Raw genomic sequence first — 1,153,433 nt, 5'->3', positions numbered from 1 at the left:
GACAAAATATTAGAGACAAAAATTAACAATGATTTAAATAGGTCAATAATGATCATAGTTGTTATATTCAGTATTGAAGAAATGTCTATTTTTTTCACAAATTGATCTATAGAACCAATGCAATTCAAGTTAAAATCCCAGATTTTTTAAAAGAAATTCATAAATTAAGAATGAGACTCATATAGTGTTATAAAATCCATGGATTTGTCAAAATAATCTTGATAAAGAAGAATAAACAAGAGGCTCACAAAACTACATTGTAAGTCTTACTATACAACTACAATAATTAAAATAATGCATTTGTGTAAGATTAGATAGTAGTTTTGGAAGAGAGGACAGAATTAAGCACACATATATGCACTAAAATGATTTATTTGAGAGAGCATGAGCTTGGGGAAGAAGCAGAAGGAAAGGGAGAAGCACACAGGGAGCCCAGTGTGGGGCTTGATGGCAGGACCCTGAGATCATGACCTGAGCTGAAGGCAGATGCTTAAATGACTGAGCCACACAGGCACTCCAGTAAAATTATTTTTGACAATGGTGCAAATGAAAGCAAAGAGGATAGATGTTCATAAAGATTGGTGAAACAAGATAAATCCATATAAGAAAAAAGAAAAAAAAAAAACAAAACCCTTGAGCTATACTCACACCATATGCAAGCTGACAAGATGGATTGTAGATCTAAATGTGAAAGTGAAAGCTATAAACAGAAACATAGAAAGAAACATAGAAAGTACTGATAACTTGGAGTAAGAAAAGATGTTTTTAGACAGAACTCAGAACACTAAGCATATAAGAAAGGAAAACTGACTGATATCATCAAAATCAAAAATCTTTGTTTATCAAAATGCTAGGCCAGTCTCACATTTGGAGAAAATTGTAATGATACATATATCTGACAAAGGTCTTATTCTGGAATAGATAAAATAGCTCCTATACCCATTTTTTAGTGGACAAAACGTTTGGAGACATTTCACCAAAAAAGGCATATGATTGACCCATAGGGATGTAAAAATATGCCCAACATCACTAGTTATTAGTAAATTGTTATTATACCAAAATGAATTATTATTAGAGACCTACTAGCTTGATTAAAATTTAAAGGAGTAAACTACATGTTAAAGATATCTGACAACTGGTACTCTTATACATTACTGATGCAAAATTCGTTGGCAGTTTCATAAAAGTTCAACACATGGCCAACATATGGCCCAGTGATTTCATGTCTTTAAGAGTATCTATAGGACTATCAATCAAATATTGATTTCACCTTGTGTAGGGTGGTGATTCAGTATGAAGGCATATAAAGGTGATCACTGGAGTTTTGTCACACAAGTGTATATATACTTGTCAATAATCATCAACATTCATCCAATGTTCAAGTAAGTATGTATTTCTGTTTTGGGGAACTATAAGTATAAAATATAGTTGTTGGCCTTTCTTTTTCCTTTAATACTCAACCAATAGTTTTTCCATGGTACTTTAATTTTGTTTGTTGCTTTTACCATTTCCCCAAAGTAGAAATACATACTTATTTGAATAATATAAATATATGATAAGATATATAATGTCTACAGAATTCCACTTCTATTAACTATAATTTCATGGAAGTGAAATTAATAAGTCAGAGTTATAAGCACTTTAAAATCTACTTATAGATGTCCACAAATGTCTTGCAAATTCAGAATTGCAGATGTTCATGACATTTATATTTGCTCTACTTATTCCCTATAATTTTTCCTAACTGTCCACATGGCAAGCTTCCTCATTGCCTTCTCTCCATCCCCCTTCTCCTGCTTTATTTTTCTTCACAGCACCAGCCTCTGTGTGTGCGTGTGTGTATGTGTGTGTGTGTGTGTGTGTGTGCGTGTGACAGAGAGAGAGAGAGAGAGAGAGAGAGAGAAAGAATGTATATTCTCCACTGCTAAAATACAAGGTCTTCAGATCAGAGATTTTGTCTCATGGGTAGCTCTCACTTCTGGGACAATAAGCAACACGTAACTAGTGAATAAATGCAGGAATTGTTAGTAAGTCCATGTAGGTTCATGATTTTCATAGCTTCTTAGGATTATTTGTCCTTCTATGTGCTGCTAGGTATATGTTTTTTGGTATAGGAAACAAATAACTGGGTATTTTTCTTAGCTAATATATTAATTCTATTTTTAAATGTTTATTCACACACACAGGTACTATAATTGCTGGTGTCCATATTTACACTAGTTTATGCCATTTTGATTTGCATTTTGTTTACTCTTCAGTTTTCTTATTTTTCCCTCATTTCTGTGGCTTTTGTTTGAATAAATCAAATTTCCAAAATCACTTTAGAAAATTTAGATTACATTTCCATCCCTTTGGTGTATATCTATAGATTTTAGGGTATAGATACAATTATAGTCCTTTTATAACAAATGCTACAGTTATTGAATTATTTTTTTTCTCTTTCTGACAATGATTAACAACTTAGCCTACTTCCACATCTAGCTAAAAGCTTTCAAAGATTTATTATTGTATTTTAAGCATAAAATGTTTCATTTTATGTATTTTAGTATATATTGTCACTTAAAAACTTTTATTTTTTAATTTCTGCGTTAAATAGCTTCTCCACCTCTTTCTGGATTCAATTTTCTTCTTGACCAAACACATGTCACATCTTTCAACTGAGCATCTGTGTGTAAATATCTGAGATTAAGGAACATTTTAAAGAATTTCTCCTCAAATGCTACTTCTCATTCCTTCCAAGTTCTTCACCTTCCTGTTAGACAGAGATATAACTTCTTCATCTGGCTTCCATCTTTATTAATATCTTTAATTCTTTAACCTCATATCTAAACTATGTTTTTCTTGAATGTCTCAGTATTGTTTTCCAGTCCACTCATTCTGTTGTTAAATTTGTCCTGCCTAGAGATCATTTTATTTAAAACCTTTACAGCATTTTAAATTCCAATCACAATATTTTCCATATCATTATTTCCTACTTTTGCTTTTTTTTTTTTTTAAAGATTTTATTTATTTATTTGACAGACAGAGATCACAAGTAGGCAGAGAGGCAGGCAGAGAGAGAAGGGAAGAAGCAGGCTCTCTGCCAAGCAGAGAGCCCCATGTAGGGTTCGATCCCAGAACTCTGAGATCATGACCTGAGCCAAAGGCAGAGGCTTTAACCCACTGAGCCACCCAGGTGCCCCCCTACTTTTGCTTTTATAGTTTTCCAAACTTTCTCATTTTTGTGTGCTCCAATTTATTAATTTAGCTAAAATTGTGCCTTTTGGTTGTATGCTCCTGAGAATATTTCAAGTCTTCTATTTTTATAAAATGTACTTCATATGAAACAAACTCTTTAAAAAAAAAAAAAGGCAAAAGATTTATGCGATCTGAAGAGAAACCAGAGTATTTGCAAACGACATATCAGATAAAGGACTAGTGTCCAAAATCTATAAAGAACTTAACAAACTCAACACCCAAAGAACAAATAATCCAATCAAGAAATGGGCAGAGGACATGAACAGACGTTTCTGCAAAGAAGACATCCAGATGGCCAACAGACACATGAAAAAGTGCTCTATATCACTCGGCATCAGGGAAATACAAATCAAAACCACAATGAGATATCACCTCACACCAGTCAGAATGGCTAAAATCAACAAGTCAGGAAATGACAGATGCTGGCGAGGATGCGGAGAAAGGGGAACCCTCCTACACTGTTGGTGGGAATGCAAGCTGGTGCAACCACTCTGGAAAACAGCATGGAGGCTCCTCAAAATGTTGAAAATAGAACTGCCCTATGGCCCAGCAATTGCACTACTGGGTATTTACCCTAAAGATACAAACGTAGTGATCCAAAGGGGCATGTGCACCCGAATGTTTATAGCAGCAATGTCCACAATAGCCAAACTATGGAAAGAACCTAGATGTCCATCAACAGATGAATGGATAAAGAAGATGTGGTAGATATACACAATGGAATACTATGCAGCCATCAAAAGAAATGAAATCTTGCCATTTGCGACAACATGGATGGAACTAGAGCGTATCATGCTTAGTGAAATAAGTCAAGTGGAGAAAGACAACTATCATATGATCTCCCTGATATGAGGAAGTGGTGATGCAACATGGGGGCATAAGTGGGTAGGAGAAGAATCCATGAAACAAGATGGGATAGGGAGGGAGACAAACCATAAGTGACTCTTAATCTCACGAAACAAACTGTGGGTTGCTGGGGGGAGGGGGGTTGAGAGAAGAGGGGTAGGGTTATGGACATTGGAGAGGGTATGTGCTTTTGGGTAAATTGGAAGTGGAGGTGAACCATGAGAGACTATGGACTCTGAAAAACAATCTGAGGGGTTTGAAGTGGCGGGGGGTGGGAGGTTGGGGTACCAGGTGGTGGGTATTATAGAGGGCACGGCTTGCATGGAGCACTGGGTGTGGTGAAAAAATAATGAATACTGTTTTTCTGAAAATAAATAAATTGGAAAAAAAAAACAAAAAACAAAAAACAAAAAACAAAACCTCACAGTACAGCTGTTCCTCATAAGGTGTAAAAAAAAAAAAAAAAAGAAAAGATTTTATTTATTTGAGAGAGAGAGAGAGAGCAAGCATGAGCTGGGGGAGAGGCAGATGGAGAGGAAGAGGCAGACCCTCATTGAGCAGGGAGCCTGGATTCCAGGCTTGATCCCAGGACTCCAGGATCATGACTTTAGCTGAAGGCAGAGGCTAACTGACTGAGCCACCCAGGTGCCTTCATGAAACAAAATTCTTGATTTTATTGTTTATTTTGTCAGTTATATTTTTTAGCATTAGAATATCTTGTGCTTTTTGGAAGTTTTGTATGCCATTCTCTTTGTTATTTGTTGACAGTGGTGGGGGTAATATTTTCTTTTTTCTCCTCTCTCTCTGCCCTCATATTCTTTCCACCAGTCTTACTGCTACTTTTACCTACTACTCTGGGCCTGTGATCCAAACCATGGATTATGATTAGGGCTTGGAGTACTGTGCCCATAGAAACATTGTGGATATTGCATATTCCAAACAGAATAATAAGGGTCTTGATTCATTTCTATTAATAAGGTGTGTTTGTCCTACAATTCCCAACCAATGAAATCAAAAGTCTACACAAAGATAAATCCCAGTCTTTCAGATGGACAAAACTTTAATGTAGCTACTCTTCTCAGATGGGAACCCCTCTTATATCTCCCAGGTTTTAGCAGTACTTTAGTTCTGATATCCTATTTCACAAGAAATAGCTTTAATATCTCCTCTTTCATCTTCCTCTCCCTCCCCTGTTCCTCCTTCCCCATCTCTATCTCCTCCTTCTCCTTTCCCAAGAGACAATAGTCCTAGGCTGATATATTAGTCTTTTCATGATCTAACTTACCACACCACCTGGATCATGCTCTTCTAACAGCTCAGTCTTTACTTTCCATTCCAGGGATGATAGGTATCAGTTCCACTTGACTTTTATCCCAAATCCTAGTTGTAATTAATCACAAACAGAACTTTGAGAAATATTTATTATTATAAAATATATTAAGTAGAACATTTTTAAAAGAGATCTGTATGTTCCTGCTCTACAATTTTCCTTAGGACAAATTTGTCAATGAGGATATTTTTGTTGACTCAAAAGATACACAAATAGAAAAAATATATGGTTTCCTTGCTTCAATTTGGTATTTGTTAAATATAACATTAAATGTGATTTTGTAGGGGTAGAAACATCCAGTTTTAATTAATTAAAATTTGCAAATTAAAACCAATATCTACGCTAATTCATTTCCTCAAGTCAAGGTTCAAAAGAAAATTTATGAAACATTTTTTATGTATCCATATGTAATCTACTTTAATAATCTTTTGCCATTTGCCAAACCAAAACATTCTAGGGGCATGTTAACGGTTTTATCATTTAGGTAATAAAAGACATCATTGATTTCTACTAAACAGCACATCATAACTGATTTTGTCATAGAATTCCTTTGCTTGAGATTATCAAGTATCTGCTAGTTTATGACTTTATGTGCTTATCATAATATATTATAGGGAAATATAGATCTATGGCTGGATATAAGTTTTATGTTTCTTAGTTTTGTTACTTATTTGATAGAGAAAGAAAGTGTGGGTGCTTGACTTCTACTAGTGTGCTAAATAAAAGCAGAAGTAATTCATATGATTCCAGATCGTTCCATCTTGGAAATACAATGTTTGAACATTTATATTTAAGTGTCCTAAACAACTGAGCAGCTGACCAGTTTACATTCAGTTCTGACTATGTGTAATAAGATGACTTCATGTCACAGAATACAGTAGATTGCTTTTTTAATTTTCTTTTCCTCCCTTCTCTCTCAATGATGAGAGAGAAGCTCCTTCAGGGCTTTTTGTGTCCTTTACTTTGACAATTATCATACTAATGGTATTTTCATGTGTGAATACTTTCCAGAAATGAACAAAACATATGTCTTCAAACTTAATTCTGACTTCCTATCTTAAATGCGTCATCTATTCATTTTTACTCACTCATTTTTTCTAGAGCTATTTGTTACATAATATATTAAATTTTCTTTTTTTTAATGTAGTGAATTTTCAGTCATTAAAACTGTGTTTTTGCAGAAGTTGGTAGATGGGTCACTAAATGGTTGCAAGGTAAATGTTGCTGTTTTATTTAATGGCAAATATATGTTGTGATATCAGTTATTAGATTAATAGTTAATAGATCTGTCTCAGTCCCATTTCATGTCCTTACAATATTTATATTGTTATATTTTCATTTTTCTCTTTGCCACAAATTGAAATCCATTTCACTCATATCATAAGGATTATTGTAAATTTTGAAAAACGTTTTTCCGGGTCCTGCCCATTACTTGTAAATCATTTTAATTGAAGCTTAAAATATATTAAGCCTCATACATCACCCCCTCTTCTGATTTCGTATAACTGAGTAGAGGAACTACATTGGCATAACTTTGCAACACACAAATGAGATAAATTAACAATATTTGTAAGCAAGATGCATAATTTGGCAGTTTTCAAGATTTCATGAGAGCATGTTATACACATAAACACATTAACATGTTTTGTTTTCCTTTAAAATCAATCTGTTACTATCAATTTGAAAATCAGCTGTTGAGTGAAAAATATTTTTCTATGATGAAGTTGCTCTTGCATCTGATTCTGGAGGTTGCAGAGAATAGTGCTCTAGATCAGAACTTCACAAACATTTTCTGTACAGTAAATATTTTAGGTCTTACTGGCCATACAATCTCTGAGCTCAGCTCTGCTGTTATAACCAAAGGTAGCTGTAAAGAATATGTAAACAAGATAGTAAAGTTGTGTTCAAATAAAACTTTATTTACAAAAACAGAGAGGGACCTAGATTTTACCTACAAGCAATGTTTTACTGACTCCCTCTTCAGATCAAGCATTGAGAAAAAAGAAATTATAGTGGGCTTTTGAACTATGCAAAAAATATTTTCTTAATATAAAAGTATTAAAATACTTATATAATTTGTAATTTATATCAAAGATATGCACAAATGGATGTTTTTATTCATCCATAATAACTATGAATAGTTATGTTAATGAAACAGGACCCAAGGACTCTAATCAGAAGGAGTATTATATTTTACTATCCCTCTCTCCCTACATTTGTTCTATGTGAATGATGCTTTACTGCTTGTGAATGAGCTCCAAGATTTTTTGTGTCACTGTCAGGAAAGATAACAGTGTCAATTAATAAATAATATGCCAGGTTCCTTCTAGCATAATCATAAAACATTTAGTCTTTACTCCTCGTTGTAGCTGCCTGTCTTGAAAGCAGGTTGGTCTTTGGCATAATAGGTGGATGCATGATCACCACATACATTTCCCATCCTGTTCATTCATCATGGTCTCAGCCATTCCAATATGCTCAGTGGAGAGACAGGTGAGAAGTGCTTATTTGATCAATATGCTTATGAAGTAAATTTATGTTTTTTTTTTTTTTTAGACATGAGAAGCAAGCAATATTAATTCCTTTTCTATGAGTCCCTTTGTGGGAACTTAAAAGAAACCTCACACCTTAACTGGAGCTCTCAATCCTGAAATTCCTGTGAAATGTAGGGAGGAATACCATTCAGCAGTTCTTGATTACTCCTGTGTTCTCAACCCCCAGGCATCAGAGTTGCCTCCCCTCACTTTTCTGAGGTAATTCCCACATTTCAGGTGACAACAACATCCTGTACCTCTTGCCACATGTGACCCACATCTTGTCTGTGGGAATCACTCTCTTTTTGTTTTAAAATGTTTTGGCCAATCCTAATACAGCCACCTCTCTTTGGATCCATTGATACCAGCCAGACTGCCCAACTTTATCTTTTATACTCCCTAGGCAGAAGTACACACAGTCCGTTATTTCCCCCAAACTGTAGATATCATTTACAAAGTTCTCCAAGAGAGAGAAGGTCTTCTTTTTTTTTTTTCTTTCTTAAGATTTTTACTTATTTATGAAACAAGATAGAATCAGGAGGGAGACAAACCATAAGAGACTCTTAATCTCACAAAACAAACTGAGAGTTGCTGAGGAGAAGGGGGTAGGTGGAGGGTGGTTGGGTTATGGACATTGGGGAGGGTATGTGCTATGGTGAGTGCTGTGAAGTATGTAAACCTGGCAATTCACAGACCTGTACCCCTGGGGCTAATAATACATTATACATTTATTAAAAACTGCTGAGCAGAGAGCCCAATGCGGGGCTCGATCCCAGGATCCCAAGATCATGACCTGAGCCGAAGACAGAGGCTTTAACCCACTGAGCCAGCCACCCAGGAACCTCGAGGGAGAAGGTCTTCTTACAGCAACTCTTTTTTTCCACTAAGGATAAAGAGGAAATACCATCAACTTTGAAAATATTAAAATACTCTGTTTGCTCTCCAACAGCTTCCAACACATTACAATCTTCTTGTGAGTGAACATTTAGTTTTGTAACTAGGTCAGTTATAGTCTTTGTAAACCCTACAATGTGGCTTCTCTACTCACCTTGGAGTGTGGCATCTGTTGCTTTTGTAACCAAGGAGAAGAATTGAGTCTCAGAAAGACAGTGCAGTTTGTACACAGCAAAGAGTGAGAGTCTGTGTGAGTGGAACTTCCCGAGACTGCCATATGTGGCAACAGCAAGAACTAATCAAAATAGTAAAAGCAATCTAATTTAAAAATGGGCAAAAGAACATAATATATACTTTCTTTTTCAAAGAAGACATCCAAATGCCTAACAGGTACATGAAAAGATGCTCAGTATCACTAAACATCAGATAAACGTAAGTCAAAACACAATGAAGTACTTCATAACTGCTGCAATGATTATCATCAAGAAGACAAGATGATAAAAGTTGGCCAGTTGGTGGAAAAAAAGAGAACCCTTGTACATTCTTAGTGGAAATTTAAACTGATGCATTCAGTATGGAAAGCAATATGGAGGTTCCTCAAAAGATTAAAATATAGAACTATCGTATGATCCAGAATCTTAGTTCTGTATCCAAAGGAAATGAAAACAGAGTATTGAAAAGATATCTGCACTTTTGTATTTATTACAGCATTAATCACAATAACTAAGCTAGGAATATAACCTAAATGTCTGTTAATGAAATTAATGAATGAATGGATAAAGATGTGGTATATACATACAGTTGAATATTATTCAGCCCCAAGAAAGAAGGAAATCTTGTCATTTGTGATAACATAGATGGAACTTGAAGGCATTATGCTTAGCAGGATAAGGCAAGCAGAGAAAGATGGATATTGTATGATATGACGTACATATGGAATCTAAAAACCTGAACTTATAGAAAAAAGTTTCCGGTTACCAAGGTTAGGGTGGGATGGTGGGAGAACCGGGGACATGTTCAGAGTGTACAAACTTGCAATTAGAAGATGAATAAGTTCTGGAGACCTAACATATAGCATAGTGACCAAACTCAATAGTACTGTATTATATAACTCCAATGCTAAGAGATTGTATCTTAAACCTTCTCAGCATAAAAAGCAATAATTATGTGCCCAGATAGAGGTGTTAGCTTTGGTGGTAATCATATTGCAATATATAACTGTATCAAATCATCACATTGTGAACCTTAAGCTTACCCAATGTTATATGTCAATTTTATCTCAATAGAAAAGAAGAGGCTGAAGTATTAATCAATCAATTAATTAATTAATACAGTTCACCAATGAAGTCATGTTGGTCTGACCTTCTTTGTGTAAAGTGATTTTAATGATTAATTTTATTATCATTCATTCTAAATTTTCTGCAATGAATACGTATTGCTTTGGTAGAAATATTAAGGAGCCACTAGTAATAAAGTTAAAGTTCAATTGACACACTTGTGTTAATATTTATAACAAATACAAGGTACATAAAATTTATAAATAGAATTTTCTACTCCATAAAGAATCTATGCATAGCAATAGGAAAAAGATAAATACTGCAAGAGAAATTACTAATAAAGAACTGGCAAAGTAAAGCCCAATAATATAACATTGTAATTCCATGTAGGATTATTACATGCTACAACATTTCTTGAGGGCTCTTTGCAATTGTGTATTAGAAAAAAACATATCATGTTTAATCAAGAAATTAAGAAATCACCCTTCTACTGATTTCTCTTAATGATTTATTGGATTATTTTTGGCAATTTGAGAATGCTTTTCCCTCCTTTTCTAATGTTCTTGTGTGCTCTCTTGTTAATGTCAGCTGTGAAGGGTTATTTGCCTATTTTGACATCATTATCTTATCTCATGCCTCATCTCACTTATTTTATGTAGGGGATGTATTAGGATATATTAGTTTTGGTAAGACACAGGTCAAAAACTATATAAAGGCTCATATATGATAGAAGTTTATTTTTTGTTCATGGAGAGTCCAAAAGATATTTCTGATTGATGTTTCTCAAAATGGTGTTAGATGTACCCCTGCCTCCTCCACCTTGGGGCTCTGACATCTTCAATAGTGGGCTTTCAAGTGAGTGAGTAGAACTGTAATAAGTGAGTGGAACTGGAAAGGGTTTGAAGGAAAATATGTGAATGCTTTTATGGACAGATAAAAGCTTTTGTTGCTCATATAGCCTGCTCCTTGACATCTGTTTGGTAGGCTAATGAATGTGGACTAGGTCTCTGTGAGAAAGAAGATACAATCCTGGTGAATACCCTGCCTGTCTCTGCCATAATGTAAAAGAGAAATTATGTTCCCAGGGAGATGTTTTCAATAACACATATTAGTTTTCTCTTTTGAGTGTTATGAATTTAAATTCATGCTATTTAGCACCCATCACATATTCTAATTCATTTCAAAATGTAAATGTTCAAATTATTCATGCTTGATTTAAAGTTTTCTATTTCTTTGCTCTGCTTTATTCTGCCTCTGCTATGTAACAAACATCCACATTTAAAATGCAACCTTATTTTACCTAGGCACTCATACTTTTTTCTCACTTCCAACTATTTGTGATTATTTTATATCATCCCAAATCCTCTATAAAAAGTTTAATATTCACCGATTAATATATGTCTTATGTAAATAATAAACTCACTGATATAGGTATCTGTGTTCTGAATATGCATAGTTTTATGGACAATCAATAAAAATCATCTATGAATGAAGGGAACAATTGGGAAATTACTCAATGGTTGTTGTTTTTGCCCTACAATACATCTCTGAATCCCTAGACGTTACTTATTTTCAACTACCTTTATTGTTTATCAAAGTAGTATAAGCCATGGTATTAAAAAATAATAATAAATCCTAAAAACACTTAAAAGGAAAAAGAACAAGCCCATCCCCTATTTCTATCTTAATACCCAATTCTCATAGTTAACCCCTCCATATTGCTTAGTCTTTTCTTCTTGAAGTTATTTTCATTGTTCTTCTGTTTCCACTGTTATTTTACTCCAAACTCTCAAATAGATCTGTCATATACATATCAAAATTTTTGCCAAAGTTAAACCCACAAAGCATCTAGCTGTTCAGTCTTCCCCATTAACCTCCCTACTTCTCCCTGGAGATGATCTTACAGTGCTCATCCTCAAGCATCAAATTCAACTTGGCACTGTTGGATTCGTGCCCAGTTAAAAACTCAGAATTCCTTTTGCCTCTTTTTTGTTTAGAGGGTATAAGTCTACCCACTTGCTTTGCAGAAGCTGGACACAAGAAAGGGCGGATGTGCCAGTTAACATGTAGGTTTTTAATTAATTCTTCAGTTTGCAAAAGGTAATTTACTCCAGCCTTATGAAGTAGCTTATGCTCCCACATCTAGAGTAGCTCACATTCAATTTGCCCCAAAAATAAATCTTATGTGCCCTGTGAGTATAGAAAAGGACTGTTGCTGCATAGTTCTCAATGGGAGAGGGGACCTGGACATTCCATCTGCTCTGTACTTAGATTTTGACAAGTCTTTTTTCAGTCCCAAACTGAAGTACTGAGCTGGTTCCTCCACATAATGAGGCTTTAAGGGTCTTGTGGAGAATTAAGTGTTCTGTGGCTTTTAGCTCATTAGTATCCCACACTGTAGGCACCCAGGTAATAACTTTGTCTCCAGTTAAGTTATCACTTCTCCATTTTCTTTTGTGTCTTAAAATTTTGTTGCACTATCAAGTCTGTTGCTGTTTCTCTGTTTTCCTTTGGCCTCAGGAATAGAATCTATTTTACCTTATTACTGGACTGAGAAAATTTGTGGATAGTCAACCTCCAATCATTCCTGGAAATTCTTTCTAATTAAGTTTTGGAGTGATAGCAGAGATGAGAGCATACCTGCCTGAGCTCCTGATTTTGTTGCTTTGTTTATTACTGAAATCTATGTTTTAATTCTCTAGAGAGCTAGGGTAATCAGTCTAGAAATATCAAAAATTACTTTCAACTATTAATCCTAGACCTAGGCTGCACATATATAATATTCCATGCATTACTGCCCAAGGAACCACCTTGTCCTCCACTTAGTGCTGTGTATCACAGGAGTGACATATTCCAATAAAGAAGGCAAATTCAGCTTCTTTTTATTAGCTCAGATCCACAAAGAGTAAACAAGAAATGTTGTAAGGAAGAGAACAAAGTAAAGAAGTGTTCAAAAGAAAGAGATCTTTGTATTTTGCCCACCTTTAACCCTAAAAAATGATACTGCACTTTTCTCAAAGATTTTCATCTTTATTTCAAATATATGGTTTTAAAAATCCTCAGTTTTGCATATGAAATTATAAATCTCACTTAATAATATGGAGGTATTTCCATTTGGTCAGGATTATTCCTTGAATTATTTATCTATTATAATAAATTAGATAAAATATATGCTAACATCAAAAATATAGCTAAGATATTTTCTTAAGGCAAACAGTGTTTTGCTGTAGAGTATTTATGGGACGACCCCATTTCTGAAGAGTAAATGATAAATTCAATAGATAATAGCATACCAACAGAAAACTGTCTGGCAAGTAATATATTCAATAGTTCATAGTTGATTACGTTGAAAACATGGGAATACAGTAGGTTTTCTGAATTTTGTGTTTCTATGTTTCTTACAATATACAATATACACAATTTCTTACAATATACACATATAAGTCATTTAATAATGAAAAATTAATTGTCATATATATTGAATATATGCCATTTGCTTAGCATGATGCCAGAAATCATAGGGGCTATAAAGAAGAATAAGGTGCTGATTCTAACTTCAGGTAATTTGTATTATCAAGACAAGAGACATAGATATAAACTACATAATTATATGAGAAAGTATGTGACTAATTGTGAAAATTAGTGGTTTGTTTTAGTTCATTGAGCCAAAAGTTCAAAGTAGGATAGAATAGGAAAATGATTAAACTTGAGATGAATATTAATTGAGGAATTCTATTTGTATAAGCCAACTAGAGTTGTACAGTATATTAAAGCAGGGGTTATTAAAGTACAAAATTCCAAGAGAGAAATTGATATCAGCAAATCATTTTAAAACTGTGTATTCTTAATCTGAAAACATTCAGATTTATGAGTAAGACAGGGTTAGCATCATGCTAAATGACCATTTATACAGAAAAGAAGCATATAAGTAAAGAAAAATAGTGCTTGCTTAAGAAATATGAAGGGTATATGAGACCAGAAAATTGTATTTGTCTTTTTATTCCCCCCAGTGTCAGTTGGCATAACACTTAGTTACCTTTTAGGTACTTATATTATGGAGGATATTGTTAAAACAGTTGTAAAAAGAGACCAAAAATCACAGGTTTTGTAAGTTATGTTTGTTTGTTTACTATTATATTTTTCAATGCAAGGCTTGAACTCAGAACCCCAAGATCAAGGCATGATCTGAGATGAAGAGTCAGATACTCAACTGACTGAGCCACCTAGGTGCTCCAGAAGTTTATTTTTTTTTTAAATTTAGAATCCATTTTTCCAGGTATATGACATAGGAATAATAATAATGGTTTTGGGGCATTAGCTCTTTCTATTTGTGGCTCTACAGATTCTCAATGTGAATCTTCTAACATTTGATCCAATATTTCTGCTCCATTTTCCACTCTCATAATTGTTTTTCAACCAACAGATGTTGGGGAGAAGAGTACACCAAGCCATAATCAATCAAAAACAACCAACTTGTGTAGTAGAACTCAACTCAACTTTGTCCATTAAAACCACCTGGGGCCTCCTTAGGACAATTCAATTAGAACCTCTGAGGAACCAGTAAACACCAGTTTTAAGAGCTTCACTAGTCACTGCAATGTGCAGCCAAGGTTGAATATTGTTGAATTTAGGTGGACTCAGATTGTTGAGTGGAAAGTGAACCTGAATATAAAGAATAGGTAGTTTCCACTGAAGTAGAACTCTCAAAAAATCCACATGGGAAACTTAAATACATGGAAAAATATAAGAAATTCTAAGGGAATACATTAAGAAAAGATTTTCAAACATTCTGATCAAGGATTTTGAATTTGGAAATTTAATAGAGTAGATGTGAGATGGTCACTATTAATAACAAGCTAAATGCTCTGAAATTTCAAGTTGGATAAATATCTTTAAATTCATAGCAAAAATAAGAGATTAATAAATGAGTGCAAAGATAAATGACTGTGTACATATACATCAGCTATAACATGGGACATATAAACCTTCCCCCAAAAGAAAAATATAAAGAGACATATAGCTAGGCTCAATTAGTAGAGAAAAATCTTCATTATGTAAATAAGGAATTGACTATAACTTGGAAGGTTTACATAAGACCCAGGAAAGATGAATGAAAAATAATTAAAAATTAAAATGAAATATCAGTATTAGTTATCATTAAGGAAATTTTGGATTCCAAGACTAAAAAGAATGGCCTTATAAATTGAACAAATATCTTAAAGAAAAAAAATCTTATTCCCAATTAAAGTATTATTTACTTGGAGTGCCTGGGTGGCTCATTCGGTTAATCATCTGCCTTGGGCTCAGGTCACGATCTCAGGGTCCTGGGATCAACCCCCGCATCAGGCTCTCTGCTAAGTGGGAGTCTGCTTTTCCTTCTCACTCTCCTCTGTGTTCCATCTCTTTTCCTTTCTCTCTCTCTCTCAAATGAATACAAAAAATCTTTAAAAATAAATAAATAAAATATTATTCACTTGTTAGGCAGAAATGTAATTATAAAAAGTTTCAAAGTGGGTAGCATTCATATCAATAACATGAAAGAAGTACTTGAGAAAATGTTCTAACCCATCAAAAATATTTTTTTTAAGCAGCATTATAGGAAGAGCCAATAGGAGAGAATTATTTTTTAAATGTTAAATGTAACATTGTAAAGAAATTTCTAATATATCTTTGGAAGTAAAATTTTAAAAGTATGTTATCTAGTTTTAAAAAAAATAAGTTAGCAAGGAAGAATAAGAATGCATTGAAACATCCTGCCACTTTACTGAATTACTATATGAGTTCTAGCAGTTTTGGGGTGGAGTATTTTGCATTTTCCACATAGAGTATCATATCATCTGCAGAGAGTGAGAATTTGACTTCTTCTTTACCCATTTGGATATCCCTGAAACAAATAATACATTATATGTTAATTTTTAAAAAAAGAAAGCATCAGGGTGCCAGAATGGCTCAGTGAGTTAAAGTCTCTGCCTTCTGCTCAGGTCATGATCTTGGGGTTCTGGGATCAAGCCCCACATCAGCCTTTCTGCTCAGTGGGGAGCCTGCTTCCTCCTCTCTCTGCCTGCCTCTCTGCCTACTTGAGATCTCTGGCTGTCAAATAAATAAATAAAACCTTAAAAAAATATATTTTAAAAAAAAAAGTATGCATTAAAACAGAGTAGGTACATGTTTTTCTGTAAAAAGCAGGATAGCAAATGTGGTCATTAGGCCATGTAGTCATTGTTGCAACTGATCATCTCTGCCATAGTAACACAAAGGCAGCAAACATGGACACAGACAATACATAAACAAGTGAAAATGACTGTGTTCCAATAAAACTTCATTTACAAAATCAGGCAGTGGGACAGATTTGATGTACAGGTTGTAGTGCGATCACCTCTGCTCAAAAGAATATTTTGGGGAGGGAAGAGCAGATGCAGCAATGAAAATATGAAAGTACAAATGAGAGGAAAGAAAAAAAAATAGGACAACAAATTCATGAATGATAATGTGAAGAGCTCGGTGGTATGCTCCCCAGTACAACCACCACAACTGCTAAAAGTTATATATAAAGAAAAAAATTTGGAAATTATCCTAAAAGCATACATCAAATGGAGAAATATTTAGTCAAAAAATTCTAGTAAATCTTGGTAAGAAAATTAGGAGTCCATGGTACTTGTACCATAATCCATTTCCTGCTTCCTACCCTCAAGTCAATATGACCAAAACTCCAATCTGAGTGGGTATGGCTAAGATTAGGCTGCTTCATCTCCTAGCTTCAGGTCATAAACTCTGGATCCCTCTCCTCTACAAAAAAATCAGTTGCATTTATTCTTACCCCAACTCAATCATAGGGATGATTTCCATACCAGGAGAGACAAACAAAAAATGAATGTTACTGCTGCTGCCTGGTACCTAGTTGATAAAACATGGTTGTTATCCTAAGAAAAAGAAGCTATTGTCACTGAATTTTATGTGATAATTAAGGATTCTGAAAAGCTACAAAGATGATCATTATAGCATTGCTTCTACTTTAAAAATAAATTGGAAATAAAACTGTGTCCAAATTAAAGAAATTTTAATCTTATTAAGAGTTAAAGATTAAACAAAATGTATGTCATACTGTCACAAGAAATAACCAAGAAAACTCCTCAAAAGTTTGAAGAAAGAAAAAAGATAGTGGGAAATGTCATTTTTGAACTATAAACAAAGGCACAACAGAGAGGGTCAACAAAGTTAAAATTACTTCCAAAAGACCCACGAATAAATAAAATAGTAGCTACAATGATCACAAAAAGATAAAAACACATATAATCCATGAAAGAAATTGAAATAAAGGATACGTACTCTGTTCTTACTTACTTAAAAATGCGGAAAACTATAACATGAAAATATTTTAAATTGATGTAGTTGAATATGTAAGTGGAATGGCAATATTTTAGACAAATAAAATGTACCAATACTGACACAATAAAGAATAAAAATTCTGAAAAGTTCTAGACCTAAAAAGAGATATTACAGTAACTGAACAGGCATATCCACTACCACTACCTTTATTTACCCGTTTGCTTGAGCTCCTAGCCAGTCTAGTAAGGTAAGAAAAAGAAATTGAATGTTATAGGATTGGAAATAAATAAAACAGTATTATTCCCATATGGTATGACCAATTCACAGAATTTTTTATAAAAAATTAATTAAGAGTAAATATGTTACTAGTTCTAAAGCGAAGTTGCAGGGTACAAGATTGATATAAAAATTGTTCTAATTTCTCTATATCTGAAAGATACAGAATATAAAATTTGAATTGATACCATTCAAAGTGGCACGAAAAATTCTAAAAGCCTAGGAATAAATCTGACAATATGCAAGACTTTCATAAAGATAATCCAGTGGATTGCTGTGGATTGACATAGGCAATGGATTGAAAGACTTGATCTAAAAGATACCATTTGGGATAATTTGTCTGTAGAATTAATAAAATCTCAATCTTCCAAAAATTTTTCCTTTAAAAAGTTATATGCTGATTCTTTATATGTAACTCCAAAAGGCTCAAAATAGCCAAGATGCTATGACAGAAGAAAAACAAAGTGGGAAGACAGCAGACATACTATAAAGGATAAAAAGACATTGGGGGGACGCCTGGGTGGCTCAGTTGGTTAAGCATCTGCCTTCAGCTCGGGTCATGATTCCAACATCTTGGGATCGAGTCCCACATTGGGCTCCTTGTTTGACAAGGAAGTCTGCTTCTCCCTCTGCCTCTGCCTGCCATTCCGCCTGCCTGTGCTAACTCTCGCGCTCTCTCACAAATAAATAAATAAAATCTTTAAAAACAATCTGAGGGGTTTGAAGTGGCGGGAGGGGGGTGGGAGATTGGGGTACCAGGTGGTGGGTATTATAGAGGGCATGGCTTGCATGGAGCACTGGGTGTGGTGAAAAAATAATGAATAATGTTTTTCTGAAAATAAATAAATTGAAAAAGAAATCTTTAAAAAAAAAGACATTGGAATACTGTATTAGTTACAGCAGTATGTTTGGTGCAAGGATATACAAACAGAACAAAAGAACAAAATAGAGATCAAGAAACAGCTTGACCAATGCCTATATGGACACTTAATTTATTCATTTATTAATCTCTTAGAAAGATGTGTCTTCAGAGTAAATGATGGTCTTACAAATTGTATTGAGATAATGACTCTCAACGTGGAAAAAAAAGGTTTTGACCCCCCCAAAAAAATCAACTTCAAATAAAAATGAAATCTGAATTTAAGTGTCCAGATGGTATAGCAGTTAAGGGATAATACAGAAGAAAATGTGTAACTCCAAAGTTGAAAAGGTATTATTACATCAAATACTAAAGCTTTAGTCACATAGGGGTAAGTTGATCAATTAAATCACATTAATACTAAGATCTTTTTCTTACTAAATACTACTTATCCTCAAAAAATGGTGACTAGAAAGCCACAATGTAGAAGATGTTTACACCAACAAAATGGCTAAAGTTTCATACACTGTAATAGATTGGAAAAATGATCACAAATTTGATGCTTCTTGTATCTGAGCCTTTGGAACATGGATTTTCAACTATTTCCACCAAGAGGAACAGACATTCTCTACCTCTTAAATTTGGGGTAGCCTTGCGAATTGCTTTGCCAATGAAACATGGTTGAAGTAATGTTGTAGCACATATAAAATTAAGCTTCAAGAAGTCTTTCATGTGTCTTCCTCTTGCACTTGGTCCTGCCCAGCCAGTTAGGTTAATAAACTCAAGTTAGCCTGTTGGATGATTAAGGACATGTAGTTTAGTCATCCTTACCTCTAACCTAAACTAGCCAATTTCCAAAACAAAGCTGCATTGTCAAGCAGAATGAGTGAATGAAGTTCCATGAGTGAGTCTACCTGAAATCAATCCTAGTTATTCATTCACAGACTGAGCAAAATATTTTTAATATACTAAATTTTAGGTATTTTATTATGCAATAAAAGCTAATAAACATTGACTCAAATAGGTACATAATTTAAGAAGATACTCAAATGAATATCTATAATAATATGAATTAATAGTCACTGAGTGACGGGTGCCTGGGTGGCGCAGTGGGTTAAAGCCTCTGCCTTTAGCTCGGGTCATGATCTCAGGGTCCTGGGATCGAGCCCCACATCGGGCTCTCTGCTCAGCAGGGAACCTGCTTCCTCCTCTCTCTCTCTCTCTCTCTCTCTCTGCCTGCCTCTCTGCCTACTTGTGATCTCTGTCTGTCAAATATAGAAACAAAGAAGCAAAAAAGATACTGCTGAGTCTCCACTCCACCTCATATTTTCTCTACTCTACCTCTAGGAAGCAATACCTAATGTGAGAGTGAATCATTCCAATGCAAGTTTTGACTTTTCACTTTATATAAATTTGTAAATAAATAAATATGCCTTAATTTTTTTTTATAATTGCCCCATTTTCATTGTGTTTGATATGTTGGCAACTAGCTTTTTAAACTTGAACTTATGTCTTTGACACTTATCCAGAGATACATGTAGATAGAATTCATTTTCATTACTATGTACCCTTCCTGTGTTAAAATAAACTAAAATACAATGAATTTATTCACCTTTGAGGGATATTTAAGATTTCCACATTTTTAGTCCTTATGAATAGAGATACAGTGAACTTTCTTATATGTCTTTTTTGAAAACATAAGGGATTCTCTGGAGTTGACACTTCAAAGTAGAATTGATGGGTTGTAAATTACATGCCTTTTCTTTGCTTGGAAATCTTGCTACATAACTACAAATTTTACTGTGTCCAAAATATAATCATTTATTTTTTCCCCATATGTTTTCCAAACCTTAGATATTGGTTTTCTTGTTAATTTACTCAGCAAAAAAAAAAAAAAAAATGCAAATTTGCTGTCATAATAAGACTTATTAGTGATTCATAGTAGGGTTGAGAATTTATTTATTTGATCGTTGGTCACTTGGAGTTCTTTCTCCATGAATAGCATGCTTCACTCCTTGTGAAGTTTCTTTCTAAATTGGAGATGATCTGAGATATGACTAATAGCAGATCCTGGATGTAGGGTATATGGAAGGAAACCCCCATCAATATCTGAAGACTCTTCTGTAAATCTAAAACTTGTAAAAGTAGAGAAAGTTTATTAAATGTTAGGTTTGCTTCTCTTTCTCTATCTTGCCAAAGAGCTTCAGCTCAGTTTTGATATGCTTTGCTGTTTAAATTAGGAACTTAAATTAGTCTTGCCAAATATATCCGTGGTCTCTTTTTACCAATCTGAAGATCTGCTATGATGTTCCAAAAATCTTAAAATAAAGAAACAAGAGTATAACATAAGAATGTTGGTGTTTATTTAAAGAAAATGATTATCATTTTACTCTTTATTACTTTTTAAAAACTTTTTAAGGCATTATTCCAATTAAGAAAATGTATGCTTCAGAAACAATCTGTCCCATGTACAGTGAAAAGAAGCAACACTGTCAAAAAGACAAACGCTCTAATTCTACACTACTTACAGTTAAATGGGAGGCCTAACTGCAGCAGGTTGTTGTGAATTTTGTTCCTCTTTTTTGTTGTTGTTGTTGTTATTTAAAAACTACATTGGAGAAATGTTTATGAGCCTGGAAGACTTCTTAATCAAAATAACAAAAATAATAGCAATAAAAATGATAATCTGTAACAACAAACCTCGCCTTCCAAAGAGGATTTTTGCGTACTCTGACTTCTCTACTGAAAAAAATCAAGATACAGAAATATATATTTTTCCATTGATAAAAACTAAAACTTTTGTCTAGGAAGTATTCAGTTCAATCAGTGAAGCATGTACCTCAATCAAGTACACTCAATTGGGAAAAACACCCAATTTAACTGCATCAGTAAAGTTTGTTCCTTGAGTTGCATAGCAATCTAAAATTTTGAGCAAATCTGGCATCTGTGAAATTATGCAATATTTTAATCAATTATGCCTTGATAAGAGAGTAGTCAAATCAGTAAAATCTGTAACTTATTCATAGAATAATGCATATTGATCATTGCATTTTGGTACTCTATTACCAATGGGTAACTGTACATTGAAATCCATCATGTTTATTTCCAGCTTTGTATTTGCTTAAAATCACAACCTAACACCTATGCCTATAAGGTGATTATATTTCATATATACTTCCTATGCAAATGCAAACATAATATATCCCAGAGTTCATTATTAACTACTTCTGGAACTCAGATAACACGGGAACAGATATTTAAGTAAAACTAACTGTGAATATAGACTTGGAATTCTGAAAACACCTATAAGTCAAAAGAAAAGTAAACTCATTCTGCACTTTGTAGCCGTGTCAACCACACACGATTTCTAGACTCTGTTCTTTTAGCTAGATCTACAAATGCCTCCACCACGACCCCACCAATTTCCAGAGAAGAGGCTCATATTTGTCATGAGATTTTCTTAGTGGGGGGAAGTAAGAGGATCTTTTTTTAGTGTTTTAGATAAAGCATAACACTAGTTTTCTTCCTTTTGCAATATAAAGTTAATAATTTCATCTAATTGGAATCTTTATAATGAAAAATTATAAATGTAAAAGGAACAGTACTCTTCCTTTTCCCTCTTGGGTTATTTTTTGTTCCTCCATTATGATTAACTTTTTAAACCACTGATTTTTTATTTCCAATTCTCCATATTTCTAATTTAGATGATAATCACAGATTATTTTTCTTAACTTATGATTCATCACACAAGTACATAATTCACAAATATATACACCCACATGCATGAACACACACTTTTCGTGGTGGATCAACTTCCAAAAATGTCAACAATGTGATTGGGGTTATGAATCACAGTGTATGTAAAAGGGCCTTTAATATTAATATAACACGTACTGTAGGTTGTAGTTAGGTGCCAAGTCACCCACAGCCTCTCATTCAAAAAGTGTGATAACAAAGATAGAAGTATAAAAGAAGTAAATGCACTATGACGTAGTAAGAGCAAAGTGTGGGGAGGCGGGGGTGTAATAGGGAGGCCTAAATGAAATGTGTAAAACCGTATCTAAGCACTGTATGCAACATGGAGACCCCAAACCATTAAGGACTTTTTAATATCTCCTGAAGTCTTGCCTTCCTAAATGTTATAGTAATGAACCTATCCAGGAGTTAATTGTCAAATTAAATTGAGCTTTATAGGATAACCTCATGCCCTGTAGCAGGCTATCACTCTGGAAATATATCAAAATGAAGCCTCTTTCATTTGTAACTTTTGAAGGTAGAATAGGATGGCAAAGATGATGAAAGGCAAGGCAATGTCCTGCCTGGACATGAACAACTACTCTCTCTGATATTCAGTTATGAAAATTTTAGATATCTTAAAATACAGATGGTATAAGAAAGAGAAAGGATGACTACTACTCTTCACTGTGTGTCAGGTTCTATGGATTGAAGATGTGTGATCCAACATAGCATGGTCAGTCAAAAAATGTCTGTCTATAAGTAAAGAATGATATTACAAGGTAGAAAATGTGATTGGATACTTGGAAGCAACTTTTCATGAGCAAAGGAGTTGAGAGAAATTTAGTGTAAACTATGAAGCATTCCTTGAGCACACATATGAAGGGTCTAATTGAATTGAAACAAAGTAACGATTTTGAAGATATAAATTAAGAAGTTGTGTGGTATGTTAAAGGAAGAGAGATTTGATTAGAGTGACCAGACATTGATAATAACAATAAATGATGTATTAAAGCTTATTATTAATATTAAAAGCTCTGTATGTCATATTTAAGGCCCTAAAATTGAGAAAAAATTATGCGTTTAAAATTCTGAGAAAAAAGGCAGAGTACCTGGGGTACTGTGCCTTCAAGCATCAATATTCATCTATAAGTGTATGCCCTAGTATATAAGCTGGTTTCTTGTATTATTTTAAGGGTGTCCTTTTTTAAAAGATTTTATTTACTTATTTGAGAGGTAGAGAGAGAGGGTGAGCACAAGCCAGAGCTGGCTGAAGCCTATGTTATCACTGCATCACAATCCAGCTTTCTCCTTTGACTAATCATGCTTTCTTGATGGGTAACCAACAAGAGCATTCATCAGTCTACACAATTAAATATCCATCTGGATGGATGATCCAGAGGCTGAGGAATATCAGTCACAATAGTTAAAAATAAATTAACATCATTATGTTTGAGGCAAATCTCAAACCCCAAAATCAGTGACTGAGGTAAAGGCCAGGACACCATGAGAAAGTGGAATGGAGTTCCTGTGTAGCATTATCATATGACTATATAGTAATGATTTCCAGAGTCCTTCCTCAAAACGTTTTATTCAGATAACCATACACCAGGGAAAGAGGGATATTCAGATTTTGAGAACTTTTAACTACAGGAGATATGTTGACATTTATATTTGTGCACCTAAATTATCATTATTGTTCCCCAATAAAGAAGGAGTACGTGAGACAGGTAAGAATGGAGGTCTGGCCAAGTTATAATTAACGTTGGGTTCCCTGGGTCCACAGACACACTAGGAGTCACTTCCCCACTCTTCAATTTTGTAGCTAGTATTGATACACTTAGTAGCTGACACAATAACCACACTGAGCTCTTGACCTATGTGACGTATCATAGAGGAGAAGGCCAAATAGAATCCTTTAACATGATTATGCTCTCTCATTCCCAGCCAAGATAGTAAATAAAAATCAATAGTACATATAAGAGGAATAATAGAAGATAGTGACATCCTTAAAGACCTAAAAGGATATAGGAACCATAGTCCTCACCATATCCATTTGATTCTCTGGTATGACCTCTGGAGAAAACAGATAGATTTTGGAAGAAATAGTAGATGACTGCAAACTCAGCCAAGAAGTAACTCCAGTTAAGCCCACTGTGGCACTTGTGTTACCTTTACAAGATCAGGTAAGAAAAGTAAGACTAAGTATGATTAAATGAATTATTGTTTAATACCACACAGACAGTTGAATTGGCTTTTGAGTCAAAATCCTGCTGACACAAAAGTTCATGTTTTTAATAAGATTGAAATACAACCCACACACCATAAATTTCTTTCTCTACCATCAGCTTTCAATGGCCTATCACTGTCTATGCCATATAGCTACCATATTGGTGAGAGCAAATTTTGATAATATTTGAAAGGGGCAGTCTTATTACTTAGAAAGACATTAAACATAAAGTATACATTTTTGGTTTTCCAAATGCTTTCTATTGGAGGAAAACATTACCCCCTCCAAAAAAAAAAAGAAAAGTGATAGTGTCTGGCCTCTCAAAGTCAAAGTCACAGTGAGTAAGATTTTATATCTTGAGATATTATACCCTGAGATTTTATACCCTGAGAATGCTAGTCAGAAATCATTTGCTACACATGTGACAGACTGGAGGGCCTAGTAACATGACAGTTAATGGGTATTAACAATTTGAACAGTGGACAAAACGTAAGCAGTTCTTCCTAAGATGAGATTGTGGCATGCCTTCTTTCCCTTCATGGCCACCTTTACAAGATTACAAATATTTTTTTATTTGAACTTCTCATTGTATTTCATATATATATATATATATATAAACATGTATATATGAACATATATATTCTTTCATATATATGTATTTATATACATACACACAACACTAAGAAAAAAATAGATAAATGGTGTATAGATAGACAAATAATAGATGATAGATAGATAGATGGATAGAGGATATATTTTTTTTTTAACTTAAATTAACCTAAACAAGATTTGGGGTTTTTGTACATAGGAAAGGACAATTACCTTCTCATCACCTAGAATAAAGTCCACTTTGAAGACAAGACTTTTGGAGATATGAGCAATTGAATTGAAGAGCATAAAAAAAACACAATTTTACATTGGGCTAGAAGAATTTTGTTACCACTGTCACAGGTATCAAATTCCAATTAAATATTTTAGTGGCTGCTCTCAACAAAACTAGTAATTATGTTAAAAATTTAGAGAAAAAGCAAAGCCAAAACTTAATGTTATAAGTAATTTATCATGTTACAACCACCCAGTTGTGTTACCCCAAAGAATACAGAAGATACCTTCAGTAATTTCCTGAGAAAACACATTGTGGGAGTGAGGTCCAGACTGCTAACTGGCATTTCAGTGACTATTCTCTGTAGTTGGAAATAAAAATAGTCTTCTGGATTTTACAGAGGATAGAAGGGTTGAAGAAGGAGAGCAGTGAGTGGCATTTATAGATACAGACTACATTAGGTTGGTATAATCATTGGAATGGTTTAGTCTATAGCAATATCAGTAATCACTAATATAAAATGAAAATATTAGGGCAGTCTATGAAACTAATTTTTTAAAGTTTTTATTTAAATTCTAGTTAGTTAACATACAGTGCAATATCTGATAATAGTTTCAGGTGTACAGTATAGTGATTCAGCATGTCCATATTACTACTCAGTGTTCATCACAAGTACACTACTTAATTTCCATCACCTATTTTACACATCCCCTCACCCACTTCCCATCCGGTAACCATCAGATGGATGAACCTAATTTTTGTGAAAGAAATAAAAGACATTGCATCAGTTAAGCAGATGTTTGACTTGACCCCCTTTAGTAAGAGTTGGCTTTGGGATGCCAGTTGTATTACAAAGGTAAGTCTAAGTTTTAAGGTAACTTTGAGCCTCTATGGGGACGATCTAAAAGATCCCTATCTCTTTTATTCTCCCAAAGCCTCTCTAAATAAATGTACAAATTTCTGGTACCACCAGTGCAGTCTTCATACCAAATGCAGGATCAGTCAAGGGTCTACTATAATATTATTCTTCCACATAAGGGAACAGTGGGGTGGTAGGTAGTATGAATGTATACTATTATTAAATGTTTAGTTGGTTTCTGCCACTGTCAGTTTGCTAAATTTCTTTGCACTTGTCACTTGTACAGGATCTTGATGACCCTGTACAACAGATCTCTTACTTGCTACACAAGGGAAATTAAGAGTATGGTCACAGTGTGCTTTTCCTTCATCACGAATGCTTGTATTGATTCGATCTTTACTGGTTTCTATTTTCTGTTTCTGTTCAGAATAAATTTTGTGTTAACACTCAATGGTTAACTCCATCTGATCCTTCAACTAAACTACTTTTCCTAATTCAAACTGAGATAAGATTTCCTTCTTTCTAACAAATAACCTTATTCTTGATTTTTTTTGTTGTTGTTGTTCTTGATTCTTACCATCTCTAATTTTCAGTGGAACTTCTCTTCACCATCTCAACCCAGGACAATCAAGTTCTTCTTAGTGCCAAACAATACTTTTGTTTTATTATTCATCTTGCTTTAGAAAAGTTAGATGGTATTATCCCTTGGACAGCCTCACACCCCCCATATTCTGATTCTTGGTTTCCTCATCTGTAGCATAATTGTGTGCCCTCTTTCTACATTAAGGTATAGCCAGGAACTAAATATGAATATGTCTGTAAAAGTGTTCTGTATTGCTTAAAGCACACACCAAAACAGAAGGAGTTTATATAATGAAGTATGATGCCCATTTTTATAGAAATGTGATGTTTTTGATAAGCACAGGTATTTCTTGAATTTTCTCTTATTATCTTATCCCTGGATCCCATTCTCTCATTGATTTAGTTTTTCTATACATCTATAAGGAACTAAAAAGAAAAATTTTCACCTGGGCCAAAAGTCATGATGAAATGGGTATGAAAGCAGGCCTGAGGTTCAAAAGCAGTGGAAAAAAATTATTCTCCAGTTCTTGAACACTTTCATCAGACTACTTTCTCATATTATTTCTACCTTATTCATTTTCACATCATGGGAGTCCATTGGCTTCAAACCCAAGTGTTCATATGCTGCTAATATGCTAATATACCCTACACTTTGTTATCTCAGCAAAATTTCTCAAGGTAACTTTCAGCATGTTAACCTCATGTTGTTCCCCATATCCATCTCCACTGTCATGCTTATTTCTGATTCATTTTGCCAAATGTGATCTCCTTCTTCCCACCTCCCTAGGTCTTTGCATTTTTCTTACCGCACTACTCACCCTCTTACAATAGGAATCTGATTTTATCTATATCCCCTTTCCTTAACATTCTATTAAGTTCTCTGAGGACAGGCTCTATACTTATATATTTCTACATCCTTGTCAAAGCTTACCATGCTCTCAGCAGGGACAATTAACATTTTGAACTGAATAAAACTGAGAAATGATTTAGAGTAATATACTCTAATGAACCCTTTAGAAAGGCTATTAAGAAGCTTAGAACTTAGCCAAGAAAAACTCTTATGCCTAAATTCTCAATGTGAGATAGATTGCTTTAGACCTAGAGCAAAATTTCTGACTGAGAGGGAAAGATATTAGGTGTTTTCTAGATACATCAGAGTCAGAAGATTTTATCAGTAAAATATGGCCATTCTGAAATTTAGATGGTAAGAATACCATTTTCATTATAGTCTTATTTCTTTCTACTCTCGATGACCATGTTGTTGCCACAGAGGCTCCCTCCTTCCAGACATCCATGATTTAACAAATTCTAAATCTATACATTTAAAGTTGTTGGGCTTTTTGTTTGTATGCTTGTTTTTACCTTCCAAAAAAAAATTTTTTTTAACTTTCTTTGGCACTTAAAAAATTATAGGTATTGTGGTATTTGTTCCTTTGAGTGGCATTGTGGAAGGTATTTCCCATACACTGATGAGGCAGTGAAATACAATGTTACCTTCTAATGGAAAGTTTCAACTATACTTCCAGAACCTCCTCAAACTTTTTTAAAATTCCTGGTATTTAATGCTATCTCTCTGATTTAATCACATCTTTGCATTGGCTGTTTAATTTTATTATTGTTGACAACACTCTAGTTTACATATCTTTAAAAATTATCAAGTATTGAATACTACTTCCACAGAAATGCAAACAAACAGAACCTACATTAAGCTTCAAGAGTATTTTGATTATCAGCTCCCAATAATCACCATTTCTACAGGCCCCTTGAAACAGGGAATGTGGCTATGTTTGTACATGTGAAAAGCAAACATGCCATCCCCTCCTTTCTTTTCCTATCTAGGTAGAGGAATGGATGACAAGGAAAACCATAAAAACCTCATAGCTAAATACGTAGCCATTTTATAACTTCTGTAGGAAGTACTGAACTAAATGGAATATTACTAGCATTTTAGATAATCCTGGTAGCGTGTAAGTTTTTGAGAACACTAAATTTATCCTATTTGTAAAAGATTAATATTATGGATTTTAAGTCTTATATCTCTAAGAAGCTAGAATTACAGAGATAGATTGTTTAGTAGCTATGTTTATTATGGCCCCCTAATACCTCTTGGCTGGTGGTTTGCTACCTTATTAAAAATCCACTCATAAACTGTTGTATGGAATGTATATTAGCATAAACTTTTTGGTAAGCAATTTGATCATGATTATGATGATGCTAATTAAAATGAAGTCGCGTACAGGACCCTATAAAAACCTATCACAGAATTTGGAGAAGAGAGGGAGTGAAAGTACCGTAGGATGGGCATTTTCAAAACACAAATACAGCGCAGCCTCTTTCCTGAATGTTAACATAATGTTAACAGGAGGGGGGAAAAAAAGGATAACAGTTTGACTATATCACCATTAATGTATGATTTTTCTAATGAAGTTTTATTAGAGGTATACCAATTATAGGTATGTCCATTTATGCCCATTTACTCTCTTACTGACTAGGGCTATTTTTTTTGTTTGTTTTAAGATTTTATTTATTTGACAGACAGAGATCACAAGTAGGCAGAGAGGCAGGCAGAGAGAGAGAGGGGAGGAAGCAGGCTCCCTGCAGAGCAGAGAGCCCGATGTGGGGCTCGATCCCAGGACCCTGGGATCATGACCTGAGCTAAAGGCAGAGGCTTACCCCACTGAGCCACCCAGGAGCCCCTAGGGCTATGTTTGTACTGTAACAGCAAATTTGAGTAGTTGTTTAAAAGATCATATAGCCAGCAAATTTTAAAAGTATTTATTATCTGGCTCTTTATAGAAAGTTTGCCATACCTAATTTATATCATGCATTCTTTCTCAATTCACCCTGTGTAAAATAACCCAGAGGACAATTGATAGACCAACATATTCTCAAATGTATGATCTTACTTTTTACAAGAAACAGGGCTGTTTCCTAGGATTAAGTTGTTATATAGCCAGTTATATAGCCAGTTTAAATTCACAGGTGGAAGAATATGTCAACAGATGCAAAATTTTGAATCCTGCTATATTTTAGTACACTATTTCAACAGTAATTTGTATTTCGTTAAAAATATTTTTATTACAATTCAAGCTTAAATAAGCTCTGTGTCTGTCTGTTATGATACTTTCATTTTCTGGCCTTTTTCTGAAGACTTTTCTGAATAAAAAACAGATGGGATTCTAGAACTAGAGAAACTGTATGCATATTTGAGGTTTTTTTTTAAGTATAAAAATAGAAAAGTCTATAGATAACATAAAATTAAATGAATAACCCAGAAGCTTAATATTTGTATTCACATCATTATGATGAAAGTTGTTGAACTATTGTTTAGTTGCTTATAATCTGATTGTGCTGTTATAAAATATGTGATTAAGCAATGCAAACACATTTTCTTTCAACAACGGAACTATAAAGATATGTAACACAGAGAAATATACCAAAGATAGATCAAACTCACAAAAGTGGAGAGATGAAATAGAATCAGGAAAAATGTTCAATATTTTATTCATGGCCTACAAAATTCTTATAGTTGATTAAGGTTTCTTACGGACAACATGGAAAGGGAAGTTTGCTCAGTAACACAGTTCATTGCTCACAAGCTAAACACAGGTCCATTACCAAAAAGAGACACAAATATCCTGCTGTACTTCAAAGCCAGGCAAGAATTTCCTCAGGAAGTCTCATAAAGAGGACAGAGTTAACAAGAGCCTGCTCCATCCCATTCAAGCAATAGCTAGGAAAAGAAATTTTATAGCATCTCAGTCATTATAAGCTGATGATATCAGAAAACAGAGGACAACTCCTTTATCTGCTTGTTTGTTTGTTTGCTTGTGTGTTTGTTTAGAATAAAAATAAATTCTGAATGGGAGCCCAGTTTTCTCAGCTTTACCCAGCTTTGAGGCATGGGTAAATGTTAGACTAAGTAAAAAATAAATTAATAGATTATTTATTCTACTGGTCAAAGAAATTTCCATATATAGTATTATGCATAAAACACATATATGTCATAAATATATGTCGTGTATGTTTTTTGTTTATTTGTTTGTTTTTTTAAAGATTTTATTTATTTATTTGACAGAGAGAGATCACAAGTAGGCAGAGAGGCAGGCAGAAAAAGAGAGGAGGAAGCAGGCTCCCTGCTGAGCAGAGAGCCCGATGCGGGACTCGATCCCAGGACCCTGAGACCATGACCCGAGCTGAAGGCAGCGGCCTAACCCACTGAGCCACCCAGGCGCCCTGTCGTGTATGTTTTTAATGTATATAGATGCACACGCACAATTTTATCTAAACTTCTTTTGATATAAAGGGTGGAAATAACCTCACAATGCTGAAATAACAATGATGTTTGCAAAGGGTTTCTCCTATTTAAAAGGGAATTATGGCGATTTGGTTTGTTTCTCTGTGTTCTCTAAAGAGTTTTAAATAGTCAAGTGTTAACTTCTGTAATAAGAAATACAATTTTAAACTGCCATTTATCTTAATCTGTTCTTATAATACTACCTCACATTTTGCCTTTTCTTCCTTTAATTAAATGTATTATATTTTATGAGGCTTTATTCTTCAAGCATCCAATTATAATTTAGAACAGAGCTGATCAGAGTTTTGAAGCACCCTTGCTGCGACAATGTAGTAGTGTGCTAAAATCACATGGGCAGACTTAAGGGATGTAATTAACTTCAATCTGAGAGAAAGTGTTCATGATATGATTATGCTACACATTTCCACCTTTACTGTAGGATTAATATATCAGTTGGGACTGATTTAAAACCCTGAATTACCTAATAAAAATATATCAGATTTTTTTGCAACCTCTGCCATAATCAAAGAAATAGAAATTAAGAAAACAATGATATAACATGTTGAACTATTAAACACAATGCTGTGTTTATTTTTTTAATGCTAGTTTCAGAATTGGTGGAAGGGTATAGCAATTCTTAAAACATAGTCTTAAAACTATTATTGAATTTAATATTTATATTAAATATTTAATATTAATATTAAATATTTAATATTTAATATTAAATATTAATATTAATATTAAATATTAAATAAATTAATATTTAATATTATTGAATGATAATATTTATTATTAATTATTAATATTATTAATATTATTGAATGATAATATTTTGGCAATATGTATCAAAAAACACTACCTTTAGCTAAGCAATGAACTGAGAGGTCTTTATTCACAAAATAATATCAAGATAAGCCAAGATGTAGACACAAGGATGTCCTTAATGATCATTCAGTTCCAATAAGCAAAACAGAGGGAATTCACCGTAGAGAACTGGCTACATGGGTTAATGGAAGTGTTGAAATGCCAGCAAGGGATTACAAGGTCAGCAAGTGCAGGGAGTCTTCACCACTTTAAGCTGGAGGGACAAAGGAAGAACACCTAGGGATCCAGATCTCCTAGTCCATGGTGAATGTTTCCAGTGGGTGCTGGAGCCTCATAGAAGATGAAGTTGATGTGAGAGGTTTCACCCAGAAGAAAAAAAGAAGTACACACTCTCTTCCTCCTGCCTTCCCAAGTCTACTGATCAAACCAGCCAGAAGACAGCTGACCCAGGAGCACCCCCAACACAAATTGCAAGAGTCACTGAGATCAGAGTCAAAATGACTAAGAGAACAAACAGGAAAGAACCAGCAAATTATCAAAAGCTATTAATAATCTATGTCAACAATTACTATACAGCCATTTAATGGAACAGATCACATGTAGTCATGAAATATTATACATAAAGCAAAATATACAAGATGTATTAAAAAATCTATATAGGAAATATATTTTAATATAATTTGACTATGTTACTTTTTATTTTTAAAATGCCATATTACCCCCCCTTCTTCAATTTCTTTCTCTGTCTCTCTCTCCCTTCTTTCAGTCTCTCTCTAGGAAAACAGGGAAATAAGTGGTCGACACATATTTCACACATATGGTTATTTTGTTTTGTGTTGATGATTGTGAGGGTTGTTGTTTGAAAGGTGTTAGGTGCAAACTATGCACCTCAAACATACACAATTTTAATATTATTTATTTAAATTTGAATTGTTTAGCAACTGACAGGAAGAAAATTCACAAATATATTCATTTAACATGCTCAAAGCATTAAACATTAGATATTGCATACATTTCGATTTGATTTGGCAGTTTTGTTTATATAGAACTTAGAAAACCGTGTAATTTGCATTTTATCTTTGCATGGATAAAGATATCCATATATCTGTATAAAGGGACTTAGTATGACAAAACCATGCTATTAAAAGTTTATTCCTGGTTGACCAGAAAATGAAGAAAACAAGGATGAGAATGAACACATTTTTGTTGCTATATGGTGTGACTAAGGGCAAAACCAGGAGTTTGCTTATGAAAAGCGAAAACAGAAGGGAGAGATGAGATGGAGGTGACTTTCGTTAATGGCCACAGAAGTTTACACGGGGCTCCTGATGCAAGGCAGTGGTGCTGAAGAAATCAACCACTTTATGAGAAGAAATGTTTTCTGAAGGCTTTATTCTGTAGTAACACTGCAGCCCTTTCCAAATATTCATTATCAGCATGCCTTTCAAATAGCAATTTTGAAGTTTCTTAATTTATTACTAAAATGTTATCTCTATAGAGTGTCACACGCATCTCCCCTGCTGAGTGCCAGTGAATTCCCGCTCACCTCCTGCACAACCCCGAGTTTCATGGAGCCTTTCTTCCTGTTGCTCACAGTGCTTTCCCAGAAAGGGTCTTAGGGGATGCTCTGGACTCAACACACCCAGAATTTTTATGGTGTTTATGGACTGGGGCTGTGGCAGCACCAGTCCCTGACTTGCGAGCACTTTTTTTTTTTTTTCCCCTTCCTGCCTGCAGGTTAGATATTTTTTAAGACCTTTAAAATTATCTGTAGAAGATTTTGAATTTTCCATCTCTGGTCTTATTTTCCATAGTAGTGAGAATAAGCCAGCTTGGAGAAGAAATAAGATAATGTGTTCATGTTTTGACATATCAAGTTTTATTAATTTAATGAGCTATCCGAGTGGCAAAGTCTTGTTTGAAAACGGAGCTATAGAACTAGATTAGGTTTTAAATCTATAACAATGCAAGTTGATTCAAAAATGTCATAAGGACTGTGAAATAATTCAGAATTTCTGATTGTTGTTAAAAGTAAATTAGACACTCCTTTGCCTCTGGAAATTTGAGTACTGTTCACTTTTAAAAAGGAGGTAATGGATGGGTCTGCATCATCATGTCTTAGCTAAAAAGAAATTTCAAAGAAAAGAACAACACATATACACTTGAACTTTGTTACTTAGTGTGTACTATAAGATACTACAACTTTTAGCCAATGTTTTTTCTTATAAACACAAAAATGTGGGATTTTTTCCATCTTTTTCAAGATAAGGGGCAGTATTTTTTTTTGAAGTTCTGAGATACATTAAATGGAATAAATATCAGTTGTTCTCAAAAGGAATCTTTAATTGGTATAATATTAAAAGAGGTAATACAACAGAATTTTGTTGAAGCAGAAAGGATTATTTTCGAAACAAATGAAACTATCTGGACAAACAGATGGTTCATTTGGAAAACATTAAAATTGACATTATTTTGACTTTTTAGAGAATGTAGCTTTCTGAGTATTTTCCATTTTAAAATATAAATTTAAAAAGCAATACACTATTTTATAATTCTCTATTTTGTTTGACTCCATGTTAGTCTATAGATATTTAGGGGAAAGAAACTGAATTAGACATTACCTTCCTGGTATCATAAATCTCTGCCTTTATCATATCAGAAGTGAGATATAAGTTTTTCTGTATGCTTTAAAAATATAAAAACATCAAAACATTATTTTTTACTTTGTACCTTTACCCAGAGCAAATAGATGTTCCGTGGCATATATCTGAATTTAAGTCTTAATATTTTCAGTAGCGATAAATTATTTGACACATGTAAATAATGAATAATTTACCACTGATATGTAATTTTTCTTCATGGATCATAGATATGTCTACATTTCTTTTTTATTCCCCTTGCCCCATTTTTCCCAATCTTTGTGCTTCAGCAATGCAAATTTTGAAATGGACTAAGCAACACAAAATATGTAACACTACAAAATTTGACTTTCATATCTCAGTGGTTTACTGTAAGGAAAATTGAGACAAAGAATAGCTATGATTCCTACATTACCTAGTATTTAGTTGCTTGTGTCTTATATAAAATGGTAAAATGAATAGAATTTTCAGAATATAAACTAACTTTGACTTTGAGCCATCGTCCAATAAAAAGAATTCCTTGTCTGAAAATAACTGCCTCTTTTGGTGTGGGCCAAATAAGCCTACTGCTTGAATAAAATTAAGTTGCAGAAAACTATTTTGTTTTGCTTTGATGTAAGAGATATAAGTCAATATGTTATGTAATTTTAATGAGTACTTACACTTTACCTAAGAAACTTCAAGGTAAAAGGAACAATGTTTATACCTTTCAAATAATAGGTATTGTTATACAGTTCTTCTGTGTGTTAATTATATGAAAGAAAGAGGGTTTGTAATTGAAATGTTAAATAACATTTAGAAAAACCTCACAAGCCTTTCCCATGCTCTGCAAGGCACAGTATGATCTGGCTCCAAACTACCTCTAAAATCTTAAGTAACTCTTGCATTAACTCACCCTGCATCAGAATCACTGACTTTCAACATATTCTTTTAACATGGTAGGCTCATTCTCATCACAGGGCTTAATAAATTCATTATGTGTGATATAGCAGATGGCTTTATACTTTGTCTTTTAATCTAGTCTCAATGCTAAAATGAAAGGAACTATAAAAATGTCCTCATGATTTTCAAATATAGCTACATATATTGACACACACACAAATAAATATAAACAAACACTTACGATATAATAACTCCTTACTTCTTCTTGCAGTTCCTTGTAATAAAATTATCTGCCCAGTTTCTTCTTTATTAAAAATGTCATTGAGAAATTCACAGAAAAATAAGGAAAGTAAGAAAATAGTATTATATCCCTAATCCACTTTCTTATTATTTGATCTTATAAAAATAGTGTTTGTTAACATAGAAGTATTTGGACTTTATATTCAGATAATCAGCAGAATCCAATTTGATAATTAAGTTTACATCATATTATACCAGTGAAGGTAGTGTTTCCTAGGTTTCATGTTGCAAGGCCATTGACAAATTTATTAGTACTAAGATGTTAGTGATGCCATATCCTAAGTAAAACTTATAAAACCTCTACGGAATGTATTTATAGAAATAGGTTTCCATGCTTAAAAATGAAGCAGAAGCAGAGCATGGAAAATAAATTATTTCTAATACTAATATTTATGATACAAAATCTTGATACATTAAAGAACATTATAGATCTATAGTTTATTATAATACAGATTTCAAAATACTAACACATTGAAGTAAACTGTTTATCAGTGTAGTAACAGAATAATGTAATATGTTCCAAGAATGAAATATCTTAGAAATTCAAGTTTGGTTCCATAATAGAAAATATAATAATTCATTTATTCAGCATATTCTTTTTTTTTTTTTTTTTTTTTGAGAAAAAGAGAGCAAGCACATGCATGCTCCCATGTGGGGGAGGTGGAAGGGCAGAGGGAATGGGAGAGAGAATCTCAAGCAGGTTCCCCACTGAGTGTGGAACCTGAGAGGGTACTCAATCTCACTTTCCTGAGTTCATGACCTGAGCCAAAATCCAGAGTTGAATGATTAACTGACTCAGCCATCCAGGTGCCCCTAGTATATTCTAACTGAGCATCTATGGGCCAAGCACAATTAAATTGGCCATGGAACACAACAAAGGCAAAATTATTTCCCCTCATGAAAACTATATTTCAAAGTAGGAGAAAGAAAATGATATAAAGCACAAGAAAAAATATATAGCTAGCTAGAGGATGATAAGTTCTTTTAAAACAGAGAGAGAGGGTTGTATGGGTAGCTCAGTCAGCTAAGCTTCTGACTTGGGTTCAGGTCATGATCTCATGGGTCCTGGGATTGAGCCCTGTGTCGGACTCCCTACTCAGCATGAAGTCTGCTTCAAGATTCTCTCCCTCAGGCCCTTCCTCTGCTCATGCTCAAGCTCTCTATGAAATAAATAAATAAATCTTTAAAAAACAAAGAAAGAAAAGGGGAGATAGGAGGGATTGGAATCATTCACACTAATAGATTTGGTGGGAATAAAAAGTAAATATTGATAATTCAAATTTTAGAAAATGTGGTAGATACTGAAAAAAACATTTAGAAAGTGAAATATCTACCTCTAATATACTTAACATAGGTAAAATAGGAACAGAATAATTATTTCCTACCAAGAAAATATCTGCATCTCAAATTAATAGTCATCAGAATTATATTAGATCAGTGTGTATGATTTATATTCTTGTGTTCTGTTTTTTGTCTTGCCAATTTATAATCTTCTTTGTCCTTTGTGTTAATTATCTTGGATTGAACTCCTGTTCTCTTGTGGCTATATAACTTTTTCCATCCTAATTTTTAATCTTGAATTCTCTCATTCAATAAATTTTGACAAGAGTCTACCAAATGACAAGCATAGTTCTTTTGTTTAGGATACAGGAGTGAATAAAACAGACACAAGCAATTATCATCAATAATTAAATCATAAAATGTTAGGAAGTGATGAGTTATGGAAAAAACAAAGGAGTATAGAGTTCATGAATCACTATTTTAAACAGGTTGGTCAGGGTATGTTCATCAAAAAGGTAGGTGAACTTAGCAAAGATCTGAGGCAGATAAAGGAATTTTCCATGAAAATGTCAGAGTGAAATTGTACCAGACAGAGGAATAACCCAGCATAAAAGTATAGAGACAAGAGGATATCTAGTGTGTCTGAGGAGAAGCAGAGGAAGGAGTGATGGTGGTAGAGTGTGTGAGAGGCAGAGTAATAAATGTGAGCTCAAAAAGATAATGTTTTGTTTTTTTGTTTGTTTTTAGATTTTAGTTATTTGAGAGAGAGAGAGAGAGAAAGACTGCATGTGAAAGAAGTGGGAGAAGGACAGGGAAAGGGAGAGGGAGAGAGAGAGAATCTCAAGAATTCTCTATGGTGAGTATGGAGCCCCACCCAGGGCTAGCTCTCACAACCCTAAGATCATGACCTGAGCCAATGTTTGGATGCTTAACCAACTCAACCATCCGGACACCTCAAAGGTACTTTTTGTACAAGTCTTTGTGTGTTATTATATGAATTTTGGCTTTTACCTTGAGTGGGATGCAGAACAATAAAATGGCTTTAAAGGCAAGAATAATTAAAAGTATTATATGTTAAAAGGATCACTCTGTTCTTTTAATTACAGACAAGAGAAGGGAAATAGAACTTTAATGCAAAAACTACCTAAGAGATGATGATGGCTAGAAAGTACCAAGATACTAATTATGCGTTTCTAACAAGTAATATGGGTCTGGATATATTATCATAGTAGATCAACAAGATTTTCTGGAATATTATATTTGATGTTTTAGAGAAAAATGATGAGATATTAAATTTGAATAATTAGATTATAAATCATCATTAACACAAAGGAGTAAATTATGTATAGGATGTGTTTGAGAGGCAAAAACAGAAGTTCATTTTGGATATGAAATATTGATATTTATTAGAACTCCAAGTGGAGATTTTAAAAAGAGAGTCAGATATGGTTCTGGAATTAGGGAAATAAATCTGAGCTATAAATATAAAATTGTGGGTCAATCGAATTTGGTCAGGTTTTAAAGATATCAAAAAGGGAGTTAGTGTCATTAAAGCAGAGAAAAGAACCAAGAACTGAATTATGGGCTACTTCAATGTTCAGGGTTTTGAAAGAAAAGTTGACTGAGAAGGAATAATCAGTGAAGAAAGAAACAAAACCAAGCGCTAATAGTATATTAGAAATTAAGTGTAGAAAGGAGAGAGGGATGAATGAGTGCCCAATGCTTCAAGTAAGATAGTACTTAAAATTAGCCATGCTATACTGATGTAACAGTTATGACATTATTGATGAACTAGACATGAACAATGGAAAAGTGGAAACAACAGCCTGATTTGAAAGAATTTAGGAAATAATTAGGATAAGGAAATTAAAGACGGAGACAATGAGTAAATATATATATAGATATATCTATATATATTTATTTATTATATATTTATACTACATATATTTATTATTTACATGTTTATATATTTATTTTAATATATATAAAGGAATTTTGCTGTGGAAAGGAACAAAAAGGAGGGAGATAATCTGGGAGAGAAGTGGGGAAATAATAGCATATGATTTTTACACAATATGGAGGGATAATATATTTCTTTGTTGAAAGAAATGATGAAGAGGGGAGATTAACAAAGCAGGAGAGGGAAAATCCTTGGATCCCTTCCTTAAGTAACTGAGAAAGGATGAGATCTAGTATGCAAGTGGAGAGATTGGCTTCATATAGAGCACAGATGGTTCACTATAGTAACAGGTGGGAAGGTAGATAATATGGGTGCAGATGGTGGAGGGTTGGGAAAAGAAGTTGTGGGAGTTTGTGGAAGTTTGCTTCTGATTGCTTAATTTTTTTTTTTTCAGTGAAACAGGAAAAGTTCATCAGCTGAGAGTAAGTATAAGGGAAGATATGTCATAGGTTTTAGGTTAGATGTAGTTATCTAGGGAAATGGTGGAATATATGGTTAGAAACATACAGTATAATCATTGTACAGGATTTAAAGACTATTTTATGATAGTGGTCATGATTCAAGTAGGACTTGTCAATATAGCTCTTTTTCCTGTCCACTGCCACATTCAGTTGCATGGTGTAGGTGTGGAGTAGGCTGAATTATATTTAATCAGGGTGATTTTAGCAAGTGAGCATGATGATGCAAGAGTCAATCTGAGGGTGGGGAAACTGAGGATATTTGCAAGGAAGTGATTTGGTAGTCATGGAATTTTAGATGGATAAGAAGAGTCAGAATGGTAAAAGAATAAATAGATTGAATGTGTTACTGTGCAAAGAACTGTGGAATCAGATAGTTGAGGGAGAGAGAATGGGATATGGGTTTGTGGTCGTGAGAAAATGTAGCAAGTGAAATTCACTGAATTATTGCAATTATTGGAAAAGAATTGTACAGTATGGCCATGGAATGTGCAGTTGAGACTGAGTGATGGACAATACCACTGAAAGAGAATTAAAGGAAATGAGATGCCAGAATATTGGGAGAATCAGCCATGTGTATATCAAAGTCATGGAGAATTAAGGTATATAAGGAGTCATATTAGAGTCATATTATATGGAGTCATATTAGAAAGATAAGAAGTACTCTAGAAACTAAAGTCATTGAAAAGGAGTAAGGCTCAGTGGTAATTGTCAGCAACAATGAGGGATAGACCTTCCCTAGACCTGTAAATGATACAGTCTTTCCAATAACTTGCAATTAGATCACAATTGTTCAACACCATTTTATGCCTCCCCTAAATTCCCATGTTGAGAGTTTGAACAATTGCATAATAATGCTGCCCTCCATATTCATTCTATGTGACTGAGGGCCTAGAATTGATATTAGCCCCACTCGAAGGTGCATGCCCTAGATAACAGTCAATGGAGTCTTAAGTTTAAGTTCCTGATATGACTTCCCCAGTGCTTCTGGTGACAGTTTCTCCTGCTTCTTAGATCCTTCTCCTAGGACACTCCTTAGATAAGACTCTGTGGAGCTTATCATTACCTTAGGTCTTTTTGGTTTGAATTGACCAATCTGGCCTTAACTCTGGAACCCCAGGAGCATTCTATCCATGGACTCTACCCTGCTGCTTGTACTCTGCCTTCATTCTTCCATCATCTCCCCATGTGACCCCTTGAGGTTTTCCATGTATCTCCTACATGACCTGTAAGTAATAGACTTTTCTATTTTATTTTCCCTTGGATCTTTGTTGAACCATGGCTTGACATCCAACACTCCACGTGGGACTCTACTTAACAAATGTTAATTTACACAGATTTTTTTAAAAGACTTAATTATTTTAGGGAGAGGGTAAAAGTAGAGGGAGAGAGAAATCTAAACACATTCCATACTGAGCACAGGGTCCCATGTGGGGCTCAATCTCACAACTCTTGAGATCACCACCTGAATGTAAACCGAGTCTGATACCCAACCAACTGTGCCTCCCAGGCTCTCCTTTAACAAATGCTAATTTAATAAAATCATAGCATTCCATTATTTTACTTCTTTATAAATTTCAATTTTAGGTTTTATGGATTTGCATTCTCTTTTTTTTTCTTTTTTAAATAGCATTTCTTTGTGTATTTTTACTTTTTCCTTTTGACAAAAATAGTTACAAAGTATTTGTTCAGCTTTACATCAAAAATATTTTATTTTATTTATTTATTTATTTTTAAAGATTTTATTTATTTATTTGACAGAGAGAAATCACAAGTAGATGGAGAGGCAGGCAGAGAGAGAGGGAAGCAGGCTCCCTGCTGAGCAGAGAGCCCGATGTGGGACTTGATCCCAGCACCCTGAGATCATGACCTGAGCCGAAGGCAGCGGCTTAACCCACTGAGCCACCCAGGCGCCCCACATCAAAAATATTTTAGAGTCTACTAATTACTCTTTCATTTTAATGGTTGACTAAGTTATCACACATTTTTAATGTGGGTCTTTGTTTGGTAAAGATTCTAAGAATTAAAACTTCTGGATATTTTAGGTAGACCATCACATTTGAATAGTGATTTGACTAAATATGAATGAACCAAAGAATTTATTTTTTCCTTGAATACTTGAAAATATATTTCATTATCTTCTTATATCTAATATTGTATTCAAAATTCTGATATAAACTGTATTTTTATTCCTCTGTAGTTAATCTGTATTTTTTTCTTTAAACTTAGAATTAATCATAATTTCTAAGAACATTATAATATATCTAGGTTAGTTTTTACTGCACCCTTCCTATTTAAGATTCTATGAGCACATTCATTCTGAAGCTTTCTATTTGCCTTAATTCTGAGAAATTTATCATCATTTTGTCATCTGATACAAATTTTTATTTACATTTCTTTCCTTCTGAGATACCTATTACCCAGATGGTGTCTCTAAGTCTCTCTTCTCTGTACTCTGTAGTATTTTTTTACATTTTGATTTCCTCATTATTTCCTGTTGCCTCTTATTCTTTCTCTATTTGTATATGCAAGCAATAATATTATATAACATAAATGAGACACCACTTCCTTTTAAATCCTTGCATATAATACTTATTGTTCATATCTTAGTTCACTGGGCAGTACCCAGAAATGGACCCTCAAATATATGGTCAACTAATCTTGGGCAAAGCAGAAAAGAATATCCAAAGGAAAAAAGACAGTCTCTTCAACAAATGGCATTGAGAAATTGGACAGCCACATGCAGAATAATGAAACCAGACCATTTCCTTACACCATACACAAAAATAGACTCAAAATGAATGAAAGACCAATATGTGAGACAGGATTCCACCAAAATCCTAGAGGAGAACATAGGCAGCAACATCTTTGACCTCAGCCACAGCAACTTCTTGCTACACATGTCTCCAAAGGCAAGGAAATCAAAAGCAAAAATGAACCATTGGGACTTTCTCAAGATAAAAAACTTTTGCACAGCAAAGGAAACAGTCAACAAAACTAAAAGACAATTTCTGGAGTGGGAGAAAATATTTGCAAATGTCTTACCAAATAAAGGGCTCTTATCCAAAATCTATAAAGAACTTATCAAACTTAACACCCAAAAAACAAAAAATCCAGTCAAAAATTGAGCATAAGACATGAACAGACACTTCTCCAAAGAAGACATTTAAATGGCCAGCAGACACACGAAAAAACACTCATCATCACCTGGCATCAGGGAAATTAAAATCAAAACCACAATGAGATACCACCTTACACCATTTAGAATGGCTAAAATTAACAGGACAGGAAAAAACAAATGTTGGCAAGGATGCAGAGAAAGGAGAACCCTCTTACAGTGTTGGTGGGAATGCTAACTTGCGTAGCCACTCTGGAAAACAATATGGAAGTATCTCAAAATAAAACTAAAGTATCTAAAAATAAAATTAAAGTATCTAAAAATAAAACTACCTTAAAATATAGTAATTGCACTACTAGGTATTTATCCAAAGGATACAAACATAGTGATTTGAAGGGGCACATGCACCCCAATGTTTATAGCAACAATGTTTATAGTAGTCAAAATATGAAAAGAGCCCAGATGTCCACCAACAGATGAATGGATAAAGAAGAGGTGGTATATATTTACAATGGAATATTAGCCAACAAAAAGAAGGAAATCTTGTCATTTGCACTGACATGGGTGGAACTAGAGGGTATTATGCTAAACTAAACAAGTCAGTCACAGAGAAAGACAATACCATATTATTTCACTTATATGTGGAACTTAAGAAACAAAACAGATGAACATAGGGGAAAGTAAGGAAAAATAAAATAAGATGAGAACAGAAAAGAGGGCACAACATAAGAAACTCTTAACTATAAGAAGCTAACGGGTTGCTGGAGGGGGTCATTGCATAATGGGCATTAAAGAGGGCTCTTGATGTAATGAGTACTGGGTGTTGTATGTAACTGATGAATCACTAACTTAAACCTCTGAAACTAATAATACAGTATATGTTAGTTATATTGAATTTCAATAAAAATTTAAAAATAATTTAGTGAATAATGTTATTAAAAAGCTGTAGTTCGTATTTAACAAAATCCAAGAAGTCGTTCATAAAACAAACAAACAAAAACAAAAAAAACCTCAGCAATGTAGTGACAGGAGGAAACTTGCTCAACTTTGTTAAGAATACCTGTAGAAAAATATACCATTTTCATCATTCTTAATGGTAAGAAACTGGATTTTTCTCCCTAAAATCAGGAATAAGGCAGGATGTACCCTATTAATAGTCTCATCCTCACAGTTGTAGACACAACCAGTACAATTAGATGAATAAAAGAAATAAGTTATACAGATTGGGAATAAAAAGTCAAATTGTCTTAATCCATGGATAACATGACAATAGTGTATGTAGCAGCAAGTGCCAAAGAATTGACCAAAATCCCCAGATCTAATAAATAACTACAGCAAGTTGTAAAATTCAAGATTAATGTACAAAAGTTAAATGCTATCATATTGAAACTGTAACTGCTATTCCAATTAGAATTTGAAACAAAAACACAATACATTTATAATATATAGTTCCCCAAGTTGAAATACTTAGGTGTAACACAATAAATGCGTGTAAGACCTGTATGTAAGAAACTATAAAACCCTGATGAAAGAAATAAAAAATATAAATAATGAAGAGATGGTCCATGTTCTGAGATATCTTTAATATGTCCATCCTTCCCCACTTGATTTACAGATTCAAATAATGCTAATTATAATTCTAGTAAGCTATTTTGTGGGTATCAACAAATTGATGCTAACTGAAGTTTATATGAGAACGAGAAAGACTCAAAATAGTCAACACAATGCTGAAAAAGAACAACAAGGATGAAAATAACTGACTAAATTGAAGTACAGAAATAGAAAGAGTGCAGTTTTAGAGAAAAATAGACTCATTGACAGATAGATGTGATAGCATAGAATATAGTATAAATATACTTATATGATTTTTCACAAAGGAGTAAAGGCAATTTAAGAAAAAAAGGATAGGCTTTTCAGCAAATTGCTCTGGAACTATTTGATGCCCATATTCAAAAAAATGAATCCAGATAGACTATTTTTCCACATAAACTAACTAAAAATGGACAATTGACGTAAATGTGAAACGCAGAACTATAAAACTTTATATGGAAAAACTACCAGAAAATTTAAGTGACTTGGGTTTGGCAATGAGTCATCAAATACAACATCAAAGACAAGATCTAAGAGGGAAAAAAGTGGCAATTTCAACTTCATTAAAATTAAAATGTCCTGTGAAAGATACTGTGAAGAGAATGAAAAGATAAGCCACTGGCTGGGAGGACACACAACATATATATGTGATAAAGGACTTGTATTGAAAATATACAAGGAACAAGTGACATGTGGCATTCTGAATGGAATCCTGGTTCAGAAATATAACTTTAGGTAAAAGCTAAGGAAATATGAATAAGTTATGGACATTCAAAAGTGATCCTACAAATCATGTTTATCCATTGGCTGACAATGAAGATTCCCATCAAAGGTAGTAGACAGAGAATTGATAATGGAAATCTTTTCCGGTATAATTACTGAATCTTTTCTAAGGGTAAACACTAGTGGAATACTGATACAAGAGTGTGTTGGTGCCTCCAGTATCTCTGGTGTCTGGTGATTTGGGGGAAAAGTATATATTTTTAAAAAGATTATAGAATTGCACAGCTCTTATTGGGTGCTATAGGTACATTGAATGAAAAACTGAAGGTGATGAATTACCAATTGAAGATGACATATTTTGAAAGCCAGGGTTTGTCTGCAGGCTAAGACAGAAAAAGCTAAGGATAAAGCCCAGGGGTTAAATGTAAGAAGAGCATACTTGCTGAGAAGGTTGAATTCTCTATTCTGGTCTATCAGTTGCACCATGGTCAAGGCCCTTGGAGGGACTAGAACTCAGAGAGGTGGTATAGGGATGGTTAGTTTGATTCTCTCAAATAGCTGCAATCTCCAGATTCTTCTCAGTCATATGTACATCAGACGAGGCCCACACATCTCTGTTAGAAGCTAGTGCTCTGTTAGAAGCTAGTGCTCAGGGGCGCCTGGGTGGCTCAGTGGGTTGGGCCGCTGCCTTCGGCTCGGGTCATGATCTCGGGGTCCTGGGATCGAGTTCCGCATCGGGCTCTCTGCTCAGCAGGGAGCCTGCTTCCTCCTCTCTCTCTCTGCCTGCCTCTCTGCCTACTTGTGATCTCTCTCTGCCAAGTAAATAAATAAAATCTTTAAAAAAAAAAAAAAAAGAAGCTAGTGCTCACTTAGTTGCTTGAATATGATGCAGAAACCTCTGCCTTGAGAAGCAACATACACTTTCTAACCCCCAGTCCACACTCAGTACAATATCTCTTAGTTTCTCTTATATTGAAATGGGTATTTCTTCAGATCTATTTTCTAATTAGTTAATTCTGTATTCAATTATTTCTAAACTCCCCTTTAATTAACCTCTTAATTTTTAATTTAAAAACAACATTTTAAAATCTATACTTAATCATTCATATTTATCTTGCCATTTTTATAGTTTCTAATTATGTGCTCGTTTTTAGTCCCCCTTTCATTTCATGAATTTTCATATATACTTACTTTATATTCCTTTCTGACAGTATCTATATCTGTGTAGATATTTATCTATAGATATTTATCTATACCTGAAATACTCATGGGTCTAATTTAATTATTTATTTATATTTCTTTTCTTACGTGTTTGTGTACATTTCTTTATTCAGGGATCTGTGTTCACATTTGGGTGACCTTGTAAGTCTGAGTTTAAGCTATGTTCCTCCAGAGAGAATTTTTAGTTGCTTTTTCCTGATACATTGGAGGACCATTAAGAAGAGAGCACTTTAAAATGATGTCTGAGCTCATGGTTTTCAGATCATAGAGATAATATATCTTCATATCCTAAATATACACAGGGCAAGGTTATGGGTCCAAATTCTTGTGGGAGTCCCTTTATTTTCCATCCAAATGTACAGCTAAGAAACATGATTTTGCCAGAGAGAAAGTATTTTTTAACCTTTTCACGGTGCACTGAAAGCATCACAGTTTCTTCAAAAATGTCTGCCCATTTACCAGGTTTTTGTTGGCTCAAGGATTTTTGTCAGCAAATATCTTCTGGGTAACACATAGTTCACGCTAAGGTTGCACTAGCTGGCATTCCCTTACTTTCTTAACACCCAAACCTGTGTGCTTGTATTTGTGTGGAAAGAGAATGATTGCAGTATTTTATCCGGCATTTTTAGGTGTTCTGTAGCTGCAAAAGTTTTCAGAATATATAGTCTACTATTTTTCTGAGGTCTGTAAATTCAACTGACGTCTACTTTTTAGTATTGTGGATGAGAAGTTGACTCCTATGCTAATGTTTTTTTTTTCTTTTTATATATCAACTCTTCTCTCTGTACAGATTATATATTTTTTCATTTTATCATATGAGTTCATAAATTTCACCAAGATACAAGTGGATTTTTTTTTAAGTTAGTTCATCTGACAGTCAAACTTTTTCATCTAAAAATCTCAGTTTGTCATGTTGGGGACTTTCTTCTCTTACTTACTTCTTGTTCAATTTATCACTTTTTCTTTTGTAATGAGTCATTTCCTTTAAGAAGTACTTTTTAAATTTTTTTCCTCTTTTCTATTCAACAAATTATTTTCTTTAGTAATGGCTCACTCTGGTTTCATATCCTCTAGATTAATGCTCCTTTTGTGAAATACGTGTCCTTCACTATAAGAAATATTTTCTAGTTAACCATTATTTGAACTTTTTACAATTTCCTTCTACTATCTCATTATCTTTGTTTGTGAAGTTTACATGGTATCTATCAGTAGATAATTTTCTGAAACATATTATGTTGAATCTTAATTGAAGAGTTTTCCTGGTTCTGCAGTGTTTATTCCCAGGGCTCTGGGTTCAAACTTATGGTTATTATTTTAATTCTTTAAATTCATCTTCCATTATTATCTTGGTCTCCAGTTACAAAGCAGCAAATTGATGGTTACAACCCTGCAGTTAATTTCTGGGTTTTATATGGCTTTCTTCTAGTGATCCTCTGTACTCCGGAAATAGAAACATCTCTCATCTCCATGTCCTGATTTTGTTTGTTGTGTTTTTATTTTTGTTTTAATATTAAAAAAATTTAAAAAAATCATCCACTCTTTGCTCTTCCCAAAGAGTTTCCAAAATTACTTTAGGGTTCTTTATATTGGTAGTTTTGAAAGCAGCACTATTTCTTAATACAAGAGACTCTAAGAGAGATAAAGGGGATTGACATGGAACAAGAAGAAGGAACCAAATTCTGACTCCTTATTCAAGAGACACAGAAATTCAATTTCTTCAATAGTGCCATGACAGGCTCTCTGGAATCTTTAATGTGTGTATAGGCATAATGGCAGAAACAAGTAACCCTTGCTACTTTTGTAAGTGATCTATTTAAAGGGATAGGAACTGAATACATCTCTCTTAATTACCATATTGTGAGTATGAAATTTTTTGAAGGTCTTGCTGTCAAATGTGTCATTTGGCTGGTTAGTTGTTGTATTTAATGAGTTGTAGGGAAGATTATTTTATATTTATAATATCTTCATAGGTATTTTCAATAGAATTTTAGGGAGACTCTACCAGGGACAACTACTCAAGTTTCCTTTTTAGAGAAGTCAGGATTTTATGTTTTTGTGCATATATACCTGATCTTTGTATTAGAATCCAATTCTTCATCCACGGATTAGAATCTATAGATTTTTTTTTTATTTCAACTTGTATCTTTTAAAGTTCATTATATTATAGTAGTATTTAAAAATGTTTAATGTCTGTGTTTTAAAAGCTCATACACTTCTCACATTGAAAAATCAAACAGATTGATTTTTTTAATTTTATGTATTTTAAAGATTTTATTTAAAGATTTTATTTATTTGACAGAGAAAGTGAGAGAACACAAGCAGGGGAAGCAGCAGAGGGACAGGGAGAAGCACGTTCCCTGCTGAGCTAGGAGCCTGATACAGGGTTTTGATTCCAGGACTGGGGTCATGACCTGAACCAAAGGCAGACACTTAACTGACAGCCACCCAGGTTCTCCCAGATTGATTTTGAAAAAATAAAATAAATGAACAATAATAATAACAATAACATAAAAGAACTAGCAGAGCATGTAGATGTCAGAGATGTTTGCTAATTTCACAAAAACTATGGTCAGAAATTCTTAAAGTCTGACGATGAAATAATATAATGTTTCATATTTTGCTTATTTCATTTCTTTTTTACAGAGTAAAAGAAAAATATCTAAAATTAGTGTCACAGTGCTAACCTGTAAAACACAATTTGTTTGGTTGGTGGTTTGCATTTTCAAGAGTATAGGTAGTAAAAGTGTTTACAAAGGTAGAGTAAAGACATAGGTGATGGAAAGAAAAAAGCATTATGCTTCTTTGTTAGGTTCCTGGGAGTCCCATTTACAATTCAATTTTTATTTGTATCAAACACATTTATTATAAGTAAACTTTCTTTATTTTTTCTTTTCCTGATTCTATGAAAGTTCTAACTATTGAATTAAGCCTTTCTTAGCAGTATTCTACAGTGACAGCCCTATGTTTCTGTAGGTTTACATGTATTTAAAACAAAACAAAAACAAAAAGAAACATCAGTGGTGTCCTCAGGATGTGAGAGGGTTGTCTTGGCACTAATGGCTATCCTGTTATTATTGTATTGCTTCACAGAGACTCACAGTTTATGCCATCAGATGCTATTGAGTTGGGAGATACAGCCATAAAAATAAAAAATGAAAGGATGTGAAAAACTTTGTATTTCTAGACAGCTTAAGACCGAGTGAGATTGAGATTGTGTTTTGGCTTTAAATTAGCCCACTAATCAACAAAATCAATCAGTCAATAAATGTAGACATAGATTGCATACATACACATCACATTTGTTCCTTGGGGAGATTTTGAATGGAAATTGGAGTTTTCGAATAGAGTTATTTCACTCTAAACATAGTTGTTCATTATTCCTAATCTACTACTCACTGATTTAAAGTTCATAGTGATTATAAAATAGATTATATAGATATATATAATATATATTATAATGAATTATTAAATTATAAAATAAAATATAAAATAAATTCATAGTGATTATAAAATAGAATGGTATTAATATAAGGTGCCTTACAATGTAAATGTTTAACTAGTAATTTGTATACTTCAAGATAATTTGTTCCAGATTCTACAATATTTTGAATTATTAAATACCAAATATAGGGGCACTTGGGTGGCTCAGTGGGTTAAAACTTCTCCCTTCAGTTCAGGTCATTATCCCAGGGTCTTGGGATTGAGTCCCGCATCAGGCTCTCTGCTCAGCAGGGAGCTGCTTCCCTCCATCTCTCTCTCTCTGCCTGCCTCTCTGATTACTTGTGATCTCTGTCAAATAAATAAATAAAATCTTTTTTAAAAAATACCAAATATAACCTGCATCATTGTAGATAATAAGTGGCCTCACAGCATTCTTGTTATTGTCATTGGTCATCTGATCAATAAGCTTAGCAGATGTGTTTAATGTTGAATTGTGTTCTAGTTATCTATGGCTGCACAACACACTACCTTTAAAACTAGTGGCCTAAAACAACAATCATTTGATATATCTTATTATGTTGTGACTTTGTAATAAAAGGGAACGTTCTGCAGGGAGATTTTTTCTTGCCAGCATAACATTGACAGGAGTCACTCAGTGGTACTTAGTTTGTGGTCTGGGTCTTCTAAGATAGCTTCATTCATATGTCTGGCATTTTAACAGGGTTCCAAGAACAAGTGTTTCCAGAAACCAAGGCAAGATCTGTTAGGCTTTTTATGATTCAGCCTCAGAAGTCTCAGAGAAACAGTCCTTCTATAGCATATGGTCAAGGAAGTCTCTAAGATCAACCCAGATCCAAATCAAGGAAATTAGACCCTTTCAGTTGGAGGAATGACAATGAATTTGAGGCCGTCTTTAATCTACCACAGCTGTGTTTGATCCCTTATCTTGGTTCCTCTCTAAGGCATCTTAGAGATGGGAATGTTGTTTTAACATTCAGAAACTAAAATAAAAATCATCGACATTTTTTTTTGGAAATTGAAGTCCTCACGGTATTTCTAAGAATCAAAGGGATACATAAGGTTAAATACATAACTTTTCCTCTGAGGATGAGAACATAATTAGGCAAAGCAAAGGGGATTCTAAATTATGAGATAAAAGAAACTATAGAAGAAGTGAATAGAAGAACAGTTGTCATGGTGAATCTGAAAGACACAATGGAAGGAGAGAGTGAAGAGGTAAATTAGGACATCATGAGATGAAACTCAGCAGTAGCAGAAAATTAGATCCAAACCTACTCATCTGCTGCTTGGAAACAGTAGCCAATTTAATTTTTTTTTTTAAGATTTCATTTATTTATTTGACAGAGAGAGATCACAAGTAGACAGAGAGGCAGGCAGAGAGAGAGAGGGAAGCAGGCCCCCTGGCAAGCAGAGACCCCGACGCGGGACTCGACCCCAGGACCCCGAGACCATGACCCGAGCCGAAGGCAGCAGCCCAACCCACTGAGCCACCCAGGTGCCCCCCAATTTAATTTTTTAAGTAAGAATTCCTTTTCAAAGCAAGATCAGTAGTTGTAGATAGTTACATTAGGCTCTGTATTTCATCTATTTGATAATAATAATGAAAATTTTAGTTTACATGGTTTTACTTAACAAATTTTAAGTAAAGGCTTAAATTTCACTTAAGGGCTTAGTATATTTCTTTTATAATTTATACTGTCTTAATGATAGCAAAACTGGACTATGGCTGGAAAAGTTGACGGAGCACAGTACAGACTATTGCTTTCAGGACAAAGTGGTCGGCAGAGGATGGCACTGACATCAAAACAGTTTGGTAATGATATGGTGTCATGGTGTACAGGTGTCAGAAGAGAGGGCCACTGGAAGCTAACAATCTCTAGGAAAGGGGGTGTTAGCTAGGGTAAGAAACCTTACATGTATTTCTTTAGCTATTTGGCAATGTGGGGTCTTAAAGTCAAAAGCAGGAAATAAAATGAAGGTTCTTGTAAGCCTCAAAAATCATTAGTGTCCTTGGGAGACTCTGGAGACTTGACCTGTGGTCAGTCAGGCCTGCTGGAGCCCAGAGTAGACAAGGCTGGTTCAAGCCAGAAAACAACAACAATAAAATCATTGATGTCCTTGATTCAACTTCCTATATTCCACCCCCAAACTGTTGTTTCCTTTTTTACCAACATATAGAGCACTAAGGTGTACCAAAATCAGTCCTGAAATGCCAACTTGGCCCAGAGATACAGCACATGATCGAGGTTTTCCCATATCAGCACAGAGAGAGTTCAACTGAATTTCACTGTAATACATTTGAATTGCCAAGATACTTAGGAGTACTTTTGTAGAAGTTGGTGTAATTGTGGACATTTAAAGGGTCTACATTCTTTAATATATGTATCTGCTCAGCTGGTATAAGGATTAGGGCATTGCATCAGAGGTTTATATACATATATTTTGAATTATTAATTTGTGTAAAATGTTTCTGTATAAAATTCAGTTGAGATATCTACCAATTAGTAAGTACCATACTAAGTAAAACACACTAGATTTATTTCACATACTTAAATCCTGATGAAAAATTTTGGTGTACTGACCAATGAAATTATTCTTAGGGAAGAATTGAATTCCCCTCAGTGGGTCTATGTATTTTAAACCCACTTTGGTCTGATAGGCAGAACTTTGAGTGTTAAATTATATGCATTTAAAAAATTAATGAATAACTCTCTTGAATTTTAATGGAACTTGAAAAGTGGCATTGAATAATACAGATATAAAATTTAAGAAAGTTAAAAATCATTATGCAGAAAGACAGATTATAAAATGAGACTTGCTAATGTTATCTTTTTAATAATATTGTGTGAAAAGAATTGTATAAGCTATAAAATTGCTTTTTTTTTTTTTTTTTCTTTAGAAGGACTAATCAGAATAGGAATAGTTTTCAGGTCAAGAACTTTTTTTTTTAAGATTTTATTTTTATTTATTTGTCAGAGAGAGAGAGATTGCATGCACGCACAGCTGGGGGACCACAGGCAAAGGGAGAAGCAAGCTCCTTGCTGAGCAAGGACCCTGATGTGGGACTACATCCCAGGACCCTGGGATTATGATCTGAGTTGAAGGCAGATGTTTAACTGACTGATTGGGCTACCCAGGTGTCCCAAGAACCTTTTTTTTTTTTTTTTAGAACTTTTCTTATGGACATCTAATCATATATGTGTTAAATTTCTTTAACACCTTATTTCCAAAGTACCTATATACCTCAATTAATTACATTCAAAAGTCTTTTAACAGACACCTTCCTGATGTCATAGGCAAGAAATTAGGCAGTGAGGACAAACTTTTTCCTTACTATTACAATGCTAAGCTACAGATATATCAGTCATAAAGTCAGACCTATTTTAATCAAGGATAGTACCCATACTATTACAATGCTAAGCTACAGATATATCAGTCATAAAGTCAGACCTATTTTAGTCAAGGATAGGACCCAATGATCTCATCCTCTGATTGTTATTTTAAGAGTCTGCATTTAGCTGCTAACGAAGTAGATTTTGGTATACGGTCTGTGATAAACTGTAATAGGCTTATTAAATAAATGGAAATTTGTGTAGTTCCTGCTAGGGGAATGGAAATAAAGTGGAGAAAGATCTTTCCTCATATCACTCCAGAGTGATTTGCCGAGGAATCTCGCAGAAGTTGAAACCCAGCAGCCCACATAGATTCACTCAGGTATACAGAGACCCTTCAAATTGTATTAGTCTAGGTCAGGTCAGGAAAATAAATCCCACTCCAGTTAGTTCAATATGTAAAATGAAGCTAGTAAGTACAATTCTTATGAGATCAATATCCCAAAAAGGTGGGAAAGTGATTCAATATTTGATCTTAGCTTTCCAGAGGTAGAAGAGAAAGAAAAAAAGATATTTCTAGAATCTGAAGCCTTGGCTTGGAAGGAGTTGAAACAGCAGTGGGGACTTCCAATGGGATCCATGTCCATGAAAGGAAGGGCTGTTCATGGAGGATTTAAACCACAATGAAAATGTAGACAATGTGAGAGATTCAGCCCAAAACAGAGAGAGTGAGGGCATGAAATTCCTGTTGTCCAGTCTCTTGCTAGTGCCTCTCATTTATCTAATTTATCTAATTAGATCTAATTTAAATTTAATTAATCTAATTTAAAAGAAAATACACAGAAGTACCAGGCAAATGTAGTCTGTGGGGCAGAATACCAGTGACAGTATTCATTACATTAAATGGGTATGAGATCAAAGGGATGGATTATTATAATCTTTTTTGAGATTTTATTTACTTATTTGAGAGAAAGAAAGAAAGCAAGAGAGACTATGAGAGGAGGGAGAGGCATTAGCAAGAGGGAGAGAATCTCAAGTAAACTCTGCACTGAGCATGGAACCCCACACAGGGCTCAATCCATTGATCCAGAGATCATGACCTGAGCCAAAATCAAGAGAGGGTTGCTCAACCAACTAAGTCACCCAGCTCCCCCATGTATATCTAAGAATCATGGTCCTTTGTGTAATAAGTATTCACTGACTAGAATTTAACTTTTTTTTTTTCCCTCTTGTGCTTTTTTTTTTTTTCCAATTTATTTATTTTCAGAAAAACACTATTCATTATTTTTTCACCACACCCAGTGCTCCATGCAAGCCGTGCCCTCTATAATACCCACCACCTGGTACCCCAACCTCCCACCCCCCGCCACTTCAAACCCCTCAGATTGTTTTTCAGAGTCCATAGTCTCTCATGGTTCGCCTCCCCTTCTAATTTACCCAAAAGCACATACCCTCCCCAATGTCCATAACCCTACCCCCCTTCTCCCAACCCCCCTCCCCCCAGCAACCCACAGTTTGTTTTGTGAGATTAAGAGTCACTTATGGTTTGTCTCCCTCCCTATCCCATCTTGTTTCATGGATTCTTCTCCTACCCACTTAAGCCCCCATGTTGCATCACCACTTCCTCATATCAGGGAGATCATATGATTGTTGTCTTTCTCCGCTTGACTTATTTCGCTAAGCATGATATGCTCTAGTTCCATCCATGTTGTCGCAAATGGCAAGATTTCATTTCTTTTGATGGCTGCATAGTATTCCATTGTGTATATATACCACATCTTCTTGATCCATTCATCTGTTGAAGGACATCTAGGTTCAAACGTAGTGATCCAAAGGGGCACGTGCACCCGAATGTTTATAGCAGCAATGTCCACAATAGCCAAACTATGGATAGAATTTAACTTTTATGTGCAGGGATTCTTTTAAATAGTGTTGCGAGTAGTCTTTCAATTTTTCTGTTTGAATTACTTTTATATACTTCATATAGATAGAGTATTTTATGCTCTATCCCAGAGTCACTGCATTCTTGGAAGATAACCATAGAGCTAAAGTGTCTTTGGTCAATTAGTGGATTTTGGTAGTTCCAGGATAGGAGATCAGTAAGTTATATCTTCTGGTTCATTCTTCAACCATCTCTCAAAAGAACAGTATCAATGAAAGGGAGAGAGAGAAAAAGAGAGGGATAAATAATACTGCAGACTAGGATTGTGATGTGATGAGCTATTAAGGAGGAAAAGAAATGGGACACCTGGATGGCTCAATTGGTTAAGCATTTGCCTTCGGCTCAGGTCACAGTCCCAGGCTCCTGGGGTCAAGCCCCACACTGGGCTCCCTACTCCCCAGGGAGTCTGCTTCTGCGTCTCCCCTCTGCCTCTTCCCTCTCCCTCACTCCTCTGCTCATGCTCTCACTTGTTCTTTCACTTTCTCTCTCAAATCAATAAATAAAATCTTAAAAAGAAAAGGAAAAGAATTTTCAGAGCTCAAAATTTGGTAGACTAATATCAGAATAAGATCATGATATAGGGATGTTAGGGATTTGAGAAAGGAAGTGATGACAGGAGAAGAGGCATGGGATTTAAACTGAAAGACTACCTCTGAAGTTGCTTTAATAACTTTGATTAAACAAGGGGATACTTCTATTCTCACATCAGGAAAGTCATAAAGGAAAGTGACCATTAGTTGTTCTGTTTGGACCCAATAACTCCTGACATTTAAATTATGGCATATGAAACTGACAGTTGGAAAAAAATGAGTTTGGAAAAGGAACTGGGATGGTACAGTCTTGTAGCTAATTTTGGCTAGTAGAAAGAAGAAACTGTTTCAAGCCATCTCAAGTTAAAATCCACTTCCTAGAAAAAGAATAACATAATGGTGACCTCAGGAAAGTATGTATTAATAAAATAAGGCTTCAAAATAGGAGAAAGTTATCTGAAAATGGTGATATCCTTTAGTCCTCCAATACTAAGTAAGTTCTAAAATACAAAAAACAGTTTGGCTGAAATGAAAAACAACAACAACAAAAACCTCACACAATTAAGTACTCAAAACACAAGTGTTAAATGAATGGGAAAAAAATGTAATACAATTCATGTCTACTTTTCACTCACTAAAATTTGATTAGTCTTTCTAAGCTAATATCACCTTAATTTTTTAAATTCTTAAAATTACTTATCAACTCAATTTTCCCCATAGCATCATTCTACCTCAATAGATCCATTTTGTCCAAACTGTTTTTAACCCAACACTAGAGTCACTAAGTAGATGAGAGTTTCTAATTTTTTTTTTTTTAAGGAGAGAAGAAAATTGGAGGTCACTAAACTAGGTTTTTCAGCTACAACAAAAAGTTCAATTAACAGACAATGATTCTTTACTAGTTTTAGCTTTCAACGTAAAAAAATACCAAAGACAATCTAAGCAAGTCTGTTATAAAGAGATCTTATTGAGTCATGTGTTTTGGAGAAAGAATGGATGTTGGCTGACATGATCTAACAACTGTGAGCTAGGGATTCTTTTTGCCTGCAGTATGTGAAAATAACTTCGAAGATCAATTCTAAATTCATAGTTGAAGTCTGCATTTTATGTCTCATAATAAATTTTTCACACGTAAAAAAGGAAGTAGATGAAGAGGATATGAAAGGAATATATGAATAAATGTTTTGGATCTTAGGAGAGTTAAAGTAAAAGGGAGTTAGTGAGAGACAACCTTTCAGAATGGTGTTCAGTTTTGCGCAAAGTCCTTTAACTGGAACATAAATGAGTTAGAGTGAACTCCAGAAGGATTGGCGAGGAGAATGCAGATACTCAAGTCTGTGTCATATGCAGGATATTAAATAACTGGGTGTTTATATTCTTGAAGAAATAATAAGGTGACACAGGAAAGACTTCTTCAAATATTTATGGTGTACTGCAGGAAAGGAAAAGAAGATTTGTATGGGACCCCAGAATCCAGATCAAGGATGAGAAAGTGAGTTTCAAAGTAACATTTCTGCCCAATAAAACAAAGAAAGCATATCAATAAAACCTACCAAAAATTAGAATGAATTTAGTGATTGCTTAGGAAGAATATAAGCAAATAGTATGATATGGTAGATGTGAATGAAGAAACAGAACTGGCACTAGGTAATTTTTTAAGATTTTATTTATTTATTTGACAGAGAGATCACAAATAGGCAGAGAGGCAGGCAGAGAGAGAGGGGGAAGCAGGCTCCCTGCTGAGCAGAGAGCCCAACATGGGGCTCGATCCCAGGACCCTGAGATCATGACCTGAGCTGAAGGCAGAGGCTTAACCCACTGATGCCCCTGACACTATGTAATTTGTAGAAATTCTTCATCTCTTTCTCTGTGATTTGGTGAAATGACATAAGATTAAGAGATAGGGTAGAAAATTTTACCAAAGCTAAGAAGTATACTACCAAAGGAAGAATACCTTACATAAATACTTTTAAAACTGTGGGTTGTAATCTTTTAGTAGGCATGAAGCCAATTTAGTGGGTCATAACAGTATTATCAAATGAATTAAATAGAATAGACTAAAAAGAGGAAGTTTCACCTAACAAGAGTAAGCATTGCTTTGTAACACTTCTGTTTGCTTGCTTGCCTGCTTGCTTGCTTTTAGTGTGTGTGTGTGTGCTCAGTCATGACATTAAGTTGTTTTGTTTTGTTTTGTTTTTACCCACTCTGGACCATGTTCTAAAACTTTTGAAAAGAGTGTCTTAGACCGGGTCTCTACATCTAATTTGCACAATTTTGATTGAATTAGATAATGGAATAATGGAAATATTCTTATGAACAATTGTTAAATTGCCTGATTTTTTTGTTCAATGAATTCATCTTAATTATTTTATTTACCATTAGCATCATTTCATATCATTGGTCTTTTCCCATAGTGTTTCTCCCTTGAAAGCTGACTGCAGTTTCTTTGTTTGAGATTTTAACGAGCCTCTGAAATCGAGGAGTATTTGGAGGCTAATATTTTGAGTCAGTACAGTTAAAACTCTCAGTGCTCATTTAATTTTGAGATTTATTACAGAACTAAGTTAAGAGGAAATGATGGGGGACGCCTGGGTGGCTCAGTTGGTTGGACGACTGCCTTCGGCTCAGGTCATGATCCCAAAATCCCGGGATCGAGTCCCGCATCAGGCTCCCAGCTCCATGGGGAGTCTGCTTCGCTCTCTGACCTTCTCCTCGCTCATGCTCTCTCTCACTGTCTCTCTCTCAAATAAATAAATAAAATCTTAAAAAAAAAAAAAAAGAAAGAAAGGATGAATACCCAACTTAAAAAAAAAAAAAGAGAAATGATGGAAAAATAAGCTTTAGAGCTGGGCATCCCTGGGTTCAAACATTGACGTTTATTATATTTTATTTAATCTTAGACTAGTTACTTCGCTTTTCTGATCCTTACCTTGCTATACATATATCATGAAGAAAAAATTAAGAGCTTTATTCTTATGCCATTTTCCTTCCTTAAATTTAACTTCATAAGTGACATTCAGGTCACAAAGAGAACACTAGAGTCATTGTACCTTCAGATGGAGTCTTCATTTAAAAAAAGAAAAAGAAAATGGAAGCAAAATTTCTTCCTTCTGCTTACAATGTAATGTTATGTCATTTACTTAGGAAATCCTTTTCTTCACATGGGCATTTCAAGGCAGAAGTCCAAGTAGGAAGGAAACAAACAAGGAGGACTTTGTTTCATAGAAAAGAAAAAAATTGATTGGCTTAAAAGGACACTTGCCAAGAGTTTTACCACAGCACACCAAAATAGAACCCTAGGCTGGGAATTTGGGACAGAAGGATCATCTAAGAATTAGGAGTATTTTTTATCTCATGTATACTCAGGTATCCTACATTTAGTTTCAGGTGGCAACAAGCACTGGATATTTGGAACTTTAGTTAACCAGATTATTATTATTATATTATTATTTAGTTTAGCAGATTATTATTATTATTATTATTAATTTAGATAACCAGATTATCCCTAAAGTAGTTGACATTATAGACTTTAGATGTATGGCTAACTACTACAATTTGTCTATAATAGAGCATCTTGGATTAGACATATGTATATGTGTGTGTGCATGTATGTGTATACATATATATGAGAGTGTGCTGGAACAAACTCATCCTGGCTCATAGAAACCAATTTCTTAATTTTTAGGAATTTTCAAACTGATTGTTAAAAGTTAAATTGCATAGATGTACATTTTAATTATTTTTAAAGAGGTGAATCATTAAAAAACTCAAACTTATAATTTAATATTATCTATACTCTTGAGGTTATATATTCTATAGTTTCCATATGTTATAAATAAAATACAATAGTGTGCTACTGCACATATTCCCTCCAGTGTTCAGTGATATACTGTTAGTCTGGAATCAACATTGTTGGGAATATTTACACCACAAAAAATTGCGAACACTACAAATTAGGGCCTTTTTTTTTAAGAGTCTATTGCTATATAACTGACATCATACTAACTGGCATCATACTAACATATATATGCTATATAATTGACATCATAGGTTTCAAAAGCATTGGTGGCCCACATTTGTCTAGGAGGCTCCAGATTAGGAACTTCTGTTTCAATTTCAGTATTAAGCTGCCCTATCCATCATCATCTGTTAGATCAGGGGATGTCAGCCATTTAGAGGGTAGATCAGAAGAGTACTATTTTGGGATGGCTGAAGGTCCCCCAGTATATGTACCCATTCCATACACTGTCTGAGAACCACTGAAAGAAATGTTATATTTTGCATAAGACAAGAATAAGCCAACAGACAAGAGACATCATGAATAATTCTTGAGGCAATTAATGTAATATAAAACATTTTTTATTTTGAGGCAATTAGAAGAAAATATTTTTGCCACATATAGTATTCTTAAACTTATTTCCTTTCCATTTTACTATTTTTTTCTTTTATCAGAATAAACTTGTTTTTCTCAAGTTGAATAATTTACTCCTGCACAATTTCATCTGAGACTCAAATCAACATGTTGTGGGAGGGAGATTTCCATAAGATTGCTCCTGGATCATTGTTGATTTATGAAAATGCTTTTCCTTTCACTCCTCCACTCTTCACTACAAACTTTCACTACAAACAATAACTTTATCTTAATGCTGAATTTTAATGAAAAGACCAATGTATGAAGTGAAAGAAAAAAAAAATCATGTATCAACAAGGGATTCTATTGACAGCTTCATAACCAAGTACAGAACACACTGATTTTTATGGCTAGCTACCATGGATTAAAAGGGAGTTCATATATGGGAGTTTCCTGTCTACTAAGATGGCACAAAAACTGGGTATTACAGAGACACAGTAAAAAGTTAAGTTTTTCTTTTTCTTTCTTTTTTTTTTTTTTTTCAAATTAAAGGGTCAAGAAAGAGAATGACTGTTAGAGATGTGGAAGTAAGAGCCTGTGGCAAACTGCCTGCTTGTGTCCTCTGAGGGTATAGTTCTTAATGCAGTTCATTCTGCTGTAATTTCTGTGAAAAATATACATATATAAAATCTTGAGGTAAAAAAGTTTTGAGAATCCATCTTGTTCAACTGCTGTATGTTGGTACGCATTTTTTTCTAGTAGGGTGTATAGTCTATTCTCTTTTTGGAGATGCTATCGTAACATTTCAACTGTAAAGGCAGGCATTAAGAACTTCATAAATGTACCCAATGTAACTGCCTCTCATGTTCATTTAAAACTTCTACATGGAAATGGAGAATAAGTGATAATCACTGCCTAATAAACTCTCTCCTTATGGGGGAAATTAACCAATTCACACTGGAGTTTCCTTTCTCTAACGCCACACACACAGAGAGAAAAAACAACAACAACAACAATAAAACTAAATTATGTGAACTAGTTCCATTTCGGCTTTTATCATTTTTCTTGGCACTTCCAAATCTGTACCCCAGTTTTTTTAAATCTAGGAAGTGAAATTTATACTTTCTCCTTATTTAGTTCAATACAGTTTTTTTCCCTGTTAGAAAGGTAAGAGGTACATAGGTATTTCTGACCCTCAGGCTAAATATTTTGTTTTAAATACTTCAATTAAGTATCTCACTCTACTTTTGATAAAGTCAAATCAACAGTAAGGTGAATAAATATAAAATTAACTTGCAAAATATCTGGATATAGAGATTCTACATTTGCCTTCCCATTTTATGTTATTAAATTTTTTAATTTTAATTTTTTACACACACAATCCCACTTTTTTAAATCAAGTACATTATTCATAAGAAAAATATGCCATATATATATCATATATGAGATATATATATATATATATATAACAAATTAGAGATTCCTTCTAAAGACAGTATATATTAAATGCTTTATAGACTGTCTCTATACAGCAAGATTATTTTGGTCACACTCCTGTGGGATATATTAGTAGGAAAGAATTTAAAATTTTAGTAAGTACACTGAGAAATCGATTTACCACCTAATCTTATCTCTGTACATTACAGCAATAAAACATTGTTCAGAATGTGACAGGTAGTCTAATACTTGCCTTCAAAGTGAGAATTGTCAGTATAATAGTTATTTATATTTATTAAGAATTAATGTAGTTTCAAACACTCTGGAGGGAATTACAGGTGGACTAGAACTCTTTATTTATCAGTTATGAGATTCATTGTCTTTTTGAACATAATTTTCTCTAAACTTTTTTAGTTTTTTTTTTATATTTAACATTTCTGTGCATTTTGTTCCTCCACAATTTCTTTTATGATCCTTGATGTGTTTTATGGATTACTTCATTTCATAGAATGAATTTTTGTAAGAATCTCAATTTCAAGTTCAGACTAAGATAACATTTCACAATCCCATGACTTATTTTCGAAGTAGGAAAGGAAGGTAGTGTTATTCCTTCAGTTTTAACGTAACCTATTATGATTAACTTTTTACCTCTAAAGTTTTTTTTTTTCTTAGTATGCAGATAATCTGTTTTAGATTTGTTTTAATTTTAGAGGTATTTTATTTGACATGCTTGGTCTCCATAATAGAAGGAATGTATATTCTCTGAGGAAAATACCATGTTGTCTTTAGTTAGGTGGCTTACAAGGGCCTGAGATGTGGATTCTGTTCAAGTTGCCAAAGGGGTGTTTCCTAGAGAAGGGGAGTAATGGGACCAAGGTAAGGTGGTAAAAAGCTGAGCAAGTATGTAGTTCTCAGGTGGAGACTTGCTTCATCTTGATCTTGAAGAGAAGCTCTGGAACAGGACTGTAGGCTTTCAGAGTTAGTCCTCTCTTTGAGCCAAAAAGGTTGAGTCTTTTGTTAATCATTCACTCATTATCATGTTTGCCTGAGGACATTTCTTTGGAATAGGAAGCTAGTAGAAGCCTTTAGTAGTTTTCACTAACAAGGTCTGTTAAGTTAACACTGATGGCATCAATACAAAAGGAGTCTGAATGGGTCATCAGAAGAATCTGTTACAGAGATTTACAAGGAAATTAACTAATAGACTTATATAGATAAATAACAGATAAGCAGATTTAGATAAAATAAAAAACTTGATGCTTTGGTGTGTAGATTTATTTTTGCCTAATTACTGTATTCATTTAAATTTATTTGAATAAGAATGCTTGTCAGACTAGGCATAACCAGATATTATTTCCTAAATCCCTATAGTCCTATATGCATTTACCTCACAAATATTTATTATCTTCTTGGATCCTGAAAGCTCTTGAATCTGGCAAACATAGTATATCTATATAGGAAGGACTTAATTCTGACAATCCAATAACGATTAGGCTAGGATACTTGTCTCAAAATGGAAAAATGCTCAGTTACCTCTTGATACCACTACTTTTCAAATCTCCAGTTCTACTTCATAAAATCAGAATTGATCAGAATTGTAAAGCTCTTACAACTGCCTAACTTTTTAAATAAAATAAAAGAGTGTCTAGCACATAGTCAATGGATATATATCTTTGGATACTGTTTTTGTTAATTTTGCTAATATTGTGACTGTCATCCAGACAACCTAAAAGGAAAGTAAAGCACATTAAGAAGTGATTTGCCCAAGATTGTCCAGCTAGTGAGAAGACAATCAGGACTTAACAAGTTTGGGATCAACAAGTCCAATGGGATCAATAACTTAGACTCAATCACAAAAATCTATTTCTTCTACAATTTCTCCCTTGAGTCCTTACATGATTTACATAATGTAAGGATCTGTATAATTTACTCTATCAAATGTCAAATGCCCTTTGTGCCTTGGAGCCTCTCTCCCTGGGACTTCTAGGGTCTATAGAGCAACTGTAACCATAGAACTCAAAATCACTTGTCACTGGAGTTAGATCCAGTATTTACCGATATCCATAACCTTCCTTTTATTTTTACATTTTCACACACAATAATATGAATGAATCTCAAAAATACCCTGCTAAGTGAATGAACAAAAGACTAAATATTTCATAACTCCATTTGTATGACATTTCAGGACAGGCAAAACAACACAAGGGCCAGAAAATAGATGGACACTTGACATGGGCTAGGAGGTAATTAACTGCAAAGAGCCATGGTAGAAATATTTGGGGTGAATTAAAATGTGTGTTTTTATTTTTGCAATGGTTATAAAACTGTACACACATGTCAGTATTCATTGAATGGTATCATTAGACAAGATTACCTATATTATACGTTGATTATATTTTAGTTCAAAATAAATGGTGTTTATAGTTCTCTATTATTTATTGTGTCCATTCAGATACTGTAAGGAAGATTTCTTAGTATTTAATATCTTAAACAAAATAGAAGTTTATTTTGTTTCCTATAAAGTATGAGTTGGTATAATGTCTCTACTCCAAAAAGGCAGCAAAGGCCATCCCATCTGCCACCTTCAACATTTTGTGGTTGAATAAGACTGCTTTAGCTACTGCAATCATGCTGAATCATGCCTCAGTTCAACAGGTAGCAAAAGGAGAAAGAATAAGAAAGAAAAAATATGTATATTTCTTTTAAGGGACAAATCAGAATTGTACTTGACAGTTCCCATTGATCAGAGATGAAAACAAATGCACGTGACCTATATAAAACAAAACAAACAAACAAAAAAACGAGGTATTTATTCTTATAAGGGAGGCAGCCATCAACACTTGCATTTGGGAGACTCAAAGACAGGAAGGGGATAAGAAAGTTTTATCCTGAAGAAAAAAAAAAAAAAAAGGAAAGATTCATGCATGACCGAATCGTTTGGCCTGGAGAACTTGAGGCAGGCCAGCTAGCAGTGATCATGTTATGTGATTGGTTCGGAGTCCATATCTGGTTTTGTGTGATTGGTCCTGAGCTGCACGCTAGGGAAGCAAGGCAGATAACCCAGCGATTGTTCACTGAGTCCTGAGTATTCTGGGCCAATTGCCATAGACTTTGTGGTTTGGTTTTCCAAGATGGCTGCTGCAGATTTTGTGAGTCAGAGTTCCATTGCCATGTTGATCTGGTATTGTCTGTTTTTATATTGTCTTGCAATAAATTGGTCACACAGCAACACTGATAAAAAAGGATATTGGGGAATACAGCTTTTTTCCTTGGTGGCTATTACCCAGCTAAATTTCTATTTCTATATAAAAAGAGAATCCCCACAGCTAGGAGGGGAATTATTTTTGCGTATAGAATACATTCAACCCCACCCTAAAGTATATAATCACAAAGTACCAAAACTTATTATGTATCATACAAAGTTTTGGATCTTTGGCTTATATGCAGCTTTCAGGTGCATATATGGTTCCCTTTTATTGGGAGTATGTATAAATTAAAAGCATACCCAACATACAATGGGTAAGTAGGAATAAGATATTTTTAAGTTAAACTTCCATTAAGGGAATGAGAAACATATAAATCTCACTATTGGATTAAATGATCAGTTCCTATAATGGACAAATTACTAAGACTTACCCTATTCCAGAAGAAAAATAAATTTCTTGGTAAGCCCATCTGGCTACCACTGATTATGCTTTCTGAGCAGTAAGTCCTCAACCATTTTATTCTGTGGTTTCTAACTTAACCTATTGTGAGATTGTTCTTTGTCCATTATCTTCTCTGGCTCCTCTGAAGTAGGCACTAAAGAGTATGACCCACTTGGGGCCAGTTTTCTTAACTTACTTTCTACGAGTCTGTTTTGAGATTCTCTTTGAGGTTGTTTTAGGGGTCTAAAAATCATAGGCTTTCTCCAGCAAAACTAGTGGTATTTTTGGTAATATAATTTCTTCAAAACTTTACTAGGACTTTAGGAGATGGAGAGGAGAAGTGAGTTGAGGGAACTCCGAGGGGGAGACAAACCATGAAAGACTGTGGACTCTGTGAAATAACCTGAGGGTTTTGGAGGGGAGGTTGGGAAGGGGTTGGGTTAGCCTTGTGGTGGGTATTAAGGAGGGCATGTATTGCATGAAGCACTGGGTGTGGTGCATAAACAATGAATTTTGAATACTGAAAAAAAATTAAATTAAAAAAAAAAAACTTTACTAGGTTCCTGTCTGTTGCAATCTGGGAAATTCTGGGGCAATGATATTTAGAAATCATTCAGACCCTAAAATCTCTAGTCTTTCATTTACCAGACTCTTGCTCTGCCTATCAGAGTCACTCTCAACTTAATCACATATAACTTGGGGCCATCCGGAACAATAGATTTGAGTGCAAAGAAAAAGATCTTTATTTCAGGTATGCTGCTTGGCTAGCTCCTATTACCTGGGAGGAAACAATTACTGGAAGATGTTTCAGAAAGGCTTAAGGGCACAATCTTATTTCTTGAGAACCATCTCTTATATTAGCTTCAGTTCAGGCTAAGCATTTTCCTATCCTCAAAGACTTTGGTCATATTAGAGTTTAAGTTATAGACAAAAACGCATCCTTGTCAAAGTTCATTGCATAATATCTTGCATAATGCCTAGATTTAGGTAAAATCCATCCCTGTTGTATAGGATTTTTGTAAAAGCAGAAAAAAAGCAGCCACACACATAAACATTCTTAATTTTTACCAGTCATTTTCCCTTAGAATTATAGTATCTATTGGCACATTGTTTACTTTATGAGGTATTATAGGATCCTCAGCATTCACTTTCCAGACACTCTCCTTGATGCCCAGTGTTCAGTGGCTAAGCTATGTTACATATACTATGTATAGTATGCTTACTATGTCAGCATTCCATTTCTAAGTACTAAATTCTATATTGGTTAGGATATCATTTCACTTGGTAATGCAAAGAGTCAAAATTAACAATGATGTAAGTAAATTAGACATTTATATTATTTTCATATAAGCATTGAAGATTTTATGTTGGATTTCCATGTTAGAATTCAACATGATCCTAGGTTCCCTCTAATTTGTTACTTTTCTATACACAAAATGTGGCTTCCATTTCATGGAATATGATAACCACTCCAGTCTTTGCCATCATTAAAATGCATTAGGAAGAGGAAAGAAAAATGCTGGTCATGACACATCATAATAAAGGCACAACCAGAAATTGTGTATTGGCTAAATCTTACTTATACGTTCACACTTGTATAAAAGGTAATCTAGGAGATATATGCTTTATTTTGTCAGAAAAATTTACTACACATAATCCAGAACTGTACAAAGAAGTTCATTAAGCAAAAAGAAAATTATACTAGATGGAGACCAAATTCTCAAAGAACTGAGAACACTTGAAATGACAAATATATGTGTAATAATAATTTTAGTAATATTAATAATATTAATAATAATAATAGTAGTAAATAATAATAATAGTAAATGGTAAATAATAACAGTAAATAAATAGTAAAAAAGTAAATGATAAATAATAACAGTAAATAAATAGTAAAAAATTAGTAAATGTTAAATAATAACAGTAAATAAATAGTAAAAAAAGTAAATAATAAATAATAGTAAATAGCAAAATTTACTATTTTGTAGTAGTGAAATAAATAGTAAATAAATAGTAAAAATAGTAAATAGTCAATAAACATAGTAAAATAGTAAATAATTATAAATAGTAAATAGGGCCAAAAATATATGATGCAGAAACTGACAAATTCACAAACATATTTAGATGTTTTAACATCCATTTCTCAGACATAACTGATTTAAAAATTATAAGCCAATATAACCTAGCAGATATGTATAAAACATTATACTCAACAAAGGTAACATAAACATGTTTTGAAGCATACATAGATTGTTCAATAAGATGGACCATACTGAGTGATTAAAAAAAAAGTATCAATAAATTTCAAAGATTTGAAATTCTACAAAGTATGGTCTCTGATTACAAGAAATTTAAATTGAAATCAGTAAGTCAGAGAAAAACAAATACTATAGACTTCACTCATATTTAGAATTTAAGAAACAAAAAACAAGCATAGGGAAAAAAAGAGGAGAGGCAAACCAAGAAACAGGCTCTTAACTATAGAAAACAAACTGATGGTTACTAGATAAGAAGTGGGTGAGTGAATTAAAGAGGGCATTTGAGATGAGCAATGGGTATTGTATGGAAGTGCTTAATCACTAAATTGTACACCTGAAGCTAATATTACACTGTATGTCAACTAAAAATAAATAAATAAATAAAATGAAAAAAATCAAAATCAGTGGGGTTCTGGGGTGGTTCAGTCATTAACCATCTGTCTTCAGCTCAGGTCATGATCCCAGGGTCTTGGGATCAAGCCCCATCCAGGCTTTGGGCTCCCTGCATGGCAGGGAGCCTGCTTATCCTTCCCCTCCTTCCCCTGCTTGTGTTCTCTCACTGTCTCCCTTCTCAGATAAATAAAGTATTTTGAAAAATAAAAATCAGTAAAATTATCTGTAAAAATTCTAAACAGTCTGGAAATTAAGCAACTCACTTTTAAACAACTCATTAATTGAAGAAAATCACAATGACATTTAGAAAATATTTCAAACTGAATGAGATTTTAAAATGTCATATTAAAATATGCATGGTATTTCTTCTATGTACTTATCACCATCAATTTTATTTATTGTCTTAACTTTTTCATTGGCTGTCTCTTTTCCTTGAGAGTAATATTCTTCAATGTAGTTTTTTTTTTTTTTTTCCTATTTTGTTCACTGCAGAGGCTAGGACATTGATGCACAATTGGTGTTTAGAAAATATTTCTTGACTAATGAAAGAATACTGAGACCCATGATTATTATGCCACATGCTCAATTTCACAGATTTAATTGGGAGGATTTTATTTCCTTTATTTCTTTGTTCAGATGAATGAGAATTAATAAAGAACATTTATTGTCTACTTTGATCAGGCACTGGTCTAAGCTCTTTGTATGCATATTTTAGTTTTTTTACTGAAAATAACTTAATGTGAGAGGTACTATTATTATTCAAAAGCAAGGACACTGATAGAGTTTATAAATTGTTCAAAGTAAAGAAACCAAAAATTATGGAACCAGCAATCCATCACAGGTCATTTGACTTCAGGGTTCATGTACTTTCCTATGTTATTTACCTATTGTTGTGTAACAAATGAAACCTAAACTCAGCAGTTTATTGTTTCACAGTCTGTCTGAGTCAGGAATTCAGATACCACACAGAGATGCATATGATTCAGGACCTCTTATGAGGCTACAGTCAAGGTCTTGGCCAGTATTATTATCTCAGGGCTTCATTGGGGAAAATTGACTTCAAAGGTCATTCAGTTGGCTGTTCGCTACTTTCAGACTGTCACTGGCATTTGGCCAGAAACATCAGCTCCTTGGCACATAAGCCTCACCATAGGGCTATTTATACCATGCTAGCATGTTTCTTTCAGAGTAAGGGGCTCAGAGAGAGAGAAGGAATGAGACAGAGTTTATCGGAAGGGGTCACAATCCTTTTGTAATTAATCTCTGAAGTGACATCACTTTTGCTACATTCTATTCATTGGAAGTGAGTCACTTGGTCTAGTCCATACTCCAGGAGGGGATCTTACAAGGGGATGAATTCTAAGATGTGACACTTATTTGGGAACCACTTAGAGGCTATTTACCTCAATTACCATTCTGGGTGGATAGATGTATTATTGAATCAATGAGTGAGTGAATGAATGAACAAATGAAAAAAACATTTGCAAAACCAGTGGAACAATGTCACATGTATCAAGAGTGCATTCCTAAAGTAATGTTTAAAGTTTACTCATGAGTACATATGGAGCTTGAGTCCTAAATTCCTCGTAAGTGTTGCAAGGGTGTGTTTTTTGTTGCCTGTAGATAAAACAAAGTTCATCACATTATTGATCACTTAGCTCTTAAGGCCTGTGGACATCTAGGTATCTTCTTGTGAATACATTTTAAGTGATTGAAAGTCAACTAACTGAAAACAGTTCATGTATGGGATTCTCATGGCAACAGATTCTAAGAGTTTTTTTGTTTTGTTTTGTTTTAAAGAAGGGGTGGGTAAAGATAAAGGGAGAGAGAGAATCTTAAGTAGGCTCCACTCCCAGTGTGGCCAGCAGGGGCCTCAATCTCACAACCCTGAAATCATGACCTGAGCCAAAATCAAGAGTTGGTTACTTAACTGACTGAACCACTGAGGTGCCCCTAAGAGTTTTTTTATCCTAAATGTTTTATTGGTTCTAAATTATTTGTCATTAATTTGATCAAATAACCTCTTATTTCCAAATGATGAGGCAGTAATTTTTTTACAACTATGTTTATGTTAATTATAAGGTAGATGCAGCAGTGAAAACCTACTATAGAGAGATTTAATCTCAGTGGGAGGAATATTTTCACTGTTAACTCCCAGGCAGTAATCTGCACCTTTACCTTTATATCCAGGCTTCAAGGAGCTCCTTAGCTACCTAATGATTAGGTATTTTTGAACAGAAATTTTTCCAAGTAGTTATTTGAATGACTCAAATTCAATTGTCATCATTGAAGGAACTTAAAATTTCTCCACTACTATCTTAATAAATACCTGTTTCTAAAATTTAATTATATTTCTAGTATGGAGGAAAGAATGGAAGAAGTCTGTAGTGTATGCATGCAGTGGACTGAATGTTTATGTCCCTTGTAAATTCATATGTTGAAATGTAATCCTCAGTGTGATGGTATGGAATTTAGTAGGTGATTAGGTCATGAGAGCAGGGGTCCCCATGAATGGGATTAGTGCCCTTACAAAAGTGACTGTGGAGAGTTCCTTTATTCCTTTTGCTTTGTGAGGACAAAGAAGGAACATGTCTGTCTGTGAATCAGGAAAAGGGCTCATACCAGATACCAAATCTGTCAGCTCCTTGATCTTTGTCTTTCTGGCCCCCAGAACTGTGAGACATAAATTTCTCTTGTTTATAACCCACACAGTGTATAGTGATCTGTTATAGCAGCCTGAATGGACAAAAACAATGTGTCATTAAAGAAAATTGCAAAAATATGATTTATCCTCACCCTTCTGAAGAGTAATTAGCATAAATCAAGGTTTGCAGGACCAGAATGAAGGGAAAAACACAGATTATATTGTAATTCATCTTCCTGAGACCACAGAAAAGACTAATTAGCAGTATGTAGAAAACACAGCAGTGTTAGCCTGAGAGATAAGAATTGACTATAAAATATATTAAAATTAGCTCACTTTTATACAGATGGATTGTTGGCATATGAAGACAACCATGGTGAATGTTTTATATAGATAATGGAAGGACTAAGCTACAAGGCCAGTAACAAGTCCAGTGGAAATAATTTTGAAGATACCAAAATTTCAGGTTGACTGAAATAGGTTTTTCCTTGAGTCCCTGGTGATAAGCTTATATATTTAAGAAATTCTGATTCTCCTCAAACATCACTTTTAAAATATTAAATGCTATAAGACTGGGGCACCTGGGTGGCTCAGTGGGTTAAAGCCTCTGCTTTCAGCTCAGGTTATGATCTCAGGGTCCTGGGATCGAGCCCCACGTCGGGCTCTCTGCTCAGCAGGGAGCCTGCTTCCTCCTCTCTCTCTCTCTCTCTCTCTGCATGCCTTTTTGCCTACTTGTGATCTCTGTCTGTCAAATAAGTAAATAAAATCTTTAAAAAAAAATAAATGCTATAAGACAATGGAGTTTTACAGAGAAAGATACATTTGATCATAAGAACAAAGTATTTGATAGTTGTTATATTGTGATTCAAATGTAAAGGTTTTAAAAACTTTCTCAGACATACCAATGTCTGAGAATATGATTTCTTTCTGAATTATAAAACTGCAATAAATATGTACAAACAATGACAAAGAAAGATACATCCCACTTGGAGGTGGATCATAATGAATAACTCATTAAGGGAAAAGTCATAACACTGAAGCATTTAATAACAAATTATTAAGTTTGATCTTACACTGAGAGAGCTTGGATTAGACATGCAAAGCCATTTCCTAAAAAGAAGTTTGTGATTATAAAATTCTAGTGAATTTGGCATAAGAAAAATAGCTCTGAGGCAAAGTGAAATTATTAATTTGTGTGTGTAATTTCCCTTTCAACCAACATAAAACTGAAAGGCAAGTTCTGTGACTCTTCCTCCTATGCTATAGTAGAGTTGAAAATTTGACAATTGGAGGTAATGAGGCTTTTATGAACCTTTAGGCACACTGAGATCATGTGGTGTGCCCCAAATTACAAAGTCCAGGTAGAATTTTTTTAATAATTTAAGGAAAGAATGTTTCCTTTGTTTGGAAAGGGCAGAGAGATCAGTGGGACTTGAGAACAAAGTGCGGTGTGAGGACATTCACCATATTTACTAGCAATGCCCCTGAAAAGTGGGAAGACATCAGGAGGGATGAGTGATTTTGTGTCTAGGGAGGTGTATACATTTAGGAGTTGCCTCAGGAAAGATACAGAGAAGAGATGGACAAGAGGTCAAGTGGGGATTTGCGCCTGAGCAGAGAGTGCAAGAGATAAACCTTATAAACCAAGGAAGAAAAGTCTGTATTAGTTATCTATTACTGCTTGACAAATTATCCCAAATGTTTGCATCTTAAAGCAATAAGCATTTATTACATCACAGTTTCTGTGGGTCAGGAATGTAGGCATGGCTTAGTTGAGTGCATTTTGGCTCAAGATCTCTCCTGAATTTTTTGTCAAGTTGTCAAGTGGTCATATCTGAAGGTTTGTCTCAAACAGATGATGGAGGGAACTTCTTCTTCTTTTTTTTTTTTTTAAAGATTTTATTTATTTATTTGACAGAGAGAAATCACAAGTAGACAGAGAGGCAGGCAGAGAGAGAGAGAGGGAAGCAGGCTCCCTGCTGAGCAGAGAGCCCGATGCGGGGCTCAATCCCAGGACCCTGAGATCATGACCCGAGCCGAAGGCAGCGGCTTAACCCACTGAGCCACCCAGGCGCCCGATGGAGGGAACTTCTAAACTCCCTCCTGTGGGTTTCGGAAAGCCTTGGTATCATCACCCTGTGCATTACTCCACAGGACTACTTCATGTCATGGAAGCTGGTTTCCCCCAGAATGAGCCATTAAAAACAGAGAGTGTGTGAAAGAAATTACCCAAGGTAGTAACCACCATCTTTTTATAACAATTTTGAAAGTGAATATTTCTTTAGAATTCTTTAGAAGCAAGTCAAAGGTCTAGTCCACACTTATGGGGAAGGAGGGATTACCTAAGGATATGAATAATAGGATGTGGAGCTCAACAGGGGCTGTCTTCGAGCGTACCTATTGTGGAGTACTTTTAACATTTCCCAGGCACTTTACTAGTGAAATAGCAACTAGGATGGACATTTCTATTTGTCCATAAAGATTGTAAGACCCACGTGATTTAGAGGAAAGAAGAAAATGTTATTTCTTTAACATTGTAGTTTTGGGGCTAACATTCACAACATTACAAAAAAAGGCATCAGTGTCAATGGTTGTTATCAGTAAGGCCTCAACTATCTTCAGTGGTTTGGACAAGCTTAAGAGAACCAACAAAAGATGGTGAAGCTGCAAGAATCAGGAAAAATATAAAGTCATTTATATCTCATCTCTAAAAAGGGAAAGGGATGAAAGAGTGATGTGACAACTAAGGAAAAGTGGTAGATGGGGGACAGAAGAAATGCTGCAGAATTTGTTAAGTTAGGTTGGAAAGACCATGGGAAAGAGGTTCCCATGGCCTACATCAGACCTCATTCCCTCCACATTTGTGCACTTGCCTTTCAATGGTAAGGCAGCCTAAGTAAGGCAGTCAAAATGGATCATCTTCTCATGGAAAAGAATAGACATCAAAGCTGGAGATAGCATCTGTATGGGAAAATTAATAATAACCAGTATGGCATATTATTAGGCCACTTAGTTTCTATTATTGTAATTTGTTTGAATCAGTGGTTCTTTATGTGTGGTACAGAGGACATAAAGAAGATATTATTTCACTTTACTATTCTCTCCCTCACTTTCTCACTCCCTCCCACTCTCCCTATCTGTTTTCTCTCTCTACCCTACTAGGTATAAAGTAAGTAGAGTTTTTTAGAGGCTAGGCAATATGTAATATCACAACACACTGAAAGCAAAAGTAGACATGAGAATCCATCTGTCTTACATTAAACAGGCAAACAGGCATTAAAGAAACTGAAAAAAAATGTAAAATGATGTCAGTTTCTGTCACCCTATCATGGATGTTGCCAATGAACAGGATGGTTTTTCAAATATAACATCCAGCATGAAATCAAAGATAACCAAACACAGAAGACAAAACAACATGAATGAAAATGATTACAAACAACTAACAACAGAACAGACCTAGAGTTAATTCAGCTAGCAGAATTATTCCAGGCATTAAAATTACTGTGGAGATAGAAAAGAAAATATAAACATATCATTGAATAATTTGAATTTTAAATTGGCATTTCCTGTGTGAAAAATAAACAGAAAACATAGTGGAAAGATTTGAGAATACACATGCTAAAAAAAGAATTAATCCCACAGATAAGTCAGAATAAAATATACATAATCAAGCATGGTGACATGAAAATATAGAAATTATACTGGAAAGGGTAGGAAACAATGAAAAATCTGACACATATAATTAGGGGATTAAGAAAGGAGAGCAAGAACAGAGATGATGTTTCCACTAGGCATTAAATTATCCAATTGCAAGACAACAATGAATTCAAAGCATAAAAAGCAGAAAGCAATTCATAGCCCAACAACAAAGAATTGTAGATACCCAGAGTAAACGAGAGAAACTTTAAGAACAGTCAGCAGAATAAACATAGCACTTTTCTAAGAAAGAGTCTTTGGATTCAGAGCTATCTTTTGAAAGTGAGAGTGGCAGTCAGAAGACAGTGAAATATCTTCAATGTGCTAAAAGGAAATAATTTCCAATCTATAATCTCATATGCAGTGAATTTTTTTTCACAGAATTGATACTTCACACTATTGAAATTTAAGTAACTCACCAATACAGAACCCACAGTCAAGGTTATTTTTAAAGCAGAACTAAAATGATATAAGGTGATATTTTAGAGGTTAATGAAATAATGAGGAATAGCAAAATAGTATATATATGGGTAAGTTAAAATGAGTATCTACTGTATAAAACAATAGTAATAATAATAATATAATAATGATAGTTTGGGCAGTCAGAGCATACATTAAATTTATTAGAAAATTAGAAGTTGGAAGGGAGGATAAATTATGATTTTTGGATGTCCTTCCTTTATAATCAGTAATAATCAGTTAGCAGAAAATATTAATATTATAGTTTAAGAAGTAAAGAAAGCAGAAAATATCAATATTATAGTTTAAGAAGTAGAGAAAGTCATGCTTTCTTATTATTTACTAATTAAGTTATTTATTTAGTAAATATTTAGTGAATAAATTATTTACTAAATATCTTATTATTTAGTAAATATTTAGTAAATAAATTATTTACTAAATATCTTATTATTTACTAAATAAACAATCCTATTTAGATTAATAGCAAAAAAAAGTTGGTCAGCTATGTTAACAGGCAATTCAAAAATGAAAACTGAAAATGGTCAATAAAGTTAAAGATTTAAAAATTGAATGAGATATTGCATGGTTTAATTAAACTTCAGAATTTTTTTTTCTTTTTTCTAAGTAAGGTCATGTGAATTTCATGAAAGAGGGTCTCCCAGACAACCCTTATAGAAGTTTAAACTTTTAGCAACACATATCAGAAATCTTAAAACTAATCACATATTTATACTCAGTAATGTCCCTTTTAGGAATCCACCCTGAAGAAGCAAGAGGTTAATAAACACAAGGAATTCTGTATGAGAATGTTCCTTAACCTACTATGTTCTAATTTTGAAAACAACTCTAAATGTAGATATTATTCAACTATAGAGAATAGATTTAATTTATTATATTGATAGAATATAGCTTCAAGGCAGGATGCATTTTTAAGGAATAATTAATTATTGTTATAAATCCTAATATATAGTCTATTGAATGATCAGAATACAAAAATGAAATAAATGATTTTCAATTTTATAACAAATATACATGTAGTATATTAATAAAAATTCTCAAGAAATAAAATGATAAAATATTCTCAAAGTTAGATACAGATATATAATGATGTTTCCTTGGATGTTAGATTTATAACTAATTTTGTCTTCATCTTACTTGCATTTTCCACATTTTATAATTGAAAACATATAAGTACATTGTACAAAGAATGTTCATTGACAATTATGATACATTTTCAAAACAAAATGGTGCTCTAGCTTACTAAATCAATGGTGTGTTGGAAATGTCTTCTACTGGCCTGCAAGACCCATCTGTGCACCTTTCCCTAACTCTATGCTCACAAATGTCATGTTGGTTGCTTGAAATTGACCATAGTGAATGTTTACACTGGGGTTATCTGAAAATGCTGCAAATCTGGCTTTTTTATTACAGAAAGCTAGTTGTTAAACATTTATAATCATACCACAGTGCTAAGAAAAACCAAATAAAGGTATTTCAAACAGTATATTTAGTGAACAATTCATAATTCTCCTGAAAGAGATAATTAGATGTCCATATCTTTATTTCTTCAAAAATAATAACATTCAAATTTATTAGCATCTAGCAAACATATTCTTTTCATGACTTTTATTTTCTTATTCTTGTCATTTTCCTTGCCATTTAAGACAAGTTATTATTTTCATTTATTCTTAAGTCATTTTTTGTTTAATGTTTACTCTCACGTAGTTATGCAAAGACCCTAGCAAGATTCACACCTTCAGCCATCAATATTTATGAAGTAAACAGGTCCTAGAGCAATAACTATACATTTGGTTGCACATAATAACATCATAAAATGAGAGATATATAAATATAACACATATTAATAAAACCACATCTTGCTGGGAGAAACTTGGGCTTTTTAAATCACAGGTGCTAATGAGACCTTACCTGCTGAGAAGAGAGAAACTGAACATTTTAGGTAGATACATGGGTACAAGAGACACTGTCAGCTTTGTACCAATGTTAGCCAATCTAATCCATGAAGATTAAAAAATCATACAGAAAAAAAATGCTATAATACTTGCCACTTTTAATATGGTTTAAAAAATCTGTGTAGATTTCTGTCTTCATTTTGGTAGCTCCTCATAAAAAAGAAAGCTTAGTTTTTTGAATTATAAATAATTAGTCCTAAAATTCATGGTTACTCAAAATGTAGTCCATGGATGTGTACCATCAGTCTCACCTACACTTGTTAGAAATGTAGCTCCTTAAGCTTTACTCCAGACCTAATAAAGTTAAATCTGCACTTTAACAAGATGCCTATGAAATGCACATAGAAGTTTGAGAAGCAGCATTTTAATCCATTCTCTTTGACCTCTTAACAGAGAAGTCCTTTTCTCTTGTTTTAACATCAAATATGTCTAGTTAGTATAAATCAAGTATTTTAGTTGAGTATGATTTATGTTACATTATTTGGGTTTTGGGTTTTTTTTTTTTTTTAGATTTTTATTTATTTGTTTGAGAGAGAGTACAAGCAGCAGGAAGGGGAGAGAGACAAGCAAACTCCCTGCTGAGCAGGGGGCCTGACATGGGGCTGGATGCCAGGTCTCTGAAATCATGACCTGACGCAAAGTCAGACACTTAACCAACTGAGACAGCCAGGTGCCTTGTGGTTCTTTTTTATATGACTATAAACTTGTAAGGAAGTATATATGTAGCATATGTTGCATGTAATGCTATTATGAAGCTATTTGTGAAAATAGAAAAGATCCATGTCCTTAAGGGTCAGATTTTATTTGTATTATAGTACTAATGCTACCTAGGCATCTCTTTCTCTCTCACAGTTTTTTGGTTTATAAATTATAAGGACACTTATATAATTATAATTATAAGGACTGGTTCAAACTTGGGGAAGTTAGATGAATTTGTAGGTAAAAGAAACTGGCATATATTAGTTAATAGATATGTGTGCATTCAACATGAATTTTCTCCAGATATATGAACTGGTCCTTAAAATTTTTAAGTCAAAAAACTATGAGAGAAAGAGATACTGTGAGAATGGCTAAAATTAACAACACAGGAAACAAAGGATATTAATGAGGATAGAGAAAGGGGAACCCTCGTACACTGTTACTGGGAATGCAAACTGGGGCAGCCACTCTGGAAGAGTATGGAGGTCCCTCTACAAGTGAAAAATAGAACCACCTTATGACCCAGCAATTGCATTATTAGGTATTTACCCAAAGGATATAAAAATACTGATTTGAGGGCACATGGGTGGCTCAGTTGGTTGAGCAACTGCCTTCGCTCAGGTCATGATCCTGGAGTCCTAGGATCTAGCCCCACATCAGGCGCCCTGCTTGGTGGAGAGTCTATGTCTCTCTCTCTCTCTGCCCCTCACCCTCATGCGCTCTCTCTCTCTCTCATTCTCTCTCTCTCTCTCTCAAATAAATAAAATGTTAAAAAAATACTGATTTGAAGGTATATTTGCACCCCAATATTTATAGTAGCATTATCAGCAATAGCCAAATTATGGACGGAGTCCAAATGTCTATCAACTGATGAATGGATAAAGAAGAGGTGGTGTATATATATATATAAATGTAAACACACACACACACACACACACACACACACACACAGGAATATTACTCAGCCACCAAAAAGAATGAAATCTTGTCATTTGCAATGACATGAATGGAGCTAGAGAATATTATGCTAAGCAAAATAGTCAGCGAAAGATAAATACCACATGATTTCACGCATATGTGGAATTTAAGAAGCAAAACAGGTTAACTAGGGGAAAAAATAAGAGAGGCAGACCAGAAAACAGACTCTTAACTGTAGAGAACAAACTAAGGGTTACTAGAGGGGAGATGGGGGGTAACAAGTTAAACGGGTGAAGTGTATTGAGGAAGGCACTTGTGATAAGCACTGGGTGTTGTATGTAAGTAATGAATCACTAGACTCTACACCTGAAGCTAATGTTATACTATATGTTAACTAACTTATTTATTTATTTTTTTATTATATATTATATTATTATTATATAATATATAAATAATATTTATTACTTTATTATGTTATTGACTTTATTTATTTATTTTAAAGATTTTATTTGTTTATTTGACAGAGAGCACATGTACACAAGCAGAGGAATAGTGGCCATCAGAAGGAGAAGCAGGCTTTTTGCTAAGCATGGAGCTGGACGTGGGGCTGGATCCCAAGGCCCTGGGATCATGACCTGAGATGAAGGCAGATGCTTCCCCGACTGAGCCACCCAGTCACCCCAACTAACTTGAATTTAAACAAAAACTTGATAAATAAAAAAAGAAATGTGTTCATTCAAATCCATTAGTATCTAAATTTGTAATGTCTGAAACATCTGCCCTTCTTAATTCTCTAAGTCAATACGTCAGATGCATATAATTTATTTTAAACATCAAGAATCTGAGCCACTATAGAAAAGTTAATTAAAATTACTATATAAGTGATGAATCACTGAATTCTACTCCTGAAACCAATATTGCACTGTATGTTAACTCACTGGAATTTAAGTAAAAATTTTTTAAAATGAAAAATGTTATAAATATTGAGTTATTTCACCCATACACTAAACAAAAATCTTATTCTACTAGACTTGATACTAAGAATGCTCATTTTGTCAGCTCCCATTGGTAGTTTGAGATTCCATAAGGAATCTTGCTAGATCTTAAGTTGCTTTGAATGGGATCTAAGGAGAGATTGCTATATATCTTGGTCTAATTTCAGGCAAAGGACTGTAGTGTAATCCCATTATATCTATGACCTTAAAAATACCAGTATCAGGAGTTATTGGATCTGGTATGTAAATAATCTTGCAGGAAAGAAGGTCTTAATGAATTTTTTCTATGTTCCTAAATAATCTGTCTGTAGGCACTTGGGAATGGCATAAATTCCATAGGTCTTGATTGAGTCTCATACACTCTAAAGTAGAGAATAATTCCTTTTAGTCTTTATTAACTAAAAGCCATCTTTAACAATGTCCATCTCTGGGATATCTGCGTGGCTCAGTCAGTTAATTGTCTGCCTTGGGCTAAGGTCATGAATCCAGGGTCCTGGGATCCAGCCCCACATCCAGCTCCTTGCTTGGCAGGGACCCCATTTCTCCCTCTGCCTGCTGCTCCCTTTGCTCTTTCTCTCTCTCAGACAAATAAATAAAATCTTAAAAAACAAAAAACAAAAAAAACCAAAATAATCTCCAGGTATCTCAGACCTGATAAATCAAATATCATGCATTCATATGTAGAAATAACTGTGAAAGTGTAGACTAGTATTTGTTGACAAAACAACTTATTTATATATTTCATATGTTCCATCTGGAAGAAAACAAATCAAAAGTGTCAAGCTCTGATGAAAATGTGGATGATTATTTTTCACTTTTTACTTTATTTTCCAATAAATTATTAAAAACAAATATGTCATCATGGACAAATCTCATAAAAGGTTATTTTTTTTTTAAAGATTTTATTTATTTATTTGACAGAGAGAGAGATTACAAGTAGGCAGAGAGGCAGGCAGGGAGAGAAGGGAAAGCAGCCTCCCTGCTGAGCAGAGAGCCTGATGTGGGGCCAATCCCCGGACCCTGAGATCATGACCTGAGCTGAAGGCAGAGACTTAACCCACGGAGCCACCCAGGTGCCCATAAAAGGTTATTTTTAAAATAAATCTCAAATTCAAGCTTAGAATTCCTTGAAAGTTTTGTTTAAAATATCACCATAATTTTAATATGTTTATATATATTTTTCTGTGTTGAGCATAGGAAATGTTATTTTTTCCACTAGTTAATAAAAGATAATAGTTACTTCAAACCATTAGGAGTTAATTCAGCCTTCCATTTTAATATGAATAAAAAACTTAATCCATCAATATTTCTGTGGAAGAAATGGCATTGTATTCTCTAAGAGGAAAAAAAATGTTCCTTTTTTTGTTGGAGTTCATCTCTTCGAACATCAATAACTTAGTTATGTTTGCCAATAGAAAAATAATGAAACAATAAATCAAAGTAATGATTAATACACTGTATAAAAGTCAGTTTAAGTTTTCACAAATGTAGTTTTCTTAAACATAGGTTCAGAAGTTAACAAAATACATAACTGAACAGAAAATAAAAGTGAATATTAAAATTCAATCATTACTGTATTCAATATTTTCTATAAGTGACATGTCTAATGATATTTTCCCCTGATTTGCACAACTTACACAACAGTAATTGATTTGAGCATTTAAAAAGGGTTTTTCTGTGGAGATTCCTCAAGCAATTAAAAATAGAGCTTCCCTATGACCCTGCAATTGCACTCCTGGGTATTTACCCCAAAGACACAGATGTAGTGAAAAGAAGGACCATCTGTACCCCAATGTTTATAGCAGCAATGGCCACAGTCGCCAAACTATGGAAAGAACCAAGATGCCCTTCAACGGATGAATGGATAAGGAAGATGGGGTCCATATACACTATGGAGTATTATGCCTCCATCAGAAAGGATGAATACCCAACTTTTGTAGCAATATGGACGGGACTGGAAGAGATTATGCTGAGTGAAATAAGTCAAGCAGAGAGAGTCAATTATCATATGGTTTCACTTATCTGTGGAGCATAACAAATAGCATGGAGGACAAGGGGTGTTAGAGAGGAGTAGGGAATTTGGGTAAATTGGAAGGGGAGGTGAACCATGAGAGACTATGGAGTCTGAAAAACAATCTGAGGGGTTTGAAGTGGCGGGGGGGTGGGAGGTTGGGGTACCAGGTGGTGGGTATTATAGAGGGCACGGATTGCATGGAGCACTGGGTGTGGTGAAAAAATAATGAATAATGTTTTTCTGAAAATAAATAAATTGAAAAAAAAATGAAAAAAAAAAAAAAGGGTTTTTCATTTTTAAATAACTTCCACAAAGCAAACCACATTACTTGAACAGAAGTACCAAATCACTAGAAGTATATTTGTATAGTCATGAGTTTCCCCAATTTCATGTAAATTATACAAAAAGTACATAGTTTAAGATTTATTCTTACTTTACAGATGTATAATTTTCCAATGTTTACAGGGTCATGCACTTACTATCTCTGATAGATCTCAAACTCAGACCTCTTCTGTCAAGTATCATGCATGCTGCTATACATCATCATTTCTTTCTTAGTCTTAATCTTCCTTCTGTGAACTTTCAGACATTCTAACATAATTTACCATTTAATGGCATAGCTAGCCATTTTAATGAATTGATTGCCTGTATGATTCCCATTGGACTTACAGTGGCAAAAGAAACCAGTTGGCACGACTATTATTTTCCGTATGAGAAATAAGAATAACAACAATTAGACAGAGGTAATATTAAACACAAAGGCACCATATTATTAGTTCTCCTTCTTTAAAAAAATTTAGATCATACTTTAGTACTCATGGGACAATTTTATTAACAGTACAAAGAATAAATGCTGCAATAAAACTAGTACAAGACTATTCAATCACACAATTTTCATCCTTTAAATATGTGGACTGAGTGCTAACCATGTGCACAGCATTGTGATTCTCAGTATGCGGGCTATCAGGAATAATACTGTTATATCTCACAGAATATTCACAGGGAAGATAAGACCGAAAGCAATTATAATGATGAAGATTTAAAAATTTTAGTATAATAAAAAAGACATAAAATTAGCATGATGGGCATTTGGAAGGGAAGGAAAGTTTTTCCCCTATGGAGAAGGGATAAAAATTATAATAATATAACATCTCTTAAATGTGCAGGAAGGCATCCCACAAGAAGAGGAAATGAAAGTTGGTTTTAAAGAAGAGATAAGATATAAGAAATCTCACTGTTCTATAATGAATCCAGTGACTTTTGCATTAGTTTGTTAGGAACTACTACAGCTTTTTAAACCAGGGGATAGAAGTATTTGTTACATGGCTTGATTTTTACATTCTGAATTCTAGGTCTTATACATCCCACTTTTGAAGTTTGTCAGGTAAGTGCTCATAGCAACTCCATGTTGTGCAATTAATTAGAAATCCTAATGTAAAGGGAACAAAATATGGCTTTCTCAGAAATGAAATGCACTTCTGACATGATGAGAAACAGTTCAGTACATGAGGTTGAGTCTGATATTAACTTTTTCACAGAGCAGGTTAACTGGGTTAATTGTCAAGACTGTGAGTGACACTTTCATTTAAAGTGAATTGTAACAGCACTTTCTGAGGCAAGAGAGATCTCAAGTGATTCAAATCTATAATCAAGCAAAGTCATAAAATAAGTGATTTTAAAAATAGTGATTCATAAGAATACAGTTTGAGTTCACAAACATTACCTATTTTAAACTTTATTTGCTAACTGAGAGGTGGTCAAGAAAAGTCAGTTAAATTTAGCTAAGTTTTTTTAGAGTCAGGAAAATCCAAATAAATGTTTGATGTATCTCATGCAACCAATGGAAGGTCACAAATATCATTATAAGAAATAGCATGTTTTGTGGAACATAAAGGAAACAGTATGCTGGTTACAGAATTAAATACTAATTTACCAATATATTTCATACTTGCTGCTTGTTACTTTGCCCTTTTTGCCCAGACAATGCCAGAACACATTTCTGTTCATTTGACTTTAGAAATTCCTCAATGAAAACACTTGAGAAATTCTAAGTCAATATTGTCATCAACAATTAAATAATAAATCATTTTACTAAATATCACAAATAATTATTGCTATTAAACAATCACAAGAGAGTTTATTAGAAATGAGTTTTGGCATGCCATTTGCATAACCATACAAAAGTAAATGGTGGTCAAGACCTAATCTAACTTTTTGCATATTAAAATTACTTAGTTCAGTTATTACCAAGAATTAGGTTCTTAGCAGTCTCTCAAAGGAAATAAGATGATTCAAATAATAAGGACACAAATAAGAATGTAGCTAGGGTAACATAAAATTAAACTCTTTTTTTTTTTTTTAAAGATTTTATTTATTTGACAGAGAGAGAGAAATCACAAGTAGACAGAGAGGCAGGCAGAAAGAGAGAGGGGAGGAAGCAGGCTCCTTGCGGAGCAGAGAGCCCTATGCGGGGCTGGATCCCAGGACCTTGGGATCATGACCTGAGCCCAAGGCAGAGGCTTTAACCCACTGAGCCACCCACGCGCCCCAAGTTATACTCTTTATTCAGCTATAAATTCACTGAGGGGATGAATTGTATTTTAGAACTTCTTGTGTCCTAGAAAATTATTCTCTAATTATTGTCATGGATTATATATTTAATATTTGGTGCACCTAATTAATTATCTAATTAAGAAAGAGTAAGAAAATTCTAATATTAAGCTAGGTACTGGAGGTAGCAGGATTCAAATGAGATAGATAAAGGAAAAAGGAGTCTTTACCTTTACCTTAGTTAAGCCAACAAAATTTAAGGCATATATTTAAAAAAAAAATCAGAGTGAGAAATTGGTCAAAAGAAAACATCCTTCCATTTTTGTGGCAATGGATATTATTACTGGTATTTCTTATAAGAATCGGGATTTCATTCTTAATAGTTTTCCTTAATCCATATTTCTTACACTTCGTAGATATTTTAGTTTTCACATGGTTAGTTTTTTTTTCCTATTATACAAGGTTCATTGTAACAAACACAAAAAGAAGAAAATAAAAAGTCATCAATCAGATAAAGCCACAGTTAATCTCGTGTTAATAACCTCCAGATTTTCATATTAGTATGAAATATCAGTGTTCACATGTACTCACACAAACCTATACACACATACACACACACCCTATGGGAGAACACTTTTCTGATTTGCTACCTATTTTTACACTTCCATGTATATTAGTGAACATGACCTATTCCATCACATTTTAAGGGTCTCATAGCTCTCCACATTACAGAAGTAATGTGACTGTAAATTAAAAAAAAAAAAATTTTTAAATATAATTCAGCGTATTTGAGAGAGAGAGAGATAGGAGAGGAGAGGGGAAGGGCAGAGAATCTTTAAGCAGGCTTCATGCTCAGAGCCAGAACCCACTGGGGATTGGATGTGGGGCTCCATCTCAGGTCCCTGAGATCATGATCTGAGCCAAAATCAAGAGTCAGATGCTTAACTGCTAAGCCATTCAGATGCCTGGAAGCAATATGAATTTAAATGTAGATTAACATCTAATATGGTTTCAATTTTTACTTCTGTGAACACAGGTTCTGTGAAAATTTTGTTACACTTTTATTATTTATTGAATAAATTCACCAAAAAAGAATGGTTTAGTCTAGAAATACTTTTATGTAGTCTTTTTTTTTTTTTTTAAAGGAAGTAAGCTCTGTGCCCAACATGGGGCTTGAATTCACAACCTCAAGATCAGGAGCTGTGTGCTCTATGGACTGAGGCAGCCAGCCAGGCATGCTGTCAAGAAACACATTTAAAAAAAATTTTTTTTTTTAATTTATTTTCAGCGTAACAGTATTCATTGTTTTTGCACCACACCCAGTGCTCCATGCAATCCGTGCCCTCTCCAATACCCACCACCTGGTTCCCCCAACCTCCCACCCCCGCCCCTTCAAAACCCTCAGATTGTTTTTCAGTGTCTATAGTCTCTCATGGTTCACCTCCCCTTCCAATTTACCTCAACTCCCTTCTCCTCTCTAACTCCCCTTGTCGTCCATGCTATTTGTTATGCTCCACAAATAAGTGAAATCATATGACAATTGACTCTCTCTGCTTGACTTATTTCACTCAGCATAATCTCTTCCAGTCCTGTCCATGTTGCTACAAAAGTTGGGTATTCATCCTTTCTGATGGAAGCATAATACTCCATAGTGTATATGGACCACAGCTTCCTTATCCATTCGTCCGTTGAAGGGTATCTTGGTTCTTTCCACAGTTTGGCGACCGTGGCCATTGCTGCTATTAACATTGGTGTACAGATGGTCCTTCTTTTCACTACATCTGTATCTTTGGGGTAAATACCCAGTAGGGCAATGGCAGGGTCATAGGGAAGCTCTATTTTTAATTTCTTGAGGAATCTCCACATTGTTTTCCAAAGTGGCTGCACCAACTTGCATTCCCACCAACAGTGGAAGAGGGTTCCTCTTTTTCCACATCCTCTCCAACATATGTTGTTTCCTCTTTTGCTAATTTTGGCCATTCTAACTGGTGTAAGGTGGTATCTCAATGTGGTTTTAATTTGAATCTCCCTGATGGCTAGTGATGATGAACATTTTTTCTTGTGTCTGATAGCCATTTGTATGTCTTCTTTGGAGAAGTGTCTGTTCATTTCTTCTGCCCATTTTTTGATATGATTGTCTGTTTTGTGTGTGTCGAGTTTGAGGGGTTCTTTATAGATCCTGGATATCAACCTTTTGTCTGTACTGTCATTTGCAAATATCTTCTCCCATTCCGTGGGTTGTCTCTTTGGTTTGTTGACTGTAAGAAACACATTTTTAAAACACTATTTCTAGGGGTGCCTGGGTGGCTCAGTTGGTTAAGCATCTGCCTTTGGCTCAGGTCATGATCCTAGAGGGGGTCCTCAGATTAAGCCCTGTTGTGGAGTCCTAGAATTAGTCGTAGGAGGCAAACTCCTCCCTGCTCAGTGGGGAGTCTGCCTCTGCCCCTTCCACTCCCTTTGCTCATGCTCTCTCTCAAATAAATAGATAATCTTAAAAACAGAGAACAACAACAAAAAAAAAAAACCCAATTACTTGAAAAGTAGACATCTGAAAGGATTATCAGTTTTTATTCCATTTAAATATATATGACAGTATCCACATCAGTTCATTTTAGTAAGCAATGAATACTGCAACCTATTTTTAGTTTTGATTATTAAACAGAAAATATATATCTAGTCATTTTTAAAATTCCATTAAATTGACAACTTACCAAAGTGCAACACTTCTTTAAATGCTTATTAGTCATTTAAATGATTTCTTTAATAAATTATCTTAAGTGTGCTTATTCCATTTTTCTACGAGTTAAGATTTTATTGATTTACAAGCACTTGGAATGAAATAGTAATACTGACCTTTTATCTGTCTTATATATTGCAAATATTTCTGAAATTCTTTCTTACTTTTTAAATAATTGCTACATATTTAAATATGTCCCTCAGTTGTCATCACCTCTGTATCATTAGCTCTTTTCTAACCAAAATTTCTATATATCCTCATATACTGCACTCTAATGTTTTAATAATTCTATTACATTAAATATTTACTCATCAATAAGTATAAATCTGTTTCTCTTCTTTCAATAACCATAATACTTATCTTTGTTTTCCTATCTAATTGAAGCCTCTAGAATTTCCAGAAAAAATGTTAAGCCATCTTTATGCTTGCAGAATTGTGATCCTAATTTAAATATTAATAAGAATGCCTCATCATTAAGTGAATTCAATGCTTGTGTGAAGCATGCATATGTTTATACAAATGTTTATATAAATTTTATCAGATGCTTTTAAATTACAACCAAGAAAATAATTAAAATTTCTCTCTATACTATTTATAGCATTAATTGAATTAAATTTTCTACAAATTAAAATGTTCATAAAATAAATCCATCTTAAGAAGAGTTAATTAAATACTTAATGTAAAACTAATTCAATTGTCTAGTTGCATATGTGCACCACCCCAACTTTTTTCTCATGATATTGTTGCTTTCTGTACCATCATATTATAGAATAAAAGGTAATTGAAATGCAATAAGACACTATATGTTCTAGGAAACCTTAAATATCAGAAATTAGCTAATACTAAAATATTTGAATAAAAGAAGTTCTTACATATCTAAGCCTTGGTATTTTGGGAAAAGAAAGTCTCTTTAAATGTATTTTTAAAAATTTCTTCTGAAGTTAATGGTATTATTCAATATTTTTGTATATTAAGTTAGACTCTCTATTTTCCTAGAGAACTATCCAGTTGAGTGTTCTCAGCTTAAGTTGAACACAACAGTCTCTGATTTTAAAATAATAATTCTAGTATACGTCTTTTCTGAATGTTTGTGCTATGTACATTCCATTTTTTTGATTAGATATTTAAAGAGTTGTAGCTTATCAGTATTTTAAAATAAATAGCTTAAAAACTTTAAAAAACAGCTTTAAAGGATAACATAAATACCATAAAATTCACCCATTATAAGCATTGAACTGGTTTTCAGTAACTTTATGGAATTATACAATGATAACCATAATCTAGCTTTGGAATATTTCCATCATCCACAAATTTCCCTGATTCTTGCCTTTTCTAGAAATTTCATATGAACAATATCATCCAGTGTGTAATCAATTATGTATGGCTTCACATACTGTTGAATGAATGAATCACATAAATTAAATACATTTCAACACTTATGTATGTATTGATGTATTCCTAAATCTTAGTATTTATTCTTCCTATTATTCATAGTACCCTTATTTCCTTAGTGGAAAAATCCTCATTGCCTACAAACCCTATCAGATGAGACAACTAATCATGGATTTTTATTCTTGAGGATTTTTTTGTCTTTTGTTTTGTATCAAATACTTTTTTTTTTTTTAAGTCAGAGTTAACTTGGAGAAAGCAGAAACAACCCTAGTGTTTTTAGTCAGGAAATGATTAATACAGAACATTAGTTTTTATACAATCTTTAGAAGAGTTGGAGAAATACTCTGTAAATGGAATTTCTGGGAACGACTTTTAGATTAACATTGCCAATCCAGCCTAATAAAGATGGTGTCAGCTCTGTACAATTACAAAGATGAGAAATAAGGAAGCTACTTCTGGAACTATTGGCCCCAGAATACACAATTTTATCTGTGATGTAGACATCAGAAATCTGTTACTGTCATAAGTGAATGAACGACCATTTAGATCCAAGGAGGATATTATTGTCTGACTTCTGTTACCCAATAATTCCTCAATTATGCTGGAGAAGAGAGACATCAGAAGCAGACAAGGCAAAGCCTCCTCTTTAAATCACACTCAAAATCCTGCTGTAAGAATGTCCAGAAAAAAAAAAAAAAAAAAGAAATTTTAGCTGGCCTGCTGCTTTAGTACAGATGGACACTAGGGGGAGGATAGAACAGGTGCTGACCTATGCAACTATACACCTCATTCTGGGTATTTCTAGGTAGGCCTATGATAGAATTAATTTTTATATCAACTCAGGGAGCCCCATGGATCTGAGTATATAGACCATTTAGCAGCTCCAGATTTCTATTACCATTGTTGTGACTGCTGCTATTATTGCTTTCTATCCTTTGCCTCTCCACTCACTTGTTAAATACCTTAATTCTGCTTCAGAATAACTGTGAGTCAATTCATTTACCCCTCCTATTGCCTAATAAATGATTACTGAGATACAAATAAACCCAAGGCATCACTGAAGCACTTGGAAGGATGCTATTGAAGAATAAGGACATTTGAGAAGTTTCTTGATCTAAAAGAAATGCCATTAAGTTAACAGCTGATAAAACTGCAATCCCATACAGCATACACATTACAGTGAGTTTTCCCAACATAATAGCCAATTTCAGTTTGTCTGCTTCAGAAGAAGCCCAGAGTGAGGGAAAGCCATGGAGCAGCCAGCAGGGTAATTAATTACACAGCTTGGGAAAATTGCCTCCTCCTTTTAAGCTTGTGACTTTTGAACTCAGATAAAATCCAGAAAATTTTCTGTTCTTGTATTGAGGATAAAACATCACAATCTTCCACGGATGAGAGACAAACACACGAATACCTGTAGGTGATTTCCGGCTTCGTGAATGGATGCAAATTAAAGCTCTCCCTGGAGATCTATGAGGTAGTGTTTACATCAGCACAGTTCCTTACTGCTCCAAACTGGAAATAGCCTAAAAGCCCATGATCAGGGAATTAATGGATAAATACAGGGTGATATACTCATAAAATGGATTATTATGCAGCAACGTAAATAAACGAAATGATGTAACATGGAATAACATGAATGAATATTGGAAACATTCAGTGAAAGGTGGCAGACATACAGTCACCCACAATACATGATTTCATTTACATTAAGTTCAAAGAACAAACCTAAGTGGTGATGTTTAAATGTTTAGGGATGCCTCTTTGTTTCTTTCTTTCTTTCTTTTTCTTTCTTTCTTTCTTTCTCTCTCTCTCCTTATTTTTTTTTTAATTTCGGAGGAGAAATCACGTGGGCTTCAAAGGGCCTTCCTCCCAGACTCCTTAAGGAGCTCTGTGCACAACATCTGTAATGCAATCCTCAATGCTCCCGCAGTTCTCAAAACCGTTCTCCCCCAACTTGAACCCCAACGCAGAAAGTATCTTTTTTTTTTCCAATTTATTTATTTTCAGAAAAACAGTATTCATTATTTTTTCACCACACCCAGTGCTCCATGCAAGCCGTGCCCTCTATAATACCCACCACCTGGTACCCCAACCTCCCACCCCCCGGCCACTTCAAACCCCTCAGATTGTTAACAAAGGTGCCGTGTTAGGTACCTGTATACATTGTGACCCAAACGGCACCCAAACGCGAACCTCCCGGAAGCCAGACTGAGGGCGTGAGTTGCGCATGCGCGGGCTGCAAGTTTACAGCCTTCGGGGAGTCTGAAGAGTCTGAGGGGCTTCGCAGGCTTCTGAGGGGGAACCCTGGGTGGCTTTTCTACCTCTGCCGAGGTCCGAGGTCCAAGGCTGCAGCAGCCCAACATGCCATTCGGCTAGGCTCCCCATCCTGGACGCTGCTATCCTTTGGGCCATCGTTAAGGTTCGTTCTTTAAAATGAATATAAATTAGTGTATATTCCTGTATTTGACCAGGAATTAATGTAACGTCGGAATAGTAATTACTTTGGTTTGGATAGCGTGGAGTGAGGTTTAGAGAAAGCCTGAGAGGCACTTGTGGGTTCTGTTTCTTAACCTGAACGGTGACTGATAAATATTCACATTGTATTAATTCATAGGACGGTGCTGTTGGTGTTGCGCATTTTTTGTTTAGGTGTCTTACTTTATGTTAGAAACACAGAGATTTTTTTTTTTTTAATTTATTTATTTGACAGAGAAAGATCACAAGTAGGCAGAGAGAGAGGAGGAAGCAGCTCCCTGCTGAGCAGAGAGCCCGATGGGGACTCAATCCCAGGACCCTGAGATCATGACCTGAGCCGAAGGCAGCGGCTTAACCCACTGAGCCACCCAGGCGCCCCAACACAGAGATATTTAACTATTGACGTGAAGCCTCTTCAAAACAGAAGGCCGACTTCTCCCCCCGCCCCCTCCCCGCACAGGTTTAAAATGGCCTGACTTCACATCCTTACTCACGATGCTAGCCAGGGCTTCCACAATTAGCATCAGCAGTCTGTGACTTTCATTATACGTACGAAAAATCATAACCCAGTTACATGTCTCTGTGTATAAGTATATCCAAGAAATAAGGATTATAAAGCTTTTGATGAACATCAACGGAATTGGGACTATCATCAAGGCAAGAAAGAAGAGAAAAAAAAAAAAATTAAAGGAAAAGAAAAGGGGCACCTGGGTGGCTTAGTCACTTATGTGTCTGCTGACTCAGATCAGGATCTTTACTTAGTCAGGAGTCTGCTTCTCCCTCTTCCTCTGTGATCTCTCTCACTCTCTCTCAAATAAATATCTTAAAAAAAGAAAAAGAAAAAGAAAAAGAAAATCATCTTTGAATTAGTAGCCTTAGGAAGAAAAAAACAAGGGATTCTGTGCATTTGAAACAAAAGAACCAATACTGAGAGACAAAGACAAGGAAGGAGAGAGAGAGAGGAGAACTCTCTTTAAAACGGCAAGCTCGTTAGGTAAATGTTAAGGAGTATTTAGGATAGGGATTGAGAAATACAGGAGGAAAAATATAGTTACCATGTTAATCATATGAAAAAGCTGAGGTGTTCCCACATAAAATAGTATAATACAACGCAAAGATAAAATTTATGAAAGAAAAATTGAGTGTTTTCAATATCCATATCCTCTTACTAGTTATTAGCAAATCCAAAGGGAGAGAGAGGAGACAAGACACATGCACAAGTACAGAAGTATAATTGAAGAAAATATGCCAAAATTTCAGAAAAAATCATGGAAAGGGACCAAAGTGTTTTTCAAAATGTTCATTAATGTGAGACAAGTACATTAATATGCTCAAATAAATACTGAACTCAAAGATAAGTAGAAGTACGATTGTCCTACAACTTGACAAAAAGGGAAAATATTTATAGAGGAATTAGGTCGTGGTCGTTTTCGGACTATTCATTTGAGATATACGATGCTAAAAGCAGTGGATCACTACCTTCAAATTCCAAGAATAAATATTTGAACTTAGCATCCTATGGTTGGGCAAACTTTGATCAAAAGTTGGGCAAAATAAATATATTCTTGACAAGTGGGGGTTCATAGAATAAGTATACCATATATCTTCTCTGGGGAAAAAAAAGACAAAAACGTCCTTAAATCTAAGGAAAGAGAAGACATGAATAAAAAAAAATGAGAATCCATTAAGCACAAAACATGTAATTATGTCTAAATACTAAATAATTGCATATGATTCAGCTGGAAAATTTAAAGCAAATGTAAATAAGAATTCCAAAAATAGAGGAATCATAATGTTTGAATGAATGAATTTTCTTTTTTTCTCCCTAAAATATGTAAACAGAAGAAAGAAAAATGGTTAAAGGAATTTTAATAAAAACAGTGAACAAGGATATTTTAGACAAAAGCAGGATCTATCATATTAATATAAAAAATGCACATAATAATATCAAACTAAAATTGTAATTATATTTTAATAAGATTAAAGATACAATCAGACAAGATTAACTATAGAAACCTCTATGTACCCTAAAGTATTATGATAAACTATTAGATATAAAAGGAAAATGAATAATTTCAGTGGACACATTTAGCAAACTCCCCTTTTGAAATAGGTAGGTCAAATCAGCAAAACAAAGTCAGAATACCTATAGAAGTTAAGAAAGGTATAAGCATATCTGGACTTACTTAGATGTATTTAGAGTTTTGTGATTGAATCTGGCAATGAAGTAATGTATTTAGCATATATTTGGCATATATTACTGTATTTTGCTTACTTAAGACTGATTCTTGTTTCATATTATTCCAATATTGATCTGAACATTTCTGAGACAGTATCAGGCAGATTTAAATATAACCTTTAGAGTGGTTTCATATTGGCCAATGCAAATTCATCATTATTATTTTTCTCAATACAAACGTTATAGTTAGCCTTGCATGGTTCTCATATAGTCGAATTCCAAAGGTGATCAAATTGGGGATAATGACTGGGATATTTTTAACCTTTACAAATGAAAATAAGGAAATGTTTTTGATGATAATATTGAGTTTTCCCATCATCTATATAACTTGTTTTCTGCCTCTCACTAAACTTTGTAATTCGCTTCTTGGTTTTTTCCCTATATTATGGAGAAGTTTCTCTCTCAGCTGCAGTCTGGAGCTTCCTCTACTCTGTGCCATTAAATACCATCATTTCATCTGCCTCTTCTTTCCTAGAAGCACCCTGTCCATTATTGCTCACCTCCACTGCTTCTTGCTGTTCTTTTGAGTCATTTCCTTTTGTATTTCTTTACAGAAAATTAAAGTGTTTATCAAAAGGAGTCAAGGCATGAGTCTAGTTCCCCATCTTGAATTAAAAGCTACTAAGTCTGTTTAATTTGTATTTTGCATTAGGAATCCAGTCACAGGAATCTTTTTGGTAGGAAACTAAGGCCAGCAAACTCAAGTCAATTTTTGTCTGGATATATGTGTTTGGAACTGTAAGCGGGAGCATGATTAGTTACTATATAAAGAATATAAAGTGTTTTGCATAGATTTCTTTTACTAACTGTTTTCATTCAAATCATGTGATTTTAAGATGCATACAAAAGCTAACAAAAAATTGGATTTGAGGGGCGCCTGGGTGGCTCAGTGGGTTAAAGCCTCTGCCTTCGGCTCAGGTCATGATCCCAGGGTCCTGAGATTGAGCCCTGCATCGAGCTCTCTGCTCAGCAGGGAGCCTGCTTCCTCATCTCTCTCTGCCTGCTTCTCTGCCTACTTGTGGTCTCTGTCTGTCAAATAAATAAATAAAATCTTTAAAAAAGAATTGGATTTAAAATTATTCTTTCTAGCCAATATTATCAAGAATGATTATAAAATCTGAGAATGTTTCTTTCCAATAAAGGTAAAATTTATTTAGAAACTCCCTATTACCAATTACCTAATAATTGACCAAATGATCACAAATATTTTTAGTTTTAATGCTATAATTGTATATCATTTTAACTTTACTTATCAAAGATTCTTAAGAAACATCTATTATTTACTTAAGGAGAAAAATAGTAGTCTCACTTAAGCAGATATCTCAACTTCTTCTACTTGTTTCAGTAATTTAAACAGTTTTGGAAAAGGAGAGTCTAAAGTAGAGAGAGCTTAAAAATAATTAGCTGGTTAGTACTTGCATAGGATATAAAAACAGATCAGTCTCACTAAAAGCCTGCAGACAATTCATCTTTGTTCAATTTCACAAGCCGGTGAGAAGATCTAGAGTTTACTAGAACAATGCAGTTGGTCAAAGTTGAGATTCTAGTGCAGAAGTACTCTGGATTTTCCTAAGTTAGAAATAACAATTAATTTCCATGTACATGAAAATTGACCTAGGTTAAAGGATATCTTATAAAAGTTGTTTATTTATGGACATAATATTCAATTATTTATTTTAATGCATCAATATCCTAAAGATTTGGGAAAATTATTTCAATGAACCCTCTTGTACTGATGGATTTGTAAAGAAAAGGCATTTTTTTAACTGACTCTTCCCCTTGACTTTGTGGTTGTTACTAATTAATATAAATATAATATAAGGTGGAATAATTTGATTGGTCCAGTTTATTGGGGAATGCTACAGTGTCTTTGTGCTGAGAAAAATCAGAAAGCTTTTGAGTGGCTGCTGCCTGACACTGTCTCCACACAGACTGCACTTCTGTTTTCTGGCCTGTCTGTGTCGTGTGTACCTGTGTTCTTTCCCGGTCTAAAAATACTCCCATCTCCTGCAGAATATTTACAAGCCTTATAGACTACATGTTTCCCATACTTGTTTGTGTTATTGCTTCTACATTATAGAATACATTCTTACCACTCCCTAGTTCGAGCCAAATTCATCTCTCTCTGAAGGCTTTCCTGGTCATTGCTAGTCTTTCTTTCAGTTCTCAGAAGTTTACTTGCATTTATCTTCTGCAACCCTTATTAGATGCAATTCATACTACCTTATATTTTGTATTTCCATTGAATCATAGCTTCCCAGGTAAAAATCTGAAAAAGAGAGAGAGAGAGAGAGAGAGCGCCTGTGATTTATACTTTCAATCCATCATGATACCTAGCAAAATTCTTTTGCTCATAAAATACGAAACAAAATCCCAAAATGTACCTTAGTAACATTTAGAAATAGGATGTCGCATTTACTGTGTCACCCTGAATTTGGTTTACTTTTTAACTTCTGATATATTTACAGCTTTAAACAAGTCACATTTACAAATGTCATTTATAATGTATATTTATATATCTGCAAAAATAAAATAGATAATATAGAATATAATATATTAGATTATATATATAATCTATATATAAGGTACTTTGTATCTAATGTATTGTATGCATAATAGTAATTAAATTTGATAAATTCTTTTATTTATCCATACAACTATTTATTCATTGATCTATTCAATTAATGTCTATTGATTTTATACTTTATGTATTATAGGAAAGTGGAAATAGCTGGGTAAAGACTCAGAATCAACCAAGAGTCTTGGAACCTTCATGAAAATAAAAATATTTCAGAATGTCTGCAGTGTAGTACGTGAAGGATGCTGAAGTATGCTGGAGAAACATCTTTGTAAGTCATGTTAAGGTATTTAGATATTATTCAGAAAGAGATAGGTCATCATTGAACAGTCCAGATTGGAGGTATTTTTATGATTTTATTTTTATGATTAAATCAAAGGCATGGCATTTTGATTTTGCCTTGATTCCACTCTCAGCCCTGCCACTAGGATTTATTAATTTGTGGCAAGGAATCTCTATGCTTCTTTTGCTCCTTTTAAAATTGGGGTAGTATTAATACCTATCTTACAGAATCAGTTGGAGGCTAAAATGAGTTAATATCTAATGCTTAGAAAAGTACCTAGCACATATTCAGTGCTAATAAATGTTGAATATTTTTATTCTTCTTTGAAATACTTACTTTTACTGAAGATTGGAGAGTAGTAGACTTAGGAAACGCAGAGAGAGAAGGATCGACTAAAATCATGTTACAGTGAATGAAACAAAAAAAATGTTGGTAGATTCTGATTCCACCATGAATATCACATCACTTCCACTCAATTGGAAGTTGAATCTGTCTCTGGTCACTTTAATTTCCTCATGCAATGTTAGAACAGGCAACAAAGAGGAGCCTTGTGCTGCCTGGCATATTTGATTTTCACTCTTAAGGGCAAAAATTATCATTCTAACAAAAAGAAGGCAGAAAGGACTGTTAGTGGGACCCTATAAACCCCTGAGATACTTCCTAACAGTATCATATCTAGTAGTAAAAGTTACTAGAGGTCTATAGTAAAATAGTATCACCAAGTATTCACATCTCTAAAGACTGAAGATTCACTTATCTGTACCAGATAAAGAATCCCAGTGAAAGAATTCCCTGAATGGGAAGGAAATATAAAATGCATAATAGAGGAAGGAAATCATAAAGCCCAATAATGGCTCCATGAATAATTGCAGGAATATGGACTGAAGAATTTACCTCCATGAGTTTCCTTTCTCTATCATGTGTATAGTGAATAAATAAATACATATGTGTGTGTGTATATATGTGTATATACACATACACCATAATTCATCTAAATAAACATATTAAACATGGTTTCATATTTATATTATAATTATGCATTATAAATATGCCTTTAAATTTTTTCCTCTTATTTTTCTGTGATTTTATTTAAGCATTGTAGTCATAGTTAAAATTATAGTTCACTTTTTAATTACAAAATATCAAGTAAATATAGTCATTTTATAAGGGAGTGAACAACACTGAAGTGATTTAGGACTTTGAGATGGATGCAGTAACTGTTGAGACCTCCAATTGCTCCATTTTTCAAAGGCGGTGAGAGAATTATTTGTCTGAAGGCTAGTAACAATTTGCTGGAAAGTGATGTTGTTGGTGGAAGTAATGGTGTTTGGAGGCTTATTTTTGGAAAACGAGGTATTTTGTGTGGCATAATCAAATTGTGCACTCCAGGAAAGACATGTGATTTGAGTCCATTTTGAACAATTGCTATGTCTTTTTAAAACTTGTTAATATGAGTCTACCTTACCTAGATAGGGCTAACCGAACGTTCATCCTCACTCAAATTCTCCTGCAACACTGGTTCAACCTGTACATGAGTTCTGTCAATCTGGCATGCATTTTTAAGGCTTGGGTTCAAAGCAATGTGAGTGATAATTGAGAATTGATCTTGAGAAGTGTTAGCCTTGATGCTTGGCAGTTTTTTAAGTCTAACATATGGAAAAGAGAAGGTTGACGTCAGATTTGCACTTTGTAAATATTGTTTAGGCTGCAATTTGAATGAAAGATTGGAGGAGGGGGTGGAGAAGAGTACATGAAAATGGGGCATTTAGAAAAATTACTGGAGTAAGCTAGTCAAGAGACGGTGGTGATTTGCACTTGGGTTGGGATGATGACTGCACAGAAGCATGCTGACTGGAAAGGTACTTGCAGATAAAGTTGGAAAAGCTTCTTTGTGAATTTATAGGAATGATGAAGGAGAGGGACTTAGAAATGCTTAATCCAAAGCATAGGATTAACTAGATGGATGTCACATGGAGTGATCATATGCTGTGAGCACATTTTATAATGCATTTTTTAAAGTAGTATGTTGGCATGATTATTGTCTGATTATTGTCTGTATGAATAAAAAATATGTAAGAAACCCTTATAAAAATAATCCATTGACAAAAGTAGAGAAAAGATGGTCAAAATATGCTGAGATTCTCCCCACCCCAAAACCAACAATATAGTTCTTGTCTACAAACTCTTCATTGTGATAGATTCCTTTGAACCAAGATTTCCTTAAGAATTGCTTTTATAGAGGTGCCTGGGTGGCTCAGTTGGTTTTGCAACTGCCTTTGTCTCAGGTCCTGATCCTAGAGTCCCTGCTCGGCAGGGAGTCTACTTCTCCCACTGACCTCTCTCCTCTCATGCTGTCTGTCTCATTCTCTCTCTTTCAAATAAATAAATAAAATCTTTTTAAAAAATTGCTTTTATACCTGGAAGCATGTGCAAATAGAAATAAAATACTATATATCAGTTGTTCCTCTGAACTTTTTCATGAGTAATTTTTGTCCTTGAATGAATTGCTTTCCTCTGAAATGAATTATTTTCAAGTAAGATGTTAATTTTACAATTAAGAAATTAGCTAATTAACCATATTTTTCAATGTCAGTAAGAATGCAGGTTTCTCTTCTCAACCTAATAGGCATAAACTAATTATAAAGAGAGATTATTAGCGTAGGTTCTGGCTCAGGAAAAGTCAACTCATCTACTCTCCTTATGAATTTAAAAATTACTAATGTTTATTTCTCTAATTTTTGACAAGTTTTTTCATGATTCAGTGTATGGTAAATTTTTTTTTTGTTTGTAGAGAAGATGAATGTGGCTTTAACAGAGTACTCTGATTTCCATAGTACTTTGCTTTTAAACTTTTTTTTTTTGTCAGAGAGAGTGAGCACAGGCAGACAGAGTGGCAAGCAGAGGCAGAGGGAGAAGCAGACTTCCTGCTGAGCAAGGAGCCCAATGTGGGACTCGATCCCAGGATGCTGGAATCATGACCTGAGCTGAAGGCAGCTGCTTAACCAACTGAGCCACCCAGGCGTCCCATATAGTACTCTGCTTTTACATGATCTCATGTGAAGTGATTTTATTAGCTGTGTGCTAAAATAAACTAAATATAAGAGAAAATTCAAGATGTAAAATAGAGACTTCTCCACAAAATAGAGCATTAACTATTCACACAAAATATGTGTATCCATGCTTAAATCTGAAGATTAATATTGATTATCAAACACAAATATTATTATCAGCATCATCAGGATCATTACCAAAAATATCAGTGACAAAATGATCAATTTTGTCTTAAAAGATTACATTAGTATGTTCTTCATGTGCATCTGTTTAAATATTAGAAACCTCATCCCATTTTGCTCTTAAAGCTTTAACATAATTAAATTAACTATAAATATGTACTATAAATTAAAATTGTATTTAAAATTTAAACTGTTTATAGTACAGGCTTTTATTTTCATTTTGGTTTTCCAAATGAATTTTTTTTTTTACCTTTTTTATAATTGTCTAATTTTAGTTTAGAGCCTCCTTGCCCTACTTTGTGAAAGCTAATTTCTATAATCTTCATATTAAAATGTATAGAGATTTGCATACCCTCTTCAAATGGTTTATAATTCATAGAATGTCCACATTTAATGATAATTTTATAGATATTGGCAATAAAATAATTTAATTATTAATTTAAAAAAGACATAAAACTAAAATCATGTGAATAGTGAGATCAAGAGAAGATATATTATACATTAATGACATAGACCCTTAGGCAAGGTTTTATCAGTTGTGAAAAAGTATTTTATATACCTCATCTATTAATTTTCCTTCCCATTTTCCTATGTCTTCCTATCTGCTAGACAAACTATTTCAAGTTGAGTACTGTTAGCATTGAAATCAACCCAAATATGAACTTGCTAAAATGTCTTAGGCTTTTAATATCTATTCACTTATTTATTGACCTTTCTTACAAACTGTTATCACTATGGCCTGATATAGTTATCTTTCCGTCTTGTCCTGAAGCAGAACACATTTATTATGGGTGACTGGATATCACATCTACATGATTTCAAGTCAGTAGGGCCAACAGCCCATATGCTGGCTTTTGCTCTAAGTCATGCTATTTAATGGAGAAATGATATGGTGCTTTTATAATACCAACCAGTGGTCTGGACTGAGGTGATCTTTTCAAATTTGCAATAGATTTTTCCATTAGATATTTTAGTAGTTGATTTTAAGTCGTGATAGACTTAACCCAGCTAATCTTGGCTTTGTTGCTCCGAGGACGCTGTAGTCATGTTTTCTGTCTTTAGCCTTCTGAGTATTTGAGAGAAAAACAAAACAAAACAAAACAACTTTTTGAAGAATCATATATTAACTCACATAGACAAGAAAAATTCCAAATGTCAGTGTTCAACATTTAAGAATAGTGTTAAGTTGGATTATAGGGTAGGGAGAAATGAGCTAAGAAAAGAAGCAGGGAAATCATTAAGTCTAAGTAAAATGCAATTTGGAAGATACCTGAGTATTGACTCAGCAAATCTGAGAGCTGTCAGAAAAAAGTATGCCTAATACAGTAAGTGTGTCAGCCTCCTCAGGAACAGTAGCCCAGTCAGAGTCGGACTCTAGGAGCCAGGCTGTCTGACCCTGTCAGGTAATTGCTGTGCATTTTTGGGGGTAATTTACATGACTCCTCTATATTTTATTCCTGTTATCTATACAATGGAGGAAAATATCATATAAAACTTTTGTGAGGAAGAAGTGAATTAAGACCTATGAAGTGCTTAGGGGCGCCTGGGTGGCTCAGTGGGTTAAAGCCTCTGCCTTCGGCTCCGGTCATGATCCCAGGGTCCTGGAATCAAGCCCCGCATGGGACTCTGCTCAGCAGGGAGTCTGCTTCCCCCCCATCTCTCTGCCTGCTTCTCTGCTTACTTGTGATCTGTCAAATAAATAAATAAAATCTTAAAAAAAAAAGAGCTATGAAGTGCTTAAAAATATGCCTAGCACTAATAATGATAATGATGGTGATGATGATGATGATGATTTCCCTGAGTCTAGATTAACATGCAGAACTACAAGGTCTGCCATATAATTAGATTATTCTTGCTCAGGTGATCTAAAAATCCAGGTGCAAGACAGGCACACCAAACACCAAATTTGGTTGTATTGGAAGTGCGTGAGCAGGGGTAGATTAGAGTGTAAGGGAAAAGATAGGAATATAATACTAGATGGCTTACTCGGTATTACTTCTGATGGCTTTATGCATCTGGCAAAAATAAAATAAACAAGTCTCCCTGAGATTTCACTGTGCTACTGAAGCCATTCTCAGATTCAGCTTGTGCTTTATGTGGATTGCTCTAATAACCTTCTGAACTATACTAGTTTTTTCCTATTCTTTCCCACCTAATTCATTAATATTCTAATGCAACTAGAGAGTAACAGTTAAGTATTGAGTCTTATAGTATTTAAAATGCTTACACATTATCTCACTACATTTAATTTGTCTTATGTGGATGGACAACTTCATTGTTGTTAAGTGCAGGTCCAACAGAATCAATACCCAACTTTTCCATTATTCCCATATTTATGAAGTTTATTACTATTAAATTTTGTGTTTTTTTGTCAAATCCTTTATTGGAATATTTTCCTTTGTATTTCTAAACTAGCTGAGCAGTCTAATGCAGTCTATTGATGTCATCAATGCTGTCATGAGGGTAGTTGCAGTCAAGGTAACAGCCCCACAGATTGAGTGGTCCTCAGGATCTCTTTAATGGTTCCAGAGAGTTTTGTGGCTAAAAATGACTAAAGACTGGGGCTGATTTTAACAATCTCATTAAAAGTGGTATTTCCACTGTGCTTAATGCTTTTGTGCTCCTTTCTGTCTCTTGGTGGTTCATTGAGGGCTTTGATAACCAGGGCAGAGACAGAATGTAGCACTTCAATCTTGGCTTGTCTGTTCTGAATGGTTGGTTTCACTATTATCCTCAGACCCTTCCAGTTGCTGCTGCCTTAGCAGTATCATCAATAATCTCCTCTGGAGATAGACCCAGTACATAGATCTTCACAGCCTGGTCAGAGGAAGCACTGACTTCCTTACCGGTGCACCTCAGGTATTTGACTTTGATCTACCTGGGGTTGAATTTAGGTGTCTGGTATTCACAAGAACCTGTATTTGGACAACTGAAGACAGTTGCAGCTTTGTCTTCTCTGAGCCAAAAACCAAAAGCTACTATTAAATTAAAAAAAAAAAAATTGACAGTAACTTAAGTTTTCATTAAAAATTTAGGAAATAAAAATATAACTTAAAAAATACCCATAAAAGCATCATTAAGCAATTAGTTCTCATTTTTATATTTTCTATCTTCGCATTTCATCCATTTTGAAATTAAGTTTTTACAAAGTGTGAAGCAGCCATTTTTGTTAATGGTTAGACAGGTGAAGCAATGCCACTTACTGAATAATCTGACATTTGCCACCTATTTTAAAAAATTTTAACACTATCACAGTCTGCATTTGGATGATTTCCTGGCTCTCTATTTCTGAAAATTTTTCCATTCATAAAATTCACTTTTAGTCTGAGTACCAGACGTTAATTATTAAAGCTTAATAACATATTTAAATAACTTAAAGAACACATGTTTCCCCATGATTCATCTACTTCACAATCTTCCTGGCTATTCCCCACATAAATATATTTTCATTGTTAAAGAGGGAGCTAATGAACAGATATGAATATGTCTGTGTATGTATATGTGTTTGTGTTAACCTTGATAAAAAATTAAATCCATGTTTCAATTAGTATTTATATGTTAGGAATTAAATGTTTTCTTTGTGATTAGTTTTTCTTACATAAATATTTAATTTTTTCTAAAATCACATTTATATAACAAGGTCTCTTCCCTTCTAGAATCTATCTAAAGTGTATACTAACAAATTTTCTATTTTTGTGTCTATCCAGCCATCTATCCATCTAATATTGTATGAGTGCAAGGCTATTAGTTGCAGCATTATTTGTAAAAAATTATAGTAGAGCCCTAGGAAGTGTCCATTATGAATGGAACTGGTGAGAAGAGCAGCTATGCAGGAGCAAGAGACTCCACCTGGCTCTTTCTCTCCTGTATCTCCTACAGAACATGTAAGTGAGCAAAATTTGCCAGTGCAAAATGTGTCTCTTTGGCAGGTGGATTATTTTAGACTGACTATTTTTAAGAAACAAAGGCTGAGGCAGAACCTTTGACCCTCTCCCTAACTGCCTTAAAGTATTTAGATAGAATATTTGTTCTAGGAAGGGAGTTACTACTATAAATAGCTATAGTATAATAGAAGTAGGTATGGTAGACAGGGAGGAACCTAGCAAGGCCTGTCTGATCAAAGTCTTCTCTATCTCCCATTGTTTCTGCGCAGCTCAGCGAACATTGGTTTACCAAACATTTATTCTTTCCATTCTCCTATGAATTGTTTTCCTTCCCTTTATAGCCCTAAAACCCTACTTGCCCCCTCTTAGTTCAGAATGACTTATATACCTCATTTTGCTAATTGTGTCATATCAATTTGGTTCTCATACCTTCCAGAAGAACCATGAAGGGTTCTTGTTGTCCTCCCCAACAAACAAAAGTTTTAACCTTTGTTGAGAAAGGCAACGATCACTGCTTTTCTCTACACTTTTTTTAAGGATACAAAATTTCTACTGTACATAAAATTTTAGAAGTGGGTAAGAAGACAGAGTGCAAATGTGCTTAATTAATTCATGTCCGTGTGGGCAGGTGGAAAACAAGTAGACCAAAGGAACTGCTGGAATGTATTAGGAAACACATATGGGAGCTGGGAGAAGAGAACAGGGAGGGGAAAACTGGGCAGGAGTAATTGCTGAATCTGGAGCGCTATATAGAGGCAGGGCAGGAGAACAGAAATGTCCACACTCATTGGCACCCAGTGGGAATACCTTATCTGAGACTTATCCTTAATCAGAATAGCTAAAACCACAATTCACCACCACGTTAAGAAACCACAAATAACAAGTAACAGCACAATACAGCTGGGAGGCAGGAGAACTGAGCAAGCATGTCGTTTATTGTGGCACTATTTGTCTACACTGTGCAACAGTCATCAAATTCCTGGAGGGATACCTTTTATAGAGAGAGGCCTGGTTTAACAGAACAATACCTGTTTTTTTCTGAGTTTTAGGTCTTTTCTTTGCACTGTGTCCCAGAGGAGTCTCTTTGCATAAGCTTCTTACACAAATGGGATTTTTTCTATAATATTTTTATGGAATAACTTTGACATATAGAAAATTCAATTTTTATATAGTTTGTCTTATAGTTTAATGTATTGTCTTGATAGTTTAATGATTTGTAAATTTATTTCCCATGATTTTCTTCAGGATTATTATCAGAGTTTGTATCCTGAAATGCCAATTGAGTAAAACAAGCCTTAACAGTTCATAGAAACTCATAATAAAGCAGAGCTTAGAATTACAGTATCTTAATTTGGAAGACAGTTGACATAATATTTATTTTTCTAGTAGTCTCACTAAAGTGGCCAGAGAACATGAGGACAGACATCTACTAATTCCCACTCCTCAGTGGTAGCACTAGAGTGCGCTGTCACTTACAAATCACATGCATGAGGCCTGCCTTGCTCCTCCACATTGTCACTTAGTTTTAAAAAATAAAAGGTGTGTACTTGGTCACATGACTACTTTAAGGTTAAAGCTTTGAGCCGGTGTCCTTTGTGTTAATAGGAGAATGAATTCAGCTCTGTTAAATGCTGCCAGATGGATGGCCAGTTAGTTGCTGATTTGAGGATTTTTTAAAGTTTCTGTGTTTCAACCCAGGGAAAAAAAATATCTGCTCTCACAAAATCTCCACAAAGCCACTGCTTTCTGTCACACATTCCATTTGGTGATAGCCTCTGGATACATTAAGATGCATCATTGCAGCTTTAGCTCCAGAGTTTATCATATGTATCAGTTGCAGCAGAGGGATGTATTCAGTTTTTCACACTATTTGAACAAGTTTTGAATATTAAAGAACAGACACAAAGAAAGACCACGCTACCGGAACTGCTGACAGGGCTTTGGGTCCAGTTAATTGCTGTAAACAGAATGGTTTCTAATGCTCTTTTTAGTTATGTGTTTGTGGCTGCCAGCAAGGCTCAATGGGGCCTTTATAAATTTGCTCTTTATCTCTGACTTCAGTTGATTGACATGTGAACCATGCTGGTGGTGTTTGAAGAAGTACACTGGATTTCTCTAAAGCTATGAATATTTCCTGAATCTTATGCAACCAAATCTAAATACTACAATTTCAGCTATGATTCTTTAAGGCCTGGAAATCATTGGGCTGAAAAGCCAGTCAGATATTTTCATATTGAGTTCATTACTTAAGTCATTGAAAATGCATTCAACGGGTAGAAGCTTGGTGGTAGGAAACGCTTATTGCAACATTTACGAACACACCTTTTAACTACTTCTTTACATTTTTGCTTGTTAAAACATAAAATGATGTTTCTATTTTGATTTGCATTCTGATTTTTAGTTAGTAATGTTAAAAATATCCACATAATACATTTTAAGTGTGTTTTGTAATTGATTATAGTATTAAAACTGTAAGTAAGCTGGTTACTACTGATTTTGAGGAGATACTATCATTGTGATTTTTTCCATTGAGATGACAAAACACTTGCATTTGAAAATAGTAAATGATCTCCTGTTGCTCTCTTGGTCTTGCTCCTTCTTTCTCTTTGTTTTTGTTGTTGTTCTGTTTTGTTTTGTTTTGTTTTCTCTTTTGTCCTTTACCTCTGTGGTAGCTAATTCTAATTTAAAAAGGAAGAAATTTTATCCATGAATAGTTCTGTGAAATATTGGAATCATAACTACTTATAGGAATAGAACTAAAACAAGCTGTATTATGCATTTTGACCTGAAATTATCTGTTTAAACAGAGTAGAAATCTCTTATGTGAGAGATAGTAATTAAGACCTTTTTCCCCTGTTATACAAATCCTTTTAAAATCTTTCAAAAGAACACTGTGACAGGGTGTAATCCAATGTGGGTTGCAAAGGAAAAAAAAAATAAGTTAGATGTGTGATACCAAAGACTTTATGCTGCAGATTACACAATTCTGTAGCTTATCTTCTTTTTGAAAAGCAACTTCAGAATGCTTCTTAAATGCAGCTGTACCTTTATTTTTTTTTCCCATTCCTTTGCAGAAGTGTACTTTTTTTCCATCTGTGGCATTTAATTTTTTTATAAACTGATTTAACATGAAGTGGTATTAGGTGTTGGAGCAAATGTGGTCAACAAAGTTGATGAGTAGTTCTCTCCATCAAAAATCAGCATTTTCTCTTCTGAAAATAACATAGCTGTGTGAGAGATCTCACTTCTTGGTAAGGGAATAGTTTGCTTCCTTATAAACAGCACTTTATATTTTCTACATATTATTTGGGGATCTAGGGTTCGTTTAGGGTTTTCCTTCTGTCTTTGAGCTGAACAGAAAGTATCAATTCTCAGAACTCAAACTACCTGTTTATATGAAATTAACTTGAAAGTGTAAGACAGAAAACACAATGTGAATCATCACCTTCTTTAGGGATACAAAGTTTTTCCTTGCTCACTACATGAATTTAGGTTTTTCTGATAATCTCAAGGTCTCAGATTCATCATATGTAAAATAAGGAGTTTAGAAACTTAAGTGGCTTTGTAGTCTAGAACTGTTTTTGTTTTCTAGTAAAGATGTGATGTGTTATCTTTCTAAATGATATCATTATTTCCTTGCATACATAGAATTTTGGATAATAATGTATGCTTATTTACCCTCCTGTTCTAATAGAATGACAAGGGTGTTTTACAGTGTTATTTTATAAAACTATTAATTTTAAGAGCATTCACAACACAGTGAGTGTCCAGTTAACTATAAGACAGTGAAAGAAAAAGTAATGCATGCTAAAACATTAAGGTTCTAGTCATGCTTTGGCAAAATCAGTGATTTAAAGTCAGAGTAAATATTGATATGAATACATTAATAGTAGGGGATCTTAACATGCCACTCTCAGTAATAGATCATCCAAGCGGAAAATCAATAACCAGGATTGAATGATACATGGGACCAGATGGACCTCATAGATACATACAGAATATTCCACTCTAAAACAACAGAATACTCATTCTTCTCAAGCACACATGGAACTTTCTCCAGAATAGACCACATACTCCATCACAAATCAGGGCCCAACCCATACCAAAAGACTGAGATTATTCCCTGTGTATTCTCAGACCACAATGCTTTGAAACTGGAACTCAACCACAAGAAAAAGTTTGGAAGCTAAAGACCACCCTACTTAAGAATGTTTGGGTAGACCGGGAAATCAAAAGAACTTAAACAATTCATGCCGCCAATGAGAATGAAGACACCTTGATCCAAAACCTGTGGGATATGGCAAAGGCAGTCCTAAGGGGGAAATACAAAGCCATCCAAGCCTCCCTCAAAAAAATTGAAAAATCCAGAATACACCAGCTCTCTTTACACCTTAAAGAACTGGAGAATCAACAACAAATTAAGCCAACCCCACACATAAGAAGGGAAGTAATAAACATTAGAGCAGAGATCAATAAGACAGAAACTAGAGATACAGTAGAATGCATCAAAGAAACTAGAAGCTGGTTTTTTGAAAGAATCAGTAAGATCGATAAATCATTGGCCAACCTAATCCAAAAGAAAAGAGAGAGGACCCAAATTAATAAAATTATGAATGAAAAGGGAGAGATCACGACTAACACCAAGGAAACAGAAACAGTCAGCAGAAATGATTATCAACAGTTACATGCCAATAAGTTAAGCCACCTAGATGAAATGGATGCATCCCTGGAAACCTATAAACTGCCAAAACTGAATCAGGAAGAAATTGACAACCTGAAGAGACCAATATCTAGTAATGAGATTGAAGCAGTGATCAAAAACCTCCCAAAAAACAAGATCGCAGGACCTGACAGATTCCCTGGAGAGTTCCATCAAACATTCAAAGAAAAAATAATACCTATTCTCCTAAGCTGTTTCAAAAAATAGAAACAGAAGGAAGACTTTGAGAGTCTTTTTATGAAGCCAGAATTACCCTGATTCCCAAACCAGGCAAAGACCTCCACCAAAAAGGGGAATTTCAGACCAATATTCCTGATGAATATGGATGCCAAGATTCTCAACAAGATCCTAGCTAATAGGATCTAACAGTACATTAAAAAGATTATCTACCATTACCAGGTGGGATTTATCCATGAGATGCAAGGGTGGTTCAACATACACAAATCAATCACTGATAGAAAAAATCAATAAGGAAAGAGAGAAGAACCACTTGGTCCTCTCAACTGATGCAGAAAAAGCATTTGGCAAGATACAGCATCCTTTCCTGATTAAAATGATTGAAAGTAAAGGGATAGAAGGAACATTCCTCAACTTCATAAAATCCATCTATGCAAAAACCACAGTGAATATCTTCCTCAGTCTCAAAGGTGACAGCCTTCCCTTTGAGATCAGGAGCAAGACAAGGATGCCCATTCTCACTAATGTTGTTTAACACAGTACTAAAAGTCCTAGCGACAGCAATCAAACAACAAAAAGAAATAAAAGTATTCAGATTGGCAATGAAGAGGTCAAACTCTCTCTTCACAGATGACATGATACTTTATATGAAAAACCCAAATACTCCACCCCCAAACTACTAGAACTCATACAGCATTTCAGTAATGTCGCAGGATACAAAATCAATGTACAGCAATTGGTTGCTTTCTTATATACTAACAATGAAAATATAGAAGGGGAAATTAGAGAATCAATTCCATTTACTATAGCACCAAGAACCATAAGATAACTGGGAATAAACCTAACCAAAGAGGTAAAGGATCTGTACTCAAGGAACTACAGAACACTCATGAAAGAAATTGAAGAAGACACAAAAAAATGAAATAGGATTCCATGCTCATGGATGGGAAGAATAAACATTGTTAAAATGTCTATACTGCCTAGAGCAATATATACTTTCAGTGCCACCCCGATCAAAATTCCACCGGCATTTTTCAAAGAGCTAGAATAAACAATCCTAAAATTTGTATGTAACCAGAAGAGACCCTGAACTGCTAAGGAAATGTTGAAAAAGGAAAAAAAAAAAAAACTGGGATCATCACGTTGCCTGATTTCAAGCTTTACTACAAAGCTGTGGCAGCATGGTACTTGCACAAAAACAGACACATAGACCAGTGGAACAGAATAGAGAGCCCAGATACGACCCCCAACTCTATGGTCAAATAATTTTTGACAAAGCAGGAAAAAATATGCAGTGGAAAAAAGACTGTCTCTTCAGCGGTGCTGGGAAAATTAGGCAGCTATGTGTAGAAGAATGAAACTCGACCATTCATTTACACCATACACAAAGATAAACTCGAAACGGATAAAAGACCTCAACGTGAGGCAGCAATCTATCAAAATCCTAGAGGAGAACATAGGCAGTAACCGCTTCAACATCGGCCACAGCAACTTCTTTCAAGATACGTTCTCCAAAAGCAAAGGAAACAAAAGCAAAAATGAACTTTTGGGACTTCATCTAGATCAAAAGCTTCTGCAGAGCAAAGGAAATAGTCAGCAAAATGAAGAGGCAACCCACAGAATGGGAGAAGATATTCACAAATGACACTACAGATAAAGGGCTGATATCTAAGATCTATAAAAAACTCCTCAAACTCAACACACACAAAACAGATAATCACGTCAAAAAAATGGGCAGAAGACATAAACAGACACTTCTCCAAAGAGACATACAAATGGCTAACAGAAATATGAAAAAATATTCATCATCATTAGCCATCAGGGAGATTCAAATCAAAACCACATTGAGATACCACCTTACATCAGTTAGAATGGCCAAAATCAACAAGACAGTAAACAACAAATATTGGAGAGGATATGGAGAAAGGGGAACCCTCTTACACATTGGTGGGAATGCAAGTTGGTGCAGCCACTTTTGAAAACAGTGCGGAGATTCCTAAAAAGAATTATATAAGTAGAGGCTACCCTATGACCCTGCAATTGCACTACTGGGTATTTATCCTAAAGATAGAGATGTAGTGAATAGAAGGACCATCTGTACCCCAATGTTCATAGCAGCAATGGCCACAGTCACCAAACTGGAAAGAACTAAGATGCCCTTCAACAGACAAATGGAAAAAGAAGATATGGTCCATGTATACAATGGGGTATTATGCCTCCATCAGAAAGGATGAATACCCAAACTTTGTATCAACATGGATAGGACTGGAAGAGATTATGCTGAGTAAAATAAGTCAAGCAGAAAGAGTCAATTATCATATGATTTCACTTACTCTTATGGAGCATAAGGAATAACACGGAGGACACTGGGAGATGGAGAGAAGTGAGTTGGGGAAAATCAGAGGGGAAGACAAACCATGAGAGACTGTAGACTCTGAGAAACAAACTGAGGGTTTTGGAGGGGAGGTGGATGAGAGGTGGGTGAGCCTGGTGGTGGTTATTAAGGAGGGCATGTATTGCATGGAGCACTAGGTGTGGTGTATAAACAATTAATTTTGAAACACTGAAGGAAAATAAAATAAAAAATAAAGTCAGACTAAATGACACTTGAGCTATAGCTCAATGAGGCTCTCTAACCAAACAAAATTATGTGGTAGCTACATCCTGGTATTGTTAGAGACAGAATATCAGAGAATTAGCCATTTCAGAAAAAAGGAAAGGAATACAGTTCTGCAAAAGGGAAACTTTCTTTACAAGTAGCCTATTTATCCAACTGTTAGGTTATATACCTTAAACTTACATACAAACTTGGGAAAAGGCAATTGATTAAAAAAAAGAGAGAGAGAGAGAGAGATAGAGAGAGAGAAGGAGAAAGAATAGATAAGATTCTTTCTTACAGCCTTTTTAAGAACCTCTTGGGAGGGTATTCTTGACCATATGATGAATGTAAGCAAAGAGACAAAGACCAAATAATGCTTTCCTATAATGTTATTTATTTTTTTTAAGATTTCATTTATTCATTTGACAGACAGAGATCACAAGTAGGCAGAAAGGCAGGCAGAGAGATAGGGGAAAGTAGGCTCCCTGCTGAGCAGAGAGCCTAATGCAGGGTTTGATTCCAGGACTCCGAGATCATGACCTGAGCTGAAGGCAGAGGCTTAACCCACTGAGCCACCCAGGCACCCCTATCATTTTATGGTTTTGTCCAAGTTTTATTTCACTTTCTCTGTCAAGCTTATAGTTTCAGTGGGCTGAAGCAGAGACGGGGAAAAGGCCAAGAATGGGGACTTTTAAATAATAAGAATTCAGCTTTAAATATAATGAGATGTTTTAAGCTGTACTTATTTTCCAGTGGAATTAACTGAAAGCAAATCAACTGGATGCCTTCTAAGTTTTAGCAGAAAATTTCCTATGTGGGAATCTATAATATTGGCCAAAGGCCAAAGAATAGTTGTGATAATGCAGCCTATATTCTGATCCCTCCCAAAATTTAAGCCAGTAGGAAGCTTTTGGGTGGAAGCTTTTATTATAGTGTATTGTTTTCAGTTCACATCATGAAATAAGCCAAGAAGTAAACGGAGTAGAAATTCCATGTACATAGGGTGATTTATATATATATTATGGATAATTATTAAACAATATTTGAAATGATTTAGAAATGAACATTGGGAAAAAATAAAGTTTTTCTTTGTTTTCTCATACACACAAAAATATCTCAGATAAATGAAAGATCTTCACAGAAAATACAAAATACAGACATATATATATGTCTATAGATATATATCTATAGATATATATAGATATATATCTATAGACATATATAGACATATAGATATATCTATATATATCTATAAAATTTATATATATATATAAATCTATAGCTATATACATTTATAGGTAAAGATATAAATGTATTATAGATATCTAAATAATATTTTTGACCTTGATAAGCAAAAAGACAAGTCATTAAGAAACCATTAAAGCAAACCAATAAAGCAAAGATTGAAGGATTTGGCCATATGAAAATTTAATAAGTTTTGGGTGGCAAAGACAATATGGACATTGGAAAAAATATGACATTATGAAAAATAAGAAAGAAGACTAGAAACATTTATTTGCAATATATATCACAGTTTATAAGTTAGAACATAATTATATAAATAGTTCTTTCAAAGCAGTAATTAAGGAATCACCCCCATAGCAACAAAGGGGCCAAGTTTCTGAATTGTCATTAACTATAGACATGAGTTGGTTAACATAAGTGAAACAAATGAGCTATAAGATAAATGAACACATTAAAGGTATTAAATACCTTAAATAATCTGTACAATTTGAATTAAGATTTTGTGGAATACCATTAAGATAAGTTAAATTAAAAATATATAAATTGATAATTGGCATGATTATGGGAAAGCACTCATTCTGTGCTCAACTATTGGAAGCTTAAACTGGAATAACTCTTCGGATGATTTGATGAACAAATAAAAAATGCATAACATTTGATCTGCCAGTTACATTTTTTCTATTTATTATAAATACTGGCACCAGAATACAAAATTATGTCTTCAAGGACATCCATTGCTACATTTTATATAATACAGAAAATTTGGAACAGAGTAATGTCCATTATTAGGGAACATTTTAGACAATATTCTGCTTACTTAAAGGAAAATGATAGGCCTGTTTTTCAAACATGGAAAGATTTCCAAAACATACTTTCATTTATGTAAAATCAATGTGCAAAAAAATACATAAATATGTGGCACACAGAATGAAGATACCTTGTGAAATTGAATAGTGCTCTCTGAGATGTGTCATGCTATTGGTTAGGGAGCTTGTGGGTGCACCTTAACTTTGGAATCTCTAAATGTTAATACTATTTGAGCATTTTATAACGATTATAATATTTTAATAAATAGTTAAAAAAAAACAAACACCTCCTTCTTTTGTGGATTTTGCTATTGGTGGACTATTATATAGTTTATTTTGAGTTTTAATATGCACCAGCAGGAGTTATGAGGGATATTTATTTTATTGTTAATGTTTCTATAAATAACCCTAAAACAATAAATTCACATATGATCTATTTAGCTGCCTGAGGCAAAGTCTTTATCTCTTCATCATGTTCCTTACAATAAAATGACTCCGCATGTATGCATTCTGAGGAGCTAAAACTTTGAGAGAACCAAAGATTTCTTAAACTGTGGAACAAATTGCATGATTATATTCCATGAATAACAAAACACTGCAGAATAAAATGAATAATGCCTGAAGAATAGCACAAATAATGTCTACAGCATAATACAAATAACAAAAAGCTCCATAACTGGAATAGCCAAAAGAATATGATACTCTACTTCTATCTTCATAAAATTGGCTATATGATTAGAAATAAATATTTAACCTTGTCATATCTCAATTTTCAATCCTCAAATAAAAGGATAGACTAGACAACACCTACATTTAATATCAGCCTGTGTTTTATATTTGTTAAATTTTGTTTTCTAAAAGCCCAATTAGAAACTTAGTAGTTTCCCCAAAATTGCAGTAACATTTCTTTCATGTATAGTGCAAAAAAGAAAAAAAAAATCTAGCAAGAGATTAATACATAGAAGAGAGTATACATATGTAGAAGTGCAAAGGCTGAATCAAAGGGTAAGCATATTTTAAATGTACATTTTAGTGCCAAATTGTCCTCAAAAATAATGTGTCAAACTGTAGTAGCTTCAACATTATATGATAATATCAAATACTTAAGATTATACATATACATATGTTCACAAAGAAAAATAATTTCTTTGCTACTGTAAAATACTTCCTTAAGCCATTTAGAACTTATTCTTTAAGGTAGTGTAAGGTAAAGTTTTTTCTTTTTTTCCCAAAAAATTCCCTTACGGTACATGTAGTGTGTTGGATGTTCTATCTTTTCCTCATTTTGTCAAATAACATTGCCTACTAATTCTTACAGCTAATGGATCTGTTTTCAGTTTCTATAAATGAAAAAAAAGGCATCATTGTCTTGGGCAAAAATAAGTATTTATAATTTGCATCAGTTTATACTTTCAGTTTCAGGATGGATAATGTCATTTACATTGTATAGTGGAGCTTAACTTAATCCATATAACTGCACTGAAATATCAACTGTTGGCTTTATTTCACTGAAAATTTTACTACCATGCTTTCTCATTGGAGGGAAGTTATTATAGATACAACTACAACTACAGTTGTATGCATTTTAATGGGCAGCAAAAATTTAAACAGTAATCTTAATTATATACTAAGAGATTTTTTAAGTTATATATTAAATTTGGGAAATACTTTATAATTTACTCCCCATTGTCCTTAGGTTAAATATTAGGGGGGAAATGAGTCACTTATTTAACCTTGCCTGTCAGGAGTTTTTCCAAGTAGATTCAACTAGCCATCTTTAATATCATACTGTTTTCCATATAGTATAGTTTAGAATTAAAAAGTAAGTATCTTTATCATCTTTTTTTTTTTTAAGTACTAACTCAAGGAGCCTATTGTGAAAACAAAGAGTGTTAACAGTTTTCCTGCTGAAACCTCATATAACCTTCATGACAAATAATCATTCAACCATATCATCCAGTTTATAACCTGATAGGAACAAAAGGGCATTCATTCTTTTTTTTTTTTCCAATTTATTTATTTTCAGAAAAACAGTATTCATTATTTTTTCACCACACCCAGTGCTCCATGCAAGCTGTGCCCTCTATAATACCCACCACCTGGTACCCCAACCTCCCACCCCCCGCCACTTCAAACCCCTCAGATTGTTTTTCAGAGTCCATAGTCTCTCATGGTTCATCTCCCCTTCCAATTTACCCAAAAGCACATACTCTCCCCAATGTCCATAACCCTACCCCCCTTCTCCCAACCCCCCTCCCCCCAGCAACCCACAGTTTGTTTCGTGAGATTAAGAGTCACTTATGGTTTGTCTCCCTCCCTATCCCATCTTGTTTCATGGATTCTTCTCCTACCCACTTAAGCCCCCATGTTGCATCACCACTTCCTCATATCAGGGAGATCATATGATTGTTGTCTTTCTCCGCTTGACTTATTTCGCTAAGCATGATACGCTCTAGTTCCATCCATGTTGTCGCAAATGGCAAGATTTCGTTTCTTTTGATGGCTGCATAGTATTCCATTGTGTATATCTACCACATCTTCTTGATCCATTCATCTGTTGATGGACATCTAGGTTCTTTCCATAGTTTGGCTATTGTGGACATTGCTGCTATAAACATTCGGGTGCACGTGCCCCTTTGGATCACTACGTTTGTATCTTTAGGGTAAATTCCCAGTAGTGCAATTGCTGGGTCATAGGGCAGTTCTATTTTCAACATTTTGAGGAACCTCCATGCTGTTTTCCAGAGTGGTTGCACCAGCTTGCATTCCCACCAACAGTGTAGGAGGGTTCAAAAGGGCATTCATTCTTACCTGTTAGGGTGAAAGAAATCTTTCTGAATGATTTCCAATATTATCTCACTCAGACAAAGAAATGAGTTTTGATATACGGTTTTCACTCTATTTGTTTAGATACAGTCATTTAGAATTATAATCGTATCATCAGGAAGATTCAGGTGCTAACTATATGAGTAATGGTATAAACAGAATATTAATAACTCAAGAGTTGTATTGCTTAAATTTGAACATGGAATATACTGATTTTGAGGTAAATGACATTGGGAAAATTGCTTAAATTTTATGGGCCTCAGTTACCTGATCTAAATAATCAGAAAATTTAAAAAATCAAGAAATAATATAAGTACACTTACAAGTTTTTGTGTATAGATTGAGTGAGTTAATATATGCAAATTCTTTTGGAGAGTTTCTGACACATAATAAATGTTCAACAGAAAAAGTCACTTATTATCTGTTTGTACTAGCAGTTTTTATTTCCTTCTTTTAAAGCCAATATAATTTACTTTATTCTATCTTTATATATTGTTTGATAAAGGACTGTATTTCCTTTTTCTACCTAATAATGTGACGTTTCTTCTGTTTGTATTAAGTCAGCTTTATTTTTTAGAGCAGCTTTATGTTTACAGCAAAATTGTGTGGAAGGGACAGAAATTTCCCGCATACTCCCTCCCCCAACTCATGTATAGGCTCCCACATTATCCATATCCCTCACCAGAGTGCTGTATTTGTTAAACCTGATGAACCTATACTGACACATCTTAATCACCCAAAGTCCATAGTTTACATAAGGGTTCACTCTTGGTGTTGCAATTATGTGGGTTTAGACTAATGTACAAGTATGTATCCACTTTTAATATTATACAAAGTAGTTTCACAGCCCCCAAAATTCTCTGTGCTTTACCTCTTTATCTCTCCCTCCCCCTTAAACTCTAGCAACCATGAGCTTTTTACTGTCCTGTAGATTTTTTTTTTTAATTTTCAGAATGTCACATAGTTAGAAGAATCATACAGTATGTAACTTTTTCAGATTGGTTTCTTTCACTTACTAATATGAATTTGAGTTTTCTCTATGCCTTTTAATGGCTTTATAGCACATTTCTTTTTTTGAAAGATTTTTATTTATTTGAGAGGGATAGAGAAGCAGATTCCCGCTGAACAGAGAGCCCAGGACAGGGCTGGATCGCAGAACCCTGGGATCATGACCTGCATGGAAGGCAGACAGTTAACTGACTAAGCCACTCAGGCACCCCACAGCACATTTCTTTTTAGTCCTAGAGAGAATATTCCATCACCTGGATATACTACAGTTGAACCATTCATATTATCAAAGGCTGTTTCCAAGTTTGAACAATTATGAATAAAGCTGCTATAAACATACATGTGCAGGTTTTCTGTGGACATAAGTTTTCAGCTCTTTTGGGTCAACAGCAAGGAGTGAAATTGCTGGATCATATGGAAGACCATGTTTGGTTTTCCAAGACAGTATTCCCAACAACAATAAGTGAGAATCCTTATTGCTTCCCATCTCCACCAGCAGTTGATTATCAGTGTTCTGGATTTTCGTCATTCTAATAGATACTATTTCTTTTTTGACTTTGGGGATGTTTTCCTCCCAAGAGATAGATTCAGTTTAAATATTTGATTATGCACTCTATGTCTTATTTTAACTAATATGAATATGGAACAGAAAACATAATCTTGGAAAGTATCCCTATGGAAATCCTAGAATTATGAAATTGGGCATTTTATATCTTTTCTCTCATTTCCATTATATTTGAGGTGAAAAAATGCTATTTGCTTATTCTCTAAACCATGACTCCTAGAAAAAAACAGGTGTATATATCTAATTTATTACTTATATTTATTTTAATATCTAAATATATTTTGCGCTTCTGTAAATGCACACATATATGTGTGCAATAGAGTAATACGTATTTACATATATGTAAATATGTGTATGTCTGTATGTTTGTATACCTTTGTTGCATATACTATTGCCTATATTACCTTGATTCTCTGTGGTTTATTGTCTTTCAGACTGGCTCTCTCCCACTGCTTCATTTAATATTTTACCCCTGTCTAAACTTATTGCAGAATGTATTTTTCTTGGTGATTCAGTATGTTAAATCATACAATCATACATATGACCACTTATTTTTTGTCATTTCTTAGAAATATATTTTTTTCTCCAACTCAGCCACCCATTCTTAAGTGACTATGTACTTTTTCATCAATAAAAATGATGATTTTTAATTCCAATCATTAGTCTTCAATTCTTATCCCTCCAGTTTTAATAGTTTACTGCCACAGTTTCTTTACTTATTCATGGAGTAATAAATTATCATAATCTCCACACCCTTTGACTCATATTTGATTAAAACTGTAGCTGAAATCAGAAGCCATATATTTCATTGGCACTTAATGAAAAATGATAAGAAAAGAAGCAATTATTTATTTTTATTTGAGCATCCCTGTATGTGTATGCTTTCCCCCCCCCCACTAGATAACGAGCTCCTGGACAACAGGTACCTTATGAAATTCATTGTTATGCCTTATACATAGTAGGTGCTCTATAAATGTTTTTGTGTTGAAATTGCATACATTGTTTCCTTAAGAAAAAAATGAAGGGATTTGAAACAAATGCAATGTTTAAAAATTCGTCTTCTTGAAGATGATTCATGGACTTCCTAATCAACATCACCACTCATAATTTTGATATTTTAAAATTAATGTATCTGGAAATAAGTTTTATTTGCTAAGCTCCACCTCCAAAACATGATCTTTTTTCATTCTTTCTCACTTTTGCAAATGAGATCTTTATTCTTTATATATCTTTGCTCAAAGACAGTGAAATTATCCTTAATTCTCATCTTTCACACACTACATCTGACACATCAGTGAACCCTGTCAACACTTCCTTTCAATATATCCACAAACAGATTATCTCAGACCATTTATACTACTACCACTCTAGCCACACAATCCTTCTCTTTCTCCTGAACTACTACAAGAACTTTATATTTGGTCTTCACATTTCAGCAACATTCCTCTACAAACTATAGGAACTATCTAGCACAATCCATTTTAAAACTTAAGATTTCTCCTTATGCTAAGATTTAGTGAGCTGAGAAAGTATGTTCCTCCTACCTAATAATGATAAGTAATATGCATAAATTATAAAATGATCACTTTTTTGAGCCCAAAAGAGAACTGAGATCATAAAACAACTAGTAGTCAAATATTTAAAGACTGATAAAGAGGCACAAGAAATGAAGATAGGGACAGCACAGGAAGAAGTGGCTGCTGAAAAAGTGAGAAACAAATAAATTTCATTTAATGAATTACTGAAGAACTCCAACTATAGACACAAGAAGGACTCTCACTTACTCATGGGTGATTTTTTTTTTTTTTTTTAATGGATAGAGGACAGGGAGAGAGAGCATTTCTCAGTAATATAAGAATGGTAGGTATCAGATATCACTGCAGAAAAGGCAGAAATTCCTGTCCCTTTGTGTATTTCTTTTGGATAGAGAAAATCCTTTAAGCTCTGGAAGAAGAGCTGTAAATCCTACCAACTAGCAGGGGGATAAGGATAGGCTATTTGTTTCTGAGGAAAGCATAGGCTTTAAAAAAAAAATGGAAAAAAACCCAAAACACATTTCAGTCCTATAAGATAATCAGAAAGTAATACTGGACCTAATAGCATTAGAACCTTCTACTTCTACCCGGGAGCATGAAACTCCCTCCCATGCAAGACCTGCCTGGATACAAGGCAGAATTTGTTTGCCACAGAGAAGAGGAGTAGGAATAATGACAAAACCCCATACCTGAGGCCCGGGAGCTCATGGCTTACTTAAAGCTGAGGCTAGTCCAGGGTAATAGAGATCACCTCCTGCTCTCAACCTGGACGTAAGCAAATACCAAGTAGCAACCAATAACACTTACTCAATGAGGGAGGGGTATGTCAGGAATCTGGAGAGTAATCGTCTCTGAGTTTCAGGCACAGAGGGGATACTAAAAGCTGAATGGTTAGCTAGAAGAAAGCCCTGCAACATCTCATTTCCTTTTTTTTTTTTTTTTTTTAAGATTTTATTTATTTATTTGACAGAGAGATCACAAGTAAGCAGAGAGGCAGACAGAGAGAGAGGGGGAAGCAGGCTCCCTGCTGAGCAGAGAGCCGGATGCGGGGCTCAATCCCAGGACCCTAGAATCATGACCTGAGCTGAATGAAGGCAGAGACTTAACCCACTGAGCCACCCAGGCGCCCCGACATCTCAGTTCTTATCGTAAGAACTAAATATTAGACAAATTTGAATATTGTGGTACAAATTGGGTTAACTATAGGAAAAATAAAATTCAGATACAACTCATCCCCTGATTAGAATAACTCAACTACTATAGTAAAAACATGACTGGAGAGACATGCCCATTTCTGGATGTAACTCTTTTCCTCAGTCTGTGTTGTTCTATATGTGATGTCCAGCATTTATTCGAAAATAAGGAAATACACATGATATGAAGAAAAAGATGCTTTAATTTATAAACAAAACAATCAAAATACACAAATTCAAATGTCTCATGTTGGAACTGTCACACTATGACATTTATTATGATTAAAATGCTCAGAAAAACAGTGGTAAAGGTGTACAACATGCTTGAAAAGATTGGGAATTTCAGCAAATGATGGAAAATATAAGAGTTAGATGAAATGCCAGAAATAACTTTTTAAGTGGTATCCAAGAATTTCTCAGTGGACTCATCTGTAAACTCAACAAAGCTGAAGAATCAGCAAATTTTAAAAATAGATCCATAAAAATTACATAAACTGCATCACGCAAAAAGAAGTGGGGAAAAAACAGAGCATTTAAAAGGTATAGGGCAATATGAAGTGGTTTAACATTGTGCAGTTGGAGTCCCAGAAAAGTACAGAGGAGAAGCAAAATAATTATATGAGGAGATAATTGCCAAGAAATTCCATCAAATAATAAAAGACCTCAAACCATATATCCAGGAATATCAGCTTACTTCAAGCATGATAAATATAAAATAAAGCATACATAGACACATTGTGTAAACTATTGTGAATTAAAAATAAAGGAAGTTTTTGAAGGAGGCCAGAGAGACATCTGTAGAGGGACAATAATAATGATTATATCACACTTCTTGTCAGAAGTTCTGAAAGGCAGAAAACAATGGTGTAAGATCTTTAAAGTACTGGGAATAAAAAGCAAACAAACAAATAAAGCCCTGTCAATGCAGACTTTTATGCATAGTAAAAATATTCATACAAAGTGAATGCGAACTTGTTTAAACAAACAAAAGTTTAGAGGAATTACTTCCAGCAGACCTGTGCTACAAGAAATGACAAAGGATCTTCTTAAGACAAGGAATGTGTTAACAGAAAGAAACTTGAATCTGTACAAAGAAATGAAGACCTATGGCAATGGAAAAAATAGGAGTAAATATACGAAATGTTTCTCTATTCATTTAAGTATTTTTAAAGGGTAATTTCTTCAACTTTCATGAGTGCAGTAGGAAGTCAGTAAAATTTTAAAATATTTGATTTGGATTAAAACTGAAAAACTATAGATTCACATGTATGAGCTATGGATAAAGCTGTATTTAGAGGGAAATTAATAGCACCAGATGTTTATACTAGCAAATATAAAAGTCTCAAACCAAAGAAACCTCTCTCTGTTTTCTATTCTCTTCTCTATTACCCTCCATTCTCATGCTAATGCCTGTCTGTGACCAAATCCAACTAAAAGTGGGTAAAAGAGCCTAATTTACAGTTGATAGAGATCATAGAGCTATTCAGAGAATGTAGTCTTCCAGGTAAGCAGTGAAGGTGACTTGGATTAGGGAAGTCAAGGTAGAAGTTGTAATACGTGGTTAAACTCTGAACATATTTGAAGGTCCAGCTGATTTGATTAAGGATTGAATGTGGATAGAAGGAGAGCACAGAAATTAATAATGACTGTATGGTTTTATGCATTGAAACTTTATGAAAACTGGTACCAATTATAGAAATGGGGGACTCTGGGGAAGGAATTTGTGGTTAAAGGGGTGCATGTGGGAATCAGTTTTGTTTTGAACTTTTTTTTTTTAAGATTTTATTTATGTATTTGACAGAGATTACAAGTAGGCAGAGAGGCAGGCAGAGAGAGAGAGAGGGGGAAGCAGGCTCCCTGCTGAGCAGAGAGTCCTATGTGGGGCTTTATCCTAGGACTCTGAGGTCATGACCTGAGCTGAAGGCAGAGACTTAACTCACTAAGCCACCCAGGCGCCCCTGTTTTGAACTTTTTAAGTTTACAAAGCCTGTTATACATCCAGCTCAGAATGATTAGTTCGGCAGTCAGAAATACTATGTGGCAAATTCAGCTTCTCTGATAAGGTGTACTCATGCCAATAAATTGAGCTATGTGTAACAACTTTAATACATCTTTCACAACTTTAATACATCTTTCATCATGCCCATTCTCTTTCCAGTCCCACAAATGAGTCCACATTTTTTGTAATATAGTTGTTTCTTAATTTATTTGAGAACTTTAAGGTATAATATTTCCTTTGGCTTATCTTCGCATTTTACAGCTAGTGCATGTTGAATTCAAAAATCACTTTTTATGGGGCACCTGGGTGGCTCAGTGGCTCAGTTGTTAAGTGTCTGCCTTCGGCTCAGGTCATGATCTCAGGGTCCTGGGATTGAGCCCTGCATCAGGGTCTCTGCTCAGCGGGGAGCCTGCTTCCTCCTCTCTCTCTCTGCCTGCTCTCTGCCTGCTTGTGATCTCTGTCGAATAAATAAATAAATTTTTTTTTAAAAAAATCACTTTTTAAGCAGGAAAATAAGAGTACATAAAGTATTTTTTTTTATAGTTTTTGGTTTTGTGTATGGTTTGGCTTTTTTTTTTTTTTTTTTTTTTTTTCTTAAAGCTTCCTCAGGCAAAGGATATTTAGAGAGGAGGATTTTTCTGTAAGTTTTGGAGGTTTAAGATTGTTTGGACTCTCAGTTCTCAGGGATATCACTGTTATTGTTAAGATCCTGATCTTCCACCGCGTATATCATAGGTTTCTCAAAAAACACTTTGAAAGATTATGTGTTTAACTACTGTTGTATATCCCCAATTGTGTGAAATCAGTCGCTGAGTTTAATATTTAGTAAAGTTCTGTATACAAGTTTAAGCACTAAACCTTTGTGCTTAAAATCATTGTGTTTTATTCCATACCTTGAGGCAAGAACTTCAAGTGTATGCTTGTCATTTTCTCACTTTCTGTGTCACTATGAACAACCTCCATTTGTGTAATAGGAAGGATAATGATCAAGTTTCATAACAAAAGCCGAAATAGCAGTTCCTGAACAAGGCAGAATTATAATGTTCTCTCACAGTGCAGTTCAAATAGAAGTAGCCCAGGTTACTATGAATATTTCTCAATGCAGCTCTGACATCCTAAACCCATCGTCTCCATATTGTGGCCTAAAATCACTGCTCCACTCACCAAGCTTGTTTTCTAGTCTGTGGACAGGTTGGCAGAAGAACTTGCCTCTTTGCTTTAATGGCACGATCCGAATTTTTACAATTTGCTTAAATCCCATTGGTTGGACCTCTGGACATGGTCATACCTAACTACAGCTAAGCAGACATATATAGCTTTTGGTGGCCATAGACCAGAAAAATATTGCAGTTCTTACTGTAAAAGAGTAAGAGCAAAATGGGAAAGGGGGAGCAAAAGTGGTCTATCCGTAATTGACATTATTAGTCTTTAAATTGACCTATCTCCATACTGACCCATTATTCCTGGTCTTCATTCTCAGGGAGTCTGTTGGTGATTTCTTCAATATCTACTTCTCTAATACATCCCACATAATGCTATCCCACACAGAATATATATACAAATCTTGCTGTATTTCACCCCATTTCTTTCTAGCAGTTAATTACAAATTCTTTCCTAATTCACCTGCAGTCTTTTGCTTAACTCCCTCTTTCTTTAGTGTTTCCTCATCGAATAGATTTCTTCCTTTGTAAGCAACAAAACCCAGATCTATTTAACTGAGGAAAAATAAAGTATGCTACTGAAACTACACTAAGTGTCTCATATCATCAAAGGAACAAGTTAAAATTTCGTACTATGCTCAGAAACATTTCAACGTTTCATACATTTCAGAAACTGAATTCATGAAACTTCCTCAGGGCTGCCAACAGACAACTCAGTTCCAACAGCCTTCAGTGCCTGGGCCTAAAGATTCAGATGGCTTCATAAGAGGATCTGATTGGCCTTACTTTGGCCAAAATTTCACGCCTTGCTTCCTTGGATACATGTCAAAGAAAAAAGAAGGGGAGGATTGGGATCTGGGATCTCATAAACACAGTTCCCTGAAGGAAGGGATGATGAGTAACAAACACAAAAGATGGTAACCCCTCTTCCTTGGATGCTGCCCGTCATTCTTACCTTTCTATCTGAATACTTTTATTGACCTTTATTTGGAGATGAGTTACACATTGTCCAAATCACCATTTTGTCCCTTAGCTTCTTGGTTAAGTATTTTATGCTCTTTGAGCATTAATTTTATTATTTTAAAAGTTAGAGTATTATTTTTGGTAAGTTCCTATATCTATTTACATTAAAAAATTCCTAAGATGCCAGTTATGTTTTAAGACTTAAAAATATTAGTTTCTATATTTATTAATTTGATTAGTATTGCAGAATTATTTAATTGCTAACCCTTGCATTTATGTTTATTTTTCATGTTAGCTAATGTATAAAATCATAAATTCATTAAGAAATCACTAAGTTTTTATCTTCTAAAAGGCTTACTTTAGAGCTTACTATTTATTTAGCATTGCATAAATACTCCTTTATTAACTTATAGTTGCATCTACATTTTTCAACTGCCATAGTTTTACTAATTCTTCAAATTGAAAAGAGAAGAAGATAGAAACTAACTTTATGAAATAAACATTTACAAATCTATATCTCTCCATATTTCAACTTTTATTGATCAATCAAAGCTAGGCGGAGTTGGATAGTGAAAAGAGTTTTGAATTTTGATTGAGTGAGATTCAGTGGAAAAGGTTGCCTTGATTTATTAATGATTTCTGCCTTAGGTGCACATGAGGGTCTGGTGATGTGTATGACTCCTTAACAAGAGCCTGGATGTTTCAAACTGCCCTGTGCAAAATGAAGCACGTCAGCAACTTGAAATGCAGATTCCGTTTTCTTAAGATCTGGGGTGGGACACAAGATGATGCATTTTTAACAACTTATCAACTGATGTGGATGCTGCTAGTCCACAGGTTGCACTTTGAGTATGAAGGCCATAATTGTTTATTAATCACTTAGACCATTACTCACTGAGTTTTTTTGACTTATGTAAATGAAAATTCATGCACGCATGCATACACAAATGTAACAAATATTTATTGACTCTTCACTGTGTATTGGGCAATTTTCTCAGTGTAGAAATACAGAATAAAGTAAGTCCCTGATATCACAGGAGTGTGTGTGTGTGTGTGTGTGTGTGTGTGTGTGTGTTTAAGGGAAGGAGGAAATGGATCTGGAAGGAAGCAAAACAGCAGAAGTTAAACAAATACAATAATAAATAAGTACCCAAACAAAGGGTATCTTGCCTTGGGGATATTTACTCAAAGCCGCTTTTTCTGTTTAGAAGCTTACATGCCCAGTTGTTCTTAAGCAAATAAACAAGCTTAATCCATTCTGTAGCAAATAAAATAGGACGGATTGAGTAAAAACTACTAGACATGGCCTGGATATTTCCATCCCGCTTAGCTTTAGTTCTTGGGCCTTCCATAAGTCATAAGACGACAATAAATGCCAGTGTCTGGTGCAGAACTTTATGCTCAATGACCAAATAAATCAGTTGTGCTAAAATCCTCACTAGTCCACGAAACAGTCTACTCTCCACTGAAGAGACAAGCTGGCAGATGCAGGTGATATTCAGTCCCCGCTTGTTATCCCTTTTAACCATTACAGTGAAGATACCAAAAGTCCCTCACCCACAGAGCCACCATTCAAAATAGGAGAACCTCGGGAGAGGTGGGTGGTCAGTTGTAAGGGAGAATTTAACTTTGGAAAACATCTAGATATAACATCACAAAGGATTGTTTAACAGTCCTGAAGAGATGGACTTGGGTGGAATTAATATCTAAGCTGGAATAACACTCCTTAGGAGCAAAGGAGATACTGTTCATTGGTAAGTTTAGGTATGTTTCTTACTAAACAGGGTGGAAGCGCAAAAGAATATGAAGAAATGACAAAGGAAATGTTTTCGATTTTCTTTTGCACATTTGACTGTTACGAGAGCAAATTAATGATCATGTTATATATGCTACAGAACTGGCTCTTTAGACCTTTCCTTTTTGGCCTTTGTGCTATTGTCGCTTAACTGGGCACTGATGCTGTGGTCTGGTGACAAAAAAAAAACAAAAACAAAAACACCATGACCCAACTAAGATCTTAAGGTCTTACTAAGTCACGGCACAAAAAGAAATTCAATAAAATCATTGGAGGTGGCCACAGTCCTTGGGGGTAGTTTCAGTAGGAGAAACCAGCTCTAGTCTGAGCTCATTATCCCTTCCTCAACCAGTTTAAATCCTTACATCTCACCTAACAACAGAGGCACAAAAGAAACAATGATTTTTACCCACATGACCAACTAATGGGAAAAAAATATATTCTCAGGGAGCACAGTATTATACCCAATTATAAAATTTTCTTATTAGAAATAAAGGTAGCTTGTAGCCTGGGGTACTTGTCTTGGTTTACCTCACTATTCACAGCTGCAGCAAGGACAGAGATGGGGAGGTCTCATTATAAGTCCTCATGCTTAAAAGGTCTATCCTACCATTGTCTGTCCCAGAACAAAGTAAGAATGTTTCTGCAAAGTGAGTTTCAGTCTCCAAATTGGAAACTAGAAACTCTTTCAATACTAACATAATCAATTTTACAGCTGAAAATACAGTTAAAATTTAGACCTTACTAGATACTACTTCCATCCAGGGCCTGATTTCCCCTCTCTTCCTTTCTCCCTTTTTTCTAACTGCCCTCTGTCCTACTTTTGATCCCCCTCCCCATCTCCTTGCTTGAATTCTTTCTCTCTTTCTCTCTCTCTCTTGCTTGCTTGTTTGCTTTCTTCTATGTACAGTTTAGTTTGAAAACTAAGAATTGTTTTAAAGACTTCGGGTATAAATAAAATAATGAATATAAAACTAATATTTTAAAGGATTATATGTACACTGGCAATAAGGAAAATGAAAAAAAAAACCTCCCTCTTTTTCTCTCTGCCTTATCTGCTCTTTTCTTGTACAGCTCTGAAAGAAACTGTATTCTATACATTATTTATTTTGCTGGGAGGAATAGCATGTAAGAGTCCCTTTGGCACAGACTGTTTAGAAAAGGTGGTCAAGGCTAAACACTGTTCTACATAAAGTAGAATTCTTGACATGTTAAAAAAGGTAAGAATATATATTCTATTATTGATGTGAAATAGATTTTTTTTTATTTGAAGAAAAAAGGGAATTGGCCCTTAGGGCTTAAAAGAAGTGTTAAACTACAAAAGTCAAATGAATGTTTCTTCTAAAGTTTAAATAATTATCACTCATAAAAACAATCATAAAATGCCCAACATTTTATATCCTGTTATACTTCCTAAATGCTTTCCCATATGTTTTGATATAATTTTGTTCTCATAAATATGCTTGTGAAGGAGGGTGGGGAGTTATTAATTTTCTCTCTTATTCTCAGAGGCAGTCCCAAATCCTCACTGAGTAGATTAAATATGCATAACTTCATTTTTCATTCCATGACTGATTCCAGAGTCAATATCTTAATATTGCTAAAAGAAGTTGCCTTCCTTAAACTAAGGCCTCTGTGATACAGAGAGAATATTTATAAGGTAATAAGTAAAGCATTTTTATAAAGGAGAGCCCAGGTATTATGAAGAAAACATATTTCACATTTATTATATAATTTTAATTATTGGAGAGGAAATGTTTCATCCAGGTACCCAGGAATTTTGTCTATAAAAATAGTGATATATACTGTTATTAAAATGCATTTTCTTTGAAAGTAAATTTTTGTGTATTCTAAGATTTAACTCTTACTCATGAGTTAGGATTCTGAATCTCTTATAGATTCAGTTTCCCTCACAATTTAAGAACTTGTAAAAGAGAACACCAAAGCTGGTATCAGAAGTTAAGATTTCATGTTATGCAGCAAGGCCTGGCATAGAAGTCAGGGTATCTAAGGAACATAAGTAACTTCACAAATTCAAGCTCAGAATGAGGAGAATGGTATTAGTTCTACAGAAGTCTAAGTCAGAGAATGTTAAAATATACCATGGAAAAATGAAGATAGTGACAAATATACATAAATGTATATTTCATATATCTATATGGATAAATCTCTAAATATCTACTCTACTATACATATATCTGGGACAGAGCTATCCAACAGAAATATTCTGAGAACCACAAGTTGAAGGCCTATATACAATTTAAATTTCCTAGTGACCACATTCAGAACTAAAAGAAACAATTTCAAAAATACATTTACTCAGTGCAATGAGGTCAAAATATTATGATTTCAGTATATGTAATCAAGATGTAATGTGTGTAATACAAAAAGTTAAGATAATTTTACCTTACATTCTTGAGGGTGAAGAATGAGGAAAAAAGGGGCAATTTGTAGCATTATTTATCTGTATGTCCATGACAATCTTAATATGCCTTTTGAGCCTGGGAATGAAGACATGTTAATTCCATCAGCCTAGCACACCTTCTAGAAAAAAGGTGAACAGCCGTTTCCCTCATCTTTATTCCTTTGAGTAACTAAGAAACACTTGAAACATAAGTCAAGAAATAGAAATCAGTTTTAATAGCCACACAGTGTTCTTTTGCAAATTTTAACAAATATCAGGTTAAATGGGTTATTTGATAAAAGTTCTTGCATTACAGGGGCTGATAATCATTTTTGTGCACTTATCTTTCCCTGAATGTGTATCAAAATCTTTGGAAATGCAAGTAATGTGAAAAGAGGGATTTATATAGAAATAATAGTAAAGTTTGGGCTAAGATGGACTAAGTTTTGTCATATTTTTATGTTCTCATTCAGCTACATTTCCTCTTCAGTTATCTGAGGAAAAGACACACGTAGGAAAGAGTAGTAGTACACAATGGATTGTGTAACCAGGCAACTTTGAACTGGAGGCCTATTGAAATTTTCTAGTGAGAAAGACTTGACCATGTGGAAATAGTTTTGCATATGCTAAAGAGAAAGGTATAAAAATAAATCATCCAGTCTCTTCCTAGGCTAAATAGCCCTTATGAGGGCCACAGATACAATGTCATTTCTTTGTGAGAAATAAACAGTTTTTATGTGCATGCATTGTTACATAACAAAGGAATGAAACTTACCCCCAACAGAATCCCCAGGGCTCTACTAAAGCCTCATCATTGACTTCTGGAGAAAGCAAGTCTTTGGTTTAGCAAAGAAAGGGGGAACTTTCTGGATTATAACGTGGAGGATATCTAGTTAAAATATTTCATTTTCCCAAAGACAAAATTGTATGTATTCCATAACAGATAATAGAAGTAAGTTGTTAGTGAAGCAGTGATTTGGTCATTTTGTCATTCTGCAAAATCGAGGAACTGATTTTTCCAAATTACTTTGTTTTTGCAATAGAAAATGTCTGATTATGGCAAGACTGTTACTCATATGGACAGAGAGAATTCCAAGTTTAAGTTATGTACCATTTTTGGCAGTCCTTGACCCGCATTTATTTTGCCTTGTTCAAGTATGAGAAAACACAGACATTAGGTGGTGGTGGTGTATTAAAGTACTATAGAAATTAAGGAGCAGAGGAGATCGGTATCAAAAAAGACTTAGAACAAAGAGTTTTAAATGAGCCATTTCGATTTCCAGAAGAAAACTCTGGTACAATTGATAGACTCTCTTACTGCAAAGTGAGACCTGCTCCATAAAAGTTGTTTGGAAAGCCAGCCAGGGAAAAGGCTGAAATAGAAAGGAAGAAAGATAAACTACCAAGACAAAGGAATGTTGTGCAAATGGAGAATGATGAGACACGGGAGGTTTTATAGACACCAAAATGTTCACAGTGGCTCTTTGTTCTTCGTGCAGTTACAGTGATTTCTTTAAAAGTTTGTTTTTGCTTTTATATATTTTCCAAAATCTCTGCAGCGTATTACAAAAACTTTATGAGCTAGAATATAAATAAGTGGTATGAAATAGAAAATTTTAAATACGGATGGAAGGAATTGAAGACAGTTATAAAGACATTATCCATTAATGAAACTCCAGAGCTAGATATTTTCACTTATTTCATGCAAACTTTTAGAGAACAGATTATTTTGAGGCACCTTGGTGGGTCAGTCGGTTAAGCATCTGCCTTCAGCTCAGGTCATGATCCCAGGGTCCTGGGATTAAGTCCTGCATTGGGCTCCCTGCTTAGCAGAGAGCCTTCTACTCTGCCTGCCGCTCTGCCTACTTGTGCTTTCTATCTGTCAAATAAATAAATAAAATCTTTAAAAAACAAAAACAAAAAACTAGATTATTTCAGAATGCAGAAACTATTTAAAAATTATATAGCACAACCTAGGGCATATTTTGAGCCATAATTATGCATATAAAAAGGATGCCTACAATAAAAGCTAGTGAAGAACAATTTTTATAAATCAATATGCACAAAATACTAAGTACAAGTTAAGATAATTGAATAGCATTTCAGAATATTCATTATGTAAGACTAAATAGAATCTAATACATGGAGTAAAAGTGTGTCTTAACATGAGAAACCCTTGTTTGTGTTACTCTAGATCCCAAATAGAAGCATAGCAAAAACAAAAAATAAATAACATTTTGCTTTATTAAAACTTATTTAATTTATTAAAATTTCTGAGTAACTATGACTTTCTGAGATATATGTATATCTCATTTGAATATCCTTATTGGCTCTTTGGCCTATCAATTTTAATAATCTTTTTTCTTTCTCATTGGATGGACTAGACCTTTTGGAATATATACATTCTTTATACTTTCAGCAATGTATACTATATTCTTTCAACAATATATACATTCTTTTTTTTAATATTTTATTTATCCATTTGAGAGAGTAAGAGAGATAATGAGAGGGGAGAGGGTCAGAGGGAGAAGCAGACTCCCTGTTAAACTGGGAGTTTAACACAGGACTGGATTCTGGGACTCCGGGATCATGATCTGAGCTGAAGGCAGTTGCTTTAACAACTGAGTCACCCAGGCACCCCTAGACATTCTTTTTAAAAGATGCAAAACTTAAAGTGTTTTATTCTTAGGGTATCAGTTTCCATTTTAAAAATAGCTATCATTATCATAAAGTGCCTCTATGTCACTTTTCCACAAAAATATTGGTACTTGATTTTTATTGAATTAAATACTATTTTACATTTTAAGATGATTATATACATTTTTCAGGTTTTTTTTTTACATATTTATATCATGACTTGTGTTTATGGATTTCTCAGCAATAATAGGAGGAACCACAATGATAAGTGAAGAACTTTAACTTGTGTTAAACTACATACAATGTATTGTCCTTGAATATACTGCTTTATTCCTTTCAGAAATACAGTACACTTGTAACTTTTAGTGTATTTGTTATACTCTTTAAGACAAGATAGACTTTCCTTTTGTGACACTTCAGTTGGGTAATTTGTCTTTATGTCTTTGCTTTCGCTTATGGGGATCTTTCTCTTGGGCATCTCTGCAGCCATGGCTGCCCAACCATTCTGCTACTTTGCATTTAGGAAACTGCAGGTCCTTCTTTCTTTGGGGCTCAGTGCGCTAGTCTGTGTAGAAGGTAAAACATATGGAGTCAATCCAACGATGCTTTTATCACTCTAACAGTGTAACTGCTAGAGAATTTCTGTTTGTAGGCAAGTCTTTCTTTAGAGTGCTCTTGACAGTTCTTAATTTTTTTTCTCTTAAGCATGTTTATGAATTTTTTTAACAAAGATTCATAGCTAAGACCATAACTGTGTAGCATTGTTAATATCTTTTTGTATATTTTTAGGCCAATTTTCATGCTTTCTGAATTTTTTACTTTATTTTTAAATAACTAATTTTTAGAGCAAAGATGCCTTCCAAGTAACTTATGTAATTACTACTTTAATTATAAAAGTGCATAAATTAGCTGATTACAAAACAAATAATTATAAAATGTTGTCTTAGATGGGAATAAATTATTAATGCTGTTAAATTAGAAGGGAATAAATTGTTAATGCTGGAGGAAATACGTGGCACTATAATAATAAAAAAAGGTAGATAATAATTTTAAATTGTCTCTTTATTTTATTCTACCCATCCTCCTCCTCATGAAAAACACACCCATACCCACATACACTGTTTTTCTGTCTATGAATAATTTAATCTTCTACTGCTGAACTGAAAGAAAACTCACAAACACAATGATTAAACTGTATTCAAGTTTATGATCATGAACCAAGTTTCCTTAATGTCTCCAGACAGCTACATTGTAAGTCCGTAGGCTGCTCATACTTTTATGCTCTGTTCTTCTTTAGCCAGCTATTTCTGACCCTTTTTATCTATTTTTCAAGTCCAATATCTCATCTTCCAACTTCATCCTGTTGATGACTCTTGCTTTCTGTTTTGCTTTAAACATAATTGAAGCCAGGATAAGAGAAATCAGATTCTTCCCTTGACGTTGACCCATCTATCACATGGACTCCTGCAGAGGTATTCCTACCTCCTGACTCCTCTTGCCTTGTCCTTTCAAGTTGGTATATGGGTTACCGGTGAGACATGGTTTACTTTAGTAGGTATGCTAGCTTGTCTGTTAGGGGACTGACTTTGGTTCTATCTCAGGGCATACTCAATGGGAGAGCATAGCTCACTTGAAATTTCAGTTGTTTAAGTAAAGCATGGTAAGAGCTACTGGGTTTGTGGTTCAGAGGGGATCTAAGAAGGAAATGGGAAGAGAAGAGCAGATGCCCCTAGGGTGAGATGAAAGAAGCAAGCAGATACACAGACTATAACTTTAAGACATTTGTCCTTGGGAGTCTCATTTGGATCTTTATCTTCTCAGTGAGGGTTTGACAGTTTTTAATCAATGGCTGTGTAACTGTGAAGTTGTGGATGTGTCCAGGCTCCTAATATTTTGACAGTTGGGTGTGTGCCAGACCTGTATGTGCCTTCTCAAGCTATCTGGAAGCTATAAATCAAAATTCTAAATGTATACCTGCTGTGTAGCATATAGATAAAAAATACTCTCATTTTTATATGTCCAAATTACCAAGCCCGCTATAAAACACATCTGTCTTCTCCTGAGATAAGGATGTGGGTACCCTGCAGAAGAAAATAGATTTTATCATAGCTGTTTTTTTTTTTTTTTTAAATAAGATAAAGACTGTGATTTCTTAAACTGGTAATTCATACTAATTTTGTTTTTATATATCTTTGTACAAAAGCATAAAAGCATTTTAAGTCTACTAATGCCAGTTGCTTTGCTTTAAACTAAAACAACTAATAGACAGACCGTCATGTATTTCAAATATGATTAATATTGCCTTCATAAAATTGTATCAATGTAATTTACCACATGGTATATTTAAACTCTTGTGATTCAAATTGCTTTTTTATATGACATTATCAAGATGAAGCAGACTTTGAAAAAATAATAACTTAATTCTTTTTAGCTGCAGTTTATGACAGAAGAAAAAGGAAATAGAGGCATTGATCATGTTTTAATTGGTTGGCACATTTCCTTTGATCACCATTTCTCAAGGTGATGAAAATGCCCTTTCATTTTTGCTGATCTGTCAATATACTTTTTGAATGTTCCAAATTGCTCAAAGGAATTTGACATCTAAGAAGATGATGAAAAATTATCTTTCATCTAGCTATAATGTTCTTAGAGTTCTGAAGAACCAAGCATTTAGAAAGTGTATTTAAATGTTTAAGCCTGGAATCTGCATCATAGCCATCTTTGAGACAGAAATACTCTGTTCTGGGCAAGACGGCCTTGGAAATTCTAGTCTTTTTTCCTTCTACTTTCCCTTCCTCCCCCCTTTTCTTCCCTTCCTCATTCCTTCCTTCTTTCCTGCCTTCCTTTTCTTCCTTCACTCCCTTCTTTCTCTTTCTCCCCTTCATTCTCTTCCCTCCCTCTCTCCCTCTCCTCTTCTGTCTCTTTCTTTCATCTTTATTGTTTTTATTGTTTTTGTTGTTGTTGTTCTTCTTCTACTACTTCTTCTTCTTCTTCACTTTTCACAACTAAAGGCTTATATCCCTTTGTAGCTTTCAAAAAATTCTCCATATCATTCTACCTGGAAGAACCCTGGGAAATGTACCTTCCATTGTTCTAGTGGCTCAAGGAACTTCTGTAGACTCTTTCATCACATCTCTTCTGGACCCTCTTTCTAGGGCTGTTCCTCAACCTTGAGATTTGTCTCTTCATCTTTATGGCTTGAATGTATGCTCTGTGTGAACTTGGTTTCCCTTCTAATCCTTCTAATCGTGTATTTTGTTTCATGGGCTAATTTTGGCTCCATGATCTGAAGCCTAGTATCACGTCTCCTATATCCATGTTTATTATGCCTTTAAAGAAGAGAGTGTGGGGAAAAACAAAACAAAACAAAACCGAAAAGAAAAGAAACATAGTAATTGCTTCTTTCTTGATATATTTGGTATAGGAAGGAAAGCAGAGACCTGATTGTAGAAGACCTTGATTACCCAGATATGTGTAACCAAAGGAGTTTATTGAGGCTTTTATGATTAGGGTGGGTAATATGTTGAAAGTGATGTTTCCTACAGTTTATTTTGACAGAGATTTACAAGAGGGATTAAAGAAAGAATGCTGAAAAGACAGAGCTCAGAGAGGAAGTAGTGTGTTGGGAAATAGTGTTCCATAGCCAAGTGGTATTAAGAAGATCAAGATCGAATTTCCCTTCTCTCTCTCTCTCTCTCTCTTTTTTTTTTTTTTTTTGAAAGCATGCTCAATACTCCAAATCCAGTGCATTTAAAAAAAAAAAATTGTGCTCTTGATTTAATATTGGAGGCCCTTCTAGTTAATTTGTTTCTACTTATAAGCATATATATATATATATATACACTTATAAACTTACATATATACTTATAAGACAGTGCTGATTTTTTTGAGAATTGTTTCCCAAGGATTCAGTTTGTACATATGTGTCCAAAGCAGCTTGAATATTCCAGCTTTTTAGTCCTATGAGCATGATTACATGTTTGATAAAGCAAATATAAGCAAATATTTTGTCTCTACTTTGAAATTATGAAATTATTTTATGAAGCTCCAATAATTAGAAAATAATTTTTGTTGAAGTCTTATACCCATGTTTCTTCCTTTGCTGTGTATTATATATCTGCCCGATCTTTAGAAAGTTTAAAAACCACTACAGATCAAAGGAAGCAGTAAACTTGGTGGCAGAGTCTGCATGTGAAACATGATCAATCCTGTGTCCTACATTTTTCCTCGAAGTGATCAAATAGGAAAATAAAATAGGAAAAAATCAAACCAGGGGAGAAAAGCCAATATTTTAGCTTTCTATACAATCACTAAATTCATTATGTTTCAGAAATGATAAAGGCCTTACCAATCAAAAACATCATTTCCATACACATTATCTTAGAGAATAAGAAGGCAAAGATCCTTTTCATTGGTGAAAATATTTTAGAATTATAATGGCCTAACCTGGCAGTGTTGCATAGTCTTACCAGGTGCTAACTGTAGCTGTGGCTATGTAGATTATTACATTGTAGAACTATTTTACAATGAAAAATGTAATTCCCAAATAGGAATGTAGTGAAAAGGAAACTTGGAAAACTTTTCATACCAACATCTTATTCTGTAAGAGAGAGAAATAAGAAAGAAGCGAAAGTGATTCACCCAGTGTTTCTTGGGCTTATCATGACTGAACCAGGGTTAGAATTAAGGTCTCCCATTTCAGTCTCCTTCAAATTTCACCAAAGCTGGTCTTCCTTTATTTCCTGCAAAATAGCCAGCAAAAAATCAGATAATGTTTTTTACTGTTTAAACATATAACCAGCATACAAGTTTGACAGTTCCTATGCACAAACATGGTCTTGAAAATAAAACACAATTATTTTCTTCTCCCAGACTGCTGACTTGTTCTCCTTAGATGCTTCCTACCATTATGTGCATGTGCAAATACTTCCATATTTCAAATAGTATTGTTAAGTGCATGATTACATAACATACACAGTTTTGCCCTCCACATTAAACTCTAAATACTAAAAATTTTCTTTTTTTCATAGCCAAAGTAAAGGAAATTAGAAAAAATACATATATTTAATTTTAAAAAGAGCAAAGTCATGTTTACAACATCATTGTTTTTAAAAATAAGTTCATGGAGAAGTTTTACCTTACTGATTTTTTTGAATGAGAAGGTATCACCATGCTTTGGTTTTCATGTGACAAATATTCACTCTTCGAAAATGCTAACATACATTTTTGTAACTTAGAAAAAATAATTTCTACTAGAAATAGATTTATATGCCTATCAAGTAGACCTCCTCATTTAGTCTTTGTAAGTGTGTATAGGCATATGAAAAGATGCAAGGAGGTTATAGGTAAATTTAATAAAATGTTTTAAAAAACATGAATTTGACTTGTTTTTTTAGCTGTCCGTTACTTTTATTTAGCTCATAGACTAATCCACTTCTTTCCAATATAAATATATTGTGAACCCCAGAGTCATTAAAATTTCTAATTATTCATTTTAATATTTATATGGTGGGTATACCCAAAATACCACTTAGAATTGGAATCATATACAAATTATTAATGAGATGTTTTAGTTTATTTTTACATTATATTTCATAATCTATTGTATATTTTCAGTATAATTATCTTAATTTTGACTATTCAAATTTTGAATGCTCAGTAGCTACGTGAGGTTAGGTGGCTTCTGTACTAGATAACATATGTCTAGTCGTTTGAAACAGAAACAACACAGCTCTTGATTTTCCCTGTACATTTGATTTTCTCAATTCCTCAAACGCATATCTCTCATTTGCTTAAGCCCCAACATTAAGATGTATTTTTCTTTTTCCTTTCTTACTAATCCATCATCGAGTCCTGCGGTTCTGTCTCCAAATAGAAATTTAGACTTATTCTTTTTCTCTTGGCTCTCCTCCAGCCACTGTTACCATTTACCTAGATATTACAATGCCCAAGTTTCTAGTTCTGTTAGTTCTACTCATTTCCACTGTCATTCTGTTATTTAAATCTACATCATACTATGTGACTCTCCTACTTTAAACTAGAAAGTAGCTCCCATTGCTCTTAAAATTCAATCTCTTTATCATGGCATACAAGGTCATATATTATATAAACTCTCTGTCTCAATCTATGCCATAAGTTAATAAGGATCTCAAAGTATTATTGCAAGGATAAATTTATTTTAGTGAATATTGGCAAAATTTTAAAGATTGGGTAGTGTGCATTAATATAAGTTCTTATTTATCCATAAATGAGGGGCCTTTCTTGCTTCTGGATTTTTGCTGAGGGTAAAGTTCTAGTGTATGTATGTTTAACAGAATCATGAGAGCTGATTAAAAAAATGAAAAAACTGACAAGATCATGGAATAATAATGTCCAATCCATATTTTCTGAGAGTGGAAACAATTGAGGAAAGCTTTGTCAATACATTATTTAATAATGAAGGTGAAACAAATCCCTCAATGTCTAAAAATTTCTGGTAGATAATATCTGATTATTGATGGCACTAATTTTTTTCTTTGTTATTATTATTGTTACTTTTAGATCTTGATACAATTTCAGTCCCAGAGACAATATGAGAGTAGAAGGGACCCAAATATATTTTTCTTATAAGTTTTCAAATAACATTTTTTTAAATTTTTTATTGTTTATAAACATATATTTCGAATAGCATTTTTGACATGGAAGGAAGGATTAAGTGGAATTACTTGAAATTTACATTCTACTTTACTGGATAACTTTGAGTAGTTTTTTACAAATAATATCTCAGGGTCATGATTTCAGGGTCCCGGGATGGAGCCCCACATCAAACTACCTGCTCAGTGGGGAGTCTGATTCCTCTCCCTCCGCCCCTCCCCGTTGCTTGTGCTCACTCACTCTCTCTCCCCATCTCTCTCTCAAATAAATAGATAAAATATTTAAAAAAAATTAAAAGCCAGTTATTAACAAGTCTGTTCAAAGTCCTTGTTCTGCAAACAACTTATGCACTGCAAAGAATACGTAGCCTTTGGTTAAACTTTTTCTAAAGTTGTGCAATTGTGCAGAACCATTTTGGTATGACTTAATTTTAAGACAGAATCAAAATAGACTTAAAATTTCAATATGTAATAGGATTTTGAAAATGAGACTAATTCTTAAGATATAGGGAATAAATTTTGGTGTATATTCTGGTGAAAAAATAAATTATAGTAGAAAAATATCTCATTGAATGTTTTAATTACAATAACCTACAATTTCATTATAGTTAGCCTTGCTTGGCAATGGTCTTATTCTCATAATAGCATCTCTGAAGCACCCCACTACAGTATGTTCATGTCCTATTTCATTACCATGTAATCTTATGTGTTCTTTATTTCAGTAATGATTCATTCTTTGATGATTATTTTACATGCTTAATTACTACTCACAATTTTGAAAGTAACAGGAAGAAGACATTAATCCTATGCAGTAAAAATATGATGCCTAAGAAGTTATGAGGGTAAAAGTTCACCTGAGGGTGATGATGAGCAGTTATAAATGCAAAGATAACAGTGAAGTTAACTATTTTGCTTGAAATTCCACAAGTTAATACTACCATACTTGCATGCGTCTCCCACTAAGGAAAAGAAATAAAGATTATGTGAAATTGGTTCTGTAGACAATTCATGGCATGGTTACCAAATATTTTAAAGATGAAGCAATCCTGTGGAAAGATTTAGAAAAGACCAGTGAAGTCAGTAATTCTATGGAATGAATATTTGTTGAAATAATGTTATTGACATTAGAAGTCAACCCTATTCTATATATTTAATACATCTTTCACATTTCTATATACTGCTTTGCAGTTTAAAATTTGTCAACTTTTACAGAATAGGATTTGTGGCTTAGAAAAGTAGCTTAAACTAGATTATCTTGGCTTTAAGGGGGAGCATCTAATACAATCTAGCTCTTCTGACTAAATATCCTTTTTACTACACAATATAATTCTGAATAATCATTCCATTTAAAAGTTTTGGTCACTTTTTTGGTGGTGAGTTCTGATGCTACCTAGTTTTGAGTGTTACTGTCTCTAAGTATCTTCTCCTTTCATGAGTGCTAGTGGTAATTCTCATGCAATGGTTTAGTTTACTAATTGAACTAGAATATATTTTGTCTTCATAGGGCTCCTACCAAACTTAGATACAAGCATACATTTTCAGGTTACAAAGGTGTGCTGTTATTTTTCTTCATCTATTCATATTTTAAACTGCTGTATCAGGATATAATTCACATATCACACAATTCACCCATGTAAAGTATATGATTCAATGGACTTTAGTGTATTCAAATATATTTGATAATATCACCACAATCAAATTTAGAACATTTTCTTCATTTCAAAAGAAACATAAGATATCCCTTCACTTTCTCCCATCCTTCTTCCAGCTCTAAACAGCCACTATTTTTTCTGCCTCTATTGACTTAAATGACTAATCTAGACATTTCATATAGATAGAATAATACAGCATGTGGTCTTCTGTGACTGTCTTCTGCCTGGTTGCTTTTACTTAGTACAATTTTTTCACAATTTATTTATGTTGTATGTATTAGTATTTGTTTTTATGGTTGAATAATATTCCATAGTCGTAATATTCCATTATATTCGATATTCCATTCTGGTAGTATCTCATTATATATATATATGATGTGATATAATATAGTGTATATTATATACATGTGCACACATGTTATAGTCCATAATAATAGTATTACATTATATTCAATATCCCATTCCAATAATATCCCTTATATATAAGTATCACACACACACACATACACGTATACACACACACATATGTTCTGCATTTTGACTGTTCTTTCATCTGTTGATGGATATTTGGGTTGTTTACACATTTTAGCACAATTAATGTTACATGGACAATGCTGTTATAAACAATTGTGGACAAGTTTTTGCACAGATGTCTTTTTATTTCTTTGGGCTAACTATCTAGAAGTAGAATTGGTGGGTCATATGGTAACTCTGTATTTATTTGAGAAACTTTCTGTTTTCAAAGAATTTGTACCATTTTACATTGCTCCTACCAATGTATGAGGGTGGCAGTTTCTCATCAACACTTGTTATTCTCTGACTTACAGATTAGCCATGCTAGTGGTTATGATAGTGATATCTCATTATGGTCTTGATTTGCATTTTTCTTTGAGTTAATATTAACATTTCTTTAGGTACTTATTGGACTTTTCTATATAGTCCCTGAGGATAAGTCTATTCATATATTTTGACCATTAAAAAAATTGAGTTGTAATAATTCTTGATACAAGTCACTTTATCAGACCTGTGATTTGCAAATATCTTCTTCCATTCTGAGTTGTTTTGCATTTTCTTGACAGTATCCTTTGAAGTATAAGAGTTTTTTTTTTGTTTTGTTTTTTGTTTTTCCCCAATTTATTTATTTTCAGAAAAACAGTATTCATTATTTTTTCACCACACCCAGTGCTCCATGCAAGCTGTGCCCTCTATAATACCCACCACCTGGCACCCCAACCTCCCACCCCCCCGCCACTTCAAACCCCTCAGACTGTTTTTCAGAGTCCATAGTCTCTCATGGTTCATCTCCCCTTCCAATTTACCCAAAAGCACATACCCTCCCCAATGTCCATAACCCTACCCCCTTCTCCCAACCCTGAAGTATAAAAGTTTTAATTTTGATAAAGTCCAAGGTTTTTTTGTTTTGTTTTTGTTTTTTTGGCCTGTGTTTTTGGTATCATGTCTAAGAATCCATTGCCAAATCCAAGATTGTGACAATTTGCATCTAAGTTTTATTCTAAGGGTTTTACTGCTTTAGCTCTTACAGTTAAGTCATTGGTCTATTTTTGGGGTTAGTTTTTACACGTGGTATGAGACAAGGGTCAAACTTCATTTTTATGCATGTGGCTATCCAGTTATCCCAGAACCATTATTGAAAGACTATTCTTTTCTATTGAATGACCTTGGCACCCTTGTTAAAAGTCAGTTAACTATATACATGCATGATTTTATTTCTGAAATTAATTTTTAATTTTATTTTTGTTTTTATGTGCAAGATCACGTTGTCTATAAATAGAAAAAGATAGTTTCCTTTAACTTTTCAGTCTGGATGCCTTTTATTTCTTTTTCTTGCCTAATTGTCCTGGACAGAATTTGCAGTCCAATCTTTTTTTTTTTTTTTTTTTTAATATTTTATTTATTTATTTGACAGAGAGAAATCACAAGTAGATGGAGAGGCAGGCAGAGAGAGAGAGGGAAGCAGGCTCCCTGCTGAGCAGAGAGCCCGATGCAGGACTCGATCCCAGGACCCTGAGATCATGACCTGAGCTGAACGCAGCGGCTTAACCCACTGAGCCACCCAGGCGCCCTGCAGTCCAATCTTGAAGTGGCAATAGCAGCGATCCTTATCATGTTCCTGATCTAGGGAGAAAGTGTGTAGTCTTTCATTCATCAGTAAGTATGATGTAAGCTAAGTTTTCCACAGATGCTCTTATTCAGATTAAAGAGTTTCCCTTCTATTCCCAGAATTTTTTCTGTATTTATTGAGATAATTATGCATTTTTTCATGTCTTATCTTCTACTGACATGACATATTACATTAATTGATTTTTGGATGATAATCTAATCTTGGATTACTGGAATGCATTTCACTTGACAATGGTGTATCTTTTTTTATATGTTACTGGATTTGGTTTTCTAGTATTGGTAATTTTTGCATCCATATTGGTAAGAGATATTGGTCTTTCTTTTGTCATAATATCTTTGTTTGATTTTGGTGTCAGGGTATAACAGGCTGCATAAAATTAGTTGGGCATTTTCCCTCCTCTTCTGTTTTGTGAAAGAGTTTGTGAATAAATGGAGTACAATCTATAAATATTTGGTAAAAGTAGTGAAGCCACTGGGGAGTGCTGTTCTTTATAGTTAGCTTTTTGATGACTTACCTCTTTACTTATAGGTCTATTCAGATTATCTACTTCTAATGTTGCTTTTGGTTAGTTGTGTCTATCCTAGGAAGTTTTCAATTTCATTGAAGTTGTCTAATTTGTTCATTTCAGATTCTAATAATTTGAATCTTCTCTCTCTGTCTCTGCCCCTGTCGCTTGCTCTGTTTTTCTCTCTTTTTAAAATTTTTTTCATTGTCAGTCTCTCTAAAGGTTTGTCAACCTCATTGATCTTTCAAAGAACCAATTTTGGTTTTATTGATATTCTCTATTATTCTACTCTTCTCTGTTTATTTGATTTCCTTTTTTTTTTTATTTTTCTTGCTTGTTTTGAGTTTAGTTTGTGTTTTCCAGTATCTTAGAGTGGAAAGTTAGATTATTGACTTGAATAAGGTCTTAATTCTTTTTGAATCTATGCATAAAAAGCTATAAAATTATCACTATGTATTAGATCCCATGAGTTTTAAGTATGCTTTTGTCTTCATTTCCATTCTTCTTAGAGTATTTACCCATATTCTTTTTTATTTCTTTATTAAATGGTTACTTAAGAGCATATTGTTTAATATTCATATATTTGTGAATTTCCTAAATAAAATTTTTTCCTAATTTTATTTCATTTGTGTCAGAACAATTAGTATTATTTTATCTTTTAAATTTGTTGGTGCTTGCTTTATGACCTAGTATATAGTCTATCCTGGAGAATATTTCATGTACACTTAGGATGTATATGTATTAAGCTATTGTCTAGTGGGTTTATAGTTTTGTCTTCTGTTTCTTTGTTGATCTTCTATCTAGTTTTTTTATTTATTATCTATTATTTATATTTATTATCTATTTTATTATTTAATATTATATTATTAATAAATATTTAATATTTATTACTTATTATTTATTGTCTATTATTATCTATTATTTAAAGTATTATCAAAAGTAGAATATTGAGGTCTGCTAATATTGCTGAATTTTCTATTTCTCCCTTCATTTTTTGTGTGTGTGTGTATTTTGGTGTCCTGTTATTAGGTGTATGTATACTTATAATTGTCATATATAGACCCTTTCCCCTTACAAAATATCTCTTTTCATGCGTAGTGTAGTTTATTGTCTTAATATCTATTTTGTTTGATATTAGTGTAGCTACTTTAGCTTTCTTGTGATTATTCTTTGCATGATAACAATTTTTCACATTCTTTTAGTTTTAATGTATTTATATGTGTACATGTAAAATTGTAGACAATATATATAGTCACATCCTTTTTTAAAAAAAATTTAGACTGACAGTCTATGTACTTTTATTGAATTTTTAAAATCATTTATACTTAATGTTAATATTAATATTAAACTTATGTCTGCCATTTTACTTTTTGCTTACTATGTGTCTGGTGTCTTCTTTACCCTGTATTTCCTCTTTACTGCTTTCTTGCAGTAAGTTAATATTTTATAATGTAACATTTTAATCTCTTTAATGATTTTTCACTACATCTTTTGGGTTATTTCCTAAATGGTTGCTCAAGAGTTTACCATGTATATACTAACTTAACAGGATCAGCTTCAGATTTATACTAACCTAATTCCAGTGAGATACAGAAATGTTACTCCTATATAGTTCTATTCATTTTAATCCCTTTTTTCTATTATTGTTACACATATTATAATTGTACAAATTTAAAAGTACATTTTTATACCTAATATACTATAATTTCAAGTCTTTATAATAATTGAAAGAAGAAAAGAGAAGATGTTATATACTATAATTATAGTTTTTCTTAATTTTCTTTATCCTTGTTGGTTCTCTTTATTTGTCCTTGTGGACCCAAGTAACAATCTATAGTTATTTCATTAGCCCAGCTTTGCTCCCATGAACATGTTTTTACTTCCTTAGTAGAAATATTACTTTTGTGGATGCTCTAGGCACAATATTTGTATTATTTTATATAATTTTCATAATCTTATATAAAATTATTTTCTGTAATTTTATATAATTGTTCTTTATATAATATTGTTATATAATATATATAGTTATTATAATTGTTTTTTAACTCAATTGAAGAAGATGAAAAGTATGCATTTATACTATCCTTTATAATCACATTATTAACATTATAATAGTTATTTGCTTATTCATGTTAATTTTAATTGTTTTCTGGTCTCTTGCTTTCAGCCTAAAGCATTTTCTTCAATATTTATCAAAAGACAGGTCTGTTAGTGATGAATTACCTCAGTTTTTGTTTTTCTGGAATCACTACTTTTTTTTTAGCCCTTTTAAAAAGATAACTTTACTAGATATAGAATTATTTGTTGTTGGGTTTTTTTTTCTCCTGAACACTTTGAATATATCCTTCCACCACCTCTGCATTCCATTGTTTTCACTGGGTCAGCTCTTTACTGTATTATAGTTCCCTTGTAAGTGATAAGTCCTTTTTATCTTTTTACTTTCAAGATTTTTCTTGTCTTTTGTGTCAATATTTCTTACTATGATGTATCTGCTTGTGGATCTTTTTGCATTTATCCTATTTGTTGCGTTTTCTGGATATGAAGTTACTATTTATCAAAAATGTGGTAAATTTTCAGTAATAATTTCTTTGAATACTTTTTTTGCTTTTTTTTTTTTTTTTTTTTTGGTACTCTACTTGTGGTATTTGCATTATATGCAGATCTATTGGTTTCAACAATGCCCTGCAGTATAAATTGTTACATAGACTAAAGCAGTGGAATTTGGGCTCCTTCGAAGTGATAGTTCTGATGTTAGTTTTGAGTTATTTTGACCACAAGCAGGTTTTTCTGAGTTCTTCCCTTCTGAGTGTCTAGGGAAAACAAACCAGTCTACAATTTAGACTGGTTTCTTTATGTCCAAGAAACCCACCAATCTCTCCCAATTATTTTTTACTACAACTTTCACTGTTTTTGAAAGTGCCTGTAGACTTGAAATTCTCCAGTTTGGAATGAAGTCAGTTTCTTTGGGAGATTTTGGATGCTATCTGTTCAACACCTACTTCTTTTACAAGGTAAAAATTTATGAACTGCTGCTCTGGAGCCTGCATGGAACTAATGGCATACTTGGAGTGACATCTCTACTCTAGGACCTGTTTCTGGTAGAGTGGGATTGTAGGTTCAGGTCTTCTTGACTTCCCTCTCCTATAATGGAACCACTGACTCATGAGCTTGGACAAGAGTGATTGGGGCCACATGATTCTCAGGACTGAGCAACAGGTAGTTTGGGAGATGAGAAATACTGACACATTGTACTGCTTGGGAAGATAGCCCTCCAACTGGGATCTGGGGGCAAATGGAAGTGTGTTCTTAGCTAAACTAGTCTAGAGTGTAATATCCATCCTATTAAGTTGGAGAGGATATGGAGAAAGCAGATCTCAGATACCATATACAATCATAGTTCTTACTGAATTTTAGTAGATTTTCTTGACTAAATGCAGAACCCCGCTGAGCAGGGACCTGAGATCATAACCTGAGCAGAAGGCAGATGCTTAACGGACTGAGCCACCCAGGCACCCTTTGAAATAATGCATTTTTTAAAATTTATTTATTTGACAGAGAGAGATTACAAGTAGGCAGAGAGGCAGGCAGAGAGAGAGAGGAGGAAGCAGGCTCCCTGCTGAGCAGAGAGCCCAACGTGGGACTCGATCCCAGGACCCCGAGATCACGACCCGAGCCGAAGGCAGTGGCTTAACCCACTGAGCCACCCAGGCGCCCTGAAATAATGCATTTTATTTACATTATGTCTTTGGGATATTTCCAGATTTAAAATAATTTTCACCATGTTTGCTGGGGATAAGGCCCCAATTACCATAAGATCCAGCAGTCTTCCTTCTGGATATATATTCAAAGGAAATGAAAATAGGATATTGAAGAGATAACTGTATTCTCATGTTCATTGCAGGTTCATTCACAGTAGTTAAGATACGGAAGTAAGCTAAGTATTTGTCAATGTGAATGGATGAAGAAAATACAGTGCATATTGGGGCAGGTGTGTATGTATGAATATTATTCAGCCTTAAGAAAAGAAGAAATCCTTTTTACTACAACATGGTTGGAACTTAAAGGTGTTATGCTAAGTATAATAAGCTGGATGGAGAAAGACAAATACTACAGAATATCACTTATATGTGGAATCTAAACAAAAACAAAAACAAAAAATTATAGACACTGAAAATAGAAGAGTGGTTGCCAGGGACTAGGAGTGGAGGAAATAGGGAGAGGTTTGTAAAGAGTACAGACTTTTCAGCTTCAACATAATAAGTCTGAGGATCTGACGTATAACATGGTGATTATAATTGATAGCACTGTATTGTATAACTGAAATTTTCTGAGCAAGTAAGTAAGTAGAACTTAAATATTCTAACAAAATTAAATTTGAGGTGAGGAATGTATAAATTTACCAGATAGGAGGAATCCTTTCATAGTATATATGTATATCAAATCATCATCATGTACAATTAAAATATCTTACTACTTTGTCAGTCATACCTCAATAAAATTAAAAAAAAAACTCTTAGGAATAGAATTATCTAAGGAAGTGAAATATCTGTACACTAAAAGTATAAGACATTGATGAAAGTAATTGAAATAATCACAATTAAATGGGAAGATACTGCATGTTCATGGATTGGAAGAATTACTATTATTAAAGTGTCCATTACTACCCAAAGTGATCTATAGATTAATACAATCCCTATCAAAAGTCCAGTGGCACTTTTCCACTTTTCACAGAAATAGAAAAAACAATCTTAAAATTTTTGTGGAAGTATAAAAGAACCTGAATAGCCAAAAACAATCTTTAAAAAAGAAGAAAAAAGAGGAATTACACTTCTTGATTTCAAATTATATTACAAAGCTATAGTAATTATAATAGTGTGATACTGGTATTAAGACAGACACATAGAACAGTGGAACAGAATAGAGAGCACATATGCATACATACATATAATCACCTAATATTTGACAAGCATGCCATGAATACCCAATGGGGACAAGTATGCCATGAATACACAATAAATGGGTAGGAAAACTGGACAGCCACATGCAAAAGAATGAGATTAGACCCTTATCCTACACCATACACAAAAATTAACTTGAAATGGATTAAAGGTTTAAATGTAGGACCTGAAACCATAGAACTCCTAGAAGAAAATAGGGAAAACTCCTTGATATTGATCTTAGCAATGAGTTTTTGGACATGATACTAAAAGCAGGGGCAACAAAAGCAGAAATAAACATCTGGGACTACATCAAACTAAAATCTCTGCACAATAAAGGAAACAAGCAGCAAAATGAAAAGTCAGCCTATAGAATGGGAGAAAAATAATTGAAACCATATATTGATGAGATTAATATTGGTAACACGTAAGAGGGACACCTGGTTGGCTCAGTTGATTAAGTATCTGTGTTCAGCTCAGGTCATGATCCCAGGGTCCTGTGATCGAACTCTGCACCAGGCTCCCTGTTCAGCAGGGAGTCTGCTTCTCCCTCTCCCTCTGCCTGCTGCTCCCCCATTTGTGTGCTCTCTCTCTGTCAGATAGATAAATAATAAAAAAAGAAAACACATAAGAAACTTGTGTAATGTAATAGCAAAAGCCAAACAATCGGATTAAAAAATGGGCAGAGGATCTGAATAGATGTTTTTCCAAAGAAGACATACGGATGGTGAGGAGGTACATAAAAAGATGCTTAACATCACTAATTATCAGGAAAGTATAAATCAAAAACAACAGATCAAGAAAAATGTTATATATACGTTCTCTCTCTCTCTTCCTCTTTTTCTCTCTACCCCCTTTTTCTTTCTGTCTCTCTCTCTCTCACACACAGAGGAATATTATTCAGCCATTAAAAAAATAAAGGAAATTATGGGGTGCTTGGCTGGCTTAGTAGAGCATCTAACTCTTGATCTCAAGGTCATGAGTTTAAACCCCACGTTGGGTGTAGGGCTTACTTAATTTAAAAAAATGAAGAAATTCTGTCATGTGTGAGAACATGGGTTAACCTGGAAGATATTATTCTAGTAAATTCAATTAGACACAGAGAGACAAATACTGTATGATTTTACTTATGTAGAATCTTTAAAAAAAAAAAAAAAAGTTGAATTCACAAAAGTGGAGAATAGTATGGTAGTTGCTCCAGACTATGGGGTAGGAAAAATGGGGAGATATTGATCAAAGGTTATAGACTTTCAGTTATAAGATTAAAATTAGACTCAATAATATTGTATACTTGAGGGCACCTGGGTGGCTCAGTGGGTTAAGGCCTCTGCCTTCGGCTTAGGTCATGATCCCAGGGTTCAGGAATCAAGTCCTGCATCTAGCTCTCTGCTCAACAGGGAGCCTGCTTCCACCTCTCTCTCTCTGCCTGCCTCTCTGCCTACTTGTAATCTCTGCCTATCAAATAAATAAAATCTTAAAAAAAAAGAAAAATATTGTATACTTGAAATTTTCTCATAGAGTAAATCTTAAGTGTTCTCACCACACACATATACAAGGTGATAACTAAGTAAGGTGATGGTTGTGTTAATTAGCTTGATTATGGCAATCATTTTGCAGTGTATACATATATCAAACCATTGCATTTTGCAACTTAAATATGTGCAATTTTTGTCAATTATACCTCACTAAATATGGGGGAAAACATAATGAGGAAAGCAGTTAGAACATAGCCTTCAAAAGTTGCCCCTGAAGTTTCTTTAAATTTTAATATTACTCATTAATTTCTCATTAAAAATTGTATATGCTTCACCACTACTAAAAAAAAAAATGTCACACTAAAAAAAAAAAAAGAGACATGAGGGAATTTTAAATGAAATTGTTAAGTTGAAGAAGCCATTCTGAAAGTCTACATACTGTATGATCCAAAGAATATGACATTCTGAAAAAGGAAAAATGACAGTAAAAACGTCATTGATTGCCTGCCAGATATTTGCAGAGATGGTGGAACAGAGGAGTGAATATGTGGAGCACAGGAAAAATTTAGGGCAGTGAAATTGTTCTCTCTCTCTCTCTCTCTCTCTCTCTCTATATATATATATATATGTGTATATATATACATATATACATATACATATATTAGGGCAATGAAACTGTTCTCTATTTTATATATATATCTATATATTAATCTGAGAGAAATAGAGAGTGAGCAAGAGAGCCCAAGCTAGGAGGAGAGGCAGAGAGAGAAGCAGACTCCCTGCAGGGAACCTGAGGCAGGGCTCAATCCCAGAACACTGGAATCATGACCTGAGCCAAAGGCAGACACTTGACCAGCTGAGCCACCCTTCTCTCTTTCTTATAAGGATGGTTACATGACATTTTGCGTTTGTCAACAATTCATAGAACTGCAGAACCTAAAGATTGAACTCTAATGTATAACCTGTGAACTTGTTACTATAAATCCATCAGTATGGTTTCATCAGTTGTAAAAAATGTACCTAATGCAAGATCCTAATAGTAAGGGAAACTGAGTTGGATATGAAGTAGAAGTATGTGGGAACTTGGCTGTTTTTTTTTTCTTTACACTTCTCTATTTTTATAAATTAATGTTTAATAACATATAATATTGAATAAGGATACCTGGTTTTGTTTTGTTTTGTTTTGATTATGTTTAGTTAGCCAACATATAGTACATCATTAGTTTTTGATGTAATGTGCAAGGATTCAGTAGTTGCCTATAACACCCAGTGCTCATCACAACACATGCCCTCCTTAATACCCATCAACTGGCTACCCCATCACCCCAACCATCATCCTTCTGGAACCCTCAGCTTATTTCTAGGAGTCCAAAGTCTCTCATGATTTGTCTCCCTCTCTGATTTCTTCCTCTTCAGTATTTTCTGGACAATTTTCTGCTAACCTAAAACTTTTCTAAAAACAAGTCTGTTAAAACTTGAAACAAAAATGCATATTTAAGAATATCCAAGAGATGAGAAAATAATGAAGTAGACTTCCCTAGAGCTTTATGGCCCTAAGACAAAGTCTTCTTACCAGATCTTTTTGTTTACATTGTAACTTCATCTTTGTCTTGCAAGACAAAGTCTAAGTAAAAAAGACAATAGCTTGGTACCTTTCCCAAGATTATGAAAGCCTCATCTTTGACTTTTCTACCATTCTCTACAACAGAAGTCACTGCTACTAAGAGATGATTCTAACAAAGATATTGATATGACATTATAATTTTAGTGAGTGGAGGTGGAGGGTATAATGAAGAAAAATGTAGGATTAACATTATGCTTCATTTTCTATATAGTGACTGAATTTTAAAAAAGCACATAAATGATGGTACACAATAGGAAAATATTCATACTCACTTGGATATCATTTGGTGACAAAATTAAGTAGTTAACTTAATATGTAACTTTTCAGTAGCTGCCATGTTGTGATATAAACAGCTTTAATGCATGCTTTCCTTTTATGGCCTGTAAATTTGCTAAATGTAATGCCATATATTCTCTTCTTAGTATCTAATAATCTGTCAGTTAAGGGTATGAACATTTCATTCAGATCAACAGTTTCAGTGCAATTTGCATATATTGTGGACAATTTTGTTTTCCTTGCAGAAGTACTCTTAAACACAATTACTCTGTTTGTAAAAGATACGCTATAGTAGCGTTTAGTAATATAGGAGTTTAAAAACCACCATATAGCAAGCAATAATTCTTCCTAAGATATATATATACACTTGGTGAAGTAATGAAATTAGAATTCCACCAAGTTGCTATCTACTCCTCAGAGAAAATGCTTGAAGGAATTTTTTCCCTGCCTCTTAAATTCATCTGATGACTCTGCAAATGAATAGTCCCATCCAAATAGCTTATCATTCTCAGAATGATATGGTAACTAACATTGTCCATCCTCGTGTTTTTCTTTTATCTTCTTACCATAAGCATTACTTCTCCCACTGATATATGGTCTTCTTTCCATCTCCTAATAGATTTTGGATCTTAGTTAACAACTACTTACTTCAGTTAAACCGTGATGGTTTTGTAAAGTCCACATATGCTTTTGGGGAGATACAGTTTATCACTATGACAAACTATAAGATTTTTTTTTTCTAATCCCAAACTAGCCATTCACTTCCTCTATTCTGTTCATAAATTAAGTGATCAGAATAAAAGCGTGGCCAGCCATATCTGTAGGAAACATTATCAGCAAAATGATGCTGGGAATTGTATGCTTCATGGGAGCATGTTCAAATGCATCTTATAGTCAGTGTAATTGAATTTTACTGCCTGCAGTTTACTGCCTATCTTTAAATTATGTAGGTCCATTACCTCCAAAAGTATTTCCAACTTTAGCTGTAGCATATCCTTATTAAAACTCATAATTGTGTGTTCCTTTTACTGTTTTCTTGAACATTTATTATTGTAGTCAGTGTAATATCTCAGTCTGCAGCATGTCACATCCTATTTGCTGTTGACAGGTCCATGTATCATACAACTTAAAGTGCTTATTTACATTGTATAGTTTTTTATTTGGTCTTGCATGTGAGTGGCATTGATGACATATTGATTTTGGATTCCTTTTTAAACCGGTTTTATTGAAAAACTTAATTTTGGAATGGGAAAACCTAATTTATACAGATTAATTTTGATCTCTGAGAAATTATTGAAATTATAGAACAAAATATGAAATTATAGAACAAAATATAGAACAAAATTATAGAACAAATTATAGAACAAAATATTCTCATACCTTGAGAGGGCAAAACAAACTTAAGTAAGGGGACCTCTGTGGAGAAAGAAATGTGAAGCAACTATGCTAGAAATTAATATTTAAAAAATAAGCTGATAAAAAAATAATGTGCTGAGTTATTAAGAAAATTTTCTTATGAGTTTCCTCATATCTGTAGTACTTTTGATTTCATTTACTGTCTCAGGTGGTATATGAATCTGTAAGTGATTTCCAGAACAGGTTTCAAAAAATGCAGATCTATAGGGGCCCCTGGGTGGCTCATCTGGTTGAATGTCTGATTCTTGGTTTCAGCTCAGGTCACCGTCTCAGGGTTTTGAGATTGAGCCCTGTGTCAGGCATCAAGCTCACCAAGGAATTTGCTGAAGTTTCTCTCTCCCTCTCCCTTATTTTCTTGCACCCTCTCTCTCAAAAATAAATAAATCTTTAAGATAGATAGATAGATCTACAAATGCATTGCTAATTGGAAAACTTGAGTCAAGTTAAGATGTAGTGGTAGGAATCCTGATTCTACAGTCAGACTGATAAGACTTGCATTCAAACTCTGTAATTCTTCAACCTGTGTGTCCTTGTGTAAATCACATGATTTTTCTGGCCTCTGTCCTAAGTTCTAAAATGAGGAAGATAGTAGATCTGTTGATTCGGATGCCCATGGTGTGCCCTTCCTAGTTCTGTTGGAGTGCATTTATCAGTTTTGGGGGTAGGTCTATCTCCCACTGCTTTGGTGCTTGGGTATTTTCCTTGGTAGTGTACACTTGAACATTATAGAACATTAGGAAACTGAGGAATATGCTCAGGAAATTGAGCCTAGCTCACTTGAGATATCTGGGCATTATTCCCAGCCTCCCCTTTTCTTCCTCCTACCTGAAAACTCCCTCCCCTGCAGTCATAGGCAATTAGTAGATGGAAAACTCCTTTGACCCAAAGAATAGAGTCTTTGGAGCAATTAACCCTCCAGAGCTCCCTTGAATTGAGGTTGTTAGACCTCTACTGAATCCACCTTTTTGCAAGGTGAGAGCAAGGCCTCAGTAACTCACAGATTCCTATATCCACTACTTGGGTTGTGCTTCTGGGGAAACCACCCTAACTTACCTGTCTTCTGGAGTTTTTATAAACATCAACTTAAATCATTTAAAACCTCTAGAACTATGCATGACACATTATAAACACTCAATAAATGTTAACTATGATTTTAATTATTGATGTTACTTAAAGAGGGGAAAAAAAATCACATGTGATTTAAAGAAGTTTAGTTTAACTTGGCCTGTAGAAGGTTGTGAAGATAAAAATTAAACACAGGCAACTCCAGTGAAATGAATAATCTGTTAATGACTTACTAATATCACTTTATTAAATGGCCAATATGAAATGTCTCTTGGACTAAATAGATACATATTACTTTTCTTCACAATTCAAGTGCAGATGCCAAAAAAAAAAAAAAAGTCCTAATGACAAGAAAACTTAGTAGCCATTGTCTGCAAAGTGTTTGCTTGAGAGTTTGCTTGAGATTCTCTCTCTCCCTCCTGCCCCTCCCACTTGTGCTGTCTTTCTCAAATATATAAATAAATCTGTTTTAAAAAGTTTCAAATATTATTAATGGAATGCTGTCTATTGGACTATCATCAATATTTTGTCAACATGTAATAAGTTTTAATGTCAGAACTGAATCAATGTGTTCACTCCATGCTTTTAAAAGGATGCATGAAAATCAGGTAGTTCTCTATGTTTTAGCACTGCCAAACTTCATAATTAAATAAATGATTTTATTTTACATCTGTTAAATGAAAAGGTGATATGCTCAGTTTGAAAAATAATTATTACTAAGTCAATATTTACCCATCCGTGGTGATGGTTGTACCCATTTGAGTATATCTGAGCACAAGACCATAAGCAAGTCTTTTACTCTTCTAAAACAGAGGAACACAATTTTTGTCTAAAAATTAGCTGCAAGGACAGCCTAACCATTTTTCAGTAACAGAAGCTGCCCAGATCTTCTTGGTAGACAATGCATAGAAGACTCAGAATTATGGAACATTGGTCTCCTAACCACTCTTTCCCATCCTATTTCCTACCTAATTTGGCTTATGATGTCATATTTTAGGGGCAAAATTTGAAGAAATTGTTTATTTTTTATTTCATAGAAATCATACTTCATGAAGTATAGCAGTATTTTACTGTGTATTTATACATATACATTTCCTAAAGACAGGGTCATACACAAAGTTGATAATAATCATATAGTATTCTACTATAGGTAAATATCATTATCTTTCTGTTGGATATTCTTCTAGAGGTTCCATGTACATATAGAAATTTTTAAAAGTGATATACCTATATACTACTTTTAAAAATGTTATGAATATCTATCTGTATAAATATTATAAATAGTGTTCTTTGTCATTATATATTATCTATGAGGTAAGTCAAATGATTAAATAGTTTTCTGTTATATAAACTCCTGGATTATGTAATTAACTTTTTAAGTTTATGCAGAATCTGAATTCTTCTAATTATAAACATACTGGCAGTGAGATAGATTATCATACCAACATCTTTGCTTCTATTCAATGTATCAAAATGAATTCTTCCTGAGAGTTTTTGGTTTTTCTTTTTTTTCTTCTTCTTCTTCTTCTTCTTTTTTTTTTTTTTTTTTGCTTAATCCTCGAATACACAGAAAGTACTTCCAGTATAGCTAACTTATGCCTCTGTGAAAAAGAAGCCTACTAACTAGAGTTTAATATTTGATATTTGTTTACATTTCTTTTTGTCTTTCACCTTGAGGCACATAATCAAAATATTTCTGCTTAGGAAAATATTTTTCCTTGTTTATCTTTGTTTGCATGACAAATTAACATGATTCCCAAAGTCAGAACTTTACAAAAGGTGTACAGTCTCCCAGATGTATTTGAGAATGCCCATTTCAGTCCAACTTCGTTCTTATTTGGCTATTTTTAAATCATTGACAAGTTCACAACCAAAAGTTTTGATTGGGAGTAAAACTGAGTATGTTCTCATTCATTTATTAACATTTAAATGCATCATATTCATTTTTACACACTCTCCTCTAGGACTTTTCATAATTTCCTTAATATTTTATGAGATCTCTTTCTTATATTTTTATATACACCTCCAGGTTTTTTATTTTACTTTCAATGTAATGTTATTTCTGATCATCGTTAAAATATACATTCAAAGCAATCACTTAATAATTTATTGCATGTTTTCAATGACATTTCTGTGAAATGTTTATAGGACTTATTGACAATGGCTTTAAAATGGATGTGTAAGGTCAGAGAGGTAGGGAAAGGGACAGAGAATAAAGAGAGCATACAGAATCAGCTATGACAAAGAGCAGACACTGTGTTTCCGCCGGCCACTCTTAGGGAGGGCCCCCAGTACCCAGACTTGGACAGTAGCAATAGGAGTAGAACTTTATAACAGTCCTCTTTATAAGGGTTGATGGTATTTTCCAGCTTCAAAAAATTTCTTTGATGTTTACCTTCATTATTTAATAGTAAACAAGACGAGATGCTTAGAAATACCATCTGAGGGGAATCTGGGGGAAGTGTTCTGAATTTCTAGATAAGATGGCCATGTGGGATATTGAGTGCTCTTTTTGTGACATTATTGGAGGATATTATTTTCTAATGAAAAATAAAAACAAAAACACATTCTTAATCTTCTTTAGCTTTGCATATTACAATAACACTACAAGGCACAGGCTGTATTTTTGCTTGAATATGACTGCTGTTTCTAGTTTCTTTTCCTAATGTATTATTTATTTTTTACCATTTCTGAGTTGTTGCTTTTTTAGATGTGAGTAACCAAATGTTAGAGTCTCTAGGTTTTTATTTTGACAATTACTTGCATTTATACTCACAAATGTTTTATCTTGCTATGTAATCTGCTCTTTTTTTTTTTTTTCCAATGTCCAAACTATTTTTAGATGATCAATTCTAGGTAACATTACTTCACATGACTAAAAAGGTTTTTAAAAATAAGCTTTTCATTTTAGAAAAGTTTTTGATTTATAAGATAGTGGTGAAGATAATACAAAGGGACCCCATACATCCCATACACTGTTTCTCCTACTATTAACATGTTATGTTAATATGGTAGATTTGTCATAATTAATGAACCAGTATTAGTGTTATTATTAACTGAAGTTCATGCATTATTCAGATTTTCTTACTTTTTAATGCTTTTTTCTGTTCCAGGACACATTGCATTTAGCAGTCATGTCTCCCTAGTATCATCTTAACTGTGAGTTCTTCAGATTTTCCTTGTTTTTGATGATCTTGATGGTTTTGAGGAATATTAGCCAAATATTTTATAGAATATACTGTAATTGAGATTTTTCTATTTTTCTTACGATTGAGTTACTTGTTCTGAAGAGGAAAACTAAGAGAGGTTAAGTGTCTTTTTCGTTACAAATATCAGGAGTGCAGAGTATTATAAATAATTACTCATAATAATAACCTTGATCATGTAACTATAGATAGCTCTCCTATAGAATTATTCTTTTTTTCTCCCATTTCATATTGCACTTTTATGAAGGAAGTCACTATGTGTAGCTTGTACTTTAAAAGAGGAGAGCTGTGCTATCCCCGTTTTGGGGAGTGGCATATATACATAAATTATTTAGAATTGTTATGGATGGGAAATTTGTCTTTTCTCCCCCATTTTATTTATTTATTCTGTTATTTGTGTCAGCATGGACTCGTGATTATTTATCTTATACGTTGAGATATAATTCAGTATGTTATTTATTCCATTGCTCAGATTGTTCAGCTTTAGCTATTAGGAAGTGTTTCAGTTGGATGCGGTGTCACTTTCACATATCCCCATCATGTTGCTGTTGTTGTTAGTAGCAGGAAAAATGCTCAAAGTTTATCTGTGTATTTTCTGCCCGCAAAAGCCATGGTTCTGTTTTTTCCTCCCGCTGGAAAATGGTATCAACAACCAATATATGAGCGTTAGATTTCTTTGTTACTCCTAGTGTATCAGTATTCAGTGTCCTCTTAGGTGATAGAGCATGGAAACGTGTGTATACTAACCTATAGATAGATAGATAGATAGATATAGATAGATATCTGTATACTTAGCCATCTACATCAATATTAAGCTAAATGAGTTCATACTGATGTCTCTAACTCTAATCCATTACCACATTTATCATTCTAACCTTTTGCTCTTGCTTGCCTGTCACCTCCCATAGTGAGAGACTTGACTCCCACCAACCATTATCCATTTGTTTAGTTTTTAAAATTCTGGTATACATCTATAATGGTTTTGAACCGTTATAATGGTTTTTCCCCCACGGGGGAAAAATATCTTTATCAACTAGAGTGCAATGCTTCTGTACTTTTCTTTTTGTTAGAATTACAGCCTGTGATTTACAAACTAATTTAGGTCAGCAGCTTTTCTCTCATCTCCCATAGACACTGTGATGCTGTTTCATACATTTGTAATACAAGGAGATTCTTTTGTCACAGGCTCTATTCCATTCTGGGATCCCATGATATAAATGATTTTTTTAAAAAAATTGTATACATTGAAGTTCACTCTGTGCTCTTTGTGTTTGGACAAGTGCATAATGTCATGTATCAAATCATTACAGTGTTATACAGAATAGTTTCATGACCTTAAAAATCTGTGTTTTACCTCTTCAGTGCTCTCCCTTCCCCAGATCGCTGTCAACCACTGATTTATCGTCTCTATAGTTTTACCTTTTCCAGAATGTTGTATAAATGGAATCATAAGTTACATAGCCTTTCAGGCTATTCTTTTCATTATTTTCTTCTTCTTTTTTTTTTTTCTAGTTTTAGCTGTGATTTTTGCAGTGTTTATTTTTTCTTAGCAATTAGAAAAAACAAAGACAAACTTAGTTAAGTTTAGCTGTTGGTTACCTTCCCTTTTTTAAAACTCACTTGGATTCATTCTGTGTGAAAATCAGTTTTAGATCCATGTCCAGTGTGGAGCTTAGGATGGGTCTTGAATTCACAACCCTTATTGAAATCAAGAGTCAGATGCTCTCTTGATTGAGCCACTTACACACCTCTAAACAGGAATAAATTTTTAAAATAAAATTAATCAGATTTTTTAAAACTACATAAAACAAAATAATCTCTACTTTTTTTAATGGAATATAAGACAGCTCATTTTAGCTTTTCAAATTATCTTCCTTCATTTTTCTGTTTTAGTTGGTATAATATGGCATTGTAGGCCATATTTATATTTTTTAAAATATTTTATAGGTGATAGTATTAGTAATATTAATGATCAGTGTGTATTTTCATATATATACATTTCCCAGAATATGTGTATAGTCTTAATTATGTTAAATTTTTATTTTTTGGATAATCTTTTCAGAGAGTGCTTAAGATAATTTTAAAGTATTCTTTAAATCATATCTGGGTTTTTTCTTGTTGTTGTTGCTGTTTTGTCTTTTGTTTTTTTTTTTTTTTTGTTTTTTTGGTTTTTTTTGGCAACCCAAAAGATTTTATAAGAATTTCTTCTGCAGCTTTGATTAAATTTGTTCTGTTTGCTATTGATTTATTGATTATTCTCTTTATTGTTTTCAAAGATGTAAATTCAGTCTATATCAGTATCTGTCAAAGGAGAATTAGTTGCCAAGGATCAATATCTGTCCCCCAACAACCATATCCTACCTATACTTAGGTCCAATTGTTGCAAATTCAGCTCTTTAGTGGCAGGCATTTTTTTTTTACACATCCCTTATCATCAGAAACAAAAATGGAAAGGTCATTCTCACATGATCAGGTTCGTCAGACATTCTCTTAATCTGTACCCTTGAAAAAAAATTCTGCAAGTTTCTTAGATGTGAGGCATATTTTATCTTGGCATTTAGCATGAAAGCATATGATTATTCTTGAATTTCTTTCCTAATTTCTGTGAAAATTTAGGAGACTGAGGTTATTCAGTCTGTGAAATTCTGTCTCTGTGTATTCTGGAAACTCAAACCTGGTTTAGTTTTCTCTTCCTTTGGTCACTTTGATGAAAATTAATCTATTTTTCTGTCATATGAAATGATTCTAAATTATTAAAGAATAGATGGCTTCTGATAAATAACTTTTAGTTAAATATTATCAAGAATATTACAGAGAAAATTTAATTTATACATCTATCCTTTGTTTCCACCCCCTTTCGTACCAAAAAGGGAAATTGGGATCTGTGATAAAGACTGTTTTACCTGACACTATTAGTGTATGATACTTTATAGAATGTACATTTATTTTTATTTTTAAAATATAGCATTGGGCTCTATCAATGTATTTTTTTTATTTGCTTATGATTGAAATAATAGAATAAATTATGAAATTCAGGGAAATTAAAGATAAGAAATTAAAAATTAAAGAGTTCCTCTGAGAAAAGAAAGGATATGACACAGTTATAATGTTTAATAATGTTGCATGATCATTTTTAGCATTTCCACTTGAGGCTAAGAGACATTTGCATCAATAATATTTTACAAATATGTTTCTTTAAGGGATAATATTCCCCAATCCCAAAACAGAAACTAGGATAAGAATTCACTAAGAAGCACTAATTGGACCCTTGAGTATAAAAATTCCATCTGTTTTTAAAGGACATTTGTGTGTTAGCAGCAGAGTATTTCTACTATAAAAATATCTTAATTTTAAGAAAGGTATATAGAGCAAAATCCTAAATAGCCATTAGCCAATCACCCAGAATTCTCTCTGAACTGATATTTCTAAAATCCTACCTTATAAAGACCTAATGGTCCTTAAATGCACATGTTTTGAGGCACTGTGAAAATAAAAAGCATTAAAATATATTTAGCACAATTTAAAGTACTGTCTGTATCTAGTTATAAATATTTAAACAAAAATATACCAAATATGTTGCATACCATATATATCAAAACTATTTCCTTAAAGAGAAGACCTAGCTCCATAAATCTGAATACTTGAGATATAAGTACATTTGGCTAGACACACACACACACACACATACACACACATTACTTTTAAAAAATTAGTTGCAGGATGTTATTCTGCTTATATTTAAAGCTTCTCCTGTCTTCCCATATCTTCTGTACTACCCTCCTTTCTTTGTGGTACCTTTTAGTAAAAATACTTAATAGCCAACTAAAATTACATACACACATATATATTTAACACATATACAGTTTATTGCTACTACATGTAATACAAAAAAAAAATGCAAGATGCAAAAAAAATTCATCTTTCCTGTTGTTTTCAGTTTTTTTCATTAATTGTTGTCTGACTTTTCTTTCCAAATTCTATCTTTGATTTTATAATGACTTGCCATATTCATGAATTTCAAGTAAGTTTGAAATGTCCAAGAACTTTAATAAGTACATCATCAACATCACTTTCATCATCAGCAGGACTCTAATTAGCAGGGTGATCAGATTTGTTTTCAGATATCCATGTTCATTTCTACTTCTTTCTGCAAATGGAGTGGGGCAAACGAGTTTTCCAAATGAACTGCACTTTACCTTGATAGCCCCCCACCATACCTTAATCTTTAAAATTGCACAATGACAAAAAGAGTATAAAGTTGAGAAAAGATAACTATATCAGTACAAGGATCAGTGCAGAGAAGGTTTTAAGACATTCTCCCCCATTTCTTTGACACAATCCCTTCCTTTTGGCAATCTAATTGAAATCTAGTCAGACTTGTACCTTCTTGGATTTCAACCAGTTATGTGACTCCTGAGGCTGAGTCATAAAAGGTGATGTAGTTTCTGCTTTGTTGGTTGTAACACTTGTGATTAAAGCCCTGAACCATGAACCAAGACCATCCTGAGTCTGCCATGCTGCAAGGAAGCATAGAGAAGTCCCACAGAACTTTCAGCTTTAGGCTCGAGTCATTCCAGCTCAGGTGCCAGATACAGGAGTAAACAAACATTGAGGGACATTACCATCCTTTGAATCTTCTCAGCTGAAGCCCCAGACACTGTGGAGTAGAGAAAAGCCATCCCTGATGTGTCCTGTCCAAATTCCCGTCCCCAGAAACAGTGAGCATAAAAAATAAGATGTTTTAAGCTGCTCAATTTTGATTAATTTGTTACACAGCAGTGCTAACTTTAAACATAAATGCCATCTACTGGAAGCATGCTTTGAGAAATTTTAACATATACTGTACACTGGTTGAAGGAAGGGCAAATTAAGCCAAGGATTTACTTACAAAGGAAAGGAACCCCAAGAAAAATGGTCCTGATGCGGACTGCATTAGAGTAGCAGACAGAAGTTATAAATGAGGGGTTAAAGGGGATGGGATGCTTGTGCTGGAGTTTGAGAAAAGCACATTTTAACTTCACGGGCTATTCCTGAATATACATTCAGTGTTGGCACAAGACACAAAGCAATTTCCAACTTGCTTAGTTTTGGTCTGCATTCTTAGTAACATAATATACCCCTTACACAAGTGTCTAATAAGTTAATTTATGTTCCTTTGAAAAGCAGCCAAGTGGCCCAACTCACTACACATTTGCAGATGCTTAAGAAGTAGAAACCTGTGAGCAAATTGATTAGGGGCCTTCATGCATCTGCCATGAGTATATCTTGCCCTGCTCTTTCTAGAAGCAATAACCTGGAAAAGAGCATTGAGTACAGAAATGACATGGTTTATTTATATTTTTAAAAAAATATAATCCTGGGTGTTCAGTGAGGACAGATTTGAGAAAAGCAAGAGTAGAACTACAGAGTTCTCTTGCAATAGTTCAGGTGAGTAATGACAGTGCCTTAGACTAGGGAGGTCACAAGGGATAGAGCCTCACTTTATCTTGAAAATAACTGTAAGAATTGCTGATGGATTGGGTCTGTGGTAGAGGTAGAAGAGAGTTACCCTTTTTAATTTAATTTCCATTTATTTTATAATTTATCAGAGTGTGCTTGTTTTATTTTGTTTGCATTTATTTGAATGTCTATGTGTACATATATTTTTATCTTTGCTTTTCTTCCTGTTAAGGTGTTTTGCTTCTTTTATGATGCCTTTGATTTATGATCCTAACATGTCTTCTAAGGAAATTAATTCTTCCACTATAGTATATTTTGCCAGTACTTTCCCATCTTGTCCTTCCCCTTTTACTTTTGTTTATGTTGTAATTAGATTGATGTTTCAAAGCTTAAGATTTTAATTTGCAAGTATTAGGCTTTAGAAAATGTACAGCTCTAAACATGTTTTTAAGTCTCTAATCTAAAGCTAAATAAACAAACACCAGTGTATACTGAAATAATCATGTTTTCTGCTCTCCCTAAATTTTAATACTTTTTAAAGCAAATAAACATAAAATAATGTCTCTAGGGAATAATTTATACCATAGGCTTTACTCAAAGAAAATTTGATTTCTGATTTCCCAAGGAATGTTTGTACAACAAAAAATTGAATTGCATGGAAATCCATACCTCTTTTTTAAAATTTGCTTTCTTTCTTCCAAAACAAGCCTGTATGATCAACATCTGTTAAGCTGTGTCAGATTCTGTCTTCATCCTATGAATCTTTATTCTGTGTATCTAAATGGATAAAGGATAAGGCAATTAATAAAAATGATTCCTGTTTCAATTTTACCTGAGTTTGAAAGATGTAAAGAAGAAGCAACTCATGTCTATAGCAGAGCCTTTATCGGCTCCAAATTCCGAACCCAACAAAGACCTCCATCCATACAGAGGGCAGAACAATTCTCTGCATTTGCTTGCATATGCCTGAGTGACTTTTGCCTTCCTAAAGTGTATTCTACCTCAGTAACTGGTACGTGGCAGTGTCAAAGATACATCTTGAGAGAATAAGTGAATTTCATCTTATGCTAATAAGTTTTAAAATAACAGTTATATAAATATTTGATTATTCAAAATTACACTAATTGTTAGTAAAAGTCATTTGGTTATTCAAAAGATTTGATCAATTCTGATATTATAAGGACCATTGAAAGCTCAATCAAGGGGAATTGAGAGTTGAGAACTTGATCAGGGGAATATGATTTATTTTATGGTATAGATTCCTGCAATCTCTGGCGAACCACACAGGCATTAGACAGAATGACATAATTTTTAAAGGCATTGTGAACAGAGTTTCAAAATACATTAATTTCATAAGATCAAAGGGGAAAAGTGGAGAGAATACAGTTTTGTGTTTATATGGGAGATAACATGCATATATACAGGTTCCAATATCTATTTGTTAAAAAAAAAAAAAGAACAGAAAAGAAAAAATTAAGAACTGAGCTGTACTTACCCTAGAGAGAGAGGGAATAGGTGTCAGAGTAAAAGGAGACTTCAATTTTTTTTTTAATAATTACTGTACTCCTTAATTCCTCTTTTGCTGATATACCACTTTATTTTTAGTAGTACAGAAGACAGTTTTCATACAAAAATGCCATCTTGGAATTGCATACTTGTTTTCGTATTTCATAAGTAATAATGGCAGTAGAAAACCACTTTTCCTGTTGTTTTGTTGTTTTCAGTGCAACATTGCATAAAGTACCTGCAAATTTAAAAGAAAACAAAATGTGTTCTGCAAGAGGGCCTGCCAGATTCAGCACCCTTGTCTCTTTCTTTGAGTTTAGGTGGGTCCATTTCACTGTACTTTTCCTTAGACTTTCAGGACATCCTGGGGTGGAGTGTGGGTAGATCATTTCAAGGCAGTCAATCATGGTGGGGGAGCCCTTTTAATGATTTTTACACACCCAGAAAGGCTGTAGCCAAGTCAAGATGATTCTAAGTGTCTTGGTTTAAAATGTACAGCACATTGTTTTTACAATTTAATAATTTAAGTGAACACGGTGGCATTTCATATTTCTAATTATGCCATCAAAATGTAAAGAATAGGAGGATATGGGTTTCTTAAGCAGGGGGAAGATTTAAGTATCTTTCTGTAGTACAAAGAAACTAAAATACATAAATGAAAACATTCATCATGTTGGCTCGCCCTCTCATTGAACTTTTCTTTTTTGTTTTATTATTTCACAAATAATGGCAGTTATTTCTGTACTTTGGTTTTTCCTATTATACTCAAAAATAACAGTGAGGGAAATTGTTATTCAAAAATCTGAAAACCTTTCTTAGCTCACAGGTCATACAAAAAGAAGGCAGCTGACTGGATTTGGCCTAATGGCCAGATTTTGCCAAATATAGTAACAGCCCTTTTTTGGTAAAAGAAGAAGCAAAGCCTAGTTGCTCTTCCTCTGATAAATAGAAGGGAGGTTGCATGTCTTGTTTAAAATGTTTATATGCAATTTAAAAAATAATAAGACAAGAAAGATATATATATTCTTTATCTTCCTTAAGTGACTAATTATCTTTTCTTTTATCCACTATAGATATAATTTTGTAGAGTTATTACCACATAATGGTATACATACAGATTTGGCTTGTTCTTTACTTACCTAAAATTATGTTTCCCTTATTACAGCAGAGTATCATTAAATGCCAGTTAAATGTCATATAATGTATTATTAAATTGATAGAAGCAATTTACTTAACTTAAGCACAGATACAACAATAATTAGATCTAATTTTATAATAGATATGCTATAATGAATATCTTCAATTTTTTTGAAGTTTTTGCCTTAGGATCAGTTTTGACAAGAAAAGGTGCTAAATCAAATGATGATGACATATATATGTATATATGGTTATTGATAAATTTTCTAAAATTGATCTCTAAGTTTTTATGCTAATATATGTATCCCACCAGAAATAATTATTCTACAGACATATTAAAATCTATTTTGTTTTTAGTACTTCTTAAATGCACTGCTATCTCCTTTTTGTTTTAATTTGCATTTATTTTACCACAAAAAGGTACATTACCATTTTCAGAATTCCAGAGTTCATTTAACACATACAGATTACATTTTCACATCCATTGCTTTTATATCTACTTGATTATTGATGTATTTTTATCAATATTTACAAGCCTTTCTTCATAAAGCCTATTTATAAGTGGTCTCTCAGAATTGCTTTTAGTCTTTGCTGGGACTGTCTTCCTTTTAAATTATATTTGTGATATAGAGAAATCACTTAATCTTATGTAGTCAGTTGAGCCATTTTTAAAAATTTTTCCTCTTATCTTCACATCTAATATTTTTTGTTTCTCTAGCAATCTGATAAACTTTTTCTTTAAAAGATTTTATTTTTTATTTATTTTGGAGAGAGCGAGCGAGCATACACATAAGTGGGGAGAGAGGCAGAGGGAGACGCAGACTCCCCAGTGAGCAGGGAGCCTAATGTGGGGTTCAATTCCAGGACCCTGGGATCCTGACCTGAGCCCAAGGCACATGCTTAACCGACTGATCCACCCAGGCGCCCCTGATAAGTTTTCTGTTGGGCAACTTTTCTATACTTTGGATATTTACTTTTCCTTTTAAATCCATCTGAAATTTAATGTTGATGATATGAAGTATACGTATACAAATTTTTTGGAATTCATTTAACCAGTGAAAAACTTTGTATGATTTTAGACCATGGAAATGACAAAGCTAAGGAGAAAAAATTGTAATCCTCTCTTGAAAAAAATAACTTGCAGCAGCTTTTGCTGAACCATTTCATCACAGAGGGGAGCACATTTCATGGCTGTCACTGAAGCAGGATATCATAATTAGGATACCCAAGGAACTGCTACATTGGTTCTAGGTCAGCAGACTATAGTAGAATTTGAATTAGGCCTTTTCTTTCTGAAAGTGAAAATGGAGAAAGCATGCACAGTGAAGTCAGCATACATTGGTGGTTTCCCAGTATGAAGCCAGGACCAGCAGCATCAACATCTTATGGGAACTGTTAGAAATACAAATTCTTGGAGGCCACACTAAGCCTACTGAATTTGAAAATGGCAAGAGACCTAGTAATCTGTGTTCCACAAATACTTTGAGGGTCTTCTGATATACACTCAAGTTTGAGAGCCTGAGAACAACTGGTATACAAATCAGGACTTGTATTGGGCTTAATAGGTAAGCAGATCTTTCCTTTGTCATTTTCAGTTTTTATGTGTGCAAAGGTAATCTTATTGTCTACTTATTACAAGTTCTTTTTTTTAACGTTTGTGGAACTGCAATGCTGTTTTCCATAATGGCTGTACCAATTTATATTCCCACCAACATTTAAATGGTTCCCTTTACTCTACATCCTCACCAATACTTATCTCTTGTCCTTTTGATAGTGGTTATCCTAATAGGTATGAGATGATATCTTATTGTGGTTTTGATTTGCATTTCCCTGATGATTACTGATGTTGAGTATTTTTCATGTATCTGTTGGCTTCTTGTATATCTTCTTCGGAAAAATGTCTGCTTAGGTCTTTTGCCCATTTTCACTTGGATTATTTGCTTTTTGCTGATGAGCTGTATGAGTTCTTTTTATATTTTGTATATTATCCACATTATCAGATACATGGTTTGCAAATCTTTTCTCCCATTCCGTAAGTTGCCTCTAATTTATTGATGTTTCCTTTGCTCTGCAAATCTCTCCAATTTGATGTTAGTCTCATGTGTTTATTTTAGCTTTTGTTCACTGTTGCTCTGGTTTCTTATCTAAGAAATCATTGCCAAGACTAATAATGTCAAGGAGCTTTTCCTCTATGCTTTCTTCTATTTTTATGGTTTCAGGTTTTATGTTCAAGTGTTTAATCGATTTTGAGTTAATTTTTGTATAAGATAGAGGTCAAATTCCATTCTTTTACAAACAAATATCCAGTTTCCCAATTCAGTTTATCAAAGAGACTATCTTTTCCCCATTGTGTACTCTTGATGCCTTTGTCAAAAATTAGTTAACCTTATATGTATAGTTTTATTTCTGGGTTCTTTATTCTGTTGCCCTTTTCTATGTTCCTGTTTTTATGCCAGTACCATACTGTTTTGATCACTACAGCTTCGTAATATAGTATGAAATCAGGACATGTGGTGCCTCTGCTTCGTTCTTTTTTAAGATTGCTTTGGTTATTTTGGGTCTTTGGTGTTCCCTATACATTTTGGGATTTTTTGTTCTATTTCTAGTCTTTGCCAAATCCAATGATATCAAGCGATTACCCGTTTTCATTTAAAGGTTTTATTATTTTAGGTCTTACATTTAGGTCTTTCATCCATTTTGAACTAATTTTTGTATATGATGTCAAGTAAGATTCCAAATTAATTCTTTTGCATGTGGAAATTCAGTTTATCAACACAATTTGTTGAAAACTGTCCTGTCCCTTCCCTAAGGAATAATCTTGGTACCCCTGTCAAAAATCATTTGACCATATGTGTGAAGCTTTGTTTCTGTACTCACTATTCTATTCCAATTGGCCTACATAGAATAATTTCTATAGGTATATATGGTATAATTTCTTGATAATTATGATTAAAACTTTAAGAACCATAGTCTATGTAACTTCATTGCATTTGTTCAATTATTTCCTTGGTATAAGTACCTAGAAATGGAATTGCTGGGTGAAAAAAAGTCCATGTGTATGATTATTTCCAGGTATTATGAAATGATTACACTATTAAGATGTAAGTTTACTTTCTATAAATTCATCATTGGTTGGATATTAACTATCAAACTTTTTAAACTTTCTCCACTGGATATGTTTTTTCTGTTAATATGTATATAGCTATAAATACTAGATATTACTTTTGTTACATTATAAATGTTTCTATATGTTCAGGATATGGAACATGTGCTTAAAATGTTTTTTTTGTTGTTGTGTTTTTTTTTTTTTTGAGGAATAATCATGAACACTAATGATGGGAAAAAAAATCACACAAGCACCCACACTGAAAAGATATATTATCTCTTAAAGATGGAAAAAGAGTCTAGCTGGACTCAAATTTCTCTCCATGCAGAAAGGCAATGAAAGGTGAATGCAAAATTTGAGGTTAAAGATTGTGACTGAAGATATTTAAATCAGCTAAACCACCCTTCTTCTACAAGCACCTCACAGATTATCTGACAGGCAAAGACTCATTCAGTATGCCACCCACACACCAATTCTGGAAATATTGCTTATGAATATGAAATTGAATAATAATAAAAAGGATAACAGTGATAAAAAAGGACAATAAGCATTGGTATTAGTAAATCATGGTATTGTCTAACCACAAATTAGGGTGCAGCAAAAATTAAAAATATAAGAGATGAAATATTTTACAGAAAGAGTAATCTGAACCTGAAGTAAATCATATTATTATGAAACATATTTAGAAATATCTACTTAAGTATAGGTTACACAAGTTACCTAATGTCTTCAAGACTGGCAGGTTGAAAAGAATGTCTAACTTCTAAATCATTTGAGCCCAAGTGAAGAAGTTTTGAAATGTGTGCTTGAGAGAAAAAAAAGAGAAAAAAAGGATGTGTGAAAAGCATAAAGGAAAAATGAAGGAATATAGTCAAAACCTCATCATCAGAACAATTAAAAGTTGCTTTTCTTCATCTCAATGTTATTAAATATTTTAAGGTAAACTTGCAAGTATTATCAGCATCACTATTTTATGAAAAAATATAAATATTAGGATAAGTTAAAATAATTATAGGTAGAGACTATTAAAATATCACTATCATTTTTGACAGCTAAAGTAAAAAATTACTAAGGTATTAAAATATATTTTTTAAAGACTTTATTTATTTATTTGACAGAGAAAGATCACAAGTAGGCAGAGAGGCATGCGGTGGGGAGGGGGAGCAGGCTCCCTGCTGAGCAGAGAGTCCGATGCGGGCTCGATCCTAGGACCCCGGGACCATGACCTGAGCTGAAGGCAGAGGCTTTAACCCACTGAGCCACCCAAGTGCCCCAAGCCATTAAAATATTAATGTTGCTATATTTATGTATGATAAAAGACAAAGTATTGTAAAATGTTAATGTGATACATATATGTGGTCTCATCTTTTATGTATAAGTTCTAAAGAAACCTTCTAACATCTTCCCTAAAGTTAAAAGTGTGGACAGTTTTTTTATCATAATTTATGAAAAGTATAAAATAATAAGAAAAAAGAAAACATTTTATCTCGGGAAAATTTAAATTTCAGAATTAATGCAAGGAAATAATTAAAACTATATTGATATAACTAAAGATGGAAAAATAAAAATTATTTATATTATTTAAAATATTTAGGATATTTTAAGATTATGTTATGAGAAAAAATGATTCTCTAAAAGTTTTTTTTTTAAGAAATGGAAAAAGCATTCACTTAAAATTTAGCATGTAAAGAGCAACAATAAGAAATATAATGGATGAAGTCAGTATAATGATTTTTCAACAAAATAACAAATACTCTGTAATAAATCTAAGCATGTTTATTTGAAAAGACCAATAAGAACTTTTGGTACATTTAATTAATAAAACTATTATAAAATTAATGCTATAAATAAAAAATGGGAAATACTGATGGGGGAAGAGATCCATAAATATTTATTTTATTAATAATTTTTTTTAGAATTAAAAATACTTTCAGTTTGTTTAGAGTTTAGACAATGATGGAATGTTTTCTAATTAAATAAACAGTAATAACATAGATAAGAAAACCTAACAAAATGCAAAAGAGGAATTACAGATAAGAAATTATAAATAGTAAAAAAAAAAAAGAAATTATAAATAGTATATGCCAAAATAGATTTCATGAATATAATAAGAGAACAAGACAACATTCAAGTGTAGGTTTCATTCCGTTGGTACAAGTATGGTTTAGTATTTGATGCCTGTAAATATAATTTACCCTGTCAGTAGCTCATGTAAGAAAAAATCATTTGACTACCTCTATTGAAGGAAAGATAATTTTAAAAATTCCACACCAGTATTTGGAAATTTCTTAGCAACGTATAAATAGTATAATCACTAAACAATATACATTAAAGCTAACCAATATTGAATTTAATGCAGAGGCATACAGGCAACTTCCTTGAATGCTCTCTCATAGTTGTTAATCATTTTTCTGTACTTTTTGATTATTAAAATGAAAAGATCAAAAGTAGAATAGAACTATTGGAAAGCAGGGTGTTATTCTGAAGAATCACTTAAAAATTTAATAACAGAATCATTTAAATAGATTTGGGTATATTCTTTTATTTTTTTTAAAGATTTTATTTATTTATTTGACAGAGATCACAAGTAGGCAGAAGAATAGGCAGAGAGAGAGGAGGAAGCAGGCTCCCTGCTGAGCAGAGAACCCAGGTCCTTGGGATCATGACCTGAGCAGAAGGCAGAGGCTTTAACCCATTGAGCCACCCAGGTGCCCTGATTTGGGTATATTCTAGTAAAGAAACGTTACAGGAAAATACCTGTTGATATGGATATATATGTATTTTTTAGTAAAAATATATCACTCATAAAGACTTATTATTTAATATTTATGTAAATTACACAGGCATTTATTTGCTTATGTTTAATCATAATGTAATTTGGAATTTCTACTAAAGAAATAATAGTTGGTATCTTTATATATACAAAATATATATTTTTAAAATTTCAATTCATACCTATTGAATATTTATTACTTGAAAGGAAAAGCCAAATGCTATAAAAATCTTAAATATAGTGTTATTTTAGGAAAGAAAGAGAACTGATAATCAATGTGGAGAAAGGTGCTTGATTTAATATATGATACTGACCAAATGCAGAATGTGAGCTTTTGCTTTATTTTATATTTATTTATTTTTATTATGTTCAGTTGGCCACTGTATAGTACCTCATTAGTCATTGATGTAGTGTTCAGTAATTCATTAGTTGTGTATAAAATCCAGTGCTTTTAAATAAAGGATTATATTTTATTTTATTATATTATATTAATATTTAGTGGAAACTTTGCCTTGGTAGCTGTGGTTAAAAGGAAAGGTTTATCATAGAACATTAATTCCATGGGTTCCTTTTGCATTGGGAATCCTGGAAGTTTATGACAGGATTTGCTATTTTACTCAAATTTATAATCCTTTGATAATCTTTTCTTTTTAACGATTTTATTTATTTATTTGACAGAGAGGGATCACAAGTAGGCAGAGAGGCAGACAGAGAGAGAGAGGAGGAAGCAGGCTCCCCACTGAGCTGAGAGCTCCATGCGGAACTTGATCCCAGGACTCTGAGATCATGACCTGAACAGAAGGCAGAGGCTTAACCCACTGAGCCACCCAGATGCCCTAATCCTTTGATAATCTTTGAATTTTGCAAATTTCAGGTTTTTCTTCTTTCTCACTTTCTCCTTCTTTCTGTTTTTCTCATTGTCTTACTTTTTTTTTTTTTTTTAACATGTTTCTCCTTCCCAGGTATTATTAAATAATTTAGAGTGTACCTGGTTGGCTCAGTTTGTGGAGCATGTGATCTCAGGGTTGTGAGTTCAAGCCCCACATTGGGTGTAGAGATTACTTAAAAAAAAAATAAAATAAAATTTTACAAACAAAATTTTCAGAGAGTGTGTGCTATGTTCCACTGATATTCCACAAATTAGTAAGTCTGTCTTGGTGGTTTGGTGCCACCTCCATGAGTAAGCTGTACTTATCCAAAAGACAGACCTTGCCCAATTTTCTTAACAGTGATAATAGTAACTAATCTCTTAGACAAATTATACTGAGGGACTGTGAAAACAAAAGGGAATTGTGCCCAGACATGCTACTAGATGTGGGGCCTCTGTTCTCTTTCTACTTGGCAGTCACCACCGTCTGAGACAAGCTCACCTCAGCAACTGAGAATGACTTTCACCACTTCAATTGTCCACTCTCTGAGTCCAGCCATCTATTCCCTAAAATGTTCTTGTTTTTATTCTAATCTCTGCAATGGATGTCAATTCTGTTGGGATTCTGATGACCTTGGGCCTGAGATCCTCAGGTAATATGTCAGAATATAACAATCCCAAACCAGTTCAGGTCCAGACGCTTAGTTACTCAGTCTGAAATTGCATGTCAGCAAAATTATCCCAGTTGGTCTTTGTCTCGGTCAGCCTCTTCCCCTTTAGGGTTTTTCTGCCCATGTGAAATCAATATATTCTTCCTCCTCCCTACTAGGCTTTGGATCAGATCGCCTCTGGTTAATCACTGGACACAGATCTTTCCAAATCAAAGAACAGTTTTCAAAAGTAATGCAAGCAAATCCAATACTGGTGAAAAAAAAATTATAGACATTCATTAGAGCCATAACTGCAGCCATAACTTTCATGAAGTATGTGATACAGCCTCAGTAAGAGTACCAGTTAGGCCTACAGGAGTTTCCCATTTTTCTAGAGACACCTGGTCTTTAACTTACTTTTACTTTTACATAAAAGCCTAGAACAAAGCTTTCAAGAACTTAAAAGTCACTGAAAATATAAAGTTTTATCAGACAGCGTTTTCTCATAGAAATTTAGCCCACCTAATATCAATTCCCTACCTTGCCAATTTCAACTTGAATATGTGTATACAGGCAGCCTTGGAGTTAGCTTCACATGGTGAATGATGAGCCATAAGACATTTGTCAGTTCTCCACAGGCAGAAAACTCACTGACAGTGTTTGGATATTTTGTCTATGAAATCCCTTGAATTTCTTGATGTAGTTGTAATATTCTCTTGTTTTTCAAAGCAGTTCTATTTATAGAAATAAGGCAACATGGGAGAACAGTGTGAAAAGTTGTAAGAGGGTCTGTGATACATTGCAGACATGTTTAGTAAATCTTGTCTTAAGAATTGACACATCTTGGCTTGTGGAAATGCCAGAAGTTTAATTTTCTACTCCAAAGTATACACAAGCACATGTTAATATAGTAATTGAATATTGCATACCTCATACATTTCCTTCTTAGTAACATTAAGAATAAGGACAAGTGACTTCTTAGTCTGCTGAATTGTTCTGAGGCTGACACAAATTATAGAGTTTAAATTTATTAAGAATTGCCAAGTTTGAATTATTTTTATAGCACTCTAGCCACAATTAACTAACTCCAGGCTGATCTTTAATTTAAATGATAATTTTTACTGTCTAAGGAAAGAATTGGAGCTGGTGCTAGTAAATGCAGGTCTACTTTAATATGATTTATGTTTAAGGATAATATTAATTAAAAGTTATATTAATAAAACTATGTTTCTAATATCTTTGTCACAATTGTTGTGTTTTCTGAGTTTCAAAAAAAGTGATTACCTAACAACTAATTTAGTGTACACCCATCTGTTAAGTAATATATATGTTTTGAGATAGTCAAATAATGTCTTTCTTATTTAAGATCCTTTTTTTTCCAATTAGTCTTAAATTTAAAATGATTAGTAATTGAAGTGTGCCATCATTGGTAAGATGATGTGAAAATACCTCATTCTAAAAATGTCAGTCGTTTGCAGAAACAAAATTATTCTACTCTTCCATTTTGAAAATTCTAGAACACAGACTTTCAGGGTGTGATATTTTCAGACTTAAAAAACTATCAAGAATAGCAGTATTTTCCTATATTACATTTTCTTAATTTGGAAATTCACGTTATCTTACATTGTATAGACACCAAATTATTTTGGTCTTAAAGCTGATTGGCTTTTAAAAATATGTATATTAAGAATCATTTCATCCTTGATAATGTAACATAATGAAACTTATTGACTTTAACTCGTCAATTTAGTTTATACTAAATACTGTTTTCTGTGCCTCAAGACTCTTCTAGAAAAATTCCTGTGCTTGAATTCTGCTCTTGATTCGTTATCTCTGAATGTTTTCTACCCTCCTCTTCCACTAAGAAGTGGTTCTCATGGGGCACTTGAGTGGCTCAGCAGGTTAAACCCTCTTGCCTTCTGCTCGGGTCATGATGTCACGGTCCTGGGATTGAGCCCCGCATCGGGCTCTCTGCTCAGCTGGGAGTCTGCTTCCCCCTCTCTCTCTCTCTCTGTCTGCCTCTCTGTCTGCTTGTGATCTCTGTCAAATAAGTAAATAAAATCTTAATTTTAAAAAAGTGGTTCTCAGTCAAGGAAGGGGTTTATTTTGTTAATATCTGACATCATATTAGATCATCACAACTAAGATAAGTTGTTAATGACATCTAATGGTTAGAGACCAGTGATGCTGCTGAATATCCTACAATGCACAAAACAGCCCTCAGAAAAAGAATTATCCAGTTCAAAATGCCAGAAATGCTGACCTTAAGAAACCCGCACTAAAGTATTAGTCTCCACATGAAAAACAAACCCTTAAACACTGAGCCCGGCATTTCCTTTCAAGGTAGCTCCAGCAGCTTTGACATCCTTGGTGAAGTCTATTTCCAGGAAGAGTATTTAAATGTTTCATTTAGTCAAGTCACTTATTAAGTTAACAAGTCAATCAACTACAAGTCACAAATCAATAATAAAATAAGCTTCATTAGCTTTAACTTTTTCTCCAAGGAACCGTTTGCTAAATCATGCAAGTAGAAATAATGTCATGTATGTGCAGGTATTAAAAAGTAAAAACTGAATACAGATAATATGTGATTTTATTACATAATAGAAATATTGAACATAGTATTTCTTTGTTATTTAAGAACTCTCCCCTGAAATTTATGCGTAGGCATCACACATCAGTAATGTCCACTAAAAATAGCTATATTATTATGGTACTAAATAATTGCTTAATTCAGCAATCTTCTCATTACCACGGAATTCTGAAAATAGCATTCAGTGCATATTTAGAGTTATTTAAATAATATCCATTTTTTGTAGCTATAATAATATACATCTCTATGTACATCATGCAGTATCTAGTCACCTAATTATGTGTCTATCATGATATGCAAATAATAATGATACAAAATCTCATGACTCAAGTGTTTATATTTGATAAAATTTTAACAAATTAGGGCTCAGATATATTCTCCAATCATGATTAAGTCACAGTTTTACCTAAAATGATGATATAATTGAATTGTCATACAGCCTAGTAAGACTTGAATTACAACAATTTTGCTGGCACTTCTGTTAACAGACAAATGGCTTCCAGCCTTACAAATTTGTTCTCTGTCAAAAACTGTGTGGGCCACAGGAGTAATCCACCACATTCATATTTTCAACGTAAAGTACTTAGTTTAAAGGTACTCCTTTATCAAGCATTGTGTTAAAAAATAAACTGAGGCCTATCAAAAATTTTAAGAGTTTATTTGAGCATATGTCAATTCAAATCAATTAGCACCAAACCAAAATTGGTTACTTAGGAGCACACCATGGACAAGAGTTAGAGGAGAGACTTAATAAAGATGATAATGGAAGCAAAACAAGGAAATTATTTGATTCGTTATAGCTTAAGGATGCCTTATTTGGGAAAGTCTGGTTGACTATTTGTGACTGGTTCTTAAGTTTCATATTTATGGATTAGAATGCATTGATTCTGGCTTGAATTTCAGTTTGCGTGCATAGGCTGCTAAGGCATTAGAGCTGTGTCAGTTGAATGGCTCCTTGTTTAATTACTTTATTTTAAGTTTTTAAATATTTAAGACTATACTTTCAGGGAGCATTTCTATAGTTTGTTAATCTATCTTTTAAAATATATGCATTACTTCCTTTAGAAAGAGGAAATACTTTGAAACTGAATGTCATATTTATTCTTATTCCCATTTCTAACATGCTAAACAAGTAATAGTAAATGGTATATCATAGGATAGCATAGTGTTATCATTCCTAATCTATTTTTTTAAAGATTTTATTTATTTATTTGACAGATAGATAATCACACAAGTAACCAGAGTGGTGGGCAGAGGAGAGGGAGAAGCAGGCTTTCCACTGAGCAGAAAGCCGGATGTGGGGTTCGATCTCAGGACCCTGGGATCATGACCTGAGCCAAAGGCAGACACTTAACTGACTGAGCCACCCAATTTTTTTAGTCAGGAAATTGCATTTGTAAAATATGTGGCTGGAAAGAAAACAGAATTTGAGAACAAAGAGAGAAATTTCTTCTAAGTGTTCTAATTTTCCCTTTAGGTCAATTGATTGGTTATAAATGCATGTTGAAAAGTCTGGTGGATGTCAGCCCATCAGTCTTTTACCATGTGATGTCCCATCATTCATTTCAGTTTTTCTTTGAATGATACTATCCTCTGCAGGAACTAGAAATGTGTGCAATCCTTCTTGGAAGCAGTTTGGTACTCTCCGTTGTCCCTTTGCTGGAGCTTTCAGCCTACGGAAACCTGTTGTCAGAGGAGAGATACCCAGAGGTTATAGCTCCCACACTTTCTTTGACTCAGCATTGAGTTCATTGATTAATTTAGCTCAGCAGATTAGTTATTGTCCATACAACTTTAGTTTAGTGTAAAAATCAAATCTTGTCAGGACTGAATCTATCTCCAGGACCATGAATACTTATGGCTCCTGCTTGTATTTCCCTACACTGTCAGGAGCAAATGGTCTCGATGAGCTTGCAGTGGGCCAACCTAGAGGCTAAGGGCTTGGGCTGTGGAGTCCCAACAACATGGGCCCTAATAATGGCTTTGTCTTGTATTAGCTGTACAATCTTGAGCAATTTATTTAAAAACCGATGGCTCTGTTTCTTCATTTCTAAAAGGGAAATATTAACAGTACTTTTAGCATGTGTTAGAACACAAAAAATAGATGGTTTAGAGTAGTGACTGGAGTAAAGCAAGTGTTAAATAGATGTTAATGGTTTTCATGTTGGTGATTGTTATCCATTCTGATGTGTGATTATGTAGCCTATCACAGGTAATAAAGAGGGGACCTCCTATACCCCTTCTCTGCCAGCTCCACTTCAGAAGAAACCTAGAGTTGCACATCTAAATGGATGGAACAAATCATCTTTGTTTTAGCTTTCATATTGAGGGATAGTGCATGTGTCTTCCCAGTCCATTTGTCCTCTGAAAAAACCTCTCATGTCCCTGTTGCTGAAATGAGGTATGTGCCTGATCAGAGCAGGAAGTCTATTTCATTTCTCTTCTAACTAGGGAATACAACCTCCTGAAATTTCTAAAGCTTCTTTTTTTCTCTCTCTTTTTTAATTGTCTAAGTTTTCAGGTATACAGCACCTCTGTATCTGTATACACTACAAAATGACCACTGCCACAAGTCTTGTTACCATCCATCTCCATACTGTTGACCTCCTTTACCCCTTTTGCACACTGTCTACCCCGTTTCCTTCTGATAACCACTGGTCTGTTCTCCGTGTCTATGAATTTGTTTTTTTTAACTTTGTTTTTTTATTTGTTTTCTTAGATTCTACAAATGAGTAAAATTATATGGTCTTCATCTTTCTCTGTCTGACTTATGTCACTTGACATAATACCCTCAAGTTCCATCTCTGTTGTTATAGATAGTGAGATTTAATTCATTTTTATGGCTGAGTATTATTCCATTTTATAAATATGCCACATCTTTATCCATTCATCAAAGGACACACTTAGGCTGTTTCATGTCTTGGCCTTATAAATAATGATGCAGTTTCAAATCTGTGTTTTTGAATTCCTGGATAAATACTCATAAATGGAATAGCTGGTTCATGTTGTAGTTCTATTCTTAATTTCTTGAGGTATCTCCAAATCGTTTTCCATAGTGGCTGCACCAGTTCACAGTCCTACCAACATTTTACCAGGGTGTCCTTTTCTCCACATTTTCTCCAGCACTGATTATTTCCTGTCTTTTTGATAACAGCCATTCCAACAGGTGTTCAGTGATAACCTCATTGTGATTTTGAGTTTACCTAAGGAGTGATATTGAGCATCTTTTCATGTGCCTGTTAGCCATCTCTGTGTTTCCTTTAGAGAAATGTCTGTTCATGTCTTCTGCCCATTTTTTAATTGGGCTGCTTTTTGCTATTGAGTTGTATGAGTCCCTTGTATATTTATCCCATACCAGATACGTTACTTGCAAATATCCTCTCCCATTCAGTAGGTTGCCTTTTCACTCTGATGATGGTTTCCTTTGCTATGCAGAAGCTTTTTAGTTTGATGTAGTTTCATTTGTTTATTTTTGCTTTTGTTTCCCTTGACTTTGGAGTCAGATCCACAAAGAATTTGCCAAGACTGATGTCAAGTAGTTTACTGCTTATGTGTCCTTCAGGGAATTTTATGATTTCAGGTCTTATATTCATCTCTTTATTTGAGTTAAATTTTGTGTATGGTGTAAGATAGTAGTCTATTTTCATTTTTTTGCAAGTACTGTCCAGTTTTCCAAACACCATTTATTGAAGAGACTGTCCTTTCTCTGTTGTATGTTCTTGGCTTCTTTGATGTAGATTAATTACAAATATACTTGTGATTTATTTCTGGGTTCTCAGTTCTGTTCCACTGATCTGTATGTCTACTTTTATACCAATACCACAGTGTTTTGATTACTCTACCTTTTTGTATAGTTTGAAATTAGAGAGTGTGAAACCTCTAGCTTTTTTCTTCTTTCTCAAGGTTGCTTTAGCTATCCACAAACTTTTGTGGTTCCATACAAATTCTAGAATCATTTTTTTCTAGTTCTGTGAATTTTAAAAGTCTGTGCCAATAATTTATTTAACACAGGGTTACTGTAGGAAATATAATTTATAATAATATTTTACAAGCTAGTAGTTTACAGGGTAATGTCTCGTAATAAGCCAATAAAGAAATAACATACTCCAAACAATGATAGATTAATTACACTGTTGCTTCAGTAAAGAAAAAATGAAAGAAGAAAAGTCCAAATTTAGTTGAAGTATTCCTTTGGATGTTGGTACAGTCAGTCCTTCCAATTAAAAGCTTGGTGTCAGCTGCTGACTTAGGTCTCTCCCTGCTGGGGCACACAGCTAGTGGGTGATAGTACCAGTGTTGACAAGCAAAGTGGGCTGCTCTGAAGGGTGTTACTCTCGGGACCATTACACAGCTTATGTCATTGCCTTCCTCTAAAGTTAAATTCAGTCATGTTTTCTGAGAAATATGTTTTATTTAGCTTGTAGAATTTCCATGTCTACATGTTTCAACCTACTAATAACTATTTATTTTTGCTATTACTTTTATTAAATATATTAATTTTTTAAGACTGTATACCGATGTGAAAAGCGGTATTCTGAATTTTTAAAGAGGCCAAACTTGTATTCATAGCTAGAATCTAAATAGCAGTTGAGCCCTAAAACCCTGCCAGTTTCCTCTTAATGTCCTCATTAATTTCCTTCAAATTCCTCTATTAATTGCTAGCTACACTGAGGTTTCTTTGGGGGTTTATTATTATTGTTATTGTTATTATTATTATTACTGCAATGGCCAATCATAAATAAGATGTGAGAGTTTTCTATTGGAAAAAATGTTTTACGTACAGATATATTTTCATAGGCCGTAATTTACAGCAAGTCGCAAAACGCAGAAATGTTTGTGTGGGGGAGGCAGGTGTTTGTGTATATACATAGAAACATATCCATAAGAAATCAGAAATTTTAGTAAAGAAGTATTTTCTGATGAGACATGAATTTCAAGGAAAATCTAGATAGTTCTTATTTATATTCTAATTATGTGTTAATCATTAAACCCAGAGGGTGTAGGAATTGCAGTGATAAGCATCTAAGTTCCTGTTGCCTTGTTTCTTATGCTCCTGCTGAATGGAATGAAATCTGCTCTATGCAGCAGAAGCATGTTCGTTTTGTTCACTTGCCATTGTCACTCACTATTAACTTTATGCTGTCTGCTTTAAATGAGAGTGATTCAGGGTCATTTGGGGACCTTTTAACAAAAACATATATCTCACTTCCCTGAATAAATGCAAAATGAACTCAGAAGGTGCTACAACCTGTTTACATAGAATCTCAACTTTTTAAGTTTTTTTTTGTTTGTTTTGTTTTTCTCCCCCAGTTGGGCTTTGTATGGCTACAAATAAGTAGCGTATATTGGGAAATACTTCAGATAATTTTTTCAGCTGAAAGCTTTTTTGTTTGTTTAGAAATAAAGGGCTAATTTGTGAAGTCATGAATTGACTTATGGAAGGCTTTAATCTAGGCAGGTGGCAGTTTTATGTCTTCTCATCTAATTCACCAAAAAGTTATTTTCAAACATTTTAATTTTATATATGAGATAGGTGGAGGAATTTTTAGTGTCAGGTAATATAGCCCATGGTAGGCCTAATTTTGTAAGGGCTTCTGAGGAAGCAAGATAACTAAATATTCTCTTGTATTTCCTTCATATTTATAAGCTATTTTTTTTTGCTATAATTCAGTTAGTATGAATTAATCAGAGACTATTTAGTAGCAATCTCTTGCTTTCATTTAGAGATAATAGGAAAGTGTATAGTGAAATTGTGATATTACTATGGTCATTTCGCTGGCTTGTAGTTGAACGTGGACCATGCCATAGGAGCCCTTAGTGAGAGTACCAATGCAAGAGGACGTGTTTGACTGAAAGACTTGAACAGCCTGGTAATGTACTGGCTGTGATGGTCAATAAAACAAAAACAAAAACAAAAACAAAACAAGAAGTGTAAAGACTTCTCTCCTTTAAGAAAAATCTTGATAGTAAAAAATACAAAACTATATACAGACAGGCTTGGTTGAATATTATTAAATCCATCAGGCAAAACACTGAACTTGCATTAATTAAACACAAACATATTGCTGTATTTATCAATATGTGGATATTGATATAGAGGTTTACACACTTAATACCCAGAACACCCATAGAAATGATATACTGTTATCCTATTATTTTCATTTTATAGATAAAGAACTTGAATAAGTACTGGTTAACTTAAATTTTTTATATCCAGCTACTTAAAGACAGAGATATTTTTTTTTCACTGATACAGGGCATACTCAGTACGTTTTTCTTAAATGGAGAAAAAATTAATAGTGCTGCATTAGAATATAAATCTATATTCTTTTTACTTCAATATTTATGTACTTTTTCAAATTCTGTTTTACTTGCATTTGAAAAATATGTATCCATATGGCAGAAAGAAAAAGAGTATTGATTGATGTTATCATTTAAACATTAGTTGATACAGAATACCTCTTTGGCCTATTTCAATTAAAATTGTTCTGTGGAATACTTCATAGAAGACCATACACAAATCAATGCTATTCATATGATGGCAAGGAATATAACTATCTAGTGAATAATTTTAAAAACTTTTGTTTATGGAAGGTATTATAAGCCTTCCTTTGTGAAAGATCAAAACCAATCAACAACAGCAATATGATGATAGTTACCAAAATATAATTGCTAGATATGTCAGGACAGTATGCAGAAAATGATAAATGATACTAATACTTACTAAATGTATTTTTTACCAGCTCTACAAACCTGAATCCTACTGGAGATATTATACTAGAACTAAGCATTTTTTATAATAGGTCTTTCTATGTTTTGCAATCATTATTTGCTTAACTCTAAAAATATGTCCACTATAAAATTTTGTTTTACCATCCCCTTTCTTTTTTTTTTTAAAATCTTTCCTTTACTCCTTGTTCTGATTATATTTGTTAAATGTCATATATTTTCAGTTGAATCTAATAGTAAAAATTGGCTCTTATTTTGTTTTTGTTTTTTTTTCAACGTAACAGTATTCATTGTTTTTGCACCACACCCAGTGCTCCATGCAATCCATGCCCTCTCCAATACCCACCACCTGGTTCCCCCAACCTGCCACCCTCCCACCCCTTCAAAACCCTCAGATTGTTTTTCAGAGTCCATAGTCTCTCATGGTTCACCTCCCCCTCCAATTTCCCTCAACTCCCTTCTCCTCTCCATCTCCCCTTGCCCTCCATGCTATTTGTTATGCTCCACAAATAAGTGAAACCATATGATAATTGACTCTCTCTGCTTGACTTATTTCACGCAGCATAATCTCTTCCATGCCCGTCCATGTTGCAACAAAAGTTGGGTATTCATCCTTTCTGATGGAGGTATAATATTCCATAGTGTATATGGACCACATCTTCCTTATCCATTCGTCCGTTGAAGGGCATCTTGGTTTTTTCCACAGTTTGGCAACCATGGCCATTGCTGCTATAAACATTGGGGTATAGATGGCCCTTCTTTTCACTACATCTGTATCTTTGGGGTAAATACCCAGTAGGGCAATGGCAGGGTCATAGGGAAGCTCTATTTTTAATTTCTTGAGGATCTCCACACTGTTTTCCAAAGTGGCTGCACCAACTTGCATTCCTACCAACAGTGTAGGAGGGTTCCCCTTTTTCCACATCCTCTCCAACACATGTTGTTCTCTGTCTTGCTGATTTTGGCCATTCTAACTGGTGTAAGGTGGTATCTCAATGTGGTTTTAATTTGAATCTCCCTGATGGCTAGTGATGATGAACATTTTTTCATGTGTCTGATAGCCTTTTGTATGTCTTCATTGGAGAAGTGTCTGTTCATATCTTCTGCCTATTTTTTTCTTTATATGATTGTCTGTTTTGTGTATGTTGAGTTTCAGGAGTTCTTTATAGATCTTGGATATCAACCTTTTGTCTGTACTGTCATTTGCAAATATCTTCTCCCATTCCGTGGGTTGCCTCTTTGTTTTGTTGACTGTTTCCTTTGCTGTGCAGAAGCTTTTGATCTTGATGAAGTCCCAAAAGTTCATCATTGCTTTTGTTTCCTTTGCCTTTGGAGATATACCATCCCCTTTCTTAAAGAAAATAAACATAAGATGTAAAAGGTAAAGAGATTTATCAGCATGGCTCAGACACAAAAAGAAGAGTAGGGTGTAAAATACTTACTCTAACCAACTAACCAGTTGTAATAGATGTCCAATTTTTATGTAATGAGCAAAGACATTTAACTTAAAATCATTTACAGACTATTCCAGATTATCTATAATAAAGTCAGAAAATTGATTGATACCTGGAATTAATTTGTCATAATTTAGAGTGAAAGCAACAGTCTCCTGATACCATCTTAAATCCTTTAGATTCATATGTATTGCAGAAAGTGAATTATAACCATAGAGAAATTGCTAAAAAATTAAAATTTATTTAGGCCTTTGTTTTCTCTGTGTTACTTTCACTCCTTCTTTCAGTATAAATTTAGAATTCTTTTTTACATGGTTGTAATTAATAAAATGAATACCATTTTGCTTTTGTCATTATTTTTATATTTTAGTGGGTACAAATATCTTATAGATTAATATGTCATGTTTGAGTAAAATAATCTAGTATTTTGAAAGTTTATTTTGTGACTTATTTTTTTCCTTATCTTTCTAATAAAAAAGCACTGCATATTTTTAATATGTATTCTTTTAAGGTATTTTTGAATGGATACACTGGGTTAAAGGCTAGACTTGTTTGTATAGATCTTGATACATATTGCTGGGGTACGTGACAAAATAATTATTCTGATTCATATTTCTACTATACATGTAGCTTTGACAACAAACAAAAACATTGGTAATATTCTTTAAAATGTAATATCTGATAATACAGTTAGTATGTGGTTTAACTTTTATTTTTTGTTAGTTAGGGGTATATATTTTATGTTTTTTCTAGTCTGACTTTCAGAATTTCTGATAGCTTACTGCTCCATAGTATTGTGAACATTTTAAAATATCATATGGATATAAAGCCTTTATCTATTGCTATCACTTTCTTTTTAAAATTTTCACTGAAGCAAAGTTGTGCATTTTCGTTTGAGAATTTGTCAGTCTTTCTTTGTGTGATTTCTTATATCACAAAGTTTATGAAAATGACAGACATTGAAGACAAACAAATGATTATAAATAATTGAGCCAAGAATTACCTCTAGGTAATAGGATTTCCAATTGATGTTGCCATTGTTGACTATAACAGACAAAATGCTCATGTTATATAAATGATATGATGTCATTGTACATGCACTGAGTTCTGTCCATAGCTGTAATATTAACATTTGGTGGGATTTTGAAAGGTTATTAAGCTTAATTTTAGGTTCTATAATGTGTGTTTGTATTAGTGTTGTTTAAACAGTATACATTGAGACATCAAATATACTGTCAGAATATTATTAAGCAAAATCCAATAAAGTAAAAAAAAGTAATAATTGCTTTATGAAAAATATTTTCAGTTTAGTAAAATGTATTCTTTTCTATGTGTGATAGCAAAATTAAAATATAAATACATATATAAAATGAAAGCCCCTGAACCAAATTTCACATTCTGTTATTTTATCTAGTTCACTACATAATCTTCCATACAGCTCTACCTAATTTCCACTTAAATCTGTAATTAATTTTATTTATTTTCAATATTTCTGTTTTTAGGTTTGTAAGTTTGATTTGATTCTTATTTACAAACTCCATTTATCTGTTGGAATCCTCAATTTGTGAGAGATAGATATATATATATATTTGGTTACAGATAGTAGCCACAATTACCTTTAAGTCTGTGTCTGGTAACTCTAATATTGAATCATCTGTGAGTCTGTTTGTATTATTTGTTTTTTCCCCATTATTTATTCAAACAAGCCAAGCATTCACCTCTTCCCATACTGTTTTGTTTTATTTCCAATGTAGTCTTCTCTTTTTATCCTTAATGTTTGCCTAGTTCACTCCTACTCATTCCTTTAATCTTCTCAACTTTGGTAATTTATCCATTCCACAAATATATAAGAGCATTTTACTTGAAAACCCATTAAAATACTATTTTTAAAGATTCCGCTCTCCACTCTCCAAAATAAATTATCTCCCATTATTCTGTTTCATAACTTCTTTTTTATTTATTAAAATTATCTAAAAATCTTACATTTATTTTCATTTTTTGTTTAGTAATCAATTTCCATCTGCCCCAATCCCCATTTTCTTGTTTACATTATCATTATCTACTCATTAATATCCTATAATACATTACCAGTTTTCTTAATTTTATAAGTTCATTAGGTAATAAAATGAGACAAAGAATTCATTTTATGTGTCTGTATTTCAATACAACTTTTGCTCTGACTATATTAATAATAATAGGAACATTAGCTTAAAATACACATTGGGATAGACATTGAGATTCCTGAATTCAGCTGAACACGTATAAAAAAATGTTATTTTTCTTTAAATTTTTAACAAGTTAAGTGACTAATTATAACTACTATCAGAAATGAAGTACAGTTAAATCATGATAAGTAAATTGAAAAGGGAGAAAAAGTCATTCATTTTGATAAAGGGATTCAAATTTCCTCATCATGTTAAAATTCAATTATGTACATAATTAAAATGTGTCTCAATAAGTAAATTATTTTTAAGCATGTACACTTATGGTGTGGTTTTCAGTGTGTGTGTGCATGTGCATGCATGTGTGTGTAGAAGAAATCAGGCATAATACATTAATTTTCCTTCTTTCCATTTGAGAGTAAAGGTAAGAGGAATATTTGGTAAATCATTATATGAAGAGCTTTACATATTGAGAATGAAGAAATAATAGGTACTACCACATCCTAATGGCAGGGTAGAGTAAGAGCAAAAGGTTACTGGGATTTTTTTATATTTTGTTATTTGGTTTGTTTTTGTTTTTTATTTTTTTGTTTGTTTATATGTTTGGTTTGCTATTCATTTTCATGGTGTTTATTTTTAGCTCCCAATATCTATCATTATCCCTTGTCCCACTCATACTGCAACATAAATAATCCCCTGTAGTCCAGTAGCTTTAACAGGGTTTTAGAATCCTGGACTCTAGTTAGAAGAAGAAGAAAGGGACTCTTTTTCTTTTACCATCTTGACCTGAAAGTGTTACACATCAATTCTGCTCATAGTCCTTGGTGAGGATTACTTACATCGTCCCCACCTAGATTCAAGGTGTGCCTGGCAGGGCAACCCCTTTTTAGTGATGACTTTGTACTTTGCAAGAGATGCACACATCATTTTCCTTCCCCTTTCAGCACATGTTTCTTGTTGTCGCTGCTGTTTTGTATGTTTTGTTTTGAAGTAAGCTGTAGGCCCAGTGCGGGGATTGAACTCACAACCCTGAGATTAAGCCAGCCAGACATCCCTAGTATTCCGCCCCCTCCCAGGAAGCTGTTCCCAGCACCAGTAGTAGAGTACATGACCTTTATGTAAACTACCCAGGGAGGCCCAATCCTCATCACAGAAAATTATTCAGAAGTAGGAGGAAAGAAAAAAAAAAAAAAGAAAAAAAAAAGGACTATTCTAGAGTCACTTCATGCAATGAAACATTTATTAGGTTTTGAGTCTTACTATTCTTGGAGCCAGGGCTACTAGAGATGTTTTGAAACCAAAATTGCAATGGAAATAATACATGGAAATTTAAGCCTGAGAAATGGACCAAAGGAAACATTAGCAGTGATAACTTTGAATTTCTGAATCCAGCTATATCTATGGAATTTTGATTTGTACAAACTAAAGCAATTTTCCATTTTATTATTATTGAGTTTGAATTGAGATTTCTTTCACCTGTAATTTTAAATTTCTTAATTAACAAAAGCTTTTAATTTTTAATTGGAGAGAACAAAAAATATTTTAGGGAAGAAAGAAGATACTGGCAATATTGAAAGTGACATTGATTATGATGATAATAATTGATTGAACTTTTGATATAGTTATTGAAACTAGGTCATCACTAGTATTTATGTGTTCAATCTAGTTCACTGTTAGAGCAATACATATGTAGAACTATAGGCACAATGGTTTGAAGGTAAATGTTTAACAACTGCCTCTCTAAATATTATTCCAACATGAATACAGTCTGATATTTGTGCTTACATTAATGAGTAAGACAGAATTGAAACAATGTTTGACATACACTGGAATTTTGCTTGTTTGTCAGTGACATGGTAATTTATTTGCCCAATCATATCATAGTTTTCAAGAACAACATATTTGAAATTATATGTATATATTATAATTTGAATTTATTTAATAGCTCTTTATAATTACATGAAACCTATTTATAATTGAGTGGCTACTAACATTACACTTTTAAGTTTAATGTGTTACTAATATTCTCAACATCACTTTCTCAAATTTAGATACTCAACAAAATAATGTATATTTTAAACTTTTTAGGTTTTTGCTGATTTCCTGGGTGTGAATACTCCTATCATGGTCAGTTTCAGATTATCAAGGTGAAGTCATTGAATGCTCTCTGAGTGTAACAAAATGCTATTATTACAAAAATTAAAATGAAAAAATTCCCATCATATCGTTAGTTCATAAAGTCTCAAATAAGAAAATGGAAATATTAAATCCACCATATTAGTCAATATGTTATATTTCATATAAAGATCACATTTAAACATTATTATCCTATTCCAGTATAGGAGCAGTTACACAGAAAGATGGGCTATCTACCACCTAGGAATAAAAAAAGTATGGTCAATTTCTTTCATTTTTTCTTACCTCCTCCCACTCTTAACTACCATTTCAGACCTTTCCAGGAAACTTCTTGGTTGACCTAACAATTTTAAAAAAGTTTTTTTTTGTTTTTTTTTTTTTTTATCTCTACCCCTAGCAGACGTTAAAAGATATTTCTCTTTTTCATGGACACCTTGATAGATCCTTAATAGCCCCATTAGGAATAATGGACCAGATTTTCCCTGATAAGAATGACACATTTTTTTCTTCATTTATCTAATACCTGTCCAAACTTGATGGGTTTCTGTTTTTTGTTTGTCTCTTTGTTTGAGCAGTGCTTTTATAAAAACTTTCTGTTGGGGGTATCACCAGGATTTAAAATGGCTTCAAACTGACACTTTCTCATATAGTCCTTCTTTCTTGTGTAGAAAACACATGTACATATTTTTATCCAGACAGACACTGAAAGTGAAAGTCAATCCCAACCCTGTTTTAATTCACTACTTTATAGAAGAGCAGTTGGAAATAAATCATATTTCTGGCAGATGGAATAAGTTAAGGTTACCTGCTCAGATGGCTAAAACTTTTTAGCAATATTTTTGGAGAAGACATGGTTTTTCATTTGCCTAAATTTCAAATATCCAAATAGCCTCTTTCTTACTGAGTTGCCCCCCTCAAGTTTGCTTTTCACAGAGATGGTTTAGATGAGAATTTCCAGAGAAGACTGGGTAGAATATTTACATCTCAAAGGCACAGAGAAAGAATGCCAGTTCCTTCAGGAAGTGCTTTTGTTTCTTAAGGCCAGAATTTTTCAACATATGCTTTCATTTTGAGAAGAATAGGTGAGGTTATTGGGGATTGGTTAAAATGATTGATTTGAATCATTTCTAGAGCTGCATTTCTGGTTTTGTAAATAAGTGTAAGATAAGAGTTGTTTTTGGGGCGCCTGGGTGGCTCAGTGGGTTAAGCCGCTGCCTTCAGCTCAGGTCATGATCTCGGGGTCCTGGGATCGAGTCCCGCATCGGGCTCCCTGCTTGGCGGGGAGCCTGCTTCCTCCTCTCTCTCTCTCTCTCTCCCTGCCTCTCTGCCTACTTGTGATCTCTGTCTGTCAAATAAATGAATAAAATCTTAAAAAAAATTAAAAAAAAAAAGATAAGAGTTGTTTTTAATTCTTCAAAGAATTGACTTGTAGCCTGAATGACATCTGGAGGTTGAACTGCCCACCCAACTAAATTATCCTCAGTTTGCTTCTTTATACCCGGGAGAAGTTCTTCACCTAAAATGGGATTAAAAGGGCTTTCTCTTCCAAATCTTTTTCTTTCCCTCTAGGTACATTTAGCTTAGGGGAGGAGGTCTAAGAGAACTTCTCGTCAGGCTCTGAATATCAGCTTTCAATTTGGCTGACTTCTGACCACTGAGATACTTATAAAAAATACTTTGAAATATCTTGTCAGAAAAACAAACAAAAAAATAAGCAAACAAAAACACATCAGTTTCTGCCTAGGACAAACAGTAAATATTCCTGGCAGTATTGAAGGATACATAAACCTAAGAGGCATTCCCAAAGAGGATAGAGAAGGTGTTACCTCCCAAGATCCAGAGCCACTCCCAAAGATAACCAAAAGAAAGAGACATTTCTTTTTGGCTATTTAAGGAAATAACATAGCAGTTGACTGGAAAGTCCCTCTTGTTTTTGGTAATCCTGAGAGGGGCCCATATAGGGGCCCTCCTTCAAGAGTATATACACGGGTGCCTGTAAGGCCACTAACTTGTTGGACTTTTGTTTATGGTCCTATTGTAGAAAGACAAATCAGACAGAGGATTAGTAGACTGAGTACTCAGGTAAAGGAAGACAGAGAGAAGCAGTAGGAGTTATCCTAGTCTGATAGTCCCATTTTTTATGTCTTTAATTTGTCACTAGGCTTTTCTAGCAAATATTTCAATGAAGCTAATTTAGAATTTTGAACACTTCTGGGGGCTTCTGGATGCCAATTAAAATTGATATCCAATTCTGTTTGTTTTGGGAATTCTTATTTTCAAGTGTACTTCTTAAATGAATAATCTTGTCTAATCGGAACATTCCCCACAATGACCATTATAATTCTGGTTTGTCATTAGCAAGATTTTTTCATTTTTGTAGATATCTGTGTCTTCTGAAACCCACACTTCTTAGATGTAAAATAAGCAGGTGTGCCAGAATGTGGCACTCTCAGATCTTTGGAATATAAGGATTCCATTTCTTATAGGTAAGCCTTGGGTCTCTCAGAGCAAAATTAATAATATCTACTAGGGATGAGTCACTGGGTTGAGGATTATGTGGCATTTTACAGTGTACCTCATTACATGGAAGTTTTCTTAAGGTTGGCAGGTAACCCATTATCAATCTAACTCATTTCATGGCCACCTAATCCTAGCATGAGAGTCTTCGAGTTAGGTGGCAAGTGCCCTAACAGCTTTAAAGTGCTTGACCCATGTCCACCAATTTTGTGGCTTTGGCTTTCAAGTTTCCCATTAACAATAGCCTTTATATCATATTCCCATTAACAGAAACTAGCAGTAACCTGGACAAGAGATGGCGTTGTGTGCCCCACCAGCAATTTCCAATGTGGAACTGAGGACAGGGGAAAGATCCCAACAAGTGAGGACTACAGACTTGGGGATTGGGGATTTGATTGGAGTTTCTAATCAAATAAAAAAAATGTAGACTGAACAACTCATAGTTCCCAATATGGCATCTGGGTACTGAACCAAGAGCTAGGGGCTTAGGTTTGACCTGCCCTGGACTAGAAAGCCAATTAGATCATAAGCTCAATGCAAAGAAAGCAGAACTCAGAACTGAGAGGAACTTACCTCTTGGCCCTAGGAAATGGCAAGAAGAATTCAAAGGATTCATGAGTAACAGTGCCTGTGTTACTTGTTATCCCCCCAAACATACACATTTCCTTCAGATCCTGTCACTGACATCAAAACTGTTAAAACAAAACAAAATTCATCTCAGTTAATTCTAAGTATCTTATTGTTTTTATTCAATGATTCATGAATTGGGCAGCATTCCATCCAGCAGATAGAAGGGGGCTCTGAGAAATGGTAAAAACGAAAAACTTCTATAGACCAAAGAGAATAGGACTAAGAAATTATATTAGAAGAAGTCTGAATGATTGTAACAAGGTCACTTTCTTTCAGGCAGATTACCTTACTAGTGCTGACCAGGTGATTCCTTATGGACTGGTTTAAGATTCCATTTCTGGGAGTGACCAAAATTGTAATTAAGTTAAATTGTGGTTTGATGAAATGAGGCTTAGCTTAAGTGGCTCCATTTTGGACCTTTTGTTTTATTTTTAACACACTACAATGAAGCTGAGGTGTGGACATACCCTGCACTTTTCCTTGGGTTAAGGGTGTGTGTGTGTGTGTGTGTGTGTGTATACACTTTAGGTAATGCCAGGACAACTCTTCACAGTGAAGTCATCCACACAACATCTTTTGTCACTCTTAACTCTCTTGGCCCTTTTATGCCTTCACAATGTGCTCAAGAAACACAGTGTGTAATTGATTTTTGACAACATCCTTTGTGAAATCTGCATATGATTTCATATCTGCTTTGGAATATAGCATCTATTAGATCTTAGTACTTAAAAGAAAACTTGCATTTTAATTGGTCATTACACTGTAAATGTGGGTACCATCATGGGATTTTTCTAATCCACTATCAAAAGCTGTTCTCATGCCTTACATTCCAACAAAAGAAAATTTACACATACATGCACAAACATACATATGGGTATGTACATATGTCACATGTACCACATATTCATCTTATTTTAAAAAGTTAGAAAATACAAATAGACAAAAAATCATAAAAGATGAAATGAAACCCATCCAAAATTCATCTCCCAGGAAAATCTGCTTTGTACATTTTATTTTGCCCACACACAAGTAAAAACATGTATAGAAATAGACTCCCTTAATCATCCTCTAGGACCTGTGTTCTCTCCCTCTCTTCTCTTTATTTTTTACATTGTGGTCTTCATTCCCTGTCAGCGAATACAAGTGATTTCTTTTTAATGCCAGTATGTACTCTAATCATGAATATATTTATATTTCCTGAACTGGTCCTCCATCATTGAATATTTGGGTGGGGTTTTTTGTTTCTATGCTAACTACACAACTATGAAAAAATTATATGTGTATCATTTATGTCTTTTTCCTTAGAAAGGTATACCTCTTTTATTAACAAAATAATATTGCCTCTTTGGGTATTCATTTGCATTGCAATAGATTTTGTGACATAAGCCAAAAGTATACATTTCTGAAATAGAATTCAGGTATCAGTTAATGGTAAAGGTGTATATTTGGGGGACATATTACTTCTTTCTCTTCCTTGAAAAATCTTAGTAATAGATAGTTGCTTGTTACTGCCTACTTATGAATCGGAGTCAAATTATTTATGTTATTTATATAATAAGCCCTCCTTAACTAATATTTTGGCACTTATTCTAAAACCAAGAAATATTTCTAAAAATCTTCATTTTCACTGATCCATAGCAATTTTAGGTACTTATGTAAAATTTATTTTAACCTCTCACACCTGCTAAATTAGATTAGTAATCTTATCCACCATTCTTTCTATGTACTGCATTGTTTCATTCTTTTAGATTATTCCAAAAATTCTCTGCCAGATGATTATGAAATAAACAATTAAAGAAGAGAAACAAAATGGAAGGTGATGTACCATTTTTTTTTTCAAAGTCCAATGGCAACTTGAAGGAAAGTATAAGCTTTTTAAAATACATATTTCAAGTGTTTGATCATTTCTTCCTTTCTAATTTTGAGGATATTTTGCAAATTTTAGATAAATATGATAGCGATATAGAACTCACATGCTTTTGTTTTTCTGGAATTACACATTATAAGCGACTTGCATAAGAAAAATTTGTATTATTAATGTAGATGATTTTGAAATATAGTGACTGTACTAAGGATAGCAATTATACTCTGGAATGATACTCTTATTGAAATAACATTTAGTCTCTCTTAGATATCCACACATTTGGGCAATATAGTATTAAAGATAACTACTTTAAGACTAAGAATGTACACTTTTAGAAAATAATGATGATCTAGACTGTTCAATAAGATGTGCAAAATTACAGAATGTATTTAATTATCAAAGTTGGGAATTTAAAAATTAGATCTAAAATTTTTTAAATGACTATCTTCAAAAGTGATCTAATTACATTTTCCCCTTTAGTACAATTGTTTCTCTATGTGGTTTGCTTAACAAAATATATATAAACTGACAGGAATAAAAATAAAACTGTTGAAAAAGGTAATAATTCTCTGATATGTGCAGGGGAAAAAAAGCCAAGGCAACTTTTAAAAACTGCCAATTGGATAATATTTAGAGAGCCAGTATTTTACTTAATATTTGATATCACTGAATGGAATTCCTTGTCATGAGGCTTTCATAATATATATATTATTGGAGAGGAAAAAAAAAGTGATCCTGTGCCTTTAATTTCCCTTTCTGAGAGAGGGAAGGCTGCACACCACTGACAGGCTCACTTGTTCCCGTCTTTAATGTGCAATCTGTTTTCTCCAGCGGAGGGCACTCAGTGTATCACAAACTCAAGCATTAGCACCAACAAGCTCTGAGCATCATCAGTCTCTGGAAAGCCTTCTGAATTAGACAAGGGCTGCCTCTCAGCACAGCTACAAAACACTTTAAACCTGACCAGCTAAATGGATAAACCTAGCCTGCATAGCTTTTAAACTGGGGTCTCATACAGCACAGGAGGCCTACTTGCTTCAAGAACTGAAAATCCAGAGGATGAATTGCTTTATCTGGGAATGGCAAAAGCCAGCACAATAAGGAATGCCAGGTATTCTGAAGATTTTCTTTTCTTTTCTTTCTTTTTCTTTTTCTTTTTTTTTTTACCTCTCTTTTTACAGAGAAGTTGGTTACCTTCGAAATGGGCTGTAGCTTTTTTGCACAGATTGCCAATTACTGCTGATGGGTCTCTGGTGAATTACACAATGGTCCTCAGAGCTTAGAGGCCCTCCCCCTCCCCCCCAACGGCTTCCTTCTCCCTGCCCCCCACCATCCCACCCCATGCTGATTTTTTTTTTTTTTTTCATATATGTATATATATTTTTTGCCTGTCCTCTCCGGGGAAGTTTGTATGGGGCTACTAGCTCACATGCGGGATCAGAATGGTGTGAATGACAGCCGCACTGTGTCATGAAGGTGGTGGTGGTTTCAGCAAGAGAGACCAAATAAGAAGAAAGCTGAGAGAGGGGGGATCCGTTTTTGGATGACAAAGGATGGGTAAGTGAACTTTTGTTGTTTCCTTCTTACCAAAGCTGATCCTCTTGGCTTCCTATTCTCAGTCGCGGCATTAGCTGATAAAAGACGGGAAAACAGGCAAAAAGCAGCAGCCTCTGAGTTTGCCAGTTGACTCAGTATAGTTGCTATTATATTTTTAGATCGTTTTCCTTTTAGTAGTTTTTTTTTTTTTTTTTATAATACGTAAATGCATAACACGGACTTAAACAGACTCTAGAGAAATATCTTTAAGACTGTCTCTTCTGTATGTGTTTCTACAGCGTGGGAATTGAGCATGAGATAAATATTGTGTTTGCTTCTATTTCTTGATAATATTAACCACGCTTGTATTTCTGGTCGCTGTCAGGAAGATTGTTAACACTTTACTGCGTGTGTGTAGGGGTGGGGTCGTTACTTTATTAGAGGTCGCACAAGGGTTTGTTTTATCTTTAAAGCTGTATCCTGAACACAGCTTCCAAATTTCCAGCAGTCATTTGCCAGTCTTATTTTTTCAAGTGTGACTGGCTTTTTTCCCCCCTTTCTCCTGTCTGGAAGAGCTGGAATGTATTTCAATGAGATTGTAGCTGGCAAGAGGACAGAGAGCAAGATCAGGTTTCAAATTAAAAACAAAACAAAACAAAACAAAAAACTGGTTGAGTAAAAGAAGGAGAGTTTTTTGATTAGAGGTTTGGCTGATTGCCTCTTGGTTAAAATATGAATATTTAAGAGAAATAAACTACACAGAGGGTTTTTTCCCCCCCACCGCTAAGAAATAATAAATCTACTATTGACAGAGGAAAGAAGTCCCTTACCATGCAATGATTTGGAAATGCAGCACAAGTGCCAATACATTACAACTTTGCAGTTTTTCTGAAGTTAATAGAGGTAGGGGAGGAAAAAAAAAAGTCAGTGAGAAATTTGAGCAGGTCCGGATGGAGGGGAGGGGATGTAGTAATCTACTGCTTCACTCCTTGTTTATCCCCCAAATTTGCAAAAGCAACTATTAAAAAGAACAGCAAAACTAATACTATACAAGATTATTTTGCATTCTATGCAAATACTTAATAAGAATTTGACAGTCTTAACTTTGGACTGTTCTGCGTTATATCAGTAGTTAGGCTTCTGAGCTGGTATATCCCTGGGCAGGGGAGCCACGGTAGGCAGATCTTCCTGAATGCCGAGAGCATTTATGCTCATTAACACATTGAGAGTACCATGCACTGTTATTAGTCTTCATACCCTGCTTCATTGGCTGCCCATACTTGTCCCAATGCCATTTTTTCGAGCTCATGCATTGTTACTCCATTATGCAATAAGGATACAATTTCAGTCAGGGCAAACTTGGGTTACCTTGACAGCTTACTGAAGCTCTTTTGTCAAATCAAAGCTTGTTTGCTCAACTAGGAAAGATGTACAAGTATGGGGTTTTCTAAGTCACATTTTTGCCATTACCAGAAGACTTGGTACTCTTCCCTTTTGATACTGATGTTCAACAGCGTGACTAGCCAAATATTGTTGTTATGACAGTGTTGGCATTAAGTGATAAGACAGGCTGTGTGCTTTTCTGTGTTGATGAACATATGAACTCATGAAACTCGGGAAGGCTTTTCTTTAGTTCACGGCACTGTGGTGATTTGAAAATCAAGGAGGAATGAAGGAAACCTCATGGTAGAAAACATGCAACACTGAAGAAAACAAGACTTCAAATGTTAAATTCCTTGTTCTTATATCAACTGTCCCATGACTACACTAGATGAAATGCCCCTGATATCGGTAAGCTGGTGGTGATTTATATTAATAGCTTTACAATGTGCATTTGTCTTCTTTTTTAATATTGTAGGTTTCCGTTTAATTACGCAGCTGAGAGGCATGCGTGTGGTGCTAATGCTACTTCCTACACTGCTGCTTGTTATGCTCACAGGGGCTCAGAGAGCTTGCCCAAAGAACTGCAGATGTGATGGCAAAATTGTATACTGTGAGTCTCATGCTTTCGCAGATATCCCTGAGAACATTTCTGGAGGGTCCCAAGGCTTATCATTAAGGTTCAACAGCATTCAGAAACTCAAATCCAATCAGTTTGCCGGCCTTAACCAGCTTATATGGCTTTATCTTGACCATAATTACATTAGCTCAGTGGATGAAGATGCATTTCAAGGGATCCGTAGACTGAAAGAATTAATTCTAAGCTCCAACAAAATTACCTATCTGCACAATAAAACATTTCACCCAGTTCCCAATCTCCGCAATCTGGATCTTTCCTACAACAAACTTCAGACATTGCAATCGGAACAATTTAAAGGTCTTCGTAAACTCATCATTTTGCACTTGAGATCTAACTCATTAAAGACTGTGCCGATAAGAGTTTTTCAAGATTGTCGAAATCTTGACTTTCTGGATTTGGGTTACAATCGTCTTCGAAGCTTGTCCCGAAATGCTTTTGCTGGCCTCTTGAAGTTGAAGGAGCTCCACTTGGAGCACAATCAGTTTTCCAAGATCAATTTTGCTCATTTTCCACGTCTCTTCAATCTCCGCTCAATTTACTTACAGTGGAACAGGATTCGCTCCATTAGCCAAGGCTTGACATGGACTTGGAGTTCCTTACACAACTTGGATTTATCAGGGAATGACATCCAAGGAATTGAGCCGGGCACATTTAAATGTCTACCCAATTTGCAGAAATTGAATTTGGATTCCAACAAGCTTACCAACATCTCACAGGAAACTGTCAATGCATGGATATCATTAATATCCATCACTTTGTCTGGAAATATGTGGGAATGCAGTAGGAGCATATGTCCTCTGTTTTATTGGCTTAAGAATTTCAAAGGAAATAAGGAAAGCACCATGATATGTGCAGGACCTAAGCATATCCAAGGTGAAAAAGTTAGTGATGCAGTGGAAACATATAATATCTGCTCTGAAGTTCAGGTGGTCAACACAGAAAAGTCACACCTGGTACCCCAAACGCCCCAGAAGCCTCTGATTATCCCTAAACCTACATTTTTCAAATCTGACCCTACCCAGCCCACCCTTGAAACACCAAGCCCTTCCCCCGGGTTTCAGATTCCTGGCACAGAGCAAGAGTATGAGCATGTTTCATTTCACAAAATTATTGCAGGGAGTGTGGCTCTGTTCCTCTCAGTGGCCATGATCCTCTTGGTGATCTATGTGTCTTGGAAACGCTACCCAGCCAGTATGAAACAACTTCAGCAACACTCTCTTATGAAGAGGCGGCGGAAAAAGACCAGAGAGTCTGAAAGACAAATGAATTCCCCTTTACAGGAGTATTATGTGGACTACAAGCCTACAAACTCTGAGACCATGGATATATCCGTTAATGGATCTGGGCCCTGCACATATACCATCTCTGGCTCCAGGGAATGCGAGGTATGAACCATGATCCTCCTAAAAGCATTTCTACTTCGGGGAAGGAGAGGTAAATGTTTGAAGCTCTAGAGATGTCTCTAATCACTAGAAAGATTAATGACCCTTTTGCTTTTGGGTTTTTGCTCAGTGTGAAAGGTTACTTAATTAAATTACAACCACCAGGAAATTGACTGTTTTTGTTTTTGTTTTTTTTAATGGTTGAAACTTGAAAGAAGTTCATTCAAGGATGAGATTAAGTTGGAATAAAGTACTATGTTAAAACATCTGTTTTTTAACAGTTTGTATACAGGGGTTGGACTTACAAACACACATATACACAAAACTCTTTTCATTCTAAAATTAATGTCTGGTTCTTGTTGTTTGACTTCTGTAATGGAGTAAAGAAGGAGGGACCAGCTTAATTTAAAAACAAAATGATTTTACCAAAATTCCAGGAGGTAATGAAGATTTAAACCAAAGAGCAATTTACCCAAGGGTTGATTTTGTTGTAAATTTTTAGTTATAATTAAAGCATGCAACAGGGATCTCACAAGGATAACTGTTTCTGTGTTACTTGCCATTTAGTTATTATACCAGCATAGAGAATGTCAGAGGCCTACTGTGTAACTGTATTAGGCTTTTAAAGATGTCTTTCATCCTTCTTTCCTTCCTTCCTTCCTTCCTTCTTCCATTGGTTCCTTCCTTCCTTCCTTTTTTTTTTTTTTAATTACTGGACATAGATCACTTTTCATAGGTTTTCTTAAGTGCTAGCTATTTGTATGTAATCAGAATAATACTTAAATTCCATGTTTTGGCTATGTCCCTGGCAACTAAAATCAGGTCATGATATTGTGGATGATTTAGCAATAACATAATGACAGGCATAACAGGGACTGTTTGTCAATGTTGCTGTCATCCCCAAAAGAAATAATGTGTATTCTTGTTAAACTTATCCAAAACTAAGTGATGCAAACATTTATAAATAAAGAGAGAGAGATCTGAGTTCTGGATATTCTCCCTTTCTGTAACATCAGCTTGAAATGAAGGCCTTCCATGTTACATTATTCTCATTTTCATGAGAATGTATTTGGATCCAGTTTCTGATTATTTAATTTTAAAGATCACTTAGAGTATCATGCTTAGGAGTAGAAAATAGCCACAGATTTCCAAACTGTTGATAACTAGTACTGGATGCAAATTGTTCTTTGTGTGGTAAAGTTGATCAAAAAGTACAAAGACGTGACTGCCAAGGCCTTGTTGCTGGAATAAAGTAATAGAAAGAGAAGGTTCTGGCAGTATGTTGTCTCAATATATGATTTTAGAGGATTAGTTTTTCAAAGGAAAGTTTTCATGAGTGTTGAATGAGTATTTTTCCTTTTATTACTAGTTACAGTAGTTGGAAAAAATAATTTGCTCTTTGATAATATATACCCAGTTTTTCTATAATCCTAAAGGCAGATGCTAATGAAAATGTTTTCAGACAAGGCACTGAGTTTGAAATATTCTCAAACCTAGTAGAATTTGGAATACTGAACTATTATTTACAGAGTTCATTTTCTCCTTTCTGTGTATAACTGAACATAAGAAAAGTAATCCCAAATAATTAATCCCTAAAAGAAACCTGTATGAGCATTTGATCTTAAAAATTAAAGAGAATAAAAGATTTTATATGAAAGTCTTAACAAGTCTTGATGCTTTTATTACAGGTTGATATTTATATACTATACATGAATATTAGTAAAACAAGTTCATCTTGTTTTATTCTAGGTTCTCTTTATATTTTGAGATCCTTTTAAAGGCTAATAATAGAAAAAGAAAATCCAGGTCCATTCATTTTCTCTTGACTTTTATGGTAGAAAGGTGATTTTTATTTAGAATAATCACCAAGAAAGAAGAAAGATTCTTAAAGAACTAGGACTTGAGTATAGTGATTCTAAAACTTACAGAGATCTTCAGTTCCAGAGATTATTCTTTCAAATACCCTAGGCTTTACCATGATAGGAACAAAATAAAAGCGTGCTTTATTCCATAAAAGCGTGTTTCAAAACACATGTTGATACTATATATATTTTATGGAGGGGAGTTTATGTTCATGGAATTGCAGTGGCATTGTTGGAGTTGAATGTGGTGTTAGGATATTAAATAATGAAGAATTTAATTAAATATTGTAATGAAGAGAATTGAAATGGCAGCCTTGCTAAAGTAGATCAAACTCTCCATGCCCTAAAAAATGAAAAATGACAGGCTATCCATTTAAGACCATTAAGTCAAGGGGTCCAGTGAAGCTAGATTTGAATGACGTTAACTTGTTTTGAAACACAAACCGTAAGAACATTGCAGCAACCGCTCCCCTTTTATGACAGGATGTTCAATCTATTATAGTTACGGGTGAACAAAGAAATGAGAAAAAGCAAATTCTTAGAAACTGTGATGACAACCTTAACTTCTCCTTATGTCTTTGTCACCACAGAGTAAAAATTCTCCTGTTCAGAAAATTTTTCTATAAAATGAAGCCAAGAGAGAGGAGTGATTTGTCCAAGTTTATGATTTTTTTTAAGCCTATAGAGGTATGCTGAGTTTTAATCTGGTGTTTTTATCAATAGCTTAGGAAAAAAGGCATTAATATATTTATAATACAATTTTGTGAGTTAGGGCTTTTTTTTTTTAATTCAAAACACCAAACTTTACCCAATAAAGCCATAAATATTTAACTAGAAAACTTAGCCCTAAATGCTAATTTTCTAAGATAGTGCCTTGGAAAAAAACTACATTAAACTGAAAATTCCACTTATACAACAGTTACATTTAGTTACCATGATCTAAATATAGTTAAAATATTTGTTTTGTCTATTTCTTTAAAGAAGAAAATAAAAATATTAAGACCCCTAATTAGAATGGTGCCTGTGAGCTAACACACAAATATAACATTCAATAAGTGAATAACTTTGGCTCTATTCTTTATAAGATATAATTTTGAAAATTCCACATGCACATTCTATGCTAATAATTTGAAGGAGAATATTATAGTACCTTAGGCAGTAAAAATCTCTTATATCTATAAAAGAAGAACAGAGTAGATAGTTCTGAATAATTAATATGATATATGGCACAATTCTAACAGATATTTACATCTCAATCATCATACCTTGAGTGGAGCAATGTGCTTGGTTGAACTCGATCATTTAATTTGTCTATCCTCAGTATGTGCTCAGAAAGAACTTAAAGCCAAAAGGATACAGCTTTGCCTAAAGCTTAGTAAGTTGTTATTAAGAGAGTAAATAGCAAAAAAAACCCCAAAACAGAACAAAACAGAAAAAAAAAAGAGAGAGAGAGAGAGAGAATTGCAATACATACTTTTGAAAATAGTTTGTGAAATTTTGCGTAGCTTTATCTCGCTAAAAAGTATTACCAGAATTATGAAGTTACTTTATTCTGCCTACAAAATTTTACTTTAAATTTATGCAGAACAAATTTTGACTACCTGTTTTTCTAGGATACGTTGTATCAACTGAAAATAGCAAGGACCTTTATAAATTAGTCATTGTGAATATAGGAGAAGAGAGAACACTTTCTCTTGCGAATTAAAAAAAAAAAAGGAACTGGTGAAACCTTAAAATGAATAAATAAATGAAAGTGGTTTCTAAAGAAATCCTCTATCCAATGGATTTTAAAAGTTAACTAATTGAGATATAAAATTTAGTGATCCCATAATGCTAATAGGACTACCATTAGGAAAATAGGAGTATAGGTGACATTTGATATTTATTTTTCAAATATTTGATATTTTAGTAAACAATTCTTCAAAATCAAGTAAAATATATATATATAATGGTTGTAATTGGGCTGATGTTATTTCTTTCACTGCTGTGCAGTAGGTGGTATAGATCATTTCTAACACTTTATATTTATTGAATATATTATGTCAGATCCTAACTATTGATTTAAGAGGGATTATTAACTTCTTTTTAAACTTTAGAAATTGGCATTTTAAAGTATAGTAAATGAGGGTGCCTGGGTGGCTCAGTCATTAAGCGTCTGCCTTCAGCTCAGTTCGTGCCTGGGATTGAGCCCCACATAGGGCTCCCTGCTCAGTGGGAAGCCTACTTCTCCCTCTCTCACTCCTTGTGCTTGTGTTCCCTCTCTCGCTGTGTCTCTCCCTGTCAAATAAATAAATAAAATCTTAAAAAAATAAATAAATAAAGTATACTAAATTAATTTCCAAGAACTAAAAAGTGTAATGGGTTCAAAGAGGATTTCTAAGTGAAGTAAGCCCAATATCCTTGAGTTTAACTTATACTTTACCAATACAAAACTATAGAAAATAAACTTCATTTTGGTGGCTTACTACTGCTGTGTTATGTCAAAATGTTATAACGGAAACTCTGCTTTGTATATTCACATAACGTATATTTATGTGTGTGTATATGTGTGTGTTTGTATGTATGTATGTGTATGTGTTCATATACACGGAGAGAGAAATATATTTCCATTAAAGTTCCTTTCTGTTTTGGACATTTGAAATATTCGTGAAAGAATCTAGGGTTGTTATTATCAGAATTTGTTCGTCAGGAAACATACTTCTTAAGAGAAGTGTTTAAACCTCTCTAAAATTAGTAGTATTTCATGTTTAGATAGTCTTAATGTTCTTCTTTTTTTCCAAAATCAGAATTTAAGCTACACATTGTCATTTTTGGTGTGACTCTGGGCTAGTCACTTCCTTTCTCTGTGATCCATCACTAAATGAGTATATGCAACTAGCCCAATATATCCCAACTCCAAGCATTCCTTAGACTAGTAAACTTTGTAAACTCTGCGGTCATTTTCAGGACTAAAAGGGCAAGATGGGATATGGAGGAAAAACTGAGTTATTTATATTCATTGGCAGTGAGAAAGAAAGAACTTGAGTTAATAAAAATTGGCATGCTCAGGTGAGGAACATTATAATTTCTTTATGCTTGAGGGGAAACTTCATAATACACATGCATGTGCGCATATGCATATATGCTAGCACACAAACACATTTATGTATCTTTTAAATTCTGGCAAGTAACTAGTTACTTTGAGAGCATTCAAAATATGACTGATTTAAAAAAAAAATCTATTGTCTGAATCTGATTCAATTAAAATCTATTTGTGAATAGAGCTTTCATTAGAATATGCAAATGGTAGTGGTGAAGAGTGACAGTTTCCAAGAAAGCCTGACATAGTTAATTTAGGAAAGATTTTAAATTGATGATAAGGGCTTCAATTACTTTTTTTAGAATAAGTTTACATTAGCATGTCATGGACAAAATTTTACTAAGATTACAAATTGAAAAGTCTGACTACATTATGGTCTTAGGAATGTACAGCTTTTGACACACCCCAGTGATCTTCATGTAATTTCAGAATTTTTCTTCTTGAGACTTCTCTGTATTCAATAAAATCTACTCATCCTAGTCTCAGGAATTACATTTATAGATAGCTTTATGCATTGGAAGTTGCTCGGTAATATTAGCATTGGGGACTTGGTGACTCATCAGAATTTTCATGTCTCTAGAGATTCATGAATCACTAAATCAAAGTGAAACACTGGCAACCTGTGTATCATCAGACAGTGGGAGTTTTGAAATATTAGTATGACTTTGGATCAGTGAAAAGCATGAAAGTGATGTTAAATATGTTTTAAAATTAAAATTGCTTTTTATAGTACCAAGAGAAGTATCATTTATCAGGTCAATTTAATAAAATCTCAATATTGTTAAAATGAAAGAGAAATTATGGTGGTGTTTTTCTTAGGCGCTCCATAAGCCATTAAAAATTTAGCTGTAAATTAAAGAAAGTTGAGAAAACCACACTACTTCCTTTGGTATCAAAATCACTACATTTTTTATAAACTGCTTTAGTAAAACTCCTCAATATAAACTCCTCAATATATGCAAACACTATGATTCATACTCCTGCTAAATAGTTAAAAAAATAATGCTTTCACTGTCAAGAGAAATTAAGTCTTAAGCAAATGAGGATGTGGATAAATTATTTTTTAAGGGTAAGATGTTTGACTTTAAGTCAAATCTTATAATACTTGTAAACCTAAGGTTTGGGAGTGAAAGGACGGTAAAACTAATATGCACTAACGAATGGTTAAAGTAATGGTAAGAAAATTTTTTATAAAATCAGAAAAAAAAAAATCTTGTCCAAAAATTAAGTTTGGCTAAAAGGAACACATTGAACAATAACTGATGCCTGACCAGATAAGTAGTAAACACATGCATAACTAAATAAGATTATGGTATTTAGCATTTTTTGTACAGACTAATGAGATCTCTATATTTTAATATATAAATGATTTTGTTAAATATATACAAAAGTAACTTTGAAATACAATTGTACTTAAGCAACCATGTGCAATTAAAGACCCATATATCCCACATAAATATTTCTAAAATGCTAAGATGTATATTGTATACATATTAAAGTAATATAAATTATACTTTTCAATAGATACTACTTGTCCAATTCACATGTATTACCTCAAAAGAAAATATTTTGGGGAGACATTAAAACCATTTAGACATCATAATTTTGTTTCTTCTGTCATTGACCATGATTGTTTTCTGAATTTTTGGATGTCCATATCACCATCTCTTGGAAAGTTCTATTCTCTACTTTACTTTAGTCTTTTAAATATTTACTGAATTCTCAGACCTCAGAAGGGTAAAGATATATATAATCATTAAACTTAGCAAGAAGAGTCATCTTTTTCTTTTTTTTTAATGTAAATTCTTCTAGTAGAAGAATGTTACATTACACATTTTTATCACATTGATTTTAAAAGAAAAAATTAAAGATAATAATTACAATATTAAAACAAAATTTCCTGTATAAATGTATAATTGTCATTTTTACTTAATATTTCAGTGGTTGAAATCTTCAGATCCCATTGAGCCTAAAAACTAAAAAAATTTTTTTTTGCAGTATACTTAAATATTCAAAGCAAAAAGCTAAAGTGAATATAGATGGATTTGTTTAAGAAAACTGACTCTTTTTTAGGACCTCATAAGCAAATATATTCTTCCAAATAGGAATGTGTAGGGTTAGGAACTGATTTCACTTTTGGGTCATTTTCAAGGTTAGTGCAAAATTATATAGACGTTAATTTTGGAGTAGCAAATTATTTAGACAAAGAGGAAAAATACCTGAAGTTATTTTATTTTAGAAAGACAGTTCTATTTCATTCATATTCATGGTATATTTTCATTTTAAAGGTTAACAATTTTGTTTCACTGTCTTCTTTTAAGATTAAGTATTATCAGATAAAGCACTGAAATTTCACTGATTTTTAAAAGCAAACAAGAAACAGTCTGAGTTTAAATTCTGTGCTTGTTTTTAATTCTTCCCTCCTCTCTCAGGTCACATTTACTGAAGCATTGGTTTTTTCATTTTTTCCTAGTGATCTAATTATTTGCAAGGGTTGGAATTATTAAAAGTTGATTTCTTGTTTCCTTTAAGTAACTCCTATTAAATGTGCTTATGTTCAAACGAAGCCCTGAAAATATTGCCTGTTTCTTTCAGCATAAATTTAATTTATTATGCATTTCATTATGAAGGTTTTGATATTTATAATTTTAAATTGACACCAGCATTGTTAAATATTTCTAATAAGACTTAAAAAAGAAATATAAATATAAATTAATTGTGTCTGAGTCTTTTTTAGTATGATCTCCACAGATGAAAAATTGTTATTTTCTTCTGTGTTTATAGGTCTGTAAAAGTAATAGCAGAGAGGTCAGCCTTAAAGTACTTTAGGTTGATGGTCAAACCATAGTATGGACCAAAATTGCATTGGTCCAGTGGTTAGATCAAGGGGTGAAAAGAAGGTCTGAGATATTTGAAACTGACTCACTTTACTTCTGTAATATTGGACAAGTAAATATGTATCTGACCTTTCTGTGATAAAATTTTTCCATCTATTGAACTGGGATAATAACTTTCCAACTAACTTGTTGAAATGATTAATGAGCTACTATTTGAAAACCACTCTGAACTCCTCCATAAAAAGCTTCAATGTAAATATAAATGATTATTAGCCATAAGCCCTACTGTCTACTGAAAAATGCAAAATACATTGTGGCTGTATTATTTTCATTGTTATTATTAGTTATAATGATGGTTATAATACTCCCTGATGTAGAAACAAGTGTTGTGGTTACATTTTTACTAAAGTGAATAATAAACCTGACCTTTCAGTCCCTTGTCTGAGCTGTAATTTAGTTTGGGTACCATACACACTAATATATAAATAATACCTCAGGATTGTAAAATACTCCCTTGGCTGAACATTTTATTCACATTTCAAAGAAGGTAGCATTTACAGTTCTTTTATTAATATTAGCTCTAAGGAAGAAATGGGTTATAGAAACAACTTATAAATTTCCATTCTGATCAAGTATTGCCCTTCAGTTCATTTTCTTAACCAGTGGAGGCAGCTTTAGTTTTCCCCAAAGTGTTTATGCATAACAAGAAGTTAATATGTATTTTTAAGAAGACCTGAAATTTCTCTAGCAAAAATACATAATATTTAATGATTTTATGTATATAAGTGTGTATCTTGGTTTAATATAATATGGGCTTTTATTTTTGCATAAATAGATTATTATATAATTCCTATTTTTGTCCCCATACTTGTAATATATTTTAATGTGAACTACATTTCTTTTGAAGTTTCCCCATGGAATAACACCTCCTGTGATACCATTGTGTGCTGTGAAATAGAGGACACCATTATTGCATGTCCTTAACAAAACAAATGCCCCATAGACAAAAGACAAAATTTTATCTTTTCTGGAGAAAACAGCATGTTATTTTCATGGTGATTGGAAATGCAGAATTATTCCAAAATGAGGATTCTTCCAGTCATTGAATATGTCTATTCCAGTTATGTATTCTGGAAGTAGGGATGTAACGATAGGATACATCCCTAGGAACGATAGGAACCCACTGGACCCACTAGACCCACTGTGAAACGGATCTGAGCTAAAACTCCATCAATCACCATGAGCCCCTAATCTAACTCTGAGACCACAGTGATGCTTTGGATCTGCAGGAATTAGTGTCACTTCCAAATCAAGTTCCAGTAAGCCCCCAAAACTGATTACACCACTTTGCCCAGTGCATAGTCACTTTGTTAAATAGCTGTTTCTCTCTTTGGGAAAGGCTAGGAGAGAGATTTAGAGTATACATTTTGACAGTGTAGCTTTGTCTTTCTTTCCTCAAGGGGATCTGACCTTTCATTTAAATGTTTCTGGATCTGCAAACTGGCTCAAGTCTGGGAATTGATTATGGGGCCATGGCACTGTTCTCGTGATTCAGGTTATACTTCTGTTCACTTGACCTAGATCTGACCTACTTATACTGATCAAGTAGGAATTAGTACTCAAGTACTTTTTTCCTAGGGACACCATGATCAAGTAGACAACACCACGGGTCTTTGAGTCCAATTATTTTGATTACTACTTTGACTTTACTGTCTCTTATGGTATCTATGCCTATCTTGTCTTTGGCAATTAAGTGTCAGCACTAGGCCCATTCCAGTGGGGGATCTCATTTTTCCTCTTGAAGTAGGGATGGCAGTTCAGTGGTAGCTATTTCCACTGTGATTTCTGGCCTGCAACAAAGAGTGACCACAGAGTCATTAGCCCTGAACTTACTATGCTCAACCTCTTTCCCTTCCCCAGTTGCCAAATAGTCAATCCATTTCATACTCTTGCGATACGGTCTACAGAACTCTAACCAGAATCTTTTTTTTTTTTTTAATTTTTGAGAATAACTGCTTAGATTCTAATCTTGAGATTTGAAAGGTAAAAGAACGTTATTTATAAATATAATATTTTAACCTTTTGCAAATCGTAATCTCTTTGACTCTCTGTGTTTCCTCAAATGACTGGATGATAAAAGCTGACTTTAAATCAATATTCCAAATTTATGCTTCTTTAATTTTGGCATAGCATCTTCCTTGAAAATGTATATATAATTCTCCACCAAAACAGGAAGATTGACAAAGATCATTGGCCTATAAAAATAATAGTATCCATTTCTCTTTCTCATTGTGTTTCTTACTGAAAACTTACCAGAACATAATTATTAAATACATATGCAAATACATTATTTTATCAATGACAGATATTTCTATTTTATAGATACTAAAGATAAATATTATTTAGAAATATGAGGTACAGCTTTGTGCCTTTACCTAATGTGTCATGCATTTTCATTATTCTCTAATTATAAATGAATGCTTTTTTTGAAAATGTTGAAAACAATGTTATTTATAAAAATAAAACAAAATAATTATCAAAAATTTTCACTGTGCAGTGATAATACTTTTAAAATTCTGCTATTTTACTTCTGCTATGTGCACAGGTAGTGTATCGTGGGCTTCATAAAGTCAATTTGGCATTGAAAACTGTATGTATAGATTTATATATTGTTACTTTAAGGTTCACATTTTGTGATGAATAGAATAACGTCTTAAAATACTGTATGTTGATACTACAGTCCTCAAATGTGCCATCTTTTACTTAAGGCTTCTTTTTTGTTGGACATTTGTGCTGAGTTATTTCACTGTTGGAATAGTTCTACAGTGACCTCTTTGTGTAGGTAGAATCCTTGAAGAGAAAATGCATAGCCAAAAGAATGAAAACTTTAAACTTCTTAAGCCATATTGCTACATTACCCCCTCAAAAATATACACCTATTTGTATTAACACATGCATTGTGTAAGATTTAACATTTCACCACATATACACCAACATTATTTGTTGTCTTTCATTAAACAAGTTGACACATTAGTTTGTAGAGTTTAGTATTTACATCAACCTTAGTGCATTAGAATTTTTTGTGTGCAATATTCTGTGTTGTTGGATTTCTGATTTTGAAATATGATATATGAACAGTCCATGAGGTCAACAGTAATTTTCATTATGTTCTCTTGCATTGCTTTTATTTTTAGAAAGGCCTTTCACATCCTGTATGTAAGTAAACATTCACTATGTTTTGATCCTTTCCCCTATAGATTTATTTTTATATTTAATTCTTTAATATACCAAAATATCCTTTAGTATATAATGTGAAATATAGACCTGACTTATATTTTCCTCACTAAAGAATTAGGATTTTGTCAGTGTGTTTTGCCCAATATTAATGTAAAATTTTCATACATTCATGTCATTTTTGTGGTTTCTATATTTTTACTATGGATTCACTCTCTATTCTTGTATAAGAAACACATTTTTATGCTAATATGATTTTAAGATATATTTTAATTTTTATAAAGGAGTCTTCTACTAAATTCCACATATATTTTAAAAAACTGTCTTGGTTATTTTTTTGCTATTTTTATTTGAAATAAAATTTTGCATGTCTCTCTTCCTCCCTCCCTCTCTCTCTAACCTTTTTCTTCCTGAATATATACACACATGCACATGTGCTATCACACACACATATGCACACACACGACTGGGATTATGTGGATCTATAAATCAGTTTGGAAATAATTGATACCATATCAATTTGGAAATAGCTGTCAAAGAGAAATATTCTGGATGACATAAAAATATAGAGTTCAATTTGCATTACCTATTTTTTGCATCCCCAATAAAGATGAGTTGATTTGCTTTATTTTAAAATTCTAATGCATATATAAGATCATAAGTGTATAGATACATATAAAATTAATATCGACATTTTGATCGAATCCATTAATTTTAGGAGACAAAGTTAATTTTTTTGAAATTGCTAGTTCAAAAATAATTTTGTAAAATACAAAATGTTTTGACTTTCTAATAGTTAAATTTCATAGTTTTCTATTTGTATTGACTAAATCTAAAATAACAAACAATTACATTGATTTTAAGCAATATTTTTGTTCCTCATTTTAATGGGACTGCCTTTTGTGTTTTTGTCCATTTTATCATTCTATTTATTCATTCACTTATGTATTACACAAAAATGTATTGTTTACCTACATTAATAGATATTAATGATAGGCTCAATGCTTGTGTTTACAATAGCATATGCAATACTTTGTTTTAGGTAATAATTATTTATCACTTTTATCATTATACTTATAGTCTCATTTATAAAATACTCATTTATCAGGATGGACATTAAGTTTTACTAAATGACTTTTGGAATTTTTTTTTTTCTCCTTTTTATGAGACATATCTTTCCCTCCCAGTTTTCAGTTACTGTCTTTATGAATTGCATATTTTATTTCCTAATTTTCAATGTTATTTGCATTTCTGGAATTACAGCATTTCATAATATTCTTTCTTAAATCAGCTGTCATTGAGTTTAGTTTTATTTTGCTTACAGTCTTAAAATTTTTCTTAAAAGGGGAGGATATTTTCTACCAGTTGAGTTATGCTTAGTAATATCTCTTTTTCTAGCTTTTTCTAATGTCAATATAGACATTATCTTTTCCTTGAAATTTATAAAACAGCCACTGAAAACTCCCTTTATATTGTCCTCTTGGGGATATAATACTGAAAAAACATAGATTTTATTCAGATTTGTTTGCCTTTTGCTGTCCTTTAATCAGAATGTTGGATTACAGTTTCCTGGAAAAATGCCAATATTATTGAAAATGTAACATATATAATAATTTTTATTTTATGTAGTAATTACTTATTCTTAAGCATCTTCTCTGGTCATATATTTGTTCTTTCAGTCTCTGTGGACCACCATACTAGAAACTGTAAATGAGGCAGGTGAGTTTCTTTGATCCATACTCCTGAAATCCAGAATAAAACCCTTAGATGATTAGATATTAGATGTACTTTTTCCTTAAGAGTTTGAATTCCTTACAGATGTAAAATTTCTTTAGTCTAATTTTTTTTTTGTATTTTAGTTCTGTTTATTTTGTTCATAATTACTAAGGGTTTTTGGGTTTATTGATATTTTAAAAAGAATTGGAGGAGACTCACCTTCAAATTTTATCAGTGTTCTTTTCCCCAAGGTATTAACATCACCTTTGTCTAAATGAATGCCTCCAGCAGTGCACTCTGATGTTCAAGTAGTTTTACCTTATCATTCTTATCTTACCTTTTACTTTTTTAAAAAGCCACATGATTTCTTTACTCTGATCAGGGTCAGCTAAATATTTGTGTAAAGGACCAGATAGTAAATATTTTAGACTTTGTGGACAATGTGTTTTCCTTCACAGCTACATAACTCTGCCATTGTAGCATGAAATCAACCATAGAAAATATGTAAAGGAAAGTCACATCTGCATTCCAATAAAACATTATTTGTAAAAACAGGTAACATGTTTTCTCATATTTTAAGTTTGCTGAGTCCTAACCTAGATCACTGTCATAGGCTTTTAAAGCCATTGGGAGTCTTACTCCTCGAAATAAACTGTATAGAAGTGTCTCCTAACTGGATAGCTTCCTCTATTATTGCCCTTTCTTATTCCTCCACTTCATGGAAAATCTTTCCGAAAGATTCTACCTAAGTCTTCCTTTCCTCATCAATCATTTAGTCTTCAACCCACTACAGTCTGTCATTAGAGCTGTAAGCCATCAAAATAGCTCTTGCTAAGTTTGCCACTGACTTCATTAACACTAAATTTGATGACTCTTATTCTTTGCTTTACCTTGATATCTTAACATTCAACACTTGGACATTCCTTTCTTCTTAAATGTTCTTCTCCTTGGAATTCTATATAGGGGCCATTCCTTTTCCATTTTATCATATTCCTTTTTCATATATGTTGTAAACTAAATATTATGTTTTCCTTGTGGCCTCATCCTTGCATTTTCTCTACACCCCTACCTACATTCTCTCTCTTTCTCTCTCTCCCTTCTTCACTCTTTTTTTCTCTTTCTGAATGAGAGAGACTCATACTTTACCACCTTTTTTTACTACTAATAAAGTTATTCTTTAATTGCTTGACCTCTTCTCTGAGTTTCCCATATGTATAACAATTTTCTATTGGCATCTGAAATCAAAGATCTGATACTGTAACCCATTTTGCAAACCAAACCTCGATCTCTTCCAAGCCTGCTTTTTTCTTTCATTGGTCCTTGTCTTGTGAATGAAACCATACATTTCTGCAAGTCAGAATCAAAGGAATCATACCTTACCCCATCCTCATCCTGACACTCCATAAAAAATCCATCATGAAGTCCGGTTGATTATACATTTTAAGTATCTCTTGAATCCATCCGTTCTGTCTTCACTAGAGCCACCTTTTGGTCTTGTTTAGTCTCCCTAACTGATCTCTTGATCCAAAGGATGTGTTCTCAACTTTACACACAGGTGCATTTTTTGAAATGAAAGCTGATCACTTCATTCTCCTCCCTAATCTAAAGCAATTTAGTGGAGTCCTGCTCTTAGAATAAAAATGGAAACACTTAACATGACTTAAAAACAATGACTAACCTGACCCTGCCTTTCCAGGTTCTTTTCACATCACACTCTCCTTGCTCTTAAGTCTCCATCGCAGGAGGCCTTCACACTCTCTACTCCAGCTTCCTTTCCTTTCCCTCTTATTTGTCATGCTCTCTCCTTTGGCAACATCACTGTATAAGCCTATACCGAGGTACTACTCACTCCACCTAGTTAATTTCCATTCATCAACCCCTCAAGAAGCCATTGCTAAAATTCTTGTATTGTCAAACCACAGAACTTATTCTTGGTCATCACCACTTTTTTAAAAAATAATGATTTGATGAGTATCTTCTAGTTCTGTCTACTCAAGGGCAGATAATATGTGACTATTTTTGTTTGACTTTATATCTCCAGTGCCTCATTTCATGTCTTATATGTTTATTGAAAGAATATTTACTGAAAGAATAAATGATTGCATCCCAAATTTTACATCTCTTCATTATTTTCTCACTTTAAAAACATAGTCTCTTCTTTGAAAAGTTTCTTCATAAGTTTTTTCTGAAAAATTAGTAAGCTTATTTCATTATTTTAAGTTTAAAACTATGGATTAACTTCAGGGTATAGATTTTGAAGTAGCCCATTTTTTTAATATATATTTTCGTCACTGACTTTTTTCATCAATATGCCATTTTATTATACTATTCATGTTCAATATGACAAAACATAAGGGCAAAAATGAGAAAAAATGCTTAATATAGCTTTTTTTTACCATTTTTTGACGTATTTCTGTACTTTTGTTACATAAACAAAATTAATTTTGCAAATTAGTTATAAGCTGTCATTTTTACTTTATTGTGATCATAACTATACATTAATATCTATTCATCTATATAATTTTAGTTAGTGGATAATATTGTATATGACTTTACTGTACACAAATTTTGTTTTAGTGGTTGTTTTGACATTTTAGGAATAAAGAAACTTAAGATGGCCACTCTTACACTATGTCTTTCTACATATACTTAATGATTAAAAATTTATAATGATATTTTAAATTTTGGCAGTAATCTTTTCCAATTGAGATCAAAGGTTTTTTTTTATGTTCATCACTTTACTAACAATATATATAATTTCTTACATTTTTTGGCTTTTGTATATTTTACTTTCTGTATTTTATGTTCCTGTTCTTTGCCAATTCATAATTTTATTGATTGATTTTAAATTAGTTGATTAATCCTTTTGCTTCTATAAACATCATAGATGGTTTTTTTCAGAGCTTGTCATTTGTCTTTTAATTATTTTAGGTGGGATTTTTTACTGTGTAATTAGAAAATTAATTTCACATATTTAAATTCTACATTTTATTTTATGGTTTCTGACTTTTTGTATGGTTAACAAAGGTTATCTCCAAAAAATATTAAATAAATAATCACTTTTATTTTCCTCTAACAGTTTCATGGTTTTATTTTTTGCATGCAAATCATTAATTCACCTAACTTTTGTTATAAAATATGTTACCCACTTTCCCAAACTCATTGGTCACTTACTCACAGATATGGAATGTTGTATTTGTGAACTTACAAAGCATTGAATACTTACAGATACATATATTGTTTTATGCATAGATATTTATATGTTATGTGCATAGATTATGTATTCACATATGTTTCCATATATACAAATATATATGAATATACATTCTCTTATTAAACTTTTAATTTTCCTAATCCTTTTATTATATTGCTTAATTAATATAATAGATTAAATTATGTTTCATTATTCATATTTTAAAAATGTTTTTGGCTATCATTTTCACCCAGTTTCTATATTTAATTATAAAAGTCACTATAATTTACATATATAAAAGTGGTTCTTTCCCACTATCTTGTTTTCTTTTGCCTCTTATGCTTTCCAGAACCGTATTCTAGAAATAAATCATTGTTAACATTTTGCTCTGTATTATTCTGGATATTTTCTGTGCATATATAAATGAATACATTTTTCTTCTCAAATAATACTATACTAGCTGTACTGATTGAAGTTCTGTTTGTATGCTTTTGGATTTATTTGTTTTATGTAATATATCTTGGACATTTCCCCATGACCGCAAATAAAAATCTACCTCTTTGTTTTAATTTATTAAAATGATTCTCTAGTGGTAGATAAGTGAGATGTTTGAGGTTATGGAGATGAACTTTAGAATTATTATGTCAGTACTCTAATAAAATTTCTTTGATACATTTTTTTGGAATTGTGTTTTCTTAAAGAATAATCTGGAGTAAATATCTTTTAAGTTCTGAATCTTTAATCTTGGGCTATGATAAAACTCTAATTTCTATTTGTGAATTAAGTGTACTGTAAAATACTAAAATATTCTCCATAAAGGAGAATATTTATTTCTCTCTATATAATAATTATTTTGCTTGTTCCCAATATGAATATAATGAGTTTTTATATTTCAGTATTCTCTTCTGTCTGTTTTTTGCTCTGACCCATCTAATGCAGACTTATGTGTATATGTGAGTGGGGTTATTTTTTAATGTTCCCATTGTAATCAAAACAATAATATTCCAAATATAATTTCAGTTGTATTTTAGTATATTTTCTTTGGTTTAATAAATAAGACATTTTTATCCATTATTTCTCAACCTTGCCAGTTGTTAAGCTTCACAGTCTTTATTTTATTGGTCAAATTTCTGAAATGATGTTGACTAATTAGGGAGCTCTGAGGGTGCTCAGGAAAGTTCTCTTCTCTCACCTCTGCAGTAATTTTGAGGAGGAAATCATTACTGTGGTAGACTTGAGCCCACTTCGAGGAATGTTCAGACTGACTGAGAGGTGTTTATAGTTGACAATAAGGCTCTTCTGGGGGGAAAGAGGCAATAATATAGCCTGGGAGCAGTTCTCCAATGAGTGGGAAATAGATAAGATGCTCCTGTATCATTTTATTTTTTAGTATTTTTTTAAATTAGGTTACCTCTAGCTGTTATTATTTTCTGATTAGAGAGAACAAGGAAGCAAAAATAAGCAAGAGTTTGGGACAAAAAGGAAGGTCTGTTAAAATTTTTCTATGGATTGTATTTAATGAAGGGTTAGGGATAGGGTTAGAGCAAAAGAGGCAAGTATCCTAGGTGTAGTATATGAAGCAGCATGTCTAGATAAGCAAGCATTAGGAATTAATGGGACTATGGAAACCTGTAGTTTGCTGAGTATCTATGGAGGCATTCAGAGTTTTAACACTTCTAGACAGATAAAATAGATTTGATCCAAAGTTCTCTTTTGGTTATCTAGTTAGAGTGATCGATTCTAGCTTTAATATATGTGCTGCCGAAGCGAGCACTGATTCTAGCTTTAAAGGGCTGAAAGCAGTCTCTGTGATTTACCAGTTTACCAAAGCTAGGATTAAGAACTAAAACCATGGCAGAATTAGGGATCTGATGAAGCTTTTGTTGAAATCTTTATTCTCATCATGCCTTTATCTCTTTGCATCGCAGAGACACAATTAGCATCTAGCATAGCTGGGCAGACTCAGGTAAGTGTGTAGAGAGCTAGAACCAGGAAAATTTCCCTTGTTGTCTTATAAATTCTAAGGTAACTCTACTTCCCATGGACACATTTCCATAGAAAAATAGAAACTCCTAATGTAGGAACTGATCCTGTAAAGGGTTTCTCAATATTCATACTCTTGATATTTGGGATAATCGGTGGTGGGGGAGATGGGGTCTGACCTGAGCTTCGTAGGAAGCATGACTGTATCCATTAGACATCAGCAGCAACTCCCTTCTTCCAGTTGTGATGGCCGACAGTGTCTCTGGATGTTGCCAAATAACTCTCTGGGGGACTGGGCAAAATCAACATGATTGAGAACCACTAATATAGTTCAAAGAATCTGCTCTTGAAGGGGCAAGGGTTACATTTCTGTAGCCTAGGAAGGTTAACTAGTGATCCAAAAACTTAAAGAGTTTGATGTCATATTTAGAAAGGGGGTGGGGTAATCTATGCAGAGACTTATGCTCACTTCAAAATTGAGACCATTTCTGTGTATAGGGTTTTAATAAAGTGGGGTCGGGATTTTGCTGATGATAAGAATGGCATGCTTTGCTTTATTGTGACTCTTAGCCAAGGTTAAAGTACTAACAAATTTCAATAGATAAAAATATTCTAGGAAAGATAGAAAGAGAATGAGGGAGAGAAATGAAGGAAGGGGGAAAGAAAAGGTAGGAGGGAAAGAGAGAAAGAAAGAGGGAAAGAGAATGAAAGAAAGAAAGGTGAAGAAAAAAAGAAAAATGAAGAAAGAGAAAGAGAAAGAAATGGTTTTGTTACCACCATAGTAGTACTGCAGGCCGAGAGAATTTTGCATGAAGAGAAACAATGGTGGGAGAACTTAATATATGATAGGAAAAAAAAAAACATATCTTCCCAGAAATTTACTGAGTAATTGGGTTTAGGAGACACAAATAGCACCCATCAGGCATAAGAATATTTAATGTTTGTTAGTCATCAGTGAATTTAAGGCCATGACTATGTTTGTTTATCTATGTACAGAAAGGAGGAAAACTGTAATGTTTGTACACTTATTTCAATGAGGAAGAGCTGCAAAGCAGGAATCAAGGGGAAACTGAAAAGCAGATAAAAGGTTTTCAGTATACCAAATGAAAATGTATAGGAAGAAACTAGCCTCAGGAAGAACTTGGGGACTGACAGACATTTCTGTAATTTTCTGCAATCTCTAAGAAGATGGTTTCTCAGATGACTTGCTCTATTGGAGGAAGCAATTTTCACGGATGGTAGAATTTTCTCCTATTATATGGGAGAGATACGGTTAAACTCTTGATGAAAGATTTCTTCCAATTGAGTTTTAGGTTCATGAGTAATGAAATTTGAACAAATGTCATGGACTGACTTGTACCATGGAAAGGCTGAAATTAAAAATAAAATGATTTTTTTTTCCCCTTAGAAACACTTTGGCGTCAAAAAGATTTGAGCCAAAACATGAGCCTTGCCATGTTTAGCTCTGAAATTATGGGCAGACTGGTTACCCTATGTCAACCTGTTTTCTTTTTTTTTCTTTTTTTAATTTTTTAAATATTTTATTTATTTATTTGACAGAGAACACAAGTAGGCAGAGAGGCAGAGAGGCAGGCAGAGAGAAAGAGGGAAGCATGCTCCCTACTGAGCAGAGAGCCTGATGTGAGGCCCGATCCCACGACCCTGGGATCATGACCTGAGCCGAAGGCAGAGGCTTTAACCCACTGAGCCACCCATGTGCCCCTGTCAACCTGTTTTCTTATCTGTAAGATAATCCTGCTATGTGTATCTTACAGGGTTTTAATACAGCCATCATGTATTAAAAGACGTAATAGTCTCTGGCACACATTGTGTTCTCTTAATAAATGCTAGCTATTGCTGTGATATTGTTATTATGCTTGTAATATTCTACCTCTATTCAGAAATCACTAAAATTCAGTTATGTCTGTTAAATTACCAGCGATTTAAGCATAGAATAGAACATGTGGTATTATTTGGGAATGCACCATTATATAATATATGATTATAAATATTCTTCATATACATATTTAAAGTTCCATATAAATCAATCTGTCTGTCTAGTTATCTATGTATCTATCATCTATCTATCCAGTGTTTGTGTGAGTGTGTCTGTGTGTATGTGAATATAGATGTAGACCTGGACTTAAAATATTTGTCTTTTGACTTGTTGAAGCCATTTGAAAAGGGTGATATGGATATGGAAGATATGGAAGAAGGCTCTGGACAAAAAAAAAAAAAAAAATCCGGAACTGCAGCCAGTATTTACGGGGAATAAATGCCTATAGTAGAAAAGGAGAAAGGTTTCAAACCATGACCTCAACTTCAACTTAAAAAAAAAAGAAGAAGAAGAACGAATAATCCAGAGTAAGCAGAAGAACATAATTGTTATAGGTGTCAAAATCAATCAAGAAACAGAAAAATAATGAAATTAGTGAAACTAAAGGTTATTCTCTGAGAAAAGCAATACAATTGATTAAACTGGTCAGACTGATCTATAAAAATAAGCTGCAAACACACACATACCAATATCAAATGTGAGAGTGGTGGAATTCCTCCAGATTTTAAAGATATTAAAAGCATATTAAAGAAATATTAAAAAATCTTTTTGATGACTTGGACATAACTTAAAAATTCCTTGAGAGACACAAAGGTACCTAAGTTTACTCAGGAAGAGATAGAGAACCTGAATATCCCTATATCAATTAATTAAATATCAATTAATATTTATCAAGTAAATATGTACTTAAAATCCTTCCCCCAAGTTAAACACCAGGTATAAGTGGTTTCATTGTAAACCCAATCTTACAGTGATGAAAGAAATAACACAAATTCATTCTACACAAATCGAAGAAGATTAAAGAGAAGATTACAGAAGAAGAAATACTTCCCGACTCATTTGATTAGGCCATCACTACAGTAACACCAAAAGCAGACAAATTACAAGGAGAAAACTACAGGCAAAATACACCAAATAAAATATGTGCAAAAATTCTATAAACGTTTTGGGAAGTCATACCCAAAAAATACATAATCATGACCAAGTGAGATTTATTTCAGGAATGTATGGTTGATACAAACATCTGTGTATCAATCAATATAATTTAGTATACAATTTAATTAACATATAACTGTCTCAGTACATGCAGATAAAGCATTTGAGTATATTCAATATACATTTCTAGTACAAAAAAAAAAAAGCAAAACAAGTAAAAGGGAACTTCTTCAGCCTGATAAAGGACATCTATGAAAAATCAACTAGTAGCAATCACACATGATAGTGACAAATCAAAGCTTTTTCCAACAAATATGTCTGTTCTCACCATCTATTCAAAATAATGTGAAAGTTCTAGCCAGTGTAGTAAGGTAAGAATAAGAAGTAAAAGTCATCCAGATCGTAAATAAGAATAAAAACTACTTTTATTTGTAGATGACAAGATTATCTATAAAGGTAATCTAATGAAATCTGCAAAAACAATAACAATAACAACAACATGTTCCCAGAATAAGTGAGTTTAGCAAGGTTACAGTGTACATTATTCCACAAAAAATCGTTTTACTGTATTAACAATAAAAAGTAAAAAACCAATGCTGTTTATGATAATATCAAAAATATAAGTTGCTTAGGAATAAATCTGACATGAATGCTCAAAACCTGAAGTCATAAAATATTGCTGAGAGAAATTAAAGAAATTGTAAGTAATAGGTAAGACACACCTTGATTATGAATTGGAAGATTTAGTACTGTTAAGATGTCAGTTCTTCTTAGATCTATATATTTAACACTATCCCAAACAGAATTACAGCAGGAGTGTGTGTGTGTGTGTGTGTGTGTGTGTGTGTGTAAAATGACACATTGACATTGAAATACTAAAACTGGTACTGAAAGGCAAAGGACTTAATACAATCCAAAACAAATGCAAAAATAAATAAATAAATACCATACCATACCGTACCATACCAGAACACTTCACACCTGATAGCAGTTTAATTCTGTGGGTCATAGATCTAAATGTGAAACTTAAAACTATGAAACTTCTGGAGTAAACAAGAGGAGAAAATTTTTTCTTATATATGATAACAATAGCATGAGCTATTAAAGAATGAAGTGATAAATTAGACTTACTCATAATTAAAACTTCTGCTCTTGGAAAGGCACTTTTAAGGGAATAAAAATAACAAACCACAGATGGAAAGAACAGCTAAAATGGAAATGATGGATCATTCTAATAATTATACTTCAATAAAAACATCGAAAACAAACAAACAAATGAGGTTGTTAAAAGCATTTCTGTCTGTAAATTTTGAGAATTTATTTTCCTCTTTTAGATTCTCTATACTTTTAGGCGAAGTTTGGCAGTCTTCTGTTGTCCATCACTATTGACAAGAACAACAGTTGTTCTTAGTCACAAATTCTTTACCATGTTAAAGAAATACTCTACCTCTCCCGGTTTATGATTGGTTTATAAGGAATGGGTATTAAAGTTTATCATATAGGATGCTGTATTTATGGAGATGATTTCTATTAACTCATTAATCAAGTAGGCTGACTTTATAAGGTCTTGTAATTTTCAACCATCCTTGCTTTACTACTAGAAACTATTTTATCATGGAATATCATGGTAATATATAGCTGAAGTAAATTGGCTATAAAATATTAAGTATTTTGTATCTATATCTGTAAAGAAAATTAATTAGTACTTTTTTCTCTTTGTCATTTTTATTACCAGAATTAAACTAGTTTTGTTAAATGAATTGTGAAGCTTTCCATAATTTCTGCATTCTGAAATAGTTTAAAATACATAAAAATGGATACTTCATTTATGTCATCTCTAAAACTCTTGGGGTCCTGCATCTTTTCGGGAAGATATATTTCTTAGCTTATTTTTATATAACTTCATGGTTGAGGATTTATTATTTTATCCTCATGAAACAGTTTTGAAAATTTCTACTTTTTAGAAATTAATTTTTGAGAGATCCTCAACTTTGCTGAGTGACATAAATAGAAATTTGAAATTTTAGAGATACCTGGGTGGCTGTCAGTTAAGTGTCTGCCTTCGACTCAAGTCATGATCCCAGGGTCCTGGGATCAAGTTCTACATCAGGTTCCCTGCAGAGCAGGGTTCGCTTCTACATCAGGTTCCCTGCCTGCTGCTCCTGCTGCCTGTGTGTGTGCCCACTCGTTTGCTCTCTCTCTGACAAATAAATAAAATCTGTAATTTTGAAAATTTAAAGTAAAGAACAATATTTACAGTTCTGGCAGTCATTTACTTTGCGGTTTTACTCTCCTTAAATACTGATGTCTAGTGTGCCTACCCTTTTTTTCTTGAATTTGTTTTTTAAAAAGTTTGCATGCATTTATTATTGTTGAAAATGGCTTTCTTTATTAATTGAACAAACCACTTTGTCTCCTGATTTCTTCCTTTTTCAATTTTTCCTGTTTCATCTTTATTAATTTATATCTTCTCTTAAATATATATTCTTATGCCATTTATATTACTGTGAAGTTTAGTTTTTAAAACTTTTTCTTATTTTATAATAAAAGAAGTTAAGTCTATGGCATTTCTTCAGAGTATACGTTTGGTTACGTTCCAGGAGTTCTGATAGGTACAGTTCTGATGGTCAATAATTTCCAAATAGATTTTATTTAATGTTTTATTTCCTATTTTAGCCTTGGATTTATGAGGGAGAATGCTTGTTTTGTCTTTGTGTTGTTGATTTGTGAGACTTTTTAAAACTATTCTAACTAGCTTCTGATTTCATTATATTACTTACTTTTACTTTGTGAGACAAATCTTATGTTGACCAATGCACAAAAATCTTTAAGTGGGCCTTGCGTATGAAAAATATATTATTTCTTTCTAAGGTGTAACTTTTAATATTATTAATCCTCTTAAAATATTATTTGAGTTGTATAATTTCTTGCTGGTCTTCTGCTTATTGATCTCTCAAAACCAAGAACTATGTATTAATTTCATAGAGTTTTCTATATCTCAATCTTTTATTTCATAGTGGATTCTTACATCTTGATCCCTTCCATTTTTAATATGAATAGGTTTGTGTATATGCATTGTTATTTATTATTTCACACATGGAAGTGTTAGAAATTTTTATGTCCCTCGGGAATAATAGCAATTAGAAATATATACTCTTGGGGCGCCTTGGTGGCTCAGTGGGTTAAGCCGCTGCCTTCGGCTCAGGTCATGATCTCAGAGTCCTGGGATCGAGTCCCGCATCGGGCTCTCTGCTCAGCGGGGAGCCTGCTTCCCCCTCTCTCTCTCTGCCTGCCTCTCTGCCTACTTGTGATTTCTCTCTGTCAAATAAATAAATACAATCTTAAAAAAAAAAAAAAAAGAAATATATACTCTTACTTTTTGTCCAGAAATATACTTTCCACCTAAGTTCTATAAAATCTTATATTAATTTTGTGTTCCTGCATAGCATGTTTGAGAACCATCAGTGAAAGGTGGATGGCCAGTTTTATTGATGATGCAGTTCCTGTGTCTTTGAAACAATGGTGGAAAGGAGAGGAAGGAGTAAGTGTTTGACTATTTTTAGGAGCCACTGTTCTATGACACTACGCCTCTTTATTCTGTGTAAGACTGTCTCAGTCAGATTTATTTGTCAAACGGTGTTGGTGGGTCATCTAGTATCTGTGAAAATATTACCTCTCTTAGTTTTCAATCCTATATTAAATTTCCATCCTTTTACATTTGTATATGATTTAATGATGAACTGGGAGAATATGTGTCAGAGACTGCTAGCTATATGCTCTTTTATATTTACAAAACCCCACGCATATGATTTTTATATTTATAAATACCATAGTTGGCTGCTATCTGTTTCCTTAAATTGAGTAGGGCTGACATTCTTGATTTTAAAATAAATTGATTGTGGGGTGCCTGGATGGCTCAGTCGTTAAGCCTCTGCCTCCAGCTCAGATCACAATCCTGGGGTCCTACGATCAAGCCCTGCATTGGGCTCTTTGCTCAGCGGAGAGCCTGCTTCTCCTTCTCCCACTTCCCCTGCTTGTGTTCCCTCACTGTGTTTCCCTCTGTCAAATAAATAAATAAAAATCTTTTTAAAAAGGATAAATTGATTGCATAGATCTGCTAAAATAGATATAACATCTTTTATAATATAATGTATTTTTCTTTAGATAGCAGTTCAATAATTTCAATCACATTTTAAAAATATGAATGCATCTAAAACTCAAGATAGACATCATGTTCTCTAGCAAGGGAATAATTATTACACACAATTATATTCCATATCACACTAAATCTTTAATATCATATAGAGACTACAAAGGAAGATAAAGGTTGGGAATAGTACATGAAGGTCATTAGAGTTTAGAAGTCTAGGAGTACATGTTTTGCCATCTTAGCTCATCAACTTACAATTCTTGTATGTTGCGAGAGGACATTATTTGTTTTTTAAATGCTCAATTATTTAGGCATGCTCCAAGGCTGACTATGATAATTATTCCTCAGGCACCGAAGTCCATGTTTTTGAAATAAAACTCTTAAAGATGCATGTTGTTTTAAATGTTGAATATGTTTCCTTTAGCAGGATTATTTAAAATAAAGTAATTTAATTTTGTAAACAAGCTATTCTTGGCTATTTAACTTGTTGATTTGTGCAACTATAAATCAGAATCTATGTTAGACATGGTGGTTCAATTATTTTGAGTATCAGTCCCCACTTCTCCAAATACTAAAAGCAGACGTCTAAGAAAGACCAATAAATGGTAGGTAAATTGCAGTTCTCTGTAAACGAAAACCTGAAGGACCACCTGTGGCTATAACTCATGTGCTATCTGCTACCAGTGGGTAATATTTGCCTAGGTTCAGCCCAGATTATATTCTGGGCAGTAGGCAATTTGGGGAGATCAGATGTAAACATCATAGAATAGTATTGCAAAATGAAGATGTATAGAAAGCATCTGATCATCATTGTATGTATTACTAATACATACCTGTTGGATAGAATAGTAGATGATGGGTAATTGTTTATAATATTTTATGAGATCACAAGTAGATATGGATTATTAAAGTCTGTTTTCCCATACCAAATAGTTAAGTGCCTTGTGTAAGACTCATTCTAGTACCAGTTTAAACATGGCAGAGATTTTAAGTTGAGTGGATAAGAAGAGGACGTGAATCAGACTATTAAATTCTGCAATTGATTAGATCATAGTATTGGAAATTAATTCATATTTGTTTGTACTTGTACTACAGAACAGCTTGTTATTTTGCTTGATTGATCTGCAAATATGTCACTTTAAAATTCCATTGAAGTTTCAACATGTTGCTCTTTATATTTAATTCTAAAATTTTCATTATTTAATTGGTATTTAAGTACAAATAAAACATGATCCTTCAATGTCATTTGTGCTACTAAAAATTTTTAACTATTTAATTCTGCATTCTTTCTGCATACTATGTTATCTCTGGTCGTGTTCTTTCATTCAGATGAGAGCAGAACATTCCTAATATAGATCTGTCATTTTTAGATGTTTATCACAAGAGTTGAAAATGAACATTATCATTCTTATGAAATGCCAAACAGCATATCTCTTTGTGCATTAATTCATTTTTTTTTTCATTTCAGTACACTCATTTGAAAGGATACACAGGCCACTGATCGGGCCTTATGTGTAAAGTTAAAAAAAAAAAAGTTTTTAATTTGCTTAATAATACTGCTTTTTTCATCAGAGATGTGCCATTGTAGTCTTGCATCCCATATGTAGTATTTAGTTTTGCATCCCATAAATTACCATGCCTTTCCTTAAGGTAGTCATAAAAGTACACCAAAATTTCTTATACAAATTCTACTTGACAGAATGAGTGAGGAAAAGGTTTTATTTTTTTCCTCAAAAATGCAAATATGTGCAAATGGAAGGCAACACACTCTCCTCCTTTTCTCTCTCTCTCTCTCTTTTTTTTTTTTTTGAACAGGCAGAGAAAGGACAGCAAAGTCAATTTTAAAAATTTATTTCCAAAACCTATTATTGAATATATTGTTAACTTCTTAAATTTGTTTCTGATGCAACTGCTCTGTTGAGTTGGAAGGAAATGGATATCCCGATCAATGTGAAGCAGTAGCTAGTTAAAATAGTCTCCAAACTTAATTGTAGAAGCATAGATGTGATAATCACTGAGTATTTATCATGGCAGGAAAAGGTATGATAGAGGTTTTAAATTTATTTTTAAAAAAATACAGCCCCTCCTTTGAAAAGGTATATGGAGCAGCTGACAATCTTCATTTTTGGAGTGTCTCTCTTATGATACAATCCGGATTTGAAAACCTCTTTGATTTCCCTTACCTTCCTTGAAACAGTCAAATTCCTGATCTCTTTATAATCTCATTGCATACCTTCTCTCTGGATTAAAATCCTGTTAATCCCCATTACTTTTTTTTTTTTTTGAGCAATATCTCATTTGTCCTCAACTCTACAGGAACATCATGTTTTTCTTCACTCACTGGATCTTTATTCATCATTTCCTGTCTATGCAGATGATACTTTGTCTTATTTTCTCTACCTAGAAATCACCCTCATTTAAAATCCAGTTCTTCAATTCTCCAATTTGATGGTGACTTCTTATGTATTCCCAAGGTTAGGATGCTCTTTCTCCTCATTTGTATTACATGATTCTCTTTAAAATTTTTTTGTTTACATATTGTTGTCTACATTTGAATTTTAATCCCTTGGAGTAAAAATGTATTTATCTTTTATATTTAAGAGTCTATTAAATTGTCTGACACATAGAAGTTTTGCAAAAGTAAATTATTAAAGTTGTTCTGAAGAACACATTGAATAGTGCTAATAACCCATTGAACAGAAACCAATTCTGGAACTTATTATAATTCTACTTGACATCCTGATTCATTGACCATTTTTGTTTTTAACCTGTGTTTTCTTAGTCTGTCTGCAGATTCTATGCTTAGATGTTCTATTAATAAACATGTCATTAACTTCTGTTTGTGCTTGGGTGAGCTTGGGTTATAGTAATTAAATTCACTGATTGCAAGATTGTTCTTTATTAACTGTTAAAAACAATAAAGGGAAAGTGAGTTTATCAGCATAAAGAAAAAAAAAACCTTGAAAATTTGTTTGTTAACTTTCAAGCACTTGTATTTAATCAAATAAAAATAATTTCAAAATTAAAGTTATACTTGTTTCAAAAAATCGTTTTTTGAGATGTCTAAAATACATGTTGGATGTCTAAAACACATGTTTCTATTTAACATACTAGCAATTATAAATTTCAGAATTTGATCATAATTAATCCTCTGGTTTTTAGCAGTGTCCTTGACCTTGAGAAAGAGAAAGAGATTCTTAAAAGGTAAACTATACATATATGTGTGTGTGTGTGTGTGTGTGTATTTCTCTCTCTCTCTCTCTTTTTTAGATTTTATTTATTTATTTAACAGAGAGAGAGAGAGATCACAAGTTGGCAGTGAGGCAGGCAGAGAGAGGGGGAAGCAGGCTCCCTGCTGAGCAGGGAGCCCGATGCGGGGCTCCATCCCAAGACCCTGAGATCATGACCTGAGCTGAAGGCAGAGCCACCCATGTGCTCCTCTATTTTTTTTTTTTTAAAGAAAGTCCTCAAACTCTAGACCAATCTTGAATCCACAGGCACCTCTTTCTTTGGCTCTAAGACAGAGACATCCCATCAGATACTCATAACTAACCTTGGAAATGTATATGGATGATTTCATGATCTAATATTATACAAGCCTCCTCAAAGGGGCAGGCCACCTAACTGTGTTAGAGAATTAAAAAGAATTATTGAAACTATCAGAAATATTAACATTGAACTATAAAAACAATTCAAGTAAACTGCCCAAAAAATTGCCTATTACTAACGAAGGTGTTTGGTTTTCCAGTGGCCTAAACCCTGACTTAATCTCTCAAACGTTATCCACTGCTTGTCTATGAATGACCCAATTTGTTTCTTAACCTGTGTGTGTTTAGACTTAACCTTAACCCTTCAGTAAGACTCAAACAGTCAAATAAATGCAACTGAGCTTTTACTTTAGTATGCTATGGTCTGATGGTAACACAGCAACATATATTATTTGTATTACATAAATGTTCTGAGTTAGCAATGATGTAAAAATAAAACACCTACTTTGAAATATTGAAATAAAAAGAATCACTGACATAAAGCAATCAATACATTCAAGCTCTTATTAAAGATTGTTATATTAACCAAAACAGTGTTAGTAAAATTTATAGATGGATAAACTTATTTTTTTTCATATCAATCCACCGAAGTCTTCTTAATCCACATTCATTCAGATTTCAATCTGTACTCAAGTTCATTTTTATTTTCTCACTGCCTAGAGCTTCTCCCCAAAGAGGAAACTCCATTCAAAGTTGTCTTCTCAAGATGTCGTCATCCTCTGTTCTAAACCTGTCTGTCTTCCACACAGATTTAAAAAAATGCCTTATGCAATCCTCTGGATTTTCATCTAAAAGGAAGAACTCACTTATTATACATATATTGTTAGATAATATATATACCTTGTAATTTAGAAAATCATGACATTAAACCCAATAACTTGAAATTATAGATTAGATCGAAAAATATTTGGAGACAATAAAAAAACAAGTTTTATTATTGGTCAGTTAATACTAATTAGTTTGACTATTAAGTAGATTCTAAGCAAATAAATGAGAGAACAAAATTTTAAAACCTGATTATAAAGTGATACATATCATAGTTATTTGTATTAATATTATACTGGGATAAAATACATTTTGCCATGTTGTCTTATGTCTAAAAATGTCAATGTATTATATAATGATTTTAAACTCCTTTTAAATTTATCATATAATCATTCTGTTCCTTTCTGGATCAGGACCTCTCTGGAATCTGTGTCAAGTTTTATTTTCTAATGCATTCAAGTAGAATGGAAAGTCATTCACATGTCCTAAGGTGTCTTTTAAAAACTATTTCTATGATGTTTCTGTGTTCAAATATTCATTGTTTTTTATGATAATTTATTTCGTTTTTTTCTTTCTTTGCCTTTTTATTTACTTCCTAAAGTCTCCAAAATCTCATGTAGGGCATTCCATTTATAAGCCAATGCCTTGTAGGAAATCAAATGAGAAATAAATTTTCCTCTTATTCTCTCACAGTTGGAATAAAGATTTGCCAAATCATATTGGAAAAAAGCACCAGTGACTTCAAATTAGTGAGAATCATTTATGGCCGTTCCTAACATGCTTCCCCCATCCATTTTCTTGTTTTTATTGAAGTCACTAATTCAAATTCAGGAAAAGTGTAGCTATCCATTGACCTGAAAATATAAAACATTTGATTTGAAATTTTAGATTGTTTTTCATTATCTTTATACAGCCAACTAGAGATTAGAGTTGTGCACTATTTTTAGGTCATAAAAATTACAACAGAAATTTAAAGCAATCCAGGAATGCTAAGAAAACTGATACATCTCATGCTTGTTGTCAGGTCCCAAAACAAGTAGAAGGAGAAAACAATATTTACCATCTTCATATGCTAATCTGTAGTATCCTAAAGTAAGTTAAACTAGAGGAGTTGCCCTTATGCCTTGGATAAACATCCTTTTTTGCAAAGGGGTTTCCCATTTTATGTATCCATGAAGGGAACTGACAAGGATGCCTGAGACAAGTACCACACACTTCAGCAACAACAACAACAAAACACCTCACAATCTTAAAAAGCGAAGAACAGGGGCACCTGCGTGGCATAGTTGGTTGTGTGTGTGACTTTAGGTTCCTGCTCAGGTCATGATCTCAGGGATGTGAGATGGAGCCAGCCCTGTGTTGGGCTCTGTGCTCAGTGCAGAGTCCACTTAGGACTCTCTCTGCCTTTCCCCCTCCCTATCCCCATACTCTCCCTCTCTCTCTCTTTCTCAGTTAAATAAATAAATTAAGTTTTAAAAAATGGATGGAAGGAGAAACAGGGTACCTCTTAGTGCATGAGTAAACCTGGGATGGTAGAATCTCAGCCCTTGATTTTTCCTCTAGTTTATGTAGAACCTAAAAGATGAGCAGGCTCTAACAGCTACAGAATATTCTTGGCAATATTTTAATTTTATCAAGCCTTTATATTTGGGTACATAGGCAAAGGCAGAATTCATCTACTGTACTCTGCCTAATTCTTTGGTGTACAAAGAAGAGGGGGAAACTACTGGATTGCCTTACTAAAGTCAGATTATGCTCATGGTTAAGAAAGGAGGTTCTGGAACCAGATTATTGCATTTATATTTCAGCTCTGCCTTATTCTAGATTTGTAATCCCAGCCAGGTTACTTTACTTCTTTGAACCTAAATCTTCTTTTCTGTAAAATGGAAATAATATTATATCCATACCTTGCATAACTGTGAAGGCAATGAAATGAGCTGACCTATCAGTTTAGAACAGGGCTTGTCACAGGGAACGTGCTCAATAATTTTAGTTAGTATTCATGATGCTTTTTTTTTTTTTTCTGAAAAATGTCAATAAGTACGAGATGGATGAGTCCTTTTGGTGGGAGAACTGGTATTCTCTAGGCAGGAAGTGGATAGAGGGGTGGCAGATGTTGTATTTCCATTTAGGTTGTATCTGAAAAATCTTACATCAGTTCAAGGCCTTATCAGATGTGGCAGTTGGGGATGTATTAGGTGAATATTTGGCATCTGGATGTAGAGTTCAACTGTGAAGAGAAAAGAAGAGAAAAACCTGCACAAGAACCATTGCAATCTCTCTGTCTTTCTGTCTTTGTCACTCTGGTTCTTTCTTGTGCTTTCTCGCTCTCATTTTTTTTCTCTCTCTCTCTCTCTCTTTCTTTCTCTCTCCCTCACACACACATGCTAACACTCCTAGAACAGCCATATATAGCAAATTTTGAGCATCAGAATGTTGGGGGGTGATGCTGAATGGCTCATATGCGTTATTCTTTTTGTAAGTTGTGAGCATTTATGCCTGCACTTTCTTCTTACCCCCCGCTGCTGTCAGTGCTTAATTTACCGGCTTTATTAATAGTGACAGTACGATGTAGACGGAAAGCGATCTATCTAGGAATTGAAATGATACATTACTTGATTTTCTAGAGACTGTTTGCCTTCACAATGGTAAATTGAATGAGTGTCCAGTGAGTAGTCAGAGACGAACTCTGGATGAGGAGGCTGCGAATTTTCCACAGGCTGTGTGCACTTGCTCTCCCTCTCTTTCTCTCTTGCATTTGCTAACACATTAAAATTGAAGGAATAAACTATTTTATTGGGAAAATAGGACAAGAACCCAAGCATCTCTCAAGAAAAGTGAATGCCTTCTGAATCACCTGAAAATAATCTGCTACCAGGCAGTAGTGTTACAGGTGTTTTGAAAGCACATGGTCTCTGTTTTCGTCTGTGGTTCCTCATACTTGATAGCTTCCTCTTTAAAGCAGAAATCCACAAACATTAACTTTACTGATTAGCCAGGATTTGCTGAGGTTGATAATCAGAGGCAATGTAGTTTAAAGAAAAGCACATAGGCTGAAGCAGACCCCGTCTCTCCCTTACTCCGAATTCCAATGTTGTCAGCGCTGATCAAGCACTCTAGCTGTGGGAAGTTCATTTTCCTCATCTTCCCCATCATATGCCAAATTAAGCCAGGAATAAGGGCGAAATGAGATCCGAGATGAGAAAACCTGTGCCAATTTGTAAAGTATTACTTAAAATATATTTGTTTTGTTCCGTGGACATTTCGTCTTTTTCTAGTGTTTTGTTTTGTTTTGTTTTTTAAGATTTTATTTATTTGACAGAGAGAAAGATCACAAGTAGACAGAGAGGTTGGCAAAGAGAGAGGGGGAAGCAGGCTCCCTGCTGAGCAGACAGCCTGATGTGGGGATCGATCCCAGGACCCTGAGATCATGACCTGAGCCGAAGGCAGAGGCTTAACCCACTGAGCCACCCAGGCGCTCCTCTAGTTCTTTATTATTCAACTTACAGGTGGTTTACAGCCTTTGTGAGAAGATGAAGTGTACAATAATTCTGAAGGGATCTGAGGATCCATGGGCATGAGAGAGAGGGCAGGAAATCCCAGGAAGGAATGACAGGAATCCTCCTATAACCCTGAGACCCATTGTGGCTCAGGATGACTCAAGGACAATAACACACCGTGTACTTCCTGCAGGTCAGGCCACTTTCACAGTCTAATTCACCTCCTGTTAGTTAGCTTTGTTTAGAAGTCTGCAGAGATTAGTACCCTGCTAAGAAGCCCGTTCTCCAGTAAACTCTGAGGACTTGCATTTTGATATCTCCAGAGCTTTTACAAGGTGTGCTGCCTATTTGACCTCTTTTTTGCGGGAGGGTCATATATGTTGTTAACAGAAAAATATTCATTTCTGGAGTATCTCACTTCTTATACTTTTTTATGATGGGTATTAGAGAGCCCATTAAAAGAGTCTCATATTCACTTTCATATATATATTTATTGCATTTCATATATATATATATATATATAATCTCCAGACATTGACATTAATGAAAAAGCCAACAAGGAAACTCCACTGTTGAAGAGACAGAAAAGTCCTCATATAAAAACAAATATGGAATTGCATAAAAACACTTCACTAAGTAGACTTATCACAACCAGCTTTTTTTTTTCTTTCTAGAAAAGATAGAAATTGAACTCGCATGTGGCAATTATAGCAGAAATCGTCTTCACATGGGAGAGGACTTACAGGTCTTTAGAAGTAAATGCCTCTGAAATGACATGAACAAGTAGAAGTTGATTTTCTCTAATCAAATATCTTGGAAACCCAAATTGTTTTCCAGGAAAAGAATGAATGTGTATATGCCAGTGTATGTGTAGAGACAAATACCTCTCAGTCAATGGACTGTTTTTGTACATGTGAAAGTTGTTGGTACAGGAGGAGAGGGAGAGAGAGAGCCCTAAGCAGGTTACACACCCAGCACGAAGCACAAAGCAGGGCTCAACACAGGGCTCTGTCTCAGGACCCTGAGATCAGGACCTGGCCAAAATAAAAAGTTGGACACTTAACTGATTGAGCCACCCAGGTGCCTCCAGAACCCTAATAATTAAAAGAGATCGAGGAGTAAGGCATATTTATTGGTTATCATACTTCATCCTGGAAATTTTGAAAGCTGACCTGTTGAATGATAACTCATGCTTGCATAGATGTAAAGCTAAATTTGCACTTACAATAACATTTTTATCTCAAATTACATTTTGTATTAACAATGAAAAAAAAAAATGACTTTCAAGGAGTTAAGCTTGAACTTGTATGTTTCCATTATCTCCATGAAAGTCATGATCAATTTTGATACTATGTGAGATAGAAAAGAAAATAGAGGGCAAGACAAATAGGTAGGAAGCAGCAAGCAATAGCAGGAAGAGCAGTGATTTTTTAAGACTGCCAACACTGGATTTTAACTTAATCCATCTTGCAATTTAGAATCTGTGTTACCTGGAAGAAGATACTGTACGTCTATGAGCCTGATTCCCTCATTGTTTTTTTTTTAAGATTTTTATTTATTTATTTATTTGACAGAGAGAGAGATCACAAGTAGGCAGAGAAGCAGGCAGAGAGAGAGGGGGAAGCAGGCTCCCTGCTGAGCAGAGAGCCCGATGCAGGGCTCGATGCCAGGACCCTGAGATCATGACCTGAGCCGAAGGCAGAGGCTTAACCTACTGAGCCATCCGGGTGCCCCCCGATTCCCTCATTCTTAGGATAGAATTAACATCTGCCTCATGTGGTTGTTGAAAGCATAAATACATTTCCAATGCTATATGACACAGAAATCCACCTCAAAATAAATAAATTATTCAAAAGTAAGATAAAAGGAACATAATATTTTCTTTTGCACTTATGGCAGAATTTTATGAGACTGACGCGCTACCTACTGCGCTAACGAGGCACCTACTTATGGGAGAATTTTAAAATAAAGGTTCAACTCTACAGAATAGGGCCATTACCCCACCAAATCCCCTTTTAGGACTTCCTTTAGTCAGGATGAGAGCAATCCTTATTCAGAAATCGTTGTTCTTGCTATGGTAGTTTTCCAGTATTCACGTGAAATAATTGATGTATCTCAGTAAATACTTCTATTTTCTGTGGTGGCTCTTGATTTTTTAAAAAACTGCTTTCCTGGATCCTCAGTGGATCTTCTTCTTGAATTGTGTGTAATGCTAATGATCTCACCATGTGAGACCACTAATGTGGTCTACCCTCTTTCTTCCTCTCTCTCTGTCTTTTGTTCTCTTGCTCCTGTCCCTCCATCTTTTTACAATTCTCTAGAGAAGGGCATTGGAAAGCCCCTGTGGAAGTTAACATTGCTCAGTCTTTTATCACACTTATGTGACAAAAACCATATACACAAATACACACACGCAAAAACACATACATGCATATACCTATCAGTTCAGAATTAATTATTCCATACATACCTGCATTTATTGTTACTTTTTAAAGTAGAATTTTTGTAAGAGAAATTAATAACACACTCTTAAGGCAAAAGAAAGAGAATCATCTGTAATCTTACCCCTTAAAGAAAACCACCATTCAGTTATTTTTATGGTAAAATATCCTAGAGTAAATTTTCACTTAGACTATTTATTTTCAAAAGATTGGACTATTACTGTAAATAATATATACAGGACCCTGTATAAATAATATATCCCAGGACCCTGGGATCATGACCTGATCCGAAGGCAGACGCCTAACCCACTGAGCCACCCAGGCACCCCATACTGTAAATAATATTTGTAACTGGCTTTAGCATGGCAATTGTTCCATGTCATTTAATATTCTATTGCAACATTATTTTTAGATTGGATTATTTACCACTACAAAGGTTTTTCAAAATGAATTCAGCTTTATTGAAAGACTTAACTACAATTCATAGTTTTTACTCTTTTCATTGTCTTCTAAAATCTTTTATATGGTCATTTTGGTTTTTTTTTTTCCTTTTTTGATGCAAGATATTAGAGAATAAATATTTTTGCCTTCTTTTAAATTTCTAAGTTTTGTTTTTGTTTTTGTTTTGTTTTGTTTTGTTTTTTAATCCTAAAGTTAATGTGTGACATTTTGCATTATGCTTAGGCACTTTGACCTATGTATTTACTGGTTTTGAATTTTTATATTTAATTTTCACTTAGAATATGATCAGGTTTTAGAAATATTCTATGAACACATAAGAAAGGTGCATCCTTTGTATTATAAATGTGTCAATACATAGTTCTAAAATAAATCCTTTTAATTATGTTACCCAATTTCTTGATCATCTTTATGTTTCTACAAGTTTAATATGTCTAGGAATTAGAAAGACATACTCTAATTTTGTCACCCCAAAAGTGGGAAAGTTAACTTCTATTAAAGATAATAAATTTGTGATGTTCACACATATCCAACAAATATTTCTTCTCAGTGAGAAAATAGAATATTAGTTTAATGGAGCTGGGGTAACTATTTTAGATGAAAGGAGGTAATTTATTCTCATCATAAAACAATAGTAATCAGATTCTAAATAAATGAACAAATGAGCATATGTAAATAAATGAAATGACTTTAGAACCAGAGAATATAAAGGTGTATGTTTGTAAATTCTAGCTAGGAGAAGGGCATTGCGTACTTAGGACAGACTGAACAACAAAAAGGAAGGGAATTCTTTTGCGTGCAGACTCCATGAATGAGTTCAGGTATGAGACTTCTTTTTACATCTATAAACAAGGCATTCTGGACATCTTTTTCCCCTGAGACTCTAATTCTTTTATTAAATTTTCCAATGTGTCTGTGTTAGAAAAGGTTGGTACTGATCAATAGGGAAATACAAAAGTTTATTGTGTGTGTGTGATAAAACTTAAACTCATAAGAAAAAAGATAAGATGTAGGATGCTCTGATGAAAGACAATTATTTTATTTAATAGGAAGTGCAGACCTGCAAACAAATCAATCAAAAATAAAATATCATGTACTTTGAATTAAAGAAGGCAAGGAAAAGGAAAGGCAATCTGAGAAAGAAATATAAAGTGCCAATTATGAAGAAATGCCAAATTCGCACATAAATTAAAGACATGTAGGGGTGCTTAGGTGGCTCAGCGGGTTAAGCCTCTGCCTTCAGCTCAGGTCATGATCTTAGGGTCCTGAGATCAAGCCCCGCGTCGGGCTCTCTGCTCAGCAGGGAGCCTGTTTCCCTTCATCTCTCTCTCTCTCTGCCTGCCTCTCTGCCTACTTGTGATCTCTGTCTGTCAAATAAATAAATAAAATTAAAAAAAAAAAAGACATGCAGATTACACTAAAAATCAGTTATCTTTTTTCCTTGTCAGATTAGTAAATAGTTTAAAAACTATTGCCTCTAGTGTTGTTAGCGAATGGGTAAACTTTTCCAGAAGACAATTTCTTTTTTTTTTTTTTAAGATTTTATTTATTTATTTGACAGAGAGAAATCACAAGTAGTCGGAGAGGCAGGCAGAGAGAGAGAGAGGGAAGCAGGCTCCCTGCTGAGCAGAGAGCCCGATGCGGGACTCGATCCCAGGACCTTGAGATCATGACCTGAGCCGAAGGCAGTGGCTCAACCCACTGAGCCACCCAGGTGCCCTCCAGAAGACAATTTCGAAATACATATTAAATGACTTTACAACGTGCATCTCATTTCACCTAAAAAACACTGAGAAACTGGACTAAAGAAAAGACATTAGCTTATATTTGCCTTGTATGCAGAAAAAATTATACAAAGGGAGGAAAAAAATTCTATATGAGATAACGGTATATTTCTTAAGTACACTGTGTCCATTCATAATAAATTATTTATTTGTGAAAAATAGTTTCAGCATTGTTCATTGTGATAGTAAACTGTGATACCTAGTAATAGACAGCTGGCTAGCAAAATGACGCAGGCTATCTGTATGATTGAAGATTTGAAGGTTTCTTGTGTGTGTGTGTGTGTGTGTGTGTGTGTGTTTTCTAGTAGAATTAATGTACTCCCCAAGTTAAGCTAAATCAATTTCTTATGAATGAACTGAGTTGTAAAACCAACACCACCTGTGCTCCTTTGTAGGTGTGAATTCGAGTTGCTTCCTCTGCAATGCACAGTTGGTGGTATTAGAGAAAGAACAATTTTCCCTTCTATTACATATTTAGAAGAAAATGTTTCCTCATCAAAGTATATCCTCTCTCTCGGTAGCAAATTTTTCTTGATGTCCATATGTCTGCCTTTCACACAATCAGTTATTTGCAATATACTCAACCTTCCCTTTCCCTAGCTTTCAACTTCACGAAATGGAATTTGGACTTTTGGATATCAGTTGGATGGACAAAGATTTATGTTATGCTGTGACGTTGTGTGGCAGTCAACAATTGTGTTGTGAAAGCCTTAACTATGTTCATGTCATAAAGCAAGGTGTTGATTATTTGAAAATATCATCATATTGTGCCTTTATTGTTTTATAAGGAGTGCAGTCTGAAAGAATTGCTGATTGCTATACACAACATAGTTGAATCAAAGGTGATCCTTGCTACATCTGCAGAAAACAACTAATTTTGACCCTCAAACATATTGCACTTAAATAGGTCATTGTGGGTCAATTATAAAGCAAAATAAAGAAAACTGAAAGTTAACTAGGGGGTTATAATTTTCCTTGAATAATTTGGTACTAGAATTTCTGTACATTTACTTGACTTTCGAGTATTTTATAATCTTGGTTTAATTTTGATATTTTTTGGTCTAAACCAAAACAATCATATTGATTCTGTTGCAACCTTCCTGACATTATTGGAGCCACCCCTGTTGAGAAGTTTCCAATGAAATAGGCTTCCATGACTATTTTATGTACAATGACTCATACACATATTGGCAGTTTGCCTCTGTCAGAAAACCCCAGATAAGGTTAAGCCAACAAAAGAAAAAATAGGATTGACAATTTATAGAAAGTCTTACCTATGTATACAAAATAGCTGCAGCCCCCAAACAAATACCTCCAAATCTATTCAGTGTCTTTTGTTTCTCTGTTTTTATCAGCTGCTCTTTCCTTTGCTCTCAGTTCTTTCCTCTGTCCCTCCCTTCCTGTTGCCCATCCCTCCACACATGCTAATTTTTAAAGTAATTTTCTTTTGTATGTTTTTCTCTGAAAATTAAAACACATACACACGAACACTTTAAATGTGAATCCTGTAGTTGATTTTTTTTTTTCTGCATCACTGACTCAGAAATAACAAGAAGCCATGGTTGTGTTTCAGTGTAATACCAATGAGACGAATGAGAGGTGATAACAAACAAGGACGAAGCAGATAAATCCACCTGGCTCATGATCTAAATGAACGGAGGTGACAGAGAACACTTTCTAAATTGCCAAGACTAATTGAATAAATGGTTACTTGTGAGAATGACATACAAGCAGGCTTGTATGTCATATGGCCTGTTGCTGTGTTTAGAATTCCACCTACCAAAGAAAGTGGGGAAAGTGCACGATAGGAAAAAATCTCTTTTTCATTTCTTTATTAGTGTCACATACCCTGGTGCCAATAAAGCTGTCAGGCAGATGTTTCAGTTTAAATACCACTGGCAGAAACTTTATTGAAAATCAACACAAATCATGGTCAACTATCAGTTCTTACTCCCCAAAGAAACAATTAAGTTAAAGTGACAGCTCAGAAGGCCTCATGAGGCAGAAACCAAAGCTCAAGGTCTGTGAGTGGAAGGTGTTCTGTGTCACAGTTGTCAAGCTGCAATTGGGTCAATGGTCTTTTCTTTATTTGATTTTACTTGTACATCAGTCCCACTCATTTCTAGAAAGAAAAAAAAAATGGGCTAATAGAGCTATCAGGTGAGCACTGTGCATAAAATCAATCCCATTAGCCTGAAGGGAAAGCAAAACTCCTGTGTCTGAGTGACATTAATTTGTGTGTATGTCTTTGATTTTACATGCTCTGTTATTATAACAATAATCATATTTATCCTAAAACTACATCCTTATGAATTATTTGGTAAATATTTCTTTCTTTTTTTTTTCCCAATTTATTTATTTTCAGAAAAACAGTATTCATTATTTTTTCACCACACCCAGTGCTCCATGCAAGCTGTGCCCTCTATAATACCCACCACCTGGTACCCCCAACCTCCCACCCCCCCCCCCGCCACTTCAAACCCCTCAGATTGCTTTTCAGAGTCCATAGTCTCTCATGGTTCATCTCCCCTTCCAATTTACCCAAAAGCACATACCCTCCCCAATGTCCATAACCCTACCCCCCAATATTTCTTTCAAATAATTAGGAAAGTGATTATTATTTACTACATAATGTTTATTCATTATTTTAGTAATATAACATTTCACCATTTTCAAGTTGCTTTTACGTTTATTATCCACCTTGATACCCCCAACAATCCAAAAAGTGGGAAGGGTAGATATGCTTATATGTATATAACAGTCTCAAAATCTGAGTCTCAAAGTCTTAGTGACGTGATAATGAGGATGGACTATATGTGTGCAAGTGTGTGTGTGTGTGTGTGTGTGTGTGTGTGCCGAAGAAAGCAGCCTGAAACAGGAATAGAGTCCTTATTTTCTGACTCTAAATCCTCAATCTATTATCCCTTCAGGCTTCTTTCTGGTTTAATCACTGCCTTTATCTATTTAACATTTTAATTTAGGAATAATAATAAATCTTGATAACACAATTAGTTTAATAACAATGGCTGTGGGTTTGACTGTCACTCAAAAGATGATTTTATTCAGTTTAGAGTTAGATATACCTGAAACTCACCTGATGTTTAATTAATTCATTTATTCCTTCCTTTATTTCTTTCATCAACAAATTGGTTCTCTACCAACTTCATCTTGAACACTACTGAGGTGGATAGGCTCCCAGATAGGGTAGGAACTTTTCCTGATTTCACATGTTGGCCCTGACAATTACCACTGAGAAAATTAAGCCAATGATTGACTCCTTGGTGTAAGGTTCTTATCTGTAAAGTGGGTGCAGGAGCCCCTATAACACTGAATATTTGGGAGGATTAAACAAAGTACAAATGTATCATCACTACTGAGTACATGATATATTCTATGCATAGGGTTAAGCACAAGAAATACATTAGTGAGGAAAATAAACTCGGCCATGGTTTTACAGAATCTTCTCTGTTTGGGAAGAATATGACAATTAAAAAAAAGAGCAAATACAGTCAAATCTCATTATTCACAATAGTTATGTTTTATGATGTCACCATGAACTCTGAATTAGCACACACTAAACCACTGCCCCTAGGGGAAACACAGGGTGGGTTCTGGTCAGAACAGTTTCTGTCAGCTGATCAATACATAACCTTGTTTTATGTGTGTTTCTAGGTAAAGACACCTTATTTAATATATGCTGTTGATTCACTGACATTGAACTCACCGCCAACAGCACTATAACTCATTTCCTGAACAAAACTCATCTAACACACATTTTCTCTGTAAGGAGCATCATAGCTTTCTTGCACTTAGGACCACTAGACAGTACTTCAGCAGTACACTTGGGGCCATTTTAAACAGAAAAATCACCAACAAAGGGCACAAGAAATGCAAAAAATGTGGCACAAAATAGACTGCAAAAAAGACACTTGTTTGTGCTATGATAGCTGAAACAAGAAGGCAGAGTTCAACCTCAGATGAGAACATGCTCCCCGGGTGACAAATTTTTCACAGCTATGCACATGCCATGAATGACCCTGAAAACACTGTAAGAGTTAGGTTTGAGGTTACAATTAATTTTGTGAGTAGGGAAAATTTACAAATACAGAATTTGTGAATAAGTAGCAAAGACTGTGTGTGCATGTGTGTGTGTGTGTCTAAGACATACCAGGTGGTAAAATGTATCATGGAGAGAAATAAGTCGAGGTAGAGGGGCTGGAGAATTCTGAGGTTGATGGTGGAGCATGTGTTGTGTGTGTAGGTGGTCAGCAAAGACCTCTATGATGAGTTGGTGTTTGAACAAAGATCTTAAAGTTAGGGAAGAGGCCATGTGGGTATGTATTGGAAATGTCTTCCGGGCAAAGAACAAGTTCAAATAACTTGAGGCAGTATTATAATTGATTTGTTTAAAGATCTCAAGAAGGCCTGGGAGCTAAAGTGAGATGAGGCTGTGGAGGAGATGAGGTCAGAGAGATGGCAAGGAGATAGGGTATGTGAGGCATGAGAGCGAGCTCTGGGAATTCAGGAAGTGTTTAAGATGAGTGACATAATCTATCATTTTTAAAGTGGATCACTCTGGCTTTTGTGGGGAATTGATGGGAGGGAATCAAGGATCCATTTAGGAAATTATTACAGTCCGAGGATTTGTTCCAGTAGTTTGGCTAGAGATGATGGGACTTCGAACCAGAATGGTCGGGAGTGACCAGATTTTAGATATATTTGGAAATTAGAGTTCATTAGGATTTGGTGATTGCACATCAGGTATAGAAAAAGAGGAGTTCATTGTAACTCCATGATGACTCTGAGCGACTGGAAGAATGGAGTTGCTTTCAACAAGAGGGTGGGGGAAATGTATGAAGTTGGCTTGTGAGGCTTGTGAGGGATAATCAGGAACTTGATTTTGTGCATGTCACGTTTCAGATGAAGATTTAAAATGCAAGTGGGAATGTCAAGTCCAGAGCTATTGTGTGAATTTGGAGTTTAGGGGAATAATCTGGACTAGAGATGTATATCAGGAGTCAACAACACATGAAGGGTATTTCAAGCCATGAGACTGCAGGAGACCACTGAGCAAGAAGAACACAGAAAAGAGGTGCTAAGACTGAATCGTGCTCATTAAATTACTAGGTCATTGTGGTCTTAATAAGTTTTATGTCCACTTGATGGGTACTAATTGAGTCCCACAGAGCTTCTCACGATTTTTGAAACAATTGATATGATCTTATCATAACCTTATCTATATAACTTAAGTGGAAAGGAATAGTTGCACCTTAAGAAATATTGGCTTCTATTTTAATGGCTCGAGGGTGAATTTTGTGTTCTATAATTACAAAAGCAAAATCTTAAGACAAACCTATCATAAAATACCCAGTGAATTGTTGATTCTGATTAAGATTCACCCTATGATGCTGGGGTGCATTTTTATGGACTGTCAACAACCAAAGGTTGTGACTATTCCATAAATACTCTTTCCTTACCTGAAGCAGCAGTCTTTGGATCTACCTAACGCTTGTTCAGTGGACTCACCTTTCCGCTCTTTACAGCTTCATTGAATAGCGAATCAAATGCCTCTTGGTGTTATTCTAAAAGTACATTATCAAGCCTTCCTTTTCAAAAGGATTTCATGCTTTCAAACACTTGCTTTGTGTCATTTGGTCTGTGTTTTATGTAATTTTCAATATATTTGGCATAAACTTGGTGTGCCTTCCAAAATTCTCACGTCCACCCATCTGCTTGTCCATATGCCAAAAACCAAGATAAATAGCTCTTAATCTTTAGTTCTTAAGGGAATAGTTGGACTACTTGGAATGAAATATTCTACCTTGCTATATGTTATGTGATCACAAATGATACATGCAATTTGCATGCCTAATGTTATACATTCTAAAATGTGTTTGCCTGTGCCTAAACATGTTTGTGCTTTTCGTAGCAGTTCTTTGTCCGTCCTAAGGAACTATGCCTAATTGAGCTAATACGCATTGATCTTGAGCAACTGGCTTCTTACCTATCTGAGCCACCCCTGCCTTTCAAACGGTGCAACCTTACATTTCCAGGAATATACATTTATTGTGATTAGCTGTACTTTTATAAATAAGAAAACTTTTCTCAATTATGGTATTAAACTAATCATCACTTCGAAATGGAGACAATTTTATCAGCCTTATCCACCCTCAAGGGTTGTATGAAAATGTCAGAAAGCATATAAAGTGCCATAGGAAAAAAAAAAGTTGTCCTTGAGTGTGTATAAATTATAATACTGAATGTATTTATAGCAATATATGGATTCATATGTATGTTTTAAATATATGTGTTATACATACATAAAAATTTTTAATCATCTTCCTTTTCCAGAGTGAGATTCATATCTTTAGTTTGCTGCAATTCATCATCTCACTTTCTTAAAATCTTTTTATATATTCATCAAAATTAGGGTCTTTATTCTGGAATCAGATGGAAATGAAATAAAGTCTCTGGCTTTCTCATTTGCATAATTGCAAAATTTTGATTTATGTGTTAACCTGGCACTAATTCCCATCTATTTCTTGGCAGTGTCTTTACTGTTAGCAGCAAGCTTATTTTTTCAGTACATTAGCTCTCTATTACTAACATTCAGTTTGAATTCTTTGTAGGATTTTTTTCCTGCCCCCTGACACATTCTCTCTCTCTCTCCATCAAACAGGCTTCTGTTTGAGTAGTTTATTAGTGGCCTTCTGTGAAATAAAGATGCTTCTGTGTGGGCTGTGGTTCCCCCACTGCCCCTGCTTTCAGAGGCAAACCCTTGCTGTTTCCTTTGCCCAGGCCGATTCTGTAGATTTTAGAGACCACCACTAAAGTCGAACTACTTTCCTCAAACGTAAATGCTTAGGTAGGAATCAAGCTAACCTCGTTCCCTATTATTTTCTCCTGACTCCTTCTCTGCCCTTCCTGTTAAGAAAGCAGCTGAAGCTGAGCACTGAAGGACAGTTTCTGTGTTGCAGAAGGGCGGCACCATCTGCACCCACAGGGTGCGATCCGACTCTCCTAAGTGAAGGTCTGCGTTCGTTGTTAATTTCTGTATGCATTGTGGCAAAAACAGGCAAGCTACTAGGTACTTCTCGAAGCATTAAAATCTAGGGGGAAGGGCGCCGTTTAGCAGATGTTTTCAGTCCTGTCCTCAGTGACAGAGAGTAAGGCTCTTGTGCTACCTCCCCCGCCCCCGACCATGAGAGAGGGCCAAGGATCGATTTGAATCTTAGGGGCGTGGCCTGTGTGGGGGTAGACAGCACATCACGAGAGGATGCCCATGCAGAGATGTGTGGGAACACAGGACCCAGCAACAGGAGGAGAGCAGGAAGAGGGCCAGGGAGTATGTAAAGATTTCCAGACTCCTCCAGTCAGAATTTATATCCCCAAGTCTGGGTAAAGAGAGCTGATGGTGTTCCCAGAGCTCTCTGTAGGGAGGCCTGTTCAGGCACTCACCACACTGCATGGCAATTGCCCTAGACTCTAAGCCCCATGAGGACTTGGTACCCCAGAACAGAATAGCTTTTCTATATTTGAAGAATAGATACGGTTTGTTCCAAAAATGTTTTAAGTACGCCTTGATTTCATCGCCTCTTGTAAGAGAATGAATGGTTTGCCTGACTCTGGGCTTCCTATGGACAAGGAATGTGTATTAAGCATATTTGCATCCCCAGTAAATGATTTTTAGTTCATATGCTTCCCAAGAGCATAACGTAGTACTGTACTCATAGTAAGAGTTAAATATTTGTCAGATGAGGACACAAATAGAAGAACTGAAAAAGTCAGTGATAGCCAAATGTGTAGCTGAATAATGTGGTTTTGATGAACATTTTTTCCCCTTGGTACTCTCTGATCTTTGGGTTTTATTATCTGGAGAAGAAGCAGAGGAGCATTATAAAACAAATACTAGTCACTGGCAAGGTATTCCATGATGGATATTTAGAGTATCATAGATCTGTTGAAGAAAAAAAGGGAACAGCTACTGAAATAAAAGAAAACACAAAAATAAATGAACAGAAATCATATGACAGGACTTTTTTATATCACTTGGCTGATATCGAGTACTATATAAATGCCTCTGATTGCAACTCAAAAGTAAACAGTGGTGGGGGAGGAGACAAATCAATAAATAACCTCTGACATTTATTCAAAATATTTTTTCAGGGTTGACACCCATTGATTTTATAGCACACAAAATGTGTTTCTTTTCTAAAGGTCTTGTCATTTTTTTCCTACTATCCAAACTTGAGATCACTTTATTCCTTTTTTTTTTTTATTAAAAACAGGTGGTTTTCAGGATAAAATGTCAATTTAAATTGTGTCTAAAATCATTGTTACATTATTTATATATTTGATCTCAGAATAACTAATAACCAAATTATTGTGCTTGGGCCCAATTTCTTTGACGTGCTTCATTCTTAGAATATGTTCAAAGGATTTTCCTCTGTATGTTGTCGGTTAAGAGTGCAGTATACAAGCCTTCACATACACCTGTGCAGTCATGAATGTGTAAATGAATGCAGATACATTCTTGGGCCACCTGAAGTGGGATTTTATCCAGGTACCCAGACTCCTTACAGGTATATCTAAAATGGCTAGGTGGCATTAGTGCAGTCCCTAGTGGATAAGAATCTGGAACAGCAGGAGCATAGCTTTTGTCTTTCTTGGATGACAACAAGACAGAGAGATCATGCTGCAACTATATGTGGAGGGGGCAAAGTCTTGCTGTTATGTGTCAGGATGGCCATTCCAAACTGAGAATACATGAGTAAAGAAACTTAATGTGCTGACCACCAGATCCTGTGAAAAACTCAGAGCTCAGAGCTGTCTGCAAGATACATTTTTCAGCAGGGACACTTGGGTGGCTCAATTGGGTTGGAGCCCTCTGCGTCAGGATCCCTTTTAGCGGGGAGTCGGCTTCTCCCTCTGCCACTTCCCCTACTCATACTCTCCCTGTGTCAAACAAATAAATAAATAAAATCTTTGCGGGGTCGGGGGGAGATACAGCATTCTGCCACACAAACCCCTTTTCCTCTCCTTATCCCCCTCCAAAAAAATCAACCAAAAACCCCAGAACAACAAAAAGCAAAACAGCCTTCTTTTATATTAAAAAAAAAAAAAGTTACCATGTAAAATATGATGCTTAGTTTCATTTATGTCAATAAATTAACACACAGAAGTGAAAGTGAAAGTTGGAAGCTTTTTATCACAGCATTAAATATTTTATTGAAGACGGATTATCCCAGAAAAGAAAGATTGGAAAAGAAACTTAGTTGTGTTGGTGTCTTACAGATCTGATTTTGTTGATTATTGACAAAGAGAAACAGTGATTAAGGAGCATGATATTAGGGGCACCTGGGTGGCTCAGTGGGTTAAGCTGCTGCCTTTGGCTCAGGTCAGGATCTCGGGGTCCTGGGATCAAGTCCCGCATCGGGCTCTCTGCTCAACAGGGAGCCTGCTTCCCTCTCTCTCTCTCTGCCTGCCTCTCCATCTACTTGTGATCTCTGTCTGTCAAATAAATAAATAAAATCTTAAAAAAAAAAAAGAAGCATAATATTATCATTTAACTGTTAATAATAATAATATAAAGTGGTGAGATGCTTTACAACCTGAAATAGCTAATGGATTGGATTGGTTTATTAGTGAATCTAGTGTCTTCCATCAGCAGCCTTCATCACTTCCTTGTATTAAGGCATCTCTCCCAGACCATTAACCTCACCTCTGAGGTTATAAAACTCAAAATACTTTAACTTATCTGCCTGATATTCTCATTATTATTTTTTTTCCTGCTCAGTGGTAACCAAGACCAATTTAATTCCGACTCCTTTGAAGTAATTAATTTGGGGTCTTTTAAAAATCAGAATTCTGCAGAAGCAAGGTTCTTTTCACTTCCATCCAATTAAATTCACAAGCCTTTACTGTCCCCATATGCCCCTTTCTGATAAGCTTTGTTCAGAATTGAAACTCTGTGGAGAGCTGATCTGAATTTAATTCTATTGTTTCTAAGAAATGTATCCCATAGTTAGAGTCTTGTTGTTTTTCCCTAAAACAAAGAGCTCCTCCTTACATAAAAAAAGTCATGGTTGCTTAGGGCCTGAGTTAGACAAGTTTTATGTTCTGTGAATGGATCATAATCGCTAAGCAAAATAGAGGCACAAAGGAAAAATAGTCTATATTGCATTTGAGAAGCCTGCTGTTTTTATCATTACCTTAGGTGCCAGCTGCCCATATGTATTGTTCTGTAATACTAGTCTAATCAGGGCAGAGAGAAGGAACACAATATCCGTGAAAACCAGAGAAATTTTGCTGAAAACAATAAATCCAAACAGAAATCACAACATTGGAACGGTTGCATTCTTAAAGAAAATGCTTTCTGCGACAAACAGTAGGTAAAATCTTTGGAAGAAATACATGTGTTTTCTACTTATAGTCATTGGGTTAAACCAGGTTTGGGGGGTGGGTGGGAGAATCTTAGGTCCTCCCTCTATGATAAAATAATTGTGAATTTCCCTTGTCTCCCACTATGGTCACAAAACAGAATAACAACTATTAGAGCAACTCCTTATGGACTGAAGAGGATCTCTCCAGACAGTTGCTTTTAAAATGCAAATGTCCTGGGAGAGGGAATACAATTTATTAATAACTGCACTTTTATGAATTCACTCTTCCCTCTCACAGGAAAAATAGACAGTAGGAAAAACATATATTAAATGAAGACCTTCTGTATATAGTCATTTTATTTTTCATTTCATGAGATTTTTCAAGGTACATACTATCTTCTGTTTCTGGATGGACACACTTTTAGTTCATGTAATGCAACTGGTTAAAGGAAGTAAATATTTCATTCATTCATTACTCAAATATTAATTAATATTCATTCATTAATCAAATATTCATTAATCAAACTGCCCAAAATTTTGGGCAGTTACTATTTTGCTAGGTGCTATTTTAATAAATAAAAACTATTCATTATGTAGATACTATACATCAGACCCAAACTTCATGAAGATTATATGATAGTTGTGACATAAAGACAAATACAGGGCTATATTGTAATGGGGGGCAGTGAAAAATGCTATGATGAAAAATTAAGGATTTGGGTTTCTGAGAATATGACAATTATGTATTTCATAGTTTTATTTTCTCTACCATGCTTCCTCTTAAGGTAAAGGTGATTAGAATTGGTTTGGATCTTAAATATTAATGGTTTCATGTAGTATCTTTCCTTCTTTCATTTGTTTATCAAGAAAGTATTTTTCAAAAGTTGTGTTTTTAGATATTATTCTATGTAAGAAATACTTGGTCAGGTTGTTCAAAAAATGCTAATTCTTACTGTCCAACCCAAAGGTTCTAAGTTAACAAAACTTGGTAGGCGACTATTTTAATAAACATCTGATGCAGGTGGTCCGTGGCCATCTTTTGAGAATCAGTCACCCCAAAGAATGGATAATTAACATATCACCTTGATATCAGTCCCTACAAATAAGGGTTCTGAAAAACGAAAGTACCTAAGACCAATTTGTACCTAAGAGCTGCCTCCTTCAATACACGTGACTTTTGAGGCCTTGAAATGTGTATAGCCCAAGTTGAGATGTGCTGAAAATGTAAAAGACACACTGGATTTTGAAGACTTGGTAAAACAAACAAACAAACAAACAAATAAACAAAACCAGAAGAACGTAACATAGCTCACTAATAATTTTTGTATTGATTACATAATATATATTATTAAGTTAATCTTACCTTTTAAAAATTTTTAGGGTCTTCTAGAAAATTTAAATTTATTTATATGGTTCACATTATAGTTTTCTTAGACTTACACCAATTATGAGTTCCTATTTATTTAAAACTCTATGGTAATTATTGCACTGTTATCTTAAACTTGCTACTTAGGGTCATGTTACTATGGCCTTTTCTGATAGTTTCCTAGTCTCATCCCAGGCATTAGACACACTGGACCTATGTACTACCTTTATTTGCTATGTTTTGGGCTGCCTGTATCCATGCAATTTGCTTTGTCTGACCTTCGAAACAAGAATCCATCTCTGCTATTATATGATCTGTCAAACCCAGTTCAAATCCCATCTTCCCTAAGAAACATTCCCATTTTCCTACTGCGTTTTTTGTGTAACTCTGAATTCATCAATTCATTGATTCACTCAGAAAATAATTAAAATAGTGCAATGGTAGTATCTTCTATCATGACATACTGTAGAGCAACCAATCATGTGGTCTAGAGAGGAGATAAGCAATCACTGACTACACTATTATTATAAAATATATCACAAGATGGTGCTTCAGTGAAGCTATGATAAAATATATACATTTACTTTATTATTCATCATTCTACTTGTAAAAAACAGATTGGACTAGGAGGAAGGTAACCAGATCTTTGAATGAAAAAAATATAATCTTAGAATCATGTCAGAACTGTAAAATATATAGTGATCTTTCCTTCATGCAAAATACAGTTGCTATTCTCTGGTGGGTTTTCGTGGAAGATAATTATAGTCATAAATATGTACTTAGAAACTATAAACATTTTTCAGTATGGTGTTACAGAATAGGTCTCTAAAACTAATATGAATTTAGTAATTATGAACATGTGAGGTTTGATTTATTGATGAAAGAGAATAGTTGTATTCATGTGTAATATTTGAGATTTGCAATGTACAGGTTATTCATGAAAATATATTACTGTAGAAGAAAACAGTGGTTTGTTGCTTATTTACTAAGATGATATAATCAAAGAATAATTAAATCCAGCATTAACAATAAAAATAATTCTCCTCTCTAATTCCATAGTCATTTCTTCTTTGGGATTTTCATAATCTTTGCTTAGATCCTCCTTTGTTAAATCAGGTTGCTCTTCCTCCTAAATCCCAGCACACCCAGACACACAAGCACACAAGCACACACGCACACTTACACATGCACGCACACATGGACACTCCTAGATAGCTCTCTTAAAATATACAGTGTTGCTCTAGTCTCCAAATCTTAAAAATCATATGTGCAATGATTTCTGCACAGGTAGACAATTTATGATTTTATTTTTCCTTATGCTGATTGCTAATTAGGGTGGATGCAAGACCTGCTTTGTTTCCATTTAAAAGCTTTTGCTGGTGAGTGTTTCATCATCTGTGAACTCTGCAACAGCATGAATATCAAAGAGAAAGCTGTTGGTAGATCTTTCTGCCACCTGTTTTTATCTTTTTATTTTTTTCCTAGTGAGCTGATAGTGCATTTCCATATGCTAAAACATTTCCTTGTAAGGTTTCCTTATGTCAAGGCAGGCATTTTATTAACTGATTGGCAGTGGTCTGGAGTGAGGATAGGGTTGGGTTAGGAAGTGTGAGGAGGAGACTGGACTCTAAATAACCCTTGCTACGGTTCCCCACTAAGCTCCCTCAGAGCTATACGAGGGAAGAAGGCTACCCCACAACAACTTCTGGGTGAAGGAAGACTTTCCAGATACCTGGACTGATTACTTTCCTTTTGCAACAACAGTCATTGCTTTGAGAGATTTGATTTTGTCTTGATAATAACTTCTCTCTGTCAAATGTTTTGCTCTATATTGGGGATGCAATGGTAGATGCTCCAGAGCTCACATCAGGGCTTTTATAGCACCGCGAAGACAACAAGCAAACTGGCCTTTGCAATTAGGTGTAATAAGTGCTTTGGTAGAGGTATGCACGGGATGTTGTGGAAACAGAGTCGGTAGGGCATTTAAATCAGACTTCCCAAAGTGTCAGTTGAGCTGCTGGTTAAGTGAGTAGATAACTAGGGGAAAAAGACAAAGGATGCTCTTAGATGCTTTCCATTTGTTCTCAGAGAGCAGTGAATTCAAGATCCCATTTTATTTAAATGTTCGAGGGTTATTACAGAAAGATAAAAACAACCAGTAAGTTTTTACTAAAGGCAAGTAAACAAAACAAATCATCGGTAAAAGAAAATAGCAGTTCAGTGAGCCATTTGAGGCAATTGACTGAAAAATCATTCTACTGGTTGCTTGGTAAAATTCAGTACTCCCAGGTAAGAGACCAATATTGGCCAGAGAGCAGGGAATGCTGAGTGAAAAGGTTGTCATGTTCCCACATTCTCAGAATGAAGTGGATATACTCGGAAGAAGTTGGTTAGATCCCCAGAGAAAGAATAATATGCATACGTTTTTAAAAAATTGATATTTGTTATTTCAAAATAATCATAAAAGTACTCCTCATTAGTAAAATGATACTCCTTATGGTTGTTTTACAGTTTTGTGCTATACTTATTTTTCAATGCACAGAGATAGTTAGAAGTAGGGAATGGGATATTTTGACATTTTCAGACCATATGGCCTCAGAAGTTCTTAATTCCACTATGGTAAGAAGGTATCCACATTCAGTTACAAATCTGAAAAGATATTTAATCAGTACTCAAATGAGCAGAGCCAAGGAAATCCAAACACCAGGGCTGCTGGCTGGCAAGTATTGAGTCTGAATAAATTTCTCTGCATTTGAGGATGTGTACAGTAGCCAGAAAATAAAATCCATGGTAACAGTGGTTACCTCTAGGTGACTTATAATGTATTTTTATGTATTTTCATGTTTTATGTAATAAGTATATATTTTAAGTAAGAAATACATTCAAAATGAGCCTATACATCCCTGGTGTCTGCATGTATGTGTTTATGTAAAAATACATTGACATTTTAAAAAAGAGAAAATTCTGAAGTATACCAAAGGGTTAATTAAAAGTGAATGGCTCTGGGTTGAAGAATTTCTCTCTGAATTACACTGTGATTCTCAAATTCTTTAAAATTAAGTTTATATTCCATTTGTGATATTCAGTGGGACAAACCTTACTTTGAAAAATGTCAGGCTTGGGACGCCTGGGTGGCTCAGTTGGTTAAGCAGCTGCCTTCGGCTCAGGTCACGATCCCAGCGTCCTGGGATCGAGTCCCACATCGGGCTCCTTGCTCGGCAGGGAGCCTGCTTCTCCCTCTGCCTCTGCCTGCCTCTCTGTCTGCCTGTGCTCGCTCTCTCTCCCTCTCTCTCTCTGACAAATAAATAAATAAAATCTTAAAAAAAAAAAAATGTCAGTCTTGGGGCGCCTGGGTGGCTCAGTGGGTTAAAGCCTCTGCCTTCGGCTCAGGTCATGATCCCAGGGTCCTGGGATCAAGCCCCTCATTGAACCCCTCATTGAGCCCCTCATTGAGCCCCTCATTGGGCTCTCTGCTCGGCAGGGAACCTGCTTCCCTTCCTCTCTCTCTGCCTGCCTCTCTGCCTACTTGTGATCTCTGTCTGTCAAATAAATAAATAAAATCTTTAAAAAAAAAGTGTCAGGCTTGGTAGGGGATAGGGGAAAATGGGCTACAATTCCCAGTGTCACAACGGATTACTAGAATGCGGTTATTTTATTGGAAGTTACTGCCCCAACTAGAGCAGGGTTAAAGGAGCGCATTCCTGGGGGCTATTACCGTGTTGCCTGTTCCTTGTGCTCTCAATTTAGGTACAGAGAACCAATTTCCTTAAGAAATGCAAAATGCATTCTCTAATCACCAAGTTAAGCACTGAAAATATTTTTGCCTTTCAACTAGCTTACATCTGAGTTAGTGTCTACATCATTTCAGAAGGAAAGTTCTCTCGTGATTAATTATCTTATTAAACGTGTGAATAATTATTTTGGTCAATGAACTATATAAATCACATTTTAAATTTACTTTTTATTGTCGTCAGGACTTACTAAAGTGACCTCAAGAAATAAAACACCTGGGGAGATTTTTTTCTTTCCTGGTACGAATGGACATGCAAAAGACATTTATCATCATCATCTATAAACTAGCAGCTGTAATGGCTTTTCTCTTATAACAGAAAGCTCAAAGAAGTGAAGTAACTTAACCAAAGCCCTACTGCTATCAAAGGTGCACATTCTTAGTGCAGCAGTCACACTGCTTCTCCTACACAGAATTAAATTTGGATAATAATACCTTTTTTTAAAAGAAAGAAAATAAAACTTGCCTTTGATATAAGCAGCATGATTATGGGGAGGGCGAGTATCAGGGAGTCAGCATATTAAAAGCATAGAAAAGGTATCTGTGTTGTTTAGTAACTCTACAGGTGTTTAGGTATGCAGTCAGTACTCCTTACAATTTCTTGTATTCTTCTGTGTATCCATGGAAGATGCAGAATGGAATTTTTTCAGTTAGTTCACTCAATTGGAAAGAGAAATGTAATTTGAAGATTATCATTTTTCATCATGATCATAGGATAGATTGGGGCTTGATGAGATGGTCATTGTAATAAGAAGAAATTATATGTCTAATCATAATACAAGGCAGAAACTCATTGTTTAAAAGGAAAGATTAGCTCATGAGCATCTGAGATTCCATAGGATAAATGATTATTCAAGAGCCACACAGTTTGGCGGTAAACTTCTTTTTTTTTCCTTAACCAAGACAAATTTATACATTAAGGTTATAAAGCTTTTTAAGTGTGTCATGGAAAAAGAATTCACATCTCTGTCCCTTGTTTTACTGAAATGTATTACTGAAATCTATTTCACTGACACTTCAGTGAGGCCAGACAACATATATATTTAATAATAGCTGTTTTTATAAATGTCATAGATGCCTTTATATGATACTTTGGAAGGGGCCAATATTTTACTGAGTTACTCTATAGGGGGAACTATGTAGGGGCTATAATCAAGGGCTGACTTCTAGTTTTTTTTTTAAAAATCTGAATTTGTATTTCATTGGGAAGGGCTTTTAAAATGTGTTTCAGGGGAAAACCTCTCCTCTTAGTAGCTGTATATGTAAATCTATTTTTTTAAACATAGAGAAACAAACAATTCTAACTTTAACATGTTGAGTTTTAGGTACATATGAAATCATCACCTTAATTGTGTCATCCAAAGGGTCAAATATGTTCAGTTTTATTTATTCTCTTGAAATGATCCATAATCTAATAATAATGTAACAAAAGCTAAGTGAAATGCCAGCATGTCTCTCCCAGAAATAAGATGAAGAGTAAGTCAGTTTTTTCAAGAGATAAATAATGGTTCCTTCAGGCATTATATAGAATAGAGAATTTATCATTCTAGTTATTTATTGCTATTTTAGATAAGAAACAAATAGTTGAACTTTTTGAACAAATATAAATAACAAGTTGTGATATAACCCAGATTTTTAAAAATAAAGAATGTCTATATAGTTTGCATTATGATCTTATAAAAATCCATATAAATAATGTAATACCAGAGTAGAAAAAGAACCAAAGGGCATGGTGTCATGAACCCATAGAAACAGTATTGCAATTTTTACTGGTCAAATTAATATATATTTAAGATAGCAATCAGAGCTCATACATTTAAACTTGCCTTAGTTTTAAATTTCCACGAAAATGACAAAATAATGCAATAAGTGCAAAAACTCCCATCAATATTGAAATGTAGGAAGCCAGTCAAATGTGGAAAGTATTGCAAAATTTCTATCACATAAATTGTAGCTATGAACACCATAATAAGACAGAGGACGCCGTCACTGGCCATTCAGTGAGTCTCCGCAAGGATGGAAAAGTCTACCTGGATACAAAGGGTGGGAGTTGCACTTTGGAATCCCTCCAACTGTCTTTTTTCTTTGCACCAGTAGAAGCTGGAGCCAAGGGTAGCTTCTGGGCAGTTGATGGGAAATACAAATTGATATCATTTCCCCAGATTTCTACCAAATAGTGAGTCCATCCCATGGGACAACCCTGTAGCGGTGCTGCCTCCTAAGTCACATTTGGCATGTATGGCTTTTTAAGTAAAGCAGGGCAATACTACAGCTGGCTCCAAATGGAGGGCGTGGTGCCAGCTCTAAAGACTGCCACTGACCCAGCTAATGCCTGCTGCTCTGAGAAATTCAAAAAGAAACGATTTGGCACAAAGTTGAAACACTATGTCTGCTCTTTCTGGCTATAGCTCCCTTGCTACTCTGTGCTGGCAAGTGAAAGCAGAGCAACTCTTAAACTTCCCCTTTATTCCTCTGGTCGGGAAATATTTGAACAGAGATCAACATAATCTCTGATAGATCCCATCTCAAATCCCAAATCTGGAAGAGAATTGTTGACTATCTGCACTCTGTAGGGGTGGAAAAATATACTGGGCTTATGTAAAGACTAGGTTTTAGAAAGAGAGTTAATCTAAGGATCAAACCAATGCTACTTATGAGGCAGATTTGGCATTTCTCTCACCTGGATAATTTTAACTATCATCCAGTTGGGCTCCCTGCTTCTAGCCTGACTTCTTGCTGTAAATCCATGTCTTCCCTGCAGCCAGAGTGATCTCTGAAATAAAACCATGTCAAGAATGCAGGGTGATCCCAGAAATGCATCCCTTAGAAAGTGACCTTTGAGCTGAGGCATGATGAAGAGAAGAAGGTGTCAGGTGATGATATTTGGGGAGACTGTTCTAGACAGAGGAACAAAAAGGTCGGAGCATTAATTCAGGAATAAAATGGGCTTTGTGTAGAGACAGAAACAGCTCAGATGGCTTCAGCGCACTGATGGAAGAGGAGAAAGATGAAAGGTGATAGGAGGCATTAGGAAATGGACTGTAGGAAAAATACATGAGGTCTTGTAGCATGTGATGCAGCGTTGGGAAATTTTTTAAGGGAAATGGAGAGATTTTTTTTTTAAAGATTTTATTTATTTGACAGAGAACACAAGTAGGCAGAGAGGCAGGCAGAGAGAGAGAGAGAGATAGAGAAGCAGGCTCTGCACTGAGCAGAGAGCCCGATGCGGGGCTCGATCCCAGGACCCCGGGACCACGACCTGGGCTGAAGGCAGAGGCCTTAACCTGCTGAGCCACCCAGGGTCCCCATGGAAATGGAAAGCTTTTTAGATATTTTTAAGTAGAAGAGATACCATGTACGATTTATATCTTAAAATATTATTCTGGCTTCTGTATAGAAAATGAACCAAGAAAGGGAGGTTTCTGTGGAAGCTCTTGCTGTATGTTGTCCAGCTGAGAAGTGAAGGTGATTAGATTAGGGTTGTAGTTACAGAGATGGATTCTGTGCTGAGATATAACAGAACTTGAAGAGTCTCTAGATTGTGTGTTGAGAGATGGCTTAATTGGGGAAAGAAAAAAAAAATCAAGAATAGATTTTAGCCTACCCAACTTCACTTAATGAGATTTAAAAATAAAAACAAAACAAAAACAAACAAAAAAAAAACCTGAAGGAGTAACAGATTTTGTGGCAAGAGAGTGGGGAATAAAGTGCACTTATATGGCTTTAAGATAGCAGTAGACAGTTGGATAGTTCAATATCTGACTCTGAGGAATGATTTGAGTTGAGGATATAATTTAAAAATTAATTATCATATAGATAGTATTTAAAAACCACTGGATAAAAAGAAATCATCAAAGGAAGAATAGCAAAGAAGTCTTGCCAGAATTCCTGGGGGGGTGGAAACTGAAGTCAGCAAAGATGAATGGGTTTGGGGAAAGAGGGGAGGAAATAAAGGATGGTGTTACAGAAAATTAGAGAAAGAAGTAGTATTTTATTTTTATTTACGTTTTTACCTTTAAAGATTCATTTTATTTTAGAGAGGAGGGGTGGGGTAGGGGCAGAAGGAGAGAGAGAGAGAGAGTCTTAAGTAGATTCCAGGCTGAGCATGGAGCCCGAAGTAGGGCTCAATTCCATGACCCTGAGATCATGACCTTAGACAAAACCAAGTTTTTGTCTGCCACCCAGTTGCTCTGGAAATAGTATTTTAGTAGGAGGGTCTAAGTAAATGTGATAAATACTAAGAGAAGAGAATAAGATAAGGTCAGGATATATACTATGGATTTGACAGGTCACTGGTGACTTTGATAAGAACTTTTTCAAGAATGAAGAGGTATAAGCTTTAATGAACAAAGCCAGAAAAAGGAGGCTGTTGCAGAGATAGGACATAAAGGTAAGGGAGGTTTTTATCTGCTATAAATTATAGTGCATGTTTGTGGGTGGATGGGATAAACAGAGGGGGAGATTCAGGATGTTGGAATGAAAGGGGATAATTTCAGGAATTAAGTCAAAAGATGAATAAAAACGTATGGAAACTAGATTACAAAGGGACAAATTGACCTTACTTAATAAGCATGGATAGTTTACTTGCTTTGGTCTGAAAATGCAGAGCATTTGTGAAAGGAAGTAGGTACATATTTTTCTGTTTTATTTGGTAAGAAGAAAATAAAATACTTTCTTATTTTAACCATTTCTCTCTGAAGTATCAGTCAATATCAGTAGTTGAGAGTATGATTTGGAGGAAAATATTGGAGAGTTCAGAGAAGTTTTAGGGTGGCATAGTAAATATAGTAAGTAATAGAGTGCACTATGATTTTCTGAATTAACCAAATGCTCACTTGAAATTTGCGAGCCCAAGTGTAAAGTGGATTCAGTCAGTAGAGATTCGTGATTTTCTGTAGCAATGTTCAGCTTATTGAATGTTAGTTTCACTAGGTTTGATATTTTGACAAAATTTCAAGATTGGGAAAGTAAAGGGATTGAAGCATGTTGACATGTAGTATATATTAGTTTAAGAGGGTGTACACTAAATTAGGTAAGGAGGGAAGTGAGGTCATGAGGAAGTTATGGATAAGGAAAATTCATAAAAATCAGTGGATTGCAGACAAAGGAATATTGGAGGGAGACCAGAAGAGTAAGTGTCCTGAAGTGGTGGAAAGTGACATTTTACAGTGGCTGTTTATAACAGAGAATTTATTGTAGAAGTTATTTTTGATTATAAATATTGTTATGTGTGTGGCTGGCTAATGTGAGATGGTAAAAAGAGCATTGAGGTGTTAAGATATCTGGGAACTAAGTGGCAGGGAGAAAACGAGTTATGGTTGGGACAGGGAAAATGATAAGTATATGTACTTCACCTTCATGTTGGACATGTGTGATGTTTGGATAAAGGCCCCTTTTAGAGAAGCCTGCAATGCAAATACTGTCATTTCAGGTGGGACACCAGATTAACATAGGGGGAAATGCTGAGCACATAAGAAAATCTGTTGATGGTAGACCTTGAGTTCTATTTCCTCATATTTTAAATCTGAAATAGATATTGAGCTATTTTAAAAAATTAACATAAAAAGTACTCATAGGAGAAAATGTATGTTATAAAAATGTTGAAATACTAATAGCAATCTTCTGAAAATAAGATATGATAGTCTCTGTGCTTTCTTTGCTCAGGACTGTCTAAAATTTTAAATCATTTAAAAATATTATGGAGTTTTCAGGATAAAACAGAAAGGAAAAAACTTGTCATTTGCTCAGCAAATATTTATGAGGCATCATCTATGTGTCTGATACTAATGTAGGTGCTGGCAATACATTACTGAGCAAAACAAACATGCTTCCTGACTTGACTCAATTAGTCATCTAGATCTCCTCACCTTTCTGAATTTAAATAATCAGCAAGATTAAAAAACAAAAACAGAAATCTGTTCACTCAATGACATTAACTGGATGGTGTCCTTAGCATTCTGAATAGTTTGCAGTTAGCCTCTTGTCAGGATACGCTGAGAATTTCTGCTGCAACCAGTTGGATCTTATGCTTAACCAGAGTCTGTTGTATTTATTCGCAAACTTGTTTCTGTGTTGGGCTTGTTTTGCGATCATGCAATTTAATGAAATATTAGATAAACTCTGAGAACTGTTTATTCTATGAAAATTAACTTGAATGATTTCAGAAATGTGGTAAGAGAAAATCACTGAAAGCAATTACTATATAAAATTAAGTGTGGGCAAGACAACTCTAAGTGATTGGGAAAAAGTAATAAAAAGCAAATTCTGCTTTCATATTCCCTGGCTAGTATAGATAAATTATTGTTCTGCTTTAAAAAAATTTAAAAAAAAAATGGACTTCCATCGAAAGATAAATGAAACTACATTTGTAGGTCTTAAGTTTAATTCTTTTATAAATTTGTGCTTTCATAGACATTTTAGAAAAATTGACCATGATGATTCCCAGTCTCCTAGTACAGTCACACAAAAATGTAATTGTAAACTATGATAGAGCTTTTTATTTTTCTAAAGATTTATTTATTTGAGAGGGAGTACACGAGTTGAGGGAGGTACAGTGGGAGAGAATCTTTCAAGCAGACTCCATGCTGAGTGTAGATCCCTCCCTACTCAGGGCCCCATCCCAGGATCCATGAGACCATGACCTGAGCCAAAACCAAGAGTCAGATGCCACCCAGGCAACCCTGATAGAGCTTTTTGAAAAGTGTGTGAAGTGGGGCGCCTGGGTGGCTCAGTGGGCTGAGCCACTGCCTTCGGCTCAGGTCATGATCTCAGGGTCCTGGGATCGAGTCCCGCATCGGGCTCTCTGCTCAGCAGGGAGCCTGCTTCCTCCTCTCTCTCTCTGCCTGCCTCTCTGCCTACTTGTGATCTCTCTCTGTCAAATAAATAAATAAAATCTTGAAAAAAAAAAAAAAGTGTGTGAAGTGTTGGGGCACCCGGGTGGTAGAGTCATCAAAGCATTGGACTCTTGATTTCGGTTCAGGTCATGATCTCAGGATGGTGAGATCGAGCCCCACGTGGTAGGCTTGTGCTCAGTGCAGAGTCTGCCTAAGTTTATCTTACCCTCTCCCTATGCCCCTGCACCACCAGCTGCTTGTGCACATGCTGTCTCTGTCTCTCAGATAAATCTTAAAAAAATTTTTAAAAATTATGAAGGGTTATGAGAAAAGCTAATAGAGGAGGGTGTCTGTTATGTGGAGTATTTAAAGAAACTTTGAGTTGTGATCCGAAAGATGAGCAGATGCTAATTAGATTAACCAGAGGGAAAATTACTCTGGAAAGTAGAAATGTTGAGAAAATTTGGTCAGTATGGGAGAATATAAGAGGAAGACCTGAGAAGCAAACAAGGAAAAACAAATGGTAGGTAAAATCACTAAAGTCTAAATGAAGAGCTATCACAAAAGTATGAATGGATGAAAGAATATACAGGAAGAGGGCGCCTGGGTGGTGTAGTGGGTTAAAGCCTCTGCCTTCGGCTCAGGTCATGATCTCAGTGTCCTGGGATTGAGCCCTGCATCGGGCTCTCTCCTCAGCTGGGAGCCTGCTTCCCCCTCTCTCTGTCTCTGCCTGCTTTTCTGCCTACTTGTGATCTCTGTCTGTCAAATAAATAAACAAAATCTTAAAAAAAAAAAAAAAGAATATATAGGAAGAGAATTCAACAGTATGCCTTTTTAAAGAGACATGTATACTGAAAACAAAATTCTAGAGAAACATTGCAAACCAAAATATAGAGATATTGATAAGACAAAGAAATGTCAAAAATGATATCACTATAGATGGGAATATTAACATCCAGAAAATTAGAATACAAGGCTAAAAGCAATTATCAGATAGCATTGATTATTTTTTTACAAGGATCAAAAGTGTAATCCACAGTTAGGACAGACCACAAATGAATCTTTATAAGTCAGTATCTTAGAATGAACACTCACAAAGAATATAAAACTTCAAGAAGAGAGTGATAAAATAAAAATAATAGTAGGATATATTAATATATATATGTACATTTGGTATATCAAAAAACATCACAAAAATAGGGATGTTTGACTTAAATAATATTAACAGTAGCTTTGGGTTGGTAGTTCTGTATCAAAAATTCTCTTTTATTATCAGAATTTTTTTCCAAATATGTATAAAGGATCATTTACAATATCTCATAGAAACTATCAACAGATTGGGTGAGCCGATAAGAAGCATTTAGTCTTACGAAAAAGTGCATTGAATAAAGGACTTGGAAGGTAAAAATGTAAATCTTACTTCTTCTGGTGACCCTTGGTATACTGAAGCTAAGTCATAAAATCCTGGCTGAAAAAGCCATTGTTTTAGCTATAGTTAACTTAGCCCCATAATTACTTTCTCTTCTTAAATATGACTACCAGGACGAACTACATAATTTTCAGGACTCAGTGCAAAATGAAAGTTCAGGACCCCTTGTTAAAAAATTATTAAGAATTTCAGGACAATGACAGCTGAATATTAAACCAAATTCAGAGCCCTCCTGAGCTCGGGGTTGCACAGGTTGCACATGTGGTCTCTCTTGATAGCACATCCCTCTGCCCGCCAACATGATCCATTAAAATGATTTTACCCTGTTTTTACTGCTGCAGTTGAGCCCATGCTCTGTCCACCTCCCATTGCATATACAGAATCTTTTTATTAGAAAGATCATTAAAATGAGTTCATGACACATTCATTTTTAAAGCCTTGCAAATGTTTTTATGTCTCCTGGATTAAAATTCAAAGTTCTTACTAAGGAACTCGGACCTCTGCTTTTCTTGACTTTAGTTTTTTCCCTTTGCTCCCCACATCCAATCCATCAGCCATTCCTATAGGTTCTACTACCTACAAATACCCTGAATTTGTCGGCTTCTTCACATCTGCACTGTTGTCCTCTTACTCCCTGCTACGTGAACCAGCGCAATAACTTTCTAAATGGTCTCCTTTTATCTGTTTTTTGTTTGTTTGTTTGTTTGTTTAGAGAGGGAGGGGGAGAAGAAGAGAAAGAATCCCAAGTAGGCTCCACTCCCAGTGTAGATCTGGATGCAGGGCTCGATCTCATCACCCTGAGATCATGACCTGAGCCAAAATCAAGAGTCAGATGCTTAACCGACTGAGCCACCCTGGCACCCTCTTTTTATCTGTTATTATCTTTAATAAGCCATTCTCCTCACAACTGAAAGTAACTTTTAAAACCATAAATTAGAGGTGCTCCTGGGTGGCTCAGTGGGTTAAGCCTCTGCCTTTGGCTCAGGTCATGATCCCAGGGTGCTGGGATCGAGCCCCACATCGGGCTCTCTGCTCAGTGGGGAGCCTGCTCCCCACCCCCCTCTGCCTGCCTCTCTGCCTACTTGTGATTTCTGACTGTCAAATAAATAAATAAGATTTTTTTAAAAACCCATAAATTAGATCATAAAACCTCTCTAGAGGTTTAAAGCTCCTGGTGGCTTTCAACTGCATGTAAAATGAAATCTGAACTAACATTGTTCTGCAAGGATAGCACACATTATCTTTCCTTGCTTAGCTTTTCAGTTCCCGACTTCTTACCCCTTCCCTTATCTTATATAAAAAAGTTTACCAGAAATAAGAATTTTACCCTTAAACATGCCACATTCATTGGTAACTAAAGGCCTTTGGACTTTTGAAGATCTTTTTGTTGGGAGAGCTTTTCACAGCTCCATGGCCTGTTATCATTCGTGTCTGATTCAGCTATCACCTCCAAAATGTTCTAACCTGAAGTGACCTTCCTACTCACCAACCTGTGGATTGTATTCACATTAATTTTTGCTATCTAAAATCACCTTATCTGGGGCACCTGGGTGGCTCAGTGGGTTAAAGCCTCTGCCTTCGGCTCAGGTCATGATCTTGTGGTCCTGGAATCAGCCCCGCATTGGGCTCTCTGCTCCGCCGGGAGCCTGCTTTCTCCTCTCTCTCTCTCTCTTCCTGCCTCTCTGTCTGCTGTGATCTCTTTCAAATAAATAAGTAAAATATTTAAAAAAGAAAAAAAAAAAGAAGCTAAGGGAATTCATAGAACAGTTTGGGGTTGGGACGACCAGAGATGACTTCAGGAAGAGCTAATCTTCAGATCAGATTTTATAAGATAGATTGAACTGGGATTGGTGAACAAGACTTGCAAATGCAGATTATGATCCTCTCCAAAAGAATTTTATGAGACAGTATATGAACCATTTTTGTTATTGCAAAATTTACATATAGAATCTGTGGAAGACAAATTCGAAAGTTATGTTTAGTTAGATTGTGGAGATCCTTGAATGCTAAGTGCATTTAAAAATTAAAATGTTGGCAATGAAGATTTATAATGCCTTTTTGGCAAGGGAGTAATATTGGGAAAGTAGTATGTTAGGATTTAATCTATAGAAATTTATAGAGTTGGATTGGACTAGCAGGAACTTGGAGCTGGGAATAAAAATTGCAATATTATAATCACCTCGCTATAAGGTGATGGTTGCTTCAACTAGAATGTCTATCATGGAATATTGAACTGGGGAGATAAAAATAGCAAACCTTTAGTATGTGACCAGATGGAGTTGCTTTGAGGAAAAGAAGAAACAAATTCTCAGACATTGTTTCAACTCTGTGATATGGAGGTGAAGAGAGGCAAGAATAATAGATAGAGAACCCTATGAAAAGTTGATTGCTGCTTGCATAGGTATTTTTCTTTCTTTCTTTTTTTTTTTCCCTGTTTCTTAAAGTGTAGTTCAATCACTTTGCTGATTATAGGCACTTATGTGAGGAATAAATACACTCATCTATCTTCTTTATTTAATTTAGCTTTATTACCAGAAAATATGTAGAACCAAAGATATTATATATCTTCCTATATTATTGGTTTAAGTTAAAATTCAGATTTAAGCTCTAGACTGATAGATCTTGGAAAGTATATTTTTTGAGAATGAAACAAGATAATTTTTATTATGTACCCTGTAACTTTGTGCCTGATGAGGGGTGTGTGTGTGTGTGTGTGTGTGTGTGTGTGTGTGTGCATGTGTGTGGCTGGTGGCAGGGGGAAAGGGAAAATTAATATTGAAACTGTTAAATAATGTTTTTTCAAGGCAAATACAAAGTTGCCAGGTAACATCATCAAAATCTTATGTTACATTTTTAAAGGAACAATTTTAACCATTCAATGACTAAAATTTTTCATGACTACATTTTTGTCTGACAATTATTTCTGAGATGATAATAGCAAAAATCCATCCAATAAATATTTATTCAGTGCCTACTGCTATCTGCTAACCTAAGCTAGGTGCTGGGCATGTGACATTGAACAAATCAAACATAATTCCTGACCTGTTGGAGCTTACATTCATTATTACTGTGAACCTGGTGCTGCTTGAGTATCTAACATACTGTATCAGTCAAGGTTTAATGCCAAAAGCTATAGAAACTGGTTGATTAAAGTTTGAGCAGAATTCATTTACAGTGGAGCTTGAAAACAGGATTTGAGGAGACACAGACAGTAACACTCTCCAAATTTATGCTGACGGAAATGATCCAGTGAAGTTGCATTGTGGTCACACTGGGCACCAAATGCCACAGTTGGCAACAATGACCCCAGCAACACAGCATACTGGACCATAGGATGGCCGCTTCTGGGATTTAGATGTAGCTGCTGCCCGTGGCCACCTCTGTCCACAGTGGATTCTGTGTAGTACCTGCTGCTTTATATCAGTGGCTTTTGACTCAAGGTCTGTGGAGGATACAGAGTCCAGGCAGAGTCCAGGTCTCATGATTGTACTCAAGGGAGGCTGGAAATGAGTCTGGCACTTCAAGCTTCTCCGGAGGCACGGATGCTGTGCCTCATGAGGTGGGGTATTCCCTAGTTAAAGGAAGCCAGAGCAAAATTCTGAAAAGGCAAACAAATAAGAAACAAAAATGACAAATATCCACTCCTTGTAAAGTATCCAATTTAAGACCTACTACAACACTGATATTATTATAATTATTTAAAACATGAGATAACTGACATGCAGAAATTCTAATTAATACATCCGAGAGCCCACATTTTAACCAAGTCCTGTCAGATTCTAAAACCTATTGCCAAAGACCCTGAGCTACAAAACTTTCCTTGATCTACACACTTTTGGGATATCTTACTGCACAATAAAATATTTTATTAATATATATTCATGTTGGTTGAAGTAGTAGTATTCCGTAAGTTTTTAGATCCTTATTAACCTAAAATTGATAACCAATGACAGAAAAGGTATATATAAATTTAAAAAATAATTTATGGTTTAAGACTCTTCCTTATATATATAGGATTCATAGTGGCTGTCACACAGAAAGAATTGTCAAAATACTTTTAGTTTGTCCATGTTAAAGATCTTCAAATTTCAAATATTCCAATGTCATTTGCACATTATTAAAATGATTTGAATCTGCCGCTTTCCGTGATTGCATAAGGATCATTGCCTATTGATATGGTCAAATCTGAAAACATGTACTAAATATAAAAAATATACTCTTAACTTTTTAGGTACATTCAGAAATAAAATATGCTTGATTCTTGACAAAGAGCATCCATGTAAAGAAGTAGGATATTACAGAATAGATCACTATACAACTGAGTATTTTTACTCCTAGAACTACTCCAAGAAACTCTTGCTTATGTTCACACAGTAGCCCAAACTGGAAACGGTACAAATATCCATTTAAGAGAATTAAAAATAGATTTTTCTTTATACCATAGAATACTATACAGAGGTGCAAATAGATTAATTATAGCCTTATACATCAAAGGGAAGGAATCTCAAAGCATAATGCTAAATGAAAACAATAAGCTGCAAAAAATATATATATGCAGTATATATATTATATATTAATTATATATATAATTTATATAAGGTTTAAAACAAAAAACCCGAGTTATAAAATAAATAATAAAATATTGTAATTATTTTATTTTGTAATATAGCCATACTGGTGAGATTAAAAGTAAAACAATGGAGAGATTTATACAAGAGTAAGTTCAGTGTTGTCTTAGGAAGTAGAGAGAAAATATGATCAGAAATTGGTACATGGGGGGGTCTCTAAAGGTACTGGCAATGTTCAATTTTTTAATCTCGGTAGTTTTTTTAAAATTTATTATCACTTTTATATACACTATTAATTACATAGTATATTCACATTTAAGAAAAAAAGACAGAGGTATGTAACATATATTGTTACTTAATGCCAGAATCTACAATTTTAACTACGTATGATTTTAGGTGACTACTTTTGTTGGAGTGCTTTGGAGGCCATGAATGCAAATGTAGTTAATTTTATGCCAGGTCGTTGGGAAGACATTTGAATTCTGTACAACTCTCCCCTTTCTACATCTGTCCTTTCTGCCTTCTTTTTCTATCAAGGAAATGCAGTATCCAAAGGGTTACCTCAGTTCCTGTCTCCCAAGATATCCACTTGTTTTCAGGGTGCTTTATAGGAGCCAATAAGCTGTCAATAACATTGCTTATTTCTGATCTTTCTTTCTTCGTCTCCCATAGATCTTTTATCTATGTCTTGCTCTTTATTTTAGATTATAAGTAGGAATACATTAACTCAGGTAGAACACATATCTGTACATTTATTAGCAATGTATTATTATTAATTGAAATCATAATTATTACATTTGTAATTGGATATTCATACATAGCCTTTCTTTAACAATGAGAAAGAGCTTATTTTAATGACAGAATTATTTCTAAGAACAAAGTATATTATAAATTTTTTGACAAATTAGGATGAAGTGATTTTAATTTGTTCCTAAGAATGTTGTATTAGCATGCCCATAACTAATAATCCTGGCATGATGCTTCACATTCGTCACATGGTTCCACTTAGATGTGATTCACCTGTTAGATTTAGAAAAGACTTGGAGAGCTCGTTTCAACTGATTTAATATTAACCCTGGGGATGATCATTTAATTAAAACAAACAAACCAACAAAACAGAACAACCAACCAAAGGAATTTGGACACAAGATAATTAACTCTAGTTTTACATTATTATGCTAACCAGGATCCCCAAAGCATGATGGTGTTGACAAAACAAAAACAAACACAAACAAACAAACAAAAAACCTACTTCTAAATACACAATAAATTAATCGCAGTCTCTCTTCCCTGAAAAACTCACCACGCTATTGACTCAACATTCAATGCACTCGCAGAGATTGTGCTATTTCCTTCTCTTCAACACAACTGCCTTTCCTTAAATTCTTAAATCAATAACCCAACAGTGAACACAGAGCAGCATGCAATTTCTGCACATACAAATATTTTCAGATTAATTTTTTTCAGTGTCACCATCATTAGTAGAAAAGAAAGGAAATTGGCATTCTTGTCTTAGCTCTGCCACTAATTAGCTGCATCATTTTGAACAGTTTGCTTTATCACTCAGTTTTTTTTTTGTTTTTGTTTTTTTTTTAATCCCTCCATCTGAATCAGAGGGTACACATTGCAGAGTATGAGCCATTTATGCTTGACAGCTATGTTTTCTGTGGTTTGGTTGTAGTGTTTTAAAATTCTTTGAATTAGTTGTCAACATTTAAAAATTTAAGTTCTTCACTTAAATATCAAGATATCCACCATTTGGCACCTCTCTGTAGATGGTTTCAAATTGATGTGGATATTTCTCCCTAGGCCTGAAGTCATAGACTGGTCCTCCACTCCGGCCATTCACTGTATGTTGTCAACTTTATCTTCTGAGAACCTTTCTAATCTAATTGTCCTCCTCATTCCTAAAGCATTATCACTTGTCTGCATTATAGCAACAGATTCCATCAATTTTTTTTTTTTTTTTTTGCCTATAGTCTTTCCTTGTTCCAATCAAATGTGATTATATACTTCAACACAGAAATTTTAAAAAGTCCTCCTTATTGGATTTAGGACGAATCTTAGATCATGGCACAGACAGAGGGACAAGGAGACAGAGGAACAAGGACACTGATTGTGGGTCCTACTTGATTCCAGAGCTGCATCTGCCACCTCATTATCCCACATTCAACCTCCTTCCAGGGTCAGAAAACTATTTAGAGTTCCTGATCTTGAGAGGATCTCTTCCTTTGGTGGTCTTTATATATGCTCCTTATTCCCTCTAGCTGTACCACCCTTACTTTTGTCTTTCCCCAGTTAATTCTTAAAGAAATCGCAGTGTTCATTTCCTGTCTTTAACTTGAAGCCTCTGCTACAATGCTAGGTCTTCGTCCTCTCTGGTATTTGAGTACTGTGTGTGTTCTTTAGCCACATGAATCATTCATTACCAAACTAGTTTATTGGGTTAATTACTTCAACATCTTCTTTCCACTCATAAAATGCTCAGTTGCAAAGACTACATCTTCTTAGTCTTTAGACGGTTAGGCACGACTGTCCCCTAAAACATTCCCCACCCTGCCCACAAAGGCGTCCGTAAGCAAACTGCACTGAAATCACTGAGAATTTGTCTCCATACTGAAACTACTTCACAAAAATCTCTGGAGACAGGGCTCTGAATTCTTCATATTTTTACAACTATATTGGGTAACTTTTATACCCATTGAAAATTGAAGAACCACTGTCATAAATGATTATTTGTTGAATGAATGTGTCTATTCCAGACTCTTAGGATGTACTCTTCAACCAATTTGTGTGTTTAACTTAGTCTAATCATAGTTTTGCCATTTGCTTGATCCCACGTGTATTTTCTTGATAATGACATTTTTATCAATCTAAATACTAGGCTTATAAATCAATAGGTCCAGGACTCAATAAAGTATGTTGAAGAAGCTCCACCTGCAGAGAAGGCTAGCTGTAATTGCAAAGTTATAATGTTGACAGCTTCTTAAAGAATAGATTACATGCAAAGCACTGAGAAATAAAATCTAACCAGTTAAAGAGCTTCCTTGACTAAGGCTTCTTGAATTGATTTTAAGTTATTAAGTGCCAAGAAAGTATTACATGTGTGATTAGTTTTGTGCAGGACCTCATTTAAATAGTTTTGAATTAACTGCGATCACTTCAGTTACATGGGCATGGGACCTGTGGCAATCTCTTCTTAGTGCTATTATATCAAATTGATTTCCTCAAAATTCTTTGGAAAATTAGGAAGTGAAATGAAACTATCTGTGAGTGTCAATTGAAAAATGAATTACATATTTCACATTCTTCCTGCTTATTCTTCCTTGTCATTCTATCCCCCAAAAGTATTGAATTTTTATAATGCTATGGTAAAATTTTATGACTAAAACCAAAGGTTGTTCATAGTAGTGAAAAATGCAAAGTTTGATGTAATAAAGATTAAAACTCTTCCTAATTATTAAGGATGTGATTTTAATCTTGTTACAGGATACTCAGGCTAGTAGATATGAATGATCTCCTGTTCTCATGTCTCCTTCCAGTTGGATTCCTGAGTAGACACATCCACACACAGCATGGAACAGAGTGGAACTAAGTCAGAGAAACTCTTGGCAAGTGTTGGCTAAGATGCCTAACTCTAGAAAAAGACTGTGTTTGAGCAGGCCATTTAGACTTAGGATTATGTAGATATCCTTGGTCCTCTGTTTCAAATTTTAGAATACCTAGGGTCGTTTGTGTCTATAGAGACTCAGAGATAGCTGTGTTCCAAGTTATTCTTTTAGCAAAATGGAACTAGGAAGAGAGGGAAGTGACCATTCTTGAGGGGTATAAGTCGGTTTTATGCAGGAGACTGATTCGAGTTATCATCTGTATCTTCCCAACCATGTAAATTCAAAGAGATGGGCAGAGAGAAAGGTTAGAGAGCACCATGTTGCAAAGTGGGAATGGGAGCAGGCAGGACGAGTGGAAACAGAAGGGGATAATGGCTTCTTGTATTTAAGACACTCAGTAGTAATCATAGCTCAATTATTGTCTAATATTTTAAACTATCTGATTAATATCTTCTTCTCCCTAAACGAAGAATGTAGAAAGGAAGTAGGTAGAAATAGCTATGGAATGGGAAAAGGCACTCTTAAGTTCTCTTAACCCTAAGTACCCTGCTTCTCCTTCCTCCTCCAATTTTAATTTTCTCTTTACTCTTTGGACTCAGTTTTTTAGGCTATAAGAAAGAGAAATGAGACTCTCCCCTTCAAAGGAGGAGAAGAAAGCTATGGGGAGAGTCTGGCTTTCTTCTATATGAGGTTATTTTTCAAACACTTAAGTTTCTTTACAGTCTTCTGAAATCTCTGAGAAAGACAGACCCATGCCCTCAAATCCCCTGGGTCAGAAATTCACCCTGATTTTATTTCTCATCTCAAATCATGCACAGCCACAGCTGTCCAATCTGACTCTTTAGAGATCATACTGTGAGCCCAAATGAGAACATGATCCAGATTACAAAGAAGCAGGCATTACAATTGAGCACTATGGAGTTCTACAAAATTCAATAAACCCCAAAGAGATATTAAAATCTAGCAAGAATTGTCCTTTTCCTCTCTTATACAGTGTTCCCCAAAATCAAAGTTTCCAATTATGATTGCAAGAAACTTGGCATCACTCCACATTACATTAACTCAGAATGGCATCATAATAAATGGTAAGAAGTACAGTCTATTTAGCAAGTCACTTAAATACTCTGTGCTTCTGCTCTCCCGCTTATAAAACTGGAATAATACTATAAGGAGGATATAATGACCTAATACGTATGAGGTTCTTAGAACAATGCTGAGCATGTTTGCTAGTATAATTCTCTAAACAATCAAAGTAACAAATACCATACTTTTTCTGCCCTTTGTGAGAGAAAAGGAGGAAGAAGGAGAAAGTGGGCCCAGGATTGGAAGAGAGTGGAAATTCTCCCTCCACAGCTATCACATCATTGATTTTTTTAAAAAAGATTTAATTTATCTATTTGACAGAGAGAGATCACAAGTAGGCAGAGAGGCAGGCAGAGAGAGGGGGGAAGCAGGCTCCTTGCTGAGCAGAGATCCGGATGTGGGGCTTGATCCCAGGACCCTGAGATCAGTGACCTGAGCTGAAGGCAGAGGCTTAACTCACTGAGTCACCCAGGTGCCCCGATTTTTGAGCCTCTTTATTTTCTACTATTAATACAAAGAAGTGCAGTTAGTAATAATACATCAAATTGATCACATTACATATGTTATGTATATCTATATACATATGTGTATGTGTGTCTATAAGAAAATATTTTATTCTCATTTGTTTTGAGGAGAAAAAGACCTAAAAGAATAAGGAGGAGAGTGAGAATAAGAATCATATACATGGACACCTTCTCCAGTGCTTTTCCCTTTAGGGAACATTAGGGAATGATATCTTGAAAATTCAAGGGCAGAAATGAACAAAGTTACTTGAAAAAAGTATTTGATTTTCTGGATAACAAAATTAAAGTGGTACAGATGCAAAGTTATAAACTGTTTCCTCCTAGAGATCTAGTTATTTTTGTTGTAGGTCAATGAATAATTTTAAAAGGCTAGGGGGAGCGCCTGGGTGGCTCAGTGAGTTAAAGCCTCTGCCTTTGGCTCAGGTCATGATCTCAGGTCCTGGGATGGAGTCCCGCATCGGACTCTCTGCTAGCAGGGAGCCTGCTTCCCTCTCTTTCTTTGCCTGCTGCTCTGCTTACTTGTGATCTCTGTCTCTCAAATAAATGAATAAAATCTTTAAAAAAATATAAAAAATAAAAAGGCTAGGGGAGGTACTATGTGGATTATGAGCAATAAGTTCATTGAAATAAGGGGCTGACCTCTACTGGAAGCCAGATATGCTCAGCCCTTGACAGTCAGCTGGGGGTGTCTGTAGTTGAGCCACAGGGCAGGAATGGAGGTCAGAATATGCTGAGCCATCCACATCCCAACAGCTGATTCTCACGCAAAACCTTACTGACAGTGAGAGAGGAAAAAATGCCACCTTCCTTTTGTGTAATATGGCACAAGTCATACTTTTTAGTCCCTTGAGAGTGGATAAGAAATTAATTATAGAATGATTAAGGAAAGGGAACTTTTTCATAATTTGTTTTCTCTCTTTGTACCTTTCCCCTGTTTCCCTGATGGTTCACTCATCTAATCTGCTCTTTAAATAAGCAATGCCTCCTCTGCTTCTTACGTAAAAAGGAAAGTGTTTAAGAAATAAATTGTTCTAATACAGTGCTAAAATTCCCACATTCAACATTAGTTGCCAAAACTTGCATATGGAAATAGCTAAGTCCAACAACAGTAGGACTATTTCCAACATTATTAAACTGTGGTAGGGTCAGTTATAACATGACATATGTGTACCTAAGAACCACAATGGTATGCAAAAATGTGCCATGAAATCGACAGGGCTTGTGGGAAGATGGAGTTGGGGAACAATACTTAAAAACTCTGTCAGTGGGGCGCCTGGGTGGCTCAGTGGGTTAAGCCGCTGCCTTCGGCTCGGGTCATGATCTCAGGGTCCTGGGATCGAGTTCCGCATCAGGCTCTCTGCTCAGCGGGGAGCCTGCTTCCTCCTCTCTCTCTCTCTGCCTGCCTCTCTGCCTACTTGTGATCTCTCTGTCAAATAAATAAATAAAATCTTTAAAAAAAAAAAAACTCTGTCAGTGACATATTTATGTTTTTATAAAAATAATCATAGGGACCTAATAAAAAGTGTAGCACAATTGTGCACATACTGAATGGCTAAGAAATGTACAAATACCACAATAAAAATAGCAGATAAACTTGAAAAATCCTTAATGTTTACTAATGGGACTTTTGAGTGATTGGAGCTTATGGTATTACGCAGTGATAGAAAGAGGGTGATTGAAATTGGACACCAGAGGTGGATAGGCCCGGTTAATGGTTAATAGTGCAGTGAACTGAGGTAACTGGGTGGACGTTTGATGTGTGTTTCCTACCTGGCTCTGTTCAGTTGGGTGCAGTTTTCTGCATTCGAGTGTCCTTGCAGTCATAATTGAACATACAAATTTTTATTTATATCTAAATACAAATACAAATTTATCTATGTCCTTATATATTTGCTTACATCGTATATATAAAACATGAATATGTACATATATGCATATCAATTGCCGTGAAGCAAATTTACATTTTCAAAGCAAGTGTTATAGTAAAACTGCATGTGGAAAAAAAGTGATATAGTATAGTAGAAATATTTGGAGTTATTACAATATTGTGAATCTTCTCCCATAAATATCCACAAATGTATACATACATTAATGCACATTATATATAAAGACTCCCATTTCTTAGGATTTCTACCTCTGGTGCAAGTTCCTTTGCATCACAAGATTTTGTACCCTTTAGCTTTGTTTTGTTCTAGTTTTATTCATACGTTGGAAACTGTAAACTCTCAAATGACGAATGCTTTCTTCAGCAAAGAAATTTCAAGCTTATTCCCAACTATAGTTTTACAAGTTTGGGTACCTTTGTGAATCCCCAAAGCCTGAGATATTATTTCCATTGCTTTTCTATACCAGTAGAGGGCTGTGGAACTTTTGCCAAATTTGGGTTAAAGAGATTGCCAGAATACATTTTACATAGAAAAACTGCATTTTGGGGGGAAAGTTCAGGTAACAAGGGCTTCATAAGTTTACAGTATCCATATGTAAAGTGCTGTCTTGTTGTGGCTAAAGTCCAAACTCTGATTCTTGTTTACGTCAATAAAATGAAAGAGGAAAAACAGTGTGGCTGATGTTAAATCTTAACAAAGCAAAAAATGTGTGAGTTTCCATTGGAACTAAACCAAATTAGGCTCCCACAAAGGGCTAATTATTACAGTTTGCTAATGATACTAGGTTATTAGTAAGAATCATCAAACTGTCTTACTCTCTTAATTTTCAAGGTAAGATGTATGTTTCATTGTTGAAGATGATCAGCTAGTACTGTCATCACTGCAGACCAGTTGTAGAGCAGGGGTTCTCAACCGGGGATACGTTTTGACAATCTGGTAGGGGCTATCTGGCAATGTCTGGAAATATTGTCACAACTGAGGAATGGGATGTGCAGCTAGTGTCTGTGGGGAGGACCCTGGGGATGCTGCTAAACAGCCTACAGTGCACAGGACCAGCCTCCCATAAAAAAAGAATGATACCCAACCACCCAACCAGGACAGCATTTGATCCTGGGCACTAAGGCTAGATACGTATATGTCAGTAGTGCTAAGATTAAAAAAACATGATGTGGAGGAGACAGAACATTTTATTTACTTAAATAAACAAATGGATTATCACAGGCTCCCTCTAAATATTATATGCTGCTGCTGCTAAAGTTCTGAAAGTGCTTATATTATGCTTCATATCAGCCCCAGAGGAACTCGAACATGTTGCATATTTTCTGGTTGGTGATAACAGCATCTTATTTGGCAAAATAAAATTAATAGCAATACTATTAGTAGAAATAATTATTTTTTACCAATTGCTTTCCAGATAAGATTTTGAATAATATATGTGTTTTATTTCATTTAATTTCCATAGTAGTTCATGGGATAAATTCAATTTTTTTTTCTGGTATGTATGTGAGGAAACTGAGACGTTAAATATCTGAGTCATATGGATTGCAACAGTAGGACCAGGAAATGGGGGATGGAGATGGTTTATGAAACCATTTTTATAAATCTTAAAGCTAAGAGACCACAGACTCACTGTAACTGTGCCAAATGGTATTTTGTTGGGGGTATAAAATTATACACTGATATCCTGAGCACACTAAGTTTATTTCCAAATGTGCTTCGTTGATATTTAGGAAACAGTTAACCCTGCTCTACTACATTTTCACTCCGTGTTTTATTTATACAGTTTTCCAGTTTTTCTTTCCATTAGAGCCACACTGGCTTTCTCTGAGACCGTTTTATTAGACACCATCTCTCCTTCTTTCCATTAGAGCCACACTGGCTTTCTCTGAGACCGTTTTATTAGACACCATCTCTCCTGTCGCAGAGCTTTTGAGCATGTTATTATTTCGATGATGATGATGATGATGATGATAAGAGAAAGAAGGAGGAAGAAGTGGAGAGGTAGAAGAATGAGGGGGAGGGCGTGAAGGAGGAGAAAGAAGAAGATAGAAGAGGAGAAGGAAGAGGAAGATGGGGAGGAGGAAGAGGAGAAGGAGAAGAAGGAGGAGAAGGAGGGGAAGAGGAAGAAGAAGAAGGAGGAGGAAGGGGAAAAAGGAGGGGGAGAAGAAAAAGAAGGAGGGTTGGGAGAGAAGGAGGAGAGGCAGTAGTGAAAGAAGAAGGGAAGAGAAGGAAGAGGAAGAGATGGAGGAGCAGGATACAAGTAGCTAACATTTACTGAGTCCTTACTATGTTCCAGGAGCTGACACAGCAGTCTGTATGTATTATATAACTCAGTCCTACAATGACCATAAGAGTTAGACGCTATTAGCATGAAAACCTAATGAACCCCCATACGCCCTCCATCGAGTCAAAACATTTTGGCTCAAACAGACCTCCACCCAAATATCACTTTTTCAGGAATATCTTCTTTGCCCTCCTGACTCGGCTAAATCTACCTAACATATACCTTGAAACATAGTGTTCACATAGCATTGAGTGCCAAATGCAATGCCGCTCACCATTGAATTCTAAGAGTTCTTCCTAGGGCCTGGAACACAGATATTATCACAAGTATTTGCTCTGTTAATAATGCATACTTGATAGCAGAGTTTAAAGTACTATAACACATTACTCAAACATTTTAATGTCTGCAGGCAGCTTTGATAACACAAGAGTCTGACACACATGCGGCTTTGAGGAAAATTTTATAGAAAGCACTAATGTAATCACTATGCTACTTGATAGGTGGTATCAGTCACAAATTTTTGTTTCTGAAAGATGAACAGTTTTGAGTTTTGATATGTAAAATTTCTTCTTGCTTCCATCCAAATACATGAACTTTTACTGAGTTTTAGGAAATCTGAAATGCTATCAATGATAAGACTCACCATTATTTTATATACTTCTTACAAAGAAAATGAAAATACAACATGATGCTTTCTTGTCAGTTAGACTTGTGTATTTTGCTTATTTGAACAATAATTTAGACTATTCAGAAAATGATAGGTAAATTGATAAAAGGCAAACATGTGAAATAAATTAGGCATGCTATTTCTTTTTTTTTTTTTTTTAAGATTTTATTTATTTTTTTGAGAGAGAACAGGGAAGGGGCAGAGGGAGAGGGAGAAGTGACTCCCTGGGGAGTCAGACATTGGGTTCAATCCCAGCACCTAGAGACCATGACCTGAGTCAAAGGCAGATGCTCAACCAACTGAGCTACCCAGGTGCCCCAAATTTGGTTATATTTCTTTTTTTTTAAAAAAAATATTTTATTTATTTGTTTGACAGACAGAGATCACAAGTAGGCAGAGAAGCAGGCAGAGAGAGAGGAGGAAGCAGGCTCCCCGATGAGCAGAAAGCCCGATGTGGGGCTCGATCCCAGGACCCTGGGATCATGACCTGAGCAGAAGGCAGAGGCTTTAACTCACTGAGCCACCCAGGCGCCCCTATTTCTAAAACTTCTTTGCATTTAATGCCCTGGTCCTTTGTATCAGATTTAAACACAGTTCTCTGTACCCATGTTTTTCCATATTAAATTGCTCTCTAGGACATTGAGAAGGCTATAGTGAAGAATTTCCGAAAATAATACTTCACAGTTGTCTCTGTTTTGCTGGCTTGTTTTCTGGTTTTGTTTTGTTTTTCCAAGCTGATAATTTCTATTCTGAAATTTTCTTGATGATACATTCTTGTTTTTAGTAGAAGGAAAAGTTCTAGACAAGAGTCAGGACTCATATCCCTACCTTAAATAGTCCTTAAATGATTTATTGTCTAAAACACTGAGCAGTTGCGGTTGTCTAGCTAAGTAACAGGAATTAAGTTTATACTTATTCAAGCAAGGAAAATTATGTCCAGCTTCCACTTAGTTGACTATCATTATAAGATGTAATTTTTTTTTTTTTGCTTTGCAGGCTTATGAAATATATTTTGTCATTACATATGGTCAATTAAGTGTCTAGCACTATAATAAAAATTTATTTTTTTAGTCATTTCTCACAACTCAACCCAGATAAGCTTATTATGTCCATTTTACAGGTGAAGAGAGACAGGCTCTGAGGGAGAAAGAGATTTGCCTACTTGCCCAAGATAAAATACCTAGTAAAAATATGACATTTAAACTGATTTGTAAAGTTGCATTAATAAAAATGTTAACTAGGTAAGTGATTATGAGCATTAAATGAGACTAGTACTTAGCACAATATCTGGGAAATAGTAAGCACCAATACATATTAACTTTTAGTTTCATTCATTTATTCAGTAACTATTTTTTGAGCCTCTCCATGGACCAAGTTACTACTCAAGGTATTGGGCATAATGAAAAAATAATAATCATTAAAATAAAATCTCAGTCCTTGCTCTCTTGAATATTGATTCTAGTGGATCATTAATAAAGATTTGCCTTTTTAACTCCAAAGTGAGATAGGTATGTTTAGCTATTAAATAGATTTTACACACATTTATTAAAGTATAAAAAATTGTTAATAAAGTCAGCAAGACCCCTTCATTGAGTTTGGGGGAGGACGTTTTAAATTATTTGTGAAATGGCCAATCAAATTGTTCCATTAAAATATTACATTCAGGGACGCCTGGGTGGCTCAGTTGGTTAAGCGGCTGCCTTCGGCTCAGGTCATGATCCCACCGTCCCAGGATCGAGGCCCACATCCGGCTCCTTGCTCGGCAGGGAGCCTGCTTCTCCCTCTGCCTCTGCCTACCACTCTGCCTGTGCTCTCTTTCTCTCTCCCTCTCTAACAAAAAAAAAAAAAAAATTACATTCATTCCTACAAATCCAAGTCTATGTAACTAAGAAGGAAAAACATATCTAAATTTTCCTAGGGGATTGAAACTGTATTAATCTAGAAGACTTTTTTTCCAGAGCAAGTTTGGTGTTTTGAAAATAATATATAACAAAAGACAGTATATTCATTAGAAATAAATTATATTTGCACTGATTTTCAAGTATCAGTTAATTGATTACTGCTGAACTGGTACTGATTTGAAGCTTAAAGACAGGAACTGCTAAGTTTTCGATTATTTGACATTAACATTCTGAGCAATCAATGTCCCAAATAAAATTATTTTCATAGCAAATATTTAATTCCTTGGTAAACTCTGGAAGGTAAATTTATTCTTGATTTTTGCCCCTTTGGACTCTGCAGTCCCTTGTGGTGCTATCTCACACATGATTTTCAGTACATTCTCAGGCCTGTTTGTAGACTACCCAATCTCATCCTTCCCTCCTTGGCCAGTGCCACACTACTTGAATTACTGCAGAATAAATTTTTATTTGATAGGGAAATATCACTTCTTATATCTAGATGTACAGTATAATTTTTTTAAAGATTTTATTTATTTATTTGACAGATAGAGATCACAAGTAGGCAGAGAGAAAGGAAGGGAAGCATGCTCCCTGCTGAGCAGAGAGCCTGATGCGGGACTCGATCCCAGGACCCTGAGATCATGACCTGAGCCGAAGGCAGCGGCTTAACCCACTGAGCCACCCAGGCACCCTACAGTATAATTTTTAATAGCACAATCCCTGGGGATCTGCCTGCTTGGTTTGTTTTATACTAGCTGTGACATTCAAAATAATACTCAAATTTTGCCTATTTCATTTGCTTTATTGATAAAATGGAAATAATGGTATTGCCTTCCATGCAGTTTTGTTCTTAGGATTAAATGAGTTAATACATGTAAAATAGCATGTCACTGGCCTTTAGACACCATGCAGTATAGAAATTACTGTTTCTATTATTATATATTTATTGCTATTTTAATAAGGTCCATATCTTCCTTGACACACTAATGTTGTTAACTTTCAAATATAATCCTGTTTGGATTCTGATGGCTGTTCCATTGAATTTAGAGATTAATTTTGGAAAATAATAATCTTTAAAAATAACAGGTCTTCTTATTCAATAGATTTTATTTTATTTTTTACTAACTTCTCCCTCATGGTTGGTTTCTTTTCCCCTAAGCTCCTGAACTGAGTGAAGATTTTTACTTTTTCTTGTTGGACAACAAATAATAAATAAAGCCATAATTATGTCCATATTTGGCTTTATTTGGCCATATTTGGTTTTATTCCATAATATGCAAATATAGTAGAAGAAGGAAGAAGAGGAAGAGGGAGAAAGGAAGGAAAAGGAGAGAAAGAAGAAAAATCGCAGTTTAGCATTGTAATTCTTTTGATATAGGACTGCTTGGAGCTTTAAGTTGTGAATTATTTCTATCTTTTTCAACATTCTGGGTGTGGTCCGGGTTCTATTGCCCTTTTATAGGTTCAGCATCTTAGGTCCAAATGGGTCAAATAACTTCTTCAGCCGCATACCACTTTAGCCTGAGTATGAAGATCCTCAACTTAACACTGCTTTGTTTTTCCTCCTTACATTCTAAAGGGCCTGTAAGTGCATTTTGAGTTTTCTGCCACGGTGACTTTCAGGACTATTCCTTAATTTCTACTTGGCAGGTTCACTTGGTCTATTTCCATTATTAAATTCTAGTACAATTGCATTAGGCCCATGCGACAGGGTCTATATGTTTCATGCCTTTCAGAAGGTTTTGAGATTGAGGGCGCCTGGGTGGCTCAGTCATTAAGTGTCTGTCTTCCTCTCAGATCATGACCCCAGGATCCTGGGATGGAGCCTTGCATCAGGCTCCCTGCTCAGCAGGAAGCCTGCTTCTCCCTCTCCCACTCTCCCTGCTTGTGTTCCCTCTCTCACTGTGTCTCTCTCTGTGAAATAAATAAAATAAAATCTTTTTTAAAAAAAGAAAGTTTTGAGATTGTATCCTTGCTACAAATGAAACCTGCTTTTATAAAATGTTCCAGGCTTCCTAGAATGAAGAAGTGATTTCTATTCAAAGGCCTCACAGTTTGATGTCTTTGTTTATACCTGTGCTAATAACAACCCTTAGTTTCTGAGAGGATTTCTTTAATTTCTGTTTTTCTAATTATCATCAAGACAAAGTCGCTTTTAGGTTTCACTGTACATTTATTTCTACCCTTCCCACAAAGTAAGGATTTTTTTAAATGCTGAGTTTTAAATTTACATTACGAATCTATTAACTTCTTTATTTTATAATCCATGTGAAGATCATCCTCGAACATTTTTATTCAGTTGTATAGCAATATTTCACTCTACCAAAATACATAAATTTTGTTTATTTTGTATTTTGGCAATATAGTTTATATATATTATAGATACACCGTCTGAACAACATTTCACAGTCTCAGAAATAAAAATATATTCACTACAATTCAATGATATAGCTTGTTGAACTTTAAGAAATTTAGTAAAAGATGTCATTTATAAAATAATTGTAACATCAGTTACATGAATTTAAATCTCCATAACAACTTGGTAATAATCTTGTTAAAGCATATAGAGTAGCTATACTTATAATATAATGTGAATTATTTATAATTAAAAAATAATTCTAATATAGTTTCTCCACCACTCCCAATTGGAGGAAATTAAAAGGAAAATGTTATAAGTACTCAGTAAATATGTGCTTATCTATTTCACTACTCAGGGGAGAAAAATATTTTAAAATGTATTGAGATAATATTAAATCATCTATAGAAACAAAAAAAAATCTAAAGTAGATATCCATTAAATATTCTGGCCTTATGTTTTCTATCAAACACGATTCAATTAATTTTTGGAATGTACTTTTTAATGTTCTTTTTAATCACTTTGATAACTTTACAAGAGCAATGTTAATGTTTTACATTTATCTAGTGAGTTAAATGTCCCTACTAGAAGTATACTTTTTTCCAATTCAGTGAGTTTTCATTCTTTTATATGAAAAGGTTATGCCCCAATTTCCTCAAAGCAACTTGGTTATTTTTTAATATATTTCTTTTCAAATACTGAGTATAATAGCTGTAACACCATGGTTTAAAAAGTCATTGGGGTTGAGATAATACAATTACCTTGTTTTCTTGCATGAGTCAACAAATAGAGTTCATTAAAGGGTTGAATCTCTGTGTAATACGAAACTGTTGTGAAAAGCAAAGCATATTTCAAATTTCTCATGCTTGCCTGCTCAGAAGGGCATATTTAATAAGCTCAACTTTTCATGTTCAAAAATACCATTGATATTTCTGATTTCTTAACTATCTTGAACATCTTGCTTGGTCAAAAATTTATAAAAATCATCATATTTAGTCAACTGGAAATGTAACAGGCCAGTATTATTGAAAGGTCATCTCAATTAAAAGGGATACTCTTAGCAAAATCATTATACCCTGAGTTCTTTCTAATCAGATCACTGTGAAAACAGATAATCATAATTTTCTTTCTAACCCTCTAACACCAGATGTATGAGTTATTAGTGTAGGTTAATTATTTATATTAATATTTAAGTTGCTACGCTATGTTTGGATTCTCAGCTGATTTAAAAAAAAAAAAAAACTTTTTGTTTTAGCTATACCAAGAACCGATTACAAGTTACTTTAAATTTATATCCTTAAACTTCGTTTGCTATTTTAAGAGATTAGAGAGTTGACAGAATGATTTATCTATACAAATAAAATGCGATTTTCATAGCTAATATGTTACATACAGAAAATAGTTGAATATTATCCTATAGGTCTAATAACAGAAAATGAAGCCTTGGTAAAATTGAAGGCATAATGTTTTTACTTCTTTTCTCTGTCACTGTATTTCATTGTTCTGATGGCTGTATATTATGACATACACATTTAATCCATCTAAAGCTTTCTAGAATACTTTTGTTTGTTTTTATGCATGTCATTCCTGGAGATAATAATCTCTGGGGAAAACTAAGCTTTCTTCCATTGGTCTTAAATTTGCTTCTTCCTAATATCAATGTGTGACTCCTAATTTTTGCTTCACTTTTTATGACATTATATAATTATGTAAAATCAATGATATCAAGTGATATTTATATACTTGATGTCATTGATTTTATATAATTATCTAACAACCTTAGCATTGATCTTTATATATAGTTGATTTTCCTATTTCCTAAAGACAGGTACATTACCTGGAGGCCAGGATATGTGTCATGGTAAATATTTTATCTCTTACCACTTTGCAACATATTTGACTTAGCAAATAGTGTGTAGCCTATGAATGATTATAGTTCCTGTTCTTGGCATTCTTTATTGTAGTAGCTCATTAAAATACAGAGCATGTTTTCATCACTTTGAAAGACAATTCAGTAATTTTACTATTACTTTTAGTACCTTTCCTTCAACACTCTATTGTGTTTGAAATTACCAATGTCTCTCTCAATTACATATATTTCCACATAAATGGAGAGTCAAAATTACCTAGGAGGGATGTTCATGTGGTGGAAATAAAGTAATTCATAATGTAAGGGCTTGATCAAATATCTTTCTGATAGTTCCATTTGCCCTTGATTTTTGTATCCCGTTGTGGTTATGGTCAAGGTAAACACAGTTTTAGTCTCCTAGCTTTATAGTAATGCAAATTTTGTTTTTATCATTTCATTTTACCCATCTACTCACGTTATATAAAGTAGGTATTATGATCTGTATTTTAGAAATAAGAGAATTGTGCATAGATAGGGTAATTGGCCTGTCTAAAAATTTTTAGCTGAGCAATAAAGCAACTCAATTAAGGAATGGTTGAATAATAAAACTTGAAGACATGTCTTATGATGCCGTTTCTTTCCGTGAATTGTAGAAATGTCTTCAACTCTTCTAATCACTTAGATTAAAGTTTTCAACATCAATTATAAGGTCACAAGAAATCTCAAAACTAGAATCAGGACAGCTGGTAAAGGTCATGTGAGTTCCTCCTCAGCCCTTTAAATGTAAATCAGTGGTTCTTAACTAGGGGCTATTTTCCCTTCCAAGGGACATTTGACAATGTCTAAAAATATTTTTGATTGATACAGTGTGGGGTGGAGGCTGTACTGACATCTAGTTTGTAAAAGCCTGGGATGCTGCTAAACATCCTACAATGCCCAGGACATCCCGTAACAACAAAGAATTATTTGGTTCAAACTTTCATAGGGCCAAGGCTGAGAATCCCTTAACTGGAGGTTCAGGTCCCTTAAGGTAGGGGGTGGACACAAAACCTTCAATTCAGCTTCAGTGTATCCATTAATTCACCAGTATCCCTATCCTCTCTTCTGCTCATTAATATATGGTGTGGTGCTTTGAAGTAGAATTGATATGAGTATACTTTGCTTTAATTTCTGATTCTACCACCAGTTGGCATACTAACTTTGGGCAAGTCATAAGCCTTATTTATCTTTAAAATTGGAAAGCTGTACTAACAATGTCTAAGTTGTGGAGTTGTTTTGAAGTTAAAATAATACAGGCAGCGCCCTGAACACCTAACTTGGAGAGTGAGTGCTCAATACGTGGCAGCTACTGCGTTAATTTTGTGCACCAGTGGCTTTGAAGATATATCAGTTGTCTTGTACAAAATATTTAACTTTTTGAGATAACTCGAACTCATTTATCTTACCAGCTCTTTTTAGCCTGGTAGTGAAACTAAATTAGTCAATTTTTTTTTTTTTAAAGATTTATTTATTTATTTATTTGTCAGAGAGAGAGGGAGAGAGAGCGAGCACAGGCAGACAGAGAGGCAGGCAGAGGCAGAGGGAGAAGCAGGCTCCCCGCCAAGCAAGGAGCCCGATGTGGGACTCGATCCCAGGACGCTGAGATCATGACCTGAGCCGAAGGCAGCTGCTTAACCAACTGAGCCACCCAGGCGTCCCAATTAGTCAATTTTTTGAAAGACTCAAACAATTACTTAGTTTCTTAACACATTAAGAGTGATTGTGTTCTCCCTTTATTTCTAAAGTTGCTTGTAAGTATCTGACTCACATTAAAGATTGGGTTCTTGGTTATTTTGGCTTATTTTGCAGTATCTTTATTTCCCTTATTTCTATTTAGCAAGAGCTATATCCCTCTAGCATTTGGAAAACACTGTTTCCCTGTTTCCAAAATGTGCTTTGATAGAGGATCCACACACTTTACTCTGTGTGTTCTGTATCCTGACCTGGATGTTACACTCTATGCATTGGAATAAACTGGAAATATTAAGTGGTTACAGTAGCTTTCTGCGATCCATTCTTTATGTAAGTGACCAACTGCAAGTTGATCCCATCTTATAACAACAATCAAAGTGTCTCTCCCTGAACTGAATTATCTTTGTTTAGTATTTTTGGAATTTTCATGTGCAAATTTCAAAGTTCATTTTCACCTGAATCTTGCAGTGATAGTTTGGGGAATTGTGTATGAAAGACAAACAACATGTAGCAGAATTTATTTTTTAAGGTTTTGTTTATTTATTTGTGGATGTGTGTGAGAGAGAGAGAGAGCAAGAGCTTGAAGGGAAGGAGGGACAGAGGGAAAGAAAGCGGGCGGGGAGAAGGAGCCCCATGTGGCAGAATATTTTTTATAAACTTTTTTTTTTTTTTAAAGATTTCATTTATTTGTCAGAGAGAGAGAGGGAGTGAGAGCGAGCACAGGCAGACAGAGAGGCAGGCAGAGACAGGGGAAGAAGAAGGCTCCATGCCGAGCAAGGAGCCCGATGTGGGACTCGATCCCGGGATGCTGGCAGAATATTTTTTAATAGAAATGAGTAGTTTGTACTACTAATTAAATCTGAAACTTTTAAATATAACTCCTACATAATGCATGGTTCGAAATTGCAGATAGAGATAGTGATAGAGATAGAGAGACAATAAATGGAGAATATGAACTGGGAAAAAGCAAAACATTAACCAAATATTTCAAAACATTGGAACTGCTTTGAATACTAGATGTAAATTAGTAAGTACATTTATTTTTTTCTTTAAGATTTTATTTATTTATTTAACACAGAGAAACAGCGAGAGAAGGGAACGCAAGCAAGGGGAATAGGAGAGGGAGAAGCAGGCTTCCTGCTGAGCTGGGAGTGTGATGCAGGGCTTGATCCCAGGACCCAGGACCCAGGACCCTGGGATCGTGACCTGAGTCAAAGGCAGACACTTAACAACTGAGCCACCCAGGCGTCCCCATTTGTTTCTTAATAAAATAAATGTTTCTTTATTTGTACCAAATACAAATTTAATGAATATTTAATAATATTGCCTTCCTGATTCTAGGAAACTTGATATTTTCTACATGGCTTATTTGTCTTCATTACTCCTATTTTCAAAGAAAGGCACATATAGCAGAAACAGCACAGTTTCTGGACCCAGAACTGGGACATTTGTTTTTCCATGTGACACTATATTTTGAATTAAAATAAAATGTCTTGATGAGTTGTTTAATATACATACAGTAACAAGATTAGCTGGAAAAGGCAAGGCCCATTTATTCATTCATTCATCCATGTGTGATGGATTTATCCAGTGCAAGTGGGAACACACTCTACTGTGGTGTACTTTAGTTATGAAATGAGACATAGCACATGTATTGCTGAAATTATACAAGGAGCTCAATCATTATACTTCAGTGTCCTAGAAGTACAGAGTGGTTTACAATATTATAGAGCCCCAGAAGAGGACCATTTGACAGCATCAGAAATCCAGAAAAGTCCATGGTAAGTGTTCAGTGAAACTGAGTTCTGCTTGATGGAGAAGTGTTTGCCAGAAGTGGAAATGTTAGGGAACATTCCAGGTAGACAAAGCAAAAATTCTAAATGCAAAATCACATTATATAAGAAAATTTTATTTGTTTTTAGAAACCCTAAGCCATTTAGTGTGCCCAGGAAATATGTACTTGGCACAGGACTCGGACAGAGGTAGAGAGGGGTAAAGGATAAGTTCTCAAGGTCTTAGGTAAAACAAGAAAATTTAATTTTAAAAACCCTGGAAAGGCATTGAAGTATTTCAAGTAAGGAAGTGGTAACATATTTTTATTTTGTCAAAATCACAATAATAGAATGGAGAAGGATAGATCTGCATTTATGGAAAGAAAGGACAGTTGGGAGAGGTAAGAAAAACAATAACTGAACTAGAGTAGTGACAATAGAAAGAGATAAAATATATAAGTTGTGACTATGTAAACAAGTCTTCCAATTTAATAATTCAGTAGAAGTTAGATTAAGTGAGGAGGAAGCTAAAGTGACTCCTAAGGCATTGGGGATTATGTATGAGACTATGTTAACATTACTTCCTAAAATATAGAACATTAAAAAAAAATGACATGCTTTGGGAGACAAAGCAGTGAGCACAGTTTTAAATGCATAATTTATGACATTACTAAGGAATACCAAGGTGGACATAATTATTCAATTGGAAATATGGCTGGATTTCAGAAGAGAGGTTTTTCACTTCAAATAGCCCACCAGTGTACACTACTATACCAGTTCAACAAGGTACTATATTAATCAGCATTTATTTCTATTGCAAGTGACAGAAATGCAATTCAAATTAATGTAGAAAAAATAATTTTTCAGTCATCTACTACATGGGGTTACTTTTAGGTACAAATTTATTGGACATCCAAGATGTCCTGTCTCTTTATTGCCTCTGGGTTGCCTCCATTTTCAGGATACATTCAAAGGTTGCCGTCAGCTTCAGGCTTCTCCCAAACTATGACTACTACCTAGACGCCATATTTTCATGTCAACAAAACTCAGGAAAGATAAAGTGCTTTTCTTTCCCAAAGTTGCACCAAACATCTCACATTGCCTTTATTCTGCTACTCGATATTTCCTGAACTGATAACCATGGGCTGGGCACATTATTTGCTTGATTACCACAGGCTAATTTTGCCTCACTGAGGCTACATGCAGCATCATATTTATCTGAAAACATTTCCGGTAAAAGCAGAGAAGGTGATGGCTCCCCCAAGGAAAATTGGAGCATGTTACCAAAGAAAGGAAATAGAATGCTGACCATGGAAAAATAAGACATTAAAGGGGGAAAAAAAAACCCAAAAAACAAAACATAAGAAATACTACATATGGCAATTAAAGCTGTAAGTTTGGAAGCAGATTACCTTGAGTAATGTATAAGAAAGAAAAGCTTTAGTGTTATGGTCTTCTAAGGAATTAGCAACATTTAAGAGGTCCATAGTGAGTGAAGTTTTGGGAAAGACTTTTTGAATGAAAGAGCATATTGTAATTCTTAGATCATTTTCCTGGATCAAAAATGATTCTCATAATCTTTTATGCCATATCTGGAATTGTTCTTTAAATGCTTTACTTCACACTTGCCCACATGGAAGCTCAATTGCCATTTGTCTTACCCCACACAGCTGCATGAGTTCTCTGTGCACTTTACTCCCACTGACTCAGCATTCCTTTGCTTAGAAGAGCTTGGGTAACTTACTGTGTACTCCCACTTTTAGGTTATTTATAAAAATCTTTAAATAAAATTACTGTCAAACCTGGGGAATGACATTGTTAAACTTTCCCACCCAGTAGCGAATTAATTTAGCTCTGTTCTTTTTCTCCTAATTGTATCTGCTCCTTATCCATGGGAATCAATATGTATTTGTTAAGCAGCACACTATGTGCTTAAAAGGACACCAGGGTTTTGGGGCATACTAATGAGCTTGAAGACATTAAAGAGATTCTACTTAATCACAAGGCAATTACACTTTATTTGCTTTTTTAACAGTTTCAAGGAAACTTTGCTTAAGAGCATGCATTAGTTATGTCCACCGCTTTCTGTTCTGACTCTTCCATTAATGAAAAGCCTTACCCGTGTTTCCAATTGATAATACACAGACCAACTTCAATTTTCTTCTCAGTTTTAAACACTTATCCAGTCAATAATGAAATTATCTGCAACCTATTTCTGAAAAAAGTAGAAATTTCTTAGAATTATTCCTAAGAATGGGAATAGAAAATACCTTACTGTGGGTTGAGTCCCTCTCAGCTATGTTACATGAGTTACATTTCTATGTTACATTTCTCAAATGTGAAATTATGTACCAGGTTGCTCTCCTGATGACAATTTTAACAGACCTAGGTGAAATGATAAAAATAAGGACAATTACCACAGTTTGACAAATAGTAACATTTTTATAATTAAAAAGCCTATCCTTATGTCGTTATGATTTTTTATGTTAATATAGCCCTCCTTTGCTCATGATGTTTTTATTGAACAAGAAATGTAGCCATTTTGAATATTCAGAGTTCGCAAGTGAAAAAGTTGACAAATATATGCTTGTCTTCCCTCCCCTGTTAAACATTATATGATTTCTAATTTTCTAAACATTAATAACATTGATTTATATGCCAGTAGGCAAAGACTTTCATCTAGGCAGCTGAGCTTTCATTTCAGGATCTAAGTGAAAAAAAAAAAAAAAAAATATATATATATATATATATATATATATATATATATAATCTCCAAAACTGCAGGGCATTCTCCCTACTGTTCTCCCCCCATGGCAGACTGACACCCATGTCATATAATCTAAGGTAAAAATATGAGTTAAATCAACAGGTCAACTACATAATCGCTTCACATGGAAGATTCATTTTCAAAACAGAGCTTAACTATCTCATACTGCTCTGAAGAATTTTAACTTCAAACTACAAATAAAGGAGAATTTTCTCTGTATTCTATGCTGGTAGATCATTGTTGCATGCATTTATGTGTATGTGGAAATGTGTACTTCTTTTCACTTTAGCAAAGTGGTTTCCAAGGAAGAAACAATTTAGCTTGATAAATACATTAGCTAAGAAAAAGAGTATACATAAAGGTAGTATTAAGGTAGGGATATATGACTTGAAAGCATCTATTTTATTTTTTTATTTTTTAAACAAATATCTCTAAGATACTAACAAGGTCCCAAGCACTTTGCTAGATGCTAGGAATAAATAAAACCAGATGTGGTCCCTGCTTTTATGGAACTTAACAAGTAATGGGAGACACAGACATCTATCAATAATCTTAAAATGAAATAAAATTTTATAACTTTGAAAAGAGAAAAGAAGATACTATCTATATGTGCATCAAAAGCTACATCTTTATCTATCTATCTATCTATCTATCTGTCTATCTACCATCCATCTATCTCTGGAACAAATCTGAAGGATAAGTAATAATAAAATAAGGCTGAAGAGAAACAGACTAATGTGAGGGGCTAGTTGATGGTCACAGTGAAAAGTTACCAGGGGTAACTCAATGTGTCTAGGAGAAAAGGGATGACTATCAGTGTTTTACTTGAATATTATTATCAGATTAATGTGATAAAAATACTGCTCTGGTTGGGGTATCTGAGTTTCAGTCAGTTAAGTGTCTGAATCCTGAGACTGAGCACTGCATCTGGCTCCCTTCTCAGCTAGGAGTCTGTCCTCTATGCCCACCCTCACCCCAACCCCCCACTCGTGCTCTTTCTCTCAAATAGATAAAATCTTAAAAAAAAAAAATACTGCTCTGGTTGAATATAAAGACTAGACTGTAGGGAAGCCAGAGGTATGTATGTGGGTAAGTGATTAGGTCTCTATTGTGGATACTAAGGACAAGAGATAATGGTGTTAGCAATAGAAACGTTCAGAAGTAAATGAGCTTGAATAACATTTAACAGGTGTATCTGAGAAGATTTTTAATGAATTGGATAGAAAAAATAAGGAGATGGATGTAGCAGTTAACTACTGACTTGAGTAGTTAGATGTTGAAGGGTTCCAATACATGAGAAAACAATGTTTGAAAGGAGACATATGGACCATGCAGAGATCATATGCCTTTGCGATATCCAAGCAAACTTGTCAAGGAAGCAGTAGATATAGATATCTAGAGTTAAGAGTGAGTTTTGGCCTAAAGATATAAATTCATTTTGTCTCTGCTTATATGTCAATTGGTATGTATGTGAATACTGTGATTATCTAGGGGAATAGTATAGTGTGAAAAGAAGATAGAGTTTTAGACCAAGTCTTAAGGAATTCAAATTAGTAGAGAAGATAAGGCCCCAAAGAAGGCATAGAATAAATAGTGTAATATAAGACAAGAAACAGAAAAGAGGAATGACCAGAAAGACAGGGGAAAATACGTTAACAAAAGTGAATGCTGTTTAGAGGCCAGTAATATGATGGTTGGAAAAAAGCTGATGGATTTAGAAAAATAGGTTTGATTGGTGACCATCATGAACAATTTTAAAGTAAAGTGATGGACTAAACTTATGACTAAGCTGAAAATTGTATAAAAGGCCAGAAAATGAAGAGTGAATATAGACAGCTTCTACAAGAGGTTTAACTATGAAACTACAAGATCTCTAACTTAATCCTTACTTTCCAAACATTGTGTTAAACTGAACAAATAAAAACCAAAAAAAGAAGAAAAACTTAAGAAATGTAAATGAAAATATTTGAAGATTACTAAATGCTAAAATTCTCACTGTATGAGTGTAGTTTTATTTAGCACAGGTCTTTTTGTAATTTGCATAGGTTTTTAATAGACACCATGCTTAATCATCCTCAAGAATCTGCCACTGTGATTCAAAGATGTTTCATATTCCATTTAAAATATCAAGCATCTAAAATAAAAAAGAATATATTTCTTCACCTCCTGGAGCTTTAATTAAAAACAACTAACACTAATAATGGACTCATTAACATTTGCCTCTGCCATCTATAGGCATCCCTGGGTCTATAGGCAAATATAGTGTGACATCCACCAAGAATGTGTGTGTAATTAAGGCAGAAACTTCCTCAGGTTTATAGCAAATGCCCCAAATATTTGTTTGTTCTGATGCATTTGCAGTTGAATAATCTCAAGATATTCATATCAATAGAGATGGCAATTTATATAATCATCTCTAAGGCATTGTTTAATGGGATCTGAAATTTTTCCTTTACTGAAGTATTGCGCCCATCTGAAAATTGCTAACAGAGATTCACACATTGTAAAATATGCATTCCATTGGGATAAGGAACTTATTTTGGTTAAAATAAAAATATTGAATCAGAGAATAATGAACATGTCTACTTTTAATGCTTTGGTACTGAAGTGTTTATCTAATCCCAACACAACTGACAGTAAGCTTTATCAGTTCATTACATAATGAGACATATCATGGGAACTTTTGAAGGTCAAGGAACAAAGGATTTTGAGCTAAAGTACCATCTTTGGAGGATAGGTGGAAGAGCATCCCTTCGAAGGTTATTTTTTTCTCAAATTCAACTTTACAGTGATTGCTTATTTTATCAACAACAAACCAAAACATATAGAGTGCCTCTTATGTGCTCAGCATTGTGCCGAGTTTATGTGCCTGCTAAGGGCTAGAGCGTTACACTAAACGAAGCTATTTAACTTCAGATTCTGCGTTCTCAACCCTCCCAATCACTATAATATCTGCCTACCCCAAATTGTTTATATAAGTTGCTTAATAAATATATTCTTTGGTAGTGGTATAAAAACAGACACATAGACCAATGGAACAGAGAGGAGTCCAGATATGGACCCTCAACTCTATAGTTAAATAATCTTTGACAAAGCTTGAAAAAATATCCAGTGGGAAAAAAAGACAGTCTATTCAATAAATGGTACTGGGAAAATTGGATAGCTATGTATAGAATAAAACTCAACTATTCTCTCACACCATACACAAAGATAAACTCGAAATGGATGAAAGACCTCAATGTGAGGCAGGAATCTTACCAAACCTAGAGGAGAACATAGGCAGTAACCTCTTTGACATTGGCCACAGTAACTTCTTTCAAGACACGTCTCCAAAGGCAAAGGAAACAAAAGTGAAAATGAACTTTTGGGGCTTCATCAACATCAACAACCTTCTGCACAACAAAGCAAACAATCAACAAAACAAAGAGGTAACCCACAGAATGGGAGAAAATATTTTCAAATGATGCTACAAAGGGCTGATATCCAAGATCTATAAAGAACTCCTCAAACTTAACACTCAAAAAGCAGATAATCATGTCAAAAAAATGGGCAGAAGACATGAACAGACACTTCTCCAAAGAAGACCTACAAATAGTTAACAGACACATGAATGTTCACCATCACTAGCCATTAGGGAAATTCAAATCAAAACCACATTGAGATATCACCTTACACCAATTAGAATGGCCAAAATTCAATAGGACAGGAAACAAGTGTTGGAGAGGATGTGGAGAAAAGGGAACCCTCTTACACTGTTAGTGGGAATGCAAGTTGGTGCAGCCACTTTGGAAAACAGTGTGGAGATTCCTTGAGAAATTAAAAATAGAGCTACGCTATAACCCTGCAATTGCACTACTGGGTATTCACCCCACAGATAGAGATGTAGGGAAAAGAAAAACCATCTGTACCCCAGTGTTCATAGCAACAATGGCCACAGTCACCAAACTGTGGAAAGAACCAAGATGCCCTTCAACAGACGAATGGATAAAGAAGATATGGTCCATATATACAATGGAATATTACACAACCATCAGAAAGGATGAATACCCAATTTTTTTATCAACATGGAGGGACTGTAGGAGATTATGCTGAGTGAAATAAGTCAAGCAGAGAAAGTCAATTATCACATGGTTTCACTTACTTGTGGAGCATAAGGAATAACATGGAGGACATTAGGAGAAAGAAAGGAAAAGTGAATTGGGGTAAATCGGAGCGGGAGATGAAGCATGAGAGACTGTGGACTCTGAGAAACAAACTGAGGGTTATGGAGGGGAGGGTGTTGGGGGGGATGAGTGAGCCTAGTGGTGGGTCCTAAGGAGGGCACATATTGCATGGAGCACTGGGTGTGGTGCATAAACAATGAATCTTGGAACATGAAAAAAATAAAATTAAGATGTTAAAATATAAATTAATATATGTTTCTTATTTAGGTAATGTCAAAGAAGAAAGCAATTTAAAAACAAGATAGCATCTTATATATACTTATTAAACGAAATGAGAATGGTTGTATGAAAAATTGGATGTCATTTAGCACTTTGATGTTCTTGAAATGTGGGGCTCAAGTACCATGAATTGGCTCACTCAGCATCCATTCCTAACTACCTTATCTCCTTTATGCTAGAAAACTAAACACCTTGTTTTCCTACACAGCTTCTAGTCAGGCATGAACTTGAAGCCCATTTCTCACAAATGAGGTCAGAAGTCTACAAGGAATTCCTCCCACATCTACACACAAAGACAAACTCTTGCAAGGTTTTGTTCCCTCTACCCTGATACTAATCTGGTCCCTAGATATGGTGCTATAGCATATGTATTGTGATAGCGAAACTGCGCTAAAGATGGCAGAACTGAAGAGGAGAAAGAATCTGTTACCGAAAACATCGTGGTACCTCTATACTAATACTAAACTTTCTCTTTTGTGAAGCAGACAAAATGCTTCTTGCTTAAGTAATTGTTATAGGATGCTCAATTTTTTTGTGGTCAAATGCTTTGTTAATCTCTGCAGAGAGTGATTTGTCTTTATGTCTCAATAATCTTTAGAATGATGAGACCTCATACTCAGTTATTTAAATTCTGGGAATTATTCCAAAGAGGTGGATTTATACCAGACCTATATGCCCTAAAATGAATGAGTTTGGATAAGAAATTATATTATATGCAAAAGTGTTTATTTCAGCGCTATTTAAAATACTGAAAATTAGAAAAAATAAAATGGCAAGTAAGGGTTTTTTTAATGGACCATTATCTATCAATAACATGACTCTTGAAAATGAGTAATGCTAAAATAAAACTTATTTTAATATAAATAGAAAGTTAAAAATCAATGCTCAATATTATATACAGTATGATTAAAATGCTAAAGTAAATACAATGCCAAGTTTTTTTTTTCAAGTTAGTGTACATTATGGAATATTTTATTGCTATTTTACCATCAGTTTTTCCCTTAACATGACTATAGTAATGAATAAATAGAACTTGTAAACTTTTAAAACACTTACGTAAAATTTCAAAAACACACAAAAGAGAGAGTGGTATCCTAAATGCATAGTTTCAGATTTTTTCATGTGTATTTCCACATATACACTCTTTTTCCATTCTAGGTTATTTTTAAAGCAACTACCACATCTTTTTTTTTTTTTTTTTAATTTGACAGAGAGAGAGATCACAAGCAGGCAGAGAGGCAGGCAGAGAGAGAGGGGGATACAGGCTCCCTGCTGAGCAGAGAGCCTGATGTGGGGCTCGATCACAGGACCCTGAGATCATGACCTGATCCAAAGGCAGAGGCTTAACCCACTGAGCCACCCAGGTGTCCCACAACTACCACTACATTATTCTGTAACAATTTCAATCTCCATCTTAAAAAGATAAGAATTTTTTTTCTAAGTTTTAATTTTAATTCCAGTTAATTAATGTATAGTGTTATATTAGTTTTAGGTGTACAGTACAGTGATTCAACAAGTCCATACATCTCCAGGTGCTCATCACGACAAGTGCACTTCTTAATACCCATCACCTATTTAATTCATTCCTCCACTCCCTCCCCTGGTAACCATCAGTTTTTCTCTATAATTAAGAATCTGTTTCTTGGCATCTCTCTCTCTCTTTCTTTAATCATTTGTTTTGTTTCTTAAATTCCACATATAACTGAAATCATGTATTTGTCTTTCTCTGACTTATTTTGCTTAGCATTGTACGCTGTAGCTCCATCTATGTTATTGCAGATGGCACAATTTCATTCTTTTTTATGGCTGAATAGTATTCTCCATATATGTGTGGCACATCTCCTTTACCTATTCATCAATGGACACTTGGGCTCTTCCATATCTTGGCTATTATAAATAATGCTACTATAATCATAGAAGTGCATATATCCCTTTGAATTTTTTGTTTTGTATTTGGGTAAATACCCAGTAGTGCGATTACTGGATCATAAGGTAGTTCTATTTTTAACTTTTTGAGGAAACTCCATATCGTTTTCCAAAGTTTCTGTACCACTGCATTCTCAACAGTGCCTCAGGGTTCTTTTTTCTCCACATCCTCACCAACACCTGTTGTTTCTTGTTTTGTTGATTTTAGCCATTCTGACATTTGTGAGGTGATATCTCTTTGTAGTTTTGATTTGCATTTCCCTGATGGTGATGATGAACATCTTTTCATGTGTCTATTGGCCATCTGTATGTCTTCTTTGGAGAAATGTCTGTTCATGTCTTCTGAGTTTTATAAGCTTTTTATGTATTTTGGATACTAATCCTTTATTGGACAGGTCATTTGCAAATATCTTCTTCCATTCTGTAGGTTGCCTTTTGGTTTTGTGGACTGTTTCCTTTGCTGTGCAGAAGCTTTTCATTTTGATGTAGTCCTAATAGTTTATTTTTGCTTTTGTTTCCCATATTCAGGAGACATATCTAGCACAAGTTTGCTGCTGACTATGCCAAAGATGTTACCATTTGTGATCTCTTCTAGGATTTTTATGGTTTTAGGTCTGACACTTAGGTCTTTCATCCATTTTGAATTCACTTTTGTGTATGGTGTAGAAAGTGTTCCGATTTTATTCTTTTTCATATTATTGTCCAGTTTTCCCAACATCAATAATGCTTTTTAAAAATATGACCACAATATCCATTGTCACACCTAAAATGATTTAAATAACTTCTTAATATCATAGTCAAATGTTCAATTTCTTTCCAAGGTTCTCTGATGGTTTTATAACTTGTTTTCTGCTTATTTGTATTAATTAGAATCCAAATATGTTTCATGTATTGTAGTTGGTTGATGTGTCTCCTCTCTCTCTCTCTCTCTCTCTTTTCCTTTTCTTTCTTTCTATTTTTTTTTTGCAATTTGTTTATTGAAGAAACTGAAACATCTGTCCAAGTAGAATTTTTTTGAAGTTTGCACTTAGCAAATTGCATATACCTGGTGCCACTTATTATGTTCCTCTATCAGATGTGGATTCAGTTTATTGACAATAATATTATATGAATGGTTTCATGTTTATGTGATATTAACAGCCATTTGTGATCAATGGCAAAACCTGCCTTTTAATAGACTGCAAAGAGGTGATATTTTACTTTAAACATTTCTAAATTGTTTATTAGTACATCTAAGAAGAAAAATTTCATCTCTTTAACTACTTGGTCATCTGAGGATTTCTCAACTTAGGTCCTATTGATAATTTTAGACTGGGTAATTCTTTCCTTTGAGGGGTGTTCTCTGCATTTTGGAGGTTTAGCAGCATCCCTGGCCTCTTCCTACTAGATATTAGTAGTTCCCTTCCTCAGTCCTGAGAACTACAGTTGTCTCAAGACATTGTCAAGTGACACCTTTGGGCAAAATTGCCCCCCCATTGAGAACCACTGGTTTATCCTAAAGTTCATAAGTGAAATACATGAAATACAGGATATATACTTGATTCTTTTCCTGTGTTTGTCAGCTTTCAAAAAGATAGTTCTTGAGCTTTCCTTAGAAAAGATAGTTGAGGTATTTTCTAATATCCTTACTTTAAATGTAATTTATATCTTAGTTATTATTCCAATTTAAGCTTATTTTTTGTTTGTTTGTTTTTGGTGTGATTCTCTTTGTTTCCTAAATTCATTTGACACATCTAGTGGCATTGCTTTCTTCTATAACAAGTTCATCCAAGCTAATTTTGTCCATTTCCTATCAACGCTGGGCATCCATTATTTCTCCAAGGAGGCTTATTTCTTTTAGTACAAAATAGAATTTAGAGAGTGAAGTGTGTGTGATTGAGGTGCTCATTAGTTTTTAGGCCTTTTCAGTGGACAAGAACATGAAATGTATATGCATACACACTTATATGTGTGTGTGTACTTGGATTCATATTTCCAATTCAAATTCAGGAACTACAGGATTTTTACTTAATTTTTAACCTTACACTTGGATCTCTTTTCTCTACTACTGCAAATCCCAATAACCAATGATGTCAACATAGTCACTTATTTGATTTATACCTACAGTAGGAAAATTCTAATGTTTTTCTTTAATCTTCACTTCTTGGTAGTCATGCCCTAGTATCATCCCATCCTCTTGAATGTGGCTGAACCAAGTGATTCACGCTAGTGAATAGAATTCAGAAAAAGTAATGTGATGTCACTTCCCAGATTAGGTTACGGAGCATGAGTTCTGTCTTACTGGCTTTCTCTAGTTCTCTTGATGGTGCTCTCTGAGGGAATCCATCTGCTCTATTATTAGCTGCCCTATGGTGAGGATCACATGGCAAGAAATAAGGAAGACCTCCTACTAACAGCCTAAGAGAAAGGAAACAGAGGCCCTCAATACAAAAGGCAAGGAGGAATTAAATCCTGCCAACAACTGCATGATTGAGCTAGAAAACGGATTTTAACACAGCACATACAACCTAGTTTCATAAGGTGTGTGTATATATATATCCTTGCCACCAACAATTTGAATATTTAGAATATATTCAAAATAGTTAAAAGTTTCCTGGTCATTTACTTTTGTCCACAGTATATAAACTATTAGAGAGAGTTAAATTGTTGTTTTAAACTCACTTAATATAAGTTCTATTTGTGAAATTATACCACTAGCTCAATACCAAAATACAAAATTAGGTTCATTGTATTATTTTGCTTTTCTATAAAGATTTTATTTACTTATTTGGTAGAGAGAGACTGATCACAAGTAGACAAAGACACAGGCAGAGAGAAAGGGTGAAGCAGGCTCCCAGCTGAGCAGAGAGCCTGATGTGGGGCTTGATACCTGGACCCCGAGACCATGACCTGAGTTGAAGGCAGAGGCCTATCCCACTGAGCCATTCAGGCACCCTTTGCTTTTCTTTAGCATACATTTTGCTTTGTTTTTATAATTATGAATGTATTTGCATGGTTCTAAGGTTAAATCCACAAGCAAAGAATATTCAGAAAATTCTATTTTCTAACCCCATTCCCTCCATCATCATAGCAAACCTCTCATGGATTAACTTTTTTTTTTTTGAGAAAATACAATCAAATATATTTATATATTTCTAGCCTCTTAGGAATATAAGGTAAATGATAGCAAACTCTCTCTCTCTCTCTCTCTCTCTCTATATATATATATATATATATATATATCTTTTTTCCCCTTGCTTTTGCTCATTTGTCAGTATTATCTGTTTCAGGATTTCTCAGTCTCAACACTATTGAAATTTTGGCTGGATAATTCTTTGTTGTGAGGGACTACCCTGTATTATACGATAGTTAGCAGTTTCTTCCCTCTCTACCCAATAGATTCCAGCAGCACCTCTCTACACAGTTGTGACAACTCAACATGTCTAAACATTGCCAAAGATCCCCTGGGGAACAATATCAATCCCTATGAGAACCACTCCCTTGGTTATAAATATAATATGTTCTTTTTTTTTTTTTTTTACAGCTGCACAATATTAATTTGTATGCATATACCATAGATTTTTTTTGTCCAGTCCCTTATTGATATACATTTTGGTTTTCTCCAGAGTCTTGCTATTACATCTTGTGCTTTTATCTTTTTTATATTTTTGCTGGTCATCGGAATAGGCTGCCAATAGTAGGATTGCTACATCAAAGCATAAATGCATCTGTAATCTTGCAATATAATGGCATTATTCCTTCACCCCTAAGGTTCTAGCTATTTTTCTTTCCTATTGTCAATAGGTAAAAATATTTCCTCTGACCTCACATGCAGTCTGTTGTTAAAGGTTAGGATTAGTGCTAATATAAGAGGGAGAAAGGGCATCTCAGTGTCATTTCACAAGTGTCACTTGTATTTCTCTTATCATGAGCAGCAAGGCTCAAAATCTTTTCATATATTTATGCTCATTATTATTTTTTTCTGTGAACTATATGTTCTTATCTATTGCCCATTTATTGTTGGTTGTCTTGTTCTCTTTTTCTTTTAAGAGATTTTTATATATTAAGTATATTAACAATTTCTAGTATAAGTAGAAAATGTTTTTCCAGTTATCATTTGTGTTTTTACTTGTTTACAATGCAAAAATTTTTTGATTCTTCTTTTTAAAAAAAATCAGTATTTTTTCTGTGCTGCATCTGGATTTTGAGTAATAGTTAGAATTTCTCTCAACACCCAAAATAGGAATTCGATCATGGTTTTCCTTAGTAATTATATAGGTCCTGAATAATTCTGCATTTATTCTGTTGTACCTAATAAGAGGAAAATTTTCAATTTTATCTTTATCAAGGTACCTACCCAGTTATCCTAACACTGCTAATTTTGAAACTTCACCTTTTCTTTTTTTTTTTTTTTCCAATTTATTTATTTTCAGAAAAACAGTATTCATTATTTTTTCACCACACCCAGTGCTCCATGCAAGCTGTGCCCTCTATAATACCCACCACCTGGTACCCCAACCTCCCACCCCCCGCCACTTCAAACCCCTCAGATTGTTTTTCAGAGTCCATAGTCTCTCATGGTTCATCTCCCCTTCCAATTTACCCAAAAGCACATACCCTCCCCAATGTCCATAACCCTACACCCCTTCTCCCAACGCCCCTCCCCCCAGCAACCCACAGTTTGTTTCGAAAACTTCACCTTTTCTTTACTGATTTAAGATGATACATTTATAACACATTTCCAAATGTATTGGGTCTATCTGGATTTTTTTATTCTTTATTGAGTTATAAGTTACATGCCTTGAAATTTACTTATTGAAAAGTTAAATTAAATGACTTTTAGTAAATTTACAAAGTTTGCAACCATCACCAAAATGGAATTACTTTGAAAAGATTTGTTCCCTTTTGCCATCACTGTCTATTCCTATAGCCAGGCCCAGGGACCCACTAATCAACTTTCTGTCCTTATGGATTTGTCACTTCTGGAAATTTTATATAAGTGGTGCATGTTATATTTGATATTTTGTTTTTGGCTTCTTTTACAAAGCATACTGTTTTTCAGGTTCATCCATTTTGTGGTATGTTTCATTCCCTTTTATTGTCAAATAATATTCCAATATATATTGTGTGGACATGCTACATTTTGTATTTATTTATTTATCATAAATACATACAATAAATACATTGTATGTATTTATTTATTTATCAGTTTATGAGCATTTTGATTGTTTCCACTTTTTGACTACTATGAATAATGCTCCCATGAACATTCACTCCCATGTATTGCTGTGTACGATACATATTTCATTCTTCTTGGATATATACCTAGGACTGGTATTGCTGAATCATATGGTAAATTTATGTTTAACTTTCAAAGACACTTCCAAACCATTTCCCTAGATTTTCTGTTGTTTAACTTTCGTCTATATATATGTGTAAACCATGTTAATGTGATCATGGAAAGCATATATTTGAATATCTGAAAGTCTAGACCCACCTTCAGTAAGGTATTTTCTGGCTATTCTTGCTCATTTGTTTTAATTTCAGTTTTGAAAAATGGCAATTTAATTGAAATCACCTTATATATATGAAGGGAGGAGGGCATTTATATTCAGGAATGAGGTACATCTTTCTATTTGTACTGGGTCTTGACCTAGGTACGTTCCAAGTTTTGTTTTGTGTCTCTCAAAAATGTATGTTTTAGAATTTTTTTTTTTTGAGTCTTCTCAACTTCTGTGTTGTGAAGTATTCTAAATGTAGCTTTCTATTCTGTTACATCTTATAACAAGTTGTTTTAATTATGAAGGCTATTGATTTTGGTTTTGATTTTATAATTTTCTTTGTTCAATTATCTTGTTGCTTATCATATATTTCCCATTGACTCTTGGGTTTTCTAGGTCTATGATAGTGTTATCTGAAAAGAAGTTTTATATCTTTTTTTCAATTCTTATGCCTCTATTTGTTTTCTCTTTTCTAATTAGATGGATAATACCTCCAATAAAATCTAAGTAATAGTATAGATAACAGATATCTTTGTTTTATTTGTGACACTATCAAGAAAGCCTCTATAATACCCATTGAGAAAGTTGTAGTTTTTGGCATGAGCTATCCACCAATTTTTACCTATGAAGAAAATTCTGCTATCGAACTGGTTGGACTTAGGTTTTTGTTTGGTTTGGGTTGGTGCTGTTTATCAACTTTATTTCTTCTTTGGTAAATGGCCTCTTTAGATTTCTGTTTATTGGGGACATTTTGTTAAGTTGTATTTTTCTAAAAAAAATATACACTTCATCTAGGTTTTCAAAGTAATATCTTTAAAAAAAAATCTGATTCAATAGTTATTTTGCCCTTGCCAATTTTATGTTTTTAAACATTCTCTATTTGAGTCTTCTTCCCCCAAACTGCAGCTCACTGTCTTTTTTTTTCCCCCCTTACCAGGCCAACAAGTGACCAATAGTATTTTTAGTATTATTTTCAAAGAAACAGTTTTTTATTTATTAGTTTTACTGTATTTTATTTTGCTATTGCAATTTATTTATAAATAAAACCACTGAACATGCAAAATACTGAAGATTAATAGTGATCCTATAAGAGCTGAAACCAGCAGAATCACTAGATCTGGGGTTCAAATCAAAGGAGTTTCAAATTTTGGCTCCATTAAGAGTAGGTTTTTGAGGGGTGCCTCGGTGGCTCAGTGGGTTAAAGCCTCTGCCTTTGGCTCAGGTCATGATCTCAGGGTCCTGGGATCGAGCCCTGCATCGGGCTCTCTGCTCAGCGGAGAGCCTGCTTCCTCCTCTCTCTCTCTGCCTGCCTTTCTGCCTACTTGTGAGCTCTGTCTGTAAAGTAAATAAATAAAATCTTAAAAAAAAAAAAGTAGGTTTTTGATAGAAAACAGAATGGGGCTTTCTCACATGAACTGCTTACAACTCAAATAAATCAGCTCTTAGGCTCTCATTCTACTTAAATATGAATGTTAAAGGACACATCAGAGGTGAAAGTCTTACATGCTTGATGTACCTGGTTAGTTATTACTCAATTTATATGGAAAGGTTATGTTCTCTAAAAAGAAAAGAGAAACCCAGGAGGTCATGTGTCATTTTCTGTGCATTTTCATAAAATGAAAGTGACAGAACAATGGCATATTTTAGAACTCTTTAAATGTGAAGCATATTTCTGGACAACTCCTAGCACTACTTTCAAGTCCATGGTAAAAATTCCAACTCTTGACTCTAGGTATTGACAGCAAGTAAAAGCAAACTCGGGATGAACAAATGTATTCAAGACTGCATACTATAAAAGGGATCAACTGTGTATACAGCCAAAAAGAGAGAGTTGCTGAGAAATGCCAGAAACACAAACTTGAGATGGAACTCACAGGTGAGGGTACATATTTGGCTACCAAATACCCTTCATGTCACCATGTTTTCTTCCTTGATGGTTCCTTTAATTTGAAGGTGTCTTTGTTGATGCCTAATGCAGACTCAAAAATTATTGATTTGGGCTCTGCTGTAAAGTTACCGCATGCTATAGTCTTATAAATATGACACTATCTTTATTCTATTTTGCCTTGGTTTCTCAATCTGGGTACCATAGACATTTTAGTCCAGTTAATTATTTGCTGTGTGTCTTTGTATTGAATGATGTTTATCAGCATCCCTAGTCTCTATCCACTAGATGCCAGTAACATCTTCCTCTTAGGCATAACAACCAAAAATGTTTCCAGACATTGCCAAATGTCCTTTTGGAACTATTGCATTGTATATTTATTGATCATATTCCTTTGATGATTGACAATTATTCCTTTCGATTACATTCCTGGAAGCATATGGGAGGAAGGAGCCTGGACAGGTGTGCTTCATCCTTGTTTGCCTTTTTTGAAATCCCATTTAAAAAAATCTTATATGCTTATATTTAAGCCCACCGAAACTTGTTCTATAAAACCCCTAGTAGGCACTGGGGGAAAATGACAAATTTATAAATTAGTAATAGACCCCAAATAAAATATAACGTGTCAAAATATAGGACTTTCTGTTGGCTGGGCATTAATTCTTCATAACAATTTATTCCCTTAACCATGCACATGAGCCCCAGGATTAATTTTTGGTTCAGATATTTATAATCACAGCATAGAGAGTATCACAAAACAAACAAATAGGCAAGTCCACAGATAGGGCAGTCAAGAAGAATTTATTCTGTAAGGCAACAAATATTTATTGTGTGTACTATATCCCAAGTGTTATGCTAAATATTCAGGATATATCAGTAAAAAAAAAAGTACAATAAAAACAGAAAACATGGCATGCCCTCATAGAACTTTAATCTAATAGGAAGAGATAAAAAAATAAATATAATAAATAAGTGAACATCAAGAGACAGGCACCCTACAGACCACTTGAGGAGTTTGCTGGCCACAGTAAGAAAGTGGCATGATATATTGGAAGCTGGTAAATGGTATGAAGATAAGAAGGCAGGGTAGGAGACAAGGAGTCCATAAATGATGTGTCTAAACTGAACTAGGGTGGATAGTGGAGAACTCTAACAATCTGACTGGGTGCAACCATTCATATGACTCAGGGAAGAGCATTTAACCTGGAAAACAGCAAGTTCAAAGGCCTGTGGCAGGCACATACCTGCAATGATGTAGGAGTTATGTGGCTGGGACAGAATGAATGAAAAGATAAAGTCAAAGAGATGTTGAGGGGGCCACTGGCTTGTGCAGGGCTAAATAGACATGGAGGGGTACTTTGTACTTTTCTCTGCACACTTTTGAGAATCATTGGAAATGTTTGAGCAGACCATTCTTAGTAATAATAGGATAACAAAGTTTTGCTTCAACTACCATTTTTCAAAGTAAGTGAAGTGTACATACTACAGTGGTCAGAAAGAAATTTTTCAGGGCATGGAGCATGATCTAAAATTTTTCTAATCTGATCTCAAATTTCTGTCTGACTTTGCTTTATAAACATGTTGCTTTTTTGCTTAAAGTTGTACAAAATCATCAAAAGATCAAAATCAACAAAAATAACAATATAAAACAAATAAACAATATAAAACAAAAAAACAAATAAATAAAAATCAACAACAACAAAAAAAACCCCAGATCAATTCACATATTATTATCACTTTTTATTCATTAAGACTGTTAATCCAGAAATGCTATTGTCTTTACCTCACAGAGTCAGTTAGGAGAACTCAATAAGCCCACATTTTTGTGTTTTAAGAAAAACGCCAGAAATTTAGTTAGAGCCTAAACTAAGAACTCTTTGGCACAGAAATGGCTGTTTGGGTTGCAGTGTACCTCTTCTTAATGTCTCAGGGATTCCCTGCTACAAGTGAATATTTTTTCCCTTCAGATATTATTCAGTGCCATTAAGCTAATTCGTAAGAACTAGTCATCTAATTAAAGAGATTGTGTTCTCCATTTTCTCTTTTCCCTTCTTCTGGAACTCCTGTAATTCAAATTGAAAGAGTGGTACACTTCTCTTGTTTTTAAAGTTTTTATTCTTACTTTTTATTTTTTAAAAACATTTGCTTAGTGTTTGTCTTAGGTTATACCTCGCATAAGAAGAAACCATAGACTGGCTGGTTTAAACAACAATTTATATTGTCACAGTTCTGGAGGCTAGATGTCCAAAGTCAGGGTGCCAGCATGGTTGAGTTCCATCAGAGGTTGATTTCTGGTGATAAATATCTTCCTAGCTTGCAGATGCCCAACATCGATGTCTTTACATGGTGGAGAAAGAGCTCTGTCTTATTCTTCTTGTAAGGCCACCAATCCAATTGGATTATGACTCTACTCTTATGACTTCATTTAATCTTAATTATCTCCTAAAAGCTCTTTCTCCGAATATAGCTATATTGGGGATTTGGGTATCAACATATGGGAGGAACACAATTCAGTCCATAGAGGGTTGTTAAATAATTATTGGTATCCTAGAGCATTAATTTTATTGCAGTATTTATGTGCTTTTATCATTCTCTTTGTTTTTTAAGTGCATGTGATCTATAGATGTGTGTGTATGTGTGAAATACTTGTTTATGTGTGTATATATATCAGACCATATAATATTTTCTTGATTTCTGTTAAGGGTTTGAGATATTATATATTTTTTTCCTTTGGCTCTAAACTTCTCTTCTTAAATCTTCCTCAGAGAAAATCACCTATGGCAATTTGTTGGTTCAATTTATTCTTCAAATAAGTGAATTCATTAAACAAAGAGTAAATTCCCTTTGTCTACTTATACTATTCCAGTTACACTAGACCAACCCTCACATGAGTGTGTGTTTATTATTAGCAGGGACTAAGAAGTCATTCATTAGCCAGTGAGTAGAAGTAATTTTTTCCCTGTGGGCTGAAATAACTGGGATTCAGAGCCAAATCTTCCTTAGAAACAAAGGGAGCCTCCTACTTCTCGGTCTTTGACAAAAGAAGGAGGAGTAGGTATCACATACATGATAGAAAAATAATTCTTTTTTTTTTTTTACTTCTACTTTTTGAGTAGAGCCCCTAAAGACAGCCAGAATTATAAGCTCAGCAATATTTCCCCATATGTTAGCATAACATGTAGGCAGAAGCAATTCATCTCCTAATATAAGCAGGACACCATGGGTCAGTTGGTGTCCAATAGGTACACTCCAACATTTGCACATGCACTGATGCCTCAGTACCAAGAATTTACACCTGTGGCATCCCATTAGACCACACTTCCCTACCTCCCCCAGCCCTCCTGTCAATGTCTGTAATTTGTATTAGTTGAGTCAGCCTAGCAGGTCATAGTGGAGACAATATCCTCCCAGGCCTTTTGTGCTCTGCCCAAGTCAGAGCCCTTAACACCTCTTTGACTTTATTTTTTTCTTTCTTCCTTCTGTTCCAGGGGTCAGAGTTCATCTCAGTTTTAAAAATTTTGTTTTATACATCTTGTGTTCTTGTTTTATTCTCTTAAAAAGAACAAATTTAATCATTTAACAAATGTTCACTTAGCAATGATTTGCTGCTTTGTTGGTGTTTATACAATTCTGTACCAGGTATAATTGGATAAATAAGGTAATAGAAAGAGACTTCATGACCTTCAAGAGTTTATTATACAGTTAGAAGTTCAGACATGATTAAATAAACAGAGATAATTAAAATAAGCTTGGGAAACCTTTTCTGACTTTGATATAAAGTCCTGTGGAAATACAAAACAGCGGCGGTCAGAATGAATTTAGAGTTCACCAAGAGATGTATTGAAGAAGATGTCTTAAAACAGTTTTAAAAGAAGTCAGGGATGTGAGTGGGTGGAAATTGTTACCTAACCTATGTTGAGAAAAAGCAAATGTGAGAATAAATGAAGGTGCAATGAGTATTAGAAGATTTTCAAGTAAGTCAAGTTCAGATATAGCCTCATTTGTATGCCTTAAAAAACAAACAAACAAAAAACAAACAAACAAACAAACAAACAAAACCTGTTAAATTTTCCTTTTTAATTCAGTAAACACAATTTTCATTTAACTCAATGCATTTCAAGCTATGTAAAATAGTCTAGATTCAATGATGATTACCAGGTTTCTATAGTGTGATGGGTTGTATTATAGGAAAATAGAGTATCCATGTCTTGTTCTCTGATTTCACCAGTTGTCTACATAGAAATAGTACAAAAATAAGAAAGTCCTACCCATTCCTCTGACCCAACCTCAGATAAAATCCGAATGAGTCTTGGGGAGGAAGGATTTCCCTACCAGTGAAACAGAATCTTCATAGGAATTATTCTAAAACAGAGAAATGATGAAAAACATGTAGTTTGAAGAAGTGATCATCAAGATTTTTAGCTTATGCCTGACAGAAGTTAATGTGGTCTAATACATGTGAGCTCTTGATGCCTTTCTCCAGTAAATCATGAGGAAGAACCAAATATAAAGAAAGATTTCATTTCATGGTCCTCATTACTACTTACTCAGAAACACTTGTGAATTCTCAGCATTTCTAGTCCTAATAAAATGGTGACATCATACAAAAAGGATAAATTACAAAGGTGCAAATTTCTAAAACTGAGGTCTAATAGAGGCTATATTTGGGAGGTGGGCTACTTACTTACTTTCCAAAGTTTCAGGTTGAGTGTTTCGCTCGAAAATGACAATTTAAGAAATTATTTTGTGGTGTTTATTTTCCATTAAATAAACAAACAACATACAACAGGGTCATATTTAAAGTGGAAAATGTTACTAAGTTAAAAATGCTTTTTAGAGGTTTAAGTTATTGCAAAGTAGTTTGTTTTTTTTTTAAATGGTTAACTTCTTATGTTTTTAAATTCCTTGCCTACTGTTTTAGAGACATCTGTTCATAAAGACATTTTAGGGAGTTGAAGCATACTAGCAGGCTATTTACAAAATGAAATGTAATATAAATACTTTCCTAAGCAAAAGCAAATTTTTTTGAAATACTACAAATTTAACCTTTGTATTGGTTTTAGAACATATTTTTGACTATGTCTTTTAAGAAATGCAAACCATTTATTTTTTGGGGAAGCTTTTATTTTAACACATTTGATATAATTTATTAGACTAAGAGAAAATACATCTGATGTTAGTTACTGCGATGGTTACTTGAAAATTCTGCTCCCTGTTGTGAAGATAATAGAAATATAATAATTTACTGTGTATTGCCCCACTTGTCTTCACAAAAAATTACCATAGCATGAAAATAAGCAAGAATCTATTTCTATTGCATTTATATTGTATTAGCTATTCTCAAAAGAAATATTATAGATTTCTCACCTTTTTAAAGTTATTTTAATGCAAAAATTATTAGAAAATCCATACACCAAAAATGTCCTCTCATTGATAAAGTCAGTAGTTAAGGGAAGAAATAAATGTGTTGTTCTGCTTACCTCTAGCACGTAAAGCCGTGTTTGGCACAGAGAAGGTGCTCAAGTGGGTAGTTGTAATCAAGTGTGTTCACTCTCCAGTTTTTTTTTTTTTTTTTAAAGATTTTTATTTATTTATTTGACAGAGAGAGATCACAAGCAGGCAGAGAGGCAGGCAGAGAGAGAGAGAGGAGGAAGCAGGCTCCCCGCTGAGCAGAGAGCCCGATGTGGGGCTCAATCCCAGGACCCTGGGATCATGACCTGAGCTGAAGGCAGAGGCTTTAACCCACTGAGCCACCCAGGCACCCCCACTCTCCAGTTTTTAAGGAAAGAGTTATAATGGCTAGTGAACTAATATTTTTGAAGGCTTTTAAAGTATTTTTTTTAGTAACTAGGTCTAATAAAAGATGAAATGTTATAGCATTTTAATGATACTTCTTTATTTCAGAAACCTATTTTTTCAGTTACATACTAACCTTTTTTCTGGTTTTTTTTCTTCACTCAGTTTTGTCAGTTTTTCTGTCAGAAAAGAGACCTTTTTGCTAAACATGAGAAATCTAGTTCTAGACTATAGTTTTGTATGAAGTGATATACTTTTACTAATATTCCACTAATAAATGTCCATTATAAAAGAAAACTTTTGAAATAATTTTCTGAGTTTATCTAAAGGCAGGGTCAGAAAAGCAGATTTTTTTTTTCCTTGAGAATGGATTTGTAATCATTTTGATGTTGGGCAATTGTAAGCCTTTATAAAAGTTGAACTGTATTTAAGAACAAACCTAAGGCATTCAGTAACAACCACTACAAGTAAATGTTTGAGTGCATACAATGAGTTATACATTTATTTAATAAAAAACTCAACATGGACTAAATAATATTAAGTGGCCACAGAATATTATCACAGAATTAACTACTAAAGTTATTAGAATATTATTCTATGTTCAGATAATATTAGAATATTATCTGTTACTAAAGCCAAAAAAGTATAATAACATCAGGCTTGCTCATTTTGTAGGCCCATTGTGGAGGCTTTTGTGAATATTTATTAGTTGCTATCATTAATTTTGCCATCATAATTTGAAACCACAAGACTTAGAGGGCAAAATGAGGTAAATATTATTCTAATTATAATAAAGCATGTTGGGAAAGTGGACTCACCATACAAAGAGGAAAATACAAACCATATTTTATTTAAAAAAAAAAAAAGATGTGGGTGTCTGGGTGGCTCAGTTGGGTTAAGCCTCTGCCTTCGGCTCAGGTCATGATCTTAGGGTCCTGGGATCGAGCCCCGCATTGGACTCTCTGATCAGCAAGGAGCCTGCTTCCCCTTCTCTCTCTGCCTGCCTCTCTGCCTACTTATGATCTCTCTCTCTCTGTAAAATAAATAAATTTTTTAAAAAAAGATGTTACATGGGCTATGGAGAGAAAAATACTTGTATATTGTCATACTACTCCTTGATATGAAAGTATAAATTTAGAGAAATAGTAATCAATTATATAGATATCCTACAGATGATTGTGGTCATAATCTAATAATAAAAAAGGAGTCAATCTTTTGAATTTGGTTAGTTAATTAGCATTTACTTAATGACATTTGTTTTTATTTATTTACTCATGTGATAGATATCTAAGAAGTACTTATGATGTGTCAAGCACTGTGCTAAAATCTGTGATATGGAAGCTGTATTTGATCTCCTGAAATTAAGGTTAGTAGGGTAGATACAAATAAATAGGCAATCACTATGCAGATGTTGAGAGAAAAGCAAGCTGCTGGGGAAAATTTCTAGAAGATATCTTCATAAAAGGGATTCTATAGGAAATTCCTAGAAAAAGCAGTACTGATTAGTTGTAGTAGTTAAGATGAAGCTATTTGTTGAAAAGAAATTAAATAGGCAAATGGGTGGGGAAATAGCGTGTTCAGTGCAAACCAAACCAAAGTTCTCACATGCACAAAGGTTCTCACAGAGATCTAGAGAATATGGTATCTGGCAAGACTTAAATGTAGGTCAAAATGGTAGATGAATGGAACTTAAGAAGGCCATGTGGTTAAGCCTCAAATTCACCAAGAAATCTTGTTGGCTACAAAACTGAGAAAGGGTGAATTTAAGGATTTAATATGTTCTTGCACCTTGTAAAAAACAAAACAGTTTTCAAGTGGCAGACATTACAGAGTAGTCTTTAATATAGAAGTGAGTAAGTATTAGCATGAAGAAATGCATTTCTTTTTTTTTTTAAGATTTTATTTATTATTTATTTGACAGACAGAGACCACAAGTAGGCAGAGAGGCAGGCAGAGAGGCAGGCAGAGAGAGAGGAAGGGAAGCAGGCTCCCCGCTGAGCAGAGAGTCCGATGCGGGGCTCAATCCCAGAACCCTGGGATCATGACCTGAGCCGAAGGCAGCAGCTTAACCCACTGAGCCACCCAGGCGCCCCAGAAATGCATTTCTCTAAGCAAAGTCTGTGACATTAAGATAGAGTTATTCTTCCATTATAAGTACTGTATGTAGGAGTATGATTTTACTAAAAGTACTCCCTTAGAAAGGAAATGTGTATCAAATATTTGGGTGAAGTGGGGAAACTTATTTATGTCTTCTTTGGTGATCTTATGGTGAATTTGATTTGCAATACACTGGATTGCAAACATGTCAGCACAATTTACAGCCATAATCAATATTATGTCCTTCCTACATCATTACCATAAAACCTTTCTATACCTGTTATAGAATGATTGGATCAGTCGGACTTTAGAGGTTGTCTTATCTACCTTCTTCATATTATATAGGAAAAAACACTATTGGAAAGAGTCAAATTCTATTTTTTCCAATAAAAAATTGTATATATTTAAGGTTTACAGTGTGATGTTTGGAAAGATATATATATTGTAAAATAATTACCATACACTAGGTAATTACCACATCTGTCCTCCACACAATTACTGTAAGAGATCTATTTTAGCAAATGGCCCATTTCTGATTTTAGTTTTGACGTTTTGATGTTTGACTTTCTAGCCAGGTAGCTCATGCACTGGAAATGAATTATTGGTGCTGTGTAAATGTGAGGGGGAAAGGGTATAAAGTGTGTACAGGGAGGACTAGGAGACTTGTTCATAGATCACATGGATCAATAAGCATAAATTTCTTGGCATGACACTACACTGCTCACTTTCCTCTTGATCCTTTCCTAATAGCCTTTGTCTTCCCAAGAAAGCGTGATTGGATCATAACAATCCCTAATCACTATGAGAAATTATAGAAAAAAACAAATTATACTTAGGAACCTGTCCTTATGGAGTTCATGGTCTCTAATTGGTTTTAATGCTGATAGTGGCTATGGTTGGCGAAGAAATAGAGACAATTAAAACACACTGAGATAAATTGAAGTACAAACAGGGCTCTTTGGGAACACAGAAGGAGGTCACTAATCAGACACGGTTTGGGCAATGAGCAAGGGGAGGCTTCCTTGGGCAGGACAATGAAACTAGAAGATAAGCTATTCATATACCATTCAATCAACACCGCTTTTCATAGCATTTATCAGACTAAATTATAATTATCTGTGTACTTGTTCATTTCCCTTACAGACAAGGATCTGGCTTTGTCTTTATTTTCTCAGCTCTTAGTATAGTACCTCACACCTACTGGATGGAGAAAGATAGGAAAGGAGTAGAAAATGGGGGAGGGGAATCTATTGAAAGTCAGCCCTCTACACAAAGTGGATCGGGGTTTCGTAGCAGAGCAGCTCTCTTGCTGCAATCTATTGAAAAAATGGGGGAGGGATGTAGAAGAAATGAAAGAAACTAACAGAAAGCCACCTGAATAATCAAGTGGTATTCAGAACACCTTTTATTACAGGAAGCCGTCCAATCTTCTTTCAACCCCCAAGCGCCTTGTCAGTCAGGAGTATTGCAAATATTTCCTCATTTTTCTGGTGTATTTAAACAGGTTTGTGATCACCCCTTCTTAGAAGATAGTCCTACTGACTTTTGTGGGACACAGTCACCTGTAAAGTCAGGATCAAGGACCCCAGCCATTCACACGGTTGATACTATCTCTGAGGGAATTAATATAACCCTGCATGTAACTAGACAGAAATATTATTGATTTTTGCCAGGCGTGCTTTATACTTTTAAAAACATGGGCTCTCATATGAACAGGTAATTTCATTCCAGGAGTTGATAGTGAGGTGGAGGGAGGGCGAGATGAGAGAGAGCCCTAGAGTAGGTGTCTGTGGTTTGCTTCCCAATATCAATTCTCCCTCCTTCTGGAAACAGTTTCCCAAATTTCTTGTGAGAAATCATCTCTCTTATTCTCATGTGTGGGTAGAATTTTCCCCAACACCAGCTCTATTGGATTAAACCAATTGGACTATACATCTCACATGGCACAATAATTGGTTCAGAGTAGCACATTCAGACCGAAGTGGCTCAAAACAATTATTGCTGCAACTTCTGAAAAGGAAAATTCTCACTGTCTTTAGAATGTGTAGTGTGAGTTTGAGAGAATGGAGTTGCTGAAGTCAGTTGGCTGTCATGAAGGGGAGAGCAGCTTGATGAGGAGATGGAGGAAGGGACTTGAGGTATAGATCTCCATGGTCTGAGCCCCAGACCTGCCCATAGTCTTTTTGCGTCTATGAACCAACCAGTTTCTTTTTAGTTTAATACATTTTGGGTCAAGATGCTTCCTCTCACAAGTGAAAGAATTCTTAATGATGCAAGTGGTGAACTAGGAATTATAACACCAGCATTTGAGTCAATAATCTTGCCATTAACCAACCACACTTGGTAGCAAGTTATCTTTGCAGTTTGAAAACTAACTACAAAAACAAACAAACAAAAGAACTTTCCTGCCTACTTCAGAATACTGTTTGTGAGTCTCAATAGGTATAATGTATATCAAAATACTTTATAACTAGTACATTAATAAATAAACATAAGGTACTATTGTTAATATCTCAAAAGATGAGTATCCATTTTTTCCTACTTACTAATAATGAAACTAGAGTACAAAAACTAGACTGTAGAAAGCTAGATGAAGACATTTTAACTTTCTATCCAAATGTATCTCTGCCATGTTGTGTTGCTGGTAAAATGTAGAACAATTTTAAAAATTATATTTCATTAATGATGGCAATTTCTGATTAATTATTATACATTGCTCCCTTGATAATCCAGCAGCCAAATTTACCCTAATGGGCTTTGATTGCATAGACATGACCTTGTGTTTCAATGTTGTCATGTCCTGTTACAGACAGACATGATTTGAAAGAGCCAGATTTCTTTTTTACAACCAGTAATTCATATTTAGGCTGCTCAAAAATACCCTTGGGGTTAGCACATCAAGAAGGCATTATCCCAAGATTAAACACTGGTAGCTGCTTGCAAAACGCTTGCAAATATGGAATATTTGCTAGGTAGTTGAACAGATGTGATTGTAGTATGCTGTAGAGATTTTGGGAAAACTTAGGAGTGGAACATATTAAGAGAAGATACTTTTCTCCCACTGTCTGCTAGTCATTGTTCAGAGATAAATTAATTTCTTTCAAATAGTATCCTGCTAGAATCTTTACGGTATGGCAAACTTCAGATTCTCTACCTACACCTAGTGTCCTTGCCCACTCCACTGACCTACCTGCCATTCCTTGAACTGAGGAGATATTTATGTGGGGAGAACTTGGAGGTGATTAATGCCAAAGGGAGTCAGAACTTCAACCTGTGGAATTCAGGAACAGTTGGTCAGTCCTTCAAGAACCCATGTAACCACCACAGTTGTACCCATGGGAGGACTAAAACTGAGGTAGGTAGCTGGGGGGATACCACAGAAGCTCATTCCTAAAACAAAGTGAGAGAAGCAAGGGACAGCATAGCCTCAGAGTCTGAAACCAACATCCCATTATCAGTTCATGTGTTTCTCAAGGATAAGGATTTTATTCATTCCTGTTTTTCAGAGCTTGCATACTGCTTTACATGACAGTGAGCCTTCTTTTGATTGCCTAAATGAATACATCGGTGTTGTGGTAGGGAGAGTGCTGTAGTGGAAATCCCAGGTCTTGAGGTTAAATGCCTGCGTACCCTATCCTGGGGCAAGCTGTAAGAGAGAATGACTGCAATCCTGCTCCCGCACATATTTTGCTGAGACTAACTCGTGGTCTTGAGGCTGACATAGTTTAGGGACACAAAAGAAACTAAGGCTGTGGGATAGCCACCCCACAGAGTCCTTTGTGAGGGACAAAGGGAAGTTAGGAAGCCTGAACATATGCTCCAGGAAACCTTTACTGACAGTTATTTTCAAAAGTAATCTATTCCTCTTCCTCTTATTTGTAGCATTTTTAAAAAAATACTTAGATTATTCCTTGTATTTCTAATGCTCACAGTTTATTATTCCTGGTAGATGATAATCTCCTTGAAAATGAGATTCGTGTCTAGGCCATTCACAGTACCTCAACGTTGTTCCTTCTACATAGTTAAGTTTACAGTGAAGGTTTGTTGAATAGAACTGAGCCCAGTATAGTTAACTTACTAGCTTTTTATGGCAATGGTGTATGTAACAGAATTACCTGGGGACATTTAAATATGCAGACCGGGTCTAGCCACCAGAGATTCTGAAGCACTCAATCAATGTTGGGGCATAGAACATGGTTTTAATAAGCTGCTCAGATGATTCTCATCTACAGCCCAAGTTTATAATCATACTTTCATGAATGGAAAAGAGAATAGTGTTGATCTCCAATACATGCATCCCTAGGATAAATTTCAATTTGACCAAATTTTCTTTAGCATCTTCTTTCTCAGTCAGTATTCCTCTCCTCCTTATGGGCCCCCCATCCTCAAAGTACTTTCCCATAGGAACGATCTCACTTAATTAGCTGTCTGCCAGATTGGAAAGCAATCCCTGATCAGGTGTTAGCTGATGCTTCCTATGGTGTTACATCCTGTAAAGCAATTTCAATTTAATAGGGAAATGGGAGGACCAAAATCTTCAGGGCTTAAGATATCTAATAGGGGTTTCAAGTATCAGTGTGGGAGCTATTTCAAGGCAGGAAGGTCTATAAAATAAACCTTAAAAATCACAACAAAACTGGCTCCCTATTCGTGTGGATGGTCTCATGTCCCCAAATATCAAACACCACTTACACCTGATGTGAAAAAGTTTCTGACAATTTCTCTTCTATTGCATTGTAAAATCCTGATCTTAGCAAACATTTATTTGTCAACTGTTCTTCGTGGAATATTTTTAAGAACCTATGATATATCTGTGTGGTTACTTCATATATATATATATATATGTATATATATGTAAAACAAAACAAGTGATTTCTTCAGAATTCAAGAAATCATGACTGTGAAACAAGGTTAGCAGTGACATGTTGATTCTTCTAAGCTGTTTCCTTTCAGGAGCCAAGTCGAGTTTTTCTTGTTGGGAAACATCTTCTACTTTGCTCACCATGGTGTTAAGTGGGGCAAGGAGGGGTAGGATTGCCACCAGAGGAGAAGTGCTGCACTAGGAGATTACAAATGACTCTCCTTTTCTATTTTGGGTTTGATTACCATTATTCCTTAAACTTTTTCAGTCAACTTCAGTAGCAGCTTAAGGAAGATAAGACACAACTAAAGATAGGATTCTTCTACTGAAAACTTTTTTAAAAAAATTTTTTAAAGAGAAAAAGCTGAAGAAATGGTATTTCTTATTAAAAGAACTTTGCCAGTTTTTGTGGCTGTTGCTTTATTTCTTCTGAAGGAAGTAAAAACATATGCACATGTTCACACAAATTCACAAACTATACAACTTGAATTAGTTAATCAGTTAATTATTTAAGTGATACTGTGTATCAGACACTCTTACACATTTATTATACTTAATTTGTATACTAATCTTGTAGGGCAAAAATATTGTCTTCTTTTTTTTTCTGCAGTTAATTATCTTGATGAAATTCCCACGCAGCGGGATGCAGCGTTCACTGAAAAACAAACAAACAAAATGCTTTCAGTGGAAGAATGTTACTTGTATGGTTAGATAAAAATAGCTATATTTTTTGTGATAGAGGTGCACTCAATTATAATATTTTTCTCAAAAAGTACAAAAATCATTAATACCAGGAGACAGTAGAACACACACATGTGATTCATTGCATATTTTCTTAATTGACTTTAACTGAAATTTATTTTTCATGGAAACATTTATTAAGCAGAAATTATAACATCTGTATTAGACACTAGGGATTTAACATGGGCATAATTTCTTCTTTTGAAGAGCTTTAGTCTACTGGGAGAGTCAGAGAAGTAAAAAAGTAATTATATATTGTATATTGCATATTGTATATTATATAGAACCATAGGGCCACTATGGGGAATTAGGTTTCGACAAAGGAGGAACAGCTAACCTGGACAAGAAGATTAGAGATATGCAGAGCTCACTGGCAATTTGAATGAACATAGCAGCCAGTGGCTCAGTCACTACAATCACTTATTTTCATGAGAAAAAACTCGATGGGAATTATTTGTGAACAGAATTGCAGCAAATTGAATATTGATTTTATATTATATTTCTTGGGGACTTAAATTCTAAGCTTAAAAGATAGATGAAAATCCTAATTAGTAGCAACATCTTTTAACAACTAATTCAAATTGAGATTTATGACCTGATATAACAAATTATTTCTGGAAAAATATTTCAAACCATGATAAATATTGAGCTGTTAACAAAGAATCACCAAATTGGAAGATAAATTTTAGGAGCAGATACAAGAGCAAATAGTCTGATTCCATAGGATTAAAAAACATCATGAAGGGATAACACATGCATGGTAGAGTCCCTACTCTTAATAAACAAGTGTAGACAGGAAAAAGATCATATTTATTAGATGAGATTGAATGAGAGGGATAGAAGCCATCAATTCAGAATCAGATTATAAAAGTGGAAAATGTAAATAGAGAATATTTTTCTAACAAGGGTTGATAATTTTTTTGAATGTTTGGACAAGCTATGGGTTTGGACCAAAGGAACAATCGTGAGGTATTTGTGATTTTTTTTTTTTCCTTATCACTGCATTATTTGAGGATCACTATGTCCTCAACACCTATACCCCAATGAAAGAGAAATAATTCAAACATGATTTGGAAAAGGACCTGCACTAGTGTCTAAGGGGGATTTTGGAGGCACTGAAATAGCTTTGAGAGTGGTAGGTGAAGCTACCTGCAGTCCTTTAAATGCATATATATGATTTTGACCAGAATTTACTAATGACTTTTAACTACCAAAACAAACAAAAATATAAACTAACAGCAAACTTCAAACAAATGCATACTCAAAAGTAGATGTGCTTTTGTCTAAAACGAAAGCTTCATTCTGCAGAGTATCTGTTAGTCTGAAATCAACACAGTGATTAGAATCACCTCTCGAGATTTTCAAGCAAGGATTACATCTTTTACATATAAAACAACATTTGGGGGTACAATCTAAACATAATATAAAGGAAAATTTACTTAGTTTATGTAAATTATTTTTTTTCCTCCTAACCAAATATTATTTTCCTTGTCCCTGTCTCAGTTTTTCTCAAATAGGGCATGGAAGATTGACATGCATGTATAAATTTCTTGGCCCTAATGAATACCACAAAACAAATAAGCAGATACCAATTCCTTGTGAGATTTTCTTGGTAAGATTTACTTTTAATTACAAGTGAACTCAATAATCCAGGTCTAAGGAATAAATTCTTCCTCTACAATTAGAAATTATCTATTTAAAAGATTGGCTTTATTGACCAACTTTATAGTGGTTAACTTCATAGGATATGCATCAGCTGCTTGCTGAAGGAGAATTTATTTCTGCCTGGGCCTTGGGCAGTATATTTTCTTAGTTATATCCCATTAAAATGGAAAGACCTATTTTTGATAGTCATATTTTTAAGGTATAAAATTGCTGTATTCTGTTATTTTCTTGTTATTTGTGAACTTAGAGCAAGAAACATTTTCAACTGTTTTTCTTTATATGAAGTGGAAATAGTCTCTTTTCATACTGATGGAAGATATTTGAGTTTAATCTATGCATTGTACTAAGTGATGACCATAAATTTTTGTAATAGCAACCATATTATTGCTTTAATATAAAAATGATTTTCTTACTACTAATCTAAATATTAGCAAAATAGGTGATGTGTATGAAAGTCCCTATTACAAAACCAACTATAATTAATTGGTTGCTTAGCTTAGCAGTTGATTAATAGATTGTCTCAATTTGAGTTTTTAGTCCAAACTCTCATGAGTAGTTTCCAGGTATTAATCCTATCCTTTTTTTGTTTTTTCTTTTTAATTCAACTTCTCTTTTTAATCTCTATCCTCCAACCATTGAAAAAAGAGGGATCATTATGGCAAAAACCTATTAAAATGTGAATGCTATTGCTGATTTGCTGTTGTTTATAATTTATTCTTCCATTCATTTGTCCAGTAACTACTATTTCTGTACTGTTGGGCTTTAGGTACACAGATAAAGAAAAGGAAGCTAGTTCTGGTCATAAGAAGCTCATTTTCTAGTATAGGACTCAGACATGTGAACACACGAAGATAGGAGAGAGGGATAAAAGCTCTGCAACCAATCATGGAGACTTGAGACTGAAACAGGTAATCCAGACAGAGATAATATGAGAAGATGCTGGATACATGCAGGTTGACTGGATCTGAAGTCCTAATTCTTCATTCTCAAATTTCCTTTCTCCTTCAAGGCTGCTTAACCGATGGTAGCTGCCAAAACCTCTTTTGTTTCAGGAGTAGCACTTTGGCTAAATTAATTTTAGTTGATTGGAAGAGAATTTCTGGAAGGGCATATCTTTGAATCAAATAGTGAACACAAAATAGATATTAGCCTGGTGAAGTTTGAAGAATGAAGGAAGCAGCGCTGGCCGAGAGGAGAGGTATAGTGATGGCCTGAGGTAATGCTCAATCCCGAAATGAAAGTATGCTCAAAGTCCAAGAGATCTAGCACATTCAGGTAAAAGCACGTTGTTCTGTAGAACAGAAACAAGGCTTAAGGGATTAGGGTGGTAAGAGGTGGCCCACTTCATGGATCTCACGGGTTTGCCCCACATTCAGAAGTCTCCACCCCACCCCCATTTTCAATGATAAAGAAGTAAAAGTACCGCTGGGCTTTATGTAATTCCCAGGAGGGCAGCCAAGTCAAAATGAGCATTTCGCCCATAAATCAAAGTAAATTGTATTAATTTGGTTGCAATTAGAGTGAGACTGATAAGTGGAAGCTTTCAACTCAAACATCCGTGGAAGCTGAGTTTTTATGTTAGACTTTTAAAATTACATTATAAGATTAATTTAAATCGTGGCTTACACCTGCTATTCAGTAATGCTGGTTGAAGAGGGTTTAATAAGTTTATAAATTTACCTTAAAAGTGACATCACATTTACCAATAACATGAAAGTTCGGTGATCTTAAAAAGGAGGAGGGAGCGGGGGTTCATGGAAAACATTAGAGACATTAAATTCAAGATAACCAGTGATTCCTGTTGCTTAGCTAAAAATGCTATTTTTTACTACTATTCCATGCAGCTACCTATTTAGAAGTTTCCTGTGGCCATTTTAATTAGCTTTCCCACCACTCCTGTGAGAAAGGCAGGTTGTATAATATATTGGGTGAGATGAATCTGGCTACGACTTAACTATTCTTTGTAGAAATTTGACGGTTTTGATGGTGTTGAAAGAAAACCCCAAATCTCTCCAGTCCATTTGATAATTCACCAAGCTAAGGCAATTAGAGGTCAAACCATCATCGTGACATATATGTTAACAGTGTGTTTGGATACTGTATCCTCCTGGTATTTTCTCTCACTCTTAAAGGCCTCTTTTGTCTCTTCAAGTTTGCTTCAAGGCAAATGCTTCGCTTGCTCTCAGAGGATTTAAAATTGTCATTTTCTGAAATGTAGAGAAAGTCCTAATATTAAAAAAAAATTTAATCACAATATTACTATTATAAATGCTGACACATCAAATTGAATAAAACTCTGCCTGTATTAAGTAGCAGCCATCTGAAAAGAGATGAAGGGGAAATTAGAGATGGTGACAACTGAAGAGCATGCTTTTTCCCCAGCACACCATTACAACAATTTCAAATCTGTTTTGCGTTTCTATAAATTGGTTATGTGACCATATTTTAAAGTAGAGTGACTTGCAAAATAAGAAACCGGAATACCATCAGGAAGCATTCTTCTAATAAGAGCTGATCTAAGGACTATAATGCTATATAAAACAATAAATTAGAATAGAAGCGGCATTGTCTTATTTATCCAGGCAAGACAACTTACGATTCCAGCTGATTTGTGTAGAATTCCAGGATGGATCCTTTAAAACGATAACAATAAATTGCATTGTTATATTTATCTATAAGATACTTTCTAAAATAAGTATAATGAACATTTTCCTTCCTCTTAGGAAAAAAAGAAAAATCCCTCAACCAAATTTCCTTTCCTAAAATATGTGTCTGTTTCTCATATAAATGAGGGGGGGAGAAAGACATAGTGACTTATTAAATCTACAACAAGAATTAGTTGTGTGTAATGTTGGCCACTGCACAATCCAGTAGGGTTAGGGTAGGGTTAAGTTTCAAGATCGTGATGGTAAAATGTGACACATATATCTGAAAGCAGACAGAGAACAAAGATTTGAAGGGAAGAATTCATTCTCTAAGATCTGGCAATTACCTTAGAATTATCTGAGACCCACCAAGTCCCAATCCTGCTGCTGAATAGTTAGAAATCATCTATTAAATATTTCAGAAATAGAGTATAAGGAGAGAGAAATAAAAGATCAATGTATTGGATGGTAACCTTACTTTTTAAATAATATATAAATACATTTATGTTATATATGTATATTAAGTTATAAAGTCTTCCCAATCTCTGTTCTTATTCATCACTCATTTATTTATTCATCCCCTCTTTTTTTTTAAGATTTTATTTATTTTTTTGACACAGAGAGAGCGATCACAAGTAGGCAGAGAGGCAGGCAGAGAGAGGGAGGGAAGCAGGCTCCCCGCTGAGCAGAGAGCCCGATGTGGGGCTCTATCCCAAGACCCTGAGATCATGACCCAAGCCGAAGGCAGAGGCCTAGCCCACTGAGCCACCCAGGTGCCCCTCATCCCTTCTTTATATAAATATTAAATACCTATTCTACTCTAAGTAGGTACTTTACTAAGTATTCAATATCCAGCTGGAGCAACACACTCCTGGTCTCAAGGAAATTGCAATCATATGGCAATGACAAGCCAGTGAGTAGCAATAACTGATTTCTGGGCGTATCTCAGGGTATGGTTAACCAATCAACTCAATCACTTTTTGCTGCTAATGCAATTCTGACAAGAAACATTAAGACAGGGGTGGGGCAGGGAACACCTGAGTGGCTCAGTGGGTTAAGCCTCTGCCTTCAGCTCAGGTCATGATCTCAGGGTCCTGGGATTGAGTCCCACATTGGGCTCTCTCTCTGCAGGGAGCCAGCTTCCTCCTCTTTCTCTCTCTGCCTGCCTCTCTGTCCACTTGTGATCTCTCTCTGTCAAATAAATAAAATCTTAAAAACAAAAAAAAAACAGGGGCGCCTGGGTGGCTCAGTGGGTTAAGCCGCTGCCTTCGGCTCAGGTCATGATCTCAGGGTCCTGGGATCGAGTCCCGCATCGGGCTCTCTGCTCAGCAGGGAGCCTGCTTCCCTCTCTCTCTCTCTCTGCCTGCCTCTCTGTCTACTTGTAATCTCTCTCTGTCAAATAAATAAATAAAATCTTTAAAAAAAAAAAAACAGGTTAGGATAAAACAGCTAAAAAGGGGACAAGAGGGATTTGGGAGAGAGAGAGCTGCAATTATCAATATGTATCTATAAAATAATAGATAATAATCAGAGGGCTGAAATTCCTCAGTAGGAATAGAGCCCTAGAACCAAGATGACAGTGGAAGGTTGTTTTTAGTTTTTTGTTTTACATGGGAAGGATGGGTCATGGAGAAATTGTATTAACAAGTTAGGATAAAAAGGCAAACTGACCATTAGAAACTGTTCCTGATCAGGTTAGAGACTTTAAACTTTATCTGAGGTTAACAGGGAGTCAATGTTAGATGGGTTCCAGTACAAAAGTGATATAATGAGATTTGTACTTTAGAAGGATTTTTATGGCTCAGTGTGGGGAATGGCTCAAAGGTAGTGAAACGTGAAAACACTCTTATAGAAATCTAAGAAGTAATAATGTTGATTGCAATTAGGGTAGTTACTAGTAGGAAGCAGAGAATTGTGAACACTCCATGAGCGAAATGACAGAGTTTTCTTATCTACCACCATAACACAGAGCCCTGAAGACCAAAGATACTCAATAAATATGTATAGGGATCCATGAAAGGTTGTATAGGCCCATCACAGACTCTATTCTCATAAGTAAATTTTTGTGGGGATTTCCAACAGGGGAATTGCATGATCTGATACATTTTTGAAGTTTCTCTCTAGCTTCTCTACATAAAGATGAAACAAAGTGGTGAGAAAAAATGGAGAAAGAAATAAAGCAGGGGGAATTATGAGGAACTTCCCTTAATTATTGAGGTGAACACTCCAGGCTTGAACTCACGCAGTGGTATACTGGTGGTAGAGAAAGCAAATGCTTGAACAGGGGAATGGGAGGAGCCGGGAGTAGGGCAGAGGGAGAGGGAGAGAGAATCTTAAGCAGTCCCCATGACCAGCATGCTACCCAAGACTCAATCTTATAACCCTGAGATCAGGACCTGAGTTTTGAGTCAGATGCTTAACCAACTGAGCCACCCAGGCACCCCTAGGAAAGCTTTTTTTGAGATAGAAACCACCTATACATGCTGATGGATGAGCTGTGGGTGAAAAAAGAATTAAGAAGTCTGATAGTTCTAAATGCGTCAGTCTCGAAGCCAGGTGAATTGTAGGGCCATTCCTCAGCTGTAGGCATCAGAGCAAATTGTGGGGTCAATTACTCAGCTATAGGCAATAGAGGGAAAAAAAAAATGTAAAGTCATGATGGAGGAAACAAACCAAGAGGACAGCATCATGCCGGGGAGAGAAAAGACAAGAACACAGTATCATCAAATAAAGAATGTATTTCAAGAGGAATGGGGTCAACATGTTCAGACACTGGGAGTTAAGGTAAAGGTGAAGATGGAGAGTTGGCACAAGTATGACATTGATAGTGTCTATGGTGCTAAATTGTGACATTGTGGATGTGGTTCTAGGAAGGATGGGAGAAAAGAGATAGATAAAGTGTTTACAAGGTTGTTCTAGAACAGCTTTTCTGACACAGGGACAGAGAATGGTGTAGTGGCTAGAAAGGTGTAGAAAGAAGTGGTGCCCCTGGCCTCTGCTATTTCGGGTGAAGACTGGGAATATTGTGGTATGTATATATGCTGATATAGATTAAAAAGGGAAGAACTTGATGAAGGGGAAGAGATTGAGGGAAATTGCTGATGTAGGCTATTGAGTTTGTTAGAAGGGTTGGCTTCTTTTTAGTGTCTGGAGGGTCACCATCATAGAAATAGAGAATAGAGTAACATGTACATGCAGATATAACAAATGTGCAAATATGGGGAGAGGATGTACATGTTCTTTTCTGTAAACTTTTATTTTTTGTGGTCTGGACATGACAGGGAAAAGCTCTACTTTGCTCCAAGTACTATGCAAATTAAGTGGTAGAAAATAAACAAAGGAGAGACAGCTGCTTCTTGAAAGGATTTCTCAGGAATCCATTTGATGCAAGGGCTGCCTGGTTTCATGAAGGAGATATGCAAAGAAGAAAATGGGGGAGTCTGTGATGAGGACATTATTTTCAGAGCTAGAAGAAAGGTCTGGGGAAGGATTCAAATTAGACTGTGTGCAGGCCATAGTGGATATGCATCCGAGTGCAAACTGATGCATTTTTTTGAGACTAGGTGGTGTCATAGATGATGGTATTGAAATACTGGGGAAGAGTGGAGGTCTGACGAAGAGAACAAAGAGTTTTGTGGCTTTACAGCCAGTCTTTTGGGGTCAGTGATGAGATGTGGGACTGAGCCTTGTGGGCTTCATAAATCCTGCAGGGGCAGTGCCTAGGCAGCTGATGATCCCTTGCAAACATACTTTGTACCAATTCACATGACCTCTCATTTAGTTATCTTAGTGCTACTACAAGAATCATTAGCCTGCCACCACCTCATAAATTAGCATTAGTGAGTTTAAAGTGCCTTTAGCCAAATTTTCTGAGATAACCTTCCATCCATGTTGTCTTGACTTTATGGTCTGTACTTTCAGCCATTTCTAAACACAATAAGGGGGGAGGTAAAAGATTCAACTGGATACATTTCCCAATTTCTCTTTTGGAGTTAGTGAAGTTATCATATTTAAGGGCAAGGTCACTGATTGTTATTATATTCTCAGCAACTTACTGCGTGTCTTGGACAAATTACTGAAATGTTCTCAAGTGTTTGATTCCTCCTTATTTATATGTAGACAGTAAGGAACCACTTAACTACTTACAAGATTATTGTGAAAATATAATGAGATTTGTCTGAGAAAATATTAAAGCATTTGATGACAGGGTGTGACTAGGACCCCTCTGAGATATAATATGCAATATTTAGAATATGTGCTTAATTTTCTAAAACTCTCAAATTTTCTGAATTCTAGGCAAATCTGGCTCCATAGACAAGGAATGTTTTCTAGATCTGTTTTATTATCATTATTCATTATCCTTTACCAGGACATGTTGTGAATTGATGTGATTACGTAAAATGACTAGTTCCTTTGCAAGAAGATTTTTAAAATTCTCACACAAGTAAAAGAACATGGTTTACATTGGTAGAAATATTTGGAGCATTTATGCAGAAATAGAAGAATTGGAAGTTTAAAGTAGGGCGCAGTGAAGTGGAAGCTGTTTCTGGGTCAGGCCAGCTAGTTGGTTTTCTCAAAACCTGATGAGTTGCTTGATATACAGGAATTTGCTCCATTCCTGTGTCTAGCCTTAAGTCTTGTTCCTTGAGAAATCTGTCAGCTGTTCCTCCAGAATGGATGTGTCTCCTGGGGTTTGATTCACCTAAATGAAGCTCATGAGACTAAGGTGTAAACTATAATGCCAGAATGGTGCTTTCCAAAGGGAACTGTCACTGACAGTGGAATCAGATATACTCGGTGCAGGGGCTCCCTAAAGGCAAGGAATGCAGAAACCCAAATTATACTAAAGGTTTCAGTTTAAAAATTTACTGATAAGAAGATAGCACATTCAGTCCGGTATATGAGAGGACAATAACACGCATAGCTCCGTGTATTTTGCATAGAATCAGGATGAAAGAAGGGAGATAATAATCTGAGTTTAAATGTTCAGTGGCATGTGCATGAGATAAACTGCGGAGAGTTTCTTACAGGGCATCTTAGGAGAGACAGAAGAGGCAAAGCCTAGAGCCAGCAGCACAGCTCACACTGCTCTGGAATCAGCATTGCAGAGATTCTTCTTTGTGAGGCTCTTTGTATTCTATGCCCTACAAACTGTCACACCCACTTAGAGAGTGGATTCTTTTATAGAGATGATAAATAATTTGATCAAGTTATAATCACAGCATGCGGGCCTGTGAGCCATCAAGTCTTTTTAAAATGCCATTTCTTATCTTTTTCTTGATTCATCGTCTGCTGATGTCTGTGTTTAATTAGCAGAAACCAGTCTTAGAGGTCTTCCCTCCACCTCCTGTTTCTAAGATCCTGAGGTTTAGCACATTGTAATAAGGAAGGACTGAAAATAGGAGCAATGGCCATGAAATGTGGAATCGGAGGACTTAAGTTCCTGTGTTGATTTTGAAACTTATTCTAGGATGAGAGTTTTTACTGCACCTGTTACATATTAATTATGCAAATGAAATATTTTAGTGTGGCCTCACATACTTGTCTAATCAGCTAGACAATGCATGAAAAAAGAAACTTGAGATCTATGGAAATCTGTTCAAATTGCATTTGTTTATCTCCCAGCATATACTGCACACTCTGTATTCAGCTAACATTTTTTGAATGGATAAGCAAAACAAAGAGTCAATCCACCTATCAATCATTGTGTTTTGCTATGCTGGAAGCCACAGGTTGGAGGTTCCTGTTGTGCCTAACGTTACCCATAAAGTGAAAAATAGCAGTCAGACAGTAGCAATGTACTGTCTTCTATGTATAAATAGCCTTCTTTTAAGAAACATATATTCAGTCATTGATTTCAGTTGACCTTGTTGCTCAACACTCTAGCAGCAACAACTCTCCCTAATCACTTAACTGTTCTATCTGTTGTTCTGGAAACACCTGGTATGCAGGTTGCTTGGTCTAGCTAGTAAATATCTTACTCGCTGTCAGCTGTGTCACTGAAACATAAACCTCTGACACAATTTTTCCTTAAACTTTCATAATCTAGGATGCTTGATTTTGTTCTATTATGAAGAAAATAATCTGTCATCTATCTTGGATTTTAAGGGGATTTGAAGTTGTTTCTTATGTCCTAGGGTGAGACCATATCATGGGTGCACCCTCTGTGATTTACTCAGGAAAAATTTTCACAACATGTGGACCCTAGAGATAGCTGTCACCTCAGTTTTTGGTTCTCTCTCTGTTTTGCTCTCTTTTCCCCTCACTCCTTCTCCTCGAATCCTCTCCCTTTATGTTTGTCTCTTCTCCTTTCTTCATTCGTTTTCCTTTATATTATTCCATTTTCATTATATTTTGTAGGGCCTGGACAATTAGACTCAGAAATTCAGACATGTTGCAGTAACAAAGGAAAAACATACAGTGTGCATTTCTGAGAAATACTGAGAGTTATCTTCTGAATAAAAATCTTGCCTTTGTATGCTCTGAGGAGTACTCCCACTGTCAACTGAAAATAAGGGTGAATGGCAACAAGTGTGGTCATCTGTGACCAGATGACTCTGGAAGTGAGGAACCAGGGGTGAATGTGCACTTGGTTTGTGTCATCATCTGGAATATTTCTGGAGATCACTATAGATACTTCATAAAGATCTCTCTTTTCAGTTGAGTGAATGCTGAATAAGTGAGGATCTCTGAAGCATTAGTTCCATTATGCAGTGGTTGGGGTGAACACTGAGGGACAGAAGTGTTAAAAAGGATGCCGATGTTTAAAAAGACCAAATATAAAACTACCAATTAAAATCAGATAATATATGAAAAGACCTCAGTATGTAATAGTTGCTCAATAAATACTGTTTTATTTCTTATTTCTGTTGACTTACAAAATATTTTGTATTGCATCATTTGCATGGATAGATAAACTTTAAGAAAAGAGAACTATGGCATTTTCCTTGATGGACTCACATTAAGTGATGAGAAATAGATGCATTCAGCACAAGATGATAAACATAATGGCAAAACCAAAGATAATTAAGACTTTGCATTATTTTCTTTAATAGTCAAGATAAATCTATCGATAATAGATTTATGTAATAAATCTACAAATAAAACTTGTTTTATGGAAGAGAAAGCTGAGGTAGTTTTAGTACCTTGTTCAAGATCCCAAAGGTAGGCAATAAAAGTCAGGGTCTAAACTCTGGCCAGTTGACTGTGATCCGGAAGAAAGGCAAAGCTGTTACCTAGTTCGGAGACATAAGCATATGCAGCTCCAAAGTCATTTTCTTGCTATTCAGAAGTTGATCTATAGACAAACTGTCAGTAGATTCAAAACTTTGAGCACATTTTTAATCTGTAATAATCAGTTTTATCTGTACTCTCCAACATTGCCCCATCCTTGCTAAGAGAAGACTTAGTTATGTTTTAAGAAAAGCAGAAAATTATTTGTATAGGAATTGAATTAATATTATTATATTTTAATATGATTAAGTGGCTGAGAAGAATTGAACTAACCCAAGAGACTATATCCCCAGGGCAGCTCTGAGGATGGCAGGTGACTTTTAATGGAGAACATATTCAAGTGTTTTTAATTTTCTGATGTATCTACATGCTAAAATTGGGTTTGAAGTGCCTTGGTTTCTAGAAATGAGAGTAGTTGTTCATGGGAGTAACACCCATTTATTAGTCATTTCCTATTTATCATATCTTTCAGAGAAACTGGAAAATAGCAACTACTTAATGTAAATAAACATCTCAGTTGCTTTTGAATGTTTCCAAAAACTGAGTTTATCCCACAGATAACTCAAGTTCCCAGTGGAGGGGACTTCTTTGTCTGCTTAGTAATCTTCAAAGGACATCAGAAGATGGGACTTTAACATTCTCATTGTCAAGAAAGGGGCTTTTCTCTGTTTTATAATTTCTCCTTAAGAAATAATGTCTTAAATTTGTATCTAAGGAAATTTTTGCCCAGGACAGCAAAGTGGCTTTCTCCTTTGCAGTCACAAGGTATGCCTTAGCAGTTTTGAGCACCCACGTATTAAAAGGCCATTTTGGTCAAGGTTGATCTCAACCTTCTAATCCTGTGACCATAATTCCTATAACTTCTGATAGTAATCATGCTCTATTCTACCTAAGGAGAAAGTATAATCTTGTGATTTCTATATTTAATGACACGATATAATTTAACCTAGGTTGTTAATAAAAGATTTAAAAAATCAAATAAAAGGACAAAACACTGTGGGCTTTTTCCTTCCAGAAACAAATATATCTGTACTTTTGCATGTCACAAGTATATTTGCAAAACTTTCTTTTCCTTCTATGCATACAGACCATATTTTTCCATAATTTTAATGGCAGTCAAGCCCGTACAAATTATTATCTATGTTGTATGCTTTTATATTGGATACTATTTTTTTTCATGAATGTTGATTTTCTTCTCTGTTGAAGGAAATGCATGGTTCCATTTACTTTTATTTATTATTGAAGGAGGAAAATGGTCCATATTTATGATTTTATTTTCACTTCAAAGCAGTGTAAATGAACTAGTTGGATTGCTTCACTCTTAGCACATCTTTTGCTAAGATATTCCTTTTAGAGTTTAACAATTGACTGATACAGTTTTATTTGGTTGGGTCAGTGATCCAGAAACCAAAGAGTAGGCTTGCCATGGGCGATCCCATGAGGGTACTTTGAAACTTGACTTTCTTCTCTATCCTTCCAGGGACCAGCTTTTCTGTTCTACTTACTTGTATTCCACAAATAAGGATTGTTGTGCCCTGCCTCCTTCTGTCACTGCTAGCACCATCAAGAGAGGAGTCTGGAGCATCAGGAGGAACTCTTAGCAAACAGAAACTTAACTGATTTCAGTTTAGTGTGGCAACATTTACGCTTGAACCTACCAGTTCAGCCAACTTGGAACTATTTTCTTTCTTTTTTTTTCCCCCCTTATCTAGGATGGCTAAAGAGGTTCCTAGAGGAGTGGTTTCATTCTTTCCCACCAGTTCTCACTTTACTAAATTAAGGCACATTGGGACACTAGGTGGCTCAGTCAGTTAAGTGTCTGCCTCAGGCTCAGGTCCTGACCCCGGTGTCCTGGGATCACAATTGCCTTGGGCTCCCTGCTCTGCAGGGAGTCTATTTCTTCCTCTCCCTCTGCCCCTACCCCTCACTGATGCTCATGCACACACACTCTCTCTCTCGCTCTCAAATAAAATCTTTAAAACAGAATTATAAAATTAAGGTACATTTATGGGATTCTTTTGGCTTATTTATTTATTTATTTATTTTTTCCCAGGAAGCAAATGACTAACCTTCAATTTGGTTCCATTTCAACTGAATTAAGCTGAGCTCCCTTGAAGATTTCAAAAGCGGATGTCTTCCTTCTCTATTAGCAGTGCTAATGAAAGTTTTTTCTACTTTTATAAACCTTTGTTCATTTCAGTCAACTTCTAATATCAAAGGAAGAGAGTTTTAGTTGCCTATTGTGAAGCCATCACTAGTCTCTGAGGACATTCTATAGAGTAAGCTTTTGATCTTTGGCATCCTTAGATTATTCAGTTAAGTTCCTATATCAGGAACTGAAATTGTTATGCTTCACTGGACAATACAGAAGGATTGTATAATCAGAAGGCAGGATAATAAATCTCAAGTATTCTCAATTTTCGTCTTAAATCCCTTTTTAACCTAACATCTGCAGTAGGAGATGGTACTTTATTGATTAAAGAAATAATTTAAGGTCTAGGAAGTATATCAGTAAGAAATAAAAGGTCTGGGAATAAAAGCTTTTATGGGGACTGGCTTCACTGGATTTTCATAAAAAAATACTTCTAAACCAAGGGGTCAAATAAACCAAATTTATTTATTTTTGTCATTCATTTAACAAACATTTAACAAGTACTAACAGTATGCAAAGCTGTGTGTAGGCACTGTGGGAGATATAAAGATGAATTAAACACAGTTTCTACCTGTAAAACTCTTAGGGGAAATGAGAAATGTGCATAAATAGCTTGAACACAAGCTCAAGAAATGATGAATGTCATAAGAAGAGCATAAACAAAGCCTTTTGAGTTCAGTAGCTGTAGAGATTATTTTCCTGCTGAAGGTAAATGTGGAATGCATATGCATAGATGCAGTATGTATGTACACACACACACACACATACATGTTTGTGAGGTTTTTTTTAATGTGTCAGCCTTTAGAATGTTAACCAGTTGTTAACGTGATAAATCATTTTGGTGGCTCTCATACATAAACCAGCAAAATTACACATGTCCTGATGATAGAATCTAAATGATTCAAAACATGACCCTGATTTTAATAATGTTCAAAGAAATGTTTCAGTACAAATATCAATTACAAGACATGAAACATATGTGATGATTAATAATGAGAAAAAGTAACTTTTCATCTCAGTGAATATCATAGAAACATATCCATTTATATCTAACTATTTAAAAACTGGCAAAAATTAGGAGGAAAACCAAATCATTTAAGAGAGAAGGAAAAAAAAAACAACAACCCTGAGAACAACTGATATAATATTGAATTGGATATTCACCACACATTTTGTGAATGTGAATTTGAAATAAGGTCTCGGCCCAATGGACTTAAAGCATAAAAAAGTAAACGGCACTAGCCACTAGTCTTATTTGTCTCTGTGCATAGACATGGAGCAAATACAATTTAATTATATCAACACAAGCTTATGTTAGATTTAATGGATTCTCAAAGAGAGCAACCTAAATATGAAGGATGTATCAGAGCAACTTACTAATAATTGTCAACTTATAAAATCCTGTAAGTTAACCAGAGAGCCTTGAGAGAAGTTGTGGATGAGGTGGACTTTTATGGTGTTAGTCAAGATTATCTAAATTCAAGCACTGGCTACTTTTGGAATCTAGCAATGGGATTTCAGGCATTTTTTAAACTTTCTGAGCCTTTTTAGTTAAGTTCCAGAGTGGGTATCATAAAGTTAGGATATTATTAATACCTACCTCATTCATTGCTTTAAAAATTAAATGAGTTTACATATGGAAAGTATAAGACTAGTGCTTTCTCAGGTATTAATTCTCAGTAAATCTTCCCTCCAAAGCAAATGTGGAAAACTGACAGTAAGGAAGAGACACAGAAAAACACTTGATATGGGGAAATTGACTGTCACAAATATCATGATAATTTTTACTTTCCTCCATGAGAATCTGGAAGGAATCCAGAGGTATTATAACAGAATGAAGATAAGTTCCTTGCATTTTTTATTCAAATCGATTTTATTTTTATGCAATTAACGTTCCTTTCCTCCAGTCTTTTCTTGCCCTATATTTGACTTTTTTTTGGTATTCTTGATTTAAAATTATGAATTGTGTTAAATGAAACATAAACTTGTATCTGTGATAGAAGATAGAGGAATTCCTAAATGTCGTAAAAATAGAGGTACTGTACCCAACCCTTCACTGTAGTGTAGTTGCCAGATTAAATACAGGACTCCTGGTTAAATTTGAAGTTCAGTTTTTAAAAAAATGAATACCTTTTTAGCATAATGTCCCAAAGTTACATGAGACATGTTATATTTAAAAAAAACTGTCTGTTTATCTAAAATTCACATTTAACTGGGCATACTGTATTTTTATTTGATAAATCTGGCAACCTGAACTGTAGGAAGCACACTAATCCCCAGTGTGTCAGCCCTAAAACAGGTCAATCTACAAGTAATTCTGGACATTCATCTCAGTCTCTGCTGCAACCTTCTTCCTTTAGACCATAATCATTCCAACTATAATTCCAACAGCCTCCTAATTGTCTCTGGCCAGTCTGTTCTTCATCCTGTAGCAAAAGTGATTGTTCTAAAACGCAAATCTGATCACAGTGACTTCCCTGTTAAAAACTTGTCAGTGGCTCCCCAGAGCCCTGTGGATAAAATTTAAACTCCTTAGTAAATAATGCACAGGAAAGCCTTAGGTGATCTAGGACCTACTTTCCTCTCCATTTTGTTCATTGTAAATTAAACTCTACCTACAGCAAACCTCATTCCATCTTGAATCCTATGCCTGAAAAGATCTTCCCCAACCTTCCCTCCTTGGGTTAGCTCCTGCTCACCAGTCTTGAGTGAATGTGCCTTTTCTCTTCATATTCTCTCATAGTGTTCCAGTTTAAGCACTTTCTAACAATTGTCAAAATATACTGCAATTGCTTTTTTCCCCATTAGTACCCCCGGTAGACTCTGTGTTCTGGGAAAAGGGACCGTGTCTTTTTTAACTTTAATACACACCGTTTGACACATTTTTAAAGTATGTTGAATGAAGACAGAGCTCTTTAGTTTAATAATATATCAGGGCAGCAGGTTGGATGAAATGAGAGTGTTTTTGAAAAGCTCTAACTGCAAAACCAAAGTAAGGCTCTTCGTCACCCTTTGTGTTTTGCCCACCTTTGATTATTCATTGGCAGCACAGTTCTTATACTAGGTCAGTGACATCCAATTACTTGTTTAAATACTGTATAGGATTATAGGCTATAACCTTTTTTTTTTTTTCATTGAAGACAGAAGTGAACTAACATGACCTGAGAAAGAATTTCCTTACTTTTAACCAAGGCCTTTGAAAAATTTTTTGATTTAAAAACAATTTATTAAAATAAATTAATTAATAAAATAAAATAAAAACAACTTATTTTTTGTAAGTAACTTATACATCATGTTCAAAAAGTATAGAGAGCATCCACTCCATCTAGCCAGTCACCTGTTCCGTTCCCAAGATAACCATCATAAGAGTTTCCCGATGTGCCCTTCCAGAGACATCTTATGCATACACAAGCAAATATATGCAAATAGAAGCACACATACATTTCTATTATTTCTATGGGTAATTAACTCTTCAGCTAGTAAAGAATATAAAGTTATAAAGCTATCATCTGACCTATTCAAGCAGTGTATTTCATGAGAATAATTTTTTTTTGCTCAGTTTCACTGTTTCGATCAGTTAATTAAGTAATTAAATATTCATTAATAAAGAATTTGTAACGTCCTGATTGCAATTTTAAGTGGGTCATGTTCCACAAAAATATGCTCCATTTCACTGTCTTGAATTTTTGAAAATTTAAACAGGCAGCCTCTCTGAGATTATGTATTTCCTTTTGTTTTCAGTTTTCTTTTTCTTCTCAGTATTGTATTTTTGCATTTCCTATTTCTCTAAGAATCTTTGTACTCATTTTCAATGCCCCCAAAAATTAAAAATTAAAGTGGGATTTGTTTACAAAGTATATAGGATTGGATATATTTTAACAAAAATATAAATATAAATAAATCAAAATATTCTTAAAACAATGACATTTTTCTTCTAAATTACTAAAAAATTTATAATTTTTTTCATTGCTTATTTTTAATTACTATAAATCAAAATTGTAAATGATGTTTATATCTAGATCATTTTATTTAGCTTTTTGAGAACCTAAATCAAATTTATAACATTTCTATAATAAAATTATTTGCAAATTTAGCTTTCTAGAGTATAAAGAATATTTCTGGTTGCCAATGTTAAGAACAGGGGTTATGCTTCATACATATTATGTATGAACCTTCATATACACTAATTAACCAATGATATGAATTATTTCATACTGAAAAATTATTTCTAACTACTATGTACAGCTTATATGAAAATGTCAGTGATGTGTAAGGAATGCTGGAAGCACAAAATGAAATAAAAAAGAATGGATGTTCCACCTTTCTGAGAAATGATTTTTCACTATGCAAGAAGCTATTGCCTTCAAGCTAACATTAGAAGGAAATACTTATTTATTATCTCTTAACTAAGCCAATCCTCTGCTCAGTTCTCTCAACAGTGGCCAAAACATCATCCGTCTTCCAATGCCTTACAACACACAAATTTTTGTAGCCCTTGGTTAAAGTTGTTTCACGGTTAAAAGGAATAGGGCTAAAATGTGAAGAGGTGTTTCCTGGGGTCTAAACTTATGAAAGTGGATGTTTAGAATTAAGAGTTTTCCTGTGCTGGACCTGAATGCTAGATTCTGAGTGACAAGGCAGCTGTGTTCTTTAGGACATGTGTTTGTGACATGCTGAACCCTCTAAAGCCCAAGATTCAGAGCAGGGACTCCTCTTAGCCAGGTGGCACCAAGATAGTTATTGAACTGTCGCCTTTCCTAATGATGATTTCCTTAAAGGTTCCCCACTAAATTCACAAAACCTCACAGGGAGGGAGGAAGGAGAAAGGGAGGAAAGGAAGGAAAGAAGGAAAGGAAAGGAAAGGAGACTCTTCTTTGTATTTCGTTCAGGAAGAGAACTGTTTCTTCTTGTGGGGTGCTGGGACCAGTAGGGGGTTGTTCGCTCATTCAGCAGTATCATCTTGAAACAGAAATTTTAAGTTCCTTTGGGTGGTATGTAGTTTGAATATAAGAAAGTATCAACCTTCACAAGATGATTACCCAGAAATAGATTTAAAGTACCAATTGACTTTGCTAATCAGATAGCATTTAAGGATTCACAAATAACAAGGCCTTTTAAATCCCTTTTGTGTTTTGGTTCTCTCTCTAAACAGAAGTGAGGAGTAAATAATCACCTGATAATCACCTGTTTGAAACTACCCACCTACTAGTTACTTTTTGGCTTCTTAACACAGTTGAATAGTTCTACCTTATCACAACTCTGTTCACCTTTTCGTTTTGTTTTGTTTTGTTTTTTGGCTTTATTTTTTTATTTTTTATTTTTTTAAAAGATTTTATTTATTTATTTGACAGAGAGAAATCACAAGTAGGCAGGCAGAGAGAGAGGGGGGGAAGCAGGCTCCCTGCTGAGCAGAGAGCCCGATGCGGGACTCGATCCCAGGACTCTGAGATCATGACCCGAGCCGAAGGCAGCGGCTTAACCCACTGAGCCACCCAGGCGCCCCTGTTTTTTGGCTTTAGGAAGATCTTCAATACCTTACCTGTGGTTAGAGTTTGATAAGTAGTTCAGCCTTAGATTTTCCAAATTTCTCTTTGGAACAAAACCGAGCCGTTTTCAGCTTGTTGAATTCTTAACTTTCTTCTTCTGTAACTATGTTAAAATACAATTACAATAAAAATGTAGTTAATTTAGGGGCACCTGGGTGGCTCAGTTGGTGAAACATCTGCCTTAGACTTAGGTTATGATCCTGGAGTCCTGGAATCCAGCCAACATTGGGTTCCCTCCCCAGTGAGGAGTCTGCTTCTCCCTCTCCCTCAGCCTCTCTCCTATTTGTGCATACTCTCTCTCTTTCAAATAAATTAAATCTTTAAAAAAATGTAATTAATTTAGTTTGGGATGTCAGAGTGATGACATCTATTTAAACACTGATACTTTAAAACACTGTGAAATTTTTACGTGATTTTCTTTTCATGCTCAATTACATTTATTTTTCTCTTATAAATTTTATGCTACTTTTGAGTACATAGTATATTGATGGACATTGTGGGAAGTCCTCCATAGTTCAGAACCTAACCCTATTAAATTGATTATATCTTTGCAATTTTGTGGTATATTCTAATTTCTAATGAAATAGTTACATTAATTGGTATTTATATCACCTAAATGACTGTTCATACAACCTCTATTTATATATGGCATTTTAAACCAGAAATACATGCAATAAAGTTTGTCTGTTTATATAAAATAGCACATATAAATATTTGCTATTTTGCATATTCATTTATGTGTTAATTTATATAATTCACTGAAATGAATTAATAGCATAATGAATTAGTGACATAAAAAATATTCAAAAGATGCCTACCTTGGGTAATATTGACAAAATACCAATTGACACCAAACTGATTCCTACTGTTTCATATCTAATACTCTTTAACATTCCCTAAAACTCATTTGATATGTAAATAATTATAATAGAAATAGAAACTTCATAGGTTAACTCAATGAGAAACAATATATATAAACCTCAAAATGCTTACATTACATGAACCTGTACCACAACTGCATGAAGGAGCAATAATGGCCCCACAAAAATGAAAGGAAGAAAACAGTGACTGAGAAAGAGAAACTCTCTCAAATTTATTTTTCCCAGACCAGGGGCTGCAAACTCCATCTGTATTGCTGTCACAGTTTGGAATGTCTGGTGTAGAGCAATAATATGCTGGCGTTGTAGTTATGAGGTCTGTGCGCCACCAACAGCACAGCGTGACCTTGGACAAGTGACCGAATCTCTGTAGACTCGGACTAGATTATATTTATGGTCTGATCCAGCTTTAACATTCTATATCTAATCTAATCTTTTCTGTGAAGATTCATTTCATTCACTTCTCCACACAGGACCCGAATGTTCACTCTCAGAAGCCCTTACTTTTGTTATTTTTGAAGACTGAAGTTATTAATCTGACTTTTCCTTTCCTGAAGATGGGTATGTCCCTTAGTCTTCCATTACACCGTCAGGTAAATCAATTTACCACACAGCTACAACAAAGGCCTTCATCTAGGCGGGAACAAAATGGCTGCAGCAAAAGAGTAATTTGAGCAGAAAAAGAACAAGGACCCGATCTTATCCCCAGATTCTGTGAAAATACCAAGTACAAGAACCATTGCAAATATCCTATATCTTATTTTTGTTTCACTGTCGAGTGAAGTGGTATGTAATACAAGTTTGAGGACATTTTAATAAGATGATATCTATTCTAAAACACAACATAGTGAAGTAATTTCATTAACTATTAGCCTTATGCTTTACCATGTCCCTAGTTTTTACATAATTTATCTCATCAGGTGGAATGACTTCCCTTTAGGTAAGCTAGTCCTTGTTAAGCGCTGTGAAGGGCCTAAGATGTTACCTTGTTTGCAAGCTGACAGGTTAACCTCCTGCGCCTTCTTGGGAGCTGGCAGAAGGTTCATAAGGACTTAAGGCAATGCACACAGCATAAGCTTCGTGTTCACATGCTTCTTTTGCTCCTGATACCCCCGGGGTAATATTGGAGATGTCCAGCTTGATGACGAGTAAGTGATCACTTTGCGTGACAGCTAAGAAACAAGCTTAGGAAGCTCCAATCTTTTTTGTTTTTTTTTTTTTTTTTTTTTTTTTAATTTTTTTTTTAGGGACACCTGGGTGGCTTAGTTGGTTAAGTGGCTGCCTTTGACTCAAATCATGATCCCAGGGTCCTGGGATCCAGTCCTACATCGGGTTTCTTTTTTTTTAAAGATTTTATTTATTTTTTGACAGACAGAGATCACAAGTAGGCAGAGAGGCAGGCAGAGAGAGAGAGGAGGAAGCAGGCTCCCTGCTGAACAGAGAGCCTGATGCGGGGCTCGATCCAAGGACCCCGGGATCATGACCTGAGCTGAAGGCAGAGGCTTTAACCCACTGAGCCACCCAGGTGCCCCCTACATTGGGCTTCTTGCTCAGTGAGGAGCCTGCTTCTCCCTCTCCCTCTGCCCCTGCTCATGTGCACACTTGCTCTCTCTCCCCCTCTCTCCCTGACAAACAAATAAAATCTTTTTAAAAAATATTTTTTAAAGTTTCTTTTTAATTAAAAAATAATTTTTTAAGAAGATTTTATTTGTTTGTCAGAGAGAGAGAGAGCACAAGCAGGGGAGTGAGTGGCGGATTCCCCACTGAGCAAGGATTCTGATGCAGGACTAGATCCCAGGAGCCTGAGATCATAACCTGAGTCAAAGACAGATGTGTAACCAACTAAGTCACCCAGGAGTCTCAAGTTCCAATCTTTTAAAGAAGGCTAACTTGCAAACCTGTACAACTTTGCCCGGAAGGGAGACATGTTAGCACAGAAACCTGTGCTTTGCTTAGAAAACAAGCAGAAACATGGAAGATCCATGGAAAAGTTTCCTCCAGCAGTCCTCATAAACAGAGCAAAATCAAAAATAAGAAAACTTAGAAAATTCACTTTTGTGTAGAAATCAACATGATTATAAACAATTAGTATATTTCTTCTTTCATAAGGAAAGAGCCAAAAGATGACATAATCAACCAAATATAGTCCTCTCTAACATCTATTGAATGCTTATTATGTTCCAGGCATTTTCATATATACTTTTGCTTTAATTCCTAAAGCATCTCTATGAGGAATACCATACTATCCTCAATTGCATAGGTAAGGGAATTTAATGTTCATACAGGAATATTACCTGCTTCTTGGTCATAAAACCATTTCATAGCAGCACTGGGGTTTGAATCCAGTATGGCACAATGAGAAATAATATATACAAGGCCTTAAAATGGAGTGGAAATAATAACAGCCTTCTGAATACAAAATTTCTTTGTTCTATTAACTTATTGTATGTACTAAATTTATATAATCACTTTATTAAAAGACAGTAATGTTCAGTATATAAATGTGCTAAATTAAGACCAAATAGATTTATAGATTTATGAAGTCAGTCACTCTTACTCCTATCTGATAACTTATTGAAATAACTTCTCCAACAGCACTGTTTCCTCTCTTTTTGTCTTTTAGTACTTTTACGACAACTTGATGAGTTTTTCAATAGCATATCTATAGATATTTTCTCTTGAAATAATATGTTTATCTTCTACATCAGAACTTCTAAAATTTTAATATGTAACATTATAAATATATTCTTGATATTATTTTTAAGATTGGAGTTTACTGATAGCTTGGTGTATCTCATATTATCACTGGAGTGAGGGAGTTTGAGGTTTATACATTTCCAAAGCATGTTTTAAAGTAATCTTTCTGATCATTTTAAGAATATCATAAATCGTGCTTATTCAACCTGAAGTTTTTTGTTAGGAAACTACTCCTATTTCAAAGCTCATGATTGCCAGAGGGCAACTGCCTGAGTAGTCAGTGAGAGGGTTAATCGAGAAGCAAAGAATTACACTACACAAACATTTTCAAAGCCAACAATAACTAAGAGGATTTGTTCTTTACCAGTGAATCTACTTCAGAAATCTCTTTGGAACCACAGTAAACACAATTCTACTCCCTTGCCTATTGTTAATATTGTTGTTAGTTAACTTAATTTTGGCTAAGTCCTAAGGATAAAAGGTTGAGAAATGTACAGTTAGTATTATTAAGGGAATTTATAAAATCAGATGGGTCATTAGAGAGCAATCTACTCTGATCCCTTTTGAAGTAATCTATTTTCTATTACTTCTTGATCTGTTTCTCAGGCTCAAATTTTAGCCTACCGAGATCCTACTGTGAGTGTTACCTCTTAAAACACATGGCCCAAAAATGTGATTTTTTTTTTAACCTAATAGTGTTTTCATTCCTCACTTCATGCTTTCTTTCTATGAGCCCTTTTCACCGGGTATAGCATTTAGAGGATTAAAAGAAATCCTAAATAATTGGGGATTAGTAGATTTTTGTCAATGCCTATGACTAGAGGATGAGAATTGTAGTGGTTTTGCTCTAGCATGTATGAAGTGTATAACATGTGAAGTTTGTCCTTAGTGGAGATGAATTTTACTTTATAGCAAGTTTATAAAGCCCACTCCTGAAATCTGACCTTGTTCCATCTTCACCTAATTTTCCTCACCAATCTGTTCCCTCATCAAAACTGGTCTATTCACTTTCTTAGAAATATTCTTTCAAATTCCTCTTTTTACCAACTTCTTTTCATTTTCACCAAAGGGAGATAAAGACAGAAGTGGCTAAACTTGGGTCCCATCTTTTATTTAAACTTCTTGAACACCCCAGGCCTCCGTGATCTTCCCATCCGGTCAACTTCTATTAGTAGCTGGAGAAGTGGTGATAATTAACATTTATTGGGAGTTTAATATCTGTTAGTCATTGTACAAGACATTTGCTTTCTCCTAGCGACTTAATTTGTTAACTTCTTTCAAGGAAAACTGAGAAACTAGGTATTGGAACAGTCAAATAATTTGGATAAAATCACATAGCTAATCAATGTTGGACTAGGGGCTCAAACGAATTTTTCTAATTCAAAATGTCACATTCTAAACTAAGCCATCAAGGTATATATAGTGTTTTTAGTGATCCCTGTTTTTTTAATCTTTTATCTCCCTAATTATATCACCAGATCTTTGAGGGAAATGATGTCTTATTTGTTTCTTGCTCCTTCATACAGCATAACTTCTTGTACATTGGAAAGTCTTAATGAATACTAAGTCCTTAGTTGTCATTCTTTTTTTTTTTTTTCGAGCACAGGCAGAGAGGCAGGCAGAGGCAGAGGGAGAAGCAGGCTCCCCGCCGAGCAAGGAGCCCGATGTGGGACTCGATCCCAGGACGCTGGGATCATGACCCGAGCCGAAGGCAGCTGCTTAACCAACTGAGCCACCCAGGCATCCCCCCTAAGTCCTTAGTTGAACAGCTGATGCAGTGGATTGTACAACATGTTGTTTAACAAATATAAATATTAAGAATAACAATAAAATAACCAAAACAATGTATTGATTCTAGCATATCTGTCATCCATTTACAACCACATTTTGTTAAATTAAGCCCTGCTACAGTGCATCTGAATGTGGTCCTCATATTTGAGCTTGCATCAGGATCCCTTGGAGGGCTTATCAAAGCACAGACTGAACTCTACTCAGAGTTCCTGATTCTATAGATCTAGGGCAGATCTGCTTATCAACATTTCTAACAAATTGGAAGGTATTCATATTGATGCTGGTCTTCCAGAAACCACTCTTTGGGAAATCACTATTAGTGATTCCAGAATCAGAGTGACAGAGCTAAAACCCCAACTCTATAACTTTTTTTTAAAAGATTTTGTTTATTTATTTGACAGAGAGAAAGCACAAGCAGGGGAGTAGCAGGCAGAGGAAGAGGGAAAAGCAGGCTCCCCGCTGAGCAAGGAGCCTGATATGGGGCTTGATCCCAGGACCCTGGTATCATGACCTGAGCCAAAAGCAGACACTTAACCAACTGAGCCACCCAGGCACCTCCCCAGCTCTATAACTTACTGTGTGAAATCGAACGAGTGATTAGTATCTCTGGACCTCAATTTCTTTATCTATGTCAAGGGAATATCGGAGTTGTTATGTTGGTTAAGTGAGATAGCATATATAAATTGCTTAGAACAGTGCCTGGCACTTATATATAATATGGTTCAATAAATATTGACCATGTTTATTTCTTATCTAACTATAATTATAAAGTTGCAAACATCTAGATTATCAACTCTTAGACTGTCTTTGTGTGTAATATAAAAAGCAAAGCTTTGCGAAATAGACTCTGAGCTGTCATTCTCAGAATAGCATAGAAGAAAAGAATGAGGAATGAGAAAGGCCTTAGTAGAAAATCCAAACAGTGATACAAAGAATAGAGAGTCTCACGGGGAAAAATTATCTGGGAGAAGAAGGAGAAAGCAAGATGATTCAAAAAGGGACAGAGTAGAGGTCAGAAAGTCAGGTAATTTTTAATAAATATGGGACTCAATCTGAAATGTATGTAGTCTAAGACAAATGTTTTTAAGACTATCACTGCTTTGGGGTGCCTGGGTGGTGCAGTTGCTTAAGCATCTGACTGCTGATTTTGATTCAAGTTGTGATCTCAGGGTTCTGAGATGGAGCCCTGCTTCCCTCTCCATGCTCAGTGGGTTATCTGCTCCTCTCTCTCCCCCTCCCCCTTCTTGCACTCACACCCTCTCTTGCTCTAAAAATAAGTAAATAAATAAATCTTTTAAAAATTAAAAAAACTCTCACTGCTTTGTGTGTAGTTAACAAGATCTGCGGTTTTCTCAGTCATTTGACATTAGGTTACAAAACATGAAATTGGTGTGATATCCAAAACTTAATTTGAAGTACAGAAATATCTCAGATGTTCTCCCTATTCCTTGTGAACACGAAAGCAGTGAAATTAGAAACTGAGGGAATTTCACAGTTTATTTTTCCAAATGGAGTACCTGCTTCTTCTTCTTCTTTTTTTTTTCCTCCTTTCTTTAGCAGAGGAAGGATGCATTGTACCAAGGTTCTATTCAAATCAGTTTCTCCAACAGCAAAAGCAACTAACTATGTAATAAGATAATGTCTAAAGATACAATGGATGTGGGTTTTGGTATGGCTAGTGCTTTACCAGTCAGCCCATTTTGAGATTAGATCTGTTGTATACTTAGATTTCAATTTAAACAAAACATTCCTTTCTGTTTTTAATAAGATCACTTTATTCTAATCTACAATGATGTGAGGAGAATATACCACAGTGGCATGATTTCCAACTTAAAAAGTCTAAGGTAAAAGGTCATTCTGTGGCCACCGTTGTTAGAATATGTTCCTGATTATTTTTGCATACCTCATGAGGCAGATGATGGGGTAATAAAAATGGATTAACATTGTTAGGACTTATATGAAGGACAAATACTACTTCCAGTGTTTTTTAGAGTCTGTAGGTGCTTGCCCTGGAATCACACAGGATGTTTGGGAAATATTTAGGTCTCTTGGCATCTTCCAGGACCACTGACTTGTAATCTCTGGGAGTTGACTCATGAATCAGTTGTTTTAAGGGTACTGCAGTCACTTTCTCCTGAGCCCATAGCTAGCTGATGCTGATAAGGGCAGCTTCCTGGGAGAACTTGCATGGTTAAAAATAAATTACATTTTCTTCCTTTAGGTCAGAAGTGTGCAAATAAATTAAGTATACTAATTGGCGATAAAATATCTGCTGAGAGAACAAAGCATATTTTAATAAATATTCTATATTTAGCTTAAAAAATGCTGCCAATTTTCATGTATGCCATGCATTCAACACAGAAAAATTATAAACCCAGTACTTGAGTCTTTACCATGACTGAAAAGACAGTTGAGGGGCACCTGGGTGGCTTGGTCAGTTAAGCACCCAACTTCAGCTCAGATCGGGATCTCAGGGTTATGGGATTAAGCCCTGTGTCTGGTTCCCTGCTTAACAGGGAGTCTGCTTGTCCCTTTTCCTCTGACCTTCCCCTCCCCCTGCCCCGTGTGCACTGTCTCTCAAGTACATGAATCTTAAAAAGATAGCAGAAAATGTCTAGAAAAATGTTTTCCACATGCAAATATTCTCACTCTGAAAATATCTAAATAGATATTCATATCACATGATAACAATACAGAAACAATATACCTATAGTTTATTATCCCAGTTAAGAAAGTGAAATGGCTTATATTGTTATTATATGTTGTATATTATATTATAATTATATGCATTGCTTTTTTTCAAAACTCCATCATCCTGTCATTAGAAAGTAAGAATGATCTTAAACATTCTTTTCCTGTGCAAAAATATGTATGCATGACTATGAAGTAAATATCTAGAAATGAGTTTATTGAATATTGTTTTTTGAAAATACCACGAAACCATCTACCTAAGGTTTTTGACGAATTGCATGTTCATCAAAACATTGAAAGAATCAACTTTTCTTCCAAATTCCTATCCACATTAACTTATTAACAAACTTTTTTCATTTTTACTTGTCATATGGAGAGAAATGGTTATGTGTTTATTATCATTTGCATTTATTTCCTGGTGAGTGATATCGCAGATTTACATGCCTATTGGTTATTTGCATGTGCTAATTCTGCTACTGGTCTAACTTTATCTTATTTCTAAGAGATGTTTTGTTTTTAAACAGTTTGCCCTTTTGCTGTCTCATCTGGTGGTCAATTTTTTTTCTGGTTTATTAATAGTCTTTCAGCTTGGTTAATTATATTATCTATGTAAGAGATTTAAAGCTTTATGTAATCAAATTTACCACTATTTCTTTTTCTGCCTTTATGTAATGTGCTAAGAAAATCTTATACTTTTCTAAAGCTGAAATCTCTAAATTAGAAATCTCTATTTCTTTTGTCTCCTCAGAAATTAATACTAATGATTTATACTCGATACATATCTAATTTACATCTACTTTTACTATATTTCTTGTGCTCCTCCCATTCAAAATAATTGCTTTTCCTGTTCATGATGGTAATTCATGTAAAAAGCTTAGAAATTTCAGGAAAAATTTTTAAAAATATAATATTATCCAAATACTAAATCTGCCACTAGTTAGTGTATTTTGTTCACTTTTTTTTTCAAGATTTTATGTATTTATTTGAGAGAGAGAGAGAGAAAGAGCAAGAGAGAGAGCACAAGCAGGGATTTGGGGAGGGGCAGAGGGAGAAGCAAACTTCTGGCTGAGCAGGGAGCCTGATCGCAGGACCCTGGGATCATGACCTAAGCTGAAGGCAGACCCTTAACCAACTGAGCGACCCAGGTGTCCTCCTGTATTTTATTCACTTTTTATGTTTAATCAGTTTGACTCTATTTTTACCTTGTTATATATATTGTTTATAAACTGACTTTTTTAATAGGACATATCTCCTCTCACCTGAAGTTCCTTGGAAATATTACTTTAATAGTCATATAAGCGCTCTATTATATAGACATGCCATTAAGTTTTAAGTATACTAATTCCAGTTTAAGTTGGCTATTTTATTAAAAATTGTGTTATATATACATATATGTATATATATTTGTCCTCTGAATAAAATTATCATTATGAAAAATTATTAGAAGTTGAATTCCTGGGTTAATTTATATGAATATAGTTTCAGTTTTTCCATATGTTACCAAATTGCCCTAAAGAGATGTTTTAATGACTTATCTCCTCAGTTATGCATAAGATTTTACATTTAACTGAAACCTTGCCAACGTTTGGTAGTGTTTCTTAAAGTCAATCTATAACAATAAAAATCTTAGAAAATTTAATATACAAAGGATGTTCTTTAGCCTAATTATGTGTTTCCATGGAATGTTTGCCCTTGTTATGTCTTAAGCATATTACTTAATTAGTCATAAGTTTAAAGATGATTGCTAAGAATTATAAGTTCATAGTGTGCTGGCTTAAAAAAATATTACCCAATGAAATGAGGGTCACATATGCCCTTTTGTTCCTTGCTATCTGCATATAAACACGCTATTAAGAAACTCTAGACTATCAGACATGAAATGAAAATTTTTAGTCACTAGAAGTAAAATACATATCTACTACAAATTAATGAGACTGAGAGCAGACTCCCCACCTTCAGCACAAAGGTCAGAAAACAGTGACATTATACTTTTAACTTGTTGAGAAAAATAACTGCCAGCCAGATGAACTACCATTGAACAAAGATGACAAAATAAGAGATAAAACAAGGAAGAGTTTATCCCTTTTCCAAAGAACTATCACAAAGGTGTAATTCAAGAAGAAAAAAAAAGCATTAAAAAACACAGGAAAATAACAATTATGAGCAAAGGAATTGATAGTCATTTAGGAAAATCTATGTATAATTAACTGTATATATCAATATTAATAGCAGGAACTAGTGGAAGAGAGTAAATTCAAGGCAGAGGTTAAATGAAGGACAACAATAACATGCCTTGTGTGAGAAGGGCCACTGGGGTTAAACTAATCTAAATGCCAGATGTTATCAGAACGGAGAGTGGAGTTGTACATTTTCCTGGATATCGCCATGCCAAATATTCATGTTAAAAATATACACATAAACATTAAAATGACATAAGGTATTGCTTCCAAACTAGTGAAAAGAAAGAGAGGGAATACAAATTAATAAAGAATATTCCATCAATGAATACATATTCAGAAAGGAAAGGGGAAAAATGAATAGGCACTACAATAAAGCACAAACTAGAGCAAAAATAAATCTGAAAATATTAGTAATCAAAATAGGACAGATAAAATCTACTCTTAAAGGATAAAAGTACATACTTAGTGGAAATGTGTGTATTATATATACACATACTTTAAAAATAAGGCACCTCCGAACAATAAAATAGATTAAAAGCCAAAAAATGGGAAAATATAGGAGGCAGTTACATATAAATGAGAGCAACATTAGACAAAATGAGAAAAAAAGCATGTTGCAGTGGCAAAGAACATCATTAGGAATAATGAGAAAAGGAAGAATTCACCAGGAAAATATATTTCTGAGCCCTTGAAATGTGTAATGGCAAACCCTGTCTCCTGATAGATTCCAGGCAAGCCTGCAGGCCCTTCACACACATTAACTTGCTCAGTACTTATTAAAACCGGATAGGAGGGCGCCTGGGTGGCTCAGTGGGTTAAGCCGCTGCCTTCGGCTCGGGTCATGATCTCAGGGTCCTGGGATCGAGTCCCACATCAGGCTCTCTGCTCAGCAGGGAGCCTGCTTCCTCCTCTCTCTTTCTGCCTGCCTCTCTGCCTACTTGTGATCTCTCTCTGTCAAATAAATAAATAAAATCTTTAAAAAAAAAAAAAAACGGATAGGAAAGTTCATTGTACAGAGGAGGACACTGAGGTGGGTGAAAGTTTAAGTGCTCAGTCTCAGCTCATACACAGAATCATTCTTGAAATCCAGATATGCATCCAGTAAAATCTGGCTTCAAAGACCACGTTGGTGCAGAACATACAAAGAAGCTACCACAACTACAGCAAGAAACTTTCACCTCAACATCTAAAAGAATGCAGATTGAATCCAAGCATCTGTGGAACTTTTGACACCTGATCAGGTCCCAGAGTTCAAAGAAAGTTTCAAAATACTCAATAGTTTAAAATATATAAAGCATGTTTTCAATGGACCCAATTATCTAGAAAAAGATATGATAGCTCCCAAAACATACATATGGAGAAATTTTTGAAAGATAAACATATACATAGGCACTTAACATAAAAATTGCTGTAAGAAGAAATCATAATAGTCATAATATATATTGAAACAATAAAATATAGTTTTTCAATTACTTATTAGAGATGTAGAATTTGAAAGATGCAGCCTTTCAAATAAAAATTATAACCATAGATATATTAGAATAAAGATAGAAAATAATTAATTTTATTTATGGCAAAAAGACAGAGATATCCCCAAAGTAGGGAAAAAATGATAAAAGTAGATTTAATAAAGCAGAAAATTAAGTAAACAAAATTAATTCCCTCAAAAATTTTTGAAAAATGAAATAGAAAAATAAATGGCATAATTAGAAAGAGAGAAAAAATGATTAAAAGTTCAAAAAAATAACATATCAATGAAGTAGGTAATATAATTACAAATAGTTTTTTTAGAATTAAAAGTGGGTATTGTGCAGAATTATAAACTGGCAAATCTGAAAACTTGGGCAAAGTGGACTTCTACAGAATAATCTAAATTACCAAATATTTTTAAGAGATATAAAATTATGATAGGAATACAGACATTAAAGAGATCAAATATTTTTTTATTCACAATTTTTAAAAGTTTAGTAGGTTGGGGCACCTGTGTGGCTCAGTTGGTTGAGTGACTTCCTTTAGCTCAGGTCATGATCCCAGGGTCCTAGGATGAAGCCCCACTTTGGGCTCCCTGCTCAGCGGGGAGTCTGCTTCTCCCTCTGCTCATTACTCCCCCCCACCACTCTGTGCTCTCTCTCTCTCTCTCAAATAAATAAAATCTTTAAAAAAAAAAAAAAGGTTAGTAGGTTGATTTTTAGTTTAAGAAAAGAGATGCAAAAATACAAAGGAGAGTGTTACCATGTTTTGTGAAGCAATCAAAAAATAAATATACCCTGACCAAAAAAGTATATCTCAGATAGGCAAGGATGTGTTAGTATTTGAAAATCAATTTATGTAATTTATCCCATAAACTGATTAAAACATTCATGTGATCTTCTCCATACATTTAGAAAAGCATGATAATATTCCTTATGCCTCAAGGATTTATTTACTTTTCTTAGTAATTTGGAGATAGAAAATTTTTTCTTAAACCTGAGAAGTAGCATTATCAAAAACTTGCAGAAAACATAGCACTCTACAGTGCAGTAGAACATTCATTTAAAATCAGATATATGATAAGGATGCTACAACTTAACGTTGTCCTGGAGATGCTATCCAAAACAAAAGTTAGAAAAAGTAAAAGGTGTAAGAATTGGAAGGAAGAACTAAAATTGTGAAAATAATATTATTCATGTAGAAAATCAACTATTATCTGCAGAATAACTTTACACATAACAGTTTAAATCTAATATTGATAGTCGCAAGGTCAATATATAAAAATCAATAGCAATCGTGAGTGCTGTAAATAATCAGAAATTGTAATTAAAAAAAAAAGAAATTGTGCAACCTGTGCCCAGATCTTGGTTACTAATACCATTCTCCAAGAAAAGGAATCAGAGATCCTTGGGGAAATAGTTGATTCTAGGGCTGGGGAAGGAAATATACAAAATAAGCCTGGAGGATCTTTTAATGCCAGAAAGTAAGAAAGTGCTCAAAATACAAACAATGGAAGCATCTCAATGGGACACAGGAGTCAACCTGAAAGAATTTTCAATGAACAAAGCTGGAACATTTTGAGCAACCAAATAAATGACATATTAAATTGTAACCTGAAGTATAAAATAAATCCAAACTGATATAAATAATTGCTACAGTAAATAAATATAAATGTATAGTAGAAGAGACAAATCTCCCATACAGAAGAATTCCAAATATTTATTGTAGGCATTTCCCCCACACCAAGGAAAGAAGCTTAATTCATTACTCCTGGAGTACAAGATGTCCATAGTGACCTACTTCCAAAAAGGAGAGTACTGAAAGGGGAGAAAAGGTAACTTGGCAATGGAGAGACTTCACAAACTTTACGTCACGCAGGCAACTGAGGCTAACATCACCAGTGATAAATCATGTTGATAGCATGATAAATCATAATAGTTGATAACCATGAGTATAGCATTTTATTCCTGTGGTCTTCCATGAGAAAATGTAATGAGAAAACTGTAAGATAAAGTTTCATTCAAAAAAACAACTGACCAATTCTTAGAACTGCCAAGGTCATCAAAATTAAAATCTGAGAAACTGTCAAAGACCAAATAAAGCTAAAGAAACATGAAGACAAAATGGAATGTGGTTTTCAGGGTGGAATTATGAAACAGGAAAAGGACACTAGAGAAAAAGGGTGAAGTTTGAAGAAACTGTAGTGTTATTGTTTTCTTGTGACAGCTGTAGGAAGAGATCAGTAGGAGAAATGAGGGGTATTGGGGAACTGTTGGTAATATCTTGGTCAATTTTCTATAAATCTAAAACTATTCTACTTACAAAGTGAGATTATTTAAATATTTTGTAAGAGGAGGAAATTGCTTGGAAAGAGATCCTTAAGATACAAGTTAAGTTACCTAAGAGTAAATCTAACAAAGGAAGCATAACTGCTATACAAAAAAATTGTTGATCCACATAAAACTTAAATAGTGGTGACATTTATTGATGGACAAGACAAATCAATATTGTAAAACATCAACTATCCCAGTATTAATTTATATGAAGGGTTGTAAAACTATGACCAGCAGGTCAAATCCAGCCCATGGCTTTTTCTCTACTGTCCTAGAAGCTAGAGGTTGGTTGGGTTTGTGTGTGTTTTTTGCATTTTTAAGTGTTGGGAGAAGAGGAGGGGAGAAGGAGTGTTGGGGAATAGAAACAGGGAGGAAGGAAGAAACTGGGGGGAAAGGATCTTTAGTAGGGCTCACAAAGTATAAAATATTTACTATTTGTCCCTTTACAGAAAAAGTTTATAATAATATATAAAATTTATAATTTAGAATACTGTATTATTTTATTTAATTACATTTATTTATTTATTTATAAATTATGTTATAATAATTTCTAAGTGCCATGGATAGGGCACTTATCAATGTCAGGCAATTTTCTAGGGACATGTTTAAATTTTTCCCCCCTCTCACAAACACTCTACTAAACAGTAACCATGTTTCCCATTTTACAGAGAGAAGAACCAAGGCACAGGGTCAGATAGTTACTTGCGCAGGATCACAGTGCTAGTGAACAGTGGAGCATAGATTCTGACTCAAGCTGTCTCCATCTAGTGTTCATACATTTATAAGCATTGATTGAATGATCAAACCAGCTTTAGGATAGTGGCTATGTATGGGGTTGGACAAAGGGAAAAGGCTGGGAGGCTAGAGGTTTAGTCATAAAGACAATGTGATTTTTGCTTCATTTGCTTTTTTTTTTTTCTGTATAATATTTTTGTGCCCTTTCTTCCAGTGAAAGCTGACAGCCGCTGTAGCAAAACATAAACAAATTCTGTTTGCTGTAAAGTTTACATTTATTTTTAAAAAATTAAAAGATTCCTCTTGAGTTTGAAAGGTGGGAACTTGGAACTTGTACAATTTTAACTCTCATTGAGTGATGAAGTTTGTACAAAGAGAGAAGATGACACAGGGTAGAAAGAAGAGTGAATGGATGTATGACATATAATGTTTGTTAAGGAAAAAAAGGGTTGGACTAAGGTTTAGAAGAAAAGTGGGAAATAAGGAATCTAGGAAGCTTAAAAGATTTAGAATAAAATGAGGAAACAGAGACTAGTTGGATCATGCAATAATTTCTGGAAGAACTTCTCAAAATTAAAAATTCATAATAGAAAAAGAAAATTCTTTTCTTTTCTTCCCTTTCGCTAAAGGAAACTAGAAAGTTTTTCTCTCCAAAATGACTTTGGAACTTAAAATTTATAGCAACTAGATCAAGGAGTGCTACAACCACAGAATGTTTGATATTGCTTTTATAGACTAGATATAGATAAATCTTTGAGACCAGATAGTCTAATAGCTTTGAATACAATTAAGATTGTCATTAAAGTTTCATAATAAAAATAAATAGCCATTGAGAGTAGTCACACTGTTGGGACCATCCCAGCCCAGGAAGTGAGTTGACTCTCATCCCAAAGAAAAGTCCCACTATAACCCTACAATTATCATCTGATCACTTCTCTTCTGTATTAAAAAAGATGATAAAATTTGTGCAAAGATGTTGGTTTCACTCACTTTTTAAACAAATACATTTGAGTAAAGAAATAGTGGGGATTTTTTGTTTGTTTGTTTAATTGTTTGAAGAAACCATGTCTGTCTAATATGGAAAATATAGGAAAATGGCTAGTAGGTTTTAGTGCCTGGATTTTTCTTATTTTTAACATCTTTGTAAATTATGGAAAGAGGAAGTTCCTGACTGATTTCCTGCAAGTCAGCCCCCTCTTCTGTGCACACTGTATTTACTTCCATTTGCTTTGAAATTTTTTCTCAGCCCCTTGATGTCACATTTCACCATAGCTCCTCAGTCTTTTCTTTCCTGTGGCAATTTCCTCCAGCCTCACATCTTCATGTAATCTGCTGGGTATGCCAACCTTCCTAACATTTTATATTTTATTCAGCAGTAGAAACTGTGGGTAGGCATGTGGAAGTGGGCTTGTCTGCTAGCTTCCGGTCTCAGCACGTGGAAGAGTACGTGCTGAGAACTTCCGGTCTGGTTTCTCAGTTCTCGCAGGTCTTTGCCTCCTTTGACCCTGTAACTGACCAGGTTCACCTCCATTTTCCACTAGACAGCTCTGTGTTTCTGTCAACTAGTGGGCATATTAAACTAACTAACTAACTAACTAACTAACTAGATTTTACATTGTCCAATGACTCAGGCTGTTTCCCTTCCTGCCTGTACTTCTTTGGAGCTATGTAAAGAGCAGGGTCCCCTGCCTCCATTTCCACTGCATTCCCACTATGATCTCTGATCTTGTTTTCTGTGGGCTGTGTATCTGAATGGAGCTTTAAAAATGAAGGGGAGGGCAATAAAAGTAATGAAATCCAAATAAAGTCTATAGTTTAGTTAATAGTATGGTACCAAGTTCATTTCCTGATTTTGATGCTATGGGCTTGAATTGAAGGAGGTTCCTTGCAGGTGCCTGGGAACTCTCCATACTACTTGTACAACCTCCTATGACTCTGATATTTTTCAGAATAAAATCTAAAAAAAGAAGACAGGAGGAGGAAATATGAAGCTTTGAGTATCCCATAGACCTCAAAATGCAGTACCAATGTGTAGAAAGACAGTGGTTCCAGTTTATATTCCAGATTTCTGAGTCTGGAGACAGACAGTAATTGAAGACAAATCCTTTTCTGACAGTTTTTTTGCTAACCCCCCCCCCCCCCGTGAGTTTTATTTCAGAAAGCAAATCCTGGCTGTCTAATGCAAATATTCCAACATTATTTGTTTTCTTCTTCTACAATTTCTACAATCTCTATTACTCTTAAAGTTAATGAAATATCTCCAAAGTTTCTCATTATAAGTTGTCTATCAGCATAAGATTCAGCCATTTTAAATGACTCTTTATTCTTTACATAGTTTGGTTTTTAACGTTTTAATTTAATTTCATTTTGTTTTTTTTACTTATTTGTGTTTGAGGACTAGGGAAAGTTGCATAAGGGTCTATAAGATGATACCATTTTAAGCAAAAAGTGTCCCAAATCTGGTTGATATTCCTTATGACCCTTTTTAGTAAGTCTTTTTTTTTTCTCCCAGAAGTCATTAAGTTTATTTCTGTCAGCAAGTAAATTGTGTTTGACCAGCTGTTCTATTGCACTCATTTCCAGAAAGAATTGGATTTGCTTCTGAACTCTGAACTCACAATGGCTAAACATGGCAAAATAATGTTTCTTCATCTCTAATGCAAAAGACCAAGCACACGGTTATTTAATATAATGTGATTTCAACTGTTGGTTTAAAACAAAATGGAGGATTACAGCAACTGTAATAGTGTATTTTCCAAGAGGCATCATTTTTGTGTCTTATGGAGTGAAGAGAGCACTGTTAATGCTGAAATATTATTTGCAATTTATTCTTCTTTATTGGATCAATACTGATGTATGTGGAGATTTTTTTACCAGACCTCAATGCCTTGTAACCTTTCAGCAGTTTATAATGAAATGACTATGTGTGATTTATGATTTATAATTAAGGGCCTTTAAAAATTACCATCATTCCTAGAATGTGCAGTGAGGTTTATTGTGTCTAATAAGAATACAGTAGGATTCTTCAAATCTGGTACTGTGCACTGCATCTCTGTAACTCTTCACTGAATAAAATGGCTATAGTGTAGAGAACATTCAGGAGACTATTTTCTTTTTATTAATAAGAATATAAATAAATAAAAGGCAACCTGTTAAGGAGCAATTCTCTGTGGCATTTCTACATGTATTAGGACAACTTTTGTCCCAGATTATATTTTCAAGGATGTCTGTATAATAGAATGCCTTGGAAAATAGAGATAGATTTTCTTTCTAGTCGGAGGGCATATTTGTTCCTGACAAGAATAACAAAGATCATGTCTTCTCCCTGCACAAATTTGAACAAATCTACTGGCAGCCTAATACAACATTGGGGTTTTTCTAAGCATGATTGTTTCCTTAGCTATAACATAAGCCCACTGTGAGCTCAATATCCTCTTGGCCATATGCATCACTTCTATAGCATCTGGGGACAGAGAGATCAAAACAAATGTAAAGCCCACACTTCTTACTGTACCATGAATAATAATGTCCTATGTCTCTCACCCATGAGTTTTGTCTTCTACCAGTATATAGAATTGTGCAGACTAACTTGCTAGCCTTAAAGTGGAGTAAAATCCCCTTCCCTTCAAGGTTGTTGACATAACCATTTAGTATGGAGCACAGTATATGGCCTTGTGATTAGCTAGGGAGACCATGAAGCAAAAGAAGGTCTATAGAATTTGGAGGATTAACCTCAGAGTAAGGAACCAGTGGAAAAGAGTGGTTCAAGTTATGTAAAGGAAACATGACTGATGTAGTTAGATATTAGAACAGAATTAACAGGAGACTCAAAGGCACAAAAGTGTGATTTATAGCAGAAGGCCAGTTCATCCCATGCGATTGGAAAAAAGAAAGAAGGGATAGCAGTATAAAGTTTAATAAAGAGGTAGAAAGTTGAGGGAAATTAAGCCTGGAGGCCACAATTTTCTATGTAGTCAGACCGTCTGCTGAGGAGTGGAGTGGTAATTATACATAAAGTGTGAGAAAAAAGGGATAGTTCTGAAATTGTCACTAAGAAAATGGGAAAAGTACCTGGTTCAGGTACTGGGATCAATAGGTAGTGCGAGGGCCCATCTGAGCTCAGAAAATACAAATCTATACAGTTTTTAATATATACTGTGAAATAAAAGACTCTGGCAAGATCAGACACAGAATAGTATCCATCTTGGGACAGATAATTATCCATAATTATTACCCATAATTATTATCAACCCACAATTATCTTGGGATGAACCTTAAATTTACATGCCTATCCCAAGTCTTAGCTAATTTTACATCCACAGATATAGCTGACCATTGGGATGATGGCTGAGCAACGTCCATTCAACAGAAGACTCACCTTTTGACTTTCCAGTAAAAGTTGAAACTAACATACATATTCCAATACCTTTTTACTTCATGATACACTCCTCCCATCCAACTAATCATATTACAGATGAAATCCACTTTGTCATGAAGTCATGTATTAACGAGGGGTCCTGTGCATGAAACTAGAGGTAATTTACATGAATGCCTTAGTTCTTTTTACCGTTGAGATCTAGTCATACCATGTCAACAAAGAACAGTGAGTGATGGAGAACTTCAATGAAGCACTTGGCAAATGCACGTCAGAGAAATTCTTAATAATAATAAATCCACTGACAAGACAAGAGCACTTAAGTCTAATGGTGACATTTTAGTTTACAGAAATAAAGCCAATGTTCTCTGCTCCATTTTCAGGGTCTGAATGGTTTTAATCATGCTGTTTGGCAGATAGCTGCATCAGTCCATCTCATCATATCTAAATTCTGCTGTCTTCGACTAGTCATTCATAGACATATTTCTAAAATTCAAAAACAAATCAAACCTCTTTTTATTTTTCATTTTTGTTCAGAACCATGGAAAAATTCTCTCATTTAAAGTTTGAATATGAATGGAGCCCCTAAGCAATGAAACAACGCCTTCTATGTCCCCCAAATTAAAAACCTAAAAATTACTCTCAAATCAATCTTGGACTAAGGTTGAGGCCTCAGGAAATAGTGTTACTAGGGGCAGTCATTATACTTGACTTGGAAACTTGATGGGCTATGTATCTACAGTCTTACATCAGGATTTTTTTCCCCCATTTTCTGATCCCTCTCCTTTGCTTTCTCAAGCATCTTTCCATGCTTATTTCTAGGCCTGAATTTAGATTAGCCTTAGTGGGGAGCAGATCAGTCTTGAAATGCCATGTACATTGCCTATTTATAAATACCTGTTGGACCTAATATCTGATCTGCAGTTTCTGTCAACTGTTCCTGGCAACTTGCTTCAGTCCTTAACTCTAGTCTGTTCAACTGTTCCTGGTAACTTGCTTGCATTAATCAGAAAAGTTTGGAGATGACCTCAGTTTCAGTCTTTTTCTGGAATTTTTCTATATTGTGCACACAGCCCTGCCTCAACATCCTTAATCTCTGTTCCTTTCCTGAAGCTTGACCCATAAGAGATTAAAAATAAAATTAACCAAGGGCGATAACTTATTTATTCTTTATCTTCAGCTTTTAGTACAGAGGCTTTCACCTTGCAAATATTATAACATAATAGAAATATGACATGTTTTCAATTCACATAAATCATATAGATTTTAGTTTGGCTCTTTTACTTTCATTGAAATTGAATCAATGTCTCCTCATCTATAAATAGAAATATTAAAATATACCTCATGGCTTACTATGAGGATTAAATAAAACCTATTTAAGCTAGCTTATATTTTTTAAAAGGTAGCTTATGTTTAAGTGTTCAAGGGTAGTTCATAATACCCCAAGGGTGGGGGATAAAGAAAGGACTTAGAACAAGAGTGTATGTGAATACTACCTTGAATTTCATTTTCCCTCCCATAAGCGGTTGATGGCACATCTGCTATCTTTTTATTTCTTGAATCTAGTTCTTTTTTCTCTTTAAAACATGTCATAGAAATAGGGAATTACCTGGAGAAAAAAGAATCTTTCCCTCTTTCAGTTTCAAATAATTTGGGAAAAGACATGTTGCTCTAGCTGGGGCATCTGCTCACACTTGTTCCAGGGTGAGAGGGGGTAGTGAATATTGGCAGAGTCATGTAATAGAAAGCTGTTTTTTAAAAACTATCATTGGGAGCATATGAATCAGGGGACAGTCTAAATTAAGGCAGAGGAAGCAGAGTTTATGAATTAAAAACACAGATTATAGAACAATATTGTCTAATGAAGCTTTGTATGATGATGGAAAAGGTCACCTAAAGTATATCTATTGCAAACAAAGAGTTAATATCTGATTTTAATTAATTTAAATTTGCATAGCTCTAAATGGCTGGTGACTACTGGACTGTGCAGCTACAGAATCTTATAATCAACAACTAGAAGCTGTTTGTATGAGGTATTCTATAATTATTTTATGGATGTATAAGTGAATGCCTTCCAATCTAGACCAGTCTAGACCTGGAAGACACACTTACCCATCATCTCTTACTATTAAGTTCTGCAGTTTTTATATTTTCTATATTTCCTCTTATTCTTGAAATATATCTAAGGGGAGGTATCCTGGGAAAGGCATGTTAGCATTGTTCTGAGAGAGAGACAAAGCTCAAGTGTGCCCTGGAAGTCACTGAGTTTCTACAAGTGAGGGAATTGCCAGTGGTTTAATGGGAGAGTAGGAAAGGAGGAAAAAAGCAGATGCATTATTGATCTTCACCTGCTGCACAATTTCACATGAGGTGTATCCTGTTCAGAAGTCCTTTAAACAAGTTATTCAATTCCAAACAGGCTACAACCTCAAGTAGAAAATAAGCTCCTCAAATTGAATCATTGTCTCATGTACCCATTCTCATGGTAGTAGCTAGAGTTGTGATCGTGAACAAAAATAGACAGCTTCTGATTTCACATGGCTTGTTGTTTAGTAAGTGACACACACAAAATAATCAAAGAATGATACCAACAAGTGTGAGTGCCATGGAAACCTATGTGTGAATGGGGAGGGACACTGACCCATTTTGGAAGGACTGGAAGGCTTCTCTGTGGAAGTACCTTTTTAGCTGAGAGCAGCAAAGGAGTTTATCTCTGTGAAGATTAGTATTCATTGATAATGAGGAAGATTAGTATTCATTAATAATGAGGAGGAAGAAGACCAAGAAATAGACATGTGACTAGATTTGGATTTTTAAAACGTCACTTTGATTGTAATTTGGCTAGACAGATAGGAGGGGAAGAAGTTAAGTGGCTAATGGAGTATCTGGGGCAGAGATGGTAACTTGACCTGGGATGTTAATGGAGATAGACATTGATGCGTAGAAGAATGATAATACTAAGTACAATTCTTGAGACTGGAGAGGGTATCAGATATTGTAGATAACTATGAACTAAGCAACATCAATGACTCTTCTGTACATGGATGGTGGTACTTTTCATTAAGATAAGGGACACTGGAAATGGACAAAGTTTGAGAGAAGTGAGAGGGATCAGTGATCAATTTTTTATGAGATTGGCCTTTGAGACACCCAAGTAGAGATGCCAAATAAAAAGTTGATACAATTGCTTGGAATTTTAGGAGTGTTCAGGGGTAGAGATATAAATTTCCTAGTCATATGCTTATTTAGGGGCAAAAAAAGCTTGGGGTAGATATGAGAAATTCCAGGGGGAGAATATAAAGGAAGTACAGGAAGCCATTTAGGGATAAGTCTTGAAAGATATGAAGAATTAATGTAGGGGTAGTAGGTAATACAGGTAATACCGCTGCAAAGGCAGATAAGAAGTAACTAGAGGAATTGAAGGGAGAAGATATGTCTTGGAAGCCAGGATAAAGCATGTTTCCAAGAAGAGGACATGATCAGTTGAGGTGAATCCAACCAGGAATTTAAGTAAGTTCAGTACGATGGAATGATCTAGGGGCCTTGGTGAGAGCTATTGTGAAAGAGACAGTATAAGAAGCCAGACTGGTCTGAGTGAATGTTTGGGGGGAGGTAAAACAATGCAGGTAGAAATTATGAATGATGTTTTAACAAAAGTTGGGCATGAAGAGGAAATTCACTATATTTTTTACTTAACTTTCAAAAAAATATATCAATCAATCTGGCACATTTTATTTCATATATATATGTACATGTATATATATGAACTTGTTATTTCTGTGTGTGTATGTGTGTGTGTGTGGTCATATTGTTCCATCAAGTAGGGAATTCTTGTTTACATTAAAAAAATACATAGAGAAAATGCAAGTGCAAATAAAAATGTCCGCAGCCCCCCCACTCTTAACACATTTTATTTGCATGTATTAAGAGGTGATATTTATAGCACAATTGACCATTGAAAAGTATAGGGGTTAGGAGTGCTAACTTCTGCACAGTTGAAAATCTACATATAACTTTTAACTCCCCCAAAACTTAATGACTCATAACCCACTACTGTTGACTGGAAGACTTACTGATAACATAAACAGTCAAGTAACACATGGTTTGTATGTTGTAAGAAGTATATACTATATTATTTAAAAAGTAGGTTAGAGAAAAGAAAATGTTATTAAGAAAACATAAGGAAGAGAAAATATATTTAAAAGTACTATACTATATTTAAGGAAAAAATTTCATCCATAAGTGGACCACAAAGTTCAAACCAATGTTGTTCAAGGGTCAACTATATTAATTAAAGCAACTCAAGTAAATGCTCATCATTTACCTTCCATCTATTTAGGTGGAGGTCTAATAACTTACTTTAGAGACATGCCAAAATTTAAATTACTTACCTTTATGAAAAAATCTCCGTCAAGAGAAAAATCAGGACAGCTTTTCTGATTGCTTGATTACTAAATGACTCAGTTTATTCATAATTTTCTCATGTAGTTAAAAAAATACTAAGTCTTTCACAGAGAAGAGCACAGACTTACAGGAGGTAATTAAGAATTATATTCTGGAAATACACCTGAATTTTGTGGTATTTGGAAAGCAGGTGATAACAAGACTGTTTTCATAGACTATATATCACTTCTCTGAGACCATCAATATTCCATAAACCTGTTCTTGGTAAATTTCATCTCACTTAAGGCTATTTTTTTAATATGAGTCAAAATACAGATCTGATCTACTGGTGGAGAGAGCATATGTTACTCTTTCTTTTTTATTTTAAAGATTATTATAAAGTTGAACATCTCCTCAGTGTTCAACTTCCCCCCTGAAAAATAGAGGCAGAGGTTTGGAACCTGAAAGAATTGACAGAATCCATAAAAGTGAAGTCTTTCTCACCAGAAGGATCAATGTCGGTTTAAAAGTTTGATTTAAATAAATGTTTGTTTATCTGCTAAGAGGTAGGATTATGTGATTATTGGGGATTTGTTCTACTCTGGTGAATCTAAAAGCAGTGATTTTCCCACATAGAAATTACTACAACAATGATAATAACAAAAATAATGGAGGTGGTTCTGGTTATCATGGTGATTCTGTGATTTTGAGGCTCATTTTGTATGCCTCCCTTACTGTAAAGGCAGCTATTTACTGGGATGGATTTAGTTATTCTGCTTTCTTCCATCTGGAGATAGAGGCTGCACTAGATGTTATTGACCCACTGAGGGTGGCCAGTTGCCAGGACATGGGGGTGTAGCAAAAGGAGGGGATGCAAGGGCATGATGGGAATTACAGAAGGAACCATAGGAATTCAGATGGCTCTATAGATTCAGAACATAGTATCTCTAATTTTATTGTGGCTGCTAAGCTGTTAGAGAGTTGTCCCTTTAAAAATATATCCAGGTGGGGGCATCTGGGTGGCTCAGTGGGTTAAGCCTCTGCCTTCGGCCCAGGTCATGATCCCAGGGTCCTGGGATCGAGCCCTGCGTCGGGCTCTCTGCTCAGCGGAGAGACTGCTTCCCTTCCTCTCTCTCTACCTGCCTCTCTGTGTACTTGTGATTTCTGTCTGTCAAATAAATAAAATTAAAAAAAAAAAAAATATATATATATATATATATATATATATATATATATATATATATATCTCCCGGTGAAGATTTTGTCTGATTTAACATTTAGTCTGCTGCCGGCAATTCCTCCTTTATTGTTTGAACTCGAATCCACAATTTCCTGTAATTCTTTTGGTCCTTTAAAAAAGAGTCAGTTTTATAGCTTTCTCTAAATACAGCCCCTATATATAGCAGTTAGTTTGAAGACTCAATTTTTAGATGAATTTTAAACAAATGTGTGCCGAAGAGCAGAAGGTAAACATTCTTGTGCTCAGAAGCCACTCATCCTGCTACAATGTGGCAGGTGTGCCGATGTTAGATGCAAATAAATGTTCACGCAAACACAGAAAGGTAAACAAAAACTTCTCTTCCCCTAGCCATCCATGGCATTCTCTGCTTCTAAGTATATGGTTTATGAGAGAGCCTTTACCAATAAATATTTCCTTTTGAGGTTTGAATTTAGGTGTTTAGAGGGAACACGTATAAGCTTGTTTATCTTTAGTGATTTTGTAACTGTGATAAATGTGTCAATCATATGTGGAATTATATATCATTTGTAATTGAAGCTTTCCATTATACAAGAAGTACTCTAGTTCAATTATTTTAGAGTTTCTTTTCATTTGAGAATTCAGGAGAGTTATGTAACATGTTTAGTTAAAATTCCAAAGCATTCCTCCTAATACCTTTTCGAAAAGGAAGAAATGAATCTCATATATGCACTTTATGTTCAGTTAGAGCTGTGGTCTACACATAAGGGATGCAAATATTTATGGTACATTCTCCCCTTTTTATTGAGGACCTGATGTTAATGAGACAGCATTTTGAAGAGTACATTCATTAGTCATTTACTATTTATATCAAGTTTTTAGTCAGAGTGGAATTTCGAGTTGGATGCAAAACTCAGTAAACCATATCAGTATGAGAAGACATAGAATTCATGAAATTGTGCATGGCCCTGATTCCTTAAAGGACATAAGGGAAATTACCACCACTACTCCTATTCAGTGAGATGACAGTAATAATACCTGGCTTTGTTAGATTCCATCTCACTGCTGTCATTAAGGACAGTGCTGGAGTCTTTCAGTTCAGAATGATACAGTATAGTCTTAGGAGTACATTTTGCTTTTGCTTCCCTTTACTTTTCAGTTTCTTTCTTTTTTCCTTTTCTCCCACTTTTTGTTTTTTCTTTTCAATATTCAGTTCCAAGGAATAAAAGTATGTGGATAGCCTGTAACAACTACATAAGATGAAATTTGGAGGCATAGTAAAATTTTTTAATTATGAACCAAGGTAAAGATTACTGTAGATTTTAACTATGGACATAGTATAAATTCTAAAGGGACAAAATAGCATTGTGGTTAAGAAGATGGATTCTGGGAACAAACTATGTGGCTTCAAATCCCCTCTTTGCCTCTTCCTACTTATTGACTTTGGACAAGTTACTTAACTTCTTATTGTGTCAATATTCTCATTTATAAAATGATAGGCAGTAATAGTGCCCATATGGATTCTTATGAAGTTCCTTTGTTAAATACATTAAAAAGTCATTAAAATTTTCACACTTTTTAAATTGAGAAATATGCTAATATTGACTCTGGACCAGCTTTTATTTACAGAGTTTTAATCCTACTGATCTGGTTTGTCTCAAGAAATCTCTAAATAAGGCACCTAAAAGGTTCAGTTATAGACAAGGTTGTTATAGACAAGGGGAAAAACAAACAAACAAAAAAAGAAGTAGTCATAATCTTCTATCTTAGGAACCTGATACCAAGACAGAACCCATTATATTATCCTTCTCACAACTGGCAAGATTTTACTTTTCATAAAATGGATTCTCTGGGATAACAGCTAAATTACATCAGTCCCCATTTTACTGTTCATGGGGAGGGAGAGTTTTGAAGGTTAAGACTAAGAACTCTGAAGACAGCCTGCCTGTAATGAAATCCAGGAAATGCTACACTTGGCAATTTAACTAAACTTCTGGGCCTCAGTTTTCTTATCTGTGAAATATCAGTGGCTGTAGTGATAGAAATGGGAGAAAGAAGGATGGGTTCAAGAAATAAAAAGGTAATATGTGATATTGGGGTGAAATGGTCCTAGTTGACACCCAGACTTAGACTTATGTCTCCAATCTTAAGTTTACAAGTTGTTGCCAGTTTTTTTTGTGTGTGCTTGTGTTTATCTTTTATAGTTAGTTTAATAGAGAGTTTAAAGGCCTATCGACCATAATCAATCCACTGAAAAGGTAAATGGTATGTCTTCTAGATTATTCTTTCAAATACTTTAGGTGTGAAGGGAATATATAGAACCAGAGTTAGCCAAAGATGTGGATTTGAGGAATCATTTTCTTTTAAGATGAAATAAATCAAAGATTATCATTTATTTAGATAATAAGCCAAAAAAAAAAAAAAACTGAGCGTAGAAAGAATGAAGATGATTGAAATAGCACAATGTCTTAAAAAGTAACAGAAACATAAAGCAGGATAAAGGGATAATTATTAGTTTAGACAGGAAACTTCTTCCACTAAAATGAGAGGGAAGAATGGAGGAAAGCAGTTTGATTCATTTGATAGTGGCAAAAAGAGGAAGTTTAAAAAGTTCTTTCCTGATTGTCCCCCACCCCTTTTTCTCCAATGAAGGAGGAAAGATGATTTGCTGAGAGGGACGGGGGTGGGGGGGTGAGGCATATGGCAGTAGAGGAAGGAAGTCAATATTTAGAAAAAATTCCTGAGCGAATTCATAGAGAGCTTACGAGGAACATATTGAGGAGGATCTGGCAGAGTTTAAGATCTGGGCGAATTTGGATATTTCTTGAGGCTACAACAAGACTGAAAGATTTTTCTTATATATTGTCAACTCTTCAAGACCAGAAACAGAGAAGCTAAATGGCTGGATTCATCCCAGCCTGGGACAAAAGGTGGGTAACTGAACAAGAAAGTTAAGTCCATGGATGAGACAGTGATGAAAATGGTGGCACATGGGTTGGATTCTGAGTGAAATACTGAGGGAAAATAATTAATGGATTGAGAAAATTAGTGTAGGAAGTAGAATATAACCTTCTAAAAAATAGATAATAGAATGAGAGTCTGCTGAAGGTATCAATGTGTACTATTAAATGTTAACATGCCCAGTTTATTTATTGACTTTCATTCAGTCTATTCAGTTACATCACAATGCTTTGGACTATTGGAGAGTCTAGAACTCAAAGTCCCAGTTCTGCTCTGCTGTTGTCTAACAAGGGGATGTTATGGAAGAATTTAACTTTGCTGGGCTAATATATCTGCAAGTTATAGCACAATTTATGTTTTGGTAGGCATTCAGTTCATATCAAGTGGCTAAAGTAGTAAATAGAATCATTGGAGTTTAAGGATAAAATGGATATGAGTTATTATAACACATTTATAAAACACTGCATTTCCATTTCCTAGATATGTAAATATATATCTTGGGTTTTTTAAAGAATACAGAGCAGAAGAATTCATATTCCATTACAGTAACTAGATTGGAACTTATACAAAATTTCACATCAGTAACTTCTTTAACTAACTTAAATTGAACACAATATATTTCAAGTTAATGTACTTTGTTGAATAGAAGTACAAGGGACTGTATAAAGTAAACATTATGTGCCAGCTGCTTACATATCTTAACTTTCTCCCATAATTTACACAACCATAGTTTGAGGGAATTATGACTGTCCTATTTTATAGATGAAAAAATGAAAAATAATACAATTGTGTATAGTGGCAGACACAGGATTCTAACCTCAGTCTATGAAAGATGCATGACTCAAAATCTCGGCCATCCCCACTGCTACATTGCTCTTGGTTGCAAAGAGATATAACACTTTTCCTAATGATAATACCATTTATAGCAGTATGTTTTATAAGACCTACACATACTATGTTGTAAAAACCTTCACATTTTTCTCTCATTAGAAAAATGCTCAGTCAGAACAATGAGACAATGAAAGAGGGGGGCTGGGGGAATATGAGGTTTTTAGGTTAATTATAGTAGTTAAACTAATGTTGCACTGATTAAAATAGAATGAAAAACTCAAAAAGAGGCCCCAAAATGTGCAAGAATTTTTATATATGCCATTTTATGTGAGAAAATAGATGATTGATTTTATTAAAAATCTCATTTAAATAAGTCAGTTAGAATGGGCAGGAGGAACTACAATTCCCCAGACTTAGACAACAAAAACAAACTTTATTTAGATTAAGAGGTTAAAGTTGAAAAAATAAGAATATAATATAATTACAAAACAGGGTGATGGCTACTTGATTTTAGACTACAAAAGTTTTATGATTAAATCCAAATATAAAGAAAAATTTGATACATTTATTACATAAGATTTAACAAAAGCATCAAAAATTTAAGGTAATAAACTATAATATTGGAATTAAAATTAAGGACTAGCATAATTAAAATATGAAATGTTCTCATTAATCAATAATAAAAATTTGAACAACCTATTAGGGAAAGGGGTAAAGTATTTGGGGTGGTAATTCACACATATAAAAAAGATATTTATTAACCCCAGTATATGATTGACCCTTGAACAATATGGGTTTGAATTTCATAGGTCCACTTATATACAGATTTTTTTCAATAAATACAGTTCAGTACATAAACGTATTTTCTCTTCCTTATGATTTTTTAAAGATATTTATTTATTTATTTATTTGACAGAGAGAGAGATCACAAGTAGGCAGAGAGGCAGGCAGAGAGAGAGGAAGAAGCAGGCTCCCTGCTGTGCTCAGCCCCATGCAGAGCTCGATTCCAGGATCTGGAGACCATGACCTGAGCCGAAGGCAGAGGCCCAACCCACTGTGTCACCCAGGTGCCTCTCCTTATGATTTTTTCTTAATAACATTCCCTGTTCTCATTAAAAATATGTTAGTGGATTATTTATTGATAAGGCTTCCATTCAACAATAGCTATTAGAAGTAACTTTTGGCGGAGTCAAAAGTTATATACAGATTCAACTGTGTAGGGGTCTACGCCCCTAACCCTTGCAGTGTTTAAGGGCCAACTGTATATTAAATATTTGTACTATGTTAGTAATGAAAGACATTTTTAAATTAAATTGACAAAATTAGAAATTTGGTAATAAATGTTAACAAAGCCATGAGGCAATGGACACACATGTCCTGTATCACCATTAAATAGAGATATTAGAAAAATCTCAGGAAGGAAAGTTGTTAATGTACACTAAAACTTCATATTTTTTAACACAGTAATTCAATATCTAGTAATTATCTCATTGAAAAATATTTAGAGATGTGGAACTATTGTGTATGGAAATGAATACTTTTAAAAACTGAAAATAACCACAGAGTAGATTTTTTTTCCTGACATGAAACATCATCTTTTAGGGGAAAGGTTAAGGAAATTATTTCAGTTTATATTAAATGGGGGAAAAATTTGATTCTAGAGCAGTATATAAAGTATGACTGTTTTTGCCTAAAATATTATCTATTTCAACATACTACTCATAAATATAGAAAAATATAGGAAGGAGGTACATTAAAAGTCTGAGTGATGAGTTATTTTCATCATTTTTCACCCCTACCTGTTTTTCTTAAGTCCTCATAATAAACATTTATTACTTTTAAAATGAAGTATATATCTGTGTTAAACTCATTAAAAATAAGATTTTTTAAAGATAATATTGTCAAATGCAATAAATCACATGTCATCTTCTTTCTTTTAAATTTATATAAATTTTAGTCAAGTTTCTAAGTTTGCTGGGATGACATGCTGTCTTTTAATTGTCTTTTATCTTCTTAATACCTAACAAATCTACAGGAATAGAGCAAACAATCAAATTTGGTTTGGCAAATGAATGAAGTTCATATTCATATGCATAACTCTGGGGAAGATTTGAATCAGACATTTAGCCTAACTAGATACTTTCCATTTAATTAGTATTCAGGAGGATCAGGAATATTGTGGCAGGATTTTCCTAAGCAATGATTAAAATACCAAAGTGGAATTGAATATGCCATGATTCTTGATTTTCTATGGAATATTCCAGCTGTGCTAATTTATAATGTGTTGTGGGAAATAGGAAAAGGTCAGTATCATCTTTGCTCATTTTGCTGCACTACAATGACAACTTTTTTGTAAAAGGATGCTCTTAGCTTTCATTTTGTTTTTCTTCTTTAAAAACTTGAAATTAGCCTTTGCTTCCACTATCTAAACAAAAGTAAATTCAACCTAAACATCTTGAAGTTAGAAAAAAGAACACAAATGCAATGCCTACATATACTATCTCAGGCAAAACAAAATCGAATTCTAGTTCATAACCATGTAACACATCATAAAGCACAACATCTAAGTATTATTTTAAGTCACTGACAACAAAGGATGCTTAACCTCTACAGACCAAGAGGAGGAAAACATGGTAAATTATGAAGGATCAGTGTTTCATAATTATGAAAGTTGAATGGCACATTATACTCTTTAAAAAAAAACCCCTCTAATTTGTTAATTAATTTGACCTTCAGGTCAAATTAATATAAACTATAACATATACAGGTAGAGAAGATGACACATGAAAAGCTTGAATGATAAGTGTAAAACTCCACAATCAGTCCTAATGTTAAGACTGGTTTTCAAGTTTTTGGTTTTATCATGATTTCAAGTGGAAATCTGCACCTAGGCTGGTCTGTTAGCCCTGTGGTCACTGTCCGTGTTTACGTGACTGTGTGTGCTGAAGTGATAACAGAATGCTAAGACACTGCAAACCAGTGGATATCTTGTGCTACTGATTGATTGTAATAGATTTCTCAAAACAAAATTGACCCTTGTTCTTATTTATAACCAACTAAGCTAAAGATTCTTTTTGCCCTTGAAATGGTTTACAGTTATCTATCATTTACCATCATCTAGCTAGCAAGACATATAAATAAAACTATATTTATTTGCCTTTTTCTCTACTTATATTATGTAAACCTCAAGGAATTTTCTTGCCCTTATGCAGGGAAGGAAAAATGATCCGATTTCTAAGCTTCATACTCCTAAACAAATGATGAGCAATTTAGGTCATAAGTGGCTTTTGCTTACTAGTTATTCTCCTTCTCTCTCTTTTCTTTTTCTTTTAAGAATCAGAACAACTGGTTTTTAAAGACTTTATTTATTAATTTGACAGAGAGAGAGACACATACAGCGAGAGAGAGAATAGAAGCAGGGGGAGTGGGAGAGGAAGAAGCAGGCTTCCTGCTGAGCAGGGAGCCCTGTTTGGGGCTGGATCCCATGAGTTGAAGGCAGATGCTTAAGGACTGAGCCATCCAGATGCCCTGAGAATCAGAACAATTAAAAAAAAAAAAAGAAGACTCAAAACAATTCAAATGAGATATATTAAGAAATAAAGTTATTTCCTAAACTTATTTTGTTGTAACAATTTTACAAAAAATATTATTTCACCAACTGAATGATTTAACTGAGTGGTAATTAGTTTTAGATTGGTCTCTTTTTTTTTTTACTTTATTTTAAATTTTATTTATTTATTTGAGAGAGGGAGAGCATAAGCAGAGGGGCGAGGCAGAGGGAAAGGGACAAGTAGACTCCCTGCTGAGCATGGCACCCAACACAGGGCTGGATTCCAAGACCTGGGAATCATGACCTGAGCTGAAGTCTGACACTAAACTGACTGAGCCACCCAGCTGTCCCAGTTTTAGATTGATCTTATTTAGTTATTTGGCATTTATGTACATAGGTACAATATCTTGGGAACTTACTATGTACCAGGAGATAGATAGATAGATAGATACATACATACATATATATATTTTTTTTAATTTTTTTTTTAAAGATTTTATTTATTTGACAGAGTGAGAGAGGGAACACAAGCAGGGGAAGTGGGAGAGGGAGAAGCAGGCTTCCCACTGAGCAGAGAGCCTGATGTGGGGCTCAATCCCAGGACCTTGGGATCATGACCTAAACCAAGGGCAGACGCTTAACAACTGAGCCACACAGGTGCCCCTTGGGAGCTATATTTTATCCCAGAAAATATCTCAATCCTTACAGCAACCTTGACATGTGGACTATTATCATACTCATTTACAAGAAAGGTTACCCAGATTAGGAGGGATTAGGATTAATAAGGAAATATGTGCAAAATTAACTCTACTTGTTTTGATTTGTTTAATATTACCAGTTAGTTACATTGCTGAAGTTCTTGCAATTAGGCTCCTAGTGTTTATGTTTTTTGTTTCTCTATCAATTGACTTACTCTGAAAAGTCACTTGTAATGGTGTGCACTAAGGTGCAACAAAAGTCACTCTTCCTTCTTATTCTCCTTAATTCCTTGGAGTTTCCAATCTCAGTTGCTGTAAAATCTTGGTTTGGAGGATGGAATTGGAAACTTAAAGGATCCCTGTATTGTCCTATTTAGACCAATAATTCACGTTAAATTAAGCTCTATCAGGCAAGGACAAACCTGGTTTCTCTTCCAGTGTACACACCTGGAACAATGAGAACTTCTCTTCATTCATTCATTCATTCATTCATTTGTTTATTTACAATGATAACTTCTGATCACAACTCTGTTCCAAATTTCCTGGGATAGCGAGTATTTTAACTAAGGTGGGCCATGCATAAAATTAATTGCAATTCCTGGTGTTCGCAAAATGATCCACGGCTACTGCAGATCACTTAGTAATTGCTAGAGTAATCTGTCTTTAGTGTTTTAGGTCACTGAGGGAGACTAGAATTTATTCTTCATTGCTATCAAATGTAGGAAACTAACACATTTTCCTCTGGCCATCTGGTGAGTTGTACATCAAATCAGTAATATGACTTCACTCCTAAAATCTAATTGTTATTCAAACATTGGTAAGGGGAACTAAACAAATAACTTTAAACTGTTATTCCATAAAATGGAAGGTCAGGCTCAGCATCAAGAGGAGAGTGAGTAGCTGCTCATGAATGCTGAACAGAGGAAAAGAAGGTTGTTCTGTAATAATAGAATCCTCCCTCATTACCGATTGATGTTCATGTGATTGACTAGGAATTAGGACATGCTTATGTACCTTGATCCTTCAATTCTCGTTTTATTTACACGGTCACATGTAATAAGGATGAGCTCATTAATAAAACTGCCCAAAATGAAGCAAGGAGGATATTCAGGGAAATGTAGACAAAAATATCCACTGTTCCTAAGTATATTTCATAGTAATCGTTATTTCATTTTAAATGCATTTTTACAAAATACACATTCATGAAGGAATTCTATTGTCCTATATACACATTCTTCATATTATTCTCCTTCCTGTTACTGTTTTTTATTACTGTGATCTTCTTTTTGTTTCTAATTTTCTTGGTTCCTGCCTTCCTCATTGCACACGGTAGCCACCAAGTAGGCTGAGTTTATGACTGAATATGAGTAACTCTATATTTTTCTGTGTGCGTGTATGTTTGTGTGTGTGTATACATTCATACACATAAATAAATGTATAAAGGTTTGTATTTCTTTCACAAAAGCATATTATTTTTGCACTTTGCATTTATTATTCAGATAGATCTCATGGTGTGCTTGCTTCGGCAGCACATATACAGATAGATCTCATGGAAATGTCTCTAAATCATTTGATTTACTTCTATTTGTCTTTTAATATTCCATGGTACAGATGTACCACAAGGTCATTAGCCATCCTATTACTGATGGAAATTCAGTTTGTTTCAAACCTCTTACCATTATACTGTAATAAATACTGCAATGAACATCATTCCACTTACATCATTAAATATAGTTGTTATTTCTAAGAAATAGAATACTTAGATTGGAACTATCTTGTCAAAAAAGATATATATTTCTAAATTTTATGGGTTTTTACCACTTGATTTCACTTGCACTATACCAACTTATATTTTTACCAGTAAAGGTTTTGTTGGTTGTTAGCCTTTGAAATTTTTTTTCAGTGATAAACTTAAAATGACTTATCACTATAGTGAAATAATTTTATTTCACATAGCATATTCCTGGGTGCTTGTGAGTCTAAATAATTTTTTATGTATTTTTGAATATTTTGCAGTTACTAATTCTCTGCTTCTTGGTGGAAATAAGTTCTTCCACATCTCTTATTTATACCTTTAACTTGTTTATGGTATTTCTACAAACTGTTTTAAATTATTTCTACATGCAGACATGTCTCCATTTTTTCCCAATAGTCTTGGGTTTCAAGTCTTGATTACCCCTTAATGATAGATTATATATATATGCTTTCAGATAAGTGTTAACATTTTAAAAAGAAACCTGTAAATATTTATTACCATTTCTAAAATTAATGCATTCTCTGACACTTCAGCATTATTAAGCTCTCTGTAGGAATATTTATGAAGACAAGAGTTGAAATTCCTGAAGTTAAGGTCTCTATCACTGAAGAGTCTAAACCTAGTACTAGAGCGATAATTGGAATTTGTTGTTATATGTGATATAGGCTAGATCTAGATTTTCCTAGATAGCTACCTAGATTTCTCAATGACAGTAATTAGTTTAAAAGCCATTAATTATCTGTTGAGTTGGGATAACACAACTTTCCTAACTTACATACTCATATGCATTGGAATTTTATTTTTATGAATTTCCTATGCTGTTACATTGAGCAATTTTTTTCAAAGATTTTATTTGTTTGTTTGACAGAGATCACAAGTAGGCAGAGAGGCAGGCAGAGAGAGAGGAGGAAGCAGGCTCTCCCCCCCCCCCCAAGCAGAGAGCCCAAAGGCAGAGGCTTTAACCCACTGAGCCACCCAGGCACCCCACGGAGCATTTTTTAAAATTTCCATATATATGTTATTGTAGTAAATGTGTAAGCTTTCTAATACCTGGTGAATTTCATCTCTTCTTTCTTTTTGCTCTTTTTTTTTTCTTAATGAACTTACTCTTTTTTATAAACTTAAAAGTTTTCTTATCTCAATCCACTCACCACAACAAAAAACAATGGCGTCAACAACAAATGTGTTACTAGTGGTTGCATTAATAATTACTTTAAATGTATAGAAAATTGGGGGAAAATAAACCTCTGATTAAGTGCATAGTATCACTTTCCATCTGTTTAAATCTTATTTATGTTCTTTAAAACTATGAGTAGAATTTTCTTTACCATTTCTGCTGGACCATTCTTACAAAATTCATCCATGAGAAATATCTAGTTTCTTTACAGTTGTAGATAGATTTCTTTTTTTTTAAATTTCTATATGATTTTCCAAGTGACTATTGCTAGGCTATGAAAGAGGTAGACTTTTATTTTTTAATGTATTTACCTTGTGTGCAGCCAAGGTAGAAAGTGAATCAGTTTTAATTGCTTTTCAGTAGTTTCTACTATCACTAACATAAATAGGGTATTATCTTTCCTTTTCTGATGTTATTTCATTTTCTTGTTAAATTCATGAGATACTCCAAAACATCGCTGATTAAAAAAAAAAAAAAATGGAGCTAGCCAGTATTCCTGTCCACCTCCACATATTACTGGAAATGTTTTTAGTGGTTTGACATTTATAATTATATTTGTTGTCAGTGTTAATGGTTGTCTATTTTTGTTTTCTTTGGAGTATTTATTTTAAGTGGCTGCTGTACTTTATCAAATGCCTTTTCATTTAATTTTCTCATTAATTTGTGAATGTAAAATTATGTTGGTAGTTTTTCCAATTTTTCTTGACTTGTGAATAGTACTGTAGAACTTAATAATCAGACTAAAAATATGCTTATTTATATATTTAGATAGGTTTTGCCTATTTTCAGCCCACAAATAGTATATGAGTTCTATTCTCTGAAACTCTAATAGTCATAAAAATTGCATGTATGTTTGTGTGTATTTTGCATTTTGTTAACTGTTTTTTGGGGATTTTTTTATTTGTTTGTTTACAATTTGTTCATTCATATTTTTAACAAATATTTACTGAGTATCTGATAGGTGGCAAGGCACTGTTCAGGCATCAATAATTATACATAGATATAGACAGATGTACATGTAAGTAAATATAATTATAAGGATTATATATAAGTAGAATTCTTCTACTTTTTGGAAAAATTTTAAGTCTAATCATAATTATTCCAAGAAATATTGTAGCAATTTAATATGTTTACTGACAGCATAGTTGAATGTCTCTTTTTCCGTAGCCAAGTTACCCTTGTCCACATGCAAGTGCAGTTTCCTACACACACAAACACACACACCACACACACACAATATGTGCCCTTGCACACATCTGCCTCTCTCTCATTTTGTTAGACATATGTATTTTCTTATGCTTCTTAAGTTTGTATTTGCTAAGCAAAATAATATTTTCATATCATATTAGCCATTTGTATTTCATTTGCCTGAGAACTGCTTTAAATGGCTTTACACATCTTTTTATGAGTATCAATTTAAAAAAAATCAGCAAGAGCTCTTCATAAAATCAGATCAATTAAAACCTTTATAGTCATGTTCATTCTAAAATTACCCCTGAAGTATGTCATCCGCTTTCACTTTTTTGCATTTATCACAAAATACTTCAATTTTCTTTTAAATTCATATTTTCTAATACAGTTTCTGCCTTTGTATGATCTTCCAACAAACAGAACTGTACAATTTTTTTTCATATTCTTCCATGTTTTTTCATTTGTTTTCAGTAAAACTCATCTTTTGTTTGTTTACCAACTCTATTCCAACCTATGGTTAGATCCATGTAATTTCCAGCATAGCTGCGATATAGCAGTACTCCTTCACCTCACCTGGTACTACTTTGCAGTCGTAGTGTTCTCCCCTATGCCGGACCACAAGCAACCACTGATGTGTTCTCTGACCCTACAGTCCGGCATTTTCAGAATGTGGCATAAAGGAATCGTACATTACCCAATTTTTGAGAATGGCTTCTTTTACTCAGGGTAATACCCAAACATATCAATACAAGTTGATATGTTTGACTATAGTGCATTCCTTTTTGTTGGTGAGTAGTATTTCATTCCTATGTAAAAGTACCACAGTTTGTTTATCCCTTCATTTGGTAGACATTTGAATTCAGTTTGGGGATTTTATTATTATTATAGTTAATTAATTATTATTTATTTATGCTTGATTATAAATATATCTGCTCTAAATATAAGTTCAAGTTTTGCGTGAATGTAAGCTTTCATTCCTCTAAGGTGAATATCCAGGAATGACATCACAAATCCATATGGCAACTATGTATCTGCCAACCTGTTTTCCAGAGTGACGCTATCATTTGGCATTCTCACAAGCAATGTTTGCGCTTTCTAATTGCTGCACATCCTCACCAATAAATTGTAATGTGAAAGCTTTGGTGTTGTAGTTGTTTCTTTCTAGTAAGTGTATAGTAATATCTCAGGATATTTTAATTTGCATTCCCCTAGGAGGTAGAACATCTTTTAACATACCTATTAGCCATCTGTATATCTTCAGTGATATGTTGTTCAAATGTTTTGCCCATTTTTTTTTCCTGTTGGGTTGTCTCTCATTGTTGAGCTTTTAGAGTTTTTAGTATATTTTAGATACAATTCCTTTTTGTAGATTTCAGATACAAATCTATGATTTGGAAATAAATTCCCAAACCAGTGGTTCACATTTTCCTTCTCTCACCACTGTATGTCTTAGAGAAAAAAAATAATAACTTTACTAATGGTCAGTCAGTTTGCCATCTTAAAAATGTATTTTGGCAGCGTGGTGGGTTTTTTATCAAGATTTTCTTATTTGAGAGGGATAAGGAGAGAGAAAGTACACATGCACAAGTCAAGGGGAGGGGCAAAGGGTGAGAGAGAGGCAGAGAATCCACACGTTGAGTGTGGAGCCCAACATGGGGCTCAGTCTCACCACGCATGAGATCATGACCTGAACTGAAACCACAAGTCAGATGCTTAACTGAGTGAGCCCCTCAGGCACCCCAGCAGTTTGTTATTTTTTTTTAATTGGTATGATTACATAATATACATTTGATATGGATATTGATATGTGGAAGTTTACTTTTTATTTTTTAACTGCAATTCTCTTTTATTTCTTTCCTTCTTTGAATTATCTGGTTTCATTATTTGTATGATCTTCATTATTTGTATGATCTATGTTTTTACTGAGGTTTTCACTATTGGTGTTTTTTTTAGTAGTTTCTCTAAGAGTGTTCTGTTTTAATTTCTCAGTGTTTTGATTGCAATATATCCTGGCATGGATTTCTTTGATTTAACCCTATTTGAAATTCTCTGAGCTTTGGAATTTGTGAATTCATCACTCTCACTTGAAAGTATTCAGCCAGTATGTTTAAATATTTTTGTTCTGTACCACACTCTTCTTTTCTTCTGATGCTACAATAACACAAATATTAAACTTTTGGTTTTGCCCCATATATCTCTATGTTCATTTTTTCCCCTCAATCTTTTTTCTCCCCATTTTTCAGACTGCATAATTTCTATTTGCTTAATCTTCAAGTTCACTCACATTTTCCTGTGTAATTCCCATACTTCTATGAAATCCAATACATTATTTTTAGCTCAAAAACTACCATTTACTTCTTTATTTCTGTTTCTGTGCCAAGATTTAGTATTGTTCAATTCATTTGAAGAGTATTTATCTTATTTCCTGGGGCTTCATTATTACGGCTATTTACAGTCTGTGTCACCTAATACTGATACCTGAATATCTCAAAATCAATTGGTATCTGTTGTCTTTTTATTATGATAAATCAATGTAATATGAACATATTTAATATATATTATGTTATATATCTTTTGTATATAGAATAATTTTTTGATTTGTATTCTGGATATTTTGAATACCATGTTCTAGGTCCTACTTACATCATTTTGAGAATGCTGAGTTTTTTGCTTGCTTATTTATTTTTCTTCTTTTAGATGACTTGTGTGAATACCTCTCAATGATGAGACTGGCACAAATTTTTAAATTTATGTATTTTTTTAATCCAGATCTTACATACATTTTCTATCTATCTCATCCTTTTCTTTTTTCTTCACTGCAACAAACTAATTTCTTAAAGACCTTTATACCAAAAATTCAAACTTCTTGGAATGCTCTTCCAGCAATCCTCTCTGCCTAACTTCTTTCCTAGTTTCAGATATTAATTTAAATATTCCTTCTTCAGAGAAGCATTTCCTGTCCTCTTCCACACTTAATTTATATCACAATTTCTTATCACCTCATAGCACAAAATACAAAGATTCTTGTCTTACTTAGTATTTGTTTTCACCATTAATATAAACATACTAGGTTTTTACTATAGTAACTGGCATATAGTGGGCATGTACCTAATAAAGAAAATTTGCTAAATGTAACTTAAAATGATTTCATTACTCAATCTTCAGAATATATTTCAATTTCAATCAAAGTCATGATGTTTTCAATTATTTATATGATTTTCTTTTTTTTGCTTTTCAAGATTTTGGGGTGGGGGAAGCCAATATAAGTTACCCAAGTTCTAGTGACCATAAATAACAAATATTAGAAAATAAAATTTTTAAAATAAGATGCAGAATAAAATATTTTATTACTACAAGTTTGAGATCAACTAGTCTTCAAAAATTAATATATAACGGATGCAATTCAACAACTAAATTGGGGTTTGGGAAGCCTAGTGTTTTAACTCAGTAATATGATCTACATTATTTTCTGTGAAACATTTTAATATTTTTTTCTTAGAGCAATCTATTTATTATCAGATCAAGACACTTACTTAGAATAGTCTCATTATAATGTATGTTAGAAAACATAAGAGCTCTCCATTTCTTATAGAATAAACAATAATTGTATCTGTGTTAGTTAGGACTCTTTTGCTTGCGAGTGACAGAAACTCAATGAGCTAGCTAAAGAAAATAGAAAATATATTGGCTTTTGTTACTTCAGATGACTGACTTTAGAGATGATTGGATACAGAGATTAAATTCAGTCTTTCCATTATATCTCTCAATGCCACCTTCAAACTTTCCATGCTTTTCTCTCAATGCCAGCTTCAAGTTCTCTTACTATAAAAGAGCTTTAGGTATGTCAAATACAACTGTATTACAGTGTCTTCATAAGGGAACAAGAATTTTATTTTCTATCAAGTTTGGAATCTTTGGAAAGGCACTAGTGACCTTTTTTTTTGGATCATCTGCCCTTCTTAAGATTCTAACTGTGGCTGTTGGCATAGGTTCCTAAGTTTGAACCTCTTGAGGCACATCCCACTGGTGAGTCCATGGAGTATAGTCTGTTAACAGAAGCAGTGACTGGTTTGAGACAGATATTCTACCATATAATTTCATATACAGTATCTTTCTTTTTTTTATTTTTTTAAAAGATTTTATTTATTTATTTGAGAGTAAGAAAGGGAGTGAGAGAGAGGAGAAGGTCAGAGGGAGAAGCAGACTCCCATGGAGCTGGGAGCCCGACAGGGGACTCGGTCCCAGGATTCCAGGATCATGACCTGAGCCAAAGGCAGTGGCTTAGCCAACTGAGCCACCCAGGCGCCCTACAGTATCTTTCTTAAAATAACCTTTATCCTCCAAATTAAATGAATTCTTTTTTTTTTCAATAAAAAATATGAGACCTAGTCAAATAAATAATTTGCTTAAGAGCCAACAGTTATTAAGCAGCAAAATAGAGACTTCAAGTCCAACTCTTTCCCTTTCTACCACACTAAGTTTTCTCAGCTTGGGACTCCTGATACTTTGGGTTGGGTAATTCTTTTTTGGGAGGCTGTCTTGAGCATTGTAGGATGTTTAGCAGCATGCCTTACCTCTACTCACTAGAAATCAGTAGCTCTCCTGACCTACAGAGTTACAACAACTCAGAATACTTCCAGACATTGCCAAATATCCTCTGATGTAAAAAGAAACACAACCCTGGTTAAGAACCTTTCTACTACACTGCTGATCCTCAGCATGTTTTCTTTGTATACAAACCATTTATAATGCTCCATGGAAAAGAGGAGTGCTCTATAAACAAACATATTAAAAAGGCTCTCTATATATTATACCTTCATAATAAATTACATTGTGTAGTATACTGATATAGCAAATAGATCTGAGAAATCCTGCAGCAATGAAGCCTGTCCAAATTTTATTTAACTTAAATGTCATCTTCTTTCTGAATCACCCATTAACTATATAGAACTTCTGCGATACTATGATGTTTCATCCATCTTGATTCAATGCCTTTGCATATTCTATTAAGACCTTTATAATCTGTCTTCACAAATTGTTGTACTCTACAAGGAACTTTTCCAACTCACACTTGGAAAGGACCCTTTAGTCCTTACAAATGCTTTCTTTCTATCCATAAATATCCTTCTCTTTACCCTGCCTGGTAAACTCTTATTCATGCCTAAAAGACCTATGTAAAAGTGTCAATACTCAATATGAACTCCAAAAATTAATTATTATAGTCTTTCCCCCAAATAAACTTTTATCTTACTGGTCTTTCAACATTTAACCCAAAATGTTAGATGGCATTCATTTTTTCATTCATTCAGTAGATACATATTAAGTGCCTTGTCTTGTGCTGAATGATAGCATATGCAGTTCTTGTCTTCATGGGGAATAGAAACTACTAGAGGAGATAAAAACATGCAATTATCAATAAAAATGTGATAAACATTGTTCTAAAGAAAGTATAGATTTGTTCTAAATAACCATAGCCGCTAAAATAACCTATGATCAGGTAGGGAAAGGCTCATATGATGGAGTGATATATCATCATAATCCTTGAAACTAAGCAGGAACCATCAGAGAAACAAAACCAGTAGAGATGGAGAGGAGCTTTCCAGGCAGAACAGAAGCATGAACAAAGACTCAGAGGCAAAAAAGAACATGTGTCATCTATGGAGTTGCAAAAACAACAAGAAGTCCTGGGAGGACTTGATCATAGATTTTGAGCATGAAAAGAGAAATCTACTATACATGAAAATATATTTATCTCCACCTAGTATGTTCAGCTATATATGAAAGACTGTGCCCTGGTCTTCATGTCTGCCCTTGTGGCTAGCAGAATGCCTGACTTACCTTATTCAAGAAGTGTTTTTGAGTAAATGGACCCTTATATTCCCAATAGTCCACAGGATAGTAAGAGATATGCACTGTACGTCACTGTGCCCATGGAGGATTTCATTTCACTGGCAGAACATCTGAAATTGGAATTGCAAAATGCTTTATATCAGAGTTTTACACTGCCTGAATGTTCTCTGACTCAGAGGTATTTTATGAGGTTGTGTGATATGCACTGTTAAATTTCCTCCCTATACTCTTACCAAGTAACTTTTTTTTTATCTTCTTTTACTTTGAAATGTAGATCATGCTCCCTGGGCAGGGTCCATATTTTTATTATATTAAGCAACTTGTAGTGTCAAATGCCTGAAAAGAATATTGAAATCATGAGTTATGGAGGGCAAATTAAAATCATTTCTGATTCTCAATAAATGATAAATCAAGAGAATACAAACATAGGGGCACTATAAATTCTTTTATTTCTGCATTAATTTGAATTCCTGGCTCATAATTCCATCCCTACCAATTCTTCCCCAAATATAAGCACTCTTCATTTTCCCAGGTGACAATGAAAGTGTTTAAAAGATCAACAATCTCTGTAGAGTGTTATTGTGTTTAATTTAGTTTAATTTAGTTTTAATTTAGTTATTTCAGCATTTAAGTATATATTTGATTCCTTGGATATAAATATCTAACCTTTAGTAAGGACTGAGGTTGTTCCATATACCATATTTATTAGGTATATGAAATTGTGTTATCTTCACAACAGTCTTACATGGTAGATTCTTTATTCCAATTTTATACTTGAAGATACCAACTTAGAATGGTGCTTTCTCCCCAATATCTGTGAGCTTGTGAGTTGTGGACCTACACCCTTTGGATGACTCCAAAGCCATCTTCTTAACCACTGTTCTGTACTCTAAGAAGGTATGACCAAGGGTCTATATTTAAAATATAGATTTTAGTGAAACCAGACAGATGTATACTAGGTTACATAAAAAGAATAAAGTTTGCTTCATGACCTCTTTCCTCTTGAGATTTTTTTAAAAGATCTATCAGAATGTGGTACATTATATTTCTTAGGGAATCTGTTTTATAGTAGCATCCGTTTAAATCTGTGTATACTTACATTCAGAATATACATTTATGGCATTTAAGTGTTTGCCATCTTCTTTGGTCACAGTTATCAATGTGTATCATTTTAGTTAGGAAATGAAGTGACATTCATTGGAGAAAATTAAAATCAAGTGTGAGAGTTAAGAGTACATGAGCTTCTGGTGATAGGAAGCTTTCCTCTGCTCAAGAGATGAGCCCATTTTTCTCCTTTACTCATCACACTATCCCTACCTCCGAAAGATGAGCCATGGCTCTAACATTCTCTTACCAACTACCTAGTCTCTATATATCTGCCTCTGCCCCATCGTACATTGGGAAAGAGACGATAACATAATGCAGTGGGAGTATTTAAGAAGTATAAGTCTGAAAACCTTCGTAATGAGTTATATGGTCTTGACCACTTCACTTAAACTTCAAGAGTCTCACTTTCCTTATTTTTTTTTAAGATTTTATTTGTTTATTTATTTGATGGAGAGAGAGAGAGTCCCTATCCATGGGAGATAGGGAAGAGGAGAGGGGAAGGGAGACAGACTTTCAAGGAGACACCGCACTGAGTGGGAGCCCAAAGCAGGGCTGGGGTTCACAACCTTGAGATCATGACCTGATCCTAAACCAAGAGTCAGTTGCTTAACTGACTGATCCATCCAGATGCCCCTTACTTTCCTTATTTCTAATTTGGAGCACTAATGTATGCTTATCTAGTTATTCATTATACAAATATTTATTGAACACTTGCTACATAACCATGCTGCTCTTATGGAATTATATGAGGAAGAGGCATATTAAACAAATAAATAACCACATAATGTACTATTGCATAGAGATAATTTCTTTTGATAAAATAAAACAGGGAAAAAAAGGAGTATGAGGCATTATGGGGAAACAAGAGAGGACCCTTTATGTAGGACTGACAGGGAAGAGCTTCCTAAGAAGTTAGCATTTGAATGAGGTATATATGAAGAAATGAAGCAAACCATGGCTTTCTGAATTGTGAAGTTCTATGCTAATAGTTGAGTTTGCTATTTTAAGTTTCTTCAAATTTATTTAGAGTGTGGGTCTCAGACGAGGGAACCTGACCTATCCTGGAATAATGAGATAGGTAAGACGGAGAACTGTGATAGGGTAAATGATGCCCATCAGATACTTGTAGGTCATATAGTACTCTCTGATACTTGTAAATAGTTGTGGTGTTTACATGATAGCTCTTTGGTTATATGAATGATTGGGCACTTAGAAGTTGATGCGACAATTAAATTTTGGCATGCCATACTGTTTCACAAAGCCATTTCAAGGCCGTATCTTGTTAGATACATTTTAACTATTCCTTATGTGGTTATACCTTGAAAGGAATGTAAATGGATATGTGAAATGTCCTGGCAGTCACAGAATCTTTCTATGTCTTTCCCTTAAGAAGACTGGTGACTAAAAAATAAGACCATATGTAAATAATATGAACCTCAATAACGATCATAATGATACATAGCATTCTGACCTAGATGTAAATGTTAAGTTTCTATAAGAGGATTTATTTGGTCTCGTCCAATAGCTTTAAACTCTCTTAAGTTTTATAGCAAAGAAGGTGGATGTACTAACCTTGGTTACAACCACAAACAGGAACTGATCACAAGAATCAGTGACCTCCATGACCTCTAATATACAGAAAATGTATACAAATGTATTTTTAAGCTATTAATTTTAGGAAAGATAAATGCACAAGATTATATTTAAAATATTTTGCGGCAGGGCGCCTGGGTGGCTCAGTGGGTTAAGCCGCTGCCTTCGGCTCAGGTCATGATCTCAGGGTCCTGGGATCGAGGCCCGCATCGGGCTCTCTGCTCAGCAGGGAGCCTGCTTCCTCCTCTCTCTCTGCCTGCCTCTCTGCCTGCTTGTGATCTCTCTCTGTCAAATAAATAAATAAAACCTTAAAAAAAAAATATTTTGCGGCAAATAATTTGAAAAACTTCAGAGTATTTTTTTAATCAATCGTAAAGGAATTATAGGAAAAAGTTATATACTTTTTTGAGAAAGAGAGATGGGGAGAAGGACAGAGGAAAGAGAGGAAGGATCTCAGGCAGATTCTTCACTGAGCACAGAATTAATGTGGGGGCTTGATCTACAACCCTGAGATCATGACCTGAGCTGAAATCAAGAGTCCTACGTTTAACCAACTGAGCCACCCAGGCGCCCCAAGAGAAAGTTATAATTGTGATCAAAAACTCATGTATAGGGGTGCCTGGCTGGCTCAGTGGTTAAGCCGCTGCCTTAGCTCAGGTAATGATCTCAGGGTCCTGGAATCAAGTCCCACGTTGGGCTCTCTGCTCAGCAGGGAGCCTGCTTCCCCCTCTCTCTCTGCCTGCCTCTCTGCCTACTTGTGATCTCTCTCTGTCAAATAAATAAAAATCCATGCATAAACTAACTGTTAAACATTCAAATTTCTTATGAGGCATTGTGAAGCAGTATTTTTTTTTCTTTGTTTAAGAAATAATTTTGCAAAAGAACAGTAAAATCACTAGACTAAGGGTCAACAAATTGCCACCGGCAAACCAAACCTGGCCTGCTGCCTGTTTCTGTAAGTGGAATTGTATTGGAACTCAGTAACACGCGTCCATGTACATATTGTCTAAAGCGGCTCTTGCGCTATACCAGTAGGGTTGAGTGGTTGTGACAGAGGCTATATTGTTCAAGAAGCCTAAAATATTTACTGACTGCTCCACTGCAGAAAAAGTTGGCTGATCTTGCACTAAACTCTAACCTGTTGAGTGCAAGGACTATTAGACACAACGAATTAACAGGGGATACTTTGTAAAAAGCTCCTAAATGACTTCTATCTGGAAACTCCTGACTGAGCAGAGATAACAAATTCGGTTTTGATGGGTATGCCAAAGGGGATATGGACCTGTTCACTCCATTCTGCCCAGCTAGGTCAGGAAGTACCTCTTCATGCCTGTGTATGAAATCTACAAAGCATTAGAGTGTTGGGGTGTGTCACATGGAGTGTTCTGTTGCAGTACTGGCTCAGCATCCCAAAGTAACGTGACCAAAGTCCTGTTTTATTCCTATTTTAAGATGAGAAAACTGGAATTTAGAACATTTAAGATCAAATAGCTAGTAAATGTCAAGATTTGTGTAAATATCCAAGTTTGCTGGACCTCAAAGTCCATGTTTTTTATATACTAAAACAATATTGTCTCTAATGAAATATATTTTTGTCTGTTGCTTTTTAAAAACACATGATTAAATGCAAGAATAGGCTACATATAAGCATGTTCGACCTTCATAAAAGTAGATACCTACCACAAAATAGCTAGTATGTTTACCTGTGTCAAGGATGATAAATGAGGTACAAATATTTGAATTATTAACTTTAAATTGTGGGAACACATAGAGTGGGAAGGAGTTTCTACTGAAACAGCTTTTGAAGGAATTCTGAGCTATTTGAATAACATCAAGAGCAATCTCAACCTTATTAACACTAGAGATATATGACAACCCAAAAGCTTGATTTAATCAAAGCTTAAATTATAAACATTGTGAGAATAAGGCTAATTGGGGTTAATTTATTTATTCATTCAAAATATGATTATTAAGTACCTGCAATGACCTGGACAGCAAGGATTTAGTTGTGCTCAAAATAGACAAACTCCTGTCCCCATAGAGCTTAAATTTCAGAAATGATTATGATAAATAAATAAATTCTATTTTATTTATAAGTAATAAATGGAATAAGCAAATGATTTTCACTGGATGCAGGAACAAATTACAAAAAATATAGGAATGCAAAGATACGGGGCAAGGTGAAATTTTAAACAGTGATGGTGATGGCCTTCCTGAGCAGGTATAATTTGGGCAAGTGCTTAAAGAAGTTGAGTAGTGTGTGGCTATGGGGAAATGTTGTATATGAGCATTGCAGACTTATGGAAAACCCAGTGCAAATGCTCTGAGGCAGGAGCTTAGAAGATCACCTAGAAAAATCCGGCCTGATTCAAGCCAGCTGAACAAGGGACAGGGTAGGGGTCATAGAATCAATATAGGGACCAGATTGTTCAGTACCTTTCACCTGTTGCAAGACAATGATTTTTTTTATTTGAAGTGGGATGTGATTTGGATGTTTTGGTCAATTATTTTAAGTAGATTAAGCCTGGAAAATACACCAGTAGTCCCAAGCCCAGGTTGGATCAATTGGTAGATTCTATAACAAAGAGGGTACTATACAATATCCTAGTTAACATAAGCTATTAATAAAAAAGTAATATGTTATCAGTATCTATAAGAATATAGAGCCATTAAGATGGGAGAATAGAAGAAGCAAGCTCAAGAAGAGCTAATAAGGGGCGACTGGGTGGTTCAGTGGGTTAAAGCCTCTGCCTTCGGCTCAGGTCATGATCCTAGGGTCCTGGGATTGAGCCCCACATCGGGCTCTCTGCTCAGCAGGGAGCCTGCTTCCTCCTTTCTCTCTGCCTGCCTCTCTGCCTATTTGTGATCTCTGTCTTTCAAATAAATAAATAAAATATTTAAAAAAAAAGAAGAAGAGCTAATAAGACAGTATAAGTGGGAGGCCATTAGGATTACAAACTAATTATTTCCTAAATATCTGTTATATCATGGGCACTATGCTAGTATTTTAGGTATATTATTGATCAAAACCCACATACAAGATAATTACTATTAACGGAGGAAGACTGTTATCCTATCCTTGGTTAAAATGTAAAACAATACAGTTCCTTGTTAGAGTTTTGTCTTTAAAAGAGCACCATCCTACAAGAAAGATGGACAGAAACCAGAAGATAAAGACAAACATACTATGGATGGTTAGAACTGTACACAGCCAAAGGTTAGGACTACAAAAGTTAAAATATGAATAACTAGAATTGTGAATAATTAGAACTATATAATTTAGGTATAAGTTACAATACATTACAAAAACTAGTAACATATTATGCAAATGAGTATAAATCAAGTGAACATAAAAGCAATATAAAATCAATTTAGGGTTGTTAGGACATTTTAATATTGTTACTGAGGAAAATGTATTCTGAACTATAATCTGACCTTTCTGTGGTTGCTCTCTAAGAACAAATATGATTACCAACGATTCCTTGAAGCTTATTTAAAGACAGAAGTCAGGTAGAATTTGATACATGGTTTCACTAAGGGAAGAAATCCTCATAACCAATTTTTATATCATCACCAAATATACATACACTCCTTTGCTAGACCCTGATGATTTTTTTTTAACATTAAAGCAAAACCATATTTATAGTTATGGGGAAGAACAAAAATCTTTACTAATAATCAGGGCTATGACTTATTTATTACAAAACTCCTGGTTCCTCTCTTCCTTTGACTCTCAGTAGAAGTTGCCAAATATCCAACCCACTGCCCTTTGTGGCATGCCATATTTATTGTTAAGTTTACTTATAGGTCAAAATTGCAACTGTCCAAGTCCTAATAGAAGAATGAATGCAAGTAAATCCAAAAACATACATATTTATATATTTGGGTTGCTCTGTTTTGTTTTTACCAGACTGCAATGTATATGATAGCTCTTGAAGTTTGAAGAAATTCAGTCCCAGAAATTTGCCAGTTTATAACAGGAAACCATTTTCCCCAGAAAACTAGGAATGCAAGTTTTTCCTAGGAAACATATTGGCATTTTTATCATTCATGACAATATCTGTTACTTTGCCCTATTATTAAAATTGACCTTAATTAAAGAAAATACATTTACTGTTCTTCTATATAAGTTTATTTTGGTACATATCTGTTACTTAGAGAAATTTCATAAAAATAATGTAGTTGTGTATGTCCATTTATTTCTTGAGGGAAATATCCCATTCCCATTCCATATTGTTTTGTCAGGGCATAACACAAAGGATTAGGTTGTCAATCATACTTGCAAAAACTAGAGATCTTTCCCTGGATCAACTTTATTAAAATTTCTGAGAGTACCAAGTAACTGGTAAAGGGAAAACTCTGGGACTTCAAACACCATTCTTCACATCCTTTCTTGCTACATGTAGGCCCAAATTAACATAGGAAATTCCTAATAACTATGTATAATTACATAACTTAGAGGAAAAGGGGTTGACTTGATCATACAACCTCTCAATTTCCACTTAGGTTAATAATCCCGATACCCTTTCCCTACGAGGGACAGCATCCAATACAAGGAAAGAATTGATTGCAGATCTTCTACTTAATGATTTACGATATACTCTTCAATATAGCATCTTCCCCTCTCCAAACTTTAAATATAGTCCTGGACAATCATTTTCCTCAATCCCACTGCCCGAGTAATAATGACTGGCCCAATGAAGAGCATGTAAACCAAACAGGGCCAATGAATCTTCCCTGGAATTGAAACATAAATCCTGGGAGATTGATTTTTTTTTTTCTACCTATCGGTATTGCTAAACTTGTATCATGGAAAGAATCACAAAGTAAAAGAGAACGCCGTCAGCATGAAGAAGAAAGCAAAGTGAACAAGAGAACCACAGAAGAAGAGACTAAGATAAAACAATATACAAATAGTGTTTGAATCTGGTATGAGATTCTTTGAAGTTGTGTTTTCTTTACATCTTTAGATCCATACACCGGTTGCACCTTTTCTCTTTCAGATTACATAAGCCATTGTTTAAAAAGTGGGTCATTGCCACTTTCTAAAGAGTCCTAATGAACAGGAACACTACAGGAATCTTGAAATGAGTTAGACTGCTTTATTTCTACAATAGAAAAAGTACCATTTTGATATTTTGACAACCTAATCATTTTTTGCATAACGTGAAAAGCATTACAATATGCTGGGCCTGAATTTGATTCCACCATTGAGAAGGATAAAATACATGGAACCTCCTATATTTTAATTTTTCAAATAAGTAGTTTTACTGAGAGCTTAGAACAGATTTGGTTAACCACATGGATGAATGTAAAAGAAAACAAACAAAAAGCCAAAACCACCCATTATCCAATTACCTAAGGATAGCCACTATTAAATATTGTAACATTTTATTCATATGTATATATATATATATATATTCATATATATGATTATATATATAAAATACAATATACATACATACATATAAAATAGAAAAAACAGATGGTAAATAATACTTTTAAAATGTTTATTTGATTTCACATGCTGTAGACATTCCCTCACATCATTAAAATTCTTTATAAACAGTCTTGGATGGGAAGTTATCAGCTTATTTTTCTTCATTTAGTGTAGGATGAAATTCTTTGGAGAATCAATTATCTCCCCACTCAACAAAATATAAACAATTAGTAATATTTCAAATATCACTATTTGATTGCAATCAGCACTACTGAATAAAGCACTATTAATTGGATACAGGTCAGCTTACTCTGTGGGTAGTTGGCAAGTCATTTGAACCATGTGGTAAGTAACCAAGTTTAGGGAAGCAAACAATACACTTCCCAAACTTGCGCTGAAACTCAGTGAGTGGCCTTTCCACCTACAGTCCTGCCCCTCCAGATCAGCCCCCTCTAAGTGATAGTTACCAAGTGACATTTCTAAAATACAGATCTGAACCAGTCACTCAATCACCTAAGGGCCCCACCTAATCAAGTCTGTTGCTCAGGGGGGAAGAACTGGTGTGGTCTGATCCTGCCTTCCTCACTCTGCATGCCTCTCCTCCCACAATCCAGTCAAGCCCACATCGGGCTCGGTTCTTTCAGTTTCCTGACTGTTCCTTGGCCAAAGTACCTTCACAACTTGTGCTGGAATAGGGATATTTAGTTTATTCTTATAATCATGGGGTTATTATTTGCCCCTGTAATTCTTCACCCTGGCTAATTAGGCCATCTGTGCACATTCTGTACGTTCCCCAAGATCCCAAATAAACACCCACTCCTTCTGTGAAACTTTTTCTAATTTTCTTCTCTACATCATGCACATCACAGTCGGGTAAATATGTTCTCCATTTCCCTCCCACAAGCTCCTGAGCATCCTTCCGTGAAGATACCTATGGCCCATGCACCATATCTGTTGGTATGCCTGACACCATCACTAAGCTGAGCACCTTCATTTCAGGCTAGGGACCGTGGTTTGTGCAGCTGTACAGTGTCAGTACAAATATAGTGTGGAGAGCCCTCCCTTTTTTTCCCGAGTACTTAGCATTGTTAAACATGTATAGTTTTTCTGATACATCTTTATTTTTTATTTTTATTTTTTTAAATACCAGTCACTCCTTCTAGAATGTAAGCTCCCTGAGGGTATGATTTTGTTTCTCTTGTGTTCATACCAGCATTCCTCACCTAGAATTCCTAGTCCATTACATATGTGGTGCTCACTGAAACAATTATTGACTGAAAACTGAAAGCTAGAGGACACAGAGGTACAGCCACAGTCTTATGTGAGCAATTATCTGATAAGTTGGATTGAAGTCTGTGAAGTTACACATTGCCGAACATCTTGTTAACAAGTCATCGAAACAGTGTAATGCTCTGTGATGAGTGGGGGATTCCTAAGTTTGCTCCTATCCTAAAACAAACTACTTCAGCGCCCTAAACTTGGGAGAAGACACTTGGCTGTTGTGAACATTTCATAGCCATCTCATCTGAGACTCATGAAACTCTGGCTATTCTTTACGTTTTCCAAATGAGAAAACTCAGTCTGGAAATACTGAAGGTACCAGGTGAAGGTTCCCAAGTAGCTGTTGGACCATTTGGCCAGTTACTTCCCACCTAGCTCTCCAGAGGTTTCTGCTCAAAGGGATTCTATACCTAGAGCATGCACAGTGCCTTTTGAGAGATCAGGGCTGAAGTATAGAAGCCATTCGTCAGCTTATTTCAATTTATGTGCCTATGGTGCAGCCTGAAATCCCTAAATAGGAATAAATCACCTGCCGAGTTATGTGAAGAGTCCTGTGTAACTTCTCCCAACGACAGCACTTGTAAACCATAGATCATGGCTCACTGCACTCTCCCCCAGGGCTTCACATTTTGCTTATGAATGTATAATATATGTGGGAAGTTACAGTTCTAGAAACTGTCATTGTAAAGCTTTAATCCTTATATCCTCAAACTGTGGCCTGAGCATGTTCTGATGGAATAGTTGTGCTAAATGAAAGGAAGAGAATGAGGGAGAAGAAAGGAAAGGAGGAAGGGAGGCAGAGGACAAAGAAAGCCGACTTTATCCCACATTATTAAAATGTCCCTCTTCAAATACACAGTTGTAAAAATATCAACCCAAACAGCCAGCATCAGGAGCCTCCATGGAAAAACTATTGAACTCTCTGGCCACCATCCCATCTGAAGCCTATGGGGTTGCCCTGACTGTGGATCCAGGGTTTTATGTGGTTGGGGTTTTGCAGAGAACTAGTATTCAGTTAGACGTAAGAGAAACAGACTTTACCTACACCTTTGAGTGCACTTGGACTTTAAATTTCACTTAATCTCAGGTCATATCAAGCAGGCTATGGAGTTAATGGATAAAATACATTTGCTGAAATTATAACTTTTATTACCAGAAATAAGAGGTCACCATGGGTGTAGCACAGTATGTAGTAAGAAATGCAATGCCATGTCTCAACACATGTGTTTTGATAAAAAGCAGATAGAGATCCTCGTGATGAAAGAGCTACCAATTAGCTTGTCTTTGCCTGTGTTTTCAGCTTTCTCTCTGATCTTCTATTCCTTTCCTCCACCTTACCTCCAGCTTCCTTTTAAAATTTACTTCCCTTTCCCTCCTCTTCGTTCTTCTCTTTCTTTGTTACTTGTTGTTGCTCCATTCTTATTCTCGTTCATTCTGTTTTTTTCCCCCTTTTTACTAACATATACTTGTAAATCTCCTTAGATCTTCCCCTCTCCACCCAAACAACTGAGATCATTTTCCAAGGTGATAACCATATCAATGTTACTGGGCTTCCTGTCCGGAAACACAAACACGTACTGCCAGAGAAGATAGGCCTGTCTGTAATTAAACAAAGGAAAAATAGAAGACAAATGATCAATGACTTCAGTCCAAATGCTGCAAATACATAGGAGGGTAGGGGACCCCTCAACAACACTCTTCTTTAACCCTACCCATCTGACTTATTATCTATTGTTCTGCCTTTTTCTCTGTTCCCTATAAAGAATTTAAATTACTTTTTCAAATATAAAATGTACTATGACTAAGGAAGAGTTTTACATAACAGTTTTTATTATATATAGTCAAATAGCTCTTCATTGCTATTGATATGTTACTAATTATCTTGGAAAAAAAGAGCTCTGCACCCACCCAAGACCTCTGTGATATTGGGGAGCTCCAGGAGCTAAAAGTCTTGAAGATATTTATAAATAAATTTTGTATCTTATCCTAAGGTTATTCTAATTTTTCTTTTAATTTTTTATAACTTCTTATATTGTGTACAGTGTGATTAGGCCCACAAGTTATTTGATTTACAGTGTTACCACCTGTATGTAGAAATAGTGTAATATAGTTAGCCTGATTGCTACTTTGTATCCACACATTGAGATGTTCTCTACATTTAATTTAGGAAGAAAATCCTTCCCCTGCTCCTTTACTGTATGCACCTTTAAAGAAAGAACTATAGATTCAAACACAAAACAATAGCAAAAATCTTTCTTTTGCATAGACTGTGTCTTACAGCAGAGACAACTCAGGCCCAGGGTTTAGGAAACATTTTAAATTCTGAAATTTAAACAAGCATGAGGGGGAAATGGAAGTTCATTAGCTAAATTAATGAAAAAAAAAAAAAATGTCAGGGGATAGTCCCAAACCTGCATGAGGTATATATGACATTTTTGTGACAAGGTAGTATCAGAGAAAGGGAGATTAGTCCAGTAGGACAAAATGCAATCTTTCATCTTATTGGCTGGAAATAAGGTTACATTCTATAGATCCTATTCAAAGTAGAGATGGGGAAAGGAGTACTTTGATGATAAAAAGGTAAACTATGAGTGGTTTAAACATGACCCCTAATATTTCTACTGTGAGTCTCAACCCCGGATAAAGCTGATGCACTATGTAGGAAAAAAAATTTAAAAAAAAAATTTTTTTTAAGGATTTATTTATTTATTTATTTGACAGACAGAGATCACAAGTAAGCAAAGAGGCAGGCAGAGAGAGGAGGAAGCAGGCTCCCTGCTGAGCAGAGAGCCTGATGCGGGGCTAGATCCCAGGACCCTGGGATCATGACCTGAGTCGAAGGCAGAGGCTTTAACCCACTGAGCCACCCAGGCGTTCCCCCCAAAATTTTTTTTTTTAAATCTTTCACACAATTTTTACCAATACATAATACAAAAAGCTGAAAGCTACAAAAATAGTTGGTATCATTTCAGAAAGAGTATCCTCACCAAAACAAGCAGAGTATATTTCCCAAACCTCAACATGAAAAGGGCTCTCAGAAAAGTGGAGAGAATTCTGTTAGCCAATGGCTCACCGATCATTTCAAATCTTTAAGGGGAGACTTGACCCTGTTTTCATGCTATTCTCTCTCCCAGTTCCCATGCTGCATTTTTGTTTTATGACATCCATACAATCTAATTTTATTTCTTTTCCCTTTATAGCTAAGCAACAATTTGACATCTCTACTTGCTTGGCTCATATGGGTCTCAAACACAACGGCCCAAACTGAATTCACATTTATAATCTCCATAACCACATCTATAATCTCCAGCTCGACCTCTAGTGCAAGTAAAGTAAAAGTTGCTTTGGCTAGAAGAATGAGAGTCATCCTCAAAATATTTTGTCCTTTGCCAACTGACCGGCTGTCTTTTTTCAGGTCCCCTACTAGCAGAGACTGGTATGTGGAAGCACAAATATTCTGTGTCTAAGGGGACTGTCCTTTGGAGAGTGTCAGTCGCTGGCCTGGGGTATGAATATAGTAGGAATAGCATCTAACCTCCAAGCAGCTTTTCTAATTTCTCTGTAGAAGGGATTAGCTGTCAGCCTAGCAGCCAATTTAAACAGCAGCTTGTCCAGTCGGGATTGGAGTGGGCACCATTACCTCTATTCCACCAGTTTTATCTAGTTCATCAACATCTCTTATTAACTCAAATTCTTAAATGATTGTCAATTCACCCTCTTGAAGGCAATAATCTGCTCTCAAGACCACAAATATATCTTCCTAATTATTCTTCACAAATTTACTTGTGTGCCTCTCCCATCTGTCCTCTACAGAACAATGACTTCTTTCAAAAACAAAATGAAATCGCACCTCTGTCTTACTTAAGACACCTGGGAGGAATCAAAAATCTCTAAAATTGCTTACAAAATGCAGTATAATCTGTTCCATGGCAGTCTCTCTGTCGAAGTGCCTGACTTTATATCCCCTGCTTCACTCTACTTTAGCTCCAGGAGGATGTTCGAGTTTTCTGAAAGCATAAAGTTGCTTTCTGTTTCATGGTTGTTGTCCACGCTGTGGTCTCTGTCCTAAACACTTTTCTCCGGGTAAAGCTAGTTCTAGATAAAAGTCTCATCCTCAGAGGACCCTCCCCTTTCTTCCTGGACTAGATGTGAACCTCTGTTTTTCTGCATAGTATCCCAGTATGCTTGACACTTTTTGTAGCACTTTTGTCTGAAATATATTTATTGTGTGTGAGCTTCTGTATTTACGTGTCTATCTCCTGTACCCCGCAAGACTATTAAGCCCCTTGAAAGTTAAAACCTTATCTGCTTTATGTTTGCTACTCCATCCTCCAGCTCCCAAACTCCTTAACAACCGCTGAACTTTCAATAAATATATGTTGAAGGAAAAATCAATGAAGTCAAATGCATGTGGGATAAAAACACAAAACCAGAAAGACTGCAGTCATTCTTATGTGAGCTGTGTGAAAAACCCATGTCTCCAATGGAAACTTGTTTAGAGCTGGTTTTAGGCGGTGATACTATGCTTAAAAAAAAAAAAGAAAAGAAAAGAAAAAAAAATCTGTATTCTGTTGGTTAGGAAACCTAACCTGAAAACATTTTCAGGAAAGCTCATAGATGTAAGCCTGGTGTCAAATGGCAGAACTAAAACAATTTGATAACGAGTCGGATGTCCTTTACTCAAGGGAAGACAATCCCTGGATTGGGGGAGCACAATGCCTCATATGCAGTAGAGCACAAATCTCCTGAGGGATTTTGTGCAAGAGTGAGTTTTATAGAGCCTTAGGAGAGGCAACTCAGGAACTGGCCATTATTGGCTGGGAGGCTGGGGATTTCTGTATAAGGCCAGCAGGTCTTATTTTCTAGGGTGAGATAAGCTAGCTGAGTTGTAAGATTGTCATTAGGACTGTGAGTAATTAATTAGGTTTCCTTACCCAGTGTCTCCCATAAATGCAGGCTAATTTAGGTATAGATTTGTGATGCAGGCTGGACCACTGAGGTGGCCTCCATTTTTGGGCCCTGATATACAAATTAACTTTATCACTTGTAATTATAATAAGCACTGATAGTTTTAAGTGGTTACTCTTATACATTTACTTTTTTAAGCACTTCATATATATTAACTTCTTTAATCCTCATATAAATTAGCCCAGGATGGCTTTTCCTGATAAGCATGCTGTCATTTGGGACACCCAAAGTATTAGGTTTAAAAGAGTGTGGACTTTATTATCATAAAGATGGCATTTGAATTGTAGTTCTGACAGTTTATGAGATGTGTGATTTTTTTTTCTTAAAAAATGATATTTTTCTCCTAAATTTTTTTTTTTTATTTGAGAGAGAGAATGAGAGAGAGAAAACAGGAGAGGAGAGAGGTCAGAGGGAGAAACAGACTCCCGGCAGAGCAGGGAGCCCGATATGAGACTTAATTCTGGGACTCTAGGATCATGACCTAGGATCTCGGATGATGAGCCAAAGGCAGTTGCTTAAACCAACTGAGCTACCTGGGCACCCCAAGATGTGTGATCTTAAGCAGGTCATTCAACCTCCCCAGATCTGTTTCTTTATCAAAGAAATGGAGGTAATAATAAGCATTTGGGGGAATCAATGCCTTTCAATTAGGAAACACTTAAATAATGGTAACTATTGTCATTGCCATTGTGATTGTTTATTTGCAAGCAACAGAAAACTTCAATTAAACTGGCATAAGCAATACAGGGAAATGGTTGGCTCATGCAACTAAGAAGCATTCAGGCAAGAATTAGAGCAGTGAGGCCCAGGACTTAGGACTTAACCTACTCTCCGTTCTTCTGTAGTAGCAGTTTAATGTAAAAATCTAGATCCCTTCATGATCTCACCATGGTGCAGACAATAATGAAGGGGCTGGCTTATTTCTGGTTTAGAGTGAGAATGTTTCTCTTCCAGACACCAAACACATTCTGGGGGAGGGAGCTCTGGGATTGACTCTGTTCAGAATAACTTTGGTCAGTTAGCAAAGTGGACAGGAGGTCACCATGAGACAATTGCAGAGAACTGGGCTACTGCTCACTGGGGCAAGAAGACAAGTAGAACAGAGGATGGATGGGGGCACCTGGGTGGCTCAGTGGGTTAAACCTCTGCCTTTGGCCCAGGTCATGATCTCAGGGTCCTGGGATCAAGCCCCACATTGGGCTCTCTGCTCAGCAGGGAGCCTGTTTCCTCTCTCTCTCTCTGCCTGCTTTTGATCTCTCTCTCTCTCTGTGTCAAATGAATAAAAAAAAAAAAAAGAACAGAGGATGTTGTGTGAAAATCAGAGCTCTCCCCAGAGGCCAGTGCCACCCAAACCTTGTGACTTCAGCGTGTAGAAAATGGGTGGTTCTCTCAAAGAACTTCCAGATGCTATTGAGAGACAATGATATTGGATAGATACCCAATGAATATTCACTAAAAATTATTACTATTATAGTGTTTTTGTTAACATAAGTATTCATGTTACAGATATTGGATGCCAGCATTTCTGGTTATTACAACTGGTTATCAGTAACAAACCAGTTGTTTGAAAGAGAGGGAGAGATCAGGTAGTCCCAAAATGCCAACTCTCAATCTTGGACCTTCTCTGGCATAGGAATACCAAAATCAGATGGAATTTAAAAATTGTGTATAGACTCTAAATATGTTACCTCTTTAAAATAATTTTGACACGAGTTTGATGAAGATGTCTAATTGACACTAGGTTATTTTTTTCCCTAGAACTAGGTATGCATTCGTGGGAAAGGCAGTTTCCTCCTAAAGCCATGCCAAACATTTATTTTTATTATATACTACAGAATTCATATGAATGCATTTTTTCTTCCCATCGCATTCAGAAATGTTCCAGCATTTGGGAAAGTATCTGTGGACTCAACTGTTAAACTTGCTCTATCATGTAATGAAAGCAGAATCATTTTTAGTTCAACTATGATGCTGGATCACATCTTGAAATACTGAGAGTGTATTTCCAAGTGGGTAGAGGAGCCCAATGCTTGGTAAATGTTTTAAATGTCAGTTGATTTTAAAGAGGTGTATTTGTATCACATAAGAGAAGTGGTAAGGTACCACCATAGTAAAGCTTAGGAGGTTACTCATATATAGTATAGGAGAACTTGTATTTACCCTCACCTACCCATCACCTCCCACCACTCAGAAAAATGTACTGGTATATATAAGAGCCTTCTTTATAAATTTGAAAAACAACGTTTTTGAAAACTAAGAGCCTAAATTCAGTTGTCAGCTCTATCAATTCTACCTGTGTGACTTCACTTTATTTTGATTACCCTTGAAACTCAATTTCTCTATCGGTAACAGGGAGACATTAATTTTTAAAAAAGGGGGGGGACTTTCCCTCCTACAGCTCAGAATTTCATATCTTAAATTTTAATTTGAAATAATCAAATTCAGTCCTCTCAAGAGAATGTAGAAAATGAGTTCTATTGAATTTACAAAAAAGCTGTGTAGCAACAGAAGATTTCTTTGTTCTCTGTTTATAATCCATTAGGTCAAATGCTCATATTAAGTCTCTTATACTTCCCAGAATTAATTCCTTTTTTTTTTAAATCTCAAAAAATTCTAAATTTGTTCTTTGCATGACGATCTTTCTTTAAAAATAAAAAGCATCACTCCTCCCTTGCTAATGTTAAATTCACACATCAAATTTTGGCATAGTTAAAAATATCTATCTAATGAATATAAAATATGAGGGCTTTATCACCCCCTTCCCTGCCCAGTTTGGTCTTATCTCACATCAAGTCATAGTCACGAATTTATTTTCCCTTTCTTCATTCAGCCAACACTTATTTAGAGCCTACTGTGGGCTAGAATCAGGCTATAGGCTGGGCTAGTTAAAACACTTCAATTTAGATTTTGTGATGTCTCCTGTGGGGGAGGCCTCTGCACTTACTGAACTAACAATTGCCTTTTGGTTATGTAAGACTGATTTAGAAGAGAAAATACTCTCATTTATATACCTAAGCTTTCCAATAAAAGGCAAGCTGTAAAATTGATTTCCATTGCATGCACACACACATAGACTAAAACATTTTACCAATAAAATCTACCTCCTGTTTCTCTAGGCTTATAACTTCAATATGCAGAGGGGAATCTGTGCAGACATGCAAGAGAAAAATGTTTTTTCTATTCTTTTATCAACGAATCTGAAGACAGATTGAAATGCATCAGTTTCTAGTAACCAGCAGATGGTGCTTTTAGTAATAAATTCATTAGAGGTTACTTGAATATCCTTTCTGTGTTTTTTTTAAATAAAACTAACAAAAATGAGGCAAGGTAATATTTTGCCATGGCATGAAGCTTCTTTTATTGTTATAAATGTGTGTACTTACAAAGCTCAGCACAGTTTTTCCCATTTCCCTGTCAGGTATCAGTCAAATAATAAGAGACATGAAATATCAAAGAACCTGAAGTTAATATAAGTATTATATCCCAGTGGTTTGTTTAAATGTTATATGCATTTATAGCTGGAGTAATTTAATTACCAGCATAATGCCAATTACAAATAAACTCACAAGGGGACGCTGGGTGCAGTCAGTTAAGCATCTGATTCTTGGTTTCAGTTCAGGTCTTGATCTTGAGATCAAGCCCCACATCAGGCTCTGAGCTCAGCAAGGGGTCTGCTAAAGTTTCTCTCTCCCTCTCCTTCTGCCCCTTCCCATACTATTTCTCTCTCTCACTCTCAAATAAATAAATATATCTTAAAAAAATAATAAACTCACTTGTATTGTTTTAACTCATGTTGATTTGGTAACACATTTTTCTGTGTGTATAATATTTTTAAATATTAAAAATTAAAAATTTTAAATAATTTAGGTAAAATATGAAGATGAGATTCTTGATCTCTAATAACAACAACTATATTAGCATTTGCTCTTGGCATGTTTTATTTGGTCTTTCTTTGGCTCTGGACTTCGTCTCTGTAATATCAACTTCACTGTATTATGCTCTTCACATTGCCTACCTCAAATCCTTTTTAGATGGAAATAGATTTTAAATAAATAGTTATATAACACTAGATAGTATATAGTGTTTAATAGTATAGTAGTAACTTCAAGTATGTTGTTCAATGAGGTAAGAAAGGAAAATCGCATTAATTTGATTTTTGTGGAAGAATCATGCCGACCGATCACATTTGAGATCATCACAATGGGAAGCCTAAATCTTTTTTATAGTAGCATGAAAATTTTCTTTCTCCTTCCATGGCCAGTGTCTACAGATGGAAAATTAAGGGTGTTGGTGAGACTACCCTACAGGTCTCTTTTAGCAGCTGAAATATGGGAAAACACAATTTTTTTTTTTATTATTATTGCTTTTGCCCTTTAGTCCTTGCTAAAGTGCCTTACGTAGTGTAGTGGTCATTCTATCTCTCATTTTTGACATGAGCATGAATAGACTTAGTTGATCTCACATTAATAAAGAAAAGGCACTAGCGTTACACAGTGTCTGAGAAAGCTCAGAAAATCGCCAGTGGGAGTAATTGAAGGTAAATGGGGAGCCTGTAGCTACTGGGACATTTTCCCCTGAAAGAACCCACAGTGAGAACATTATATTATTTCCTTTTCCTTTTCATTTAAAGTTTAAAAAAAGAAAAGAAAAGAAAAGAAATTTCTCTTCTAAATTGGCAGTGCTAGAATGAATGCTCTAGGATGACTTTCATACAAGACAGTGAATTGTGTAAGCCTGTTTTTTATTTTTTAAGATTTTATTTATTTATTTATTTTTAAATTTAATTTCATTTTATTTTTTCAGTGTTCCCTGTTTATGCACCACATCCAGTGCTCCATGCAATGCCTGTTCTCCTTAATACCCACTACAAGGCTCACCCAACCTCCCAAACCTCTCCCTTCCAAAACCCTCAGTTTGTTCCTCAGAGTCCACAGTCTCTCATGGTTCATCTCCCCCTCCGATCTCCCCCAATTCACTTCTCCTCTCCTTCTCCCAATGTCCTCCATGTTATTATTTATGCTCCACAAATAAGTGAAACCATATGATAATTCACTCTCTCTGCTTAACTTATTTCACTCAGCATAATCTCCTCCAGTCCCCTCCATGTTGATACAAAAGTTGACAGAGAAAGAGACAGTGAGGGAAGGAACACAAGCAGGGGGAGTGGGGGTCGGGGGAGTCTACTTCTCCCGGGAGAAGTAGACTCCCCCGACCCCCAGCAGTGAGCCCACCCCTGATGCAGGGCTTGATCCCAGGACCCTGGGATCATGACCTGAGCTGAAGGCAGTTGCTTAATGACTGAGCCACCCAAGTGCCCCAAGCCTGGATTTTAAATTCCTGATTTAAAGCATACATGAATTTTCTATGGGGAGGTTAATAGCACATCTCTGGATTACAAGTCTTGATTTTAGTATAATCAATATCTGTATATTATAGTTACTCAAAATGTAGATGTCCTTAGTTTGAAACCCAATATGCAGTTGTGCTTATTGTGAACTATGCTGAAGCGTTGCACTTGGATAGTTTACACTTATAGTTGAGGGCTTATTACTACAAAATCAGTTTTAATTTTCTGGTATCCCAAATCTCAGTTGGCTTTTCTCCTTACAAGATATAGGAGAAGGAGACATAAGGACAATCTGAAAGCATTCAAGAACTCTCATTGGTCACTGGGTCACTGTCCCATCCTCACCATAGGACTCACCACAGTTCCAAGGGGTAGAGAGATGGTTGGTTGGAATCAAGCAGAAGCTGGGTTTTAGCAAACCAGGAATTTGTGAGTGTACCAAACTCTACATGCATTTTCTCTACTTGTAAAATATAAGTTGTGTCTACTAATGTCTATTAATATAAACATTAATAGACAAGTTGTGTCTATTAATACTTGGCTATCTCCATTTGAAAGAAATAAATTGCATTCAAATATACAAAAGTGAATCTGGTTCTTAGGTTGGGTAATGGGGATGGGGGCTTTCAATAGTAAGACTGATAGTAAAATTTATAATATTAAAACATTTCAGTTTACCCTAATTTACCCTGTTCTTTATATTATATTTGAGATTTGGAAAAATGCTTTTGAAAATAGGTTCTTTTATACCCTACTCATTTAACCAAATAAGACATCTTTTCAAATTCAATATTAGATCTTCTACTTTAATGTATATAATTATGAATATACTTCTTGGAGTTGCTATGAATGAATATAAAAACACCCATCATATTAATTTCCATATAGCTTTAAATTCACACAATTGCTGGTCAATATAAATACATATATCCTAGTAGTTTCTCCCTCCCCTAATGTCTCAAATACCAACACAGAGATTTCTCTACTGAAGATGCAGCATTCTAGTTGTTTTTGTTGTTTTGTTTATGTGTACCCTATATTAGCTTCACTTTCAGCTTAGTAGAAAGGTGTTGATGTCTGTAGTTTGACATTTAAAAAGTGAGGAGTTAACTTCCAAAAACTTGGATATTTTTTTTTTATTGATAGTTTTTGACCAGGCTTCATAGGCAAAAATAAAAACTATTCTGTCTGAACAACATTTAGGGATAGTCACTTGCCAACATATACCTCTATAATGTTTCCAAGGACATACCTACTCAGAAAAGCAAGAATACAATAAGTCAGAATAACTTGATGGGATGTACTGTGCTCTTCTTACCAAAAAATCCATAGCTTCAAAAATCAAAAAAAATCATAGCTTCAGATAAACCCAAACTGAAGGACATTCTATAAAATAACTGACCAGTATTCATCAAAATTGTCAAAGTCATGATAGAAGAAAGCCTGAGGAATTGTTATAGATTGGAGCCTGAGGAGATAAGACAACTAAATGCAATGTGGGATACTGGCTTGGATTCTAGACATGAGAAGTATATTAGTAAGGAAACTAGCAAAGTTCAAATAGTGTCTGTTAAGTAGTTTAAAAAATATTTTATTAATCTAATTTCCCATTTTCTATCATTGTTCTATCGTTTTATAAGTTGTTAACAATGGGAATCTGGGTGAAAGTATAAGGGAACGTTGTACTGTTTTGCAATTTTTCTATAATCTCACACTTCAAAATAAAAAATGGGCAGGTAGGTATCTAAATAATCCATAGCACTCAGAATTTTACAGAATTCCATCATAGTTAACCTTAGCTCTCAAGTGTTTATTCTTAGATATCTTAATATCAGTCTAGCTTCAAATGAGAATCTTTGGGGGAGGGGGGAGAAAGCCTTGTCATTCTTAATAAATTACCAATTCTAAAATTATTATCACTATAGTATTAAAGAAAATAGTATACATGCTGCATAAATGAATTGGTACACACTGTTCCTTTATGCAAATTAGATAAACTATCTTACTTCAAGCCAGAATGACATTAAGTAAGGAAATTATTAAATTTGGTCTCTATCTGTTGAAAAGGGTAGTTATATTCAGCCAAAGGGCAATGTGATCTGCCACACTTCTATGGAAACTTGGGGTCTGAGTTTGTTTTCCCAATGTTTAGTTTCCTCTGTGTTTCCACATTAGTTACATGTAACAATTTAACCATATGCCATTTATACCAACTAACTGAACTGTATAAACATGCTTCAAATAAAACAGGTATTAGGAGTTTAAAGGAAAATGCTAATTTGAAGAGGAAAGCAATGATACACTAATTTTTATATCTTCTGAGCAATAAAATCTGCCTCTGAGTCTTTGTTAACAATATCACTAACCTATGATGAGTCCATGTTATTTTGATAGTTCTTCGATGAGAGGTTTTCTGTTTTTGTTTCTGCTTTTTCAATAGGCAATATGTAGTCAGTGGCTTTAAGTTTTATCTATGTGGAGACTAGAAATAAATAAGATTCTTGATACTTATTGTCATTATCACCCTCTAGAAAGATAATAGCAATTTATGTTTCTACCCCTAGTATGTGAGAATATTTGCTTTGCCAAACACTTAACAACTCTGTAGACATTTAAAAATATATATATATGCCACTTTGGTTGCTGGAAACACATTTCACTGTTTCAGCTTGCATTCTAAAAAAGTTAAAATTGACACAGAACATCTTTTCAACTGTTAACTGGCAGATTTTTTTTTGTAATTGCCTATTCAAGCCTTAGAGACTATCTTCTTTCTAACCTTTACTGAGCACTTCCTATGCATTATCTTTGTTCCTGACAACCAGTCTCCACTCTGCTTGGGAGGTGCTGTAAATTCCTATTTACAAATCAGAAATTGAAATTTAACCATGTAACTTGCTCCAAATTAAAAAACAGACAAACAAAACAAAAACAAGCTGTAAGAATCTAGTACCACTGTGTCTCTGTTAAAAAGAGAAAGAGAGAGATCTCATAGGACAAGATAATTACATGAATTGATTTTATTCTGATAAGATTGCCAGCAAGAGGGGAGATGGAGCAGATTAAGTATGGATAAACCAGTTCTGCTGAAACAAAAGTATGGAGAGGTTTTAACAGCTTAGGTTGGGGAGGATCATAGGTCATCTCTGTTTGCTAATTGGCCTCACCTAAAGGAAAAGCAAACTTTCTTCTGTCTTCACAGCAGAAAGTAGTGTTGCAATTTAGAGTAAGTCTCTTGGCTAAATTAAGCTTCTGTGCTCCCACAGAAACTAGCAGATTGGGGCTCTATCTTCCTTGATGATTACATTACAAAGAGCTAGTTCTTAGGGTCTTGAGAAGAACAGTTCTTATTTATAAAGCTGGCAAGAGCCTTTGGGTAGAGAAAACATTCACATTTCCATTGCCTTTACAATTAAACTGCTCTAGGAAAAAGGAAGTTAGGGACTTAGAGTCAGAAAGCAGCCTGTCTAAAATTTAGTCAAACTGCAGGGAACTTGAAAGGCTTCTTGGTCACTCACAATAACCTTCGATACTCAAAAAAATTAGCTCTGTTAGTCATATTGCAAATAATTTTCTACAACTATATCTCACTTTATAATTAGATAAATTTTATGATACTAGCAATCTCTATTTGTCATAGAAAAATGAAAAAAAATGGAGTAATAAGAAACCTTTATTTAGAATAGCTATTTCTATGTTAGGCAAATAAGTTGCCTATTGCTTCTAGTGAACAATGTATTTTAAACATTTTTTTAAAATAATGACATTCATTAGTATCATCCCAAACTTCTGATGCTTCATCAGTTTTTTATAATTTTTTAAAAGATTTTATTTATTTATTTGATAGACATAGATTACAAGTAGTCAGAGAGGCAGGCAGAGAGAGTGGAGGAAGCAGGCTCTCTGCTGAGCAGAAAGCCAATGCGGGGCTCGATCCCAAGACCCCGAGACCATGACCTGAGCTGAAGGCAGAGGCTTTAACCCACTGAGCCACCCAGGCGCCCCAGTTTTTTATAATTTAAGTGAATGCCCACTAGTTTACGAAGATTGTTTTCAACCTAATGAAAATGTGCATGTACCATATACTATTCCTGAAAAAATGGTTTGTATTCACATATTTGTTCTTATTGTTATTTTATAGTACAGAATATTTTTTAGGTTCTTTGCATTTAATCCTCTCAAGAGTTCTAAGAGAAAGGTACTATTTTCTCTATATTTCCTCTGTTTATTTTGGATAAGAAAATTTAAATCACTTAAATCACAGTGGTAGTAAGTTATTCCCTTACAGTCACACAGCTAGTAAATGATCTTACAGAATAACTTTTAATTAGTAAACCTGTCAAGTATAGAGTATTTAATGTTAGGTAAAGAAAAACTGTTTGAAAAGCAGTGAATATGTTGAGATCCTATTCTTAGAAAAATGGCATAAAAAAGACTATAAACCAAGTTATGAACAGTGTTTAACTCTATTTTTTAGATTTCATTTTATTTTATTTTTGTTAAGCAACATTTGGGCACAGATTGCATATATAATATTATATAAACATTTATTTTAAAAAGGTATGATAGATGAAACTTTGTTTACTGAACATTAAACCACAACAAAATATAAAACAATCTAACAAAATGTACTTAGAAGATGAGAAATGCTATAACTATAGATACTCTCTATTATACTTTCCACAGTACTCGAACATTCAAGAAAATGAAATAATCAAAATCTAGATGCTTTGAATATTATAAATAAGCTTGACCTAAAACATGTATCACATTTACTACAATCGGATGAAATATAGACATCATCTAAAACTTACATCCTTCGCTACAGAGTATATTATAAATTACATTATTAACAATTTAGAGATAGCAGTGGAACTTTGGTTCAAAATTGAGGACAGCAATCCCCACTACAATATTTTTGTTTTTGTTTTTCATTTTTCTATATAGACTTTTGTAATAAAACAATAAATAACAGATTTTCATTCAAAGGGAATGTAATAATGATTAATATTTTGATGTTGAGTGAAGTATGCTTTCCCAAAGAATTTGGTTGTTGCTTGGTAGGCTATGAGGAATCATTGACATTTAGGGGTTTTTTTGTTTTTTTGGTTTTTTTGGTTTTTTTATTCAAAGAGAAGTGCATTGGCCCAGTTTCAGGAGGAACACTGTCAATAGTATATGGGATGAACCAAAGCGGAGGAGAGATTGGGGGCAAGAATAACACACAGATGAGCAGGATAGTAATAGATCAACAAGAAGGATATTCTGTGTCAGTCTTTAAAGATGATGAAAAGGAGTATGTGACAGGAAGGATGCTTTTGGTTGCCAGGATGAAGGGAAATTGTAGAGAAGGATATCGTGATAACAGTTCCCATGGGGCTGTTTTGTCACTGAAGGTAGGTTTGGTATAAACAGTCTGACCAGTCTTGCTCTATAATAGAAGTTAGAGTTTCCTAATGGTGGGAGGAAATAAAACAACCTAAAGAGATGCCTACTTTTTCTTATTTACCCTAATTTTAGGCATGTATTATTGTCTTTCCTAAGAGCCTTCTTCTTTTTGTGGCACTCTAATCAAAGAAAATTTGTTGGTATTAACTCATTGGACCTTATTCATTGACTTCAACATCCACTTAATATTCTCCCTTAAAACTGTGTGATTATAGAAGAACCATATAAAATCTTTATTTTGGTTTCAGGGTAACATGAATTGTTATTTGTTTTTCTTTTCTTTTTTTCAGAATACTTCTCTATATTATCTAACTACTATACTAACTACTATAACTCTGTAACCATGTATAGTACTTAACTACTACTATCTATCTATCTAACTACTATCTAACTATAACTATATTACTATATAGTTATACTATATATAACTATATTTCTATAGTATAGTATACTATAGTATATAACTATCATAACTATTATAACTAACTATACTATCTAACTACTATAGATACTATATTATCTAACTATCTACTCCTCTATATTATCTAACAAATTCTTAAATTGGGAATCATTTTTGTCTTCAAACTGGATTTTTAAGGTGAGTTTCAAAGTGGATAATTGAAGCTCTGCATACTGATCTGAACTCTAGTAATGTCACCAAAATAAAATCACATTTACATAATTGGTTTGATACCTTGTTGATGTAACTGAATGGGATTTAATAATAGCATTTTTCACTGATTGAAACAATCACAGTCCAGAAGAGGCTGAAATGCAACATGAATAAGCAGGCCGGTTGTACATCATTAGGAGGATTTAAGTGACATCTAATTAACACTGAGGAATTACATACTTTTGTAGAATAGAATATAGTACTAAGAAATAAACAGGAGAAATTCATATTAATGACAGGGATATGTGGGCAGTGAAATGGATTGAAGTCACAGAAATTTTAAAAGAGACATCACATGTTTCAATAATTTGAATGTCCAGGGTGGGGATTTGGGGTACAAGCAGAGATTTCAGGATGATAAAAAGGCAAAATATATTGTGCCTGCTAGTTATATGTAGAACGATGAAGAGAAACAAGTTGGAATCCAATGTTCCCTACATGGATTGCCTCATAGTAATTTAGAATGTCCAGGGTAAGAGTAAAACAAAATATACTTTTGTTTCTACTGACAACACAGTATTTTGTGAGACTCTCTTCCAATTTTTAGTCTACTTTTCTACCAAGGCTGGAATTTTCAACCACCTTGTGTCTTTTGGAATTTTTTTTAAAGTTTGTGTCTGGCCTATGGCTGAGCCTACAGCCAACCTTGACTTCCCTTCCTCTGTGCTGTTTCTTTCCTGCTCACTGTTCTTAGTGACTGTTGGTGGCCCACTAGCCTTTCAAATAAGCTTCACACTTGTCACCATTTACTTAAACAATCTATAATACATGCAGTCTTTGATATATGCCTTCCACTGTGCTAAACACCTTACAATTTTTTTAAAAGATTATTTATTTATTTATTTATTTATTTGACAGACAGAGATCATAAGTAGGCAGAGAAACAAGCAGAGAGAGAAAAAGAAGCAGGCTCCCTGCTGAGCAGAGAGCCCGATGCAGGGCTTGATCCCAAGACCCTGGGATCATGAGCCAAAGGCAGAGGCTTTAACCCACTGAGCCACCCAGGCACCCCAACACTTTACAATTATTGACCCATTTGATTGTCAAAACAACCTTACCTTACGAGGGAGACAGGTAGTGATATAACTGCCTATGCTTTGAGCAAACTGAGGACTTGAAACTTGACCAATTTCCCATAGCCAGTAAATTGAATTAAATCCCAAATTTTCTGACTCCAGTGAATATGCTTTTACCTCAGATACTCTTGTTTGTTTCCGCATCAGCACTCTCCTCTTCGATGCCCTACATAGAGTAATTCCTTGTGAACCCCCCCATTTCACTTATATTTTTCTTTGTAGTCTTCAGGAAATGGGACAGTTTTGGTAAATGCAGAAATGATATGCAGAGGATTTTTTTTTTTTAAAAGAGCCAAGCATTTAGAATTTGTCAAATTTCTGCTTTATACTCTAATTTGTTGATGTTGAACACTGTTATATAGTTGCATTTGAATTCAATTCGGTTTTTACCAAACAAAAACAACAAAACCCTCCATAACCCTCAAGTAATTTGAAGATATTCTATGGCAATATTTGCAAACCCCTACTTGACAATAAAAAGTAAACTTTGTAGTCCAAGGCTTAAGTTCATACTGAAAATGAAACTCATAAATTATGATTGGTATCTAGATATTTCAAATGCATTATCACACTCTTACTTTAAGAATAAGAGTCTATTTTAGGTCAAATGACAGGCTAACCACAAATGTATGTTTATACATATATATGTAATATAAACACACACACACCCCGTTACAGATGACCATGTTTGTTATTCCCAATGCTGCAATGCTTAATGTTACTAAAAAAATTAACTGTCATGGTCTGGTACAGGTATCATTGTACTGTTGCAGTTGTCTGATCTCCTTACCTGTAGCAGCTGGGGAGCTCTTCTATCAAGAGCAGCCTTTGCTGCCACATCAGACAAAATTCTTGTGACAGATGTTCCATGTTTGATAGAAGGAGCACCGATGAAAGTAACAGTTTCTCCATGCTTGTGAGACCACAGTTGAAAATGAACAGTTGTCCTTCTTCCAGAGCTATCAAACTCATAGAACCTTGAAATAATTTGCAGCCTGTCTTGCACTGGAATGAGGCCCCCATAGTCCTTGAGGCTGGCAAGTTCCATATTACTAAAACACAAGGGCCCAAATTCCCTTTCTGAAAATTCAGAGTTAGGACCAATGATTATACAAACAATGATAAAACCTGCCTCAATGATTTCGCTCCTTTTCTATTTTAAAATATCTTTTTTGTTGTTGTTACATAGGCAATATGTTTTCTTATGGATAAACTTTAAAAATAGTTAATAATCACCACATGGAAGTCACCAATAATCCTATCTAATAGAGATAACCATAGCTCACATGATGGTGTTTACCTTTCCCTACATTCACAAATACATACATGCGTGAACACACACACACATTTTTAGATACACAAAAATAGGAGCTTTGTAGATGTAGTTTTATAATTTCCTCTTTTACTCTATATTATCTCACAAAAAAATGTCTCCATGTCATTAAAAATACCTCTTTGGGGGGTGCCTGGGTGGCTCAGTGGGTTAAAGCCTCTGCCTTCAGCTCAGGTCATGATCTCAGGGTCCTGGAATCAAGCCCCACATTGGGCTCTCTGCTCAGCAGGGAGCCTGCTTCTCTGCCTGCCTCTCTGCCTACTTGTGAACTCTGTCTGTCAAATAAATAAATAAAACCTTTAAAAAAAAAATACCTCTTTTTTACCAGGAGTTAGAAAACCTTTTCTGTAAAGGGCAAGATAACAAATATTTTAGGCTTTTCTGGACAGACGGTCTCAGTCACAACAAATCAGCTCTGCCACTGCAGCTTAACAGCAGCTGTAGGCTCTAGTTAAACAAATGCATGGGGCTTTGTTTCAATGAAACTTTATTGACAAAAGCAGGAAGTGTATCAGAATTGGCCTGTGAGTCCTAATTGCCCATCCCTGACTTACACTATTATTTTCATGTGGAAATAAAGTTCCATGATATGGGTATAGTATGGTTTACTTAAGTCTTTTGCTCCCAAGGGGGATTCTTCATGTTTTCAGCCTTGTGTTACTGAAAAACCTTCTGCACTGCCACGGATCCCACTGTATGCGGTCCTGTCAGTCCTTCTCTCCAGACAGTGGTTAATGTCCCTGAGGGGCTAGCTTTCCCATTAATTAGAGACTTCCCAGACTGATTTGACTTCCAGGCTTTCTCCTTCCCTTTGATGGGTGTGCTGTTTTATTATGGTCATATCTGTACCTTGTTTTATAGAAAGAGATTCTGCAAAATTTCCAGCATCAGTTTGATGGTTCTTTCACATACCTTGGGCAGATCAGTGAAGTTTATTTCTTGTATTTCATATTTCCTAAGTTCTAAGGAAAAAAAGGAGAGAGAAAGAGTCCGATGTTTGTCATTTTCCCCTTCCTGCAAGACCCCTTCATTAAATTTTTCAGAACATGTTGCTATTCTAATATCATTTAAAAGTGCATTGTTTGAACTGTACTCCATCTTCTGCTTTTCTGCTTTGGAAAGGGTGAACAAAGAATCATCATTAAGCAGTTTTATTTTTGCCTTCTCATTTCTAACTTGTGTTATTCTTTTTTCTTGAATGTGTTAGTGAATAGAAATGTTTGGGCTTTGTTTCCCTCCCTTTTATGTACATTTTTGGTTTTGCAATTCTGAATTTGAAATTAGATTCTTTTGTGATTTGAGTTTATGTTAGTAGGATTTTTTTTTTTTCAGTCAAAATTGGTGCATTCTGTAGAGATTTAGGATGTACTTACCCAATACCCCAAATACCCAAATATAACATAATTTGATAGAAACTGCTAGAACACAGTTTGTCTTAAGAGAATGGGTTTGTCTTGTATCAAACTTTCTCAAGTACGTGTGTGGCTATGGCTTGACGGACATCAGGAAGTGGGGGTGATGGAAGAGAAGTGGGACAATAATGTAAATAATGTAACGTCATTTATTTCCTCATTACACAGTGTGGATTAAGAGACAGTGTCCCAAGTAACAGAACAATAAGGGTTTATATAAAAACCGATAAAAAGGTGGGTAGAGAGATGGGTGAAATAGATAAAGGAGATTAAGAGGTACAAACTTCCAGTTTCAAAATATATAAATCATGGAGATGAAAAGTACAGCATAGGGAATATGGTCAATGATATCTAATAATGTTATATGCTCACAGATGGTGACTACATTTACTTTGTTGAGCACAGAGTGATATATAGAATTGTTGAGTCAATATACTGTACAACTGAAACTAATATAACACTGTATGCTAATCATCAATTTAAAAATATAGTAGGAATGAAAAGTAAAGTTTCTTTTTTCCACATGACACACCAAAAAAGAGATAGAGATACCTATAAAACTCACAAGAAAGTCATTAACAAGAGAATATGCTAAATTCCTCAAATTAAAAGGAGCTAGTAAATTGACATTACTTGAAGTTAAAAATCAAGAATTTGATCAGCCTATTGTTGAGAATTATAGCAGTAATCAATATAATAATCAAAATAGAGTTGAAATGGGCCTTTTAGGATAGTACTAAAAATGAGAAAGGGACATATTAGTGTTTTTCAATTTTCATTTAGCATTTTTCTTTACCATTTGTATGGTTTTTTTTAAAAAAATATTTTTATTTATTTATTTAACAGAGAGAGATCAGAAGCAGGCATAGAGGCAGGCAGAGAGAGAGAGAGAGAGGAGGAAGCAGGCCCCCCACTGAGCAGAGAGCCCAATGCGGGACTCGATCCCAGGACCCTGAGATCATGACCTGAGCCGAAGGCAGCGGCTCAACCCACTGAGTCACCCAGGCGCCCCATTTGTATGTTTTTAACATGGATTTATATTGCATTTTATTAATAATAAAGAACATGTCCTATTTAAGGTCAAATATTTTATTATAATTCTTTCTTTTTAATCTTTTCTTTATAAAGAAGCAAATAAAATGCCAAAATCATATTATCACATGCATCTGTCTGTGTATGTGTAATGGAAGAGTGTGTGTGTGTGTGTGTGTATGACAATTATTACATTTTTAAAATAAATATAAGTTATAAACATTACATCAAATACAGAAAAAAGTCTGTCTCACATATGTCAATAAATGAAATCTGGGATACTGGACGGATAAATGTAATAAGAACTATACATGAAAAGCAAAAAGTAACTAGTAATTTGCATTTCAGATTTGTCTGCTACCCATTTATGTTCTGTAGAACTTTAGTATCCGAAGTAGACTACAAAATATATGAAAGCAGAATATAGCTACTATTTAGAGAACTATATGAACTTGTTTCCGGATGAACTGGGAAGACTCTGGGACTCTGAGGCCTCAACCCAGCCAATCCTCAAGATGTCACTGAAAGCCTTTGATCTAGTCATCAGAAAGAATTCAAGGATGGACAGAACAAGGCAGAGCAGCACAAGCAGGGACTTACTAAAGTGAAAATACACTCTTGAGACGTGAGAGATCAGGTGGGAGAAAGAGAGAAGGAGAGAGAGAGAGAATGAATGCTGCAACCCTGGAGTTCAGGTGTCTTTTATCAGCAGTTGTTAACAAGAGGGTGAAGTAATCATTACTTAAAGCAGAGATTTCTTGGAAGCATGGGTTTCTGCTTTTTTCTTCCTTATTTGGTCAAGGGTTTCCTGTCTTGGCACCCACCCTGCTGGGCCTATCTGGTTTGATCAGGTCTCTTTGGAGTGCTCCCAGGACAGCCAGCTGACTTTCCAGGGAGCTGGCCAGGACTTCCTCTTTGTGGGCCTTCAAGCATCCTGTTAGAACCTAATGGCCAACTCTAACAAAATGACCGTATTTAATTTTACTTTAAAAAATTATTAAGAGGATTTAGGGATTTCATTTAACCAATTGTAGTTCATTGCTTGGCATTTAACTTTTTTTTTTTCTTCTATTTTATTACTTTTTAACCTGATTGAGGAACAGAACAAAACAAAACAAACAAACAATAAAAGACTTTTTTGAAGATCAGGGTCATATGTGTTGAACTCTTCTCCAAATATAGTTGTTTCTCATATCCTCAAACTTAGAAAGGTAACCACATCACAGAAAATTACATTACATTTATCCCTAATTGGCCTCAGGTTAACTGCTTTGGGGAGAGAGGAGGAGAGAGATATTACGGATTTATCAGCTGCAAAGCTGAATAGTCATTTGAATACTAGTGGTGTCACATTTGCAAACCATTTTGGGATATGTCTGCTCCCAATGCCTCAGGTGTGACTTAATGGAAACTATCAAGTTTAAGGTTTTGCAACACTAGGCTAATAATCAGCAATATCTGAAAACCATAGTAAATTGTAGTAGAGCTATTGCAAGGAGACCATCCTGATGTGAGCCATTGTCCCTGCAAGCTGTCGTTGTTAAGTGACCTGTCAGATGCTGCAGGAGGTAAAAGGGCACAAAAGTATACCTCTGTTGTTAGTTAATAGATCACAAAGGCAATGCATACTAAAATGCTCTTTAAAAAATCATACCTGGCATCTCACCTGGCAATTTCCCTTCAAATACTGTACCTTATATGTAATCAAAAATTATAGAACTGACAATATGAATAATTGAGCCTAAATCCCAATATCTGGGACTGAATAAATAAATGATGATGCATCCATGCAATGGGTCATAGGCTCCCCTTAAGAAGAAGATGTAGATGTGGACACATGGTCATCACAAATGGTTACATTTAAGGGAAACAGATTTCAAATGATATGATCCATTTTCCACACACAAATATATGCACATGCTATTATTATTTTGACTTATCTATACTTTCAGAATAATCTATACTGAATCAGTGATAATGACTTTATAGATATATTTTCTAGAAGCTTAGAATGTACTAAATAAGAGCTTTAGAATGTACGAAATAAGGCTTAAACTAAGAGCATGAAGGAGATCATTCTGGTCATTCTAGATGACCAGATGCTTGTGGGCCTTCAAGCATATCAATTTGTACAATTTTCAGAAAACACAACATCCACTTTTTTTTTTCTTTTTACTTTAAATGGAAGGTATCATAGGAAAAAGTCATCTTGCCAACTTTCAGTAGCATAACAAAGCAATGATTTTTAAGAGCTCGGCAATAACACATGGCTATGCAATGAAAATTTTAAAACATGCATTGACTTTTAAGACGATGCCTGTTGAATATTAAACACCTGAAACTGCTAGTGCCTAAAGCACTTCATTCAGCATAATGTATATAAACTTTCAAACCACTTTTAGGCACCAGTTTTAATAAATGAGGAGCAAGACAGAGAAGGAAGTTTCCTACAAAATAGTTGGTTTTATAATAAACTGTTTTGGCTACTACCTGTATTGAAACTTTGTCTCTAAGATGGGTGAAGTTAGAAAAAAAATTAACAGATTAGTACTTGAAGGGTTTAAGAATTTAAATTAAGTTCAGACACACTTTTAAACATGTTCTCAATAATTTCAAAATCATTTACAATTCAACTTTTATTTAGTATACAGGATTTGCAATTATAACATAAAAAATAGAAGAAATTTGGTAAGAGGTAAACAGCAATTAAATCACCTCAAATAATTGAGTTTACGCATACCTTTTCAACCTTCGCTTATATGGTTCAGTTCTCAGAGATTGATACGCATTACAAATGTTCCTTTCATATATGTACATGGTGTGATATTCTTAATAAGGTGAATTAATCCATAATGAATGAATAAAAGGGTGGTTAATTTAGACTACATAATTCTTGATGTTACAGAGGAACTTAAAAGACATCATTTTAACAAAATTTAGCATACCAAATTAAGAATATTTGGCATCAGAAAGGCACGCTTTGTATCCTGGCTATTCTAGGAACTAACTATATGATCTAAGATAAGGTAATCACTCTGAACCCTGTTTATGTATATGAAAAAAGGATGAAATCATACCATTTCTACATGGTTATTTTATTTTATTTTTTTTTAAAGATTTTATTTGTTTATTTGACAAAGATCACAATTAGACAGAGAGGCAGGCAGAGAGAGAGAGAGAGAGAGAGAGAGGGAAGCAGGCTCCCTGCTGAGCAGAGAGCCCGATGCGGGACTCGATCCCAGGACCCTGAGATCATGACCTTAGCCGAAGGCAGCGGCTTAAGCCACTGAGCCACCCAGGCGCCCCTCTACATGGTTTTTTTAAAAAGTAAATGAGATGATCTTGAATCATAAAAAAAAAAAAAAAAAAAAAAAAAGTAAATGAGATGATGTTGGGAAAACACTGAGTGTAATGCCTAGTCACACGCTATTTGCTCAGTGTATGGCACTTAGTACATTAACACCATTATTGGTTATTATAGCATAATAACCATTGTAATAAACCAGAGCAGTGCAAGCTATCACCCCTAATTTTTCTGACTTCTATTCATACTAACTCTCAAGAATTTCTCAGGTACATCATTTGACTACTTTTTCCCCATTCATGCTCACTCATTTCATAGTTAAAAGTAGTTCTGTAGTATCCTAGATGATGAACCATTTGCCTCTAAACTCTACACGTCTTCCCTCTGGGTTCAGGAACTTGGAATTTACTTCTTAGGGAACTTAAAATCTCATTCATTCAGCAAATTTTTGTTGAGGGTTTCCCTCAAGATCAGCCCTGTGATAAGAAGTACTGAGGTTAGAGATGTATGGTCTTCAGGACACTAACCTGTGTGTGAGAAAGTCTGAACCACAATCAGACTGGCTAAGATCCCAGCACTCCCAGTGGGCATACTGGTTCCTCACTTGTCTTTCTTCCCTATCAAAAGAAACATATAGAAGCTTTGTCTTCTTGGGAATATGAAGTACAACTGCCTTCTCTGCTAAAATTTGATGACTTCAGTCAAATCTACTTTCAAATAAATACCTACCAAACTGTGACAATTTTACTTCATTCTAGAGAAGAAGAAAAGACATGGGGGTTTTAAGAAGGTGACTGAAATTTCCAGGCTTGTATTTTCCCTGGTAATGTTTTAAGGGGGCAGGGCAGATTTATAGCATTGCAGTCATCCAGGAAGACAGAGCCTGAAGACTGACAGAGTCTAGCATATATAAAACCCTAGTCAGTATGTAGAAGCTTCTGTGAATTGTTCCTTCCTTGTATCCTCCCACCCCTGCCAGGCATAGCGGCTTTTCAGCCCAAGGCTAGATCATATTAAGACAGACTATATTACTCCACCATCATTCCCACACAAAGTGGTCCTGTCCCACCCCTTCCCTAATATCTGTTTGATAGTAATTCCCCCAAACTCATTCCACTGAGCTACCAAGGGGTATGTGCATAGACATTTCACTCAGAACTACAGCTGAAATCTCATCAAGGGTGTTGGATGAGTTTGCAGAGTCTCCACCTGCTAACTAACTCAGGTGTCCTCTGCTACAGAATAAGTTCCCATGGGATACTACAAATCAAGTACAAGTGAGCAAACATTTACTAAGAATACCTCCCTTCCCTGTAGAGTGCTAGATACTAGATACTAGTATTTACTTGTTTCATTTGATCCTCACAACAATACCAATAGCATGGTGACTTCAACCCCCCCCTTTTTTTTCATTATATCAAAACTGCTTCAGAGGAAATCTTGGGGTCTCGCTATTAATGATTTTTTGAGATATGTCTGCAAAGAAATCAACATCTGAATGATCAGGTTCGGTTATTAAAAATAGATATATACTTTAAGGGGCATCTGGGTGGCTCAGTTGGTTAAGCATCGGACTCTTGATTTTGGCTCAGGTCATGATCTCAGGGTCATGCGATCTAACCCTGCATCAGGCTCCCTCCTCAGTGCAGAGTTTGCTTGAGGTTCTCACTCCCACTGCCCCTCCTGCTCCTGCTTTCCCTCTATCTAAAATTCATAAAAATAAAAATCTTAAAAATAAAAATATAAATATATATAACAAAACTACCTAAATTTTAAAATAAAGTTTAGATTTATCTACTATTTCTTGAAATATGATAGGTGATCTCATGATGCCACGTTGAATCAAAACCGAATGGTATCGTGAAACAAATTCTTTATTTTTGTATTAGATCTATATTTTATTGCTTTAGATGTGGAATTCATTTCTGATTATTTCTGATGGAAATTTTACTGCCCTGATGCGACTTTGCTGTGATGACTAGAAAAGTATGTCTTTATTTTAATCTATTCCTCAGTAACTTCTCTGATGCATGGAAAATGAGCCTATTTCTGCTTAGCTCTCTCTTTCTACCTAGATGACTTAAAAATTGAGAAACTATGTCTAAAATAGTTTTTAAATGATTTCACCTGTTCTCATTTCTGTTGAGTTGTCCATAGCTTTCATATTTTGAGGTGTTGCTAGGCAATGTCTTTACTTTTTTTTTTGTTTTTTTTATGATTCTTTAGCTTCTCCATGTTACAAATAACTTTTGAGTAGAGGATACAGACACACGGTATGCCATTTTTATCCTGTGTTTGAGTCTGTGGCTTAAGAATAACCAAGTTTACTATGATTCATTTTCAGTTCTATTAGCAAAAATTCTGCCTAACAACTCAAACATAGGGAAAAATATAATTACATGAGTGTATTGCCAGCTGTCTCTTGCATTCCTCTTGTGTCTCCTGGGACAAAATAAAAGTGACTGCAATTATAGTTCAAATCTTAGAATGATATTAATGTGATAGCTTTCTTATTTTTCATAAAGTTGTGTTAATGAAAGGATGGCTCTGGTAATTTGTGCAGTACTACATTTTGTTAGTAGTTGTTAGTACTTAATATAGTCTTTGTGACATAATGACAAAAGAATCTTTCTGGGACAAATACCATTCCAGAGTAAAGCCTCATGGAACATCATTCTTAGTTATTACATATTTTCTGATAATATTTTATGCTAGTTGTGCCTACTTATGTTCTTCTTAGCAATAACTTATTTCTGTTGCAATGCTGTATTTTTCAAATTTAATTACTTTGTCATACAAACTCAAAACTAGAAATTCTCATCATTTAGTGGTTTTAAAATTACGAGGCATAAATGTTATCCATTTACCTACAAACAAGTTTAAATATGTAAAGTTAAACAGAATAAGTAATCTTAAAAATTTCAATGTATAATCTTAAAATTTCAAAATGCATAAAGTGTGTTTTATGATAGGTTTATATTTATTTGTACTGTTAACCCTAGACAAACCAAAAGCCCAAGTAGCTTTAAAAGAAACAATTGTATGGCTTTATAACCTGTTTAAAAAAAAAAAGTCCATTTATGTAAAGTCAAAGTGCTTTTTCATTTGCTATGATTGGATTTTCATTATGATTTACATCTTCCTTTTCACTCAGTATGTATTACTATTTTTTTTGACCAGTCATTTTATACTTTATTCATGTGTTTATTTTTCTTTTTTTTTTAATGTTTTCTAACCATTTAATATTTTTTAACATTTTTTTTCCAATTAATTTATTTTCAGAAAAACATTATTCATTATTTTTTCACCACACCCAGTGCTCCATGCAAGCCGTGCCCTCTATAATACCCACCACCTGGTACCCCAACCTCCCAACCCCCCGCCACTTCAAACCCCTCAGATTGTTTTTCAGAGTCCATAGTCTCTCATGGTTCACCTCCCCTGTATTACTATTTTTAACTATAAAGGCATAGAAAGCCTAGGATGCTATAGAATGCAAGTTGATGTCCTTATCAAGTAGATAAGGATAATTAATAAGCACAAAATAAACATATGAATATGTGCATTAAATATATTTCAAAGCCTTTTAAAAGAAATAGTAATCAACCAATAAATGATGTTATGCATGCATATTCTATGTATCTGATTTACAGACAACAGCAGTAGCTACCAATAAGTGAGAGCTTTATTTGTGCTAGATGCTATATTAAGTGGTATGCATTATTGTTATAATTTGTTCTTCACTACAACCCTATGTGCTATTTATTATAAACTCTATATGACAAACGAAGAATTGAATCACATGTTCAGCAAATTACCCATCTTATCTTTGATAGACCTCAGACACAATTCTAGTATGTAATGCTATGTTGTCTTAACACTTACTATTTTGTCCCCTGCCTTTTATATAAAGATACTTTAGAAATCCAGCCAAAGTTTAAAAAACTTTTTATTTCCATCTAATAGTAGCGCCCAAAGATTAGTACAGGTGTTCTAATTGTAACAACACTGATTAAAGGAAAAGGCCTGTGAATAATCATTTCTTCAAATTAGACATAAAGTAACCCCATGTTTTCTAGAAGACATCACTTTTATGTAGTCTAATAGACTACATGTAGTACTTTAAATAAATTTTAAAATATCAACAATATCTGACATTATATCCTCACATTTGGTGATAATGTGTTGTTATGTTTCCATATATCTGTCAACATGTTTTCTTTGAAAGATTAGAAGTGCTTCTTTTCAATAAGTTAAAATGAATAAACTCCTAGATTTCTTGCCCACCATGTAGGAGTCTCAGTGTATCTTACAATGGATAATGGGAGCCTCTTACTTAAGCTTTATTTTTTTTTATTTTTTTTTTTTTAGTTCTGTGTGCTCATGATTTTAGAAAAAGATTCCTGAAAGTAGCAAATATTTTGCTACCACATGAAAATGAAAGTGTCCCAGTTCTTCCAGTCAAAAGACTGGATTTTGAAGTTTATCTTTTAGCTTAGGAATCTTCTGTGAGTTGTTATTAAATTGAAATTATCTTTCATCACTCATTATGTGGTAATGAATAAAATTTCAATTGTGATCTGTGTATGTATATATATGCATATATGTGTATATATGTGTGTGTATGTGTGTGTGTGTGTGTGTGTATATATATAATGACATATATGTATGTATGTATGTATAATGACAAGTAGGAAGAACCATAATGGATTTCTCTTCTCAGCAAAGCTGGTTTCCATTACTGCAAACAACCATATAGAGTGTCATATCAAAAATTTAAGTATTATCCCTATTTTTCTTTTTGTAAACTGTACGTTAGCCTCATTCAAAACCTCCCATATTTGATTAAAAGAACATTTTATACATTATATGACATTATTGTATAATGTTTTACATAAACACTTTTTAAAGATTTTATTTATTTGTTTTAGAAATAGAGCTCACAAGGGGAAGAGAAGAGAGAGAGAGGGACAAGCAGACTCTACACTGAGTGCAGAGCTCTGTGTAGGGCTTGATCCCAAGACTCTGAAATCATGACCTAAACTGAAGCAGAGTTAGAAGCTTCAACTGACTGAGCCACCCAGGTGCCCCATATCAACATTTTTATATATCATCTTCTGTACATTTTATTTTTTAAAGATTTTATTTATTTATTTGACACAGAGAGAGAAACAGCGAGAGAGGGAGCACAAGCAGAGGGAGTGGGAGAGGGAGAAGCAGGCTTCCAGCTAAGCAGGGAGCCAAATGCTGGGCTCTATCCCAGGACCCTGGGGTCATGACCTGAGTTGCAGGCAAATGCTAACGACTGAGCCACCCAAGCGCCCCTTCTTTACATTTTAGAAATAATGTTAGGTGCTGTTCATAGACCTTAATCCATAATAATGTTTAGCACTATTAGGCTAGAGTTACAATTAATAGAAAGGCAAGATAATAATTGAAAATGTCAAGAAAAAAATTCAAGTTTTTGGGAAAAAAATGGCATTGTTTTTGTTATTTTTCCTCTATAATAATAGTAGCAGGACACTTCAATAAATGCAAGTTTAGTCAGTTGTGAACTTCATGAGATTAAACTGTGGAGAGAATTGGCCAATGCATTCTTAGTTTATGATTTTGGTTTAACTCTCACAGTTATTTTAAATTCTGGCTTTGCATGAAAATTATCTCCAGGGGCTCCTGGGCGGCTCAGTTGGTTAAGCAACTGCCTTCTGCTCAGGTCATAATCCTGAAGTCTGGGATCGAGTCCCACATGAGGCTCTCTGATCGCCATAGAGTCTGTTTCTCCCACTGTCCTCTCTCCTCTCATGCTCTCTCTCTCATTCTCTTTCTTTCTCTCTCAAATAAATAAATAAAATCTTTAAAAAAATTATCTCCAGAGTTTCCAGAAAATATCCATCTTTAAGTTTGATAAGGAAAATATCCATTCCTTTAAGTCTGGAGCAAGATCTGGGAAATGATTTAAACATTTTCTTAGTCATTCTCATATAAGATAATTTTTAGTGTCTCTTGTCCATCTTAATTAGATTGTCCTTGTTTGATAATAGATCCATGTAGAACTCTAGGTGATGTTACTCTCAATGACCAATGAATCCACTTGTCTCTTGATCTTGGATTATTTATTAAAAGGCATAATGTGCTCTCTGTTTTTTGAGTTTCATACCTATCACTTGCTTACCCATCATACTTAATTCCATAGGGTTCTGTGTAAAATTAGAAGGAAGAGAGAGAGAGAGAGAGAGAGAAGGAGGGAGAAGCAAACCATAAGAGATTCTTAACTATAGAGAACAAACTGAGGGTTGCTGGAAGGGAGGTGGGCAGTGGATGAGTTAAATAGGTGTAGGTATTAAGGAGGGCACTTGTGTTGGCACTGAGTGTTATATGTAAGTGGTGAATCACTACATTCTACTCCTGAAATCAGTTATTACACTATATGTTAACTAACTGGAATTTAAATAAAAACTTGAGACAAAGAAAAATTTAAATCATGTCACCTTCTTTAGGGAATGGTAAAAGATTAAAAAAAAAACAGAAAAAAAGAAGCAGCTTATTTTCATTTTAGAAATGTAAGCTTTTGACCACGTGATCTTGTGTCAATCCTAAAGTAGCACTATAATCACAAGATATTGCTAGTTTGGATAATTGGGAAAACCTAAAATTAATTGACTAAGAGCAGAGGGTAACTAACACTCAAGTGGAAAACTTCCCTCATTATATTATATTAATTTATTTTAAAGTTCTGTTTTCATTACTCTGTCACTGAGGCAAAAAATATCTAAGAATCCTTCATATGACTGCCTTCAGGGACTGCATCTAGGGGCTTCTGAAAGGCTATAGCTAAGCTTGTTAGGAGAAAAACCCATAGATACAGATCAAAGAACAAGCCTGGCTTACTTAATCTCTGGGTCCCAAGGTAGAGAAAGAGAGAAGAAAAGAAGAAAACACTGGCTAGTCCATGTATGAGGAGGGTCCCTAAGATCAACCTTCTAAGGTCTGTCTATAATTTACTCTTTCCCCTCTCACTTTATAGATGATACCCCTACCCCTACCCCTAAGGAGGGCAGTAACCTTATCAGATGTGAAACAAAAATGTTCTAACTATAGAATGACTAACATGATTTCTGCAAATGAAGTAACCAGTCTCATTACATTTTGGCAAACTTTTTATAGACCTGCATAAGTCAGATTGTCTGTTCTTTTTATTTACTGTGATGTAAGACTCATACAAAGGATAATTTTTTTTAAATAATAAAGAGTAGGAAAGGATTTCTGTAGCGCCTTTATGACATCTGAAATAGTTGAGGAAAATCTCCATATAGACAAAAAGGAAATATATGGCACCAACGAATAATTCCCCACCAAGGTTTCCTAATGCTCTAGAGGAATTTCCATTCCCTAGTAGGGCTGGATAACGTTTGGAGGGTGGAGAACCCTCTCTTCTGTGATGATTCCAGGGGTTACTTTATGTGAGGCCTGGAACAGATTCTCTCTCATAACCCTCAGGAGGAAACAGCCCTGCCTAAAACACCTTGATCTTGGACTTCTAGCCTCCAGAGCTGTTAGAAAATAAATTTCTTTGATTTAAACCCAGTGTGTACCACTCTCTATGGTAGCCCTACCAAACAAATACAATCATGGTTAAGTCATATAATTGGTTATATTAGTGTGTATTATTCCTGGAGGAGGAATTTGCCTGAACCTGCTAACATGGATCCGACAATGTTGATGCACAAAAGAATTCCCATCTCACTCCTTAAATGACATAAGCTTTAAACTGTAAGGAGAAAATCTCTATCTTAGAAAAATTATAAGTAGCAGAAAGTTTGCTGGTTAAAAAAGGAATCTTAATCTAGGGGACAATTGCTGAGACATAAACTGCTTCTGTGTCTAATGTAATATAAGAGGGTACTGTGGGTGTGTGCTTAAAGTAATATGTGAATGATAAAAAAAGAAATCACATTTGCTTCAATTAAACACTTGTAAGGAAAGACCACATCATCAGTTCTAGAAATAGTTTATTAAATCTGTAATGAGTGACAATAAACAGTATGGCTAGAGATGCTAGTATTCTTAAGGGGTGCATGGGTGACTCAGTTGGTTGAACATTGAACTCTTGATTTAAGCTCAGGTCATGATCTCAGGGTCATAGAATCGAGCCCCACCTCGGGCTCCACACTCAGTAAGGAGTCTGCTTGAGATTCTTTCTCTCTCCCTCTTCCGCTGCTCCACCCACATGCACTCACTCTCTCTCAAATAAAAACATCTTTAAAAAACAAGAAGGAAAGAAATTCTAATAATATTACAAATATGTAAAGTTGACTGGACCTAAGAAGTAGGATGGTTTCAGTCCCCTGAAGTCATTTTATGTCTGTCAATTCTTCATGAAGATTAAGTCAATGTATTTCATATTACAGCGTTTAAAAGTTAGTTAAGTGGAATGCGTGGATTAAATATAGAAAATAATTGCATAGAGCAAATGTTTGTTTTGATTTTTCCAGTTTTAAAACACAGGCAGTGGTAGAACATAAATCCTGCGTGCATTACCCGTTGCAACTCAGCTCCATTCTTTTCCAGTGTCACTCCAGTTCCCTGTTGCCATAGTTGCTGCTCAGAAAATGCATTTTTCTAAAAGATTTATAAATAATGATTGCAATGTTTTTAGCTCTTTGTAGTGAAATACAATATCCAATGCCTCTGAGAAGAATATAAATCCACGCACTAGGGAGCCATTCAGGTCACACCGGAGTCTTGTTACAAGTAGGGCAAGAAAAGTGTCTCACTGGTATACATTAATGTGCACTCTCCTGCCCACTCAGAAGATAAATTCCATGTAGTTAGGTTTTGAAGACATATATAAGACTGTCTTTAAGCTTTATATCTGCTTTAGTTACTCCAACATCTTGTCAAACAGAAAAAAGGATGTGTTTATTAACCCTTCTCTTTACTAATCTTGGTTACTTTCATCACCCTTCCAAATGATAAGTTAAAATGTTTCATTTATAAGTGAACATGTTTGGCTAAATGCATGTATGTTCTTAATATCTCTGAAAATTGGGTATATTTTAATCTTTATTGTAATAGGGAGTGAAGATATTCTATACTTGATAAATTTATTTTAATTATAGCTCTTGATCTAAATTGAAAATAAATATTCAAGAGCCATTTCCTGTCTTACTTTTTCCCAAAAATCAGCCACTCTTTACCGATTGAATAATTAATTTATTCCACATGTAGCACATGCCATCTGAAGTAGAAAATATACCCCCAAATACCCAAAAACAGAAAACAGAGAATGATGATAAAAGAGCCTAAATGTCTGGGACACTTGGGTGCCTCAGTTGGTTAAGCCTCTGCTTTCGGTTCAGGTTATGATCCCAGAGTCCTGGGACTGAGCCCCACATTGGGCCCCCTGCTCAGCGGGGAGTCTGCTTCTCCCTCTGCCCTTCCTTGTGTTCTCTTTCCCTCTCTGTCTGTCTCAAATACATAAAATCTTTTTTAAAAAATAGCCTAAATGTCTACCACCCAGAAATAAGGAAAAAATTTAATGTTTCTGATATACACACCTATGTGCAAATATACACATATATACATATCTGATAGACAGGGTATGTGCCATAAGCACACATTACTTGGCTAGTCTAGGTCATGATGCAATAACAAAACAAAATTTTAGTGAGTTGAAACAACAAAGGTTCACTTCTCCCTTATCTCCATACTTTTCAGTGGAAGGGTTTGCTTCCCTTAGTCACTCAGGGACCCCAGGCTGGCAGAAGCCGCACCATCTCATCATGAAGGATCGGGTTTTACCACCACAGGAGAAGAGAGTGCTGCAGGGATCCTCACCAGAGTTGAATTCTTTGGCCCTCGTTCATGAGCCAGAGTTAGTCACATGACACTACTAATGGAGGTGAGGAGAAGTGTTTTTCTCACCTAAGTCTACAAAGAGGATAAATGTATATAAATAATACTAGAAAGATCAGCCACAATGTTCTTATGCACAATTATTCATTCTTTTCTTCTGTCTCTGGTTCTTTCTTGTTTATGCCTCTCAAAATTCCATACAGTACTTGCAGTAAACTTGACCTTTATCTTATTCATATCTTAATCAAGAGTGTATCAATAATAACATTAATATTTTCATGTTAATAAACAGATATCTATATCATCATTTTTGTGGATCCCTAGTTTTCTATTATTTGGGTTTCTGGAAAAATGCTCCACTCTTTCCAATTATTCCCTTCTTTGCTTTTTCTTTTAGTAAGTTGAGCCCTGTAATAGTCATAGTGTTTGGCACATATATAATGAATTACAGTTTAATATTTTCTTTCTGCCTTATATGTGTTTTCATTTGGTACACACTTAGTTCTCAGCAAATGTTAGCTCACTACCTTTTGTCATAATTGCCACTCTTCTCATTGGGACCCCATTTTTACTATACCTTGTAAAAATTCCTCAATTTCTTATTTGGTGACTTTTTTCCCTTCTGGTTCTATGTCTGCAGTGTGTCATACTTTCCTTTAGATATCCATGAGAATTTATAAAGGAAAGGAATCAAGCATACAAGCTCAATGCACTATCTCAATATAAAACTAAAATGTTTTCTCTTGACTCAATATAGTATATTTAAAAAACATAGTGAACTTAAAGTTATGTGATCTGGATTTAGTTTCCAAACTTCCTACTAACTAGTGATATGTTTTAGAGAAATAATGCAATGGAGTTGAATTTTTATTTAACCATTCCAAAAAGAGGGAAAACAACAGTTTAAGACTTATTAAATAGAAACATGTGGGCCACATGCTAAAATATAATGGTCACTCGATCCAGATTTCTTCATTTTCTTCTTCTTCCCAATTTTACTCTTATCTGAAATTCTGAAGCACACAAAAACTCTGCTAGATATTTATATGTGAGTTTTATAATGCTACTTTTAGGCTTTTGATCTTTACTGGCAGTCATTTAAGTTGATATCACTGGAAATAAATAAAATACACCTATGTAAATATGAATGAGATTATTTATCATTTAATGGATCCTTAAAAGTTGAACTGTATTTTTGAATTAAAAATATAGGGACAGCTGGGTGGCTCAGTCAGTGAAGCATCTGCCTTCAGCTCAGATCATGATTCCCACGGTACTGGGATCAAGCCTGAATCAGGCTCCCTGCTTGGCAGGGAGACTGTGTTTCCTTTTCCCTCTACCTTCTGCTTCCCCTGCTTATGTGCTCTTTCAGTCAAGTAAATAAATAAAATCTTTTTTTTCTCTTTTTTTTTTTTAAGATTTTATTTATTTATTTGACAGAGATCACAAGTAGGCAGAGAGGCAGGCAGAGAGAGAGGAGGAAGCAGGCTCCCTGCTGAGCAGAGAGCCCGATGCAGGGCTCGATCCCATGACCTGAGCTGAAAGCAGAGGCTTTAACCCACTGAGCCACCCAGGCGCCCCTAAAATCTTTTTCTTTTAAGACTTTTTATTTATTTATTTGACAGAGAGACAGAGACAGCAAGAGAGGGAGCACAAGCAAGGGAAGTGGGAGAGGGAGAAGCAGTCTTCCTGCTGGGCAGGGAACCTGATGCAGGGCTCCATCCCAGGACCCTGGGATCATGAACTGAGCTGAAGGCAGACTCTTAATGACTGAGCCACACAGGTTCCCCAAGGAATAAAATCTTAAAAAGAAAGAAAGAAAGAAAGAAAGATGTGCTGAGAGAGAGAGAGAATATACCAAAAATAGATAAGGTATAATTTTAGGAATAAATAGTATAAGTTAGTACTAAGATTTTTGTTGATTTTCTATTTTCTAATTCCTTTAACATTATTTTATGACACTATTTTTAACTCATGAAGCTCCACATTTTATACCAAACTAGTTTGGGTTGTGCCACAATTTCAGTTAACTGTAGTTTGCTTTACAAGGAGGTATAATAGGGGCGCCTGGGTGGCTCAGTGGGTTGGGCCGCTGCCTTCGGCTCGGGTCATGGTCTCGGGGTCCTGGGATCGCGTCCCACATCGGGCTCTCTGCTCAGCAGGGAGCCTGCTTCCCTCTCTCTCTCTGCCTGCCTCTCTGCCTGCTTGTGATTTCTCTCTGTCAAGTAAATAAATAGAATCTTTGAAAAAAAAAAACAAAAAAAACAAGGAGGTATAATAAAGTCTTATCCCTACTAACACAACTACAGTTTTATTTCCATCTCCCACCTGCATAATAAAATTCAAATAATTTTCTTAGTATTAAGAAAATTTATGGCAGCTAATAAATTCCATCTGCTGGGAACACACTGTTGAGTAGGGCGCTGTCCTTACCTTATTCAGTTGGATAGATGTAGTGTTATTCCTGGGCTATGAGAGCAGAAAAGGGGCATGTAGCCAAGCAGTAATGCCCTCCTATATGAAGGTTGTGTTGAACTGAGATAGAAGAATGCCTGAGCTGCCTGATGACTGGTAACTCAGGAGTCATAAACATTTCAGGGAGAAAATGCAGTATGGACACACATTCTAAGAATTATAAGTAATTGAGTGCGACAGGAACATTTAAAAAATCCTGAAACTGTAGGGAAAACAAGGAGAAAAGGAAGCAAGAATTATAGTTAGGACCATATCATAAAGGGACTTATGGGCTAATTCTGGAACTTGGACTTTGAAAGCAATGGAATACCACTGGGGATGAATTCAAGCATCTAAGGAAAATTGCCAAGAACATGTTAACCTTTCAAACATAGCATATAATGGCTGGGAAATGTATCACCTAATAATTACTGGTAATTACTGGTAGTGCAACCACATTTGTGTGGACTGGGATTTTAAACTGCTGCATTGTGTCTATTGAATCACACCGTTCAAGATTCCCCTTCCAGCCTTGTATATGTTTTCATTAAATTTCACACTGTTTTAGTTCACAGAATATTTAATATTGCTTACAAAGCATTAAAAAATTAAGCAAAGTCAACTAATAAAGAAGAAATAAAACCCTTCTTAATATTTCTATCAGACAGTAATTCCTCCCGGATGTTTTTCATGAGTTTTCCCTGTGGGATTAAGAGATAAATTAGCTGGGAGCGAGTGGCCAAGAGAAAAGATGAAGGAACACCGTTTTGAGAAATATGGAAGATGGCAAAAGAGATTAATTATGTGTGGTTCCTCAGAGTAAATAAAGATTTACCGTAGAGTTTTTAAACTTTAGAATGCTTTTATTTCAAACAGAATTTAATAGAAAAAAAATCTTACTGTATATCCATTAACTATGAAATTTAATCAGCATGCTCACTCTGGAGACAAAAATAGTCCTGTCTGAGTATAAGCCTCAGAGTCCAAGTTGTCGGTAGTAACCAAAATTGCCCAGTAAACAACAATCCCTAAGAACACAAACATACCTTCTTGATCCTGCGAGTGTTATTGTTGGCATGAAATTACTAAAAAAAAAAAAAAAAAGGTTTCTCTGTCAACTGTGCATTATGAAGCCCATGGTTAATATAAATGTTAATCAGGGTTATGATAGTAGCTCCAGGGATTATGGTAATCGCATAGCATATACCACAAGCATAAATGTTTCAATTCAAGTGTGAATATGTAGTTAATGAAGAGTACAATCGCTTAACAGTTTTTGTACTCATGGTTTAGAAATGTCAGGGCTATAAATTCATTATCTTTCAAATTTTCCTTTTCAAAACAAAAACACCTATTTTGTTTTAGTGCCTGAATTAAGACATGTTACTGTAGCAGGGGGAAAAAAAAGAATTGGAAAAAAAAAAAAATATGGGGACGCCTGAGTGGCTCTGTGGGTTAAGCCACTGTCTACAGCTCAGGTCATGATCCTAGGGTCCTGGGATCACGTTCAGCATCAGGCTCCTTGTTCAGCGGGGAGCCTGCTTTTCTCTCTGCCTCTGCCGGCCACTCTGCCTCCTTGTGCGTGTGCTCTCTCTCTGACAAATAAATAAATAAAATCTTAAAAAATAGAAGAAGAAAGAAAAAAAAAGTACAATCCTACTACGACTCTGTCAAAACCCCTTTCACATCTGGGTGATGCTGGACAAGATCTAGTTCATGGATATACAGATCTTTTTTGACTTACAGTGAGGTTATATCTGATAAATCTGTCATAAATGGAAAATATCGTAAGTCAAAATACATTTAATACACTTAACCTACTGAACATCAGAGCTCAGTCTAGCCTAACTTAAACATGCTCAAAACACTATATTTCCTACAGTGGGGCAAAATTATAAAACACAAATCCTGTTTTATAATAAAGTATTGTATATCTCCTATAACTTTAGGAATATTGTACTGATCGTGAAAAACAGAATGACCGTATGGGTACAGAATGGTTGTAAGCACATAGGTTGTTGATTCTTGTGATAGTGTGGCTGAATGGGAGCCCTTCCTTGCTCATTGCTGCTGTCCAGCAGCCAAGAGAAAATTTCATACCACCTATCACTAGACTGGGTGAAGATCCAAACTCAAAATTTGAAGTATAGTTTCTATTGAATGTATATTGCTTTTGTACCATTGTAAAGTCAAAAACTCCTAAGTCAACCCATGGTTAAGTCGGGGACTGTCTATAGTATTGTTTTTAATGAAAGGATACAACTATAACTGTATGTAAGGGTTATAACTTAAAAAAGAAACCTCTGACACTATATTGTAGAGGTATTTGTATATCAGAAAACAGATACTCATTTTCAAATATTTTAAATGGCAGGGTCTTTCAAATGACTCAGTTGATTGAGCATCCAGCCTGTGGTTTCTGCTCAAGTCATGATCTATGGGTCCTGAGATTTAGCTTCATGGAGCTCTGTGCTCTGTGGGGAGTCTGCTTGAGATTCTCTCCCTTTCTCTCCTTCTGCCCCTCCCCCCACACTTTCCCTCTCTCTCTTTAAAATAATTAAATAAATTTTTAAAAAAGTATTTTTAGTGGTGCCTGGGTGGCTCAGTCATTAAGCATCTGCCTTTGGCTCAAGTCATGATCCCAGGGTCCTGAAACTGAGCCCCGCATTGGGTTTCCTGCTCAGCAGGAAGCCTGCTTCTCCCTCCCTCACTCCCCGTCCTTGTGTTCCCTCTCTCGCCCTGTCTCTCTCTGTCAAATGAATAGCTAAAATATTTAAATATATTTATATACTTTTTAATAGAAAACAACTTTCTATTATAATGTGGGAGTAGTAAATTTATTGATCTATTAGCTCTTTATTATTTTTCTTCCCAAAGTTAAAGGTAAGTAATGTGGTAACAACTTGTAACTTAATTTTTGTGGCTCCCCTCACAAAAATTACAGTGTAAAATTTTGAAGACCAATTTTTTTTTCCTTTTATTACTTTTTCCTTAACTGTGTGTATTTTACCATTGCAATGGTATATTGATATACTGGACATATTACCCTAGGAAATAATAATTTTTAAAGCCAGTATGTATAATATTTTTCATAGTTTATTAATATTCTCTTCTAATAAGGCATTGATTTTTTACTTCTGTTCCTTTTATTTTTCATCTTTCTTTTGGAAACATCAACTTGTCGTATACTGTTCTCTTTAACATACCTACTGTACTCCCTCTCCTTGATATAATTTATTTTTACCTTTTTAGAAACATTTGTTTTCTCTACCATTTTAACATGTTTGTTATTTGTCTTCAAATTATGTTGTAATTTCATTGACGTTTTTAAATTTGTTTTACTCCTCTTTTTTGTGTTTCTCTTTTAAATTTATTATTTCATGTGTTTTTTAAAAATAGTCTATTCTTTGTGCTTTATCTCTGCTTCTGATTCATGGGGACTATGCTCTGTTATCAACTGGTATGTCAATTTTCTGTGTCTTTCTTCTGAAGCTTCTGTTGAGTCATATTCAAAGGTAAGCTTTTCCTCCAAATCATGAAGTTTTTATTTTCCTCTTTTCCTAACCATTAGGACCAGTGTTTTTGTAGCTTGCTCTCTTTTGTTTTTACTCGTCCTTAAAGAACATCCAGATGGCACATTTGTCCAGTGCTCAAGTATGAATGGATTGCCCCTTTTTGTACACTTGTGTTTTGGATAAATTTTACGTATAGGTAAATGTGGAAGATACTTTCCCGAGGAAGTATCATTCTCTTTCATGTGCTGCTGGGTTCTCTATGTTCTGAAACAGTATGTAAAACAAACAAGTCAAAAACAAACTATAGTTCCCTTCTTGAATTTCTGTAACACTTTTCTTTACTTGTCTCCTGGGGAACCTATGCAGGCTTTACCTGTGTATGGGGTCTGCATTGCGTAACTGGTGCCAGCTCACCCAGCACCTTGGTGGGGGATTGCAGCTCTGAACACAACATTGTAATTGATTTTCTCTATCTAATTTCCCCACTTGTTTGAAGATGGAGAGTAGAAGATAGGATGGGGCAGGGAAAATTAAAAAAATTAATTTTGAGTAGGTTTTCCTTTAGGTAGGCTATAAGCTTCAATTAATGTCATTTTTACTTCTAAAAGTATAACAATTTTGAAATAGTTCTTTGACTTTCATTTTTCCCATTAATGCATATTTTTATGAAATCTGGTATAGGTTGTATTAGGAATTCTTATTGAATACCAATTTAAAATAGAAGCTCTTTTCTTAACTGTCTTTATATCACTGTGTAGTTCCTGTAGTGTGATTTTCTTTTTGCTAGAGGTTTTTATTCAAATACATATATCTATTTTTCAATGGTGATTTATAGTGAAGGAAAACTGTCAGTGAAGAGAAAAAATCATTTGCGTTTTATATAATGTTAAAGTAGCAGATGCTTAAAGGCCAAAACATTAGTTGACATTTAGTATGTTTTTAATCAATTTAACTTTATGAAATTATTATGGCTTTAAATACTTTTTTGAATTAGATAAAAAGAGTAATGATTAATAGTTAAAATTCTCAACTAACATTCCTTCTAAAAATTCATAAAAGTAGCTTAGAATGACTTAATATAAACTTTGACATTGTATTGTATGTATTTAAAATCACTTTTATTTTACTAAATTATTCAGTATGAAGAAAAGAGTCTTAACCTCTTCAAAAAATCTAGATTTTAATTTGTGTGTACCCCAGCTGAATTTACAAGAGTGAAGAAATCCCTCAGTTCAGCTGATTCACAGTACTCTTTCAGCTCTGTAAATAGCAGGAAACATACAAGTTTGCCCCATAGAAGAGCATAATCTTTCATTAGATTATAATCTTCCCATCAGCCACATCCAGTGTAGTTTAACATGCCATGAAATATGAAGTTAGACATCTATAATTCATATAAGAAAGCTGCTATTATTTTTAAAGAAGATATTTTGTGTTACTTTGGCTGGCAGAGCAGACTTCTCTATTCTTTAAGCTTCGATTTACATTCATTTTACGTGTTGCCATCCAGTAGAGCTTGTTTTAGCCTACATTGTGAAGAAGAAGATATCTGTAATTGGCAAAAATTGTGAGGCTTAGAATACCTTCAAGTTTGTGTTGCTTGTCCTCTTCTATTTCAGACTATCAGGATCTCTTTTTAATATTTTTCTTCCTACAGGATTTCTGTAATACTTGCTTGCAATTACTCATGCTTTTATATTTTTATATTTCTACTGGCTAAATACAATTTTTTAAAATTTTGTGTTGGGGTAAAATGAAATTTATGTAGATTTAATTATTCTCATCAATTGTGTAATGCAGCACAAGGCATTTCCTTTTACTGCAAGGTGAAAATACCTCCATTGTTTTTTAAAGAAAATTTGTGCTAGAATGTTCACAGATAGGTATTGGAAATACCGCCTGCAGGAAAATAAAAGGGCAGAAAAAAGCCACAAAACATTATTAGAATAGATAAAGTGTTTCAGCCCAGTTTTGTAGCTATCAGGGGTTTATATCATTTGACCTTTAGTTAAATACTCTGAGCCTCCAGGAATAAAGGCTCTATAGTAGCATTAAGTATTACTGCTCTTATCTTCATCATCTAAATGCAATCTTTAAACTACTTAAGATTCACCTCTCGCTGTTGGACACTTTCTTTAATACCTCTGTAATTGTAAAGAGGACTTTGATGAGTGTATTAAGGTTTCCCCAGCTTCTGAGTGAATTGCCTGTTTAGTGGTAGATAAGCAGACTTCAAGAACTGTTGAGATTATCAACATTCAGTTTCCTTTGATTTCTTCATTTTCTAATTTCCTTAAAATTCATCTCTTCCTCACCACTGTGAAATCGTGTAAGCAAGCACCATGTTAAGGTAGAAGGAACACAGAAGGATTTAGGAAACAAATTCCATTCTTGACTTCATCATTAACTTTGAATAGGATCTTCAGAAAAAGTACTTAATCACCTGCAGAATGGAGTGACAGGACCAGACCATCTGGCTTGGAATATTGGGATTATTCATGAATGTATTTAATGCTTACTCAGTACCTAATCATATTTTCAGTGATTTGCTGACACTTCAGAAGAACAAATATGTTCACCTGTCCACATGAAATTTTAAATACAGTTGTCTTTTTCATTTTAAAGTACTTTCTATATATAGGTAAAAGACATGAGATTGAAAGAGAAAACATTTTATACTTGAAATAAAACACAATTATTCACCAGTTTATATAAGTTTGACTTTCTAGGATGTGTAATCTTCTGACATTAATTAATATTAATATAATATTATTCCCTGGGACCATGAGTACACTATGAGAATTAGTAATAGGCCATTTTGTGCATCTTTGATATATCCACCACTCTAAGTATAGATCCCTCCCATGTAACACACATCCCAAGGAACAAATTGGATAATAAGTACCTGTTATCTATAAACTCCTAAATAAATAGTGAGTTTTGCCTGTAGGACAAAGAAAGGAACACAGTAATACAATATCAGAATCCACCTAAACAGTTGCAAGGTACTGTTTTTATATATACAGGAGACAACACAGGGGCAGATCTTCTGTTAAAAAAAAATCTGTTAAACAGATTTTCTGTTAAAATCTTTTTAACAGAAGAATAAAATAGAAGAATAAAACAGCCAAAGTTGTTTGGTAACTCACCTGCATTTTATTTTTAACTATTTTATGGAACATGACAAAAGCCAGTGAACTAACGTAGTAGCCTAAGCAGTCAAGCTTTCTTTTCATGAACTCTTTGTATGTTTGGCTATTTTTGTCACTTTGTTTACAAGTTTTCCTTGACACATTTACCTACATCAGGGGTTCTATCTCACCCATTTGCATGTACCTGTGCACAGTTGAGAGGCTAAAGCTATTTGAACGTAATACATATCATTTCTGTCCTGCTTTTTTCCCCTCCTAATGAGAATTTAGCAGCTGGGAATAGTAGCAAATTGACAACCCTGTCATCTAAATCACAAATCAGATCAGTTCTTTTATGGTCAAAGCTGAGCCACATAAGAGGTTGATATATGAAACTTCCTATTTCACCCCTACTAATTTTAAATTTACTTTTATCATTTGTTTAATAAGTGAATCAGTATTTTGGTCATGGTGGTTCACAATTCTTCAGTAGATGTTTGAATATAGCAAGCATGAGAAACACTAATATTGCCCAAATTGTGACAAATGGAAGCTTCAGCTAAGAAATCTAGAATGCAGGGGCGCGTGGGTGGCCCAGTTGGTTAAGCATCTGCCTTTGGCTCAGTTCTTGATCGCAGGGTTCCAGGATGGAGCCCCACCTCACTTTGCACACCCTGCTCAGCAGGGAGTCTGTGTCTCCCTCTCTTTCTGCCCTTCCTCTCCCCTCTTCACCTGTGCTCACCTGCTTTCTCTTGCACTCTCTCAAATAAACAAATAAAATCTTAAGGAAAAGAAAGAAAGAAAGAAAGAAAGAAAGAGAGAAATGTTATAGTCATGATGGAAAACAATGTAGAGATTCTTCAAAAATTAAAAATAGAACTACCCTATGATCCAGCAGTTCTACCTCTGGGTATTTATCCTAAAGAACTAAAAGCAGGATCTTGAATAGATAATTGCATGCCCATGTTCCCTGAAGTATCATTCACAAGAGCCAAGAAATGAAAACAATGCAAGTGTCCATCCATGGATTAATTGAAAAAGAAAATCTGGTGTATGTACAATGGAGTGCTAATCAGCCAAGAAAAAGAAAGTAAATCCTTCGATTTGTGACAACACAGATGAACTTTGAGGGCTTTATTCTAAGTGAAATAACTTGGGAAAAAATAAGTACTATATGATCTCACTTATATGTAGAATCTAAGAAGGCTGAACTCATAGAAGCAGAGAATAGATTAGTGGTTGCCAGGGGTTGAGGGTTGGGGAAAATAGGAAAACGTTTGTCTGAGGGTATTAGCTTTTTAAGAGGAATATGTTCTGGGGATGTAAGAGATTATAAGAGGAATAACTTCAAGTGATCTAACAGATAGCATGGTAATTGTAGTTCACAATATTGAATTGTGTACTTGAAGTTTACTAAAAGAGTGGATTTTAAATGTTCCTACCATAACAATAATAAATTAAAATAGTTATGATGTGAGGTGAAGGATATGTTAACTAACCTCATTGTGGTAATCACTTTGCGATACATATGTATATCAAATCATCACATTGTACACCTTAATCTTTACACACTGGTATATTTCAATTATATCTTAATTAAAGAGGGGGAAAACTAAAAAAAGAAAGAAAGAAAATGTGTTATACTTATAAAATGAAATATTAGCATAAGATAGAAAATTCTGACATATACTTAAACATGAATGAAAGTTGAGGATATTATTAGGTTGAGGATATTAAGTTGAGGATATTATTAACTAGGTTAAATAAGCCAGTTAGAGGAAGTTAAATATTGCATGATTCTACTTATTGAAGTATTTAAAGTAGTCAAACTCATAGAAGCAGAAAATGGAATGATGGTTACCAGAGAATGATAGAGGGATGTAGGATTTGCTGTTTGGTGAGTACAGGGCTCCAGACATTCAAGATGAAAACGTTCTAAAGATCCTTTGTATAGTGTTGTCCACAGAATTAACAGTACTTTACTGTCCAGTTAAGAAGATAGTTTTCATATTTCGTGTTAGGTGTTTTTACCACAGTAATAAAAAAGTAGCTCTGAGAAGTAACAAAAGTGACTTATTAGGTTTTTCAGAAGCTGGTCCCAGGTCTTATTATACCTTTGAAAATTTAGGAAGGTGGAGAGAGGACTAGAAAAATAGGAGACCCTTGACAAAGAAGCTGGGCTAATTGCTAAACTTCTCATGGAAAATCATTTTTAGTAAGATATATAAACTTCAAGAAGCCTCAAAAGTATAAACTCTAGAAACACTGTTAGGATTTCCAGAAATTATGAATAATATGAGGTTCTGGAATCCTGAGGATGATTTTGCTAACTGTGAGCTGCTTATAGACTTCCACAGTATCTTACATCAGAAGAAGCTCTGAGCATGGGTTTCTGGAGTGAAACAATATAGAGAGTACTGAGACATTGTGCAAACATTAGCCAAATGAGATTGACATTGATTTCAGATGAAATTCTTGAACCAATTATAAAGGAAATTATTAGTGAGTACCTGAAAGAAGAAACACATGCCACTCAGTTTCAATATAGGTTCACACAAACTAAGTCATGTCAGACTAATTCAATTTCTTCTTTTAATAGGGTTAGTAGATTAATAGATCAGGGATATTAGAGACACTGTAGACAAGGTCTGGATTTCAGCCAGGCATTTGACAAGTCTTCTGATGTTTTCCTTGTTGACAAGATAATTGAAATGAGCTGGATTTATGAGCAATTTCTACTTGAAGAAAAGTTATGGTAACATGTAAATAATTTTAAAATATTAAACTAAAAACGTTATAACTTTTTATGTGCAAGCCATTGCTATGTCCTTTATATGCATGCTCTAACATTTTCAATCCTCATAACCTATGAAATATTATAAACATTCCTCAACTGAGATAACTGAGGCAAAGGAAGATTAATTACTTCATTTAAGGTCATGTGTACAGTAACTGAAAAAGCCACAATTTGAGCACAGTGTATATAACTTCAAAACCATACCCTTAATCACTGTGATACACCACATGATGTTCTTACATTGATGCTACATGCTTAATTATAGCAATGAGAATATAAAAGATATATTCATCAGGTTTGGCATAATCTGTATCTGAAGTAATAAGAAGTATTCTGGAGGACGTAATACACATTAGAGTTTGTGTCTTTGAGTTAGTTTTCCCTGGCTAATGTAACAAATTCCCACAAGATTAACAGCTTAAAACAATACAAATTTATTATCTTACAGTTTAGTAGGCTTGAACTCCAACACAGGTCTTATTGGGTGAAAAGGAGGGTGTCAACAAGGCTACATTCCTTCTGTAAATTGTAGTGGAGAATTTGATTTCTTCCTTTTTCCAGCTTCTATAAAATAACTGCATTCCTTGGCCATGGCCCCATTACATCTCCAAAGCCAGTAATGTTGCATCTCTCAGTGCCTTGCTTCCACAGCTACATCTTCTCTTGACTCTCTTCTATTTCTGTATTCCACATTTGTGATTATTATATCAGGTACAATCAAATAATCTAGGATATTCTGCCTATTTTAAGGTCAGCTGGTTTACAACCTTAATTCTGTCTGCAAATCTAATTTTCTTTGTAAACTGGCATAGTCATAAATTCTAGGGATTAGCCTGTCAGAATCTTTGGGTGGACTGTCATTTGTTCTACCATGCTCCTTATAATTAATTCTCTATGTTATAAAAAGGATGAAATTTGGTTTTGTCATTTAGTAAACATTGTTTTTTTTCCTTCCAAAACAATTTGCATGAGCTTGCTAATTTCTAATTTAGTATGTCCTGCTTAAAATTTTGTATTTCTCTTCATAACATTGAAACAACTTTTGTAAGACCCATGAAAGTTGAAAATTGTTGAATCTGGATAATGGATATATAGGAGATTTATTATATTGGTCTACTTTTGTATATATTTAAAATTTTCAGTAATAAAGATTGAAAATAGACTCAGAGGTTTTATTAGACTCTATAATAGTGATCCATATCATGAGAATAAATGAAAAGCTAGTATAATACATACTAAGATAATAGAATTATATTATATAGATCAAAAGAGCAGGTGATCTGCAGTGTTTTAATGGTTAAACAACAATTGACATATGATATCCACTCTTGAGTGCTACAATGGAAAGAAATGTAGACAAACTAGTACATAATTCTAGGAGAGTGGTTAAATGACCAATAAATAGCAATCTATATACACTTGGTCAAAGGAATAGTATTTAGCTTGGAAAAAAAAGCTGGAGTATTATCAAGTATTTAAAGAATCATCATTATCATCATCGAAATTTATCATCAGTATTATAAAAATTATATTATCATCAGTATTCCCAAGTATTTAAAGAATCAGAAAAAAAAAAAAGGTAAGTTTCTTTTCCCTGGATCCTGAAAAACAGATATTTAGGAGATCCACAGAAAGAATTTTTGGTGGGGCACCTGGGTGTCTCAGCTGGTTAAGCGTCTAGCTCGTGATTTCAGCTCAGGTCATGATCTCAAGAGTACTGAGATCAAGCTCCAGGTGGGGCTGGCTGTGGAGCTTGCTTAAGATTCTCCACTCCCTCTTCCTCTGCCCCTCCCCACAATGCTTTATCTCTCTAGGGAAAAAAAAAAAAAAAAAGGGAGGGGAGGGACTGAGGGAGGAAGGAAGGAAGGAATAAAGGAGGAAAGAAGGAAAGAAAACAAAGAGTTTTTGGTGTCTGTGATGGTTTAAGTTACCCAAAGATGAAAGAGCCATCATGAAAGACAATAGGTTGAATGACCCCATGAATTGGATCTAAGCAACAGGTGTTTTTTTGTGTGTGGTTTTTTTTGGATTTGAAATGTTTGTGGTTTCTTTTAAACTAGGCTCAAAAGTAGGTGATGGTTAAGTTTTACCCTTTTAATTAGCAATAGCCTCCTCCAAAAACATGCATCACATTCTAATTTTTTTGGTTTTACAGAATCACCATTGTTTATTATAATCACAGCAAAGTGTTTAGAGACACATAATCTCATTGCTTTGAGCCAACTTGCAAAGGGCATTTGTGTATCTTACTAAGGACAGTGGGATGTAATGCTTCAGGTACTGAAATACTAGGCCCAGAAGGGTGATTGTGGGAGGAAAAAAACAATACTTGCCAAATGATGCTGAGCCAGAAAGTGTTGGAGTCCATATGGCATACACTACTTCCTAACCTGACTTCTACAAACTGGTGAAATAAGATATTGTGGATGGGGTATTTATATCCCCCACACATATCTGGGTCTTTTCTCCCCAGCTATATTGGGATAACTTCCCCTTGGCTCCCTTTAAATATACCCTGAAATACATATTTCTGGCTTTTTATTTTTCTTGCCAACTCTTCCTATACACCTTTATGGAGTTTTGGGAAAATCTTTTCTTAAGTGACATTTAGTGCTCTACCACCCTGATTTTTCCAGCAATCGCAGTCTGTTAGCTCTTGCTATGAGATACTTGATGAATGAAAAACATATTTCAGGGGTGCCCATCAAGCCTGTGTGTCTATCCATATGATGAATTTTTAAGATCAGTCCAGCTGTCATAGGATAGTATTACATGCAAAGAAGATACTTTTGATTTAATAATGGGTGCTTAAACTCCTCATTTGTTCATAAATTTAATATTTCTATAAGTGTTTCACAGGTGTAATCTCTTTTGAGATTATATTTCAAGAAGCAGTGAAAAAGGGGAAGTGTCCTAAGGAAACTGAAGAGATCCAACTGTCTTTGCCCAAGGTCACATTGTTGGTTAAAAGTCAGCAGAGGTGCTACTACTATCCCATACTCAACCCTCCAGACAGGAGGAGAATCGGGCTTTGAACCTTGGACTTCTAATTATAAGTTCACTGCTCTTTTCACTATGCCATGTGACCTTTCCAAGTAAAATGCCACATCTTTCCAGCATGATAATTAGCTTTCAGTGTGACTTTGAGGCAGTGATTCTTCCCAGGGAGAAAGAGAGAGAGTGAGAGAGAGAAAGAGAGATGGGCGGAGAGCAGAAGAAGAGAAAAAATCCCAAATGAAACACTCGGTTAACCCTAGCAGATGAATTTGATTTGTTTTTTTTATGAACCTAATCAGGGCTGGAATTAATCTGAAATGAATAGCTACAGTTTTCTCATCTTGAGTTTGCCATATAGAGCTACTTTTAAAAGTACTCAGTGACATTTTAGAGTAAATATGACAAGCAAATGTAAATGTAATTGCACGAGTCATATATGGTGTGAGTCATTTGTAAAGTTCACTACGAATGAGCTATATTGCACAGAATCCATTTGTCACTTAAGAAAATGAGATCATCTGCTTTAACATATGAAAGGAGGAATTTAACAGCACATTAAACTCAGTCCAAGCCAGAAAATGTCCAAATTACTACTCCCCAGTGGTTTGGGTTCAAATAATCTAACCACAAGGATATTCCCCATTCACTGTTCTCTTGACACATGCTGGTAGGAAAAAGGCATGGAGCATCTGAAGAATATGTTTTAATATTTTTTTGTGTTTGAGAGGATATCTGAATAAAAGACAGATGGATATATCTTCTGTTTAGCTTTACTATTTTATGTCTCTATCCTATAAATTTTCATAGTATTTCAAGTTCTAATTTTCTGGGAGATACTATGTAATTAGCCAAATAATGATTTTCTTTGTGATATAATTGGCCAGATCAAAAAGAGAAAGGTAAAAACTTATGCTGAACTACAACAAAGTATGCTTCATTTCTATGCAGAGATACTAAAAGCTGAAAATAGTAAAATTTATTTTCCCAGAAAATAGGCTCTGTGTGCCATTGTTGCTGTCTGTAATTGGTTTTGAATATAACTGTCTCCAAAAAGTGAAAGTAGAGGAACAATGAGGTACGTGCCCCATTATAGAAAACTATTTCAAAATGCACATTTTGGATTATTCCTTCTGCACTGACATGTGTGCTATAGTTCTAAGTCACTGGGCTTGCCTGTTTTGTTTTAAAGGTGGATATGGAAGATGACAGAATTCTGATAGAAGATTAAAAAAAATAACTATCATATCTGGGACAAAGTGAAATAAGGCAACTAACATGCTTATCCACACCCTGCCCTCTTTCCCTAGACTGTAAATTTGGCTTCTTCTCCTCATTGTTTGTCTTTGGCATTGTTGAGCACCCCCATTCCATCCTTTATCAGAGAGAGTTCTCCGATCTACTCACTGCTAGAAGATACTGGTTATTTCAATCTCCCATGTTCTTCCTTGATTCTAAGCTTTTTCCTTCCATATTAGTCCAGCAGGTAGGGTTGGAAATAAACATGTCTTTAGAATAGAAAAGTATATATTTATTTTTTTAAAAAAGATTTTATTTATTTATTTGTCAGAGAGAGCACAAGCAGGCAAAGTGGCAAGCAGAGGCAGAGAGAGAAGCAGGCTCCCCACTGAGCAAGGAGCCCAATGCAGGACTCGATCCCAGGATCCTGGGATTATAACCTGAGCCGAAGGCAGTGGCTTAATCGACTGAGCCACCCAGGTTCAACTATATAGATTTAACTCTAGAAGCAGTCGCTGAAGATAGACTTATTTTATTTGGGATCATACAAATCAATTCAAAGAACTCACTACTACATAAATAGTAGGAGGGCTTTAAAGATTTTATTTTAAGGGCTTTAAAGATTTATTTTAAAGATTTTATTTCTGTATTTGAAAGAGAGAGACAGCACAAGCAGGAAAGGGTCAGAGGGAGAGGGAGAAGCAGTCTCCCCACCGAACAGGGAGCCTGACATGGGAATCCAGGCACACCAAGGATTGTCTTAAGTGTGGGGAAGTCCTGTGAAACTCATCTTAAAAGCCAAATACATGTAAGCAGATTCCTCCCCCCCCCAAGACAAAAACCTTTAAGACAATCTCTCATTGGGGTGCCTGGGTGGCTCAGTCAGTTAAGTGTCTGCCTTCGACTCAGGTCATGATCCCAGGGTCCTGAGATCAAACCCTATATTGGGCTTCCTGCTCTTCAGGGAGCCCGCTTCTCCCTCTCCCATTTCCCCTGCTTGTGCTCTCTCACACTCTCAAATAAATAAGTACAATCTTTAAAAAAATAAAGAAAAGGAAAAGAAACTTTCTCATTATGGTTTAATTTAATTTGGTGTCACATTAACCTTGAGGGTCTATGAAATTTCCGATGCTTGCAGTTGTCACTCAGGTTGAGTAAAGGGGAGCACAGATGAGGTCCAGCACGGGGAGGAATGCATTTGTGGATGCCTAGAGGCTCATCTCTTTCTATAGATCTTCTGACAACCACATGAGAGCTAAAACGGTTTTTAAAGCCCTTCTATTATTTATATAGTAGTAAATCCTTTGAATTGATTTGTATGATCCCAATTTTATTTTCTGGAGAATTTTGCACAATAACATAGCCCACAGAATAATTCTGATTATCAGTTATATTTTTAAATTATATTCAAGAACATTTACTGAATGTCTATGGATTGCATCAGGCTATATTTGGCTCTATAAACAATCAACAATTAATTTAACACCAATTATGGAAGAGACTGATCAATGCCTTGGAGACAGAAGAGAATCAAGACATTATAGAATACCACCTTCATCTTATGGAAGTTTATAATTTAACTTGAAAGTTATAAAGAAATCCCTGCAGGAACAAATAACAATGCAAATCAGTGTAGGTGGGTACTAAGTGTGTGGCACAGAGAAGCGCTGTGGAAGTTTTAAGGCAGGAGAGTATTTATAAGCAGCCAATGTGGCTTATGGATACGTCGGGATGGCTTTAAAAGGTCCCTAGCAACCATTTTTTTTTCTCTTCTCTTCTTTCTTTTGCCTTTAAGATGTACACTTTGATTGTTGGATAATATGTGATTTCTATCACTGTTAGGAGTCTAGTATTCTTGCATATTAATGCTCATCTTTGTGTCCTTTAGAGGCCCTCCCAGAGCCTGACGCATGCCCTGGTACCCACGGTTAAGTGAACAGAACCCATGCACAGTAAGAGCCACCAAACCCTCATTACTTTTCATTTGCTTTCAGGCATACACTCTGTCAAGCGATCTGGGTTTTGGAGTTCTAGGAAAGAAGGAGGGACCTAAGAATAGTTATTTTTAGTTAGCATGCCTGTGGCTCCCTTTATATTCATTTTAACAGTTAGATATCCAAGCCTATAGTAGATGTTGTGAATGGGTCATAATATTAAAAATCCAAAATTTGTTTTAATGATAGTAGTATAACCCAAAACATCCCTAAGATCATGCATTTAATGTAATAGCAGTAATAGGAGTGTTTTTTGTTGTTTTGGAGTTTTTTTGTTAAAGCCTTTTGACACATTGTAACTTAGGTGTATTAATGCCACTTGGAAATCACTGATTGAATACCTAAATTTTAGCCTTTGAATACATTAGAGGAAAAAAATGCCATAAAGGTATAAAGTATTCCCCAGCACCAAACTGAAAGTATTTTTGTTGATTCTAAAAAAAAAAAAAAAATCCCAACCATAAAAAAATATGGTTAGGTGAGCAAATTTATCATCCAAACACTATGACCTTTATTGCACTTGTGGTTTCACCATACTCATCTGCAGTCTGAGATATTTCTCCGTAGGTACAGATACAGCAGAAAGCCAGACCCCCATTTAAAATCACTGAATGAACATTAAAACCCTTGGGTTCCATTTCATCTAGATGCTCATTAACCTTTTTGTGATCTCTTAACATATAGTGTGAGTAACAGAAAAATCTCCTGCTTTATTACCAAAAAACTTAACATCACGTGTGTGTGTGTGTGTGTGTGTGTGTATTAACATTGAAAGAGAAAGCAAAAGAGAACAAAAATATGAGGACTTTGCAAATGTAAAATTTAGTATTATTTCCCCAGAGTGAACATAAATGCTGCCAGAGTAATCAAATTAATGTATCCCAAGCATTGTTAGCTTCTATTTTTAAGAGAGACTGAAAAAAAAACCACATTTGGGGGGGATAATTTCCTAAGAATTTTCTTATATTGAAGTAGAAAGAGATAGACATCTTGCATCTACCAGTACAGGGAAAAAAAAAAAAAAATGCTGGTTACAGAACATTAGGATACATAAATGGCCATGTATTTTGTAAAAAGCAATACATGATAAATATCTAATTAGCAGTTTAAGAATCTCATAAGTTGATCTATTTCTAAATCCCTTTGGATATGAAAAGCAAAACAGAAAACTGCAAAAGAAAACTTTAAATATTCTTATGGCATCTTTTATGTATTGGTCTTGTTATTTTGTTTCTAAAAAGGAAGTATAAGATTAGAACAGAGCATTGTGTTTTTATCCTCCTTACACATTTTAAAAACCTTAAATCTAATTCCCTGAAATTTCTTAATTTACTCTCCAACTTACCAGATTTTGTAAAGAATGACTCCCACCTAAAGTTTATCCAAAGCTTTAGGTTATTTATTTATTTTTTTTTAATTTTTAAAATTTTTTTTTTTAATTTTATTTATTTATTTGTCAGAGAGAGAGGGAGAGAGAGCGAGCACAGGCAGACAGAGAGGCAGGCAGAGGCAGAGGGAGAAGCAGGCTCCCTGCCGAGCAAGGAGCCCGATGTGGGACTCGATCCCAGGACGCTGGGATCATGACCTGAGCTGAAGGCAGCTGCTTAACCAACTGAGCCACCCAGGCGTCCCAAACCTTTAGGTTATTTTTGTGTGTATGTGAAGGTGTTGTCCAGATGAGTTTAAATATTAGCTTATTGTCTTCCTTATGCTAAATTCATATCAAAATGAAAATAAGCTTTAGTGGCCAAAATTTTGCCATAATGATTATAAATTTGGGGCAATAGACAACACAGGGTAGAGATCTGTTTTCTTGAGGGTGCTTGTTCACTGCATAAGAGAATCTGAACTGTTGAAAATAAAACAGATGCTCTGAAAATTATCAGGCTTGTATTTAATTTATGCAGTTTTCCCATTAATAGCATTATCTATTTAACACATCCATTACATATCCTCAGTGTTAATTTAGGCAGAAAAAATGTAGCAACTTCAAAAGGAAATCTTCCATTAAATTAAGGATATTGACTTTAATGGATGTCCCAAATAGACATGAAAATTAACAGGATGAAAAAACAAGTTGATTAAAAGTGGTCCCATTATAATTTGTTATGCCACATAGAATGAAAATATTAAGATGGAATTCACTAAAAAAAGTGCCAATGAAAGCTCTTTGTACTTTAAAATACATGACTTTAAAAGCTGTCAAATCATAGAATCTTATGTAAAAATATGTCTTTCTACAACTGAATAAACCTGTGTCTTGCCAAAAAAAAAAAACAAAAAAAAAAAAACCTTGATATTTACAAGATTCACTTTGTTTTGATGATCAAGGAATTGGAAATAGTGATAATTCACTTGCTTAAGGACCTCATTTCATGGAAATTCTGTACCATCTCAGATGGGGGCGAATTGCTGTTCCTTTCTGCTCCCACTTTCTCCTCTTTCTGTATCTTACACTTCACAAATATCTATTATTATGTTCATCAGATTGCTTGAGACTTTTTTGATGATTTTAGACAGCAAAATCTTTCTGTTTCTCAAGACACTCCTAATAAAGTATCAGTATGCCTGAGTCATCAACTAACAAACAGCTCAATGAAAGTCACAGGTGGCAAGGATTATCCAGCGAGGGTGGAGAAGGAGAAGTCAAGACCCATGCAAATGGACACAATACAGGGCAGGGGAAAGGAAGCTTAACAGGGTGGAAGGGAAGTTGAGTGGGAACCAAAGATAAACTACCCTTTTTTTTTTTTTAATTTTATTTATTTATTACTTGAGAGAGATAAAGAAAGAGCATGTATGCATGTGTGGGAGGGGCAGAGGGATAGGGAGAGGAAGAATCTTAAGCAGGCTCTGGGCTGAGTGCAGAGCCTCACACAGGGCTTGATCCCATGGCCCTGAGATCAGGACCTGAGCCTAAATCAAGAGTCAGATGCTCAACCAACCAAGCCACCCAAGTGCCCTGACAAATTATCCTCCGTTATGATATTGAGTGTATCTAGTTTGGCAATTTAACTTACTAACTTTTTTAATCCACTGATTCATCTGTTAAAACTTTTATTGAACAGTTATACTCTGATTGGCTTTGTGTAGGCAGGGGACATATGAAGATAAATATGAGGGAGGCCCAATTCGATGTAATGTAATTAATGAGCTGTAATTATAAATTATCGCATGGTAATACATTTTCAATTATTCATTTGTGATATGCTTACCGAGGGCCTTCCCTATACAGGGCACTGGCTAAAGATGTCAAACAACATTACTGTCTTTAAGGAGCTATCTAGTGGAAAAGGACAATATTAATTGTAAAACCCCACGGAATATGTATCATGTATCATTTGTTGATAAATGCATAGAGAAAATAAGTGTTACAGAGGTAATGGTGACTATGCTTATTCAGAAAAGGGGAGGGAAGGGAGAGTTGGAACATGAGTCTTCTTGAAGGAGGGCTAAGAATTAACTAGGCAGAAAACTCTAAAGAAGGAATTGGATATTCTGGGCAATGAACACATCAAGTACAATGGCTTGGAAATGTTAAATGGCATGATGTAATCAAAGAAATTTAAGTAATACCTTATGCTTGAATTACCTGTGCTTATAGAGTAAATATACAGAAAACTCGATGGCGGAGGTACGTTTTGGTGGGAGTTAAGAATGAAAAATGGTGGAGGTTGGGGCGCCTGGGTGGCTCAGTGGGTTAAGCCGCTGCCTTCGGCTCAGGTCGTGATCTCAGGGTCCTGGGATCGAGTCCCGCATCGGGCTCTCTGCTCAGCGGGGAGCCTGCTTCCCTTCCTCTCTCTCTGCCTGCCTCTCTGCCTACTGTGATCTCTCTCTGTCAAATAAATAAATAAAATCTTTAAAAAAAAAGAAAAAGAAAAATGGTGGAGGATAAGACTGAAAAAGTAATCTGTTACTGGGTCATAGAATACTTTTGATCCTATATGAAAATGTTTGACCATCAAGCAATAAATAATAAGTGGTAGCAAAGCATGAAAGGATGGACAAACAGCATAATCTACTTGATCCTGCAGAAACTTCGGCCTGAGTGGTAGCCTGGCAAATGAATTAGAGGAGGGTCAGTAGAAGTCAGGAAGATCGTTCAGGTGGCTATTTCATGGCCTAGACTCTAGGTAGCTAATGAGGCATGAACTAGGAAAAGGGAATGGTATCAGAAATGTAAGTGGTCAAATAACGGTGTGGAAGAAGAATAACATGGGCTGTAAAATGAGGGTCCTTGAGAGTCAGGTTTCTGAAAAGGAGCAGACATTTCTTTCAGAAAATATCCTAATAAATTTTAATTCCACAGAGTCTTCTATTATACGTTTATTACTACACAAAATTAGAATTATCTTCTTCATAGAAAAGGGCATCTGGAGGAGAACCAAGCAAGGGTGACCTTATTTTCACACCAGTCATCATGGAGACACCTGCATCTAAATAATCTTTTAGTGGACATAAAGGAAGGGCAAGAGGGTGCCGTTTCACAACCTCCCTTAGCAAACCGGGAACAAGACCTATCACCATTTTAATTTTTTTTCTTCCAATTAAGCCCTAACTTTTCAATTTTCTAGGTCACTTTTCTAAGCTGTCCCTTTCTTTCCTAAAACCAGTGACCCAAATACATAACTTATTAAGGTGGAGGGTTTCCTTGTGCCCAAGCCTCTGCAGAGGGATGCAGATGAACAGGTGCTGCCTTATCTGTCAATCCAGACATTTGCCACAGTTCAGATCGTAAGTCGTCATCTTTCCACTTTAGTGCGTGACTGTGGTCAGGGGACCTCAACTTCTGTGTCTCTCAGCAATCGCAAGTAGGAAAGACACTGCTGAATCGGCGTGGAAAGCATGGTCCTCTGTGAAGCCCCCATGTTGCTTAGTAACCAGGAAACATAATTCAGAATTTAAGGAAGCGAGGCTCCAGGAGTTTAGTCTAAGCTCTTTCTAATAAAGTGCTACTCCCAAAGATAAAACATTTAACTTGTCAGTCTCTTTTATTTTTTGATTTTTGTTAAATGCTGTAAATATGCTTCATATAAAATGTATGCAAGGCAAGCACAGATTGAGCAAAGCTCTTTGTGCTCTGAAAGAAAAAGAAATTAGGAAAGAAAAGAACTTGACAAAAGTCCTTGTTTACAAGTGAGCTCTGTATAATCATGCTCTGTATAACTGAGCACTTTTTCCCCCCTTTCATTAAAGTCATTAGTGATTATCAGCAACTGGTATATTTGAATTTCATTTATATTTGTTAATGGTACTGGCTTAGAATGTCTAGCAGACACTCTGATTCAGTAAGTTTCATTTAATGGCATATAATCTATTGTCTTCCTTTCATTGGTGAATGCTTGTCATTAACAACATAGTGTGCTTATTGCCTTCCTTTACTTTGTCTTTTGACTATCATTTTATCTCTCCAACATATTACCAGTAACCTAGTCATATTTACTGAGCCCCTTTTACTTGCTACCATTCAATTTTACTTGCTACCATAAAGAGTGTTAAATTCTTTAACATCTTTTTTTTCTTTTAAGAGAGAGACACTGAGGAGGAGCAGAGGGAGAGGGAGAGAGACCTCAACCAGGCTTCACACCCAGCATGGAGCCCAACATGGGGCTCAATTTCATAACCCTGAGATGAGACCTGAGCCAACTAAGAGTTGGACATTTAACTGACTGAGCCACTCAGGCGCCCCTGTGCGCTACCATCCTTAATAAATTGTGGGTCTATCTAACCAGCTCTGTCGTGTCCTGTTTTACAAAGTCAGTTTAGGGAAAGGGACATTTAACCAAGTAATCATATGAATATATATAATCACACCTTGTCATAGTTGGTTTGAGTGAAAAATGTTGGAGGCTGTGAAGAATTTATACCAAGAAAACCTAAAGTAGACAAAGGGAAAAATGAAGCATCAGACAAGATGACCCAAAAGAAATAAAATTTGAGCTGGAATATAGAAAACAAGTACAAAGTAAGAAAAGAGAGGAGAGAAAGAAACAGTTGCAAGTGAAGGAATCAGTGTATACAAATTTCAGTGGTTCTCATCTGGAGGGCTTGTTAAAACATACATATCTGAGCCCCACCCAAAAGCTTATGTTTCCGCATGAATCAGAGTCCATGAATTTGCACATAGTGCATTTCTAACAAGTTTACAGGTGACACAGCCCATGCTGGACAGGAGAGCATACTTTGAGAACCACTGGCTTAGACAATTAAAGAAAGGTCATTATGGTGAGTCCACAGTTAACTATGGAACAAGTGAATGAGATGACAGAAATATAGAGAGAAGACAGATGACTTAAACCCTTAAAAGACTTTTTTTCATAGTTTAAAGAGCAGTTGGGATGACTTTGGGGGATTTTAAGCCAAGAACTGATGTGATGACATCTGTCTTTTACAAAAAAAAAAAAAAATCCTGGGTATATGGTGTGCACAATGAATTGAGGGGAAGTAAGAAGAATGCATAATGGAAAAGCCTGTTGGGAGATTGGTCCAGGGATCAGAGGAGAGCAACGGCAGGGTGATAGGAATGGCAGGGCAAAGATTCAGAGAGATACAAGGGATAATAAGTAGGGTAAAAAGTCAGTAAGACTTGATGATAATTTCAGTGTAAGAGTATTAGAGAGGAAAGAATGAAGAATGACTCCCAAGAATTCTGTTTCCTGGTACCCAGATTGTAGTGTGTGGTACTATCCATGGAAGAAGATTTTTGAAAGAAGGACAGACTGAAAGTGGATGTGATGTAAAGGGAATTATAATGTCGATTTAGGAAACTGAGTGTTTTGTTTTGTTTTGTTTGGGGGTTTTTCTTTTGGGTTTTTTTTTGTGGGGCAGGGGAGGTTTTCTTTTGTTTGGTTTTGCTTTTTAGTGGAAATGTCAAATGCTCATTTAGATATACTTGGATTTAGACTTGGAGCTGAGATGAGAAGTAGTTGCCAAGAATAAAAATTGGAAAGTCCTTGACCTATTGATGGAATTTGGAGTTTTGTATATGGATCAAGTCATCAAAAATTTAAGTAGAGAATGAGATTACAAAAAGTCTTAAACTACTTTAAACAAAACTAGACAGCAAAGAATATGAGCTAATAAAGGAAACAGAATAGTAGAGATGTAGGTAGAAAAATTAATACAGTGCTGTCAGATGTCTAATCATTTTCAAATGGGCTTTGATGTAGCATTATTTTCCCACTTCTAAAGATGTTTAAGATCCTTTACTTAACATCAGGGCTCTGATGTTTTATGAGCATCTACTGAAACTTTTTCTAATCTTTTAAATTCTCTTTTTGGAGAATTTTATTGTCTAACAGGATGAACTTAAAATTCATGGTCCGTAGCTGAATATTTTTTAACTTGAAAATAGCATTATTGATCAATCTGCTGGAAAACAGTTCTAAACAAGAACTACCAGGGAAAACTGGAATATATGGTCTCTCCACATTTGTCATAGAATGGAACTCCTAATCAGTGTTGTTAATTTTCTACTATATTTTCAATTGCTTCACTTTCAACTTTCTGGGAGATTTCTTCAATAATCATTGAAACACTAAAAAGCTTATTAGAAGATTTATTTGGGGAAATTTTATTCCTATGGCTTTACTGGACAGAGATCGATAAGATAGCAAGGCATGACTTATTTTGGGGTCCCTTTCCCAGACCAAGTATCAGTATTTCAGTATTTTCATTTATTTCCTCTAGATGATAAAATTTATTCAGCCATCTTCCAGTGTCTGGTCTCTTTTCAGGGAGCAGATTGGGATAGAAGAGAGGGGTCTCAGAGTTTAGCCCATGTCAGCTTGCACTTGCCCTGGGTTCAGCCAGATGCCTTGCCTCTGCACAGCAGTGGTTCTTACCTCTTCCCCATTCAGAGCCTCCGCAGCTCTGTTCACCTGCAGTATTGTCCCTCTGCTTCCTGCAGTCAGAAGGACTAAGCCTTTCAGACGATTTTAGCACTGGTCTCTCACCACCCACTGTCATTCCTGCTGGGCCATCTCTGGAGATTGGTGGGACAAATAGGTCCTTTACCTATCAGACCCTTGGATTATAAATTCATCCACTCTGCTAAATCATTTACAACTCTTTTGTCTTCTTTGTTTTCCAGAAATTAGTGGAAATATTATTTTGGTCCAGATGTCTACTTAACATTTTTACAAGTCAGATTTACTCCACTTGAAATTTATTTTGCAATACAATTAGGTAAAAACCTTCATTATTTTTTCTGCTAAAATAATCAGTTGCTGTAGTGCAATATATTTAACTATCCATTATTTTCTCAGCAATTAATGATCCTACTTTTTTATAGACTAAGGACTTTATACGCTTCCTTGGGTTTGAAATTCTTTCTCAAGGTTTCAAGTGTATTAAATCAAATGATATTATATGTAAAACTATGTAGCATGTTACTTTGAACATGCTACTAATACAATAAGTATTACTGTACTGTTTTCTTCTGAAGTACAATAATTAGAGTAGTTAAAATACAACTTTATAAATATGCTGAACAAGTAGAACACAGAAGAAAGCTTTGCATTTTATATGATTGTTCCTTTTATTCCTCTGTTCTATTGAGCAGCACCTCTCCTTTGTCCTTTCCTTAGCATATTATGATGACATGACTCCCTTTTAATTTTAAGGCTTTCTCAACTTATAAAAGCCATTCACTGTGACTTCTTTTGGTGGATGGCTCATTATATTTTCCAAGACCCTGTTGTTTTACCATCTTTGAAAACAAATAAAAATGACACTTCTAAACACTCCACTATAACAAATTAGATTTATTCTGAAGAGCTCAGTGAACAGCATTTTGAATGAGATCCATAATGGGCTTTTTAATTAAATGAATATAGTCATTTCATAGAGGCAATTCTCATTAGTAGAGCAGTATTGAGATGACCATTTCATTCTAATTGTGCTGTGTGTTTATATAAGGGGACTCATTTTAGGGTTGGTTTGAATAAATTTATATCTAATCATGTCTTGACACCTAGTGCACGTTTGAAAGGTAAATATTACTGCTTTTCCAAAAACAAATAGTAAATAAAACAGTAGAATAAAATAAATAAAAATGCTTCCCCCTAGTAATTTGCTTTTCTTTTATTTGAATTGAGTGGAAGAGAAATTCGATTTTGCATATCATCTTCTATTCATTACTCGGCTTTCTTTTTATTTCTTTACCTTTGGTAATGGACTGAATGTGTCTCCTAAAAGTTCATTATACTGAAACCCTAACCCCCAGTGTGGTTATATTTGGAGATGGGCCTTCAAGGAAGTAATGAAGGTTAAATCAAGTCATAAGGGTGGGGCCCTGATCTGATAGGATTAGTGTCCTTAAAAGAAGAGACACTGGAGAGGTCACTTGCTCTCTGTCTCCACATTCACGAACCCAACTAAGGCCATGGAGGCCACTCACAATAGAGAATTCTGTAAAGAGCATGCCAGGAAGAGACTTCACCAAAAACCAATTGTACTGTACCCTGATCTCAAACTTTCAGCCTCCAGAACTGTGAGAAAATGATTTTCTGTTGTATAAGCCACTAAGTCTGTGGTATTTTTATGGCAGCTTGAGCTGGCTAACGTGCTTTCTTATGTACAGTTCTGAAATGCTAATATTCTGAGTTACTGTGAGCGTAGATGTGTAAATGCTGTATACAGCTCCGAAGACAAATATTAAAGAAGCATGAACTTAACATATCTTTTCACAAGTTTGAACCTCCATTACCTGAAGTGTTTTCATTGCATAGATACCATTAGGACAAAGTACCAAGAAATGTTGGGACAATTTACAAGAGGAGAATGCGATTCCAGGTCAAATTATCTAGACATAAAAATGTGTACTCACATGACTTTCTTATATAGAGTACAGTGTGAAAATTTGGGGTGAAGAGTAACTTTCCAGGGTCAGGAGGAAACCAAAACACTACCTCAACTAGGTCATTATGGGTAACATTCTCTGTGATGTCTTCTCAATGGCATGTACTCTTAGTATGATGTGACATGCCTGCCTAAAACCCATAATCATTGTTTACCTATGAGAAAACTATCAGACAAACCCAAATTTAAATCTAGCCTACAAAATACCTGACTGATACTCCTTGAAACTGCAAAGGTCATCAAAAACAAGGAAAGTCTGAGGAACTGTCACAGTTTATAGAGTCTAAGGAGACAAGAAAAATAAATGATAGGGTCTTCTAGATGGGGTCCTGGAATAGGTAAAGGGATATTAGGGAAAAACTAAAGAAATGCAAATAAGTTGTGAAATTTGATGAATAATAATACATCAGTGATGGTTCATTAGTTAAGACAAATGTACTGTACTAAGATGGTAACAATAGGGGAAACTGGGTGAGGGTTATGTGAGAACTTGCACAGTACTATAACTTCTCAGTAAATCTGAAAATACTTGGAAATCAAGTTTATTGTATATGCAAGGGTTGCTATATGTTTATTTGTTTTTAGTCAACAAGTTTAGTCAACAAAGTCAACAAGACCCATAGACTAGGATAGAGAGACCCCTTTCTCCGAAGATCAGTAGTAGTTTTAATGCTGTTAGGAATCATGCACAGACTCTCACTCATGTTTCATCCTAGGTTCCTTATCCCAGGTACCATGTGGATTAGTCAGGAGAGAGGTTTTTTTAAGTGGCTTAGAGTAATCCAGTTTTATTTCATTCTCACATTTCATTTCCAGCTTGGGACACCAAGGGGATCTGCTCACTCAAGGACCAAGGATTTTTGGGAGCTTCATCCAACTGTATGAACTTAAATGAACTTCCAGGTTCACAAGAACAGGAAAAGATGTTTTGGATAATTTCCCAGAGGAACTCCACAGCTTTCGTCTAGAAATGATGCATGTTACTTTTCCTTATCACCCACTGACTAGACTTGGTCATATGACAGTTGCCAGCTGCAAGCAGACTAGAAAATGTAGGGAAAAAATAGGATATTTGGTGAGCAGTAAATTTACCATTGATTCATATTTCCTCATTTTTTAACTATTCCTTGGTTTACATTTATCTATTTTTTATTACTACCAAAATATTTGAGAACACTATTTTTATAACTGCTTAGTCTTTGATACTCAAAATACTCTCCTCTTCTCTAGAGGAACTGTGAAACCCAAACAGAGTTCAATTTTTCAGCATCTCCTATGGACTACAGACAATATTCATGCTTCCTCCAATTTGTGACTGCCTAAGACTTATCATTGGAAATAATAATAAGAAATATGAAATGACTGTATGTGTGAATATAGGAAATTATTAATTTAAAGTTATTGCCTAGTGATGGGGAAAAGTACAAGTTACTCTATGGTTCATCTCCTGAAATCATTACTTTAAGATCATCTCCAATTCCAGTGTCATCAATTAGTATAAGGTCCCCAAATGCATTTTGACCAGGCTTGGTGAGGCTTTATTTTCATAAGGAAATTGCCCTCTTGCCTTCTAAATTGGATAATTGCAATTCTAAAAACCCACTCAGAAATGTAAATGCTCAATCGCCTATGAAAATGCTGTTTTGACATGCACTTATTGCATCTGTGCCTATGCGTATAGTCGAATTAGCTTTTGCTTCTTGGTACAAGCTCAGTTTATATTTACCTTTCTTAATAACATCAAAAATGGAATGATGACAAATTAGAATCCCTTTCATGATGTGGTAGTTAATGGCTACTAGAAAAATATATTGACAAATTTTGACAAGAGGTGGTTTAATATCTAAATATTGCTACCCATTTGTGGAGTGTTGTGTTTTGAATCACAGCTAATCATTAAAACTCACTTGTATAGGATATATTCTAATCCCTGATATACAGATTACATATCATTCTATATTGAAAGCAACCATTCAACTAACCAAATACACACAAACATACAAATACAATTTCTTGAAAGTTCCACTCTTATTTATTTATTTACTTAATTTCTTACTTACTTATTTACTTACTTACTCACTTACTTACTTATCTCTATACCCATTGTGGGGCTTGAACTCAAGACTCCAAGATCAAGAATCACATGTTGTACCTACTGAGCCCATCGGATGCCCCAGCTTTAATCCTTTCACTTATAGGTCAAGTGGTAAGGAAAATCTAATGTAGGAAATTTGGAAAGGATGCTCATATACACTTGTGCTTTGTTCATGTTTTTAATCGCTTCAGCATCTTCTTTAGGAAATTTCAGATAAGTATATTCTTTACCTCTGTAATCTGCTGTGACTTACAAATTTGTAAAGCTGAACATTGTATAAATTCCAGAAATATTACTTCTCTGTTAAAAATATAATAGAGACTTTTATAATCTTTTCATATAGAATTTTCTCCTGGTACTAAAAGGCACCCTATGATCTATTAGGCTGATCTTTTAATTCACATCTTAAACCTCCTGACCCTGAGCTTTTACTTGTTTCACCGAATAGAATATCCTCTCCTTTCCTTTCTGTGTTTCACTATACATTCACAATAATTAACTGTACAGTTATGAGTCTATTTTGGCCTATACAGCTCTTAATGTGGGCTATTTTGCTGAATCTCTTTGTTCATCAAACATACAGGTGTTCTACATGGAAAGGATGAAAAGTAATCTGATTATAGCAACATTGAGTAAATTATTTGCTCTTGATCTTGCAATTGTTGTGCCATATGTCTTGAAGCACATTCATAATCTTAATCCACTTCTCTCCATTCCTGAGTCTTCACCTAGACCCCTCTTATTCATCCTTCATCTATAACTTCAGAAAAGATCTCTCCCTTTTTTTGTTTATAACTTTTTAGATTTACTTATTTACTTATTAATTTGAGAGAGAGAGACAGTAAGCAGGAGGAGCAGAGGGAGAGGGAGAGAGAATCTGAAGCAGACTCCATGCTTGTGCTCTCACTTTTTAATTATGATGTGGTCTCTTACTGTTGACCTCCATTCTCCCCATACCTACTGTCAAGGAATGCATCACTGCTTAATTGCTTGTTCATTTGTCTATATCCTTCTTAGGTTTCCCTTACAAGATGGAACAATTCTATTTAGATTTTTTGTTTGATCATTTTTTTATTTGATTATTATTGCTTCATAGATGTGGTATATAATCCTTGAAACATAGCTAGCTCTCAAGAAATTGCTATTGAATGGATGTTACCTAGCCAGTTAATGTAAGAGCCAGGATGCAAAGACCATACAGAGAGTTTTCAGGCGTCATTCACCTAGTTTCTCCCAGAGGTTACATCTCACATGGCTATACAGCAATAGCAAACCAAGAAACTGTTAATACAATAAAAAGTGAGTATCGTTGTATGACACTGCATCACAAGTGTGTGTTCATGAAACCACTACTTCAATACAAAACATACAGAACTACTTCTTCACCATCAAGACTCACATTCTGCTACCCATTTATGGCCATACCCAAATCCCTTACTCCTTGCTGCTTTGTTCATTAAACCCTGGCAACCATTAGTCAGTTCTCCCTCTCTATAACTTTGTTTTAAGAATGTTATGTAAATGGGTTTATACAGCATGTGACCCTTAGAGACTGGCTTTTTTTTTTTTTTTTTCTCACTCAGGAGAGTGCCCTTGGGAATGATCCAAGTTGCTGCATATATTGGTAGTTTGTTCCTTTTTACTCATTAATAGTATTCCATGATATGTAGATATTATATTCTGTTTTTCCATAGCTATGTTAAGTAACATTTTTGTTGCTTTCAATTTGGGGCTGTTACAAAGAAAATTGCTATAAAAAATATGTACAAGTTTTTGTGTGGATATACGTTTTATTTCTCTGGGATAAATGCCCAGAAGTGCAATTGATCCATTGTATGGTAATGTATATTTTATTTTTTTAAGAAACTGCCTAGCTATTTTTTGTAATAACTGCCATTTCACGTTTCTGCCAGCAGTATATGAGGGACTGAGTTGTTCGTGGCTTTTTCTTTTTTTAATATTTTACTTATTTGTTTATCTATTTATTTATCTATTTATATTAGAGAGAGAGAGAGAGAGAGAGAGAGAGAGAAGACGAGCAGGGAAAGAGCAGAGGGAGAGGGGAAGAGAGAATCCCAAACAGACTCCCCTCTAAGTATGGACCCCCCCACAAGCCAAGGTGGGGCCCTTTAGCCTGAGATCACAGTCTAAGCAGAAATCAAGAGTTGGGCTCTTAAATGACTGAACCACTCAAGCACCCCGGGATTGAATTTCTCTATAGTCTCACCAGCATTTGATGGTGTCACTATTTTTAATTTTAGCTCTTCCAATAAGTATGTAGTGATGTCTCATTGTGGTCTTAATTAGCATTTCCCTAATGGTGATTGATATGAAACCTCTTCTCTTACATGCTTAAATGTTATCCGTGTATCTTCTTCAGGGAAAGAAGTCCAGTTCATCCTTTTTTTTTTTTTTTTTTTAATGGACTATTTTTGGCATTGTGTTTAGGCTTCACCAAGCCTGAAGTCCCAAAGATCTTCTCCTACATTTTCAAGAAATGTTATAGTTTAATGTTTTAATTTAAATCTACTGTCTACTTTGAATTAAGTTTTGTGTACATTATGAGGTTTTGGTCAAGATTCATTTTTCTGCCTCTGGGTATTATATTGCCCTAGCACAATTTGTCGAAAAGGCTTTTTTCTCTTTGTCAAAAAATTCTGTTGGCTGTACTTCTGTGTGTATGGATTCTTATCCCGTTTCTGTTGATCTGTGTGCCTTTGTCTTTGCCAATACCACAGTCCTCATCCAATAGTTTATAAGTCTTCAAATTACATGGACTGGTAATTCCTACCATTTTATTATATTTTTCAGAAATGTTATGGATATTTTACTTCTTTTGCCTTTCCATAGAAGCTTTAGAATAATCTTGTATATACTACAAGATATGTTGCTAGGATTTGATAGGAATTGTGTGTTGTCTTTACTGTGTGGAGTCTTCTAATTCATGAACACATTATATGTTTTCATGTATTGAGATCTTCTTTGGTTTCATCAGTATTTTAAAATTTACAACACTGGATAGTGTACATATTTTATTAGACGTATATGTAGGTATTACCTTTTTCTTGACGGTGTGGAACTAGTATTGTTTTTTAATTTTGATCTTGATGTGTTCATTGCTAGTATATAAAAATACAATTGACTTTTTCTTAATGTTTATGTTGTACTATATGACATTTCTACCTTGCATATAAATTATAGAACTGTTTTGTAGATTTTTGACATTTTCTGCATAGGCAGTCAGGTCATCTGCAAATAGAAATTATTTCTTATTTTCCAATCTGAGTGCCTTTTCTTCCTTTGCTTAATGGTATCCTGTTAGCTACAACTTCTAAAGATACAAACGTAGTGATACAACTTCTAATTCCATGTTGAATAGCAGTGGTGAGACTGGATAAACTTGTCTTATTCCTAAACTTAGAGGAAAAAGCATTCAATCTTTTACCACTAGCTGTAGATTATCTGTAGTTTTCTTTTTTTAATAGCAGGTTAGAGAAGTCTCTCTATTCGCAGTTTTCTAAGAATTATTATCATGAAGGAGTGTTGAAATTTGACAATGCTTTTTCTACATCAACTGATAAGATCATGCAATTTTTTCATGAAACTTTTCTTTCTTATCCTTTTAATATGGAAGGTTATATTTCTTGGATTTGGAATATTGATCCAGTTTGGCATCCCTAGAATAAATTAATTTGTTATAATGTACTAATTTCTTATATTTTTCTGAATTCTATTTGCTAATGTTTAATTTGGAATTATTTTTGTCTGTATATATGAGGAATATTGATTTATTGTTTCTTCTCTTCTTGACTTCTTTACTTCCTCCCTCCTTCCTCCTCCCTCCCTCCCTTCCTTCCTCTCTTCCTTCCTGCCCTCCTTCCTTCCTTCACTCCTTTTCTCCCTCTCTTCCTCTTATTCTTTCTACCTTTTTGTCATCTGGATTTGTATTAGAGTAATTATTAGCTGCATCAGATGAGTTGGAAAGTCTTAACTCTTCTATTTTTTACATGAGCTTATTTAAAATTAGTTCTCTTGTTGTTGTTGTTGTTCTAAAATGTTTAGTATACGTTTCCAATGAAACAATTGAGGCTGGAGATTTCTTTTTTCATAATTGTATTAAATAAACAATTTAATTTCTTAAAAGTTATGGAGGTGTTTACATTATCTATTTCAGGTTGGCTGAGTAGTGCTAATTTGTGCTTTCAAGAATTGGTCTATTTCTTCTATGTTGTCAAATTTGTGTAGAGTTACTTATATTGGTCCCTTATTATCCCTTTGATACCAGTAGAGGCTCTAGAGATAGCTCTTATTTCATTCAAGACCTTGATGCCATCTTTTTTTTCCTAATCTGTTACACCAGAGATTTGTAAGTTTTGCTGATCTTTTCCAAAAACCAGATTTTTTTATACAGATTTTCTTCATTGTCTCTCTGTTTTCTCACTTCATTAATTTCTGCTAGTTTTGTTTCTTTGTTTATTATGTCCTTCCTTCTCCATGTTTTGGGCTTATTTTTGTTCTTCTTTTTCTGGTTTCCTGATACAAAAGCATAGGTTACTGATTTGAGATTTTTCTTTCTTCCTAATATAGGCACCTAGTGATATGCATTTCTCTTTATTACTACTTTAGCTATATCCCATATATATTGATATATTAATTTCATTTTCCTTCTGTTAAATTTATTCTTTTTCTGTTTCCTTTAATATTTCCTCTTTGATATCTGTATCACTTAGAAATAGAGTTTATTTTCAAGCATTTGTAGATTGTCCTATTATTGCTCTAATATTTATTGGTTTTCTACTCTGACACTATTGCGGTCAGAGAATATACTACGTATGGTTTAAGTCCTCTTTAAAAGTTTGAATTTGTTTTATGGTTAAGATATGGTCTATTTTGATAAATGATCTGTGGATATAATGTGTAATCTACTGTAATTAGGTTGTATATCCTATAAATGTGTAATAGATCCTGTTGGTTAATAACAATGTTGAGTTATTCTAGATTTTTGCTAATTTTATGTCTAGTTGTCTATCCCTGCTTGAGAGATGGGTGTGGGAAGGTTAATCATAATTGTGGCTTGGCCTATTCTCTCAGTCTACCTGTTTCACTTCACGTATTTTGCAGTTTTGCTGTTTGGTGTCTATATATTCAGTATTGGTGTCTTACTGGTAGATTGGCCCCTTTATCACTATGTAATAACCCACTCTGTTCCTGGTAAATTTCTTTGCTGGGAAGTCTACTTTGTCTGATGTATTAATATAGCCACTCCTGTTTCCTTTGATTATTTGCATCTTCTTTATAAATACTTTGACTTTCAATTTCCATGTCATTATACAGGTATTCCCCACTGTTTGAACATTTGCATTATGCCACTCCACTTTTATGAAAAAAATCTACATTTGTACCTGTTTCCATTAACCTAAAGAAATCCTAAGAGGATTTTCACTTTTATGAAAAAAGGCAAAAATAGCATTCAGTGTTTCTTTTGCTGTGAGTCGTTCAGAGAGAGTGCCAACCAGTAGCAGTGAGGGTTGCACCACCAAGCTCCTTCCTGAGGAACTAGGCTCAGCATCTCAGCATCAAGCCTCCCTCGCTCTAAACTAAGTCTATGAGCATCTGTTTTTTATCTTGATTTATTTTGTGCATCCATTAGCAAGATGTGTCCTCAGGAGTCAGAAAAGCCTGAGAGAGGTTATTTTTGGGGTCTGGGAATGCTAGAAAACTTTTTGTATATAACCTAATGATAATTGCTTCTGCACTTTATGCCATGTTGTGGCTTATGAAAGTTTTCATAAGAACACTTTCTTTATAGATAGTAAGGGAAACCTGTATTTTAAATGACTTTCTTATAAATAACATACAGTTGCATCATATTTTAAAATATACTCTTTCAATCTTTATTTTTTAATTGTCATCAGATTAGTTACATATAATGCAATTACTGATATGTTAAGAGCTTACGACTATCATTTTATTTTTTGTTTTCCATTCATTCTTTGTTTTTAATTTCTGTGTTTTCTTTTTCTTCTCTTCCTATAGGTTACTTGAACATTATGCAAAATTTTCCTACCCTTACATCTTTCCACCTTACCTCAGTTATAATTATGTTAAATATTTCCTATATATTCACTGAGAGCTAAAGTAGACAATTTTATAATTTTTGCCTCAAACATCAGGTATAATTTAGAAAACTTAATAGGAGAAGGGAAGTCTATTGTATTTACCCATAATTTTGCTTTCTGGTTTTTTGTTTTGTCTTTCCTTTTTGATGTTTAGGTAACTTCCTTAAGTCATCCTTTTAGGGTAAATCATCTGGGAACAATTCTTATTCATTTTTTTGCTTCTCTTTTGTCTATTTTGTTTTATTTTCAATCATCTGAGATTGTCTTGAATTCCTTTATTCTTGAAGTCTATTATTCTTAGGTGTATATTCTTGGGTATAAAGTTCTTTTATTTCAACGCTTTAAAACATACTACTTCTGGGATGCCTGGGTGGCTCACTTGGTTAAGCGCCTGCCTTTGGCACAGGTCATGATCCCAGGATCCTGGGATCTAGTCTCCATTGGGCTCCTTGCTTAGCGGGGAGCCTGCTTCTTTCTCTGCCTAATGCTTCCTCTGTATGCTCTCTTTCTGACAAACAACAACAACAACAACAACAAAATCTACTTCCTTTTGGCCTCCATGAATTCTTTTTCTTTTTTTAAAGAACTAAAATATTTCTTTATTTTAAATCTTTTACTTACTTGTGTAATACAATGATCACTGATCACTTTAAGACTTTATTTATTTATTTGTCAGAGAGACAGAGAGGGAGGGAACACAAACAGGGCGAGTGGGAGAAGGAGACGCAGGTCTCCTGCTGAACAGGGGCCTGAGGAAGATTGGTTGCTTTTTGGTGATTAGTGAAAGAGACCAAATCCCTTATCCTTGTCTGACTCCTCTGACTCTTCCTTTGCTTCAGCCTTGGTTGGGGCTGCAGCAGCAGGGGCGGCACTGGTGGTGGTGGCCACAGGAACAGCAGCCACAAATGCTAATGGATCAGCCAAGAAAGTCTTGACCTTTTCAGCAGTAGGACGGTGCAGTCAGTTGCCACAGACAGAGCCTGGACCTGCTGATATGATGGTAGAATGGGGCACTGATGCAATGGTCAGGTAACCTGTCTGCAGACATACACTGGCAACCTTGGGGATATTTTCCATGAAGCAAGAATGCAGTTTCCTCTGTGATGTCAAGGACTTCAGGACTGTAGATGCTGCCATTGTCAAACACCTACTGGATGGTAATCCCAAAGGAGAAGGGGGAGATGGAGATGTTCAGCATGGTAAGCATTATGACTTTGCTGGCTCCCACTTTGTCTCCATGTTAAACGTTTGCACATCACTCAGGATTTCAATGGCGCCCCTGGAGATTTTAGGGGTGATACCTAAAGCCTGGAAGAAGGAGGTCTTCTGGAGCCCCAGACCAGTTTTCTGAGCTGACACAAAGACTTTACATGGAGCTTTGGCACAAGCACAGGTGACAGCTGGCACCTTATTGGCCAGCAGCATGTCCCCGATTTCAGTGAAGTCCTCCTTGGTGAACATAAAGCCCACATTCCTCCTGATGTGAGGCAATAGTTTTCTCCAGAGCAGGCTGGTTCTCCAGATGCCTTCAGATGGCCTTGTCTATCATAGTGTTCTTGCCATCGGCCCCACAGCCTTCCCGTGGAGGGCCATATGGATCTGCTGCATCTGCTTGGAACTAATTTTGCCTGCTCCCACAATGAAGCATTTTGGTTATTCACCTATAAGTCAGATGATCTCAGAGCATCTGGGTGGCTTAGTTAGTTGAGCATCTTCCTGTGGCTCAGATCATGATCTCAGGGTCCTGGGATCAAACTCCATGTTGGGCTCCTTGCTCAGTGGGGAGTCTGCTTCTCCCTGTCACCCTCTCTTTGTGCTCTCAATCTCTCAAAAAATTAATAAAATATTTATATATATATTTATATATGTATGTATACACACACACCCACACACATAAAGTTAGAAGATCTCAAGCAAGTATTTGGACTTCTGGATCACCCTATCTTCCCTGGGTATCATGGTGGTGCATCAGGGATTACCATGCAGGGTTTAAAGACAATATCACTTTCACAAGGATATGTGGAAAGAGGAAAGGCAAATTTTTATAACTACCAGAGAGTGGAAGTCTAGACATTTGTTGGTGTGAGTAAAGGTGGGGTCACATTTTTTTCTGTGCTGTTTGGATAAAGTAGCTGTTTTCTGAGTTTTTGTTTGTTTGTTTTAAATCTTGCTAGACTATCCCTTTTATAAGCCTTTTAAAACCAAACAGGAGCAAACTTTTGTTAGGGCTTTTATTGTCTGTGCCCATTGACATTTACAAGTTACTAGCTTTTGTAACACCAAGTCTGCAATATATAAAGATAAAAGAAAACCCACAGACTTCAGCATTGTTATTTCCTGGATGCCGAGGTTCCTTGCCAGTCTGCCTTCTTCTCTCCAGTGTTTTTTTTACTGTAGTTAGTAGAAAGAGTAGAGAATTTCTTTTCCACTTTTTAGGAGAAAGAAGTCTTTGCTTATTCCTTTTAATTTTGTTATCAAGGTTTTAAGTGATTAATTTCTTAGTCATCTGGATTATATCTTTAACAGTTTGGTTTCCTGGTTGCTGTTATTTTGGTTTTTTAGGTTACATTGCATTTTGAAATTCTTGTATTTCTGGTGATGTACTTTTGATGCCACAACTTATGTATTATAGATTGAAAGATAAATAAATGTGTGTGTGTGTGTGTGTGTGTGTGTGTGTGTCCCTCTTCCCCAAATTGTGTTGATTCAGTTGTCTTATAGCTCTCTGATGCAGAAGAAAACTTTGTCATCAATATGTATGTACGTACTTATATATGTATATGGTTCAGTGTGAATTGGATATGTGTTTGTCCTTCCAAAAATACTTAGAAAATTTTATTTGTTTTCTTTATCCATGACATTCAAGACTTCCTACAGGAATAGTATAAAGTTGAGATGCTCTCTGTATTTATGTTGCATAGTAGATTTCAAGCTATCTTATCTCCAGATTCAAGTGTTCGCTTACCCCAGAAAAATTCATTTTATTACTTCTTTTTTTTAAATTAAGACTGGGGTGATTTATTAATCTTGTTTTTTTTAATTCATTTTATCACTTCTTGATCATTGATTTTTATTTTGTTCTTGACTTCAGTCTGTACTGCAAATTGTATTTTAGGGTATATTCCATGTGCCTTCCTTGCTCTCATAATTTATATTCTCTTTTTCTTTTTTCTTACGTATTTTGTGAAACATTTCTTAAAATTGACATTTAATTTACTCATGTGGGTTTCTATACTATCCAATATTCTGCACACTCCCTCCATTACAGGTTTTACATCCATTATCATGTTTTTCATCTGAGGTGAAACATTTGTTTCTGTGAACAGCTGGCACAAGAATTCCTCTTAGAGAGAAAACTCTTTTGAAAAATATTTTGCGTATATGTGAGAAGCTAAGGGAATGCTCAGGAAACAGGAATGATTGCTGAATTGTAATTTGTGAGAGGTGCAGTGGAGAGAATCAAGGAGGTTATGGATAATTCTGAGACACTCATCATGGCTTTCTGGTGGGGCTCTAGCACATTTTCAGCATATAGATGTTTGATTAATCAACTTTACTAATTTTTGTATGTTTGTTTGAAAAATGGAAGGACTAAGTGTCATCTTTTATGTTAAGGCTGATGTGTTAGGGCCAGTAAATAATGTAAGACACAGGAGAATATAGTCTTCTTAGTGTTAGCATAGATCCTTGGGAAACTTTGGACTTCCAAGAGCTATGAAATTGATAGGGAGAGAACAATCAGATGCAGAAGAAATTCCAGGCCATTTTTCGAAGACTTAAAAGCCAGAAATGGACCAATACAGAGGAAGACTATGTGAAGAGAGAGGGTGACGATGACCATGAACAAGGAGAAAGTCCTCAGAAGAAATAACCTAGCCAATACCCTGATCTTTGACTTCTAGTTATCCAGAATTGTGAGAAGACAGATTTCTGTTAAAGCCACTTCCCAGCCTCCCTAGCCTCGTCAACAAAAGGTCATGGTGTTGTTCCCATCTAAGATATAGGTGATGATTTTTGTTTGTTTTTTCCTGGTTCTCCATTCTTTTGGCTCACTATAGTTGCCTGTCTACTTTTAGTTTCAGTGTTTTTGTTTTTGTTTTTAATCTTGCTACATCACTGCACTCAATGCTTCACTGTTTCAGAAAGGTCATTTTACAGATTGAGTTTATTTTGGTTTTAATCAGTTATACCCAAAAGAAATGGGAAGCAAAATGTTTATATTCACTCTGATTTTCTTTTCCAATTCAGAGACCCTCTAACCTGAAGAGTCTTAACTTAAGGAGCTAGGCAATCATAGCAGAAAGCATGGCATTGTTCCGTTTCCATTTTGATTGTATAGGTAGAATTTGATTAGGACCTTGCTTCTATTCTCTCAGAGGCTCATTTAACCCTACTTATTAGAGAAACAAAAAAACCCCCAAACCTCTTTACCTCGCAAGTCCACCCTCCTTAACTATATGCAAGGAGCAATATATGCCAACACAGGATTGTTTCAGGCATCTGTGACCTTCCCCGAGGCTGCAGTTGTATCAAGATTTATACCTCCCATCTTTTCCAGTGACTTCTCATTCCCAATCCCAGACATTGTAAAATAAGAGTGCATATCTGTTGGAATCTGCTTCACATACTTGAGGACAAGAGTTGTCTTGAACTGGTGAATGGTGAGTTCTTGACTTATGACCTGGTCTAGTTGTGTCTGTATTTTTTCTTGCCGTAAGTCCTCAAAGTTTCTTACATATTATTATCCGTCAGAAAGTATGTGGGAATATTGACATTTTAAAAGCTTTTCTTTTGAATTAACTTAATTATGCCTCTAAGCCCCCATTCCACCAGGCTGGTAGAAAATTTAATCTCAGAAATTCTTATATTTTCATGATTACCATGCATCCAAACATCACCTTTAGAGAGACAAGATCTTCCTGGACTTTGTTGTGTGCTGTAATAGTGAGGGCTTTGCCAACAAGATACTATGCATCCATACACCCATTAGCCGTGAAAAAGTCCACTGGGTGAATGCATACAGTGGAGCCAGTTACAAGTCAAATAGTGCCTCTACTAGTAGTTGTGCCCACATTTTATGTTATATAACTTCTTTTTGCCTCAGTTTTTTCATCTGTCAAGTGTAAATTCTATTTTGTGAGCTCAGAATGTTTTTGTGAGGATTAAATGAATAAATGCAGGTGAAGTTCTCCAAAAGTGCCTCACACACAGCTAGCTCTAGACATGTGTTTGATACTGTGTTCTCTTTAGGTCTTGCCTTCTTCCTGGGTACTATGGTTTCTCAAGGACATAGATTAGTCAGCCCCCTTTTCAACTGCAGTCTTTCCCTTCTAGTTGCTTCTAAATTCTCCTTTCCCCTCCATTTCCCTCAAAATCCTAGGAATCCTCTTTGCTAAGCTTAAAATTACACAAAAGGAGAAGATGCACTTTTAACTTTTATCTGGTCACCCAAAATCCGTGCCAAAAAAAGCTAAATCCCAGCTATTTTCTGGATATGGAAGGAGAAGGGTATATCTACAGAAAACATATAAATATTATCCTGCCACACATGATCTAAGCCTTTGATCATTTCACCTGGAATGTTGGAGAGAACTAGAATTCGAAGTCTATTTGTTTAAGCCTTTTTCTTTGTGAAAAGATTTCAAGGTTGTCTGGGTTTTTAAAATCTGTTTTCTGCTAACTGGAGTCCTATAGAACTTATGATTTCTTCAGAATTATAGAGAAATTACTTTTACTATATATATTAACATAATATTAATAAAATTATAGTAATAAAATTATAGTAATACGGAATTGAAAAGGGGGCATATTCCTTTGGGTGCCACCTATAAGGAAATAAAGTATATAACCTACTTACACAAAACTAAAAAGACATACATCAAGCTTTTCACTTTGGGTTTACCTATTCATTATTAAATGTGTCTATAATTTCATATTACTTAAGATTTTTTTATTACTTGTGATTTTTTTATTAATAGTGCTTATATTATTATAGTTATATAAAGTTTGACATTTGAGCTTACTCCATGGATTTCAGGTTCAAATCGTACTTAGAATTGATTTCTAGGAAGCATGTAATTGTTTTTATTCCAGTTGGATAGGGGTCTAAAATAATTATTTTTATTTGGTATCAATATTTTACGTCCATGCTTTACAACTATATAAACTGGTCTTGTGCCCATATTTTAATTTGCAATGAATGTATATAAATATATATCTATACACAACATATATTTTTGTGCTCATGGTTTTATTTTACAAATGAATGCATACATGTATGAATGAATAAATCATGGGAATAAAAGGGACACCATGGGAATATAGTCAATGATATAATAACATTGCACAGTGACAAATGGTAGCTATACTTGTGAACATAACATAATGTATAGCAAAGTTGAATCAATATATTGTAGACCAGGTAATAATGTCATTTTGTGTGTCAACTGCATTCAAATAAAAAAAAAATTTAAACTTATGTATACATAATTTTATAAATATAAATATACAAAGAAAAGTATGTATATGGATTTACATATAAATAGTATATTTATATAATATATATATAAAACGTTTCAGCAATTTTCAAAAATTATATTTGAATATCTAATATTTGTTTTTGGTGCCCTAGAGTTACCAAATTTCAAAAGAAAACAGTCTCCAAAGTTAAAATAATTTAACATATTGATATACATAATATATTTAATATTCTATATCATGTTATTCTAATTTATAGTAATTGATATGTTAATTTTATTAATATAATACCTATATCAGTATAACCAATTATTGATATAAATTATAAAGTACATTAATGATGAATATAAATTATGAAGGGTATTGATTTATAATTAATATAAAAACTATCATACTAAAATGACAAACTGTTTTATAGGAAGTACTGAATATAAAAACACAGTTTCTTCCTTTTTTTTTTCTTTGGAGATTTTATTTAGTTATTTGACAGAGAGATAGCACAAGTAGGCAGAGTGACAGGCGGAGGGAGAGGGAGAAACAGACTCTCCAGTGAACAGGGAGCCCGACATTGGGCTCCATCCCAGGACCATGGGATCATGACCTGAGCCAAAGGCAGATGCATAACTGACTGAGCCACCCAGGTGTCCCAAAAGCACAATTTCAAAATATTAATTAATCTTCATTTTTGTTAGCAACTTTTTTTTTTTTTTTAAGAGAGAGAGCACAAGGCAGGGTTATAGGGAGAAAGAGAGAGAGAGAATCTTAAGTGCAGAGTCCAATGTGGGGCTTAATATTAAGACCCTGAGATCATGACTTGAGCTGAAATCAGGAGGTAGACCCTTAATCAACTGAGCCACCTAGGCATTGTGGGAAACATTCTCAATTACAGATGTAAACCTAATAGTTTTTGTTTAGTGTTACCCATGCATATATTTTTGGAAGAATACATTATTCCGAAAATTTTGTGCTGTTCAAAATTTTTTCTGTAACTTCTTAACCATCACAAGATGTTGGCAGATTAACAAGAGCACTGGGAGATGTGGTGAGCACCTAAGTTATAAAAGCTCAGAGTCCGCTTAGATTTATTACGTGGTTTGTAACTTTCAGGCACAGTATCTTCAAAACAGCAATGGATTCTGCAAAGTAATTCTATTCTGAGTGTTATATATGAAGAACAAATAGACCTATTATTCTTAAAATACCTGTCTAAAAGATACCATTGCTAGAAACTAGAAAACAGAAGGAAGGTTTTTCAGGTTTCTAAACAAAAATAAAGAGGAAGTGTTTCAACAAGCCATACACTGGTATGGTTCTGTGATCATTCAACTCACCTACATCAAGTTACAAGTGAATAAAAGTTGCAGGTATTCAATTTGTGCATTGCATATTTCCCACTCCTCAGTAAGTTATATTTTGTTTTAACTTAAGATATCATAATAATTCATTAATTGAAATACTAATTTGAAATGTATTTTAAGTGATTATTATATTATTAAAAACAATGTATGACATACTTCTACACTTCTGTAATCAAAATGTTATGTGCATACCAATCAATATCATTTTAGAAAATCTCATCCTATTAGAAGGTTTATTTAGAAAATGCAGTAAAAATTGCATTGATTAAAATAGTGAAAAAGTAATTTTAAAAATACTTTGATATCTGAGTAATAATCCATTGTGTGTATATACTGCATCTTCTTCATCCATTCATTGGTTGATAGACACTTGGGCTCTTTCCATAATTTGGCTGTTGTCAATAATTCTGCTACAAACATTGCGGTACATGTATCCCATCAAATTAGTATTTTTGTATTTTGGGGTTAATACCTAGTAGTGCAATTGCTAGATTGCAGGATAGTTCTATTTTTTAACTTTTTGAGGAACCTCCAAACTATGTAAGGGTCCCCCTTTCTCTGCATCCTCTCCAACAACTGTTGTTTCCTGTGTTGTTAATTTTAGTCATTCTGAAAGGTATGAGATGATCTCTCATTGTGGTTTTGATTTGTATTTCCCTGATGATGAGTGATGTGTCTGTTAGCCATCTGTATCTATTCTCTGGAAAAATGTTCTATTCATATCTTCTGCCCATTTTTAGCTGGATTATTTATTTTCAGAATATTCCTCAGTCATAAAAAAGAACAAAATCTTGCCATATGCAATGATGTGGATGGAGCTAGAGAGTATTACGCTAAGTGAAGTAAGTCAGAGACAAAGACAAATAAATACCACATGATTTCACTCATATGTGGAATTTAAGGAACAAAACAAACAAGCAAAGGGAAGAAAAGAGAGAGAGACAAACCAAGAAACAGACTTTTAACTATAGAGAACAAACTGATAATTACCAGAAGGAAAGTAGGTGAAGGGGTGGGTTAAACAAGTGATAGGGATAAAGGAGTGCACTTGTGATGAGCACTGGGTATTGTATGTTAATGAAGAATCTCTAAATTCTACTCCTGAAACTAATAGCACACTGTGTGTTAACTAACTGGAATTTATTTTTTTTTAAAGATTTTTATGTATTTATTTGACAGAGAGAAATCACAAGTAGATGGAGAGGCAGGCAGAGAGAGAGAGAGGGAAGCAGGCTCCCTGCTGAGCAGAGAGCCCGATGCGGGACTCGATCCCAGGACCCTGAGACCATGACCTGAGCCGAAGGCAGCGGCTTAACCCACTGAGCCACCCAGGTGCCCCAACTAACTGGAATTTAAATAAAAACTTGGTAAAAATACTGTAAAAACAGTAATTGATGAATATAAATATAAAACATCACATTTTGCAAATGCTTCTGTATAAACTGGCTTAATTATGGCCTCTGAGAACAGCCCCATCAATTCATTCAGAGGTGTCATATTTTTATTGATAGAAAGGAAATTAAACAATGGAAACAATGATAATGATAATATGTTGTGTATAGGTAAAGAACTTTTGTAAAAATTATTTTATTTGATCACCCTATCTATGTGATGCAGGCAAGGATTTTGATATTCATTTTTAAAGTGGGAAAGCCCAAAGCATGATGTTTAAGGAAGCTTTGCACCATAGAGCTCTCTGTGATGATGGGACTGTCTACACTTGTGCAGCCCCATTCAGTAACCACCAGACTCATATAGCTATTGAACACTTAAAATGTTTAATATGAACGAGGAGTGAAATATTTAATTTCATTTAAGTTTTTAAAGATTTATTTATTTATTTGAGAGAGAGAGAGCAGGGGAAGGGGCAGAGGAGAGAGTCTCAAGCTGACTCAGCACTAAAGCAGAGCCTGTCCCAGAGCTTAATCTCTTAACCCTAAGTTTACAACCTGAGCTGAAACCAAAAGTTGGACTCTTTCACGGACCGTGCCACCCAGATGCCCCTAATTTAATTTTAATTTTGGCAATTTGAATCATACAGGCTCACAATGTTTCCATTTATATAGTGTTTTACTTATTTACCTTTGTGTTGTACGTATATGTGAGAAATGGAGCTAGATTTGACTTGTGCCTTCTGAGTCCTTCTGTGATACTGACCATATTATGGAGCTAGTGAAGTACCTTGCCTAATTCCCAATTTATGGGGAAGCAGAGATTAGAAAGCACATTTGGATGGACATGTCTTCTAATTGCTAAGCAATTCAATTGTAGAAGAATATAAACTGTTGACCAGCCACTGAATCTAATGAAATAATATATTTTGTCATTTGAAAATGTTTATGTCTAGAATCACACATATTTCCAACTGAAGGAAGATTTGCTTACTCATCACTAAAGTTGACTCGTTAAACCAGGCATTAGCAAAACCCAACGATGATAAATAATTCAGCCTAGGATTTACAGAGAATTTAGTGGCATTTAAGATTAATGAAACTGGCTGATCATGTTTTGTGGTTGACCAATGTAGAGTTCTGGGAATTAGTAAGGTCTGGATTTTCTCTTATGAGATTCTCTTGTGAGAATTCTCTTGCTTCACAGCCCCAGCGTTCATTCAGAAACTAGAAATAGGGCACCTGGGTGGCTCAGTGGATTAAAACCTCTGCCTTCAGCTCAGGTCATGATCTCTTTGCCCACTTTGACTGAACTCTTGAGGGGGTCCCAAGACCCAGAAAACCCAGCCAAGTTAAGCCCAGATTCTTGATCCACTTAAATTGTAAAATTACAGTTTTTTTAAGTCATTAAATTTGGGGATGTTTTGCTACATCAAAATAGGAAATTACCATACAGCAAATGCCGTTGAGTGAGACAAAAAAAAAAAAAAAAAAGCAGAGGGATGCTAAGGGATTATGAGAAATTTCAAAGAAAGGAACAATCTCTGAGGGTAAGGAGACAGGCATAAATAATCCCTAAAAGATAGAACTCAGCATGTTCCTAATGTTAGTACTTACTGATGTTCAGAATAATATTTTAGGGGAGGAAAATAAAAACCAACTACATTTATTTTAAACACGTTTTGTCATAGCTTCCAGCATCACCATGGTCCGGTCTACACTCTTTCTTCCTCAGAGCGAACTAGCTCTCAATTTAGCTGATGAGATTATTTTTAAATCTACATATAATATGTGTATTTGGAGTTTTGAAGCTGTGGAATGAGAAGGAGTGGAAAGAATCAAAGCAGCTTTCTCAATCATTTGTAGAGATATCTATTTCTAATTTCTTTTTTTTTAAGATTTTATTTATTTATTTGACAGAGATCACAAGTAGGCAGAGAGCCAGGCAGAGAGAGAGGGAGGAAGCAGAGAGCCCGATGTGGGACTCAATCCCAGGACCCTGAGACCATGACCTGAACCGAAGGCAGAGGCTTTAACCCACTGAGCCACCCAGGCACCCCTCAACTTTAAATTTTTTAAGGAACCATCATATTGTTTTCCACAGTAGCTGAATAATTTTATATTCCCATAAACAGTGCACAAGAGTTCCAATTTGCCCCTATCCTCACCAACACTTCTATTTTCTCTTTTTGCTTTTGTTTTTGCTTTTCTTTTGGGTAGTAGCTATCTTAATGAGTATGAGATGGTATCTCGTTGTGGTATCTCATCACAGTGAGATGGTATCTCATTGTGTTTTCTTAATGATTAGGGATGCTGAGCATCTTTTCATGTGCTTTTGGCCATTTTTATATCTTCTTCAGAGAAATATTTATTCAAGTCCTTTGCCAATTTTTAATCAGACTTTTTTTGTCCTTGAGTTGTAATTCTTTGTATATTCTGGAAATTAATCTCTTATCAGATAGGTGATTTGCAGATATGTTCTCTTACTCCCTAAATGGCCTTTTCACTTTGCTGATTGTCTCCTTTGATGTACCAAGTAATAATTTGGGCTACATGAAAACTTGCCTGTGTTTCTGGTGTCATATCCAAAAACTCATTGTCACTTATTTTTGTTGATGTCAATACTATCCAAAGCAATCTGCAGTTTTGATGCAATCTCCATTGAAATCCCAATTATTTTTTTCACAGAAATAGGATAATCCCTCCTAAAATTCAAGTGGAATTTCAAGAGACCCTGAATAGCCAAAATAGTCTTGAAAAAGAACAGATTTGGAGGTGACACACATCCAGATTTCCAAACTTATTATAAAGCTACCGTGATCAAAACAGTGTGGTACTGGTACAAATACAGACATATTAAAGACCAATGACTAGGATAGAGTGCCCCAAAATAAACCATTTTCATTGGATCATGGTACAGAGTTTCTTGGGTTTCCATCTGTGTTGTAGCCTTGTGACCTCAATAATCTGTGTTTCAGAAAGTTTTATATTTTATAGTCCATTTGTTTTCTCTTATTATATTGGGGGTTAGGTTTTTAACAAATTTATGTGTCTTTGGTGGAAGCAAAACTCCTGCATTAGTACTAAATAGCAAGAATGATAAAATTTTCCCTGGTACCGCTAATATACAACTACAGTAGAGAACCCCAGAAACTTGAACATGCATAGCCTCTAATGGTGTAGTTTTGATCCTGGGTACTAATGAAAATCCCTAAGGTATGTTTTTTAAGAATATTGATACCCAGGTCCTGGCCTCCAGAGATTCTGGATGAACTGGTCTCAGCAGAGCTTCAGCCATAGATATTTATTAAAATCTACCTTTAGATTCTGATTTATAGCGAAGGTTAGAATCATTGTTCTAATCAGTCTAATTGGTACTATAAGTGAGTAAAGTAACAAATTTCAGCATACGAACCATGATATTCTTAAATCTATTATAATTACAAATTCCTTTGAAGATACATACTTTTTAATCTACTTCCTACAGGTAACCAACCAAAGTCACATTGTTTTTATACTCGGAGAAACATATTCTGCCCGAGGCCATATCCAAACCACAGTTACAGATCATGTGAGATCATTACAGTGATTTTGTTTTGTGAGTTAAGGAGAGAAGTATCTTTTCAAAGAAGTAAAATTAGCCCCTTTAGGGTCTTCTAATATCATGGTTGGGTAGGCCATCAGCTGAGGTTCCTTTGAAGAGTTTGCACAGAATGTTAGAAATAAGGAAACCACAAGAACATATACATTTATTATATGATATGGTTTTTCATGACCCAGTTCAATAGATTTTGCTATTATATTATCAGATACATCATGTACTTTATATTTGACACATACTTCCTACTCAAAATATTCTATTAAATAAGTCAAATAGTTAACCAGGAAACTTTCAGGAGCTCTTCTGAGGTTTTGATTTATAAAAGAATACTATTAATAAAATATTCTTGATTGTTAAGGAATCAAATGTATTAGTGAGCAAAAACATTGAAATTTTGCAAAATATAGAGAATTTGAGGTAAATTAAACTTGAAAATATAGAATTTGTAATATATAAAGGACCAAAATATTACATTAAAGATATATAAACATCAAAATAATAAGTAAGCATTAGGTACAAGTGTGATTCCAAGTTACTGCAGGATTTATACTATTAAGGAAAGAAATTAAGAAATGTCAACTCTGAATTTTATGGAGTTCAGTATTTTAACTTTTTTATCATAATCCAGCTAGAGGTGAGGAGGCCCCCTAGGACCCAGTTATGGGTTGTTTCAAAAAGCAGCTGTACAACTAGTCTGCCAATTAGAACTATGCCAAGGAAGATTACAGATTAGGAGAACAAATTGCTAGGTTTTAACCTTTTGAAACATTTTTAGCAAGGCCCAAGCTCCCAAATACTTCCTAAACACTATTTTATTTCTACAAGAGGAGTAACTTTAAGACACTAATTTGTTATAAGATTTGTGACCCCCAAAAGCTAAACTTCCTACCCATGATTCACCCTAGAAAACTCAACACTGTCAAGCAATATAATTTCTCTATCTATCTATCTTACACATACTTAATTTTTTAGGGATTTTTTTTGGGGGGAAGGCACCTGGGTGGCTCAGTCAGTTAAGCATCTGCCTTTGGCTCAGTTTATGATCCCAGAGTCCTGGGATTGAGCTCTACATTGGGCTTCCTGCTCAGAGGGGAGTCTACTTCTCCCTTTGCCCCTCACCCTTCTCTTGTGTGCTCTCTCTCTTTCAAATACACAAATAAAATCTTCTAAAAAAAAAAAAAAAGAATATTTCCCTGTTATAGTTTTGCCACACTTTCTAAAGTCAAATAATTGAGTTCATCACATTCATCTGACAATGACCTCACAACTTCAAAAACTTTTCATTCAACTGCAAACATGAGAAATAATATGATTTTAAAATGTAAGTGGATCTCATGCCTTGAGGAACCATTTACATTAAGCACATTTTATTTTTTTCTACTAAATTTCCAAGTTAGCTGTGAAAAGACCCTGACATGTATTTATTAAATGTTTGTGACAACATAGTCATGTTGCCTGTTATTAAACCAAGATTATGCCCCATCTGCCATTGATAAAATAATGAGAGTTAAGAGGTCAGATGAAAACAAACATAAGATCATATGACCATACAATTATAGGCTTAGGTATATAGGGAAAGAGGACTCAGACTTTGTTCTAAAGATGCAAAAGAAAAACTTGAGGCTCTTAAGAAGGTCACTGTAGCCAAACAGGTTAATATTTGGAATCAGTCCCTGAAGTCTCTAGAGTTGATCTGTGAGAGCATACCTTTCATGACAGACATGGAAAGACAAGCATTAAGCAGAATTTAAGGACTCAAATTCTGTACATAGACACAAATACTACTGTTATATAAGTAATAAATTCTTTAATTTTAATATAAAATGTTAAAGAAATAAAGAAGTAGATGACTTGAAGAATAAAGAAGTTAGGTTTGAGCAAAGACAGAAATGAGATATTGTGCAATAATATCTAATATCACATTCATAAGCTGAGTAGATTTGGTGGTTCTGGCTGCCTGTGTGTTTTACTTTGTTTTATTTTTCTATTAATGCTTTACCATTCAGTATGTGTCCTGCTAGAACATATTAGATAAAAGAAGTTGACCTGGGAGATCATGAAGTTCTCCCTGTGATCTGTGAAGATCATTCTGTGGGTAGTATACATGTAATAACTTTGCCCTGCTCAAATTTCTTTGAAAACTCTGAATGATGGAATAATCTAGAAGAAATGCAAAGTTTGGGGTGCCTGGGTGGCTCAGTGGATTAAAGCCTCTGCCTTCGACTCAGGTCATGATCTCAGGGTCCTGGGATCGAGTTGCACATCGAGCTCTTTGCTCAACAGGGAGCCTGCTTCCCCCTCTCTCTGCCTGCTTGTGATCTCTGTCAAATAAATAAATAAAATCTTTAAAAAAAAAAGAAATGCGAAGTTATATGAATAGTAAATTTTCAAATTAAGTATTTAAAATGTAGCTTATGAGGCATGTGGTTTGCTCTGTCAGTTGAGTGTTCAACTCTTGATTTTGGCTCAGATTTCATAACCTGATTTCATAATTTGATTTCTAAAACTCAAGGTCCAGGGATGGAGTCCCACATTGGGCTCCATGCCCAGCAAGGAGTCTGTCTGAGATTCTCTCTCCCTCTCCCTCTGCCCCTCCCCTCACAAAGTAAATAAATAAATAAATCTTTTAAAAATAGATTTAAAAAGAAAAAATAAAATGTCAGCTTACTAAACATAAATAAATATCAGAAAATAGGTTTCCATAGTTGGCAGGGCTAAATTATTAGCATGCACTAAAAAAAAGTAAAAATTTCAGAATCATAACTTGTTTGCATAATGCTCTGTACTTCCATATACATTTATTTGAGTGCTTATAATTTTTTTCAATCCTTATTCAATTGAATATCTTTCTCCTTTTTCATATTACTGTATTAGTTTGATTAAGGCATCTGGCAGGGTTTCTGCAACCTGGTGGACTCCTAATAATTAATCACTGAATAAATGAGTCACAATGAGTTTCTTCCTTTACTCATGAGTTGACAAACTTTTTCTTATATACAGGCCAGATAATATTTTAAGCTTTGTGGACTATAGAAGTTCTCTTTGCATGTCATTCTTTGTTTATAAATTAAAATATAAGATAAAATATATATAAAAACATTCTTAACCAGAGGGTTGTACCAAAAAAGGCCATGGACTGGATTTAGTCCACAGGCCATAGTTTGCAAATCCCTGTTCTCTATATTAAGTGAATCCTAGTTTGATCTCTAAAACTCCTTCTAGTTTTCTGAGTTCCCTTCAGTGGTATATCAGAGCTGACTGCTATCAGCTCAGTAGATGAATTTGACAAACAGCATTTGAGGTCTGTTGTTGTGTGTATGTGTGTGTGCGCACGTGCGTGTGTGTGTGTGTGAGATGAGCCTGTTTATCAGCATACCATTGTTTAAGTTCAAAAAATAAAACCAGGGATTATATTTAGGGATACTACTAGGCATCCCAGTTAAGTCTGAAGTTCAATTAACAAAAACAAAACTTAAGTATAAGCATGTCTCATGTAATATTTTGGGCATACTAATATAGAAAATAATTTTTGCTCATCTGAAATTCAAACTTAATTGGGAACCTTGTGTTTTTTATTTGCCAAATCTGGCAACTCTTATCTGTATTAATTAGGAGAGCTTTTGAAGAACAGTGGAAAAACTATGAAGTATGTTCATCATATAGAAAAATGACCTCTACAAAATAGAAACTAATTATCTGCTTTTTAATAATAGCTTCTTCTTATTATTGTTATTATTAAAGTAATAGGTATTTCTTTTAAAGAGACATTAAAGACAAATCCTTTCATTCTATAGCTGTATCATTCCTGCTGTTCATTTAATCTGTATTATCTTACTTTTATAATAGTAATTGAGGACATATCAAGTGCCAGGTACTAGGTTATATGCTTTACAAACATTTTCTTCATTTAATATGTGCAAAACACTCCATTTTATAGATGAGGAGAGTTAAATATCAGAGAGTTAAAAACAAAATATCAATAAAAATTTAAGGGAAAAATGTCAAAGATCATATGATTAGCGAGTGGTGGAATTGCTATTTCTTCTCAAATTTTTTGTGTTTAAATTATATTGAAACTTAGCCCAATTGCTAGCTATAAAGCCAAGCTTTATAAAACCATCCTTTGCCCATATAGAGAATATTTCCCCTCTTTGGAACATTTCTAGACTGTTCTCTTTATATAATTTTCTTCTTTGATGATGCTTCCTGATTTATATAGTTTTATAAAAAGAACAATGGTGTCTTATTTATATGTGTATTCCCAAAAGTATTTAGCATAGTCTTCTATATTTATGTGAGTTTAAAAGTGTATTTGGTGAATAATTTATTAATGTTGAATAATTAATGATGATAGATTAATAATTAATGATGTGATTGCCTAGTGTATTTGTTGAATGAATGCAGAGTGTGATTATTTTATATTAAAATTTTCTGGTTTGAAACTAAATTTACAGCAATATACTGCAGACTCCAAAGGGAGTGACTTTTGTGAGCTACCAAACAGGGACCTCTGCACTGAAAACTCAGAAGGATGACAAGAATAAAATAACCCTGCTCTTCTTTAGTGTATATTTTTCTGGGGAAGACAGATATAATATTGACAGTGGTGGTGAACGCAATCAAGAAATATAAAGCAAAATGAGTGGATGAAAAGTTACTATAGGGTATGTGATATTTTATGTAAGAAATCTTTTAAAAGGCAATGTTGATTAGGTGATATGGGAGCAGAGATTTGAAGAAAATAAAGTACCATTTGGCTATTTAGGAAACTAGAATTCCAGGCAGGAAGAAAAGCTAATGCAAAAACCTTGAGCAGACGTGTATACTTGGGGTATTCAGTGGAGAACCATGAGACTAGTGACAGTAATGCAGCAAGGTGACATCAGTCCACGAGTCAAAACTCTCACTCTGCTGCTGCTGTTGAATCATGTTCCATAGCAAAGCAAGAGTGAAAACATGGAGAATAGCTAGGAAGCTATTTTTAAGTCTAGGCAGGAAATGATGGTGCCTTGAACTGTGAAGGTAGCCATGAAGGTGGGGAAGAGAAGTTGGATTTTGGATACATTTCAGAAAAGTTGTCAACATAATTCACCAATAGTTTGGATGGGGAGTATTAGAGAAAGAGAGGTATCAAGAAAGATGCTAGGTGAGTTGGTCTAATTATCTAGAAACATGTGATTACCATTCAATGATGGGAAGACTGAGGAAGAAACAAGTTTGGAGTTGGACAAATTGGGACTTTTTAACTTGGAAGTACTGATTAGTAATCTGGGTAAAGATTTCCTTATAGAACAAAGACAGAACTCCTTTGCTTTTGATTCTTTTACAAAGTTGAGAAGTCAGTTGGATAAAGGAATATGTAGTTGGAGAAGAGGTTGAGACTGGAAATATAAAGGTATTATCCATTGATGACAAATGAAATTCAAAGTCATGGAACAGTATGAAATCACCTGAAGAATGAGTTTAGAGAAGTATATAAAAAGATAAAAAAAAATATATAATTTCACAGTTTATGAATCCAAGTATAATCTAGTAAAGGAAAATGAAGTGTCACTAGTAAGGTAGGAGAAGAACTAAGAATGTGGTATTTGAGAAACTAGTTGAGAAAGTTTCAAAGAAGGGAGGGGGCATGATCTGTGCTGTCCAATTATGCTGTTAGGATGAATAATATAAGGTTAGAGGAGTGATTACTTGCAGCATGGAGTAATGGTTAACTGGAAACATGGAGGTGGTTAAGAAGTTTTGCTGGGTATTTGGGGATTTACATTAAAAAAGGGAAAGGTGGGGCACCTGGATGGCTCAGTTGATGAAGCATCTGCCTTAGGCTCGGGTCATGATCCCATATTCCCTGGGATGGGATCAAGTCCCACATCAGGCTCCCTGCTCAGCAGTCTGCTTCTCCCTCTGCCCCAACCCTACTCTTTTGTGTGCATCCTCTCTCAAATAAGTAAATAAATAAAATTAAAGGGAGAATGGGTTAAGTTGCCTGGGTGGCTCAGACAGTTAAGCATCTGCCTTCAGCTCAGGTCATGATCTTGGGGTCCTGGGATCAAGGCCGCTTCTGGCTCCCAGTGCTCGGCACTGAGTCTGCTTGAGATTCTCTCTTCCTCTTCCTCTGCCCCTCCCTGACTCATGCTCTAAATAAGTAAATAAAATCTTAGAAAAAAAATTCTCTCCCTCCACCGCTCACCCTGCTCTGTGCTCTCTCTCTTCCCCCATCTAAAAAAGGTCGGGAGGGGGAAGGATTAAGTAAGGGTTAAGTAAACAAATTTCCCTAGTCTCCCTGGTTCAGCGGGAGAAAGCTCATGGAGAGAGGAGATAGAGCAAACAGATGAATCCTTTGATGCACATTCATTCTAATGTAACTCTCAGGTGTCCAGTGGGAACGGACATTAGATTACAAGTGAGAGAGCCTGACTTGTGGCTTTGGGAATTTTATGCTTCTTTAAGGAAACACTAGCTCTCTCCTGATATGAACAAGGGCAGGACACAACAAGAATACATTTTGGCAGAAGTTGACTATATCCCATTCCTGCTAACTTGTCTTTAATCGCTGGGAGTAATACCAGCACTTTCTCTTGGGTGAACAGTGGGCAAGTGTCCAAGCCTTGAGCTTGTCACTGTGATGTAAAAAGCTGGCAGCCAGTTTCCCCACATAAGAATGCTCAGGCAGAAAATCATCAGATCCTCCTGTGGTATGATCAGGTGAGCTGAATCTCAGTTTTGCGGTTGTCCGGGATTGAATGTCTTATTCACTGAGCTCTATTCAGTTTCCATGGAGTCTTGCAGAAAGCCTACCTTTTTTCCTGAGTGACCAGTCTGTAGGACATCAGTCTGGGATAGGTTTACTCATCTCTCAAGATGGGATGAAAACAAATTGGAATATGTTCAAGACAGAAAGGTAGGACTGGAGTGCAGTTAAAAAGTATAGATAGTACTTAACGTATAGATTAAAATTATGTGGAAAAAATGAAGTTTGGTGAAAAGATAATGGATCTGGACTACATCCACTATTGTTAAAATCTTAGACCTATTATGGAATATGAACAAAAAATTCAATCTCTTTGATTCTTAATTTTCTCAGATTTTCTCTGGCCAATTTTGAATTACGCTATAAGAGTTTATAAGCATTGGCTCTTTCAAAACCAAGTTAATAATAGATTTAACAATAACAATATCTCATAGTGTTTCTATGACCCTTATATTTTATTTTGTCTGAAAATTCCTATATGATGATGATAAAATAATTACTAAGTAGTAATAATAAGAAACAAAATAGTCCTGTGATATATTAATTTGTAAGAAAAGAGTAATAATGTAGGCATATGCATAAGACAAAGACCAGAAAGTATACCATATTTTAAGTCGAGAAAATATGTTCCTTTAAAGATTCTTGTTGTGAAATAATAATTTTATTTTAAAAGGCAATGGTTATTTGGCAACTAATTCATAAATTTAACTGTAAAGAAAGAGTTGCTAAGCCACACTATATAATCCTAATTAAAATTATAAAACAGAGGCACCTGGGTGGCTCAGTTGTTGAAAGTCCGCCTTTGGCTTAGGCCATGGTCCCAGGGTGGTAGGATCAAGCCCTGCATCAGGCTCCTTTGCAAGGCTGGAAGCCTGCTTCTCCCTCTCCCATTCCCCCTACTTCTGTTTCCTCTCTCACTGTGTCTCTCTCTGTGAAATAAATAAATAAAATCTTTTAAAATTTTTGAAAAAATTTAAAAGATAAAATAAAATTATAAAACAAGTGGGAAATACAGATTTGAAAGGAACAAACATATATATGCCCTACTGTGTCAGGCCCCGTTAGACTAATTGCATCAGGAAACTAGTCTGGAGCATTTTTATAACTAAATTGACTTTTATCATGTACAACACTGTCCTTGTGATGTGAGAAACAGGACTACTTGATTAATTGCTAATGTAAAAATCAAAATTGCTTTCACCTATTTATTTTTTGTTCCATTGTTTCCTCATGGTTTTCCTCCTGCTCAATGACTCCTTAGCCTCTTAGGGTCCTTTTTTGTAGAAATTACATTGAATCATCTATTAAATTGTGTTTTTAAACTTTCAAAATACTCTCATTAGTGCTAAATTTATTCCACTCGGCAAAAACCTCTTGGCAATAATATTAAAATAAAATAAACATTGAGTGTGAGCTGTGACAATTTGGAAATTCATAAAAGTGCAATTTTCTTTTCTTTTGTTTCTTGGAGACTGTACATTAAATTCATAAAACAGATTGCTGCTAACTCTCATAAAACTGGGGGTAGGGGCAAAAAAATGATGCTGACATGACTCTAGGAAAGCAGATAACAAGTAGCAAGAACAGGAAAATCAGGTGGCAATGGTATTAACCCAATCTCAGCCCGGCTGAGATGTGGCTGAGAATAGCTAGCTGTCAAGGGAGAATATAATTTCTTAACTTGCCATCAGTGAAGTATAAGACAATATGTTGAATATAAAAGCTGTAGCACAGGGTAAGAGGGATTGGTGTTGAATAGGAGGATTTGGTTAGGATCTTAAAGGCAGAGTGTACAGACCCTAAAAGCCATCATTCTCCTAAAATACTCAGGTATTAGTATATTCACCCCTGTGCCTCTCTGTAAGCAATTCTATTTTCACAACAATATTCTACCCAACTGTGTTCCTACTTAGGGATTCAAAGTAATCAAAAGACTGGTAAATAGCATGTATGTTTGCCTTGAAAAGAAAATCTGTATCTGAGAACAAGTGTTTTGCTTCTTAAGCTCAACAAAGAATTTAATTTGATATTTTAGAAAATTTTGTAACATTTCACAAACTTTTTTTAAATAACTATGAAGTGCAAGGAACTTTTTAGCACAGCAAGATACATATCATCCTATCTGTAATAAACCAGCAGAAATATTAGATGATAGAAAACAAATACTAATGATAGAACTGTGTGCTTATACATTTTAATTTGTGATACGAATATAAAGGGGCCTTTATAGATTTCTATGCTCTAGGGGCAAAGGTATTGAACTATTAATATAAAAATTAAAAATAGATAGAAGTTACATCTGATCATTCCTAATTTTAATTTTTGTTTTGTAATCTCTAATCCTGATTTTGCCAGGGTAGGAGAAATAGAAAGAAAAAACTTCATTGACAGTTATAGTTTAAGGTGTTGTCTTGCTCAAATCATTTTAAAAGAAATATTTTATATAAGAATAGCAATCAGTCCTTAAATTTTATTCTCTGTGATTTTAAGTCATCTAAATTATCTGGAGTAAACAAATATGGAGCTTTAGAAGATAAAAATATTTGAAAAAAAGCAATTATAAAATATAGTACTTTATACATTTTATATATAAAATGTGTACACACTTTTCACATTCTTCATTTTTACTGCCATGCAGTAGGAATGAATTAGTTATCAAATGTAATAGCTATTTACTATTAATTTCCACAGATAGCTGTTTGATGTCATCTCTGTATGTAAATAAGAAAATATATCTCTGTTTCCTCTGTAAAGTACTAAATCTTAATGTGCTTATTTGTACCAAAGGCAAAGACAAAACGATTTAGGCAACTCAAGTCAGTTTCAAGTACATTTTTATTCTTCTAGCTTCAAGGTCATGGCCGTATTATATATTTCATCTGTTTTCACTATGGCATATATAGGTCTAGGCAAATAGCAATTATTTACATACAGTTATCACTAAAATGTGTCATTACTAATTAATTAACTCAATAAACATTTATGGAAAATTGTGAGACTAATACTACCCCACAGATAGCAAGCTCTCTATTTACCCAGCAAGTACTCAATAAATGTTCTTTGAAGAACAGAAAGGGAAAATATGTGTACAGTGTTAGAGGAGCGACAGGCACACCACAGACAATTTAGAAAGATTAGCTGTTGTTATTGTCATTAAAGTGACTTCTCTAAAGTCACACAGCTTCCAAGTGGCAAGGGTGTAACTTACATTCTCATACTATTTTCTGCCAAACTTCACTTTCTATCATAACCAAACCCCGATGATTAAGTGTTAGGGAAATATTTATACTGTATTAAGGATCTTTCCAATGCTTTTTTAAAACCTGTTGTAGAGATGAGAAGTATCAGAAGTTATCAGTACTGTAAACAAGGATAATGTATGTTGGTTTACCAAATGTACCTGCTTATTAAATCATGGTCTTATTTTTTTTCCTATGGACTTCCTGATTGGAAGAGAGTGCTCTATGAATTCAGATACCTAGGGGAAGGGACTTGAGGCCTTCTGGTATCTTTCATTCTAGTAGACTTGACAGTTTATGCTCTTTGACCAGTAATTCCACACGGTGACCAGTACACACCCATTATGTATGCAAAATAAATACAAAGAGGACCTAATGATGTAAGTCCTATCTCTCTAGGGCTCTTCAGTTGCTCTTATCACAAAATCAGGTCTCCCATATCCATATACATTGAGAGAAATACAGCTGATGTTCTTCTGCATCCGAAGAATTCAGTGAAGTCTGGCTAAAAATTATAAGATTCATCTTGCCTCATTTATGACATTTCAGCTGGGAGGAATCAATTTTCACCATGCCTAATTACTTATCAAGAAAGACTTCTAGGCTAGAAATCTGACTTTAACATCATTCATAGGAATTTCAACACCCAGCCATTCTCTGGTACTCTGGCAATGTCCAGCCAGCACTTATTATGATGCATTATATTTTGTTTCTGTACCTTCTCATCTTCCACACTTTGTTTTGAGTCCCTTGAGGGCAGGGGTCTATTCTTTTTTTTTTTTTTTCCTTTTAATCTCAATATCATCAATGGTTTGCCCAGTACCTGGTGCTGTTTATTCAATGAAGGCATTATGCATTTTATACAAAAAATATTGCAAAAGCCATCTTATCCAGTTTTACTGAAATTGTTGCTCATGTGAAGTTGGATATACAGCGTTAAATGCCTATGTGGCTACAGCTAGAAGAAATGTTTGATAATGACACCAATGAAGCATCATTCAGATATTTTGGGGAAATAGTTAAAATATCTCCAAGTCTTTTTCACCTTAGATATCATTTACTCTTCATTAAATGTTGAACAGAACTTAAAACCACTTCCAATATCACAGAGCCAATAAAAATAAATAAATAAAGCAAAACACAGAGCAGAGATATAGAGAATTAAGAGAGTCTGTAATTTCTGGAGTAAGAGAGAGTTATTTTTCCTCTACTATTTTGTCCTTTCCGTATAGAAAGGTCATATTGAAATAAAAGATGTGAATACATATCCAAACTAATTCAATTCTGAGCAATGTTTTTTTGGAAAAAGAGAGTTGATTTTGTTTAATTAACATTTGTTTAGCTTCTATCATATGTTGTGGGCTGTGTAGTGAGTATAGTGGACAACAGGGGAAACATAGTCTCTAATGTAATGATATTCTCACTGTATTTATTTAGGAATTAAGGCATGTAAGATATGTATATTTCAAGCCATCATTAACAATCAAGAGTAAACAGATTACTATATGAAAATGGGATTCGTGACTACGCTAAAATTATTAATTTTTTATTCCTGCTGATAAGAAGCCTTAAAATTTATCTGTAATTGTCATAAAAGCACTCAGAAAGGAAAGAAACAATCTCAAAATTGGTATGATGGGAAATGAGACACTATAACAGAGAAGTAAATGGAGCAGAACCACCATGACCCAAAAATCATGCAGTGGTGTTTGCCTTGACACTTCTAGCTCTAGTTTAAGTGAGAAGTGATTTGAACTCAATTCTAAGAACACAATTTATATTATCTGCAAATTACCTTCAAATTAATGGCTTAATAAATACATGTAGTTCACTCTGGGAGTAGCTCAAGTCATTCTCAATTAATATAAGTGCTGATGATACATAAACCAGATAGATGTTATTAAACATGTGTCTAATAGGTTATTCTGAAAATTCTAGTGCATAAAATAAGCAGATTAGGTAAACAAAACTCTCAACCGAAAGATAAAATGGTTAGTAATAATAGTTGTACATCAAAGCCACTTAAGGAATTTTTTTAAAAGAGAATGGTCATGCCTGGATACCAGTCCTGAACTATATCCTGATTCATTGGCCCCTAGGATACTCCCTCCTGGTTTTTCAAAAAGTCATCAGTGATCCTGATGCACACATAAGTTTGAAAACCCATGAAACATCCCTGCCTGAACAAGGCTTATGTCATGTCTTTGCTTTTCAGATAGAAAACAAAAGTTTAAAGGACTCAGTTTTACCTGCTAGGTGAACAAGCTATCCATAAAGGAAAAATTTTAAAGTAAATGCTATTTACAAATACCTCATATATTTCCTAAAGTGAGCCCATTATTATTTCTTCTAAGAAACACGTTATTAACCTTGCCTTTGAGTTACCCTATCCATAAAAAATTGCAAACTGTCACTTATTTTAAAATATCTGGGATTCCTTTGCAAACCAGGTCCAACATAGATTTTCCTTTCGTGTTCTGGCAATGGTATCAAGCATATTTTACCTCACCATTTGTCTTTGAAAATTTTCATCACCTCTTTGAAATCCCAGAGATGCTTTACAAATCATGATTTCTTGTCTATCCAAGTCCTAGTTGTACTGCTGTGGGAAGGCTTTTCAAAGCATCACAGGCCTCAGTTTTTCTACAAGGAGTAGAGCTCCCTTGCTTTATTTGTATACCAGCTTTGGCAGTCCATATGCAGCATAGCAGGAATTAAGATCAGGGATCAAACAATGCATGGGGAGTTGAACAATCATGTGCTGATGTTGCCATTAGCATTAATAATTCTAAGGAAAAATGGCACTTATGAAGCTGTATCCATTATTTCAAACTTTTCACTAATTAAGACTGCATGAGCTGTTAAAAATGTATAAGGTTTTACTCTAATTGACATTGTTCAACAGTGGCAATTAAACTTAGTCATTCCAAAGAAACTTGACAGACCAAAGTTCAATTAAACTTTAAAAGAAGGGAAAGTCTGGATGTTTAGCCAGTTCTGAAACCAATCTCTACGATGATGAACCAAAAAGAAACAAAAACAAAAACAAAACAAAACAAAACAAAACAAAAACCCTCATAGCTGCTTCAATGAAAATGATAGGCACAAAGCATCAGTTTTACCCCAAAAGTAAGGCTTCGATTCATTTGTGGTCTAAGTATAAGAGAATAAGCCAATTTGTGTTTAATGAGGAGATACCAAGAATAGTTAAAAAAAAAAAAAAGGTCATAATTCTATCCTGTAAAGATACAGTGTTAGACTACCTCCTAATTAGCCCATGACATTTTCTTAAAGGCAAGTGAGGCATCTGGGCATAGAAGTGTCCAACTGTACCACATAACTTTGAAGTGTATTTTGGGCCAAGCTACTCTTCTCATTAATGAAGCATCTAAAACACCTTTCTCCTTCTGAAGGCCACAGGTCTGAAGGGTGACTGCTTTTCCCCTGAACTAATTTCCTTCAGAAACTTCTTCAGCAGTCACTTTTTCTTTCTTTCTCCTTTCCTAACATTTTCCTACTTAAAATATGCCTTTTAGTATGTAACTAATTGTGGTTAAAGTTCTAAAGCTCATACTCTTAAAATGAAGGAATCTTGCTATTAAAATATAAAGTTTGCTTATGTTAATTGATAAAGTAATAGCCATGCCAAATTGATTACTTTAATCCCCATCTGGAATATATAAATAGTCCTTATCAGCTTACTAAAAAAGGGACTTTTGGAAAGTTACTAGGCATAACATAAGCCAATGAAATTACATAGGAAATTTGATTTTATTTAATTCAAGGAAGCAGACTCTAGATTATTTGGTAAAAGACTATGAGGATACCTCAGAGAAAACTGTCACCCTAGAATAAACATGTGAGACTGCTTCTTTAGGATGTCAAACACCACACATCTGTTTAATTCAAGAAAGGAGTATATTCTTTTAAAATTGTGAATAAGTACTTTTTGCAGAGAATAGAGTAACAGATGGCTATAGATGATTGTCTGTATCAGTGAGTTAACAATAGTTAAAAAAAAACCTTCTATAAAATATTCAGTAATTTTGCCACTTACCTCTTTTTCATATTGTACTTAAGGGAGGGTTTAATAATACAAGCATTACATGTGGTATGAATAACCATGAACTCAGTGAGTTAAATCTTCTTCTAGATATTTTTCTATTGAAAATGGCAAAGTAATTTGCCATTTTGGAGCCAATTTAGAGAAGCCTCAATTAAGTTCTGCTGTGGTGCAGAATAGTTATTATTGCACTGAAGGCATCAACTAATAAAGAAACAATAACTTCCTTTATGAACCTGCTGTGCATCTGGCATGGAACTGGGCAGTACATACAGTACATCATGTAATAACACTTATGCAAGGAAATGTTATCACCCCTACTGTAAAAATAAAGAGAATCTAAATGTCAACCAAGACAACCAGGAAATAATGGGCATAGTTAAGATACAAACACAGGTCTCTTTACTTTCCAAGCTACCACTTTTTCCCATGCACTTTCCAAGGGACCCTGTATTTGTTATGTTACCCGTACATTACTATGTGGTGATATTGCTTTCATATCAGATCATTAACTCTTCTTTTTTTTTTTTTTTACATCATTAACTGTTAAGTAAAGGCAAGATTAATGACTCTTTTGCTGGAAAAAGTGAGATTTTTCACTTCAACTCAGTTTATAAGCTCAGTGGGAATGTTCAGGAACATTCATATGTGTGTGTAAGAACACTTAACATGATATCTATCCTGTTTAATAATTTTTAAGTGTACAAGACAGTGTTGTCAATTATAAGCATGATACTGTACTGAGTTCCTATATTTCCATTTCCTCTAAAACTCAGTACATAGCCTTTGATTGCAGGAACTGAATGGCTGATTGACATTTTGCTTCCATAGTCACTTCATACCTCTTTCTTATCTGTCCTACTACTAAAATAGATGAATTAAAGCACTTTTCTCTCTGATGGAATTCCATGAAACAAAGGATCTATTAGACCTTTCCAACAATCTTCAAATCTCTCTTGCATATCTGAACTGAAGCTACCAGGCAGAAGAGGATACGACCAACCTGTCCCACTGGTTCTAAGAGTCCTGAGGTTGGGTGTTACAGACTTCAGTACCCACAGGTAAAGAACAGTTCATAAAGAAGTCTTTGTTTCCTTTTTCTGTAAGAAAATAATCTAGAGCCTGCTTTCAAATTCTGGCACAATATAATAATACAGCTCTTCTCTTATTATTGAAATGTACTATATGCCAGGCACTCCTCTATGTGCTCTCTATGTAATATGTACATATCAATCCATCCCACTCTTAATAACAACCCCAGGTCCTAGACGTCAGTTTGACAATGTTCTTCAGGTATCTGAGAAGAGAGCATGTCCCTAATTGCAAGTTAAAGTTGATGCTGCTGGTATTTAAAACAAAATAAAAATTATATTTAAGAAGTTGACAGAATCACTCACCACGGTCTTTTATTTCCTTGTATCATTTGCAGGTCTTAACTGGTGCTGATGAAAGTTACTATGCTGTTAATTCAGAACAATTAACTTTGATTAGTAGATCAATTTGCAACCTTGAAATTAAATTTTGACAGATAAAAATCTTCAAATAGTATATATTCTGTATTTTTAATGAAGTACAGTGAAGTTCATTATGTGATCAGTGGGTACAAAGAAATAAGTTGCTTGCCTGGAAACTATAGCTCATTACTGAAATAGTTTATTTCTCTTTATTCTCAAAGACCATGTGCACAAAATAAATACAACACTTTTTTTTTTAAACAAGAAAAAAAAAGTGTATAAACAGTGTACTAGAGGTGAATTACCAATCACCTTAAAGTTTTTGTTAACAGGCACAGCATGGTAAAGTAAGGAGCAGATGCTCTCAAATAAAATAACAGATTGGGGTTCTCAAAGTACAGATCTTCTTTGACTTATGGTTTGGGGTTATATCCTGATAAATCCATTTTCAGTTGAAAATACCGTAAGTTGAAAATGTATTTAGTACATTTAACCTATCAAACACCATAGTTTAGTGTAGCCTACCCTAAACATGCTCAGAACACTTAACATTAGCCTACAGGAGGGCAAAATCATCTCATACAAGACCCATTTTACAATCAAGTGTTGAATATCTCATGTAATTTATTGAATATTATACTGAAAGTGAAAAGCAGAATGGTCGTAATGGGTACAGAATGACTGTAAGTGTATCAATTGTTTTCCCTCATGATTGCATGGATGACTGGGAACTATAGCTTGCTGCCCCTTCCCAGCATCTTGAGAGAGCATCATATCACATATTGGTAGACCAGGAAAAGATCAAAATTCAAAGTACCATTTCTGCTATATGCATATTACTTTTACACCATCATAAATCTTAAAAACTGTAAGTTGAAACATCATAAGTCAGGGACCTCCTATAGTGCTATACTTAGTTATTTGATGTAAGGAGGTTTGCTTTTTCTCATCTGTTACCATAGGAATACACATACTTATTACATGAGTTAATTATCATGATTACATAAAGGTAATATAAACCTCTTAGTATTGATTTAGTAATAGTGCTATAAATTCCAAAATGGATTTACATTTTCACAGAAATTCTTCTGGATAATGTTATTATCATTACAATAGCTCTTAGTATTTGTTAAGAAAACAACCTAGAATAATGTTATTTTCTAAACATTCTAGTTCTTTTTCAGAAAATTCATTGTTACTATATTAAAAACTATGAATTTTGTATGTTAATTTTGTATCCTGTAACTTTACTGAATTCATTAATTAGATCTAACAGGTTTTTGGTTGAGTTTTTAGGATTTTATGTGTATAAAACCATGTCATCTGTAAATAGAGATAATTTTACTTCTTCCTTTTAGTTCTGATACCTTTTCTTGCCTCATTGCTCTAGCTAAGACTTCTAGTACTATGTTGGGTAAGAGTGTGAGAGTGGGTACCCTTGTCTTATTCCTGATCTTAGAGGAAAAGCTTTCAACCTTTCACCATTGAGTATGATGTTACCTGTTGGCTTTTCATATATGACCTTTAGAATGGTTATATATGTTTCTTCTGTGCCTGCTAATTAAGAGGTTGTTGTTGTTTTTATCATGAATGACTGTTAAATTTTGTCAAATGCTTTTTCTCCATCTATTGAGATAATCATGATTTTGTTTTCCTTTCATTCTATTAGTGTGATATATCACAATGATTGATTTGCACATGTCAAATGACACTTACCTCCCAGGGATAAATCAGACTTGACCATAGTGTGTGATCCTTCTAATGTGCTATTGAGTTCCTTTTGTTAGTATTTCATTGACAATTTTTGCATCTGTATTCATTAGGGATATTGGCCTGTACCTTTTCTGGTTCTGGTATCAGATAATACTGGTCTTGTAAAATGAGATTGGGAATATTCCCTCCTCTTTGGGAAGAGTTTGAGCTGGTCTTGTAAAAAGTGCTTGTGCGTGGGGATACCGGTAGAGAACAGAGAAAGAAGGAGAGAGTGTGGAGTGCCCAGTGTGGAGCCTGGCATAGAGCTTGATCTCATGACCCTGAGATCATGACCTGAACTGAAATCAAGAGTCCGTTGCTTACATTACTGAGCCACCCAGGTGCCCTGATGTTAAGTCTTTTTTAAGTGTTTGGTTAAATTCGCCCATGAAGCCACTTGTTCTGGGGCTTTTCTGCTTTTTAGTGCGATATTTTTGATTATTGATTATAATTACTAACAGTTCTTGGTCTATGTAGATTTTTTATTACTTTGTGATCAGTCTTGCTCAGTTTTATGTTTCTAAGGATTTTTCCATTTGGTTGTCCAGTTTGTTGGCATATAGTTGTTCATTGTAGCCTCTTTTTATATTATGATCCTTTCATTTGGGTCCTTTTATCTTTGGTCAGGATAGCTGAGGATTTATAAATTTTATTTCCCTTTCCAAAGAATCAACTGTTAGTATAATCTTTTCTATTATTTTTCTATTATATTTATTAATCTTTGTTAATTTATTCTTCTTTTTCTAGTTCCTTAAGGCTTGAGTTAAGTTGTTTATTTAGTATCTCTGTTGCTTTTTAATGTAGGTGTTTTTTCTATGAACTTCCTTCTTAGATCTGCTTTTACTGCACCCCATACGTTCTGTTATGTTGTGTTTTCCTTTTTGTTTGTCTCAAGAAACTTTTTTATTTCCCCCTTTAATATTTTTTGACCCATTGGTTGTTTAATAGAGTGTTGTTTAATTTACATGTACTGATGGATTTTCCAGTTTTCCTCTTGTTATTGATTTCTAGTTTCATGTCATTGTGGTCAGAGAAGATGCATAGTATGATTTTAGTCTTCTTGAATTTGCTAAGAATTGTCTTGTGGTCTAATGTATGTTCTACCCTATACAGTCTTCCATGTGTACTTGAAAAGAATGTGCATTCTGCCATTGTTGAACAGAATGTTCTGCGTGTGTCTGTTAGGTCCATTTAGTCAATAGTGTTCAAATCCACTATTTCGTTATTGGTGCTCTGTCTGAATAATCTATTCATTGTTGATAATGGGATGTTAAATTCCCCAACTGCTATTGTATTACTACTTATTTCCCTTTTTAGCACTGTTTTTCCTTTATATATTCAGGTTTTCTAATGTTGGGTGCATACATTTTTGTAATTGTTATGTCTTTTTGGTGCTCTAACTTTATTATCATCATTTAATGACTTTCTTGTCTCTTAACCATTTTTAGTTTAAAGTCTACTTTGTCATATTAAGTATAGTTATACCTGTTTTTATTTGCTTGTTTGTTTATATGTTTCATTTTTAGTTTTGGTTATCATTTGCTTGAAATGTCTTTTTCCATCACTCTCAGTCTTTGTGTGTCTTTAAGGCCAAAGTGAGTTTCTTATAGGCAGCATATTGTTGGATTTTTTAAAAATCCATTAAGACATTATATGTCTTTTAACTAGAGAATTTAACCCACTGACATTTAAAGTGATTATTGATAGATAAGGACTTGCTATTGCCATTTTGTAAGTTGTTTTCTGGTTGTTTTTGTAGATTAATTGTTCCTTGTTTCTTATCCTATTGTCTTTTGTTTGTTTGCTTTGATGTCTTTTGTTTGTTTGCTTTGATGTCTTTTGATATCAGTATGCTTTGATTTCTTTATTGTCATGAGGCTTACATAAAATATCTTAAATTTATAACACCTGATTCTAAATTGATAACAACTTAACTTCAGTAGAATTTACAAATGTTATACTTTTACTTCTCCCTCACATTTTAGGCTATTGCTGTTATACTTTACATGTGTTTTTTTTGTTGTTTGTTTTTTAGTAAGTAACTAATATTATTATAGTTATTTTTACTCTATTCTCTTTCTTTTACATTTTAAGGTAGTGTGTTATGCACCATTATTACCATATTGCAGAATCTATGACTATATATTCACCATTCCCAGTGAGATTGTGGTCAGAGAAGATGCATAGTATGATTTTAGTCTTCTTGAATTTGAATTTGAATACCTTTTTTATGTTTTTGTGATATTAATTCACATTTTTTTACTCCCACTCAAAGAATTTTCTTTTTATTGTGTTCCATAATTTCCATAGGCAGGCTTTCCTCATTCTTTTTTTTTTTTTTTTTTTTTCTCCTCTGACTAGGTAACTTCCAACATCCTGGTCCTCCAGATTGTTGATACTTTCTTCTACATGGTCAAGTCTACTTTTTAAACTCTCTATTATATTCTTTAGTTCAATTATTATATTTTTCAACTCTAGGATTTATGGTTTTTTGTGTATGTTTTGTTTGATGGTTGTTATTTCCTTGTCAAACTTCTTATTTTGATCATGCTTTGTTGTTCTAATTTTGTTTAGTTGTCTGTATTTTCTTATAGTTCACTAAACTTCCATAAGAGGATTATTCAGAAATTTTTGACAGTTTACAGATCTCCATTTCTTTAGGGTCAGTTATTGGTGCTTTATTAGTTTTCTTTGGTGGTGTCATATTTACCTCATTTTTCATGATTCTTGATTCATTACATTGGTATTTGTTCATTTGAGTGAAGAGACTCCTCTTCTACCAGTTTGCTTTTGGAGAGACATTTCTTTACCAGATGTTCAGTTTGGGTTTCTGGGTTTGTCTGCTCATAATGCCCTTGGGCAGGTAGGTCCTGCTACTATGGTTTATTTTGGGGTGAGACTGTTGTTCAAACTCTGAGGACAGGGATGGGGGTTGTAACACTGACTGAGAGCAGTTGGGTAACACTGCTGGCTTTGTTCCTTGCACAAGTGAAGCTGTAGGATGTTTGTTTGGATTTTCTGGTCAGGCTTACTAGATGATCAGGATTGGATACTATATTCAGTACCACACAGGGCTATGAATGAACTTCCCTGCCCTGGCAGGACCTCAGGACAGAAGTCAGGACTTATATAGTTTGTTGTTTGGGAACCTGAATCAGGCCAGAGTGTGCACTGAATTCCCTAACCAGGTGAAGCAACCAGTTTTGCTCTGCAGATGAAGGAAGCCATGGCCTGCACTCTGTTCTAGTGCTACAGTGTATAGTGCTTTTGAATGATCTGTGTTGCTTCCAATGTGCTTCAGTTAAGTTCTCTAGTCAGATAAGCTGAATAAGGCTGTATTCAGCAATGAACAGGTCTATGAATTAGATTTTTGCCCAGGCACAGTGGGAGATGTAGCTCTAAAGCCACTAAAACTCTTTGTTGTCTGAACTCAAGCCAACCCACACCCCAAGTTCCACGACCAAATAAGACCATTGACTGTTTGGCAAACTATTGACTTTACCTTGCTGTCTCTTGGGTTGAGTGCTACTGACCTCTATAGTTTCCAGGTATTGTCCCCAGCCCTTCTGGTCAGATGAGGCTGGAAGATACTTTCCACGGCAGGTGGGACTAAATCTTAGCTCCCTTGCCTGGATGGGAGGGGTAGGGACCACTCCAGGTTATTTCCAATTTACCAAACAATCTCTTTGGTTGGAAGAGACTAGAAGCCACTCTTATCATTAGCTACGCATTAATCCCCCTGGCCTATGTGTAGCACAGGAACATCCTTGATCCTGGCTTTGTTCTGGGGGAAATCAGCTTTGTACTGTACTACTTCCAGGAATTGCCTTTAGCCCTTCTGGTCAGATGGGGCTGGAAGGCATTCTCCATAGTGGATGGTGTCATGATTCAACTCCCTTCCTGGGCATAGACAAACTAAGCTCTATGCCAGCAAACTCCTGTACTTGAATCAGGTAGATCTGTACCACTTAGTTCCCTGGGCAGAATATGCCCCTGACTTGGTTTTGCACATGAGCAAAACCTCCAGTTGGGATTCCTACTTGGGCACTGCAGGTATGAACTCTGTCTGCCAAGATACATGTACTAGTTATTGCAAGTCGTTCCTCATTTCTCCATCACAGATTCTCAGTGGTTGACCCCCATACATTCCCCAGCAATTCATGGTGTGAGATCAGGGAAGAGGCTTTCATGAATTGACCCACAATGCTTGGGATGGTGCTGGTTGTTCCCCCAAGGGCTCCCTTTTCCAACTGGAGGAACTGGAGGCTTAGGGAGATGTCTCTGTGGTGCTGGGCTAGCCTGGGGAGGGGCAGTGCAGTCAAAGTATAGCTGCTTCTCTTTTTTTCTAATGCAGTCTGTCATAGTTTCTGTAGTGCTGAGGGTGGGGGACGGCAGTGCTTAAAACCCACATTCTAAGATTCTCACAGTGATGTTTTATTCTTGAATACTTGTTAATTGTTTTTCTTGTGAGGGGGCGATGTCAAGAACAACCTGTCACTATCTTGGTGATGTTACTCCTGCTCTAAACATTTCTAACCTAGTAATATCATTTTGTTATTTCAGTAATGCTTTGTAGTATCTTTTTTTTTGTACACCTAGATAATCTCCCATACATCCTATACATTTGTATTTATTTGTGTGAAAAGGAAAGGAGGTATATTTCATTAGCCCCGATATTCATCACCAAATGGATAATACTGAATCAGGTGTTATTGGTAAAAATAGGCATATCAATTCATTGTTTCTGTCCACAAAGAGCTTATTACTAAGTTGGGAAGAAAATTTTCCTAAAAGTGTTCATGGTAGTATCAAATAATATTGTAATTGTTGCAAGGGAAAATTGTGGAATATAGCCGTATATAATAAAGGTTAAATTTTATTCATTTTACATTTAGTATAAGATAAAGATTGGTGAAAGATTTGAATTATCTAAGTAACACTTAAGGAAGATTTAACATATATGTCTTCTTCAGTAGATTTTAAAGTATCAACAGACATGGCTATGTGAAGTGAGTCTTTCTGATGGCCCCACTGGCATTAAATTGAGCGTGGTTAGTCAGAACGAATTCATTTGCCCACTGTACTTTGTTGAAAAGACTCGCGGTAGTCAAAATGATTGTGATGGGGTACCTGGGTGGCTCAGTGAGTTAAGCCTCTGCCTTTGGCTCAGGTCGTGATCTCAGGGATCAAGTCCCGTATTGGGCTCTCTGCTCAGCAGGGATCCTGCTTCCTCCTCTCTCTCTCTGCTTACTTCTCTGCCTACTTGTGATCTCTGTTTGTCAAATAAATAAATAAGATCTTTAAAAAAAAATGATTGTGATGATAATACATTTGGATGTTACTGGATACAGGTAATAAGTATTTTATTTTCTTTATTTTTCTAAAAGATTTTATTTATTTAGGGACGCCTAGGTAGCTCAGTTGGTTGGGCATCTGACTTTGGCTCAGGTCATGATTTCGGAGTCCTGGGATCAGTCAAGCTCCGTGTGGGGCTCCCCACTCAGCAGGGAGTCTGTTTCCCCTCGCCTTCTGTCCCTCCTCCTGCTTATGCTCTCTTTCTCTCTCAAATAAATAAAGAAAAAAATCTAAAAAAAAAAAAAAAAGATTTTATTTACTTGTTTGTTTGAAAGAGAGAGCAAGCAAGAGAGCATGAACAGGGAAGGGGTCAGAGGGACATGCAGACTCCTCACTGAGTACGGAGCTCAATGCAGGGCTGGATCCCAGAACCCTGAGATCATGATCTGAGCTAAAGTCAGATGCTTAAACTGACTGAGCCACCCAGGTAGGTGCCTCTGATTTTCTTTCAATACTTTATCTTCAGAATCAAGTAGTAAGTGGATTGGAAGCTGGGTCAGTCATTTTTTTCTCAAATCCTTTTCCCTTTTCGTTCCCTCACCCAACAGTTTTCTATTACTTTTTACAAATGTAGGCAATGGCAAGAGATTGAGGGTAGGAAATAGGAGAAGCCTGATTACTTCTCATTCTCTCCCCTGCTTTGATAATGATTTGAGTAGTTTGTGTTTTCTCTTTTTTTGTTTACTACCTACTGGGTGCTCCGTTTGCTATCCTTCTGGCTCCTGCGTGGTGGTCCCTGTACTTTGTTTCTCAGCAATATCCTTTCTTTGAATTTCCAGCTTTAGAGCTGAGGGTACTTTCTACTTCTTTCTCTTTGGATTGCTATACCTTCCTCAGTGGTCATCTTTGTTAATTCGTCTGTATTTGAGATTATTTTATGGAATTATCTGGGCTCTCTGATCCTGAATGGATCCTGATCCTTTGGAGTGATTCAGGAGTCATTAGTGTAGGGTGACTACACTTTCACATCAGTTGTACTTCCCAGGAAATGGGTGAGCTACCACATCTGTTTCTCCATTGCTTAGCAGCTTCCTGTATTCACCGGACAGTAGAAACAGCGCAGTTGGCTTCTCTCCATGTTCTGTATGTGTCGCTCTTGCAGCTACGAATTTGGGGAATAGGATGAACTTGCCTGGTAGAAGAGATAATTCTTCAAAATAGGGAAATTATTTGCTGAATGTCCTCAGGTTGAACCTCCAAACATGTTCTCATTTTCTGGTGTAACTTCAAAGACGTAACCAGATACTGCAAATGCAGGGGGGGCGGGGGGGGAATGGCAGATTAGGAGTCAAACTGAACTTGATTAGAGTTTTATTTTCACCATTAACCAGCTGTGTGACCTAAAGTTATGGGGAAAGAGACAGTAAAAGAGTGTGGGGAGGGAGAGGAGACTCAATTGAAAAGATATGTAAAATTATTCATGAATATGACACAGAGACACAAAACAAAATGATGACTCACGTTTTATCAGAATATTAAATTTATACAAAATTTTCTCTTCATTTTCTAAATAATTTTTAATGTTATTTTGTAACTTTTTCCAGGAATTTTAGTTTATTTTAAAGGATTTTATTTTTTTTCCAAATGTTAGCCAGCTAAAGGAAAGCTTTATAAAGGAAGGGGCAAGGGAATACAGGAAAAGGGAAACTTCCAGAACCACAGTTTTCCAGAAAAGGCAGGACTGGATGAGTTTTGTGTTATCATGAGATAAGAAGCAGAGATGCTATTAGTAATGGGGATAAAAAATAAAAAAATAAAAAAATTTTAAAAAGGCAGCATGTGGCTCAGAAGTGATAAGGGGCAAGCTAGAGTAATTTTGCTCTTGGCCTCTCCTTCAAATGCCTTGTTAGTTCCTTAGCATGTTACAATCAGCAACAAAATGAATTATTATTTCTATAAATAAAATACACCTTCATACATATTTCTCTTCTATTCTTATCATGCCTGCCACATCCTAGTGAAAATGTAATGCTCATGAAAACTGGGCAGATGACTATATTATTTTAATCTGGGTTGAGGACAGAAAGTTTTGAAACCAGGAGTCAAAGAGTTATTCTGGAAAGAAGCTAGAATTGTAGAATGTGAAGTAGATTTAATAGGGCTTTACTTTTGTGGTCCTGCTGAGTTACTATTATCCAAAACACACAAAAGCTATTTTCACCTTGTTCGTAGTTTCTCCTAATGGCTTCTTCCAGATAAAAGTATTTTCAATGCGTGATTATTGAGGTCAGAGCATTGTTTCAATGTAATTGTTTTTTGTTGCCTTTTATTCCCCTTAGAAAATGGCATAAGAAGATTACAGTTCAGTAGAACCCTTGCCTTTTTTTTCCCCCACTAAATAAATTAGTCGTAGGTGAATGGTCAGATTGACAGCATGTTTGAGTATTCCAACAAATGAACTTTATTTAAATTGTACTGTTGTTGATAATACCTAGCTCTGAAACATTTGTGATTTCAAGGACATTGACCCTGCTATTACAAAAGGAGTAACAATTTTGTTTGTGCTTTTGCAGTTTGACTGGTATTCAGCTGGCTAGTTTTCTACTTATATACAAACATTACTTTCCTCTGGGTGCCAGCTAGGTCCTAACACTATAGTTGATACAGCTGCACCTTAAAATCTCCTGGAGAACTTTCTCCAAACACCATTGCCTAGGGCCTCCTTCCAGGGAATTCTGATTTAAGGGTTAGGTATGAAGATGAAGGAACAGTATGTTTCAATGTGCAGCTTGGCTGGAAATTCTCCTGTAGAGGGGGGAAAAAAAAAAAAAAGGAAAAAAAAATGTAAAGATTTCTCTCCCATAATGAATTTATAATATGGTAACTCGATGACCAAAGTCTAAAGTTTTATAGGAAATTGGAATGGAGGGAGCCATGTGAGGACAAAGAGCTGGTGATCTGGAAAGTTGGGTGTCTAGATATGGATAGAGTGGGGACTGCTGAGTCAAGGGAGAAATTAGAATGGACACTATCAGGAGTGAGATCTCATGGGAAAAAATCCTACATTTGTAAATTTGTAGTTGCAAATTGTAATCTTGAATCATAGAGTCACTGACCTCCCCGAAACATTTTTAAATAATTCTATTTTATTTTATTTATATAGTACAAATATTTTGTGTGCACTAATTTATTTGTGTAGTACAAATAGCCAACTATGCTAATTCATCCCCCAAATAATTATTTTAATATGTAGTAGAAGTACAACTATTTTTCTGTCAACACTTCCCAGGCTCCTAACATTGGCGTTTCTGACAAACTACTAACTTGCACACAACTGCATTTTTTAGTCTTTTTTTCTTTTTTCTTAAGATTTTATTCATTGGAGAGAGCAGAGAGAGGTGGGGGGATAGAGGGGGAAGAGGGAGAAGCCGACTCCCCACTTAGCAGGAAACCTGATGTGGGGCTCAATCCCAGGGCCCCAGGATCATGACCTGAGCCGAAGACAGTGGTTTACCTGACTGAGCCCTGCATTTTCCAGTCTTAATTTCCTTCTTCCTATTTCCCAGACCGGTAGTCTCAAGCAGTCCACCATCTCTCCAAAACCCGAGCTCCATTGCCTCTCCCTACATAGATAAACCAACCTCATACTTTCTTTTCTTTTTCTTTCTTTCTTTTTTTTTAAGATTTTATTTATTTATTTATTTATTTATTTATTTGAGAGACAGAGAGCACAAGCAGGGTGAGGGGTAGAAGGAGAAGCATGTTCTTTGCTGGTCAGGGAGCCCTATGCAAGACTGGATGCAAAGACTCCAGGATCATGACCTGCGCCAAAGGTAGACACTTAACAGAAGGAGCCACCCAGGTGTCCCAGCCTCATACTTTCTGAGATAATTATGGCCACCCCAACTCCTTCTCTAACAGTTGACAAGTATCTCCTCCTAAATCTCTACTTCTTCCCTTCTAGGTCAGTGAGGGGAAGCTGCCTTCCTCCTACAGTCCTCACATTTGCTCTGGATCCCCCGTCCTTCCTGCCCCCATCAAGTATGCAAAGAATTCCTTTTTCATAGAATGAATTCAGCCTATCCTTCAGAGTTTTATTAAAGATTCATCTCAGGAGAGGAGGCTTCCAGTGATTGAGAATCTACTGCTGCAAGGAGAAGGGAGAAGGGAAGGCTATAGCACCTAGTTCTCAGATATAACATCAAACTGCAGCTATTCTCCATACGCTTTAAGAAAAGCCATCACTGCCTTATTTGACCTTCACTAACCAGTCCCTAGCATGGAACAGAGTAGGCAAGAACACTCCCATCCACAAAAACAAAAACAAAAACAAAAAAACCCATGATTTGTTTTGAAATAACTGGTGGTATATGTAATACATAGTCTATTTATGGACCAAGAGACTTGCTAAAATCTACGCATCTCTCAGAATTATCAGTGATTGTTCTAGGCATTTAAAGGTAATGGTGTAATGAGATATCAAGGAGACCTATTTGTGAAACTTTGGATGAATTTATAACAAATGGCCAAATGCTGTGAGCTCAACTCTGCTGTGGACAGTAAGTCACAGCCAGCTTGAGAGTCAGCATCAATTATAAGCTCACCCTGATGACATGCTGCAAGGAGAATAGAAGGTAACATCCAAGTGTGTCCCACACGGTGAGAAAACAAAATGAAATCAGGAAAAACAGAGTTTTCTAAGTTTCTTCAATCTGAATTTCAATTGGTTGCAAGCAAAAGAGAAAATGGCAAGTCCCATTTTGTATGGAATGCTTCAGGCTCTGAAGAGACATCATGGGAAATTATGCATGAATAACCTTGCCACCTGTGTGGGGTGTGATTTGCATGGTGGTGCTACATAGACTGTAGGAGACTGTTCTGTAGTTCGGTCATTTTGGGTTCCAATTAATATCAGCTGTCTTTGATGTGAACTGTGACCTGCACTGCCTTAATTAAGGCTGTTTTTATTGATCTGTCAACGAAATCATTTTGGGGATGTTGGAAAATAGAGAACAATTGGACTGCAGTGTTCAGCCAGGAGGATTTCTAAATCATTATGCAGCATTTAAAAAGAAGCAAATCTCTAGCAACATCATTATTAATGATGTCTGAAGTTTATATATAATGTGTTCATTCAGCATTCATAACAGAGTGTATACATTTTTCTTATAATAGCCATGATGGTTTTTAATAACTTAAATGATGCTGAAAAACAAAAAAAACCAGGGTTATCCATTAGAATCAGAATAACATCTGGATTGCCACGATGCACAAAGCCTAAGGGATCCTACCCTCTCCTAAGCCCCTTATCTTATCTCACTTCATTCTCCCTCTTCCAATTTATGCTCTAGCTTCCTTGGCTCTCCTGGTCCTTTGCTCATGTCACATACACCCTGAAAGACTTTTTCTGTGTTTTTTTTTCTTTTGTTTGGAATAGTATCCCCCAGATCTTTTCAGTACTAGTAACTTCTCATTGTTCATCTCTGAAATAAAAAAGTCACGACTGTCTAATCTAAAATAGCCGTATTCATTACCTCCCAGTCCTCTGAATCCCCTTATCCAATATTACTTTATTGCATGACACCTTTCAATGTTGGATATTATCTCATTTGCCTGGTTTCTTGTTTCTTTGTTTTCTCTATTCTTCTCTTGAATGTAATCTTCATGAAAACAAAAGACCATATCTTTCATGTTCACTTTTGTATCCCTCAAATCTAGGATAAGAGCTATCAAATGGTTGCTGTGTGAATGAATAATTGAGTGTTATAATGTACAGCATTTAAAAATTACCTTATTCCAGGAATGGAAAATGTTCATAGCTTTCCAAGGGATAAGTAATCACCCTTTGATTTCCAAACATGAGGGATTATAAATCTCTCAATTAGTTCTGGACTTATGTAAGACCAACAACCTTATACTTTCATGTCATAATGATTTCACATTAGACCTAAGTTGGGAATTATCACACCAGTTCTGGGTGCTGCTAGTTGTGTATCTGATGATCTTAGTTAGAGCACTCTTACCCGAATTGGGGAGTAAGTGGGTGGGTATGCTACGGCCATTGATAGATTAATTGATGCATTTATTTAGCAAGTATTTATTGCTTGTTATTTACTGCTCCTATCTGCTTAGTGTTGGGCTTTAGTATATAGCATAAATTGGAATGAATGACCCCCATGGAGTTTATGGCTTACTGAGAGAAACCTGACAATTAAACAGTTCCTCACAACGAATCACAAACAGCCCTATGATAAGGAAATGACAGAATGGTATGAGAACACAAAGCTGAAGCACCTGGCTCAAGTTAGCCTCTCAAAGAACCTTTCCCGGGAGAAGTGGCAACAAGCGTGAGACTAGACGAATAAATAGGAGTTAGTCAATAGAAGCCATGTATCCACCTGGCCTCATCCACCAACTGTAGTAATTGCTAGAATCCATTCTTCAAAATGTTCCATTCTATGTCAGGCAGTATTAAATTTGGTTTCCTTTTAAATGTAGTCTACCTTGTTGCCCCTTCAATATCAACATTATCAATCTTTATCCAGGAAGAAGTTACTTCTAAATACTTTGTATGTTTTGTTCAAGTAATCTTTATAACACTTCTGACAAGGCACTAATATTATTTTTCATTTACATATGGAGGAGTGAAGTTCCCGATATTTGACCCCAGCTCATCCAGATGGTCAGTACCATGTGGTTCTGTGCTATGCTATGCCCTGTGATGTCTGCTTTGGACTCCGTTTGTTAGAAAAAAAACCTTTTTGGTTGATAACTTAGTCACATGTCAGTGTAGACAAAGTGCACTGTTTAATGCCCAGGTCTCCAGATCTGATACTGATCTTGTGTTATAATAGGTCAGACTTGAGTCTCTGGACCATTCTCATCTCACAGCAGCAGTGGGTTGGTTGCTGGACCCTACTTGTAAGCCGTTGGCACATACCAATTTTGACCTAAGAGAGTTGGTAGTAAATAAACCGTGTCTACTGGGACTCAGTTTCAAGTTATATGTGCTGCTCTTCCAACAGTCACAGTGTGACCTAGTTCTTGAAACCCAATCTCCAGGACCCCCAAGTTGTAGGACTTAACATTTGCCTGGGCCTTTGTCACTGTTGCTGTTCAGTAACTTGTTCCTTTCTCCCTGGATGTTGGGAGACCTGATTTGGTCTGATTTTTTTTTACTTAGCGGTAAAAATCACTGCTAAAAGGTCTGGCTATCATAGGACCTCTCAGATCTTAAGTAACCTTTGAGTAATTTGCTATATCAGTTAAATATTGCCTGTGGTTTTTGTTTTGTTTAGTTTTGTTTGTTTTTTCTAGTCACTTGTAAGAACCTATTGCTACTTGGATCTTTTTGTTGTCTACTGATAAATTCCAAGTCTCAAATGTTTACAGAGATCAGATAACTAACCTAAGTGTGTAATACCAGCCAGATGGGCACTCTAGTGACCTCTGGGCATTTCCAGGGAACTGCAGCTATTCTATCAGATCTCACTCTTCCCATGTTTGAACATGATCCTTGTTGTTCCATATATTCTGCTTTTCCTTAGAAGATAAGAATTTGCATATTTATGTGAAATCTCCAGTTTTATAAAATTTTACTCAGAAATTTTAAAAATACCAAGAAGACAAAAAATAAAATGAGAGAAATAAAATAGAACAACAACTCCAATAACTCTCTGAAACTGGTCTATAGCTCAGTTTACACCAAAAGATAACATAATTCTTGTCCTATTCATTTAGGGTTCCACAGTCCCATAAGATCTTTAGGAACTTATCTTAGTATGTCTTAGACTGCGTCTTGCCTAGAAAAAATAATTATCCAAATTTCAATATAAAATGGTAATCTATTTGGGTTGACCACTTCTAGAGAGATCATTGAAAGCTGTAGACATTTATGGATCTATACATTGAAATAGGTAGTACAATTATAGTATTGGTGCTAGCACTACTAACAAGAGTAATTGGTAGTAATATCATTCGTAAGGAGCTATCAAGTCTTGGAGATGTCAAGGCCAAAATCTCCAGATTTTTTTGACATCTCTGAGTTTTTTCCTATTTCAGCTAATCTGATTAAATTTTCCACTTTGCTTTCTATGGAAAGAAATTGTAATCATCAGCAAGAGCAATGATTTTAGAGCATCCCGAGGGGAAAATGAAACATCCAGGATTCCCAGAGAGATTTGATACGCTTACACAAGTCCCTCTCCACTCTCTGGGACCACTTCTATTTCTAGCACCTTGTTCCTGCTCCTGACAACATCCCCAGTTGAACTGAATAATTTACCCTCTCACCTGACAGCAGCTGTCATTATAAAAATTACCAAGCCAATTCAGAGCGTATCTGCACAATGGGGGGACTTAAACTTTTAACAACCTTCAAGAAAGCCTAGACATCCCCACCTCTTGTCAGCTTGTACATGAGCTCATCTTTAGTTGCAAAAAGTTGGCAGATTAGAAGATTATAGATGACAGATCTGAAATAGCATTCATGACATTCTTCCCTACGAGTACCTCTGAAAAGAAGCATAATGAAAAATCATATTTAGAAATTTGGTAAGTACTTTATAAATTGAAGAAGGTTAGGTTTATGGCCAACTGTTTATAATCTATTCCATTTGTCTGTAATCGAGCCCTAGCAAGCTGTGGCTTTGAATATTACAAGGTTTATCAGAAATTCTGTGGGATGTTGCTCCTTTTTGGACGATAGTAGATATTTGCTTTTATACTTGCTTCATTTTTTCCAATAAAGAGATTAGAAGGACACAAACATTTTTTGTTTTGATTATAGTCTATCTGCTTACAAATTTGCCACTTCTTCCTTGGCATTCTGTTTCTGGAGTTGAACTATACTACCCTATATATACTAATAATGTATAATAAACCTCTCCCTTTGTCACAGCTTCTAAAAGAGTTTGATCAAACACACGATTCTTATTAAGTGATAATTATTTACTTTTCCAAAACTTTAATCAGTGAGACACACACACACACACACACACAACTTCCCATGTCCAGAGATCACTATAAAACAAAAGTTAACATGTGGATTTAGACTAATTCTAGGCAATAGTGAGGAAATATAAGTTTGTTCTTGGGCACTCCTGTGATAGATGATTCTCATTTTGGTTTCAGAAACTCTACTTTTGAAAATATACTTTGCAGACCCCTCTTAATACCTGTATAGTTAACCTCTAACCAGGCTATCAACCACAATCCTGGCGTACTATTTGAAGGGTTTTTATTTTCCTTTTCTCTGTTTATTGTTCTTACTTGGAATGTTTCCTCTTTTCCTTTTTTTTTGTAACCCACTGATTCTAAGCCATGGTAGTATAAAGGATAACTCGTTTCAGATCATTGTTTTGCTAATGCCATAGAGGCTGTTGCATATTTACATGGCAATATGCTTGTTTACACTGCCTTGGCTGACTTAGAAGGGATTTTACTCCAGGTTTTCTATTATATGCATACAGATGTTTTTGGTTGGGGGTAGGAGCTAAGTAGAGTTTAAAAATCCCAAACTCATATTTTATAAGTAGTAAGTCATAAATTACTTAGGATTCTATCCAGCTCTCCTTTACCAGTTTAATGAGGTAAAGGAGAACAGTCATCATATTAAATTATGTCAGTTTTTCTGGGAACAGGTGACAGAACAAATCATTTCAAACTCCCTCATTCTACATTCTAAGAATCCGCTGAGGACTATAACTGCTGACCTTTGTAGCAGTTGAGTTGTAGCTTGGGATAAAAAAAATGAGTGAAGATTATATTTCACTGGACATTTTTACCCTAGCTAAGGTGATTCTTACCAACTCCCACCCCTATACAATGTTCTTCTAAGAACATGGTTACATATAATAGAGTTCTAGGATGGATAGCATTTCAGAAAGTTGATGATTTTGTTCAGAACTCAACTGACAAGGTTTCATATTTGAATATATAATGTGTATAAGGAGCATGTCTCACATATATATATGAGAGAGAAAATGATATATGTATATACACACATAGAGATTTAATAATTTTTGTGTGTGTGTGTATGTATACACACACACACGTAAATATCAAGCCATAGAGAAATTGAACTTTTAATCAGAAAGTTACATTATTAAGAGAGCTAAAATTACAGGTTTTTCTTTCAAGTTCCCAGGGATTTAAAATAAACACACTATTTTCTATTTCATGTTCCTTTAACACTGAAATCAGTATTTTGTAAAGAATATTTCAGGGACCATTATTCACACAAGATGCTTCATGAGAGATATAGGAGTTTCACAGCTAAGTAAGTTGGGAAAGGCTGTTCTCTCTAAGTATGTGATTCTATCATCATAGAAAAGGTTCTAAGAAATTTGCTTAATTTTGCTTAATCTAGCATTTCTCACATATGTTTGACTATGAAATTAAGACTCTATAACTGCTTCTTGGAGACACTGAAGTGCTAAAAAAAAGTTAAGAGTTTTGAACTTTTCAGAGACATTTGTGATGTATTTAATCAGTGGTTTTCAGATGCCTTTGACTCTTTAACTTTCTTTTGGTTATAATATGATGCTCCTAACTTGTCTTGGGCCTGGCATTCTTGAAACTGATTTATGTTTGCTATTAATTAATTATAATGAGTAAACCTCCCTTATTGAACAGCTATAATTGTTCCTTGTCTTTGAAGTACAACAACATGAGAGCGTTGGATGTTACAAGTGAGATTTATGTCACTTCTGTCAGTTATATCTGAATAGAAACTGTGGAGATTCTAGTCATTTGTCATTTAAAACCATTTTCCGGGCGCCTGGGTGGCTCAGTGGTTTAAAGCCTCTGCCTTTGGCTCAGGTCATGATCTCAGGGTCCTGGGATCGAGGCCTGCATCAGGCTCTCTGCTCAGTAGGGAGCCTGCTTCCCCCTCTCTCTCTATCTGCCTCTCTGTCTACTTGTGATTTCTGTCTGTCAAATAAACAAATAAATAAATCTTTAAACAAAACAAAACAAAACAAAACAACACATTTTCCTTCCTTTATGCAGAGATTCCTGAAATGAAAGTGGGGTCTGGGGATAATTTGGTCTCAATGTTTTGTTTTGTTTTTTCTTTTTTTAAATTTTTTTATTTTCTATTAACATATAATGTATTATTAGCCCCAGGGGTACAGGTCTGTGAATCACCAGGTTTACACACTTCACAGCACTCACCATAACACATACCCTCCCCAATGTCCATAACCCAACCACCTTCTTTCTACTCTCCTCCCCGCCGGCAGCCTTCAGTTTGTTTTGTGAGTTTAAGAGTCTCTTATGGTGGGGCACCTGGGTGGCTCAGTGGGTTGGGCTCAGGTCATGATCTCAGGGTCCTGGGATCAAGTCCCGCATCAGGCTCTCTGCTCAGCAGGGAGCCTGCTTCCTCCTCTCTCTCTGTCTCTCTGCTTAATTGTGATCTCTGGCTATCAAATAAATAAATAAATAAAATTAAAAAAAAAAAAAACAAGAGTCTCTTATGGTTTTGTTTTGCTTTGTTTCCTTTTTTATAGTAGAGGAAAAAAAAGCAAAACAAAACAAGGAAAATGACTTCTCCAAAGTTAGAAACTTTAATAAAAGTGGAATCCTCCATAAAGGGAGGCATTTTAGCTTACTGGGAGAGCACAGTCTCTGGGGCCAGATTGTCAAAAGTCAAATCCTGGCTTTTCCCACTTATGAACACTTTTTTTTTTTTTTTTAATGTTATGTTAGTCACCACACAGTACATAATTAGTTTTTGATGTAGTGTTACAAGATTCATTGTTTACTTATAACCCCCAGTCCTCCATGCAATATGTGCCCTGCTTAATACCCATCACCAGGCTCACCCATCCCCCTAGGCCCCTTCCTTCTAAAACCCTCAGTTTGTTTCTGGGAGTCCACAGTCTCTCACAGTTCCTCTCCCCCTGACTCCCCGCCCCCTACTTTTCCCTTCCTTTTCCTAATGTCGTCCATGCTAGCATTTGATCTTGGGCTGATTACTTACCTTTTTGTTTTTTCAATTGCCTCAAGTATAACATGAGCATACTAATAGTACCTGCCTCAGAGGGTGGTTGTTTGGAGCCAAGTGAGCTAAAATATGTATAGCCTTACTATCTGGTGTATAGCCAGTGCTGGAGAAGTAATTGCTCTTATTATTATATTATCATTATTAAGACTCAAGTCTTTAATTTCTAGCCAAGTATCTTCAGGAGATAGTTTATGTAGTGTCCCTATAAGGAATATTTAATAATATTTACTGATTTAGCACTCAATAAGTGCTATCCCACTAAAGCAGTGAGTAGGAGGCTGTCGAGATAAAGTCCAGGTTGCCCTTGGTCCTAGAGAATGTGCAACGACCAAAGCAACCCTTGGTACATAAGTTACACGAGGAAGAAATAAAAGTTGATTATGTAAATTGTTGAGGTTTTGAGAATTTACTGTACTATATGATCTAGTCTAACCCATCTGAAACTCATATCTATCAACATAAAATCATGTTTATTTGTGTATTTATTTTTCTCATAAGAGGAAAAGGAAGAGTTAAATGAAAATAGAATTTAACACAGTATTTCCCCTGGCTGACATAAGGCATAGAAGGAAAAAGAACTAGAACTTTCCATACCTTTGGAAGACACCAGGTTCTCAATAAATGAAAGAAAAATAATTAACCTAGTTTTATTCCCTATCATAATGATACATTAAATAGATGAATGGGAAGAATAATCATGGCACAAGAGATACTTGCTGTACAGATTAGAATCATTGAAGTTCAACTAAAATGAGTTAATTTCCCAAGGTCTCATAAAAAAATAGATGGAAAATAAAAAAATATGCCTCACCGAGGCCCCATTCCCGCATGCTACTTCCCAACTCATTTACAGTTCCAATATGTGATTTATTATACAAAGAACCGAACAGTATTTTGGAGATATAATAGATTGACCTCAATTATTGCAAATAATAACATTATATGAGTTATACTAATGTGTTTGACTAGGACATTCTCCTACATAAGTTGTCCTTATATTATTAAGTCTAATAATTTCCAAAATCAGCAGTCTGAAATAAGAGTAACCGATGTTCCTCATTTCACATAATACAAATATACAGAAAAACTAATGACAATTTTACTATTTTGTCCTACTCTGTGATAGGTATAGATTATAAAGAGTAAACAATGCATCAGACTTACTCACCTAATTTCTTACATAATATCAGTATTCTCAAAAGTAATTTCTTTGGAACATACTTATTTTGGGATGTCTTAATTTATTACCTTTACTTAATGGGAAAACTATAAAGAGACTTCCAGTAGGACTATGAGGAAGGCAAGAATGGCCACTATTCCTTTTCCTATTGAACACTGTGCTAGAGATACAAATCCAGGATGCTGTAATTAAAAGAAAGATAGGCATACTGGTATCAAAAGAGAAAAAAATTGCCAAATAGACCAACAGATTTAGTAATTGTAACTCATCCAGCCATTGGGAGAAGACTCAAAAAGAATAATAATAATAAAAAAAAATTGATGTACAGTCAAAACTAGAATAAAGAAAACTTGGGTGCCTGAGTAGCTTGGTCAGTTTAGCGACTGGCTCTTGATTTCAGCTGTGATCATGATCTCAGAGTCCTAGGATCCGGCCCCACACTGAGCCCTGCACTGGGCTCTGGAGTCTGCTTAGCACTGGGCTCTGGAGTCTGCTTAGGGTTTCTTTTTTCTCTCCTTCAGCCCTTCCCCAACCCACACTTGCTCCCTTGCTCTCTCTTTCTCTCTCTCAAATAAATAAAGAAATCTTTTTTAAAAAGAGTAAAGCAATCTATTGTGTTGGACTTACTTCTTAAATCATTCTAAAATTTCAGCCAATTCTTTTTAAAATGGCATATTTCTTATATTTTTATTTTTCTTATATTAAGTATTCATATATATTTTCTTTTAAATTCAAACTCATAAATCTTAGGCTCAACTTAATGAAAGTTGTTAAATAGCAATTTGTTTTTTTATCTCCTCTCCTGTCCTGTTTTGATCTCTTGTATGTTACAGACTTCTCATGTTGCCCCTTACCCAAGATCTCTGATTAGTTCTGGCCACTGTTATCCCCTTATTAAAAATATAAATTTCTCTTCATTGCCATCAACATTTTGAAAATGACAATAGCTAAACAAATACCCCATTACTACTTATGTACTAATAGATGCATATTCTCTGTGGTAATATATTTGGGTTTTTAGTATGAGTATTCAAGAACCATAATAAGAAGTGTTGATTTCCTCCTATCCTGTGCAGTTAAATGACTTTTCTACACATATATGGAAATTTTCCTACGGGATTCAATCTTCAAGATCCATGTTAGATACTCCTCTTTTATGAAGCCATTTCCTTCTCATACAATGAACATATATTCTTCTTTGAACCTGGAGACTCACATAATTAACAGAACTCACGTGTGCTCTTAGAGTTTTCATGTCCTGTTTGGATGGTGAATTATATGGTTACCCACCCATCCTAGAAATTAGAAAATGAGAATTGAAATGAGTATTTTAAAATATTGTATCATATTATTAATGCTTATATTTGGTAATTTATTAAATTCAGAATTTGATTTGTCACAATTTCATGATATATGTATAGTATGTATAATGTATTATATATGCTACATATAATGCTTATATTAATTTAAAGACAGAAATTTGACATTATCTGTATTTACAACTTCACTTGCATACAGTGCATTGAAAGCAGTTATCTTATTAATTTTGAATAAATGAATGATCTCAGTTTTAGATATATTTCCTTATAGTAAGTGCTAAGTTTTCCTATTTGTTGTTATTAAGTATGTGGATAATTGTTTTATTTACTTAAGCTATAAATGCCTAGCTTTATAAATTCTTCATGACTCATCTCTTCAGTATTAACCTGTTATGTATTTTTATAGAACAGTGCCAAGGGAAATACTTATAAATATTAATAATGTTAATAATTTATTAAGCATTTCCAAGTTGTAAATTAATCCTAATATATTTTCAGTGGCATGTCATTATAGCAAAGGCAGGTAGGATAAAAAATTAATTTCTCCCACCCAATAAACATCTTATAATATAGTACATGCCTATTTTAAATAATTTTAAAAATACAGGTGAATAGATAGTAAATATATAAAATAAAAATGGAATATTATTGAATTTAATTAATGATATATCAAGGTATATTATGGATCATGGATTGTTAAACATTTTGATTGCTTCAGCATATCATATATAAAAGAAAACACTATAAAATTTAAATTTTAATATTGTAAATTACGATAGTTTAAAAAAGGTCTCCTTTTTTTCCTTTACCTAATTTGAATGGTTATAGTGCTCTGATGTGAATATTTTTAGTAAATTAAAGAAAACCCACATATGTTGAATTGTCTGTTGTCAACTTGGTGTCGTAATAGGTTCCATCCACACTCTTTTCTGTGAAAGTCAAAGAGCAGCATTCACTACATGCTACCTAGGGTCCCTTCCCTCATGGAGTAAGGATCAGACCCTTCTAATGAAAGGCCACTGTGCAAGATTTAGAAGGCTGAAGAGAAAGACAGGCCTGTGTTACCTAAGTGCAGTTGTACCCAGGTGAATGGGTAGAGAGGGTATTTACAGTAAGTTGCCAGTAAGCTATTGAGAACATCCTGATTTGTTGATGTTCTTTGCATACTTGGTGGAAATTCTATAGATTCTTTAGAATTGTGACAGCTTCCATATGAATGCCCAGAACTTCACATTTCAGCTTTTCAGGTTGAAATACTCATTGACAGCTCCCTTGACTTCCATTATCCTGCATATTAAAATGCTTTCTTAATTCCTACATTAAATTCTTCATACCAGAAATACATGAGGTATTTTCTCCTGTGTTCTTCAAATCCTAACTGATATGCCAGTAAAAGTGCCCTCCATTAATGGACTTCTATTTTGTCACCTAAGAATTGTAGAGATAGGTTTGTCTTAGGGGTGATTATTTCAGGGGCCCGATGACATTGTCAGAGACCCAGTTCTCTCTATTTCTTTCAATGCCATCCTCAAGATCATTGGCATTTTGTCTTAGACTGGCTCCTCTCCTCACTAGACTTGCAAGACCTGGGCAGAAGAGCTCCTGTGAACACCCATCACTCTGCATCAGAGAAACATTTCTCTACATCTCTTGCCCTGATCCTCAGAACAAAAGGGAACTGTGGCCAAATGCCTGCAAGGTGTGTGAGTTGTGCCACCATCTATTTCAGAACAGTGAAATTTTAAAGCAACAGAAGTGCTTATGCGAAACAAAGTAAATCAACTTGCTAAATCCTTTCTCTTAGAGAGCATGAGTCTCATGGAATCTGGCATCCTCACTTCCCAGAAGGGGTGAGTTTTCGTTTTCTTGCTTCCCTATGTGTTCCTCATATATGTGTGTCCTGATGGTGTGCAACAGTTGCACATGGTACTGAAAAATATTCTGTGGTCTGATACCAATTTTTATACCGGCAACTATATGGACTCTTAAATATAAGAATAATAAGTTATTTTACTTCATAAAAATATTGAATATTTAATTGAGTTTCAAAAATTGAAAGCTTTTCCCTTCTCGGCCTTCTGGCTAAGATCAAGTGCAAAAATTAAAAGTTTAGCTTCACTTGAGTAAAGTAAATACTGTCAAGAACAAGAGGGAAATGTACAAGCTAGAATTTTGACTGAAAAATCAAAAGCTTTCTTTTTTCCACATACATGTGTTACAAGGTTGATAGCACTGATATTCTTTGAAAAATGCAGGTATTCTACATGAAGCTTTCTCAGTCTGCCCAAAGATAAAATATCATGAGAAGCAGACATAAAATTTGACCTTAAAACTCTTCTTGGATGCACAATAAGAATGCCATCCAAATCCTGTAAAAAAACAAGTTTATTTAATAAACATAAGACATGAGATACACTAAAAGCACATTGTGATCTTTGGCAGAAAATCAAATTAATTTTCAACTTGTGCTATCTACAATTATTTAGCATGGCTTACCAAAACAAACAAACAAACAAAAACCAAAAAAACCCATAAAAACCTGACTTACATTTGGCTATTTTCCTTTGGAAAAAAATAAATTTATTTTAAAATCTTTTAGAAAAAGATGATTTTTTTTAAAAAAATGAAATTTCAAAGGAAGAGTGATTTTAGTCAGTAAAAAACCTGCTGTTTTTAGAATTTTTCTTTTTTTGGTAATATGCCACATTGAAAAGTTTGACAAAAAAATAATTAAGTACCATAGTTACAATTTCATGAGAAAGCAGAAATTTAAGTACTATAATAGCAATTTATGATGAATTTTTAAAACTAAGAAAGAATTTCAACATAGTCTTATCAAAATCTTGACTCAAACCACCTAACTAGTGATTTTGCTAAAACGTAGAAAGAATTAAAAATATATGGAATGAAACCATACAAGTTTTTCTTTTAAATGCCTTTATTTTAATTTTTTAAAGGTTTTCTTTTTTTTTAAGATTTTATTTATTATTTGACAGACAGAGATCACAAGTAGGCAGAAAGGCAGGCAGAGAGAGAGGAGGAAGCAGGCTCCCCGTTGAGCAGAGAGCCTGGTGTGGGGCTCAATCCCAGGATCCTGAGATCATGACCTGAGCCGAAGTTAGAGGCTTTAACCCACTGAGCCACCCAGGCGCCCCTATTTTATTTTTATTATAAACATCCCATCCATCAGCTACCAGCATGTATAATATCAATTAAATTATTTTTACTATTTTACTAATTCTCAGTTATATGAAATTCTAGTTTCATGTTCTTATACTTGGAAAGTTTACCTATTGTGGGTAGGAGGTATACAATATTTTATTTTCCAGCTGCATATCTTTATTTTTACCTTTTAAATATTTAAACATACAGTTAGTAGGTAGGACTTGGTTTATGCTTATGATCCTGTCCTGTAAAAGTTAGGGGTGACCTGCCCCTAATATTCTCAAAATTATAATTGTAGTTGCAGGTGATAGAAATGTAGCAAAAATTCTTTTAACTGCTGTAAAAAAAAATAAATTAACCTTTCTCAGAATATTTTCAACAGATGGTCCACATGGTAATTTATTTATCCAAGTTTTCTACTTCTTGAGTTAATTAAGTCAAACTGCATTTTACCAAGAAAAAATGCCCATTTTATACGTATTTTCAAATTTCTAGCATATACATAGTGTTTCTTATAATTTTAATCTCCTTAATACTTATCACTAGAGTTTTAATTATATACTTCCACTGGTATTGATGGCTTTTTTCCAAATGAAATTTGTGGAAAAAAATTGTATATTTTAGAGATTTACTGAATATATTTTTAATCATGTATTTGTTTTTTGGGCATTTAATTAATTTTAGATATCTTTATTTTGCCCTGTACCTTATATAGGTTGGAGGTTTTTTTTTAATATTTGTAAGATGAATATTCAGATGAATTTTTTCTTGATATAATAAAATCATTTACATATAAATATTTATCAGAATAGAACATTGATGATATTTTTTAAATTTTCATATGTCACATTCTTGTTCTTGTTTTATTACTGGCTTTATTTTAGATTTATTTTCTCATTGTTTGAAAAGTTATCTAGAAATGTTTTTTGGAAGAAAATAATATGAGTAGTTTGATTCCTTTTATGATGGATTTAAAAAACTTTTATTACTCATTTCTATTTTGTTCATGGTGTTCATAAAATATGTCCTATGTGTACATTTGGAAACTTATTGAGATTTTATTTGTTGCCTCTTAAATAATCATGTTTAAAAATCCATAATGTTATAAATGCTGTAGCTTCCATTTTCTAGGTATAAAGTTTGATATATCTCTATGAAGCTTATTTTATTAATTAAATTCAATAGTATAATATGCTTAAATAGAACTTCCTCTGGAAAGCATTCCGTAATTAGTACCTGACCCCAGATTAGTTTAGGTATGCCTGCTGTACACTACCACAGATCTTCTAATTCCTCTACAAAGCACATTTTAGACTGAATGGTAACTATATATAATATTATTTTTCCATACTAAGTTATAATCTTAATGAGGCCAAAGACCTTATTTTTATCAACGTGTTTATAAGTTTTGTATGTTGATTGTGTATTTTGTGTACATACATGGTATATATTTGTGCCACTTAGTGCAATGTCTAACATATGTCCCTTAGGTGCAGATGACAGGCAGAGATTTCAGTGTGGATAGATTGTATATGAAATGAGTTTGAAAAATCTAGAAGGAGATGCCAGTAAGGGACTGAATATTTGAATCTACTACCTAAAAAACAGGCTGTGCTAGAAATATATATTTAGGTGGAAACCGAAAGAAGACCCAAAATTATTCTTCTAGAAAGTGACCAAATACATAGTGGAAAAATCAAAGACATGTTATGTCCAAGAGACGAAGAGCAGAAAGCAAGCTTTTGAAGGAGGAACTGACTTGACCAAATGAGGTGAGTAGAGAGACAGAGAGGTAACTAGGGAAGCTTAGGACTAGGAATGGTTTTTTGGTAAAATTTTTTCAATGAATAGGAAATAGTCATAGGAACTGAAGATGCAGCAGAAAAAGGAAGAGCTGAATGTAAGCCCTATAAAGAAAAGAAGGAATGATTCTCAGAGCCCTTATAGAGATGTTCACTGCCTTTGATAGGAAGAGGGTACCCCTCTTCCTTTGTCACAGAAAGGAAACATGGAAAGCGCTGATACAAGCAGGTTTCAAGTTTCAGGGAGTAAACTCTCAGTATAGTCAAAGTCATCAGGCCAACATTTTAAAGAAATAATAACGGGATATAATATTTGGTATGTAGTACAACTTAAAATAAGTCTAAAAAGACAAAGAAAATACATTATATTTAGTGAAAGATAGAATTTGCACTTTAAAATTAATTTTATTTAATTATATATTTTCATGAGAGGTATGGATTACTATATATTCTGAAGAAAATATTTTAGACTCTTGTATTTTCCCCCTGTTGATTTTCTTCAAAAGCTTTTAATTTGCATGCTTATATGGAGGACATGTTTCTCATTTTTTATTTTACCCAGTTCAGTGATAAAGCTAAAAAGAATCACAGCTTTTGCTTGTTATTAAATAAAAATAAAGAAATATCTAAAAGAGATAGTCGGCATAGATATTTTAGTGTGACTTTTATATAGGCAGGCTCTGAGAAGATGATTGTTGTAGATGTGTTTTGCAGGAATGATCTAAAGAGAAAAACCTATGATCCAGTGAAGGTCCAGGATAAGATGGAAAAAAGCCAAGGAAAGGGATGGTCCAGATTAAGTCAAGATTCACCATTAGCTAAGAGAACTCTGAAACATCAATGGCTCCTCAGCTGTCCCACCTCAAGGCAAGGAGGCTGGGTACTTAGTACCCTTACATCAGTCAGTCATTGGCTATAGACTTCAATTTCTTCCCTCAGCATTTCTGAGTAGGATGGTTCCTGAGGTAGAAAAAGTACAGCTCTGAGCATGTTAGTAGCCATAGGTGGGTACAAACAACAAACGAGTCTGGGTGAGGCAATCATTCTTCTACTATCATGGGTAATGGAAAAAACCCTGTTCTGGGGCATCAGAAAAATTAGTATGTAGATCTCATTCTGTTTTTAATTGGGACAAGAATCATTTTCTTCATATGAAAAAGGCAGTTGGCTTAAATAACTTCTTAGGTTATTTTCAGCGATGCATGTTAGTAGGAAGACCATGGATTTTTGGGTGAGAAATATGTTGAAGTAGTTGTTCACCAGTAATAAGCTTACATCGGGTCTTATTTTTTAATCTCTAAGATGTGAGTGATAATTCCTAAATCGTATTCAAAGTCTTTATCTGATCAAGTTTTTGATAGAGCCATCATCAGTAAATGATTATAATAAAATTAATATATACATATACAAACATATATGTTATCTTTTTATATAACCTTTGTCTCTGTGGTTCAGGAAAAAATCTCACCATTTAAAACTATCAGTATGCCTTGAATATATGTATGTTGCTAAGACCATTTTTAGTTTTTCATCTAATTGGAAGGGTTTACATCTCTCGTCTTCTTGAATCATTCAATATGGGTCTACAGAGGCTCATGTAAGTAAAAGCAGTTAAAGTAATTTAAATAAAATTAGAAGAGTTTGTCCAAGTGAGAGTGCAGTGACTGACACATTTTGTTTGTTGGAGGAAGAGAACTGTGCTCAAAGATGATAATCTCTTTAATACTCACTATTGTTTTTCTACTGTTTTCCAAAAATCTTGATTCGTTCTGTATTCTGCAGACACCACCTGAGTACAACAAAATAACAGATTGAATTAAGTGTTGACTTCTATTAGGACATGATTTAATTAGTACAGGCAAGGCTTTTTGCCTGAACCCCAGTAATGAAGCGTATACTTACCCACTGTTACTACTTCTAATAAAACCTCACTCACAAGATAGGCAGCTAATTAATGGGTCATAGTTGGCTGATGTGATTTTGTTTTTAAATATTGCATTAACTTAGTATTTCTCTTGATCACTGTGGGTTTTTTTTTTTTTGTCATTCCTAAAATTATGGATTTGATATGAGTGCCTCAATCACCTTATATTAATTAGTCTTATCTCAGGGTGATAGGATATCCTCTGTGAAAATGACGTAGCCATCCTTATGTAAAATGATAGCATTAAATTTAGATCTTAGTCTAGAAAATTTTAAAAAACATGAAAATATATTTAAATCCTAAGATGAAGCCATCCTTGCAATGAAGTGTGAATCAAGTATCTTCTCTAAACATTCTAAAACTTGATGTAGTGCTAACTATAGCAGTGTTTCATTCCTTCATTCATTTATTCATTTAATGAATTTAGTATCTTACTATTTATAAAGATGTCCTTCTCAATATGAATTAAATAGATGTACCATAAGTTAATATATAAGTTTAAATATATGTACCGTAAGTTTAGATTTTTAAAAAAAAGACTTAGACTAAAAGTTATATTAAACCAGTATCAGCACTGACATAATATTTTTTAAGAAGCTGTATAGGGAATGAGGAATATAATAGTTTATAAAGGCATATGTATCAACCCGTTACAGTTGATCTGTATCTCGTTCTATTTTCTATCTTCATCACAATGTAATACCTTTTAAAAGCTCCTATAATGACTCCAAAACTTATTAGTAGCTCTTGGATTTTTTCGTTGTGGGAATTGGCGATAATATGAGTAAACCAAGTTTCCCCTGACTCATTGTTGGACATCAAGTATTAATTGCCCAATGTAAACTTTTCTGTGAAACAGTTGGAAGGATCATATAATTGATACCCAACTATAATAGAAGCACCACTTGCATGTGAAGGTACTTCATGCCAATTAATTTCCTTCCTAGAGAATTATATCTTTCTTGTATGAAATGTATGGCATTTTAATTGGATATAACTTTGCCATTGTTTCTACAACCTCATTATTTCAGGTTTTTTTTTTTTTTTGAGAAATTCAGTACTAAGTAAATGTTGACAGGTTCTCTCATTTATTTTTTATTTGATAAATGCTTATTAAGTGCTCATTCTATATAAGGTAGTAAACCAAACAAAGAGATAAGACAAACCCTGCTTACCCAGGAGCATGATATCTAGCAAGATAACTGAGAGCTATTTATAATTCATTACAATCCAAGGAAATTTCTGATTAGTATCACATGAGAGGTGCAGACTATATTTTTTAATAGAAGAACAATCACCTCCTCATGATCTTAGAAAGCTTCATGGAAGTAACCTCTTAGAGCATTAGAACTGATTAATAGTACGGTAGAACAGAAAGACTGGACGTAAATATCTCAACCACAGAAAAGAATATGTTAAGGAAGCCAGGCACTAAATCTCAATTTAAGTTCCTAAGAACTAGTTCATGGGCATGAAGTTTATAGGAATGAAACTGAGTTTGATGCTGAATATTAAAAACAACGGCTACTAACTTCATTCTGTCACTTTGTAGCCTGGTGATATTAAATACATTGCCTATTTTTCTCTGCCTGTCGGGTCTTCATTTACAAAGTAATGATAGAACAGCTAATATCTATTAATTACTATATGCCAAACACTGTGGTAAATGTATTAAGCATTATTTCACATGATCTTCATGAGAAACTCATATGGTGGGCTCTCATTTTAGCCAGCTAAAGCTTGGAGAGGTTTAGAAACTGGCCTAAAGTCACACCGCTTGTAAAGTGCTGATGGGAATAAAAACTAGGCCTGTTTAGCTTCCGTTTCCAGGATCATATCTAAGCCAATTCACCCTATCCTGTTTAACTCTCGGAGTAAAGGTTAGTTTTAAAAAGATGTATGTGGCTTGTGAATACCTACCTCATCTTGAATGAGAGACAATCTCAGCGTATAATTTAGAGTTCATTTCTTGTCTAGTTTACTTTGATTTCTCCACCCCTACCACCAACCCTGACACCCATGATCACCCCACACATGCACACACTCCACGCTTGCTGTGTGATTTTATTCAATATGCTTTCTTAGCTGTTAGTTGTAAATGAAAAGTAAAATGGAAACTATACTCTTAAAGTTTTGTGGAAGGCAGGTGGTATATAAATAATAGCCCTTCTACACATCCATGCCCAAATCTATAGAGTAATAAATACATGAAACTAATAGATCAAAATATGACCTTTATGACCAATATAACCATTTAGAAAATTGCTGTGATCTGTGGACAAGGGGGCGTGCTAATAATTCATCCCATAAGCACTGGACAGCTATAGATTTTTCCCCTCCAGGAGTGGTCCCCTCACCAGGATACTGGGAGCAGACCAAAACATGTGGATCTGAGGTCAGGTTGGTTTCTAAAGATGCTGCAGCTGAGTCAAGCATGCTCAGTTCCTTTTCCAGAGATTAACGAATCTATAATTCATTTCTCTCCCCACAGGAGAGAATGAGTGACAAGTGGAGAGGAGGCCAGAAGTTTAGTGTAGGTCAGTGGTTTTCATTCCTGGCTGCGCTGTGTGCCATGCAGAACGGATTGACAAAGAGTTTCTTTAATCTGGTGTGAGTTTCAGACACCAATAAACCTCCACCTGAAAAATAAAGATCGTGGGGCATAAATTCCCCCCAAATCAAAGCTATCATATTTCCCAGATACATTGACCTGTAGGATACAAAATTATGTGGCATATTTCTGGGCTTTAATTTTATTAGTAAAGAAGCAAGTATTTTAATATATCTCCATGAAGATAATGATTTCCACTTGTACATAAGGAGGTACAAATTTAAAATGTATGTGGAAATCCGTATCTCCCAATTCCGCTTATTTTACTTATGGCCGAGATAAGAGGAAACTAGATAGAGTAAAGGGGAAGATAACCCAGAGCATTCCAAGGGCAAGCTTTCAAATGGAACTACTTTGGAAAGGTTTTATATGTAATTCTAACCATCTGAAAATTATTCTTGATATTTTCCAAGTATCATATCTTGATATTCCTAAGAATACCAGTAACATCTAGGGGGCAGGGCAAGAGATATGATTCAACTTCCTGGGCACTTTTTTTTTTTTTTTTTAATCTACAAATCAGTTCTTCAGAGATATTCTTAACCAAATATAATTTTTATAGAGAATAACATGTTAGTTTTCAATTATCTCTCTTGTAGAGACTTTGTGAGAAGTAACGGGCCCCGGGTCTCAGTGCTGCCACTTCTTTCCCCACGAATCCTAGGGTAGGGCAAGATTTCTCTTTTGTGCCTGTGTTTTCCCATTAAAACAAAACAAAACAAAAAACATGATGGGGCACCTGGATGGCTCAGTCAGTTAATCATCAGACTTTTAATTTCAGTTCAGATCATGAGCTCAGTATTGTGTGACCTAGCCCTGTGTCTGCCTCCACACTGGGCATAGAGTCTGCTTAAAGATTCTCTCTCTCTCCCTTTGCCCCTTCCCCCAAACTAAATTGATTGATTAGTTAACTAAAAAGAATATGATGTTGAGGGAAATTGGAAGGGGAGGTGAACCATGAGAGACTATGGATTCTGAAAAACAATCTGAGGGTTTTGAAGGGGCGGCGGGTGGGAGGTCGGGGGAACCAGGTGGTGGGTATTAGAGAGGGCATGGATTGCATGGAGCACTAGGTGTGGTGCAAAAACAATGAATTCTGTTACACTGAAAAAAATAATTAAAAAAAGCATATGATAATTCATATTTTGAAAAGACATTGCGATATTAAGTGAACTAATGCATATAAAACTCAGTTGTGTGTGTGTTATGTGGAGGATGGAGGAAAGAGGAAAAATATGAACAACATAAATTTGAATAAGGTTAATTTCTCATAAACTCCCTCATGTTAAAGAATTCTGGATCATGGTTTTCAAGCTCCAAGGAAAAGCGGACTACTTTTCTCATGTGAGAAAGTTAAGTAGAATGAGGTACAATATATTAATAATACTTGTAAACATTCGAGAAAAATATTGAAGGCTTTGGGCATTAATATAATTTTAGTGCTTTGTTAGTCGGCATGTTATAGAAGTGACTCTAATTTCTTATTTAGATATATAGTTTATTTTAATATAGTTTTATCACAACTTCCATTATAATTTTTTTTTTTTTTAAAGATTTTACTTATTTATTTGACAGACAGAGATCACAAGTACGCTGAGAGGCAGGCAGAGAGAGAGAGGTAGAAGCAGGCTCCCTACTGAGCAGAGAGCCTGATGCGGGGCTTGATCCCAGGACCCTGGGATCATGACCTGAGTCGAAGGCAGACGCTTTAACCCACTGAGCCACCCAAGCGCCCCCATTATAATTTTTAATAAAATATTTTTTGATGAAAGAAAAATTAAAAAGCAGAAACATAAAGTGAGGAAAGAAAAATAAGATTAATTCTGCAATCTTTGTTTATGTAGCCATATATATTTTTGGTAACTCATACTAAAAATAATTCAGATCTTTTTGCAGTTTTTTCTTCTGTCATTTCAAACAAGCTGTCATTATTACTTTAACTTTTTATTTCAAATTTTTTACTCCTTTTTAAAAGCTATATTTTATTCAATTATCTTGGATAGTCCTTTCATAAAAGTGGGGAAGTCAGATGTCTTTTTCTTTTCTTAATTTTAATGAGAAGGTTTCCATTATGTATGATGTTAACCATTCTTTGTGATAATCATTCTTTATCATGTTATTAACAGAATTCTTCAATTTCCAGTTAGTGAAAGCATATTTTATTAAAAACCATCAACATATGTTATAGTGTATCAAATTCTTTTGAGGGGTATTGTTCCAGATTATATGTATTTTCACTTTAAATCTGATAATGTGATGAATTTTTATTATCACATTTCCTAATACTGGATCATTATCAGAATTGTGGAGTTAAACAAAAAATTTTTTTCTCTCTTTTTTTTCGTCTCTTCAAGTGACTTAGAAGTTATACATCCAGAAATCATTAGAACCCTTGTTACGTTTTAGTAAAAAACAAAATGCCAAACCCAATTATTTCTACTGAAATCATAGGTAATACTGAATCATTTGCTCTTCCTATGTTAAATGAAAACTTTTATCATATTTTTACTTCCTTGCTTATTATACTTTCCCCCCTATTTAAATATCACACAATTAGTTTGCTGAAAAACCATGGATTTGTAGTTCTAGATGATAAGGTTCTTTTAAACAAAAGATGTCTTACTTCAATGTGTTTTCCCTGATTGTACTTTATGGCCATGTCACTAGTAATTATTTAGATATTAAATATGGTTATGACTGGTTTTATTGCCTGTAATCTTTTTTAATATGACATTTCTTTATAATTCAGTATCAAACTGATAAATTTTCTCCTATGACCTTTTTGATGGTCCTTATTTGCTAATGTTGTTTTTGTCTATTTCTGTGCCAGCACTACACTCTAATTGTTGAGATTTTTTGTTGTATTATGTAGTAAGTAAGGCTGGTACTTCATGTTGTTATATTTCTGAATTTTGCTAGATAATCTCTGATTACTTTTTCTGTGTGTACTTTGAGATAATCTTATTAAATTGCTACTTCCCCTGACCCTCCCCCAAAATAATCCTGGTGCTTTTTTTATTGGCATATTAAATTTATTAGTTAATATAAATAGAAATAACATCTAACTTTATTAGATGATTGTCCATCTTTGTGTTATTTGGGAGTATTTAAATTAGCGTTCTTTTCTGGCTCTTTTTAAAAAAAAAATATGTACCTGGGTGATTTCTCTTTTGTTGTTGTTGTTATTTGCTATTTTTATAGGAAGTTTTGCTTTTATACCTAGAAGTTTGTGTTCCTGTTCCATGTGTGTCAGCAAAATAGTAGTTAATTCTTTCCTGTCTGGTTCCATTGCCTTTCTCTTGAATGCATTTTTAGTCATTGTCGGTTTTTAACCACCAACCATCCAGTCAAATGCAAATCTTTGGCACTGGGATGAGAATGTCTTGTGCTGCTTCTGGTATCTGGGCCACTTCTGTAAGTAGTAATTTGTCCAACTCTTCTCTATTCTTTTCTCATCATTTCTGGTGTCAGACATCATATTGCTGGTTCAACCAAGGTTTGTCCAGGGATTTGGGGGACACACCTCCCATTATACCCATGTGGGATTTTTCCCACAAGCAGTACATCACAGGTCCTGCCCTCAACTCAGTTTAACCTGCAGTGTGGTATATAGAATTTCTCAAAACATCTATCTAACTTATGCTATCCTGTGCTCAGACCATGTCTTCTCATTTTTCTATTTCTTTGGTAAAATCTTTTGGGATTAGAATGGACACTTTAATTCATGGGTTCTAGCCATAGTCTTCATTCCTCATATCTATTCATTCTTAAAAATCTTTTAAAGAAAAAAGTTTTGAGAGCTTTATCAGTTAAACACAAAGCTGTAGAGAGTAGACTTTCTATAGTAAGTATAAGTATACTGAAACTTTGCATAATTCAGTGTTTATTATTCATGCCTAATTCTGAAAGTATGTATAATATGTCTGATGAGATTGGAACAGAGTGTTCCATAACCTTCTGGATTCACTCTCTCTCTTTTTTTTTTTTTCCCCAACTGGTTTTTGTGATATCCTTTTGACCTCGCTTTTATGACAAATGGATATCATCAATTTATAATACAGTAGCATAAATGAGACAATCAGAATTTTCTTCCAAATACAAATGGAAATGAAATTGGCATGTGTTCAACATCATGACATTAAAAAATAATTTTCATGATTTTTCACTAGCTTTCTGGAGAAAAAAATAATGAAAGCTTATATTTTATTGGAATGAGTTTTTTACATGAATTTTTCTACAAGTATCTGAGATAGGAAGAACTAAATCTTTATTTTCCTTAGGGTGAAATTGAAGCAAAGAGAGTTTTAACTACTAATACAGACCACACAACTAATTAGTAGAAGAGCCAGGATTTAAATCTATACCATTAGATTTCATAACTAGGTTCTTTAATATATTAATAATGTCATTATTGCTTCTGTGTATACAAAAATATAAGTAGGAAAAAGATGAGAGGGATTAGGCAGGAAGTAGGTGTTATTTAGGGGCTCATTTTGTCATGAACTAGTTTTCTTCACTTTTTGAAAGATAGAGTATCTTACCAGAGGAACGTAACATACTGAGACAGAATCAGGGTACTGTCATTTCTTTCTGGTGCTGTTAAAGTTTAATCTCTGTTGTATGTGAGAGACTATAATAATTCTGTAAGATTCTCTTCTGTGTTCTTATATTACTTCTAATGAGTTTTCAGATGCTGACTTCTTATAGTTTGATATCCAAGACTAGATTTACTTTTATAATCAATCTAATAAATTGTCATTTTTTACTATTTCATAATAATTTCTCATACATTCTCACGATAATTTCAAGTTAGCTCTTGAATATAAATCTTCAGTTCTCTAAACAAATAACTGTTAATTTTATATAGCACATTTAGATATTTCTGATCAACTCTTTTTGTTGATTAGTTTTTCCCACTTTTATCCAAAATCATAGAAATTATGTTTTAAAAGAATTGGTTTTCTATATCTATGGCCACGATACTTTTCAATTTGAAGTACATTGAGATCTGCATCCTGGGCATAAGGTGATTATGCTGATAAGAAATCAGTCTTGTCTTAGTAATAAAATGAGTTGGCTCTTATTCTCATTTTTTTTCCCTCTAGCTGAAGCCCGAGCCCTCCTTATTAGGACAGTTTTATGGTCTAATTTTTTTTAATAGAGTAAAACCTGACATAAATCAATGGAAAATCGAACATTAAACCCCTAAACCTTAAGTGACTTACTCTCAATTTAACCACACCGTCTTCTTGAAATACTGATGAATGACAAGTAATTACTTACTCAGTGTAATGCTTGTCAATCAACTGAACAAACAATTACTAAGTCTCACACCATATTATTCAGCAAAACCCCAAGCATCCCACAGGGGAAAAAGTTAAATATTTCAAAGACCAAGGACTCAGGACATCTGTAAGTACATTTATTCTGCTTTGTCCATTGACTTCTTTGACTTACTTCAGGTACAATGCCAAATTAGATTTCCTAAAATAGAGTGAATGATCCTAGTAGCTACCACCACCTTTGAAGAAATTTGCTTACTAACATGTTAATTCTTCTTGCGAAAATCAGAATAATTGTACACTTGGCATTCAAAGGCTTACGTTTTCCTTCTTTGCCACTTACCAACTGGGTCATTTATCTGTGACATTGCCATAACATTTCTGTGACTTAATTATTCATGTCTATCATCATCACAGATTTAAAGATATTTTGAGTTATGCAAAATGTTATTAAAAATCATTTTTAAAATACTGATTTTAAAGCTAAAATAACAACTATTGACAAAGATTAAATTAATAGATCTAAATCTACATATATACATGTATAATGTATATATATGTGTATGTAGATAGATACATATACAGACATATACACACATATATGCATTCATTTATTAGGATTTGAGGGGATGTAGTAATTTGGCAATACTCATGTAAATGAAGATTTGCCACATTTCCTTGGAGAGCAATTTACAATACGAATCACATGTTTTAAAATTGTACCCTTTGGCCCAACGATTCTTCTATAGAATGTAATCTCAAGGGAATATTAATTTGCTGAAAATTTTAGGAGAAATAATACCAATACTCAACTTTATTCAGAAAAATAAAACATTAGGAAAAGTTGATGTTCAGTATTAAAGAATTCATTAATTATACAGTTTTACTACTACATGTTAAAAAACTATATAGTCATTAAATGAATATATACATTAGTGAAACTATTAAAAAAAAGCTTTAACATTTACACACAGTATAGTTTCAAATATACAAATATTATCTCTGAGCAGAATAATTCTGAGCATAGTAATTCTAGATAATTTCTGTATTGTCGTACATGCAATTTCCACATTTTTAATGTGCTTGAGCCATTATATATTAATAAAATATTCATTATAGTATAGTATTTAAAACAGCAGTTAGTAATAGCTAACTTTTTTTGAGCACTTGCCACTTAAGAGACACTTCTAAGTAATGTATTAATTCATTTAGTATGTATATGATTGTCTTTGATATTGCTAAGCCTATACAAAAATCTATCTCTTTTGGGTTTCTCACTGTATTAAAAGTCTCCTAAAAAGAATTTTTACTTATAACTCACTCTAAATCTCCTCATGAGTTTTGGAGACATTGGACTCGAAGGGAATGAAATGAAAGGGAGGGGGTCAGGAATGTCAGTGGAGTCAGCTGACTCCAGTTTAGGCAGTGGATAAATGCATGCAGGCTGCAGCTCTAATTTTAACTGGCAAGAATCAAGTCCTTGAGAAATAATCCAGTTCCAGTGTCACCTGTGGCCTGGTTTTCTTTTGCTTCTTTGCAAATGTGGACCTAAATCATGGAGGTTCTTTGGACAGTGGAAGCCATAAGGAAACATCTGAGTTGGCAGGTTCGTCTTCAGGAATCTTCACTTCGTAGCATTGGGCAGACATCAGAATAAACATGGTTCTGTTAAAAGATATAGATGTCTGTACCCTAGGAAATTTTAAGAAATTGGAAAAAACTTTGAGGTACTTAAAGGTAAAAGACATCTTTAGGACATAATGCAAAGGTAAGAAAGCAGTTTGTGAAGTATTTTCCTGGATTCCCTCCTCACATTTTGGAATAAAGAAAATTCTTTTGCTTTTTAAATATTCTAAGAGATGATTCCAGGAGACATGATACAAATAATTTGTTACTGTCTGTTGTATATCATTAAGGTAATGCAGATGACTGTGGCTTGGGGATGGTTGGAACAGTAGAATGCCTGAAATACCATAAAACCAATATATGAAATGAGTCTCTAATCACTTCAATTCATAGGAAGGAGTACATTACTCTTTATCACTTTGGTCCCAATAATCCAACTATAAATGATTTACATTTTTTATTCACAATGCCATCATCCTCCTGCTGCCTATTGATTTGATCATCAGCATTGTTACCAGAGGAATTATCAGGAAAAGAGAAAGAGATTGAAACCAGATATAGAAGTATTTGTTTTCCTGTGGGAGGTGGAAGCAATGCTGTACTTTGAGAGGTGACCAGATCATTCCAATTTGCATGACTTTAGTACTGAAAGTCAGGAATTGTGAAAGCCCCCTTAGCCTCAGGCAAATCAGGACTTTTGATCATCCTTATTGTATGCTCTGTAAAAGTACCTTCACACAGATAGAGAATTCTATCCAGAGCGATGGTGACAAATGTGAAGCGGCATTGACAAACTGGAAGGTAGTCTCACAAGTCTAGAAACATTAACCTGATGACTGACTTTAAACATCTGAGAAAATTTCATATCAAAGAGAAAGAAACCAATCTGTTACTATAGCAGAGAACTCAGTGGAAAAAAACATGAGCTAGATTTTTGGCTTATGATAATAAAGACCATTTGCACCCCCCAATCTGCCTACCACGTACTACCCTCATCTTCAGAGCTCAGGTAGACAACTTCCCATAATGAAGTTGAAATTTCTAAGCACAGATGAAATATATGTCGGGGGAGTTATCAAGAAGATAACCAAATTGAGACTTAGATCCCAAGATCCTCCCTGACTCTGACATTCTGTAATTCTATGAGGAGATCAGGAAAAGGAAAGCAAAATGGAAACATTTTCTTCCTTCCAATTTAAACTGACTACTTTCTTGAGATGGCACTGTACCTGCTTTCACTTACTGAAGAATAATAATATTAACCCTTTATGATCTGGCAGAAGGAAATGAAATCATGACCAAATTCAGTTTTAGATCTGGTAAGTTCAATTGAGACTGTCTGTTGCCTCTTGATTTCTGGGTTTAGTTATGCTTCTTTCCATGGCAAACACTTCACTATAGCTAATTAGGATCATATCTTCCTTTCTCTAGTACTCTCCTTAATTCAACAACTTACCCGTTTTTCCCAGAAGATCATATCGTTTCTTGCTTTACAGAGTATTTTAGTATCTAAAGAGGATTCCCATGTTTGTTGCTCTTTTTATTTCAACATACTTACCTCTTTATCTTCTCAACATTTCTCTCCATTTTAGAAGAGAAAGTGATTGCCCTCTTTCAAGATGGCATTTCCTCTTTTCATCCCTAGTCAAGTACCTGAAAAAAGTTTGACCAAAATCTGTACTGATTTCTTCTATTTGAAGTATTTCTGCCTATAGAATGTTTCTCTCTGCATTTAATATGTTCAAGTCTCTTCACATAGAATAAAAAGTGTTCTATTTGGTTCCACTGCTGTGTCTACTTATAATATTGCTTTCTGTTCCTTTTACTAAAAAGCATATTGACTGGGGAATTTACACCTTAAGAAATGCAATGTCAAAAAAAGATCGATTTGTTATATATTCTGATTCCTCTTTCCCTTCAAAGGTCTACAATATCTGTTTTATAGTTCTCTTAGTAAGCAAGATATAGGACACATTCGTAGATAAATTACATCCATGGTTCTTGTCCCAATATGTGAAAGATGTTTTTCTTTCTTTTCTTAGTTGGAGATATATGTTGTATAATGAAAAAAGAAGGAAGGGGAACTTGCGAATGAGGTAAAAGAATTGAAATAGTTAGTGGAAAATATGAACCATGAGTGAAGGCAGAGTTTTAGAAGACACCTCCATTTTCTGGAGAACACAGCTATGTTGCTGAAAAACAAACACTATGATAGCACTATTTTTCTTCAAGACTATTCTCATGGCTCCTCAAATGCTTATATGCTGCACGCAAAAAAATTTGTGAAATACATGTTGCTTATCCCTATACCAGTTCTTATCTCCAGACAACAACTGTCTAATCTTTTTTCATTGTTTTCTCACTTTTTACTTATTTTGTTGTTCTTTGGCTTACATTAATCATTTAAATGTTCAAATGTATCCCTAAAGTTCCGTAATGTTCTTACCAAATTCTTTTATTAAGATGAACATTTATTAAATCACTGATCTCAGCTAAAGTCTTTTAAGAGATCAATATGAAATTAAATAAATGATCAATTAGTCTTATTTCTTGGGTATTTTCTTTTAGAAATAGAAAATATCTTAAAACTTAACTCTACTTTCACAATAGCTTGTCAATATGCTAGAGTAGTAATATCCTTAGTTCTATTTAATAGTGTTGGGTAGACAAAAATGAAAAAATACTGAACATTGAATAAGCAGAAGCAGAGCTGAAAAAGCTTAACCGTATTGTAATATTCTTTCATAACAAAATGCCTATTCTTGACTGAATAGGATAAATAATAGTTGAAAGTAAATATGCTAACAAATTTTGAAACAACAGATGGTAATAAAATGTTTTCGGGGATACCTAAGGTATTTTCTGTTTTAGCTCCCTGATTATTATCACTTGAAAAACCCCTTTTCTATCACAGATTACTGCGTATGGCATTACTGCCATTTACACTTGGGAATATAGGAAGACCAGACTCCTCCTACCTTAAACTTAGGCATGGCCATGAAACTTAATCTGACCAATAAAACATGGAGAGAAGTAACTTGTTGAACTGAACATATATGATTGCACACATTCTCCGTTTTCTTTCCCCCTTGCTGTCTTGTCTATCAATATTCTAAATGATATAACATCTCTTAGCATGATTTCCAAAGTGAGAAAGGGATGAGACAGAAAGCCCCATTAATAAACATAGAAATTGGGTTCCCTGGATGGCTCAGTCAGTTAAACATCTGCCTTCAGCTCAAGTCATGAACCCAGAGTCCTGGGATTGAGCCCTGCATCGGGGCTCCCTGCTCAGCAGAGAGTCTGCTTTTCCATCTCTCTCTACCCCTCCTTCTACTCATGTGCTCTCCCTTTCTCTCTTGTGTGTGCTGTCTCTCTCTCAAATAAATAAGTTAAATCTTAAAAAATAATAACAAATATGGAAGTGTACCATAACTTAGAAATAAATTATTTTTACGTTACTGATATTTGGGGTTTATTTGTTACTGAACTGTACCTCTACCTATCCTTACTGATATATCACAGGGAGATCATGAGAGAGCTAAAATAAGGATAAATAGCACACACATATTTATCACAGAGAGGTAACTTCTGAGAATTTTGCCCACATGTTTTTGGGAAGAGGGTAGGCAAATTTTTGTTGTGTAATGGGCAGTTAATCAAGTTAGGTGAAAGAATGTTATTGTTTATGTATTGCAGTGTAGAAAGTTAAGTGAAGGTAGAAGGATACCTATGGATGCTGAGTAAGCAAAGGTATATATTTTGCTGAATTATCTATGGTAAACATTGCATCAGTGCCTCCTCCACATTTAATCTTTTATGGAAGTCTGGAACTGGATTCCCTTATATTTATGGGTCTAGATGAGACCTTATCAGTGAAGAGTACCTATAATATTTCAAAAGTGCAAGAGAGGGAAAAGCAGTTGTATTCCAGTAACAGTTATAGGCAGATACCTTGGAAGACATCAAGATTGTGAAAACTAGCTGCTGAGGTTGGTAGCAGTGGCCCTATGTGACACTCTCAGGTTTCATTGTGGCTACTGCATGAGCAATTATGAATCATCCATTTGTTGCTGTGGCTTCCTGGAATTTTTCAAACTGCTATGTACATAATACCATTATTTAAAAATATATAATGTAAAATTTGATACATCTGTGAGGAGAAATTGAAAAATCCACTATCCTAGTGTGAGATTCAAACATCAATCTCTTAATGGTAGACAGAAGAGGTAGATAAAAATTCAGTAAGATGACAGGAATTTCACATCACAGGCTTCTCTCTAGAAGTAGAATGCTGCTCCACTCTGATCACAGATGTTTCAGGTTAAATATCAGTATCCAAAAAATAATTGTTCTCTTACATTTGGGAAAAGATTATCTTTTTTTAAAAATGCATCAAGTATCACATGCAGTAACCAAACAGAAATAATTAATTTTAAAGTCAAGAACAATGTGTGCCTCGGTAGCTCAGTGGATTCCCCTCAGATTATAATCTCATGGGTAGTGGGATAGAGCCCAGCATGGGGGGGAAAAATCTGTGCTCAGCTGGGATCTGCTTGAGATTCTCTCTCCATCTCCCTCTGTCCCCTCCCCTGTGCTATCTCTCAAATAAATAAATCTTTAAAAATTAAAATACCGGGACATCTGGGTGGCTGAGTTGGTTAAGCAGTCACCTTCAGCTCAGGTCATGATCCCAGGGTTAAGCAGCTGCCTTCTGCTCAGGTCATGATCTCAGCATCCTGGGATTAAGTCCCTCATGGGGCTCCTTGCTCTGCAGGGAGCCTGCTTCTCCCTCTGCCACTCTGTCTGCCTGTGCTTACTCTCTCTCTCTCTATCTCTGACAAATAAATAAATAAAATCTTTTTTTAAAAAAATTAAAATACCTCCTACATCAGTTGACTGCTTTTTTATCCACAGTACTAATAGATAACTAGGGATGTTCATCATATAGATTTATACTAATGTTAAGAGTTAATAGTATAAAACCTAATACAAATTCATACCTTATTTAGTTCTCACAACAATTCTCTGATGAAATTACCATGACCACTCTCATTTTAAAGGGTAGAGACCGAGTTTTATAATGATTAGGAACTTTCACAAGAAAATATTATTAGGGAATTCTGTAGACCTGAAGTGAAACAGACCTTCTGATTCCAAAGCCAATGTTCCTTATATTACCCTGTGCCAAGCCTCATTGACATTCATGTAACTAATCTCCTGTTCTTTAATATTTAAGTTTTCATTTCATATTTTGTTTTTTTCTATTATAAATAATTATATGTTCACTGTTCTTAAGTATAAATGTAAACCGCCCTTGTATATATACCTTTTGTCTCAGTATAAATTCTTAAAAGTGGGAGTATTGGATTAAATGGCTATTTTTTCTGCTTTTAATTCAATGTCACATGTTACCATCCATAAAACTTTTACTAATACGTACACTTGCTTCAGTAGCTTAAGAAAGCGCCTGTTTTCCTATGTTCATGCCAATGTGAGTTATAATTAGACTATTTCTCTTTGGCAGTCACCAATTATATTGTCAAAACCCAGAAATTATGAAATCCACTTTTTATTAATTTTTTTTTCATTATTGGTTAAGTTGACCATTATTTCAGTTGTTTAGTTGCAGTTTGTAAACTTTTTATTGGTGGGTCAATGACATAGAAGTTTGACTAGGGAAAGAAATAATGCTCTAAATAGTTTACCTTTATAAAGAGTGGACTATAAAGCATATTTAGCCAAAGTCTATAGTTGTCAGACATGCAAACTAAAAAGAGAAGAAGCTAAATGGCTTTGCTAATGTCACAACTTTTGTGGGAGTGCCAGGAATGAAATCCAGATGTTCACAAAGCTAATTCAGGACACTTCCCACTATCCTACAACTCCTTTGCATATGGTATTGATTGATGTTGATCACACTTTTGTAATTGAAAAGTTTGTAACTGAAAAATATCAAGAACAATGGTAATTTATCCTAACTTCCTGTGAAATAATTCTGAGAGTTCTAAGATATATCTTAGACTTAGTGTCTTACAACATATTTGGTGTGATGAAATAAATTAGTTGTCAACTGTGGACCACTATAAGCTTTTAATAATTAAATGCTTCCTTTGTCACTAGGGAGAGAAAAAATGTACTCTTTAAATCAAGAGGATAATTATTTTTCCTGACAAGACTTCACTGTGCTTGATTGAGATTTTAGGATGCATCTATATGAGTTGACAGTTTGCATTTGCTGTGTTTTCCCTTAGGTGAGACCTAAAAGCATTTGTAAGTTTTAGTATTAATGAGAACAGAGCCCATTAACCCTAAAAATGCCCTTTTGCTCAAAGGAATATTCCACCTGGAAAACTAATACAAAAATATGTCTCATCATGAAATGAAAAATTAGCTTTTCAAGTAAGGCACGTGGCTCTTTAATTTTAGACATAATAAAATAAATGAAATCAGCATTCCTTTTCATGGTAAAAACTGTATTTATCTTGGTTTATAAAGAGGGAGAAAGTGAGTCACTTTATTTTGTGCATCAAATTTACATGAGTTAGTATTTCTTGGATATTTAAACTTGGGAGCTATGCAAAATTGTCAGAGTTAACTTCTCTGAAGACTATGTACTTAGGAAGCAAGACAGCCCTTCCACCTCCTTCCAGGCAGGTGACAAACTATTACAGAAAGAGTAGGCAAGGAGGCATTCTCCCCACATCTTCAGACAAGAAGTTACAGCACAGTGAAGACTGTGGACACCACATTCATCAGAAACTCCTCTGTACCTCTTTCTCCAGGAGGCTCAACACTGCTTAGAATGGAGGGAGATAGGGTCCTCTGTGAGCTTTAGCCATAGTCACAAGTCACCTTAGTGCAAATCTGAAGGCAGGGGGAATCTTACAGTAAATACCAACAAAGAAGAATGTAGATTGAATAGGAGAAAAATAACGAATAATTGGCACCTATCGAGTGGTTAGCACATTATTATTTGTGCTTCTCCTGTTTTAGTTCACGTTGTTTACACAGCAAGTCCTTGAGGTATAATTACTTTCTCTATTTTATTAATGAATAAGCTAAGACACAAAGAGAGAAGACATATGTCCAAGGTTCCACATCAAGGGTGTGGTGAACCCTGGACATGATGCTCCAGAGGAAGCACTCTCACTATGATTCTGTCTGGCCTCGTGGGATCAAATGATAGTCCTGTATGATTTCCACAAGGGTATCAGTCAGGCTTCCTTTATAGGCCCAAATTAGATACCTTTGTGAATTCCCAAAAGGAGCTAGATGAATAAGACGGCATGAAGGCAGGAAATCAGTTAAAGAATTTAAACATAACCTAAGTTATATCTAATTTTGGATTTTCTTCTTTGCATGTTTCAAATGGATAAATTCCCCATCCATCTTGTCTACATGTTTATCTTAAGATACCCAATTGGGTACAATTTTATGAAAAGCGTCACTGCAATAAACATCTTTCCATTTAAAAATATTAAACTAATGAACCTACATATAGGAACATAGTGAGTGGGATAGAGAGCCTTTATAAAAAAATTTTTTTTGATCTGGGTTATAGTCAAAAAAGAAAATTAAACATTTCTAAATGTACACACAATACCTAAGTGAATTCCAATCTGCATTCCCTTACATGAGGTTTTTAGAAGTGTCTTGATGTATTCAACTTGTTGAATAAATAGAAGGTGAGATAAGGAGAAAATAAATTTTAAGATAATGATGGGGGAAATCTCCAATAAAGGAAGATTGGGACAATGGAAGACGATATAGTATTATTTATTTTTAAATCATGTTAGCATATGGTATACAATTTAAAAAGTGAAAATGAGGGGTGCCTGGGTGGCTCAGTGGGTTAAAGACTCTGCCTTCGGCTCAGGTCATGATCTCAGGTCCTAGGATCGAGCCCCGCATCGGGCTCTCTGCTCAGCAAGGAGCCTGCTTCCCCCTTTCTCTCTGCCTGCCTCTCTGCCTGCTTGTGATCTCTCTCTCTGGCAAATAAATAAATAAAATCTTAAAAAAAGTGAAAATGATATCCAGGTACGTCTGTCCCCGAGCCACTCAGGCTGTTCTTTTAACAGACAGGTATCATATAGTTTCTTGCATATTCTTTTTCAATTATAGAGGAAAAACATTACCTCAAAAAGGATATACATAGGTATAAAGATATATGTATATCTAAGTGTCTATACAGATATATGTATATGTCTACACATAATATACAAAATAATAAGATATAATGTGTCTATATATATGTGTGTGTGTGTGATTATGTAAATGCCCTGAGAAACAAGCATAGTTCACTGAAACAGAGAATTTAAAATGAGTGGAGGATTCTGGATCATTCTTATAATACAGTTAGTCAATCTGTCTCTTTGTGATTGGACTCCCACTAGGTAACAGGCTTACAGGATTGTAAATACAGCGTTTTATTAGGAGGAGGTTGAAATCTTCATTTTGTTAGGAAACATTTCTTAAGAAGAAAAAAAAGGAAAAGGGAGAAAAGATAAAAAAATAAAAAAGTGGAGCTATATCCAAGTTTGTCTGGTGACATTGTGGTTGTCTGAGTCTTCTGTACTCTATTTTGAAGGACAGAAAAAAAAATGCAAAAAGAAAAGAGAATTTGGGTATCCTATTATCCCTATTACCTAGCCTAATAAGCTACCAGGAGAATTTTTCTTTTCAGTTTTGCACAGGCTTGCCTAACAACTGAGATCAGCTCCATTACTTAAGGCTCAAATTCTGTGACAAAGTAGTTGTTCTTTTTTTTCCCCCCTCCACTAAGTAGATGACATCCAAGATGCAGCTAGGAAAAGTATTAATGTACAAATTAACCAGAAATAAATACAAATTTTAGCCTTGCTTAGAGAAAATGATAGCCCCCAAGGACCACATTGATTGTCTTCATCATGCCAATAATATACTTAAGTGAGGCTCTATGGACTCTCAGGCAAACTCTAGGAGTGAGCTCCATCAAGGCGGGTGGGTAAGTGAGGCAGGAAATGATTGAGGTGGCCGCCTGGGAGTCCACGTTCAGTGAGGGGTGACATCTGGCAGGTAGGCACTCCGTGCGCACCAATGAGGCGTGCAGCCCCTAATGAATGTGAGTCTGCACCAAGTCACATTCACAGGTTCTCACATGGTTCTTCCTTCACACAGAGCATTTTCCCTCAGTACTTGAAGGAAGAGCCTGATATGTCAGAAACCAGACTCCTTAATGAAAACTCAAACAGGTTTTTAATGCTCCCTGACAAAGTGATTCCACATTTTTTTACAGATTAGATACATTTAGTAAGTATTGATTCAGCATCCACACACTGTGGCACCTTCTTTGCATAAAGAGACTGTGAGTTTTCCGTTCTTCTTTAATAGACCCAGAAGTTGTGAAATTAATAAAGGCTCTAGATGAATGCAGTTCTTTAGAAATATAATGGAAGACATACCTAGGAGCCACATGTGGAATTTTAAATTTTCTAATAGCCACACTGAACAAATTTTTTTAAAAAGATAAAAATTACAAATATATTTTGCCTAACCCAAAATACCTAAAATGTAATGTATCAGTATATAATCAGTAAAAGAATCATTGAATTATTTTATTTTTTATATTACATTTTTAAACTCTAATATATATTTTTTCACTTATAACACATTTTATTCAGACTGTACATATTTCAAGGGCTCACTAAGCATATATGCTAAGCAGCTGCAGTATTTACAAACACTAGCCTTGATTCTACGCACAGAGAAATATGATATAAGTAAATAGGAGCTCAGTTTTGCACAAAATTTCACATGGTTCTTGAACCCCAAATTAAGATTTCCTGTTTTCATAATTACTTGTTCTTTTTATTTTTTTTTTTGTTTTTATTTTTTTAAAGATTTCATTTGTTTATTTGACAGAGAGAGAGATCACAAGTAGGCAGAGAGGCAGGCACAGGGCGGTGGGGAAGCAGGCTCCCCACCTGAGCAGAGAGCCCTATGGAGGTGGGGGCTAGATCCCAGAACTCTGAGGTCACAACTCCAGCTGAAGGCAGAGGCTCCAACCCACTGAGCCACCCAGGTGCCCCTACTTCTTCTTTTTAAAAGATATTTCTGTCAGGAATTGAAGAAAAGTCTTTAAGAAGGCATACATAAAATTCTACCCAAGTATACACAGCCATATAAAAATTAAAAGCAGACAGTGTTAGGGATCTCTACTATAAAACTGCTACCCTTTACTTCTTCCTACTTTTTGTTTCCTCATTGAATTATGACTATAGAAAATCCTTGATAGTTCACTAACAGCTTGTGGATTTTAACTTTCTGCACAAAAGAAAGCTGTTTTCTGAACCATTAATTGCAAATGTTTTGGTGTCCACCTTTTTTTCTAATTCCACACAAATTCTTCCCTCCTCTCCTATTAGTTTGTCTTTCTGTGGCTGCCTGATTTCTGTGTTACAGCAGGTACAGCTAGTTGAAGCTTTGCTTCATTACCATTCTTCAAACACAACACAACTGCCATTTACAAAAGGAAGTTCCTTGCAATGCCAACTAGTTATATATCTAGCTTTTAGAAAAAGAGAAAAGATGAAGTGTGGGGAGATTAAATTACTCTAATTCTTAGCATAGCGGCTTAAATAAAATCCCCAAACCAATGGAGTTTTCATACTAGATCTCATAAATCTTTTTTCATTTTTTACTATTATTTCACAGTATGCCAGATAATTTTTATTTTGCCAGATGTCCACACCTTTCTCAGAACGCATTTGCTGGGCTGCCTGGATGTCAGTCAGTTAAGTGTGTGACTCTTCATTTCGGCTCAGGTCGTGATCTTTGGTTGTGCGATCAAACCCCTCATTAGGCTTCACATTCAGCACAGAATCTGATTCAGACTTTCTCTCCTTCTCCCTCTGCCCCTTTTCCCCCCTGCTCATCTCCCTCCTGCCCCACTCCTGCATGCTCATTCTTTTTTCTCTCTCAAATAAGTAAGTAAATCCTTTTTTAAAAAATGCATTTGCCAGGCTAAAGTCATTAGCTGTCCAAAAAATAGCTAATTACACATGTTCATGAGATATAAGTTCAAAAGAGTTAAGTAGTTATATACCAAGAAATGGAACAGTGGAGTTGATAGCCAAGTGGCTCACAAAATGACTAAGAAAAATCATTTCCATTGAGTGCAAAGGATGCTCAGATTACACAAATTAAAGGTAAATTTTTCATCATAAGAAGAATTACAATTCTTTTCTATTATGAATAAGAAATTTAGTAATCATTCCTAGCGTTAAAATCTTCATTTTATGAATTCTATTTGAGTAAATATTTAGAAGCTCTCAATGTTTTAAAAATAAAAATCTAAAAAGTCAAAAGCTTATTCTGTTCATAAATAGATTAGTCCTTCCATTGTGCTTACACATTTGGCAAAGTTTCCAGCGTACGCTATTTACAAATCACCTCAGTTCATAGCAATGCTCTTTTTAAGATGTATACTTTTGAAATTTCTCCATTGAGTCCAAGGGAGAGCTTTCACTGAATCTGTCAATGCTTGCAAATCACTTTTCTTCTAATTAGCATTTGCAGCAGCACAATGGAATAATTTGATGGAATTTGGGGAGAGAATCCAAGGGTAGGTGGGAAAGTACTGAAGCTGGAGGAGAAAAACTTGTCTGACTGGGTAAGAATGCAAACCTAAATTAATAGAGTCTGGGTAGCAGGATAGAAAGGCAATGGCATAATGTACATGACAGATCTTTTCTAATCACATGAAAACAAACCCCTCAGAGTCCACAGAGAAACACTGTGCCATTAATTCTGCTCTGCTCTCTTGCACACTAACAGTTCCTGTCCTAATTAAATGTGCTTCTGGAACATATGTTTTATTGTCTGAGCTGTGCCATTAGATTTGATATACTTGTGACTCTTGTCATCTGGGATGGGAAATCCCTCTCGGAGACGTTATCTGTATCAGTGTCTTCCCTGAGCCGAGAGTATTTGAGTATCGTGTTGTATTGGCAGTAAACAGCAGGTGTAAATATGAGAACCAACAACGTGGAAACCATTCCTATGAATATGCTTATAGATTTTGTGGAAAAGAAATACATGTGTGGGGGAAAAATTAGTTGAAGTTCACCTGTTCTTGTGTTGATGCAGTATTCTTATTTTTCTCTGGGAAAGTTTTATAGTTTTTAAAATGGAAAATTTTATTAGTTATAATGAAATCAGATACTGTCAGTGAATGACTACTGCTTTCATTATTAAATTAATACAAATTAGTTTGTCAGAGAAATTGGCTTCCTAAATTCTTCTTTCTATATAGTGTAAGGTATTTCTTAAGTTAATTGTTGGTAAGAAAGGAGGAGAATGAAGGAAAGAGGGAAGAGTTTTAATTCCTTATGCTGTCTGACTCAAAGTTACTTAATTGGACACAGGAAGTTGCTTAAGACTCAACTATGAGGAGACTTGAATTGGCTCTAACATTCTAAAATAGAATGTCTCCATTAGGGTGAAATAACAAAATATTGGTGAAACACTTGTTTTATTTTCTGATATCTCTGGGTTTTACCTTATAGAAATCTTTGGCTTTTAAAGGCACTAAAGGGGGAATTGTTGTAGCAGTGGAAAAAGATAGTTGTAATTCTAGTTACTGTAGCCTAAAACTTCAGAACCTTCCATTCCTAATTTCCAAAGACCCTCAGCTGGAACAGGGCCCTCTGTTTCACAGGTTTCCTTTGAATTCATGGCTTGGCTTGGTTTGACTTTTCAGTTCTTAAAACAGGATGAATGCCTCTGGCACCAAATTTCTAACATCTTTGCTATGCTCCCGGCATAGCCAAAGGTGAGCAGAGTAATCCTGACCTTGAAAATGTTTCTCAGCTTTAAGCTGAAAGCAGGTTTGTTGAAAATACAAAGTATTAGAAGAGTTCTTATAAATATCATCAAAATTAGACATGAAACACTTCATGATTACAATGCTGTTCCCAGTCCTGAGATTCTTAATCATCACAGATTAATATGGACCACAGGCTGTTATATCTCTAGGGATAAAAGTGTCCAATGATATAGTGTTTGAAGGTTAATTCTAAAAGTAGGATTTAAGGGAAAAATAAATGTACACTGAAAGAGGAGGTTAATTATATACTATCAACTGAGAAAGTCTGAGTATAGGTTTTTAAAAACCACATTTTTGATATTGTTTACATAACTTCAAGCAGATGGCAGACTGTAGATTAAAGGTGACATAATGAATGGGCTACAGCAATGTTGGAATTTCAAAATCTTTTGATCCTAAGTTATTTTGGCAGGAGGATAATATTTGAAACACAATACTAAGACTGTAAAAGCAATGCTCTCATGCTGTTGCCTTCTCTTTCCAAGGAAACAGGCACATTTCATGAGAACTCTGATGACAAATAAGGTTTCAATTCTTTGAAATACTCTTGCTTCTATCATTCACTGCTTTTTTCTTGAAATTAACACATGTGTACTGTCCCAAATTACAAATACAGATAAAAGAAACGAATCGGGAAAAGATAGTAAGCCTTTCTTGTGTTCAAGAACTTTGGGTTTTTATTTGTTTAACTATTTTTTCACTTAATGTTTCTTTGTCAAGGACTCTGCTCTTTCCTTTGGCGATTTTTATTGCATGAATATGGTATCTTTCCCAGTTTTTACTCTACACCTATTATTATCTCTTCCTATCCGTGTTGCTCTTCTTTCCCCCTAAAATGAATAGCTTTCGACTTTCTTTTCAAGTCTATATTTGTTTCCTACATGTTTTATTTGCTGTATATTATTTGTACTATTTTTTTTAAATTTTTCTAACCATGCTTTCATATTGGAGTGTATGTTTCCAATCTCTTTTTCCCAGGTCAGAAATTCAAAGTTCTCTCAAATGCCCTTGAAAGTAACTGTTTTCTAGTGGTCCTCCCAGCAACTCTGTTGCATCCCAGGAGGTCCACTCTAATCCCTCAGATATTTTCTCTTTAGAATTGCCACATCTCTTTTCTATGACTTGTGCTATTTTTTTTTGTCTTTGATCATTTTTCCATGTAAATCTATAGACTATCATATAATTTGGGAGCTAAGGGGAATTCTATCATATTTGTAACTATTCCAATTTTATAGTCACATAAAAAGAGAATGGGAAAACTGAGCTCTTCTGAAGTTTTGTTTTTCTAGCATTGAAGTCCTATTGATTCCTTCATCAGAGTTAAGTAGGGCACCTGTGGCAGACAGCCTTCTCTGCAGACCAGTTTCTCTTCCGTAACTCTTAATTGGTTCTGTTCCTTACGCTACCCATGATGGCTACTGTCATCAAGAAATTGTCTTATTTTTGTTTCCACATAATGTAGGAATCTTATCATTTACTGAGTAAGAGTGGTAGCCATTTCGATGTGTTCTTGAGTCTACCTTTAATGAAGGACCTATAACAAAGTTATTAGGAATCCTGCAGGCAAATAACTTTCAGGCATCCTCTTCTTTTGGAATTGCCTTAATTACAGAAAACGACCCCATCCAAGACCATGACCCTTCCCAGGAAGATCCATAAGCAGGGACTGGCTGATGTGGGGTCATAAAGGCCAGGACATTTTGGCTCATTTCAGGACACCTCAGAAGAACACTCTAACTCCAGGGCTTCCAACAGGGTTGGCCAAACTTACAATTAGAACTTTATCACAGTGCAGCTTCTCCCTGTTCTCTCTGTTGTCATTCTCCTCCCTTCCACAGGTATCTCTCCAAGGCATTTTTTCATAAATAATAATGATTTCCACAATATTAAGCTCGGTCCCTGACTGCTTCCAAGGGAACCCACACTGTGACAGGAAGTTATATGGATAGTGGATAGTATTTTGGTTATGTATAAATTCATTAATTTAGTGAATTTACAGAAGGCACCTACAGGGACACCTGGGTGGCTCAGGCAAAGTGTCTGCCTTTGGGGGCGCCTGGGTGGCTCAGTCCTTAAGAATCTGACTTCAGCTCAGATAATGATCTCAGGGTCCTGCTTGTCCCTCTCCCACTCCCGCTGCTTGTGTTCCCTCTCACTATGTCTTTCTCTGTCAAATAAATAAATAAAATCTTAAAAATATAAAAAAAAATTGTTTGCCTTTGGCTCAGGTCATGATCTCAGGTCCTAGGACCAAGTCCCACATTGGGGCTCCCTGCCCGGTGGGGAGTCTGCTTCTCCCTCTCCCTTTGCCCCTCCTCTCACTCATGCTCTCTCTCTCTCTCTCTCTGTCTCTCTCAAATAAATGATTTTTTTTTTTAAAGGCACCTGCACTATCTAGGTCTAGCTTCAACTGATTGTCCCAACTCTCCCTTTTAACTCTACCTCTTGCCACTAAGCTAGCAGATGGCAAGGAAAATTCTTTAGTGGTTTTGCTCTCCTTCTTTTTCTCTCTAAGCTCTTGCTTTGCATATTGTAAACAATGAATTGATTGGCTCTTTCTTCAATCCAGCCTCTCCTTATGTATGTCTTGTAGAAATTCTGAAAAGCTTCTGGCTTGTGAATGATATAGTTGTCCTAGATTCTCACACTTTTGTTGTTTGCTTTTTCTGTTTTTAATACATCATTGATTATTTTCAATGATGTTTTTAAGAGAAGGGAAAATCTATAAACCTGAGCTCAGACCACCATCTCAAGGCAAATGTCCCTAACATATTTTTGATATCAAAATCAACATTTCTTTTACCTCCACAAAGAAAAGTAAACAGAGCACTGAGATTCGTTAAAACAAAGGCGAATGCATATCACACTAATGATATTTGAAGCTCAAATTAAGATATACTTATTATCTTAAAATCACTTTGATTATAAAGATCTTTTGGTTCAAATAAGAAAAGAACAGCCAAAATTTTTCTTATTGAGGTTATAGCTGGAATTAGGAGCATGGATTTAAAATTTGGATTTGAATTTGGATTTGAATCCTAGATCTTTCATATTTGCCTCCTCTTTATTATCAGTAATATTGTTGTTGGTATTAATTTTGTTTGAGTGTGAAGACAGAGAATTCAAATACAAAGAAAATTTATTTATTTGACGTGACATGATTCCCTGGACTGGAATTTTAGATTCATACTATGGCTTTGTCACAAAAGAAGTGTGAGCTTGTAAAATTGTGTTCACGTTGCTATCACCCAGTTTATCATTTATCTGTAAGTACAAATTTAAGAAAACTGATACACTACAACATTTGATATATCACTGGTATATTACTATGTGCTGTGAGAATCAGATTAGAGGATATATATAAAACTGTCTTGAAAACATTTTAGTATCAAACATTAAAGACATCATCTCCATCATCCTCTTCTTCAATCTATCTTTATCCATGTCCTTTCCTGAAGTCTGTAAAAGGTTCTCATGATAGGGTTCAGGGGTCAAGGATTGTCTTATTACTATACCAAAACTGATTTGCCTGACTTATTTATTGAGGACAATAAATAAGAATCTAGAGTATGGTAGTAACCTTTGAATTTAAGAATTCATTATTAATATACCTGGGATAGTAAATTAAAAATGAATATCACTTTATATATTTATCAATAAAGCTACCAACTTTTTCTTTAATTAGTGCTTTGAGAGAGAGTGTATGTCTGTGTGTGTGTGTGTGTGTGTGTGTGTGTGTGTGTAGATGGTGACAAGCAGCAACAAAAGGGAGAATGGCTCATTAGGTTTTCGATCTAGTCTAGCCCTTGGACTAAACATCCCAGGAAACCATGGAAACAAGAATAAGAACTCAGTCACAGGGTACAATAGAGGATTGCCAGCCTGCTAAAAAATCTTCTCCAAAGTTTGTAGTGAACAAAATACAAAACAATTGCATGTTGTAAATGTCCTCAAATGTTTTCAAGGGTATTAATCCTAAATGCTGAAATCATTGAGGAAAACTTCTAGAAATAATTTTCTACAACTGTCAAGCCAATGGCCAAACTGTAAAACCTACAGCCTTTAGTATGAGGTACACTTAATTTCTTGTGCTTTGTGTATAATTCAGTCTCTTGCTAACTGCAGATTTTTCAGTTTATTTCAGCTCTGGCTCTAGCACAGAGAGTAAAAATGAATTCTAGAGATGAATGTAATGAGCAAAGAACAGAATTGTGATTAAGATAAGAGGCTTTGGAGTTGAAGCCCTGGGCTTATATACTCTCCCTGACATCCCTACAATGTCACTTCTCTGAGTTTCCTCAACTATTGATTGGAGATACTTACATCCTTAGGGCTGTTTGTGTCATAATAGAAACCATCAGATAAGTATATAATAGTCAAAATAATAATAATAATAATAATACCAACATTAGGAGCCACTAACAAATGTCAAATGAGTTTGGCAACCCACTTTAGAAAATAACATTTTATTTACTCATTTTGCTATCTTAATTTTTTCGTTGAGTTGCTGTATGTTTCCTAGACTTTCCTATAGTTCTCATAGTATAGACATATAGTCTTCAAAAGTAGTGCTACAAAAAAAAATCAAAGAATATAAACTGTCTATGGAGAATCTTCAGAAGCTATCAATAACTTTCTCCTTTGTGGCAGATTTATGAGATGTTCGTAAAATGAAATGATTCAGGGAACAGGATGTGTTGTTGTCATAAGGAAATGTAGCATTTATTTTCTAGATCAAGTTCTCCTATAACCCAATTTATTGTATATATGTGGCTCTTTCCCTGACTATATTGGTGTCAGTGTCATACATTGTGGGGTTTTTTTTAATCCCAGAAGACCTTAGGTAATTCTGGAAAGGATTTGTTCTCAGTATGGTGGAGAAGTCCTCACACATGACTACATATGCTGGCTACCCTGAGGATGGAAGTGAGAAGGCATGTGCCATTGGACATAATCAATATCCCTCTAGGAGGAATCTTCTTTCTGAAAAGGGACACGAAGTGGAGAGAGCTCTAGAGTCTTTTAACAGTTTTGAAACTATGGCCAGCAATATAAGCCCCACATGTTGGCCAGTGTCTGCCAGGATTATATAGGATTAGGGAGACCACTTATCCAGGGTCTTCAAATTTGTAATGAAGGTTATTACCAGTACATCTTTATTCATTATTGTTGGTGTTTCAGCTATAATTTTCAGTCAAAGTAATTTCAGGATTACTATTTGTAGTATCTTTCAAATAAATATTATTGGTGCCTCTGAAAACTGAATGCCCTTAAGGGTCTCATTTCTTTTCTATAGAACTAAACTTGTCATTTGCTGTCTGGCCTTTAAATGACATATTCCCCCTTTATGTTGTAACCTGAGCATAGATGCAGTTAAGAACTTATGCCTCCTTATTTCACTTTGTGATTGATTACTTAGATGACTAAAAAGAAATTTTCAAGAGTTTTCCTCACCTAAAAGACCTGTACCACTTGACATGTTATCAGGATGCTGCTCCGATAAGATTTGGGTAGATATTTTCCTTTAAGAATGATATTTTCAAGTCTACAAAGATAATAGATAGGAATATAAGAACTAAAACTGTAAAAAAAATTTAAATGAAAGGAAAAAATCACTATACTTGTGAGCTACAAAAATTTGATATCGTTACTCATATGAAAATTAAAGTATTAAGTCCATTTTTTAGCGTCCCTTAACAGGAGAACAAAATCCATAGATAGTGCAAACATATTTAACTTATTTCTAAATAGCAATGTCTTCTGAACCTTGAACTTTTTGTGTTAAACATAAAACTAATGAAAATTATTTCCATGATGGAAAAAAATATATATGAAAATATTAGACAGTCATCAATCTAAAAACAATCAGTTCAAGCTGGGCAATGTGCCCTGGTCTATAAGCCACCTGCATAGCATATCTTTATAATGAACAAGCCATGATGTTATAAGATCTAAATATCATATAAATTTAATTCAGTCAATTTTGAAGTGCTAGCATCTTAATCTAAAACAAAAATGTTAATTTCCATCTTTATTATTTCTTGCTCCTAGATGCTTATAAATTTTTCCTCAAAAAGCTATGTATGTATGTATATATGTACATATATATGATAAATTGATAGATATGGATGTATTTTATTGTACTTAATAGATTTTTTCCTAGTGCTTCTAAATCGTTGCTGTTTTCAATGTTAGCTATCAAGACAGAGTACACCAACATTGATTTTTAGACTTGGCAGACATAACTCATTCTTTCAGTCTCTTCTTATTGTTTCAAATAATGAGTGGCTTACAATTCCTCAAATATGCATATGGAAAACAAAATGAAACAAAGTGCAACCATTTGCTTTTATCCCAAATGACTATAGTAACCATGCCTCAAGAGGCAGGGTGACATTTAATGGCATAGTGGCAATATACTGAGGAGGCAATTAACATTGTGCTATTTTTTTTTTTTTCATGGCACTCACAGGACCAGGTTGTATGCACATCCATGCAGAGATAGAGTTTATGTCATTGATATCTAAATATAAATTAGTATGCCTTCACTAGATGGCAGAACTAAAGTCTATGACATTAAGAACAAAAAATCTTTGGGTCATTAGCCTATTAGTTGATGAAGTCTAAATGGCATCTTCTCCAATTATCCCTTCATAAAAGTTAATTCACCTTGATATGGAACTGACCCATAAAGGTGCCCATTTCTGTTTTCTTAATTCAACTGGACAGAATTTTGTCCTGTATTGCTTTGGCAAGTATAAACCAAGATCTGAGGATGTTCCTGGCAGATTTAGGCATAGGCAGCAAAGACATGAAAATTTTTCCAGGAAAAAAGAAGGAAAGAAAATAGAGTAAACTGAGAAAAACATGATGAAGACAGAGTTGCATAAGCTGTGTCCTATCACAGTAAGTGTTCTTGATCTTTATCTCAGTTACTGCTGAGTTGACCAGTCTCTGTCTTAGATATTTGCAAAGCTGCCAACACTAACTTATCTCCATTTCTAAACAAATAAAAGCCAACAAAGACAAAATTTATACTCAAAATGCTAATTATGGCCATTGGCTATGCTCAATAACTTGAAGTAGATTCTCTGTGAAGTTGCCAGATTTGCTCCAGGCAAATAAATGCCAGGTAATAGTGATTTAATGTGTATAGTCATGCATTTTACCCCTCTTCCTTCTCTTCCTTCTCCATCTCCTTCATTTCCTTCCTCTCTTCCTTCCTCTTTCCCTTCTTTTTAAAAATTCTTCTTCTAAATCTTTCAGGGATGTTTCCTCCTAAGTATTTACAAGTCAGGTATACTCACAGAAAGTTTATTGAAGGGGAGAAGGGAACTAGACTCAATCTTTGAGAACATCACTGTAAATTTCTCCCCTAGGTGACCTCACCATCCATGTTCTCTCCATATCATGCAGTCCAACTTAGGCTGGTCTTTGGCAAAATGAACTAATAGAGAAACTTGGGTTTGGTCTTTTCCCACCCTCCTGTATAACATATTATGAACCACAACTTTGGTTCAGTTAAGATACCAAACCTAGGTAGTTCTATTACTGAGCAAAAGATAAGCTACCTCTATTGGTTCATTTTCATATATTTAATATACTGGATTATCACGGCCAATTAGTCAGTGGTGGAAACACTGGTGCTAAGAGAGTTGGGATTTCAGAAGAGCTGATGTTTCATTCTAGCTTTGACACTAACAATGGAAGTGACCCTGTTGAATTCAACCTCTCTGACTTTCAATTTCTTTGTTAGCAAAATGCGAGTAACACTAATGACTACCTCATAGGTTGCTATGATGGTTAAATATTTATAAAACATTGCTTGCAGGCTCCCCTCCTTCATGTGACACATAAGGAAATAAGGAAATAAAATTACAAAAGAAAAATTAAACATAAATAATTATATATTATACCAGACACCCACAATAATATTTATTATTTTTTACTCTAGAAGTCTTTTTGACACTTTACGCATTTTACAAATAATGACCAAAAAGAAAATATAATTCTCAGTCCATCACAGCCCTAAATAATCCAAATAATGACATCGAAGACTAATAACCTTTTACCAGCCTTGAGGAAAGGATATTGACCTCTGGAAAACCTGAACAATTGAATAATGCCCACTTGTTAATAAAGTTGGATTTACACCAAGTGAATAATACATTCAATTATACTCATGTTTTTGTGAAATTCAATAAGTCTTTCCCTCTAACTAATTTTCCCAGTAATAAATCCATTACGAAGCACACATTAAAAACAGCTCTGACAAATCACTCATGTTCTTGGCCCTAAGCCACCCTTCAGACTTCTGTGTTCCTTTCCATAGTCTTTGGATAGTAAATATGGATCAACTCTAGTTAACTGAAAGCTGCATGATGCAATATTTTCAGGCACAGAACGTAACTTACTAAAGACAAAAATGACAAGAAATTGTCTTTATTTGTAGTTTTAGGCCTGTGTGTGTGTGTGTGATTCTTATACACACATACATACACACTCTTGAGTAAGAAGAAGAAAAGGTCCCTTGTCCTTACCATTTTTATGACACTCTCAAAGTTATAACTTTCATGGTAGAGAACCAGATGAAAGAATAGTATGGTACATAAGTACAGAGGAGCCAGAGAGTGTTTTAAGGGGAATTTAATTGTGAATACACCATGTGACTTTGAAAAACAGGGTGAGTGGAAAAGCATCTCAGCTTGTTTCCAGAACAAACACAAATGGAAGCCTTTTATATCAGAGCACTGGAGCTTCGTTTCTCACCATCCTTATTCTCATCTGTTAACTAAAGGCAAGGATCTTATTTAAACTAGAAAATACTGTGAATTTTCTCACATATACAATATTTCAGGAAGTTTGAAATCATTGATGACTATTCTGGGTGGTTACTAGTTGCTGTCCTTAAGCAAGGCCCCACCCCAAAGGAAAAATCACTAACTTTCAGTTACAAGTAGAGAATGACAATTCTGTGAAAGATCTGTGGGCACACCTGGGCGGCAGCCACTTACTTGACACACGCACGGCTTTGTGGTTTCGCCAGCCTGCTTTATACAGAGTTTCCCTGGAAGCTTTGTGTAATGAGGATCAAGATCTGTGGAGAACACTCTGTCCTTTCCCTTACTTAAGATCATGTTTGGGAGGGCTTGCTTCTCACCGCAGAGGAGTGTCTGCAGCACTTTATTGAGGCTTTTTGGTGCAGCCGGAAATCCAAGTTAGGCCAAGCAGGTTTTGGAGCAAACAACTTTTATCTAACAGTAAAAGTGTGAGAGAAGCAGCTTGAAAAACAAAGAAAATTTATGTTAAGTAAAGCGACAGAGCTCTTCAGTCCCCATGTTCAGAGGGGCCTTTTGTGCTTCTGAGCCACATAATTCTAAATTTGCACCATCCCAGATTTAATTAATTGGTTTCTTCTTCTAGTCATTGAAGACACCCACCCTCCCATTACAAGCATTTGTTTGTACGGAGGGGATAGTACTGTTGCCCTTCCCTCATCTTAACCCATAAAAGTGCTTGCTATTAGCATTTAGTGCAAGTCTTGTCTCTTCATTATGTGAGACCACTGGCGAATCAAGAGATTGGTTAGTCCTATGGTCTCTTTTTTTCACTATGTGCTTTATCCCCCAGATAAAATCAGTGCTTCCAGGCCAGAGACCTGAAAGCATACCTTGGTAAAGAGAAACCCAAGAACACAGAAGTGATTCAGAGACAAAAATATGTTTTCTCTGATTAGGAACACCTGTTTGAAAGGATGAAGTAGAAAATCAAGCACGATGCGAATAAAAATATGGAAAACATAAATTTCAGTACAATTTTCAAGTATAAAAATGTCAGCACAATTCTTTCTCATTATAATGCACAGCAGAATCTTTCTTTTGACTTTAAGAGGAAAGCCTAGGGTTGGATAGGTTTCATATGGCGTTTCTAGATGGGAAGGTATTAAGGTGATTAATATGCTGAGGTACTACTGTTTATTGTGTCCAAGTCTATCACAGATACATAGGCCCAAGTACATCAGTGGGAAAAGATATAGTCTTAAATTTGAAGACAAACAATATGTATTTATAAACTTGCAGAATTTCTTATTGTAGGCTATTTTCTAGTGGTCTTATATCTCTAAACCCAGATGTCAAACTTCTAGTGAGGGAAACAGCCAAAACTTACTAACTGCTTAGAAGTGACATTTATTACATGCATGAACTTTTTGATTTCTTTCTCATTTACCTCAACGTAACCTATTTATTTATATTAGGCCAAAACTTGGCAGCTTAAAAAACAAACATTTATTGTCTTGTATACTTTCTGAGGCTAAGAAATCAGGGAGTCTCTTAACTTTGTGGTTCTGGATCAGAGTTTTTGCTGAGATTGTAGTCAAACTCTTCATCTGGGCTATTGTCATCTGTGAGGACTTAGCTGGAGTTGGAGGATTCACTCCAAGGTCACTCAAGTGCTTTTTTGCAAGAGACTTCAATTCTTGCTACATGGGCCTTTCTGTAAGTTTGCCTTTCACATTTCTTCCTTAGAATAAATGATAAGAGAGAAAGTGAGAGAGAGAGACAGAAGGAGAAAAGGGAGATAGGATGATTAGTAGAAGCTGCCTTCACTTACAATCTAATCTCAAGCATGACCTAGCATCATTTTTCTAATATTCTGTTGGTCCTGCAGACCAGCTCTGGAGTAATGTGGAAGGGAAGTACACAGAAGGTGAATATCAAAAGCCAAGGATTATATTGGGCCATCTTGGGGATTAGCTACAATGTAATGTATTAGTTTATTGATTCAGATGATCTATGCAATTAAGTTTAAATGAGTACTTTTGATTAGTCACTGAATATTTCTTTAGTGCATATGATGAGTCATAAGGTACTTATAAGACAACTATGTAACAGGAGATTTTAAAAAGCAGATGAGAAAAGCTAGTGCTGGCCTGGGCTCAGGATTCTTTCAGAGCATGATTCTTGGAGTGGCCAGGGAAGATAGACATCTGAGTAAGGGGCATCTAAGCTGAGGAGAAGAGTCAAATAAAAATGTTCAGGTAAGAGACCATGGCATATCATTTAAGTTTTTCAACATATATAGAGGATAATAAAAGATTAAGGGTGTGAAGGGGAGAAAGATGGATTTGTACATAAAGGAAGTATAGAAACCTTCAGATATCCAGTAACAGAATCCTAAATAAATTCTAGAACCTCTCACTAACCCTTGGTCTTCGGCATGTTCCATAATTCTCAAGTATGATCTCAGAAATAGAAAAAAAAATGGTGGATAATCTTGAACTCAAAGGAATGTAGCCCTTTCCTGGAAAACAAAACAAAACAAAACAAAACCATGATGCAAACACCTTTCAAGGATTAAATATTTGGCTTTCCTTTCATCATCCTGATAACCTTCATCTACTTTGTTCTTCCATTTTTAGGTGTTACTAAGTCAGCCTCCAGAGGATCCCATTAATAGCTCCAAATCTTTCCAGGAATGACCTGACAAGACCCCTATGTCATTTCACATTTCTCTCTACATTCCACATTTTACTTGTAGGATGCAAGAAATCCATATAAAGCGAGTTGAGAGAATTGATTTCCCATGAAGGGAATCCATCTTTCTTACTTAAATAGCCTCTCTTGTAATGGAATCACCATTTTACTTACCTTTGGGATACTGGATACAGAACCTTTTCCTTTCATTGCACAAGGAGAAATATACCACACTAGAGGCAAGAAGAAGACACAATAAATGATACAGAAGTTTAGAATTTCCCAAACTCACCTCCATTTCCCAAAGCATTTCTCTGCTTCTCTTCATTGTATATCCCATGGCTCCAATAGGAAATTCCCAGATTTATTCTCTCACTGACTTGTTATTGCTAATGATGCTTATATATAATCTTTTGTCTCTCCTATTTTCAGTTGATCTCTAGGAAAACTATTAATATATTCTTTTTTTCGGTTATGTCTCTTTGAAATCAACAACAAACAAAGCAAGACAGCTTTACAGTATGGATGTATAGAGTGTTTTGAAAAAAATACAGATGTGTGTGTACAGTCCCTTATTCGTTTGAGTCACTGGAGTTACTAGCTTCAAGTAAAATTTCTATTATGCACAATGATTTTTCAAATTATGTAAACTAGAGATAATGATGTTTTATATTTTTCAGTGTTGACATTTAAAATGCCCATATATTTGCATCCTTCTCAGTATGTATATATAGATACACATACATACACACACACATTGAAGACATGCAAGAATGCAAATACTTCCATTTTACTGCTCTATAGATAATAAAGGCTATTAAATGTCAAAGAAAGAACATTGCGGGAATCATCCTCAATATGGTAAACTCATTAGTGCAGGGAAATCCTAGTTACTTCTCTGTCTCAATTGTATCAATAACCTCAAACTCAAACCAAATGATAAAAGAGGTTTGACTTGAGTGGGGCTTTTAAGATGCAAAACAATAGAAGACTTAAAGCAAAGCCTGGTCTATCAAATCTGTGCCACTCTTTACATGCTCTGATGCTGAAGGAGGGACTGCATTCACATACTCCTCTCTCTCTGATGAAAGCCTTTCTAGAATATCTTACTCATCTTCATACCAGGTGTCAGATAAAATGATAAAAAAAGTCTTTACAGAATCTTTAGATGTCATCTTAGGACCAAGGGCAACTGTTTCACGTATGATATCCAAAATACGACTTTCTATTGTGAGAACAAAAACTTCTACTAAAACTGTCAGGACTACAGCAGATTCCCTAAGCATATGGCCAAAAATGTTGGAAGGAAATTCTACTAAGGTCTATCCATGATGGCACTGGCAGTCATTCTGGATCCTATTCAACCAGATTCCCATTTCAATTGGACAGTTATTTGTGGATTTTGAGGAGCTCTGAGTAGGAAATGAGGAGAGGACTAACTGACACACTGAGATTTTATTTAAAACATACCCTGCTCCACCAGACCCCAAATGCTCTGAAGCTACATAGTTATGCTTGCTAATTCCTAGTCCCTGAAGACACATCTGGAAGACATGCCTGACAATAGAAGTGTTTTTGCAAAGTCAGCACAGGTTATATGTTGAACTAAGAAGATGGATGTCATGAACTGTATCACTGCAAAAACAAACAAACAAACAAACCAGTATAGTTGGCAGAATATCTTGCTGCCATGTTCCATTGTCTGAAAATCAGGCTACACAAATTGTGCTGGTCACTAGAGGAATTCAAAACTGAATCAAAACCACTAGCATTCCCTTCAGGGAACTAGAAACAGGGGGAGTGACTCCAATGTTGCCAATTTAATCAAAGGTTGACAAGGAATTACAGAGATAGCATGGATGGTGAGGTCTGTGGCTTGGATAGGAAAGAGATCTCAACCCTGCCTTGTTGGAAGCTTTCTTCAAGCACAAGAATTTGCTCATTCACACTCAGTTTTTAGTTGAAGTTTTAAACTAGTGCTGTCCTATGCCCAAATTTATGGCCAATTTGGTCTTAAAGTAGGGGCACTTAAAATATTACTCTTTCAAAGTCTTTAATGTCACAGCATAGGGAGAATTATGTTCTACTGATGCTGCTTTGACATTGTCCTGAATGTCTTTAACTTGGTTCCTGCTCTTGTACCGAACAAGCTCCAGGCCCCTTCCACAGTCCATCACTCTTTGTCCCTTTCTTCTTTCTTGTCCAAATGTTTGGGTTCTCTTTATCTTGGACCCCAGTTCCTCCAGATATAGGACTATGATTCAAACTTCTCCATCTCTCTTGTGATTAAAGCTCTGCCCCTGGGCCCCACTTCTGTGGCTTCTTTTTCCTTGATGTCAGACATCCTGAGGTTACATCTAGACAACTGAGTCCATCACTGCTTTACCTGGCAGGAGGGAGTGGTTTTTATCATTGTTTCTTTAGAAGGAAAAAGAATAAAATGAGATAAAATTAGAATTTCTAAAATAGGAAAAAAAAAAACAACTTCTCATCCAAATTTCACTCCAAAATGTTTTGTCTTCATTTGTACTGAATAAAATATTTAAGGTCAAAACTTGCATATCAGATTCATGAACTTAGCCCATTGTGAACACCTTCTGCCTCTATCTGTTTCTTAATATCATTGCTCTTTGCAAAGGTCCAGTTCCACACAAAAGTCATAGAAACTAATGAACGTGAGAGAAATATTTCAGCAGTACTATTTGGGTTTGTACACGGTTCAGTTGGGGTTTCCTGCTCCTTTTATTTACTTGAGGCTGTAAGCCAGAAAGCAGGAAAGTAAGGGGGAAAAAAAAAAAAAAACACCACCACCTCCCTATTTAATTAAATGAAGTTCAACAGGAAAGTTAATTTACTGTAGTGTAGGAATATGAAAAGTATGCCAAAACAACAAGTAAACAGACTGAATTATGAATTACATTCCTCCCTCCCTCTCTCTTTCTTTCCCCACATGGGACTGGGGTTGTATATAAGAGGGAAAGATTGTAGTTATTGTTTGTTTATGTTGTTTTCCTCCTCAGTCAATCCATTTGCTTCCATGACTGGTTCCCCACATGCAAATCCATTTGGATATTCACTGTTAGAAAGATTTTTAAAATATTTGGATTGATTCTAATCCATTTAGTTTGTTGTTCTTAACACATTGAACCATGCCAGTGATTTTTATTACAGAGTCTCAATATTTTCTGATTCATAGAGTGGATACATATAAAATTTGACATGCCCTAAATAAATAAAAGTCTTTAGGAAATCTGAGGGATTGCTGAATCACTTGGAGTGATAAAATCATATAAATGATATTTTCAAAATTAATTATTTCTCATTCATTACAGATTGCTGGATTTTATGAGTTTTGCCTCTCCTTGAGCTTATTGTCCCCTATTACTTGACAGAAGCTTTTTACCTGGATGATTTTCTATCATTTGTTCAGTTAAGTCAGTGAGCAGACTCTCATGGGGAAAAGAACTTATGGATGGTGGATGGCAGAGCTTTAAAATAGAATATTAACATCCAGTTGCTCAATATCAGACTTTGTGAGCTATATGTATTGCAAATTGCAAGAATGATGTATGCCCGTACAACACAGAAGGGGAGAGAGAGAGAATTCTACATCATGGAATCTTTCTGTGAAGTAAGATGACCTAAAACGAAAACTGAAGACAAAAATTTACTGTTAGTACTAGTAACGTTTATTTTTATGCTACAAAAATAATATTTTTTTAAAAGATTTTATTTATTTATTTGACAGAGGGAAATCACAAGTAGACAGAGAGGCAGGCAGAGAGAGAGAGAGGGAAGCAGGCGCCCCGCTGAGCAGAGAGCCCGATGTGGGACTCGATCCCAGGACCCTAAGATCATGACCTGAGCCGAAGGCAGCGGCTTAACCCACTGAGCCACCCAGGAGCCCCTACAAAAATATTCTTAATGTACTTGGTGTTGCACTAAGATTCCTAATTTGACCCATGTATATTACTGGATGTAAATAGTTTTCATTGAACTCAGGGAGTGTTTGTGCAGGTGCCTTTTGTGAAATAGTTCTTTAGGTTCTTTAAGATCTTTAGCTCTTTAATAGTTCTTTAAGATCTCTAGTTTTAATAGGAAACTTGTTAAAACAAATACATTTTATATTTGTTTATAAAATAATATACATTTATGGATATATATTTATGCATGATATGAAAATTACATATGTCTGTACCTTCTAAGACAAAAATAGTGTTAGCATATTGATAATCATATTGTAAATTTTCTCAAAATTGCACATGATCAGCAGCCTTCTGTATTATTCCAAAATGTAATTTTAATCAGATTTATGGTTTTCTTATCTCTGAGGACTCTATATTATAGTGGAAAATCTCACAGATGGCCTAGATTATTACTACCTGCTGTCTTCTCCCCAAAAAACAGTAACCCAAACATCATCTCAGTTATAGCAAATGGTAGAAAAGTAGTTGACTAATATTTAGTCAACTCTCAAATTGATGAAGATAGTTTTATAATTTTTATGAATCCTTGGTTGTATAAGAACATTTCTGGTAGAAATTTAAAATAATTCTTTCCATCTTGTAAATTCAAACTTCACAGAATTTTCCCAAGCAGTCATCTTGGTTTTAAGTTTTAAATATGTGGTGTTATTGTTGTTGTTTTTTCTGAAGTGAAGCATAAAAATAAACATATATTTTCTTAACACTTTGTTTATCCCTTAAATTGAGGAGGAACAGCACCATTTAACCTCTGTCTTGGAAAGAAGAGGTAAATTGTTGTGCTGTGTTCTCATTTAAGTGCAGTTCAGTTTCATTTCCAAAAGATGCTCATATTGATATTAAGATGAGGAACTGATAGTACAATCATTACATGTAGTTTGGTCTTAAAATTTAGATATCTACTCTCATGTAAAACAAAATATAGCAAGGTACAGCTGTTGACAGCATGAAATGAAATGGCGAGCTCCTAATTTGTCTTTTCACATTCTTTTTCTTCTTATTTCCAGAAAACTAATTATTTCACCTAGATGTGAAGGTTTGACACTAAAACTCTGTTTCTTGTCTTGTTTATCTCTCTTGTCATTATCTTCCAAACAGTACACCTACACAGACATAACCCCAACACACACACACACACACACACACGCGTCTCCTGTATTCCTTTTTTGAGATTTGCTTCAAAATCATTCTGAACACTTGAGTTTCTGCACTGAAGAGCTGTAGACTGCTGTTACAAAGCCAAATTAAATTATATGTTCTCAGATTGTCAAAGAACAAGAACAGTTGATAGAAAAAAAGGTTTTCCTCCATTGACACAAATACCATGCATCAGTGAAGTGAATGCAATGTCTGGCTCTATCAGAGATGCCAAAGACATTCTTTAGCAGATTTTGTTTTCCTACCAAGATAAATATTGTCTTTTATTATATATATATATATATATATATATAATATATATTTATATATATATTTATATTTATATATTTATATTTCTCAGCATTGTCAAGGCATATTTCTCAATTTACTTGAGTCTAAGAAAGTGAGTTTATGAAAAAAGAGAGATGCTTCAATCTAGTTTTGAAAATGAAGTATCAGAAGCATGAAATTACATTATTGACCTAGAAAATTAGTGAAGTATTTGAAAACCTTATGTACCTCAAGTTTCTGAATCCTTTAAAAATGACCCATTTTAATATTCCATTTTATAATATCAAGCTAATATTGGGGAAAAGCTCTGCTTTATGTAGTTTTTGGAACTTTCTTTCTCTCTGAAATATTTCTTCACTCACTAATAAAGCTCATCTTTTGAAGTTATCACTACCACCCTTCACCTCAATTTCTGCTCAAGTCCTAGACTGAATTTAACTACAGTGTGTCTGTCCCCATTAGCCTACACTCCACATGATAATTTCTTAAATCTCATACAAGTCATTTTATTTTTTTTTAATATTTTATTTATTTATTTGACAGAGATCAGAGAAGAGAGCCCAATGTGGGGCTCAATCCCAGGACCCTGGGATCACGACCTGAGTCACAGGCACAGGCTTTAACCCGCTGAGCCACCCAGGTGCCCCCATACAAAGTGATTTTAGAAACTTGTAGAGTCGTGCATGATATATTTGATGCTGGTGAAATATCTCTATACACTCCCATCACCACCACCCCCAACACACACACACATACACACACATTTTCTAGCCCTCTTGCAACTATCCAGGGCCAACGGAATATCAACACAAATGATGTGAAACCAATCTGGACTAAAGCCACTTTTCAACCTTCTAGCATCTCCCTTCCTTTTTGGGAATGACTGTGGAAGCCAGTGTAGAGATGGTATGTTCTCAAGATAGAAATATCTTGCATTATTGGGACGCCTGGGTGGCTCAGTTGGTTGGACGACTGCCTTCGGCTCAGGGCGTGATCCTGGAGTCCCGGGATCGAGTCCCACATCAGGCTCCCAGCTCCATGGGGAGTCTGCTTCGCTCTCTGACCTTCTCCTCGCTTGTGCTCTCTCTCACTGTCTCTCTCTTGCATTATTGAGTCATCATTTGGAAGCTGTTCTGGAGATATGTTCAGCCAGTAGCAAAATTTCCATGACTAAAATAATATAGGTATTTGTTGTTAAAGCAGTAAGATTAGGGAGGTTATGCATAAATGTAGGCTATCCATAGTAATATAAGTGAATCCTAGTAGTTCCTAGACCAAGTACTCCAGAATATCCTCATACTTCAGTTCCAGTCTTGATCTGAAGAGTAGGATAAAAAGCACAGAAAAAATAAATTACCCAGAACAGTGACATTTAAAATTTTAGAGCTCTAAGTCAAGGAAAGTGGTTGATTAATATTAATCCAGGGAAACTGGAATAAAATAAACTCTCAAATTAAAGAAAAAATCTTTATAACATTTATGAATCCCTGGTTCTATAGTAACATTTCTGATGTTTTTCTGTGGAAATTTATTTGAGGAGAACCTTCTATCATTTTGAAACCCTACTACAAAGCATTGGTGGCCTTTTTTTTGAAATTTTTTGTCCCCTGAGTGTATTTTTTAGGAAGTAAGCTCCAAGGGGCAGGACTATCTCTTCATTGTTCTGTGTGCAGCGTTTACCCCAGTATTGAGTATAGTAGTCAAAGTAAACATGGCTTACATGAATGGGTGGTTACTTGGTAACTATGGCTGTGAGTAAAGTCCCTAGGACAATGGTTGGGTTGAATATCGGTCATAGTTGCTCTTAGATCAAAATATTTTGAAAATAGATTTGATCTTCGAATATCAGGTAATAGATAAAAATTAAAATAACAGTAATCTTTGCTTACATTAATCAAACACTAAGTGCCAAGCAATGTGCTAATTGTGTAATACATAAAATAGTCAAATGCCCAGCTTTTTAGGAAATCCTGTTTTATAAGTGTCATGACAGCATATTATTAATAGCTCTTCTCAAAAACAACAACAACAAAACAACAAAAGAAAACACATCTCCTCAAAGTATTCTGATTAGAATGGAAACTTTTGTGATCCATGTAGCCTTATGGGATTTTCCCATTTGATCTTCAAGGAATCTCTATGCCATTATCCCCATTTGGGATGTGAGAAAATGAAGGTCAAAAAATCTGAATAACTTGTCATTAGCTCTCACAGGACTAATAAATAACAAACGAAGTAGTGTGGCTCTAATGCACCGCTAAGCCTTACCCCCTCTGCTTTCTAGGATCATAGCTGTTGCCTTCAGCGATGAACATTCACCTTCCTGATTGAATTTTACTAGATTCTAAAATTATACTTTATCAAAAGCTGAAGTCAGAAGTAAATACGTATAACAAAGCCTCAGCATTATTGCTTGCTCTTTCCATCACTGAAAGATTTTGAACATTAGTAGTGAACAAGCAGGATTGAAAAAATTAGGTGTCTCTGCCAACTCATAAACCACAGCAAATAATAAAATTGGAGTTTAGTCAGTGACTTACCAGCTGCACTGATCTTACTAAATAATTAATTTTCCTTCATGAAGAAAGTAGATACTCTTCTGAGTTTGAGGCTGTCATTTTTTTCTAGATATTACATCAGTATTAGCACTCAGTGTTCCTAAGCCAAGCTATTATTTAGCAATATTTGGAAATAAGATTATCACTTTATTTTTTTATTTTTTTTTAAAGATTTTATTTATTTATTTATTTGACAGAGAGAGAGAGAGATCACAAGTAAGCAGAGAGGCAGGCAGAGAGAGAGAGAGAAGGAAGCAAGCTCCCCACTGAGCAGAGAACCCAATGTGGGGCTCGATCCCAGGACCCTGATATCATGACCTGAGCCCAAGGCAGAGGCTTTAACCCACTGAGCCACCCAGGCGCCCCTATCACTTTATTTTTTTAAGGATATTTTATCAGGCTTTTTCACCCCCCTAACCAAAATGACATGAAATGGGCCTTGCTTTCAGGGGCAATAATGCTACAAACTTACCAGTTTCTAGCTGTGACAGCATTTGATCAAAGCTCTGGCCTTATATAAATAAATGAGGTTACTGTTTGAAGGGGAACATTTTCTGAAGGCAACAAATTTACTTTTTGTTATAATATGAATTTCTAAATTTAATGAACCTGGGAAAAGTAATTTAGTGGTGAAACAAGCTCTACATTTTGACAACAACCAATTTTCTGGGTACTGTGCAGAAGTTTTGTACTCCATAATGCGGAAGGTTAGCAGATGAAGAGTAAGTTCTACAGTAGGCAATCACATCTATTTAAACAGCACACAGACACTTAGAGCTGATTAACACTTGAATTCTGAATGCGGAAATAAGCTCCAGCACCTAGAACAGGACTAGGCTTTAGCATGTTTGAATAAATTTAACCACTTATTACATTGTCAAAATGTGTTTTTATGTGTGTGTGCATGTTATTTGTGAATTTCATATAGGACTCAAACTTTTTAAAATTAGATCAGCTAATTGTATTTTGTTCCCCTAATTTAACCATATGAATAAGTTTTAATTGACAATGCTATTTATTTATTTGTTCATTGCTAATATGGAGAAAAAGTTACTTCTCATCTGTTTGCCATCTATGTATGGACAGATGATATAACATTAAAAAGAAAAAAAAGGAAAGATGTCACTTTTGGAAAAACTGATGTGGCAATTTATAATTATTAAATATAGTGTCTAAAGTATGTCCTCAATTCTCATGAAGAATTACATATATTATTATATGCATATATTAGTAAAATATGATGTAAAATATGTAAAATATGATGTAAAATAAAATGAAGGATGCATATATTAGTAAAACATATAAGAGATAATATTTAAATAGACTTTTTAAGTTTTACAATGAAAATAATGTGACATTTTTTGCCCTCTATTGAGTCATCCTAACATTGTACATTTCCTATCTTAGTTTGGATTCCTTAAAATTACACAGATAGTTGAAATCATTATGTCCAGACAGAGACTTGTATGTGGATGTTCATAGCAGCATTATTCGTAGTAGAAAAACAAAACAAAATATAACTTTCTGTTCAGCTGATGAATGGAGAGATAAAAAGAGCCATATCCATATAATAAAATACTATTTCTCAACTAAAATCATGGGTGCATGATAAAACATGAATGAACCTTGAAAACAATCTGACCACATGTTATTGATTACATATGCTATATCCAGAGAAAGGACATCTATGGAGAAAGTATTTGCCTGGGGCAGATGTGCATGTGTGTGTAAACAGTATTTGTGCATGAGTGATCTCATTGGGGTGATGAAAATCTGCTAAAAATGATTTATAGTGATGGTTACACATCTTGGCAAAGTACTAAAACATCATTGGATTTTATACTTTTGACTTGAAATGGGTGAATGAGTAATACATAAAAACTTTGGTTATTTTTGAAAACAGAAAGAGAGGTTAAGTATTTGGGGGCAGAAATCCACTCCTTAGATTTTGTATAAAATGAAAAGAAAATGGAAGTCTTGGCTGTATAAAAAATAGGATGCTGAATCTTGTCAGACTTCAGAGAACTATATTATCAGCCATTGAAATTCTCCTGATACTCTAAAAAAAGTTAGCATGTCATGCTATACCACATATAGAAAAAAGGAAGTGAAGCATAGTTGACTATTTTCCTCATGGCTAGAAAGTAAGTAGATAGTCTTGCTAAATTTATAGTATTAATTTACAAAATAACCTTTAAGCATTTATGATTAGTCCTACCTGAAATGCAGTAAAAATATATATGCAATAATTACACACTTAGTAATATTTAGGTTCTTTTTTCTTTTATGTTGCTCTACATGGACTGCTTTAGTATTAAATTGGAGCTTATTCTTATATCCCTGTTGTGAGAGGTATTAGAGTACAAAACCAGTGTTGTAGATTGACCACATTACATTGCATTTTAAAACAATTACATGACCTCCTCCTCTATTTGCCTAATAAATCAGATTGTTGCCAAATCCCACTGCATTCTACTTAGAATTTGTGATTTCCTTTTTTACAAGGTGCTTTTATAGGATTAATGGGTTAAATTCAGGGTCCTCAGCTCCATGCCCTCTTCATCTCTTTCCAATAGATATTAACCTCAGGAAAAGCTTGTTACATACCATTTCTATAAGAATGAATCCTCATCTGTTCAAACCCTTCATCAGTGATTCTTGAATGTTGCACTAAAAAAATCAATAGAATGTTTTGTATAACACTGAAGAACTGTTAACAGATTTATTAACTGCATCAGCCATGTGAAAGGAAAATACTCTTTTAACAAGAATGACTTTTCTATATGATATCCATGACTAGAGTTGTATTAATTATGTAGAGTCATTTAAAATAAATATGGGAATAAGATACACATATTTTTTCACTTTACTTTTTTTTTTTAAGATTTTATTTATTTATTTGACACAGAGAGAGACATCGAGAGAGAGGAAACACAAACAGGGAAAGCAGGGGAGGGAAAAGCAAGCTTCCCACTGAGCAGGGAGCCCGATGCCAGGCTTGATCCTAAGACCCTAGGATCATGACCTGAGCAGAAGGAGGCAGATGCTTAACAACTGAGCCACCCAGGTGCCCCTATTTTTCCACTTTATAATCCACTTACAGTCTCAGTGGAAACTGGAAGCTTAATTTCTTTCTCAGTCATTCAAAAAAAAAAAAAATAGTCAGTTACAAGTTCTATCTGCAAGAAAAACTTTAACAAGTAGAAATAAACAGAAATAATCACCAAATATAACATTTACTAAAAGTTAGTTTTTATATGCTTACATTATAGACACCACAATAAGTGATCATATTTTGAGATTAGTTAGAATGTATCTGGTTGCCTTAGAAACAGCCTTGGATTCCCATGGGTACTTTTCACCTCCATTATTTCTCCTCCTGCCTCACACATTTTCTGAATTAAACATGTGAAACTAGAGGTACTGGGATATTATAGAAAAACTCCGAACACTTCCTTTCACTCACAAGCTAATCAGAGCAGATATTTCAGGCTCAAACATGCGTTGTTCATATTCTCTGTCCTCAAATGTTCAAAAGCTGAGGCCATGTTCATACCCTCAGATAGCATTTATTTTTAATAATGTTTTTTCTGAGTACAAAAGGAAAAAGTATGGTGTAGAAATAATTTTAAAATATTTTCAGGCACAAAAAAGCAATTCGAAAGTACTCACAATTTCTTTACCAGAGATAACTAATCTAAATATTTTAGAGGATATGTCTCTAGTAATATTTCAACAAACTGTACAAGAACATAAGCTGCTTTTGAAATTAATATCCCTGAGACAGCTATCCATGCTTTCAGATTTTTTTTTATGAAAACATGATTAATGATACCATAGCATTTCAATATTTCACGAGTCTCTTCTTGTTGAAGGTCAAAAGTGTTCCTGATTTCAATATAATGAAACAATTTGAAACCTTCTTGTAGGAAAATATTTGCATGTATGCATAGCAAAAGTATTAGGGTAAGACTTATAGATAAGAATTCCTGTGTAAAAAGCATGGATACTTTTTTAAAAAAATTTCATGTACATTAGCATTCTATGTTTGTATCAATTTAAATTTTCATTAACAATCCTCACTGGATTAAATTTTATTCTCCTTATATAACATTTCATATGAGATTCTTCAGTCTGTTGGTAGATTTTGATTCTGAGTTGTCTGAAGATTTTTAAAAAATTTTACTTATTTGTTTATTTGATTGGTTTTTACATGATAGTTTAGCTGAGTATAAGTTCAAAGATGAAGCTATTTTTCCTCAGTATTCTAAAGAGCCAGTCCAGGGGTGCCTGGTGGTATAGTTTTTAAGCATCTGACTCTTGGTTTCAGCTCAGGTCCTGATCTCAGGGTCCTGGGATCAAGCCCACAGTGAGCTCTGCACTCATTGCAAAGTTCACTTGGGATTCTCTCTCTGTCCTTCTGTCCCTCCTGCTCATACTCTTTCTCTCTTTCTCTCTCTCTAAAATAGATAAATAAATCTTTAAAAAAAAAAAAAAGAAAAAAGAAAAAGGAATAGTCCAGTTGACTTTTCTTTATTGGTACTTCATTGTTTCTCACTGATCAGTGTTACTCATTATTTTTGTGTTTGGATTAACTCCCATGTCATTAGATGTGGAGCTCACTTTCTTTATCTCATTTAGGTCTTCTTTTGATGTCTGCTTCTAATTATTCATATCTTTATTCAGTTATGAAACATGTGACTATGAAATAATGAAAATATAAAAGATATGAATAGAGCTGTCTTACTTTGCATTGATCTCTCCCTCATGTTCTCTGTCCTTCATTTGTTAAACTGCTATTAGAAACATATATATTATATATGTAATTCTTATCTCTTTAACACTGTGCTGCAGTGTGAGTCTATTTCTTCACATCTATCTTGTCATTTATTAATTCTGTCTTTAGTTCTTTAAAATATTTAAAAATTTATATTTCAACTCAAAAAGTTTTATGACTTTATTTTCACTTTCCCTGGGCCTTTTTTGTGCTCTCACGTTTTGAGTCTTCTTTCTTCTCTTTAACAATTTTACACATATTAGTTTACATTCTTTCTCTGATGTTCTGATTATCAGAAGGGAATGATGGCTGGTTGAGACTTTCACACTGGGACCCTGGCACTCACAATTAGTGTGGATGAAAACCATCTCCATTTTAACTGCTGTCATCAAACTGGCCTCATAAACTTTTCCAGTGAGGAGTTCTTGACTATTTAGGGATTCTTCTCTTTTCAGTTTGCTTGATCCCATGCTGCTTTCTGCACAAATGCTGATAAACCCTGGTCTTTCACCATTCATGGTTTCTCACCATCTGATTATACCTTGAGGTTTCTGGGAATATGTCATCATTTACTTTTGTTGTAGTCATATATGTGGATTTGAGGTTCTGCTCTCCTAGTTGTCCCATCTGTTTTTAAGGGAGAACCTATGAAAATTAAAACCTATCCCATCATTGTCTTTAGATTCCTGCCATTTATTCTTACAAAGAGAAGCAATTTGAGAATCTGGTGGGAAGGTGTTATGATCTGATTGACACTTTGAAAAGATCACTGATTGTCCTATGGAGTATGGATTGCTAGCTGACAGGATTAGAAGCAGGGAGCACTGAGAAGAGGCTTTTATATCAGTTCAGATGAAAGATAATGTTGACTTGGACCAGGAAGGCAGAGGTGGAAGGAAGGTAAAGAAGGTGGTCATGATTTAGAGATAAGTTTAGGCAGAAGGGGTGAATGGATTCCTTGTGGGGTTGTAGGAAAGACAGCAATCAATGACTTCTAGATTTGGGCCTTGAGCAAATGTAGGATAGTTCTATTAATTAAGAGGAGTTGGTTTGAGAGTAACAGAAATACAGAATTTTGTTTTGATCTTGTTAAATTTGAGATGCTTCTTAGATATTCAAGTGGAATTGTCAAATAAGCAGAGGAACGTTTGAATCTGGAATTCCAGGCTTAATTAAGGACAGAGACTCATCCAATTTATCATTTCTCTTTCTTATCTTTGAATCCATTCTATCTAAATTCTAGGAGAAGTCTTTTAATGAATTAATTGAGTTTCCTGAAATTTGTGATCTGCGGTTTACTGTCCCCACTATATTTTTAAATAGGGCAGACTTTCCCTCTGAATCAATTTTCCCTCACTCAGCATGTTATCTTTTCATTACTGCATATTGTCATAATATATATAATACCCTCCAAATTACCTTGAGAATGCCAACTAAAAACACAATATAGTTTTAACCTTTTACATTGCAGATCTATTTTTAAGAAGTATTAGTGTAGAGTTCTAAGATGGGTCCCCTTTTCTCTGCTAAATCTATTCATGTGCCCGGTGAACAAACATTTTCTTATTCTTACAGATGGATGGCTACTTTTCACGTGGCTGGGAATTCTCTTGGAGACTGCATTGAGTTGTTTAAATCTTTCATGACATGCCAGATGAAAAAAGTTTAGATTCAATTCGTCAACTTAAATCTTCAATTGACTGTGTACTCTCTCATATTTGTAGTATCTCTGGAGGCTAAAATGTTTCTTTTATTTTCTGTGGTAACCCAGTTTTGTTATTTTTTTAAATTTTTTTTTAATTTAGTGATATCTTCCTTTTCCAAATATCATGACTTTTCCCTTTGAACCAATTTATGGCAATGACTTCAACCTTTGATGTTCGGCCTGCTGCCCCTTGGCCTTTAATGAAACCCATAGTGAATGAAATAATGCAATGTCTTATCCATATAAATTCTTGCACCTGGGCTAATATTTGGAATAAATGTTGAGTTTAAACTTTACTCAATACAAATGACATCATATTTACCCTTGGATCTGGAATTGACCATATTTTCTGTAAAGGGCTAAGTGGTAAATATTTTAGGTTTTCATGCCATATGTCTGTCACAATTATTCATGTCTACCTTGATAGTACAAAAGGAGCCACTGACAGACAATATATAAATGAATAAGTACAACTATGTGTCAATGCAACTTTATTTACAAAAGCAGACAGCAGATATATATTTGTCACACCAGCCATGGTTCGTTGACCTCTACTATGTGATACTACAGGAATAGCACCGGGAAGCCTTTCCCACATATTGAGTTTCCTGAGTCGGCCCCAAAACTCCAGAATTTCATATTGTTTTTAGCCCTTCCTTCAGTCTTTTTTAGGCATTCACAATCTTACAGAAAATTTCCTTGATTTGGGGCAAACAGTATTTGCCACTCACTCTATGTCAGTTTTGCATTCCTTTGCTCATTTAAAAAAATAACTTGATAAAATGGAAGATTTAATATGTGCTAAGAACACCCTTCTTGGAATGTGTTTCATTTGGGTCTAGTTAGGAAAACCTATTAAATGTTTCAAACAGAGAGTACACGTTTACCCTGATATTGGAATTTTCAAAGAGCAGAAGAGAAACACCAAAGTAACCTGAAAGTTTTAAGAGCAGAAAGCAGAAATCCAGGTAAAAATTAATTAATTAATTAATTAATCAATTAATTAAAAGGAATTAACTAAAGCCAGGAGCCGCAAGATGCAGATCCATTGATACAGTGCCTTGATGTTGGAGGTAAGGGAGAAGCAAAGTTTAAGAGGTGCTAGGGCTTCTGAGGAAAGAGTAGGGTTTAGTACTTGGACCATAGGGTATCACAACCAGAGGATGGGAGTCTGTGATGTGTGTGGTACTCTAATTTGCTAAGAAGACGAGTGCAAAAAGAAACAGTCTGGAGCCACTTGTCCGCTGCCAGAACTAGGATCATAGCTGGAAAGCAGGAAGCAAGTCCGTTAGTTTGCACAGTCTCCCCTTAGTTCCTGCCATTAGCATTATCTAACAGAATGCCAACTCACTCCGGGAATGTAAGAAAGGCAGTTTGCAGAATCACATAAAAAAGTAGATTCTAAAATAAAGGTGGGCTTTGGGCTTCCAAATAATAGTAAATAACTAGCACAAATAGTATTTAACTATTTTTGCCTGAAGGTTTTAATGGGCTAAATGTGATGTGTGCATGTGTGGTATAGTACACATGTCATATATAGAAATATTGCTTACCAGGATATATCTAAAAACCTAAAAATTTTACTATTAAGCTAACAACATCATGCAGTTTTGATGGCATTTGTCTACTACATTTAGTGCGCAAAATACGCATTTAGATAAAATCAACTTTCATATAATGAGGACTTCTGGTACTGATAATGTCATTATTTCTGGACTTTTAAGGTTTTACATTTATATAAAAATATATATGCATATTATAGATATACATATTATAGATATACATACCTATATTAGCATATATGAACATGTATATTTTAAGCAATATTCATAAATAGATATTACTATATATTATATCTTTTATATATTTTACATATATAATTTCCACATATATGGATTATATATATGTCTGTTGCTTGAAGAACAAATATTTTATTTACAATACCCCAAATTGTTTCCCACATTTATTCATTTAAATATTTTTCAGTCTTCTGTGCATATAGCACTATGCTATATCCTAAAGGAATCCAAATGAATATTTTTAATCTTGCAATGAAATAATAAAATTTCTGGATGATAGGATTAACTGAAAGAATCAGAACTAATTTAGTAAGGGTTTAAAGCAATTCACACATTTGCATATACTTTGGTATTAACTCCTAGTGATATAAGTATTTTTAATAAATCCTATGCCGTTATTCATTTAACAAAATAAACAAAAATATCTCTGTATCATTTAATACCCAGTCCATATTTCCCTTTTCCTGATTGCTCTAATGACTTTTTCCCAACATTTTACTTATTTTGAACCAAATTAAACATAACTTCCCATTGTATTTGAATGTAACACCTCAAGAGGTTTTAAGAATCTCTGCCTTTTATTTTTAAAGGTGTTTTTGTTGAAGAAGTCAGGCTATATGTCCGGTAGAATGTCCCACATTCTGGATTTTGGTGTTTGTTTCCTTATAGTGAGGTTTAACTTGGTCTTCTATCCTTGTTATTTCCTGCATTAAACTAGTATTAAAGCTAAAAAGTATGATTCAACTCAGCAACACTGCTTTTGCCACAGGAGCCCTTCATGGTGGTATTTCTGATTCATCATGTGAAATTTTACAGTGTTGGTGACTAGGAATTGGGACATGTCCCAATTAGGAGCATGAAGTTTAGTTTTTAGAAAAGCATGTCAAGGTATTGTGACTGATGAAGTGCTTAATGGCATAAAATAAATTCTTAACCCAAGTTAGCATAAATTCTTGAAAAAGTGATGGATACTCCCTCTTCTATCATAGTCAACATTATTAATGCAAATGTGTCAAAAGAGTGTGATGAGGCTGACAAGAAGGTTAATGTGTAAATGATGCAGAAATGACAGAAAATTCATTCCATGTTAGTCAAAGGACCAAGGGGACACCAAAGGATGAGAAAAAAGTCAATGAGTGGCTTAAGGAAAGAAAAGAATTATTTGTGAGAAAGGATTATTCAGCTATTAATGAAATAATGATGTTATTTATAAAATGCCCATGTTATAATCTTTAGGAAGTTATGCATATGCACTTTTATATTCTACATTCATAAAACATGCATAAATGACAGTGAATAATATTATTTTATTCATTTAAAATTATTTCAGAAGAATGTTAAATTTAAATGAATTTTCATTATATTCAAATGCTTTGAATATTAGTACCCAGTGTCCACAGGTTTCAGTTAATTATGATAATCAATACCAACTACTATATTCCAACTTTCTGATGTAAGGAGACATTTACACGTTAGTCTGATTGTTCTCTCTCCATTACCTAACATCCATTATAAATTATTTCTAACACACAAACAATGTAAAGAACAAGTTTCATGTGACCAGTATATACCTAATAAAACAAAACATAAATTCTATTGGAGTGTCTTGGGGACAGTTGCATCCCATTCTCTTTCCTAGTAACTGGATAGATAACTAGGTAGGTAGATAAACAGATAAACAGATAGTTAAGTAGATAGAGAGAAAGAAAGACAGACATGGGTATATAGGTATATGGATATTTAAGAATATATATATGTATCTTTAAACCATGTACAATACCGATATACAAGTTTTAATTTGCATATAAATGAAATCAGGATATATGTATTATTCTGTAAATTTCTGGCATAACAATATATGTGGGGATTTTTTGTGGGGTTTTTTTGGTGAAATTCATTCATTTTGACATGTATACGTCTAATGCATTTATTTTCAGTGATGTACAATAGTCAATCATGAAAACATCACAGTTTATTTTTCCATTCTCCAATAGAGGGATGGTATTTTGTATATTATTATCCTGCCATGATAAATAATACTGCTATTATGAACATTCTTATGAATGTCTCCTTGTACAAAAGTTTCTCTATATTATACCTAGGAGTTGATATTATTTACTAGATAATTCCAAATTGCTCTCTAAAATGCTCTCAATCAATTTAAACAACTACCACACCTACTCTCTATCATTCGACATTATCAAATTTTTATATTATTGCCAACCTCATAGATATGAATGGTATTAATTTCTTTGTTAGTGGAGTTAAATACTACTTCCTTTTTTATTGGCTCTTCCAATTTTTCATGTGAATTGCTGCTTCATATGTTTTGCTCATTTCCCCCCATATTTATCTTTATTTTATTGATTTGTAAGTAGTCTTAACATAATCTAAAGACTAATCTTCTCTGCTCAGCCTCCCTTTTCCATTCACTTGTACTTCCCTGGGACTGCAGTCCCCCATCAGGTGTTAACATCTGATATTTTGCTTCAGGAAAAGGAGAACCTATGCAAAGACATGTATTTACATACTCTCAAATTTCTATTATTTATTTTCTGCATATATGTCTATCAGTGTATTAGTTTTCTCTCTTTGGTTGTTTAATTAGCATATCTATCGAGTTTTCTTTTAATTAAATGATTAGATTTTTCTTTTGTAGATCTGTTTTTACAACTGCCCATTCTCTTTTAATAATACTCTATGCCTTTCTATTGTTCTTAATTCTATCTTTCAACATACTCATTTTATATTCTCCATCCGATTATTTCTATGGCCGTTACCCTATGCTGTTGGTGTTTGAGTTCTTTTCTTCATGTTCCTGATGGTTCTTGCTCACTTCATGTATTTGATCATTTTAAAAGGTGAGTTCAGTTTTCTTGGGATTTAGTTTGGGAGTCTGACTTTTGTGAAGGTTGGTGGAGGGTCCCTACATCAGGAAAATATTTGGACTTCATTCAAACCAGGCATTCTAGCTTACTATCAACTGGGGAAAATTTTAAGTGAACTTATTGACTGGTAATTTTTTCTCCAGACCATGTGGAAATTGTAAAGTTAAATTCCTAACTGCTGAGAGTGGGCTGTGATTGGGAATTTTTATGGGAGAGTTTTTTTCCCCCACCAGATCCTAGGCCAAAAGAGTCAAATTAAGTGGTAGTTTTGCCTTTGCCAGCAGGAACAATTTTTCTAGTCCACCCGTTCACTTGGATATAAGCCTTTGAGAGTCCTACTTAGACTGTGTGTGTGTGGGGGGCATCCCCCTCCTTGATGCTGTGCAGCTTAAGGTCTTGTTTCCTGTCTAGGGAGCCTTTATTAAAACTCAGCCTGCCAGCAAATAAGCTTTATGCTTAACAAGATCAGCAGCTCTACACTGCTTGCTTTAGTTTTTGTATTAACTTACTATTCTTATATCTAACGCCCTCTCCTTCTGGGCCTTGGGTAATTTACATTACTCCATTATGAGCTCAGTCAGCTATAATGTTTAAAAGGTTGTATTTTTATATTTTACCCAAAACATCTATTTGTCACTTGTTTCTTCTGATCATTTGGATAGCATTGCTGCTAGCAACAAACATCTGTCTTCTGACATTGAATTGTAATGTTAATTTACTGTGCTAGGGTTGAATAGCCTTGCACCAAGAGGTTTTTAAAATTATTATGTATGAACTTTAATCTTAACTTCTTAAAAACAAACATAAAAAATGTTTTAAAAATTAGAAGAAATTCAACATTTAAGAGGCAATAAAATACGTTGGTGAAAATCATAAATTTTGGTTTATAGCCTGAGCTTGATGACCGGCTCCATCTTCTCTATAATGTTAGACCTCGGGCCTGTTGCCATTCTCCTTGACACCTTTCTCATCTATAAAATGGACTGCAAATAATAGTGTCCACTTCTCTGGATGATTACACTGATTAAATTAATGAGTATAGGAAAAGTGTGTAGAACATTGCCTGGCATATTAAAATGTACCATGAATACTTTCTATTATCATTATTGCTTTTTACTGTCTGTCTTCAGTGCAATTCTGAATTACTTAATCAATGTGAACAAGACAATCTTTCATAGGTTTTTTTTTTTTAACCTGAATTTGATTCACATGCTTTCTCCCCTTTTCAAAAAAGTTGGTTCATATATAGTGCAATAACAAGAGCATAAAAGAGTTTGTTCATTTTGGCTTTTTATTATCCATATAAGTTTTGTGAGGATAGGAATAGTCATGCAAACTGGAAATATTTAAAAGATTTAGGAACTGAGAACATTTAGAAACCATTTAGCCTCATATATTTTACATTGGCTAATCAGTTTGTGGTAAGAAACCACATTTAAACAAGCAGAAAATCATTATATGATGTACAAAGTGCTGAAAATAGACAAAGAGAATAAGATATCAATTTGAAATAGAAAATGATTTGATTGTTCTCTTTAGTTGAACACATTTTTCTTGGTAAAAATTAAAGGAATTGTGTCAGGCAGAAAACTGTGTTTTATATAGCATTTGCTGAAAATGAATAAATGGCATATTGGCAATTAGTTTTTCCCTAGAATACAGAGGGAGACTACTATTCTTTAACACATAATTTGGGGTTTCAAAGAAATAAGAAATTATATAAATCTTTAATAATTTTTAGCTTAAGTTAATCTATCTTTTACTGAACCAGGACAGACTCAAAACCTGAAAAAATTTACCAGTAATTTCCTTAATGCATTTAAAAAAAAAAAATGTGTTGGGGAGGAGGATGCTTTTTCTTTCAGCTTTTCAAACAATGGTTCTTAAGCCATTGTTAGTGTATCACACTTGTTGGTAAAGAATGTCCAAAAAATCCAAAAATAAAAGCTGACTATGAAAGTATTTTTATGTATCACTGAAAAAACTTTGTGATTTATTAACTGCATATAAATATATATTAAAAATAATAAAGAGTAATATTAAAGAAAAATAGTCCCATGAAATAATTCTTCATAAACTTGAGTATTAAAAATCTTAAATCTAGCTCATCTAACATATAAAAATATTTCTTTTCTAGCAATAGAGAGAAAGGTTTGCTTTTGAAATTACTAAAATCAGCTCAACTTTAGCTACATGTAGGCATCCATTGGTATATTATAGGCATTGCAAATTTTTTCTCATAGAAAAGACATCAACTTTGACTTTACAATAGATATTTTGGAATTTAAATTTATTGCATATGTATATACAAAGGTGTGTATGTATAAAATTATCACCACCATTGTTAGGTATTAAACTCCAGCCTCCATTAATGATCTGGAGCTTGCCTATACCTCATAATTCAGAAAAAATATATAACTTTAATTTTACACATGCATATGTATCTGTAGTAGAAATCTGGGGCACTTAATATGTGCTCCCGACTGAGATAAGCCTTTATATTCAGAACCAAAATTATTTCTCATGACATTATGTGGTAGGTACTGTCATTATAACTATTTGTGATTAAACCAGATGAGGCTTCTAGAGGATAAATACACATCCGGTAAAGGGCAAATCAAAGTTAGTCAAGCTCCAGAGCCTATGCTTTTAACCATTACTTCTAGATATAAGATTGATAGTGTAGACACATCACCGGTAAAACACTCAGGGAGCTGAAAAATAAATAAGGTAGTTCTCCCATAAATAATGTTACAGTAAACTGGGAAACAAAAAATGTGATAGTAAGAATTAGGTCTGCCATGAGAGAGAATCCAGTTCAACATAATTAAACAAGAGAGGTACTTGTTTCTCATATAAAAACCTGGAGGCTGCTGTGGAGATTGTGTTCACAAAGTCCTTAGGACCTATCATTTCAGCTCTCCACCCTACATTCCTTCTTTGTCCTCAGGGTTCAAAGTGGTTGCTAGTAGTCCAGCCATTATAATCTATACTGTAGCAAAACTAAATGAGTTTGTGGCAGATAGAAACTACACCAGGTGGAGTTGTCAACACAAAGCAAACTATTTTCACGAAATAAGGAGATCACAGGGAACAACTTCCAAAGCCATGAGCCCCCAAGCGGGCGTGAGTGAAGGGTTCTTTTTACTTAGGTTTTAGGATGCATATGCAGAAAGGGAGCTTTATCATCACGTGGATAGGTGAGCATAAGCTTGCACAGGTGAACTTAGAAAACATGCTGTATTAGGTTAATGAAGCTTGTGTTCCTCAAGACTTTAACATTATAAGGAAGCAGAGGTGACTGCCTGACTAGGGTAAAGGGCTGCAGACATGTTCCCCCAAATAGTATATACTAGAAGGGGTCTTGTGCTCCTATCTCGGTAAGAAATGCAGGCTCTTGCATACTTTTGAAACAACACTGGGAATTTTGAACCACTGATTTATTGTCTCTGGTATGGTTAAGCTATTTCCTGGCCTGCTAGAGACTGCTAGCTTTTGTATTCCCTTTGTTCCCTTAAAATTTTTAACTACTGCAGTTTTTGCATTTCTTTGTAATTCTGACACCTCCTAGGAATTTCTGCAAGAAGTGTGTTTGGGCAAGTAGGGGCAAAGATAACAAAGAGCTGGGTGCCTAAAATGACTCCTCTAAATGTTGTGAAAACTGTGTCTTGCCTTTCTTTTTCTGGATACCCCTAACTCTTTCTGCTTACAAAATTACAGCCATCAGAATGTAAAACTAGTTGGAGATGGGCAAAAGACAAAGTCACTTTTTTTTTTTTTAAGTAATGTTTGTTGGACATCCTATCTGCTTATATATCATGGATGAGAGCTTAGTCACATTCTTGATTTACCAAATAAATAAATAAATCCTTCTATCCAGTTAAAAATTGGGACATTCTATTACTATGAAAGATTATCAGGTGCATTCAACACTCAACACCAGAGTGGGTAAGAAGGAACATTATACTCATTGTTCTTCACTGAATGTTCATTAAGAAGTAGAAAGAGAATAGGACAGTACATTGCTTGACTCTCTGATACTTCCCAGGACTGGCTTCCCATGCCGTGTGGCTGATTTCCTCTTATTTTGGGGGTGTTTTACTGGCTGTCACTATTGAAATAAAGGGTTGGTGAAATGTATGGTAGATTTTCTATTGGCTACAACTTTTGACTCAATTTGATGGCTCCTTTTAGATTATTCTGGTGCCTATGTAGCAAGCCCTTCAGAGTGACTTAGGACTTGGAATCTCAAGGAAGCACAGGCTTTTCTCTAGACCTCTAGCATGTAGACTATACCACCGTCTCAGCTTGAGTAGATGCTGAGCCCCTTAGAGTGATGAACTGGGCATCTAGGGTGCTGAACCATGTTGTATCCCTACTACATTTTGCGCACTGTGAAATTTCCGCCATGCTAACTTTCATTTTGTGGAAAATTAAAGGTCTTTGAATTTTCCAGTCTGCTCATAGAGAAAATAATGAACAAATATGGACGTATTTACTAAAGACACATATTTGCAAAATAAAGCATTTTTACATCAATCAGATAGGTGTTTTGGCGTAGTTTTAAAAAGTTATAAATTAGTAAAACAATAGCCTTTACAGTATCAATACATCACTGAGTTATTTTTCCCTTCTTGAGGGTGTATAAAGGCTTGGAATTATTTCAAATATGAGATGCATAACAAGCTGGTCTCCTAAAACAGTAGAATATAAAAAATAAATTTAAGTGATAAAATACTCCTGGCATTGTATATATAGTATTTGTGAAAGGGCAAATGTGCAACATATTGTCAGAAGTAATGAAGTTCTTGAAGAAAAGGGCAAACATGTTCAAAATAGAAAGATTTTTTTTTCTCTGATATTAATGTCAGAACCATAGAAGTGGGTGTAATTTTATATTTCTCTACTTCATTTTGATTTTTTTATATAAGGTGAGAAATACAAATATGTGCATGTATGTGTGTGTGTTTACACCTGGTTTATCTTTGCCAGTCCTTGATTTAGTAAGCCAACAGCAATTTTCTGCACCAACCTATGTTCTGTATATGAATGATGCCCTTTTGAATAGATTTCTTAAGTAAAGTGGTCTTTAAGTTATGAAGTTCTCATCAACAGTAAAAGCTGTAAAATTTCCCTATAAACTGAGATTAATAACTGTTTCCACGCTAAAACTCGTAAAAATGAGGAAATAAAGCCAAATAGTAAGGTCTTTGAGTTTTATGATCTGGATCCCTCTGAGCATGTAGTCTGATATTAGTCATATTGTGTGTGGTCAATAAATAAAATTATAGTAAAAAACAGTCAACACAAGTAACTGTGTAAAACAAGAATAATGCACCCAAAAGGGCACATCAATATTCCCAGAATGTTCTTTGAAGCTTAAAGATAAGTAGAAATTAGGACAGAAAAGTCAATGAGAAAATGCCTGTAAGTGAAGAAGTATTCTTCTGGGACCTACATCTCTTTTGAAAGATAGGGAGTAAATAAACAACAAAATAAAAATACGAAACAAAGGTAAAGCGTAGGAGTAACTAAGGTTTTGCACCTTGAAAGTATGTAGAGATTGTAAAACAGTAGTGATCCCATTAGGATGGGATTTGGATAATAGTTTTCATTTATTTGATTATTTGCAAACAGAACCCAAAAAACTGACTAAATGCATCTTTGTAAATTTTCTAATGGATTTAGTGGCTGTCACTACTCAAGTATCGCTTCCAGGGATGAGTATATCCAATTGGTCTAGGAAGATGTTTAGTTGACTCAGCAACTGCCCATGGCAAGAAAGTTAAAGTTTTTCAGAGTGCAGTATTATCAGAAAATTAGGTCCAGAGTATTTTTTTAAACCCTATCCAGAATGCATTTCCAAACAGATAAGCTGCTACTGAAATGTAAGATTTCAGAAAAATATATAGAATTGCAAACTTCAAAATATACCTGGCATTTATTGGAAGAAAGTCACTTTTCTACAGTGAAATATTTGAAAGTAATGGAAGTCTAAATTCTGGTAGGAAGAGCAGGTAGATGTTTATCTCTATGTGCACCCATACAGGTCTTAATTTCTCCTACATTTGGACGATATGTGTATATATATAGATTGCTGCTTTAAGTGCTAGGAATGCAGGGAAAAAAACAAGGACCAGTGTCTTCAGGTGACTTTTAATCTATAGGAGAGTCAGGTGACTTTTCATCTATAAGAGAGACAGATAATAAAAAATAAACATAATCATAAAGTAAATTATAGACTATGACAGAAGATAACAAATGTAGTGAATAAAAGGAAAAAATAGAGCAAGGTAAAGAGGATCTTTTATATGGGCAGGGTGAGACGTTTCTATTAGAACAACACTAAAAGCAATTGAGAACATTACCGGGCTTATAGCTGGGGTTGTGGGCAGAGAGAATGGTCAACACAGAAGGCTGGAGGCTGGAGAATGCTCCATGTAGCTGTAGAACTGTAAGAGGCAATTTGATAGAAATGAAAAAGGAGCAAAGTCATAGTAGAGGAGTGTTATCAGGGAGCTGACCACAGAGGCCTCATGGCATTATCATTACCTTGTAGGTAAGAAATGAGGATGACTCAGACCAGGTGTTAGCTGCCTTGGTGGTAAAAGGTGTGAGGTTTTAGCTTAACATAAGTTGAAGGTGGAGCTCACATAATTCCATATAATGGGCTGTGAAAAAAAGAAAGGTTATTTCAAAACTTTTGGTTTGAGCCATTGGAAGCAGTTTCCATTAACTATGATGGAACGGATGCTAGTTAAGTCAACTTGGAGTAGAACAGTGGTCAGAGTTCAGTTTGGCAGAGGTCAAATTTGTGGTGTCAGATTTCCAGTAGAGATGTCCAGGTAGCAGGATTCTTGCTTCTGTTGTTCCACAATGACCCGAGGAAACCCATTTTAGAATCTTTAGCATATGGAAGGCACTTAAAGCCAGAGATGGGATATGCAAAGAGGTAGGAGTATAGACAGAGAAAGGTGGCCAGGACTTAGCCCTAGGGCAATCCATGATAAAGAAGAGGTTGGGGAGAAGAGGGGGTGGGCAAAAGATTGAAACAAGCGGCCAGTTTTGTTGGGAAAACCAAAAGAAGATAAAATTATGGGATTCAATCACAGGCCACGTTTTAAGTAGGAGAGTGATCAACTCTTCCAAATGCTGCTAATTGGTCAAGTAAAATTCCAAGCGATAGTGAATTTGGCAATGTAGGGGTATGACTTTGTTGAGAGCAATTTTAGAGATATGTGGGTGAAATCCTAATGAGAATGAGTTTAAAAAGATTGGAAACTAAAGAAGTGAATATAGGGACGCCTGGGTGGCTCAGTTGGTTGGACGACTGCCTTCGGCTCAGGTCATGATCCTGGAGTCCCGGGATTGAGTCCCGCATCAGGCTCCCAGCTCCATGGGGAGTCTGCTTCGCTCTCTGGCCTTCTCCTCGCTCATGCTCTCTCTCACTGTCTCTCTCTCAAATAAATAAATAAAATCTTAAAAAAAAAAAAAAAGAAGTGAATATAAATAACTCTTTTGAAGAAATTTGCTGAAAAAGAGAGCAAAGAAATATAATATTTTTAAAGTGCATTTGAAAATATATTTGTATGTAAAATGCATTTTGAAGATAAAATTAAACTTAAAATGTGCTTCTGGTGTAGGAATTATATGTAAATATTTCAAAAAATTTGGAACATGCAGAAAACTAGAAAAAAGAAAGTGAAAGATAGAAATTGAAACCATCATTATCCTAGCACTCCATAAATCCGTACTTTACTAATGTTTAGTTTATAATTAAGCTTCATGGGACAAAAATGATGCAGGAGAGCTAGGTTCTTATCTCACAGAGTTGAAGAATGAATCTCACGGAGAAAGGTGAGTGAGTAAAGCAACAGAAGTTTATTAAGTAAGGATACGGAAAAAGCTCTCAGAAGTGAGAGGGGTCCGGAAAGTGTTGCCACTGAGGGCTTTTAGGGGTGGTCTTTTATAGAATGCTAACTAGAGAACTTAAATCTTTTTAACATCTCTATTGATAGCACCATTGAGTAAAGACTAGTAATAACACCATCAATGGCTTACTCCCTTTTTAGGGCCCAGTAATTCTTGGATGGTCACAAGTAGCTATTATAAAAAGACTTCACCTCTGACACCTAGGATCTGATGGTCTGGTTTGTTCCCTTGTCTCTGGTTCCCATTGATCTCCCACATTTTGAATTTTGTGAGCCTGATCCCCGGGCCCCCTACCTATCTCTCTCTACCTAGCCCTATCTGCCCCTCAATCAGTAAGACCGGGAGTCAGAATTCTTTTTTCTGTAAAAATAACTATTGAAAGTATTTGAAGCTTGCAGGTCATATAGTCTGGGCCCCAACCACTCAATTCTGCAGTTGTATGGAGAAAGCAGACACAAACAATGTGTAAACCAATAACCAAAACTGTGCTCCAATAAAACTATGTTTACCAAAACAGATATTGAGCCCTACTGAGCCTGCAGCCCATAGTTTGCCTGTCCCTGTATAAGATGGTCATGGCATTTAAGAGCCCAGCCCCTAGCTTTAACTCCATAAAAAAAACTTGAAATGTTTGGTATTTGTAAAGTTCAAATCCATTACTGACAGAAAAGATGGTTTTCCTTTCGTCGATTTTTTTTTTCTGTATTTATAACATATTATAAAGTATTTCCCTGGACACCAAGGATTGGTGAGGATATTGGTGGGAATGTAAACTGGAGAAGCATCTATCAAAAATATCATAAAGTTTGTTTAAAAAAAATTAAAGAGAAAATTACTATTTGAGCCAGCAATCCCTCTTCTGGTTATATACCCAAAGCAATTAAAATCTGGATTTCAAAGAGATATCTATACTCTCTTTTGCATCGAGACATTATTTATAGTAGCCAAGATACGGAAGCAATCTAACTGTCCATCTCCAGATGAATGGATAAGGAAAATGCATTTTATTGGAAAACAGGAGTATTCTTCAGCCTTAAGAAAGAAATTCTGCTATCCACAATGACATGGATGGAACTGGAGGACATTATGCTAAGTGAAATAAGGCAGACAGAGAGACAAATACTGCATGGTTTCACTTATATGTGGAATCTAAAGAGTCAAGCACATAAAAACAGAGAAAGAAAGGTGTTTGTAAGGGGCTTGGGTGAGGGGGAAGTGAGGAGGTGCTGGTCAAAGGGTACAAAGTTTCAGTTACATAAAATAAATAAATTTTGGAAATCTACTATATAATATAAGGCCCATAATTACTAATACTATATTGTATACTTAAAAATTGCCAAGAGTATAAATCTCATATTAAGTCCTCTTACCACAAAAGGAAAAAAGGCGGGGGGACTTTTACAGGTAATGGGTAAGTTGATAGCACTGACAGTGATATTGGTTTCACAGGTAGATACTTATCTCTAAACACAACAAGTTGTCTATATTAAATATCTACAGCTTTTTGAATATCAATCATATGTGAACAAAGCAGTTAAAATTTTATTTCTCTCTTTAGAGGCAACTTTAGCAGAAGTCTGTGCATGTTTTCCTAGCCTTTTAGCTTGTTGTACAAGGTTCACCACTGGACTGTATGGATACCAGATCATCAGATTTTTTCCCAAAGTCTCTGTAGATACGTAGCTCTCTAAATTAATGGCAATTGTTTTACCATATATCGTGACAGCTTATCCATATGAAAGACTTTCTGACTTGCTAAGTTAATAAAATATTGATTAGAAAAAATAGTTTACTATAAATGACGAACATGGCCAGCTCAGGCAACTTGTTATACTGTTCTGATTTGTTACTAGTTCCTCTGTCATTTGACATTTGCAGGGCCACAGAGCACTGCACTGGGAGATACAGATGATGTAGATAGATAGGGAGATGATAGATAGATAGATAGATAGATAACCTTAAAAAAAGAGCCAGCTATTTTACCAGCAAAATGGACTCATTCTGGAATAGCAGATGAATTGCAATTTAGGAATGCAAACTATGGTGAACCATAGGCAAGTTCAGAGAGCAGAGGAGAGGGTCTTGCTTTTATAGGGGGAAAGAGGAAGCTGAGAGGGGCTGTTTCTGTTGATTACAGGGTTGATAGCAGCTTCTCACTGGCTGGGCTGTTGCTAGGCAAGGAAAAATCCTTCCCTCCTGCTGGACTAAGTTAAATAAAGCTTCTTTTCCTGTTGGGGAATGCCAAGTACGCTTCTTACTGTTAGTGGTCCTGTAAGAGCGTTCCTCATTCAGGGCTTCCCCATTCCATTTTGAGTGAGGCTTCCTTTATTTATTTCCACAATATATGTAAGAATATATACATAACATATGTATAACTTACACATATCATATAAAAACACACATATTCTTTCATAAGAAAAGTCTTTTTCCTTGCTCTTATTTTAAAAGCACCTGGATATGAAAAGAAAATAATGACAAAAGAAGCTAACACTTAGAAATAATTCAACTTGCCAGTTCCTGTTTGATCAGTTTGCAGCAGATATTAGATGAAAAATTCTTGAAGAAATCTCAGATGGTTCTTGGGTATATACAGCAATAACAAAAACTGTTAATCTCAAGGTTTCTCACTGCCTTATAACAAAAGGTGAACATGTAAAATCCCAAAGAAAAATCTTGCTTTTAGACAGTCAAAAGATTAGCTCAACTATTTCAAAAAGGAAGTGAAACCTGTAGTTCAAGAACTATAAGGATTGGGAAAATGGGATTAGAAAGCCTCCTGACAGAAATGGAAAGAAGCAAATCATTTTACTTATTTGTGTCTCTCTGTCTTCACTTAAAAATTCAGTGCTTCCTTTGTTACAGAGGGCTGTGAAGATTAATTATTTGACATATACTAAGTACTACAAACATGCTCCATGTAACCTTCTCATTAATCAAAATGTAAGGTCTTTTGATCTTGGTCAATGTATTGTTTTTAGAGGCTACTGAGTACATTCTACATATATAAAAACACACAAAGAAACTTGTTTTTTATTCCTCAGAAACATACTCTGGACTTTTATTAGACTAATCAGTCATCACATCTTTATAATCTCACAGAAGCCACGTTTATACTATTAGTAGTCTTTCTGGATCTTGTACACTGGAGCAGTCTCAATAAATTCCAAGATCATGGGCCGTGCCTAGGGCATACAAGCGAGAAGTATCTTTTGTAGTTTGGGTTTTCCACTCTAGCACACAGTTCTGGAGAGTTAGAAATAATCTAGTATCTATGTCTCATGTCATATCGGAATTTTCCAAAGTTTCTGACCTAATCCCATGCTTCCTGGAAGAACTGGAAAACATCTCTGACATGTTTCATCTCTGGTATCTTTTAGGATGTGGTAGTAAGACTTATCATGTTCCTATACTGGAAATAAGCTAGTACCAGCCACCTTTCTCATCTCACATTTTCAGTTTGATTATAGTTATTTAAGAAGTATATGGAGGCACTGGGTGGCATAGTTGGTTGAGCATCTGTCTCCTGTTCTCAGGTCAGATCATGTTTTCAGGGTCCTGAGATCCAGCCCAGCTTTGGGCTCTGCACTCAGTGCAGAGTCTGCTTAAGATTCCCTCTCCCTCCCATTGTCCCTCCTGCTTGTGCTCTCTCTCTCTAAAACAAATAAATCTTCAAAAATAAGAAGTATATGGATTTAAGTCACAGTGGAATCTGCCGCACAATTTATTGATGTGTCTGTTAAAAGTGTGGTAAGGAGGGGCACCTGGGTGGCTCAGTGGGTTAAGCCTCTGCCTTTGGCTCAGGTCATGATCTCAGGGTCCTGGGATCAAGCCCTACATTGAGCTCTCTGCTCAGTGGGGAGCCTGCTTCACCTGCCCCCAGTTCCTCTGTCTGCCTGCCTCTCTGCCTTGTGATCTCTCTCTCTCTCTCTGTCAAATAAATAAATAAAATCTTTAAAAAAAAAAAAGCATGATAAGGTGACTTCCTACATGTTTGAAAAGAAGTCCTTATATTATGCACATAAATCCATATATATTTCTCCTTTCTATGTCTATAAATTTTTTTCATACTGTAATACATTTGATATGCATACTAATGCACAGGAAAATGCATTATGCTTTTTAGACTATCTAGGTACTAGTCAACAGATAATCTATTGGAAAAGTGATTGCAATAGTAGTAGAGCCTCTCTTAGAGTTGCCGCATTTCATTGTTGCTCAACCTCATTATAGTTTATTTCTCTCCTCATCGAGAAGAGAGAAAAAACTGTTTCTTGAGTCAAGGGATAAACTGACGGAAATTTTGGTACTTTCAAATCTGTCATAGATCTAGTAATAAGAATACACGGTCTATTTTCTTGAAGCCTCCTTTTACAGATAAAGCAGCCATTCATGAATAATTTAGACAATGGAAGAGTTATCTCAAAATCATACAACTTAAAACTAGCAAACATGGAGAATATAAACATTACGTTCATTTGCGTGATTTTTTATCCTATCATTTCTCTAATGTAACATTTTAAGGTCGTTTAGACACACATTCAATGACATTACCCATGCTTCATTTCAATGTAGCAAAAAGAATTAATACTATTCCCCCAAGAAACAACAACAAAAAATATTCATGCTCATTTGTTACAAAAAAGCAAAAACTCTACAGTGTATCCTTCTCATTATGATGACAGTTGTTACTAATATCTGTTCTTTATGCACTGCTTGTTTTATTCTCCAGCTATACTTCAAGCATTAGGAGAGTGACGGGGGCTGAAACCGTTACCCCATTTTTCAACTTGTGAATTAAATTGCATTCCATTAGGGATTCATTTGATGAAATATTCTTTAAAGTATTTAAAATCTATAAATACATTGCAGTTTGTGCATAATATGTATCATTACAAATTAGAGTAGTTAACTTCTCAAATTAAACCCAAGCACTGAAGGAATTTTTCTATCTTCCAAGGACAGTGTGAGTTCTGCTAAGTATTGTAACTCAGTGACAAGCCATTTATGTTAGATGTACTTCTAATTAATGTTTCCCCTTGCTGTAGCATCTTTCTCTTTGAGGAATGCTCTGAGAGAATGAAAATGCCTTTTTGCTTTATGTAAATGTCAGAAGCCTCACTGATCAACAGAGTGCTAGAAAAAAGTTCTGAAATACATGGGAACAGTTCTTGGAAAGGAATCTGCATCAGATTTGAGAATGACCCTCTGAGAAACCACCTTCACTTCTCATCCCACTTCATTTAAAACGAAGTTGTAAATTAGTTTTAAATTGTGACTCTTACCACGTTTGAACCCTGTTTGCATGTGTGAGAGAACAATATACAAAGCATTTCTATGACAAATTTATAATGGTATCATGTAATATTTTGTGTTCTTGCCACCTTATTCATATCCTCTTAGTCACTGTGAAATATGTCATGAATTTTTGTGAAATAAAAACTAAATATAAGCCCCAGGCTGTATTTAATCTGAAGAAATTTTTTAAAAATTTAAAAGTTGATTTCCTTATCAAGACTAGTTAACTGACAGAGAATCTAGCTTATTTGTGATTAAGCCTAACTTTTCCATCCAACACTATACTTTCAAAACTCAGTCTCTGGAAAAGTTTTGGAAGGATATGCTAACTATACTTGATGTTAGTTTGTTTCAACTTCAGATTTACCATGTATTGGCAGGGGCATCTCTCCTATTCTCTACTCTGTAGGAAAGCATCTCTAAAGGTAATACAATACAATAAAATAAATCTTTAATTTTGATGAAAGAATGTTGATTTGGTTTCAATAGTTTCCGCTTTAAACCAACAACTAACTAGCAGTCTAGATATGTCATCACCCATACTTTCACTGAAATACTAAAATGTAGAAAACAGCAAAATCTCATTAGGTTTTGAAAAAAAAAGGCAAACTGAAATCAGTCTTCTGCTGGTGTATTTGGTTTTGCTTTAAACCATAATTTGATGGAACTTATTTGATTAACTCAAATGCCTGGCTCACTTTTGCAGTGCCAACTGGGAATTATAGGAAAATCTATCCTCAGTTTTTCCACCTCTTAGATTAGAAAGTCTGTATCTGTAACAATTGACCTGCTGTCATTCTAATGTTTAGGGCTAATTTTTTATGATAGTCCTCCTTCCCGCTGTTCCAAATCAGAACTTCTGCTTCCAGTTGATGATATAATCCACAGCTATAAAATCCGTCCATCCAGGATGGATGGGTGGATGGATGGATAGATGGATGGATAGGTAGGTAAGTAGCTATGTAGATTGATATCAACTGGGTAGTACAAAGTGAGGTAAGTGCAATATTGGAAATTTAATCACCAGAAATGAAGTACTATAGGCTTAAAAACAAAGATAAAAAATCCAGGAATGAAGAATATTTAGCCTTGAGTTTCTGTAATTCCAAGCAGTAGGGAAAGAGAGCATGCCGTTTTACTACTGCTAATTCCCACATGATAAAGTCAATTTCAACAGTGGGAAGTATTCAAGGGACTTTGGACAAAAATACACTTCCCAGCTGCAAATTTGAACCGGGCCCAAGGACACAGATTGTATGAACAAAAGCAAATCACACACCAACAATGTTAACAAAGGTTGGTTAGAAATGGATCATCTATGTTTGAATACAATATAAATGTTGAAATGATAAGACAACAAGACAAAATAAAAGGAGAATCAGATAAAGATAAATTTGGGGAAACAAAATATGCATTAGAATATTTAACACTGAAAAAAAAGAATATTTAAAATTACATGGAAAGGGGCGCCTGGGTAGCTCAGTCAGTTAAGAATCTACCTTAGGCTCAGGCCATGATCCCAGGGACCTGGGATAGAGCCCCACATTAGGCTCCCTGCTCAGCAGGGAGCCTGCTTCTCCCTCTCCTTCTGCTGCCCCACCCCCCCGCTTGTGCACTCTTATTCGCTCTCTTTCAAATAAATAAACAAAATCTTTTAAAAAATTGCATTGAAGGTAATAAGATAAACTAGGCACAATATTGAACTATTGATATGAATGGCAAAGGTTTTATAGAGGTTTTCATATTGGAAGAAAAGTATTAATGGTACACATGGTGAGATATCCATAAGAAAAATAATGTAGAGTTAGTTAAGAACATATTTCTCACAAACATGAGCAGTAAGATCATCTATATTGAATAAAATGCTCCCAGCTGAAAAAAAAGACAAAATTATACAAATGAAAATGGTTCCTGAGATTGCTAGAAAAAAAATCTTTGCTGAAGGTCACATATTTAGACACGGCTAATTTTTAGTTATTTTAAAAAGAAAAAAATATATAAATATAGGCAGAAAGAGACAAATGATATACAAAAAAGAATCAGATATCCAAAAAAATCAGAATTGTCCTTTACAACATGAAACTAGAATCAGTATTTTCCCACAATAATACACATTTATTCCTTCATACTATCCCTTTAAAATGGATTTGAAGATCCATGAGGAAAGGAAATCAAAACTAAAAATCAATAATGGATACTTTTTAGTGTAAAAAGACTGATACTCATATACTAGGATTCTATCTCCAGAAAAGAATAAGAAATGCTAATGATTATGGAACATAATATTGCAAAAATGTTTATAGAATTGTCACCGCCAGCGTGACAAATCAACCAGGAAGATGTGAGGGTAAGAGGATGGTGAAAAGAAATTAAGAGACAAAGAGATGGGGGCAGGAGGAGCACTAAGGAGGATGTCCCACAGTATCGATTTTATTCCACATCTTACAAGCATTCATAAGGCAGACCACAATAGGAGTAATACATCAGTACCTAGTCAGATGACCGCAAGTTTCTATAACAAGTTTACATTAACTACAAGCAAACCTCGTGATGCCAGGTAGTCTTGGCTAATGCCATTAGCAAGACAATCAACCAGGGAGTGGGTTATGGGAAGTACAGAACAACAAGGACCAACTAAGAATTCATGATCCCGACCACATTGTTCCCTTCGGTAGGGAGAGCGTGTGGGAAGTCACGTAGGCGAGTGCACGACACATAGCACAGACCCTTTCTCAGTGTTACTCAACTTTCCCGTCCTTAACCTTGTCAAGGTGTCCGGACTTTAAAGGAGACACAAGTCAGGGCCTGGTTTGGTCCTCGACTCCAACCGTGCCATGGCCTCTAACGTAGAATGTACTATAGCATAGAAATGAAGTACATAAGGGCAAGAGAAGTGCCATTAAAATGCCCATGTCACACAATTTCACATTCTATATAATTCTATGTTCTATGTATTCTATATAATAGTGTATTAATAAGACTATATGACTAGAAGACTATGCACCAAAATTTTATACTAGCTGATAAGGGTTGGGTAGTTTTCAATGTACGGCTTATTTTACTAAATTTTTATTTTTTGCAGTAACTATGTTATAGTTACTAATAAAATTAAAACATAACATTAATTATTAATGGATAAAGAAATATTTATAATAATATCATAAAATTGTTTGAATACATAAACTATAATATATTGGTGGGGAAGACCACTTGAGAAACCCACCAAAATTTCAGTAGTAGTTGCTTATAACTCAATGTTTTGCAAACTATAATGTGCACATGAATCACCTGGGGATCTTGTTTAAAAACGGATTTGCAATCTTGCTGCTTTGGGATGTAGACTGATATGCATGCCTAACAATTTCCCAGGAGATGCTGATGCTGCTATTCTACGCACCACACTGCACGAAGCAAGGACCTATATGCTTAAGGATAATACGCCTGTTTCTTTATGCTTTTCTGTGTTATAAAACTTTTCAGTAATAAATAAATAAATAATACTTAGTATACTTTATATTCTAAATTTATATTTAAGTTCTACATTTATTCATGATAAAAAAATGGTTATATGATGAAATTTAATCCAGGATAGTTGTGATCCATTTTCTTTGCCTTCCTCTAGAATCTTTAGTGCAGACCCATAGTAGTTCTGTCCTAACAAACCATTATCTTCCAAAATCTTCTATTATGATCTGACAATCACAAGTAGCTGGATGACTGAGAAAATCATATATAAACTTTGGAGACTGTGGAAGGGGGTGGTAAAGCAGTCTTTGGTAAACCACATGGGATTTTTTTAATCTTAAAAATCATATGCCCCAGGGGGCACCTGGGTGGCTCAGTGGGTTAAAGCCTCTGCCTTAGGCTCAGGTCATGGTCTCAGGACCCTGGATCGAGCCCTGCATCCAGCTCTCTGTGCAGCGGGGAGCCTGCTTTCTCCTCTCTCTCTGCCTGCCTCTCTGCCTACTTGTGATCTCTGTCTGTCAAATAAATAAATAAAATATTAAAAAAAAAAGTCATATGCTCCAAATCTTTGGATTCATCTATTATGAAATCAAATATATTCATGTGTTTAGGTCATCAGTTGTTTTCAGGGAAATAATGCCTCAATTATGATTAAAAAAACAAAACTTGCTGAATAATTGGTTTATAACTATGGCAACATGAGTCAGCTGGGTATTTGGCTAAAGTCCACTCAGTGGGAGGAGATTAACCTATAATTTAAAAATATAGTATTGTAAGTAGTTGCTTTTAATTAGTTGTAATTAGTTGATTTTAATTAGTTGTAATTAGTTGATTTGATTTTTTCTATTGTCTTTCTATTGACAGGAGCCATTAGGTCCCAGTCTGATGTTTTTAAACCCATGGCATGGAATAGAAAGGTTTGATTCTTTAAATTAAACGTTTTTATAACTCTTGAGTTTTCCAGAGAAGGCAAAATGAAGTGACAATTTTTGAGGGGTTAGTGAGAGTAGAAAAGCAGTTGCATAGGTCGGTGACATGAACTAGAATGAGGGAGTCCCACCAAGTTAAAATTTCAAATGCCTTCCGGTTCTCCTACTCTGAATCACCAACCAACCTAATCCTGCTGCGGATATAGTATCAATGGTACATACACAAAGTGTAGACACCAGTGTCTTCCGCTTTCTTTTATCAATGTTAGATTTTGGAACCCGTTTGAAGGTTTTTCTTTATCAGCAATGAATACTATATGGTATTCTTGAATTCTAATCTCATGAATGGGGAGAAATTCTTTTTTTAAGATTTTATTTGCCGATTGATGAGAGACAGAGAGAGAGGCGGAGGGAGAAGCAGGCTCCCTGCGGAGGCCTGATGGGGGACTGCATCCCAGATTTATTTTACCTGTTTACAACTTTTATATGGTTAGAACTTGAGATTTTTAAGCAAAGTCCTATTAAGGCCCAATTCATATTGTAGGAATAAATCTCTGCTTCTGTTTTCTTACTGCTGTAGGAGTCATAGATATAACTGATTCCATATTTCTCATCTTCCATGTCTTGAGGAGAATTTGGGAGAAATATTCTAATAAGGTAACTCTATTGCATTTAATATTTAGGGTTGAGCATAATAGTTAAATTAATATTTGAAATACTAGAAAGCTGCCTTTCTATCATTAATGAAGTTTCAACTTTCATTGAATTATACTAAAACAACATAGATAAAAAATTTCTAGATAAAACATTTCTATAAAACAGTGCAGTATATAAACACATCAATAACAGTCTAGGTTGGAGGGGTGCCTGTGTGTCTTGGTTAAGTGCCTGCCTTTGGCTCAGGTTGTGATCCTGGTGGTCCTGGGATCGGGTCCCACATTGGGCTTCTCTCTCTCTCTCTGCCTATCCCTCGCCTTGTGCTTTCTCTCTCAAATAAATAAATAAAATATTAAAAAAAGATACAATTTAGGGGGCGCCTGGGTGGCTCAGTGGGTTAAGCCGCTGCCTTCGGCTCAGGTCATGGTCTCAGGGTCCTGGGATCGAGTCCCGCATCGGGCTCTCTGCTCAGCAGGGAGCCTGCTTCCTCCTCTCTCTCTCTCTGCTTGCCTCTATGCCTACTTGTGATTTCTCTCTGTCAAATAAATAAATAAATAAAATCTTTAAAAAAAAAAAAAGAAAAGATACAATTTAGGTTAGAGAAGTTTTTGTTTTTGGAGTATTCTGATCACAAGAAAATCAGAGCTCAAGTTATTGAATTACTTTGTAGATTCTGAAGTTCACAGTGGAGTTGGATATGTCATTTTTATGTCTATTGTTAAGATTTGGATGGTTTATGTAGTTGGTCTTGAAGGTATAGATCGCCTCAAGATTTTTTGTGAAAAAAATCTTTATACACCTATATTTACCTATGAATACTATTCTTATGGCTAAATGTGACTTCTAGAGTAAAGAAAGAGAATAAGGTATTAGGCATGCAAAGAAAGTAATCCTTAAGTTCTGGATTGTATTAAAGCTACTAGATTCTGGGGCGCCTGGGTGGCTTAGTTAAGCGTCCACCTTCAGCTCAGGTCATGATTCCAGGGTCCTGAGATGGAGCCCCACATCAGGCTCCCTGCTTAGTGGGAAGCCTGCTTCTCCTGCTTCCACTCCCCCTGCTTGTGTTCACTCTCTCACAGTCTCTTTTGTCAAATAAATAAAAATCTTAAAAAAAAAAAAACCTACTAGATTCTGAAGAAATATAATCATTGCATATTAAAACCATTCTTTAAAAGTTTTATTTTTATTAATAGTCTTAAAGATATAGTTATGTAACTTTTTAAAAACAGTAAAATAAATAAATAAAAAAAAATTTTAGTGATAATTAATAGTATTATTTTAATTTGCTTTTTTGCATAGTAGAAAGATTGAATATCTTTAATATGTAGTTTGGTCATTTGCTTTCTCCTCTTTCTCTGCCTGCCTGTGCAGAGAGAGTGCTCAGGAGTGCATAGGAGTGCCTGGGTGGCTCAGTCAGTTAAGGTTAAGCCTCTGCCTTTAGCTCAGGTCATGATCTCAGAGGCTTGGGATGGAGCCCTGCATCAGGCTCTCTGCTCAGCAGGTGGTCTGCTTCTCCCTCTTCCTCTTCCTGCTGTTCCCCCTGCTTAAGCTCTCTCTCTGTCAAATAAAAATAAATAAATAGATAGATAAATAGATAAAAATAATATTTTGTATAGAGTGATATCAGTGAAAATGGCAGGGTAAGTACTTCTGAAAATTTGTCCCTTTATAAAATCAACTCAAAAACTCAGTGCAGGGGTGCCTGAGTGGCTCAGTAGATGAAAAAGTTTGCCTTTGGCTCAGGTCACGATTTCAGGGTCCTGGGATCAAGCCCCTGTCCGGTGCCCTGCTCAGTGCGAAGTCTGCTTGTCCCTCTGCCCACTCCCCCCAACCTTGAGTCTTTCTCACTCTTTCTCAAATGAATAAATAAAATTAAATAAAAAAAAAAACTCAATTCAAAAATTAGTCAAAACAATATTTTTTCAAAGGAATGTTTTTAAGACTCTTGAAATTAACCAAAGCCTTGCAACAACTCATGGAGCATTTATTCAAGAAAAAAAAATGGCAAACTGTTAATAACTGCAATGCAGTGAATTTTGTAATATTTTATCTCGCCCTAGTCTTATCCCCCATTCTCAAGCTCAGCAGTAGTTTTGATAAAAATAGAACAGCATGGGTTCCAGGAATTGGAGGGAACAGAAAAGAACACTAGTTATTTCACAGTCTCATTCCCTAGGAATTGTTATCTGATCTGTCTGGTGGTTATCTAGGAGTCTCTACTCAGAAAGATTGTCTTTATATGCCTCAACCCAGCTTGCCAAGACTAAAAGGTTTTCCCAAGGGGTGTGTCCAAAAACTTTTACAGGCAATTATTTTAAACTTTGCATCTGCCTAGCATATCCTTGGGACAATGCAGAGAATAACCAAAAAGCTTTGAAAAACTATTACGTATTCCTGGAAATCTAGAAACCATCCATATGTATAGGACTGTGAACATGCTCAGGAAAGATTTAAGAAAACCCTAAGATCACAATGCCCATTGACTCTGAGGCTTTGCACAACCAGGAAATGAAGGGCTGACCCAGAATAGTGAACCAGCTGGCTGAGTATTAAAGGCAAACCTCAACAAGCACACGGAGACTATTGGCAAAGACTGGGAAGTTTGTTGGTTGTAGGTATTTAAGAAAATCTGCCTACTGACTAGCCAACAACACATTCAGAAACAATAGTGGCCACTTCTGACAAAACAAAAATAGACTTTACAGAATTAACGCAGAAGGGTCACTAAATTAACAACAACTTCAACAAGCAGTAACAACAACAAACTGTTATATCAAAAAGATATAGCCGCTATAAATCCATGTTCTCCTATCCATAGAGCCCTCAAAATGCCCAAGGCAAAAACTAACAAATTGAAGTGAAAAATGAACAATAATGGTTGGAGTCTTCACTAGACCATTCTCAACAATAAAGAGAATATCTAGATAGGAGATCAACAAGAAAATAGAAAACTATAAACCAAAAAGACCTAAAATACACATATAGAACACTTTGCCCAACAACAGCAGAATACATATTCTTGACATGGACATTCCAAGATAGATAATACAGTACACCAAAAACATAAGTCTCAAAGACTGAAACCATACAAAGTACGTTCTGGTACCACAAAGGAATGAAATCAGAGATAAACAATAAAGAAATTTGGGAAAGTCACGCAAACTGTTGATTAAATGATCAAAAAAGAAATTGCAAGTAAAATTGGAAAATACTGGGGCACCTGGGTGGCTCAGTGAGTTAAAGTCTCTGCCTTTGGCTCAGGTCATAATCCCAGAGTCCTGGGATCCAGCCCCACATCAGGCTCTCTGCTCAGCAGGGAGCCTGCTTCTTCCTCTCTCTCTGCCTTCTTCTCTGCCTACTTGGCATCTCTGTCTGTCAAATAAATAAATAAAATCTTTAAAAAAAATTGTAAAATACTTTGAAATGAATGAAAATGAAAAAAATAGAAATTTCATAGCAAAGGCAGTGTTCAGAAGGAAATGTACAGTTATAAATTCCTACATTAAAAAAGATCTCAAATCAATAACCTAATTTTTCCTAATTTTAAGAAATTAGAGAAGCGATACTAAGTAAAACTCAAATAGTAGAAAAGAACTAATAAAGATTAGAGCAAAAAAAAACCCCAAACAAATGATAATAGAATAATATTCTATTTCTAATAATAGATAATAGTGAAATCAACAAAACTAATAGTTAGTTCTTTAAGATCAACCAAATTCACAAATCTTTAGCTAGATTGACAAAAAAAAGAGAGAGAGAGAGAAGACTCAAATTATGAAAATCAGGCATGGAATAGAAGATAAAATTACCATGCTTAGAGAAATAAAACTGATTACAAAGAATATGTGAATACTTAAACATCAACAACTTAGGCAACCTAGTGAAACAGAGAAATCTCTTTAAAGATACAAAGTACCAAAACACTCCCATGAAGTAATAGAAAATCTGAGAAGACTTATAACAAGTAAAGAGATTGAGTTTGAAATCAGACTTCCCAAAATGAAAAGCCCAGAACAAAATGGTTTCACCAATGAATTCTACCAAATGTTTAAAGAAGAATTAATACCAATACTTCTCAAACTCTTCCAAAAAATCAAAGAAGGAATACTTTCTAACTCACTCTACAAGGCTGATATTACCAAAACCAAAGACATAAACACACAAACAAAAAACAACTCACCAATATCTCTTAGATGCAAAAGTCCCCAACAAAATATGAGCAAACCAAATCCAGCAATATCTAAAAAAAATCGTATAGTATGATCAAGTGTGATTTATCCAAGATTGTGAGGTTTATTCAACAAATTAAAATTTAATCAATGTAATATGCCATGTCAATAGCTTAAAGGACAAAAGTCATGATCATTATAATAGATGTGGGAAAACTGACAAAATCCAATACCCGCTCTACTCAAGTTTTATTCATGAACATCCAACAACCTGATAAAATACTTATACACACACAAAAAAAAAAAAGAAAAAAGAAATCCACGGCTAGTATCATACTTAATGGTGAAACTGGATGCTTTTCCCCTGAGATCAGGAAAAAAATAAGGATGTCTGTTTTCCTCTTCGTAATTTGTACTGGAGGTTCTCATCAAGGAAATCAGGAAAGAAAATAAAATAAAAGGCATCCAATTTGGAGTGGAAGAAATAAAACTATCTCTATTTGCAGATAACATAATCTTATATATAGAAACCCCCAAAGAATACACACACACACCCCTCTAAGGTAAAATAAATAAATAAAGAGTGAATTCAGCAAGTTTGTGGAATATAAGATCAGGATCCAAAAAATCAGTTGTTCTTCCATATATCAGCAATGAACAGTCTTCTAATTCATAGACATTTTTTTTTCCTACAGTATTTCATCTGATCTTTAAGAGATGCTTTAAAACTTTAGTTAGTTGTATCATGTGGCATCTGGGTGGCTCAGTTGGTTAAGTGCCTGACTCTTGATTTCAACTCAGGTCTTGATCTCAGGGTTAGGAGATCGAACCCCATGTTGGGTCTCTGCCCTGAGTGTGGAGTCTACTTAGGACTCGCTCTCTCCCTCTGCCGGCCCCACACATCCTCCCTGCCCTGCCCCACCCCACCACTAGTGCTCTCTCACGCTCGCTCTCTTTCTGAAAAAAAAAAAAAAAAAAAAAAGTCAAAACAAAACAAAAACAAACAAACAAACAAAATTTAGTTGTATGAGTACATAATTCCTCACCCTACTTCCCCCTCACCCCTTATTGAAGCTCTTCTTTTTTTGTTGGTGCCATTGATCCTAATCAGAAGTTGTTGGCTTATTATCAAGGGGTACTTTTTGCTAACTGAGTATCTTCTTCTTTACTCACTCAACAGTGAGGCCTTCAGTTCTTCCCACCTTCCGTCCTTTCTTACCTGCATTTTATCTTTTAGAAGTTCCTCTCATTTTCAGGAATGTTTTTTAAGCTCTGTGAGAGAGATTCTCTATTATTTTCTTCCTCTTATCTTATTAATAAGAATTAGGAAAAAAATGATGTTAAATTCAGATCATCTCCTGACAGACATTCACTTTGCTTATTTCTCAGTATTGTGTTGCAATAGACAGTGAAAAACGCCCAGAATGGAAATGTCTCCAGTCCTATTAACACCAAATTGCAATTATAAAAGAATCATATATTTGATTCATGTAATCCAGAATGTATCAAAACTATTATAATACAATGATAAAAAAAAAAAAAAAAGACAACCCAAATGAGAAGTGGGCAAAGGAGTCAAATAGACTTCCAAAGAAGCCTTACACATGACGAAAAAACACGTGAAAAGATGCTTCAACATCATTATTAGAGAAATGCAAATTAAAACCACAAAGGAACATGACTTCACACCCGCTATGATGGCTATAATAAAAAAATGGGAAATTTTAGGTGTTGACTATGTGGCGATGTGGGGAAATTGGAAACCTCGTGCATTACTGGTGGGAAGGCACAATAGCACAGCCACTGTGAGGAAACGTTTTGGCAGCTCCTCAAAATGTTGAACATAGTTATCGGATTACCCAGCAATTTCAGCAATCCACCCACTATCACCCAATATATTGCCTTTCAGTAAATTTGGAATTTGGCGCTCTTGTCAGGAGAACGCAGGCAAGGCTCATAGGTTTGTGATTAAATCAGATCATGGGCTAGAAACTCAGCCTCCACTCACCCTGTGAGCCAGGCATTTGTGATGGACAGAATATAAACGCACAGTGTTACAAGTCATCCTTGTTTGAGTAAACTTTTAGAATTCCTCAATTTGCAACCTACATATCACATCTTCTTTAATTATTTTTTTATAAAGAGCCAGTCTTCAGTGGTTTCATGTTTTAATATTTTGTACATTCCTTTTCTATTTACTTATGTATTTGTCTGCATATCAAGTCCCTGCATGACAAAGGAAGCCTTCCAATTTTTTTCATGTTAGTATTTAATCACAGTAGATGCTCCAATAAAGGGTAACTGCCAAGCTTTCACATTAAGCTCCTTATTCCCGTCCATTAATATACTTCCTTTGTGCTTTAATGACTCTTGTCACAGCTTGAACTTTACTATGAATCATGTGAGAGAATTTGAACTCCAGAGCATGAATCTATGGCTATAGGTGGCTGTCCCCACAAAGATGATGCCCATTAGTTTCCTGTGTTTAAGGTGTTTACTACATGCCAGTGCTGTTCTGAGCCCTTGCCTTGTTTTATCCATTTAATACAATAGACCTGGCAGGTCCAGTACTCCACTATTAACCCACTTTTATAGATGGAGGAACTGAGACATAAAAATTTAAGTAACATATTGAAGGTTACAAAATAGTAATTGATAGAGTCAGGGTTTGAAAAAGCAATTTAACTCAGCATCTGAGCTCTTAACCAGGGTGCTCTTCTGCCTTTCACTAATGCATGTTTTTACTCTTTGCATTGTGGAATCCAGGAGAGAAAGCTTCACTACACCCTTTTTCTCTGGCTTTGAAAAATTTTATCCTCTTATACCACCTGTGATTTATTTTATGGAGATTGTGAGACTATATAGGAAGGATCTACTAGCTCTCATTTCACATAAATAAACATTTATTAAGCACCATCTTTGTGCCTGGAGCTATAGTTATTATCTAATACTTGTGCTTTAATTTATATGAATTACATAAGGCTGGCATCATTTTTCTTTTTACTAATATAAAATAGAGGCTCAGGGTTTATGTCAACCATGCAAATGGTTGATAGGTGAGTTGGGAATAAATTCCATTCTGTTATCAAATGGAAAGAGAATCAGATTAACAGAGGCTCTTGGCTTTGGACCAGGAATTCACTGAGGTTTAGCCAAATGTTTGGTTCCTGTGTTACCCTCCCTCCCCACCCCCACCTTCTAGCTACTGAGTCTGGTCTGCTTCTCCTGAATCAAAGCCTCAGGCTTTTCCCAGTATTATGTGCAGTTTCATTTCACGTAATCCAGAATATTATTCTGTCAAACTATGTTGTTACAAAATGTGATTTAGTAGCATATAGTAGTGTTTATTCACTGATTCAAAAAACATTCAAAAAACTATGGGAAAGATGAGATTCTGAAGATTGTAAAAACCAATAATGATAAAAAAAGGTCAACAAAAATCAGCACATGCATTAATTGTACATTGTATTTTAAATATAATTTTTGTAATTAATCTCCACTTTTATCATGTGAATTTTCTGGGTACAAGGACTGTGTCTTATCTCTGTGACTTCTAGTTCCATCACTGGGAATTAACAAAAAGATGGAAGGAATTTTATGGCTCCAATTCTAACAGCTCTGTGTAGAAAAGCAGTTCTGCTGCCTAGTTAGGAGTCCATAAATAATAGCTAAATTCCCTGTTAAATAAGAGTAGTAACACTTGAAAGAATTTTGAGGAGAATTAAAAGAAATAGTGCTTATAAATTCTCACTGTAATACTGGTCACAGAATTTTTCAACAAAATGTAAATATTATGGGGGCCGGTGTCTGTGTGCCTCAGTTGGTTAAGCATCTACCTTTTGACTTTGGCTCAGGTCATGATCTCAGGGTCTTTCGGGCTCTGTGCTCAGTGTGAAGTCTGCTTGACATTCTCTCTCTCTCCTTCTCCTTCTGTCCCTCCCCTCCGTGCTCTCTTGCTGTCTCTCAAATAAATCTTTAAAAAATATGAATATTGTGAATTATTATTGTAGGTATTAATATGTGTTGAATGAACCACAATAAAGTACAGCGAGTGTCATAACATCAATCAACATGAATTATAAAGTTTTGTCAGATCATAGACTATCTTCTCTTGGTGCTTGAATAGCTTCAGAGTGTGGGTGACATCTTAGGTAGGTTCTCCAAGAATGGGTTAAATCTGCCAAAATGAAAAGGCAGTGGGAAGTTCCAAGAAAGTATACCCCAGATAGAATATTTAAAAGTTTCCTCTATGATAATTTTTCCCTCCCAAAGGGCTAGATAATTTTATGGGCATATACTCCTTAGAGAATTATGAAGAAAAGGCATCAAGCAAATCTAAGATGCCATTCATCTTGTGGGAGAAATGTGCTGAACAATACACTTCTGGCTGGAGTGACCAAGCGTAACTTTGTTTGAAGATAAGATGGTCCCTCTCTAAAGTATGCACATACTGTGGCCTGAAAAGTGTGGCTGATAGCTTTGCTCTCTGAAATTATATTTGGCAGGTGCCTTTCAAAGGATTTATAGCTGTGTCTTCTGTCACAATTTGTCTGAAACTCTCAGTAAGGGAGAAAATGTTAACTTTGAAATCTACTTTTAAATTATGTTATTAAGATACCCTTTCTTAGCTTCCTCCGTAGCCCTGAATGCTTTATTTCTACAGTATATACTGCAGCAAGTGGACTGATTATGAGGTTGCCCATTGAAGGCCTGTTTTAAATAATAATACATAATCATCCTGTTGCAACACATTATTTTGCAGTTATCACTTTCTTAGGCTTAGACAGTATTTTCTAGAGTGGGGTTACTTACTGAATAAAATTAAAGTCCCCCCAATTTTATTTAGATCCAAGTTGAATCAGTTTTGAAATGAATATGTTAACTGTTTTCCTAATGTATTTCTTGTGAATTACCTTTCCACATTTCGTGAGTACATGAATAAAAGTAAGGAACAACTTGTAATCTTCCTTAAAAGGCATGCTGTAAGAATGTTCACACACACACACACACACACAGCTTAATGTTGCCTCTCACTACTACTTTTGAACATTTTTTTCCTCCAAATAGCTTTACTCTCCTTCAGAAAAACAATCCAGGCCATCAATAATCTTTATTTTAAGGACTTGTGCTAGATTTCCAGTAACCATAAAATGGAGTAGATTGAATTGGGGAGAACAAAGAGGAAGGAGTAAACATGTTATAAATTCAGAATTTCGAGTTTATTATAACAAGCATTTGACATCACGGGCAGTATTTGAAATAGAGTGTTTCCAAACTCTGCTCAATTTAATTTTGACCAAAAATAACAGACAATTTATAATGTTATTAGACTTTGGTATGCTATAAAGTCAGTTGATTTGGTTTTGAACTTGAATGACATTTGCCCTTTTATGTTCAGCTGCATCTCCCAAAGATTTCTGGAGAAGAAAGTATAATTTGGAAAAGAATACACACAGATCCTCTATTGACAAAACAATTACTGGGGCACCTGGGTGGCTCAGTGGGTTAAGACTCTGCCTTCAGCTCAGGTCATGATCTCAGGGTCCTGGGATCTTGCCCCGCATCAGCTCCCTGCCTGGCGGGGAACCTGCTTCCCCCCCCCTCTCTCTGCCTGCCTCTCTGCTTACTTGTGATCCCTCTCTCTGTGTCAAATAAATAAACTCTTTAAAAAAAATTGCAAAAAAAAGAAGACACTATTTTTCTTGTTTTATATGTTTTTCCCAGAATGGTAATTGTACATACAATTTGGTAGAAATATAGAACCATATGATATAATGGCCCCATGGTTAGCAAATAAACAAGGCTAAAGGGGCACCATTAGGTTATTCTAAATAGAATGAACTCAACAGATGTAAAACAAGTCTTTGGAGATCTCACTGTGATTTAAATTGTGAACACAGTGATGACCAGCAGGTTATGCTACCATAAAAAGGACAAGAGGAACTAAACACAGAAGAAAAATTATCAGAATGTCAGAGGCCTTAAATTCACAGTGGCAATTAAGGCCCACCTCTACCTTCCTGCATCTGCGCTGCAGAGCGTTGTATCTTGTGCCAACATCACAGAGGGCTGACGAGTGATTAAGCTGTGGAGATCTATAAGCCACCTGCCCCAGCTGCCTTTGATTGGAGGCAACAAGACATATGGTCCAAGACTATTCTGTGTTGGGGAGAGAAAAGAGAGAAAGAGAGACAGAGAAAGGGGAACAAAGAGAAGAGAGAGAAAAGAGAATAACTGAGTTACAATCTGAGTCCCGTCTCCATTTTGAGTTTTTAAAGTATCAGCATAATCACTACACACATTGAGTAGGCAGAAGAACCAGGTGATTTTCCAGATAGGGCTTCATGGAGTTGGAAAACTTGTAATAACTATCAGATCAGGTTACTCAATCAGTTTAAATGCTGATTAAAATTATTATTAGCTCTAAATTGATTGCATCAAGTTGCAAGTATTAGTTCCTTTCCTCAAATCTGGAGTTCTCTGTTGTTCTGCAGAGAACAACATTATGCCATGTAGGTCTCAAGCTCTTTAATGGAGAAATTCTTATCTACTTTTCTACCTGCCATGGGCTTTTTGATTAATCTAGTTTAGAAGGTAAAACAAACTCAAATACCGATGTTTCCATTCAGTTTATATCTTGGAGTTATTGCCTAATGCAAACCAGAATTTACCAGACTGGAGTTATGGCCAGCCATGTAAATATGCAGAATGTTATGCAGGAAAGAATAAGTAGGTCTTCTCTAAGGGTAAATTCAAGCCAAGGATGACCAATGACACAAACATATTGGATTCCTGCTCATCTCTTTGTTCCCCTCACACAAGGTTCACAGGCATATCCCGGAACACTAGCTGTTTTGATTTACCTTCCTTTATAAGGTCACTTGGGCTTTACACATTCTCAAGGAGCCTGCATAAAATATTTTGTTTAATTGGCTCCTTAACAGCTATCAACTATTAAGTACCATGTAGATGACTTTGAAAGTCAACTGAGGTTCAATTTATTCATCAGGCAATGATGGTAACACAGAGTGACTAGTTTGGGTATATATAAAGAAAGAAAAATCTCATTCAATTAACTCATGACTGTTCACACTAATGAATCATGGTTTTATAGATTGTAATGGATAGGAGTTGTGTGGTAGACTATTAGAATGGTAGATAATGGAAAATCATATTTGGGAGTTGGTGTGGCATATAAAATAACATAATATTTTATACTAATCTGAGAATTAGCAATGCTGCAAACAAAGCAGGGTTAATCATGACCATCTGGCCCCCATACTGAACTCTCTTCCTGGGGGGATTAGAATGTTTGTCATAAACCCTCAGACTGATGCAGTAGACCAGCCTAAAGCAGAATTGATCTCACACTGAAAGCTTCTGCATAATATTAAGTGAAAAGGTAATTAATATGTTGGCTCTCATAATCTCAGCAAGTTTATTGTTTTGATTTTGAAGACCACTTTTTCCAGATTCTAATAAACTAGAATAAATTAAAGAACAGATGAGGGCAACCTTAAAACCTTGGATTTAACATCTGGATTACTGACATTAGCAGTATGAACTTGCTTTTAAGATTTGCCAAGTATAATCAAAATTGCTACTACTATTTATAATCTTGCATTATCTAATTTGCTTCTCTGACATTGTGATGTAAGAAGGACAACTAATGTGCACTAATTTTATAGATTTAAAGAAATTAAGATTAAAAGAAATCTAATGGTGTCTCCAAAGCTATTAATTAAGAAAGTACAAAACTGGGACTTGAGCTGATAGTTTCAACTCTAAGTGACATGATCCTTATAATTTTCTAGTAAATTATTCTTTGCTGCTCAATGATGTAATCTTATGATTTGCTATTGTTTTGTACTTATATTGAAAAAAAAAGACACACACATAGAATAAATTTACATAAATTATCGAGTGATAATTAAACATTAATGTGCCAGGCATTGTGCTAAAATCTCTCTAGGAATTATCTTACTTAGGCTTCAAAACACCTCTGTGAAGAAAGTACTCTATTTTCCCTGAGTTTGGGAAAAAAATAAGTAAACTGAATCCTAGATAAATCGTAGTTTTCTAAGATAAGAGCCTCATTAAATGGCAGAAGCCAGATTTTAATTACAAACAAACTCCAGATGTAAAACTATTAACATTTATAAAAGCATATATACCACGTATTGATACTCTCTTTTTAAAATATTGGACTTTCTGTATTTTGCCATGAATTGAAAAATAATTGTGAAATTATCTACTATAATCATATGTTTTCATGCATGGTTGCCCCAAAAGATCTGAATCATTTTTGATACAAATAAAATACACAACTTAGTTTTCTTAAAGTAATATTTATATATTTACCTAAATCACTTTTCTCAAGATGCTAGTCCACTTTCTCCAAGGACATTTATTCTGTAAACCCTTCATTTATTGCTTAATAATTTCAGTAACATCTTTATGTTATCAAAATTGCATCTTAACCACAGAAACTTTTGAAAATGCCCCCTCTCCCTGCAAAAACTCACGAGGAAAAAAGAAAAAGTCGTCAGTAAAATTATAATTATAATTAACATGTAGGCATATACCTTTATGGGCTTTTTTTCCTTAAGCACACATGCTGTGAGGAGGTTCAGATATTGAGAGGTTATGTGACTAGTCTTAGGTCATACAGTCAAACTAAGATGTAATTCAGACAAACTGATTCCAATGTTCCCTATCATCAAATTGACTGCAAATATTTATCCATAAAAAACTCTCTTAGCTCAAGTGTCCTACACAGAGGGCATTACTGGGCCTATGGGCCAGAGCTTGCCAACCTCTGCTCTTGACTGTTATTTTACCCTGCCTCTCAAAATGAAACAAACAAAGAGGTTTATTTTGACTGTGTTATTTTCCAAGATGACAATCAATTGGAGATATCAAGTCTGGGGCTCTTGGGAAGAATTGGAGATAAGATCTGGAATATAACAGAATTGTATGAGGCATAAAAAGATGCATTTAATATATGAAGTGACTTTAAGGTATGGGCAAAATATCTTTTGCTTTATCTTTCACTTCTCCCAAAAGGGGACAGGTACAGATCACTGAGCAAAAATTTATTGCCCTTTATTATTGCCTGCCATACTGCTGTTCTGTGTGGGTTAATCACTTGGTAGAGACCATGCGCATAAAAGACAAGTGTTGTTCAGGTTTAGGAAATCCCATGTAACTCATTTGAAAAGGAAACAAATTTATTGAGTCTCTTGCCAGTGACTTGATTTTAAACAAATTATTCTGGTCAGGCTTATGGAATGTGTTCCAAAGGATGATTGAAGAAGAATGGGTTACCTCACTTACAGAGCTTGTGTTGATTCTAAGCCAAAACATGAGCCATTATGTTTAGTTTCTTGCTATTTCATTTTAATATCTAACTGCCAAAGATACCCAAGTTTAAAAAAAAAAAAAAAGGTAAAGAAAAAAGACTTGGGAATATTTAGACAACTCTACAGAAGGAATTATCTACTGTGACAAGATAATGGTTTATCTTGGTTTATAATGGCCTTCCAAACCCCAAGACATTTGTCAGGAAATAAAAAATTGAGACAAACACAATATATTTATTTTGAAGTACATTGTTTTAGGATGATAGTCTAGTTCTCTTGATTCAAGTATGCTAAATAACATGTATAAAAGAATAAATTTAGCTGCAGATCTGGAAAACCATTGCCAAGTTTAGCAGATTAAAAAAAAAGAAGATTGACAAAGTTTAGAGGAAGAAGAAAAGGATTTTGTTTCAAAATGACAACTTTTGACTGGCTAAGTAATGAGGAAATTCACAAAAGTTGCTTAGAAAATGGGTATTTTAACTGAATCAGAAAATTTTCATTCCTAAATAAATTGTGAGCATTCAGTGAAAAAAAAAAAAATCAAGTAGTAAAAATCAGGACTTAGCGTTTTAAAGTTCAAGGAAACTAACTGTGCAATATTACTTATATTAATTTGATAGAAGAATACTACTTAAAATAATTACCTAAACAAGATTGGGGCATATGCCTAATGTGGAGAATCAAAAACAAACAAACAAGTAACAATAACAAAAAAACTAGTTTTGCTAGACATTGTTTATTAATTTTTATTAATGTCTACTATATTTTAGCTATTTAAAATTTCTTCTATGTTATTTTCTGTTTTCATTCTAATTCCACTCAAAATGTATTAGAAATATAAAGATATTTGCAGGATGATTTTTGTTTCCTTGGTTAGAGAGAACGAAAGAATAAATGGAAGAGGAAGAAGGGATATAAGTAGGGGACAGAAAATACTAACTGAGGAAGGAAGGAAGCAGGAAAGGAGTAAGGAAAAACAGATGAGAGGAAAAAGGAGGAGAAAAGGATTGTAGCTACTTAGGATACTAAAGAATCATATATTACTGATGATGTCATGGCCGTGCCTCTCTTCATCTCCTCCAAAGGAAAGCTCACTCCATCAATGTGATCATGGTGGGCACAAGCTATAGCTGACATTAACTTGCCTTACTCTGGCCTTAGCACTTTTTTTCCCCCCTTGAGATATAACTGAGAGGTAAAATTATATTAGTTTCAGGTGTACAACATAACAACTCAACATTTATATATTTTGCAAAATGATCATTTTAAGTAAGTTTAGTTAATACCCATCACCACACATAATTATAATATTTTTCTTGTGATAAGAATGTTTAAGATTTACTCTTCTAGCAACTTAAAAATATAAAGTACAATATTATTAACTGTAGTCACCATGCTATATATCAAATTCCCAGAACTTACTTATTATATAACTGGAAGTTCATACATTTTGACTCCCTTCATGCATTTCACCTGCCCTCACCCCCTGTTTCTGGCAACCATTAGTCTCTTTTTGTATCTATGAGTTTGTTTTGTTTTATTTAGAGTCTACATGTAAGTGAGATCACATTTGTATTTATTTTTTGTTGTCTGCCTTCTTTCACTGAACATAATGTACTCAAGATCCATCCATGTTGTTGGAAATGGCAAGATTTCTATTTTTAATGGCTGAGTAATATTCCTTTGTGTCTGTATATACATATACTTGTGTATATGTGTGTGTATATATATATATATATATATATACTTGTTATTTTTTGGCTTTCTAACAATAGCCATCCTAATAGGACTGAGGTGATAGAGGCATTGATTTGCATTTCCCTGGTGATTAGTGATGTTGAGTGCCTTTTCACATACATGTCGGCAGGCCCTTAGCATTCTTTTATTTATTCCCCATCAGCCAGAAACACTTGTTACCCGACCAAGGACAGATGATTAAAAACAATGAAACAACACCCAGTAAATTATAACCTCTGGTCTATGACCCACAATCTACTATGAAATATGAACAGATTCATATAGACTATCTTTCCTTGAGATTTTTTCATTTTTAGTTTTAGTAAAATAACTGAAGGAATTAGGGATAGGAAAATAAAATAATATTATGGGAAATGTTACCATAAGGAGGAATTGATTCCGGAGGACTTTGAAAAATCTAAACAATTGACCAAAAATTTATAGAAGAACAGAAACCTACAGAAGCCAGTTGGTAGCAGGCTATGAAAAGCTGATATGGGAAATGGGGCTGAGTCACATTTATGTGTATGTATACTCCGTGGAAACTTTCTTAGTTACAGTTTCCATCAATCCCTTAGCTAGCATGAGTCTTATTCTTAGCTTCCCATGAAATTCACCTCTCAAATCTATATCCACTCTAAATATAGACTGCCTTTATTTTATCTTATTTGTTTCCTCATAATTCTTGAACCTGACTGCACATTAAAAGCTTCTGGGTGGCGGGGGGAGGGGGTTGCTTTTAAAGTTTACCAGGAGGTCCTGATTTAATGGGTATGGGATGTGGGAAGGGCTCTGGTATTTTGCTTGAAAATTTCCAAGATGACTCTCATGTGCAGTTAGGTTGAGAACCACTGGATTAGCTTGGTTGGATCTCAGTTGCTTAAAATCGGAACAGCCAGACTAAAATTCATGTTATTAATAGTAAGGAAAGGTAAAATTAACCACTGCTGCTCTATGATTTAACAAGTAAATTATATGGTACTCTACTGTGAACTAGTTATTCCTCTAATTAATGGTCTTCTTGTGGCTAATGATAATCCAATTAATTTGTTTAGCTTGTTCCAGGTTTCAGAGCATTTTCACACACATTATCCCAACTGCTTTCAACAGTAAGCATATATTACACTGTTACCTTCCCTTGTTCTTCAAGATTTTGCATATACATAGGTTCCATCATAACATCACAGTTATCTACATGTTATCCCATATTTTACAGATTTTTTCACCAAACTTATTTTATATAATACCTTTATGGGAAGCATAAATGTATGGTAATCTTTCTGAATTATTATTTTTATTTATTTTTATCAAGGGTTAGCAAATTTTGTAGGAAGGATCAGTAAAGATTTTCTGTAAAATGCCAGATGGTAATTATTTGACTTTGCAGACCATAAAGTCTCTGTTGCAGCAGCCATCTACAGTATGTAAACCGATGGATGTGACTATGTTGCAATAAAACTTTATTTACTAAAACAGGTGGGGGGCCAGATACGGCACATGGGCTGTAGTTTGAAAAACTCTATACTATAAGAACTACAGTTTGCCTGTGTAAACAGTTCTTGTGCTATAATAATTATCTTTCAAAATTGTATATATGTTGGGCCTTGTCTTTAAATATTAGTTCTACGGGCACCTGGGTGGCTCAGCGGGTTGAGGCCTCTGCCTTTGGTTGGGTCATGATCCCAGGGACCTGGGATCGAGCCCTGCATCGGGCTCTCTGTGCAGCAGGAAGCCTGCTCCCTCCTCTCTCTCTGCCTGCTTCTCTGCCTACTTGTGATCTCTGTCTGTCAAATGGATAAATAAATAATCTTTAGAAAAATAATAAATAAATATTAGTTATACAATTCAATAATTTAGCCCGATATATAAAATTTAGCCTGGTACACAGTAATGTGAAATCTTTTTTATCTTTTATTGTATTCTTATTTTATGTGTAATTATCAGTGTCAGTCTTTTTAAAAAAAAATTTGTCTGTTCCTTACTCTTTTTATTCTTTTCTATTGATCATGTTTAAGTCATTCATTCTGTTTTCTGTTCTAGCTAGTTTGCCCTCTACTGCCTAGTTTGTATTTTAAATTTATGTCAGTCATATTTCTTTTCTTTTTTAACTTTTTTTTTCCAATTTATTTATTTTCAGAAAAACAGTATTCATTATTTTTTCACCACACCCAGTGCTCCATGCAAGCCGTGCCCTCTATAATAACCACCACCTGGTACCCCAACCTCCCACCACCCCCCCACCACTTCAAACCCCTCAGATTCTTTTTTTTTTTTTTTTTAAAGAATTTATTTATTTATTTGACAGAGAGAGAGAGATCACAAGTAGGCAGAGAGGCAGGCAGAGAGAGAGAGGAGGAAGCAAGCTCCCCACTGAGCAGAGAGCCTGATTCGGGATTCGGTCCCAGGACCCTGGGATCATGACCAGAGCTGAAGGCAGTGGCTTAACCCACTGAGCCACCCAGGAGCCCTGTTTTGTTTTGTTCCCATGTCAGACTTATTCTTATAGTTATCCTTGACACTGGATTATGATCATTTCATTGCTACTAGTTCTCAATGTATAGAGGTGCTATAATTTGAATCTAGTTTAACATACAAATTTAAGACTTTTTTTTTTTTTTCCCAAAAAACTTTCTCAATTCCTAAACCAATTCAGTTTTACAGAAGGACATCTTACAAGTGCTTTAGCTGGTTTTCATTCCTTTTCCCTGTTGGTTTTACAAATAATGAGATGTGTGCCCAGGACAAAGAGCATAACTGATTTCTATCCTCTGTTGAGCATGTTCTTTGTTGAGGATCCTGGGACCAGGGTCAGGCCTGGTCCCAAAGAAAAGGAGCAATTTAGATGCTGGGTCATTTTATTTTGCTTCCTTAGGCATCTAGCAGCCAAGGGGAGGTAGTGCAGGGGAAGCAAAGAAGGAGGCAGTTGAGGCAGGGCGGTTCCTTTTCTGTGTTTGTTGTAGATGCTCAGAGCCAGCGTCCTCCTTTTTTGTCAATACAGGTCCTCTGTGGGGAGCCAGCTACCACAGGGCCTCTGCTTTTTGCCTGGCCTTGCCACTGGAACAGGAAAAAATGCAGCTGTTCTGTTCTTACCATGTGGAACTCAGGTGATCTAGTTGCAGATAAATTGGGGGACAAGATGGCAAATGAATAAGTCAAAAACAAACTTGTTGAAATGATAAATTGGTCAAAAATGAATTTTTCCAGTCACTGATTTTTGCAATTTTTCCAGTCATTGATGCCTGCTTTACTTTTAAAAACAGCAATTACTCAAACTAAAGAAATAGCAGTCTGATTGTTTCTCCTTTTTAAAGTGGTGGTCAGCCAGTGGTAACCCCTCTTCTCCTACAAACCATGATTCCTCAAACCACATGTATAGCTCTCTCTAACTGTGAGTGCATTTAAGACAAAGGTTATAACAATATCAGTGCTTATTAGGAATGCCAAATTAACGAGAACTATCTAGTTTTTGAAATTTTCCTTGCATAATACCTACTTTAACTAAATGTTTAGCTATGTTTACTCCATTTATCACGTAGCATTTTTAGTTCTTTTATTATTACATACCTTTGTTAAAATCTTATTTAAAAAAAACACAAAACCAAAATGCCAGTGGAGCAAATAAATATGAAGTTTTCTTATTGTGAAAAATATTTGTCTACCATTCCCCTCACTGATGGTGATATCAGGTAGTCTGTATCCCCTGGTTCCTGCATTTGCACAGTTAAAGTGGGTACAAAAATGTTTCAAAATCAGTGATTATAATATTCAAATTATAATCATTTGTCATGCTGAACAATGTGCAATGTATCGTTTTAAGGGTTCATTTGGAAACATTCCTTGTAGCTTCTAACCATGTGTCCATTTGAATGCAAATTTGTAGAATTTACGTAGGCATTCTTTCCCAAGGTCCACCTCCCTCCCTGGCTGCCTTCCTCAAAGAACCTCACCGAGGTTCTTGATCATGAGTTTTCTTGCTCATTGGAAGAACCTCCTGAAGTAGGTGCTGTCCTATTCCCTTTCTACAGATAAGGAAAGTGAGGCAAAATCTCACAGCTAGAAAGTGGGCAAAGCCTGGTTCAATTTCAAGCATGGTGACTCAGGGTTGGAACTCTGACCCTTAACATATAATAGCTGTCACAGAAGAATTATAAAAAGAAGAAAAAAAAATCACTAAGTAAATTTCTAATTCACCATCATTTATATTTGAATTAACTGTTCTACCACTCATGTTAGTGCAGGATAGTTTGAAGATGCACTAGTCAATTTGTTTGGTTTTCTTTGGCTATTGTTTTAGTATCATGTCCATATTTAACAAACAAGTTAAACAGAAAAGTTATCTTATATAAATTTATTTTAGCTCAAAATTTCCATTTGATTTTCCTTTATGTTTTTTTTCAGTTTCATATTGTGACCTAATTGTGTACCCAGTGTTCCTGCTATGTTTGGCAAAGAGACTCATTAATTCTATTACCTCTAGCAGGATAAAAGGGGAATTTTGAAATGGCTAGCAGCTACAGATCAATACCCTAACTCAATAGAGATAATTATTGAAATCACTAGGAGACTAGCAAGCTGTCAGCTGTAAGCAATCATTTTAGGCCTGGGATAAATCTACAGAAAACACAAAGCAAACTTTAAGTATATTATTTATAAATTGAAAGTCATATGCCCATGATTGTCTTTCTCTTATCCATTTCCACAGATCTGTTATCATTGGCTCCTGATAGTATATATTGATTTTTAAATACTTCAGCCCACTAAGCTTCCTGTTGAACCTTAATTCTTCTGTCTGCTTTTTTTTCTCATTCATTATCCCTGTTTTTCTGTCTTGCTGAACTATTAAATTTTGTTCATTTACTCTTCATTTTTAAATATGGATATCTTATTTGGATTTAAGCATTTACAGTGATCGGTCATGGAAATATACAAATGAAAGTAGAATTTTCTGTAACTTAGCATTTCTGCAGTATCTGAATTGTGTCTTAATGATAGATTTGTATTTTGTCTTGTAGTTATCGTTTCTTTGAACTAGTGAGGTTATAAACATAATCACCAAGGACACTCTTCTTCATATCTCTTGAAACAAGCTTTCTGTTTCTCCTAAATTATATAGCAAAATATCTCTTTGTTTCATTTGATTTTTCTTTTTTACCTTCAATCCTAGGATTCCTAACTCCTTTTCAAAAATTACTGAATGGGGTCTGAAACGTTATTATACTGGTGAATTCAAATGGAAAGCTATTCTATTGTATATGCCCTGAAGAAAATCAATGGGGCTAAGCCTTACATCAAGCACATTTTTCACTTTCGTTTTAAATTCCTGTGTCAGCATCCTTGGTATTGTAAGAAAATAATTAAAATAGAAAATTAATAGACTCTTTCACAAGAATATTTACACACACATGCGCGCTCTCTCTCTCTCTCTCACACACACACATACACACACACTTCCTATTATAGAGAAGTAAATGCAATGCTTATAAAAATGTTAGAATAGAACCTATTGTGTACATTTTGAACACAGTTTTATTATAAAACACGATAGCATATGGCTTCTTCCTTCATTTCAGTAAAAATATAAAGTAGAAGACAGGAGTCTTCTATATTTACTTACTTAGTAAGATAAGCAATGTGGCCATAAATGATCTCTTATAAGAGTATAATCCTCTCTTTCATTAAAAAAAAAAAAAAAAGTAACCATAGTTCATTTTATATCTTTTCCCCCCAGATTGTGAAGACTGTTGCTTTTCTTTTATTGATTTCACTTGTGGTCAAAAGTTAAGAATATCTCCAATCGTAACCTACTTCCCATCTACAAATAAAATATCTTTTTTTTTTTTTAAGTTACATATACATCACTGCTTTTCCTTGAGGAAAAATAAAAATAAAAGCACAAGACCCATGGAACAATCACATTTTCTAAAAGCAGTAGCATACTGGAGGGAAATGGATGGTTGGTTTTCATAGATGCTTCCACTATCATGAAAACCATATACCACTTTTAGTTTGCTATTTGACAAGGTGAGACAAAGAGTGGGGGAAAAAAATGAAGTCTTTATCCAGGTGCTCATATTGCAAATTTGACAATCAATTTAGCCTTTATGTAAATAGTTAATGCCAACAGATGACAGCCTTAACACAAAAACTGGTTTTATAGATGTCTAGGGACCGTTAAAAGTTTGGTGTATTATCTATCCCAGAGAAAAAGCATGAAAAGTAGTTCGAAGCCATGACACTACATGTATTAATTTTAGGAGCAGACTCGCACACATGGTTAGTGATCCACTGGGGGAATTCATTTATTTTGGCTTCAACAGCTTAGTCCTGGGCATTAAGATGACAGATTTATCCTGATCCTAAAAGCTTTCTTTTGAAAGTCAAACTTCTGTAGTTCAGAGAAAAGCACTTAATTCATCTGACAATGAAAACTTTGACAAGTATATGGTTAAATGAAATGAAAACAATTCTGTGGCTCTTATCTGTCCTTTCTCTTGACATGCCCTCCTTTCCTGATTATCTTTTTTCTTACTTTCATAATAGTAATTCTTCAGTTTATGTTAGTAAATGTCTATAGTACAGGGTTTCTCAAGTCCCACAATACTAATATTTTGGACCAGATATCTTTTCATAGTAGGGGACAGCACTATGCATTAAAGGATGTTTAGCAGCAGCCTTCTCTTGGATCCACTAGATGACAACAGCATTCACCCCAGTCTCAGTAATCAAAACCATCTACAGATATTACCAAATGTCTCATGGGGAACAAAATCACCCAGAGATGAGAACCATTGTTCTAATATTTAATGTTTTCAATTTTTGGTCTAATATTTAATATTAGATATTTAATATCAATGGTAATTATGTTAATATTTAATATTTGCCCTGATTTTTAATATTGTCTATTTTCTTGTAGGCTGGTTGACCTAGATATGCTGAAGGAAATTTCCCATTAATTTGAGTCATTTAAGACTATAAAACATTGACAATGTGATTATCTAAACAATGGATGAGTAGGTTATCAGAATACTTGTAGTGAAAATAACAATAGATAACATTAAATGAGGGGTTGCTCTAGCAAACATAATTTTAAGCAGTTAACATGTATTAACTTTTTAAATGCTCATGAAATAATATTCTTAATACTCATGAAATAAATACAGTTGCTTTTGCCATTTTATAGATGTGAAAAGTGAAGTTTAGATGGCTTAAATAATGCCAAGATCATATAGCTAGCAAAAAAAGTAGGTAAAAGATGCATTTTGCAATATTCAAGATAGTGGTATAGATCAGAGACCTAGTTTGTTTCTAATAGCACCAAGCAATTAGTAGCAATAACTTGTTGAACGTGTGACAGTTCTTGTAGATTCTGGTTTCTGGCCTTTAACAATGATGCCTTCTATTTTTTGCCCTATTCCTTATGGAAGTATTCTGACACCTGTTTCTTTAAACTTAGTTGATTTCCTTCCACAGATTTGAGTTTTAAGTGGAGATGATAAACCCGTATGGTATCTATAGAATTGTAAAGTTGATGGGATTGGACTACGTTAAAATGGACAAGCATGAACATAAATAGCATCTAGCATTAGGGCCACAGTGGAGAAAACTGGCAATGGTGAAGTCAGTGGCCTACTGAAGCCATGTACCCAACCAAATGGGCTATAGCTTTTGAGCTCCACCTGATTGCAGCCATCCAAGAATGCAAGGTCAGGAATCCCAGAGCTGCTGATTACTCAAGAAAAGCAGAGATCTCCAGGTTTTAAATGAAATTTTCTGATTTTATTGCTTGTAGTGAATTTAAATAAAGAAAAAAGGTGAAGTTTGTGGTCAAAATACAGTTGTGGACAAGTAGTCCTTTGGGCACTGTGTTTGAACTTTGCTCCAAATCAATGTCCTTAAGTTAGAGCATACCATGGGATACATTCTTTGTCATGAGGAGTCGGGGCAGGGGAGATATTGCTTTAATAGCTATTCAATTACTAACCTTTAAGTCATTTAACTGCTATTTTGATCATTTCTAGAAGAAACACGAGTCTACCAAACACTTCTAAAAAACTGTTATCTTGTTAAATTTTTTAAAAGATTTTTATTTATTTTATAGAAAACAGAGAGAGAGAGAAAGAGCATAGGAGTGGTGGGGGATGGGCAGAGGGAGAGGCAGAGGCAGATTCCCTGATGAGCAGGGAGCCCAACATGAGTCTCGATCCCAGGACCCCAGGATCATGACCTGAGCTGAAGGCTCCCAGGTTCCCCTCATTAAATTTTTATGAATAATTTTGCCAATTTAAAGGATATTGTGCCTATTTTACAGAATAGAAACCTGAAAAGTTAAGGTTTGCACAACTAACCTAACTTTGTTACATTCCTTGTCAGAGAGTCATTTGGGTAAGAGATACTGGGACTATTTGCCAAATGATACCTACATTTCTTCTTTCTTTGCACTTTTTCAAGGCAAGCAAAGAATATTATAAGCACATTATCAAAAATTACTAAGTGATACTCTTTAAAAAGACTTTAAAAACAAATGTAGAAAGAACAGGGAATTTTTTTTTCTTTCAAATCAGTGGAAATTATTTAGATCAGTCTTTTGAAGCATAATTTTGATCATATACATACAGAAATTCTCTAGTTGAATTTCTAGTTTTCAGGGGTTATATTAAGAAGCCTTAACACAAACTAATTTTATTGTCTATTTCTAAAAATAAATACTAGTAACAACAAGAAGCTGTGCCTGAAATGACTTAGACTTAACCCATTTAGCAATGTACTTACCTAACTAAAATCGATGTTATGTATGAGACAGGAGATAACAAATATTTTGCTAAAGGTGAGCCAAAATGCAGTGGGCATGCCAAGAACAAGGCTTTCTTCTGTAACATGTAACATTTCTGAGCCACTCAATACATTTTAACTCCTGAACTGTGACAAAATGTATCTTATTTGTTGGATGGCTGTTCTGAGATAGGAGCAGAACATCTTTCTGCAGAGTAAGTTAGCAATCAAAATAAACAACTCAAGGATGGACCTCAAATCCTCTTTATACAAATCTCTCTCAGTCTTATGAGTGTATTTCTAAGTATCACGCTTCTGTTTTCCTTTCATTCATCAGCTGGAGTCACCTCATTTGGCTTGAGGATAACACCAGTGCAAATTCTTAAAACTCTGTTCAAAGTCATCTTGATTTTCCTAGATGGCAAAAACTCTGTGCGTTTATGTGTATGTGCGTGCGTGTGTGTATGTCTAACTGGGGAACTGATCTCCTGCTTTTTTCCCTTTGATTAATTTCTTTAAAAAAAATCTTACTCCAACCATCTCTCACAGTCTGAATGAGGCAAATGCTTCCTGGGAATAAAAATGATAATTTTGTAATGCAACCTCAGGGGTGTGTGTGTCAGAAACATTCACATCTCCCCATTGTGTAGTATCTACCCTAGTCATTCTGCCAAAGGTTCCTCGAGGGACTTCATCATTAAGACTCTCTGCCAGGGCTCTCTGGCAATGGAATATCAGATTATTTTTGAGTATACTATTGGGTGGAATGATAGAATATACAGGTTGACACTAAGCTTCCATTTACCAAAGGTTTATAACTATTTTCCCAGGGGGAAAAAAAATCTGTCCGTTGCACATCTCAGATTTTGGCCTTTTAGGTTAACACTTGACCCCAGGAATAAAATTCATTGACTAGTATAAAGTAAGATAATATGTTGCATTGGAAAGTGCATCATTTTAGATTCAGATCTTTTTTTCTAGTCTGGTAGGGCTGGTTCTATGCAATGTAAAACCCATAGGATCACCTATGATGTATTTTTGCCTAAATAGTTGGACTACCATCACATCAAAACTCTGGATTTAGCTGGATTTACAGCTAATCTTAGAAAATATAGAAACAACTTAAATAACAGTAAAAGGAACCAAACAAATCCAGAATGTGGGGCATTTTAGGGGGTAGCTAATTGTGTTTCTCTAACAAGTTAATGACATGAGACAATGAGGGGTCATTCTGTATTAAATAATCTTAAGAGACATAGCAACTAACTGCAAGGTATATAGAATGGATCTTGTTTCAAACCAACTAAAAGCTGAATCTATAAGGGAAATTTGACTATGAACTGGACATTTGGTGATACCAAAAATAATTGCCAGTTTTGCTTGAGGTATAAAAATGGACTTATGTAGGGACACCTGGGTAGCTCAGTTGGTTAAGCAGCTGCCTTCGGCTCAGGTCATGATCCCAGCGTCCTGGGATCGAGTCCAACATTGGGCTCCTTGCTCAGCAGGAAGCCTGCTCTCTCTCTGTCTCTGCCTGCCTCTCTGCCTGTGCTCTCTCTCTCTCTCTCTTTCTGACAAATAAATAAATAAATACATACATACATACTAAGTATTTTAAAAATCTTTTTAAAAAATGGACTTATGTAAAATAAGTCCATATTTTTGAAAAAGAGGAGTCCAGATGCAATTTTCCCATGAAATGACATGATGCCTGGAATTAGCTTTGTAAAAACAGCAAAAAGAAGAAATGAAAATAAAAACAAATGATAGATGGAATAAATGAGGCAGAAATCTGGATACTTGTTAAAACTGAATGATGGCACACTGGAGTTCATTTGTGAGATTTTCTCTACTTTCTTGTAAAGGTTGAAAAATTTTGAACAAACATAAAAAGGAAGAATGTCAACTTTAATAAAAAAGAATACCAACTTTAGATTCCCACACTTTTGGGTTAAAATTTTACCCTATCTGTCATGTTGTGGAGTGTTTGTGCTGTGTTAACTTACTAACTTTTTAACTTTATTTACTTTTCTAACCATAGTTTCATGTTCTGTTTTAAAAATGCCATGTTACCTTTTCATATAAAGGCAGTTTTTGTATGGCATATGCAGAAGGTAGGTGCCTAACATATTTCATGCTTGCTAACTGATTATTGTGTTCATACATTTTCACTACTGAAATATTCTTGCATATATATGTGTCACCTGTGCCAGACATTCCCGTGTGTGTGTGTGTGTGTATGTTGGGGGGGGAGATGCCAAAATAGTATTAAACATGGAGAAGACATCAAATAAAACAGTTTCACTCCCAAATCTCTCTCTTTTCCTCTCCCTCTCTCTCACTCCTTGTCTCCCCTCCCCCCCACACACCCTTAATACATGTATTTGTTTAGAAAGTACATTATCATAAGAAACATTTTTAATATCAATTTTAAGATCTGAATGAATTTTCTCTTTTAAAATATTTCTCTTCTCAAAGAGAGCAGAATGAAGGCTAGCATTTTTGAGCTTTCCATACAAAGTAATATTTGGACTGTTTGATATAATTGGCAGAGTTTCAAATAAACATTCTAAGCACCGTATTTTACAGATCATCTCTGAACCATTTTATTTAAGTAATGCATGTTTAATTCCAGTAAAATAATATTGCCTTTACAACTTTCATGCTCTTTATATTCAAATGGGTTCAAGGTACTCAAGCATAAAGGACAATATGTCCTTTAGGTATGTATTCTCCTATTGTGAGGACTGAGCAAGGATATTTTAATTTCTACAGTAGTCATTAAAATACCTACAGGAACTTCCTTAGAAGGTTTAAAATATCTATGATTTCTGTCTCCTTTTTTCTTCTTCTGTTATTATCTTGGAAGAAGATGTGGAAGAAAGCAAACAGAAATGAAGGAGGAAGTGAGGAAATCCTCCCAATTGAAGCATTGTGCCTTCTGGATTCTGTGCGCAGGCATCTTCTTGGTTAGGATGCTCACTAATCTTCTGCCCAGGATGTGGGCTGAAAGGTTTTTTTTTTTTGCCTGTTTGTAGGATGCAGAATTGACTGTTTTGCTATTTTAATTGCAAATAAATTATAATAGATTTCTTTTTTACCTGACATATAGAACTTAACATCCATTAGTTATTATTCCAGTGGAAATCCTTCACCACTTTTAGATGAAGAATGTTTGCAAGAGGAATTCTGCCAGATTATAGGATCATTAGACTGGTCCTGATTCATCATCCTTCATAAAGTTTGGCTGTAATCTGCACATTTATATGATAATATTCCAGTTATGATTAAATGTTCCCACATCATCCCTTTCGAATGCGATAGCACTAGCTTAACTCTTTCTCTCTCTCCTCTCCTCTCCCACAATGTCACTGTTGATTATGGCTTAAATTTGATTTCAGTAGACTACATAAATTGAACATAGCAGCATTAATTTAGGCATCTTAAATACCCTTGTGCATGCATTACAGGAAGACCCTTCAGGGAATTAGAGCTTTCTCAGAAGGGCTTCTCGTTACAGTGTTGTGTGTTGTGTTAGAACTGGAGGATAATACGAGTTAGGGAGCCACAATTTCTCAATCCTCATCTTCTATTCCCTTACAGAAAACTCTTCTGATAGATACTGAGAAAATCTAAACATGCAGAAGGTCAGTTGTCTGCAGGAACATTGGTCCTAAATCTGAATGCCTATACTATTGGCAGCCTTTGACCTACAACCCAGTTAGACAAAGTGGCTTCTTTTCCTTCCAGAGACACTCCCACTTACACATGAGTATCAGTAAGAAGTGAGAACAAGAAGTAAAGCAGCAAAAGAATGGGAAAGCAAGGTTTACTTTTGAAGCCTTCTATCTTGATAGAAGAGAGAGCCCAAAGAGGACGCCCTCACCACAACACTGAACAGAACTTGGATCTCTTTGCTTGGTACCCAGAGAGCCTTATCTTTTTAATCCTAGTCCATTCGAAGGTTTTGCTGAAAGAGAGTGGGAAGGGCCAGAGGAATAGCGGAAGTTGAATGCCCCTCTGGCTACAAGTGCCTTTATGGTTTCCTCATGGGAAATGCTCTTGATGAATGCAAGTTTACAAACACACCATTAGTAACATTAAATTATACGATGTGCAAATAAATCATTTATATGTAATCATAAGGATTATATAAAACTAGATTTTATTTTAAAAAAAATTTCATGTATCATAAAAGAACACATATTTTATTCTAGACTATCTCACACATAAATTACAATCTTGCTGTAATTTTGATTTGGTTGGGTACCCATAATAACAGATATTAAGTAACTACTATGTTTCATACCTCAAATTAAATTTCTTCAGAGGGAAAGATATTCTTGTTCATAACTTAAAAAAATTTTTTTTTATTTTGATATAATTAGAGATTTATAGAAACGTACATTGAACAAAGAATTCCCATACATCCCTCACTCTTATTCCCCAATATTGCCCATTTGCCATAGTTGCTGTATCAGTTTCCCTCTTTCTTTCTAATTTTTCTAAACTATTGGAGAGTAAATAGGAAACATAACGATATTTACCTCCAAATACGTCAGTGTATTTCCTATAAAACAAGGACATTCTCTTATTTATACATAATGTAACTGTCAAAATCAGGAAATTAAGAGTAATACAATATGATTATCAAAACCACAGACTTCATTCAGGATTTGCCAATTATTCTAATAATGTTTTCATAGGGAAAAAAAAAATCCTGGGTCACACGCTGTGTTCAGTTGATAGGACTCTTTGGTCTCTTTAATTTGGAACATTTCTTCAGTCTCACTAGAGAGACAAAGAAAGTGAACTCACAACTTATCTTCTCTAGAACTACAAAAATAATAAATGGGGTTGGTATCTGATGTAGTTTTTGAATATAGGTGAGGCTTGGTGGGGTCTGCAGCCAATGGCCAAGAAAGAAATCTCGAGACATCTTGGGTGAGAAATGGTGGTTATATTAAAGCACAGGACAGGACTGGTGGGCAGGAAGGGCTGGGGCCACTGCTACCTGCTGCTCCCTGCTACCAGGGATTATGAGGAGCAAGTGATTTTACACCTCAGGTTTGGGAGAAGTAAAGATAAGGGAAATTCCAGCGGCGCCTGGGTGGCTCACTAAGTTAAAGCCTCTGCCTTCAGCTCAGGTCATGATCTCAAGGTCCTGGAATCAAGCCCCATATCCGGCTCTCTGCTCAGCGGGGAACCTGGTTCCCCCTCTCTCTCTGCCTGCCTCTCTGCCTGCTTGTGATCTCTGTCAAATAAATAAATAAAATCTTAAAAAAAAAAATAAGGGAATTTCCCAAAGAATTTCATATGTTAAGAAGACTCTATGTATCCTACCATAATATTATAATCTGCCTATCTCAAGAATTTGTTGATGGCCCTCAGGTTATGGGGAGATTGAATTTTATTTACTTCTGTTCTGCCTGTTTCCTACATCAATATCCAAATACCTGTTTCTTTGGTTTCTTAACTTCATTCTCAGTCCAATATACCATGCATCTTCCCCCCTTATAGAGTGCATACAATTTTGAATGTGCATGCTTAACTTGCCATATGCTAAGATTTCACAGTGTTTCGATCAGCTGAGAAACCCATTTAATAGTGCTTCTAAATAGGGCTACCAAACATGAACTTGATGGCTTTAAAAACAACAATAACAACAAAAAACTACCAAATTTACTGAGGCTTACTTGAAATTTATCAATTTGACAATCTCTTTTGGCTTCAGATGATACAACCTTATTCAAGCTTCATTTAGAGTTTCAGTAGATTGAACAAGACTTGTTTATTTTTAGCTATTACATGTATAGCATTTGTCAAAATCTCTGCAAGCATTTAATAGATGAGGTGGTAGTTTGGATACATAATGATTATATAAAACATATAGAACATAAAGAAGACTCAAGATATTTGTCTTGTTAAAGGAAAAAGAAATTACATTTTAATTCATCATTTACCAAATTAAAAAAAAAGCATGGACAAATTTCTGTAGTTTTATAAGTTTCATGGGTTTGGATCACAATGACATCTACTATCAGTCAAACTACTCTATTTTTATGTTTTCTACTGCCCTGCCTACCAGTCCAGTAATACCAAGTTAAACATCAAGATTAACTTGATTTAGCCATCAAGACACAACAAAAATCCATTTATTCTTGCTTATAAAAAGAGCTTATTGTAATTTCAAGTAATTAACAACTAAGAGAATAATTATTAAAAAAAGAATTCATTACTATTATCTAATGAGAAAATTATCAGGTTGAATTTTGTTTCTTCTGCAAAATGATTCAATTACAATAATTTAAAGATAGTCTTCTCCTTTGTGAGCTCAATGTTGTTCTACTGGATTTTGCAATAGTTCTGACTCCATAGACAGACTTAAGGCAAATATAAAACAATCAATTAATATGTCTTGGAAATGAATAACCTGAAAAAGAGAATATTCTAATGCTAGAATGCAGTCGGTATATGTACATAAACACAAGATGTCATTAAATTAAAAGTATTTGATACAGTATAAAAAGTAGACTTCTTTTTATTATTTTAAAATAGTATGATTTCTTAAAAAAATAGAGGACAGATTTGTGTGAGGGGTGGAGGGAGTGCTGTGTTTTGTTTTATGGAAATCCAAGTATAATTTAACCTCAAAATTGCCCTGATGGCTAGTCCTAAATGCATATTCTGAAAGTGAACAGAAATATGCAAAACAGCAGAATGTGAGCAGAAATACACATTATCATTACTGAAGAAACTGACACTAATAATGAAAACATAGACCTCGAGTAAAACAAGTACACCTGGACCTCAGTTCATATTATCCTGAGGCTTTTCTTCATGAAAAAAAAAAAATTATTATAATTTTAAAAAATTGGTTGAAAAATATTTTTGATTCATCTCACCATATGTCCCCAGCTTGACCTTAAAGCCTCTATTACATAGAACACCTAGCTGCTATTTGTCTCTTTACACTCAGAAGCTGTTTTGTGATGCTCTTATTCTAGGATGCCAGATCTGTTAAATCTTAAAGAGTTTGTATCTTTGTTTTCCTTACCACTTTATAAATTAATTACTTCTCTTGTTCTATTTGAGCAGAAAAATATTTTGATTGATTTTTTGTCATTAATTGCATTCACTGTTATACTGCACATATATAACCCAATTCAAATTTCTTATGAACTGAGTGGGTTTTAGAAATCTATTGACCTCCTGGGGTGCCTTGGTGGCTCAGTGGGTTAAAGCCTCTGCCTTCTGCTCAGGTCATGATCCCAGGGTTCTGGGATCGAGCCCCGCGTTGGGCTCTCTGCTCTGCGGGGAGCCTGCTTCCTCCTCTCTCTCTCTCTGCCTGCCTCTCTGCCTACTTGAGATCTCTGTCTGTCAAATAAATAAATAAAAATCTTAAAAAAAAAAAAAAGAAATCTATTGACCTCCATTGGACCTCTAGTACTGCAAATACTATATTACTTCTTTTACAGATTTTTAAAACACTCACTATGTAATAGGAGCACTGCTCCTCATAATGTAGTTCCTAAACTCAATTAATTTGTAGTCTGATATGGGTGTCAGACATACAAAGAAATAAAATGCAATATGAAATTGTTCGTATTATGAACAGTAGAGCAAAGAAGAGAGAAACTCGCCAACAGAGTCTACTATTAACATTGTGTTGCATGATAACTTGGGTCATCAAGAAAACCCTTAATTAATTATATTGTCAGGATGATTTCTTGAGGACGAGTTTGCAAAAGGTGGAAGGACACTAAAACTGGGAGTGCGTTAGTGTGGAATTGCTTTGCTAACAGCTCAGTTCTACCAGTAGCATAAATCTTATAGACAACATACAGATGTGGTTGGGGATAATGGTAGAAATGACATTTAAAGGAACCCAGCATTTTGTATCACTTCAGCATTTGGCATGTGACATAAATAATGCTGAAACATGACTTCATAGAATTTAAAAAATACTTTGTAATTTTCGAACAGAACTTTAGCCAACATAAATGGTAACTTATAAAAAATAAGCCAACCCCAAACAAAACAAAATAGATGCTATTTTAGGATTACAATGAACATGCCTGAGGTCAAGCAAATTCTAAGAGCAAAGCTGTGCATGGCAAATAATAATCTATTAGGCAAATTTCAAATGATGAATTTTTAACGTAATAGGGTAATTAAACCACGTTCTTCATTTGCCTCTTTTTAAAGGATTTGTAAGAAATACTTGAAAGCCATAGTAACAATATTGAATTAGTTCTTGCAATTTTTCTACTCAAAAGTCCACAGAGATTTTCCTTGGAAATATGGTGTAGACTCATCAATAAATATTCAGGAAGAAAATATAAGTGGTCCAAAAAAGAAACAGATGGCTACTTCAGAGAAAATCTGCTTACTGTAATTATATGGATACTTTGAAAACTACTAGTCTCAGCTGGACTTCAGCAATAATGTTGAGACTGTGGACGCTGACTGTTTCACTGGCCACTGGCCTCCTCTAGGCACACTTCATCCCTGAAACCCTTGAGAGAGTGAACCAGATAAATGAGTGCTCCCCCACTAAGTGCACTAATATGAAACCAATTTAAATTCTGAAATTAAAATTGAGAGAGAACTTGGAATCTATAACAATTTAATTATGAGCAAAACTCAACTCTAGTTGTAGATGCTCTGAACTGAAAAACCAACAGATAAAATATGTCTACTGGGGAGTAAACACATATCCAAAATGAATGCATAAAACACAATAAAAATATTCCTTCTCGTAATGGGAGTCTTCACATTTTTTAAATAAAGATTTGTGTTTCCTGTTTGCGTGAGCCCCTGTGTATTAAATGAATGTGAGGCTTTTCTTCGATTAGACGAGGAATAAGGAAAACAACCATGAGAGAAGTTATATTTGCAAGTAATGCTCCAAGCATTGAAAGACAAACAGAACGTTTAGGAGCTGTGCAATGCTTGAAAGGTCCTGCAAGGCAGGATTAAACAGTGGGTGTCAGGGGAAATATTATGGCCTCTAGAGATTTCAGTAACTGAGGTCCCTAGAAATACAGGACTCATCAAAAGATAACAGGGGTCCATATTATAGATAACTTGACAATGTTTTTACTAACATAGTTCGCACAAATTACTAACGTTCTTTGAATTGGATGAGAACTTTGTTGGGTCTCTTTCTATACTGAAGAAAACATAAATATATTTTATATAATATATTTTATATAAAGAAATATATTTTATATACATAATAAAATATTTTATAGAAATTAGTGTGAAAAGAAAAATGTAACATTTAGAGAATGCCAAGAACTCAGTGAAAGGTAAGGATTACAGGACCCCAAGCATTGACAGAGATCCACATCAGTTCGGTTGCTTAGGGATGAGAACGAGATATCGGAGCAGGATCCTTCAAGTAGAATTTTTAAAGACAGATTTTTGTTTCCTGGGGAATGCTGTTCAAGCAGTTGATAATCAGCCTAAACAAAGGAATTTATATTAGGAAAATACCACTTTAGTCAATAAAATTATGAAATCTCTATATAGAATTATACATAAAGCTAGAAATACTACCTCCAACCAAATGAATTTTATTTTGCAATTATTATTTTTCTATCTTCTCCCATACCGACAATTATTTCTTTAATATCTTCTCTCACTTTGGTTTTCATGTCAACATAGTGCTTTCCTCCGATGCTTCTATTAGGGTTTTCATTAATTCTTTAAGCTGGTGACCCGTTTTTACTCCTCCTGTGAATGAACTATCAGTTTGTATTCTCTAGCTTTTGTGTGGCAATACCTACATTGCTGTGGGAATAATATGTCTTAATTAATTAAAAGTCCAAACTAATTCTTTGAGAGTAAGATACTCTAATACCCTAGGGTGGAATTGTTGAAGTATGGCATCTCAAAATATTAGGCTGTTCCACAGAGCTTAATCTAATCAAAGACTAAGGAAAGGACTTTTGAAAAAGCCCCTGATGATAGGTAGAAGATGCCAGTTTTGATGATATTTGTTCAACTGATAAAAGTAGTTTACATTCTTATAAAGTATTAAATACTTAAGTCATCTTATAGTTAAGAAGTATTTCAGATACTATTGTATTCTGTTGTAAAAACAGAACAAACCAAAACACTGGGCTGTGGACCAGAAAAGCCAAATTTTGTCTCTTTTGTGCAACACTGTATGATAGGTGTCCCTGTTATGAGGAAAAAAAAGAAAAAAGTATCTGGTCTTTTGAGGATTAGATAACTGTGTTAGGTAATTTAAAAAGTACAAATTTAAAAATAGTCTCCTATATTATTTTACTTAAAAAGAAAAAACTGTTTCCAATCTCTTAATCACTATTTAACCTATTCCAAATCTAACGTCAAAAATATGAGGCCAGGGCACCTGGGTGGCTCAGTGGGTTAAGCCGCTGCCTTCGGCTCAGGTCATGATCTCAGGGTCCTGAGATCGAGTCCCGCATTGGGCTCTCTGCTCGGCAGGGAGCCTGCTTCCTCCTCTCTCTCTGTCTCTGCCTGCCTCTATGCCTACTTGTGATCTCTCTCTGTCAAATCAATAAATAAAATCTTTAAAAAAAAAATATGAGGCCACCATGGGGTGCCTGGGTGGCTCAGTGGGTTAAAGCCTCTGCCTTGTGTTTGGGTCATGATCCCAGGGTCCTGGGATCGAGCCCTGCATCAGGCTCTCTGCTCAACGGGAGCCTGCTTCCTCCTCTCTCTCTGCCTGCCTCTCTGCCTACTTGTGATCTCGGTCTGTCAAATAAATAAATCAATAATTCTTAAAAAAAATTATAAAAATGTGAGTCCACCATATCAGGAAAATAATGACCTTTACCACTAGTAAATAAATTTAAAATAATCTCTACCATCTCACAGAATTTGCCCTATCCAAGGTCATCAATAATGTTCATGTGCCTAAATCCAATTGCCATTCCTCTGTCCCGATTTAACCCAACTTCTCAGACCTTTCATCAGAACTGACATCCTCTCCCTCTTGAAACATTCTTCTCTGGTTGAATCCAGGACTCTGAAATCTCCTGAATTCTTCTTGTGTCCTGGAAATCAATTCGCAGTTTTCTTTGCTATCACTTCTGCTCTATATTGACCTCTAATTTTGTGGAAGGAAAGTGTTCTCAGGATTTGATCCTATTTTTCTCTTTCTTAACTGCATAATTTCTTATTCACTCTAGTTTTGAAATATCAGCTAACTTATTAACACATCATTTATGCATTGATTATATACTTAATCTCTTAATGACTTGAAACATCTTATTAATTTATTTAATTAAATACATATTTATTGAAAGCCTTGCCTATGACATGCATAGGACAGGATTTTGGAAATAAAATAGTAAATGAAACAGATCAGATTTTGCCCTGAATGTGACATACAGTGTAAATATATTCAAAGGGTATTTTTCATGAGTGAATGAATCTCCATTGGCTGATGTGATGAAGATATAAACCTGATTAGTGTTTGTCATCTAATCAGATGATAGAAAAGATAACAAATAAGTCTAATGTTCTATGAAAAGCCTCCAAGAACATCTTGTGTATTATAATCATACCTTTTCATTAGCTGCTGTTTCAATATTATTTACTTTTGTTCAAATAGGGTTCATTTTCTTTCAAAATAACTATAGAAAAAATAGTGAATTTTAACATTTGCATTTTTTAAAAAAGCTGTCAGGATAAAATACTAATAATACCATTCATGTTTTCCCAAAATGTGACTAGAGCTTATACAGAATACATACATATACTCTTTCATTCGTCTCATATATATATGAATATGGGTACACACACTCAAAATGTGGAAAGACACAAAGGCACAAAGAATAAGGTAAAAATGTAGAAAAGTTTCCTAATGATTAATATATATAATCTGAATGTTTCTTCTCTATGTATATATTTATTTTTCTTCTTAAATACTCAGGTTTCATACTATATATACTGCTTTATAATCTACTTTAATTAGCTAAAAATGAATCAAGAACATTTTCTCAGGTTAGTAGATGGTTTTTTCAAAGTGATTTTTATTTATTTATTCATCTATTTATTTATTTTAAGATTTTTAAATTTATTTATTTGGCAGACAGAGATCACAAGTGGGCAGAGAGGCAGGCAGAGAGAGAGGAGGAAGCAGGCTCCCTGCTGGGCAGAGAGCCCGATGTGGGGCTCGATCTCAGGACCCTGGGATCATGACCTGAGCTGAAGGCAGAGGCTTTAACCCACTGAGCCACCCAGGTGCCCCTGTCAAAGTGATTTTTAATTGATACTTTGTATTACATCTTGAAAATATACCATTTACATATCCTATATCTTTTTGGTGGGCACTAATTTTCTTCCTTCCTTCCTTCCTTTCTTTTTTTTTGTAATTTAAAGATATATTCTGGTGTTAATTTTATTAGTATACATTGTTACTGTTTTTAATTACAAATGAAAAGATATTTCTCACATTGCTAAACTAATGAACCAGTTTCTATCTGTAATTACCTTCATGAGAATTATAAAACACTTAAAAAATTATTTGTATCTTTTGAGTAAGAGATGGTCAGTTTTGTGATGCATTTTGTTAGTTTAACATTCTGTTTAACATTTCAGTATGATTCTGGGACTTATAAAAGGGACAGGAATGTGATGAGGACTAACATGTTTGCACATGTAAATATGTGTTTTTGGGTTTTTGCTGGCACAAAGGGGAAAAGATCATGTTTATTTTACAAGGTAGTATTTCCCTAAAGTATTATACATAAAGGAAAGTTGAGCTGTCTGTAAAAAAATATGTGTAATTTTAGGAAATTACAGAAATTACATTGTGGTTAAAACTTTGAAATAGACAGGTTTTAAAAACAATAGCACGGTAAGCAAATATTGCAAGGTATGAATAGCCCAAGAAAATGTATATGAACACAATGATATAGAAACTCAATACTAAAACCCCTAGTGATAATTTACTTTCAGACTCATTCAGACTATTAAGAGAATACTGCTTTCGTCTTAATAGAAGAGAGAACTCAAAGCACATGGCCCTTTTCTAATACAGTTCACTCTCAATTATCCATAATAATGAAAAGGAGTAGTGACATATGAGATTTTTTTAAAGATAAATAACTCCAAAAGTAATTTTGAGAAGTGCCCTTGGACTTATGGTAGGATGTGAAAAATACTGATATCCCTAGAATTTACAGCACTGGAATTTGAATAGAACTCCCACTTCTTTCTCCCCTCCTTCTCAATGGGAAGAGACAAAATCACACACACACACACGTGTGTGTGAGTATACACACAAATATATATGTATGTAACAATCTTTGGAGAAGTTCCTGAGGTATGTATATATCCTTGGTTTCTTGCTCTCTAGTGCTTAATTAATACCACATTACTTATGAAATGGCATATCTCATGTTATCTTTTCATCAAATCAGAGCACCTGGGTACTCTTAAACTCTCAAATATAATTGTCCAGGAATCCTGAGATAATTTTAAAATTTGGCAGAACCACTAAATGCTAAGCAAACAATTAAAAGTAAAAGTGACAGTTAATGGAACCATAAAATATATTTTCCCTCTTCGTGATAATTAATAGATCACAGCACAAAGACATGAGATGGTCAGTCATTTTTCTAAGCGCTATGTGGAATTTGTTTGCTTTAAAAGTAGAACTGGTTATTTAAAACAAAACTAAAAAAAAAAAAAAAAAGTACTACAGCACATCAGAGAAAGAATAAAAATTTGCAGCTGTAGCAAATAGGAGGATATGTTTACTAGTCACGGCTTGCAATCTGCGGCTATGAAAAACTACCCTTTTTAGAATGACATTGTCTTAGAATTGATCACTATGCTCATAAAATCAAACTCCTCAATGAATGGATCTTGTCTATAGTAACTCTGAAAGATAAGATTCATGCCTTGCTTAATTATTGACAGTGATGGGATCTGGGACTAGCTCATTTTATTTGTGAGTAATTCCTGTTTAAGAGGCAGTACAGCAGGGGCAACAGTGATGGGATCTGGGACTAGCTCATTTTATTTGTGAGTAATTCCCGTTTAAGAGGCAGTACAGCAGGGGTGGCTCAGTGGGTTAAGCCACTGCCTTCGGCTCAGGTCATGATCTCAGAGTCCTGGGACTGAGTCCCACATCCGGCTCTCTGCTCGGTGGGGAGCCTGCTTCCTCCTCTCTCTCTCTGCCTGCCTCTCTGCCTACTTGTGATCTCTCTCTGTCAAATAAATAAATAAAATCTTTAGGGAAAAAAAAAAAAAAAAAGAGGCAGTACAGCAGAACACTTAAGATATAACTTCTTAAGCCAGACAACGTAGGTTTGCAACTGAGTCCCAACACTTACTGCAAGTGATTGTTAGCAAGCCACATGAAAAGCTTTTCCCTTAAGCACTTGTAACAGTTCTTGACACAGTAGCTGCTATATAAGGGTTAAATATCACTAGTACTCCATTGTCCAAGAGCTCCTTATTTTTTGAGATAAACCTCTACACTAAAACTATCTATTCAAAAATTAATTGATAACATTTATTTAGCTCTGACAATTGACAATATCCTTTTTATGCATAATTATAATTTTTACTTCAGTTGGGTCCTGTAGAATACCAAGTCAATAGTCTTAGGCATTGCTGCCATGAATCTTTCCCCTTCAAGACAAGATGAAGAGGCAAATATACATCAACTACCTTTAATCATCATAGTTTTGATACAATTCTTCGGCTAATTTTAACTCTGCCTAAATCCACTGTCATCCTAGTTTGGCCTCCTGGATAATGAAAACCTTATTTGTTCATCGTAAATACTAATTTGACAGAAAAAATTACAAGTTATCATTTTCCAGCCAATCTACAACTCCCCTAATTATGTACCATTTTACAGGGTGACATCATTGAAATTAAAAATATAAGGGAAAAAGATATCTTTTTAATAAATGAAATGTGCTTGTTTTAGCACTTAATATTTTTTCTTAATAGAACTTACTAAAGTTATGCTTGGTTATATAATTATTTACGGAATAACAGGTGTCCCTGTCAGAGTGTTAGCTCCATGAAAGCAAAGCCTCTACCTGACTCAATCATCTTTTTTTTTTTTCCACAGAGCAAATATTCACTGAGCTTCTCCAATGTGCAAAATAATCTTCTAGGCACAAAGGAAGCAAACAGGGCCTCTCTCTCATAGAGACCTCAGAGGAATCACAGAATTGATTGCCATTTCTGATACCTAGCAAGTATATTCTGTATGTATGGATTTTGAAGTAAATGAATATGTATAAATATAAATATATATATATATATACATAAATATCCACATATATGTAAGAACATATAAGGAAGTTCTCAGACACATATATTTGAATATAATAATGATGTGTCCCATTATACTTTTTTCCTAGCCAGAGTTGGCTAGTGATTTTTTCTGAAGGACCAGGAAATCAATGTGTTAGGGTTTGTGTCCCTTATTAACTGAACTCTACCACTGTAGTACAATAGTACCCATAGATAAGACATAAACAAATAGGAGGCATGTATTTCAAGAAAACTTTACAAAACAGTGGGATTGAACCCATGAGTGTGTTTGCCAACCTCTGTTCTGGACCATGGCCTAGACTAGCTGCTATAGACAGATGTGTTAAACAGCACCAAGGTATTCCTACCAACTATTTCTTATATTGCATGGTATTCAGAATCTCACTATTTTGGTGGTTTTTCTTTTGTTGACCCTTTTTAGACACACCCCTAATCTAAACATAATATCCCAGAATTCATTTAGCCAGTGGAGTCTAAGGTGATGGCCTCTCTCCCATTACTGGACACTGTTAATAGTCAGTTTTAAAATCTAGATCATAATATTGATTCTTATCAATTTCTTGCTCAACTCAAACCCCTGTTGGCTGCTAAGTCTCTCCTCTTCCCTATTTGTGCTGTTCTGAACCTTGATGTTTATACAATTAATTTTTATTTTCCTATTTGTGGAAGAGCACATTAGTTTGCTAACATTTATTAGATGTTAACTTTGTGAACCATCCTATTCATTTACTTTCTATCATTTGAAAATATGGTAAGCTTCAGTTCCCTAATTTCTCTGAAATCTTTAATACAGAGACACCTAACACTCCTAAAGTGCTACAAAGTTGTTAATCAACTCCATCTAGATGTAATTATTGAACCAGCTGTGACTCTACATAATCTTACTATCATTTCCACAAGGTATAAACCTATTTCCATAAAATTAGTGTCATATATTGTCATACTTGGGTAAAATCAAAACACTGTCTACTTGACCTTTTTGGTAGGGTCTGTCAATCCAGTAATCTCAACAGAAAAGTATATTTTTTACATGTCTTATTTCTGCCAAATGTATTCCCACTTTTTCAACTTTTGTACTTTTTTATTGAGAGAGGCTCAATTTTAATAACTCAATTTAAACTTTTGTTAAGCTAGATATTCTGCTTGCGTCCAGAATTTATACTTTTAATTGTTTAAATATGTATTTTTGTTTATAGTTTTCTAATGTTTAACCTACTTTAAAGTTTCTGGGAAGAATTTTTTTTTTTAATTAGTAAATTCCTTTAAAATTATAGAATATATACAAAACTATTTAACTCGCAAACTTTTTAGGTGCCAACTTTTCTACCCCTTCATATGTTAAGCTATGCATTCCTTTTCAGTCTGATGCTTTCAAACTTCCAAAACTGCAAACAGTTTTCCATTCTTGAAAATACATAGGCAAAATTGGAGTTGATTTTTTTAGACCAGTTTCTGATTTCTGTTAAAGTCACCTCACATTCACCATGAAGCAGCTCCAAACCTTTGCTCTTAGACAAAAGCCCATTTCCTTCAATTTATTATAACCCTGAACTATACGTAATAGATTCAGTGTTGTTCACTTCCATTGTGAAATGTTGAAGAAACTGAAATTCTCTTTCTGCAGTTTGCCTGCAAGAGAGTCCATATAGTCTCATTCTCCCTTCTTGGCTCATACTTCAGTGTGGTTTTTTGTTTGTTTGTTTATTCCTATGGCTTTGAATTTTGATGTGCTAAAATATATTTAAATTATTTTGTGAAATATTCTTATTTCAAGATTATTTTTTATTTCCACAGATGTATGGGGTAACATACTAATTCTGATAATGCTGTATTTTTCCATACTTCCTTAGGAAGAAAATTACCATCTTTTCTACATCCACTGAAACCCTCATTCACCCTCATCTCACAGATAAGTCCTCTCTCAGGAAAAGGCTTGTCAGGATGGGAATGATCCCTATGCTAGTCTTATTTTGTCTTTTCCCCTTGGTGAAATTGACTATGTGAATGAGGCGTGATTGAGTAGGGCAAGGAAAATAGAAATGAAGAAAGATATTTCCAGACAAAAGTGAGGGAAGAGGAGAGCCAGGAAAGCTCAGAAAGTGAGCTGCTATATTTTTTAATGCTACTGAAAAATAACAGAGGAGACAATAGTGATAAGTTAAAAAAAATATCCTGACCATTTGTTCCTCCTAAAAGTTGAGGCATCTTCCCAAATTTCCATATAATATATCAGCCCACAAAACTATATACTACAATATTCAAAATGACCTCAAAACATTAAGATCAAAATATATGACTAGAGTGGGAGATGCAGGCTTCCAGTTATAGAATGAATAAGTCACAGGAATAAAAGTTACAGAATAGAGAAAATAGTCAATTGTATTGTAATAGTACAGCCTGGTGACAGATGGTAGTTACAAATATGGTGAGCATAGCTTAATTATAGAGTTGTTATTACTATGTCATATGCCTGAAACTAATATAACATCATGCGTCCACTTGACTCAAAAATAAATAGAGTTAAATTTGACACATACATGCACATGACATAACAACACAAGGGCTAGAAAAACCTAAAGAAATTATACAATCCTCTGAAAAGCATTAGAGTTCAAAACAAAACAAAACAAAAAATCACTTCAGAAATATAGATGAAACTGGAAGGGACACTAAAGCAAATAAACCCAATAGATAGTGTCTTTACAGAAATGCAAGATAAAAGGAAATTAAAATGTTTAAAATTTCAAGAGAAGATGAAGAAAAAGCTAAAATATTTAAGATAAAGAGACAAATACTGAAGAGAGAAAAAGAAAATCCAACATATTAATAATAGTACACAAAAGTAAAAAAAAACACATCATGCATCTGAGGGTATTAACCCAAAACAACAAACACCAAGAGAAGTAAAGTAAAATTACTAGACTTTATTTATTTTACTGACTTAACTCATTTATTTTAAGATTTTATTTATTTGATAGAGAGTGAACATTAAGTAGGGGGAGCAGCAGGCAGAGGAAGAGGGAGAAGCAGGCTCCTTGCTGAGCAGGCTCTTTGCTGAGCAGGGAACCTAATATGGGGCTTGATCCCAGGATCCTGGGATCATGAGCTGAGCAGAAGGCAGCCACTTAACCAACTGAACCACCACCCACTCCTAAAATTATTAGACCTTAAAGAGTGAAAGAAGAAAATCACTTGTGAATACAGACAAAAAAGAAAAAGAAAAGTGAACTGAAGGGGAAACTGATTATCATACAAAATTTTGAAACCAATGGTATATTCTATGAGAAAAACTATGCATATTTAAGATGATAAAGACAAGAAAATATGGAGTTTTATATATGCCCATCTTGATATTCAACTATAAAGAACATAGCTAAATTTTACCAGCATGCAAAACCCCAGAAAATATTGTTCCAATGAGACCTTTCTGAAAAATCCAATAGAGAACAAGCATCAGATGGCCAAATTATTTGAGAAAAATTTATATAAAACTGGTAGTGAATATGAAATGTAGCTGTTTACAGATTCAAGATTATAAGAGAGATAGAGGATAATTATACCAGATGACACAGATCTAACACACTTTTGAAGTCACGTCAAAATAAGTCAGTATAAACTTAACAAGTCTCCTAATAATTGAAATTGAAACCTTTTGAATTCCATTAAGGATAAAAAAATGCAATTGATTAAAATCCATTAAATATAGCTAAATGAATCATAATACAGTTTTTAAAAAGAGACTTCTTCCAGGAAAATAGAATAGTTCTATTTTTGCCCTATTCTTTCCACTAATTACAACTAAAACCATGGACATTATCTATAAAACAAATGTAAGAATTTGGAATATGGCGAGAAAAGAGCACACCAGTGAGGGATCTTGGATTGAAGGAACATGGTGATCAGTTCCTTGGGTTTCTTCTTGTTTCTTATACCCCCGATTTGAAGGTGAAGAAGCTGGTAACCCAGAAATGCCAATACGCACAGGGGTGAAAAAAGAGTCCTAGTAAAATCAGCTCTTTCTAGCCATGGGACCAGGAAAGGAACAATCTAGCAAGACAGAAAACCTTTACAAGATAAATGCTCTTTGGCATCCAACCACAGAAGAAAACTTGTCTCCACTCCTGCCAATTCCAGCAACAGCTGAGTGGGGAGGTTAGTATTCTATCCTCTCATACCTGTAATGAGGCATTTCAACACCCCCAGCAGGATAATGTCAAAGGAAGTAAAGTATGGAGCCAGGACTTCACTGTCAGCAGGTAACAAGGCCCTCTACACCACAGAGGGAGTGGAGACAAGTAGGTAATGTGGACCTACACTCTTATCCAAGAATAATGAGGTCCACTTCTCCCTCCCTGCTGGCCTGGTGTCAGAGGAGACCAGTAGAAAGGTCAGACTTTCACCACAATACTGGTACTAATTGTCAGTAGAGATCACATGGGTTTCTGAAACTTTCGCCCACTATAATTCAATAGAGACCACATAGGGATTTAGAGCTTTCACTTCCATCCAACAGTAATCAGGAGCCACACCCTTCTTAGATGCCAGTGGAGACCTGTAGGAGTGCCTAGACTTCTACATCCATCTGAAATGAGGAAGAAGAACAATATAATGGGGCAAAGATAATCTCTTCAACAAATGGTGTTGGAACAACTGGATATCCACTTAAAAAATAAATCTAGGCACAGATTAAACCCTTCATAAACAAACAAACAAATAAACCAAAAGAGCTCAAAATGGATCATAGAACTAAATGTAAAATTATAAAACTCCTATAAAATTATAAAATAAAAATTTTAAAATTATAAAATTCCTAACATTGAAGGAAACCTTGATGACCTTGGATAAGGTGATGACTTTATTTTTTTTTTTTTTTAAGGAGATGGATTTTTACATATAACACCAATGACATAACCGATGAAAGAAATGATTGATAAGATTGTACTTTATTAAAATTTTAAAAACTTCTTCATAAAAGACAATGTCAAAAGAATAAGAATGCAAACCATAGACAGAAGAAAATATTTGCAAGAAAATGGATACATATTACAAAGAACTCTTCCAGAGTATACAGAGAACTGTTAAAATTCAACAAAAAGAAAAAAGAACCCGATTAAGAATGGGCCAACGACTTTAATAGACACCCCACCAAAGAAGATATACAGACATAAATAAACATATGAAAATATGCTTCACATCATATGTCATCAGGGAAATGCAAATTAAAAGATACCATCACACACATATTAGAAGGGACAAAATTTAGAACGCTAGCAACTCTAAATGCTGTAGAGAGTGTGAATCAATGGTAACTCTCATTCATTCCTGGTGGGAATGCAGAATAAAATAGACAGTTTGGAAGACAGTCCCAGTTCCTTAAAAAACTAAAATACTCTTACTCTATGATACAGCAATTGTGCTTTTCAGTATTTACCCAGAGGACTTGAAAACTTATGTCCATATAGAAACCTGCAAATGAATGTTTATAGCAACTTGATTTTATTTATTGACAAAATAATTGACAAAATCTGGAAGCAACCAAGATGTCCTTTAGTAGGTGAATGGATAAATAAACTTTGGTATATTCATATAGATGGTAAAATATTATTCAGTGCTAAAAAGAAATGATCAAACCATGAAAAGATATGGAGGAATCTTAAATGAATATTAACAAGTGAAAGAGGTCAATCTTAAAATGCATGCTGTATGATTTCAACAAGACATTCTGGACAAGACAAAACTATAGAGACAATAAAAAGATTAGTGTTGCTGCGAGGGTTTGGGGGAAGTGACGAATAGTCAGAACACAGAGGATTTTTAGGACAGTGAAAGTACTCTGTATGATACTATCGCGATGGATATGTTATACATTTGTTCAAACTCATAGAATATACAACACCGAGACTAAATCCTGATGTAAACTATGGACTTTAAGAGATTACTCTTTGTCAATATAATGTGTAAATTGACCACCTGTAACTTTTTTTTTAAGGAATGCATTTCATACTGAAAGAACAGCATTGGACTTAATGCCTATGGTCTCAACTTTCCTGATGGAGCAATATAATGGCCTTCTAAAGATTTAGTTGTTATATAGATACAAAAGAAAAATGTTGGAGTCATATCTTGAAAGAACTAGTACACATCTTGAAACTACAATTAAGTGTCATTCTTTCCTTTATAGACAAAAATCAAGAGGTAGATGGTAAGAGTGGCTCCTTTTGAATTTTATCTTCATTGAAGAATAATTTCTGTGCAATAAATTGTGACCCTTTATGCCAAAAAGCAAGAAAATAATAGAAGCAGATCAATAAAATTGAAGACAGAAAAAACAAGGAAAAAACTCAATAAAACAGAGTCCTTTGAAAGGAGATCTAAACAAAAAGTTCTTAGAGTTGACACAAAAACATAATCTATAAAAGGAAAAAATTAACAAAAAAATTAAGTTAGACTATATTAAAATTAAAAACTTGGCCTTGTGAAGTGCTTTGTTAAGGGTATGAAAGAAAAAGCTACAGAATAGGAGAGAAAATATTCATACCATATATTTGACAAAGGACTAGTATCAAGAATATATAAAGAATTCTTAAAACTCAACAATAAAAAAAGCGAACAACCCAAATAGATGAGTAAAACGTTAGGAGGCATTTCACCACAGAAGACACACAGATTACAAATAAGCAAATGAAGAGATGTTCAATATCAGTAGCTATTAGGGAAATACCAACTAAAATCCTAATGAACTATTACTTCCTATCTATGAGAATGGTTAAAATTAAAATTAGTGACAGCACCAGTTGCTGGTGAGGACATGGAGAAACCAGATCTCTCACATTATTGAGAATAATGTAAAATGGTACTCCCATGCTGAAAAACAGTTTGGCAGTTTCTCAAAAATCTATACATGCAACTATCATACAGCCCACCAACTGTATTCCTATAGATTTATCCAGAAAAGTGAAGGTGTATGTTTGCCTAAAATCTGTACACATTCTTTTCATGTCCTGTTTATATAAACCACTGGGGAGAGCTGGAAAAATAGTACACTAGATCTCTGTATTATTTGTTACAACTGCATGTGAATCTATAATTAGTTCAAAATTAGAAGTTTAATTAAAAAAATACTCAGAGTATGCTGACTTTTTTTCACCAACAGAATATGATTTTTAATATCTAATATTCATTAAAATTCTAAAATGATATAAAAGTTAATAAAAAATGCACTTTGATTTATAAAACTGGCTTATACATATTTAGTAGTTGGGAAACTTTTTTTTTTTTTAATGACAATTTTGTAACACCTAAAAACTGGAATCAAGTCAGATGTTTTTCAACAGGGGAAGTGTTAAATTATACATTCATAATGTGGAATACTAATCAGAAATAAAAGGAAATGGACTATTGATACATTCAACAACCTGTATATCCAGAGTATTATGCTGAATGAAAAAAAGTAAATTCCAAAATGTTACTTATTGTATAATTCCATTTTTATGAATTACTTGAAATGATAAAATTACAGAAATGATGAACAGATCGTCATTGTCTGAGCTTATAGAGAGGCTGGGAGTGTGAGAGAAGTGAGTAGGGTTTTAAAAGTGAAACAAGGGACACCTGGGTGGCTCAGTGGGTTAAGCCTCTGCTTTTGGCTCAGGTCATGATCTCAGGGTCCTGGGATCGAGCCCCACATCAGGCTCTTTGCTCAGCGGGGAGTCTGCTTCCCCCTCTCTCTGCCTGCCTCTCTGCCTACTTGTGATCTCTGTCTGTCAAGTAAATAAATAAAATCTTAAAAAAAAAAAAAAGTGAAACAAGAAGGACTCTTTTAGTGATGGACATATTCTGTGACTTAAACCTATGGGTATCAATAGCCTGGTTGTAACAGTGCACTATAGTTTTGCAAGATGATACCCTTGGGAGAAACTGGATAAGTATATATGGGACTTGTCTGTATTATTTCTTAAAACTATCTATGAATCTACAATTATTTCAAAATAAAACCCTATCAAAAAAAGAAAAAAAAAGAACAAGCTAGTCACCTTTGGAGGAGAACAGAGAACTAATTTTTTTTTCTGTGAAAAATATTGAAGAATGGGGAAAAAATCCTACTTTTATCCTGCCTTTCCTATATGAACTATAAATGAGTACCCTCATAGTCGAAGAATAGAAGTTTCTCTTTATAGAATGATTACAATTCACAAAGATAGTTAGAATATCACCATTTTTTAACTCTCAAAAAATTAATGATTCTAGCCATTGAATATCAGCAATTGTAAATATCATTAAGCAAGCAGACATAATATACTTCCTGAAGAAAGAAAACATCATCTGTAGCCTTGACAGTGATTAAAAAATAAGTCTAATCAAGCCTCTGGATTCAGCTGCCCATTCTCAGGAAAAACAGAAACACATGTTGAATGGCACCATGATTATGAAATCAGCAAAATCCAGATTGCGAGAGACCCAATTACCCCAGAATCTTATACCCATAAATAGTAAGAGAAAAGTAAAAGATGAAGTGAAAGTTTGCAGATTTGAACAGTGATTTAAAAGACACATCACATTTCACGGGCACCTGGGTGGCTCAGTTGGTTAAGTACCAGACTCTTGATTTCAGCTCAGGTCATATTACTGTTGTGAGATAGAGCCCAGTGTCAGGCTCCATGGCATACGTGGAGCCTACCTGAGATGCTCTCTTCCTCTCCCTCTGCCCTTCCCCAACCTCCCTCTCTCAAAAAAAAAAAAAAAAAAAAAAAAAAAAAGACATCACATTTTAAAAAATTGAACAAGACTAAAGTATGTTACCTAAGGAAGTATACTTTGATATTATTAAAACTAGAAAAACTCACAAGAAAGCAATTGCTATGAATGTGAGGAGAGCACTCAATTTTTCAGGGAAGGAGGGAGGTATGACTGTATTGGGACTCTTAGACAAGACTTCCAGAGACTGGCAAAGTTCTGTTTCTTGAGTTGGGTTACCATTACAAGGATGTTCACTTTATAATATTTCATTAAGATCTGCATATATTTTCTATGGTTAATTTTTTTTTTAAATTAGGAAAAGATTTCATATTAAACACTTCCCCAAATTTAAAAAAAAAGTGCTGTAAAATCCTTATTTTAAAAGTTTTACAATAGGGGTGCCTGGGTGGTTCAGTCTGACTCTTGGTGTGGGCCCAGATCATGATCTCATGAGTTCTGGGATTAAGCCCAAGTTTGGCACCACACTCAGTAGGAAGTCTCCTTGAAGACTCTCCCTCTGCCCCTTCTGGACTCATGCACATGCTCTTGCACTTGCTCTCTCCCTCTCAAATAAATAAAATATTTTAAAAAAAAGCTTTATGATATATCATTATGGACATGCAGTATTTATATATAACTATTTGCTATAATAGGACATTTTCATTCTTCCCAGTTTTTAATTATCATGAATAAAATTACAGTAAGCATACTTTTTATTTTAAAATAATCTTGAAATACTGTGTTACAGTTTCAATCTCAGGCATGCTGGTCCTTTGCTTACTGCCCACAAAGTAAGGTAAATATAAAACTGTCACGATCTGAACATTTGTAGTATACATCTTTATTTAACATTTAAGAAATCCATCTCAAACTTTATAAGTTGGCTATTTTGGGGGGCGGGTATTTGTCATTTAGTGACACATGATTACATTTTGAAAGACAAACAATAAGTCAGCTTTGTAGCATATAAGAGCCCTGCCAATATTTGAAATGAGCTGAGGAACAAATGAAAAGGATAGTAAGTCCTATCTCTAATGTTGATGTGCATAGCCTAGATAATTATCCTCCATACCCACCCACTCAAATATAGGAAAGTATAACGTATCTTCAGATTCATAAGGAGAAGAGCTCTATGCAGATTTGTGGTAGAAGAATTAAATTTTTCCATGTTTTAAAAATATCTGTTCATTCAATTAAATTGATATTCAGTATACAGGGAGATGGTGATTTAATTTGTCAATATTATTTACATCTCCATGGCCAATATTATATACAATATTAATATATTAAGAATAAAAAAAACTAATTATGCATTTATTGCTTACATAATTATGAGCTAATTATACTACTAATGGAAAATGTCTTTCATTACTGTTAGACTTCAATAAAGATTTTTTTTATAATCTTTACTTGGCATTTAGTGTGCAATAAATGTCTTCATAAATATAAATTCAATGCTTTCTTGAGAGCCCATTTAAAATAATAAATGCATGTGACAATGATCTTATTTAGAAAATATGAGTTTTAAATACTGAACAGATTACAACCTATATTGTTTCCTTGGAATTACTGTTCTTTCATTGTAGCTGAAATTTAAAGCCCTTCTTTTCAAAAGACATTATTTCTGTTATAGCTTTCAGTTACTTTTCAACTTAAAAACACCAGGTAACCATAGATTGTGATTGTCTCAAAAGATATTTCTTCCTTTTCATCTGTGTGCTGTTCTATTGGAAGTTTGACCATATTATTAAGTATAAAATGTTTAATAGGTAGATACCTCATTGTACAATTGATAGAAACATGTTCTATGGCATAATAGGCAGTTAGAAGCCAGCAAGAAAGAAACATTGTATACTATAAATTCCCAGAAAATCAGTATGACAAAACTGGTGGAAAAATGAATATTTTCAAATGTATCATTATTGATATATAATTTTTACTATAAACTATTATGTATAGTTATATATATATATATATAATACTATTATATATATTATAGAAATACTATTCATAAATCAGGGAAAAAATTTCCACTCCCACTACCCTCTAAATCAGAAAAAGATTTAAAGTAATTAAACAAGTAAGACTTAAGAAGCATATTTTAATAATCAACTTTCTCCAAAGATGAACACCTCTTAGAAAAGAAATGGGATTGTGTATTATACATAAACAATGAGTCGTGGAACACTACATCAAAAACTAATGATGTTATCTACGGTGACTGATGTAACATAATAAAAAATAATAATGAATCAAAAAAAAGAAAAGAAATGGGAAAAAATATGAACAGATCTTAGTGAATCAGGTTTTCTTTCATTTATTCAATCATTTATTTATTCATTCAATAAAAGTATGGAACTCCTTTGTATCAGTGTCTGCTGTAGTATACGTGAACAAAACTGAGCCTGTGTTTTCATGGACCTTACAATCTAGTGGGAGGAGAAGGAAATGAGCAATGAAATGGACATGTAATAGCCCAGCTGTAAGTGCTAGGAAAGAAACTGAGGCAAAACTAACAGAGAAATAAGACAGGGATTGGGGGTGCTCTTTTGTATGGGATGGTTAGGCCAAATTCTGTGATATGGGGAAAATTGAGTAATGTAAAGTAAATGTAAAGTAAAAAGCAAAGAAAATGATGGCATTAGCTACACGGCTTGAGGGAAAAGCTTCAGGAAGAGGAAATTAACTAAGGCCCTGTAGTATTGGAGGGATAGTGAGGTCAATGGAAATGACTGATGAGACGAGCGTGAGACATCTCAGTCATGCCGGGTCCTGGTCCGGAAGTTGGACTTTACTCATTAAGATGGGAAACTGCTAGAGATTTTGGAAAAGAAGATATAGTATCAGTCTGACGACTGTTTTAGTACTTTACTCTGGGTTTGGGAGGAAAAATACTGCAGAGCTGGGGAGAAAGTATGATGGTCAAGTTAGAGAGTCTGGGGTTAAGAGCCACAGGCAATCTTCTAGGCCCCAAATAATGGTGGTTTGCCCTAGGGCAGTTGGTTTTAGAGAAAGTAGAAAGAAACCAGATTCTTGAGATCCTTGAAAAGTATTTTGATTTGCTGAGGTATGAGATGTGGGGTGTAGAAGAATGAGCAGTTGATAATCATGCTAAGGTTTGGAGCTTGAGCAACTGGAAGTAAAGAGATACAATTGATATGGATGAGGATGGAAGGAGATAGATGTTCCAGTAGAGATGTCATGGAGGTAGATAAAAATAGCTCTAAATTAATTTTATTAATAAATATATTAATTCATAGACACATAAGGGGGAAGAGAACTAGGAATGAGCCTGGTATTGTCTGCAGACACTCATTTGGGGATCATCAGACATATGGTATTTAAAACCATGAGACTACATGTGATCACTGTTACAAATATGCATTAAAAAGGGGTCTGAGAACTGAACCTTCCGGCTGTGCAATATGTCTTGCCCTCTGAGTAATCCGTGATCTATAGTAAATCATAATCTACCGAATGCCTTTTGCGATAATATCTAGTGCTAACCATGTGAGAAAATGAGAGGGTAAACTAGTAAATGGCCCTAGGGTAATCATGATCTACTTGGAAAAGTAAGTTATGTGCCTACCCCAAATAGGATAGCAAAATAAATTTTGTGTAGACTAAAGAATTTAAGATATAAGACCATAGGACCACTCTATGAAAATATTTATTTGATCTCAAAGTGGCAAAAGCATTTGAAAGACTATCCTTAATGAAAGAAATGGTAAATTAATGACAGTAGATTTAGATGCACAAAAATGGAAAAAAATGGCATGTCAATGAATATAAAATTAAAAGTTAATGGCAAACTTAGAAATATATGCTTTGCAATACAAATAGTGGAAAAAGAATAGTATTTTATACTCTATGATCTACATTATGTATTGTAAATTATACTCATATCTGGAGGAAAAAACAAATATCCCAATAGAAATATGGGTAAAGAACATTAATATTTTATTATAAAGGAAGAAATGAACATCATGGTCTAATAAACCTCCCAAAATATTTACATTGATAGTTATCAACAAACTGCAAATTGAGAGATGTCACATAAGAAAGTGGCAATATTAGAATCTGGATGGTGTCTGAACTCTGACAGGGTAACAAAAAGAGTTTCTTTGTAAAATTGCTAGTGAGAATGTATATTGGTACAAGTTTTCTGGTAGATAATTTGGTATTGCTGATTAAAATTGTAAAGATTACAATCAGTGGCCCAGAAAACATCTTTTGGGACTTTATTGTAAGGGAATAATTTTTTTTTTTTTTAAAGATTTTATTTATTTATTTATTTGTCAGAGAGAGAGAGCGCGAGCGAGAGCGAGCACAGGCAGACAGAGAGGCAGACAGAGTCAGAGGGAGAAGCAGGCTCCCTGCCGAGCAAGGAGCCCGATGTGGGACTCGATCCCAGGACGCTGGAATCATGACCTGAGCCGAAGGCAGCTGCTTAACCAACTGAGCCACCCAGGCGTCCCTGGGAATAATTTTTTTTTAAGGCAACATTTGACTGATCTAATTTTATTTTCATAACATCAAATTGTTCATTATCAAGGATTCATTTTTGGTTGTTGTTTGTTTGCTTTTTAAAAAATGTTTTGATATGTAGACTCATATGTCTTTTTTTAAAATTCTCTATTAATTGAAAAGTATATATCCTGTTTTAAATACTTATATTTAGGGGCACCTGGGTGGCTCAGTCATTAAGCATCTGTCTTCAGCTCAGGTCATGATCCCAGAGTCCTGGGATCGAGCCCTGCATCAGGCTTCCTGCTAAGCTGGGAGCCTGCTTCTCCCTCTCTTACTTACCCCTGCTTGTGTTCCCTCTCTTGCTGTCTGTCTCTCTGTGTCAAATAAATAAAATCTTAAAAATAAATAAATAATACTTATATTTATCATCTTTAATATTTTATAAATTCAAAATTAACTTCTAAACATTATAATAAAAACTTTTCAGCAAGTATTTATATTTTATTGCTTTGCTGTTAAATCTGAATCATTTGACTCTATATACGAGTATTCATTATTTCAGATTACTTTTTTTAATGAAATGAAATTTTTTAACAAAAATGAACTTTTACTTTAGAATTGTTTTATGAACAAATTTGTCATACTAAATTCTAGATACCAATTATGACAGCAGTCTCTATTAGACATTTGTACTATAATGTTGCACCTCTTGAGTTGTTCATTTTAATCTCATTTTGTTTGATGTGTTCCCATCTACCAGCCATCCATACACCCTCGACTCTCTAGGTTTCTTGGTCACCACTGAAATCTGCTTTATCTTATGGACACTGATGATTCATTACCATTGGCTTCCTTTTCTAATGTTCCAAGGTAGATGATGAAATAAATCTTTCCTCCACTCTAGAATGTTTCATGTTATTGTATTTTTGGTTATTTCTGCTTTATAATTTATTTGTTCTCTTCTTCAGGTAGTCTAATAGCCATAGATTAGACCTCTCTTTTCTGTCTTCCCTATTAAATAAAATCTCTTAGAATTTTTGTCTCTGACTAGTAGAGTCATCAAACTTTGTGTACTATATCTACTGTCTGCATGAATGGTTCTGATTTGATTGATTATGAATATTTTAATTCCCTGTGGTTTTCTTATGTTTTAATCTTTCCTTATATCAGCACCAGGTTTTTTTGTGTTCCTTTTTCCATCTGCTTTGTTTTTATCAACATCATAGTCATTTTTTTCCATCTTTGATATTTTCCTTTTGTTAATTTATATTTTTCTTATTATTGTTGAAATTATAGAGATGATGATTTGTGAGGGGGTTTCTCCTATTTTCTTTCAGTCTCATCTTATAGAATCTTATATCCAAGCAAAATTCTGGAACATTTAGTCATGTGAATGATTCCTTTTTATGTTCTATTCCCTTGGGCTTTTTCGGAAGTCCTTTAATAGGTTGGGGGGTTAGAAAGTTGATCTCAACTTACATTTTTTCCTGGAAACCCTATGATTAATGTTTTTAAGTGGTTTCTGACATTTGATTTCCATTCATACTTTTGGCTTCTGATGTTCTACTTCTGTATCATTGAACATTTGCCAACTTTCTTAATCTATGTCCTTTTTATTTCTCAGTGAGTCATACGTTACCTTCTATATTTCTTCTTTCTTCAGATTTATTTTAGACTTCAGATTTAAGTGTGTTTGCCTTTCCTTTTCCTAACTGAATGCTAAACCCTTTGAGCTAACACCCCTATTATTCATGCAGAGCTTAATATAGATAGCACCACAAATGATTGCTATTTATTTTGATTTGGGTAGGTTCTCACCAAAGCTGATACGGGTGTGAAGTAAACAAGAGTTCATTTTACATAGTTTTACATTATTGCAAGGTTACATTATTTAAAATTGTGTAACGGTTACTTAAAAGAGGACAAATATAGGAGATAGTTGAAAAATGCCATTAATTCTATTGATAATTTGTATTCTGTTTGTGAGCAGTATTGCTGTTTCTCAAACAGAATTTTAGTGAACTATCCTTTGGATATTGCAAATAGATTATGTTAAAATACACATGGTATCAATTGGCAAACATGCTAAAATTAATGCAATGCACATTGTCATTCAAATGCTTTGATATTTATGTTTCTTTTACATGTCATTTTAAAAGACAAGCAGTCGATAAAAGATTAAGCTAGATGGAATGATCCTTTAGACAATTTACTTCTAACTATAATAATTTAGAAGGCTCTTAGGGATTCAGACAGCACATTATGTACTCAGAGCTGATACTCACTGGAAGGATTGATACAGTCATGCCATTTGCTAAAATATTAAATGGCTTCTATCCTAGTTGGTAAATACCTTTTACCATGAGCTTCCTGAGTGGCTACCCACCCATTCTGCTTCTGCCACCTGGCTATTGAGATTAGGAGCACTTCAGTGCTTCTAAAACCTTTTAATCACTGATGCATGCATGTATTGCAAATTAATTTTGGCATGCTGTGACTATTTAGTCTATTACATAAGCTATTTTTAAAAGCATTTATTATTTGCTTTTGATACTCAATTCATCTTCTCCAATTTTATAATCTTTTTAAAAAGCCTCAGATTAAAGCACGTATCCCCCATTAAAAACTGAATCTTGCTCTTACATAACATTTTCTTCAGTATGAAGGAGCATGGGAATAAAAAAGAATTGACCTTACATTGTATGTGTCGGAAAAGGAGCTTTACATCTAGTGGTGTAAACAGTCCAGAAATAATGCAAGGGAGAAGGCAAGGAAGGAGGGCCATGGGGGAGGTGTGAGATATGGACACTATACCAATTACTATCATTTCATGGTTCTGAGTAATGTGACAGGTATCAGAAGATCAATGTGGTTAGAATTTTAAGAGAGAAGCTTTTTTTCCCCCTTAGTTTACCTTTCATTAAGTTACACTATATATTTTCCTTCAAATTAACATTTTCTGGAACATTCTACTAAATATTCACAGACATATCTAATATTTATTTTCATTATATTTATAAATTTTGAAATCTCCTTTTGAATACTTATATATCCCTATAGCCCAATATTATATTGTGAATTTCCCCCAAAACATAATTTTAGCTCCAAAAAATTTTTTTTAAAACAATACTTGGGCTAATATGTGTGTATGTGTACATGTGTGTATAATATGCAGACAAAAATGCAAAGAGAACTTTATCCACTAAACATTTTAATTTTCATATGATAAGCTGCTTTTCAGGTTTTGTAGAAGAATTTACATATATATGGCATAATCATTAAAGTAGATTTGATATCAATTTTTTTAAAAATTAGCTTAGGTACTTAGTATTACTTTGGTTGTGATATTTCAATATAATTTAAAAGATGGCAAACCCACTTATTGTAAATCATTATAATAATTTAGATTTGTTTCAAATGCATTTGTTGGACTGCAACTGCTCTCATCATCACTGCTACACGGTTAAAATAAAGCATTCCGAGTCTAGCATACAAGTAGTTGACTCTCAGCTTCACTTTCCAAGTTACAAAATGTTTTCAATCTCTCTGAGTCTCATTTCACTTATCTGTTAAATGAGGAAAACATAGTTTCTATCTTGTAAGGTGCTAATAGGAGATAGGAAGGATGATGCACATGAAGTGCTTCAAAGAGCCACTAGAACATATATGTTAGCTATTATTATTCTCATAGTAAATAAAAAAATTCTTTCTTTTGTAGCGCTAATTACTAAAAAGCATTCCGCAGAGTATGCACTAGTATCATTTAATCCCTAGTGGAATTATTTATCCATAGCCAATAAAGTAAAATTTTGTTCTAGGCAATGTTTATAATGCATGACTTAAGTTTTAGTGCTGGGCATTTGTTGTTCCCCCATGATAGCCTATATTTTACTTAAGTAGGGGACATGCGTGGTCATAGCTCGCTTATTTAGCAAGATGATTTATCAATATTTGAGAGAAGTGGCAACTGACTTTAATCTTTGGAATGCTGATGTAAATAGGGTCACTTGCCAAGTATGTGTAGAATACTCGTTGCTGAAACAACACTTAAAATAAGGAAGAAAGGAAGAAAGGATCATCACTGTGTACATGCAGGGGTCTGTGGTGGAGGTGGATAAGTCTCCATAATGTTGTGTTTTCCCTAAACCAACATTCTTCAGTCTAGTCTCTCTCCTTTGTACTGTAATCTCATTCACCCTGGCCCTTGGCCTTTAGTCATTCACAGAGCTCTTACACAGTGGGGAGGAGAGAACAGATTCCAGTCTTTTTGGCACCAACATTGCTCAAGTTCTGAAACGGGATCTGTTGAAATATTGCTGAAACTTATTTGCATTCTGATTGTCCAAGGGGAAAAAAAGGATTTTTTTCAGAATTTCAGAATATTAAGAGGAATATTAAATAGTATAAATATTTATACATATTTATACTATAAATATTAAAATGAATTTTTCAGAATTTCAGGATATTAAAAGGAAGAAAGAGGAAGAAGAGGAGGATGAGTAGGAAGAAGAGGGGAGAGGGATAGACAGATGGAGAGAGGAAAAAAAAGAAGGGGAGGGTGATAATAGTTGCCATTTTTAAGAACTATATTGCAAGAAGAAAGAGATTAACGTTCACCACTTTGGGAGTGGGGATTGGGTTTCTCTAACACCCACACATATACTGAACCTCCTCCAAGATTTTTCCTGTGCTCATTAGAAGTGGAAGGGCCTAGTGATATTAAAGTAGGAAAGATTCAATATTGTGATAAACAGCAGTTGAGAGGAATTGGATCTTGTAGTTATCAATCAATCAATTTCAAGAAATTATGTGAAAGGTATTACTGATAACAAAAAGCTGAAAGAACTCATAGTATTTTTCTAGGAAAGTAGTTGTGATCTATTAAGGGGCCATGGGTTTTGCCAGGAAAAAAGAGCATTACAGATCTGTTAGTTGAGATTTTTAATTTTAGAATGTGACATGAATTTCTACTGATTATGGATGGACTGATTTCCTGATCACAATTCAGAATGTGCAAATATACATGCCTTAAGTTGTCGTAAGCCTTAGGGTTTCAAAAATATGGATCAGTATTCTTTTCCATTCTATTTGAAACATAAAGGTATAATCTTTCAAATTGATCACTCCTGGCAAAAATTCAAAAAAAAGTATTATCTTCTTGCATTATCAGTAAAAAAGCTCATTACATTTCAAACAAGATATATTCTAACTGGCTTTCCAAACATCCTTAGGGAACAATGTGCTAGACTAAGTGCTTAAAATATGTCCCCATTAATGAAATTTCTGCTATCTACATTTACAAACATTCTGAAATCTGGGGGTTTTATGTTTTTCAGAGTGGCTCACCTATATTATATATCTCACTTAATCCTCCAATGAGAAAAATGTTAAATTAGTAGAACGTGTTTTATTGCTCCCTAGGTGAGAAAAATGATCTAAAACAAAAAGAGAAGAGGCTACATGGGTTACTTGCAGTATTCAAACTAATTAGTAACAAATAAATGTGTTTTTTCCCATTTTCTATCTTTTCTTATTTTTCCTTTCTCTCTTTTCTCTTGAGAGCTTGGATTTTTGTTCTTTTTATGCTAAAATCTTTGCAGCCAATGACATGACTCTGTGTGATAGGTCACTGGTATTACAATTTATGGCATTCGTAAGTGCACTGGTTATCTATACTGCATAACCACTCTTATCCTTTAAAGGATTAAACAAACATGTATATATATATATATTTTTTTTTTTTTTCATTTTATGGGTTAGGAAAAAGTTTTTTCTGCTGATCTCACTTGGCTTTACTCATGCAGGTGCATTCATCTGGCAAGTTTGGTTAAAGGCTGGCTTAGTTGGGATGGCTGGAATAATAGGGGATCTTTCTCCATTTGATCTTTTTACTCACAGTATTAAAAAATGTAGTCTTTTTTTTCATGTGGTGACAACTAGCAAGCCCAGATATGTAATCATTTATCATGTCATGCATGTTGATATCCCTGTGGCCATGATAGTATGATTCTCAAATCCTTTTATTCATGGTGATTCTTGACTCTACCCTGTGAGAGATGCCTTCTTTTCCATAAGGAACTAGCCCTGTTTGAAGCTGAGTACCTTTACACGTTGCTTCATGGTCATAGAAAAGGGTAGGGATAGAATTTTTTTTTTTTTTCATTTTGAACTGCTTCTGCTCCTTTTAATTCAATCTGATATCACTCCCTTAAAAATGTTGTGTACCTCATATGTTTGTTATGACTGTTGTTTATACTGTGCCTCAAAAGCCATATCTACAATCATTTCTGAAATAAGCCTCTTTCTATTTTAGGTAGAGTGTTGAGATGATAAAGCCTTTGAGATTCCTAGAAAGTATTTTGTCTAGCTGATTAAGTCTAGTTGGTACCTCCATGGTCTTTCTGCAGCATTAACAGAGGATCATAAAGCCACACTAGATTTAATTCTTACTGTGAGTCCATTTTGGGAATCTTCCTGGTGGGAGAGTTTTCTTTTGGAATCATTTGAGTCCAGTGCCCTCTAATCCATTCTCCCAACCTTCACAAACAGCTTCCGTGACACCCATCTAGCTCTTGCCCACTCAATACCTAGTACAAAAGCGAGTACTGTATCTTTTTCAATTTCTATTAAATTTAGAGAGTCACTTCTGATAAAAATTTTCTGGTCAGTTTTCTATTGCTGCATAATGAGTACCATTAATGTAATCATCTATAATTGTAACCAAGTTTGTCTCTCTTAAAATTGATTTGCATGTATTAGAAACAAGAAATTGGCTTTATCTGCAACTGATTTAATTTTTATCACTAGGTTAGCGGTATGAATACATGCTAACCCTTTTAAATAATATAGTGTGCCAGGCATTATGCCAAAGATATAAATCCACTTTCTCATTGTCTCTTCAGAAAAGGTTCCTTCAGTGAGATCCATACTATTGTTTCACTGGTATGGTAACCGAGGTTTAGGAAAGATATGTAACCTTCTCGACGTCAAATAGAAGGTAATAAACCTGGGATTCAAACGTTATTATTCTGACAGCAGAAACAGTACTCTGCTTGCATATTTGATTAAGATCTTTAATCAAATGATTAAATGGGGGCTTAATAATGATGAGGGATAACTGTAATCAGGGTCAGTACCCTATCTCATCTTTATTTGTGAAACAGGGACATGCTTAGTATTCCATTGTATGTTCTTGAATAAATCCTATTTTATAAAACTCAATACCATACATTTGTTAGTGGAGCTATGTTCTGACTATAACATGTCTAAAAATTCAGTTTCCATATTTCATTCAAGAAGTTTTTCACATAGCACTGTGAAATGAACAGCAGATTGGGGCCTTCCAAGGTGTGAGATTCAAGATTGGAGCTGCAAATTCACTACATTTCTGTGACAAGGTTTTCCTCTTTTTTTTTTCATTTAGCGACTCAGCTGGAGCAGGGCAGGGCAGGGTGGGGGATGATACGCTAAGTGAAAAAGATCAGAATTAAAAGTACTTAAAGAAATTATGCTTTACCACATTCAAACACAAACCGATGTTAAAATTAGACTAAAACACTGCACTCCTTAGGAGTCCTTAATTTGCTTTCTTGAAAGGAAAAAAATATATAATTATCATACCATTGCTTATATGCAAATTATGATTTTTGCACTATAGCAGAAGACTTAAACCTTTTAAAGGGCTTTAAATCTTCTCCTAATAATTATATTTCCCTATTTAGTTAGAAAGCTATCTGAGTTAAGGTATACCTTCAACCTAACTTCTGAACTATTAACGGTTCAGAATTTAACTTCAGGAAAGAAAATGCACATATTTCATAACATAATCAAAATCAACTGATTCTAGAAATTGGCCTGAACAACTTACCGTTTGTATAAGGAATGGAAGAGTCTGACTTTTGCCTTGTGCTCGGAGGAATGCTGTAAGAAGTCTGAGTCAATAACCATCATGAGTTAATCCATACACAGCAGTCTACCACAAAAGGTTACCCAGACATGGATATGATATGGCAGCTACATGGTTTGTTCTCCGAAATGATGTAAATGAGAAAATCCCAGCTATCAACAAATAAAAGAACCTTCAGGAATCTTTCAGGTATCAAAGAGGGCTTTACACCCCTCCTGTTCTCTTTTCATCTGCTCACAGTCAGAAAAAAAAAGTCAAAACAAAAAACAAAAGCAATTGAGAGCTCAGAACTCTATGGCCAAATGAAATACACTTTTGAACAAAGAAAACAAAAGCATTCTTCTGTAAGGGAGCTATTTTTCATCATATAACAGAAGTCACATGTTTGAAATAGGAATTAGGTTTCAAAAGCATCAGAATGCAAAATCGTTTTCAAAGGTTTCTTACACTAAACAATTTGTATATCATACCTGTAAGTAAAAGTCAGGTTCATATTAATTTTAACATACATGTAGATTATCTAGATATTTAGACTTGCATTAGCCGTATGCAAAATATATTTACATATCAACATTTCATTATGATTATCTGTTCACATCTTTCTCTTGATCTCACACCTCTATTTTAAATAAAGATGTTTCCTGATACGTAGTCTTTTGATCAGTATGCAAACTTGTGGAATATAAGTATATAGGATTCTCCTATTCTGCAAACTGCTAATCAGATAATGAGACTAGAGAACTGTTCATAGAGTCATTTCTCAAACTGTCTTTTATATTCATCATTTATTTTTCTTTTCACATGTTTTTATTTTTACCCAGGGTTGAGGAAGGAGGAGCAGGAAGAGAGGAGTTATTTACGTAGATAATGTATTTAGTATAAATAGGCGATGCTTGGGCTGTAGGTGACCAAACTGTCCTTTCTGGTAGAAAATTACTTCTCTATAGATGGTGCTCAAGCACGTGGGAGTCGTGGGCACTGTTTTCACTTAGCCTCAGCAAATGGTTCTTTTTCCTGTTTTTATCAAATCCAAAGAGGTACAGCCAGGAAGAAAGAATTCTTTTATATCTTCCCCAATTTCAAAAAAAAAAAAAAAAAAAAACAATGGAAAGGGGGATAGGTAAGACCAAGAAGTATGATATTTGTTCTACAAAAGACGTTTCTAGTAGATAATTATTTTTACTAGCTCGTTCACAAGTGTATTTACTAAATGGGATTTAAATTTGATGTAACTTTTAGGGAATACCTGCCTGTATTACTTACAGTGGCAGCACAGCACAACCAAGAGAGAGCAGGCCTCAGATAAAATCCTGTTTCTCCCTTAAATATTACAGTGAATTTCTACAGCCTCAGTTTCCTCATCTATAATGATACCTGTCCTAGAGAATTATTCTTGATGGCATTTGAGGGATATCAAACAAAGGACAAAGTCCCTACGGCCTAGTGTTGCTTCTTTTCCCTGAGGCTTTCAAAATGAGTAATACCCAATGTATTTTTGCTGAGTGTAACTGAGAAGGAAGCATGGAGTATTCATGGTTTGCTACTGTGAAACAGAGAAAACAAGATATGACCCCAACTACAATCAAATAGAGAGTGTTACTACACATGCTGGCTATTTCTCTGGTATTTAAAAAAAAAAGAAAAAATGTCAATACAGTATCATTGCAAATCTCCAATTGGCCTTGCTTCCTAATCACTTTCTGCAGCCAGAGGCAGCAAATGTTGAACAAGGCAATAGGTGAGAACGCGAAGTTCCCAGAAATAGAAAGTGTAATTCTGATATGTAATTCACTAGAGGAAACACTTCAAGGCCTCCATTTATCACTTGTGAGCAGGTGCCTCTGTGGGGGTAAGTTTATTTGCATTTTAAGGGGCAAAATGTTCTTTCATCAGAAATAGGAACCTAGCATGAGAGGAGAGAGGCAATCCGTGTGTTGTAGTTGCAGAACCTTTCCAGCTGAGTTTGCACATCAACAGGGCCGCACTGTTACTCAGGCTTTATGGTGCCAGGAGGAAAATCATGGCTTTTGGTTACGCTAACACTGAATTTGAAGAATTTGTTTACATCCATCAATTAGAACTTGTTTGTTCCTTGTTTCTCACGTTTTTCTCTCATCACTCAACAAAACAAGCCTAGGTTCGAATGAATGATTAGCAATCACCTTGGCACTTCTGTTTCTTTGACATTTCAGATCTAATACTTAGAGATATCTCTGACAGGTTTCAAATTTCCAGATTTTTGTTACTGTTTTCCTAGGCACTCCATGCATCCACTGGGCTGATGAGTTTCTCTTGGGAGACTTTATTTTCTACTTTAGAATACGTTCTGTGGCAATAGTGTTTCTAAAACATAGAACTTCTTCCCTGCTTCAGTCAAGTTTCAGCCGAAAATGTAGAATTAGTAGGATATATCTATTAAGAGATACTGCAAGAGATAACAATTTTAGGGGTGGGCTAAACAAGTCTGCGATATATAGGGCAAATTGTCAGGAACTCTGGGCATAGGCAAAGTTGCTGTCCTACAAGGGAAACAGCTCTGTTCTTAAGACATTTCAACGGATTATTTCAGGCCCACCCTGACCAGACAGGATATTCTCCCTGTCAGCTGATTATGGACTTTAATCACATCTACAAAATACCTTCACAGCAACTCTAGGTTGGTGTGTGATGAGTAACTACAGATGGTAGCCTAGCCAAGCTGACACATCCAAAGATTGTCACGGTCTCCAAATAATGAAGATCTTTGAAAGAAATAAAAGTCAATTATAGTACAACGATCATATCAAATACTACGTAGCCATTTTTGTATAGCCATTAAAGGTAATGTTTATAAAAAGTTTTATGAGATGGGATAAATGCTTCTTCTGCAATGTTATCAAGAAAAATGGATAATAAATCATATAAACAGTCTTTATTAACTGGGTAAAAAGTTCTAGTGAAGAGGGACAAGGAATGATTTATGTTATAGGATGAGACTGTCTTGTTTGTAGGCTATAGTTTTGAAATGTTTAAGTGGAAAGTTATTATTTTTCTAGCAAGTTAATATTTAATTTATAAGTAGACTATATACTTTATTATATATTATATATTATATATATTATATATATATATATATTATACTTAAACATACTTGTGTTCATGCTCGCTATCCCTTGATCATCTGCTTTCTCCAAGTTTTCTTTGTTTTTTCCAGATTTGGCCTTCTCTGTCACTAGCCCTGACACGCTTCTTTCTATCTGTTCTCCCCATCAAGCCCTACTAATCCACAGCCGGTAGGGAGAGCAACAAAAACTGTTCATGTTCACGTTCACCATCAAACTTGACCATATTCATTATATTCCCTCCTCATACTCATAGCACAAGTTTGAGAATTTATGCACTTTGATTCCTACATGGGAGAAATAAAAAAATTGAGTATATTTTCCATAACTAAACTCAATCTTACCATCATACTCCCTGGAAATTAGGTACAATGATCCTCATTTTACTCAGAGGAAACCAAGTTACTGAGAATTTAAGTAACCCAATCAGCTGAAGGCAGCAGATCTTCCCAGTTTGAAAAAGCATCTTTATCGTTAACATGATCTCATTGGAGTAAATATGTAACTATCTCAAAATTCAAATTCCCTACTTGAGTTATTTCTCTCATCATACAGTTTTTCTTCTTCTTCTCTCCAAGTGAGTATGTCAATTTATTGGGAAGGTAGTTATTACTATTGGCTTTGGGGTGGCATTGACCTCAGCCCCTACTGTTACCACCAGTGAGAAGTTGGAGTCTCTTGTAATTCCTATTCTGTTCTCTTAACACAGGTTCTCCAGGCAATTGTTCTGGAAGAGTCAGTCTGTGCCTCCATGGATATTGATGTTCTTGCTCACTTCAATGTTCATAGTGCTTTAGATCCTCTCAGGCCTGGCTGGGACTTCTACTCAACTTCTGTTTTGCCCTGCAGTGTTTGCTTTAGGTCCATTTTCCCTTAGTGCTGACCTCACAGGCAAGCTTGCTCAACAGGGAGACCCCTTCTATAAAGCCTGGGAGCTGGGGGAGAGTGAAAGGCACATTCCTAAGACTCTGACTTTACCAAAACATGTCATAAGACCACATCTGCTCTCTGTAGCCCACCCATAGGAGCAGAGAGAACAAACTAGAATCAAGGCACACATCTTCTCCCACTTTCCTTCTATCTCAAGTGCTTTGAATAGTTCCACCTCTTCCCCTGTGTGATCTTCTCTTTCAATGGGGAAGCTGAAAGAAAAAAGAAGGTAAAAAGAGAAGAAAATGAGAATGATGGAAATTGGGGAGATTATCTAACCTTAATGTATATGCTATATTCTGTTGAATTCCATTGCAATTAAGAGTATACCTCTTGAACGATTATTTTTTTCCTTCATGAGATGTGCCTTGAACTTGTAATAATATCCTGTACCCATTATACAGGAAAGTCATTAACAGTACTGTGAGTAGTAATTACAGGTAGGTATTCTATATTTTTGGTGAGTTAGACTTAACCAGGAAAGCAATCCTTGTCTGACTGAATAGCTTTATTTGCTTTTCTCATTTTATTTCAGTTATAGCATATTAGATGTCTGGAAAACAGTTCTACTTTTTGCTGAATTGCCACATAATCAAATGATTTGAGGTTTACTCAATTCGTTTCTGGGTTTCCGTTCCTCATCTAGAAATTCAATCTGATAATTTGGAAAAAAACCATTTCTAGTTCTAAAAGCCTATGATACTTCTACTTTAAAAATTACATTAGAACTTTGACTTTAAGTGCAATTAGCACTAATCAATCTTGCCCGGGCTCTGTAGGTGGTTCTTTATACTCTTCAGGATTTCTGCAGTTAAATGATTTGGTGTCAATGTCTACAGTTTCAGATTAAAAAAAGAAGCAGCAACAGCAGAGGAAAGGAGAAATATACCAACACAAACTCTGTAGGCATTAATTTCTCAGTGTAAAAGCTTTCTGCACTACAGATGGCTTCAGTAGAACACCTGTTTTAAGCCCCTGTGTTGTAGTACTATTGAGATGATACTTCCAAAGAATAATTTTAATTATGGTAGGACTTGGAGACACTGGAGTAAGCTTTCCTACATGCCTGTGGTGCATTTACACTGTTTTCAGTTTAGTTCAGCTGGAGCTACAGTTCCCAGAATTCCTTCCCTCTAGGGTTTGGGGTTTACATTGACAACAACAGACATTTTGCATGAGATTTGGAAGGCAGTGGTAAAGCAATAGCCATTTTTCATGCTTTAAGGTTGCTGCAGTGCTTCAAATAATGTGGCAGTTGGCCCACGTTGTCACTGATCTGTCACCTCACAAGTGTGAGGTAGTTTCCAACCGTGTGGATGGTCCACCTCCCGCCAGTTCTCTTCCTTTGGCAACTCTGAGTTTTGGATCCCATGAGTGGGTAGATCGATAGTAAAAGGTACCGGTATGTCCTCCAAATCACCTATGTCATCTAGGTTGGAGGTGGTGAGAAACATATATATGCTATCCTTTTTTTTTTGGCCTTGTGTCCTATTTTTCTTTCTTTTTGCTGTATACTTACACTGAGGAGAGACAGAGGGTTCTAGTCTCTTCCTTTTCTTATAAAGACACTATCCCATCTAAAGATTCCACCATAGTGACCTCACCTAAATATAATTACCTCTCAATGCCCCAGTCCCCATACTAAATATTGGAGGTTAGGGTTTCAGCATATGAATTTTGGTGAGGGAGACCTTCAATCCATAACATTTTTCTTTTTATTTCTTTTAGTGTGACTGCTAGATAATTTTAAATTAATGTGTGGGTCACATTATATTTTTATTAGATAGTAATACTCTAGATTTTCATACACCTGTGATGCTATCATAGAAAACTGACTAATTCATTAATTTTAATATCCCCCAAACCCCTGTGTGGATTAGTGATGTTATTAGAAAAAAACCCCCAAATGATATTTGATGCTCAGCTAATCAATTCTGCTTGAACATTGCTTTTACATGGTGAAAATGGTGAAGTAGCTTTCTCTTCCATTCGCAAAATACAGTATCGACTTAGAAAATCACCTGTGGATAAGACTTCAGCTGACCAACTCCACTCTAAACAGTGTGTTCATTTATTCCTTCTTTCAACAAATATTCTATTTTTTCTGAGAATTAATTTCTCTCTATTATTATTATTATTATATTCAGTTAGAACAAATATTCTTTAAATACCACCTAAGTATCAGTTACTTTTCAAGGTCCTAGGGGAGAAAGGATCCAGTTTTGAACATCTTACAATAAGGTCATGTCCTGATGGAACTTAGAGTTTAATGAAGGGAAACAGAGGAGAAACTAAGCAAAAGGATGACTGGAGAGTTCAAAGTGGATCTTGAACAAAGTAAGAAATACGGTGATAGAGAGTGACTAGACATGGTTTCCTTTAGATGGTTTGAACAATGATAATTTCTTTCTCAAATTATTACAGGATGGAAGCTTACATTGTGTTAAAAGGAATTACTTTATTGATTAAAGAAGTATACAAAAATATAATAGATAATTTCAATTTTATTTATTTGAAGCAATAATGGGAGAGATTCTAGAAAATCATGAATTTGGAAATAAAGGTGATTGTCATTGGTATTCCAGGTGTGGCTATTGAGATTTTGGAGCTGGTGTGTTCAAGATCAATATTAAAAATTCAAGGCTTACCAGCTTCTTAACTTTATTTTGAATTGCAGGCATAAAGTAGAGGATCAGTTACAGTTTTGTCAGTGAGCACAAAGGAATCGTACCTCTTGGCACTTTTAAATGTGTTTATTAATATTTAATGTGTCTGTAGGATGCTTTGAAGGATGTAGTTTATACAATTAGAACATTTATGGGGGATGAGTCATAGTACATGAATCATGTTTGTTATCTGTTCTGAAATTTAAAATCACCAGCAGGTTTCCAAAATGCACGTTTACGTTCTCAGGAAGAGAGAAAAGGACAAACCTCTGATGATAAAGAAAACAATGCCACACAACACACTTCAGAGAAAAATAGTATTTCTTAGAGACCTCAGTGTTGAAATCATGCGATAATTGCATGGAAAGAAATTCAGTGGATCTGACATCTTTCTTTTGGGTTGGCCCGTGAGTTGTCTATGAATGGTGTCAGCTTTCCACTTGTGCCGAAAACATTCAGTGGTTCGGTGCCAAAGCAGTTTTGACAAACTTTTTCATTGGTGCCAATTCTCATGATGGTGTGCTCTCAGTCTTTGCTTTTGAATTTCAAATGGTTGTAAAACTCCAGGGGTTCACACTCTATGAATGAAATGAGACAAGAAGATGTCAGCAAAACTGTTTAGCTGCATTTCATCATTTCTTTTTTTCTTTCTTGGCTCTAGCGTGGCTTGAGACCTGGCATACTGTATAACACAGTAAAGTGTTAGACAGAAAGTGCTAACCCAGTCGGAAACAGTGAATCCTACAAGGAGAAAGCAGTCAGCTACCAGAAAGGGATTGCCGACGCCTTGCCATGCCTTCAGGCCTAGAAAACAATTATAAAAATGGTACATTTGGAAATCACTCTGTCCCAGGCAAGAGGCAATAAATCGACTGAGTGAATGTACATGATTTGACTACTGATATAAACATGATCTATATGGCAAACACACCTCAACAAGAAAAACAAGAGTTTAGTCTGGTACCCAGATGTTATTCAAATACACAGCTGTCGGGCACTGCATTGCCAACATTTAGTGAATGTAATCCCCCAGCACCTACATTGTTTTACATAGTGATAACAACAGCAACCTTCTTCAAAAAGCTTAACCAGGATCACTTCGGTAGTGAGATCAAACTGCCACAGTGATGTTGGCTTCTGAGGGAAGCTACATTAAGTTGAAGGATCTGAACCCTATTGTCTATAATAGCTCCATGATCGTGCGTTTAGGAATGATCAAGTTCAAGAAAAATAGAATATAGGTTAGATTGGATTATAAGGTAAAACAAGATAGAAGGTTTTTCTAGATCAGCTTTCACTTAGGATGCTGAGATAAACATAACTGTACCACCAATTCAAGTGGCTTTTCTGTTAGTCAGTTTGACTTGAATGCAAAGAATGCCGTCCACATGACTTGCATTGACATGAATACCAGGCCACATCTGAGCTTTCATTTATATTCTTTTTTCTTTCTCTTCTTTACCAGAGCATCTGGCCGCACATACACGGTTGGCCAAATAACCAAATTCTATGATTGTTCACATGGCTGTGGTTTACATTTTCCTTCCATATTTCAGTTTGGTGCAGTGGAAATTAATACCTTAGATAATCAATCTGGGACATAGGAAAAGTATGTATTTTCAGTGAATGACTCAATTCATTGAAGGAACAAGGAAACTATATGAAAGCTGTCTTGGATGTCATACAAAATCACTTAACCTCTGCCGTGTCTTTTGTAGGATGGTGTGGGTTATGGAGTTGCACTCTGCAGCTGATTCCAGGAGAGTAATTAGGAAAAGAGCCAATCTGCTATTCATAGAACTCTCTCCGAAGCAGAATAAAAGATGTGCAGCCTTTCTCTTCTACTGACCCATAGCAAGAACACTGGAAATACCTTGCACTAGTCTGTCCCCTTAAGAGAGACCTGAATGGTGAGGTTTAGTTGTAAAAATATTCGCTAATATGCCAGCCAAGTGTACAATTTATGAGCACATTCATGTTGCCATTTTATTAGATAGGGAAAGGACTATGGCAGATCAATGCTTTCTCAAACCTCCGTATCAATTTTTCCTTGGCTCTCCAATAGATGGAAATGACTATTTCTATTTATGGACTTTCATTGCTTTCCAAATATATTCTTTCACATGGCTGGAATTTGATCATATAGACAATATATCTCAGCAGATTTTACATGCATGACTATCTTCATATTGATCTTTTTAAATTGCTGTAATACTTTGCACTGTGTCTAAACACACACAGGGTTTCTTTTATTATAATGCACAAGGGAGCCTTGGTGTTCACCTCTTCTTTTCACTTACATCCCCTCTGTAAGTTCTTATTCTTACTTCTCTTAGATAACAGAATTGCAAATGTACATATCCTGTACCTTGTGTGCACAAAAAGCAATGTTTCTCTTTATTTTGTGTCAGAAAAAGCTCCAGTTGCTCTGAGTTTCTGTTTTGCTCCCAAGGTCTCCCAGGGAAGCTCGGTCCTTCAACATTAACTCAAACTCTTCCTAATAGAAGGTCATTGAAAGGTAAAAACAATCAATGTTTAAAATCATATTGGGGTGTTTTTCTCCCTGTAAAGCTTACCCTTTGCCATCCTTGAATCTGTATGTAAGAGGAAGTTTGTATGTGTTTAACTAGAAAACATTTGCTTCATCTGCTGTCCTTTGGTCTTCAACTGGTCCTCAGAGTCTAGGTCTACAGGGGGTGTCTTCCGTCTCTCTCAGGGTCTGGTATTCATTGAAGGTGGATTGCCCAGTTCTTATGGGCATCTTGTGGCCACATGGCAGAGACTGTCAGAGTCCATCTCCATAGCCCCTATATTCTGATCCCAGGCCCTTCTAATCCACCAGTTCTCTTCAGGTATCCCATGGACTCAAAAGTCCAGGATTTCTAGACTCATCTGTCTGCATCATGTTGGTACCTGCAGACTCTGAGGGGCTGCTCTCTAGCCCAGCAACCTAGACACCCCCATAATGCTTGTGCCTTTATACCTCAGAATGACATGTAGCTATGGGACTTTGCTAAGGTCAGTAGCCCTTAATCCTAATGTTAAACTTTTCATCTCTTTCCTCTACCCCCATCCCTCAAAATACATTTTTCTAGAGGCTTTATTTTTGGAAGGGGATGTTCATAGGTAAGAGTCTTGGACCACTTTTTTTTTTTTTTTTTCGCCATCACTCACTGCACATATCTTTGATATGAGCTTTGAGAATTTAGGGAAAAAAAAGTCTTTTCTCAGCAGGGCCTAGGTTTAAAATTATTGTAATTACTAGTATTCCCAAAATGTTAGGTTGGAGATTCAAAAATGTTCAGTAACTCTTTTATTCCAGACTATATTTTTCTTCCCCTGAAGGAATGGATGCCTTTTGTTTAAGAGCTAGAAATTCTCTGAAGAGCATGATTGAAAAGAAATGAATTTATGTGGGAATATTTTAAATATGTGTCATCTTTGGGTTTTTTTTTTTTTTTTGGACAGGGAGAGATTACAAGTAGGCTGAGAGGCAGGCAGAGAGAGAGGAGGAAGCAGGCTCCCTGCTGAGCAGAGAGCCCGATGCGGGGCTCGATCTCAGGACCCTGGGATCGTGACCTGGGCTGAAGGCAGAGGCTTTAACCCACTGAGCCACCCAGGCGCCCCCATCTTTGGGTTTTTTTATCTATTTATTCATTTTAGAGCCTGGGCTCTGGAGACAGACTTCATGGATTTGGGTTTAAAACCTGGCTCTTCTGTTTACTACTTATGTGATCATGAGTATTACTTATCCTCCTCTTGTGCCTCCCTCTCTCTGTGTGTAAAGTAAGGATAATAATAGTATCTATATAGTTACACAAGGATGTTAGTAAATGAGCTAATGTTTATAAATCTCTTAGAATAATTCCTGGCTGAAGTGCCTGAGTGGCTCAGTCTGTGAAGCATCCGACTCTTGATTTCAGCTCAGGTCATGATCTCAGGGTTGTGAGGTGGAGCTCTGTGTCGAGGTCTGCATCAGGCTTCACACCAGATACAGAGCCTGCTTAGGATTCTCTCTCTTCCAGAGTATCTGGGTAGTTCAGATGGGTAATCATCTGACTCTGAGAAAAGAGAAATTGGAAATATTCTTACTGCAAAAGTAAAGATTAGACATAAATAATTAAAAATAAATAAAAATTCAACCGAGTGTCCACTATATGTCAAAGTCTGGTCTAGGCACTGAGATTACCACTGTAGATAAAACAAATTTTTGACTCTACATAGTATAAATTCTTAGTGTGAGTGAGACAGCTAGTTAAACAAGTGAAAATGAATAAAATAAATTAAAATATTGATACCTATTTCAAAAAACTAACTAAATAAGACAAATTAATGTGGTAGAGGTAGATTTACATTCAATGTTCCCAGGGACACCTCCACAAGGGGACTTTTTTTTTTTTTAAGAGTTTATTTATTTTTGACAGACAGAGATCACAAATAGGCAGAGCAGCAGGCAGAGAGAGAGGGGGAAGTAGGCTCCCCGCTGAGCAGAGAGCCCAATGCGAGGATCAATCCCAGGACCCTGAGATCATCACCTGAGTGGAAGGCAGAGGCTTAACCTACTGAGCCACCCAGGTACCCCAACAAGGGGACTTTTTTTTTTTTTTAAGATTTTATTTATTTATTTGACAGAGAGAGATTACAAGTAGGCAGAGAGGCTGGCAGAGAGAGAGGAGGAAGCAGCCTCCCTGCTGAGCAGAGAGCCTGATGCGGCACTCGATCCCAGGACCCTGAGATCATGACCTGAGCCGAAGGCAGCAGCTTAACCCACTGAGCCACCCAGGCGCCCCACAAGGGGACTTTTAAGTAGAGACCTGAATGAAGGGAAGCCAGTTGTAGGAGGATGTGAGAGGAAGGCACCAAGGGTACATCAAGGACAGAGAAAAAAAGGAGCTCATTTTTTCCAGGAAACACAAAGGGCACTGTGGTATGACGCCTTGGGGGTTTAAGCAAAGGACTGACATATTTTGTTTTATGTGTACAAGTAGAAAAATCTGACTGCTATGAAATGAATAGATTGCAGGGGGCAAGTATGGAACCAGGGAGACCACGTAGGGAGCAATAGTTACAGTTCAAATGAACGATGGGTTCACCTGGGACAATCATGGTGATTATGGGGGGAAAGATTCACATACTAAGATTCATATTTTGAAATATGGCTTTTGGTATTTGCTGAGGATCTGTATGCAAGATAAAAAAGAGTCCCTCCAGCCAGGCATTGCGTAGCATACACCTCTCAGCCATACACTGTTTTTACAGCCTTTGTTTTATACACAGGGAGAACCCCAATTTCCAGTCTTCCCCACAGTTGCTTTGGGGTTTCCAGCAGAGAGACTTTAAAAGGTTATTTGAAAAAGCAAACTAAGATATACCTTTGAAAAGAGGCCAGACATACACTTGAAAGTAAGCCCAGTCACAATAATTACCTCAGAGGAACATGGAGTCAGACATTGAAGATGTACAAGGGCATAGTGATTTGGTTCTAAGGGAGTAAAATATTAAGCATGTATTTTATATGTTGTGTAAAAGAAAAGTCAACCAAGCATCATTAACATAAACCTTGATTTGAAAATACCAGCCATGAGAAGCTTCCAAAGGGGCACTCTAACCTGGTGCAGGAGGGTACAATTGTTTAGGGAGGGTTAAATAGACAGAGTGAGTGACAGTTGGGTTGATTTCAGGAATAGATGCCTAAGGGTGGTTCTTGAAAAGAAAGAAATGAAGATATGAGGACAATCTGGTTGCAACATCTGTCACCCCATTGACACCAGGGTTGATTCAGCTCATCCGGCTGGTTAGACAGGTGTTGCCTTCCATGACTCCAGACACATCCACACAAGGCACTGCATGTGGAAGCCTACATTTCTTTAAAAAAAAAAAAAAAAAAAAAAAAGGAATTATTTGGCAGATCACGATTGTTTATGCAGTATGGCTTTTGGGTTTTGTCAAGAGTAGGAGGAAGCCAGTAGGAGCTGAGGTCATATATGAGAGGTGGTAGGAGAAATAGTTGCCAGGACAAAGACATATGGAGCATACAGAAAATGCTCAATCCAGCAATCTCTCTCACACTCAGATATAATTTTTAGAGCACATTACATGACATCTGTTGGATATGGAGGAGCCGATTCTGTAGTTAATAGAGTTGGAGAAGAGTGGCCATGAGAATAAAGGAAAGAGAGAGCTCAAGGATGAGGCCATGTTTTTGGCTATTCATTGATTCTAGTGTTATCTCTTGTCTCCAAGAAATATTAATGAGAAATTCTCTCATGCAGAGGAGGCGAGTGTTTGATCCAGTGATACTCTACATCCACTAACCCCCCTATCACATATATGCACTTAGCTTAGGAATGTTGCACTGCATTCTGAGAAGGTTGTATTATTGAGGTAACAGGGTATATCACATTCCTGGGATTAGGAACCCTGGCTGTCCAGTGCATATTTGAATCATTCCAGATCCCCTGCCAATTATACAAGGAAAAAGTGTGATCCAAAAACCAAAAAATAGGAATCTACAAAGTAAGTCCATGCAGACTGGTGAAGAGGTGTCTTCTCTCTCTGGATTCACTCCTTTGAATGTAGAGTTCAAGGACAGTATATAGAGGCTTCCCTGAAGGCCACTCATGCAATACCTACCATTCCCCAATAAATTAGCACTCTGATGGTCTATAGCCTCAGAGAAAAAGGCAGGATACATACATTAGTTAGCTTGAATATATTGCACACATATTTTTTTTTTATTCCCTTGGTTTAGGAATAGTATTTTGTTTCTGTGGCTTAAATTTTGTTGTTATCATTATTTAAATATCTCAATCTCTTCTCTGCTGAAGCATGAGGCTGGAGGTGGCTTCTCTTATAATAAAGTATAAAGGGGAACAATGTCTTCTCAAGGACAAAGGGATTCCCAAGGAACAAGAATAAGGGTGTTCTAATGTAAAACTTCTCTCCACTGCCACCATGGAAGGGCATGGACTATTTTCAGGAATGAAAAATTGGAAGCTTCCTGAGATGGGGAACAGAATTCAAATAATGGCTGTGGGTAAAACCAAGAAGAAGATAAAGGAATGGCCAGATAAATTTTTAATTATTCCATTACAATTAAGATTAGCAATTCCTAGGACAACCCAAGATAACCACCTCTATTTTGTTCCATGTGCCACAAACCACACAATGATGGGAGAAGAAAATGCCTCCCACTTTCTGTCATTTTCCAAACAGGCAATACTGCCCCTTTGACCTGGGAGACAATGTGAATTTACAGGTTGCTCCACTGATCCCTCCCCCGTCACAAGCCATAGATTCAAGCCGCAAGACTAAGAACACGGCTATGCTCACCCCTTCCATTAACAGGTCTCCATAATAACCTTGTCACATTCTCTCCCAACCTATCACTTAAGATAGCCCTTGAAATTTGAAATGTTATGGAAAATGAAACAGAACAAAACAAGGAAACACCACACACACAATTCCTTACACTTTATTTCTCCTAGAAATCTCTTAAGCCTGAGAAGATAGAACATATGCTCAGTCCTAAAGAGGAAATTGCTCCCAAATTCTCCTGTGCCTCCACTGCCCCCCAGGCTCGTTCACAGTTTGATTCAGGGCCATGCTTTTCCGCCTATGGACACACTTTCCCATCTCAGCCACTGTCTGTGGCTTTTGTCAATTCATCAAGTTAAATGAGGCTCAGGAACCAAAAAAAAAAAAAAAATTACCTAGGTTATATTTTTCAGTCTACCTTCAGTAATGTGTAAAGAAGAACAATCTATTGTACAGTTTCCTGGCTGAAAGAAGCCATTATCATCGTCCATTGAGTTCTTTCCATGGTATATAGAACTATCAGACTGCCCTTGTACACTTTTAAATTGTAACAACTTAGTTTTAAGGTACAATAGAAACCATCTGAAAATGGCATTTTGAAGCAGTTTTATAAAAGTTTGGAATCTATATTATATAATTGCACAAAGTGCTTTCTTATTTGAGACCCTGAGACAAATGAAAAATGGATCCAGCTATGGAACCTCTAAATGGTCAGGAAAAGGTAAGGAAACTTCAAATGCCCTTCTGTGACTCTCAAGATTCAGAATGAGTTAGTTCTGTTTTGACCCATGTAGGCTAAATATATGTTGATTTTATAAAATTGAGAGAAACTGTTCATCTACCTTTATTTGCAGACTCTTCACCAGTGCCTCCCCCCCTCTTTTTTTTTTTTTTTTTAATTTCCTTCTGCGTTTTCTTTCCTGGATTTAAGCATCTTTTATGGCCCTCTGATTGGCCCCCAGAGAGCCTTAAGTCATAGTCATCATGACTGTGTACCAGTTGCTTAAGTACATCTTGAGATTCTATCAAGATATTTTCTGAAACTGTTCACTTGAGAATTCTATCTACTCCCGGGATAGGAAATGAAAGAAACACATGTTAAGGCAAGTAGGTACAGTTCTTATACTGTTGAGTAATATTCTTTATGATCGTGGTTTAATTACATTGATTTATTGATTTTGCTGCAGTTCAGTTTAAAAGTGTTTGGGATGAGTCATAACCCCGAAGGGACTATAAGTCAGGACTGACTAAAAGAAACTTCAGCTTACACCTCATGATAAGAAAAAAGAGGAGAAAACAAAAAAGAAGAAAAAACTGAGGAAAATATAACAGGATAGTGGCAATGATTTTTTTTTTTTTTCTTTCACATTGGTTCTTAATTCAAAGAGAGAGCTGATATAGCGGTGGATGTCAGACTCCAAAGTCACCTGGGGGAGCTTGTTAATAACATGGATTCCAGAGTTTCAGCCTAGAGATTCTGACTTTAAATTTTGTTGTTGCTATTGTTGTTGATTTGGGGGCAGCGAGGGGCATGTTATGCAACTGTATGTTTGATCAGCACTCAAGTTGGTTCTGGTATAGATAGCAGAGTGACCACACACTAATATTAACTCCATTAGTAGGTGCCCTGGGAAGACACCAAGCCAGCCATGCTATCTGGTGGAACCAATGGTGTAACCCTCTAAACCTTGGCAGGAAAACAGTGAGGATCAAAAAGAACAATCTGTGCAAGATATTAGGCATAGTGTATGAAATGTAGTAAAATCCTCCTTAAAATGTTAGTTCCACTTCCTCTAGCTCTGTTACTAACCATGTATCTTTAACTGCGACCTCATGGGCTTTTCCTTTTTAAAGCAGGAACTGTATAAATAACTAGTGTGAGCCAGGAAGTGGAAGCAAGGTGGGCTCAAGGAAGACTGTTTTTTTTTTTTTTTTTTTAATTTTTTTTTTTTTTTAAGATTTTATTTATTTATTTGACAGAGAGAAATCACAAGTAGATGGAGAGGCAGGCAGAGAGAGAGAGAAGCAGGCTTCCTGCTGAGCAGAGAGCCCGATGCGGGCCTCGATCCCAGGACCTTGAGATCATGACCTGAGCCGAAGGCAGCGGCTTAACCCACTGAGCCACCCAGGCGCCCAAGGAAGACTGTTTTGAGCTTGGCTGGGTCTCTTGAGATAGTACCTCAATTTGGTAACATTTTAGGGTCTCAAATACTTATTTTATCAGTATTCATGCATGTTCAACCGTGAGCCAAAAGACTGAGTCATGCTAAATACAATATCCAAAATAACTAATGTAAATAAGAAACTGCAAAATCACCAAACTTAGGGTGAAAAATGAAACATATACACTGACAGCTATGCCAGCATATTTATAAACAAACTCTGTCAGGATATTCAAACTGCATGGGAACTTAAAAAAAAAAAAAGAGAAGGAAAAAGAAAGTCAGATCTGAGAGTAATAATTTACTTCTAGAAATCACTGTCAGAGAGATCATAAATATTTTAAGTCCTTTTGATTGAGTTTCATAAGTTGACGGTTGCTTGGGGAGCATGGAATCAGAAAAAGGGAAATTAGGTTAATTAAAATTTTACTGGCTTTGAAATAAGACATTCTGAGAAATCCATTAGAAAAGTCTAGTTCGGCATAAATACTCAAAATAACCCGACAATACCTTGTCCCAGGGCTCTGGCTCCTTCTTCCTTGACCAGCACCAACATTTCTTCTTAGATGCAATTTTCCAGGCTTGATATCTGCTCTTGATTGCTTTCTGGAAGTATTAATATATTGACGAGTTCCGGCAAAACACCTGAAGGAATAAGTCTTTAAGAAAAGATTATGTTATGTATGAATCTTGGACCAATAACTCAGTTATGCAAAAAATATTTTGTTTTCTATAAGTACACTTAATTTTATTTTTACATTTCATTTTGGTAGACTGTCAGGAAACTTCTCATCAGTCATTAGCATCCTTGTACAATTTCTTCTAAGGAATATTAACAGAGACTTAATCTCCCTGAATCTCCATCCCAGTGGCATGTACTTATGAGGTTTTTCCACATTGTTCAGGCAAGAGATCATTTATATTAGGATTGAACTTAAGAATTAATATACCTTTATCATCAACATTGTTTTTCCTGTTAATTTTTAGCGATATATGTCATTAAGCAATATTTTATCTTATACAACCATTAAGAGTTGACTTCTCCCCACAGTTCAAAAAAATAGCTCCACTCATATTTTTTTTATCTGAAAGATTCTCTTTTTGGCAACCTGCAAAAAGTACATTTTATATAACACTAAATAAAATTATACAAGTTGGCACAGCTTTCATTAGTAGGAAATCAGCAATCTCATGATTCTCATCTCATTTCTTTAATTTTGTTAATTTTTTAAAAAATTTCAGCTTTATTGAGGTATAACTGACCAAAGTATAAGATGTTTAAAGTGTGCATCATGGTGATTTGATATAGGCATACCTTATAGAAGGATTTCCTTCATTTAGTCGGCTAACATTATCTATCATATCACATACTTATTTTCTTTTTGGTAAGAGGGAGTGCGGGTGAGAATATTTAAGTTCTATTCTCTCAGCAAATTTTAATTATACAATATAGTGTTATCAACTATAGTCATCATGATTTACAGTACAGTTTCAGACTTTATCCAGCCATGGCAACTGCTTTTCTGCCCTCTATTTCTACGCATTTAACTTTTTTTATTTTCCACACATTAATGAGGTCATGTGGTATTTTTGGTATTTTTCTTTCTCTGTCTGGATTATTTTGCTCACATAATGCCCTCAAGGTCCATCCATGTTGTCACAAATGGCAGGATGTCTTTCTTTCTTATTGCTGAATAATATTCTACTTGCACGCAAGTGCATACACACACACACACACACACACACACACACACACTGCATCTTCTTTATTTGTCTATTGATGGACACTTAGGTTGATTCCATATTCGGCTACTGTGAATAATGCTGCAGTTAACAGGGAATGTGGATATCTCTTCAAAATCTTATTTTCATTTCTTTTAAATATATATCCAGAAGTGGAATTATTAGATCATGTGGTAGTTATATTTTAATTTTTTTGGAGGAACCATGCTGTTTTCCACAATGGCTACACCAATTTATATTCCCACCAACAGTGCACAAGTGTTCCCTCTTCTCCACATCTTCACTGACACTTGTTGTATGTCTATTTTTGATGACAGCTGTTCTAACAGGTGTAAGGTGATATATCATTGTGGTTTTGATTTGCATTTCTCTGATGATTAGTGATGTTGAGTGTCTTTTCATAGAGTTATTTTTTTTTTAGTGATTGCTCAAAAACGATTTGGCTCAACTCCATGACCTTTCTAAATTATGTTTATCTAAACCTTCAAAACTGATCTAAGTTATTTTTTGTTACTGTCATCTGATGGTATGGAGGATAATACAGAATTTGGATATTGAGGAAAAGCTCAGCTCCTTGAGCTGCATTCTGGTGGAAACAATGAAGAATGCACTGATAGTGTTATAATGTTCAATTGATCGAAAGACACTGAGTAAACTTTGAGTAAAGTGACAATGTTCACATATCATCTCTTTCATAACACAACCTCATCTAATTGTGAAATTCCCATACTCAGCACATGGCCTTTCTTCTACTTTACACTTCCCTAAGACAACTCATGGTGAACTAACCTGATCTGAATTTGGTAGGATGATGCTGGTTATACAACTCACCAGCCAATTCAATTTTATATGAGAATGGTACATACGTTTATACAATGCATTCTATACCATATTATATTAATAGGTTTCTTCATAGAAATGAAAATAATGTGATGATAATTTTACAAATGAGCATGATTATATCTTAGAAGATAAACTTATGTTTTCTGAGTGCCTTCCTGTCAGTTTCATGGCCTTTTTCCTTTTGTGGAGCTAAGGAAAGTTTTTGCCAAGAAATGCCCCATCTTCTTCCTAGGTATGTTGCACTATGGTTCCTTCAAGTCCTTTTAGTATTCTGAATATCTCTGCAGACATTTCTTTACTGAAACTGGTTACCAGTCTCCATGTTCCAATACAACCTAAGCCTTAGAAGTATGTATTAAACACTCCCTTCTTTCCCTTTGGGCTGTGAATGTTCTCACAGCAGCACTCATGGGGGCAAGCTTTGATGGCTGGCGCTATCCCCGTGCAGCCAGTTACTATCTTCAGACTACTGGACACTTCAGTTTTTCCACAGTAAGGGTATTGGCTGAAGTTCCTGCATACCCCATCTGGCACATATTAATCCCTGAATAGATATGTACTGAATAAGTGAATAAATCCTACTCGATGTCTCTTTATATGTGTTTAACTTTTTACCTTTTTGTCAAAAATCCAAGATTATTTACAGTATTTATCTTCCTCCTGACCTAGACTCTGGCATTTTTTACCCACTCACTAGGCTTCCCCATCTACATTCTGTTATTATTATTTATAATTTTGAATCCATCCTTTTTTAAAAATATTTTTCCCCAACATTTTATATTTCTTTTGCTTCTGATATCACAGTCCTCCTTCTGGGTTCACATTTCACTGTGTCTTTCAGTAGGTAATGTTGAAAGCATTTGTTTATGGTAAAGAATTTCAATATTTGAACCCTGTTGTTTCAGTTTAAAGCACACTTGTAAATGGTAGTTGAGTTGAGTGTAAAAGTTAAGGTTGACTGTGATTTTCTCAGACCTTTAAAAATAATACTTGTTATTTTTTTGGCAGTTCCTGTTACTGTTAAAAGGGTTGTATCAGTAATTGTTATTCCTGTGTAGATACTCTGATTTTTCTCCCTGATAACTTTTAAGAATTATTTTCATCCTTGTTGTTTGGTAATTTCACAGTGTGTTTAGGTGTGTGTCTATTTTTATTTGTCCTGAACAATATTCTTTGGCTTGCTATCTAATGATTCATTCTTTCATTGATTCAGAAAATGACTTTATCAGTATTTCTTTAAACATTACTTCTGTACTCTCTTTTTTCTTCTTTTGAAACTTCTCTGATTTATATGTTGATTAGTCTAAAACTATCTCTCATTGCTCTTAACTTTACCCCTATATTCCATTTTAGCTATTTTCTCATTATGACGTTACAGTTCAGTGACTTTTTTCTACTTTTGTGGCCCATCCAAAATTTATCATATCTATTTTTTCTTTGATAATATTTTTGTTTTCCAGGATTTTTAAAGGCATTTTTATATCTCAACTCATTTCTGATTCATATCTACCTGTGTTTTGTTTCATAATTTCCTGTTGGTAATTTATGAACATTATTCCTTCCTTTATCCCTCCAAATAGATTAAGAAGAACTTTTTATAGTCCTTTTCAGAAGATTGCTATATTATCTGCATACCCTCATAAATTAATTCTCTCATTTGTCAAGTTTTCTGGTTGTTTTTTAAGTTACTCCTTTGTTTTCTTTACAAAGTTTTCTTTGTAGTTTAGACCTTAATACATCAACTAATTTATCCTGAATAAGTACTCATTTAAATGTGTGCACACATTTATTTTTTACTTTCCATGTTCACCCATCTATTCTAGTGGTTTCCAACCTACAAAATGAGATCCTACAGTTAGAAATACTTCTTATATTGAAGTTTTTGGGCTCCCAACCTATAAGAATGTCATAGTTCTAACTCCTGAGTCTAGATGTCGTACCTGTGGTCCCAGTTGGGGGGATATCTCTGAGACCCCAGCTGTCCTGGTGGAGCCCCAGGCAGTAATTATAGCTTTTTTTACATGTATTTTTCTGTGTTTTGAGACTTCAGCATGAATCTTGCCCACAGCCACATATAGGATGGTCTGATACTTCTTATACCGATAGAGTCAATACCCCAGCTGCCTCTATCAGTTTTTGAGCTAGGAACGTCATAGAATTATAGCCTAGGCTTCATTTATTCTTATGGGTTTCAGTTCCATTTTTGTTTCAAAGGATATCTATATGATGTAAAAAAAAAACCTTACCATTTTTATGTTTGTAAAATCAAGGCATGGAGGATTCCAGATGAAAGCACAGCAATATCTTGACCAGAATTCACAAGGATACACATTTTGCATTCACATTTCATTTGAACATAAATTCAGTGGTAAAAAAAAAAATCAATACATTGCTCTTGAATATACTGACTTTCAAATATGTGTAAACAGCTCACACACATAAAGAAAAACATTAAAACAAGGAATTATATAGATAGCTCTTTCAATTCAAAATTATTCCTTATCTTTCTATCTCCTTTATGCATTTTCTGAACTTTACATCTATATATGAAACTCTACAATTTAGAAGCCCAGTTTCTCAGGACATATTTCTCCTTATAATCTCAAGAGTTATAAGACAGACTTGTCAGTTATCAGATTCAACTGACCTCTACCCTTAGAACTTTCCTCTTGATTTAGATCAAAATGTGAGGAGTGACTTTGAGCAAAAATTTCCTTTTCCTAATTAGGTGGCATAACTATTTAATTTGGATGGAGTGCCATATATTAGAATTTCTTAACTTTCTCTTTTTCAAAAATGATTTTATTTATTTATATGACACAGAGAGAGAGAGAGAGAGAAAGACAGAGAGAGCATGCAAGTAGGTAGAGCAAAACAGAGAGGGAAAAGCCGGCTCTCTGCTGAGCAGAAAGCCAGGATGCTGATGTAGGGCTCCTAACTTTTTCTTAATAGAACTTTTTGTGCATTGATGTTGATGGTTTTGGGAAATCAATTTTACATGTTCATCAATTAATAACAGATAATACACTATTATGTACTGTTTTTAGTCAATTTCTCTTTAAGTCCCGTGTTCATGTAATAATGAATTATATTTTCAGTGTATCAATTACAAGTTATTTAAATAGTTCCTTTTTTTTAATGTTCTTTGGGAAACTGTCTCATAGTATGTCTTGGAGGTAACCTTATGTCAAGAACTATGCAGTATCTGAGATTTTAGCCTACTTACAAGCTAATGTTAGTTTTCCACAAATTCAAGTATGTTGAGTCCCCCGACTCAGAAACAAAGGATTTTATTACTTATGGCAACATTAGCCAGAGCTTCATACTAATTTTCATCAGTTCTCTGTGGCCCTCAAATCCAACTGAAGAAATGCAAAGGGCCCAACACAGATGCTTGCATATGAAACTGCTTATGTTACAGAACAGGATTACTAAGTTTGAAGGATTCACTTGATGCTGCGATCAAGTCCTGCATTCAAGGAGGTTGCTTCTCCCTCTCCTCCTGGCTTGTGCTTTTTGCCCGCTCCCCTCTTACTTTCTCTCTCTCTCTCTCTCTCTCAAATAAATAAATAAAATCTTTTTTTTTTTTTTTTTTTTTTTTTCAAAGCCTCAAACAACATAACCCTGAGAAATGGCCCTGGAAAGAATGATTAGAGTTTTGCTTTCTTGGCTTACCCAGTAAGAACTTGCAGGGAAGCTCAGGGTTCATGGAAAATTGCTTCTCTCTGTATCAAATAAAGAAGGGCTATTGCATAACCTTATTAGACACATAAAGAATAGTATTATTAACAATAAGAAAGAATAGCCAATAGTTATTGACTATCTTGTTGGTACTTTACCTACCTTATGGCTATAGCTTGTGTTATTTCCCCCCTTATACTTTTAAACTCCATGTTTGAAAAGAAGAAACCAAGTCTTAGGTATTTCAAGTCACTTGCCTAAGTAATACCAGTATAGACAGAAAACAAAGGAAGGTTAGAGAAATATTAGGAATTATTTTTGTAAAATAATGATAAAAGACTTACAGTTATCATCATCATTTTATATGATAGATATAGATTTTTTAAAATCAAATTCTCACAGTAGTAAACACTGAGTTTCATTATTCCCATTATAGCTCAGGATACTGGAATTTAGGGAGGTTAAGTAAGTTGCCCAGTCCAGGAGAAATTGTAAGGACAAGAACAAGGATCTCTATAGAATGTACATTCTTAATCCACTTATAATTTATTTCTCAATAAATGATTATTTTAACATACATATTATTAACATGCATATATAACATGCATTTAATTAGCATACATAACATACATGTAATAATCATTTTAACAAACATATTCATTTCTCCTCCTATACCCAACACATGTAACTTTGTTTATGCTATTTTCATACAGTTGCATATTCAAATTTTAAAATTAATTTCTTTATACTGGAGCAGAAATGAACAACTCTCTTCAAAACCTGAGATCATTGATTAAAAATTCTTCATTCTAAGGTCCATCACAAACTAGCAGAGCTTGCTTTTGTGGTAAACTACTAGCAATGTGGAAAAGAATGGAAGCTGGACAGACACTGTAGGGAACATATTGAATAAATTATCACATTTCAAATCTGATCTTTTACTTTGTCACTCAATCACTTTTTTCCCAGGGGAAGGAGGTCTATGACAAATCTGAGGATATTTAAAGCATTCCAGAAATGAAGGGAGATACCACAATGAAAACTCAATAATACAGATCTTCCTTAACTTAGAATGGGATTGCAACCTGATCAACCTATTGTAAACTGAAAATATCCTAAGTCAAAAATGAATTGATGACACCTAAACTACTGAACCTCATGCTCAGCCTCACCTACCTTAAACATGCTCAGAACACTTACATCAATCTATAATTAGACAAAATCATCTAACACAAAGCCTATTTCATAATTAAGTGTTGGATATCTCATGTAATGTATTGCATACTGTACTGAAAGTGGAAAACAGCGTAGTCATATGGTACAGTATGGTTGTAAGCATATTAGTTTTTACCCTAGTGATTGTGTGGTAACTTTGAGCTGTGGCTTGCTGCTACAGCCTGGCATCACAAGAGACTGACATGCTGCAAATCACTAGCTTGGGAAAAGATCCAAATTTAAAATCCAGAGCATGGTTTCTACTGAATGCATAAGGCTTTTGCATCATCATCAAGTTGAAAATCACAAGTCAAAACATCATAAGTAAGATTCATATATATCTATGTATATTCTATATATTCTCTCTATATTATGATATATATATGATATGATATACATATACATGATATATATCACATAGAGAGAGAGACAGAGAGAGAGAATATATGTAACAATATATAGCAGTTGCATTCCCTAGAATACTTATTGTGGAAGCACTGAAATTGTTGGGGAAAAAAATGTTTCATTTTGTTCTTTTTTTAAGATTTTATTTATTTATGACAGATTGAGAGAGAGAGAGAGTAAGAGAGGGAACACAAACAGGTGGAGTTGGAGAGAGAGAGGCAGGCTCCCCAAAGAGCAGGGAGCCCTATGTTGGGCTCCATCCCAAGACTGGGATCATGACCTAAGCCAAAGGCAGAAACTTAAGGACTGAGCCACCCAGGCACCCTGGAAAAAATGTTTTGATAAGATACTTAAAGTGAGGGAAAAATAACTTGGAATAAAGAATCAACTTGGCGGGGGATGCCTGGGTGGCTCAGTGGGTTAAAGCCTCTGACTTTGGCCCAGGTCATGATCTCAGGGTCCTGCGATCAAGTCCTGCATTGGACTCTCTGCTCAGCAGTGAACCTCATTCCCCTCTCTCTCTCTGCCTGCTTCTCTGCCTACTTGTGATCTCTCTGTCTGTCAAATCAATCAATCAATCTTAAAAAACAAACAAACAAACAAACAAAAAAAACTTAAAGCGGGAGTTAAGAACAAAGATACATTTGTTTTCATAAGAATTGATAATAGGTAACTATTTTCCAATAGGTATGCCTCGGAGGTCATTTAGTTTTCTAAACAATATGATAGGAGGGGCGCCTGGGTGGCTCAGTGGGTTAAAGCCTCTACCCTCAGCTCAGGTCATGATCCCAGGATCCAGGGATTGAGCCCCGCAGCAGGGTCTTTGCTCAGGAGGGAGTCTGCTTTCTCCTCTCTCTCTGCCTGCTTCTCTACCTGTGATCTCTGTCTGTCAAATAAATAAATAAAATCTTTTAAAAAATGTGATAGGATGTATCAATTTAGGTATTACCAATTTAGGGCTAGTAGCTGAATTGTTTTATTTTTATTATTTTTTTTAAAGATTTTATTGGGGGGGGAGGAGCAGAGAGAGCGGAGAGAGCATCTAAAGCAGACTCCAACTGAGTGCAGAGCCTGATGTGGGATTTCATCTCACACCTCAAGATCAAGAGTCCGATGCTTAATTGACTGAGCCATCCAGGTGCCTGGAGTTTTTTTGTTTGTTTGTCTTTTTTTTTTTTTTTTTCTTACAGCAATTTTCAGTTCACAGCAAAATTTAGGGGAAGATATGGACATTTCTGATATACCTCATATTCCCATGCATGCAATAGCCTCTCCCATCACCAATACCCCCCTGCCAGAGTGGTTCATTTGTTACAGTTGATGAACCTGCATTGACACATACATCATAATCACCCAGAGTCCATAGATTACATTAGGTTTCATTGCTGGTGTTCTACATTCTGTGGGCCTGTACAAATGTATAATGACGCCTGTCCACCATTATGGTGGACAGAGTATTTTCATTGCCCTAAAAGTGCCCTGTGCTTCATCGGCTCATCCTTCCTTACCTCAACTACTGGAGGCCACTTGTTACTGTCTCCATTTAAAGCAAAGCCTTTATTGCCTTTTCACAATGTCTTATTGTTGGAATAATGTAGTATATAGCCTTTTAAGACTGGCTTCTTTAACTTAGTAGTATGTGTTTAAGGCTGTCTTTTCATCGCTTGATAGCTCATTTCTTTTTAGCACTGAATAATATTCCAGAGTTTTGATGTAGCAGAGGTTGTTTATCTGTTCATCTACTGAAGGACTTCTTGGGTTTCCAGGTTGTGTCAACTATGAATCAAACTGCTATAAACATCTGTGTGTAGGTTTTTGTGTGAACATACATTTTCAGCTCCTTTGAGTAAATACCAAAAACCATGATTGCTGGATTGTACAGTAAGAATATATTTAGTTTTGTGAGAAACTGGCAAACTGTCTTCCAAAGTGGCTGTGGTATTTTGCATTCCCACCAGCAATGAATGTGAGTTCCTGTTGCCTCACATCTTTTCCAGCATTTGGTGGTATCAGTATTCTGAATTTTGGCTATTTTATTAGGTGCATAATGGTATCTCATTGTTGTTTATTTCCCTGTTGCTATAGGATGTGGAACATCTACTCATAGGCTTCTTTGCCATTTTTGTATCTTCTTTGATGAGGTGTCTTTTAAGGTCTCTGGCACATTTTAAATCAGATTTGTTTTCTTAATGTTGAGTTTTAAGAATTTCTTGTATATTTTAGATTATAGTTCTTTATCAGATGCTTTTTTTTAGCAAATGTTTTCTCACATTCTGTGGAATGTATTCTCATTCACATGATAAGTTGTTCTTTGCTCTTTGTTTTGCTTTGCCTTTTTTTTTTTCCAAGAAAGAAATCTAAAGTTTTGGTGATAATTTTGGTAGGCAGATAATAGTTGCTGACAAGACTTGTTATTTGATGGAAGAAAGGAGAACTCAGAGAAAATTTCTGGAAGTGAGGAGAGGGCTTGAAGAAAATAAATCTTTAATGAGAATTTTTAACATTATTTCACTATGACATTCACAGTATATTTAATATACTTATATCTTCTTCAAAATATTTAGTAGAATATGTTTGGCTCTGAAAGGTTTTTGTTTTTTCCATTGAAGAATTTGAAGAGGTGCTGATTGAAACCTGGTATCACTAGTCATAGGATAGAGTTGGGTGATATCTGTGGTACAATAAATGAAATCAAACTCACATGTGAATTGGTCATTCCATCACATAAATTAATGGAGAATACATTTCTCTGAATTCATATTTGTGTCAAGGACATGTCGTTATCAATCACCTTTATGCCCCTGATCTAGATTTTAGTAGTACCTTGACTATGTTTTGATAGATTGCTGACATAGGGTAGGCATGAAAAATATTAATTTTATACCATTCTTAACTTGTACTTAGGCAAAGGTGGGAAGAGGAAGGATTAGGAGAAACTAGGTTTACTATAGGAAAACATAGAAAAGGCACTTATGATTAGAAATAATCTTCAAGGCAAATGAAAATTGGCAAAAGAAAAAAGAACCAGGGGCACCTGGGTGGCTCAGTGGGTTAAAGCCTCTGCCTTCGGCTCAGGTCATGATCCAAGGGTACTGGGATCGAGCCCCGCATCTGGCTCTCTGCTCCACAGGGAGCCTGCTTCCTCCTCTCTCTCTCTGCCTACCTTGCGATCTCTCTCTGTCAAATAAATAAATAAAATCTTTTAGAAAAAATTAAAAAATTAAAAAAAATTAAAAAAGAAAAAAGAACTAAAATGTAGAGTCCAAGAAAAATCCAAAAGTGGCATAATATTCTCAAAATAATTTTTATCATGCATAATTCTAGTAAAAGTTTTTTGAGCATAAGCCTATATATTTATTATTCAGAAATTATAGTCTCATTTTATTTTGCAAGTATATTGATATATAATAAATACATTGTGTAGCAAGCATTAGCATAGCCCACCAATATTCAACTTTCCTTTCTTTGGGGGGCTATATGGACAGCTATATGTTCTGGCCCTCAAAGAGCTAGTCAGTGAAGCAGTGAAAAGCCCAACAGCATTCTCCTCCCTCCTTTTCCAGGACTCTACGGTATTGGAAGCCATGTCTCTACATTAGTGCATCTATGGATAAAGGAGACTGTCATCCTGGGTCTCTTTGTAACTGTGGGACAAAGCCCTCAGCCAAGCTATACTGGACATAGATCATGAGAGAGAAAAATATTTGGTGATGTTAAGCCATTGAGATTTTAAAGTTATTATTATATTATGACTTAGATAACTTAAAAACTATGACTATAAAACTAATTATAAAAACCTGCATATTTTCTTTCTGAACCCCACGTCATAAATCTGAACATTCCCTGAGATGTATTGGCTCTCCTTCGGACATCACTACTTTAGAAATCACCCAGTGAAACCAAGAGAATAAATAGGCATTCAGGGTCCATTGTGAAACTTCTTGTTTAGAGTTCTTTTTTTTTTTTTTTTAAAGATTTTATTTATTTATTCAACAGGTAGAGATCACAAGTAGGCAGAGAGGCAGGCAGAGAGAGAGAGAGGAGGAAACAGGCTTCCTGCTGAGCAGAGAGCTTGATGTGGGGCTCGATCCCAGGACCCTGGGAACGTGACCTGAACCGAAGGCAGAGGCTTTAACCCACTGAGCCACCCAGGCGCCCCTTGTTTGGAGTTCTAATTGTCAAATAATAAATGCATTATCATATTACTTAATATGAAAGAGTTTGTACTCTTACATGTGGGTACTTCCTCGCATGTAATAAACTCAAATATTCTGACTACAACCAAATATTATACCTCTCTTGGTTATAAAAAGAAACATCACTTTCTAATAGCAGGAAAATATAACAATTAATAATGAATAGTGTATTTAGAGCCAGTTCCTACATAGAATTTATAAAGAATGATGACCACAGTAAATAAAATCAAATTCATCATTACTATTCCATATACTCTTCTCAAATATAAACTAGGTCTTTTTCTGTAGCTTTGTACAGAATCAACAAAGAAATAATTTATTGGAGTTAGTTTCTTCCCACCACTGGCTATTGACTTTCAGATAAATACAGAATCAAAATAGTTCATGTAGCCTTGTTTAAAATTTTCTCTAGTGATTACTTTACCAACTGGGGATGAAGCAGTGTATTTGTCTTGTTCATTAGGGTTACATATGAGAGAAACCAAAGTCTAATTAACTAAAGCAAAAGAAGAAATGTATTGGCCCCTGTAACTACAAAGTCCAAAGGGGTAAAACTTGCTCCAGACATGGGTGGATCCAGGAGGACAAACAGTAATCAGAGATCTTCCTCTTATCCTCCATCTCTTGGCTGAGTTTTCCTGTCTATTGGTTTCATTCTCAAGCAGATTTACTCCATGTGCCAGAATAGCTGTGCCAGGGCATTCTGGTTTTCCACTGTTTCCAATTCCTGATGCTTTAGTAGCAAGAGATACCTTCCATATTACTCCCTACCAAAAATATTCAAATTGGCTACACAGCCTCTTCCTGTGAACCAGAAGGGCATATATGCATGCGCACGCGCGCGCGTGTACACACACACACACACACACACACACACACAATTGTTTTCTTAGTAGAAGGGCAGAGGTTGGGGAGCTTCCAAAAGGAAAAGACATGAGTAACCTAGACATAGAATCTGCCTCTTACAGGGAGTATCCCTGAACCTCTGATCTAAGTTTGCCATCCATGCGCCCATCGTATTTCCAAGAAACGTTCACCCACTATAGACTGGTAGAAGACTAAGAGGACTCCTGCAATGCTACAATGTCCTCCAGCCCAATCTGTGTATTCATTATTACCAGACAAGAGGATGGTCATGCTTTATAAAACAGACGAGCAAAAAACATGACAAACCCATATTTTTAAATGTATACTCCTTAAAAGTTCAAATCAAACTGAAAATTCAAGTCAATATGTAGAAGGGACAACTTAAAACAAGTAGCACTGGTACAATGCAAAGGACGAGAGTCTAATGAAAATCTAGCGTTCACGCCACTTAAAATAGAACTAGATTCATCAGTCATATATCTGGATGTTAGAGCAGACGATATCATTCGAAGTTACACCTGAACCGAGAGGGTCAAGATCCCACCCCTTACTAGAATTAGCCAAGTGAAAGATTTTGAATTGAGAGCTTAGAGTTCACAGGGTAAATTACTAGTTTCAACTCCTTGAAACCTCTAAGCAAGTGTATGAGTGGGGTGAGGCAGGGGGCAGATTCATTCTTTCCTGGGCATTCATTAATGATTCATGATCCCTTTCAATATTCTCTTTTGTCATTAAAAGTGATGAGTATAAAAAAAGTAATGACTATATGGTATGATAATAAAACTATCATAATATACTAAGACTGTGTCATTAAACAAAGCCAGCTTTTAGCTGGAAAAAAGAAGGCATCAGATTTCATTTCCTTTTTGATTTCCTCTCACATGTTGCTCAGACGGCTCTAACTTCCCGCACTCCTTAATAAAAACTTCAAATCATGCGGCAAGACTTTTGACATAACAGCATTTTCACTAACATCCTTTCGCCAGCTAGCAACTTTTGTCTCAGGAGGGAGTCTCCCGCCCTGCTTTGGGTTATTAAAGCTAATTAAAGTGATGACCCTTGTTTGCCTTACTGTCACTCAAGGTCTCTGGAAGGGGCATCTTATTCCTTCTTGGTCCTCTGTTCCTTTTCTATGGCAGTGGTAGAAAAAAGAAAGGAAATGCTATCCCACTGGGGCTTTAAGCTGAAAGCAAATCTCTCTGGAAATCAGTCTTTCTAATACAGAGGAGGCAATTTCTCAATTTACTCTTAAGAAAACATTATCCCCCGATTAATTCCCAGCTGGAAACTTGTTTAAATATACACAACTTTTACATGTTTCTAACATAAACCCTGTCGCCAAATTTTCCAACTGAGAACGTATCCTTTTTATTTTGTACAAGGTAATTTTGAACACGAATTTAAAGAGTTTCCTGAAGAGTATCCACATTTTGATAGAAGGTAAAGAATTATTTTTTTTGGAAGAAGAAGTATAAGTGAAACTGGTTGGAATCAGGCAGTTTAGAAAGACCCAATCACACAAACTCATTCTAAATTTAAAATATTTTACTTTGAATTTCTACGGTGTTATAGTATTGGAAGTTTTATCCTCTACCTCCAAAATCTAGGGGGAAAAAAAAATCTTTCTATTGTTTTTAAACTCAATTGTTCTTATTTTGTCAAACCTTCACTTCCTTGTCTACTTATGCAAATCTCACCGTTATACCCATTTCCTTTTCAGAATCGTGTCAACTTGAGAGTGAACAGTGTAGCGGGGAATGTTTGAGGCTGCAAGTGGTGGCAAACCCAAATAACACAAGCTTAAACAAGGAGAAATTTACCCTCCCCTGTAAAGAATTCTGAACAGTCTAGTCCCGATTCAGTGGCTCCTCCATGCTCTCTTTCTCAAGCTTCTGCTGCTTTTGTGATCCTTTAATGTGTGATTCTTAGCCTCAGGCTGCAAGCAGCCAGTTGGAACTCTAGCATCACCTTACGATTTAGGGCAGGAAGAAGAAGGTGGCACAGACGCCTTCTGCCCGAGCATGTCCCAGCCAGAAGCCTTTCCCTTAGGTCTCATAGACCACAATGATATCACACGGACAACACATATATGTCATTGCAGAAAAAAGAGAAGAGTCTTTATTTAGTTTTATGTATAACCTTGAGTGAATCATTACCTGCCAGAACTACAATTTATTTCTCTTCATTTGGGGCATAAGAAAAATTATTTAAGACATACTTCTTAATTTGCCACAAAAGAAACTTAGCTATAAGAATAAGACAAACATAATAAAACTTACAACTTTCCGCCCCTATGTTTACAAATCTAGTTAAACACTGGCTTTCATAATTTACTCTGGTGTTTGGTTTATCCCCGATTCTTTTCCATCGCAAGCTTTCATACTCTCTTTCTGCAACTCTGCATTTCACCCAGGTTCCTCGGTTTCTCCAGATCTACTCTCGATTCCCACCCATCGCAACATCTGGAATAGTTCACATCCCATCTCTCAGCCTGGTTTCCCCTGCTGGTCACAAACCCCTCCATCACCCCATATCACCCATAAAGTACCAAGGTGCTTGGAAAATTATAAAGAATTATGGAAACTTACCTTTTTATTACCATCCTTAAGGAAAGGCAATGGCTCAAATTCTTGTTTCCTTTCCATTTAGTTTAAACCCAAAGAAAGGGCCTGATTGCTTGAACATAAAATCTCTGCATGGTTAAGAAATAGTTTCCATTTTGCATCACTGGGATTTTCAGAGTGAAATTATATAAGTGTTAGACATATTCTGGGAATCCATATTATGTTGTTGATTTTGCTGCTCAGTAGGCTTTCTTCCTTTTATTCAAATGCAAGAAGACTTTGAGTGAATCAACAGAGGCTGATAGCTGACTTTCTTTCCAAGGTCAAATAACTAGAGAAATATGGGAAATATGGCAAATGGCAAATCATAACAATATTCATAATCATATAGTGCAGTATGACTGAGGATTGATGGCATAGGAAAATGAATCTCATTGAACACAATCCTTTTGTTAGCAAATATTCTTCAAAGTTTTTGGTTGTTTTTGTTTTAAAGAACTGCTCTTCTATCAAAGGGGCAATAAGCCTCCTTCAAGGTAGGTTCATTTCACTTTCCCAAAGATTGATCAAATTAAGGAAACTGGAACTCTTCAAACTGCCCAATGTTTATATTTACCTTCTGCTCGATGTTTATGATGAAACACATTATGTATTCCATTAGTATACACAGAAGCCTAAGCTCTTTCTTAGTACATATTTTTAAAGTTACACTGAGAATATTATTTCCAAATAGTGCTAATATTAAATGTCTATATTTAAGACAGGTTTGGATTTGCAAAGCCCAGCTGTCTCACCCTTGGCAGAATATGTAGAGTAGGAGTAAATGTCCTGAGGTGAATGGAGATTTCTGTTGATGATGACTAGTTACTGTTCCAGCTGTGAATGTTTGAGTTAGGATAACTGAAAGATGATTTTTCTTTCTATGTTTTACTATAGTCTCAGCTTCTCTTCTAGGGCAGAGACTGATTTTCACAGCCATATCTCTGTGTTTCCCCATGCAAAATCAGTATGTGTTGCCTAAAACAAGGGCAATACATGCTGAGTAGGGAAGGAATGAACACTTTCACTTTTTCACATAACAAGATAACAATTATATTTATTTACTGAATATGAAAGTTTTTATAGATTTACTATGGTGGCAAGCACTTGTAGTTGAGCAAAATGGTATCTGAGGACTACATTAATCATCTCATTGTAGGTTTGCCCCAAAGAAACTAAAGTCCAGTGTTCACGGACAAGCCTACTGGGTTAACTGTGTGGATAAGAATATTTAAATATCAGTGTGTGGCCATAGAGAATCAATTCTTTGATTTTTATGAACATTTTAAAAATTCATAAGAAATAAAATGTCACATAAAAATACAAAGAGATAGTTGCTCCATTCCCCTTAACTCTTTAATGGTATTTTCTGCCCAATCACTATTTCTGGCATCCTCTGAGATCTAAGTTTAACACTTGGAATCTTTTCTCTTGATCATCAAATATTGACTATGCCCACATCAGGAGGTATTACTCTCAAACTTAAAGGACTAGAGTAAAATCCCTACCACATCCCGTTTAGTTATTGCCTTAAAAATTGCCTCCTGCTTTTCATTAGCTTGCTAGCATACAGTTTATTTCTCTTAAAAATATAGTACCAAGAACATATCTTCTAGAAGAGGGCTTTTTTCCATTGTTACCTGTCTTCTCTTTTTTGACTCATTCTGCAAGAGGCACATAGAGCCTCAGAGATACTGCATACGTCTTTCCCACCACTTTTAATTTTCTTTTAAAAATTCATATGCTTGAAAAATTTTAAACAACCTAGATTTATTGTTCAGAGCCATTTCTCCCTATTTGGTAAGTATGTGAAACTAAACACAAGGTGTGAACAAATGTATAACTTGTTGTCTTAGTCCATTCTGACTGCTATAATAAAATACCACAGACTCGGTAGCTCATAGAGCAACAGAAATGTTTTTATCCTAGTTACGGAGGCTGGAAATAGGTCAGAGTGCCAACCTGGTAGGTGAGGGCCTTCTTCTGGCGATGGACTTCTCATTATATCCTCACATGCCAGAGAGCTTATGGATCTCTGGAACATCTCTTTTATAAAAAAAAAAAAAAAAAACACTAATCCCACCTAGGAGGGCTCTACCTTCATGACCTAATCACCTTTCAAAGGCCCCACTGCTTACTACCATCACAATGGGCATTAGAATTACAACTTGTCCATTTTGGGGGGACACAAACATTCAAACCATAGCACTAAAGGATGCCGGAATGCTCTTGGAAACTGAGGATAAGGATGCCTAGACTTCAAAGGCAGGTCCACCCAGGAGCTCAGTCATCCTCAGCATATTGTCCTCCTTCTCACTGTTGCTTCTCTCTGAGAATCTGTAATATTCTTTTGTCTTGCTGAAGACTGGCTTTCTATGCTCATTTGTCTGCATGGCAACACATGGTTACCTATACTATCTGAGTTTATATATTATGGTTGCTTAAGAAAGTCTAATTTAGGGGCACCTGGGTGGCTCAGTGGGTTAAGCCACTGCCTTCGGCTCAGGTCATGATCTCAGGGTCCTGGGATCAAGTCCCACATCGGGCTCTCTGCTCAGCAGGGAGTCTGCTTCCCCCCCACCCTGCCTCTGCCTGCCTCTCTGCCTACTTGTGATCTCTGTCAAATAAATAAATAAAATATTCAAAAAGAAAGAAAGAAAGTCTAATTTAACTTTCTGCCATCTAAAATCCCCAGAAGGGAATGATTATTTAAGCTTGAGTGAGGGTCCCTCCTACCACATCCTCTGCCAGCAATAGACCATGATCTGTGTCTAGACTCTGAAAATAAATACCTAGCTACAGTGTGGGATGAGAGGGGTTATGCCCAACAGAAGGAGTAATGAAGGAAGAATGTTCCAATAATAAGTAGAATAATGGACAAATAGATAGGAATCCAGTTGATCCAAAGTTTTCATGTATTGTCCTAAGTACAAATATCTTCAAAGAGTTACATCTTCTAGAATTCCTTACTCTTTTCTATGTCTAAAAGTCTCAAGGACATTTTGAACATATAGATGCAGTTAAATTTTTTTGGTGTCTTAAAATCATGACATGGTTCAATAGAACAATTGGTGAGGTGGGGAATGGAAGCTTTGATTGTCCTTTTTTTAAAGATTTATATATTTTAGAGAAAGACAGCGTGAGCAGGGGAAGGAGTAGAGAGAGAGAGAGAGAGAGAGAGAGAATCTCAAGCAGACTTCCCATTGAGTGTAGAGTCTGACATGGAGCTCCATCTCACAACCCCGAGATCATGACATGAACCAAAATCAAGAGATGGTGCTCAATGGAATGAGCCACCCAGGTGGCCCAGAAGTTTGGACAGCAGACACAACTAATTGTAAGGGATATTTAAAATAATAATAGCAAGAGCTTTGTGCTGAGGGACTTTCTGAAGAGTACTTTCTATTAACTAATTTAATTTTTATCACTGTTGTTATCCCCAGTTAATGGATGAAAATATTGAGGCCAGAAACTTTTAGCTTTTCAATGATCACAAGTTTAGTAAAGATTTAAGAACTGTGATTTAAATCTGAGAAGCTTGTTCTCACAGCCGTACCTTTAACCCTTATGATATTAATAAATGCAATGGAAATAAGATGCTAGTAGGGACATTTCCTGGAGCCTTGCTTCATATTTCCCTTACACTGCATGTAATCTTGCTCACATTTTCTGTGGTTCAAACTAGTATCTCATCCTGTTTTATCTTCTGCTTGGATTTTCCTGCTTACTCATATTTTCTTCTCTCTTATATGTTCAGTTTGTGCTTGGCTCATCACAAAACCAGCAATATTTCACCACTTTTCTTAAGGAATCTTTTAAGCATCAGTTCCCAAACCTAACTTCCTCTTTTTATAAGTAGCCCCAGCTTATAAGAGATGAGGTTTAGAATATAGATGGCCTTGCTCATAATTTGGAGCCAAGTAATAATTCAAGGACTGCTGTGTGGTCTCTTGGCTTTAGTGCCTGATTGTCATCCAATTGGCTGGAGACAGTATCATGTGATACAAAATATGGCTACCTAGACTTAGCGTTTGGTACACAGGCATAGTTGGTACTATAAGACATGTTTCAGTGCCTCATAATATCAACATGATCATCAGTTTTAAACTCTCTACCAGAATAGAAAGAAAAACTCCCTGAGAATATTTTTAAACCCAAAAGAGATCATAAACATTAATTATTGCAACACAGTTCTTCCTTTATTGAAACTGGAAACTAAGATGGGTATATGTCCAAAATAGTGAAGTGGCAGACTAGATGCAATGATATTTGCACTCTAAATAAATGTACAACATTTTATTTCAAAGAACTTAAACTCAGTGTGGAGAAGTAAAACCCACACTCATGTACAGTATCATGAGAGATACTTCATACTGTTAGAACTTCTCCTGCCTTATATAAACCTACATACAACACAATCTCTGATTAAAAATCTGGTACTGCTTCTTTTGTATGCTTCTATATAGTGACCCATGTCATTTTCATTTACTCCTTTATGAATAAAACTGGTGGAATAGAGATAATACATCCAGATTCTTGTCAGCCCTGATCCTGTCTCAGCATTAGCCAAGACATTCAGCACCTTCTCCCCATCCAGGGGGCTGATTCTGATTGGGTTGGTCTTCTGACTCCATGCAGACTATATATATGTAGTCATTGCCTGTGCTTCTGAAAAGGTAATTACATCTTCTTTTTCATAAAGAAAATAAAGGATGTGAGAAGGGTTTTTTCTCAGTCTCCTCTCTTCTCCCAAACTTTTCTCTCCAGTTGTATGATCAACCTCCCTGTTACCTTCACCTTCTCCCTTTCCTCTCCTCTTCAGTGAAGGAGCTATCTTGTCATCTTTCCCATGTAAATCCTTCCACCTGTAATTTAGAATCTGTTTATTCATCCCTCTTAAGACAATCATTCCAACACTTGTCTCCTCTCTTGAATATTCTTCCTTTCTCTCCAGCATATAAATGTGCTCAATTTTGTCACCTTAAAGAGAAAACAGTGAGAGCCAAACTTATGTTTCCCTTTAATCATGATTCTATATATATGTATTTTCCCCTCATAAGACTTCTCTAACTGCTGTTGTCTTGTGGCTTCCACTGAGTATAGGATGAACTTGGACCACATTGATATGCATCCATCTATCTAATCAGACACGATTTATTGAGTTTCTGCTGCTTACAGTCCCTTGGTGGTACAGCAGTGAGTAGAAGAGATATGGTTCCTAGCCTTGTATGACCTGACGTCATGGAAGGACTCATAGTATTTCATGACATGGGCCCAATTTGTCTTCTAAACTCATATCTATGTGCCTGTGTATGTCTTCATCTCACGACCTCCCTATCATCTCTCCATCTGTCATCATATATTGCTTATTCCCTAATTGAAACCTGTGCTTCAAACGCAACCAAGCTCTCACTAGTTCATGAATATACCTTAAAATCCCTAATTCCTTTGCTGTAGGGCCTTTTATGCTTCCTCTATTTTTTTTCTCTGCATTTTTCAAAAACTTTGCCTTTCCAGTCTGGATTGTATACTCATCCTCTCTACTCTCACATCTCTCTCTCTCTCTCTCTCTCTCTCTGAGTTATCACAACATCTCCTACCATGCTGTACTATCGTTACTTTATGTGTCCCTCTCCCCCACTAGTATATGAGCATCTTGGCCTCATGTTATCTAGATACCTTATTTCTATGCTTAGTAACTAAGATCTAAATTACTCCCAAGAAAGTGAGACTTGTCTTTAACATTCACCATGAATGTCCACATGATACAACAACCTTAATACCATATTATATGTGGAAGAAAGAACAAAACCCATCTCCTCTATCCTATGTAATTTTTAAATTATCTGGAGACATAAGAATTTCAGGCTGTCTCTAGGTGTCAAGTAACAGGCTACATGAAAATTGTTCCTGCAACTTCCCCTTTATCTCTGTCCCCTTAGACTTCAGACCCAGTTCATGCTGTAAAGTAAGGAAGAGGCTCTGTGCTGTCCTGCACCACCCCAGCCAAGTTGCAGCCGCCAGGTGTCACATCTAAAAAACCTCCCCCTTTACCTTCTACAGAAATAAGTTTCCATGCACAGCAAATACTTGAAGATCTGCTTACCAGTTTACCAGAAACTCCCAGACAAGCTTAAGTTTCATTTTCTTTGTGTGTGTGTGTGTGTGTGTGTTTCATTTTCTGCTGAAGGTAGTACACCTTTTAGATATAACCTCTGTAAATATGTGTTGATTGAAAAAGTAACAGAGTTAATGAAGGAACGATTACATGCACTGTGGTATCTCACCAGTTTTATTTTTAATCTCTGACTTTCTCATCCGTTGCTTAGAATTCAAGTCTTAAGCTAGAGGCTGTATGAGTGAGTGAGCATTTGGATTGCAGAAAATAAATGTGAAAGCAGAACATTGAAAAAAAAATATATATATATATATATTCATGTTATATAAGAAAAAATGACTACAACCATTACCATTACCATTCATCATCACCAACATAACTGAGCAATAAAATCCTCTAACTTAGGCCAAGCATGTGCCTTGATTCTTTTTTTTTTCCCCATTTCTAAATTTCAAACAGCTAAATGATTCTGAAGGAAATGCCTTAGCAAAGCATTACTTTTCTGTAGTAGAAAAGAAAGGACGTTGCCTTCAGAGTCAATCACGCTGAACAGGGCTGGTAGAAGAGGGAATCTGTTTGTAGGCCAAAGGGGAGAAGAGTTTGGGAAGGTTCATAAAAGAAAGAAAACTAGGAGAGGGCTGATGGTTACCATCAGAATATAATTTGCGTGAGAAGAGCCAGATAACATATTAACCTTCCCCATCGACTCGTAAGCCATGGGTTTGACCATACGGAAGCTCACATTCACACTGAGTGAATGTAAATAAAGGTTTTCAACCTCCAGTGCTATCAAAGCCATTTATGTTTCTGGCTCAGCAAGCCTTTTCAATTCTTTCCTAGACATAGTTAGCATAAAAGGGCATCCCACTGTTTTCACTACATTTGGATGAAAGAAAAAACTTTATAACCTAATCCTTATTTGTTTTCTTCTAATAGGTTTTTGAAAGAGAAAACACATTTCTTAGGCTTTAGTTAGATTGCTCTTTCATGACTGATCTATAATAAAGAATCACCAATTGACAACCATCGTACAAAGAAGAATGAAATGTCACATTTTCCTGGTTTCAACATTGTCAATATTCCAAGAGAAGTAAACGTGTATAGTGAGTTACATCTGTGAGGACCTAGGAATCCAATAACAGTTTGTGATGGTTATTACATTTACGCCTTGGGCATTGAGAGGCAGCCTTAGATATTTTGGAAATCAACAGGCTGCTGGTTCAAATGGGAAGGACTGCAGTGGGTTAAAACCCTCCCCGCCTTCCGAAATTTTAGCTTTGTATTTAGAATAAGCCAATACATGCAATCTTTCACCTTCAGCTTGTAATAAAATGACTACATGTTGTGTGTTTCCAGCAGGAAATTGTGATTCCCACCAGCAGGTAAGTTTATGGGTGTTTGGGCTTAATTTGATCAAAAATTAAGGATCACGTATTATTCCTAAGAGAAGACCTTAGCAGAAGATCTCAACTATGAAAAAAAAATAGAAAAAAAAATTGGGGGGTGGGTACAAAAAAAGAATATTTTAGGTGTTTGGTATACAAAAGATATTTGTCAGTGTCACTATGAATACCAGGGGACATGGAATCAAGAGTTCCATTTTGAATTTACTAGTATTGAGGTGAGATTAATTCACATCCAAGGGGAAGGATCAAGTTGGTAGCTCAAAGGGAAGTTTCCACTGAGAGTGAGAACTGTCCACACATGCACACATATTCACATGGGTACTGCCTGTGTACACACACATAAACACGCATCACATAATTAGTATATGGATGCCTTTTAATGCCTTAGAAATTGATGAGATCAGACAATAATATATGTGGGTAGAGCAAAAATTCTCTCTGAGCCTGGGCCACACCAACATGCAGAGGTCGAGTGAAGAAGGCAGAGATTAGTAAATTCTATAGGAACCAAGAAAGAGACTAGTAATTTACATAGGAACCAAGAAAGTCAATAACTACTGATATACAATAGAACTGTGTTTCACATTGACTGATTACCTTAGACAACTTTATTTATATGCTTTGGGTTTCCCCCCCTAATTAAATGGCTCCATTAACCAAAGGAGTCATCATTTAAATAGGGGTTTCTTTATACCAAGACCAATGTTTTTCTTTCCATGGATTCTGGGTCTAATTAAGACATAAGTTGATTTTTATTTGTTCTCTTGATATTATTATTTAAAATGTGTTTTGATGCATACATGTTCTGCTATTACTGAAGGGTACTTTTGGCCAATGCTACCATAAGCAAGCAAAGGGAAAATTTCTAAAACTTCCTTTATACATTTAAAGTCAAAAGAATTGTAGCATCTGTCTGCAAAAAGTTTGAAACCCTTTAACATAAAATGCACGCAAACCAATTTTAAATAGAAGGACCATATTTATTACAAGGAGACTCATAATTCAATAGAAAGAAACATTATTTCCCTAAAGAATTAGAGGCAAGAAAGGAAGAAAATCCATATACATGGCATGAATGATCAAGAATGCAATCTATTTCATTAGGAAAAAAGAAACAGGACGTTGCCTCTTCTCAAAATTTTCTTAGGACTTACATATTTTATATCCCCAGAATTCATGTTTGTTTCTAAACCACTTAACAATTATTTGATTAGCTACAAAATGGATATATAAGGGAGAAAAAGATATTGATTTGACTCATTGCTTCTTATGGACTTAGTTATTGTGGCATCACAAAGCTACCTCAGGGCATTTTATAAAGGACTTTGCCAAAAATGGTTCAATAATAAATCTTTTCGTGTCTGTCTAATGACTTCTGTTTAGCAGAGCATTTCCACAATTAACTCCTAAAATTTGCCTCATGGTAATCTTTTGATTGTTGGTGGAGGCATATTTGTTTTCTTTTGATTTTGAGAAATGAACATTGAGATGCAGTGATCTTAAATAAAATGCCTAGAATCATAAAGAATATTAGGGGTAAAAAGGGTGTGGCAGGGACATGGTTAGTCCTTTCTGAAGACCACTTCCTTCTACTCCCACATTTTCTTGGAAATCTTGAAAAATAACAGCAGATTAGACTAGAAAAATGTACTTTTAAATTCTTATTAGCTTATGTTCTTAAATCCTTGGTGAGTAAGCAGGGCTCTATCCTCCTTACCTAAACTACTCATGAAGCTGCAGAGAAAGGACTTGTTTCTCACTTTGGGCATGGCAAAGGGGGTCCTACTTAGGAAGTCAAGATAAGGAAGAGAGACTTGGTTAGCATAAACAAATCATGAGTTCCCTACCCTGTTATATATTATTTTTTTCACAAATAGGTCCTGCTGGAATCAGCTCACAGATAAAGCAAACTGTGCACATCACTTCCCATCTCCAACTTCAGTGATGTCATGCTGGTAACTTGTAACCTACCATATTGGGAGTATTTATACCACAGTCATCTTCTAGTGTTACTAATTGGGATCTTTAGTCTGTTTTGCTGTTATCACCAGACCATTGCACATGGGCTTAGTATTTGTAAATAACTAGCCATTTTCCAAAGGGCCACTTAAGTTCTCAATTTTGAATGCTTGGAAATGTGGAAAATACAGGAATACATAACTTAAAAAATATTTTAGAAGCATATGACAAGATGATTACTGTGCATAATTATTTCTGCATGCCCCTCATGACTTCCTTAGATTTAAAAAAAAAAGGTGTCATGATTTAAAAAGATAAAAAGAATGTAAATTTTTAGAACTTTTATAATATATTGTTGAGTATTCTCCAGAAATATTTTTGGGAAATTAAATTTCTAATATTAGTATATCAGAATATTTATTTAACTCTATTCTCTAAAATATAACCACATTGCCTCTCAAATCCCAGTACAATTTACTTAAAAAAAAAAAAAAGCTATCCTTTGTACTCTTTTGAAATTCTACTTTTATTAGAATCTAGAGTATAGATATATACCTGGATCATTCTTGAGGATATTTCTTCATCTCTTCATATGCCTATGTGTATTACAACAGTAATCCCACCTTGTTTTATTTATTTGAAGTTATAGACATAGTGAGGGTTTAGTTAATATTGTAAAATACACCATATGCTATAATACTAATATAATCTCTTGGTATTTTCAAACTTCTAGGGTTCTCAAGATAAATGTTATTAGCTCAAAAACCCTCTTAAAAAATAATTTCAGGTGTCAAAGCTCAAAATATGTTTAAAAATCTGTTAAATCATTGTTAATGCTTTGGTATGTCAGAATAAGAAGTACATATATTAGAACAAATGTGCTAATAATCATGATTCAGCATCAAAAACTGTGCATTATCTGAATGGATGGCAAAACCTTTTTCTAAGGAAGAGGAACTGAAAATTATTCTCCTTATGTGCTATGTTCTTAACAGAGTCACTCTTTTTCCCCCCAAAAAGAGAGAGCACATTTCCCTCCATCTTAAAGATGTGAAAATGACAAGCAATGTCGGCCGCATTTTTTTCTGAATCTGTTTCATTGATCCTTAAGAAAAGCTGAAAAGTAACTTTCCATCACATTTATCCCATGACACATAATTTCAACTGTTAGAATTAGTAACAGAATGAATGACAAATGATGGGGAAGGATTGACAGATGCTAGTAATTGTATGTGCTACCCTGGTTATTCTGTTCTGTCCAGATTTCTATATTTCATTTTCTCATCCTTTATACATTAAGCTTACTCATCCATCTTGTAGAAGGATTGAAAATTGCATAAAAGCCTTATTCGGTTGTATTAGTACTGATAGAATAGAAATGAGCATTACCAGCAAAAGTATACAGTAGAGCTCATCAGAAGTGATAAGGTCTGTCATACCCCTTGTCTCACGAAAGGCAGGATTTTCTTGGGCAGAGTGTTCCAAATACTAATGAAGAGTTCTTTCCTTCAGAAAACTTTAGACAGTGGAAAAAGTAAACAACATGCCTAATTTTAGGAGAGTACGCATGTGAAATGTGATACATGTTTTCTGTGTAGTGTGCTAGAGAGCTAAAACTTCTGAGAAAGTTTTTCCACTGAAGAATATCTTATAAATTAACAAAAACCGGGTGCCTGGGTGGCTCAGTTGGTTAAGCAACTGCCTACGGCTCAGGTCACGGTCCCGAAGTCCAGGGATCGAGTCCTGCATTGGGCTCCCAGCTTCATGGGGAGTCTGCTTCTCCCTCTGACCTTCTCGCCAGTCATGTTCTCTCTCACTGTCTCTCTCTCAAATAAATAAATAAAATCTTTAAAAAAAAAAGAAATTAACAAAAACTCAGCAATTTATTCTAATCAGAAGCAGGAAAAACTAGCACTCCCTATTATCAAAACCTAATAAAATGAAGAAAATTGTAGCACCACATGAGACACTTTGTGATCAGTATTTTCAAAACATTAAATCACTTATTTTATAATTTTAAGATTATAAAAATCACATCCTAATTCAATACCACTGATCGTTGTCAGCTCTCAAAGTTTCTTTTCAACTCCTTTTATGCAATATCTCACAAGATATGTTTCCCATCCATCTCGGGAGGTCAAAACCATATTTCATATTTTAGTATGATAGAAAATACTCTCATGTTGCTCTGGACCGTACATACCTGTCAGATATTGGGAGAGCAAAAAAAATAAAATAAAATAAAAAATCTTTACACAATATGCTTGCCTTCCTTTAAAAGAGAATGCAGGAAAAGGAGAGCGTTAACCCTAGCAACCCTTTTCATTATACTTATTCCAGGATTTCATATGGCAAATATGTTTCATGAGAGGTGACATGATATATCAGACACAAAGCTTGCATCAGGGATTCCAAATGCTATGAGGTTAGGGACATCAGCAGTCTTATTTACGGATGTGCCTAGACTACCATATGGCACACAGAAGGAGGTTAAAAAAAAAGGTGTTCAGTGAATGAATGAAATACTTGTAATATACACAAGGCAGAGAGTGGCAGGTGACTTTAAAATGCTACTAATTAGGAGCTTGCATATGTTAGGAGAAAGTAGGGACTTTGTCTCTGCTGAGAGGTTCACAGTGGGTGTCATCCACACTGAGTCACCCCATTACTTTCCCTAATGTCCTCATCCTCCTCAGTTCTCTGGCATCTAACTGGATGGGCAGATTTGACCAGGATTTTCAGGAAAGTGCTATTGGGTCTTTCTCTCTCACTAAGACAAACTTTTCTGGGGAAACATCAGTTGAAAATGGTTGAGGTTTTACTGGAGTGGCTGACTTCTGGGAAACTGCCAGTATAACAACCAAGTTCTGTGGTGCATTTTAAATGGAGGCCATAAAAGAAGAATGATAGTTACCCCCTCAATAAAGGCTTCTGTTCCCCTGCAGGTCAATGAAACAGCATGATTTGTAGGATGAAATATAACACTATCACTATGATCATCAGTTCTCATTTTATAGAAAAGTAAATAACCATTAAAAAGTTTCCATTACAATTTAAATCTTATTGATTTTTTTGGTCTCTGTTCTATCCATGTATTTCGGGGGGGGGAGGATGGTATTTTCTGCTCTTTTCTTGTGTGTTAATGGAACTTTGAACAAAATCCTCAAGCAAGTGAAAGAATGCATTGGTAAATACATTCAAATGCAGTTAATACAGTTAAACGTAGGCCCTATGTTCTCAACTCCAGGTTGATTCTTTTTTTTTTTTTTAAGATTTTATTTATTTATTTGACAGAGATCACAAATAGGCAAAGAGGCAGGCAGAGAGAGAGAGAGAAGGAAGCAGGCTCCCCACTGAGCACAGAGCCCAATGCGGGGCTTGATCCCAGGACCCTGAGATTGTGGCCTGAGCAGAAGGCCAAGGCTTTAACCCACTGAGCCACCCAGGCGTCCCCCGCCAAGTTGATTCTTTATTCCAAGTTATTTTTTATTTACTAGCCAGGCTTGTACCACTATTTCTCAAACAAGGGGCCATATTGTTAACTATTTCTTCCTTGAGAACAGAACTCCTACCCAAACCTGAGCCTGGAGCCCTGCTACTGTTCTCTCTGACAGACACCTCCAGTTGCCTGTCTGAATCTCTCCTAGTTCCTTGGATGCAGTGTTTGACCTTCACAATGGCACTCGACTGATACCCCTTATGGAATATAGCACCTGTTAGTCATCAGCTTGCCTCTCACCAATTGCCAGTCATCCAACTTGAGGGATCAGTGGTTGTCATATTTCAGCATTTGATAACAATTGCCTGGGAGCTTATGAGAGATGCCCATTCCAGGGCTCCAGCTGAGCCCTTCTGATTTGGGTAGGTTGAGCTGACAATGTGCAGTTTTAAGAAACACACAGGCTGTGCAGACCCAGCTGATCCTCACAACAGACTGAGAGCTGAGCTTTGGGAGTCTGTTTTGTCTGTCCGGGAGGACCGCTCCTCCCATACGGCTCTTCTGTCCTCTAGCATTAGCCCTACCTCAAAGAGTATTGCTTTTGTCTTCATTGCAAGAATCTTGGAATGTTCGAGCCACCCCATTATCTGCCCACCCTGACTTGCTGCTTTGTACTTTTTCTGTTTTGTAAGCTTTGGACATGCTTTGAGTAGAGGCATTGGTTCTCAATTAGCAATAATCGCGCCTCGGATAAACCTCATTGGCTACGATACTGGCATTGGTTCTAAAGACCAAATAAATCAACGATGTTGAGACTGAAGTGGGCTTCATTTACATCTCAATGGGAGCTCCATACTCCTCTTGTCTCAGCCATTCCCTGAAATTGTGTAATTAATTGTAACTCGACTTCCCAACCTCTGTCCAGGACATTTTGGCATAATAAGCAAAATATATCATTAAACACCTTCCAATGAAATCAGCATATTCAGTTATAAAATAGAAATCTAATTACATTGCTACAGCTCTAGGCTGTGAGGTTTGGCTTTATATAACTTTTGGCAGAACATATGTGAAGATGGTGTGAAATTGCTGTAGGGTATTTTCCTTTTATGAGAAATTACAGGTTTCATAATGCAAGCCAATTATTTTTAGGAGTTATTGAGCTAAGGATAATAGTCTATAATATTTATAATATTCATATGATATGCCATGAATATTGCTAAATTCATATAACTTTCCATGAATCGTTAGTGTAGTTACAGAGTAAGGGCCCAAACCAATGCGCTTATCATTTTAATAGGAAAGAAACCAACAAGAGGGCATTTGGGAATTTGCAATGGAATGAAAATTATTTTCTCATTATTTACTATACTGTTAGTTGTTATAATGCCACAAGGAGAAAAGACTTTCAGAATTGAACAATGCGAAATACTTTACTTCTGTTGGTGAACTAAATAGGCAGCTTGATATATTTTTTGAGTGTGTACATTGGCTTTTCAGAGGTTTTAATTATTGTATCACTTTTACCCTGTACATTTATACACAATTATGAACTTCAGAGTCCTAATTTTTGGAACCATTTTATATGTCATAGAAGGAAGACTGTACTGTGTATTAGGAGATTAAATTTTGAAGCCTTCTTTGAAACTGCAGTTAGTAAACTATGGGCACAACTTAACTGTGAGTTTCATTTTTCTCCCCCTAAAATGAGTAAGTAGGACTCTGTGATCCCTAAAAATGTTTCTCATTTGAAGTCACATGAAAGTTATCAAAATTCCTAGCAGAATAGAGATATTTTGAGGGAGACATAGATCAGGACAGTTAAATTTGCAAATTTGTGTCAGCTAATTTTCTCTAATTCTCAATTTCTTATCTTAAAAAAAAATAAAACAGAGATAGCATTTCAACTCTTAGAGTAATTGTGAAGTTTGACAAAGACAACATAGCTAAGAATAAGTTAACAAATGGTCCATAATACAGTTTGAGAATGCAGTAAGTACTCAAACACCATTACCAACGTCATCATCATTTTCATCACCATTATTATATTGTTATCAGTATTTTTTTATTGTTTTGTGGTTAAGACATTTATTACTGTTAGAAAATTTTGCTACCTATGGAGAATGCAAAGCTTAGTGCATCAGTGTTCCATTTGGCTATCTGCGTGCATACCTGAATGGCTTAAAATTTCTCTATAGTTAGAGCTGCATTTGCAAATTTTCTAGAGTTACCTTTCTTGGGGGAAATCTAAGACATCTGCTTCTGGATTGAGGCAAATACTAAAAACATATTTTTTGTACATTTTTGCATCTCCATATCTGGCACTACTTGGAAATTGGGGGGAATGGGGAAGAGCAGAAAATTTTAAAAAATAATAATGATGAGAAAGATTAAAAAGATACTAGAACTTCTTCATGATAGAAGAAGGGTTAATTTACAGAATCACTGGGTGAGAAGCAAGGTCTATGGTACCACTCCTTTGGACCCTGACCTACCTCCTAAGAGACTAACTAGATGTTTAGTGGACTGCTAATATCAAGAAGGGTATCTTTAAAGAGGACTGAAAGTGTGTTCCTTAAACATCTAAATTCTAAAAAATTAAATTCCTTCAACTTTAAAAAGTAAAATAGATAATAGCAAATCCTTGTATTTACTGAATAGATGAGAAGCAAGACCTTTGGGGGAGAAATAAGGGTAGCAGTCTCTTTATTTTGCAATTAGCAAAGGCTAAATGACTGTTAGGTAATTGACAACTCCCTAGGCATTGCCAGGAGGAGCTAGGTTTTGATTTAATTTATTGACAACAGTTCTCTTGAGTTATAAGATTTTTTTTTTTTTTTTGCCACAAATGGATGAGTAGGGGATTTACATTAAATGTTTTGCTGAGCAGAAAGAAGCCTTTGAACTGTGAAAGACTGGCCAGGAGCCTGGGCTGAGAGATGGGTAGTTCACAGGGTGAGGATCCTTACCTGGTAGCGTGGATTTACCAGGCAGAGTGTGTGCACATCATTTATATTTTCCTCTTTGCCTATTCTTCTTTTCCCTCCACTGCACATAATCTCCTTCTCTTCTTCTGCCCAACTCAAGGGAGAAGAATGAGCTAAGGCAAAATTGGCTAAGGATTAAAAGAAAACCATTGAGGAAGACTAGGCTGGCTATGGAAAAGTTAAGTTTAACCTAGAGATCACTTACAAGTGAAAGAAGATGATGATGATGATGACAGATAGACAGACGTGGATTGGAGCAGAGAGAGAGAAAACATAAAAGAGAAAGACTGATGAATTTGCTTTTATGTACTTTGCCAGTTTGATTTTTGTACTTTATCTACTTTTATATTTATATTTTACCAACCCTATGTATTATTAGATTTTAGATTCATTGCCAGACTTGGTTTTCCTTTTAAAAAGAGTTTCCAATGCTATTTTAATTTATACTTATTTGATTGCCAGTAGTGAATTGGATAGTTTTTACATATGCCATATGAGCTGCATCTCTTTCTTATGTAAGGTTTGCAGAAATGAATGCCTGAATATACACCAAAATATTAGGGACAGATGAATGATGTCACTGACATTTGACTTTTTTTTCAGTTTGCTTACTTACATCTTTAATCTTTTAATCATCTCTTACTGCCTTTTTAAGCAAATAAATAAATGACAATGACATGTCAGTCCTCAGTCCACATTCATCTGTCTTCATATTTGTTAAATAACTACTATGCATCAGGCACTGAGCTAGGTGCTAGGAATAGAGATACAAATAAGACATAGTGACTGTTCACTTAGAGTCCAGTATTCTGAGGGTGAATGTAATGAGTTATAATATCAGTATTTACAATGTGTTATTAAAACAAAACAAAATACCCTGATGGGGAGACCTGCTTCTCAAAGGAAACATAATGTGAGCCTTAAAATTTAGTAAGAATTTGACAAAAGTATATATGTAAGTTGAATGTTCTAAAAGAGAAACTGTCATAGGCAAAGGCACAAGTTATTGTAACCATGGCTATTTTGAGGAATTATAAATTATTTTGTGTGGTGAAACCAGGCTTTGTGATAGAAAGGTTATTTGAGAGGATTAAAACAAGAAGTGTTCAGCAGGTCAAAAACGGCCCAGGCCCACGTCCCACCAGTATGGAGAGGATCAACAAGTGTTCTACAGGCACTGAGGAGCTCCTGAATGGCCTTATGTCAGAGGTGACATGACTCAAACTGCCACATTGAAAAGTCAGACTCATTAAATTATATAAAATGAATTGGTTGGTGGAACGATATATGAAGGTATTAGAATCTGAATTGCCAGAGACTTTGCAACTGGAGGGGAATAGATCAGAGACATATTTAAGGGTTAAAATCTGGAAAACTTTCTGCCTAATTGAATTTGGAGCATTATAGGGAGGAAAATGTCAGAAATAAGCTCCCTATTATGGATTTGGTTGAACAGATGCATAGTTGTGTTTCTCCTGAGAATGAAAAGAAATGCAAGAAGAGGCTCTTATTCTGACAGGAGAGAGACATATTAGGGTAAAATAGGTAGGGTTAAGTAGAAGACAGTAAACATGTGGGTTAGGAGATTCACAGATGATATGTGATAGAAATAGAGATTTAAGAGCCAGTTAATTCATTTATAAATTCATTTATTTGATAAATAGGTAAGTTGGTAGATGTAAAAGCCAAAAATATGTATGTGATTATGCAAGGAAATATGTTAGAAAAAAAATTGAGAAGGCTGGGTTGGTAATCTGGGGGACTCTATAAGGACCCAGGTTAAAAAGAAGACAACGAAGGCAACCTGAAAAGTTGCCAGAGAAATGGAAGGAAAACCAGCAGAGGATGTTATTAAGCATCCCTAAAAAAGATTAATCAACAGTGTCAAACCCTATAAAATGTTGTACAAGAATTGAAAAAATTATATTGGAAATGGCAATTAGATTGTCATTGAAAGGGTAACACTGTTATTTTCTGTAGAGTAAATTTGATGGGAAAAAGATTCTAGTGAGATAAAGAAGCAAATGAAAGATGAGAAAATGACAACAGTTCCAAGAAAACTAGTTACAAAGGAAGGAGAGAGAAAGAGAGAAATAGTTTCAAAAGGAAGATACAGAGTTGAGGGATTTTCTTATAGCAATTTGTTTGCAACAAAGGAATTGTTGGCTTGTTTCTTAGATGTGGAAGAGGCTTATGCATGTTTGGAAGCTTCTGAAAGGCATACAGTAATTTTTTCCCTTGTATTACCAAGTGAGCCATAAAGATGAGGGCAGAATCTCAAAATACAAAAGAGACACAAAGATACTTAAAATTATTTCCATTCCAACCTCTTCTATTACCTTTTTCCTCTTTTCCCTCTTCCACCCACCTCTTCCCACCACCACTGCCCCCCCACACCCCCATCCCTCTGCCTGGCTCTGTCCTTCTTCCTTAAATTCTCCTCTGTCTCCTATTTCATATGCATACTCATGACTACTTAGAGTCTACTCTTACCACTTGGGTTGCTTCTGGGAAACCACCTTACAATTTGATTTTAAAGCTAGGCTGTGGGTATCTGACTCTAGCCATCCCTAAGAACATGGTATGGTGGCTGTACAAAAAGAATTTTAGATAGTTACTATTTTATTGATGTATATATTCCAGCACATTTATTTGCATAGTTTATTATTGTCTAAAATGAGCAAGAATAATCCATGTAATAATGGCATTTTATCAAATATTTTGCTTACATATATTTATTTTCATATATCTATTTTACAGTTATAACATAGTATTTATTTGAAATACTTAGCAAAATATTCAAGTGGTAGGGTCAAACATTACTCAAATGTAAACTCAAATACAAGAAAGCCAAGTCAGTTGTGAAAAATGATTTTTGATTTGCAAAGTATGATGATCCTAAGAGTTAAGTATGAAAATGTGCATTTACTTCAGTTCCTAAAACACAAAAACTGTTTTCATTAAGTAGCTCCAAGGTAAATGCTTAGAAATTAAAGATATTTATACTCAGACCATACATCAATTAATATGTTCATCTGATTTTTTCTTTTTCTTTTTTTTTTTAAAGATTTTTTTATTTGACAGAGAGATCACAAGTAGGCAGAGAGGCAGGAAGAGAGAGAGAGGAAGAAGCAGGCTCCCTGCTGAGCAGAGAGCCCGATGCAGGACTCGATTCCAGGACCCTAGGATCATGACCTGAGCCGAAGGCAGCGGCTTAACCCACTGAGCCACCCAGGCGCCCCATCTGATTTTTTCTTCCTTATCTTCTTGATGTGCTAGATTACATTAACTGATTTTCAAATATTAAACCAGCCCTGCATAGCGGAAATTCATCCCCCTTGGTCAGGAAGTATAGTACTTTTTATACACTGATGAATTTCATTTGCTGATATTTTATTGAGTATTTTTGCGTCTATGTTTATGAAAGATATTGGTCTGTAATTTTCTTTTCCTTTTTTATAATATCTTAATTTCATTTTAGCATCAGAATAATATTGGCCTCATAGAATGCATTAAGAAGGGGTCCCTCTGCTTGTGTTTTCTGAAACAGATTATGGAGACTTAAAATCACTTTTTCCTTAAATGTTTGTAGAATTCATCAATGAAATCATCCAGGCCTAATGAAAGGTTATTAATTATTGAATCAATTTCTTTTGTGGCTATAGGGCTGTTCTTATTGTTCAAATTTTAGTTGTTTGTATCTTTCAAGGAATTAGTTCACTTAGTCTAAATTATCAGATTTGGGGCTAAAAAGTCATTCATAGTATTCCTTTATTATTCTTTAAATGTCCATGGAATGACAAGGAAGGATCCCTTTTTCATTTCATGACATTGGTAATATGTGTCTTCTCTCCTTTCTTCTTGGTTAGCTTGGCTAGAGATATATCTATTTTGTGGATCTACTCTAAGACCTAGCTTTTGGTTTCATTGATTTTCTCTATTGTTTTCCTGTTTTCAATTTCATGATTTTCTGTCCTAATTTTTATAACTTATTTTCTTTTGCTCAATTTAAGTTTAAATTACTCCTCTTTCTTGAATGTTCTAGGTTAGAAATACGGTTTATCAATTTGGTATCTTTCTTTTTTCCCAATATTTGCATTACTCACACCATTCTAAAAGCATACTTTTATTTTAATTTTCAATATGTTAAACAAGTTTAATATATGAAGAGCAGTACAGATTCATGTAGCATTATTGAGTTTAACTTAGGCAAGGGAAAAAATATTGTTAAATTTCAACACTTCTGTTGGAGGATGGTATAGAAATATCAGAGGAAAATTTCAAATCTTTTGACTTTGGATATTATTGAATATTATATTGTGATAGACTTGGAATTTATCATAAAATTATTTCCTCTAAATATTTCATTTTATATGTAGTCAAGGAAACACTAATAAATCATAAATATATTCCTAACTGGATTGTTTCTTGCTTAAAACTTGTTATCCCCATTCTACCTCCCAATACATTGAAATGTTATTGTCACTACCTATTGTCATTCAAGTTGTTTTGCTTATAGGGTTCATTTTTTTTTTTTTTTTAGATTTTATTTATTTATTTACAGACAGAGATCACAAGTAGGCAGAGAGGCAGGCAGAGAGAGAGGAGGAAGTCGGCTCCCTGCTAGGCAGAAAGCCCAATGTGGACTCCATCCCAGGACTCTGGGACCACGGCCTGAGCCGAAGGCAGAGGCTTAACACACTGAGCCACCCAGGCGCCCCTAGGGTTCATTTTCTAATTCTGTCTCTTTCCATGAAATTTGATCTAACATTATTTCTCTTGTTTAAAATGCTATTGGAAAATGCTATTGGAAGTACTCATTATGAGTACTTCCTTGTGATATGTCTGAAATTTGGAAAAGCTGTATCAACTAGTTGTGCAAAATCCTAAGGCTTTAGAAACATAAAATGAAAATTTTCCAATTCACTTTCTCCTTTTCCTTCCTCCCCGCCAAAAAAAGATGCTTTTTCTAGAAATACGAATTTTAGTTTACAGCTTAGTCAACACTTAAAACCTGCCTTCTAATTTCATAGGCAAAAATGAAATTCATTGTTTATTTTAATTTCTTTGGTTATTTCTGAATCAAAATGTTTTATCAAAGTGTTTTTGGTCATTTGTGTTTATTTTCTTTGTTGCCTGATTATGTTTTTTGCCCATTTTCTAATGAGTGATATATTTTAATCAATTAATGTATCAATCAATCTTTTTCTTTTATTTCTCCTACTTCTTCTGGGTGAGTACAGTTGTGGGTATGGATGTGTGGGTGTATTTTTTTCCCTCATTTCCAAAACTTATACTTCCATTGATGTCCTGGTGATTTGCATTGGCCATGATTTCCAGAGCAGTGACTTAAGAAGAAAGCATCTAGGGTTTTACTACTTAATTTAATGTTGGCCCTTGGTTTGTAACATACATAATATTTCTTTTAATTATATTTTTATAATCCATTTTTAGTAATACTTATTCTTTCAATAATGATAATTGAATTTTTAAATATATTTTTTACATTGAGTAAGATAATAACTAAAATTTTTATTGTTTGCTCTATTAAATGATAGTTATACAGAAGTATTTTGATATTCTTAAAAGAAAGAGAAATTGATTATGTGTTTTATATTTTAATACACTGCTAAAATCTCATTAGAATTCTAAATTGGATTTTCCATTTGCTTCTGTGAATGGAACTGATCTGAGGGTGAGTATATGTGTGTGTGTATATATACACTAATTTTTAATCAACTTTTGGCTTCAAAGTCATGATGGCATTTAAAAATATATTGGGGACGCCTGGGTGGCTCAGTGGGTTAAAGCCTCTGCCTTCAGCTCAGGTCTTGATCTCAGGGTACTGGGATCAAGCCCCACGTCAGGCTTTCTGCTCAGTGGGGAGCCTGCTTCCTCTTCTCTCTCTCTCTTTCTCTCTGCCTGCCTCTCTGCCTACTTGTGATCTGTCTGTCAAATAAATAAATAAATAAATAAATAAAAATCTTTAAAAAAAATTTGGAAGTTGGACATTTTTTAAAATGCTCTGATAATATTCAGGTAACATTGCAATTATCCATGCCTTGATGTATTGAAAAAGCTAACCTGTTATATCTTCTGGCCTTTCTTCCAATATATTGTCTTTTTTTTTTTTAAGATCATCTGCTTATTTTGCTCATAATATTTTTTTCATATTACACTAGAAAATAATTCATTTCAACAAAATTTCAATTATATTACTCTAATATAATTAGAGTACTCTAATATATACTCTAATATAATATAGACTTATTTCATTTAATTTGATTTAAAAAGCTAGTACATTCACAGGTTAAAAAATGTGAGTAGTAAAGGTTACTTCAGCTCTCAAGTTCAGCTCTCTCAGTCTCTCTTTCAAGAGGGAAAAATATTTTTTATTGGTTATTGGCATTATTCTAAATATTTTCATCATACTTTTTTTATACCTGATTTTATTAATCTAGGCAACATATAATTAATTATATAACCAACAAAAATTAAGTGATGGGGAAGATCATAAGTGTACAGCATTTATAAGTGCCACCATCCATTTCTTCAATAATATATTACTATTTTATATTATAATCTTGGTATGTATCTGATCTTGTATAAACTGTATTTTACAAAACTGTCCTGTCAAATATTTTCATTTGGTTATTCTCCATGAAATCACTAGTGGTTTGTAGTGATGTCAAAATCACATTCAAGTATGTGAATTTTAGTTTTGAAGTATGTTCTTCTTTACACAAATTGTTTACCACTCTAAGCCTCAAGTCAATTATCTGTGAAATGAAGTTACAGTAGAGACTCCATAAGGTTATGATAGGACTTAGAGTCAACATATGGACATGCATTTAGCATAGTATGATTATCTCTAATGTATATGAGCTCATCAAGGAGGACCGAAAAACCAAAAAAATTATACCAATAGATTGGAAGGACTTCATTGAAGAAATAGGTAAATGCAAAAATAATCCAAATTCAAATAAGAACTGTGGTTGTTTTACTTTGCAAACTTAGTAGTTAACAAATTTTGAAGATTGATGAAGAAAAATAGAAGACTGCAAAACAGAATTTAAAGAAAAACCAAGGTTAAGAATACCAAGGGTAAAAGAAACTGCTATATGGATATTTGATCTGTATAATTCACTAGGAATCATGTACTGTGAAAAAGAGGCCCAGAATATTTACAATTATGACATAAGTCTGGTCCATTTCTCACAATGTCTATTCTCATAATTCGGTTGCAAAAATAAAAGAAGTAAATAAAAGCAGTTTCATAGTAATGATCCTAAGTTTATTTCACATTCTAATATACCTGCTAATTTATCAAATATTAAACTGCCCTAAGCAAAGCTTAAAATTTTATTATTGAACTCAATTTTTTTAAAAGATTTTATTTATTTATTTGACAGAGAGACAGAGATCATAAGTAGGCAGAGAGGCAGACAGAGGGAGAGGGGGAAGCAGGCTCCCTGCTGAGTGGAGAGCCTGATGCAAGGCTTGATCCCAGGATCTAAGATCATGACCTCAGCCTGAGCCAAAGGCAGAGGCTTAACCCACTAAGCTCCTGGGCACCCTGAACTAAAGTTCTTTTTGTTTTGTTTTGTTTTGTTTTTTGAAAATCAGATATGCATGTATTTGTATTATATATCACCCAGAGTCTGAGAGCCAAAATAGACTTTTGCCCTTCAGTGGTTATAAACCCTCATTTTAGAAATGAAAAAAAACTGATGCTCAGGCATCTGAAGTGATCCCACTAATGTAAAATTATTTCTTAGAGTGTTGATTCAATATACATTCCATTTATTATAGGTCTCTTGTGTAGGTAGGCTATCCAGAATGCTTCTTTCCCTAACTATTCTGGCTAAAGGTAAAATGAAGAAAATACATTACACTGATATTTGTTAATGATGACAGCCAGACCTGGCCACCAGTGATCAAATAACCATGTCCCTTAGAATACGTTCAGAGTAATGCAGGAACATTTTCAGAACTTGTGGAAAAAAAGTAGCAAATGTTTCACATTTTAAAAGGTGAATGTTATTTGGACAAGAAAATACAACAAATCTACAAGTCTCTCATGAACCATTTTTTATTGTTCTAAAATAATGTTCTTTATTGACATATATAGGTCTTACTATTTCTTAACATGACAGCAACTTAGGGATTTTCATGTCCAAATTGGTAGTCACACTGATTTGCAAGGAATATAGGCACTTCCCTCACCCTCCCTTGCACACATACAGTGGAAAATATAGATTTGGACTAAAAAAGTTGTATTGAGAAAGACTCACAGACAGAAGGTCAGTACTGTGCAAAGGCTCCCTTTCTCCTACTAACCTGTGCAAAGGTGTGTTGGTCCTGAAACATGGTGAACTGCAGGAAAGGAACCTTGCTTCTCTTCCCTAACTACCTCACTCCCATGGTGCTGCTTTACCTATTTTTAGGGATTTTAGGAGAAGGACTGTTAGGAAGTAACAAGGAGACCTTTCTCTGGCAAAATGGCACTGCTAGAAAAAAGGGAAGATTCCCAAGCCAGACTGGGGTGGCCTGTACATGAAGGTTGCTAGCTTCAACTGGAAACTGTAATTTTGCATTCAGCCAACTCAATCTTGCTGAGCCAGTGAATTACAAAATTACCAAAAGGTGGAACCAGGGACATAGCAAAAGTTTTCTCTCTACTCCCATGCAAAATCCATTTCTCTTCATTGCAAAAGGCATGGTGTTTTGTCCCTGAACTCAGAAATTAACATTCTTTGTTATTTTTGCACCAGCTGATTGAGGGCCTAATAATTGTTGCAAATCTTGGAGAAAAATGTGTAAAATTGTTGCATTTTTCTCACTAAACAAATCTTTTCTTGAGATTTCTGTTTCTTGCATTTCCTACATTTAACCAAGAATTTCTGTTGGAGATAATGTCTTCAAATGTTTAATGTTTATTTCTGAATTGGCAGCACATTCATAAAGTGAACATGGTTATTTTTAAACAAATATAAGGTCAATTTAGTTAGAACAATTTCACACATAAAAATAGGATTTTAAGTATCTAAACTGAAAAATGTCAGGATTTTATAGTAGTCATTCTACTTTGGATTTAAAATCTCAGAACATTGGGATGCCTGGGTGGCGCAGTTGGTTGGACGACTGCCTTCGGCTCAGGGTGTGATCCTGGAGTCCCGGGATCGAGTCCCACATCGGGCTCCCAGCTCCATGGGGAGTCTGCTTCGCTCTCTGACCTTCTCCTCGCTCATGCTCTCTCTCACTGTCTCTCTCTCTCAAATAAATAAATAAAATCTTTAAAAAAAAAAAAAATAAAAAAAAATAAAAAAAAAAAATCTCAGAACATTTCCTGGAATACCAAACTAAAAATATTTAATTATTTTCCAATTTGCATCACAGATACAAGTAATAGTAAAATGGTAATTAATGGGAATTATTTCTATTAGAAAATAGAATATATTATACTGTGTTTATAGGAACATTGATTCTTTAAGTTCAGTAGAATATAACTAAAATAGTTGGATAATTCACCAGCTAAATGATATTTATTTAGGTGTACCTAAAAATTGCTGCTTTTTGAAATATTGCAAATAAGACTGGAAGGGAGTTCTTTCGAGAGGTACACAATGTCAATTTCATATCCCTCAAAGTTTGCTAATATGGTTCATAGTTTCAAGCTGTTATGGAATGAAGATCACTATCATTGTTAATTAAACTGCAAACATTAGGAAGTATTTTGATCCACACTTCTATATTTATTTCTGGTTTTAAACATGCTTTGGCATAGCTATTTACTTCTCTTCAGAGCTATTAATTCACACTTAAGGATTTCCAGATGAAAAAATTTCTTTATTGAGAGGTGGTAGAGAATTGAAGAGTCTTAAGGATGATTACTTTGTCAAGAGTTTTAAAAATTAATTGCGGTCAGCTCACACTGGTCTCTGAAACTCTGATGTTTGAGCAGATTTCAAGATAATGATAGCTGTTCAAACCATTTCCCATGGTAGGAAAATAAAACGTTATTTAAAAGACAAGAAATCAAGAAAATCTATAGGATCTCATAAATTTCATGTAGCAGATGCAAAAGTAGAACTTTATTTTTGTAACCTTAATCTTTCAAATCAGAGGACAAACTGTCACTGAATATCTATCTACCGATCTAGCCACTCTTTAATCTTTGTCTGAATTGCCCCAGTCTTCGAAAACATCTATTGATCTACTTTTCGCAAATACTTGTTAATGTTTTGTGACTGGCATTAAGACATGGAGAGATGCATCAACAAAGAACAGAATTACATAGGAATGCATTGTTTCCTCACTTCAGCCTTTCCTACCCAACTTCTTTTCCACCCTTTTCCATGCCCTAGAAAAGAACAAGACTGCCCAAGTGCCTGAACTATGCAGATGGCCAAGGCCCATTTCCTGATGACCACTCAACTACACACCTCTCTCAAAGAGAAAATAGGTGATTAGGTCACTTAAGATATCCATTCCTTGATTTATTTCTCACATGGGTAGAGACAGGTCTGAAATTGTAACAACAGGCTATTTTCCTGATGCATAAAATGTGGGCAAGCTGTCATATTTGTGAAATTCACCTCTAATTATGCCACAAAGCCTTATTGTGGCAGCTGGGAATTTCAAGATTCAAAAGCAATGATGTGGACAAATCTTTTACATTTGGGCAGCATCTCCTCACTGCCCCAAGGTTTCCAGTGATATTAAATAAATATTTATTCACATATGCCACCTGAAAATAAATGCCATTGCTTATTAATGTTAGATGATCAGAAAAGTCAATATATTATACCATCCAATTGGGGAAATATTTTTATCCTACTATCACAATATATAAAAATGAAAATATATAGTGAATTAATATATTTGCACCATGGATACTGATAGGCAAATTGAAAATAGGATTTTTTCATTCTCTCTAATCTTTCACAAATATTGATTCTAAAATCCCATTGGAAAAATAAATCATCTTGTTGTATTACTTTTATTTTCCCCACAGTCCCAGCACAATATATTATGCATAGTCATCATTCAATAAAAGTGGTGTGCATTTATTGTTTACAACATGCCAAACACTCTACTAAGCACTTTACATATATTTCTCACTTTAAACCTCATAAGAATGATTTAAGTTCAGATATTTTAAGAGATTTGATTATAAACTTACAGAGATTTTATTTTGAAAGAAAAAGTCTTGCATAGGGTCACACATCCAGGAAATGCAGTCAGGTTTAAAACTTATATTATGGGGTGCCTGGGAGACGTGGTGAGTTAAAGCCTCTGCCTTCGGCTCAGGTCATGATCCCAGGGTCCTGGGATCGAGCCCCACGTTGGGCTCTCAGCTCGGCAGGGAGCCTGCTTCTCCCTCTCTCTCTCTCTCTGCCTGATTCTCTGACTACTTGTGATCTCTGTCTGTCAAATAAATAAATAAAATCTTAAAAAAAAATAAAACTTATATTATGTGGTTCTAGAGTTCTCTTAACCTTTGTAATGTCTTGATCCTTAGTAAAAGATTATTAAATAATTGTGATCCTGAAAAGGGTCTCTGGTATTCATGTGTGTGTATGTATGTGTGTGTGTGTATGTGTGTGTGTGTGTGTGTGTGTGTATGTGTATCAGAAGAAGAGAGAGAGTACTAATATGAGCATTTATGATGAAAATGTCACATATAGCTGGCCATATTTTTATGATGTAATTTTTGATACTAGAAATCATCAATAAAGATATTGTGCAAGTTCATATTGCTTTAGTGTTCTTTTAGATGGAACAACTTATATATCTAAAATTCCAACTTTTTCTAATAATAATAATGTGTATTTTTATAAGTTTCAAAAATAGAAAATTATAAAATAGAAAAATTAAAATGTCACAAAATTTCATGACACCTACACAGGTAATATATTATATTGTATACTAAATATTATATATAACATTTTATATACAATGGAAAATTTACAGTGTGGTCATCAATTTTTATTTCTTAACAAATTAATGATCATACTGTGAATCCTCTATTATAACACTGTTTTACTGAACCAACATATTTGGAACATTTATCCATAATATGAAATAATCTATAATTTTTTCCAATGTGATATATGATTCCCTATTTGAATATGTTAGAATTGGATTAATTTCTTACTGTCTGGTACTTAAAAAGATGGAGAGGGAAATGTAGTATGGACAGTCCTTGTGAAATAACTTGATTTTCGGGTTCTTATTGCTTGTAGTCTAGAGAAGTCAATGTGCATCAAGCAATTTGCAAAAGCTCGTTTTTTGTTTGGCCATATTTTCGTTTCTAATACACAGTAAACTGCTGATGATGAAGGTGATAACAAGCGAAGTGGTCTGCCCCAAGTGCAGTCAATAATGGGATACATCATCTGTAGAGATTTTTTAAATAATAATAAAAAAGTTTGTCTTTTTCAAACAGCATTCACTAACATTTAAAACAATTTAAGTCATAAAATAGTCTTCCCTGCCTGTATGTGGACCACCCCCCACACATACACTTTTTGATTATACTACTGCATCTTAATCACTATAGTCATACTCCACAGGCTCCCAAGATAAAGGAAGAGCTGCATTACACACTGTCTTTAAGTTCTGTGTAGCCAACATGAAATACTTAAGACAGCTTATTGTGTATGCTGTTCACACATATTGTTTCAGGTTTTTTTTTTTTTTTTTCCGCAGTAGGCATGTGCTGTATCTGTTTCATGGGCTACCTTCTCCTCTATCTCTTCCTTATTTAAATTAAGGGATGTAGCTTTGTTCTTCCTACCTCTCTTATGTGCACTTTTAAAGGAACAAAACTTATTTTTAAGAGATGCATAATGTCCCTTACAAATTCTGTCTTCTTCTTTTACCAGTAATGTTTTGGTATTTGTGATATTAGATCTTAGTTAGGATCCTTTATGCCCCACTTCTAATATGGATGTGGAGTTTTCTTTTTCTGTATTTATGGTGTCTTCTTAATTTTGATATTTTTCTTCCTAGAAAGATTCCTAGGATTCCTAGATTCCTAGATTCAAATTACAGTCATCTGCACTATGACATTTATTTTTAATCTTATATTTTAACTAACACAAGATATAATTTTAAAATTTGAGAACATACCATGAGTATCCTCTTTAGGATAAAATACTCTTTAGTATTTTATTTTTTTATATTATTATTTTTTTTAATTTCTTTTCGCCATAACAGTATTCATTGTTTTTGCACCACACCCAGTGCTCCATGCAACACGTGCCCTCCCCAATACCCACCACCTGGTTCCCCACCCTCCCAACCCCTGCCCCTTCAAAACCCTCAGGTTGTTTTTCAGAGTCCATAGTCTCTCATGGTTCACCTCCCCTTCCAATTTCCCTCAGCTCCCTTCTCCTCTCCATCTCCCCATGTCCTCCATGTTATTTGTTATGCTCCACAAATAAGTTAGGGTTAGGGTTAAAGGGTATTTTAATAGATTACAGTGGGTGGAAATTAGAGGAAGGTTTGAAATTCCAAATTTTAGCACCAGGTAATAAATCATAATTAGCCAAAGGGACACTCTATGCTTAAAAGTGTGATGACCCTGATGTAGTCAGAAAACAGTTCAGCATTCCAGAGACAAGGCAGTTGGAGAATCAGTACAAATGTGACCACTACCTCCAAGTTTCCCTTTCAGCACCAAGGACAGTCCATCTTGGGTTCTTTACTGTCTACAGAATCATTTTCCTAGCAATAAATTTTGAAAACTAGTCTAACAAGATATTTACTGGGGTAGGTAGATGAGGAGATTTCAAGGATTAAAAAGTCTGAGGAAAACTGCATATTCTACCTCCCTATCTAACCATATATCTTCTTTCATTTAGTACCTGTTAATATCCTACAGGACTATTATTGTTCCTTAGAACACACCTTCAAAAATTCTGCTCAGCACCTGGAAGGCATGGGTTGCATATTCAGCTTTATATCAGGCTTTAGTCATGTTTACCAGAAAGTAAACTGATACTTCCTCTCCAGGATTCAGTAAAAAGGAGGTTAAGGGAAGTGATTGCACAGGGTGCATCCTCCAAATCACTTACCATTCTTTGTTTTCCAGAATATCTGGAGCAGTATAAGAATTCCCTCACTAAGGTATGGCTCACTTGACATTAGTCCGTATAGACGGAAATATCCATCTTTATCTGTCTATGATGGCAGGATAATCCTTTACAACTTAGAATCTTTGCATGTTTCCAAAGCACATGACTTAATTTCTTACAGAGTTTCTACTTATTCAGTCAGTTTTGGTAACTAGGTAATAAATCCCAAAGCATAACCTGTGGATCATTTATCTACAAAATGCTTAGGTGGCATGATAAAAATTTAGGGTTTTCTTTTTTTGTCTTGTTTTGCAGTATCGGGAGTGAGAATATGAGGACTACAATTTTAGTAGCATCTCAGGTAATTATACTTGCTGAGGCTTTAGAAACACTAAACCAAATTACTAAATAGTGCTCATTTTTTAAGAGTCCTTAGATATGTCTTGAGGTTCTCCACCTGAATGGAATCTTCTCACACTTCCATCTCCTCCTGCTTCATGGACATGAACTTTCTAATACAGAAGCTTTGGTTTAGTTGAAAAATTGACAACTGTAGAGACTTGGTAAGAAAGAGATTCTGAGACCCTCACAGACTCAAGTTTTAAGTTCTGCATCCCAGAAAAGAAAAGCAGAAGAGGACTGTAACAGCTGGTTGGGCGGCAAGATTTCCTCAGATCCCATTATCCAATCAAGAAAATAACATCAGGTCTTTGAGGTTTCAGTTTGCATCTTAGTCAGAAAACTGTGTCCTGCAGGCCAAATCTAGCTCACCGTCTGTTTTTGTATATAATTTTTTTTTGGAACATAGCCATGCCCTTTCATTTACTTATTGCTCATGGGTGCTTCCATGGTACAATGGCACAATTAAGTAGTTTCAGCAGAAGCCATCTGGCCAGTGAAACCTAAAATATTTACTATCTGGCCCTTCACAGGAAAGTCTTACCAATGGTCTTATCTGGTAAGTATAATCTTACCAGTCTTACCAGGTCTAGGATCATTTTTTTCTAGGTATAGTATCAATTTAGATGAATGGTTTTATCTTACATTCAGTGAAACATGAAAGCTATCCAAGATCTGTTTGCTTAATTCAAATAAAATCAAGAACATAGGTGGGGTTCATGGGTTCTCGAGGTTGGGGTCAGAGGCAGGGTAAGCCTACAGAGGCTCATTGTATCTTGCATGGAAATGGATGCTAAGTTTATTTCTCATGGTATTTAGTATTTAAACAACTATGAAAATGGCTGAAGTAGGAGGTTGAAATGTTCTAATTCAAACATTCAACTTCTCATTACAAGATTTCCTTCTCTGGGTAAGGGTAGATGCATCACATGTTTTGTCCTGTCAGATGACTGTAAGGCTCAGTTGTCCACCTCTGACTTGGGAAATCTATCAACGCTTGATACCAGAGAGCCACAGAGTCAGCCTCATAACTTTCATCACTTAGGAGATTCCGTAACAATTTTTTTTTCTGGTTTGCATTCTGCACTCTTGCGAAGAGATTGCCACAAGAAGTTTGGCATTCCATTTAGGGCACAGGCCCTCTGCCTATGCACTGGGTGCATGTGGTTAGTTTCTCTGTAAATATTTGATGTCGTATTAAGGGAATGCGTGGGGAAATGTTTCATCCCAAGGAATTTTGTACTTAATAAGACATATCTTTGCCACCTTGTGAGTCATATTAAGTGTTAAAACTGAACTTACTGTCTCAGAGATGCTCATGGCTCACAGAAGAGAAGAGCTGAAATTGGAAACAATGACAACAGAAGATTTGAGGCTAATTAAAATAAAAGCATATATCTTCTTGGGAGAAAACTGAGCTAACTGGCTGAATTAGGAAAGTCATATCATAAACATATATATTTTGAAACCATATGACTGTGAGCCATTGTGAAAAGCTTGGATTTTTCTCATAGTCAAGCTTTCTCATCCTGTTAATAGAAACTAGAGTGTGTTTTTACTCATTTCCTCAGCGAATTCACTTTCCAGCAGTGGGCCCTGAAATACTATTAAATCAATTTAGGAGCACCTAGGTGGCTCTGTTGGTTATGAGTTTTGTTTTGGCTCAGATCATGATCCCAGGGTCCTAGGATTGAGCCCTGCATCAGGCTCCCTGCTCAGTGGGGACTCTGCTTCTCCCTCTACCTCTGCTGCTTCCCCTGCTTGTGCTCTCTCTCTCTCTCTCTCTCTCTCTCTGTCAAATACATAAATACAATCTTGAAAAAAATCAGTTTGGAACTTTCAGGAAAGGAAAGCCAAATGTGATAATCCAAATTTGCCCTAGATTAAAGGGTCAATTAATGCATTGAAAATAAAGAATCTTCTTGAAACTTTTAAAGTTAGATTTAAAATTTGTATAGAATCTCCATTAAAGTGATTATATTTTCTTGTTATTTTAGAAAGTAAAACAATATTTCTTACCTGACATTCTTAAATTATGCCTCCCCTCCTGTGAGAGAAAGGCCCAGAAAAAAATATTCGGGATAGAAAGAAGATGTAGTCTAGTGACCTGTTTTCCTGTAATTAACTGAGAAAATATCTTCTCATTATGGAAAGTACAGTTGAAAAGAAATTGTGCTTGTGGACGGAGTGGGAGGTCTTTAAAAGAGAATGGACCGTAGCACTGAGGGTCCATATCTGGGCTCTCTACTCTGTTCTACTGGTCTATGTTTCTGTTTTTGTGCCTGTGTTTTTGTGCTGTCTCGGTGATCACAGTGTTGTAGTAAAGCCTGAAATCAGACAACGTGATACCCCATTTTTGTTTTTCTATTTCAACATTTCCTTAGCAATTTGGGGTCTCTTCTGGTTCCGTACAAATTTTAGGATTGCTGTTCCATCTCTTTGAAAAATGCCAGTGGAATTTTGATCAGGATGGCATTGAAAGTATAGATGGCTCTAGGAAGTATAGACATTTTAACAATGTTTATTATTCCGATCCATGAGCATGGAATGCTCTTCTGGTTTTTTTTTTGTGTGTGTGTGTCTTCTTCAATTTCTTTCATGAGTGTTCTGTAGTTCCTCGAGTACAGATCCTTTACGTCTTTGGTTAGGTTTATTCCCAGGTATCTTATGGTTCTTTGTGCTATAGTAATGGAATCAATTCTCTAATTTCCCTTTCTATATTTTCATTGTTAGTTTATAAAAAAGCAACTGATTTCAACAAGACAGTAAATAACAAATGTTGGAGAAAGGGTGAGAAACAGGAACCCTCTTACACTGTTGGTGCGAATGCAAGTTGGTGCAGCCACTTTGGAAAACAGTGTGGAGATTCCTTAAGAAATTAAAAATAGAGGGGGCGCCTGGGTGGCTCAGTGGTTTGGGCCACTGCCTTCGGCTCAGGTTATGATCTCAGGGTCCTGGGATCGAGTCCCGCATCGGGCTCTCTGCTCAGCAGGGAGCCTGCTTCCCTCTCTCTCTCTCTGCCTGCCTCTCCATCTACTTGTGATTTCTGTCTGTCAAATAAATAAATAAAATATTTAAAAAAAAAAAAGAAATTAAAAATAGAGCTAACCTAACTTGCAATTGCATTACTGGGTATTTACCCCAAAGATACAGATGTAGTGGAAAGAAGAGCCCTCTGTACCCCAGCTTTCATAGCAGCAATGCCCACAGTGGCTGAACTGTGGAAAGAACCAAGATGCCCTTCAACAAATGAATAGATAAAGAAGATATGGTTAATATATACAATGGAGTATTATACTTCCATCGGAAAGAATGAATACCCAACTTTTGTATCAACATGGACAGGACTGGAGGAGATTATGCTGAATGAAATGAATCAAACAGAGAGAGTCAATTATCATATGGTTTCACTTATTGTGAGGCATAAGGAAGATCACGGAGAACACTGGGAGATGGAGAGGGGAAGTGATTTGGGAGAAATCTGAGGGGGAGACAAAAAATGAGAGACTGTGAACTCTGAGAAAAAAACTGAGGGTTTTGGAGGGGAGGGGATGGGAGGTCGGGTGAGCCTGGTGGTGGGTATTATGGAGGGCACGTATTGCATGGAGCACTGAGTGTGGTGCATAAACAATGAATGTTGGAACACTGAAAAAAATTATATTTAATTTAAAAAAAGTAAATGGAAAAGAGGCCACTTTAAGTAGATTTTAAGACTCAAATCAACTTCACTCTCCTAATAATTATACTTACCCATTTACCCTTTAAATTGATTGCATGTTGATCAGCAGAATCATGGAACAAACACTTCTGGTTGTTAAACACTCCAGATTTATTTGTTTTGTTATTTATTTGTTTGTATGTTTGTTTAGTATTGAGCTATAAATGAGACACATTATATTAGTTTCAGGTGTAAAACATAATGATATCATATTTGTACATATGGTGAAATGATCACCATGATAAGTCTACTTAACATCCGTCACTCCACTCCAGTTTTGTTTTTTCTTCTTGCTTATAAGACTACTTTTAAAATTTGGAACAAGTGAAAGGAATTTATGTGCATTTTCACTTAGTAATTTTTTTCCAGCTATTATTCAAAGAACAGCTGATCAGTTGACTCTTGTATAAATCCTCTAGTGCTGAAATCATCATTAAATTACATGTGTCACACTTATTATATTTTATTTTTTTCCTTAATATAGAAAAATGCTAATATGCAGAACTATTCTTAAATCACATTGATGTATTCCTCCTCCAAAGTGTTGAAATGAACTAGAACAGACTGCACGTGAATACATCTGTCTGGTCTATTTGGAGAGACATTGTCAGGAAAACAATGAGGTTTTCCTGACATCTGGGCAACTCAACTTCATTTTAGCTTCATTAATGATGCACATTTAGATAGCAGGCAAAACAGCCTCTGAATAACTCAATTACACTGTGTATTAATGGTGATAACAAAGCTCTTTCCAGGAAGGCAAGAGAATATGCCACTAAGTACGCTAACCCTAGTAATTGCTTGAGTCTGAACTGCTTCCATTCAAATAGACTAATGTACTTCCAGATAGCATTTCATTAATTCCCAATCAATAAACAATTAACAATGCAGAGGACATTATTATTAAATAATCCAAATCTTACATTTTCAGGAGACTTTTATTGCTTGTCCTTGTGATAAGCTTTATAATTATTCAGAATTAGAAGAGCTAAAGTGTAGTCTGAATATATTAGTGAAGATACAAACATATGACTCAACCAGTTAGGGAATATTTGTCATTTTTCATTCAAAAATAAACATAAACTCTGGAAGCAATAAATTAATGTTCTATAGCTTTCAGTGGTGTGGAAATATATTGTTTTATCACCAAAGGTATATATTATGAGAGACTGCAGCATTGGCCCCTTTAAAATCATCAGCTTGTCTTATATTTGCTTCAATACAAGGATAACTGATTCTCAGGCACCAATTACGGTCAAACTTGGGAATATTGGAATAAAAAGAGTTTTGTTAGCATTTTTGAAAGGAAAGAATAATGTTCAGAAACTTATTTCTTTGAAATAGTTGCACACATATTCTGAAGTTTCCTTTTTCATATATAATTATTCTCATAGTGTTATATCTACATTTCTATTTATTCAGCCGGCACCATTTATTGGCAATGAGTAAAAGAATATCAAAATACTGTTCCTGACTTCATGTAGTTAAAATCTAAATATGGCAGAGCCCTTTCTAGAAAGCACTTTCGACTGCAACTGCTCTTTAGAATTTGTATCTTTTTTTTTTTAAAGAATTGGGTCAGATCTCAATATTTCCCGTATTTTTACATTTAAAATGCTCAAATAGGGGCACAAGTTTAACTATATGCAGACTGCCGTGGTTTTTTGTTTGGTCCTTTGTTTTAACTATTTGTAAATGCTATTATCTGAAAGTTTGAATAGCAATCTGTTTTGGTCTATGTGGTGTTATATTAAGCAAATGAGCCTGAATTGCCTTGATCTACCAAAGGATTCACTTTTTTCCCTAACCTTTTCAATTCAGGTACAATATTCATGTTCTCAGTTTTGAAGGTTAATAGAATTTTTAAAAATAACTCCCTTTCCTTTGCATTGGATGGAGTTTGGAACTGAAAGCAGGGATGATTTTCTGCCATATGCTTGGTTAAATTGAGCTGCTTAAGTGTGAGGTTATGTTGTATTTGCAATAGATTCCATCTCAATACCTGAAGTGCCTTGATGGAAATGCCTTTAGGTAGACATGAGCTGAAATGTGGCGATATCATAGAGGTCTTTGAAGTGACCTGTTAGGTTTTGCTTTTAGACTATTCTTCAAAACTATGAGCTGCTTCTGCTTTTTTCTTGGTAAAGCTGTTTAAGGATTACTGAGCTTCCTGGGATATGTTCAGTATCAGGGAGGGCTTTCTTAACTCTTTCTCCATGGTTTACCATTGTTACGACTCCTTCCATCATTTGAGGATCCTTTTTTCCTTGCTTGTTCCATGGACCTACTCTCACTCCTTGCCAAGCTTGTGCCTCTTACTGCTGACTTCTTACTGTCTACTCATTTAAACTTTTTTATTCTTTCTGTCTTATCTCTTATTTTTCCTACATATTTTTCCTGTGGCTCTTAATTTTGGCTAAAATGGGACCCAGCCCATGATGTTGACCAGCGAATAATAGTGCTGCTTACCTCCTTTCTGTTAAAAATTACTGCATTTTTCTACATTTTTCTAATAGTATCATCATAAGTATTTTATATCAAAATAAATAACATGTGTACAATAGCCCAAGGTGATTTTGACTATTTCACTGTGTTCAGTAGTGACAATTCTGTTAGCTATGAGCAAATTATGACAATAACAGGGAAGTAACACATTTTACAGATAGGTCAACTGAAACACAAAGGGACTGCTTATAAGAGTTGAATCTTTCCACATCCTGTGGTCACTGAGCATCACCATTGCTCTGCTAATATTTTTGGCACGTTTTCCATGCCACCCCCAACAGCTGAAATTCCTTTCATCCATCAAGTCTGGCTGAAAATATTATATCTTCTATGAAGCATTCTGTGAACTATTCAGGCAGAAAGAATTGTTCTTTCCTTGGGTGACTTTGTTCTAACCCCTCATAGAGCATATTTTACATTGTGGTATATTTAGCTGCATATGGTTCTGTATCTACTTTATTGGGAATTCCAGAGAGTGAGCAGGCTGACTCCTTTATATTATATCCCAAGTGTTTAACACAGAGACTGAAACTTAATAACTATTCATTTACTTGAACTCATTTTTAAAAATTGTCTCAGATTCAGTGCTGCCTCCAGTAGTTGAAGATGGCTAAGAAACAGAGAAGTGGGTGTTGGTATATTTTTATTAGCTAAACCACTGTTTATTTTCCTCCAAATCACTGTATTTCTCTTAATTGTATGAAATGGTTGGATTTGAGTGTAAATATGGAATATTCACTAGAGAGAATTAAACCCATCAATCATGTAAAACAAACATGGCTCTTGTAAAGACATAATCACCACAGGCTTCAAATCTCACACAGATAGCTTAATTTAAAATCAGTAAAATATTTTAAATCAAATCCACAAAATATCATGTATTCTTTACCATAAAATGTATAGAATCTAGTTATGATTAATGGCATTATTATGAGTCCCAGATCTCATTACTGAGTATTGCTGGATTTTCTTGCAGTTCAATGTTTAAATATAGTAAGATTAAAACTATTCAATGAGTCCTTATAACTTGTAGCAAATCATTATTACTTCCTCCAATTGCTATTGTAATAATATTAATCATAATGAATTCCTTTGAAATTCAGTGGAGCAGTAATATATTATTCCATATGCATTTCCACTATAAATTAGCTCTAGTGACTTAAATGCCTAAGAACTATTATTAAGTTACTATATAACACCTGCGGAATCATAATCAGACCAAGGAATTGATTCCAAATGAAATTATTATGACCAGTTCTACTGGAAATGGAAATCAGATAAATGAAAAAAGATGAGTATCCTAAAATAATTTCTAAATAGTGTAAGGTTATTTAATTTCCTTTGCAAATAGGTCCGATAGACTTCGATGAGAAAAGATTAAAATGCAAAGACATTTGTCTTCACCTGACAAAACCCAAGAGAGTTCAGTCACGTAGGTTACACATGTCTCTAGTCTAATTAAATTGTGGAAAGTATTTATGGGGACAATAGGACCATAGCCCCAAGGTGTATTTGTAATCACCTAAAGTTTCCTGATCACAACAGCAGCAAGTAATGAGGGCAGGAGGAGACAAAAGACAGTCCTGTCGCTCTTGTCACTGAATGGATTTTCCACTTTGTGATGTGGGTTACTTGTTGTTGCCCTACAACAATATTTGGGGATCTTTATCTTAAGTCAAAGTTTCTTTCCTCTCAGTCCTATTATGAATAAAACAGGTGGATGATCTGCTAAAAGAGAAAACTTCAAAAGTCAACTCATAGTATTTAATTTTAAAAGATGTTCTAGTCTAGGACATGAGGGAGGAAGACTCAGGTATCTGGGCAGCTCATAATTTTTTATTTGATGAGTCACTTTGAAATTCCTTTTTTATTTGGTCTTTGCTAAGAATCTAGCGTAATTGTGCCTATTCCTTCAAATCTATGAATAAAAAACACATTTTCAAAGTCAGGCATAAATAATGGTGTGATTAGTGAATATAATGGATTCATTTTACTGCTACTCCTTTCTAATAGGCAGCATTCTCTAAAGTAGGTTGTCATAATTAGAATGCTGCTTGTATATGTGTGCTTGCATGGGTGTGTACAAACATCTATCCATTTGTCTACGTGTCTGTCTGTGTAAAGAAGGCTCATTTCTCAGTTTATCTGTAAATAGATTTTTTTGAACATACAAACATTAATTAGATAATGTGGGGTTAGGAAGTAAGTAAGGCTTGAATATTTTTAATATGGTGTTGATATATATTAAATGTCACTATCCTCACATTATTGTATTTAGTTTATAATGATTATTCCTTAGAAAAATCTGGCTTCAAATACAGGCATGTTCATTTACTGGATTTTCTGTTCTAGGCAAGTTACATATCCTGTCTAATGTTGTTCTAGACTTTCTCCTCTCTATAATGGGAAGGTATTAGTAACATTAGATATTATGAGATTTAAATAGAAGAAGTCTTCTATTTCATCTCAGTGTAGTCTCAGGATCATTGAATGCAATTAATAAATATTAGTTCTAATTCTGCTGATACTTATTATTATCAACTTATCCACTCTCCTATTTCTTCTGATTTATTTTCAGTTGAAAAGCACATTTAGCCTTTCTAGTGTTTCATTTTTCTTATCTCAAATTTCAGCATTTCCTTGAAATTCCCAGATCAGGAACTGAGAGTTCAAAATCTCTCCTCCCTTCATCCAGTATCAGTGATTCCATCATACTTAAGAATTAAATTTCATCATTCTAACTATTTCGTACTTCTTTTAAAAATTTTTTTAAAGATTTTATTTATTTGACAGAGACACATCACAAGTAGGCAGAGAGGCAGGCAGAGAGAGAGGAGGAAGCAGGCTTCCTGCTGAGCAGAGAGCCTGATGTGGGGCTCGAACCCAGGACCCTGGGATCATGACCTGAACTGAAGGCAGAGGCTTTAACCCACTGAGCCACCCAGGCACTCCTATTTAGTACATCTTGATATGCTTTAATTGTGCTCTCCTCTCAGGCCTTCCTGGTCATACTGTAATCTTTCCAAAGAAAGAAATTTGGTCTTTTGTTCTCCCCCCAACCTATGTATGACAAATGTACCTCATTTGTCAGAAAAGATATAGTTTAAATAATAGAACATATGTAAATTCATGTATATTGAATGGTGCTTCAGATGACATCTTAAAATTTCAATAAAACTTTACAGAAAAAAATAGCCCCTCCTTTTTATGTTGTGTAGCTTTGAAGATTATAGACCAAATTCTTACTATAAGTATGAGTTAGCAAAGCATTTAACTTTTGTTGCTGTAACTGGCCAGAATTTATGGCTACTGTTGCATTTAATCCTTCAATGAATCCAGCAATGCAGAGATTATTATCCCAATTTTAAAGGTGAAAAAGTTGAGGTTCGGAGATAACTCAGTCTGTTCATTCAATATTCGGAAGTGAGAGTTAGTCGCTCGGTGTGGATGACTCTTTTTAGTGCATGTTTAATCACATCCAACCGCTAAGGTTTTTCTGAACATTAAAGTCTCACCTTTGCCTCTGTATCTAATCTATAGCCTTATTTTCAAATACATGCAAGAACACTGGATGTCTTCTTAACAAGCAAGCAAGGATGTTTTTATATTTTTCATCTATTTGTTGTGATTTTAATATGCCTGTATAGTTATGGCTTAGTCTGTTTGACTAAGAAAAAATAACATAGACTGGTGGATTAATCTAAGTAATCAGAATTTATTTCTCAGAGTTCTGGAAGCTGCGAGGTATAAGATAAAGGTCCTGGCAGATTTGATATCTGATGAAATAGATATATATATCCTGATATAGACTTCTCTCTTCCTCACATGGTAAAAGGGAGGGAGTTGTCTGGGGTCTTTTTTTTTATGAGGACACTAATCCCATTCATAAGGACTCCACCCCCATGATCTAATTATCTGCCTAAAGACCCTACCTCCAGATGCCATCATTTGGGGGATTAAGATTGAACTATGAATTTTGGGGGACACAAAATTCTGTTGCAAGTTACAAAGATAATGTAGAAGGTTTTTTTTTTTTTTTTAAGTGTGTTAATTTATGAACATATGCTTATATCAGTACCATTTAGAATGATTAGGAGGGTTACTTCCTTGGAATAGTTATTCTATACAAGACTATCTGCCATCTTCTAGGAAAGTATTTAAGTGTTGGGGGGGTGGGGATGACCCCTAAGGAATTCATTACCCCTGGAGACAAGAGGCATTCAACAAAGTGCCATATGTTAATGATACTGCATTGAGATTTCATGTAGAAGTTTAAACAGATACAATATTATTGTTATTTTTTAAGAGAAACCCTTATTTTTTTTTTAAAAGAAAGTAGGTGGACATCAAGCATGAGAAGTTGTACATGGATTTCTTACCACAATTTCTCAGTTGTGGATATAATTATGGTTGCATGCTTGAATGAATTCAAAGTCAAAAAGCAAGTTTAGTGTTGTGATTTAAAAAATTCCCTCTCCTATAATGCTTTTTTGAAAAAAAAATAAATACACCATTCTTCATCACTCAAAATATGACTGTTTGACATATTTTATTTTCTACCCCAAATTGTTTTCCACTTACACTAGTCAGTGTTTTATTGCTTTCTTATTCTCTTCGTTCTCAAATTTCATTGTAAGACTTTTTAAAAAGGTTGCTTTAGAGATATGTGGGTCTTTTTTCAGGGCTTAATAGATGTTTGGGTTAAAAAGTCTTTGTAGGGAGCCTGGGTGGCTCAGTGGGTTAAGCCTCTGCCTTTGGCTCAGGTCATGGTCTCAGAGTCCTGGGATCAAGCCCTGCATTGGGCTCTCTGCTCTGCAGGGTGCCTGCTTACCCCTCTCTCTCTGCCTACTTGTGATCTCTCTCCCTTTCTCTGTCAAATAAATAAATAAAATCTTTAAAAAAAAAAAAAGTCTTTGTAATCAACATGCTGCTTCTTATTCTGTGGAAAGCTATTTCATACTGTGTATTACAGCCTGGATGCTCAGCCTTCAACCACACCACATGTCTGCCACCAAAGTTTGCTCTTCATCTTTGCCAGTATTGCCCCATGCCTTATAGGGCCATTTTCAGTCTGCTAAAATAAGACATGACACATTTTATGGTGGTGGCATTTTCACAACAAATGTTTCTACACTGAAAAAAGTTGTTACTCTGAGACCAATAAATATACATTAAAGTGAATCTTAGTCTCTTCAGGAAAATATAAAAAGTGTCATTTAGGTTTAGGTAGATGAGTTGCTTCATCTTCTGAGCGATTTCCTTAGAGTTAAAGTTTTGTGCATATTCTACCTTCTTTTTACAAAGCTAAAAAGAAAACTGAGAGATGATTACATTGGGTAGGATTCTCTTTAGTTAATTATATGGTGACCACCCCCGCACCCCCAGTCCTCCCTTCTCTGGAGTTTTGCTTTCTGCAGTTTCAGTTACCTGCGGTCAACCATGGCCTAGAAGCAGATAATCCTCACGTACATCATCATCATCCATACGTCAGAAGGTCAGTTAGGAGCCCAACACTGCATCACAACGCCTACATCATCACCTTATGCTGTCTGATCATGTGGGCATCTTATCACCTCCCATGATCACCAGGAAAAGAAGAGTGAGTACAGTACAATAAGACTTGGAGAAAGACTACATTCACATAACTTTTACTATGGCATATTGGCCTACGTATTGGCCTACATATTCTCTACGTATTCTATTCCTTGTTATTATTGTTCATCATTTAAATTATTGATTAAACTTTATCTTAGATATGTACTGGAAAAAAACATAGTTTATATAATGTTTGGTACTCTCAGCAGTTTCAGGCATCTACGGGGGGTTGGAACATATCCCCTGCAGATAAGGGGGGACTATTATAGTTTGCTTATAATAATCAATACATAATAATATCCTACTATTTACCATCCCCAGGACCTTGGACAAAACACATACCTGTCCTAAGCCTAAATTAAGTTTTCGAATCTTTAAATCTAGGCCAAGAACCCACAGGGTGATTTCTACATTCTACAGGCTGTATGGCCTTTTTAGCAGTTCTGAGTTTCTCCAACAACCTTCTACCTCTGTAGAAACTTCCTTTTCTTTCATGTCCTTTCTTATACCTGAGTCCAAAAACTCTTATAAATATCCCCAACTAATACAGATCTGCCCTTTTACAAATACATGACTTTGATGGTCTCTTCTCCATTTTCAAGATCTATTTCTTTGCCTTTTGTAAATTTCCTCCCCATTCTTCTAAAACTCTGGGAACCACTGAAAGAGCACTTCTCAGTTTACTAACTGAATACTCTATAATTATAGCCATATTCTTAGTAGATAAATATGACTACACTTTTAAACAAAATTAAAGACAGTAGCATCGAGCTTTTTTTTATCTTCTTTTGCCTCCCTCTCATTCCTACCTATAAGTGAAAATAGTCATTCTTCCTTCATGATAAGGTGTCTTCTTTTATCTCATCAACAACACATTTGTTTCTGCTTCTGAATTCATCAAGTATCTACTGGCTGATTATTACTTCTTGGGCACTGGGGAACAGAACAGTTATAGCCAAACAGAGCGATTTCATATTTTTGAACAAATGAATAAGTAGGTAGGGTATTAAGTACAATCGTTGTAAATAAGATAAAGAGGGATGTCTTCTTTGGTGAGTGCTGTGAAGTGTGTAAACCTGGCGATTCACAGACCTGTACCCCTGGGGATAAAAAATATATGTTTATAAACAATAAAAAATTTTAAAAAAAGAGGGATGTCTTGTACTATAAGAATGCCTAGAAAATATTTCATCCAAATCTGAGTGTCAAAAAAGGCTGCTTGGAGGAAGTGTCATGAAAGTATGAGTCAGGAGCGGGAGCGAGAGGAATCAGGAAAATATGACTCCAAAAGAGGAGTGAGAGCATATTTAAAGAGATAAGTGAGAACATGCATGAAACGGAATAAAGGCTATTGTAACTGGAATGTACTGGGTGAAGAGAAGTAGGACTGCGGGGCAAGCAGGGGGCAATCACGAAGGGCACCAGAGACCACACTAACATTTGAGATTAGACAGCGATGTGATCATATGTTCTTGAATTCTCAGAAAATAATTTGGACCGATGATGGGCCAGACTAAAATCAAGGAGACCAACGATGAAGCTATAGGAATAGTTCAGGGAAGATCGGAATACAGTACAGGGGAAATGCCCCTCGGTATGAAAAGACATGGATAGATACAGGAGATGAATTAAGAGAGAGAAGTTATCAGCCTTTTGGTGTGTGAAGGAAGAAGACAAGCCAGACAGTAAGGCTGATGCTCCTGCTTTTGGCTTAAAAGGATGAATGTATTTCAGTGCCATTCATTGAAATACACAGTAGAGGAGAAGGAGCAGATTTGAGACAAAGGTAATAAATTTGTTTTGTGGTGTTTTGAGGGTTCAGTTCCTGCAGTGTATAAAACTGAAGCTGTCCAGAGGACAGTGGATATAGATGTCTGGACCTCACAAGAGTAAAAAAGCAGAATCCAATTGTTGTAGATAGAGGGATAAATCATAACAAGAAAGCATATAAACTATAAATGTAAACACCTCTTTTTGGCATAATTAATGTTTCCAGTGAATCTTTTGATTAAGTGATGTTCAAACCTGGCTTCATATTAATCATCAACAGAGCTTTTAAAAATATTGGCGTTCTGGTTTCATCACAGCCAAATTAAATCTGAATTTGAGGATTTGAGGTTTTCAGAATCCAGGGACTGGTATGTTACAAGAGCTTTCCAGGAATTCTCATATAAAGACAGAGCTAAAAATTACTTATTCCAGAGTTGATCTACTGATTATCGTGTTATGGTGTATTTATAATTTTCAAAATTGTATTGCTGTCTTTTCTCACAGTGGAAGTAAAAGGGCCAGTAAACATGGGCTTTCTGACAAAATAATATTTGATTTACAACATACTTATTGTATGCAACCTTAATCATTGGCAATATTAATTACCTACCTTTACAAAATACCATTTCATGAATATATTCATTTTGGAACTAGAAGCTGTGAGACAGAAATTAATATATATTTAGTACCTCGTATTCCTCACACTCTAATAAGAATTTAATGTAAGTTATGCCGTATAGTAGAAAAAACCTAAAAACCTCTATTCTGTATGGATGAAGTAAAAATATCTGGATCCTAGAGTTTGCTCACTTTCCCAAGGTTTCATTATAAATATACTAACAGGTAGACCCAGAGCTCATAAAAGTTGAGGTTGAATATTTGAGGCATATTATTTTGCAGTACAAATTTATACATATCCTTCTTTATCTGGCTGAAACTCTGAGAATGTTTTTATTGCAAAGAAGAGTTAGCACGGGGGTTTAGGGATCAGAATAATACTCTTTTATCTGTTCTCCTCAGGGGGAAAACATCAATTATCTCTAAATCATAATACTCTATCATTTGACTCTTACTTGAATGCATTTAGAATGTGTTTAATATAAACAGCCATTTGTTTTGCCTGAAAATTAATATGATTCAATGCATGAAAGATTTTATAGTATATGTACATCCTATCAGTGAATGCTCCATAAAATAACTTTTTCTTATTTTGGGGTCTTAATTTTGAAATATATTTCCTATACATTTTATCTTTGCTTGTATTATATTCTACCTTGTATTTTTATTTCTTTCTTATATCACACTGAAAGACAAAATTTCAACAAGAATGAGAAAAATAAAAACAATTTGAATTGCTAAAAGCAGGTTTGAAAATCAACCCCAACCCCACCAAAAAACAAAAACAAAACAAAAAACCACACACTTTCAGGCACACACACACACACACACACACACAGCCTTGAAGGAGAAGAGAGAAAGAAAACAGCTCTAAGAGGGTGACTTTTGCCAGAACCAGAGTATTAAGTTTACTTCTGGGCATACTCACTTACCAATGGGATAAGTGGAGACCTAATCTTCAGGAACTCTCTTCCTCAAGTCTACATAGCAAATGTAATCTGGAATCTATACATCTAAAGATTTTATTTATTTATTTGAGAGAGAGAGACAGTGAGAGAGAGCATGAGCGAGGAGAAGGTCAGAGAGCGAAGCAGACTCCCATGGAGCTGGGAGCCTGATGTGGGACTCGATCCGGGGACTCCAGGATCACGCCCTGAGCCGAAGGCAGTCGTCCAACCAACTGAGCCACCCAGGCGTCCCTGGAATCTATACATCTAAAACAGAAACAAAGAAACAAGAGATTTGAGGAGCCAGCCCCATCTTGGCCTTGAAATAATGCATTGTTGCCATTAATATATTCATCTGAATATAGCAATCAATGGAATATATCTGGGAAATTTCCGTATGATATTTCCCCCCTAAATTTGCTGAAAAATACAGAGAACTAAGGGTGATCTCTGGCTAGTTAGAAGCCACTGAATACTGATTTACTAAAAGGGTATCACTTAAAAACTAAACTGTCTAGAACTGTCTGAAATACCTGTAATAATTTTGGATAAAATTTTGTTCCACAATTTTGGGGTCCGAAAAAAATGTATTGCTTTACATTGTCAGGAGAGGAATAGTGCATCTATCAGGACAGGGGTGAAATATTAGTTTTATTGTTTGTATAATAAGATAAGGCCACTAGATATCTACCAAAAATGTATTTTACTTTCCATAATATGAATGTATCCAGCTGCGACCGGCTAGGCTTCCCTTTCATTCTGGCAAGACTATGTGACTGTCTTTCACCAATGAAATGTGAGTGGAAGTAAGGCATGAATTTTTTGGATTTCCTAAGGAGCAGATAGGTCTTCACCATCTTCCCCTCATTTAATGTTGGATGTAGTGGAGTCCAAGGCCATAGGAAATACTGGAGCTGCAAGGTGAAGGCAATCTGGGCTCCCAAATCTTCATGCAGTGAAAAGTCTCCAGGAAAATCTGTGCTGAAATGTTATCTGCGTGAGAAATTTCTATTGTGTAGTCACTTAAGTTTCAAGGTTCATGATAGCTGCAAGTATTACCTTTAAAGTACAATCAATAGAATTTTTCTAATAATGTTAGCAGTTTAAAGATTTATTAAAAGCTATTATCCCCAGTTCTAGTAAATATAGAATTTTGGGGAGTGTGATTATTCATCTTGAAAGTGGGGTATGTGGGGAGTGTCTAGATTCCCTAGAATGTTCATGTTCTGCCACCAACCTCAGAAGTAACTCTTTGTAGACCAAGTAGCATATTCCGATTTAACTTTCCTGTTCTTTATTTGTGGCATATCACTCCTCTGTTGTCACAATATCTGAAAGTTATTTTTATTTGTTTGTATGTCCCTAATCTCTGATTAGCTACTAAATAGCTTCCTCATTAATGGGTTGAAACAGGCAAAGGTATGTACGTTTTCTATAAAGTTCTATAATCCATGGATCTGATGGAAAGATTATCAGAGAAGGCCTATAACCATTATTCTTGAAATCTACCCTAATACAACTATGGTAGTTCAACTTTCTTCATGAAGGTGTAGGTACAGAGGGCACCAAGGAAGGAATATTTTATTCCTTGTTTTCATGCAGACCTAAGTCTTGGGTCCTAGTGAACTCAGGTGAAGTCCATAGATACCCAAAATCTTTTTTATGTTGAGAAGCCAGACAGGAGATCTATACTCTAATAGAATTAGTAGATTCTCTCTTCTACATTTTACTTATAAAACTACTTTACTGTTTTTCCAGCAAGAAAAAAAGTCTAAGGAAAAAAGAGAAAAGAATGCATATTTTCTTTAATGTTTAATTCAGGTTTGACCTATGTTGTCTGTCACAGGCCTTAAGGAAGAGGCATATCCCAGAAAGCAGGCAGACTCAGGCCCTTCGATTACCCCATATTTCCAGCTAGGAGAGAGAAAATGACCATGATGAAAAAACCTTAAATATGCTAGGTTAGTATCAGATTTCAGAATTAAAAGCTCTTCACCTAGAATTGCGTTATAGGCAATGTCCTTGATCATGATCCAGTGTTAACAGTATTTGGTAGCGTGGAGGGGGATCAGGGAATGAAATGACTAGGATTTAAAAGCCTTGAGCTCTTCATAGAAGTTGACAGGTATCAGATGATAATGATAAAACAATAGCATTGCTATTATTACTGTAATTGTTATTAATGATCGATAGTACTAGTAATCAATAATATTGTACATGCCCTTGTGTTTTCTTTGTGCACTAGACATTATAATTAAGGTTATAAATAAATAATTTCCAGTGAACCACACGTGCAAATCGAGGCCAGATGTGTGCTCTGCCCAAAGCCTAAAATATATGAAACTGTGTTTTAAACTCTATTATTTAGGGTTTTGTGGGTTTTTTTTATTTGTTTGTTTGTTTGTTTGTTTGAGAGAGAGTGAGCATGTGTGCAAGCAGCAGGCAGAGGGAGAGAGAGAATCTTAAGCAGATTCCATGCCCAGTGCAAGGACTGACATCCTGCCCAGTCTCTTGACCCGAGATAGTGGCCTGAGCTGAAATCGAGAGTTGGTGGCTTAACTAATTGAGCCACCCAGATGCGTGTATTTAAAAAGTTTTTTTCACGCCTTACATAGCCTCTGTGTTCATGCCTGAATGAATTGGATGCCAAAAGCCTTAACAACAAAAACAAAAAAAATATATATATGAATATTACCTTCTCGGTGTGCTTGATTTTCTATATATAAACATATGAATACATTTGAATAGACAAATTCACATGAATACACAAAATTTAAACAATTTTATTTTAATAGTTTATCCCATATAAATCTAAAGCAAACAGAGAATATAAATTATGATTGAATAATGACCTATATGAAGTCAATGTTAAAGCAAGATGAAATAAATTCATAAGTGGACCTCTAGGGAATCCACTAAGGCATATCTGGAAATGACCTTACATATTATGTAGTTCATAATTTATAAATAAATGAACTGAAGACAAGAAGTTAGGGAATTCACAATGTCATGAAGACATGAAAAGATACCAGATTTCTGTATTCCCAGTCAAATAAATGTTCCTTTGAGCACACATAAATACAAAATAGATTGTTATATAACCTAACTATGCAAAGACAACAAGTAAAAAGTAAATCATGTGTTATTTGAGTGACTTTGACTTATTGTAGCTAAATATCATTTTTGTGATATTGAAAGTACAGTTTTAGGCATATTTGTTTTGGTAAAAATAAAACATAACATCTTCGTTAATACTATAAGCAAACTTAGTGTATAATTTTTCCTTAATTTAATTTAATTTTTTTCACTTGGGAAAGGCTTGGAAATTGCTTCACCTCAGAATGTATATGTCAGTTCTGGACTGATAGAGGCAGCTGTTATATGTATGTCCCCAAATACTTAATAGACCAGATGACAGTCTTTATCAGAAAGAACCCTATGGTTCATCTCCCCCTCCATTTTCCCCAAACCTCTTCATCTCTCCATCTCCCCATGAACCATGAGAGACTATGGACTCTGAAAAACAATCTGAGCGTTTTGAAGGGGGCGGGGGTGGGAGGTTGGGTGAGCCTGGTGGTGGGTATTATGGAGGGCACGGATTGCATGGAGCCCTGGGTGTCGTGCATAAATAATGAATTCTGGTACACTGAAAAGAAATTTAAAACATAAAAAATTATAAAATTTAAAAAAAAAAAGAAAGAAAGAAAAGACCCTATGATACTCCTGGACTATTAACAATATACTTGGAGTCCAAGAGATGATACAAAGATTTCACTATCCCGCTGTGGCTGCTTCTTTTTTTTTGTTTTGTTTTGTTTTGTTATTTTTTTTTTCTTTGTGGAATCTGAATTTTATTTTATTTTATTTTATTTTCCCAATTTATTTATTTTCAGAAAAACATTATTCATTATTTTTTCACCACACCCAGTGCTCCATGCAAGCCGTGCCCTCTATAATACCCACCACCTGGTACCCCAACCTCCCACCCCCGCCACTTCAAACCCCTCAGATTGTTTTTCAGAGTCCATAGTCTCTCATGGTTCACCTCCCCTTCCAATTTACCCAAATTCCCTTCTCCTCTCTAACGCCCCTTGTCCTCCATGCTATTTGTTATGCTTCACAAATAAGTGAAACCATATGATAATTGACTCTCTCTGCTTGACTTATTTCACTCAGCATAATCTCTTCCAGTCCTGTCCATGTTGCTACAAAAGTTGGGTATTCATCCTTTCTGATGGAGGCATAATACTCCATGGCTGCTTCTTATTCTTAGCTGATGTAGCTTAACATGGGCACTGAAATTCCCTCCCGCTGTCTTTGTTCAGCATGTCTTATCCACTCCACTTAGCTTCATCCTTCCATCCCACTGTCAGTCTCCTATTTCATAATGGCCACTCCTCAGATCTCAGGTTCTGGCTCAAGCCCTGATCCCTCCAATTTGCAAGTCTCACGTCATCACGACAGTTCATTCTTTAGCTTAAACATATATCTAGGACAAAACAAAACAAAAAACATAGTTTTCTTATTGACCTGGTTTGTGTGACTTTATTTTAGTGCATTATTTTGCTCAAAGACTGCATTCCTACTAAGAGTGAGGCTAGAAAAGTGACAATAGGAATCGAAAACAGAAATGTTATTTATCTCTTCCCTTGTTAAAGGACATTTGGGTCAATTCCAAGTTTTCTTGTATATAATTTCTTGAATAATAATCTCTTCTTTCTCCTATTGCATAATAGAAATGTGTTATCCTCATAGTGGCTGTGGTACAAATAATTTTATATAGCAAACATGCCAAAGGGAAGTTTAAACAACAGTTGATGCAAACAGAACCCCTGAACTTAATCCATAAACACTGAAAGATCTATAAAGATAACTTTGCCATGTAGCATAACAAACTATTGAATGTTAAATTCTCTGTTGCTCCTTTTCATTCCCCGGATATTTCTTTGTTGGGAGTCTCTGTGATACAGGCTGGATTCCCAATATTGTAAGACTAATTTCGGACCAGAAATACAGACTTTAAAAAAATAGGAAGAAGACGTGATAAAAATAAGAACTGTTATGGTATAGGTTGATAAAATGTGATAATTTAGCATTTTCTATTTGCTTTCTTTGTTAAATGTACTTTTTCAGATTCAACATTATAAAAAGACTAATGTCTTTCAAAAATGTTTCCATAATAGTATTCCTGCTTATATATAACCAGGATCAATTACAGAACAGCAATCTAAGATTTTTACTAAAAAAAAAAAAATCATGTAGCTTTTAAATCTAAACTTGTCCAAACAACTTGTTTAAACAAGAGGGAAAATGTTGGAGAAAAATTCTGTTACTCAAAATGTAGTATCTCATTTTATTCAGTGGAGCTAATTATGCTCTAGTTCATTAATTCACATATGTGTCAAATCACATCTCCCAAAATGCAGCAACAAACAATAAAAAGCAGTTATGAAGACGCTCATTCTAATGAAATTGTATGATCCGTAATCAGTAAAATTGTTCTAAAAGAATCATAACTTGAGATAGAATTTTTATAATAATTTATGTTCTTTTATCTTTGAAATTAAGAAATGTCGTAATAGTTATATCACAGTTTTTTTAAAAAAATCAGTATGATACTCTTTGCCAGCTGCTTAACTTTGCCAGACAGTTACTGCCAAATGAAGGATTTTTGATTAGGCTAAAACATCAAGACTAATCTTTGTACTCTCTCTGGATTTGCTAATTAGATGGTCTTAGAACTGAGGAATGTTAGGGGAAAAAAAAATATCAAAGCTGTTGAAATGAACTGATGACATGCAGCCACAAAGTCAATAGAAATATTCTTTACCAGAAATTATCTTATAAAATAATGCAAATTTGGAGAAAAGGCTCATTATTGACTATTTTAAAAGTACTCATGAGAAGTATTAATTGAATTGCTCATGAGAATATTAATTAAAGCCAGTTAAAAGCTCCCAAATGTTAAACAAAATCAATGTTTCCCCACTCCTTTATTGTTTATAACTGATACTTTGAGTCAGTGACTTACTGTATAAGTGCTATTAAGAGTTGTGTATTTTTAAGATGGGATTGGGAGGGAGACAAACCATAAGTGACTCTTAATCTCATAAAGCAAACTGAGGGTTGCTGGGGGGAGGGGGTTGGGAGAAGGGGGGTGGGATTATGGACATTGGGGAGGGTATGTGCTTTGGTGAGTGCTGTGCAGTGTGTAACCTGGTGATTCACAGACCTGTACCCCGGGGATAAAAATATATTATATGTTTATAAAAAATAAAAAATCTAAAATTTAAAAAAAGAAAAGAAAAGAAAAAGAAAAAAAAAGAGTTGTGTATTTTTAAAAAATATGTAGTGAAAAAACCCAAAACAAACAAACAAAAAAAAAACAAAGAAAAGCCACTTGATAAAAATAAAATCCTCCTTTCTTCTTGCGTAATGCCTAAATTGAAGTAAGAGTATCATTTGATACGTAAGCAAATTTAAAACAATAATAGTTCCATCCAGAGATCAGAAATACATGATCACCACACTGTTTCTGGTGACACTTTTTCCATCATACCAACGTAAAAGAAAGCAGTTTTAAAAGTATTGCTCTTAGTGACTTTTGCTAGAACTTTCTAGAAACTCAATTTTCCCTCCTCTTGTCTTATAACTAAAAGACTGAGATTTTGATCTGCACCAGTTGATCATTTTCATGACTAATTTTGTGTGTGATAGTTATAGCGAAGGCTTTTAAGTTAGCATTTGGTCCATAAACAAGGAGCGTCATTCACAATGAGTGCAGTGTGAAATTTTCCTCTTGGAGTTGAGCAATGCAGTCACTATACCAAACACTGTTTCTAGAAATTGCTTTTCAATCTCAAGAATATGCTTCTTAAAGTTCTTCTGTGGCTTGGTCTGTCATTGACACCATAGATATACAGATAAGATGGTGTGTTTTCATATGTACTTAATTGCATCTTTGAATGGAAATTTGTCAGTAAGAGAGATGATGTGACCACAGATTTTTTTCATATACAGAGTGCAGCTTGACCTGATAGAAGCAATTGTCCATTACCTAAGTTCAGGTTTCTATTTACTCAGTGCTATTTTTATCTTTTGTTTTTCCTGGTCTTGAATGCTAGTAAGTGCGTATTGAGACAATTCTCATTGGCTACATTATTCGTACTCTCATATTCTTTCCTGCCTTTGAAGAAATGATATTAAATTCAGGAAGTTTGGTAACCAACATATTTAAGTAAAGTTTATATCTAGAGCCATTTAGTTTTTTTTTTTTTTTTTAACTCTTGATAATATGGAATTGAGAAGGACAAATCCCCAACTACTTTTCAGAATTTTATTTTGGTTATAAATATAGATTTTTATAGGATTATAAAATTAGACTAATCAATAGCTTAATGTATCTTTCATTTTTCCCGTATGAGTAAATGACCATAGGATTCTTTCATGCAAGCATTCAATCAACAGTTAGCAAGCATATGCTAACACCACATCTCACCTGTATTTTCTGGTGGGAGCAGTGTGTGCTGACACCAGCTTGCACCCACTTACAGGACCTGATTCTGGACATCTCTTTCCAATCCTATACTCAGTGACCACATACTGATACCTTGAAATAAGCTGTGGTTGGAATATTTGCACTCCGTAATTTGAAAACTGCTACAAATCAGGGGTGTTTTTGCATAGAGAAGTGGTGGTTAAACACTTGCCAACACACCACTTGGAATAACTGTATGGGATGTCTTGAAATAACTATATGAGAAAGGTACACTAATACAAATTTTACAGATAAGACATCTAAATTTCAAAAGTATTAGTTGGCTAGTCCCACTCATATACACAATCAGATCAAAAAGCAAGTCTCAAAAAGTCTACCTCAAGTGCTTTTTCACCCTTCATCACAGTAGCTAATTTGTATTACTAAAAAATTAATTCCAATATTATTCATCTCTGTGATAAAGTTATCCAGGTGTGTGTATGTGTGCATGTGTATACACTCTGTGTTATTATATTTAACATAATTAAATTTTGGAGACACTCCCAATGGAATTCTAAGTGACAAGTACAGAAGTCCAAGTTTATTTAACTCGTTGTGAGATTTTTCTGCAAAGTAGAGCTCTCTATTTCTATTTAATGTAGAATCTTGCTTTGAGAACTGGATTCCTGATGTAAAGCGAGCACTGGTAAACAAAGTGAATGTTATTGACGTCTTACCCACTGACTTGAAGACATTATTTCTCAACATAGGAGTACCTGTGTAGGGAAGATTATGACCAATATATTTTAGATTTCTACCTTTAATACTGGTATAGAGTAGGGAAGGAAAGCATGTTAATTTGAAATGAAGAGCTAAATTTTTCATCAACTTTTCCAAAAATGTCATGGCTGCCTCTAAACCTAGTATTTCTGGGTGCACTAATAAATACCCAGCAGGGATAATTCATTGATTCTGACACTAATACTGTGCTCAGAAATTTCTTCCTCTTTATTTATTTAAATCATCAGTCTCTGACCCAGTCTACATCAAATAACGGAAGACGGGTCTATCTGGCACCTTTCAATCAATATAATGGATACTGCTAGTACACCGAGAGATCAAATCCTTCATGTCGTTATTATCCTGCGTGTCATTATTTCAAAGCATGATATCCTAGAAGGAATGCAATTATTAATACCAGAGGCTAGTTTTAGTAATAAATTCTAAAAAAATTAATAAGCATTCCTCTTTTATATACCTCAATCCTATTTATCTTCTTTTAATTACTCCAGGTAGTTAATATTCAAAATTTGATTCTTACTGCAGCACTAGAAAAATTTCCCAGCCTCTTTAGGTAAGAATCTATTTGTGTGATAGTGGGAGGATAAAAAGAATACGTATTTTCAGACACAGGAAAACAATGTTAATATGTGGTTATTGGCAGTATATACAATAGTGGAATGGAATAACATACAACTCTATTGTTAGAGAAAACATCTCTCTGATAATTTAATGATTACTCTGATATAAGATTCAGATGAAAGTAATGGATGGTATTTCATGAATTTTTAAAATCTGTTTTTCAGGGCCACCTGGGTGCTTCACTTGGTTAAGCATCTGATTCTCAATTTCAGCTCAGGTCGTGATCTTAGGGTTGTCTGGCTCGATGCTTAATGGGCAGGCTGTTTGAGTTCCTTTCCATCTCTCTCTGTCCCTTCCCTGCTCATGCTCGCTCTCTCTCTCTCTCAGAATAAATAAGTGAATCTTTAAGAATGCATTTTTCAGATATATTTTTGGTCTTTTATCATAAATTGGCTTATTGTTGCATTCAGTGTTATTTATCTTGTTGCCTAAGGCTTACACCTCAAAAATTTTGATTTGAGGAACTAAAAAATATGCAAGTATCTCAAATTATTTTTCTATACAGACTTCAACTGAATTTGTGATGTTCTATCATTTGAAATTAATTTATTTAAGATAAACATTTTCCTATCTTTATGTATGTGTATATACACATATATGTATCTATATATGTACAAAGTATACACACACACACACACACACATATACTATTATTTGTGTATAGGGATGTGTGTGTCTGTCTGTCTGTCTGTCTGAATTTCTTTTCCTCAAAAGGCAAACACTCCAGGGGACTAATTCAGTGAGTCACTGACACATTACTACGAATTAACGTCCTCCACCACCACCACTCTTGGAAATAACTTATAGCATCCCTCTCTGATAGAAGAAGTGACAATTTACAGGAAGGAAAAAAGCCAGAAGAAGAAAGTTGTTGGACTAAAAACAAACAAGCTATTTTAGAGTTGCCAATGGCAAGTTCTGCTTGTATCTGTCTGATACAGATTCTAGAGGGCTGTCAGAAAATGATTTAGTCTTTCAGACCTGGTAGTGAACTTTGATGAGAATCTAGAAGACAGCTTTCTATTTATAAGTGGGACAACTGAGGTCCAAGTACAGACTGAATACAAAAGAAGAATGTGGTCCCTCTTCCTTTTAAGGATACCCCTTGCACAGGTTTCTTCTACTCACATTCCTTTGCCACAGTTTAGTACAACTGGCTGTGATAAAGCCAGGGAAATATCCTTATTATGGGTGGAAATGTGTCCAGGTACATGTTGGAAATTCTATTACTAATGGGGAAAAAAGGGGAGGGGTTAGGGTTATCATTGAGAGATGATGCCTATCTCTCAACAACTGATACTTTGACTACCCAAATAATGGTAGGATCCCTTTTCTTATATATGAACGTTCTTGCCCCTTGCTAAGGAAAATAGCCTCAAAGTTATAGTCAGTTCATGTGTTCAAGTAAAAGTCCAATTACTTGGGATGTGGTCGCATTCAGATGTGATATCCCATGACTCTGAGTCATGGCTTTGACACCTGTCTCTGCCTCACCTAATATATAGTGTGAAAGAGGAGCAGTCAATATAAGCACAATAAAATTCACTTTGAATGAGGGGGAAGCGGGGATGACACATAAATTTCTGTGATTGTTGTGATCAATTCTCAGGTTAAAAAAACTGAAGCCAAATATCTTATTGAGGCTTTTTTTTTTTTTTTTGAGATTTAAGACCTTATTCTTTCATTACTAGCCTCTCTGCTCTGCTCTCAACCTAATTAAAACCGCCTTGATATTGAAATTATCTGTTGGAATTTTGAGTGATCTACTATCACAACTCTCACTCAATAGTTCTGATTCATTTGGGTAGGATAAGTAAGAGTAAGGTATAGGTATCAAAGTGCCAGTTTTCTAGATGTGACTGGAAAATTTAGCTTGAAGGAAGTGCTTTGAACCTGAGGTCCAAATGAGGTTTTTATACTTTTGTCCTTTAAATCAAGTCCTTACAAACCATCTGCAGAGACAGTTGGATCTTTAGAGAACATGTATACCTCGTCAGTCATTTGGATTTTGTCCATCCAACTCAGAGAGCAAGGAGGAATTGTCCTGGTCAGTAGGACAGCTGGGAGGCATTAGATGACAGGGGTGCTGGAGAGAGAGCGAGCCAGAGAGTAATGAATGAAAGAGGGAGAAAGAAAGAGACTAGGGAGAAAGATACAGAGAGGGAAAATGCATGAGGACAAGTTATGGGCACACATCAGGAAAACTTATCCCATAATCTTGAATCAAAAAAGGCATTGTGAAGGGGAATATCAAAGACAGTAAGAAGTACAACACAAGGCCACACAAGGAATTGTAGGGAGAGTAAGGAAATGGTTTTCTCTACCCTGTGTTTCTTCATTTTATTACAGTAGATGATTTTTGACATAATGTTGATATTATTGCTCATATGATCAATGCATGCCTATATTTCTCCTAAAAAATGTCCAGAATGTAAACAAGCACTTCTGTTTAATAGTTTTCTTATTTATTTGGTGGATATTGGAGTATCACTAATTTGATAAAGAAGTTGAATATATATTTTACTTAATTTTTATTTCCAAAGAGTCTTTTCTCTTTCAGTTCTCTTTCTCTCTTCTCCTTCTCCCACCCCTCTCTCTTTCTGTCTCATTACTTTTATTCCATAATCCCATAACCTTCTGCTTACATAGAGAGGATATTGCCATAAAACAAAGTTGTGCAAATTCTTTAAGCAAAAATCTAATACCTTAAAATCAAATGGGTCTATGAGTGTCAAGCAATGATGATTGGAGTGGTATAAATATCCCTATTCATAGCTAGAATGAAAATCTTTCTTTTTGATATTAGAAATAATTTGGCTGCCATTAAGAAAATTTTAAGAAATAGAAAATTGTGATTTATTTTTAAATAACACTTTATAATGTATTAAGCATTCTCAATGTCCTCTCAGGTATTCATCATAGTACCTCTTACACAGCTCTATAACATAAATCATTATTTTATACACTAGGACACTAAGGACAGGAAAGACACATGACTTTGTCCAGTGTGGAAACCAATTCAGGCTTCTAAATCTGGCTCTCCAATTTCACATCCCTCTCTCTCTACTACAGCATGCTAAAGTCACTAGTGAAAAAGCACTCCATATGTCACACAACATGCCATAAGATTGTCCAACTATTTTGAAGAAAATCTCCTGGAGAAATCAATGACCAAGAGAGAATTGCAGAAAGCAGATGGTGTCATCAGCACACTTCTGGTGTGGCATCTGTGGTTACTTCTGTGCCTCTAGATTGGATTGTACTTACATCAAAAGAGCCAATATGTGCAAAAAGAAAGAAAATAATAATAAAATAAGAAAAAAAAAAAAAAACCTTTCAGGACAGGCACATTTGCTAATTACAGAACTGCTGATGGATATTAACCATACTATGTGGTGTGTATGGTGTGGTGTGGTGTTGTGAGTGTATGTGTGTGTCCTTGAGCATTAGCAGAGTCTTACCTAATGCTCAGTGAATGCTGTAAAGCTTGGAAGCCCAGAGGCCAAAGGGGCCCCAAGAGACTCACCTAGAAACCACAGTAATGGAGTTGCAGTGGTAACCCCCTACCTAATTACAGATGGTGCTCAAGGCAAAATCCCATTAAGACAAGTTTTATGGGTTTGTTGTGGATTGGCTGTTAGAAATTACACCATTAGTACACAGAGCCTGAAGTCGGAGCAGTACTGATCTCCAGTCACTACAGAGAGATAATAAATGGAAAAAAAATTAAACCCCCCCAAGCACCACACCCCAACTTAAACAGGATTCTATGTAAGAAAATATGCTATAAGTCAGCTAAAAAATTAAAAACAACTCTAATTGCAATTAACATATTTTTAGAGCTCTATTCCAAAACACACTCACCTATTTTTTTTTTTCATTATGAAAACAAGCTAAAAAGATAGAATATGTGAGGTGCCTATGATTTTCACTTTGAAGCAGCATGTTTTTCTAGTCAGGTCACTGACGCATGTCGCTGGACTCAGTCCTGATTTGGACTAGATCTGTGATGGATTTATGTGGAGGGAACATCAGGCAAATGTTGACTCTATTATGATGAAAGAAGGGTTTTGCCCCCTGGTGAATTATGCTGGACCACGTGTATAGCCCAAGACCTTAAATAGCTTGTTTAACTTAAGGTCAGGACTAGAAACATACGTACTCTCTCACTTTTCCTTAAGTCTGTTCTAGGACATTTAGGCTCTTTCACTGTAATGACAAAGGAAATCTCAAAGGAAAAACCAAAGTAGAGAAAGCCAAAACCTAGAGTAGAACAGGGCTAAAAATTCTCAATTAATGTTTCTTCTTCCTGAACTCAAGTCTGGTAGATCCACAAATATTTTCTGTAAATGTCCAAGTCACAAATGCAAATCCAGCTTTGTGGGCTGTAAGATCTTCCTTGCAACTTTTCAACTTTGCTCCTGCAGATGAAAGCATTCATAGACAATCTGAAAACAAATGGACATAGCCATATTTATTGTGGAATTGACTGGATGTGGCCTGTGGAGTCTATTTCTTTGTCCACCATCTAGACCTTCAATAAGTGGGCTGCTCATCCTGGCACAAGGGGGCTCTAGGACATCCCTCTCACCTGAAGAAACTGCAAGAAAAGCAAGGGAGGGAGGGACTAGTAACACATATTTCTGCAATCCAGAAAACAAAATAAGGGACCACTTTTCTCTTCCTTTCATTGTTATCCCTGACCCTACCTCTATAGTTTAATTTGTTTTTATTTCCTTGAAGCATTCAAAACTACTCTTCAGAGGCTGAGTTTGTAGGCTGTAGCTTTAGTCTGAATTTTATTTAAAATTAAATACAGTAACATAGAGTAATTCCCAAGAAATATATTTAATATGATTTTATATTAAAGAGGACTATACCACATTCTAAATTTTTGATAGTCCTTGCTTAAGTTTTTCATGGCGTAAGTCAAGAGGTGAAGAGAAGTTATCATGAATTAAGTAGGAACCTTGACAAGCATTTTTTATTCCTTGAACTGATTAAAGGTCATTCAGTTCGCTTACAAAAATCGAGAATCATTCAGTATTCTCGGCTATAGTTTTCTTTTCCTATTCACCTAAAGAGAGGGTAAGTTGGCTTCCTGACTACCTATCTCATCAGCACCAACAGCTTCATCCTATGCCCTGAAATTATTTAAGGCGCGACTGCCTTTAAAATTCATGAACCCATATTTGCCCTCAATGTTCCAGTCTTTGATCTTTCACCACTGATTGTTCTACATCATCAAAAATCCTCAAAGCTCCTCCGTGCATAGTGGTCAGGTCCACAGACACACTGCAGAATTTGATCTTGAAACCGCACAATTGAAAGACTACATCTCATCCCCCACTCGTGCACTTGTTTAAACATATTCATAACACTTCAGAATGGCTTTTGCTGTTATTCAGTAAATTATACATGATACCACTTTTAATGTTTTAAATGAGAGAACTGACAGTCAAAATAGAGAATTCCAATTAACACTGAATTTTTATTTTATCAATATTTTAAAGGATTTTAAGCATCAGATATGAGGTGTGATTCTAAAGTGTGACTTTAGTCACAAACCCAAACTTTCACATCCACATGGCTCCTGTCCTTCTATTTGATTCAACAAACATTTATTATGTGACTATTATATGTCTGATATCAAGCCATATAAAATTGGAAAGGCATATTCTCTAACTTCTAAGAGCATGAAACCTTGAAAGGCAGTTAGGGTATGTGTTTTATAAATTCAGCCAGTTCATTTGAGTCATTTCAGAGTAATTATTTTTCAAGGGCAAGACCTCTGAAGTAATAATTCATACAAAAAAATAAATCGTATGAGATTAGAGGAGTTACCTTCTTTTACCCACTGTGCCCCACTGCCTCCTGTCCCAACTGCTGAGAATCCTGCAAAGGGACGTCAGTGCTTTGAAGCTGAAACATTCTTGAGAAAGAGACCAAAACATTAGACTGAATTAGTAAACCGAGAAAGCCTAAGGCACAAACAGGAAGCTAAATGACATATGTTTATTTATTTGCTGCCTCTGTTAGTGTATTAATTAGGATTTCATTGGTTGCAAGGGGTGGAAACCCAAGTAAATTAGTGGAGAGAGAGCAGAGAAATATATTGACTCTTGAAATACATGACTGTTGAAAACCAAGCTATAAGGAAGGCGGTAACTCTGAAAATCTGCCGTCAAGACTTTTCTATTTTATCTTTTGTCTCTGTTTATCTATGGCATATGCTTCAGCATCACTCATGCTTGATCTATAGGAATCATGGCTGTCAAGAAGAACAAAGTTTTGTATCTTGCCATTTTTATAATAGAGAGACTTTTACAGATTTCTTAATCCCCTCAAGTTCTTAAAATCCCAGGGAAGGAATTTCATTGGCTCAGTTTTATACATTCACATCCCAAAGCAAATCGACTGTATTTATAAATATGGTAGTGCCTCAGGTGGTCATGGAGACATAACAAAAGAGGGCTTTCAGGAAAAGTGTGAGATAACCACAGACAAAGACATCTATAGAGATCCACTACAAACATATTAAAATGTAAATATTGCAAATGCTAATACCCATAAATGCAAATGAAAAATAGTTGCTGATTTGCCATTTGAATGGAGAAATAAATGAAACAGATGTAATATATTATGACTCTATTCATCATCTTGACACATTTTCATATGCCTTCTCTTTGGTTCTAGTGAAACTAGGAGGAAGTTTCATGTTGACATGAGTTTTTCTGAGGTAGGTTTTTGCGGATGTTAGGATAAGGAGCAGTGTGTGGGTGCAGTTGAAAGATAATTTCTTTTCCTGATGAAAGCACCGTTACCATCTTAGTTAAAATTCATGAAAATGTCAGTTGTAACTCGGGTCTCCTTTACTTCATCAGTTTGCTCTTCAATAATAGAGTGATGGGCTTCATTAGAAGGAGTGAGCCAGAGAATGCATGTGGTATATACAAAATTTGGGGGATCAAATATAGAGTGAATCTGTAGTAGTATTGATTGGCAATGGCATTGTTTAAAGAGTTTTTCTTTGTAAGATTATTGGTTAGTTTTATTTATTTTTAGAAAATGTGTATTTTTAAGATCTTGGATAATTTTTCATAAAAGTACTCTTAAATACATTTTATATCTTACTAAATCCTCTAAACACTCACTGAAGGGAGAAACTTAGACCCCAAAGGAGGAAGCAATTAGATTCTTCAGTTTATCAAAAGTGGAACTTAGGGAAAAATAAATTCATTTATGGTAATAATTCCTAAATGAAGTCTCAGACTCACCTATTGTTTCAAGGATAGAAGTTGAAAAAAATAACCTTGTGATAACTTGGTTTTATTTCTTAGACCTCACATAATATTTTTTACTTTAAGAAGATAATTTAAATATAAATATAACAACTACATTGAATGCTATTAGAAAGGAATTTTGTCTTTGTTGGATGCTTGCTTTATAAATATGTGAGAAAGGGTTTCTTTCAAATATATTCTGAGTACAGCCAATTCTAATATAAGATGATGTATGTATTCCCCCAGCTCACTGTGCTGTGTAGAATTGCACAGTAAAAGTCACAAGGCATATGGGGAAAATGAGGTTGGGTCACAACACTTAAGAACTTTATTAGTGACACTTTTAAGAAAAGATAAGAACCCAGTAAAAGGAAGCATCACACTTTCACACACAGTAAATGGTGAAGAAACATAGGAATATTGCCCCAACATGGCACTTGACCTTGAAAATGGCTGCAAATTCGGTTGTGGATATAGGTATCAGAAACTCTTTTAGTTTTTATTGCTGGCATACCAAATCACTACAAACTTAGTGGCTCGAAACAGCACCCATATTGTATCTTATGGTTCTATAGGCCAGATGTCTTGCACACCTCAACTGCATCCTCTGCTCAGAATCTCACAGGAAACATCAAGGCTGTCCTCGAGGCTACAATCTCAGTTAAAGCTCTGGTTTTCTTCTGAGCTCATTCAGGTTCTTAACAGAATAGACGTTGGGGAGGCAGAATGGAGGCCTCCACTCCCTCCGGCGGGACTGTGTCCTCCCTGGCCAGCAGGACAGCATCTCTAGCTTCTTTCATCTATGACCTTAAGATTCTCTTTATAAGGGCTCACCTGATTAACTAAGGCTCACCCAGAATAATCTACCTTAAATCAGTGAAAGTTAACTTAGCGATTAATTATGTCGATTAGGGAACTTAATTATATCTGTCAATTTTCTTCACCCTTACTATATAATACGTCATAATCATAGGAGAGATAACTTATCACCTCTGGAAGTGCTCCCACCCAAGAGCAGAGGATAATATGAGGACATGACTCATTGGAGGTCATCTTTGAATTCTGGCTAAGACAGAACAGTTGCTGTTTGTGAGTTATTGCGATGTGGTAGAGGTAGAGCTAATTGAGAATTGGATGGAAGGTTCTAACACAAGATGTGAACCAATGGGGCCCATAGCACACAAGTGAACTGAGGCAGCTGGTAGATGTTTGAGATGTGCATATGTGTGTGTTTTGTGTATTCCTACATGGTGGCTCTGTTCAGCTGGGTGTACTTTTTGGCATTCAGCTAACGTTTCTCACAGATGAAATCATGCATAAGCAAACACAAAATTTGTATTACGTTCAAATTGTTCCTTAATATATCAGTTGTGTTGGGACTAATGTGCATTTTTAAAACAAGCATTACAGCAGAATGAACTATACATATTTATCTTTCTATCACTTTCAATACTTAAAATAATGTTGGCATATAATGGAAGTTTTGTAATGCCTTTTAAATTGAATAGAATTGAAATAGACTCTGGAATTTGAGAGAGGTTCATGAATGGGCTTTATTTCAATCCATCAAGTCCTTGCTGAGTTGTGTTCATGGTTTCAAAGAGCCATAGAGGAAGAGAAGTGGGCTGCATATATGATCTATCTATATAATCATGTAGAACTCACAGAGAACAAAAGAGGAGAGATTCAGGAAATGATATTGTAAAGGCAGTGTGATATAGACTTGGATAGCTGAGTTCTAATTTGAAGATTACCATTATGATCTCCATTAGGTGTATTTTGTCTGGGTTCTAAAATATGTGTTTGGGACAAAGTGATTTTCTAAGAGAAAATGAGTTTCTGTAACAAAAATTTTCAGAAAGACATAAATAGGTGTGCCTCTATTTTTCACTTGTGCGATTTGGAAAACTGCCACTCAGGTAATTAAGGCTCCATATTATAGTGAAGAAATTCCAGCACATCTCCCCAAAAGAGCATCCTCATCAGAGAGATGACCAGGGGCCTAAGTGAAAACAGCCAGGTGTTAAAACAAGCTGTGTCAAAAATATTTGACATCCGTGCCATGGCAATATTAGGGATGCATCATGTAGACACGATCTCATGGAAATCTTTCAGGAATGTGGAAAAGGCAATAAAAAAACAATCCTCTTTGAAGATAAATGGTGGGTGGCCATCCTTAATTCAAGTTGCCCCTGTATTACCGCAGAAATAACTGAAGATGTGCAAAATAGCAGTATTCTCAGTTGTGAGATACAGAAAGAAAATACCATAAAAACAAGACAGATGTGAGAATTGTGTGCAGTGGGCTTTAACCAAAGGAAGTGTTAAGCTATAATTTAATAAATGCAACAGAAAAAGCTCTCCTTAAATATATGGGTTAAATGTGGCATGGAGAAGAAAAATTTTGTGTTAATTAGAAAAGAAAGTAGGAAAATAAAATAAATGCAGTGGCTAAGAGTAAATATGAAAAAGACAATCAATGAAATTTGAGTGCTAATGAATTCAAATGATGTTACACAATAAATTTCCTTTAAGTTTGGTAATGGCATTGTGGTTATGTTAAAAAACTTTTTCTTAAGGTTTTTATCTTTCAGAGACCCTGCTGATGCAATGACATTGGGGGCCTGGGGAACCATTGGGAGAAGTAGGTAGAGGAGTAGATGAAGATTTGCCTGTGTTGATAAGTGAGTGAAAGTCTTTGAGAGATTCAGTAATTTTTCCACTAATGTATGTGTTTTCATTCCTCCCTGACAAATAGAAAAATGAGTCCAGTAGCAATGAGTACACCCAGCACCCAGATCTTAGATTCTAATGCCATTCTCAATAAAAACACTCAGATGGACAATTCCATCTGGCACAGGAATATACACAGTGAACACGGAGCATCTTGTAGTGTCAGAAAGTAAAGAAGAGTTCAAAGGCCAAAACAAAGGGGCATGTCAGTGGGACACAGGAGCCAACAGGAAAGAAATAATTGCCAAAACTGGCACAATTAGGGCAACAAAATAAATAATATAACCTACAGTATAAAACTAATGGCCATGAGTCCACATGATATAAACAGAAGATCAGATAGATAAATAAATGGGGCAAGAGACAAGCCTCCTGCACAGAAGAATTCCAAATCATTTACAGATGTTAACTCTTCCAGTAGATGGAGCTGAATTTCCTAACCCTTGAATGTGGAGTATACTTAATGACTTGTTTTTACAGAATAGTGCACAAAAAAGGGGGTTGGAGTGGGGACAGTAAAAATAGTAGAGAAATATGCCAAGCAGCACTTCTGCCAGGTGACCAAGATTAGCATCATCTGTGGTAAGTCATCTTAATAGCATGTACACACTTGATATGATGTAATGGGAAGAACTTTGCCTTTGGTCTTCCCACCAAAACCTAAGGTTCCAGTCTAACCATAAAAAAACTATCAGACAAATCAAAACTGAACAACATTCTACAAAATATCTGACTAGGGAATCTCAAAACTGCCAAATCATCAAAAATAAGCAAGATCTTATAAACAGCTAAGGGAAAGCTAAAGGGATATGGTGACAAAATTTAATGTGATCTTGGGATCACATTAAAGTGGGATCTTGGAATAGGAAAAGGACTTTAGGCGAAAATTAGTGAAATCTGAATATAGTATGGAGTTTTGTTAATAATGATATATGAAGGCTGGCATTTTAGTTTTGATAAATGTAAGATGGTAAAAATGGGGAAAACAGGATGAAGAACGTATAGGGAATCTGTACTGTCTTCGAAGTCTTCTGTAAATCTAAAACCATTCTAAACTAAAAACAAAATAAAAACAAAAAAACATGCAACTACAAAGATACCAGGAAAAAATTTTTCAGATATATAAATTAATTAAAATGTGGTAGAGAAAGGGACTAGAATAATGGTATTTTGGCAAACGAAGTGGAATGCAAAAACAATTTGCTGAAAATCTGCTATGGGCTAGAGGCTGTGCTAGATGCCTCATTTTATGTACCATACTTTATTTTTTGCTTTTTCATTAGTCTATGTTTAGACACACAAGAAAACACCTTTAAAACAACAACAGCTCCTGTTACCAGCCTAGTCTCCCAAATTACAAATAAATCACACTGACAACTTTTGAATGTCATTAGGGCTTACATATCACCTAGTGTGACAGCTATGAAAATGAAGTCTTCTCCAGGTTCTGAAATAAATTACTAAAACCTCAATGTCATTCTTTTACACAAGTACAAAACCTCCAAAATTCTATAGGAAACTAAACCGTTATTTCAAAACCAAGTATTCATGCCCGAAGATTATAAAATGGGTGTCTATGGTCTAAAACTGTGCTATAGAACTCAAAGTGTTGTGGAAGGAACTTCTGGAAAGCTCAAATTTAAAGCCCCTTATCTGAGACTAACAGAAGGTTACATCAAAGTTTTACCTTTTGAGGAAAAATATTTTACTTCTATAGAAAAGGAAGAGAAAGAAGAGAGGAAAATGTGGAATGGCTGCACATTAACCATTTCCATCAAGACTACTGTGTTGTAAATGTCTCCTGCAAAGTGATTTTTATTATCTGTGGGTGCCAGAAAAGGATCTTGCATTGTTCTTTTAGAAGAGCTATAGGGCAAAATCTCATTGGAAAAATATCTAACTGGAATTCAAATTGAACATTCAGAATATTTATTGAGAGTTCATTATGCAAAACACTGGGTTAGGTTAGTGGAAATAAATAGTATTTCAAGAAAATACAAATAGATAAAAGATTATGAGAATTTTTAGAATTGTAGCAACAAAGACAATGTAGTTACTACATTACTTAGAACTGGACAGAGGGAAAACACAGGCTAAGAAACAGAGTTTCTGTCAAATTGAAACTCAGTCTGTGACTGAAGTCTTATCAGAATATATGTGTATTTTTAGCCTTCAACTTCACTTATATGCCATGGTATGCATTGGATACTGAATGATACTTAAGATCCATTTCACAGAACCAAAGAGAATAGCCAAATAAAATAACTTTAAAATGATTCCGTAATATATACCGCACAGCAAGGCATTCACTGGAAGTTGTTTTGGAGGTGGTAGATTGGAAATTCAAAAATGTCAGGTCCTTATCAGCATCTACAATTCTCTCAGCAGTCCCTCTAGAGTCATAGGACAGAACATGTAGCTCCAAACATATGCCTTCACCCAGCCATGTTCAAAGTATGCCAGAAAGGATTAACTCAGGATGCATAGGTACGCAAACCCTGCATGTTCCCAAGAAAGGCTTGCTGTCGGGACTGGCCCTTGGCCAGCTCTTGGGAGATGAACTCTGACCCCTTGGAATATTCTGGCTGATTCTAAAAAATATTTTGTGTGTTTTTGTTTTGTATGCCCGGGGCCTGGGGCTATGAGGTATCACTTTGATTGGATGGTTTATACTAACAATGGGGTTTGTGGTGAATGATTGTTTTTGCTCTGGGGCGCTGGCGTCTCAATAGCTGTATGAGTCACAGAGGAGCTTCATGCATGTGTGACAGGTCATCCCCCAACTCCCCGTCCAAGACAGACCCAGACAGGAAGGCTCGGTGAGCTGCCCTCATTGGCAGCAACTTTGCCTGTGTGCTGTCCGTTGTTGCTGGAAGAATTCAGCATATTGGGTGTGACTCTGCTGGGAAAGGACACCTTGAAGCTTAGACCCTGTTTCTCCTAAATTTCACCATAAGCACCTTCCTCTTTGCCGATTGTCATCTCTATCGTTCTACTGTAATAAACCATCACCCTAGACATAACAGCTTTTCTGAGTCCTGTGGGGGAGGGGTCCTCTCTGTGAGTAATTGAGCCCGAGGATGGTCCAGCAAAGCCAACGTCAAGGCTGGGAGGCAAGGAGGACACCATTATCATTCAAGTCTCTCATTATCACAGAGGAAACTCTTTTCCAGAGTTCCCTCTGAAGACGTCTTAATTTTCATTGGTCAGAGCCAGGGAATAGGGCCTTTTCTAGCAGGAAGGGAGGTAAATTGAGTGCATGTTAGTTTTAGCCCCTTTCGTGTAAAGTAGGCTGTTATTAAGGAAGATGGGGCAAGGAAATGGCTGGGAACGAGACCACCAAGAGTGATGACAGTGAGGATTTCTGTTCCCTCTATATTTTTATGGCCTCCCCTTCTCTTTTTATAGCCAGTCTCATTTATTCCACTTGTACTTCCTATGGGGATAACCCTACACGTCCTACACGTGGATAGTTTATGTGATAAGCCAAATATATTCCTAGAACAAATGGACACATGAGACATAAAGGTGAAATTCTGAATTTTGTTAAGGAATTTAGCTAAATTTGGTCTAATCTGAACTGACAGAAAGAAGCTGCAATATTATCATTTGATTGCACTTCAAGTTAAAAACAAACAAAGAAACAAACAACTTTAGCATTAAATGAAATTTCAAAACGTATTATTTATTTGCTTCAAGTTTGTTGCTCTTTTGTGATTTTTTTTAAAGATTTTATTTATTTGCAGAGAGAGAGAGAGAGACAGCTAGAGAGGAAACAGAAGCAGAAGGAGTGGGACAGGGAGAAGCAGGCTTCCTACAGAGCAGGGCACCTGATGCAGGGCTCCATGCAGGGCTGGATCCCAGAACCCTGGGATCATGACTCGAGCCAAAGGCAGTTGCATAAAAACTTAGCCACTCAGGTGCTCCTCTTTTTTTATTTTAATGGTTAATACATTACTTGCAAAACTTTCATAAGTGGGTTAGGAGGACAGGCATTTTTCATGAAGGTTTGTTTCTTAAAGATTGGTGTGTTATGACAGTATTTAGGTATTATTGTTTTGTTAACATACCACGGTCATTGTTTCGTGGAAAGATGATATGTGAATTGTTAATCCTGGAAAACCAACTAATAACTTAAAATATCAAATGGTATGTTCAGCCCTCTTCTCTGACCCAAAAGTAAAAAGATTCTGCCTTTCCTATTATCATCAAGATTGTATGTAGGCTAAGTACCAGGCAGAAAACAGGACCTTTTCCCTGAGTACACCTTTACAATACAAAAATGAGGAGGTAGAGGGTGCTAGTCATGAAGATGCTGGTAGAGAAGAGGAAAAACAGAAGAAAAATGAGAATCAGTGTGTTAACTTCCCGCTACTCTGCCACAGGCTAATCCTGAGATGAGGAAGAATGGGAGGGACCATTAGATACTTGACTGGGATTGACATGAAGTGGAAGGAGGGTAAATTTGGGGTTCAATTTTATTATCTTGCTGTACGGTACTCAGCAGATTTACAGAGATGGGCACATGTTGATATATGCACAGTAAGGGACCCAGACATCTCCCTGGGTTTTCCATGTAGGGAAATGGCCTGGAAGAAGATCCAACGGTTTTGGGTGACACCAAGAGAAACCCAGAGCTTAAGAGGAGTTAGTACATCGAACAGAGACATGTAATGTGTGTAACTATGGTTAAGAACACAGACACTATTTTTCCAAAGTTACAGTGCTATGAAATCCAGTGAAAAATTGATAGAAATATGAAAAAAAAATTTTTGAATTGAAAAGATTTTGGAAAGAGTTCTGGGAATTTAATATAACAAGCGTCAGCAGACCCTTGGGCAAAATCAAAACTAACCCTGGTTTTGTAAATAAAGGTCTAATGGAATATAGCCATGTTCATACATTTAAATATTATCTGTGGCTACTTTTATGTTATGGTGGCAGTGTTGAGTTGTTGCAACAAGGATTATATGACCCACAGAGTTTAGAATATTTACCCCCGACCTTTTATAGAAAAAGTTGTCCAACCTCCGGTCGACACCAAAAAGGATGTATTAACAAAGGGTACCTGTGTATTAAACATCCCAATAAACAACACACAGTCTTCCATATACAATAAATATCTTGCTACCACCCGAGGAAGAAAATAAGGGAATGTGAATATGGGCCTTTTATTTGAAATGTGACAGGTTTATAAATGTTATCTTAGCTGGAATTTTCTGCATTTAATTTACCTGGGAATAAGTAGATGAATCTGCCTGCTAAGAAGCAAGCTAGGGTTTCATATCAGATATCAAAGTTAATTCTAGAAACAGAGTTGTAGGTTTGTACATTTGAGTTTGGAGGCCCTAGAATAGCAGGTCATGATATTTTACCTCAAAATAACATGGATCTAAAATTAGTGGGGGTGCAGCAGCTCTGTGGAGCAATCAGTTAGGAGTCTGACTCTTGGTTTTGGCTCTCACAGGGTCTCACAGGATTGTGAGAGCAAGACCTGCATCAGGCTCCAGGCTCAGAGCAGAGACTGCTTGAGTTTCACTTTTCCTCTCCTTCTGCCCGTCTCCCCAGTGCTCACTCTCTCTCTCTCTTTCATAAATAAATAAATCTTTAAAAGAAATTAGTGGGGGCATAGTGACTTTTAACACTCTAATTGGACACTAGTACCTTCCAAGTGTATTCCATATTTCAAAAAGAACTTATGTATTTTTTTTAAACTTGCATACAACCAGATGCTGGTAATTTTTCATTAATTTTGACTAACCATGAACATTTTTTTAAACCTGTGATCATATTACTCTACCATATCTCTGGTTAATTATCATAATTCTTCTATTTTATTCTCTCCTCTGGAATTTATGTTCTAGATATATTTTATCTTCAGCATCTGTTCTACATGTCACTTTTTTCTTTTTATCACTTCCATCTCTTTATTTTTAACTTATGATTGCTGAGAAAATTTATCTTCAAATGCACTGGTTTTGTTTTCTCTAGTTACAAATCTGTATCTTACAACCAAATTACCTTTAAAAAGGCAAGGATTACTTTTCTGTTTTCTAATAAACATTTTCTCAGTGAAATTTATTTCTCATTGTTTAGTAATTGCTCTATTTTCATAGGAACAGTGCACCATTGTATCTTGATGAGAATATTAAAGAGACATTTTACAGTTTTCTTCAGTTTTTATAATAACTTTTTAAGTAAAATGACAAATATTTAAGGTAATTCCTTGAAGTTTTTTCATATTGATATATATAGATACAGACATTGATATAGATATAGATATAGATATAGATATAGATATAGATATATGTTATTTCCCTTTACTTGGTCCCTCAAAGAGAATATTTTCTAACCTTCTAGTTCTAAATAGGTAGCGTTGGTCGGGATGGTTTCAATCAGGCATGATGTGAGTTGCTTTGGTGACTTCTTTTTGTTCTGAATATAGAAGAATCAAAAATATATGAATCAAATTTACTTGAGTCTTGTGATATCAGAGGTTTTTACTTGGTAAAGCTAAGTATGACCTTTTCTGAATGACATTATCTCTAAACATTTTGCAATAGTCCTGGAGTTTTGTGTACCTATTTCCTGTGTTACCTCTAAGATTTTATCCTCTAAGAATATAATTAAGGGTTGATGAAAATATACTCACAAGAGATTCATCATAACATTATAACTGCTGAAATATCAGAAGCAATTTAATTAAAAAAGTATCAAACTAAGACATAACCCTGAAATGCAATATTATACCATTTTTGCAGAAGTATATTTATTGATATGAAACAATTGTTGTGATACAATAAATGGAAAAATGCTTATAAAATATTGGGCATAATGTCTCACATTTTATTATATACAGATGCCTAATTAAAAGGATACCTATCCTAACTCACTGTTTATAGTATACCGTGGTGGGGTTATGGACAGTTTCAAACTACACACACATGACTATACAGACAAACACCCAAATCATGAAGTTTTCATTTTCGTTTTTTTAAGTTGGAAATTGTGACTTAATTGATCCATGTAATTCTATCAAAGTGATGTATCATTAATTTTTTCCTTAGCATCATTTTGCAATACAGAAATGTATCAAGACTTGTATCCCTTAAACTTATACAATGTTGCCTATCAAAGTTTTCATTTTTTTTCTGTTCCTCTTGAATGTGTATATTACTTGTCACTATCCTATTCTATTCCAGCTGCCATTTCTCTATCTCCCTTTCTCTCCCTCTCTGTATTTCCGTCTTTCCCATTAGTCCTCCTATCCCTGCCGCTTCCTTTCCTCTTTCTCTATTTTCATTTTCTCCTCTTGAATGAGCGTATCAAATTCCATAATGACCCATTCTGTGACCTTATGGCTTGCCTCCCACTGCCATCAACCATAGTAAAGAGCTATAACTTATTAACCATGAACCCTAGGAGAAAGCTGTGGCTCTCAAGTACTAGATTTAAGATTTTTGAAATGCTTGATAGAATTACTGCAAATGGAAAGACTTATACCCTGGTTGGGTATGAAATTGTTTCCTTACAAGCAGTATGTTCTGTCCCAGAATTTATTCTTGGCTGTCAAGGACAACATTTTCATTTTTATTTTCAAGAAATCCATAATGGATGGAAAACAAATAATTATGAAAATTCTAATAATGATTATTGTATTAACAAATGGCTTGACAAAATGATCATCTTTTTTATTATTGTGGCTTGGCTGCACATCCATCATCTGTTATCTTATTCACTGGAGGTTTCCTTTACAAATTCAATACTGATTGATCCTTATTCTCAGCCTTCAGGAAAAATGTTTCTTTCTAAATGATCATGGTTAACTAAGGGACACTTTCTTAGACATTTTTCTTTCATCTTGTTCCCTGAGTAAAATGTACACGTTTTATGGATCAGATATGAATTTCATATTTTCTGCAAAGATTAGCTACTTTAGATTGTTTCACTGAGTAAAGGCATTTTATGTAGATGAATTTATTACTCAATACCATCAAGCTCATCAGCATCCTATCTTGTTATTTAGTCCAGACATTGTGTGAAATGCATGTGAATGGTCAAAAAGACAGATAATGTCTAGGGGAAGAATGAGATATATTTCTATGCTGGAAAAATGAAATAAGCTAGAAAGAGAGAATGATACGAGATCAATTAACATTTCACACCACAGTTGTTTTCATATAACAGAGTGTTTCTGTGAATTGAATGACCTTCTAGCATCTTTGTAACCATTTCATTGCAAAGCCTCTTCAGAAGTTATTATTTAGAGTGATAAGTAAAGAATTTGACACAAGCTCTATCCTTGGGTGCACACATACTCTTTGTAAGGAGTTCTATCAACCCATGAATAATGAGAAACTGAAAAATGTATATGCTTAATAGTAGGCCTTTAAGAATGAATCATCTTCAAAACACTTTTGACAAGTGTGTGGCTCATATTACTTTTACTCTAACACTTCATGGTGAATAGTTTTATACATTATACCCATTTTTTAAAAAAATATGTAACATTTGATGTTATTTCAGGTCACTGAAAACTTGCTAATAGCAGATGGAGTTTGAGTATGTGTTTTCTAATTCCAAGTCAATGTTTTTTTGCACTGAGCCAGCAGCCTTCTAAGACATTGGTGTCGAGTCCTTTTTGCTTGAATATATGAAAATGTGTCATTTATGGGCAGTTTGTATCTTCTATACTCTCTGAAAGCTTTATATAAACACTGCTGAGAGATATATATAAAGTTTCATCTAGTCATATTCTCAAGCTTGCATGCCAAGAACACAAATTATTTTTTATTATGAAAATATTATTGCAATGATACATGTAAGAGTAAAACATAAGGCAAATATCAAGTGTATGCATAAACCTTATTGGATTGGGACAGTTGTATGTCTGCTTTATCTGTGATGATTTTCTTCCTTGAGCAACAATTTCTGAATCAAATCTGGTATGATCATTAATGTTGTAGATTTTAACTTCTTAAAAAATATATGGCTATTCAGAGAATAAAATTATATCCTTATAAGTTAACTAACTATGTAACAGAAGCTTCATGACTCCTTCCACCTTTGGCCTATAGAAAGAGGTAAAAATATAGAATGTATATGGCAAAAGAGGCACTGATCTTCATCATGTGATTTTTAAGTAAGTAAGTAAGTAAGTATTTCCACATCGATATTCCCTGTAGTGAAATAAAACGATAAACAGAGTGGGAAGAAACTTGGAAGTATCAAGTCAGTTCTTGATAATCCTGTGCTCAAAATCTCAAACAAATGCCTACGTAGACCCACTCTTAAAGCTTCCAGCAACGGTTAGCTCATTGATTTCATTAGGTAGCTCATATCAGTTATGTATAGCTTTTATGGCTGGCAATTCCTGCCTACTACTGAGCTGAAAAAAAAAAAAAAATACCTCCTTATAAATTCAACCTAGAGCTTAAGACATACCTCCGACAGTAGGACTTTAAGTCTCTGAAGACACTTTTTCAGGTATCTTTCAAATCTCCAACTTTATTATTACATTTGAGTCAGATCTGCTAAAGGTAACTCACTACTGTCTTAGTCTTTTCTTTCTAGAGTAAAGTTATTTTTAATAAGTTCTTAACTGCATATTTTCATTAACCTTATATGAAGTTCTATCTAAAGTAAAGGGATGTATGAATTAATTCTATCATTGAATGTTTCCAATAACCACATTATTATTAAATACTCTGAGCCTCAGGTATACGTTTTACTTAAAATTTTAGAAAGTTATAAACATATTTATTTAATGCTTCATTATAGCAACATCACCACTATGATTTTAAGAAAGAACAATAATTTGTTTTATTCCCATCTGTAACTCTTACTGGAATATTCTCTGACAAGTTGTTACATGTTAAGAAGTTGACAGTGTGTCATCTTAGAGACAGATATACCTGTGTTCATCTCGATTTTATTTGTTCTTATCTAATGAATTTAGCCTAGCATTTTAAAGCAGGAGCCTTATGTTGTTTCCATATGCAATATGAGGGTTATAAAAATAACCTTATAGTGCAATCATGAGGATATAAAATACATGAAAATGCTTGGCATTTGTTGGAATAAAGTAGAAACTAATTTCCTCTTTCCTCTTCTCTCTTTTAATAAAGATAGCATCCTAGATATCCCAAATCAATCCAGGTTTTGCTATTTTTCTGTTTGTTCTTTCTTTTTTCATTAGAAAACATACATTCAATCTTCCAAATAAACACATACTTCTCTCTAACATTCTTGCCCAAAACGGTTTTTCTAAGAAGGCTATTTTCATTCTCAGTAAATTCGTAAAACTTCATTAGGTAGTTTGCTAATGTAGTTTAATAAGAGGATAAGAAGATCTGGTAAGTATATTCTCATCATACAACAAGAGATATTCCATGACTTTAAACCTGGGGTTGCTGTGCCCCAGGTGTAATTGGGGTGGGCTGAGCACTGAACTGGGAGTGTGGTGTCTGAATGGCAATTCTACCATTCTGTGCAAACCTCAGAAGTAGCTTCATTTCTCTCCATTTCAGTTCCTTATAATTAGGTGGGAATAAGACCTGTCACTCAGTGTTGCTGCAAAGATTAAATAAGATGTTGAACGTGAGAGCTCCTGGCTTTCACATTTTCATTAAATTGGATTCCTACATTTAAAGAATGGCCACGTGATACTGAAACATTTGATGGATTTCCTTTAAATCTTAAAACATTTGAATCATTAGTGAATGGATAGAATAGAATACTCTATCCACTAAGGGCTTCTATGATAATAAAATAATATTATATAATTAAGAAAAGTAGCCTATCACCTTTCCTGGATGCAATTTTTGAATGATAGTTTATTAGGGATGGGATTATAAACATTTGAAACCCAGGAAAATACCAAATCTATCATTTATGTGTGATAAAAATACTTCATGGATGTTTCACTTTTTGATTTATCTCGTTGCAAAAATACCATGTTTTGACTGCTGTTCAGAATCCTAATTTCTCTAGACAACAATGTCATCCACAAACATTATGAAGCTTAGACAAAATAAGCTCTTATAGTTTTAATGAAATTTGGTTGAATGATAAATGAAACAGTTCAACATATATTAATGAGCTGAGAAGCTGTGGAATTTGATTGACAGATTAAAATTATATTAACCTTGACCCACCAAATTTATTAGTTTATTATAGAAAAAGTCACTTCTAGTCCCTGGAAATAGAGCTAATTAAGAGACACCAAGAAATGGCAAGAACTCAATTGGACATGATAAAATTTTCAGAAACTCCTTCCAAATGCACCAGGGAAATCTACCAATTTGGGGGTAGCTGATATATAACTTAATAGAATATTTTAAAACTAGGACAATTTGATTCTAGATAAGTATTCAATGAAAAATAAAATGGTTGTGCATAATGAAACTTAAAACAGGGTACAAAGCCAAATAAAACTTAAAATAGGAAAACTTCACCAGTGGACCCAAATCTCACCCAGGAACTTGTCTCCTAGTGTTATTCCTAGGGCCCCTATGATAGCCGCTGGTCCTATGAGGCCTTCCTCATGGCTATCACCTCCCATCTCTACCCCTGAATTCTAAACTTTCCTTATTCCCCTCAGTGGTCACAATCCACATGCCTCAGGTTCTTTTCTTGCAGAGCTTTGGTGAATGAGAAATGATATGATACTCAAATTTTTATTCAAGCATCACAATGGATAGTTGCTGAACATATGTTATGCTGCCTCCAATCTGACTTGATAGAGACTAGCCAATTAATAAAAAAGTAGTTGTTTAATTTTAAGAAAGGTTGATTAAAAAGGGAGGAACACAGATAACTCCTGGCCTGTTTATAGTGTGGCAGGTAAAGACATGAGTAGTTGGGTGTCACTGCAGTGATCAGGGCGCTATAAAAAATGGACTGCATATTTTTTAAAAGATTTTGAAATTGGCCATTTTTGTGTGTGTGAGTATGTTAAATAGAGGACAATTAAGTTAGTTTCTATAATCTTACTTTCCTTTAGATAAAAGTCACATTTTTACAGCTTTTCTAAGTGCTTTGACCAGAAGAAAGTCTAAAAATTCCTCACATTACAGAAGAGACCATGTGTGTGCATACATGAGTATGTGCACAAGCAGGCGTGTATATGTCAGGTATGAAAAAGAAGGTGGACATTCTGGGGAATTTCTCTTTAACTGTTCTTTTCAGTAGGTGTACTAAATGGTTCCCCAAAGAAGTCTGTGTCCTAATTTCTGGAGCCTATGAATATTTAGGCTACATGGCAGAGGGGAATTAAGGTTACATTTGGAATTCAGGTTGCTAATTATCTGACCTGAAAATGGAGAGATTATTCTGGATTATCCAGATAGACCCAATAAGATCAAAATGTTCCTTAGAAGTGGAAGAAGAGAAAAATAAGAAGGCGACATGAATGTCAAAAAATAAAAGAGATGTAATGTTACTGGCTTTGAATGCTGGGGAAGGGAATCATGGGCCAGGGGATGCACGGAATGTGGGCAGCCTCTAGAGCCTGGAGAAGGCAAGGAAATGCAGTCTATCTTTGAGTCTCCAAGAAGGAACCCAGCATTGCTTACATCTAGATTTTAGCCAGTCTAAACTGTACAAAACTGTAAGAATAGATCTGTGTTGTTTTAAACCACCAAATTTGTGGTAATTTGTTATAAAAAAGAATTCTTTGGTTCCACAGAAGGCACTTTTTCTGTATATATGGTGCCACTCCTACTAAGGAAAAGGAAGGGAAGGGAAGGGATGGAAGGGAAGGAAGGGAAAGGAAGGGAAGGGAAAAAAAGTTAGAAAATACCTAGATTAGGTGTATTTTTAGGTCTCTCACAATTCTAAATTTCAGTTCTAATTAACATCTGCTAATATATAATTCAATTCAGCAATATTAATTGAATGTCATGGGATTTAGTATTGCACTGCTTTTATTTAACATGTTGTGAGCACTTCCCTGATATTTAATGTGCTTTGTAAAGATTAATTCCTATATGATATTCTTATCAATGGATATGCCACTATTTTTAATCATTACCTTGATTTTGTAGATGCAAGATATTCCAAATTTTTTATTATTTTAAATTATGCTGAAATGAACATCCCTGTACATATATCTTTGACTAGCACTCCTTATTTAAATTGGATTATTTGCTAGAAGCAATTATTCTTTTTTTTTTTCAAGAAATATATCTTGAAAGCTGTGAGGTACCAGGAGCTATTCTATGATTTGACATACAGGAAAGATTAAAACCAAACCATTGTCCTAGTGGATATAACAAAAGGAATAAAAATATAATATTAGGAATGACTATTATTTAAAAATAAACAAGATGAAGAGATAAAAATGAGACTTTTTTTTTTTTTTAAGACTTTATTTATTTATTTGACAGACAGAGATCACAAGTAGGCAGAGAGGCAGGCAGAGAGAGAGGGGGAAGCAGGCTCCCTGCTAAGCAGAGCGCCCAATCCAAGCACCTTGAGATCATTAAGCAGAGGCTTGACCCATTGAGCCACCCAGGTGCCCAAGACTTCTGGTATATATATTTCTAACTATCAAGTACTTGAAAGGAATCCTGTTTTGACATCTATAAAAAATATATGTCAGTATCCAACACTCCTTACTTCTATTGGCAGATACAGAGTTATTAGAACGCATTCACGATCTGTTTAGTGTGGACCTCATACAAGCACGTTGTTCTAAGTGCTAGGGATTCTGCAGTCAATAAAGAAATGTCATAGTTTCTGTAGACCCTGCTACCTAGTGGATTACCTTGTGTTCCTACGATTTCACCCCAGTGTGTCTTTTGCCTCTTAATTTATTCATAATTACCTGGACTGTTCACACGTTTCAAATGCTTATGTAATTAACGCTGTCAATATTTTTGGTAACTTCATTTATCGTTTTAACAATTTTCCTATTACTCTTTCCTTCTTTCCCTCCCTTTCCCCTATCCTGCCTACCCGGCATGAACTCATCCTAGGTACTTTGCATTTGGTATTTCCTTCATATGGAAAAATCTTTCTCCAGGAACCTTTAGGGTTGACTCCTCATTTACTTCAAATCTTCATTCAAATGTCACCTTCATAAGACTTACATGGCCAATCTATTTACAACTCTGTGCTTCTCAATAGTACTCATCATCTACCATTATAAAATATAGTGTATGTAGATTTTTGTTCACTTGTCTTTCTCCCCTTCACTAGAGTGTAAGCTCCACGAGGGGAGGTATTTCTGAAGTTTCCGTCACCTCTGAATCCCCAGCATTCCTCTATGTATTTGTTGAATGTTATTAAAGTTCTTTCCTCTCTGTGTGTAAACATTCACCTATATTTCATTTTAATTCTTAGTTTTATCTCTTAACTAATCAGTTATTTCTTTTGGTGTGAAGAGTTATGTAAGAGTCTCATATTTCTTCAGATGTGAAGTTAACCAATTTTTCAACACCATTTGCTCAGAAACATTCCTTTCTCTACTGGTTTATGAATGCAACTTAGCCAAAGAGTACATTCTTTTATAAACTGGGTCTGTTTCTGGGAATATCAATCTTTCAAAACATTTCAAATGCTAAATAAAGGATTAAACTGAAAGTAGAAATTAATGTTTGGTCTATAGTATATGCAAAAATTATAAGTAATATTATATATCTCCATATCTATATCTATATGGTACCTCTTATAATACATAGTAGTTCTTTTTAGATCTAGTAGACATCTTCCATAAAATTCCATGTCTCCAGAGATATTTTCCCAGAAAACTCTACCTGATTGTGAAAATAAAAACTAGCACAAGTTTCAACAGGGGACATTTATGAAATTATTTTGTACCATCACCCATTACTATACTGATACTTATGAATGTTTTAAAATTGCCCTTTTCTATAATAATAAAAAATTTGACTTGTCACATGCAAGGGGAAATGATTTCAATGACTATTTGTCATGTTATGTTAAATATAGCTATATAATCTACTGATTTCCAAAAAATTGTTTGTCAACAGACAGTCCATTTAAAATGTCTAGGGGTGCCTGGGTGGCTCAGTTAGTTAAGCGCTCAACTCTTAATTTTGGCTCAGGTCATGATCTCAGGGTTGTAAGATTGAGCCTCAGGTTGGGCTCCATGCTGGGCATGAAGCCTGCTTAAGATTCTCTCTCTCTCTGCCCCTCCCCTCCAAAATAAAAAATAAAATGTCTAGTTGTCAGGGTATTAAGAGAAGAAAACAATTTTGCTGAAGCACTCCTATGTATTTAAAATTAAATTCACAGTCTCTGATAAGTATGTATTCTGTATTTATACATCATTAAGAAGCAGAACTAGCCAAGAGTAGAACATGATGCATGTTGAATCTCAGGACACATTCTTTGGAATACATAGGAAATTTCATTTATAAGAGGTAAGACCTGTATGAAGCTGTCATATTTCTTTTGGCAAAATTTTCTGGCACTAGAGGGAGTTTAATCATTCACTTGTGACCTCCCCTTCTTCATTCCATTTCTAAAGAGAAAGTCTGAAAGAGGACTGGACAAAGGAACAAATCTGGACCATCTTGTTAGGGGTTGAAGTTGAGATTTAGAAAAATGAAGAGAATACACTTTTTTTTTTTCTTTATAAAGTCTTCCCTGTTAAGATTGTCTTCCCTTTTGATGGCTTAATTCTACTGATATAAAAAGGACATATTGTTCTTCCTTTCTTTAGGGATTGAATGGCATTACTGTTATGAGTTGTCCCTGCAGGAACAGAAGTGGGGCTCAAGGACAAGGGTCCACAGAACAAATGATTGGCCTAAACCTGTGCAGTGAGAATTAACATAGAGCCACACAGGGCACTGAAGGAAACAGCATCCGAGCAGGGGAGGCTATTAGCTACATGGGCTAATCACATAACTTCAGGAATAAGCCTACCTAAGCAAGTTATCCTGCAAGGTCTTACTCTTATTTTAGATATAGGGATGAAATGTGAGATGTCACAGGTGTCGTATGAGTGAATGTCTTTCTTCTACTTGCTCATGAGTTTAAATTACAGAGAGCTAAATTTTCTCTAGATGCAGAATGGAAGTGGTTGCATTATCAGTCACCCCCCTACTCTGCCCTGAAAAAACAACTACAATTTAGCTTTGAGCTTACCTCCTCATCTCGAGGGTTCAAGGAATGTGGGCTCTTCCTGAGTCACTGAAGCAATGACAGTAGAGTTGTTTAAACAACCACCTTCTCTCCGAAATTGAAGTAACCGGAGAACGTCCATCTCAGTGAAATGCACTGGGCACCCTCATCAGAATATTCCCTTCCCCAAACCCAAAATAAGCAAAAGTACAGACTCTAGATTTCTTCTATTATCCCTGTTTCACAAATGCATAATGCATACTTTTTGTACAATTTCAGTTGCTTTATTTAATTATTCAACTCTTTTGCATATAGCTTGTATTGCCAAATACTGTGCTCCTTGTACAAGAAACATAGTATGTAAATCTTGTAGAGCAATCATAATCCCTGAGAGTCCCTCTCAAAACGTGTCCAATAAATGCTTGCTAACTTGAAAAGATTTGAAACTCAGACCGACTCTTAAAGATTTGATGAAATGACACTTTCATTAACTAAGGGAAATACAAAGGGGTCATAGTTTTAAATAAAGTGATTCCCTTCTGGGAAGACTCGCTAAACAACAGATATGTGTCCTGTGACTTTCGAACCACATAAATCTTTGCCAATTAAATTATATTTAATATTTTGAATTTTGGCCAGCTCATGAAAAATCACACCTGAGATAAGCCATGTGGATTGTTGAAGCTTGATGATTTTCTTTTCACAGAACAGAATATAATTTGTAGTAGCCTGGCCAGGGTTAGGTAGAAATTAAAGCACGTCCCTATCTGATGAAAGCTGTCATTTTTGTACCCAAAGCAATGAATTTTTTACTCTTTCATTTTTATTAAACCTGACTGCATAGGTTATGGTGTTATTGTCTAAATTATTGTTGAAATGATTATTTGGTGCAACGCCATGGGAAAAATGTAACCAAAAGTCTAAAGTCTGTGTGTGTGTGTGTGTGTGTGTGTGTGTGTTTGAGAGAGAGAGAGAGAGAGAGTGAACGAGCTACAGAGAAACTCTAACTTCATGTAAGGCATTTAGATACCTACATTTTTCTTTTTACAAATTTCCCATACAGAATATTGTGTGGGGTTCATCTATGTAATAGGTAATGATCTTTAACATCTTAGGGACAAGACAAGGACATAGACTTGGCACTAATTCGCCCCTGCCTTCACACACACAGTAGCACAGAAACCTGCCGAGTGCTTTTATTCACTCTGTAAACCTGACAGATGTGATCCCAGTGAGGTTCCACTATAATCCACAGCTGAGTGGAGCCCATATGTTATTAAAAAAGAAGAAGAAAAGAAGAAGATTAATTCAGTTGTCAATGCAAGTAATTGGGGTTATGTTGCTACCCACACCATCCTTTATGGAAGCTAGCCAGCTTCTTAATTATTTATTAAAAACAAAAATTGGGCTCAATAGCACCAATATATTTTTTGCAGTGTTTTTACCCCATGTGGCTCTTCACATTCTGTTCATTCATTGTTGTCTTAATTGTACAACGTGAATGAAGAATATATTGGATTTATGAACACATCGGGGACAGAACAAGGGTTCAAGATAAAAATAGATACATACTTAAATTTCTAATAATTTATTTGCTCCTCCTATTTAGAAACAATGCCTGGGAGGGAAGAACATTCTATTATTTCCCATTCTATGCCCATTGGCTCAGAGAATGAATAATTTTAGCTTCATATGTCACAAAGTCTGCCTTTGTCCTGAGAATCTGTATCAAAAGGAGCTAATATTTGTGACCTTGATTATAAATTGTACAAGCTACACAAATACTACATAGGACATTGTTTTTATTATGACCAGTTTTTTTTTTCATTGATGGATAAATGACACAGCAATTTGAGAACAGATTCACTAATAAGAAATGTATAGATAATCTATTTTATACGGGTTATTTAAATACAAGGTATTTTTATCCATAGCAAATCAGTCTATCGTCTTCCACAAGTTTTATATAAAGTTGGAAATTAACACAGAATGCTATAAAAAACAGATAAGTTACAAATAGAAATGCAAATGAAGTGCTAAAATTTTATCATGGGAAAATATCTACCTGGGATTGTGCTATTAAGTCTGGCTCTTTTTTTTTTTTTTTTAAACAACTTCTCTGTTGCAAACTATTTTTCCTTGTCTCACTTAAAAATAAAATGTCATTCTTTAATATTTGGTAAGTTAATTTGCTAAAGAGGTGAAAGCTGTAAGATTATAATTTATTCTCAAAAGATAATATTATAAGGCATAAATCAAATTGTTATTGTATTATTTTTAGCTATCTAGCATAACTATATATATGTACCCACACACTTGAATAAAAAATATGTGTATATAAACATATATGTGTATATGAACCTGCATACACATACATGTATAAACATGCATAGACACATATGTATTATATGTGTGTATATCTCACACACACCCATTTACAAACAGATATCTGGTAAGCAACTTACAGTCAAGTGGTTAGAACTGTGTGTTGAGTTGAACAGCCAGTTTATTAAAAGAATAAAAATTGTCACTCAAGCTCCTTGCAAAAGATTTGTAATCGTGATTTTTTAATGCCTTCACCAGATAGAATTCAGAGACTTTCAAACGAGTTAATGCTTGGCCCATTTTGAAAACAGGAACATTAACATAACTTGTCAGCAAAATGCCATTTGATTACAAGCACCACACTGAAAATCAGCTGATGTATTCTTTTTAGCTGTTGTAGCAATTTGACAGTTGAAACATTCCAATCAATCACAAACAGATTAATTAATAAGATGAATAACATATTCTTCTCAAAAGTGATCAGTTTAGGAACCACAGTAGACAAGGCCTCTATCTAGATACAGGGGATTGGATGACTCAGTATTTTGTACAAACAAGAATCATAGTATCCTAGAATCCCAAGTCCAATGAGACCTTATAACCATATAGTCCAGTAACCCACAAGTGCTTGAAATCTTGCTAATGCACTATTACTTCTAACAGTTTTCTCGCGCACGGGTGAATGCCTACTGCCTCCTGAGGAAACGTACTTCACTGTAGACACCATTTAAATTTCGAGAACACTAGCTTTGAGTAACCAACGTATATCTATAAATTCCATCCACAGGTCATTTTTACTTATCTTTCACAACAGTCATTAATGAAGACCATGCTTATGTATAATTAATTAACTAATTTTATTTAGTATAAGATGCACATTTGAATTTATCTAATTGAGAGAGTTACTTTTAGTTGATTGAACCAGCTGTGCTCTAAACTTATTTGAATTTGGGCCATTTCAAATCTGCAAAGTTCTCTTCACATGGTAAATCTACTCATATTTGAGGGAGGAAAGTCGTTTGCTGCACAGCAGTTCATGACTAAATAATGAAAAGTGCCTTTCTCCTAGTCTAGTGTTAAACAGATGAGACATATACAAATACCATGCATCCTACATATGCATGGAATTTTGAGGGAAGCAGCACTTTCAGAACGTTAGAGCTTTAGTCCTTAAGACCCAGACACTGAGTCTGTGATTTTGTAAATGGAAGAAATAAGGACAGAATGCAATGACACAACCAGAATCTACTCTATCTCTGACACTGAAATTTAATTATTGGGTTATGCCTTTAGGAAATATGCCCATGTCCTTAGGATGAGTTCTCTTTCAGTAATTTCTAAGCATTAAAAACAAATGAGACTCCTGGAGGACCCATGCCTTAACTGGAGCAGGGACTCAGTTTAGACTAAAGTTGATACCCTTCATAGGTACACACACGCACAAACACACACACAGACATGCACGCATGTGTCAAAATAAGATGACCGTGAGTCAAGATCCTAGTGGAATTCCACCAAAATTTCTCTGTGGATGCATCTATTAATCAGTACCATTTTGATGCCAACAACAAGTATACAACTAACTTACATCATAAATTAACCTAGAGTTTACCTGTCTGTATTGATTTTCTAGGCTGTAGGTTGTTTACCTTCCTGGGAAGAATACTTTGAGATTGATTACATATTTTTCTTGTCTTAAGCCAAATAATCTAGAGCTTTTCTGCTCTTTGAAGATTTGAAATAATTTACCAAGAATTAACTGTATTCAGAGGCATTTGATTATTTCTTTAAAAAGTTTTAGATTAATATTATCGGAAGTTAACAGAGATTAATAAGATATTAGAGATTTTTCATCTCTACTCAGGTTAGCAATGACATTTTTCAAAAGCTCCCTTTCTTGGAAAATTATCCCTTTTTACTTGGATATGACTTTTAAGAACTATGATTTCTTATATGTCTTATGAACAACATGTATTTGAATTTATTTGAAGGTTAAGTGTGAAACTTTTTCTTTTAATACAAAATGTAACTGATAAATGTTTTATAACCAAATAATAGAATGATTTCATTTCTTTAATATTGTTTGATGGTTGATTTACAAATTCAACTCTCTAGTCATCCTTTAATTTTTCATACATTGATTTTCTTTTTTTTTTCTTGTTTTCTGATGATAATATTATACTTATTTCTCTGAGGTTCAAATTAAGTAGTAGTCCTCTGATTATGATTTCTAACATCTTTTCACACATTGGGGACAACTTTGAATGTATCAGTAGGAAAGATTCTTAATAATCTCCAAAGCATGCCACTGAAATGCTGTTTCAACATTTCTTAGCACATTTCCTTCCAAGTCAATATTTCCCAAAAACATTTTTGAGGAACACAAGTCCTTTAAGAAGCTCCTTGAAAGATGGCTTGGAGAAAAAATATATTTGGTAAATTCAGCATATTTCATTTCCCTCTTGTAGGGCCATAATGAATATTTAAAATGCTATGACTTTCTGAGTTTAAAATATGCAAAATCACTCAGCTTTTCCTAAATGTATTTCACTTTGAATCTCCCACTTCCTCCACTAAATTCTTTTTTCACCCTCAAAATTAAACCTATTGATGTGCTGTGGTTTCTTGGAACATGTTTTGGGAATCCCTGATATACATCACTGTTTTTAGGTTTGCCAAAAAAATTGCAATTTACACTTAAATCAGTTTCAAATGACCTAAAATGGGAGAAACTATGCCTTATGGGCCTATTAAGTCTTCCTAACTTCCTAAATCTACTCTAAAAGCAATAAAAACAGTACGAGCATAACATTGACATCATGGACCTGGCAGCAACTTTGGTGGCAGGATGGAATAGCTAGAGAGCTTTTGGCATGCCCAAACTAGAAAACAAAGGACTATTGTTCAAGGTCTAAAGATGGAGGACAAACTAATCAAAGCATGTATTTTAGCAAACAAACTATAAAGCCAGTTAGGAATTTTGTATCAGAAAGAGCAAATGAGACTGAGAAAGGTGAGCCAGTGAATAGTTTCCCAGGATGGAAAGGTTAGCTAGTGACTGGACTGTGGGTTTGGATCAGCGGATAGAAGACTAACTTTATTGTCTGATGACTCCACGGACTCTGGCTCTATTCTCTGTTGAGGGTATTAAGAGATATATCAGGAGCTGTAAATGTTCTGGTAGAAACCTGCTCTTTTGTGGATCTGGACATCCAGTATAATTCTGCAGCCGGGACGAGTCCTAACACTCCCACTGGCAGCTGTGCAAATTGGTGAAGTGACTCAACTTCTCTGCTTCTGCTTCCTTATGCATAAAATGGAGGTGATGACTTCATGGGTTCTTACTTCCTTAGAGGAAATAATACATGGAAAGCATATAAAATAGTGTCAGATATGTATTAGGCTTTCAAAAATAATAGCAATTATTATCGTTATTTAAACTATCATCAATATTATAAGACTTTAAAGACATGTAAGTTCTTTCCCCAAATAGCCAAGAATCTTGCAAAAGCTTTCCTATTTTTTGGACACAGCTTCTTAACGATTGGAAATTGACCAGAGAGAGGTTTCTGTTGTAATTTCAGTTGTAACTGTCCTAGAAAAGTTTTAAAGCATTTCTGTTTTAGGAGATTATTACATGAATTCTTCATACACTGTGACCAAATAAGTTTCTTCTAATTTTCCTAGCATTTACAATTAAGTTTTAGGGTAATTTCAGTATTACATCAGCCCTATTAAATTATTTATTTTCTACACAGTATACCAAATAGAGGCCATTCTGCATTAATTTTTACATTTTAAATTTCTCTTTATCATATTTTAGTTCATTATATTTTTAGGGAGATAAGTTTTTCATCCATGATATGTGCTGCAAATATTTTCTTCTTGTTTATTTTTTTGTCTTTTGCCTCTATTTGATGTTTTATGGAATTATTTGTCAAATTAATCAACACTTTCCATTTTTGTGTTCAGATTTTGAGTCATAATTAGAAAGACTTTACCTATTATCAGTTTATGAATTAATTAATCTATGTTTTCCTCTATTAATTATGTCTTTCATTAGTTATATTTAGATATCTTATTCATTTGGAGTTAATTCTTAGGTGAGATAATAATCCAATATCATCTTTATCTGCATGGCTCTCTAATTACTGAATACCTCCCATGTAGAAGTCCATATTTTCCCCAGTGATTTGAAACACCACCTTTATCAGACATTAAAGACCTATCTGTATGCAGATTCATTTTTCCTCATATCAATTTTAAACTTTTCTTAGAGCATTTTGTTTTGTTGTTTTTTTTTTTAAAAGATTTTGTTCATTTATTTGACAGAGATCACAAGTAGGCAGAGAGGCAGGCAGAGAGAGAGGAGGAAGCAGGCTCCCTGCTGAGCAGAGAGCCCGATGCGGGGCTCGATCCTAGGACCCTGGGATCATGACCTGAGCTGAAGGCAGAGGCTTTAACCCACTGAGCCACCCAGGTGCCCCAGAGTATTTTGTTTTTTGAGTTGCTATTATAAATCGAGTTTTAGGACACCTGGGTGGCTCACTCTGTTAAGCGTCCAACTCTTGATTTTGGCTCAAGTGGTGATCTCCAGGTTGTGAAATTGAGCTCAGCTTTGGGTTCCACGCTGGGCATGGAGCCTACTAAAGATTCTGTCTCCCTCTGCACCGTCCCATGCCTCTCTATAAATAAATAAATAAATAAATAAATAAATAAGGTTTACTCTTCCAATGGTCTAACTAGAATTTATTTGTATATAATGCCTGTTCATTTCATATTCTTCCTCCTCAAAGAAATGTTATTTTTTTGTGTTAATCTTATCACTGATTCTCTAAAGCAAACTTCTTCTGAAAGAGTTAGATATATAGGTATTTTAGGCCTTACTGGCAATGAACTTCCTGTCACAACCACTTAATTCTATTGCTGAAATACACAAGCAGCTACATACATGCATGAGTCAGTAAACATGGCTGTATGCAAATAAAATTTTATTTACAAACAACTTTATTTTGCAGAAACAGATGGCCATGGCCAGCCCAGGAGCTATAGTTTGCTGACCCCTACTCTAGGTTGGCCGATAACAGTATTATACTGTTTGGAAAAAGATGTTTTTATTTTTTGCCCAACTACTACAGCTCTAACAGTTTTTATTTTATCATGTATGTTCTTTTTTTTTTTTTTTTTTTGCCTGAATGTGTTCATTCACACCCGCAATGTAGTGTTAGATATTAGAGATATTGGGCATCCTTTTTGTATATCCTCAGTAGGAATGCCTTTAGTGTTCTCCAATCAGTAAAATGTTGGCTTTAGGATAGAGGCATAAACGTTTCACTATGTAAAACAAGTTTTTATCAGTTCCTATTTTATTAAGTGTTTTAATCAGAGACAGATATTGAATTTTGTAAAAGATCTTTTCAGCATCTATAGAGATAATCATGATTTTTCTGTTTAGATTTATTAATATAGCAAGTTATATCAAGGATTTCCAGATGTTAAACTGTTCTTACATTCTTAGGATAAATCCCACTTGACCATGATACCTTAGTGAGTGAGTTTTTGTGTGTGTTGCTGATAATCTTTTAAGAATTCACATCAATATGCATAAGTGAGATTGGTAAATTTGTGTATGTGAATATGTGTGTATGTATACGCTTAGATGTTAATGCTGACTTTGCTTCATATAAAGAACCCCAGACATTATCTTACTTTTTTATGCTCTGGGAAAATATAAAATAACATTGTGATTATAGTTTCTGAAAATTTGATTGAGTTTCCTTGTAAAGTTCTCTAAGACTAGAGATTGTTTGCATGGAGCAGTTCTGTGAGAATTTTCTCCATTCCAACAGCTGAAATTCTTTGATACTTTTTGTTGTTGTTAATGTAATTTTGTAGGAATGTCATCCACTCTTTTTTTATTTTGAAATTCCTTGTAATTTTCTGGGCAAGCAATAATAGGTGATTCTCTTTAGGCAGGACTGAGTGTTTGAGTTGATTTACTATATTTTTTGAGAGCCTGTCCTGTTGTTATTTAAGTAGCTGTTTTGTCTTGCCTTGTCTTGTCTTATTTTGTTTTGTTTTATTCAACAAACTTCTTGGCAGGGAGTTGTTGGAAAGGGATTGGCATGTTTTCTGACTTTATCATCCTTTTTTGTTTCTGTGAATCTTTAATTTCTTTTTTCCCCTTCACCAACAACCCTTCCAATGATGCCTCGTCCTTTCATTTCATTCTTCTCTTCCCTTGAAGTGCTTCCGTAAGACCACCATTTTTGTTCCCTTGAAATTTTAAGATTATTGTATTTTCAGTAATCTTTCCCTTGGCACAATTCAGATCTGTCCTGAATCCTCCCTCACCATGGTACATTCTCTGTTTCTGGGAGTGATTTCACCCGTGTTCTGCCCTTGTTAGGCGTTGGCAGGCCTGCTCTCCCAGTCTCTGCCTTACCCTTGTTTCTGTAAGACAAGTCACAGTTGGCTCTGCTTTATTGCCATATTTCTCCATAAATTTGACTTTGTAGCATCACCTTCTTACCAATTACATTTTGGTATGGATTATGGTCAGTTATAGATGCAGTTTTTGTTAATTTGCATAGTTTCTAGAAAGTTTAGTTGGCTGCCATTGCTGCCTGGAAACATGGACATTCTCTGCTGTTGTTTATAGAATTATTTTTATATGTATATAATTTTAAAACTTTTCTCTATTTCCTTCTGATGTTTCCTTTGTCAAGGTATAAATTTTCAATGTGCACTAACATATTACAAAGTACTAACTGGGTCTGAGGAAATAGGACATGAAACATCCTAAAGGAAATATAATCAACATTGACGAGATCTGTGTCCACCTTTGGCCTCTGAAGGAACTTTTGGATAATTATATAAATGATGCTTAACCATGATGTTAAAAAAATTGTAGCGTAGAATAGTAAGCTGGTCAGGACATAGTATCTTTTGTTCCCATGTCACTTGTGGGCCTTTAGGCCATCCTCCTCTAGAATTTTAATTTGTGGGAATAATAATCTACGAAACAAATGAACTATTGGATCCAGGACCAGGAGACCTGGATTCTTTTGTTTTTAAGATTGTGTTTATCTATTTACTTCAGAGAGAAGAGTGTGTGCACATGAATGTGGTGGTGGGGGAGCAGAAGGAGAGGGACAGTGGACATTGCTCTGAGCACAGAGCCCGACATGGGGCTAGATCTCAAAATCCTGAGATCATGACCTGAACCAAAATCAAGAGTCAGAGGCTTAACAGACTGAGCTACCCAGGTACCCTGAGACTTGGATTCTATTAATCACTCAGGGCTAGGCAGCTAGACATATGACCCTCATATCATGGACCTTGGCCTTCTCAGCATGACATCTTTGGGCAGGTGTGGTGGGATGATGAAATCCAACTCCAAGAGTCCAAGATTCTATCTTGCTTTCAATAGTGTGCGTGCTCTTTCTTTCCATTGATCCTAGATGGGACATTCACCGGCAAATGACCTCAGATCTTTTATCTCTTGACGGAATGACAGAACTCCCTGAATATCCCTGTAGTCATCCATCTAAGAGCAGGTCACAGAACAGAATGCCTGAGGTGAACAGTGGTTCGATAGCTTTGGCCAGGGCTTGCAAATTCTTGTTTGCTTGCTCTTGTTATCACTTTCTTTATTTCAATCTCACTCTCTCCTTTCTGTCACTCTACTCACCCCCCTCTCCCTTTTATTTGTCTCTTCCTCTCATACATGAAAGAAACACAAAGGAACATAGAAGTAAGTATAATATTTCTGCTATATTATTTAAACATCCACTGAGAATGTGGCAGGGGGCCGCTGCTCAGATTAAAGTACAATCCTTTTGCCTGCCTGCCGCCTTGCTAATTGGATCATCCATTAACTTGACCTTCCATTTGCTTCCATCAGTATCCTTGGATCTTTGGAGTCAAACTATTTTTATGTATCTGTTGCTAGGTTTCCAGTCTGTCTTCATCACTTTCGTTTCTTAAATTCACATAAATCAAACACTAATAATTGTTAGGAATCATGAAAATATTGAAAGTGAGAGTTTATTTTTCACTTTAATCCCATCGAAATGAAAGACATATTTCAAGCAAAGGTTCTTTCATTTCTTTTCTGTAAGACTTTCTCATTTTTTTTCTATAAGACTGCACACAGAAAGCAATACGTTTACTCTATATAAAAATTTTTATTCCTCAAAATCAATATCTGGTTTTTTGAACTAAGCTGCCTCTAGCTTAGAGGTTTATGGTGAAACATTTTCAATACTAAAACCAAAACCTTAGTTTTAAATAGGAGAGTAAAATGGTGATTAAAATAACCGTATTAATTTTAAGTCAGTTTCACAGTTAATTTAACCAAAGCAAAGACCAAATTTTCCTACCTCTCCTCCATGAATAGGCAGATAGATGGATAGACAGATAGGTAGATAAATGTTATATTTCAAATTCAATTTTTGGTGAAAGGGTTTTGTTGTGGTTTTTGTTTTGTGTGTGTGTGTGTGTGTGTGTGTGTGTGTGTGTGTGTTTTGACCTGTGTGATATTACCATTCTAATTCAGAGTTAAAATGAAAATATTACTAAGGAATATTTGAGTACATGAGTTCCTATATATATATATGTATATATATATATATATAGGTATACACACACACACACACACACACACACACATATATATATATTTGAGATATTAGCTTCTTAACATGACTTAACTGAGAATTTAGTCTCCCATCCTTTCCCTTAAAAAGGAAAAAACAGAATGTGTTAAGTAAAGTAACTAAGTATCAGGTATTTTATAAGTACTCACTTGACTTAATCAACAAACCATAAAAAAGAAAAATCATTCTTTGGACATGACAACCAAGTATTAGATGCAAGAAAATGAACATTATTTCTCCAGAGTAGCAAAAGAAAAGTGCTGAACAAAATCAATATTATAAAAGAAAAACACAAAATGAAAGGAAGCAAAGGTTCCAACTAAAATATAGAAAAAACTATTTAATAATTGAACTTTGAAAAACTTGAATAGAATTTGAAATTGAGGTGAAAATTCTGATTGACGAAGATAATTACAAAACATCTATCATCTCAACAAATCAGAATGCTTTTTTAATTTCCTTGCTTAAAAAAAGCTAAGCTATTTTCAAGTCCTAAATATATTTTATTCATACTGAAAGATATGCATGCATATTAAGAAAATAAATCTTCACATCCCTAGGTGATAATTCTTAAATTTTAGAATATGACCTTTCAGATATATGTATATATTTATGTTAGGAACAAGATATATATTATCTTTATATATTACACATTATACAATTTGCATATATGCATATATGTATAACTATTTTATGCCAATAAATATACTTCTATAACATAATTTAATTACCTATTAATATGCCATTATAGAAATTATGATACAAATAATATAAATAATATAGTCTCTGATATTAAATTTCAAGACTGTTCCTTTCAGTTCATTATTATTCTAAGAATACACTTGTAGCTAAAGTATTTTTTCTTTAAAATTATATATATACATTAGATATTATATATCTATACAAAATACACAGACACTAGTACTACATATATATGTATGTGTATACACACACATAGGACAATATTATGGTTTCCACTTGATAGCTTAGACAATATCTTTTCTCCTTATTGGTCTTGGCAATTTGACAGCCAAAATGTAGTACATCATATTTTAGGTCACATTCCATTGACTAGGAAATTTAATTATTTTATTTTTTCATGTTTTCTTCAGCCATTTGAATTTCTTAAATGTCAATAACGTATACATTTTCTAATCTTATATCCTATTGCATTTCATTTATAGATAAGAGATACACAAACACACATACATATATATAAAATCATAAGTATATATATATGCATATGTATTTATGATGTGTGTGTCTATGTATATATAAACAAAGGTATTGAGTAGTTGTCACTGTTACTGTTTTGAACTGTTGGTGCTATTTGTCATATTTTTACATCTATTCTGTTTTTCTTATGATTATTGCCATTGTTATGAGGCTTAGAAAAAATTTTCCCTGTAAGTACACAGAATATACCGCATCAAAGATCAAAAGTTTTGAGTATTTGATACATTTACTTCCACATTGCATATCTACCCTCCTGAATTTATTTTGTCATACAATAGATAATAGATAATTATTTTCTTTCCTGTTTACAGAGTTAAACAGTTAATTCAAAACCATATTGAATTATTTATACTTTCTATATGGGAATATACTTGCCTTCCTGTATATCTTCCTTTGATTTATATTTCATTTCCTATTTCTCTTTATACATTCTAGTGTTAGCATTACAGTCTTCAAATAAATACTTGTGATTCAAAAATAATACAAGAGTAGTCTTCTCTTGCTATTATTATTTGAGATATTCTGAAATATACATATAGTCATACAGACAAATGTAAAAATTAATGTATTAAGTTCATAATTTTTCATTTAAACTATAGGTCAGTTTTGGGGAAGCTGGGTGACTCAGTGGGTTAAAACCTCTGCCTTTGGCTCAGGTCATGATCTCAGGGTCCTGGGATCAAGCCCGTATCAGGCTCTCTGCTCAGTGGGGAGCCTGCTTCCCCCCCCCACCTCTCTGCCTGCCTCTCTGCCTACTTGTGATCTCTGTCAAATAAATAAATAAAATCTTAAAAAAAAATAAACTATAGGTCAGTTTTGATGGAACTGATGTCCTTCATCTGTTGAATCTTCTAGACAGAGATAGTGTCTTAAAGTAATGAAAGACCTTTAATATTTTAAATCTATCAGGAATAAGACAGTTTTGTTTGTAAAGATCCTATATAGTGGTTTTAACATTTTTATAAGGTTTTTTTTTTTCTTTGCCAGTCTTCATTTTGTAAGTGGCTATTTTTAGAACCTAGGAAACTTGTTTGTGTTCTTATTTTTGGAGACAGCCATGTTTACAGTCTTATTAAGTTTATTGGTTTTTCAATTTTTTTCCTTAGATTTTCCTGGTGGTAAGATATATCATCTTAGCTATTTTTCTCTTTTTATCCTACATATTCACTCATAATATCTCATTTTTTTGTTTGTTTTATTGCATGAGATACAGCAAAATTCAACAGTGCTGATCATGGGAATCCTTACTTATACTTGACTAGAAAGAACAACTCTAAAAAATAAAAAAATATATAAAAGGAACATCTCTAAAACCGAGGTGCTTAACTCAAATTCAGTGGGCATTGAAATTAATCAATGTACCTCCAGATATTACCTTAAAAAGTATGTGAAAGTTTGGGGGTATTTATCATTCATGATGAATTCTTAGTAGTGTTTGTGACTCTAATGGTTAAGATTTTTGCTCATTAAATATTAAATATTACAATTGATTTGAGCTAAGTATCCCTTATCACAGAAAAGAAGAATTATTATAATATTTTTTATTTCTTAATACTCCTTTTTTTCTCATTATTTTTCTTAGTTTTGCTTTTTGTCACTTTGCTTTGATTTTTTTTTATTCAGTATATTGAGTTTTCTCAAATATCTTATTGTTTAACCTTTGGTCTGATAAATTAAGCTGAACATTTTTTAGAATTTAGAAACAGGTCATATTTGTTATAGTGTACTACTGTATTTTTTAGTTTTTAGGAGGGTGCTATTTATGTCAAGTTTATTTATCTGAGCTGTTACTAACTTCTCCAAATGAGTCGAAAAGATTTCTGCTTTGTGATATGGAAAAGTTTACATAGAAAATTATTATTTATTAGTTGAAAATTCATGTATAATTTCCACAAAGCTCCCACAGACCTGTGATATTTTCTAGAAATTTTTTGTGAGGGGACGGGGAGTCAAAAGTCCTTCCCTATTTATCAGTCAGCTCAATTCCTTCACGTCTTCTGTTGTTGATTCCATTAGCATTTATCGAGCAGACAGTGATGAGCAAACCGGATGCACATATAAGTAAGACGCTGTTGCTGCCTTTTCCAGTTTAGTTTACTGGGTGTAGGGAGGATCTTTATAAATCACCATTCAACATATATTTTTATTTTTATTTTTTAAAAGATTTTATTTATTTATTTGACAGAGAGAAAAAAGAGATTGCAGGCAGGGGAAGCAGCAGGTGGAGGGAGAAGCAGGCTCCCCGCTAAGCAAAAAGTCCAATGCAGGGCTGATCCCAGGATCCTGGGATCAGCACCTGAACAGAAGGTAGATAGATGCTTAACCCACAGAGACACACAGGCGTTCCTCTTTTTCAATGTGTTTATTTCTCTGTCAGCAATCAAGCATAGCAGAGAAAGTTTGAAAGATGGGGTGACTTTTTTATTTTAAATACAAATAGTATTTTGTTGGCAATAGCTATTTTTCCTGGTATACTGAACATATGTAATAAAAAATACAACTCATAACAAATAAAATATGCAGGAATAAAAAAATAATAATATTTTGTGATGATTGTGGGGAAGTTGTAGAATACAGAAAGTTATAAGAGGGAAATCAATCATGATCCTGCTATCCAGAGAAAAACATTATTAACATTTTAACATATGTCTTTGCAGTCTTTTATCTGTGCTCGTATTTTATGATCCTACCATACATGGATTTTGCATACGGCAGTTCTGCTTGCCATTATATTGCAAGCATTTCTCTTTGCCAGTAAAAAAAGTTTTGAAGGCATAAGGACTGTATAAAATTACATCCTATGTGTGCACAATAATTTTCTTTGAAGTTCCCACTTGGATATTTAAGTTGTTTACAATTTGCACTTTCATGAACATCTTTAAAGTGCTTATCCACTTCTTATATTATTTCTTTAAAACAGATTGTAAGAAATGGAATTATTGGGTTAAAAGTCCCAACATTTTAAAAGCTTTTGATACATATTGCCAAAGAACATAAAAACTATGTTGGTTCTGGTTGCTTTTTCTCCCTCATGCCCAAGTTTTTGTTGTTGTTATTGTTGTTTTAATCAAATATAAATATATAATTGTAATTATACTCTATGTACAATTTTACGTTCACTACTTTGACCTAACAAAAACATTCCTTGTGTATTATCATACAGTATGTATAAGCCTATTAATAGGCATATACAATCTTTGAATATAGTTATAGTTTACTTAAACATTTGTCTATCTTAAACATTTGTCTATCATTGAAATTCAGTCTTTTGTGATATTTAGCACATCATGTAATTCTTGTATATTAAAACAGACCTTATTGTAGTTACAATTTGTTGGTTTTTTTTTTTAAGATTTTATTTATTTATTTATTTGTCAGAGAGAGAGAGAGAGAGAGACAGAGAGAGAACACAAAGCAGGCAGAACAGCAGGCAGAGGCAGAGAGAGAAGCAAGCTCCCCACTGAGCAAGGAGCCCGATGCTGCACTCGATTCCAGGACCCTGGGATCATGACCGGAGCTGAAGGCAGCTGCTTAACCAACTGAGCCACCCAGGCGAAAGCTAACTTTTAATTCCCTGCTCACTTTTAACAAGTCTCATGACTTGGGCAAGGTACTACACTTCTTTAAGCTTCTTTCTTTTCCCCTTCATATGGTGGTTAGGACAATTAGATGAAGAACTAAGACACCCATGAGTCTGGCAACTAGTAGAAAATTCAAAGGCATTTCCTCCAAATCATATTTTCCTTAGTTGGCTTGCTTGCTTCAAATTAAGTACCAATAAGATGCCTACATCATGGTTAGGTTCTTATCGGTATAAAAAGACTATTCTCCTGGCAAACATACTCATTTAGAGCCAGTATGCTATACTCAGTGTTAGTTCCTTTACTTCACTGAGGCTGAGATAGCTCATGACATAATTTTTAGGGTAATTTTCAGAGACTGACTGTTCCAAGTTCTCCAATTCCTGAGGTATGGATTTGTGAGAAAAAGTGGGGTGAGAGGAATTGTGGATATTGTAAGAAGCTTTCGACTTTTTGGTCTGCAAATAAGGATCTCCTTTTCTCCCAGCCCCCCTACTCCAGTCATGCACATCCCATTGGGGTTAAGATTTTTTTTTTATCAGAGAGAGAGGGGGGAGAGAACGAGCACAGGCAGACAGAATGGCAGGCAGAGGGAGAAGCAGGCTCCCTGCCGAGCAAGGAGCCCGATGTGGGACTCGATCCCAGGACGCTGGGATCATGACCTGAGCTGAAGGCAGCTGCTTAACCAACTGAGCCACCCAGGCGCCATTGGGGTTGTTTAAATTAACAATTTGACTGGGTTCGTGTGAATCTGGCTCTCAAACTGTAGCTAGGTCTGGCTGTAAAAAAACCTTTTGTGGGGCGCCTGGGAGGCTCAGTCGGTTGAAGCCTCTGCCTTCGGCTTAGGTAATGATCCCAGGGTCCTGGATCAAGCCCCACATCGGGCTCTCTGCTCCGCGAGGAGCCTGCTTCCTCCTCTCTTTCTCTGCCTGCCCTTCTGCCTACTCGTGATCTCTGTCTGTCAAATAAATAAATAAAATCTTTAAAAAAAAAAACTCTTGTAAATTTAGCACAGCCACTCCCTTTAAATAAATGTGTAGGGTTGCTACAAAAATGACCATCCAGAGCTGAGTCTCCTTGGTTTGTTTATTTATGTCTAAGTAACTTTGATCAAGATTTCATCATGAAAAAATAAAGTTTCTAAAAGGAATTAAAGAATATGGAAATTTTTGGTTTTATAAATCTGAAATAAACAGAAATAACTAAATTCTAATTTAATATTAGATTATAAAACACAGAAGTAAGACATTTTTATTTTGACTTTTTAAATTTTGATTTAAAATTTTAATAATCATAGATATTATTTTACAGTTTACCCTAAGTATAATAAATACCACACAGTTGTGAAGCGTTGATTCTTTAGTTGAGAAATCATTGTTCAAAAAGCTAAAATAGTCACTAATTACTGAAAAAATTTTATTAGATATTTAAGCAACAAAATAAGTTAGAAGTGGACTAGTCATTTTCAAAATGTATTAACTCTTCCTTTTTAAAGTTACAGGTAAGGGGCGCTTGGGTGGCTCACTAGATTAAGTGCCAGACTCTTGATTTCGGCTTGGGTCATGTTCTCAGGGTCCTGAGATGGAGCCCTGCTTTGGGCTGTGCCCTGAGCATGAGGCCTCCTTGAGATTGTCTCTCTCTCCTTCTGCCATTCCTCCTGCTTGTGCTCTCTCTCTCTCTTTCTCAAAGTATAAAATAAATTTAAAAAAACAATTAAAGTTACACAAAGATTATGAATATGTTAACTCATAAAACATCATTTTCCAATCAGCCTTTTACAGTGTAGTCACAAAACTGAAGGAAATAAAATAATCAAAACACTTTTTAAAAAGATTTTATTTATTTACTTATTTTATTAAATAATTAAAGCGAGAGAGCAAATGAGCGAGTGAGCACATTTGCTAGTGGTGGGAAGAACAGTTAGAGGGAGAAGGAGGGGGAAAGAATCTTGAGCAGACTCTGTGCTCAGCGTTGAACCAGGCACAGGAGCTCCGTTGCACAACCCTGAGATCGTGACGGCAGCAGAAACCTACTCAGATGCTTCACTGACTGAGCACCCAGACACCCGAAAACACTTGTCTAAAGAAACAGAGCAGACAGAAACTACTCAAAATAAAATGAAATTAACCTGTAGCTCTTCAAAAAAATAGGGTTGAAATACTAAAGTCTGTTAAGACCGTCATGTAGTTTCCAAACCTCTGATAAATTTCAGATAAAAAATATCTGAATTCATAAAATCATTTAAGTTTAAAGTGTACCCCATAGTGTGCATATTATAAGACATTTCTATTTTTAGTGTTTGGAAAACTAGAGATTGAAAACCTTTATTTTAACTAAATTATAAATATAACCCCCACTCTACCATCATCTCTTTTCTACTGTATGACTTCTTAGTTTATATTTGCTACTCTTTTATTTTAATTTTAAAAAACTTATTGATATGTTATTGACATGTAACATTATGTAAGATGTACAACATAATGATTTGACATATATCTGTGCTCTGAAATAATCACCACAATAAGTCTCATTGACATCCATCACCACACACAGTTTCAAAAATTTTTTCTTGTGATGAGGACTTTTAAGATCTACTCCCTCAGCAATTTTAAAACATACAATACAGTATTGTTAACTACAGTCACTGTGCTGGACATTACATCCTTAGAGCTTATTTATTTTGTAACTGAGAGTTTGTACCTTTTGACAACCTTCACCAATCCCAACCCCCAACCCCTTGACAACCACCAATCTGATACTATGTTACCAAGTTCCAGAGTGATTTTTCTATTTTTAAACAAGAGCAACAACACTAGAAACAATAAAAACCCTTATTTCAACCAGAGTTAAAAGTGAAAATAGATAAATAAAAACACTATGTACTGTTTTTAGAGTCAGAGTAAGCATTTAATATATAAAAACATGGACTAGATATGTCAAAAATTTGTGATATAGTTGGTGGCCTGTTATGAAGGAGGAGAAGTAGGATGGGAGGCAGGGAGAAAGAGAAAGAACATGGGAGTGATGTTCAACTTTGCACATAGGTATTGTTTAAAATATATCTAAGGCAAATATGAAAAATTATATTATATGTTAATTTTGAGCATCTGATAGATGGATATTCATTATCCTTTGCATTTTTTCTATATTTTTATCTAAAGAGAATGAAAATTAAATGTCTTATAATATAATAGAGATACTTCAGTAAAAACCATATTCATTCCAATATATTTGCCAGGCTTTTAGCTTACATAAATTCTATAACAATTTTCTAATTTTAGTGTGCTAGGCAGTTTTGTGCCTCTGGAACTCAGTATTACATCTGGTACTTTGCTAGCTTTTATATACTTCTTTTGGGTTAACAGGTATCATAAATGAACTTTACTTTAAAAGAACATATAAATATTTCAGGATTTAACAGAAATCAATCTAAATCTTGCTTATTTCTTGGAAACAAGAGAAAAACGTCCTTTCCTCTAAAATCTTTAGGCATACTGTGTTCTTCACTGTGTGTGTATGCGTGTGTGTGTAATTCTCACCTCAAGGGAAAACACCAATTAGACTTGATTAGAGAGTAGATTCCTTGGGGACAGCTGGAGAAAAGCTCATTAAATTCAATTATTGTAAAGATGGCAACAAGTTGAAAGACGGGATTTTTCTTATATCTGATATTCCAAGTCTGTAAATACTTTCACTGAATGTGTTTTCCAGTGTAGCCACCCCTCTAATGAAACACATTTTTTAACCATACCTTATGACAAAATTCAGCTGAAGTAAGAGTTTGGGTGTGGCAATTGCCTACAGTCCACCATACCCTGTCTCAAAATGCATTCCTATCTTTGGAAGAATAGTTTCCATTGAGCTTGTAAAGTGACCAGCAAGATCTGGCAGGTCATGGGAAGAAAAAAAAAAAATTTCAGCCTTTATAAACATGTCAAATGTTTCCATTTTATAAGTAACTGTTAGCAGTGATTAATTAGAATGAAGGACACTTTTAGAAAATATTTTTTTAAAAACCATGCAAAGGCTAGAATCAGGTGTTTATCCCTAACATTTGCTAGTCATCAAAATTTAACTCCGATTTCCTTATATCCTCACAATCTGTAATGACAAAATGAATGGAAATGCATCTTAATTACTTAACTGATTCATTCACTTGCTCATTCACTTATAATTTGCTCATTTGCATCAACATATTCCAACAAAATATGTCAGATATGTGCTAGACATGACCTCCTGGAAATTGAAGGACAAAAATAAATCCATGAGTAGTCGAAAAGAAATATGGCATGTGATTATGAGAAGTTTATGTAAATTATGGAGAAGTAGTGGGGTGCTTGGGTGGCTCAGTCAGTTTAGCATCCACTCTTGGTTTCAGCTCAAGTCATGATCCCAGGGTCCTGGGTTGAGCCCTCCATTGATTGGGCTCTGAATTCAGTTGGGAGTCTGTTGGAGATTCTCTCTCTCCCTTTCCTTCTATCCCCCTCCCTTCTTGCCCTTTTTCTTTCTCTAAAATAAATAACTCTCTAAAAAATTAAGGAGAAGTATTAAGGAAGAAGAAAGTATTGAGAAATATTAAAGAGGGGGTACTATTTCTCTTAAAGGTACTTGAAGAAGACAAAATTTGGTAGGAATTGGCTCATGACTGCAGCAGACATATCTTTCACTCTCTCTAAGCATTACCCTATACCTATCATGTGTGACTCATTAAAAAAAAAAGATAAACAAACCTATATACTTTAGTGAACATGTGACTATTTTTAGTCACATTTAGTTACTTAGCTCGGATAGAAACCTCCCATTTCTGCCATTGTGCAGCAGAATATATGGACATAAATATAATTCCTCAAATGAAATGCCACTCCAACAGAAAAATGAGTAAGAGATACTAGCAGACAATCTGTAGATGAAAAGTGAAAATAATTTCATCACATCAAGAGATGTAAATTATTGGGGTAACTGGGTGGCTTAGATGATTAAGTATCTGCCTTTAGCTCAGGTTATGATCCCAGGGTCCTTGAATAGAGTCCCACATCTAGTCCCTGCTCAGCAGGAAACCTGCTTCTCCCTCTCCCTCTGCCCTTCCTCCCTGCTTGTCCTTGTACTCTCTCTCGCTCTCAAAAAAACTTAATTATTTAAAAAATAATCTTTTTAAAGCTTTTATTTATTTGAGAGAGCGAAAGGGAATGAACAGAATATTTGACTTTCATCACATAAGTATAACATGAGAGCCAACACTGTCACCTAAAAGTAAACTTTAAGAAATAAACTATATCCACTCTTAATGTTATTGATCACAAATCTTTTGAAAAAAGTAATCTGGCAGTAGTATCAAAAGTCTCAAAAATATTCTACTTATAAGAATTTATTCTGAGAGAATCATTAGAAATAAATATTAGTATTCCATTAAAGGTTGATTACTCAATTGTTGTTAAAAATAGCAAAGAATAAGAGATAACATCAATGACCAAAAACAACAACAAAAAAAGAACTTGCTAAGTAAATGATGGTCCATCCATGTGACGGAATATTACAGTTATTTAGGAGCTTATTCACAATATTTAATCATTATAAGATATATTCATAATTTAATTTGTGTATTCAATCAGACCAATCATTCATTTATCAAATATGCTTTACTATTTGACTATGTGGCTAGCTGTGTGCCTATTTGGAAGTATAGTAGTGTGGAAGATATTGTCCTTGCCTTCATAAGAATTGTAGTTTAGCTATGGGATTGAAGAATCAAGAAATTTGAATGTGATACTGTGTGTATATGTGTTAACATAGAAGAGCAAGGTACTAAGAGAACACAACAAGAATTTGGGAAAGCAAAGCTTGTCGAGTCACAGTCAACTTTACTTGTCAAGAGTCGAGTCACAGTCAACTTTACTTGTCAAGACTTCCTCAAATGTTGTCTAAGATGAGACAAGAAAAATGAGCAGACAAAGAATATGTGGAAGAGTGTTTTAGGCAGAGAAAAAATTATATACTACTGGACAAAGGGAAAAAAAACACAGACATTTCATATATAGTATGATTTGAATTTTCTGTAAAGTACTCTAACATACCTAATGATTCTTGCTGGGAGGAAGGATTTTTGTTTGATATCAATACTTTCCCTACATTTTAAAATTTTGAGTAAATGTTATTCACAATAGATATGATTTGCTATTCAATTAAGAAAAATTAACCTTATATATTTTCAGGAAATTCAAATGATCAGAGGGGAATGACCTTCAAAAGAATTAATCAATACTCAAATTTATTCTGTACTCTGTTCATGAATTCTCCTGTGTTTAAATACATTAGCATCAGGATCAGGTTATCAATCTATCAACCTGTTTCACATGTTTCACCTATTAAAATTTGTGACTTCAAGCAGCATACCTTGATGATTAACAATAAGGTCATATGGTAAAATGTTACCCAGCAGCACACGTTCATCTCACACATGCCAGGGTCACAAGGCTATCACAGAATTTAAAGATGGGGTGAAATGTTAGTCTAATTACTTACTTGAAGGCCACAAGAAAAATCAATAATTGCTCAGAGGGATTTTTTTTTTCCCCCCAGAGGTGGTTTTATAACTAAGCTGTGCATATATATAGGTGACTGACAAGGTGATGGAGAATGTGCCTGTGCCTAGAATGGCTCTGCATCTGAAAGTACTAACCAAACTACCTAATTTTCTCCCAATATGATGTAAATATATTTCCTCATGTCTTGAAAAATTCTGATATTTGAATTTTCTCCTTAAATAGAAAAGACACAAATTATTTCTCTTGTCAGCACAGCACCACCATCTACAAAGACAGATTTGTGGGTATCTTCTGTGTCATAAGTTACTATGTATTTTGCTGGTATTAGGGAAATAACAATCTGAGGGGTTTGAAGTGGGAAATAAAAGACCTCTTTCCTACCCTTAAGAAGTTTTCCTCATTAGAAGGGCATATCAATGGGGACAAGATACACCTGTGCACCCACCAGCAGTGTCACTAATATATTTTAAATGCTGTGTAAGTGCCACAAACAGTAGGTTCTTAGGGAGGGCAAATGAAACCAAAACCATATATGGGCACTGGAGGTCAGAGGTAGCTTCTGGGAGGTGTTCGAGAACTTCAAAAAGGGCTGTAAAATACAGACAAGTAGTGAGTGACATTTAGAAAACCACTTTGATGTGAGCAAAAACATTTTGGAAAGTAATTGTAAATTTCTTCTATTTTTAATTCCATATTTATAATTACTCTTCATAATTGCACAATTCTTTTATTTCAAAAGTATGCTCTTTTTTTTAATTATGTTCAGTTAGCCAACATATAGCACATCATTAGTTTTTGAGGTTGTCTTCAATGATTTGTTATTATCATTTTAATAGAGGTCATGCAACTCTGATTTTAATCTATCCTGAGGATCAAAAAAAAAATTGTTTTCCATAGTGCAGTTACATTACCTGGATTGTGGCCAAGATTTATTTTCTTTAAGTATATATTATTTTATTCAAAAGCAAAACTGTGTTAGTTGTCTATTGCCATATAAAAAATTACCTCAAACTTAGCAGCTTAAAGCAACACACACCTATTGCCTTAAACTTTCTGTGGGTCAGGAAATCAGGCATTGCTTAGTTGGATCCTCTTCTTTAGTGTATCTCACAGGCTTTAGTCAAGGTGCTGACCTGGCACCTCTCATCTGAAGAATTGACTGGGGAAGAATCCTCTTGCAAGCTTACTTGCATAGCCTTGGAAGCTGTGTGATTGGAGGATTGAATGTCTTGGGAGTTGGGTGATTAGAGGGCTGAATTCCATGCTGATTGTTGGAGGCAACATTCAGTTCCCTGTCACCCAGCTCTCTCCGTAGGGCAGTTCATAGCATGACAGTACACTTCATCAAAGCCAAGAAGAAAGATGTCTGTCAGCAAAACAAAATTTTAAATTATATGTAACATAATTGAAGAAGTGATATCTCATCAACTGCTGTATTCTACTAGTTAGAAGCAAGTCACAGTTCCTGCTCATTCAGTCAGAGGAGATTATACAAGGGCATGAGTACCAAGAGGCAGAGATCATTGGGGGTCATCCTAGAGTCTGTCTACCATGGAAGTTTAATATTTATATGCTTAAATGGGATGCATATATTATGGGAAAAACACAAGATTTTTAAGTCAATACATGTGATTACTTAAGATATTCTTGACCAGAAGATGTGTAAGACTAGATTGCTATGCCAGTTTCTGGTTAAAAGTAGACTATAGTCTAAACTCTAGATGCTCTACTAACTACTATACAATGTTAATCAATTCCTCAACTCCACTTATGTCTACTTCCTTCATCTGTAGTATCAAGAGACTGGACTATAAAGCATGTTAATGTTCATGTTTTATTGCTGTACACCACACCCAGTAATTTGAAGCTTGAAGATGAGTTTGGGTAAAGGGTTATTTAATTCTTTTAAGTAGAAGATGATTTTCTTCTACCTTAACAACTTCACATATGACACTTGGGATAATGTTTGTTATTTATAACACAAAATATGCCATTTTAAAATACAGATGACCATGCTGATGCTGTGTTGATTTTTTTCAAGATTTTTATGATCTCTGTTGTATTGTGTTGCCACCTAATAGTGTAGTCAGCAAGATGTAGAACTCTGCAAGAATAACTAGTAGTGTCCCTGGATCATTCAGAGAACAAAGTTTACTACCAAAGTAGGATAATTAAATTGTGTAATATTGTTTAAATTGTTCCTATTTTAAAAATAGACATTTTTGTGTATGGCTTCCTAACATCCTGTCATTGGATGATGAGCACTCATGGAACCCTTGTGTATGGTATATACACAGTTGTGCCATAAACATGCAGTTTCCATGGCATTACAGATGTGTTGACCCACTCTGCTTGCGATAAACTTTCTTGACTTTTCCTACTGAAGAAAATCCCTTGGGAAGGGGAGAGGTTCAACTTCCATAAGTTTGACATGTGAACTAATGGAGAAAAATAAAAGCTCTAAAATAATAAGAAATGAAAAGAGCTGCTACTCTGTTTAGCAGTAGAAACAGAAATGCTGGAACATGTTCATTCACCTGCTGTATGCCTGCGCTCGCTATAAAATATTTCTCAACAGCTTCCCCACCCTCCCACCAAAGGAAAATGTTTTATCCAGAAGATTTCTTTTTTTTTTTTTTTTTTTTTTTCTTTTGAGAAACCCTGAGCATGGATTTAGGGGTGTTCTGACTCTACCCAGGTAATCATTATTCAACAATACAGGGCTTGGGTGAGAGATGCCAGGGAGGGTTATAATATCTCTTATTGTGAGACACAGCATATAACCCTTTAGAAAAGACCTTGTCAGACTACTCAGCAAGTCCACAGATACAAGTGCAAACTATATATTCTTCCTGGAGAAGGCAGTAAAAGGCATTGGTATGCAAAAATGCTGAGCAAGCAGGAAATACTGGAGGACTCCAGGAGGATAAAAGAACATATGTCTTTCTGGTGAGAAATAAAAGAAGGATCCTGGCTACTAGTGAGCATTTAAAGTTCTCAGGATACTTCTCCCTGGATGGGACTGTTAATCTATGTGTTCCGGCAAAATTCCAATTTAGGTAATTGTTTTCGGCCTCCCTAAATCTCTTTTACCTTTCCATTTATATTGAAAATGTCTCACTTTCTGTCCTAAATGGATGATCGTCTCACTCACTCAGAAGGGCATGTTATAAGAAAGCAAATGTAAATTTGTGTAAAATGTCAAATAATGTGCAAGTTCATAATACTATTATCTTGATCACTACTACTGTTAATTTATGTATAGTTTTCTCCTAGACTATTTTGTTGTTCTTGGGTATTACTTTAGTTTATGACTTTCTTTCAAATTCTCTTATAATCTTAAAATATAATGCTCAATCCTATTTCCTAAGTCAAATACATTCATTTTGTCTTCAGTTATATAGTATTTCCATTTTAATAATATAAGTTTATTTATATCACACATAATAATGGCCATGTTTTTAAGTATATATCTGGAGTTGGCAGACATTTTTTAAAGTTCCCTCAAAAGGTCTGACCTTTTTCAAAAAAAGAAAAAAAAAAATCAATCATCTACCCTTTCCCACTTCCCATTCATTTTTCAGATCAGCCACAGGATAAGCCAGACAGTATCCCATGAGATTTCTTAGTTTTGCCAGTCTGCATTTGTAAGTTTAAGAGAAGCTTAATATAAGAAATATATGAAAATGGTGACCAGCCTGTTATACAATTTGAAAGGCAAAGAGAAGACTCAGTCTCTTCAACCTGCTATTTGAAATTATCTTTCTTGCCTTCAGGTCTTATTAGCTTTTAAAATACAAAACCCCACTGAGGTCAAGTAAAACTGTTAACAACTGGACATGCTATAGTGTTAAGTAAATTTCCCATCCTTTTGTGAAAACAATTTTAACAGGGTGCCTAGGGAAGGTATAATGAGAATGCAGGTACTTGAGGATAGGGAAGGGACAAAAGGTGATTCAATGGGGTAAAAAAAGACTGCCCAGAAAAATCCCCAGAATGATCAGAGATCTTCATCCTCTTTCATATGGGTCTGACTCAGTTTAAGTTTTTATGCTTTACTTTATTTGAGTGGCCAGGCTCCCTCCTACATAGCACCTATTGCAAATCCACTGGGTATTTTTTAAATGTTCTTAGCAATATTTCCACATAGAACTAGACAATATAAAAATAGGTTGAACTTCCTTAAGTTGAGTGAAGGCTACACCAGACTTTTTTATTCTGTTGGAGCCTTTCTCTAACATGATACTAAAATAACCCCACAAAATTGCTGATAGATCCGTGGGAGTTTAACACATGTATTTGAGGGGAAAAATTAACCATGTACAGTGTACAAAGAACATTCTGATTGAAAGGTGCTATATAAATGAGAGATATTTTTTCTTATTCTGTTCACACTCAGAAAAAATTTGTTGAAAACTGACCGTGGTGTATGTCTATAGATAGAAGATATTGAAATTTTAATAAACGTGATTCATACTCATGTAGGAGTATAGTCTGAGTTAAATATGATATCTTCATGAGCCTCAAGTTTAACCAAGCAAGAAATAATCATATCAGAAAAATCTAGTTTTGTTTTGAGATTTGGGGATGAGAATCTACTTCTAAAATCTTACTATAGATTGACTGAGTTCAGTTGAAAAAAAATCTTTAATTCCATCAGATGACTTTATATTCTTTCCGACCTCAGCCTATGATACTTGCATTAGCCAGGATCCAATATCCTCTGTAGGACAGAACTTCTGCATCAACAGGAAGTGTCCCCACAACTGAATTGATTCAGTAGGGCGTTTTTGGTTAGCTTGACAGTAAGAATCAATAAGAAGTTCTTATGGATTTGATTTCTCCAGAAAATTCCAGAGGCTATTTAAGCCAATAAAACCTCAATCCTATGTATCCTGGGCCTTAGGTGGAATTTCTTATTCCTTGATGGAATGAAACAGAACATGCGTATATGTGTGCATGGTATATTGCGGGGAGGAGCTATATCTGATGGGAACTATACTCTATTCTAGACAACATATGCCTCATAGGGCTAAAACCTGGAAATTGATAAAAGCAACCCATTTCACAAGGTGAAGCCCATGCTTTACATATGAAAGTGGTATCATCCAACAGGGGAAATCTATGAGCAGTGGTAGGAGTGTGTTATTTGTGGTTTCAGACCCCTGTAGCATCAGTTGCACATGGAGCTAATGGCAAATATCTCTTTAACTAAAAGTCCCTGAAGGATTTATTATAGCAGCTAAATTCTAACATTCATAAGAGGAAACAAACAAAAGAAGAAACCAAACACACCTAGCATTTATACCAAATATATCCAGAGGAAATCAATAGCAGAAGAGGTTCCAGGATTTGGGCTGCATCCCAGGTATTTTATCTTTAAATCTTTTATACTTGGAGTAATTTATGTCCTATTTGGTTTGCAAACACAATGGGAAGGCCTTCGTATTTGTAGTCATCGGAAGAATGGGTGGTAAAGCCTCGAGAAAACCTGTTCGATAACCATCAGGCTACATGCCGGTGCTCCCTGGTCAGCAGAGTCCATCATTTTTGCTCGCTTGTGGAAAGATACAGCACAAAGACGCAAGAGTTATCTAAAGTGATGCGACGCAATGTGACCCATCAGTCAAGAATTGTTGGAGAAAAGATACAGTGCAGAATTTTAAAAGTTTTGCCTTTGGAAGGGAACACTTTTAAATTTGTCTTAGAAAAAAAAGTAAATAAAAAGATGAAGGGCCAATCCAAAACCAAAAGAGGAAAAAATACAGTATCGATCCACATGCTGCTTGCTGAGTCATAAGGAAATTGAAATTGCTCTAAGGAAAGAAAGGTAACCAGCAGAGCTGATGGAAACCCTGAGGAAAATGTTCAAAATGAGATCCCTGCATCATAATCATTTCATGTTGGCGAGCTCGTCAGGACTTCAAACAGGATGGTGGGAACTGAGATTGTTCTTCAATGCAAATGCATACAGATAAATTTAAATTAACTTCAGAAATGTTCCGTGCCCTCAAAGGGAATTTAATTCCTTAACTTGGGGTAGATCTTGCAGGGAGGTAGGTAATTGGGATTCTTTGGCAAGAGCATCATCGTGGTCTGGAAGGAATACTACCAAGTTATTTTGGTTTGTTTCCCTCAGGGATGGGGTGTGGAATGGTACCAAGACCCTGTCCCACCTGCTCCTGTCACTCTGGCTACTAAGTGAATGCTGATGTAGAGTTTTCATGGATCACTCTGCTATTCTTCAAAATAATTTAAATGATCTCAGTATGAGAATTTTGATATATAAAACATACATAAAACAGGAAATCGTATTCTGGACTCTCTCTCTAATCTTCAGAGGTCTACAGATAAATTTTAGTTTCCTCTGTTTAGGAATATGTAATGTGACAGTGTTCTTGTTTTTGTTTTAAACCTGAGCTGAGACCAAGTGTCAGAGGCCTAAAGAACTGAGCCACCCCCCTGCACCCCAATGTGACAGTCTTTTTTTTTTTTTTAAGATTTTTATTTATTTATTTGACAGACAGAGATCACAAGCAGGTAAAGAGGCAGGCAGAGAGAGGGGACGGGAAGAAGGCTCCCTGCTGAGCAGAGAGCCCGATGGTGGCTCTATCTTAGGACCCTGGGATCATGACCTGAGCTGAAGGCAGAGGCTTTAACCCACTGAGCCACACAGGTGCCCCTCAATGTGACAGTCTTGATACATCTTTTATATATCAAAGAGAGTTATCAGATAACAGCTTACTCCCTTTTGTATAATGGGTAGTCTTTATCTCATACTTAGTCAATATCTACATTCTAAGCATGTATATTTCTGCTTAACTTACTCCTTTGAACTAGGAAAAAGTCTAAGCTATCCTCTTGTTTATAAAATACTTAAATCTTAACATTTTGCAGTTATGGGACGGAGTTCAAAATCATGAGCCCAGATACTTGAAAAGTTTATCAAAAAACTAGGAAAACAAATGCCATCAAATTAGTAATAATTTTGATAAAAGATAATACCTTTGTGATAAAGTGATGAGGATCAGGGCGCCTGGGTGGCTCAGTGGATTAAAACCTTTGCCTTCGGTTCAGGTCATAATCCCAGGGTCCTGGGATCAAGTCCCATATCGGGCTCTCTGCTCAGCAGGGAACCTGCTTTCCTCTCTCTCTCTCTGCCTGCCTCTCTGCCTACTTGTGATCTCTGCCTATCAAATAAATAAATAAAATCTTTAAAAAAAAAAAGTGATGAGGATGGACAAAAACTGGGTATGGAATGTAAAATGTTACATTAGAAAAGACTTTCTTTAATTTTAGAATCTGTATTCAAAATGCCCATTGAACTAAGTGGGCCATGCCCATTCCCTAGGTCTTATATTTGCATCAATACTATATAGGTCTTTGTCTTTTTTTCTTCTCTTTCTTTCTCTCTCTCTTTCTTTTTACTACCAGAGAATATCCAAAAGTGCATCCTGCAAAGAGGACACTGTATGTAATTAATCAGTCAATATTTACTGATCCCTTCATCCAGGAAGGTGGGTAGATGGTACATATCAAGATGAACATGGTCCCTGACCTCATAGATCTTACAATCTAAAGGCAAAGAAAGGATTTGAGCACATATGCTAAATAACCTCCTAAAACAACATATGTGCAAAGTGCTACATAATTATTGCTTATGCTGTGGAAATATATGGTGGGGCAACTTAACCTAACTAGGAATGAGGGTAGAGAATGTATCAGGATCCCAGTAACAATTTTCTCCTACAAGAATATGAACAAGATAAGAATCAAGAGACAGATGGCATTATAAGCGTCATCTGATACTAAAATCATCTCTTAAAAATCCCCAACAAATGGTTGTTCAATCTCTCTGTACACAATTCCAGGAGTGAGGAAATTTCTGTCTCCCAGGTATCTCATTCTGTCTTTGGCCAACTTGGTTACATGGTGGAACTCCACGTAACTCTCTACTCCACAGATCTGAATCTCACCACTTTAAAAACAAATAAAATTCATTTAATTTTTGTTCCAAATGACCTTATTAAAATGCTTTGAGAATGCTGTCATAATTTCCCCAAGATTCTTACCCTTTTAGCAAAATTCCTTTGACAAAATATTTCCAATTTACTTAGTAACCCCAGTCATCATCCTCTGAGTGGGACATAGTGGTAAGTTAGTTTCAGGTAGGTGTGCCTAAGTCTTTTTAAGTCTTGTAGACTTTTTTTTCTTAAATCATAGTGCAGGATTTAACATTTATTCTTATTAAATTTCATCTTTTTAGGTGATACCTGATACTCCCAACTAGGTGAAAACTTTTGAATCTCATTCAGGCATCCAGTGTATTTCAGGATCCTGAATGCTAATGATCTGTAAAATATGATTACCTTACCTTTTAAATCATCAGAATTGTTAAGTAGCACATTGATAATAAATATATAAGGAAAAATTAGTTTTTATTCTTCTTCATTTTCTATTAATTTCTGGGAAGGGAATGTTTTAGTTGCTTATGTATAATTAGTATCTGTTGAACACTATTATTTGAAAAACTGTGGACTTGAGGCAAGGAAAGAGGGCATCAAAGATAAATAAATATAAAACTCTTCTACCTGCAAAGTATAGTGAAACCGATGTTAAATTTAGTGCCAGGCAGTTCAGGATTCTTGTAGCAAATCTAGTACATGAGCTTCTGACCTAAAGGATACCACTAACCTTTAAATGTTGATTTTCTGGCGTGGAAATACATACATCAATCAGATCTGTGTTACCAAGACATTGTGAGGACTGAATTATTATATGTAAGTACCTGGCTCTTAGCAGCTATATTTTCATTCTTCCCAGAAGTTTCTAAAAGCCTAGAGAAGATTGGCAAGTCCACATATCATAGGAGAATTAGAAAGAAAGTACTGGGTAAGTGGAACACGAAAAGTGTCCGAGTGGGATTTAAATTATCAATTGCGTGCTTCCAATTTCAAATGCTGGTATGGTGGTGTATGGAGGGCAGAAAAAGAGTCTGGAAGTATGATCTGCTTTGGATTACACAAATGAATACACACATGGTGCTATCCTTAACAAAGAGACTTTCTGCAAGCACAACAATTCATCTGCCAGAGAGGTGTCTTCATTTGTTAAAGTTACATTTCTCTTTTAGCTCCAACTCTCCTTTAAGGTCAACAAATATATGCGAGTAAGATCCTCATTTTTAGTTCTTAGACTGTTCAAACATGAGTCAACAGACTTCAGTTTAACAGAGGAAATTGCATTTATAGAACATCCCCTAAGGTTATCATTGCTTTATTTTATATATATAATATATATTTTATATATAATGTTTACATATAATTTATATAAAATTTTTCTGTATATATCTATATATACCTATATATATATATATATATTTTTTTTTTTTTTCCCTTCCTCTCCTCAGATACAGCCTTCTTTTTCTTTTAGTCAGGAAGGTCATGCTGCTACTATCTATTGTTATTATGTCTGGTCCAGAGCAATGACCTTCAGGATGATCTTTTCAGGACAATAACATCTCTCAGCATTTGTTTCTCACCTGAGAAGCAGCAGCAGGCTTTATCACCGTTTCCATGCACTTCCCTGAATAAAGAACAAAGTTCACAGCAATTGTAGGTAGAAGCAACAAATAACAAGTGATTGCTAGATCCCAAAGAAAGCATTTTCTGAGCGCTACTGTGAATTGCCTTTTAATCCAAGCTCCTTCACCTCCCAAGGACACACTGTCACCTGAAAGGGGCTGGGTTCCAGGAGCACAAACAGCCACCTCCACCACGCCTTACCAGCTGCATAAGAGGCACCAAATGACCCAAATATCCAGGGATTAGGAGAGCGCAGTCCCATTTTTCTTGATCTTAATTTAGTTGAAATAATGGGCCAGGAAATGTCATTATTTATAGCAATGTGAAAATAAAAGGCCCTGCTCTTTGTCTAAATGCCCAAATCAGCAAGTGTCTGTCCTTTCGGCTCAGTATGAATATACTTGGACTTGTAAGCATAGAAACACCCTGGGAATCCTCCCAAGAAATAGTTCAGCCCAAGAACACCTCATTAGACACACATTCCTTTAGTTGCTTTGGGTCCTAGAGTGACCAAGGCACTCCCACAAGACTTACAGATGTATTTCACATGTGTCTGTGTTACTTCAGATAAATGTCATCATATGTTTAAGGGCAGAACAAACTTTCTTTTAAGTCATAGGAAATTCAAAGCCAGCATAATCCTTTAAACCTCATCCCATGCTCTTGTTTGAAATTATAAATGCTCAATGACTTTATTACCATTGGTTAATCTGGATTATTATATTGTATTATGATTCCTTTAAAAAAAAAAGGAAAATGAAAGTAAGGAAATGCTTTACTCAGATAAGCAAGTCAGTACTGTATTGGCCTGGCAAATTTCAATGCCTATGTCAAGATTAAGGAAGAACAAAGACCAACTCAAATTTCCCAGGAAAGGACAGAGATTGTGGCTATTGAAAAGATTGCATTGACCCTTGAGCTGAGAAAGCAAAGTGCTACACCCAACAGATTATCAGGAAGAAATTGAAATTGAGTAAACTGGACTATTTAATGGAGAAATAGAATATAACTCCATCTTTTGGAGGTATCTGTCATGTAGTATGGATATGGGAAGAAGAAGCAAATCAGTTGGTAATGTGCAAACAGATTTTTGGTGATTCTAAAAATTTTTTTTTAAAAAGTTGTCTTAGATGGGGTGCCTGGGTGGCTCAGTGGGTTAAAGCCTCTGCCTTCAGCTCAGGTCATGATCCCAAGGTCCTATGATCAAGCCCCGTGTCGGGCTCTCTGCTCTGTGGAGAGACTGCTTCCTCCTCTCTCTCTGCCTGCCTTTGCCTACTTGTGATCTCTGTCTGTCAAATAAATAAATAAAATCTTAAAAAAAAAAAAAAAAAAAGTTAAGTCAGGCTAATGCTTCATGTACTTCATAGTTTCCTGCGTTCTTGGAATTTTAGAATATGAAAATATACAGAACATAAATTTATTGAAATCATTAAATTATTAATGATGGTAGGGTTGAAAATGACCTTATATCTCCAAAGACTACAAATTGTCTGAATTTAGACATATGGAACTCACTACCTAAAGAGGCAAAGTAATTTGTCAAAAATTACCTGCACTGAAATAGATTTTCCTATTTTGACCCTCAAAAAACCACTTCCTTTATAAAAACTGGGTCAACCACTTTCAAAAAGAAAAGTGACTTGATTTGTTTCCCTTTCACTTATTCTTAGTATTTCTATACCATGTGGTATTATAATGAGACCTTTTAGCTTTGTCTTATTATATCTTATGTAAATTCTATACTTAGTGTATATTTTTTAAAATTTATTTATTTATTTATTTATTTATTATTTTTATTGACATATAATGTATTATTTGCCCCAGAGGTAGAGGTCTGTGAATTGTCAGGCTTACACACGTCACAGCACTCACCATTTCACATACCCTCCCCAATGTCAGTAACCCAGCCACGCTCTCCATACCTCCCCCCAGCAACCCTCAGTTTGTTTTGTGAGATTAAGAGTCTCTTATGGTTTGTCTCCCTCCCAATCCCATCTTCTTTCATTTCTTCCTTCCCTCCTCAAACCCCCTACTCTGCCTCTCAAATTCCTCATATTGGGGAGATCATATGATAATTGTTATTCTCTGATTGACTTATTTCACTCAACATAATGCCCTCTAGTTCCATCCATCATTACAAATGGCAAGATATCATTTCTTTTGATGGCTGCATAGTATTCCATTGTATATATATACCATTTCTCCTTTATACATTCATCTGTTGATGGACAACTAGGTTCTTCCCATAGTTTGGCCATTGTGGACATTGCTGCTATAAACATTCGGATACACGTGCCCCTTCAGATCACTACATTTTTATCATTAGGGTAAATACCCAGTAGTGTGATGGCTGGATCATAAGGCAGCTCTGTTTTCAACTTTTTGAGGAACCTCCATGCTGTTTTCTAGAGTGGTTGCACTAGTTTGCATTCCCACCAACAGTGTAAGAGGGTTCCCCTTTCTCCGCATCCTTTCCAACATCTGTTGTTTCCCGACCTGTTAATTTTAGCTATTCTGACTGATTTGAGGTAGTATCTCATTATGGTTTTGATTTGTATTTCCCTGGTGCCAAGTGATGTGGAGCATTTTTTTATTTGTCTGTAGGGCATCTGGATGTCTTCTTCGCAGAAATGTCTGTTCATGTCCTCGCCCATTTCTTGATTAGATTATTTGTTCTTTGGGTGTTAAGTTTGATAAGTTCTTTCTAGATTTTGGATACTAGCCTATTATCTGATATGTCTGTCATTTGTGAATATCTTCTCCTATTCTGTCAGTTGTTTTTGGTTTTATTGACTATTTCCTTTGCTGTGCAAAAGATTTTGATCTTGATGATGTCCCAATAGTTTGCTTTTGCCCTTGCTTCCCTTGCCTTTGGTGATGTTTCTAGGAAGAAGTTGCTGTGGCTGAGGTTGAAGACGTTGCTGCCTCTGTTCTCAAGGATTTTGATGGATTCCTGTCTCACATTGAGGTCTTTATCCATTTTGAGTCTATTTTTGTATGTGGTATAAGGAAATGGTCCTTTTTCATTTTTCTGCATGTGGCTATTCAATTTCCCTAAGACCATTTGTTGAAGAGACTGTCTTTTTTCCATTAGACATTCTTTCCTGCTTTGTCGAAGATGAGTTGACCATAAAATTGAGGGTCTATTTCTGGACTCTATTCGGTTCCATTGATCTACGTGTCTGTTTTTGTACCAGTACCATACCATCTTGATGACTGTAGATTTGTAATAGAGCTTGAAGTCTGGAATTGTGATGCCACAAATTTTGGCTTTCTTTTTCAAGATTCCTCTGGCTATTTGGGGTCTTTTCTGGTTCTATATTAATTTTAGGATTTTTTGTTCCATTTCTTTAAAAAAATTGATAGTATTTTAATAGGGATTGCATTAAATGGGTAGATTGCTTTAGGTAGCATAGACATTTTCAAAATATTTGTTCTTCCAATCCATGAGCATGGAAAGTTTTTCCATTTCTTTGTGTCTTCCTCAATTTCTTTCATGAATACTTTATAGTTTTCTGAGTAAAAAATTTTTGGCTCTTCAGTTAGGTTTATTCCTAGGTATCTTATGGTTTTGGGTTCAATTGTAAATGAGATTGACTCCTTAATTTCTCTTTCTCTGTCTTTTTGTTGGTGTATAGAAATGCAACTGATTTCTGTGCATTGATTTTATATCCTGACACTTTACTGAATTCCTGTACAAATTCTAGCAGTTTTGGAGTTGAGTCTTTTGGGTTTTCCACATAAAGTATCCTATCATCTGCAAAGAGTGAGAGTTTGACTTCCACTTTGCTGATTCAGATGCCTTTTATTTCTTTTTGTTGTCTGATTCCTGAGGCTAGGACTTCTAATACTATGTTGAATATCAGTGATGATAGTGGACATCCCTATTGTGTTCCTGACCTTAGGGGAAAAGCTCTTGGTTTTTCCCCATTGAAAATGATATTCACTGTGGGTTTTTCATAGATGGCTTTGATGATATTGAGATATGTACCCTCTATCCCTACACTTTGAAGAGTTTTGATCAAGAGAGGATGCTGTACTTTGTCAAATGCTTTTTCAGCATCTATTGTAGTATCATATGGTTCTTGTTCTTTCTTTTATTAATGTATTGTATCACATTGATTGATTTGTGGATGTTGAACCAATCTTGCAGCCCAGGAATAAGTCTCACTTGATAGTGGTGAATAATCCTTTTAATGTACTGTTGGAGCCTATTGGCTACTGTTTTGGTGAGAATTTTCGCATCTATGTTCATCAAGGATATGGGTCTGTAATTCTCTTTTTTGATGGGGTCTTTGTCTAGTTTTGGGATCAAGGTAATGCTGGCCTCATAAAATGAGTTTAGCAGTTTTCCTTCCATTTCTATTTTTTGGAACAGTTTCAGGAGAATAGGAATTAATTCTTCTTTAAATGTTTGGTAGAATTCCCCTAGGAAGCCATCTGGCTCTGGGCTCTTGTTTGTTGAGAGACTTTTGATGACTGCTTCAACCTCCTTACTGGTTACAGGTCTGTTCAGGTTTTCTATTTCTTCCTGGTTCAGTTTTGGTAGTTTATATGTCTCTAGGAATGCATCCATTTCTTCCAGATTGTCAAATTTGCTGGCATATAGTTGCTCACAATATGTTCTTATAATTGTTTGTATTTCTTTGGTGTAGGTTGTGATCTCTCCTCTATGATTCATAATTTTACTTATTTGGGTCCTTTCTTTTTTCTTTTTGATAAGTCTAGCCAGGGGTTTATCAGTCTTATTAATTCTTTCAAAGAACAAGCTCCTAGTTTTGTTGATTTGTTCTACTGTTCTTTTGTTTTCTATTTCATTGATTTCTGTTCTAATCTTTATTATTTCTCTTCTCCTGTTGGATTTAGGCTTTCTTTGCAGTTCTTTCTCCAGCTCCTTTAGGTGAAGAGTTAGGTTGTAAAATTGAGACCTTTCTTGTTTCTTGAGAAAGGCTTGTATAGCTATATACTTTCCTCTCAGGACCACTTTTGCTGTGTCCCACAGATTTTGAACAGTTGTGTTTTCATTATCATTTGTTTCCATGAATTTTTTCAATTCTTCTTTAATTTCCTGATTGACCCATTCATTTTTTAGTAGGATGCCCTTTAGCCTCCATGTATCTGAGTATTTTCAGACTTTCCTCTTGTGATTAAATTCTAGCTTCAGAGCACTGTGGTCTGAAAATATGCAGGGAATGATCTCAGTCTTTTGGTACCAGACGAGACCTAATTTGTGACCCTGGATGTGATCTATTCCAGAGAATTTTCCATGTGCACTAGAGAAGAATGTGTGTTCTGTTGCTTTGGAATATATCTGTGATGTCCATCTGGTCCAGTGTGTCATTTAAGGCCTTTATTTTCTTGTTGATCTTTTGCTTGGATGATCTCTCCATTTATAGTGAAGGGGGTGTTAAAGTCCCCTACTATTATTGTATTATTGTTGATGTGTTTCTTTGATTTTTGTTATTAATTGGTTTATAAAGTTGGCTGCTCCCATGTTAGGGGCATAGATATTTAAAATTGTTAGATCTTCTTGTTGGACAGACACTTTGAGTCTGGTGTAGTGTCCTTCCTCATCTCTTATTATAGTCTTGGCTTAAAATCTAATTTATCTTATATAAGCATTGCCATCCCAGCTTTCTTTTGATGTCCATTAGCATGGTAAATTATTTTCCAGCCCCTCATTTTGAATCTGGAGGTGTCTTTGGTTCTAAAATGAGTGTCTTGAAGACAACATATTGATGGGTTTTATTTTTTTATCCATTCTGATACCCTGTGTCTTTTGATTGGGGCATTTAGCCCATTCACATTCAGGGTAACTATAGAAAGATATTAATTTAGTGTCATTGTATTGCCTGTAAGGTGACTGTTACTGTATATATTATCTCTGTTCTGTTCTTGACTACTACTTTTAGGCTCACTCTTTGCTTAGAGGACCCCTTTCAATATTTCCTATAGGGCTGGTTTGGTGTTTGCAAATTCTTTTAATTTTTTTTTGTCCTGGAAACTTTTTATCTCTCCTTCTATTTTCAATGATAACCTTGCTGGATATAGTATTCTTGGCTGCATATTTTTCTCATTTAGTGCTCTGAATATATCATGCTCATCCTTTCTAGCCTGTCAGGTCTCTGTGGATAAGTCTGCTGCTAATCTAATATTTCTACCATTGTGTATTACAGTCCTCTTGTCCTGAGCTGCTTTCAGGATTTTCTCTTTGTCACTAAGACTAGTAGTTTTACTGTTAGATGATAGAGTGTGAACCTATTTTTATTGCTTTTGAGGGGCCTTCTCTGCGCCTCCTGGATTTTGATGTGTGTTCCCTTTGCCATGTTAGGGAAATTCTCTATTATAATCTGCTCCAATATATCTTCTGCCCCTCTCTCTTTCTTCCTCTTCTGGAATCCCAAATATTCTAATATTGTTTCATCTTATGGTATCACTTATCTCTTGAATTCTCCCCTCATGGTCCAGTAGTTGTTTGTCTCTCTCTTGCTCAGCTTCTTTATTCCCTGTCATTTGGTCTTCTATATCACTAATTCTCTCTTCTGCCTCATTTAACCTAGCAGTAAGAGTCTCCATTTTTTATTGCACCTCATTAATTCCTTTTTTGATTTCAGCTTATTTAGATTTTAGTTCTTTTATTTCTCCAGAAAGGGATTTTATTTCTCCAGACAAGATTTCTCTAATATCCTCCATGCCTTTTCAAGCCCAGCTAGCACCTTGAGAATCATCATTCTGAATTTTAGATCTGATATATTACCAATGTCTATATTGATTAGGTCCCTAGGCTTTGGTAATGCCTCCTGTTCTTTTTTTTTTGTCGTGAGTTTTTCACCTTGTCATTTTATACTGATAAGAATATATGAATGAGAGAATAAAATACTAAAAGGGTGGCAAAGTCCCAAGAAAGAATATATGCTCACCAAATCAGAGGAGACCCCAAACCAGGGGGAGAAGAAAGGGGGTAAAAAGAAATAAAAAAAAAAAAAAATATATATATATATATATATATATATGTGTGTGTGTGTGTGTGTATTTATATTTATATATATATTTAGACTGGTGAATAGAACAGAGCCACCCACTTGATTTGGGGTGTATTTTGGTCTCTTAGAAGAAACTACTTCCCAAAATTTTAAAGAAAAAAGACCATATATATATATATATATACACACACAAAAATAAGGGTAAACACAATGAAGAGATGGAATATGACTGTAAAGATGAAAATTTTAAGAAAAATTCTAAAAAAGGAATTGATAAGTTGTTTGGAGAAGGAAAGAAAGAGTAAGAAAAAAAGTGGGGGAGAGAATATGCTCAGGCTGGAGACTAGAACAAAGCCCTGTGCTAGATGTTGAGTATATTTTGATCTATTAGAAGAAATTGTACCCCAAAATTTTTTAGAAAAAAAAAAACCCTATATCTATATAAAAAATAAGGTTAAATACAATGAAGGATAAAATATGACTATAATAATGAAGGTTTAAAAAAGATTTTTTTTAAGAAAGTCACTGTTAAGATAAACTAGTTAAAAAATGTTAAAAGAGGAAAGAGGAAAGGTTAAGAAAAATAGAATAAGAAAAAAGATAAAATTAAAAAAAATTTTAATTTAACTTTGTAAGACTAAAAGATCATGGGGAGAAAGCCATGAATTCCATGCATTGCTTTCCTCTACCTCTGCAATTCTGTTGTTCTCCTTGATTGGTGATCTTGTTCTTGGCTGGATGTTCCTGCTGATCTTCTGGGGGAGGGGCCTGTTGTAGTGATTCTCAAATGTCTTTGCCTGAAGTGGAATTGCACTGCCATTGCCTGGGGCCAGGCTAGGAAATCTGCTCAAGTTTGCTCTCAGAGTTTAGTGTTCTCTGAATGTTTTCCATAGAGCTCTCGAGGATGGGCATGAAAATGGTGGCCTCCCAATCTCCAGCCCAGAGGAGCTGAGAGCTTGGGGCCCCACTCCTCAGTGCACCCTCAGAGAAAAGGGGTCAATCATTCCTGTCTCCCTTTCCTGGCACGTTCTGGGCCCACCCATCCTGTGACCAAACATTTCTGTCTCTGATGCACAGCCCCATTTTTAGTCTCCAAACCAGCAGATTCCTGCCTCCAGAGGAGGAAGGTGAGTCTCCCTGGATCTGCCACTTGTGGGGTCCCTGCTCAAAGAACAGTGGTCCAACTGTGCCACGGATCACTGTTTAAGGTAACCCTGAGCTGAGAGCTCACTCCTCAGCTCTCTCTGTAGTTGGCTTCCCTGCTCTGATACCTGGGCACTCTGCCACACTCAAGCACCCCCGATTTTTCAGTGACCCTGCAAGTACTGAGACCACACTGTCCCTGCGACGGCTCCATCCCCACTTAGCCTCTGGAGAGATATTCCTCAGTGGAGCAGACTTCTAAAGGTTCTGATTTTGTGCTCCAATGCTCCCTCGCTTGCTGGGAGCCGGCCCTTCCCCCGCAGTCTATCTTCCCATTGCCTTGGGTTCACTTCTCCACACATCCTACCTTTCAGAAAGTGGTCAATTTTCTGTTCCTAGAATTGTTGCTCTTGTTCTCTTCAATCTCCTGTTGAGTTTGTAGGTATTTGGAATGGTGTGATAACTATGTAGCTGAATTCCTGAGATCTGATGTCATTTCAGTCAGCTACTCCTCTGCCATCTTGCCTCTCTCCTCTAGACTTAATATATATTCTTTACAGAATTTGTATCTCTTTCCTTCTGATTCATAATTTTTTTTTCATTCACAATGTTTTAAACCTAGGGATATGTATTTCTGGATCTTATAGAAAGAGGTTTTAAATCACTATTTAAATCACCCTTTTATCAATATGACCTCATTCTCTTCCAATTTTTCTACAAAAATTAGTAAAAGTAAATAAAATAGAATTGAATACAGAAAACTGTGACTAAGTTCTGTTCTCAAAGGGGTTTCCTAAGCAATACTGGATAGGCCTACTCACATACACACATATGCATACAAACAAAAACATTCTTTAAATTAAGGGCAAACTTTTGCCATGGTACAAAGGGTAGAATATTATAGTGTTTATAGCTAGCCCAGATGGTTACTTTGTGAAATAATCTTCAGTAAGTTTTGTTAATATTTGGTTTTTATTTCCAACCATGTGGATCTGTTCCACATGTGAACACACTGATCTGTGTTCACTGGTGATGCTGAGATATCAAGTAAATTAGTTATATGTTCTGCCATTCCTTGTTGTCCAATGAAACTCTAAATACCTTCTAGGTTTATACCTTCTAGGTTTAAGTAACATGTTTTTGTAGCCTTCCCTAAGTCATAAAATTTATAGCAATATAATATTTTAGGCAACTGACTATTTTAAGCTAAGTCTCAGAACATTCTATCTTTGTGACATCATTAGAACATAAGTTTGGCAAATATTTTTGAACTCTTAGACATACCCCTTTTTGTTATGTTATGTCTTTTTAATTATTATTTTATTTTATTTTATTTTTTCAGTGTCTTAAGACATTGTGTTGAAATGAATTCCCAGGTCTTCCTGTTTAAGTGGAAAGACCTTTGTGGACTGTAAGTGATTTCTCACTGTGGAAAGCTATAACACCTCTCATGCAACACACACACTAGGGTCTATGATTTGGTTATAGAATTGAACAATTATAATGTTAAATTTTTACTGGCAAGCCAATTTATAATTGAGAAGCTGTGTATTAATTTATATTCAGAGATAAACACTATATAAGACTATAATATTCATGCCTATAGAGACCAAAGAAATTCAGGTCAAAATCAGTGGATAATTTAAGCTTGAAAAGCAAGCTTTGTTTTTTTGTGTTTGTTTTTGTTTTGTTTTGTTTTATGAAAAAAGGGATCCCACTAAAACCCATGGGACACATGTCTATTATGATCAGGATTTCACATATTCATTTGTTCTGCATTGTATTTATATGAATGTTTGTGCTGTTACTGTCTTTAACAAAATTTTGCATTAACCATTGAACTTTTTCCTTGGCTTTTATAAAAGCATTCCCTTTTAAGCACCTTTTCTGATTTCTTTTCATTCTGATTTCTTCTAATTCAATCATATTACACTGATTTCTATTAAGTTATGTAAGTTAACATATATTTTAGGAATTATAAGAACAGACTAGCAAAATGTTCCAGTGATGAAGAAGCATGTGACTTTTGAGGATAAAATTATGAAAAGACAAAATGTCAATGAGCAATTGGGAAGATTCCTTCAGCAAGGTATCAGAGTGCAGCCTCAGATAATTCTTGGCACTATTAGCATGTCTTAAATTTTTATCAAGTGTAATCTTTACATAACTACTGAAAGGCTATTAATAATGACTCATCTGAATAAAAAAAAAGAAAATGGCAATTGCTATCCATACATTTCTGACAGGTTCTGCTTTTCTCTTCAGTAGGTAAGACAGCTTGGTCCTTAGAACCAGACTATTCCTTTAGTGGCAAATATTGAGTAATGTATCAACATTTTGCTCTGTGAATGAAAAACTGATCTTCCCCTGGAGATTTCAAATTATAGGCAAATTGTGCCTGTCAGGAGATGCGGATGTCTTTCACCTGCAAGATTCTTTTCATTGTTGCAACTTTATAAATATTTCTTGAGTTGTTTAGAGTTTGGTTTCTTACTGATTTAATTTATATGGGCCAATAATTTAAGTCCCAGAGTCCCTGGGATATAAAATTATTCAAGTTTTCAGAACTTCAAAACTCTAGTTTTCTTGGAGTGGGCATCTTAGAAGCCAGTTTGAAGCTCTTCTTTAGCAAAAGACCATATTGTAAGGTTCTTCAAACCCAGCACATAAAAGACTAATGCTATTGAACTTATATTTATAGCATATACATATATATGTATATATATATTAAATTTTCAAAGCAATTTTTTATATTATCATCTTAATTGTATTTCATTAAAAAAATAAAGCAAGAAGTGCTGAAAAGAATTTTCTTTAACTTAGTGAGGCAGTGAAGGGTATGGGTTGAATGCAAGAACACTGGGGTCAGAAGTACAGAGCCTGGGAGCACCTGGGTGGCTCGGTTTTTAAGCCTCTACCTTTGGCTCAGGTCATGATCTTAGAATCCTGGAAGTATGCCTTAGTCTTAGTTTAGTGGGGTGCCTGCTTCAGCCTCTGCCTCTGTCAACCCCCCACTAGTGCTCTCTCTCTCTCTCTGAAATGAGTAAAATCTTAGGGGAAAAAGGAAAGACTGAGCCTGAATCCCAGCTTTGTCTCCTATTAAGTATTTCTTCAAGTGATTTACTCTTTCCTTAGTTATCCAGTTATAAAATAGAAGTAATGGTAGCGCCAACTCATAGAGTTGTTTTGAGCAATACCTGTAAACACACTAATTACAGCCCCAGTACATAATAGACACTCAATAAACTGTTATTTATGTTATATAAATAACTACAATTTGTATTAAAGTATTGCCAGGGGGAAAATGAGTCACAGACACATTCAAATGATATGTAAAAAGCCAAGAGATGCGGTTAGTGACAAAGCTGGATTTAGAGCTCACTCTCTCCCAGCTCCTATGCCAATATGCTATATCCTTAACATTTCCGTAATATATGACAATATACAATTAAGTGCAAAATATATAGACAACAAAAAGTTACATGAGGTGGATGATATGGGCCATCACATATGCCATGTTTTCTGCCTTTGAAAACTGATAATTCTTTTGCTTGCAGTTTTCAACTCCCAGAAGCTGCTCACTGGGTACAAATATTTTGTTATAAATGTATTAATATGACATATGAGTATATGATATATATTTTTAGTTAGTAGTGTATAAATATATGTTGAGAATTTTTGTAAATAAACATATTTGAAACAAAAGGGGATGGCAAAAATATTTTATACTAGGACAGTAGGAAATTTATTTTTTAACAAGATGAAAATTTTTGCTATAATGTTTCTTTTGCTTTAATATTTTTATAAAAGAAGGAATACATGTTTATTTTTGAAAACATGAAATGGGAAAGAGAAAAGCAAAAATCAAATAAGAAAAAAATTATTCAATGACCAATTCTAACTTATTTATTAGAGTATACCTTTTATTTCAGCCCTATATGTGCATATATGTATATATACTTAATATTTTCATTTTACATACTTTGTTTATCTTTTATAAAAACACTAAACTGATTTATAACACATTTAGCTTAATGATATATGGGGATATTTCCAAATAATTTTGTACATATTGTTTTTAATGACAATAAATATTTTATTGATAAATAAGTAGTAATTTAATATAATTTATATTAAATATTTAGGTTATTTCCTGCTTTGTTTTTTTCTATTAAGAAGACACTTGCAGACAGATTTCATAAAGCAAAATTAACCCTGAGATAGAAATTTCTAGAAATCAGATTTCCAAGGTAAAGTCTAGGTATATTGATAATGCTTTTGATATGTGGGGCCAAATATTTCTTAGTAATAGATGTGCCTACTTAAATATTTACGTTTATGTGTATAAAGGAGTTTCTAACCAGCATCTTAACCAACTGGGATATTACATGTAACATAATATTAATCAAAAGATATATAAGCAAATTTTTAAAACCTCATGTTTTTCTTAATTTGTTTCTTTGATTACCAGAGTCACCGGGTGATTACTAGAGTGACCTTTTGTCATCCTATGAATTGTTTTTCACTTATCCACTTTAAAATATTCCAGAAGGCTTAATCTGGATAAATTGTGCTATTGCTTCATATCCTTTAACAGCAGAATGCCTTGTTTTTTGTTTTGAAACTCCCTGTCCCCGTTGGGGGCCCTGTTACAATCTCTCATAGCCCCACAGAGCATCCAAATGTGCGACAGGAGGATGATTTCTCGTCCTCCAAATTAATGTTCTCAGATCTACTTTGTAGATTCATCTGTTTTATGTTTCCAGAAAATGATTTTTTACATTTGAGCATTCTGATGTCATTCTTTGCCAGTTTTTATTTTAACATTGATTTAAAAATTATCTGACTTTTTCATGTGCTTTTGGTGGGTTCTTTAAACACAGTGCAGAGGGCAAAAGAAGAAGCTGATGTAAGTGAAGGGCATGTTCTCCAGCAACAACGTGTTCCCAGAAAGTGTTTGTAATCTGTTTGATTTTAAAGGAAACTTTATAAAGGATTTGATATGATCTGCCTATTTGCCAAATAAGAGAAATTTTTAGAGTAAATATTTTCTATTATAATAAGGTAGAAAATCCATAAAATTTTAATAGCTTTGGCTCTGTCGTTTGAGGGTGGTGGGGGGGGGATATTTTCTTGTGAAATAGTTTAAGTCCCGAGGGGAAATTGATCTCATGGAGCAGGAGTTAGCATTAAAGGACTGTCAAAGAGTATGAGGCAGGGCATTCATAAACATCAGTCTTTGTCCTCGACATGGATCAGTAACTTTCATCAGTTATTTCAGCAATGACGTTCAACTGCTTGAACAACGGATGACCTACACAGGTTCCCAGATCTTGCGATTGTTACCCCTGGTCCTCCTCTCCCTTTGTGCACTTTGTTCCTGATGATGACTCCTCATCAGACCTCTCAGGCTTCTGATCAAATGCCTTTGCTCTAATAAATTCTCTCTACCCAGAATGCTGTACTTCCAGATACCTATTTGGCTAGATCTGTCCTCTCTTTCAAATCTTGGTCAATTGTCACCATCTCAATGCACCCTATCTAGACCATTTTATTTATTATTGCAGTTTGTCTCCTCTGACCACTATACTCTATCTGCCTTACTCTAATCTACTGTTTCTTTCTCTTTTTTTTTTCCTACAGTACTTACCAACTTCTAAAATAGCACATAACTCATTTATTATGTTTATCGTTGATTGTCTTTCACTTTCTTCTAGAATCTCACCTCCATGAGGACAAGGATCTTCTTCTCTGTTTTGCACACTGATGTGTCTCATATACCTTAACTAGCTCCTGGCATATAGTAGGTGCTCAGTAAATATTTTCTTAAAATAGAGACATCTTAAAGTAGGTCATCTAGAGCAGGCTTAGTAGCTCAGTTTCTGTCATCAGGTACCCAGGTAGTGGTGTGTTGGATATTTAGTGATTGGTAGCTTCAACTCACTTTCCAATGGTGGGAATATTTACACCATTAAAAATTGGCCAAGAATTCAAATGAAGTTTTTTTTCCTCCCTCAGAGAGTGGATTACGAACAGAGATCTGGACCCAGGTTTTCCATTCCTGTGGTTCTGCCATCCATGCTCATTGATTGGGTTTCTGATCATTGTGTTTGTTACTTCAAGACTGAAAGGCGACTGCCACTTCAGCAGTTATCATGACTCATTTTAAAGATTTGTTTGTTGAAGGAAAGTAAAAGCAAACAGTCAGCATAACCAGCTCTTTCGCCAGGCAGCTCAAGCTCTCTCAGAAGCCTCCTAAAAAAATTAGTGCTAACCTTTCATTAGCCCATATTTGTCACAGGATCATCTGTTACTTGCACAGGAGACTGAGAAAGTGAATGTCCAGCATTGGGATATATTCTACCACTATTGCCTTAGTGTTATCATAACTCATCTCCTGAGAATGTAATTGCATCCCTGAACATAGTCAAGAATTAGTTGCTAGGAAAGAAGTGGAGTATTGAAGCCTGAAACATTGCCAACTCAGAGTGGTTATTACTATAGGCAGACTGTGATGAAACATTTTCTTAAGTATTGAACTCTTTAAGAGAAAGACAAATGAGCATCTGAAAGTTTGCGTAGGGGCGGATGGATAAAACTTCTCAACAATATTCACAACTGGGAAGGCAAGGCAACTGCATTTTGTGGCATTGAGAAAACACATTCCCTTAGGTGCCATGAATGGTAGGTTAGCAGCATGTAGAATCAGCTGTTTAATAATGCAATTGCATTTGTCCTTGCAGAATACCAACATCACATGTTGTTTGTGTGTTTGTATGTTGCATGTGTGTTTATTGTATTCTTTGCCTTCTGGAAAACGACTTCATCTGGGATTTATCTTAACACTTTTTTGATGTATCATATGCTTAAATTTTCAAAGGGTTTAAAGTCTTACTTTCAAGATCTTTCTTTTTTAGGATTAACACATTTTTTTCTGTGCACAAGTATTTGCCATTTAGCCTACTTTAAATATTACTGTGGAGAGGTCACTTTTCAGTACATGTTCTGGGTGGCATTTCTTAGACAAATCATCCACAACTGAACAGTGTTCCCATTCAAAGACAGCTTTAACATCCAAAGGGCAAGGACCAGTATTTGGTTTGTCCTAGAAAAAGATCAGCAAGAAAGCAATTGAGTTCTATTTAGATGGTGACAGGTGCTCTCAACAATTTGGATGTTGAAATAAAGGCAAACCTGTATATATATATATAACAATCTAGGGGACTGAGAACCTATCTCAATTCAATCAGTTCTGTTGATTATATTTCTTGAACATCTCTTGAATCAATTTTTTACCTCTCCTTCTTCACCACAACTATATTAGTGACAACAGTTTCTCCCCCAAAGAATCCTCCACACTGTATCCAACCTTAACTCTCCAACACCAAATTTTATCACACCAAAGTTCTTCTACAGACAAAACAAAACTGAAAAATCTTTAGTGTTTCCCAAGATAAACCCTAGAATTTTCAGCATAGCATAAAGATTTCAACAGGTACCAAGTTATGAACCCTGTGTCATCTCTTACTATTCAGCTTGCTCTAGGACACAGAATTCCAACCTTTTCTGCTTGTTTTTACATATTTTATTTCTTCTAAGATCAAAAACTTTTTGTCTGAAAAAAAAATCTCTCTTTTTAATTAATTTCCAGCCTCCTCATTCATATGTTCTCAAACCTACTATGCCTTTCACAAAGTTATCCTCCACCTCTATTCTTATAATAACAATTAAGGCAAGTTAAGTTGTGGATTGTATAGTATTCACTCTGAATTCTTTGCATATTCACATGTTTCAGGACAAAGAAAGTTGCAATTCTTATTGGATGAATGGATTAAATAATATTTATTACAAATTTCCTATTCACCAGAAAGATACCTTTTTTCCCCCAAACGGGAGCTTGTAAGCAAACACTAACTTTATAAATAATAACATAAGAGAGCATAAAATTGCATCTTAAAATGATGCAGACAAAATTCACTTGAAATATTCAGAAAAGGGAGTAAATAAAATCTGAGGCAAACTATTAAGAGTTCTTGATGAGAATGGGGACATCATTTTGATCTTAAAGTAAGTGTAATGTTTATGTAGTCTGGAACAAAAGGACAACAAATAATGCCAAAAAAATAATGCCTCTAAGATCACTTAGAGGAAGGAATGAACCGGTGATGTAGTAGGAGCTTATGTTGAATCGTGCCTCCAGCTGATGCTGGGTGGTAGCGAGAGGCATGATTGAATAGAAAAGGTGTTATGGGGCGCCTGGGTGGCTCAGCAGGTTAAGCCGCTGCCTTCAGCTCAGGTCATGATCTCGGGGTCCTGGGATCGAGTCCCACATCGGGCTCTCTGCTCAGCAGGGAGCCTGCTTCCTCCTCCTTCTCTCTCTGCCTGCCTCTCTGCCTACTTGTAATCTCTCTCTGTCAAATAAATAAATAAAATCTTTGAAAAAAAAAAAAAAAAGAAAAGGTGTTATGGAAGGTTGCTAAGTTTGGAAGTAGAAGATTAGAGTTGGAATCCAAAAACTACTTACTCATGTGTGACTTTCAGTAAGTTATTGTGATGATAGGGTTCAAATGCAGGTGACATTCTCTGGCATAATGGGTAGTCGATAGTAAATGTTCAAAATTATTAGTTTAATGTGAATAAGAGTTCGAAGAAATGAAGCTTCCTTGGAACTCTCAGGCACATGCAGTATGATTCATCCTTAAGTAAAAGTGAGTTATGTTAAAACTCCACAGTCATTCAAGTAGTGCTTTTTCTTCTTCCAGTTGTTGCAGTCATAGAGACTGTTTCCTACGTGTTCAGCAGGTAGGGTCAAAACTGTAGTCTAACTCAGGATCAGATTTGCCACACAGGGAGATAGAATCACTTTGGGGAAATGCTCTTAGGAAAACATGCAATGTCAAGCAAACAAACAAACAAAGCATGCAAATTTCCTTAGAAGAGTAAACTTCTGGACTTTGAAGGAGCCTGAAGGTCATCAACTCCAACTCTGCCAAATCATTGATCAGAAAACTGAGCCTGGGAGAGACTAAGCAACAACCTAAAGCTACAGTTAGATAGCTAAGCAGGGTGGCTTCTAGAACATGGCTTCTCAATCGCTGTAATTACTAAACCAGTTCTTCCTTCACTGGCTCCAGGTTGGCAACTGTCAGCAATAGTAAGATCAAGTCCTCTATCTCTCTCTTCAGATCTTTTAGGTAACCCACTTGTGCTCAATGCAAACCCATTTTTAAGGCATGAAGAGATGCCCAGACAAAAACTCAAATTATATTTGCAGCAAAACCCCTGCTATTTCAGTACATTAGCTACAGATTCAATAAAGGTAAAGTGGTTGTTAAGCTTTTCAGCTTGAATGGCATCATTTTTTTTATTGCACTTGGAAGAAAAATGTGGTGGCACCCACCCAAAATCATAAAACCAGAGCATCTAACAAAAGATGCCGTGAGCCTTGAGCTCCATTATAATTTCAGATTTGGTGTGCTTCCCACTCTGTAAATCACCTGAAATTTACAGCTGCACCTGCAAACCCAAGCACGAAGCTGAACTCTTAGATAAATAGAATTGCTCACAGTGTTCCCTGAATGTGCACTGTTAGCAAAACTGGCCCTTAGCCCAAGTGGGGCTCCAGACTTCCCCAACCTGGCTGCCGCTATTTAGTCAAAATCAATTGGAGCTTTGGGGATTAAATATATTTATAAATAATGTCTATCTTTTAGATGTCCAAAGAGAGTCCCCAGTAAGAAGTAGTTAAATGAATTGATATGCCATAAATCTGAGTTGCAATATTTGATCCATTTCTAAATTTTTCTGGTTTTTCTATTTCCCTTATCATTTTTAGGGATTGGAAATCTAATTTTTAGAAGCAATTAGACATTAACAGAATCTTTATTAGGAAACTATGTATATAATACTAGAGTAGGTGCCATGAAGCATGTACATATTCACACATCCACAAATGCACACTCATCTGGTAACAGGTAACAGGTAACATCTCCAACTCTTGAGATGAACGGGGGTGGGGAGAGGAAAGTAACACTTGCTAAGTGCCTGCTATGTGCAGAGTATTGAGCATACAGTAGATAAATATGTATGACTTCCATTTCCTACTCTCTGGTGAGTCTAGCATAATGTATAGAGATGTTGAATCACTGTTATACACCAAAAACCAATGTAACGTTATGTGTCAATATATGCAAATTTAAAAATTAAAAATTAAGATGAGATAAAAATAAAATCATGATCCAAATGATAAATAAACAGAACAACACACAAACAATGGTGTTTAAATCTTGTAGTAATTGTGGACCCTTATGTATTGTCATCCTCAACTATCAAAATGACAAAACTGAGGATTAGAGCTATTCACTGGTTTGCTTAACATTACTGAATTATTAATGCAACCAATACTTGAATCTACTTTTCTTAGACTCTACTCTGTGGTCTTTCTCTGTTGTCTTGTTCTGATCTGCCCAGTGTACAACTCTTTGCTTTTCACTGAGTTTCTAATAAATGCATCTCTTTCTAGAGCGTTTGGAACATATAAATCGGTCTTGGAAGGGTAGATAGGGTAAGAGGAAAAGAACACGGTATGAAAGTGCAGATGGGCAAGAAGGCTTTGGGTAGCACCAAAAAAACCCTCATTTGGCTAGAACTTAAAGACCCCTAAGACAGAAAGTTGGAATGTTGAAATTAGATTGAGAAGGATCTAAAACAGTAGAGAATTCAAAATTCAAGGACTAATAATTATCCACTACTACCAAGCAATTGTCCCTGTGGGTATAAGGACATAGTTCTCACCATCATCCATAATTGGGAGTCAACTCCTGTCGCTGTCCTCCACGAATGACTTTCCTTTTCATGTGGATAAGAAGGGAAAATAGATTTATAAATCAGTTCTTTGTATGAAAAGAATATATCATTAGCATTTCTTTTTTTCCCCTTTGGAATATTATTTTGCACTTCTAAGGCATTGCTGATTGTTAGTTTAAATACTGTGAAACAACCAAAATTCTAAGATATTGTCTCAAATATAAGGAGATTATAATTGAGTTGTAAGCTTTTGTTTATAAGGTATTTTGTTCTGGTATAAAAATTAAGAAAGTTTTTTAACTTCTTTGCTAAGGAGGAATTTGATAGGGATTACTGATCAGGATGATTATTTTTCTTTGAATAAATGATTCCTTTTTAAAAGGCACCTGCTATAGAAGGATAATTAACAATGTATTTATTTTATGAAGTCTTTTTTACCATCGTTATTCTTAGAAATGCATAGAATTTATTTTGGACATTTTTTTTCTGTGGAACTACATATATATATATATGCCCCTCCAAACAGCTGGGAAATATTTCAGCTCCGTGTTTTCAGCCTTTGTTCATTTGCACAAGGATATTCCTCATAGCAGAGGAATTTCTATTTTTCCAAGAAAAGAAATCATGCTGTCCCAAGGAAAGGTGGGAGAGGGTCACACGAATCGTGCATGTCTTGAACACAAAGACTAGAAGCCTGTTAGAAGAGATATGATTCTCCACCTGGTAGCCTTTCATTGATTCAACCTGTTCTGTCTCCTATGTACTACCATCCCTACACCATTCTCAAAGCAGGAAAAGCTGTCAGCCCTCACTAAGACCTTATTAACATTCAACCAGAAAAACAAATGAACAAACAAAAAGCCAGGAAAAGCCTTTATTTCCATTCTGTTTCAAGGTACACTTTAAGAATAGTACCTGGAGAAAGTATAATGAGGTCTGATATGGTAGAGAATATAGATCTGGTTTGTGTGATCTGTTGGCAGTGGATGGTTGGAACTAGGATTCCTCATACAACATGCCTACCAAGGAGGGTGTTGTCATGAAATAATGACAACATTATTTGTTGTTGCCCAACAACAGAATCCAGGATACTTTCAGATCCTGCATGCTTTTTCTGCCTCTGAAATAAAAAATAATGTTTATTAATACGTAAGTTGTCTATTGCTCCAAATATTCTACCAGAAATAAACATTTGCCCTTGGTATAAGCACATGTTCCTCAAACATTTGTTGACCAGGTAAAGTGCCCCCCCACTTTTTCTAAAATTGTTTATTAATAATAACATGTTAGAAAACAGCTTAGAAATCCTCAGGGTAAATTATACATAAATAATTCATGTGTTTCAAGGAAAATAAAATGGCAATGGAAATCGACTTTAAAATAATGATAAACTGAAGATTTTACTAAGAACATGCATAACAAAAGCTGACTTAAGGTGAAATTTAAAATCTGAACATACTACCAACCAAGTGAAATTCTAAAATTAATTATCAAAATAGTCCATTAAAAGGCATTGGTTTAGGGGTACGTGGGTGGCTCAGTCGATTAAGTGGCTGCCTTCAGCGTTGGTCATGATCCTAGGGTCATGGGATCTAGCCCCTCATTGGGCTCCCTGCTCAGTGGGGAGTCTGCTTCTTCCTCCCCCTCTGCCTGCCACTCTGCCTACTTGTGCTTTCTCTCTCTGTCAAATAAATCAATAAAATCTTTTTTTTTTTTTTTTTAAAGAACAATTGGTTTAGAAAGGTTTGTAGATAAATGACAAGACTTGTGAGGAATATATAATTCTGGTCTCTTTAGCTAATGAAAGAAAAAAAAGAAGGTGAGAGAAAGAAGAAAGAAAGGAAAAAGAAAAGAAGAAAGGAAGAAGGAAAGAAAGGGAGGGAGGAAGGAAGAAAGGAAGGAAAGGAGGGAGGGAGGAGAGGGAAGGGAGGGAGGAAGAAAGAAGAGAAAGATGATGTTTGTAAATTATAGATAAAGCTGTTGTTTCTAGATATTATTTTTGTCTTTATATATTTCAAGGGACTCAACTGGGAAAAATGAATTAATAGCTGAATTCAGTATGGTAGCAAATTCAAAGATAAAAAGGTATACGTAAGTATTGTTCTCATACAACATCAATATACATTAATATGAAGTCAAAATATAGCAGTAGAAAGTCACACACATATCTCCTTGAAAAAAGAAAAAAAGAAAAAAGGAAAAATCTTGGGAAACGATTTGAATGAGCTCTTTGGAAAACTGCCAAAATTGAATTTTTTCTAAGATACACAAAGATGCAACCCTGCCTTGATCTTTGCTCCCTCTTTTCACTGGTCAGTAGATCTTCCATGTCTAATTATAGCAATTGCTATACTCCTCAAATATTCCATAAAAATCCTCTTTTTTTCTTTTTTTTTAAATTTTTTATTTTTTATAAACATATATTTTTATCCCCAGGGGTACAGGTCTGTGAATCGCCAGGTTTACACACTTCAGAGCACTCACCAAAGCACATACCCTCCCCAATGTCCATAACCCCACCCCCCTTCTCCCAACCCCCTCCCCCCAGCAACCCTCAGTTTGTTTTGTGAGATTAAGAGTCACTTATGGTTTGTCTCCCTCCCAATCCCGTCTTGTTTCATTTATTCTTCTCCTACCCTTTTTTAACTAGGTTCTTATTTCCCTTCTAACCTCCTCATCTAGAATAATGCATGTCTCTCACACCCTCTAACCAAATCCCTGAACGTTACATACTATTTCATGTCTTTTTCCTGTAGCAGCAGAGGTCCTTTACACCGTTCACCACAGGCTGGGTTCACTTCTGACCCCAACCCCCAAGAATCAGCCTAGCTCACAAGGTCAGTTACATTCTACTACATAAACTCTCTCACAACCCGATCAAATAGCATCTGTTCTTCATATCCAGGACTATCGACCAGCCACACATCCATAATGTACTAGTCAGACATTATTTATTTTTATTACTTGTTTACGTTTCTGTTTCTCCTTAAACTGTCTGAGGATGGTGGCCAACTGTTACTAATCATTGGACCCATGGCCTTGCTTTGAGTGTTCCACAGGGAGCATGTTTATTGACTAGGTGGGCAACTGGGTGAGTGAACATCTAAAGGGCTCCATTAGAAGTTTTACTTGTACTAAAATATATAAAATGAAGATGTCATTGTTTAAAAGATTTTATTTATTTGACAGACAGAGATCACAAGTAGGCAGAGAGGCAGGCAGAGAGAGAGGGGGAGGAAGGAAGCTCCCTGCCGAGCAGAGAACCTGATGTGGGACTCAATCCTGGGACCCTGGGATCATGACCTGAGCCTAAGGCAGAGGCTTTAACCCACAGAGCCACCCAGGCGCCATGAAGATGTCACTTTTAAAATAAATTAACACAAACTCTTCATGAAATTCCACTAAAAATCTAAAGAGCATCTATTCTGAAACTTGACAAAAGTTGAATATACATAATCAATAACATTTTATAAAGTGGCTTGTAAAAATAAACAAAAATTAGGCAAATATTGTATATTTACAAATTAGTAACAGAACATCAAAACACTTGAGAATGTTTACTCTCCTTAGTAATCAAGCAAATGACATTTTTCTTTCCTTTTTTTTTCCAAATAGAATTTTTCCTTTCTGAAAGTAACTTAGAAATGAAGTAAAATTAAAGTTAGCATTTAAAAAGAATCCAGACTACCCTGCTGATTGTATGCCTTTCATAAACACAGACACTTACTTTGGCAACCTCTTGGAAGAAAATCTGTATGAAAAACGAGGGAGAGGCATGGTGAGGCAATGGTGAAGAACAGGAAAGTCACATGCCCATGGGAATATTATAAAATGCAAACAGGATTTATTTTAGGATTTTAAAAACTTTTTCTTTTCAAAAAATTCCTAATATTATATTAGTGGCTATTGCTACAAAACCATCTTTTTTTGTTGGACAGCTTTTTCTGAGCAAAGTGTATCAAGTACAGAAGAATGTTCAGTAGAGCCTGTTTCTCTGTAGGGAAGGATATGCAGAAAGGGGGAGTGGAATGAGAGAGGGATGGAGAACCAAAACATATTACTTCACTGCTTGACTTACTTCGCTAAGCATGATATGCTCTAGTTCCATCCACATTGTTGTGAATGGCAAGATTTCATTTCTTTTGATGGCTGTATAGTATTCCATTGTGTATATATACCACACTTCTTTATCCATTCATCTGTAGATGGACATCTGGATTCTTTCCATAGTTTGGCTATTGTGGACAACTATCATGTGATCTCCCTGATATGAGGAAGTGGTGATGCAACATGGGGGCTTAAGGGGGTAGGAGAAGAATAAATGAAACAAGACGGGATTGGGAGGGAGACAAACCATAAGTGACTCTTAATCTCACAAAACAAACTGAGGGTTGCTGGGGGGAGGGGGTTGGGAGAAGGGGGGTGGGGTTATGGACATTGGGGAGGGTATGTGCTTTGGTGAGTGCTCTGAAGTGTGTAAACCTGGCGATTCACAGACCTGTATCCCTGGGGATAAAAATATATTATATGTTTATAAAAAATTAAAAAAAAACATATTACTTCACATAACCTACAGTCTTTCCCTGACACACCTGCTATAAAAATAAATAATCATTTCTTTATATTTTATGAAAAACTCCATTTAACATGGAATGTTCCCAGTTGGTTTTGATATCTGGTCTATCTGGAGAACACAAATCTAATACGTTGTTGCCTGTTCATCTTTCAAAAGCTAGCTCAAATTTCACTTTCTTCACAAAATATTCTCCAAACCCCTTAGCTATAAAAAGTGTTAAAAATTTTGTGTCAAATCTAATGACTCTTTATTCGTATTTATCATGTGAAACTCTTTTGTTTTTTATTTCACTTATAGTTCATTATGCATGTTTTTATCTTTCATCTATCAGACAGTGGGTTATATTCAACAAAGTTTCTAGATAGATCTGATTTTGTATCTCCAAAACACAAAGATCCTCTTCATATATAGTTGGAGGAAAAGTGTGAATATTTATTAACATTTGTATCTAAAGATATAAAAGAGGTAAACCAAATAAATATTTTAATTATCAGAAATATTCATAATTAAAAGAATGTTTCTCTTTTTTCTATGCTGAATTAGTATAGCATTACTCAGTGTTTTTCCTAATGATAGGTAGATACAAACATATATCCACATACAGAGAGAGACAAAATATCAGCCTGTTAAAATCTGTCCATTTCTAATTATTCAGATTACATATTATTAGTTTAAAGCAAAATTACTTGAGTTGAGGTATTTTTTGCTTTGGGTTGGTTGTATTCTTATGTTTTGGTTTTCTCATGGTACCTGGACCAGGATAATCAGAAGGGAGTAAGGCACCTAAAACTCAAATTTTAAGGAAAACCTCATCGGGCTGATGCAAGTTGTGGGGTCAGCCCCTGAGAATAAGTGCCTCCTTGAATTTTGTCCCCCTAGTGCCTCACTCACAACATCCTGGTCTCGGCAATCATCCTTTCTAGAATTATCTCCCTGTTTTATTAGCTTTCTTCCAGACTTCCAGTGCCTTCCCATGATGCTTAGCTTCTGAGATGTCCTTTCTCACTAGAGCACTGAACAGCAACCGTGTTTAGGAGCCTCTCTCTCTCCTATTTCCCTATCAAATCTCCAGTTGTTTCTGTCCCATTCATGGGGATAACGCTGTCACATAGACAATTTTATAAATAGCCATTTCATTTTTGAGACTAAAAAATTTGATGTTAGCTCTCCAGGTAGTACTGGCATTTTATAGAAAAATGCCTGAATAATAAGGAATGTATTTTTAGTGTCCTCAATGCTCCCTCCATCTCTGTGCATCTGCTCACATGACCTGATCCCACCATCCATCTACAGCCTGCAGTTACAGCCTGCCTCCTGGGAGCAATCTTCCTCAGATGTCTGTGGGGAGCTGCCACATTGCTGTCCTGCAACAGACCCTGCCCTGTTTCTAGTTTGTTCCATATACTTTCACTTTCTTATTTATTGTTGTTTTTCAGTTGTGTTATATGCATTGGTTTTACTACTATGATTGTAGCTTAGTTTCTTTCCAGTCAAGTTTCTCCACATTCAGACCTCTTTTATAAATCACAAAACATTAATTCTCTGACATCAAAGGAGACTGCAATAGGGTAAAGAAAGCAAGAGATTGAGGGGAACGATTCTCACTTGCATCATCAAAATGAATTCACATTTGCAACCCCACCATACACCTCTGCCTAAAGCAAGCCTTGCTAGCATGTCTTTCCCTCCTTCTGATTACTGCCTCCTGATGGGCTACAAAAGAATCTCATTGTCCTTTCTAAAAATGAAGTGAGCATAATCTGTTAAAAAAAAAAAAAAAGACTCACTAACCTTTAAGCTGAAAGTCAACTACACAATGTGTATCAGTTTGATAGCATTATACCATTTTTCTTCATTTAAACCTCTATGCAACAATGATCCAGCACTGGGTAAGATGTTCAATGACTTTGGAAGTGGGGATTAGGAAATTTTATAACTAAGTACTCTTTTTTCCCCCTAAAACGAATTAACCCTCCTTGTCAAATAGTGATGATGGCAACATACTCAGTGATTCTAACCCACATTATTGGAAATGATACATTGATTCTTTGTTTGGTAAACTTTAGCTAAAAACTAAATTATATAGTAGTAGATAAAGAAAATAGTTTAACTCTATTGCTGATGTAGATCAGGGAACAAAAAAAATGAGAGATTTAGTTCCCCCAAAAACAGAATGGTGATTTTTTAAAAAAGTATATATCAGTAAAGAAATTATTGTGAGTGTTTTAAAACAGGGGCTTTGGGGGCAGAAAGATTTAGTATTAACAGTTTTAAGTTCTCATAGTGGAGAATTTTGAACATGCACAAGAATGGTTTTATGTGGTGAAAGTCCCTTAAACCTACTACCTGAATGCGGCTACCATCAATCCTGGCCAGGCCTACCTAGCCACGCCCCCATCCAGTCTTTCTTCTCTAATTTATTTTGAATGAATCTCAGAAACCATATCATTTTATGTTAATATTTCAGTATGTAATTCCAAAGTAGGAACTCACTTACACAACCAAAATATTATTGTCAGATGTAAAATTTATAAATTGTTATTATCATCAAATGTCCAGTCAACATTGAACTTTCCATTTGTTCATTAATAAGAACTGGGCTTTAGACTCTACTTTTCCAGCTTCTTCTGTATGGCCTCAATTTCTGTAAAATGAGGTTAAAAGCCACCCCTAAAACACATGTCCTGAAGATTAAATAAGGTGAGTTATGTGGACATAGATACAGATATAGATATATATTCCTAAGAAAGGGTGTAGGTCTTAAAACTCACTCAAATATATATAATTTTTTACAATGCATTTTAGATACTTTTGGAATACACATTGAAACTAAGCCATGCAGTGGGGTGCCTGGGTGGCTCAGTTAGTTAAGCGTCTGTCTTCAGCTCAAGTTATGATCTCTGGATTAGATCAATTCCCCCCACCGCCCTGCCCTCCCCTCCCCGGCCTTGGGCTCCCTGCTCAGCAGGGTGTCTGCTTCTCCCTCTGCCTTTGTGTTCCCTCACCCTCTGTGCTCTCATGTGCTCTCTGTGCTCTCTCTCTCTGTCTCTCTAGCTCTCAATAAATAAAATTTAAAAACAAAACAAACAAACAAAAAAACTAAGCCATCCAAAAGTTTTCAAGGACAAATATAAAAAACTTGAGTCTGGGAAAACTGCACATCGCACTCTGATGATCTTTCGATTCTACCTTTGTTTCCTCTCTTCTCCTTTCTCTGACTTCTATAATGTGATTTCTAGATTGTGTTTTTACTTAGGTGGAGTCCCAAGAACACAGCTGTACACAGACCCACTGACCTCTCTTCCTTCTTCCTCACTTAAATGTATCTATTTGTGTCCAAAAGAAAATGGCTAGCACCTGTTTGTCACTTACAAATGATAACGAACAAAACCACACTATGATGTTGATGTTATTGATGAGGAAAAACAGAAGGGCAATGCATAAACGTATTTATTTACCTTATAGCATAACTTCGAGACTATGGGGCAATTTATAAGCAGCAGAAATTTCTCTGTGCACCTGACTCCACAGAAGGAAAAGCCAATTCCAACATTCATAAAATGAAGTATTCTTCCCTAATGTTAATAGAAGGTCAATCTCCACTATAGAATTTTCCTTATTTTGGTATCATTTCAAATGAAGTACAACAAGGAGAGGTATTAAATGTATTAGCATAAATTGCCACATTGAAGCTAAAGTCCAAATAAATTTTTAGTGCTAAATAATGTTAAATTGTTAATGAAGACCGCCTAAATTTTTCCTTCTATGAACAGTGTATGTGTGAGCCCATTTTCCCACAATCTTAACTCCATTTTTCTTTTTAATTTGTACTCATATGTGAAAATGCTATCTCTTTATTTTAAGCTGCACTTCTTTGGTTTACAAAGTATGGTTGGATATTTGATATTTTATTTTCTTTAAGATTTCATTTACTTTGGGTGCCTGGATGGCTCAGTGGGTTAAGCCTCTGCCTTAGGCTGGAGCTCTCTGCTCAGCAGGGGGCCTACTCCGCCCCCCCCCCCCCCCCCCCCCCCGCCACCGCCTGTTTTTCTGCCTACTTGTGATCTCTCTCTCTCTGTCAAATAAATAAATAAAATCTTAAAAAAAAAAAAAAAGATTTCATTTACTTATTTGTCAGAGAGAGACAGAGGGACAGAGAGAGAACATAAGCAGGGGGAGCAGCAGGCAGAAGGAGAAGCAGGCCCCCCACTGAATAATGAGCCCGATGCGGGGCTTGAACCCAAGACTCTGGGATCATGACCTGAGCTGAAGGCAGACCCTTAACTGATGGAGCCACCCAGCCATCCCTGTATGATATTTTATTGCCTATTTTTTTTGTATATCTTTTATGAATGTTCACTTTTTTTTTTTTTGGTACATTGCCTTTTTGTACTGAATGTCTTTTTCATGTGAACAGAGTAGTTTTCAGCTTCCTTTTGTCCAGGTTGCCAAACTGACTCTGTACCTGTTGTATTTTTGACTGGTATGGTGCGTTTTGAATACTAGTAACTACACAGCATTTAAAAGTTGAGGATTTTAAAGTATTTCATAGTTAATGAATTCCCATCCCACTGCAGTGTTACAAAGGCCTTTCAGAGATGCTAAGTTGAAAGTGACATTTCCCTGGATGTATAATCAGAGAGATGGCAAATTTACAATCAGAAACAAGAATCCAGATACCAATACTAACTGCATCCTCTCCTTTTTTTTTTTTTCTTTTTTACTTGTTATCATAGGAAATAGAAAACGACATCTAGTCAGTGCATCTATTAAAGTCAAATCAGTTTTGGGTTGTTTTTGGTTTGGTTTTCAGGGTTTTGGTTATCATCTTGTCTTCTGTGTGTGAGGTCCAATAGACAGAACTTTGTTATTAACTAACATCCTTCTACAACCTTGTTGAGTGATGGCAAATAGTCCATCAAATAAACTTAAGCATTTTCTAGGTGCCCATAACTATGTTCTGGGAGACACAAGAAAAATATTTTTTAATTTCCTTCAGAAACTCCTTGCACTACCATTGTATCATACTTAAAATATAATTTTTGAAAAAAATTTAATCATTATGTATTTTATTAACCTTAATTTAAAATAACAAATGGCTATTAAGCCACCTCATCTTTATCCATAGTCCCTTACTGGCAAATTCATCTTCAGAGGGGGAACAATGTTTTGTCATTATTGAAAATATTCTAAAAACTACCAACATCAAACCACTACCCCCCCACAAAAAAACAAAGTTTAAAGAAGGTTCTTCTGGAGTAGAAGCAATATTTAGACAGCTATTGGGTCTACTTTATTTATCATTGTTTCCTTAGGGGCAGGCTTAATGCCTGACATGTAGTAGACCCTTGATGGTTTTTATTAAATAAACATATTAAGAGAATTCAGAATTCCAGAATCATTTGATAAAGTAAGAATTTACTGATCTATGGCTGACTTTGAGGCTATTCCTCATATCCAAGGAACGAAGACCTCCTTTGTGCAGGTTTACAAGATTCAGCATTTAAAAAAAATAAAGTGGCATTTAAATATTATCCAAATTATTCACAGGTGTTTATAAGTGAGCTATTATTTGATAATCAAAAGGAATCAGTTATATGATAAATATAAACATGTGCTTCCAAATAAGATAATCTATTCCACTATGTGGAAAATGTGTTAAAATAATATTTCATGACAGTTTTCTAGGATAACCAAACATAACAAATAGGCATAATTAATTGGAAATGACAGGACCAAAATTACCTAGCAGGATGATTTGATATGCAATTGAGGTCTATTAGGTTAGGAAATATAATTAATTATTTAATTATAAGGAAAATGTCTATTGTACATAAGTTGCCAAGTGATTGCATAGTAAAAATAGTCCACTAATTACTTATTAATTTAAGATAACCATTTGAGGATTTAGGGTGAGAAAACTGTTTTTAGGGGCGCCTGGGTGGCTCAGTGGGTTGGGCCGCTGCCTTCGGCTCGGGTCATGATCTCAGGGTCCTGGGATCGAGTTCCGCATCGGGCTCTCTGCTCGGCGGGGAGCCTGCTTCCTCCTCTCTCTCTCTGCCTGCCTCTCTGCCCACTTGTAATCTCTCTCTGTCAAATAAATAAATAAAATCTTTAAAAAAAAAAAAAAAAGAAAACTGTTTTTAGTTATAAAAAAGTTAATTGAGCATTTTTTCCTTTCTTTGGTGAGTCTTGGCTTCTCTGACACCTGACTAGAACTGTTAATGCAATCTTGTGTTTGTGCTTTGAGAACCTTCCTTTCAGAAATTGTTGTCATTTGAGGATAAAATGTCTGTATCTCTCTACCTCATTGACTCCCCTTCTGTTGTCAACAATCATTTGAGAACATTTCTTATTTTCCTCACACGGTCTCTTAATTTCTTTTTCTCTTTTTAACAGTTTCATAATTAACACGATATGTGGTAAATATCCTTGGGAAAAATGCTATAAAAATATTTCAGTGCCGAATATTTACATTACAGAGGACTTGAGGTAATCTGACTCCCATAATGATACCCCAACTCTCTTTCTTTTTATTGAGGAATGAATGTTATGCATTTCATGTGCTGGTATTGTTGTTAATAAATACAAAATAATTATGTGAACTTAAACAAATTGGAAGGGTATGTTTGGTTTCAGGGTTTTTGTTATCATCATGTGTTTGGTTTCTGAATAAAAATTTGGTATCCTGAAATAATTGATTATTAAATTTGGGATAAATTGCTGACGTATCCCAAGATTAACTTCAAAAGTGACATTTGGTTTATTTAGCCCTGTAGGTCCATCAGTGAGCTCTTATTAATACCTCCCATTTCATTGTCAAATTCAGGAACATGATTTCATCCAAATAACATCAATTACTTAAAAATGCATTTCCACACATTTCTAGATGTTATTCCAGGTGTGATGCAGAGAAGAAAATGACTGTAACATTTCAGAAATCAGTAAATGTTCATAGCAACTTTAAGTAGAGAGTGGCATTTTGCTTCTCTAGGGAGGGAATAGAGATTGGGCTGGGAGGGGTAGGGAAAATATATTCCAAAACTAATTTGCAAGCATACTTCAAGTAACAAAATTAGAATTCGTTTCTACAAGCTTGAAATTTTTACGCTCTCATGAAGAATAGTAAGATGGGGCCTGGAATTGTTACATTATTTGTTCCTACTCAATAAGTTATCCTTCTTGATTTAGGGATATACATTAAATATTGTGGAAAGCCTTCTTATATAAACTAATTACAGGCTTGGAAGTAGGGAAACAACTACTATAAATATTGTACCGAATAAACAAGTTGAAAATAAGTATTTATTTTGGATAATTCAGCCAAAACCATTTCTTACAGTGACATAAATTGAACAGTAAATGTAATTAGGCATCTCTTGTATATTAATTAGTAACTTTTATGACACTTTGAGACTTTAAATTTAAATTAGCTCCAAAACAGTTTGAACATCCTCAAGTTTTGCTTCTGCCTCAATTCTTACAGCTGCTTAACCTCTGAAGGTGACAGAACGATCCCCTCTTAACATTTCCCCAACTCACATATAACATGAGGAAAATCCTCTGATTTCATGATATTGAAAATTGATTTACTATAGTAATAGAACTTGTATTAAAATTCTCTTTGAACAGAAAGGAAGAAACAAAACCATTTTTATCAGACTAATTTTAATAACCCATGACCAAACATAAACCTTAGCCCTGTTACATTCTTCTGTCTACCTTCTTCAACTTCGGGAAGGACATTCCATACTGAATCAGGCAAGAACTTGGATTGTGAATTCATAGATTTAAATCCCAGCTCTGCTACTTAGTAGCTGTGTGATCTTGGAAAATGTATTAACATCTCTGAATCTTCATTTGTATATAAGCTTAAGTAACAGTAGATCTTGACATTTAGATTGTTATCAGAGTTAGGTGACATGTACATAAAACATTTAATATAGTCTCTAGTGTATATTAATTCATTAACTGTTCATCAGCCATAGCATCAGCATTGTTGTCCTTAGAACTAAAGATGAAACAAAAAATCGCAAGATGAAAGAAAGCTGCTGGAAGGATGTGTGGAATAAACTAAAGATGAGGAAGAAGATGGGAAGTCATGGAGATTATCTTGGAGTAGGCATACGCAGATGTTGTCATAGGCATGATCAAAGACATTGACAAACAACCAAGAAAGAAGCTAATAGTCATTGAGCAATTACAATATGCCAGAGCCTTTTGAACAAACTTATTACCCATTTCAAACTTACATAATAAATATTATAGTGTCTTTCAGTTTGTAATTAAACAGGCTCAGAAAAGTTATGCAGTTGGACTAAATCACCTCTTAAAATATACTACTGACCAGGAGGAATTAATACTCAAGTATTTTACTTCATTTTTCATGATTTTCTTTTCATTTTTTTCCATGTATCATTCATTATATCTCAAGGCTAGAGAAACTACCTCCAAATATACCATGTAATAACTTTATTCCTCTAATAATTTTCCTCTTATCCCATTTAAAACTAATTCTTAGAATATTTGAGCAGGGGAGGGGGCCCTTTGATGAATCTTTCATCAACTTTCTCATCAACTTTTTGTCATCTATCCCTCTCTTCAGGACCAAGAGAGAACAATGAATTTCTTCTGGGATATAAGAATTTCTCTGATACTCTGGAAAATCAAAAACATTGCAAACTACAATATTCACTTAAATTTGGTCTTTCAGATTTCAGATTACATGATTAATCCAGAATGGTTTCAACTGTTTTCTTACCTATAATCATTATCTATTTCCTGATGACTCTTACTGAAACTTAGTTTTTCTAGTCATGGCTTAGCTTATACACAGGATGTGATGCTGGTTCCCTGGGATACCCTCTTCAAGAAACCATAGGGGCACCTGGATGGCTCAGTCAGTTAAGCACCTGACTTTCGGTTTTGGCTCTGGTCATGATCTCAGGGTTGTGAGTTTGACCCCACAGGGAGTCTGCTTGAGATTCTCTTCCTCTCCTTCTTCCCCTCCCCCACTCATTCTTGCTTGCTCTCTCAAATAAATAGATCTTTTTTTTAAAATAATGAAATCTTATCATAGATGGTTAGATGTATAAGCAAACACATACCTATATAAGTGTGAAAATTGTCAAGTGACTGGACAAGTTTGATATTGCTTTTCTTATTGTATTTTTCCCAGAAAATACCCCGTAATTGGAGAACAGTCTTGATGCTTTCATTTAAAATATTTGGAGCATTTATTGCCTCAAATGATTAATGCTTAATAATATTATTATGAGTCTAAACCAAAATAAATGGCACTTTTCATTCAGAAAGTTCTCTTCCTGAGTTTAAAGAGGAATTAGAGATCCTCACAATTTGAGTCATATTCTTTGTGTATGATTCTATTTACCAATGACTTTAGAATTTTTAAGATAATCTGGGGAGACCAGGTGGCTCAGTTGGCTAAGTGTCTGCCTTCAGCTCAGGTCACATGATCCAGGGGTCCTGGGGTCAGGCCCCATCTTCTATCAGACTCCCTGCTTAGAGTGGAGTCTGCTTCTCCCTCAGCCTTTGCCCCTCCCCTCCACTTGTGCTCTCTGTCTCTCTTTTGCTCAGATAAATAAATAAAACCTTAAAAATAAAGAATATATGATAATCCAGGGTACTATTTATTTTCCTTTTTTAAACAGAAATATGGTGTCTCTCACCTCATAAATCTATGCACATGTTAAGAGACATTTAGCCACTCACATTTGTTTTCATTAAGTATTTGCTTCTTAAGACTAATTTTTCTAACTTCATTGAGATGTAATTGACATGCACATATTTAAAATGTGCAATTTGGTCAGTTTCATTTTTTAAAAGATAAAATTAGTCTAGGCATCTAGGTGACTTGCCAATACACATAAAGTTCCGGATTTTAAGGATCTATTACCATGGACAAAGGATAAATGAGAAACCAAAGAATAATTCCTTTAAGTTAAGTTAAAGCATTATCGGTTTCTTACATCCTGCTTGTGATGTTACTATGGAGATAATTTCTCTTGAAGAACATGTACTTGAGACCAGAGCAGGTACAAGAATCCTGATGTAATTAGCTCCCCCAAACTGTCTAGTTTACTAAACATCAAAATAGCTTAGTAAAAATTCTGGTACCCGTTTCCAAGTGGTTGGAGGGTTTCCCCCCATACCAACAAGCAATGCCCTGACACAGTTGGGTATCCTACAGTCCAACTCCATCAGATACTGTCTACCTGGAGACAGCATTAGATTCTACAAGTAAAGGGTTCAGTCCCACAAGAGTGTCCACCTTCCTGCTTCAGATACCAGTCACAAGTCCAGGTTGTCTCCTGTGTTTCCCTGACTGACTGGCTACAGATGGGAGGTTCCAACGACCTACACCTTGGATTCAATTAATTTGCTAGAACAGCTTGCAGAGCTCAGAGAAACATTTTACTTACCAGATTATCATTAATTATAAAAAGATATAACTCATGCACAGCCAGATAGAAGAGATACATGGAGCAAAATGTAAGGAAAGGGCACAGAGCACTCCATGCCCTTTGAGTGACCTACCCTCCTGGCATCCCCACGAGTTCACCAACCTGGAAGTTCCCATACCCTGATTTTTGGAATTTTTATTGAGGCTTCATCACAAAACAAGATTGATTAAATCAATGGCCATTTGTCATTGAACTCATTCTCCCCTCCCCACTTTCCCAGGTGATCAGGAGGTGGGACGAAAAAGTTCTACCCTTCTATTCAGGGTTGTTCTCCCTGGCAACAAGCCCAATCCTTAGGTGTTTTCTAAAAGTCACCTCATTACCATAAACCCAGTTGTGGTAGAAAGGAACCTGTTATAAATAGTAAGACCCCCATTTTACTTTTAAGACTCTGAAATAATTTCAAGAACTGCGTACAAGAGACTAAATATAGTGACAAAAAATGCTCCAATTGCTCTTATTGGTCAGGAATTTTAAGGATTTTGGGAACTGTGGACCAGGAACCATGAATGATGAACAAATATATATCAAAAATACGTATTGGTCATTCAGATGACCAAATACATATTTCTTATAAATCACAATATAACATTTAATCATTTAATTGATGCATCTTCTTCCTATTATTAACTTTTTTACCTATGAAGGGAGGATCAGACCTTTGTGGGTCTTCCCAAAAGTTTTTTTTTCCCCCGAGAAAGGGTTTTATTGGTTATGACCTACCAGCACAGTGACATCAGCCTTCTTTGAAATCACTCATTTGGCATTTATTCAAGTAAATACAGTGTAACATTGTTCGTAGTTTCTCCTTCTCTTATTCAGTGAATTTTATATATGGATGATCTTTGCAAAGATAGCTATACATTTTATGTATGTATCGTCTATAAAAGTAGCATGCAAGATAACTAAGTAAATATTTTGATATTCCCACAAATTCTAGATTAGAGTTAAAAAGCAATCTTTAGGAGTTTGAGACACTGAAGATGAAGAAAGCAGACTTATCTCAAATGACATATTATCTAAAAGACATGATATGATGGAATAGGATCATGATGGCATAATATGTATTGCTCAAAAACTTTTAAAAAAGCAAGCAGAAAATGGAAATGGGATGACATGTTCTTAATTGTACTCTAATCTTAAATCTACTTTTTTACAACCAAAGAAGTGTGCTCTTTGAGAGCATGGGAAAAAAAAAAAAATCACTTGTAGCAACTACACATCCTCTAGACCTCGGAACTATCTTATGTGATTACAATAATATGGAATAGGAGTCTCAAGTATACTTGCAAGGCAAGTGATTCAGTATTCTCATTCTAGGAACATATGCAAAGAGAAAACTGACCACATTTTATGAGCTAAGATTCTCATTGAAGAATTATTTACAGCAATAGATATTTGGAAATTGCCTTTAAATCCAAAAATAAGGGCTTGTTTAACTAAATCATGCCATCCATTCAATGGAGCGTTACACATCCTTTAAAAATTGCTTATAGAAAGGGTCTTTAATGGCACTGGAGTAAAGAGAAAAAGGAAAGGCAGAAAATGCCAAATCTTTTTTTGTTATTTAATTAAAAGGAACAGTATATAGCTAAGGTGCAGATATATTAAAATAATATTTTTCTATTTTCTCTAAAAAAAGAAGTCTTCTAAATTTTACAATTTAAAATCACCTGTTTTCAAACTGCTTTATGATGAGCACATTCATCATCTTGTCCTCACAAGGTTTACTTTAGAAAATCATTATTATGCATTAAATAACTTTAAATACTAACACAGTTGGGGCACCTGGGTGGGTCAGTCATTAAGCATCTGCTTTCAGCTCAGGTCATGATCCTGGGATCCTGGGATCAAGCTTCACATCGAGCCCCACATCAGGCTCCCTGCTCAGCAGGAAGCCTGCTACTCCCTCTCCAACTCCCCCTGCTTGTATTCCCTCTCTGGCTGTGTCTCTCTCTGTCAAATAGATAAAATCTTTAAAAGAAATACTAACACAAAACCATTATCTATTTATTAATAGCATCATATTTTATAATGAAATGCATTATATTTATTAGATAATATGTATTTGCTAATATGAACTTATAAGTGAATGTTCCCATACATACTTAAACTGAGAAAATCAATCATCAGCCTTCCTCTACTGGTTTTTGTAAAGATCAGACTACCATATATTTGAAAGGTGCATTGAATGTAAGGACAGCTGAGGTATTTTTAAGTTTTTTTATTTTTTTATTTACCTTCTCCAATGCTGAGATGAAATATATTGGGTAGAGATAAATTTATGGATTCAACTACTCTGACCCACTTAGAACATTCATACAAAGTTGAGGAACAAATGGCATATTTACAATCAGAGTTTGCTGTGAGGATGTGGATGGGTAAGTCACAGAGGATTCTTTTAAAGAAAAATAAGAGCTTTAAAATAAAACTCCTCACCCTTTATATAAGATCACTCCCTTGCAGAGTTCATTTACTTTTATGGTTGCAACCATTATTTCTGTGTCAAACAACTCCCAAATCTGTATTTCCAACTATAATCACTCACCCAAGTTCTGGATTCATATTTCACACCCAGTTCCACTTAGATATCTAACAATCACAGCAAACTCAAAACAACCCGCCATAACTCTCCTCATCCAATAAACATGTTCTAGTTTTTAACTTTCCAGTTTTGCTACTAGTATCAAAATGTGTCTAGTGTTCCATAGCCTCCCCCTTCTCTTGACATTAATAACTTGGTAGTGGCTGAATTCCTCTGGGCGCTTTAGCCACTGGCTTAGATGAATCAGTGTGTTCTGTTGACTTTCTTTTCCTGATCTTCCACAGCTTTCTACTGCAGCCACGTGCACTCAAAGCTAGCCTTCAAAATGTCCTGGCTAGAGACCGGCAGTTGTCTTTGTCTCGGATGTCCTTTTAAGTACAGATAGATGCTATCGCTGGCTTTTAATCAAACCACTGCCTCACCCATGAGCTATAGTTAAATTGAAATGGCAATATGGGAACTAGAATGTTGTTGCTTAAATTCGGTCTATATGTATTGAAAAGCACCCACTCAAACACATCTTGGTTATCATAAACTGGATTTATGTTGAGAAAATTCAAACCTAAAGAGAAAAGGTAAAAATATTCAATTACCTTTCAACAAATATTTACCCAAGCAGAATATTTACTAAGCAGGATAGAGAAAAGATTATTTAAGGATGCACTAAAACAATGTATTAGGAAATAGATTACAGGAAATCAGGAGAGGTGCAATCCAGGTGGTAGTCATAGAGTCTGCAGGAGTGTGTGTGCGTGTGTGTGTGTGTGTGTGTGTGTGTGTAAAGCTTTAATCAATCTGAATATGTGCATAAAGTACCTGCTTCACATTCCATATATTCTAGGCTCAATAAGGGTGCAAAGAAGCCTAAGACAAACTTCCAAATGGTTTACAATCAAATTGATGATGGGAAAATCAGACATGCTAAACAAAAAGAAATAACACATAATAGCATGCAGACATCTCTAAGTATCAAAACCTAATTTGTGTCTGCCAGTGTGTTCTAGAACAAATTTTCAGAAAGTGGGAGCCTATGTGACATTATTTTTAAAGGGGTTGGAAAATACTGTGTTCCCAGTATATTCAAATCCCCAAATATCTTTTTACAAATCCCTAAAATACCTTAACCACCAAAAGAAAAATCCATTGAGGATTTCTGCAGAATAGAATGTTTTTAAGGTATCAACTACCAAATTGTTTAACATCTGTTGAACCCAAAGGCTATGTTGGTTTGTAGAATACAAAGATACTATATTGTTTCAGTTATAGATTACATTTCCTTTCTGCACTGCCACAAACATGAAAGACAATATAAATTTTAAAAAGAGAAAAGAGGAGGAGGGGAAGAAGAAGTGAAGGAGGAGAAGAGAAGAAAAAAAGGAGAAGGGGAGAAAAAGAAGAAAAGAATAGGAAGAAGAAGAAGAAGGAGAAAAAGAGAAAGGAGAATAGAAGAGGAGGAAGAGGAAGAGATGAAGAGTAAAGATACTAAAGATGACATCTGAATACACCCAGGTTGATATTGCCCACAGGTGCCCAGTAAATATAACACTGGAGCCCCCAAAGGCTCATTCATAGGAAGGAGAGGTAGTGGTTAGTGACACCAATGGGATCTCATGAGAGGAGCTAGCATTCTAACGTCCTTCCCTCAGATGTCAACATTTTCATGAATACGTTTGTTAAAGCAGTGTTACAAATCATGGATTTGCAGTAGATCATTGCAAGTACAGCAAAGTTTGGAATATTCCATAACCAGATATCAAGGGTTACACCTTCTCATTAGCTACTGAATTGTGTATTTAGGATTATGTATGCTATAGAAGGGATTAAACTGATGAAGTTCAACAGCAAAGCTATTGTAATAGGAAATGCGTTAGGGAGAGTCCTTTAAGTGGGTGCCACAGAATAGTTAAAGTATTCCTAGGTGTGTGTAGGATAGAGAAGCAGGGATGCAGAAACCAGGGAAAAGTTATTTTAAAGCATTTACATGCACAGAAGCATACGCACATGTACACACAAACACACAAAACAGTGTAAGTACATAGGCAGAAATGCAAAATTTCCAAATAATACTCAATAGTTGCATACCACATGAAATTTTCAATATATGTTCATTATATATGTGTGCATATGGGGCCATTATGTATTCACTGTATATTTTATATATAGAGAGAGGCGCACACAATGTATTTTATTATTAACCATGACTTAATGTTTTGCAATTACAAGATAGAATTAAAGAAAAAGTATCTCCACCAGTATTTTAACAAGATGAGATGTGGAACATTGCTAACTTTGTAAAAGCAAATGAAAATCTTCTTAAAAGTTAGCAACTGGCTAGTAATGCAAATCTAATTGTACTAAATTGTAACCACATAAAACTCTATTTTAAAAGATGACAAAATTAGAACTATGACATCATCATTCATATATTTATATTTTTATTGGATTAGAGATAAATAGCAACGCTATAGTTGTAATCTAAACATCAAACTAGAATTAACACTGGGCACATTCACCTAATGTGTCCCACTTGCTTTACCTTAAATATAAATTATTTAACATAAAACTTTTTACGTACTTTTAAATAGCCACAATCTATTGCAGACTGCTGCAATGTTAGTTCATAACAACATTGTTTTTAAAGACATTTTGATAATGTAAAGATTAATTTTAAATTTTTTAAAAAAATTATTTATTTGAGAGAGAGAGAACGAGCAGGGGGAGGGGCAGAGGGAAAGGGAGAAGCAGGCTCCCTGATGAGCAAGAAGCCTGATGTGGGGCTCAGTCCCAGGACCCTGGGATCATGAGCTGAGCTGAAAGCAGATACTTAACTGAGCCACCCAGGTGCCCCTAATGTTAAATTTTGAGACAAGTTTTCTCATGCTAATATAAGCACAGATTCTTAAAACACATGATTTAAGAATCCAAAAGATACAAGTATTCTCCTTTCCATTCCATTGCTACATTCCCTGGAACACTTGTACACAAGCATCCGTAAGTCTCTGTCCTTCTTAAGGACACAGCCACATGCAGACAACTTACTTTAAATCACAGAAACAACAAGAGGCAAGCAGGTCTAAAATCTCTTTATAGTCTTACTTATTTCTTTTCCAATGCCTTGCAAGAACAAAAATAAAATTCCAGAAAGTTAGAAGTGAAAAGTTTAAAAAAATGTTTGGTTGACATATAATTGAAATGAAAATTTTCAGATTTTTTTAAAAGTATACAGCTATTAAGATTAAAATGGAGTTGGACATAGCTGGCTTAAATATAAGACAACATGGTTTTATAAAAATGTGAATACTTTGATGATGGTAAGGACACTGTACCATCTTGCACACTAGCTATGGAAGAATTTGGAGTCTCTAAGATTCCTCCATGAAAGAATAATAGCCCTGGTGATCAAATTACTGTTACTTCTGACATGTAAAATGATAAAGATTCATTTTTCTTCTGGAAGGTTTTCATTATACATTAGTCAAGTTCAAACTGATCAGAGTCCTGAAATACATGCTTCTGGCAGTTTAAGGCTAACATCTCTCAAGGATGCTGTGGATTCCCATCAAAGAAGGTGCACTAAATGACCATTCATGTTTCTTCATTCTCCATAATTCTAATGTTTTAAAAATAAATTTAAAATGTATAAATGAAAATGCTATGAAGTCTACAGTCTGGAACTAAAATGTAAGGCAAAGGTCCGATATTTAAAAGTGTCAAGAGCAAGAAACTGCTAAAATACTAGAATACATTATTTTACTTTTTTAGGGCACATTAATAAAATCAACAACCCCCCAGATAATGAAAGAGAAAATTATAATAATTGAAATATAAGTCTTGTTCTCCACATGCATTTATAGAACAAAGATGAACTGAGCAATTAGTTTATGCATAGCAGTATGTTAAGCAATTAAAAAAAAAAATCCAGCTTACCTGTTATGACCATGGGTGAGGGGAAGCCTTAACCAATCAAAAAGCAATTACATGACAGTATGATTAAGGACCCGATGGTGATGCGGATCCTTTGTGCTGTGTGGTCCTAGGTGAGCAGTTTCTCTATGAAATGAAATGAACAATAAAGGTTGGACATGACAGGATTAAACTGAATCCTTCGGGCAGAAAGGACTCTAGTATTTGTGGGATTGGAGGAAAGTACAAATGGACATATCTAGGTTTTACACTCATCCTCTTCTTTTCCTGCTTCTAGCTCTTCTCACCCTCAAGGAACCTCATACACATGCACACGCACACCCTCAACCTCAGATTAAACCACTGCCTGGAACTCTCTTAACACCTGGCCGACAGTTGCTCCTTGGCTTGGCCGTATGTGTGTCTGGAAGTTTGGGGGTATTTGAGCAGGGAATTCAAGATCTGGGATTTAAGACTCTGAACTTGACAAACAGCATAGGCTTTGAATGCGCTTGTTCTGTTGACCCCATTGACCTTAGTCACATGGGGTAGAGGGGTGGAGATGGTCACAGTAGAAACAAAGACGGAGCCAGGCTCTTCAAAGCAGATGGCCTAGGGCAGAATATGTTAAGTATATTGTGTGGTAAGAGAGTATAGAAAAAGAATCCCAAAGCCTAATGACCAAATGAACATAATAAATGAGGGACCAAGGAGAAATTTACAGTCAGTTTGAGGTTATGAAGCATGAGTTATGATTGCAGATAGGCACGAGCAAGGACTGCAAAGGTGGATTGGGGTAATTGATTGGTTTAGTGCTGGACACATTAAATTTGTCCCATTCTTCTACAGCTCCAAAGTGAAAAGAAGCTGGAAGCTAGAAGATGAACTTGCTTTTAGATTCTATGAGGAGGCAATAGACACCATGCTCATATGAGTTTAAATTAAAGTATCTTTGCAAGTAGAGAAGAAAAGGTCTGTTTTTGAAAACACAAAGGGAAATTCAGTGGTACCTGGCATTCATGTCATCCTAAATGCAATAGCTGTAGCAAGAAACTGTTAGCTCTCTAATGGATCTGCACACTCTTCTCTCCAAGGGCAGTATTACACTAATACTTGAGAAGGAATTTTTCAGATTCTTCCTAAGTGTCATCGTTTCATACTCTGAACACTTCAAAGCATATGAAGTCAAGAGAACTGGCACTAAGTCTCTTTGAAATGTGCATTACAACGATATCACTTCCACTTCATATTACTGCTCCATTTTTAGACACTACACACATAGCATTTGGGCCCCAATAAGATGCAATTATGAAGGAGATGAAATGAAGGCAGCTTCTGCCTCTTGAGGTTTTAAGAGCTTTCCTCCTTCACTGCAGTTTGGGAAGCAGTAGCAACTCTTCAGAGGATTCAGTAGTGTCCTAAATGACATGCTCAGGCAATCAGGCAATCACTTGCCATCACATCATTCAATGTTAAAGAGAAACTCCTAGCAGGTTATTATATTCTAAAAATTGGTAGTAATAAGGAAATGATGAAAGCAATGATTCTTCTTTCTATTAAATCCAAAATCAGTGTGTTAACACTTAAGTGAGACTTTCCTAACATAGGCAACAAATCTTTTATTCTTTCACTGTTTCCCAAGAGTAAAAGCAAATGACATTTTCCTGTGTATTCTGAAAATAACATTTCATTTGTTCTATTGTGTTCCCACACTAGTCTGTTATATTTAGAATCAGTAACTGTGGAAAATGGAAATTCTGATTCCTGAGAAAAAGCCAGAATACAGTAATATTATTATAACTATCTCATTCCCGTGGAGAGAGAGCTTTAATGTCAGACAGGGGAGGAGAGAAAAACGACTGTAAGCACTTGGTATCCTGTAGATATCTGGAATTGCCTCAAACTAGAGCAATACATTTATAATCTTATCAGGACTCAATATATTGATATTAACTACACAGTCTGTGAAAAAAAGAAGTTGGCTGATTTCTTTATTCTCATATACAACTTTTTGTACATGAATCTGAAAGTTGGTCCATTGAAATAACTCATTTTAAGAATCCAATGAGAAGTTTCTCGCTGCTGTGAAATGCATCCATCCATCAAGATGTAGTCATCACAGCATGTGGTTTCTAGCATCACCATGATGATCCTGAGCTGAAATCTATGCGGCATGCGGAGGAAAAAGAGCAGCTTTACGTGCTTTTGTTTTAATGGGAACTCACAATCGGTAGGCATGAGACCAGGAGAGCTGTCGGGGCAGACCTCTGGAATTTGGTGCTTCTCTTTTAAGACTCAAAATTTTCTCTTCAAGTCCTCAGGAATGATTAGGTCCTGAGAGACTAGCCCTTGCTATCTAAAATACCTATAGAGTTGAAACATACATCCATTTTCTCGTTTATTATTTTAAAATGGAAAATAATGCCATAGGGCCTTGAAATACTTCAGGTCAGTGCGATCTGCGCGTTTTCTCCTCTACCATCCAACGCTATGGGAAGCCGAAGCAAAATCGGAAACCACTTTATGGATTTACCACAAGAACTAATGGTACAGAAAAGAAAAATCCAAGTCTCTCACATCAGCACCTTGAATTGATGTTCACAGAGTCCGAAGGTGGCACGGCGGGCTCGAAACAACACAAGGCAGCGGGGGAATCAAAGCTTGATGTGGCTGCCTGAGGGAAGCTGGAAGCCTCTCTCGTGATTGTGATGAGTTTCCCTTCAAGAATGGAAATATGCATCCCCTTGGCTACTGCATTTTACAGTTTTTTCTACGGCAGAGATGGACTTTTCATAGGAGGCAGAGGTGTTTTGAGACGAGAGTTAATGTACACTTGTTGCTGCGTAGTACTTGAATCAGCGATGAACATATTCCCCGGTGACTTTCCTTTTACCTCTGCTTTTAGGACTGGCCAAATCTTTCTTCTGAATGACACGAGATTTTTTAAAGTAGTTTAATGCACCTCATTTAAAGGACTGCTAAATCCTTCTAGCTTTGTAACTATTTTTCTCCTAGAGGCGAATTTCCAAAGCCATTATATATATAATTTATTTATATATAATCACTATGATTTATTTAGATAATATGTTATATATTCTATATATTATATAATTTTTATGTAATATATAAATTACACATATACATAAATACTTTTATTTTGTTCTATGTAGCAGTTTATGTTTCAAAGGCAATCTATTTTCCTACGTTCCAAATTCTTAGCAGTTACATCAGTGTAGTCCTTAACATTGCCAACCTTATTATTTTCTCTTTTATGAATGATTAGATTATGCTAAAAGGGTTTATGGAATTTAAGATTACACATCTGGTGTGCAATGATACTTAGATTCAAAACCAGCTGTTCCTCACTCCTAATCCTAAATTCTTCACACTATATTAAAATATTTAAAGGTTTTCCTATAATCTATTTCTATTAGTTTTGCTAAGTTCTTTGTGTCCTTAACAATAGCATTTGATAATGACCTAGCATCTTCAATAGCATTTGATAATGACCTAGCATCTTCAATATTAAGAAAAAATGTTCCTGTACAGATACTATGGCATTTCTTTGGTCCGCCTCACAGCAAAACCTATGGATAACATTTGTTCATATGTAACTACCTCTTCCTTCTTTCTCATTGTCTCCTCAGTTGTCTATGCAGACTTGCATGCGTTCAATTCCAATGAGACTTACTTTGATCAAGGTCATTAATTACTCTCTATTTAACAAATTCAGTATCCACTTCTATGATTTGTTTTAATGTGTTTAATATTATATACATATTTAATTTTAATTTATTGATAATATATTTGGTTTCAGTATATCTAATATATAATATGAATACTTCTTTCATAAAATAATTTCAGCTCTTAGACACTACAACTCCATAAGCTCTTGGTTTTCCTCCTATCATCGCATTTTCCTTTTCTAACATTTTCCCTTTGACTTAACCTCTTAATGTTTTAATGCTCCAGGCTCAGTTCTAGACCTTCATCTCAACCTCTATGCTCCATCCCTAGGTAACCTCATTCCGTCTCATGACTTTATATACCACTTCTATGTGCACATTTGTATTTCTAGCTCTGTCTTCTCCCAGACCTCAGACAGTGTATTCAATAGCCAGAGATCTGTCATCATCTTTTACTTAATACACGCAAAGTGGACTTTTCAACTTGCTTTCGTAGCCATCACCCCAGACACTCCTGTGTCTCCCTTGGTCATTTCCATTTCACTAAGTGGCATCACCATCCACAGCAGTTGAGCACAACTGCTCAAGTCGAATAGCTAGAAGTCATCAGTAATGCCTTTCTCTCTCCATTACTTCCAATCCATCAGGATATCAACTCACTCTATCTTCAAAATCTATCCTGAATCAGACCATTTCCTCTAGTGCCCACTTCTCTACATCTTTACCATTGTCAGGATAGTTCAGCCAGCCCTTATTTCTAGGGTAGGTTATTGCAATAGCTTCTTTTCTCCTCTCTGCTTCAGTGCTTAATCCTCCTCTTCAATCTTCTTCTCCACCCAGTATCTAGAATGACTATTTAAAATGTAAAGCTGATCATGTTTTGTCCTTCTTTAATCCTTATTGCCTTCCATTCTCTCTTTTGTCACATTTAGTATTAAATACACATATTTCATCCTTGTCTAAAAGATTATAAATTGTGGAATCCTGTCTGAACTCTTACCTGCTCCTTATAAGAACATTTGTGATTATATTGAACTCATGCCTATAACCCAGGATAATTCACATCTCATGATCTGTAGTTTAATCACATTCGCCATAAAAGGTAACATTCACAGGTTCCAGTGATCAGGACATGGATATCTTTGGAGGCTGTTATTCAGCCTGCTACAAATTCCTACCTTCCTCTTCTACTCAAATTTGCAACCCTTTATGTTGCTCAACATGTACTAGCCACACTCCTTTGTTTATATCCTGGTCTGAATCATCCCCTGTCCTGTCTCTGTACTTTTCAGTTGCCAGTCACTCTTGGTTACTTCTCATCATGGGGTCTCAGGTGAAATGCTTCCTCTATAAGGAAATTTTCTCAACTGTCTGAAACTCCCTGGATATCTAAAATAGCCTTTACTTCTAGTCCTTCTCTTCTCTGTTACTCTGTTTTTCATTACTATATAGCTCATACAATTCTAAAAGTATCTGATGCACTTATTTTTTAAATTTACTCTCTGTGCCACTAGAACTTAAGCTATGAGATCTGGGAACTGTTTGTTTAGTTCACATCATTATACCCTCCGTTCCTGGAAAAGTGGCCTAGAACACTGTAAATGCTTAGCAAGTATGTCTATATAAAGTAAAGAAATAAATGAATCAGCAGTACCCCAAATGGAGGGATTGACTGTTTAAAGTGTCACTTGATGTTCTCTAGTATATTCTGTGAAATCTGCCCTGATTTCTTTGTTAACATTGTTTCCCTGTTTGGAAAGCAGTCCATCATCCTCTCTATTTGTTCAAATCCTATCCATTCTTGATGGCCCAAGAAATCCAATTTCAAAAGCCTACCCTACCATTAGAAAATTCCTGTGACCAATCACCTTTGTCTGCCTCTGAAATTCCAGAAAACAACATTAACACTATTTTTGTTCTTTTTGAATCATTATTAACTGGTCATCTATTCAGCAAATATTGAAAATTTATCCAGTATGTACAGATAGTAATTAATGGCTGGGTCTTTCATTAGTTTCTAACTTTCCCTAGGGCAAGGATTATGTCTTATTTTTAATACTTTTGTATTAGTGTTACAAGCTTAAGCAATACTCAAAATAAGGCAGCCTATGATTAACTCAATAAATTGAGGGTATTGTTACCACCACGAATAAGAATTTATCAAATGACTTATAATTTGAAGACACCCCAAGGAAAACCTGAAAACATTATGTATAATCTATGAGTATCAGGTGAAGGTAAACAGATTGTTTTCCTAAAACAAACATGTTGTTGTTAAAAAAATCTTCTCTCAAAAAAGATAAAATTAAGACAATAATGCAGACATGAAGTAAATATATCCTAACTTTTTTTCTTTTCATTAATTTGTGAAGGAAGAAGGGAGATGTTATAACTGGTCAAAGAGAATGCAAAGAACAGACACATTTGTAGATCAAGAATATTGAAAGATTGCACAAATACAGGGAAAACTGGTTTTCCATTGGAAGGAATGGTTGAGTCTCTACCCAATAAGATAGAATTTGCATGTCCATCCACAGATGAAACACTCTCGGTTACAAAATAGTTCAAAGACAAGAAAAGATGATAATTAGATAACCCAGATGGATGTCCTATAGACAATGCATAGTTTTCCTTTGGAGCACACATTTTTTCTCTGTCATTCAACTCAGGCCTTTCTGTAGAGGTTAAGTGGACTGAAAGTGAATGGTTTATAACATTATTTAGTAAAGCAACAAGGAATGCTTCCTGTATTGCATTATAATTAGGAAGTAAAACATGCAGGTTTATGTACCTTTATTTTTCTAAGAAAATTTTTTATACAAATTTAACAAATTTTTAAAGAAAAAATTTTATACTAATTTATAAAATTTGTAAAAAATATGAATTTAAACATATATTGCAAATGTTTTCTAATATTCTCTTTGCTCCTTAATTTTGTTTGTTATGTCTAGATGTTTTAATTTTTTTGAAGATTTTATTTGTGTATTTGTCAGAGAGACAGAGAGAGAGATAGAGCACAAGCAGGGAGAGCAGCAGGCAGAGAAAGAAGCAGGCTCCCCACAGAGAAAAGAGCTCCATGTGGGACTTGATCCCAGGGCCCTGAGATCATGACCTGAGCTGAAGGCAGGCACTTAACAACCTGAGCCACCCAGAAGTCCCCAGAAGTTTTAATTTTTATGGAATTAAATCAATTAATCTATCTCCTTATGTTTTATGTTTTCGAGGTACTTGATTCCCATTCCCCATGAACAAGAGAACATTTAACAAATATTTTCTTTAAGTTTGTTAAACTTTTTGTTTTATTATGTACAATGCTGTGATTTATTTGGTCTAATTATATATTTTCTTGATAGTTAACCACATATTCTCCACCATATTACTACTTCATCTTTGCTACATTAATAAAAATGCAACATTGTTTACATACTTGCAGAAATAGCTCACTATTTTAGAGTGTGTGGGTGTATTTATATTTGTGTATTTGTATGAGCTATGTATGAATAATGAACAGCAAAATTTTGTCTCATTGCATTTTTCATGGTTTCTATTAGATTATATATTCATAGCTGTTTATTTCCTATACAAATTCACTTTTAAGAACTATTTAAAATAATACAAGGATAGAAGGTAAACCTTTATTGTTTCTTTATTATTTGTATAGTAAGAAAGTAGTCTTACATTTTTGTGCAAAATGTAAGTTGAAATATAGCTCTTAATTGATGTGAATTGTCCCTATGCTTGCATTTGTCTAAACTTCTTATATTAAATTTCAATCTGTTCCTTTGTATTAGGATTGATTACTGAAAATAGAATATAGTTAATTGAGAACATAGGTATGCCTGTTTTACTGAATTTATCTCTTGCTACATAACGAATGACTCCAAGATTTAGTGCCTTAAAACCATGAACACTTATTATCTCATAGTTTCTCTGGATCATAAATCCTGTGGCAGCTCAACTGTGGATGGTTCTGGCTCAAGGCTTCCTCTCTGGTTGTAGTCACAGTGTCATCAGGGGTGGTATCTCTCAGAAGATAGAGCTGGAGGATCTGCTTCCAGGATAGCTCATTCACATGGCTGTTGACAGGAGACCTGAGTTCTTTGCTTTGTGAGCCTCTCTGCAAGACTGCTTTAGTATGCTCCTGTCAGAGAAGCAGTCAGCTTCCTCTAGAGCAAACAATCTAACAGAGTGTGAGTAAGAAGCGGCAGTACCTTTTATGACCCAGTCTTTGAGGTGACACACTATTGCCCCTGCTTGATCCCATTGGTTAAAAGAGAGTTATTAAGTTCAGCCGACTCATAAGAAAAGGAATTAGGCTTAGCCTCTTGAAGAGAGAAGTGTCAGAAAATCTGTGAATAGATTTTAAAACCACCACATTTACTGAAGTTAGAGTCTTTTAAGAGAAGTTTTTAGCAAATTTAACTAAAAATGTTTTATTTGGTCTTACTCTTTCATCTTAATTCTTTCTGGTTTATTTGTTTTGCTGTCTCTTCTACCTGGATATATTTTTCTGCAGTTTTTTTGCTATAAGGACAAGGTATGCTTCTTTAATTTTCACTTGTGATCTGTACATTGTATACCTGACTTTTAATTCCACCATGGAGGGGTGCCTGGGTGGCTCAGTCGTTAAGTGTCTGCCTTTGGCTCAGGTCATGATCCCAGGGTTCTGGGATTGAGCCCCGCATCGGGCTCCCTGCTTGGCGGGAAGCCTGCTTCTCCCTTTCCCACTCCCCCTGCTTGTGTTCCCTCTCTCGCTATGTCTCTTTCTAACAAATAAATAAATAAAATCTTTTAATTCCACTTTTACTTTTATGCCTGGTTGCTTCATTTTGTAATCATTGAATTATGATTGATATATGAACTTTTTTTTTTAAGATTTTATCTATTTATTTGACAGACAGAGATCACAAGCAGGCAGAGAGGCAGCAGAGAGAGAGGAGGAAGCAGGCTCCCTGCTGAGCAGAGAGCCTGATGCGGGGCTCGATCCCAGGACCCTGAGACCACGATCTGAGCCGAAGGCAGTGGCCTAACCCACTGAGCCACCCAGGCGCCCCGATATATAAACTTTTAATTATGTTCAATGTAAAATAATGAAATTGATTTTTTGTATATTATCCTATTGTCCTTTTCATATTCTCCTCTATTATTAATTTTACCTGTAGCTTTTTGACACAGTTTATTATTTCTAATCGTTATTTTTTAAAGTATACTATCATGGAGTGCCTGGGTAGCTCAGCTGGTTAAGCATCCAACTCTTGATTGCAGCTCCCGTCATGATTCAGGATCATGGGATCAAACCCTGTGTCAGGTTCTACACTGTGCATGGAGCCTGCTTGAGATCCTCTGTCTCCTCTCCCCTCTGCCCCTCATTCTCATAAATAAATAAATAAATAAATAAATAAACAAAGAAATAAAAGTATGCCATCTTTCCAATACAGTAGAATAGTTTTATGGGTGTTGTTTTTCACTGCTTCATAAGTAACTGAAAATTTTTTTGTCATGGGTAGAGAAAAAGTCATTGGTACTGAACATTTTATTTCAAACCTCCTTAGGTCAATAGGCAGATGTGAATTGGTTAAAACTCCTGAGGTTAGTCAGGCTTAGGGTCACATCCTCTCTTTATCAATTCATGGATATTATTTGTTTCTTACTTCTTCTGCAAATTATGGACTGATTTCTCCTTTATCCTTGATTTGCTGCAGTTACAAAGCCAGTTACTGTTAGTGCTATTTTATTTTTTATTCATTAGGGTGATAATTATTTCTTTACGTGTTGGTTTTAAATCAGTTGTAATATAATGAACTCTTTGCCTCTAAACGTTGAGAGTTTTCTTCATCTAAATAAAGTTTATCTCTTGTTTGTTTCCTATATTTTTATTCTAATCTATTGTAATGTTATTGGTTTCTTCTTTAGGGAACATGATTTTATTTTTAATCCCTTCCCTTTTTAGTAGCTAATAAATTAGTCATTAGGCTTTCTTCACGTTAATTTCTATTTTCACTATCCTAATGTCACTTTTAGTTCTACAGTAACATTATAGTTTATTTCTGTTCCTTTATTAGAATATTCAGTTCTCTTTATTTCCACCTTTATCTCTATCAGCTCATTGGCCGTATCATTTTCAAGTCTTAGCACCTCTTGTTTTCAGCATTAATTTCCTCAAGTCTATGTTTTAGTGCAATTGCTTTTGAAAACACAAAGCACATGCTGTTTAAAAAATGAATATATTCTTTAGAGCAAACTTTTTTTCTAGAAATATTATCTTTATTTAACTCTGGTATATCATATTTTCTTACTATTGAAATTTTAGTGAATATGTTTCATGGGTAAAATTTGGTTTTCTATTTTCATTGATTCACTTTTAAGGATTTATTGATATCTACTGTTTTCCAAAACCAAGATAGATAAATTTGCTTTGGATTCTCTATAAAAAGAAATATATATATATATATATATATATATATATATATATTTTAGACTCTGTTCTAGTACACACTGAGAAGTATACTATGAGGAGAACCAAAGAATAAATATCATGATACAGATCCTTTGGCCCTCACATTTGGTAAAATTTTTGTATTTTCTTTGTAGCCCTCATTAATAAGGTGGAGATGTTGCCATTCCAAGGAAGAACCCACCTCTCCACTCGCTGTGCTGGTTGGGCAATGGCTACATGTAGCAGCACCTTATCTCCTACTTTATCCCTGTTCAAAGCAGTTAATACCCAAGGTCTGATAAGTCAATGGCAATGACCCATGTCAAAATGGTGTTAAAATCATTGTTTTTATTTCATTTGACTCCTCATTTACATTGAAGTAAATTTGGTTTCTGGGTCTTCTTTCCTGGTCTGTAAGTTTTGTACCTAGAAGAGTACTTTTATTTTCTGAGATGTTTCAGGAATTATGAAGGCTTTTCTTAAAATAGATATAGATATAGATAGCAATTATCAAGAAAGAGTGGAGATACACATCTATCTTCAATTGGACATAAAACAGGGAGGCACACAATCTTTCTTCTATTTTAATTAAATCTACCTGGAGCAGTGGAGGCCAGATATCTGAATTATCTTGCTCACTTTTTATGATGTGCTCACTGTTGAACCTCGGTTTGGGTGTATATCTAAACAAAGCACAATCATCCCTTCTTAAATGTGTGCTTCATAAAAACGTGGTCTTGTTTAATAGTACAATTATATGATTCACTGTGCTGTAGGTTCAACTCACTTTTTCTTAGCCTGCTCACAGACTGCTCAAAATCAGTCTCCTATTTTTTTTTATATTCATCAACATCTCTCATTTATTTTTTATATTCATAGTGTCCGTGAAATATTATGCCCTGCCCAGTATGCTGACATAACCTATGATTTTATATCAAAACATGTATCTAGTAACTTTATTTTTAGTTCAAAAAATAGATGTCAGGTCAGATGATGTCCTACCAGTTTGCCCTAATTTTCAGTCTACAGAGAAAGGATATAACAGATAATTCAGATGTCGCAACTGCTTCCAACTCCTTTTTTTGCCTCAATGATTTTCAATTTTATTAGTGCAATAGCAGCATTCAGTTTTATATAGTATTAAATTATAAATACACATTATCAGTATTATCATCCTGATGCTTAAGACTACTTTTTCTATTATTTTTAATAGAAAGAGTTTCAGTCTCAATTAATTTTTATGATAATTGCTAATGTATTTTAAGTAATTTTATATAGGCAAAAACCACTATAAAATAATCAGATATAGTTGGGTAGCGATATCTCTCTTAATTTCTTTGATTAACATACCTAAAACAAAGTCTATCATTTTTATGACAGATTTCTTCTAGTGATTCTACCTCCCAAAGATTAAGGCTAAAACAAAACTGATTTATCGTAGATTCCTGTTTTGCCCTCAGTCCCACTCTCATGGGGGCCTGGAGAAATTTTTAAACTCTCCATTCTTCTCCAGTCCCACTGACATTGCTAGAGCCCTGACTGGAATCTGGCCTTCAGTCTTGTCTTTTCTAATATGATGTAGCAGGAAGTTAGAGAGCTCAGGACAGAATGTTAAAGGAGAAGAAAGGAAGTCCCAAGATGGAAACTTAAGGAATGTCAGTATGAATGAAGAGGCCAGGTAGAAATGAGGACTACTATCCAAAAGAGACTGAGAAAGAGGCCATGCAAGATGAGAACCTAAAAAGCATCAGTTAAATTTAATAACAACTAAATAGCTTTCATTGCAGCATGAGCAAAACCCTGTGTTAAATAGAATAAAAGCTTAAGAAATAGGATGTATTTAGTTCACTCCCTTTTTTTTCCTTAAGAAATTTTACTAAAGAGTAAGAGAACTGTGAGATGGTTATCTGAAAAGCCATGTGGGATCCAATAGTTCTCTTCTTGTAGTTGCCACTGTTGCTCCAATGGACACTATTAGGACATGGCAGCATGCCAAGGAGATACTGAGGCTGAAGAGTCAGATCACAGAGGGGGTTGACTGAAGGACTGGAATTCCTGAAAAGGCAAAAAGTAGATGGGTGGTCTTTTACAGAATGGGTGTTAAAACTGGAGGAAGGAAGGAAGGAAGGAAGGATGGTTGCATATGGAAGTCAAATTTTAGGTTTGATAGCTTTAGAATTTGAACAAATTCTACCTGATATCATCTTTTTACTCAACTGAAGGACCAATACAGTGGTAGGCTGCTAGTTACAGTGTAGAAGATGAATCATAGTTTTAAGAGTGAAAAAGTATGAAAGTATCACTCTTGGGTGTGGCAAAATCTTTGATTCCCATGTTTCTTCATGATTTTCTTAAAATATTTATTTTTAATGTTATGAAGTGAGTCTATCCAGTTTAAGTAGCTCACCTATCAACAGGATGTTAACATACAGTTTATTTGGTGGTTTGTTTTCCAGGCTCAACTGGTCAGTCTTTGTGTTAAATATAGAATGCTTCTTTGTCCTTTCCTACTTTATATTGCTATGTTTTTCTACACTGATGACATTTGATTTGCTCTTTATGTTTTTGGTTTTTTTTTAAGATTTTATTTATTTATTTGACAGGCAGAGATCCCAAGTAGGCAGAGAGGCAGGCAGAGAGAGAGAAAGAGGAGGAAGCAGGCTCCCTGATGAGCAGAGAGCCAGATGGGGGCTCAATCCCAGGACCCTGGGATCATGACCTGAGCCAAAAGCAGAGGCTTTAACCCACTGAGCCACCCAGGCACCCTTCTTTATGTCTTTTGATCTGTGAAGTATACATACCATTTTTATGACATTGAGCAAATAAGGTAACTTTTTTGTGGCTCCGTTTCTTCATTTGTATAATAAAGGAAATATCAATATCTACCTCTGGTAGGTTTTTATGAAAGAAGATTAAATGATGTAACACATATGTGGTATAAGATAGCAATAAATACTGGCTGCTATGATGATTGTTTACCATAGTCCCAAATTACAGAGTGATATGTTTAGCTTTTTTTTTTTTTTTTAGTCTATTATTTTATTTTCTCAATTTTTGGTAAAATGATATAGGGTCTTAGACACAGAACATTGCTCATTTGTATTTCAGGAGTTGTTCTAGTATTTGCTTTGTTTCATAACCATATCAACAAATATTTGGAGCAACATTATTTGTACTTCTTTTACTAATATTTAATGCACAATGATTTCTCACTTTTTAAGTAGCATATGTGATTTTTTACTCTTTTCTCTCTTTTTTTAGGATTAGACTTTTTTTAAAAAAATATAATATTCTCAGGAAACTTATGTGGCAATCCTATGTCTGTGTATGTGTGTCTGCATGTGTGGCTGTGATGATGTAGGGGTAAGCTTTCATGTATGAGGTTTTCTCCCTCATGGCCTTGAATACTAACTGGATTGGATGCACAGAATGGGAATCTGGAAAGCATCAGTATTCCATTGGTAAGGAATTGAGAAAGGAAAGACTAGTTATCACATTCTTTTCAGTTTATAATACTTTTTCATCTTAGCATTTGCTCACTGCAGTTAAGCGGTTTAGGGCAGCACTTTAGCTCAGAGTTTGTGTTCAGTAATGTGATGAGATGCGGCTGTGAGGAAAGCAAGGTTTTCACAGATTTTATGATTTTTCCTGAGTTCTTTAAAGTAGACATTTGATATTGTAAGAGATTATGTCCTAGTAAGTAAATTCTACTGTATTATTCACCCACTAAAGGAATACAAAAGGTCAATAAAACTGTTTTTAAAAATGAGTTTCAAGAAAATATTTAAATTAAAAATGTCTAATTTACTCTTCATCTTATTATTTTTTAAAATGAAAAACTATCCTCAGGGGAGAAGAAATCTATCCCCAGCTTAAATGTGTATTACAAAGAACAATGTACTATCGCTTTTTTCCCTTTCTTTGACCAAAGTCTGCAAACCCCCACTTCTGTGTTTCTACTGCTCTCTGCATTCTCATTATCTTTTTTAAGAACTTGCTCTGGCTTTTCCTTCATTCAGAGTTTAGGAGAGCATGAAACCCCTTAGTATTATGTCCAACATGATTATGTTTTATGAATGATGGCATGTTCTATGCTAAATACCACAACTCTTCTTCCCTGGAGAGGAAAACCAACTCTTTCATTGGAAAAGAGTAAGCCTGGCACATCTGAAACAAGATGATGGTATGTTGCAGCCCAGCTTCATTAATATAAATTTGATAGGACTGTTAAAAATCTCTCTTGTTCAAAGAGCATTTAAGCCTATTGTACAGCACTTTTCATTTCAAAATTAGACTAAAGGAGGTTTCCCAAAGCAGTTACAGGAAACTCAAGTAGCTATGTTATGGGCATAGCTTATCTCTGGCTGCAATTGTGACTGACTGTTCCCCAGATCTTCTAGTGCCAAGAATGGAATAACAGAATGTGATCTTATCAACTTTTCAGCTGTGTAACCTTGGATAGATTATTTAACCTTTTCAAGGCCATTGTCATTTAAATTTAACTAGGATCATTGTGACAATTAAACTAAGCACTGTTTATTCTGTTCCCAGCATCATCATTTGATAAATGTTAACTTATTGCTCTGTCTTCTCCAACCTGACCCCAGCTTCACTCTGCACAACCTCATTGTTTATGTCTCTTACTTCTTTAAGAGTCTTTACTCTTAAAGTACTTCTTTAAGTACACCACTGAAACTTAAAGCAACAACCTAAACTCAATTTCCAATCTGGTCCTATATTATCTATGAAATATCATTGACCTCTATACAATGGAATGAACTATCAAGCTATGGAGACCACTTGCTCATCAATTGGAAACAACGATGCCCTGTCCTGGCACTGCCCATTGCTTTCAGGCTGTTCCCTCTCTCTGGAATTCTCTTCCTTTCTCCCCTCAGTCAGTTTGAATCCATGCATTCATCACAGAGGAAGGCCCCCTTCATTCATTCTTAAGATTTCCTCTGACCCCTATAAGTGCATCTATTGTTAACATCATAAACTCAGGATTTAGGAAAACAATCTAACTTAAACTGAGCACACAAGGAAACTACCCAACTATGACTTTGCTCCTTTGAACTACAGTTCCCTTTGGGTGTGCTTCCGCCAAAGAGGCAAAGCCATTTCTATTTCTTAAATTTGGCTTCTGTAAGAAAAAGCATTAATGTCTTCAAGCACCAGCCAACTGTAGCTCAAATAAAAAAGCAAGTGGTACTCAGATAATCCACCGGCAAATCTGAGACAGGTCCCAAGAAAGGCTTAGGAGAGGGAAGTTAAGAAGGGGGATTTAGAGGTCTTTCTAACCAGTGTCACCAGCAAAAATTTGGGAGACTCAACAGTGTTGGTCTAGGTTATGAAACATGAAGCTAGCCAGGAACTAATTAAGAAAGTATACAACTATGGCTGATCATTAAAATTACACTGGACTCTTTTTAAAAACACAGATTATTGGGTTTCACTCTTGCACATGAGGGTTCATCATAACAGATCTATGTATTTGTTTTCTTTGACAATTTTTGGATACTTTTGATGAGCAGCCAGCTTGAGAACACTATGTTCTGGAAAGCAGTCAGTCATGGCACTGCTAATCCCTGTAGGAACCACAGTCAAAGCAGCCAGCAAAAACTTGGTGACTGTAGTTCTGAAAGCATCCTGCACCCAGTGGGAGAAGTCCTGCTAATGATGCATGCTCCAGCAGCTCAGGTCACCACGTCTCTTCCATTAACGTCTTTGCATACGAAACAATCTTTTTTTGTATCAGATCCTATCTGATAGCAGCAAGGTTACCTTCTCTAGACAGACAAAGGAAAGCAGGGAGGAAACTGTGCAGATTTGTGACCTTGAGCTTTATGTTGTATCTGTTATTCTGGGAGTATCAAACAGAGACAGGTCTAAGGAATTCTAACCCCCTCATCTCAAAATTCATAAAAAATAATGATTATCATAATAAACAAGAAGCCCAATAACCCTGGAAAATAAATTAGTGGGCAAAGTAGAGTAGAAAAATAGTGGAAAGAATATAATAATTTGCAGACCAGCTCTACCAGTTGTTAGTGAGAGCTAGAAGATGATCTAAAACATGGGCATCCATTCCTCTTCATTAGTATTCTATTCTGTTCCATTATACAACATCCTATTTCATTCCATTCATCGCTGATAGTTACTTTATGGCTATATGCAAAATCAGTTTTCCCTGCAACTCCTAATTCTTGGGTCAACAAGCAGTCTACAATTTTGCCCGGTCCCATCATGGATTCTCAACTTTTTGTGATCCTCAAAGGAACCTCCTCATACAAATCCATCAATAAGAGTAACCATTGTTATTGCTGTTGTTGCTATTACCACAACCACTATTGCTTCCTTTGCTTACTAATACTAATTTTGCATGATACTATTTGTCAGAACCTACTTTACATCATCATTAGAGATCTTACATCATTTAAAGTGATAGATATTAATTTAATCATTAGTTTGAAATGGCATCAGCCATATTTCTAGCCATGTGGCTTGCAAAGAGCACAGCAGAGGCAGGCCATCTTCCTTCAGTCTGAATCCCTTGCTTCTGGCAGGCCTATGTCCAGGTCCCTCTCCTGTGAGCAACGGTCACCTTTTTGCCCAAGATCCTTGAGTGAGTTAGTTTTGCAAGCAAGATATATATACAGAATTAGTCTGATGTTAAGTTTCAGTTGGGCACATTAGCTATAACCTTTCTGTATAGACAGTCATTGACCCATTAAAAAAAGAAAAAGTATTTTTTAATAATTTTTTAAAATTTTTTATAAGCGTATAATGTATTTTTAGCCCCAGGGGTACAGGTCTGTGAATCGCCAGGTTTACACACTTCACAGCACTCACAAAGAAAAAGTATTTTTAAGATAGTTTTATCCATCACTTTATTTTTAAATAGATGATATTGTTGTCTGTTTCAAAAAGTAAAGAAGCCAGGGATACAGGTCTGTGAATCGCTAGGTTTACACACTTCACAGCACTCACCAAGAAAAAGTATTTTTAAGATAGTTTTATCCATCACTTTATTTTTAAATAGATGATATTTTTGTCTGTTTCAAAAAGTAAAGAAGATAGGTGCATAGCAAGGTTCTTTTCCACTTATGCCCCTTTCTTCCTGGTCCTCACCCCTATGCCCTTCCCAATGACCAGGAAACAACTGTCATAAGTTTCTTATTTAAATGTTTATGTTCGTATTTTTCCAATTTTCTTATACAAATGACAACATAGTAAACCCACACTTTTGCACACTGTTTTGATTTTTTTTTTTTTTACTTAATGTTATATCTTGAAATTTTTCTTTATTGGCTCAAAGAAAGCTTTTCTTTATTTTCTTTAATAAGTAAGTTTAATTAATAAATGTAATAAATTTCTTTGTTTTAACACACTTTATAATTGTACCATAACCTATTTAGCAGAACTTCTCTTATGGAGATTTAGGCTACCACGAATTATCCTGTACGTTTGTTATTTTACACATCTGATGATATTTCTATGTGATTAATTTATAGAAGGAAAATTAATGGGCCGAAATGTATATGAATTTTGATATGTAGGGGCAAAGGGAATATGGGTGGACCTCTGCACTTTCTGATCACTTTTGCTGTGACCCTAAAACTGTACTTAAAAAATAAAATTTATTATATTAAATGTCAAAATGAAATAAAAGAAAAAATATTTATTGAGCCCCTACTACATAATATATTATGAGGTTCTACAGAGTACTAGCGATACAGTAGCAAATATACATGTGTGCGTGAGGATGTGAAGAGATGTTTATTTATTTATTTGTTTATTTATTTATGAGACAGACAGAGTGTGTGTGCGCGTGTGCCTGAGCAGGGAAGAGGCAGAAAGAGAGAAAGAATCCCAAGCAGATTCCCTGATGAGCCCAGATCCTGAGTCAGTTCTGGATCTCAGGACCCTGAGCCAAAACCAAGAGTCCGGACACTTAGTCAACTGAGCAACCTAGGAACCCCCATGAAGAGTTGTTTAAAAGATTAATCCCGGAAAATGAAACAAAACCCATAATCAGTTTTCTATGTTTCATTTGTGAGATCAAGGGAAACCCTGTTTTAAATTCCATATCATCACACCCTCTTACTAATGCCTAAAATTATACTCTGAGTGATTTATTTGAAAGAAGCATTTTCTTTTCTGTAGCATTAAAACAAAACAAAACCAAAACCAAAGAAACTGAAATTACCTGGTAAAAATTAAGGAGCACACTTCCAGCACTGCTCTGATCACCCCAAATCATAATTGCGTATGGATCTGCCTCCCCTTCTAGTTTCCATGGTGCCCGTGATCAGCATAGAATCGCTACTCCATAAATGTCTGCCAAATGGAATTGTGTTAAGTAACATGTCAAAGCATTAGGTGATTTACTGCGGGCTCTGTTATTTGGTTTATGAGATGTTTTTCTCTGCGGCAGGTAGGGTCAAATTGGCAGCCAGAAATCACCGAGTGCCCTGGGGCAAGGAGAATTCTGCTGAAATAGGAGAGAAAACGAAGCAGGAAAGAAGAGAAGGGAAAAGTGTTTTCAAAGAAACAGTTGACCCACTTTATAATTCTGCCACTAACTCACACTGTAAAAACCAATGAGGGTGTCAAGGCCAGAGGTGTCCTACATCTGACTCAGAAAGAGCATACATGATAGGGATTACTTATTCCTCATCCGTGCCTTCTTTTTTTTCCATGGTAAATACACTTTTTTCCTCCACGTAGTACCCACAGGTACTGGAATTTATTCATATTCTCATATTTGGTGAGGGAGCAACATCTCACAGTTAGTATTTGTGGAAGAATGTAGGAAATTATTCTCCTGGGTGGAGGTGTTACTTCCTTTGTTATGTAGATACTCCACCAAGAACGAGGATCGGAACTCCCTAGTCCTTTAAATTCTGGCTGTGCCTAGTGGTTTCCTTCCAAAGAGTATGCTATGGAAAGGGAATGGAAGCAGCTTGATGGTGGGTGAATCTGACAAAGATTACCTCAAACGGGTGATCAAGGTAAACATGATCAGTGTAAGTTATGTTGATAGTGTGTACCCTTGATAAATTTGATGACAATGGCATTTCCCTCTGTAATTTCCTCCCCAAACTCATAATCCCATCCTAATGACCAGAAAAGCATCAGACAAATCCCAATTTAGGGCACACTATCAATTACCTGACCAGTAGTCTTCAACACTGTCAAGGTCATCAAAAACAAGGACATCTGAGACATTATTTCAGCCCAGAGGAGGCAAAGGAGATGAAGACTAAATGTAATTAGGATCCTGGAACAGGAAAAGGACGTTAGGTAAGGACTAAGGCAATCTGAACGGACTTTGGCTAGTAACAGTGTGCCAATTTGTTGCATTAATGGTGACAATGAAATACCAGTGCTTTACTTATGTAACATGTTGAGAAGAGGGGAAACTGAGGGAACATGGGAACATCCTGTACTATCTCTTTGGTAAAAACTCTTCTAAAATTTTTTTGTAAATCTAAAACTACTCTTCAAAAAAGTTAAAAAAAAAAATAGTACCCCCTCTGTCCTCTACATCTGCCCCATCCCACTGCTGGTGAGGTAATAAAACCAAAAGCCTGTCCAACAGGCCTAATCTGAAATTCAAAAGGGAAAAAATGTACCAAAAGCTGACCTGTACTACTTAATCATTTTTTTTGCTGCCTGGGATTATTTCCTCTACTACTCACATCAATGAGTAGCTTCCATCTAAAATACATGAATTAGATATAGTCTAAAAATGGAAAAAATATGAGAAAGTATTAAAAAACAAAGTAGCAATAGATGTTTCATACTCCATGTCTTGGGGATTTCATGTCTGGAGACCATATTTCTCTGACACAAGGTGAAGTCAAACAAAGCCCAGCACTGATGAAAGACATCTGATTAAATATCTGATGAGAGATGGTCCTTGTCTGACAGAAGCAAGATTATACCACTCATGATGATTTAGGTAAAGAAAAATAGTTCCTATAAACAATTCCCCAGTGGGGATATTTCCTATGCACACCTTTCCAGATGAAATATGGAAATATATTCCTCCTTCAATGGGTCTCAGGATTTTTTTTTTTTTTTAACAGAAACAGGCAAACTTTCTCTAAACCTGAACTTGTAAAAAGCCCATTTTAATGCAGAAAGTCAGTAAAGGCACTAGTTCAGATTAAGTATGTATCTCATCTTCAGCCTAGGCACAAAAAGTCTATCTTCTTTCAAAACAGCCTCTTCCTAACAGTCTCCTTAATAAGAATGCATTGGGGCTCAGGCCACCCATCTATCACTGAAAGCCAATAATTAACGCTGAATTAAGTGTCTCTTGGTGATACAGGCTCTTATCAAGCTCATGCTGAGCCTATTAAATCCCATTTCAATGCTAGCAAGTATCCCTAGTCAACTCAAAGGACAGTTTAGCAAGCTGCCACTCTCCTGCCTGTCCAACAGTCTCCTAAGACTGGAGAATTTACTGCCGGGCCAGGCATTTGTTACCCACTGTCCCTTCTCACAGAGCGTTTCATTGGTTAGCAGCCAGGAAAACACTCAATGAAGTTTTCATTCTGTTGGTCCTTCTATAGTACCCAGCATATACATAATATAATTAAATGTCAAGGAAGTTTATGTGGTGTTTAAGTGACTAGAATGGATCTGAGATCTGGAAATTGGATCAGATATATGAGATGGGAGGAAGCATACATTGTTTCATTCCTCCTTCCAGACCTCAAAGACTTCCACTAGCTGTGTTTATTATTCAGTTACACTATAAATTTTTTCTCAGTGCTTTATGAAGTTCAAATAACTCCATTTATCAAAAGGAGTATAAGTTATTTTAATGTTTTATTGCTACAGGGAGAAAAAAAGCTTGGTGTTTGAAATATAATTCTTATGAAACATATTTAGTATAATGGGAGTAAGGAAATGGGGGATTAACATAAGAAAAGTAAATGAGTAATCTTATTGTATAATAAAAACAGTGAAAGAGACCAAGAAAGAAAGACATGTAGTTTTGTATGTCCTTCCCATTCTGTATCTCTGCCACTGCCTACCTCCCAGATCAAATCAAAGGCTTCCTTTCAACCATTGAGAAATTGGATTCTAATCGACTACGCCCTCAGTGTTGAGAACTATTACACTGAAAATGTGAGGGCTTTGTTCAGAAATTATTTAGATGAGCAAGCATGGGGCTCTTCTAAGGGTGGAGAGCCCCGGTCAGACACGAATGACGTCAGCCCTGTCAGAACTCAGTTTTCTAATGTTCCCTCTTGCATAAACACATACCGTAAACACATTCATCAACTAAGAAAGACATTGCAGAAACAAAGGCAGATGACTAATAAAAATGATAGCCAAAGAAGAGTAGGTTTTCCCTTCAGGTGGAAGGCCTGAGGTAAACTCACAATGTAGGGGAGAGGTGATGGTGGGGCTGCTCCCTCAGCTCTCAGGGGGTCCTGCGGCACCCCCCTCCAACCCGCCAGTGTCCATTTGCTGCCTTGCGGATGCCCAAGAGCCCCAATCTTGTTGTTTCGTCCTGGCCTGCCTTTCAATGCCTCAAAGTGTCATTAGGTTTTCAGTCTTCTGTAAGTCCCTTTGTAAGAACTACAAAGTTAGAAAAAATACGTAGGCTAAGGGACCGTAAGGTGCTAATGTTTATATTTCTTTGGAAATTTAATGTGAATATTCCCCCACAAATGGGTAGGTGAGTACAAAGTGTTAGGCATTCTGGAGTTTACATATTGACAACAACTTTTTGGAGCAAAGCCTTAACGGAAAGAAATACCTCTAATGGTGAAACTCTTAAGGTCTATGGCTGGTACCTCAAGGTAAGGTTGGGCTAAGGTAGGGATGAGAAGGTTGGAGGACTTTGTCCAAATAAAGAACTTCCCATATTTACTTCTAATGTGTGACCTCCAAATATGTCCTGTATCGTTTTCAGTGAATATATACTTTTGACCCATGATTACAATATCACCACATTATTATTTAAATATTAGATTACCAAAATAACCCAAAGTATGTGAAAATGGTAAGAAGGAGTTTATAACATTAGTAATAACTAGAATGAAACCTCCAGAATTTTCCTTGAGAAAACACATTCGCATATAATCAACGTGATTTTATGATGAGGTTTATCCATTGATCTCAAAGCACTTTTTTCATTTAAGGGCTGAATAATCCTACCGAAGCAGGGACTTTAATATTTTAATGGAAAAAAATGAGAAATCTGGTAATCAAGTTGTTACAACAGGCTGAAAACCACTCTTTTATACTTGGAATACAATTTCTATAGATTTTAAGACTTCTTAGAAAAACAACACATTTACAATTTTTAAAAATCACTAACCTGTATTGATAGTTCACTATGTGGCAGGCTGCTTACATAAGTGATCTCAAAGAAATTTTATTAGTATCATCTAAACTGTGAAAAGAAGCATTTTGCCTAATAACTAAAGGGAAAATTTAAAGAGAAAAAAAATGACAAAACTCGGTGTTCATAGGAGTATACAAAAATAGATATTCAGATACCCTATTAGTAGAAGCATAAATTAAGAAAACCTGTTATTGAGAATCATTTTGCAGAATATTCACATCTTTTAAATTATATTATTCACTTTTAGAATTTACTTTTACATTATAATCAAGGATTACAATTGTTTTTTATAAGAGAAAATAAAAGCTGTGTAGAGAAAACTGGTCAAATTAATTAATGAGTGACTGTTGCTTATTAATTAATTAATTAATTACATTAATTAATTAATGTCATTCACTTTGAAGGTGTTGGGAATATAAAAATTAATGAAAACTGACAATTTCCTGATCTTTATTCAGCTTACATTCTAGTGGGGAAGATAGAAAATAAATAAAATGGGTACATACACATATAACATAATATGAGCTGAGAATAATTATAATGAAGAAATACAAGGCAAAATATAGAAGAGCAAGTCATTGGTGATTTTTGTTTGTTTGTTTGTTCGTTGGTGATGGTATTTTTGATAGGTTGGTCAGAACAGATGTCTTCTGGGGTGGTGACATTTGAATAGGATCTACATGAAATGAGAGAAGGAGCCATGACCGTGTCTGAGGGGAGGGAGAGAAGAAGGAATAGGTCAAAGAAACAACCATAGGCCAGGAGTCCTGGTTCTTCTAAGCCAAGAATAAAAACATAGTTAAGTTTTTATTTTCAGTGTTATGAGAGGGTGTGAGTGGATTATAGTCTGGCTCATATTTAATTACCTGTAGGGGTAGGGAAGCAGAGTGGAAGAAGGGAGGCTTCTGTTGTAGACGAGAAAAGAAATAATGATTGCCTGGTTGAGGGGTTAGCTGTGAAAGGGAGGGAAGTCTGTATAGGATGGATTTTCCCTCTCTCTCTCTCTCTTTTAAGTTAAATTGACTAGAATTAGCTAATGACAAGATGTGGGTTGGGAAAGAAAAGAGTCATGGAAAAATCCGTGGTTTAGGCCTGAGTAGTTGAGCAATGAGTTTGGTATAGTTGATAGGGGGACACCGAGAGGCAGGTGATGGTAAGATAGTAGCAATGCATTGCAAATGTTAAAGTTCATACTTTAGAAGAATAATTAATAACATAGTAAGTATTAAAGCAATGAGGTATAAAAGGTACAAAGGTGTAAGTACAATAGGATCGTATATGGGTATGTATAGAAAATGACTAGTGATAAAAAAGTTATCATTATTTATCACTGGTTAGCATGGTTATAGCTGACTCTGGTTTTCTCCATCATTTCATTCTCTATTTTCCAATTTTTTTTACTATAAACATGTGTATTGAATCAGGGGGGAGTATCATTGGAAATAGCTTTGAAGATCATGGAGAAAGATAATTGGGGTAAAATATGGTTGAGAAAGCCCAGCTGCTTGAAAATCACTGGAAGCATCTGACAAACACAAAACACAGCTGGCACGGAGGACAGAGATATTATATAATTTGAATTCTTTACTGTCTTTGCTAAAATGGGAAAGAAATGGAGGAAAACATTCTTTTAAAATAAGAAGATTGCCATCTATTTTCTAGGTTGAACTTAAAAAAAAAAAAAAAATCCCAGCAGAAAATTCTCAGCAATCCATAGCATTTTTGAGTTTTCTGACTAAATGTGTTGCAGTAAAGTGCACTGGCCATGAAACTTTCTACACCACTGCAGCCCATAAGGGCATATTCCCAGATCATTCTGCATCAATTCTAGGAACTTGGCGGTGGCCTTCAGAATATGGGTTTTTACTTTTCTGGAAAATGAAAAATAATGTCATCTAATTTTGCAAATTGAAAAATAGCGTAAAGTACAAGTATGCATCAAGAAGTAAAGGAAAAGACAACCCCCAGTACTGTGATGGTGTTTGTTTTAGGGTGATTATATTTTAGATGACTTGTCTGTCTATGAGTTTGTATATTCATAAACAATGTAAATACTTTTTCAATATTTCAGTAATGTACATATATTATTTATATAATCATAAAACATTTTACTGTGAAAAAGCAATAAATGAACATCATTGAAAATTCAGAAAAGGAAAGATAGAAGAAAATACAGGAATCAGTAAACAATTAGGAAAATAAAAATGGAAAACAGAAATGACAGAGAAGAAATCCACCATGATCAAGATTTTATTGTAGTTTTGCATATATATAAGCCTATATAAAAGTTCATAACACATATAATACTATTAATATTGTGTTAATAATTACCCATAATAATCTATCTTTAAAATGTTCAGTATTTGCACAAGGAATGTAGACAGTAATTCATTTACCTTGTCTTGTAGTTGAAAATTTGTTGTTCATTGTAATAAAGAGCATTTTGGTGAGCATTTCCATTGCCAAGCAGTGCTGATTATTTCCTTTGAGTCAATTCTTTGAAGTAGAGCTTATAAATGACCTAAGTCGAAAGAGTCTTTGGTTTGTAGTTTACACACTGCAAGTGTGGCAGCAATCTATTTGCCCATACTCCACCCATAGTGCATTTTATTAGCATGCTCTAATTCTTCTTCAGTGATAGTTTTTCAAAGTCTCATTATATTTTCAAATTTGCATTTTTGTGTTTACTAGTGAATTTGTATGGTCTCATGTATATAAGCCATTTGTATTTCTTAATTTATGACATCCATTATTAGTTTCTTCGCTCATTTTTCTATTGAAATGCTTATGTTTCCTAAAGACCATTATATATTAAAAATACCAATATGTTATATGCCGTAATAACATAAGTAGGATGACAGGTTGATAAGTAATTCCCTTCTTTTGAATTGTTATAGTGTTTTATCATCATCCAGAAGCTTAGATATTAAGTTTCATTCACATATTCCATTTTCTTTCTAATTCTGTCATTCACTTCAGGAAATTATTCTTAATACTAAGTTTATGTGAATATTCAATTATGTTGTCTAATATAGTTTTATTTTTCACATGAGTGTCTAGTTTAAGATGCTTAAAGTGAGGTCTTTATCTTTTACGGTTTAAGGTAGTTTCTACTTTTCTTTGTCTCCACATGCCCAACCAGTTTTCGAATGATGATTTTTCCCACTCATTTGAAATAGCAACCTCATTGAGTGCTAGATTCTAAGATGTGCTTAATCTTATTTCTAGATTTTGTATCCTTCTTCTAAGTAGTCTCCCTGTCCTGTACCAGCATCTCAGCTTTGTTTATTTTTGCCGTAGTAGGAGGAAAAGGACTCACAAAGATGTTAGGTCCCAGTCCTTGGAACTTGTAAATGTTATCTTACATGGAAAAATAGCCTTTGCTATCTTGTGTATGTGATAAGTTAAGGGTATTGAAATGAAGTGATTATCCTGGATTTTCTGGGTGGGATTCATATGCAGTCACAAGTGTCCCTCTGAGAGAAGCAAAGAAAGATTGAACCCAGAGAAAGAACAGGTCCTGTGAGGGCAGAGAAGAGAAAGATTTGAAGATGCTGGCTTCTATTGGAGCTGCCTGTCTGTAAAGCAAGAAAGGCGGGAAGCCACCCAAAGCTGAAGGAAACGAACAGCACATTGTCCCTTACAGTGTCCAGAAGAGCATAGCCCTGGGGACACCTTGCTTTAGGGCCTTTGATGCTGATTTTGAACTTCTAGCCTCCAGAACTGTGAAAGGATACATTTCTGTTGTGTGAAGCCAAGTCTTTGGTAACTTGTTACAGTAGCCACAGGAAACTTAACCCTGAAGCATTTTTATATAATTTATTTTCCAACAATCCAAGACTCATTTGGAATATGTTTTGCTAAATTTTCATAACCATTCTTACTCCTTCTGTAACTGTTAAAAGTCTAGTCTATAACTAATACTGATTGATATATTTTTCTAGAAAAGGCTGGTAATAATTTATCATATTCTAACAAAAGGGGCTTCTAGTATTTTTCATAAGCTGTATTAAATATTTGGACAACTCTATGAATTAATGGGGCTATGGGAATATTAAAATATGTTTTCCTATTCCGGAATTTCCATTTTATGCAAGTGTTATTTTATATGCTTGGTTGAAATTGCACTTTTCTTTTCTCATAGTCTTGGGCGATAATTACTTGCCAAATTTATTCCAATATTTTTTAAATAGTTTCTATTGATATTATGCATAAAAACAGGCCAAAGAGTCACTTTTAATTTAGACAAGTTTTTGTTGTTGTTGTTTGGTTTGGTTTGGTTTGGTTGTTTTTACTCTGGAAACTAGCAGAAAGAAAGGATGCTATAACCACAGAAATAGCTAGTTTGAATTTTGAGAGTTTTGCTAACCAATTTTCTATTGCCCTACAATTAATTTATTGGGAGGCAATAAAATATTGGCACTATAGAAATAAACTCAGTGTGGTAGACAGTGAACTATGAATACATGAAAGCTGTGATAGATCCTGAGAACTGGGAATATCCATAAAGGTCATCAACATAACTGAGGGAGAAGCAGAATAAAGAAATAGGACATGTATTCAAAATATAATAATAAGAAATATTCCTGAACTGGAAAAGGCCTGCATGCTCATATTGAAAGAGCTCATTATACTTTATGTAAAACCAAAAGGTATAACCTTCCTTTGTATACATTCTGAAATCAGTTTTCAAGCTGCAAATATAAAGAAATATGCCTGCAAACATCTGGACGGAGAGGGATAGGGTAAAGACAAATTTAATTATGTGGGACCAAATTGGGGTGGCTTTAAGTGCTCTGCCACAAACCAGGAAGAACAAAAGATAATGGAACAAAACCATTGGCTTTTAAATAAGAAAAGCATTTTACCCAAATAAGCTGTTTCTTATTAAAAAGGTGACAAAAAGATGTTCTAAGCTATGCAAAAAAGTCTCAGATAATATGCATTTAAACATATTAAAGATATGCTGAGTGGCAGAAAGATTTATCAAATTCAGAAGATTAAGACATGGATATGTAAGTCACACTTGCCCACTTGCCGAAAATACATTGTTTCCCCTCTACCAGTGGGAACAAGGAGGGCTATGCCTAATTGTGTGGTCATTTTATTTAGTCTTTTTTTTTTTTTTTTTTAGGGCCCTTTACCACCAGTAGAACTGGGTCAAGATAATCTCTATCTATGGAGACTCTAGAACATTGAGCCTCAAAAGGAAGGGATTGGGGCTTTAATTCTTTATTTTCTTTAAAATGTTACCTACCTCTTTAGAGAGGTTTTAAGAAGGATAGCCTTCATTAGGCCCAAAAAATGATCATGGTAAGCCCTTTCCCCATGACAATAGGTGCCTATTCACTTTTGTTGCCTAAATGACAGGTCATTCAAATATTTAGGGAATTATTAAAGTTCTGTTCCTTAATGATGTGATTTTCTGAGTTTGCTTAGATTATCTGATGACAGCTGAAAAATCTGTCTAACTCACCAAATTATAAGCTATTTGGGAAGTGCTTATCTAAAAATTTTGTATTATATTATGGCATAGTATATAGTGTTTTGTATAAACATACCCAATGGAAACAATTAAACATTTTAACAAGGCATCAAATGGGCATTAATCAATCAGAATAGATTCCTTACAAATTAGAACAGAGTTATGTCATAACTTAATTAATTCTATATTCATAAATACTCTCTCCAGGTTTTCAAATTTATGAATAATATTGAAAAGTTATAAGGTGATGTGTGTGTGTGTTATGTTCTTTTTCTTTTTTTCCCTTAAGTAAAATTTCAAGGAATGCAAACACTAAATCAAAGGGTATACATAAAATAGATTTTGATACATATTTCCAAATGATTCTCCATAAATAAAGAACCAATTAAAACTCTCAAAATAGGGTGCCTAACTCTTCATAATATTGTAAACAAAAGGTATTCTCACCCTGTGTCAGGGATGCTCAAAAACACCTCCAGGTTCACTGGGGGACTCAGCAGGTAGTTTTATTCCCAACTATAATTTATTATAACAAATGATACAAAGTAAAATCACGAAAGGGACAGGAAACAAAAGACACAGGAAGCAATGTCCAAGGAAATAAAGTGCAAACTTCCAAGAGTCTTCTCCCCGTGGAGTCAGGCAAAGCTTACTTTACTTCTCTAGCAATGAATTGGGACAAACTATATGAAATGCTGTCTAGGAGAAAAGCTAATGAAACTTGATATCTAGCCTTTTTACTGGTGGCGGGGGGCGGGGAGCGGTCATGTAGGTGCTTTTGCCTAGCACATACCGAAACTCCAGATCCAGAAAGAAAGCAGGTGGTCAAGAGAAAACATACTATTTGTATCCAAGAACTCTGATGATGGGAAGAGTCAAGGCAAGATGAGCAAATATGAAGCATACCAAGAGGAAAGTGATGTCCTTGAAACCTAGAATAAATGGCATAAGCCATTCACCTCATTCCAGGGATCACTAGACCCTACTTGCCTAAAAGCTTGGGTATGAATACTAACTCATACTTCCAGGTTTTATGTGAAATTCAGGAAGTTATTTAATACTGCTAAAGCCTCAGTTTCTTCACTGGTGAATGGGTAATTTCTTCTAAGAGTAGTAAAGAATCAATGAAGACTTTTATTTTCTATCAAGATGGGAGTTTACAGAGATAGGTCTCACCCTCCCACACATAACAAACAAAAACCCAAACAGAATATATAAGATGATGTTTTCAAGACCCTGGGCATCAGGCAAGGCAGGACAGTGATCCCTAAGGGACAGGAAACAAATAAGGTGGACCCAATACTTCCTCTAGCTTGCTGACTTGGATGTGTTTTCAGGAGGGGGTTTAGGAGGGGGAACCCAGGCAGACCTCAGCTGACTCCATGAGTTAAGGAGCTGAGCTGAGAGTCATTGCTACTAGCATTTTAAAGGAAAAGATACTAAGAGGGAAGAGTTGCACAAAGAGAGTCAGAGTCTTGGAGGTCTGTTGAAAGACCCATCAAGAATTCAGCAAAGGAGTAATCATTACCAATAGCAACAATACTACTCATACGGTAGTTTCTCTTGCCTGAAATGAAGGCTGTGTTCTCTGAGAGCTACTAGGAGACATAGCATAGCTTAGCTTGTGCCATATGTATAAGATTAAATATCACACACACGTCTTTCCTAGTATACTGTAAGCTCTTAAAAGAATGGATGTATGTCATTCCACCCTTGGATCATCCTTGGGTTCCTAGCAGAGTGTTTTGTAGAATACATGCCAAACAAAAGTTTCCTGGGGCTGAACATTATCATTCTATAACCATTTATCCCACTTTCTATATACTCCTGATTTTGGGGGTGTTAGTATTTATTGTAATATGTAAACTGACTCTCCCTGACTTTCTTCTTATACAATAAGAGAGTGTTGTTATTATGATTATTTGTTTCTAAGCTGATTTCATATGCATTTTTTAAAATGCTGGAACATAGTGATACTCTAGGTGGAGTATTACACCAAAAGCCATGGATAGGATTTTCTTTCCTTACTCTGTAGTCTCCTTTTTTTTTTTTTTTTTTATGACTAGAAAAATTCCATTTCTCTAAATATGGGCATTTGTATTTTAAGTATTCTGCCTGCCTCCAGGTTTGTGTGCTTAGATAAACAAAAGCTGACTCTCTTTCTGAAATAGAACAATATAATGGAGAAAACTAAAATGTAATGAAATTTATGACCCAGATCTGATACAGAAACATGAGTGGGGGATAGGCTAAGCTAGTTAAGAATTTTTTCTTTGGTTTTGTTTTTCGCTTTTCCCCAAGAATTCTCTGGGGTCTGAAAGTCTATTTCATATTGGAAACTAGCTTATTACAATGTTGTGACTTGACTTCCTATGACAAATATTGTTGGCAAAATAAATATGTATAGTCCTGAAACCTGCGGTGCCTCTCTGAGGCTGGGTATCTGCAGAATGTGTAGCTCCACAGAGCTGATTCTCTCACCAATTTGCATTATGACATCTCTCCATATGAGGACATAATAGGCACTGAAATTGTGTCTTTAGCAGATTCTCACAGCTTAAGAAACTTTTGTATACAATCCAGAAGCAGTCACCCTGTTGTTCTCTTGTCCTATTGTGTTTTCCTATGTAGCTGGCAGGATAGGATTTACTGCTCTATGAATATTCATGCTGAATTAGAGGCCCTCAGTCCCTGAGCCCTCTGTCTTCCCTATCCTATCTTGGTGTCCATATGATATTCTCATTTACTTCTTTCTACATTGTCTGATAAATCACGTGATAACTAGCTATGAGACTTACATTCCATTTTTCTAGTCAAATGACTTCGGTTGAGTTTCAAACTTATGAATGAACATGAGTAGGGAGACTTGGGCAGGGGACTTTGTTTCTTCAAATAGATGTTGCCTCCCAGCACTGACTCCAGAACTGTGGAAATGATCCCAGGAGAGGTTACAAGGGGTTTTGTGAAGCCCTCTCCATGTCCCTTAGTGGTGTCAGGGTTTTGGCAAGAGATTCCCTAGATCATTTGCAGCCCCCATGGACTGTGTTTCTATCATTCTCCAATTCCAATTTTGACTTGAGACGAAGTAACCCCGCATCACTTCAGGGAACTTGGAGGATACAAAGAATAACAATTTGGGATCCTATGAGACCATCAGAGTAACAGCCAATAGGTTATGTCCTCAGTAAATTATCTCTTTGTCACTGTAACATCAAACTGGCATATCAAGCAGCTGAGAAAAGACTCACGAAGTGTGTTATTCCATATTTAGAGGAAAATGACAGAAACATGACCTGTCATTGCAACAGCTCAGTATTTATTGATTGATACAACCCTCTCAGGGTCCAATCAGACAGCATGATTGCCCAAAACAGGTTTCCAAATAGTAAAGCACATTAAGTCTAACATCAGACTACGTCTATGGCAGCAACAGTAGAATTATATTCAATTGTATCAGGATATATTTATATCAATAAGAAGATACTGACACTTTGTCTATTAGATTTCTCTGGGGTGGGGGAGTTTATCCAATTAATCAACAGTTAAATATATTGTTCTCTAAATTCAGAAGGTCTAATTCCGTTCATGAGAGGTGGTTATGAGACTTCGTTCTCATTACCAATGAGCTAACACTTACTTGGTGTTACTCTTGGTCAGGCACTACGTTAGGACTTATATGTATTTTCTTACTTAAACTCCATAGTATGTATGAAATAGTGTTCACTGTAAAGAGGAAGAAATGGAGGCTGGCTCTCAAGATTAGACAGCTAGCAAGGTATAAAGCTGAGATCCTAACCCAGACAACAGGAGTCCAGAGAAGTATCTCTCTATCAGGATCTGTTCTACTGAAGGTACAACTCCTATCAGTTTCTTTGTTCAGAATAAAAAAATATGCCTTATGGAAGATCTTGCATCATTGTCTCTCTGCAGAGGAGGAATGTAAACACCACACAATGACTGTCAAAGCAGGGCCAATGACTGCCTTATTATTAGCTTGCACCTTATTTCTTCCAGTCCCCTTGAGATATAATCAGCATATAACATTATATAAATTTAGGGTGTACAACGTCATGCTTTGATGCATGTATACATTGTGAAATGATCACCACAATAAATTTAGTTAACCTCCATCATCTCACATAGTTTCAATTTTTTTCCTTACGATATGACCTTTGAAGATCTTCTTTCTTAGCAACTGTCAAATATATAATACGGTATTGCTAGTTATAGTCATCATGCTGTACCTTACATCTCCAGAATATTTTTACTCTCTAGCTGGAAGTTGAACCATCTGATCACCTTCACCCTGTTCCTCCCCCACCCACTCCCTGCCTCAGGCAACCACCAGTCTGATCTCTGTTTCTGTAAGTTTCTTTATTTTTAGTTTCTCTATACAAGTGGGATCATACAATATTTGTGTTTCTCTGTCTGACATACATACTTCAGTTAGCATAATGTCCATCCTATTGTCACAAATGACAGGATTTCCTTTTCTTAAATGGCTGAATAGTATTCTAGAATGAGAGTGTGTGTCTGCACTCATTTATCTCATATATATATCTATAAGAAATATATTATCTTTATCCAGTAATCCATCAGTGGACACTGAGACCGTTTCCATGGCTTGTCTATTGTAAATAATGCTGCTGCAATGGATATGGGTGTGCAGATTATCTCTTTAGAATAGTGATGACTCTTTCAACATGACACCTAAAGTACAAGCAACAAAATAAAAAATAAACAAATTGGCTTATATCAAACTAAAAGCTTCTGCACAGAAAACAAATGATCAACAAAGTGAAAAGGCAAACTACAGGATGGGAGAATATATTTGCAAAACACACGTATGATAAGGGTTTAATACCCAAATTATGTAAAGAATTCATACCACTCAATAGTGAAACAACACATAATCCAATTTAAAAATGGGCAACAAGTCCGTGAAGGGGTGTTCAACATCACTGATAATTAGGGAAAACTCATTAAAACCACAGTGAGATATCACTCACATTTGTTAGAATGGCTATCATAAAAAAACAAAAAAATTTAAAAAAATTAAAAAACCAACAAGACAACAACAAAAACCCAAAGTACTTGAAAGATACAGAGAAAAGAGCACTCTTATGCACAGTTGGTGTGAAAAGTAAATAGTATGCAGATTCCTCAAAAAATTAAAAATAGGGCTATCATATGATCCAGCATTTCTGCTTTTGGATCTACGTCTGAAGGAAAAAAAAACAAAAATAACTACTAATTTGGACTTTAACTCCTAGCCACAGAACAGAAGGCTAGTGAAGTAGGCTCAACCTTATGGTGTCTCCTTCATTAAGTCTAGAATAACTGCCTTGGTGCTTCTAAGAGTAAACCAGAGTGTCTGATGCAGGGACAGATCTCATGCAGGGTGATAAGATGAAGGCAGTCTATGAGAAGGAACAAACAAGAGAGAGCATTTGTACAACTCTTCCCAGACAAGCTGTCATAGGTCATATACCTCGGGCTACTCATCCAAAGAAGCAGCCCTTGGTCCTGGTGGCCTCCAGGAAGAACCAAACCATCTGTAAGTGAAATAGATAGAAATCTAGAGATAATAAAAAGATAGCTTGGGCTTACTTGAAAGCAGAAGAGTCCCAGTTAACTGCCATCCAGGAAACTCTTTCTTTCCATATGCCATTTTGCAAATTAGAAGGGCTCCCAAAGAAGGCCTATTATATGACTCATCCTATTTGAGTTACCCCTTGAAGATGAGTATTCTTGGAAGAGGGAGAGGACACTGTGATGAAGGTGAGTGATGAGGACAAGAGGCTGCTGAGATAATAGTGGCATATAGAAATCAGAAATGGGAGTTTCTAAAGGAATCTCCCTTGCTTGACCCCTTTCTTCCAGTGTCCGCCCTGCTGTTTGTATTCCCTTTCCTCACTGCCTGTCTTAGCACATACAGCATCTTGGTGTGCATCTAAAAAAAAAAAAAAAAAAAGAGAGAGAGAGAGAGAAAGAAAGGAAAAAAGAGAAAGAAAGAAAAAGAAAGAAAGAAAGAAATAGTGTGCGCCCCTTCCAGGTAATTGCATCCCAACCTCAGTCCTCTCCATGAGGAAGAGAGTATGGTGGAACAGGGGCTCATTGGTTTGGCTGGGAAGCTTCTGAAGGGTACAACCTGAAATCACCTAAGTAGCTGTTATGCAAGTTATTGATAAACTAGTCAATCCCTTGGGTAGGCAGCATTCACAATGGCCCAAACTGAATTCAAGAACAAATTGGAATTCTAGGTTCTATGCAGTGATGATCAACAAGAAAGATCTATGCTTACACTGCATGGTTTTCTTCGTTTAATATTATTGAAACTAATATGGTTTTATGGGGGTTGTTAGAACTTTCCTTGATCAGTACATGTTTCCTGTAAACTAAATAAAAATCCCATTTTTTTTAAGTAAAATGCATTTCTTTCAAATGACACTAAGTTTACCAGATAAACTATGATAGCATGTAATTCTTCTTTATTCCTTCCATGTATCATGGTATGAGGGTAGGACAGGAAGGAAGGATGGCCTATTTGGCTCCTTTGCCACCTCCCTCCCCTAACCCCTGCCATTCTTCTGACATTTAAAGGAAGTGGGGATGAGAGACAAAGCTCCAGCAACTGATTCTAATCTCAAACTCTATCCCTAGCCCTAATAGGTCCTCAGCCTCAAAGTCTGTGACCCCTGGTATCTCCGAAACATAAAGTTCCATTTTTGTTGAGAAGCAACTTGTAGTAGAAAAAGCACAGAATGCAGGACCAGAAAAGCAGGGAGCCACATATTAGCTGTTTAACTTTGCATAAGAAAATTTATTTCTCTAGGACTCAGATTTCTCATTTGTAAAATGTGAAAAATAAAACCTCCTTTGCCCTCGTGGTTAGAGAATTAAGGGAAATACTGTAGAGAGAAGTTATTTTTGAAACTATAAACTCCATAGACATAAGAGCATTTGTCATGATTATCATAGATCTTAATATAAAAACCTCTCCATGTTTAAGAGTCCTTAACTATAAAACGGTGTTAGAATTCCCTTCTTCAGTTGAATTCACAAGGACTCTTTCCCGAGGTTACAATGATAGAGTAGGTATAAAAGGACATTGAACAGAGAGACACAGTCCTTCCAGTTTGTATTATTACTTTTCCTTTTTATGTGATTCCCGTCTTATGTGATTCCCTTAAAAAAAAGTTTGGCATTAAATTTTTATCTAAACTTAACCTTGCTTTATAAGCTTTCTTGCACTTATTTTGAAATTATATCTTTTATTTTTCCTCAGCTATCATTAATCTCATCACCTGCCAAGTCTACAGGTTAAACGGAGAACATTACACTTTGTATCTTTGCTGACTTCCTAGTATTAGGAAATGTGACCTTGTGTTCAAGCTCATTTTAGTTCTGATTGAGTAAAAGAGAGCTTGTTCACTAATTGCCATTGTCCTGGCTCTGTGTTTAATATTACAATGCCTGATTATAGTTATTCATCAGCGATAGCTAGGGACAATAGTGTGATTGGCTAACTCTTTTTTTTTAACCTAACTCTTAAATATTGTCCCTCCACATACACACACACACACACCATTTTTCTCTTGACCCTGACACAGAGTCAATTGTTGTTCTATCCACATTACTATAGGACCTTGTACTTATCTGAATTAAATTTCTTAACACATTATACTGGAACTATTTATTTACTTGATTTTTCCACTACACTCTGACCTTCTTCAGCTTCAATCACGACTGTGTCCCAGCATGCAGAAGCATGAAAGCAGGCTCAAAACAATAGCAATGATGACGTTTATTCATCTCTCCTTACACCAGGTTCTAATTATTTTTGCACATATGAACCTTGTTAAAGAATATTTTTAATGGTAAAATCATGAATCACATACATACGTACATGAACATATTAAAGATTTTACTTAACTCATAGTGGAGCCATGAGATAGATATTGTAACTCATTCAAAGAAGAAGTTGAAGAAGTACAAATTTATATAAAGAAATGGTCAAATAAAGTTACCGATAGAAACTTTTTCCCCCATGGTCAGGAAAAGAAATCTACTGAAGCTCCATCTGACAGAATGTATTTGTAGTCTATAGATAAGAAATATTTTACACAGTTGTAAAATAACTCCCATGGATCAAAATCAGATAATCTGGAAAAAATATACTCTAAGAAATGTATAGTTTTTTCAGTTTTCCAAAGCACAGAGTTTTCCCTCTAACTCTTAATCCTCACAAAATAGGCAATAATCATTAAATTTAACCAAAGCACTAAATTTCACTGTTAATCACATAGAAGATGCCTTTTTCCTGTTCTACACTCCCACTCCCCATTTTAATTCAACATCTAACCATTAAATATTTTGTATTGACCTCAGTAGACAATGGCCTGGCTACCTGTTATTCTTGAACTCTGGAAATGTATAAAAGGATGGAACATAATATGTGAGATTATGTAGAGCAGGCAGGAAAACAGAAAAGAAGAGCTCACTACCGACTGCAAGTTGCTGATAATAGCAAGCTATCTATTTCCAGCGCAGATTCGAATCTCCTTATGCCAGTTGGGGACTCTCTCGAGTTGTCTTTTGCCACCCAAACAATGTCTCCCAAATTATTATTATTATTATTTATATCTCACATCCCTCTCTTTTTTCTACTAGAGCTCTCTTTTGCTGTCTGACAGATAACTTGCTTCCTTGATAGCATGGATCCTGCGCTCCCCTATTCCTTGCCACACACTGGTCCTGTCTTTCTCCAGCTGTGTCTAATAAGGTGGGAATTTTCCCCAGAGTGCTCCTTTGTGGTTTCCTTAGATACTTTTGGGTTCCCTCCATTGCCTGGGTATGGATGGAAACAGAAAAATTGTGACAGTTAAAATTGCTCCCCAGCAAGTTTTCATTGTTAGCCGATCAGGGTGTCAGGAACTTGCTGAATGGAATGGCTTTGGCTTTGATGCTATCAGCATGAAGAAAAGAAACAGCAATAGGAAAATCGCGTTCCTTCTGCATTTTTTAAGTCAACTATTTTTAGTTTGTCAACCAAGAAAATGCTGTATTCCTTGGCAAAAAATCTTGTAGCCTGTTGACACAAGATAAAGAAATTGAAAGAGGGGCCACTTAGCAGGAATCAAAGAAGGGAGAGGAACTGTCTGAATACATTGGCATCTCCCTCAGATATTTTTAAATCTAAATTACCTCCCTGCATTTAGTTCTCTTGTTATTTTGCTCCTCTGAAGGTTAAAGTGGAGAAAGGTAAAGGAAAAATGAATCAGACGACTCCCTTGAGGATTAAAAGAGCTGCATGGCAAATAGTCAAAGTTTTCATAAAACTTAATAGGTACTTTTTAGAATATTTTGACAGTGAAACCCGTGACAGAATTGAAAATATTATACCAATACCATTAAATAAGAGTAAGAAATGTTGGTGAACCAATCTATTTATGTATTTATCATTTGCATTTTCTTGACTTTTTTTCATACATTGTCAATATTCTCATTCAGTACAGTCTCTGCCATTTTCAAACTCATAATCTAAGAAAAATCGATCAGTTGGAAAATATTGTTTTAAGTGTGGCTTATTTTTAATGGTTCATGGTTCATTTGGGAAGAGAGGCTAGAAACTTTCTTTATTGCTTTATGAATAGGAAAGAATTTGTACTTCTTTTCCAATCAATTATGGCAGGTTTCCCAGACAAAGTTGAATTTGAGGTGAGGGCTGAAGATATAGCTTGCCAAGATACTCATATAGCTTATGTTTTCCAACCTCACAAACTATTAAAAAGATAGGAGCGAGGTATCATTCAGCTAAAGTGTATATTGTTCAGAAATCAGTCAAGTGCACTATCACTGATTAACTTCTGCAGCAAACATTTCTACTCATGGTTCATTTTGTTTCTAGTTGACCCACCGGCAAGGATTCCTCTTCTTCCTCAGGCAACTCTGTAGATTCTGTCTGGCTGGCTTTTGTCTTTTAATACCCACCATTATAAATTAATTCAAGAACATGATGGATTCAAGCCATGCTCTCAGTTTAAATATGGATTTGTTAAGCGTCTTGTACATCAAAATCAATTTTATCTCCACCAGGTATTTGCAACATTTCAGTTCTATAAATATGAGAAGGGTAAAATCATATTTTTTTTACTTTACTATCTCAACATAGAACATATAACCATTTGCTGTCCTTGTGGTCTTTTACAAAGAAGGCTATTACTAATATATGTTCAAATTAAATTATTGGTAGGAAGATAAAGATTAGAAATAAATTCTAAATTCAATAGGAGAAGATCCTTCCTGGAGTCAAACAAACGGTGATTAACAATGATCTGCCTTTAAAATATGATAAGAACTATTGGCTTCCCAACCAAAATTCACTCTCAGGAAATATGCCTTTATTGGAAGTTCTCCTGAACCACTTCAATAAATATACTATTGATACTACAAAGCACATCATTATAAACTGCTGCTCTATTTTGCTTTATCCTTCTAATTATTAATTTTATCAGACTACTTGTTCTACATGCTTAACTTCAGACAGAAAATTGTAGCCTCATATGTGAGAAAGGAGTCCTCTCATTACTAATACTGCAAATCAATGATTCAAGAAGGTCTCATTTTAAATTTCATGCAGACTCTTCAAAAATGCAGATGCCAATGTAAACATAAGATCAGAATTTTCTATCAGTTGTTTATATTTTCTTCTTTAAAAATGCATGTAGCCAGATATCTTTGGAGGACTGACATCTAAATAGTTTACTTCCTACTGCAGAATAAATTGAATGTTGATAAAGCAACAGCTAGGGAAAGTTGCCTATAGGGAATCAGGATACTATAGAACAAAACGAAGAGTCCCACATTGCTGCCTTGCATCCTAGAATGCAGTCTGCCACTCAGCTATTGGGACTATTTGAATTGAATTAGTTTTGTGCAAAATAATTGATTTCACAATTGAAGCATTCCACTACATGCTGGGCTGAACAAGTCCTTGTCTTTAAGGCGTATTTACTTATCTGGCTTAGTATTTCATTTTTGTAAAAAGAAGTAAATAAAGAAATCACACAAAAAGAAATCCAGTCTTGACAAAATTACTGGCCATCACAGCTACTGGTATTTTAAAGAGCTGTTCAGATGTGGAGTAACGATACTAATAAGATCATAGGAAGCTGTTTATGCATGAAATAAAGAGAACATTACATTCATCATTTCGAAATCAGTGATGCCCAGTAATGAACACAACTTGAATGAGTGAAATTACATGGAATACCTAATTTTGAAAATATGGCATCTATTCATATTATGTGCTTAGAAGAACACAAATATCAGCTTAATTTTATCACCCAGTGAAAAACACAGCACTCATATATCTATGCATATGCATATTAGATTATTTTAAAAAGAAACATAATAATTTCTGATCTACATTTTTCATTTGACCCTATATATGGAAGTTTTTTAAGTGACATTAAAAATGTTTTCCATAATAATTTTCAAAATTTGCATAGGATTATAATACATGAATTGATGTAGTATGTCTTTCATCAGAATAATGTATTAACTGAAGAAATTAGGATTCTTTTTTAAAAACATTAATCTACTGTATGAATGCATCATGAACTTTAAGGCTATTTCCATTCTAAATATAAAAGTTTATTTGGGAATTAATTTCAAACATAATTATTTACAATTTCTTACTTTCACAATAAAATAAAAGAAATATAAGAAAAAAATTCTGTTTAAAATTCATTTTGTTAGCCCTCCAGTTCTGCATTTTCCCTAATGAATAACTTAGCTATTACTAAACACTTTTGCTATGAGTCCTTCATAGCATAAAGCTCACGCACATCCTTTTCCTATCTCATTCTCAAATGCTCATGATTGAACATAGCAGTTAAAATACGCACACTCTCTCTCTTTCTCTCTCTGTTTCTTTTAAAAATGCTGCTGTGTTCCCTTGCCTCATACCTTTGCGACTGTTCCTTGCTCTGCCAGAAATGTCATCTTCCCAGCTGAACCTTATCCTGTAGGCATGTAACAACACAGATCTAGATTAAGGAGTAGTCTGTCTGCCTTCCACACCTCTGTGACTCCCTAGCTTAATATTGCTTTGTTTCTTTTCTCTAACAGACCATGAGCTACCTAAGACAGGTACCCTATCCATTTGGTCTACTGTCTATTTATCCTCCAGGGTCTGACTCAGTAGTAGGTGTAATTAGGTATTTGTGAAATAATATGTGGTCCCTCAGGTAGAAAAGTATATGAGTTAACAGAAGGAAAGTCTATTTGTCATATTTTTTAAATATTTTGAGAGAAAAGCTTAAATGATTTGTTTTAAAATATGGCTTTTTTTCCTTTTATTTTATTCAATAATTTATGAAATCCCTTCTTGAGGCATCCTTCTCCCTGCAGCTTTATTTCATTGTCATTTTAGATTTGTTTTAGTTTCTTGAAGCAAATGTTTGCTTCGCTTACTTGCATTCTTTCTATATGTATATAAAAAAAGTTCTACATTTTCATCAAAATGAAACTAATGGAGTATATTTATTATTTCTATGTGGCCGGGATTTAAATTGTTTCCAATAGTAACTAACACTCTCCATTTTGTAAATAGTGCTTCTCAGGCCATTCTTGTTCATGTAAATTTCTGCACCTAATTGTTCATTTCTCTATGGTGTATATATATATATATATGTGTGTGTGTGTGTGTGTGTGTGTGTGTGTACAGCTATATATATATATATTTCTGATACATACCTACATATATGTCAGATATATATATACTCTATATCTGGTCCAATGAGAAATGTAGATCAGAAATTATATATATTTCTATAAATAGATCTATATACTCTAAGGTATTATATCCTTGACTAAGCCTTAAGAAATTGCCATACGTTTGGTATATCCTTAATTCTAAGACACACTCCTCTCACAATTTAAATTGTTTCCCCAGCAACAATTTTAAGTTTCTGAAAACAGTAATTTAAAATCAATGTAATATAGTTGTATTTATTATCTTGTTGATTTTTTCTTCCAAACAGTTATAATTAACTCAAATTGAAGATATATACCTAATTTAAAAAAAAAAAAACACTGATTCCAAGATTGAACTTCCTGTATCCTTATTTATTAATTCTGACCACATTGTCAACAACTGAAAGAAAATTGCTTAATTCATCTATGGATTTTTGAGGGTTTTTCCCCTAAAATAGTTTTAGTTTTATATATTACTTTGATGTGTTATTCTGCATCAAGATCATACCTTTGGGAACTTAAATTTAATTTAATTTAAAGTTTTATCTTTCTTTTTATCTTTAGTTGTTTTTTTGCTTTGACTATTTTGTCTGGAATTAACATTTTTTTCTTTCCATTGCTCTTCCAGAGTGTATTTATGTACCTGTATGAAAATGGAAGAAATTTCTTATTTTACCTAGCCCACATATATTTTACACTATATACCAGTTTTTATTGCTGTGATATGCATTTTGTCAAAGAAAAGTTGCACTGAAGAGTTAAGTAGTCAAGAAAAACTTCCTCCAAGTCTGTTGCAGTAAAAGAGAGAGATTGAACTGAACCGGCTGAACCAAAGGGCTGGGTAGGTTTTAGAACCTCAGATTAGCTAGTGGAAGTGACCCAGGGGATGCTGGTAGGCGGAGCTGATCAATGTGATTAGGGGATATGTGTTTGCTAATTTCCTACTTACTGAAGTTAGGGTCCTACCATCCCACAGAGATTGACAGATAGGGCTGTTCCCTGATTTGATGATTACCTTTCAAAGGGATGGCCCCCAGGTCTTTGAGAAAGGCATTTCCTGGACTATAGACTGTGAAGACATTGGGAGACTTCCAACTCACAGGTCAGAGAAGGATTTACAATTCCAAGTTTTCTAAAGTAATAAATTCTCTACATGAAGGGAAATCAGAGGTTTATGGTCACAAAGAAGCTTGTCTGAAGTTTAGTCCAACTGAGGGGGAAGGCAAAGGCTTTCTTGGTCAGTTTTAAAGCTAGTTTATTCTTTCTTTTACATATTTGTCTCTTTTGATAACTCTCTCCCATTATTTTAGTATTTACCTTCAACATTTATTTAGACATGGCTAAGTTTCCTGTTGCCTTTGCCCACAACTACTTCTTTCCTATTGTTAAGTCATTTCCTACAAAATTTTGCATTTGTCTTACACATGGCCCCTAAATTTTTATTCTGTTCCTTCTTCTCTTTCTTTGAGATGAAGGAAATCCTGGCCTGTAACTTCCCTCAAAATCATCTGGGTGGGTTTTTCCTAGATTCCTCATTATTCAAATGGAGAACGTTGGAGTTCTCCTGGATATTAGGTCAAAGGGGGTGTTACGAAAACAAACTCAGAATTCAAGATTCTACAGCATTAGTGCAAAGGTAGAGCTCAGGCCCTGGGGTCTGTCCAGAGAAGAGTCCTCTGTGTGCTGGTTTGGTCTCACCTCTGCAATGGTCATGAAGTGCACTGAAGGCCTTAAACCAAACTGGTTTTTCAGTTCACCAGGCAATGATTTGAGGGACAGCACAGAACCTTCTTTTTTTTTTAAGATTTTATTTACTTGACAGAGAGAGATGACAAGCAGGCAGAGAGAGAGGAGGAAGCAGGCTCCCTGCTGAGCAGAGAGCCCGATGCGGGCCTCGATCCCAGGACCCTGAGATCATGACCTGAGCTGAAGGCAGCGGCTTAACCCACTGAGCCACCCAGGTGCCCCGAGCACAGAACCTTCTTGATGCTTCAGGGAACTGGTGCTAGCCAAAGCTGTTTTAAGTAACAGTGCTAGACCTCAGATCTCCCATGAGTTAACTGTGTGAAAGCATAGCGGTTAAAGACATCCCACAAAGGAGCAATTGCTGTGGCCCCAAGTCACCTCCATTCCTCATTCTTACAAATAAGGTCACTTTAGTGGAATTGGGCCTGAATCTCATCTAAATCAGCTGGAGTAGTTCTGACTCAGCCATTGTTTTCTTTCCTCTGTCTGGTTCCTGCTGCATTAAATCCCACACAGGTCCTCTAAGGTCACAGCAAATGGTTGGTACTTTATACTGTTTCCAAATAGCTGATATAGCGGTTCCGAGTCATGTTGTACGGCTGTGCACACATGCACACACACACACACACACCCTGTCATTTTTGTCTTTTACTCATTTCTTGCGTCATACAAGATGAGAGGAGGGTTAGGAGTCTGTGATCTCATCACCGTGTTTTCAACAATTCTTTGTCACTTGTTTTTTTGTTTTTGGTTGTTTTTATTTATTTATTTATTTATTTATTTATTTTGGTTGTTGTTGTTTTGTTTTGTTTCAGTGGTGGTGGTTTGGTTTTGTTTTTCAGAATTAAGCCAGGCTAGAAGCTAATCTGAAAGAAGGGGGGATACTGAAGAGCTAGGGATAACATTGTTAACCAGAAATCTAAAAGCTGCAAGAGCTTGCATTTGACAGAATCAAATTTTTCTTTTGATCTTTTCTATTGTATGAACGAGGAGCATTTGCTAGCCTTCTAATTTTGAGGATGAGATGAGACTCACTTGGACTCTTGGAATGTGTAGCACAGTGTGAGTACTTCGTTGACCTAGAAAAGCTCTCTGAGGGAACGGAGGAACAATTAGAAATTTAAATGCATGAAAATGGAGACATATTTTATGTTACATCAAATGTTTCAATTGTACTACTGGGGGGTAAAGACCTTCTATGACTTTGTTGGTAGACTTTCTTTTTTAATGCTTAATGTATAAAAGGAGATGTTCTTGACACAGCTTACTTTTAATCGGAGGATCTCAATGTATTTCACAGGTAGTTGTTCATCCTTTAAAAAGAAATGACTTTTAAAACAGGAAAATAAATGGGCTTTTTCATCCCCCAAACCAAAGAACTAACAAACAAACACATAGAAAACATATTAGACCTCAGCTGTATCCCAGATAGAGTGCTGAATGCCTGGGGGCTACATAGTTACAAGACAGAATCTCTTCCCTCTAGAAACTTTATACATAAAGTAGTTCCCTAGTGGTCTCCTGCTGACAATTACTGGAAAGTGACCACCACATGGTCAATACAGATAATGAGGTTGGGAGTTTAGAGCAGCAAAAAGTTACTTTTTTGAAGGGAATAGGTTCCCTGAAGGAACTGATATTTTATACGAATTGTGAAGGGTGATTTGTGGGGTTGGAGGAAAAATAACAAGCATGATTCATTCCACATATGTTACTAATCCTTTAAAACAGCGCCATTTATGGAAATATGTCCATTTTCGCTGTAAACCCCTTTTGGGGACTATCTTTTTTTTTTTTTAATATTTCATTTATTTATTTGACAGAGAGAGAGAGAGAGAGGGATAGAGCACAAGTAGGCAGAACAGAAGGCAGAAGGAGACGGAGAAGCAGACTCTGTTGAGCAGGGAGCCTGATGCGGGGCTGGATCCCAGCATCCTGGGATCCTGACCCCAGCAGAAGGCAGTTTTTTAACCCACTGAGCCACCCAGGCACCTTGGGCATTTCATCTTCTAACTAGTCAATTGCCTTTCACCCTCATTATCTAAATTGGTGGGGCGGGGGGGAGGGGGGGGAGAACAGTGGGGGGTGCTCTTCATTTCCCACTCTACAAGTTCCAGTTAGCATCAGAATTACCCATAGGACTATTCAAACACAGGTGCCTGGGCCAGAAACCCAGAGGTTTGACTGGGTAGGGCTACAGTGGGGTGCAATGATTTACATTTCTAACAAGTTACCAGGTTATGCTGCTGCCACTGGTCTGGAAGACCACTTCTCTAAGATCTACAAGTATTCTTATTTTTTCTCTTAATGCATTTTTGATCTAGGCACAGTGGAAATACAGAGCTGCACCATTGCCATTCTGGTAGAGTATACCTCTGAGACAACTAATCTCTTAGAAAGCAGAGCATCACAGACTTTAATATGCTTATGAAACATCCAGAGGCCTTGTTAAAATGCTGATTCAGATTCAGCAGGTCTGAGGTGAGACCTGAGTGAGATTTTGCCTTTCCAAACCTCCAGGCATGAAAGGACTTTGGACTCAACATTGGAGCAACCCAAGTTAGTGTTTTTCAGTTGCAAATGAACTTCCTTTTAGGGACAGCTCGCATCGCAAATTCATCTAATTAATTTTACAGTTTCAGTTACTTCTCATTGTCAACTATTCCCCACAGAAAAGACTCTTATATTCATAGAAAACACAGTCTAAGGCAAAGTGGACCTTAAATATCTTTGAAATTAATCCCTTCATTTTATTTATTGGGACATTTTTCTGGCCCCACATTTGGTTGGAATTAAGAAGATGGTGTAATCATTTGAGACCTCTTCTTTTGTGTTTTTTAGGGAAGATTTAGTCTAAATTGAGAGGAGTTCCTGGGGTGCCTGGGTGGGTCAGTTGGTTAAGTATCTACCTTCAGCTCAGGTCCTGATCAGGGTCCTAGGATTGAGCCCTACAGGGCATCAGCCCCCCTGGTCAGCGGGGAGTCTGCTTCTCTCTCTGCCCCTTCCCCTGCTCAGCTTTCTCTCTCTCAAATTGAAAGATCCCCCCGGGGCTCCAAGCACCCCGGAATGGACCCCTTCTCAGGAGGAGACCCCCGGACCCAAAAACCGAGCCGAGTCCACTGGTCAGATGCAAACAGCACGAGGTTTATTGAGTAGACACAGGTACCTGCGGGCGGTCAAGTCTTAGGAGGACTCGCGCACCAGCCCTTAGTTCAGGGCCTTTTTATGGGGTTTGGGGAAGCGAAAGCATACGTACAGAAGTGGAAGCATGGTTACAAAGTTTTCATTGGCTGGTTTGAATGTAAAGGCATACTTGGCGCGCGGGAATACCCCTGATTGGTTCGCTCAGCATCCTTCATTTACATAGTGGGAAGTTACTTTCATTGGTCGTTAACAAAAGGGAAACAGACAGTATTGGCTAGATTTCAATCCTTCATTAGCATGTAGACTGACCATCGACATTGGCCAGACTACAATCCCTGATTTGCATGTAGACTGACCTTTCAACATTCCTTGTAGTATCCTATCACTTTTTACAACATGGGAGGAATGTTTAAGGGAGTGGGAGAAGGGGGTGTTGGCTAAGCAAAGAGAAGGGGGAAGGAGGGGGAAAGGGAGGGAGAAAACCCTTTTCAAAATAAACAAATAAAATCTTAAATTACTAGAAGAGGACTTCCTTAAGTGGCCACAGCAATTTTATGAAATCAAGGCAGCAGAAAGATCTTTCTAGTCCTGTGGAGATGTTAATGATCTTCACCTGCCTCTTTTTATGGCCACAAAAAAACAAAAACAACAACAAAAAAATACGTTAGAGCCCCAATATTCCTGAAACTAGTTGGTGATGATGACCAGGCCCTCAAAGAAACATGAGTCATTTCTTAGGCAGTGCCACAAGATGCTTCATTTGATGTCTTTGTTCAGACCTCTTCATAACACTGATTAGAATGGCGTACACATCAAAAGAAGACATTTCTATGTGTCAGTTTCATGTGAATTTCAATATTGTGTGTCCCAACACCTTCTACTCCTTATTTAAAAAAACAAAAAACAAACAAACAAACAAAAACTCTACTCCTTATGAAGAATGGACAAGGCAATTTAATCCTTCCAAGCCTTTAGTTATCCTGAATGGCTTTAGGCAGGAGGAATCATCCTAATTTCAGTAAAATTTCTGAAATGGCAAGAGAATGCCTTTGTTCTTATCTTGTGAGAGGGGATATTTACAGAGAAAATTGTCCTTAGAAATGCTTGTTTGTTTGCTTAAGATTTATTTTGCCTAGAAGAGGACAAAGCAGGATGTTTTGAATTGGCCAGCATAAACTTTCAGTCATCATTCTTTCCATATACAAGTTGGGGACAAATATGTTGTGCGTTTTTCTCAAAGAGTCATAGAAATTGGATATAGTTTTCCCTGGAAAAAGATAACTTGTATATCTTTAGAAAGAGTATTTAAACCTCTTTGAAGAAACCATAAATTCCTAGTTCTTTTGTATGCAATAAATTCTCAGTTGACCTAATGAAAAGCCAATATTTCCTCTAAGACAAAATCTTATTTCATTCACCCACCAATGCATCCATTTATCAAAGTGCCAGGATAACTCAGCTTTTGATATTAAGTGCTGTACATATTTGTAGTGAAAAATGGATGGAATAGGTTACTATCCTTAGTATTGTTGCATGCAAAATAGCAACTATACTTTTATGCTTACTGTCATAATTCCTTAGAGAATGAATCAATTTGCCCACTTTTGAAAAGTATTTTCAGAGAAGCTATTACTTTCAAATATCACCATTTCATATTTCCAAACCCAAGCACTTACATAAATAAACTTTGTCTTTTTAAACAATTTTATATCTCTATATAGTAAGAATATAAATTAAAACCAGCTTTTTCTGTGTTCCTTGAATATAGGCTTTAAAATTCAACTGAGTATCCATCACATTTTTTTTCTGGAATTGACTGTATTGTTTCAAGACACTGGCACTTAGAAAACTAACATTTAAGTGATTTTATGCTTAACATTTCATTAAATCCCAGAGATAGTCTTATTCAATATTTTATACATTCTTTCTGTTCCTGATGGTTTGAATGCCATTATAACTAAAATTGAACCCAGTTCATTTTAACATTGAGGTGCCAAAGGCAGATCTAAGTTTTGCAAAAATAGGCAAAGCAAAGAAAGGAAAGAATGGAAGTGAAGAGACATGCAAGGATAAAGGGGAAAGTGAAACAGAAAGAAAAGAGAGGAAACAGAGAAGGCAAGAAGGTAAGCACAGAGAAGTAAAAGAAAGAGAAAAAAAGTACAGTGTAGGAGTGTAGCATGACATCAGGAATTGCCTTGGATGTTCCTCTGAAAATTTCTTTGTGATTCACATTTAAGTGATTCCCTAGAGCCAACTATGGGGCTTTCTGTGTTGCAGATATTTTAGAAGGGTTTATTTCTGAAGACAAAATGTCTCCTTGAGGTAGTATTGAGCACCCAGACTCAAGAGCCATTTTCAGTACATGACCTTGGGCAAGTCATTTCACCCACATTCTTCAGTTTTACCTTAAATCCTCTAAACACCCAAATGATAAATCTTTTGTGAAGAATAAAGGCGTTAACTGACATTAAGCACTTGTAAAGATGGGTGGCACAGAGACCTCACTCAATAAATATTTGCAGTTAGTACTGGTGAAAGTTTGCCATTTCACCTCTGATTTAAGAAAAATAAACATGATGTTAAATGCTTATGCATGTAAGCCTAAAACTCCATGCCACTTAGAGTCCTACAAAGAAACACTGCACATGCAAATTTTAATCAAAGAGAGTTTAAGGGCACCTGGCTGGCTCAGTCAGAAGAACATGTGACTCTTGATCTCAAGGTCCTGAGTTCTAGCCCCACAGTGGGTGTTGAGATTATTAAAAAAATAAATAAACTTTTTTTAAAAAAGAGAGAGTTTAACGAAGAGAATTTTATTAAAAAAGAAAAAAGAGCAGTGTTAAAGGGAGATCTACAGAGGATGGTGAAAAATTCTAATAGAAAGAGCTGCCCATTCCCTCTCATTGGCCAGACGGGGCAAAGGGAAGATACTTTGTTATCAGATCCAAGTTGAAGCTATGTCTGTGAAAAGAGGGCTCATCTTGAGGGTTCGTTGTTGTGGCCAGCACGACAAATCGACCAGGAAGATGAGGGTAAGAGGATGAACAAAAGAACTCAAGAAGCAGAGAGATGGGGGCAGGAGGAGCACTGAGGAGGATGTCCAACAGTGCTAAGTTTATTCAAAGCATTAAAGCCATATATATAGTGATAATAGGAGAAGCAATACATCTGTGTCTAGTTAAACAACCACGAGTTCCCATAGTAAGTTTCACAATTAACTATAAGCAGACCTCGTGATGCCAATGGCTGATGCTGGTACAATTGTTCTGTATTGATACGGCAAACCTGAAAGTAATTTATGGGCTGTACTAGGGCAGCAAGGACCAGCCATGAACTTATTAAGAGCCCTACCAAATTATTCTCATTTGTTTAGCAAGCGTGTGGGAAGTCATGTAGGTGAGCGCACAGCACATAGCACAGGCCCTTTCTCAGTGCTGCTCCACTTTTCCCGTCCTAAACCTTTGGTTAGGTTATTCAGACTTTAAAGGAGGCACAAGTCAGGGCCTGGTTTGGTCCTCGTCTCAAGCCTTATTGTGGCCTCCCACAGTCCGTCTAAAACGATCTGTGATTATAGTAAAAAGGTAGCTTGACAGTGACACTTTGACATTTAGATCAGATAATTCTTTGTTGTTCTTGTTGTTGGCGAGGATGGGGGGGTATACCTTGTGCATTGTAGGCTCTTTAGCAACATCCTTGGGTTCTACTCACTAGATGCCAGTAATGCTTCAGTTTTGACAATTTCTTGTCTTGAAGACCTTAACTTTGACAATAGAAATACCTCTGGATTTTCCCAAATGTTCCCTGGGAGGCAAAATTGCTCTAGAATGTGACCTACTGCTGTAGAAGGAACCAGCCACTCCTGAACAGTCGCATGGCCAGAATGAGTGGCAAGGAATAAAAGCTCTGACCTCCCTTTTCCTAATATCATTAGATGCCTCTCCTTACTGAAACTAACCAAAACAAGCTAACAAGGCATTTTGGGTCATAGAATGAGCTTCCTTAGATACAAGGCAAGGTTGGAAGAGGGGAAAAGGTCTGGATAAAAGGAGAATAACCAAAATGCAGGCCTAGGATAGGCAATAATGTAGAGTTACCTTGATCCCTTTTCAGCAGTCATGAGACTTTGGGGTAACGTAAGACGACAAGGAGCACCACGGGTTGTAGGATCTTAGGAAAAATGTGTTGGTGTCCTGGTCCCCAGATGGATACTACGAGAATAACAACCTAGATGAATATAAATGCCTCCAGCTTGAATTCCAAGTGAGCATTAAAAATAAGGTACAAGGAAGGAAAGAACCCCCTCATGCATAACCCCCTCCCAGATCCAGCCTAATTTCAATAGTATAAACATTATATAAAGGAGGATGGGGAAGATGTTCAAAGAAGAAGAATGTAAATCATCATGCTCCCATTAAGTCTGCCCTAAACTAAGAGACGTTTTACCAAGGGGCACATCTCAGCATCTTGTGACTGCCTATATACTCATCTTTTTGGTTCAGCATTGATAAATCAGATAAATACCACTGAAGCCCATGTACTCTGCTATTAAATAGTAGGATTTCATTCATCTCTCTCAAGAAATTGTTTCTGGAGTCCTGCAGAAGAAGTAACAATACTTTATCACACAATGGTTCATCAGCTTCAGCCTTATTGCTTCCATCACCGTGACAACTTCCATCCATCTTTATGCAAACCCTCACCACTTCATGGTGTTGGTCTCTGTATTAGTCAACTCAGGCTGCCAAAACAAAATGTCATTGGCTGGAGGATTTGTTTAAGACAACTCTAGAGGCTGGGAAGTCTAAGATCAAAGTGCTGGTGTAGTGGGTTTCATTCTGAGATCCCTTTTCTTGGCCAACAAGCATCATAGGGGGCACTCACCCGACCTTTATATGTACGTGGAAAGAGAGAGAACAAACTCTCTGGTCTCTTCTTATGAAGACACTAATAGTGTGGAGTCATGATCTCACCTTAATCCCCCCATTTAATCTAGCCTTAGAAGCCTTATCTCCAAATATGTACACTGGGGATTAGGGCTTCAATGTATGGTTAGATGGAGGACACATACTTTGAGTCTGTAACAGTGTCCCACTGTGAGAACACTGATGAGGCAGGAGACACAAGAGTGCTGCTTTTCCACAGAGGAAGAGACAAAAGGCTCTTTTACAAGTGTATGCCACCTTTATGACTCAGTTGACACAAAAGCCTTCATGAACCTTTTCATCAACCTGCTGATCACAAGTGATGGAAGGAAGGGGATGTTGTTCCACTAGCTCTTTTATTCCTCCCCCCAGTCTTCCTGGTGCCCGCTTGCACAAGTTCTCTCTCTACCACCAGTCCGTATATAACATAAACGTCCTACTCATCAAGGAGCTAGAGGTGGAAAAGTGTATTGTCTACACTCTCTAGTTGTTTATTGTACTTAGGTTAAACCCAAGGAAGTAAACTATAACTTTTAAAAATTCTGTATGATTTCCAATTCTCCCGGAGTGATCATCTCTTAGTTAGTCTGAATCAATGACGCTTTACTACATGTTTAGCTAAGAAGAAAATAGGGTCTTTCCAAGTTTCCCTTTAGATAAATAGAAATTATTTGCCATCCTGGAAAATGGTACTGTGGGTTGCCATATAGAATCCACATAAAGTTAAATCTATCCAAGAATATTGTGAGCTCTTTTTCTATCAAACTCTCAATGTTAGACTAAATTCCAAGAATGTAGGACTTCCCTGAGGGTCTAGTTTCATGACAAAATAATAATTTTATTTTTTTTAAGATTTTATTTATTTATTTGACAGACAGAGATCACAAGCAGGCAGAGAGGCAGGCAGAGAGAGAGGAGGAAGCAGGCTCTCTGCAGAACAGACAGCCCGATGTGGGGCTCGATCCCAGGACACTGGGATCATGACCTGAGCTGAAGGCAGAGGCTTTAACCCACTGAGCCACCCAGGCACCCCAATAATTTTATTTTTAATAACTTATAATAGTAAGGTATACAAATTTATTTACAATAAATGTGTCATATTATTTAATAATAAGCCAGAAAACCACAGTTCAGTGGCACTATAAAAATGAGTTATTCCTCGAGTATTTTTAGTAAGATTCGATGAGTGTGAGACTTCTTGATAAACGGCTTTGGTTTATCTGCATTCATTGGAATGGTTTGGTAGAAAAAAAGAAAGAAGAAATTTGGGCAGAGAAGAAAAGTGCATTATAGGAATGGCATAGAGGGGAAATAGATACCGTTTTGGCATTAGCCAAGGAAAACAAGGATGGAGTATGTCAAAAAATTTGGCTATAACGTCACTCTGACAAAGGGACCCATGGAGGTAGCCCACAAAATTAATACTCAGTCATGCTGGGGAACTATAGGCATATGACCATGGTGATCCACGGGGCAGCATGATACAACCAGGCAAATAAGCCCTGTGATCTTTGGATGGGCAGCAGCTGGAGTGGGAGGTGGTGGGTGGAGAGTGGGAGAGACGGTCCTCCAAGCTCTTCTCTGTGCTCTCACACATACAGATCATTTCCTTCTATGAGTTACTACCATGGTTGGTGAATTTCATCAATTATATGTCAATTTTATTATTTCCAGTGGCAGAAGACACCCCTTCATAGACACCTCTACATGGGAGTATCAGGTTACTCTAAAGCAAAGATGAATTTAATGATCCTTCCCTAAGTTTCTCTTAGTCATTATTGCTTACTTGCTACCACTTTGGGGTTTTAATTCTTTTTCTTTTCTTTTAAATTTATCGCATGATGGAAATAATTGGGAGGTTTGAATATTTTTCAAGAGTGGGAGTCTTTATTAGCTTTTAAGTAGATAAAAATATCCTTCCTTCCCCATAGTGCAAAGTGGAATGGGCTATTACTACCATCCCAGTAAATTAAATTACTTAAAAAAAAAATAAAAGAAATAGATTGTGAAAATGTTTAGCCAAAGGAGTTCTCCAGCTGACTGAACATTTATGGGCACTTTGCCATCAAGGCAAGGTAAATTCACCTACAAGTAGCTATTTAAAAAACATGTGTATAATGTAGTTGTTAAACTTACCCAACTGAATTACATCTAACTTTAGACAAAAGAGTAGAATCTATACATAACCAAACTGATAATAACTAAAACCCGGCAGAATAATCACCCAAGAATATGAATAGGGCCAAGTGAAGAAACACAACGGGTGAGACAGAATAATTAGCAGTAATGAATTGAACTTAAGAAAAAGGAAAATTTAATTGGAGAGTAAAAAGCACACATATGTGCACAATGTTTGGTGACTTCAGACTGGGAAGTAATCTGCTTTGTTTTGAGCAAAGCAGTCTCCAGGCAGGTGTGGGGAATTAGGTAAAGCACACTGTGCACTCCCTGCTGGGCCTACATCTTTAAAGGAAAGCAATCTAAATTTAACAAGAAGTAGTGTTTTCAACCTTGGTTGCACATTTGAGTGGGTGCTTTAAAAAAAAAAAAAAAAAAAAAGGTGCCCTGGGCCATACCTCCAGAAATTCTGATTTAATTGATCTGGAATAAGGACCAGGCTTAAGCATTTTTACCATCACCACAGAGGTGACAAAGCTGCAGCCAGGCCTGAGAACCAGTGTTTTAAGGGCAGTCTGTATGGTTGATGAAATCTCAAATGGCACATGAAGGGGAAGGTGAGGATCTCCATTTCTCTGCTTTCGTTAAGGGTGGCAAGGGTTGATTGCTTTCTCAGCAGCAGCAGCAGCAGCAGCTGAGAAAGCAGCTGTCCCCATGTCCTGCCCCAGAGCTATGGTCAATCTCAGCTGCTCATCACAACTTAGGGATGCTTCAGCCATAAGAGACTAATGCAGTGTTCGGCTGAAGAGGTGGAAATAGTGGCAGAAGAGACGGAGGATGTGGAATCCATTCCCTACAAGGGCAAGTTGTGGGTGAGTTGGGTAGACTATTAAGATTTAAAACTGGTTGTTGTGAGGGGTGCCTGGGTGGTTCAGTGGGTTAAAGCTTCTGCCTTTGGCTCAGGTCATGATCCCAGGGTCCTGGGATGGAGCCCCACATCAGGCTTTCTGCTCAGCAGGGAGCCCGTTACCCTTCCCCTCTCTCTGCCTGACTCTCTGCCGACTTGTGATCTCTGTCTGTCAAATAAATAAAATCTTTTTAAAAATTAATTAATTAATTAATTAAACAGGTTAGTTTGGGCACTGGGCTCCCCCGGCACACAGGAAGCCAAGTAGCATAGTAATAGCAGCAGACATGCTGACAGGACATAGAAGCTGCAGGTAGCACCAGGCTTTCTACACGTGGTTTCATCAGTATCCATTCTGTGGATCGGAAACCACCTGTTAAGTATCTTACTCCCTCTTCTTTCCTCCCTTGTCATTTTTCATACACCGCTACTCTTGCATTGGACCATAGATGACGTCACATTGTAAAAATCTACTCCCTTTTGTCTTCGCATTAGGTTATAGGTTCCTTAAGGTCATGGACACCTTTAGTCACCCTAATCCTTTAGCCCTCAACACAGGGCCCGGCATGCAGGGATTTGTAGAGAGAAATTGTGCGTGTGCCATCCTAGGTCCCTGTTTAAATCCAAAGTGAAGAATGGGTAAGGGACCGTGAAGAAAGACACAGTTTTGGAGGCAAATTTCTTACAAATAAAACCCAATTCCCCTAACAAATATCTCTCATAAATTCATAATTCTTTGAGCACATATTTATTGGAATACTCTAGCCAGGCAGCACCAGACCAATCAGAAACATTCTGTGACAGCACGGAACTGACACTGGGAGGAAACAATCAGTAAAGGAGCAAAGATAGACATGATCCCAGATATTTAACATTTTGATAAATGCTGTGAAGAAAATAAACAGGGAATTGAGTCAGGGAATGGCTTATATGCGTGAGTAGGGACGGAATGGCATTTTAGACAAGGTGGTGGGAAGGCCCCTGTAGGAACATGACATTTAAGCAGAGACTCAAAAGATCAGCATAATCCTACGGAAAAGTGTTGGAAGAAGAATATCCCGGACAAAAGGAATGGCGAGTACAGAGGCCCGGAGATGGGGAGAGGCTTGTAGAGATTGAGAAATAGAAAGAAGGCTTTTTAACCTTCTCCACAAAACAAAACCTGTTTATGGTTCCGTGACCCATGAACTTATCCTCTTTGACAAAAGCACGCAAGTTCCCTCGGGCCCTGTGTTATAAGCTGTCCTATACCCAGGGGCAGGTTCACGGGCTTGAGTGTTGCTTAAGATCTTCGCTGAAAGGTCATTGGGCGTTTATTCTGCCTGAGCATGTTTGATCTAAATGACCTGAATGGGGACTTCAGAACTCCCACCTGGAGGTTCAAGTCAGACTTCTAAGTACCAAGGTTGTATGGGTCTAGCTCTTTGTCTGGGATCCGCTGAGAGCTTTATTCCAGAGTGGAACACCTGGATCTTCACAAGAAAACCTGCCGTGCCCACCGGCGGGGAATGCTTTTCTCCCTCTCTTCGTGGACTTGGATGATGCAGTTTCAAACACAGAGAATTAGAATCAGGTTGATCTTCTAATCTGTTCTGAAGAGGTTCTTTCAGTAGGCACCTTTATTTTATTCTTCTTCATATCCCCGGCACCTACCGCAATGCCTAGCTTAGTAAGTTAGCCCCAAGCTAACTAGATTTTATTTTTTACATGATTGAAAAAAAAAAATGAAAAGATGTTTTGTCTAAGCCTATTCTCCTGCTACAATGGTAAAGTTGTTTACTGCTTGTGACAGAGACTGTATGGGTTGCAAGCCTAAAATATTTACTACTGGCTCTTTCCAGAAAAAGTTGGCCACCTCAGTGATAAATATTTGCCCTGTGAATGAATGGATACAAAAATAAGTATACCATTATGGCAAATTCACTTTATATAATGACTCCTTAATACTATATGCTCTGTGGCAGAGATCCAGGCAGTAACCTAGAGCTTAACACATTTTATTAAAAATATGAGACTAATATTATTTATGTATCACTCTGCCACCCTGTTCTAAAACATATTCAATCAGAATAATAACTTTAATTGCATTTTCTAAGTGGGCTTTCCCTATTTTTGCAATTAAATATACATTGCCATGCCTCCTTTCATTAGGATCAGTCAGTTCCCCCAAGAAGTTCTATTTAAACTCTATTAGATTCAGGTTACTCATCCTATCAAGATGTATGTCCTTCTGGGGTTTACTTCCTTCTATAATTGTCATTTGGTTCTAAACTTTTATCTTGGGAGGAAAAGGTACACGAAATGCAAGAAACTCAGTCACCTTCCTTATATAAGTTTCATTTCATTTTATTTTTACATTTTAAAAACATTTCTAGCTTTTACTGAATACCTACTGCCCTATGGAATTACATGTCTGGGGAGGATCACAAAGTTAGTTTATCTTCAAAAGCTGAACAAATCACATTTGCTTTAGACAAGATAAACAATCTTGCATAAAACAGGTTAAGGACACAATTAAGAAATGAACACAAAACTACAAAAACTCATACGGAAACTAGAAATAAGCTACTCTGAACATTGCGGAGAAGCTGAATTTGAACTTAGAAGGAAAACATCTGTAATGCCTGCTTGCTCACGCCTTCCTGGTATTGGCATTCCTGCTGCTTTTGGTTCATTTCCCTTCCCAAATTTCTGAGGAGGGACTGCAAAGCAAATCTTACACTGAATCTGTTTGTTACATGTGCTGATACATTTTGGTTTTGTTTGTTTGTTTTATTTTGTTTGGTTTTGTTTTTAAGTGTCCAGCAGTAGATTTGGGCTCAAGTAGTGATCACTGTCTCCTGTTTTAGGCAAGAATTCCCTTCTATGCATCACAGTATATCATTGGCACTTCCACAGTTGTTCCCCCCACTCCCCCGAGGGGAAAGATGGGGGTATTAAAATTTTGTTGTCTCTATTTTTTTATTGAAGTATTATTGTAGATTTCACTTTTGTAGAATGTTTGCTTGTCCTGCTCTATTAGGGAGCCCTTACTCTTTCAAATTCAGAGGCCAGAGCAATAGAAGGAAAGCCTTTAGACGTTAATACTAGCTAATTAATCCAGCTCATTAGCCCAGAACCTCACTGAACACTGAGGTGCCTGTAATGTAATAAGCTTTCCAGCTAATGGAGTCAAAGCTAACTTCAAAGAACAGCTAGTCCCTCATTCATTAACTTAGTCAACTCTCTGGACACCTCACGGACAAGGAAGCCTACTAGGAGAGCAGTAAAGATGTAAGTGGAAGTTCTGTTCTATTATCCCATGACTGACTTAAAAGTTAAAATTTGGACAACCATGAGTGCACAAAGAGTACACATTCCCATCTTTAAATAAGAACAGAACAATAAGGACAAGTGCTCGTGTGCAACTTTTGTCAGAACTTGAGTTTCAAATGGTCGGAAGAGTCCCATCGAGATCCAAAGGCAAATGCAGTGTGTTTAGTATCACGGATTTTGCATGCCGGAGCAACTTGGTACGCACTTCAGCCCAAAAACAAAATGCAAGTAGGACAGTAGCAATTTGCACCATTATCTTCTTGTTTTTCTTCAGAGATTTTCAAAAACAAAAATCAATAAATGTAATCAGTGTTTGTGACAAATATTAGTAGATTATTTTAGATTTTGTCACATGTATCACTTAATCTCCAAAAATAAAGTGTGAGAAAGATAAGACGGTTGGTTATGTTCTTTCTTTGAACAAATAATGTGACTATCTATGATGCCAAGCAATGTTGCCAAGCAATGTTGAGATAATGGTGTTCAATGAGAATGCATTTTCAACTGTTTCTAGTTTCATTCATTTTTAGGTGGTCTTGACTTTTTCACTTATCACTCTGATTTATCATCGTTTCTTGAATTCTTGCATCTTTTTTCCAGAGATTCTTCTCTATATTCTCTATATTCTTCTCTATATTCTCTATACTACTTAGGGAGAAAAGTCTTTGTGTGTATACAGTGTTAGGATGTCAGAGATTGTATGGGCCTCTTTTTTAAGGAGATAGGCTTTGTTTCACTAGTGAACCAGTAGATAGTGAAGATGGTGGGAGAGGGAGTGGCTGCTTGTGAAGGCAGCTGAGCAACAAGAAATAAAATGGCAGACAGAGAAGTTCTGTTTTCCTTTTGTCACTTAAAGAACTCACCATTTCTTTAAATAGAAGATGAGCTTTCTGGTATAGTCATATGGGGACAAGATGGCGGGGGTGTAGGAGGAGGCACCTTTTTAGCCGGTTCCCCAAAGTGAGGTGATTACCTACCAAAGAACTCCATTCACCCATGAAATCAGCCTGAGATCAGAATTATACACGTCTGGATCTCTACAGGGGCAGAAGACGCCAGTGGGCAGGTAAAGCGGAGTGGGAAGGTGGACTGATATCGGAAGATAAACAAAAGGGGGAGGGAGCCACCAGAGGTGACCGGTTGGAAAGTAATACCCCAATACGAGGGAGAGTGCCCTGCGTCTGGTACAGTCATATCCTTTTTTACTTAGTATTCCACAGTATGAATCCTCAAAGTAAGTCTCATTACCCTCCTATCATCCTCTGCTGTTCTCCTGCTTTTCTCATGGCCAGGGATGGCCCAGACCCTGCCTTTCTCCCTCCCTCACCAATCCTGGCCACTCAAAGCTGCTGAGTGCATCACAGTCCTCAGAAGACCTTTCCCCAGTCTAAACCAGCTTTGCCTCCAGTTGCATTGAATTATATGCTAGTAAATTTTTCTTTTAATTCATTCTCTTCCATCCTCCATGTTATAGGAATTTCTAAGAGTTTTTGATTTAAGGATGGAAAAACAAATGAACAAACATCTGTTAAATAAAAATTTGTCCATTTGAGTGCTAACTTGTCATTTGAGGGTTACCTTTGTCTATATGAGTGTATCATAGTCTTGCAAAAGACCTTTCCCCAGTCTAAACCAGCTTTGCCTCCAGTTGCATAAACTGATATGCTAGTGAATTTTTCTTTGCATTCTCCTCTCTCCACCATGGTATAGGAATTTCTAACAGTTCTTGTGAACAAACATCTGTTAAATAAAAAAACTTTGTCCATTTGAGTGCTAACTTGGAAGGACAGCAATTAAGACTCCAATTTCCATCTTGACTTTGAGTTCAAGGTATTTTTCAAAATTGTGCTTTAGAATAAGCTTTCTAGCAAAATGTTTTTAAAATAATGTCAGATGATGTTGACAGTTTTACTTTTTGATTAATACAAACTAATACTTAGATAATTGGTGTTTTTTGATTAAGAAGCAAGGCTGCATTTAAAAACAATAAGAAGGGTGCCTGGGTGGCTCAGTCAGTTGAGCTTCTGACTCTTGACTTTGGCTCAGGTCAGGATCTCCGGGTTGTGGGATCCAGTCTGGGGTCAGCGCAGAGTCTGCTTTGGATTCTCTTCCTTTTCTTATCCCTCCTCCTCTGCCTCTCTCTCTGCTCATGGTCTCCTAAATTCTCTGTCTCTTTCTCATTCTCTCTCTCTCTCTCAAGTGAATAAATAGGGCACAAGTGTGGCTCAGTTGGTTAAGCATCTCCCTTCTGCTCAGGTCATGATCCCAGGATTGAGCCCTATGTGGGGCTCCCTGCTCAGCAGGGAATCTGCTTCTTCCTCTACCCCCCTCTTTCTTGTGCTCTTGCCCTCTTCCTCAAATGTATAAATAAAATCTTTTTAAAAAGCAAATAAATAAAATCTTCTAAGAAAAAAAAATAAGGGGGCTCAGTGGGTTAAGCCTCTGCCTTCATCTCAGGTCATGATCTCAGGATCCTGGGATCAAGTCCCACATCAGGCTGTCTGCTCCGCAGGGGAGCCTGCTTCCTCCTCCCTCTCTCTCTGCTTGCCTCTCTGTCCACTTGTGATCTCTCTCTGTCAAATAAATAAAATCTTTAAAAAAAAAAAAAGAAAAAAGAAAAGAAAATAAGAACAATGAGTAAGAATGTTTCATTGCAGAACAGGGTTAAATAACATAATTTGATGAATTGATTTAGATTCATTGCATTTCTTGTTGTCTCCTTTTTATATTATATGTGCCTTCAGGTATTCAAATCTAAAGAGGCAAAATTTATGAATGGGTGATTATTATTTTAATTCTCTCATTTAAGGAGTGAGGGATGAAATCAGGTTTGTAGGAACTGTCAATGTCACAGCTCAGTATAATTTCTCATTTGCTTTTCTGGAATGGGAGAAGTGGCTGAGCAATTCTGCTCCTCTGGGGCCAGCTGGGCTCTTGTACCTGTGATGAACTTCGGTGGACTTTAAGGGACTGTGGCTAGTCTAAGATGACTCTGTGGCTCCACAGCACTTTCCATTCTCTAGTGATCTAGCCTAGACTTGTTAATGTGGTGGTGGCTAATCTGGCCAGGATCCTAGGAACCTTGAGACACAAGAAACATTGCTGCTGCTCTACTGGGCAAAGAAAATCACAAGACCAGCCAGTGTTTAAGGCAAGAAGAAACAGATACTACATTTTGATGAGAGGAGCTAGAAGCACTATGGTCCGTTGCACAATCTACTGTGGCTGGTTACATGTAAAATCCTGAAGCTCGCACAGCAATGTGTTTTACTAGATGAAGAAAGCTGTTTGGCAATCAGGATGTGAAGATAACGTGTAGAGATTATCAGGCAAGATTGACTGAGAGGGCTTGGTGACATCTGTGTTCTTGGCGTCTGTCGTTCTTCAGACCCAATGGTACCCTTGCTCTTCTGTTTAGCTGCTAAATCCTTTTTTGTGTCTATGAGTCAATTAAGTCACCCTTTTACCCAACTAACTTACAAATGGGCTGAGGTTCTGTCAGCTTTGATCAAAATTCCTGAAAAAAAAGCCTCTAGCCAAATTTGTTTACATTTTCTTGGTCCCTGTCAATTCTTGTCGCAGACTAATATAGCAAATAAAGGCTAAGTTATATGCTCATTTAGCTGTTGCCCTTCCTTTTTAATCTATTTTATTTCCAATAAACCAAGTGTCCATCTCCATTAAGCAATTCAACTATATTGAATTCCTCATCTGGATTTTTAGGATGGTACTTTTTAAACAGTCTGAGTAGTCAGGTACTACCCTTTAGTTCCGAAAATTAGAGACTAAATGTCATTTAGGAAATTGAAAATCAACTTTTTATGACTTCAATTGAAAGAACTCATACTGAAATGTGAACAATGTTCATGAAAAGTTAATAAATAAGACTAATGATAGTGCATGGCAATTTTAAAATGATCAGGCTATTACACTACTTATAACTAATGCTAATACATTTGAGAAAAGAGGGTAACGATATTGGAATTTCATGCTTATAACAAAACTGAACTTCAAAAGCCTTTCATGATCACATATATCAAGAGTCCTATTACTCTCATATTAACTACACAGACACATTCATTTCTCATTTTAAATGTAATTATTATGGATATAAAATTATGGGATCTGATTCAATTTGTAGACTTTTGAAGCTCTGCACATCCCACTATACTTTTTTGCCCTTCCTCTCAACATTTAAACACATTCTCTTTCCTTCACTTTCCTCTTTGAATCATTTACTCTGTGAACCACTGAAATTCAGAGGAGTGTGTCCTTTCATTCTCCCCACAGCATGTTGGAAGAAAACCGTATTCTAGGCAAAGTGTAAAAAACATTGTCAGAAATCCAGAACATCCACTAAGGTGTCCTAGCTTCTGAGTGCACAAAGTAGGACTGAGAGCCTCTGTTAATGAGCCACTCTGTGACCCTTCATGTTCTCACATCTCTCAAATGGAAACTGTAAGACAAAAGACAGGGAACATTTCCAGGAAGACACTTCAGTGTTGAGTGAAACTAGACTAGGTTATGTCTTTCCAGAGTATTCTCAAGAAACAGGGAGTGCTTTCGGAGTTACCTGAGATTTATAGAGGTAAATCATATGTCATTATTATGCCCATTTTCAGAGGACTCACAGGAAACTCAGCAAGATTAAAGTGACTTATAATTAGTGATATAATAGTTTTCCCTTTTGTAATCTACCTCAGATTTATTTATGAATATGCCTCCATAGAAGTTTATATGTCCCTATAAAGGTTTAAATTCAATTTGAGCTCAAGTGTTCATATTCTTGAGAGAAGCAAATGACAGAATTTCAGTGTGGTAGATTTCCCCGGTGAGACTCCCTTCATTCCACGTACCACACCTATTATCTGTAAATAAAGTGCAGCTTCCAAAGCAATCAATGAGCAGCCAAGCATACAAAAGAGGCTATCTTTAAGTAGTGTTGTTGTGCTGTGCCCCAGAATGAGGTCTGTCAGAGAGCTAACAGAACACAGGGACCGTTTGGAAAAGCTCTAAGAACACATTTACAAAAATATCAAATACACATTAAGGGGAACTGAAGGATACTTTGTTTTGACTGCTGGAAAGGAAACAATGATACACACAGGGACCCAGGTGGTTAATGTACTGTACATTATTACTATAAAGTACAAGACCTCAGTCTCTCAGCTCCTCAAAAACCACAAAATCAGTTGATTACATAGTGCCCCACAGACTAGACTTTAAGAGTAAATGAGCAAACATCTCAGATATCCTTTCAGAGCCTGCCAGTTCACATAGCTTTTGAATTCTTGCTATTGGGCTGTTGGGCAGGAGGGCGCTTTACAATGTTTTTTATCCTGCTGGAGGTTCTAAGCCTACCTCAAATACAACAGAGAAAATGGCCGGTTCTCCTGTTCCTTGAAGTAAAAAATAAACTTGTCCGACTGTCATAGCAAAACAAATTTTCTAAGTTCAGAGATGATGGAATATATAAACCTGAAGTGCTGTAGTTAATACAGGTCCCTTACCATTTGAATCAACTTTGTTTGCATATAAGTGCCATAGTTTCTTAGATATGAAATTGTTCTTTCCCACTTTATTCAATTTGTGGGACTTCACACTGAAAATTCAATAATGTTCCCGTAAGAGCTAATGGTTTCCATCTGTAGATTAAACTGGTTTTAGTAGGGTCTGTAGGACCCTGTCTCACTTTGTATTTGTGATTCATCTATATTTGTAGGTCAAGCAGGTTTGTAGGTGACCAGAGGAGGACTATCGCTGGGGTTACAAGACAGTGGACAAAACCAGAATCCATGCTTAATGTTTATTTTTTTATTTATTTTTAGAAGATTTTATTTATTTATTTGACGGAGAGATCACAAGTAAGCAGAGAGGCATGGAGAGAGAGGGGGGGAAGCAGGCTCCCTGCTGAGCAGAGAGCCCGATGCGGGGCTCGATCCCAGGACCACGGGACCATGACCTGAGCCAAAGGCAGAGGCTTTAACCCACTGAGCCACCCAGGCGCCCCCCACTTTTTTTTTTTTAAGATTTTTTTTATTTATTTGACAAAGAGTTCACAAGAAAGCAGAGAGGCATGAAGAGAGAGAGGGCTTAATGTTTATTTTTATTTTTTTAGTAATTTGGCTAATTTGGAGACAATAAGTCAACAAAGATTCTATACGCAGTGAATGCTGCTGCCACTGGAAATAATTTGGTGATTTTTTTATGGCTTAGAGTTATATTATTCCACCTATTAACAATAAAAAAGGAAGAATGGTCTATGTGACTCTTAAGAAGGTCTTCATAAAATTCTTTCTGCTGAAATGTCACAACGAAGTAGTTTCATGTCTATGCTTTTTCAGAGTTTTGGTGACCCATGACACTAATCACAAATATCTCTACCTATCTGACACACAGTAAAATCCTATGAGGAGACCTAAAATAGAATTTGCTGACAAACATTTCATGTCTGGACCTGAACTGATTTATAGGGAGAAGTCTATATAAGTGAGAAAAAAAGAAAAAAAATAAACCTACTATACATTCAGGGAAGATCTAACTTTATATTTATTATCTAGTAATCCAACTATATTGTCCTATAATTTGTTCCTTGTTCTCACTGCCAGCACAGAAATTAATGTCCAATGTCTAAACATCTCTGTACCAATCACAAATTTGACCTAGTATGTATTTTTGTTCAGATTTTTTGAGAGCAGAATTGTATATTCCAGACTATATCAACATCTTGTTTGATGAGAAATTATCTTTCCTTTACTATTTCCTAACACTAGCTGAAAATAGTGTTTGCCTCCCATTAGAAATCAAGGTGTTTCTCCAAAAAATAAAGAAATATACATTGGCTTAATCTCCTCACTCACTGAGAAAAACTGTATTATGTGAGTTAGGAAAAAAGAGAATAGTAAATGAAGGATGGGAATTTATCCAGCTGTTGCTGATCACATTAAAATAAAGTACAGTCTGACTATGTGCTTTGAATATTTTTTTTTTAAAGATTTTATTTATTTATATGTCAGAGAGAGAGGGAGAGCGAGCACAGGCAGACAGAGAGGCAGGCAGAGGCAGAGGGAGAAGCAGGCTCCCTGCCGAGCAAGGAGCCCGAATATTTTTCAAGCATCTTTCATGGTGATTTCCAATTTTAAAAAAAAATCACAGGGTAACTCAGTAGACATATACTTATGAACACACACAAATTTGAAATGAAACTTTTTTTTTAAAAGATTTTCTTTATTTATTTGAGAAAGAACGAGAGATAGCAGGATTCGGGAAAAGGGGGGGGGAAGCGGACTCCCCATGGAGTTGGGAACCTAATGTGGGACTCCATCCCGGGACTCCAGGATCATGATCTGAGCTGAAGGCAGTCGCTTAACCAACTGAGCCACCCGGGTGCCCGAAATGATACTTTTATGAAGCATGATACTTTTACTCATGAGACACTCCAATACTTTCTATTCTAGTTAATTCAATTTTTTAAATGTTTATCTGGATTCATTAAATTTATTTTATAACCTACTAATGAGTTGTGATCTTCCACAGAAAACATTGCTTTAATCTCTATTTTTAAAAATGTGAGGAGGTGACTTTTAATAAGCACAGAGTTGTTTAAAACACAATTCTCATGCAAACAGATAATGAATTCTTGTCAAAATTTTGCTTAACACATTAATGGGGATACCAGTGAGAAAACACAAGACCTAGTTTGAAGAACATTTGAGGGATTTATACAGTAATAGAAAAAATGGATTCTTAAAATAAAGTGGCCAAGTTAGCCATAAGACTGGTTAACTTCCTACAGAACAATTAACCCATAAAACCTTTGGGGTTTAACCTCACTACCAAATTATAAAATTATAACAACAATATCTGTAGTTTAACCTAGCGAAAGAGTCATATATAGTCTAGTCAGGAGACAACAACCTATCAGTTATTTTAACAAAGCATTTTACATGAATTGCTGATTAAATACAGTGGTTGGGACACCCCAACAGTGGTGGCTCAGTGAGTTGAGCATCTGACTCTGAATTTCAGCTCAGGTCAGGATCTCAGGGTCGTGGGACTGAGCCCCCAGGCAGGCTCTCTGGTAAGCGGGGCGTCTGCTTGAGATTCCCTCTCCCTCTGTCTCTGCCCCCTTTGCTCTGCCCCTTTGCCCCTTCTCGTGATGCACACACCTACACTCTCTCTATCATTCTCTCTCTCAATAAATAAATAAAATCTTTAAAAACATGCAGAGTTATTAGCTAAATTTATGCAAAGGCTAGAAATGCCAGAGTGTAACAGAGACAACAACTTCAGGTAGTAACTGCCACCCTACCACCTGTGGGACTAAAGGACCAAATGGAGAGGTTTGATTGTAACATTACGAGATTGGAGGAGGAGCTTTGTGGAGATACACCTCACATTTCCTTGGTGCTGAAGACTCTGCGGGGACATGGTGGGATCAAACGTTAGGAAGACTGTACGAACTGGAATGGCCGGCTACTGTGGGAAGGCATTGCTACAGCCAGTATGACGGGGAATATTTGGGGTAGCTCCCTGGAGCAGGAAGAAACAGAGGCAGCCCACCATGGGAGCAGTCCCTCCGTCTCCTCTACTCTTGACATCTTCCTCCAGTGGGCCCACTGTCTAACAGGGACAGGCAGGTCAAGAGGCAATGTGGTTTGCAAAGTCCCAGGCTGGCATGATAAAGCCAAGCTACAGCACGGGGTTGGAGCTGAGAGACAATAATTTAAACTGCCGCTAGTCTTGCCTGACAGGACAGTGACCGTGTTTGCAATTTTATCATCTGTGGACTGTTGACCAAGAGTGTCCAATCTGGTCTAGTGCGTTATGAGAAATGCTCTAGTGGAATAGAATTAAGCAATCCTCATTTTCCTTTCTCTGAGCTTATGACACATTTTTCTTTATCGGAAATTTGTGGTTTAATAAAAAGCTGCATAGTCGAAAGTACTATAATTTGGGGCTCCTGGGTGACTCAGTTGGTTAAGCCTCTGACTCTTGATTTTGGCTCAGGTCGTGATCAAGCCCATGTTGGGCTCCTTGCTGGGTGTGGAGCCTGCTTAATATTTTATCTCTCCCTCTGCCCCTCCTCCTTCACTCTCTCTTAAAAAAAAAAAAACGTGTAATTTTAATATTTTTAGCTTTTACTATTAAAGGGATTTCTGTAGCCGATTATTCAGGTATATTATTCGGACACATATTTGGCCTGTTAGCTTGAAATCAAGAGCATCACATCTTATGAACACAAGGACGTGCCAGCTTTCATGATTCTAAAGTTTTTTTTGTTGTTGTTGAAAATTCATAGAATTGTTAGAAATGATCTATAGGAAATTGAGATTATTTTTTAAAAAATGTTAAGTAAAACATGTATGTCCTCAATAAAGATTTCAATTGTATATAAAGATATTTTAAAAGTAAAAACTCTATGTACGTTTACATTTGTATTTACACAAAATGGATCACACTGTACATTCTTTTCACATTGTTTTCTCTTAGTGTCCTATCTTGCCACGTTATAACAGATGGGCACTCCCCAATCTTCGTATTATCTGTCAACAAGTGTATGAATTTACCTCATGTATTTTAAAATTCCCTGTTGATGGGAATTTTAGGTTGTTCTTAACTTTATGGCAATAGATAGAAAGATAGAGGATAGGCCTGGGCATGAAAAAATCTTTTTAAATCTTCATATACAAAGTATATATGAATGGATATATGTGTTCATAAATATGTGTGTATATATACACACACTTTCTATAACAGTATATGCAAAAGGTATATGCACACATTTTTATAAAGTGTATATATATATATGTGTGTGTGTACACACACACACAGCTATATACAAGGTGCATCTATAAGGTTTATAAATAAATACACACGCTTTGGACATAAAATGGTCTATGAGGTTTATCTCCCTGGACAGAACAATATTGAGTTCCATACTAACAATCCTCCTTTTGTTTTGGGTCTGTTAATAGCGGAATCTGCAGTTGATGCCTTCAAACAGCGTGGAAGAGTTCAAAGCAGGAGCCCCCGGTGCGTCCTCTTCTTGGCTTCCCAAGGCATTTTCCTAATCCTAAATCTTTGTCCTTCTCACACCAGATCCCGCACCACGTGAAGCCCTTGCCGTATTACAGCTACGACCCGCCTGTGATCGGCTACTGCCAGGCTCACCAGCCGCTCCGCGTCAGCAAGGGCTATGAAGCGGTGTCTCCCGAGCAGGACGAAACCCCCAGCCTGGAACTCGGCCGCGACCACAGCTTCATCGCCACCATCGCCAGGTCGGCGGCGCCGGCCATTTACCTGGAGAGAATAACAAACTAACTGCGAAAGCCGACTCCTCGGTGCGGGACCTCGGTTGGGGTGGCGGGGTGGGGGGAGGGCTTCCTCTGAAAGGAGAGTGGGTGTCCACAGTCGTGCAAGCAAGCTGGCTCATCGTGCCTGTTAAATAAACACTTAGGGCATAGAGGAGAGGAAAAACCAAAACTGCTCAGAGAGGGCCGCGGATGCACCTGCAGCATAACCAGGAGAACTACGGGACTTTCTTTGCTTCAAAACACAAAACAGAAATGCTCCTGGATGTACATAGTCAAAGTGTCGAGTTCTTATAAAAATAGATTTCACCCTAGCTACGTATAGGTTTGTTTGTATATTTGCTTTTTCTACACTGCATGGTTCCTGGGCTGGAGAACCACAGGGGTGGGTGGGCGGGGAGGACCTGGGGCTGGGGAGGGGGTGGGGGGAATGGGGGAAACACAACAGTTTTCCTTGTTAGGTGTGTGTAACTTTCACAGACTTGATTTCAATTGATTTCCTTCATTTTCCCTCTAAAATGCTGTTTGTTCCTATTTGGTTTGCTTTATGCTTCATATTCTTTTCTTTTTTTTCCGGTCAAGTGATTAAGTTTCCAATTCTAAACATGGGCATTAAAGCTTATGTTGTACCAAAAGAAAATCTGCTTTACTACAGACCACAAAGAAACGAACTTGACCACATAGTTTGGCAAAACTACTGGAATGACAATCCAGTAAAATCTGGGTGAATGGTCCTTCAGGACACACAGTAGGAAGAGTTTTGACTTTTTTTTTTTCCCTACTGGAAGTCCTCCTGTGAGTTTTCACTGTGTAAGAATTTTGAATGGGATCTGTATAGACCTCCAGTTGGAAAGACCAGCAGAAATCTCATCGGAACAGGGGCATATGAAGAACAATGGTCACATGGTCAACGAAGGAAACTGCCAAGTTGACAAATTTCTAAATACAAGATAATGTATAACATTGCTTTTTAAGTTAATTATCAATTAGCGTTTGTGTAGCTTTTATCAATAAAAGAAAATGTTGGAAAAATAAATATATTATTTTGTGGTTGGTATACCACAGCCCACTTGATGTTGAGTGCTTTAGCTCTTTATTGTGAAATCCTTGTAGCCTGCGTCAGTTGGTACCTACCAGATGCCTTCTGTGTGTTCTGTGATTTGGTGAGGAGACCCTACAAGGTGTAGAAAAGAAGAATGAGATGTGACATATGCACTAATTCGTTACACAGATTTTTTTTTGAAACATACGATATAGCTCAAAATTATATAACAATATGAGGAAAAATATAAGTATCAATGGAAGGGTCAGAGGTTATATGATCTTTTAGAGAGAAACAACTGTGTAGAAATTATTACAATTCAAAAGAAGCATAAGGATCCCCCATTTTTAAAACAAAGGTGATAACTATGCAAATATCAGTTGAATGATTTTCACTTGACTTCCTTAGTGCTGTGATGCTATATGTCAGCAATTCTTTCTGATTCACAATGGACATTATCCTGATCTAGATAGTGGTCTGATTTGCCTCGTCCTATATTTAAAACAAACTTAAATTACAAAATTTTTGTCATCCTTTATTAGGTCAGGTTTTGCATTCTGAAAAGCGCTAATATACAGTAGTACTAATGGGATTTCTGAAGAGCTATGTTGATAGCTGCCATTCATGTAATTACAAATTCTACTAAATTAATAATTAAAGAGGCTTGTGAATACTTCCATGTCAAAGAAAAACTAGAATGGAATATTGAGCATGTTTTTTTTTTCCTTCTCAAAGTAGTTTTTTTTTTTTTTTTTAAGATTTTATTTATTTACTTATTTGACAGAGAGGGATCACAAGTAGGCAGAGAAGCAGGCAGAGAGAGAGGAGGAAGCAGGCTCCGCGCTGAGCAGAGAGCCTGATGCGGGGCTCCATCCCAGGATCCTGAGATCATGACCTGAGCCGAAGGCAGAGGCTTAACCCACTGAGCCACCCAGGCACCCCAGTTAAAATCTATCTTAATTGATAAAAATACTTGTCATATTAAAGAAAATTCAACCAAAAGAAGTCTCTCCACATTGGAACTCAGGCTCTTGCTGTCAGATTCTGGTAATTTCCCTGTTAACATTTGTAATCTGGATTATATCTAGATATGTTCCTGAACCATTCAAGGAGAATGCATTGACTATGAGTTTCAAAGTTAGAGATAATTTTTTGGCATTGTGATTTTCTCTTCAGAATTATTTAATAGATAGATTACAGCAGAATGTTTGGGAGTGTCTGCCCAAATTATAAGGGTCCTCTAACCCCTCCCACCTTCTCTGATGTCACTCATGTATCCCATCTACCACCCCATCCCATCTCAGGTGATTTAATAGAGGTCTACCTGAAAAATTTTCATCCAAGTTGGCTTAAGTAAACTGTTTTCTGTTCGTTTCTGTTTCTAAAAAAGTCCTAAACCTATAAAAGTCTCTTTGTTATTTAAAACTGTCATATTTGGGATGCCTGCGTGGCTCAGTGGGTTAAGCCACTGCCTTTGGCTCAGGTCATGATCCCAGGGTCCTGGGATCGAGTCCCGAATTGGGATCCTTGCTCGACAGGGAGCCTGCTTCTCTTGCTGCCTCTGCCTGCCTCTCTGCTTGCTTGTGTGTACTCTCTCTCTCTCTCTCTGACAAATAAATAAAATCTTAAAAAATAAATAAATAAAACTGTCATATTTGACCAACAGTTGCATCAAGTCTAACATGAATTAGGTAAGTGAACTGCTAGTGAAATGGGGAGCATTAAGAAGATGCTATACCCTCTCAGTGTGAAGACTTTCACTTACATATGCTAGAAAAAAATTAACACTGAACTTTGAAAATCTTTTGATGATGGACAAAACCAAAGCAAACAAATGAAAATGAGGGGAAAAAAATTGCTTGACGAGGCTTAGAAAGTCCTTAGTTGAAAAATTCAGGCTTTATAGTATGTGAGAGTTCTCATCAGTTTTCAGAGAAAACATTAAGATAGTGATATTTCCAGAAAGGATTTAGAACCAAGTATTAGATTATTATGCCTTAAAGTACAAAAGTCAATCATGTCTGTGCTGAAAACCTGTTATAACCAAGGAGGATACAAAGCTTAAGCTAGTCACCATTCGGGTTTTTGCCTGGGCTCCTTAACCAGAGGCTGCAAATTTGTCTATGCAGGTCACTTCGGTCACCATTTCTGGTTTATTCAAGTGCTTTGCTATGCAAACTGCTCCAGAATACCTCTTCTCCCTCAACACTGAAGAGTTTAAATCATGACCTTATTAGAAGGTGCCATCCGGTGAGTCCAACAGCACACATGGTATCCTCCTAATGTGCAGGGGAAGAAAGACATGACACATCAATGGGCCTTTTGAAATTCTGGCTACTCTGGGTCTAGCTGATATTAAGATTTTTCACTGTCTTCTTAAAGTCAGGAATTATTTGGACTCAACTCATTTTTCATGTTGAAATATTAAGGACACCTCTCAAAGAAAGTTTTGCTTTATTTGAAGACTATCTTAATTCCTAATTTGATTTTATACTATAATTTTTATTGAACATCCAAAAGATTAGCAGGTTGAGGAGTACCATGGAGTATTTATAGAGGAAGGACATTAGAACAGTGTCTTAAAAAGAATGGGGAATGTGACACATGCAGGTTAGAAGAATCAATTTTCAAAACTTCTGATTAACTTTTTTCATAAATATTTTTAATAAAGCTGAGTTTGCTTTTACTTATTATATCATGCAATAGGGAAATACCTAGACTCAGAAGCTTGACTGATATATATGTGTATCTCATATATATATATATATATAATTTTCACTGGCCTGCCTGCTATAGTTTTATCAGTAGCTCGAGTGCAGATGTAGCAGACCTACACTCTAAAGTGCTCCCTGCCATGAAACTGAGAAAGGGGAGAAAATGCAGTAGCCCAACTGTAAACCTTTACATTTTATGAGTAATCAGTGTATATGGATTACATTTGGGAATTTTAGTCGACAGGTAGTTTAACATGACTCAGTGTAATGAGACTGCCAAAGAAAAATGCACCATAGAAATGTCCCAAACAAGGAATGTTATTGTTTGAAATCTAAGCTTCACTGGTCAAACCACACCTGGAATTTAGTATCAATGTCACATCTTCCAGGGGACGCCTACAAGCGTAGCAACCAGGATACTTAAGTTATGCACTGCATAGCATGTGTCCTTGGTTAATGAAGAATTGAAAGCAGGACTATTCATTTAGTGGAGGTAATAAAGCATTACAGATCATCAAGCAGGGAGGAGAAGTGAAGAGAAGCAGATCCACTCTGCTCTACAGGCCCAATGACAGCCACACAGTATTGCTGGTAATCGATTTCTTAACTGAGGAATCCAAGACTCTTGTGGCAAAAACTTGTCTGGATCCTGTCTCCACTTCTGCACCTTCCTAATTCTCTGAAGCCACATGGATTCTCATGCAGGCATATTTGCCATACCTAATGTTATATAACATTTAATTGCCTTTTTTTTTTTAAAGATTTTATTTATTTATTTGACAGAGAGAAATCACAAGTAGATGGAGAGGCAGGCAGAGAGAGAGGGAAGCAGGCTCCCTGCTGAGCAGAGAGCCCGATGCGGGACTCGATCCCAGAACCCTGAGATCATGACCTGAGCCGAAGGCAGCGGCTTAACCCACTGAGCCACCCAGGTGCCCCCCTTTAATTGCTTTTAATTCAGAAGTTCATGACCAGTCCAAGTTCAGAAACTCAGTTATCTATCAGTGAATCTAAGTTTTAATTTCACTTAGTCAAAGTACAGACATGTAGTGACCCAATCTCAGCCCATTGTTATACAACACAATTTTGTCACTGTCTCCTAGGTGTTCCCTGGAATTCAGAGTTCCTGCTGCCTTGATACATTTCTAGAATCCTGGTCTTCTGAGGCTGAGCACTGTGTTTTTCTTGCCTCTATTACCAGGCCCCTGATTTCTGCCTCTGAATCCCAGTCATTTGTTCCCAAGCCTCCTCTAAATGACCTCTGCCACTCAAACACCCAATGTGCCTGGTAAGGCCAGGCTTGGCTTCTACTTATAGCCCCTCCTAGTAAGGTTTCTATCTTCGTGATGTGTTACTCTGCTGGCTAACTGCTCAACTTCCCTTCCTCTGTTGTGGGATTGCACATTCCAGGGATACAATCCATTTTCAAAAAAAGTGTCCATTCTACTTGATTGAGATCTGAGTCTCCATTCTGATTCTAACGTGCAAGACCAATGGTTCTCAGGTTCTCAAATGTCAGCACATATAACAATTACCTGAAAGGCTTTTAAAAAGAGATTGTTAGGCCCCAGTGCGGTAGGTCTGGGGTGGGGTCTGAGGATGTTCCTTTCTAATAAGTCACCAGGTCATGGTGATACTGCTGGCATGTGGACCACATTTCGAGGACTATTGCCATAAAGCAGAGTCTTCTATGTCTATAGGCTGATTACCCAGATTGTAGAACTGATTAAAAACAAGCTGAGGCCTTATACAAGCATGCAGTATGAGGGGCTCAGGACTTTATACGAAAAGCACTTTCTAAAATGAGCTATGTAACACTGACAGAAGATCTGTGAAAGCAAAGAAGTAAAAAAATGAACAGCAGCAACAGCCTCAGCAGTAAAAGAAGTTTCCACGATCATATTAAATTCAAAGAATGTTACATATAACAAAGCCTTCCTTTGGAAACTCACAAGACATTTTAACATTTAAAGGATATCAGAGAAACTGTAGTCAAGAAGCCCACTTTGTTTAACCCTGGGTTTCCTAAATGTATTCAAACACAATACCCTTCCTCAATTTTCTAAGAAAATTCTGCAGAACAAATGTTCTCTAAAACTGACTTGGAAAATATTGATTTAAAGAATGTTCTTCCTTTGTCCATCAACAAAAGCATGTACCTGAGCAAATAACTATCTCCATGTTCACAAATGGCATAATGTACTCTTGCTTCTGAGATGCACAGTGGTTTTTCTTTTTTTTTAAATCAAGGACCTCATATATTTAAAACTCTTCAAGAAAGCAAATGTCAAATCAACTGAATTAAATGAGAGTAATTAAAATGATAAGAACTTGGCATCATGAATGGGAAATAGATCTCTTCATATATGACACTCCTCTTTCCTTGGAGATGAGGCCCATTGTTTCTACTGTATGTGACACTGTAAAATCATAATAAATCACCAAAGAGTACACAAAAATGTGGCCAGTCTTTATTATCTGAGTTGACAAGTTCCTGATCAGTCTCTGAGCTCAGGTGATGTTATTCATTCGTCTGAGGCTCCCCTCAGACAGGGAGTGATAAGGCAGGTAGGAAGGGAAGGTGAGAGGACCAAACATGGACTTTGGCTCATCCTTTGCAAGTCAGGTAATTGATTAAAATGTTTTAAAATGGATTTTAGATTTCCAACACGCATTAGTATTTGTTTTTTCAAAATGACAGAAGAATAAAAATGCATAAAAATAAGGTCAGTCATGAACTCAGATTTTGTATGTATTAAGAGTCCTACCCTAATAGAAATAATGGACAAACTATATGCTGACTTCCCTGGAATCAAAAGTACTTATATTATTCACATTCCTGAGCTTGATTATAGCACTTTAGGGAGACTTTCACTTGATTTTAAAGAATGGAGGGAATCTGATGGACATATCTGAGGTAGTACTTCGTCTGGAGACTATTATGCTGCTCAGGTTGCCATAACACAATGAGAAACTTATTTCCCCACAGCTCTGGAAGCTGAAAAGTCCAAGGTCAAGATTCCAGCAGTTAGGTTTCTGGCGAAACCTCTCTTCCTGGTTTGTAAATGGCCACTTTCTCGCTGTATCTTCACACGGCAGAAAGAGAAAGTGGGCTCTAGTGTGTCCTCTCGTAATGACACTAATCTAATTAGATCAGGACCTCACATATATGGCCTCGTTTAGCATTAATTACCTCCTTCTAGCCCCTATCTCAAATACCACTGCATTAGGGGGTGTGGGTTCAGCATGTGAATTTGGGAAAGCACAATTCATTTCATAGCAGACAGGAAGCCAACTAATCAACCAACCGAACAAACAAAACAAAACCAGCGGCAGGATAATTAGTAGAATAATCCAAATGTCTTTATATAGAAAAAAAATACATAAAGAAAAGAGCCAGCTTATTCTAGCAGGGGAGTGCTTGAAGGAAGTTAGGTTAGTTGGGATTCTGAATGGGCCTGAACTCTAAATACATTTATAAGGAGAGATTATATGGTTTACTTTGTTTGAGTCACATGAACTATTAAAATCTCTCTTAATAAGGTCATTGAGGAAGTTAATTAACTAAGTTTTATACAACATTTTAGTGTTTTTAAGGAGATCTATTACTTAGAAGAAAACATTTCCCCAACTGGTTTTACGTTAGTCCCATGATGTGCTTTGCATAAAAGGGTTCCAAGGTCAAGTAACCCTAAGGGAAGCTGCATTTTTTATCCAACCTCTCAGATAGTCTCAGTGCTCATTAATATATTAAAAGCTTTCAGAATTCCTGTAGTGAAGAAGCTATTTGAATTCAGCATTTCCCAATATTATTGGATTGTAGAATTTCTCCACTGAAATACCAGCCATTGAGAACCTATAGGGTTAGTTTTCCACAGAATACATTTAGGAACACATTATATGTTTAATGAAGAACTGATGTAGAGTTCTTCTAGGGGGGAGGATGGATTATATTCAGTATGGGTATAGATTCCTAATACTTACAAATGTAACTTTCTGGAATACCTTCCACTCTAAGAAAGAAGTATTTAGTTTTTCATCAAAAGTAAATATTTAGAGCTTTTGATCAGAGTGTATTATGCAAAACAATTCATACAGCACCAATTTCTACATAAGCAGAGTATCTTAGTTCTCAATATTTTACCATAGTTTGAACAAAACTGAGATACTATGTTTACTTACATTTTAAAATTCACTTAGAGTATGATGAGTCTATGGAGTATTGAGATCCTGGAAATCATAACAGAATTGTGGAATAAACAGAGAACTTCAGACTAAAGAAGAGATTCAGGTAGGACAAAACTTTCCCATCTTCATTGATTGAGATGATTGGAGCATAACTGGGGTGTGATTGCTCTTTTCTCCAGATGCTAAAAAAATCAGGTTGGGTAGTATAGGATGGCAGCTTTTACTTAAATGCATGCATTCATTAAATAAGTATTTCTTATATGCCAGCATCATTATATGTGATGCTATAAAAGGAAGAACTAGGTATAATTGAAACACAAACTCGAGTGACATAATATTGCATCAAATTGGTGAACCGGAAGAATATTCCAAGGAGTGCAACAGTCAAACCAAAGTAAGAAGGACAAGAATAGTGCAAGAAACCAGATTACAGTGAGCAAGGGAAGAAGTGGTACACAGTGAGTTGGAGAGGTAACCAGAGACCAGATCTGACAATGTGGAGGCAGCTATGGTAAGGAGTTAGGGCTCTAACTTAAGGAATTTAGAATTCATACTACCAGCAACAAGGGAGTCACAGATGAATGTTATGAGTAGTAAACATTATTTGGCTTTGTTAGAAACCACTTAGGAGTATACTGCAACATAACACTTAAGAGACAAGGTAGGAGTTACCTAAAAAGTGCCAATGTGAATTAACAGCAGAAATAATTAAAGGGATAGCTTAAGATTTATGAAGTGCTTATTACGTATCACGTGCTGTTTCAATAATTTTATACTTAATAACCCACAGCAATTCTTTGAGCTAAATATATTTACTGTCGTTAGAAGCATTTTACAGAGGTCAATGCAAGGAATGGAGAGGCTAAGGCATTAAAGCATAGAACCACGATTCAGAGCGCAGAAGTCTTCTCAAGGGAGAGGATCTCCTGGCCCCCATGTTCTATGGCACCTTGAGACTTCACATGGGAGTTATTTAGGAAAAGAAGCAGTAGGATTATGCAATTGGAAGCAGGAAAGGATTGAGGAAATAGAAGAAACTGAGGATAGTGTCTGTCCATATTTCTGATTTCAGCAGCAGAGAACATACTGATGTTACCTGGGATAGCACCATAGGAGGAATGACCTTGTTAGTGGCAGAAAACAATGGATTCTGGTATGGACATGTCAGCTTTTAAGAACTTGAGAATCACACGGTTGCCGTTTGGGAGAGAGCGAGATATTCTTCATGAAATGAAGAATAATGATGGAGCTGTACATATTAGAATTGAATGTTGAATCCATGGGAATTTGAGAAATTAACCATGAATGATACATATAGATTAAGAATTGAAGAGGGACCAAATCGGAGCTCTGATAACAGCAAAAGTGCCATCAAAGGAGAATCAAAAGGATGATCCAGAAAAATAACAGGTTAATAGGAATTATAAATTTCACTGAAGCCAAGGAAAGAGAGAATTTTCCAATTCTGACAACTAACCAAAGAGCCTGTCTCGGAAAGTAGTGAAAACTTGTTACCAGAAGTATCAGTGTGGATGCCTGGTGTCCAACGGCAAAATTAGAGTACAAAATGGTCTAGTGTGGACTCGATGACAACTTCATTCCTTCCGCCTTTAAGATCTTATGATTCTCTACATTTTCCATTAGAGGTAAAAATGATATAAGTTCCCAGAACCCCAAATTGCGTGATGACTTTCAAAATTTGAGATGAAAAACACATATTGTAGTTCATCTTTTCAGTTTCAATTTCTACCAATTTCTAATTTGTCATGCAGTTATGGTAGGTGGGTTAGATATAATAAAACATATATTCTTTGTCAAGCTTTCCAGTCTCTAAATTAAATATTGAATGATGAGGGAATTTCTATTGTACTTATCTTTAATTGCCTATGAACTACTCAAGTGTTTTCAAACTTGCCAAGATTCTGGAGCCTGACATATAGTAGGTAGGTAACAAACAAATATTTCTTAGCAAATGAATGAATAAGGGATGCCTTGAGTGGCTCAGTTGGTTAAGCATCTGATTCTTGGTTTGGGCTCAGATCCTGATCTCAGGGTCCTGGGATAGAGTGAGCAGGAGTATCGCTCTGTGCTCAGCAGAAATTCTGCTGGAGATTCTCTCTCCTTCACCCCCTCCTCCGATCATGCAGAGACAGTCACTCACTCTCCCTTTCTCTCCAATAAATAAATAAAATAAATCCATGGTTTAAAGTTGGTGTGAAGATACCATTTCTGAATATGCCTCTTACTAATTTTCTAGCCACAGAATACACTCCAATACTTACTCCGTGGAAGGTTTTTACTCCAAGGTCAATCCAAGACCTTGCTTACTAGAGAGAGAATGATTGTTTGAGTAGCCTTGTAATTTTCACCCTTTAAGAGATATCTATGTGTGTAACAAGGTCTAAAGGAATCTTCTGAGGTCATAAAAATTAAAGTGTTCAATTTCTCATCAATTCACAACCCCCCACCCCCCACAAAGAGTATGATGAGCTGTGTTTTATATATAATAAGGGTAAAACAAACTAGATTAAGTCCAGAAAAACTATCAGAAAGATGAACAGAAAGATTTTCATATTTGACTGTTAATAGCTTTGAAGTTCTACCCTCCCTTATCCTCTTCTGCCCCACATCTGGGCAAGCTGATAAGAAAGCCTGAGCGCTTCCTTTTCTGGAGCAAATGAGAAATTCAAACTATGTGAGCCCTAGCCTATACACATAAACTCACAGCCCAGCCCTACCCTGTAACTACCATAAATCCCAAGCTAGTCTCCTTTCCCTGCTTTCTCAAGACGCTTTTTAAAAAAAATATTTTTATTTATTTGAGAAAGAGAGAGAGCAGAAGCACGGGGAGGGGCAGAAGGAGAGGGAGAAGCAGACTCTGGCTGAGCAGGGAACCTCACACATTGCTCCATTCCAGGACCCTGGGATCATGGCCATGAGCGAAATGCAGGTGCTTAAATGACTGAGCCACCCAGGTGACCCTCTCAAGATCATTTTGAGTCTGCTTGGGAGCCTGCCCTTTGGACCCTCATGTACATGAGTAATGAACATTTTATACCCTCTTAGTGCCTGTGAGGTACCATCAGTTTTAACATCCAAACCAAAGCAAAAACCCAAACAGAATGAGCATTGTTTGTAGTTTATGAAGACTTCTGGACACTTCTTAGGACCCAGAAATTATGAGTAATATTTAATACAAAGTCCCATAACAACAGCACTTAGTAATGGTCATGCTTTTTTGTATAATATATTGCATAATATTTTTCTCCCTTCATGAGGATGATTCTCATCTGTCTCCTTCCTTTATTCCTCATTGGTAAACTTGTATGTCTGAACTAATACATTTAAATCTTTTTCTTGGCAGGTAAACAATTAATGGACATATACATGGACCAGGGAACACTGCCTTAGCAAACTTGCAACACTCAAACAAACTCAACTAACCAAACAAAATATTGTACTCTGTATAGAAATGTATCAAATCTTAGCTAGCACTTTATGCGTAATGTAATTTTCCTTTTCAAGTGTATATATTTTAAAGCCCTTGATGACTCAGCTAGCTCTCATATGTTCCCCATAGTTCTGTGGTAGAGACGATTATTTTCCTCTCTTATATCATTTTCCTCTCTTATAGAGCACTGAAAGACTACTGTGGTTAGATTTGATACAATGATTGGGTTCTTATCAGTATAAAAGGTGTGGAAGTTACCTGTTACTTGGAGCCTGAAGCACTTAAGAAAAGGTGGGAACTCTTCATTTTCTTTCTTTCCTGTCCATATAGCTGGTGGAAAGATCCTGACTTCCTGAGTTACCATTAAGGCAAAGGTTCCAAATAGAGCTGAAGAACATAGCCAACAATGCTGGTAACTTGAATCTTGTGCAAAGCCACTAAAATTTCAAAGATTCTGTGACTACTACAAAGCTTAGTTTACTATGGCTAATACCAATACCTGAATGTCCACGTCTATAACAGTAATTACCATATCAGATAAAAAGCTCTCTATGACCCTGAAATGTCTTTAGACAATTACTTCAGTATGAAATGAGACAAATCCTAAATATTTGTACCCACCAATGTAGTATTTTTGAACGTTCTTTAAAAATTCTTTTGTTTCTTTCTCTGCCCTCAATAATCTCTTGATTTTGAGGGTAGAAAATCTCTCACCCATCCTGTGGTCATTCTTTTTTCCTAAAATTTCCAGTTTTTTTTTTAAAGCTCTTTGTCTTTTTAAATCTGCCTTCCATGTTACCTTTTCGAAGAATACCTTGCCTTTTCGAATCTACCTTCTTAATATGAGTACATCAAAGGAAGCAGAACATAGGTACCCTTGCCGTGGCATTAGAAATTGTCCCCAGAGCAATCACAGAACTTGTTTAATAATGTACCCTTGAAAGTAAGATAAATTACTTTGCCTGGAGTATGTCTTTAATTTGTATGTGTCTATTCTCAAGATCTTATTACTTATTTCAAAGAGCAAGGTAAATTGCCTACATGTATGCTAATGAACTCGCTATTTGAAATCATAACTTCTTTACAATCAGTGTTGCTGGATCCCTCAGGACTTGAAGTACTCTTACTGGCTAAGTGTGACTTTATCTTACTCTCTGTGTAGAAATTTGGGAATTATTGACTAACTATTGCATGGATGAAGTAATCTTCCTTTTCAAGTGTATTTTATTTTATTTTTTTGTGAAAATATATTGTCTGGCTTGTATAACCCTTCAATTTCTGTTCCTTTTTAACAGAAAGCAGTATGAATACATAAAAAATTAAAACATCAACCCAAATGCTAATGTGATTTCTTAAAGGCGCAAACAAGCAAATAAAAAAATATATATATAATGCTCTGTTTGGTTATATGTGGCAACTACTTAAATAGTCTTTAATTTGCTCTAAAGAGTTGCTTTACAAAGCTAGAATTATGGATGCTTTGTAAATTGTGGTGTTTGTTGAGACACATACATTTGGGTATTGCAAATGTGGAAGCAATTTTTAAAGATATGACTTTTCCTATACATTTTTAGATTGAATTGCAAATCCGTGACAGTCTTTCTGTTGATCAAGGTTATACCTTATTTAAATTGAGATTCTGAGTGCTCAAATAGATTTACATTGAATGTTCTCTTTTCTTCCTCTAAACTCCTGCTATTTATTTGTATTGTTTATTTGGTACTTAATCAGATACCAGTTTATTGACCTCTTTTATTATTGTCTTAGATTTTTATTAATTCTATATTTTTATGCAGCATTATTTGTTACTCTTGATTCTCTACCTAAAGTTTAAACCCTTAGAGAACAGGATCTTAATACCATATAAAACCTGTCACATAGCAAAATGTCCCTAAAAACTGTTTCATGAAATATATAGCTAGTAACCAACCCCCCTTTTTATATAGTTCTATAAGACTATGTTATAGATGCTTACAACCAGAATGTATGGAGAACCCAGAATGTACATACACATAGGCCCATGTACATAATGACCATGATTAGTTTGTGAAGTTAAGAATATTAGCTAAAATCTTATAATTTTTTGGGCCAAGGCAAGCAATGGTGGCAGCGTTTAAAGCTACCTCTTGTTTTAATGATGCAAAGAATATCTAAATATTTAAGTATCAAGTCACCGGATGGTTTATAAAAAGTTTTGTTACTGAAGAAGTAGGACAAAATGGCTAAGAGATAGGAGTTGATCCAGGAGAACCTGGTCCAAGTGGGAAGCAAGCTATCTCATCTCACACTGTCCGCTTCCCAGAGTCTAGTCACGGGGGGATTCAGGAACCCACAATGGTCCATCAGCTGTCAGTTGGCTGGTGAAATGACAAATGTCTTAATGAGAGAAGGGTAATTTTCCATGGTAGCAGTGACCAAGTTGTGCTTTCTCTGCTACAAATATCATAGTAACTGACTGGCTGATTAGCATTTAGAAAGGACAGCCTCGCAAATTTTTATATTTGAGATTGAAATAAATTTTATTGATTGCCTTCTAAGTAACAGAGAAGATTTGAAATCCTGTTTTTTGCTTACTAAGATCTTTCTTTTTCCTTTTCTAGAAATGACTAGAAATTTGTTTTTCACCAAATACTTAGATTTTAACTGTGGCTGTGTATAGTAAAAATATGTAGAAATGGCTGAGTCCTACAGAGGGCCACAAATACCAGTTGAGCAACTGGAATTAAGTCTCCACTAATAATGACCTCTCACAAAGACTCCACCAAGACTCAAAACATAGTGCCTTAAAAGATAACCACTTTAGGGCACCTGGGTGGCTCAGTGGGTTAAGCCAATGCCTTCAGCTCAGGTCATGATCTCAGGGTCCTGGGATCGAGTCCCGCATCGGGCTCTCTGCTCAGCAGGGAGCCTGCTTCCCTCTCTCTCTCTCTGCCTGCCTCTCTGTCCACTTGTGATCTCTGTCTGTCAAATAAACAAATAAAATCTTAAAAAAAAAAAAAAGATAACCACTTTAATCAGGATTGCTGACATCACAGATGCGGGATTATTCAGTCACAGCGAGTACAAACAAGCAAGAAGCAGACACCCAGGAAGTAGGTTGGTGACTACTAATGTGGAGAGGACACCCTACTCCCTGGTTTCCCCTCTACACAGTTAGACTAAAATTTGGGATGAGAAAATAGTGTGTGTTGGGGGGTTAAATTTTTAATTACATGTGCAACTGATTTTTTTTAATGGACTAGACTTTCTTTTAATAACCATAAGTATAAATCATGCAGTTGGGTCAAAATATCACTGAAAGGGTCAATTGCTCAAGAGGAAAAGTGCTTTCAATTGTTAGAAGTTTGGGAAAATAAAATCATTTCAGATTTAAATTGCAAAGATAAAACATACACATATTATATCTGGTCCTGGACCTTCTAGTGAATTTCACAATGAAGACATAATTGGTATCAAAAAAACAGCCTACTTGAATCATTGTAGCTTTATTATATGATATATGCGAGCATTCTCATCATCACTTTTTTTTTTTAAATACATTTCAGGCGAGAGGTTCTTAAAGTGTGATTCCCATATCAGCAGCATCAGCATCACCTGGAAATATGTTGGAAATGCAAATTTTGGGGTGCCACCTACCAAACCTGCTGAAATAGAAATTCTGGGAATGAAGCCTAGCAACCTGTGTTTTGACAAGTCTTCCAGGTGACTCTGATGTTCTCCGAAGTATGAGAATCACTGTTCTTGTCTACTTCTCTGCTTGTTTTGGCTATTTTCTACTTGTTTATTCATTCACCTTCATGTTAATGATAAAGCCACTTTGTGTTATCTTAGGAAAGATGAGGTTATGTTGCATTAACAAAAAATCCTCAAATCTCAGTGGCTTAACAGAGCACAGGTTTCTTTCTTGTTCATGCTACATGGTCACTGAGAGCTGGCAGAAGGGTCTGCTGATCATTAGGTATGAAGAGATCCAGAATGATGAATCAGCCACCATCTCCAGTTGTTTTGCAGAGCTAAAACTCAACAACTTCAGTAACTCCCTAGAAGGGAAGGAAGTCAAAAGAGTCATAAATACGAAGCAGCAACTCTCCATGGGGTAGAGCTCTGGGAGAAAATAATGTGCCTGCCTTTTGACTTGGAGTATAGCTCACAGCAACCTTCTGTTCGACATGTCTAAGTGTCTACAGAAACCCAATATAGTATTATGCTGCCAAGTCTTGTTTACCACAAATTCATCAGAGTAGCATCATGACTCTCAAAAAGAAGTGTTACGGCAGATTTGGTCCTGAAATTCACATATAACCATATGTTCACTTTTCCAGCATGTACATCTGAAGACTAGAAGAATTAGTTACTAATGGGCTTTAGATCATCCCTGCAAATACAGATAAAATGGTCACGATCTGGCCATCCACTGAGACCTTAGCAGCCTCAGATCCATTCAGCATCAACTTCTAATATGATGTAGAACTCACTGATCCAGAATAACAGGATGTAGTATTATATATAACACTCTGAACATTATCTGATACTTTCTGTTAGTGATTAAGAAATCAAAATATACACATCTCACAAACACACACACACACACAGACACACTCACAAATACTGCAAATATTCTAGTGTCTCATTTGGTCCAAATTCACTAAATGTCATGTGCAATTATCATTTGGGTCTCTTGTCTAGACAAAATATTAAGGGAAAATGGCATTTTAAAGACTGGGTTAAGATAGGAAGACTCATAAAACAGAAGACTCTAAAATACAATTGTGTACTCATCCCACTCAGGGTAAATACACCTGTGCATTATATGTATATCAGATTTCCAGAGACAGTAGGTAAGACATACACCTATAAAGATGAACATGGCCTAGTGTAAGCAAATGGATTGCAGCATAGATGCTCAAACATGTTTCTTGCCTTCTAGACAAACTATGATTTTCTCCAAGGCTATAAAAGTTATGTTAGATCCAAGACATTGGATCTTAATGTAATTCAGAAGGAAACATAGAGGTGCAGACACTGGAGCAAAGGAATGGGTGACTGAATTGCACATGAAAATCGATTTTCCTTTTTTCTTTTCTTTCTTTCTTTCTTTTTTTTTTTTTTTTTTGGAAGATTTTATTTATTTATTTGAGAGAGAGAGAGCAGGAGAGAGAACTAGCAGGATGAAGGGCAGAGGGAGAAGCAGACTCCTCACTGAGCAGGGAGCCCAATGCAGGGCTTGATCCCAGGACCCAGGGATCATGACCTGACCTGAGCAGAAGGCAGACACTTAATGATTGAGCCACACGGGCGCCCCTGACAATCAGTTTTCTGATGAACTCCAGTTCTTTCAATGTAATTGCCTTGCTTAGAGACAATGGAGACGATGCCTGACAGTTTGTTTGAAACCTTTTATACCATTCCATCCTCCACCCCCAAGTTCAGCAAGTCCACTTATTAGTGAAGAATCCATCTGACATTTCTTTTAAGATGACAGTGAATGCTTTGTGTGTAAACTATGAGGTTATACATGCTGGGGTGAAAGTCTGGCTGAATGAGGCTGACAAACACAATGGATTCCACCACCCCTTGGAGCTCATTTAATATGGTACATATTCTTTAGAGACCAGACCAGACCCACTGAAGGCAAAGCCTTAGTAACATATAAGTAGAGTGCACTGAATTAATGACTCCCTAGGGTCTTAATTAAGAATTGTACTAACAGGACACTCTGATGTTTAACTAGATGATAGTGGAAGAATGCTGTCTCCCTTTTGCAGGAATCCTTTTTTGCAGATAGTCATGTTTTGAGAGCACAGTTGTCTGGAAACCAATGTGTTATAAACCAATTTATAGATACTGAGTTATTAAGATCAGTTGTGGCAGAGTGGATAAATATGTGAATGCCGCAGCCACACTGGGTTCAGAGCTCGAGTCCATCCCTTAATAGGGCTTTATGGCTTTACCAAGCAGGACATTTAATTGCCTTCAGCCTTTTAAAGCCTTTGGTGGGGTTGTTATCCAAGGCACTTAGAGCAGAGCCTATTACATGATAACTGCTTATTATTAATATTATTGTCTTTCACACCAGAATTACATGGTACAGATCCATGGGAAACACATTGGTTCCTGGCATTGGTGAACTGAGCAAAAGTTGGTAGGGGGATGAAGTTATAGTGGTTTGAATGACAGAATGAATTACTAAGGGACTCATTTGGAATTTCATTATTTGTCTCCCTGTAAGTTCTCACTGATTAAATACCTGATCATATAGAGTCATGGTTGTTGACTTGAAAGGATTTTGCCCCCCACCTAACCAGGGGACATTTAATAATGTTTGTGAACATCTTTTATTGTCATAAATGATGTATGTGGAAGGTTATTGCTGGCATCTGGTGGGTGGAGGTCAATGATGCTGCTAAACATTTTATAAACAAGACAGCCCTTCATAACAAAGAATTGTTCGGCCCAAAATGTCGGTAGTGCTGCTATTGAGAAACTTTGATAGATGGTGCTTTGATTTGATCAAACACCTATAGATTAGTGAGGTCAGTATATAAACGAATTAAAACTGAAACCAATACTGGGAAGCTCTACTCTGGGACAGTGATTGAATCAGTGGTAATTCACTCCAGGTGGCCACAGAGGTCTGGCGACTCCTATAGCAAATAAGCTAAAGGAAGCCATGAGTTCCCAGAGATAAGTGAATTAGTGCTTAGGGGTCTGTTATCAGATCTGGCAATAAAGGCACTCATAGATCACTGTTTTCTAAACTTGAGTTTTTGACTCACTGTCTATGACCCACTAATGAAACCACTTGTCACATTTTTAAAAAATGAAATGGAAGAGAAAAAAGAGTAGAAGATATTAAAAGTAATATCAGAACTATGGGAATTGTTTTATGAGGCTTTTAAAAAATACATGTGTAAAATTGATCACAATGATAACATATTTCTTAATATGGGTCACAGCTAAAACTGTTCAAAAAACACTATTTGGGATTCGCCAGTTTCTTCAGCATTCCCAGTTTATGATTTAATATTTGTCCTCAAAGATCTAGTCTTCATAGCCTGCAAGTAAAATTAAATTTGGTGCCATCTGCAAATTTGTGTAAGAATATATATTTACACTTAGAAAGAACAGAAAGACAAGAATGTGGGATAACTACCCAAATAAACAAAAGTACATATTTCTGATGGCAACATCTATTTTTCTGTACTGCTCAAAGTTCTATAATGAATTTGTGTTATTCTTCCAATCATAAAACACACACACTTATAGACACATGAGAAATCTTTCTGTCATTTAAGAAAGCTGTTTCTTATGAAAGATTGATGAGGAACCCAGGTCTTAGTGTGTTCAAGAGTGAATGCCGTGGAAGGAAAGATAGTTGTTTGAAAGTGAAGGAGATAGCACATGGAGGGAAAAACTAGAGAAATTTGGGAGTTTTAGTTTTAAAAGAACTCTGTAGGTTTATAGACTAAATCCAGACTAAGTTCAAGTTTATGAAGAAGATAACTCCAGAAGAAGTTTCCAGAGGTGAATTTTGAAAACAGGACTTTTCTTGGTAATGTACTTATTTTGAAAATTGATGTTCACTTAATTTTAAAAATTATTCATTATTGTTAAAACATAGCAATCTCGGGGCACCTGGGTGGCTCAGTGGGTTAAGCCGCTGCCTTCGGCTCAAGTCATGATCTCAGGGTCCTGGGATTGAGTCCCGCTTCGGGCTTTCTGCTCAGCAGGGAGCCTGCTTCCCTTCCTCTCTCTCTGCCTGCCTCTCTGCTTACTTGTGATCTCTCTCTGTCAAATGAATAAATAAAATCTTTAAAAAACAATCAAACAAAAAAAACCAAAAAAAAAAAAAAACCATAGCAATCTCATCACTAATAATCACATCATCTAAATCCTTATAGGAATAAGTATATGTGGGATTACTAAAATGAAAACAAAGAAAATTCCACAAAGCCTTATTGCTGTTCTTCCCAGTCATTGAAAACCACAGTAGATCACTTTGGAACTCAGTAGCTTTAAATGAATTTCCAGGAATTCAAATATTATGGTAAACAAAAGTATGTGGTAATGTATAAATCACAAATTATTTATGGGCCATTATATGAGATAAATTGTTTGCAAATATTTATAAACCATTCACGAGGCATACTAACCTTTTGAAATGATTTATCATGTTAACAGAATACATAAAATTATGATGGGTAACAAATAAATCCCTTGTAAAATATTTACAGTGTATCTGTTGCACTAGTATTAATTAGTCTATTCATTACTTCAAGTAATTGGTAAGTGATTTATAAATTAGTTGTTAGCCAGGCAGATGAGACTTTATGGCTTCATACAAATACATCTGAAGAGAGTATTAGGGGAAAACTTTAGTGTATCTTCTTCCTTCATTTTCATATTGCAGGCTGAGCACAATTATTATAAATTTTGGCTGTAAAAGGATCTTATTTGTGGGAATTAGTTAGCTGGTCACCATTTGCTAATTGGTTCAAGAGTAAGAAATTATATGATTTCCAGTAAAGAGAGTGAGTGGCCCAAATCACAGTGGCTTATATCACAAATTTATTTATTTTAAAATTTATTTATTTATTCTATAAATGGGATATATATATATCCCATTTATAAATGGGAGATCATGGGTGGGGAGAGGGGCAAAGGGAGAGGGAGAGAATCTTAAGCTGACTCCCCACTGAGTGTGGAGCCTGATATGGGGCTTGATTTCACAATCCTGAGATCATGACCTGAACCAAAATCAAGAATCCAAGGCTTAACCAACTCAGCCAGTTAGGCACCTCCACAAACATATTTGTAACTCATTCTGTAAGTTCACTGTAGCTTTGCTGGTATTTTTCTCCTTTGGGGAGATAATCCCATGGTTCTCTCACATTTATGCATGTCTTATGAGCAGAGGCACTGCTGACTTGGCTCTGGACTATCTTTTCTGAGTAGTTTGTATAGTGAGTGACCAGCCTTGAGAGATAGAGATAGTGTCTCCCTCTGAAGGAAAGGGAGCACTTGTCTACTATCCAGTTTAATAAAGTTAACTTTTTCTTGCCGGCAAAGGTCATGCAGGTTTGTTTCAATCCATTATAAAAACTTTGAGTTCCCTAACTCAGTGTTTCCATCCATGTACTCTTGGACCTGACCTCCCCCATGTCACTCTCATAGGAATTGGGAGACAAGATGAACTGACAGGAAACATGATGTTCATGCTGCTTGCCTGTGGTGTGAGGAATGAATTTTTTTTTTTTTTTTTTTTTTACTCTGACTCAAGAGTTTCGTGCCTTCCATTCTAAAACAGTGGGAGGCTAAGATTGTTCTTTTGCAAGTAGGGTAAGACCTCAAATGCTTCACAAATGTTGATTGTTTCATGTTATTTTTACTCTGGAAACCAGGTTGATGGGGCAATCTCCCTCTGGAATATGTCAGAGAACATAACTAATGAAATTACTCTCAACTCTTCTGCCTAAAAGGAGAAACATCATTTATTTTTACATTTTATTGCCTAAAGCAGGGTTTCTTGACATTAACATTATTGACATCTTGAGCTCGGTAAGCCTCTGTTGTGGAAAGCAGTGCTGTGCATCGTAGAATGTAATAAATAGTATTCCTGATCTCTGTTCATTCAATACCAATAGCAATCCCTCCCCTAGCTGTGGCAACCAAAAATGTCTCTGGGTACCGATAAGTGTCCACTGGTGGCAAAATTGCTCCTATATGAGAACAACTGGCTTAAGGCAAGTCACATGGTAAGACCTGATTTCAACAGTATGAGAATGTATAATCTTCCCCTTAGAAAAGGCACTGCATTGAGAAGCACCCATTATGGATGAGCAGTAATTCAGGATATCACAAGGGGCCATTTACGTTGTCAATTGTATGAGTTAGTAAAGGATGCTTAGCCCTAAGCATCCCTCTCATGGTAGCTAACCCAACAAATATGGGAAAGCTTTTAGTTAATGGAAAAAGTATACTCCTTCCCTTGACAATTTTTACCTGGAGTTCCCATCAAGACTGCACACATTGCTAACTTTTTCATTGGTGAAATAAAATTGCAAAGATTCTGTACCATTCCCATGTTTCTTATTCAGTACTAAAGGGCACAGAATTTAATTAACACATCTTTTAGTTTACTTCAGCTTCCTATAAGGCAGGTATATACACACCTCAGTGAAAATGAACAAACATACAATGCTATTAAGTTCAAATAAATGGAAAAATTCAAGGAATTAAAGCCATTTCCCCACTATGAAATGTAAAAGTACAAAGTTGAAAAGTAAGACTTCGGGAGAAAAGTCTCTGGAAATCAAATATACATATAATGGACAGGTGTATCTACCCTGAAGCTAAATGGAGATACAGTTACCAAGAAGTGAACTGGATGTTAAGCTTCAAGTTTCTACACTTTCATGGATCTTTTCTAGAGAGGACTTCTAACAATGTACCCACAGGGCTACTGCATTCTGTAACATTTACAGAAGAAAGATATTTTAACTGTAATTGATTAAATCCTTATATTGTTCCATGTCAACTTCCTATCCCTTATCCTCCTCTCCTTATAGTGTGTCTGGAGGGACCATGGGTGATCCGGGTCTTCCATGAGGTCTTAACATACAGATAATTAAACTGAACTCAGGATGCACAAGTGAATTGGGGTAGAAAAGTACATTCTTATGTTCACAGACTTAGCATTTCCCTTACCTATGAATTGAAGCATTAAATCACAGTAAATTGACAATATCTGTGATTATTTTTCCCTGACATTACATATATTTTATATCACTATAGCATTATAATAACTAACTCAGCATATCAATTGTTAATCACTATTTGAAATCACAGGAGTAGGTCTTTTAATGTAATAATAAAGACACAATATGTCAATATATTTCCACTTAATTATTTTATATATGCATTTCAGTATACCGACTTACTTTATCATATTATTATATTATTTTATGCACTTATTCTGAAAAGCCCATAGGGTTCGGATGGCCAAAGAGGTCTATGGAACCAAAAAGATTAAGAGTACTTAGGCAAAGAAGAAATTTTGTAGTGAATACACAAAATTTGGGTTGTGGTGGATATATCTGTGTGTTTCACAGTCCCGTAAGGTATAGCTCTCTGCCCAAGAGTAGGAATGGCTTCCAGGAATACTCCTGCTACCCATTCTGCTGACTCACAGATGAAGGCATGGGGCCAGCAGCCAAATCACAGAGTGAACACGTCTTCTAGCACTTGGCCTTAGAAATGTGTAGATAGTGGATATGAAGGCAGATGCCAGTCTGTGCAAATTCTTCTAATCATCAGATTTGTAAAACTGTGTTGCTCAGAATTGAGGTCTCATGAAGCCTAATTTAGAAAGAAGTTTGATTCTGTCTGAAAATATATTATCTGTAATTATAGATATAGTTTTATTTCTTTTGTATAGGAATAACCAACTAAAATTAATTGGAATTATTTTATTTATAGAGCACAATTCTGTAGCAATAACACAAATAGTGAATGTGGAGATGCATGTGTTTATATACAAATGGTGTTAGATTCTATCTCTCATGCATCTTGACCTGGCAAAGGCTAGGGTTCTACCCATGTAGCAAAAGAGCCTGAAGAAATAAGTTTGCTGTGAGAAATCCCTGTGCCCATTCATCAGTAAGTCAATACGGTCAATGGACATAATTGAAGAGTAATTTGATTACGTAATTATGTAGCTCAGTACAACAGAGTGCCAATTTTAAAATGCATTTGGACTATTCCCGTGCATGTGTTAGTTTTAACTAATGTTAATTATTATTTCCAAGCTTATTAATCATACCAGAATTCATATACAGTAAAAAAGGAGAATCTTGGTGAAAGCTAGACGTGTGAATTGAAAAAAAGAAAGAAGGTTGGCAGAAATTATGATGCAGGAAAACAATGACATACTCTGTAGTCACTGAAAAGAATAACACAGTTGTATATGCATAGAGAGAGATTCTGTATAGAAATTAGACTAAGTAAAATACATCAGGGGCAAAAAAAAAAAGAAAAATATGCTATAATTTGTTTGAAAAAAAACACCATGTGCAAATGTATGTAAGTTTGTTATTTTGAAGTAATAATGTTACCTCTGGGAGCAGTTAATGGATGCCTGGGAGACAGGGGAGAGACAGAGATTTATTTCGTTTTTCACCAGTGTGTTCCTTTTGAATTTTACTATATTCCAGAAGAGTTAGCTATTTAATAAATATATATGTAAGTAAATTTTTATTAAAATACAATTCTGAAAAAAGGGGTCAAAACACAAAATGAATCTATATGGTAATTATGAGACAATCCATCCAAAAATAACAGTGAACGGATTAGTAAAACCATATCAGGCAAGCCATATTACCAAATCTATATTAACAGATGAGTTAGTAATCCAGGTGAAGAAATTAGATAAAGAGGATTATATTATTTTGATTAAAATTTCACTCCAGAGTGAAGCTGTTTTGTCATAAGCATTTACACAATTAGATATATAGCATTCAAAAGCAAGAAGTTATTGCCCAAACACCAATTTTAGTGGAAAACTTTGACTTAGCTCTCTTAGACTTGACATATTCAAAATAGAAAAAATAATTTTGAAAAGCCAAGGATGGAGTATTGTCTTTAATAATAATGTTGTTTTAATAGTTTCATATTAAATGCTATATCCTACAGAGAATATATACAGTTTTTAAATGTATGTGAATGTTCTTAAATAGGGAGGTAACAAGGAATATCTTATGGCGATCACATTATCTGACTTTCAGTAGATGATTCCAGAAAGTAATAATGAAATGAACTGAAATAATCAAACTACTTGGAAACCAAAAGCACTATTCTTAATAACTTTGGATACAAAGAGAAAACAAAACTGCAATTACAGGCTTTAAAGAAAAAAGGAAGATGACAAGACTATATATCAACCCATATAAGATGCATCTCAGGGTAAAATCAGATGAAAAATACTAACAGCAAATACTTTCATGATGAAACAAGAAGCACTAACTAATAAATTCTACATTTAATTAAATAAGTAATAAGAAAAGATCTAGATACCAAAAGACAATAACTAAAAATAGGATAAAAGCTTTCAAAATAGAAAGAGTAGTAATAACACAATGAATACATTGGAAAACAGAAAAATTTAAAAGTCGATGAAGAAATTCTGGCACTGGGTATTTGAAAAGATCAATATAATGGACAGTATTCTGACAGGGCTAGTCAGAAAACACCAATAAACAGGATGAATAATTAGAAATGTCATGTAACCGCAGAGAGCCGCAACCTGACATGACATGTGAGAATTGGATTTTTTTTTTTTTCTTAAGATTGGAGAAGCTAGAAAAATTTTGAGGGAAAGAAGCAAAGGATAGAAATTTATTAAAGAGATACAAGAGGGGTAATCAATAGGGCAAGGTCTCCAAGAAAACAAGACCGTAGGTGGAGAAATAAGCTATAAAAAGGAGGGACAACTCTTTTATTATACATGAAGGGAAAAGTAGGTGGTTGCAGGTAATGGGATGGGTGACTTGGGAGAAAGTTGAGGGGATTAGAAGAGAGCTTCTCTTTTCTTTGTGAAGAAGATAACATGTCATCTGCTGAGAGTGATCGAAATCCAGAGTGGAGGTTTGAGAATAGAGAGGGAGGTTTTAAGTAGCTACCATGAAGAGATTAGTTTGGATGGAAGGCTCTCTAGAGAAACACCACCTAATTGCCGGGAGGTGACAAGAGAAGCAAGAGGATAGCAAGCCAGTGCTGTGTGCTAGCCAGACTCCCCACTGGGCCATTGTCTTTGCCAGCTGTAGCTGGTAGGCGCCCCAGAGAGGCAGGAACTCTGGGGAGGCAGAGGACAAGTCTGCTGAATTCCTCTAAGCCTACTGCCTAGGGAAGACTGGTTCCCACCAGGATAAGTAGGAAACACTGTTTCACCTCAGACTTGATTGGGTGCAAGTGATTAGGGGTTTTTCCAATGGCACTAACTGACAAGAGACTATCAAGGCCAGATGAGAGGATGAAACTTAGAAAATACCTAGGAGCGTACCTCGCAGTACAAGAGACCTCAATAAAAGAAACGTTGGAGGTTACTGAAATTTGAAAATCCCAGAAACAGACCTGATAGACTACGGTAAGTGTAAGTCATTATGCGAATGTGTGTATGTATATGCATGTTATATATTATTCAGTATTCTGTAAAGTTGTCTATTTCAAATTGGAGAAGTATATGGGTCATTCAACTACTTATATTGGGAAAATTATATTAACAACAACAAAATTAAGTTGGAGTTTCTCTTTTACAATGCGTCAAAATAAAACCAAAGTGAAGACATTTACATGGGAAATTTTACATGTGAAATTTTAAATGATTTAACAAATGTAAAAATGTACACATTAAGTGCACTGAGATTAGGAAAACTCTAAAATTAGGCACCATAAAATGACCTGTTTAATAAATAAAATACAGCACTCTGTAAAAGGAATATCTCAAAATTTAAAATGGTCCTTTAAAAGAAGGTGCAACATAAAGAAATAATCACAAGTGTGTAAAAACTGTAATATGCAGAGAGTCCTAAAAGGATAAGTTAGTGATTTTATTTATGTAACATTATTAAGGTGGCAAAATTATAGGGACAGAAAACAGATTAGTGGTGTCTAGGGGAAAGGGATGTTCAGGAGAAAGGGGTGGGTGTGGTGTGATAATAAAGGTATAGCATAAGAGAAATCTTTGTATACAAAACCATAAAATGGTTCTGTATCCTGATTGTAACGGTAGGTACACGGAATGATGAAAGTGCCCTATAACTGCAAACACCAATGTCAATTTCCTGGTTTTGATGGTTATCATTGTGTACAAAGTAAATATTTGGAAAACAAAGTGAAGTTTACACAAGAACTCTGTGCTATTTTTGCAACATGAATCTATAATTATCTTAAAATAAAAACTTTAAAATGTAAATTACATAGAAAAGTACAAGAATGATGATCATGGTTTTTTAAACAACCATTTCTCATGCACATGTTTTATCCATCTGTAATCAAATCAAGTCCAAGGCAAACAGCAAAGGTAATCTTGTTTTCTCTCAATTTAATATGTTGTCAAAGAAAAAAAACCCTTTGGGTTGAGAGACTGAAAATTCTTATTCTATTCTTAGAAATCTAAATTCTGAGAAGTTAAACCTTAGATATAAAAAAAGTCTAAAATTGTATATGCTTCATTCCAGTGATTCATTTTTGTCATTTTTCATAAAAAAATAATAAAGGTATCTTCATACATGTAACCTCAAGGTTATAATTTAAAGTATAATTTGTAAGTTTAAAACTACAAAAAACTCAAAAGTACATTAATATAGAATTGGTAAAATGAATACTAAATACCCATTAGAGTGATAATGTATAAATAATATGTATATGTGTGTGTTTTTATATATCTGAAAATACATATATCAAAACTTACGATAGAATTATTAGTAATTTATATTTCTTCATTATATCAATCATCATCATGTTTCCAGACATAAATAATATATATATTATTTTTATAATTAGAAAAATAAATAATTTTCTTTAGCTTAAAACATATAAAACAAAAAAACTAGAAAGACAAAGAGCCACATCAAGTGGTTAACGAAAGCTCCTACTTTTAAAATGTATTCATGGTTCCCTCCTTCCAGGAGTTAAAATAACTTGAGTTCATGTGCATCAACATCCTATATTATTAGCAATTTCATACTGATCAATGCATGAATGTGACATTGGACATTGTCATCTATTTTCATCTTAAGTATCTGCTCCAAAGATTTGTTAGCTTTTTACTTATATAATCTAGCCGAAATGTTGTGTCTTTCGAGGAAGAAAGAGAAACCTTTCCTTCCTTTTCCTATTCTTGTCTGAAACAACATCGTCAATCTAGTTAATGGTGAATAAGAATATTAGAGACATGTGTGACAATTGATGTGGAAAAATTAGGTTCCCACGGGCAATTACCTATCAAGAGCAGGCTGACTGATTGCCAGAGTTAAGACACATGCAAACTGTCAGCCATCATACAGGGCAAATATCCCAGAACCCTGATGCAGCATCAGGTAGAAATTCCGTTTTCTCTGCTGGGAACCTGCCCTCGATGCCACACATTCATAATCTTCTCCCATCAAGCCAGGTCTACACATTCAGAGACGTCCATCATTCCAGCAGTCAAATATATGTCCTGTCAGATACATTCAATGGCTTTCATGATAAGTTGGACGAGAAGTGACATGCTACACATGATTGAGTAGGAGGGCATATCATATACAATTCCTGCTGTCACACTTTGTCATTCTGTTTCTATATCTAGGTAAGATACTTAACCTTGACACTTCCTAAGTTCAAATATTATGCCAATTAATAGACAAGACAAATCTGGAAAGTATTTTAATAAGTTCCATATAAAACGTGGCTATAATGATAAGGTGAAAGTCAAATATTAATAAAAATAAATGTGATTTTCAATTTGGAAAACAAAGTGTATTGAGATTCAGTAACAACATGTTGAAAATGGGAAGCACAGTGGCATTCAACTCCAAATTCTGCCTGAATTACCACAGGCAGCCTAAGGATTGACCGCTGTGCTGATGTGCTTATAGATATTTCCTCCTTTACTGTTTGAATAGGTTTCTCATTCCACAAATGACGTATCTACAAATCAGCATTATATTCAAAAAGCATTTGCTGAAACGTGACTGTGAGCCAAAACCTATTCATCTGAGGCAGATAATACATTCTAAAATTAACCAAGTACTGGCCATGAAAAGTAGGTAGGCAGACATTTCCTTCACCTGAGATTTTTCCTGAACTTTCCATCAATGGAATTTGGTTGGTATGGTCTCACTAACTTCTCTAGCTAAACCATCTTTTTCCCTCTAGTTCAGGAACATAGGAAAGGAGAAAGCACATGCTTGCCCTCTCTCTGCAGCTCCTTTACAATTGTTTTATAATCTTCCATTTAAAAAAGAAAAAAAAGGAAAAGAAGAAAAGAGGGAAAATAATTTAATCTTCTTTTGAGACAGTTTAGTTATTATGCTGACAGTTATTACCTGTAAAATCCCATATTTGAGATCTTCTTTGAGATCATGATTATGATGAAAACCTAAACATTCATCTACATTTTTCTTAATATGACCATCTTCTGCCAAACTCCTGGGGGCCTTATCACTATGTGATCACCTTAATCCAATTTCATGTATTGAGACAGACAATTTTGAACTGGAGTCCCCTGAATGGAATGTTAGTTTCTAGTTCACTTTTACACCTGGTGTGAGCCCCTGCAGATCCTCTATCTAAACGGAGGGGCATTCTTCAGGACCACATTCCCACGTACGGGAACTCAAAATCCCAATTCCTGTCTCCCTTGGCACAGGAGATTCTCAAAAGTGTTTATAAGCCACTGACTCTCAACCATTTCCCCTGACATTAGCAAATGTCCCCAAAGTGAAGAGCTACCCTAATGAGATCAATTCCCTAAGCCTCTGTTTACCACTACTAGATCGTGGCTCAACAGTTCCCCACCTTGTTAGTTTCTTGATGCGCTCATGTACTTTCAAAAAAAAATTTTTTGTATAGGCTTTATAGTTGTCCTCATCAGAAATTTTGGTCCATATTACCTATTCTGTCATTGTCTTATTCAATAATCTTTTGGAGTTAGTATTCTTTTTTTCTCCATTTTCCCATGAACAGACTGAGTCATAGGGAGGATTAGCATCTTCTCCTATGTCAGGGTTAACAAATGGCCAGTGGAACTAAGCATGGAAATGAAAACTTCATGTCAGGCTTAAAAATCTTAAGTGGGTGCAAAGCAACTAGGAGGTTGGTAAGTTACAGTTTCTTTAAGGAGCGTTAATGTTTCATGGTCCAGAACCTTTGGAAGAACTTATTTAGCGATTCCCTAGAGAGACTTTGTGGAGGGCAAATTTGTACAGTAGTGGGAGCCTAGACCACACCCAAGAGGTAATATCATTTTGTTATTTAAAGTACCTGTAGGGGGGCCTGGGTGGCTCAGTGGGTTAAAGTCTCTGCCTTCGGTTCGGGTCATGATCCCAGGGTCCTGGGATTGAGCCCCGCATCGGGCTCTCTGCTCAGCAGTGAGCCTGCTTCCTCCTCTCTCTCTGCCTACTTGTGATTTCTGTCTGTCAAATAAATAAATAAAATCTTTAAAATAAAAAAAAAAAATAAAGCACCTGTAGTAGAATATTATCTCCTATACTGAAGGAGTAAACAAACAAACAAAAGTAGTCCATTTAAAGGAAGTCTCTAAAAGTACCTTTCTTCAAGTATAATTTTATTCTTACAAATAATATTTAGTGGACCAAACTTTTTATGTGTATGTGTGTGTGTGTGTGTGTGTGTGTACAAAAGAAAAAAAATGCACTTATTTTACAATAAATTTTATAATTTTTTTCCTAAAGTATTATACATGAAAAGTTGAGCTGCCTGTAGGAAAATAATATGATTTTAGGAAATTACAGAGGGATCAATATGGTGCTTAAAACTTTAAAGTAGACAGGTACAAAAACTAGCACAGTAAGTGAATATTGCAAGGTATGAACAAACTTAAAAAGGGTATAATGGACACAATGATACAAAAGGTCATTATTAAAGCCTCTGGTGATGATATGCTTTCAGACTTGTTCACACTTGTAAGAGATTTTACTCTTACTCTTCAGTCCCAGTAGACGAACTCAAAGCTCTAATAGAAACACAACCCTTTCACACGCAGTATAGTCAAATTTCCATTCCCCAGAGTAATGAAAGGGAGCAGAGACTTAACTTTTTTTCAAGGATTTTATTTATTTATTTGACAGACAGAGATCACAAGTAGGCAGAGAGGCAGGCAGAGAGAGAGAGAGAGAGAGAGAGAGAAAGGGAAGCAGGTTCTGTGCTAATCATAGAGCCCAATGCAGGGCTCAATTCAAGGACCCTGAGATCATGACCTGAGCCAAAGGCAGAAACTTAACCCACTGAGCCACCCAGACAGCCCTGAGACATACCATTTTTAAAAAGTAAAAAATTCCGAAATTAATTTTGAGAAGTCCCTTATATTTATGTTTGGAGATGAGAAACACGGATATCCCTGGAATTCCCATCATGGACACAGTGAGTACAATAGGCTGGCTATTACCACTTTCAATTTCTGTGAGGAAGGAGGGAAAGATGAAGGAATAAAGGTTTTTTATTTGTGTGCGTATGTGTATTTGTTGCTGCTGATTTTACTAGTGTGCGTATGTCTTCCAAAATTTAAAGCCAGAAAAATAAAACTGAAATCAACACTATGACTCAAAACACACAGATGTATTGAAATCAGAGGGGGCAAACAGCAAATTCAAAAAACTGAAAGAAAAAAATAAAGATGAAAAGAAGAGAGTAAGATGGGACCAGAAAGACATGAAGGGGTAACTGGGGAGCAGGGAAGGGAGAGCAGTAAATTAGGGGCGGAGAGACAGAATAAGTTAAAAATAGGTATGACTGGAGCCACAGAGGAGAAATAGTGGTGGACGGAATAAGTTGACAAAGGGGAAATTGCGCTGACATGTGTTTCATTTGTCCATATTAAAAGTTTGAAACAACATCAAAGATAAAGATGAGAGAAAAACTCTACGGGTAGGGAGGGAGATACAAGGATACCTTCAAAGGCTTTGAGGTACAAGAGAATCCCAAAGACACATGGGGTCAGGGATCAGACTCTGGGTGTAAGATGATAAGAACTTTTTTTTTAAGATGATAACGTTCGTCGTACAATTGGGTGTAGAAGGGTATTGGGCAGGTGAAATGGATGCGCTTAAGGCAAGATCTTCATGTCTTGTTGTAGAACCAACTGAGGAGTACTTATAAGCAGAAACCTGAAGGGGATATTTTAAATGTCTGTGATTTACAGAATAACTGTTAGAAGGTATTAGAGATGGGATGTCGAGGTCTGAAAAAACCTGAAAGATTTTATTTTCAGTTCTAAGTTTTCCTGTTTTTGTGACTGTTGCCATACTGCTTCTTTATCTTTTAAATATTAACTTGGTAGGGTCAAACAAGCAATTATACAGCAAGCAATTAAATAAGCTTTAAACAGCTGGATCAAAATACTATACTATTCTGGTTGTCGGACTTTGCTCAAGCAGTCATCCCCAAAGAAGCTAAAAGGAAAAGAAAATTGTAAAAAATAAGAAGGCTGGTAGTTTGAATTCATGCTGCCTAACTGCTATGCTAAAATAATGCTGAAAACAGTATTATTTTAATTAAAAGGTAAGTACTGGCCTATAATATACTCTACTCTCCACTCTACCAGTGATAGCAAATAATGCTTAACTGTCGGTGTCTCAGCCCATTAGCTTCTCCATCTGGTTATCTTATTATATTGGCTCAATAAATTAGTCAGTGTTCTTATAACCTCCAGGAAACCCAGAACAGGTCATGTCTTTTGCTAGATTGACTGGAAATTGCTGTCATTAGGTGGTATGTCTGCATTCTCTCTAAGAGTTAATGGGCACGACTGTAAAATGCGTCTGGGCCTGCGGCCTGGTTGTTTTTCTCTCTCTCTCTGTGCGGACCCTGGAGCAACGCAAAGATATATGACCCAGGTTTTTGCAGGTTTATTCCTGAAAATACTCCATTAGCCTCAACAGTTCGAACTTTATCTTAACGCCGAATTGCACTTGTCCCTTAATATAAAACCTTGACTGTCTTGGTTCTGGGTTGTTGTGCTACATGTAAATGCCTACCAGAGTGCTTTTAAAAGTTTTTATCATTAGGTCCTGCCATGTGGCTGCAGGTGATGTCATTTGGGGGACCAGATTACTAACAGCACTTAAAATGTCCTGTGGCTTCTCCATTGTTGAACAATGATTTTATTAAATGTTTGCCAATAACTACAATAATTGTGATTTTCCACAATAATGCTTCCTTTACTTTCAATATGTCCACCTTATGTGTTAACAACATAAAAGTGAAAAAAAATCTAAAATTCCCAGGACAGCTTATAAATTGTGAAGTAAGAGAGAGACACGCTATTGTATAGGCAAAAATTGGGAGAAATTGGACTTGAAACTTAAGATTCAAATGTGTACTTGGAAGACTTTGTATTGTGATGATCTCTGTAAAATATCTAGCTCAGTGGTTGAAACCCACAGAGGCAAAGGACCTCAGAGGGGGAGGTGGGAGTGATGGGCCTGTGTGGTTGGGTAAGAAGATACAATTAGGTGGTGAGAAGTCCCTGTGGCTAAGGGGTTTCGGAATATTGCTTTAATTTGGGGGAAGTGAAAGGATAAAATCAGTGCCTTGGGAAGAATGAGCTGGCAATCTAGGGGGAATAAAGGGTTTATTTTTTCTTTTTTGGAATTCAGGAAATGTAACTTGCATTTGTTATACAAAACAGTAGGAAATGGAACTGTATAAGCTTAGAATATAATTCACCTTGAAAACAAATAATAAAGTACTGAGGATGGTTTCCTCACTTGAGTATCAATCATTTTGAAATTACAATGTAACTTTTATTTCTCCAATTGGTGTCTGACACAACAGGGAACTCTTAGAATGGAAAAATATATATAAGGTCTAAACTCTCTTCTAATGCACCATTTCCCCCCATAATATCACTGTCTTTACCTGGAGTGGTGCAAAGGTTATTATTTAACAAAATAGCAAGTCTTAATGTGAATACATCTGTTGGGGTTGGAGGGAACGTCTTTGAAACGTTAAACACCCACCCACCCACTAATTCTGTTTCTTTGCCACAGAATTTGCATCCATTTCAACTATTCTGTAACAGAGAAGCTTTTCTGTGTGTGAATGGATATGACTATATAGATTTTATTGATAGGCATACACTTTTAGAAATGTTTATGAGGGGGTGCCTGGGTGGCTCAGTGGGTTGAAGCCTCTGCCTTCAGCTCAGGTCATGATCCCAGAGTCCTGGGATCGAGCCCCGCATCGGGCTCTCTGCTTGGCAGGGAGCCTGCTTCCTTTCCTCTCTCTCTGTCTGCCTCTCTGCCTGCTTGTGATCTCTGTCTGTTAAATAAATAATTAAAAAAAAATGTTTATGAGTAATATATACATCACTTTTTTTTACAATATGAACAGAAAGAGTAGGAAAAAGAACACATAGTAGAAAGGGTCAACCTGTTTAAAACCTGCCTGGTTTCACATCCTGGAACAGTGTGCTTTGTTTTATCAAATTGTGTTAAGTAGTTTTACTTCCCCAAGGCTGCCTCCTCTGGTGTGTAGGAGACGGTTGCAGCAGGCTAATGCACCAAAACAGCGTGGAATAAGCCCAGGGTCAGCCAAACCCACTAACAGTGCCGCAGAGAAAGAAAAAAAAATCACCTCAACTCAAGGAGAATTCTTTTGGCTGTAGCTAGGACTGCGCTTTAGGTAGGGCTTTCTGATTTTGCTGCATTGGGACATTTCCTTGGAGTTTTGTTTTGGTGTGCTTTGTTTGGATCCTTAGCACTTAATCAGCTCTGTTGCGCTTCCTCGCATCATCTCATTCCATTTACCTAGGACTGTGCTGCTGAGCCCCTGAGGAGGGACTGGCGGAACAGAAGACTCCAAGGAGAAGCTGAATGTTCCGCCAACACACATTGCCATGATGCTCTGAAGATGAGTGTAGAGCCAAAACACAGTCCATGAGGACAAACCGAAGCTCTCTGACGTGAATGGGGTTGTCCTACAGTCTCTGTCTGTTCTTTAGAACTAGTCCATGTATGCTCTCTGTTCTCCAGTCTTGCCTGCTCCGGGATTCCTGAACTCGGTGCAACACCTCTCAACTGAAGGTGGGCATGGCAGTGAGCAGGACCTCTCCTGGTCTCAGAATGAACACACTTCCATTCTTCTAGAGGAGTCTACCGTTTCTCATTTGTGGTCAGAAATGTACGCAAATGTGGAGACAGCAGAGATTTTTACACTGGTAATGAGAGGTTGGTAAGTTTTGCTTCTGTTGTGCAAACAAACTAGTAGTAATGGTGATTAGAATAGCTACAAAACCTGAGTCTCTCATAGGTGACCCTATCTGCTAGCACTTCCCTCAGACTTTGATATTCATTTCTGGTTTAATCCCCAGAACAATGATAAGAGGTGAAGTCCATTACCCCTTATGTTACAAAGGAGGGACTCCAAGGAAGAAATGAACTGTCTAATCTCAAACAATGATTAAGGGAAGGAGGCAGTCGAATTGCATGTTTGATGTTCAAAGGCCAGGTAACACTCTTAAGCTCTATGAGTGCCCTACACCCATTTTTCATGGTGATTTTCCATTTGTCAGTCTTTTTTTCTTTTATAAAAACATTCTGTATGCTTGGTTTTATAGATTTATGCCAGATATAATATATATTGGTATAGAGATATAAATATATATTGGTATAGAGATATAAATATTTTATATAAATATAAATTGTACATTTACATTAGAATAAGTCTTGAAAAATTTCTCCCTTCATAGCTTCCTCTAATTTTCTGTTTCTCCTTTGAACCTCCAAATTGCATGTTAGACGTTTTCCTCATATGCTTGGTTGTTTTGTTTCTATATACAAAGCTCACTGAAATTACTGCAAGTAGGGACTGAGATAGGAGTATCTCTGAAATATCATCTCTTGGGGCTCTTTTGTTAAAGCCTATCTGCTAGCATATCCTGTTGGGTCCGTAATCAAAGGAGTGATACTGATACAAAGCAAAGGTCAAGCAAAGCTTTATTTCGCGCCAAGCATGGAGAATCAAACTGACCGGCCGGGGCCTTCTCTTACAAAGAGATGACCACTTTCTTCCTTACAGACTAGCTTTTAAGGGCAAGGGCCATGTGGTTGGGCCTGGCCATGCACAGGTGGCCAATGTGATTGTAACACACAGAGAAAGCTGCACAGTCATGCTAGGTCACACACGGGTGAGCAATTGAATTACAATTTACCCTAGTAGATATTTGAACTAGCCTATCACCTTGGTCAGAATTGGCACCCCAAAAGGCGGGACCCACACTCCTTGGTAGCTAGGGAGACAATATGCCCGCCCCACTGATTGAGTGTCTCCACCTGGCCTGACCCACCCTTGTATTTGAGCTTTGTTACCTGGGACTGTTTCGCAGACTTGCTTTTGAGTAAGTTCCCTGAGTGGGGGCAGGGTCAGTTTAAGTTTTACTGCATAAACAACAAAATCACTGTTTAACCGGATGGCATCGCTCTGGCTAAATAGGCCCTTACAACCCTTAGTTCTTTCTTTTGGGGCTAATCAGGAGGACCTAACATCCTGCCAGGACGGTGCTGACCTGGTGGAGAATAGGAGAATACCAGGGATCTGAGAGCTGGGAGAGGACTGATGGGCCCACCATTTGATGTATATTCATGGAATTCCTTTCTTTTGTTGTGTACATAGACCACGGCCAACTGGGCCTTGTGTACTGGTGCTCAGTCTCCCCTCTTCTACCAGGATGAGAGAGGGGCAATCTAGTAGCTGCACAGCATTGGGCTGGTAATCTTATTTATCTTTTATTTGGAGTAGCCAAATATTTATTTATAGTATTTACATTTCCATTTCCATTACCTGCTGTCATATCTTCTCTTACTTGCCATTCTGTTCCAGATTGGGATCCTTCTGGTTTTAATCCTGCCTTCACTTTGATTTCCAGAGGACCCTTTGCTAATAATTTCTGAAGCTTGGTGATTTCTAGCTTTCTACACTCTGGGTCTTGTGCCAAGTCAGGTACCACTCATCCCTCTGTGGTTAGCTTCTAAAATATTGTTGTTAATTCCTTTCCTTTTCCTTTATGAGATCATGCCTTAAAAATCCTTTATTGATATCTATTGAGATTCGGGAGGGATTCAAAGTCAATATGAGTGTTTCATCTACCATTTTTACAAACAAGTAGAAGTGATTTTTTTGGTAATTCGGCAATAATTTTCATAAAGCTCCAATTCCATAATGGAATACTAATAGTATTAAATATAATAGGCCATAATATTATAATTAATTATATTTTCAGCTTCAGTTGTAATACAATTATCTCCCCAACCAAACACAGTCTTGCCTGGCTCAGCAGATTAAGAAAGTACGCAATGAACTGGGACATGGGGGGCTAAATCCTACCTGAATCACTGGTAATAACATTTCAATCAGCTGACATAACATTTTTCCTTGAGCTGTATCCTACATGTCTCTGTAAGGATCTTGCTTTGATGAGGATGAGATACCTGCTTTGAGGCTGGGAAAGTTTCTCCCTAGAATTGAAACTGCTATTGCCACTAATTGCATTTCTTTTAGACATGATCTCCCATGGAGTAGAAAAAATTAGAAGCTAGAATCTGGTCTGGGCGGGAAGATATTATTTTGGGATTTGAGGCAGACTCAGACTGCCAGGCAGCTAAACCCATTCAGGTCCAGTCCTACGTGGACAGAAAGTCTTGATAGAGCTAGGGCTTTATTTCCAGGAACAGAGAAGCATGACCGTTCAGTGGAACGGTCTAGCTCAGTGGGTCCAAGCAGTGGGCAACATTGTGTTTTGAATTCAAAGTTTTCTTTTCCTCTTGGGATGAGTGCCTGACATGGTAACTACGAAAAATAAAAGGGTATGCTACAGGAGAAAAATGAGGTTGGAATAATGTGTCCTACCGTCTTTGTAGTAGCAAATTTCCAAAGCCAAGGATAGGCATGGCTTTTAGAAAAGTACTTGATGAGAGGTCACAGCTTGAGGAAGAACCATCAGAAACAGTCCTAGGATATAAAAGTCTGGGGACTTTTCCAAGTTCTCAAAAATACCGGAGCAGAGAGTTTGCCTATTCAAATTCTGGAGATCTCTGACAATAAAAGAATTAAGACTGTTTCCTTTATACAGAGTCTACATCAATCTAGCACTGAAATGCCAGAAAGACAGAAACCAAAGGGGAAATAAAAGCTTTTAAATAAGAGAGATGAAAGGAATAATGAATGATAGATCCTCAAGAGAGCTGTTGCGAAACTAGTCTGAGATTTGATCATATTTTAGAATTCTGGTGAGAATTCACTGGGCTGATACATTGATATTTGTATGTGGTATGTGTTGTGATGATCCACTGGAACATCATAAATGTGGAGGACATGAGCAATTTGGTGTTAGAATGATCACTCACTACTGAAGAAGCCACATTGGTTCCACTGGGCACGGCCCAAGCAAGACTGAGCACAGGCAAGGGAATTGGCAAGATAAAAACAATTGAGAGTAGAGAGTTAATTTGGACATTATTTTAATTTACTTGTGGAAACAAAAGATTTGCTCGATAAAGGAGAAACCAATTTGGAGCATTTTCTAGTGTATTTATTATAATACTTGGGACATTGTGTCATCTGACTTTTATTGGTTGATAGGCTTAGATAATTTAGCCCAGCGTCTTTTGAGATGGCAGAAAGAGGTCTAATTTCTTATCATTGCATATAATTTGGGGTATTGTGTCTTAAGTTACATTAATTGAAGAGAATAGCATGGTGTTTATGAGTACACACTTCAATTGTTAAAACCTGGGCTTGAATCCCAACTCCAGGGAAATCAACGGATTTAAAATATCTGTGCCTTAATGTTCTGATCACTAAAGTGGGAATAACAACTGTAGTGATCATATAGGCTTTTATAAAAGTTATTGGAAATAATATGCCTTAAAATATTAACTCATTTAATCACATGCTAGAGACTTTTCTAAAGTATGTTTTTTTTGTTTTTTGTTTTTCAGAAGAATTGATTCTGGAACTTTCTTTTAAAAATTTGTTGATGATTAAAAAAAAGAAAAAGAAAAAGAAAAACACTTGCTAGGGAACTAAATGATTTTCATGAGGTGTTTTTAAGGCCATATTGATCCTTGTGTCCTGTTAGTGAGCTTGGTTTGAAAGGGGTTTCTTTAATACCATTGTAATGGTAAGAAGCAAATGGCCCAAGGAGAATCTACCTCACTCATGGTTGTCAGATGTAGCCAAAACCAGAGCACAAACAAAAAAATTGGATGCCTGGTTAAATTTAAACTTCAGATAAACAATAAATAAGTATCTCTGGTGCAATATTTGAGATAAATTTGAGACTATTAAAATATTTTTCATTGTTTAACCCACTGAGCCACCCAGGCGCCCCAAAATATTTTTCGTTGTTTAGATGAAATTCCAATTTACCTGAGAATTCTATATTTTTTTCAGACAATCCCACCCTCCTGTATGAAAAGAGAACATCTTTGGAAGAGGGTCTGATGTGTCTGTTGAGTAAAGGAGCTTCCATTAGCATTAGCGTAAAAGCAGTTACTGATTTCCTCTGCTTAATACTTGATGAGTCATTTAATTGAAGTGTATTTGAAACCCAGCATCCATGTTGGTCTCGACCCTGAGCAAGATGACCCAGCCACAGTCACAGAGTCTTCTTCCCGTAAACCATTTCAGCAAAGGCTAGGTTGCACTGACCAAAATAGCCACATGAGCAAAGACTCCATTTAATAAACTGGTCGGTTTACCCTCAGAGCCTTACCTAGCCCAGGAGCCATACCTGGCATGAACCTTATGTCCTCAACTGTCTCCAGCTCTCTAATTTTATAACTTCACCCAGTCTTTGTAAGGAAGGATGCTTCTGAATTTTCTGGGGATCATTTTCTGAATCTTCACTTTGGGAAACTTGCGGAATTATTCCCTCCCTGTTCCTCCACCCACCCTGGGCACTTTAACCTCGTGCCTGCCATGGCAGGGCTAACAAAAACGGGAGCTCAAGAACTAGACTGTGCACCACAGACCCTCTATGCCCAGCACGGGTGGGATGATTTTGCAAACTTGCCTCATCTGATCTTATAAAAAAAAAACCTAATAGGTGAAAAACCTGAGATTTAGAAATGATCATTTCCTTCATGGGCATGTAGCCCCTGCATGTCAGAGACTGAATGTGGTCTCGGGTTTGTCCGAATCTAAGTGGTAAGTGCCCTGCGGTAGTACATTGTCCTTTGATGACAAAGAGAAGAGCTATTTTATTCAGCTGCTGCTTCGGTGCTCTATGGAGATTCCACACACATTTAATGGATGTGGTTTGCAGGCTGAGCTGAGTATTAGGCTCTGTGAACCTAAGATGAGTATGACTTGGTGGTGTCTGCCCTGTGTGCCTAGCACACAGTTGGCATAAGGTGACAAGAAATATTGGTAGACTGAACAAGTAAGTGCATTTCAATAACTTATCACTTAATGGATTTGATATTATTAAAATATTATATTAGATTTATAAAATGCATGTATATGATCAGATGGTCATTATTGCAGATATTATTATAATAGAATTAATAGAGATGCTCACTTAATGTAATGAGCTTTTCTTTTTTGATGATACCTGACCTTGTATCTGCCATTTTCCAAAGCAGGGTGATAAATTTTTAGGACTAAGAATAGTTCTGGGATGAAAGAGGACAGGTATGCAAACTGTTTCGCTGGCCATGCTATTGGGTCAGAAGAAGCAGCAGAATCTGAAATCAGGAAAGAATTATGCAGCAATCAGGCTGTAGAGAAAGGCACCTAGTAGTGGAAAAAAGGAGCCGATGAAAGAAGCATAATGGGACACACATTTCTAAGAAGTTACATCTGTGCCCAGAAGGAAGGAGGGGGGCAGTTTCCTAGGAGGTGGAAAGGGAGCTGTGAAGAGTCTTCTCTTTGAAAATCTGAAGGGCAATAGCACGTATACAGTTCTTATTTTGTAGCAAAATTGTGAAAAGGCGAAGGAGAAAACGTTTACTGGAACATCTGCTGTGCAAACCACTTCGAGAAAATGAGCAGGAGAGGCAGAAAACGCACATCTGCCCGATGCTGGGCACCTGCAGTGAGGAGGTAAGGAGAGAGCAGTGAAGACACGGCATAGTAAGGAAGGGCTTGGAAGGCACCTGTGTCCTTCAAGTTTCCCCTGAGCTTTGGAGAGAGGCACTGAAGAAGGGTAATCATCGAGGAAAACTTTGAGACAGGGCAACATTCCTCCCAATCTGGCTACCAAATGGAAAGGTGCCTGTGTAGAAAATGTAATCCCAACAAATAAAACAGGAGGTAGTCTACAGAGTCTGTTGATCATTGATCATTTTATGTCCAGAAACCACTGCATCCAACAGGGGACCTGGAGAAGCTCCCAGGATCTTTAGCCTACGGGAGTGAGTCGGCCTGAAGGATGATGACAGGCTCAACCCCATCAGATTCCACCCAACATGGCTGAGGTCTTATGTTGTCTGGTAGACAAACAATTTATATGGAATTTTAAATACCAATGTTTCTCCTACTGAACAATGCACCATTTTAAATATCAACAGATTTTAGGGGCCCTGTCAAGAAGCAGTATTGGTTTCCTGGAAAAGATGTTATCTGTGACCAAAGGCCCCGCCTTCTCCTACTGAGGAGACCAGAACTTTCCATAAACTCCAAGTTAACAGTTTGTCTCAGAAAATGATCTGAAATCCATTTATAATGGTCTAAAAGACAGATTGATCAAGAGCCTTATAAGTAGTTTTTTATTTTTGTTGATAATTTTTCGTAAAACTTCATATTTGTCCACATCCTAATCCCTGGAATCTATGAATATGTTACATATGTGAACATGTTGCATGACAAAAAGGACTTTGAAGATGTCCTTTAATATAAGGACCTGGCAATTGGGAGAGTACCCTGGGTTATCTAGGTGGGCCCAATTCTCCATGGTGGTCCTCAAAATCAAAGAATCCTTCCCAGTTGCGATCAGAGAAGGAGATGCAAGAATGAAGGCAGGCTCAGAGAGGGGCTACTGCTGTTGGCTTTGAGGCTGGGGGGAGGGACCCTGACCCAGGGAATGGAGGCAGTCTCCAGAAACTGGAAAAGGCAAGGAAATAGAATCTTACCTCAAGTCTCCAAAAAGGAACCTAACCTTGACAGCACCTTGATTTTAACCCAGTGAGGCCTGTGGTGGGCCTCTGACCTACAGAATTATAAGATACAAGTTTGTGTCATTTAATATGTTATATCTGTGGTAATTTTTTATAGCACAACAGACAGCTAATGAAATGTTCTAGACATATACAGATGCATAATGAGCACATCCAGGAGTCCTTTTTGAATGACCTCATAAGCTCACCTACACTTCCCAAATGCAAGTTTTGTTCTTATATTAAGGAAAAAAAAAAAAAAACTTTCATACGACAGTAAAATAATCTGTTAACTTACAAATGAAAAAGACTGCTTACCTAGCTAATCCGTGAAATATAATACGTTTTCTTCTAACTTTGGAGACTGCAGAAAAAAATTTCCTCACAGATGTGTCAAATGTAGCTCTTAAATATTTCTGGGTCATTTCTTGAAAGATTTAATTCTATTAATTCTAACATAAATCATTAAAAAATAGACAGAGAGTAAAAGCTTTGCATTGATGTTTGAATTAGTTTTATGTACATGCCAAACACGAACAATTTCTGCCAAATGCAGTAGAGATGAGACAACTTAACGAAGAGAACTCCCAGTGAATATGAAATATTGCCATTGCCAAAATGAATCACAATGCAGCAGAATTCAACAGAGAATGCAGGAGGTTGATTTTTTTTCTCCTTGTTTAGACAAAGACTAGAGATAAGAAGAGTAACCCATGTTGAGGAAAAATGACCTTTGCCCACTGGGTATGAGGAAGTTGAGGCAGCTGGGATCTCACAATTCTTCTATTTATGGCTAAAGAAATGGGTGGGAGGCAGGAACCACATAGCAGCTTCCTGAGAATGTAGGTCTTTTTTTTTTTTTTTTAGATTTTATTTATTTATTTGACAGACAGAGATGACAGGTGGTCAGAGAGGCAGGCAGAGAGAGAGGGGGAAGCAAGCTCCCTGCTGAGCAGAGAGCCTGATGTGAGGCTTGATCCCAGGACCCTGGGATCATGACCTGAGCTGAAGGCCGAGACTTTAACCCACTGAGCTACCCAGGTGCCTCATAGGTCTAACACCAGAAAAGATGGCAGTCACTACGATTATTGTAAATACAGAAACTCAATCTCCCAGCAATGGGGCGGGTTTGTTGAGATGTCCTCTCCACTCCCCACCATTCCCAAAGGGTCAACAGGTCTGGCAACTAGAAACCAGTCCCATCTTCACTTCCCTTCCTCCCAGTCAAGTGCTGAGGGGAGAGTTTCTGAAGCCCGGACTTTTATATGAGTATAGAGCTCACTAAACCCTTTTCAAATATGCTCACCATCAGGATATTTTCCACTATGTGATCTCTTATTACATTATTTGAAGAAGCATAATAGCTAGACATTCACTATAGAAGAAAATCCCATGATCCCAAGGATAGAGAAATAGTATTCTAATTAGAATTAAGGTAGGATTTAGATCTATTTACACTAAGATAGATATTATATATGCATACATTATAAAGATAAGTATATTATCTGGTGTGTGTGTGTGTGTGTGCATGTATGAAGCTAATGCACCCATTATTTATAATTTTTTGTTGCAATGTAACACACAGATAAGGATAGATATTTCCTGTTTGGTTTTACCATGGGAGGTTTTTTGTTTTTGTTTTTGCCTTCTTTTAAATATATATAAGTATTCAGATTCCTTAATTTGTTTAAAGTAATTCAACTCATACACAAATTTTTGTCATATGTCTGCAATGTAAAATGAAGTACAACTTTCTAATTAGCTTGTTTACTCTAGTTCAACAAATTTCTTTTGTTTCTATTTAAAACAATTTCCTATTTTTCTTTTTTAAAAAATTAAAAATATATAACACCTTTAATATGAAAGAAAGTGTGTGCACGGTGTAAAAAAAAAATCAAACATTACAGGGAGTTGTAAAATATACACTCTTCTACCCCTCTCCTATTGCCTTTCCTCAGAGGTTAACACTGTTACAAGATTTTGTCTTTCAGTCTTCAAGAAGTTACCATTATCTTAAATAATGTGATATTTTTGTTTTCCTTATATCAATCAATTTATTTTTCTTTTGTCTGTTTTAAATTTACTTTTATCTAAGTAAGCATTTACATATTTTAAGTCCAATTATTTATAAGTCTTATAATAAAAAGCAGTGGTATGATGCTTTTTGTCTTCAGAATTGCTCACTTTAAAATCTTCAAAATATTTTATCTGTTTTTTTTGGCAATCTATTCCTGACTTTCTAGATAATGTGATTCTATGCTGTTGTTGACTGATGTTTTAACTTTATTCCTGATCCATGGTGGGCTTCCTCCTGTAGAAAATTATTTTACTCCCAACCCCACTGCCAACTGTCAAACTGGTACCTCTATTTTCCTCCCTCCTTTTTGGTTTGCTCAAGTTATGTGGGAGTGCTTTTTTATACACATCTCAGATTATGCTAAAAAACAATCCTCACTATACACCATCATTTTAAATGAACTAATAGATGAATCTTAAAAATCAAGGAATGAAAGTCTGTACAAAAATACAGAATTTTTAGAGGTGATGAATGTGTATATGGCACAGATCATCGTGATGATTTCATGGACATCAATTTATCTGCAAACACATCAAGTTTTAGATATTAAGTATATACAACTTTTTGTATATCAATCATACTTAAATAAAATGGTTTTATTTTATATTTTAAAAGATTTTATTTATTTATTTATTTATTTGAGAGAGAGAGAGCAAGAGAACACAAGCAGGGCAGAGGGGCAGAGGGAGAGGGAGAAGCAGACCCCCTGCTGAATAGGGAGACTGATGTGAGGTAAAGCTCAAATCCAGGACCCTGAGATCATGATCTGAGGCTGAAGTCAGGCACTTCATTACCTGAGCCACCCAGGTGCTGCTAAATAAAATGATTAAAAAAGAAAAAAATACAAAACTCCAAAGTAAAATACGTAAGATATGTGCAAGCAAAGTCAAAGCAGTGGGCACAACATTAAACAAAAAATAGAATTTAAATTTAAAATCAATATTTGAAACAAAATACCCACATTATTTTATGAGATTTCCATGTGCATGTGACAGCTAGAGCTGTCATGAAGTTTATTTAAAAAGAAAAAATTTGCCTTCATGAACCGTATTGGAAAAAATGGATAGAAATAGAAGACCTAAACACAGTTCTCTATATCCTTGACAGGACAGAAAACAGGATAAAGGTACCATTACATAAAGATTGAAAGCTCTTCTCTATTCTTAGGATATCCATTTACTAAAATAAATGGGGAAACCAATATTCCAGCCTGAAGACTCACAGAAAAAATAATTTATTCACGTAAAATTTATAACAAAAGAATTGTGACAACTATGTGAAGAAAATGTTAAAAGTTAACCATCACACTAAAAAAAAAAAAATCCAATCATCTTAAATAACATGATCCAACACCCATAAGTGCTTTTTAAAAAAAATTTATAAATTTAATGCAATTGCATTTACAATGCTCCAGTGATTTGTTCTAGCACTTGACACAGTGATTCTTGAGAAATACTGTAGCAAAGTTGGAAAGAGAATGTCAGAGTTTGCTTTTTTCTGCTGGCTATTGTAAAGTGTTCTGTAACAACAGCTGGGGTCAGACAGACAGGCTAGCAATAAAAGTGAGCACAAATCTTAAAGTATCAAAAAGGATTACATTCAAGTTTGACTCTAAAAAATTAATTATTCAATAATCTTTGCTTACATATTTAGCTGCTTACCTTGGGAAAAAATACTAGAGTCTTTATCTCGCTGTATATGCCAATCTAATATAAAACAGTGAAATGTATATAACAGAGCTCTGAAAGGCCTAGAATAGAACATAAGAAATATTTTTGTTTATAACCTTCATAGGGAAAGCCATTCTCGAGGTAATAGCAAAGAGAAACTATAAGAAAAAGGGCAAAATTTTTTTTTAAATGTATTCTGGACGTCAAAAATCATCATAAATTACATTAAGACACAAATGATGAGCCGAGAATCATCAGACGCAGGAGGGAGCGTAAGAATCCATCATAGAAAATAAGCAGAAGTCCCAGTGGTAAATAAATAGTGGCACACCGGCCACTCAAATCCTTCTAAACCCTGCAACCAACCTTAATATCTTAAAAGCTTGGAGGGGGCTGGAAAGCTGAAGACAATGTTCATCAGACTTCCATCGTGCTTGGGGTCCAAACTTCTGCAAAGAAGTGTGAAGTACTTCTTTCTGTACTGAGTACAAAAATGTAGACGACACCTGTGAAATGGAAGACATGCTTTTGCTGTCTTGCTGCTTCTGCAGGCAATTTCATTTGTGCGGGTGATTAGTTTTGTGGCAGCAACAGTAGTAGTGACACCATGGACACTCCATAGCTTTATGGATATTAAGATACAACATCCGGGCTGTTTGCTTACATATATATGCATATGTGTGTGTGTGTGTGTGTGTGTGTTGTGATATATATGAACTAGAGCAGCACTAGGAAAGCAGCCTTCCGACTCCCAAGCTTTTCCCCCCCAGCCTTCATGGTTGGCCAGTTTTGCAATATTGTTCTCAGGGCTATTGTGTTCAGTCAGGATCCTTAGAAGCAGAGCCAAAATGGGGATTTTTCTGTGAGTGATCTGTTGATGGAATGCTCTTAGAGAAAGGGGAGTTAGGGAAGCAGAGTGGGGATGGAGAGACTAAGTAAGAATGTAGCTAGTACCTGAGGGGAGCTTTGAAGGGAACTTGGGGCCATTAACCGTACCACCTTGAGGCAAGGGATCTGGCTTTTTGTACCTCATGTCAATCATTATTGGCTGTTGGCTTCTTCTGGGGAGGAGTGTGACTTAACCTCCAGGGAGAGACAATTCCCATTCAGCCAGAGAAAATTCTGGGGAGGAGTGGAGAGCTGTGAGCCAATTTTCACAGAAGCTGGGGCATGGTGACTTGCCCGGTGGGTTACGTGGAACACCTCCTCTATTGGGCATGTTCAGGCTGCAGTTTTTGTTTCCAAGTCTTCCGATTATTTTATAAGCATATAATACCCTGTATTACATTCCAATTACTTGAAAGAGTTGTGGTGCTTTCTGTTATGTGCTACTGAATCCTAAGAAAGTCACGAATAAGGATTCACAGAATTAAAAAATATAAATTGCCAACAAAATTATTAATAGTTTTTGGCTTCCCTAGTAACCAAATAGCATAAATTAGAGGAAACTTTTCTGGAAGAAAATTTGGTAATAAAAAATTTTAAAAGTATGCATCTACATTCTTTTTGACCTTGCAACTCTACTCATAAGATTTTAAGGAAACTCTTTCAATTATTTAGAAAATTTATTTGAAACATTGTATAGATGAGGAAACTCATCACAGCAGTATTCAAATCAAACATTAGTAATGACCCAAGCAAAATACTAACACCGTCTGGAATGCACATACATCGTTCGCATTGTTAATTCAATTAAAGGAGGAGGCGATTTGATTGGGATGGCTGTAAAGCCACTATGGCCTAGGTAAGCAAACCAAAACTGAAGTCTGTAAATGTGAGAAGGTCACAAAATCACAACCCCAAGCACAATCACAAACAACCAACTAGGCTATAAGCTATAGCCACTCAAATACTTTCCTTTCTTTGTGTCCACATGTCTCCATGTAAGTCTTTCCCTTGGCTCCTGGCAGCAAAGTGCTGCTAACCACTTCCAGTTTACCTTTTTCAAATAGCTAAGTGCTCAAATAAACTCTTAAAATTTATAATATGTCTCATTTTATCTCTCAACAACATATATAATGTCGCAGGAACTATATATCTATATATTATATTACTCTATTACATGTGCATATGAACAGTATAACACCCATCAAAAATGGTAAGATTCTAATGACAATGAAAGTTGTCAAGAAATGTACATGGACGGGCGCCTAGGGGGGCTCAGTCGGTTAAGCGTTTGTCTTCAGCTCAGATCATGATCTCGGGGTCCTGGGATCAAGCCCGGTGTCGGGCTCCTTACTCATGGAGAGCCTGCTTCTTCCGTTCCTCCCTGCTCATCCTCTCTCTTACTATCTCTCTCTCTCTCTCCCTCAAATAAATAAATTAAAAGAAATCTTGAAAAAGAAAAAGAAAAAGAAATGTACATGGAACAGCAACCCACAAAACCATAAGCATAAAATGATCTTATTTTTGCAAATACAGTTATGTGTATATAGAAAAACGCCTGGAAGAGCTAGCACCAAATGCTTATAGTCCTGATCAATAGGTGGTAGAATTGTGGACGACATTTATTTTCTTTCTTTCTTTTTTTTTTTAACTTCTCTTTATTTTCTATCGTATTCTATAATAGGCACATATTATTCGTGTAATTTAAAAACATTTTATATTTGAAAGTGAGGGCCATCTGTTTATTAGAACCTTCCCGGTAGTTGCAGGAGTCAGGTTGCTAAATCAACCAAAATTTGATACAGGCTTTGAAATCTTTTTGGTTTTTCTTTTGCTCTCCCTTGGTTTTCTGAATCTGACACAAAAGACAGGAGAACAAATGACTTGTCAATATCCTTTTTTATGCCTCTTCAGATAGACTTCACACCTAAAGCTGCAGTGTTTATCTACTCAGTGGACCCAAAGAAACACTGACAGGAAAATACAGGGTTCTGAAAGGGTGTGATGATTCAGGGAATGGAAATCTTTATCGTCTATCAATAGATTTGGCAGTTCAGAGAGCCAGGTAGCCTTCAGGTTGTGATAGAAATTTGAGCTGTGTGTTTCCTCCTTGTATTATGTTTTACTTGTTTTTTTGAGTGAATGAAACAAAAGCTGAAAATTAACCACCCCTCTCCCAACCCCTACTTCATATTGTAATTTTAACCTTGTTCTCTGCATCAGCTATTTCCTGTGGTTGATTCAAAGCAGAAACAAACTGTAGATTCATACTACATAAATTCATCGGCTCCAAACTTATGTAGCTATTCCAGAACATTCTGCAGGGTTGTCTTTTGTTATGACCTGCTGTAAAACCTGATGGTGTATGTACTGTAAACATAGAAAGGTCTAGCTAACAAATGGGTCTCTAGTTGTTCTAAAAAACCCATTTCTACTTTAAGATATTTTACTTCTGTGTTGGAGCATGCACTTTATTTAGAAGTTCCTTTATTATTATTTTTAGGGTTTTAAAATTATTTTCTTCTCAAATGTCATAGAATGTCTTACCACCCATCTGCTCAAGAGGCATAATTATGAAACTGACAGTCTTTTTTGACACCTCCCTGAAGTGGGAGGAATGAACACATTTTCATTCATTTTGGGAACTCGGATTTTGGCTTTTTTCTTTTCCTTGTAGGAATGAGCCTTTTGAACAGGCTCCACATTACATAAGTATTTTCAAGATGTGTACGAAAGCAGGGGCCCTTTGCAAGGCAATAGCCATGTTGACACGTTTAACCACTAAAGCCACTGATGGAATTGTTAAATCATCATTCATCCAACAACTACCTAATTCCACCCAAACATTTAGACTACTTTTTACATAGCAAAGTTGTCTACATGTGTGTCTCTTCAGAGCAATGCAGAGAATATATGACCCTGAAGTGTTTGTTAAGCTCTAATAGTTAATAATATTTATAAATAACTTTTTAAAAAATACACTAAAGATTATGAGAAATGATATTTGCTTAAAAAATATTGAACCATCAGGGCACCCGCATGGCTCAGTCGGTTGAGTGTCCGATTCTTGATTTCAGTTCAGGTTGTGGTCTTGGGGTCCTGGGATTGAGCCTCACTCTAGTCTCGAAGTGGAGTCTTCTTGTCCCTCTCCCTCTGCTCCTTCCCCGCACCCCCTTCATTCTCTTTTTTCTCAAATAAAGAAATAAATAAAATCTTAAAAAACATATTGAGCCATCATTGATTCTAATCTATTTTTAAAGAACAGCAAAGTTTTTTCTCTATTGCAAGCACTGTGCTTTTAAGGATCTTCATCTCATTTATTAAAAAAAATTTTTTTTAATTAAGACACTTGAGATGTGTCAGCCACTGAAAGATCACTTTAGGATAGTCTGACATATGAACATATAAGTTGATTCCATTCAGTATTTCCTTAGTTCACCCGTGACAAGGTGACAATTTGAAGAGTGACTTTTTAGTCTAAGTGAATCAGAATTTGGGGGGTTGAGTATAATTTCAGAAATAGCTATTGTTGTAAGACTAGACAAATTTTAATTCTTATTGCAGAAGTTCTAACAAGCTATCTATTAGTAAAAATTACAAAAATAAAAAAAAAAATTAAAATTGTATTTTAGGAGTATACCAAAAAGTAAAATGAGTAAAAGGACAGAGAGACAAAGATATGGGCATAAGGAATTATTTTGGAATTTTTAAATATTGCAATGATTCAAGAATGTGGCTTATTCTAAAACTACATGTCAGATCAGGTCGATATAAACTTTTTAGAAACCTATAGTATGGTATGCAGCAAGGAATGAAGCATAAGTCTTGAGTTCAGTTTATAACATAATTAGGAAAACAAATATGTTAAAACTGTAGAAATTTACATAGGAATTAAAGATTGCAAACATTTGAAATGTTATAGATAACCTTTTCATTATTGGTAAAGGCTTAAAACTGATTTGATGGCATCATAGGAGGAATTTATGGTGAAAACCCAAGATTACACGCATAAGGCACCTTGCTCTTTTTTTCTAAAGACCTCTTTCTTTTTTAAGATTTTATTTATTTATTTGACAGAGAGAGATGCAGCGAACACGCAAGAGAGAACATAAGATGGGGAGTCAGAGAGGGAGAAGCAGACTCCTTACTGAGCAGGGACCTGATGTGGGGCTTTATCCCAAACCCTGGGATCATGACCTGAGCTGAAGGCAGAGGCTTAATGACTGAGCCAATCTTTTTAAAAAAGACTTTTGTTTGTTTATCCATTTGAGAGAGAAAGAGATAGCATGAGTCAGGGGAGGGGCAGAGCAGGAGGGACGAAGTAAGGCAAGGAGAGTGCGGAGGCTGAGGCAAAGCTTGATCTCAGGACCCTGAGATGATGAGTCCAACCAAAGAGTCCAAACCAAGAGTCCAACCCTCAACTGACTGGGCCACCTAGGTGCCCCTCAAAGTCCTCTTATATGATGAGCTCTCTATCTAAATGCCTTCTGCCCCAGCCAGAAATATTCAGAGGTTATTAAAACCACAGGTATGATATGACTGGAATGAGAATGATGGCAGCAGACAGGAAGCAACCCTTTATTGAGCAGCTACTATTCCAGTCACCGCTGATGTATGAATGTTCTCATTTAGCTGTCTTCCAACACTATAGCTTAGAATTACTGGGATCATTGTTCAGACTAAGGACAATGAGAGGATGTCACTCACAGAGAGCCAGAATGTAGCAGAGTGGAGCTATTTGGCTCCCCTTTAACATGTTGCCCTTGATAAAGAATGGCTGACATAGAAGGATTAATAAGACATAGAGTCTGTTTAGACATTAGGGATGATTTAAAAGTAAGAATAACATATGAACATAGAGAAATGGTAATATTAGTTCCAGTGTCAGTTTTGTTCATGTTTTTAGCATACCTTTGGATTGGGTTAGGGAGAGGAGACTGGTTTACAATGGAGCATCCAAACAGTTGTATGCATTGAACAGTTAAGATGTGGGTATGGGGCGCCTGGGTGGCTCAGAGGGTTAAGCCTCTGCCTTCAGCTCAGGTCATGGTCCCAGGGTCCTGGGATCAAGCCCTATATCGGGCTCTCTGCTCAGTAAGGAGCCTGCTTCTCCTTCTCTCTGCCTGCTACTCTGCCTATTTGTGATCTCTCTCTCTGTCAAATAAATAAATAAAATCTTAAAAAAAAAGAAAAAGATGTGGGTATGTATGTATGGAGGTATTATGTGATGTATGCTTTCAGTATAGTTCTTTGTACCAATAGGAACACACACAAAAATAGTTGTAGATTGATCTGCTTTGATGCCAAGAGTTTTAGAATAAACTGTCTTCTTGAACTACTGAGATATTTATAATTCCAAAATAATTCCTCATGTTCTTCTCTCTGTGTAAGCAAAAAGGAGATAAAGGACAATATGTGGTATAGCTTAAATCATCTCATAAACGTAGTTTGAGATCAAGGACATAGTAATCTCATTGTAGTACAATATGGCTGTATGAGTCAGAATTCAGTACAAATGAAAACTGTTTTTTTTTTTTTAAACCTGAAGTTATATAATCCTGGGAGGTAGAGGCTTACACATGTCATTGGAAAAGCTGGCAGAGCAGGGTCTGGGCTGAAACTCACAGAAGGACCCAGCATAGAAAATCCATAGAACCAATCTACCAAAAGAAGTACCAATTTGGCCATAATCCAGAATCTTAAAAATGGGGTAGCTGCTGACTCAGCTGTTTGGGTACTGATTCAGGGATATAGAGCTGCTGTCAGAACTATTGACCCCCGAGCCCTGTTATGGCTGCTTGATATGCAACAGGGAAATGGATGTTTCAAGGGTTATTGCCTGTCTCCCTACTTAACTTAATTACAGATTCAACGCTCAGGCAAGTGTATCTAAATGTGGGTCCTAAATAACATCTGGAACTCTGGGTGCAAGGGAGCCTGGGAAATGTAATATTTTGTTGTCCAGCCTCTTCAGTAAAGGAAGGCACCCTTAAAGGAGTTTGGAACAGATGGCAAACAAGGCAATATAACATATGTACCACAACAGACAAGCATAATGCACCAGAGAATTCCTCTAATGCATGTTACCGACGTAGAAGGGAGAAACTAGTGGGCAATTGGCAGCCAGCTCCAGGTATATAATCATTGAGGAGAGCAATGATTGCTAAGCTCTGAGAAGCGTTGGAAACCATTAGCATAATGAGAAAGACATAAGAATTGGGGAAATTTATAAAACTCGTAGTGTAAACTTGGAGCCTTCATCTTCATCCTTTCCAAGATTTCCTTAGTGAGTTGAGAGAGTGCCAGGAATAAGACTGTCTGAGACCAAGGCCAGGGCTTTTCTGGACCATAACTCTTTTCTCTTTTGTATAAGGAAAGAAGGTGAAGAACTCCATTAAAGAGATTGAGCGGATTGATCCTAGAACCACAATGATGAAGTTTATTTCAACTGATCTTTCCAATTCCAATTGTGCTGTATGTTCTCGATACACTTGGAAAATGATCATTCCATATGATAAATTCATACTGCAAACCCTGTAATGTGCCAAATGAGCTTTTATGTGACACAGTAACTTTTAAAGCTTGCCAAAACTTTGAAATGTTGGAAAAGGTGTTGCTAGCTTTCAACATGTGCTAATTGGGTTTGCCTACCCAGATGGCATAGAAAAAGAAGGGGGGAAAAGGGAAGGGAAAAAAAAAAAAAAAGTTCCAGCTCCTAAACTGTTCTAATCAAGAAAAAGAATAAGGATAGCCCATACAAAAACAAATCATTTAACCTCCTGGTTCTCGTTAGTGGATATAATAGGGTGATTTAATTTTATTTATCATGTTTTGAGGAATTTATGTGTATTGTTACTATATAAGGGGAAAGTAGAATGATAGAAGCATAAAATAAATAATTGAGCTCCCATAAAATTCTGAGCATGGTTTTCAGAATCTCTAACTTAAAGTGAACTGTCTATATTTTACAATTTTATAAATGGATCTGATGTAGCTGCTTAAACAAGAGTTACTTCTATGTGAGAAAATTGGTAGGATTTTTCTTGTTTCTCTGTATGATTTCTGTTTTGAGTTTCATATCAATAATCACCCTTTTTTCTTTTGGGGCTGGAAGTTGATAGAGTGCTTGCAGTCTACCAAACTGAGATATGGCTTCTTTGTCACATATAAGTGCATAGGAATCAGTTTTCTGAGAACATGCCATTTTTGGTTTTAAAGGTCTGTGCTTCTTGATGTTCTTATGGACCCACTCTCATATGTTTGGCTGCTTAATGTGAACAGTTTACATATTGTCAGATGTTTTTAAATAATTTGTAGCCTTCTGATTTTCCTTTTCGTTTTCTTTTTTTTTTTTTTTTTCGAAATCGGTCACTAAACCAGTTAAGCTACTTCAATATCACTGGCCCTTCTTCTGATTTTATCTGATATTAGACTCTGTTAGCTTAGCAATCTGACCAACAACCAACAACTAGGAGATCTGACTTTTTTGAAAATACAGCATATGATTGACTTAGAAAACAAACAAGGCACTTCGTTGAAGCCAGTGGTATCCATGATAAAAGTTTAACTCCGGAAATCAAGTGGCACTGATGGAAAAATTCATTTTGATGAGAAGTCAGAACTTCATTAGTAGCTATGTTCTTATATGTGTGTGAATATAGAAATAGTTCTAATTTTAAGCATCTAATAAAATCAGCAGGAGAACACCCCTTCCCCTATCCTTTCCTTGAACATTTTCGAAACAGCCAAAGGAAAAGAGAAGAAGGGCCTGAATCACTTTTGGAATCCAGGTAAAAAGTAATTATTTTTAGAGTAAATCTGATATATAGGATAGCCTTGGGACAGAATAAAAACAAACAAGAGAGAATACCAAACACAGACTCACAACTTTCCCTCTCAGAAAGAAATGTGCCACCACAAGAAGCCCGTGGAGAAGATTATTATAAAGCCACATTAATGCTCTGTAATTTGAAAAGCCGAGAGCTAGAGATTTGCGCTGGATTGAATGCGTCCCCGGCCCCCACTCCCACCATTCTTAGGTCGAAACCCTCATTCTTCATACGATGACATTTGGAGAGAGAGCGTGCGCCTTAGGCAAGTAATTAGTTTTAGATGAGGTCATGAGGGTGGAGCTATCATGATGGAATTTGTGCTTTTATAAGAAGGAGAAGAGACTCCAGAGGTTTTCTCTCTAGTTTCTGCTAGATGAGGGGACAGAGAGAAGATGGCTACCTTCAAACAAGGAAAAGTACGACCAACACACACCAGCTATCCTGGCCCCTTAACTTGGATAGCCAAACACCTAGAACTGTGAAAAATGTTTGTTTAATCCACCCAGTTTACGGTATTTTTTTGCTAGCTGCCTGTACTGACAAAGACAAGGTCATACCATGTTCTAGCACAGAAAATGATTTTTGCCACTGTGGATTTAGGTTTGAGGTTGCAGCTGTGTATAGGGGCTTAGGGCAATGTACCAGAGTGAAGGCCTTCCTCATGACACCCGTTTTTTTCTGTTTTATTGATCAGAAGAACCGAAGTTCGGAGTTCTAGTTCAAAAACCTCTTCCAGATAGATGATAAAAATACATGGAAAATAAATGAACACACACACACATCAGGGAAGAAAAGAAAGCATAAGACTATCATAATAAAAGACAGGCCTCCATTTATCATAATCCCTGGTGATGAAGTTTCTTTTTCTTTTTTTCTAATCACACCAGGAAAGATGGAATCCATAAAATAAAATATAGTTGCATAGGTACATAGATTAATAGTTAATTAAGTGTATCAATAAGTAATACCTGTTGGTGAAGAAGCCCAGAGTCTATCTTAAAAAGAAAGTACAAATTGGTCGGGGTGCCTGGGTGGCTCAGTGGGTTAAAGCCTCTGTCTTTGGCTCAGGTCAGGATCCCAGGGCCCTGGGATCTAGCACCACATTGGGCTCTCTGCTCAGCAGGGAGCCTGCTTCCCCCTCTCTCTGCCTGCCTCTCTGCCTACTTGTGATCTCTGTGTCAAATAAATAAAAAAAACTTTTTTTTTTTTTTTTTAAAGATTTTATTTATTTATTTGACAGACAGAGATCACAAGTAGGCAGAGAGGCAGGCAGAGAGAGAAGGAAGCAGGCTCCCTGCTGAGCAGAGAGCCTGATGCGGGACTCGATCCCAGGACCCCGAGATCATGACCTGAGCCGAAGGCAGCAGCTTAACCCACTGAGCCACCCAGGCGCCCCCAATAAAAAAAACTTTAAAAAAAAAGTACAAATTGGAAAAATTATAGGTTAACATACTTAACATAATAAGCACTTACAAAACAATAAGAAATGTTCCTAAGTATCTTTATAACTTTAAAAAATTATTTAGAATTTCGAAGCTTTTATTTTCTTATTTTCAGAAGCTGTGAAAACTATTTTTTTGTTATGTATGAGGGAAGTTAAGTTACATAAAACTCATTTCAGTATTGTCTGGCCCATAGTAAGCATCCAGTAACAGTTATTTTAAAAGATAATTTTATATCCCGATCAACTATAATCTCTTTACCATGGTCCTTAAAGTCTTATATGATCCAGCCCCTTCCTATTTTTCTAGCCCTTGGGGATACCACGAAGGCTGTTGCTTGCTGCTTGGAGATCTCTGTGTGGCTGGCTCATCTGGGTCTCAGCTTAGTGGTGACTTTCCCGGCAAGGTCTTTCCCGGCTGCTGCATCTCAAGGAGGCCTCCCAGCCCATCCCTGACCACTCTCTGTCTTGGAAGGTGTCTTTGCACCTTCTTGTATTTGGCACAGTGTGGCAGGTTGAACCATGACCCTCTCAAAGCTCTGTTCAAGTCCTAATCCCCAGTACCCGTGAACGTAACCTTCTTTGGAAATACAGTCTTTGCAGATCATCACTGAGTTCAGATGCGTGCATACTGTTTAGGGTGAGCTCTCAGGGCAGTGCCGGATGTCCTTCTAAGAGAAAGGAGAGAGAGATTCGAGAGAGAGACATCGAGGAAACACAGAGGAAAGATGGAGGCAGAGATGAGTGTGACGATGACACAAATTAAGAAACACCCGGGGCCACTGGGCACTGGAAGATGGTAAGGAAGTCGACTCCCCTAGAGCCTTAGAGAAAGCGAGGTTCTGCTGACACCTTGATTTCAAACCTCTCGCCTCACAACTGTAAATACATTTCTATTCTGTGACACACCCAGTTCGTGGTCATTTGTGACAGCAGCCCTAGGAAACCATTACACATGGGCTGAAGTTAATTTGTTTGTTTTTGAAGCTCTGTTTCTCTGTGTCCCTTCAGGAGCATGTGTGCCTGTGAGAGCAGGAGGTTGTCATGTTCACGTCTGTGTTTCCAGCAGCTGGAATGAGGCTGCAGGCAGCAGAGTCGCCACTTAACAAATGAATGGATGCATGGATGGATGAAATGTATACAATAAAAAGTAAAATATAATTTATTGACTAATAACTATATTGAACCATAACTAACTATAACTATAACTAATAACTATATTGAACAATTTTCCTCTAATAATCAGTAGTAATCAAAAAGACCTTCCATTAAATAAAAATGAGATAAAATCTTTAATCTGTCAACTTGATAATTGTTTAAATGTCTTGATAATAGTTACTCTCAGCAATGATAGAGTCATAAACAATGTTTTCTCACTGCTGCTAGGCATTAAATTGGTATAACATTTTAGAAAAAAGAATTTAATACTACATATTCTTTGACTCCACTAATTTATTCTTAGGAAACCATCACAGGGATTGATACCATTTTTTTTTTCCATAAATGTATTCCTGCTGGGATTGTTTATAGTAGTTCAAAAACTTGAAACAAACAAAGTAAATGATAATAGAGTGTTGACTAAATAAATGTTGCTATATTATGAATTTTATGTCCATAAATATAACTGCATATAAATATTTTAATAACTAGGGATGTGTTCCTGTTTTATTAAATGAAAAATATTAATCTATAAACAAATGATATACTACTGTCCCAATCTTGTGAACTTATAAGTATATTTGCATATTTTACATATACTTAGAGTTTGAATATGTTAATGATAGTTATCTCTGGGTTATGAGATTCAAGCAATTTTTATATTTTTCTTGGTGGTTTTCAGTATCTTCTTGCATTTTCTGCAATAAACAGTTACAACATTTATAGTCAGGAAACAGTTATAAAATGAGAAGAATTGAAGAAATCCCTTTTCCATGGCTCAGCTATAACATGTCCTTGGATAATGCTATTGTGCCCTTTAAAAATGATAGGCTTGAATTTTCCTGTCATTAATACATCTAAGTGTAAAGACTTTCTATAGCTAATGATGTAGCACACAAAATAATTAGCCAATATACAAGTCAGAGTTCATTTACACTTCTCCTGGGAGGCCTAATAATGTGTTACCTTAACCTGTACCTTGATTATACCACAGTTTGATAAAATGTGGAATAGAAGACAATCCAGCTGTAAACACAGCAGTAGGAAGCTCTAACATATTTTCTGTTCCATAGAGTGGTAATGGCTTTAATGAAGGCTGAACAGTTGATCTAAAATTATTTTCCTTGGGAGAAAAAATGTCCTAATTAGAGAATTTGTCACTACTTTTGATTTTTTTTTTCTAATTATGAAAGAAAGGGAGAAAAAGCATCATGGATTTAAGAATTCAGAATTTCATATAGAAATCCAACATTCCTGACCCCACCTAAAGGAACCATGGGTGTTTTGTGAGGATAGAAATAAGAAATGCACTTAGCAAAATCTGTGCTCTAAAATAACTGGAAAAATGATGCCTTTGCCATCCGCCCCCCCGTGCCCCCCACTGGTAAGAAGGAACTACAGGCTCAGGGAGAGTCTCCTGGGGGTGGGGGGTGGGCAGCTGACTGGAAGAGAAGCCAGCCTGCATTCCTGCTTTGCCTCTGCCAGGTGCTGGCTCTGCATTCTTGTGTTATTTATTTAACTCTGAAAGATCCTTTCCTCATCCTTAAAATAGCATAATAATGTTATGTGAAAACTTTCTTTAGTGCCTAATAAGTACTTTGAAAATTATAGTAACTACCCTTTCTCAGGGGAAAAGGGGGCATATCTCCATGTGAAACCCCCAAAGTTCTGTCATTATTCTTGCTTAAAAACACACCCATCACTTTGGGAGCAATTCACCTCGCTGAGATCAATTTACATGGTGGCCCCTTCCTGTTGGGACAGAGTCTGACTCCTCTGTTGATCTCAGGAGAAAATCTGAACCTTATTGACCTACTTGGCTGTCATTACCACCCAAGAAACCCACACCTCCCACGTCACAACAAAGAAAGTCAAAGAAAGACCAAAGACCACGTCTTTTCCTATCACCTAAGAGTCAGTTCATTCTCAGTGATTGTTCCAGCCAGATTTATTTCTCCTCTGGGTTTCAGCCGTCTCTTGGGTTTGAGCCATTGGTTATCTACACCAGACAAATCAATGATCTTTAAACTCGTTGGCTGGAAACATTGGCACTTAGTGAGTTAGTGTGAAATGGTCCTGCATTAACACAACATTGTGAAACAAAGTGTTGCTTGTCGTGTTTGTAAGTTATTATTTTTTCCTGGTGCCACATTGTTATATATTCTTTACACTAAATTATATTATACTTGTACTTAGTCGAGTAGTACAACATGCTGTTTTCCAAGTTCAACTATGGTTCACTGGAAAATTTTGAGCTTGTAACTTCATGGCACTGTAAGTCTTTTCTCTCCATCCCTCTTTTTTGACCTATTTCTTTTGGCAAGGCAAAAACTAATTATAATTGACAAGGCTTCCCTTATTATGGTCCAAGGATGAGGTTCAGAGTTTTGAACCCCATAAGGACACTCGACATCCAAAGATTGAATCTAAGTATATTTTCTACTCAATTACTATTTACTGACTGAACAAGTAAATGAATGAAATACTGAACGTCTGTGACGATCGTGTCTTACCCTCTGCATAAGACAATTGTAAAAGTATTAGAATGGTTATGGAAGAACAACCAGAGTTCCACCTACTTGAGGATGCCTTTGCAGCTGTGAAAGAGAAAGGACAGAAGTCAGCTTCAGGGCTCTTGTTCAGGCTCTGGTGAAGGGACAAGGTAAGAGCTGATTTGGAATTACAACTATAGTACCTTCATCAATACCTTGCTCTAGTCCCAAAGGGCACTCAGAAAATGTCCTTCCTGGTTTTTTCTAACTTTTACTTTGTTCTCTCTCTCTTAAGCATACCAAAATGAACAATGGAGAAACAAGTCTCACATATTCAATCTCCACTTGCCAATAAGTCCTGTACCTTTGTGCTTCACCTAGACATTTTCCCCCACATCGGTTTACACATTAGAGTTCATCTGCTTGTATTTCAAGTGTTACTCAAGTGTAAATAAGCTTCGGTTGAGGGACAGAGTTTTTCTAGGGATGAAAATAAACCAATTTTAAGAGCTACACTGACTTAATTGTTATCATAAGACCCCAGAGGCAACATGAAACAGATAGGAAGTGACCTAGAAAAAGTTGTTTGCTTTTGTTGAATAATAATCGCTTTTAAAAAGCATTTTGTTTTATTTTGAGCTGAGGAAGGCTTGCTTTTCTCTTGTCAGTGTGTTTAATATTTTATATAAATCAAATAAAATGTAGTGATTCTATAACCTTTTCTTTGAGAAAGCTGTTACCTGAATCCATACTTACTGAGTTTAACCCTGAGCAGGGTGAACCCAGTTGTGAGGAAAGTATTCAGAAAATGTGAAATGACATTGTCGATTTCAGAGTCACAAGAGCAGGATTAGAAGAGCATTTTAAATACACACACTGTACGTCATGCTATTTTAGGAAAATATAATAATGTGTCATCCCAGTGAAGGCTATATTGCTACTTCCTGTCTTATATCTTGAACTTTAATCACCTTTCAAAGGCCAGGGGTCCTTGCCTTCAGAAATTTGCAGCTGGTGAAGCTGCTGAATTAGTCTGTGGTCAGAATGAAAAGATGAAAGAATTGAATTCTGTTTTGCACTGTGGGACGTTATTGTTCTTTCCATCCTCCCTGTTAGCAGGAACATGCATTGGCTTTTGTAAATTAGAGTGAAATTTTGAAATAACTGCAATTCACTCCATGAGACGGACAAGTGAGAGGTGCTGGAGTATGCTCATATAGGTACATGCGCAAAACACATTACGTGATCGCAATATGCTTTCATGTAGAAAATATTTCATCTATGCTCAGGGTACATGGAAACACTTAAGAATATGGCAAAGTGTGAGTATGAGAGCTATTAAAAGATCCGCTCAATATCTTCTTGCTGAAAACCCACTGTGGTGTTGGCCTTGACATGACCTATAGAATTTTGTGTTGGCAGGAAACCAACTTTGAAATTTGTTCTGTAGCAAATCATCATGGCAATATACTTCCAGGAATTAAATCCTTTACATCGCATGGCAGTGTTGCCAGAGAGCATGTAGGGTCCCTTCTGATAGGAACCATGAAGGAGGCTTTGGCCAGAAACTCGAAGCCATATGTTAGTCCTGTCAAAAATGATATGGATCTGCTTACAAAAACCTTGCTCAGTGGCTTTGCCAGGAACCCTGTGGCCGTGTCCTACCGGAAAGCCATTGCATGCATTATCACTGCCAGAAATTGATGTTGCCCTGGGATAATCTAACAGCACTAAAAACTCAACCTCTGGGTTTTGACTGCCAGACTTTAACTATTAACAGAGCCTGTGAGTGTATTACAGGGAAATAAGGTCTATTTGCCCTCTCTAGGGGTGAGGGTGGGCAATCCTGTTGGCTTCAAATACTTGAAGTTAATTAGCTCTTTGGAAAGGATTCTTGGCCAGGATTATTTTAGTTATTTGTTTCCTGATGTTAATGGACTTTAGCTAATATTTTCCTAAGAACAGACTTGAATGATAGTTTTATTTATAGAGGGAAAATAGACAGATAAAGGTAAAAATCAAGATATTTTGTTTATGGTAGAGGAGTTGGTATATTATAAAATAGTCTAAATATCAGCTTAGTGTTTGCTGTACAAAAGCTAGAATAACAAGCGTCCCCAGCCTAGATATTTGTGGCACAGAACCAGTTGCTGACAAATAATTCCCATATTCTGAAGCGTAGTCAGTATTACACGTGGACGTTTTACTTGAGATGAATAATATCCGAGTGGAAAACACTCCAAGTAAGCCCATTTTTATATTTGGCATATTTGGGATTCAAATTTTTTTTTAAAAATTCAATTTTGAATTAATGAGCATGTTTACCAAAGTTGTGTAAAACTCTGCTACACAAAGTATGGTTTGTGGGCTGATGCCAGCTTCTAAACAGTTTTTAATTGGTCCATAGACAGATAAGTGCAGAGAATCAGGGGAAGTGCTTAGAAAATTTACAGCAATTTGATATTGCTAAAAATTTTTTATGGTGTTTTGTAAAATGTCAGTCTGAAATAGGTTGGAGATTGAAAAACAAAATCTCTACACCATAGGTCATTTGAATAGAGCCTGCCCTAGAGATGGCCCACTGGTCACCATTTCCTCGCCTTCTCATAATTAGACATGGCTAATCCCAGACTTGATTTAATCATTCCTTTATTGCTGTTCATGTAGGCTCTATCCATCATTTTTCTATTATCAGTAACTCCGTTTGGCAAACTTTGTACATTAATGTTTGACTACCTTGAAATTTCTGTAGAGAAATGTTAATGCGTCAGTGAGTGACTCCAATGTGAGCTGCTTCTTACTTAGGTCCATTCTGGGGAACTCAAAGCAGATTATTTTGTAGAAACAGTGGAGTACTTGTGTATAAGTTGCCTTACCTACTTGGTTGACCCCAGTTGAAGAACCAATATGTTATTTCTCTTTTTAATAATAGATAAAAATTGATTCACGAAACTTCCTTGGGTCTTTAGTTTCATCAAGATAAAATGATGTCAGGTTCACGGTCACATGGTTTAATGATAATCAGGTCCCATAATTTCTGTATCACCCATTATCTTTACTACTCAAATTCTTAATAAATCTGGGTTTCAAATCCTACAGCTGGCTCCCAGAGACCATATATATTTTGTTTTCAAAATTAGCTGTCCTTAAGGATCTAGCACAACTCTCTTTTACCCAATAACTACTTTTAGAGAACCTAACATTAGCTAGATCCCATCCTGGGCCCTGGGACTATAGCCTGAAAAATGGTGGAGAACATCTCCGTTGTCGGGGCACTCACTGTGTTGCAAGGGAGAAGAAATGTTAACAAATAACTGCATATATTCATATATCAATTATGGAAGAAAAAAAGAGATGAAGTAACTGAATTTTAGCATAAATAATGGACTAATATGCAGTGAGTTAATATGATGATATATACCTATATTTCCAGAATATAATTGTTTGGAGAAAAGCAGGTTTGGAGGTGGGTCTATTTTTGGTTTCATGTTTTACTATTAAGTTCTTGATTATTTTGAAATTTATTTTGATGCATAAAGTAAGATAAAAGGTGCTTTCCCCTTCCATAGACTTAGCCAAGTATTTTGACACCATTTATGGACAAACGAGTGTTTTTTGTTTGTTTGTTTGTTTGTTTTGTTTTGTTTTTTTTAAGGATTTTATTTATTTGACAGAGAGAAATCACAAGTAGATGGAGAGGCAGGCAGAGAGAGAGAGAGGGAAGCGGGCCCCCTGCTAAGCAGAAAGCCCGATGCGGGAATCGAGCCCAGGACCCTGAGATCATGACCCCAGCCGAAGGCAGCGGCTTAACCCACTGAGCCACCCAGGCACCCCCAAACTTGAGTTTTTAAAGCTAACCTAAAACACCACCCCATGTATAAACTAAATACTTATATACTCAGGTTTATTTCTAGAGTTTCTGTTTGATATACTTATCTGTTTGTCCAATTAGTGGTGAGTATCATATTACTTAAATTATATTAAGTGTAGATATAACTTGATATTCTTTAATATTAGCCTCCATGTAAGCTTTACATTTCCTTTCCATTTTTTTTTCAAATTCAAACCTAAATATTTTTGCCTGGAATGAATAAGTCACACAAAATTATTTGAGAGAGAATTACCAAATTTTTAAATTAAATCTGGAGGAATTTTAGAACAATTTTAATTTACATTTATATTTATAAATTTAAATTTCTAAAAGATGCATAATTAAGCCTTTGACTTGAATTAAACTTGAATTAAATAAAACTAATTTAGAAATTACTTTCATATTTGTATTATTCAATCTTTCTATTCAACACTACATTCATACAATATCCTTATTTATTAAAATCAATGAAGTATTATATATATTAAATTTATTATGATTTTTCTTATGTGTTTTATATTTCTTGTTTTATACATTTCTTGTAATTGTACTTGGCATATTTATTTTATATCAGGTATCTGTTATGTAAATATCTGTTGTTATTGGGTACATGATCTTTTAAAATTATCTGTCAGCAGTTAGATGACAATGATATGCCTGGTAAATATAGCAATGAGCTGTGTTTTTCTGAGCTGTGGGAAAGTTTACACGTTAAGACCCTTTCTCCTCCTTTTTTCTTTTATCTTTCTCCAATATGAACATCTTTTCCCTTAAAAGTTGGTATCTGGCCATCTCCCTTTCTGCTCTTTTCCTCTGGCTTTAGATGTGTGGTTTCATATTTGATCTATTGTTCTTTCATTCCTAGAGCCATTTTATCTCTCCACAAGGAGCCAGAGAAAAAAATTCTGCTTCCCCTTTGAACATTGGATTTAAAAATTAGATAAACCATTATTAGCACAACCTCACAGTGTGGGCCTGGATGAGAGACACCGTATTTAATAGATGAGTGCAAATTAAATTAGGGCCTTAAGAACAGGTCTCCAAAATGTCGAAAATTTTAAGACACGTTATTTCAGCCTTAAAGTTTAATTGTTTTAATACAACCTGCAACCTCATCTATTACTGAGATATAGTAGTGTAGCCGAAGAACCCACATGGAATAGGTTATATACCATCCCCAGATAGCTTTATGTTTATTCCCTCAAGTATATGGTGTATGACAGCATTTTTCAAATGTAGTGTAAAGTTCTAGCAATTCCAAAATCTGTATAGCTGAAAATCAAGTGATTCAGGTTTGCTTTGTGTTCCTACTTTCTGAAAATCAAGTGATTTTATTTTATACTATTTTATTTTATTTTATAATATTACTTGGGGTGAAAATCAAGTGATTCAGGTTTGCTTTGTGTTCCTACTTTCTGAAAATCAAGTGATTTTATTTTATACTATTTTATTTTATTTTATAATATTACTTGGGGTCATTTCTATATGCTACGAATTGTCTCTATTACTAAAGATACCATGGTGACCACACCAGAATATTGGCTAGTTAAGTTTATATTTGGAGGGTAGACCATAAGTACATAACACATACCTATTTCGGATAATTAGTATATCAAAAATAATAAAACAGGGCAATGAGGTTAGAGTGATCACTGGGGTGTTTCTACTTCAGCTAAGATTGTCATATGAGGTCTCTCTGAAAAGGTGGCCTATAAAGAAATATTGAAATGGAAGACTGTTATGCCAAGAGTATCCCAGAGAGAGGGCAGAGCAAATGCAAAGAACCAAAGGTAGATCTAAGCTTGGCCTCCTCTAGGGACTGGAAAAGAAACTTGTCTTTCTGGAGCACTCAGAAGAGGAGGACATTGACAAGAGCTCACATAGCTAGCCTGGAACTTTGTCTATTGTGTGTAGGACAGCACTGACATTAAATATTGGTTTCCCTCACAAAGATCATGCTCTATCAGTGACAGTATCCTGTTGCCTACCTAGTAAATGGTAGCTGCTCAATAAATGTGACTTGAAATAATATCATTTCTCAAAAGGAGACTATATCTTTAATCATAGATACTGTTTTAAAATATAGAAGCAGAAAAAGTAAAACTGAAAGTCGCTTATGAGTGCTGTTTTCTTCTGGGTAGCAAAATACATGTCTCAGAAGCTGAATTTTTTTCCCCTTTTTTTTCCCCACAAATTCTAGGAAATTAAATATAATTAACTCTCTATAAGAGTTTTCCATTTGGCTAGAAGAAAGTCCTGACAAACAAAATTAAATTCCCTTTAAAAATTAATTGTTTCATAAAGAAAAACCTAAACATTATGGAGTGTTCTTATTTCCAAGAATAATGAGTCACACTTTTATGCTGTTAAAAGCTACTGAACAACTGTAGTGTTTGGAAATTTCAAGAACATCCTTTGCATTCAATTTATGACTTTCCTCTTTTCTTACCCTACTCCCATTATGGATTTTTTTTCCCCTTTACTTCTCATAGTCTGAGTGTTTTTATGTGTTGGATAATTTCTCTCTCTCTCTCTCCTTTTTTTTTTTTTTAAGATTTTCTTTATTCGAGAGAGAGAGAGAGGGAGAGAGATCATGAGCAGAGGGAGTGGGGAAGGAGAGGAAAAAGCAGGCTTCCCACTGACCAGGGAGCCTGATGCGGGACTAGAACTCAGGACCCCAGGATCATGACCTGAGCGCTTGCACTTACTAAGGGAATGTTTCATCACAACTAGCACCATTGCCTTCATTGCCTCCATGAATATTACTGGTTTCTGGGACCGGCCCTCACACCCGCTGTGCCAGTAGTAATGTGGGGAAATGTTCCCATGTGGTCTGCTACCAGAGAGCTTCCCTGGAGCACCCTGACTGGGTCCGGATCCCCAGCCCCACTGCTGACCTTCTTCAATATCCACCTTCATACGGGCCAATGCTAGGCCCTCAAGATCCTGCTCTAGCCTCAAAGTCTGTATCTGTTCTGAAAAACCGGGGGCTCTGATGGACTGATTACAAAGTACTTTAAATATGCCCCTGCGGTGGATAGACCTCAAAGTGTATAGTTTTCCTTGGTCCAATTGTTTCCCAAGTGTGATCTCAAGGATGGGTGGTCATTCTGTGGGTGATTTAATATCCTTTCATTAAATTCCAGTTTTTCTTTTTTCTATTGCTTACAATTAAAAACTCTGGATGATATGTTGGATTTTCCTATTGTAGCTGGTCATTTTAGTGTAGATGTGGCAAGATGATGTCATATTAAACACACTGGCTCTGATTTTCATCATGGACAGGGAGTTCCTGTTATCTTCTCACTTCAAATTTTTATTGGAATTCCAAATACATCATTAATGAATTCTTTTAGAAATATGACAGTCTCCAGCTAAAGTTGAAAAGTCAATTCTGATAACGTGAAACCAGTCCAAATTATTGCTTTATTGTTTTTTTTTTTTCCCCAGTGACCATAATGTTTAGGGCTCTTTCCCCCTTAATTTAAATTCCCTAGTTCAGTTTCAAATAACATCCTGATAAAACTAATTTTTCTTCTTATATAGTTGAGGCTTTCAGGTATAATGAAACTGATTTTTAGTGTGTGCGGTGGAAGTTTCCAATTAATGAGATTAAAGAATCTGAGCTTTCACCTCTTTCTCTTAACTAGATTTCACAATGATTTTTAAAGGTTAGCTCATCACTGCTTCAGGGATCCATGTTTTAGGTCTATTGTCATCTCATTACTGAAGTAGATTTCATTATATCCAGACTCATTATGAGTTCCAAAATACTATGCTGTCTTCAATTCCTTCTCTAACATCTGGGGTGCTATAATTGTTCATTAAACAGCCACCTCTGAAAAGCTTGCACTTTATTAAGCAGCACATTAATCTGCTTGCTTGAGGCTCTGAAAAATTGTATGTTAATATCGGTTGACCTTGCTTTTCCTGTTGTATATTTTCAGCAATTTGCACCCATAATGATGACACGGTCATCAAATTCTGCTACTGTTTTCTTAATATCAGAGATCTCTTTACTGGAAAAATGTTTGCTATTCATCACTGGATTTTTTTTTTCATTTTTCTAAAAAGAAATGTTGGCTTCTTATTTGGAGCACTAAGACATTTTTAATAATGTCCTGAGAAAATTATTTTCTATTTCTTTCTCCAAGGATTAAGTGGCTGGTATGTTTCCTACTCTGAAGAAATATTTACCTAGAATAAGTCTGTTTAATTAAACTGAATAGGAAGGGGGTCAGTTCTGAGGATAACCTAATTTAAAAACCATCCCATTCCTTTTTAAGGACTTCTTTTGTTGTTCATTTTTATTAAAAAATTACACATTTATTAAAAAGAACTAAATCTTAGAAAATGCAAATAAGCAAAGTGAAGAAAATAAAAATCACCCACAATTCCCTGAGTGATAGCGAGAAGTGACATTTTGTTCTCTCTCTAGCCTTCACCTAATCACAGACTTATTCATCCATTCAACAGATGTTTTTTGAGTGCATACTAATTCCAGGTTAGAGTCCTGGCAATACAGTAGTAAACGAAACATATTTTTTTAAAAACTCTGTCCTTTATATGATATATAATCTATTTAAGAAACAGATACACAAATACATACGCACAACATCCTAATACATACTCTGTTAACAATATGCATGTTCACAATTTTAATGTCATAAAATATTTAAAATGGGTTTCTAAAATTGAAGTGAAATATGTGTAACTGAAAAAACCAACCATTTCAGAGGATACAATTCAGTGGCACTTGATACATTCACAATACTGTACAGCCACAACCTCTGTCTTGGTCCAAAATGTTTTTATTAACTCAAAAGAAAAATCTCCTATCAATCAAGCAGTCATTTCCTGTTCCCCACCCCTTCGCCTCTGGAAAACCCTTAGCTATTTTCTGTCTTGATATTTCTGAATATTCTTAATATTTCATATAATGTAATTACACAGTATGTTACTTTTGTATCTGAATTCTTTTTTCTCCCAACTAGCATAATGCTTTTTTTTTTTTTAAGATTTTATTTATTTATTTGACAGAGATCACAAATAGGCAAAGAGGCCGGCAGAAAGAGAGATCACAAGTAAGCAGAGAGACAGGCAGAGAGAGATGCAGGCTCCCTGCTGAGCAGAGATCCTGATGTGGGTCTTGATTCCAGGACCCTGAGATCATGACCTGAGCTGAAGCAGAGGCTTTAACCCACTGAACCACCCAGGTGCCCCAGCATAATGCTTTCAAAGTACATCCATGTATTAACACATATCATTACTTCATTTTTTTCTGTGCTGAAAAATTCCATTGTATGTATACATCACATTTTGTTCATCTGTTCAATAAGGTAATGAACATTTGGGTTGCTACTTCTTAGTTACTGCAAATAATTCTGTGCAAGTAAATATTTGAGTACTTATTTCTATTTTTAAGGATATATATCTAAGAATAGGATTGCTGGGTCATATAGTAATTCTATATCTAACTTTTTGAGGAACTACCAAACTGTTTAGTTAGTGGCTGTACTACTTGATACACCCACCAGCAAAATACAAAGGTTTTGATCTCTGAATACTTGTTAGTTTCAATTTTTAAAAACTGTAGTTATCCTAGTGAGTGTGACGTGATACCTCATTGTGATTTGATTTGCAGTCCCCTATTAATTGCTAATACTGAACATTTTTTCATTTGCCACAGGCTATTCTAGATCTTCTTTGGAGACGTGTCGAAGTCTTTTTTCCCATTTTTTGAGCTATCTCTTTTGTTGTTGAGTTTTAAGGCCTCTTTTTGTATTCCAGATACTTAGACCTTTATCAGATATGTGCTTTGCAAATATTTCCTCCCATTCTGTGGGTGTTTTTCCACTTTCTTGATGATGTCATTTTGATGACATCATATGATGATGCATAAAAATTTTAATTTTGATGAAGCCCAATTTCTTTCTTTCTTTTGTTGCCCAGGCTTTGGTGTCACATCTAAGAATCCATTGCCATATCTAAGGACATGAAGATTTACCCCTATGTTCTCTTCTAAGAGTTTCATAGTTTCATCTCCTATATTTAGGTATTTGACTCATTTTGAAGAATTTTTTTTTGTATGTGATATAAAGTAGGAATTCAACTTCATTCTTATTTATCTTGTAAAGACTTACTATACTCATTTTTTGAAGGGGAGTTTTGCTGGATATAGAAATCTTGGCTGACAGTTTATTCTTTCAACAATTTAAAACTGCTTTCTCAATTTCTTCTGTTAATCTGATGGAGGACCACTGTATATGATGTGTCACTTCTCTCCTGCTGTTTTCAGGATTCTCTTTGGCTTTTGACAATCTGATTTTTTCAGGATTGTCTTTGGTTTTTGACAATCTCATTTTGACATGTTTTGGTGTTGATCATTTTTAGTTTATTCTTGTTGGAATTTATTAAGCTTCTTTAATGTGAGGTTTACAAAATATGGGGGGTGTTTAGCCACTATTTTTTCAGATATTCTCTCTGTCCCATTCTCTCTCCCCACTCTTTCTGGGATCCATTATGTATATGTTAGTATGATTGATTATGTTCCACAGGTTTCCTTTAGGTTGTGTTCATTTTTCTTTCTTTATTTTTCTCCTGCTCCTCAGACTAGATCTTTTCAATTGACTTATCTTCAGGTTTGCTGACTTTTGCTTTTGTTTGCTCACATCTGTTATTAAAACCACCTTGTGAGTTTTTCATTTTAGTTACTATAGCTTTCAGTTCCAAAATTTCTGTGTGGTTCCTTAACTATTTTTAAGTGTAGAGTTCTGTGGTATTAAGCACATTCATGTTGTACAATAATCACCACCATCCATCTAGCTCACTCATCTTATCAAAATGAAACTCTATATCCATTAAAAAATAACTCCTCATAATCTCCTCAGAGCCCCTCTCAACCAACATTCCATTAGTTGTCTCTATGATTATGGGTACTCTATGTATAAGAGGAATCATATGGTGTTTTTCTTTTTGTGATTAGCTTATTTCACTTAGTATAATGTCCTCAAGGTTCACCCATGATGTAGCATGTCAGCATTTTCTTACTTTTTCAGGCTGAATAATATTCCATTTTATGTATATACCACATTTCGCTTATCCATTCACCCATCAATGGATGTTTGAGTTGCTTCCACATTTTTAACTACTGTGAATAATGCTACTATGAACATGTGTTTACAAATATCTACTCAAGACTCTGCTTTTAATTCTTTTGGGTATGTACCCAGAATGTAATTGCTAGATCATATGTTAACTCTATTTTTAATTTTTGAAGAAACTGTCATACTGTTTTTTACAGTGGCTGTATCATTTTACATTCCTATCAACAATATCAAGGATTCCAATTTCTCCACATGCTTGCCAACACTTGCCATTTTATTTTATTTTATTTTACCTATTTTTTTTTATAGTAGCCTTCACAATGGGTAGGAGGTAATATTTCATTGTAGTTTCAATTTTAATTTCCCTTTGATTTACATTTCCCTAATGATTAGTGATGTAGAACATCTTTTCATGTGCTTATTGGACTTTTGTTTCTTTGCTCATTTTTTAGTTGGGTGGTTTTATTGTTGAGTTTTAGGAGTTCTCTCTATATAATGGATATTAATCCCTTATCAGATATATAATTTGCAGATACTTTCTCACATTCTGGGGTTTCCCTTTAATCCGTTGATATTGTCTTTTGATGCACAAAATTTTTAAATTTCCATGAATTCCCAATTTGTCTATTTTTCCTTTTGGTGCCTGTGCTTTTGGTGCCATATCCAAAAATCATTGCCAAATTCAGCCTTATGTAGCTTTTCGCCTTAGTTTTCTTCCAATAGTTGTATAGTTTTACTTCTTAGATTTAGAACTTTGATTCATTTTAAAGTAATTTTTATATATGACATTAGCAGAGGGTCCAACTTCATTCTTTTGCTTGTAGATATCCAGTTTTCCTATAACCATTTGTTGAAGAGACTGTCCTTTTCTCCATTGAATGATCTTCATGCCCTTGTTAAATATACCATTTGACCATATATGCATGAGTCTATTTCTAGGCTTCCTATTCTATTGTTTTTCCATACATTTGTCCTTATGCCAGTACCACTTTTTTGGTTTTTTTTTGTTGTTGTTGTTGTTGGTTTTTGTTTTTTTTTTTTTACTTTATAGCTTTATAGTAAGTGTTGAAATCAGGAATTCTGAGTCTTCCAACTTTGTTCTTTTCAAGGTTCCTTTTCAAGATTATTTTGGCTATTCAAGGTCCCTTGAGGTTTCATATAAATTTTAGGATGGGTTTTTCTATTTCTGAAAAAAAAAAAAAAAAAAAAAAGTAGATCATTGGATTTATATAGGGATTCCATTGATTTTGTAAATCTCTTTGTGTAGTATCAACCATTTTTAAAAAATATTTTATTTATTTATTTCAGAGAGAGGGAGTGAGCATGTGGTGAATAGGGGCAGAGGGAGAGGGAGAAACAGATCTCCCTCTGAGCAGGGACCCCTTCTCAGGGCTCAATCCTAGGACCCTGGAATCATGACCTGAGCTGAAGGAAGATGCTTAACCGACTGAGCCACCAAGATGCCCCTAGTATCAACATTTTAATAATATTAATCTTCCAATCCATGAGCATGAAATGTGTTCCTATTTATTTATGTGTTCTTTAATTTCTTTCAGCAATGTTTTGCAGTGAAAGGTTAGGGTTTTCTCAGGTCTTTTATGAGCACATGCTTTGCCCTAGAGAATATATGCTTTTAAAATTCTCTAGTATATATGAGTACTTTGGAACTTAAAATAAATAAATAAATAAATAAATAAAATAAAACCTCTCTCCCCAGCTTTTACTCCCAGGATTTAGATGTTTTATTATTTGCCATAACTATAATCTTTAGCCACAGGCCACAAGTTGTTCATTTGCATTGCAATGGCTTTGTGGAATGTCTACCTCTTTCCCACTCTGGGGTTCTTTGTTAGGCAAAATAAAGTCACACACTTTGTGTCAGTCTTCAGGTAGCTTCCAGAAACAGTAGAATACATAAACACAATTCTTTGAGAATAAGGCTTGTCTGCCCACTACGGAACCACAGACAAGAATTCCATGCTGTAAAGTAGGCTGCCATCTTCAAGACTTGACCCAAGGAGCGGATGGTATAAATGCAAGAAAAAACACCGCAACTTTTTACTGTTTTTAAGTTGTATTTTTTCTTGATTCAGTGTTGACTTGATTGCTATAAGCTTTTGACTATTTTCCAAAGTTCTGACACAGTTGATTCTGACAGTTTTTGCTTGATTTTTCAATGTTCCTATGGATGGATGGACCTCTGGAGCTACCCACTGTGCCAATTTTGCTAATGTCCTCATCTAAAATACTCTTTTTTGATAACTGCAATTATCTCTTCAATGAATATTTGAACTACATGTAATAGGTGGTTAATGTCTCCTTATTTAGGTATTTTCTATTTTTTTGAGAAGAGCATGGGAAGCTCATCTAACCTATCCAGATTGACATGTCTGGATTCAAATATTTCCTCTTCCACTTCTACTTAAGGGATAAGCTTCTTTAAAAATCTTTAGATCACAATCTTAGATCCTGGGAAAGGGGTATGATCATTCAGACTTCCTTCCATTTTTGTCAGTATTAAATAAAAAAAAATGTATCAGAAGTGGTTAATTCCATCCTTAGTGCATTTTAGGTGTTCTAAAAATGGTATAGAAAATAATTACCTCAACACTTCTTTGCTTATAGCTATGATTATTTCCTTAGCATGAGTTTCTAGAAGAAAAACTGCTGAAATAAGTAACATGTACATTGTTTAGCATTTGAATTCATATCAACAAATTGTGCTTTTAAAGGAATTGTGCCACATTACTCATCTTTTGTGAAAAGGTCTTGTTTTTTGCTTTTTTACCAGCCCACCGCCTGGTTCTGCTGTACTCACACTAGAGGAAGAACAAAAAATGTCAATTTCTACAGAATTCCTTCTCTATTCACTTGGACTTCCAGTACCATCTTAGACCACTTCTCTCTTACTTCTTCTTGGTTTAGTAGTGACAACTCAATTTTGTTTAGTTGTTTCTGCCCAAATGTAGAAAGTTACTAAAGGGGCACCTGGGTGGCTCAGTGGGTTAAGCCACTGCCTTCGGCTCAGGTCATGATCTCAGGGTCCTGGGATCGAGTCCCGCATCGGGCTCTCTGCTCAGCAGGGAGCCTGCTTCCCTCTCTCTCTCTCTGCCTGCCTCTCCATCTACTTGTGATCTCTCTCTATCAAATAAATAAATAAAAATCTTTTAAAAAATTAAAAAAAAAAAAAAAAAAAGAAAGTTACTAAAGCATGGATGCATGGGTAAAGAGCCTCTCCAGACTGTTATGGACATCATCTCAGAATAAACAGGTGATTCTCTATTTCCTGATGATTTTAGGACGTGTATTTCTGAGATATAAACATGTAGAGAGAGATATCACACATCCCTAGGAGTTACAATATAGTTAAACATCAATTTGAGAGACTTTTCTTAGTCAATATTTCATTATAAAAATGTTTAGGGGCACCTGGGTGGCTCAGTAGGTTCAAGCCTCTGCCTTCAGCTCAGGTCATGATCTCAGGGTCCTGGGATCGAGCCCCATATCAGGCTCTCTGCTCAGCGGGGAGCCTGCTTCCTCCTCTCTCTCTGCCTGCCTCACTGCCTACTTGTGATCTCTGTCTGTCAAATAAATAAAATAAAAAAAAATGTTTAAACATACAACCTCAGGACACTGATGATACTAAAAGGATATTGCCTCTGGAAAACTGTGACAGATTGTTACACTACACACACTTGATTATCTCCTTGGTTTACTCTTCAATGTAGCGCCATCAATCAAGAGTCTGGCCCTTGGTTGTCAGTCACTCCCCAATTTTTTTTTTTTTTTTTTGAGGAGAGGTATGTACTTTCATAATTATTTTTATTGGGAAGTGATATAAGGCTACATGATATAGTCAACTCTAAGTCATCTCTTTTCTGACATATAGGACAATGTAGTGAGCTTCATCATGGTTCAACATACCTGTTGCCCCTTTGTAAGCATTGTTCTTTGTAGTGGTATACTCTCTTTGGAGTATAAACTCAGCTCACTTGGTCTCAAGCCTGAACACATAACATACTTTGGCCCATCAATTATTAATGAGTTTTAATAGAAAATGTTGACACATTTCCACAAATTCTTTCTGTATTAGATCTTACTTACATTTTCTACGTGAGATTGGTAATACTCTAAATTAGGGCTCCTCTGTAAGCCTGAATCCTGGAGTAAGACAACATGAAACAGAGTCAGAGACAATTCGTGATAGACATATAACTTCAGAGAGAAATGCATCTTTGTTGTGAGTCACTGAGGCTTTAGTGTTATTTGTTATAGCAGCATTATTTAGCCTAAACTGACAGATATAGTTCATTTATCAGGAAATGGTTTAACCCACGCTGAGAGAATAAAAATAAGTTTGAGTATTACTTTTTATTTGATAATTTAGTCATTTATTTGGCCTTATCTCCATCTTGCCTTACACCTTATTACTCTTCACCAGATTCATTTCAATTATGTTTTATGCCATATTCATTCTTTGAATGAATAAAGATAAAGCAACCTACCTATTAATGATCTACAGCTCTAAACCGGGTATAATTTATAAAGCCTGGCTTCTTGTCTGGACTTTATGACTTCCACATAGGAAACTTCACGTTCGCCTGACACATAGGAAACTTTGGAGGATTTCTTGACCTTCATCGAAGGACACAGTTATTATTTCCAGTGGTTCCATTTAAATTGGGGGTTTTAGTTCTGTCCCGATGCCAAAGATAGAAGTTTGGTAGGAAACTGTCATTACAGATTTTCTAAATTTGAAGCACTAGAGAAAAATCTCTGAGAGTTAATATGTTAAAGTGAATTAACTGTGGGATAAAATCATGTAGAATAACTATCTTAAATAAGTTCTTAAAATTTGGAAGCAGGGACGCCTGGGTGGCTCAGTGGGTTAAGCCTCTGCCCTCAGCTCAGGTCATGATCTCAGGGTCCTGGGATGGAGCCCTGCATTGGGCTTTCTGCTCATCAGAGAGCCTGCTTCCCCCTCTCTCTCTGCCTGCTTCTCTGCCTACTTGTAGTCTCTCTCTCTCTGTCAAATAAATAAATAGAATCTTAAAAAAAAAAAAAATTGGAGGCAAAAGGGCAGGAAATCTGTTTCAATATATAATCATTAGCTTTACTTAAAATATTATCCAGTGGTAAAATTTATCCAGATTTTATCCTAAAAGGCATGTATTATACTTATAACCTGTTGGATTGGACATATCTACTCAATCCCCCTTGCTTTTTTTTTTTTTTTTTAAGATTTCATTTATTTATTTATTTAGAAGAGAGAGAGAGAGAGAGAGAGAGAGAGCAAGCACAAGTAGGGGGAGGGGCAGAGGGAGAAGCAAATTCCCTATTGAACAGGAAGCCCTATATGGGGCTTGATCCCAGGACCTGGAGATCATGCTTAACTGACAGAGCCACCCAGGCACCACTCTATCCCTTCTCTTAAAAGTATTTCCATGTAGAGTGAAATAAACCAGCCCTACAAAATCTTATACTTACTGGGTTGTATGTTTTAAGATTGAATATAGGATGAATTACAAAAACAATAAAAGCTGATTTCTGTAACTTCTAAAAGGTCATTTGTACTTATTATTTTTTTACTTTTTTTTTTTTTTTAATTCTCAAATTACCCTTTCCATAAGCTATTAGATGATGCCTGGAAATATTCTATTGGAAATTTTGATGAGGTTTTATGGAAAAGAAGTTAGCTACTCTTATTTCAAATCCTGAATCTATCCTACTTAACCTTTTGGATTTTATTTTTATAGTTTTATTCTTTATAGATTGAAGTTATTTTAACTAAATTTTTCACATGTTGGTCTATCTAGTAAATTCCATGTAGCACTCTGGACACATCAAACTCCTTTTCTCACTGAAAACTCCAATGTTTGATTTAATTTCCATAGTAGTGTTATTTTTGAATGAGAAAAGACTTAAGGAGTCACGTAATCTAATATTTTAACTTAATAGATGAGGGTTTGCCTTGGCAAGAGGGACTGTAAATTTGATAGGAGAGGAAATTGCATAGCTCAGTCCTGGGCTAGAGGATGATTTCCACTACCACTAGTGCACTTCTGTTCTTATTAGTTTATTTCTAATAAGCTGGAACACTGTTATGTTCTCCCTCTACTTTCTTGTCCCTGGCTGCCAGACCAGGCTTCTTTCATGAAATACAATGCCTTTCTGGAAGAAGAAGGAGTGGAAGGATGACTTGTGAAATGGCAACAGGCACTGGCAGTAGCGGCTCTGCTGGCAGCCAGGGGCAGGGAGGGGGCTGGGAGCCTGTCAGTGTTCACAGCTCCAATGAATGGGACTCAGCATATGCAAGCCTTGCACTGTTCCTTATCACTTAGAGGAGAGCTGTTGGATTCAAGTAAACTCAAGCTGTCTCTTTCAGGTAGAGAGGGGTGATATTTACATAACAAAGAGAAGCACTGGGTGCATTTCTCAAGGTTTGTAGTAGGAGGTAGGGATGACTCCAAACGTATCACTTTTGCTTAAACTTCTGGAAAATTGGATTGGATATTATGAGACCAAACTTGCTTGTTCTCTTAGTTCTTAGAGATTTTATTTTGAATCCTTCTAGTACAGCAATGTAGGATACAATTTATGAGAGAGAGAGTGGGGTTTGGGGAAGGTGAGGAGAATGCAATTAAACACAAAGTTTTTCTCGAGCATGATTTTGGTGGCTTAAAATCTCCAAGACCTGCTTTGAAAGACTGTCCTATTACTGACAACAAATCATGTCTTAACCAAGCATTTCTGTTAGTAATAATTTGTCAGGCAAGTAGCTCAGAATTCCTTTAGAAGAGAGCAGTCCAGAGCCAATCTCTCCTTCTGATCAGAGCTCTTTTATTAGAAATCTAACGATTCATATATCTTGGAAGACCATCAGATGTGGTATTTTCCTGAAAATATATAATAAGTCTGGGTTAGCTTTGACTTTAACACAGGAAGTATTTCCAGCAGTACCCAATAAGAATAGGATTGTTATGAATTCTTTTTAACTGCATGGGATGTTGTATAATAGAGAGACTTTACTACTTTATGAATAGTTAAGTAATTTCATGGAGGAAAGTTTAAATGTGTTTTAATTCAATGATATTTACTGAGCACCCTCTTTGTGCCAAGTATCGTGTCAGGTTTATCTTTCCATGCAGCATGGTCTGAACCAGAATAGATAAAAATACATAATGAAAACAATAGCTAGCAATTACTGAGTGCTTATGATGGGGCAGATATCTTTCTGTTTATTTATATATTTGGCATGCATTAACTCATTTGCTCTTCTCAATAACCTAAAGAAGCACATATTATTATGAGCTCCCTTTTACTCATGAAGAAACATAGGTATAGACAATAAATATCTTTCTTAAGATCGTTCAACAAGTAAATGTCAGAACCAGAACTCAAATCAATAGTCATATTGTAAAAAGAATGTTTAGAATATATTCTGTGATGTATTTAGACAATAATATCATTTTCTTCCCAGCACACTGGATCCTGTCTGTCCATCCTACCCACTGGCTGCAAGGGGGTGGCTGAGACTTCAGGCTAGGCAAACATTTTTAATTTTAAGAAATTAGGGCTACCTTTGGTCTACTAATTCTTAGAGTCCATAATATTATGACAAGCCCCTAGTTGTTTCCTTTTTCTTTGCCTGGCCTCTACCCCATCTTTGATCACTGATTTCCCTTGACTTGACAGATAAGCAAACTTCTCATCATTTTTTTTTCCTTTCTATATGGCCTTTTTCTATTTTTTTTTTTTAATTTGAGTATAGTTGACATGCAATATTACATCAGTTTCAGGTCTACAACATAGTGATTTAACTTCTCTAAATGTTAATGCTATGCTCACCACAAGTGTAGCTACGATCTGTCACCATACAACAATATGAAAATACCATTGATTATATTCCCTATGCCATATATAGCTATTTTGGGGGACAGGATTAAGGCTCACAGGGAAGGTTAATCTCTGGCATTTTTAACCCTGAAAGCAGATGCAGGCATATTATTGAAAAATGATGTAAGGGTTAAAAATACATTATAACATGTAAAATGTATCATGCGTTTCTTCTATATCAAAGGCAGGATGAGTTATTTCTGAGAACCAATTCTAGAGCTTAGAACCCAATATGTAAGGAATCCAATTAGAATTGTTAAAAATACTTCAATAGAAAAAATTCTAAAATACATGAAACTTATGAAAATGAAAACAAAGAACATAATTAACACATCTTTTAATATGTCATTCAAAATAATTAAAAACCCCAGAAGGAATTATAATGAGGCACTCACTTCACAGTGAGAGTTCTGGAGTAAAGATGGTCTTGTTTTAAATTCAGATTTCATCTTTTTCTTTCTGTATAGCCATGGACGAGCGTCTTGTTATGGAACTTACTTTCCTCATAAAATAGGGCCAGTGTAATGTGTTTCTCAGATTGATGCCGGGAACACTAAATAAGCTAATGCAGGTGAATTGCTCAAAACAGCACCTAGTAGCAACTAATAGATAAATACAGAGAATTCAAGAGAATACACCAAAAATGATGGATGAAATCCCTATAATTAATGACCATGGACATCCTGTAGTTCAGGGTGTTGAAATACCACAAGATATTTCTAGCATCATACTCGCCTGTTGTTTGCTGGGTATTTTCCACCCTAATTGGCTCTTAGCCCTGTGCCTCTCCTCAGAAAATCCCTACACGTTGAACCAAAAATCCTGCCAATTTCTGACTTCCTATGGTGTTTACAAGGTGTGTTATCAAAATCTTAGTGCAAATGACAAGATTTAAACTTTAGTCTCGTCATGGGTCTACCAGAAATGAATAGTTAATTGTTTTAAATAATATTTGTACAGCCCTTCACAGCATCAAGATCTTCTCACCACTTGATATAATAATGCATTTGCATTATTGTCCAAGCAGTCCTCAAAGAGACGCATAATTGTCTACATTTTATATGCGACATGTAAGAGCAGCTCAGTCAAACTTGAACCCAGATTATTGGATTCCAAATCCTTTGCTTTTTTAAACTTCAACTAGTCTATACAGGAAATGTTTTTAAAATCAATAGATTTTTAAAATAGATGGTTTAGTCAACATGATAAAGCCCCAGAGAATGCTGTCAAAGCTCAGGCTGTCTGTATTCATTCCAGAACTGATTAGAAAACTCAACCTCAGTCAATGTGGTCCTATTGGATTTGCCTAATATCTATACCTGATTCATTTATTTATTTAGTTTTTTTCTCTCTTCTTCATAAGTAGCCTGTTGAGAGTAATTCGGATATAGTAGTGGTTATATCCTGCCAATGGAGTGGAGAAATACTGAGGTATCATGCACAATCAATCACACAAATACAACATATGTCCATATGTCCAGGGACCAAAAGAAATCACACCACACCTTGAGCATGCCGCACATGCTCACTAAATATTTATTCTTGATTGATGAATTGCTTAAAATATGACCAGGTCACTGAGAAATTAGGCAGGGGGCCAGTCAGAATTTTAATGATCTTGGCTTTTTGCCCACTCCAATCAGAATATGTGCCCTTCTTTCCCTACTAAAATTTAAGGTTGTGAAACAACCTGTCATCTGATTCCGTTTGGCTTTTTTTTTTTTTTTTTTGCTTATATCAAATTTATAAATAAATTCAGTGCTATTGACCCTCAGCAAATTTTTTTTTTTAAAGATTTTATTTATTTATTCGACAGAGAACACAAGTAGGCAGAGAGGCAGGCAGAGAGAGAGAGAGAGAGAGAGAGAGAGAGAAGCAGGCTCTGCACTGAGCAGAGAGCCCGATGCGGGACTCGATCCTAGGACCCCGAGATCACGACCTGAGCCGAAGGCAGCGGCTTAACCCACTGAGCCACCCAGGCGCCCCTCAGCAAATGTTTTTTAAACTATAGTACACATAAGAGTTACTTTGGAGAGCTTGTTAAAAACACAAATTTCCCATTAGCTCTCACATCAAAGATCTGTGCGCTTTTAGCACAAGTGCATTATGTCCACACTATGAGAAGAGATGTAATGAAGAAATCTTTCTGGGGCGCCCGGGTGGCTCAGCTGGTTGGGCATCTGACTGTCAGTGTTGGCTGAGGTCATGATCTTACAGTCATAAGATGGAGATCTGCATCTGGCTCTCCACTCAGTGTGAAGTCTGCTTGAGACGCTGCCTCCTTTTCCCTCCCCCTTCTGCTCCTCCCTTGACTCTCTCTCTCAAATAAATAAACAAATTAAATCTTAAAAAAAAAAAAAAAAAGAAATCTTTATGTTTTCCTTTGGAAAGGGACAGACAGTATTAACTAGACAGTAGAATGTCTTTCTAATAAAGTGTACTATCTTTTTTTACAGCAACTTTAACACAAATATTATTATTATTATCCCCAGAAGATCTTTGATGACCACCAACACCATCAGGTGGTTTTATTAATAAATTATGGTACCACCTCTGATCAGTTGCCCTACAAAATAGATTTTGGGCTCTTGTCAATGATAAGCATCAGGTTTGGTCATCCATCATTAATAAGGAATAAGTAAGGATTCAGGCCCTTAACACAAAGAAAGAAGAAATTTTAATCATTAATTTTGTATATATCATAATTTATCATTAAAATTTTTATAAATATTAAGTGCATCTTTTACATAAATCATAAATAAAATTTTTAAAAAGAGGTATAGTATATAGGAGAAAAAAGAAAGAAATTTTATAAAAAGTATCCCAGAAGTGGATTTTAAGTAAAATATAATGAAAATATAGTGATCTGGTGAAATACTGAGATTTAGGATTTAAATATCAAACTGGGGGGGTACCTCAGTGGCTCAGAAAGGTTAAGCATCTGCCTTCAACTCAGGTGATGATCTTAGGGTCCTGGGATTGGGCCCTTCATTGGGCTCCCTGCTCAGTGGGAAGACTGCTTCTCCCTTTCCCTCGTGCTCTCTGTCAAATAAATAAATAAAATCTTTAAAAATAAATAAATAAATAAATATCAAATTGGAACATAGCAGCCATTAATGAGTCTCAATATTATCACCAGATTAAATGTGAATTTGAGTTTAGCTATCAAATTTGAATATAACAAAGCATCTTCTCTATCAGGATACTGTTTTGCCTGCTCTGATATTAGTGAGGGTTGATTAGATTTTTCTCTCTGCATTTTTTCTTGAATTACTTGATTTGTTTCAAATCAAGTGTTAATATACATGTTTGTACTCTATTATAGTCCTGTAACAGATATTTGTCTCTATCCCATCAAAGGTGGTGCATTCAGTTTTATTATACCTCAGAAATATATTAAGTTCTCTCACCTATTTAAAGTTTTTAGTGGAGGGGTGCCGGGGTGGCTCAGTGGCTTAAAGCCTCTGCCTTTGGCTCAGGTCATGATCTCAGGGTCCTGGGATTGAGCCCCACATCAGGCTCTCTGCTCATCGGGGAACCTGCTTCCTCCTCTCTCTCTGCCTGCTTCTCTGCCTACTTGTGATCTCCGTCTGTCAAATAAATAAATAAAATCTTTTTTAAAAAATAAAGTTTTAGTGGACACCTGGGTAGCTCAGTCCTTCAAGCTTCTGACTTTCTGACTCCTGGTTTCATCTCAGATCATGATCTCAAGGTTGTGAGATGAGCCCCCTTGCTTAAGATTCTCTCTCTGCCCCTCCCCACTGCTTGCTCTCACTCTCTCAAAAACAAAACAAAAACAAAACTCTTAGTTGTGTATTGTGTATTGTGGTCTGTCAAACTCATCCAGGAACTACTCACCACTCTTACAGGGCTAGTCTTACGTGTCTGCCTCACAATCCCTCTTCCTGGTTGTAACTAATTGGTCAAGGTGTAGACTCCTGGATAATGCTGAGTTAATCAGGTTTTCTCATCAATAAGTTGGAACTGGCACCAAATAATTTTACTTTGTCTATGGTGCCTCTTAAATGAAAAGGTACACGGTTCCCTCTCTGAACTGAAGAGCCAAGAAAGTTTTGTAGAGAGGGAAGAACAAAGCAGATATGACTCCTAAACTTATATTTCCACTTGGACCTCTCCCTTGAACTTCAGGTTTACACAGAGAGCTGTCTACCTAACATTCTGACTTAAGAGGTCCAAAAATGTTTCTAACATAACATTTCTAAGCCTGAAATTCTTACATTTCCTTTCAAAGTTTCTCCACCTGTGTTATCCCATTTCACTCAATGTAACTACATACTCTGAGCATCTCACACACAAAAACTGAGTTATCTTTTGCTTCTCTTTTATCTCATTTTCCATGATTATCAGCAAATCCTTTGACTTTTTACAATTTATTCAGAGTCAGATCACTTCTCACCATCTTTCCTGCTTACTTCCCTGATCCAAGCTCCCCTGTCCAGCAGATCTCTTGGCTTCCATCTTTCACTCTCGACAGGCTATTCTCATGAAAGCCGCCAGAATGATCCTTTCAAAATGTAAAGTTTCTGTAAATTCTCCCATCAAAGACCCATGACTCTTTTCCAGTTCACTCATAGTGAATGTCTAAGTCATGTCAACCACCCAAAAAGCCCTCTTAAGAACTTGCAAGCAAAAAAAAAAAGTTCTTAACTAATATACCCACATAGTTTAATGGTCTAGATTTGGCCTTGTAAAGACTGGGTTTTCACTGGCTTTTGCTATTTACAGTGACTTCAGGCAAATCTTCACAGCCATCTACATCTTAGTTTACTTGTCTATAAAATGGAATTGACATCTCCTTTGTTACTTTCATTTTGCTACTTGCTACTTATCTTTTTGAGCATCAAAATTATGAATCCTTGAAGGAGTGCTACACACATATATAAGCAATTATCATTGGAAAGTAAAACAAATCTTGTACTTTCGTATCTAAATAATAGAAGGAGTACAGCACTGAAGCAATGCATCTCTTAGAATGAAGAATGCATGTGGATTTACTTTTCATCTTTATTAAACTATTAAATTCTCTTAAAAGTATTTGAAATACAAGCAAATCAGAGGGGCAGTCTGAAAGACGGTCACAGTAGAGATTGGGTATAATCAGATGAACACATGAACTAATGTGTGCAACCAGAGTGCCAGTTTAACTTCCTACTTAAAAAACTGCTGAATAATACTTGAAGAGTCTCCCAGTCGGTGTGAGAGGAAAGGTGATATAATCAGAGGGGAGTTCTCTTTTTCTGTTTAGAAATAAAATATGTTATGAGTCAATGTACAAATGATACACTTTAAAGATTTTATTTGTTTATTTTAGAGAGAGAGAGAGAAGGAGGAGCACAAGCAGGGGGAAGAGCGCAGAGGGAGAGGGAGATAGCGAGGGCTCCATGGGGAGAGGGCACTCCATGGGAGGCTTAAGGGGGGGATGGAAGAAGGGGGCTTGATGCACGTGGGCCTTGATGTGGGGGGGGGCTTGATGTGGGGCTTGCCGCACGGCTCAATCCCAGAACCCTGAGATCATGACCTGAGGCAAAATCAAGAGTCAGAGGCTTAACAGACTGAGCCACCCAGGAGCCCCCCTCATACACTTTATAAGTTTTCCTCAGATGTCTAAATTTGGAAAACCAATAAACTATAATTATGTCCCCACTTCTAAATTTTGATTCCATAAGAACTATTGAATGGGGTCAAATAGATGGCAATACAAATATTATAGAGCAGTACACTGAGGGAAAAAGAAGTTGATTGACATATTTGTCAATTTCTATTTGCTCAATAAGATCACAAGGAAAAAGAAAACCATATGCATAAAATAAGGTAGGCATTAATATAAAATTTTTTCATTGCCTATTTTCCCACAACTTTCTACCCCACAACTCCATGTCTCTGCATCTCAGATCATCACTTTGTCCTGAGGCAGTATGGCTGACGCTTACGGCCTCTTCCAGGAAAAGAGTAGAATTGTTTGTGTTCTCTTTAGGAGTTAGTATCAATAGAGATTGACCTCTTCAGTAATTCAGAGAATCCTACCTTTTCTATTGATTCAATGCAAATAATCTTTTATGAAGTGGAAGTTTGGAAAAAGAGTTTTCTCTTTAGAAGACCACTAGGGAATCAGTCCTGGAATGCAGGTAGGCTCATCCTTACTAGACTTGGGGAACTCAGTAATATCCCCTCTTCTTCTCCTGTAGAGGAGACTGAACAGAGGTACTGTAACTAGTCACTAAAACCCAACCTCATGGGACCTGAAGGGCACCTGGTCTCCCTGGCCATAATGGGGTTGTGGATGACTGGGGAGGGCCTTCTGCTATGATACAAGGAAAAGACTGACTCAATTATACCTGGCATCCTTACTCTTAATCCCTAGAAGCCTTGATTCCGAATTCCAGTTAGGGGATCATCTTTCTCAGCCTCCACTCGGCATGTCAAGATGGATTATCAAGAGGAAATAGTCAAGTGGATGTGCCTGATTGGAATTGAACACTTATGGAGGGCCTAAGCAAAAAAGTCTTGAGAAGCAGGCAGATGGTAAAGGACCAGCCACACACTGCAGAGAATATTTGTCTTATCAGTGACAGGTAGTGACTGAAAGTTTTAAGCTGTATCTAACATTTGCAGAAATACCCTAGTGAATATGTTGAATGAACTGGGCTGTAAGAGGGAAAGAGTGGACAGAGCAGACCCTGTGAGAAAGCTGGGATGCTAATTCAGGGTGGAAATAATAAGGCTCTGAACTAGGGCAAGCAAGTGAAGATTTAGATGAAAGGAGATAATTGAAAAATATTTAACTAGATTTCATGATGTGAGAGGTTGGAAAGAAATAAATTGTTGTTGTGTTAAATAATAGAGTTTAGAAACTTTCTTGCTCTAGGGCTATAACACCAAAACCTAATTAAGGTCCTCCCTCTGGCACTTTAGAACTAATTTAGAAAATGTTTTCCTATATCTAACACTTCTTCCTCCTCACCCCTACAGTTTCCTGACTACAGTGATTTCAATGTGGGGAAACTCTAATGGAGACTTGCTACCTACCCTCCAGGGATGTCAAGTCTGGTCCACCAGCTGCCTAATTAGTTCCTGTCCTATTGTTTTAGGACTTTTCAGCTCTGTCCCAGGCTTGTGCACTTTCTACTGACTTCTCTTATCATACATAAATTGATGATCTTGACTAATCACCTGGACTGCATCATACCTTGAAGACTCTTAATTTCAGTACTCTGAAATGTACCCCAGTCCTGGTTTCTCTAATAGAAACCACTTTGGGATATTTAAAATCACGTTAAATTTTCTATACCCTTTTTCCTACTTAGACTTTCACTCTTTCTTTTTGTCATCATCTTTGCCCTTAGGTTGCTTTAGATTCTATGTAGGCTTAGCCCTTTTTCTATTGTGGTGTTGCATATGGCTAGGAACCACAGGTGGATACTAATGCCTTGTTGGTCACAACCCATTTAGGACTTAGAAGATACTTCTAGACAGGGTTCTCAATGTTAGGCATCTGTGTCACTTGTGGAATAAAGGAAAAGGATGAAAGACAATGAGAAAAAAACCCAAAGCAATATGTACATAGTGGATCAATTCCTGGCTGAATAGTCTGTTCCCCTTGGTTTAGATAAGAAGTAAATATCCTTAGTTTTATGAAAAGCTTGCCAAAATTTGTTGATGAGATATCAAGACTGAAAATTTTTAACAGGTTTTATAATGCAACTTCTTATGAATGGGAACAAGAGTCTCTTAGGTAGGGGTGGACGTAGAGTTTAGAACTTCTCTCTCAGACTAAAGCATTCTCTTTTTCTAGCAAATGATTCAAATAATTAGTGAGAATATGTATCTCATTGTAAAACCTAACCTTCTTTCATGCTGGTGGGTCAGGAAGCATTGGAACCATATGCTACCACCTATTGCTCTGCCAGACCAGATGACTATAATATTTAATAAAGCCTTATAAACATCATATCTGGTTATAGTCAGAATAGCAGCAACTATTTATGTAATCAACCAAATGTGCACAGCTAAAGCCTTCAAGAGCAGCCCAGTAAATATCATTACATGGACTCAAGTGTTCAACTGCCAATCTTTGCCTATAATTCTTTTTTCAGTGTTTAGGAACTTGAGCTGCTAACGAATGTCTGTTAAGTATTACTCCAACCTGTTTGAAAACATGTTACACCATTTATGATTATGGCCTGTGTTCACACCAGATGACAAGAATCTGTTTGCAACCTGTTATGTTAGTTTTGAGCCTCTTGGGAGATTATGGTAATCCATACAATTGCAGGCTTACCTCCAGAGTCTGTGTGATTCTTCCTTTATGCTTGGGTTTGAACATGGTGTGGAACATGTGTGGTTACCATCACATCACAAGCAAATCTTATTCTTGTTTTGTATGCAAAGTTATTATTTAAATCTACTTGACTTTGTGCAATACTTCCTCCCCACCAGTGAAAAAAAAAAACACAACTCACCTAAAAAGCCTCTCCTCCATGCCAGCATTTATCACAAATTTTACCAAGTAGGCGAGCCATGCTGTCCTGTGATTGAGTGCCCTTAGATGACTCAATGAGTAAATCTTCTTGATGGTGTCTTTGTCCTATATCTTGGCAGAGGTGTCAAGACTCAAAATGTGCATCACTCCACGATTTTCCCAAAGTCATGACCCAATGGGACTAGACTGTCCTTTAGTAAATGCTGCCATAGAAGGAGTTCTTGTTCTGTATGACTGCTTTTCTCAAGCTGTTCTGGAAACTCCCTGTCAGCTACTTAATGCTGTGGAAAAATCTTGACATTACCTAGAAAAGATGCTAACTTGAGCACAGTTGTTTACCCTGACATAAATCCTACTTTCCATTACACAACTGAAATTCATGGAAATATGTAGACATATGTGTGCATTACCTCTATATGTATATGTGTGTATACATGTGTCTATATGTGCCTAGAAAAGCACATATATAGATAGATAGATATAGTCTGTGTTGATAGTATGGGCTACTTACACAATGGAAACTCAGAAAGGATTAACTGAGTGGATCAAAACAGAGTAGCTTTGATGAGATCTAGTGTAGTGATATTGAAGAAATATGAAGGTTAACTTACAAATCCCTACCCAAGAAAACTGTATAGAATTATGAAAAAAAATTAGAGGAAATCCTGGAAGACTACTACTCATACACTGTAATTTGGAATATTGCCCAACGAGACACAGGGGGAGTACCAAGCTCATACCAAGTTGGCTGAGATTAAATATTATTCAGAAATAGATGACCTTAGGATTGCAAAAGACATGCTAAAGGATACCAGCAAATAAAAACGGCTCCAATGAGATGGTTGTCCCAGGGTGGTTTTTAATTGAATTGAAGTCACAGTCAAACTGATATGTCAAAAATTGGAGAGACAGACAGGCAGATAAAGAGGATCATAATTAAGAAGAGAGGACACCTCCATGGGAACCAGTACTGGGGTACAAATATCTCAACTGTACAAACTGCTGGAGACTGCATGTGGACAAGTTTGAATGTTTAGAACTCCAGGGAGAGGCCTGCCCAGTCCTAGGGGACTCCCATACTTTCATGAGTTTTACCTGCGGGAGTCCTACCCAGTTCTCCCAGTAAAAGATCAAAGAAAAATCCCTTTCTGCTTCCAATGTGGGAAAGGGAAAAATTACCAATTTGAAGTACAACCAGAGAATTCTATTATCACCAAGAACCTGCCCTTGAAAGAAACTAATTCATCAGAGTCTGAATGGCTAGGATTTTGTCCAAGCTTCACCATCCTGGAGGAAGGGGAATAGCCACCTGCTGCCTGCTGTAGCCTTGCATATGGAGGATGAAAAATACCACCTCCAACCCCCACTAGCATTCTGTGTGAGGGAAGGAAAATACCACTTCCAGTCCCCTCTAACCTTCCTGGCAAGACTAAAGGAGGGGGGAGGATGCACAAGCACTCGTGAAGGTCATAGGCAAGGATACAGGCTCACTAAGGGATTGAAATGAATTATAGGACTATATAATGCTTTTCTCCCCTCCTCTTGCCACTGCATCAATAGGGCTCTTGTGTAATAAGAAAGGATTACCACTGGAAGAATTGTACTTATAACTTTATTTAACAACAAAGTCTAGGCAACTCCAAAGACAACAGGGGATATAAAAGTAAGGACACTAGAGAAAATTTGAGCCTCTGACACATAAGTCAACAGTAAATACAGCCAAACTCTTAGCCAGATAAACATGAAATCTCACAGTAAAGTCCCATTTATCCTCAGTCTTTTTACTTAGTTCATCATGTCCAGCTTTCATCAAGAAATTTCAAGGCATATTGAAAGACAAAAAATTCAGTTTGAAGGGACAGGGCAAGCATCAGAATCTGACATAGATATGGCAAAAATTTTCGAATCAACAGACTACAAATTTAAAGCAACTATGATTAATATGCCAAGGGTTCTAATGGAAAAAATGGACAACATGCAAGAACAGATGGGTAATGTAAGCAGACAGATGGAAACTCTACGAGCAATCCAAAGGAAATGCAAGAAATCAAAACTACTGTTACAATAACAAAGAATGCCTTTAATGGGCTCATTAATAGACTGGACATAACCGAAAAAAACCAATGAGGCTAAGTCTATGTGAACAGAAACTTCAAAAAACTAAAAAAGGGGAAAAAGACTTAAAAAAACAAAAACAAAAACAAAACTAGACTATCCAAGAACTATAGGAAAACTCCAAGCTACTAATCCAGGAACTCAGAAAACACTAAGTAGTATAAATTCTAAAAACTCACACAAAACCCCAAACAAAAAAGATCTATAATATTACATATTATATTCAAACTATAGAAAATAAAAGACAAAGAAAATTTCACAAAACTTTCAAAGAAAACTTTGAAAGATGCTTAGAGGAAAAAAAAATTACCTATAAAGGAGCATAGATAAGAATTACTTCAGAGTTCTCCATAGAAATTATGCAAAGCCAAAAGGAGAGTGGGTTGATATACTGAAAGTGTTGAAAAGAAAAAAACCCAACAATCTAAAATTCTGTATCTAGTGAAATTACCCTTAAAAAGGAAAGGAAAAATAAAAACTTCTTCAGAAAAACAGAAAATGAGGGAATTGGTCACTATGGACCTACATTGTAAGAAATGTTAAAACAAACTATTCCAAAAAGAAGGAAATGGCATAGGTCAGAAACTTGGATCTGCATAAAGAAGAGGAGAGCATTAGAAAAGGAATAAGTGAAGGTCAGATATTTTATTTTTCTTATCCTTAACTGATCTATCAACCACCTCTTTGGTTTGGTATATATAAGGAGAGGTCAATTATCATCTGGAGAAATCAAAGAGAATGTAGTGCACTCTTTTGAAGCACAAAACAAGCCATAGGAGATCTCTCTCAAATGAAGAATAAAGTCTTTGGAACCTAAAAGCAAAGCCAAGACCTGTGCCTAGGAAATATCTTGTTGAAAGAAACAGTTACTACAACATCTGTGAAGGAAAAAAATAGCATAGTTTCTACTTACAATAAAATTCAATGAAATATATAGTTTATGAAATGAAAGGTAAAATGTGGAATAAAACACCTCAAGAACATAATGAGAAGAAAGCAGAAAGAGAAGAGAGATATAAAAGAACTGTGTGGAGTAAAGAAATATTTCAAGTGAACTGAAACTAACAAAAGCAAACATTTTATTTGAAGCAGCAAATGGCAATAAGCAAAGAAAAGAATGGAAACAAGGACAGGGAGAACAAATTATGGACATTCTAGGAGAGGATAGTAGAAAAGGAAAAAAGGGAAAAAAGACCATCGAAATACAAGACAAGGAGGGCAGATAATGGGCATCAAATGGATTGATGATGGTGATTCTTAGGAGACAAGGACAACAGGAACAGAAACAGACTACTGTACACATGCTTAAGTAAGTACTATCCATGGACTGATGGATAAATAAAACTAAATGACAGGGTAATGGAAACATCAGGCACTAAATCACATAGTATACACTAAACCATTTCCAAACATGGCTATTAAAGAATACATAAGTAATTCTTACATGACAGTATGTTTATGTCAAAAAAAAAAACAAATTAAGCCAAAGATCCCTGGCTTTTTAAAAATAAAACAGGTTACAGGTAGATTGGGGTAATGAAATGAAGAAATTTTGTTTAGTCACTTCTCCAAGGAGTTACTTGCTAAATGATATTTCATCTTTAATTTTTAAATTATGAAAATATAAGACCCATAATATTTTCAAACTCTTAAAATTAGTTTCTGTTAGAATTCAAAGACACATATAGCAGGAGAATAAAGAAAGCCTCCTTCAGTAGATGGAGTGGCCGCAGGAAAACAATAGGATCTCCTGGGGACTTCTATAGCTGGAGAGAGGATGTTCTATATAACGGGATTAAACCCGGTATGTAAAAAGATCAATGTGCCAAGAAAAAACCTCTGTAACCAGATTACTCCTGGGGTCTCCCTAATCAAATAACTTGAGAGAATAACAAAAGAAATAAAATCTGAATAGCAAATGACAGAAAGCAAAGGGGGAAGAAAATGTGTGTGTATATATATATATATATACATATATGTATATATATAAAGTGTGTGTGTGTGTATATATATATATATATATGTATATAGTAAGAGAGAGAGAGAGAGACTGACTTTATTTTTAAGTAATCTCTATACCCAATGTGGGGCTTAAACCCACAACCCCAAGATCAAGAGTTGCCTATTTTACTGACCCCCAACTGATCCAGCTAGAAACCCACCTCCAACTTTTTAAAAAGATTTTATTTTTAAAAAGTGACTATATTTTGGGGGCGCCTGGGTGGCTCAGTGGGTTAAAGCCTCTGCCTTCGGCTCAGGTCATGATCCCAGGGTCCTGAGATCGAGCCCCACATCGGGCTCTCTGCTCAGCAGGGAGCCTGCTTCCTCCTCTCTCTCCTCTCTCTGCCTGCCTCTCTGCCTACTTGTGATCTCTGTCTGTCAAATAAATAAATAAAATCTTTTTAAAAAAAGGGAATATATTTTTAAAAACTGAATGCGCATGTGTGTAATAGAAAGAAATCTACAAAAATAAATACAAATAGTTTGATTTGCATTATTAAAACTATTAAAGTTATACATTCAAGCACTAATGAGAGAATTCTCTCCCAGCCGAGTATCTAGCACAGTGCATTGGACTGACATAATTTCACAAGATTTTGAGGAGTTATAAGGGCCTTTGACTTTGGGAATAGAAATCACCTACTATGCTGTCATTGAATGGGCTCTCCTTTTCATCTGGGCTCCATAGCTCTCTTTTTCAAGAATACTTTCTTCATATATTACCTTTCTCTGATCTCCAATTTTTGCTCACCAACATCCTTTCACCTAATTTAGTTGTTTCTTTTATTTATTAATTTCTCAAGACCTGGTTTTTGTCTCTGTTTAGATTTTGAACTCACTAAAAACATGCCTTACACTTTCTCTTGATCAACGATTTTGAGAAATAATTATGAAATAACCCCCAAATAAGTAAGTAGTTGATTGATTAGTGTGCCTGCATGTTACAAGTTTCCACTAGGAAGTAAAAGGAAAAATAAGCAAATGAAGATACTGTTTCCTGCATTCTCTGCTCTAATAACACTTCGAAAGGCAATCTCTGAGCCTTTATTGGGTCTGAGAAACAATTAAATTGTGATCCTTTGATATGATCATGTTTCTGTGTCCCATAAAATGTAGCATAGTGTAAAAATCCAAATAGCCTTGGTTTGATGCCCAAAAGTCAAAAATTGACATGAATTTTTCAGATCTCTAGAAAATTTAAAATATGTATTATTACATAAGTAATCTCAGAAGCTAGATTAAAGATCACATGTCAGTAAAATCAAAGTAACCTATTTGTACTTTATCAGATGTTTCCTAAGATATCCAATAGTTATTTTTTTAATTTAATGTAACTATTAGGCATGGAATGCATCATGGAAATCCTATAAACTGGCAACTTCTCCCACATCTTACCAAGCACAGCTTGATAAATAGAGAAAGACTGGGAAGTTGGCTAATAAAATCCCCATACTTCAAAATGAGTCGCTGACAAGAGAGCCAAGGAGCGAAAGCAATAACTATGTGAAATATTTTTTCTGGCTCTGCTTTAGATGCTGTAGTTCACTGTTAAAATAAAAATCTTTTTCTGGAGACTAGTTCAAGAAAGAAAGAAACCTGCGGTAAAGGGAGTATTTAGTATTAGGAAAAGTGGTTTGCATTTTGCTGGTAGTTTATACCTAGAGGTCTTCTAAAGGAAAGAAAACAGCTCAACCCATACTGTTCCATCAGGTAGGCTAGTGTGTTCACTGGTATTTCAAACTCTCCTGGGGCCACTGGAGATATCCCTAGATCTGAAGGTCAACTTGATGGCTTAGAAGGGAAATGGTGTGGGGGTAATGATGGGTGATCAAATTTAAGAGATCTCTCTGCATGTAAAGTTCAATCTCAATATATATTTTGGATCTAGTGCTAATTATCATGACTGCAAACATGAAACATTATATATGGCCATATATATACATATATACATATATATATATATATATGTATATATATATGCCATACCTAAATTCATGGCATCTCCCATTAACTTCAGGATAATCTAACTTTGGGGACAATTCAACCTCTATTTCTGGCATCAGAAACTGAGCCCATCATCATCTTATTGTTAGCTGATACTGACCATTAATGATTTTCCTTCAATTTTCACTCTCAGCCTTCTGTCTATGTTCCAAATTATAAGAAACCTGGAGACAGGAAAATACTACAAAGGAAATCCTAAGTAGACTATTATTAGTAGCAGACATGTTTGACAGAACAATAGACAGCCTATAGATCACCTGTCCCAATTTTTTCTCATTACAAACAAAACTCTACTAGACTCTACAAGGAAGAAGTAGAGAGATAATTTCTAAACTGTGTTTATACTTAGAGTTCTTAGTTATCTGGCATGCCAAAGGATTTTTTAAATGAAGTGAATATGTAAAAGTTAGTTTTGTAATATAAACTAAATAAACTAATAAGAACAAACTAAAAGTTAATTTTTATGATACATTAGGGGTTTTATCCCCATTGACTTCAATGACATCTAGCAGTTTCCAAAACTGGAGAGTTAAAGAGTTTTGTTGGATTATCCCAAAGTTAGTGGGAGATGACATAAATGTGGGTATGGAGAAAGCTGTCAGTAGGAGATGGGGTAGATCAAACTGGGAATCAGCCAAGTTGGCCATGGATGAGACATCAGAAAAGTGACACTGATCTTACTTATGTAAAATAGCACAGCTCACTCCAACCAGATTGATATATCCAATAATTTTTGTCTTTTAACTGATCTGGCTTATCCTGGTGTATCAAAATTGAAATCAGGAAAAGGAGACCCACAACTTGTGGACACACAGTTGGATGCATGGATGTTGTTTAATAAGCATGGGCATAAAGATTTTCCTGGGTACACAGTGTCCAAAGTTTAACTATAAAGTAAAGAAACCCTTGGGAACAATGATGCATTAGCTTGACATTCATGCTAGGAAACCTAAATCCCCATCTGGTTGGAGAGCTTATTTTTAAGCTCTCTTGCATGTGTTTTATGTTGGCCACTTGAGTAAAGATTTGCTTGGAAACTGAGGGGGTCCTAAGCTGGAATGAAAAACAACAGAACCAGCTGTGTAAAGGTAGAAGGAAGACTGACAATAGTTTTCCCTGTGCTATCAACTTCAGTAAATCACACAGGTCATAGGAGTTTGTTATTTTTAACTATATTTTAGCTGAACAGTCTTATTTGTCAAGGCAGATGTGATATAAATGAGGACAAGCAGAGTAATAAGAGGTCAGCAATAGGACAGAGTTCCTAAAATAGAAGTTGAAATTTAAAATAAAAGAAAGAGAATTAGGAGGCATTGTTGTTCACGTGGCCCTGTTTAAAATGGTAAGCTGTTGGGGAAAAAAATTAAGCAGGACTCACCCAAACAATCGCAGCCTGGAAACCTCACACAAAGAATAAGAAATACCTGATTTTATCTGGGGAAGTAGAAGGACTTAACCAGAGAAGAAATCACTGAAAATAACAACTCAAGTGCTAAAGAGCTGAGAAATGGGAAGAGAATAAGAAGCCCAGAGATAATAGGTACAAAGGAAAAGCAGTGGAGACCCAAGAGAGGAGGGCTCATTCAGAAATGCAGAAATTTCGGGGCGCCTGGGTGGCTCAGTGGGTTAAGCTGCTGCCTTCGGCTCGGGTCATGATCTCGGGGTCCTGGGATAAAGTCCCGCATCGGGCTCTCTCTCTGCTCAGCAGGGAGCCTGCTTCCCTCTCTCTCTCTCTGCCTGCCTCTCCATCTACTTGTGATTTCTCTCTGTCAAATAAATAGATAAAATCTTTAAAAAAAAAAAAAAAGAAATGCAGAAATTTCAATGTGGGCTGGAATTTGGAAGCAGGAGGGTGATGTTCATAAACTGCAAATGTAATGGGAAAATTACCAATAGGATAGATTATGGAGAACTTTGCATGTCATGCTAAGTCACACAAAACTAATTTCATAAATAAAAGCTATATACAGGACTGTTTTCGCAGATAAATAACAAGAATAGATTTGCATTGGTAAGAAGCTGGAGTCTTAAACATGTTGGCTAGGGGCACCTGGGTGACTCAGTAGGTTAAGCCTCTGCCTTTGGCTCAGGTCATGGTCCCAGGATCCTGGGATCAAGCCGCCCCCACCCCCACCATTCCCCCCCATTCCCCCCCACCCCCCACATCGGGCTGTCTGCAGGGAGTCTGCTTCCCCCCTCTCTCTCTCTGCCTGCCTCTCTGCCTATTTGTGATCTCTATCTGACAAATGAATAAATAAAATCTTTAAAAAAATACAAAAACGTGGTGGCTAAGGAGTGACTATAAAAATTCAGACAGGAAATGATGAGGATTTGAGGCAAGGTACTGATAGGTAGGATTAATCTATCTTACTGACCCACTAGGGAACAAATATGAAATAAATGATGAGGACTCAGGATGGTAATTGTTATGGAAACATAAAGGAAGGAATACAATTGATTGGACAAGGTGACCCACTGGATACAACTAAAGAAGGTGTCTAGCATTCCTCTTTTCTTCTGTCTTTTGTGACTGCTGAGGCATAAAGCCAGGTTCTGGAGTACCAAAGGAAAAATGATGTGGAATTTGATTTTGTTCACACATGAATTTGGCTGTAAAAAGATAGGTCTTATTTGGAAACAGATTTGAGGTTAACTAACATATAGTTGACCATGCTATAAACTAGCTTATCCTGGAATAACATCAAAAAAGACATTTATAAAAATGAATGAATAAATATGTAAAAAAATTTTTTTGTGATATTTTCTATTTACTTCTTCATCATCTAATTGGAAACTGTGCTATATATATTTTTATATGAGGGCTTATCTAAGTTTTAACTTTTTGAGTGTTGAAAAAAAATCAGGGCAAACAGAGTTTTATTAATAGGGTTTTGTATCAGATCACGAGTGAGAGAAGAAACATAAGATGTATTTTATATTTCTTTAAATCTTTGATATTGCCAGGGATAATGGTAATTGTGAAATCTCCAAGGGAGATACGATATTCTGAAAATCAAATACATACATTACTGTAAATTTGCATTATCCCCATGAGGGAATTCCTGCAAGCTTTAAAAGGGCCTGGTGCAGAGGACTGTGGTCAGAACTTGCCACTACCGCTACCGTTAGGAGCCTCCTAGGCAGGAAGCCTTCCATATTTATTCACGGGCAACTCTCGGCTATGCTTTAAATTTCTACCTCTTCCTTAAGAAAGCTTTCGCAAATATAAAGCAAAGGTGGGCTTCCTGTATCTCTTATTCAGGGCTTGAAAATTCTCAGCAGTAATGATCTCATGGGGATGCAGCTGTCTGATTATACGACTGGTCCCGGCTTTTGGCTCAGAGCTTTTTTGTTGTTGGTGGTGGTGGTGACACTGTCTTATTGCCTTCAGCATCTTTAGTGCTGAAGTGCACCCTAGAGAGTGCCTAGCAATACAGTAGTTTCTTAAAATGGTGTTCCATCAGTAAATGGGGGCTGAACCCTGAACCAAATGAAGAGCCGGAATTCTACCTAGTTTGGAGGAGAGCATACTGCTCAGGAGGTCCAAGCGGCTTGAATTCCCAGTTCTGCCTTTGCCAGAAGTACCCAGACCACACTCTGACCCTTAGTTTACTTACCCATCAAAGGCAAAATAATCTCTTCCTCAAAGGCTTACTTTGATGTTTAATTGAAAGCACATATTCAGAACAGATGCAGGCACATAGCAATGCAATACAGTGTAATTCCCCTTTGTTTTCCTATTCTTCTCTCCTCCAGATTCTCAGCTTCGGTTCTATACAAAAATTCATGGTCCTAAAAATATGTGTGTTTTGGATGCAATAGTATGGTACTTGGCAACTTGTTTTTATCTTCCAGTAGATTTGCCTTTGTCCTTGTTGACACATGCATAATCTCTAGCCAGAATAAAAATAATAAAAATCAGCTGTAATGGTTTCCAAAATGATGATCTACCTGGGTGGTGTATGGGAGGATGATTCTAATATTATAGGTAAGTGGATAAAATATAGGAAGTAAAAATGACAGGGAAAACTGCTTTAAATGCAATATTCATAGATTGACTACAGAGTGCCCTATAATGTTCCAAGGCCTTTCAGAAAAGTTAAAGTTAGTGTACGGTTACATGAGTCTTTGTTACAGGCCCACTACTGGGTTACTACTTTCATCATTACCTTTTTCTGTTTTTCTCATTTCTTAAGCAATGATTAGACAAAATATCACATATTAAAAGAGTGACAGGAACATACAGCTGCAGATTATTCCCTTATGGCCAGGTGGCCATGGAAGTTAATTTCTCGATTATTCTATCAATCTTCTTCCTGAGTGTACAGCCTTGGGGATGTTCCCAATCTTTAGTTCTTACATGTATTAAATGGGGAAAATAATACTCTACAGGATTTTTGTTATAGGTAAATAATACATGTGAAAATACCTGACACATAGGTAGTGCTATTAATAACTAATAAATTAATGTTTTAACATTAATATTAAATACAAAATCATGAAAATTACCAATAGAAATGATAAAAAAGCTACTACATGAAATATGCTTTAATATATAGTATATATATGTCTGTGTATATATATTTATATATATTCTATGGATCAATACATTTACATATACATGTGTTTTATTGAAACATGGTTATTCCCTCAGAGGACCATACCTAATGAGATGATTTTAAGGTTTTTTTTGTGTGTGTGTAAGTATGTATAGACAATTCACCTATTATATCCTAGCTTTAAATTCCCTCTTTTATACTTGGCTCTGGGATGTTCACAGAGATCTGCAAATTATAATATTCCAATCCTTTTACCAATTGATGCCTTTTTAGCTCTATTGCACAAAGACAGTTAAGGATGAGCAGAGAAAAGACAGGCCCTTAAGTTTACAGTTCATGTTAGTATCACTTTGGCTTTTAGATAACAGTACCAGTGTTATCCCCCATGTTCTTTTAGATTTTCTGGCCCCAGTCTTTCTCTGACTGATTTTGCTTAACATTATACTCTCTAGATCTATCCTTGTTGCAAAAGGCAAAATTTCATTATTTTTTATGACTTAATAATATTCTGTCGCACATAGATGATCTCTCATCCTTATCCATTCGTCTATCGGTGGTACTTGGGCTGCTTCTGTAGTTTGGCTATTATAAATAATGCTGCAGTAAACATAGAGGTGCATAGACCCCTTCAAATTAGTGTTTTGTATTCTTTGGGTAACTGCCCAGTAGTGTGATTGTTGGTTCATAGGGTACTATTCATTTGAACTTTAAACATCTATGTGCTAGGGGCACCTGGGTGGCTCAGTGGGTTAAGCCTCTGCTTCAGCTCAGGTCATGATCTCAGGGTCCTGGGATTGAGCCCTGCATCGGGCTTGCTGCTCAGCAGGGAGACTGCTTCCTCCTCTCTCTCTGCCTGCTTCTCTGCCTATTTGCGATCTCTGTCTGTCAAATAAATAAATAAAATCTTAAAAAAAAAAAATCTATGTGCTAATTTCCTGTATAAAATCTCCTCTTGTTAAAATGTGTAGGCTAGTCTGTGTTTTCCTTACTATTCTCTAACTTAGCATATAACCAGTATTATAAAAAAAATACAATTTTTTTCTTTTAAGTGTGATGCACTGTTTTTTCTTTAATTTTGTATTTCCTTAGAAATTGAAGAATTATGTTGAAAAGTTTATGTAGTCCTCGCCATTCATATTTCCTGTAATGATAGAAATATTCTAAACTTCGCATATGCTATTATGCAAACTGCTGTTATGGTAACTACAAGTCACATGTGGCTGTTGACACCGTGAAATGTGGTTAGTAAGACTAAAGAACATAAATTTTAATTTTATTTAATTTAAACTTAAATAGACACATGTGGCTAGTGGCAACAATATGGCACAGTACTAGCTATGCAGTTGGCTAAGTGATTACATATCAAAGACTTACAGGGGTGTGTTCTATCAAGCAGACAAAGTATCTTCTAAAGAACTAAGAGCACACTGCTTCTAAGATATTAGAGTCCTATGACATCTCAAAGAGCATAGAAAAGTTATACAAAAAAGAGCATATTTCATAATAATCCAATCTATTATTTAATATCTTGAAGAACACTCATGAAGTTCAATCTAAGAAAATAGACACAAATTAAGATTATATTATGATCTTCAACTATGTGTTTTTTTTAACATAACCTTATATGGTTTGCTTTCTCAATCCTGTACATATTCTTTAAAAAGGTTTTGTTAAGGGTTGAATATTATTTCTTTACATGTTGAGATAATTTATTTAATCATATGATAAAGCTAGACATTTAGGTAGTTGCTGGTGACTATTACAAATATGTTTTGATGTGTTCTTTAAAGTGGAATTATTAGACCAGTAAAATACATATTTTATTTTTTTTAAGATTTATTTATTTATTTATTTGAGAGAGAGATAGAGAGAGAGACAACATGTAGGTGTGGGGCAGGGGAGGGGCAAGAGGAGTGGAAGAGAAGCAGACTGAGCACAGAACCAGGGCTTCATCTCAGGAATATAAGATCAAGACCTGAGTGGAAACCCAGAGTCAGATGCTTAGCTGACTGAACCACCCAGCACTCTAGTAAAATAAATATTTTAATAATATGAATCACCTACCTCTCATAGTGAATAAAAGAAACAAGAATATTTATGCATGTAAAATGTTTAGTAAAAATCCTTCACTCAAAGAGAAATACTGTTTCAAGTTTTTTTATATCTTTTTGGTAAATTTTCTAAGCATTCTCATATATTTTGTCAAAAATCATGCTGAAGTCTATATACACTTCAGTGCTGGGCTTTTTCATGAATTGTTATATTATGAATTTTTCTCATGTTAATATTTTTATGCAATGTAATTTTAAACTTTGCATGCTGTTTAATTCTGCATACCAAAGTTTACTTGATACTCTATTGTTGAGCATTCTTAATTTTTTTCCCTATTGTATGAATCATATCTACTTATCTCTATAATAAACACTTTTAAGAAATCCTTTTAGAAACACCATTGCACACATCCTTCGTAACTTTCTTTTAATACATTTCTAGAGTATGGATTAGTAAGGCAGAAAGTAGAAATATTGCCAGACTTTTTAAGGACCATCAGCAAATTGCTACATAGTACTGCCAAATTTGTTCTCCAGTCAGGAATGCTTATTTCCCTATTTTTTTCTTTAAACACTGGATAACCTTGGGTGTATGTTTGCTACGATTGTGAATGAGATTTCATAGCTCTCGTTTCTCTGATTATCCCTGGCGTATAGAACTTCTGTTGAATTTAAGTTTTATGCAGGCACCTGAGTGACTTGTTACAACAATGGCAAAATCCAACTGTCAGTTACTTGTGTCTGACAATGTGACACACACAACTTGGATATCTTCCAGATACAAACACTTAAAAATACTGAAAGAGATTCTTAAAAATAAATAAATAAATAAATAAACCATCCATTGAAGAACGGAAGAGAAACAGACGAAAATTCGCAGATGCCAGAAATAAAGAGCTGAGAATTACTATAATTGCATTAAAGTGGAATTACATTAGCCAAGTATTCACTCCAGCAATTTAAGGCCCGAGTTTTAATACCAGTGCAGGTCAAACAAATGATGCCTTCATCCTGAGTGAGTTGTAGGCTTGGAAGGAAGGCCTGGTACTTGGTTTGGGACTATTCCAAAGCCTGCATACACCCTTCAAGAAAAGGAAATATTCAAAAAATTCACTTATCCACAGTGGGAGACTGTGCGACTGTTGAGAAAATATTTTGAGGTTTCTGCATGGTAAGTGTTTCTAAACAAAGAAACCTGAAATCTGGATTAAAAGACAGGCCTTGGAAATTAAAAGATGATTTAGATCTCTCTGGAGCAGATATTTACCTCCCTAGAAGTATTTGTTTATATTTCAAAGGGAGATTATATCTGGAGTTATCATAAACATTACAAAGGATTTGTTGACAGTAAAAACGAAGTTTTCTTTCCCTCTCCTGGAAGGGAAGAGGGTCTTGTACCAGGCTGTCTTACAAAAGTTCCCAAATTCCTACTACAAGTTCCTGCTTCTATCTGCATATCTTCAGAAGAAGGAAGAATTGGAGAAAAGAAGAGGTGCTGTTCTCATGTGTAATAATGATAATCTATCCGCTTCGATCCAGAAATCCCATTCACTTTTTTTTTCAAAGATTTTATTTATGTATTTGAAAGAGAGAGAGAGAGTACAAGCAGAAGGAAGGAGCAGAGGGGGAGGGAGAAGCAGACTCCCCCATGATCAAGGAGCCCAAAACTGGGCTTGATCCCAAGACCCTGAGATCATGACCCGAGTCAAAGGCAGACACCTAACACACCAAGCCAGGTGCCCCTCCATTCACTTTTATAAACAAATTAATAAATATTGTAAGTATCAGAGATGACTTAAATGTGTCTCTTTGCTTAACGCTGAGTCTGCCCTGGGGATCTGAAACCAGTAGTGTACAATTTACCAAAGTTCAGTCTTTCAGTATACGCTATTGATTGATCCTGAACTTTCAACCTGAGAAATTAATATGGATAATGGCGTTGAACATTTTGTGTGTTTTGTGCATTTTGTTCTTGGCAGAAGCCAATCAAAATCACTCTGGAAAGACACTTCAGCAACCTAAGGCAAAAGGAATTCAGAAAGAAAGAAATAGAAGGCAAATATGAACTAACCATCTGAAATTACAAAATACACAAGGCAGATGAACACAATAAACTTTAATAGTGATAAGAAATAATAGCAATAATGGAAAGCTTGAATTTCAGATAATGGGAAAAATATCACAAACAGAATATGGATTTTTTTAAACATTGATTAAGGACACAAATTATTGAATCACAGCTAAAAAAGAGATAGTTGGATTTGAAAAACAGCTAAATAAAATGTCTAAAAAATTATTTACATAAATGAATTTTAAAACACTGTGGACGGGTTGTACAATAGGTCGGACAAGTCTAGGGACAGAACTCACCAATTTCCAGTTAGAGCTGAGGATATTATAAAGAATAAAGCAATAAAAATGCAATAAAACATGAGATTTAAGGATAAAGTGAGAAAATACTACATGTGAGTATTAGGATTTAGAGAAAGAGATAATAAAGAAATTGGAGAAAAGAAAACAATAGAATTGATGATGGCTGAGAATTCTCTAAGATGGTGAAAGTTTTAAGAAGAATAATTTGTAAGCAGAATAATTTAAAATATATCCAAACTTAGATACATACCAGTGAACCTGCAGAACCAAGCACAATTATAAAGGCAAGTAGAGAAAAAAGGAATTATCTACAAAGACCAAAAAATTGTTGGATATAAATCTAATCTATAGTGACAGAAAGCCTGGAGTTGAGGAAAAGGAAGAGATGCAGTGGAAAGGAATAACAGGAAATTTTATGGCATAATGGACTTGATTGTCAAAAATCATTAAATGCTATGTTCAACATGAATACATTTTGCTGTCTGTGAATTATACCAGCTGTTAAAAATGATTAAAAAAGACAATTTATATGTAATAAAGTTAATTCATCTATGGGCACCCTAAATGGACACTGCCCCCGTGGCCCAGCCCACATCACAAATCCAAACCCAAGTCAGCCTATGTTTAGGACAAACATCTGTAAAGGAAACAGCATACACCAATCAGAATCCTGCAAATTCAGCTTAGTTAGCTCACCTTACCCTAGAATAGAGGACCCTCAAGCATTAGGAGGGAATCCTCCATCCCCTAGCCAATCCACATTGCCTTGTCTCACATTCTATGAAACCTGCTCTAGTTATACATTCAAGTGGGAACTCTAGAGACATTCTCAAGTATGTGCACAAGGAGACCCATGCAACAATGTTCAACTTCCATGTCCCTTTGTAAAAGAACCATAAATCATTTGTGATGAATTCACATAGGATAATACAGTTTTAACATTTAAAACAAATGAATTAGGCCCCTAAATTCTCAAGCATATATTGCTACGAACGGAACTTTATATAAGAAAACAACACATCCACTTATGTAAGTTATAACATATGTAAATTATATTACATATACGATAGTATAAGATACTAACTTGTATAGGAAAAAGCCTAAAAGCCTCTGTGGGAGATGTTCATGGAAGTTTCAAGATGGTACTACAAACTTGGAAACGGGACAGGGGCAGTGTCCAGTGTATTTCAGGAGTAGAACTTTAGTTTTATTTGTAATATTCCATTCAATTTTTTTTTAACAGAGAAGAGATCAAAGAAATAGCTGGCAAAATTTTCATATGTATTTTATTTTATTTTGGCAGTGGATATGATGATACCATACTCTTAACTGTATGTTTTGTATATTTTGTAAATAAAATTTTAAAATAAAAACCAAAATAAGATTATTTGCAAACAGCAACAATCCTGACTGCTTTACAATGTTTGATTTCTTAATTATTGATACATTGAAAACTACAATATAGTTCTAAGTAATGTTGCAATTAATTTTGTACTATTTCCTAATTTTAAAAAGAATGCTTCTGATGTTTCATGGTCAGCATAAGGGTTTAATATATTGGTCTGTTTATTTTTTTTCCTTAAGAAAAATCCTTCTTATAGTATATACAAACCAATAGGTTTTTAAAGATTTTTAAAATCAGTAATGAATATTGAATTCCATCAAAAACCCTTCTGGTATATTAACCATATAAGCCATACAGTGTGGTTTCTAGGACTCTAGAGCCAGACTATCTTCACTGAATCCCAGCTCCACTAGGAGACTTTGTAACTTGACTTGTTCTGTACCTCCTTCTGCTCACTTATTTTTTGCACCCACTTCACAGGGAGGTATGGAAATTAACAAGGTTAAGTAGACTAAGCACTTAAAACAGCACCTGGTAAAAAGATGCAATCCATAAAATACTGACTAGTGTTACCATACATTTATTTTTTCCTTTGCTTATTGTTGATAGTCATTCAGATAATATTTTATTGAGCAATTGATATAAAACAGGCATTGTTACAGTCATTGGGGATAAAGTAGATTAAAAAACAGATGAGTTCTCTCTTCTCCTATACAATATAATTTATTGAAGAATCTCTATTAACATATTTCTTAATGTTCAACCATCTTTCCATCCCCAGAATACATCTCACATGATTATCTAGTTTCTTTTGTTTAGTAATATATTTAAGATTTTGAAATCCATATGCATAACTGACATTGTCCATGATTTTTTTTGTGAATGTTTGTTCTTTTTAATGTTTGTTTAAATGCACTGAGCAGTTAGAATATAAATGAATTTTCATGAAATGTAGCCTTAAAAACATTTGCATAAGATACCACTTTTCTTTAGTTCTTTGACAACTTTTTCAGTTTCTTATATTATTATCAGCTATTATTGTTAGTTATTAAATTATCCTACCTGTTCTTGAACAATATTTTAAAATGATAAATTCCTTCAAAAAATTCTGTTTCATTGTAATTTTCAGACTAGCATTTTAGAATTATATTTTAAAAATCACTGTTATATGAATATTGATATAATCCTTTTCTCACACATACTGTACTGAGATTTTTGCCTTCATTCTGTTTCATGGTGATTTTATCCAAGTTTGTCTATTTTACTGATACTATTTAACAAAGTTAGGTCTTCATTTTGTCAATTCATTTTTTTATGCTTATTGTATAAAGTATATGCTGATTTTATCTTTATCATCATTATTAGTTTCTTTCTACTACATTTATTCCACTAATCTTACTTGCTTATTTTTTGTTGTTTAAAAATTTTTTAAAAGCCTATTAGATATTCTTGTCAGTACAGCTTTGCCAATATCTTGTTAGTTTTGTAAATGTTAGCCTAATTGATAATAACTTGTAATTTCTTTGAAATGCAATTTGCAGTTTTGATTAATTCTTTGATCCAAGGAGGCTTTTTATTAACTTCAAAGTGGTTAGATTCTCTTCATTATTGTTTATTCAAAAAGCCTACTGGTTTCTGAGTAATTGCATTACTTTGAAGATAATATATGCTCAATAAATAATTGTCACAGTCAAGGTATACTTCTACCGATTGAAGTTGAAGAATATGGCTGATAGAATTTCTAAATTGACGACATCCTGCGATTCTTTTAGTGTCTAGTACATTATCAAAGTTTATCTTCTTCAAGGATGTATGTAAAGCAAATTATATTCATTATTTATAGGATACAAGTTAGCTATAAGTAGGCTTTTTGTGATATAGGTAAGTATAATTATGTATTATATGTGAATGTCATTAAATCTTTTGGTTATCTGAAACAAACTTTCCATCAGTCGATTATAGATCTATCCAACTATTCAGAATCTGTGTGTGTGTGTGTTTGCATGGGTGATCAAAGTCTTCACCTTATGTTCATGTCCTCCACTGATGTTACTATATATCAAATGATGTTTTGTGTTGCAGCTATTTTGTTTTATTTAATGCTCTTCTGTGTGCATGTATATATATCCAGAGGTTTTATAACTTGTGAATTTTATATTTTGTGATATAAAAATACTTGTCTATAAACATCATGTATTTAATATAAATTACATTTATAAATACATGAATACACAAATACACATATATGACCATAAATATAATTGGACAAACATGTTATATATATCATATGTAATTCATATAAAATATACGTGACATTTAAAAACTTTTTTATTCTTAATTAAGTATTCTTTTTTTAAGTACATTTTGTCTAATATTATCTTCGCTCCCTCATTTCCTATTGTTTATGTATGCATGCGTCTCCCTATTCATTTGTTTATAATTTCTCTGTGCAATGCATACTATGTGCTGTAAGTTCTTGCTATTTTCTCTTAAAATATTTCTACTTTTTTATCTTCTTGAATTTATTTTGCTTTTTTTCTATTGATTGTAAGTCAAGTCTCCATTAATATGAAATATATAAAAGTTTAAAAGATCTCTCCAATTAAGAAATTAAGCAAACCTTTAATTTTTCTTAACAATCCTGAGCTCCAAACCTATTTAATTTATGATTTTAGACCAACTTATCATTTTATACAGCATGATATATTTTCTTTAAAAAATTTCACTGTATATTTCATTGTTTAGTAAAACACTATCAGTAATTCTTTAAATGTTCATTTCATTATTTTCACTAGTCTCAGCTTTTCATTTTATACAATGTCTTTTTCACTTTCTACTTGTGCATGTGTGTTCTTTAATTTCTTAATTGGGTGTGGTACTTTGTCAAAAATTTACTTTCCAGGAAAGGTAGCATATTTTGTGGCCAACTGTTTGAATCAACAATTAGCTCATTTTACATTCCTGTAAAGTTCACATATGAACTATAGTTTGGCTGAGTATAAATTTATACTAAATTTTAAGATATTGTTCCATTGTCTTTCAGCATTTAATATTTGGGAAAGTTAGGCTTAATTAAATGCACATTTTCTATTTGTATGTCATTTTACATTTGCATTTCACCTGCGTTTTTTCTATCTGAATAAATTAAAATATCTTTGTCTTTATTTTTGAAATTTAGAAATATAATTACGTTTCATATACATCAGTGTGTCTTTTAATTCATTTCACTGGGTATTTAAAGAGCAATTTTAAGTTGAAACCACTCATCTTTCCAAGAAAGTTTTCTTCTAATAGATTTGTTTTATTATTTCTTCTTTGTATTTGCTAGATTTCAGTTTTAAATTTCTGTATCTTTATAAGTTTGTATAATGATTTGATCCTCTGTATTTTGGTGATAAAAGAGCTATATTATATTATCAATTACATACTTTAATAGAATTCAACAATGAGAAATAATTGAAAAAAGTCTTAAATCATTTTCAATAATGAGATGTTTTTTAAAGATTTTGTTTTTAAGTAATCTCTACACCCAGTGAGTTGTTGGGCTCGAACTCACAACCCCAAGATCAAGAGTTGCATGCTCCACTGATTAACCAACCTGGCACATCAATAATGGGATTTAATTAAGCATTTCCCCACTTAAAAGTTAAGAGTTTATTCTTCAGAATCAGACTGCCTATTTTTAATCCTAGATTTGACTTTCTAGATGAAGGAGTTGGGTGAATTATTTTATCATTCTACACCATGATTTCCCTACTTGAGAAACTAACACATAATAGTACCAACATTATGGAGCTATCACCATAAATGAAATGATATATGTGAAGACCTCAGAACAGTGTTGGCATATAGCAAGTGTGTAGTAACTTTGTTAATTATTATGCAAGTTTGTTGCTTAAACATATGGACTTGAGCTTTTAGACTCAATTTCAGATTCTTCATATACTTAATATAAACTTCTGGTCAAGTTACTTAAATTCTTATCTCTCAGTTTTCTTATGAGTAAAATTGAAACAGTAGTACCTAATACATATCATTCACAAAAATTAAAGGAGAAAAGAAAAATATAAGCACATGTATGACTCATGTAGCACATACAATTTAAAGTAATAACTTAAAAAAATTATTCATTCTTAGAACCTTTAATACATGTCTGGACATATTGTCAAATGTCTAGCAAGTGAATGGATAAATTATCTCCCTATTATTGTGCATTGAAACTATTTTCAACTTAAGGATGATTCAAAACTTCTATTATTATCTCTCTAGTTTTATATAAATCAATGCTAATAACACTGTTAATTTTAGAAATGAAATTACCAGGCAAAATATCTCAATTAATATGTATCTTAATTGCCTTCCATAATATTATTCCAGTTATATATATTGTATGAGAGTTCTCAGCTCATTGAAAATGGCTATTTTTTAAAACTCTATTATTATAAGAGTTGAGAAAAATGGTATTTTTAAAAAAATGCTTGTCTTCTATTTCTCCTCCTTCCCTTTTGTGTGTGTATAAATTATATTATTTTTCTATTGGGAAGTTCATTTTTCAAATTTTAATTTGAAAATTTATACTATATAGCAAGAATAGTGATTAACTATCTTCTAATCATTTTTTCCTGGCTTATTATTTCTTTCTTTTACATTCACATTGAACCTCACTATTCAAGTAAAATATAATTATATATTATTTTAATTTGAGACCAGTAGTAATAGAACAACTACATTTTATATACATATTCCTATAAAAGAAATAATTCACAAGTACGCCATAAGTGGGTCTCTCGCTGAATATTATATTTATATCAGTGCTAATGTCCTCTGGATTGCTCCCATGCTGTGGTCTGGACCATGATCACAGTTGAAATCATTTACACTTTTATAGTATCTGGAACTTATACAAGTGTAGTTCAGACATCAAGGATTATCTACCCAACTAGCACCACAGAAGCCACTTATTATCTCTTACTCTGACCATCAGGTATATGTTAAAGTGTCTAAATTTAGTTCAGCTAATTTAAGCTCTATTAAGATGTGGCTTGCATGTGAAGTCATTTCTCTTTAGCTATAGTTATCAATGTCAGAAGATTATTAGGGGATAAGGGCATGGACTTTATCTCTAGTCACAGATGGTGGGGATAGCAAAATGCTTGTGATGTGTAGAACTTTTCGACTCTACGCTCAAAAGGCTCTCTCTCAAAGGAGCCTTGCTTTGGCAGGCAGGGTAACCGCTGAAAGCTTCAAGGTGGACAATATATTTCTTTGACATTATATCTGAATTACAGCCCTGAAGTGGGACAGGTCACTTAGTTGTATGTGTGAGCACTTACGGCTTTGAAATACAAAACAGCGCTCATGTTTCTAAGACATTTATAAATAATTATGAATTTTACTTTTTCCAAAATTGCTGAAGAGAAAACATTCTAATACATTAAAACATGAAATAATGGCATAAAAGGGCATTCAAAAAAGATTTAGTTATTACACAAATATTAATTAAATGGTCAAACAACCATGTCATATGTCATATTCGGAACATGGCCTGGCTCTGTGTACAGAAAAAGAAATGCATAGGATCTAAAGTTCCCTTGAGTCTTCTTTGACTATTTCACTGTTCTCTTCTATTCTGGGTTAGTTTTGAAGACAGTAAAGCCTAATCTTCTTTTCTGACCATGCTTAATCTAAGAACAACTCTCTGCCTCAATTCTAATGAATGTTACAGATGAATTTTGGGCTATACACTATAGGACATTCTTAAAAATAGAATCTCCACATTCAGTCAGCTATGTGTACTGCGTGCCTATTATGTGTAAACTCTCACTTAAATATTAGAGTCAAGAAAAGATGTGTAAGACATATATAAGGACAATGGAAAGTAAAGTTTCTTGAATTGTTCAAGAAACAATTGGTTGAGATTGGCTTTCTTTTGACTTGACTTGACCTTCCCACTCCTCAAAGCCTCTAACAGTTTAGGTATGCCTGTGTCAAGTCAGTGCTTCCAAATTTAAAAGCCCAAATAAACCAGGCATGTGTTACCTATAATTCCTCTACTCCCTAGCAAGCTTTGCTAACCCACCCACCATCACCACAACTTTATAAAGACCTTACTCTGTATGCAGCCAGATCTTAGCTGGAATGCTGCTCTGATTAGGAGAAACTGCATGAGAATTTGACCAGTAGAATCATGACAAGCTGGTAATAGAAAGATGCTTCTCAATTACTACGAAACAATAATAGTTTTAGCTGATAGCATTATCATGCTTAGTAGTATGGACATTCTAATTATATTGGAAAACCAGACAAGGACAACTGGAACCACAACTTTTATTTAATAGTGTTTTAGAAGTTTTAGCTGAGGAAACAGAACAGAAAAAGAAATTTGAAGTATTACAGTGATGGCAGTCTGATTATTATATTTGGATGATATAAGTTTATAACTGGAAAACCAAGAAGAATCATAAAGGGGAGAGTAATTTGTTCAGAAAAAAATAAGTGAATACATAAAAATCATTATTTCCTATATAACAAACATATTCCATTCAAAAATATAATGGAGACATACCATACTTATAGGTCTAAATCTCTGATCAAGATAAATACAATATATTTTATTAAGTACTTTAAGAAGATATAGGTAAGAAAAATTGCATATCACTGAAACAAATGGACAAGGCATAAATACAAAGTAATTGTGCAGTGAGGGTGTGAGGAAATGGGCATTCTCACCCCATATTTTAGTTTGTTTATATCATTCGGAAGCGTAATTTGTCAACACATAAAATTTTTTAAAAATTCATGTACTTACTGACTGGATAATACAGTTTTTTAGAATGCACTTTAAATTAAAAAAAAAATCAAGCATGTGCGCAGAGTCATATCTACACAGAGTTTATTTTTACTACTGAGAATTAGAAGCAGCAAAAATGTCTAGGAATAAGGGACAGATCAAGTACATTATGGGATTTTTAATAACACAAATCATGATGCAACAGTAAATCTCAGATTGCAGTAAGATGTGCTTATCATTATGGAAATAGGATCATATATTTTAAGTGGAAAAATTAGATTATGAAACAGGTATTGTGTCATTTCAGTTCAGGAATGGTACATGAGACAGGTATTTGAATATATAATAACCATTCCAAATTTAATGTAATGTAACCAAGGCAGTAAATGAACTGAGGCCCAATATCCATTCTCCTTTTTTCCTACAGGGACTGAACTTCTAAGTTTTAGCCAGCCATGGGCTGCCCAGCTAAAGATGGTCTAATCCAGCCTCCCTTGTAATTAGGTGTATGCCTGTGTCATCTGGTGTGCATGTGGATGTGATATGTGTAAATTCCAAGTCACAGCTTTGAAGTAAGAGGGCATGCTTCTCTTCCTTCTTCCATTTTGCTCCTTGCTTAGCATTTGGATGTAGTCTTAAAACATCTTAAACCAAGTGAAGGGGAGAGCAAAAAGGTAGATGGATTCTGGTTCAAGATAAACCCCCAGATATGTATGCATGGACTTTTAAAATAGAGATTGTACTAGTTATCAATGGAACAACCCTCAGGTTCAAATCACCCTTGTACAATAATGGTTTTGGACCTTGTAAATATTTCTTCTTTGTCAGTCAAGAATACAATGTTAATTAGTCAATAGTTAGTTAATAATTAACTAATAGCCCCTAGCTGACGAAGATGAGATTTCTGGTTCCATTTCATTTCTCTGGCCTGTAGCTAGCAGTGCTCAGTAAGCAGTCACTTCAAAGTGTGGATTTCCAGCAGATCAGGTATGATCATAGGTCCCACCATTGAGATGGGCTTCCTTGTTTCAAAGAGGATGATGAAATCTGAGAGCAGCAGAAGCCACCTTGTGGTGCCTAACCAAAGACAGGAAGAACACATCTACTGACAGATGCATCCAGGACTCACCAATAATCAGAAAGCCTTGGCCCGCAGAGTTATTTGGCAATGGATATTTGATCGTGAAGTCTCTAGTAAGGTAATAGTTGGGCACCCCACTGGAGTATTGTTTGATCAATGTAACAGGAAATCCTAAGTCTGGTAGCCAAAGATGTGACTTAAATAATCACCATGGAGAGTCACAGCCTCTCATCCAGTTTCCTGTCCTAAGTCAGTTCACAGACCCTTTATTGAAGGCTGAGTCTGTGAGGAAGGTACTTGCACTATTGCCAAAAGTACCCACCATAATAAATCTTCCTCCAAGCCTTTTTCCAAAAAGTGCATTTGCTAGAATAAATATACACGAGAAAAAGAAATATCCAGACTTTTCAGAGATTACTGATTTTGATTTGATGCTCATACCCATCCAAGGGTCCCCAATGCCACTGAGTTTCCACTGAAATCTGGTGAAGTATGTGCGTGGGCCACTCAGAATGGGCACAACTGTGAAGATATTTGTGTCCTCAAAGGGCATCCACTACATGCGAGACTCTTGCAAATCAGGTGGACAAAATGACATTTTATATATATATATATAAAATGGTTAGAAGCCATGCATTGGGTTCAACCACATGGTCATCTCACCAAGGATGACCTGCCAGTTACTACTTCTAAGTGACTAATCTGAACAGCAGAGATCAGCTGCCCCTGATATGGCACCATTTCCTGGGGCATACTAAGCAGCTGTCTGCTAGCAGTTTGATTATGATGAAGTAGAGATGAAACCTCACTGGAATAGACATACATTCTGGAAAGAGATTTGCCCTCACTGCCCCCATGCTCCTGCCAGCCCCACCATCCATGGACTCCAGAACTTTCCCCAACATGTCGCTTCTAACAAGAACTCATCTTACAACAAAGGAAGTGCAACACTGGGTTCATAGCCATAGAATTAACTGGACTGCCACCTTCCCTACCACCAGGAAGTGGCTAGGCTAACGACAGCTGGAATGGCTTACCAATGACTCGGTTCCAGTTCCAGACAGGAGACGACACCCTGAAAAGATGGGCTTATGTAATGGAATATATATGATTTGACTCAGATTTATTATATAGCAATTTCCTTTATATAGCCATGAATACATGAACCAAGGAGTAAATGGGTCATAGAGTGGATATGGCTCCTTCCACTAAGGTAGTCAGTAACCCACTTGCAAAATTTTTGCTCCCATCCTGGCAACATTGAACTCTGCTGATTTGGACTTCTTAGTCTCCAAGGACAGAAAGCTTTAGCTCTACTTTTTTTTTTTTTTTTTTTTAAGATTTTATTTATTTATTTGACAGAGAGAGATCACAAGCAGGCAGAGAGGCAGGCAGAGAGAGAGGAAGAAGCAGGCTCCCCACTGAGCAGAGAGCCCGATGCGGGGCTCAATCCCAGGACTGGGATCATGACCTGAGCTGAAGGCAGAGGCTTCAACCCACTGAGCCACCCAGGTGCCCCTTGGCTCTACTTTTGAAAATAAATCAGAATCCAATAATCTCTTATTCTTTCCATTATTATGACTGTGGCCCAAACCACAAAAACTTCTTGGCTGGACAATCTCACTAACCTACACAATCTCCTTTCTACTGTATTCACGCGGCAGATAGTAACTTTTAAAAATGCAGATCAGATCATGTCTCTCTTATGTTTAATATATTCCAGTAACTTTCACTTAACCAGAGTAAAAGGCCAAAATCTCTGTCATGTTTTACAAGGTACTATAGAATCAGCAACCATTTGCCTCCTGACCTCATTTCCTACCCATCACCTTCTCACTGTGTTACAGGCACACAGGCTTCCTTGCTCTCCTTATGAATACACCAAACCCATTTCCTTCTCAAGATAACTGTGCCCACTGACCCTCTACCCAGTGAACTCTTTGCCAAGATATCCATATGCTCAGCTCCTTCACATCACATATGTCTCAGGTGACAACCTATTTTAGGGAAATTTCCATGACCACTCTAAAAAAATGATACCGCTTACCATCACTCCCTAATACCTTTCATGAGTTATTTTGTTTCCATCTTATGTTTTTGTTTGTTTGTCAGTCCAACAAATGGAGGAAATGTCCATGAAAGTGAGGGTTTTGTTTTATAAACAATCAAATCCTTAAAATCAAGATTAGGGTTTTTCATTCAGTACTTTTGAAATCGGGGGCTCAATACTTCTTTGACGTGGGAAGCTGTTCTGTGTATTATAGGATGTTCAGCAGCATCTCTGGCCTCCTCTGACTAGATGCCTATAGCGAAACTACCCTGAACTATGACAATCAGAAATATTTCCAGATGATGCCAAATATCCTCTGAGGGGCACAATTGCCTCTATTTGACAGCCACTGATCTTGATTAGTAAATTGAACAGTTAGATCTTTATAATGCATGACTGACAAATATCAGCATGTATGTGCTTAGAAAAGATTGGAAAGATGTGCACTGAAATGTTAATTGTAGAGAGATTATTTGTGCATGTGTGGGTTTTTTTGTTTTTGTTTTTGTTTTTGTTTTGTATTTTGAAAATTCACTTCAGGGTCTCCGTAACACTTCAACAAGAAAATATAATTTCTTGGAACAGTTCCCTATAAGCTCCCACTTTCTAGTTCCTCCAGTCTATTTAACACTTCTGGAAGATTCTTTGTCTGAAGAGTTTGGGTTCTCAAACTGATGTAGACAGTGTGATTGTTTTCCTTTGCACTCCAAAGTTCTAATCAGGTATGCTCCTTTCCCCTCTGTCTGTTCTATTCTTATTCTCCAGGAGAAGGTACAGAAAACTCTACATATCTGCAAAGTACATGATCATTGTTTTTACTGTTAATGGTTATTAAAAGCCAAAGGTAACTTCTCAAAAATAATTTAACAAGCCAACTTAGCCATTAGTATTCACATAACTAGAGTCCTTTGGCCTTCTTGAGGATAAATCTTCTCAATCAAGTAAAAGGTAAAATATAGCAATGAAATGATTAATTCAAACAGTATCAGATGCCGAAAGACATAATGGATGGAATTGGAAGTTATATCAATCAGTCTTCACTTTCCTCTAAAATATGTCTTTGGTCATTGCTATATTGTTTTAATCTTTAGAAAGTGGTGTTGCACAATTTTTTTTTATATATTAAAATATCAAAGTAACTGCTTAATATCCACAGAGCTTATTTAGTATTTAAACTTACTCCTAACTCTATTTTCTTTGTATATTCCTTATACAAACTAGGAATATTCCTGTCCTAGATATCCAGATTGGAATCATCCGTGGGACTATTCTCTGGTGTTCACCCACAGCGAAGATCCCCTCCTGCCAAGTGTCCTATTACATCTGGGCTGCTCATTTTTCTTACCATTCTACTGAGGCCACTGCAGTCAGACATTCACACCATCATTCTGCAATAACCTACTAACAGCTCTTCTCAACCTATCTCCTCCCTTCCTTTAAAGACAGGTATGGGGCAGCTAAATGTACCTCCCTAAAGCAGGCCATCCTTCTCCCTCTTCTCAGATCAGCAACAGGTGTCATTTGGGCACTACAGAGCTTCAACTCTTCAACCCAGCATCCAAGGGTCTCTGCTAACACACCGAATACAGTTCCCAAACTTGTTTCTCCCTCACATCCACCACATACAAATAGATCCATATACTTTCCAATTGTCATATCAAAATAATCTACCTAAAATTCTCTTATATAACCGCTGTATGTTCAAATCCTACTGTTGTCTTAAACTCTCTACAAATATGCCCTTTTTCATGATGCTTTTGATGCTCCCACCATATGCAAGCAGCATCCCTGTTTTGTGAGTTTCTGAAACCATTTCATCTTCACATATCCTAGGGCAGTTATTAATTTCTACCTCAGAGTGTAGTTATTGGTATCAATGCTGTATCTATTTTGCTCTAGTCTGGAAGTTTCTGAAAGTTTGCACATGCTTGAAGATTGTTGTTTCCTTTTCATTGTCTTGACCATAATAGGTGCTAAATAAACATACTTTCTATGCATAAAATTTAGATCTAAAGCTTGTCAGTAAATCTTAGGGCCTCATTTAGTTTCATTTATGTGAAATCAAATTTGGTATATCTTTCTTTCCCTTAATCAATCATGAGTAGGATTACCCTAAATTCTGTTTGGTTGTAATTATTAACTCCAAGGACAAAGAAGTAAAATGCCAAAGAATATAGCCCAGAGGAAACTTCACTCTATTAAAATGGATCAACTCTGCTTGATAAAGTCATTTTTTAATTTTGTGATCTCTAAGACTCTGCCCTCTAACCTTCTCTCTGAGATTATACTTCTGCCTATTCCTTTGTTTCTCTTACTTACTTTCAATCTAAATCATATTTGTTAAGACCAGTAAAATCCCAGAACAGTGCTTAAGCTGGACTTCTAGGCACGGCCAGCCCTATGTCCTTTGTGCCTCATGAGTTTGATGTGATGGTCTGGTATATGTGCAAATATTCTCTATGTCCTCAGTGAGGAAATTTGAAGTACTTTTCTCATACTTCTTTTTGTATGATTTAATGATCTTTAAGTAGTGTGTTTTTAATTCAAAGGAATGTTCTGCATGTCTAAAAATGTAGGCAATAGCTATTTGCTTCAGCTATTTCCTCTTTGTGAGAGTGTCAAGTACCTGCTTATTTTTCCTATATGCTTTCTATTCAAAACACTTTTGGAATGCATCAACAGAAATTACCAAAAAAAAAAAAAAAAAAAAAAACAACAGACTACATTAAATATCTTGTTCATCACAAACCACTATTGTTGGTCTTCTCACAACTTAAAAATGATGCTCACAACTAGAATGTGTTCTTTCATAAATATTATAACCAAATTCACTTCACTTCTAGCAGAAACTGAGGAAATCAGCAAATATCTTTCCAGGTTTTATTTCAGAATCCCTATATTTACACATACAATAATGGCTGACACTTTGATTTCATATTTGGGTCTAATAAAAGAAAGAGTTTGGAGGAAGAACTGCTTTCAATAATCAGTACGTACTTTGAGTACATTCATTTATGCCATTTTCTTCCAAAATGCTATTGAAATAACAAGTATAAGAATTTTTTAAAAAGTTTGTCTTTCATAGAAACTAAGGAAAGATACAATCAATATATTCCAAATATGTTTGAGTTTCTGCAGATTATAATGTAAGCAAGATAAGATTGAGGTTAGGATCAAAAATCTCACAACTCATACTCATATAAATGTGTTGCATACTTGCACAGTGAACTAAAAAAAAAAAATCTATATCTCGGAGGTAGAAATTCTCAGACTTGAAGAGGAATTTGGCAACACAGGCCTCATAAAGGTGACAATCATTTTCAGCATCTAGGCTATGCTGTTATTGGTAGGAACAAAGCATGTTAAGTAAAAAAAAAAATATTGACATGTTTTGCTCCTAACAAGGCCAAAATATGTCCATAAAAGAATAACTGAATTTTTTCCTACTTAAATGTCCATCTATCAGCTATTAAAAAAAACAAATTCAAAGACATGAAAAATCTTCTTATGATATGTATCAAAGACAGACAACTCTTCCACAAAATGCATGCTCCTTGTTTAATATATAACAATATAGAGTTATTGCTGGTAAGTACCTGCCCAGCCAAGAATTATATTCCCCACATTTTTCATTGTATCTAGATCATGGAACTGGTACTTTCCAGTGATATGTGGAAAAATGTGAGGTATCACAACATTGGGTCTAGGTATTTAAAAAGGATATGTTCCTTCTTTACTCTTTACTCTTCTGTCTACTGGCTAGATGTAGAAGACTCTGGTATGGTCCATCCATAAATAAATCAAACCCAAATCTTAAAATCGTCATGGAAGGAAAGTCTCTTGTTGACCAGTAACACCTCTACTGGTTCTAAATAGAAATTCATTCATTTTCGTATTGAAACATGGAAATTTAGTTTATTTACCATATCATCTAGGTGTTTCTCTCCAGCTATTTCACCCAGGCAGGTGAATTCCTGATATGACTAAGTAAGACGACAATTCAAGATATAACAACAATGTTACAGGGACTCCTGGGGAGTTTCTGTGTCACCTGCTCAGGAGGTATTCTTAGCATCTTACTGAAAAGTCAAATAGACAATTATCAGAAATGCAATACTTAAAATAAGTTGAGCAATATAGATTTTTGCTAAATGTTCTTGGGAAATTGAAAATAGGACCATATTTCACTCTATTGGAGAACTTGAAAATTGCTTGTACACAACAGTTCCAGTATTTACTCTATAATGGTCTTATCTCTGTTCTCTCTTACCAAACCTTCTTTGACCACTTTGTTGCTTGATTTTCCTAAACCATGAGTTCCTTTGCATTTCTAAAACCAGAATTTCCCATGTTCAACACCACTGACATCTTAGACTGGTTAAACCTTGCTGTGGAGAACTGTTGAGTGGATTGTAAGTTGCTTAATGGCATTCTTGGCCTCTATCCACTAAGATACTAGTAGCTCCCAACAGTTGTGACAAGCAAAATGTCCATAAACATTATCATAATTCCCGGGAGATGCAAAATAGCCCCTCATCATCACATGCGGAGAGCTTCAGACCTCTTTCCCCCTTCTTCTCCATTGCATATTCTTTAATTCACATCCTGAGTCATCAACAAAGCATCTCACTTTTTCAAAATATATGTGTGATGTGGAAATGAAAGAATCACAGACTCACATTATCTGAGCAAAGATCTCAGTCTTCATAACCAAGAAATCATATATACATATTATACATATATGTAAATCATATATACACTGTATATATCCATATATATGAGATATAAAATGATAGAAATCAGAAAAAAAACTCTGAACATATAAAAAGATAGGCTAAGTCAGAGGCTATCAATTGGAATAATGATTCCCTTACAAATAAGACTTACTAGGGCGCCTGGGTGGCTCAGTGGGTTAGGCCACTGCCTTCGGCTCAGGGTCATGATCTCAGGGTCCTGGGATTGAGTCCCGCATCGGGCTCTCTGCTCATCAGGGAGCCTGCTTCCCTCTCTCTCTCTCTGCCTGCCTCTCCGTCTACTTGTGATTTCTCTCTGTCAAATAAATAAATAAAATCTTAAAAAAACAAAAAACAAATAAGACTTACTAAAAGGAACAAATAAAAATTTGGAAAGTCTCTATAACATTAAAAAAAATTATTTGTGATCTAAAGTCAAAGTCAAGAAAGAACAACAGAATTGCTTTGAGATTAAAGACAAAAATTTGAAATTCCATGGAGAAACTGAGCAACAATTTGGAAATGTAGTTATTATATGATCTGCTCATATAATCTTTCCCTGAAATTAAAAAGAATGTAACAAAGATAAGAAAATGCTGCCCTTAATATGACAGAGTTGAAGAACTAATAAAACAAATCTGATATTATATAATGGAAATCCCAGAACAGAACATGGCAGACAGAAGAGTAGGAGTAACCCAAGAAATGACAAAAAATTTTATTTTGTTTATTATATTTGAACATTCTATTCTATATTGAATTTTCAGAGAGATATAGTAACATAAGCTTGTGAAAGTTTGAAATTTTATGTGAAAATATTATCTAACAATTATATAGTCATTTGGCAAAATAAGTGAACTTCATAGTTCAAAGATGGGAAATTCTACAGCACAGAAATTGTTCATATTTTTAGATTAGCACCACAGAAACAAAGCCAAAAAAAATAAAATTGGTATACAAGAAATCTTGTGAGAAGAAAGTAATATTTTAAATGGTGTATAAATTATTGACAATATTCAATTTTAAAAAAACAGTTATAAATCTGGCACCAAATTCCCCTAGTGTCTGGTGGTAGGGATAGACATTTTAAATTTCTTGTCTTATTCTAGGGAAAGAAACAAAAGCTCATTTTCTTTTTGGCTTTTCAGAGAAGCACATGATAGAATGTCAAAGCTAGCCATTTGACAATTGGGGATAGAGGGCATCACTCCCAAGAACATAGAGCCATGAAGAATACTAGTGTAAGTGAAGGGCTAATAGAGAATTAGTAAAGAAAACTTGGAGAAAAGAGGGATAAATTTAAGATTTTGTAAGAGTATGATACAGAAGAAAATAACGTAAATGTACATATAAACAGCCATAATTAAAATGTGTATGTATGTGTGGAGGGGGAATTGTGTTGTTTGTTAAAGGAAGGTTTTACAGATTCAGCTCTATGTTAACAAGTGCTAGACCTAAAAACACATGACACTGTGTTGGTGAAAACAAAAGAATGTGAAAATATAGGCCAGAAAACACTATATAAAAGACAGGGAATACTAATAGTAATAAAATGGAAATGAAAGAAAAAACAGAATTGTGCATGGTGTTGAGGATGAATCCCATAGTATGGAAGTTAACAAGCATGGCTCAGGAGCCAACCTGTGTGGGTTTGGGTCTAAGGTGGTTCCTTTGCTTGCTAGCTGAGAATAACTGGATATTCACTCTTTTTTTTTTTTTTTAAAGCCTTAATTTATTTGACAGAGAGAGAGAGAAAGAGCAAGAGAACACAAGCAGGGGGATCTGCAGAGCCAGAGAAAAAAGTAGACTCCCTGCTGAGCAGGGACCCCCCCTCCCCCCTTCCCCAAGTGGGGCTGGATCCCAGAACCCTGAGATCATGACCTGAATCAAAGGCAGACGCTTAACCCACTGAGCCACCCAGGTGCCCCTGGATATTCACTCTTTACATCATGTATCTCTGCCATAAACCTGGAATACTAATGACACATAATACTGTTGACCTACTAGAATTATAAAGTACTTAAACACTGTCTGCTATTTAGGGAGCTCAGTAAATGTTAGATATTATTCAGTGTGCATCAAAGGTTTAATTTATCAAGACACATAGTAATGATAAATTCTCCGTGGGCCTAAAAAAATATTGTTGCAATACATTAAATTTTTTTGATAGTTATACAAATTAATTGAGAAATCCATTATTATAATGAGATTCTTGTAATTCATCTCCCTCTGAAACAGAGAAAATACAAAAAGAAATTACAGAGTGGATTTTAATAAAGCAATTAACCAGTTTATGGTCATAGACAGATAAATATAATTGTGTATCTGAAATGCTAAAAAAAAATTTGTATTCAAGTAAATTTAGACCATTCAATAAAGCGGATCGCATATTGGGCATTAAAGAAACTCAACAATTTTCCTAAAGCAGAAAGTACACAGGCGATTTTCCTGAACATTATGAGAAAAATTGGAAATTTGCAACAAAAGAGTAGTATTTCTTCTCTGTTCCTCCTCCCAGTTTTATGTATATAGAAAGTAAAAAACCTGCTACCAAATTTTTCTTGGGCTAAAGAAGAAATGAAATGAAAATCAAAAACTATTTTAAAGTGAATGGCAATGAAATCACTATATATTTAAACCTGGCAACATCCAGTATGGCATTCAGAGGAAATGTACAGCCTTTAATGTATGTAATAGAAAATAAGAAATATTGACAATATAACAACTAAGATTTCAATTTAAGAAGTTATAGAGAGGGGCTCAGTGGGTTAAAGCCTCTGCCTTCAGCTCAGGTCATGATCCCAGGGTCCTGAGATCGAGTCCCGCATCGGGCTCTCTGCTCAGCATGGAGCCTGCTTCCTCCTCTCTCTCTGCCTACTTGTGATCTCTGTATGTCAAATAAATCAAATCTTTAAAAACATTTTAAAAAAAGAAGTTAGAAAGAAACAAAATAAATTTTTAAAAGGAAATAAAGGGACGTCGGGGTGGCTCAGTTGGTTAGGTCATAATCCAGGGTCTTGGGATTGAGTCCCACACACATCAGGCTCCTTGCTTAGCAGGTCCACTTCTCCCTCTGCCTTCTCAGCGGGCCACTCCCCCTGCTTATGCTCTCTCTCTCTCTGACAAATAAAATCTTTAAAAAAATAAAAAAATAAAATAAAATAGAAATAACAATAATTATAAATATATAAAAAATAGAAAAAAATGTAGACTTGGTTAATACAAGCAAGCATATTTTATAAGGTTAATAAAATGGAGGAAAGCCATGAGGAAACGTGATAAAGAAAAATGGAAGAAGGGGCGCCTGGGTGGCTCAGTCCTTAGCTGTCTGCCTTCAGCTCAGGTCATGATCCCAGGGTCCTGGGATTGAGCCCAGCCTTGGCCTCCTTGCTCAGTGGGAAGCCCACTTCCCTTTTTCCTACTCCCCCTGCTTGTGCTCCCTCTCTCACTGTATCTCTCTCTGTCAAATAAATAAAGAAAATCTTTTAAAAAAAAATGAAAAATGGAAGAAGACTAAAGCAAGCAAACGAACAGCAACAAACTGGAAATGAGGAAAAAGAAAAGTACAAATACAGAACAGTTATAAAAAATAAGAGGGGTGCCTGGTGGCTCAGTCACTGGGTGCCTGCCTTCGGCTCAGGTCGTGGTCTCAGGGTCCTGGGATCGAGGCCTGCATGGGGCTCCCTGCACTGTGGAAAGCCTATTTTTCCCTCTCTCTCTGCCTGCCACTCTCCCTGCTTGTGCTCTCTCTCTCTCTCTCTCTAATAAATAAATAAAATCTTAAAAAAAATTAAATTTAAAAAAAAACCGAGAGAATGCTACAAATTTATGCCACTAAATTTCAATTAAATTAATATTTTTGATACCATATACATTAACAAGAACTTATTAAATGCAATGAGAATTCATATACTTAAATAGACCAATCATCATAGAATTTGAAAAAAAAATACAACAAAACAACTTACCTCTAACATGGATATCAGTTTTAGACAGTTTGCAAATCAATTTTACCAAAATGTCAACAGATAGTCTCGATGTTAGAAATGTTGGAAAAAACCAGAAATTTAAAAAAAAAATTACTCAACTCATTCCATAAGGCTAAAGCAAACCTGAAATCAAATCCAAACTAATTGTGCACAGAAAGGAAAATCCATAGACCAATCTAAATTGAAGCTGAACTTTTAACCAGGAGGCTTCTTCGCAAGACTGAGACAATTATTTACATGAGTTACTATGCTTAAATCTTTTGAAAATATGATTATCTTAATAGATGATAAAGAATTTTAAAAACACCTGTTTCTGATTTAAAAGCTAAATAAAATTCAAAAGACTTATTCAGCTATGGATTTCTAAGTTTTAGATATTTCTAACAAACCCAGAACAACCAATATATGACATTTTTGTTAAACTGAGCGGGGAAGTAAAGATGTCTCCCTATATGACTTGTTCAGAATCTCTCAGATAATGCAGTCATGTTTGGAAAGTAACAAAATATCTGAAGACCGGAAAGACAAACACAAAAATATCAAATTAACTCAAATATCCAAACACTGTGATGTTTCCCTTTCTTTAGAAATAAATGTCATGGTGTTGGTGATCTTGACATATCATTGCATAATCATTATGATTGAGATACAGTATTAGGGAGAAAAAGAGATGGAGAATGGGGGGTAATGGGAAAATGACGAGAGACAAGGAGAGACAAAAAGGTGAGACATCTCTCTATAGAAATTTCTGGGCTAGAGAAGTGGGGAGGTAGAAGGGAAGAAATTACAGAGAAAGAAACAGTCAAGGAAGGAGAGAGACAGAGAAACAGGCTCCAGGGTAGCATGGAGAGAAGGGAACTGCCATTAGTTTGACATAATTTTTAAATAAGTGTAGTAACCAAAATATTTTCATCCGTGGAGAGTTGTAAAGAAAGTCCCTGAGTTGCTCCCCCTTCTCTCTCTCTGCCCCCACCCTCTCTCCCACTGTTTTCCCCCTGCTAAGAGAATTTTAAACTAGACCTATGTTCTTTGTCTTACATTTTCTAGTTCTTTTTCTTTTATTTAACAGAAGTACAGAGAGGACTAATCTGGCAGCCAGACCACCCTCGTACTTTGAGTTTTGCATCCATAAGTAGATATCTATTCTTTGCATTTGTCTCCTTTTGGTGGCTAGGTTTATTGCTGGCATACTTGGTATTCGTTCCTACTTATTTTTGCATTTGGGGCATCCCAAGTTCTGTGATTTTTCTTTATGTTGGTTACCTGATTTTCATTTTTGGCTGAATGATACTGAAAAAGCCAAAGAGCCTGCTTTCCTTTTCCATAAAGTGAATTATAATAAAGCTTGTTTTACAGTTTTATCAGTCACTAAGATAATGCTTTGAGAAATGCTAAACAAATATTAGTTATTTTTATAATGTCAGCACATATAGTATACACTCCTCTGCTACTGGGCACAACCACTGAGCTATTATCAACAAATTACCAATAACAATCCAACACAGCACTGAAGTTTCACCTGAATAACTTCCAAATTATAAAACACTCAGAATGTAAAAAAGGGGAGAAAATGAAAATACTGAATGATACCACAGAATCATTTAACTTGAGATATAAATCTGTACCTCATAAAAGAATGAATCACTTCAATTTCAGGGCTGTGGTCTGCATTAATGTACGTCCAGCTTGCTAGGGAATGAATATGGCACAATATGAGGTATTGTCAACTTATACCAGAGAAACACAATTTCTGGACTTTTAAACAAAATAAGAAACAAGATTGTGGCTTTGTTTAAGCTGCTAATGAATTCTTATGAAACTTACACCTAATGAAACCTGAAACATACAACAAAAATTAGAAGGTGGTTGAGGGAACCCAGAACTGAAGACAAAACCGTGAAAGAGCTTTGGGGAACTGGAAGTTGTTAGGGTCATTGTGAAGGAAGGCAATGGGGACACATGGTGGAAGACGGTCAGGAGCCAAATGAGAGAACAGACTGTGGAAGAGCTTTCTGGTGGACTTGAGTCTCTCTCCATGCAAACTAGGTGGATCTTTGCTTCTCTGGAAAGCATGGAGGGCAAGTGAACACAAAGGGTAGATGGCAGCATCCACGGACACAGTCCAGCTATAGAGAGAGAACGGGGGCCAGCTTGGTCCTGCCTCCCTCAAGCCCAGCCCCAGGAGGCACATAATGTCAACCTTGGGAAGGAGTCCTTGGAAAATAGGACTGTGGGTACTGCTGTTCTCTGATGAGCAAGGCCACCTGTCAGAAGTGGAGCTGAGACCCAATGGCAATACCTGTTCTTGGACCTTAATGCTTGTCCCAAAGATGCTTTTAAACTCACTTGGATAGGCGTGGTATAGGACTGTAGCTGACACCCTTTCTCCAGGCTTATAATAAAGCCAAGAGGGCTGACACCCCAAGAGAATAAGAAATCACAGGGGAAAATGACAAGATATTTGGGAGATCAAGATCTAGGAAAGAATTTATCAAATAAAAAAAGGGAGGGAGTGCCTGAGTGTCCCAGTTAGTTAAGCGATTGACTCTTGGTTTCTACTCAGGTCGTGATCTTGGGGCATGAAATCAAGTCCCGAATCTGGCTCCGTTGTTCAATATGGAGTCTGCTTGAGTTTCTCTCTCCCTCTCCCTCTGTCCACTCCCCTCCCTCAATAAATAAATAAGTCCTTAAAAGAATCAAAAGAGATAGTAAGTAATAATGAACCATGAACATCTTGAACTTAAGCTAAGCACAGAACATATATTCTTACAGACAAGGCATAAAATTGTGTAGCAGACACATATGCTATATAAGAAGAACTGTTTGGAGATACTGATATAAGTAATACCAAATATGACATAGAGAAAATAAACTAGAATAAGGAAAAAAATTAGTAACTGGGATAAGTTCAAGTAATACTTTAAAAAAAAAAATAGAAAGAATGACAAAGCAAGGGATAAGTCTAGAGATAAGGATTACAAAAAGAAAAGTGTTATTCCCCATGGCGTACATATACGAGAAGGAGAGAAAAAAAAATTATTAAGAGAGAAGAAATAGTTGAAAGAACAGTTTAAAGGGTCTTCAGTAGAAAAGAGGAAAAATGCATATATAGTTTTAAATGGAAAAGTAAAAGCCCATCACTTGTATCTATTGTCATAATAATTGAGATAATCTAGTACAGAGGAGATTTTTAAAGCTTCTAGAGAGAAAAATGCAGATAGCCCACAAAAGTACAAGTATCAGATTTCTCAGTGGCTATACTGCATACCAGATGGTAATGGAATAATATTTATGTATTGATGGAAGAGAAATTTGAACACATATTTTTATCCAGTAAAGCTGTAATTTAAATGTGAGGGCAAAATATTATTCTTAGGCATATGAGACTTCATAAAATTTACTATGCAAAATTTTCTTTGAATACACTCTTGGAGGAAGTATTCAAACAGAAATAGAAATAGATTCAGGAAGAAACAAGATTTAGGAGAAAACATTGAATTAGGAGGTCAACAAAGTTTTATAGTGATCTAAATAAACAACGCCCTCAAATTAAAAATAGAAGAGAGAGCTGGTAAGGTTGGGGGTTTAACAGACAGAAAGCAGAGAGAAGAAGAAAATGGATATTGACATTCTGAAGAAAAAGATCGGAAGAAATACACATAAGTATGCGTAGAACTTTACAGGTGTGTGAGTCACCAAGAGAAAAATCAAATGAACAAACTTTCAAACCAAAGAAAGAAAATTTGAATATATTTAATGCAGTTTGGAAAGAAGAATGAACACACAGTAACTAGAGTCCAAAATATATATGTGATAGAGAAAACCTGAGAGAGAAAAGCAGAAGCAAGTCCTAAGGTAATAGTAATTATAATAAGTGTAAAAGAGCTAGACTACAAAAAAAGAAGATAAAGCCTCTCTGAAGGTATAAACTGTACACAGGTCAGCCAAGACAACAATTTTAATGTAAGGAAAAACATAATGTTAAGTAATAAACATAAAAAGAGAAAATAAGGGGGAGTGCTATCCTAGTTAAGGGAATAATAAGAAAGAAGTTATCAAAAAAATCTGAATGTATGTAAACCTAAGCAATAAAATCATAAATAAATCAACTGCTTAGAATTAAGGTATTTTAATATTATGTCTTGGTACATAGAAGCTAATATATCAAAAATATAAAAATTGAGCAAACTGTAGAAGATACAAAAGAAAGATGGGACATTTTCAAGAACTGAATCTGCTCAGTGTCACAAAATACACAACATACAGTCTACATACCCCCCCCCACACACACACTAATGTTATACAATAATATTAGAAATCAACAAATGTAAAGGAAATGATTACAGCTACAAAATTTCACACATTGGAAAAATTCTATTCAATATTCTTCGCTGAAGAAGAAATATTTAGTGAAATAATAAATAAAGTAACTTTAATTAACAAATGTGGCATACAGCTAAGGCTTTGAGGAAAATATTTGTGCAGTTTAAGAAGCCATGAGAAGAGCAACAAAGTAAATGCAAAGAAACAAGAAAGAAATAAGAAGGAATGACTGATAAGGGTAAGAGTAGAAAAGCAAGATTTACTTGGAATCTTTGCTCTCTAAAGTCACGAGCAGAACAGATTTGCCTGTTCTGAAAGTAAGGAGAACTTTCATTAATCAGCTCTAAAAGTATCTAAGAAGACACAAAGTACATATTATGTCCTTGTGAGGTCTTATCTATGGAAACGGAAAATCGATCTATGTAAATCATCCTATTAATGGAGTAAAGGAGAAGAATGGCATGATCATTTTAACTGACACAGAAAAGTACTTGATAAGTTTCGATCCTAATCTCTGGCTTAAAACACCAAAAAATAAGGAGTAAAAGGGAGAATCCTTTTCTTGAAAAAGCAAAAGCCTAACCCTGACTGATAGTAGCGAAACTTCTGATGTGTTCCCTTAGGAGGAGAAATAGTGAACTTCCTGTAATCATGATGCGTAGTGGGGAGCTGAAGAAAACTCAGATGTCGCTTATTAGGGGAAAAAGGAGAAGAGAAATTTTGCCTTGGGAAAAGATGGAATACTAGAAAGCAGTCAAAAGTAAAAAAGTAAATTTAAACAGCACCCTGAGTAAGTTTTAAGAAGAGTAGTAAGTTTAAAGTCAGCAACTGACAAAGACCTAGAGCAGAACACTATTAATATGAATTTGGAAAACCCACAAATATCAGATATACTTTTGAAAAATGCATGCATCACTTCAAATATATTTTAAATACAGTAGGTCTGTTGACTATAAGACCAGAGTTCAGTCAAGCAAATGGAATCCATGCCAGGTAGTTTAATATAGGAAATATAACTCAGAGAACAGGTAGCATAATTGTCAGAGGAAAGGACTGAAAACTGGAGAAAATGTAGTAATTGCAGAAACTACCCCTACTCCTGGGATGAAGGTGCAGAGCCAAGGTGCCAGGACACATAGAGCAGCTGGAACTTAAAAAGAAAAGGCACTCAGAGGTATTCTCATAGACCTGTAGAGATGACAGCTAGAAATGTGAAGGGGTTTCCCCCAGTGGTGCTGGAACAGGCCAGCTCTGTAATTTGCAGAGCTTAATACAAAATGGAAATGCAAGACCTCTTGTTTAAAATTTTAGAATTCCAAGATGGTGACAGTAGAGCATTAAAACCAAGTGTGGGATCCTTCTGTGTGCAAGGCCCATAAAACTGTCCCTACCTCCTGGACTTCTGGGGAGACAGGGAACATGGTGGAAACTAAAATCAGGTAAAGGCAGCTGCCCAGCAAAATCTGGGGACACAGCTAACACTGCCAAGGGCAGAGAGACAGGAGTAAGATCACCTAGCTTTTCCCTTCCCTCCTTTCTTGTGTTCTTCCATCAGCGCTTTTCATTGACCCAGCCTCACTGGATGTGCGCTGGCAAGAGAACCTGGACATGTATTTCATGGAGTGGGGGTGGGGACAGGATTTCGTTGTGTCTAAAGCAGACCAGGGGAAGTAGGGCAGGGGAAAAAGCAGACCCACTGTATCTGAGACTCATCTAGAGCCTTCACAGAAGAGGGAAATAAAGGAGATAGGAAACGGAGGCTAAAATAATAACGAAATAAGGGACAAGGCTTATGGACACCAAGGCTACCAGTGTGCCATGAACTAAGCAACTGTTTGTGTCTGAGAGAAATGATGACAAAACAATAACCTTATTAAAAATAATAAAAATAACACTAACAATGAAAACTCATATAATGAAAAATTTTCAAACCAGCCACTCCTCTGTAATGCTCACTTAATTGTTTTAAATTTGGTTTGTGGGAGCTCAGAGAACCAATTGCTCTGAATTTTGATAAATCCGCAGTATGTCCAAGGGACCATGTCATTTCTATTAGCTAAAGACTAGATCCAAGTTGAATGCAAAATAGCAGCAACTCAGAGGAGGCAATTTGCTTGACATTTTAAAATTGTTAATCGTTTCTCCAAGTCAAGAAATGGTCAGGACCCAGATTATGCAACAAGCAAAAGAGACAAAGGGAATGAGAGAAGAGAAACACATATTCAGGGCTCCATGTGTGTCGGGGGCCTGCTTTGCGTGGGTGGACCCATCTAGTATCTCAACCCCAGCAAATGGGAAATACTAAGGAGTAGCCTCATTTTATAGATGAAATGCTTGATGAGCAGAATTGTTAAAAGCTTGCCCATATCACACTACTAATAAGTGAAAGAGCCAGGATTTTAACTCACTCATCTTTAACTCACTCAACTAAAATAAATTAGAGAGGTAAGAAATTGATCATTAGATAGGCAGCCTTTGGGGCGCCTGGGTGGCTCAGTGCGTTGATGTCTCTGCTTTCAGCTCAGGTCATGATCCCAGGGTCCTGGGATCGAGCCCCACATCCGGCTCTCTGCTCAGCATGGAGCCTGTTTCCTCCTCACTCTCTGCCTGCCTCTCTGCCTATTTGTGATTTGTGTCTGTGAGATAAATAAATAAAATCTTTAGATAGGCAGGCTTTGCCTTCTAAATTCTAGCTCATCTTCTCTTTAAGAAAACAAAGGTCTAAGAAATAGTCTTCCCTCTTGGAGTAGAGTGGAGTCAGGACCTACAGCAGGCAGATTCCTATCTCTGTCAGTCTCCATCCTTGCTTGGTCTGGTGTGACTTCCCAAAAGCAGGGAGGCCTCAACCATAGTAGAGAGTTGTTCCAAATATGACCTACCAGAGTCCACAGGAGGTAATGGGATCTGAGATAAAACAAAGAGAGAAACCAAAGAACACAGGCTGCTTACTTTATGTAGGTATAGCAGTTCTTTATCTCTTTTACTGAAAATATGATGCCCCACATATCTTTATAGCCTGGGACTCCATTTTATCTTTATATCTATGAGATGGACTCCTTCTTTAAAATGCCTTGGAGATGGGCACCAGTTTTCCCTCTGGTTGAGGGGAATGTGATATGTAATCAAAGCTATTAAAATATTAAAAGTTCCATTATTGTGCACTGATCAGGATGAAAAAACAGTGACTAGTAAGGTTAAAGGCAATTAAAAAAAAAAAAAGAAGAAGAAGAAGAAACTATCCAACCTCCTGGCCTTTGCCAATGAATACTGGGTTGTCTATATTCATTACACATATAATTGGTTAAAAGTTTATATTCATATTGTTATAACAGTGCTCTCTTGATTAACTTGCTCAGTAATTATAGGTTGAGCTTTCCAGTAAATCTCAAACTTACTTGCTTCTGCTTTGGATTATTTTGAGTAGGAAGGAGACAGGCTGTAAACAAAGAATCATTCTGGAAAGAAACATAAGAATTGATGGCATCAGTGCTACATCAATATTTCAGAAAAAATCTGCTTCGTCCTCCTCCATTCTTTCAGGATCCGCTCCTCTTGCTTTGCTAAATGGCAGTAATTCAGCTTTTGAATTTCTTGAGGAACATAAAGTTTGAATGTCAGGATTAAGGCCAGTGATTAGGAGGAGGTGAGGCCAAGGTGAGGCATCCTTCATCTTCTAAAACAAATCCCTATAAAATTAAAAAGTAACGTAGAATTCTGAAAGGGTTGTGCTGTTTGGGGAGGTTTTAAGTTGTCAAGATGATGTAAAATAGAAAAAGTGTGGTGATATTCTCCAATCCCCTTGCTTGTCAATGGCATGTATCACAACTGAAATGACAGAGGTGACATTTGCTGGAAGCAGTGTGGACAAGTCTCTTAGGAGGCTCCTCAACTGGGCACACGTGACAAAGGATGAAGGCAGTGGAAAGGTCCAGGAGAAAATGGGCAGGGAGTAAAGAAGTGCTTGGTTCATCACTAATGGTTATAATCCCACTCCTTAGTTTAAAAGGTGTCTCCCACAACCCCCACAGGTCCTTACAAACATCACTCCTCGTTTAGTATCCATTAATTAACATTAGACTTACTAAAGTATTATTTGCATAATATTTCACAGAAAAAAACAGGCAGGCTAAAAGCCTAACACAAAAGTAAGTTTACATTTCTCAGGGAGGTAGTTTCCAATGACTTTTCCTTTCCACCTGTGGGTAACTTTTCCTTTTATCTGCACCATCACCTGGGCTGAGGGTAGTGACCAATGTGCCCGAGGCAGACTCCCCACAGCAACATTTCCTTTTGCTCAGACACCATATCATTAAAGTATTTTTTTTCTTATCTGCATAGTTATATATTTAAGAATTACAAGCGTTATACATGCTCACTATTGAGAATTTATCCAATCCCATAAAGTTACAAAGGTTTCTCTTTTCATAATCAAGTTGCCTAGAAATACTATTCTTAAAGTTAGATATGCTCTCTCAAGCTTGCACACACGCACATGCACATTCCCACACACTCACACAGATGTATCGACAAATCAGAGTATCTCACTCTACATCAAATAAAGGACTCAACATTTTTTACTTCTTTTTATACTGCAAGTATTTTCTCATACCACTACATAGTTCTTGAAAACCCCACTGATTGCTGCTACTTACTGTTTCCTCAGGCAGATGTACCACAATCTCCTTAGCAATCGCCCCAATACTGGATATTCATTTTTCCCTGGGGTCATTTATGTCTACTTTGTGATTTAGGATTGCCAGGGCCTTTTCTCTAGTACATGATATTCTCTCTAATATGGGCGAGTCGTTTTCCAATTTTACATTCACAAAAGTAACTAAGGAGTCTGACAGCAGGTGAAAATCCCTTGTGTGATTTTTCAGGCACACTGACGGTAGGCAATGATAAGGTTTTGCCTGGCAGATCTCATGGCAGAAAGCTGCTCTTTCCACACCCAACTTGGGGCACAGCCAGGATATTAGTGTCTTCTGGACTCAGTTAATTAAGAACTCAGGATCCAACCCCTGCAGTCCACTCTGACTCCATCCCTACTCCCATCCTTGTCCCCCGCTTCTCCTTCCCCCAACGCTTGTCCTGGGTCCACAAAAAACAAACAAAAAAAGAGGCTCTTCTTTAGTGCATCTGGGCAATGGGATCATTTCTTGTGCCTACATTGCATGTCACCTGACCCTCGACCTGTATGTTTCCATCTGGAAAATGAAACACGGGAAGCTGTTGCCTATTTTTGCTTCTCCATTACACTAGCCCAGGAAGTGAAGAAAGGCTCGGTTGTTAAAGTCACTTTGGCTTATTGTCCTAACTGACCACCTCCTCTCCTGGCTGCTCCACATTGACAGGGGTTCTTTCCTCTATCTTTCAGATTTACAGTTGAGTACCATCTTTAATTTGTCTCCCCAGGAATAGAGGAAAAAACACAAAGTTCAAAATGAAATAGAAATTAAAAATGAAAATGAGGGACACTTGGGCGACTCACTGAGGGTAAGAGCTTAAGCGTCTGCCTGTGGCTCAGGTCATGATCCCAGGGTCTTGGGATCAGGCTCTCTGCTCAGCGGGAAGCCTGCTTCTCTTTCTGCCTGCTGTTCCCACAATCCCCCCCACCCCGCCTTTGCTCTAGCCCTCTGACTCTGTCAAATAAATAAATATAAAATCTTTTTTAAAATGAATATGAAAATGAATTAAATTAAAAATTAAAAAGGGTAGAATAATGAGATTCATATTTGTGGGGCATTTCTCATTTTGAAGAGATGTTCTAGGCATTTTTAATCTACATTTCACATTCAATTGGTACTTATTTCCTCATGAAGTTGTTATAAAACATTTTATGAAGAAGGTATTATTTACCCATTGCACAGATAGGAAAAGTCAGATGGCAAATCAAACTAGCAAACTCTTGAAAATATTCAACTTTCTTTTTGTACCAATAAATCTGAGTAAATTTCCTCCCAGCATGCAGTGAATTTTTTTTTAATATTTTAAAATTATATTTAAAGACAATATGTGAGAACAAATACGGAAGATCAACATGTTATCTACTTCGAGTTCATGGCACCAAGTAAAACATCATTTTTCTTCATGTTTCCTCAGAAATAGGTTTTTGCCCTTGGGGAGACAAGATTTCCAGGGGAAGCAAAAGTAAAATCCTGACTTTCATTCTTACAGTGTGTTCCCTCCTCTGGTCGGAAGTGGTTGTCAGGAGAAATTTATTCCTCAAAGGAAATAAAGCATATTTAACTCCTGTCAGTCTGAACTCAAAAACTCGGACAGATGGAAAGAAGAGTACAGAACACTGTAAGAAATGCACCTGCTTCCTGATCATACTTGCTTTTACCATTTTCAATCATTCACCCTGGGGAAAATGAAATGTCAATACTAAGATTTAACTTTATTACCTTAAGAAAAAAAGTGAAAACATAAGATAGGATCCTCTCCCTTTAGAAGATCCTAATAAAGAGGCAAAACAAAAATTGGGAGGTGTGGGTTTTAGAGAGGCCACTGAGAGAAAATGTAAAATGGATGCATTAATTATGAGCGAACATGTTTACTAGTCTGCGGCTCTAACAACAGTTCATCTGGCTGCCACATATTTACTCCAATTCTTCTAGTTTAGAGATTTATATTTCATGGGATCTCAGAAAAATGACATAGAAAATGATTTTTGTAACTATTGGTCAAGAAAATCACTGGAGCTACATAAATTAGGCCTGTGCCCCGTACTTCATTAATTAATTAAATAAGTTTCTCTGCTTGTCAGTGGTGCTGTGAATGCATGCTGAGTTTGAGTTAGATAGTTCAGGATCTTGCTAGATTAATTAATGTATCTATTCTTCAAATATGTTTGGGAGCCAGGTTAGCTCTATATGCAGCCAGCTTCAAGGAGTCATCTGACAACGAATAAGAAAAAACAAACAAAGAAAACTAGACCTCCAGGAACTGGGACAGGGATGTCAAATTGAGCATTAGAGCAAATGGAAAGACTCTGAGAAATGAAATCCACAGTGTTTAATAAAGTGCTGTGGAAACATGGGGATAGAGACTGAAACCCCATGAGTACCACTAGGTGTTTCTACCTGTCAGATTAGCTTTCTGTAAGTTAAAATGTAGCAAAATCAGGAGCTTTGGGATAAGAAAAGTAAAATGGTATGAAATAAGAAAAACCACCCTCAAGATCTTCCTCCACAAGTAAACACTCTGAGAGCTTTTATTAAGTCTATGTTTGGTGACCAGAGATAAAAAATAAGCCATATTTGCAACAAGTAATATCGAACTATTTATAATTGTAATATCAAGACTAACTTTGTTGTTGGCACTTCCAAATGCCTTGATTGATAAAGGTGCCTTTGAAGTTTTTCAGATGCATTTGCATTTCACACATTTTATGTTTCCCAGAAAGGACTGCTGCCCAATCAAAATGATACACGTTGATATTTGTATTGATGAATCCTATATATGATCTCCATTACAGAATGGTTTCTAGAGAAGTTTAATTTATAAATATTCATCCCATAGGCTAATCTGGTTACCTTTATTTTTAAAATACCAGGCATTTTAAAGGAAATAAGAGGGAAAATGAAATAATAGAAATGGCACTAATTACTATTTATTGTAATCCTCACACAAAATCCCACAGTAGAAAAGTCTCATAGACTGGATGTTTTTTTCACAGTCATATATATTGGTGACACCTCCATGGGCCTTGGCTATGCTGGGCTTCCATTGTTTGTTACTTGGCTTATTTTTATGGGGAAAATGACAAGGTTCCTTGATGGCTCTTAAACTATCTTGGACAGAGGGTGGCATGCTCTGCAATAATACTAGCCCTTGACAGATGGTAGCTTCACCAGAGTCTAAACACTGCTCTCCTTCAGAGTGGAGCTGGCTCTCCATGTGGCTTTGACTCAGAGCCATTACATTAAAGGTGGAGTTCTTTTCTCTGATAACTTATTTCCTCCTAATATTCAGCCAGAACAGAGGGGGGTTGGCTCAATGACTTAAATTTAGGGAGTCAAGTTTTGGTCATATGAGAAATTCAAAGACTTTAAAATTTAGTTTCAGATAACCAGCACAGAATTTTCTTAAGCAAGATTATATTTTACACTGGTTTAAAATATGAACCACAAATATGTCATTATATTATTTTATTTTAAGAGGAAGAAAGTCATATTTGTTTTAAAAATATCCAGAATACCTAACTGACAACTAAAAGAGCTGGAGAAAGAACAGCAAAGAAAGTCTAAATCCAGCAGGAGAAGAGAAATAAGAAAAGATCAGAGCTGAAATCAATGAAATAGAAAACAAAAGAACAGTAGAATAGACCAACAAAACTAGGAGCTGGTTCTTTGAAAGAATTAATAGAATTGATAAACCCCTGGCTAGACTTATCAAAAAGAAAAGAGAAAGGACCCAAGTTAATAAAAATCATGAATGATAGAGGAGAGATCACAACTAACACCAAAGAAATACAAATAATTATAAGATCATATTATGAGCAACTATACACCAGCAAATTTGACAATCTAGAAGAAATGGATGCATTCCTGGAGATGTATAAACTACCAAAAGTAAACCAGGATGAAATAGAAAACCTGAACAAACCCTTAACCAGTAAGGAGGTTGAAACAGTCATCAAAAATCTCCCCCCAAAAAGAGCCTGGGGCCAGACGGCTTCCCAGGGGAATTCTACCAAACATTTAAAAAAGAACTAATACTAATTCTCCTGAAACTTTTCAAAAATTAGAAATGGAAGAAAAAATTCCAAACTCATTTTATGAGTCCAGTATTACGTTGATCCCCAAACCAGACAAAGACCCCACCAAAAAGGAGAATTACAGACCCATATCCTTGATGAACACAGAGACAAAAATTCTCACAAAATAGTAGCCAATAAGATCCAACAGTATATTGAAAATATTATTCACCACGACCAAGTGGGATTTATTCCTGGGCTGCACGGTTGGTTCAATACCTGCAAATCAATCAATGTGTTATAATACATTAATAAAAGAAAGAACCAGAACCATTTGATACTCTCAATAGATGCTGAAAAAGCATTTGACAAAGTACAGGATCCTTTCTTGATCAAAACTCCTCGGAGTGTAGGGATAAAGGGTACATACCTCAATATCATCAAAGCCATCTATGAAAAACCCACTGCAAATATTATTTGCTATGGGGAAAAACCAAGAGCTTTTCCCCTAAGGTCAGGAACACAATAGGGATGTCCATTATCACCACTGCTATTCAACATAGTACTAGAAGTCCTAGCCTCAGCAATCAGACAACAAAAAGAAATAAAAGGCATCCAAATCTGCAAAGAAGAAGTCAAACTCTCACTCTTTGCAGATGATAGGATACTTTATGTGGAAAACCCAAAAGACTCCACTCCAAAACTGCTCAGACTCATACAGGAATTCAGTAAAGTGTCAGGATATAAAATCAATGCACAGAAATCAGTTGCATTTCTATACACCAACAAAAAGACAGAAGAAAGATAAATTAAGGAGTTGACCCCATTTAGAAATTGCACTAAAAACCACAAGATACCTAGAATCAAAGAGGCTAAGAATCTGTACTCAGAAAACTATAAAGCACTCATGAAAGAAGTTGAGGAAGACACAAAGAAATGGAAAAACGTTCCATGCTCAGGGATTGGAAGAATAAATATTGTGAAAATGTCTATGCTACCTAATGCAATCTACACATTTAAGGCAATCTCTATCAAAATACCATCAATTTTTTCAAAGAAATGGAACAAATAATCCTAAAATTTATATGAACCAGAAAGACCCCGAATAGCCAGAGGAATGTTGAAAAAGAAAGCCAAAGTTGGTGGCATCACAATTCCAGACTTCAAGCTCTATTACAGAGCTGTCATCATCAAGACAGCATGGTACTGGCACAAAAACAGACACACAGATTAATGGAACAGAATAGAGACCCCAGAAATGGACCCTCAAATCTATGGTCAACTAATTTTTGACAAAGCAGGAAAGAATGTCCAATGGAACAAAGACAGCCTCTTCAACAAATGGTGTTGGGAAAATTGAACAGTCACATGCAGAAGAATGAAACTGGACCATTTCCATATACCACACACAAAAATAGTCTCAAAATGAATGAAAGACCTCAATAGGAGACAGGAATCTCTCAAAATCTTTAAGGAGAACACAGGCAGCAACCTCCTTGACCTCAGCCACAGCAACTTCTTCCAAGAAACAGCTCTAAAGGTAAGGGAAGCAAGGGCAAAAACGAACTATTGGGACATCATCAAGATCAAAATCTTGGGACGCCTGGGTGGCTCAGTTGGTTAAGCAGCTGCCTTTGGCTCAGGTCATGATCCCAGCATCCTGGGATCGAGTCCCACATCGGGCTCCTTGCTCGGCGGGGAGCCTGCTTCTCCCTCTGCCTCTGCCTGCCATTCTGTCTGCCTGTGCTCGCTCTCTCCCCTCTCTCTCTGATAAATAAATAAAATCTTTAAAAAAAAAATCATAATCTTTTGCATAGCAAAGGAAACAGTCAATAAAACCAAGAAGCAACTGACAGAATGGGAGAAGATATTTGCAAATGACAGACATATCAGATAATAGGCTAGTATCCAAAATCTAGAAAGAACTTATCAAACTAACACCCAAAGAACAAATAATCCAATCAAGAAATGGGCAGAGGACATGAACAGACATTTCTGCAAAGAAGACATCCAGATGACCAACAGACACATGAAAAAGTGCTCCACAACATTTGCCATCAGGGAAAAACAAATCAAAACCACAGTGAGATGCCACATCACACCAGTCAGAATGTCTAAAATCAACAAGTCAGGAAAAGACAGATGTTGATGAGGATGCAGAGAAAGGGGAACCCTTCTACACTGTTGGTGAGTATGCAAGCTGGTAAAGCCACTCTGGAAAATAGCGTGGAGGTTCCTCAAAAAGTTGAAACTAGAGTTACCCTACAACCCAAAAATCACACCACTTGGTATTTACCCTAAAGATACAAAAGTAGTGATCCAAAGGGGCACATGTACCCAAATGTTTATAGCAGCAATATCCACAATAGCCAAACTAGGGGAAGAACTTAGATGTTCATTAAAAGATGAATGGATAAAGAAGAAGTAGTATACACACACACACACACACACACACACACACAATGGAATACTATGCAGCCATCAAAAGAAATGAAATCTTGCCATTTGCAATGACGTAAATGGAACTAAAGGGTATTTGGCTGAGCAAAATAAGTTAATCAGAGAAAGACAATTATCATATGATGTCTGTGATATGAGGAATTTGACAGGTAGGGCAAGGGGTTTTGGGGGAAGGAAATGAAAAAATGAAACAAGATGCGATCGAGAGGGAGACAAACCATAGGAGACTCTAAATCTCACAAAACAAACTGAGGGTTGCTGGGAGGAGTGAAGTAGGGAGAGGATGGCTGGGTTATGAACATTGGGAAGGGTATGTGCTATGGTCAGTGCTGGGAAAGTGTAAGCCTGATGATTCACAGATCTGTACCCCTGGGGCAAATAATACATAATATGCTAATAAAAATAATTAATAAAAATAAATAAAAACAATGAACATTGGGAAAAAAAACAAAATAAAGGCTTTCAGATTTTCAAACAAAAGAAAGATCATCACAATCAGAACTTTAAAAATATATTTTATTGACTTATCTGATACGGATTAATTTTTAATTGTAAATTATTTCTGAAATGTATATGATGACTTTTTCATTTCATGAATGTATAATAAATGTTAAGTATCTAACAAAATAAATGGTAGTGTGTGACTAGGTAAAACAGTGTAATTTTTCACAAAGGAAAGTTTCAGAAAAAGACATTCATAGGAATAATAGCAGAAATGTAGACTTCCAAAAATTTTTTAAAAATGTGAAACCATCAAGTGTAATAAAAATTTTCCAAGAGTGAACAGTTAAGAAACATTATAAGAGTAATGTTATTATAATGGTGTCTATATATCTAAGACTTTTTGATAGTTAAACATGTAAAATACATAGTGATTTACTTGATTTGTTATTAATATTATCTTATTGGAGATATTTAATATAATAATTGCTAGAAAAATATATAAATGACATTTTTTAGTTCTAGGTGAAAACCTAAAAATGTCCTTGGATGTGCATATGTGTGTTTATCTTCCCTTTTTCTAGGGATTTTATTTCTACCTTGTCTCTTCCCTTGACTTCTGCATGTCCAACTAGAAATAAAAATCTTAGGTTATGTCACAAATGACTCTAGAACTTCTTATTTGGCCTTCAAAAAGCTCTTAAACTGTGTTCATTTTGATTTTAATTCCTACCACTTATTTCCTTTGCATGGTTACTGCAAAGATAAAAACATCACACTGCATAAAATCTTTATTAAAAGTCTGTGTACTTCTGGAAGATAGAAACAATAGAAATATATGTTGCTAGACTTTCTTATTATCAATGTTACTAAAATTATAACTGAGAGGCATAATAATTATCAAAAGAGGTGTCACTTCAGAGAAGATGAAATTCCTCCTGCAAAAGTATTGCTCTAAAATAAAATTATTCCGAACTATGCAAAAACATGTCATCTATATGCTTCTATATTTCATTATTTTATTACTTTTATTCATTTCTAAAATGAAGATCAGCTATATGTTTTATTTTTATGATGCTTTAGTTTATCAAGCATAATATAAATTCCAAATGTTTACTAATCATATTAATATGGACCTTGCAAAGATGAAAATAGTTTAGCCCATATATTCCTGTAAGGTCATCAGTCATTTTTATGTTACAGAGAAATAATCTTCTTGGTATGTTGCCTGGGAAGTGAACTCACTTTTAAATCATCTCAATTTAGAATTTCTCCCCCTCCCTTTGGAATGCATTTTATATGAGCAACAAATAAATAGTAATGATTTGTGCTTTTGTTGTGCATGCAAATCTTATATGTGACACAGAGAAGAAAGAGTTCTAACAATTTACCCACAATATATTCGGATAGATACAACTGCCTACAACAGTCCTTCTAATCTATAGACTCTGAGAAATCACTGGAAAAATAAAGGTTAGCTTAAAATAAAGCACCAAAACCAAATTCAAACCAAACCCAACCCAACCAAAACAAAACAAAAAACAAGGAAAGAAAGCTGATCTATAATGGGGTAAATCATTTTATATTGCTGATGGGAAGGAAAAAGGAAAAGAAGTATTTCCAGAGCAATTTTTTGTGTGACAGATTCAAAAATATCAAAATTATGAAGGCTACAATGGAAGAAAGAGAGCGTGAAAATGAATCACTTAAATGACCAAGGAAAACCCTAGAACTGTGGAAGGTATGCCTCAAGAACTTTAAACGTGTAAAAAATAATACACAGATAAAATTATAGTTTTGAAGAAAGGGAAGTCAAAGTATCAACACATGGATTTTGAGTTTTTGTGGGCAGGAAGTTAATATTGAAAATATTAAAAATGTTGGAAATGTCAGAAACATTGAACATGTTTGGTTGAAAGGCAAACTCTAGTCTTTGAGGTATTTCAGGACTGCCTTGCCCCCATTTGCTTCAGAGGGATTATTTTTAAGCAACTAGTGTCTGGGGAAAACTTTGTGGCCTTAAGTTCTACAATATTTCCCTTTTCATTTCATGTCCATTATTTCCTCTCATAGCTTGTAAAAGTTAATTCATTTAACTAAAAATACCAAAAATGGCAGGAAATTTTTCATCTATCCACCCATATGTCTACTGTCTTACTGTGTTTTTTTTTTAACTTATTTATTTTACAGAAAGAGAGAAGGTGTGGGAACGGTGGGGAGGGGCAGAGGAAGAGAGAGTCTCAAGTAGTTTCTGTGCTGAGCATGGAGCCTGTTGATAGAAATATCTAGAATGCTATTAAACAAATGTTAGTAATTCCTGTTTATGGTTTATAGTTACCCTTCATATTCTTGATTATTCTTATATCTATCCACTGTGAAACCATAGGCCTATTTATTTCTATTATTATTATTTGCCACATTTAAATCTTACTGAATACCATGTTTAAAAATACAAAAAGGTTCGGATAAGATGTGATAAGGTTTAGTACTAGGTTTGTTAGATCTTACTGGGCTCCAGCTTGAAATTTCAAGCAAATTCAATTCCTCACTTATCACTAAGGAATCCAGGAAAATAAAACAAAATTGATTAAAACTGTAATCGTTCCAATAAAGATAAAGTATAAAGTATAATAAACTGAGAAACATTGCAAAATGTATCAGAAACAAGTTTAAATAGCAAATAATGATAGCTGTAAGATCTAGAAAAATGAATAGGATAAAAATGACCATTTTCTCTCTTCTTTCTTAAACAGTATCCATATCAATGGTATTTTTTGAAGTGCCCCCTTTTTCTCAGTGTTAGAAAATATATCTAATATTTCTAAGCTACTTTTATAGTGACTTGAAAAGATAATATTCAAGAAACATGTGTAGTTTTATTTATCTCACATCTTTAACCACCAAGATTTCACTGACCTCAAAGAGTCTGATAAATGATATGTTTTCTTCCACGGTTAATACTAGGCAAAAGTGTAACATGTAATAATAAAACCATTTTTGTGTGTGTGTGTGTGTGTTTTCAATGTGCATAGCTCCTTCTGCTAGATATAATGAGACTGCCTCTGCACAGTCTTCAGAAGCTGCTTCCAACCCCTAGTACAAGAAAGGATCTCTATGAATAGTCAGCTGAATGCATAAAAGGGCTTTGAACTCTCCGAGCTGGATTTTTTGCTGTTGCGCTCCTCTCTCCGTTGCTTTGCGTTGATGTCATTCTGTGCACTTTTCAGGTTATTAGAAATGTTCAGTATGCTGTGGTAGAAAGTGAATTCACTTTCAGAGTCCCCAATGAACATCACAGGAGATGACCCATGCAAATGTAGTAGAAGTATCAAAAGATTCTGGGACAAGCATTTAAAAACTCTTGATAGCTGGATGAGAACACATTTCAGCCCTTACACCAAGCTCAGAAAGAAAGGTAGGAAGTATAAAACCAAACAGACACAAAAGGTGATTTTCCTAAGAAGATGAAAGAATAGGAAAAAAAAAAAAATCCCACAATAGGATACAATCAGAAATGATAAATATGGAATAAATGAGAATTTTTAGAAATATAGTGAAGAATAGTATATTTATCTTCTACAAATACTATGCCAAACACTTTCAGCTTATGTCATTTAATTTGATTTAATGCATTTTTTAATGTGCTCCCAAACTGGGAGAAGTTTAGCAGAGAGCACTGACAGACAAGACGAAGCTGCCAGAGCAAATTAAAACAAGATCCTGTGTGCGTGTTTCTGGAAAAGAATAAAAATGATGACAGAAACTTTACATAGTTCTTTGTTTATCCTCCTAACCTTGTCTCTATACCTGTGCTCCCTACACAATCACCCTCCTCCATTCTGTTTTCTTGGTGTTGAATATTTAAGCATTATTTACTATCATCTTAGATAATTTTCTTCTTTCCAATTGTGCTGACCTTTGACCTTTCCGCATCCCAAAGGGTTTGTTAGGAGACTTTCTCCATATCCAGAGAGTGGCTTCAGGGAAAGGGTAGTGTACATTGTTGACCAAATGGCCAAATATCTGATCCATTAACGGATTGTAGGGCCAGAGGATGAATGCTGGTGCTTACCCTAAAAAACAACATTCTTTGTTTTATTTGGGTTTTTGAACAAGCTAGATTTAAAATGATGACAAGAATGCAACCACTATTCCACTTCTCCTTAGAACAATGTGTGTCCTTTCTCAGTCTATCAGATAAGAAAACAAGAGCATGGGGCATCAAGGAGACTGAGCTTTCTATCGAGGTTTTCAGATCTAAGCACTGTAGGTGACCTAATGCTATTTCATTGTCTATTAATCTATTCTTTATTACTTGTTTTGTTTTGACTAATAATTGTGTTAGCTCTCTGCAGACAGAGAAAATGCAGTGTACGTCTTCTTGCCTCTATCACAGTGCCTACAGGGCAAATGCCAGTGCAGTGGATTCTCAAAGATAGTTCTTAAATAGTGGTTTGGCTAAATTATCATAATTGAAGGATCCATACACAGAACATTCAAACAGCAGAGATTTTAGTATTGTTTTTATCTTCAATTTTATTTTAAAAGTCTGTTATGGGAATCTGAAAAAAAAAAAAAAAAAAAAGAAAGAAAAAAGAAAGGAAAAAAGAAAATCAATGCTATACTTGAGCCAGAGTGGGAAGAAGTAAATTTAAATGTGATAAAAATTACAGCTGTATTTTATGTGTTCCATCTTTTGTTCCTAGTGTCCATCAACCTCTGATAATGAAGCAGCTATTAACTGAGTCCTGATATGTATTTTTAAACTTATACTTCTAAATTAAGGAAATTTCTAAGCTAGAACCTAGAAATTAAAATTGAGGAATTATTAATAAAACACACCAACACAATTAAATATATTTATATCCCTTTCCTAACTCACAATAGGGATCACAAAGTAATGATACATTTTAGCTAAATTTCAGTGCAAAAAAAAAAAAGAATTTATCATCAAAAATCAATTGGCAACAGCCAGATGAACACCAGCTATCTTATGCTGGGGAGTAATAAACAAGGCTGTATAAAGAATGAATCATGTCAGATTAATCTAATTTCCTTATATGTCAGAGTGACTTAGGAGATCAAGAAGAAGTAATAGATTGAATATATCTTGATGTTAACAAGATTTTCAATGCTGTTCCATTTAACACCATCAATCATTAACAAACAAGGAAAAATGTAGCTGAGTGTCTCTACTTAGATGGGTTGGCAGATATTTGGAAAATCTTTGACATAACTCAATGGTGGCAGGGGTGGGAGATGGGGTCACACCAAATCCCTACCCTGTTTCATGCTGTTCTAAAATGAAGGAGCAGTCATTTATGTAAATTAGTTGTTTTCAATAGACATATTTTCCTTATATTGATAGCAGACACCAGAACATCTTTGCCTCAATATAGATTTACAAATTTAAGAAAAATAGGAGAATTAATTTTTTTTAATTTCTTCAGCTATAAAGTGAGAATATTAGTAGGGCCTACTCAAAGTGTTGCTATAATAATTAAACAAAATAATCCATGTAGAATGCTTATCACAGTGCTTGGCATAAAAACAGCACTTCAACAAATGGTGCTTTTTACAATTAATGTGATTTCCAAGAGTGTATAACTCAGAGGTTTTGAAACGTGTGACTTTGTTTCTAGATATTGTACGGTATATTCTTCACACTTCATTCACTAACCACCTGATGTGAGATGGTTGGATTTTATATGATCTGGCAAACTCAAAGAGTGGGAAAAAAATCAATACAAATATACTATAAATAATAGCTCAGATTAAATTTATAAATTTAAAATAAGGTCTTCTTGTACCGAAGCAAAATTAAAATGGAGTAAAGAATTAATTGGAATTATGATTTTAAATAAAATTACTAAGAAAATTGTGTATAACTATTGGGTCTACTTTTGAGGGAGTTTAACAAATCTGTCTACCAGAAGCTTCCCACAGACTTATATTTCCAGATATACATAGATTCATGCAATATTTAGCTTAGCCTTCCTTAAGCAACTTGATTATTTACTTTAATTAAAAACTCTACAACAAATAAGTTCAGAACATAACTTGTTTGAAGTTAATCCACATTCAAGGAACTTTTCTTCATGCTCAAGCCTGACTTCCACTTTGATATCTCTCTACAGATCTCTGCAATTCAAATTCAATTATTCCTGAAAGTAAAATTATTTAATATGGACTTACTTTTACAGACTTAGATTTCTATTTCATTTGCTCTCTGTAGACATCCAAGCTAAAATAGCTCTAAGCTTAAATCTGTACATAGACTTAGTAAAACAAAATATACAAAATTACTTCCTAATTTTTTTGCAATTAATATGTATTATTTGGCTATTCAAAAATCAAACCCAAAAATCTTCTCTAAAAAAGTGAAAAGGTACCACATGGTTAACTCCTGTTGTTCAATAGCATAATGCCATGTAACAAAAGACTCCCAAACTCAGTGTTTTGCAACAGTTAGCATTTTCTTCCTGTGGGTTTGCAGACTAACTGCAGCTCTGCTGATAGAACTCTGGGTTGAGTTGTGCCACTTTATGGCCCTGCTTCAGGCTCTAAGTCAACTGGCCTTGACTGCAAGCTGCAGCCTGGGTTGACATTCCTCTACTTCTCCTTCGGTCAATGGCTATCTGGTGTATATTTTTCTTATGATAAATTATCAAGTATTACATGCAAGTCAAAATGAGCAATTGTAATTGAAGCTTCTGTTAGCCTTACACCCACTAAGATCCCCTTGACCAAAGCAAGTCACATAGCCAAGCCCAAAGTATAAGTGAATTTCACCAAGATGACATGGCAAGGGTGAGGATGCCAAATTTTCAAGCAGGAGGGTAACGAATTGGTATGATCATTAAGTTTCTCATGTAAGTTCTGATGAAGCCAAGATCAACTAGAAGCAAAACGGAAAAACACACAAGGGTATTGACAATTTTTCTATCGTTCTCTGCTCCTTTCTTCTGTTGGCATCAATCCCAGGATTCTGGATTTGCTTCTCCAGCAGCAGCACCCACTCTTGCTTATTAACCGTACCTGCTCTCCTTAAATGAAACTCTAAGTTGTAAACCTCTTACTGTATTGTCCACCACACTGTCACATGTTTACGTCCCATTTCTTTGCACTAAGATTAGTAAACCACAGAAATGAACTCTCCCTCAAGGGTTAATGACCAATTTAAAACTTCTGATACTTTGCTCAAAAGATGTCAGCTTTTTAGGCAACACATCTGAAATCTTAGCAACAGCCCACAGCATCAAATTAGGGTGACTGGCTTCAGGTTGTTGGACACTTAAGGAAATGTGATGTTTAAGTATGACCACATTCCAATCGTTTAAGCTAAATGAAGGGAGCTACAAACAATTTTGGACTATTTACATATAGTTTTGAAATATAATTAGCATACAAGTATTTGTCCAGTTTTCTTCCACTGAGGATAAATCTGATAGATTTCATTAACATGCACGATAGATCATGTATTTACACCCAGTTCCTTGCTTTATAGCTACCTGCACTTCCACCATATCCTCTCCAACTGATAGGAGTTTGTCCCCAGTTAACACCAGGGACTTTGTCAGCCCACACAATCATCTCCCAAAAAGCAGTCAGTGCTAATACTTAGTTAGGTCTAAATATTAGGTAGTCTTGGATTTTTTTTTCCAGAAGATAATCAGGGGAAAAAGGATGTAATTATTGACTTTGCCATGATATGAACATGAAGGATATAAAATTACTAGCTTTTAATGCCAGAAAGAACCTTAGAAATCAGTTGTTCAAAATCTCTTTTCTTTCAGGTGAACAAAAAGAAGTGAAGTTACTTGCTCAAATCTCTTTATTAATCGCGGAGCCTGACTTGATTCTAAATCATGTCTTCTTTCCATTATACCAGGCTGATTGTTCATGGTCATGGTGGCTCATCAGTAAAAGGTAATCCATTTATAGATAATCAATATCTTTAAATTCTTATAATTATTATGAAAGAGAGTTGCCTGAAACAGTCCTGGGATTTCAGTGGTTTAAAGAAACAAAATGAGCAAGGAGCAATAGATGACCAAGAGGAACTTGGTCAATGAGTTGATTGTGGCCCTAGTAACAGTGTATCTTGATCTCAGCCCAACTCTTTCCATGAAGGATCACCCTGGAAAATTTTCAGGCAGAGTTTATCTATAGGTGACTCCTTAAAGTAGCACTGATCAGAGAGTAACCCACCTAACAATTCTCGTAGAGCTGTTATCAGAAATAACTAATGATTATAGAGCATTTTAGAAAAATATACCATATAAATACTTTACAACCCATCTTGTTTTCCCAATGACTCTGTAGTGTTGAGACCTAATAGTACAATCCTTTAACCAGTCATTCAATGGCTATGATATTGGGCATTTATGCTAGAAGTCAGTGGTTTTTCCAGTCTATATGCAAAGACAAGTATTTACTACATATTTTTATTATGTTCATTTGTTCCTTGTCAAAATTCTGAGAAGCCGGGCTTTAGGTTGAATAGCTGCTATTTAGTTTGAATGATGAATACTCACTATTATATTTTGAAAACGGGCAGAATAAGCATCCACAAAAATGATATTTATTTGACTTCTCGGGGAGGGGGAGGCTATTGAAAGCAATGGGAAGTGTAAAGTAGTCTTGATACTCTAGGTATAATTCAGCCAGCCAAGGTTTATTAAAATGAAATATTTTGCAAAAAGTCAGAATCTGCTAGGAGAAATGAACTATAAATGATTGGTGGCATCCCCAAACCGCTCTCCATAGTGGCTCTACCCTGTTATTTTGTAAGGCCCAAAGAAGCAGCTTAGAATAATATATATTTTTGTCCACCTTTAACCCCTTTTAGTGGGAGCTGTGCCGTGTCTGCTAGCTGAAACATTAGCCAAATGAACCTGCTGGCAGTTTGTCTATTTCTTCTCATTACACTAATATGGAAAATTAACTAGGAAGCATGCTTTCTCTCCCGTTAGGCTGGTGGCACATTTATAAGGACATCATTGAGACTGTTCCTTTCATTCCATCCTCGGATACTCTCTGGGTAGCTGCTCTCTACCCACTTATAATTTCTCTTCATTATACTGCAATATGAGACTATGGAGAGTCTTTTGTTGCAAGTGGCTATAGACATGGCTGTCGTTTTGTCCATTATTAGGTCAGTGGTGTGAGTTTTCAGAACAAAGGCAATGGACAGAATAGTCGTTGGTATTAGATATTAAAGTTACTAAATTATCCCAAAGGATCCACAGAGAGAAGAGATCATTGCCCTTGTTTTCACAGATATATGAACAGATATGAAATGACTTTTGCAAGGTCAAGAAAACCAGTGGTATGTAGAGAGAAGATTAAAACAACTTAAGTCCTTACAGCAGCATATTTTGCAAGGATAAAAGTTGCAATCTTGTTCTCTTTCCTTTTTCCTCTGCAAATCTCCCAGGTAGACTGTGGACTGATTTTTCTTCTCCTTTAACACCAACTTATATCTTTAATATCAACTGTTTTATTTCTTCTTTATACGCTGATACTTTTTATAAAAAAGATTTTTATTTTTAAGTAACCTCTACACCCAATATGGGGCTCTAACTTACGACCCCGAGATCAAGAGTTGCACCGTCTGCTACATGGTCTACAGCCAGGCGCCATGATACTTTTTTTTTTTTTTTTAAAAAAAAACAGAAAACATGCTTTTCTTTGAGCAACTTTTTCTGAAAGAGAGGGTTTTAGAGGAAGCCTCCCACCATTGTTTTCAAAATGTGCTAGGGGCAAAAAGTGTGCTGGGCTTAGGGATTATTGTTTTTTTCTATTTTCTTTATTCTGAAACAAAACATTCAATCTTTAAAAACAACTGAGTCTCACATGTGCCCCATGAACTTCAGCCACATTCAAGAAGTGTATGACAGGAAAGAGGAGAAAGTCTTCTAGCCTCTGCACACCATAATTGCTCGAGTCTTGCATTATATTCCCGGGGTTCCTACTATCTTCCCATTTTAGGGAATGCAAACTGATACAAACTATACAACTGATACTATACAACTGATACAAAATACTAAATTATAAATTAGCTGATATTTTGCAAAGGAAAAATCTGTTTCTATTCACACAGTTTGTGTCTAACAATCCAGGATAATCAATAGGGCACAATGGTGGTAGTAATGAGACTTCAAATCAGCAGGCTTCGCTTCACCAACCTGAATGCTATGCCTGCTCCGTAGGGCCTGCTGGAGTTGCCCAGAATGCTCTTTCTCTAGAACCATACTTGGCACACTCCCCTTCTTCAAGCCTTTTCTCAGTCCTCATCTTCTTCATGAGGCCTGCTGACTGCTCTATGTAATAAAACTGTACCCTAGCCCTCCCCCCATCTCAAGTCTCACTACTCCCTAACCTTCTTCTAACCCATCATTGTATGCTGGGCATTGATCACACTCTAACATGATGTATTATTGTGTCTATTTTTTATTCCCATTTCCCCCAACTAGAATTTAATTATATGAGAGCAGGGTTCTTCATTTTGTTCTCTGACACGTCCAAAACACCTGGCCTGGCAGATGGCTGGTGCTCAACAAATATTTGTGAAAGCAAAAACTGAATTTGGGTTTGGCTGTGCCACTATTTTGTGACTTTTTAAAAAAGATTTATTTCTTTATTTATTTGATAGAGTAGGGTGGGAGGCAGAGGAATAGGGAGAAAGAGAATCTCAAGTTCACTCTGTGCTGAGTGTGGAGCCCGATGAGGGGCTCAATCCCATGACCCTGATATCATGACCGAAGTTGAAACTGAGTCAGACATTTAATTGACTGAGCCACCCACGTGTCCCTATTTTGTGACTTTGAGAAAGCTTTTTTTTTTTTTTTTTTTTTAACCTTTCTGTTGCTAAATCTCTCACTGAAATGCTGACTGATCTCAAGAGACATAAGAATACATTTTGGCCTATTACTTCTAGAGATAATTTATTTGAATATGTGAGGGAATATGCTATACAGTATTTTTCTCCATGTATAAAAATGGTAGCAGTTTATATATCCAGCCCTGAACTTGTCATTTTTTAAATCTTTTTATTTTTGCATTCAACAATATAGCTCAGAGATCATTTCTTATAAATACTTGAGGTTTCTTCATTTGTCATAAAATATTTAATACATAAAAGAAAAAAACTATGAAATATATGAAGTACAAAGCTAATGGAACCGCTAAGACCTGCCACACAGCATTAAAAAAAATGGATACTGTTAGTAATTGAAATCCTCTGAGTCTCCCTCTCTGATTCTGTATTTCATGATACATCCTCCTCTTCTCCAGAATGGGAACCAGAGTCTCCTGAATTTTATGTTTATATTTTCCCTTGCTTTTTTTGCAAAGGTATGTATGTATCATCCTTAAGACGACATTGATGTTTTTTTGCCCATTATATGAATGAAATTATAACATAAATATTCTTCCATTACTCCTTTCTTCTACATGCCATCATATTACTGAGGTTCATTAAAGTTTATGAATTGGTATTATTTCATTGCATTATATTCTATTGAAAAATACAATTGTTTATCCATTCTCCTGGTTGATATACATTTTCTTGTTTCCAGTGTTTTGCTACTAGAACATTGTTTCGGTTTTCACTCATATGTATGCTTCTTAGCATCTATACGACAAACTCTCTGGGCTACATTCCTAGAAGGGAAGTGCTGGGAGTTTAGGACATTCACAACTTCCACTTTACTAACTAGTATACCTGTTTTCCAAAAGTGTTATAAAACCTTATACATCCTTTGACAGTAGAAATTAATTCTCATTCCTAGTCTATGCCCTCTATACAACCTGATGACCTAATTTTTACCAATCTGGTTTTCATTAAATGGAATCTCAGTGTGGCTTAGTATGGATTTTCTGAACATTAATGTCTCCTGTATTTCATTGTTATTGGCCTCTCTGTGTCTTCATCTGTGAAAGGTCTACTGCTGCCTTTTACTCCTTTTCATTTCCTTGGTTCACTGTTTTTTTCTTTTTTTAAGAATAGTGTTTTAAAATTACATGTGTACATATATGTACATACATATAGTACATATACATATATGTATATATGTGTTATTTTTTAAAGAAAAAATATTTAAAATTATATATATTTATTTATGCACACTATGGATATTAATTCTCCAGTTATAGGGGTCTCATCTTTCTTTTCTCTGATTGTGGTTTATATTTTCAATTTTTCAAGGTACTTTTTGATATTTAAGAAAATTTTGGTTTTGAAATTAGCTCATTTTCTTTTAAGATTTCTGCTTTTTATGTCTCATTTAAAATTTGTAAGATTTTTCTTTTTAAAAATATTTTGTTGGTTCTACCTGGAGTTATTACATTTTATGTAAGGGATCATTCTAAAAATCTTTTCCCAGTGTTATAGATCACTACTTCTATTACATATCGTACTTTCAAACATGCATAGATAAGTTTCTAGGCTTTTGATTCTGTTCTCCTTGTCTATAGAGGTCTATATTTCCTCCATAAAAATTCATATAAGTTTTGTCCAGATAAAGATTTTATTTATTTATTTTGACAGAGAAAGAGAGAGAGAGAGAGAGAACAGAGGAGGGGCAGTTGGAGAGGCAGAAGCAAACTCCCAGCTGAGCAGGGAACCTAACATGGGGCTCCGACACAGGACCCTGGGATCATGACCTGAGCCCCGGCAGACACTTAACCAACTGAGCCACCCAGGCACTCCTTGTCCATAAATATTAACTGAGAAGTAGCTTCTCAAGTTCCATGAAAATTTTTTTTGGAATCTTGAAGGAATTGCATTGACTTAATATTTTAATTTGAGGAAAGCCAATATAATGATAATAGAGATGACATATTATTCCTTACCATGGTTTAATAGGTTAGCTTCTAGATCTCCACTTAAATGTTTATTAGACACAATGATAATAGTATGCAGTATTCTTGTCTTTTTTTATTATAAAGAGAATGTTTCTAATATTTTTATTAAATATACTTTTGCTATAGATTTTGATAAATATATTTTATCAGACAAAGGAAGTTCTGTTCCATCCCTAGGTACTTATAATTTATCAAGATTTGGTATTTTTTTTATGAGAAAGTATTTTTTTTTACACCATTAAGATGATTGATTTTGTTTTTCTTCTTTGATATGAGGATTTCTGATATCACTCCCCTCCCTTGGCATTCACTAATAGAGTCTTGATACATTGTATTTTTAATCCAATAGTATATTTGTTTTGCCAACACTTTGGTTAAAAAAAACTCAAAGAAGAGAATGTATCTTTTATGATCAATGAGAAAAAAATCATTAGAAAAATGGATAAGGGGCACAAATGAATAATTCATAGCAGAGTGAAGAAAAGCAACTAATAAACATAAAGTTTCATTTCATTAGTAACCAAGAAAATGTAAATTAAAGCAATACTAAAGGACCAGTTTTTATGTATCAATATGTTAAAGCTGAAAAACAATTCTCCATGTTGGTAAGCATATAGGAAATACTTTTACCTTTTCCAGTTTGCATCTCATAAATGTTCTACTTCCCCTCTCTTTAACCTTAAAATGTTTTTAAATATGAAAGAAAAAAAAAACCCAAGATAGGAAATTTGGACACAAATAGGTACATTGGGAAGATAACGTGAAGACATAGGGAAAAGAAAGCCATTTATAAGCTAAGAAATAGGACTTGAAAGAGATCCTTTTTCTTAATGGCCCTCAAATGGAAGGCCCTGACATCTTGACCTCAGACTTTTAGCCTCCAGAGCTGAGACAATACATTTGAGTCACTTAAAAAAAAAAATTTTTAGAGATGTTTGTAAACAAGTAACTTTAATCTATTTAAGGCCACACAATGTGTGTTTTTTTTTTCCAGACCAATAATCTAATATTATTGAAAATGGTTTCGACAAAATCAAAAATTTTTTTGTTAGCTTTGTTTATATATATCTGTATCATGATACTATGGTTATAGTAGGAGCTCTATTATTATTTCATTATATAGTTGTATTAATTTAGACAATAAGTATTGACGGTTATGTTATCAGAAGTAGCATAGATTTAAAAACAGTGCCAGAGTTTTGTCTTTGGAGTTAGATATACCCAGGTTTAAATGAATTATTGACAAATGTTTTTGGGATACTCAACCTCTTTATATAAAATTTCTTCTTTTATTAAATGGACTTAGCAATACCTTTATGATAAAAACATTTTGAAGATAAAATGATATATTTGTGTTTAATAAACAGTATTAACCTTTGTCTTTCCTTAACTTCATCTCCAAGAGCAATAACTGAGATAAATAACTTTAAAATCTTGGCAGCAAATATGAATTGCATATGCAAATACTCAATTAATACAAACCAGCCCTACTGAGACATGTCTCAATTTAAAGTAGTTTGACTTAAATTAGTGTGAAATTAAAGAGCTTCTAAATTAGACATTTAAAAAGCAAACTCTTCACTCATCTCTTAAATCAGAATTAATCCTTTTGAAAGTTCACTCAGGTCAAGTTTAATCAGTGGCCATCTGGGATGTCTCTAACAGAAAACAACCTTGTGATTTTTATGATAATGGAATTGCACCAGTAGGGTATCCCAGTCCAGGTTTAGTATTCCAGTTGTGACTTTCTTCTCTGTGTTCCCATGGCACATGTGTATAACCATAATCATGGCACTTAAATTGTATTATAATTATTTTATTACACCCCTATTTCCTTTCTCAAACATGAACTTCTTTGATTAGGACTATGTCTTATTTGTCTTTGTATCTTTGGTCTTTTGTGCAGATCTCAAAACTTACTAAACAGTAACAACAACAATAATAATAGCTAGTGCATTTCTAACACTTTCTGTGTGTTAGGCATTACTCTCAGAAATTTGCATTATTAATTCATTGAATGGTAACAACAACCCTATGAAGTAGTAGTTATAAGTATCCTACTTTGCAGATGAATAGCAAATGACTGAGGGAATGATCAGTGTTCTTGTTACTGATTATACCTTCCTTAAGTGTTAGTGTACATCTCCCCAGTTTCTCAGAAGGGAGAGATAGTATCTATATGGCTCTCTTTGCTTGGGTATTTGATAAATGTCTATGGAAAACAATTGCAACAACACCTTTGAATTTTTCAACATGTGCTATGCTGCCATATAGGGCTGTTTATGCTGTTTTCCAACATTTAAGTGCCATCTTCATTTGTATATTAGAGGAATCTATGGGTTCTTAAAGACCTGATGGAAAATCTAGCCAGTTCCTTCAGATTTTTTTTTACTATCCACCATCTATCTCCTTGGCTCATCTTCGCTCTCTGACACCCTAACTCTTGAGCACATCACCATTCCACACAAACCTACACAACTCCACTTTTGTTTCCTTTTCTCATACTAATCAGTGTGCCTTCAACTTTGTCAGCCTCTATTTACTCTCTGGTTTCATGAAAATTCTTGTAAGAACCTCTCCCATCATGTAATCTCTCATCATCCTTGATGTTCTTCCCAGAACAGCCTCATGTCCAGGACTTGCCTCACATGAAAAGGGGATAAAATAGTACCCCTGAGAACAATATGCACCTGGGACTACACTATCCCTGTCCCATGACAGGAGATTTGGTGGCAGCTGTTGACATAGCAGCTCCAGGCAGGCCCTGACCTCCACATAGAAGAACATGCCCAAAGAGTTAGAACAGACCTTGTGACTTCTAGTTTTGTGCTCCTAAATAATTAGCTTTTGAACTTTTCACTGTTACACCTTCATTGTAGCCATTCTTACCACTGAAGAATTTTTCTACACAGATCTAAAGACTATCCTACTCTCTACTTAAAATTTATCTGAGTCTGAATATATAAAGAAACCAAGGCCAGACCAAATATATTAGTAGAACTCTGACCTACAACCTCTGAAACAGCCCAGAACATTCAGAACTTAGTTAAGACTGATAGCTTCCTCATTTTTCACCACTGTTCCCAACTCCAGACCAACCAGAGAAAGACAAATATATTCCCCAAATGAATAATATGAAATGCTACTTCTAGTTAGCCTGACTCCAATTTCCCCATGCCAACCACGTCCAATAGAGCATAAGCATAATCTATGATGTCTTCCCTTCTTTTCACTCTGAAGCTTTCCCACTCCTCTGTCTGCATTTGAGTCTCTGCCAAATGCAAGTGATGGTGGCTAACTCCCTTGTTATAGAAAGCTCTGAATAGACTCTGATTGTATTCTTTTAGGTGGAATTCATTTATTTCCACATCTGCATAAGTAATCACTATGTTCCATGTCTATAGATAAGTTAGAGAGCTATAATAGTTGTTTCTAACCTAGAAAAAGTCATGGAAAACCGGAAATATCATTACCTGAAGGCTACATGTTCTTACTTACAGCTCTGAGACATCTAATTGCTAAGCTCACATTGCCCCAAAGTGCCCGTTAGTATTATTCACAGACTTTTGAAATGGCCAATGGTTGAAATGCCATTTTTCCACTGAATTTTGTCACTCATTAAAGACTCTCTTCATTAAATGAACTGTCTCCATTTTTATGATAATGGATGCTCCCAAAAAAGGAAGACGCTAATTCCTTTCCTCATGTAGATAAAAATCTTGTAATCTTCTAAACCAGTCCTCGCTAATCTAACAAATAGTTCTGCCTCTGGTATATCTGAATTCTGATGTACCATGTTCCCAACTTTATGTCTTTATAGAGCAAGTTTTTTTTTTTTTTTTTAAGATTTTATTTATTTATTTGGCAGACAGAGATCACAAGTAGTCAGAGAGGCAGGCAGAGAGAGAGGAGGAAGCAGGCCCCCTGCTAAGCAGAGAGCCCGATGCGGGGCTCGATCCCAGGACCCTGGGATCATGACCTGAGCCGAAGGCAGAAGCTTAACCCACTGAGCCACCCAGGTGCCCCCCAACTTTATGTCTTTAGAAAATCTTTACAGTGAGGTGAGATCCAGTGGTTAAAGGCACAGACTGTGGAAACAAGCCACTTTATGTATAAAGCTCACCTTTGCTATTTACTAGCTATTTAATATTGGGCAAATACTTGGGAAAATTACTTATACTGTCTATATATGCTCATTTCAGAAAGAGTGATAATAATCTCATCTAAACTGTAAGGTTGTTGTGAGAATTAAATGAGTTAATTCACGTGAAGATTGGAGAAAACTATTTGCCATAATTAAACATTATATGTGCTTGCAGTAATGATGATGATGCTTTTCTTAGCCAGGATCAATTATACCAAATGGAATGAAAGCCATCGTGCATCAGAGTAGGTATGCAGGTACTATTTTGAAGAAGCTGGCATCCCACCTAGTATTGTCTGACTACTGTAATTTAGAACATTTGAGACAAAAAAGAGGCATATTATCTTTGCCAGTTTGGTCTCTATATTTATTACACGAGACCCCAAGTGTTTGGTGTTTGTGCCATATGATTGTTTTGGGTCTGCAAAATATTTAGGAAAGATTCCAGCAGTCTGCTGAATATATTGAAAATCTGCCTCTATTTTATAGGCCATCATCATTGCTGAGTGTATTGTCCTGCTATGAAGAATCATTTAAGAAGGAGCAATTTCTGATGGCAAATACAATCTTTCTGATTTTGACGTAATTGATGTTGATATTGGCAAACACAGCCAATTGCCTCTTTGTTTCAATGCCAGTTTAAAGACCAGTAAGATCAGGTGATCAGTAATAAGGACAGTACTTTTTTTTTTTCTTTTTTCTCATTTGCTTTGGCTTGAAAGGTCGGAATTTAATTTGCCTAATTGTTTTTAAACAATGTGAGATAATAAGTAGATAAAGAAAGGATAGCTCTACTCAATTCAACACAGAATAGAAATTACACCTTTCTATCAACCTGCCTAATTTCTTCATGGGTCATGTTTTGATTTGGGTTATAACTGCAAGACTTGTACTCAATTAACTTTAGTGCATGTTGAAATCACATTTTGGGAAATTCTGCAATATAGTGATTCTTTTTTTTTTTTTTTATGTTCAGTTAGCCAACATAAGTGATTCTTAAGATTTGCAGTATTTTAAGGGACAGGTTGATCTGCCAAATTCTGCATGATTCCTTATCTCTGCATCATTCTTTTCCTCCTAGCATGATTTATGTCAACCACAACTGCAAAACTAGTCCTTTGTTCACGTTTTAACAGAAAACTTTATCAAGGAGTGGGGCATATTGTTTTCATCCATATTTCTTTTTGTTCTATGTATTGTCCTGGTCAAATCCACCCACTTCCACTTAGGTAAAATGACTATATATATATATATATATATATATATATATATTAGCATATTCAGTTGCAATATTCAGGACTGGATAGGCAACCACCAGCTAGATGTGTGTAGTTAAATGACCATGGTAGACATCAAACTCAGCATGTCCAGAACTGAGTGCATCTTCTCAGTCCAATCTGTCACTGCTCCTGTCATCATAATCCCTATTAATGTGCTTGCATCCAAGTACCACCTGAGTCAGAAACTCCAGACCATTCTTGCATATCTCTCTAGCATGCACTAGATAAAATCCTGCCCTTGGAAATATGTTAAGATCCTACCCACAATGCTATCTCCTCCATGTTTAACACATTCTCTGCTTTCCAGCCAGAGTGACCTTTTCTTTCTTTTTTTTTTTTTCTTGATCAGGTGATCGTCCATTATTTGCCCAATATCAGAAGGGTCAAGCCCATCTGACTTCCATACTTCAACTCCTTTATCCAATGTTATTTAATCCTTTCCTAGAGGATAACACCCACTGCTGTATTATGTTGAAGAGATGTTCTGTGATCTAGCTCTACCTAACCCTACATGCGATGCTAAAGAAAAAAATATTCATGACACTTATTATATCATAGGAAGGCAGACTTTATTCAGGGGGATAACTGGAATGGGGTTTCACAGTGGGGGACAGAGATTAAGCTCAACTCTGTACAACAAGGAAAAGTGGGAATTTATAGCCATGGAGCAGCCTGTGAGATGGGGAGTTGGAGGCTCAGTAGATGGAAAATTACTAAGAAACTTTGGGCTAGGAGGGATTCTGGCTAAACTGACCTAATAATATTCTTCCTGAAGGTAGACTAAGGTGATAAGACATCACCTGGGGGATGGTGGAAGATGGGGAACCTGATTAGATATCATTGAGGATGATCAGAAATGGAGGATGGGGAATTCTGCCTATACCAATTTAGCAGGATTCTTGCTAAAATTAGGCAATGTAAAGTAGGACATGAAGTACAAAAAGCAAGTCCTAGTTGGGAAGAGAATTGAGAGGGACCTAATGAAAATTGATCAAGAAAAACACTACATGTATGTAGTTAAAATGCCACATTACATATAATCCCACACTGAATGAATATGCTAGAAATGCTATGCTGCATGGGTTCTTCCTCAGCTTTTTGTTAAACTACCTGATATTTTTTCTAATCCTACTCCATTTTCTACTTCTGTTTGTGTGTCTACTTACTACACCTACTAGACATAGCTGACCCATTTTCTTCTCAAAGGCTTTCTTCTCCCTCAAAATGGACATAATTTTATTCAGTGGAACAACCACAACACTGGGGAATAAAATGACAGCAATTTTATAACAAATGTTTTAATAAAATAAAAGCAGTAGTGATTTTATAATAATTAAGTAAATAGTAAACTACTCAACTGTGACAACTACCATAATGTCTCCAGCTACTACCATTTATAAAACAGATACCATATTTTAAGGTAAAGCAAGCATTACCTTATTTAATATTTAATGCAAGAGAATTATTATACCCATTACAAGATAAGGAAACAGAAGGACACTAAGGATACATAACTTGTCCTTGACCAGGGATTCGCAAACTGACCCACAGACCTAATACGCCATACAACCTATTTTTATGTAGTCAGTGAATTTCAAGGATAGTAAATACACAAAGACGCAAAAAATTTGTATCAGAGACCATATGTAGTCCACAAAGCCTGAGATATTTACTTTGTGGCCCATTACAGTAAAAGTTTACCCACCCTACCTTAGACCACAAAGTTTATAAGAAATTGCCCTAGTCTTTCTTAGGTCCTTTTGACTACAAGGTGGAAATCCTTTATCATTATCCCAAACTTTGTTTCTTACCTCTTCTCTTATTGCATTGACATTATGTGTAGATTTCACTTTTTGTTTTATACTGTCTATAAACTCAGTTCCTAGAGTCCAGCAACAACAAAAGTTTATTTAACTAAACTCCGGTTGAATGTTCCGTGATTTTTGCATCACAGTGTGTTTCCTGCTTGATCTAGTGACCTTTCATTCCACTTCTGAAACCTAGATTATGATTATTCCCCATGACCAGCATACCATGTTTTGATATCTGCATAATGACTTCTAAAAAGCCTGCACAATTTGTAATGTTTTAAAATTCAATATGGAAAGGAAAAACTCTGTTCTCTTCTACTTTCAATTCTTCACTTTTGATACCAGACCTGTCGAAGAATTTTCCACATCAAGCAATTCTCTGACATTCTCAACTGACTTCTGATCCATTGGTTGTAAATCCAAGGTTCCTTTGATCTCCTCTTCGGGTTCCATCATTTGCTAGAATGGCTCACAAAATCAGGCCAAGTTTACTTACTAAATACTGATTTATTAGAAAGGCTATTACTCAGATACAGCCAAAAGAGAGAGTCGCATTGTGCAAGGTCTGGAGGAAGGCGTGTGGAGCCCTGTGCCCCCTCCAGGTGTGCCACCCTCCCAGCATCTCCACATGCTGACCTCCAGAGCTGAAGGAAGCTCTTCAAACCCTGTGCTTTAGGGATTTTAATGGAGCTTCGTTATCTAGGCATAATTGACTAAAACACTGGCTATTGGTGATTGAGTCAACCTGCAGCCTCTGAAAGTTGGAGCTGAAAGTTCTAACATTCTAATTACATCTTTGGTCTCTACAACCAGCCCCCATCCTGCTGGTATATTAGGGGCTTTTTAAAAATCACTGCATTAACATAAACTCAGGTGTGGTTGAAAAGGCTTGTAATGAACAACAAATGACAGCTTTATTGGTTTCATTATTTAGGAAATTCCAACTGTTTGAGGAGTTTTGTGCTAGGAAGGGGACAAAGACAAATACACACTTCTTATTATAAATTACAATATCACGAACACACCAGAGATTATTTTGGAGGAGAAGAGTCTTCCTTACATTTTGAAATAATTTTAGTGCTCATCTCGTCTGCATGTAAGGCTGTCCCTGTGTTTTTGCATCTCTGCTGGGATTTGCTTTACTTGATTGTTTAATGTAAATGTAATTAGGGTTCCTTGAATTTGTCCCACTGCACATTGATACCTATTTTTCTCAAAGCCTTGATTGCCTATTAGCCTGGTATATAAATACCTTCTGTGTGAAATATGTTGCCATTTGCAGTGAGTTACAGATCACTTAGATGGCATACCTTGTGTTACTTGCGTGAGAAGGCAATCATTTGCATTCGAGAACATTAATGCCCATTTGTATTGAGACTAGCCTTCTTTCACCTTCTTTTATATGAGTATTTAAAGTAATTAAATTCTGTGAAGTTATTATTCTAAGTTAATGAGTTACATACAGTATTCCTTATGGGCTTGCCAAGAAGCAAAAGGTAGCAGGATCCTACAACATCAGTCATTAGGGAATGAGGTCCGCTGTAAGCAGGATTTCTTACCTGTAGAAAGCACATTGTTCACATCTACTTGATATTGTTACCTTGCTCCTGTTGTTAAAGAGTGTGCTATTCTACTGAACTTGCCACAGAATTATTATCTCAAACTCCTCTTATCTGCTTGGAATTCCCCATTAAGAGAGAATTGTGATAACAGAATAAGAACAAGGAAAGCAAACAAAAACAGTAGTGCTTTCTCGGAAAGGACCATCATCACATGTGTGATGGAGGGAAAACACAGAACATTAAAGAAAATTACATGATATCATTTCCTCCCTCACCTCACCCCCGAATGATTTACTGCATTGGTTGTCTGCCTTTCTATACTCCAGTCACAAAGATCCGTGGCTTCTAGTTTCTGTGTATGTGCTTTAAGAAGACTAGCAAGATAGTCTTTTCGATGATTGACTGAGTGTTGTTAAACACTAAGGGTTTCCTTTATAGCTTTGTTTTCTATCTAAATACTAAATTTCTAAATCTGGAAAAACAATAGAGATTTCCTTTCTTCTCTCTTTCTTTCCTCCCCAACGCTCCCCACTTCTTCCCCCGCCATGTCTCCCTTTCTCTCATTATCTTTCTCTCTCCTTCCCTTCTCACTTCTCATTTAAAACACAAGACCTCCATTTTAATCATGAGGTTAATCACGATTATTATGGATTCGTAAAAGTTATTTGGTCTTATGTTGGTCATCATTTACCATGTAATTTTCAAATATTAGGCCAGTTGTGGCCTAAGATTACTTGAAACTTTACTAGGTTTGCATATTGCATTCACAAATCCTTAAGCAACCACCTATGGCCAAAACAGATTCAAAGATACATAAAGGAATCAATTCCTTTTGTTTATTACTATAGAACAATGTTCTCAAACTTTTTCTCATACCCCTCAAGAGGATTTTTCCCCCAATCATCCTCATTGCATATTTTACAACATGTATATTGATTATCTGCTTTTGTACTGAATATGTAATTATACTATATACATAAAAGAAATATAATTTTTTTTTACCCCAAAGAACAAAATTTTGCTTCCTTGGAGGTGATATCACTCCCATTGAGAATGTATGCTATAGCCACAAAATACTTTTCTGATTATCTAGACTAGACCATAAAGACATAGAATAAATAACACCAGGCAGAGGGAGCTAGCTACTTGACTGCTGTACCAAAGGCTCCCCTGTAAATATTTCCTTCCAGATTACTTTCCCTCAAATTCAAAAGGTGATATATTTCCCAGGGTAATTAGAGTCTTGGAGTACGTTATCAACCCACACAATCCAGACACATGCATATATATGCACTGATGTCTTCACAACTTCCAACACACATACACACACACACACACAAACACACACAAGCACAAACACAAATAGATTTTTATAATCATTAACAAAGGATGATGCCTCACACCCCAGAGTTGGAAAAACAAAACAAAATAAAGCCCTGAGTAATCATTACTATTTTGGGAATGTGTTCTGTTCATGAAACATACTAGGGCCAAACAAGAAAAAAATTATAAAAGTTTAAGAATAAGAAGTCCACAACTAAAAAAAAAAAAAATTAAGACAGTGAATATACCTCTTAATTTCTTTCATCCATGTTTCAATTGATATTTTTATTACTGAATTTTGATAGTTCTTCTACTCAGTATCTTTTCATTGTTTTAATAGGGTCATACACAGTGCAAAATGTTTTAACTTTGATAAAGGCCAAATTATTAGTTTTCCTTTTATGGATATGACTTTGATGTCAGTTGTAAGGAGTTTTTTCCTAGTCCTAGAAATTCTATTTTTTGTCCTAAAAATTTTTAAATTTAACATTTTTACATTTATGTGCATGGTCCATTTTTGAAATAATTTTTATATAAGTTGTGAGACTTAGGTTGAGGTTCTTTTTCTTTCTTTTTTCTTTTATTTTCTATCTTTTTTTTTTTTGCCTATAAATATTCGATTATTCACGCAGCATTTCTTCTTGACAAAACTATTTTTCTTCCATTGAATTCCTAGTCAAAAAAGCACTTGGGCTTATTTGTGTGGTCTTTTTACACGTTCTCTATACCATTCATTGGTGAGTCTATTTTTCCTCCTATTGCAGTTTATTTACCCTTACATATAAATTTTTAAATAATTTTGTTTATATCTGTATAAAATGTTTGCTTGGCATGTTATGAGATTATGGGCTGCATTGAACATGGATAGTAACTGTAGACGAATTGGTATCTTTACTATGTTAGGTCCTCAATCCATGAATCAAGTATCTCTATTTATGTAGATCTTTAAATTCTTTCAGCAGTATTTTATGTTTTCAGCATAAAGACCCTATAAATATTTTGATGGACTTATACCTACATATTTCATTTTGTTTATTTTGAATGATTGCAATTTCCCTCATTTTGTGGGGTTTTATTGGGATATAATTGACAGATAGCACTGTATAAATTTCAGGTGTATGGCATAGTCATGATGTTGTACACTACATCTCCAGTACTTATTTGTAACTAGAAGTTTGTACCTGTTGGCCACCTTCATTCAATTCCCCCCATCCCTGGCTCCTAGCCTCTGCCCTCTGGTAGCCATAGTTTTTCTATGAGTTTGTTCTTTTAAAAAATTCCACCTATAAGTGGGATCATACAAAATTTGTCTTTCTCTGTCTGCTGATTTCACTTAGCATAATACCCTCAAGGTCCATTCATGTTGTTGAAAAAGGCAAGATCTCCTTTCTTTTTTATGGCTGAATAGTATTCCATGCTGTGTGTGTCTGTGTGTGTGTGTGTGAGAGAGAGAGAGAGAGAGACATTTTATTTATCTATTTATCTGTTGATGGACATTTAGGTTGTTTTCTTGTCTTGGCTATTGTAAGTAATGATGAAGTGAACATGGGAGTACCGATATCTTTTCAACACAGTAATCTTATTTCTTTCAGATATACATCCAGAAATGAAATTTATGAATTATATGATAAAAGCTTCTGCACAGCAAAGGAAACAATCAATAAAATGAAAAAGCAACCTATGGAAGGGGAGAAAGTAGTTGTAAATTATACATCTGATATTAACACACAAGTATATAAAGAACTTATACAACTTGATAAAGGTAGTTAAAAAACAAAACAAACAAACCAAAAAAAGCCCTCAAATAATCTAATTCAAAAGTGGGCAAAGGACTTGAATAGACATTTTTTTTTCCAAAGATGATATTCAAATGTCCAATAGGTATATGAAAAGATGCTCGACATCATCAGGGATATGCAAATCAAAACCACAATGGGATAGCACCTCACACCTGCTAAGATGTGTACTATCAATCAAAATGATAAGAGATAATAAATACTGGTGGAGAGGTGGAGGAAAGAGAACCCTTTTGTACTGTTGGTGGGAAACTGATGCAACCACTATGGAAAAGAGTATGAAGGTTCCTCAAAAATTAAGAAATGAAGCTGCCATATGATCCACATTAACAGAGAAAAGGGCATCATGTGGAGATTGAAGTCTAGGGTCCCCTTATGATCTTCACTGAAACCACAGCATTGGAGAGCTTCCTTAGCAGCCAGCTGGAAGGAAAATCCTGACTCCTTGGCCTTCTCTACAATACCCTAGTAGAAATATCAGGGTGTTTTGTGGCAACCACGTAAGGATGGAAGTCTAACTTCCCCACTCAGTCTTTGCTGGCATGAGGCACAGTTTTTGTTGTGGTGTTTGACTGCAGTAGAATGAATATAACCTTAAAGTTCTCTGTTTTCCTACTTGGTTTTTTCCTGGTCTTTTGGCTAGAGATAAGAGGCTTCATTTGGGTTGGGATGTGTGTGTGTATGTGTATGTGTGTGTGTGTGTGTGTGTGTGTTTTGTATCATTGGCATTTCCAGTTTGCCAGCTTCTTCAGATATAAGTCTGAGATACATGAAACAAGAAAAAAAAATTAGGGAAATCAGGGAATTTGGTTCCCCAAATCTCTTCATCTCTCTACCTTTCAGAATATTCTTGGTATATACATAATTTCCAGGATTTTTAGTTATCCTTAGTGGAGGAACAAGGACAAGTATACCCACTACATCTATGTCCTATATTTTTATTAGTTAAGTCTATCACATCTATAGGGCAAAGCCAAGTGAGGCTATTCATTCTAGGCCTTGTCTCCTAAGTAAGAAGCAAGTATGGACACATATAAGGACATTAACTGCCAAGAAAAATAGGGGGAAATAAACAAAAATGAAATGAATACCAAAAAAATCATCTCTAGTATTTTGAACCAATATACATTCTCATCCTTTATCCAGACGTATCCTGTAGGGGTGATAGATGAGGAAAGGAACCACTGAGCTTAGAAACAAAGAAGTGGAAGTATAGACTCTATTGGTCAGTCGGTAGTATAAATCTTCCCATCAAGGGAGAACATTGGCAAAGGATAAGAAAAGTTCTGTTAAATATTTGTGCCCACTTTTGGTTGTTCTGGGAACCCAAGAAATAGGGTACAAACCCTCAGGTCCTTCAAGGTCTTTCATGAAGACTTTTTTTTCCTTTTGCACCCAAATCTCTCTTTATCTCTCCAGATAGGTTATTAGTGTATCTCAAAGCACATAGTCTACTCTGCTGAGATATCCCCTGTCCAAATTATGAGAGTCAAGTGCACTAGATGAGGTAAAGATCTTGATTATAATCAATGTGCTGAAAGTATACTATGCCTCCAATTTTTCTGTACCCTATAAAGTTCTGATATATCAGCTCCCCCATCAGCAAACCCATTCAATTCCTGCAGATGCATTAAATCTAAAACAAAATTAATTACTTTTCTTTCTCCCCAGAGGTAAATTTAGGAACACAGCATCGACAAAGCATGCCATCTCCTTCATCATTTTCTAATTAGACTTAGTCCCACTTAAAGGGATCTCACGTGAATCACAGAGGGGATGTGAATTGCTCTCCAGGGATGCCTTCTTCAGAAATAGATGTATATCTTTAAGAAGCACTCCAGTTTTCTAAAATTCCAGAGTAATAACAGGAAACATTCCAAACATCCAGCTCTTAAACACCATTTCCCTTGACAATTTTATGCTCCCAACATCCAATCCTATGGGGCCTAGAGGTACACTCATATTACCAGATTGGAACAGATAGTGTTATTTGGGACTAAAATGGTAGACAGAGAAAATATGAAAGAAAAAAAAAAAGCTTAAAAATTTTTTTTTCTCTTGACCAATGATAAATCAATCCATTCTGGTTTATCCAGAAATGGATACTTGTGAACTTTATACTCAATTGGGAGAAGTCTTCCATCAAAAGAGTAATTTGACACTCTGCTTCCAAAATCCTAAAGGGGAAACATCTACTACTTAAAATATCTTTTCTCTCTAAGACAGCATATCAAACACACCTGCTTTATATAAGAAGGTTTATTTATTTGTTTGACAAAAAGAGAGAGAGCATGAATGGAGGGAGGGTTGGGGGAGAGGGAGAGAGAGAGAATCTCAAGCAGACACCCCACAGACTGCAGAGCCTGTTATGGGGCTCCATCCCAGGACCCTGAGTTCATGACCTGAACTGAAATCAAGAGTCAGATGCTTAACCACCTGGGACATTGAGGGGCCCCAAACACACTTGCTTTAAAAAAAAAAAAAAAGTAATATTTAGAAATTAAAATGGCTTTATTGCCCATCCTTTAAATCTTTATGGACATCACCTCCTCCCTGTCAGTGTGTGTACCAAGCATTTAAAATGTCCATTTCCTTCTAAAGTTTCAATTGATCCCTGTGTTTCTTTACAACTTAATGACTAATAATGAGCCCTGACCAGAGAGACAATATCCAATTTCTATACAAACAAGTTTTCCCATACCAAGCCCAAGCAAATCTGCAAGAAAATGTCATGATATTAAATGTTCCATCGTCCCTGTTTTCTGCCCTTTTCTAGATGTTTTCGATCCCCGGAAATATCCTAGGGCTTTCTGAGCTCTGTGCTGCCATGTTTCTGCCTGGAAGGCTACTGCCTCTGCTTTCTCCTTTGTATTCCTTCAGCCTGAGCATCCTGCTTCTGGGCAGATTGTTGCCCTATTCTCTCAGTTATTCCTGTTAGAAAATTTCTCTCAACAGGTAACCAGACAGGAACTGTCGGTTCTACTAAATGGGCCATCCTTGAGGAGCCATTCAGAAGTGTTGTACCAGGTACCATGTGCTCTTCTCCCAAACTGCCTCTTTGGACAACTTCTAAATTCCTGAGGTCATAAAGGTCCCTTCTTTCTGTCTCTCATCTCTCTGGGGCCCACTTCCATTTCTCTTTAATGCCTCCTAATTCCTTTCAAACTACTTCAAATTGATCCCATTCCTTTTCTACCATTTGTAGGTATTCACTTTGCTCGATCTAATTGTTTCCTCTTTTTCCCTTTCTATTTCTCATAAATCTTGTTTGAATTTCAGCATCAGAATCCATTTTCAGGGGCGCCTGTGTGGCTCAGTTGGTTAAGCATCGGCTTTCAGTTCAGGTCATGATCTAAGGTCCTGGGATCAAGCCCAGCATCAGGATCTCTGTTCAGCAGAGAATCTACTTCTCCCTTTGACTCTCCCTCTGTGCTGCCTCTCTCTCAAATAAATAAATAAAATCTTTAAAAAAAAAATCTATTTTCATCTAACCCCTTTTATCTTTGCGTTTCTGATGTTCAAAGCCAAAGGAAACATTATAATAACATGCCTATTTGTGAAGCCCTTTTAACTTTTCATTGTAATTTTGTAATTGTTTCTCTGTTTCTAACCCACACTGTCCACAATTTCTAAAACCTAAATGTTTCCAAATGTTTAAAAGTTTCTTTCTTAGTCTTAGATTGCTGCACTTCCATTGAGATCTTTTTCTTAAGCAATCCAAGAAGAGAACACACCTCTCACCTACTCCCTAACTCCCACAACAAGAAAGAAGTGGTCTTACCCCTTTTTACTTTTCTGTTCACAAATTCCCTTTAATTAAAATGATGTTCTACATTTCCCAAATTCATGACTATTATAAATATGCAGACCTTTGCCCATTGTTCAGCCTTATATACAATGCAGGATAAAGAGACAAAGAGAATTCATACCAAGGGCCAAAATACCCAACACACTGGCACCCCGCCAGACCTAATGGATACCCTTCCCAAGGGTGGATCTCGCTGATCCAGAGAAAAGCTAAACCCCAACTCTTCAGACTGCCTGTGAAAATTTGCTGCCCCACCAACAGTCTGTGGTTCTCTACAAAGTGTCCCAGGGCACTGAAATGAACTTGTAATTTTTCCAATATTGGTTTCTAATTTTCTTTCTACAAAATACACATTTTATTAGATCAGAAGTTTAAGACAGAAGTACCAGAGGCTTCTTACAATCTACACAGGACTTTACCTTTCCAAAAAGTTATGGAATCTGTTTAGATTTTCTATTGCTTTTTGAGGGTCTTTCACAAGACCATGTAATCTTTGTTGTCCTAAGATTTGATTCTATAACCCTAAGTTAGTCTTCTGTTTAGATAACCTGGTATGCTATAGGACACCGATTCATTTTATAGGCTACTAATGGGACTAATGACCAAAATAGCAGTTTTAGCGGCACCCTGCCTCTTTTCTTTGAGGATGGTTTCTGAATATCAGTCCTCTATATCAGATCTTTATGATAGAAATATAATGCCAATCTTATACATAATTAAAATTTTTCTATAGTCACACTAAAAAAAGTTAAAAATAATAGGTGAAATTATATGTCGGATAACCCAATACATCCAGTATATTTCATAGACGATTAAGAAGATACCTTAAATTCTTGGGTTTGTATTTTTTTTCTAAATTGTTACAAGCAGGTGTGCATTTTACACATAAAGGACATATCAGTTTGGAGTAGCCACACTAAAAGTGCTTAGTAGCCACATGTGGCTAGTGGCTACTGTACTGGGCAACATAGTTCTGGCTGTTGTCACTGACAGTTAAAAAAAAATGCAAATCTGGAATCAACAATTGAAAAGAAAATCCCTCACAAAGCTCAGAGCACAGGTAGACTGAAACACCCACTTAGTCTTCCTATGGAAAAGTAGTGCCCAACAGATGAGGTCCCTCCATCCATCTGTGCCATACCACCTTTGTGGGTGCACAATAAAAAGGAAATCATAAGTAAATGTCCATTACTTATGTTTAAACCGACTCTAACCCAGCAAACTGAAGGTAAATATGGGAGATGAGAGAATGCTTTGACTCCCCCTGCAGGCAAAAATTAGTGTCGCCCAAACTATGGATATTGACTCAGACCCAGGGCTGTGTTTATTAGCTAACTGTGGACCCAGAGTAATTTCCTTAGGTTCCCATAGCCTTAGACACCTCAAGTATAAAATGGATATGATAATATATAACTGTCAGAGTGTGAGAAAAACAGCTCAGTGCTAGCAAAGAATAAGGACTTAATAAATGGTGTGTGGACATGAGCCAATATCATTTATTTTTATTTTAACATAAGAAACAAGGATAGAGTGTTGTGTTTATTGGACTCATAGGGCTCTGAATTGTAGACAGTTTCCTTGGGTATTATTTAGTTCCTCACCCTCATTATACACACAAAGAAACTATATAAATATGGCCCGCATATCCATTGAATACTTAACTATTTCTTCTGTAAAGAATTTAATTCTACAGGAATCCTCTGTTACCCAGATTCATCAGAGAATGAATCGTTTTGGATTAGAGCATTTCTCATAAAGTTGGTGATATATGTTCAAAATAGGTTTGAAGAGCTTTTATTTTGTGAAAGTATTACTGCAATGTTTTAAATGATCAAGTCTTATTAAATGTACAAGTTTGTTTTATACACTATAGAGCAAATCAGAAAGTCAAGTAGCAGTTAGACAACTAAAAGAGAGTGGAAGGGTCTTGTTGGATAAATAAGGGGAAAACAGTGATGCATTGAAGACAAGCAACATGGCTTCTGCATCCCGATGATGTCAGAGAAGACTTCCACAACTCCCTATGTCATCAGATTAGTTTTACAGGAGCAAAGCTCAAGAGAGTATTTGCAGCCAAGCCAAGAAAAATGAAATCACAAACATGACCAAATTAGTAAGGGAAGGTCAGTGTCTCTGAATAAGGGAGATGGGACTGATTCAGGTAGATCTGAAAGAAAATTTCTAGATGCCTCCAAAAATCCATGTATACCAGATTGGCTTTTTTTTTTTTTTTTTTTTTCAACTCAGTATCACTCCTGTCCCTCACATTCATTTTCTTCTAAATCACAGGGAAGAAGTCTAACACTATATATTGTAAAAGCCCATTAACCTTATGGTTCCAGGTTTGGGTAATCCTTGTGAGGAGAGGCATTCCTAAGAGGAGAAGCTATTATTCCTCAGAAGCAGGTGGGGTGGGAAAATCAGCTGAGATCATTGGTAGCCATAATGTCCTTTGGTCAGCACAGTAGGCAGGATTCATTTCCATGCTTTAAAATGGTGCCTTATATCAGACACATGTAAAAATGTTCATCATCATTAGCCCTCAGGGAGATTCAAATTAAAACCACATTGAGATATCACCTTACACCAGTTAGAATGGCCAAAATTAACAAAACAGGAAACAACATGTGTTGGAGAGGTTGTGGAGAAAGGGGAACCCTCTTACACTATTGGTGGGAATGCAAGTTGGTGCAGCCTCTTTGGAGAACAGTGTGGAGATTCCTCAAGAAATTAAAAATAGAGCTTCCCTATGACCCTGCAATTGCACTCCTGGGTATTTACCCCAAGGATACAGATGTTGTGAAAAGAAGGGCCATCTGTACCCCAATGTTTATAGCAGCAATGGCCACGGTCGCCAAACTATGGAAAGAACCAAGATGCCCTTCAACGGACAAATGGATAAGGAAGATGTGGTCCATATACACTATGGAGTATTATGCCTCCATCAGAAAGGATGAATACCCAACTTTTGTAGCAACATGGACGGGACTGGAAGAGATTATGCTGAGTGAAATAAGTCAAGCAGAGAGAGTCAATTATCATATGGTTTCACTTATTTGTGGAGCATAACAAATATCATGGAGGACAAGGGGTGTTAGAGAGGAGAAGGGAGTTGGGGTAAATTGGAAGGGGAGGTGAATCACGAGAGACTATGGACTCTGAAAAACAATCTGAGGGGTTTGAAGTGGCGGGGGTGGGAGGTTGGGGTACCAGGTGGTGGGTATTATAGAGGGCACGGATTGCATGGAGCACTGGGTGTGGTGAAAAAATAATGAATACTGTTTTTCTGAAAATAAATAAATTGGAAAAAAAATAATGAATACAGTTTTTCTGAAAATAAATAAATTGAAAAAATTTTAAAAAATATTTAGACTTCTGGATAAAGAATTGGAACATATTTTGATATTACCCATTTATGTTCCAGACCCAACATCAGAAATGACCCCTAATCTAAGAAATAACAGGCCTTTTTAAAGGACTTGAAACACAATTTGTCCAGTGAGGGTTTGATACTGGGTGGGATGCCTATAGTCCTATAGGTGAATAAAAGCTATGCTCCCAAAAGGATTTTCCAATACTACAGAACACATATGCTGTACTTTCCCTGTCTAAAGAAGTTCAAATAATGTCCTTTTCCTAAAGGATGGAATCCTGAGGTAGCATTTTTACAGCTGTTTAGGGAATTACTCACCTCTGCTATACCAAATGTGGGAGGCAGCTAGGTGGGGTTCTGTTTCCCTGTAGCTCCACTGGGATGGAAGGTATAAGGAGAGACCAGAGCTAAGAACTACATATACTTACTCTGGCAGAGAAGGCACAAGAAATTCAGTTAAAGGTACTTAGAGAAACTTCAGATTGGGCGGCCATTTGATCTACAGCGGTAATTTGACCTAAACAGCAGTTGGAGACCAACAGTCTCATCTGAAATGGTAGACATATGTCCCAAAGGCACACAGTGACAGGGAATCCAGAAGTAGACTAAATTCCAAAAGCAACATAGATTTACAAGCAGTAGCCAGGGGGAGTGCATTCAAAAGACTAGAGTTTACAGTAAGGAATCTATCCCTTCAAAGATGGAAAATTAGAGCAAAACCAACCTGAGGGAGACTGGAATATAAAGGGTTTGCTAATTCATAGGAGATTGGTTAGGAGTTAGATGAAGAATTCTAATTCATAATGTTATACTAACAGTGGTCTTACCAATAGGACCAAAGTCGAAGTTTTCATAGCTAGCCTACAAAGTCAAGGCCAGAGTGACTTAGCCTATGGTATCTCCACAATGAGAGTCTGAGTCCAGGATATGCAAGAAGGCAATTTAATTGAGAACAGTTCAAAGGATAAAGGAGGATAAAACATGTGAAAGCATGAAAAAGGAGAAAAGCCAATGTAAGGTACATTTTTAGAAGTACAAGGCAATTGAGGCATAACCACTTCTGGGACTTTTTGAAAAACATACAGTGAGTCTCTCAAAATCATTTCTCCAAGGATGAGCCAGGAAAAGTATTTTCTACCTTAGATCCATTTCCTGCTTTAGAATTTCTTTCCCTGTCATGCCAATCAATTTCAGAATCTCCACATTCTAGGTTTGCCTATTTGCTTAACAGTAACTCTCAGGCCAATCTCTGTACACTGGAAAAGTCAGGGGCAAAAAGAGAGTCCAGAAGATGTGAGTAGGAGGCCATCAGAAAGTGGAAACCCATGTGGATGTGTCCACTCAGCTGTGGCTGAAACCAGAGCCAGGTTGATAGAATTCGAGCCCCATATGAGAAGAATCCTATATCTGCAGGATTATAAAACATGACTTAAATTTAAATACAAAATTCCACAATGTTGACTTAAGACTCTTTCAATCCCTGCTGGCAAATATTAGTTCCAGGTATAGGGCAGGGATTAACAGAGAGCTGAAGGTTATGTGGTAGTAGACCACAGAGGTGAGAGGAAGGAGGGAGTCCTTGTTAAGATACACTTATATTTAGGGCCTACTGAAATGTTTGAAAATCCACAACTGCCCTCATTTTATGGACATCCTTTCAAACTTCCTTGTTCCACTTCCCTAGCTGATCTCAACATTGTTCTAGAAGGCATCAGAGAATGAATGACATTGACAACCACTGGCTTGGTGCACAACTACTCCAAATGATAACTTTTGCTTTAGAGCTGAATGAAGTATTTGTATCCATGCAATCAGGTGCATTTGTGTGACAGGTCAGTAAAGGCAAACACAGAGAGGCAAATGGATTCACTCAAGGTCTCTCAGCAATTTGGCACCAGGTTGGTATTTAAGGAAACATGCTGGCAATTTCTTCAGGATTGAGGAATCTAATTTTTTTAATTTTTAACTTTTTTTTTTTTTACCCCAGACCCCTCACTGACTCAAAAAAAAAAAAAGTATTTGTTGGGAAATCACTTAGTATTTTGCATTTGTGTAGCGGTAACAGTGTTTTGGCACCAACATACCTGAATTTAAATCTCTGCTCTAACGTTCCTTAGTTCTATAACATCCCAAGATTTAGTGTTTAAATTCTTTTGACTCTTTTTTTAACTTAGCTATATATAGGGATAATTAGACTATCGTTTCTAATCCCATTTCCAGATTGTAGCAAAGTCAAATCCTACAATGCATATAGAATAGAAGTGTTTTGTAAACTATGCCACGGAGATGATAAAGTCCGGGGGCATTTTTATGGTCTGCCCCATGGGATAATGTGAGTAGCAATTCGTGGTTATTACATGTAAGTTTAAGGTGCAAGTTTTATGGTCGTGGCTCAGAATAAATTTCATTTAATAATATTTATTTAATGTAAGATATAATTATAGAAGCAGAGAACAATGGAAGAGAGAGCCAGCAAGACAGTTGTCTGAGCAGCGTTTCTATAAGACATATTGAAATGTGTCCAAGGAACCAAAATATCATTGGAAATGGGATCAGGAGGAAAAAACAAAACCTAAAACAGACACCTTTGTGGTTGAACATTGTACATGTGTAGAAGGAATACTTGATGAGAGTGGAGGTGGGGGGGTGCCCCAGAAATATAACTTATTATTTTGTGTACAGCATTTTAACTCTTCTTTTTGGAGTATCATTAAAGACCTTCAGAGACTTAAATTATTCGCTCACATTTTCAAGACTAATCTATTGCTAAAATTATTAACACATGGCCATGGGGCTGCTCCCAAGCTGATCCTTTGTTCTTTTTTTTTTTTTTTTAAGATTTTATGTATATATCTGACACAGAAAGAGATCACAAGTAGGCAGAGAGACAGGCAGCAGGGGAGGGAAGGAGGCCCCCTGCTGAGCAGAGAGCCCGATTCGGGGCTCTATCCCAGGACCCAGGGATCAGGACCTGAGCCAAAGGCAGAGGCTTAACCCACTGAGCCACCCAGGTGCCTCTGATCCTTTGTTCTTTAGCACTGCCAACTCCCACCCCCTCAAATCTTGCAATTGTTCTTATTTCTGGCATCATCGGGAGAGTTCAAGTCCATCCATATGTTCTCCAGTGGAAGGACATGAGTCAGCTACTCTCCATGGAGAGAGTACTTCAGAGGCCAGCAGCCAAGACCCAGGAAAGCCACCAGAGCTCTTGGGGAGCTCATGACATGCTGCTACGGCTGCTGTTGCTGGGCTGCTTGGTGAAAGATCTAGAAAAGATGCTTCTTCTTAGGAGTATACTTTTATTTTCTATATTCTACAGTTTTTATCTTTCTAATTTAGATAATCAAGTAACTCTCTCTCACTTTTCTTACAAAAGGAGGTTCAGGCAACCCATAAGATGTTCTGCTATGTTGACAAATAAGACCAGAAGTAAATACTAAGTTTTGCCAATCAGGCACATAAATCAGTCATTGGTGATGGTTTATTCAGTGATCTTCACACCTAAAAATTGAATTCTCCTTCTATCATATGACTAAGATTTCTTTTAAATTATAATAAAAATTATTTCACTGTACTAACATAATTACAGAAGAGGTAATAGTATAAGGGAATAGGAAAGGATGCAATTTTTTACTTGGAAAGGTAATTTGAAGACATACACAGCTTAAACCCAGTGAAGATAGGAAATGAGATATAAATGAGTGAGCTAATTGCCAACATTCTAATTTAAAACCAACTTTGTTTGCAATTTTAATACAGACTTTGACTTCAAATATGAAATAAGACCCAAAAAGAGAAAATAGCTGAAAGAAAGAACATCCACATATATTTCAGAAAATTCCTTGTTTTGAACAATTAAGAACAACTGCAAAAGAGATTTCAGAGTTGATGAGAATTGTTTTAATGCTATTTAATTTGGAGGCAACTCCTCACAGATATTTTCTTTAATTTCTCTTTGCTCATCTTTTATTACTAAGAAGATCTGCATGAAAATAGAATCTTTGCTGCTTGAGGCTTTTGTTTTATTCTAATGACCTGGTAAAAATAAAAGCTATAATAGGTACAACATTATCTGATTCACCACATAAAGCAATGCTGTTTAAAAATAGGACAAGAGGAGATAAAATTATCTTTTTTACTTGAAGCTAGACACCTTATTTTACCTTGCCTGGAAACCTAATCTGATAAATTCCTTTTGTATTCAATATACTGTTTTATTTGTTCTGGATAACACTGCATCTATTTTCCAAGCAGTGGGATACCTACAGCTGATTATTTCAATTAAATTATTGGCATTCAGATTTTAGAGTGAGAATAAAAGATAAAATCAACAGAAATGATGATAAATAAATAGAAGTATGATTCATTTTAGTTCAGAATAAATCAATATAGAAATAAGACTACTCATATTTGTCTTACATTCCATTATCTTTTGACAAAGAACAGCTCTAAAATTTGTGTGCATTTTTTAAAATATCTTGATGAGTTGTTAATTTTATTATTTTATTTCTTTTTTCTGAATTTGGTTTGGACATATGCTGAACGGTGCAGGAATGGGTCCAGGTTTTGTATGGTCAGAACTTTTTCAATTGGGGGGGTGGGGGCAAATTTTTTAAGGAAAAAAATATATATACATATATGTATATATATATATATGAACACCATATTATGTGCTTACATAGCTACTTATGGACTAGGGGAAAAGAAACATGTCACATTTGTAAAAATGTGACAAACTCAACCATTTTCACCAAACCCAGAAAAAATTAAGATAATGTCATCTCTATAATAATTTTGGCTATGATTTCAGCTGCTTAGTCTATGATCACTTGCCTGTTCATATGATGGTTTTACTTTTCGTGGGTGTGTTTTTTGTTTGTTTGTTTTGTTCTGTTTTGAGAGAGAGCAAGCAAGTACAAGGCCAGGGCAAGAGAGGAGCAGAGGAAGAGAGAATCTTCAGAGGCTCCACGCCCAACACAGAGCTTGATGAGGGACTCGATCTCATGACTCTAAGAGCATGACCTGAGCTGAAATCAACTGACTGAGCCACTCAGGCCCTCTTTACATTTTTAATCAAGACAACAGAAAGATAAATTAGTCTTTCCTCTAGCATGATTCATCAAAATCTGATAGCATAGAAACGTTTATTTCAACCTCACTCTCCTGTGTTAACCTAATGTAAATTTTTAGAATTGCTTTCAAATTTAGAAAAACCTCTGTCAAGCTTCTTTTGTGTGTGAGCTGTAAGATTTCACACTGTTCTAAAGGTTCCTTGGGCAGGGAGTCAACGTCAACACTCCTTGAACGGATTACACTCATTACCAATTTGTCACTGCTGTCCTCACATTGGGGATGAGATGGTCCCGAGGCTGTGGTACGAATATCCCTACAAGCCATTCTTGCACCAAGACAGTGAGTGGTAACTTAATTGTATGTTCAAATCATAAAAATGTGTCCCAATAAACCCATAGTCAACTTCCCCACTAAATACATATCCCTGGTGGACTTTCTATTAAGAAGATCCCAAACTTGCCTACAGCCATCCCTAACTCTATGATAGGAGAGGGAGTGTTATGTAGAAAAAGTCAGAGAGGAAAGAGATAGTGATCTTAGTTAAACTACGGTTAAAATACCTTATTTTGAAATGACCAAGTGAACAAATTTTAGGCTCCCCAGCAAGGACCCTGGAAGGAGCCCATGCAAGTGAGGAAATTGGGGCTTAAGCTTCCTCAATGTGAGGGTAAATCTTTCTTTTTCTTTTTTTCTTTCTTTTTTAAAAAATTTCCTTTTTTTGGTCTCTGAGAAGTTTGAGGGGTAGAGAAATTATGAAGATAAGGTGGTATTCTGGCTCAAACTTGAGTCTGATAAATTGCTTTAAATAAAGCCTTATCCATAAACAGGTAAACATTCAAACTATGAAGAACCAAAATTGTCAGACTATCCAGTGTTATAAGACCTCTGACAACTGGAGGAATGGGCAGTAGTCCCTGTTTTGATTTCCAATATATTGGAAACTAAGCAGAAAAACATTCCCATTCCTATCCCTCTACTATGTGTGTGTATGCACGTGTACATTTATTTCACAGAGCCTGTGCTGATTCTAACAAGAGAGTGTCCTGGGGAAATAAATATGACAGGTTCCCAGATGGAAGAAAAAATCCTGAAATATATAATGTCAAAATAATGTCCTCTAGAGTCATTTCACTGGGTAAAGAACAGTAGCAAGCTGAGGGGTAACCTCATGATGAACACCTGGAGTGGAATGTGGAGATGGAGAATCCTAAGTACTCATGGAGCTCCATGAGGCTCATATAAATCAATATACTCATCTTCTAAACTATTTTTTATTATTTCCCTCCTTCTAAATACAATAATTAAAAATGTAAATATCATCTTCTTCCATTTTAAAAATAGAGATTATCTAAGATATTCACTGTTTAGATAGTCTTTTTGAGTTGGGTTTACTACTGAATACAGGATGTCATTGACTTGCTCCTGATTTTCACCCGGGTTGGTGATTTGTGTCCTCCACGAACTCCCCAGTTGACAAGTACCAAACCACATTCAACTCTGAGACTGTGGTTTACCAGTCAGCTCAAAGCATGGGTTTTACCGGGTAGCTTCCTGATACCAGGTTACAGTCACACAGAGGTTAACAACTTATACTTTGCCTGGGGTGGTGCTGGTTGGCTCTGGGAATACAGTGCCTGGATTCAGATCCCTTCTTCATCCTTCATTTGTTATGTAACTGTGGACAACCTTTCCCTGACTTGGTTACATCATCAGTGAAATAAAGATCTTGAGGCAACCATCTGAAGGTTGGTGTAAAGTTTTTTTGAGTTGATCCACATGAAGAACTTAGAACAATGTTCAGCCACAAAGTATTAACTCAATCTTAATCATATTTACTATAAAGTCAGTTGAAACTTGTGCTACCTCAATTTACTATTTACTTTATTATGTTTTATTGCTATTTAATTACAGTGCAAATGTCCATCAGAGGTTCCACCTCCCCGAAGAAATGCAAGTGAACTGTGGGATTCACATCTCTTTTGGGGACGCTTAATTCATTTATTTTTACAAAACACTGTTGGTCTTTTCTACTGCTTTGCCACTGCTGATCACTTCCTCTTCCTTTTGGTATAATTCTTTTACTTTATATATCTATTTGGCTTCATCTAAGTTCCCTTTACCCTCTCTTTGTACTTACACCCACAAGAAATATGTGTACATAAAATTTATAGATATAATGTACACTGAGGAAGAGTTATTTAAAATCTTTTAATATTGATAGCAAAGTACAAGTCCAAACTTCTTAGATAATAGTTAATAGATCTAAAAGAAAATTTTCAAAGCATGTTGTCAGTATTGCTAGTTACTGACATCAATAGTGTGAACATCCTGCCGTGATCTGTGAAGGCTTCTAATCACCAGATTGGAGAGGTGTGTCCAGACTGTATAAAAAGATATCAGGCATGAGAAGCTCAGCCTCCAAGGAATGCTACTTAAGAGATGTGATCTTTACCAGCAAGTATCAAGTCAACCTGAGTAGAGGCATCCTGGACATATATTTCCCATCTTGGAAAAGCATACACCAGGGTCTGTGGTGGGAAGAGCAGTCTACTCACCCCTGCTTCTCCTAAGTAACAACCAACAGCATTTTAGTTTTCTGTATAATACGATTTGTAACTCAGAATTGAGAAGTGGAGGCATAGGCCACTAATCGGGTAAACTCTTCAACAATTTTACCTTCTTATGTATAATAAAGCATAATTATTGGAAATAAGCTGCGTGTTTAGAGACCATTATCAACAAGGCAGACTAGTATGAAGGGGTTCACTCAAATCCTTTGGAAATATTTCAACTTTCAATTTTGTGAAACTCTGAGAACTTACAAAGAATCCAGAGAAGACAACATAACACGTGTTATTGGTGTCACTCGGTTTACCAAAAGTCCATGTTATTTTCCCTTTATTTCTTCTGCTGAAAGTTGTGAATTGGTAACAGACAAAAGGAAGTTGTTTTGACTCAAAATAAGCGAGCAGAATATAGGGCCAGGTGCTTCCTAGAGGATTTGGACTCACTGTTGGGATGCAAACAATGGAAATCCAATGCTTTTATGATGTGGGAAAACACTGACTATCCAGTAGATGCTTGGCAAAACTGATTTTTAAAAACTATTTAATAACTATGTGACTCAATGTCTGTCTTGGACTTATTTTGAGAGGCGTTTGTTTACATTCTTCAGTTCAGGCCGGAACTCCCTCCCTACCTAAAGTCAGAGCTTTTCTCTACACTACTGTTAAAAAGCATAGGCTCATTTGTGAAGCATAGAAACGATAAAAGAACTGAAATGCTGATTCACAAACACACAAGCATGCACATACACACACACTTGAAACCTGTGTTCACTGCACTTCTCATTATCCACTCCACCAGGCTAGAACTATGTGGTAATTACCCTCCTCCTACAACTCCTTTGATAGTGCTAACTGACAAGTAGGAGTGACTGCTACAATAGAACTCCTCTATGAAATGTTCAATAAAGAAAATGATACTGATATAATAAAAAAAAGGGAGGAAAGCTGCCTTTGAAGCATATAGAACCACTCCCTCTTTGAAGGTGGTTTAAAAATACAGTGACTGTAAAATGTGGCATGCTTCCCATTTTGTTTGTAACTGGCAGAGGGATTGATGGGACAGTGCAATGAAAAAATATTGCAAAAAGAGAGGCCAAAGGTATTGAAAGTGGTGACATTCAGGACTAGTCCCACACAGCATCTAATAAACAGCCCTTAATGAAGCTTTTAATTAAAGCAATCCACAAAACTTAAGTATGCAGGGAGTTTTATTTTATTTTTGTTTGCTTGTTTATTGAAAATATAATCCAACTTCAAGTATTCATTCTTAAGGGATGACAAAGACGTCACCCAGTTTGATTGAAGGGGTTCCCGTGTGCTCCTTTGCCATTGTCGAATTTCTAGAAATTGTCGAATTTCTAAGAGACCTTATATAATCCATGAATTAATGTTCTGGGGTAAGGTCAAGCTAGTGGGGGGGGGGACTGATTATTGATGTCACTTTCCATATGGCATCAGTTGATATGTCATTGCTACTGACCTGTCCCTCCTGCCTGCACACACACACACACACACACAGGTCAAAGCATATTCTAGTTTCCATATTCTAGTTTCCAATACCACTTCAGGTACAGTGATTGTAAGTCCTGTGCCGCTGTCAGAAATGATCATTCTGCTGCTCCTGCATGATGCAGTGTCAAAGGAAACGTGTGAAGCTCTCTAAGACCACTCCTTCTATAAATACTTGATTCAGTAATGTATTTTCTCAGAAATTTTTCTGCTATAGACTTAATTGTGCCCCCCCATTCATATGTTGAAGCTCTAAGCCCTAATGTGATTATTTGGAGATGGGGGCTTTGGTAGGAAATATGTTTAGATGGAGTCATAAAGGTAGGGGGCTCATGATAGGATCTGTGCCCTTAAAAAAGAGACACCAGAGAATCTGCTCTCTGTCCATCAGTTGAGGATATAGCAAGAAGATGGCCACCTTTAAGTAAGGAAGAAAGCTCTTATCAACAAGCCAACTATCAAGCAACCCGATTTCCAGTGTTCAGACTATAGGAAATTAGATGTATTTTGTTTAAGCCAGTCATTCTATAGTATTGTCTTAGGCAGCCCAAAATGACTAGGACACTTCTTGGTAGTCAACCTGAAACAGAAGCCCCAGGTTACCACTGTGTTTCATTTTCACAGACTTATCTCTGCCATCTCCACAGGGCTTGCCCAAGGAGGCAGGGTTCAGGGATGTCTTTGAAGGACCCAAACTCTCCTCACGTCTCTGATGTTCCTCTCTCCACAGCCTTGAGAATCATTTTCTATTTTGAGGGTGGTCAAATGTGGTCAGTGAAGACATTTTTGCTCTCCCTCATCCTCAGTGTAATCTGTCATGAGTTCTTTCCACTCCACTTTGCTTAGTCTTCGAAAACACAAAAAGCAGGACTCCTCTTTTCTGCCTTTTACAATCATATTCCTTTTGAGATATCACCCATTTCCTATGTGACAGTGTACTTGACTTAGACATAGAGAAAAAGAACAAGAGATGGAGTAATAAGGAAATAGGTGTAGCTATAATATGCATTTAGTAGAGATGTAGGTATTGAAAGAGAAATATTTATATATCTGTATGTGTGTGACATTTAAATATATATCAGTCTATAAATTTGTATTGTTATCTTAATTTTATTGATAAGGAAAGTAACGTTGATTGAAATGCAACCTCTATAAAACTTAAAATATGATTGAAGATAAATTGCTAGGCTTTAAAAACACCCCCGTATCTATCTGATTATAAATGCCATGTTCTTAACTTTGTTAAATTTATCTGTATTAACCTATATATTAGAATAATGTCTAATAATGTTAGATTAATGTTTCTATGCAGTAAATTTAAGATATTAACTCTGGCATTTATCATCCATGTATGCTTGATCTGGAATCTAACGGAGTCTAACAAAACTCCAAATAATTCGGCAAATTCACTGGGAGAGAAATATCAACAACTTTTCCGACAGGATTCAATGGATCTTCCTGGCTACTTTGGATGGCATTGTGAAATATAGGTGCACACACTGAAATCTGAAAGCTTACATAGACTTCCAGGATTGCCCCTGGAAATTACTGGTTATTTGTTTGTTTTAAAGTTGCCCTCTCTTCATTGATTTGGATTTCTTATTCCAATTTACCAAAGGTGTGCTTCTATCTATCCAATAACAAAACACAATTAGCAACCATTTATGCATACTGCCTCTACATTATAGCAGTGGATATAGCCACATAGTCTGAATAGTAATGCTTCAATTGTAGATAATTTAAGATGGAACTAAACACTTTTTTTTACAAGTTTATTAAAAATATTTATAACTCTCTTTAAAAATAATCTAGAATCGAAAATGAAATAGGTTACTTGAATTTGTACCTTGTTTTCCTCTTATAAAGCACATAATTATCTTATTAGGTTAACTAATTAATAGTAGTTTTAAAAGAAATGCTAGTCTCAAATATATTTTGGTGAATTCCCCACTAAACTTTAATTTTACTAAAGCAACTTGAATCTTAGCCTGAAGTTAAATACTCCTGCTGAGAGTTTCTTTTCATAGTTTTCCCTTGTTCATCTTCAAAGTGAGCTTACCATTAAGTGGCCAACTAGACATGTTCTACAATATTTGGTACTCTGAGTAAGTAATAGGCTCTTTTAATTTAGTAATATAACTTTATGAGAGAAAAAATAGAAATGTGATTATTTTGTCTTTAAAATAAAGACTCTCTGGATTCTGTGCTTATTTGCTAATGATTTTCTTTATACACAGCAGATGTGACCTGGAGTGCACAATTACTAAGGAAGGATAATCTCCAAAAGAATGGAAAGTTAGACAAATTGTTACACTTATTTTTGCTCAGCACACAGTCGTGAGGAAGGGAAGATGGTATCATCAAGAATAGAAAAGGAACCATATAGAGAATGATATCAAAACTGACTTCTTTAAGTCTTTCTGGACATTTTGCTCATCAATTATTTTACACATCTGGGTCACTCAGCCTCTATCAACTATACAGCTTAAGATTCAGTGGTTTTAATAACATCAAGGTGGAGTCACCTACACAATGTACTATCTGAATTTTGGAAATAAATGAAGAGTGTAGAAAAGACTCTGATAGTTCCAGGAAGGGAAAAATATACATAGGCAAGATTTATGACATAAAGATAAATAAATAAAATTCTTATGAGGTAGAAGAACACAATTTTGAAAACAAATTATTGCAGGAACAAATGTATTTCAGATTATATTCACCTTACTTCCAAACAGAAATTAAAACTAAGCTGAAAAAAATTATTTAAAATGTAGTGCATCTATTTATGTAGTGCATCTATTTAATTTTTGAAATATTAGATAAGGATTTTTTTTAACTAATCACAAAGAAACTGGAAAACAAAACCATCCTTTTTATACAAAATCATCCCAACAAAACTCATCAGTCAAAAAAAGACATTGGAAAATTTAAATTGAGTTCATTCCTTTATGTTAAATAAAGGCAAGTCAATGAATACTATTTTATATGGACATTGATAATTTTAGAAATATAACATCAGTTAATTTTTTAAATGTAGAAGCTTATAACCATCACAATTAAAATAAAAATAATAATTGGCAAGTGTATGTTTTCAAAAGTAGAAAAAAAAGAGTAAGAAACATAAAGTGAGCTAATAATAACAACAACAATAAAATCCCATAACTGATGTTTAGCCAGTATTCATAGTACGATAAACCTCAAGGTCCATTCTAAGGTGTTAATAACTTTCTCATACTGATTGTTAAGTATTTAAGTATTATTTCAATTATCACAATAAGTGAAATGGGTTAAAATTTCCCCAAATATACAAATGAAAGATTACAACAACAACAAAAAAATTAGAACAAAACAAAGACTCAGCATATCTCATTAAAACAGGGGGAAAAATATGATGACTGAAAAAATTCATAAGTCAATAATTCTTTCATAAAGAAGGACAAAGGACAAAGAAATACAATATAAAGAAATACAATATAAATGACAATCTTGGATGATCAATATTTGATTAGTTGTTGTTCCAAAAAGAGAGAACAGAAAAGACAGAGGGAAGAAATTATCAAAAAATACACTGTCAGAAATTTTGCTAGAAATGTAGAATATGAGTTTCTAAATTGAAGGGTTCACCTGTGACCTATACACTGAATTAAAAAAAAAAAAAAGAACCTACCTAAAGAACGTAATAGTGAGAATTTTAAAACACCAAAAATAGAGTTAACTAAAAGTTTCTGAAGTGGGAAAACCAACAGTACCAAGGGATGACTGCAGCAAGAACTCAACAGAGCAACCTCTTCAGAATTTTTAGGGAAAATCATACCTGATCTAGCTGTCTGCATGAACTAAAATGACAATTACATGTGAATTAGAATCAAGTCATTTTCAGACATGCAAGATCTCAAAAATACTTTCATCCCATTCACAATGAATCTATTGGACTGTGATCTCTTCTGGAGCCCAAAAGACTCAGTGGATACTCCTCAGCTTTGTCCCTCCAGTTTGCTCCAATAATAAAGCCAAGTTGCTAGCATCCCTCTGGAAGCTTCCTTGTACATCTAGCACCCCAGCTTTTATAGTTGTTACCCAAGAGGCAGCCCCCAAATCACCCTGTTCTCATAGTCAACAGGGCTTGCATTCATGAGTCTCACAGGACTATTGCAAGCAAAGTAGCAGTTTTTTAACAGGTACCTAAGCACTCTCCATGGACTTATTCCCAGGCTCAGAGCAGAGTAGAAAAAACACTCATTTCCCAGTTTCTCCCTGGGAGGGGTTTGACTACACACTTTCCCAACCACTACCTGAGGGTCTGGCTTCTTGTTGTCTTGCATCTAGGTGGTGACTGAGATCCTATTGCAAGCCCTAAAGAGCTGGTGGGCACTCCCCTCAAATTCTCCATCCGTCCAGCTCCAAGAGTAAAACCAGATGTCCAGCTGCTCTTCAGAGAGGGCTTATCCATATGTGTAACATCTCAACTTTTGTGGGTACCATCTAAGGAACAGAGCCTCAAATCCCTCTGCTCTTAAAACAAATAGACTTTTTAATGAATTCCTGAGTTTACAGGACTGTATTAAATAAAAAGTTTTTAAACAGGCACACACCACTTTTGCAGCTATGTCCCCTGGGTTCAGTGCAGAGGGAGCAGGCAAAAACACTCATTTTCCAGTTTCTCCCTGGAAGAGAACTCTCCCAGACTCATTTATGAGGTCAGCAATATTCTGATAACAAATCCAGATACTACAAGAAAAGAAAATTACAGGCCAATATCCCTAAGGATCCCTAAACATAGATGCAAAAATCCTCAACAAAATATTGGCTAATCAAATCCAATAGTAGATTAAAATCAATTACAATGAACTTATAGTACTAATACAAGATGCCAATTATTATGAGCAAAAAGGAATTCTGTATTACCTGCTCCATATATCTGTAAACTTTAAACCACCAAAACCATCTAAACCATCTAAGAAATAAATACTAATTTCTGGGGAAAAAAATGTTGTATCAGCATAACAAAATAGTAACTTTGGAGTCAAGAAAGAAGCAAATTTATAATGACCACTTTTAATAGAATTTAACCTTTATTGGGGTACCTGGGTGGCTTAGTCAGTTAAGCTTCCAACTCTGTTTCTGCTCAGACCATGATCTCAGGGTGGTTAGATAGAGTCTGGCTCAAACTCAGCAGGGATTTGGCTTCCCCTCTCCTTTTCTCTCTGCTTCTCCCCCTACCCAGCTCTCTTTCTCTCTCTCACAAATAAATAAATAAATAAATCTTTAAAAAAAAAAAAAAAACTTAAACTTTATTCATTAACAGACAAATTTGTAGACATTGCTCTTATTAAAAAATAAGTAATTGTTTATGCATTGCATTGAAAAAGATACATAAATGACAACAAAGCAAAACAAAGCAGGATACATATATTAATATATGTAAGTTATGTTAATGTTATGAAAGCAAAAATCAGTGAGCCAGAAATGAAATAATTTAGTTCATAATAAATCCAAGTACTTTATATTTGAAAAATTCACAAAAAAGAGAGCTACAAGACTATGTAATCAAGTATAAAGGATGAGAATGATAAACACATAGTAAAAATGATAAAATGTGATTAAACCATAGATACGAAGATAGAAAATTATAAGAGAGATGTTATTATGTGCAACAACATGTTAACTTTTAAAATCAATCATTTTAGATGTTTGCCAAAATAAAAAACTAAAGTCTCTTAAGCTATGATTAATCCATTGTTATTTTAGAATAAAGCAATGAAGTAAAAATTTAAAGGCACCAAAGAGGCATAAAAAATATTCAAAGCTTATGCTATCTCTACATTCTTTATCAAAAACTGTTCTGGGGCGCCTGGGTGGCTCAGTGGGTTAAGGTTCTGCCTTCAGCTCAGGTCAGGATCCCAGGGTCTGGGGATGGAACCCTAAATCCAGCTCCCTGCTCAACAGGTAGTGTGCCTCTCCCTCTCCCTCTGCCCCTCCACCCCTGCTCATGCTCTCTCTCTCAAATAAAATCTTAAAAAAATAAAACTGCTCCAATTGTTATTATGTGTCACAAATTACCCCAAGACGTAGCCACTTGAATTAAACACTTTAACTAAAATTTTGGAGCCACATCTGAAATTTGAGAAGGGCGTGGTTGAGCAGTCCTCTTTTGGAACACTTTGTGTGGTTGTGGTCAGATGTCCACTAAGAAGCCAGCATAGTTTTTAGCACTAGTTTTATTTAAACCTCAATCTTATTTTATTTATTTGTTTGTTTGTTGTTTGTTTGTTTTTTATATAAAGGCCTCTCCAGGCTTTTTAAACGTTAAAATTTTTTTTAGCAAATATACTCTTCTGGTATTTCACACTCGTAAGATTTTCCAATGTATTGGGTAATAGAGTGTTCATGTAATTGTAGAACCAGAAGGGCCTGCACAAGATCACAAAGAACGCCATGATGCTTCCAGGAAAGACAAGTAAAATTTTTCCATATTTGACAAATAAACTCATCAGTGATTGAAGAAGAGTTTTCACCAAAGGTTATAGAGATTAACATAAACAGAAATTTTTAAGTCTGCCAGCTTGCTTTCCTGAGCAGTCCCCATTTTACTAGACCCTGGGGAAGCTCCTGAGTTGAGATCTTGGCAGGCAGTTTGCCATTATGGTCAAGACTGATGTGAACTCAGGTGTCAAGCTCTCTGGTTTGGAATCCCAATTAACAGCTAGGCAATACCAGGTAACGTATCTCATGCATCTGTACCCCACTTTCCTAATTTGTAAAATAATTCACACTTCTTTGGAAACTGTGAGAATTAAGTGAAATTTTTACATTTAATATGCTTAGAACAGTACCTGATACACCACAAATATTAAGTACATTTTAGTTATTATTAGATAGGTTTTAAAAAAAAACTGTGGATTGACTCCTCATTCCTCTTGAATTTTTTTCTTAAAAAAAAAAAAGGCAATGAGGTTTTCTGTAATGTGACTTTTCTAGGTCATTCTTTCTCTAGTTTATAATGGCTGTAGAGGTCAAAATGCCACCAATTGTTTCAATCAGAAATTAGGATCTTATTGCCAATCTAAAAGCTCACTAGCTCTCAAATGATACCAGACATAGGAAAATGGGCAACAAAACAGCCTTTAAACAGTTATTCATAAATTAATCCTCCCTGGAAGATCTTGGAGAAATTATAAAATGGCTATTAAACTAGATAATGGTCCATGCAGTTTTCACATCACAGAGAAAAGAATACCAATGAGTTTTAATTGTAGATATTTTCTAAATGATTAAAGTATCTTACAGATGTTGAAGAAAACATGACATTTTTCATTTTTGGTTATGCATATGACTTTCTTAATGTATATATTTTTCTTAATAGCATCCTTATTTTTATCCACTTTAAAAATTAATAATTGTTTATTATAAAAAATTCAGAAATTTGAGTAAAGTATATAAAAAATTCAATTATCCATAATCTCACATCCAATGATAAATACTTTTAAGTTATTTTTCTGTGAACATGTGCATATATATACATATGTATATACAAACATATATATAAATGCTTATTATTGATCTATGCTTAAAGATACACATACACACATACATATGTATAATATATACATATACTTAAATTACATATCCTCTTGACAATTTTTTTGTGTCAGTCTCTGCTCTGGGCATTGAGGATATAGTATTAAAGAAACAAACACATAGGCTCCATTATAAGGGAGCTTTCATCCTTGTACACACAAAAACATTACCATTTAATTTTAACAAATTTGCTTCACTCTTTCAGGACTTGTTTGTTCACTCACATGTGAATGTCCAACCCAGTTTTTATATTAATACTTTTAACTACCACCCCATTTTAAATTCAGCTTCTTACAACTGCAAAGCCATGTCTATCTTTTTGGAGTAATCCATGCATATGAATACAATTAGCATTTATAGCTATAACTATTTAGCTAAAAATGTGTTTCTGTCCAATAGATCTATGAATGTGATTGTTTTACCAAAGCAGCAAAAACAAAAATAGATACTGTTCTACTGGGAACATATTGGATCATTTTAACCTGAAGCATATTGAAATATATCCAGTTATTATACAATAAATGCACCTATAGATGATTTAATTACCGATATATTTGCAAATATTGCACAGTTCTGCAATTTTCTATATCTCTAATGGGGTTTTGCAGAGCAAACTTATTTAAGTTGGCACAAAGTCCAGATAATTAATTATAATTATTTCAATCCCAAATCAATGTATTGTGAGCCTTTTGTCCCTTAAGATAACCTTTTTTAAAATTCAATGTAAGATAAGAAGCAGCATCTTAATGCTTATTCTCTACCAGTAAGTAATTCCGTAAAAGAGCCAAGTTCAGCGACACAATTAGTGGCTCATAGAGAGAAATCACGTGTTCCAAACTTGTAGGCAAGGAGTTGGTTTATGAGTCCTCTTCTGACTGCCCATCAAAATCCTAGAGCACCCAGTTTTACTGTTTTGTGTCTGAAAATTTTAAGGATAAAACTTCTTCCCTTCCTCTTTATTCCCCTGCCTCCTATCCCTTAAGTAATCAGTTTTCAAGTCCAAATGATTCTTCGTACTATTGTCTCTTACGTCTTCCCCTTTTAAAAAATTGCCAATATAATCAGTATAACCAATACAATCATGTTTTCCAAACAGTTTTCCAAACAGTTGCCAATTCTCCCCTTTTCAATTTAACTTTTACTAAACCTACTGAGAGAAAGCTTTCAGCATATGTTACATAAGACAAAACAAAAAAAACTTCAGTATTTTGTTTTTAGGTCATTTAAACTCCTCCTGCAGACATCTAATGTTATTAATTTAAACATGATAGGCTTTACAGTATTTTCTTCCTTTGTGAATATGGAAGAAGGAGTGATCAATATTTATTTTCAATTGGCTTCAGAAAGAAAATGCAGAATGTTCATGAGAAAATAAAACTTTGGTCTTATGGAGAGATGAGAACCAAAACTATGAACCACCACAAGGATATTCCACCAGCGGGGTCTGGTCTCACCTGAGCTCCCTCAGAGTCCACAAAGTTGAGAGTTTGGGTAACAGGGACTGGGGGTACTTGGACACAGAGTGGGAAGGGTATAGAATGGAAATGGTTTAGGTTGCACCCAGCCTCCAGAGAGTCATGAACAAGGGCCACAACAGACTTTCCTGCAGGCTCAAAGTGGGCAAGTTGAAAGGTAAGGTTGCCTTGCCCTTGCAGGAGCCTCAAACGTCTTCAGAAACTTTCTCCCAAATGATCTGGCCTCTTCCTACCTACATCTCCAGCTGCAGGTCCAATAAAATGGTAACAGAGACTTCAACATAAAGTGTATAATGAGTGCAACCTAAGTATTTAATAATTTCAAATCAGAATTACAATTTTTTAGAAATTAAAATTTAGGGGGCACCTGGGTGGTGCAGTCAGTGAAACTCTGACTCTTGGTTTCGCCTCAGATCTTGATCGCAGGGTTGTGAGATGGAGCTCCATGTCCGGCTCTGTGCTCAGCGTGGAGTCTGCTAAAGGATTCTCTCCCTTTGGGGCACCTGGGTGGCTCAGTTGGTCAAGCTTCTGCTTCAGCTCAGGTCATGATCCCAGAGTCCTAGGATCTAGCCCCACATGGAGCCCCCCAGTGAGCCACTCATTGAGCTCCCTGTTCAGAAGGGAACCTGCTTCCCCCTCCCCCGCTCCCCCTTTTGTGCTCTCTCTCTCCATTTATTTCTGTCAAATAATTAAATAAAAAGTCTTTAAAAAAGAAAAATTATTCTTTCCCTCTGTCTCTCCCTCTGCCCTACTTGTGTGCTCTCTTTCTCAATAAATAAATTTTGTATAAGGGGACATAGAAACATGATGTGAAGTCCAAGTAATGTAAAATGTCACTTCTTTTAAAGATTTTATTTATTATTTGTCAGAGAGAGCACACAAGCAGGGGGAGTGGCAGAGGGAGAAGCAGACTCCCTGCCAAGCAAGGACCCGGATGCAGGACTCAATCCCAGGACTCTGGGATACTGACCTGAGAAGAAGACAGACACTCAACTGACTGAGCCACCCAGGCATCCCCAAAAGTCACCTTTTTTAGATATAACAGTTGTAAGAAAGATGTTATGACACAAAATATGATTTGTAGTATTGAGGGGAGAAATTATTTTCTTGGCTTTATTATCTTTTTTTAATCGGCATTTTGGAAGACCTTTCATTTTTAAGGCAAAGTACTAGCATTACAAATGTTAGAAGTGAGACATAAAAGTAGGCTTGAAAAGATCCTGAAAAAAAAAATCATACTAAAATTATTAACAAATATATTATGGCACGGCGTGTTTTACATCAGGAAGGTTTCCTCAGTCTGACGCTGACCTGCATATTCAGTATCAGTTTATTCCTTAGTTGTTTACACATAATAGCTGCCTCACAATAACAGAAATAGCTGAATAAATGGATGAGCCCTCCACTGCAGTCACATTAGCCTGGTCACTGTTCTCTCCACAGAAGCCGTGAACTTTTTCACCTTTGTGCCTTTGCTTGGGCCATTCCCTCCATCATTTTATAAGGCTTATATTACATTCTGCCTACTTAATCAGTCTTCAGTGACCACTGTCTCTTGGATCATCTAACCATTCTCTGAACTATTGTACCTTAGATTACTCATTTATATTTCTCTAACTCAATTGCCTCTTAACCCAATAGCCCTTATCCCCTTTTCTCCCTTGTAATGCAAGTATTTTACTTCTCAAAATATGAGCCAGAGACTACCTGCTTAACCTTCTTCTGCCTAATTATCCCTCTCTGTAAAGTATGGGTAATAATACTGACTTCCTAGATAATGGCTAAAGTATGACGTGTAAATGGACTAGCAGAGTGTCAGTACAAAGAAAACATTCATTCAGTCATTTTTAACTTTCTCTCCATTTCACACATATATGCACACATACATGAGCATATGTCTGCACATGTACACACATACACAACAAAACGTGCAGTGTCTGTCTTCTTTTTTCTCTTTTGTCTCCTGTTCTGGTTGCTACTGTGAAGTAGAGTGAAGAAGACTTAACCACTTGAATGTTCATTATGGGAAATGATATTTATTCCAATGATGCTGCCTACCAGTACACTCATGGCTTTCAATTGATGGGCTGCCAGAGCAGAGCTGGGTTCTGTGCAGTAGCAGAACACCCTCCACCCCTGTTCAGTCCAGTCTTTGCCACTTCAACCCTGATGCATCTCTGACTGTGACCAGACCTTAATCTGAATTCAGGTGACCTGGGAATTAGTTCATCACCCCATTATCCGGCTCTCAACCTCCCCCATGACATCTTAATCTCCTTCCAAAATTATAAAACTAAATCTCATATGTATATTTGTGAAAACATCATAAGCAAATATAGATAACAAATGGATGGACAGCATGTCTGGGTGCAGGAGTGATGGGAACGTTGTTTTTTGCAGCTTTGTAGCTTCAGCTCTTCCAACAAAATTACCTTATTACTTTACATCTTTTTTTCAAGGTTATACCTTCACATTTATGCCTTTTGTTACTCTAATAGTATAGTATAAACTCTCCTTTATTTAAAAGTTATAGCTGTATCTCCCAGGGTTTGTAGAGCAAAATTTTAACATAAAAAATACTGGTGTAGGTGATTTCCCACGGGTCTCTGCCATTTCTACACTCATTATATCAGCTTTCATTCCCCAATATTTTTATAAGGATGCTCATAGAGCAAATAAACTTGGAAGACAGAGATAGTGTCTCCTTCCAGGTAGAAAGCAGATTTGTTTCTTTATCAGGATATTAAAGATAATGCCTCCCTTTGGGACAAAGATCCAGCAGATTTCCTTACAGTGCATTAAAAAAAATTAGGGTTTCCCAAGCTGAGGCTCCCCACTGAGGTACATACCCACTGAATAATTCCACTCAGACCACTCTACTGCAGGATTACCATGGGACTAGGGGAGCACAAAACACTGATACAAGCATGAAGCTCCTGCTGCTTGCTGAGCCATACGTATTAAAGTTCTTATTCTCTGACTCAGGAGTCTTGTGATTTTCTGCCAACAACCATGAAACTATGATAGGCCAACTTGTGAGCTTGAAAATGGGGTAAGATCTCAGAACCTTCACTGTTCTTGACAAAGATCAATAATCCTTAGCTGATTGACTTAATATTAATATACAGGCTAAAAAAAACACTAGATTAAAAAATATTTACATAATCTTATATGCTAATTATACCTCAGTAAAAAAGAATGCCATATTTGAGATATTACAAATACTAATTCTGAAAATAAAGTCTTGTCAGACATTAAAAAACTCAATGCTTAAATATACATTATAAATATGTTGTTTTAATTTTCACATATGGGTATGCCCATTTCCTTGTTTCGTAACCCAATAGTTTAGCATCTTTTGGGCAGATACATTCAGCTATAGTCTCTGACTTCACTCCAGAGAGTTAAAGCACATTTTGTACTTGAGCTCTATCCCTTGACAACTCAGGAGAATGAGATTACATGTAATTACCTCTATAGCTCAGCCTTCTTTCTCCCACCAATGAGTAAATATCATATATATTCAACAACTATTGCAAAATTTAATTATGTGATGAGGGACAAAGGGGCTTACTCATTAGAAAGTATTATGCTAATAAAAGATGAATTATGTGTGATACACATGTTTGAATAAATGAAAACAATGGCCTATGGATTATACTCAAAGAAATGAAAATCACCATGAATATATTTCAAAAGCATCAGGTTTATCCTATAAAGTTGCCCAAGTAGTGTCTACTATGTGATACATAGGCAAAACAATGTTAAGAAATCTACACATGAAGGGAATAATTTTTTTAACCTTTAGCACAAGAAAGCAAGGCTTCAATTAATTGAACCATTCACTAGAGCAGAGATGTGTAGATTCTTAAAACAGAAACACCTGTAATGATTAGGTTCCAAAGTAAAAATTTTTCTTTCTTTTAAAGGAATTTTTGGAACACAGGTTATAAGTCACTCAAAAAATTACCAATAGGATGGATATGTATGTTTGGTGGTTTTTAATGTGTTTTGTTCTCTCCTACCTGCCTAATACTGTTTTTTAATGTTAGATTTTTTAAAAGATTTTATTTATTTGAGAGAGAGAGAGAGGGAGTAAGAGAGAGAGAGAACATGAGCAGGGGGAGGGGCAGAGGAGAGCTCACTCAGTGGAGAGCCCAATGTGGGGCTGAATCAGGGGACTCTGGGATCATGACCTGAGCCAAAGGCAGAACACTTCACTGACAGAGCCACCCAGGCACCCCAATATTAGATTTTTTTGTTATTGAATATTGTGTGCACAAAATAGATCACTGTTCACACAGATTAACTATAGTTACAGATAATGATTACATTGTGAAAAACACTGTCAATAAATTATGGTTTCATATAACTATGCCATATATATTTTCTTCCACAGAAAAATATAAATTTACTGATCAATCATCCTTAGCCTATGCATTGTAAACATGGTATACTGAGTATAAAGTTTTTACTCAACCATCACTACACTTTACTTCTACTCCTGCAACCACTGGTCTTTATGATCTACGCACTTTAAGCTGTTTTGCTATCCTTTTCATGGTGGTCTATCAGGCTGAATTTAATGTACATGCTATTTCTGAAAAGAACAAGACCAGACCACATTGTTTCTTTTTTCTTTGTTGGATATTTTTTGGTTTTAGAGAAAGAAAATAATCTCCTTGGCATGATCCAAAGAGTAGAGGACACAGGTGTTTCTTGGTGAGATGCTGTTTTGTTAGTTCCACACGTGTGCCTTGTGTTTTAGGTCTCAGCAGTTAGCCTTCCTTTTGGATAGACACCTGCTACCCTACATAGAGGGAAGGTGCAGTCATACGTGATCTCTCTTCATCATCTCAGCCAAGTGCGCACAGGGCCACCAGCTATGAGTCAGACTAATCTTTTCCCAGAAGTCCCTGCCACCAAAATGTTAATTGGATATTTTTCAGACCTTTGTGCCTACAAGCAAAGAATAAATCTGAATTTAAAGGGAAATTGAAAGAAATATGATCAGGAAAGAAATATGATCAGGAATAGAAATCTAGTTATGGAAATACAAACCAATGATGAAGGCAGAGATTATCAAAACTTTAAAAAATCCTGATACAGAGAATGAAACTGTTGACTCAGTAGTCTTCTTTCCAGCCCTGGACCTCAGAAGTCACCGAGGACTTTGAATGCCTCCCCCTGTGTAGGCAAGTCAGCTGCTGCCCTGGATTCCCCACCCCATTAAGTAGTCAAAGGCTCTGGCAGCTTGGACTATACAGCAGTGCAGTGGAGAATGAAATAAAAACCTCTTCTCTCAAAATCCATAACTGCTCTTGGAACTTTACCCTTGTTCAGATGCCTGGGTTGATTTTGCTTCTTGTTGCCCAGACCTATTTCCTCACCCTACCCTTAGTGCCCAAGCCTGAATTCCAAGAAGTTCAGCTCATACCACCTTATTCTCGAACTGCCATTACAGGACAATGGGCCCTGAACCAGCCAGCTGGCCCGAATCTATGGAGCCTGCTTTAGCTGAATTCTTCGAGCATTGCTATTTGTCTAGATAGATACACAAGACTTGCTCCTTGTTGATTCAAAAACTTGGAATGAAATCTGAAAACTGGCTCCCATACAGAGAAGGCAAGGTGAGATCAAAAAAGAAGCAGATATGAACAAGACAGCACTGGGGTGCTGGTCTATCTTTTCAGGTACGGTCCGGACAGATAAGATCAAACCATATTTGCTTCCAGATAACTTGTACTGGACCCTTTGCTGACTGGGTTAATCTTTCAGAGCTTCCTCTTTATCTTGAGTCTTTACCACAGCCCATACCTGCCCCTACGATTAGTCAGTTTGCCCCAGATCAGCAATCAACTGCTCAATATCTTAAGTGTCTTGATCCACACCTTGGCTCAACATAGGTATCAAGGGTCCCATACCAGGTGCTGGGGGAAGACTGAGTCTGCTTTCATTCCTGCAGTGAATGTGACCAAATTAGGGTCTTTAAGCATAAGGGATTAGATTGCCTAAGTCCAACTCCCTAAGAATTTATTGTACGTCCTATCATTTCCAGGGTCCATGCTTTCAGGGAGGTCCTTTTCATTGACCCACACCTCTTTACAGGTTAGGATAATCCAGTGTATAAGGAAGTGAGTGCTTTCCCCCCCCTCCCCAAGCATCATACAGGGGCTGCTGGAGGACACAATGTGGGTTGATGTTCATTTTCTCTGCCTCCTGCCCAGTCAGAGTATTGCCATTCCTGGATACTTTCCCTGGTTTTTTGCTGGAACGTGTCTGTTATATCAATAAGCTCACTGAGAATATATTGTTTTATAATAAACATTTCTTTTTTTTTATTTATTTGACAGACAGAGATCACAAGCAGGTAGAGAGGCAGGCAGAGAGGGGGAGAGGGGTAAGCAGGCTCACCGCCGAGCAGAGAGCCCAATGTGGGGTTCGATCATGACCTGAGCTGAAGACAGAGGCTTTAACCCACTAAGCCACCCAGGTGCCCCAATATAATAAACATTTCTTAAATTAGGGGCTGTCCTGCTGGCTAGGGATGATATTGCTTTTCCTTTGCTTTCTTTTGTATTAGGGGTTGGATAGGATGGAACATATCATATATTTTGCTGTCAATCAACACAACATCCTTCCCGTCACTCTCCTCACTTTCCAGGGATTTCACCTCTTAGTGTCCCAAACAGGCTTTGGCACAGTATTTGGGCCTTAATCTAAGGTAGCCTATGCCCTCCTGGCTTTGCAAAATAGCATGCTAAATATTTCAACTTATTATCCTGTTCTCCCACCTGTCTGCCAACCTTGGAGCTAGCAGAGGAGTGGACAATGTATATCCTTCTCTAACCTCAGCTCTTCTTCTAACTCTCTGACTTGAACTTCAGCCTCTAGTTGAGCATGGGTCATCAGCTGTGCTGCCCACAGGGGAGGGCCGTGGTAGCTGTTTGTTTACCCTCTCTGCAACAGTGTACTCTGTACAATTCCTTAAATAAACTGAATAAGCCAGTGAGTGTTTTCCAGGTGTCCCATACTCATTCAGCAAATCATGTTTCTAATGTATAAGCCACCCTCTCCCCACACAGAGATCAATGGCCAACAAGGGATTGCCCTTTCCCAAGACCTATTTCTCTGGTCTCCTGACTGGCTCATCAATTGTTGTTTTAAAACCTTGGGAGTTTCCCCAGTTGAAATCGGAAACTGGCCCTCTACCCACCCCCAACACACAAAGAGCATGGAGAGACTGAAGAAAGAGTTGGCCACTCTAGATTGGCAGGTAGTAGGTTTAATGAGAAAGAGAACTTAGATACAAGGCTTTTCTTGGAAAGCTACAAGACAAGTAGATCTCCACACCCACCCACGGGAATCTTAGATGTTTATATAGAGGACTTAACTGGGTTCAGTCATGTATTCAAGTCCATATGGTCTCAATAACACCTTACTCTTTCAGGGCTATTTTCTTAAAACAGCTCCTAGTGTGGTAGTGGTGGGTGGAACAGACATTCTGAGGACAGGGGAGGGGAGTTGGGGGAGCCTCTGACTGCCTGGCTTTAGTTCTCAAATCAACCTATGGTCATGTCCTCTTGGTGACCACCACCAATACCCACAGTTTGCTCATTTTGCCTGTCTGATACATGGCATCTGTTTGGTACCTCATAGCCAATTTCCATAAAGTCCTTTGTTAAATAAATGAAGATTGCCACCACAGTTCTAGTGATTCAATAAATTGAAAATAGATACCCACCATATTATAAATGTGATTATTAAAACTCACTGAGTAATTGCTTCTAGTCACAGACATAGTTCATGTATTGCTAGGGAATTCCTTGTTTTATTACCACAGTAATAACTTCAGAAAATTTTATGTTAGCAAAAAAACCAAAACAATGATTTGATGACCACTTGATTGTGTACTTGAATTCTGGATTGCCTTATCATACCTTTTCTTTTCCAACTGAATTAATTTTACCTCTTATATACACACCTGATATTTATTTTTTAGTAAGTAAGGAGAGTGTCATAATTACTATATGTAAGGGATGAATAATTCATTAATTCAACAGCAATGCTCAAAACAAAGCCAATGTGCTTGGCACTGTGCTAGGTGCTAGTGAAGTGGCCATAATTAGCATGATTTTCTGCCCTCTTAAAGTGTATAGCATGATAAAGTGATGTTGTGTTATTGTGTACTGACTTCAAACCCATGTGGTTCTTTTTAAGATGTTATTTATTTATTTGATAGAGTGAGAGAGAGAGAGAGACAGAGAGCAAGCACAAGCAGGGTGAATGGCAGGCATGGGAGAAGCAGGTTCCCCGCTGAGCAAGGAGCTGATGTGAGGCTGGATCCCAGGACCTTGGGATCATAGCCTGAGCCAAAGGCAGCTGCTTAACCCACTGAGCCACCCAGTTGCCCCATTAAACCAATGTTTTAAAAGCTTGTTTTGGACAAAGTTGTTTGTGGTTTGAACTTGTTTTGAATAACTCATTTTGATGAAATTGGTTTTAAGCTGGATATTAGGACTTTCTTACTGAACTCTTGCATCTGGAGTGGAGAAGACTATTACGTCATTAACACCATAGTAATATCACTGGTGCCCATGATGAACTTCATGAAAGTAACTAACCCACAGAAAGAGACACCTCCACTAAATTTTGACTTTGTTTCTTTCATCATCCATTTTCCTACAACAATATTAATTATAACCATTAATCTATCCATGGTTTGGTGTATGTCATTTCTTTATTTCCTTATTAAGAGACATTATGCTGTATGCTATTGGTCTGTTATGTTATAGATTTAATTCCTTTGTTAAACAAATTATTGGCAAAGATCATCTTAGTCTCTGAGCATCGTTTGCCCCAAACAAAACGTGTTGTACAAGAGTGTTCTTTTCTAGAGAGTAGTGTATTCCTCATATGTTTTCACATCTTCTCCCTCTTATACATGGGCTTACATGACACATTTTTATTTTTCTTTAGCCTGTGAACAGAAGGCAGACTGATTTTATACTTAAAAAATAAGGAAGTAACAAAAATAGCCTATCTTAGCATTCTCTAATAATGAGACTATCTCTTCAATAAAACAATAGACACTGTAATAACTTATTGAGTAAATGCTATATATTTTCAGGGTAAAACAAAAGTAAAGAGTATAAAATTATTGATGCAAAGATAAAACTTATAATCATGAAAGCAATAGAAATGCTAGAAAGGTCTGGATAAGTGAAAGACAGTATCGAGTTGGTCAAGGACAATCAGAAAATACAAAAAGAGGCAGTTGAGATTTTTAAGAGGTGCAATGGGCATTTTATGCTGGTATTTGAGGCATGGACAAGTAATCTGGTATCTGCAAACCAGTTGTGTTTCTAGTCTGGGAGTCCATAAGGTCTAATGATTGAGGGTTTGCTCAAACATTTTGTGAAGTTTCTCAAAGACACTGGCGAGAGATTTTTACTAAAATTGATAATAAGATCTAGCAAAATTAAATTAAGTTGGAAAAGAAATATCTGTAGGAGGGGAGAGCGATTAAATGGAGGTGAGAAAAAGATGAATGATAGGCCTAATTCCTCTGATGTAGAATTTAATCTTGCAGCCTGAAAGAAGGTGGGAATGGGAGAGGGATGGAATCAAGAAATACAGGAGGAGAAAAATATACAGGATTAGGCGATTGGCTGTATTTAGTTTCATGGAGGTGAAGATCTCCTCTATCTCTTCTCTTAAAATGTCTCCCCTCCCCCACCCCAAGGCCAATGTAGTCTTCCTTGATAATTTTTTTTTTTAAGATTTCATTTATTTATTTGACAGAGAGAGACACAGCAAGAGAGAGAACACAAGCAGGGGGAGTGGCAGAGGGAGAAGCAGGCTTCCCGCTGAGCAGAGAGCCTGATGTGGGGCTCAATCCCAGGACCCTGAGATCATGACCTGAGCCGAAGACAGACGCTTAATGACTGAGCCACCCAGGTGCCCCTTCCTTGATAATTATTATAATAATAATTACATGATAGAAGGAAGACTACATGAAATTATAGCCTTTTTCAACTGACCTCTTCCTTAAAAGCTCCACCATCTCTAGAGACAATAGGAAAAACTGGAAAGCATTCTTATCCCCTTGGTACAGGGATCAAATTCTCTTACAGGCAGAACATTCATGTAGCTGTAATTAAACAAAGGAGTTAGTGTGTGAGAATCAGTGTCACAGCCTTAAAATACTAAAAATTTGCTGTTGAGCAGAATATTATGCTACTTATTTGGAATAGTAACACATTTGACTTCTATTCTAAGTATTCATGCACATCTTTTAGAAGTAAGTCCACTGGATAATAATGATTTAGAGGAGGGACTTTATCTCATTTAACTAAAAAAATTATCAGAATCCTTTTGTTAAAATGTCATCTTACACATTTGCAGTTAAGTGATCAATAGAGCAACACTAGTAAGTTTTCACTCTTAGTGAAGAAATATCCTCAGTAGAATTGCCTCCTCCTTTTTGACAACTTTAGTGTGGAAGATAACAGAGTTCAGCAGTCAAAGCTCTACTTCTCTGGCTATGTTGGCCAACACCAAGCCTTCTGGTGAACAGTGCTGGTCAGCTGAGACTTTTTTTTTTAAAGATTTTATTTATTCATTTGACACAGAGAGAGATCACAAGTAGGCAGAGAGGCAGGCAGAGGTGGGGATTGGGTGGGGGTGGGGAAGCAGGCCCCCTGCTGAGCAGAGAGCCTGATGCTGGGCTGGATCCCAGAACCCTGAGATCATGACCTGAGTTGAAGGCAGAGGCTTAACCCACTGAGCCACGCAGGCACCCCTGGTCAGCTGAGACTTACTAGAGTTTCCCACTGGACATCTAATAAAGGAGATCATACTGCCTCCCCACACTCCACAAAAAGTACTTTGCCACTTTACAAAATATTTGCCCAGAAATATCCACAGAGAACAATGTAGTGTATTATCCACATTAAGAAAAGACCTAAAGGGAAATTAGAAGTGAAAGAATACTTAAATGATATTTCTCATTTATAGTTCAAAAATCCCATTATACAGACACCAGAAGACTTTCCAAATGAAAATTTGTTGAATCAAATGTTTTTTGACTAAGTGTCACTAAGCATAGTCACAAACTAAACTATGTGTCAGTTTTAATGCAGTCTGATTTATATTGCTTTATTATGTAAATTAATGCTTTTATAAAAGTAGCTATAATGGGAGGAGAAAGGAAACTTTCTGGAGGGCAATACTGAGGTTCTCACATGCTTTATATACACATATTACAGAGCCTGTGAAAAACATTTTGCTCTTTTTTCCTAGCTTTTCAGTGAAAGTCACAACACAGAAAGATCCTATAAAATATATAAAGGAAAGAAGAAGGAAATTCATTTCAATTAATTAGGAAGTTCATCCTAACGGTGGAGGTCAAGTGTCCAATATGAACATTTTAATTTTTTCTTGCATCAAGCATTTTATTCTTTTCTACTTCCTAATCTTTCAGTCAGTATTACAGACTAACATACAATGTAGTCTTCTTTGGTGATGTCCTTGGAAGATCCAATAACAGCCAAAAATGATTACATATTTCCTTCCTTTTGTAAAACTTGATATTTACAAACATGCTTTTATTCATTCAAACACTTGTATGTTATTTGTCTATTTCCCCAAATGAACTGTAAAACTTTTGCAAGCAGGGACTGTGGTTTATTCTTGTCTATATTCCTAATGCATAGAACAATGTCTAGCATATGAGTAATATGGTCTTAACACACGTAGAATGAACAGATAAATCTGCCTTCAATTCCTATAGAAAGCAGTAGAGGCCCACTAGCTATAATCTTGATTTGGCTCCGAATCTCTCTAAAAATGGCTTGTTGGATTTTCCCTTCACCCAACTGATAGAGCGATTAGCAAGTGATAAAAATGAACCTAATCTTAGCAGTTATTTGATGATGACCTTGTTTGTTCTGATGAAGACTCTCAGCTCATATTTTAATACTGCAGCTTACAGCTGCAGCTTTGTGACATGCAAGGCATAATTTGGAGTTCAAAATTGTTTATCAACTTTAGAAAGAAATGTGCTGCAATGAATATGAAGCATGGGAGTGTATAATCTGTAGGAAGTGAGAACATTTTCATTTAAAAATAATTGGAACAATGAAATAGTAATTCAGAATTTCAACAAATGGCAGGGAGTTTCTGTTGATGTGACAAATAAACCAGTTTAAGAGCACAAAAGTCAAAGGAAATGGTAAAGACCTCTGGGGATTTTAATCTTGTTTGTCAAGAAAAGTATCACAGCTGTTTTTCTAAATCTAGAGAAAATAATCAGTGGCTACAGTAAATAGAAAATGGATTAAATGTGAGAGTGTTGTTCTCTGAGATACCATAACCTGTTATGGCAGAACATGTTGACTTTTGAGAGGGTATAAACCACAATGACATGATGAGATGTAATCCAAATAATGTTTCAAGTGAGCACATTCCTGCATTTCATACTTGCTAACGGTTTGAGCATAGTGGCCTTGTGAGGAATTTGATACAAACTCTGCTACATCACACAGTATTTCCATGGCACCCTATAGGTCTGCTAGGAGTTTTACCCATGTTCTTGCCACTGTTTCTACTACATTAAAGCTCCTTTTGACTTTTGACAATGTGACGAACAGTGCTACCTGTTTGGTAGGCTCTATCTCTTAATTGCTATTTTCTTTCGACGGGGGATTTTGTATTTTCCAGTAATGATCTAAAGTTCTGAGAATTATCCAGGACAGTGTCTGAAAAGATGGAAGACAATTACTGAAAACTTCCCAGGGGGTAGCCTTTGCAGATATACCTTATTAAATAGTTCTTTATAATGAAGGAATTCTCAAAATACTTCCAATTTTCTAAAACCTTCGAAGAAACTCAGAAAACAAGGAATACATTTTATTTCATCTCATATTTTCTAAATATTGTATGTACATCATATCTTCTTCTATCATTTAAGTTGTGGCAATGCTGTGGTGTATAATGTATGTGAGTTTCATTTTTCTCTAAAATCATCACACTTCTGCAATGAATTCTTTCAGAATATAACACACATTATTCATTATAAGCATATTAAATATGAAATAAATAGTTTCCACCCCACTGCAAGATACAAGAAATATCAAATGAAAGGATCTCAAAGTAACAGGGACCGATTTCCAAATATCTCCCAGGCCTAATGTTGTTTCATTCTTCCAAATTGGTCATAAATGTACTGGCCTGAAAAAGCACAGACAGAAGGGAATTTTCTATAGCAGCCATTGTAGTATGCATTCATAGAAAACTATATTTCTGGAAGTCCTTGTATTTGTATCCATATCTCAGATAACTATTTGGAGAAAAGTAACAATAAATGTAAAAATGCAGTTAACAAACATTCTGTATTCCAAAAATGGGCTTTTGGTAATAAAGACGGAATGAATGAAATGCTTTTCACTGATATATCAACACGGATTTAAGGAAGTAGAAAGTCTGATTTGAAGTAGTAACACATAAACCATCATGAGATAAGGAAGTAGCTGCATCACTGAAGCTCGGGGATGCATGAACTAAGAAAATCTGGATGATGATCGAGAAGCAAGGACAGATAGATTTCCCTTACCCTTTCCTGTCTAAATGATAAGTTTGTGGGGGAGAAATTGATAGTTAACATCTGGACTACACTATAATTAGACCCATATGTTATCAGTAAACTGTTGCAAACTTTTCCTAGGGTTAATTGTTTTTATAAATTGTATAGTTGATTATATAGTGTTACTTTGTTTTCAATTCATCATTTTCTGACCTTAATAAAGCCTTCCAGTGGAAGAGACTTTTTAAAAGAGGTACCTGAAATCAAACTAACATTAATAGTCAAAGTGTTCATTCTAAGTTGTGAGCAATCTTGCTGTGGTTAACACCACCAACCGTCCCCTAATAACTATGCCCCCTAATTCCTTCTGGTAACAGGACCTCCAAGTTTAGATAGATCCCTGACTTTTCACGTGTAGATAAAATATTTACCAGCCTCCTTTGTTGTAAGGTATGGTGTTGTCACCAAGTTCAGGCCAAAGATATGGAATGATGTGTGCAATTTCTAGACCACATCCTTAAAGGGAAATAGTTTGCCTTTCAGTTTTACTCTTTTCCATCATGGACTGGATGCTAGTTTGCCAGAATCTTCCATACAGGCAATGAGATTACCCTCAGAAATGACAGAACAGTAAGAGAGAGGGATTCTGGATGCTCAGATGTCCTAATTGAGAAGACTGTAGACTGAAAAATAAAGATGCTTGGCCTTTTAATTATAGGTATGTAAATCTTAAATATTTTTCTTATTTAGGCTATTATTATCTGATCTCTATTAAGACAGTCAAACTGACATCTTGTACCCACTTGTAGGACTTGCCAGGAAAAAAAAAAAAGCATGTAGAAAGTAAAAAGAATTGTCTTCATGAAGTACCTCTTACAGTCCTATGAACAAAGAGTTACTTTACGATGCTTACACATGTACATGCAGTACATGCTTTATGATGGGGAAGAGATATATATATGCTTATGCCAAAACTTTTGCTGAGAATAAATACCAATTACACATGGCAGTCTCTTCTCTTAGGATGAACAGAAAATGGCTGTGCCGATATGACTAATTCAAAAGAAAACTTCAAGTAATAAAAATTGTACAATTTCAAATGTTAAGTAATATCCTGTGGAGAGTGAGATTTTCAGTAAAAGAACCTTAATGTGATGAAAAAAAAAAACCCACATTTGGAAAGATTTTTAGAAGAATTATCACTGCAACATAAGCTCAAATACAGTCAGGGAGCAATTATTTTATTGTACGAAGCATAACCTCAGGGATATTCTGCTTTGGGGGGGCAAAACACTTTTATTTGAGCACAAAGGCAGAGCTCATAGATCTGTTTTTATTTGTGAGCCTTTCAAGTTTTGGCACAGGCTGGATGGCATAGATATTTGATGCAGCATCAGTAAATCTTCTATTAGTAAAATCTGCAAAGAACCCACATTCTTATCTTAATTAGGCAAAATACATTAATCCTACCACTGACAATACCAAAATACAGTGAATCACTGCACTGAAGCTGATGAAGATCTTTCATCTCATTCTCCTGCATAATTGAGAATTTTCTTTGACCTATATAAAACTAAGGAGCTTTAGAGTATAAGGTAAGAGTTTTAAGATGTTAGCTTCATTGAAATGCCCAGCTATATTGAATGGGATTTAATATAAAGTTAGAGCATTTTTGGATCCCCAAAGAGGTCATTATCAAAGTAAAAAAGAACAGTTTATAGCCAACTTTCATTTATATAATAATTCTGGCACTTGCCCCATTGACAGTGTAATACCTGGAAAAAAAAAAAAACTGTGCTCATTTCAAATGAGAAGAGAAAATAAAATGTGTTATAATTATGATTTACCTAATATAATCTCAAGTGCCTTTGTACTTAGTAAATCAGTTGATTTTCAAAACAAATCTGTAAATTCAGTAAGGCATACAAAATATATCATCACCATTTGGCAGATAAAACTGTCGAGGCTCAGAAATGTTAGGTGATTGCTTTCAGAGCAAATGATTGCTAGAATTTAGATTGGAGGTCCAATCCCTTGAACCTTAGACTTTAAAATATACTCACCTATACTTCCATGTATGGAACCTCTGGCATCACCTTAATCCTCATTTGCTAAAATTTGGGGTTACTTTGAAATAGAGTACGTCTCAACCTACTAAACACTGCTAGCTGTCTATCCAGTATCCAACATCCTCTTCTTTATTACTAATAGAACCCAGATTCTATTTGAGGTCACGATAAACCCAAGCTAAAAATGTAATTTCAAAAGTTCTCTTGAAAATAGTAGAGGCCCTATAACAGAGTGATAAGAGTTATGGCAAATAAGAGGTCAACCAATGTGTACTGAGAAGGACTTACAGGAACGTTGTTTTCTTCCTTGAAAAGAATCGACTTGCATATGCTCTTCACTCTGGGGTCTTCATTCTTCCTGTCTGGAATACGGATGTAATAAATGGTGGTGAGAAACTATCTTGCAACAAGCTACATCGGCTTGTGGTTGTCTGTTTCTGGACTTCATGTCACTGTAGAAAATAAACCCCTTACTGTTTTACATGACTAGAGTTGGGTCTATTTTGCTTAGAGTTCAAGACTCAAGTCTTTTCAATCTCATGGAAATTATATTTCCATAATTCTTTTCATTGTTTTTTCCCTTGTTTCTTTCTGAAAATATTCATTCAGGGAAACATTAGATAAACAGAAACAACTATTATGTGTCAGGCACTGTCCTATGACGGGGATACAGTTTTGAACAAGACAAGTTTGCTACTGTTATAGAGCTTACTTTCTAGGAGAAGAGATGGACCATAGAGAAGTAAAAAATGACCATGTAATTTTAAGTCATGTTAGGAAGTGTGAAGCTATGTAATAGACAGGTGTACAATGGCCAAGAATGATGGCAGAGCAATGGTAGATAAAGCAGTCTTACTGGGATGGAATAAAACATCTCTGAGGGAGGAACATATGAGCAAAGGACTGACAGATGAAGGGCAATGGAAGAGGAAGTGAAGCCTGAAGAAGGGCGAGCGCGAGGGTTTAGAGGCATGGATAAGCTTGATACATCTAAAGATTAATAAAAATCAGTGTTAGCTAGCAGTAAGGAAGATCCTGGTCACTTCTTATGCCCTGCCCCACATCCTCCTGGTTGGACTGAAAAATGAATTAGGAAAAGGGAGTTAGTAAGTCCCAGAGGAGACAAATTTTGAGCACCTCGTCAGAGACGTCTTTATGGAGATGACACCGGGGCAGAGACCTCCAGAAGGTAAGACCAGCTGGATATTGAGTAAGTATATTCCAGGAGGAAGGAACACCAAAGGCAAAGATCCTGACGCAGATGTTCTCTTGATAAATGCAAATCATGAAGAGGTCAACATGGTGGGAGTGATATAAGGATTGGAGGGAGTGGAAGGATCAGGGATCACAGAGGCATCAGGGAACCAGAGACCATCTGAAGGAACAGAGATGGGAACCCACTGGAGAGTTCTGAAAGTAAAAGTGACATGAACATAAGTTTTGAAAGGAGCATTTTAAATACTGGGCTGAGAATAGACTATAGAGGTCAGGGTAGAAGCTGGAAACCAGTAGAAGGTTGTATATTATATTAACTAGGATATAATAATCCATGGATCTATTTACAAAGTCTATCATCTTTACATTTATAAACTTCATATAATCTTACTCTGATATACAGGATGTTTTCATTTTTATTTCAACGTAATCAAGTCAAGATATTTCAAAATAACCTGCCAGATATGCTTATTAAAAATCAAACTTTTATGTATTTCTATAAAATGAAGTTTTTGAATTCTTTATTCTTTGCTTTTTATTGCTTCCTGCTCTTTGTTACATATTATGTCAATTATATCCATTTGGCTAAAAGAAATTTGATAGAAATCAAGATAGTCAACAATGTTGTTTAATTATAGTGATTTTTTGATTGATACTTTGGATAAGCTATGGAATAATTTTCCCGTCTTTTAAGTGTTTTAAGGATTTTTGTTTATTTTCTAGAACCAGTTTTTTCAAACTATTTTAGAGATTTTTTTAGTAGTGTCTAATTCAGACAACTTCTCTCAAGTAATCAAAGTTGAAAAATGCTGTTAAAAAATTTGAAGGGAGATAATGTTGCTATCTAAATCATTTTGTGGTGAAAGCAACAAGTATTTGAAAACTTTCCTATTTCTAAGGCCTTCTTGAGAACATTTAGGAGACAAGAGGATCCTATAAAAGGTAATTTCCGCTTACATTTCGGTAGCACCACTTTTGTTGCAACATGGAGGAATATTTCTCTGTGCTTGTTTTGGCTCTTAGGAGTCGAGGCTAGGTGCATGTTGGGCTGGGCTTTATGGTATCACATCACTGAGCTTCAGAAAGATAAACCCAAAGAGCTTAAACTCTCATGTTTTTTGTTTCTCTCTTAGCTTCAACAGCAGATGTCATATGGAAGAAAATAGAGTGTAGAAAGGATCTGCAGGGGAAATCAAAAGATAATACACAGTCAACAAGGTGAGTTTGCTCACTAATGAAGCCATGGCCACAGTAACCTTCCACTGCTCTTAACAAGGTGGAAGAAAGTCTGCTTAACACTTCGCCATATAGCTGCTATTTTTCCTCCTCAGCAGGTTCATTCCTTTAGGGCACACAGAAAATAGACTTTCACTCTCAAGTATGCCCTAAACTACTTTCCTGCACAAGGGATGTAGAACTCCATAAGTTGGGGGGAAAATATTATACAATATCTTTTCAAATAATCTAGGATAAAAATAAAGATTTTTTTGATCCACAATTTTTAAAATTATGATGAATTCAAATATTTAATGGAAAGGGGTACTCTAGTGTTCCTAAGAAATTTCTTATTCTTTTTAATATTTCTAAGGAAGCCTTCATTCATGTATATTCATGATAGAACAGAAGGAAAGATGGCTATCTCTCAATTTCATGTAATAGTATTGAATTCAACAGTCTTTAAGAGTTGCCAACTCACAGGTCTTCCTGGCAGAAAATATGCCACTGGGGTTATTATATTCATCTTTGCTCCACCAGACTATTAGTGAAACAGCTCATGCATTTGAAGTTCCTGTTCAGCATATTGTAAGTACTCAGTAATGAAAATATTTTAAATTAGTAATCCATAGCTATGAAATGAAAAAATAAAAAATTCTGACAGTGTCTCAGATTTTCCTTATTTTTCCTGACCTTCACAATTTTAAGGAGTATTGGCTAGTATTTTGTAGAATGTTCCTCAGCTTGCGTTTGTCTGACTTTCTCATCATGGTAAGAATGGAGTTTTAAAATTTGGGAAGAATACAACAGACAGGAAATAGTCTTCTTCTCATCACATTATATCAAAGGATATATGATATCAATATGATTTACCACTGGTGATGTCAAAGTCCATCACTTGATTAAAGTAATGATTTCCAAGCTTTTCCACTGTACATTGTTATTTTTCTCTTTCTGTGCTCTAATCTTTGGAAGTAACTTACTAAATGTATCCCACACTCAAGAAGGCTGTTGGTGGAGGTGGTACCTACATATATTATTTGTGAGTCTACAAGGAAGATTTGTATCTTATCTCCTGGACTAAGCAGTTTAAACTGGGACCTTGACTTGTTTCCTTGTCTCCATGAGAAGAGGCTTAGTTTTTATGACTTCCTACTTTCTAGAACCCACAGAATCCCAGTATCCCTCCTGAACCTCATAAAGATGCCCTCAGTACGATATTCCTGAGAATGTCTGGAGGGCAGATCTGGAGAACCTTCCTTCCAAGCCCTTAGTATATCTGAAATTTTAGACCTTTCACTAAACCAATTTGAAGTTTTTAGAGATAGGTAGATTTTTTTTATAAAGATTTTTATTTATTTATTTGACAGAGAGAGATCACAAGTAGGCAGAGAGGCAGGCAGAGAGAGGAGGGGAAGCAGTCTCCCTGTTGAGCAGAGAGCCCGATGTGGGGCTGGATCCCAGGACCCTGAGATCATGACCTGAGCTGAAGGCAGAGGCTTTAACCCACTGAGCCACTCAGGCGCCCAATAGAGATAGGTAGATTTTAATTAACTTGCAGTTGGTGACTCCTCCCTTTCTCTGAACTCAATGTTCAGTCTATATAACACATTCATTCACCAAACCTACTATTTTTTTTAAAGATTTTATTTATTTACTTGATAGAGAGACACACAGCGAGAGAGGAAACACAAGCAGGGGGAGGGGGAGAGGGAGAAATAGACTTCCTGCCCAACAGGGAGCCTGATGCAGGGCTTGATCCCAGTACCCTGGAATCATGACCTGAGCTGAAGGCAGATGCTTTATGACTGAGACATCCAGGTGCCCCCTACTATTTTTGTGAACACCTACTATACTCATGCCACTGTTCTAGGACTTGAGGATATTTCAGAGACTAATACAACCAAGACTGTTGTCCTTTTATTTAATTAGAGAGGAAGATGATCTAATAAGCAAATAAATAAGAATAAAATAGAAATAAAACCCACAGAACATATCCTTTGGGCTTGAGCCTCAAAAATGCTTGGCACATTATAGGCAGCCAATAAATGTTGAATATTGAGTGTTGAACAGATTAGCTGGTGAACATAAATGCAAGCAAGGACACAAATTTCAATTATAAGAGACAACAACATCAAAATTTTCCTGAAATGATGGACATAACTGTCAAGTAGTTGGGAAAACACATGAGCATTCATATTTGTATTTAAAACAAGCATAATTGGACACAATTTATCAGCTAGATTGCCATAAGCACAATTTGCCAATATCTTTGGATTGCCTCACCATTCTGATTTTTCATAGAATATTTTGATAAAAGAATCATCCAAAACTGCCAGAAATGGGCCAACTGTGCTTCACAGGACACTTGGGGCCCCCACTAGTGAGACGAGAACAAATTTGGAGTAGCAGCCTAGACCTAGGAAAAACTGATCAAGAAAATGAAGCTAAGGTCAGAAACATGGAAACTAAGGTCAAAAACCTAGATTGGATCCACACTAACGTGCAGTGGTGAAACAAAGGGAGAGGGCCTGATGTGAGGGGGTAGGGTATTAAAACAAACAAGAGGGGAAGATGTCAAAGGATGTCTAGTTATCAGTCAGGAATTGATGAAGCAGGAAATAGAGGAGAAAGAACTAGACAAGAGACCACTTTCCCAGTATCATGATTGGGTTTCAAATAAAATCCTAAATGAAAACTAGAGGAAGAACAAACAGAAGGATTAGTTGGGTCTAATGGAATTTTTACAGAGAATGATTGTAGGGGATTCTGCTGCCTGGGAACTCCCAGGTATGGAACACTCCTCGGGCCACCAGCACGTAAACAGCCTTGAAGCACATTGACCATGAGAGTTATGTGCCTCCATGTTTTACTCTCATTGACCTATTAAAGGTTTAATCCAAAGAAGTTCTTCACTACGGGCAATTTGAAGAGGCACAGGCTGACAACCACACTATTAGTCTCCTTTCTTGATTTCCATTTATTTACCCAATATGAAAATTTCAGTATTTGTTATTTAATGTATTCATTCCAGCATTTATTCAGCCAACATCTGTGGACCTATTATGTAAACAAAGACTATGTTATCTGTATAATCCTGTTAATAGAACACTCTAGCATATTACATGCTGTGTTTGTGGAAGAACAGCTATTCACATTTTAGCGAAATGCTGAAGCTATGTATATTGGCCATGTGGGAATTATATCTATGATGGACAGAAGCCAAGAGCCAGACTGAGGCAAAACAATCACACATGCATGTGCGCGCACACACACACACACACACACACACACACCCCAAACCTGTGAGGGAAATATGAGGAAGTTTGTGTTGTGTAAGCATTGTGTGTGAATATACCTTTGAATTCCAAACAGATTCTAATGGTGTCTGAAACAGTCTATATTGGCATGGGACAAAGTTATTTGTAAAATAACACTTTTTTTTTTTTTTTTTTTTGACCACAAAGTGGGCCTTTATTGGGTGCTTATCTTGGGCAAGATACTATGTTAGAAGTTTCCCAATTGCAGTCTTCTTTAGTTTTTACAACCATCCTATCAGATCTAGCTTCAGTCCCTTATCATTAACTAACCTATTTCTTAGAAGATTTAACCATCTTCAAGAAATCCCCACAAGTTACAAAAATGCTTAATTTTGCTATGCCATATTCTGATTCAAGTATGCCTTGAGGTCAGTATCCACAATATAATGATTTCTTCAGCTGATTGGCATTTCACCTTCACTGTTTCTCTCCTCTTTCCTTTGTGTGAGCTCGTATCAAGTGGTAACAGACCCACTTTAAAGGAAATGAAACAAACATTACTTCTGTTTGAAATGGCTTTGAGAAAAATTAAATTAGGACCGAAAATTGGTCCCTTTTGTATAGAAACATTAAGATAAGAAGGCCTTCTTTTCCGGTTTTTTTTTTTTTTATGTTTTATACCACTTCACATTGGAGCACTATACTCTAACTCCATGACTGTCAAGCTACATTATTATTCCCATTTTCCTGATGAGGAAACAGAAGCTTACGACAAACAGAAAGCATGGTGTTTGCCAGGCTAGCAAACAGAGGCAAGGAACCTGTCTACATCCACAGTTTATGGGTATTGTGCACTGCTACTATGATCATTAGTTGAGTTGGAGATGGACTAGAAACAATCTTTCTTCCCAAAGGCCTCTTCTACGATGTCTTTGTTTTTTTTAAACAAGAGAAGAGATGTACTTTATGAGAAAATTGTCAAAAGGAGCAGAAGGACAATCCCAATGTAGAAATGGATTAAAGAAGACCTATGGGAAAATTCAGAATGAAAAGGAATGCCATAGAACCTTTAAAAATAGAGGCACTTCCTTGTCGTGAGGACATTAAAGGTCTTATCTAGAAATGCCATGCACGATAAACTGAACCACACTCAGATCATTCACCTTGGGAGAATGAGTCGAGCAATGTGTTAACGTTAAGCTATCACTTTCAAAAACTGTGAGACCGACCTAAGTCTTCACCTCTAGCAATCAGAATTGAGAAGTTAAAAAATTAAATGAAATAGCCGGATGTTGCTTTTAGTGGAATTGATGCCTTTAATTTTTAAATCACTACTGTTGGAAGAATATACAGAAAAAAAATCACTGTTTTTTATTGACTTGAATTATATCTCAAAGCAGCTCTGACAGGCTATAACTTACTTAAGAAAATGTAAATGCTTATATGTACTTATATGCAAATGCTGTTAAGGAATCTGGACTGGATCCTTTAGGTTAAAGTTGGTGTAAGGGCATCATTTAGAATTTAACAAGAGCAACTTTCCCAAGAGTATATCTTATTTCATTCTGATGTGTCTCTACGTTATCTGATACTTGTCTCTACATTATTAACTTTTACGTTGTAAGTCCCCACTCCTTTGAAGAGCCCTAGACTGTTAGCTTTTCGAGAGTGGGAACTGGGTCTTGTCCACTTTTATATCAGCACATGATATGGTGCAAGCCACACTGTGAAGTCTTAATGTTAGAATGTGTGTTTGGGGGTTTGCCATTATCATGGAACCTGGACTGAAAGGGCAGAAATTAGAAGAGGAGGAATGACTGGGATTATTACTGTTGAGGAGGGGAAACAGAATTAAAATTGTTTGGTAATTAGTTAAAAAAGTAAAGACAGAAGGCGCCTGGGTGGCTCAGTGGGTTAAAGCCTCTGCCTTTGGCTCAGGTCATGATCCCAGGGTCCTGGGATCGAGCCCCACATCGGGCTCTCTGCTCTGCAGGGAGCCTGCTTCCTCCTCTCTCTCTCTCTCTCTGCCTGCCTCTCTGCCTACTTGTGATCTCTGTCTGTCAAATAAATAAATAAAATCTTAAAAAAAAAAAAAAAAAGTAAAGACAGGAGAGGGAGAGATTGATGTTTATGCCTATGTTTCTTTCTAGGTGACTGTGAGTAGAGATGTAATTAATCAGTATCAGGAAAGCAAAGAAAGAAGCAAGTTTGGAGAATAGGGATAATGACTTTTAACACTTAATGGTTTTATGTCTTAGTTCTAGAACTATGCTAGTATTGCGGTCTGAGTAGAAGTTCTGCTTCACCACACACTACAGCATATCACCAACAGGACTTAAGTAGTTTCTGCATTAACTTTTTATCCTACCTCTTTTCAAAGTCATTCTTTCATAATTAACTAAGTAGTACGTTATTCTTTCAGGATGAGTTATTTTCCTTGCCAAATATATTTTCCTGGAGCAAGTCCTTCCGAGTTATTTATGTAAAATGTGTTTAGCTTCATTGCCATGACTGAAAATAACTTGTTCTCCACCTTCTTAGCAATTTCTCTGAGAAAATGTGCAGCCAAATTCCAGAGAGCATACCAGTCAATTACCTTCAGTGGGTCTTGATTTAGTGACTAAAGTGCTGTGAGGAAGTCATCACTGCTCTCTTCTATTCTTTCCCTAGAGTTGTAGTACAGAGGAGAAGGCAAAAATATGGCAGGGAGACACAACTGTGTTTAAACCCCAACCTTGTCTCATTTACTTAATCTCCATGAGCTTCAATTTCTCTATCTGTAATAATACCTCTAATATAAAATATTCATCATGCCGTATAAAGACGAAATGAAATAATGAAGAGGAATTTTCAAATACAGATGTCCAATTACATGCCTGTTCAGTTGCTGCTTATGCTTGTGTTCAAAGATTTTTTTTTCTTATACAAAGAAGATGTAAAGTTCAAGACTAACTGTAAAAAGCAAACAGAGAGCCACTAAAATGAAGAGATGGAGAACCTTATGATATTGTTTTTTAATGTGGAGGTAGCACTAAGTTTGTAGATTATGGAATATATTATATATATTACATATATATATAGAGAGAGAGAATTCTATGGAATTCAAAAACATTTTGACAAACTTACATAGTGATTTGGAAATAATTTAATAGGGTAAGAAGTAGAGCTGACAGGTGTCATAAGAGGCCTAGGGACTTCGGTTGACTCTTCAGATCACTGAATAACAATATGGCTGCTTAAAAAGGGAATTCAATTCTAATCTGCATCAGTAGAGGTGAAGTGCCCAGAGCAAAAGACGTAACAGTCCGCCACTGTATTTTTCAGTCATCAGAGATCATCCATGTAGAAAAGAAAGGGAATATGTGCAAAAACTGGTTTGGTAATGAAATATCATAGAAAGGGTAGTTAAATAATTACAGACGCTTAAGACAAATATTAATTTTATCTTCAGTAAAATTTTATCTTTACTTTCCTGTTCCAGTTACCTATTGTAGCATAACAAGTCACCCCAAACTTAGTTTTCTCAGACAACAAAACATTTAATTATGCTCATGGATTCTGTAGGTCAGGATTTAGAAAAAGCACAGGAGGAATGCCCTTCTCTTCTCTATAATGTCAGCTGAAATGGTGTCTTGGTTTTTGTCCACACTGCTGCAGCAAAATGCCACAGACTGGGTGACTTATCAACAACAGAAGTTCATTTCTCACAGTTCTGGAGGCAGGAAATCTGAAATCAGGGTGACTGGTTGAGTTCTAGTGAGAACCCTCTTTTGGGCTGTGGATGTCTGACTACACATTGCATTTTCTATGGCCAAAAACAGAACCAGCTCTCTGGCCTCTTATGAGGGTACACTAATCCCATTTGTGAGGGATCCACTCCCATGACTGAATTACCCCCCAAAGATGACTGGACATGGCTTTGCATGCCTCACATGCTTGACTATTAGAATACTGGTAAGCCAGATGAGTCACTACCAAGAACATTTATTTATTTAAGTCTGGAGTCTAGACTAGGATGGCAGAAAGATGGACTCAGCTGTGCTGTCAAACATGGCAGCTATGGGCCTCTCCAGCGTAGAGACCTAAGGACAGCCTAACTTCTAACATGGCAGCTCTGGGTTCCAACAGTAAATGCTCCGATGAACAGGGCAGGAGCTTCATGGAGTTTTATGATAGCATTGGAAGTCACAGAGGATCACTTCTGCATAATCAATTGTTTGAAGCTGTCCAAGTCTATTCAAGGGAGGAGATAGAGTTCTCACCGAGCTTAAAACAATTACATGCCCTTTCCAACTGAAAGCACTATTACTTTATCTCTCATATTTAGGTAAAAGGAAGGCAGATTTTGGCTGAAAGTGGAAAAGAGCTTATCTTACATACAGAAGAGTTGAAGAAGGAGATGGAATTTAAGAGTATATGAGGACAAAGATCTCATTACTCTGCGAATCTCAGAAGAATTGAAAAACTTGGAATTTGAATTACCATGATCACTTGGGGACAGAATTTGAGACAGAAAAATCACATGAAATTATCTTGAAAGTAATTTTCAAAGCATGGATGAGAGGCCAAGTGAGAATAGTTCAGTATTCATAGGTGGTTCATCATCAGGGGGTGGAAAGTGACAAAACAAGGGCATATGTGATATCCAAATTACTTATATTCTAGGCTATGGCCTACGTCCAAGAGAGGATGCATGGCAGGTCACTGTATGTAATTATGTTTGAAGATTTCTGAGCAATCATCATTTCTGATATTGAATGATGCCGGCTCATTAATAAGGAAGGGAAAGTGAAATTAGGAGATCATTCTCTTGTCTTTCATAGAAGGAGGATAGGGAGGCTAAGCTAACTGATAAAAGGCAATAGGAGCATCTTTTACTTGCTGCTAAGAATTCATGGATCCAGTTATTAAAAACAAGATGATATCCAAGACAGAAAAGAGAGTTCTATGGGTTACAAGTGAGAAGCAAGCAACTGGCCCAAATGAGATGTCAGTTCGATGAAGATTTGAGCTATAATTCTAGAGTTGACGTACAAGATCAAGGGTCAAAAAAAATCTAAAAACAATAAAGCAAAACTACTAGCTAGCTAAAAACTGAACAGTTAAAGTAAATGCATATGCAAGGATGGGCTTTTAGATCTTCTGTCATGTATTCGGGCAGGTCCAGGAGCTTAGGTGACAGTAGAGTCCATGGAAATAGGATCTGAGGGGGTTAAGATGAAGAAGAAGTCTCATGTCTTTACCCACTTTTATCCATCCTTTATGCACCTGTTCAGCATGGCTAGCTAACCCTATTGGCCACATATGAGAGAATGTAGAAAGGAGGCAGACAAATAACACTATTGCCAAACCCATATTATGTTCCATGAATTCATAGTCAAGTATCAGACCAAGGCAATTATGAATAAGCTGGCTTCCAGAGCAGATACTTGTGAGAAGGGCAGCTGCTAATATTTCAGTCTGGCTTTAAATGTGGATCCGGAACAGGCAGTGAAGAGAAGTGAGGTTGTCTGTAGGCATAGGGGACTTTTGGGCTGAGATGGAGCAGATAAAGGCTTAAAGAGGTGATAGGACACTTAAGGAACATATTCTTTACCTCTCTGATGTGTACTTGGGAGTTTTGCAGAAAACTTACAAGTTATCACATGGAATTGTTATGAAAAAAAAAAAGTTTGCATTTTTTAAATACACAGAAAATGCATATTTTTTAAAAAGCCCCAAATAAATATTAGTTGAATAAAATAGCTTTCCGAAGTGGTTTCCTGTTTTCTCCCTGAGCATTTTCATCTTTTTAGGCCATGTGTCCTTCATTACACGGGCTACTTGCATCTGGCTTTTGATTTCTGGTTGCTATATTTAGATATTTTAATTGACTCCTTTCATAGGGCAAGGTGTGTGACTCAATCACTACTCCCAAATAGTGCCTTGTTCATTGTAATTTGCTCTTCAGGGTTTAGTGACTGCTTGGTTGGCCATGTTTGCCTGAAACAGACAAGCCTACACTTCCCAAATATGAACTGTTAAAGAAGAAAAGCAAATTAATAATGTCTGTTTGCAAGAGTCTGGAGATTAGTGAACAAATAGAATCCAAGCATAATTCAAGTAATAACTAGTAATTTATGAGTTTAATTCCAACAAAATTGACAATATTCTAACTGTGGCTTTGCAAAACATTTTCTTATCCCACCCTCTGAGTTGTTTTTTTTAATTTGTTTTTGTTTTAATTATGAAAATACCTTCATTTAAGAAGAGTTTTAATTTTCAAAAAGGTTAATCAAACTGTTAGTCTGAGTTAATTAATTTAAATTAGTTTTTATTTTACTCTTTGCTAAAACTAGATTCTTTGAATGAAAAGCAAATCTATGAATATCGATGCCTCACAAAAAAAGCATTCTCAACTGCCACAGGTAGGCTAACAAAGTCTAAATTACATAAAAATGTTTTTTTAGTTTTTCATTTTTTTAGTTAGATTAATTGAGAACACCTGAGAAAATGGAGATAAGCATATAAAAGCAAATAAAAATTACCTGTAATTGTTTTTTGTGTATTATGAATTTTATGTTCTTCCCTTCAGTTACATATATACATGTACATATCACGTACATGCATATATATAACATATATGAGATTGTGTATCATTTTTAAACATAATTTAAATTAATTTAATAAATCATGTAATAGCACATGTATAAATCTTCTTGTAATTGAACTCAGTATATTTTCAATTTACATGGGCCATCTCTCCTGTTTGGTACTTTAGATACATCCCTAAAAATAAACCTGTATTTAAAATATATGAAATTAAAATATATATCCATGTGTTTCAAGAATTCTCTCCTCTAGTTTCCTATTGAAATAGTCAGGGATGTTTATAATGGAGAAAAACCTATATTATTACAGAAAGCTGGTGATAGTTTCCATCTTTGTGCCAGAAAACATAAGGGCATTCTATAAAATTCAGGAGAATGTTCTAAAAGAGAAAAATTTCAACCAGGAGAAAAAAATTCAACCATTAATAACAAACTCTAGCAGGGAATCCAGAGAGGTGTCCATCCAGTGGCTTGAGGCCCAGGGTTGAAGATGACAAATAACACTTCCTCTCAGCCCATTTAGTGAGAAATGAGGCGCATGGCTACACCTAGTTGCAGGGAAAGTTGAGAAATAGATTTTTGAGCCACTCAGAGCAGTCCTGTGTTCAGCCACAACTCTATTACTATGGAAGAAGGGAGACTAGATGTAGCAATCAATCAAAAGTGCCACCGTACTCTATAATTATTATTCGCTGCAGAAAAAGTCATTTTAATGACTACACTTTTGTTCCCTATAATTTAAATACCCCCTTTCTCTATATCAAATGAAGTGTCTATAAAAGGCAACTCTACAAGACTTTCTAGCTATTATAGAATAAACATACAAAGTACACGAACTATGGATTGGGCTGGTGACTTCTGATTATACTGGAGAACTGGTGTTAATATTGAGCAACTCAGAGCCTCCAGTTTTGACCTGAATCATAGAGAGAACCAAATAGTTCTAAGACAGCTGTGAGAGAATCCTTACTAGCCTTGAGGCTGGGTTTGTGAAAACCAAATTGAGACAATGTTTTCCCTTTAAATTATACATGTTTGTAATATACATTAAATTATAAACATTTATATGGAAAATTTAGTATATTAAATTGTAAATATAAATATATAATATGTATTAAATGTACATGTAACATACATGAAATCATTTAATTATATAATTTAACTTATAATAATTTAATAAATAATTACATACATAATTTTATAAAAGAATGATCTCTAGGAGATACATAGATATGCATAGATACCCTAGAGATCTTTTTTCCCTATGTAGTTCCTTTTTAATTCATCCTGATATTGTTAGATGGCTGAAATAGCTTCTTGATTTTTTTTCTAAAAATACTGACTAGAAGTTTTAGAAGTTTTCTTCTGTCCTCTGAATTTTCTTACATACTCAAGAATCTACTTTTAATTTCCTCATCTTGTTGTGGGTTCTTTTCCTTTTTCATGCTCTCAGCTTTTCTCAAACATCTAATTACTTCTATTTTTCTTATTATTTCTTACTGTTTTTCCATTTGCATCTAAGAATGAGAGGTTAGACAAGTGACCAAGGCAGTACCTTAGAAAGACTTGATGCCTGAAGGTTTTTGCTTCAGTGTGAATTGTGGAGATTAAAACATTCTACTTGGCCTTCCTAAAGACCAGTAGGACTGGTGGTTTTCCTCTTTGGTGTGAAAACAAACCCTACCCCATTTACTCCATTTTTAGAGCAGAAACTTCTAATTTTTACTTTGGAGAAAATGTCTGGTTATGGGCCACTGAATGCATGTTGGTGGGAGGGAAGTGAGGGATTGCTTATACTATATGCAAACTTTTTATTACGTCCACAGTGGGGTCCATTTTTATTCCAAATCTCTTTCCTACCCACCTTTCTTTGGTCTGGGCTTCTTATTCTAACCATTTCAATCTCTCATCCATGCCCATCAAGACCAAGCATATGAACATCCTTCATGTTTTTATACAGTGCTTCACCAGTGTCTCCAATCTGCTGTCCTTCTTTCAAAAATGTATTTAATATTGTTGATTATGAGATTTAGGCCTTTTATTTCTTTCATATAATTTTAAGGTACTTTAGGAGGGTGAAATGATTAATTCATGGACCAAGTCTACCATCCTGAATCAGCTGCATATTTGTATACACCTAGAGTATTATTATACATACCATTTTGAAATGTTCCCGTTTGCTTAAACAAGTATTAAAAAGATGCTTTATTCATGAAATACCTTCCTGTAACAGTATTTTAATAGTTACATGAAACAACATTTAATGGATGCATGCAAATTAATGCACTTATTTCCTCATTTTCCCCGTTTTTAAATAGTAACCAGTATATTCCCTTGTACCTAAGTCTTTATCCCTGTCAATGATTATGTTCAGGATAAATGCCTGGGATTCAATAACATACTGAATAAAAATGCAGATTCAAATACCGATTAGCTGCCAATAGGCATATCTAAAGTTGTGAAAATTTATATTTCTTTTTTTTAAGGATTTATTTATTTATTTATTTATTTTAGGGTGAGGGTTGGGGAGAGGGAGAAACAGTCTTAAACAAAATCCCTGCTGAGTGCAGAGTCTGATGCAGGGCTCCATACCACAACCCTAAGACCACCACCTGAATGAAACCAAGAGTCAGACACTCAATGGACTACACCACGCAGGCACTCTGACAATTTATATTTCTATCACAAGTGTAAAAGAATACCCATTCTCTGGGTTTTATTATTTCCAAGATGGACCAATAGATAGTAATTAAATGGAGTTTATCATTGTTTAATTTGCATATCTTTGGTGACTGCACAGATTCAAGATAATTATATATTTTTTTAATCGGTTGTCACTTTTGTTGAACCTAAATTATCTGTCCACACTCTTTGCCCATATTTCTATTGACTTTTTGTCATATTTCTCATTGATTTCAAACACAGGGAAGATGTAAAGCTTTATCTTTGATTTTTAAAATATTTTCCCAAGTTTATTTTTAATATTCTTGTTGGTTTTGTTGATTTATTGATCAAAAGTTATGTTATAAAGAAATAAAATCTATCATCTTTTTCCTATATTTTATCTCCAGTAGTATCATGTTTTAAAGTGTGTCTATCTCTAAATTACATAGCCACTTTTACCTTTACAGTATTTTTTATTTATCAATAATCTAGTACCTATTCAATCTACAATCTAACTTGGTAGACATATGAACAAGGATTTACCTTAAATTTTTTTTACCATATTTTTAGCCAAATGGTCTCCAAACTATTTGTGAAATAACACAGATTTTACATATTGATTTCAAATGCCAAGCATATTATAAATATAAATATGGAGGGAGTTGGCACTTATTCTTTTCTATTCCATTTCAGTTGTATCTTATGTGCGTGTGCATTATCTTTCCTCACCCTAGAATGAGGCAACATGTGGTTATGCTCAATTTTTTAAAAATAGGTATAGGAAATGAGGGAATCCTTGGTGTGGATCACTTTCTAGCTCTGTGGCAACTGGCTACTTTTCTCAGTTATTCAGCAAGTGAATGCGCACAATACCCATCCAAAATTTCAGGATCTAAAAGGCTTCCTATCTTTCATCCCAACTTACTGATTTTCTGCTACTTGGAGCACATGGATTTTAGGAAAACTAAAACTAAATAATTCTCATGCATGCCCAAGTTTGAGATCTATTGATTTATATAATATCCTTGTAAGTATGAAATTTTCAATAAACCTTTTTATTGAACCAAAAATAAAATACACTAAAAATCATCATGGCAACCACACATGACAAAATAATTATATGTAACACATTCATTCTTCTTTTTTTTTTTAATATTTTATTTATTTGACAGAGAGAAATCACAACTAGGCAGAGAGGCAGGCAGAGAGAGAGGAGGAAACAGGCTCCCCGCCAAGCAGAGAGCCCAATTCGGGGCTCGATCCCAGGACTCTGGGATCATGACCCCAGCCGAAGGCAGAGGCTTTAACCCACTGAGCCACCCAGGTGCCCCAAGTAACACATTCATTCTTAATATTCTTATGAACCACATGGATATGTTAGCAATGTTTACCAGGATATAACAGTGATTGGCAATGGTCAAACTAGAATCATAGACCAAGCTACACCTCATCGCTTTGTATAAATAAGGACTATGATATTTTACTTCTAACTGTATCTCAAAGATAGGCCAAAAGTTTTGAAATTTTTAACGTTACTCTCCCTTCAATCTTTTTTTTTTTTTTTTTGAAAGAGATGTGTTTCATTAAATTGTTTTGACCATGAGTCAGAAGATATCTCCTGGCCTACGCCACCAAGTAGTTATTCACATATGGAGAGAGTTGAGATGACTCTGACCTCCAACACTTTCCTTAGGAACCAACTTCCCAGAAATTTAATGTGTGAATTCTACGGTTTCAATTTTCCTGCATTATAGGTATCAGCTCAAGCTGGCAACTGCAGTCTTTGAGGTCAGCAGACAGTATTAATAGGCATGCCGTTAGTATTGCAGCTGTGTTAATGTGAAGTTTGAACCCACTGATTTAAGAAAAAAAAAAAAAGGCAAAATATATGTGAAACTTTCTGTAACTCCTCACAGTGTGAAGTTTTACTCAGATTTTCAGAACTGACTTCCTCCTCTACCCCATCTCATTCCCACTGGGTTTGGTTTTTTTTTTTTTATTCATGTTTTAAAAATTGCAGGAATCTATTGTTAAACATTTATAAGAATTTCTTTTACTTTTTTAAGACATTCAAGTAGTGGTGCCTTTTGAAATATCATCAGATACAGAGTTCCCTTTGGGAAACCATTAAGTCAAAAAACTTACTTTCTTTTCCCTAAGGTAATACAGTGGTTTATCATTCACTTTCTAAATTCCTTAATTTGGTTCCCAAGAAGTAACCATTTTATGTGCATTGTCAAATATCTGATGAGAATCTACTTATTCTAAAGCTGTTAGAATAGTTCTCAAAATTCCTAAAGGGCTTAAGTTTTGAAGGCTTTCTTAAGTGACTTCTTCAAAACTTGTGTTTCTCTTTGGAATACAGGGAGAGCAACTGTGGATGGAATGGACTTGAGTTTTTATGGTTACAGATTAGTCTTAAACCCTAAATCCACCTCAGTTTAGTTTTTAAAAATACTAGGGAAAACAAACATAAAGAGAGTATGTATTCCAAGAACAACCATTATTTTACCTTTTTAAATTATATGCCCTTTACAAGCTTTAGGCAGGCACTTCAGAGCCCGTGGAGAAACAATGTGACAAAGTATGGGCTTTGGAGCTGAGAGGGAAATGACTGTTTTACCGGGTATCAATTCTATCTGCTCGAACATACCACCTCGTGAACTTTCATAACTACTGATTCTCTCAGCTCTACTGCCAAAGCTTTTGATTAAATTGCTCTGAGCTAGATTCTAGGCATCCATAGTTTGTAAAGCTCCACAGGTGATTCCAATGAGCAGCCACCGTTCAGAATCGCTGCACAAAACATCAGTCCTGCACCTTCATGGGTTTCAGGAATACCTGTGGAGATTTTCCAAATTTTATATGCCCAGCTTTTAACCATGGATGACTCTGATTTGACAGAATGGGACAGATTGTCCTTGGAAATTTCAGGAAGATTTTTTTGGTGTCACTATTTTAGAATGTCTAAAATCTTAGAGCTGTTCATGTTACCTTAGTTCTGCCTCAGTTTCATAATGGCTTCTAAGTGGCTTCTCCATTTTCTCAGTTGATGACAACAATTTTGTGAAGTAGATACGGCAAAAATTGTCACCCCTACTGGACAGATCAAAATACTTGAGTTTAGAAAAACTAGGTAGGCTTACCGATAACACTGAGTAAATGACAATGCTTACAGTCACGCCTGGGTTGTGTAATGACAGCAATAATCATTATAATTTATCAAGGGCTTACTATTGTTATTCTGCAAAGAGATTTACATTAATTTTTGTATTAATTAACTGACTTATGTCAGTTATTGCTTCCCTCCTTTTCTTTTCTAACCAAGGAAATGCCAGAGAACAGAATCATTTTATTCAAATGTGGTGGTAACCCAGCTAAGCCTATATGGAACACTGAAAATTATACTGTGTAATTTCTGCTATTTGCTTACTGATTGGAAGTCCTTCCTCATATAAGGGGCCCTTCCAATAAAGAAAAGAAAGCTTTGAAAGAAAGTGTGTCAGGAATATTGTTCATATCCACTGACGAGTGATCAAGTCACCTGAATCAAATCCAACACATTACACCTTTTTAGTCATGACAGAAGAACATTGTTTTAAATATGACTAAAATTGTGAAATATACTAATTTTCAAATAATCAGGAAACATGTTTAAAGGTTAGTATCTTAAAATTCATTAATTGATAATTTTTAGGAACATAAAATAATAGAAATTTGGAGGATCTCAAAACCTATTCCTTTCAAAACCAGGTCTCGGGGTTTGTTTGTGTAAAACTTCAAATAATAAATGTAATTATAGAGACTATGGAGAAATGTGTTGAAAACAGTATTATGATCGTCCAGAAAACTTTTCCACACCAAAATACTCCAGTTGTTTTGGTTTTTCTTTTATTTTCTTTTCTTTCTTCTTCTTTTTTTTTTTTACAGTGAAGGTAAACAAGTTTTTCTTCAACATAATACATTTAAAAACATTCAAAGCATTTTCATCCCCTCTAACATTATAATTGGTGAGAACACAATTGGTTGACTTCCTGTTCATATTAAACTTCCATTGATTTTTTTTTTCTTACCTACACACTTCTTTAGGGAAAGAATCAGACTGAAAATTTTATCATTTCAATATTTATCAGAGATTATTTTCTGTGTTAGTCTAGTCAGAATTTCCCCCTCTGCTTCGATTCTTTCCTTGTCTTTTTCAAAGCCTATGTTTAGACTGAGAAGAGTAAACATTAATATTAGCCCTCAGTTGAGGAGAGAGAGGAAATAAAAAAGTGATTTTTATGACATTTCTCAAGATTTATAAGATTCAGTACATATTCCTCTTGTTTAGGGCAAAATTATGAGACTATTGCTTCATGTAATTTCTCTTTTACAATGCCAACTCTATGTTATTTGACAAGACGACAATTTCTGCCTAGCTGGACTTCTAAGATGTGCTAGACATGTTTATCTCATTTTGATGCTTTTATTATAAACTATATTTCAACAACATAGGTCAAATTTTCCAAGATCCTATCTAACAAAAGACAGAATTCCAATAATTACTTGCCTTTTTCTGTTGTTTCTGGTTATGAAATGACTGTTGTCTGCCTGTGGACCAGACATTACCCAAGAGAAAAACCATCATTGGAATTATGGAATTTTTAATTTTAAAGAACATTAAGTAACATTAATACCAACACTTTCCTTTCAGAATTGTATTAATTGACATCCAAAGAGGTGAAGTGATTTGCTCAAATCTGAGAAGCTAGGTCATAGTTCTAAGGTGATATAAACTAAGGAAATTGTTCTCATCAATTGGATAGATTCATGTTCCATTAATTGCCACCTCACATTTAGTTATAAAGTCCTTGAACAGTATTAACCCTGAGGAGGTTCATGTTTGAATTACGTGAAATACTGTGTAAATGTAAGCATTTACAGTACAGTGTGTTTTCTACGAAAGTATTAGAAATAAGACATTAAGGCAAAAGGTATAAAAGATGACTTCTAACTAATGAGTCAGAGAAGAATTTTCAGAAAGGATGTTGCTTGATCTGCATTTTGAAAGAGAAACAATTGCAAACATAAATAAATAGCTTCTAAAGGTAAAGGGAGTATCATTTGCAAAGATATACCTCTTTAAAGAACAAGATACAATTCTCTGGCTAGAATGTAAATTTTTTAAGGAGGGGAAGAGCATCAAGAGATTAAGATGAAGACAAGCAGATATGAGAGACCCTACATATCATGCAAAGAGGTTTGGACAGTAGCCTTTGTCTCACATGGAACCAGAGGTCAAATGATCAGATTAGAAATTTTACTCCAGGTTTTCTCTTCTCTCTCACCTTATAGCCTCTGAGTCTCTCATGTTCAGCTACATGTGGATGCCTACAAATGCGTATGTCTAGTCACGGCCTCTCTTCTGAATTCCACGATTATTGAGCCTTTCCCTGGTGAGATGCTGATTAAAGCATAGATTAAATATTAATAATGCTGCATGTATTATATTATCTCCCAACTTTCTTCTTATGAGCTACTCCTGATATGTGTTTATGATAACAGTAGTGGAAAGTTGTCGATTTTTTTTTTTTTTTAATTCCTCCAACTAGCCAGACAGCATTTGGGATACAATAAGAGAGACCAAATTCTTCTGAAGAATTTCCTCTTAACCTACATAAAAATATGGTACTGGCCTTCTGCTCATATATATTTTTCTAAATATATACTCTGTTAGAAAGAAATATCTCTTACATATCGTGCATATTATGTTTTGTGTAGTAAATCAATAGGATGTTCTCTTCAGTGATATTGTTTTATCTAATTTCTAAGATCAAGTGTTTTATCTAATTTCCAAGGGCAATGAGAACTTGTCACTGTAAAAACCAAGAAACAAAAAGATTTATGCATGCCCCTCATCTCTGAGATCCCAAAGAATCCTATTTATTAAATGAGTTAGAGTCCTATATATCATCTGCCTGATCACTTCTGTGGACACTGGGCCCAGTTACTACAGCATGAAACGGATGGGTGATGAAAAATGAATCCAGTGCCCTAACAAATAATCTTTGGAGAAAGCAGTATTTGAAAACAAGCAATCTAGTTAAGATACACACTTTCGTATGAATAGAGAGTAAGGGAATTTGGGTGCCATTGCCCACAGATACTGGAGAATTACTGTTCTTTACCATGTCATGATGATCAAATGTGGGAGAAGCTAAGAGTTAAGTTTATATATGGCACTCAGTGTATTGAACAAATGCTACTCTCATTACAAAGCAGTCTACCTGCAGTTGAATCTCAGCTCTGGTCTTCATAGTTATTTATGGTTTTTCTCACCTACTAGATGATAATGAAAAAAAAAAAAAGATTTTGGGAGGATTAGATGAAATTTCTCATTTAAATTAGTCAGCACATTTCATTGCATGTGTTCAAGAGAATATAACTCCCCTTTATTTTCCATACTCTGTTGGGAATCACTGAAGCAACACATTAAATATAAATATAATTGTTGTAGTTGTAGGAATTAAAAGTATCTTCCGAACTATATTAATAGACCTACAGAGAATAGTTTAAAGGAACTCTACAGGGACATTTCCCACCAGAGAGGTAACATAAAGATGATTCTAAGGAAATGAATGGATGTTTTAAACTGTTTTTTGTTTGTTTGTTTGTTTTGGTTTTTTTGCTAAATAGTTTGTAAATGGTAGTTTTGTTTGTCATGTATAGTTTTAAGAAAACAAAAGAATATTAGTCATTTATTTGTCTTTTTTCTTCCATAATAAAAATGTTTTCGTTTATACTGCTATTTATGCATATGTAATAAGCCTGACAATCGACCCATAATATGAATTTAAACATATTGAAATCCAAATGAAATGCAAATGAGTTATTTCAGAAATGAGGCATGATTTAAACATGTCAAAGTCATTGATTTAGGTTGATGTTTTAGAAAATAAAATGTGAGACAAATAATAAAAAATAATGTATTCCATTGGCTATAAGAATGCACTAGGCAAAATCAGAGTGATATCTCTCATATACATACTTATAACATTATATAAACATATTAGCACAAATTATAGGACATCATTCCAATAATATTTCTTTCTAAGAGAGAAAGAATTTCCCATCACTTTGTTCTTGTGCTTATTGATTTCCTGCTGCTTCCCATGAATGTATTGGTGGTGACAAGATGGACAGTGGTGATATACTTATCCATGTGCCATAGCTGTCCCTTTTACAAAGTGGAAATGTAATCTACTTATGTAATGTTGCAGACCATATTCTCCCTCTGAAACCAATTCAGAATTCGTCTTGTTATCTTCTGGGCAAGTGAGAGGATATTTAAGAATGAAGTGTATCCCAAAGAGAAAATAAGAATAAACCACACTATTTTCAAACTGATTCCTTCATGATTCATGACACAAGAATATATTTTGTTCATACTCATACAGATAAATTAACAATGACACTATTATACCATTTCCAGTACACTGTTACATAAATGGATTTTGCATAATTTATGCAAATATATTGCTATATATTCAGCTGAACTATTAAATCATTTCATTTCCAAATATCTATTCAAGTGAACTAATGAAATTGTAGAACAGAGTCAAATAATAACAGGCTACAGAGACAGCTGTCAATATCATTCCACTCTGACTCATTCCTTACTTATATTTTACATTTATACTTACTTATATATTTACATTTTCCTTGATATTTAGGTATTGGAAACAATGGTAAAGTCATTTCATACAACTTCTGGATCCAAGAAATAAGTGTAGAAAAGTGAGTAATTCTGAATCAGATCTACCTGAAATTATGACATAATAATTTAGTTTTCTAATTCATCATCTCTCATTCTTTTCCCTTTTCCATCCTGAACAAATCCAGCTGCTATTTCTGGTTTCTATATTTTCTTAATAATCTGCCACTCTCTCTTTCACCCAGTGTTGAAGCCTAGTGATATCACTGATTCTATTTCTTCTTCAAGTCCCATGACAAATGTCATCAATTTTTGTCAGTTTTTCTTTTTCAATCTCCCACAAACACCCTTGCTCCATATTCTTACCTGCCAACATATTTCAAATTTAAACTCTCATTTGTGTTTAGCTAGACTATTGTAATATTGCCAATGACTTCCCTATCACCAGTCTCTCGCCCACTCTATCTGGCATCCTGAGACCTCAAGTACTGCTTTGATTGCAACCTTCCTCTGCTAAAAACCTTTCAGTGACTCTCGGATGACTGCCTGATCATTTCACATTTAAAATGAATAAAACTATGACCCTAGTTTAGATTCAAATTTGTGCTTTATATCTCACTGTTCCATAAACCCAGGCAAGCCATTACATTCTCTATCATTCATTATCCTCTGATGGTATCATTATACATTTGCTTTTGCCATATCTCTACAAAGAATATTCTACCCATGACCTACCTCTACCTGTGAAAACCCTACTTATAAGACCCCTTCCTTAAGCAATCTTTCAATATTTCTCTAATAGTTTTATTGTACTCCAGCACTTATCTTAACTGTTTCTTATTCTACTCAATTATGTAAGTTGTATTTTGTCACTCTGAGGACAGAATTAATGTGTCAATTTTTGCCCTTAATATTATTTTTATAACCATTATGTAGTAAACCTTCATATAAATGTACAAATAGCCATCATATATGTACATATGTGTATGTATATATATACATATATGCACACACATCTCTTTACACACACACACACACACACACACACACACAAATTTCTCTCATCACTACTTGTACTCTCCCTCCAAGCTTATGAACCTTGGGCTTAAGGCAAAAATCCTATAATGTTCATCTTGTTAGAATATGAGATCCCTCATTAACCCAGAGTATTAAATGAAACAGTTGAGTTAGTAACCAAATCGACAAAGAACCAGTTGAATATATGTATGATTAGGGACTTTATCATTTTGTTCTTAGATTAATTATATGGTTCATTATACTAGAATGTGTGCTTAATTTAAACTAGTTTTTCCCTTAGATTTTGGTCCTTGCCATCTGGTTTTATATGCTTTCCCTTTAAAAATAAGAATTGTATTTTACAAGTCTGACTGTACCAAAATAAGAATTATAATAACCAATGGAAACTGAGAATGAAGAACTTGGCCCAAACAAAAAGAATGAATTTTAAATGAAAATGACATATATGATACACCAGCAGCTTCTCTGAGTAAGAATGAACTGACAGCATTTTTCAGCACCACTGTGTAAAGCTATGAGTTCACATATTCTATTCAAAGTACTTGAAGTCACTGTAAAACAGATGAACCTTTTTTCTCTATCATCTGTTTATTGTTTTGAAGAGAACTAATCCACAAGTAAAAGAGCTCAGGAAAATTAACTAACAACCAACGCACATGTTTATAAGCTAACTTTGTCACTTTAAATGTTTCCCCAACACTAATTTCTTTATTTAAGTTGAAGATTTGAGTTCATTTGTTTAAATACCCTTCCTCTCCATTTTTCATTAAATTTACTAAGGAAATGGATGGAAAATGTCTGTAACAACATTGGAAGTGAAGAAAAGCTGGCATCACCAAGCTGATGATTTTCTGTAAGAAACTTATGAGGCCAGACTAAAGAAAATAAAAACTACTGGAGTAAGGAAACCAAAAGATTTTCTGGGAAATTAGTGGGCAGAATCCCCAGCAAAACATCTCTCAGGCCTATGGGAAAGGGTAGGATACGGAGGCAGTGAGTGACCGGAAGTAAGAAAGACAGGGATCTCAATGTATATAGAACTTGGCACAATAAAAGCAAGAAAAGGAAGATATTTATCATCCTTCCTACATGAATGTGGTTTGGTAGTACCAGACATACCTTCTCCCTGTTTGAATTCTACCTCCAGAGTCTAAACACAAAGAGCTGCCCTAATGTGGGTGGAACATTCTCTAGGTTGACTGCCCTTCAGGATGGACACCTAGTTCTTGAATCACATCTACCTTCTTTCTTACTTTTCTCCTTTGTTTCACTAATGCACATGCTTAAGAAACTTCCTAAGTACCCAGGTACTTAGAAGATATTTTTCCTCAATTCTTGCTTGCCTGAATACCTTTAAAATTCTTTGGCCTAGTATATTGAAATAACTTTCTCTTAAGACTTGAAGGCTTGATTTTAGTTCCTCTAGTATACATCGCACTATTGGTAAGAAAATAACAATCTCTCTCTACTTCTAGTCTCTTGTGGCAAACAGGCTTTGTTTTCCCCTCACTTTTTTCAAAGATATTTTCTCTTTTAGATTTGTTTTTTCTGTCTCTAATACTCACAGTGATGTGTCCAGCTGCTTCTCTTTTTCATTCATTAGGCTAAATACTCAGTGACCTCTTTTGAATCTTAAAACTATGTCCTTCAACTTTGAGAAATTTCTTATATTTTAGTTTTTATAAAAATTTTCCTCCTCAGTGTTGTGTTATCTCTATTCAATTCTTTCTGCAATTCATTAAAGTTAGAGCTTGTGGATTGATCTCAAGTTTATCTCTTTTCTCTCATATTTCCTGCGCCCTCTTTTTTTGTTGTATCATATGAAAAAAAATTCAACTTTATTTTCTGAACATTCTATTGAATATTTATTTTATAGTCATATTTTAATTTCTAAGAGTTCTTTGTTCTCTTATTGTTTATTGATTCCTTCACCAATTCTGATGTGTTGGAGGAGTGGGGAGATTTCTCCATATTATCAAGCAATTCTCTGATGTCTACTGGGTACCCTACCATTCAACTCAATGCTGACACTAATTGGAGAAGGAAGAGAACTTCAGCTACTTCCATTTTGATCTCGGTCTGCATTTTCAGGTTAAGTTCTTTCCAGCTTAACTCTTAACTCAGGCAAAAGATCTAGCAGGCAAAACATCCCATGATGGAACTATATCCTCTAGCAATAAGGAGTGCCCTCACACCAGCAAGACTTTAAGTGATTGACCTCAAGACAGTGATCAATCAACCTGAACTTTACTGCCGACCTGCATGTACCCGCTGAACTTTGTCCGACATTTTCCTTACATAAAACTAGTAGTTTTGGGGTGCCTAGTGGCTCAGTTGGTTAAACGTCTGCCTTTTGCTCAGGTCATGATCCCAGGGTCCTGGGATCAAGCCCCACATCAGGCTCCCTGCTCAGTGGGAAGTCTGCTTCTCCCTCTCCCACCCCTGCTCAAGCTCGCTCTCCCTATTTTCCTTTATCTCAAATAAATAAATAAAATTTTTAAAAAATAAAAATAAATAAGGCAAAGTATTTTCAGCACTTTGGAGTTAGTCTTTGAGACATTAGTCCACTATCTTCTTGATGTTGGCCTCGCTGAAATAAGTTCCTTTCTAGTTTCACCACCACTAGTCTATCTGCCTGTGGACTTTGTCAGCAACACATAACCAAACCTGGTGTGTTTGGGACTGATAGAATAGGTAGTTGGACATGAACTGGAGATAAAGGAGGTGATAAATAGGTAATACATTAGAAGCTGAGAGCACAAATTCTGACTTTGTGGCTTTTAGCATCTTGACCTTAGGGCTTCCAATACTCCAGAGTTGGCAAACAAGAGCCAAAGGAGCAGAAATGGGCTCTTCTCTTCAACCTCAGCCCCAGGGTAACCTATAACTTCATTATAATATATTTACAATGTGGTTTTGACTCCTCGATGAGGGAGGATGGCCATGAGAGTTCCAGCAAGAATCTTGTGGGGCCAAAAACACCCCCTCCCAACTGGTAGGAGGAGCCCCTTAGATGATTAGAAACAACCTCAGTCAGATAATGCCCTAGGTATGACCCATAAGCTATATAAACATAAGGAAAGACAGGGGTACCTGGGTGGCTCAGTGTGTTAAGCGTCTCACTTTTAGTATGACTCAAGTCATGACCTCAGGGTTGTGGGATGGAGGCCTACATCAGGTTCCTCTGCTCCTTCCCTTGAACCGTCTCTCATTCTCTCTTTTAAATAAATAAATATAATCTTTAAAAAAAAAAAAAGGCAATAAGAAGAAGAAAAAGAAAAGACTCCCCTAAACCAGTTGATACCTTGGGCCCACCCAATCCACCTTCTTGAGAATGTCCTTAATAAACTGCTTTGTGCTTGCTGCCTTCCTTCTGTCTGTCTTTATTTGAGGGTGGATCCTCACATAAATCTCTTTCAGGAAATCCAAGAACTGAAACCTCCTCCACTCACACAATGCACACTCTCCCACCAGTAACAGGAGCCCTTAGAGCCAGGTGGTTTTGCATTCCTGCATCCCAGTTACAGAAATAGCTTCAGATCCCACAGATTAAGGATTCAGTCCTACAAGACTGCCTCTCTCCCAACTTCAGATTCCAATTACAAGTCCAAGTTGTCACTTGGGTTCTGACCCACTGGCCCCAGGTTAGAGGGTTCCAAAGACCCTCCCCTTTGGATTTGATTAACTTCCTAGAGTAGCTCACAAAACTGAGAGAAACATTTTACTTACTAGATTACTGGTTTATTATAAAAGAAGATAGCTCAAGAACAGCCAGATGGAAGAGAGGAATAGGGCAAGGCATGCAGAAAGGGGAACAGAACTTCCATGCCCTTTCTAAGCATGCCACTCTCCCAGCATCTCCATGTGTTCACCAACCCGGGAGCTCTACAAACCCTATATTTTTGTATTTAGGGGCAGGCTTTGTAACATAATCACTGACCACTGCTAATTAAACTAGATCTTCAGCCCCTTTCAGCTCCCCAGAGGTCAGGGTTGACCTGAAAGTTCCAAACCTACAATCACTTAGCTGGATCCACTGTCAACCATTCCCTTTCCTTAAGTGCTTTCCAAAAGTCACCTCATTAGCATAACAAAAGACATCTTTATCCCTCTCATCTCAGAAAATTCCAAGGGTTTTAGGAGCTCTGTGCCAGAAGACAAAAAGACCAAATACATATTTCTTATTATGAATCACATCACATTGTTCAACATGCCTTTGATTCCCTGAGAACATCAATTAAAGGGTATTAATGTTTATGTTAAAATTAATTTCCAGTTTTCTGATTGTTCCTGCTTCCTATGATGTTGGTGCTTTTGTCCTTTTTAAACTTTAGTTTGTGAATTTTTAAAAATATCTCATGAGTCTTGAATACACATTAATATTTAAGATATAACACCTTTTTAAGAATATTTTTAAATTGTCATATAGAAAGAAGGAGAGAAAGACTGATTTACTGCAAAAAATTGCATAGGTATTGGGGCTGGCTAGGCAAGTGCACAATCTGTAGGAATGGTCATCAGAACTTCAGGAAGGATAGAGAAGAATTCTTGGGCAGGAGCTGAAGCTATACTCCATAGACAAAATTTTTTCTTCCTCAGGGAAATCTCACCGCTCCTCTTAAAACCTTCAATCTGATTGAACCAGACACACCCAGGTTATCAAGAATATCTCCGTTCCTCCAAATCAGTTGATTACAGATGTTAATCATATCCACAAAATGCCTTCATGGCCACACACACTTTGATTGAATAACTGGGGACTGTAGCTTAGTCAAATTGACACAAGACTATCACAAGTATTAACAAATATTTCTTCTCCTTTGTTTCCCTTGTTTCTATTTCTATTACAAGAATGTGCTGCTTTTCTAAAACAAAACTAAACTAAACTAAACAAAAAAACTTTTAAATTGTAGTGAAATTAAAGAATCTAATTCAAGTGTTCATCTGGAACAACAATTAAAAATGAAAAAAGTCAAAAAAAATTAAAAATAATGAGAAAGAACTACATAATAAAAATAAGAGCTACAAAATAGTAATTGTAATAAGACATTGATTCTATAAGAATTAACAGATCAATTAAGTAAAAGAAAAATAAGAAATATGGGAATAAGAGGGAGAAAATTTGGTGATATAGATGGCTTTTATAACAGTGAGAAAATTCTAGGTTGTTCAATTATAGATACTGGATCAAAAAATTAATTGGTGAACTAAACATTATAAAAAAATTCTCAGATGGATTAAATGTTGAAATTTAAGACACTGAAGACAGAATTTCCATTAAAAAATAAAAATGGATATATCTGTGTTATGGATTGAACTGTGTCCCTTGAGAAATCCATATGATGAAGTCCTATGCCCCAATGTGACTGTGTTTGGAGATAGGGCCTTTAAGGAAGTAATTAAGATTATAAGAGGACACATAGGTGAGACTCTAATCCCATAGGACTGTTCTTACAAGAAGAGAAAGAGACCTTAGGTAATTTTTCTTTTCATGAATGCACAGAGGAAAGGTCATATGAAGCCACAGTGAGAAGGCAGCAGTCTGCAAGCCAAGAATAGGGGTATCCACAGAAACTAATCCTGCTGGCACCTTAATCTTGGACCTCTAGCCTCCAGAACAGTGAGAAAATACGGGTCTGTTGTTTAAGCCACCCAGTCTATGATATTTTGTTATTGAAACCTGAACAGATTCATACAATGTACAAAATATGGAGGAAGCTAGCTTGAACCAATGGCTAGTGTGTGTATGTGTTTGGGGGGCAGGAGGCAATCACAAAGTAAATGGACAGATTTGATGTAATGAAAATTTAAATATTAAATCAGTTAGGAAAAAAAAAACCTACCAAAATGATAAAACACTATAAAATATTTGCAACACATTCTGTAAGAAGTGTGAATAAAAGAAAAATAAAAGATGAATTCTCTATATAGAAGTTAAATACACAATTTAGGAAAGAGTGCTATCTGTAAAGCAGCATGAATAAAGTGTTCAACTTCAAAAATGATCAAATAAATAAAAATGACAATAACAAAGGAATGTCATTAAAAATGTTAAAAATAATAATATAATATTAATATATTATATAAATATATAATATATTAATAATAATAATAGACAGTACTATCAAAGTGAGGAAAAAGGGGCACAATACAATACACATGTAAGAGAATAAACTCAGATAATCAGTTGAGAAGTCAGTTTATGTACATCTATTCAAACCAAAGTCTTTGACACAGTATTACAGTCCTAAAAATTTACTCAAAAAAAAGTCTCTAATGATTAACATTTTAATTACAAAATAAGGTAAAAGTGGTGCCTCATTTAGTTCCTTGTTTTGTTTTTGCTAACAGAGACAGACAAATATATTATGGATAAAAATACATGAAAAAATGGGGTAGGTTATAAGTTAAGAGGGGAATTATTGGTTAGAAATTTTCACCACATTGGTCAGACCTTGAAGCAATCTAATGACAGAGAAAAATTTGTAAAACTGTGTAACAGACTTTAGCTGGCCAAAGAAAATGTATTTTTCCACTAATTATGCTTGAAATAGATAATTATATGCCTATCAGGCTTTTGAGTATTAAATAAAAATAGTAGTTAAATTGTATTGTATAGTTTTATATATATATATATACGGTCTGTTAAACTCAAATGCTTTAGGAGATGGTAGGAACACACACACACACACACACACACACACACGCATGCATGTGCAGGCATGGTATTCAAGAAAGTTTGTGCCTCAGGAAGGTGATTACCCACAAGTGTGCAAAATGTCAGCTACATGCCATTCACTATGGCATTTTCACAATAACAAAAATGTCTATGTAAGAAAAACTGGCTGAAGAAATTATGATGGAAAAATACATAACTATTAAAATTATGCTGTAGGAAAGAGAAATTTTAATAAAAATTACATGATATAAGCATTAGAAAGGTTGCTCCTAACTATATGAATATCATCATCACATTGGGAAGGATATAAACAAATAATTCTTCAACAAATATTTACTGAGTCTCTAGTCTATGCCCGAGAGTCTACGGCACAAGATACAGAGCTATCACAACAAAATTATTCCAGTGACCATCATAGAGGTTACAGAGAACTTAAATATGCTTTTAGCTGATGTCCCGGGAGCTCACAATGAGCACATGACTTCCAGATTAATACCAGGGCAGTGTTTTTATGGGATACGGGAAGGTCAGTTATTTATTCTTGTGGTTTGGGCTCAGGAAGCCATTTTTGCTCTGTAACCCAAATGTGTCCTGTTCCCTATTTTCATGCTCCTTGCTTGGGATCATTGGTATAATCCAACCAGTTAGGAAAGACAGAGAAATGGGGGAGGAAGAAGGAAAGTGAGAGTGATCAAAGAGGAAGGACAAGGGGTAAATCGAGGAACCTCTATCAGGTTGGTTTTAGTCTTTGCACAAAGCAGTCAACCAATGAAGGTAGCATGGTGTTAGGAGGAAAGTGACAGAAGTAGCAAATATATAATATGGGGAAAAAAAAAACCCAAATACATAATATGAAGAGTTAGGTGCTGTGAAGATTACAGCAGGTTAAGGAAGACAGGGAATAGCAAGACCCAGTGAGTATGTGTTGTGGGGTAGGTACAATGTCAAAAGGGTGATCAGAAAGGTCTCACTGAGTAAAATGTGTAGGAAAGGAATGGAGAGTGAACCACTTCTGTATCTGGGGCAGAGTTCCAAAGTGCAGGGAATGTCAATGGAAAGTATTTTACTTGACCTATTCAAGGCACAGCAAAGAGGCCCCAGTAACTATAGTAACAAGACTGGACTTGGAGAGAGACTAGATATGAGTTCAAGAAGACAGAGGGAGGAGGAAGACAGATTAAATACCTTCTTGTACACTATCATATGGATTCTTGTGGGTTTTTTTTTTTGTTTGTTTTGTTTTTACTTCTGTAAGATAGCTATCTCATCAGATGGATATACTAATGGCCTAAATGGCAATTATAAAAATTGGTTAAAAAAAAAACAAAACTTTCTGTTTACTGCAAATACAGAATGTGCTACAAAATCCAAAAATAAAATTGTGTAATTAGAAATTTTAAGCAGTTTTTGAGACTAATGTAACAAATTTAGGTTAAAGAGATCCAGGGAAGAATAAAATAAAAATCATTATGAACAGTAAAGAACTGAAGGCAATGCCTTCCACTTAAAATTTCTCAGGCTGCACATGATATTTTCCCATGATTTCTATAAGAAAATGTTCTGAAGAGATTAGTATTTTACTTCTTTAAATATATAATTCCATAATAATACATTTTATGTAACAGAAAAACAATGTAGGTTGACTTTAAAATAGATAATTTTGTTAAAACACAGCTTTCCCTACCTAACTCCTACCCAAAGAATTCTTGGTAAGTTGAGTATTTTTAATATTAAAAAAATGCAATGTAAAATTTTTTTTTCTAGTTCCACATATAAGAAGCTTGGAAGTTGCCACTCTATTCTAACAACAAATAAAAAGCTGAAAATTTTTGAAAAATCAGCGTATCTTCTAGGATCCTTAAAAGAAAAGATGACACAGGGCAAAAACTGTTTTCCCCAGGACTGGAGAGACCATGGGGACAGGCAGTGGTAGCTCCCCAGAGCAGAGACTCACAAGCAGGACCGAGGGTCTAGGTAGGAAAACCTGAGCTGTAATGTAAGATTTCCTGGAGGTTCAACACCAGACAACTCCAAGGGACCCAGTGATAGAAAGGTGTTTCACAATATTTGAGATTTACCTTCAGAAACCTGACATATTCCCACAATAAAGATGGAGAAAATTCGTCTCCTGCTTCTTGCAAGGGAAGGGAGAAAGGAGCAGCTTTGAAATATGCCAGGGCTATTCTCAAGACCTGTCCTTGAGGAAGAGTCATTAACCAGAGCATAAACCATGAGGGTATTATTAGAGCCTAAGTAACTGGGAAAGAGAAATACACAACTCCAGCCATCCATAGCCATCCTGTCCTACCTAAGGGAGAGAAAGAAAAAAAAAGAAAAGAAAAGAATCTGAGAAACAGTTGTGAAGTTTACAGTCCAGAGTCATAAGCTTACTAAAAGACCAAGACCTAATCACAAGACTATAGAACACTAACTCGCCACACATACACACATACCTCACCACCACATTAATAAAAACCTATTTATAGCAATTCCTTTTACTTGGTACATCATGTCTGGCTATCAAGAAAATATTACAAGGCATATCAAAGAGGCAAAAATGATAATTTGAAGAGACAGAGCAAGCATCAGAACCAGACATGGCAAGGATATTATATTTATCAGAAAGGAAATTTAAAACAACCATGATTAATATGCTAAGGGTTGTAATGGATAAAATAGACAGGAAGCAAGAACAGAAGGGCCATGCAAGCAGAGATGGAAATCCTAAGAAAGATCCAAAAGAAAAACTAGAGATCAAAAACACTGAAACAGAAATGAACACATTTGAAGGGCCTGTTAAAAGACTAGACATGGCTGAGCAAAGAATTTCTAAGCTAGAAGATATATATCAACAAAAGTCTTAAGAACTGAAAAGCAAAAAGAACAAAAACTACATAAATAATAAATACAAACATACATATATATGTACATACATACATACATACATACAGAATAGAGTATCCAAGGACTGGGAGCAACATCAAAATGTATAACACACATGTACTGGGAGTTCCAGAAGGAGAAGAAAGAGAAAAGAACAGAAGAAATATTTGAAACAAGAATGACTGAGGATTTCCCTCAAATTAACATCAGATACTAAACCACAGATCCAGGAAGCTCAGGGAATACTGGCAAAGGCTCAAAAATAAGAAAGTAAAACCAATAGATCACTGAGGTCATAATTAGTCAAAATTTATGTTGCATATACCAAAAAAGACAGTTTGTGAACTGGGAGCACTCAAAACAATTAAATAAGGAATGGGGCTGAGGGATATGTTTTCATAAAGCAGCTTATATAGTGAGAAAACAGTAACTATTTATTCTTCACTGTGTTATATTAGAATTCTCTTAAATGATAGGGAATCCGTCACCACCTCACACTGATAACCACTTCATATCAACCCTGGGAAACATTTTAAGTTTCGTTTATAACTTCAAGAGACATAAAAAAAAATGACCCAGGTCAAATAAGCTTTGCAAAATAAGCTAAATAAAGTTTTGCATGTCTGACTAAACTGGGTTTGTCTGCTCAGAGAATTTTCAAAGCTGGTCTCCATTGATTTTTTTTTTTTTTTAAATATCCCTCTTCCTTTTGGTCATCCTCTCGGTTTGTTGGTAGAATAACCAACCATTAGAGCACGATTCTCAGTTACCACCCTTGATGTAGTCAGTCTGAAGAATCAGACATTTGCTGTTTCCATTAGTTGAATCATCAGCCTGGAGGGCCATGTAGTCTCCATCTTCATCATTTACATGGTTATTGTTGATTTCATCCAGTTGTCTGATCCTGATGGATATCATTTGGTGTGTGACTGGGTGCCAACAGGCATTTAAAACCCTCGAGGATATACAAGGCATTAGAGATGTTAATATGATGTCTATATGGAGAACAATAACAAGGGATTAAAAAATTCCCGAGAGCAGAGATTCCCAGAGCCAAGATTTGATCAATTAAGTAAATCAAATGGGTTTCAATTTTTTTAGAAGTTATTTACATACACATAACATAATATGTGAACAATCACATATCCTCATAATTACTTAGGACAGGATGAATATGAGGATGCTGTATTTGAAAAACTAGTGTTGCAGGTGAGTTTTCACCCAGATTAGGTCTCTATACGATGAGAAATAGTCAGGTACTTTAATGAGAGGCATTTCTATGGAAACAAAAGAATAACAAAACAAAAGAAAAACAAAGGTTAACTGAGCAAATTATAAATTCAGTTTGAGTTTAGAGAGCATCCAATTGAGAAAATTTTTAGATGCCAGGTCTGAAGCATCATCAGATGGAATGAGGCCAAGCAGTGGCAATCAGAGAGATTTCTTTGTTTGCAGTATGAATGTCCCTAATGACCTTTCTGAGTGGCCACATTACAACAGGCACAAAGATTGCTCACACATGAACATCATGAATATCTCACCAACATTGATTTAAAAATATTCAACAAAATATGGACACATTTAATCCAAAAAAATTATTAGAAGAATTAAAGTAAGACTTATCCCAGATAGGCAAGGCTGCTTCAAATTTCAAAAACAACTAAAGAAACCCATGACATCAGAAACTAAAGAAAAAAAACCACAAGATTCATGTCAATAGACCCAGAAAAAGAATTTGACAAAATCCATTCATGATAAAGACTCTTCATAAATTATCGATAGAGAGGAATAGTCTCAACTTGATAGTGATTATCTACAAACAACCTACAGCTAACATACTTAGTGGTGAGAAACTCAAAACTTTCCCATTAAGATCAGGTACAGAGCAAGGGATGCCTCATTTCATCACTCCTTTCAACATAGTGGAAATCCTTGCTAATTCAATAAGGCAAGAAAAAGGAATAAAAGATAACACAAATTGGGAAGGAAAACCAAATTGTCTCTGTTTGCAGGTGACATGATTCTCTATGTAGAAAACCAAAAGGAGTGACCAAAAACAATAACAACAACAACTAGAACTAATAAGCAATTTTAACAAAGTTGCAGGATGAAAAGTAAATATTACAAAATCAACTGCTTCCCTATATACCAATAATAAACAAGTGAAATTACAAATGTAAAAACATAACTTACAACAAAAAAAGAAATAGGTATAAATCTAACAAGTATATACAAGATCTATATGAGGAAAACTACAAAAATTTACTCTAATGAATGAAACCAAAGAATAGTTAAAGAAATGTAGAAATATTCCATGTTCTTAGATAGGAAGACTATATTGACAATACGTCAGGTCTCCCTAATTTGGGATTGAATGCAATCCCAAACAAAATCCCAGAAAGTTATTTTATGGATATTGACAAACTGATTCTAAAGTTTATAGGGCAAGGCAGAAGACCCAGAATAGCCAACACAATATTAAGGGAGAAGAACAAAGTTGGAGGATTGACACTCTGATTCAAGACAGTATAAAGCTACAATAATCAAGGTACTGTGGTATTGGTAAAAGAATAGACAAATATATCAATGGAGCATTCTAGAGAGCCCCAAAATAGACAGCCATAAATACAATAAGTTTATCTTTGACAAAAAAACAAAGGCAAGAAAATGTAGCAAAAATAGTCTTCAAGAAATGACACCAGAACAACCCTCCAGCAAAAACAAAACAAAAACAAAGTAAGAAAGAATCTAGAGACAAACCTCACACCTTTCACAAAAATTAACTCAAAATCGATCATAGCCCTAAATGTAAAACACAAAACTATAAAACTTCTAGAAGATGACATAGGAGAAAACTTAGATGCCCTTACATATAGTAATGCCATTTTAGATGTATTATCAAACACATGATCCATGAAAGAAATAACTGATAAGCTGGCTTTCGTTAAAATTAAACTTTTCTTCTCATTCAAGACAATATCAAGAGAATTAGTAGAGAAACTACAGACAGGGGTGAAATATTTGCAAAAGACACATCTGATAAAAGGACTGTTATCCAAAATACACAAAGAATTCTTAAAGCTCAGCTAGGAGAAAATAAGCAACTCATTTAAAAACAACAACAACAACCTGCCCAAACCTCAACAGATACCTCATCAAAGAAGAAATATAGATGGCAAATAAGCATATGAAAACAAGTTCCATATCAGAGGTCATCAGGGAAATATAAGTTAAAGCAACAGTGAGATATGATGACACACCTAACAGAATAGTCAAAATCCAGAACACTCACAGCATCAAATGCTAGCAAGAATGTGAATAACAGAAACTCTCACTCATTGTGAGGAATGAAAAATGGTACAGTCAGTTTGGAAAAGAGTTTCTTGTAAAATTTGCTCTTACCTTACAATCTAGCATTTATACTCTTGGGTATTTACCCAGAAGAGGTGAAAATTTTCCACCCAAAAACTTACATAAGGATGCTTATAGAAGCTTTATTCATAATTACTGAAACTTGGAAGCAACTAAGATGTCTTTCAGTAGGTGAATGAATGAATAAATTGTGGTACAATCAGACAATGGAATATTATCCAGTGATTAAAAGAAATATGCTATTAAGCCACGAAAGGACGTGGAAGAAGCTTACATGCGTGCTACTAAGTGAAAGAAGCCAATCTGAAAGGGCTTCATGCTGTATGGTTCCAATGTATGACATTCTGGAAAAGACAAGTTATGAATATAATAAAAAGATCCATGGTTGCCATGGTTTGATGGGGGAGCAAGATATGAATATGCAGAGCATGGGGTGGGGTGTGGTTTAGAACAGTGAAAACACCCTGTATGGTTTTTTTTTTAAGATTTTATTTATTTATTTGACAGACAGCGATCCCAAGTAGGCACAGAGGCAGGCAGAGAGAGGAAGGGAAGCAGGCTCCCCGCTGAGCAGAAAGTCTGATGCAGGCCTTCATTCCAGAACCCTGGGACCATGACCTGAGTGGAAAGCAGAGGCATTAACCCACTGAGCCACCCATGTACATATGTAATGGACATATATCATTATATATTTGTCCAAACCCACTGAATGCACAGTATCAAGAGTGTGCAAAAATATGCAAGAATGCACAATATCAAGAATGAATCCTTAGGTAAACTATGGAATTTGGGTAATTATGATGCATCAATATAAGCCCATCATTGGTAAAAATGTGTACCATTCTGGTGAGTAACATTGATAAAGAAGGAGGATATCCATGTGTGAAGGTAGGGAGTATATGAGAAATCTCTGTATCTTCCTCTCAATTTTTTTGTGAACCTAAAACTGCTCTAAAAATATAAATCATTTAAAAATCAGGGTATATCTCATAAAGAGGGCACTTCCCTAAACACCTAAGCTGTATTACTTTGGATAAATGGAAAATTTCAGAAAACAGAGGAATTTGCTAGGAAGCAGAATTAACTTTTATAAGTTTAAATAAGGAATTAAACCATTAACTAGTAATTATTAACTATTAACCATTAAATATTAAACCAAATTTTGCTTTAAACTCCATCTGAAGATTTAACTTTTTTCTTTTTTGTTTTTGGCTAGTTTGCTTTCTATACCAAAGGAAGAAAAAAAAAAAAAAAAGAAAGAAAGAAAGAAAAGAAAAGAACAGAACTAATACATAGCTTCTCTTCTGAGTTATCTACCTTTTCTAGAACACAAAATTGTAAGTTAATTGGGAGGCAGAATTAATGAGAATAGAATAAATGTATTTCAAACAGTTCTCTCACTGAAAATATCACCTTGAGCAGTAAGTGCTGTTTTCTGTTGTCAAAAGAAATTATTGCAAATGATACTAATCTTTTGAACCTAATTCTTTACGTATATTTCTGCCTCTAGTTTTTTTTCTTATTCATAGGCATTTTTTTTTCTTTTTTAAAGCTCTAATATCCCATTTTTTTTAAGATTTTATTTATTTATTTGACAGAGAGAGATCACAGTAGGCAGAGAGGCAGGCAGAGAGAGGGGAAGGGAAGCAGGCCCCTGCTGAGCAGAGAGCCCGATGCGGGACTCGATCCCAGGACCCTGAGATCATGACCTGAGCCGAAGGCAGCGGCTTAACCCACTGAGCCACCCAGGCGCCCCCATAGGCATTTTTAAATTTTACTTTTAAAACAGTAGAATGAACTTTATTCAAGTTCTAATAATAATTTTCTATCATATAGGTATACCAAATTATAAAATTATACTGCATGTTCCAAATCTACTCTGTTCACATGCTTTAGGGAAACCATTTATTTTTTATATTTTTTTAAAGATTTTATTTATTTATTTGACACAGAGAGAGAGAGATCACGAGTAGGCAGTTAGGGGGTGGGGGAAGAAGGCTCCCCACTGAGCTGAGAGCTGGATGCAGGGCTCAATCCCAGGATCCTGAGATCATGACCTGAGCCAAAGGCAGAGGCTTAACCCACTGAGCCACCCAGTTGCCCCTAGAGAAAATACCTTAAATGGTTTTCTTTCTTTAGTGTTTTGAGGCTTACTTTTACTTTTATAATATGTTTATTCCTATACAGCTTAGTTTCTTAAAAATAAGTGATATCTATTAACACAATGCTATGAATGATGAGAAATCTGTCATGCACAAGAGCTCTTTTCCTTTCACTCTCCTCAAATTGTTGTGTGTATATAATGTGTGTGTGTATTTGATTTTACATATATATGTAAACCTGTTTCTTGATCCAACAATTTTAGACACTACTGCATTTTCTACTATGTACAATAAGAAGAGTGACAATATTACATTTTCCTCTATTGCTTTTCCTCTTCTTTTTAATTCTCAAAATCTCTCTCTCAAATAGGTTAGATTTTTTTTTTATATTGCCAAGGTTTACATTTGCTTTTTTGTGTATAACTATGCTTTTTGATGCTCTTCTTGATTTAAAAATTGAAAACTGCTAAGAAACATTTGCAATCTTATGATAATGAAAATATTTTCACAAAACCAGGAAGTGTGAGTGAATCCATAGACATAACGCTATCATCTTAAGTCCCCAGACTTCTGGCACAAAAAGGAGAATATTCCAAGCATCAAAATCAACATAATTCTTTAAATGCTCAGAATCAAACCACATTTCCTTGCCCCCTATTTAGACTGTGAGCTTTCTGCCATGGGTTTCTTCTCCAAAGAAATATGCTTCTCCTTTCTCACCCATAGGTTTCATTATGTTATTATTTGTTAAACAATTAACACATGGACATTTCTTCATAAGCCATCTACACAACTGTGATTTGAATTTCTTTCCTTTGGATTTTTTTTTTTATTTCTTTCCCTTATTCCCCTGGATTAACTCTACTTATTCTTGAATTTTCTGACCTCTTCCTTAGTGGATTTCTTTTTATTTTTGCTGTAAGCTAACAATCATATATATTTCCTTTTATTTTTATTTTTCTAGTAAGACTAAAAGGAGATAAAATTTTATAATTCTAAGTGTCTGAAAATGTGTTTATTTTGTTCTTGCAATTTGAGGAGGTATAGAATTCTGGGTGGGATACATTAAAAAATTTGAAGGCTTTCCCCATTAACTTCTAATTCCTGTTCAATGGCAATCTGATCCTGTTTTCTTGTAAATAATTGGCCTTCATCTATGGAATAATTTTTTCTCTTTATACTTGGTATTATCTTCAGAAAATTTTTCATGATGTATCTTGATATGTGTATACAAATTCATTATTATTGGCCCTCCAGAGTCTTCATTTTGGGGAAATTTGATTTTCATATTTCTTTAATTATTTTTCCCAGTTCATGTAATATTTTTCTAGAATTTGTTTTGAAGAATGTTGATACTACCTGGGTAATTCTCTGTGTCTAAAATTTTTTTCTTGTAATGTCTATCAGTTTTTAATTTTTTTTCAATTGTGGTAAATATGATTTTAAATACATATATATATATAAAGGCAAAATGATGTGTGTGTGTATATATATATACATATATGTATATATATATACATATATAATAAAATCTACCATTTTAACCTATAGCTCTGTGGCAATAAGAACATTCACATTGCACAACCATCACCACCACGTCCAGAACTTTTTATCTCCCAAAACTGAAGCTCCACATCCATTAAATAATAATTTTCCACTGCTCACCTGCTCCCAGGTCCCAACAACCACCATTATAATTTCTGTCTCCCTGAATTTGACTATCCTAAATATTAGTCAATTTGAATGTATCTAGAAACACAGCCACAATATATTAAAACAATTCTCATTGTACATGGCTTTAATATGCACAAATTTTAGTTACCATAGTTTAATTAAATAACACCATATTCCCAACATTACAGTTTAAATTTCAGTTATGATGGCACATTTACTGTGAATAATTACATAAAGTACAAATTTTGCTGCCATAACTCTTTTGTCCACAAATCACTAAACAAATGCACATCATGATCAGAGACAAATCACATCACTTCTTGGAACATATGTCTGTGATTGGTCACTGTGCATGTACAGAGAGTATGTACAGAGAGTCAAGTGTGCAGTTTTGCTTCCTCTTTGTCCCCAAGTGATAAACCCATGTGACATTTTACAAAAACACAGAACTGAAGGAAGAAATAGACCCATTAAGGTAAAGAAAAGCAAATAATTAAAAAGTAATAAAACTGGAAGTGAAATAAGAATGGAATGTAAAGAAGCAAGATGGGAGAGGAGTAGGAGACCAAAATAGCATCAGGTCCCTGGGGTTCAGCTAGGTAGTTATCAAACCATTCTGAACAGCTACAAACTCAAAAGGAGATAGAAGAAAAGAAGCAGCAGTTCTAGGAACAGAAAATCAGCCACTTTCCGGGAGGTAGGACGTGCAGAGAAGTGAATCTGAAGCAACATTCAGGAGGATAGACTAAGTGGGAGGGGCCAGCTCCCAGAAAGTGATAGAGCACTAGAGCACAAAATCGAACTTTTAGAAGTCTGCTCTACTGAGGGACAGTTATAGATCCAGAGGATAAGTGGGGTTGGAGCCCTCGGGGGGATAGTGTAGTCTCAGGATTCACAGGGTCACAAAAAGACCAGAGGTGTTTAAGTGTGGCAAAACTCCCAGGTATCAGAGCAGGGAAGCTGGCTGAAGAGATGAAGCTGACCAGTGGGCTCTCAGCTCAGGATTACTTTAAACCATGATCCACAGAAAAGTTTGGCTCTTCAGACAGGGACCCAACAAGCATCAGATCTGGGAAGACTCACCTTTCTCCTCTGCGGGGAGCAGTGCAGGAGCATGGTGCAGGAATTAGCTGGTTTTGGAGACTCCTGATGGGGCCATGCGCCAGAGACAGAAACACTCAGTCACAGACTGGGTGAGCTCAGAGTGCTACTAGAGACAAGGGAGATGGTAGGGATTGATTGCTTTTCTCTGAAGGTACACTGAGGAATGGGGCCCTTAGCTCTCAGCTCCTATGAGGCCAGAGATTGGGAGGCCTCCATTTTCATTCCAGTCCTCCAAAGCTCTATGGAAAGCATTCAGGAAACAAAAGCTCCTGAGAGTGAACCCTAGCAGATTACTTAGCCTGGCCCCTGGCAAGCTCAGTGCAATTCTGCCTCAGGCACAGACACTTGAAAATCACTGCAACAGACCCCTCCCCCAGAATATCAACAAGAATATCCAGCCAAGACCAAGTTCACCAATCATAGAGAAGTGTGGAACTCCAAAGCTAGGGGAACACAGCACATAGAATTCATGGCTTTTTCCCCCAAGATCCTTAAGTCCTTCAAAGTTAAAATTTTTTAACTTTATTTTTTCCTTATTCTATTTTTAAAAAATTTTCCTCTTTCCTATTTTAATGTTTTTTTAACTATTTTATCTTATCAGTACCATTTTAAAAATATTTTTTTAATTTTCATTGTTCGTAGTCATATTTTATCCCTTCATTGTATTTTACCTTATTTTTTGTATACATGTAGGGTTTTTTTTTTTTCTTTAAAATTTTGGGATATAATAGATCAAAATATACCCTAAATCTAGTGCATGGCTTTGTCCTAGTCTTCAGCCTGGTGACATTCTTTCCTCCTTTCTTTTCTTTTCTTTTTTTTTTTTAACCAACTTCTTATCTTATCAATTCCTTCTTTAGAATCTTTTCTAATTCTCATCTTTACATTCATATTCCATCCCTTCATCGTGTTTACCCTTATTTTTGTGTATATATATATAAGTATTTCTTTCTTCAAAAATTTGGGAGATAATTTCTTCTAACAGACCAAAATACAACCAAAATCAAGTGTATGGCTCTGTTCTATTCACCAGTCTAATATATATATATATATTTTCTTTCTTCCCCCCCACCTCCATTTCTCTCCCCCCAGTTTCGGGTTTCTTCTGATTTGGTTAGTGTACATCTTTTTGCGTCATTGCTACCCTTTTAGTATTTCATTCTCTCATTCATCTGTTCTTATCTGGATAAAATGACAAGGTGGAAAACCCAACAACAACAACAAGAACAAAAACAACAAACAAGAACAAGAGGCAGTACCAATGGCTAGGGACCTAATTAATATGGACATTAGTAATATCTTAGAACTAGAGTTCAGAATAATTATCAAGGTGCTAGCTGGGCTCAAAAAAAAATGAAAGATATTAGAGATTCCCTTTCTGGAGAAATAAAAGAACTAAATGCTAACTAACTGGAAATCAAAAAAGCCACTAATGAGGTGCAATAAAAAAATGAAGGCTCTTACTGCTGGGATAAATGAAGTAGAAGAGAGAATTAGTGATATAGAAGACCAAATGATGGAAAACAAAGAAGCTGAGCTAAAGAGAGACAAACAACTACTGGACCATGAGGAGAGAATTCGAGAGATAAGTGATACCATAAGATGAAATAATATTAGAATAATTGGGATCCCAGAAGAAGAAGAGAAAGAGAGAGGGGTAGAAGGTATATTGTAGCAAATTATAGCAGAGAATTTCCTTAATTTGAAAAAGGGAACAAACATCAAAATCCAGAAGGCACAGAGAACCCCCCCCCAAAATCAGTAAAAATAGGTTCACACCGCATCATCTAATAATAAAATTTACAAGTCTCAGAGACAAAGAAAAAATCCTGAAAGTAGCTCAGGAAAAGAGGGCTGTACCATACAATGGTAGAAATATTAGACTGGCAACAGACCTATCCACAGAGACCTGACAGGCCAGAAAGAACTGGCATGATATATTCATAGCACTAAGTGAGAAAAATATGCAGCCAAGAATACTATATCCAGCCAGACTGTCATTGAAAATAGAAGGAGAGATTAAAAGCTTCCAGGACAAACAAAAAATAAAAGAACTTGCAAACACCAAACCAGCCCTATAGGAAATACTGAAAGGAGTCCTCTAAGCAAAGAGAGAGCCTAAACATAACAGACCAGGAATGGACAGAGACAGTATACAGTAACAGTCACCTTACAGACAATACAATAGCACTAAAGTTATATCTTTCAATAGTTACCCTTGATGTAAATGGGCTGAATGCCTCAATCAGCAGAAACAGGCTATCAGAATGGATTAAAAAACAAGACCCATCGAAATGCTATCTACAAGAAACTCATTTTAGAGCCAAAGACACCTCCAGATTTAAAGTGAAGGAGTGGAAAAAAAATTATCATCCTAATGGACATCAAAAGAAAGCTGGGGTGGCAATCCTTATATAAGATAAATTAGATTTTAAACCAAAGACCATAATAACAGATGAGGAAGAACACTATATCATACTTAAAGGGTCTGTCCAACAAGAAGATCTAACAATTTTAAATATCTATGCCCCTAGCATGGGAGCAGCCAACTTTATAAACCAATTAATAACAAAATCAAAGAAACACATTGACAATGATACAATAATGGTAGTGGACTTTAACACCACCCCTCACCGAAATGGACAGATCACCTAAGCAAAAGATCAACAAGAAAATAAAGGTTTTAAATACACACTGGACCAGATGGACATCACAGATATATTTAGAACATTCCACCCCAAAATAATAATACACATTCTTCTCTAGTGCACATGAAACATTCTCCAGAATAGATCACATCCTGGGTCACAAATGAAGTCTCAACCAGCACCATAAGACTGGGATCATTCCCTGCATATTTTCATACCACATTGCTCTGAAACTAGAACTCAATCACAGAAGGAAAGTTAGAAAGATCTCAAATACGTGGAGGCTAAAGAGCATCCTACTAAGGAATGAATGGGTCAACCAGGACATTAAAGAATTTTAAAAATTAATGGAAATAAATGAAGATGAAAGCACAACTTTTCAAAATCTTTGGGACACAGCACAGGTGGTCCTGAGAGGAAAGTATATAGCAATGCAAGCCTTTCTCAAGAAACAAGAAAAATCTCAACCTAACTTTACACCTAAAATAAGTCAATGAGCGAAAGACCATTAGCATATGATCTCTCTGATATGAGGAATGTGAAAAGTAGGGTGGCTGTTCATAGGGTATAGAGAGGGAAAAAATGAAACAAGATGAGATTGGGAGGGAGACAAACTATAAAAGACTCAATCTTACGAAACAAACTGAGGGTTGCTGGGGGTAGGGGGGTAGGGAAAGCTGTCTGGGTTATGGACATTGGGAAGGGTTGTGCTATGGTGAGTGCTGTGAAATGTGTAAGCCTGATGATGCACAGACCTGTACCCCTGGGGCAAATAGTACAATATATGTTAATAAAAATCTTTAAAAAAGAATGGAATGTAATAGAATTATAGAAAAAAATAGCTACCATGGGGTTGTTGACAGTGTTTATGGTGATTATAGATACTGAGACAGAGGATCTACATGAATTTTTGTGTGTGGTATACAGAAATGGTCCAGTTTCATTTTTCTGCATGTGACTGTCCATTTTCCAAACACCATTTGTTGAAGAAACTGTCTTTTTTCCATTGGACATTCAGTCCTGCTTTGTTGAACACAAGTGTTGCTATTTTTTCCATTCCCCTATATACTTATAATTTACAATAAGAGTTTTAATGTTTTGACCAAATTTTCTAAAAGTCACAGAGTAATCATTTTTATGATTGATTATTAAAATCATTTTGCACTATTCAGCTTTCATGAATATTTTTATGATCCTGCATTATCATGTGAAGAGAGGATTGCTTTAAAATACAAAATCAGTGTAATTAAAAAGGATATCAGAAAGAAGTCACAATCTGAATGGGAGATTTTAACTAATTTTACTCACTAACAAATAGAACTAGACAACAAAATCAGGACATATGGGGCACCTGGGTGGCTCAGTCATTAAGTGTCTGCCTTCGTCTCAGGTCATGATCCTGGGTCCCTTGAATTGAGCCCCATATCAGGCTCCCTGTTCTGTGGGAGGCCTGCCTCTCTCTCTCCCACTCCCCCTGCTTGTGTTCCTGCTCTCACTGTTTCTCTCTGTCAAATAAATAAATAAAATCTTTTTTAAAAAATCCTCAAAATAGGAAATACATTGTATTTGAACTTGACTCTTATAAATATTAACAAACTGAACCTCATTGATATATGTAGATATAGATCTATAGATAGATAGATCTATAGATCTATAGATAGATAGATCTATATCTATATATAGATATATCTCCAACTTGAAGTTGAACTCCTATAAATATTAACAAACTGAACCTCATTGATATATAGATCTATAGATCTATAGATAGATAGATCTATATCTATATATAGATATATCTCCAACTTGAAGTCGAAGAATACCACCCTATTCAAGTTTGTATAGAACATTTACCCCACGTGACTAAATGATAGTCCATACAGCAATTCTCAATATATTTCAGATAATTAAGGTGGTTTAGAGTATGATCTTTAACTACAGTAGAATTAAGCTAGACAATATATTTCAGATAATTAAAGTGGTTTAGAGTATGATCTCTACAGTAGAATTAAGCTAGAATTAATAGGAAAAAGATGAAAAAGAAATCCTCAATTTTCGAACTTGAGCAATATAGTTTTAGGGTTAAATCATAACAAACTATGGCTATCACAAAAATTAAAAAATACTTTGAACTCTTTATCAGCAGAAATCCTACATATTGGAATGAGTGACATGCAGCTAAAGTCCTGCTCACTAGAAAATGTAAATCCATTTAAAGATTTATTTCAAAAGCTGTACTTCAATAGAAGATAGGCTGAAAAGTAAATATCTATGTCAAGAATTTAGAAGATTATTGAACTAAATACAAAGAAGAAGGAAGCAAATAATAAAAATCAGAGCAGAAATTAATTGAAATGAAAATAAATATATATTAGAAAAGGTCAGCAAAGAAAAACAGTAGTCCTTTGAAAACTGCAGCATAAAACCCTGGCAAGTACAATCAAGGAAAAAAAAAAAGAGAGAAAATACACAAATAACCAATATCAGAAACAAAATGGAGATATCACTACAGATTCTATAAATATTTAAAAAAACAATCAAAATGATATTACAAATTATGCCAATAAACCTACAATTTTAAATTAAATGAACACAACTTACAAATTTTGATATAATAAATAAAAAACAAAAATCTGTATAAGAGTATATCTACTTGAGAAAATTAATCTGTATTTAGAAAACTTCTCAAATAAAAAATCAGTGTCCATGTGACTTCACTGAATTCCACATCATGAAAGATATAATACCAAATTAATTTCCATTCTTTCAATGAACAGAAAAATAGTAAAGAATTGCCAATTTCTTTTATGAATTCAGTATAGTGTTGATAACAAAACCTAACAGCTGTGTAACAAAAAAGTAAAACAAAATACTAATTCTCTATTAACCATAAATACAAAACCCATTATAAGTCAGATCTAGTATATAAAGAAATATTTTGATTCCATAATTTATTTACTATTACAATATCAATCAACACACTTCATCACAGTCACAGAATAAAAGACACATCAGATAATTATTTAGGAAAAATCATCTGATAAAAGTAAACATAAGTTTAAATAAAAGTGATAGAAATAATTCACTCAATATATGACTTTTAACAAACCAAAGATAGAAAAGAAGGTCTGTAATATGACGAAAACTACATACAAATAAAATAGACAGTATTAAATAATTAATAGGAAATGAGGAAATAGATAAGGATACCTGTTGTCACTTCTATTAATATTATACAAGAAATTTTAATTTTATTAAAGTTTAAAATTTTATTTCTCAAAATGCAGTTTTAATGCAAAAAAAGTAAGAAAGGAAATTCATAGTATAAGGACTGAAAAAGAAATAATAGAACAGTCACTATTTTTAGGTGAGATAATCATGTAAACATAAACAATTAAGAAAAATCTAAAGGAAAGTATTAGTATGTTTATAATATTACTATGATCAAGTAGTTAGAATATGAAATATAAAGCTAATGCATTTACAGTAAAGCAAAGATTAAAAAATCCATAGCTAAGGGCACCTGGGTGGCTCAGTGGGTTAAAGCCTCTGCCTTCTGCTCAGGTCATGATGCCAGGGTCCTGGGATTAAACCCTGAATTGGGCTCTCTCCTCAGCGGGGAGCCTGCTCTTCCCCAACCCCCCCGCCACACCTGCCTCTCTGCCTGCTTGTGATCTTGTCTGCCAAATAAATAAATATGTAATCATTTTTTAAAAATCTATAGCTAAACCTAACAAATGTTCAAAATCACTATACAAAAAATTATAAAGTATTATTGAGAGAAATTAAATAATACCTAAATAAATGGGAGTTTATGAATTAGAAAATTTAATGTTATAAACATGAAAGTTATTTCCGAGTTGATTTACACTTAATGTAATCTTAATAAAAATCCCAGCAAGATCTTGTTACTATTTGACTGTTCTTCACTATTATATAAAACAATGAATTAATATAATATTGAAAAAGAAAGGTAAAATTCCAAAAAGAGTCAAGAAATTTTGGCAGAAGACTTGGACAGAAGAAAACATTTATAATATGTACAATTAAAAATGGACTCATATGCAGAATACTAAAAACAAAAAGCTATAACTCTGTAAGACAACCCCATAGAAAGATGAGCAAAATATTTGAACAGGAGGTCCACGCAAGACTATAACCAAATGGACAACAGTCAAACGAAGATGTGCACAACCTCATTAGTTATCAAGAAAATACAAATTAAAACCACACTGGGATATTACTAAGGACATCTCAGTACGGCTGACAATATTAGCATGAACAAAAACACGGATTAACCAGAGTCTCAAATCTTCCTGATGAAAGACTAAGTTGGTAAAAGCATTTCGGAAAATAGTTTGGCAGTTTTGATGGCATTCAGTCATTATAACCAGAAATCCTAACAAAATGACCCAATGATATGCATATATATATAACATTAACAGTAGCATTGTTTGTAATAGCAAATTACTGAAAACAACTGAAATACACCGGTAGAAACAACTGAAGTGTCCATCAACTATAAGATACATAAGTAAATGGCTATTAGATTAGAACTGGAATATATATAGCAAGGAAATCGAATGAACTACTACTACATTTTTTAAAAATGTTAAAAAAAATGTATGTTTTCCTTCAAGTTCAAAAGCAGGGAAGTCTACATATAAGGGTGTGGGGTTACGGGAAGTCAGCATAAGGGGTGTTGCTAGGGTATTGCAATTATTCTATTTTTTACCTGGGCTGTGGTTACATGAATGTATTTATAAACTTTGCGATAATTTTTTGAGTTGTATAACTTAAGATTAATGTACCACTCTATGTTTATATTACATTCAGGATAGTATTGACTGGCAGGGTGAACCCACCTCTCCATCACACCTCCTGTCTACTAGAATGAAAACTCGTGAGGAAACTTATACATTCATGAAGATATTAAAAATAAATCAACCAAAACTTTAATATACATAATAAAATTCTATGTGCATAGAATTGTAACGTCTATTGTTATATCGCCTCTCCTATTAGCACAGCTTTTAATAAAGTTTTTATTTTTTCTTTTTTTCTCTCATTTTGAGAGATTCTTATTAAGAAAAGTAGGTAGGAGCGCCTGGGTGGCTCAGTGGGTTTAAGCCTCTGCCTTCTGCTCAGGTCATGATCCCAGGTGCTGGGATGGAGCCCCACATGGGGCTCTCTACTCAGCAGGGAGCCTGCTTCCTCCTCTCTCTGCCTGCCTCTCTGCCTACTTGTGATCTCTTTCTGGCAAATAAATAAATAAAATCTTAAAAAATAAATAAAAGAAAAAAGAAAAGAAAAGAAGGTAAATATATGTATTTACCTCCATCAAGGAGACAAGTTAGAACCACAGTTCTCCAACTCTCCATGTCATTTATATTGAGACTACATTAATTTGAATCATTTCCTGCTACTTAATGAATGTGGTCTTGCCATCTAAACTATAATATATTCATGTTTAATTTAACAACACTGCTTTTTCGTTTTATGACTTTGAAAATTTGGTACGCTCCCTCCTGTTCTGAACCTTCATGGTAGAATACGTGCTACCCCTTTATCTGCAATGCTCCCCACTCCCTCTCTGCCCAGCTGGGTACTTGTCAGCTTGCAGGTTTCAATTTATGTTAACACTCTCTATAATAGATCTGTTTGTGTCCTTATTCTTAGTGACAAGATTCATATTAACATGCACCCTTTCAAATACTCTTTAAAAGAAGACTAAGTTCTGTTAGTGATCATCACAAATACAGGGGCTAGTAAAATGCCATGCTCTTGTTAGATGTTCAAATACTTATTTAATAAATGAATGTTAAGAAAGGTTATTGATTAGGGGACTTTAGATGAAGTAATAAAAACTGATGAATTGTGGCTTAAACAAATAGGAGTTTACTGTTGTCACATAAAAGTGTCTGGGGGTGGGCTGTGTTGTCAATGGCTCAGTGGCTCAGCAATGCTCTCAAGGTTTTAGGCTCTTACTCTCTTCCCTTTCTACCATCCATAGCCTTATGGATTTTATTCTTTATGTGTGTCCCTTTATATGAGGTTTCAATAGGGTGATGTCTGGCTGCCACAGACCTAGGCATCATCCTATTTCCACACCTGGATGAAGGATGCATATAACTAGGAAGAAAAGGATTTTCTAGAAACTCCTGGTAAATGTCATTGTCCAGAACTGGGTCATGTTATCACCTACGGTTACAAAAGAGGATGAGAAACTCAATACAGCACACTTTTATACTGTTTAGTGAGAGACTGATAAGGGAGATAAGAATTGGGAATGACTTTCGGGTCAACCAACAAACCTTGTATTCTAGCAAAGTCCAAATGTAGATTTCCATATCCACATGGACATATAATAGAATTTTAAGTACTTATCGGTGGACTGATGGATTTCCAGCCTTTCTATGAATATATATGCTCAAAACAGCACCAAACATGCTGACTTTCCCTAAAGACAAGTTCATAATTGGACAATATTCCAACCCCTTCCATGTCCAGTCACATGAATATGTCTGAAATAATAAACAGTGCAGAAGGGATAACAAGTTTCCCTGAAAATGGAATAAAGAAACCAAAGAAATAAAGCAGAGGATAGCAAATATGTTACTTGATTTCTGCCTGGCTTTCATCAAACTTGGTAATTCCTTTTTGCTCTGGCACATGTATCATTCATTTTTCATTCAGCACAGACAAATTGAGCTATGGGACATTAGATAACAGCTATAATTTTAAATCATCTCACAGTTCACAACCTCAAGGGGTAATGTTATGACAGAATCAAATTAATCTATCTTATTTTTTTAATAATAAAACAATTCACTCTTACCTTTGTCTATTGATGGACCCTTTGATACTGACAATATCCAGACACCAGAAATGTAGTCTTACATGGAGTTATGTCTATCATTGTGGAATTCAAGGTTAGACAAATCATTAAATAATATGAGCAATTTCTGAATATTATGCCACAGGAATCCATTATGATTTTTTTTTGACATTGGAAGACCTACTTCACTTAAAATCATTGTAACTAATGCATTAGTTTAATAATTCAAAATTACACTATTGAATGACTCACTAATTTTAGGCTTGTCATCATCACTTTTCCATAAAAATGGAGTATCAGAAAAAAATCAATGTTTTGTACAGAATAAATTCACTGCCTAGATAATTCTAGATTGCTAATGAGTAGTGACCTTGCCTACCTAAGTAGAATATAACTATCTTTTCAAAATACAATCAAGGAAATACTTTAAAAATGGGTTTTTCAACTTTCCTCATTCATTATAAAATGCTTCAAGAAAAAATGGGCTATATAGTTAATAAACAAAAAAAAAATCTGTCATCTTACCAGTGGTTGGTAGGCAATCACAGACTGTGCTTTGTCACTAACCTAATGCACTGAGTCTCTCCAAACTATTTTCTTATTCTGGAGCTCTGTGATCAGACATAATTATGGAATAGTTGTGTTTCTGTCTTTCTCCATTTATGGTCACAGAAAAATGTTGTTTGATGTTGATATTCTGTGGAATTGTTTATGTTCAATAGAAGGATACTGAAGCCTAGTGGTGAGTGCTAGGGTGGCTTCCACTGTTAAGGGAGCTCCCATTAGTAATTTTGTCTGCCTTAGTCTCTTAATCTCCATATTGAGCAATACTGAAATGCCTGCTGACCATTCAGCACAGAAAGTTTTTTTATACCATCACCTCTGCCTTTGCTGCCATTCCTGCTATGGATACCACTTCCTAAGACCTTCACATGATTGCTGTTCCACTATCAATCTCAAGTCAAATATTGTCTCTTCAGAGATACCTTCCGTGACTACCTTAGCCAAAGTAGCCCTCTCCTCCTTAACCATTTTTAACTCAATACCACAGTGTATCTTCTGCGTTACTCTTAATTCAGAATGTAGCTTTTTCATTTTTTTAAATTAAAAACTGTATATATTTCAAGTCTACAACATGTCAATTTGAGTACATATACACAGTGAAATCATTAGTATGGTAAAGCTAATTAACATGCCCATCTCCTCATACATTTACCATTTTTGGTGTGTGTAGTAAGAGCACCTAGAATCTATTCTCTTAGAAAATTTTCAGTATTTAACACAGTATTATTAACCATAGCCATCATACTACACATTAGATCTCTAGACTTATTTATCCAATATAACTCCAATTCTGCACTCTTTGGCCAACATTTTCCTATTGCCTTCACACAGTATTTCCCATAAGTATTGATATATAATAGTTCACTATCATTGTTAATAAACTGTCTGTAAGGTAATAGATTTCTTTAATTCTAGAGTTATTTCAGGTAGATTTGGTAAGAATCATCAGAATCAGTCCCATTGAATCTCTTGCCTCTGGCATTTGTCCAATGTGAAACCAGTGACAACAAAATATTCTAACTAGCTTCAGCCTGGGTCACATACCTTACAGCATGTTCCCACTCCCAGCTTATGAAGTGATCTATTGAATTCTGTGAAAGAAGAAAATCTGGGAAAAAGATGGAGATAGTTTAGGGAATCAGAAATTTTGATTAGAAGTTGGTGGGACCTGTTGTAATTTTGCTTTTATTAAAAAGTTTTAAAAATACCACCCAAACTAGATAAAAATAATGTTTTTACATCATTGACAATAGGGTTGACATAGTGCTGACACTACAATTGACTGGTTACTTTTTGCACAAATGCTTGTACACTCTCAGTGAGACTCAATCTCTGAAAATTCAAGGACTGCTTTCCCATCTCTTTCACAACCTCTCACATTCTTTCCTATTAACACACTGGCATAGATCTTTTTATATCTGATGGTCATTTCTCATTTCCCCTTTTCCTTCAGGCCTTGAATAGGCCCTGAGTGTAAACAATCACACATTCTCAGTTGTTCTCCTGGCACAAGTAACAAGCACCTCAACACCGTACAAATTTTAAGTTCTAGACGTGTGGACATTTTTTAGGTCAGGACAAAAGCATTCACAACAAAAAAGAAAATAAAACCAAAAATTAAGTTTCTAGTCAGGTAGTTATCTTCTGCTAGACTACTTTTTTCAGACTAGGCTCCCTCCCTCTCTCTCTCCTCTTATAAGTTGTCATGATGTTTCTGTGTTTTCACAAGCAAAACACACACTTAGTCTATTTACAAGCCTGCTTAATGTTTTCTCAGTAAACATGAATACTGGACACAGAAAATCTGACCTGATTCAAATATGACATTTACTTTATTGGTCCCAAGAGGATATGTCTTTCCTGATCTTCTCTACATGCCCAAATATTCTGAACACTCTTTTCCCCCAAAATTCTTGCTGATATACAGCACACAATATCAAGTAAAAGAATCATTCCTTCTTTTTTAAAAAAATAAAAATATTCTGAAGTTGTAGAGAAGAGAAGCTAATCACCATCCATAATCCCCATCTTCACTAAGATGTCTGAATGTGGATAATGTGGATTTGAACACAAGGAGATAACCTATGTGCTGGTGTGGCTCTATCTACAGAGATGATATAGCTTAATTAATGATGGCCATGAGCCCAGGCTCTGTAGCAAAATGTCAGTGTTTAAATCCAGGCTCTCCCATCAACAAACTCAGTACCCTGATCTGTAAAAGAGCAATGCAAGTATTACCTACCTCATGGGATTACAGTATGGATTAAATAGATTTGTACATTAAAAACATTTCAGATAGGTACCCACTACATCTTAGACATGGTTTATCTATCATTGTGACAGGATAATGTGTGAAGTATTTCATGTTTTCCTATATTTAATTCTAAGCTGCCATCATTTAATATAAGGGATATAGATTTGACTCTGCCTCATGATGGACAATCACCAAGCAAATATCTAGTTTTTGAATTTCAAAATCTCAGGTCAAAATGTAAGACAGACTTTGTCTCTTTCTTGTTACTTAATCATAATCTAGGTAAATAGGCCTGGGTAGCTTTTCTTCAAACATAAACTAGCAGGTAGTGTCTGAAGGGCCAGTCATTGTAGACATTACTGAAGATACCAGAAAATGCAAACCCTACTCCTATATCCTATTTCCTCTTAAAAATCTGCAGAAGGAAGAAGCAATGTAACCCAGGGGATCTGGGAAGATTCCAGAACAATGGCACATGTCTTTAATGTAGCTCAGGAAGCATCCAGCGTGGCACCTCATGGTCCACGCATCACTGCACAAGGTATCCAGGCAAAGTGACCCGAGAGCATCCCATTTATCCCGGGTTCACTAAAGAACTTATATTTTCAACAAATGAGAGAGAGGGATCAAGAGACCTTAAATTCTCAATACTAGAAAGAGAGACCTCTAGAAAAAGAATGTGACATGCAACTTGAGCTGGAAATAGGATGAGGAAATGGTTCCATCTTAATTAACATCATCACTGTAGGGAAAACCATTCTACAGTGAACGCAATGAATCCTCTCAAGAAATGTGCAGAATGACCATATGTAAGGATGAAATGAAATGAGTCATATTTCAACAAAAGACAGATTAAGTAACCAACTATTAAGAAGGAAGATTTACTCATAGTGACTCCAGACAGGAAATAACTCATGTATCCTTCAACTGATGAAAAGATAAACAAATTGCAATATATATAAATGCTCAGCCTAAACAGAAATGATTACTGACACAACATGTAAATACATTTCTTTCAAGGCAGAAAAGCAGTGGTGTCTTCAGATTTTACCACATAGAGACTTCTTCAAGCTCCCAGGCCTCATTTTCCCTTGAAATATAAACATATAACTCCAGAATTAGGTAAATCCCTCTGGTGCTCTCACTCTATATACAGTGAAAAATTAACTCCCCAAGACTTGCTCTTAGCCTAGAATTCCATGTTTTCAGCAAAATTTATTCAGAAAGTTCCAATTCTGCATGAACACAAATATATGCTCTTTATACCACAAAAATACAAAACATTATTTCTGATGGACCTAGACACAGAAAATTTCAAGAAAATATTTCAAAATCAAATCTAGCAGTGTAGAAAAAGAATAATACACCAAAACTAAGAGAGGTTTATCTGAGTAATGCAAGGCTGGTTGAATATATGAAACATCAATCAATCCGCTCTATTGCAAGCTTAGGGAAAAACAACATGATCACATCCTGGTACAGAAAAAGCATTTGATGAAATTCAGAATCCATTCATGATTAAAATTCTGAGCAAATGGAATGGGAGGTAACTTCCTCAACCTGATAGAAGATGTCTTTATTGAATTACTACTCAGCAATAAAAAGAAAAAAGGTATTAATGCACACAAAACTTCAATTTCAAATGCATTGACCCAACTATAAGAAGGCAGTCCCAAAAAGTTACGTACTGTATAATTCCTTTTACATATCACTCTCAAAAATACAAAATTACAGCTTGGGAATGTAGATCAGTGGTTAGAGATAAGGACTAGTGTAAGTGTTGAGGGATACCTCAAACACAGGGACACCTGGGATTATGAAACATTTATGTATCCTAATTGTGGTGTTAGCTACACTAATCCTTTTATATAGCAAAAACATAGAAATCTATGCCGAAAACAATAGTAAAAAATAAGTTTATTTAAATTCCTCTTACTTTTTAGGGACAGCTGGGTGGCTCAGTTGGTTAAGCATCTCCCTTTGGCTCAGGTCATGATGCCAGAGCCCTGGGATCAAGTCCTGAATGGGGCTCTTTGCTTAGCAGAGAGCCTGCTTCTCCCTCCGTCTACGGCTCCCCCTGCTTGTGCTCTCTCTCTCTCTTTCTCTCTGACAAATAAATAAATAAAATCTTTTTTAAAAAAATAAAATAAATTCCTCTTTTTAAAAAACAGTTCTCAGGGCATTATTGACTCATGCCTTTAATGTCAGCGTTTTGTGATTTCCCACATATTTTCTGCCCCCTTTAAAATATTTTCAATTTTTCAATCTACTAATACCATACTAAACAATAACTATGTGACAAGCACTTTTCTAGATTCTTAGTGGTATTAAACAAAAATAAAAATGATGGTCTGTGTGGCTGCTTTTTTTCCTCTTGATTCTTTGGAACATTGTCTTTATTACTTTATCCTCTGACAACAATTCAAAATGCTTAGCTGGTTTTTGGTCTGTTTTGTTTTACCTTTTTTTTTCTTCCCCAAGGCATTTACCCAGTTACTAACATACTGATAATATAGGAACTTGTATGTGTCTTCTTTCCATGGATTCCATATTCCTATGTACTTTTGTGACTGTCTATAACTTCATCCAATTAAACTCAATAGCTATTAGTAACCACTGTTTTCTGGAAACTAATTGGGCTTAAAATGCTTCCACTGTTGGAAAATAAACCTTACTTCCGTGAAATAAGGAGTCACAACTATATAATAAAAAGTTGAGTTTTTATTATTATAAATGTGAGTGTTTTTTACCCGTCTGTTAACACAGGAATATAAAGTTTAGGAGGTCACTGAAGAGGAAAATATTTGCTCCTTAATTTCTGTGAGCTCCTCTTTACATTTAAAACCATGCTAGCTACTATTTCCAGATATAAAGAATTAATGGTAATATATTTAGGTAGATCAACGGTGTTGTGGATTTTTATAGAGTAAGTCTTATCTTCTCATAGAATCTCTATTCTATACAGGTAGAATCTCCTCTTTACGTTTAAAACCATGCCAGCTACTATTTCCTACAGGTAGAATCTCCTCTTTACATTTAAAACCATGCTAGCTACTATTTCCAGATATAAAGAATTAATATTAATATATTTAGGTAGATCAACTGTGTTGTGGATTTTTGTAGAATAAGTCTTATCTTCAAAATGTACTTTTGAAATATTTACTGATGAAATAAAATGGCTTTTGGATTTCCTTCAGAATTACTTGTGAAGAGGGGATAAGTTGGTCAGGGTACAAATGAAACAAGAGTGAGTATTAGTTGATAACCATTTAACCTGGGAAATGAATACAGAAGACTTCATTATTGTATACAATAATGTAT

At 35.3% G+C, this 1,153,433-nt stretch overlaps 1 protein-coding gene and 1 pseudogene across 1 annotated transcript; one reads left to right on the top strand and one right to left on the bottom strand.

Moving 5' to 3' along the window:
* Positions 1-89,778: 89,778 nt before the first annotated feature.
* Positions 89,779-102,671, bottom strand: LOC122915452 (annotated as a pseudogene).
* Positions 102,672-191,110: 88,439 nt separating this feature from the next.
* Positions 191,111-893,656, top strand: LRRTM4 (leucine rich repeat transmembrane neuronal 4). Its single transcript, XM_044261514.1, has 3 exons — positions 191,111-191,910; positions 193,748-195,294; positions 893,073-893,656. Exons 1-3 carry the CDS (start codon positions 191,907-191,909, stop codon positions 893,292-893,294), a joined length of 1,773 nt encoding a protein of 590 aa, XP_044117449.1. The 5' UTR covers positions 191,111-191,906; the 3' UTR covers positions 893,295-893,656.
* Positions 893,657-1,153,433: the final 259,777 nt, after the last annotated feature.

This window comes from Neovison vison, chromosome 8 (genome assembly GCF_020171115.1).
Source record: "Neovison vison isolate M4711 chromosome 8, ASM_NN_V1, whole genome shotgun sequence".
NCBI classification, from domain to species: Eukaryota; Metazoa; Chordata; class Mammalia; order Carnivora; family Mustelidae; genus Neogale; species Neogale vison.
Note: the sequence above shows the minus strand (reverse complement) of the source record. Positions and strands in the feature narration are given on the sequence as shown.

Bases quoted from the DNA above. Each gene is read 5' to 3' on its own strand.
- LRRTM4 (XM_044261514.1), top strand. The intron at 195,295-893,072 runs GTATGAACCATG...TTCTCACACCAG, and splicing joins CTGGCTCCAGGGAATGCGAG to ATCCCGCACCACGTGAAGCC.